At 43.2% G+C, this 1,153,433-nt stretch overlaps 9 protein-coding genes, 1 long non-coding RNA gene and 1 pseudogene across 32 annotated transcripts; 8 read left to right on the top strand and 3 right to left on the bottom strand.

The window, feature by feature from the left end:
- Nucleotides 1–179,285: 179,285 nt before the first annotated feature.
- C9H1orf87 (chromosome 9 C1orf87 homolog) lies at nucleotides 179,286–203,800 on the top strand. The gene is given in 12 exon segments (XM_075003428.1): nucleotides 179,286–179,401; nucleotides 182,781–183,000; nucleotides 185,660–185,791; nucleotides 186,386–186,649; nucleotides 188,664–188,776; nucleotides 190,885–190,934; nucleotides 191,648–191,736; nucleotides 193,482–193,579; nucleotides 195,199–195,269; nucleotides 200,337–200,380; nucleotides 201,669–201,867; nucleotides 203,640–203,800. Coding segments are annotated over 12 exon segments (1,557 nt in total).
- A 20,016-nt stretch (nucleotides 203,801–223,816) lies between these two features.
- On the top strand, nucleotides 223,817–240,521 carry CYP2J2 (cytochrome P450 family 2 subfamily J member 2). The gene is made up of 9 exons (XM_075002279.1): nucleotides 223,817–224,023; nucleotides 226,263–226,425; nucleotides 229,382–229,522; nucleotides 231,479–231,639; nucleotides 232,607–232,783; nucleotides 234,817–234,958; nucleotides 235,309–235,496; nucleotides 238,393–238,531; nucleotides 240,343–240,521. Exons 1-9 carry the CDS (start codon nucleotides 223,817–223,819, stop codon nucleotides 240,519–240,521), a joined length of 1,497 nt encoding a protein of 498 aa, XP_074858380.1.
- Nucleotides 240,522–270,963: 30,442 nt separating this feature from the next.
- On the bottom strand, nucleotides 270,964–327,052 carry HOOK1 (hook microtubule tethering protein 1). Its single transcript, XM_075002241.1, has 22 exons — nucleotides 326,915–327,052; nucleotides 316,251–316,336; nucleotides 314,584–314,656; nucleotides 314,167–314,217; nucleotides 312,082–312,214; nucleotides 309,826–309,893; nucleotides 306,326–306,388; nucleotides 304,955–305,038; nucleotides 301,561–301,727; nucleotides 300,795–300,935; nucleotides 299,148–299,349; nucleotides 298,313–298,423; nucleotides 297,858–297,945; nucleotides 297,717–297,777; nucleotides 296,065–296,205; nucleotides 294,600–294,687; nucleotides 292,787–292,821; nucleotides 280,325–280,407; nucleotides 279,216–279,316; nucleotides 278,787–278,888; nucleotides 277,477–277,545; nucleotides 270,964–274,873 (listed from the first exon to the last, which is right to left on the bottom strand). The coding sequence occupies exons 1-22, from the start codon at nucleotides 326,963–326,965 to the stop codon at nucleotides 274,706–274,708; spliced, it is 2,166 nt and encodes a 721-aa protein (XP_074858342.1). The 5' UTR covers nucleotides 326,966–327,052; the 3' UTR covers nucleotides 270,964–274,705.
- Nucleotides 327,053–345,380: 18,328 nt separating this feature from the next.
- Nucleotides 345,381–359,294, top strand: LOC142017750 (E3 ubiquitin-protein ligase RNF170-like). Its single transcript, XM_075002958.1, has 6 exons — nucleotides 345,381–345,418; nucleotides 348,971–349,046; nucleotides 352,815–352,923; nucleotides 355,890–355,963; nucleotides 356,476–356,586; nucleotides 358,301–359,294. Exons 1-6 carry the CDS (start codon nucleotides 345,381–345,383, stop codon nucleotides 358,607–358,609), a joined length of 717 nt encoding a protein of 238 aa, XP_074859059.1. The 3' UTR covers nucleotides 358,610–359,294.
- Nucleotides 355,509–366,979, bottom strand: LOC142017751 (uncharacterized). The gene is made up of 4 exons (XR_012646583.1): nucleotides 366,549–366,979; nucleotides 365,814–365,974; nucleotides 361,694–361,771; nucleotides 355,509–355,548 (listed from the first exon to the last, which is right to left on the bottom strand). It is a non-coding gene; the product is annotated as an uncharacterized LOC142017751 (long non-coding RNA).
- Nucleotides 366,980–367,072: 93 nt separating this feature from the next.
- FGGY (FGGY carbohydrate kinase domain containing) lies at nucleotides 367,073–845,568 on the bottom strand. 13 transcript variants are annotated; one of them, XM_075002919.1, is made up of 16 exons: nucleotides 845,553–845,568; nucleotides 561,421–561,632; nucleotides 558,820–558,931; nucleotides 557,222–557,373; nucleotides 532,275–532,363; nucleotides 488,305–488,420; nucleotides 470,114–470,242; nucleotides 462,063–462,166; nucleotides 437,346–437,453; nucleotides 434,604–434,665; nucleotides 429,915–430,062; nucleotides 427,760–427,834; nucleotides 422,222–422,342; nucleotides 418,347–418,441; nucleotides 368,854–368,915; nucleotides 367,073–367,550 (listed from the first exon to the last, which is right to left on the bottom strand). In XM_075002919.1, the coding sequence occupies exons 2-16, from the start codon at nucleotides 561,619–561,621 to the stop codon at nucleotides 367,469–367,471; spliced, it is 1,656 nt and encodes a 551-aa protein (XP_074859020.1). In that variant the 5' UTR covers nucleotides 561,622–561,632; nucleotides 845,553–845,568; the 3' UTR covers nucleotides 367,073–367,468. The 13 variants fall into 13 exon arrangements, 10 of the variants coding, with proteins under 10 accessions (XP_074859020.1, XP_074859018.1, XP_074859019.1 ...); XM_075002917.1 differs by lacking the exon at nucleotides 845,553–845,568 and adding an exon at nucleotides 800,590–800,709; XM_075002918.1 differs by lacking the exon at nucleotides 845,553–845,568 and adding an exon at nucleotides 584,154–584,160.
- Nucleotides 800,318–803,042, top strand: JUN (Jun proto-oncogene, AP-1 transcription factor subunit). Its single transcript, XM_075002928.1, has one exon. The coding sequence runs from the start codon at nucleotides 800,976–800,978 to the stop codon at nucleotides 801,918–801,920; it is 945 nt and encodes a 314-aa protein (XP_074859029.1). The 5' UTR covers nucleotides 800,318–800,975; the 3' UTR covers nucleotides 801,921–803,042.
- Nucleotides 840,006–844,116, top strand: LOC142017734 (CARD- and ANK-domain containing inflammasome adapter protein-like; annotated as a pseudogene).
- A 112-nt stretch (nucleotides 845,569–845,680) lies between the features above and the next one.
- MYSM1 (Myb like, SWIRM and MPN domains 1) lies at nucleotides 845,681–891,427 on the top strand. Of its 6 annotated transcripts, XM_075003360.1 has the most exons (21): nucleotides 845,736–845,802; nucleotides 847,052–847,096; nucleotides 848,576–848,651; nucleotides 848,859–848,929; nucleotides 852,089–852,166; nucleotides 852,304–852,330; nucleotides 852,859–852,937; nucleotides 853,667–853,765; nucleotides 854,714–855,489; nucleotides 856,321–856,451; nucleotides 857,894–857,997; nucleotides 859,728–859,805; nucleotides 861,600–861,688; nucleotides 862,017–862,071; nucleotides 862,158–862,208; nucleotides 862,969–863,043; nucleotides 863,369–863,557; nucleotides 863,922–864,054; nucleotides 867,015–867,120; nucleotides 867,256–867,313; nucleotides 873,008–876,730. In XM_075003360.1, the coding sequence occupies exons 4-21, from the start codon at nucleotides 848,913–848,915 to the stop codon at nucleotides 873,173–873,175; spliced, it is 2,313 nt and encodes a 770-aa protein (XP_074859461.1). In that variant the 5' UTR covers nucleotides 845,736–845,802; nucleotides 847,052–847,096; nucleotides 848,576–848,651; nucleotides 848,859–848,912; the 3' UTR covers nucleotides 873,176–876,730. The 6 variants fall into 6 exon arrangements, with proteins under 6 accessions (XP_074859457.1, XP_074859459.1, XP_074859458.1 ...); XM_075003356.1 differs by lacking the exon at nucleotides 847,052–847,096 and having other exon boundaries at nucleotides 845,681–845,802; nucleotides 867,259–867,313; XM_075003358.1 differs by lacking the exons at nucleotides 847,052–847,096; nucleotides 873,008–876,730 and adding an exon at nucleotides 890,975–891,427 and having other exon boundaries at nucleotides 845,682–845,802.
- Nucleotides 881,599–885,763, top strand: TACSTD2 (tumor associated calcium signal transducer 2). Its single transcript, XM_075003362.1, has one exon. The coding sequence runs from the start codon at nucleotides 884,461–884,463 to the stop codon at nucleotides 885,388–885,390; it is 930 nt and encodes a 309-aa protein (XP_074859463.1). The 5' UTR covers nucleotides 881,599–884,460; the 3' UTR covers nucleotides 885,391–885,763.
- Nucleotides 891,428–901,326: 9,899 nt separating the features above from the next.
- Nucleotides 901,327–1,071,353, top strand: OMA1 (OMA1 zinc metallopeptidase). Of its 6 annotated transcripts, none has more exons than XM_075003236.1 (10): nucleotides 901,327–901,403; nucleotides 903,739–904,269; nucleotides 905,829–906,057; nucleotides 907,998–908,171; nucleotides 908,272–908,379; nucleotides 911,051–911,179; nucleotides 919,356–919,430; nucleotides 929,207–929,356; nucleotides 976,623–976,723; nucleotides 1,071,241–1,071,353. In XM_075003236.1, the coding sequence occupies exons 2-9, from the start codon at nucleotides 903,755–903,757 to the stop codon at nucleotides 976,689–976,691; spliced, it is 1,449 nt and encodes a 482-aa protein (XP_074859337.1). In that variant the 5' UTR covers nucleotides 901,327–901,403; nucleotides 903,739–903,754; the 3' UTR covers nucleotides 976,692–976,723; nucleotides 1,071,241–1,071,353. The 6 variants fall into 6 exon arrangements, with proteins under 6 accessions (XP_074859337.1, XP_074859336.1, XP_074859335.1 ...); XM_075003235.1 differs by lacking the exon at nucleotides 1,071,241–1,071,353 and adding an exon at nucleotides 984,656–984,705; XM_075003234.1 differs by lacking the exons at nucleotides 976,623–976,723; nucleotides 1,071,241–1,071,353 and adding exons at nucleotides 933,095–933,193; nucleotides 942,946–943,084.
- The last annotated feature ends 82,080 nt before the right edge of the window (nucleotides 1,071,354–1,153,433 follow it).

Here is a 1,153,433-nt window from a genome sequence, read left to right as displayed (position 1 = left end):
AGGTATGCTGAAGCAACCAGCATAAACAAAAAAACAAGTGGGATTATTGTGCCTGAAGTCACTGCTTCGATAATGGATGGAAGCAGCTCTGCATGTGTTGCAGATAAACTAGAGTGTACTGTTCACACTTCTGCTACAGCAAGAGGGAAGCTCTAGGCAGCAGAATTCATATTGGATGCTGGCTCAGTAGTTTCTATTTGATACCATTTATTTGTCATACTTCCAAACACAGAAGCAAAGGCTTTTTGAAGCTTCACAACATACAGCAAACTACGGAGCACATGTTGTAAAGGCAACTCAGCACAGGCATTGTTTTCAGGTACCCTCTACTGAAGGAAGCTTACACCTACATTCCCATGCTGGGTTGCTTATTTGTAAATGATAGTTGATTCACACTGCCTATGGGCAGAATTCTATATTGTGCATTGGGGTTCTCTTGTCTTAGAGATGTGTTTGCTGCATTAAGCATGCAGCTAGTCAATGAGTGCATTGCTTCTACCACATTGGCTTGGGGTACAATGGCAGCAGAAACTCCAGTTGCTGTGTTTAACGAGGATAGTACAGAGTAGCCCCTTGGCTGTACATTTGGATTTGTTCACAAAATTAAAATTTGACTTAATATGACACTCATATGAAGTTGCCCATGTGCTGTTCTTGGTTAAGGATTATCATAAAGTCTTAAAAAAGCAAATACTAAAAGGTATTTTTGAAGCAACTGCATCATATGAATGGGTCTTACTGGTAGTGGTAATGAAGAAGACTGGAAGTTTTCATCTTTATGTAGGCTTAAGGGGAGCCAAATAAAAATATTTTGATTGGCAGAGTCTGGCTCTTATACAAAAATGTCAAGATGCAAAGATGTTTTCTATTTTTGGTCTACAGAATGCACATCTCCATCTTGTGCTGCAGAAGGACAGCAAAGATTTCACGGTGTTTATTAGGTTTACAGGCTATTCCACTTTAAAGAAGGGCTGTACAGCTTTGCATCAGCACCAAACACTTTCCAAAGAATGATGTTAGTTATTCTCAGTAATTAACCTGGTGTCCAAAATTATTTGGATGATGATATTCAATTAGTGAAGTCTCCTGATAGCCACAGAAAATATTCAATGAACACTGCAGCACATAAGAAGAACAGGGCTGAAACTGAGTTTGGCCAAATGCCAATTCAGATGCCTATAAAAGTGTGTTTCTTGACAATTACATGACAAGACAGAGGTGGCACATGTGCCCCTGTAACAGCCTGCTTATCTTCTAAATGCAGCATTTCGAGTATTTGTCATTGATATTAGAGGTCCATTTGACCATGTGTGAAGTATCTGTTGCTACGCTCTCATCTTGATCAACTACTTCAGTATACAGGTGGAAGTGATGTTTACTTTACAAGTTACATAAGAACGTAACGGCCATACTGGGTCAGACCAAAGGTCCATCTAGCCCAGTATCCTGTCTGCCGACAGTAGCCAATGCCTGGTGCCCCAGAGGAGGTGAACCGAAGACAATGATCAAGCGATTTGTCTCCTGCCATCCATCTCCTGCCTTCGACAAAAGGCTAGGCACCATACCTTACCCCTTGCTAACAGCCATCTATGGACCTAACCTCCAAATATTTATCGAGCTCTTTTTTAAACTCTGTTAGAGTCCTGGCCTTCACAGTGTCCTCTGGTAAGGAGTTCCACAGGTTGACTGTGCGCTGTGTGAAGAAAAACTTTCTTTTATTAGTTTTGAACCTGCTACCCATTAATTTCATTTGGTGTCCTCTAGTCCTTATATTATGGGAACAAGTAAATAACTTTTCTGTATTCACTTTCTCCACACCATTCATGGTTTTATATACCTCTATCATATGGCCCCTCAGTCTCCTCTTTTCTAGACTGAAAAGTTACCTCTGTTATGGTGATCATGTTCTAGTTGATGTCTTCAGCAAGAAACAGAACTTGAAAGAATTAATATCGGACAACAGAAAGCAATTTGCCTCACTGGGCTCTGAAACTTTTCTGGCAGAGAGGAACATCAGACATAGAAGATCATCCATGTATGACCCTCAAATGTATGGAGATATTAAAAGATTCAACAGATGTTTGAATCTGAAGATAGCTATTTTGTAAAGAAAAGTACGGAGGAGATCTGGTACAAATTATTCGCAACTCTGCAGGGTTTTGGGTCATGAAACAATGCAAAGGTCATCACCTGAATTATCACATAGTAATGGGAAATACATGCTAATTTAGATGTTGCTCACTTACAGGTACCTAAATTTGATATATCCAAGCAGTTGGCTATAAGAAAAATATTTAACAGAAACAACAAAAACATTTATGTGTGGGTATCTTATATTTATCTAAAATTTGGATGACTCGTTTGGAAGAGTACAAAGTCCTGGACTCTTACAAAAAGAGAACCCCGGTTCACATTTTAATTGAAAATTTTTGTGAAGGAAAGACCATATGCTTACAGATTGTCCGATGGATGGGTATGGAATGCTATTCATCTTGCACCTGCTTACGAAGAACAAAGCAGAGATGTTTCAAACTATCTAACTGGTCACGATGATTTTATTTGCCCTGATAGAACAAGATAACTGGCAGGATGTTGTGCCTGTCAGATGTGCCATCGGAATCAAAGGGTCACCTGAAAGGACTGGAGATGGAGTTACGTAATCTTAAAGGAAAATGGGATTGCTGCTTGCTTACAACTTGAATCATAATTAAAATTGCGTAATGTTTGCTTTTTATGTGCTATTGCAACTGCTTTTTGAGCTACACAATCGTTGTGTTTAATAAAAATCCTTGTTGATGGTTTTTCCCCTCTTTTGATCTCAGTCTCCACTCTTCCACAAGAAGCCAGTCAGAATGGCTACTAGATAAAACAAGGAATCCTCCCTAGATACAAGTGTCTCTGCTTTTTATTCTTTCTGTCAGTATAAGAAGGATATTTTATCAACAAAAAATCAACTAATTGTGGCTTTTGTATATAATTTAAGATTTTTCTCTGTCCAGTTATTTTCCTTTGCTTAACTTGGGTCATATGCCTGCTGGACATGTCAAGGGCTTTATACAGAGCTTGTTATTGTGCTGTCTGGATAGCCCACAGAATTAAAAAACTTGGTCTGACTCTTCCTTTTGAACACCTGTTTTTCATTAAAGTAAAGTCTATAATAGGGAAAGTGGCAAGTGCCGCAATGTAGAAAATACACATTCTTGTAAAGAAGGAGACATGAGTAAAAAGCCTCAGCAGAGCAGTGACATCTATTTACATGGGGGTTGCATGCACCTGTTCATTAGGCAATAACAAATGCTTACCATGGTGGTAGCTGCATCACACGATACATATGCTGCTTCTGACATACATAACACCTCTTTAAGGAAACACATGGCCCCATATGTCACAAGAACTTGTTTACATTCTACAATACAGTAAGGAAAAATATGTTTCACAATAAATGTTTTCATACTTTTTGTCTGTGAGGAGGGAATGGGGTAAATCTTAACAAGCTTTGTGTTGTTCTCATTCAGAGGTATGCGGCTTTCTCTCAAAAGATCCCAAACTAACCTCCAGGGATTGTAGCACCCCCAAATCTGTGACTGTTTGGATAAGAACTGTGGGCATTCTGGACCTAAGTCTATGGAACAGGGAAGAATTTTTAGAGGAAACGCATTTTAGTAGGCATCCTTCAGTCTGCATAGAGTATGGATCGCGCCCTTTAAAGTTTCAATTGAGGACTTCATTTACAGCGTCTATTGTGACTATAAAGACCCACACGAGAGTGACAGTCCTTGCTGCATCTCTTGCAGATGTAGTGGGTGTCTGGCTAGTCCTTATTGTGCTGTCTGTGTGCTCGCTTCTCCTCTGCTAGCTGTCTGATCTTCAACTCGCCCTTCTGAAGGCCCTTGTGTAACCCCTGCCTCCATCTGCTGCGGTCATCTGCTAGATCTTCCCAGTTGTCCAGCTCGATGTCTACTTCTCTGAGGTCTCTCTTGCAGACATCTTTGTAACGCAACTGGGGGCGTCCGGGAGGTCTTTTGCCAGAGGCTAGCTCACCATACAGGATGTCTTTTGGAATCCTTCCATCGTTCATCCTGTGGACGTGGCCAAACCAGCAGAGTCGACACTGCCTGAGGAGGGTGTGCATGGTTGGGATTCCAGCTTGCTCAAGGATGGCAGTGTTGGTCACTCTGTCCTTCCATGATATTCCAAGGATGCGCCTGAGGCAGCGCAAGTGGAAGACGTTCAGCCTCTTTTCCTGGCGGGCATACACGGTCCAAGTCTCGCTGCCATAAAGGAGGGTGCTGAGGATGCAGGTTCTGTAGACTTGCATTTTGGTGTGAGTGTACAGCTTGTTGTTATTCCACACTCTCTTGCTGAGTCTGGACAGAGTTGTGGCCGCTTTTCTGATCCTCCTATTTAGCTCAGTGTCCAACGACAGGGTGTCAGTGATGGTGGACCTGAGGTAAACAAACTCGTGGACAACCTCTAACGTATAGTTGTCAATGCTGATTGATGGGGATTCAGCAACATCCTGACCGAGTATGTTCATCTTCTTTAGGCTGATGGTAAGCAGCAGCATTCAGACCTGTGCCGACTTTGGTAATCTCAGAGGAATGTACGAGGGTATGAAGAAGGTATTAGGACCCACCCAGAACAAGATGGCACCTCTGAAATCCAAATCTGGTGAAGTCATCGCTGACAAAGCCAAACAGATGGAGTGCTGGGTTGAGCACTACTCCGAGCTGTACTCACGCGAGAACGTGGTTGACGCAGCCCTCGATGCCGTCGAGTGCCTACCAGTAATGGACGAACTGGACCAAGAGCTGACTGTGGATGAACTGAAGACAGCCATCGACAGCATTGCAGCTGGAAAGGCCCCTGGTCAGGATGGTATACCACCAGAGGTAATCAAATGTGCCACGGACACACTCCTGGAAACCCTGCATGAGCTACTGTGCCTGTGCTGGAAAGAGGGTGAGGTTCCACAGAATATGCGTGATGCTAACATTGTAACATTGTATAAGAACAAAGGAGACAGAAGCGACTGTAACAACTACCGTGGAATCTCCCTCCTAAGCATCACTGGTAAACTGTTCGCTCGTGTCATCCTTGGCAGACTCCAGAAGATTGCTGAGAGGGTGTACCCCGAATTGCAGTGCGGATTCCATGCAGAGAGGTCTACCGTTGATATGGTCTTCTCTCTAAGGCAGCTGCAGGAGAAGTGCAGGGAGCAGAGAAAGCCACTCTACATAGCCTTCATCGACGTGACCAAGGCTTTTGACTTGGTCAGCAGGGATGGTCTGTTCAAACTGCTCCACAAGATAGGCTGTCCTCCACGGTTACTGAAGATGATCCAGTCGTTCCATGAAAACATGAGAGGAACCATCCAATATGACGGCGCATTATCGGATGCTTTCAGAATCAGGAGCGGCGTCAAACAAGGATGCGTGCTTGCTCTGATATTGTTTGGGATCTTCTTCACACTCCTCCTGAAGCATGCCTTTGGATCTTCAACAGAGGGCATCTTGCTGCACACAAGATCTGATGGGAAACTGTTTAACCTTGCAAGGCGGAAAGCGAAGTCTAAGGTGCGAGAAGTCCTCATCAGAGACATGCTGTTCGCAGACGATGCTGGTGTAGTGTCTCACACAGAAGACCAGCTTCAAAAACTGCTGGATCGATTCTCCAAAGTGTGCAAGCGCATTTTATGTGGGTGGAAATCAGAGTATTTAATTATTTGTTTTTATTTAAGCTCAGCACCTTAACAAAAGGTAAATCACAACAAAACATATGAAAATGTCATCTACATGGTCTCCATAGCTGCTTTTATTATGGTATTGCCCACCACAGTAATAATGTCCCTGTATCTAACCATCTTGCATCCTCCAGCTCACCCGCTAACCATAAGCTGGAGAGAGAGTTTTGCACTATGGCTGTGTCTACACTAGCAAGTTCTTTCAAAATATTTTTCGAAAGAAAGATCTCTTTTGAAAGATCCCACAGAATATCTATACACAAAGGGCATGGCTACATTACCTCTCCCTTTCAGAAGGGCATATAAACAACAGGGATCAGAACTGTTTAAAGAGGTGCTGATATGACTATTCAGCACCTCATTAGCATAATGGAGGCCAGTCGCGTTTCGAAAGTGCTGCTTTCGAAAAAATGACAACTGACCATGTAGATGCAAGTGCTTGGAAATAAACTGCAGACTTCGAAATTCCCTTATTTCCAGTTTGTTTTGGAAAAAGTGTTCTTTTGAAATTAAATCAAACGAACATGGCACTCCTTTCAAAAGCACTCTTCCACTCCCGCCTTAGGAAAAGTGCCATCTTTCAAAAGCTTTTTTTTTTTTTTTTTTAAAGAAAACGTGCAGACACTCCGCAGGCACTTTCTTTGAAGGAGCAGTCCTCATGGCACCTGATTTTTCAATCCCAAGCCCATTCTTTCAAAAAAGTGGGGGCTGTGTGGATGCTCATTTTTGAAAGAGCAGATCACTCTTTTGATCTGCTTTGTTGTGTGTGGACACAGTCTTTTGAAAGAAGATCTTTTCAGAAGATCAGAAGATCAGAGTAGTGGCCTATGTTCACAAGGACCCCTTGAGTCATGCTGTAAATGAACTATTGTTGGGCTGCAGGCAACTAGTGATGATTCAGGATTCAGATAAGTCTTACAAAATTTGGAGAATTATAAAACCAATTTAAGGTCTTCTTCCTTCCTTCTTCCTTCTTTGCTTGACAACCAAGTTGACACCACTGAAACTTTCCAGACCATATCACAGAACTTGGAGTCATCCATTCCATTTTACTGCTAGTGCAAGATCACAACCTATAGTAAAACATCTAGTACAGTAAATTCTTTCATATCCAGCATTCATGGTTCCAGGAGGTTGCCAGATATTCAAATATTCTGGGTAATAGAGAGGTATACATAGCAATGCATAACACCAAAGAAAAAACAAGTTTAGATATTAAGAAACAAATGCAGAGTACTTTATTTACCAACAACAGTAGTATTGTACACTATAAATGTATACTGTATGTGCTGTATTTATTTGTATTTACTCTCACTATACTCTACTTATGGGAAACATAACTTAAGTTTACTTCTGGTAAAATGCTGGTTATTTGAGAGTTCTGGATAATAGAATGCTGGATATGCAAGCATTTACTCTATTTAAATGTCACAAATAATAGGGCTTTCTGTTTCATTTGGAAGATTATTCTAGAGGCTAGGCCTCATTGATGGGAAGGTGTCTTTATTCACCCTAAGTTTTCTTTTTTCTGAGAAATGCAATGCTATGCTTGGAGTGCTTTTGTGGAACTAATTGAATGACTGAAAATCAAAACCACTGTTTTACTGCCCCAGGGGAATGCAGTCTCGCACTGATATTGATAAAGTGTGACTATCAGCGAGAAATGTGCAAACAGCGCTTTTATTATTTTGATGTAATAAAGAATAATTAATGTATTGATTTCTCTCCTCCCCCTTCCTCCATCCTTCCTGCAATTCACTTAATGGGAAAGAGGAATAGGAGAATGATTTAAAAAAAATACTGTAGCCTAAAATAATTAATTCAGTTTATTAAGTCATCTAACAAAATAAATGAAATTGACAATTATTCTGTAACACGCACACCCTTAGGGATATGTATTACATGGCTTTGAAAAAAAAACAATCCTCAGTAATGCTGGGAAGCTAAGGAAGCTGCACCTGTATTTATTTGTTTATTTTCAATATAAGAAATGTGTAAATGGAGAATAAAGGTACTTAAGATGTTCCTGAGCCTATATCCCCAGAAAGCAAAAGACTTAAAGTAGCGTTCACGGATGGATTCAAAACAGAAGAGCACAAAACTAGAGGACATAATTAAAGAAGAGTCTGGAGCTGGGGCTAGACTCCTGTATTCTAGTCCCAACTATAACACTAACTTCCTGTATGTGAATTTGAGCCAATTGCACTCAACTTCCCCATCTTTCGTATGTTAAACCATCTAGAACCTACAGTGACTGCCTCTATTACAGGCGTGTTGTGAAACTTAGTGGTTATAAAACACTTTGAAAACCTTTGATGGAAAGAACTATTTGGGCCTGTCTAAACTTCCCCCCGACTTCAAAGGGGGCATGTTAATCAGGGTGATGGAAGATTACTAATGAAGTGCTGTGGTGAATATGTAGCATTTCATTAGGCTAATTCTCCCCCGTGGCAACTTTGAGTGTCAAAGTTTCAAGTTCCGGTTTGTGTGTAGCTACTTCAAAGTGCCTTACTCCCAAAATTTGGAGGAGTAAAAGCACTTTGAAGTACTGTGGGCATTTTGAAGTGCCTGCAGCTACATGCGTGCTGGCACTTTGAAGTTTGACACTTTGAAGTTGCCACAGGGAGAATTAGCCTAACGAAGAGCTGCGTATTCATAAGTAATCTCCCCTCGCCCTGATTAACATGCCCCCTTCGAAGTTGGGGGCACGTGTAGACCCAGGCTTTAACTATTAAAATAATTATCAGGAAACCAAAAATGGGTTAAAATCAATAGTTCATGCAAAGTCATCTTTCTCATAAAGGCCACAACAGTTAATTATGTGAGCTACTTTCCTAGCACTTAGGCTCATACGATATTGTGCTCAGAAATGAGTTTGCTCTTGACTGAACATTTTAGGAAGCAAAAGACATGACTGGTCATCTATATAAGGTGAACTTTGTCAGACTGCTTGAACTTTTCATTCCTGGCAGTCTGCTCTTATCTGGTCTTGACTAGAGATCTATCACAAAGCAACGTCCTTTAAACAAACGTTACGCAGAAAGGGCATGTCTACGCTACTGACTACATTGGACCTGCTGTGATTGATGAAGCTATTTCAATTTAATGGGTCGGGGGAAGATGTGCTAAGTTGGGGTGGGCAGCCTGCAGCTTGACTATCGGGCTTCTATGTGTGGGCTGCAAGACATTTTGTTTACTGTTGCCCACATGGAGAATTGCCTGATTCATCTGGTTTCCATCCACACCGTTTTTTTCTACCAGTATTATTAAAGTGACATGCACACGAAGCAAGAGCATTCAAAGTGAAGTACGTGCTGATTGCAAACAACACTGACCATGGAAGCTGTGCACTTCCTCTGCAGCCAATCAAAACACTGCTACAGTTCAGTTGGCACCCCCCATAAATTATAGGTATGCAAGCGCTGCTAGCAAAACAGCCCTATTCTGGGAGACCATCCTGGGCTGCATGATTGTCGTAACTACTGAGATAAAGGAAGGCCACCCATGGCCTACTCTGTGGGCCCCAGTTGATCTTCACAGTGCTAAGTCTCTGGGAGAGTGCTCTCCCATCAACTCCTGTACTCTCCCTCAACAAGAGAGCCTCTCCTGCTGACATAGCATGGTGTGGACACTGCTGTAAGTCAGCCTATGCTGTGTTGTCTTCAGCTGCATAACATAATTAATTGAAATAGTGTAACTGGGATCATTAATACAGACCAGTCCAAAATAGTGCAGGTGATTCACTCCATGAGTTGATCAAAACCCAGGGAGGATTGTCTTTGACTCATAGTGTATTCCAACGACTCCTTTGGATCCCAGATGACGCTAAAACTATTCTAGTCCATAGGACATATTTTGGGCTCTTTGAACCACAGGTTTTATGCAAGTGCACAACATTATTTTCAATGAATATTGAATTGGAAAGTTGAGTGATCATGCCTGGAGCCAGTGTGGGCACTTATTGGTTCTTGCGCCATGTTATCATGCCCCAGCCCTTAGGTATAACAGTAAAAGAATTCATAGCTTGTGGAATGCAGATCAAAAGAATCTTTTTTTATTTTTAGAAAGTCAATTCACATTGCTTAGTGCAATCTCTACTGGATGGTGAGGGATGAGGTTGCTATTTTGAACAATGAGCTTTCATTGAAGAACTAGTATTGATTATTGTAATTCCCTACATCTGTGAGTGCTGAAACCCCAAGCATCAAAAAGGCTCCATTAGTTCAAAGCACAGCATCTTGTTAGCAGCAGCTTGTGCTAATGAGACACATTACCCCAACATTACTCCATTTCCTTTACAGGCACTACATTGAATGCTGATTAAATTCAACAGTTCAGTTCTCATCTTTGAAGACCTATGTTACTTCTGGGATTATCTCACGCTGAGTTATCATGGCCTTCCATGACAGCAATACTCCCGGGGCACAAGAAGGCTGCTAACCTCAAGAGCAAAATGCATGAGTACAGGAGGTGTACATTTCTCAGTACCAAGCTCACAAGCCCAGGACTCACTCAGGTAAGTTCAGAGCATCTCTGAATCTTGGCACCCACAGAACTAAAAGTTCAAACAACACTTCTTTGATTAGTAACAGAGAGTAAGCCGTGCTAGTCTATACACTATCAAAACAAAAAGCAGTCAAGTAGCACTTTAAAGACTAGCAAAATAGTTTATTAGGTGAGCTTTCGTGGGACAGAGTCTGAAGAAGTGGGTCTGTCCCACGAAAGCTCACCTAATAAACTATTTTGCTAGTCTTTAAAGTGCTACTTGACTGCTTTTTCTTTGATTAGTTTTTCTACAATGTCACCACAAAAGTAACAATCAGAAAGAAAATAAACTTACCTTAGTCCCTGCTGTCTGGATCGCAGAAAGAGAAGCATGTGGCATGCTTAATAACTATCGAAAACATTTAAATCCTGGTTCAGGAAAGCAAATAAGCACAAGTTTAGTTCTTGTTACCTTCCATGTGATTTAAACTCATACTTAAAGTTAAGTATGTCCTTGAGGGCCTCACTGAACTGGGGTCTTTGATGATGAGGTAGGCATCATATAGAAACCTCAATGAATGGGATTTAAGTTTAGGTACTTTCATTCATAGCAGCTTTATCTTTATTGATGAATGACTCCCTAATCTTTAAAAATATCCATGTAATTAAAAAATGCTGCAGCTTTTGTCACCGAGATAATTTCCTATGGGCAGAGAGAATTACAGCTAAGGTTCTTTTTCTTCTCTTATGAAAGATTATTCTTTGATTCAGAGGAGACATTTTGATTTTTTCCTCCTAACTTCAAATTCCAAAACCGTTTTTCTCCTTAAAGAATGAGCCCCAGGACTGTATTTGCACTTATAAAGAGAATGTGAGGGGAAGAAAACAGACTTCCTCCATCCTGTTTGGACTTAGGATTCATGGGCAGGTAGCTTTTATTTTAATATATATTTGACACGAGTGCATTATTCATTGCAGCTCCATGAATAGAGGCCTTTTATATCTTGTTTTATTGTACCCAGGACACATTTTATTACATAATAGAATACCGTATCTTGGTGCTTATTAATGTCTTCTAAAAGAGAGTGGAGTTTTCACTATATTCGACTGTGTAAAGGGGAAAAGTCTCTTTCTAGGTGCCTTTTAATGCGGTATTTATTGTTCTCCTATTTTTGAGTTCTTGTCTATTAAATGAGCTGCTGAAGACTGGAATGAAGTCGCTTACATATTAATTTCCTCTCTGAATTCTATTGACGTATTAATGTTCATTTACTTAGGTGTCTTGCTTACAGCAGGGTTCTGACAAGCTTCATGAAGGGGAGAATAGCATCATTTTAAAAAAGAAAATAACTTTAAATCCCACTGGAACACCTGTTTCCTGATATTTTGAAAGCAGCATACAATGTTCCTTTGGTTGGAAGCCAAACTTTTTTGATTTATGCTTTCTAAAATAAAAGAAACAATATGATGGAAACCTACACAAACTCGGCGCCACACTTAATCATTTTTCCTGTCTGATTGGGCCATAAAAATCTGAAAGATGACACAAATTTTGTGTTGCTATCGTATTCTTTGAGTGATTTCTAAGAAATATTTTTTCATCACTGCAGGGAACCAGAACTTGCTAATACCAGAGCCAAGAAAAATTTTTAAAAATTATTATTGTAATGTTTATCTAGTGAGATCATTCTTTTTGCCCTGTTGAAGCACAGGTGCAAAATCTAAATACACTCGTCCCAGTAGTCCAAGTTCCAACCATTTCCTTTCTTTACAGGCACAGTAAACTTAGCCTACTATTAACAAGCTACCAAGGACCCCTCTAACTCTGTTTCTTCAGCCTACTATGGCAAAAAATTTCAAATCTTTCTGCCCTTGTAGAATTTATATTCAGTCTGGTCATCTTTTTTTTCCAAGACCCAGTCAACCTACAAGATAGCATCTGCTGGGACCAAAGAAGCAGACATGTAGAATCTTTGCAAATGGAAATGCCAGGAATGGAGCAGATACCAGATGGTAAGACTGTTAACTTGTAACAGGGCTAGGCGGTTCTTTTGCTTTCATAAAAAGGGATGCAGCACCTTCTAGCATTGAGCCTTTGCTGCCACAATGATGATGGGACTGGTCAAATATAAATCAGAGTGATAACCACCTCTGTTAAGACCCTGCATTTTCTGGCATGGAAGATAAAATCTTTCCTTCGTTCTTAATTCAATCACATGCCCAACTGGCAATCTTACATATCAAAATGGGAATCCTGGGAGGCTATTGGAATATGCAGCTCAACAGAAGCTAATTAGCATTTACTTGCAGCCATCCTTAACTGATTGGCAGCACAGCTGTGGGGACCAAACAAAACATGCTGAGTTGCATATTTGTGAGGCCACCTGCTACTTGGTGGAATCTAAAATTGTGTAAACTACCACTTCATAATAACTCAGTGACCTTAGTTTTTGAAGTAATAGTGAATAGACATATTTGGCTAAGTATATAATTAGTGCTTACTTCACCTGATATGCAGTTCAGACTGTACAGCAGTAGCTTCTTAATTTGACATGTTGATGTCTTAATTAAGATTGAACACTTGTTAGAGAGGTGCTGTATTTCCCATGCAGGTTGATAGGTACCTATTAGTACTGACCTCACTGCCAATATGAAACAATGCACTTCTATGGCTTTATACACATCCCAGCCGTTCAAGGTTTGAACATGCAAACATTGAAAGAAAAAGGTCTATTTCCTATATAGTTTTATTTAAGTACATTTTTGTTGCATGTACTCCACATATAAGTTGGGGAAGGATGAGGGAAGAAGAGAGATCAGAGGGGAAATCTCAGAAAATTAAAATATCAAGAAACATGACAAAGAAAATAGAGGAAAAAGGCATATGTAGCCAGAAGGAATTTCAGCACTATGGTATTATTTGGTACATGGTGGTTAAGTGAAAAGCAATGGAGGCTATAACAGTGATACACCCTGTTTACAGGAGAATGATTCCTTTCATTGGTCGGCACGTAAAGCAGGTTTATAAACTGGTTGCCTCTCCCACATGTGGAAAACAGGCCAGTGCATATTTCAGGATGCTCATGCTGTGGCACAGCAAAAGTGAGAGAGGTTCACCATGTTTGCATGTGATTAGCTACATTTTTGACTGCTGTAAGGTGGTGCAGTTCCATTGGTTTTAATATGCTGGCTTATGCAATGGATAATTATGTCCTAAAATCAGAATCAAGTTGAAAGGGGAGGTATAAGTATATAGTGTAATTTCATTCTATTAATCTTAATGAAAATAAATTGACCATCATTAAAATTGTAATCTATAGATTTCACCAGCTGAAAGAGCCAACAATATGATGGGGAACAAGAGAGGAGGTAGAGCCAAAATATTTCATAAGAAAGCCGGTGCATCATGAAAAACATATTTTTTAACCTCATGATTACTGTAGTCATAGCTCACTCATGGCAGCACTCAGGAGGTGCCCCATCTCTGGTGCCCCTGCCAAAATGTTAGTTGCTAAAAGTGGTGCTCCTGATACTGCCCCCTCTGCCCCTCTGGGTGGTTCTCCCTGCATCCCCCTCTCCTCAGGCATCAGGTGCCCCTGACTGTATTACAAGATACATTTGGATGTGAATGGGCGTCTTAATAGTTCATTTACTGGTGGATCTTGTTCCTCACTGGAGACCATGATTCTGTGCTGTGGCATCCCAATCACATCCTTTTTCAGAAAGAGAAGAGCATGTGCCTAGTAGGAAATGCAACAAAGAAAAATTAAAACATTGTTTGCATCTCCATTCAATGAAGAAAATCTTAGCAGGGAAGATGCAGAACAGCAAATGTATATTTTACAGGGAAAAGCAAAATATAATGCTCAGGAGAAGCAAAAGGTGAGAGCCGTGAAGAGTTAGGATTTTCTAAAGTGACTACTGATGCTGGGTGCCCAATGTGAGACACCCTGCGGGATCTGTTGGGAAATGTTGCAGTCCCCACTCTGTGGAAACAGGGCTCCTTTAAGATGTCTTACCTTGAGGCAATATCACCAGTCACATCTAAAATTCTTGGCCAGGGATTGTTATTGTGGGATTCTGTAAGAGGCAGCAATAAACAAATAAAGAACAAAATCCACACCAAAGAAGTGTTAAAGAAAGATCACTAGCAGATTCTTTGACATTTCTGGGATCAGAAGTTGAACGACTTGCAATAGACCAAAGAAAAGCTAATGAAACACGTAGAGGTAGTAGAATTTATAGTTGGCTTGGCTGTTCCCACCATTATCAGTCATGTGCGCTAACCTCCACTTTGCTACCCCCACCCTTGCATACCTGGAATCTAATATAACCAACAATATCTTTCTAGTCTGGGCATCTCTACCAGAGTATTGAGAAGACGGGAGCAGTGAATTTACTATTTCCTTTTCTACTCTTATAGCTGCTTCTGTTATTGTCTTAATGCTGTTAAGGCTACATCCAGTCATACCTCAAGATGGGCTCCCATCAGCTATCTCATCATGAACATAGACAAGGTTGGACCTGGTCAGTAGTTTACCAAGAAGATGCCAGGGAAAGTAATAGTTGCTAGTTTAATAGGTGGCATGCTTTCCTTGGAGACAGTACTTAACTAATGCTACAATGTGGGATAAGATGCTGTGCTAGTGGAGGCTCTAAACAGAACAGAACTAGAATCATAGCAAACTGGAGCCATGAATGGACACACTCCTTTTGCCACTCTAATTCCAGTAAGCTATACGCAGTTTGTATAATAATTGTGTTTGGTTTATTTAAATCCCCCACTGCAGTTTCAGAAGTATGTACTATTCTTCATCCCCTAAACCTAAATAGTTATATAGCATCTTTGCTCACTGATTAGCAGTCACCATGCTCTGCACCAGATTGGCTGCACATTGGTGAGGTCTGGAGTTACTTCTGTACATTCTATTTTGAATGAACTTTGGGAATGGAGGTACAATGAAAGATGCAATGCAGGCCTGGCTTCAGGAGCATCCTTCTCTTTTGTTGTGTAAGTTAGAATGTTTGATCCTTGAGCTGACAGTTTTTTTCCTGAGGAGCATCGCAAAATATCGAGACAGCAGCTTCCCCTCAAGCAGCGGGAGCAATCAGCTGTACCTAAGAATGGAATGGCATCCTTGTGCTTTGTAAATATATAGGCACTGTTTTGAGGGGGGCATGCAAGACATTTCACTGTTACAAAATATTGTATATTGTGCTGATAATGCACAAGAACAGGTAACAGTTGACCAGAAGTTACCTTGTCCATTTTAATAATTTATGGAGTGAAAGGACCTTTTATGTTATCAGTCCATCTCCCTGCCACTGTATGAGTTAATCCCACCAGCTCTTGATATTGGTTCTGTGCTCTCCTGAATTTTGGTATCTTTCTGGTAAAGTGGTACCCACAGTTGAAAGCCATTGGGCATGGGAACTAACTTCTTGCTCTGTGACCTGCCATTTCTACAGTCATATTGCATTGCAATCCCATGCTTAATAGATCTCCTTACGCAATTGGTTCCCTGGTTCCTCTTTCCTACATGGATTGTGTTTACAAAATATTCTCCCCCAGATTTATCACACAGATTTATCACACTGGATTTTGGTTTTTACACTCTGTTTCTAAGTGCCTCCAAGTCCCTTTGCTATATTTTTCTGTGCTAAACAGTTTTTGTAGGGTATCCCACAAAAGCTAATATGTGAATGTCATTACTGTGTTGTTATATCCATCCTCTCTCATTAAGCTATTGTATCAGACTAGACATAACTCTAGTCCCTGCTGTATACAGGTACTCATCAGTGGTATAGGTGAGCATCACCTCCTTTTTTAAAACCTCTGAAACAGAAGTTCAGAGCAGGAAGTAGCTTCTCTCTGAGACGCTGTGGTATAGTGGCCCAGGCATTACCTTCAGTGCGATGAGACTAGCGTTCTAGTTGGGTTTTGAACATATCCTTTGACTTCTTGGAGCTTCAGTTTCTAACTGCAAATGACAGTGATTACATGGATTCACTTCACAAGCTAATGGTCATCAAAAGGTGCAAAACAATGTGCCTAAGGGCCTAACCTGAGACTCAGGCCTCATTGTGTCAGGCACAGTAGAGACACAGAGCAGTAGACTGTTTCTGTTTTGGAGTACTCATAGTTGTGGGGCAGAATTTCAAAGCCAGAAAGGCAAGTTAGCCTTCCAACTTCCATTGACTAGACAAGACAAATAAAGGATAGAAGAGAGAGCATATTATAATCTCTCCCAGTGACCCTGTCTTAGCCTGATAAGTGGATTGCTTAGGGTTCAAGAGCATTCAGGGTCCTGGGCTGAAGGGCAGCAGGCCAGGCAGACTTCTGTGGAGTTGGGGAACCATGAGCTCCCTTACTGCTGGGTCAGCTGTCTGCTTGGACGGTGTTTTGGAGTGTCCGAGATGCCTGACTCCTTTAAAGCTCACCAAGAGAGGGTACAGAATCATGGCTTCAGGGCTGATATAGCTCAGGGCATGGAAGTCAAGAGAGCATTATGCTCTCTTTCACCCCTACTAGGTAGAATTTAATTTTTCAGTTGTGGAAACAAAGCATATTTACTTTTTCAAAAGTATTTTTTTTTTAGATTTCTGGTCCACACAGACTTTTATTTTTTCTCCTTGCATTCCTAATCAGAATGAGACCATTTTCAAAATATGAAAATGCTCTGCATGATGCTCTGCATAATGGAAAATCCACTCTCTTCCCAGCTCAGCTCTTCTGTTTGTGAAATTGTTGGACTTGTGAGTGTGCTCTGTTCTGTTACACCACACTGTGTAATTGACAACCTGATGAAATGTGTGCTTGTCATGGTATGTTATGTGGAAATGACATTCTGTGTTCTGTTAAGTAGATTGAAGGGGTAAGGTATTTGGTGAAATTCCAGGATACAGTATCTTACTTAAAAGTGCAGAATTCACCATAAGGGCCACAGCAGCGAATCTGACCTTCTCCGCTCATAGAATTTTTGGTGGAGCTTGTAAGCATTGAAGACTGAGGGTCGTCATAATCCAAGTCAAATTTATCACAGGGCTGAAGTGGCTATTTTGTAGAAACTGATTCTCTAAAGATATATGATCTGGCAGATGGTATCACCTCAGCTTTAGGTCTCTCTGATGTAATGGAGAGGGAACATGTTGTGGAAGCGTTTCTGGTTGTCTTGTCTCATAAGCGTCTAACAACATGAAAAGGAAGGATTGTTGTTTGAAACGAGGGTCAGATATATAGAGCTTTGCTTGGTACACTAAATGAACAGGTATTAGAGAAAACTGTTAGAGGGGGCAGAGGGGAGGGATAATGCTAGTGCATTGGTCTCGTAAACCCAGCATTGTGAGTTCAATCCTTGCAGGGGTGGCCTTTCAAGGGTCTGGGGCAGGATGGATTTCATTAATGAGCAGCTAGTTTAGAACAAATAATAATAAATTCTTCTTCACAGAGTGCACAGTCAAAATGTGGAACTCCTTGCCAGAGGAGGCAGTGAAAGCTAGGACTATAAGAGGCTTGAAAAAAGAGCTAGGTCCATTAATGGCTATTAACCAGGAGGCTTAAGAATGGTGTCCCTGGCCTCAGTTTGTCAAAAGTTGGAGATGGATGGCAGGAGAGAGAGCATTACTTGTTCAATTCACTCCCTCTGGGGCACCTGGTATTGGCCACTGTTGGCAGACAAGATACCAGGCTAGGTGGACTTTTGATCTGACCTAGTATGGCCATTCTTATGTACTCAAGAATACATGGTTCATGTATTTCAGGCAAGGGGAACAGGGCACTGACACAGGGCAGTGCATTACAGTATATTTTGCAGTTTATGGACTTTCATCAGAATACAGGATTTTCTATATTGCTTCTAGCTATTGGATCATTCATATTATAATATGAGGACCATGTTGATAGACATCAGAATTTGATTATCTGAGGACCACTAGGTGACTGACAGCTTAATGGGCTGGATGTAGAAATTACTTCTGCTAGACAGGTCTCAGTGCATCCTCATGGCCTTAAAAAGCAGTAAATCTGTAAGACTCTTTACTTCCCACTAATGATGAAAGTAAGTCAATTCACAGATGCATGATGCATTTTCATTTAATGGCAAGTATCCATCCCCTGTAACTAACTGAGATCCCAGGAGTTGCAGGACAGTTCATGCATTAGGCAGACTGTGGGAAACATCTTTATTAGGATTCATTCTGATTTGAGATGATGCCATTGATAGTTAATGAGGTGGTTCCAGTTTAAAGTTCTGGGCAGTGTAAATGGAAACCCTTTTCTCTAAAGATTTTAGCTTCTGCTTTTCTATCATGAAAATAACAAAAAAGACTAATCTTAAAAATGCTGCTAATGACTGTAACCAAAATATTAACGATAGTAAACAAGAATACATTTGCTCATAACTTGTCATATCAATGTAATAAATTAAGCCAGGAACACATTAACATTTGACAGCTTAAACAATGCAGGAAAAAATACAAACCTCACAGGGACTACATGAAGCATGTTGGCAGTTTAACAGACATTTTGAGATGCAGATACATATATCAACCTCTCTGAATTTAGTCTTGATAACTCCTTTTCCAGTGTGTGCCAAAACACTGCCATCCAAAGACTAATGAGTTCCAGATTTGTTTATCTTTGGTGGCTAAGGCAGATTCATGAGCCCCCGAACCCATTTTACAGCAGTCATGTGATTTTATCATATAACAGCAGAGACAGAAATTTCTCTCTAAATTAATGACTATAGAACGTATGAAAAGATCTTACAAGAAAGATTTGCCTGTCTGTCTAATACAGGGGACCATGTCAAACCTTTTCAGGGGACTGGACTGAGTCATCCTGCACTACCTAATATGTTGTAAGTTCCATCCATGTTTCTGCTCATGTTCTGACATGGGGCAATAAATATTGGAAGAAAATCTTTTAACTGTAGCCAAGTGCACTTAAAGAGGGGGTAACAGATTTATTGGAGCATAATCTTTTGTGGGTCAAGACCCTCTTCATCAGATGCATCTGACAAAATAGGTCTTGACCCACAAAAGATTATGCTCCAATAAATCTGTTAGTCTATAAGGTGCCATGGGACTTCTCATTGTTTTTGCAGATACAGATTAACATGGCTGCCCCTCTGATAAAGAGAGGGTGACATGCAAACAACAGATGTGTACACAGGGATTTCTTGCCTTAACTTTTTGTGTTATGGAAACCTAGGCCAACTAGTGTTTTTACCAAGAAATATGGTGCCTTTACATCACAGAAATAAAACTCCCTCTTTATATGTCCTCTTTTGGACTTCTAGTGATTTTTTGCTTTCTATTGTTTTTCTGTTGTGATTTTATGGCAGAGTATCTGTAGTTCTTTGCTAAGATCTGCTCACTTTTGCTGATGATGAGGATGCTATGAATGAATGCCACCAAGCTTAACTTACTACATTTTGCAGAGATTTTTGCAATGGAGCATGGCAATGGTATCTAGCAGTTTCCTGTTTGATGTTCCAGTTGGCTTAGGCTAGAAGGGACCATGGTGGTCGTCTAGCCTGTTCACTGCAGGTCACCGAACCTCACCCACCCACTCCTATAACAGAGCTCTAACTTCTGACTGAGTTACGGAAGTCCTCAACTCATGATTTAAAGACTTCCAAGGTACCAAGAATCCACCATTTACTCTAGTTCAAACCAGCAAGTGACCCATTCCCTACTACAGAGGAAGGCAACCCTTCCACTCCCAAGTCTCTGCCAGTCTGACCCCCGTGAAAGTTCCTTTATTGACTGAGTTTTGTTCAGTAATTTGAACATAGTGAGCCAGACACTTGGGCCTCATGTGGCTACTTTTTATCTCTTTGAAAGCACAACCCCAATGCAAAGCCAGCTTAAACAGCTAGTGGAGGATTCCATCAATTGGGGGAGGGTCCCTGGATGGTTGATATTCAATGTAGGGGCTCTGCCACAGTGGAGGAAAAACAGAATGGGTAAGAAAACTCCAACCCTAGTAATCTCTAGTTGGAAAATTGATATGTGCCAGGGCCAAAACTGGAGGTGTGTGAAGTCACATTTCCTCCCCCATCCCTGCCAGTATTGAGACAGTAAACTAAAGAATAAATAGCCATCTGACTAATATTATAGCAAGTCCTATGGCCAGATAAGCCTCTGGCTTTCTATAGTTCCAAAATGAAATGCTTGCATTGATATTTGGTGTAAAACCTTAGATCAAATGCAGCTTTTTGTCTTTGAACCAACAAATCTATTAGTGAAGTGTTTGAATGCTACCAGAGTCTTACCACAGCCAGTCATTTGTTGTAAGTGATCTGTTATAGTTATTTGATTGGGGTCAAATAGCATTCATCAGATCTACAGTGTCAAAATATTCATAATAAAACTGGGGACCTTTCTGAACAGATTCTTAGCTCCAAAACAGTAAACTCTAAAAGCAGCTAAAGCCATCTTGCATTTTCTGCAGAATTCTGACTGTAAATAATTTCCTTCAATGTTTCATGCCGCAATGGGAGGTTGAGAGACTTATGGATATAAAAAGGCTTTCTGGGAGTCCTCTAGTTATTTGAAAACATAATAAATCTTCTGGAGAGTTGGATAGAATTCTTGTTCTCAGCTAAACATTTTTGAGTCCCATTTATCACTACCCTTTAAGACAGAAATTCTGTCTCTCTAGCACCCATTCCACCCCTGTAAAAGAAAGTCATGGACAGGTTTGGCCCATTACAATGCCTTGGACTCTATTCTAATTATATTAGCCGCTGTTAGTAGGAGAGGTCTGGTGGTCCACTAATTGATTTTGGATTGGTTACGGCATCCAGCTGTGTTGGGTTTCGCGGTCTTCATTATTTACTGTCTGTATTAGTGTCTATATGTAGAGGCACCAACTGAGCTTGTGCTAGGCTCTGTACTAAAATATAATGACAGACATGCCCTGAAGAGTTAACTGTATAAACAGACAAAGCAGGAAAAAGTGTGTGTGTGATGCGGGGGGATGAGGGGGAGGGGCATAAGGTGGTTTATTAATTTTGTCTTAAATGGAGAACTGAATCAGAAAGAGGGACTGCAAGATTCACCCATCATTATCTCAGGCATCTGTGGGTGGCAAAGGCAAGAATTGAACCTGGAGCCCAACTTCCAGGCCTTAACCACAGTTTAAAGACTTTTAAAGGTTCTCCACTCCCCTCTCCCATCCCCCCCCAGATGTCAGGGAGTCTGAAAACAGCTTTGGAATTCTTAAAACAAATATGAGATTTGTCGTACTAGATCTTTCAGCGCAGTATCGTTCTAACAGCAATAACTTGTAATGTTTCAGCAGAAGCCAAACCTCCACATATTTTGTACCTTTTGACCTATTAATTATAATTTTGTTCTCTTACATTTGGATCACGCGCCTCAATATTTTTATATATATATATATGTGTTTTTGAAGCTGCAGGGTTTGGGTTACAACTTTTCCATATGCCCAACCCACACAATCCCATCAACACTTTCACACACTAGTCAAACACTCTCTATTTGTGTGAAACTCACTGGAGGTGGAAAAAATAACCTATTATTACTATTAATAAAAACTAATTTCTTCTCACAATTATTAGTATTCCTTTAACACCACAAAATGCATCCAGCACATTTGGATGCCTAGCCTTTCCTCCATTGACTCAGTGTAGATTTCTGATTTATATTCAGAATGACCCCGTTTCTACTCTGACCTGCTTTTTTTTTGGTTTGACAAAGCTCCCTTTACAAAAGTTAATCACTTTCTGTATAAGCAATTCCCTAGTATGCTCATATTCTCTTGTTAACGGGGAATGACGTTCTGAAAGTTGATATCCACTGCAACACCAGGTGTTAAGACAGAGAAGTTGGGAACAAAAGCTCATACTGCATGAAGAAGTCTAAGAATAGAAAATTTGTTCACCTGGCACTGGGTGCATTAGCATTTGAGAGGAGCTCATTGTTGTCTGGTGATCAGCTTTCTGCTAGTCCTAGGGATAAAAGTGTGAAAAATCCGGGCTGTGGAAATAACCGTTTGCTAATATTAGAATTACATTTTACAGTACATGGTAGAATTAGAAAGTGACCTATTTGCTCTTTTGGAAGTTTAGACATGGGATTGTAATTATTTAGAAAAGTAATTAATAGACGATCGTATATACAGGACTTGCAAAAAACTTATATATACGAATTCTTTAGATAGCTTTACCATTGGGAAACCTGTTCAGTGCAAGCCTGCCCAGTGAAGTGCAGCCAACACTATCCCAGGTTCATGGAGAATGTAGACTTTAGCCTGCGATGCTCATCATGAAAAGTAGAGATGTTCAGTGTGTTCAAAACTGAACCATTGCTCCATCAAGGTGTTTGTGCTGCACTGATCCAGGTAGCCCCCAGGGCTTCAGAAACCACCAACCATAGAGAGAATATGTCCACCAGTTGCATCACAATATAGCTTGGGGAACAAGGAGTTTCGAAGGGAGAGTCAAGACTTTATGCAGCAGGGAGGTTAGGAGAAGAGGGAGCATGGACTGAGTATCAGACAACATTCTTAAGGAACAATAATTTGGTTGTAGATACTGCCTGGATAGTTGGGCCTCCTCCTTTGCTGGTAAGGTGAGGACTTGCCAGAAAGAAGAAGGATCTGAAAGGGGGGAAGCAAGAGCAAGTGTTTGGGTGGGCAGTTTCTCGGGCTCCCCTTGATCCGCTGGTATGTAGTGTGACAGCAGTCTGAAGTGTCAGCAACAGACTTCCCTGGGTTCTGGGTAATGTGGGGGGATTTGGGCTCTGGGCACCCAGGAAGAGGCAGGTCCTCAGATGGAAGGGGTGGGGCTAGGGGCAGCCAGCCCTCAATGCCACCTGGACCACATCACACAGGTTGCTGAAGGCATTTTACAGAGTCCAGGGTTCTGGCTGCCACTGCTGCCCTGGTGTCAGAGACCTAGAGCCCCTAGCCCTGTTAAATTGCTGGTCCTGGGGCAGTTGTCTCCTCTGCCCACTCATCAGCAGCCCTAGCAGTCTATGATGGGGAAAGAGAGGCGCCACTGCTAAGAGTCACCTATCCACTTCCTCTCTTGAAAGAAACCCTACTCCAGCAGCCAGATTCTCTCTTGCAGAGGAAGAGGGGAAGGAGTCACACCAGCTCATTCCAGGAATGACAGAGACGTGCATATTTATACTTGTTTGTTTTTTTAAAGAAATTATTAAAATTTTCTAGAATTCATCAAATTGTGCTGAGTGTTTCATATGTTTTGGGGTGGGAACTCTCTGATAATCTCATTTTTTAACGTCAACACACATTTGCCATTCTCGTGATGTGGAGATGAGAGCTTCTGTAGGAATGGGAGCAAGAGCTCTAGAAGTGTGACCCTAGTCACCTCTATTGGCTGTTCGTGTAGTTTTGTTTGCCTTGCTATGGGTCTATGAATGTCTACGTATTTATTTCTTGTAGACACAATGTTAAACCTATAATGATGGCTAGATCTGGTGATCTCCCGCTGTCTTGTACTTTAACTCAGGGTAAAATCCATCATTTATTTTACAGAGACAGTCTAACTTCCCAGAGGTTTTAGTGTCTCAGGTTTCTAAGTGCGATTGCATGGAAGTCAAATTTTTACTGGACACACATTGTACCGGGACAACAAGAAGTCTTGTGGCACCTTATAGACTAACAGATATTTTGGAGCGTAAGCTTTCATGGGCAAAGACCCGCTTCACCAGATGCATGAGTGGGGGGGTGGTTTCAGAGAGGTATTTAAAGAATGGGATCCCAGTAAAAGGGAGGGCCAGAGCTGACGAGGTCTATTCAGCAAGATAGAAATGGCTCATTATCAATAGTAGGTATCAAAAGAGGAAAAAACAAGTCTGATCAGACAGGGGGATAAAAGCCATTGTCAGACTCTAATGGGGAGATCTTAACACCCAGGGCAGAGAAGCTGCCTTTGTAAGCTGCAAGCTACTCCCAGTTTCTGTTTAATCCTTGGTTAAGGGAGTCAAATTTGCAAATAAATTGCAGCTCAGAGATTTCTCTCTCCATTTGATTTCTGAAATTTCTTTGTTTCAGGACTGCCACCCTTAAATCTTCTACTGAGTGTCTGGGGAGATTGAAGTGTTCCCCCAAGGGCTTCTGTACATTACTGTTCCTGATATCTGATTTATGTCCATTTATTCTTTTACGTAGAGACTGTCCCATTTGGCCAATGTAAATTGCAGTGGGGCATTGCTGGCACATGAATGGCATATATTATATTAGTAGATGTGCAGATAAAGGAGCCCCTGATGGTATGGAATGGCATCTTCTGTGCCAGTGATTTTTAAATTTTAGCAACCCAAGGATCTCTGTTTTGTTTGAATATTTTAATGGACCCTCAGATTTCCCCTCACTGAACCCCAAGCCTCACCCCTCCCCACCTGTCTGCTCCTTCCCTGAGCGAGGCCCATCCCTGCCACTCCTACTCCTTCCCAGCATCTCCTGCATGTCGCTGAACAGCTGTTCATCACCATGCAGGAGACACCGGGAGGAGGGGGGAAGAATTGATCAAAGAGGCCAACAGACCTCCCCATGGAGTATCCCCGTGGACCACAGTTTGAGAAATGCTGTTCTCTACAATTTCTTCTAGGCTTCATCCATTTGTCATGGTCCTGGACTACCATGTATGCACTAGGATTACCCCCATACTATGAGTGTCTTAAAATTTTCGAGTATCAGTAGACGTGTGTTCATCAGAAATTCTCCTGGTAACAGAAACAGTGAAAGTCTGGCCATCATGTTTCAGTCAGTCAGCACTAGTCTAACTTTTATGCACTCACACAGCTGTCAGGTCTGTGGACATGAGCATTGACAGAAATCTTATTCTAAGAGTTACATTATCCAACGAGGGAGCAGAAAGTCTTCATGTATCAATGTGTGTCCAGTAAAAATACACCAAAATCACAATATCAATGCTTGTAATGAACTGCCTGCATTTGAGCTGTTGGATAAAAATCATTCATGATAATTCTCCACTGTCCTGCATTTTTAATAACAAAATACGGTGGCAAAATGATTAATCTGTTGGTGTTCCAGTCACAAATAGATGCTAAGCTGAAATTTGAATAGGGCTCTCATTCAGAGGAGGTAAGTCTGTCAAGGGTCTGTAAACAAGAAGTTATGGAGGGATTGTTGAGGATCATCCAGCCATCTGATTACTACCCCATGCTATTCACCCATGTGGGCACTAATGGTACTGTGACCCCAGATGCTAGTCCAGGAAGAAAGACTGCTAAGCACAGATGGGGTCTACCTATCGGGGAAGGGAAGAGTATATTTGAATACAGGCTGGCTAGCCTTAAGGGGGAGACTGTAAACAAGGTTTGATAGGGGGCAGATAATCAAAGCCCAAAACTAAGTTAAAAACATGGAGGCCTGGGGAAAGGGTCAGAAATTGTGGGGGTGACCATGGGCTGTGATAGCAGGGGTAGAAAAGGGACAAGACAGAAATGAGTGGGGGAATCAAAGCAGTACCTTATATGTCCTATACTAATGCAAGAAGTGTGGGGAATGAGCAGGAAGAACTCAAAATGCTAGTAAATAAACACAACTATAACATAGCTGGCACCACAGAAACTTCATCAGATTATATGCATGATGGAAATATTGGTGTAGGAGGGTATAGCTTGCTCAGGAAGGACAGGTAGTAGGAAAAAAGCGAGCAGGTTTTAGCCTCGTATATTAAAAACATATATACTTGGACTGATGTTGAGATGGAAATAGGATAGAGACTTGTTGAAAGCATTGCAGGGACAGTTGAGATGGTTCTTGGTCCTGCCATGAGCCCCAAGTCTTGATGACTTCTTGTGGTTCTTTCCAGTTCTATAATTTTGTGATTCTGACCCTCCAATCATGATACTTATGTGGGTGTGCAGCTCCCATAAAGTCAGTACCCACAAGCATGTCATTGTTGAATTGGGATCAAATAATTAGTTTCTCAGTATTTGGCAACTTTTTAATCTTCCATTAATTTCTTCTGTATAAATGCCAGTTGGAATTCAGAGCTTCAGTGTGTAAAGGGAGACGAATGCAGAACAGCAGATGAAGATTTTTTCTTATGAAAACTTCTCTTGCACTCCAATCCTACAGAATGTCATTGCAGTTACCTAATATATAGATAATGAAGTGATAACATCAGTAATCATTAGTCAGGATAGAATGGGATGGTGTCTCTAGCCTCTGTTTGCCAGGAGGTGAGAAGAGGTGACAAGATGGATCACATGATAATTATCTGTTCTGTTCATACCCTCTAGGGCACCTGACATTAGCCACTGTTGGAAGAGAGGATACTGGATTAGATGGACTTTTGATCTGACCCAGTATGGTTGTTCTTATGTAAAATGCTAATTAAAATATAGGATGCCTAATTCTTAGGTTATGCTTTTTTTTTTATGATGGAATAAAATCAGAAAGCAGTTTTTTCCCCTGTTCTTACCCAATCAACACATCTCCCTGAGTCAGTCCAGCTAAACAGCATAATTTCTAACAGAGACTTTTACAAAATACATTTTTTATCCAATTTCCATCATAGATTCTGAACGGATTGGTGCATAAATCTATCTTAAAACAATACATGCTAAGCCCTTTGGGTTTCTCCATTTGAAACCATATATTGGAATTGTTATAGCTTGTAATGCTTGTAGCCTTGTTCACCGTAAGCAGAAATGCATTCCCATTAATCAAAAGGAAAGCTGAGTAAAGTCATACGAGCTGTACTCCCAGTCAAGAAAATTAAAAGGCAGTGTGATTATTAAAAGGTATTTCCACTAAATGTTTTCAAATGAAGGGAGAACTGGGAAACACTATACAGTGTCCAGTGACTTTGCCAAAAATACAACACCAAGAGACACAATAAATGAATGTATAAATAGTAATTGTTCTGAAGTCATAAATCACTAACCAAGGTATAAAATGCTTAAAATGTGATCTACCTTCAATTAAAAAAATCTGACCTTTCGGTTATTAGATGCATTAAAATTATATCAAAACTCAAAACATAATGTCTCCTGGAAGAAATGCTATGCAACATGGAAGGCTCCACTTTAAACCTCAGCCTAGATAACAAGCTTTGCAAAGAGGAGAGATTTGTTGAAGAGTGCAAACCAGCAGTTTGTTGGAGTAAGTGGTTGTTAATCATATAAGATTTAGGAGTCTCTGAGATGGTGAATTTTTGGCCTTGTGTCAGTGATGCACTATAATAAATTAGATTGCATCAACAGGAAAAGTTAAGGTGCCTTCTTTAGTTTATGGGGGAAGCAGTCTTGTGTTTCTTCAGCTGTGTTTAGATCTAAAAAGACTTTTTTCCTTCATGAAGCAATTGGCTTTAAAACTACAGCTTGTTTTATAATTTGTTGTGGACATCTATCTGCAGAATTTGGCCCTTGGTTTTCTTCATGACGTGTGTCTGCAGCTTGTTCTCTTTCCTCAGTTAATCCATCATACTGAGTGATCAGCAGGTTCCTTTTATATCCTGAGGAGCCTTATGTATCAGTTGCTGCATGGGGCTAAGAAGTTGCAGTAGCAATTACTTCAAAGCTGAGGTCTGGCAAGTTTGAAGTTGACATAATAATAATGTATAAATTAAGAAGCAGTAAGTAACCACTGGAATTTATGAGGGTAATTTGGTAGATTCTTCATCACTTGGAGTCTTTTGATCAATATAAGAGATCATACCAAACGAACAAGAAGTCCTGTGGCACCTTAGAAACTAACCGACATTTTGGAGCATAAGTGTGTTTTTGTCCATGCAAGCTTATGCTCCAAAATATCTGTTAGTCTCTAAGGTGCCACAGAACTTCTTGTTGTTTTTGAAGATACAGACTAACACAGCTTCCTGTCTGATACGTACCAAAAGATGTGTTCTAACTCAACTGTTAGTTATTGGGCTAGATGCAGTAATCTCTGGGTGACTCTGTGGCCTGTTCCATGCAGGAAGTCAAATCAGATGAGCTTAATAGTCTCTTACAGCCTTAAAAATGTTAACACCCCATTCACAAGCCTCCCCCATCATGCAGATTCTGGCCTTGAGCTCCCCAGTAGCAGCTTTTTCCATAAATGTCAATCTTGCTTTCTTCTTTCATGCTCCTGTTAATCCACAAAGCCAGGACACTTTCTCCTTGAAATTCTTCCTCAGAACCAAGTTCTACTGTGACAGCTCCAAGAAATTGGCCAACCAGTGGTGGTTAGGCTGAGGAAAGGGCATGGCTGGTGATATGTATCTGTGATGTTTTTTGTATCATTTGGAATCATTGAACTGGTTAATAACTATCTCTTATGTATTCATGCAATATTAGTATTATCTGCAACTGCCCATTCCCCTTCCTTCTCATTGTTTATCATGCTCACTTTCGTCCTGTTTCAGATTGGGTTGTAAATTCATCTATGGATGGTCTATGTCCTGAGGACTCTTAGTACTGTTCCTAACACCATGGGGCCTGGATCCTAATTTAGACCTTTGGACTCTACCATAATGCTCCAACCTCATTGGAGATTCAACCTGGATAGGAAAGGAGGTGTAACATACTCGAGTAGTCCATTAGGCCACACAGAATTCCTCCTAAGCCATGTAGGGGAATGGATGGAGCATCTCCCATCCTTTGATCCCTGCCCTACCCTGCATTTGGGACTAAGCGGTTGTGGTGGAGACACCCCTCCCTATGTGACAACTCAGGAGGATTTGAGAAGAAGAGGAGAGCAAGGCCTCCTGACTCTCCCTGTAAGATTAGGAGGGAATGAGGCCACTAAGGCTGGCCCAGTAGGGTGCGAGGGAGAATGTGGACAGCAATGCCTGGACAGTGGTTGATGGATGCGTGGGGCCCTGAAAGTGTGGGGCCCAAGGTGACCTTCTTGTTCGCCTTGCTGTAAGGCTGGGACCAGAGGCTACAGGAATGGCAGACCAAGTACACCAGTCCTCCCACAAATCCAAGACTGAGAGGAGAAGGAGGACAGTTTTATGAGGTGAGGGGCCTCTAGCCCTTCCGATGGGCTGTGAGGGAGAAGAGCAGTGGTGTCAGGAAGACCCATCTCCCAATCCTGTCAGCCTTCCTCAAGGCCACAAGGAGGAAGAAGAGGTGACAGAGCCTGTTGCTGGGCCAAGAGGGAAGAATAGGAGCCCCTTGTTTGGTACCTGCTTAGAAAGACTTGCTATTAGTGGCTGGTCCAGTAGGGGTTCAGCAGCTACTGTAGTAATTTTTAATTTAAAAATGAAAAATCGATTTAAAATAAATGTGTAGAGTGTCCATTACATCTGAGTCGCAATCCAAATTTCACACAGGAGTGGCTACGTCTACACGAGCCCCAAACTTCGAAATGGCCATGCAAATGGCCATTTCGAAGTTTCTAATGAAGTGCTGAAATGCATATTCAGCGCTTCATTAGCACGTGGGCGGCTGCGGCACTTCGAAATTGACGCGGCTTGCCGCTGCGTGGCTCGTCCCGACGGGGCTTCTTTTCGAAAGGACCCCACCTACTAAGGGGGACTTCGAAGTAGGCGGGGTCCTTTTGAAAAGGAGCCCCGTCTGGACGAGCCGTGCGGCGGCAAGCCGCATCAATTTTGAATTGCCGCGGCCGCCCGCATGCTAATGAAGCACTGAATATGCATTTCAGTGCTTGATTAGTAAACTTCGAAATGGCCATTTGCGTGGCCATTTCGAAGTTTGGGGCTCGTGTAGACACGGCCGAGTGTGTTTTTACAGGTGATTTCCAAATTCCTGTTATCAAGGATTTAACGTCAGAAAGGCAGACTCTACCCGTATGTCACAGGCATATTATTCTGAGAGAAAATTATTAGTTAATTACCATTGCTTCACTGAGTCCCTAAGCTGACAATGTTTACCATGTGATTCAGTCACTAAAGGTACTTAGAAAATGTTGGTAGGTGCTCAGATCTGGAACATTTTTGAAGTTAATCTCTCATCCTCATCCAGCACAGGTGACTGAGTCCTGTCAGAGCTGCAGCTGAGAAGTTAGCTAGGGTGATAGGCTGGTTGCCAGAAGGACATCAGTGACCAAGGCCTAGATTTCCAAAAGTGAGAGTGGAAGTAGAAATAGTTGCAGGGTTGGGATCTTAGCAGATAGTTTTGTTCAATATGTCCTTCAGATCAGCCATCACCTGCTAATAAAAAATTACTGACAATGTTGGCTTTCTGCTGTTCTTTTATATTGTGTTTTGAAACCTATGTGACTGAGGAGAAGTAGCCAACTCCCTTGTCAAACTTTTCTCCTGCTGAGAAGTGTGCATATAACCAGTGCCCTAGTCACTGAACAAGTAACACCTGTGCGACAGCAGCTAAATCTCTAGGTGTGTGAATCTCACCCAGCTCTGGTATATCTTCTGTCATGTTACTATCTGTATGGTTGACCTGCTCCTTTGTCAGAGATCATTCCAGCAGTAACTAATCAGCTCTTCAGTGACAGGTTAATCACTCTATACAATCAAGAAATCAGCCACCATTGTTTGCTCTCTCTCATTCCGTTCTGTGTAATACATGCTTTCATCTATGCAAGTAAAACTCATTGAATAAGCTTCTGTGAGATAACTGATGCAGTGAATTTTATGCTACATTCTCAATAAATGAAGAGGTTTTTTCTACTCCAGGTACTTACTCATCTTACCAAGCTGGACAAATAATTTGTGAGTATTCATGACTGTACAGGCAACATTTTTCAAAGTATTTTGAAAGATTTTCCCCCATTGTTTGCCCAGATTTAAACACTAACAAATAAAAATAATCATATGTAACCGAAAGGCACTGAGATGACTGACAAGGTACAATGAAGTAAGAACTGTTAGTTAATTCACCCTGTTCTCTCCAACACCCTTTGAAGAGAAGAGTTTATTACCCGATGGCAGTGCATTGAATAGCTATTAATAAAATATGAATAAAATAGAAAATATAGTAAACTTTTTCATATCTGGCAATCTGGGACTAGGAGGTTGCCGGATATTCAAATATTCTGTATAATAGAGGGGTATACTGAGCAATGCATAACACTAAAGAAAAATAAGATTAAATATTAAGAAACAAAAATGCATGCAGAATACTTTCTTTACCAGCAACAGTAGTATTATATGCTGTAAACTTATACTGTATTTGCTGCATTTATTTATATTTACTTTCACTATACGGTACTTATGGAAAATTATAACTAAAATTTACTTATGATTAAAATGCCGGTTATTTGAGAGTTCCAGATAATAGACTTCCATACAGGAAAGAGTTCACTGTATTGATACGAAAATTCTGTAATTAACAATACAGGCACAGTAATTGCTCTTTATTGCTTACCAACCCTACCTGTTGTTTGTACATAAACACAAAGCCCATAGACACTTGCAGGTCCAGTCCTCAGAGGCCGCTCCTTCTTCTAGTGCTAATCTTCTTAATGTGAATAAGCAATATGGGACCTTCCCTTCATTCATTCTCCTCCCATCACTACACTGATCCCTGGATCTAGCTTGGTCTGGGGAAGGGATCATGTTTCATCATCCCAACAATTATATAGATTGTGTCTGCCCTGGAAATTCTGGAAGGTGTTACGATTCCCAGGGCTCATCTATGTTAGCCGCCTCCTTTGAAGGGAATGCTTTGGGGGTAAAGGAACTTCAGAGTAGTGCAGGTACCTAGAAGTGCCCATGGCTAGACTGCTTGCCAGTGCTTCAAAGTTTGTGAGTGTCATATGTACTCAAGCCTTCTGTTATGAGTCAGGACATTTGGATTCTTGTTTTCAACATATGACACTCACAAATCTTATATAATCATGCTGTCTCTGTGGTGGTGTCTTCTGAAAGAGACATTGGATAAAATGAAGTCCTTGTCTCAAAAGCATTCAGTTCATCTCTATGATTTGAGCTGACTGAAGGATTATTTAGCCCCTCTTTCCTGCTTATAAATTGTTTGTTCATTTTTCCAAATTGTAATGATATATAGATAGATTATATGTGGTTATTTAAGCAATGGATTACTTGTAACTTAAGTATAATTGTTGGTGTCCTCATTCACATGGCATTGGTTTTTGGTCTGCAATGGGCTGACCAGACAGGATCTGATTATATGAGTTCCTCTTGTGCTCAAAACAACTTTCATTTTTGCTATGAAATAAATTTCTTGTCTTGATTAAAAATACCTTGGCAACGTGTCTGAAATCTGACTTGTGTAAACATTTTTGCAAACCAAACAGTGATATGTATATGTATATTCATGATGAGTGAATAATATGCTGGTTTCTAAATCAGGGAACTACTGAGGAGAAGTTTATTTCAGGTGTTTTCCCTTCAGAAATATTTAGGTTCGTGTAAAATCATTTAGAGGTACAGTGAATTAGGCATTGTAGTTATTTTCAGCGAGTGTGTCTGTTTTTTAATCTGTATCAGACTACCATAGAATGCTCTCGTATCATGCTCCTGGATATACTGCTGAGTTGTGCTCAATGGAGTCACTCATAATAAAAATCATCTCATTACAGGGCTGTCAACAGAGCATTGGCTCTGGAATTTGTCCCTCTGTGTCCTTGATATGAAACAGCCCAAATCTACTGACTTCCTGGGTGTGTGGTGCTTCAAGAAAAGGTTACCCTTCAGAGGAAGGCTGATGGCCTGGGGACTTTGTATTGGGTGGAATGGAGTGTAACAAACTGTCTTATTTACTGCTGGTCAAGTTAATTTGCCTTGTAATAAAGGAGGACTGTTCTGATGCTCTCATCCTAAATGTCTATACATTTAGCTGTTTGCCAGGGCACTTAGAGCCCCCAAACAAATTAATACCTATAGGCTATGTCTACACTAGCCCCAAACTTCGAAATGGCTATGCAAATGGCCATTTCGAAGTTTACTAATGAAGCGCTGAAATACATACTCAGTGCCTCATTAACATGTGGGCGGCCGCAGCACTTCGAAAATTGACGCGGCTCACCGCCGTGCGGCTCGTCCAGACAGGGCTCCTTTTCGAAGGACCCCGCCTACTTCGAAGTCACCTTATTCCCATTTGGTCAAAGGAATAAGGGGACTTCGAAGTAGCCAGGGTCCTTTCGAAAAGGAGCCCCATCTGAATGAGCCGGGCGGTGGTGAGCCGCGTCAATTTCGAAGTGCCGCATCCGCCCACATGCTAATGAGGTGCTGAATATGTATTTCAGCGCTTCATTAGTAAACTTTGAAATGGCCATTTGCATGGCCATTTCGAAGTTTGGGGCTAGTGTAGACATAGCCATAGTGGTGTAAGGAATTATTTCCTCAGCTGGTGATTGGAAACGTGAATAAAAATGAAACTTCTCATTTCACACATATCAGGATCCCAAAGCCAACCCAAAAACCAGAGAAGAATACTCATATACAGATAGTTTGACCCAAAGGCTGTGCCATGAGAGGATCTTTGTCTTTGATCCCTTAGCTTCACAAGGATGACGTGAACTCCGCATTGGGAGTTAGGGAAACCTCTTCTGATGGGGACAACTCCTCTTTAAAAAAAGATAGTTTATAAAACAGCACTGATGTCAAAAAGAGGTTTATTTTGAAGCTCATCTTAAGGCCTGTTTCTCACATGGGTGTAAATAGGGAATAACTCCTTTAAAGCCAATGGAGTTATACTTGTATAAAACCCGTGTGACGTCAACACTGGGACCTTTATTTAAAGATACCCTTATGGAGCTAGAGCTGGCTTTCATGGACTAAAGGGCTCCAATGAAATGGGGGCTGAGCAGCATCTGAGGAGGGCCTGAGAGGTTTGTCTTTTTTCATTTACACCCTTGATAATAAGAAAACGCAATTGGCTGCTGCGATTTTCAGTGAAATTCCCAGTGTGCTTGTTCCAGCTTCAGTACATCTCTCTCATGTGTCCAGCAGGGCTGCTGGCACCGGCAGGGTCTCTTCTACACTTGCTCCTGGCACAGCTACCAGCTGCTGTGATGCTGGCATTGAGGGCAGAGAGTCTCTCCCGTATTCCACTTTCAATGGGCTCCAAAGTGTGGAGATGCGGAGGGAGGCAAAGGATGCGCCCGGCTTTGCTGGCATGTATGTGTGTGAGAGAAACTGAATTGAGGGACCTCTTCTGCCCCTCGTTCCTTTCAGGATCTTATCATTTCCAGTGCTGCTCAGTTTGAGCATATCAGAGTAAGCAGTGTGCTCTAATGGAGAAGGTACTGGACTTGGACTCTGCTCTATCCTAGCTCTTTCACTGACTACCTATGTGACCTCAGATCAGTCCTGCCACTTATTTCCCCTCCTGTCCTTTGTGTATTTGGATTCTGAGTTTTTGGGGGCCCCTTCCTGTGTTGAGGACTTTGTGTCAACAGGGGTTACTATAAATGGTTATAATTCCTGATAATTGTGCACCCAAACATAATTATCTAGCTCCTGGAAACATGTCAATGATAAGACAATGATAAATTCATACACTTCATCATTTTAGAAACATTTGACATATATGGCCCTGGGAACATACAAAGGCCAGGTTTATACTCTGGCTTTGATAAAAGTGAGGCCTGATTGTATAATGGGAAAAAGTAGGCTAAAGGACAGTCCTGAGGGTAAAGTGTTACATAGTTTCACAGAAAACAGCTCATGCCCTTTGTGTTTTTAAGACCACACTATAAAATGTCACAGAAAATGATTTCCCTCTTACAGATTCGTATAGATTTTTTAAACCGTTCCTTTAGGTTTAGCACTTGCTGGCTATGTTTTATATATATTTTAGCATAATTACAATAGAACCCTAACATATTTCCACAGAACCAAGTTCGATTCTTCTAAATTCTGTTGCTAAATCTCAGTAGAAAGATTTGATACATTTCCCTAAAAATTTGCAGTGCAGCTTGAGTTTTTAACTTCATAGCTTTGTGTTCAATAGGTCAATGGATATCCTATATGTCATTACTCTTTAATTACCATGGAACCTCTAATCCAGGCCACAAATTCCTTACTGCCCATACTTCTTTTTTCTTCAGAATGCGTATCTAATAGCAACCAATGACTTTTCCTATTTTCTCACTTGGAATCTGTTTTGGGAGCTTGGAATTGCTATCTAACTGAATCAGTAACATCTGTGACTATGGGGCAGCTTGAGTGGGAATAGTTAGAAGGTTAGACAGATTTCCTGCATTTTAAGGCTCTTTTCCTCTGAAGAGATTGCTTTGGGACAATTACATTTAATGCCTGTTTCTTTCTTCCCCATCCCTGCCAACCCACGTTGGTTGGGTTTAAAAAGTAAAATTATTTTAAAGGACCATACCAGCATTTTGAAAAGTTTCAGTTTCAAACACATGAAAAGAAAAGTCTGAAGGGATTCCTAGAGCTGTATTGCAGCTTGCAGGTATGGCTTTGATTTTCCTTTTGGCAAGCTTTCACCATTCACTCTTTCATTGCCCTTCCAAGAAACACTGCTGGGTGCCTAAAGACCACTATGCTTTTTACATTTGGCAAGAGCAGATAACACTAATGTTGTAGTTTGTGCTGTGAAAGATTAGAAGGAATGTTTACTCCATACAGGACTTTCAAACGTCCTCAGACTAATTTGAAATCCAGTTTTATAATGTTTAAATACTAATATTATACCTTAAAAATCAGGACATATTACAACTGTTGTTTGGCGCAAATAACAGGTGATTTATATCATGAATAGTCTTTTTTTAAAATATAAAATGTCTTGTGTGGCTTTCTCTCTTTTTGAAAAGGGTAATTTTGTGTAGAGTACCTGGTATGTTTACAATATGACTGAAAGTTCTGGCAAGGAATGATCATTCTTTAAGAATGCAGGTTTTATTATTTAGATCTTTTTTCTTTTTTGGTGACAAGTGACCTCATAGCTAGTTCAGCTGACAACAAAAGTATCGTTTTCCTGGTTGATGAGGCTGCTGATAAATTATGCATCCGGCTAATGGGAAGTCTGAATTTTCATGCAAACCGATGGCATTTTTTATAAACCTGCACCACTTAGTCAACATCTCTCCCACACCTGCATGCTTCAGGCAATCAGGTGTTTAAAATTACACACAGAGCTTTCGTCAGCCCCCCAGGTGGTGGTCTTAACAATGAAGTCCTGTGGATATTTTATCTATTTTTGTGTGTGTGTGTGAATTTTCCCTCTAAACTAATTAGTGTAAGAGGAAAGGGGAATCTAACAGGACTTTGTTAATTAGCAGCAGGGGTTGCATACCTAGGTTCATATTAATTTTCAGTGACAAGGTCCAGGTGAAATTTTATCTTGCAGTTACGCATGTTAGGATTTCAGGTCTTTTCATTTTTTGCCTTTCTGGTATGGGCCTGATGTTACTTGAGGAACAGTGGTCTATTAGAAAATCTCAGAGTAAAGGAAGCTGGTGCTGGAGCTAAGAGCTACATGAATGGAAAGGACTTATTATGCTCATATTTTGAGTTCTGTGAGAAAAAGCAAGCCTCCAAGCTAGTAGGGAAAGAGAGGTCACTGGAGCTAACAAACAACTGACTCAGTGTCTTCATTCTGAAGGAAATGAACCCTTTGGAGGTGACAAAGATTCTCTGATCTAGCTCAGTGAAAGGCATGTAATGGAAAAAACATACTTTTCCTATAGTGCTGGAGAATACGCCAGAGAACCAGAAAGATTGGAGGTTGAAAGGCAAACAGGATCTGCAGTTACTTTCTCTTTTAAATTTGCAGCTGCCGTAGCTAAGATGTTGGGGGTGCTTACTGTTTGCTATTTGTATTACCATAGCACCTATTAGCTCCAGTTAAGGATCAGGATTTCATTGGACTCGGCATTGTAAGAAAGGCAATTCTAAATATAAGGCAATAACGTAAATACAGGTGGGAAGAACAAAGAAACAATGAAAAAGTACTGATCAACACAATAGGCAGCAGTTGGAGCACACCAGCAGCCCATGATTTTTTTTTTTTCTTCAGCAATTATAGCAGAGTTTGAAGGGGGATAATAAGGTATCTTTGTGGAATGTTTGTGGAGAACTCCTCCCAAGCCTGTGGAGATGTATGGGAGGAACCATATCTCCCAGTCCCAAATAAGGGAAACAGAGATATTGGGGGGAGGGGCAGCTCCTCCTGGCTGCACCAAGTCCTGAGGAGCCTGTGCTCCCCCCAACTCCCCACAGCCCTGGGGAAAAGGCGGTCGCGGGTGCTTCCGGTCCAGAGTCCCAGGAAAGTGGCAGCTGTGGGCACTCCCGCCCCCACTCCCAGCCCCTGAGGGCCTAAATACGGGACAATTTGTACCTTTTAAAAAATAAGTAGGGATGCCTTTTTGGTGTCCCAAATACGGGACCATCCCACATGGGAAGGTTGGTCACCCTAGGAATCATGGAGTTTGAAAACTTAACAGGGGATAATGGAATCTGGAGTCATAGACCAAACTGGAGATGGGAGTCAACCACTCAGTAGTGAATGAGAAATGATAGGTAGTTAATGTTTAAGGATTAATGTTATGTCATTCTCCTTCTATCTCATTCATATTGCAATTAAAAACCCGGGCACATGAAATATTAAAAATAAGTATCAGAGAGGTAGCCTTAGTCTGTATCTTCAAAAACAAGAAGTAATACCTGTTAGTCTGTAAGGTGCCACAAGACTTCTTCTTGTATTAAAAATAAGATAATTCCTTCTGCATATGTCATTCTTAACTAGTAAAGAGCTCACCCATTAATGTCCAAGACCTTTAAAACCTCTGTCATGTATAACGTCTCGTGATCTCCTGCTCTCACCACCACCTACCTAATATTCCAGTGTGAGAGGAAGAATGTAGTAGGCCTATGGTTTCAAAAGGTGTGAGCCATTCAGAGTTCATTTACAGCTCATAGCTATGGAGCTGTTCATTAGCCTAAGCTGTAAAAGTCTGTGCTTTTAGTTCAGGATGTCTCTAGTTCAGTCTCTGATGTTGACCGAGGTGGTGGTAAAATGTAGCACTTTAAAGACCAACAAAATGATTTATTCGGTGGTGAGCTTTTGTGGAACAGACCCACTTCTTCAGATTCTTCAGATCTGAAGAAGTGGGTATGTCCCACGAAAGCTCATCACTGAATAAATCATTTTGTTGGTCTTTAAAGTGCTACATTTCTGCTGCTTTGTTTTGTTGGAGTACAGACTAATAAGCTACCTCTCTGTTCCCATTCAAGATGATGGTGGTCATACTAGGAGGTCTAACTGCAGTTAGGTAAGTGATAAGACCAGCCATACCTGGAAGACCTTCATGCCATAGTACATATACAGAGCACGCTTTTATGCAAAATCACAATGTTGTACAGCAGACAACAAAAATTAACTATTTTCCAAAAATGTGTCACTCTTGGCACAAATTGCAAAATGCACTTATGAACATACAGCTGGGGAACAAAGCTGATTACAGTGATGAAGAAACAGATATTTTGGTTAAGTCTTTTAATAAGCACGGGAAACAGAAATAAATTGAGAAAGGGCATATTTGAAAATAGGTATTGGGGCTGATTTTCCTTTCTTCCTCTCTCTTACCGGTTAGCACCCAGTTCAGCCTTTATATGTACTTAGCTCCCGCTATAGTAAATACTGAATTTTAGTACCTTAGCTTTTTGTTTCAGGGTCTGACTCTTGCAATATGTTTATATGTTGACTAACGCAATGAGACCACTGTCTTAGTGAAACTTCATTGGGCTCCTGGGATAAAAGTCTGCAACCTAATCACAGTAAACAACTGCAGAATGGTGCATGACTGCTTAAATGTGAAATCAAAACACAAATAGGTATGGTTTCTTTATATCCACTCAAGAGCCATAGCTGCCCTGGGTTGCTAATGGCTTTAAGGAAGGAATGTCCCCATCACCCCAGCTCAAGAGTGGGTCAGAGACAAGAACATCTCCCAGCACAGCATGCAGAGGAAACGGGGACCTGGTATATCAAAGGAGTGCTTTCCTCCTGCCCCAAGCCACTTCCTCATATAGCAGGTCTCCTCCATGTGTGGAATTAAGAGTGTAATGAATTTTTATTCTGTTAGTTTAACAGTAGTGTATTATACAGGGGTTTGAAAAATCCACATGGCTCATGTGTTTAGAATAGTAAGATTTATTTCTTTGAGGACTACTCTGCATGGGTTGCACAAACTACTTATGGCACTAATAAGTCAATGTGTTACCAAGATATTTAGCCATCATCATTGTAGCCACATGTTGCCCTTTTCACAAATAGTCCAAACTTAATTGCATGATTTTTCAGAAGGATTTATGTGGACCTGTTTCATTCAAAATTACTACATGCACAAATGAAATGCAAACCATTTTTCAGCAGTGGACTTTGTAAAGCTCCGGAGAACAGAGGTATAGCAACATGTTCCAAAACAGATACAACAAGCAATTGGCCAAGTTTGGAATATATAATATATGAAATGTGTTCTTCACTGGTTTTAAAAGTATAGTGAAAAACTAAGTAAATAAAGTAAACTGTAAATCCAACTAAAGTAACTTCCAATTAAATCAAACTAAAGTGTACAAATATCTTCATATTTTTGTATTTAATAAAATGAAGAGTGGGGAAACCATGCATCTATCTTGCTATTTATTAAATGCTGAAAGGTAATATATTATGTGTTACAGAGTACATCTATGTATAATGTGTAAATATGTAATGTTGAGAAAATACTAAAGCTACGTGTACCATCCACAGCAGTGTTGGTAGTGCATAGTGTATGTGTAGCTATGTGAAAAGCAAGCTGAGGCCATACTGCAGTGAAACACTCTAGCAGGGGGGAAATGTTTCAGCAGCTCCCCACTGCCAGAGCCTTTCACTGTGGTGACGAAAGGCAGTGGGGAAATCTCCCCCTACCAGAGCCTTTCCCCACGGCTGGAATCTTTTCCTGCAGCGGGGAAGGGGTCCAGTAGTAGAGAGGAAGTAGACAACCCACTGCTAAAATAACAATGTAGACAGGGAGGCATGATTTGGGTGAGCAGAGAGCTGTGCACGGGATGTTCTTGGGGTGTGTTACCCATGCACGGCTGGTATATTTTTATTTGGCGAAGCTGTGCTTCACTGACTACATTGCTTGTACTTCTGTTGTGGAGGGGGCCTACATGCATAAATACACTATGACTATGTGCTGCTGAAAGAAGCATGTTGTAAAGGCATTGTTAGCATGTTTTAATTTGAGAACGTAACAGCAGCCATACTGCGTCAGACCAGTGGGCCATCTAGCTCAGTATCCTATCCTCCAATGGCGACCAATACCGTATGCCTTAAAGGGAATGAACAGAAAAGAACAGAAACATGCAATCATCAAGCAATTAGTCCCCTGTTGACCATCCCCAACATCTGGCAGTCAGAGGCTTAGGGTCACCCAGAGCACAGGGTGACCTTGACCTTCTTGGCTAATAGCCATAGATTGACCTGTCCTCCATAAGCATATCTAATTCTTTTTTAACCCACTCTTGACCTTCACAGCATCCATAGCAATGAGTTCCACAGGTTACTTGTGAGTTATGTGCAATAGTGCTTCCTTTTGTTTGTTTTAATTCTTTTACCTATTAATTTTATTGGATGATCCCTAGTTCTTGTGTGATCTGAAGTAGTAAATAACACTTCCTTATTTGCTTTTTCCACATCCAGACAGGATTCATGGGAGGACCTTCCTTCTTATCCCTGACTGCTTATTTTGCTGAAGAGCCTTTCTTGAAGGACTTTGTCAAAGGCCTTCTAAAAGTCTAAGTACTTCGTATAGATTGGATTACCTCTGCTCAGATGTTCAGTGACTGCCTGAAGGAGTTCAAATAGATTGTTGAGGCATGATTTTTCTTTACAAAAGCAATGTTAACCTTTGCCCAACAACTGTGTTCATCTATGTGTCTGATCATTTTGTTCTTTGCTATAGTTTCAAACACCTTGTCTGGTACTGGACTTATGTTTACTGTCCTCTAATTGCCACAATAATCTCTGGAGAGATTTTTTTTAGATTAATGTCACTTTACCTATGCTCCAGTCACCTGGCAGGGATGCTGATTTAAATGATAGGTTACATACCAAAATTAGCAGATTTACAATTTCCAATCTGAGTTCCCTCAGAACTCTTAGGTGCATGCCATCTGGTCCTGATGACTTATTATGGTTTAATTTATTACTGTATAAAATAATCTCTTTGAAGCTGGAAATTTACTTGACTTCAGTGAGATTAGCCATGTGCTTAAAATTAAGCACGTGCATAAATCATTGCAAGACTGAAATCTAAAAGCCTAATCCGAAATATATTGGATGAAATCCTGGCTCCTTTAAAGTTAATCGAAAAATTCTTATTTACTTGAATCGGGACAAAGTCTCATTGATTTTACTGTTCAGAATAATGCTTACTGTGAGTAATCTCATTGATTTCAATGGGCATACTGATGGTAGTAATCATTATGGGTGCAAGCCAGGAAAAAGCCTATGCATCATTTACGTGATGACAATGGGGCGTAAGTGAGATTTAATCAGTGCATAGGCTCATTCTGTCCCAGTGCCCGGGGATACATTTCACTCATGCATTTCGCACAGCCCTGACTTTTCCTGTCAAATAGAAAAATAATTTCCTTCAGCAGTGACTTCTTAATGGAAGCATGTATAGCTAAAATAAAGGGACGTTACCAGCACTGAGGGCCTTTAAAAAAATGGGGACTTAAAAAAAACATTAAATATAATATTTTTGAAACCTTGTATGCTTGTATGACAGATCTTGGTATGAACTAGTAAACAGGCATTTGATAAATATATAAACATGGAAAACAGTCTTTGTTAAAACACCACAGACAGGCCTGCTGACGGAGGGAGTAAGATGGGGGCATAGGGGCCTGGCATTTCAGAGTGGAGGCTGCTGCAGTAGCCACAGTGCTGGTTGGGAATGCTGGGCTCTTTTGAAATGCAACAGGAATGCTGCTCCATGTGGCTTCTGAGGACTGTGAGTGGGGATACCAGTTCTGTGCTGACTGCTGAGAGCTGACTGCCAGAGGTTCCATGTCTTCCACCTGAGGCTCCGCCTCTTCTGGGGTGTGGAGCTGTCCTCCCCTCCCCCGACACCTTGCCCTGCTGAACACAGCTATAATTGTTTGAAAAGAATTTTTCTTTGAAATGACTAGTGGGCCCACAATTTTGAAAGAGGTCTCAACACTGCTTATATGCTTACCCAATGTATGCATGCAAAAAAGGCTTTGAACATGCCAAAATCAGCATGGTGCAAAATTGCAGACATGAATTTCAGTCTGGGTTGAGTCTGCCCCAAAATGATGCCACCTGGGGAGTGTCTGCTGTTTCCTTCTGTTTAGGGCTTCAGTCCAGTAATCATGCCTTTGTAACCTCAGGAGTACATTACTATAATGCTTTGTAGTGCTGCACATAGAAGCTTGACTTGGTTTAGAAGTGGTTCTTGAATAGCAGTGAGTACTAATGAGTGTATAACACCATGGCTCCTTACTCTGCACTACCTATGCATTGTGTCCACGTTTTGTGCAAGGTGGTGCTATGGTGTATGAAGTCCCATATCTGAGTGAGCCTGTTAAAATGGTTGTGATCTGCTGGCCTGTGCCTGCTGGCAGTGCTGACATCTGAACACTCAGAAAACGGCAATAGGGATGTTCTCAGTAAAAAGTCTAACCTTTCTTCAGTGGCTCACACAGAGCTGGAGTTTATAGCTCTTTGCAGCACTCATTTGTTTTGGGGTTAGGATATGACCATTTGTTTAGAGATCCTTTTCAGAAGGTGGTGAATTTTAGTCTGTAAATCACAGAAAGGATGTTCCAGTGGCTAAGGCCAATAACAGCATTTTTATGGTATCTTCTTTGTAATTGTCTCTGTTACTTGACCCACACAGTGGGATCAGTTACAGTTAGAAAAAGAACCAAGGAGGCTTGAGTCCTAGACTGGTGCTATAACCACTTGCTTACCCTACAACTAACAAAGTGTAGTTCTTATCTAGGATTTTGCAGTGCTTTGTGAAAATGGTTTTGCATTATTAGCCCCACTTTTTGTGGAGACACATGGTACAGATGGGCTCAGAATGAAGAGGAGGACTGAAGTGTGGTATTCTGAGGGCTGCGTACATGGGAACACTCAGTGAAGTTAATCCAAATTAATGAATAGATGTGAGTTACAACTGGATTAGTTAAACTGCATTAAACTCCCGTGTGGACACTCTCATTTGGTACTGACATGGCCTCAGTTTGGTTTAGCTTTGTTAAGTAAGGCATACCAAATTAAGGTCACTTCAGTTTGGAATGAGGCTTCACACAGGACTTTAGCACATTTTAATCCAGTTGTAATTCATGTATTTTAGCTAATTTTAACTTTACTGAGCATCCCCATGTAGACTAGCCCCCATCTGTAAAGAGCATTTAGATAGGAAACACTTAAAAGCTAAGGTATGCTTAACTACTGAATTATAATAAATTCAGTGGGTGAGTTGTTACTTTTACAATGGACTAGTTTGGTCACATTTGGGGTGAAATTCACCCTGTGCAGAGAAGTTTATGAACCATTTAAACCTATGTGGTTATATCTACACTAGAAGCATCTGTCTACAGAAGTTACTGTCTGAAGAGATGTCCCGACAAAACTTCTGTTGACAGAACACATCTACACATCAAAGCAGATCATCTTTTGACCCACTCTTTTGACAAAAGGGCCCCCAGGAGCATCTTCACATGTTTTTCATTGACAGTTTATGTTGACAAAACACATTTTATGTGTAGGTGCTCTGCGAGGTTTGTTGACAAAACCCTAGTTTTGTTGAAAGAAATCTCTAGTGTATATGTTGCCATAGAAATGCCTCAAAGGTCTTGGAGCACAGTGCCAAATAATGGTGATCTGCTTTACAGAAAAGTTGTGGGCAAGCTCTGCAGTATGATCTGTGATAAATATTATGTTCTGTGTATTGACTATTTTTCTTTGAATCAGCCCTGAAAATTGGGATGTTTTTGGAATATAGCTACTATTACTATGTGGGTCTCTTCTGCTTCTGGGCTAAAGAGCTCATGATTTCTCTTACCATAGTGTTGTCTATTGCTTCACTTCAGCATCTCTTTCTTCTCCCTCAAGAACAACCGTAGCCTCTTTGAATGTCAGGGGAATGATTGCCATCTGTTGAATGCTTGTCAGATGAACTAGCACACTATGCTGCTGTAATACCCAGCAACACCTGTGAAATACTCAACTGTAGCCAATTGGGCAACAGCGTGATAATGGGGCAAAAGCTCACCACAACAGCAAGGAGAAATGGGTCAAGGGCAGGCCTGCTGACAGGGGAGGCAAACGCAGCAGTTACCCTGGGGCCTGGTGATACGAAAGTGTCTGGAGCCCCACGCCCTTTCAACTGCTGCTGGAGAGTGCTGCATGATACACTCCAGGCAGCAGTAAGGTTTGATACCCAGTATTGAGTGGGTAGTCCTGCCCACCGGCAAAATTTCTTCCTAGACTGAAAAGGCTCCATTCTAGAGATCGCCATGAAAATTGGAGATTTAATTGATTTGGTGGTAATACTTTTTATATTTTGTTCTTATGTGAGCGTGTTAACTGCATAAATTATACAGGAAATGTAGTATGTGATCAGTTTGGCAGTCCGGTATTCCATTGGGCAGGCCAATCTACAAGCAAAGCTCCTGCTGCTTTTCTGATGAAAGCCTACAGGATGTAGCTGATAGAATGACATACAATTATTTTCATCAGTTTGTTGATGCCTCTTATCTTAACAGCTATTTGCCGTTTCTTGCCCAATTCACTGCCCACTTCTGGAAGAGTACCGTAAGAGGCTACGGATTTACAGGGAAGCTCTCATTTGTACTGAAAAGGGGGATATTTAATCAATCTCCTTTCAAGAACATATTCAGGCCTCCCAACATGGTGGGAGGGGATGACAGATGGGGGCAATAGCCCCAAGGTCCAGTAATACAAAAGGGTCTGGAGCTCCTGCTGTGGCAGTGGCAGTGGATGGAACCCCTTGGTGCATTCATGTGTCACATGGTGAGCTCTGGGAGGTGCTTAGGGCTGGCTGGGGAGGCAGAAGCACCTCATGACGTGTTCCAGACAGCAGTGATGGCTGAGAGCAGCATGTACTGCAGTCTGGTTGGTGCTGAGAGCTGGCTGCCTCCAGTCCTGCCCGTCCTGCCTGAGGTCCCACGCTTCCAGGGGCACACAGCAGGTCCCCACCCCCACCTTGCCCAGGTGACCAGCAAGGCTGCTGGCCCCACTGAATATGTTCATTTCCTGGGATTCAGGGGTCATAAACAACAAATTCATTTAAAAAAAAAGTTAATGTTAAAGTACAACAGAAATCCCTGTAGCTGTACATTGGAGTAATATATAAGTTTTCCTAAGCAGAACAGGTGAAAACAAAACTGTATCAAAATCAATCTGTGAAATTAACTTGAAGGTTTTTTTTTTTGTTCTCGCTTAAAGGTACTTAAATATCTGTTTTTCACTTTCCTTCAGGAGTGACTTTCATCCATACAAATGTATGCATTTACATCCTTCTGCAGTTGATTTCAACTGGAGTAGGATCAGGACTGTAATTCTTTTACAAGTCCCAATATTCATGCATTATGTATATGACTCCTCTTGTTCAAGTGCTTGTAATGCACTACAGCATTCTAAAATACTGTCCAGACATCATCCAAAATTGATTCTGTGCATGGGAAAAAAACACAGTAGGGCTACGTCTACATGTGAAGCCAACATCGAAATAGGCTATTTCGATGAGTAACGTCTACACGTCCTCCAGGGCTGGCAACGTCGATGTTCAACTTCGACGTTGCGCAGCACCACATCGAAATAGGCGCTGCGAGGGAACGTCTACACGCCAAAGTAGCACACATCGAAATAAGGGTGCCATGCACAGCTGCAGACAGGGTCACAGGGAGGACTCAACAGCAAGCCGCTCCCTTAAAGGGCCCCTCCCAGACACAGTTGCACTAAACAACACAAGATACACAGAGCCTACAACTGGTTGCAGACCCTGTGCCTGCAGCATGGATCCCCAGCTGCAGCAGCAGCAGCCAGAAGCCCTGGGCTAAGGGCTGCTGCCCATGGTGACCATAGAGCCCCGCAGGGGCTGGAGAGAGAGCATCTCTCAACCCCTCAGCTGATGGCCGCCATGGCGGACCCTGCTATTTCGATGTTGCGGGACGCGCAACGACTACATGGTCCCTACTTCGACGTTGAACGTCGAAGTAGGGCGCTATTCCTATCCCCTCATGGGGTTAGCGACTTCGACGTCTCGCCGCCTAACGTCAAAGTTAACTTCGAAATAGCGCCCGGCGCGTGTAGCCGTGACGGGCGCTATTTCGAAGTTAGTGCCGCTACTTCGAAGTAGCGTGCACGTGTAGACACAGCTTAGGAAACAGAAAATTCAGGAAGGTTGCCCCTGTAAAATTTCAATTGTAGTATGGAGAACGAGGTTGATCTCTCAGTCCTGCAGGATGATCCTCAAACTGGTGGCTCTCATCGGGCCTGCTTAGACCAGGGCCATTCTATAGTATCGTGCTGCTTCCTAGCCCCACCCTGCACCTCCTCCCTCTAGTTCTGTTAGCCTAAATCTGATGGAGGGCTGCCTACAGGTCTTCTCCTGGACTGTGGAAGTTCTTCTAACATAGTTCACAAACTTGGGAAAGGGCGATGACTAATCAGGTCACGCTCTCTGGCTGTCAGCTGTACAATAGATTGCAGTGCCTTGTGCAGCAACCCTTTCCAGGCTCATTTCAGGTTATAGCCACTTTGTGAACTGATCCACATCCCTGTGGCAAGCTCCATGTTGGGTCAGGGAATAGGGAGATGTGATTTCTCAAAGGCATTTTCTCTTCCCCCCTCCTCTTGCAGGTGAGGCTTTCATACAATTCACATATGAAGGTAAAGGTGACAATTTGGCATGTTATTATTTGCTGGGCCTATGGAATAAGGACCTAATGGAATAAAGCACCAGTTCCCATTGAAAGCCAACAGGACTTGAGAGCCTAACATTTTAGATACCTTTGAAAATCCCATCACTCCCTATGCTATTTAGACTTCCTTTCATACTCACGAAGAATGACTTTGGTCTATCTAATAGCTGCATTTGAATGTGACACAGATGCCAAGAACTTTCCATTACAGCTAGTATTACAATACCAGTGTTTAGTGCAATAAAAGCGTTCTAATATTTTTCCTCTTAAAAACGAATCTAGAGGTAACCAACCAGTCTAATATAACGTTGGGAGAGGATGAGTGAAGTACCACAGAGTGAAACACACTCCTCTGCAGAGTGTAAATACAATGTCCATGCTCCACTCTGCGGCCTTAAATATGACTTAAGTGATGCATTGCTTTTGGGCAAAGCCTCTGTATATGAGTGACTTGCTGTTTGGATACTGAAAGGGAGCAAAAAATATTTTTCATGAAACCATAGGCACAAGCTAGTGTCCTCAAAGACACATCTCCCTCTGGAAACTGGTTGTGCCTTTTTTGTCTTTAAATTGCGTCTTGTTTTAAACAGCAAAAGTAGAAATTAATTTTCAGTGATCTCCCAAGGGTTTCCTTTGGTGCAAGATCCCTAAGTCTTTCTGACTTGCTACTCTTTCTTGGAGACCATGCACAAAGTTGGAGTATTTGAATATTTCTTTGATATGCATTTTTTTATCTCTTGTCTCATAAATAATGTTGGCATTGTGCCAGAAATTTTCATATGTTTTAAGAGAACGCTAAGGCAACGAACCTCATGTCAAAGAGCAGCATTGAAATTGCCAATAGAGTATTAGAGAATTCAACAGTGATAGTCATAGGGGCTAGAGCAGAGATCTGTGGGTCAGTAATCTTGGACTCTTATCTTCAGCTCTATCATGGATTGCCTTTGTAAGGTTATGCAGGTCCCTTAACCATTTTGTGATTTACTTCTCCTACCTATGAAATGGGTATTTTATCTTATTCAGGGACATAGTTGGATCCGTAATTAGTATTTAAAGAGATGATCCCAAGGAACCAACAATGTATGGGATCAGATCTTCAGCTAGTGTAAACAGCATTATTGATTTTATGGCATCTGACACTCCTGAGGGAACTGTGCACCCAACGATTAAAATTTCTGCATACAATATTTTAAAATTCTGCAGGTTTTGGTGTCAAAATAACACAGTATGATCGTTTATGGGTTCAATTATTTTGGTAATTTATTTAAACTACAATACAATAGATGGAGGACATAGACAGTCCCCTCTGCAACTAATAGTAATGTAGCTAGTATTGGTCCTTTACATTTAGTTATTCGTTAACAAGTACATGCAGCCATGTACCCAGTGTTACACCATAGGCAAATGAAAAGGAAGGGAGGGCTGGGGACTCAAATTCATAATCTATATTGGCAATTGACCATCTAAAAAAAAATCAGTAGCAAACAATTCATAGAGCACATCTTGATAGGACATTGTTCTAAATCTTTGGGCTGAAACAAGTCCAAGCACTAAATGCACCATGAGGATTTCAAAGACCGCTATCCTTTATAATAAAACTCTCTTACATCAGTTTGGCAATCTAAAGGCACCTTAAAATTTTTACAGCCATTTTATTCTTGTGCAGGAATTCACTAAGAACAATGGGAACAATTCACTCAGCAAGCAGTCTTATAACATTCTGCAATGCCTGAAGGGAAAGAGCCTGCCCTGTACCTACCTCCTCAAGCCAGGTCTACACTAGACATTAACGTCGATTGTACATACACAATTCTAGCTACAGCAATTGTGTAGCTAGTATGGACTTATCTACAATCAGCTTATGTGGCCATCCTCACAGAGGGAAGTCATTGGGAGAAAAGGGCGAGTTTCTCCCATAAACCTCCCTTACTCTTCGCAATATATTGAGGAGTACCGAGGTCGACTGCCTGTCCCTGACAGTTTGATTTTGCACATCCCTATTAGAAATGTGAAACTGAATCCCAGAAGATCAACCCTGACCAGGTCGATCTTCCGTGTAATGAAGACATACCCTGAGAAACACCCCAGAGTCTTGCCCCTCCATGCTGAGTGCGCTACAATAGCAAGCAAGAGGGACAGAGTCTATCTCTCTCTCTCATGCACAACTGCACAGCCCTCCCTTTGACCACCCAGTGGCGATTTAGGTCTCTACCACATGCTCTAGGTGCCCACACCAATCTGCCTGCTCTGCTGGGGAGGAGCCCATGAGTGCTCTTGTGGATACGCTTTGCTTCCTCATTAAAAGCCGTTTTCTGAGGAGAAGCAAAGAAATCTGCATACGTCATGAGTTCTGTGCACATGCAGTGATGCGGAATTCCCCCTGGAGTAATCTGAGGACTTTGCCCATAATTCAAGATCAGAATATTATTCTTAATAATTTGATTCTGTGAGGCATTCATAGTTATTGACATCAATAACCGTGGGCTCAGCGCCCGTTGGTGTCTGATGCCTCTCTCACTATTTCCTTCCATCTTTCCCTATCCAGTGCAGAGTGGCTTAGTTTCTGTAGACTAGCTCTGCACCAATCTAATACATCATCTATCCATTCTCTGTGGGGTCTGCCTCTCCTATTCGAACCATCCATTATGCCAAATACTAGGGTCTTGATTTTTCGTTCGTCGTTCATTCTGCAAATATGTCCAAATAGTTGTAGCTTCCGTTTTATAACCTTCTGCAGCAGGTTCTCTTTTGGCTGTATCTTCTGATATAATTCCTCATTGGTGACCTTCTGCATCCATCCTATTCTCAGAAGCTTTCTATAACAACTCCTTTCAAACGCCAATATTCTTCTTTTTGAATCTTTCATTATCACCCATGTCTCACATCCGTACAACATGCTACTGAATACACACGTTTTCAAGATGCCCAGCTTTGTTCTTAAGCTAATTGCTTTGCTTTTCCAGATCTTATCCATCGCCTTCAAACTCGCTCTTGCTTTCTTTATTCTAGTTGCTATTTCCTTCTTACAGTCTACAGCATATGTTATGGTGCTCCCCAGATATGCGAACTTCATTACATTTTCTAGTTCAATACCATCCACGCTGATCTTCCTTCCTATTTCCTTATCTCCAAATACCATTGTTTTTGTTTTATTGATGTTCATAATCAGTCCGTACCGCTTCCCTTCTTCGTCTAACACCCACTCTGTTTTTGCTAGCTTCTCCTCATCTTCCTCAATGATAACTATATCATCCATGAACCTCAAGTTATTAATTCTTTTCCTGTGCACAGATATCCCTTCTATCTCTTCCTTGATCTTGTCCATTGCTCTCTCCAGATGTTCGATGAAGATACTTGGCGATATTGGATCTCCTTGTCTTGTACCTCTACTTGTTTTAAACCAACTTCCCAACTCCCCGCATGTTCTCACCACTGCCTTTGCATTATCACTGATGTCTTTCAACAACCATATGTCTGCTATTCACTCCATATGACTCCAACACCACCCAAGTCACTTTCTGATCTATACTGTCAAATGCCTTTTGAAAATCGATGAGGCAAGTTTTGAGTACCCTCAATTCCTATTGTCTCTCTATTTACAATATAGCTTTTGCTGAATGTAAAATTGCACAATATGTGCATTTGTAGGTTGCTATATAAATAGCTAAAACAAAGTACATTTCTTGATATTGGATGTAATACATTATTATTACATACCTCACATCTAGGTTTGCTGAACCGGAGACTATTGTAGAGATTTTTGTTCTTTACATAGAGATCAGGAATCTAAAACCAAGTATTATTCATTTTGGCCAAAACTCTCTAGAAGTTCCTGAGTTTCTTGGCATATCCAAACAAGTGGACAGAAGTGGCTTGACCTTCAAGCACAATGCCGGTGGGCTAGGTACAGTCTGCACGTATTGGATCATGTCTTCTGAGACTTCACTTCCTGCTTTTGGCCAGATTGTAGCAGAGCATCCCCAAATCTATAGAAGTGGAGATGTACCCAAGGTTCTGAAAAACACTAGAGCAAGGAAAAGCGATGAATTTTAAAACTCAGTATGTCTACAGTACTTTTTAGAGGATGGGAGGGAGTTTCTTTTTCTTTAAAATCTTGTTAAAAATGTATGCGCTATATAAAGAGAGAAAGTTGTGTTGTCGGAGCCTTTCCAACTTTTGTCTGCATCATCCAAATTTCCTCATGCACAAACAGCAACTCTGTAGAGCAGAGTTGATGTGAATAGCATGTTGGGCTGTAGAACAAATGCTGAATTCTTCAGAGACAGGGGGATCTTGCCAGCATCCCAAGTAGTTTTCTTGATGTAAGAAATTGTTGAAAAAATAGTTTTGAGGAACCATTCAGATCTGAACATAGAAGAAAATGTAGGTAAACAGTATGCCTCTTCTTGTAAAAGACTAACATGGAAAACAAGTAAGAGTAACACATTTCATTTTCTTGAGTTTTTAAGATGGTGTGAATGATTCACTCTTTCAACAAAAATGCATACCAGTAGAACTAAAGGATAGAAGTAACAGGGTCAGAAAGACCCAGATCAAATCTCCTCACCAGTGTGAAGAATTCCACTTTGAAATACTGTAGGCTGCAGTATTTATTTTTCTAGCTTGCCTTATTATTTAATGATAAGAGCTAATGGAAAGTTTTCCATCAAAACTCTTGACCGGTGACTCCTAAAGTGGATTACCTCAGCTGTCCAAGACAAACAAGGTGGTTCATCCTGGGAGATGGAGGAAAGAAGAGTGGGAGCAGAAGGCATTCAAACAACAATTTCCATAGGCCCTGGAAGTGGCATTTCCAAATTAAAATATTTGGTTTTTTTTATTTTTACCATACATTGGAATTTTGTGTAGGGGGAAAATCCCCATATTTCAATAATCTTTAATAACTGTATTTACGTAGCACCCAGATGACCTCCTCATGTTCTGGATACCACTGTAATGGATTCTGTACAAACATAGGTGCCAATCCAGAAATACCCATGGACATGCTTAATTTATTATATGTGAGTAGTCCTATTGAACCCTCAGGGATTCCTTAGGTAAAGTTGTTGATGTGCTTAAGTCTGTATGGGATCCGGGCATTTGTATGTAGAGTTCCTATGGAGAGTTATTCTGAAAAATGTGCAGGCTAATTCAGAAGCTCATACAAATTATTGATGAATCAAAAGATCTGGTTGCTATAATTGCTATAAGATTTGATTGAATTAAATGTACCTTGTAACACTGGCTACCCAGGATCAAAGGAAATTCATATTCTAAAGACCGACTATAAATCTTTCCTGGTGATGTGTCTCAGATATCAACACCTCAGCCCTGACCATCTGCTGACATGGATTATATTCCCATCCAGGTGGAGATCAGAGGTAAAAAAAGGCAATTTACATTGTAGAGGAGAGCAAGTAACAGATTTTAACAATCATTTGGAAGCTCAGGAAGATGCTGCCAACTGGCTGGTTGTGCCATATTGAATTATTGGTCTTAATTTGGGTGCATCTCTGGACATGAAGGATAACATTACAGGCTTCATCCTCCCTGGAAGTGGCATTACCCCGCCATGACGCACATTTTGAAGTGCCCTAACGAGTCCATGCAATGTATAGAAATATTAGTGATTTCATCACATGCAGATTTTCTGACCTTGCCTTCTTCAAGTTTGCAAAACTTGTATAAAATTGGAGCAATTTTTATTAATGGTTTGAAATTATTTTGTTAATTGAATATTTGTGAAGGGCGTAAAGCCACTTCTGCTCAAATATTCACATGTGCAAATTTTGAAAAAGCTCCTGGAGGAGGTGGTGTCACCAGCCCAAATGCCATATTATCTGGAGCAATGAGCTTGGGCTGGGAGCATGAAGTATTAATAGGACTGGGCTGTAAAAATGTATCTCCTCTTGTTTGATTCCCAGGCCTAAAAAAGAGCAAATGAAAAGTGCTTGGCCTGTTATTGATAGGACTGCCTTCCTTCTACATCATAAGTTGCTTACTGCCCTCAGACAAGCAATAGTTGTGCCAAAGACTATGGGTGAAATCTGTGTCCCATTGAGTTCAATGGCAAAATGTCACTATTTTCAACAGGGCCAGTCTTCTGAGATTAATGATCTTGCCAGCATCCACCCTGCCTTGAGATTTCTCCTTTGGGAGATAATTACAAAGGTGGAAGTTGAGCTAACTGAAGCTATATCTTGATTCCAATAGCTTCCTTGAATCCTATTGGCCTTGCCTTGGACCTAGGTATGGCACAAGCCTGCGCTTACTTATTTGATGATCGTGGGAAGGGAACAGTTGTCCATGATTAGCATGTTATTATTAGCAAAGTATAAGTAGTTGTATGGCAGCACTATAGGCATCAGCTGAGAGCAGGGTCCCATTTTTTAAGGCATGATACAAAGACATAGGAAGAGACAGTTTCCCAAACTGTTTAGAGACTAAAAGAGCAGAGAGACAAAATGGTGGGAGAGGAGACAAGAGCAGGGGAAGCGGTATGACTTGCCTGAGATCAAACCATGGATCAGTGACAAAACTGGGAGTAGAATCCATGCTTCCAGACTCTCAACTGAAAGCCCTATCCAGTGGACTATTGCCTTGCTAATAGCAGATCTTCCAGAATTAATACATTTGATTGACTCCTTCGTGGAGCGTATCTAGGTGAGTGGCTATGCATTCTTTTTGAAGGTCCTTTACATTAGAACAGGGGAGGCTAACCTGCGGCTTTCAAGCCACATGTGGTTCTTTGAGCCGTCAAAAGTGGCTCCTCCTTAGAGCCGCGCACTGGGAGTCCTGTCCACCACTCTGCGCATGCGTCCCATTGCTTGGTGGAAGAAGCACATGGTGGCAGAAGCAGCTGCGCTGGCAGTGATTGCTCTGGTGAGTTGCAGCATCGAGTTACAGGGGGGAGTTGGGGGTGCCTGGCTCTGTGTGTATGGGGGGAGGGCATTGAGTTAGAGCGGTGGGGCTAGGGGTACCTGGCTCTGGGGGAGGTGTAGGGGACTGGCTTGTAGTGGAGTGCTGGGGGTGCCTGACTCTGGAGGAGGAGGGGGAATTGGGTTAGAACAGGGAGGCTGGGGCTCTCTGGCTCTGGGGAGGGAGATTGGGTTTGTGTGGGGGACTGGGGGTGCCTGGTTCTGGAGAAGGGGAGGGGGATTGGGTTAGAGCAGGGTGCTGGGGGTGCCTGGCTCTGGGGGAGGGGGAGGACGTTAAGCCATATATTGTACTTTTATTTTTATCTATCTCTATATATTAATCTATAACAAGATATATAGATAGATTAAAATATGTAATACATCCTTTTTGTACTCTTTATACATGGCTCTTTGCACTCCATCTGTGGCTCTCCATCCCTAACTGGTTGGCGACCCCTGCTCTAGAACTTGCTGTCATTGGTAGTTCTTGAGAGCCTGTGCCAATTTGGTGTTACTCCATTTTGCATTTCTTTTTCCATTTACTTACTTTTCAAGCTTTTCAGTCACCGAATATTGTAAGTTGGAGAGTGTGAAAAAGCTTGGGGCAAGTTGAAAAGGATTTCACAGTCAATTGTGTATTAGTTGTTTAACTGAGTTTGTGGTAAGAAGGGCCATCCATACTAGAGCAGATCAATGGTCAATCTAGCCCAGTGTCCTATCGTCCAACCGTGGCTGGGACAAAGCAGATGAACATAACCGGGCTGTTATTGTGTGATTCATCTCCTGTCATCCAGCTTCTGGCATCTGGTGGTTTAGGAACACCTACAGCATGGAGTTGCATCTTTGAGCCTCTTGGCCAATAGCCATTAGTGCACTCATTCTCCATGAACTTATCTAACTCTATTGTGAACCCGGTTATACTTTTGGCTTTCACAATATCCCCTGAAAATGAGTTGCAAGGTTAACTGCATTTTGTGAAGCAGTACCTTTTGTTTGTTTTAAATCTGGTAATAGGACCCCAAAATGATGTTTAATATATTGTGTTAGGGTCAGGCCAGAGAGCTAGCTTAGCAGCGGCAAGAGGCAACGCTAAGCAAGCAGAGAAGACCTGGCTAATTAAAAGAGGGATACTTCAGGGCTGCAAGGAGCAGCTGACCTGTGGGAGCTGCCCAGAAGGGTCTGCTATGAATCGATTAGGGCCAGCTGAGCTCACTTTCAGCTGCCACAGGATTGTTTAAAAAGCCTTCCCTGCTGGGAGAAGGGGAGGAGAGGAGAGAACAGAGAAGGTGAGAATTAGAAAGCTGAGGAGAATGCCAGCATTGCCAGAGACAGCACGGGAGGTAAAAAGTTCCTACAGGGAGTGTTTGGCCTCCTGCTTCCCTCAGGTGACCACTGGCATCAGCTGGTGGCTGGGAAGACTGCTTACCCAACCCACGGCAGACCGGGGGCCCTACCCCAGCTTCCTCTAGCCAAGGGCCAGAAGTCCAAACTGTGTGGCCAGGACACGTGGGGCCCACACCGCAGTATTTGGATTACCTGTGGGACTGTGAGCAGAAGACGGGGCTGAGGTCCAGGAGTGACACTGGCCCTGCCACAACATACCTGTCTGAATATGTGCATATTTCATCTTGCAGAAGTGTTTGTAAAGGGATCAACTGGGTTTTCTTGTTTGTAGACAGAAAATGTTTGGATTCCTGTGAGGGTAAAGGAGCCATTCCAAATACACTGCCCTGAGCTGCATTTAAGTCCACACTCATCTTGGAGTTGGTTTAGTTAATTCTTACCTGGCTTATAATAGCATCTCTAGCTGTGGAACATTCAGCAATCTCCAAAGGTAAGTTAATATTCAGCATTACCGAATACCCACTAGTGATTTGTATTACCCATCTGGAGGGCCACATGAAAGCTACTACGCCTTTCACATGGCAGGACTTGACATGAAGCTCAGCTGTCAACCACCCAACAGCACTCTGAGAGACAGAACTGTGAAGTGAAGCATGGACCTAGACTGCTCTTGGTCAGAATTACTGTGCCTGCATCCCCAGCAAGCTTGCCATTTGCCACATTCTGGGTTAATCCTTCACAGATTTTTGTTTTGCTAGGTGGTGTTTCAAGCAGTTGATGGTGCCTTCAAGAGCAGTTTTTCTGTTTTCAATAAGAAGTGCTATTCAGTGCTGTCCATCTTCAATAAGAAGTGCAAAGGCTGATGCACATAGGATTGCCTGGAACAAGGTAAGTGAAATTTTATTCAAGGTTGTTTAAATGTGTGCTTTGATGTGTATTGTAAATAAGCTGGGCGACAGATACATTCATGTTGCTAAGGTAAGGTCTGTGGCCTTGTAGCTTCCTCACTGGGTGTACAGCACAATTACTCAAAGCTTTATAATTACCTTCCCCCTCTCCTTGTATTTTTAAATTGGGCTTCCTCATTTTTATGTATCTGCTGTTTAAGACACTTAATTTTTGTTATGTTGTATTTGGTTTGATTCTCTTGTATCATCTGGCAGGTGTTAGAAAAACAAACACCCTGAACTTTTCTTGTATATTAGTGTAAATCCAGAGCAATCGCCTTGGTAGAGCTATACCCTTGTAAGCAGGAGGAGAAATTGATTTGCTTTTTGCTGTTTTACATTTGCTTACTTGCTTGTTGTTTTGAAGATTTGGTTATTTCTAAAATAAGCAAGTTTCCAGTGCACAAGAATCAAAGGATAAGCATGGAATTACTCACAAGTCTCACCAAAAATGGGATGCTGCTGGAGTGTACTGTACATAAATGTGCCTCATTCTAGTTTACACTTGCAATGTGTACTTTGTGGTGTTGACTTTCTGTAGTTAAAATTACAAGTTCCAATAATGTTCAGTCATCTACTGTACTGGAGCCTTGGAATTCCACGTAGCTGGCAAGAAACGGAGCTTTTGTTTGGCTTGTTTTTTTTGTTAAAAACAAGAACTCTGCTGCTTAGTGGATTTCACCCTGCAGAGAAACAATTCTCCTCCAGGCCAAACAGAATTTTAAGGTTCCAGGGCTGCGATACAACACAGTATTAATATCTGACAAGCTTCTGGACTGTGTAATCCCTTGGCTTGCCTGTTTTAGTACATTGAAGTTTTGCCATTTTCTTTTACCTGGTAACTAACACAGTTCTTGTGAACCCTGTGCTTATGAAGTTTCCAATGGAAACATGGATATTAATAAAAAAAACCCTCCTCTTCTTAGCAAAAGCTGTTGAGCCTAAAGAACATGCCAAAGGTACAGTACAAATACATTAACGTTAATACAATTTGCGCATGATATAAAGAATGCTTCAGTAAAAGCAAGCAGGGAATCTCATGAGAAGAGGCTTTCTTGTAAGAGGTCCAGCACTCTTCTTTAGTTGTTATTGAAAACCCTTAAAGCAGGCTTTCCAGCACTACTACCTGATTTTTCTATCCTGTCCTGGGCAGGATCAGGAAATTCAGGAGTACTTGAATTTGAGAAGTGTTTTGAAACTTGCAAATCTTGGAAGTTTGGTCAGACTGAGTAAAAGTTTGAGCTGATTGTATTTCTGCTGAACTGGTGTTCCTGTTTCTAGGGGCAAATATTGCCCTCTCCTTTGGTGCTTATAGGCTTTGGGGTGAGGGATTTAAGTGCTACAAACTGTGTACAGTTGTGATGTGCAGCAGATAGACTGGATATACTGGGATGTTATACAGGAGGTTTGCAGACCCTGTATGCTGCAAATAATGACTCTGATAAGGTTCCTTTTGCATTCTTATGCCAGTGAGGTGTTGGGAAAATGGACCGATCATCTGTTCACCTTGGGCATGAGGCACAGCATGATTGCTGCAGTCTCAGAAGATCTTCTCTGCAATTTAGGGAAAGCCTTTCTTTACAATCCCATAGTGTCCCTTCTCTAAGCCCAGTTCCTTAAATTGTATCCAAGAGGGGGGACTTAGCTCTGAGTAGTTTTACTGTTCCACCTGCATAATATATAAAGAACCATCTTCCAAAGCCTTATGATCTATATTGAACATTTATGCTTGTATGTGTGCATGATTTGGCTTGACTTATTGGAAAGACATACACGTCCAGTTGCCTGGGTACCCTTCAGGTTGTGGACAATGCTAAACTTGATGCTGTTCAGCTTCTGGAGGTGGAAGGACCACAACATGGGTGGGTCACAGTTCCAGGTACATTGAATTACATGTGTGCATGGAAGAGTGTGAACTGTCCTGATGAACAGACTGTTCAATTTTGAACAGGTTACTTATCTTTGATTTTTCACAGTAAGTGTCTTAGAACAAAATATCAATGGTCCTATACCCAAACTACCTCCCTGGGCCAAGTTTGATATTTTGTTTCTTTTTCTGATGTTATGAATAAAATATCTAAAATTTCTGGCCATTATAAGAACCTGTGAGGTTTGTGGTTACTGTTTGATTCACCTATCCCTCCCGCTCTTTGAACCCATAACACAGCCGCATTTCAGAGATGCTTTGAAAGTGGAACTACTGATACGAACATCCCTGAATTTTGAAAAAGTTCAAATTTGGAACTAATGTGCACTTTGTAGTGCTGGTTTCCCAATAATCTCTCTGTAAAGAAGTGATGCTAGGAGTGCGTAAGTAGCCTCTCCTGAAGCTTTAATCACTTGCTTCCAGACATCCATGCACTAAATTCACAGCACCTCCTCAAACACATGGTCATAGTGTCTTTGAAGACACAAATGTTTCTTGAGTAGAGCCATTTGAAATGTGGAATTTGTGTCCTTGATGAAATATCAGAATTTCCCACTTTGTTTTAGTCTGCAATCGGAGCAAAAATATCAAAATATAAGAACCTTGTACAATGAAGTTTTGAAAAATTAGAGGTCGGAATGAACTCATTCTTTTGAACAGGCTAAATATTTTCCTATAATATTAGTTGGAATTATTCACTGAATTTGCTTCATCTATATTTATGCTCCTATTTTGTGTACTTTCCAAAAATATCATAGCAAATGTGTTCATTGGCAGGGGTGTACAGCAAAACTGCAAACTTTATGTGTTTGAGAAGATTTGTGGCAACTGATTTTTAAGTATTTTTTGACTCACAGCTTACATGCTCCAGTCTTAATTCCTTCCTTGAGATCTATTTGTACAAGGCAACTGGAATTTAGAATGTTAAAAACAGTAAACTACTCAACAACAAATTACAAACAGAGAATAATTTGCAGAAAGTGTTTCGGAAATAATTATGAAAGGTGGATACTTTGGGAAAATTGATCTGTCCCCAAAAATATTAGCAGAAAGAGGCATAATGTCTTTCGTAAGGGGTGGCAGTTTTTTGTTGGCAAAAGCGCTCATATGTCATGTGGTCTTCACCATTCTAGGGCAGATACATCTGCCCTCCAACATTCTCTTACATCTGTGGGGACTGACTTTTTCAGATCTTCCAGCCATCCAGGGCCTCTGAAAACCAACACAGTGCAAAGTAAAAGGCTCACATCCATTAGAAAAGCTTCTTTACTAAAGTACTGGGGCACACCTTATAGCCCATTAAATTATGATTCAGATCTCTGGTCAAAAACATCCCCCATCCTGAACTGATCCATCTGTTATTGAAGCAAGGAGGTAAGCCCTCCTTCTGTGAAAGAAAAGTTACCTTTCTTAATAAGGTTCCTTGTATATCAATGGACAGTCATAGTTTTTCTATAGCCCTGTGCTGTCCCCGTATCTGTTTATAGGGAAGCAGACAGCAAGCCTTTCTCAGGCACGCAGATAAGAAAGCAGTTCATTCTAGTTGGAGTTAGAGGCTAAGGCTATGGCTAGACTGTGTTTGTATCCTGCAATAGCAAATGTATCCCAAAATAGCAACTATGGGGCTACATGCTACACTCGAAATAGCAGCGCTGTTTTGAGCATGGTATTTCATTTCCACTATCCCTCGTGAGAGGGGTAGTAGAAACCTCAAAATAGCCCCTTATTTCAAACTTCGCTGCTGGTTGGATGGCAGAGAATTTGAATAAGGTAAGTTGAAATACCTTATGCAGTTTGCATTGCTCAAACTGTGTATGTTATTTTGAGTTATGGCTACGGTTTATCCGTAGCCTGGGAGAGAGCAGATCTAAACAACATTTTACATGCTTCATCTTTGATTTACATCAATGAAATGAGCAAAAATTTGCAGCCAATATGATAGAAACAAATATGTGGCTAATTTGACTTTCTGCCTGCTCTTTGGTTTACAGCCTCAGGTCAAAATACTTTGAGTTCACCTGGTGCTTTTCCTCAAGCTAGAGTGCTACTGAGTGAACTTGTGTAACTGCCCTTAGGCAGGCTTGAACATGGGACCTCTGGAGCTTAGCACACGCACTGCTACAGCTTGAGATAAGGGCCAGCTGGCTCTTAGCCCACCTTGTAGAGAACACTTACTCTTTCTCTGTGAAGTGGCTAGGGTCCACTACATGGGACAGTGAATCACACCTAGGTATGTGAGTTACACTTGCTCCCTTTCAGGGCTGGACACAAGGTTACTCATGCCAAGATACTTTTAAGCTCTAAGACAGGGACTCTTGGAACCTTTGAATCCTACTGATGTGAATGTCAAGCCAGGAAGCTTTCCTGGTGGACACCATGAATGATGTTACACTTTCTGCGACCATATATTCCTCATGGCTTTGTCTTTCTGATGTGCTCTTTTCTTGTCTACTTCCTTGAGCAAAGGTGACTTCCAAATGGAAGAGTTTATCTCCTTGTCTTGCAGGTTTATTTTGCTGGGTTGTTACTAGTTTGATGTGGAGATGATTTTAGTTTCTGTGGGATGACATGTCTCCATGCCGCAGGCAGCAGATGCAATGAGAAGACAAATATACACCCCTAGGGAGCTGTGAGTGGAACTTTTGGTTCCAAAAACACAGGTCTCCTCCCTTGAGCTTATAGGGAATTCCTATAGCTGAGGTTCTAGTATGTTACTCTATCGTTTCTATGGACCAGCCACTACACAGCAAAGCAAACAGATCAGTGGCAATAGATGTACTTGTTCCATTGTTTGACTGTAGGTTTGTGTATGGAGTTCTTTGTGTGTTTGGAATCCTTGGGTGTTTTGAGCCTGTCTGCCCATGAAGGCAGGGGAGTCTCTATTTAATCCTTCTCTGAGGGGTTTTGGAAATTATTTTAGAACTTTTCTGAGGGGCTTTGAAAGCACAGAAGTTTTGAATGTGCTGAGCCAGCTTCTAAGCAGGGTTGGGCAAGTCACCTGGATGAATACGATCACTTGCATGTATGTTTACATGCCTCTTGCATCAAACTGAGATGACCTTATTTGTAGTTAAGAAGAGAGTGGTTAAAGACGCCCTGCCCAGACCACCTCCCATGTAAAGAAATGTAGTAGATCACAATATCCTCCTGCTCAGGTATGGTGCTTACTATCCTGTTAAACAGCCAGTATTTATCTAACTGTGCTCATCTATAGGTATGTCTGCACGAATTGTGGCAGAGATCGATCTTCTGGAGTTTAATTTAATTTAGTGTGCCTGGTAGAAACGTGTTAAATCAAACACTCAGGGCATCCTAGTCGACTCCAGTATTTTTCACAGTTGCCTCTGCTTGTTTTACTTAGCACTTGTGAGGAGGAAGGGAAACTGACAGGGGAGTTTCTCCCATCGAGCCCTCACTGTGGGGTTGGAATAAAAATTTAGCCTAAGGTATATTGACTCCAGTTACATTGTTCATGTTTCCCACTAAGAAAAGTATAGGCCTTAATCTGCTTGCTAAAATAGGTGGTGGGTTGTTGTGGTTACAAGTGGCTGCAACACTGAAAGGTCTTTCCACTCCCTTCATGAAACAGCAACATTAACCAGAACTAGTAATTCCTTCCCTGTATCCATGATATGCTATACTTAGAGACCAACCACGTTCACAGTCATGCAAAATCCATCATGGAACATGAAATCTGGTGTCCTCTCCCAGCCCTCATCCATGAAATCTAGACTTCAGTGTGCTCCTACCCTATACTATACGGATTTCATGGGGGAACCAATATTTCTCATGTTGAGGGGCCTGACCAAAAAAGGCATTGTTTTAGGAGGGTCAGCGTATTGTAACCCTTACTTCTGCATTGACTTATAGTGGGGCAACTGGAGAGTGGTGGTTGTAATGTAGACTGGGTATCCAGCAACTGCACCAAAGTAAGGGTAGCAGTACCGCGACTGCCATACAACAGCCTTGGGACCCGCTCTGCCACCCCGCCGCCACAATTCCTTTTTGGATCGGGATCGCTACAATTACAATGCCATGAAATTTCAGATTTAAATATGTGAAGTAATGCAATTTACCATTTTAAAATCCTTTGATCGTGAAATTGACTAAAATGGACCAGGAATTTGGTAGGGTCCTACCTAAGTGTGATAGCACCATCTGAAACTTAGGATGGAGCAGTGCTGGTGGGTTTCTTTCTGGTGAGACAGGTGGTGAAATCCGGGAGGCAGACTCAGAACTGCACTGAGAGTGTCTTCAGGTTAGTAGGAAATCCACTACAGGCACTCCTATACTGAAGTTTGCCTCTGAAATACTTGTTAGCTGCTGACACAAATACACACAGTTTCCCCATGTATTTTATTTTACTATTCCTCACAGTGCCTCAACGCATTTGTGAGCTCATCACCATTTTTGATTTTCACCAGTCAACTAACAGAGGAAGGTGCCAGCTTCTTTCCTACTGGGGAGAGTCTAATGGTGTCAGACTTGGACACCAGGAAGGGTGACCTATGAATCCAGCTGAGGAAACATCCTCGCTGTGAGTACACTGAACAGCATGGACTCCTTATGCTGGAAGGATTTTTTTTTCTTGGAGGATTTACAGTCTTATGAAGTTGTGTAATGCATTCACGTTCCATCATTAGAAAAAAAAATCTCCTCATGGCAAATAACTGTTCTGTTTTAAAGAATTAACAATGGTTCTATTTCTCCAGTGGAATTTTACTGGGGAAAAATCATTACATTTATTTTGTCCTTAATTTTAGAGTTCACTTAGAAAACATAGATCTAAACTGAACACAATCCAAAAATAGGCATGACCAGTGGTGCTGGGTTTTTCTATGAGCAGTGAGGACATCAGTGTCTTTTACATCATGTCATGCAAGACGTATTTCAGTCATGCATACACAGGATTTTTTCTTTGTTGATATTTATCAGCAAAGAAAATTGTGATTCATGTCATAGACTTGCCTCTATTGCTTGCCTCTGTACCAATGAATTGCTGAGGATCATGTCTCAGATCCTCAACTGGTGTAAATAAGGGTCATGCATTAACTCCAATGAAATGACGTTTTGTGATGGCAGAGAATCTAGACCAATATAAGAAGATTAAACAGAAGCGCCTCACAGTAAGAGGTGGGCATTGCCAGCCATTAGTCCACCTTCCCCTCTATACCTTCTATTAATAGGTTTCTAATTTTCACTACTTAATGAATATCACTGTTCATTATAATTATGTTAAAAGGTATCAGCATAATGATTCAGAAACCCTTGAAGATATAGCTGTATTTTCAGCAACAGATGGATTTAACACTGCAGATGGAGTGTTAAGAGTGCAGGTAATAACGAATTCAGCAATGTACTGTACTGAAATATAATTGGAAAGTATTAATCACATATTGGTTACCTCAGCTTGACTAAGTAGATTTTTAATTTTCATTAATCTCTTTACCAGATTCCCAGAAATGTTTCTACTTAGGCTGAGTCTGACTCCTGGGTGAAATGTCTGTAAAACAACTCCAAAGCTAATAATGACTAAGGCCCTAATCCTGCAAAGACTTTTGCAAATACTTAACTATGCACACGATGAGTGGGTCCACTGAACTTTATAAGACTACTCACGGTGTGTATAGTTAAGCATGTGCCTAAGTCTTTGCAGGATCAGGAGCTAATGTACAGACCGAAACTGGGAAAGCAACTTTGCTTTTTTTCTCTTCTACACATTTTTTTCCTGCCGTTGGACCATCTCAACACTACGGCAGTCATGTAGCATTCTAAAGACTAACAAAATAATTTATTAGGTGATGAGCTTTCGTGGGACAGACCCACTTCTTCAGATCTGTCTGTGAGATGTTTCTGTTTAATCTTATTATATTGGTCTAGATCCTTGGCCATCATACAACAACATAATTCAGATCTATCTGAAGAAGTGGGTCTGTCCGACAAAAGCTCATCACCTAATAAATTATTTTGTTAGTCTTTAAAATGCTACATGACTGTTGGTTTGTTTTGTTAGAATACAGACTAACACAAGTACCTCTCTGTTACGTCTCAAACAGTGTGTAATAGACACTGCTGTCTCTTTAAAACCATGGCAGAAATTTAGTGGACCCCTTTTAAAATCCATCTTTGCGTAGGTAGATGCAGTTGCAGTAGGAGCCAAGTTGGCATTTCAAAGGGAATCTTGCCTAAGTAAGGAATGCAGGATTGAGTCATTTGGTGACTATTAGCTGAATGCCCTCAAATCATCTGGATAAACTTCCTATGTTGTAATTATCTAAAGCATTAGTTCATTTGTGAATTTAAAAAATGGGTAGCTTGGGTTACATATTGTGATTGATCTTCTTCCCAATCTACAGAAGTGGATCTATAGAACAATGAACTTTAGTGTTTTAAAGTTCTAAATAGAGCTGTTTGAATTTTTCACAGAAATGTTCAATATTTTTGTCTGAAATTCTAAGTCAGAAAAATTATGGATGAAAAATGACTAACTTCTGTTTGTAAATGTTGTCACAGTGCCTTATGAGACCTTACAGATCATGTACCTCATGCTCACATTCTCCTTTACAGGACAGGCTACCTGGTTGGACTACATATCCCATGATGCACCATGGATTGCCCCTTTCGGGAGAAGGTCTAGCATGGTGAGTAAGCATACACATGGGAGAAATAATTTGGCCAATAAACCCTGCCCATAGGGGGTAAATGGGGATAAAAGACAACTAACTCGTGAGAAATCGTGGCAGCACAGCCAAACTGAAATATTAAGGCTTTGGGACATTCTTCCCCTGACCCAATAAAAATTAAAAAAAAAAATGTGGATAGCAGACTCTTTAAAAAAACAAACAAAAAAAACCCCGAAACAATCTTTGTTCAGTTGAAAACCCAATTTTCTACTGACTAATGTTGATGATCATTGTTTGAACGACCTTCGTCTGATATTGTCATAAGTAATGCTAAAGTTCATTATTTTGCGTGAGAAGCTGATTGCCCAGTCATATATGAAGATGGAGTTAAGGTTAAGAAATTATACCCTCAGGCCGGCTCTACACATGCCCCTTCCTTTCGAAAGGGGCATGCTAATGAGGCTCAAAGATGCAAATGACTCAATCCTGCATTCCTTACTTAGGCAAGATTCCCTTTGAAATGCCAACTTGGCTCCTACTGCAACTGCATCTACCTATTCATTGCAGCGCCTCATTAGCATAATGGCGGCCGCGGCGATTCAAAAGTGCGGCTTTTCAAATTGCGCGCTGCCAGTGGAGACGGGACCTTCCGAAAGGACCCTCCCAGTTTTCGAAAGCCTTTCTTCCTATCTGATCAGAAGAAGGGCTTTTGAAAACTGGGGTGGGGGGTGCTTTTGGAAGGTCCCGTCTCCACGGGCGGCGCGCAATTTGAAAAGCCGCACTTTGGAATCGCCGCAGCTGCCATTATGCTAATGAGGTGCTGCATATTCATTGCAGCGCCTCATTAGCATCTTTTGAACCTGCTCATTAACATGCCCCTTTTGAAAGGAAGGGGCATGTGTAGACCCAGCCTCAGAGTTGAGCATATAAACTTTGAGCATGTAAAACTAATTACCTCATTGTAGTTTAAAGAAGAAAGAATAGTGTTGGAAATCCAGGAATTGAGGATTGAGATTAAATTTAAATGCTCACCTCACCTTCTTCCCTAGATTCTCTTCCCTTTTTCCTACCCTTTTCTTCCTTAAAAGTCTAAAATAATGAATTAAAGTAGGTAGAAAATGAGTCATAAAATGGAAATTAAGGCTCATGCTTACTTTGGCATCTCAATCAATTGCTCCCCAGCATGTCTTGTGACACCTTTGAAACTAATAAATTTATTTGGTCATGACCTTTTGTGTGTAAAGCCCACTTCGTTAGATGTGTTTGGAGTGGAAATTACAGAATATCCAGTATGTATAGATAGCAACCAAAATCAAAAAAGTTATCTGCCATTAGTAGGACCAATTAATAAAGCAAATTTAGCTGGATGTGTCTTATTCATAGCATGTGATGCAGATGTGCAAATATCAATAGCAGGGAAATCGTCCTTCTGAAACTTTTTTACATGAAACAGTCTATGTGAACCTCTCTGAACTGTAAGCTTGCAGTTCAGGAGGCTTATGGAAATGACATGTTATATCTCATTTAGAAGTTTTTGATAAAGTTACCTTCTAAAATTTTTTTTTAAATTTAATTTGAACAGTTTTTTTGTAGGATTCAATCTAATTGGGGAACTACCCAGAAGTCATTAAAATGTAGTGAGTTGGGAACAAATACGCCAGTATTACTTGTGTCCAAAGTCATTGATAGACACTAGTGCCCAGAGAAAGACTCAGATACTGAGAATTTGACCAGAACAATTGTCATAAACAGCAGTTAATAACCTTCCCAGAGTGTCAAATGTACTGAATAAACTGGTGCCTCACAAACATTTATTACTTGTTTGAGCTCTACCACAGCAGTGGTAGAGGAAATAAGGTGGTGGTTAGAATAAAAGAGACCAAGACTGCTTTTTTGGACTTTGCTTTGACCTATAAATGAAAATCTCTCTCCATTCCTTCTCATTCTTTCAAGATTTTAGCAGTTAATGATAACCTTTCAGAGCTACTGTCAGGATTAAAACTGAGATTGGAGTGTCTAGAGGGGAGAGGACATAGTTATCAGCATGGAATACCTTTATGCATTAGATGCTGATAGTGATGACACTAAATTGACATATGTGATTACCTATTCTCCAACGCATGGTGTGATTGAAAAGAGAGGGTTCATAATGGATAAATTCTCCCAAAGAGGTCTCTTACATATGTGCTGGTAATGTGCAATCTTGATGTTCACAGCATGCTTGTCTCTTATTTAGCACTACCTCTTTTTTTTTAAATTACTATGCAATACCACATCCGTGGATATTGGGTTATGGCCTTTTTCTATTTTTTTGTTATAACCCTTCCTATCTAGAGGTCTATAACTGTGATTAAAACTTGCTCTAGTTTGGAGCCTGTCATCAAAGAAGATTTGGCTCTTTCCGACTGGATAGGTGGTTGTTTGTTTGTTAGTTTCAGATTCCTGTTTAAGGGGCAGATTGTGCTCCCTCATTCACTTCAACATGAGTGCACGTTTGTGTAGAGACACATATCACAACACCTCGAGGCAGGTTTCTCACAGGTGTCAAACATTTAATCATGGACTCATGGGGGTGAGCTGAGAAGGCTTGCTTCTATACAACCCATCCTTTGCTGAGTTCTAGATCTGCTTTGTGGCACTTACACCGAGCTACCTAGGCACTACAGGAGTTAAGAGTGGAATAGCTTCCTGAACTTCAGTTGTCCTGTCTTTGCTGTTTTGAGTCAATATTTTGAATGTTAAATTTTCAGCACAATTTTCTTCTGAGTGTTTTTGGATTTTATTTTGAAACTCTTTTTTTATGGATTAAAAAGTATTAGTAGAAGTCTCCCTCATCCCCTTTCTTGTGCAGCTTTGGTTGCAATAAAGAACATCAAAAGACTTTTTCTTTTAAAATAATTACAGTGGGTTAAGAATCCTTGTTTCTCCCTTTGCTTTTGTGTCCAGATACATTATCATTCAATTGCTCCTACACAGCAGCAAGGACACTGCTACTGTTGTACGGATTTCAAGCCTAGCTGATTATCGTTCCTGCTGCCAGTCTCAGAAGAGCACTACTTCAATACATTAATCTTTTTTCCAAGTTCAAAACCGTCTGCTTTTCCCCCTCCTCCTCCCACACCCAGTGACTGTAGCTGCTACTGCAATAGACAACTGCTTTCTCTGCTCTTTTTCCCAAGAACTTGGCTATTCCTCTTGTGGGCAGGAAGGGCAATCAAAACATTGCCAGTTGCTCACTAGCATTCTGTATGCTTATCTTGGTGAGTATTGGTTTATCAGTAGAGTCCTCCTAGTGATAGCCAAAGTGGGGAGATATTATTTAACAATGTCTAGATTGCTGCGAACTGTCAGCAAAAGATACGCAAATGCTTTGGGTAATTTGCATATCTTTTGCCTAGAGTTCTGTCGGGGGAGGCTTTTCTGACATTCAGCTCATCCATGCAGGGCCAAATGTCAGAAAAAAACCCTCTGAGATATCCCTTCTTCCTTGTGGAATGAGGTGTATAGGGATGCCTACAGAATGCTCCCAACCAGCAGATTTCTGCCAACAGATCTGCAGTTTGGATATGTACTCTGACAAAACTTCTGTCAACAGAAGTCTGCAGTCTAGACATAGCCTTTGAGGTCAGCTGCAGCAAACCCTGTGTCCTCTTGAGTTTTCTGACACTGTTCTAAGGGATTTCTCAGTTGTTGGGTGTTTTTCTAACCTTTTTTTTTTTATAAGGATGCAGAAATTTTGGCCAGTCTGAAATGGAAAAATCATAACCTGTTAGTGAAGGCCCACGACAGAGAAATGAATCCCACTTATATACTGATGTTATTTTAGTACAGTATGGTACATAAAACATTTTTAGACATGGACTAAAAATTGTTCTGTTTATAATGCTCTCTAAGGTTGTGTCTACACTGGCTCCCAACTTCAAAGGGAGCATGGTAATTAGGGTATCACGAGATTATTAATGAAGTGCTGAGGTGCATATGAAGCACTTCATTAAGCTAATTCTCCCCCATGGCAACTTTGAAGTGGCAAACTTCAAAGTGCCGGCTTGCGTGTAGCTGTGGCTAACCCACAGGTACCTCAGAGTGCCTGAACTACCTCAAAGTCCCTTTACTCCTCAAAATTTTGGGGAGGAGCCCGGGCACTTTGAAGTACCTGTGGGTTAGCAGCAGCTACATGCAAGCCGGCACTTTGAAGTTTGCCACTTGGAAGTTGCTGCGGGGGAGAATTAGCTTAATAGAGTGCTGCGTATGCACTGCAGCACTTCATTAGTAATCTCCCGACACCCTACTTACCATGCTCCCTTCAACTTTGGGAGCTAGTGTAGACACAGCCAAAGTGTGGTACTTATTGCCTGCTGTACTAAACAGAAGACTTTTATTATAAAAAAGCATTTGTGTATTGCACAGTGTTAGAAGACTGGAGTACTCCTGCCCCCCACTCGCAGTGGAGCATAGTGTATAGAAATGGTCAAATTTTTTCCACTGAAACTGATTTCAGCTGAAAACTAGGCTGCTGAACAAACAATATTTTTGTGAAGCGTGTGGATTTTTTGGTCAGAACTCTGAACGTACTTCAATATTTGGATAACCTTTTCAAGCATTTGAATTTCTAAGAAAAATTCAAACTTTTCCGTGGAAAAAATATTGCAGAAATCTGTGAATTTTGTGAAGAGACCTGGCAAGAACACCTTTTTTTATCTGCTCTAGTACCTGATATATTTTAGATGTTTCTGACTCCATTTGGTTTTTTTGCAGTTTAAGACCATGAATGAAAATGCAGAGATCTATGTTATGTTCCTGAATTTGTCAGAGTTCTTGTGAGACCTTTGACTTACATTTTTAAATGCCCTGTTTATGACTGTGGTAGGCATTCAACTGGATACCCATAGGCCCTGACTTTGAGAGGTGGTGAGCATCTACCACTTCACCTCAGTCAGTCTCTGGGCACACTGTGTCTCTGAAAATTAGGCCCAAAACTAGCTGATGATTCAAAGGCCTATGCTTCAAACTCTGACTCTTTCTTCTGTCTGTTAAATGGAAATGGTAATAAAGGAGTTGGTTATCTGAGAAGCTTGTAGTGAGGTTTAATTCATTAAAAGTATGTAAAGAACTTTGAGCTCTTTCCACTGAAGACTCTATAAAATGAATAAATACTCTGCACTATTATGAGAATTAATTAAGTGTTAACTTTCCAGTGATATAACTTGCAGGTTTGTGATATGGGAAAGCATTAAATGGCACCACTTAGTGGCCTGTTGGACTGGTCTTTTTATTTCAGTGACTGTAATGAGGCTCAGGTTGATTTGATAGCCACATCTAGAACATTTTCAAATATGCACAATTTGCTTTGGTGATATTTGGATAAAAGTCTTCAGCTGTTGAAGATAACCTTGATGAATTCTTTTTCAAGGAAAGATCAAATGAACTTTTCTTCTCATATGGTCCCCTGTGAATGGGATTTCCATATCTTTGTCCTGTTCTTTCTAGGAGGTGAAGTAGGACATAACTCTTATCTGGACACCTTGACCCTCATTCTCTCCCATGGAGAGGCTGATATAGTGGATTGTTGCTGTTCTCATAAAGCTCTCCCTCCACCATTACTACTCCACACCAGTCAGACCTGAACATTACAGTCCTCCCCATCAGCAGCCAACATCTCCCCATTCATCTGTGCAGGTTTCCTAGTATCATTGCACATTTCACTGCATTAAGTCTGAACTACCAGACTATATATATCTTTTTCCATTTTATAATCCAGAAAGCAGATTTCTCCCCTGCCGCTAATAAGTCTGGTTTGGAGTTATTGTGGGTGACGCGATGCACACCTACAGCAAGGAACTGCCTAGCTGTAATCCAGGTTGTATAGATTTTCGTGCTGCAGGATAGAGGTCGGTGAGATCATAAACCTCCTTGCACAGGACCCACTGGACACAGAAAGCGTCTACTCAGAGATCAGTTATGCTGTCAAAACCATTTGACTAATCAGGACACTCGGCTATCTGCTGCTTTGCAGACGGTGTGGTATTTGATTTTTGGTTTGCCTCCATACATTGCTTGAAAATTTGGCTCCTTCACAATTAGGATTTGAACTACAGACAGCATCTAATCCAATTTATCACATTTACTTTGCCAATGTAAGTAACAATGATAGTTCAGAGAGTGCTTAATTTAGCTAAGTGTTTCCAGTTCACTTATAAAAATATTAAACATTCTGAAACCATCAGAAGCCTTACAGATCCAGACTAACACGGCTACCCCTCCGATACTTGACATCAGAAGTCTGTGAACCATGGGCATGAGACGTATAAAACGCTAACCTGCCTCTTCAAGCTAATTAAATTAGTCCAGATATCACTATCTTTAGGCAAAATTTTTGCTGAAGGCAATGGGAGTTGGCCCCAGTACGGACTTTAGGATCAGGCCCAATGTTTATCATTTACCCTGCTTTCCAACTGTAGTACAACAGCATGATTATAAAATGGCATTTCAGCTCTAAAGTGAAGTCCAAAATGCTGAGTGCTACATTGAGGACTGCATTGTGACTTGTGGCCTCATCTCTCTGCACTGCCCAGTTGACAAAAAAGGGCTGGTTTCTGGCTGTAGCTGGGTAGTGGGGAGTTTGTGGAAGAGAATTCTGCACTGGTGTAATGCTGCTGAATCTGGCTCCCATACAAATCACTGCCCCAGTGAGGCACAATGTGGTGCGCTGCTGCACTAGCCAAGTAATTTAGAGCCCTCTCAGGGCTGCTCTAACAGATGCCGGGTCCAGGTGGCACAGAACTAGGACTCTATAACGACCCTCCACCTGAAATTACCCACCCCATATTCTGAGCAGAATTTAGATTTAGGGGAGAATTGTGTCTCGTGCTTCTAGTCACTGAGCAGTAATATATAGATGGCAATTTGTAATCATAGTGCCGGGGCGAGCAATAAGGGGACCTGGAGGAAAGTATGTAGTAGCAACCACTTCTGAAACCTTTTAATATCTTGCAACATGTGCTTGCCCTGTCTGTCCTCATTTCCACTGGGTTTCTGACATGGCCGTCGGCATCAGGTTATCAATGTCTTTCTGCACATGGGAAACTCACTGGTAGATACTATGCCTGTCCTCTGCAGGGTTACACAAAGTGGGAGAAGACTCATGCTTCCATTCACCTTGCCTAGCTAGACAGGCTAAGGACAGTAGTCCTAAGTGAAAACATGGGTGAGGGGAACAGAGTCGGACAGGTCAGCAGTCAGAAAGCCTGAATGAGAATAGATATTGAGGAGATTAATCAAAAAAATCCAGGTTTGTATTTGAAAATCCCCAAAACTATTGATACTTTGTGTTTTTAGTCATGTCCATCTCTAGAATAGATTATCAGAAATTACCCATGTCAGTTCTGACTCCTGTATAATCCCACAAACAGAAAGCACTTTGTATAGGTATATGTAATCTCCCTCCTCAGTAGATCCTTTAAAATCAGCAGGTAGGGGAAGCAGGATTCCCTACTACACTTTCACAGCCCAGATCCCTGCTAAAGGTTATGGACAATGCCCAGTTATAGCAAAAACAATGTACATTTAGTGCTGCAGTGTTATGTTCTGCAGTGGAAGTTATTCTGCTCGCTTTCCAGGGAAAAAGTTTTCCTTTCTCACCACGCCCCATCCCCACCTTTTTTTCTCCAATGAGTACATTCCAAGTCACAATACACTGAGGATGGAAAGTCTGTACCGCCACTAGGAGAAAGAAATTTGGAAAAACTGAGTTGGTGCAGAAGAGTGAACATGGTCTTTGGTGACACTGCTCTGCTCCATCTGTGCAGGCCCACTCTTCCCAAAAGTATTTCAGCAACGTAAATGTTTTGGAACTCCCTTTAATTTGTCATGTTTTAATTCTTTTTTGGTTTTTTCCTAAATTGCTATTCATTTTATTTGATATGGAATCCAAGCCCCCACTTTGCTTAGTAACTCAACATGGCTGACTCATTTAATGGAGAAATGAAATGCTATTCTTGCTGTTAACTCAGGAATCAGTTAATGCATGAATTGTGCTCCTCTCATGGGGAAAAAGGAGCATAGTCTAGTGAATAGAGATGGAGAAATCAGTGGGGCTCAGCACTTCAGAAAATCAGGCCCTAGGTGCCTTTAACTGAGCACATAAATATGGATGAAACCAAAATTAGTGGGCATGTCTGAAAATGCTGACCTTAAAATCTTTGTGGCACTGTTTCTCCTTTTGTAAAATAGGTGTAAAATTACCTAACTTACAAGCTTTAAGACCCAGTCTGGCAAAGCATGTAAGGATGTGCTCAGCTTTAAATATGAGCAGGTCACAAAGGGACTACTCACATGCTTAGAGTTAAACATGTTTAAATGCTGTTCTGGAGCAGGGTGTGATTCATTTACACCCACAGAAACCTTTAAAACCTCTAGATGAGGGATATGATAAAAAATCATAGAGATGGTTAGATTTTTTTGTCAGTGTTAATTATTTTTTGTTTCATTGGTGATGGGGAGTGGGGATCAAATCACAAGATTACCATTTTTCCTACTCCTTTTTTTTTTGTTCAGGTCTAATACAAACTGAATTATACAAAATATGAAACTACACTGCAGCAATAAGGCTGGGATAGCAAGCAAACTAAGATCAGGAAACTCAATGTTCTCTTACAATGTTAACTTGTACCATTAAATTATAATAAATGACAAATACATTAAATTAGCACTTCAGGAAAAAGTTTCCAGAAGAGTTTATTCAGGAATAATGCTGCTATGTAGACATATCTTAAGTGTACAGTCTTTCAATCATTTGTGCCGCCCACTTTCAGTAATTTCATCTAGATCGTGTCTCTAGTTTGTTTATAAAACTGTCATGTGGGACGGTCTCAAAAGCCTTAATAAAATCAGCATCTATAGTGTCTACTGCTTCCCCAACTCTGTTGGCTAGTAATCTTGTCAAAGAAGGAAGTTAGGGTGTGTTCGTGTGATAATCTATGTTGTCAGTTACTTATATCCCTTTTATTTTCTTGGTGCTCGGTTTAAGACTTTGTTAGGCTGATTGAACTATAGTTCCCTGGGTCCTCCCCCCAACCCTGCCAATTCCCAGTGTTAATGATCAGTAATATATTTGTCTTTTTTCAGTCCTCTGGGACTTCACCCATCATTCATGAGTTCTTGAAGATCATTTCTAACAGTTCCAAAACTGCTTCAGCTAATTCCTTAAGTATCCTAAGCATGAATTTCATCAAGCCCTGACAACTTGAGTATGTTTAACCTATCAATTTATCTTATTTTACCTGTTCCTTCCCAATGTTGACTTGATTTTTAACACTCCTTCTTAATATTCTTTGTGTTGTATATCTGGTCACCATTAAAGATTTTCACTGATGACTGATGAAAAATAGGCATTAAACACCTTAGCTTTCATGATGTCATCAGCCATTAGCACTCCTCCTCAAATGAAGAGAGGCTCTACCCTTTCCTTTGTCTTTCTCTTGCTCCTAATGTATTTCAGGAACCTCTTCTTATTGCCTTTAGTGTCTGTTTCTAAGCTGTGACTTGTTGTGACTTAGCCTTTCTGATTTTATCCCTATGTGTTTTTGCTAGTCATGTGTTTGTGTATTTTCAGAAACTGTGTATGTAGTTTTTGAAAATAAATTCTTTAAAATAAGTATGTTTATTTAAATAAATCTTTATAGCACACAGCAAAAAGCATAGTTTGAAAAAGGAACAAATAGACTTGATCTAAAATGACTTTTTACTTATTTTATTAAGATTTCCTGCCTACCATTTTTTTTGTACCTACAGGGCTTGCAGCAGCAAAAGGCACAACCCTGAATTTCAGATGTACATGCACCCACTCCTCCCTTTTAGTCATTCATATGACGTTCATTTAAAAGAATGCACCTGGATATGGTTAGGCTGGTGCTTTCAAGTACCTGGTAATTTTAAAAACTGAGCTTGAGACTCAAGAGTTCCTGTGTGGGCTACCTCCACAGGGTAGATACCTCCCCTTCCTACAGGTTGGCCAGGAACAGGTGGAGCCTGAATTTCACCTCCCTAATGCACTGGCTAGCCCATTTGAATGGGGCAGTAACTAGCTAATGGGATAGAACTGGTACCAAACTGTTCCTCCTTGGAGCAAGAGAGGAACCAGATTGGAATTTGAGGCTCTGAAAGTCCTAATTCTTTCCCTGTTCTGTTTCACGGGCAGAGCAGGTAAACACTACCCTGTGCTAACAAACTCTCGCTCTAACCCAGTATGTTCAATCCATGCATGAGTGCTCAGAACCCACTGCAGATCATTTCATGATCCGTTTGTGATGGTCTTCGTAAGTCCACAGTGATACCTTTCTATGCTGTCAGTCCCATTAACAATGAAATCCCAGATCTGCAACTCAGGAACATAACAGCAAGTTTGATCTCTCTCTCCTAAGGTAATAAAATAAAACAAATCCTTTGCCCTCTTACCTGCACTGGGGATCTCTGCTAATATCCTGCTCTTCCTTGCAGCTGATTCCTCAACGCAGACCATAAGAGTTCTCTGCAAGTAGGAAGTGCAGATTACCAATGCTGAGATCCACTATGTGGCTCAAATATAATTCTTCCCTAAACCTTTTCACTAACTGGATATGGGCCTGAGCTGTAAAATTCTGATCTGGACTTTCACAGTGTTCAAAGTGTTTGCATCTTGAATATTTGTCCAGTCCATTACAGAGAAGGTGTCATCTGTGAAATCTGTAGCAGTACAGGTCTCGGGTACTGCAGATGTTCTTATCTCAGGCAGTGGTCCCTCTCTACAATTAACACATTCAATTGTTGTCAGAGTCTTTCCTCCTTGGCCCAAAAACATTACTCAGACTGAATTAGGGAAGTAATTGGTTTTATTATTTACTTAACCCCAGGGTCTGGAGACTATAGAGGTCCTTGGCTGCTCTCACAATTTGCCCCCCACACCTTTCTCTCAAGGGCACTTTTCCCCACTGATGGTCATTCATTTTAAGCAGAGAAATAGTGAATAAAAGCATAGTAATTAATAACTTTACTGCATGTGGCCATTTTTATTTGTAATGCACGAGTGCCTAGAAGTCCTATGTTTTTCCTAGGCACTGTACAAACACATAACAAAAAATGATTCCTCCCTCAAGTGGCTTGTTGTCTAACTAAATGGGTCAAGGAGGTGATATTTGCTCCAGAGATGCTGTTGGAGGTCTTTCCTTTTTTATTTTTATCTGGCCTTTTTTAAAATTAATGTCAACGTGGGAAAGGGGGTGGGGAGATTGCAAGGAGCAAAAAAGATGGGCGTGCACCTGTTTTGCATCAGACTTTGTTTTGCCTGTGGAACTTGGGTTGCATGCTCACCCGGGGCACGTGGCTGCGAAACGAGCATACGCTCACTTTTCTTAATGCAGCCCTGGAGGCTGACTTGTGGCAAAGTTGAATAGTTGGCATGATGTGCTCTTCCGCATGTCAGCTGGGCTGTCTTGTTATTACCCATTATGAAGCAAATTAAATAAAGCCAGATGCCCTATGATATACAGTATTTGTAGTTTATTTGGTAACTTGGATTATTGTATATGACAATGTTTATAAGTGTGCTATAGCCTGTTCTTTAGGCTTTGTTGTGGCAACTGGGTTTATAAGAGCTATTTGTGGGCAGAACAAGGAATTGGATTTTGCTGCTATTTATTTAAAATATTTACTTCCAAGCACACAGATCTGAGACTTAATTAATGTTAACTTGCAGTTTTCTTTCCAGGCCCTGGAAGGCAATAGAGTGAGTTGTACACTTATTTTGAGTAGTGATAAGCAGAGGCATTTGAAACTAAAAATGAGAACACAGAAACTAACAAATTGGTACAGATCTGCAATCCATCCAGTCCAGTATCTTGTTTTTGACAGTGACCAGCACCAGATGCTGCTTTTGACACATGCTGGATGATCTGTCCCTGGCTTTAAGTCGCGTCCTGGTCTCAAAAATCGTCAGATTGGCTTAAACCATGAGGCATTCATTCTAAAATATGATCCAGGATAGTCTTATCCATATTAATATCTAGTTCCTTTCTGCATCTTGATAAAACGTGAGCCACTGTATTAACATTGCACTGTTTCCTGCAGTTGTGGACAATCTGTGGCTTGCAGGTCGCAGGTAGTCCATTGGGGTTCTCTGTGTAGCCTCCTCTCTCCATGCCACTTGTGCACTGGGGTGAGCTGGGGGAAACCTGCACTTCCCCCTCCCAGCATTTCTGGTACACTGGGAATCAGCCCCGTCCCGCTCCTCCCCTACTCTCCCAGAAGTTGAACACTGTGAATCAGCTGATTTGCTCTGAGAAAGGGAGAGGGAGGAGTGGGGATGGGGATCAAATCAAGCGATTCACAGTGCTCCAGAAACAGTGGGGGTGGGGCAAAATGAGAAGTTACACACATTTAAAGCAAGGGCACGGCTGAGGTGCACACTGCACTGTGAGAGCAGTACGCTCCCTCTGCTTATTTATGTTCTCTTTGCCGGAAATTTATTTTGCCTCTAACACTAAATCACTTTCCCTGTGTCCACACGAGTCCTTTCCTTTCAAAAGGGGCATGTTAATAAGTGGGTTCGAAAGATGCTAATGAGGTGCTGCAATGAATACGAATAATGAATGCAGTGCCTCATTAGCATAATGGTGGCCACGGCGATTTGAAAGGGTGGCTTTTCGAATCGCGCACCACCCGTGGAGACAGGACCTTCTGAAAGGACCCTTCCCCAATTTTTGAGAGTCCTTCTTCCTATCAGGTGTTAGGGGGAAGGGCTTTCGAAAACTGGGGGGTCCTTTTGGAAGGTCCCGTCTCCACGGGTGGTGCATGATTTGAAAAGCTGCCCTTTTGAATCGCCGCATCTTTTGAACCTGCTCATTCACATGCCCCTTTCGAAAGGAGGGGGCTCGTGTAGACCCAGACTTTGCGTTGAAAAAAGAAAGAGACTTGCATGTCACGTTTAATATTTGTTGTTCATGATTAGCGCACCTGCCCGATTTCAGTCTTGTGGCAAACTGAGATGGAGGAGGGCCACATCTGTGGCCTACTTGCTAGCCTTGGTTGCCCATCATTGGTTTAGTGATTGATAGGTGGCACTCTTATCAGAGTGATCACTGAGTGCCAACATGATACTAAGAGAATAATTACCACTGGAGGTATCATCTTTTAGATAAGACTTCGGGCAAGTTCCTGGTCATTGGTAGTGACTCAAAATCCCCTGTATGTCTTCACAGTGTTGACCCCAGTGATTTAGCAATACCCAGTTTGGGCTATTGCATTCTGCCTCAGGCAGCTTCTTTCATTTGGGGCCATTGGAAGTAATATAAGGACATGCTGCAGGCACACATGAAAAAGTGCAGCATCAGTGTCGACACTGGGGAGAACCTGGCCCAAGACCGTCTGCTGTGGAGAGCAGTGATCCATGAAGAGGAGGTGCAGTTGGAGAGGTCTCACTGCCATGCAGATGAGGAGAGTCAGAGAATAAGAAAAGAGCATGAAAAACTGCTTTGTGCCCTTCCAATGGCTACCAACATCTGCCCCTTCTGTGATAAGACCGGCAGCTCCAGAATCGGGCTGATTGGCCATCAATGGACTCAAATAGGCAGGTGACATGAAGATGTCCTACTCATTATCAATTGACCACCACCAGGAAGAAGAAGGAGTTTCACCTTGGTCTTTGTTAGAGCAGAGAGGAAAACATTCCAGTGATCAAAGTTTTTCCACATATATCTTCATAAAAATATTTGCAAAAGTGCAATTCCAGAATATCTCCTTTTGCAAATAACAAAATGTTCTTGCAGTGGGATGTGTTTTGGTGTTACAGAAATGAAATATGCTCACCAGGCAGCTGAGATGCCAGGCAGGCAGGTGAACAAGGTGGTATGTTTCCTTCCAGAGCTTAATAAAAACTGACCACATTCTTGTGGAATATTTTACTTTCAATGAATCAGCATTTTCCAGATGAAATATGTTCAGTCACAAAATATCTGCCCAGCTTGAATACTAATGAGATCTAATGAGTGAGCCTACTGTTTGAATAGCAAATTGCACTTTTTGCATAATTGAATTAGAACTGTCTTACAAATAGCTTGATCTATAGGCTGAAATTTAAGATCCATACATTTACCAAATTGCCTAGTATTGTCTGTGGTTTGTTAGTTTTAAATTGCATTCTGAATGGAGTAATGTGGATGTTAGAAAGGGTGGCTGTTGGTGAGACGGGGGAATCAATATTTCTGTTTTAAGGGGAAGGAATTTGTCATTGAAATCAACAACAACAACAAAAAAAAAATGAAGAGGGAGCACAGAAGAAGGTTGAGTTCAGAGGTGACTATGGCGGTGACTACGGCATTTATGCTGATGTGACCTACACCTTCTTCCAGGTTCCTCTGTTGGTAAGTTATCTCTACCTAGATTCATATTTACACATTCATTTCCGGACGTAGCCCTGAGAACTATTACAATGGCACACACAGAGACAAAACTGTGCCTGAAACTGGGCCAGTAGAAAATGGAGATAAAGATTATTTCATAATAATGGCCTCTATTCTGAAATAATTTTGCAAGCATCTACATAATGCATCCCCTATTTTGAAATAGCAGACAGCTTATTTTGAATTTGATAAACCTCATTCTATGAGGAATAGCGCCCATCCAAAATAGATATTTTGGATTAGGGGCTGTGTAGACATAACGCTGCTGTGTAGGCATAGCCTAAAAGAGAGTGGGCAAAAGAAGAAGATTTTTTTAAAAAAAGTCTTAAAATAAAATAAAGCTGGTTTGTTAAATCTTACAATTGTTTTGGGGATACTAATGTTGCAGAATATGATTTCATAAACCACTGTCTCTAGCGAATGGCAAGATCACTATAAACAGACAACATACAAAATTGAATTTTTTTTTTTCTTGAGGCTTCCATGGCACAGAATAAAAGCTCCATAAAGTTGGGCTTCCATATGTGGTTCTCAGCTGGTGTAAGTCCCTGAATGAATTACATGCGAACAGAGAAATTAATGCTACACACATGGTGGCCAAACTTGAAAGCAAAAATTGCAGCTGAGAATATTCTGTAGTGGATTAGGAAATATTTGAAGATAAATGGAAGTTGAAGTCCTTGTTGATATTATGCATCATTGATGCATTTCAAGGGATACACAACTACAATATTAATATCACATGGGGAGGGGTAAAGAATCATTTTTAATTTGAACAATGCAGAGTAGGTTGAAGGGGGAAAAAGTGCAACAACAAATCCCCATCAAGAGTTGGGACATAAAATGGAAGAATGGGCCATTCTCCTTCAATTTTTATTCCTGAGATTTACTATATTACTATATATGTGTATTATATGAAGTCTGGAATCTGATAATTTGGAAGCGTCTCTCAATGAGGGGCCTGGGGCTCCCTGTGGGGAATACAAACAGGTTTCAGAGCATCTGCCAGTAGGGCTGGCATTAGACTCCCTGGGACCCACAGCAGAAAGCTAAACCTTAGCCCTGCTACCCTGAGCTGAAGCTGAAGCCTGAGCAATTTAGATTCATGGGGCCATGGGCCAACCTTCAATATCTGCTTCCCATCTTCATGTTCCAATCTCCTCCAATGGTCAACACATCTCTCTTCAATATCTCCTCCAGCATCTTTGTCAAATCTTTATAGAATAGCTTGATCTCTTCCTCCATACTGTCCAATGTGGGTGCATACACCTGAATGACTGAGATGTTGAATGGTTTTGTTTCAAATCTCGCTACCATCAGTAACTGGTTCGTATCCAAACAATGCTCTTCTAGCTCTTTTGCGAAGAAGGAGTCTGACTCCTGCTTCATTCATTCCCTGACCAAATGACTTCACAACCGCACATCCCTCCCAATGCAGTTCAACACATCTCTGCTAGTCTAAGTATATTGCTTCAGTATCTCTCCATCTCCTTTTGAAGCAGTTCTAACTTTCCAGTTGCCCACAGTGTTAGGAGGTTCCATGTTCCAATTGATAGTATATGCATTAGTTGTAATTTTCCTTTGGTAGCTAACATTGATCCAACCCTGATTGCTCAATTGGTATTGCAGACCTCGTTTATCCAGGCAGTGTCTGAGCTGGCATTTTTTGTTAGATAGTTGTACTGGCATCAGATATTATTCATATTGTTTTATGTTCATCATCATCACTCATCTGATCAACCCTCCTCCTTCATCTAGGCTTGGGACTGGCATGGAACCCCTGATGATTAGGAATATTAATAGGAGGTGGCAGCCAAAGCACATGGCAAGTAAAGATTAGAACGGTGAGGTGCTCATGAACAAGGAGAACGTTGTACAGCAATGCACGAGATATTGCACCAGCCTCTACAAAGCACAGTTGGACCTGAGTGTCTCAGAGGTATCTAAAGAACTAAAAGAGGTATCTCCATTGATCATCAAGAGCTAGACCAATATTTTGAAGGAGAAAGTAAAAAAAGCAGTGAAATGTCTAACAAACAACAAGATCTCTCCCGTGATCTTATTTCCAGGGATGATCAAATACAGTGGAGAAAGTATGATTCAGGAAATACACCAATTATGTAATATATCGTGGAACGAAAGGAAGCCACCTAAAGAATGGACAAGATCCATTCTAGTGACAATACGCAAAGGAAGCGCACCTGAATGCAGGAACTATAGAACGATTACCCTAACAAGTCATCTAGGCAAGTTGCTGATGATGATACTGACGGACAGACTGAGATCGCAGATAATAGAATATCTAGCGGATAAGCAAGCAGGATTCAGGAAAGATAGAAATACCACACAGCAGATATCAGCACTAAGATTAATATATTAATAGAGGAAAAAGGTTGATGAAAGAACAAGAACATCTATAATTGCTTCATTTTTTTTCCAGACGGCATTTGACAGTATAGATCAGAAGGCGACTTGAGCGGTGTTTGGAGTCATACAGCGTGGACAGCAGACTGATAGCAGTTGTTGAAGGATCGTAGTGATAATGAGGAGGCAGTGTTGAGCATGTGTGGAGAGTTGGGAAGTTGGTTTCGAGCGAGTAGAGATACAAGACAAGGAGATCTGATATTGCCGAGTATCTTCATCACACACCTACAGAGAGTGATTGAGAAGATCAAGGAACAGGTAGAAGGGATATCTGTGCATGGGCTGAGAATTAACAACCTGAGTTTTGCAGATGATGTAGTTATCTAGGGAGATGAAGAGAAACTAGCAAATAATGGTGCAGGTGCTAAACGAGGAAGCGAAGCAGTATGGATTATGAACTGATATGAACTGACAGACTGATTATGAACATTGATAAAAGAAAAACAATGGTATTTGAAGATAACAAAATTGGAAGGAAGATCAGTGTAGACGGGATCGAACTAGAGAATGTAGAGAAGTTCATGAATCTGGGGAGCAATGAGGTGTATGACCTAGACTGTGAAAAGGTAATAGCGACTAGAATAGTGAAAGCAAGAGTGTGTTTTAAGGCTATGGATAAAATCTGGAAAAGCAAAGTGATTAGCTTAGGAATAAAGCCTAGCATCTTGAAAATGTGTGTATTCAGCAGTGTGTTGTATGGGTGTCAGACACAAGTGATAACAGAAGATTTGAAGAGAAGGATATTGGTGTTCAAGCGTTGTTATAGAAAGATCCCGAGAACAGGATGGATGCAGAAGGTCACCAATGAGGAATTATATAGGAAGATACATCTGAAAGAGAACCTACTGCAGATGGTTATACAATGGAAGTTACAACTATTTGGGCATATCTGCAGAATGAACAAAAAGTCAAGTCCTTGGTATGCAGCATAATGGATGGTTTGAATAGGAGAGGCAGACCCCACAGAGAATAGATAGATTATGTAGTAGATTGGTGTGATACTACTCTACAGAAAGTAAGCCACTCTGCACTGGACAGGGAAAGATGAAAGGAAATAATGAGGGAGGCATCGGACATAAATGGGCCCAGAACCTGTGGTTAATGATGACCATGGGCCATTGCCCTGCTTGCTACCCCTTAATGCTGATCCTGGCTGTTATATGCAGAACTGAAGTTATTGTGGCAAAGGTGGGCTGTGGAGTTTTTGTAGCCTGTTGTGAGAGGGGCAACAGAAAGAAAGAGGCTGAGAACCTCTGGCTTAGAAGAATCCTTTTTTAAGCAAATACACATTTTGATGGCAAATTACCCAGATGGGTTTGCATGTCAAAAGAGTTGCCTTTTTTTTTTCATTTCAGTCTAAGCAGAGTGGAGGGAAAGGGAGACTGAGTAATCTGCATGTTATGACTAATTCTTAATGAGGCTTGTGTCTTTCATATGCCTGTGACTCTATGCGAAGCAGTAAAATTATTGCCCCTTTTCTATCTGAGCAGCTATGCAAATGTCAGGGCCCTGTGGATGTGCCAATAGGAAGCAGAAAATTGACCGACCACAACATTTTCTTTGATACAGTCTTGTGCATTAATAGAAAATGAGCAAAGTCCTGCTTTTCCAAATGCAGGAGCAGCTGAGACTTACACAGTTTTTAATTTTCAGTTTCAAACGTTTTTAGCCAACAGACCCCAACATTCTCCCTCTAGCTCTTTTCCAGGGTCCCACTGTGCTCATTGGGTCCTTACCTTTTTCCTGTACGTCTCTCTTTTCTTCCATGTTCTCACTTTCTGTGTGATCTCTCTTCCCTCTTCTATCCCTCAGCCAGCACCCCCACATAGGCCCGCTGACAAAGGGAGGCCAAAAGGGGCAGTTGTCCCCTCTCTGGTGTTTCAAAGGGGCTCAGAGGTCCAGTCTCCACGGCTGCTACTTTGGCATCAGCAGCAGCTGGAGCTCTGGGGCCCTTTGAATTGCATTGAATTGGGGTGGGAGTGGGGGCAGCACGTCAGTCTGGGTGGTGTTGAGGGCTGACAGCCATTGGCCCTGCTCCTTTCACTCTTGGCCCCGCCTCTTCCAGGGTGTGAAGCCAGGGCCCCTCCCAGCTTGCTTCAGGGCCTGAATATGCTTCTGACACTGCTGCCCTCACAGCTGGTCACAATGTCCCGTGGAAAACTGCCCACAAGGTTGCAACTGCTGGGTTGATTCTCTGAGGCATCCTTTTGGTCACCTGAACTGTACACTGCAACTGTCTTAAATGATTCATAAATCTGTTTGAACAAGGTTTTAACTCAATCCAGAAAAGGTTTCGCCCAGCTCATAACAATGTTAAACTAATAAAACTAATGAAACACCCTTAATTCATTCAGGACTAGCAGTGTTTCAGGTGCTCAGTGCTGTTAAATATTAAGGGCCACTCTACACTGAAAGTTTACATTAGCAGAACCACCTCTGTCAGGGCTGTGAAAAATCCGCATCTCCGAGAGACATAACTATGCCAGGTTAACTAACCCGCATGGTCAGTGAGACTATTCTGTCACTTTTGCTATGGCCTCTCAAGAAGATGGGAGCTACTCCCCCAGGAGAACTTTGTCCAGCTGCTGCAGTGACTATGGAAGCCCTACAGTTGCACCTCTGCTGCTGTAATCCTTCACTGTACACGTAGTCTACACGTCTGGAAGTGATAGAACTGGTGACAGGGCTGCTACACTGAACAAAGCCCTTTTCTTTATTTGAACACATATTTATCAAAACAGTATTATCTAATGCCTAGGGAGTTTGTCGATTCAACACTTTAGTACTAGAGAAATATGAAATGCACCCAATACAAAGCATCACAACTGGCATACATTTTACCCCTATCCAGCCTATGTCCTTTCGAAACACCAGCATTCCAACAACATGTTCTTCAGAATGCTGAAGCGTTTTACTGCAGCGTGAGGCAATAGCAAAGGGAGTAAGACCACACGTGATCACTTTGCATTGGGTGTCATCCCAAAGCACACGTTTGTTTGTTTTTTCAGGGAATTGACTTTTGTTAGATATAATATTATATCCATTTAAGGCAAAGGTGTCTGTGTAATAGAGGACAAAGTACAGTGCTAGGAGACATAAATTATTGAATTGCTGCAAGCAAAATGTGGTTTCCTGAAATCTGCTCACTACTTGAATGAATTTTGCCAGTTTTTTGGCAAGCTTTTTCTAAATCTGTGGACTGATTGTGATCAACTGCAAAAATTCACTCTCTGATACATGTAATTTAAACTGTGTGTTTGCTAGTTGTGACTGGTCAGATAAGAAGCATAGTTCCAGGCATTTTCCCTACATGGAAAGAGGTACCTTTTGTACTCAGCAATAGGTTTGACAAAGGCATAGAGGCTTTGAATGGAGCAGTGTATGTAATTGTAACAGATATAGAACTTGTAGGCTTTCAGGGCAGGGGGTCTGTCTTTTGGTTTTGTATTTCTGCAGCTCTTAACATAGTGGTATCTTGGCCCATAACCAGGGTCACCGTGTGTGTGTGCGGGGGTGGGGCGGGGAGAGAAGTGGGTTGTAATTTGTCCTGCCCCACTCCCCATAGAGATTGCTCCCAAAATGATGGAGGAGCAGCTGGACCCAATTCCATTGAGGGTTTCAAATTCAGGTTTGACTCCACCATTGCTAACTTAAAAATCCCAGGACCCTTACTTCACAAATTATAGTGGAGAAAAAAATAAAAAACAAACCAGCATCTCAACAACTGGTGGCATGAAGGTGCTGCAAGGAATGCAAGAAACTTCCTGGTCCTCTGCTAATTAGCCCATGGGAGAAAAGATTCCTGCCTGACCCCTAACTAGGCAATGGACCAGACTCGCAACCTTCTAGGAATGAGAATCCAGTCTAGCTTGGGTGGTTAGGGTGGATTGCTGGAAGAGAGCTGAGAGAGCACCTCATGGCCCGTACACTCAGCTAAATTCTGGGAGCTGGGAAATGCTAGCCAATTGGCACCCCTCTGCCTCAGTTGGCCAATGAATGCCTAAGTCTTCTGGGAAGAGGAAATACCTCCTGTCCCTTGACAACTCTTTCCCTTTTTCAGTATTGACTGCTCACTTTCACTGCTGGTCCCATCAAGTTCACCCATCCTTTGATGCAGATGAATGGCATTTCTACCCTCCTCTGAAGTTCATGGTGCACAGGTCCATCAATAGCTATTAACCACAGTGGTCAAAAATACATCCCATCTTCTGACTGCCAGGGGCTGGGGCTGGACAGTGGGATGGATCATTTGATAACTGAGCTGTTCTGTTAATTCCCTCTGAAGAACCTGACACTGGTCACTGCTGGAAGACTGGATACTGGGCAACAAGGACCTTTTGTCTAACCCAGTATGGCTGTTCCTATATTCTCTGAGTATTCCTTGTACAAACTGAGAATGTGAAGGAATCATTCCAAGTTCTTAAGGGACTCTGAACACCAAATTTTTGAGACAGCTAAAATAATTAAAAATATACCAATTCAAAAATCTACTTGACTTTTTTTTTCTGTCTTTGTACTTCAGTCTATGTTCACAGTCCAAGCTGACTGAACAATTTCCCTGGGGTTTGCTGTCACCAGGTCTGGTCCTCCTGCCCTGGAATAGTGCTGCTGCTCTGAGCTCACAGCACGACAGAAGAATGAATATTTAACTTTTTTCAAAGTGACTTTTTAATTGAGATCTTAAATGTTTAATGAACCTTTTGTGTTCAGAAGAGAAAAAACTCCTGCAGTCCTTTCTCGGGGAAAAGTCCAAACGAAGCAATTGGGCCTGATTTGCAGTTATGCAAAAGTCCTTTTATACTATGCTGGGAGCATAACAGTGAAAGAAATGGGTAATACACCCTCTTCAGAGAGCATCCCTGGCTTGCAGAATGCTGATGTATGGATTCCACCCACACCTGCTCCCAGTAACACTCCCAGCCCATGGTATAGGATATGTTGTGGTGAGTGAGGAAAAGGGTTTTGACCAGATTACACTAGGCTGTGGATATTTTCTTCTTCCTAGGGCTTGATGGGAACAGGAACAGAATCTAGAAGAGCCTGGCGGCTACTCTAATCTACTCCAGAGACTGAGTAGGCCCTGTCTGCCCCATGATACAGTGATCACAGAGGCTTTAAAACCAGCCTTGCCTCCACCCAACTTCAGGAATGGAGGAACCGAGTATGGAACCCAACTGGAGACAAGATTTAAGAGCTGGCCCGTTCAAATGAATTTGCAACAAGGTATTCCCAAATGTGTTTATACATCCATGCCCTTCAATCTTCTCTTCTATTGCCGATGCAGGTGGTCTTGCCTCATCCTCTGGAGGTTGCGAAGATTCTAATACTCACTGATGTTAAGATGACATTTGCCTGTGCCCGTGTAACCCACGCACCTCTGGGTGTGGTTCGCTGTCCCATGTAGTGGCACTTAAGCCACTTACAGAGAGAAAGAAAGAGTTTCCTCTATAGCCTTAGCTAATAGGTAACCGGCTTTTGGCTCAAGTGGTAGAGGTTCATACACCAAGTTCCAGAAGTCCCAGGTTTGGTTCTGCCTCTTGGCAGTTACACCAAGATTTCAGGATCTGGCCTTTGGAACCTATCCCCTCTTCAGTAGATGGGGCTGCAGCTTGCCTCCAATAATCCAGTTGGGGAAAAAATGCTCTCTCATAGTCCTTTGTGAGCCCATTTGCTCCATGGTTTCATTTGTCTAACACTCCCATTGCACTCAGATAAAATCTGTAATCAAAAGAGATGGCACTTTGAATGTAGTGGGGCCCTCTCTGAGTGCACTGAACTATAGCAGTCTAAGTGGGATCATCAGTTCACATTCCTCTTCCCAATTAAATAATAAAAATGAGTTTGTTAATGGAGTCAAACCCACATACTAGATGAGCAATGTAAGAAGGTATCTGCATTTCTGTTTGCTTTTGCAGAATTGAAACTAAACAAGCTGCCGATGAACAAAAGCATCAGCTGTACAATGGGTTATATGCTAGTTTGAAGGGCAAAAACATATACTGGGTGCATGTGTATATATATGTATGGTAATGTTTTAATGTGTGCATTTATGGTGCGGGGGACAGGGAGAGCTCATATCGTGCAGACTGATTTTTTCATCATTGATGAAATTCGAAGTTCTCTGGACGAAGGCAATACAAGCAAATCTGGGCAGGCTTGTATAATATCCAGCTTCCAGGTACGGGAAGGAAGAAGCCAGCATATACAGAATCTGACTAAGTGTTATTCCCCCTCTCATCTGTCCTGTGTGCCCCCTACAATTTCAGCAGATCTGCCAGGTTATCTCAGTCAGCCCTGCTTAAAAGATTTACCCAAACCTTGTGTTCTCTCACTTTTGTCTGTGTGCATCTGGTCTCCAGAACTCAGTTTTTACAAACCAAAGGAAACCAATGTTTCCCATATGGTTTTTAATCTCTCTCAGCACAGCACAGGGAGAGAATCCTTGAAAGAAATCTCAAGGGAAATGCCCTTTGATATCCTCCAATATCTTTCAATCCGGCTTCAAATTTTTCTTATTCTCCTTTCAGAAGTATCTAACGCTTGCTTGACTTCTCCCTCTTCCCCTAGATAATGGAAGGTGACGTGTGAGTTGGGGCCTGGACCTCAATGCTGAAGATCTTTCTCCCTCATCATGCACTGAGTTTCTCCATCATTGCCTCATCTATGGATTGATATTAGCTGGAGTCTATGGAAGAGATCTCGGTTGGTACAAGGAACAGAATTTTATGAAGACCTACAAATTCACGGCTTTTCCTTGCCTGAACTCAAGCCAGGTCTGAGTAATGGAACTTTGGCTTTCCTTTCCTGGCTTTTATTCTTTGTACACTTTTTGCTGCATCAGGACTATGTGGATTATATACGATTGCACGTGCGCAAAATGGTCTCCTTGGTCTCACAGTGTTAACATGCTATTATGAGACTTGGATTAATTACAGCCTCTCTTGTGGCCTCTTTTGGCGGAATATGGTCATCTGTTCATAGGATGTTTTGTCTTTACTGAACAAGACTTTTAAAAGGCTGGGGTCAGATTCTTGGCTCTGAATGCTTAATAATTTTCATTTATAAGCTTCATGGCAGAAGGGCTTGTCTCTGACATAGCTAGATTTACGTTGTATGGTCTGCGGATGTCCTCTGCTGGAAAACACGCTTCATTGCAACGAGCTTGATAGATGCTTAAGCTTTTCAGATGCAGGAAAGAGAATGATTGTACTTTCCTTACAATTGTCTCTGCAAACAGAGCTGGGAATTTCACTTGCAAAACAGAAAGGACTGAGATCATAGTAACAGCTTACCGAGTACATACTGTATAGAATGCATGGCTTGCGTGAAGGTTGTTAGGATGATAGTGCTGGCAAATAGAAGGAATAGTTGCACAAATCTTACTACCTTTCTCCCCTCTTTTTTTCTGATCACTTAGAGCTTCCATGCGGATTTTATAGGTTTCCAGAAGAGCTTGCTATTAACTGAATGAAAGTGTATGAACCCACCACAACACAGGCCAAGTCAAAAGTGAAATGATGTGCAAGAGAACTGGCCTGTTCAGTCTGCAGCTTAACCATGTGATGGGCCCAAAGGTATATCTGAAGCTGCCAACACAACTGCCTCTAGAATCTGCTAAAACACAGATGTAGCCGATAAAGTACATTCCACAGCTTAGCATCTGTGTCTCACTCTTGCCAAGTGAGGAGAAGGAGCAGGGTGTGGAGGAGAAGCAGTACAGAGCCGTGGGCTCTTTGGCACCCCAACAATCCACAAATGGTTGTGATTTGAGCTGAGAAACCAACCACAAAGGTCTGTTTAAAGTGTGTGTGTAAAAATGGTAAAGATCTCATTTAAATTTTTAAAAAACTAGCAACTGTTGTTGTTATTACTATAGTTATTCCCAGTGGGGGATTTTTGTTTAGAAAGAGGAACTGGTATGGCTCCTCACCCCCTGCCCCCTCCCGGGGTTCCCATGGCTGGGGCTGCTGGAAGGGCAGTGGGGTCTGGCTCCCACCCTGGGCTGTGGTGGGGGCTCTGGCTCCCACCCCCCACTCTGAAAAAAGGTGGCAGTATGCCTTACCAGCACGTATCGTCACAAAAAAGCACTGGTTATTCCATAAATTGAATTGAGAGAGAATTTTTTTTCACAAAGACTTTAGAGTGGGGGAAAAAGAAATATCAAGTTTGCGTAGAGATTAATTTGATTTCAACTCAAAGAGGGAAAAATATTGTAAGCTTCATTACATTACATTACATTACATTACGAGTCAGGCCCACTGGTAGCGGGTGGGGAACCAGCTGAGGGACAGTTGCTCTGGGCCCTGACCTTTCAAAGGGCTTGGAGCTCTGGGCCTCTTTGAAGCGCCAGTAGCACTGCTTTGCACCACTGTGGAGGGCCCAGCACTGTGGCCCCATTGGCATTAAAGTTGACTACCCTTACCCATGCCTCTCCCACCTTTGGGCCCCGCCCCTTCAGGGGCACAGAGGTGCCCCCCCCCCACCACTTCGCCCTGGGGTCTACAGTGGCTGTTGGCCCTGGTGATTAGAGTGGGTATAGAACATTTCCTATAACCTTATGCATATTACTTTTATCATCCCAAAAGGATTTAATTGCAGTTGATGTACTCACTAGCAAAAGAGTATGATTCCACATTTCGTGTATAGGCATCTCTTCCATCAAGGCGATAGATATGGTCTAGTGGATGTGATGCTAGATTAGGATTCTAGAGACCTTGATTTAATTTCCATCCTACAACATACTTCATGTGTGACCTTGAATAATCTGCATCTATTCTCATTTATTTTAAGAAAAAAATTAGTTACTGCTTCCCCTCCTCACAGTGGTATTGAGTGAATAAAATCCCTAAGATTTGTAAAGAGCTTTGATATTATGATGAGGAGGACTATGCAAGTACCTAGAGAGAGTGACTTTAAAGGCAGTTCTGGCTGTGGAATCAGTGCTGGATTAGGCCCATAATAGCCAAAACAATTTTAAAGGACCCCAAAACATATTCAGGAATCTGTGAAGCTCACCAAACTTGGATAATAATGAACTATCAAGGTAGAGTGAAGTCCAAAGGCGCAGGACTCAGCTGATGTGGTTCACCATTGGCTGTGCATGAACAGGAGTAACACCAAGAGCAGCCAAGTGGCTCTCTGTTGCCATGATATAATGTAAAAGGGATCAAGTCCCAGTGCTGTTGCTGTTTCTATTGAAATCAATGGCAAAACTCCTTATTTCAATGGGAGCATGATTGGGAAATGGGATAACCGGGTCCCAGATCTTGTAGATGTACTTTGAATCCAAGTGACTGGTGACCTTTTGGAGATGGCTTGAATTTTCTAAGTTTTCAGTGTCCACTTTTTCCTCCTTTCTTCCTACAGGACTGATGCTAGTGTGCATGCATGATGACACACAAAGCCTAGAGGATAGTTTTACGATCCAGCTGACAGATGGCAAGCACACAGTCCAAGGGACACTTTACATCTACATCATGCCAGTCAACGATGAAATCCCTTCTCTTTCCAGGTTAGCTATCTAAGTGACATTGAATGCAAAATGCTCTTAAGGAAAAAATGCATGCAGTGGCCAGGGAAAATTTGTGGATTTTTTCAGTTACCATTTCGAGTTAATTGTTAAATTTTTTTTGGTATAGTAATGACAATGAAATGTGGACTGAGCTAGAGCTACACACACACACACACACACACAATTTTAAGGACCTACTGAAGTCCTGTCTGCACTCAAGTCGAGGGCAAAACTCGCACTGTCTACATTTGGGTGAGAATCTCACCCTTCCTCTTGCTCTTTCTCTCCTGTCCTCCATCCCAACACACAATGCAGTTTTTATTTCCCCCAGTCTGCTTTTAACAATTACCCCCATTTATTGCAGAGTGTTGAGATCACTATCGATGCTTCTGAGCAGATAGGGGCAGAGTCTGCTCTCTCTCCACACCCCCGCAATTCTCTGTCAGTGGGCGTGTTGTTCTTAGAATGTTTTTAAGTTAACTCCTGCTCTGACTTGAGAGCTGTTGTAGCCTGTTCATGATCTTGTTCAGACAACAATGTCCTTTTTAAATTGGAAATATTCTATGACAAAATGTTTTGGTGCAAATATGTAGAAAAAATTAATCCCCTCCCCACCCCGCAAAAGTTTATTTGTATGTAATGTGAGGAACTGCAATTACCTTGCACAAAATCTGAGAGCTAAGCTTAGAAATACTAAGGCCACATTTCCATCTGGGGTACCTACTAATAAATTTAGCATGTAGCCCCCAAAGTAAATGACCTGACTTCAATTCTCAGCCCTCTGTTAATCAAACAGCTTGGATGTCTAATTACTACAAACGATGGAAACATTTTTCCAAAAAAAAAGCCTTGATAAAAAATACTTTCTGATGAAGGTTTGTAAAAACACAAAACAAAATAAAACAACAAACGTTCATAGTTATCAAAACTGGAAAATGTTTTGGTTTTCATGTGCTTAAATTTTTTTGTTCAGAAGCTTGAAGTAATTTAGAAAAAATATCAATGAACTTTTTTCATGGAGAAAAATTATACCTTTCCTGACCATTGCTACTCATTGCAGATTGAGATGCCCTACTTTAGGTACCCACATTTGAAAACTGAGCCTGAAAGGCTTAATTTAGATACCTGTGTGCTGATTTTGGTTTGAACAATTAGCCTATAATCTAAGGTACAGTGCAGATGTGTCTGTTGCTGTCTGTCTCTCTGGGGTGTGGAGTAGGGCATGACACTGTGGTTTGCTCCAGTCTGTATGGCATCCCTGTCTGGAGTGAAATTTTGAACCTTCTGAAGTCAATGGCAAAATTCCCATTGATTTCAATAGTGCTGGGAATTCACCCTTTAGAGATCAGGCCTCCAAACCTTTGGTGAACTAGAAGCAGGACTTCCGGTAATCTCCTTGGGCCTGATTTTTAGAACTGTTTAGTATTTACAACTGTAACTGAAGTCAATGGGAGCTGTGGATGTTCAGTTCTTATGGCTGTCAGAGATGGTAATCTGGAGAAATGGGAATGAGGCTGAGAGTTGGGAGGTCTTCAGTTTTAATTATGCCACTCCAACTGATCCCTTACCTCATCTTTACTCAAGCCCAACCTGCCTTAGTGCTGAGAAAGAAAAGCAATTTGGTGACCTCCATGAAGATAAGCCATCATACAGTCTGGAACAATTAATAAAGTATCTGTTCAAGGGTCTGTTTAAAGCCCACTGAAGCCAATGGTCTTTATATCAAGCCGTGAAAGGACTGTGTGGGGAAGCTTGGCTTTTTCCAGATGTGTTACAAACTCTTAGTTTATGGAAGAGTTTCCATCAAATGAAGAAGTGGCCTGGCGGTGGTACAGTATGCCTCATAAGAGCATTTCAAAACTTTCCAGACACGTAGTATGAAATATGAATATTGAAAAATGAGCCTGATACTTTGTGCTCATCCTAATAGACGATCTTTTATTTTTTGGCTTGGCATGTATTAGAAGAAGAATGTTTCAGCAGTAAGGGTATTAGAGTGGGATATGAGAGATATGTCTTTAATTCTTTGTTCCACCACAGATTTCCAGTGTCGGGGTTGGCAACCAAAATAGCAAGAAAAGCCATTTTTTCTGCTTTGGTAAAAAAACTCAGTAATTCAAAGCTGCAATAAATTTGAATATGAGATGGTCCTTAATAGATAGCATCAAACCGTGCTTTTTGTAACTCCATTTGAAGAACAATGAACACACAATGATTTGTAATGTGATACATGTTTACTGCAGCATGTCCAACAAACTGCTTACGTATTTTATTTCCTCACACTTTATGTGTTTGTACCACTGTCTTCCTGATTTTCACTCCCAAACCTTCTCTCTCTCTGGAGGACAGTAGGGGGAATTATCCAACATTTTTGAGATCACATATTGGTTACTGTTTTGATAAGAGTTGTTCATTTTTGGGCTTTTAGACATTCACCATTTATCAAAAATAATCAGGAAGTGTTTTTTTAACTTTGCAGTTATAGCATTGGGGGTCACAACGAAGTCCTTAAATAACCACATGTGGCTCTGGAGCTGCAGGTTGCAGCCCTCTGTCCTATGTGAGCTAGAACAAGTCATTTTGTGTGTTGGTTCCCATCTGTAAAATGGGCATAATGCTATTTCCTTATCTCACGGGAGTGTTGAGTGGAGTTGGGCATGAAATAGTGCACCAATCCTGTTAGAATATTTTACACTTCAAATGCTTTTCGTGTTCTGAATCAGGGGCAAATAGATGAACACTCAAATTTTCTCACAAACTGAAATTCTTCTCAGCTTCCCCCAATCCCCAAAATTCTCACAAAAATAGATTTGGATAACTGAAATGTTTTGTTTCAATGTTTCAACAATGATTTAATCTTCTAAAATACCTTACTCTCTTACATTTTATTTTCCTTAAGTTTTGAAAATAAAGACATTTCAATCTGATAAATGGAACATTTTTTTAGAAAGCGTTGAATTGGGACATTGTGAAAATTTCCAAATCTTTATCAAAAAAGGTAAATACTTTGAAACCAATTCTTTCCCAAGAGCAGTGTTAATTTAAAATAATTTGTGTTTCCTGACCCTCCACCACCTATCAAAAAAAAGCTTAAAATTTCCTGACCATCTGTAGATGTGAGGATAAATACCATGCCTGAATTTCAAAGCATAGATCAATAAGCTTAATGGGTGTATAAAAATTGTATTCTGATTTTTTTTTTCCTTTACAAGTTCTCTGGATATAGGGGACCCTTTCTGGCATCCTTCTTAGAAAAAGAGTTCAGCACGTGACATCATCTTGTCCTTCTCGCCAGTGGATTAGCAGACTGAGTAGTGCCCAGTTAGGTGCTGACACTCTGTGCATTTGAAAAGGCCTTGGCTACATTTTAAAACTTTTCATAGATGTAGTAAACATTGAACAGCCACAAAATGGTGAAGAGTCCCCATTTTCTGTCAGAATTTCCTCTGGGACTCACCTGTTCAGAGTGTGCAAAACTCTCTCCACTAGGAGGGAAACACTGCTAACCTTTTCTCCCTGACTTTCAGGTTATGGTGCCCTGGGGCAATGTTGATTTATGAACCTGCTGAAATGTCATAATGTCACATGTGAAGTTTGATGTCCCATGGCTGTACGAAATGATATTCAGGGCTGGCCTTTGGTCCAACAGCTCTCCGGAGGAGCTAGAGTTTGGAGCTTCCCAGAGTACAGAAAGCTGCTATCGGGGAGCCAGGTATAGGCTTCACCTCTTCACTCTTTGACCTACTGAGGCCACTTCCAGACCTATAGTTCTATGATTCTCAGTTATTTGATGCATTTAATGACTTTTTTGCCTCATGGAATCTCCATTGTTTCTTTTTCCTGGCTGGATGAAGATGGAAGGACTTAACAGCAACTAGTGTTTGTGCAACCTTTGCTCCTGTTGGTGGTCTTGTGACTAATCCTATTGGTGACAAAGGGGTTACCCAGAGGATGTGTACGCTATTGTAAGGAAGGGTTGTACAATTGGGCCCTATGAATTTACTACACAAGTATGATGCATGCAGTTTTGACATTTCCTTTCTACAAACTATATGTGAGAACAACCTGACTGCTTAAATCTCTGTGCAGTGAAAACACACCTAAAAATGAGAGTGACAGTAGATGAAATAAATTAATTTTAAAAATTTTACAGAAAGTGAAAAATTATATTATTCACCTATTCACTCAAAACAGGATAGAAAAATTCTGCTTTTTCTTGCTTGTTAACTTAGGAATTATATGGCTTAATTGGCTTGAAGGGTTGTAATGGAGAGCAGCATAAAAATAAAAATATTAAGTTTTGAGAGATCTTCCAGCAACTGAGAGCCATACAATGCATACTTATGCACCATTCATAACCTGTGATTCTAAAAAAGGACACAACTTGCATGTTGACATAGAGCAGGAGTTTCCATTCAAGTACTGTAATAAATGTTTGTTTAAAGCAAAGCTGAAAAAAAAAAGCCCTACGTGATGGATGCTAAAACAAACTTGTTCATGCCTAATAAACTGGAGGAATTGCTCAAGAATACTTCATCCATATGAAAACATGAGCCCTGTACCACTGCCAAGAGAAGTGAGACCTGTGGTCTCAAGCTGAGTAAAATCATGGTCACACAAATTAGTTTCCTGGATCTGGCTCTCTCATGAACGTTGTGTCCCCTTTTGTCTCTTCCTTGGGAGTACAGATTTGGAAACTGAAGTTGATGAGAAGGAGGTCATACCCAGTGTGGCATTGGAAGCAGAAGACAAAGATTTTCCCAGGGGTGAGCTTGATTACCCCATCAACAATGCGCCAAAATTAAGAGACCTAAAGTTAAAGGTGCTGATGTTGTACAGTGTCCATATATTTTTTCCCCATACAGAATTCCCATTTCACTCTGAACGCAGTATTCACACACTTGCAGCAGTTCACACTTAACCTCTTGTACGGTTTGCCTTTATGGAGTAGATAAATAGTAACAATAAAATATAAACCTGGAACCAAAATATTCTCCTGATTTTGCTTGGTCCAAGGAGCTCACCCTGTAGGATCTTTCTCTTTCCCTAGTTCTTTTTGCCTCAGAAAGACCATGAAATATGTTTATTTCAGGGGTCAGCAACCTTTCCAAGGTGGAGTGCCAAAATTTGGCCTTTTGATCTCTATGTATGGTCTGAGTGCCAGTGAGACTCTTTAAAGTCACTAATAGTCTCACTTAAAACATCTTCATCAATAAATTAAGATGCCGAGCTCTACTGTTTAGGTGATGCTTGGTAGCATTAGCTCATCTCTTGTTAATCAGTAGGTGGCATGGCTTTGAGCAAGCTCCAGGATGCATGGAGGAGGAGGGGTGGGACTGAGCTCCTGCCTTGTGTGCTGATGAAAACTGGCTCATGTCCTACTCTTGGCTCCTGTGCTGTGGGTTTCTGACCTCTGGTTTATAATTTAATAGGACCCACCCAATCCAATATCAGGGAGAGTCAATAGACATAACCCTGCATCACTGTGCAGCGTCTTAGCATCTGACCTTAGAATATGACAGCAGAAAAATGTCATTTCCCTGTATTAGGCCCTAGAAACTGATTCTTTGGATCATCTCCTGTACTTAAACATTTTAACTTGACTTTTATATTGGTTCACTAAGCCACTATGCTGTCTTCTTCCTTTCACAATTAAGCAACTTGAGAAATCTATTTGGGTCGATAAACTCTGGGAATGTTTAGAATATAAAACAGTCCACTTGTCTGGCCATCAGAAGCCAGTAAAAGTCAATCCCTTTATGTGGCACCTCTATGAATGGTATGTCATGGCATAATATTAGTAAGAAATTGTAAGGTTTTAATACAGTGCTATAAAATGTAATGTGCCTCACATAATATAAATGTGCATTTGGTGGGCAGGATTTTAAAAGTAGAATTCCATCTTTTGTCATCTTGTGTGCATGAGGAAGTCTAGCTCCTGGATATACATTGTAATGTATTTCAGTGTGTGGATTGTTTTGTCTTGCTTTGCTAGCTCGGAATGCCCAAACATTAATTTTAGGAGTCAGGTGGTCATGCTTGACAATATTTCAGTAAAAAATAGCAAAATAATAAGGAAATGAAAAACAATACAGTGCCAGTTAGGATGGCTTTATTAGGTCTTGTGTATGGTATAAAGCTGTCAGGGTGGTCAAACACTGGAATAAATTGCCTAGGGAGGTTGTGGAATCTCCATCTCTGGAGATATTTAAGAACAGATTAGATAAATATCTATCAGGGATGGTCTAGAAAGTAGTTGGTCCTGCAATGAGGGCAGGGGGCTGGACTTGATGACCTCCTAAGGTCCCTTCCAGTCCTAGTATTCTATGATTAACTATCTCAATACTGTTGGTACTTGCTTAGCTGCAGCAAAAATGTTGTAGATTAAAAAAAAACCCAAAGTGATGTATTTCACTGCCCCAAGTTTACTATTTTTTAAAGACAAGAATGTATATCTAATTATATCACCAACCCTTTGAATTGTTCATTTTATAAGTGCATAATCTGAATGTGTTTTTATATTACCTTTTGGAATATCTGAGTCGTATCAGACTTAAATGTGATCTGTATAGTCAGGGAAATAAATTCATTTCTCTTCAATGTTCAGTCTCATGGAGATAGACAAACATTTTTGTTATTAGAAAGGGACAGTAGGGATTGAGCTTTCTAAATAAAAAGCTAAATTCTCTGGAAGATGGTTTAAGTTACACTCTCAGGTTGTCCTGTCTCTCAGCACTGGTCAGTAACAACAGCCATCTGATCAAAATTGGAGGAGTGAAGGGTATGCAAAAGTATATCCATTGAATATATCCATGGTAAACATTAGACAGGAGTAAGGGTAAATATTTAACTAGTGATTCTGTTTACACAAATGAAAGCTGTTTTCTGGTGCCACAATTGTTATTGCATGTGTGAATTCTGCCACATCCATTCTGCCAAACATCTTCAGTAGTATTATCTCCTTGCCAAATTCAGACCTAAAGAGCTAGGCATTTTAAAAGATGACAAACCAACACATTGCCCAGTTTGTGTGTGTTTTGGAAGCATGACTTTGAAGGACTGAAAATGAGGCAGTCGCTGCAATGAAAATGTTATACCTGTGTATGATATATGATATGTCCTCCTTGGGCATATGAGATGCAAAGTGGGAATTGGATGAGCTGGATGATGCTGAGGAACTAGCACAATCGTCACTGGGCAGGGTAAGGTATTAGCCACATAATAGGTTAATAATAAATGTATACAAAATTAACTTGTGCTTTTGCATTTCGAAAGAGCAACAGCCATGGTAGCAACATTGCAGGAAGTATATCATTTGGTTCAAAGTGCCTGCTGTGATTGCCGCTTAACCTTCTTCTGCCCTTCCATTCTGTCACCATAGCAACACCTCTCATTCTGCCATGTTCTTGCTACCCCAGTCTCTCCTTCCTTTTTTCCTGGCAGACTCCAGATACTTGAAAGATATCCTTCTCTAGGTTGCTCCAAGAGGTAAGTGACCAACTGTAACTCTCCTTCAGCAAACTATCAGCTCACCCACAGCCCTGTTGTACCCTGATGAGCACAGCATGGTCAGTTGGGGCAACATTAACCTGCCTCCTTTACAATATTTGTCTTCAAAAAAGGGTCTGGTCTTCTTACTTCATGGTGTATCATCACAAAGGCATAAATTGTTCCTACTATTGTGGCAATAGGTGTTTGTAGAGGCTACAGGTTTGTGCAAGGTGGCACATAATGTTGCATAATGCCACTTTGCAACAGAGAGGATGATTATGAACATACTCTGGGGTGTGGAGTGGTTATTTGTGGTGTGTAGACTCATGATTGTTGAAACTGAATTAGGCTAGAGGGAATTAGTCTGGAAGAAGATCTCTGTCCACCTGCTGAACAGCAAAGGCCTTCACCTGTCACTTGAATCCTGATATTTGGAAGGCTATTTTACTGCTGCTCTGGACAGCTGAGAAGCTATGTTGGCATTTTCACACATACGTGGCCTATACAGCCATGCCTACATTCCTGATGCTGCCAGTCTGAAAAGGCCAAGACAACCAAACATCCTCAGAATTTCTCTTTCTCCAAATGTACTTTTTGAATGAGTTTCTTTACAGCTGAGGAGACTTTAAAATATTTGCAGTCACTGATAGGCCCCTCTTGAGCTAATCTAACGCTATGTAGAACTATTGTGGCAAAGAGCTTACAAATATAATCAGGTAATGAAACAGAGCGTGGGATGGAGTGGGAGGGACACCCAACCACTGAAAGACTCACCCACTGTCAACGGCCCTTTCTTTCTTGCCCTCTCCCATTTCTTTCGTTGTCTTTTTCTAATATCTTCTTAGCATGATAGAAAGTACTTCATGCCTTCCCCTTGGCAGAAAGCCTGCCGATGGCCAGCTAGCAAGTACAAATAGGAACACCTGAGTGTCAGCTATGAACATTACAGTGTGCTACAGTGGACCCATCTGCAGTTCTTGGCACATGCTAGGGGTTTTTATATATGGCTGGCTGGAAAGCAAGCAGGATACGAGAGACAGAGGGGGTGTCAGAGTCCACTGGGCAGATAGAAAACATTGTTTTGGCAAGGATGCCAACTAGGCTTAGGTGGGGTAGTCTGAATTTCTCCCAGCTAATGCATTCAATACAAATGTCTAGTCTGTTTCCAGGCGAGCCAGGAGATAGGTTTCCAGGAGACCAATCTTAGATGTGAGCATTAGTATTTGTTTCATTTCTACAGAGAATAAAGCTAGTGTCCCCAGTAATGCATCACTCGAAAGGCATATTATTTGTTACTCCATTGCATAAGGGACTGGGCCATGTGTTAGCTGTGGAAAAGGTGCCCCAGTGGGTGGGTTTTTGTGTATGTGTACAGATCCAGCCATTTCATTCTGTTTTTCAAGCCATGTCATCTTGGACCACACTCTATCCTGGAATGAATTTCACTCAAGAGGATGTGGACATGAGCCGCCTCCTGGTATTTGCATATTCACATCCTGGGTCCAAAGAGTTACAATGGTTTTTGGTTTTACAGGACAGATGGGGAGAACAGCTGCCCAGTGGGAAACTTCTACATCTCCATTAGAAATGTAGATAAAGGTAGGAAATGAGCCTGCAGCAATCGTGGGGAGGTTGAGCTTGATGTATCCAGTTCACTTAAGTGAAAACCACAGTGTGTTAAAGGGAAGGAAATATGCCTTTTCCACTTATGTGGTACTGCTATGTTTTAAAATGCATGGGCAAAGTTTGTAGTTCATTTCCTCTGAAGAGGGCAGCTCCTGCTGGCGTTCTGATGAACAAACTCATTAGAATAAAATCCATTATGCGCATAACTAATGACACAAGTTGACAAATCTGTTGACAATTATGACCACATCCCTCATGCGTTTACTCATAACTCATTGAAGTGGCCAAGAAAAGCGAGTTCAGTTCAGAAGTCTTACAGCTCACCAGCTCCAAACGCAGTGGTCTGAGATTATTTCCCATCTGGATTATAAAACTGTCCTTAGTGAAGGTAACGCTCATGGTCCAGGGCACAAAACTGTGAGCTGTCCTCGGGAGGCCTGAAATTTCTTTGTAAGGGGGGAGTGGGAGCAGGGGAGGATTTCTGTGGTCTTATTTTTCTAGCTGGGTGGGGAAAAATCATACAATGTCTGTTCCAAGTATTATCATATGTCCTTTAGAAATGAATAGAAATTAAATTGAGACACCGGTGTCCTTAGAGTGTTAAATTTTACTAAATTCTTGCCAAGCGGCTGTAATTTATTGAATGTTGGTTTTGTGAAATAGTGCTCCTGTCAGTGAGAAATTGGCACAAGAGAAATGGAGGCAGCTAATTCTCAGGGGGTCCTTGTTGGCAAAAACCCTTTATTGAGTCCTCATGCTACTTGTGCTCATAACTGCTGAAAAACCAGGAGTGCCATCTGCAAACTGTGATTCATAAACACTCTGTCAGTCTGCCATGTACCCTGACATCATGAAATAACAAGAAGCGGCATTGTAATAAAGAGAGGACGTTTGCAGTCGACCAATTAAATGCATCTAATTTATTTCTGTTACAGCTGAGGCTTTATTTATTAGTAAACAGCTGCATTTGTTACACTTTTTTTTACTAAGAGTGTGCCAACTGGCACTTTTGATAATCCATTAATCCTAAATAATCATCTGGGTACTTCATGGATGTGGTGGGGGGGAAGAGAAATATTATTTAAACTTAAAATATAACCTTGCAAGTAGAAGGGAGGATGCTGTCCTGCATTTGGCCTGCATGAGTTACAGGTGTTTAAAGTTAGCAGGCTAACTCATGTGCAAAGTACACACCTTCATCACATGCCTTGGCAATCAACTGCACGGGAGGTAAATCCTATGCAAGAGCTGACCCCATGGATTTTAAACATAGCCTATATGTGGAGAAGGAGTGTTTTGCCTGTGAATTTCTTTTCTCTCTCCCCTTTCTCAGTGATAACTTGCTTCTCAGTACAGTGAAGAATCTGCTAATTGGTTCTCAATGTCTAATTAGATGATATTACCAAAAGTGTGTGTGTGTGTTTGTGTGTGTGTGTGTGTATATAGAGGGAGAGAGAAAATGAGTTTGCCTTTTATAATTGGAACTGAAAATCCAACCTCTCCCATCTCCCCTGTTGTGCGTTAATTGAGCTGGAGGACTTTTCAGTGTATTTTTAATGGTCTCTCCTTTTTAGTGCTATGAAAAGATTTGCCATTAACAAGACAGTAATATGTGCAGTCAAGGAAAAATGCAGCACAAAATAGACAAAGGCTTGTGCAACTGGGATGTGTTGTTGGGGGAGAAGAGGGTGTCTCTAAATTGGGGTCACAAAATAATACAAATCATGATTTTTCCCCACCTATGCCCTCACCTTCATGTCCAATTGGGAATAATACTTTTAAAAGAATTATTTTACTATTAAAAGTGGTGGGGGAGCTGATACTGTGCCTTAGTAACAAGTGTTTGGGCTTGATGCAGGAGTAATTGCATTAAATTCTCTGGCTCATGTTATACAGGTGGTCAGATGAAATGACCTGATGTCCCCTTCTGGTCTTAAAATCTATGAACCCATTTATAGTCTCTCCCATCACCCTAGCATTCTAATCTATGTTCTGATACCATGCTCATCACCATAATATCGAAGCACATTCCAGCAGTGCCTTATGCTACGTGTCTAACATCTGCTGTGTTGTGTGTGTTCTCTCATCCTCTTTCCAGAAGGAGAAGTGTGTGCTGGAGTATCTTGTTTTGGTAGGGTTTTTAAGAGGCATGTTCCAGTGTATTTTAAAGGCATTTCTCCTAAAAAGAGGCGGGCACTCCTGACATACAGTCTCTAGAAGAATGCCACAGAGACTTTAACAATCTGCACCCCACCATCAACTTATGCCTCAATTACTCCACGCGAGAGATACATTTCCTGGACAATACAGTATGAATCAAGGATGGCCTGATCGGTACCACACTGTACCAGAAACCCACTGATCACTATACTTACCTACACTCTTCTAGCTTCCATCCTGAACACATAACTAGATCCATTGTTTACAGTCAAGCCCTTAGGTACAATCACATTTGCTCTGATCCAACTGACAGAGACCAAAACCTACAAGATCTTTACCAAATACTCATAAACCTGAATTACCCACCAGGAGAAACAAAAAAACAAATCGACAGGGCCAGACAAATACCCAGAGACCAGTTACTCCAAGATAGGCCCAAAAAAGCCAAGAACAGAACACCACTGGTCATCACCTACAGCCCCCAACTCAAACCACTGCAACGAATTATTAAAGACCTACAACCTATCCTTAATCAGGATGCCACACTCCAGAAGGCCCTTGGTGACAGGCCTGTTCTCTCCTGCAGGCAATCTCCCAACCTTATGAGAATTCTCACCAACAGCCACAGTCTATACCACGGGAACACCAGTCCTGGAACTTTTCCTTGCAACAAAGCCTGCTGCCAGCTTTGTCCACATATCTTTTCTGGAGATACCATCACTGGACCTAACCAGGTTATTCACAGAATCATGGGCACATTCTCATGTTCCTCAATTAACATCATGTTTGCCATCATGTGCCAACAATGCCCAGATGCTTTGTATATTGGACAGACTTCAAACTCCCTTAGACAAAGAGTTAATGGGCACAAAACACATAAAAACACTCCAGATTCACAAACCTGTTAGCCGGCATTTTAATGGATTGGGCCATTCTCTTAATGACTTAAGAGTCTGCATGTCACTGAAGAAAAAATTTCACACCACTCTTGAAAGAGAGACTGCCGAACTGTCTTTTATATTCAAATTCGACACTAACACGTGGTTTGAACTGGGATAGGAATTTTCTGAGTCATTATAGGGGCTCGTTTGCATACTTGGCTTAATCTAATTCTTGACCTCCCCCCACCACTCTCTGATTTTCTGACCTTGATCAATTTTTTCCTGATTTGTCCACCTTGGTTACTGTTTTTGGTTCTCTGTGCCTTAAATATTGAGTCTGTTCTGGTATGGCTATGGTCTGAAGAAGTGGGTCTGTCCCACGAAAGCTCACCTAATAAATTAATTTGTTAGTGTTTAAAGTGCTACTTGACTGCTTTTTTGTTTTGATAGTATATAGACTAGTACAGCTCCCTCTCTGATACTATAGGTAGTCTGTTTGTGACACACATGATACCTTTACTTTTTCAGACATATTGTCCTGTCTTCTGCTTTCGCCTCTCCTCATCTGCACCTTTTCCTCTATGCCTGCTTCTAAGCAGTTCTCTCTTCTCCTTTTGACAACCTAATGTCTCTGTGCTTTCTGACACAAACCCACCAATGTTCTAGAACATTTGAGTCCACGATGTCTGAGCAAGTTCGTAACAAAAGCCACACAAATCTTCCCCAACCCTGGCAGAGAGAGAGAGAGAGAGAGAGAGAGAACAGTCTTGTAAGTCTGACTGTGTCTTATTTATTTTTTAAAAAACATACTGAGGCCAAATTCTGCCGTCCCATAAAAATGACTTCATTAGAGATGTGTTACTAGAATTAGCATCATGTATTGATTCATGCTCTGTGTGTATGGAAGTACAAGAAAAAAATGATAAGAACAGTTTACTTAACGACCCAGAAGATAACCGACATCTGCGTTCATCTGATTTAATATACAATTGTAACACCAGATGCTAAAGTATTATGCTTCAAAGATATTTTAAAATAATTTACTAAGTGACATGCACTGATCAACCTATTCAGACTTTGATACCTCATGTCAGTCACCCAAGCTCCACTTCCACAAAGCACTCCATGCGTGTCCCAAAGTCAACATGATGCACATGTTTAGGGGCTTTATTGACTCTGAGGCTATGTCTACACTAGAGCGATAAGCTTCTATTGGAAGATGTCTTGCAACAAAACTTCCCTGGACAGATCATGAACAGACTGTCAAGAACAATCGGCTCTGTTGATAGAGAGAGACCAGACTGCCCGGCAGCTCTCACAACAAAACTGCCAACCAGAAGCATGGTTGACAGAGGGCCTCCTGGAACCTCCAGACAGGCTTTCTGTCAACAGAGGCATTCTGACTCATGGGGGAGTGGCAGAATGCTGTTGACAACAGTACTGCATTCTATCGATTTACTGTCAACAGAATGCCTTGGGAAAGTGGACATTCCATGGGTTTTGTCAACAAAATGCCAGTTTGGTGTAGACATAGCCTGAGACAGAACATAAGAATGGCCAGACTGGGTCAGACCAAAGGTCCATCCAACCCAGTACCCAGTCTGCCAATAGTGGCCAATACCAGGTGCCCCAGAGGGAGTGGACCGAACAGGTAACAGTCAAGCGCTCTCTCTCTCCTGTCATCCATCTCCAGCATCTGACAAACAGGCTAGGGACACCATTTCTTACCCATCCTGGCTAATAGCCATTAATGGATCTAACCTCCAGGAATTTATCGAGCTCTTTTTAAAATATTTAATGATTTAAAATTTTTAAAAATTCAGATTTTTTCAATTTTTTTTAGCAATCAATGAAATAATGTCTCACTTAAAAATAAGTTACAATTACATCTCATCACAAATACGATACACTTACAGGCTCAGCTTAACTATTACCTTTTGCTTCTTGAAATATCAGGCTTTCATGTGTAGAGAGAGACAAAAACTGGATGGGATCATTTTTGTTCTGTGCTTATGTGGTGGTGGACTCTATTAATACTCTTTCCTATTTACAACATATCTTGGACCTTCCCATGACTCCTTCCAGCTCTCTTTATAACACAACTTTAATTATATTACTACTGCCAAATATTTCAAATCCTTTACTTTCAAGTCTGTATTCCAGGAAAGAGTCTTGTAGTGATGTTTTTTCAATTTCCAAAAATTACTGTCTAATATTGAATTTGAATACTGAGTTTGAAATGTTTCTTACATTCACTTCATAAAGGCGAAAAACTAATTATGTTTATACTGTGATTAATATAAATAAATGCCTAAGAAACGGGTCACCCGCTGAATACACCAAATGTAGTACATACACAACATCCATGTGTCCCATTGATTTCAATGGCATACCAGCACCGCACAGCAGATGCAATGAAAAGCCACCAGTGATGGTTTTTCATGGTGAGATAGCTATGAAATATTTTAGGTGAAACTGAACCATCACACTAGTTTTGAGAGCAGAGCCGCAAACATGGTTCAGCACAGAATTTTCAACAGAAGTAGAATCGTTTTAAATTTGCCATCCCCAAAGTTGCTAACTTAGCTGCATGTGTAATAGGAGCTCTGTGGTACAAGAAGATCAGCTGGTAACATAAGATGGAAAGAGACTTGAAAACTGCTGACTTGGGGCTAGAAACACCCTGCTTGTCCATTATCAGCATGCTAATCTGCAGCAGTGCGTTAGAAAATCTACATGACTTTTTTTTCTTTTTAGATAAACTATATTTGGTAGTATTTTTATGCTTCAGCTTTTGAATTCTCCATGGTGATATGAAGATCAACAATCCTGAGCTCTGGGACAGCCCAAATGCCATTCTCCATTTTTGTTCCATTGTTGGCACTCAGCTCATTGTGTTGTAATTTTAACACTTTTTTTTTTTTTATAACCTAGGAGAGTTAAGAGTGGACATGACAGAACTGTAACAGAGGGCTGTGAACTGGCAAATTATTTCTACTTCTGATCCTAGTGGTCCAGCTCCTCATGTTTTTAATTTAGTTTGGCTGCTGTTGTGTAACTAGGTGAGAATTGTGTTAATCCTCTTGTGCTGCTGTGACATTTTTAAAATAAATCTAATGGATGTGAAACCTCTGTTCCTGAGGTAATAGCATCACATAACACTGTCAGCTTAAAATGCAAGGCTGTGTTTAGTGCTTGGTTCATTAAGGCATTTTGTCAATCGGCTCATTTTGGTCTATTAACTTAATTGTTCCTTATGAACAAATGGGTCATTCTCTCTCCACAAAAAGAGAACTTCAAAGCCAGTTTAAATATTTTGGGGAACTCATGCACATGCAAAAATATGCATGCAGAGATGTGCGCACACGCTGAGAGGAATCTCTGTATAATATGGATTGGATTTGAAGTGAAAAATCAGCAGGAGGAATGGTTTGTTTCTAAAAAGAAGCGCTGTGAATCTGTATGGTTGTACAGTCACAAATGTTTTATACAACACCTAAGTCAAAATTTCTTTGTGCTATAAAATATTTATATATTTTATATACTTAAAATATAAAATAGTTATTTACTAGAGGGAAATCCCAAACCTGGCAAGCTACAACAAAAACATTTCCTTTCCCAAGCAGTTTTGATAAAGTTCTCTTTGTTCAGGGTTTTGTGCTTCATTTCCCCGACCTCTCCTTTTCTGTACAAAAAGCTCATTTCCCTCAGAATATAAAAAGATTATTTCTCTCCTTTTAATTTCGCTCGCTGAGATTTTTTTAAAAAAATAGTTTTAGGTGACATTGTTCTACTCACCAAACCTGTAACTTTAACAGAGGGTGACAGGGTGACCTTGACGACAGATGTTCTGATGGCAACAGATGGCACTAGCAAACCCGAGAAGCTGCTGTATGCCGTCTCTGTGCCACCTGTGCATGGTCAGATTGAGTACATCAATTATCCTGGCGTGCCCATTTCCAGTTAGAGCCAGTTGGATGTGGTGGCCCAGAAGCTCTGCTATGTTCATGACAATGGCCGTGAGGCTAGTAAGGATTCATTCAGGTGAGCAGGTTTCCCCGTTACTCTGCAATGTATTTAAAGACCTTGAGTAGGCTAAGGGTTAAATTTGCTTCTCATTTATTCCTTATACTATGCAATAAGTGCAGTATTTAATGACTGTTATGGTAGTACAGAAAAGACTGCCTCAGTAATATAGGGGTATAACATTATCAGTACAGTAATGACATTTTTATTATTGAAGTCATATGGCCAAAGGCAATAGGAGACACTCATGCTTAGTATGGAGGGATACCTGGGTAGACAGATGTTTGGAATCAATTAGCATGTGAAATAAGAATAGTACATTTAAGAGGGTCCCCTCCCTCCTTCCCTTCCGAAGATCTCAGGTGGTGGGGCAAAGAAAATAATCAATTCCCCATTTGAAAAGGTACTTGCTCTGATCAGTTTTTTCGTCCCAAAGAAAAAAAGGTATGGTCTGAAATTACTGGTAGTAGAACATAATCCAGATGGTGGTGTCATTTATAAGAAAAAGCATATGTTGGCTATTATGATACTTAAATATAATGGCTTTATATTCCTCCAGTGGGTAAAAAAGGCATACAATGGGGCTGTTTTTTAATTCTATGAATGGAGGGAGGCAGGAGAGTTAGGAGATTTTATCTTTCAAAAGATGTGGTAAATTCAACTGATAAGAACCTGCTGTGAAAACCATGCTCTGGTGGAATGTAAATTTCTGAGCGACTCTACTCAGTAACAGGGCAGCGATTAAATTTACTGCCCACTCTGGAATATCATCATTTTATATATTCTTCTGGGATTTTTAACATGTTTTCTTTCTGATCTGGGCACTATAACTAATTTTATTCTTACTGTGATTAGCTATGAATAATTTCCTAAGGAATGAGTCAAATTAAGCAGGGGAAGAAGGAATCAATAAATCATGAAAGCGGTCTATTTCTAAGTGGGGTTAAAACCACCATTAAATAAATCATACGTTCTAAATTATGAACCAGTTGGATGTGGTAAAGAATTTTTTTTTCTTCAAAACTCTTTGAGAAAGGGAAAATTAAAAAGAATGGACTAGGTTCTACTGCCCCTTTGGACCATCCAGGAGATGTGAAGAAGATGAAGCCACTTCCAGAATCATCCCCAATACACAGGGATGCCAATGGGCTTCTGTAATAATACACAACATGCTGCTCTGAGGTTGGGCAGTGGTAGGGAACAATACTAGTTTCCCTGTTCACTATTGCACACTGGCTACTCTCAGCTGTGAAATGGCTATTAAGGGTCTGTAGCTGCCAATGAGAATTCAGCTCTGTATTTTTTAGAATTGGTTTTTGTTTAAGGAACCTTGTCAGTAATGCAGAGGAGTCGCAAACACCTTCCACTCCATGCAAACATAGTGCTTCTTAAGGAGAGCTGCTAAAATGTTTACAAATTTCAGGAAATTCTGTCCTCAAAATTTTGATGAAAAGAGGGGTGAAAGGTACGCTCCATTCCTTTCACCTCACATTTGCCATTATTTTTCTGAACTATTTTCCTCCCTAAAAAGACTCAGAAAATAGAACCAACTCACAACAGATGTTTGTGGGCCCAATTCCCTTTAGGTCACTTGAGTTATGTTTGTTTATTCCTGTGATGAATGGTTCCCCAATGTTTTTTATTCTGGGCCAAGACTGTCAGCTGGTGTAAAGCAACAGAACTGCATTTACTTCCATTGTGCCAGGTCCACTTTGCGTTGGCTCTTTGTCTTTTTAATGAAAGCTCACAATCCTGCTACTAGACATCTCCTTATGTTGTATTGTGTTTCTCTGTCCAGAGCAGACAGAGATGGAAAGAGTCTTTTGGATTCATTCAATTGTTTGATTTAGTTTCTGTGGGATAAATCCTGGTCCCAATTTTGAAGTTCTGGAGTGCTTTCTGACAATGGAACACATATAGTGCCTCTGAACAAGGTGTGTGTGTGTGTGTGTGTGTGTGTGTGTGTGTGTGTGTGTCGACACCAGTGGTACACAAACCCTCTCCGTCTGTCACAGAGCTAATTTCCACATCTGCTCCCATCCACAAGGAGGTGCTGCAGGGCTGGGGACTTGATACTTTTTTTGAAAATTAAAACCCTTTGAAACTGTAACTGTGCCAGTAGGCCCTTTGTTGAGCTAAGGAAGCTGTGAGCTGCTTCCCCCCATTCCCCACCCTACCACCACATGAAGGAGTCACCATACATGGCATTAGGATCCAGGCATCCTAAGAATCTTGATGCCTTCTCTCTTTTTCCCTTGCTCTAAAGAGATTAGTAATTTATTTCTGGGTTGTACCAGCAGTGAATTCATAAGAACAGTCATGCTGGGTCAAAATAAAGGTCCTGTAACTCAGTATCCTGTCTTCCAACAGGGCCAGGTGTCCCAGATGGAATGAATGGAACAGGTTATCATCAAGTGATCCATCATCTGTTTCCTATTCCCAGCTTCTGCAAACACAGTCCAAGGACCCTATCTCTGCTCCTCCTGGCCAGTCACCATGGATGGACCTATCCTCCATGAATGTATCTAGTTCTTTTTTGAACTTGTTTCAGTCTTGGTCTACACATCATCCTCTGGCAAGAAGTTCCACCAGTTACCTGCATTAAGTGGAAAAAGTCTGACAACCCCATGGTGCCTCAGTGAGGATGGCCAGTCACCAGTGGCCAGTGAGGATAGGGTGGGCAGTGCTAAGATGCCATCTCTCACTTGGCCTATTTTCTACCTTTCTATTGTGGGATCAGTGGGGGGAATAAAGCACCTACTTACTCCTATGTATGTAACATGAAGTCCTGGTCCTATTGCAGTTGGTTGCACAGCTTCCATCAATGTAGGTGGAGAAGGAACTAATCTCTGGAATCAAAGGCCATCACTTGATGGGTTAAACAGGGTGTTCTTCCCTAACCTTAGACTTAGCTTTCAGCGTTGCAAGGTTAAACAGTTTCCCATCAAATCTTGTGTGCAGCAAGATGCCCTCTGTTGAAGATCCAAAGGCATGCTTCAGGAGGAGTGCGAAGAAGATCCCGAACAATGTCAGAGCAAGCACGCATCCTTGTTTGACGCCACTCCTGATTCTGAAAGCATCCGATAATGCGCCGTCATATTGGATGGTTCCTCTCATGTTTTCGTGGAATGACTGGATCATCATGAGTACCCGTGGAGGACAGCCTATCTTGTGGAGCAGTTTGAACAGACCATCCCTGCTGACCAAGTCAAAAGCCTTGGTCAGGTCGATGAAGGCTATGTAGAGTGGCTTCCTCTGCTCCCTGCACTTCTCCTGCAGCTGCCTTAGAGAGAAGACCATGTCAACGGTAGACCTCTCTGCGTGGAATCCGCACTGCAGAGACATGCTGTTCGCAGACGATGCTGCTGTAGTGTCCCACACAGAAGACCAGCTTCAAAAACTGCTGGATCAGTTTTCCAAAGCGTGCAAGGACTTTGGGCTTACCATCAGCCTAAAGAAGACAAATGTACTCGGTCAGGATGTTGCTGAATCCCCATCAATCAGCACTGACAACTATACGTTAGAGGTCGTCCGCGAGTTTGTTTACCTCGGGTCCACCATCACTGACACCCTGTCGTTGGACACTGAGCTAAATAGGAGGATCGGACAAGTGGCCACAACTCTGTCCAGACTCAGCAAGAGAGTGTGGAATAACAACAAGCTGTACACTCACACCAAAATGCAAGTCTACAGAGCCTGCATCCTCAGCACCCTCCTTTATGGCAGCAAGACTTGGACCCTGTATGCCCGTCAGGAAAAGAGGCTGAACGTCTTCCACTTGCGCTGCCTCAGGCACATCTTTGGAATATCATGGAAGGACAGAGTGACCAACACTGCCGTCCTTGAGCAAGGTGGAATCCCAACCATGCACACCCTCCTCAGGCAGCGTCGACTCCGCTGGCTTGGCCACGTCCACAGGATGAATGATGGAAGGATTCCAAAAGACATCCTGTATGGTGAGCTAGCCTCTGGCAAAAGACCTCCCGGACGCCCCCAGTTGCGCTACAAAGATGTCTGCAAGAGAGACCTCGGAGAGGTAGACATCGAGCTGGACAACTGGGAAGAACTAGCAGATGACTGCAGCAGATGGAGGCAGGGGTTACACAAGGGCCTTCAGAAGGGCGAGATGAAGATCAGACAGCTAGCAGAGGAGAAGCGAGCGCACAGAAAGCACAATAAGGACTTGCCAGACACCCACCACATCTGCAAGAGATGCAGCAAGGACTGTCACTCTCGTGTGGATCTTCATAGTCACAATAGACGCTGTAAATGAAGTCCTCAATTGAAACTTTAAAGGGCGCGATCCATAGTCTATGCAGACTGAAGAATGCCTACTACTACTACTACTACTACTACTCTTCCCTAACCACGTAAGATCAAGAAGGCCAGCTAACCTAGTTTCAAATGTGTTTACTTGCATTGTAATGGTGTTTCTTAATCATGTTAAATTAACTTGAGTTAACATGGTTGAAAAACCGGATCTTTTTTCCAACAAAGACGTAAACAAACTTGGGGTGACTCATGCAGGGATGTGAGCAGAGTTCTTACTGTATGGTTTGGTATGTAGTGCATTGTCCCGCTCTGGCTCTAGGTAGCCGCTAATTGTTACTCTGTGCATTTTGTGTCACTTATGGAAATATTGTCCTGTTACACCTCTACCATTAAATGAGACTATACTGTTATTGAATCAGCCAGTCGTTGTTGGCTGATACTACAGCATCATTATTGGGAGCAGAAATTTGGGGAAGGAAGTGTCCGTACTGTAATTCACCAGCCAGCATTAGCAGGATTCACCACTGTTAGTATGATACCCAAGTAATACCTGGGCTTCTCCTACACACAATTCACACACTCCTTTCCACAAATATGGCTTCAAATACCATAACTGCACTTATGAATCACATTTCCCATTGTACTAAAGACCTGGTTGCCCTCTATCCTATTGTACTTCTTGCCTGTCTTTTTGCCATCCATTCATGGATATTCAACCAAAAACTTCAAGCTTAACAATGCCACAAATAAGCTTCTGATTTCCCTCTTCCTCCTCCTCTCTCTCGCTCCCTCTCATGAAGCTTTCTGCTCTCTACTGGTCCTCAATCACCACGGCTACCATCAACATCGTCCCTGTCATGCCAGCCTGCAATCGAGGCATCATTTTTGATTTCTCTTGACGCCTACTTCCAGGCCAGTGCCACTTCTGACTACATAACACTTTAAAGATTCAGCCTCTTTGTCTGTCCTGACAAGCCTTTTGTCCTACACCAGCCTGGCCATCTCATCCCTTGGCTAATGTAGTCTGCTCCGTTCTGACATGGAGGCCAGCCACACTGCCATTCCACAGCCATTCAGAACAGTGTTGTATCTTCCTGACTTGTTGCAATGATCCTCCACTGAAAAAAAATCTGATCACCTTACCTCTGCTTTTATGATCCTTTTATTATTTGCCCCAGCATGATCATTCATAATTACTGTCTTATCAAACCATTGACTCCTGCCTTTTCTCTGCCAGTGATTTAGCTTCAGTTGCCTGCCTGTCTGCCTCTCTTAGGCACCTTCATGGGGAAAACTCAGTCAAATTTCATAAATACATCCTCACCCTCTTCCAAAATCTCCTTAAAACCTGCTTCTGCTGTGTCACCTCCAAATCACTCTTGCCTGGCATTGGCTGGTCAAGTAGTGAGTCAGGACCTCCATTTTTCTGCTAAGGAGTCTACTCTGAGTTGTCTACTTTCCCTTCTTACCCATATCCTGTCCGTCTGATTTGTTCACCTGTCCTCCCCTTTCTTTCAGCTGGACTGTGAACTCTCTGGTGCGGTGGCTATCATTGTTGATATTAGTCTTCTTAGCTCTGCTTGTTAGTACAATTGGACCCTGACCTCTGATCGAGGTTCCTAAGCACAATTGTAACTCAAATAAGTGAATGCTATATAGCCCTTGGTCTATAAAAAGCATCACCAGTGAGCAGCCTAGACTCGTATCTCCCAGAAACCTTTAGGAATACCTGACCTTTTCTTATATCTGCTCAGCCTGTAGCTAGTATTTCAGTTCCTTCTATTGAAGGTAAAAGCCAAAGTACAGGTTGCATCTCCCTAAACCGGGACTCTCTGGTCCAGTTGGACCATGGATGTTCCTGGACCATGGAGTCCCAGGGCAGGGGCCCCGGTGGTAGGAGGGCTGGTGTTCAGCCAAAGCAAGTCCGGCCGCTGGGGAACTGAAGTAAGGGGGACTGGCAGCCAGCAAGCCAGGCCAGGGCTGACTGTCCAGCCAGGCCAGAAGCAAGGGGACAAGGCGGTGCCTGAAGTGGGGTTGGCAGGGGGAGAAGTGGCAAGATAGGGTGGCTGTTGGCAGGGAACTTTCCCAGCTCCAGCAAATTCCCTCGTTTGCAACCGGTCAGGTCCTGGGGGTGCCAAACTAGGGAAGCCCAACCTGTATCAGCTTGAAGATGCATTGGTGCTATAGCTTTGTCAGCTCCACATGTGTGGCTGGATTTGGCATCCCCTCAGTAAATGAAAGGTGATCACACACAAGAAATTGTATGCCAAGTACCTGTAGCAGAGAGCATATCTGCATGGCTCTTTGACCACTCTGCCAATGATGATTTAGAACAGTACCTTGGGTTGTTGTGGGGAGTCATTGTGGGGAGAGAGATGCATGTGTTTCAAGAATGAAGGGGTTAAAACATTTTTAAAAAACTTGCACCCTAAATTAATTTCTGCTGGTAATCTATATTGGGTTAAATAACTCCTCATTATTCTTCAACACAGCTGAGGCTTCTCAAAATGTTTATCTTGTTTTGTAACTGGTACCTTCTGGCATGTTCCAGTGCCAACTCTCCTAGCTCTTGCTATATTTCATTCTCACTATTTTTGGAATGGAGCTGCTGGTTCCAGGTGATTTAATAAATTGCTTCTTTTTTTTTTTCCTGTGTTCCTTTTAACTTACCCATCTGCTCAACACATGCGTAACTTGCAATCTGTTGGCAGTTTGCAGAAAGACAAACTGTCAGAGCTGCGTGCATTTGACAACTTTGTTCCCAATTAGATTAGTGGTAATTTTAACAGATTTCAGGGCAATCGAAAAAAGGGATGACATGTTATTAAAGCATCAATTTTGACAAACCCAAGCACATACAATTTTAGTGTAAATTATTTTAAATGCTTTAATTAAAGCTATGAAAGATTTACCCTTTTAAGCAGTAAGTGACTGCAAGATAAATATAAAGGGAAAGTGGATAGCTGTGCTTTCTAAATGGTGTACACTGCGCATGGCAGTCCATCAGTCACCACAGCCATAATCTATGACTGTAATGTTGGAGGCAAAGTTAATTATTCATAGCCTCCTCTCTCCAGCAGACGTGATTAAGAACATGAAGTGCAGTGTTTAGAGAGCCAAGCACTACCTATGAAAATCTCAGCTACAGCCTCTTTTAGATTAGAAGCTGTCAGAAAACTGCTGGAGAATCTAACATGGTGGATACATTTGTAAATTTCACACTTTTGCTCTTTGTTCTGCAACCCCTCCTGTTGTATAGATGCCCAAACCCAGGAGTGGGATCGAGTGGTTATCTAGAGCAAGCGTTGCTTTTTCTGTATTCATGGACATATTAAAGTTTAGAATCCCAGTAAACGAATGCAGCATGTATTATTTAAATTGAATACAGCAGTCAAAATTCATCTATACCAGAGTGCTATACCATATGTAGAGAACACTTAACCATTTAAATAGTGTCATGAATTATGATACCAATCCAGCATTCTTCATGCACCAAACCTCCCATTGGCTTCACAGATGATTTTCACAGTAAGGCATGCAGGACCTGTGTTTTATCTAGCCAAAGAGTGATGTTGGAGTAACTGATTTGTTTTTCAAGTAGGGAATAACCTCTTCATTTCATCATCTTGGTGCCTGAGAAATAACTTGGATACATTTAGCTGTATCCATGAGGGTACTCAAAGGGTAGGCCTGTGGAGGGAACAAAGAGCCTTTGCTACTCTCCTTGCAGCTGCCATGCAGGGTCCAGGCATAGTTGCAGTCCTGCCTTCTGTGCAGAGACCACTACCCATTAACACCCAGAAGGACAAAAACCTGTTCAATGGAAACGAGAGGACATGAACTGGTGCCATAAGTATACTTTTCCCGGACATCAAGGAGTTTTGGGTAAACGGGTTAAAGTTCTGGAGAAATGTGACTCCAAAACACCCCACTGTGGGGCTGTCCTTAAAGGCATAACTGAGCTTTTATATCTTAGATTCCATTTCTGCTGATAGTGAGAACGTGTTTCAGTGTTCTGCTGAACCGAAGCCTAAGTCTCCAAGGAAGATCTCGTTATTGTTATGTTTTTCACTATCCAACAAAGAGCTGCATTGTTCTAGAATTCTGCAATGTTACATGTGATTCTTATTTTTCTCTGAAAGCTTAGATGTCATTTTAATATTAAGTACTCATTGCCAGGGTGAACAAACTGGTTCAGAAAACCAAAACCAACCAAACACCTTAAAACCTTCTCCTTTCCCCCTTCCTTTTCCAGAATGAGCATGGACTGCTTCCTTCTCCTCCTCCCCCTCCTTTTTCTTAAGATTCTGAAAAGTTTGTCTGTGTTTTTCTTGCTTGTGGTGTCCACTTGTGGCCAAACCCTATGATGAAAACAATTTCATAAAAATGATGCAGTTGGGATATTTGCAGCTAAACCTTTGGGTAGTCATGTCAGAAATCTTGTTAGCAAGCCTTGTCTTCTAAGACTTCTAGCTGTCTAAATCTTGCAGGAGAGTGTGATTCATAACTGGCACAAGAAGATCTAAAGAGCAAGAAGTAGTCTTGGTCAGTTCCTTATCTCCCTTTTCACAGTCCATTTCATGGCAGTATTCTCTGAGCCTCTCCTTTCTCCTGCATCTCTTGTCCCCCTCAGCTGGTTGGTGACCAAGTTAAAAATGCAGGGGACAACTGCATAAGACTTCTCTCCACTTAGAGTGATCCTGGGTGAGTGTTTCCCAAGCATCAATGTCAATAGTCACTTCTTTAAGTTATTCTTCATCAAAAGAGAAGGACACACACCACCAAGTGTCCAAGAGCCTGGCAGGTTGTGTAGGTCCTATCCCTTACGAGGTGTGAGTTTTCATAGAGCAGAACACCCTTGGCCACCTACTCTGCTGGTGGGAAATAGTGTAGCCCTGTTTAAATCCAGTAGACCTACTCAGCTTTACACCAGCTGGGGATCCTGCTCATTGTGTCTTATGTTGGTGAATATTTTGAAACATTTAGTCATGAACTGCAAAGAGTGGTGTGAAGTGTGACATCTCCTGCAACAGGTGACTGCAAATCGGCCTTAGGCCAGTGAGTAAGAGAGGGAGAGTCCATCGCTCGTGCACTAAAACCTGATCGCAAAACTCAGATGCAAGGGCCATATTCCTGAGTCGCTCTTCATGCTGAGCTCCCGATTGTGGTCAGTGAGAGTTACACTGAGGACAATGATAGGACTGTGGCAAATATGCTAAACACACCTGTCACTTTCACCCTCTTCTGAACTACAGTCAGCTTGACAATAGTAACCATCAGTAAGGAGAAACTGTGCCTCTTCCAATTTTTTTATTGTCTCTCTTTCCCTGTCTTCTGAAGAGTTTCATCATCATCATCAGTGATCAGGTGGATAAAAACGGACTACCGGAGCTAACCATTGAGCATACTGATTGCATACCAGCTACACGGACTAACAACAAAGGCCTCCAAGTAATGGAGAATGGCACAGGGATTATACCTCCAGATATTCTTTAGCTTACAAGCCCAGATAGTCCTATAAAAAAAACTTATTTACATAATTATCAAGCACCCAGAGTATGATCATCTCTGCATGAAAGAGACTTGTCTTGTATTGGGGCCAGTTTATATGATCTCATAGAATAGTATTAGAGGTGCAATGCAGCTGCTGGATGAATTGATACATTTTCATTTGTAGCTGCTGACAAAGTCAGTTGTGGTTTTCTGGTCAATGGCAAATGGGAAAAGAGTCAATGAAATTTACAATACAGGTAAGCATGGTTATTAAATGTAGCTACTGTATCTCAGCACATCTTAATTTAGGAAGTACCTGATATGAGACCACTAAGGTCTAACAAGAGCTGTGTTGTTCAGATTGTTCAGTTTCCTAGCAATTCCAGAATTTAAAAAAAAATTGGTTTTGGATCAAATTGAAAATGAAACTTTCTGAGAATTGTCCCAAATTATGAACGTTGATAAAACGAAAACAATGGTATTTGAAGATAAGGAAATCAGAAGGAAGATCGGTGTAGATTGAACTAGTGAATCTAGAAAAGTTCGTGTATCTGGGGATACGTAACAGATGATCTAGACTGTAGAACAGTGAAAGCAAGAGTAAGTTTGGAGGCAATGGATAAGATCTGGAAAAGCAAAGCAATTATCTTAGGAATGAAGCTGAGTGTCTAGAAAATATGTGTGTTCAGCAACATGTGTTACAGATGTGAGACAAGGGTTATAATGAAAGATTCGAAAAGAAGGGTATTGGCATTCAAGAGGAGTTGTTATAGGAAGATCCTGAGAATGGGATGGATGGAGAAGGTCACTAGTGAGGAATTATATGGAGCGATACAGCCAAAAGAGAACGCACTACAGAAGGTTATATAACGGAAGTTACAGCTATTCAGGCATATCTGCAGAATGAACAACAAATGAAAAATCAAGACTCTGGTATTTAGCATAATGGATGGTTCAAATAGGAAAGGCAGACCACGCAGAGAATGGGTAGATTGGTGCAGAGCTAGTCTGTGGAAACTAAGCCACTTCCCACTGGACAGGAAGCATAGAAGGAAGTAGTGAGGGAGGCATCAGACACCAATGGGTACTGAGCCCATGATTGTTTGATGATGAAAAAGTAAAAAAGAAATCCTTTTTGGGTCAAACAAAACTTTTCATTACAACAAAATTAAATGCTTTGTTTTGATTTTGTCCATTTTCAATTTTGTGACTAAAAGTATGAAGGAAATTTTGAAAGGAAAATTTGTTGCCAAAGCTGTATTTTTTTCCCTTAAAGTTTTAGCCAAACATTTCTGCCCAGCTGTAGTTCTAACTATGCAGAAGGAACAAACCATTTTTTGTCTTCTTATGAGATATCTTACCTCCTGGCTACCGTTAATTTTCATATTAATATAGTTTTCCACTTTGCAGTTCAAGACAGCTCTAACTCCCATACCAGCACTGCTAAATCTGTGGGGAAAAGGTAAACACAGAGGAACTGGGAACCCAACTCCCACTGAAACTAGCAGTTGAGCATTTAGCTGTCTTTTGTGCCTTTGGCAAACTCCCCCTTAAGAAGCATTCAAAAAGGATGTAATTTTCCAAAGCACCCAAGTGATTTATACTTACTCCTTAGTGATCATACCTCACTCCTGCCTCAGTGAGGGGGCTGGACTAGATGATCTCTTGAGGTCCCTTCCATTCCTACAATTCCATGATTCAATGATTTAAGAGGAGAAGGCCAATTAATTTTCATTGAAAACACTGTATTTTGATTGTTAGACATAATCTCTCTTATTGTTTGTAGAGAATCATAATTTTCCCTTGGTGTCATTGGTATTTTCTGATGTTCTTGTGGGCAACTTGCACAATTGACAGTAATGCTATCTGTGGCGTGAGGTGCTGGATATTGATACATTAAAGGTACTGTAAGTTTTGTCTCTCTAACATTTCTGCAACAAACGAGTTATTCATGTTCCTTATCTCCCTCATTTTGGTCAGTAATTCAGAATTCCATAACACTTGAAATGTGTATGATATGGAAAAGTAAGGTTCAACACTTTTTTAGAGTAGAGGACCAGATTCAGAGTCAGAGTAGATCAATATAGTTCTAGTGACTTACTGGAATTTTATTGCAGCTCAGGGAGAATCTGGCCCAAAGCCTCCATCTAAAGGGCTGCGTCTATACTAGCAAGGTCTTTCAGAAAATCTGGGTCTTTTTCAAAAGAACATGTGGAATGTCCACACACAACATTGCTCTTTTGATGCGAAATCAAAAGAATGCAGCTCCACTTCTGGAAGCCCTCTTCCACTCCCAGATCAGGAAGAGTGCCTCCTTTGGAAAACTTCTCTTAAAAAAAAAAAAGTGTAGATGTTCCAAGGGACCTTTTTTCGAAAGAGTCGTGCTCCTGGCACCGGATTTTTCAACCCCTGGCCTGTTCTTTCAAATGAGTGGGGGCTGTGTGGACGTTCTCTATCAATAGAGCAAATTGCTCTTTCAACCCACTTTTTTGTGCATGAATGAGCTCTTTCACAGAATGATCTTCTGAAAGATAGCTGTCGTTGAGAGGCGGCCAAGGTTTGTAAACATTCCGGTATAAATTCAAACTCTGTAGCTTGCTTACAAACTAAAAGCCTGTGCCTTTAAACATGCTCCTGACTGTGGGTGCATACTTAACTGGTTATTCAGAACTGACAGGTTTAACATGTCTAGTAAATCAGCCATCCTAGTCACCAGAGAGACGCACCGCTGGCAAAAGTTCAGAAGTCAGTGTTTTGGAAAGATTGGTTTGACCATCTCTCAAGTGAGAGTGAATCCCAGACCAAACAGTCAAATCTTAAACGACATTTAACCACTCTGATGCTGTGGCTTGATGTTGCTGTAAGTGCATTTAAATCCGGAGAGAGGTTCCCCCATTTAAATCTTCTGATTATATGTACTGTGACTTAGCTTTTCTGGTTTGTTTGGTTTTGTTTTGAACTCCTAACTCAGTAGCTCATGAATTATTTAGATAGGTTTTTCCCAGAAATTGTAAAAATAGGTCTTTACGCATAGATCTTATTATAAAGATTTACTTCCACTTTTCAGAACATTCCTCTATGCTTCTGTTTTCCATGACTATAGTTAAATGAATTTTAAGATGCTTTTATTCTAGTTGGTATCTTAAATAATCACTTGGCAAACATGTTTCCTTCCAGCATGTTGGATATTTAGTTCAGAAATTGTTTTTAAAATGTTATATAAAGGGTTAATGGGAAGTAGCGCCCCAAATGCACATTTCTTAAACTCATGGCCTAGTTCACTAATCAGTTGTCATAAGATGTCATGTGGGGAAGCATCATTTGAATTGCAGAATGCAATCAGTGAAGCAACTAATTGGTTGGACAGTGGCATGAAGGTGTGCATCCCAGAGGAGTGCAAATGATGAGAACAGGTAAATAAAGTTTTGATAAATCAGCATCTCAGAGGTATAAAACTCAACACTTGGCTGAATTACAATGACTCAGGCTGCGAGGGCTGCTTTGTTCCTTCCTTAAGGATTGTAGGCTACAGGTGATTGAATTACCAGCCTTTTCCTTCTCTAGTCTATTTTCAAAAAGAAGCTGCCATTAGATGGATGCTTGAAAGAACACAACCCAAATGTACAGGAGCTGGAATAGCTCAACAGTTCTTGATTTGAATTCTGAACACTTGTGGATATTTTTCTCTTTTTTTTTTTACATTGTCATTTGTTGTTCTGCTCTCAGCCCTTCTTCACAGTAGTTGCAAAAGTCCATTTTCCTTGTTACACATAATTTGTAATTAAGAAGATTTGGGAAATGAACAACAGGTTTTTCTTCCAAAGGCAAATGATGAATGCACATGTAGTGCAGTAAAGAGTGATACAGCTGTCTTGTGCCATCATGTGCCAGTCACTACTGCTGGGTGGATCAGCAGTAGGGAATGAGCCTGGAAACTCTGGATCTAACTGCGTAGGCCCCTCCTGTCAGGGTATAATGGCTGCACTCTCTTAGCCATGACTGTAGATTGCCCATGAGCCTTTTTCTGTGGACCAGCCACCTTTGTGGGGGACCACACAGCTGAAAATGTGCTTCTGTGGGCTAAACAACCACAGCTGTCTTCATGAACATCACAGTAAAGGGAGATAGCATAAGTGAATAACAAGTTTGAGTTGCCTTCATTTGCACCAGCTTCCCCATGAAAGTTGGAGGAAGTGAATTTGGAGGAGCCGAGATATATCTGGCACCCCACTTCGGATAAACTGGGGTCTCAGGGCAGCCAGTGTAGGTCACTCAATTAGGGTAGAAAGTAGAATGCAGTGTAGCCACAGCCCTTCAGATCTGGAAATTCTGATAACAATAAACTGGCATAATGAAAATAGAGAGAGAGAAAAAAGAGATAATAAAAAAGAGAGCAAAAAACAAAATAAAATTAAATGACAACTGACTTTTTTTCTATCTTTCTGTTATATTCTCATCATGCCAGTGTACTTTCATCAGAATTCCCAGATCTGAAGAGTGGGTCTGTCCCATGAAAGCTCATCACCTAATAAATTATTTTATTAAAGTACTACAACACTGCATTTTTGTTTTGTGACAATACAGACTAACATGGCTACCTCTCTATGATTATTCAGCATGGGGATAGGCAGCTAAAAATACCTTGGGTGGATGGATAGAAAAGACTCTGCCTGACTGTCAACCCGAACTGAATCCTGGGTGAGAATGATAAATGCCAAAGCACCCAATGAATGATCCTAGCTAACTCCTTACCTTCAGGAGGCAAAGCATCTAGTGACTTGGTGCCCACCAGTCCAGGTCACGCCAGACTGTCCCCTCTTCATAGGGATTATTAGATGAGGGGGCCCCAAATGGAGGAAGGTGTCACATACGTGGATTTAAGAACTTAGAAGAGTTTCTAAATGTTTCAGCTTCTGGCCTCTGGTAATGTTTGATGAAAACTGAAAATAGAAGAAATTAAAGAGGGTAACAAGACAAACTTCAGAGCTAGCATACACATACACTGAAGATAAGAGTTTTGCCATTTTATTGCAGAGGTGAATTTGGTCTATCATTTCATAAGGAATGCACAAACAACTTTTGGAAGGAATAAGAACGCTCTCCTCTTGTCTGAAGTTTTACTTGAAAGCCAACCTTAGAGTTCAAAAATCACATTTCCATTAATTTTTGTGCCCTTCTACCTTACCAGGATCCAACTGTAATCAAAAGTAGAAAGTTCTGAAGTTTCTGTGAAACAACCTGTTTTTCTGGAATTTCAAGGAAAGTTTTGGAGACAGAAAAGAGAATTCATTAGCTTGAATACAATCCAAAATTTTGAGTGTCTGTCTGCCCGATTCCTGAATTCAGCAATGTTTTAGCCTCATGGAAGTGTTTTATGTTTTAAAGACACAACTCTACCATCTAGTCTAAGTAAGGAAAAGTGCTGTTATGCTCTGAGACTTGATTCTAAGTGCGTGCCCAATCTTTACTCAGTGAAGATAATTTTCCCTCTTCATCTGTGCTTACTGGTGCATTGTGTGGGATGGAGTCAAGGCTCCTCCCCCTCTCCACCTCTACCTACCTAGCTTCAATAGATGCAGAATAACAGCCCAGTGGAAGCTGCTCTGCCACTTTAATTGAAATTTCTCATGGAACAGGCAAGTTGCGAAGGGAAGCAAAGAGAAGTTTTATGTCTCCATAGTCCCCTGTACCAGGCCCACCAATAGCGGGAAGGGAAAGAGGGCAATTGCCCTTGTCCCCTTTGAAGTGCTGCGGAAGTGATGCTCCACTGCTGTGTATGGCTCTAAGAGAGGGGTTTGCGGCCAGTGCCATGGTCTGGGTGGCATTAAGGGGTGAGGCCCAGGACCTGGGCCTCACCCCTTCCACCTGGGCCCTGCCCCTTCCAGGGCATAGAGCCGTCCCACCTCCCACCTTGCCCCAGGGCCTGCGAGGCCCTGCACAGATGTACTGCTGAGCCCCCAGTGATTATGACAAATACATAACCAAATGTCCCAATATCATCTGCTAACTCCTGGGGTTAGGCAAGATAAATGACTAAGGAATAGATTCTTGTTTCCAAAAATCTAATATGTTTTAAGATATTAAATTGCTTTCCTCCTCAATTTCCATCTTTCTTTTATAGTGTAGTACAGCTACTCTGAGTCACTGTTTATCTAATTTAATTAACAGTTGCCAGTGCCTGCAACCTAAAACACTGTCTTAAAACATTTGCTTGAAAAGCCTCCTTGTCCCAGAGCTGTCATTTTTAGCATGATGGATAATGGATAGAAATAATTATCCTGAATAAGGTTAGACAGCTTAAATTATATGAGTTTCAAAGAATTAGTAGTCTTAGCTAAACATCTTATTTTTCAAGACACATTAATAATAAAAAATACAGCAGTGACCATAATGAATTGGAAAATTTGAGCTCTACTACAATGGTACATTGTCTCTTGCAGGTAGTTATGTATGCAGTATTTTTACTCAGAGTGATTTAAACCAGCAGATCATCCGGTACATCATAAATCCCTCCACTGAAGTGACTTCAGATACCTTTTAATTTCAAGTATCAGATGTTGCAGGAAATCAAATGGTTCCAGAGGTGTAAGTGTGAGTGGCCCAGTTCAGTAGATTCACTTGGGGGTAAGAAGAGTGTGTAGGGTGAGGGGTAGGGGGCAGGCGGTGTATGAGTGCCACAAAGAGCCTTTTAAAATACCTTGCTTTCTTGAGATGAAATTTTATCACTACAGAGAGAAATTCCTTTTAATTTCAGGCATGTTGTCAGACTTTAGCGTGGCTTTTGGTAGAGTTTGAGAGTTCTATTGTCTGCTTTCCGCCCACCTCTAACACTTGAAAAACAAAGCACTCAGCAAGAAAGAATCTGGGCCTGATTCTGGCCTTTCCTCCATTGGTATAAGTCAGGAATAACCCTCCTGAAGTAACTGATAAACAGTTCTTCACCATCCTTATGATTCCTTGAACCTGGTGCCATCTGGAGGATGGTGGTGTCCAGAGTACAGCAATCAGCAACTTCAGAGCTTCTATAAATGTTACCAGCTGTAGTGGCCATTCCAGCTGCTCCTGATCTGGAATACTAGTGTTCTAGCTACACCCTCTCTACTCTGGGACACACTGATACATCCTTTGTGGGATGGATTATAACCTCTGCTTTCTCAGAGTGAAGGATAGTGGTTCAAGACCGATTACCGTGCTGTTTACCATCAGAGTTCTTGCAAGCCAGCAGATCTTTCAGCTGGTGTGGTGTGTTGGCTTTAATGGCCCTTGTGTACTTCCAGTGTGGTCAGATCCCCTAGAGCTTGTCTGGTGTAAAACTTGTGACACTAGACTCAGGCCCTAAAAATAGCCAGAAGATAATAGAGGTGTGCTCTGTGATCAAAAGGAGTTACTCAGGATTTACTCAGTGGTGTAGCTGAGAGCAAAACATGACCCTCAGCCTCTGCATTACTTCTCCAGCACCACATTTTGAGCAAAATGTGCATTTTGTGCTAGTGGCATTAGTCGTCAAGTGAACATTAATATCTGGCCTGAAGTTTTGTAGAAAAGCAGAATTTCATGAGCATTAAATTAGGAAAGCAGTAAAAAAAAATTAAACTAGACATTTTTTTAAATCCTTTATATGATATAGCTAGTAGAGGCCCCCTATAATACCAGGGTCCTATAGTGCTAAGCATGGCACTAAAACGCAGTAAGGGATAGGCTTTGCTCCAAAGATCCCACAGTCTAAATAGATGAATTTGAGAAAGGGCGCAAGGGGAAACACACAAAGAAGTGACAAGAAGTCCTGTGGCACCTGATAGACTAACATATTTTGGAGCATAAGCTTTCATGGGCAAAGAAGCAGGTCTTTGCCCACGAAAGCTTATGCTCCAAAATATCTGTTAGTCTATCAGGTGCCACAGGACTTCTTGTTGTTTTTGAAGATACCGACTAACACAGCTGCCTCTCTGATACAAAGAAGTGACTTGTCCAAGCTCGCGTAGGAGGTCCATGGCAGAGCTACAAAGTTCAGGTCTCCTGACTGCTGGCCTGGGTCTGATTCACTAGTGCATCACCATGATGCCAGTTCAGAATACTAACATCATCAATCACACACAGCTGCCGCAGTCCATTGTGCACAAACTAGGACTGCAATCCTGCTCTTAGATTCATCTACCCTAAGTTCCATTGAAATCAATGGTTGCACATGATTGCCTGCCAGGATCTGAAGAAAGAACCAGAACATAAGAGGTTGGCTCATGCAGCTAAACAATTAGAAGTAAGTTTGTCAAGATGAAGATTTTTAGCTAAGATGAATTGTTGGGAAGGTTTTTTTGTTTTGTTTTTAATCTTCTCGAACACTTTTATATTTTTGGAAGGGTAGAGGAATTAAAGTTGTGATAAACTAATGGACTGTTTCACTTCTAGAAGCAAAACATGCTTCTGTTTTAAAAATCTCTAGAAAATGCTATGCACAGGATAATCAAGAACTTTTCCTTTATCCCTCACTTTTTAATCTCTTAGATTCCTAGTTTTAAGATCTCAGCAGTGGTGTAGAACAATGATTTTAAATTCCTCTAGCAATGTACAGTTTTATGGCTCCTGAGACAGCGTAAAATTGCATGGTAGGCTGTATTTCAAGTGCGGAGTTATAGGACAATGTAGCTTGCAAATGGTAATAGAGCTCAGGAACTGAACTCTAGCCTTTCTAGTCAGTGTTTTTTATTAAGTCACAGAAAAAGTGAAATAGTACAGGAAGCCTTTACATTTGCACTTCTTTTGTTTAGCAGCTGATGAATATGTAATATCGAAGAAAATGAAGCATGAATATTGAACATAAGTAAAACTTTGGGCATGGAGAGGGGAGGTATGTCAGATTATGGAATACAATTAAATCTGCAGATTCTGTCTAGCCTAAAGCATGCCGGATGTACTATTTATAGGTGTGCAGGGTTAGCACTATAGATTACTTTGTCCAATAGCTGAGCAGTGCAGAGGATGTGAGCTTCAGGGCTCAATCCACAGATGTACTGAGCTCCCCGCAGCCCAGCTGGAAGCAGGAAACAATGGAAGCCATAAGCCACATTTCTCTGCTGCATATACTGTAGCAATAAGGAATATTTTAAAATCTAACATTTTTTTTCAGGCTTGAAATGAAATAGTACAGAGTTGAACTGGTGGAAACTTGCTCTCATGGCTGTGAAAATGTTGGGACTGTTGCCATTAAAATGCTAAGGATAGGAGAGAGTGCAGAACCATCATTTGTTGGCATAAAGGTACAATATGAAACCTGTTTCTATGGCTGAATCCCTGCTGATTGCATATCTGTAGCCATTAACACTTTACCAGTATGAAGCAAAAATATCTGGTTGCTGTGCCTAAGGCAGTTTATTGGTGTCTTGTTTTGTTTTTAAGGACCAAGACGTTTCATCTAGAGTTGGCTTAGATTTCACTCATAGTACTGCACGTTTAGTGCAGTTTTATCCTGGTATAGTATTCATTTTATTACTTTCATCTTGAATTTATTAAGCATAGTCCAGCACCCTCAGGATCTGACTGGTGCCGAACAAAAGAATTTGCTGAACCATGGGAGGTCAATATTGTGTAGCAGAATTACCAATACTTCCACTGCTTACTGAGCTCTTAGAAGACATTTGAGGATAAACTACAGCTAAATAACAGCACAGAACACTGAGAGCCAGGACTGGTGGCTGCAGACAAACTTTATGGGACATAGGAAACTTGATCACACCATGATAAGTATTCATACAGCTAACTAAAATCATGTTGGATTACAGATGCTGCCAGAAAAGTGAATTCTAGACGTTCAACCTGTATTATGAATTGTCTGCAGTTAATCTTCTTTCAGACAGCAAACATTGAAACTTATCGCAGGTGAGCAGCAAAAATCTGCAGTTATAGCTACACATTTGGGAGCTTTCATTTTTGGTGCCCAACGAGGCTGGCATTAAACAGACTTTCTCTGGAAATCGTATTGTTTTAAGCAGAATAATGATGATTCCCCTAAAATGAATAACTTTATATCGCTGGTTATTTTTGTTATGTTATCTCATCTTTCTTCTACAATCATCACAAAAGCTAATTTTTCTTCATTTTTTTCCCAATCTCTTCCTCCTTTCTCAGCAGAAAAGGAGAACTGCCATCATATTCTAGTCTAGAGAGAGATTTTATTGTTATATGATCTGGGCAGGCTCTGTAGATCAGTGTTGGAATAAAACACCCTTAGGACCATGACAATAGCCCAAGCAATATTAAAATATTGTTACGCGTATATACATGCATGTGTTTACCTCTGTTTCACTCCAGGGTATCTCAGGATGCTGGTATGCAGACTTTCCTTCACATCCTGGCTGAAAAAAGTGCCTGCTTCAATGTGGACTGCTTTCCATCCAAGCTCTGCAACTTGACCAAGTTATTGCAAAATTGAAAGAGTGTTTCTGGTTTTCAGAGGGTAGGTTTCTATCTGGTCACTATCACAGGCAGGAGCTAGTAGAGAGGAAGGTTGTCTTGCCACCTGCATTTTTAAGATCACAAAGTTATCAATTTCCTTGATGACACGCAACCCCAATGAAGGAAAAAGCAGAAGTCAAAAATGGGACCATGTGGTCAGGAGGGTTTTCCAAGCCACTTCATTATTGTGTCTGGCAGGCACCATGAAGAGAACCTGTGTTGTGCTGATATGTATAAATGGAAAATAAATTCGTGTACCACTTTCCTTACTACCCTGAAAAAATAGACAGCCAGTTCATATATATATAAATTCAAAATAAATTCGTGTACCACTTTCCTTACTACCACTTTCCTTACTACCCTGAAAATATAGACAGCCAGTTCATATATGCTCATGGGCACCTTATGGTCGCGTCTACACTGCACTTCCCTTCTGGAAGGGGCATGCAGCTGAATGAGATTGAAAATGCAAATGAAGTGTGGATTTATATATATTGCACCTTATTTGCATATTCTCACACAATCACAGTTCCGGAAGAGACTTTTCGAGCAGCAAAAACAGCTGTATAGACAGGAAAAAAACTCATTTTCGAAATAATCCTTCTTCTGCATTTGAGATAGCAGCAAATGATCCTTATTTTGTATTTAACAAGTCCACAGAGTAGTTTTCACTCTAGAACATTTGAGATTTGCCCTTTTAGAATTGCATAGTGTAAATATTGTTATAAATCCCCATGGAGTGCTCTGAATGAGATCGTCAGCTCTGCTTTGGACACTTTACATTGTATACAAGACCTCTAAAAGCCCTGGTTCCAGCAGAGGTGGATTTGTCTCAGGGCAGACATTGAGGATGCCTTCTGAGAACTCAAAGTCCATGTGCAAAAGGGAAGTTACAACAGGAGAAGCAGCTCTCTCATTATACGCTGAGTGTGTACGAGTGATTATTATCACCTCTCTTAGCCAGAAAGGCAAGAAAAGGAGCGAAGTGGCCAGAATAACAGTGGTAAGTGATTACAGAGGCATAAGTGCCAACAGAAGTCCCTTGTTAAGAAAGTGAAATAAATTCCAGGCACCAGCCGATGTAGACTCTGGGAGACAGTCAGTACTGAATGGGAATTAGCCTTCCTCTGAAGTCCAAATCAAGTGCCTCTCTCAACACCCATCCTTTATCAGTAGTCAGATTCAGGTCCACTGACAGGATGGGCAAATGGAGCAACTGTCCTTGGACTCAGCAATTCAAAAGGGCCTGGGGCTCCTGTCTGCTGCTCCTGCTGCTGTGGAGCACTCTGGGCTGCTAGCAGGGGAAGAGGGGGCACATCAACACTGAGGGTTGATTATCTCAGCCCCACACCTTCTTCCTGAAGCTCTGCTCCTTCCGGGGGTGCAGATCTGCCCCTTCTCTAACTTGCCCAAGGGCCTGGCAAGTCTGTCGTTGCCCTTGCCAGATGAGTACTTGTGCTATACTGTCTAATCTGCCATGTGTGTCAGTCATTTCCCTAAACCGCTCATCCTCTCTTGCAGCTGAATGCGGGTCTGTAACATCAGCTGCACACAGCCCTCTTAGCAATGGCATAGTTTCTGCTGTCATGAGCCACTGCTAATTTCAGGCTTCTATGTCTTAGCTGCCAAAGCCACTCTCTATTGTAACAGCCCTGTGCCCCCCGATTTACATATTGCTGTGTGATGTAAACTGTGGCTCTAGATACATAACCAGTTTCTGACCTTTATTATTTTAGTGTAAACCAAGAGAACTATTGATTCCAGTGGAATTACTCTGTTTGCATTAGTTTGCATGATGTTGGAAGCTGGTCCATTGTCTTTCATGCTGGGTTTCCTACAGCTTTGTAAAAACAAAGTTAGGTGAATTTGGGGTAAGGGATCAAGTTCTATTAAATCTTCACACATAGACACCCATTGTGTTTTGCATGTCTATGAAAATGGGCTAGGAAGTTGGTTACAAAGGGTTAATAAAGACCATAATGACACTCAAGGCAAATACCATTAGTAATAGCACTTGATTGCTATGTCACAATGGTAGCAGTGACAGTCTGGACTTAAACAATCTAAGCTATGAAGATGTAGGGGAAAGCAGGCATCACCAGGTTGTGAAAGAGATCATGTGAAACAAAGAACTGGCTTTGGATAGCTTGTGAACTTGCATGCACTGCTGCTTTTGCTTCTTGAAGGATGCCAGTCAAAAATATCTTTTATGAAAATTTGCCAAACTGTTGGCAAATCAGCAGGTACTGCTGTGAGTGCAGAAGTTATGTCCAGTGGAAGACTAACTTAGACAGGATGGAACTGGGGCTAACAGTTGCAGTGTTTGGTTTGTCTGTTTTTAAATAAGCTTGGAATATGAGTTCCCTCTTCAAGCTGTCCCCCCTGCAGCAGCTTTCCCCTCTATTAGATGGGTCTGATTGAGCGTGCTTTCTGGCCGTTACCCACATGAACTTACGGACGCCAACATTTATCCACATACACTGGCCACCCTTAAAACCACTCTGGTAGCTTCTGAAACTCAATAACGTAACTCACAGTAAACTGCTCCTTGTACTGTGTTTATAGGAGCGTGGGCAATATCATAAACCACTGCAATTGCAATTTTATTTCATTTTAGAGAGATTCAGGCAGAAGCAAATCCTGATCAGCTGGAATGGTGCAAACCACTGCTTGCCCTTAACTCTGCTTAGAGGTTAGCAGTAGTATAGCAACATCAGCAATGGATGAAGTGAGGCTATTTCCAAGAGCCTTTATATGCCGGTGGTAACCATTCTACGATGTAAATCTGCTGTCAAAGCTAGATGGTCTTACAAATGAATTAATACAAGAACATCCTATTTTAAGGTGTTGCTGACTCTGCTGTCTCTCCTGTCCTCACTTCTACAATTAAAGTTGGGTTTTATGGCTTAGATTGATCTTTATTTAGATCAGGTTGGGGTGTAGTCACATGACTGCATTTTTTGTTACTCTGTAAGAAAGCCATTTGCCAGCATTATTGAGATTCATTTATTTGCTTTTACACATTGCAGGTGTTTTCATACAGTCTTGGAACTTCCATACTAGGAACAGGGGATGGTGGAAAGCTATGAAGTGTTTAAAATAACACTAGGTGAGCCTCAAAATGCTGTGCTGGGGCAGAAGAATGAACTGGCTGTAGAAATAATAGATCAAGAACAGGTAAGAGTGATCTTAAATATAACTTTGGGCTGTGCCTTTGTTGAAGGATAGGGTCTGATCCTGCAAGATAAGCATCCCCCCCCAGGGTAGACAGCTCCCTGCTCTTCATGTGTGTGCTCAGCACTTTCGAGAATGCTTCAAAACTTGATTGATGGCTGCAGTGAAGAGCTTGTGTTATGTAAATGATAGTCACCTGACTCGCCCACTATACAGTCAGGGACAAATCTTGTTCCAACCAGCACAGCCGGGGGAGCAGGGATTCCTGAGAATGTGTCCTCTGCTTTAGGACTCCTGCCAGGGAGGACACACACTAGGTCACACTTTGCTGATGCTTTGAAAAAGAGCCTCCTGCTCCTTAGCTGGCATGCTACTGACAGCAGCACACAAGCTAGCCTGCTGGGTAGCCAGACTCATAACTAGTAGATCAGATCCCTGGGTGGGCTCACATAAAAACCTGCCCACACCAGAAATTGATGCAAGAAACGATGCAGGTTTTGTGTGTGTGTTTGTTTGTTTGTTTGGCAGTGGAACTTAAAAGCCAGTTCCTTCATCAGAAAACTTGATTTTTGAGGCGCACTAACACTTAAAAGCACAGCATTACCAGTGCTCTTCCTCCTCAGTGTATGTTCAATGTGCATCAGGCGGTACGGGGCCAAAATTCACCACCGAATTTGGTCCACCAGTTGGATAATGAGCTTTCCTGACCCAGGCCAGGTGAAACACAAAATGAACAGGTTCCAGCCCGCCCCTCACCCCATCAGCTGTTAAAGTAGCTGGATCCAGCTCTAGAGAGCTGTTAGAGTTCTTGCCAAGGGACAACATGTAATAAATGGTTCCACAAATTAACATGCCCAGACGGTAGAGCACCCTAAAAGGAACAAACAGGGAGTCACAGAGGCACCAGGAAATTCTTAGAATACTGCCTTCAGGATTAATTTTAGGTTAAATCAAAATGTTTTTTTTTAATTGCAGGAGTGAATGGAAAATTCATACTATAGTTTTCATTTTATCCACCTTTTATAGAACTGAAACACAGCCCACAGTGACTGCCGTGACTTAACCTTAAACCAGCTGTATCTCATGCCTAGAGTAACTTCCTTTCCTCCTTCTGTCTTACATTCTCCCTGGTGTTAGTTTCAGTAGTTGAGTTTCTTGAAGGCTGCTGGTCCAGATGTTCCCCAGAATAAAGATCATGTGTAATTAAGTTAAGAAGGAGCAGCCTCAGTGCACTGCAAACGAGTGTGGCTCCGAGTGGATTTTTTTTTTCTGAACCAACATCTTTGCTTTGTTTCTGAAAGTGAGAAAGCTGCTGAGCTCAGGATACTCTTTTCTTTAGCCAGCTTTCGTGCCCATCTTAGAGAGCTCTACCATGGGCATTAAGAAAGCAACCCATAATGTTTTTGGGGGGTTAAATTCATGTTATATGTGCCACCCAGTATTATAGTGTAAAAGTGGCAGTAAGTCTTATGAATCTGAAAAGAAATAGATTTCCTGCTGCCACAGACAAGGTTATATGCTGACCTAAATGTGGGTCAAGAGTGACACCCTGTGGTCAACTGATTCCTTTTAACTCCTCCAGAATTACTCTTCTATGGCCACTACCACCCCTCCCTGTCACCACCTGCCTAGACTCTTTTGTTCCAAGTGAACGCTTACAAAAGACAGAGACTGGTAGCTCTGTGGCCAAATATGCTTCGAGCTATGCTTGGGCTTCTCTGTCCTGACTTGCAGCAACCCTCCTCAACTTTTTTGGAGCAGAGATTATCACCTGAGCTGAAGTTGCAGGATCCCTCCATCACTATATGGATGCAAACTCACAAGAAACTAAAGCGAAGGGAAAACAGGGCTCCAGAATCCTTCTAAAGGCTGACAGTTCCCTTGTTTTCCTCCTAACAGTGTCCTCAGTCTTTGTCCAGCTTTGGCTTTGGCTGGATTTCTTTCTAATGACAGATTTACATTAGAAACTGTAGCTTATACAATAATGTTAATCCGAGGTTTGATTTTTATGACGTTTTTATTTGGCAAAAGCCCTATATCAGCAAATGAGGGCTTTTGCCATTACATCTTATTTCATCTAGTAGCCGTGAAGCCAAAACACATTTTTGCTACATAGAAGCTATCGCTACACTGTGAGGCTTTCCTCCTATAGCGATGCTATTCTACTGTAGACGATTCGTAAGTCTGCCCATGTAAGTTTAAATATTAGCCAGGATGGGCTCTCTCTAGAGTGACAGAAGTCAATACTTTCATTCTGTGTCACTGTGGCAATGAGGGTACTCAGCTACTTGCAGACTAGGAGAGTGGGCAGAGATTAGGATGTAACTGCAGTCTCTCGGGCCTTATAGAACAATACCAGGAGATCAATGGGCTGGCCCATAAGATTGTTTTTTAAGGAGAACATGTACCAAGAATGCAATGTGGTACAGAGGAGCTGGAACAATTTGTATAGCGGGAGTGCTGAGAACCACTGAACCAAACTGTAAACTCTGTATACAATGGATCCCCCTTCCAGTGGTGCTCTAGTACCCCTGTACCCTCATTCCAGCACCTATGTCATTGCTATGTACCTCTGAAACCTGGTTGGCTGTGACTCAGCAGCTTCAGTGGCACTCTCAAAGCACTGGAAAGAAGTATAAATTGAATCTCTCTAGTACAGCTCTTTGATTCAGCAATATCCTGGGCTGGCATGATTTTAGTTAGCCAGAAGGATGTGGCCAAGTTTCCTGTGGTTCCCTGGCCAGTTAACTAAAATCATGTAGAATTACAGATGTTGCCAGATGAGAGAGTACAGGACTAGAGAGGTTCAACCTGTACATATACAGATGAGACCAAAACAGAGTTTGTTGAAGACTTTAAAAAACGGAAATACAAAGGCAACTCTTTTTCTTCGGTCTTCTTTAAGTCATTTGCTTCAGACTTTTGACAACAATCCACCAACAATTCAATTTTGAAATAGCTTTGATAATCACATGCAGTTTGTTGCAGAGTTAACTTCAGCTAACTGTACCTAGCCCAGAAGTCAGGGAGATCCCATATTTTTCTTCCAGGTACTCAGCTGTTCTCTCCATTTTCAAACTTATGTAGCATCCCTATTTGTTTGTCCATATGTTTTAGTGTTGATCTCTGAGCAGCTACCAGTGATGCACTTTGATGTGTCATTACTTTACATTCAAAAACTATGATCTGGTAAATTATTGCTTCTTATGGAGATTGTGCTTTTACTTTGCTAATAATAAAACTACTGTAAAATTTCTTCCTCTTCCAGTGTTCATTTTGTTGCAGTCCCATGAGAAAAATTGAGAGAGAAATACTTTTTCCCAAAGGAGAAAGATTAATGGCTTGTATTCCTGGCTCTGCTGCTGACTTACTTTGTGTCTTTGGGCAACTTCTCAGGCGCTTTGAGACACAGTTTGTGCAACAGTAAAATAGAGATTGACCAAAGGTTTTAGTAAGGGGTGAAACTGAGCCTGGTTTAATTGCAACTGTGGGCAAGGACAAATCATGTTGTGCTCACTGAAGATGAGATGCATGTTGCTTTAAGATTACTGAGCTCTGCAAGAAGCAAGTGTCTTCTGCTCTGCTACCTGTATCCAGAGCAGCATTTCTCCAATGTGGCCACCAGAGGGGTTTCTTGCAGTCACAACCTCCTGGGCAGTGATCTGGGGTGTGGGGGAAGGCAAAGCGGTGGCCCTGCCCCCTTTCTGGAGACCCGCAAGCTGAAGGATAGGACAGTTGGTGAGTTCCCAACCTTCCTGTGGTTGTGGGGTTGGGCCAGCGCCACCAACGGGGTGGGAGGGTGGCAAAGGGGACAGTTGCCCCCAGGCCCAGTGTTTCAAAGGGGCCTGGGGCTCTGGCTGCTGCCACTGTTACTTTGACAGCAGCAGCAGCCAGACCTCCAGGCCTGTTTGAAACGCCACAGCAGTGCTGCTACAGCTGCTCACAGCTGTCAGGGGGCAGAGGAGTGGGGGTGGGGCAGCGGGCAGCGCCACTGTATGGCTAGCACTGAGGGCTAACTTCTCTTGGCCCAGCCCCTTCTGCATTTGGCCCCGCCCCTTCCAGGTGCATCCCTTCAAACCCAGCTGCAGCTGATCTTGACAGAAAGTCGTCATCCATTAGCTGCCTGGTGGCTTGCATTGTAGCGTTGATGGTCTCAGTCCAGCTTCCCATTGGTTTTATGAGGTAGACATTAATCAGCCATCCCAGTTGTTAGCCTTGCTGCCGCAAAAAGGCCAAGAACTGTCTAAGATACAGGCCCTAGGGATACTGGTGGGGCAGTAAGGATAAGCTTGAATGTCTGCTATTCATATTGAACAAGAAATTTGACCATGCAACTGTAAAAGGTGGGTGCCTAAATCCCGTGCACTGTTTTGAAAATAACCTATGGATTTTTATGTCAGGGCACCGTGCCTCTGCATTGAATTGACTTCTAAAATGTCTGGTTTCCTGCTTTCTCCTTCTCAATTCTCAGACAGCCTCTCTGCTCAGGTGGTGCAAGCAGAATCAACATCCTGTGTTGAAAAAGGGCTGCAAAGCAATTATTGTAATGGGTAGAGAAGGGCCCTATCTCACATCTGCTTTTCACTGTGTCCTTGGATGGATTTCATGACCAATCTCATGAAGATACAGATAATCTGGGGGACCTGATTTAGCAGGTGCAAAACCAATGGTGTAGATCCCCAATTGATGTAAATTAGCTTTGCTAAGTACTGGAAGGACGGGGGCATTGACTGGAGCCATGTGCACTTACACAGGTGGCAGCTTTGACCTGGTGTTTGCAGAAGTGCTGTCATTGCATTTTTACAGACTCCAGTGTCCAGGGTTATGGTCCTTCAGCAGGAACAAATGTTATTAAATAATAGATTTCTTCAGCCTCTCACACTAAATGAGGGCAAAGGACTAAAGAGGAAACACTGTGATCCGATTAAGAAGAGTTCAGATTCCTGCTGATGCTGCAAAAAAGGCAGGTGTAAAATTATGAAGATCATTCCCTTCACAGGTGAGTTAACTGTATAGAGACATTGTAATAGGAAAAAGAAATAAATGGAAATTCTGTTGTTGAAACAGTACTATGAGAATGTAAGTTAGAGATGGAAGAAATCTATTGGGTCCTACCCAGTTAATTGCCTGTCACGGTAGGATTGTTACTTCCAGTACTTTATGCCATGGCCAACAAAACAAAATGAGGATTCTTTTAATATTGAATGATGATGGTACTTGGTATGTACATAGTTCATGCTCTGAAAACACTTTTCAGAAGGTAGTTAACGATTATTCTTCCCCACTTCGTGGATGGGTGAATTGGGGGTGGTTGAGTCACCTGCCAAAGGTCACATACAAAATTGGTAGAAAAGTCTGGAATAGAACAGAGGTCTCCTAAATCACAGGGCTTAGCGCTCACTACCCATCTACAGTGCTACGCTATTTATTATGTGTTTTATAACAACACCTAGAGGCTCTGATTAGGGCTGGTGATCGATTGTGCTAAGCACTGTACAAATACAGAGTAAAAGACATTTCCTGCCCCGAAGTGTTTACAATCTAAATGAAAAGACAAAGTATGGGAAAGGAACCTGAGGCACAGTTAAGGAAGTGACTTGTGTATGGTCATCCAGCATGTCAGTGACAGAACTCGGAGCAGAAGCCAGCCCTCTTGAATCTCAGTCCCTTGCAATAGCCATGATGATATGGATGGAGTTCTGTGGCTTACGTTATGCAGGTCAGTCTAGGTGATCTGAATGGCCTTGGAATCTCTGAATACCAAGGTTTAAAATAGCTCCGAGAGTGTTCTAAGTTACAATATGCCATTCAACTTTAACTTGTAGGATAGCATTTACCAATCTATAATGTCTATGAAGCTGTGTCAAAATGTTCTACGAACAATCTGCTGGCAGAAATCCATGCTGTACAGACTGACCTGTGGGGGAAACTGTCAGGGGCCGGATCCCATACCAAATGAAGACAGCAGAAAGATTCTTCCAATGACTTCAGAGCATTTAAGATCAGGTCCCAAATGCTCAGTGCGGATAAAGTTTATTTAAAAGGATTGAACTATTACAATCAATAGACATTGCCCTGTTTTAGACTTGAACCACGGAATACTGGGAACGTGATGGAATGCCATACCTTACCCCCTTAACTCCTTCTGGTTCCCTGACACCTTGGGCATTCAAGTTCCTCCGCTGATTACAGATGCTCACTAATTGTAGTACTTCCCAGGTGTTGCTAGTATCCTCTGTCAGAATCTTCTGTCAGGTTTGGTTTCTAATTCAGGTCTTTACCTGAACTATCTAGACATGCCCAGCTTGCAAAATTGGACAGCAGACCACAAAAAATCAGGATTTCCTGTGAGATTCACAACACTCCTTTGTGGTTTTGACAACATACCAAATATGAGTCAAAATTTATCAAAATGTTTTAGACAGTGCTTTTTTGGTTCTTCTTTTAAAAAAAAAAAAAAGAGGAACCGGTACTCAGTACTGGCACCTGAAAAATGTCGGTTTTAGATATTTTTGTTCATGTTTGTTTCTATGAGAGGGTGAAGATTCAGGAATCTCATCCATTTCCCTCAGAAGTAATTGTAAACTGACTACATTAGAGGACACTCATTCAGATGAGAGAGAGTTGAAGAGAGTCTTCCAGGTCAGTTTAGACCCCAAATGTAGCCATTGCAGCTCCAACATTAAGAGAATTGTTCAAGTAAATGAGAATCAATATTAGAACTATAGCAAAAACACTTTTAGGTCACCATTAACACTGTTCACTCTTTGCCCTTGAGTCTGACATGATGGTGTAAACCAGTGTTTCTTAAACTATGTTCCACTGGTGTTCCGTGAACTATTTGCAGGTATGCTGTGAGCATCCGACACTTTTTCGATATATACTGAAGCTATCTATTTTCTATTATTAAAATCAGATTCAATGTTACTTCTTCATTACTATGATACCTGATTAAATTACTTCACTTTGTTTTTGCTATAAATGTTGCTGGTTTAGTCTGATAATTTTTTTCGAAGAAAATAATTGCAGGTGTTCTGCATAAAAAATATTATTGTTTGGTGTTCCAGGGTATAAAAAAATTCAAGAAACACTGGTGTAAACAGATTAGACATTTTTAGTGTCTATGGCCATTTAATGTTTTGCTTTCTCAAGCAGTGTTTATAACCAGGAAACAAAGGAAATTAACATAAGAGGGAAAGTGTAGCATAATGGCATTTTCCTTCCCATAGGCTGTCTCCCAAGCAGATGATTTACAGTCTTCCTCATGGCTTCGCTTCAAGGAGAGTGGGAAAACTTAGGATCATCTCTTGTTCTCCAAGTAACTGTCACACAGAGGAGGGGGAGAAGGAGGAGGTGGTAATGTTTGATAATAGGTGGCTTAATCAAACACTCGATGAAGTCAATAGGATATTTCAATGGAACAGCAGTGGGCTTGAATCAGGCCCATATGGAGAAAAGTTTCATGGCAGAGAGCCCGGCAATAGGGGGTGGGAAACGAAAGGTCAAGAGAAGAGGGGCAGGCAGTCACCAAGCAACCTGACCCACCCGAGTATTTCAGCAGTCCTGATCTGCTTGCAAATTATGAAGGTTTGGTTAGTGTCTGGAGCAGCTTTCCCCTGCCAGAATGTTCAGCGTAAGCCCAGACCAAATGGAATTTTTAAACATCAGCGTTGTCACTTCTGTCAAATAATTAGCACTTGGTTACTAGGCTACTGTATGTACTCACACATGCTCAAGACAAAATGACAGGAGGCTGGTTTATCCAGGAGTCCAGTTTATCCAGGAGTCAAAGGAAATGTAGGCCATAATAATGGCACATGGGGAGTTGGATGACACATAGGGTGCATCAACATTGTTTTTGGCCTAGTTATAGGTGGGCTCACTTGGCAAGATGTGTGGTGTTTCTCACTGTGCTGGGTTTGATGTTCCTCACTGGTCCAGAGGTACTGCTGTGTATTATTCCATGTATATCTATATCTATAGCTATCTATCTTTATTGTAATGCATACAATAATACACAGTAGTGCCACTGGGCCAATGAGCAACATCATATATGCTTTACTCATATTAGACATGGGCAGTTCTATAGGACTTGGCTCAAAGATATAATATACAAGATACAAGTGTTGTTTTTTTCATAGGGGTCAAAGCCAGGAAATGTCCATCTGGTTGGACTTTCTGAGATAAATATTGCTACTTCCTTAACACAGTTAGAAATGCAACTTGGGAGGGTGTTGAAAGGTGCTGCAGAAAAGCATAAGGAGAAGAAGAAGGGGTCTTTCCATTGTTCTTAATTTGTTCATCTCCCTAAATCTGTTACTCCAGCACAGCTACCTCTGTGTACATGGTCAAATGCAAATAAAACTGTCACCCAGATTCTGGCTGTTTGCTTCAGAGAAAACTTATTAAGAAAAAATACTTTGTTAACCTGATAATCATCTGCTTGAGTTTGTGAAACAGAGTTTGTAAAGTATCAGAGGGGTAGCTGTGTTAGTTTGTGTCCACAAAAACAATGAGAAATCTTGTGGCACCTTATAGACAACAGACTTACAGTCCAACTCCATCCACATATCTACACCAGTGACACCATCATAGGACCTAATAACATCAACCACACCATCAGGGGCTCATTCACCTGCACATCTACTAATGTAATACATACAATCATGTGCCAGCAATGCCCCTCTGCCATATACATTGGCCAAACTGGACAGTCCCTATGAAAACGAATAAATGGACACAAATCAGATATCAGGAATAATAACATACAAAAACCCTTAGGAGAACACTTCAATCCCCCTAGACACTTAGTAACTGATTTAAGAGTAGCCATCCTACAAAAAAACAAACAAGCAAACAAAAACAGACTCCAAAGCGAAACTGTGGAGCTACAATTCATTTTCAAATATGACACCATCAATAAAGGACTGAACAAAGACTGGAAGTGGCTGGCCAACTATAAAAGCAGTTTCTCTTCTCCTGGTGTTCACACGTCCACATTAGCTGTTGGAAGTGGGTCACATCCTCCCTGACTGAATTGACCTTGTCAGCTCTGGCCTTGTTCTTTATTGGGACTCCATCCTTTTCATGAACCTGTATGATTAGACCTGCCTCTGTAATCTCCACTATATTGCATCTGATGAAGAGGGTCTTTCCCCATGAAAACTTATGCTCCAAACTATCTGTTAAACTATAAGGTGCCACAGGAGTTCTCATTTTTTTAAAAGTTCATAAAACTGAACCCCATGATTTAGATTTTATGAAAATCTTTTAAAGGCTGGAAAAATTGCCTTAGAGTGAGAGATTGAAGGTGCTTAAATCTATAGGTGTAATCAACAAGTTGATCAGGAGGTAACTTGATTACAATGTTCAAGCACCTTCATGGGGAGAAAATATCAGGTAGCAAAGGTCTCTTCAGTCTAGTAGAGAAAGACATAACTTGATCAGCATCTGGAACCATACAAACTCAGTTTAGAAATAAGGCAAATTCTTTTAACAATGAGAGTAGTAAACCATTTGTAAAAAAACTACCAGGCGAAGTGTTAGAGTCTCAGTTTAGTGAAGTCTTTGGATCTAGACTGGATGCCTTTCTGGAAAATATGCTGCATTATAGTAGGCTTTCTGGGGCGCCACTGAGAGGGTCAAATCAGGGTGAATTGCTTAAAGACAAGGCTACTCCCAGCCCACGATGGTGGTGATGGGGATCCTCCTCTACAGGGTACATCAAACCTGGCACAAACAGCATTTCTCTTTGCCCCACTGGCCAGCAAGAAGTCACAAGCAATCCTTTTAGATGCTCCAGCTTCTCCTGTGCCAGCACCAGTGCCACGCCTTATACATATGAGAGGCTTTGAAAACCAATCTCACCAAATCTGAACAGGTTCTTCTGATCCCAAAGGATCAGCTACATTCCCAAGTTCATTTACACCTCCGAGCTTACCCAAAGAAGCATATTGTGTCATTCTTTTAGAATGTAACATCTAAATGTTTATTAATAAAAATGAAAGAAAGAAAATAATGGGCTGAGAGTAAAATTGGTAAAGGAATCAAGTTACATACACCAATATAAGGTTTTTGGTGCAGGCTTGGAGTAGAAGTGGAAATAATCGGCTGTCTTAGAAGTCTGCAATACATCCTTTTGTTAGGTTGGTTTATTATTCCTTTTGGGCTCAATTAATAGCAGAGATGCACCTGAAGTGATGATATGGAATGAAGACAAAGATGGAGGAGCTCTCAGGGCCCTCTTTATGCCCTTGCCCACGTGGAGGGAATTCCTTTGTTCTCCTTGGCTATGTCTACACTATAGAGATCCTTTGAAAGAAGCCCTTCCAGAAGATGTCTTCCGAAAGAACCTCTTTTGAAAGAGTGCATCCACACACAAAAAAGCAGATCAGAAGAATGATCTGCTCTTTCAAGAGAGCGTCCACATAGGCCCCACTCTTTGTAAAGAATGGACCAGGGATCAAAATATTAGGTGCCATGAGGATTGCTCTTTCTTTTGAAAGCAGGGTCCTGCAGAGCGTCTACACACATTTGCTTTCAAAAGAGGCTTTTGAAAGGGGGCACGCTTCCTGAAATGGGAAAGGAGGAGCGATTTTGAAAGGAGCACTGCATTCTTTTGATTTACTTTGGAAAGAACACTTTTCGTGTGTAGATGCTCTGGGGGATCTTTTGAGAGAGCACCCTTCTTTCAAAAAGTCTTTTGAAAGAACTTGCTAGTATAGATACAGCCCTTGTGTGAAAGTAAACCCCAGATGGAGTTTGTTACATGAGCAAGTTGCCTGTCCATGCATGACTCTGTAGTAGCCCTTGCTTACATGCTGGTATGAACTTTCACAGCAAAGTTCCTCAGCTCTGGATTGGCACTATTTGACATGCATTGTCAGTGAAGTACTTATTCACTTTACTAGCAACCCTTCCATAATAGGTGGGTAAAACCTGTTGTTGCTATCTCCCAGAAGCAAACAAGTACATAGGCCATAGTCATAACTTCAGATATAAAAATCATACATTCATATGAACAATATAATAATAATCAGTGAATCATAAGCTTTCTGCAGACATCTCACGTGGTCTACTGTGTACATGATTTCGTGCCAATTTATAACTGGTCGTAACAATGTTTTGCATGTTCATATCAGAGTCCAATAATGTTACATATGCTTAGGCCAAACACAAGTTATTGGGCTCCAGATGTGTGTAACCTCATTAAATTCTCTGGTCTGCATTATGCAGGAGGTCAAACTAGATAGTCTAATAGTTCCTTCTTGACTATAAAAGAACCCTAAGGGACTTAGCTGCCTGATCCCATTCAATTTAGTTCATTAACATCTTTAAGTGCATTGGAAAGTTTCAGCCAAATAGTTTGCACCTGAAAGGTGTCTGGTTTGCTTTGTGTTCTCTGCTTTCTGAGGAGTAGAATTATGTACAACATTACCTACTGCTAACATGAAGCATCAACTTGTAGCTGTTTATCTCCTCTATTTTTTAAAAACTAAAAATATTCCCTGAGAGCTATTAGTCACTCTGCCCACATTAATAAATTGCATAATGATGCCATCAGGCATCCAAAAACCTTTCAAAATGCTTTGTTACTTTTTGGAAAATTTTCTATAAAGCCAGTGAGTCCAAATGGAGCCATTTACATATATATATTTAATCCAGAAATCTGGAATGGTCTAAGATCTAATATATAAATCTAATATATAAATTTGAATAACATACAGGGTGATTTCTTCCATTCATATTTTCTCTGTCTTCATAGCATATTTTTGTATGCTTCATCTTAGATTTGTAGACTCAGTTCTTAGTTTAATTGCTTAGGGCTCCCCTCAGTAATACTTCAGCCTGCCAGCTGTTGCAATAAGAAAGTTTTACATACCCACTACCTAACTTTAGGGAGAAAAATCCTGAGGGCTACTGAGGGATTCCTGGGGATTTTGGTTCTTGCCTCTCCTATATTATTCCTTTGCTCCAGTTGTCCTTTGGATACTGCAGTGATACAGTGGAGAATTCCTTTAGGGGGGCTTCATGGAGTTCTCAGAGCTTTGTAAAGTAAGTGTTTTATTTCCTCATTTTACTGATGGTCAGTTATTGGAGGCTGTGCATAGAGATAGCCTTGAGGTGTGAAGTCCAGATCCAGGTATTTCTTGAGCTTGGAGACGTTCAGATCTGGAGTTCCAGAGTGAGACCCATTTTTAGAAATGCAACCTATAAAAAAGGCCATAAGTGTTATAGTTCTTTTGAGCAAAGATAGGCAGGGGCCTGGGAAGTAGATAGTAATGTAAAGAAGATAGTATGTAGTAATGTTTTGGAATACTTTTTCCATAGGCCTTAACTTGAGGCAGCTGGAAAGCTGGTCATGATAGAAATCTCAGACAATAAACTGGTAAGAAGTGAATGATTTCTGTCCCTTTCTTCTGGTCCATTTTCTTTCCTTCCACTTCACTCTCTACCATCAGACCCTTCGTTAAGTGATTTCTTTGGAGGCGTGGGTCTGAAGGTATCCCAGTTTCTCCCTCTAGGTAATTAACGCTGCTCTTATGGAGGTCAATTGGCTGAAGAGCTGTGGAATGGAACCTGTGCAGAGTGGGACCAGAGTACCTATGCATTTTATTTTCTGAGCCATTTAAGTGATCAGAAAATTTCAGTTTGCAAGCTTCAAAGAATCTTTTACTGGGCATCTTTCAGCAGGCTTCCAGCAGCCCAGGCCATATGGTTTACCGTGGATGCAACAGCTTACCTACCAGTCATTGCAATTCAAGACTCCTGTATGTGTCTCAGGCTGTAGTTAACTTCCTGTACTGAGGAGGAACATCACTGAGTACCCATGCATGAGAACAAAGGTGCTTCAGTCCTTGGAAGGAAGAGAGTTATTTTACATATCTCAGTATACTCTGCTATGCTATTTGGCATCCTGTATAAAGGAAAACCAGGTGTGAAAAAGGGCTGATGACATCTTGTTGCATCAGCTAGGGAGGAGCAAAGGATATTCTAAAAACTGGGCATCTTTTTAAATTGGTATTTTTTGAAAATGTGGGAATTAAATACACTCAGGAGCAACTTGACTGTTTGATTGTATGTATTAGGAATGAGCAGCTTTGGATAATATAACAGCATGTGTTGATCTCTTTTGTAATGTTCGCTTGACTGCTCAATGCTTAAAGTGCTTAAAAGATCTCCTCAGACTTAAGTGACCGGCTTCTTATTTTGTCCGTTGACCTCACCCTATGATAGCATAGGGAGATTTTTGTTTCCCCATTTCACTCTCAGGTTTTGTGGCTGCAAAACTAATGTTAAAAGAGGTCAGGTAGATTTAGCGATTAGAATGAGCTGTAAAGTACCACAAGAGGATTGAGAAGAATTTTTCTGGAAGCCTATGACTGGCACAATATGTGGCAGGTCTCTTCACAGACTGGGAGGTAAGCAGGCCTGTCACCAGGATGGGGAAAAGGGGACAGTTGTCTCTAGGCCTAGCATTTCAAAGGACCCAAGCTCCGGGCCCCATTGGCTGACTGCTTCCGGCCCCGCCCCTTCTGCTTTTAGCCAGGGCCCCAACCCACTTTGCCCTGGTGCCCACAGTGGTTGTTGTTGCCATGGAGGTAAGGCATATCATGGGGTAGGGAAAAGAGGGCCTGTGTCAGGAGTGGGAGGAAATAACAAAAAAATGTTATTGGAAGGAGAACGTGTATTTTTACAGGACCTTGAGATAATGTTTTTACAGGCTAGTAGTCCCCTTTTAATAGACATTGCTGTAGCCTAGCTTCTTTGAGGCATCTGGCTTTTTCCCTGCCCAGCCTTCACCTTGACTTCCAATTCCAACAATAAAACCCCTAGATTTTGACCTATTGCTTCCATGCATAGTGACAACCTCTGAGCAATTTAATGAGGGAGCAGAGAATGGGATAGTCACACTTGTTAATATTCTTCCCTTTCAGTAAAATGTACAACTGACCTTAAAAAGCTGGCTTTGGGTAATAGTTGTGAAAAGAGTTGCACTAAGTTGAAATAAAATCCGCAAGCAAAGGCTGCATGTTGCCTGGAAAGAGCCAGAAACAAATCTTGGTCTTAAACTGTGTATTTCCACAGTTAACTATATATTTCCACAGTTAACGTTTTGTCCTGTTTATGGTGTCTCAGCAGAATACTAGGGTTTTTGTCTTGTTCATATGTTTTTCATAAGGGAAAATATCCATGCCATTTTAAAATTTTATTAGATTCAAACAGGAAAGACAGAGGATGTGGTTTAAAAAATGCTGTTCCCTTTCTGCCTTTTGAATAGTTTTTTTTTTAACTCCTTTGAAGTGAAAAAAGTAAGGTAAATTAAAGAGGGGGAAGTGATTGCTCATAATTGCTTGGTGGATGAATTAAGACAATGTGGGATAAATTTAAAGAAAAACATACAGGCAAGGCACATTGACTGGGATGTATGTTCAGCACATGAAGAGAAAGAAAAACCTGCCTTATTTTCAAAGGTTTTTAGATACAGGGAAGCTGGTGGGAAACATTAAGGTCTATGAGTAAAAGTAAAAGCGTTACCCCTCCTCGACATGCTTTCTTCTTAAAAGTCATAGATACAACATGAGTGAGAAAACTGTGGTAAATTCAGATGATAGACTGGGTTGTAGGAAAGCATCACTGAACAAATATGAAGTAGTCAGTTTTATTATTGGCCAGTTTTTCCCTCCCTGGTTCATGGAAGCTCTTCCCAAATCAGCATGAAAGATATGGTAGGTTTTGTAGCTTGTACTGGGCGTTCTGGTATTTGTGATTCTTCTGGGGCATCTTCAATGAACCAGGGTTTTACAGATGGAAAAGGGCATTTTAGGAAACCAACTTTTCTCTGCAGACTGCCGCTCACACCTTTTGGTTAGTGGGGATATTAGCAGGTGATTAGCACTTAACTCAGTTTTCATTTTGCTTTGCGTTTTGTCTTTGGTGAATTAATCATGGAGAGCCGAATGATTAGTCTCATTGCTACTGGTTATTTGCTGGTGTTAACACTTGCAATGCACTAGGCACTTTCCAAAAGTAAAAGAAAGGGTTTTTGTCCTAATGAGCTGACGAGTGAATGCCTGACCCTGGAAACCCATATGCACATGGGTTTAACTTTACACATGTAGGTGGTTCCTTTGAATTCAGTGGGAGTACTCGCATGCCTGAAGTTGAATGAACGATGAGCAAAGCAGCAAGACAGTAATAGGTCACAGTAATATAAAATGTGAATAACACAGTGTGTGCATCTGAGCACTGGAGTTGTAGGAACAGACAGAAACAGTCCAATCTTGGAGATGTTTTTAAGGAAACAAGGGCAGATTGGAATATGACTTGGAAGGCAAGAAAGGGAGGCTTCAGTGGTGCTGAAACAGTTTTTGAGGTGGGAGTGTTGAGCTGCCCCCCTCACCTGAATCCATGGCCCTCAACACCTGTTAGAGCTAGAGTCACCAGCCAGGACCCCAAAAGTGGGACTTGTGGCCAGGCAACACCCTGGGGTCAGCAGCTGAGTGCGGCACAGTGCAAGTGGCTGAGCAAAACCTGGGGCCAAGCAATGGAGCCTCTTGGCAGCAGCAGGGCTGTCTCCAGAGGTATGGGGCCAACCACAGGGACACCAGGCAGCAGGGGCATGGGGCCAACAGCCAGGGACACCAGGTGCAAAACCTGGGGTGCTGCAGCGCTCCCTCCACCACTATTTCATGTGCCTATGGAAGGTTTAAAAATGGACCCCCACATTACAAGCCTGAAGGATGAGGATGATGGTGTCACTGCCAACAATGCTGAAGAATGGATTTAAGAAAAGGTGTATAATTCCCCAGGGCAATGTTGCAGCTTCGTTGAAATTGAACCTTAAATTCAGTACAAAATTATAAAGTTGATATTACTTTGTGCACCTGTGAACCTTTCTGCTCTCACTCAGCATGGTGGTAGGTGTACTAGGGAGGGATTCAAATGCAAACTTGCAAAAAATCAAATGAAGAGGTATTATGGGATTGCAATAGATTTTTGTTATCTTACGGCAGTTGTCTCTTTTAAATTATACCATGTGGAATAGAATGGATAGGAGTATGTATATAGTATCACCGACAATTGCATATATATGTGTATAGAGGCATCTGGGAACCCCATCTTGACCAACTTAACAATGCCTGCCATGCCTGTTCTGTCCAGTGTTCAGATCTGTAACAAAGACAGACCCAGTCCTCTCTAAAATATGGTGCACATAGCATGCAGTCAGGGCCAAGGGGGAGGAAGCCATGAGAGGCAGGAATATTTTGTACCATCATTTATCTTCCCTAGAGTACAATGGGACCTCGATGGGGCCAGGAGCAACGTAGTGCTAGCACATTCCATTTCTGATGAGCGGAAAATTCCAGATACAGCCATAGAATGGCTAATTAATCACAGAGTCTGGCAATACCCTGAGAGGCAGGTTGTACCCCATGTAAGGGTAATAGAAGCATCTTGCATAATAGGTAGTTGGTTGGTAGACATTAAATCGAGTCAAGTATTAATGGCTGTGTCTACACGTGCACGCTACTTCGAAGTAGTGGCACTAACTTCGAAATAGCACCCGTCGCGGCTACACGCGTCGGGCGCTATTTCGAAGTTAACTTCGACGTTAGGCGGCGAGACGTCGAAGTCGCTAACCTCATGAGGGGATCGGAATAGCGCCCTACTTCGACGTTCAACGTCGAAGTAGGGACCGTGTAGACGATCCGCGTCCCGCAACGTCGAAATTGTGGGGTCCTCCATGGCAGCCATCAGCTGGGGGGTTGAGAGACGTCGTCTCTCCAGCCCGTGAGGGGCTCTATGGTCACCGTGTGCAGCAGCCTTTAGCCCAGGGCTTCTGGCTGCTGCTGCTGCAGCGGGGGATTCATGCTGCATGCACAGGGTCTGCAACTCGTTGTCGGCTCTGTGGATCTTGTGCTGTTTAGTGCAAGTGTGTCTGGGAGGGGCCCTTTAAGGGAGCGGCTGGCTGTTGAGTCCGCCCTGTGACCCTGTCTGCAGCTGTGCCTGGCACCCTTATTTCGATGTGTGCTACTGTGGCGTGTAGACGTTCCCTCGCTGCGCCTATTTCGATGTGGTGCTGCGCAACGTCGATGTTGAACATCGACGTTGCCAGCCCTGGAGGACGTGTAGACGTTATTCATCGAAATAGCCTATTTCGATGTCACCACATCGAAATAGGCTACTTCGATGTAGGCTTCACGTGTAGACGTAGCCAATATAAGTGAAAAAGGGATAACTAGTGGAAGGGATTCCAACCACCTTACTCACTGCACCTAGAAGCTAAAACCTGTTAATGCATTCTGGACGCCTCTGGGTATGGGAAAGAAAAGAGACGACGGCTTTCCATCTGCCAGCTGTAAGTTTGCTAATGGTAGAACTGTGTATGATTTATAAAAATCATTTCATGTAAATTCATATCACTGAAAAAGTATCTGTCCTAGGTGTAAACAATACTATACCATCACTGTCTATTAGTATATGCATTGAAAGAGCGCTATGTAATTTTGTGTTATTTGGCTGTGCTAATTTGTTTAGTAATAGAGTTGGAGTAGAATTTGTCACTGATGTCTACTAGTTCTTTTGAATCCAAAGCCTCAAACAAACGATGATGTGCACACATATAATAGTATATAAAAGTATAATACAAATGAGTTTATAATAAATATTATGTGTGTGTATGAAACAATGCAGGCTACTACAATTAACTTGTTTATGTTATACATTCATGTAATGCTCCTACATTTATTTAAAAATTCTTTGTTGCCTTCCACTATATTTAAATTTGGAGATGAGGAGTTAATCTATATTGTATGCGTGTGTTTGTTTGTTTGTTTCCTGATGTAGTCTCTCCCTAGCGGACATTATACTGAAATTCAAACATTTTTTATCAGTTGTTGCACCAATTTAAATGGTTTTCTATCATTTAATAATATAGTAGGAATCTAAAGTCCTCTAATTTTCCTATTTAACAAAATTGTACATCGGTAAATAGCTAAGGGTAGAATCAGGCAAACAGGTGTACAAAACCATGGCGGCTGCTTTGCTGATGATAGCAGCTTTAGGAACCAGTCACAAAAGCTACTTCAGGTCTATTTTTGTCCCTTCCAGGCTTCCCACCACCCTAATTTATTTTTCATTACACAGAAAAAGAATACTCTGTGGGTTTATACATTTCTCTGTAAACTTTTTAATCGAAAACATATTATAGTGTTATGATGATTAAAATACCAATTCCTTGTCTATCCTGGCTTTCCTACCATGACTATCATTCTTGGGTACTAAGTAGAGATTTTTAATTTTTTACTGGACTGTGGGTGGGGAACTGGAAACTTTAATTAACAGTTTGGGAATTGGTTTTGTCTTGCTGTACAAAGGTTGGGAGTAACAGATTCCTCCTTACTTTATTTTCTCACGGGATAACAGAAACTTGATTCTCATGTCCTGCTCAGCCAAACCACAGGAGAAGGTAACAATCCTCTTGGGAATGTATCATTGTCTCTTAATCCAGTAGATGAGAATAGCTGCAATCCAAGAAGAGTAGGAGGATGGGAAGGGAAGATTTTTCAAAGGCTGAGCCTATGATAGGCTTTGTTTCCAAACATTTCCCACCATCATTATCCCTTCTTCAGCTATACCAGTGGTGGACGCGCTAATGAAGATAAGGCTCCAGGAACCTGAAGGTGGTTAAATACTGTATCTAGTTTTTCCTCTCTTTTTTTTAATACATCTGTGGGCTCAATAAACTTTGTTGTGTGCATCAAGGCATGTGTTGATGTGCACCACCAATAGAAATACACGCTGCCTGTTGTGGGTGGCTGTGGGTACTCTGTTAATCATCTGTGTGGTACCTGAATCTCTCCTGGGCAGTTGCCCAAGTGCTCATCATCTAATTTCCTCGTTAAAATCTGTCTTTTCCACCCACCATCTCTGAAAATCACTGTCATCTGAGGCTGGTGAGACTGCTGGTATGCTGTGACTATTGAACAACTCTTATTCACTGCTGTATGTTTCTCCCAGCCCCACTTATCTGTTTATTCATTTGTTGTATATTGTCTGAATCCAACGATTGAGTAGTCTGGAGTAGGGCCTTCCTTTGTGTTATTTCTTTGAAGAGTGCCTAGTACAATGGTGCTAAGATCCTTGTTTGGTGTACATAGGTGTTAGAACAATAGACATAATAAATACACATTTTAGGCCTGTTTGCAGCACATTCAGTATGTGGTATGCAGCTCCAAAATGTCTACTCATATCAGAGATCATAGGCACATCTTTGAAGCCTTCACACGCTGTCAAGTCAAAACTCAGTTATTTAAAAAGCTTCTAAATATGGGTCTATAGATCACAGTAGCTTCATTAGGACAGTAAACTCACGTATAAAAATTTGTATAAATACTGTATGTTTCGGCAGGCTTGGCCATCTGTTGTACGCAGCACACACTTTCAAAGCTGGTTGGCTGACAGTACAGTGTGTGTTTACAGAACAACATAACAGTTCTAAAGAAGCCCTTTAAGTTTATCAGGTCAGTTTTCGTGGAGAGGGGAGAGGGGATTTCAAATAACATCAGAAGGACAAATAGACCCATTCTGATCACTTTAAAAAGATATGGTAAGTCATGCTTGCCGGAGGAGTGAAATATTTTAGTGGAAAAGATGATATTCATGATATTTTGAGCTTTCAAGCAATTGAGTTACTCAACGCAACCTCAATTGATCGAGGATAATGTAAGAACAAGTCTCTTGCATTTGTTTTCCTTTTAATGTACAGATGCGAGAGTTCTGTAAATATTGTCTAATGAGAACCAATGTGGGAAAGCCTAATAGAGAAATGACTTCATTTCAAAGTGAAACACAGGCTGAGAGCAGTGTGGGATAGTTGTATTGAATTTTCAATGATTTTTCAAGAGATGGGTCAAGTGGTTCTGTTTAGCAATCAACTGTTTCAGTTATTATATCAAAGTCATTAACACTATTTATTAAGCACATATTTAATGTATCAAAACAAAAAGCAGTCAAGTAACACTTTAAAGACTAGCAAAATGGTTTATTAGGTGAGCTTTCATGGGACAGATCCACTTCTTCAGACCATAGCCAGACCAGAACAGACTCAATATTTAAGGCACAGAGAACCAAAACCAGTAAGCAAGGAGGACAAATCAGAAAAAGATAATCAAGGTGAGCAAATTAGAGAGTGGAGGGGTGGGGGGAAGGTCAAGAATTAGATTGAGCCAAGTATGCAGACAAGCCCCTATAGTGACTCAGAAAGTTCCCATCACGATTTAAACCATGTGTTAATGTGCAGAATTTGAATATAAAAGCCAGCTCAGTTGTTTCTCTTTCCAAAACGGTGAGATAATTCCTTGGCTATGGTCTGAAGAAGTGGGTCTGTCCCCCGAAAGCTCACCTAATAAACCATTTTGCTAATCTTTAAAGTGCTACTTGACTGCTTTTTGTTTTGATAGTGTATAGACTAGCACGGCTTCCTCTTTGTTATTATATTTTAATGTAGTTCGTGTGTACAAGGTCATCTTAATGTAGAGACAAAGATGAAATTCCATTATAAGTCCAGAAAAGTCCAAGCCAAAATGTTTGAGCATCCAGAGTTTAAGGGTGTTCAGGTTGCAAGTATTAGGTTGGCCCACAAAAGAAGAATCAGCCATGATTTGTTCTTTGATGACTCTTCTGGCAATGTGACATAAAATGTTTCCCAAACATCCTGACAGGTCCCAAGATTTTTGGATTTCATTCAGATTTCTTACTTGCTGATTCCTATTGAGGGAAACCAGCATGCTGAGTGTTCAATGTGGGCCAGTGGATAGATGCTGGACTAGCATCTGGAGACTTACCTTCTACTCGCAGCTCCTTCACTCATGTATTTCTCTTCTCTCTGGTTTTCTTTTCCTTCCCATCTTTTGTTTGCTTGTATTGTAAATCTCTTGGAGGCAAGGACTGGCTCTTACTAGTACCAGGATTTTAGGGGAATCTTTTAGGAATTATAACAGTACAAATCTGTACTATTATAAAAGGAGAGCTGCCTGTCTGTCCGTCTGTCTGACCAACTGTAATAACTCCCACTGTGGGAGTGCCATCCACTGCTCTGTGCATGTGCCACACCACTTGGTGGGAGAAGTGCCTGGTGGCAGCAGTGGCTCTAGCCTCAGCGGCAGCTCCAGCAGCCCCCAGCGGCCCTTGTGGCTCCGTTCTCAGTGGCTCCAGAGGCTGCCCTGTAAGCCTCCCTGGCTGCCTTGGTGGCTGTGGCCCCAGCTACGAAGGCTCCAGTGGCAGTGGCCCTGGAGGCTCTGGTGAGTCACGGGCATTGATTTCGAATGGGGGGGCCTAGGAGGGCCTGGCTCGGGGAGGGGGGGAGGAGAGCATTTATTTAGAGGTGGGGCTGGGAGTGCCTGGCTCTGGGGGGAGGGGGGGAGCAGAATGGTACTTCAGCTGTAGCCATCACAAAAGGGGTAGGCCCTGCTAGTAATAAATTAAAATAATATCAATGACATATACAAAGAGCTTCCTCCATGTTAGAATCTCCATTTTAAAACATTCCTGATAAAGGAATCAATTCTTGGTCAGAAATGCAGGACTAGGGCTGCAGTATTTACATTTTGGTTATAACGAGTAGTTATTACATTGACTATGAAAGTCATTCCCTTTAGCCTTTATTGTCTGCTATGGTTACTTAGCCAGTGTGCGTTCTCTCAAAGAAACGTCCTGGTTCTGGAAGTTTCTCAACAAACAGCTATTCTGGATTGGTAAGTAATTTTACAGCCTTTGTTTTCACAGAGCTTGCGTGCTACTAATTTACAAAGAAATGTATAGGTGCAGGATGAATGTTTTCCTTGCTCAAATGATATATAATGTAGATTCACATGGCCATGGCTTTTCATTTCTTCCTTGCCTGTATTTTCCAAAGTAACGCTAGAAATTTCAAACTTAATCCATTGGTTCCTAGGAGCACATTTCTTTATACTTTCATCACCGATCATTTTTACTGTTTGGTACAATTAATACAACAGAAGGACTTTTCATCAAGTCCTTATTTATACTGCGTGATGGGATAGACCAGGGGTCTGTGTCCTGTGGCTTCAGAGCCACAAGTGGCTCTTTAAGGCCTTCTTTGTGGCTGCCAGTGCTATAACTTCAAAGTTTAAAGGAAAAAAAAACCAAAAAACAAAATAAAACCAACAACAACAAAAACAAAGAAAAAAACAAAAAAACCAACCAACCAACCAACCAAAAATACCCACTCCTGATTATTTTTGATGAAAGGTGAACATCTAAAAGCCCAACAATGAACAACAATGAACAACAACAATGATATTTGATCTCAAAACATTGGATAACTCCCCATTAATATTTGTATTGCATTTTGGGATATGATTATGTATCTGTGGTTTGATCATGTTGCTAAGAAAGTCTTGATTTTGAAAAGGAAAAGGAGGTTTTCAGTGTTCTTACTGTGAAGGGCAACATGCATTTTAAGAAAGAAAACATGAAGTAAAAATGGCATAGTTAAGATAGGTTTGGGAGTGAAAGTCAGGAAGACAGTGGTACACACACATACATATAAAGTGAGGAGATAGAATATGTTAAAAAGATTTGTGAACATCCTGCAGTAAGCACGTATTACATTACAAATCATTGTGTTTGCACTGTTCTTAAAATAGGGGTGCAAAAAGTACGGTTTGATGTTATTTATTAAGGACCATCTCGTATTCACATGCATGGCGGCTCTTGAATTACTGAGCTTCTTATCGCATTGGAAAAAAAGGCTGCTCTTACTATTTTGGTTGCTGACCCTGGGGTACACTGTAAATTGAAGCAACACAACTTTATCTGTAGTGACTATTTCAAACACGTTTTGAGAATCCCTTTGGGTACCAAAGCCGTAAATAATAAAGGGCATGAACTTTGAACTGCATTGGCAGCTGATGTAACTCGTGTACTTTTGCTGAAATCAGTAGATCTGTCCAAACATATATTAGCTGAGGATCTTACTCATTGTCACTAATCCTACCTTCGGACTTTGTACCAAGCCTCTAGATCAAAGCAAAAATACTACAGTCTCCCCAGTCCATGTGAGTGTGGGAATATTTTGTTTTATTTGTGAGCAGACCTGCTATACTTCACAAAAGTTTCTTAATTTGTTTATAAATACTTGGTCAGGAAAAAAATGTAATTAAAGTTTTATTTTTGCTCCACTTTTAAGTAACAGATTTTTCTTTTTGTAGATTTTTTTCCTCTCACTCAGTCATTGAAGACTTTGAAAATGCAAACCATCTAACTTTGTAAGTATAACATTCCATGGACTGTATTGGTTGTGGGTTTCCTAACTGCAGTTTTTCTTGTTTTAGGACTTCTGGAAAAAGGCAAGAAAGATGTCTGGGTCGCAGTAATGGATGTCCAGTGACCTTTCTTAATTTTAAGGAAGGAAAACCATCACGAACCCATGCAGCTCAACTATAAAATGTTCTTTTAGAAGAGAAGGAAAACTGGATGACGAGCTAGTGCAAGTGAGATGACAAAGAGAGATGTGCTCGTTCTGTTCCTATGCTAAATGATCTTACTCTAAGAACCAAAAGTAATTTCATTTTCAATATCTCAGTATCTGCTTTGGAAAAGGGGGGTGTGATAGGGTGGCACATGGTCAACAAAGTCATCACACTCTAGAAAGACAATCTGTTAGCAGAATGATATTAAATGGAAGAGAGTATTGTAACAAGTATTCTAAATCTACCTCTATTTGACTTCTGGAGAGTTAAATCCATTTCAACATTGCCAGAATTCAGGAGAAAACCTGGAGAAGTTGAGAAGTGCACAGGTTTTAAATTCACTGAGCGACTTCAGGCATTTCCCCATAAATTTGCCTGACAGTTCAACATGCTCTTTCTTTGAAGGTTTACCTTTGCCATTTTGGAAGCTATAAGTCCTACCATATTATTAGAGACAGCTGGGCACAGATCTGTATGGTGGACAGTGACTCAGCAACCAGTGTGACACCATTAACTAAAAAAAAAAAAAACTGGGTAAACATCAATACTACGTCTATACTAGCATTCCTCTTTTGAAAGAGGAATGCAAATGAAGGAAATCAAAAATGCAAATAAGGCACAGATTTACATATCTAGCACCTCATTTTCATATTCTTATTCTGAAAGAGCTTATTTCAAAAGAAGAAAAGCAGTGTAGATGCAGCTCTTTCTAAAATAATCCCCATTTTTGAAAGAACCCTTCTTCCTTGAGAAAAAGAAAAGAGCGTTAGCTTGATATGTTTATTGTCCTCTGTCCACACTGATAGTGGCCATTTTCTACAGTAAAATGCACACTATTGCTTATATGCCCAGAGGGGTAGCTATGATAGTAACTGAAAAAAAACAAAAAAACAAAAAAAGAGTGAGGAGTCATGTGGTACCTTAAAGCTTATGCCCAAATAAATCTATCAGTCTTAAAGGTGCCACACGATTCCTCACTGTTTTTGTTAACATAGTTGCATATTTATCCTCCCTCACCGCACTTTTGTTATTGTTCCCTTTAATCATTAATAAGTGGTAATGATGTTTCAGAATATTTAAAACTATGACTTCTGGAGACAGTGGCAGTATCTTTGCTAGAGTAACACTGAGCCTCTAACTTTAAGATTTAATTCAGAGCACATGGCTCTGCCACTTCTGAATCTCAAAACAAGTCTTGGAGTTCAGCAATTATCACTACAGCTGCTCCAAAATTCTTAGCAAAGCAAAGCAATAGAATTCAAGTTGTGGTTCTGGTTAGAAAAGTGACTGATTTAATAATTGTTCCATTTTACGCAAGAGCTCTCTGCTCCCACTACATGTTGCAAATATCTCTGCTGATTTTATTGACTGAAACAAGATTTTACTGCTTTTCACTCCTCTCAGTATTTCAAACAGGCAACTGGGAGAATGAGACAAATTTTTAAAGATCTGTGCATCCTCAGACTAGTAAACCAGATTCCAACTGTGTAGCATTTCTTGCTGATGATGTGAGAGCCAGGACAAACACAACTTGGTGTTCAAATCCCAGGGAGAGTTTAAAAGTTGCATGGCAGTTAAACAAAACTCATTTTTTTCTGCATGTGAATTGGCCTCTTTTAAATTGGAATCATACAAAGGCTATAGGGATGGAATCTCACAACCTCATTTTTACAGGGCTTCACTTTTCAGATTATATTAATTCTTTAAATTTTGCAACTTGTTGGGAATCTCATGTCTGAGCAAAGGAAAGCAACTGCCTAAAATGTGGAGTAGGGAGAAAATGAAAACTGAAGCTATAAGAATATATGAGCCTCAAGTGGTATATTATGTTTAAGTTGAGGAGATAATTTTACTCCTTTGATGTCCTCCTGATATTGATTTCTTCCATCTACCTTGAGCTTGGGCACTTTTTAATTAATAGAGAATCAGCTACCTGTTCTCTCTTGCTTAAGACCCTTCTTAATGCACCTAATACCTCACAAAATTAATCCTGGTTTTGAAGCTTATTGCTTAAGCTCCCTTCCTGTATAAATGTTATACATGCACTTTGTGTCTATAAATATGTCTTGTTACAATACTGTGAATGTTAACTCTGATAAACGTATTTGTGTGCACTATGTATGCAAAATAAAACAAAGGTTGCACCTCCCTCATCTGTCACCCTCAAGACCTGATCGTCCTGAGTGAGGGAATTTGCTGGACGAATGGAAGTACCTTTCCTGCTCCCCTTACCTGTTGTGGGCTCCAAGCCTGCCTGGCTGTGGCCCCAGCTGTTGGCCCTTTGGAGGCCAGCTGCAGCTGGGCTGTTAGCTCCAGCCCTGGCTGGGGCACTGGTACAAGCCCTGGCCGGAAGGCCAGGGAGTCAGCGCAAGCTACAGTTGGGCTGCTAGCTCCAGACCCGTCCAGGGAGCCAGCACAAACGGCAGCTGGGGAGCCAGCACCAGTCTCAGCCAGAGAGTTGCACTGATGGCTTCAGCCCCAGTGGAGGAGCCGATTCCAGCTCTGGCTGAGGAACTGGCACCAGGGACACAAGCCCCTGCCCTCCCTTGCACAGGGCCCCCTGCTGTCCACCCTTTTCATAGCAGCCTCCCAGCCAAGGGTCTCCGCTCCAGTAACATCCATGGTCCTGCCAGACAACGGATGTTGCCTATCAAGAGAATTCTGGTTCTGAGAGTTAAAACGTGTATTGGTAGGGTGAGAGCAGTTTCATTACAGACATTTCCAGGTGTCTCAACTTAACTATAGCTAACAAGCAATGGAGCCAACAACCTAGCCAGGCCCCTGGGCAAGATGTCAGGGTGGGGTGCAGCTCCACACTCTTGGAAGGGACGTGGCATCAGGGGAAAGGGGCAGGGCCAGGATAGCCAGTCCTCAATGCCATCCAGACTGCAGCGCACCCCCCTCCCCTGTATGTCCTCAGCACTGCCTGGAGCATGCAGTAGAGGCAGTGGTGGTGGCTGGAATCCATGGGCCCCAGGACAATTGCCCCCATTACCCTTCGCTACCACCCCCATGATTTGTCATGATGCAGTCTATTTTCCAGAACTGGGGAATGGGTGATGGGATAGGTCACTTGATGATCACCTGTCCTGTTCTTTTCCTCTGAAGTACCTGGCATTGGCCAGTGTCAAAGAATAGGATACTGAACTCGATGGCCCTTCATTCTGTGAGCTCCTTGTCTGTCTACATACTAAGATGTTCTCCAGTGACATAGTGATGGAGGTATTTTCTCACAGGGTGAGGGTGAATCCTCTGAGGCCTGTTTTCTATTTGGTTGTTCCAAGGACGTTATCAGGAACATGAGGGGAGATCTTGCTGTTGTGCAACTCAATAGCAGAACTTATACCCTTCAATGGAGCAGGTCCACAAAGGGTATCTTCCCAGGCTATTGCACAGGGCATGCTTATTTGCAGCAGAGTAGTTATGCTAAGGCCATCATTTGAGCACCTGGATAAAATATGGCATGACCTGGAGCAGTGAAAAAGAGAGAGCACAGATCAAGCCAATACCCACTGAGACATAAAAAGGCAGATTATATCCTATGAATAGATGTCTATTGAATGTAACCTGGCAGGCAAGAAAGATCCTTCATTTTCTTTTTCTTTTTTCTCTATGATTGATCCCATTCTTTTCTCTTCTGGGTGCGAGGTTCAAATCTATGTCAAATGCATTGACACCTCAACAATAGTGCTGCCGTCATGCCAAGAAACTCAAGGGAGCATTTTGGGAGCTTTCAAAATGATTTCCAGGACTGGGCATGGCAAATCATTTGCACAGGTGCCATTATCAATGATGCAAGTTGTGCATTTAATTCCCCAGAAATTAAATCTTTAGGTGCTAAGGGGAAAAACGTAACCCAAAAGAGAATAAATATTGGAGCAGGAAACATCTTTTTAAAAACAGGCTGCCTTTTCACATAGGAAAATTCCCACTCCAGCCACTATCCAAGTGTTGAGTTTACTATAAGAATCATGGACCCATGGTTTAAAATGAGTTTTGCTACATAGTGCTCAGAGTGTGATACCACAAGAATAGGAAAAGTATCTGGACTCTTTCAGTGGCTTGAAGTGGAAACAATCCACTAGAGGAGCGTAATAATTAAGTGGCATTAGTGTGGCTAGGGAGTCCTGTGAGGGTTTAAATTATCTTCTCTTCACCTTGCTCCTGGAGACACTTTTCCATGCTTGTGTCCTGCCAGATTAGACATTCTTCTTCTGCCCTTAAACTATGTTTCAGACTTGCCTCACCAGAGTAGGTGTGAATGGCTGTGCTCTCATCACACCAATATTACCCCATAGCTGCGTCTACACGTGCACGCTACTTCGAAGTAGCGGCTCCAACTTCGACGTTAGGCGGCGAGACGTCGAAGTCGCTAACCTCATGAGGAGATAGGAATAGCGCCCTACTTCGACGTTCAACGTCGAAGTAGGGACCGTGTAGACGATCCGCGTCCCGCAACGTTGAAATTGCTGGGTCCTCCATGGCGGCCATCAGCTGGGGGGTTGAGAGATGCTCTCTCTCCAGCCCCTGCGGGGCTCTCTGGTCACCGTGGGCAGCAGCCCTTAGCCCAGGGCTTCTGGCTGCTTCTGCGGCAGCTGGGGATCTATGCTGCAGGCACAGGGTCTGCAACCAGTTGTCAGCTCTGTGGATCTTGTGTTGTTTAGTGCAACTGTGTCTGGGAGGGGCCCTTTAAGGGAGCAGCTTGCTGTTGAGTCCGCCCTGTGACCCTGTCTGCAGCTGTGCCTGGCATCCCTATTTCGATGTGTGCTACTTTGACGTGTAGACGTTCCCTCGCTGCGCCTATTTCGATGTTGGGCTGAGCAACGTCGAAGTTGAACATCGACGTTGCTGGCCCTGGAGGACGTGTAGACGTTATTCATCGAAATAGACTATTTCGATGTCGCAACATCGAAATAAGCTATTTCGATGTTGGCTGCACGTGTAGACGTAGCCCATGAATTTCAGAGGTGTCAGTGAGGGCAGAACATGGATGGAAATATTCTTAACTCCATTAGTTATTGTAATAATAATAATAATTCATAAATAAGTTAAAATACTAATTATTAAAAATTTCTATTGAGGTATATCCTGCAAACCCCAATCAGAGCCCAGTTGCACCAAACACTGAACACATATAAAATAAAAAGACATTTTCTGCTTTCTAAGACCTCCACAGTTGGTTCTGCTTCTTTTTTAAATGATGAAAATGATGGTTCTTTTTTTTTTTTCTAAAAGCAGTTCCCTGTGAGTTTTCTAGAAGGAGCCAATAGCTTCCCTTAGATCCTTTATTTCAATCTCTCCTCAGAACTGATTGTTAGAAGCAGTTTCGCTGCTGGTTAATCAAGAGCGTGATGTGACCTTCCATTTTAATGCTAAACCAATTAGCAAGGTTTGACATCCTGCCATTGCACTGCTTGAAACACAAATCAAGGAGACTGCAATGCACCTAGAAAAGAGTAATAACTCTCAGCAATTCCCTGGTGAAAGGGAAATCAGAAATTTGGCCATGTGTGTCATTTCCAAAGCCTCTCCACAAAATCTGTGCATCCAAGAAGAAGCAACAATAGAGGTCTAATTTTTAGTCCCAATCTAGTTATCTTTACGTACAGTTAATTCTAATACAGAAATCATCATTGATTTGCATCATCAATGCAAATTATTCACTTTTAAAAACTTGTTTGAGTCACAAGGATCCCCAAGAAATTTGTCACGTCATTTTCTATCCTCTATTTGCCCAGTGTTCCTTGCATAGTATTACACCTATCTGACACTGTTGTGCAGTCAGTTTGATATCCAATGCAGCTGTACCCATTATTTTATCTTGATAATGCACCAACATTTGGAGTCCCCAAGAAACAAGTTAGCATATGTGACAATGTGTTCTCAGTTGAGCATAACCTCCAGAAACGATTGATTTGTTTAGATTTCTTTTCATCTCATTTCTTTTTCCTTGCAGAAGTGTGTTTCAAAGTATTTCATGGTAACAGCTTTCAAGTACCTAGGGGCAGGTTAGGTAAACATCTGTCAGGGATGATGTAGATGGTTCTATGTCCTGCTGTGAGTGCAGGGGGCTGAACTCGATGAGCTGTCAAGGTTCCTTCCAGTTCTACCTAAAGTGAATTTGAAGGCTGGTGGCCACCAAGGGTATTGCTGTCTACAACGAGTCATTCCCTCCACCTGCTCAGTAGGGACAACTCCAACAGCCAGCAAGCACTACAGGCTGCATTGGGTAACCTGAAGATCTCTGCAGTGCTCAGTACATAGCTATATGAACATGGATCCTGTACATAGGCAATAATCTTGCTACGAGGTACAGTTAGTGAGCAGACCCATACCCTAGAGTGTGATATTTGAGGCACAAATGCTTCCAGCACACAGGTGACTCTACTCCTTGCTATGGCCACATGTCGTGGAGGCTGCTGGTACAACAGCTTGAATGTGAGTAAAACACAATAGCTGCTCCGAATGCAGCATATGGGTAGAGCACATATGGATAGTTTTAAATGTTCTGTGCAATACTTCTGCTGATATTTATTGTGATTTAATTTAGCTAGTGTGAGGTAAAAATTAAATTGCCTCTGTTCTTTTTAAGACTTGATCAGATCTGAACATTCATAGTTATTTTTAGCAGCCTGGCAGCAATTTGTGCAATGGGTGCCAACTGCAAGTGTTCAAAAACCGTGAGCCAGGCCTCTGGAAATCATGAGAGTGATTTCAAAAGCATTAGATTTCAAAATATAGTCAACACTGGGTTCTTATAATAAGCCTTCTGGTGTTTGAGCCTTTGAGTCGCATTTTCAAAGCTTTTCCATGCAACTGCGAAAGCTGAGACTCCACCATAATAACAGGAGTCCCAGGAAATGGAACTGTAAGAAAAGCACCAAATGTCATGAACAGCATGATGAAATTGCCAGTGAGGACAGTACTCACCACACCCTATTTTAACAGGCTGCTGGCTGAAGGTGAGATAGCAGAGGGGAAGATTGGGCCTGTCCTTAAATAATGAGTTTTGAGGACCTCAGTTTAAGTCCCTGCTCTGGCACAGTGTTTCTGTATGATCTTGGATGATTCACTTAGCCTCTCTGTACCTCAATTTCCCAACTATAAAATGAAGCTAATAACACTTCCCTATGTTACAGGGATATTGTGGAGATAAATCGGTACATTAACATCTGAGAGGTGCTCAGAAACCATAGTAACAGGGTGTATAAGTACCTGGAAATATCAGTGGCTCAAGAAGCAGGCAGAATTTTCTCCCACAGCTAATAGCTTCCTGTATAAACTTCAGCAAGTCATTTACGGCCAAATTTTCAAAACCAGATGTTGATTATTGTGTAGCTGGCATGCTACACTATAGTAGTCCTGTTCACCTTCCTGGCCCAAAGGCTCCCCAAATTGATCAGTAATGAACATTTGGGATTTTGTTCTTTTATTTTCTTCATTGGTAAATAGGGGAGTCAAATATGTAGTTACTTCTATGGGATGCTTGAAGCAAAACGCTATACTGTTCAGATGGCACTTTGCTATCATTGGAGGAGAGCCACCCTAAAACCATACTGTTATAACAATGTTTTTTTAATGTGTCTGGAAGAACACTGCATTCTCTCTAAACTCAATCAATCATACACAGCCTCTTGGCTTGAAACTGCTGCCAGGCTAGCACAAAGAACGGCCAATTAGAGGATCTCTCAGGGGCTTAAAGGAGTTGTTTAACATTTGGTACATTCTTAAAGCAAATATGTAGTGAGCACCCAGTTGAGGTTTGGTTTGCTTTTCTTCTTTTAATGAAACCCATTATATGATTTTCCCTGGGTTTGCCTAAAACTCTGTCTAGCCATTTTTAACTCTTGATATTAGTTATTATATGTGGTAGCGGTGCACCTTGGAGCCCTAGTCTGGATCAGGACCCCTTTCTGTTAGGCTTTGGACAAACACAGAACAAAAAGACAATCCCTGTCCCCCAGTTGTTCATTATTCATTTTGGCAGAACATGGCTAGGGAAGAACAAACTACCAAAAGTTGTTCCCCTGCAATGCTTAAAGAGACGCTTTGTGCCACATTAACTGTAGTGGTGTAAATCTGGAAACCAAAGGAACACAATTGTGCCCTCGCTGTATGATTCTTTGGCCTGGTGAAGCAGCTGCTGATATATCTTAAGCCATGTCTATGTTACCCAGAAGACTGACAACCTTCTCAGGGTCTATCTTCCAGAGTTTGATTTCACATGTCTGGAAGGCACATGTGAAAGTGACCTGTCAAGGGTTGGCAGTTGACCCCTGTAGTCCTTGCTATCATGAGGAGTAAGGGAGGTTGATGGGAGAAACTCTCCAGTCAGTCTCCCTCAGTGAGGACGGCCAGGTAAGTCCATTTCAGATAAGTCAATTCTAGCTATGCAATTGCCATAGCTAGAATTGCATATCTGAAATCAACTTATTTTCCTAGTGTAGACCTGGCCTTAGGAAAGGCAGCAGTCAGCATGACAGTCTGTAATGGTAACTTTCAGTGGCACAATCATACTAATAAATGATGTTCACTTGCGCACACAAGAAGAGTAATTGAAAAAGTCCTAGTCAATGAATGGGTCTTACCTATGAAAGCTTATTGCCTAATTTATTTGTTAGTCTTTAAGGTGCTACAGGACTGCTTGTTATTTACGAAGCTATAGACTAACATGGCTGCCCTTTGGAGACTATCTTAGGAGGAAGAGTTTTTCTTGATCCCCAGTATGGCAATTCATTAATCCAAGTGAATATTTTCTACATGTTCAGCTCCTCAGAAAACCTTAGCTTTCAATTCATGGAGGATAGGTCCCGCAATAGTTATTAGCCAGGATGGGCCAGGGTGGTATCCCTATCCTCTATTCACCAGAAGCTGGGAATGGGCAACCAAGGATAGATTATTTAATTGTTAGCTGGTCTGTTCATTCCCTCTGGGGTACCTGGCTTTGGCCACTGTCAGAAGGCAGGATATGGGGCTAGATGGACATTGGTCTGACCCAGTGTGGTTGTTCTTAGCTGTCATAACCCAAAGTAAAACATCTCTCCATGGAACTCTTGGGTTGTACTTCAGTCTCCCATGCCTACCTTTTATTTACTCCTGTTACTTAATTTCCCACCACAATATGAGCTAAGGTCATATCTGATATCCCTCTTTCTTTACTTTATTTGCAAAATGTTAATAATACTTTACACTTAGCTGTATTTTAGGGACATAAGATGCCTATCACCATAATGTATGTCTGTAGCACTTCTCATCCAACAAAGGCCAGGCAGTAAAGTTTCAGAATATTGAAAAGGTGAGAACACTACAGGTCTCTCACTGATATATCTAGGAGGAAGAAAAACTGTTTAAGTGGGAAAGGTGTAACATGTAAGCAGCTTTCTTGTCAGTTTTAGGGCTGTCATTATGTACTCCCCTTTGGACGCAGTTTTAATCTCTATCATGGTCTTAAAGCTCTTGTTTTCTTTACATAGATTATAAGGGCTGAAGGGGCCACTGTGATCGTCTAGTCAAACCTCCTGCACAACACAGGCCATAGGACTTTCCTCAGTTAATGCCTATTGGAAATACAGCATGTATTTTAGAGAAACAGCCAATCTTGATTTAACACACACCAGTAATGGAGAATCCACTGCCATCTTTGGTGAGTTGTTCCACGGGATAATTAATCTCACTGGTAAAAATGGGTGCCCTAGCTAAGGGTCAATCTGTTTCATTCTAGAGCAGGGATTCCCAACCTATGGGTCGGGACCCAAACATGGGTCACAATTAGATTTACTAAGGTCACCAGCTGCGGCTCCAAGCTACATGTAAATCTTTAAGGAGCCATTTGCACCTCCCACTGCTGTCACCGCTCACTCCTCCAGGCCCTGCCCTGCCACTCTGAAATGGAACTCAATTTAATTGGTTTAATGGCTGGCAAGAGGGATCTGGCTGTTTAACCAATTAAATTGAGTCCCATTTCAGCATGGCAGGGCTGGGAACTGCCCGTGCTGTAGGTGGGGGGAGGGAGTAGCAGCGCTGGGGAGAGCCACACAGAGGAGGTGGAGGCAGCAGCCTGGCAAAGGAGCAGCAGCAGCAGTGAGCAGAGCTTGTGAGAGGTGGGTGGAGGGGGTGTTTAGGGACTGAGAGGGGTTTGAACCAGAGAGGGGGTTGTGTAGGGGCTGAGAGGGATTTAAGCCAGGAGGGTGGCAGGGGGTGCATTTTTCTCAGGGGAGAACTTCCCCCCATACACATGTTTTGAATTGCCTTGGGTTACACAGTCTTACTGAATTGTCAAAATGGGTTGCCATCTCAAAAAGTTTGGGAACCACTGTTCTAGAGGATGCTCTGTGAATGCCTATTAGTATTTCATCTGTGTGCAACTTTTAATTCTATAAGTATCCTATGTCTTTAAATAGTTTAAAATCCATCAAAATAAGCACAAAAGAATTGCGGCAACAGCTTCTGTGTTCTGGAGGGGGAAAAAAAAACCCTGTGTCCTAAAGAGCTCTCTTTATTAATATGATATGGCAAATGTTTTTTTCTGTTTATTAAATCATATGAAAGGTTAATTATGGTTAGCGACTGTGGGTAGAAAACAATTCTTGGAAGATGCTTTTATAACAACAGGTTGGCAGTTTGCCGAAGCCATCTGCTTCCTACAAATGTGAAGGTACATTCTCAAACTTGTGAGGTTAAAAATTACAGATTGCATAGTAGTTTGGTAGAAGGAAAATCCATGTTGTGTTGATGCAAAGTTTCTGAGTCTCCTTGACACACAGTCTGGAAGGAGTGCCAAGTTCCCTAACGGACTGTGTTCAGTTGTAGAGGATCTGGCACAAGAGTGTTCTGCAGTCCCTCTGTCTCCTAACCTAATTAAAGCTATTTTGTACTGTACTGATTTTTTAAAAAATTTGGCTTTGTCTTGACCCATGAAGAAAAATAGACTGTAGATACAATATTTATTTCTTTTAAGCAAGAAATTTGGTTTTCTCCATAAAGGGACATACAGTAAACTCTCTCATATCTGGCATTCTATTATCCAGAATTCTCAAATAACTGGCATTTTAACCATAAGTAAATTTTAGTTATAAAGCAAAGCAGCAGAAATGTTGCACTTTTAAAGACTAACAGCATGATTTATCTGATGATAAGCTTTCGTGAGACAGACCCACTTCTTCAGATCAATTTCATTTCCAATACAGACTGACATTTATAAGTACAGAGGACCAAAAAGACAAAAAAAAATTGCAATAAAAACTGACAAATCAGTTTTCCATAAGTACAGTATAGAGTAAATACAAATAAATTCAGCAAATACAATGTAAATTTACAATGTACAATTCTACTGCTGTTGGTATATAAAGTACTCTGCATACACTTCTGTTTCTTAATATCTAATCTTTTTTTTTCATTAGTGTTATGGATTGCTAGGTATACCTCTCTATTATCCAGAATATTTGAATATCCAGCAATCTCCCAGTCTTGGGGTTGCTGGATATGAAAGAGTTTACTGTAAAATGCTGCTAGGAGTAGTAAGGTGAATTGTTCAGAAGACTGGATGCTGTAAGCTTACCCTGCTTTGTAAACTCTTCAGGATAGAATTATCTGTTTGAAAGGACAAATTATTCACACTGGCTTACATGGTGAGCTGATGCAGACCAAGATTACAAGATCACACATAGGGTGGGGTAGCCTGGGAATTAAACCTGGATTTCCCAACTCAGCATCAAAATTGCTGATGCTTCCTCTCTGTGGTTCAGCTACTGTAGTTTGAGAATATGAAACTTCTGTACTTGTCCTCATACAGCTCTTTTTAAAGAGCCAATAACAGAGTTAACATTCTCGCACTACTATTTTTCAGAAAGAATTTGCAGATTCAACACACAGAAGCTACGTCTACACGTGAAGCCTACTTCGAAGTAGTCTATTTCGATGTGGAGACATCGAAATAGGCTATTTCGATGAATAACGTCTACACTTCCTCCAGGGCTGGCAACGTCGACGTTCAACATTGACGTTGCGCAGCACCACATCGAAATAGGCGCAGCGAGGGAACGTCTACACGCCAAAGTAGCACACATCGAAATAAGGGTGCCAGGCACAGCTGCAGACAGGGTCACAGGGCGGACTCAACAGCAAGCTGCTCCCTTAAAGGGCCCCTCCCAGACACAGTTGCACTAAACAACACAAGATCCACAGAGCCGACAACTGGTTGCAGACCCTGTGCATGCAGCATGGATCCCCAGCTGCAGCAGCAGCAGCCAGAAGCCCTGGGCTAAGGGCTGCTGCACATGGTGACCATAGAGCCCCGCTGGGGCTGGAGAGAGCGCGTCTCTCAACCCCTCAGCTGATGGCCACCATGGCAGACCCCGCTATTTCGATGTTACGGGACGCAGATCGTCTACACGTGCCCTACTTCGACGTTCAACTTCGAAGTAGGGCGCTATTCCCATCCCCTCATGGGGTTAGCGGCTTTGACGTCTCACCGCCTAACGTCGATGTTAACGTCGAAATAGCGCCCAACACGTGTAGCTGTGACGGGCGCTATTTCGAAGTTAGTGCCGCTACTTCGAAGTAGCGTGCACGTGTAGACACGGCTAATCAGACGAAGACTTTGTTACTCTGGCTGACATATGGCTTTTCCTGATCATCCTCTTAGAACCTTTCTTGCATGGGACAAACTCTAATCATTTGCCTCGTGCATCAGATGACTGACATCTGGGAAAAGTAATTTTTCACTCCCATCCACTGTAAGTCATCTTGTCACTCTCTCTGATGCCTGAGAACACCACTGTACCTACCCCACTGGTCTGATTAATTGCTGGTATGCAGTAATAATGGATTGAATTAGGGAGGGCATTCTTTAATGCCGTAGGCTGGGGTGAGCAAACTTTTTATGTTGGGCCCCACTTTTCATCCCTGCAATTAACAGGGTCCCCGCCCCCGCCCAACCAACCTGTCTAATGTAATCCAAACAGATGGAAATTTTGGTTATGTGTGTATATATATATATATATATATATATATATATATATATATGAAAAAAAAGCCCTTTCAGCATGTGTAAGAGAACAAGTATGTAGAACGTAAAAAAACTTTATTAAGTGGCAGTGATTTTTTGTTTGAAAAAAAAGAAAAAAAGAGCCAGTACTCAGCCAGCTCCCTGCCCCTCTCCCCAGCCAAGTACCAGCACAAACAAACACTGTTAATTGGAATATAATTGTAAATACACAGACATAAAAACAGTAACATATTTCAACATTTTAATAAGATGGATGAGCCTGAGATCCAGCAGCCAATCGTGTTGCACCCCCCTTGTGAAATTTCATGCCCCTCCACTTTGCACACCCATGTCCTAGACAGCACTGGTGCCAAAATGTTTGCCATGGAACGAAGGGCTTCATTTCTAGCACATATACTCAACAAAGCTGTCGTAAAGGTCTGGTTTTCTCCCTAGTTTTAACCAGAACTTATACAGAGGCCAACTTTTAAATGCCTTTTAGAGTACTTCTGTACTTCTCCTGCTTTGGTGTACTGCTCCATCAGCCCAGCAATCTAATCTGTTTATCTTTTAATCCATTACTACAGACCTCTTCACCAGTAAAACTGATGTTTGCAGCTTTACTGTCCTTGCTAAGGGATCAATACTGTAAATCCTGCACTAATCCACTGTATCCTTCAGTGCTCCAGCTGTCTGGGTCTGCTTGGCCAGGATTGTTGAACTTTTGGTAGGTGGCAGCTTAAGAAATCTTCCAAACCTGGTCCAAATTCCCTGCCAGTGTAAATGGGCACATGGCTTTTAATCCAGTTACATCAACCAAGTCTGGCCCTCTCGTTTTATTTTTGCTTCTCGATCTTGTTGTGCTTCAAGATAGCAATGGGTAATACTTGACACCTATACTGTCCCCATCATGCAAGAATCTCAGCCCACTCCACAAAGGTGTGTTTGTGCCACTGCTCCTTCTCACAAAGAAAGAGAAATCAGGGGTGGGATTTTTAAAGCTGCCTCTCAGATTTGGATGCCCAGTCTCCATTAATATTGAAAGATATTAGACAGCTATATGCCTAGCTATATTCCTAGGGAAGTTGTGGAATCTCCATCAGTGGAGTTACATAACAGCAGGTTAGACAGACATCTACAAGGGATGGTCTAGATAGTACTTGGTCCTGCTGTGAAGGCAGGAGACTAGACTTGATGACCTCTCGAGATCCCTTCCCATTCTAGTGTTCTATGATTCTAAGAGTCTAGTCCCTTCAAGGCAAGTGACAAGAAGTCTTTAGTAGTTAACGCATGGACATGTGTGTTTTCAGCTTTCAATTCCAATTAAACAATCTATTGTCAGACAAACTGTTTAGCAATATTCAACAAACACATCTGCCCTGTTCTACTGCCTAGCTCTGACCCACCAATTATCTTCCAGTCACAGCACACGGTTTCATCTCTTGCCCTATACAGGAAATACAATGAAAATTGCTCATGTGTTGCTAAGTTAGTGAATGACGTAAAAGGTTGATTGTTCATCATTATAAAGGTCTTTCAAAAGCTGACAAATGATTGTGCAAGTCATTCTGCATGCACTGTATGGGAAGATTGGAAGTGGCAAAAGTTCAGCATAATCATATGCATGGAAGGGATGCACACAAATCATAGCTGTGTTAATTGAATGCAGAAACCTAATTGGTCCCTCAAGATTGCTCCTTGGTGACATGCTGGTAATGCTAGGTCCAGAGGGTTTTAAATGACAGTTACTGTACTTGGCAGGAAGTGTGTGAAATAAGTGCAGATAGAGTTCAGGCTACTTGTGCACTTTCATCTGCAGGGGGTTAATTTTCGGGTCTTGGGCTTCCCAGAACTGCATGGGCTGCTTTGTTTTTAAATCTCAGTGAAAACTGGGCTGACCTTTGTGGGCTATGCCTTTGTGCAGATGGTTTAATTTAATCACCTGGGGGTCACGAGGAAGGTCTGCCATTGGGACACTTAGGAACTGTCTAACTCAGAAAAAGGATGTTCAAACGCTAATAGATTTATTTTCTTGACAATTCTGTTTATCATCCACATTTAATAACGTATCTGAATAACTCTGGATCCCTACAGGGACAACCATGCTTTAGAGTGCATAATCCAGTAAGTATCTCTGGAGCAAATAATTCACTGAACTGCCAGTGAGATACTCAAATGCATGGAGGGTCTTTGCCCACAAAAGCTTATGCTCCAAAATATCTGTTAGTCCATAAGGTGCCAGAGGACTTATTGTTTTTGCCCTATTAGTGAACACCCATATAGATATGCCATGTGCCTGGCTGAAAATCTTGACCCACTGCTGCCTCTGTTATAGGCCATTGTAAGCTGTGATCATCTGAAAAGAATGGCATTTATCAGGAGTCTTCTTGGGACTAAAGGTGATGTCTTAGTTGCAGTAACTTCTAAGATTTACACATGACGACACAAAGCTCTGGAGTCAAAGTGGCCCATAGTGCTTAAATATAGGATTTAACTTGCCCCAGTAAAAAATTGGGGACAGCCACAACATTCAGCCCCAATTCTATTGAAGTGATCAATTCAAATTATTTTAGTTTAAAGAAAAGGTTTGTGTCTATTCTTCTTTTATGCAAATCGACTCACCCAGTCCTATTTTTCAATAAAGTAGATTAATCATTGTACCTCTGCCAAGGACAAGAGCTTATTCTACTGTGTTTCTTGAAGTTACATTCTTAAATGAATTGCTGCCCAAATAATTCAATTTTGGCTAAAATGGGGCATAATAAACTCTCTTTAGAAAGAAACAAAAAAGATGTATTTCTACAAAATGTCCATGTTCTTTTTTTAAAGCAGCACCATGAATGCCTAGTTTTCAAAGGTGAACGTAGCTCGCAAAGGCAACCTTCAGTCTCACTTTTCTTTCCATGAACGCTTGACTTTCCCACTTTAAAAATGCTGTTTTAATATATTGTGCATATATATCTACGTGAGTAATAGGCTGCTGCATATATACAAATCAGTCTATCCACTGCTGAAGTGAAACTTTTTCTGGGGTGGAATAGGGTAGCTGCTTAATAATTTACAGACACACTGAAACCTTCTAACTGATCTACAATGACTCCACAAATTCTTCTTTTCATTCCTGTTTGTGGAGAGTTCCATAATTTTGGAATTTTTTCTTCATATATGTAACAAGCACTGTGATCCCCTCAAACTTGTCCTTTTTTGATACTAGTTAACATTTCCATGTGCAGATTGAACCTCTCTTATCTGGAACCCTCTCATCTGGCAACATCCATAATCTGGCATGATTTTAGTTAGACTGATGATCACTTAGCATGGGTGTGGCCAAGTTTCCTGGGGTCCCATAAAGTTTGTTTACAGCCACCAGTCCTGGCTGTCAGTGGTCTGTGCTGTTATTTAGCTGTAATTTACCTCTAAACATCTTCTAAGAGCTCAGTAAGCAGTGGAAGTGTTGGTAATGTGCTAGACAATATTGACCTCCCATCATTCAACAAGTTCTTTGGTCCAGCACTGAGGAGGCTGGTCAAGAGAGGTTCAACCTGTACTTCAAGTTACAGCCTAAAGTTTATAGCATTGATACATTTTTCAAATGTAATTTGTGTTCATGTGAACATGTAAGAGTGACAGAAGTTTAAAAAATGGGCAATCCACTGAGCTGATTGTCTCCTTGGAGGGAAAAGGGGGTTTGGGGAATGCTGCTAGACAGTCCTGTCCTCTTGTATATTTCACTGTATTTTTTGTTTGTTTACATCTTTATCACTGGAAAGAGGATCCATTGTAAGTGGTGCAGGATGTGCCACAAAGGTGACAGCTTGTGGCAATTGCTTCTTGAAACACCTTACACAGTTATGCAAACTTGATGAGACATGCCTTTCACTTTGCCCTCTTTACCTTGAGAATCACATTCATTTGGCAAAAGTAGAAAACAGTGTGTAAATCATCTGAGCAGCCAGTAGCTTCTGATGTTAGTTGGTTCATAAACAAAGCAGAAAACACTTCTCGTGTTGTGCTTCTGCAGGAAATCTGCACCTTGAAAAATACTTAAGGGTGCATTTGGCAAAATTCTTGAGGCCCAATTCTCTTTTACAGGGTACATTTCTCCTCAGTACCTGAACTACAGGCATAGGCACTTTGCTTTGACCATTTGGTGATGGCATCACATGCTTACACCAATGCATGTCTGAAGCTGTCCACTCCCTCACTAATTTGGCTGGGGTTATTTGAGTGTTGTTAATCACCTGCTTTATACCAACAATCAAGTTGATTGTAAATGCCCAATTCAACTGTGAATACACAACCACAGTTCAAAATCAGGCTTGTGAAACTGAGCTGCAAAACCTTAGTTCAGTCCCTTTGGGCAAATCTATTATGATTTTGGTCTAATCTACTTGATATTATTTAATAATTTTCTAAGAGGACTCCTGCAGCCTGGTCCTGGGGAAGAGCTGCAGAGGGCAAAACATGCTTTGTGGGGATAGGGCATGAGCAGCGTGATCTGAGTCCCAGTCTCTCACACTACTCCCTGTCTCTCCTTCTCCCCATGCCTAGTCCAGTCTCCTTGTTCAGCAACTCCCAGCTCTCCCTTCTCAGCGCCTCTTGTGATGTCTCCCCCGACTCTCCCACCCTGGGTTCCCATTTGACCTGGGTCTTTCCTTCAATGGCTTCCGTGGCTTCTTGGCTCAGCATCTCTTCTACTCTGTCTCTTTGTCACATTCTCAGTTCCTGGCCATTCCCACTCACCTGGCCAGGTCAGTCCCCAATACTCCCATTGGCACCTAGTCCCAGTTTGCCTTATCCCCCAACTCCTCTTTCAGTCTGTTCCTGGTTGACCAATTTCCAGTTCCAATCTACTCCCTTCCCTCTTCTCCGTCTTGCTGTTTCCCCACTTCACTGCAATCAAATGGTTTCTTCTTCATACTGCCAGGCACTGGCAGAGTGGTTGCTGAGAGCACAGAGGAAACTGGCTCCTTGTTTACACTGCCAGCGTCCAGCACAAAGGCAGCTGGGAAAAGCAATTACAGTGAGAGTCTGGCTTAGTCCAGGTAGCTCTGAGCTGGAGCATGCTCAGTCAGATGACGCATAAGCCAGGTCTTCAGCACTAGGTGCTGTAAGTGGTTGGACCGTGCTCAGAAAGGGTGGAATCTTCAGAGAGTTTAGCTTCTAAAATGAAAGTTTCTTCTGAGCGTGTGTGAGCTGTGATTTCTCAAAAGCTTATAACTTAGACAAATCTAGACAGATTTTCATTGGGATGGCGAAAGGTACAGCATTCCCTCCCCTTACCACCAAATTTCAAAGTAGGGAATTGCTACTGCAGTTCAAAAATTTTAACATGGCCAAAGCAGCATATTTTTCCCTAGCTTCAATCTTGAAAAGGATGGAACTCTTTTTGATGGAATTTACCAAAATAATATTTTTATAGAAAAATCAAGCAAAGGCACAGGTATGGAAAATTTCAGCCAAATGTTTAATGGCTGGCAACTGAGAATGGGGTCTTATGATGGTAAGTATGAAGCAACCTTATTAATGGGTAAGGCTGTGTTTTAGTCATGGGTATTTTTATTAAAAGTCATGGGCCGGTCAAGGGCAGTAAATAAAAATTCATGGCCTTTGACTTGTACTGCATATGGGTACGCTGAAGGTAGGAGGAATCCCAGGGGTGCTGTGGATACTCAGGAGGAGTGAGCAGTGGTATGTGACCCAGGACTCTGGCAGCTGCAGAGGGAATGCCGGGTGGTGGCATGTGACGTGAGACATTTCTCTGCTACTTCTTCTGGATGGCAGAGGGATGCAGCCACTGCACAAGTCAGGCAAATCCCAGAAAGTCACAGAATTCATGACTTCCATGATCTCAGTGACAGACTCATAGCCTTAATAATGAGCCATGCGTCCAATCACACCTATGATATAAATAACACACACAGAGTTTAAAATCCTTTTGAGCAAGAAAAAAATTACATAAGATTACTTTATTTTCTCAACTGAATGTTAATACATACTTTAACAATGTTCCCAACAAATATTCTAGCAAAAGCAATGATATGCAGATCAGTTCTGCCATTCTCATTTGCACTCCTGCACATGTGCCAAGTTAAATTTGAGAAGGCTGTGATTTCATGGTTTTAAAAAAGCTTATAATGGGAATCAGTGTCAGCCACCTCCAGACTTTTGTGTACTTAAAATATCATCTGAATGCAACTATCATTTTGTTATAGAATTTCTTTGAGTTTTCCAGGAATATAAATGTTTGGCAACTCTTTTGAGTAACTTATGCTTTTGGTGTGAAAGAAAATCTACATTGAAAATGAGTTTTGTGTAGAAAAAGCTAAATGGCTGCAGAATATGAGTGAATATTAATTAACTCCTTATAGATGTACTCCTTTGAAGTGGGATTAATGGGCTAATATTAATATTGTTAATATACAGTGCTTTTAATTAAAAAAATTATGTGCTGTTGATCATAAAAAATAATAAAAAGTCAGGTCTTTTGCATTCATTATTGTAAGATATTTTATGATCAGTACTACCATACATGCAAAAAGAATCCAGAAGAGAAAAAATTATGTAAATTGTTCATTATTCATGTAATTATTATTTTTACCAAGTTCAGATCAGCAGCTGTATCAGATGCTACATTACTGTATTTCACATTGCGGCTGTCTTCCTCAAATTCTAATCTAATTGTATTTTTGGTCTAAATTTCTATTGTAGTGCCATCAAGTGGCCAAAGCCAGAAATGAAGTTGCTAGTTTCATAGTTGAATAGTAACAGAGAGGTAGGTGTCAAGTATCAGAGGGGCAGCCCTGTTAGGCTACGTCTACACGTGCAGCCAACATCGAAATAGCTTATTTCGATGTTGCGACATCGAAATAGTCTATTTCGATGAATAACGTCTACACGTCCTCCAGGGCCAGCAACGTCGATGTTCAACTTTGACGTTGCTCAGCCCAACATCGAAATAGGCGCAGCGAGGGAACGTCTACACGTCAAAGTAGCACACATCGAAATAGGGATGCCAGGCACATCTGCAGACAGGGTCACAGGGCGGACTCAACAGCCAGCCTCTCCCTTAAAGGGCCCCTCCCAGACACAGTTGCACTAAACAACACAAGATCCACAGAGCTGACAACTGGTTGCAGACCCTGTGCCTGCAGCATAGATCCCCAGCTGCCGCAGAAGCAGCCAGAAGCCCTGGGCTAAGGGCTGCTGCCCACGGTGACCATAGAGCCCTGCAGGGGCTGGAGAGAGAGCATCTCTCAACCCCCCAGCTGATGGCCGCCATGGAGGACCCAGCAATTTCGACGTTGCGGGATGCGGATCGTCTACACGTTCCCTACTTCGACGTTGAACGTCAAAGTAGGGCGCTATTCCTATCTCCTCATGAGGTTAGCGACTTCGACGTCTCGCCGCCTAACGTCGAAGTTAACTTCGAAATAGCGCCCGACGCGTCTACACGCGTCGGGCGCTATTTCGAAGTTGGTGCTGCTACTTCGAAGTAGCGTGCACGTGTAGACGCAGCTTTAGTCTGGATCTGTAACAGCAACGAAGGGTCCTGGGGCACCTTATAGACTAACAGAAAAGTTTTGAGCATGAGCTTTCGTGAGCACAGACTCACTTCAGCAGATGCATCTGATGAAGTGAGCCTGTGCTCACGAAAGCTCATGCTCAAAACTTTTCTGTTAGTCTATAAGGTGCCCCAGGACCCTTTGTTGCTGTTAGAGAGGGAGGTGTGTTTAGTCTGTATCCTAACAAAACAAAAAGGAGTCATGTAGCACTTTAAAGAGTAACAAAATAATTTATTAGGAGATGAGCTTTTGTAGGGTAGACCCACTTCTTAAGAAAATGTGAATATACGTGCACTATATTAAGAAGCGGGTCTGCCCAACAAAAGCTCATCACTTAATAAATTATTTTGTTAGTTTCATTGTTATACACACTTTATTGCTTGTCTGCCACCCACTCAAATGTAATGCATGCTGGACAGGAGATGCAGAGGCATTTTCAGTTTATATGGTGTGGATTTGACTTTGACAGTAAAAATGGCTGCACATGTGCAAAAGGAAAAGCATGTCACCGAGCAGTTTTGTAAGTGTTCTGAAGAAATCTTAATATACAGTAAACTTCTTCATATCTGGCAGCCCCGTGACCGGGAAGTTGCTGGATGTTCAACTATGCCAGTTAATAGAGAGCTGCAGGGGGAGCCACAGTGACTTCCAAAAAACACAGTTCAGCTCCCCCTGCCAGCTCAAGCTCAACATATTAGATCCCACACAGAAGGAACACAAGCAGCTGGGGAAAGACAAAACTGTGGGGTCCTGGTTGGGGGGGACCCTGTCAGCCCCATGGCTGGGAGCCGGCTGGGGTGTGAAACCATGCTGGCAGCACCAGTCCTAGGTCGCTGGCCAGGGGAACTCTGGCCAGGCCAGGGCAACTTCAGCAGTATTGGGGCGGGGGGGAGCTCCAGCAGCCTTGGGGCTTGGAGCTGGCTGTGGTGTGGAGTTCAGCCAGCAGCTCCAGCCCTGGGGACCTGGCTGGGGATGGGAGAACCCCTGCAGCCCTGGGCTGGAACGCCTGCCGGCAGCTCAGAGTGAGGCAGGATGAGTGCTGAGCAGGCTCAGCCCTGAGGGGTTCATACACTCAGTTCTGCTCTGAGAAGGGGAAGGGGGGGGGGTCATGTTTGTGCCGGTTATTTGAGAGTCTGAGTTCAAGAAATACTGGACAAAATGCAGTTTACTATATGTATGTTCACAATCTAAAACCAATCCAGGTTTTTTCCTGGCAGGTCTGTCTCAGCTGATCTGGTGCTATGACCTATTTGTCTCTTTGTTAGATAGGATGGATGTTTCCTCAGTTGTCTGCCCATGCGATTTCTCTCTCTCTCTCTCTCTCTCTCTCTCTCTCTCTCTCTCACACACACACACACACACACACACACACACACACACACACACACACACACCTCTGCCCTTGGATGTCTTTTCTATCATGTTATCAAAGCTTCTCTATGGATTAGCAAATAGAAATTGTAATGAGTAACATTTTTTCTAACTCAATCACCAGTGGTTCTCAGCCTGTTTGCTATTGTAGATAACGTATGCAGCCTACACTATGTTATGTGGACTGCATACAATATTAATTGTATGACCCTGAGGATGTCACATGGGCCAGAGTCAGTCACTCACGAATCCATCTTCTCTGTAAAACATTGGATTTGCTGTCCAGCATGCTGGAAAAGGACTGACCTACAATTGCTAATGAGCTTTCTTCAAATGATTGGTTTCTCATGTCACCATCTACTACATTAGAAATATGCAAAACAGGGAATGGATTAAGTTTTGAAAAATTTCACTGATGGTTTGATTTTACAAAATCTAAACTTGATCCCATTTCATCAGATGCACCAAATCTGGAAGTTGTGCATTGAATAAATGGTTCCCATTGTTGCCCATTTCCAGCTGTATGTACTGTGAAAAATAAATCACATAAATCTAATTAAACCAATGGGGAAATTTGGTCTATTGGCCTAGTAAATGTAAATGTTCACAATTTTCTTTGATTACTTTCATAACTTTGAGGAGCACTGAAATTTCTAGTAGCAAAAGAAAGATTTTCAACAATGATCCGTTCCAGGGGTGCTGGAACAATTTTTACAGTCAGTCTGCTGCTGATGGAAACGGCATATCTGAGGTTTGTTATTTCTATTTGAAGCCAGTTGCAATATCCCCATTCCTTAGTTCCAGCACCACTGACCTGTTACGTCTGTTAGGCTATTATTATGGCAACAGTATTAGTTGCTTATCCTGAAGAAATCAACTTGCTTTTTACTTGTGTTATTATTTCTGTTTTAAAAAAAATGCACTTTCCAGGAAATCACTGCATGCACATATTATGCCTTTGGCTCTCTGTGCATTTCTTCTGTGCACGTGCTTTTCAAAAACGTGAACGTGCTGTGCTCCTTGCATGTGGTTTTAACATCCCTGTTTGCTCACACTCCACACAGACTTTATCCCAGTGTACAATATCCAGCCTCTGAAATAGATCTGTAATTAAACTTCCTGGCAGAGTGGTTTTCAGAACTGCCTGTAAAGAAGTGTGCTTTTTGTTCCTCTCCTTGGGAGATGGCTTTCATTTTATACCTATTCCACTTCAACAGGAAACGGGATGTGTGTTAAAACTGGCTGAATTTTAAAATACCCTTGCTCATCTCTTGTCCTTTTTACAAAACTATGCTAAACCCAGCACTCTGTGAATGCTTTCGCTGATGACTGGTCCTGCTGCTGCCCCAGGGAACGGATGCAAGGACAAGCATAAGGGCCTATCCCTGAACCCCATTCTGCACCATGATGTACCCCCAAATTCCCGTCTGGCTGTGGGGACTCTAGCTAAATACTAGAGACCCAGATTCAGCCGGGGCAGAATCTGAGGGTTGGAAGAGACCCTCAGGAGGTCAAAGACTCCCTTTACCTTGCACGGGCTCTGGATCGGGCCAGCAGAGGGTCGCGGGTTTGTTCTGTTGTGTCCATCACCGCTGGAGCCCACGCCCACACCAGCCTGGTGCTGGCCGGGGAGGGGCGGGCGTGGTGCTCCTGAGCAGGCTGCAGCCCAGCGGGCCCTCCTCCCTGCAGCCAGCAGGCTCCACGGCCCTAGCAACAGCATCACCCCCTGCCGGCGAGCTCCTGGCCAGCCCTCGCCTGCGGGGGCAGCGGGGCTCCCTGGGCTCTCCCCCGGCTGCGGGCAGGTGGAGGCTGCAGCGCCGGGCGGCAATGCAGGCGGGGCCTCTTAGGAGCCGGGGCACGCGGACGTCTGCCTTGTCTCCCCAGCCCGGGCAGTGTCCCCGGAGAACCGGGGCCTGTCTGCGCGGTAGGGCTGTCCGGGGGGCCCACGGACCGCCCAGCACTGCCAGCCAGCCTCCAGCCCAGCCTGGCCTCGGGTGCTGGGTCTTCTCATGTTGCAGAGGTGTGAGGGTGGCAACTGGCAGACAAGGCAGGAGAGAGTTTGTGTGTAGCCCACGGCGCCTGGGCCTGGTGCCCTGTCCCACTGAGTGGCATGGTGACCCCTTAGGGAGAGGATAGTCTGATCTACTGCCTATGGTGTATAGTCACAGAGGGGTGGCCCTGGTAGTCTGCAGATGCACAAAACTAAAACCAATCAGTCCTGGAACACCTGAAAGACACAGAATTTTATTTATTGGGTAATGAGCTTTGGGGGTGAGAAGTGGGTCTGACCCATGGAAGCTCATTACCTAATAAATAAAATTGCTAGTCTTTAAGGCGCTACGGGACTGCTTGGTTTTTTTGGGGGTTTTTTTTTTGTTTGTTTTTTTTGTGAATTTATGGCCCTCACTACCACGAGATTGCCCTGGTTAGAGTCAATCTTCTGGGGTTCGATTTCACGTGCCAAGTAGGATGCATGAAATTGAACTATTGGGGTCAACAGCTGACCCCTATAATCATGTATCAGGGATGGGGTAGATAGTACTTCCTCCTGCTGTGAGGGCAGGGGACAGGACTCGATGACCTGTCGAGGTCTCTTCCAGTTCCAGTGTTCTGTGATTCAATATCACATGGATTAAGGGTGTTACTTGTGCAGGCACGCCGGGTCCCTGGTGTATGGGGGAGGTATAGTTCAGCGGTTTGAGCATTGGTCTTGAAAACTGAGGGTTGTGAGCTTAGCCCTTGAGGGGACCATTTCAGGATCTGGGGCAAGGAAACAAAAATCTGTCAGAGAAGGTGATATAGCTCCTGCTGTGAGTGCAGGGGACTGGACTTGATGACCTCTCAAGGTCCCTTTCCATTGTATGAGACAGGCTGTCTCCATAAACCTAAATCTGCAGAGAGCCCTCCCAGTAAAAGAATCTACACGGCTATACTCCAGTGGAGGATCTGTCTTTCCCTATCCCCCACTTGCAATTCTGTTCATGAATGGAGAGGGGTGACTGTTTTGAATCCATCATCCCCCTTATGAGTTGCACACAGTTTGCAAGGACATCTTGTTTAACGTTACAGGTGAGTGGGAATGGACAATAGATAGACGGCTAGTTTTTCTGGATGCCAATCATGTCTTCAGTCAGGAATGTGCCTTCTGGACCTGGTGCCCACATGGAGACCATTGTAAAAATCATTGGGAGCAAGTACGTCTCGTTCACTGTAGAAAATCCAACAATGTAAGTATGGTGTTCGGAGAATTCTACTTCATATGAATGTAATGAATTGTTTGTTTCAGGAAGCATCACTGAAGGATTCAAAATACTGGATGGGTTTAAGACCACAATAAAAATAAAAACAAGATCCCAATTCTAGCCAATTAGTACTTAGGACTGAGATATTTTTATGAAGTGGGTGTTTATCTTTAGGTTCGAATAGAGCCCTGTAAAGACACAAATATCTGCTTCATATCCAGAAGTAGCTGCATCTGCAGGTGTGGATGCAGATAATCACAGTTCATTTTTGTGGATATGGATACAACAGACAATATAAATTTTGGTCCTAAATCCATGTGAATTTGTGTATATCCACTTTATACATGCAGATATTTTGTATTCATGCAGGGCTCTACTCACAAATCCATATATAAGCATCTAAGTAAGCAGCCTGATTTTCAGCTTGTGCAGATGTCATAGTTAAAAGTCTAGAAAACATGACCTGTAAGGGAAGAGTGAAAGAATTAAGTTTGTTCATTTTGGAAAAGGGAAGACTGAAGGTACATCTACACTTAACAGAAAATCAGCTTATTCGTAGTTGATCTTCTGGAGTTCAATTTAACACACCTAGTGGGGACATGCCAAATCAAACCATCAGGGCTCTATTGTTATCCCTGGTACTCCTCATTATTGCAAGGAATAAGGGAGGTTGACAGGAGAGTTTTTCTTGTTGACCTCTCACTGTGTGGATGGCCAGAAAAATCTATCTGCGATTCATCAGTTGCAGCTATGCAATTGTCATAGATGGAATTGCATATCTCAAATAGACTTTTCATCCTAGAGCAAACCTGACTTGAGAAGAGACATAATAATATTGGAGATAGTTAAGAGCAGGTTGGGATAATCTAGGTGGTACTTGGTCCTGCCCTGAATACAGGGGACTGGACTTGATGACCTTTCAAGGTCCCTTCCAGCGTAATACTCCATTATTTTGTGAAATCCAAGGGAGCTACTGGGTATTTAAGGTATTTGAAAAGCAAGGACTAACTGTAGTTTAAAACCTATCCTTTAAATTATCTTCTGTACCAATGACTAGGAGATAGCTAAGTGCTGCCAATCTTTTAAAAAGGCCCTAAAGGTGATCCTGGCAATTACAACTGGTAAGTTTAACCTCGGTATTGGGCAAGTTAGTTAAAACTTTAGTAAAGAACAGAATAGTCAGATACATGCATGAACGTCATTTGTTGTGGGGTCGTGGTGGGGAGTCAATGTGTTTTTTTGCAAAGGGAAATTATTCCTCACTAATCCACTGGAATTCTTTGAGGGAGTCAACATGCATGTGGACAAGGGGGATCCAGTGGATATAGTGTATCTAGATTTCCAGAAAGCCTTTGACAAGGCCCATCACCACAGGCTCTTAAGTGAAGTATGCAGTCATGCTATCAGATGGAAGGTCCTCTCATGGAATGATAACTTTTTTAAAAAAAGGAAACAAAGGGTACGGATACATGGCTATTCAACACATTCATAAATGATATGGAGAAAGTGGTAAAGAGTGAGGTGGCAAAATTTGCAGGCAATACTAAACTGCTCAAGATAGTTAATCATGCTGTGAAGAGCTTCAAAAGGACCTCACAAAACTAGGTGACGGGTCAACAAAATAGAAGATGAATTCCAATGTTGAAATGCAAAATAATGCATATTGGAGAACATAATCCCAAATATGCATACAAAATGATGGGGACTAAATTATCTATGAGAGATTTCAAATGAGAGATTTTAGAGTCATTGTAGATAATTGTCTCAAAACATCCACTCAATGTGCAACAGCAATAAAAAACAAATCGACTCGTAGGAATTATTAAATAAGGGATAGAAAGTAAGAGAAGGGATAGAGGAATATCTTATTGCCTTTATGCAAATCCATGGTATGCCCACATTTTGAGCATTGCATACACATGAGGTTGTCTCATCTTAAAAAAGATATCTTAGCATTGGAAAAAAATTCAGATAAAGTCTACAAAAATTCTTAGGTGTTTGGAATGGATGCCTTGAGATGAGAGACTAAAGGTACATCTACACTATCCCCTTCCTTTTGGAAGGGGCATGGTGATGAGCGAGTTGGGAAAATGCTAATGAGGCTCTTCCATGAATATGCAGCACCTCATTAGCATAATGGCAGCCACGCAGGATTCGAAAGTGCCACTTTCAAATCACGCACCACCCGTGTCGACCGGGACCTTTTGAAAGGACCCCCGAACTTCGAAAGCCCATTCTTCCTATTTGGTTTTAGGAAGAAGGGGGCTTTTGAAGTCCAGTGCAGGGAGTGTCCTTTCGAAAGGCCCCTGTCTACATGGGTGGCGCACGATTCTAAAGAGGCACTTTTGAATTATGCACAGCCACTATTATGGTAATGAGGTGCAGCATATTCGTGGCAATGCCTTATTAGCATCTTCCCAACTTGCTCATTACCATGCCCCTTCCAAAAGGAAGGGGCTAGTGTAGACGTAGCCTAAAAGACTGGGACTCTTCCGAAAGAGGAGACTAAGGGGGGATGATAGCGGTATATAAAATCATGACTCGTGTTGAGAAAATAATAACGGAAAATTATTTACTTGTTCCCATAACACAAGAATTAGGGGTCACCAAATGAAATTAATAGGTAATAGGTTTAAAACAGACAGAAGTATGTCTTCATGCAATGTACAGTCAGCCTGTGGAACTCCTTTCTGGAGGATTTTTTGAAGACCAGGAGTTTAACAGGGTTCAAAAAAGAGCTAAATAAATTCACTTCAAAGCTGAGCATCTATACACACCCTACTTTGAAGTTAAACTTTCCCGGGAATGGAGTAAGAACTTCAGTGTTGGGCTCCCTACTTCTAAGTTAACTTTGAAATAAGGGAACACGTATGTAGACTCTCTACTGGCTACTCCAAGGTTAGTTCCTAGTGTAGATGCCCCCTATGTGAGGTTAAAATCATTCTTGGAACAGAATAATACCACTCAAGTTAGGTCAGTGCTTCCATGACCATTCAACAGACCTCAAGGTGAAGTTGTCTGATGGTGCTGTAAGTGTGCATTTGAGTCAGATTGCCTAGTGCTGAATCCTAAAGCCACAATTCCAGCTTCGTAGCATCTATTCCTCTACAAGTGATGCTGGGACCCAACACAGGAGTGACTGGATGAAATTCTCACGCCTGTTTCACAGGAGGTCGGGTTTGGTGATTTAAGGGTCTTATCTGGCCTTAAAAGACCTGAATCTAGATTCCACTGGTAATATCTGCGGGCTTCAATCCAAGCAACTAACTTCCTGAAAATGGAATGCTGTGTGTTACTGTCTAATCTAAATGCAAGTGGAATATGTATTTGCATAAGGCTATATCTGTGCTCCTGTTTTTCACAGCAAGGCAAAGGATGGCATGAAAGTGGAAACTCAGTCTGCACTCTGGAAATTGCCCGCTTGTAATACAAGACAGACACATGGAAATCCTCCAGGTCTCAATAACCCTCTGTGTCAACAAATCAATTCTGACTTAGCTTATGAAAGACGAAGCACAGACAAACAGGAAGAACACAAGTCTAAACAAGTGCAAACAAGCAAGAGCAGACTTTTGGATGGCAAAGTGAGGTCCTAAGTTGTAGTCACCCCATTTTTTTATGGCACAGTAAAGGGAAGCTCCATGAATAATACTTAATGTTGAAATAATCAGATCTCTTTGCAGCAATATAAATTTTACATATGCTAAGAACCTAGTAACACAATCCTTATGTTCATAAGCACTTATGCATGCAAATACCCCTGTTGAAGTTAAGTTGAGTAGGAATTTTGCACAGCAATCTTCAGTAACTTAAGCATGTCAAAAGGCATTATAGGTGTTAATTAAGCTGCACTGTGTTCCATGGGATAAATAAGCAGGGTTATACTCAGTGAAGGATAAAATAAGTTCACCGAAGTTTGAACAAGAACTGGGCACAATTATCTGGACAAAACTTTTTTTCAGTCAAAAAAAAGAAAACCCCTTCCGAATTCAATGAAACGATATTTTTTTGCCAGGTTATGTTGGTTTTGTCATGTTGTTTGTGTTGGAATCCCTCCTCCAAACCCCTCAAATTAGAAAAAATGTCTTGTAATTTTCAGTTCTAAATTCTTATCTTTGTGAAATTTTCTTCAATTTTATTTTTTCAAATTCAGAAATATTAAAAAAAATGCTTGAAATTGTAATGAAACATTTTGGTTTTGGCCAAAAGAAACATTTTGTTTGACCAGAAAAGATTTCTTTTTTTAAAAGTTTCAGAATATCCAGCAAACAAAACAAAACAAAACAAAACAAAACAAAACAAGAGCATCTATTATTTGCCCAGCTGTTGCTGGCCCCTAGATTTTTAGAAGTGTTCAATAATTTTAGATTCTTCCATTTGTAGGTGCAGGGCTTAAGATGCTGTGCAGCCCTGAGGCAAACTGCATCAGTCCTAGAGGCTTTATGGCTTTAAGAATTTAGACCCTGCCCTAAGCTTGGGAAGGTGCATAACTGCATTGCTTTCTGGGAATTGTGCCTTTTTGAGACTTTCTCCTTGCTCAGAGGAAATAATTGATGGGATCCCTTTACTAGGTTTTCCAGTTGCTCCAGCTCAGTGCTGCTTCTCAGCATGTTAACTCTGCCTACTTCCTGCCTGGGCCCCCGCTTGGAGGAAATAGCAGGCAGGCAGTGTTTTATCCCCTATTTTCTATCCTCTGTACCAGGAGCAAAACTGAAGGAAGTGTTCATGTGTACATATAGGTGAAGGGGACCTTATGTGCCCTTATTCCACTGCACAGGGTCACAATCACAACCTTTGGTTTTAACCAGACGGAAATTTCCACAGGAGAAGCTACACAAATTCCACACACCCCAGGGAGAGAATCTATATGTTTCCTGACTCCCTGTGTTCTATTACTTCCCAGTGAGGAAATGTTTCTCCTTCTCTTCCTCTCTCCTTTGATTGGCTGTGTTGTTTGCTAAATATCAAACAATGCTCCACATTGTTCCATGTACAATTCTGCCGTCTTTCTGTGGCTTTCCCTCCACCCTTAGGAATTTCATAAATAGACCACGTTAGCCCTTGTTTTGAAAGACTGATATCTGTGCCCATATGTGGGACATACTGTATTTTAGGATAGTAGGAATGCAGTGCATGGGGAGGATGGCCATATGGGCAGTAGTTATAAAGAAGGGTAATATTTGGGGGCTTCTGGTGCTGAAAGTAGCTAATCGTTGGTTTATGCTTTAAATCTATTGCAAAAGGCTGCTCCCGGCATTTGTTTCTTTCGCAGCAGAGTAGGGATAGCCTTCAGCAGAGGAATAAAGGAAATACTTGTTACCAGTTCAGAGAGTTGTGAAATGAAGGGATTCATTTATATCAGCTTGCTTTTAGAAATATAGGCTTTAATTAACTCTCTTGCTGAATATAATGCATACTGTAAACACTAATCTCTAATGCAGGATAGCATTTCTCATGCTCAGTGTGAAATACCAAACAATGAGGCTTTCTAAACCTGCCATGGGAAAGTTGAATGCATTCCATTATTGTAACAAACTGGCTACTGTGTGTGTGTGAGCACTACTGCCTTCTGTGAAATGGAATTAGGACTGCACCTCTAAGAGCCATAGGCACTATAATGCTGGCAGCCAATGAAGAGTTTCCTTCATCTCAAATTGCAGAGGAATGTTTTTAGAGCGGGAGGAAGCAATTGTACTCATAAAATGAGGTCTAATTTAATAGCTGGTCCAGTTACATATGCCGTCAGGGTATACAGTTTGAACCTCTCTAGTTTGGCGCCTTTGGGACCTGAGTGGTGCGGAACGAGAGAATTTGCTTGACTATGGGAATCAGTATTGTCTAGCAGCACTACCAACACTTCCACTGTTTACTGGGCTCTTAGATGACATAAATGAGGGGTAAATTATGGCTTAAGAGCAGCACAGAACACTGAGAGCCAGGACTGGTGGATGGAAACAAACTTTATGGGACCACAGGAAACTTGGCCACATCCATTATAAGTGATCTTCCAGCTAAATAAAATCAGGCCATATTACTGATGTTGCTGGAGAAGAGACTGCTGGCTTAGAGATGTTCAGCATGTTGGAGTTTAAATGTTTGCTTTCTAAAAAGGAATAACCATCATTTATTTGTATGCTGAGATATTTGTATATGTCAATATTTGTATGCAGCATATTTTTTGCTTAGAACAAGGTCGCCTTTTTTTTGATTGCCTTATAGCTAATTCCATGTTTGTTCTTTGAGGTTTTAAAGCCACCAAATAATATACACTGTGTGTCTGTCCCATCCGGAGATCAGTCTTTGTTCTACATTCATGCCCGCCAAAAGCCATCTCTTCGAGCTTGGTCTTCAAGACAACACATAGGACATGATCAGGTAAATGTAGTTCATTGTTGCCATATCTCTAATACTTTCAGTGACAATTTGATTCAAGCATTGGCCTGCTAATGATGGGCTAAGTCCTCAGCTATACCAAGTTTACACTCTGACTAGGTGAGAGAAAGGAGACAGAAGAGGGGAGACTCTGAGCCTCCTTTTTAGATCCTTGATCCTGAGCCAGCTAAAATAGCCTTTGTGTAAGTAAGAGCAGCTTCAGGGCTGCTCGAAATCAGATCACTAGCAGCTGAGGATCTGGCAAACCAGTGCAGGCTCGAATACACCAAAGTTTGACCCTACCACACCCCTTATACTGAAAAGGAGAACTGCAGCTTTGCCCACTTTTGTGGAGCCCAAGGATTCCTCTGTGGCAAATGGTATTCTCCGCTGTTCATGTAGGTGTGTTTTTACCCCTGTTGCACAGCTTTAGAAGCACACAGCATGCTGCCAGGGGGCCGAGGACTGAACCTACTGTTGTACTTAGCATAGACATTGTAATGATGTTGCAAAGCAAACCCCATTCAATCATCTGCTCTACCAGTCTTCAGTCGTGTCACTGTATAATCAGATGTTTCTTTTCTAAATGATTTCCAGCAGACTGTATGACAAGGGCCAACAGAGTCACCTGAGGAAGAGGATTCTCTCCTGACTTTCATCAGAAATGAACTCAGGCAGGGTGCTTTTAGGTTAGCTGAGTTAGAAAAGCTGCAGAGAGAGCTTAAGACTATGGATCCCTTCTCAGGATTTCTTTCTCAGTGGCAGCTGAGCTCCCTCCTTCTGCAGCATGAAGTCCCTCTACAATTACCAACTGTCAAGCTCCTCTTTAAGAGGTTTTCTGAGTCAAACAACTCTGAATTGGTATGTTCATCTGAATGTCTTAACTGGAAAAAAAATCAATTAGTCTGTGTAGATTGTTTTTTTCTTTTTTACTTATCCATGTAAGTCAAGTAAGTGGAACAGAGAGGTTAATAGGCAGTAAGTTCCTTAGTTAGAGATGCTTGTATGTGAGGCTTTATTTTCTGCCTGGGGATTAGAGAGCATAAAAGCAAATGCAGCTAGAATGATCTGTGTGTTTTAGATATTCACTGTTTTCTAGCATGCCTCGAGTGTTGTTACTGTACATGATTACAATAACAGACAACAGAAAGGAAGTGGCAGTGTACTGACAATTTTGCTTATGTGTGACTTCCCAGACTGACTGAACTATATGTAACCCAGTTGTAATGCCAACAGGCCTGGGTTACAGGCACCTGCGAGCATAGGATCTAAAGCCCTGCATTCTACCACAGGAGCTAAAGGCCAGCTGGCCTTCAGCTGAGGCTGTAGAGCAGAGACTTCACTCACCCCAGATGAGGTCTCAGTACCTCTGGGTACTACGTATAGATGCAGTGAGATGGGATTTTCAGACAGATTCAGCATGGTCCTAATTCTGGAAGCTTTATTCTTAACTGGAAAGGGATCTAAGTTAGTCCAACTTTTTTTAATCTAAAATTGCAGCCATTGGCTCTAACAATTGTTTAAAGGAGATTCTTCTTCATTAAGTATCCCCTTCTGCCTCCCTCCCACCGCGGCAAGGAATAAGCATGATATTCCACTGCCTTGCATTATGTGCTAAGAATCATATCACCACATCCAGTGGTACTGGAACACTTTTTATAGTGTGGGTGCTGAAGACAAAAGACATGTACAGTAAAACCCTTTTATCTGAACACGCAGTTATCCAACATTCCATTTTATCCATTATCACCTGGAATATTGAATAACTGGGGGTCAGATAATCACTCCCAGCCCCAAGGCAATTGGGAGCCAGCCCAGGGAGTGGGCAGCCAGCCCAGGCAGCCAACCGCAGGCAGCAGCAGCCAGCCCAACAGCCAGCTCCATGGCAACTGGCCCCGCTGCAGGCAGCAACCCACCGTGCAGAAGGGGTCTGGGCAGCCAGCAGCCTTCTCCCATGTCCCTTCCTGCCCCCCCACCCCCGACTAGTCAACATATTTTGGGTTTTTCTGTATTTGGGTAGTTAGTACTACTCCAAGCCAGGAAGAGCAGCAGCACCTCTACTTCCAACACATATGACCCCATCAGCATACTCCACTCTGTCACCACACTAGTAGCTTTATATCTACTTTGCCCGTTTCATAGCTCTCCTGAATGATGCGTTCTCTTGCATGGGGATGGGGGGGCAGGATTTACTCTGCAGTTTTAGTAATATTGCATCTAAATAACAATGGGCCAGAAGGCAGCCTGTGCTGTGAGAGTGCTCAGCCAGCTTAGCGATGCGGTGGGCATTGTGTCCTGTTGGAGGGCAGGCTGGATGAGGAAAAGGGGAACCCTTGTCTGATGGAGTCATTTCTTTAATATGGAGTGTTTTTGATGTGGCCTTATGAGTCAGTCTTGCAATGGCATACACCCACCCAACTCTTCCTGCCAGATCTCACCTGCACACACAGACACGCACCAAACCTCCTGCTCCCAAGCTCTCTGCACTCCCTAAATGCTCTGCTACTCATCCACTAATTTTACAGAGCTGTGTCCCTCTAGCCCTCCTCTGGCCTACAAAGGCCTGGTCCAAAGTCCAGTGAAGGCAATGAAAAGACTCCCTTTGATTTCAGTGGATTACAATGGTAGGAACAGTTCATTTCAGGGGGTTTATTGTACATCATATGCAAACCTAAAAAGGCATAACCCCCATATTTTTCATTTGTGGGATTCCCTTTAATTTTGTAAGTAAAATTAAATGTGACTCCCCACCTCCCCAAAAAAACACTTTACTTTCACTTTGAATTATCCAGGATGATAAAATATAGAAGAGGTTATAATACACTGAAGTTATCCTGTGCCCTTTGTTTGTGTTTACGCCTGTCTGTTTTTAAAGGTAAATTCGGAAAAGCTCCTTAAGTTTCTGAGACTGACTGAAATGCAGAATATCAAGACATGTGATCTGGGTCTTCAAGCAAAGAGTCGCACTTTGAAGGATCAAAGCAAAAGGTTCTATTTTAATGTATTTCAACAAATGAGAAAAGTATATGGGAAATCCTCTTGTTTTCTTCAGGTTTCTGTTTGGAAGAAGTCTTGTGGGTGCTGTATTATCAGAATGTTTTCAAGCCTCCTCTTTTCCCCAAGGATTCTAAAAGCAAAACTGGTTCCTCAGTTATTAAATGAAAAAGCATTTTGCATAGCACAAAGATCACAGATTTTCTCTTGCATCCATTCAAACCACCTCATGTTTTGGATCACTGATTACCTAGGCCACATGTTGCTAGAAGCATCGTTTGTTGTTAGGCAGACTCCCCTTTACTTAACCTGAGCAAGAAAAACATTTACAATTAGAGGCAGATTTAATAAGGGTTTGTTTTTTTTTGTTTTTTTAATTTTTTTTAATATGTGCGTGTGTGAGAGAGAGGGAAAGAATTGCTGTTTTGAAATCACCGGAGACTGAAGTACTCTGTGCACAGTATAGGCACAGTTCATACTCACCCATCGATGTAATTTGCCTGGATGAGGAAGACTCATTCTGAAATTGACAGTGACGCTTTAGGGTGGAGGGATAGCTCAGTGGTTTGAGCACTGCCCTGCTAAACTCATGGTTGTGATTCAGTCCTTGAGGGGGCAATTTAGGACTCTGTGGCCAATATTTTTAATTTAAAAAAAAAAAGGGGTTGGGGGACGGTGCTTGGTCCAGCCAAGAGGGCAGGGGACTGGACTCAATGATTTCCTGAGGTCCCTTCCAGTTCTGTGTGATATTGATGTGATCTTGTGTGATGTGAACATCAGCACATTGCATTTGAGACCCCCATCTCCCTTCTGATAGGCCACAGAGCAGCCAATATCTGGCAACAAAGACCTATCACCGCTAGCCAAGACTGTGTTTTAGAACCTGTGGCCAACAAGTGAAATCTTTTGTAGAGCTGTGAGGTGTCTTAACCAAGATTTTTCTTCACAAAAGAACATACAGATTCAGGTTGATTGAAACGTTTTGCGAATTTGTGTCCAGTTCCCCGATTTATTTCAGCCAAAAAAACAAAAATAATGAAAAAAATGAAAATGACTCTTTGTTTTGTATATTTTAATGAATTATTTTGATTTTTTTAAATTCACAATAAGTTTTAGGTTTGAAACTTCCTTTCACTGCATACAATTTTTTAAACTTAAACATCATCCTCAAAATAAAAACAAAGCATTGTTTTTCATTGTGTTTCATTGGGACAAAGAAAATGTTTTATTCAACCTCAAACTTTTTTTTTTAACTTTCTACTTTGCTGAAAGTTTCAGAAACTTTCTGCAGTGGGTGAACCTGAAATAATATTTTTATTCTTTTTTTTTTTTTTTGCAATTGCCAAACAATCAAAAAATGAGCTCTTGACAGAGCTCTAATCTATTGCAGTATTGTCAGTCAACTGAGCCATCCCTCCAACTGTGTGTTCCAGTCACTATGGGGCACAGCAGCATTATTTAATACCAACTACATCACAAAATGAGGAGCCAGATTCATGTTTGTGATTTTACTGACACCTGTGCTCTACCAGAAAAAGCCTGAGACAAAGCTGAGGGAGGTATTTAGGATATACAACTGCAGTCACACCAGCACCAATCAGATCCTAAAAAACAGAGCTGGGCCTGGCTGATTTCTGAACAGGAGAGCTCCAAAGAAACCCCAGAGAGACTTAGTGGTGATTCAGCCTTCTTTCCGTGACAGGGGGGAGCCAGACCTCAGCAGAGAGACAGACAGTGCCATGTTTTAGGTGAAACAAAAAAAGCTGAGGTACTTATAGCATTAAAAAATTCTTATGCCATTTTCCACAGGGAGCAGAGTGTTAAGCCTGATAATGTGGCCACAGCACCAGTTTAAGTAATCGTGTTTTCCTTACCATGTCCTTGTAGCTGGACTTTCTACTTTTCTTTGCCTCCTCCCCATGCCTGTTTTGCTGTGCTGCTGAGATCAACTCAACAGTTGCCACAGAATATCTCAGGGGTTCTTTGTTGCCTTGTGGGGGGTAGGTGAACTTGTAGGGTACTTTGTGATCCTCTGTGGGGTAAGTTGAACTGCAAGGTACTCTTACTAGTTCTGTGGTAATCTGTATATTTTAATCTTCCAGCTCTCTGGCTCTGGAAGACCCATTTCAGATCTTGACGCAAATACTGAAAGGCTGCGTCTACACGTGCACGCTACTTCGAAGTAGCGGCAGTAACTTCGAAATAGCGCCCGTCACGTCTACACGTGTTGGGCGCTATTTCGAAGTTGAAATTGACGTTAGGCGGCGAGACGTCGAAGTTGCTAACCCCATGAGCGGATGGGAATAGCGCCCTACTTCGACGTTCAACATCGAAGTAGGGACGTGTAGACGATCCGCGTCCCGCAACATCGAAATAGCGGGGTCCTCCATGGCGGCCATCAGCTGGGGGGTTGAGAGATACTCTCTCTCCAGCCCTTGCGGGGCTCTGTGGTCACCGTGGGCAGCAGCCCTTAGCCCAGGGCTTCTGGCTGCTGCTGCTGCAGCTGGGGGTCCGTGCTGCATATACAGGGTCTGCAACTAGTTGTTGGCTCTGTGTATCTTGCACTGTTTAATGAAAGTGTGTCTGGGAGGGGCCCTTTAAGGGAGCAACTTGCTGTTGAGTCCGCCCCGTGACCCTGTCTGCAGCTGTGTCTGGCTCCCTTATTTCGATGTGTGCTACTTTGCCGTGTAGACGTTCCCTCGCTGTGCCTATTTCGATGTTGGGCTGAGCAACGTCGAAGTTGAACATCGACGTTGCCAGCCCTGGAGGACGTGTAGACGTTATTCATCGAAATAGCCTATTTCGATGTCGCAACATCGAAATAAGCTATTTCGAAGTTGGGTGCACGTGTAGACGTAGCCAAAGAGTATAAGGGGGAACTGAACATGGATAAACTGAGCTTGAGTTTTCAAAAAGAAGATAAGTCCTTCTCTGGCCTCCTCTCTCTGTATGAGGTAAATAGGCCACAGAACAGGGCTGATGTAAATCACAGGTTGATTGCTCTCATTTGGTGGCTGTGCAGCACACTTACAACCAGAAATAAACCATTTTTCCCAGTCCATGTTAGAAACCAATCTCAAACCAATCCATTGCAGAACATATTTCAAAGCTGTATATTTGTGCTTCAAAACAGGAAAAAGAAATGTGAATCCAGCAAGACTGGCCTAAAAGCGTATGTCTGCATTGCAATTAAAATACCCACGGCTGGCCTGGGACAGCTGACTTGTGCTCACAAGGCTCAGGCTGCAGAGGTATAAAATGGCAATGTAGATTGGACTGGCTCTGGGACTCTTTCTGTTTGTGGGATCTTGAAACCTAGGCTCCAGCCCGAGCCCAGATGTCTCCACTGCAATTTTATAGACCCACGGCCCAACCCCCACAATCTGCAGTGTAGACATACCCAGAGCCACAGACTTTAAGAAGTGCAAAGACCTGTACAAACCACTAAGTCAATGGGACTTGAGGGCACTTGTTACATTGCAGGATTTGCAGGGTTGATATTGCTTTAGCATACTGTTCAGCAGTATCCCCACAGTAGTGATCTCATGGCTTTGGGATAAAAACCTGAAAGTGTGTGCAGTACGGAGGGGTGAGGAGGCTAAAAAGGCTAACTCCTGGATTTGTCACACTTCCTAACTTTTGTAAAGTTTAGAACATTCCTACATTATACCTGTGGAGTTTAAAATAATAGGTTTTAGAAAACAGTACGTGCTTTCCAATAATAAATGACATTCCTCATGTCTACAGGTCGTCTCCTTGGAAAATCAGTAGTGAGCGTGAGAGGAATTTCTCAGCAGAGTGAATGTTTGGGGTTTCATAACATCCAGGAGAGAGCAGTGAGCCATGGGCCATAGTTCTGAAAAAAGGAGGCAGAGATGAATTGGATGAAGTGTTAAATGTTAAAAAATCTCCACAAATAACAAGCAGTCCTGAGGAAGTGGGCTTTCCTCATAAAAGCTTATGACCTAATAAATTTATTAGCCTTTAAGGTGCCAAAGGGCTGCTTGTTTTTTGTGTGGAATGTTGCTCAGTTTTGGGGTTTTCAGTACAGAGTTCTGAGCTCATCTGTTCTTTTGTTAAAAAGCAGGTGTATGAGGTTATCTTTAAAAATTATTATAGAGCTGGGTGGGAAAATGGAAATTTTTATATGCAGAAATTTCAGATTTTGTCCAAAAACAAAAACAAAACCTCACCCAAATCCAGAACTGAACATGTTTGGCAGAAAACTTCCAAATCTGCCCAAAATTTGGTAGTTTCAGCTTTCCAGTGACAAAGTACAAACTTACAAGGAAATTGGATGATTTATGTGAAAGATTTTATCTAGTTGAAACCCCACTTCCTGCCCAAGAAAAGGTTTTGAAGGAAAATTTTCAATAAGATCTAATTCTTAATAAGATCTGATGGTAGTCTTTTTGCACAATCAGTTGTTTCTGTAGGTGGTATTTGCAGATGGATTTAGGAGTATTAAATGATATCTGAGTGTTGCTCAGAAGAAGAAATTACTCTGTCTTGATCACAACCGCATTTGTGTATATGCTGTTTAACTAGACTGTTTGAAAACACTTGACCATATATCTTTTATACCAGAGCTAAAGGCTGTAGTGTGCACTGGATTCATAGTAAAACCTGCTCCTTTCCATTGCTCTGCCACAGTTAAAGATGGCCCACATTTGAATGGGATATCTTACCTTATTTCCAGATGGAGACCATTTGCCAGAAGCACAGACTAACTCTAACTCCTTTATTGCTTGAAGCTTTGCTCAACAGCTGTGATTCGTGCAAACACGGCAAAATACGGTAAGTTTTTAATACTATCCAGACCTGGTATTTCCTTCTAAAATAGCCATTTGATTGTGCAGAACGAGCCTCATGCACAAATTACACAAATTACACAAATTACAAAGTCATCTGCTTAGTGCTTTCCCATCTCCCTGTTTTTAGGTGTGTCGTGGAGATTTGCAGTTCACAGGCTGACCCAATCTTCGCTCCAGCAGAGATGCTGAAATAGAAGACCATTCACTGATTTTTTTCCATATCTCCTTCCTGGCGCCTTGATGTCTCCTCTTAGCTAGGACTTCTCCCAGTGACAAATAAAATAAAAACTGGGCTGATGTTGGTCACAGCTACAAGTTAGAGTTCCTCATAGCACATCTGGAAGTAAGAAACCAACTCAAAGCCCCTTTCACATTAGCAGAAACTAGGAGCATCTTACAATCCCATATGAGACTAGTTTGCTCTTAGCCTTCAGCAAATACCTTAACTTTAGAGAAGTCTTTGTGTGGATTCTCAGGTCTTGATTTAGCAGGAATCTCATGCCTCTCAGCAACACAGACTTCTCATGACTCGCTTTCCCATGCTGTGTATGCCATCCATCCATGCCTGGTGTGATGAAGGTCACCTTCACTTGGATGACGTGCAGTGAGAAATTACATTTGTAAAGGATAAACCCTTCCATGCACATTCCAGCTATGGCTAAGGCATTGCCAGTTAAATTAAAGCCATTTTGTTAAGGGCTTTAAACACTTACCTAGAGAGTGAATTACATCTCGTTAGAGATTAAGAAAAATCCAATATAAACAAAATAAGTCTGGGGAGCTGAATGCATGAATCATGTTTTAGTATGTATTGTCCATTCTAATCTGAAGCTGGATTGTGAAGCCACTCAGGAGGCTGTTTCTCACGTAATTAGCAGGAGGAATCTAGCTCCGAGCCACTTTCTGATTAAATGTTCTTAAAATCAGTAAGACATCATGAGTGATGAAAGTCATGTGAGATTAGCGCTGGTGAACAAAGCGGAACAAGTTGTGCCCTCTCTGTAACTTGTAAAAAATAAAATGGGGGCTAGAGGAAAGGAAGAATGCCTGCTATTTCTATGCAGATTTTTCTACCTCTCATCTTTTTTTTTATTTTTATTTTTTCTGGAGATGGGGAGAACTTGAGATAAAGCTTTTCCAGCACCACCAAAAAGCCACTGCAGATCAGATGAAGAGGTGAAAATAGGCATAGCTCTGTTGACTTTAGCTATCCCAGCTGAAGGTATGCTCTAAAGGAAAAATTTGTGTCCATCCTTTGCTTCGGTTGTGAATTGATTGTATTTCAAAAAATCTTAACGCTGCAAAGTGAACTGAGCAAATAAATTCTGCCTTTTACAAAACATTTTCCCAGATGTATTACAATGAAGCAGGCAGTTTAGTGCACTTATTTGCACAAACTCACCTTCATGCTTGCGATTGGGGTATGCTATGGTGTCTATTTATTATGACATTTCCTTATTTCAAAAACATTTGCATACATTTATTGCTTATTTGTAAAGATGTATCAGGACACCATTATATAGGTCTAAGAAATGAAACTGTTTGAGGAACTGGGTTTGTTTTTAAATAATTTTATTTGAGTTATAATGTTTGCTCATGCAGATGGAAGAAGTTTGTGCAGTTGCTCAGAAAAGCTCATTCTGCTACCATTCCTAATTTGTCTGTTCCTGTGGGTAAGTGAAGCGGCTGTCACTCTAAATCACAACTGAGAGAGAAGACAAACACCCTGAAAACATTTTCTTTTCCAAGACCAAAGATTATTGACAAATCTTCCATCGACATACGGAGCTTTTTTCCCACCTTGGGTCCTGCTGTTGATAACGCCACCCTGTCAAAGTGTCATGCTGAGCATTGGCCTTGTTTTCAAAAAGCAAAAAGGTCTCATACATCTGGAAAAACAACAGAAACCCACCATCCCCCACCAGCAAAGCAAGTTCATTCAATGTTTCTCACAACTTTAAAGAGGAATACAACATATATTCTCCAAAGGAAAGTTGGGCATAACACATCCCTTCTCCCTGCATTCATGCAGGAATTTCACTAGTTTGATATTTAAAAGCTATTCTAGTCTCTCACAGACAAGCAGCATGCACCTGTTGGGCTGCATGGAATATCTTGTTTTTGTAGATTTTCCAGTTGCTGCTGCAGAATTTTCTCCTTGGAAAATAGTGCAGTCTGTAGGCCAGATCTTGCAGCTCGGCCCTAGCTCCCTCCCCAGCCGCTGCTGCCCTGACTCTGGCTGTGGCTCCCTCCCTGGTTGCTGCTGCCACCTTCCTGATCCCAGCTGTGGCTCTCCAGCTGCTGCCAGCTTCCTGGCCCCCACTGGCTTTTCTCCTTCCACTAGCCCAGCGGCAGCACCACCAGCTTCCTGGCCCTCACTGACCTGGTTGCAGCTGCCTGACCCTGGCTGGGCCTCCCTCTGCCAGATACTCAGCTGACCCCCACACCCATCCACCAGGGTTTTCATCTAGCTTGACCACAGATGTTGCTGGACCAGAAAGTCCCAGATTTTAGAGGTTCAACGTGTAGTTGCTTTTTATCTCCTGCAGTCCTTCCCTGCTGGTCTCTTAATTAGTTTAGGCTTGCCAGGGCCAAATTCCAAGTGGGTGTGCAAACAGGTGTAAAGTATATATGAGTAATGGGCTTCATTTGGAGGGAGTGTGTGAATACAAGTTAGAGAAACTTGCACACTGAGGGAATTAGAAGCAACTGTGAATTACACCAGCTTAGACTCTTTTAGATTCTTCTCAGCCCACAGAGTCATTTCTAAATTTTGACCTTCCTGTCCACAGCTTATTTCAGAAAGCTTATTAACACATTCTTAGCTGTCAGTAGCTGGGCACTGACAGGCACATATTTTATGCACATAATCACCAAAGCATTTATGTGCATAGATCATCACAATAGTTTACAGAAAGTCACTTGGCCCTGATAATTACTCTTATTTGCTTTTTCCTGTTTTATTTGTCTTTATATTTTCTCCTACTTCCCTATTCTAACTTAGTTGAGAAACACAGGGAAATTTCCTGCAAACACATCAGTCCTCTTTGGTGTTACTGAAGGTTTTTGCTGGCAATAGTCACAAATCTTTGGAGAAGCAATATATCAGCTAAACCTGTATTTCAAGAAAATGGTTTTATGTGGTAATGTTATGAAAACTGGTGGCTTTGACCCAAAGTAGGCAAAAAACAAAAAGGAGTGATTGTTTCAGGTGACTTTTGCTTTGAAATTTCAGATTCTCTCAAAGGGAGCAATCAGGGAATGAAAACAGCAATTAGAGAAGAGTGCCTACCCAGTTTTCAAATTTTCCAGGAGGTGTAAATATGTCTTTATAGTTTGCCCAGTTGGGAAAAGCTATTTCCAAATGTGATATAAAACAAAATATTCAGCTAATGACTATTTGCAAAATTTGGATCAAACTGTGTGTTTTGAATTTCCTCAAGAACCCCCATTTGTCAGGAAGGATCGACCATTTTGATGTGGGCCGAACTTCAATAATGAATGTGTTTGTGTATGTAGAAGCAGCTGGTTTTTGATGGCTGTTCCTGCTTTTTCAAAGCTGAAATGAAGGCTGGATTGTGAACTGTTGACACGGAGATTACGCTAATCTAAATAATCTTTAGAAAGTGTTAGGGGGTGTTTAATATTCGTATAATGGCCAAACTTGGTGTTCAACCAATCATAATCATAGCATACAAGCATAGTCAGGATTCTAAGTTTGGACATGAACCTCTAACCATCTGGTTAGAGACGAACCAGCTGTCTGTTGGACTATAAACACCCTTCATTCGTGATGATAATTCATCTTTCTGACCACTGAAATTTTATAATGCAATCTATCTTGGTGTGCATACATTACTGTAATCTCCAAATAGGAGAATTGGAAGAGAATTGGTTTGCAATAGTTAGCCAGAGAATCATATACTAGGGCTTGAATTTTAAGCTGTAGTGGGGAAACTGTCACTAGACAGGGGTGCATTGTGCCTGTTAGCCCCTGATCCCCTTGCACAAGGAAAAGCTTACTCGTGTGGGTGTGGGGGATGGAGAAGAGAGGGGATCCCAGCCACATAACCACTTGATGGGGTGCGGGATGTGCAGTCTGTTCTGGACTGGTCAGCTCTGGAAAGTTAACACATATGAACTAAAACTGGAAAAAACCTGGATAAAGCCTTGCATGGTTCATACATGCTGTGTAGGACACATTCAGCAATAAAATCTTATAGGTTGAACCTCTCTCATCCAGCACCCTTGGGACCTAACCGGTAACAGATAAGAGAATTTGCCAGATGACAGGAGGTCAATATTATCCATCACATTACTAACACTTCCACTGCTTCCTGGGCTCTCAGAAGACATTTAGGGATGAATTTGAGGTAAATAACTGCTCAGAAAACTGAGAGCCAGGACTGGTGGCTGTAAACAAATTTTATGGGACCCCAGGAAACTTGACCACACCCATGATAAGTGGCTGTCCATCTAACTCAAATCATGCTGGATTATGGAGTTTGCTGAACAAGAGAGTGCTGGAATAGAGAGGTTCAACCTGTAGTGACAGATACCGCAATGCTCTAGTAATGAGAGGGGCATAAAACATAGCTAGATTTGAGAGGCTGAACCAAAATCTGCCCTCAGAAGTTTGTCTGTGACTGGAGTTGCATGTGGTCAAGGGCTGGACTTTCCAGGAAAGTGTCAGGTAAAAGTGGGGAGGGGAAGGACAGTTTTAACACCACTCTTGGCTGCATTGTATGGCTGTCTGTAATCTGGGGTTTTAAAAAGTTCTCATAAAACTATAACAAGGGGAATGAATCATGGCACAGAACTCACCAAGGCAAGTACTTAGAAGAGAGTTAGAAGACTGTCGAGTACCTTTATATTCAGTGCACTTGGGGACCAGTGTAAGAAGGTAAGGGATTGAACCAGCTCACCCCACAGAGAAGGCCACATATTTGATAAAAGCAGGAAAAGAGAAAACTCCTTTCAGACATTTTAAAATGAACATTAAAACTCCATCCCTTCCCACACCCTAGATCCTGCACTCCGCTACAGCACTGTAAATACAGGGTAATTCTGTGGTGTTGGGTGGAGTCAGCATGCATTTAAATACGTGTAACTGTTTGCAGAATCTGGCTCTGGAGACTTTAGGTGTCAATGGGATCTTAATGTGTGGCAGGTGCTGTTTGGAAAAGGTACTCACAGAGACCCAGCTGGTAGCCACAGCTGAAATCTACATAATCAGAATCATCAGCCTCAGCTGCTGTGCCTTATCCCATTTCCATGGAAACAGATGCAGAGCTGTACAAAATTATGTACAGGTGTTTCCATTAAAAGGTCATTGTTTGCCAACTGCTGCGACACAATAATAACTGACACGCCTCTGTTAATTCTCTGTATTTAGATCAGGAAATGGTGGTGGTATCTTAGCTATCACTGCATAATAATTTTTGGAAAATGTTGCTATTTCATTAATGATAACCTTTGTGAGTGCTTTGTCAATATACTTTTTCGACAGTATCTTGGCAATACTTAGTTCTGTTATGGCTTATATCTTTGTGCTATCCTCTCCCTTTTTGCCCAAAGCAGCTCCTAGTTCTGTCATAATTTCCCTCAAATGGGCCTGCCAGCCATCATTCTGTTCGAGCTGCCTAGGAAATTGAATGTTTCCCACAGGAAATGTTGACATTTCAAAGTGAGGTTCCATTCTGAATTTACAGGCGGTTGAAATACTGAAAAACTTCACTGATTGAAAATTGGTAAAATATTTCATATCAGAAATCTTAAAAATGGAAAACAGTCAAACTTTAAGTACAGCAACATGTTTTGTTTTAATTCTCTTGATTGGAAATTTTCAAAAAAATGTTTTCTGAGTTGCAGTGTTCTCACTCAAAATGTTAATGAACCCATGTTTTCAGATTGGAATCATTTTTGCCTGAACATTTTTGACCAGCTGAACTTTTTGTAAAACATAAACACAATTCTGACTGTTTCCTTGCTGAAATTCACTCAGCTTGAGGAGTAACCTTCATATTTTGTACGTACTGGAACATAACTGCTTGCAGAGTGTCTTGTGGTTCTTGTACATGAAAGATACCATACAACTAACAATTTCATTTCTGCTTTGCTTGAGTGCAGCTAGGTTTTGATTCCTGTGCTACCCACTTGGGGTAGAGGGAGGGATTTGTCTCCATAGACTCGGGGTGCAGAGCAATAGCAGAGCTGCTCTGTGGGAGAATCCTTAAAAATCCTTCCCCACACAGAGAACCTCCCCCCCCCACAGCTTCCCAAGAGATACTCATTGAATTTATGAAGGTGCTGCACAAGCTCTTCACTTGCAGAGCATAGTGACGCTGGTTCTCAAAGGTTTGCCCAGGACAGAAGTGAAGTAGAACCTTGGTTTGCTGTAGTAGTGTGTATCAAGTATCATGAGCTGAGTATCAAGATAATCAGTAACCTCCGGGCTGGTTGGGAATTTGAACCTAAGAATTATTCATACTTTAAAAATGTACTTGAAAGTGTAAATGCCCTAAGCTTGGGTGACATGTACTTCTTTCCTCCTGATGAAAGGGGGAGCAAAGTTCTGCCCCCAGATGCTTATTTAGGCCCAGACACCATACCCCAGTGAGAGTGTTTCCATCCACTTCAATAAGTATTGCAGCAGGCTCAAAGTTTCCAAAGCCTGTTTTTGTGATTATTTTCATGGAGCACCTTCATGCAAGAAATTCTTACAAATGTTTCCATTTTAGGGGAATTTAAAGAGGAAATCGGTGATGCTGTGGCTGCCCAACTGGTATGGTTCATAGAAAGGATAAAGCCAAATAGCTGATAAGTAGTCTTTGGTTGGCATGTTACTGACGACTTTTTAAGTAATGGTTTCTACAATAGAAAAGGCAAGCCCATAACTTTCTTTTTCTTAATTAACAAACCTAATATTGATCTTACATTTCAATTCAGTTTGTTTTAATAGTGACTTGCAAGTGAACAACAAGGACTTAATTTTCTTTGCAATTGCCATTGACTGAAAAGAATTCTAGTGTGGGAGGAAACTATCACTTTGGACCCCATAGACTAGAGTACTAATGATTATTGGGTAGGCCTCATTCTTTCATTCGGCACCCTACCATAGATTACTGTGCGGGGCCGGGGGGCGCCACCCTGGCATAGCAAAAGGCTTTTGCAGGTACCACTAGTGGAAAGAGAATGCTGATTAGCCATTTACCTTGAGACTCCACCATTTCAGAGGACTGTTTGCTGAAGAAAAAGATAGGAAGTTCACAGATAACTTTAAATCATTGTATGAACTGTTACAATGAGAGGTGAGGGTTGTCTGAGAAAAGAGTGAATGTAACTGATTTGTTCAGTAGCCAGTGAAGAGGCAAAACATGAGGAAAGGGATCAGAGCAGGAAAATGTAGGCTGGCGGGCTTCAGGTTGCAGCTCTAGCCCATGGTGAGTAGGCTTGAAAATAACACGTCTTGTGCCAAATATGCACTGTAGCTAGTTGCTGAAATACATTACACTGGAAACTTGGCCTGGCAATGGTCCCAGTGAAATGAGGGGGCTCGTTATCAGAAAGCCCATTAAGTGAGCTCTGGGCAACAATGCATCTTGTTACATTTTTTTTTCCAAGTAAGGATGGTCAGACTGAGAAGGGAGGGTATTCTGTGCTGAGCAGTACCTTTTGGTGGAGTTACACCTGCCCAGTGAGGTCTTTCATACCTCCATTCCCCTCTCCCTGGGATCAACTCTGCCTCCCTCTATATAAAACTATTAGGCTAGAGCTACGCTGTAGCGCTGTCTCAAAATAACTTAGGCAATTTGCATGGCGCAAATTGCGTAAGTTATTTCAAGGGAACTTATTCTGAGTTCTGGTGCCAGCTACACTGCACTGGAGTTTGAAATAAGAGCCTGTTTTGAACTTCCTGCTCACAACGAGGGGTAGAGGGAACGAAATACCATGCTCAGAATAGCATTGCTATTTTGAGCATGCTGTTTGGTCTCAGGGTTTCTGTTTCAGGACACAAAGGTAGCCTTAATGATTAGTCTTTCATTCACACTATTCAGTCCTTTCCTTTGCAGGAAAACACCAAAGAGCATGAAATTCTCGCTTCCAGCACTTGGGTTCAAAACTGTCCCATCGCTGAAGGAAAAGAGAGACCAGCAATCCAATCTTCCTTCAATCCGACTGACTCCAGTGACTCTGAAGAACACGATGCCTGGAAAGACCGGTTCAGAAAACTAGAGAGAGCTCTTTATTTGTGTGATGTAAAAAACACAGGTACAGTTTTGAGAGATGGAGCATAGGCTTTATTCAATGGATGGCTCATCTGAGTAAGGACTCAGACCTATTATTTGAAAGCAATACACTTTGAAAAATATACAAGGTCAGATGGATGTCAGTCTGGGTTCTAGTCCCAGATCCACCATGAACTTCTTGAATGACACTGGGCAAGTTATTGTGACTTATTTCCCTTGCATGTACCATGCAACTAACACTACTCCCCTATGTCAGAGGCTGTTACAAATGAGTGACAACAGGGTGAAGTGAACAGAGCAGGAAAGCATGCCAAGGACAGGGATTGTTGCCTTCAGGCAAAAGAGGTTTTCCTCCAGAGAAAGATCCCATCCCATCCAGTGTTCCCTTTAATTTAGCCCATCCAGGGGTAGAATAAATTTTGTTATGTGCACCTAGGCATGCATAGATGTGCACCACCAATAGAAACACATGCTGCTCACTGAGGGTGGCTGTGGACACTCTGTTAATTAGCTGGGTGGCACCTGACTTTCTCCTGGGTGGCTGCCCAAGCACTCAGCTTTCAGAGAATGCAGTTCCCACCCACACTGCCTGGCTTCTCCTAACACAACTGCCTCCCTGGCTCAGCCTGAATATCTAAGAACCAGCCAGTCTCCAAGCTGTTTAATACCTGATACTTAGCCAGTGTCCTCACGATTAATGAATAGATATTTGTCAGGTAACAACTACGCCATAACAGACACTGTAAATAACAACATATCTCTCTTTTGCCTTTGGTCATACAAACACACAGCCAGTCAAGAAAGAATTTCACTGGCATAGTTAGGCAGGGCAGGGAAAGGAGAGGACCCAACCGATCCCTTTTGGTGACCAATCTGCGGCAATTTGTTTGCTATTCCCTGGCTCGGAATGTCCAGTCATTTCCCATCCAGGAACTGTGTATTGTAACTCTCCATAAATCTCTCTGTTTCACATGGTCTCTTGCTAATTATACAATCTTGGTCTGCTGTAAGATCTTTCTGTGACTTCCCCACCTTCATATGAATCACATTCCACAGTGCTCAAGGAGGAGCTTGAATGATACACGCTGGCAATTGAGGACTGTACCTAAACAGTCTGTTTGAGTCTGATTTGTTCAATCTGACATGACACTGGCTCCCATCACCACTGTATCCCAGCTCTGCAGGTTTTACTGGTTTGCTGGATTTTGGCTTCATGGGAAAATGATGCATATGCTTTCAGTACATGTGAAGTAGCAATTTACTATGCAAGTTTCTTTCATGCCTCTTTGTCCCTCTTATAAATAGGAAATATAGAACATTTATGGCAGGGGTCAGAAACCCCTGGCACAGGTGACCAGAGTGGCACATAAGCAGATTTGCACAAGAGGTGGGATCTCAGCCCCACACCTCCTCCCCCATGCAGCCAGGAGCTTGCTCAAAGCCATGCCGCCTGTAGATTAACAGAAGACCAGCTAATGTTACCAACCACCACCTAAACAGTAAAGCTCTGCATCTTAATTTATTTATTAATGAAGCTGTTGTAAGTAAGGCTATTAGTGACTTGAAAAAGTATCACTGGCACTTCGACCATACATGGAGGCCAAAACATCAAATTTCAGCACTCTGCCTAGGAAGGGTTGCTGACCCCTGATTTATGGTATTTGGCGGTCATAGTCTGATAAGAGGCAAGAGTCATTAAAGGCTTTGATTTTGCCCAAGGCAATGAGTTGATCACTACAGAAATTAATGCATTTTTAAAGGCTTTTTTTTTTGTTTTTTGTTTTTCAAATGTAGGCATGCTGGAAAAGGAAAAAGCAAAGCGCCTAATCCACAACTACAACCTCATCTATGAGCTAGCTCTGAGTCCTCTGAAAATTGATCAAGGCTTCAGAAACTTCTGTTCTGGAGAAAACATGCCCTTGCAGCCGGTGCTGCAGTATTTAGAAGAGTTGTGACAAGTACTTACTATACCTTTCTTATGAGTTCCTTTTTTCACCCAGTGACAGATTTCTCACGGAAAGAGTGTTGATGATGTCCTAATTATTACAGCGTTTTAAACTACTTGGGTGGGGAAACCACAGAGCTTCATACACATTGACTGAATTATAGACGTAACAATAAGTAATACAGGTGCCTCTTCTGCTTAATGTGTAACATGGTGGTGAAGTGTGTTATGTTCTCTTGGGCAGGATTTTATGGTCATATTCTTTATCTTCATAAAGTTTCATGTGTGTCTTTGTTAAAGTGTGAAAAGTTACATGTAAGCTTGAAGAGTGGGCTTTTCAAAACTGTGGGAGCTAGGTACACAATCCTTGTTAAACTCCAGTAGGATTTTGAACAGCTCAGCCTAAAAACTTGTGTGGACAGAAAGAAATTAACTTACTCATACTGAATAGTAACAGAGAGGTAGCTGTATCAGTCTGTATCCTAATGAAACAATAAAGCTGTCCTGTAGCACTTTAAAGACTGACAAAGTAATGTATTAGGTGATGAGCTTTCATGGGACAAACCCATTTCTGCAGATCATTTCCAGTACAGCACTATCTCAAGATCTGAAGAAGTGGGTCTGTCCCACGAAAGCTGATCAGCTTATGCATTATTTTGTTAGTCTTTAAAGTGCTACAGGACTGCGTTTTCGTTTTACTCATAGTGACGTTACTTGTAATGCACAACATATTGTTGAGTCTGATATTCAATGTTTTAAAGCTGTTTTAGACCCACAATTTACGTTTACAACTATGCCCTCTCTGGTGCTTTTCTTTTAATGCACAGAAGTTCTTGTTCCACAGTGAATAGCTTTAGTTTGTATGAAAATGTACTTGATCTGTTGTGCAGCCATGTGATGTTTTTATCTAAGAAGGTCTGAAGAAGTGGGTCTGTCCCCCGAAAGCTCACCTAATAAATTATTTTGCTAGTCTTTAAAGTGCTACTTGACTGCTTTTTGTTTTAAACCTTGTGCTTGAGTAATTGTCTATTTGTGTTTCTGTGCTGGGTACGCTGAAAAGCAGGTTCCATGTTTTTGCTTTAGAGAATACAAGTGTGGGATGGCGTGAAGGCTGTACACTCCACCGATGGGGGAGAAGGAAGTCAAAGAGGGCAGCTGCCACCACGCCTGGCATTTCAAAGGGGCCTGGAGCTCCAGCTGCCACTGCTGCTTTGGCAGCGGTCTCAGCTGGAGCTCCGGGCCTCTTTGAAACGCTGCATCGGCGCTGCTCTGGCTGTGTGCGAGTTGGGAGGCAGGCCCCCAGAATCACAATCCAGGTAGTGCTGGGGGTGACTCCCTTGGCCCCACCCCTTTCAGGGCACGGAGCTGGGGCCCTGCCTCTCACCTTGCTGGGCTCCCAGCAGCTGGCAGCATTACTGGTTTGTGTAGGCTTGGAATAGGGCTAGTCTGTGAACCTATCACCAGGGGCACAGAACACTTCTATTAGCAGGAGTGCTGAAAGCAGCCACCTTACGACTGTCTGTCCCCTCCTGCCGCTGGGGCAGGTGCGGAGTCAGGAGTGGAATCCCACAGCTGGGAGCTGGGGGAGGAGTGGCAACAGGGACCCAAGCCTGGGTCTTGGGCCCTGGCGGTGCAGGCAGCAGCTGGCACCATGTGGCAGCCAGAACATGGGATGGGAGCAGCTTGGCAGCTAGGACTCAGGTACTGGGCAGCAGCTAAAAACTGGGGTATTGCAGCACCTCCTGCACCTCAAATTCCTATAACTATGCCTGTCACTTAGTCGTAGCCTCCCCAATGACCCATGTGCATACGGCTCTTCCATAAGGGGGGGGCTTCACAAGCTGGCCCATAAAAAATAAGAGATGAAAGAGACTTACGCTCCAATTCCTTTAACACAACATTGGCATATTTCTACTTCCCATTGCAGGGCGTATGTGGCTTGAATTGTGGAGTCCCGTTTTCAGAAATGACTTAGGCAGATATATCCCATGGCCCCTGCAATGCTGAGTGGATCGATGCCTAAATGTCCCTAAAACTTTGAGACCTGGAGCCTATTGATGGGCTTTATTACACAAATAAATCAGGAATCGCTCCACAGAGGGTAACACCCATGCAAACCAGACCTGAGGTTGAACCCACGCCGCTAAAGCCCATTGTCATGCCAGCCTCACCTTGCCCCAAAGTCTTTGTTCTCCATTCTTTGTTTCAGTCTTGTTTTAAAAGGGGCGGATGATGGATCTCAAGTGCTGGGTAGTTATCGTTCAGGCTCAGAGATCGTCTCATTCAACAATTATCACGTTTCCCCTGTTTGGTATACACCCCTGGTGACTGTCAGGCACTTTGTCCATGCTAACAGATCCCGCTCCCTGGATGGGGTTTGTGCCTTTCATATACTTGTACTACTACTAACATTTCCTTGTTGGTCCTAGAGTCACAGAACCATTCCTCCAGGACCATTAATCATTGAGAACTCCCAGTCCAGAGTCCCCAGTTGCATAGTTCCTTCCAACAGACAGCTGACATGTGGCAAGTAAGACGACTGAATGTAGGAATAATGTCTATAGCTCCCCCAGGTCTATGTCTTCCACTTTTCACATGGCAGGGCCCAGCATCTCTGCTGCTTTTACAGCCAGCAGGTTTTACGCTGCTCCAGCAATTACACTGCAGCGGCTCTTACCCAGATGCAACTGGTGTCGGGGAGGGACTAGCCAGCTTCTCTCAACCCCTCCCCTTTCATCTCCTCTCTGTAGGGCCACCTGCATTCTTCCCCCATTTTCATCTCTTCGTCTCCTCATTTGTTCTCATTCATTACCCCAAGTCCATCTCCTTTTCCTCCTGCCCCGCCCCACCCCCCAGATCCTTTCCACACTTCTCCATCTCCTTCCCCGGTGTGCAGAACCATCCCTGTTCACGGATATGATGAATGCCGCTCCACATTCCTCTCTGTTCCTTGCAGAGCCGCACAGGCATTTGGCCTCACAGCTCTTGACTGGTGTGAGTATTGTGTGACCATGAGAACAAGAACTGGTTTGCTTCATTTCTGTCATTATTGCCTGTCATCACTGAGCCTGATCCAGCTCCCACCAAAGTAACTGGCTGCAGCCCATGTAACTTTGCGGGAGTCCTCTATTTATACTGGTGTCTTGCTTCACTGATGGTGTTTAGATCACACCATAAGCAGTAAGACATGTTTTAAAGCTGGTTTACAAATTGAAATCACAGATTTTGTTCCGTGAGGATGTGACTGCAGACACCACACACCTCTTGAGAGCTATCAAAACAAAAACAGTCAAGTAGCACTTTAGCAAAATAATTTATTAGGCGAGCTTTCGTGGGACAGACCCACTTCTTCGGACCATCGCCAGACCAGACCAGATGGCTGTGGTCTGAAGAAGTGGGTCTGCCCCACGAAAGCTCGCCTAATAAATTATTTTGCTAGTCTTCAAAGTGCTACTTGACTGGTTTTTGTTTTGATAGTTTATAGACTAGCACGGCTCCCTCTCTGTTACTCTTGAGAGATGAAGGAATTTTCGCTATCGGTACTTAATATTAACCTTTTCCATTCCTTCCATTTTGCTACACACTCTCTTTCCCTCCCATCTGCGATATCTTCAGGGGCAGTCCTTATCCCCCAAAGCCTTCACAGGCGTTACTTTTGCCTTCTACTGTAAAGCAGCCACTACTGGGAAAAAGATAGTAGCTGATTAGGAGTTCTACAGAACATCTTATAACCATATTCTCTTGAGCTTCTGGACATAGGCCAAACTATGAGGGTTAGGAAGAGACTTCCTTTGTGGGCAGGTCATCCCATCACCACCTTCTCCAATTTTCTTCTGAAGCACCAGGTCTTGGCCACTGCCTAGATGGACAACTGGTCTGGTTCATTATGGACACTTCTTTCTTGCTATGTAGGGAGTGAAAAATCCCATAGCCGGCTGAAACTGAAGATGGAAGTTAAATGGGCAGAAATGTGTATGTTGCACAGCATTATTCAGAAAATGATGGCAAGATTTCACTTGTACTCTGAGCCCATATTTCAAATGGGGGTGCGTAAGACCAGGTTTCTGGTGTTTCATTTATGAGTAGGGTTCCCGCTAATTTTATTCCATCCCTGGGTGGAATAAATTTTGTTATGTGCATCACATCATATGTGGATGTGCACCACCAATAAAACACACGCCACCAGCTGCGGGTAGCAGTGGGTGCTCTGCTAATCAACTGGGTGGCATCTGAATTTCTCCTGGGTGGACACCTAAATGCTCAGGTTACAGGGAATCCTGTTTATCAGCCTATTGTGGCTTTCCAAGAGAGAGGGTTGAACAAAAATCTCTGCGCTAAAATCTTGGCACTACAGAGGCCGCCAGAGTCGGATCTGCCCCTAACCTCTAGAGCTCAAGTATAGATGTCCAAGCATAAAAATAGCAGTCCTACAACAAAAAAATTTCAAAAATAAAATGGAGAGAGAAATCTCTGAGCTGCAATTCATTTGCAAATTTGACTTCATCAGCCAAGCATTAAACAGAGACTGGGAGGGGCTGGCCCCTTACAAAAGCAGTTTCTCTTCTCTGGAAGTTCACACCTCCACATTAGAATCTGACAGTGGGCCACATCACCCTTGACTGATCTGACTTGTTTTGTCTCCTTTCTTGTTGTATACGACGAATAATGGGCCATTTCTACCCTGACTGAATAGACCTTGTCAGCTCTGGCCCTCCCTTTTACTGGGACCCCCCCACCCTTCAAATACTCCTCTGAAAACCCCCTCCCCCTCTCATGCATCTGATGAAGCGGATCTTTGACCACGAAAGCTTATGCTCCAAAATATCTGTTAGTCTATAAGGTGCTACAGGACTTCTTGTTCTCAAAGATACAGACCAACAGGGCTACCTCTCTGGTACAAGCATAAAAAATGTGCCTCAGCAGCTCATTTTTTTCTTTCTCTGTCATTAGCAGATGAGTCTTTGGCATCCCTCCCCTTCAATGTGGAACATATGTTTTAAAGATGCTTTAAAATCACAAAGGCCCTTGCTGGCCAATTGAATAAGACCCAGATATGGGATTCAGTCCTTAAAAGCCCTGGGTCACCTTTAAAGAAGTGACCCAAAATAAGTGACACACCAAACAACAGAAAAAAAGGTTTTTTGCTGGGAGGCTAGAGGGAAGATTGATCAGTATATAGGCTTCAGTGTTTAACACTGGTGATTTTTTTCATTTATATCCAGCACCTTTAACGTTTTTTAAGCCACTGCTCAGTCACTCTTAAATCCACCTGCCACATCACTAGCTCTAGCATACTTAACTCATATGCCCTTATGCCAGCTCACAACTTCCATTACCCACCCAAGCTGGGGGAGGTCAATAGGCTATGGCCAGATGATCTGGAGCTTCAGAGGTTCCATATGGCCTGTCAGTTACCCAGTATAACTCTGGAGTAAGTACGCTGAGGTTAATGGCATTACTCGAGGGTAACCAAGAGCACAATTTGCCTTTTTATCTCTTCAGGTCAGATTATCATTGAGCCTGAATCCTAATTAGCAGAATTATATCCGGAGAAGTTAAAACGCTTTCATCTGTCCCTCTCCTCTTAGTAAAAGAAGCTAACCCTAGCAGTTCATCTGGGAACCATTCCCAGTTGTTTTCTAAGGGTTTTACTTTGATTTTTTTCAAGGAGAGAATGACTTGTGTAGACTGGCACATCTAAGGGAATGGAAGAATCAATTTCTCTTATATTATAGGTGGAACTGGTAGCATCACCTGCATTTATAAGACTACCTGACACTTCACTTAAAATTAGCCAACAAGCTCATATTTTTATGGGAGAGAGAGTGGGTTTAAGTTACAATGTGTCAGCCATTTCCAAGAGTGAGACTGGGAGAAGTCCGTTGCTTGCCCATGTTACAATTGTTCTAACAACTCTTTTGTTGAGAAGCTTTAGTGCCTGGTTAATTTAGGGCAGAGATATGAAATGTAGCAGAGGAGTCACCCTGGATGTGCCTTTTGCTGTCCCTGTGGAAATGGTGTAGGAGTAGGAGTGAGTGGATCAGGAGTTGGAGAAGGAAGTAGATAGGAACCAAGGCCAGGAGGAGGTGGCAAAAGGCAGTGTGAGGTGGAGGGGAGCAGAGGCAGACAAAGAGACTGGGGTGACGGGTAGGATTGTCAATAACCACTAAAAGACACACCTTTGTAGAACCTGGAACTGAATGGAACTACATTCCCCGCTGTCAGTAAACAGCTGTGAAACCCACAAAGTGTGTGTCTCACCCTACTTGCCTACCTAGACTTGTTCTAATCTAGAATAACAGCCGACTCCTGCTAATACCTGGCTAGTTCAGGGAATAGAGATATGTGTTAGGAAGCTGAGGGTCTGAAAACAGTGGATGGCCCACATTTTGTGAGTAGAAAGTCAACATTGCCTTCAGCAACAGCAGAATCAGACTTCGTTTTGGAGTTTTTCTGAAGTTCTTTTTTCTTGCTGTTTCACATATAAATGAAGCTATTAAAACAGGAGTGGGCAAGATATGCCCCATGGGCTGGATCCAGCCACCAAGCTCCCAGATCCAGCTGAGGGACAGCCCTGCTGGGACTCTCAGGCACACAGCAGGAAGCTGCTTAAGGCAGCATGGGGCTGCCCCACACTGTTTTGAGCAGCTTTCTGCTCTATGTAGCTCTCTGCTCTGGACCTCAGGGGATGGGAGAAGGCTTTGTGTTCTGCCTCTGCCCCTCCCACCCCCAGAAAAAAATCTCTCAGCTCCCATTGGCTGGTTTCTGGCCAATAGAAGCTCAGAGATTTTGCTGTGTTGGGGGCAGAGAGGCAGAAGCAGCACACAAAGCCTCCCCCATCCCTCCCACATCTGGAGCAGAGAGTCACACAGAGCAGGCTTGACCCAGCTGGGGATGCAGCAGCAGGGAACCTGCGGCAGAGGACTGCTGGCCGGGAGCCATCTAGGTAAGTGCGTCTCAGCCACAGCTTGCCTCTAACACACCAGGTCCTCCCCACCCAAACCCTTCCTCTCCCAAGTCACAACACCCTCCTACACCCAGGCCAGAATCCTTTCCTGCATTCATACCCCCATTCCAGACCCTCCATGCAGCCCCTGACCCATCTTTTACCCAAACTCCCTCTCAGACTCTCCCATGTTCTCCTGCATCCCAGTCCCCTACCCCAAGCTCCCTCCAACCTCCATCCCAGACTCTGCGGGCTTTGGCCACTTATCAGACTCTTGGAGTGGGCCCCCCATATCAACAACTATTGACCACCCTGGAATTAAAATGTTGAAAGCTCTTCTCTGGGAAGTGACTTAAGTGACAGATCACAAGCACTACGAAGGAGCCACATGAATAAAAACATACATATGTGCATAAATAATGCAAATGGGCTATTTGGAAAATGCACATTATTAACCTACCTAAAAAAGTCACCATTTTAGCAAGATACCTGAAATTATAGCCCTCATGAATTTTATGCTGCTTTGGCTCCCTAATTTTGAAAAAGTTATTCAAAGCAGATCCAGTTTACAAATAGACTTTTTTTCCCCCTTTTTATTCCCCGAGAAACTGTTTTTTTATTCCCTGAGAAACTGTTTCCCATGAGCTGATGGGAACTAGGGGGCTTCGAAGTAGGCGGGGTCCTTTCGAAAAGGAGCCCCGTCGGGCCGAGCCATGCGGCAGCGAGGTGCATCAATTTCAAAGAACCGCGGCCGCCCGCATGCTAATGTAGCACTGAATATGCATTTCAGTGCTTCATTAGTAAACTTCGAAATGGCCATTTGCGTGGCCATTTCGAAGTTTGGGGCTAATGTAGACGTAGCCAGTGTGTAGTAAGAGGCAATGCTAGAGAGTGCCTCTGAGGTGCACTAGTGGCTTTCTGCCTTCCTAGAGGGGAGGAAAGTAGGAGACACTACGAGGTGTTCTCCTTGCACGGATCGGCAACTGCTGGGAGCCTTGGCTTGTTTGCGGTACCTACCTGTAACCCTAGCTCAACTGAGTAAACTTAATTTAAAAGAGCATTCTTTGACACCCTCTGTTACCCAGACCATGAGAAAACATGAAATTAGACAAGCTAAGGAACTACTGCTCCTATTACTGCAGGTCTGTCCACCTCCTGCCTCTCTCTGAGACGCATGTCCTAGGAAGAGTGAGGTCACAATTCCACCACTTCTGCGCCCACAGTGCAATGGGCTTGTTTAGCAGAGCCTGTGATGCCCAAGTTCTAATTGCCCAACAGGGATCAGAGCATGATGTAGGTATCTACTAGCCATGTTCCTTCTCCTCCCAGCAACACCAACATTATGCCAATGTATATTCTCTTTCCAGTGATGTGTACCACTGATGTGATCTCATCATAACTCAGCATGTTTTTAATTGGCTAAATGTAGTGGCACAATGACCTTACAGTCTTTTCAGTGATTTCAGTAGTTCAAGGCAAGCAGGTATGGATGGTTTTAAAATTTTTAAAAATTTTATCACTGGGGCAATGACCCCTTCTTGGGAACAATCTGCCATTGAGCCCCTGAGATTTTACTCTGGCAAATACAGAGGAAAGCACTGTCTTGGAGCTCTTTTTAGATCAAGGTGCTGCTAGCAACACCCAGCCTCTATCTGATCAACTGGGAAAAATCCTTTAGACTCACTTATCACAGAGTGGATCAGAAGTTGGCTTTGATTCACCAGTCTATAATTTGCCTAAAGACACGGTTAAGAGCTCTGCTAAGAATGATGTCATTTTTACAACAGAAAGAGAAACAAAGCAGTGAGTCACCTTGCATCTCACCAGGCCAAGATGGCTTGTTGATTTGGGGAAATACTTCTTTGTGGAATTGCAAATTTAGAAAATACCTAAAAACTGTACTAGTCTGTAGTTTTTAAATTCCTTTGCTTTATGTAACAAGGACCACGAATAAATGCTTGTGAATTGTGTCCTTAAGAGACATTTAAGAACTTTTTGGGAAAGTCTGCCACGGACCCACAAGACATTTTTTGTATTCCTATGTGTGATTGCCCACAATGATTGCCTTCTAAAGATTCTCTGCAAGGGCAAATTCTAAGTGAGTCTATTGCTGGCAATTGTCTCAAATAAGAATCCCAAATTTACTTTTATTGTTACCCTTTCCTTTCATGGAGCCTTCAGTTAGCGAAGGCAAGGAAAGGGATTTTATTTTAAGGATGTCGAGTGTCTTTTTTTCTGGATGTAACTAGAGAAAAAGCTAATCATAGATAATGTTTTGTGTTATTCAGCACAAGGTTCAAAACATCCATTCATGAACTGCCAAAGCAGCTGTACTCCATTTTTCAACTAGAATGGTGCACAATGAGTCTCTGTGGTGCCAGGGCAGGAGTATTTTCACTTGCAAGACCACAGCTCAGGGCTCCTTTCCCAAATGAGATCAGACCAAGCTCCACCTTGTGTGTATTAAAGCAAAATCCTTCTCACCAACAATGCCATCCTCCAGTAAAAGTACCTTGCCAGGACCAATTCACAACTGCCGGGATTAAAAGTGCTAGGAAATAGGGAAGAATAAAAGAAGATGAAACCAGAAAAAGCAATTCCCTTCTGAAGCTCTGATCCTGCACTATGTGGGCATTGACTTCAGGAGGGTTCAGCACAGATGTGAGCATCCAGAGACCTGGTATACTAAAAAGTCTTCAAATCACAAGCTACAGACATTCATAAACAGATGCTTGAGGTACATCCTTCACATCAAATGGCAAGACTTGGTCACAAACCAGGAGCTTTGGAACACAGCAGGACAAGAATCACTTGACACTCAAATCAAGAGAAGAAAGTGGGGATGGGTACACCACACTCTCAGAAAACCATCATCCAGCATAGTCCATCAGGCGCTCAAATGGAACCCACAAGGAAAGTGCAATAGAGGAAGACCTTGGACAAGGTCTTGGAGAAGATCTACTGAGATTGAGGGACAACAACGGAGGTACTCTTGGAGTCAGCTAGAAGTTTTGACCTGAGACAGAGTGAAGTGGAGGAGACTTGTAGATGACCTATGTTCCACGCGGAGTACAAGGGTTTAAGTCTTGGCAGGACTGGGGATGAGATGGGGGTGTAAATCTTCATGCCATGAATAAGACAGGGAATGAGCGCATCTCCTATCATTTGCAGTCAATGCTATTTTAAGGTGCTTAGATATTACAATGCCTTAGAAAAATGACAGATCAGCTAGGTAGTAAGCAAGTTTGAATTGTTCTGCCATTAAGATTGTCAGACCAAATTAGAAAATGCATAAAGAGATATTTCTTGTTGTTTACCCCTGCTCTTTCTCCTTATTTACAAAGCTGTTTCTACAGCCTTGATCCTTCAGTGGAATCCACTAAGAAACAAGAAGCTGCAAAATAAAGAACTCTTTTTTTTTAATTATTGTATGTAAGTGAAATTCATCAGGGTTTGAGGGTTACTGAGGTAGGTCTTCACAAACCAGAACATTGACCTAGTCAGGTTCGATCTTCCAGGCTTCAATTTTGCACCCTTAGTGGGGAATGTGCAAAATCAAACTATCAGGGTCAACAGTCAATCCCTGTACTCCTCAATCTTGTAAGGAGCAAAGGAGGTTGGTGGGAGAGTTTCTCCCGTCGACCTCCCTCTGTGAGGATGGCCAGGTAAGTCAATTATAGATAAGTTGATTCCAGCTTGCAATTGCTGTAGCTGGCATTGCATATCTACAGTCGACTTTAAGGTCTAGTGTAGACCTAGAGTATGTCCCTCTCTCTTAGCATATGCAAGGACAAGAGTCTGCGTGTGTTTGCAACAGACCGGTGGTACATTTGCTGCTATATTACCCATTTTATTGTAAAATAAAGTGTGTTATTTGAATGTATTGACTGAAATTCCACAGTGCATTTAACAGCCAATACAAAAGAAAATTCTGGCCTCATTGAAGTCAGTGGCCAAACTCACACAACTTCAGGTCACCTGTAGTTCTTGCTGCTGTCAAATGTGCTTTTAATGCACAGTGTATTTGTGAAAGCAAATGCCTGGAAGCTGATGGCACTAGAGAGTAACACCTTTTTTTTTTTTAATCCAAAGCCTACATACCGAAAGGCCCGCTGCCCCATGGAACATTTCCCTGTGTTGCATTGCCAACATATATCTGGTGGTGAAAAGATTTCAGAGTCAAATTCCAACTTGGTGTCAATAGTCGCAATTCCTTGTAGTTCAGTGATAATCCCACTTGGACCAAATTTGGCCTAGTCCATGGGTGGCTACACTGTCAAAGATGTCAACTGTGGGTTTATTATGTGACCACCTTTCCACTGGCAACTGGGAGCAAACAAACCACATGTTTAACCATTAACGCCTTCAGCTGTATTGCTGGTGCTCCAGGTGGGCCCAAGTTTCTGCTCCTCTGGCTCAGGTGGCAGGATTGGGCCCTTAAATCAGATCACTGCTTAGGTTGGTAATGAGTTCTGATTACTGCCTACTGCATTAGGTTTGGTGCAGCGAGCTAACGTTAATGAGCATCTCAACCCACTGCTAATTTCATGAGCCTGTTAGTCTGATAAATGAGAACATCCGTTCTCGTACGTTTTCCCATGTTACATTGTACATGACATTTTATTTGCTCAGCCATTTGTAGGTATTACAATTCAGCTACCACAGACAGTGAAAAATGCTTCTGTGCAATGTTAACGTCCTCAGTGATGAATTTCTTATGTGGCTGATTCGAGAAAAATCTTTTCGAATGAACCATCTGAATGACTATACAGTATTCTTTAATACCCATTATGAAGCACCCCTCAGTAGTCAGTGCTAACCAAACAAGGCCTTGCCCTGCTTTCCCCTCTCACACCAATGAGATGTTTAAATGAAAGTATTGCTACAAATTGTTTCCATCAGTCAAGTGCTTTGTTGTGTGTCTGTTTTCAGGGTAACCACATTTGTCCTGGGTGGCAAGTGGCAAAAATGAAGCTGTTTCTTCTCTTTGTTGTCTTTCTTCAGAGATTCTCATGCAGAGCACTGAAGGATGTGCAACTGAATCTCAGGAGAGGGGAGTTTTCCAGTTCCCCATATTTTTGCAGACCATGTACAAATGAAGAACCTGCAAGCTGCAGTGATACTAAAATCTGAAAAATATGTGAAACATCCGAGAAAAATATGAATCATCCTAGAAAGACTAGTAAGATCACAACATTGGACATGTTGTTTGCTAACTCTATTTTCATGCAAACCCTCCCTTTTTCATTCTGGTACATATTCTCTAAGAGGAAAAATCGTTATGGGCCCCATTTTCAAATGTGAGGCCCTAACTCCTGCATGTGGCTATTTCAGGTAAGTCAGCAATCTGTTGGACAAAAACCTGATTGTATGTGCCAAGAGGCTGAGCGAGGTGCAAAATACCAGCCTTAAAACAGGCATCTGGACAGCATTATTTGCCAGTTAATCTCTGTGGCATTATTAGTGGTATTGTGGCATTATTATTGGTTTTGTGGCAGCCCCGAGAAGCACCAGTCATGTGCCTCAGTTCCCCATTGTTCTAGGCCATATACAAGCAGCGAACAAAAAGATGGTCTCTGACCCAAAAAGGCTGCAAGCTAAGTATAAGACAAGGTGGAGACAGAGAGAAAACAGTTAGACAATATTGGCTGGTGGCAATGCTAGGCAGTAGGTATTCTGAAGCCACCCTGATGTTTCAGTATCTCAGTAAAGTCAGGTTCTGATCTTGGTAACATTTATGTAAGGCCAAATCTGTATTGCACACACACACACTCACTATTGCCCTAACTGTTATGCTTTAAACTCCAACATAACCTATGCAACTTCAGCTAAGGGAATAGTGTAGCTGAAGTTGATGGACATATCGCAGTGTCTTCCATGCAATAAGATGAGTGGGTGCTCTCCCATTGATTCCAGCTACTCTCTCATCCTGGTAGATCACTAGAATTAATGGGAGAGCTCATGGAGGTTGATTTGTCATGTCTAAGCAGACACAACAAATCAACTTCTGCAGCATCGGTCCACTGTCTAGTGCAGACAAGCCGTTAGTCTAGACTTACTCCCATTACCCAAAGATAATCAGGTGTTACCTCAGTGTAAAGGAGGTCAGCACCTAGCCCAGGGGGATCTCTCTCAGATGTTTATCACTTGCCCAATCTAGGATTTTACAATCAACATTCAAGGGGAGTTTTTGTGAAGCCATTTTGTTTTTTAACACGTATCTTGACCTAGAAGTCCTTATCAATGTTAATGAAACACAAAAGGGAAAGAAACAAAACAAGGAAGATTGAAATACTTGGAACTAGATATTCAGTTTTGATTTCCTAACATTGGTCTCCTACATCCAAATATCGATGTCTATATATGGATATAAGAGCCTAACCTGGCTTCTTTCCTTTGGCACTTGCATACAGCCTCCTGCTTAGGATTTTCAGTTACTCTTTCCATCTCTAACCATCCTTTTTTGGCAGCAGGAGATGGTTAGTTGTTGAATTTTGGCTCAGCAATTCATTTAGTCATAACACGCAGGAAGAGAAAGGGCAAAGAAGAAATAGAAAAATATCCTCCTGTGCTTCCTTCCTCAGATCATGTAAGATGTAACCTGGTGCAAGGCATCCTATCCTCAGGTTCCTTTCGCTGATGAATCCCAGCTTGCTAAGTGGGTCTGTCCCACAAAAGCTCATCACCTAATAAATTATTTTGTTAGTCTTTAAAGTGTTACATGACTGCTTGTTTGTTTTGGTTTAGTATTGTAAGTATCTGGATGATAGCAGCTGCTCTCCTCCGCCTGTTGTGTGTCTTACGGCAGGGGTATGATGGAGACGAGTCAATCTGAATGCCAGCCAAGCCTGAGAAATGTTTGGACAGAAAATAAAAAAGCATGGGAAAAACTAGAGAAAGTAGACCAGTTCTCTGCATCCAATTGATTTGGTGTGACTTTGTTTCCTCCAGTGCTCAGGGCAATGTAACTCCATTTCCATTCTAGTGTACCTATGCTACAGGGGCATCATTTTGACATCTGGGTATAAAGAGAGGCAACTGCCTAGACAGGGAATGAATGATATTCCTATTATGTACGGCTTTTCAGCCTGACTGTGTCTGACTATAGCTGAGGAAAAGCTAAGGCTACTCCACATTGATCGATTGAATATTCTAATTTGCATGTTGAATATTCAGAATTCATGCTGTAAATATGCCAAACATCTGCTCTGGCTTTTCAGAATTCCTTGGTGACAATCACACTCCGGTACATCATCAGCACCAGGATTTGTAATGATCTCTGTATCTAAAAAAAAATACAAAAAAAAAAAAAACCAACAACCCCCAAACACCCTCAAACCTGTGAAAAATCCAGTTGTAAAATGATTGCATTTGACACTTCCATCCAGGCTGGCACAGATGCCCACGTATCAGCTCATCTTTTTCTTCCTCTCCTATAATTAAAAGGTAGTTAAGAAAAATGCAGTTACTGACAGATTCCACCTTCTGTTTTTTCCTTTGTATGTGTATTATTTATTAGCAGGCCAATAAGAGTTTCTAAATGCACTGTGCCGGTGCCAGCAGGGCATATGTACGTAGCCATGTGCTCGTGACAGAGAAGCACATAAACAGCATATTGGCACCAGACAGACATCTGTGCCTTAAAAACTGCTTGTGATATGCACAGAAATGACATTTTTATCTCCAGTTAAGTCATTGTGGCATTGAAAGGAATATCAAAACAAAGAAGCAGTCAAGTAGCACTTTAAAGACTAACAACATAATTTGTTAGGTGAGCTTTCGTGGGACAGACCCACTTCTTCAGACCATAGCCATACCAGAACAGACTCAATATTTAAGGCACAGAGAACCAAAAATAGTAATCAAGGTTGACAAATCAGAAAAAAAATTATCAAGGTGAGCAAATCAGAGTGTAGAGGGGCTGGTGGGGGGGGGAGTGTCAAGACTTAGATTAAGCCAAGTATACAAAAGAGCCCCTATAATGACCCAGAAAATGAAAGGAATATGTGACTGTACTCTTCCCTGTGAATACAGAGAAGGTGCATATTTACAATGGACAATGTTGACCTGTGAGGAACAATGAGAGATTTTAGGCACAATGATTGCCATGTCAACACTTGTTGTTACTAAGGCAGGTCCACCCTAGACCCGAAAGTCAATTTCAGATATGAAATTTCAGCTACAACAATTGTGTATCTGAAATAGACGTATTTAAGATTGATTCACCAGGCTATCCACACAGAAAGAGGCCAACGGGAGAAAGTCTCCCGTCGACCCCCCTTACTCCTCACAAGAACAGGGAATGCCTGGGTTGACTGTTGAGACCTGATGGTTCAATTTAGCATGTCCCCACTAGGTATGCTAAATCGAACACCAGAAGATTGACCTAGTGGGTCAATCTTCCAGTAAGTATAGACATACCCTGAGAAGTGCCCCAGGTTCTGCCAGTTGAAGGCAGGCTATGACATAAGGCAGCAGAAAATCTGTGAGGAGAGGGGTTGGAATGATACAAATGTCGGCCTTAACTATCTGGGACAGACAGTGAAGTAACCCTGGTCACTCAGGGAGGAAAGGGCATGCCACCAGGAAATACTCTGATTCATTGTGTTGCCCAAGGTTCTTGAGACAAGTGCTGTGGGGCCCAACCTTTAAATTCACTTCAAGGGATTTCCACTCGGATGCCAGAGCCTAGGCCAAAGTCTAAACTGACTTTTGTGGCCTATGCGTTCCCAGTTTATAATAATAATAATAATTAATAAATAAAAAGTCTTCTTTTCTGTCTCTCATTGAGATCTGGATTATAAAATAATATTAAAATCACTTTCTCACAATCAGCTGTTTCTGTGGGGAGAAACTGTTTGCTGATACAAGTTGAACCTCTCTAATCTGGAATTCTCTCATCTGGTAACATCCATAATCTGGCATGATTTCAGTTAGCCAAATGACGACATCATGGGTGTGGCCAAGTTTCCTTAGGTCCCATAAAGTTTGTTTGCAGCCACAAGTCCCAGCTCTCAGTGTTCTGTCTTGTTATTTAGCTGTAATTTATGCCTAAATGTCTTGTAAGAACCCAGTAAGGCGTGGAAGTGTTGGTAATGCTGCTAGACACTAATGACCTCCTGTCGTCGAGCATATTCTCTTATCCAGCACAGGTCAGGTACCAAGGGTGCCGGATTACAGAGGTTCCACCTGTACGGCAGGAGACCACGAGTCAGACCTGCTGGAGTTTACACTGAGCTGTGCCATGGGCTTGCTGTGTAAGCCCAGGTAAAACACCTGACTGAATCTCACAGTGCCTCCATTTATTCATCTGTAGCAACACTGACCTTGCTCATGGGGTGAGTTCATTTTGGTGAAATTCTGGACTCCCAGAAAGAGCAAATTCATACAGCATATTAGATTGAAGAGAGAAAGAAAATACCAATGTGGGCAGGGATGATTAAAGTGTCATCCATCGAGGGAGAGGTATTAAAATTTCCAAAAGCACCTAAATGATTTAGGAGCTTCTTAAGTCATTTAGGTGCTTTTGAAAATTTTCCCCACGTAAAACTGAGAAAATGCATCTTTCTTGAGTATGCTCAGGGAGGCAGAGCTAAACAAGAGCTTCACTGAATGCTTGTTGGCATGAATAAAAGGCCTCCTATTGACTTTAAGGGGCATTGGGTTATGTTCCCTGTACCAAATCCTAAAAAGGAATTAGCAGCAGCTGCTCATTTCAAAGCCTCCAGAGGTTGCGTGCAATCAGCAGTTACAGTAATGGCCCTGAAAAGCATAAACAATATTTCAGGATTTATGCCTATAGCAATAGGTTTGGAATGCCTCAGAAAGAAGTTGATTGCTAGCTCATTGTGGCAGAAGACTAATATTGACAATTTGGGCATCAGGTGTAGGGAGAAAACAGGAGTGAGATGCTCAACATGTGTAAATCAGAGTGTGGGTCTATTAAGGTTGCTGGAACTATGACAGTTTACATCATCTAAGGCTCTCACCTTCCAGCCTTGTGGAAATCTGACCCCTCTTGTATGATGCCTCACCGATAGCAAAGGCTTGAAAGGTGATTTGGAATGGTTAATACATCATTATTTGATTCGACAAAAATGTTTTGGAATGAACATTGTATCCACTTATTTTCAATATCAAGTTATTTCCCTACATATGTTACTAATCATTAAGAAATTCTGTCACTTAAATAATGTTCTTAAAATATGGGAGCAGTTGAACTACATTCTGTTGTTACCTTATTGAATTTCTTTCCCTGGAAAAGATATTGGGATATTAGATCTCAAAAAACAAATGGCAATTACATTTTTAACAGAATGTTTCAAAACCTTCTGCAAACAGTTAGACATCTAGCCAGGGAAGAAGGTAGAAAGCATATGGGCCAATTACTGTCTGTTGACTCTTCAAGATGCTTTAGTGTATAAGGCAGCTGTGTTTGTCCATTCAATACTTATTTTCATGGTCCTCCTGCATAGCATAGTCAAAAAGTTGCATACAGTAGAACATCACTTAGAGGAAGGTTGTCCCAGTGTTTAGGGTTCTGGTGAGCGATGAGTTCCCTGCTCTGCCATAGATGTCCTGTGTGCCCTATGGTACATCATTTAATCCTTCTGCAGCTCAGTTCCACAGCTGTCAAATGGGGATAATAATATTTCCCTCCCTCATGTGGGGCTGTTGTGTGGATGAAGCATGTGCATTGTTCAGACACTGGTAATGAGTGCCATTTAAGTATCTAAATTAAGTAGCTATTGTATACACATACACTTCAGGAAAAATGTGTGATCCTCAAAGCTTTCACTCTACCATGCATTGTGTTGGCATCAGAAACACTGTCAGCCCCACACAATGCTGTAACTTGCTGGTTTATCCATGCGGGATCACTGTGATGAAATTGTAAATGCCCTTAAAACTGTCAGGCTAATTAAGCCTCAAAGGAAAAGACACATTTGGACAAGCAAAACCGGAGAGGTGACTTGTTTGACCCACAGGCACAGGTAAGTGCAAGCAAATGTTCTCAAGATGCAGAAAAGAACATTCCTCATGTGACACCTTCCCTAGTCATAACCCACCCGTCCACCCATACTACAGAAAGTATGTCACAACTTAGCCTCATGCAGATACCAGCTCACAGAAGCCACAAAGTACTGCAGAGGTTGTTTCTCTGTTCCATGTGCATAAATGCCATCATCTATCCAGCAACAGAGAGATGAAACTAGGCTTACAGCATGACAATGGAAGTTGGTAATGATATATCACATTCTTTTCAAGACAATGTAACAATGTAGGCAGGTGCCTATGCCTACAGAGTTGTAGCTATGATGTCAAGATTAAGGGCTGCAGTCTGTACCCCTTACACCGTGGAAGGACTGAACCAACCCACTACAGAGGACAGTGCTAGTAGAAACTTAGGTGCAAACTGTAAAACTGGTATAATGCAAAAAACTGCATGTGGGACCATTGCACCAATCAAAGTGTCCATCTTAGTGGACAAATTGTGCGGAATGCAGTAGTATGGTGTGTAACTGGGGGCTTTGTAGGTACCCTTTGAGTATAAACACAATTGGCCCACGTATGAACAACCGGCCACAAGCAAATGCATTTGCTGCATGCTGATGTCTCTGCACTGCTCACAAATTCAGCTGTGCAAAGTATCTGCCCCAGCAAAAGAGTGGGCCCCTTGGAAAAGCAGAACGCTAGCTTGCAGCTTGGCTTAGTTTCTGTCTGTGGCACTGACCTGCAGATGGAGGGTATTTACACTGAAGCTAACCTGCAGTTTTTTGTAGGCCAGTCACTATGCTGCTACTCACTATATTCACAATAGGAGCCAAAAACTGATTAGCCATCCAACCACACCTCAAAGGATGTAGGGCAGAATTGGTTTCCAGTCAGGCTGTAGCTTAAAAAACCTTTACTGTTCATTACACTCACTAATGCAGGTTAGCACATACACTGTATACACTTCTAAAATTGCCATTAATGTATACAGTCCTCCAGCTACAGCTTGGAATAGCAGCTCATTGAAAATTAAATCTGGAAAAGGCTTTGCACAAAAAGTGTTTTGCACGAAAAGGGCACCACTTTCATAAATTAAAACTCTCATGAAATGGGTCAATATCAACATTTTCCATTTTTTGGTGAAACTTTGCATTGGGTTTGCTCCGGTCATTTTAGCAATATCATTTTTCAAGTCATAACTGACCTTTTTTTTTAAAGTTGGCTGTAAAAATGAGTTTTGGTTCATGAACAACTTGTTAAAAGGATTTCAATAGAAGTGTTGGTTAAGATTTAGCCAGTAAGCAATGAGCTAATACTCCTCCTGGAAAGTGTGGGGATTTATTGAGGGGGCAGAGGCACAAAAGGCCTAAGAGATTTAGATGCACAAACCCCAATCAGGTGAGGTGTTAAGGCACCTCAATGCCAACTGAAATAACTGTGTGTCTAGGGTGCTCAGCGCCTGGGAGGATTGGGCCATTAGGGCCTAACTTGTGTCTGCCTTCCTCTGACTAAACTTCTTTTAACATTCCTGAGCTTCCTAGGCTTCAGTGGGAGTTGAGGATGCAAAGCACCAGATAAATGGTGATCAGCGCTTAAGAGGATCACCCCCCTGGGCATATGTGTGGTGCCCATTACCTCAGGTCCCTTCCAGTTTTTAAATTATATAACTCCCTACATATGCAATTAGTGAAGTAAGCTGCTTTCACTGTAACCCAAAATGTTTGTAATGCTTATAATCCCAATTAGGTATCTGTATAAAGGAGCTCACAGTTAATTAAAGGAAGAGAAGGGGGAATGGTTTTTCAGCAAGAAAGCTGAGGGACCTACCCGGGGTTGGGGGGGAACTGCAAATGAGCTTGTAAGACTGCTTCTGTTTAGCAGAACAAGGAGCATTTTCTTTGCTGAGACAGAGTTTAAACCTGCCTATTTTGCAAGTGTTGTGACCGCAGAAGTTCGTAGAGAAGCAGTGATTGGCTTCTTAGCCAGTTTACTTGACCCACCTCTACCTTCCATCTCAGCAAGACTAGACAAGGATCAGAGCCCAGGTCCCTTTTGGGATAAGGAGTCTATACTTTGACTGTCAAGATGCTTCTGCATTTGTGGTCCATTTTAACTTCCCAGTGGGAAAAGATGACGGCTCCAACTCTCTTCGTCATTCTGTTGGTGTTTCTTTTGTTTGCTGATCACGTGAAAAAGAAGCGCCCCAAGAATTTTCCCCCGGGGCCACTACTTGTTCCTTTCATTGGCACTGTTGTGGACTTTAAGCAGCCCATCCACCTTGCTCTACAGAAGGTAAGATCTTGACTGAGATTTATCATATTAATACTTTGGACACACGGAGCGAGTTCTAGAGCAGCCCTTTGGACGTGCTTTACAGTGAGGCTTACAACAGCTGGTGATGCAGGTAACTGTTACTGGACCTCCATGGAAGCTGAAGAGACCTAAATGTAAAAGACCTCCAGCAGCTAGGTTATTTATCCAGGCTGATGCCATCCCACTTCTCCCGCTCTATGGCACCACGGAAGGGCTAAAGCAGATTGCAGAAGGGATGATAGATGATTGGTAGAGCCATAAATGTGCAGAATTCTGAAGAGCTTTTATTCATTTACTTTTTCTTCGTGCTGAGGTCCAGGATTTTCCCTTTTTATCAATTTTACACATAAAAAAACTAAGGTACAAAACTAAGGTGCAAGCCCATGTGACTTGCTCAGGGTCACACAGAGAAGCAGTGGCAGAGCCAGGAATAACACCCAAGAGTCCTGACTGCCAGTGACATCAGTGGAAGTATAACAAATTGCACCAGTAGAGGATCATCCCCCAGAGAAGTGGAGGAGAGGGTCTTAACCTCCATTATAACCAGCTGGGGAAAGTTACCTCCTTCTGGGGTCTGGCTTGTTTTCTTTTGCTTTTACTTTAAAATACATCTTCTCTCATGTTGCAGCCCACATTGGCCTGGGCTCCTGTTTTCAAAGGCTCCCATTCCTCTCAAGCAAAGCTCAGGGGGACTTGGAAATATTTATTGACTGTGCTACATGCTTGATAGGTTTTAGTCATCAATATATGGATTACACTTACAACTCAAGCAGGGCCATCCTTAAGGTTTATGGAGCATTGCTATTAAACTGGTGGTCCTATGCCCTCTAGCAGCTGGAGAAGATGGAGCAGGAAGGGAGGGACAAAGTTTTAGAAATGTGCTTTTATAATCTTCATCAACATGCCAAGTAAATATTTTAAAGTAAATGTCTAAACTAAGATCCTGTAGGTGGTCACTTTCTGAGGAATATTTCCGTGATGCACAGCTGTTCTTTAGCCATAAATTCAGAAACTTATAGAATCTACCTAGGATTTGGCAAATGCCTGTTAAACGGCCTCATTACCACTTGAATTGCTCTTTAACCGTTCCAGTGCTGTGCTAATACTGGCAAGGTGGAAGGCTTTTCAACTGTTGGCTAGATCCCCTTTGGAAGAAAACTCACCAGGCTCCAGCAGCCACAGAACAGGCATAGAATAGCTGGGTGGGTGGACATTATGATCCGGTGGCAGAGGTGACTCATGCTAGCGCTTGGGATGTGCACCACCCCCATTTGCCCCTGCCAAAATTTTTATTGCTAAATAGGGTACCCCTGTATGCCCCCTGACTGCCCCTCTGGATGACCCTCACTGCATCCTCCCTCATCCTGCCCCTCGCAGGCACAAGTTGCCCCTATCCAGTGGTGCCCCAGATTTTTAGGTGCCTTGCGCAACTGCATGTTCTGTGTATGCATAAGGATGGTCCTGAACTAAAGGCCCCTTCATAATTTCTTGTGCTCATTTTGCTGGAATCCTACAAATAAGAAAGACATCCCTTTTGGGCAGAGCTTTAAAAGGCACTAGCAGTGCTTATAGGGCTCTGATTTGTCCTCCTCTTCTCATTCAGGCCAGTTGTAATCTGACAGAGAAAAGTGTATTGATCCAAACGGCAATGGTGTCTTCCATTCCTGGAAGAAGAGCACATGCAGGACCAAAAGCTAATGTTCAGTGAGGGAGTTATTAAGCCACTCAGGATGACACAAACATGAAGCACAACTTGACTCTGATGAACGGTGGGGAAGCCTTAAACCCCCTCCACACAGAGACACATTGGTAAGGGAATGTGCCACAGAAAATCCAAAACATGGCAGATTCTGCCTATGCCAATAATCAATGTTCAAGTTCTAACCACCTAAGTTTAGTTCTTGGTTTGTAAAAATATGTGAGGGGCCATAATAATGGAGTTTACCTTTTTAATGATGAATTTGCCCCAACGTTGGCCCCATGTTACCTAACATTCCAGGCGATCATCTGGTCACTAGTGCTGACCTCTAGCATTAGTGCTTCCATGTGTAAGAGTCATGGCCAACTTATACTGAGCTGGGCTTTAGGCAATGCCTAGGATCAGATTGCTAAGATGTTTCTTCTACACTACAGCTTGCCAGTATTTTTGTTCCCTCTCCATATGTCTGGTTGTTAGTTTGAACAGGAGGCAACTAAATCAGAGGACCGTGTCTTTCAGCTCATTGGCCAGTATGGCAACATTTTCAGTGTTCAGTTTGGAAATCTGACATTTGTGGTGGTCAATGGATATCAGCTAGTGAAGGAAGCTCTTGTCCATCAAGCTGAAGTATTTGCTGATCGACCACACATACCACTTCTCCGTGAAATTTTTAAAGGCCTAGGTGAGTTCCTACAATGTGGTTGTTGTTGTTTGCTGCTGCTTCTGATTGGCATCATGATCATTTAAAGAAAGGACTACACAGGCTGAATTCTTCTCTTGTCTACAATCTTAACAACTTTAACTGGGATACACAGGAGAGCTAGAATTGTTCCAGTGTTTCTAAATCTCATGGAGAAAGTATTATTTCTCTCTCCCTCTCTCTCTCTCTCTCTCTCTTTCTTTCTCTCTGAAAGATGGGATTGTTCAAACTGGTTTCACTGTATTTAACATAAGAGAGAGTGTGGCATGTAAACAGCCCCTTCTTATTTGGGTCAACTGGGCACCATAAAATGTAAAGCATTTTTTTGGAATAGGGCCCATCTTTTCTAAGGTATTTAAAATACTGTTAAACATTTGGTACTAGGCTAGCTAGATATTTACAGCAGGTTTAGTGTTTCTGAATATGAATCAATCCCACAACCTGCATGACCTGGAAAATGATCTAGCAATGGGCAGGAGACAGAGCTATTTTCAAACCTTGGCTACCGATGGTTAGGGTCTTAAACCCATGTGGGCCCCAAGCTGAGCTTAAACTCTGTCAGACCCTGACATCTCAGCAACGAGCACAGTACAAAGAGCTGGATTCACAGCCTGAATGCTGTCTTATCAACAGCAGGCAAGCAGGAGGAGACCATGCTATCACTAATGCCTATGTCTGTGAGGCACTATGAGCCTCCCCCACTCCCCCAAACACACACTACCTAACTAGACACAGACATTATACACCCTATTGCCCCCATATGGTTTCAGGCAGGTATAGTTATTAGTGCAATCTATCTATCCAGCACTACCACTCTTCCTGCTAATCATTCTGTTGAGTTAATGGGACCTTGTAAAATAATCTGTTGTATCTCTCTTTGTAGGTGGGTACTCTTCAGTGTTTGGGAAAGTGACCCTGTGTGTGTAGGGATGAGTTCAGACTTAGGCCTTGTTACACTTACCTTCACCATTGATCTACTTCACCTATGCAAGTAGTGCATCTGAAGCTTAAATACTTACCACAGATCTTGTGTGCAGTAAGGTCCATGGGGGCTTCTCTCCCACGGGTGCCAGCTACTCTTCTCAACTTGTTGGAGTACTGATGTCAACGGGAGTGAGCTAGGCAATCAATGCATTGCATCCACAGTAGATATGATAAATCGATGGCCAGTAGGTCGATCACTACTGCATCAATCCACTACGTAGTGAAGACAAAGCCTCACTCTTTACTGAGGTAAACTCCCACTGATAGTTGTCTTCTCGTTGAGGCTGCCTGCTAATGGGAAGAAAGAGAAGGAAAGAAATAGAATGAGAGAATTACACTATTTGGAGCAAATGGTGTGGTTGGTGCATTTTGAGCACTTTTCTTTGCAGTTGTGCATGAGCTTTCCCATGTACGTCTCTTTATCGTTCAGTGCTCAGTAATGGGCAATGTAGTAATGTTTATCCTCTTGATCATCCTGAGAGAAATGCATGCGGAGCTACTGCTGAGAAAGTCTGTTAGTAAAAATAGAGTGTCAGATTCTGCTTCCTATACTCAGGCTGAGCAGGACTTAAAGCAGAAGACCACCGAGGTCAATGGGACTGCTCACACTGTGTAAGGTCTATGGGACTGGTATGGCTCAGTGTGAGTAAGGCCAGTGCAATCAGTCCCTTAGTAATCACCTCAGCATTTGTCCCTAGTGTCCTGGAATTTGTTTGGACCTGGGAACCTATTTATTTGAAAGGAGTTAAATAAATGCAAGTGGCTGGAGACAACTAAGAAGTTTTACATGAGATGGGTCATCGGGAGGGTTGGCCAGAGCTCTGCAGTGGCACTGTGCATTCTTTCTCTCAGATGATTCAGCTCACATGTTCACAGTCTAGCATGCCGTGTCAAGAAGGGATTCTCACCCTAGTCAGATAGGACAGGGGTGGGGTGCAGAAGGGGCTTAGGTTTCAGGTCTGAGGCACTTATCATTGTGCAGCTCCTGGTTACTGTTGCAGTGGGACTAAGGGAAGGTCCCTGCTTCTGTTGTGTCCATACTGCTCTGCTCCCTAAGGTTGCCAGCATGTCTTGCCCATAATAGGAGGGGCCAGGCCACTCTGAACGGTGCATGCTAACTGCCCACAGGTACTACAGGCACCACCCCTGCAGCTTCCATTGCTCATGGTTCCCAGCCAGTGGGAGCTGGGGAAGCAGCACTGGGGCTGAGGGCACGGACAGAAAGTCCCTGAATGTCCCTTCTGGATCCAGCCTAGTGAGAGGGGGCTCTGAAGTTTGGAGATCCATGTCCTGTCTACAGCATGGAGACTTGCCACAGGCCAGATGAAAAGAAGCAGCGGGCTGCATAATGCCTCTGGGCCTGCAGGAAGCCCTTAGCCCAAAGCCCTGCACAGCAGCCCCAACAGCCGCTGTGTTAATCCAACCCTGGTAGCACATAACAGGCTAGTCTCCTGTGGCCTGCAAAACTGTGATCTCATTTTGGGTGTTGGGTGGTGTTGGAGGACTTTGATACACAGGCGGTCAGTGTGAATGATCCAGAGGTCATCTCTCAACGGGTGTGGATCATTCCCACCCTCCACTGATGTAAGTTTTCTGTGCAGACCAGTTTCTGTGACTCTTTTCATTCATTACTTTTCTTTCCTCCAGCTGCACACAGCAGCACAACTGAACCTTACAAAGAAAAGTCACACCCCACATGCAGATCTCCCCACACTGTAATAATAGTAAGAATACAAAACTACTCATGCTTACTCCCTTTCATGCACACAAAGCACAAGAGCAAAGGGGAGGGGAAAACAGAGCAAAGGATATCTGTAAATCTACCTTAAGCCGCTTGCTTTTGGGGCTTGATTCACAGGCACAAATGTCATTTTAAAAGGTTTAAATATTCTAATGGTCATTTTTAAAGTGTTTCTTGCATGCAGCAAGACATGCTGTGTCTTTTTCACTGCAGGGCTGATTTCATCCAACGGTCATATCTGGAGACAGCAAAGAAAATTTGTTTTGGCGGCTCTGAAAAGCATTAGTGTAAGCTTTGAAGAACGGATACAGGAAGAGAGCAGATATCTCACAGAAGCAATAGAGGAAGAAAAGGGTAAGAGAAAAGCTTACATTACTTTGTCCTAAGACTTTAGCTGTGCTTTTTGCAGGACATTCACACAGACATCTTGACCAGTCCCATTGGTCAGCATCAGTCCTACCCTGAGCCCTTGTTGAGCCTAGGCCAGAAACAACTGGAATGACTGTGACATATAGATGTATGCATGCTGATGGCACCAGTGAAAGGAATAAACATGATAAAATAGGAATTGCCGTGTGAGATCAGACCAGGACTCCATCTACCATGGATGCCTTTCTGGATGGATGGCCACCATGGATAACCAATGCAAGATGCTTTAGAAGGAAGTGCAAAAGGTCCATCATGGATAACTATGACATAATCTGACCATAAGAGATGCTTCTGTATTAATTTCTTTTTATTATGACAGTACCTTGGCTCCCCAATTAAACATCTTATTTGTGCTAGGCATTGCTAAAGAATATGTTTTATGTGGATTGGGAAAATGAATATGAGAGGTTTCAGTAGTACTTAGTACTCCCTTCTTTTCATGAACCTGTATATTTAGACCTGCCTCTGATGAAGTGGGTCTTTGCCCACGAAAGCTTATGCTAAAAAAAAATCTGTTAGTCCAGGGATTCCCAACCTATGGGTCAGTATCCAAACATGGGTCACCATTAGATTTTCTAAGGTTTGCTGGCTGGGCAGCTCCGAGCTGCATGTGGCTCTTTAAGGAGCCATTTACAGCTCCCACCACTGCCGCTCGCTCCTAGTCCCTACCCTGCTGCACTGAAATGGGACTCAATTTAATTGGTTTAACAGATGGCAGGTGTCCTTTTGAAAGGACCCCAAGTACACGGGCAGCATGTGTTTTGAAAACAGCACTTTTGAATCACGCACAGACACCACTATGCTAATGAGGCACTGACACCTAATGAGGTGCTGCATATTCATGTCAGCACCTCATTAGCATCTTCCAAACTGCCTCATTAACATGCCCCTTCTGAAAGGAGGTGGCATGTGTAGACACAGCCTAAAAGAAATTGTGACAGATCATAGTTTCTCACCAAAGTTCTTGTTTCAGGTCATGTCCTTTTCAGGGCAGAACAGTTTTTTCTAACCTGGGTCCAAGAGCTCTTCTCCACCCTCCATAGGTAGAGTTCTTTTTTCCCCAGGTGTTTTCGTGTATACTCCCGGTCTGCAAAGACAACTAAAGACAATTGTTTATTTCTTCCCTTACATAGAATTTCCCTAGCATGGAAAGTTTTTGTTCAATTCCCCACAAGCCTGTGGAAAAGTACCAAATTCAAGATGATTTCCAGCACCAGGTGACATCATCACATGTCTTTGAAGCATCAACCATTGTACAGGCTTACAGAAAAAATAAGATTATTTACAGATCATTGTTTTGAGTACTGGCCCATTAAGTTCCTTGAGTACTGTTAATGGCTTTCACTAGAATGCTTAGATTAAAAAAACAGATTTAACTTCATATTTCTAACTTTAAATACAGGAATGATACATGCCCACAAATAGAATATACACATTCAGGGGATTATAAACTCTTTAATGATAGATTACAGACCCCGTTTTGCATAAAGCATATTCCAGTTAGGTATATTCATATTGAAAAACATATTTCCATGAAAATAAGGAATACAGCATCACACTTAGAACTTATGTAGAATTACACGTCTGTACTAATATGCTTTAAATGAATGAGTAAGCAAATGTTAACCCAACTTAATAAATGGAACCTGAGGTCATGGAGATTTAGTGGATTGCGCCAGGTCCTAGCAAGTTAGTGTAGCACTAGAAATAGAATCCAGATCAGTCCCTATGTATTTCTCACACTGAATGTAGCACAAAACCACTATAAGTGATAAGTAAATTAGATTTCAATATATTTCAGTTTTAAGATTCTATGGTGGTCTGATTACAGTGGTCTGGAAAATTTTTAAACTGACACTTTTCCTATATTTTCTCCTCCAGGGCAACCATTTGACCCTCATTATAAAATTAATAGTGCCGTTTCAAATATTATCTGTTCCATCACTTTTGGGGAGCGCTTTGAACACCATGATCCTCAGTTCCAGGAATTGCTGCATATGCTTGCTGAGACATTACTCCACATAGGAAATTTTTGGGGACAGGTAAAGCTGGTTTGTTTTTTTTTTACTTCAGACTCCTTAAAAGTAAAGTACTTTGAGTGACTGCAGAATCAAGTGAGGTGAATCCGACGTTTCCTGTGTAAAAAAGAGAAAGGATGTGTGGGAAATTACCACATATTCCTTCCCATAAGTGTCACTTCCTTACTTCTGGTGTTCACATAAAGTCCCACGTTCAATACTATGCTGGGGGTTCTAGAAAGAAACAATTAAATTTGATTTTATTTCACATCCAAATCACATGAAAACACAAATGACATGTATTCATTATGCCAATCCTGTATCAAGTCAGATTCTTTTAAAAGGTTTGTTAATAGACATGTCTGGGACATTTCAAAATTTCTATGGAAAATAGAAAAAATTATCCTTAAAATTTTCTGCTGATTTTTCCCTCCCAGTTTTCAACCAGTGTTGTTTGTGAATGATGGGGGGGGGTGATAAAAACACTTACCTATCTCATAGAGATTCTGTGATCATAAATATATTTAGGATTGTGATTGAGACCTGTTGAAAAACTCTGCATTGAGTATTATGTATTAATGGGCTGTCCTGAGGTGCCAGATTTATAACCAAATCAGCAAATATTGATTGATTTGTAGTTTTACTCTGAATAGCTTATTCAGTTCTGCATACTGTGGGTCAGACAATGATCTCAGTTACATAGTCAAGTGGCCAAACTGGACAGTCTCTATGTAGAAGAATAAATGGACACAAATCAGACTTCAGGAATAGTAATGTACAAAAACCTGTAGGAGAACACTTCAATCTCCCTTGACACATCAAGTTCACACTAATATAACTCCATTGACTTCAGTGGAATAACTCGATTTATACTGGTATAAATGTTTGGAGACTCAGGGTAATAAATTGTGCTGAATGTGTTAAACTGTCATAGATTTTTTTCTTGATCTAAAAGGTTTTAATTTGTCCTGTTCACCTTACATCTTAACAGCTATATAATGCTTTCCCCTGGCTAATGAGATGGGTACCAGGACCCCACAATAAAGTTTTCAAACACTGGGAGAAACTTAAATGTTTTGTGACTGGAGTGATTGCAAAGCACAAGGAGCACTGGAATCCATATGAAACTCGAGACTTCATCGACTGCTATCTGAAGGAAATAGAAAAGGTAAGAGGACAATAGGGACCAATTTACTGTGCAACAGAAAGAAACCAATGGACAACCCTCCAATATTAGTTTGAGCAGCCAGTGTCTATCTGGAGCCATATATGTCATTAGCGTTTGCCATTCTAAGTTTCCCTGCTCAACTAACTCTTTTATGGCAAAACTTTCTAATAAAAGTTGATTTAATGGTAGCTATTTTTCATTAAAAGTATTTAACATGGAGAACAAGCTCAGGTTGGCTACGTCTACACGTGCACGCTACATCGAAATAGTCTATTTCAATGAATAACGTCTACACGTCCTCCAGGGCTGGCAACGTCGACGTTCAACTTCGACGTTGGGCAGCACCACATCGAAATAGGCTCTGCAAGGGAACGTCTACACGCCAAAGTAGCACACATCGAAATAAGGGTGCCAGGAACAGCTGCAGACAGGGTCACAGGGCAGACTCAACAGCAAGCCGCTCCCTTAAAGGGCCCCTCCCAGACACAGTTGCACTAAACAACACAAGATCCACAGAGCCGACAACTGGTTGCAGACCCTGTGCATGCAGCATGGATCCCCAGCTGCCGCACCAGCAGCCAGAAGCCCTGGGCTAAGGGCTGCTGCACACGATGACCATAGAGCCCTGCTGGGGCTGGAGAGAGCGCGTCTCTCAACCCCTCAGCTGATGGCCACCATGGCGGACCCCGCTATTTCGATGGTGCGGGACGCGAATCGTCTACACGTGCCCTACTTCGACGTTCAACTTCGAAGTAGGGCGCTATTCCCATCCCGTCATGGGGTGAGCGACTTCGACGTCTTGCCAGCTAACGTTGATTTCAACTTCAAAATAGCGCCCAACACGTGTAGTCGTGACGGGCGCTATTTTGAAGTTGGCACTGGTACTTCGAAGTAGCGTGCACGTGTAGACATGGCCATTATGTACAGCAGGCTGTTTTCAAAGCACTGGGATAGTCCCTTATTCTAGCCTCTACAAGAATTCTTAAGTACTAATTTTCTTTCATGAAATTTGACATTAAAAATTTTGCGGCCCTTAATTTGCCAAAAGTTACTGCCCTGCCTTACTGGAAACACTTTTATTGGGATTTTCAAAGTGGTCTAAGGGATTTAAGGCGGTATCACAAACTAATTAAAGTGAACCAGAGGCCCAGTCCTGAAACACTTATAGAAATGAGTAGTGTCAAAGACATGAACAGGACTGTTCAACGAAATTTGGTTTTTGCATTGTGGGTGTGTATGTGTGTGCGCAAAGGTGGACTCAAGTCACCCTTGTACCCTCCTGCCCTAGAGAGTGGAAAGGCCCCTGTAACATAGATAGCCATGGGAATCTAAGGCCATGTATACATTACGTGGAAGATCGACCCTCTCAGGGTTGATCTTCTGGGGTTTGATTTTAAGTGCCTGGTATAGACACATGAAATGGACCTGTCAAGGGTCAGCAGTCAATCCCTGTACTCCTCAGTATCATGAGGACCCAAGGACGCTGATGGGAGACACTCCAGGTAAGTTGATTGTAGGTAAGTTGATTCTAGCTATGCAACTGGGGTTGCTAGAATTGCATATTTGCAATCGACTTATCTGCCTAATGTAGACCACGCCTAAGTTAAAGCTGCCCTCCTGAGTGTGTCTCTGGGCCACAGCTCTGAAGAGACTCTTCACAGTGCTTCATGCAGTGGCTCCACTCCTGACTCATTTCCTGCACGGAGACTTGCAACATAAACCTTGGAAAGGGGAATCTTCCAAGTACCACTGCAGCTTTTAGGACCCATTGTTTCAGCATGCTTACCCAGAGTAAAGGGGCTGGCGGTGGGGTTCTATGCTCACCCTAGATATATGAAAATGTCAAGACTGAGGTTTCTGATGCCGCTGAATGGAGTTAGACACAGATCTTCTGTTAATTTTAACCCTGACGTCCATTTGGTGAGGCCTTAGGTTTTTTCTTTTGGGGAAATAATTTGCCTGTCCATGCTATAAGATGGGCTTTTACCATGTATACCTGATACCTATCTGTTTCCACTTACACTTTTTTAAAGTCTAAGGATGATTCCGTCTCTTATTTCAATGAAGAAAATCTACTGTGTTCCACACTGGATCTATTCTTAACTGGGACTGAAACATCTGCCACCACCATACGCTGGGCTCTTCTCTACATGACTATGTACCCCAGAATTCAAGGTACCCTTTCTAATGGTTTAACACTGAAATTGTCCTTCTTCCCTTTCAGCTCATTCCCTTGAAGTCAGATCCAATGTTCACTGAAGCAAATGGAAAGCTTTCCAGTGACTTCAGTGACCTTTGAATCAGGCATTACAATCTGCCCTTAATTCCTCAGTGAGTCCCAGTAGCTGAAAGATTGGGTTTCTTATTTTTTATTACATCCAGGGTTTATAAGGAGGCACCTGTCACTCAACACACTTTAAAACTAAAAATGCAGTTTGAAAACTGAAAAACTCAGGGCGCCCTACATAGAAAATTGCTCCTTCTTGTGGTAAGAACTGTTAATGTGGCTTTTGGCTTCTTTTCAGAGCAAGTGCAAACAGAAATTGACACGGTGATTGGCCAGTCTCGGCAACCAAGGATGGACGACAAAGAAAATATGCCATATACCAATGCAGTCCTCAATGAAATACAAAGGATGGGTAATGTAGTACCCATTAACGTGCCCAGAATGACAACAAGTAACACAACACTAGCAGGATTCCATCTGCCAAAAGTAACTTGAACCAAAGCTAATCCTTCTTTTCTTCTTTCTATTGGTCTGATGTTAGAGCTTGTGTATAATTCCTTTAAGGTGAAATCTCATATAATTTAAAAGGGGTGAAACCAGTAGAATCCAAAAGCAATTTAACTGAATAGTCTAGAAATTTCTCTAAGGGCTTGCCTACACTACCTCTCTACTTCGAAGGGAGGCTGGTAAGTAGGGTGTTGGGAGATTATTACGGAAGTGCTACACTGCATATGCAGCATTTCACTAAGTTAATTCTCCCCTGCGGCAACTCTGAAGTGTTGAACTTTGAAGTTCCAGCTTGCATGTAGCTGCAGCTAACCCAATGGTACTTCAAAGTTGCCCAGGCACTTCGAAGTACCAGTGGGTGAGCTGTGGCTACACGCGAGCTGGCACTTCAAAGTTCAATGTTTCAGAGTTGCTGCAGAAGAGAATTAGCTTAATGAAGTGCTGCATATGCACCACGGCACTTCATTAATAACCTCCCAACACCCTACTTACCATCCTCCCTTCAAAGTAGGGAGGTAGTGTAGACACAGCCTAAGAAAAGAATTTAATCAAGATTGGTATCGTTTTCATGATTTTTAAAAATATAATCCTGTAGATTTTTATAGCAGTGATATAATTCTCTATTACATTATACAGGATGAATTTAAGATTCTATAGAAGGATTATAATTTTCTATTCAATTCTACAAAAGTTCTCTATCAAGGTGACTTTTCCAGAGGAAGAGTTATGTAAAATGGACTTTGTTCTTATTTTACTAAAATTAGAATATTCATTTTATTCCTGGATTTGTCTTTGGACAGCACAGACTCCATTTTTGGTGTTAAGAAAAAACAATCTAGAGCACTTGCATTAAAGATATCAAGACCCAGAGATAATGGGAGCCAGTACTAAGAAGACATGATAGTGTTTTAGTATGTTAAGCCTAAGTGTTGTAGGAAACTCAGCTAAGATAAACAGATATCACTAATTAAAGACTAGTTTTTAGCACCTCAAACATAAGCACCAAGCCCTTATCAATCAATTAGCCTGTTATTTCTTACATATCCCAGTAGCACAATCCGTTGCCTCATGTCTTCTTAGTGTTTATACAATTCATCTCATAACTTGACTGCAATGTTTCCCCCACTCCTGTTATGTGGAAGCAATTTTCGCTAGCTTTAGAAAAAAGCAACAGCTGAAGCAAACTTTAATTTAAAATCTTGTATACACTCAAAAATTACACCAGTTTAATTAAAATCAGTTTGAAAAGTGATTTAGTTAAACTGATGCAAGCTCCATTATGACCATATTTATATTGATTTCAAACTGGTTTATATTGATTTAGCTCAGGCCTGTATGCAGGAATTTCCATGGTGTGGGGGTGTGCTTTTTTTTTTTTTTAATAAATGTGGACTTCATTTTTTTTAAATAGAAAGGAGTTCAAAATAGTCATGAAATGAATGTGCATAAGAGAGATTAATCAAGAATGTGAGTGGAAACAATGATTGGAAAAATGATTTTGTTCTAACGTACTAAAAATGTACATAATAATGGAGATATTATTGAAATTACCTTCTGGAACCTTGCTGTAATTTCGTAAAAGAAAAACAATATTTCAAAATATATATCACCCTCCCTTTTCTGTTGCTGTTGGCCAAGGGCATGCAGGGAAATGTGGTCCCTTTCCTGCTTCAGAACCATCTCTCTAGGCAGGGAGCGAGCCAAGGAACAGCTCCCAGGCTGCCTTGGGTTCCCCCATTGTGCCCTGCAAGATTCCCCTGCACAGCACATCTGGAGGGAAGGGAGAGAAACCAGACATGGGCAGATGCATTCACACCCTTTACACACAAACACCCCGCATATGAGCCTATAGCTGTATTGACATAATAATAGTTTACCAATACAAACCAAATCAATGTAAACCTGACCGCAAAGGAACTAAAAGTGCCTGTGTAAGGATTTGCATGGGTTTAATTTAAGGTCTTGTCTGCACAAGGATGTCCAAGAAAATTAATCTGGATTGACCAAAGGTATGAATTTGAAATGATTAGTTAAACAGCGCTAAATCCTTGTGCAGACACTGTAAACTGTGTTCACACTGGTGTTTAAGGCCATTTCTACACAGGCCACTTTCTTCGAAAGTGGCATGGTAATACATGGCCCAAAATATGCTAATGAGGCATGGATGCAAATTCCCTGCACCTCATTAGCATACAATCACGTGATTTGGAGTCCAGAAGACTGTTCTTCCAGACTCCAAAACACCGTTTAGAAGCATGGCCCCCAGGGGGTCTTCTGGAAGGAAGTCCTTCTTCCAGAGGCCCCTTCTTCCCAAAAATTTTTGGGGAGAAGGGGCCTCCGGAAGAAGGACTTCCTTCCGGAAGCTCCTCCGGGGCTGTGCTTCTACATTGCGTTTTAGAGTCCGGAAGAACGGTCTCCTGGACTCCAAATCACGTGACATTATGCTAATGAGGCACAGGGAATTTGCATCTGTGCCTCATTAGCATCTTTTGGGCCGTGTATTACCATGCCACTTTCAAAGAAAGTGGCCTGTGTAGAAACGGCCTAAATGATCTAACCACTCCTCTTCAAATTGATACCTTTAGTTAAGGTGGATTAATTTTTCTGGATGTTCTTGATTAGCCAAACCTAAATTGTTAAAGAACTACACCTTTAGTTAAACCAGTTGCATGGTGTGTTGTCAGGTCTAAGAGACATGACAGAAGTTTTAAACAGTGCCCTTTATTTATACAAAAAAAGAGGAGCTGGTACTTAGTACTGGCAAGTACCTACACAGAAAAAGCACTGTTTCTTTTTAAACACAAGAGGGCTCAATATGTCATCTTCCAGCACACACTCACTAAGTTGTCCTATTCTTCTCCTTTCCTTTTTGCAGGGTACCACTTTGATCCCCAGTTTAACATCGATAATGTTTGACAAGAATGTGTGGGAAACTCCTGATATATTTAATCCTGAGCATTTCCTGGAAAATGGCCAGTTTAGGAAGCGGGAAGCCTTTCTTCCTTTTTCTGCAGGTGAGACAATATGACAGGAAATGGTTTTTGCACGAAAAGTCAAATATATTTTGTAAAAAATTGATGCAGCTAGAATGTACCATCCCAGGACAGACCAAAGCTGCGTCTACACGTGCACGCTACTTCGAAGTAGCGGCACCAACTTCGACGTTAGGCGGTGAGACGTCGAAGTCGCTAACCTCATGAGGAGATAGGAAGAGCGCCCTACTTCGACGTTCAACGTCGAAGTAGGGACCGTGTAGACGATCCGCGTCCCGCAACGTCGAAATTGCCGGGTCCTCCATGGCGGCCATCAGCTGGGGGGTTGAGAGATGCTCTCTCTCCAGCCCCTGCGGGGCTGTATGGTCACCGTGGGCAGCAGCCCTTAGCCCAGGGCTTCTGGCTGCTTCTGCGGCAGCTGGGGATCTATGCTGCAGGCACAGGGTCTGCAACCAGTTGTCAGCTCTGTGTATCTTGTGTTGTTTAGTGCAACTGTGTCTGGGAGGGGCCCTTTAAGGGAGCGGCTGGCTGTTGAGTCCACCCTGTGACCCTGTCTGCAGCTGTGCCTGGCATCCCTATTTCGATGTGTGCTACTTTGACGTGTAGACGTTCCCTCGCTGCGCCTATTTCGATGTTGGGCTGAGCAACGTCGAAGTTGAACATCGACATTGCCGGCCCTGGAGGACGTGTAGACGTTATTCATCGAAATAGACTATTTCGATGTCGCAACATCGAAATAAGCTATTTCAATGTTGGCTGCACGTGTAGACGTAGCCCAATAGTCCTTGTAGTGCAGCATTCTGTCTTTGATGGTAGCCATTATGTGATGCTTCAGAGGAAAATTTCAAATCCATGTAATTTGGCAATACTGTACCACAAAGGAAAATGTCTTCCTCACGCCATTCTACCAACGCAGGCTTTTTTACTGCATTCATTGTTAGTGTAAGTTGGACCTGAACTGATTTCTAGCATTTGTCTCTAAGAATAATCTCTAACGTTTTTATCAAGTAGCGCAATTCTGACAGTTCCCACACTCTTGTGGAAGACCATCCCCTCCCCAGTGTTTACAAAGCAATCTCTTGTGCAGGAGAATATTCAAGGGACATATGAGAGGAGGGAGTATTCAGTAGAGGATATCTAGCAGTCATCATAATTCTAGTGAAGGACAAAGGATGATTGTAATGTCCTGTTCAGCTTTTCGTAGTAGGGGTTTTTCTGTATTAGCTCAGTGGTGCTAGCAGACTCATAGTCCAGCCACTGGAGAAGTTCAGAGACCCACATAGTGGCACAGAGATATCCAGAGATCCTTAGTCCCGCTGTGCTGCTGGCAATAGCAGCTGGGAGTCACAGAGCCTTTTAAATCACTGGGCCCCTGGAAAATTGCCACTTTTACCACCCCCAACTATAGGCCTAGGAATGATAGTGATTAAATTAAGGTAATTGGAAAGTTTTTCAGGGAACTTGTAATGGAACAGAACTCTGGGGCTACATCTACACTACAGCCAGGATCCATAGGGCTAAGATTGATGCACCAGTGGTCAATTCAGCAGGTCTAGTGAAGATCCACCAAATAGACCACAGCTCACTCTCCAGTCAACCCAGGTACTCTACCCTGGATGAGAATAATAAGATCAGTCAGTTGGATAATGTCTTTCAGCACTGCAAGAAGATGACCTAAGATAGATGGACTCCATCTCTAGCTACATTATTCATGTAGTGGAGGTTGCATTTCTTAGGTTGACTGACTGAGGTAGTGCAGATGTAGCCTTTGCTAGCACTTAGCTCTGTCATTACAGCATTCATTCATCAGCTGCTTTTTCTTCCCCTTCCAGGAAAGCGGGTTTGCCCTGGGGAACAGCTGGCCAGAACAGAGCTATTCATTTTCTTCACCACCCTTATTCAGAAATTCACATTCCAAGCTCCGGAGAATGTGGAGTTAAACTTCGCCTTCACAATAAGCCTCACACGCTGTCCAAAGCCATTCAAGATTTGTGCTGTTTCTCGATGCTGATGATCAGGAAGATATTGTTTGGTGGTGCTTTTTATTAAACAACTGCATTTCAGGCAGAAATCTCCCGTTTTTCCCCATCTGCCCCATTAACTATGCTTTCTCTATTTTTCATTTTTTTACAATTATTTTGTGCCGGGAGTTTCGTAGCAACCAAATTATGAGTTGTGGGACATCTGTGACACTGAGGTTACTCTGAGTGGCAGTGGTTTTCATGTTTCTCAGTGTACACTGCATTTTGATGGGTATAATCTGAGTTCTCCCTGAGGTTTGCCAAGAACTGTCTCATACTTGGGTGCCCCAGTCACAAAGTTACCAAATGGCAGGAACTACCACCTCTAGCCCCTTAAGGCAATGAGAGCACTCAGACACAGTTGGAAACCTAGGCCATGAAAACAGAAGTTGGAGTCGCCTGTGGCAAAAAGTATAATTCTTAAAATATCATGAAGGTGGATGGAGTCTCACAAGTAGCACTAGAACCCAAAACTCCTAGGCTACGTCTACCCTACAGTGATCTGTTGACAGAAGTTGCTGTCGGAAGATCTCTTCCGACAAAACTTCTGTCGACAGAGTGCCTCCCCACAAAAAAGCAGGTAAAAAAAGCAACCAGCTCTGCTGACAGAGAGTGGCCAGAGTGCCTGGCTGCTCTCTCAACTGAATAAACAACTGGAAGCACAGCAGCCCGGTGACCCAGAAGAACTATCTGTTGATAGAAGGGCCCCCAGAGCATCCTCATGTCTTTATTGTCAATGGATTCTGTTGAGAAAGGCATTCTGCCTTGTGAGAGAGAGGCAGAAGGCACGTCAACAAAAGCGCTAAGTTCTGTCAACAGTATGTCAATGGAACGCATTTTTGGTGTGTATGCTCCACGGGTTTTGTTGACAAAATGCTGTTTTCTTGAAAAAAGCGACAGGATCTGTGGAGCAAAGTGTACACGTAGACCTGGATTTCAGGTTGGGTCAGGGATCTAGTCAAACCTTTAGCAGAAAAGGCTCTTTTATTGCATTCCCAACCCTGCTACTGACCTATACAATAACATGGATAAGTTATTAAAGTCAAAATTTTCAAAATTGTACTCTGATTTGGTGTACCTGAGATGAAATGTTTTGTTTTGGTAAAGCTCTTAATTGTGTGACGTGATGCCATGGAAGGAAAGCCAGAGAGGTAACTGAAAATGGGTACCCAGCAATTGACCCCAAAAGCAGAGGCCACTTTTGAACATTTTGGCCTTATCCATTCTGGGCATCTGTTTATCATCTTGGCTGCATCTACACTTCAGCTATCCTTCAAAGGAAGTTCTTCAGGAAGAGCCCTTCTGAAAAAAAAACTTCTTCTGAAATATTGCAGCCACACACAAAAAAGCAGATTGAAACAGTGATCTGCTCTTTCAAAAGTGAGCATCCACACAGCCCCTGCTCTTTTGAAAGTACAGGCCATGGATCAAAAAATCTGGTGCCATGAAGACTGCTCTGTCGAAAGAAGGGCCCCTGGAGCAACTACACATGCTTTTTTTATGAAAGAATCTTTCAGAAAAAGGTGCTCTTTCTCATGTGGGAGAGACAGAGGGCCATCAGAAAAAGAGTTGCATTCTTTTCATTTCTTTTGAAAGACTGAATTTTGTATCTAGATACTCTGCAGGAGCTTTTGGAAGAGCCCTGGCTTTTTCAGAAGATCTTGCTAGTGTAGACACAGACCTTGATAAATGGTTATATTGTTAGTTGTTACTTGACTCACAAAAATTCAAAATACCAAAATATTTTGGCCAACCCCCTCCAGAAGTTGTCTGGATAGCAGACAGTTTTCAATAAGACACCACACTGGTGTGGTGTCTCATGGGAGTTGTAGTTCATATGCCTTGTGCTTCCATTCTCCTCTCTAGTCTGGACTCCCTGGCTGAAATACATTTCCTATGACAAGGCGAGGCAAAATACAATCCACAGGCCAGATCTAGTCAGAACATCACCTGTGCCAATCTTTCTCCTTGTCTTCTCCCCCGAAACTACAATGAATATAAGAACGGGAAATATTTGTTTACAGAGGGATGAGAGGAGAACAACAACAAGGGGCTATATAGGCTGGGGGAAGAGGGTGTAATATAGTTGCATTCAAAACAAGGCCCCACAGGCCCAGTGGTACCAAAATCTGAAAAGGCAGACACAGAGCACACAGCGTTCAAAAGTCCAAAGCAGAAGTTCCAGTCCAGTGGCCAGTCCTTGGCTGCTGATTGTCTTCAGCACCTGTGAACTTCCCTCAACAGCTGCTCCAGTGCCCTTTTCTTCTGTCTCTACACAACTGCACATAGAAACTCTCAGCCTTAACTATCTATCAGTCACCCTCTTTATTCTCAGTGCAAGGTGGAAGCCCCACAGCTCTGGGTAGCAGTGACACTGGGCCCAGCTGTGGTGTGTCCTCCTCAGGCAACTCCTCCCTAGCAGAGTGCACTTCAAGCAGACAGGTGGAACACGGCTGTCATATGATCATCCTGACGATGGATAAGGCATAGTTTATGTTTATACACTGCTGCAGACTCGTATTTATTCTGCATACACTGCTGAGATAGTAAATGAAATGTTGCCTTTCTAGTGTTTAGGGATGCACTGTAACACTCTTGGTTTAGGAATAATCATTAATTCAGTACTCTATTGCAATTGGCTGTCTAGAGAGTGTTCACTGACATAATAAAATGCACGCTGAAAAACTGAGAGTTTTGAGAAGTTAGTGATTTGGCACTGAAATGGGAGGTTGAGATTTTTGGTTCAATAAAAATCATACTTACACGACATTTATAAGGAGGCTAATAAGAACTCAGCACTTGAGTTGATAAAAGCACATAGTGTTTGTCATTAAGAGCGAATTATGGGGTTAGGAGAAGGAAGTAACAGAGGAGAGCTATAGTTCTGGCTGCAGACTTTGTAGTAGAAAATCATATGCAGGTGCCAATTTCCCCTTTTGCTTTCTAGCTCTCCAGCAATAATCATTGTATCATTATTGTTCAGGGTGTAACTCCCCCTGTTGAGGAGCTGTGAGTAAATACAACTTTGGAGACACATTTCGGCTTTCATGGGAAAAGTGCACAGTGGGGTAATAAACTGTCACAACTCACTTCATTTCCTCCACATCTTTGGGAAACAAGAGTTGCACCCAGCAGTGATGGTCTAGCCCTCCTCACATGCCTGTGATCATTGGGAGGCACTTGCAGAAGACTGAGGCATTTGTGCAGATGCATCATCATCATCAACATCATAAAATAGATTTTATATAGTGCTGTTTATCAATAGAGCCAACAGCCCTACACAAAGGACCTTAAGGTCATTATCCCCATTTTACAGATGGGCAAAGTGAGACACAAAGTGGGGAAGTGACATGAGTCAAGCAGGCCTAGGAGAGAGCCAAAAGCAGAGCCAAGTTACATATTTACAGATTTTGCTTGTGTCAAAGTCCTAGCGGCTATAATGGTGTCTATCTTTAAGGGTTCTTAATTCTTAGGCCTATTGTTAAACACCATTATCTACTTAGAAACCCAGCCACACTCACTCTGGAATTGCAACTTGTAGAGGTTTTCCTCATTCTTGTGGCCAAAATATTGATACGCTGGGAAAAAAACAAAACAAACCCAAACCCTTTTCATGTAGCTAACTGGACTGCCTTTTGGTTGTTAATAGTTCAGGATATAGATACAGAAAGAACTTTTCATTAGGGTTTTCAGCTTCTCAAAGGTGACATTTTCTTTTGACATGAGACACCCATTAGTTAAGAGGGAAAATAATAAAATAAATAAAGCATGTTTCAACTAAATTTCAATATAAATGTCAAGGAATACTATAATCTGGCTGTGGTGCAGAGCTAGGATTGTGTAATTGCATGTTTATGCCACAGGGGCGAGTCCTTGGCATATCTCATCACAACATCTATTACTCAAGAGATGGGTAACAGAGTGAGCTGGACTTTCAACTGAGCACTTTAACTCTTATTCATTTCAAGTCAGGTTTTTGTGGTTAAAATCATAATTTTTTATGTGAAAACTAAAAGGCTCTGGATGTTCCGAAGGTCTTAAGGGATATGCTTCATATTCACTCAATTTCATGTGTATCCTGTCTTTAGGATTACCACCTCTCTGCAAGACACAGAAAAACCAGCCACTCTCCAACCCCGCCCACAGCTCCCTCCCCCAATTTCCTCTCATGCAAAGCATCCTAGGGCTCACTATGCTGAAATAAAATGTTTTAGAGAAACAATTTACACACACACATAGACGTGTATTTACATTTGTAGGTTATTTTTGATCATTTGTCTTACCTTATCTTAACATTGCAACACAGAGAAGATGCCAAGCATGTGACTTGTAGAGCACTTCAACATCACCAAACACATGGCACATTAAATCTTTTACTCAAGAAAGCACTACAGCAACCAGACAGGATAATTAAAAACTATCCAAATAGCGTATGGTGAATGGACACAACATAGCCCATAATGGAAAATCTAGTCTATTTCATTTTCTATTTCGAATGTGGAACAAGACCATTATTATATGTTTTTCCTTCCTGACATCATTCATAGAGAAAAATGGGACAGAAAGCAAATTACAAAGAGTACAAAATTTTGAAACATAATGGTCTGATCCCATAACAACTTAAATGTCTGAGTTTACCCCCACTGTACATTAAACTCTCAAGGGCTGTGTCTACACAACCGTGTTATCTTGAAATAGTAGGGTTGGTTTTTTTTTCAAAATAACTTTGGCAGCATCTAAGTGACACACACACACAGAGTTTCAAAATAAATTTGAAATAGCAGGTGTGTTATTTCAATTCCAACAAACCCTATTTCCTGAGAATAATGCCCATGTCGAAACAGTGCCATTGGATCCCATTTTGGCTAATTTCAAAATAGCGCTATGGACCCAGACATGCTATTTCAAAATATCTGGGTGCTATTTTGAAATGCATTTTGCACATGGTTGTGTTATTTTAAGATTGACCTGTTGTGTAGTTTTACGCAGCGTGTCCTTACACAAGGGAGATACATGTAGTGCTTAGTTTTCTCTCTAAATTCCATAGCAAAGAAAACTTGATGTAACTATTTCTTTTGAAAAAAACAGTTGCTAAGTCATTTTAAAAAATACAAACATTTCGAGACAGATATTTTAAACCTCAATGACTGGTTGAGTAGGTACTCCCACAAGTAATCCCTGTGAAATCAATGCAGCTACCCGGTCAGATGTGGTGCAACTGACTCATTCCCAACCAAATGTTCAACCTGTACGTGCCAAGGCTCTGCATTGCACACACAGGTACCAGTTTTCCAAAAGTGAACATTGCACTCAAATGGAAACAAACTTTGTGCCCTCTTTGATGTCTGACCGCCCCCCCATTTTCATTATTTAAAAATGTAAATCTTATGAAACTGTTGAATAGTTAGATTGTATGAATGCAGCAAAATATTGTGTAGGCCAGATGGGAGAGTCGAACACATATGTACTCACAGCGTTAGAGGGTGATTATTATCAAGAGACACCACGGAACCATTTCTGGAAATTAAATCACAGCTGGCTGGGTTTCTAGACCCTGCTTCAGGAAAGGTCATACTTAGCTTTAAGCACATAATTGATTACAGTGGGACCTAAACATGGGCTTAAAGTTAGGCATGCTCTTAAGAACTGCTTTTGAAGAGGGCTCCTTCCCTATATTGTTGCCTTTCATTGCAGGCTCTTTGGGAACAGGCACTGTTGTTTATAGTGTGTTTCTATAGCACCTAGTGCATATGGGCCCCAATGTGGTTGATCTCTGGGCACTATGGCAATAGGTATGTTGAACTATAGTAATGTAATATAATCACCGTGACCCCTCTTCAATCTGATTGCTGGACTGGTGCCTAATTTCATAAATGAAATGGCCAGCAAAAGTATATTTGTATAGTATCCTGAGGATGGGACTAAGAAAAATAATTAAAAAATAAAATCCTGCCATGGAGGACAGTGGCAATTGATTGCTCAGAGAATGAAGCCACTGATGCACTAATTACAAGACAAATGATGCTTACACAACACTTATTGCTTGTGGTAAATAGAGCTTTTGAATTCTGATTGCCAGAAAAATACTGGTTTCACCAGATAGTTTTCATGACTGAGGACGGAGGAGGAGAAAAATCTGTAATTGAGCTAATTTTAAAAAAGAAGCTAGGTGAACATGAGAAATCATAACTAAAGAGGAAAAAAAACTGACAAATCTTTTCTGAGGAGTTTAAGAACCATGACGGGGGCACTAGCGGGGGTTTCAGGTTCAGATTCTGGCATGGAACGCTCGCGTGTGCCTGAGCTTGTGTTGATCTTGCGTGTAAACTTTGTCCTTCTTTGGCATCAGCAGCAGAGGAGGGTGGAGCTGTGCCTGCTGTAATTGGATGTCCCTCTACTGCAGTCACACTTCCCTCTTTCAGTTGCAGGTGCGCACACCTGGCCAGGGAAGATGCCACTGCAGGTTGGCCCTGAACTACTAGGGCTCTGGCAAAATGTGCCCTTTCAGACACTGGCCGTGTTCTTGGGCCTGTTCCTGTTGATTGCTAATGTCATGAAAAGGAGACGGCCAAAGAATTTCCCTCCAGGACCTTTGCGCCTGCCCTTCCTGGACAACATGTTCCAGATGGATTTCAAACAGCCCCATATCAGCATTCAGAAGGTAAGCAGGGGAAGGAAGCAAGCATAGGTATTGTGATGTGTGAGAGGGTTTTTTTCTAAATCAAGAAGCACTGAGTGCTAGAGACACTGAATCAGACCCTCAGCTGCACCTGGAGAATGTAGGGCCAAGACTGGTGGCTGTAAACAAAATGTACCAGATCACAAGAATCTTAGAAACACCCATGATAAGTGGTCGTCCAGCTAATCAAAATCATGCTGGACCACAGATGACGCAGGACTACACAGTGCTGGATGAGAGAGATTCAACTTGTAGTGTATACCAGGGGGCCAGAGCAGCACCAGGACAACCCTGAGGTCATGGAAGCGCAGAATGTCACTATCAAACATTCTGGTTTGAACAGAAACAATCCAGTTCTGTCAGTAGCCTATACCCATCTCACGATAAATGATGTAGCTCCCCGGGACACTTGAGACATTACTGAAAGCCAGTAATTTTTTCTTTGCAGTGTCAGTCACACAGAAGGGTTTTTTTTTTTTTCCACTACAGGAACAATTGTTGGAGGGTAACATATCTACAGTCTATAATACTACCAGCCAGAAAGGTGTCTGCTCTGTTTACCTTAGAGCAGGCCAGTTGTCAATAGCTTCTCTATACCAATAGGCCTGTTTTATTTTGATCTCTTAGGAAAAGGCATAGGGCACTTGTTTTCCTTAGCTATGCTTGTTTTACTGTTGCCGTACCTCATTCTCGTCCCCATATATAACCTTATCCATTTGTTATATCCTGGTGTGAGCTCTTTGGAACAGGGACTGTCTTTTGAATCAGTGTTTGAACAGCCAGTTTCTTCAGTGCTATTGTAATATAAATTATTGTTGTTATTATAGTAGTAGTAGTGGTAGTATAATAGCAGTGGGAAGTCATCACGTGGTCTCTAGTTTTGTAACAGAGAGATAGTCGTGCTATTCTATATACTATCAAAACAAAAACACAGTCATAAGAACATAAGAACATAAGAATGGCCATACTGGGTCAGACCAAAGGTCCATCCAGCCCAGCATCCCATCTGCCGACGGTGGCCAATGCCAGGTGCCCCAGAGAAGGAGAACAGAAGACAACGATCAAGTGATTTATCTCCTGCCATCCATCTCCTGCCCTTGTTCTGAAGGCTAGGGCACCATACTTTATCCCTGGCTAATAGCGATTTATGGACCTAACCTGCAAAAATTTATCGAGCTCTTTTTTAAACCCTAATAGAGTCCTGGCCTTCACAGCCTCCTCCAGCAAGGAGTTCCACAGGTTGACTGTGCGCTGTGTGAAGAAAAATTTCCTTTTATTAGTTTCTAACCTACTACCCATCAATTTCATTTGGTGTCCCCTAGTTCTTGTATTATGGGAAAAGGTAAATAATTTTTCTATGTTCACTTTCTCCACACCATTCATGATTTTATATACCTCTATCATATCACCCCTCAATCACCTCTTTTCCAGACTGAAAAGTCCCTGTCTCTCTAGCCTCTCCCCATATGGGACCTGTTCCAAACCCCTAATCATCTTAGTCGCCCCTTTCTGTACCTTTTCTAATGCCAATATATCTTTTTTGAGGTGAGGAGACCACATCTGCACACAGTACTCAAGATGTGGGCGTACCATAGTTTTATATAGGGGAAGTATGATATCTTTTGTCTTATTATCGATCCCTTTTTTAATAATTCCTAACATCCTATTTGCTTTACTAACTGCCGCTGCACACTGCGTGGTTGTCTTCAGAGAACTATCCACTATAACTTCAAGATCCCTTTCCTGATCTGTCGTAGCTAAATTTGACCCCATCATGTAGTACGTGTAATTTGGGTTATTTTTTCCAATGTGCATTACCTTACACTTACCCACATTAAATTTCATTCGCCATTTTGCTGCCCAATCACTCAGTTTGCTGAGATCTTTTTGTAGTTCTTCACAATCCCTTTTGGTTTTGACTGTCCTGAACAACTTGGTGTCATCTGCAAACTTTGCCCCCTCACTGCTTACCTCATTTTCTAGATCATTGATGAACAAGTTGAACAGGATTGGTCCCAGGACTGACCCCTGGGGAACACCACTAGTTACCCCCCCTCCATTGTGAAAATTTACTATTTATTCCAACCCTTTGTTTTCTGTCTTTTAACCAATTCCTAATCCATGAAAGGATCTTTCCTCCTATCCCATGACCGCCTAATTTACATAAAAGCCTTTGGTGTGGGACCATGTCAAAGGCTTTCTGGAAATCTAGGTATATTATGTCCACTGGGTGCCCCTTGTCCGCATGTTTATTAACCCCTTCAAAGAATTCTAATAGATTAGTTAGACACGACTTCCCTCTGCAGAAACCCTGCTGACTTTTGCCCAACAATTCGCGCTCTTCTACGTGCCTTGCAATTTTATTCTTTACTATTGTTTCTACTAATTTGCCTGGTACTGATGTTAGACTTATCGGTCTATAATTGCCAGGGTCTCCTCTGGAGCCTTTTTTAACTATTGGCGTTATATTGGCCGTCTTCCAGTCATTGGGTACCGAAGCGGATTTAAAGGATAGGTTACAAACCACTGTTAATAACTCCGCAATTTCACATTTGAGTTCTATCAGAACCCTTGGGTGAATACCGTCTGGTCCTGGAGGCTTGTTACTATTCAGCTTATCAAATTAACTCCAAAACCTTCTCTAATGTCACTTCAATCTGGGAGAGTTCCTCAGATTTCTCACCTAAAAAGGCTGGCTCAGATTTAGGAACCTCTGTAACATCCTCAGCCATGAAGACTGAAGCAAAGAAATCATTTAATCGCTCCGCAGTGGCACTGTCTTCCTTGATCGCTCCTTTTATATCTTTGTCGTCCAAGGGCCCCACTGCTTCTTTAGCGGGCCTCCTGCTTCTAATATATTTAAAAAACATTTTACTATCATTTTTTGAATTTTTGGCTAGCTGTTCCTCAAAATCTTTTTTGGCTTTTCTTACTACTTTATGACACTTAATTTGGGAGTGTTTATGTTCCTTCCTATTTTCCTCACTAGGATTTGACTTCCACTTTTTAAAAGCTGCCCTTTTCTCTCTCACTGCCTTTTTAACATGGCTGTTAAGCCATGGTGGTTCTTTGTTAGGTCTCTTAGGCTGTGTCTACACGTGCCCCAAACTTCGAAATGGCCATGCAAATGGCCATTTCGAAGTTTACTAATGAAGCGCTGAAATGCATATTCAGCGCTTCATTAGCATGCGGGCGGCAGCGGCGCTTCGAAATTGACGAGCCTTGCCGCCGCGCGGCGCGTCCAGATGGGGCTCCTTTTCGAAAGGGCCCCGCCTACTTCGAAGTCCCCTTATTCCCATGAGCTCATGGGAATAAGGGGACTTCGAAGAAGGTGGCGTCCTTTCGAAAAGGAGCCCCGTCTGGACGCGCCGCGCGGCGGCAAGGTTCGTCAATTTCGAAGCGCCGCTGCCGCCCGCATGCTAATGAAGCGCTGAATATGCATTTCAGCACTTCATTAGTAAACTTCGAAATGTCCATTTGCATGGCCATTTCGAAGTTTGGGGCACGTGTAGACACAGCCTTACTGTGTTTTTTTATTTGGGGTATACATTTAAGTTGGGCCTCTAGTATGGTGTCTTTAAACAGTTTCCATGCAGCTTCCAGGGATTTGCATGGCCATTTCGAAGTTTGGGGCTCGTGTAGACATAACCATGGTGCGCCCTCTGGTGACTGTATAAGCCAATTCTAGAGGTGCACATTTTGCCGCAGATGGTGCATAGGAAGTTTGCAATCTGTGGATTGTGCATTGCTGATGCTCTGTGACGTCGTTCGCATGCCCCTTGGAGACGCCGGCGGTGGTCTTCCTCAAAGGCAACGCACGTATTTCTGACCATTGCAACACCACTGTGTTCTGTCACTGGTGGCGCCCTCAAGGTCCTTAGGTTTGATACTGATGTACTGCAGATTGGCTTTGATGGTATCCTTGGAGCGTTTCCATGGAGGACCTATACTCCGGATGCCCTGGGAGAGTTCACCATACAGAAACTGGCGAGGGATTCTGTTGGCATCCATCTGCTGACGTGACCGGTCCAACATAGTTGTGACTTCATAATCATCATTTTGATGCTTGTCATCTGGGCTCTCTCGAGGACCTCAAGATTGGGCACTTTGTCTTGCCAGCGGATCTTCATGATGTTACAGAGGCAGCGTGTGTGAAATGCCTCGAGCTGCTTGATGTGATGTCGATATAGTGTCCATGTTTCGCACCCATAAAAAAGAGATGAGAAAACAACAGCTCTGTACACAAGCAGTTTTGTTGACATCCAGATGTTATGGTGGTTTAGAACTTTGACATGCAGACAGCCAAGTGCCTGGCTCACTTTGGATATTCGCACATTGATCTCATTATCCGGTGATCCATCACTGGATATGACACTACCCAGGTATTTAAAGTTCTACACTACTTTAAGCTGAGTGCCATCAATGGAGATACTCGGGACAGGAGCATTTGATCCAGGTGCAGGTTGATGGAGAATTTCTGTCTTTCCAAGGCTGATAGTTAGTCCGAGAAATTGCAAGGCCTCAGCAAACTTGTTGACAATGTGCTGAAGATTGTTTTCAGTGTGAGCCATAAGGGCACAGTCGTCGGCAAAGAGTGCCTCAGAAAGGAGTTTCTGCACTGTCTTAGTCTGCACTGTCTATGCCATCATGTGCCAGCAATGCCCCTCTGCTGTATACATCGGACAAACTGGACAGTCTCTACGTAAAAGAATAAACGCACACAAATCAGCCATCAGAAATGGCAATATACAAAAACCCGTAGGAGAGCACTTCAATCTCCCAGGCCACACAGTAGCAGACTTAAAAGTAGCTATCCTACAGCAAAGAAATTTCAGGACCAGACTCCAAAGAGAAATTTCTGAGCTACAATTCATCTGCAAATTCGATGCCCTCAGCTCTGGCTTAAACAAAGACTGCGAATGGCTGGCTAAATACAGAAGCAGCTTCCCCTCCCTTGGTGTTCACACCTCCAGATCAACTGCTGGTAGTAAACCTCACCCTTGCTGACTGAGCTAACCTTGTTATCCCCACCCTTGCTCTGTCTTATTTATACCTGGCCCTGCAGATTTCCAAGACCAGCATCTGATGAAGTGAGTCTGTGCTCATGAAAGCTCATGCTCAAAACTTTTCTGTTAGTCTATAAAGTGCCACAGGACCCTTCATTGCTGTTACAGATCCAGACTAACATGGCTACCCCTCCGATACTTGTCTTAGTCTTTGCATTCAGGCGATGGAGGTCAAAGAGTGAACCATCATGCTGGTATTTCAAGTATATACCTCGGTCCAGATCTTTCATTGCATGGTTAAGGACGCATGCAAAGAGCAGGTTAAATGAGACAGGAGGGAGAACACATCCTTGTTTCATGCAGTTGCTGATGTTGAAGGGGGCTGATGTGGCTCCATCAGACAGTACTTTGCCTGTCATGTCATCATGGAAAAGGTGTATAATCTGGACAAATTTTCTTGGGCAGCCAAGTCATATTAGAATGGTCCAAAGGGCTTCCCTGTTGACAGTATCAAACACCTCTGTCAGATCTATGACGACAGCATACAGGTGCATGTTTTGTTCAATGCACTTCTCTTGTATTTGTCTGACAGCAAACACCATATCAGCTGTGTTCCGGCCAGGTCAAAAACTGCTTTGACTTTCAGGTAGATTTGCCTCGGAAATACTGGCTATGAGACAGTTCAAGATGATGCAGGCGATGATCTTCCCTCCAACAGAGAGGAGGGATATGCCTCTGTAGTTTCCACATTCTGCTTTGCTGCCTTTATTCTTGAAAAGGGAGACAATAATAGCATTGTGGAGGTCCTGTGGTATGTTTTCATCCTCCCAGATGCTGATGATCACGCTATGGAACGCTGCTAGCGCTGCTGGACTTGCCACTTTATATCTCTCTGCTGGTATCCCATCTTTTCCAGGAGCTTTTCCTGAACTCATCTGGCTAACAGCTTTCTTAATTTCATGTATAGTGGGCAGAAAGTCAAGATCTGTCAGGATGGGTCGCTGTGGAATTTCATTGAGAACGTTAGTATTCACGGTCAATGGTCTGTTAAGGAGGTTGCTAAAGTGTTCTCGCCATCTTTCGTTGATGCCTTCTTTGTCTTTGACCGGCGTTGTGTTGTCTGATGAGAGCAATGGGGCAGTCCTTGGTTTAGAAGGTCCATAGACAGTCTTAATAGCACTAAAGAGAAACCTTTTCCTTTAGTGGAATTGCTTTTCCTCCCCCACCCACCTCAATTACAACTCCAGCAGGTAGTGTGGGGGCAAGGCGTGCAATCCACAACTGCAACAACCTTGATGAAGGAGGACGCTAGCCTTGGGGTTCATGCACAGGACTGGGACTCAGGATGCTCATGTCCTGGTCCAGGCTGTGACTCAGATTTCCTCTGTGACCCTGGTCAAATCATCTAATCCGTCCATGCCTGGCAATGTGGTTTGTGGATTTTTGAAAGGTCTAGTCCATGTTCAATGTCCTCTTTAGCCTTCAGATGTGACCCATGGAGGCTACAAGGGGGACTTATGCTGAAAATAGTGGCAGATTTAATCTACTTTATTTCCTGCAAAATAGGTGCAGTCCTTGGATTCTTGGCAAGCTGCTGGAGTACTAACCCTGGGCCTGAACAGTTTGCAAGTGCTGCCTGACAGAAAATGAGCAGATAAATATGTTCATGCTCAGATAGCCCTTGTTTCCAATACTTGAATAGAGCTTTATTAGCTACAGCCTTAAAATCAATGAACTATAATCCCTGCACAGTTTAAGCCTGTTGTTACAAAACATATTATTTATTCTTGTACCCCTGGTGAACTCTGCTCTTTTCCTAGCGAGAGTGCAAGCAGAGATTGACACAGTGATTGGCCAGTCTCGCCAGCCAGCCATAGAGGACAGGGACAACATGCCATACACCAAGGCAGTCGTTCATGAAGTGCAGAGGGTAAGCAACGTCGTACCTTTAAACGTTCCCAGAATGGCAATGAGAGATACAACATTGGCTGGATTCTGTGTGCCAGAAGTAAGCTGGAAGGAAATGTAACTCTCATTTCTTATCATGGTTTATACAATTAATAGAGATGAGTCCAAACCAATGTCCTAAACAGAAACACCTGTGCACCAAGGAGGATCCCGTTCTGAATCTGACTCCATATCGGGAAGCAGCTGGGATCCATAGCTGCATTCTGACAGAGGCCCCTATTTTTAAATATCGGGGTAAAATCCCCTAATCAAAACCTTGGCCACTTACTTTCCCATACTTTCAGGAAGTTGAAATACAGATCAGAATTGTGCATGATATAAGTTATTTATTTTTAATTGCAATAAACTGTAGCAAAAGGACTAAAAATAGGTCCAGAACAAGTTCAGTACTGTAGCTGGTGCTCATGGAAGGTCAGCCAGGTCCTTGGACCCAGAGTTTTAAAGGCATTTAGGCACCTCTTTTGGAAACCAGTGGGAATTATGTGCTTAACTACCTTTGAGGCTCTGGGCCTGGGTGTCTGCAGATAGGAGCATCTGTTTAAGTTTTTTTATGGGTGCGGATCTCTCATCGTTAGCAGCTCCAGAATTCTGTCCTGCTTTCGTCTCACGCTGCAGCGTTTCTGACTTTGCCAGCCACACTGCTGAGTCACAGTTTCTCCCAGTAGAGGGGAGCAGGCTGGAATTCCTAACCCGGCATTCCTGGAGTACGTTGAACAGAGGTTCTCCTTAAGGCCTTGCATCAGGGCACATTCTTCTTCTTCAGCCTGTGGATTAACCCTCAGGAAACTGGGGAAAACCCAGGCTCAAGGCCAGTGAGCTCATTCTGGAAGTCAGCTGGGCAGAGGACCTTTCTGGTCAGTGTGCCACAGGGGATCACTGCGTGTGGCAACCTTCATTCTGCTAACAGAAATGCTTCATTAACATCACTTACGGGACAAGTTTTGTAAACAGTAGCAGGAGGAGAGTGCATTGTAGCTGCAGGCAGCAAAGAGGAGTGCAACAAAGAACTTTATCTCCAGCAAGTGTTTGCAGGAGCACCTGCTTGGTTTGCCTATAAATATGTTCTATACACGCATATACATCATTTGAGACCAACTACCACTGCATCCCTCAAAATTTAGCCCCTAAAAAAGAAAGGTGTGTGGGTTGAGCTCTTTTATTTTTGACTCTGTGCTGCATAAAGAATGCCTGAGTGTTTCTATGTTTTCTGCATGATTTTATATTAAAAATTCAATCTTGCCTTCCATGCTTCTTGTAACTACAGGCTGAACCTCTCTAACCCGGAACTCTCTTGTACAGTAACATCCATAATTGGGCATGATTTTAATTAGCCGGATGTCCACTTATTGTGGTTGTGGCCAAGTTTCGTGTGGGCCCATAAAGTTTGCTTACAGCCACCAGTTCTGGCTCTCAGTTTTTTGTGCTGTCATTAAGCTGCAATTTACCCCTAAGGTCTTCTAAGAGTCCAGTAGGCAGAGGAAGCATTGGTAATGCTGCTTGGCAATATTGATCTCCTGTGGGCCAGCAAATTCTTTCATCCAGCACCAGTCAAATCCAGGGGGTGCCAGAACAGAGAGATTCAACCTGTAATAGATATATAACATCACAGCTATGAAGGAAAGCAACTGGTTTAGTTGACATGGGAAGTGATTTTTAGTTTGACTGTAGTCCATTTTTGTGTCTGGTGTGATGATAATGCCTGTTTAAAGTGCTTAAATTCAGTTGCAGGAAACGCTTGCTCTCTTCAAAGATTAACACCCTACTCACTCCTTTAGTTAAATCTGTGATGGCTCCCATTCTGCTTATTCTGGGTTCTCCAGAAACACTACCAGCAAACCCAGGGAAAGCCAGAGCTGAAATTCAAGATAATTTTAAGGTAAACAACTGGCTGGAACATTATCCTTTTTAAAAAAAGGAAATCCTTTTGGGCCTTCTTTGTGTAGTGTAATAGATTAAAAAGAAAGGGCATGACTCCTCCTTTTTTGCCTTTTTGTGGGCCACAATTAAAACCGGAATCAGGGATGGGTTTAAATTTCATTCTCTTCCTTTAGGGTACTATTTTGATTGCCAATTTGACCTCAGTGCTGTATGACAAGAATGAGTGGGAAACACCTCATACGTTTAATCCTAAGCATTTTCTGGAGGATGGTCAGTTCAAGAAGAAAGAAGCTTTCCTTCCATTCTCTGCAGGTGAGATGTGTCTTCCTCTGTCCGTAAGCATTATAGCACCTAGTTTGGCCTTGCTCCTTCTTCTGTTTAGGAAAAGCCCAACACATTTATTAGTGACAGAGGCACAATGGAAAATGGAAAGTTCAGAAATGAAAATGAGGGCCAGAGTCTGTGCCCCAGTCGAGTTTGCAGTTTTTTCATAGGTAGAGGGCATGTCATTCCTGAGCAAGTGCTCATACTTAGAACAGCGCCTTCTCGCTGTGTGTGGCTCAATAAAGTATGTAATATCTTTTTTCTTTTTAAGCAGTCTATGTATAAACTGAGATTCAGAGCCACACATCTACCTTCTTTAGTAATAATGCTGGCTAGACCTGCATGTGTTCAACAGGCCGTATGTTATGTCACACAGAAGCTAGGCCAGGGAAAGATTACACCTCACCTGTGTTATTTTAACTTCTTTTCAGCCAGAAATAATACAGTGGTATGTAACTGAGATGTTAGGGAAGTAAAACAACAACTTGCACTTGCGCTGCCTCAGGCGCATCCTTGGAATATCATGGAAGGACAGAGTGACCAAAAGTGCCGTCCTCGAGCAAGCTGGAATCCCAACCATGCACACCCTCCTCAGGCAGCATCGGCTCCTCTGGCTTGGCCACGTCCACAGGATGAATGATGGAAGGATTCCAAAAGACATCCTGTATGGTGAGCTAGCCTCTGGCAAAAGACCTCCTGGACGCCCCTAGTTGTGTTACAAAGATGTCTGCAAGACAGACCTCAGAGAGGTAGACATCGAGCTGGACAACTGGGAAGAACTAGCAGAAGACCGCAGGAGATGGAGGCAGGGGTTACGCAAGGGCCTTCAGAAGGGCGAGATGAGGATCAGACAGCTAGCAGAGGAGAAGCGAGCGCACAGAAAGCACACTAAGGACTTGCCAGACACCCACCACATCTGCAAGAGATGCAGCAAGGACTGTCACTCTCATGTGGGTCTTCATAGTCGCAGTAGACGCTGTAAATGAAGTCCTCAATTGAAACTATAAAGGGCGCGATCCATAGTCTATGCAGACTGAAGGATGCCTACTAAAACAACAACTAGGCACAGATAGTGTAGTGCTCTAACTATGTAAGTATACAAGCTTCCTAGTTTTCTATCAGTTAGGTATGTGGGGTTTTAAAAATTAATATAAGTTAAAACATCAGAGCCTTTCGAGTGTGGATGCACTTAAGGGAAGGGGAATAAGCTATACTGATATAGCACACTAGAATAATGACATCGTTATACTGGTATAAAATGGTGTATAAATTACGCCTTTGATAGCTATGCAGAGTTGTGGTTGATCTTCTAAGAGCGAGCAAACATGATTGTTTCCGTTATTAGAAGGAATTACCAAGGCATTACTGTCATAATGAATGTAAACCTGAGTCTCCACTGTTGTACATGAAGAAAAATTTAGTACTAAAATCAGCAAACGATGAATCAGACAGGAGGATCTCACGACAAAGTCACCTTTTCCTTCCCACTCTTCTGCAATTGCTGCCATGGAAAATGAACGACTCATTGATCATGAGACCAAAACTGTTCTGACAGGAATCCTGTCTTCTACTATGTCCTTTTCGGGAAAGCGGGCTTGCCTTGGAGAGCAGCTAGCTAGGACAGAGCTGTTCCTGTTCTTCACTGCTCTCCTTCAGAAATTCATATTCCAGGCACCAAAGGACACAAAGCTAAGCCTGAAGTTCCGGATGGGAATTAATCTCTGCCCACAGCCATACAAGATCTGTGCACTGTCTCACTAGAAAAAGCCCAAAAAAATGTTGTCATTGACCCATTTCTCACAATAATTAGCATTTGTTGTGCTTTTATATTGAGCTGCGGTTATCATATCAGCAACTGGATCATTTGGTAACCTGATCATCAAAAGGACTGGGGCATTTATGATATATTGTATCTTGATACATCTTCCTGATGTCCTTCCCAAAGCAGCCTGGGTATGCACGAACAGGGCAGCCTTTGCATTCTTATGTCCCGATCAGTCTAGCGGAAAAAAGAAAAGTATATTTCATGCATGCCCTCAAAAGGAACATCGGCTTCATTTTTCATGCTATATATAGTTTTCCAATGGAAACTTTTCAAAACATTTTTTTTCCCCCCAAAAAATATCACCAGTGTGGATACAACAACCCTTTTCCTCACTTTTTAATGAGCAATAGGTAGCATTTAAAGGCAGCAGGAAAAGTGGGATTGTTTCCTACCAAAACAAAACTGAAAAAACTGAAATTTCTTTGTTTGGAAAAAAAGGAAACGTTTCAACTGAGAGTGAAACATTTCTGTAGAATTTTTTTAAAGACTTTTTTACTGAAAAGCATCCAGCTGCTTTACATGCAGCCTTCTGCCTCCGGATCTTGCCACCTGCCATGGCTTTCTTGCCCCCTATCAACAGCGCTGACAGCCTCTGTGGGCCCCAGCTCCGTGCCTCCAGAAGGGGACAGGACAAAGAGAAGAAGAGGCGGGGTCTACAGCAGTCAAACTCTAAGTGCTACTTAGACTGCAGCTCTGGGTCCTATTCCCCCTCCCCACAAAGCCACACTAAGCAGCAGAGCAGCACTGCCACCATGTTTCAAAAGGGCCCAGAGCACTGGCTGTTGCCAAAGTAGTGGTGGCAGTCAATGCGCCAGGCGCCTTTGAAATGCTAGGCCCTGAGGCAACTGGTCCATTTGGAATCCCTACCCATTGCTGAGCCTGATCACTGTGTTCTTTGATGAGAATCCAGTCCAAACCTCCTGCCCAGGGCCATTGACCAGGGAGTGGGACAAATGTGACAGTTGCCAGAGTCCCAGGACCTTTAAGTTGCCACTCAAGCCCCATGGAGTGCAGTCCAGGTGGCCCTGCGGGCTGGCTGTCTCTAGCCCCGCCCCTTCTGCCCAAGATCCCACCTCTTCGGGGGCGGGGGGAGGTGGGAGCGATAGCCAAGCCTTGCCGCACATTGCCCAGGGCCCAAAGATGTCTGTGGGCAGCCCTGTTCCTGCCTGAAGCTTTTGTGGTGAGAAAACTGCTGAACCCTCACAATATTTAGTACTAATGCATTTTTTAAAGCCTACCCACACTGGGCTTTGAATTCAGAACACAACTAGCCTTCTACCCAGCTGTCACAAGAGTGGCTGCAAAACCACGTGGTGGCCCAAGAAGGGAATGAGGGTGGACTATTATTCCAGGTGCTGTGTTGCCAATGGGGTTGGTTTAGTGCACATATCATTGAACAAAGGAGAGTTTGGTCTTTCATAAGCAAAGCTATGGCTCTCAGTTTTACTCTGGTGTTTATTTTATGGAGTTCAGAGGGGCAGAGGTATTGCTGGCTGACTGTGGATCAATTAGAGAGCAGTTACAGCCCTTATTTTACAGAGTGGATAGTATTTTCAAGGGTAATTTAAGAGTATTTGTTGAGCAGTGTTGGATTTTAGCCTTCCCATGCTTGAAAAGTGATTCTTCTAATGCTGCGAGTAAAAGAAATTATTAACTTTTTATTGTCAACTTAAAAGCTCAATTATTGACACTTTTGCAGGAAGTTATTTTCAGATTAATAAGGAACATTTGTTTTTAATTGTTATTTACATATATAATTCGTTAACTGAGAGTTGTACTACCAGCATAAAGAGCATGATGCCCAGGTTCTGGGCACCCACAACAAAGCACAATGCATACATAACAGATATGTGGAAGAAAGCTGCCCATCTGCCCCGTTTTGGCTGGGACAGTCCCACATCTCAGGTATCAGGAAGGTGTCCCAACTTATTTTAACAAACGGGCTAATTGTCCTGTATTCGCTCCCGCTGCCAAGCTGCCCTTCCCCTAGGTCAGCACAGCTGCAGGTACCCGGTGCAGGCTGGAGAGCAAGTGTAGCACATACTGACCGGGGAGGTGTGCAGGTAATAGCAAGAGTGGGAGCCAGCAGGGCCCATGACATATGTAGGGCAGGGTGTGTAGAAGTGTGGGGGGGTTCCCCCGCCCAGTCCTTTTTAAGATTTTTAAGGGGATTTGGTGCCCCAGGCAGCTGCCCCCGCAGCCAGGGAGACCCTCCCCCCACCACACACACACACAGCCCAGCTCCACGATCCCTGCATTGTGGGGAGAAGCTGGGCGACTCACCCACAGGACTACAGCCTGTTCCCAGCACCCTACAGCTCCCTTTGATGTGGGACTGCTGTGGAGAAGCCCTCACCCCCCGCTCCTCCCTGGGGCAGCAGCCCAATTGTGCCCCATTGCTTGGGGAAGGACCCCACCCCACCCCACCCCACACACACGCACACAGCCAGCCCCCTTTTGTGTTGGGCTGTATTCCTGGTGCCCCATGGCTGGTCAGCCACTCCCACTGCCAGGGAGGACCCACACAGGCCTGCAGGCTGCAGCCTTCGTCCCCAGCATCTGCTACCCCCCCACTGGCAAGCTGCAGCCCCTATGCGCAGGGCCACCACTGCAGGGCAGGAGCCCCCGTCCAGTGCCCCACCGAGGTGCAATATTTGGGAGTAACAGAGCTTAATCCTGTATTCCTTATGTGCTCCCAGTGGAGCATGGCGCAGGATTGAGCCACCTTTCCTACTCACAGTCCCATTCTGGGATCTGATTTCACACCCAGCTGGGTCCCCTTCCCGCCCCCAACCTGCCAGCCTCACTCACCCTGTCATGGAGTGTGGGGGCATCATGGGGCCCAGCATCCCCATCCACAGTCAGATGGAAGAACAGAAGGTTTTATTTGTGGACAAGGGTATTGCATAAAACAGACTTGTCAGCCCAGGAGCCAAGGACAGTTAATACAATCTATCATGGAGTGAGGGGGCCTAGGGCTCGGACCCTCCCTGTACTCCAAGCCAGTCCAGACTGACCCACATGCCCAGTAGCCTCCCTTTTGCCCTCCAACCAGCCCCTTGTCTCTCTTTTTGGCTCTTTTCTGGGCAATAGGTGTCACACCTCCCTGCTCAGGTTAGCAGGGGCATGGCCCATTATCAGATAATTTCTACATAGGAGGCTGCTGGGACAGCATCAGTGCGAGAGAGAGTCATACCCCAAATGCCCACCACTAGCTAGCTGTGTGGTGCAGTGCCTGGGGAAACTGAGGCGCGCGCGCACACACACACACACACACACACACACACGGCCAACAATAGGGCAGTAAAACACAGTCTACAAGAAGCATCACATACTGGAGGATAGTGAGATGACGACAAGGCAGGCTCTTCTACAGATCAGTAACTAGTTATGTGTGTGTCTGTGTGTGTGTGTGTATATGTATATATATATATATATATATATAGATAACCTTATTAGGTATAAAAAATGTAGTGTGTCTGTTTAATGGGTGCACGGTTATTTTGAACATCTGTACTGAATCGGTCTGATCACTTTCCATTGAACTCACTGACGTCCAAGCACTTTTACCAGGTGTCCCGTATTTGGCATAGGGAAATATGGTCACCTTACATGGAACTGATTCACTGAGAGCCTTATCCTAACAACAACATGAGCATAACCATTACACAAACACAAGGTCCCCTACTAAAGCCCCAGTACTATCACTGTACACATCGCCCACTGAACACATAAAGCACTTGTCACTTCTCTAGGATCTTTTAGCTAATCAGCTATGCATACAGATATAGAATCCATGGCTCTGGCCTCCCACTTCTGTACCCACTTGCAAAGACCATATTTTCTGCACTTAATGTCATAGCTGGTTATTTCAAATATAATCCCCAATATTTGAAAAGCCTGGTCCCTTCGGTGCCTTTTTTTTATTTTCACCCCATCTCGTGTGTGTGCCTGTCCATATTTTGTCTTAGGCACTTACTTGGCTCCCAGAAATAGGATCAGATTTTCCTGAATGGTGTTGAACAGTGTTTTATTATGCCAGTCACTTTCACCAGTGCCTCTCCCCACAACACTACCACCCAAACACCTGCCAAAGCCCACGGACTCAGTGAAATGACGCTCACGTTCAGAACGTTTTTCTTCGCCAGGCAAGTTGCATCATGCTTGTCCAATTTATTCTGCTTGGAAACCTTGTCAGCCTGCACCTGAAACAGCTGGGACGTTTGTGAGGAAAAAGAACAGTTTAATACATTAGCAGGCTTCCCATGATGCCTTGGGAAGACAGGGAGGCAATGCTTGTCTTCCAGCAATGCTCAGTGCAGGGAGAGCAAGTGGTAGGCAGAGAGGGGCAGATTTCTGGGATGGAGGTCTGTCCAAACCAGAGAATGCTGCTGGGATACTAAAGCCTGCTGGTGGCTTTGATGGAGCTTTGGAGGCTGTGGGCTGTTCTCCCTGAAGGGGAGAGACTCCTGCTGTGCCTGGAGCAGACTGAGCCAGGCCTGCAGGGAAGGAACTGTAAGTAATTGTGACTGGGAAAGGGTTTGCAAGGGAAGGCGCACAGCAGAGAGCCTGAATCTGAGTGTGATCTGCCCAGTGACCCATGACCCAGAGATACTGGCATTTTGTGGGGCTGGCTTCAGCTTCAGAGGAGTTATGCAGCTTGTTGGCTGGGCTGATAACACAAACCCTACATGGTGCTGTTTCCACTCCAGCTGCAGCTCTTCAAGTGCCCCCGCACGTCTGGACTCAAGCATCCAGAGGCGTATACATGCTGCGGGTGGAATAAATGGTGGTATAACGCACAAATCTACAGGGTGTGGCTCACTGTACCATGGTGTGGTGCTTAGACCAATACATTTGACACTCACATGTGACCAGGACACCACCTTGTGGCGCATAAGGCTATGGAGCTGCATGCAGTGCTGGGACCTTTTAAATGTGGCTCCGCCTGAGATCCGCACATGGGGACAGCTGTCTGCCTGCTCCACGCATGGCCCACCACTTGGTGGGGGACGCTCCTGGCAGCGGATGGGGCTAGACAGGATACGGGGGGGCCTTTGAGATCCTGGCTTGGGGAGATGGGGGGCATTTATTTAGAGTGGGGTGGTGGAGGTGGTGATTGTGGAAGGAAGACAATCACAAGCGTTGCCATCATTGAATTCCTATTGGACAGCGCAGACTTGAAGAGAGAAATAATGCAGCTCCTCTATGGCCTTCACTTAGAGCCAGCTGACTTTTAGCTCAAACTGTAAATGCTCCTGCACTAAGCTCCAAAGGTCCTGGGGCTGGAGTCCATCTGTGGGTGATTATGGTGGCAGCATAAATGCCAGTGAGATACATTTATTACTGTATATTTTATTTGTTAAATGATTTTTTTATTCAGATGCACACTGTGGATTTAAATTAGGAAAGCTATTTAATCTTAGGCTGTTAAACCCTGTTTCTTTAAATTGTTAAGTAAAGGTGTGTTAATTTTACTCTAAGTACATCAGATACATATTATTTAGAAATGGTTATTTTTGAGTTAGGGCCATGCCACAGCTTATTATTATTGTAACGGTCTTATTTCTGGAGGCTACTGAGGCACACCATTGTGTGTGTATAGAAGCCAGCCTGGAGAGGCACTGCCAATTTTGAATTCCCACATATGTTTAGTGCTGACAGACCCAGTGATAGAACCTGCGAGCATAAGGTCTAAAGCCCTGCACTCTACCACATAAGCTGAAGGCCTGCTAGCTCTCAGCTGAGGCTGTAGAGCAGAGACTTCACTCACCCCAGATGAGGGCTCAGGACCCCTGGGTACCACATGTTTAAGACACTGCAGCAGATGGGTGGCCGGAGTGATCCAACATCATCCCTGTGGTCCTCAGGAGCACCTTTAATATCAAGAGCATCAGGTGCTCAGGTGAGTGTTGTGTGCTCCTGAATAACCCAGGGAGGAAAGCAGGAAGCACTTACACAATTCTGATAGATGCAATGCAGTCTGACAGAGATTCGGATGGGCGCCTTAAGCATGGCAGTAATGGCACAAGAAGAAATGTTTACTCTGAGTGTAGCATTCAGTCTCAAACACAGGTGGAGCATCGGCATTTCTGAATTCATTTGGCAACATCTCAAGAACTGCTAAGGGGGCAAGAGCAGGTTAAAGAGGGGCCTAGAACTAGTTTGTTACAGTCTCACCACCATACACTGAAGGAACTATAGTTACATAATTTTCTCCTGCTGATCAGGGAGGACTTTCCAAGGATTTCTACGTGCAAATACAGGTTCCAGCATATGTTTCCCTTATGAAATCTCAGGCATCTGGAATTCAATGAATCTGCACCACTGTGGTTCTGCTGGCGAAACACCCCGCTTTGTTGGCTGCCTCTTATACCTGGACAAATAATTTGACGTAAGAGGCTGCCAACAAAAGATGGGGGTGGGGGTCGCTGGGAGACCCATGTTTACTCTGCTTTTTTTCAGTCAGCAGCAGCCTCTGCTGGTGAACAAATGTGCAAATGAGCAGCTATTTGCATTTTCAAGACTGCCCATATGCATACTGCTGCTGGCAGTGTGGGTCAGAGTAACTGTAGCCACTCTCTTTCATCTGCAGCAAGGGATATTTAAGTTAGCTAGTAGAGGCAAAAATAGACTAATGATTAGAGTAGTTAACACCTGGAGCAGACTTTAGAAGGACGCTGGGGGACCATCAGCACTGGTGCTTGGGAAGAGCAGTTTAGCCAAATACCAGTCATGGATGGTTTTGAGTGACTTGGTCCTGTCAGAGTGCAGGACACTGGCCCAGATGAGCACTGGGAGCCCTTTCTGTCCCAGGCATCTAGGGTTCTGGCCTGTGAGCAGGGGACTAACTCTGACATCACCAGACATAGTCAGCTGAGTGACTAGCATTCTCCAAAAGCGGTCTGGGTGTCGGCTTGAAATATGGGGCAGTAGAAGCATGTGGTCATTTTGTTCCTTGAACCTGTGGCACCTCCTGGGGGGTTGCTCAAAGTCTGTGCTGCCCAGTCATCTTTTGGCCTCTTGCTGTTGTCTCTGGGCTTCCTGGGACTATACAAAGGGAGCTTCACCCTCTGACACCCTTTTTAAACAGTGCCTCTCCTGAAGACGCTAAGGAAACCTTTTCCACATGTAACCCTGGACTGCTGCCAACAGAGAGCGATGTCTGCTCTACAGCCAGCTAGCTTTCTTTTGTCTATTGTGGTAAATACAGCACATAGCTTTCACACCTAAGGTCACAAGTTCATTCCCTCTTGCAGACAACTGGGGTTCATTGGCCTTATATACAGACACCCTTAGGTTGCTGAGATTGGTTTGAGGGAAGAGGCCAAGACAAAAAATGCTCCATTCTCATTCTGTCTCCTCCACAACATACCGAGAGCTCTTTGCCATCTGGAAGCCGAATGGGACCACGCAGCAGCCATTCTCTATCCTGTGCAATGATCCTACATTAGTGACCAGCCCCTTGTGCTTTGGATACAGTTCATGTTTTCTATCAGCTGGAGGATAGCAAGGGCTGGTCAAGGCCCTCTGCTGACACCGCAGGGAGGACCTGTGCAGTGTTGAGGAAAAACAGAAACTCCAGTGCTATTTTCATCCTCTCCCCACTAGCTGCATTGCTGCCACATTTGGCTCAGGTGTTGGTCTTGAATTGCTAGAAAGCAGTAGCATGTGGATGCTCAGATTAATATGTGTGTCCTATGCAGGAACAGCAGTGTAGCCTTTCAAATAGCTCAGACTCCTCCAGTGGTGCTCAGGCCTAGAAGTCTGACAGAGTAGCAGGGGGTAGCTGCAGCCAGGCCTGCCATGTTGTAGCTAGAAAACAGTGTTAACTGGACCACACCCTGCCTGGCTGATGCCTTCAAAAGCCACAATAGCATAAGGCATAGACCTCATTGTCCTAGTATGACCTCGTATGCCTCCCCTTTACCCTGAGAAACACCCCCCAGCTCCCAGCCCATAGCCCCTAGCTCCCACCGTGGACCTTGAGAAACCCCCTGCCAGCACAGAGCCCTGAGTTACCCCCACCACCTGCACCCTGAGAAACCCACTCAGAATGCAGTCCCTACAGTCCCCAGCTGCACACCAAGCAACCCTCTGCCTGCACCCTGGCCTACACCCCTCCTGGCACACAGCACAGAGCTGGTCTGCTAGGTTGACCCTGACCCTGAGCTGCTTCCCACCCCCACCCTGCAGCTGCACATTGACTGACTCTCCCTCCCCATCCTCTGTGTACAGCCCTAGTTACACCCCCACCTGGCACACAGCAGCTAGGTACCTCCTGTCTGCACCAAGCTACACTCCTCCTGGCACACAGCCCCTAGTTATCCCCTGCCTGCACCTTGAGCTGCATGTCCCAGAGACTGCAGGTACTCCCTCCTTGTGTTCTGGGCGACGCCCTTGCCTGCACACAGCCCATAGGTACCTTAAATCCCTCCGCACATAGCCCCTAAGTAGCCCTGCCTGCACTTCGTAGCTACACCGCCCTACTTCTGCGCTGAGTGTTCCTCCATTGCATACAACAATTCACTAACTTCTGCCTGCACCCTTAGCTACAGCCCTCCCTGTTCTTTAACTCCACCGCTTAACTCCCAATTACTCCCATCTGCACACTGAGCAATTCCCGCCCACCCCCACAGCTGTCCCCTCCGCTGCCTGCACCCAGAACTATACCCTTGCCCAGCACACAGCTTCTAGTTACCCTCTGCCTGCACTTCGTAGCTACACCGCCCTACTTCTGCGCTGAGTATTCCTCCATTGCATACAACAATTCACTAACTTCTGCCTGCACCCTTAGCTACAGCCCTCCCTGTTCTTTAACTCCACCGCTTAACTCCCAATTACTCCCATCTGCACACTGAGCAATTCCCGCCCACCCCCACAGCTGTCCCCTCTGCTGCCTGCACCCAGAACTATACCCTTGCCCAGCACACAGCTTCTAGTTACCCTCTGCCCACACCTCCAGCACTGTCCTGAATGGTGCCACTGACAGATAGTTTACTGACGTGAGAGTTAGAAAGGCGTGGAATAGAAGGAACTGAAAATGGAAATCACAAAAAACAGCAACAGATGGGTGTGACTAGGGAGCCAGATGGTGCATGAATTTCAGCTAAGCCCAGTGCAATTTGATGAGGAGAGGTCAGTGACATTCAAGGGTGGACCGCTGAAAACAGCCAGTGTCTTTTTTTTAATTTTAGTGACAGAAACACTTGGGAGACTTCTAGGAGGACAGACCCAGAAGGAGCGACTGATCAGGCAATACACGTATGACATCTTTCTCAGCTCCTAAAGGAGGTGAATGGTAGACACACGGCTGCAGCTCAACCTAACAGTAAATGTCAGTGAGGCTGCCCAGTCAAAAAAAATCAATTCAGGCACCTACTGTAATAAACACTGAGTATGTTAGAGCAGGTAGACATCAGTAATAGGAATACAGCAGCCAAAAAAACCTTGGTTACTATGGAAGGCTATACAGACAATACATGAAAGTGTGTTAGTTGTTAGTGGGTAGGTCGTGGGCTAGCCCCACTATCCTGACCATTTTTTTTTAAATGTAGCTCTCACATATTCCTGCAGTAAGTGGATTCAACATTGTATTTTAAAAAACAGTTTGTGGTGGAGGGGAGTTATGTATATGGTAAACAGCTGCTATATTTTACCCCAACATTTCGAGAGCAGCCAACTTAATTCCAGTAAAACATGTTGGCCATGTCTACACAAGGGTGTGTTGTCGACAAAAGGGGCCTTCTGTTGACATACTCAGGGAGTGTCTACACACAAAACATTCTGTTGACAGAGTCTTCACAGACCTTGGCATTTGCCTCAACAGTATTATCGCTCAAAATTTGAGGCATAACTATCTGTCGACAGAGGTTCTGCGAGCTTTCCCTGTTGACAGTAACTTCTGTTGACAGATACTTCTAGTGCAGCCGTAGCCGTTATGCCACGATAACAGCTATACTTAAGACTACCTCAAAACTTCCATCATTAAACTAATTTTTCAGGGGGATAATTACTTTGAGCTATGTGGTCCCTATACGTTCCACTTCTAGTGGTGCTTATGTACCCAGTACGTGTGAAATTACATTCTTTTGAAAGGTAGAATACCTTACGGCTGCATTCGTGCTCTGTGTGCCCTCTGCACTCCATAAGCCACGTGCGTAAAGGACATGGCAGCAGCAAGCGCTGCGCAGCATTAGGCGATACACGAAACAGTTGCCTCACTGGAGCAGAACCGGGTGATACAGAATGCCACAGCACAGCGTAGGAAAGCGGGTTGAGGATTACATGTGGGCAATGTACCTCAGTGAACCAGTTACTGCAGAGCAAGTAGCCATTCTCTTATATTTTCAGCAACTATCCACATGTATCTATTCCTGAGAGAGCTCTCCCCTATTGGCACAGAGCACCATCAGCACCCAGGAGGATGTGGCACAGCTGCACCAGTACAGCTATGCTGCTGTAGTGCTGTAAATGTAGACATACCCTAAGAAAGCAGTCTTCACAAAAAGGTGATATAAAGAAGGTTGGTAAAGGCTGAAGAGCAGGGACCTTTAATGGTGGTAATACCATACACAGGTCCCAGGTGTGTGAAATCTTAGACTAGTGGCAAGACATGACTGCAGCCTTTGAGAAATCTAGGAACCATTAGGTGTGACTCTTGATTGCACAATGAGAGGAAATAGCTGCCAGCGGGATTTTTATGGAGCTAGAGAGTGAAAGAAAAACACTCTTGACAGCTAGAAAGTGATCTACAATACCTACTACTGGGGTCACTAAAGGTGACAGGTACTTCTGGGGAGTACACAATGTTTCCGAGTTGGTGCAATGCTTCTTGCACTTTGCTTACTGGAATTTCAAGGTACTGATAATTCAGTGGAGAAGCTACTGGAAGATCTGGCAATCATCTAACTCAGTTGGAACAGCTGTGTTGATGGACTCATCAGATGATACAGCCACTGGTATAGGGTGGACAACCACCATCGTTCTGCTCCAAGTCATATTCCCAGTTCAGAGGAGTATGATGGGCAACCTAAAGTTTCTGAGGTACAACCAGATCCAGGAGACCTACTTTTTGCAAGGAGGAGGAACTGATGAAGTTTTTCTTCTTAGCTGAATCCCCCAACATCCCCTCAGTGGCCATGAATGCATTGGACAGGTGTTTGGTACTGTAGGCCATGGAAATTAATAGGGGGAGGGCTTGTCATACAACTCCCTTCCTGAAGAAATGTCCTCTGGACTCACTGCTGGAGGAGTTCAGCTCGTAGCCAGGAAAGTGTGTTAAGACATGGGCAACATGTCTCCACTTTGTTCTCATGCAGAGGAGAAAATACATTTTCTCCATAGGATAAGCCATCCTTCTTGGCAATTCTAGAAGACCCTAAAGTGTCCTGTGCTGGAACTGAGAAGCTGATATAGACAGATGGCACTGAATTCTTTGCAATGCTCAAGAGTGACAACTCTGGTTGTTCACTTACTTCCAAGTCACTTGATACCGTGAATCTTCCTGGTACTAAGACAGACAGTAGTTCCCTCTACGTTAGCTGGCTGCATTGTACATGCAGTGGATGATGGCACAGAACACTCGAATATTAGCTGCTATTACAGACAGTGGGACACTAGCTCCTGAAGGAGTGGTGTTGGTGACCAATCAGTGCTGAAGTGTCAGTCAGCAGTACTTGATCTGGGCCTTGAAGTGCCTCCCATTTTAGTTGACGACATTAAGAGAACTTCATCTCATCACTCTGAGCAGTGCTCGGCTCTCCCTTTCTCTTTAGAGGATTGCACTGAGAAGAGTTCAGAGGCTCTTGACAATTCCATAATCAACACATAAAGCCTGGAGGTTGGGGTGGTCTGGGGCTAAAAGTAGCAGTAGCACAGCTGATCTGGTTCAGTCCTCCTCATTTGGCACAGAAGATGAACTCTCAGCTCTTTCCACATGGAAAAACATTCTTGGAAATCTCTCCTCACTTTGTGCGTCCCTTTTTTAAAAAGGCAACAAACTGAGCACTTAAGCGCTGAGCACCTAAGTAACTATATATGCTTTACTGAGGCAGAAACTGCATCATTAATAAGTGTAGCTGCATTGCAGGAGAGACATAATTTAAATCCTGTGGATTTAATCTGCCCTGTTTTGAGAACTGGGGGTCCAGTACCCAGCTACTTTTGAAGCAGAAGATCTTGTCTTATTTTTAAATTGCCAACTTACAAATAAAGACTATACTAAAAAGTAACCTACTCAAAACTACAAAACACTTGCACAAAGAATTGGAGGCTGAAGGGGTTCCATCTCACTGCCACCAGAAGGCAAGATGATGGGCAGCTGTGTCTACACTGCCATTTATGCCCTTGTCTACAAATCACCAGGAGGTATGGGGGTGTAGGTGCTTTTCCAAATGATCAAATTAATCTAATCTTGTGTACATGAGGTGCAAGTGTACTGCTAAAAGTGGAACACAAATGCACAATCACTTGAAGAAAAGTTAGTAATTCAAGTTAAATGGAAATAAGAGCAGAAAAGTAGGAAGAATTCAGTTAAGTAGAACTTTGATGGTAACAATAAGAAACTTGAGGTCAATTTAACCTATAGCTTGTAAGTTTCAAACATTTTTGGCACAATAATTATAACAATAACTAAAAGGTGCTGATCAGTACAATATACAAACTTAGGGTTAAACCCAGCTCTTACTACAAAATTGTTTACAGTAGGAGGACTACTAAAATGCAGTAGTTAAAATAAAGAGACCACTGAATTCATTTAAAAACCTTTATGTGAATATACAAGAATATTTTTCCAGAGAAAATTAATTTAAAAATTAGTGCAATGTTTTCCAGTTCTATGTGATAACACAGACTTTATATTTATTTTTAAACAGAAGATGCAGACGTTGATACACTTTAAATCTCAAACTGGCAAGACTAAAGGAAAGAAAAGTAAAAGGCTTGGGAAAGTTATTTTATAGGACATCAATAACTAAGTAGCATTTGTTGTTTTACAAAATTCCTAATTTATGATTGCTTAAATAAAGCATTAGTATTGCTTCTACTATAGTTGTCACCAAGTAATGTTTACAATAGAAAATAGAATACTTATCAATAATTATCGTTAAGAAAAATCAATATCAAGTTAAATTTTCAGTAATTTATCTGAATATTTCTTAATCTTTTAAAATACAGGTGTATTAAAACTGCCTGAAACACCTAGGAATGGCAGAAATCCAATCATCCAAATGAAGATTATTAATGGAAACCAGCAGAACAGTCATATATCATCTTATTATAAATTAAATGTAATGGTCTCATACTAGCTGGAATCTCTATCCTCAAACTCATCAATGAAATAACCTTCTAGTAATTTACAACATATGGAACAAAGGGCATTTTTTCTTTCAGCGTTGAATCTATATTACCAGCTTTATTAGAAAGCTACTACTTTCCAACAGTATTAGCTGCACTGGAAAAATACAGGAGTAGTCAATTATTTAATAATACGTATGCATTTATAGCTGGCACATCTGAACACAAGTTAGATTTATCGTGCAACTGGAAACAGGCCCAAACTCTGTATTACCCAAATTATCCACACTAAGTAAATCTGCCACACAATACCAACTGCATATAGATCAGTAATTTGTAGCTAAATAATTCAGTACTTTTCTAAAGAGCATGTCATCAATAAAGATTATAAAAACATGCTCAAAAATTTAATCCTATTGCATCTTTTATTACATACCACCTTAAAACAAGTGGAAATGAAAACTTCGTCAATGGCTTGTGATAAAACACTGAGGTCTGTTGATCAATTCCTCACCCATAAGTGGAGCTCCAAATTTAACCAGACCTGTGAATATAGTCCTTCCACAACTACTGACTAGTCCTGAATAGATGCTAAAGAAGTTACATACTCTATATTACCAGCTTTATTAGAAAGTTACTATTTTCCAACATTATTCCAGTTCCAATAATTCTAAGTAAAATTTCTCTGACAATTAAATGCATAGTGATGGCCATTCTGGAACCACCTGGTACAGATAAACCTTCCCTGAACATCCAAGCTGTCCTTAACTACTAAGTATTTACTGCTACTTAAGAGTACATAGCCTCAGCCAAGTAAAAAAGGGATTTACTCAAGTTCTTTGGAACTGGTGTCTGCAATTTTGAGATGCGTTAGTAATAAGGTTCTATTTCCTACCCTTCTGTTATCAGCATTGCACCACTGAAGTCTTAAAGTATGACAGAATCCATTAGGACTATATTCTAGATGAGTGCTTCCAAAAGAAAGCCCGAGAATTACTGTGCTTGTGAAATTGCATTTACAGGGGGAAATCTCCTATTCAATGCTATTAATGATAATTCTGTCCCACCTTTGACAAAGAACATAGTGAAATACAAAAACTTTTAAAAAATTAGTCATGCTAAGATATCTGCAAAAGTTGCACCCCCACCCAACACATTCAATAATATTAGGAGACAATTAAAGCTTAGGAAACACACAAAAACACAACCCAGCAATATCACTGCATCAGTAAGACATCAACAAAAGCACAGAATTCCGCAGGAGAGAACTTGAAAGATAAAATAACAAATCATTTAGAATATTTATTACAAATAAGTGTAGTATATAATGAGAGTTCAAATAAAGCTCTCTCTATTGATACACATTTTAAAAAGGAAATCAAATTGATTGCCTAAATTTATAATACTGTATAGAGAGCAAAACACTTTTTGAAGAAACACAAACTCCGCAAGTGGACACACACATCCCGAAGAATCATGCAGAAGGTCAAGTTCCAGAACTCTCAGAACTTTAGGATAGCAAGATATAAAAAGATAAGCCTTATTTAGAGGCTTGTGAAGTATCTAATGAAAAACAAGACTATTCAAAACATATTTCATTACAAACTCAAAAAGATCTATTTTTAAATTGTGCAAGCAAAACTGAGTCCAGCTCTCAAATTAATATGGCTTTAATATTGAAAAGATACAAATATTGTTTCAATCCAAGAACAAACATGTTTACTGTATCGGGCTACAGATACGTATGATAGCCTCACATCTTTGCCTTAGTTTGTTAGATTAGATTTCTTTTAAGTCTGCTGTGATTTTATTCTCTGTGTTATTTTACTACTTATGTGACAAACCTGTCAAGGCAGCTTATAAAGATAAAAATATTTTTGGACTTTCTGTTAAACAGTGATTTTTTGTATGTTTTTGAGGTAAAAATAAACATTTTGTACACAAATGTCAACTGAAGTATTGTATGGATAGATGTGAAACAAATTTTTATCAATGATAATGTTAATATGATCTAATACGCTGTTTTAAGGAAAGAGATCTGTACATCCAGGTATAATGCTTACATCATCCAAAATGACAAAGATTAGTTTAGAAGTCATAAAATACTTATAGTACATAATTTGCACTATCCCAAATTAAGGTTAATAAATGTAATGATATAGTTAAAATTTCACACGCGTCCACTAAGCTATGTTCATTTTTCGACGTCTAGGATACCAGACATTTTGAACCTTTATTTTTGCCATGCCAAACAATTTATGATACTAACTATGTGCAAAGATCTCTCCACTAATCTGTCTTCTTGATGTGATTAGTACAAACTAAAAGAGTGACTGCTTTGTGCAAAGCTGTTTAACTGAACTGAATAAATATTAGGAATTACTCTTCCCAAAGACTGGGATAAAAATTATATAATACAACTATATTTTAAAAGACTTTTGTAACAGTATTGACTAAGACATTAATTCAAACAGACTGGCTTTTTGGCTTTAGTGAATTTAGCACCCTGATGGCAGGTTTTTCCTTAAGAATTAAACACACACAATTTAACAAATTAGGTAGCTACCATTTGAAGTAGATTCAAAACTTCTGCTTCTTGACTGAGCTAGTGATATACTTACTGACTGTCTTAAAAGTTAAGTCCTTAAATCACCAAACTGTTTCAGTATGCCATCATCCTCTTGATTCAAAAATGCATTTTAAAACTATGGACTCTTTTAGCCAAAGGACTGAGTTTTCTTTAAGTTATAACGGATCCAGCAAAAATACTTATTGTAATCAGTTTTCCAATGTTTTCTATAAAAAACTGTTCTTCTGTTATAAAAGCCAGTCAATTCCAGACTGAAAATATTAAATATAATACATATTGCCAATTTTTAATTTATATACACTATACTATGAAGACACATAAACCTTTAAAGCTGTGCTTGTAAACACATACTTCAGTTACTCCAATATACTTCCATTTAGGGGTGGCTTTTTAGAAAAGGTTGCTGGTGCAACAGTTCTTAGCAGAACTACATGTGTTCATGATTTTTATAAACCATTCACCAATTTAATTTACCATTGTATATTCAATAAATTCTGATGCTAAAATAGCTGAGACCCAGCATCATGATCTCTTCCTTTGTCATATAGTTGCAATGGAAGCTAAAAAATATGTTAAGGCCACTTTAGTGTAAATGCTTCCTTTGTGGTTTAATCTGATGTCGCATTAGGTACTTTAATAGCGAGACTCCTTCTGGCATTGGTGACGTGTCGTTGCTGTGCCAGGAAGGAGCGTCCAGGAGGGCATGACCCAGGGTCCTTGCAGGCATTGCTGCCCATCAATCTGGATTCCATACTGAGCTTCTGGAATGCAAGGCCCTGGGAAGAAATCAAATATGCAAATTAGATCTCTTCCACCTCATCAAAAGCAGCTGAAGTTTTAAACTGCATGTCCCAATTTCTTTTCCCAACCCTCTCCATACCTGCCTTTCAGTCAAGTTTCTTCTCTCTCACTACCCATAGGCTCTCTGACCTGATCCACCTCTTTCCTTTCCCTCACCATATGAAGGAACTGTGAGGGTACTGAGCATGCTCAATGAAGACAATCTTTAGCACCTAAAAATCTCTGAACCCTTAAGTCTTCTCTACTGAGCACATGAGAACTGAATCATTTCAAAGTCTTTTAATGGAGCCAAATTTGAGGAATTTTCGGAGACAGAAAAAGGCATACTCCCTAATTCAAAGGCTACCCCCGTGCCAAAGTTCAATACCCTGCTCCAAAGCTTGAGGGCACCAGAGCCTCTCAAAAGTTAGATTTTGAGGAGGGGTAAACAATGCAAAACACTGAATTATAGACATGTAGGGCTGGAAAGGGCTTTGAAAAATCATGAAATTGATTCCCCTATGCTCAGGTAGGTCGGAGTATAGCTAGATTGTCCCCCCACTGGTGTTTGTCCAACCTGTTCTTAACAACTCCAATGACAGGAATTCCACAAGTCTGTTGGAAGCTTACAACAGTGCTTAGCTAATCTTATAGTTAGATAGTATTTTCCTAATATCTAATCTAAATTTCCTTGCTGCAGATTAATCTATTTACTTTTCGTCCTGCCTTAAGTGCATATGGGAAACAATGGATCATCATCCTCTTTACATTCGTCCTAAACATATTTGAAGACTGATCAGGTCCTCCTTCAATGATCTTTTCTCAAGACTAACAAGCCCAGCTCTTTTAACTTTTCTTCAAAGAGTAGATTTTCTGTATCTTATCATTTTTGTTGCTCTCTTCTGAACTCTCACCAGTTTGTCCACATCCTGTGGTAGACAAAATGGCACTCAACACTCTGGTTGGCTGCTAAGTAGAGAGGGACAATTACCTCCTATGTCTACAAATTCCTCTCTGGTTAATAGACTTCAGAATGGTATTAGCACTTCAGAATGATATTTTGTAACCACATTGCATTGTTGACTCTTATTCAATTTGTGACCCACTGTAACACTCACACTTTTCAGGAGTTTTATTGCCTAGCACATTATTTTCCATTTGGAAGTTTTCCTCTCTTAAGCATAGTTCCTTGCATTTGTCTTTACTGTATTTAGTGTTGTATATTTCAGACCAATTCTTAAATATGTCAAGGAAGCTTTAAATTCTAATCCTGTCTACCCTCCTAAATCCTTGCAATCCCTCTACAGATTTTATAAGTACTCAGTTTTCCAAGTAATTAATGAAAATACTGACTAGTGTCAGAGTCAGGACCAATTCCTATAGAACTCCACCAGATGCACTCTCCCAGACTGACAGCAAACCACCCAGTATGATTTTTCACTCAGCTGTGCAACTTTATAAATTTCATCTATGCCATATTCCCTAGTTTGTTTATAGAAATATTAAGTGGGATTATCGTAAAAGCCTTGCTAAAAGTCAAGAAATATGATATCTACAGCTCTCCCCCAACCCCCTCCCAGCCTACAATCAGCAAAGCTATTAACCCTGCCTAAGAAGGAAATTAAACAAATGTGGCATTATTTGTTCTTGATGGTCATACTGGCTATTCGTTATAACCTATCATTTTCTAGCTGCTTATGAAATGACTGCGTAAAAATTTGTTCAAGGATCTTTCAAGGTATTCACTTAGGGTCACTGGTACATAATTTCGTGGGTTAATTTATTTCCCTTTTTAAAAATAATATCTGTGCTTGCCCTTCTTCAGACTTCACCTGTTCTCCATGAATTCTCAAAGATAATTGATAATTGTTCTCAGACTGATTCAGTTCATTCCTTAAGTATCCTGGGATAATTTCATCAGGCCTAGCTGACTTATATACTTAAGTATTCTTTAGCCCATTTCTTTATTTTGGCTCATTGTCAATATTGTTTGTGTTGGGTATCTGAACACTTTTAACAAAGACTAAAGCAAACGTGTTCTTAGAAAGGGATGAACTGTTCTAACTGATAGTCTCAGAGGGATAGCCGTATTAGTCTGTAGCATCACAAAAAGAAGAAGCAATCCTATAGCACCTAAGTCTTTAAGGTGCTACAGGACTGCTTGTTTTGATAGACGCAGACTCTAAGAATACACAATTTGAGTCCCAATGAATAAAATTTGGAAAAAAACAAACCAAAAAAAGCTTATTATACAACTGAAAATACTAGTTTCTCATGGGGAACTGTCAGGCAACCTTAACATTAGGCAGTGTTAATAGCCCTGAGTAGCATATGTGTTATTGCTTCAGAGAGACTGTCTATTTTAGCTTAAGTTCTCGATGTCTGTTCAAACCTAACTAGAGAATTAGGCTTTCCCAAGTAATTCAGGTCTTAAAAAACACTACAGTAGTAATCAAATGAAACAGATGGCACAGGTTGTAAGTATGGAATATATTAAGATGACAAGAAATTATAGTTTTAAATTGTTTATAAGCTCACCCTGAGTACTTCTGACTTTCTAATGACCATACTGACAGACAAATGGATTGTTTTGACTCACCTTGTTATACCATGCAGATACAATTAGCTTTTCTTCATAATCACGCAACTTGGCAATCTTACATTCACTCTAAAAGGAAAGATTAAACAGATAAGGGAATCTTAACAACTCAACATTTCTGCGAAGTGTAGCTAATTATATCAACTTTATCTGAATCCATTTTCATTAGAGGACTTAACTGAGGTAAATGCCCAGTAGAGTGATATACAAATGCTGCAACTAGAAGTGTAAAACAATTATATGTATATTCTAAAGTGACTATCAAAGTGATTAAATTGTTTATTATTATTATAATAAAATACTGAAAGAAAAGGAAACACCGTTCATAAGACTGGTAACATTTTTAAATAATGCATCACTAAAAAAAGCACGCTTTTTATGGATATATAATATTCAGGGTAAATATTTCAGAAGGTGATAAATCCACTGCATTAGCAGCCAGAAATGAGTAATTGTCGCCACTGATTTAATAATCTTGGGTCCTAGTCTATTGTCAGTATGCAGAAAAATGAATGGGAATTTGAGTGCATAACAAATGCAGAATGTGCCTGTGAAAATTTAAGAATTCTGCTCAGAAATGTTGTTATTTATTCAGGTAGCTATCACTAGGACCATCATTTTTAGTATTCTCTACATAATATTTTAGGTTCTGTAATACTGTTCTAATAAATCTCTATCAAATATATATAACTCATTACACATGACAGACTAAATTAATTAAAAAAAATCAAACATTGCACTCAATAATGCTTGGTATACAGATTACCAGTTACTGCAGTGCAGGGTTTCCCAAACTTTATATAGCTGGGACCCAGTTTTTCTCAGAACCTTTTTTTATATAAATGCATATAAAAATGAAAAATGAATATATTTTCTCTGTTTATTATTTAGTCACAATAACAATAGTACATAGTGATAATCTGTATATTTTCTAAGGACTGGTATTTCCGCCCCCCACACACAAAGGACCGGTACTGGGCTGTGAACCATACTTTGGGAAATGCTGCCGTAGTGCATTGTTAGAACTACAGTTAAACTGCAGTTTAATTTAAATCCCCCCCCCGCCCCGAGAAATAAAACATTTTGCATTAAAAATAAACATCTTCTGTAATATGTATATGCAAGAAGAGCGGACACATTTGCCTCTGACAGAACGTAAGCAAACGAAGGTAAAATGTATGTACTTTGATGGGTTATGCAATTCAAGTAAAATGAAGGCAACTGAATAAGAGACTCTTAGCAGCATCTTATACACAAGTTTCACTTATGGCAGACAATAGAAATTTTAAAAGAAAAACAAGAAGTTTTACCTCCAGTGCTTCAATTTTTTTGTCTCTCTCTATTATCTGCTTTCTCAGTGACATAATTTCTGCTGATGCTGGATTTAGTTTGGGGTCTAAGGTTTTTATGACCTGTATAAAGAAAATGTATGATATTGCATCTTTAGCAATCCCTCATCTTGGATGGAAATGAAACATGCAACAGTGAAGTCCAAATAAAGGACACAGTAGTAGCAATATGACAGCAGATGCCAGTTAGTATGGAAGTGTCAAAACAGCTTTTCATACTTGGGGTTACAGACTGAACTCTGCTGCATGCAACTTTCGGTATTCATGGAATTTGGCTTAAAATCACTTTTAATACAGAATATTTGAGAAGTCTGTCAGCATCACTCATTCACAGAAGTAGGGTAAAGGGAAAGAGAGAAAAGACTATTTGTATTGAAATATACCACTCACATTTCTTGCTTTCTCCAGGTACATTTTATACCTTTCTTCCATTGCTTTCATGTCTTCGTCTTTTTTACGCAAAGCTGCTTCCAGCTCATCAATCTTTTGAGCTATTTAGGAAAAAAAAAAAACATCAAAATGATGGGACCAGGTATTTTTTAAGCTTCATCAGATATTTTGCAGTGCTGCTGAATTCCACTGGGGGATGGACATGGCAAAGCCCAGCTCACCACACAGAAGTCCGAGCTGGGGTAAAGGGCAGCCCCGAGGGAAGGAGAGGACAGCATGCAGGAAACACTGCATGAGCCCAGGACCAAGTATTAGCCAGGTTCTCCCTCTGGGTCTCTGAGGGCTTGGAGGGTAGGTTTCTGGGCAAGGGGAAGGAGGCCCAGAGCTAGGCTTGAGGGCGGGGGGTGGGTGGTTGCGTGGAGGAGAGTGGGAGATGGTACAAGTGCTTGGCCAAGGGAGGCAGCGCTGGGCTGGAGAAGTAGGGAGTTTGGGTGTACTGAGGGTGAACGAAAAGGGAGATTGCAGCTGGGCTCTGGGGAAAGGGTAAGTGTCTGGCCAACTAGCTAGGCTTGCGATAAGAGAGGGAAAGGGTCAGAAAGGCAGGAACTGGTTTGTTACTGGGGTTTCTCTATCTCTTTACTCCTGGAGGGATTTGGTTTGCACCTGTTAGAAATGCTTGTTGACAGCTATTTTGAAATAAATTACCAAAATAATTGAAACTGTCATCATTATGTCATGTTATTTTGACAAATAAAATTTGAAGAATTTTAAAATATTCTGCACAGAATCTTTTATGTTTTGGTACAGAATTTTTCAATTTGTGGCACAAAATACCCTCCAGGAGTATTGTATTTAGGATATAATGCTTTAGGCTCCTGAAGAGCTCCAGACCATGTAAATATTTCAGTATAATGTAAAGAGAGACAAATGATAAAGCAGCAGAGATGTTATTTCCAAGAAATCATTTATATTTCAGTAGCACTAAAGGTCCCAACCAAGACAGATTGTAATGTGCGTGCGTGTGCGCGTGCGTGTGCGCACGCACGCACGCACTCATCTTCTCTGGTACTTCAGGAGCAAATATTATGTAACCTTACGACCATACTTACAGTTTTGAGTTGCATCTGGCTGGAGCTCTGCAAAAAGTGCCTCTTTTTTCTGTAATTCATCATGGACTTCATTTAGCTTTTCCCTATGGATTCAGAGATTGGACTCAGAGGTTAGGCTAATGTTAGCATTTTACACCTCTGGCAACTGAAAACTTAAAAAGTCTTCAGTATGATAATAAATATATTGAAAAATAATATGGGTAAGAGGGTTTTTTGTCGTTTAAATGTCAAGCTATTCACTCAAATCTAAATTAAAAAAAGTGTAAAAAAGTGAATAGTCACCAACCCTGGGCTGAGACACTTTTGAAAAAAGGTCTACCTAACCCCAGACTTACACAAAAACAGGCTCTCCCCTTTGGACAGGGACTGTGTAGACTGAAAGGAGTTTTTCAGGATGTCTGTGACAAAAAAAGTCACGGTTACAAAAGATAAACACAGTCCTGCAAAAATGGACAATTTTTCATCTGTACAGAACCTGCTGTACTTTGAAATGCATTGCGCACATACACATTCCATTGTAGGCACTGGTGCACCCAATGCACTCAAGTTAGAGACTTTTTGCGAGCAGTAAGAGCAGGCAGCACACGCAAGTCTGCCATCTTTGTGCTTGAAGCAGAGAATAAAAAGGGGCATACTGCACTGTTGTGATGGCATATGTTCCCCACACCAGCCCAGCGAGAGAGGAGTTAGGCCGGGTGGGCCAATCAGCTGATTAGTCTATGAGCAGGGACGCTTTAGGCTGGAAGCAGCTATTAAAGTACAGGCTCACCTGTGCAGGAATGGTGGAATATGCTGTATAAATCTGGTAGCTGCTCACAGACAGGAGCAGCTGCTGCTGGGAAAGGCTGCAGGGTAGTCATCTGTAGTTGCTCACTGGATGGAGGGAGTTGGAGAGTGGCAAACCCAGGGAAGGGAGAAACCTGATATGTAAGAAGCCGCCCAGGGAAACAGCTGGTAGGACTCTCCATGGACTAAGGCTGAATGTTATAGGCTCACAGGGCTGGAACTCAGTGTAGAGGGCTGGCCTGGGTTCTTCTACCAGGCACTGAGAAGTAGACAAGGACATTGGAGATGCCAGCCAGCCGCTCTGGACAGGCTGAATTCCCCAGAAGGGAGGAACTTAGTGGAGTGCCAAACCACCAACAGGAGGCTACAGATCTGGGAAAAAGTGGAGCAACAGATAAGACTAGAGACTTGAGGGGACAAGATGCCACTGGAGGAAGAGTGCAAGCCGGTAGCACTGATTCCCAAGATGGCCATCAAAAGGTACTGGGAGAAATGAGTGAACCTTGGGATGCATGAAATGAACACCTGAAGAATAAGATCTGCAGTGAAGTTGGGCATATTGAATTAAATATGTGCATGAGGCCATGTGCCTCAAGAGATGGAGGCAAGAACACATTGTTGCCCTCTGAATGGACGATGGTTACATAAAAGAATGTCTAGGAACTGAAATCTGTCCATTGGGAGAAAATACATAGCAGTTGTGCCCTCAAGATCTACCCCATGAAATTAAGTTTGCATGCTGATAATAATAGAGATTTCTTTACATTTAAGTTGAGCCGCAGACAACAGAGCAGACCTCTGATGACAATACCTGTGACATAATGGGGCACAATTCAGACTAGTGGGAGGCTGTGTCATCCCTGCCCTGAGATGCTGGGTGTTTCACAATGCCTTGGTGTAGTAGCTCCCACCTGGGCTGCTCACAGCCTTCCAGCAGAAAGACATAATCTGAGTGTCTGTGTGTAACTAAAAATTGCTAGCTACATCCTGGTGTTTACCAGCCTCGGTTATCTGATCTGGGACCTTCCCCCAGATATATAAGTTCAGTGCTGCCCAGCTCTCTCCTAGATGGTATTCTTATATTTAAGTCCATTCTTCCTTTAAGGGAACAAATAGAGCACATCATTACCTTACACAGATCCCCAGCCACTTCAATGTAAAATGCACTGAATCAGATAAAACAGCAAAAGAAGTTTATTTATTACAAAGAGAAATTTTAAGTTGGTATAAATAATGTGGCAAAAAGCCAGAACAGCTTAGAAGAAAAATAAGGATAAAATGCTTGCTAGTATCTACTTAAGAATCTTAGTTGCAAAGCAAACTGTCTCACCATATGCTCCAGCAGATTGCACACAAATGGTAAGCTCCGCTACGATCTAGCAAAAGTTTCTCCTCCTCCCCTAGAGTCTCTGGCTGTTTCCTTTTGTCTTCTCAAATGTGGAGAATAAGGAGACGGGCCACTGGGGTGTTTGATCCTCCTTGTCATAGTTCCAGTCTCTCATGAAAAACATAACCAACTGAGAACTGATATAGTCTGTGTGGAAGGATGAGCCCTGATGTTCTTCACCTGTCTGAGCTCCCTATGTTTCCTTTCTAGCCGGATGATTCCGTCTACAGCTTAGATGCAAATTAGGGCAAACATACATTCCTTTGTTCATGACAGGTCTGTTTGACCAGCTGGCTCTTCATGAATCTGAACATGTATTTTTAACATCATAGAGGGGAACTGTATCACCACACATTCTATCAGGACAATACTGTCCCAAAATTATGAATTTTCAAATGATATACTACAGCCCATACAAAGATTAGTAAAAGATGTATAGAGTCTGAGTGCAAGGATATATTCTGTAACAATACCATTCTGGATACAGCCCTTTGAAGTTTCTTGGATTAACCAGTCATCTAGGTTGAGATATATTTGAATTCTGGAATGACAATGATGGACTGTTACCATTGTCATACATTTGGTAAATGCTGTTGAGCTGAGGACAGACCTGAGGGTAGTGCTGTATCCTGTCAGAGACTATTGCATCTACAAACTGAAGACACTTTCTATGGTCCAGATCTGATGCTATGTGAAAGTAAGCACTCGGAAAATTAAGGTCAGCATACCAACCACTGGAGAAGGGATAACAGATGCAAGGGTGATTATCCCAAATTTGATTTTCTTGATTAGAGTGGCCTGTTTTCTCAAATCCAAAATGGGCCTTAGACCACTTTGATTTCTGGAAATCAGTATGTGATGGGAACAGACACCTTTCCCATTATATTGATAAGGAACCTTCCTTTATTGTTCCCAATTCCAAAAAGAGATGACTTCCTGAAGTAAAAGAGCTTTGTGAGATGATTTCCTGAAAAGTCACAGGGAAGAAGGGTTGAAGGAGGGAAGTAAAATGGATAATATATCCCTTATTCACAGTGCTGAGCTCCTATTTGTATGATGCAATTTCAGCCCATGCATGGCAAAAGAGGCATTTTTAAAAGGAGGTGCTGTTTCTACATCAGATGTAGTTGTTGTGCTGTCCTTGATCCAAATATCAAAATGACTGTTTAAATGCAGAATGGTGAGAACAGCTTGCAAATGATGAAATTGCAGCCCAACATCTAAGTAGTTTAGATCTCTCCTTTGAATGATCCTGAAGTCTGAACTGGTAGAATGAAAATCAATAGAATATCTGAGGTTTGATTTATTTTCTTTTTGTTACTGGAACATAAAACTCCCAGAGAAGACACAGTTACTTCAGTGTCTTTAAGGTGTACATGGCATAATTAATCAATCATTCAAGCAAATACTTTAGAATCTTCACATGGAAGATCTATGACTGCATTATTCGGCTCTCTTGGGATGCCCAAGCCTGTAAACAAGACTGCCTCATTGATCTGTCTGCAAGCCATGAGTGCAAAGTGGTATCTGATATACCAATGGCCACTTTAAGACAGGCCCTTCTGAGACTACTGCCAGAAACCAATCCTTGTATTATTTAGGTAACTTGCAAATCTTGCCAGTACTTTTACATATCTGGACAATAATGCTTGCTAATTTGACACCCATATTTAAAGATCTGTAGTGGTAAATTTGAGTCTCTTACATTCTTTGTCTTTCAAGGTAGGACTTTGGTGATCACTGTCATGTTTACCAAGAAGTCAGGGACAGGGTTGGTGGGGGGAAAAAAAAAAAATTCCTGCTCGGGAACTTGACACCACCTGTCTACGTCCATGGTAGTGGGCAGAAAAGAAGCTGGGGTTTGCCAAAAGGTTACAGTGGGATCTAACAGGGCTTCATTAATGGGAAGGAAAACACTTTTCAGGTCTGGAACTTATAGAATATTTAAAGCTTTTGCAGATTGTCATGCACAATTTTAGCTGTAGTCCTAACTGTAAATCTTGTGAGGTCCTGAAAGACTTTGTAGTCTCCAGGCAGTTGTGAAGATGACTCAGTAATTATGAACTCATCAGGGGAAGAAGAATGTGAAAACAAAGACGTGTAGATTCCTCCCTAGATTACGTTACCTCTTCTGGTTCAAAATTAGGTACAGCTGATGAACTGGAAGATAATGTTCCCTGATAGATACAGGCCTTGGGGAAGGTCACTTGCTCCTACACTGTGTAGTAGAGGGTGCTCTCAGGGCAGTTCAAGGGGGTCAATATGGCCAGGGCAAGTGACCATGGAATGCTGAATGATGTAGCACGTGTTAGCAGTTGTGCTGGAAACAATGTGTTGACAGTATAGTGAAAATAAATGGTGCTGAAGTTGAAGCTACTGCAATCAGTAGCATATAGTGACAAAAAGTCCAGCAGAGGGAGGAACACGAGTTCTTTTGCAGCAGGGACATCAACAGTACCCTCACTGGAGATAAGCACTTCTCAGAACATGCAAGTGGCACAGGACCCAACAGTGCCAGTGTTGTAGATATACTGGTATAGAAGGTGAAGCCACCAGACTTAATGCCTCTGTTGGAGCTGCCTCAGACAGCACTGGTCAATGCAGATGTTTATAACCAAACCCTTACTCTCATCTGACCTGGACTGTCTGTCAGCCTCTGAAGATAAGGACTGCTTTGAAGGCTTTGAGAAGGCCACAAGACAACATCATTTTTGTCCTGATTTCAGCTTTGGGAAGGGAGCAACCAGAAACACATGGAAGAACTCTACATTTCAAATAAACATACCTTTAGACAGAAGTCCCTTTACTTCTTTATTCTCAGAGGAAAAGAGGTATAAATGAAACATTTGTCCTTAACATATCCCTGGCCTAAACAAATTAGGCAACTTGTGTTCCTACCATTCACAGGGGTCATGGCCTGGCAAGTAATACAGTGTTTAAACCCTGGGGATCTCTACACAATGAAAGATGCCGAGCACCAATGAATGAGCTATCTACACTACTCTCATAACCAACTACAGTTTAACAACATAAGAGCATAAGAATGGCCATTACTGGGTCAGACCAAAGGTCCCTCTAGCTCAGCGTCCTGTCTGCTGACAGTGGCCACTGCCAGGTGCCCCAGAGGGGCACTGAAGACTGAAGACAATGTTCAAACAACTTGTCTCTTGCCATCCATCTCCAGCCTCTGACAAACTGAGTCCAGGGACACCATTCCTACCCACTGGCTAATAGCCTTTTATGGACCTAACCTCAAAGAAGAGCTAGATAAATTCATGGAACTATCTTATATTCCTAGCCTTCACAACCTCCTCTGTTGACTGTGTGCTGTGTGAAAAAGAACTTTCTATTAGTTTTAAATCTGCTACTCATTAATTTCATTTGGTGTCCTCTAGTTCTTACATTATGGGAACAAGTAAATGACTTTTCTTTCTTTACTCTCTCCACACCACTCATGATTTTATATATCTCTATCTCCTCTTTTCTAAACTGAAAAGTCACAGTCTCTTTAACCTCTCCTCTTATGGGACCCGTTCCAAACCCCTGATCATTTTAGTTGCCCTTTTCTGAACCATTTCTAATGCCAAAATATCTTTTTTGAGGTAAGGAGACCACATCTGTAAGCAGTATTCAAGATGTGGGCGTATCATAGTTTTATAAAGGGGCAGTAAAATATTCTTTGTTTTACTTTCTATCCCTTTTTTAAATAATTCCTAACATCCTACTTGCTTTTTTGACTGCTGTTGCCACTGTGTGGATGTTTCCAGAGAACTACCCACGATAACCCCAAGATCTCTTTCCTGATTAGCTGTAGCTAAATTATCCCCCATCATATTGAATGTATACTTGGGGTTATTTTTTTCAATGTGCATTACTTTACACTTATCCACATTAAAAACTTCATTTGCCTTTTTGTTGCCCAGTCACTCAGTTTGGTGAGATCTTTTTGAAGTTCTTCACACTCTGCTTTCGTCTCTACTATTTTGAACAGTTTAGTACCATCCACAACTTTAACACCTCACTACTTACCCTTTCCTGTAGATCATTTATGAAAGTGAATTTATAAATTAGTCAATACTAACTAATACTAAAATCTCTAAAAACTATATACACAAAGATTTTTGTTTTTCAGTAAAGTTAGTTAAACTGAAGCTCAGGAGTAATGGGGAACTCCAACTCTGGTCATGAGTGGTAAGAAGAACTACGACAGAGGCAGTGACCAGGATCTTTTGCCCTTGGCTCTGCATGCAAGGATGTTACAGGTGCCAGCACAACCTGCTAGTACTGCCAGTAAGAGTCTTGGACTCATATACATTGGGCACAAATGGACCTTCAGTGGCCTGTATACATGCACAACCACTCAAAGGACAACTGTAACTATAACATTACAGCTGTGTCTACACGTGCACGCTACTTCAAAGTAGCGGCACTAACTTCGAAATAGCGCCCGTCGCGGCTACACGCATCGGGCGCTATTTCGAAGTTAACTTCGACGTTAGGCGGCGAGACGTCGAAGTCGCTAACCTCATGAGGGGATCAGAATAGCGCCCTACTTCGACGTTCAACGTCGAAGTAGGGACCGTGTAGACGATCCACGTCCCGCAACGTCGAAATTGCTGGGTCCTCCATGGCGGCCATCAGCTGGGGGGTTGAGAGATGCTCTCTCTCCAGCCCCTGCGGGGCTCTCTGGTCACCGTGGGCAGCAGCCCTTAGCCCAGGGCTTCTGGCTGCTTCTGCGGCAGCTGGGGATCCATGCTGCAGGCACAGGGTCTGCAACCAGTTGTCAGCTCTGTGTATCTTGTGTTGTTTAGTGCAACTGTGTCTGGGAGGGGCCCTTTAAGGGAGCGGCTTGCTGTTGAGTCCTCCCTGTGACCCTGTCTGCAGCTGTGCCTGGCACCCTTATTTCGATGTGTGCTACTTTGGCGTGTAGACGTACCCTCGCAGCACCTATTTCGATGTGGTGCCACGCAACGTCGAAGTTGAACATCGACGTTGCCAGCCCTGGAGGACGTGTAGATGTTATTCATCGAAATAGCCTATTTCGATGTTGCTACATCGAAATAAGCTATTTCGATGTTGGCTTCATGTGTAGACGTAGCCTACAATAGCTAAAGAGTCTCTGATGATGGGAAGGCAGGGTGGTTTGGTGCAAGCTTAAACAAAGGCATGCAGCCTTCCAATCAGTGAGGCTAGTTCCAGACTCAGACACTGATTTTCAGAATGTTGAAACTTACACATGTATGCTGAAAAACTGGGGGATCAATATAAACAACACTTGAAGGAGAACATGTGCATTCACCATGTTTGCCTAACACACTGCTTTTCAAGGAATCTCAGAACAGTGAATGCCACTGGCCATTACCTATATCCCCCAGCTAACCCCTCTCCAACACATCATCAAGGATCTACAAACTTACACGATGATCTCTTGTTCTTACAGACCTTGGAAAGAAGGCCAGCCTTTGCTTACAGAGAGCTCCCCAACATGAGAAACATATGCACTGCCAACCACACACCTCTACAACAGAAACACTAACCCAGGAACCAATTCTTGCAACAAACCCTATCGCCAACTCTGTCCACATATCTACCTTAGTGATACAATTATAGGCTTTATCCACATCAGCCATACTAACAAGGACTTGTTCACCTACACATCTACTAATGTGATGTGTCTTCATGTGCCAGCAATGCCACTCTGACATGTACACTGGACAAACCGGATTATCTATGAAAAAGAATGATTGGGCACAAATCAGACACCAAGAATGGCAACATCCGAAAACCAACAGGTGAGCACTTTAATCTCCCTGGATACATCATTATAGACTTGAAAGTTACCATCTATTAACAAAAAACAAACAAACAAAAAAAAGCAAATTTGACACCATCAGAATGGGTGTGAATAAGGACTGGGAATGCTTCTCTCATTACAGTAAGTAATTTTCCCCCGTAGGTATTCTCACCTTCCTATCACTATTGGAAGTGGGCCACATCCTTCCTGACTGAATTAGTCTCATTAACGCTGATGTAGTACTCACAGAGATGGATGAATTTCTCTCTCCCACTGCTATCTGATTCTTCACTTCATGCATCTGACAAAGTGAGCTGCTGCTCATGAATGCTTATCATCATCATCATCATCAATAACCGGGGGCTCAGTGCCCGTTGGTGTCTGATGCCTCTCTCACTATTTCCTTCCATCTTTCCCTATCCAGTGCAGAGTGGCTTAGTTTCTGTAGACTAGCTCCACAGCAATCTACTACATCATCTATCCATTCTCTGTGGGGTCTGCCTCTCCTATTCAAAATATCCGTTATGCCAAATACTAGGGTCTTGATTTTTCATTCGTCGTTCATTCTGTAAATATGTTCAAATAGTTGTAGCTTCCGTTTTATAACCTTCTGCAGCAGGTTCTTTTTTGGCTGTATCTTCCTATATAATTCCTCATTGGTGACCTTCTGCATCCATCCTATTCTCAAAATCTTTCTATAACAACTCCTTTCAAATGCCAATATTCTTCTTTTTGAATCTTTCATTATCACCCATGTCTCACATCCAAAAAACATGCTGCTGAATACACACGTTTTCAAGACGCCCAGCTTTGTTCTTAAGCTAATTGCTTTGCTTTTCCAGATCTTACCCGTCGCCTTCAAACTCGCTCTTGCTTTCGCTATGCTAGTCGCTATTTCCTTCTTACAGTCTAGATCATATGTTATGTTGCTCCCCAGATATGAACTTCTCTACATTTTCTAGTTCAATGCCATCCACGCTGATCTTCCTTCCTATTTCCTTATCTCCAAATACCATTGTTTTTGTTTTATCGATGTTCATAATCAGTCCATACCGCTTCCCTTCTTCGTTTAACACCCACACCATTTTCGCTAGCTTCTCCTCATCTTCCTCAATGATAACTATATCATCTGTGAACCTCAAGTTGTTAATTCTTTTCCCGTGCACAGATATCCCTTCTACCTCTTCCTTATCTTGTCCATCGCTCTCTCCAGATGTGCGATGAAGATACTTGGTGATATTGGATCTCTTGTCTCGTACCTCTACTTGTTTTAACCAACTTCCCAACTCCCCACATGTTCTCACCGCTGTCTCCACATTATCATTGATATCTTTCAACAACTGTATTAGTCTGCTATCCACTCTGTATGAGTCCAACACTGCCCAAGTCACTTTCTGATCTATACTGTCAAATGCCTTTTGAAAAAAATCGATGAAGCAAGTGTATATGTTTTTGTTCTTTCGTCGAGCTTTCTCCGCTATCAGTCTTAGTGCCAATATCTGCTGTATGATACTTCTATCTTTTCTGAACCCTGACTGCTCATCTGCTATATGTTCTATCTGCAACCTTAATCTCTCAGTCAATATCATCATCAGCATCTTACCAAGATGACTCGTTAGGGCAATTGTTCCGTAGTTCTTGCACTCCAATGTACTTCCTTTCTTGGGTATTGTCACTAGCACAGATCTTGTCCATTCCTTAGGTGCCTTCCCTTCTTTCCATGCTATATTACATAGTCGGTGTATTTCCTGAATCATGCTTTCTCCGCCATATTTGATCATCCCTCCTGCGATCTCATCATTTCCAGAGCTCTTGTTGTTCTGTAGTCGTTCACTTCTTTTCCTACTTCCTTCTTTGAAATATCACTCTTGCTCTCGATGCTTGGGGGAGATCTCTTTCAATTCTTGAATCCGTCTCTCTGACACACACTGGTCCAATTGTGCTTTGTATAGATCAGTGCAATATCTCATCCATCACTGCATGATCTTCTCCCTGTTCATGAGAACTTCTTCGTCTTTGATCGCCATCTGCTTCAGTTGCCATTTCCTATTAATATTCCTAATTGTTTTATACACCTCCCTGGTCTTACATTCGCTGTAATACCTCTCAGTATCTCCAGACTGCGTCTCATCCTTTCTGGCTGCTTTCCTTACCTCATTGCATTTCATCCTATATTGCTGTTCTGCCATCTCAGAAACATCTCTTCTGATCTTCAACGCTCTTTTCTCTTGAACCAACTTCAGTGTCTTGTGGGTAATCCACTTCTTATTGATCTTTTCTTCTTCTGGAACAGTCTGCTCAATTGCCTCTTCTATAGCGACGGCTATCCCTGTGACTCTCTTATCTAAGTCTTTCTCTGTGGCTATATTCTTAATCTTCTCTTTGAGCACTGTTCTGTATGCATTCCCTGTTTCTTTCTCACATAGCTTCGCCACATCTCTTTTTTTCTTCAACTGTGTCTTACATTTTCTTTTGAGTTTTATCTTGATGTTTGCAAATCACTAGACTGTGGTCTGAGTCTATATCCGCTCCTTGGAAAGTTCAGCACTGCTGTAGTGATGTTATCCATCTTCTTCTTATCAAAATCATATCTACCATGTTCTTGGACTTCCCATCATTCGATCGCCGTGTCCACTTCTTACAGTCCTTTTGTTGGAATTTCATGTTGCAAATCACCATCTCATGCTCTGTGGCAAACTAACAGTTTTGCACCTCGTTAGTTTCTTTCTCCATATCCAAACCTTCCCATGACTCTCTCCCAACCTTCATTATCTGTTCCAACCTTCACATTCCAATCTCCTCCAATGATCAACACATCTTTCTTTGGTATCTCCTCCACCATCTTTGTCAAGTCTTTATAAAATAGGTCAATCTCTTCCTCCGTACTGTCCGACGTGGGTGCATACATCTGAATGACTGATATGTTGAATGGTTTTGCTTCGAATTGTGCGACCATCATTCTTGCACTCACCGGTTTGTATCCTAATAATGCTCTTCTAGCTGTTTTGCTAAGAAGGAATCCAACTCCTGCTTCACGCTTCGTTTCGTTTCCTGACCAAATGACTTCGCAACCGCATATCTCTCCTGATCCCGTCCAATGCATCTCTGCCAGTCCAAGTATATCACATCGATCTCTCTCCATTTCCTTCCAAAGCAGCTCTAATTTTCCAGTTGCTCAAAGCATTTGGACGTCCCATGTTCCAATGGATAGCATATGTGTTAGGCGTAATTTTCTTTCGGTAGCCAATTTATCGACCCAACCCCAATCGCTCGATTGGTATCGCGGAGCTTGTTTATCCGGGCGATGTCCAAGGTGGCATCTTTTAACATTTGGTTGTACTGGCATCAGATTTCATTCGTACTGTTGTTTGACTCTCAGCGCATCAACACACATCTAACCAACCCCCTTCCTTCATCCAGGCTTGGGACTGGCATGTAACTCTCAGTGGCTTCATGGTGGAGTCCCAAGCCTGGACGAAGGAGGAGGGTTGGTCAGATGTGTGTCAATGTGCTGACCGTCAAACAACAATACGAATGAAATCTGATGCCAGTACAACCAAATGAATGCTTATGCCCTAATGAGTTTATTAATTTTTAAAGGTATCATAAGATTAATTTTTTGTACAGAAACAGACTAACACAGCTAGAAAAGACTATCACAATGAAGCACAGCTGCCAAGTTTTGTGCAGACACTGTTTGCAACTGTTCCTGAGCAAATCTGCACATAATCAAACTTGAGCTTGCGGTCAACACACTGCACCAAGAAACAGTGGAGAAAGGACATGGAGCTACACAAACCTTGGCAGCTTTGGCTGGTATATGTGAGTGCTGGAGTACTGAAAGAGCAGGGGATTGCAAGGTATTGGGTTTGCAGAGCTGCTATTAAGGAAGTGGAGCAAACACAGTGTAGTCGGCTGCAGGAACACAGGACTTTTGACTCAGTGGAGGTTGATCCTGCTTGAAGCAGGGGGCTGGACTAGATGACCTCCTGAGGTCCCTTCCAGCCCTATGATTCTGTGATTCTGCGATAGGAGGAAGAGGAAAGTTAGAGGGATCATTGTTCCCTCTGTTTGAGGGGCTGAGAACCACTGCCCATCGTGGAACTTGTTTCTGACTGAAATCCAGCAAGGTGAGAAAGGAGAGAAAAGACTACTCAGCATTTCAGCAGTGCATCTGGTGATCAAAAGGAAGAGAGTTTCTGCAGCTCAAACAGAAGTGTGAATTCAGGCGCCATAAGCCTGTAAAATGAGTGACTACCACACAACATGTGACAGGCCAGGGAGCCCTGATGAGGTGACCAAAGGACAGAATGGTAGTTTTAACTCTTAATTTCCCATCTTGGAAATAAGCCTGGCCTTTAATATTCCTTATGTTTATTTACTGCTTATATAAAAAAAAAAAAAACTTAAAAATTACAGGTTAGTTTCTTTTTTGATTGCATATATATATATATATATATATATATATATATATATATAAGGTAGTTTTACTTACATATGTGCTTCTAATTTCTCCTTCAGCTTGCTGGACTACAAAGGTAAGATAATTAAAAATGAATTTAGATATATAATCCATAAAATTAAAATACTACTGTAGGTACACATACTAACGGGAGCTCCAATTTGTACAAAAGAGTTTTTTAAAAAGTTTTAATTCTCAGATACTTGTACTATGTGTATCTTATTGTGCAATTCAGAAGTGCAATAGTTTCTATGCCTTCAGATAATTTTATTCATGTTCTTTGTATCACTCCCTGACATTCTGGATTTTACAGTATACTTGCTATAGAATCATTTGGCAGAGAAAGTAGAAAAACTGAGACAGAGGAGGCAGAAAGCAGGAAACAAGGAATACATGATTATAAAGGGAGAGTCCAAATTTTTTTCATTCATTAACTTGACTTCTCAATTTAGACTCCTAGAACTTCTAGAAAGTTAAAATAGGTTTATTTCAAAACACATAGTGCATATTTGTAATATTTCCCTCTGACACTGTTATAACAAAAGATAAAAAAAAAAAATTGCTCCCCCTACCAAAACAAATGAAGTGCAAATGAAGCCAATTCAAAGGATTTCCACCTAAATTTTTTGTGTCCCTCAGTATATGAAAAGACTAATTTTGGTCTTCACTGTTTACTTGGGAGAACTGTAATCTCAATAACCTGACATGACTTTCAGCTTTAAAATAGTAATGCTAAAGTAATTAACTTAAAAAAAAAAGAACAGTAGTCAATTACATTATTTACAAGGGTTATTTACAAGCAATATAGATCTTCCCAGATTCTGCACCCAGTAGAATTTGGGGACAGAACTGCTGGTTCTTCCACAGAAAGAAAACCTCCCCTACCCAAACGGGAAAAAAATTCCAGAGGAAATCCTGTAAGTACAAATTAAAAATTAGTCACTTGATTAGGCTTATTCTGGAATTGGGAATTCTTTTGACTGATTAAAGCCTGACACTCAAACAGAAAACAAAAATGTAAAAAACCACACACCCAACAAATGCAGTGGTTTGTGTTATAATTTTCACTATTACAATCTCTTGGGCCAGTGGTAGGCAATGAGTGATCCACAAGCCAGAAGCAGTTTGCCCACCTTAGCCCCAGACTATAAGTGGCAATCTGCAGCCAACGGGATCCGCAAGTTGCCATACCTGTGGACCCGCAGGTAAATAAATAAAGTACTGGCAGCCCACGAGGGGCTAACCCTGATGAACCACGTCTGGCCTATTGCCCACCTGTGTGTTAGATTTAAAAAAAAACCTACAAACCACAGCATTGATGTCACTACAATTGTTGTCAATTCCAGCAGGACTGAAAGGGAGAAGGGGCAGAATTCTGATTACAGTAAACCCTCAAAATACGTGGCTTCAAGTTGCAGGTAATTCTCTTTAAATGCCAGCTAAGCACAATTTGAAACTGCTATGTGGCTCTCAAGCCTGCCTAGCTGCCCACAGCTGCAGGCAGGTAGGCAGGCTCCAAGTCCCTTCTCCCTGCCCTCCACCAGCCACACAGCTGTCAGGCTCACAGCCGCGTGGCTGGGGGAAGGCATGGAGAAGCAGGCAGGAAATTGACCAGCCCTGGTGGGCTGTTCAGTTTCCCAAGTTCTACAAGCGGCGGGGACCTGGGAACCAAGCGACAGCCTGGTTTCCAGCTCCCCACCCTGACTCATGTGAAACTTTGAGTTACTTGGGGGTTGCAGGAATGCAACCCCTGCCTAACTTGAGGTTTTACTGTACATTTAAAGAATGTCAGACTAAAATACAAGGATTTTGAGAACTGATAATAGGTCCACCAGCATTCACTTACCTCTTGAGTCTTGGATCCTTGCTCCTGCAAAGTCTTTTGGAGATCCTCAATCTGTTGCTGCAGCTCTCCAATACGCTCATTGCTTAGCCTGTTAAGATGTAAAAGAAGTCAGTCACCCATTCATTTTTAAATAATCAGTATATATAGAGTGAAGTTATGGCCTACAATTCTTCAGTAGGGTTGCAAAAATGGTAATGTCTGTAATCAATATGTATTTTGTTTGTGTACCAGTCCTAATCATCATTCACTTTTGGGGTGAGACAATGCAAACAAAATTTCAATTCCATTAGAAACCCCCAAACCTTTGCAAACGTAAAAGAGAGGGTTTAAGACTGGAACATTTTTTAAATGGACTACATATAGTCTCCGATTTATGGATTTCAAAAACATTCTCAGGTTTTCAGCAAAACTCTTACAATTTTTAGAAACTTAAACTATTCCTAAATTGTAATAGCCTGAGATCAACTGCATTGTGGCATTCCTTAGCCAGTGGAGAAATTCATAGGAACACAACTCTGGTCCCCCTGCCCAAAGATGTAGTTTTAACAATGTAAAATTATAGTGAGCAATTTTCTTCACCCACTCTAGACCTAACAAGAATCACCTACAGATGATTCCTAAGAACTATTCCTTCCAAATTGCACCAAAGCATGGAGCAGCCCTGTTTGGGCTGCTGACATCTCTTCTGAGGGTTTACTCCTTGTTTTCTTTGGTTTCTTCATCCCTTTGTCTTTGCAATGACTACATCAATGTTTCCATTAGCAATGGGATGACTTAGTGGGGGTTGATCCTGCTTGAAGCAGGGGGCTGGACTAAATGACCTCCTGAGGTCCCTTCCAGCCCTATGATTCTGTGAAAAGGACAGAACAACTGGTTCCCTTCAGCTAGTGCTGGATCAGCAAGGCAAGCCTCACTGCCTCTCTTCTAAAATTGCAGTCCTGAGATTATTCTCTGAAGTGTGATTAGTTGCTTTTTTGTCTGACTGGTGCCTACTCGAAAGGCTATGTCTACACTACAGAGTTTTGTTGACAAAAACTGTGGAGCATTCACATTCCCAAGGTGTTCTGTTGAAAGTAAATTGTCAGAATACGGCACTTCTGTTGACAGCATTCTGCCGCTCCCCCATGAGACAGAACGCCTCTGTCAACAGAATCTGCCAACAGAAAAACAGTCTGGACGTTTCCAGGGGCCCTCTGTTGACAGACAGGGCTTCCAGGATACTGGGCAGCCCTGTCTGCTGTGCTTTCGGTCAGCTGTTTTGTCAAGAGACTGGCCACTCTCTGTCGACAGAGCGGACCACTCTGTTGATCCACTCTGAAGTCTGGCTGTAATCTGTCAACAGTTTTGTCAGAAGATATCTTCCAACAGAAACAGTTGTTGACAGATCGCTCTAGTGTAGACATAGCCAAACTGTTCTCATATTTTAAAAGAAGATTTACAAAAACAAATAAATAAAACAAATCACCTTTTTTCTGTTTCCAGTTCATTCATCATCCTATGCTTTTGCTCTAGCTGGTCTTGGAGTTCTGCAATACGTTCATTTTCTGAACCCTCTTGTTGCAAGAGAAGCATCTTGTTTTCATGCTGTAGTCGAATAAACATTTCTCTAAGGGTCAAAAACAAAAAGTATCCATTCTGTGAAGAGTTTATATAAATAGTTATTTATTAACTAAAAATAAAGTAATTTTGAAGAAGAGGTGCCACTACAGTTCACTACACACACAGCACACTGAATGTTCTTCAGTAAACCAAGTTCCATAATATACAAATAGTTTCTGTAGAACACAAAATGCAGTGGATTTCACTACAAAGGGAACACACCCTCAAACAAATATGCATATTTTAATTGAAGATAATTGACAAAAAATAATAAAACAATTCATCTGGATGTGATTAACATATTCCTATTAAAACAATATTAATATTGCAAAATCAAGTTTCAAAAGTTAGGAAATGCTAGAATTTAGATCACCTGGGCAATCTTAACTCAGCCCCCTTATCTGTAGGCATTATAATGCAGCCTATTTAGATGGCCACATAATATTTTTTCAACTGGGTCATAGCATTCTAGGTTTGTTTTAAAAAGCAAACCCAAAAAAACCAAATTCCATTGTGTGGTGTTATAATGATTCCCTCATAAGTTGTTAGCAGAGTTGCATCCTCTAGATCCAACACACTCATGCCTCTCTGTCAGTTCAGCTAACAGAGTAACTGATAGCATATGTGGTAAGAGGGGGATAAGACACACTTTGTCAATGAGTTCCTTAACTATTTGCTTTCAATAAAGGGTGTGGTAAGTCTCAGGAGTCCTGGGTTCCACTTCAGGCCTAGGAAGGGAGTGTCCACTTGTGAGTCGACTTCTGACAATCCCCAAAGTCTGGACTCTCTTTCACCTATCCCAGCCCCATTCTCCTTGATTTCACCCTCCCAGTGCTGTCTTGGGCTTCTCATCCTACTCCCAGTCTCTTGACCCAGGCAGCCCTACTATCCCCCCTTGTATTGTACTCCCCCCAGCTCTGTTCTTGGAAACCGAAGAACTTAAAAAAAAAACACAACACTGTGGCCGACACCTGCATACAAAGTTTCAGTTACATTGGTTAAAATTGGCCAGCAGAAAACAGGGTCTTATAATAGGAAGTGTTGAGTAACCTTAATAAAAGTGGTGTTGTCAACCCTGCCTACTAGGCTACTTCTAAATATCTTCAAAACATTCTTTCAATTCTTCTGTGAGAAGAAAACATATTTACTGTAGTATTAGTAAGACATACACCACATCAGGGCTGAATCTGCACTCTGCAAGTGTCGTGTGATTACCTATCCTTGGTTCAGCCAGACTTTCCATGTTACCATGACAAGTTCTTAATCACTCTGCTTTAGTTTCTTCCGCTGCAAAATGAGGATATCATCCTACTTTATATAGTGTGTTGTGTGGGTTAATTTAATGTCTGTAAAGCATTTTAGGAGTATCTTCCCTATAAGGCTGTCTAATTGCTAGGTGGTATTGCTAACAAGTAATCTCCAAACTTTTATAGTTTTCAGTTGAAAAGATGTAAATTGCTCAACAAGCTGTTTGAGACACTGAGAAGGATATTGCAAGAGAAGGATATTGCTCCTTACCTGTACTCCACCGGTAGAATTTCAGCAGCAAGATTTTCATGACTTTTTACAGCAGATGCATCTGAAAAGGCATGACAAATTGATAAAATTCACTCACAGGTAACATGTCAATATAGTTAAAGGAAAACATCGAGAAAGTACCTGCTTGATTCAGGTGATCCTGTTGCATCTGAGAACACCGGAGCTCTTCATTTGTTTCTTTTAGAGCATCACGCTGCACTATAAGTCTCTAAGTAAAGATCAAAGCACATTTACAGTGGAAATAATACAAAAAAATTTCACATTGGCATATCACATTAGGAATGAAAGATCTATCACCTGTAACACTGTTTTTAGGAGATGAGCTAAATGTTGAAGGCTTCTGATAATATACCCCTAGTGCTGACCTATCAATTACCAAGTTACAAAAATCAGAATATTAAAACAACTATATGTAATTTCAAGTGCAAAGTCTAATCTCTATGATAGTATTTCTGATGCCTAAGAGCAACCCAGAAATTATTCTTCAGATGACCACAGTGAAAAATTCCGGTCAGGTCAGCACACAAAAAAACCTGAGACACACTCTAGTTTGAGTAAACAAGAAGTAGACTTACTTCTTTTTCTTTTAATAAAGCTTCATGCTTTTCTTCAAGTCGCTTCAGTTCAAATGCTAATGTATCGGCTCTTTTGGACTCCTCAGAAAGTCTGTTATGAAGCTCCTGGACCTTGCATAATAATGACATACGTGATATATTTAGCAAGTGTACTAAGATTTTACCAATACATCTTTTTTAAATGCTGGCACACTTATGGGTGGGGAAAAGGGAGATGGGATTAAGAGGAGGAGGAAGATCATGTTCAAGAAGTTCTTATTCACATGGTCTCAGAAACCTAATAAAGTAGATTTTTATGGTTGCTGTAATCTAGTCAGAGCTGACATGTTACCCCACTGAATGCAAATCAACATACATGGTTCATATTGGCCAGCAGCGTTTTTTCCCCTTAAAGACATGTAGGAATTCTGATGACTAGTTTGGAATATACAGAAGCAAATTGTTGTGCACTTCCAAAAATGAATATGAGATAGTTAAAGAAGAATTTTTAAAATCACTAAGACAATATATCATACCTAGAGGATGTCAGCAACACACTAAACAAAAAACAAGATACGTGATCAACACTTCACTCAGTGAACTGATGGGTTGCACACTGTGCCTGAACTGCAGGACAAAAAAAATGAGCTTAGTTAAGCCAACTGGTTAGAGTTTGGAAGGGAAAAGGGGAGACAGAGAATATACTTCAGAGCTGAAAGTTTCCTTACAAAGTCTTGACACCAGCCTCAACAATTGTTACATCAAGCAGCCCAATTATTTTCAGTCAACTGTGATTATATTTAATAAAAATACACCAGAAAATAGTTTAAAAGATGAGTATAACTGGTTGCCTTACTTGTCTTTTGTATGTTTCCAGCTGCGCACGAGCTGCATTTGCCTTCTTTAGTTCTTCCTCTAGGCTGACTGTATTGTGCATATACATCATGTTTGTGTCTTGCAGAGACTTCACCTGTCGGCGGAAGTCATTCAAGTCCTCCAGTTTTTTACGATACACTTCAACTGTTGACTCCAGTTTATTTGCCTTATCTGCAAAAGTTCTACAAGAATAAATACAAAGTATGAAAACAGTAAGATGTATTTTTCACACAAACAGACTAGAACCAAAGAGCTCAATAAGTTTTGCCTCAATCTGTTAAGCATGGATCCAATTATCTTAGAATGGAAAATGCACGCATGTATCTAAGGCTACAGCTATGTCCTCGATGTAAAATGAAATGATTATTTAAATTATTTTTAGCCGTGGGATTGATACAGACTTATACATACCATGTTTAGTTTTAAAAGTAGTCATTATGGAGGTTCAGGACCACAAAACTGTGTTGATACATGCTTTTGTAGACAAAGACAGTATATTAAATGGTCCCATACATTCATGATGGTGTTGGAGTTAATACAAATGAAATATGCCCTGGGCTACAAACTGATCTTGCAGCTGAGAAAGCCTGCAAAATACTGGTCCTTCCATCTAGGAGGAATAGGTACAACGGTATTGTAGACTACTACACAGACATGTTTTGAGATCATTATCCTAAAGGTATTTTTGCCAGGAAGCATGACCAAGGGAGAAAAATTGCTCAGTTCCTTTTAAAGGGTATGTAAGAGGCAGAAAACTCTCTGTCCAAATTTTGATACAAAAATGGATCTTCATTTCACTGGCATAAAAAAGTTATTAATAAACCTTTAAACTAAATATTGAGTCACTTTACTGTCCAGCAACTTACAAAATTAAAAGTTAGCACAGGAATAATTCCAAAATCCAGTTTCCTATACTTAACCTGATGCTCTTCTATGAACACTGATGTAAGATTGAAATATATTTTATTCTATATTAAATTACCGATTACAACTGTAAGAGTGACTTTACATGGTTATACTTCTAGAAATAAGTTAGGCCCATATTTACTTCCTTTACTTTTTAATAACCAGTTTAATTTACACATGTTGAACTGAACTCACTATGATGAATTCTCATCATGTTTGTGTTTTGTGTCTACTTAGTTTCATAATCCTGAACATACAGTCTAACTAAAACACTGATGCAGGTAATTAAGTTTCATTTTCACTTGATTTGAGACATACATTTGGACAATTACCTTTCTTCTATATTAAAAAAGTGGGCTTTTCCCAATAAAAATCTCCTGTTCGTGATCAAGTCCATTATGACTGCAACATTCTCATTTCCTGGGGTGTTTTGTTTGCTGTGCCAGGAGAGGCAAGGTTATATCTTTTAGTTCTGCTCCATGAGGGACTTTTTTGCAGAATGATTCATTGATAAGCACAGTAATTATTGTGGCCATAAACTTACATTTCACCTTCCATTTTTATTTTTCATTCTGGTCCTTTTTTCCATTTAGTTTTGAGTTTGTGTCAGGTAAGATATAAACTGTGTAATTTTATATAGAAACGTCTACTTTTAAGTATGGAGACTTGGCATTATCATTCAGAATATTCAGGCTGAAAATCAACTGTATCTGCTACATACCTAAGAACGTCAATTTCATCTTTTAGAGCCCTAGATTCTTCTGCCAAACTGGTCAACTCATCATTCCTATGCTGTAGTTCAATCAGTTGTTTCTCCAGATCTTCACAGTGAACACGATAATCATCCTTTGCAGCTTCAAGCCTTTTGTAAACAAGAAGCTGTTAAAAAAATATATTTTCTTTTCTATCTTTTGTTCGCATAGCTAATATGATCCACCTTCTATTGAAACAATACATAAATGTAGCAGACACAGAATAAAAAAAAGGTAGTTAAAGCCTGGAAAAGCCTAAGAAAGTATTGTCACTAGTGTTGTTTGCTACAAATATATTGTATCATATGAACAGAAATACTATTTTACTGTGTTAATATTTTATTTAAAGGAATGTCTGGTTCACTTCTAAACTACTATAAAAGACAGCACAAATCACTTAGACCAGATAGTTTTTTTTAAAAAACACAAATTACCACAGGAAACATGTGATTCAGTTCTTATCCTTTGTCCTTCCTTCTTCTCTCTCTCCCCTGTCTCATTAGAGCCACAATACTTTTAAAAAATGTTGGAAGGAAAAAGATCAATGATCTCGATGATCATTCAAAATGGAAGAAGTTTAAGGGAAAACTAATTTTAAAAATAGAGTTTATATTAATTCAATGACTAGGCAGAAGCTTAAGGAAAATGAACCAAGAAGGAAAATCCTGCATATTTAGAAGAAACTCCCAACAAAACTCTGAAGGGGGAGTAAATAAAGTTGCAAGTTTTTCATACCTGAAGTTTTCTTCTTGGAGTTGTTCTAGCTGCAGCTGCGCATGGAAATACTTTTTTGCAACAACACTATTTGGATCATCGAGAGATCCATCTAACTGATCTAATCTGTCATTCATGACCTCATTTTCAGACATTAAGCTGTTTTTTTCATCTTGAAGGGCAGCCACCTAGGGTATATAGCACAACATCAAATGTATAGATCCAATCCAATTGTCAAGAAGAACCCAAAACAACAGATAATAAGATGCCACCCAATAATTAGTTTGTTACATAAAAGTCAAGCATTTGTAAAATTCAGGAAGTGATTTATAAAATATCCTTAAGTGTCCAGCTACTTTAGAGTATGAAACTCGTCAAACAAGGAAGTGTGTGCCCTTTTGTTTTATAAATGAAAACCATCTTTTAGAGCATGCAGCATAGTAATAAAGACAAGTGGACAATTGATATTTCCAGATGATATGAAAACAAAAGAAAACAAATATGATTAGTTCAATAGAACAATGCTCACAAAACTGAACAGAAACAATAATAGCAGGATGAAGAGTACTTGCCATTTGGCTTATGTACTACAACAAAAAGCAGAGTGGCACTGGCTAGCATGTGAATGAGCACTGTCGTACATTCAGCCATGGATGGTTGTGAAAAGCAAGTCCAAGAGCCATAAGCTAATAAACACACACAAACCCCTAGGCAGCATCAGACAGTGCATGCATTTTTGCCGTTACTGAACTAATTTGGTTTTCAAAGTGTTCGCAGCTAAGCAAGTGGGAACACAACATTATACTAAGTTGTTAAGTATATTAAACAGCCACAAAAGGGGCAAGGATTAAAAGGACGGAGCCCTTAAGCTCCTTCTAGTGAAATTTGTGTTAATTTAATACTTCATCAAACATCACAGCATGTAGCATGTGTTAGTTAACTGGCACTTAAACAGTAGTATGTGCTCTTTAGGTTATGTTTTCCTCAATCACAAAGGAAACCTACCTTTCTTATATTCTTGGAAAATATCAAGGATGACTGAGACCTTATAAGTGAATTTATTAAGAATTAGTTTGAATTACAGCTGGCAGTCATTATGACTTTTAATACTTATGCAGCATATTATGGTGGCAATATTTAATAAGATGTATCGTTAACATAATCCAACTAATGAGATATTAAATTTTTTTTATTTGTGATAAAATTACAATTTCATTACCTATAATCAAATAGATTTAAAAGAAGAAACCAATAGCATCCGCTCAGCACTTCTCTAAGTATTTGATGCCTTTACGGTCCCACTCTATGAATCTCCAGGAAGCCAATTTACTTATATTTTTGGAACTAGAGAACACCTGTGCCTTACCTGTCTTATTACTCCCTGGACAAGGTCTAATCTGTCCTAATTATGGAGACAGTATTGCACTTTTAGAAGCAGGATGTTTATTAACTGAATGTGTAATTTCTTTCACCCTCATTTCAAAGTGACACTGAATGACACTGGTATGGAAATGAAGCAGGAGAGAGCCAAATATATTATGCTGAAAACACGGTGAATGACTGGATGATGAAATTAACCAATATATATTGTGTAACTTCAAATATATGGACATCAATTTTACAAAATATACTTTTCCTTAGTTACCATTTGTACATTCATGCTTAACTGTACTACAGGAAAAGCTGTTATTCCAAATCTTGGGGGACTGTGCGATGTGGGTTAAACCAAATATTCTGTAAACTGAGAGTTATGTTTTACAAAAGGTATACCGATTTTCAAAGAACTGGAATACACTACAATGAATAAAGAATAAAATAGTATACAGGTACTCACTAATCTAGTAGTAATTGTGCACTGCAAAGTGGTTGGTTTCTTGACATACTTAGGTGTATACAAGTAACATTTTCTATACAGCAGATTATTTTATGACACTGTACATCACTATGGGCAGCACACAGCATACACACAGATGATTAAAGATACACCTAACATTAAAACTATCCTGAACATAACTTAATATTTCTTTGATAATTCAGACGGCACATCAGGATCCTGCAGTGCCTCAGGGTTATCATTACCAACATAAATTACCACTGCAGATTTATAACTTGTAGGATATTTGGCAAAATTGTAATGACCCTATGACATACCCTGGACACTTTTCCTGAATAAATCCCCGATTTCAGCTTGCTTACTTGTCTTCTGCCTCTTTTGCGTAAGAGTGTGAATATGCAGTTGCATAATGTGCTGGGCAGTATACTAGTCCCAGTTACTAGACTGAAGATTGTTAATTGATCCTTCTGGTTAAATGAGCGCCAGATAACAGCACTCTTACTGTATTTTTAACAGCTACTCCTGTTCATGATACACAAAGAGGATAATGTGCCCAGACTGGTGTGAACTATCAAGCTAACTGCCCTAAAAAGAAGCCCCTAAGGTCAGTGTGGTAGTTCTGACATTATGGATGCATAAGAGACATCACAGCAGACTCTGAAAGGGCAATTTGAGATTGAGGCTGAAATGGCTGGCATAAAGTCTAAAAATCTTTCCTTGTCCTTGCTATTTGGTAAATTCAGCATAATCATACATTTATAATAGGTGCAACTACAAGAAAACATTTACAACAACACTTCAGGACAAGCAAGTGGATAAAATGTCAAACTGAGTAAAAACACATTTTTAGGTTGAAAATTTTTATATCAAGTTTCAGAAATATACATCCATGAAAGTTTGTTTTTAGAAACAGGGCTTGCACGGGGAACCTTAAATATCAGATAGAGATTGGGGATTCTATCAAGTAGGGGAAAAGGATTATCTCAACTCAGCATGACTTTACCGATTTGTAAGTTGAACTTAATACCAACATACAGAAAATTGTTAAACTATGCCCCATACTGACACTGCATTCAAGTGAGAAAAAAAGTTACTTGATTACAGACTTTTTTCATCTCCCTTCACACATCATCATTGAAAGTTGCTTTATTTCACCGACAGTGAATGCAATCACTTCATTAAAATGAGTTGGTTTTTAACATATTTTTCAAAGGACTAAAGCTATGAAGCCATGGAACATTTTTATGATTCATACCTATAATATTGCAAAGAGTGCTTAATAATGGCCAGATATCAGGTTATTACACCAAGAAATCTTTCATACTGTTAACTAGCAACATATTTTCCAATCATTGCAAGGACGTTGAAAATGGATTTACATTAAAGGATAACATTTCCAACAATCACATGTATGAAGGAAGTATTTCAGAGAGTGGAAGTTTTGTTTCACTACAAACTAATAAGGCTAAGAACTTCTAGATGAAATTTAACCACTAAAGACAATGGATTTTGCAAATGTTTAAACAGAGTTTCTATTTCTGGAGGTCACATATTTGAAAAAATAAGTTTCTGTCTCCTTACCTGTAAGTCTAGTTCTTGACATCTTTGCTTCAGTTCTTCTTTTTCTGCTAGAGCTTCCTGAAGATCTTCCAGGGCTCTTTTCATCTTTAAAAAAATGAAAAAGATTTAATGCATGTTAGATGTATTAAAATTAAGATTATTTTATATGCTCCCCATCTATAAAAGGAAGGGCATATAAGATAAACATGACACAGAAACTAAGGGAACATCCATGCTGCAAAAGCTGACAAACTGTAGACCAGATTCTGAGACTTGCTGTCACAGGGATGTCTGGAAAAAACAAAAAGCCAAAGAAACAATCAATGCAGACAAATACTCTAAGGCGATGTCTATACAGCACCCTAAACTTGAAATAAGCTACACAATTTGTGCTATGTAAATTGTGTAGCTTATTTCGAGTAGATTTCAAAATGAGCTTTTTCAGCATGTGGAGCTGTCTAAATAGAATCATATGCTGAAATAAAGTGCTATTTCAAGGCATCCCTGTTCTTCTCTTGCTATGAGGTGTACAAGGATGCTGGAATTGTGCACCCGTTAGCTCAAAAACTATTTTGAAACAACGAGTACATTTCTTAGACACGGGCAGCTATTTCAGGATATTGCTGTATCCTGAAATAGTGCTCTCCTATGTAGACTTTGCCAAAGATCAGAGTGTCTACCATGGCAGAGAACTGAACCTGAGACTCCAGCATACAAGACTAGAACCCAGGTCACTGAACGTCTTTCCTCTAATATCAACAGGGAGGCCAATGTCATCACAGGGGACGCATCTGAGCTTTTTCTTAGGGAGGAGTGCTTCTAAACTGACGGCAGTTCTACTTCAGGGGCTGCACTCTGGATGTTAAGGTTCACAAAGAACTCAAGTATTTTCCAAAATCAGTCAGCAGTATGCACTCATCTGTATGTCTGAACCTTAATGAAGATTGATAACAGCCTTACGCTTTGCTCTTCCTGTTATATCCCCCCTGCACTCTACTTAGGCAACAGAAATAAAAAATCAGTCTTTTCACATCTTTTAGAAGAGTTAAGTTTGTTAGCACTATTTTACTCAGCCATTCACTGATGTCTAGCACTACAGGAGACGATGAAAGATAAGGAGTTAACTTTACTCTAGTATCAGCATGTTGCTTTATTTTTTGTAAAATACAAGTCTGGGCATTGATTTTTGTAAGCTGGTCTGTGGGAAGCCATCACGGGCTACACAAAGTAAGAAGCAAATTAGTTTGTATAGTTGAAGGACTGAAACTTTTGTTGGAGATGATGGGACAGGTACCTTTGTGTCTATTCTCCAAATTTACAACCATGGTATCATGTGAATAAATTATTTTTGAAACACAACATTATTTTGACTATTGTAAAAAACACAATTACCTGTTGCTCCATTTCATTAGGTGTATCAGATGTGACAGAACTCAGTATTTCTTTGCTCATGAGCTAAAACACAAAATTGCCACACAGATTAAAATAATGCAAACAGATATACTACAGAGCTAGTGAATTTTCTGAGGTTATGTCTAAATCAGAATGATTTGTCAACAGAAGGTTTTGTTGGAAGACCAAACTGCCAAACGGATTGCAAGAGCGATCTGCTCCGTTGACAGAGTGTGGCCAGACTGCCTGGTCACTTTATCACCAAAACGGACAATCAGAAGCACAGCAGACAGGGCTGCCTGGTGTCCCGGAAGCCCTTCTGTCGACAGAAAGCCCCCTGGAATGTCCAGACAAGCTTTTTGTCGACAGATTTCTGCAGACAGAGGCGTTCTTCCTCGCAGGGTACACCTGTTGACAAAAGTGCTGCATTCTGTTGACTTACTGTTGACAGAACATCCCTGGGAATTTGGACGCTCTGCGGGTTTTGTTGGCAAAATGGCTGTTTTGCTGACAAAACCCTCGAGTCTAGACATAGCCTTATTGTATAAGACATTGGATTCCATCTCTCCCCCATTTAGCTTCAGTAGTTGTTAATGTGAAAGCTACCGCAGTTTCCTACATATCTTTGGGACCCCTTACTGAATTAAGGTTAAGTACCTTTGGGGTCTAGTGTATTAAATGAATGGTTATTCCGAGGAGGGAAATGTGACATGACATCTGAGAGTTCAAAGGATTATATCGAAAAGCTGCCAGACAAAAATGGATTTTTGGAACAAGAAGTGTGAAGTGGATTTCCTGGGGAATACCTAGGGAAAGGTTAATACAAATTTCCATCTCTGCACAAAACCTCAGCCTTCTGAAACTAGGCCATAAGGAGTGGGCCATGTCTCTGGATTATCTGTTCCCAGAGGTAGGAGATGAAGGGACCAAAGTACATTAAGAAAGTGAACTACCCAGCCATGGTTCTGAATCTGAGACAGCTCTGAACAGGGCCCTACCAAATTCACGGTCCATTATGGCCAATTTCACAGCCATAGGATATGAAAATTGGTAAATTTCACATTTTCTGCTTTTTAAATCTGAAATTTCAGGGTGTTATAACTTTGGGATCCTGACCCAAAAAGAGATGGGGAAGGGAGTCACAAACTCAAAAAGATATGTAGGGGAGTCACGGGATTGCCACCCCCACATCTGTGCTGTTTTCAGAGCTAGACTCGAAGGGTAGCAACTGCACAGCCTCCTGTAGCTGCTGGAGGTAACATGAGGTACACGTGGGTCAGGTCTGGTCCTTCCACCCATCACCAGAGCAGTTTGCATGGGAGGGACAGATTCTGTTCTTTCCCTGCCCAGTCAGAGGTAGGAAGCTCCCTTTGATGGGGAGCTCCTAGGAAGAAGGGGGTACCAGATTCCTGGGAAAGGGCTTATTTCACAGTTTGTGATGCCTTTTTCATGGCTATGAAAGTAGTAGGGCCCTAGCTATGAACTTTTAACCACAGAGAAAACACAGATGTGTGTTTTGAAGGACTGAAACCTACCACAGCTGGAGTGTGGAGTTGGGGGTTTCTACTGGTAACCTTTCTAGCATGCATGAAAGTTCTTTTATGTTTTATATATTTTCTTCTGTAATACTTTCACATTAGGAATAAAGGCACTTGCTTAGATAAAGCTGTGTGGTAACTTATGGCTGCAAATCATGCATCGGTCATAGCTTCTGAAAACAAAAGCAAAGTGCAGACACTGAATTTTAAATGCTCTCTCTTGCAGGAGATAAAAGTAATGGCAAGGAACCATGAAGCCTGAAAAAAAACATCAGTCATGAGAGAGTGAAATGTGTGGCTTTGCATGAGAGAGGCGATGACAAGGAGCCTAGAGTGGGTGCCCTCCTTGGACCATGGAAGGGGAAAAAAGATGCAGCTGTCCTGAAACTATGACAGCCAGTATTTGAGTACGACATTATTACACTTAACTGTTAATTCAAGATCTACAATAGCCATAAAAATAATTCTGTTCTTATCACAAAAACAGGCATAATAACTTCTTTGGTTAAATGTGGACCCAAATGAAATCAAAGGCAAAACTCTCGTTAATTACAATGAGGACAGAAGTCCACCAATGAGTTTAACCAGCGTTGGCAGCTGTCACTCTCCAGTATTTCTTGGAAGTATTGTCATGGAGGTTTAATATGGAACACTGGATACTATATTTGCTAGCTATCACAGCTAATAAGCTTTGCATCTTACTCAGATCTTCTGATAAAAATGTTATAGTGCTAAACCGAGACTTTAGTCAGAGGAAAAGTCCAATTAATTAAAATGTGAAGTAAACAAAATTCTAATTATCAGAATTATATCTACACAGAAAACCTTAGTACCCTGAAACACAACTCATGTCTTAATTATTAAAACAAAAGATGTGTTACTTTATATACAGGTTGTACTTCTCTGGTCCAGCATCCCTGGGACTTCAGTGGTCTCAAACGAGGGAATTTGCCCCACCACAGGAGCTCAGGCCCCCAGGCTTGTCTGGAGTCGCCCCTCCTGGCTGCCCAGCTCCCTGCCCAAGCTGCCTGGGGGCCTCCACTTAAGCTGTTAATGAATTCCCTACCCCTGACTGACCTCCCCAAGTCACAGAGCTGTCAGTTGGGATTCCTGGCCAGGCTCTCCATTGGGCTCCCTAGCCCCTGCTGGGCTTCCCAGGCAGGACTGCCAGCAGGGCTCTTCGGTCCCACCCAGCTCCCCACAACCACAGTGTTAACAGAGCTCCTTGGCTCCAGCTGGGCTCCCCACACAGTGCTGTCAGCAGGGCTTACCAGCCTAGCCTGATTCCGCACATGGCTGATGGCAAGAATCCTTGCCCATGAACCCAACTGGGCTCCCTGACCCCAGCGCAGCTCCCTGCTTCAGGACTGTCGGTGGGGCTCCCTCCCACAGTTGGGCTCCTAAAGTGGGCTGCAGGCCAGACTCTGAGCAGCTGTGGCTCTCTGGTCCTGATGGGCCACAGGTTTTGCCAGATGAGAGTTTCAACTTGTACTAGATATATTTTCAGTGCACGATAGCTGTCAGAGGAGACTTCAAGTAAAACAGATGTCAAAAAAAGCAGACTTTAAGAGACTCAGAGAACTGGTAAATAAGGTCTCACGGGAAAAAGGAATCCAGGAGAGCTGGTCCCATGCCAAGCTCAGAATAGCTGAAGAGCTGTCATAACTTACACCTGCTTTTAACAGTCCCGTAAGGACGAACTCTCAAAGAAGGACCCTCAGAATAAAGTGTGCTCCGGCACAAGAGATACATTGAGAACTAATAGCACAGAGATGTTTACAAGACACAAGGGGAATGCCCAACTGCCTTCAAGGAAGCTTTCTAGTTCCTTTTTGCGGACTGCTCAGCGCACAACAGCTGAAGATGAAAGAGGGGCAAGATACAAAGAGCCGTCTCTACATATTTACATTCAAGCTTTCCTGTTGAAAGTTTTAGGCTATTTATATATAAATTATTACTTACCTCTTGAATAGCAGCCATAACAACATGTTGAACAGACTCTTCAAGGGTCATTATATTTTGTATATGTTCTGTAATGATAAAAAATAATTGCAATAATTATCATAATATTTACTGTAAAATGGCTTGAAGTGGTATATGTTTTCTCCTTTCCAAGAAGCGGATACCAATTTATACTTAAAAATGTGGTAGTTCTATGACAAAGCATTTCCACAAAATTAATATACATAATTTCAGTGATCCTGACATATTAATAAATATGGTGTAATGCCCTACATATGTAGGGCCAATTCTCCATACATTTACTCACATAATTTCAATGGGTACATCATATGGAAGTTTGCAATATTAGATGCTTGAAGACAAATTGTGCTGAGGTAAGCATATGGCTCAGAGAGAATCTGGCCCTTTGAAGTAACATCCTAGGACTAGAATATTAACCCATAATGTTTTGGACTACTTACTTTGCAAAAAGAAGAAAGAATGACCAGAGCTAAAGCTTTACAATGCAATCTTTTCCACAAAAGCACCTGTTGTTTTATACCACAGACTCATCGTGGAGCATATCAAAAGCTGTAAGTTTGTATTTATGGCATTTTATGACAAGTTAAACTACTATTCAAGACATGAGGGTTCATTTAAACTCAGAAGAGACCAAAATTAAAACTTTCTTGTATGCCTGTTACAAATTTTACAACATATATTAGTAGAATTTAACATCTGGCCTACCACAAGTACTGCTAAATTTACAGTATTTACATAGGAAAGAAAAGCTTTTAAAATACCTACACTTCCAAGGTTTTGCAAGTTTACACTTTATCCTATTATGTTAGCTCTGTTTGGTTTATTTTAGTTCTCAAGTTTTTGGTGGAGAAAAACTTGTTACTGAGCTAGCACATGAAGTGTGGTAGATGCAATGTCACCACTAATGTTTTAATTCTCAATGCATGGTGATAACTTAAGCTATCGATTTTAAACTGTATCCACTTGTAAATGTTATGATGAGCACATATTTCATTATCAATCTGGGATTTTAACTAGCGTAAGTAATAAATCCAAGGAAAGCAATTTTCCAGTCTACCATTAACAACAACAAACAAAAAAAAACAAAGGCAGGCTGAGAACCGCCATGCAGATGTACTTTCTAATATTGTTACTAAAAATCACAAAAATGGCCATACTGGGTTGGATCAAAGGTCCATTTAGCCCAGTATCCTGTATTCTAACAGTGGCAAAAGGCAGCTGCCTCAGATGGAACAAACAGAATCGGCAACCATCAGGAGAACCATCCCAGGTTACCCTTTCCTAGCTTCTGGAAAACAGGCTAGAAAAACCATCCATTCCCATCCTGGTTAATAGCCATGGACAGACCTCTCTTCCATGACGATACCTAGTTCTTTTTTGAACCATGTTATAGTCTTGGCCTGAACAATGTCCTCTGCCAAGAGTTTCACAGGTTGACTATGAAAAAATGTGTGTGTGAAAAAATACTTCCTTTTTGGGGTTTTTTTTTTAAACCTGCTGCCAATTAATTTTATTTGGTGACCCTTACTTCTTTTGGTATGAAAAGGAATAAATACCACTTCTTTATCTACTTTCTCCACACGATTAATGATCTTATAGATGAGTATTTTTACAAACTCCAATTTTAAAGCGTTTATGATAATCATATTGTATGACACTGTAACAGTGTGAGAGGGAGGCCAGGCAAGGCAGAGATTAAACAAGGCCTGTTGGCCCAATTAGCCCCACCATGGTTCACCTGCAGCCAGTGTCAGGCCTGGAGGAGTATAAAAGGAAGGAAGCCAGCCCAGTTTGGGGCTCACTAGCCAAGAGGCAGGAACTGGCTCTGAGGCAGCAGGCCCCAAGCCAGAGCTGCCACCTGGTCACCACTGGAGGGCACAGTCCAGGGTCCTCCCCCAGGCACTGAGGGGAAATGGGGAGTCCCCCCTCAGGAAACCCCTCTACTGCCTTAAGGGAGAACGAGATTCTCAGGGCCACGCCCCAAACTTAACCCATAGACTCCTGGGTGGGGCTGAAGCCCCACCAACAGTCCCTGGCTGGGGGCCTAGCCACTAGGCCACCTGGTCCCAGATACGAACCGCTCAAAGACACATAAGCAGAAAGGTGCAAACATTTAAGCATCAGTTCCCCCTTACTCTGTATGGGTGCTACTATCTGCTATTTCCTATGGTAAGCATTGCCTCAGGAGGCTGTTTGTTCCTAGGTATATCTTCAATAGGTGAAGACAGACTGTACCTTGTTTCTTTTCACAGTTGACTGCACAACCTAAAATAAGCTGCAGTAACCTGCCCAACTCTGTAGGATCTGAATGTTCAGATATCTGATTTAAGTCTGGAACAAGCTCTTCTGGAATCTGCTGACCCAAAAACTGCAAAATAGAAAAGAAAATTAAAATGACAAACTTATGCACCATGAAGATTTAGCATCAACGTACATATACAATCACACAGAAAAATCTGGACTGGGAAACAGACTTGAGAGAAACTGAAGATATTACTAAGGTAAATACAAGCTTGGACAGATAAGGAAGACCTTGGACTCTACTTTGGCTTACTCTACACATATGGAATGGTCAGTCGAATTGCTAAAGGTAGTATATTCAGGTAGCACCAATGAATTAAGGAAATAAAACTGAAGAAAAATAAGAAACCTGAAAAAGAATGCAAAACAGAAGCATGTAATTGCTTTAAAAGAGCTTCCTATGAGAAAAAAGCAACTAAGTGATTAAATATCAAGATTATCCTTGCTTATTTTTTTTTTTTTAAAAAGTCAGGCAAAAATATGCCGACCACTTTACCAAAAGTGGTAAGACTACCCATCAAGCAAAGAGAATCTGTTTTTTAATATTAGTAGAACCTAACAGCACCAGCACAACATGTTTCAAGGATTATTTTCCAACCCAAACACTGAGAAGGCTTAACTCTGATTAGCAGTTAAAGCCAAATAAGGTTGCACACTTCTATTTCCCTTTATAGAGCACTGTGCATGTTTCTAGAGGAGATGCAATTATTAAATATCATAGCAAAGAGGTGGAATCATGTTGTGTAGAATTTCACTTGTGCTGGCTAAACAGGTCTATTGCTAAAAACAATGGACTAGACCAGGGGCCTGCAACCTTGCACTCTGGAACTGCACGTGGCTCTTTAAGGACTTCTTTACGGTTCTCAAAGCTATAATTGCAAAGTAAAAAAATAGCCTTCTTCATTATGTTCAATATTTCAGCGAACATCTAAAAGCCCAACAACGAACAAACGTTGTATAATTCACCCTTTAACATGTGCAGTGCATTGTGGGATGCATGTGCATGCTGTTCTTAAAATAGAGGTTACCAAAATATGGTATGATGTTATTTATTAAGGACCATCTCATATCCACATGCATTGTGGCACTTGAGTTATTGAGTTTATTATTCAATTTAGAAAAAACAGCTTTTCTTTTTTTTTGGTTGCTGACCCCTGGACTAGACAGTGTAGATTTACAAGTGTTACATGCAACAGAACTTCCATTATTTGCTCAAGTCATAGCGTGTTTGAGAAATAACCAACCACTCCATCCAAACAAGTTTTACATATAGAATCAGAACAGTAAACTCTCTTTTATCTGGTATTCAATTAACTGGAACTCTCAGATAACCAGCATAAACATGCCACAGCATGGAAGTACCTCCCAGCCACATCACTGCCAGAGTTCCCCCAACCCCAGATGGCTACCTGAGCCTGCAGCTGCTGGAGTTTCCTGGCCCTGGTGCATTCCTCTAGCCATGGAGCTGCTGGCACACTCCTCCAGCCATAGCCAGCTTCTGAGCCCCAGCTGTCTTCCCAGCCAGGGAGCTGCCATGCACCCCAGAAGTGCTGACGTGTTCTTCCGGCCCCCCACCAGTTTCCCAGTCTCAGAGCTGACAGTGCGCTCCTCCACCCCTGGAGGGCTTGCCAATCCCAGAGCTGCTGGTGCAGTCCTCCGGCCCCTACTGGCTTCCTGGCCCCGGTGCTCCTGTTTTTTCCCCAGCCCCCTTCGGCTTCCTGGCTCTGGAGTTGCCACTCCCCCCAGCCCCAGCCAAGGATCTTGTGTCTTTGTCTCTCCCCAGCTGCCTGTGCCTCCCGAGCTGCTCTCCGTTAACCAGCATATTTTGATATCTGGAAACCTCCCGGACCCTGGGTTGCCGGATATGAAAGACTTTACTGTATTTCTATATTGAGAGAACTTTCATTTATACAATGCTATAGCACACATTTCACAAAAAAAAGTATCATTATAGGGACAGTTTAGAATTATTGTAGAGTCTGGATTAATTTTAGTGAAAAACGGATTCTTTTTCCATACCTCATGATAGTAGTCCATAATTCCTTGTAGAACCTTTTTCAGATTACTGGCCTAACAGTGTATAAAAGACAACAACATTGGTCATATGCATCTATTAAGAAGAGCTATTTTTCTTCAGATTAAAAAACAAAGTTCAACTCAATGCCATTTTATTTTTAATTCGAAAGTCTATACAGTGGTTTTTTATGACAAAAATATAAAATGATGCTGGTACAGATTCAAGATAAGAAAGGCAATGCACAGGAACCACAGAGCATGACAACATATGTTTAAGTCAGTTGCGTACATTTCAAATGTGCTTATTAATTGTTGCTTGTTTCGATCTATCCCAACACTATAAATAGGTAATATCAGATAAACTCAGATCATCATCCCAAGCAGCAGCAAATAACTTTTGCCAGCTTTCATTTTTGGTACCTTTATTCTCCAGTTGTCACCAACATCATCTTTAATACGGCTTAGCCATGATTCATCAAACCAGGCCACATCACTAGAAAAACAATTAAAATGTATTTATTAAACATTAAACAACTTGTCCCCACCACATCAATCCCAATTCCTAGTTGTAATCTTAGTAGGACAGAAAAATATTTTCAATATCACTCTAATTTTTAAATAGGAGTTACCCCACAACAGCTTCAATATTTGAATTATAAAACCTCCCCAATCATCTTTAAAACTTTATGGCTATGTCTACACTAGCCAAAAACTTCGAAATGGCCATGTAAATGGCCGTTTCGAAGTGTACCAATGAAGCGCTCAAATATATATTCAGCGCCTTATTAGCACGCAGGAGGCCACGGCACTTCAAAATTGATGCGGCTCGCCACCGCACGGCTCCTTTTCAAAATGACCCCGGCTACTTTGAAGTCCCCTTATTCCTTTCTGCTCCTAGGAATAAGGGGACTTTGAAGTAGCTGGAGTCCTTTCGAAAAGGAGCCCTGTCTAGACGAGCCACGCGGCGGCGAGCTGCGCAGTGGCGAGCTGCGTCAATTTTGAAGTGCTGCAGCCACCCACATGCTAATGAGGCGCTGAATATGTATTTCAGCACTTCATTAGTAAACTTCGAAATGGCCATTTATATGGCCATTTCGAAGTTTTTGGCTTGTGTAGACACGGCCAATGTGCCAGAAGTTGGGTAAACCCAATAGCAGTACTTCACAAAGATGTGTAGGTTGAATGTTCTATTCATCTCTCTAAAGGAAAGTCAGGGGAGGACTCAAGCACTAATATCCATGGAAATGGTGTCAAAGTGAAACTAATTATGATTTTGTACTCCTGGCACATTCTAATCTGCATCTAGTTCCATGAGTTCTGCTATTGAGAATATAGAAGGAGGCTTTATCCCAGTTAATTGAGAAAACAAAAAATTCATGAAGACACATACAGAAAAGAGAACAGTAGTGATCTTAATGTTTGTATTCCATACTGTCTTTTCTTCTGTGAACAATAAGACACAACAAGATTAAATATATGCTCCTAGAACATTTTCCCATTAGACTGTTCTGTAATAAGAGACACAAGATGTATGAATTAATAGATTTTACTGGACCAAATTCTGCTGGTGAAAGAGACAAGCTTTCAAGATCCTGAGGAGGAACTTTGTAAAATACAAAAGCTTGTCTCTTTCACTAGTGGAAACTGGGCCAGTAAAAGACACTAACTCACCATCTTGTTTCTCTCATATCCTGGGATCAATACAAGAACAATACTGAAAACATATTCTCTAATAAATCCATTTTCCATTGCTTACTAATTCTGATCAATGAGATATGAAGGAAAATCTGCGCTTCACCTATGCTTAAACTAAAAAGAACACTTTCCAAAGGAACAGGATAGAGAAATTTCTGTGAATTGTCTATTCTATCATGTTGTTGATATTCAGTCAGCAATCACCCACCAGCAATACCGTAAGGCCACCTTTTTTGCTCTGTTTGAACACCTGGATAATACAAGATTTGATATGTAACATTTTCTAGGAAGATACACTTTGTTATTTTGGGAATCTGGTACTTTGGAAGGGGAACCTAAATAAGAAATCAAGAGTAATTTGATATACACTCTAAACTTAATTGTCAACTTACATTTGATGAAGTACCTGTGCCATTGCAACACCACTTGTCAAGTCCTGAATTTCTTTGCAGGGTCCTGGAGTATTAAATGTCTGCAACTAAAGAAAGGCAAACAATACGGTTCCAGTTCAATAGAGACAGACAGACATAAGGAATTCAATAAATTTCTCAATTTTTATTTAGCATAGTATGCCTCTTTATTTTAAGTAGAATGGAACATGAAAATCCCTTTCCTCGCCAAAACAGTTTGTAAACTAACACAAACTACTCCTGATCAATTGTTTGACAGAAAAGTATTAAAAGGTGCAAATATGCTGATGTAGGGTTCTTCCATAGTAGCAGTACTCCTATTTCTCATTGTAAACTAAACTCAAATTAATACTCACCAGAGAGAGTGGTGTAACATTTATTTATTTCTTAAATTACATAACAAAGCTTGAGTAATTTTCTTATCATCTGCAAATTTTGCCTCCTCACTTGCCTGCAATTTCTGGGATTGCCTCTGGAGCCTTTTTAGAAAACTCCTAAAAGTTACATACATACCTCCAGCACAGACAGTGAAGACAGATACGGTGTTGCACTAGACATTCTGACATGCACAGTTCTGAATATAGTAGCCAAATTCCTGATCATCTGCTTTGTGCAATCTTACTGTTGTTACAGAGTCACAGATAACACTGCTGCAGCTCCATGCTCTGAATGGTCTCTAATTAATTTCTGAGAATAGTTTAAGGTGCTGATTTCAATTCATAAAGCTGTAAAACATGCAAGGATGCAGTTCCCTTACAGACTTCTCTACGGATAATATCAAAATTGTGCCAGTAAATGAATCTTGATCTTGGAATTTGCTTTTGCCATCCATTCTCCAAAACATTGATTTGCTGGCCTTTGAATAATACTGATTCATTCATGTATTCCCCCCGTGAGTTGAAGAGATAAGATTATTTAGGTAGGGATGATGTGGCACCTTCTTTCAAACTGTGAGAGCAGTGCACTGTTATGTGCTGTGTTTTACAAAGACTGTGTGCCCAGAACATTATATTTTGTGTTTAAGTCAAAATAAGCAGACAGAAGACAGGTCAAGAACAAAGAGGACACAAGTGGAACATTTGCTATTAAGATGTGGTTCTCATCGTAAAGTACAACAGGTAGGAAAGCAAAAAGTCACTACACCCTGGTAGCATAAAAAGGAAGTTAAGTAGCCCTGAAAGTGGTAGAATACTGTCTCAGTTTGTAAGTGAGCAGCCCTTAACACACAGCAGCCCAACACAAGGAGGGACTGAGAAGGCTAGGAGTCACACACAGGCAAATCTGAGTTCAGGTTGGAAGAACAGAATTTTTAGTTTATGGGCATTAATGCCTAAAGATTGCCATTCACATCAATCTGCCATACCACTTTACTTCTGTAAACATCTTCAACCCCTTGTTTAAGCAAGGCCTTAATGAACCTTCTGACATGTAGTACTATTTTATTCACGCTGGTATCTCCTGGAATAGAAACAGGTATAAGGATTAAGAGGAATGCTAATCACAAAGAACTTGCTCTCTGTTCTTCTCTGTGTCCAGGGTCGCTTTTTAATAGTGCTGAAAAACATAGGCAACCAACAGAATCTACTTCTGTTATGAGGCTATGCTCACTTTTGCCTGAGAGCTCTGTGTGTGTGTGTGTGTGTGTGTTGCTAAGTATGCCATTTGATTTGCTTACAGGTGTGCTAATATACAATCAGTTTGGTGTAAGAGCAGCCTAGTGAGGTGCATACTTCTGTAACGTGTTTTTAAACTCATCATTGCTGGTAATCAGAATATGAAACTAAATATCAAGATTTTTAGTTTAATATTATACAGATCTGAGCAACTTTCTGAAATGCACAGGCTGATTTTGGACCTCTGAAGACAATGGAGGTTTGCAATTGACTTCGATGGAAGCAGGTCAGCATCCTTCATTTTTTGTAATACAATCATTTATAGAAAAGTGCCATGAACTTTGCCAGACAGATACTGTGAAGAGAAATATAGCCTGGCAAAAGTCTATCCCCCAGCCCACAGGAAGCATAAAGCCACTGCAGTTCATAGATAATTTCCAACAGACTGCTGCAAGCTAGACCATATAGGAACAGCTCTCACTTGTGCTGGATCCTATTTCAGCACCCAGTACAAACCAGAATCCAACTTAAATCACCTTTGCTCCCCACCCCATTGGTTGCATCAAAAGATTTCTGCCTTAGAAGCATAATTTTAGGTTGACTCATTGCATAAGTTTTGAAGGATGCATTACACATCTTATGAGATAATTCTTAATGCCTTTTCTACTAAGATGTCACACGCTCCACAACCAAACAGTCACCTCTTCTTTTTTTTTAAAGTAGGACATACTCCTATCTAGCTATCATGTAAGTTTCTAGCTTTCTGTACTTGGATGAAAAGAAAAAAATAATTTTTGCCAGAGGATCTAAACTGGAGGTTCTGCAGCTGCTACCATGGCTATATTAGCTATGAATGCAGGTTCTGCACGTTTAGCCTCCAAAGAGATTTTGAATAAAAATGTTTCCAGTATTTTTTTTAATTACAAGTGGAAGAAAATATAAAATTGGGCTTTAAGAAAATGCCATTCAACCATTCACACAAGGGAAGTCAATACCGTGAATATTTATCAATCCCAATGGCTGAAACTACAAGCAAAGTATATCTTAAAATAAGGATTTCTTCCCCAGAGGCAGCTATTCAATAGTCTTTTATGGAGAATGTATCTGAGTCGTCTTCTGCATCTGTGGGGAACCAAATAAAATTTTAAGATTACAACTATCATATAATCTAAATAAATCTCTTGATGATCATTTTACAAAACCCAGAAAGATGGCTTGAATATGGTGATCAATCTCACCTATCAGAATTATTCCACACCTGCAATACCATTCACTGGAACTTGAGAAGATGAAATAGCTCTTCTAGTTATTTAAGACTTTTTTCTCCTTTGTTTAAAAAGGGTAGAAGGAACACTTGCAGGCTTGGCTAATAGCTATTTCCTTAGGTACTTACCAAGGCCACGTAACTTTGGGATCACAAGATTTAAGTTTTACATGTTTTGCTTGAAAAAACCTTCAAAAAGACATAATAAGTGTGCATATTAAACAGAGGGGGAAAAACACATTTTCTAGCAACAGAACTAGGAAAGTAGGTTACCAACTATGGCGTGATCCTGAGTCTCTGACTCCTTCCTATGTGATGTAAACACACTCATGCTTAGCTGAAGATACATAAGCAGTCTAACTGAGACAATGGAATTACATATGTGTGGGGTTGCCAACTTTCTACTTCCAGAAAACTGAACAGTCTTGCCAAGCCTCCAGCCCTGCTCCTCCTTGGAAGCCCTTCCCACACTGTCCGTTCTGCAAGGTCAAGCCCTCTACTCAATCACTCACTCCTTCTTCCCACCCTCTATCTTGCCCCCTCTCCCCACCCTCACTCATTTTACTGGGGTGTACCAGGAGTTGTGGTAAGGGCTCCAGTTGTGGTGCACCAGGGATTGTGGTGAGGGATCTGTGGTGGGGCTAGGGATGAGGGCTTCAGAATGTGGAAAAGAGGTCTCAGGGCTGTGGCAGAGGATTGGGGTGCATGGGGAGGGATGAGGGTTACTGCTTGGGGTATAGACTGAGGTGGGACTCAGGCAGAGAGGCTTAGGATATAGAAAGATGCCCTGGGTTGAGACCAAGAGATTTGGAGAGCGGGAGGGAGATCGGAGCTGCGTCAGGGGACTGAGGTGAGGGATGAGGGTTCCAGCTGGGTGGGGGGGGGAGGTTCAGATTTTGGGATGGATGCAGAAGATTGTTTCAGGCTGGGATTAAAGGGTTTGTTTGGAGGGCAGGAGGATTGGGGCAGGGGAGGGTGATGGACAGTACTTACCTCAAGTAGCGCCCAGAAGCAGCGGCATGTCCCCATTCCAGTTCCTAGACCGAGGCAGGGTTAAGGGGCTCTGAACGCTAGCCCATATGCAGACACTACACCTCTGCATCTCCCAGTGGCCATGATTCCTGGCCAATGGAAGTTGTAGAACTGTCCCTTGGGGTAGTGGCAGCATGCAGTGCCCCTGGCTGTCCGTCCTAGTAGAGGCCAGAGTGGGGACATGCTGCCGTTTCTGGGAGCAATGTTACCTATTAATTTTTTCCATCCATGTGTGGAATAAATTTTGTTATGTGTACTAAGACACACGCAGATGTGCACCCCCAACAGAAACACATGCTGCCAGCTGTGGGTGGCTACCGGCATCTGCAAATCAGCTGGATGTCACCTGAATCTCTCCTAGGTGGTTGTCCAAGCACTCATCTTACAGGCAACACTGGAGCCAAGGCAGGCTGGGAGCCTGCCTTAACCCCACTGTGCTGCTGACATTAAAGTAATTGACTGGTCAATAGCAATGACAGGAGCCACCACATTCTCTCTTTGACTGGGCATTCTAGTCGACGACTGGACACCTGGCAATCTTAAGACATGCACATAAAGTGAAGTATATGTCTATGCAGGACTGAAGCATGAATATTACTTGGACATTTTAAAGGCACGTTGGTGCTTTGGATGTATGTATTTGTCCAGCGTCTATTTTTCATAAAATTCTGCTCTGTTATTGGGGTGTAAATCTGAAGTAATTCTATGTAAAATCATAATTTGGCCACATGCCTCCTCTGACAAAAAGCAAAATGCTAAGGGAAATTCAACTGCTTTAGTATATTAAGGATCTATCTAGACACTATCATTTCAAGTGCTTATATACTTAACACACTGACACAGGTATCCATGATGCAGTCTGCTCTAAAGATAGCATCCCCCAGCTGCTGCTGCAGATATTGTTTCCGTTCTTATCACTGTGGAAAGTACTATGATTACCCTAACAGGAAAGAAATAAAGGATCCCTTTCTGGGAACTAAATTCAGAAAATCTAAGTCTGAGAACTAGTGTGAAAGTAATAGTGTCAGACTACAAAAATTCAGTTTCTCTCGACCCCGTACATATTTGATCTTAATTTGGCTCAGCTAACATTTTGATATTTGAAGATGCAGTATTCCATGGCACAGCACCCTGGAGAACATACTAATTCTGTGATGCCTTTGAAATATCTAAAAGGCATCCACTAGGTACACATATTAGTTAACACACCTCAGTCACCTTTTCCCCTCCCCCACTGGAGGATGCGCATTTATGCTACAGGGGCTGAATCAATAAAAATGCATAACCAAAAGAAAGATTATGAATAAACTGAACATCTCTTTGCAGCACTCATCACAATGCAAGCCACTTAAGTTTCTCCCTCATGACTACCTATACTAGATAAATTACAAGCAGTCCTGTAGCACCCTAAAGACTAACAAATATATTAGGTCATGAGCTTTCATAGCTCAGATCTGTTTCTTCTTCTACTGCAATCATTTGAAGCAGCAGGCCATACCTATAAAAGCTCATGACCTAATATATTTGTTAGTATTTAAGGTTCTACAGGACTGCTTGTTACTTGTGAAGCTAAAGACTAACACAGCTACCCCTCTGTGTCTGCTTAGAGCAGGGGTGGCCATCATGTGGCCCATGGGCCAAATCCCACCTGCAGAGCCTTTTCATCCAGCCCACAGAACTGGCAGCAGCACCTTTTTGAAAGCTGGCTGTGGGGCAAGTGGTCAGCAACATGCAGCTCTGGAGCCACATGCGGCTCTTTAAGGAGACGTTTGCCGTTCTGAATACTGCAGCCACTGACGACTCCTCCTCCAGCTCCCTACCCTGCCCAGTTGAAATAATGGAACTCAGTGTAATTGGTTTAACAGCTGGCTGGAGGGATCCGGCCCTTAAACCGATTAAACTGAGTCCCATTATTTCAGAGCAGCAGGGCAGGGAGCTGTCCATGCTGTATGTGGGGGAAGGCAGTAGGAGGGATGAGAAGAGCCATGCAGGAGCTAAAGAGGAGGCAGTGGCCCAGTGAAAGTGCTGGAGCAGCAGTGTGTGGAGCTCCTGTGTGTGAGGGGGAAGGGTCTGGTGCTGTGAGGGGTTAAGACTGGAGGTGGAGGGGTGCAGTTTGGGGCTATTTTGTATTCAGCCCCAACAATAATGTAAAAAATTGTCACGTGGCCCCAGATAGAAAAAGGTTGGCCACCCCAACTTAGAGTAACTGAAGCCACTTAAAATTACAGATAATAATAGCTCACAGGTCTCTTAATTAGTCCATCAAATACAAAGAATCATACCTCCACACTGCTATTTTGGAAGAGAATACAGTACAAAGCATAGTTATGGAAAATTAAAGTTGCGCTGACCATAGTAGCATATGGCTATTAATACCATTAAGCTCTCACTGACTTATGAGTTAAATCAAGCAATGTAATAAGATGTCAGACCAGAAAAACAAAATTAATATAACACCATACATATGCCCATATATACACTCTGAAATTGAAATATATAAACAACTGGAAACCTGAACATACAGGGCATGATTCCAATTTTCACTGAGCCCCTTTTACACATTGCTCTAGCAGTTTAAACAGACCCTAATGTAGAAATAAGCTCTAATTAAGCTTATTTTAAGATCCCTCGGCATGATTAGACCTGTATAAAGCAACCAAGGGATAAACGAGAGTTAGACCCATAATGTCCAAAGCAGTACTAATAAAAACAAGTTAGATAACCCTGTTTCTAGGCTAAGAAAAAATTCTGGAATCTGGATATATGCTCAAGTTGCTCTTATCTGAGCTACAGGAAGGCTTAGAACAGGCTATATTTATTTTTATATTAATAGAAAAATTTTAAAAAGATAGGCAAAGGAAAGGCAGAGTGAGAAAAGATACAGAATTTATTTTTGGACATGTTGAACATGTGAAACACTATGCACGTGCTAGCAGAAAAAATGTGAAAAGCTATTTTACAAGAATTTGAATTCCATGACACTTTAATAAAAATACCTACATGTTTACAAATACTTCACTACTTATATGCATGTACACATTTTGAATTTGTTGGTGTGAGTTAAGCAGTGGGATTCTGCTTCCTATACGTACTGCTAAACCATTTTTTTAAAAAAAAAAATCACTGAATTTTTAAATTACTTCATTCCTCTCACTTGGCACCCACAAATTAGCTAGTATTTCTAAACAAAGCTTCTGGGTCAGATAACCCTGGTACAACCCAACACCAGCTTTATAGGATTCGCACTTCTCATCTCTCAAGTTTTGGTACAGTACCATTCCACCATAAATCTTCTGACAAGGCCACTTTGAACCTACAAGTCCTGAACCAGAGAAGCAAGAAATCAGCCAAAACATGAGTAAAATGGAAGGGGAATGTTCAATTTTGATTAATTAATTTGTCTGCCACACACATAGCCCTGAAAATGTTGAAGAGTTTGAGGACCAGTGTACTAAATGTTAGAAGATCTTACATTTTTGCTTTTGTCAATTTAAGCCTGCAATTTAAGTTCTAATTAGGTCTAAATTTTCTTTTATTGTTTTGTTAATAATTTAACAGGTTTCCAAATCAAAGCTAATGCTAAAAAAATAGAGAGATCAGACCCACTAGATATTGGTATCTGCGAATGGTCAAACTTGCCCACTGCTTCAAAATGATTATCACCACAACTTGCTGGTTACAAGAATGTCACTTGGATCTTAAACAAATGAGAACAATTTTTCTACCAGAAAAAATTCAGTTACAGTTAATTTGCTTCTTAATCCAGGCACAAGCATAACCAGCCTTGTGGATGGGGAGAAGTGGACATGCGGTAGATACATTCTGAGTTTTATAAGGTTTTTGATACTGTCTCATGCAACTGTCTCAGAAACAAATTAGGGAAATACAACCCAGATGGAGCAACTATTAAGTGCACATATAACTGGCAAACTGATAGTTCTCAAGCTGGAAGGGCATATCACACAGGACCCCCAGGGAACAGTTCTGGGACCGGTTCTCTTCAATAGCTTCATCAATAATTCAGACAAGTATATAGAGGGTACATATATAAAATCTGTAGACAATACCAATCTGGAAGGAGTTTAAAGTGCTTTAGCGGGCATGATTAAAATTCAAAATGTTCAGCCAAACGGGAGAAATAGTCTGAAGTAAATAGGATGACTTTCAACAAAGACAAATGCAAAGTGCTCCACGGAGGAAGGAAGTCAGTTGCACATATACAAACAATGGGAACTGACAGCCTACAACGAAGTACTGCAGAAAGGAATGTAGGGGTGATAGTGAATCACAAGAGAAATAGAAGTCAACACTGCTGCAAAAATATAAGTCTCATTCTGGGACTGTATTAGTGGGTGTGTTGTAAGAAAGACATGAATTCTTCCACTCAATTAAAGGCCTAGAAAACAATGACAGATGAGGACCAATTAGAAAAAAAGGGGTTTAGTCTGGAAAAGAGAAGACAGAGAGGGGACATGAGAACCGTCTTCAAGTACATATAAGGTTTATTCCAAGGAGGAGAGAGAAAAAATGTTCTCCTTAAACTCTGAGGATAGGACAAGTAGCAATGAGGTTAAATTACTAAAAGGGAGGGTTAGGTTTGACATTAGGAAAAACTTCCTATTGGGGTGGTTAAGCAATCGAATAAATTGCTTAGGGATGTTGTGGAATCTCCATCACTGGACATTTTTAAGAGCATATTAGACAAACGCCCATCAGGGATGGTCTAAATCAGTGCTCCACAACTGGTATGCTGAAAATTGTGTGCCACAGAGCAGCGTTTAGTGTGCCTTGGACCTGCACACAAGAGTGCCATCCTCTATTTCATACACATACCCCACCACTTGGTGGGAGAAATGCATGGCAGAAGCAGCAGCTCTGGGGCGGTGGCTCTGGTGAGTTGCTGGCATTGAATTAAAGCAGCAGTGGGGCTGGGGGTGTCTGGCTCTGGGTTATAATGGGGAGTTGGAGGTGCCTGATTCTAAAGAAGGGGAGGAGATTGGGTTAGAATAGGGGATATAGATTGGGTGTGCCATGAAATTATAATGAGTGCTGAAGTGTGCCACAAGGTGATAAAGGTTGCTGAGCACTGGTCTAAATAATACTTAATTCTACCATAAGTGCACGGGACTGGACGAGATGACCTCTCAGGGTCCCTTCCAGTCCTATGAGTCTATGATTCCAAGATTTCACTCCCAATTTTCTACAGACTTGATTATTAGATCTGAAATGTAAGCACTAGCAGTATTTTTCCCCTATGCACATTAAAAGGGCACAAAAACACTCCAATAAAACATGATCCTTTCTGATGCATCATTCAGAGGTCTGCAGTCTTTTACCATAATCAAGAAGTTGGTAAAATAACATGTAAAGTTTGATTCCTGTTTCTTGTCACTGAATAGTTAAAAGGAAAGAGGCTATTTGTTGTTTGTTTTTTAATGTCACACAAAACTACAGGCATTTTAGACAAGATGGCTGCAGATCTCTGGCAACTTAAATATTGGAGCAGATTTGGCATAAGTAACACTCAATTGTAGACAGAAACTGAAAAGAGAGAAGTAGACTAAAAGGATGGAGGAGAGAAGGAGAATTAATTTTGAACTATGACTCTCCTCATCTAGGGTGTAAACTGTTTATATGTTTAAGAAACACATTTACAATCTCCATTTTTTAAACAATGTCACATGAGAGGAAGTTTTATTTTAACAAAAGCTTTAGCTATAGATGTTTTATTAAGACACAGAACTGCACAATCTGTCATCAGAAGGAGGGAGATTGCTTAAATGTGAACCTGAGAACTAAGGCATCATTCCCCTGCTGATGGACACATGCAAGAGCAGATCAGCCTCTTCAATCACACCCTCATAAACTAGACCAAGGTCAGCTGTTGTAAAAAGTGGCAAACACAAAATTCCAGATGCCACAGATTGAGTGCCTGGAGTTAAAACCAAACCTGAAATCAGGTCAAAGCACGAGAAAAGAGCTTAATGCTTCCAGGATGCTGATAAAGGACAATCCTACCCTTTAGGGATTTAAAGCCGCACTGTGAAACTAACATGACATTGAACGATGGTGAGTGACAGTGAGAAGATCTGGGAGGGTTGCTTGGACTGGCCACTTAGCTAAAGCATGTGCACCTAAATTTTTTTTTTTTTTGGCCTAGAGGAGAGCCTGGAAACTAATAACTAGCTCTGCGCTGGTATTTCCAGCTTCCGTCACATTACAAAAGGCACAGTGTCATAACCAAACACTCAGCCTGTTGTCGGTGTGGGCGGGAGGGTGCACTCTACAGGGGGTGCACGCAGGGAGGCGCTTGCAGGGACATGGGAGGCAGACTGCACTGCACAGGACCGAGGGATCCAAGAAAGGAGGCATTTTAGAAAGAAACGCCCCCGGGGGGCGGACGGGTACAGGAGCCACGCGTGACGGAGCCGAGCCACGCTGGGTGGCGCTCGGATGCCCAGCCATGGGCAGGAAATGGCAGCGAGTTGCGGCGCGGGCGTTACACAAGACTCGAGCCAGGAGCAATGATACAGCGCGGGGATCGCGCTCCAGGGCTCCGAATCGGCTTGCGCTGTCCAGCGGGGCCGGGGGTGACCACGGGGGGGCAGGTGCGCGGGCGGGAGGCTGTCACAGGGGCACCTGAGGCGAAGCGAAGGGGGTCTATAAGGAGCAGTCATATAGCGTAGCGAGCCGCCCTCGTCGGAGGGGTCAGGCCGCGCAGCCCCGCGCTCACTCACCCAGAGCATGAGACTGTCGCAGAGCAGCAGCTCGCTGGACTTCGCCTCCATAGCGGCAGCGGCGGCGGCGGCGGCGGCCTCTTCCGCGCACAGGCCGGCTCCCCTCTGTCAGGAGCGCTAGTGCTACGTAACCAGCTCAATACACAGACCTCACTTACGCCCAAAACAATGCGTAGCTTACGTGACAACTGCCGTCCCCGGCCAAAGCTACTACGCCTCTCTCTCACCAACGCTCCCGCCCACTAGCCGGGAACATGACTGGCATAGGAATCCTCCAATCATGGGGAGGGAGGGCGGAGTCGGGGTTTGCACCAATCAGAGGCGGGAAGGGTTAGGCCAAAGGGTGGTGCAAGAGAAGGCGGGAGCTGCAGGTGAAGCTGTAACGTTGGGCGGAGGGGAAGCCAGTGGGCCTCTTGCGTGAAACAAGCAGGGGCACCCCGCGGGGTCCTGCGACCAGCCGTGCTCACTCTGTGCCCGACCCCAGGTTTCCCCCCCACTCAGCCAGGCTTGGCTCAGCCCTCAGTCACCGATTGCCAACTCTCCCGGGCTGGTCGCCACTGTCAGAAACGGAGTCCGGTCCGGGGACGTTGGCAACCTTTTGGCTAGTATTGAGCTTGTTTCTACCAAAGTCCCACAGATCCCCCCTCCCTACTCACGGCCCCGCTGCCTCTCCATCTCCTCAACCACTGTCTAGTTCCCACCGCTGTCGCACCATCAGCTCACGCCACCGTCAGCCCATGCCCCTCCGCCACTGTCACACCATCGGCAGCCCATGCCCCTTCCACTGTCGCACCACCATCAGCCCATGCCCCCGTCACTGTTGCACTACCATCAGTCCATGCCCCCGCCCCATCACACAACCCTCAGCTCATGCCCCCGCCCCGTCACACAACCCTCAGCTCATGCCCCCATCACACCATGCCCCCATCACCCCATCATCAGCCCATGCCCCTTCCACTGTCACACCATCATCAGCACATGCCCCCGTTGCCCCATCATCAGCCCATGCCCCCACTGTCACACCATCATCAGCCCATGCCCCCCGCCACTGTCACATCACCATAAGCCCATGCCCCTGCCACTGTCGCACCACCATCAGCCCATGCCCCTTCCACTGTCACACCATCATCAGCCCATGCTCCCCGCCACTGTCACATCACCATAAGCCCATGCCCCTGCCACTGTCGCACCACCATCAGCCCGTGCCCCTTCCACTGTCACACCATCAGCCCATGCCCCCCGCCACTGTCACACCACCATCAGCCCATGTCCCTGCCACTTGCACCACCATCAGCCCATGCCCCCAGTACTGTCACACCACCATCAGCCCATGCCCCTGCCACTGTTGCACCACTATCAGCTCATGCCCATCACCCCATGCCCCCGCCACTGTCACACCATCAGCCCATGCCCCTGCCACTGTCGCACAACCACCAGCCCATGCCCCGCCACTGTCATGCAGCCCTCAGCCCATGCCCCTGCCACTGTCGCACCATCAGCCCATCCCCCACCAGTCCCCAGAGCCATTGTCACAGCTCCCTCATCATTACCCACACCCATCAGTTGCTGCCGTAGCACCAGTCATCACCACCAGACCCCTCCACTTCTCCAGCATGTGCTCCGTGTAGCCACTAGCACCCACTAGCACCCACAGTCCTACCCACCTCATCAGTGTGACCCCAGCCTACACTATGGCTACCTCCCATCTCCATCCAGTCTTCCCCTTCATGCCTGCCAGCACCTCCTGCACAGTTTTTTCATAGACTCGTCAAATACTAGAACTGATAGGGGCCTATAACCAAATAGGAATAAGGGGATTTCGAAGTTTGCAGGGTCCTTTCGAAAAGGACCCCATATAGACAAGCTGCGTGCGATCGAAAGCGGCACTTTTGAAGTGCTGCAGCTGCTGTTATGCTAATGAGGTGCTGCATATTCATTGCAGTGTCTCATTAGCATATCCAAAGTGTCTTATTAGCATCCCCCTTTCGAAAGCAGGGGGCTAGCATCGACATGGCCTAGACCTCATAATCAGGATCTGTCCAGACCCACTGCCCCTCGAGTTTCCTACACATGCTTTCCCAGAGTACCATGCAGGCACTCTTGTAATCTATTTTAACCCCTCTGAGAGCAATTTTGTAGGAAAGAAAATACAAGCTTAGCAAAAAAAAAAATCTTAACCAGCAAAATTTTATCATTAAAGTACTTAAAAGTGGCAGGTCTTTAAAAACAAAAGCCCTAAGGTACACTGTTCCTATGTGTCCAGTGTAGAAGAAAACACTGTTTCTTGGAGTTCAAAAGTTAAGAGACATAATTGATGGCCCCAGTTTGCATTCTTGGTGTCCTCTGCCTGGGCGGGCCAGCTGTCTGACAAATTCAGATTTATATTTAGACCAAAATAGGAAGTGGTGTTCACAATTTGATACAGAGATGTCTTGTTTTCTCACAACCATAAATATAATAATTAGCATTTATCTGGAGATTTTCCTCTGAAGATCTTGATGAACTTTACAAATATGAAAAAAACATGGTCTTAATGAAGATAAGATTTATTACAGCAGTTTGTACCCACTAATTCCCCTGTTAGCCAACTATAGCAATGTTAACAGCCTTCTCCATCTTGAATAATTACTAATCTATTTTTGATCTGATATTTAGTTATAGCACTCAATACATTTACAGACCTAAGGTCTACAGGTCAAAAGTCTGTCTCTCTCACCAACAGAAGTTGGTCCAAGAAAATATATTACTTCACCCACCTTATCTCTCGCTAAAGAGTCTTCAAACATTGTTCCCAATTTACAGGTTGGGATAGGGAGGCACCGAGAAGAAAAGGCTCCTTTTCTTCAAAAGTGGCCATTGATTTTGGATACCAAACTGGAGACTCTTGGACATGATTTTTCAGAAGCATTAAGGGTCCCACAATTCCAGTTGATTTCACTGGCAGCTGTGTATATTCATCATTTGAAAATGAAATCATAATTGTCTCAAGTTAGGCAACAAAATCAGAGGCCAAACTTTACAAAACTATCCAAAACAACTTGCCTAAGATCATGCAGCAAGTAAGTGGCAGATCAAAGAAAACAGAAACCACTTCGGTATGTTATCTGCTGGAACACACTGCCTTCCACTAAACCATGAAGAAAAAAATTGGGATATACTTAATTAAAAGCAGAGTCAAACAGAGGTGGTTGGAATTTTTAAGAATGAGTGGTGCTACTGTCAGGTTAAGCACACTTAGGCTATGTCTACACCAGAGGGTTTTGTCCACAAAACCCAGGGAGTGTCCAGATTCCCAAAGCTTTCTGTCAATAGTAAACTGACAGAACACAGCACATTTGTCAACAGTCTTATCCCACTCCCCATGAGGCATAACGCCTCTGTAAACAGAGATCTGTCTACAGAAAGTTGGTCTGGACATTCCAGGGGCCCTTTGTTGATAGACAGGGTTTCCGGGACACCAGGCAGCCCTATCTGCTGTGCTTCCAGTTGGCTGTTTTGCCTGGCTCCTCTCTGTCTTGCGATCCACTTGGCTATTTGGCTGCAACCTGTAGAAGGAAATTTTGTTGGAAGATATCTTCCAACAAAAAACTTCTGCCAACAAATCACTGTAATCTAGACATAGCCTGAGAATGCCAAACAGTTTGGGTGGTACAGTGCAAAACCCTTGCCCTTGATAACTTGGTTGCAGCAAGAAACATAACGAATAGTAGCCTGCAGCAAGGAATCATAGAATACTAGGACTGGAAGGGACCTCGAGAGGCCATCGAGTCCAGCTCCCTGCCCTCATGGCAGGACCAAGTATTGTCTAAACCATCCCTGATAGACATCTGTCTAACCTGTTCTCAAATATCTCCAGCAATGGAGATTCCACAACCTCCCTTGGCAATTTATTCCACTGTTTGACCACCCTGACAGTTAGGAACTTTTTCCTAATGTCCAACCTAAACCTCCCTTGCTGCATTTTAAGTCCATTGCCTCTTTTTCTATCCTCAGAGGCCAAAAAGAACAAGTTTTCTCCCTCCTCCTTATGACACCCTTTTAGATACCTGAAAACCGCTAACATGTCCCACCCCCTCAGTCTTCTCTTTTCCAAACTAAACAAGCCTAATTCTTTCAGTCTTTCTTCATAGCTCACATTCTCTAGCCCTTTAATCATTGTTGTTGCTCTTTTCTGGACCCTCTCTAATTTCTCCACATCTTTCTTGAACTGCAGTGCCCAGAACTGAACACAATACTCCAGCTGAGGTCTAACCAGCGCAGAGTAGATCGGAAGAATGACTTCTCGTGTCTTGTTCACAACACACCTGTTAGTGCATTCCAAAGGAAATCTCATGCTGGCACCTTGATTAATTTTGTATGTTGCTGTTTCTTACTCTAGTGAAAGTACTTTTAGTTAAGTGAAAGCACGATTAAATTATTTTGATCTGGACATAAGAGACTAACATCTGGATCTATATTTTAGTGCTATAAAATAACATTTTGTTGGTTTAGTATAATTGTATCGAAGGAAATAAAATATTTTCTCAAAATGTAATACAAAATTTACTTGATAAGGGTTGCTGGAAAAAATTCAATATTTGAAGAAGTAAAATATAGATGAACTACTCTAATTATATCTTATATTGCTTCTTACTTTTCCCAAGCAATGCAGGGAGATCTGAGGATAGTTACAGAACTCTCATCTCTTTTTCATTCTGGATTGTCATTTTTTCCTTGTGCTTTCTTTAATGTCTTTAATCAAGTACTCAGCATAACTGTATAGCCTGAGGACAGACACCTTATCTTTTTCAGAAGCTGCTATTAATGCTATTCTAAAGACTTGTCAGTTTGTATGGTCTCAAGGGTGACACAATCTGTTCACTTTCTCTTTGCCCACAGCAAAGGAGAACGTTCTCTGACAGAGCTTGGAGAGAACAACTGAACTTCTGCTCTTGAACTTAAGACTCCCCTTCACACTGTACTATCTAGTGCAATCAGCTAAGCCACCACTGGCAGCTAGATAATAACTGCCCATGTAGAATTCAAAACAGCTTGCGAGAGATAGACTATGTACTATTTTGTGCACACATAGATATATAACATTGAAGAACTAGTGATTTTTGGTTTCAATGAATAGATATAAAGATGTATTCAGCTTTCCATGATCTTAGCTGTGTTCTCCTCCTACCCCCAGGAATATAGGCATTGCCATCTCCAACAATCTCTTGTTGTTTTACCAGTTTATTATGCATCAGATAGATCTATTGTATGATACATGGGGTTTTATAGTGCCCTCATCATCATAGTATTGGAATGTCTTCCAACAGCACCTTAAGGGTATGTCTACACTGCAGCCTTATTTTGAAAGTCGTTATTCCAGAAGAGCTATTCTAGAAATAGCTGTTTCAAAACAGGCACTATTCTGCACAGAATGGCTGTTTCTACACAGGCCACTTCCTTTGGAAGTGGCATGCTAATACAAGGAGCAAAAGATGCTAATGAGGCACAGATGCAAATTCCCCGCACCTTATTAGCATAACATCACGTGATTCGGAGTCCGGAAGACCGTTCTTCTGGACTCCAAAATGCCATGTAGAAGCATGGCCCCAGGAGGGCTTCCAGAAGGAAGTCCTCTTCCGGAGGCCCCTTCTTCCTGAAAATTTTTTGGAAGAAGGGGCCTTTGGAAGGAGGACTTACTTCCAGAAGCCTCCCCTGGGACCACACTTCTACACGGCATTTTGGAGTCCAGAAGAATGGTCTTCTGGACTCCAAGTCACGTGACATTATGCTAATGAGGTGCAGGGAATTTGCATTTTTCGCTCCGTGTATTAGCATGCCGCTTCCGAAGGAAGTGGCCTGTGTAGAAACGGCCAGTGAGGGTTACCTATTTCAAAATAAGCCAACCACTATTTCAAAAGTATTTTGTGTAGACACTAGCTGTTGTTTCAAAATAACTTTGCTGTGTAGACATACCCTTCAGCCTCCAGCTACACTCCAATCTTCCACCTTGTGGCAACAAGTCTCCAAGCCCAGATTAACTGATTCTGGCTCATACTATGGCTTGCCCTTCCTGCTCAGACTGGATCCTGGGTTTTAAAACACAGCAAGGGAAGTGAAACATGGAGCCTGGCCCTCAACCTGAGTGGGAATGTCCACTCTGCTGTTTTCAGCCCAGGAATGCGAGCCCTGTGAGCTTGAGTCAGTTTGCCTTGTTTCTGAGACTAGCTGTTTTTAATGCAGTCCAGTAAACCCTTGCTATAATGGACTAATGGGAGGGAAGGTTGTCTGCTATTCCCAAAAGTCCATTATATGCAAGGGTTTACTGCTCATTCTCCCCCTGCTAGGCTCCCCAAACGCTAGCCCCAGGCTCCCTCAACAAAAAAAATAAAACCCTGCCACTCACCAGAGCTGCTGCTGATGGAGGAACTGCGGTGGATGGAGGAGCTGCGGGATGCTGCTGTGCGGCTGGAGGTGCCACATGGCCAGAGCTGCCTTCCCACATGTGGCTGAAAGCACCTCACCACTCAGCCAGAGCTGCCTTGCCGCACAAAGCTGGACGCACCCAGCTTCATGGCCAGAGGCACCACTGCACAGCCTGGAGGAGCCATCACCACATATGCATGGTGGCTCCAGCAGAGGAGGTGGCAGCTTCTCCAGGTTGCACCAGCAGTAAGTCTTAACTTTTTTTTTTGAGGGCAGGGGAGATGATTTTACAGACCCCAGTAGACTTTGGGAACAATGTGGGGATGTCTGTTGTTCCTGGAGTCCGCTAAATCAGGGTCTATAAAATCGAGGGTTTACTGTATAGACACAACTAATAGCTGTCACGTATATTCTGTTAGTTCTTTCATCTGCATACAGGGAAGAATTGCATGTTGTGCAGTGTTTTGTTCTAATTTTTAAAGGTATACAATATTCTCTCTGTCTATATTAGAGGAGGCAAAGTTGAAGATGGCTGCTTTGGATTTGTAGGTGATGCTTGGGATGGTCCTTATTACATATATAAGTTAATTCAACAGTCTGTGTGTGATCCCTGAGAAAGCTTTGCCTCCTGCCCAGACAAGCTTTAAACTTAGGATAGAATGGTCCATTTTACTTGTAGAGTGGAGGTGCCAACCATAGGCCTAATTTTAGAGCTTTAGACCAGAAATTAGATATGCTACACCAGTAAACTTGGTCCATTGAGCACCTGGATGATAAGGACTGAGACCTTGCACTTTACTAAGGGTATGTCTACTCTTCACAGCTTTTAGTGACACAGCTGTGTCACTAAAAGTCAGGCAGTATAAACACCGTTGGTGCTGCCAAAAAACTTCCACCTCCCCCACACCTCGTTGGGCAGTGTTTGGTTTGTCCACAAAGCACTGTTTATATTAGTACGTGCTACGGCAAAGTTCTTGTCATTCAGGGGGAGCTTTTTAAAGCAACTGCAAACAAGAAATGCTTTGTCACTCAATTGTTAATGTAGATAAAGCCTCAGTATTCTGAGAGAAGCCAATCTAGGAAGGGGAGGACAGATCGGCCACGCTCACTGTAGTGTATGTTGCTGAGATGTGCTGCAGGATTCTGTCCTAGATGAAGTACCTAACGGTTGATGGCTTCCTGCCCAGGTACACTGTATTGCTATAGTCCAGATGGGAGGCTGATGAAAGCATTTGTAACCAAGGACAGGTCATTGTCTGCCAGGACAAAAGAGAATGTACGCTTGTACTAGAGCTACAGAAACTAAGCTTCTCTCCACTGGACAGGGAAAGATGGAAGGAAATAGTGAGGGAGGCCTCAGACACCAATGGGTGCTGAGCCCATGATTGTTGATGATGATGATGATGATGATGGTGATTGTATGAGAGCTGAAGGTGTAACTTCTATGACAGGTTGAACCTCTCTAATCCAACACCCTTGGGACCTGATCGGTGCTGGCCAAGAGAACTTGCTGGCCCATGGGAGGTCAATAGTGTCAAGGGCATTACGAACACTTTCACTGCTTAGAGAATATTTAGGGGTAAATTACAGCTAAATAAACAGCACAGAAAACTCAGAGCCAGGACTGGTGGCTGTAAACAAACTTTATGGGACTGCAGGAAATTTGGCCACACCCATAATAAATTGTCATCCAGCTAACTAAAATCATGCCCAATTATGGATGTTGCTGGGCAAGAGAGTTCTGGATTAGAGGAGTTCAACCTGTAGATGGACAAACCAACAGTAGGGTAGATCAAGCTAGAATGCTAAAAATAGAAGTGCAGTGCAAGCAGTAGGACAGGCTAGCTGTCGCAAGAATGAGTCTTTATGACACATTAGATATGCCATAGGGATCCTAACCTGTCTCGCTGTTCACACCACCACAGTGACATATCTATTTTTGATACATTAGCTTTAGCAGATCTACTGCAGGAGATGGAAATTTTTAGAACCCTGTGTGGATGCACTTTTTGTATATTCTTTAAACAAATATATTAACAGATATAAAATGGGTATCTGCTGATTTGAAGGACCCTAGCGACAATGAGCAGGTGAGACCAATGAGGCCATGGCTAGTGACTGGGCCAGAAACTGCAATGGCAAAAGCTGCAGCGTGTCAGGCTGCTGCTTGTAGGAGCTAGCACCCAACCTTAGCAGCCTCTCCAGCATGGCTGACTTCCCGCAGCCCTGCACACTGGTGCAGGCACCAGGCTCACCAGCAACTATCCGTGGTCAAGTTGGTGTGTGAAAGCAGCTTGCATGCTCCAAAAAACATCTCCGGTATTTTGGCTGCATATTGTTCAGTCCTTTACCTGCAAGTGCACATTAGTTCGCAGTCTGTCCTTCAGGATTATTAGACACTCTGCATATGTGGTATGTGAATTTGGCAGGTAGAAACGAGACACAAAATTATAAATTCAAACTGCCTGGCAAACTACACAGCTATGTTTTATCTTCCCATGGCTGTTGCCCACAGATGCATTAGGGAGACAGCAATATTAGCAGGATGTAAGTTATGCAGGAATAGGGCTATGGGACAAAAGTGGTGATGGTGAAAACAATCTCCCAGAGAACACATAAACCCCAATTTTCCTTGGTTTCAGACACTGTTAGTGATCTCTTCAAGTGGCGCAGCTCATGTGTTAGTATATCAGGAGAATAAGTTCATGTGGCAATAACGATTAGAGGTACATTGACCTACTTTAACATTCCAGAGAGGGGGAAGAGTAGTTTTTCCACTGTCGGCAGTCATTGTGACTTAACTGTGTGATATCTAACTTCTAGTGATACCCCTTTTGAAGCCAGCTTTAAAACAAACTAGGTATTTCTAACTATTGTATATGCACTTAATTATTTAAAACCTTTTTTTTTTTGTGGCTAATAGATACTTGACTCCCTGTAATTAGTCTGTGATCTGTATTTTCTTTTTCCCTGTAGAGTGCAAGTCTGTTTTAACACCAGAAAGAATCACTGATTGCAATGGGATTCTTGTCTGTGTAAGAATACAAGATCAAGCTCTTTACGGATGTTTAGCTTTTTATCTCGTACAACAGCCTGCAGTGCTGCTCTTGATATTAGAGCTGACTAGTAAATCTTCTGAACTTTAAAGAGAGTACATAACTGAATCAGTTATACAAAAGTTCATATTTTACTTCATATTTTAACTATTGATTGATTGCACAGAAACAAGAAAAGCGAATACGGTATTTGGATAATGACAAATGACCCCAATCAGCTTGGTATATAAACTTGTCTTTTTTTAAATTTGAAGAATGCATTTATTCTCTTTACGATAGCTAATATATCCTATATGCAGGATAGAAGATATAACGAATTCTTCTGTATACTTATGTAGAACCAGAAAATCTAAGAAATAGTGACACTTGGTGGCCATTTATGTAATTTACGGCCATCTCCCCTCTCCCAGGAGTAAATTTGAACAGATTTAAAGACTACACGAAAAATCAGTGCTTTTCTCCTAGAAAAAAAAAAGTGCCAGAACTCAAGTCTGATGATTCCTCATAGAGGTTAGGGTGTTCAGTTTTAATGCCCTGGTCCCCGCATTACTGCAGGGGCTCCTGCTTGATCCCGTACTGCTGTGGGACCAGTGGGGGCTCCTGCCCTGTCCCTGGGCTGCTGCAGGACTGGTGGGGGCTTCTGTCTGTTCCCTGCGCTGCTACAGGGTGGTAGGGGCTCCTGCCCCAGTCACTGTGCTGCTTCAGGACTTTGGGGGCTCCTGTCCAGTCCCCACAGTGCTGCGGGTCCTGTGGGGGCTTCTGTCCAGTCCCTGCACTGCTGCAGGTCCTGTGGGGGCTTCTGTCCGGTTCCCGTACTGCTGCTGTGTGGTAGGGGCTCCTGCCCCAGTCTCCATGCTGCTGTGAGACCAGCCTTGAAAATTTTTCTGGTGTTCTAATGGAAAAACGGTGCCGGAACTCTGTTCCGGTGCATTCCGCCAGGAGAAAAAGCCCTGTGAAAAAATCATCCATTTCACAGCCTTGTTGTCATGTTTGGTAACTTGGTTTATGTTAATTACACTTCTCTGGCATTTTTTCAAAGACTGAAAGCCATACTGCAAACACTAATTAAGCCTTACAACATCATGTGAGGTAGCTATAATGGATGTACACGCTAAAGATTAACTCACTGGTTTATGTAAATTCAAGTAGTGAATCATTGGAAGAGTTGCGAACAGGCTGGGAATCCAAATTCCCAATACCTGCTTTAACCACTACCAAGATTGTCCCTCCTTGTCTTCCATATAGTCTTCAAAGTCATCTGGCAGATAAAATCCAACTTTCATTTAAAAAAAGTCTGCCTGACTTGAAGCTTTGATATTGTCATCATTAAAAAAGAAATATCCACATGTTTTGGACCTACTTGATCTACTGTGACATTCTTATAATCACATGAAGACAAAGAGAAAAGGAGATCTCAGAATCTGCAATCAATTTGTGCTTAGCATTGCCTTGTGTGTGTCGGGCAGCATGAGGATTGGTCTTGTGATTAGGACTCATTCTTCTCACTTGACTGACACCCAATGCACTGAGAGAAGCACCAAACACACCCCCAGCAGGCATAGGAGCTCCATACGTTATCTGCCAGTTGTTGAATATCACTATTCTAAAAAGGACCTGGAGAGTAGTTTATTTTTCATTTCTAGTGGTGGATTGGCACTGCTCTACTATAGCAGTCGCCAAACTGGGGCTACTGGAGGTTCATGAAACCTTTTGTAGTGATCTTATGGTAGCATTTTTTCACACAGTGATGGCTCTCCTACTTGCTTCCAATTGTGAAAACAGATGGGGAAGATAAAATACAAATCAAAAGAAGATGGTCTAGATATCTTAATTACTTATGTGAACTCCACCTCCCCTGGTCATATAGTATAATACCACCTTTAATGTAGGTAGGTTCACAAGAAACCCCTTTGAAGTAGATAAGTTCAGTTAACCTCATTTTATGGATGGGGGGAATGAGAGAAGTCTAAGTGACTTGCTCAAGACAACAAAGAAAGTCTGTGGCAGAGCAAGGAATTGAACACAGATTGCTCACGTCCTGGGCTAGTATGCTAAACAGGAGACCAGTCTTTAACAGCATCACTTTTTTCAAAAAGGACAAAACGTATATTGCCTTAAAGATAAGAATAAACGCATGAAATACTTTCCTAATATTATCTGTTGATGGGTAAGCACTCAATAGCGGTGATTTTGTATGTGATTGTGAATGGCAGCAGAAGTGGTTTGTGAAATTGGACCAAGAGAGAGCATGGACAGATTGAGTTAGCATTGCCTTACATGGCCAATCCTTGCAGATTGGGAAGGATAAATTAGCAGAACAAATGGATATCACCTGCCCTCCTCCCTGTCTAATTCCCACAGGTCATTCATGAAGGAGCTTCTACAGTATTAGGGGAAAGAAGGAGATAATGCCACAGAACTAAAATTCCTCCATCCCTCTATACCTCAAAGACATCTGGGTCAGATTTGCAGCCCTTTAAGAGAAAGGTAAATAGGTACAATCCGGCTCACATTTTGGTATCTTACAAAATAAAAGGCTGCTTGCATGCAGAATGCTCTCAATACATCTTTGAGCTTGTATTTTTTGGCCTGTGGGAGATACAACAGCAAAATAAATTAACTTTTTCAGGAAATCAACATGGATCAGCTGAATGAAGCATGATCTGATCCAAAGTGTTAAAGAGATCCATCTGGGAGCAATTACAGTAACTTTAGAATGATAAATTAATTTACAACTAGGCCATATTTCAGCATGCTATTTCCAGTCCCCACTTTCTCCTTCTGACTCTAGCCTTCCCTTCCATTCCGTCTCCTTTTTCTGCCTGTTTTTTTCCCCCAGTAGTTTGTCAATGCCCATATCTCTGCTTTTCTATTTCTGGCTTTATTTACATTTTAGTGATATCTCTGATTCTATTTTGGTGCTGATTCCTTCTGTCTCTTTTTTCTGTGTCTGAGGTCCAAAATAAAAAAAAAAAAAAGAAGCTTTGTAGTTTAACAAACTTATTGCTCCTGGCTGACATTAGTAGATTTCACATAACTGCTTACATAACCTGGAGCAGTCCCTGTTTTTAATCTTTCCCATGCACTAATATTTGACTTTTTATGTAAGTGACAGATAACCCATCCTCTGGACACCAGAGTAATCTCAGCTAGTGCTGTTAAGTTATTCTAGTGAGACTCAAAGGGGAATAGAGAATACAAAGAAATCTAAGTTCCCAGTTTCAAATCTTGGCATGACTGTTGTCTATATTTGCAACAACATGCAGCACTTAGTCCCTGAACCTGGAAAAGTTTATGCCCATTGGCTCTCTACACCAACATCCCACAAATAGATGTAATAACTGCTGTCCGGAACAGTATCCCCGCTGATTCTACAGCATAACTGGTGCCTGAGCTCTGTAAATTTATCCTCACACACAACTATTTCAGATTTGGTGACAATATATACCTCCAAATCAGTGGCACAGCTATGGGCACCCGCATGGCCCCTCAGTATGCCAACATTTTTATGGCTGATCTGGGACGGAGTTTCCTCAACTCTCGTCCGCTCACACCTCGTCTCTACCTATGCTACATCGATGACATCTTCATCATCTAGACCCATGGGAAGGAGATTCTGGAGGAACCGCATTTGCTCCAACCCCTCTGACAGAGACAAACAACTACAGAATTTTTACCAAGCTTTCTTGAAACTACAATACCCGCCCGAGGAAGTAAGGAAACAGATCAAACAGAGCCAGACATATACCCAGAAGACTCCTACTAAGGACAAGCCCAAGAAAGAAACCAACAGAACACCACTGGCCATCACCTACAGTCCTCAGCTAAAACCCCTCCAGTGCATCATCAGTGAGTTACAACCCATCCTGGACAATGATCCCCAACTTTCACAGGCCTTGGGAGGCAGGCCAGTCCTTGCCCACAGACAACCTGCCAATCTGAAGCAAATTCTCACCAGCAACGATACACCACACCACAGCAACTCTAACTCAGGAACCTGCCCATGCAACAAATCGCGGTACCAGTTCTGCCCACATATCTACACCAGCAACACCATCAGAGGACCTAATCAGGTCAATCACACCATCACAGGTTCATTCAGCTGCCCATCTACCAATGTAATATGTGCCATCATGTGCCAGCAGTGCCCCTGTACTATATACATTGGACAAACTGGACAGTCCCTACGGAAAAGAATAAATGCACACAAGTCAGATATCAGAAATGGCAATGTACAAAAGCCTGTAGGAGAGCACTTCAATCTCCCAGGACACACAGTAACAGATTTAAAAGTAGCTATCCTACAGGAAAAAAATTTTAAAACCAGACTCCAAAGAGAAACTGCTGAGCTGCATTTCATCTGCAAATTTGACACCCTCAGCTCAGGATTAAACAAAGACTGTGAATGGCTAGCTAAATACAAAAGCAGTTTCTCCTCTCTTGGTGTTCACACCTCCAGATCAACTGCTGGTAGTAGGCCTCACCCTCCCTGACTGAGTTAACCTCGTTATCTCCAGCCTTGCCCTGGCCTGCCTATTTATACCTGCCTCTGCAAATTTCCACTACCTGCATCTGACGAAATGGGTCTTTGCCCACGAAAGCTTATGCTCATACATTTCTGTTAGTCTATAAGGTGCCACAGGACCCCTCGTTGCTTTTGCATTGTTAATTTTATGCATCAATTTCCACTGAAGTTAACGGGACTATTCAGTGCATAACGTTAAGCCTAATATGTTTGATTCCAGTATCTGGTGGAGCAGAATAGATTCCAGAACAACACAGGTTTTTTAAAAGGGGGTTATACCTTCAGCTCTAGGAGTTTTAAAGATATTCCTATTATTGTGTATCACCTTCCTACTTATTGGAAAAGAATAAAAGGGCAGGTCCTTTAAGGCAACGAAGTTTTGCAATGTTACTTTTCAATGACCTCATACTATATTGTGACATAGTAGATGGTATCACTTACTTAAAATTGGCGTATCTTCCAATTTGGGTTCAAGATTTCATCATTCTTGCACACCAATTTCATCATCTTTTATTCTTTTAAAATAATGCCATGAGGTCACTCAAACACTGTGACCATAATTTCATTAATGCTTGAAGGATCCTTTGATATACCCTATTCCAGTAAGTGAAACAGCCAACCTACCAGCTATGAAAGAGGTTGCTGTATGGATCTATTCTATGCATTTATTCTAATCTATTGTATCAGCATTTCTAACAAGAACATGTTTTTGCACCTTTATTATTTTCATGGCAAAGGCTCCAGTTGCTAAGATTTGACTAGCAGGCTGGTATGTTGCTAATTAAATGGAAACTCCTCTTGCTCTCATCATCCACGTCCATTGACAGCAGGTACGTCATGTTTTGCTCTTGCATGGAAACCAGGTTAATAGCTGCCTTAATAGCTAAGATGTTGTTTTCAAGCAAAATATTGTAAGACCTGCCTGTGTACACAGCACTCTCCACTCTCATTTCCCGGAATGGAAGTAGGTCACATCCTCACAGATGAGAGGGTCTTTAATATGAAACTCTATCTCCAACATAAAACCTGTAGGTTGCCATAGCATTGAACTCGACATTGCACATTATTACATTTCTTGACCTCCATCTTGTTACCTAGAATATTATTTAAAAACCCCACTAAAAAAACTAGAAACAAAGGGCTTGATATTATATGTGAGCAGTCAGTTGGTTTCAAGTGCATTCAAGTGAGTAAAGTAACCCAGGTACATAAGTTTCTGTCTGATGAAACCATGAGATAAAAATAATGAGTTATCACTAGTCTCTGTTGTTTGTATCCTGGTAGTGACTTGGGGCCTTAAGTCAGTATCATCCAGAACTTTTTCTGACTGTGTCCTACATCATCTAGATTTGTGCCAAGGCACATAAGGTTAATGAAGAAAATAGGACTGGGAGATGGACAGAAGAAGCAAGAATAAAATAGGCATTTTTTGCATACTATCCCAGCTTGCCACACACCTAGCAGTTACCAGCTGTCAGTCGTGTTTTAAAGGGGTTTCTTGTCCCTAATCTATGTACTGATAGTACATTCTGTAGTATAGGGAATGAAGGTTTGCTAGCACCTAGTGGAAAGATGGCATTTTGTACTAACCTGGAGCTAAGCAGTGAAGTGAAACTAAGAGGGCAAATATCCTGCGTGTCACATACTCCGGGGCATGGAAGGTGGGCTCAGACAGGGCATGCTGTGAGCATTGCATGGCCAGGACCTCTTGCTGTGGTGCTGGCATGTGGAACCAAGTGCATGATAGTGTGTGCCACCCAGACACAGCAGACAGCCTCCTGAGCACAGGCGCCAGCCTGCTGCAAGCCTCATAAGAAGCTGAATGAGCCCCAGACCCTGGGAGGGGGAGTCCTACCAGCACCTGCACCATCACCCCCTGCCTCCCCGCCACTATGTTGTTCAGGGCACACCACATGGCCACAACTTGGGGGATGTTGTGCTCCCGCACATGCAGGCAAGTCAGCAGGCACCTGAAGCATGCCTTGAGGTGGCCAAAAGTGCACTCAGCCTGCATCCTGGCCTTCTTGAGGCAGGCAATTAAGAGTTCCTGGCTGGGGTTCAGCTGGCTGGTGTAAGGCTTCATGAGCCAGGCCATGAGCGGATAGGCCATGTCCCTCCCACTATGCACAGTGGCATCTGAACATCCCTGACCACCAGCTCACAACATGGGATGAATGTGCCTACCTCCATCCTCTGGCACAGGCCAGGGTTGCAGAACACATGGGCATAATGTGCCCAGCCTGATCACCCGATGTAAGTGTCTGTGAACTGTCCACGGTGATCAACCAAGGACTGCAGCACCACGGACAGGTATTCCTTCCAGTTGATATACTTGGCCGCAGTATGCTCCAGGGCACAGATCAGGATGTGGGTCCCATCGACAGCCCCAATACACATCAGAAACTGCAAGGCAGTGAATCCAGCCATGACTACGTCCATGTCTCCCATACAGATAATCCTCTACAGCAGGATGGTTTTGATGTCAGTTACAACCTGCAGAGGGAGGGGACAAAACAGACATTAGGAACCGAGAGAGAGTGTCCCTGGGCCCCAGGGTGGGACTCCTCAACCCCTTCCTGTCCCCCTGAAACTCACTGGGAGTGCCCTCTTTGGGGCCACCACCCAGCAGCAGGTCTGTGCAAGGATGGGATGGCATGGTCCTCCAGGGATGGGGCTTCCCCCACCCCATCCCCACCTCTCACACCCCCAGCCATGCTTCCCAAGGGTCCCCCGCTTTGGATGGACATCCCCCTGTGCAGGGACTGCAGCCCAAGAGTGCCTCAACTCCATGAAGAGGAACCTGATGGTGGACTTCCCATGCGGAACTGGTTTCCCATGAAGTGGTATCTGTCAGGGGTGGCAAGATTCCAGAGGGCAACTGCAACCCACTTCTCCATGGGGCTGGTGGGCTGAAGCCAGGTGTGCTGTCCCTGGAGGATGGGGGCAAAACAGGCACAGAGCTCCAGGAAAGTGTCCTTCCACATGCAAAAATTCTGGAGCCACTGCTGGTCATCCCACTGCCCCATGACCAGCTGGTCGCACCAGCTGGAACTGGTGCGATGCCTCCAGATCTGCCTGTGCACCTGAGGAAGTTGGTGCAGGTGTGACCATCTGGTAGGAAAGACGAGCTCCTCAAACGTGGTGTCAGGCTTGCCCTCCATAAGGAAGAGGAATATGGCTATCAGGAGGCACAGCAGGTACTGAAGCACCTCTGTGTGGGGCCAGCGCAAGCCCAGGGACTGCTCTGGCACCATGGCTCACTGGAAAGAGCTCTCTCCCCCAGAAGACATCAAAGCCCTGCTCTAGCAGCTGTCCTGTGCCTCGTGGAGGTGGGCACACCTCAGCATGGGCAGGGAATAGGTGTCTGAGGGAGGGGTACGTCCCTTTAAGGGTGCATCTTGCCAGGGATCCTTGTAGGAAATGTTGACTTGGGATCCTGTGTGCTGTGGTTCTGGCTGGCTGTTTTGTCCAGAGGGCGAGTGAGCAGTCTGGCCACTCCCTGTCAACAGAGAGGATCAAAGGAGCGATCCGCTCTGTGATGTGGATGTGATCTGTCGACAGAAGTTTTGTCAGAAGATATCTTTTGACCAAACACTTTTGCCAACAAATTGCTCTAATCTAGACATAGCCTGTCAATGGGGCTACTGAAGGGCAGAAAAAAAATCAAATGCATGTTTACATGCTTTGCTGGATCAAGGCCGGAGTGCTTAGCAGTATGCAGGATTGAGCTTTTAATACAATTTCTTACTAATTTTTCTGCTTTGCTCATTAAATTGTAAAAGAACCTTATGGAAATTAAAATGCATTCTTAGACTAGTTAGACCTTTTTCTGAGGGGCATACACCAGAAAAAAAAAAAACAGAGAAATCCTCTATGAAGATTGCATCTCTGTAAGTTAAAATTCTTTGGGATAACTATTTCTTCTGCTTTAGATCATCCCCCACCCCCACATGGTTAATTGGATAGTACTGTGTGCTGCAGAATCCATTTCAATAGTTATGCAATTTTAAACTATCAGAAGTATCTGGCAAGTATCAAGCCTGTTTCATCATAGAATTCTAGTTAATCTCTTCTCTATACACTAGATAGGCTCCTACTGTATCATATGATCAGAATACTTGCAGCATGACCTTGATTAAGTTAATATTTGAAGATCATAATGCAATATTGCAATTACATTTGTGTATCTTTGTAATCATGTTAAAAAAGAAAACTTTGTTAAAAGTCTAGAGGACCCTTGAGGGATTAAAATAAAAAGAGCTAAGTTGCTTTATTTGAAAAGAGTGTTCTTTTCTTGTGGAATTTAGACAACCTAAAAAACCCTTGACATTAGGCAACCCAGTTAACAATTAACTAAGCTGAAGCCTGCCTGAGTGAATTGTGTGTGATGACCACACATCCTCACACTTCTCTGACAGCTGGCAGAAGAGAGAAGTCATCTAGCTATTAAAGATCCCTTCACACAACTCTAATAAAAGTAGAAATGCTAAGCCACAGTTTATGCAGACCTTCAGAACCAAGGTAGGAAGTGTTCATTGGAATGATTATTGTGGTCTTTTGTGCTATAGTAAATGTTAAGGGTGAAAAAATCCATAGTATTTAACTACTAGAAACCCAAACTCAAATCAGTTTTTGAAAAAGAGAACTTCGGTGTCAATCAATTACTCCTGTCTTGCAGGATGTCTAATATTTTTAATTTGCTTGTGGTCAGGCTTAATATGGACCGTCAAATAGTTACTGTGTCCATCCGCTGAAACTTACGCTAATAGTTGCAGCACAGGACAATCAGCTTTTGCTGTGTATTATTATTTATGTGCATCCATTGAAACAATTTAAAAGCACTGTACTTTAAATACTGCCACAACTTATGTATCACAGGGGTTTGACCCCAAAATAAAGTAGTACTGTAAATTCTAGCAGGTTTAAACTTAAGAATGAGATCTATTTTAATTCTGAATCATGTCAGATGTTCCTTACACAAAGCACTAATACGAGTTAACCCTTTTCCTCCACATGGTGCTTGGCAAACTTCAATTAAAGCCCTTAAATACTGGAGCAAGTATTATTGTTGCATGTTTCATATTAAAAAAAAATGGTATATATGAAATTGACAGGTTAATAACCTTCCAAAGAATGAGATTAGAGCCATGCCCTACGTGTTAAATAAATGCGCACAGTAGCAGCACCTACAGCACCACAGAATAACAGACAATAAGAAAAAGTTCTACTGATGCCCACACGGATCTCTCCTATTCTCCTCAGCTGAGCATCTATCACCTTGTACTGTTCACTAAACAATATATTACTCTACATTTTGTCCTACTATGGCAGTTCTTTGCTAGAAGTCATACACAATACAATGGGCCCAATTCTGACCTCAGAAAAACCAGCATAAATTAGGGAGCAACACCTGTGAAGTTAATGAAGTTACACCAGTGTCATATGAGAATCAGGCCTTGTGTTTTAGCAACCTCTTTGTCAAGAGTTAGTATTCATGGGTCACTCAAGTCAGAAGCCTTGGATTGTTTGGTTCTGCCTCTAATGTATACCCCAAATGGCTGGCTGACTTCGTTTCCTGGTTATGTTCAGCAATGAAAGGAAAATCATTACCAGTTTTTCACATTAAACATAAATTAAAATAATCTTAGATTAAGAATATAATTATGTTATCTGCTTTATTTTGTTTTTTAAATTAAACTTTCTAGTGGGACATAAATAAAAATTAAATAGAATATACACATCAAGACAAAATGGGTCCAGAGCAATCGGGGGCTAGCCAATACAAGAATTAATCTGCACTCTTAATAGGCATATATTCAGTTTGTAGATGAGTTTGCTAAACCCAGGAGACTACATTAACAAGGGCATGCAAAGCTCAGGGACAGACTATTTCCCTTGAGGCATTCCAACTCTTTTCCCTTTGCTGAGACCGATTATAGAAGTTGGCTTTAGTTCAAATTAAACAGATGGCAGCTCTGTTTCTTTTTCTAAACTAATGGTCACTTTAAACTACAAGTGGAAGACTCAGGTCAGAGATAAGGATGCAGTTTCTCACAATGTACTTTTTATTGGACTAGGCTGGCCCCGTTATCCAAAGCCCTTTGCACTGCTGTAACCTGCCCAATTCTGGGCATTGTATTTCCATTTTCAGTGGACTTGCTGCAATAATCCTACCAGCTTCTAGAAGATGCTTCTCTTTAACCTGCAAAAACACTTAGACTAGAATTAAACCTCCAGGCACAAAGCTCCAGTTACAGCACAATAAAACACCACATTTATAGCGCCCTAGGCACTTACAGCAGCTCACAGGCTCCACCTTAGCCCACGTACATGCAGTCCCTTAATGAGTGGTTTCAAATACCACCTGTGTAAAGCCAGGCCGGATTATGCAAACACAGATACGGGGCTTTCCTCGTGACAGCCGTGGTGCTTCAAAGGGACCTGAGTAAGGCTAGACACACCCATCTGTGTTTCTAGGAGCAGAGTCCAAACATCTCCTGGGACCAACTGACATGAGCAATGATAATACATGTAAAGTGCCCTTCTTAAATTGACTTTTCACCTTATTCCTGTTCATACCTCTATGAGAAGGAAGCTATTTTATATTACTGCATTGAACACTAAATCAAACCTTGCCTCTACATCAAGCATGTTTTGCATCATTCACGGGGAGAAGAGTGGATTGTTGTGACATGAACCAAAAAGAGCTCACCTTCAATTATTCCATATTGACTAAAATAACCTTTCCATACCCTGCACACAAGCAACTTATCACGACTGTCCCTGGTTTCCTTTGGGTTACCAAAACATTACCTGTTGATTAGAAAGGGTTCATTTTTCACAATGATAATGAACAAAGAGGGAAAGAGAAGCCACCAGTAGGGTGAAATAACTTACTTACTTTCCCAGTGATGACAGTTCATCTCTGTATTAATGATCAGTGAATTAGTCCCCTGTTTGGAAAGTGTGTGATCTTCATTGCCCTGGTATAAAGGCTGCATACCCTAATGCTGCCCACATGCCACACCATCCCTGGGTTATGTTCCTACTTCCATTGGAGTCAGCTGGAGTTTTGCTAACACTGACCTAAAGACAGATGGATTTTTCCAAAAGGCAATATGTTTCCATTGGGCAGGTGAGTGAGAAGCCCTCTGCTCAGTGATTAAATACAATATTTCCTCTTTTCTCACAGGGAGAGATATCAACTTTGGTTTCTAGGATCAGTTCTAGAAACTCTAGCCCACTTTCATATAAATATAATTAGACTAAACATCAGAAGTTTGTAGAAATATCACTGAGAAAGGGCCTCTGTTTTGTTTCTACTGCAGGAAAGCTGTTTCAATAGATCTTGGAGCTTATGACAAGAAACAGCTAAATCTTACAAGCCTCCCACAACATTCTGAACAACCAGTGAATTCAGTAAAACTACTGTTACTCTAGTCTGGCTTTTCATTTTGATGTGAAATTTCTTGTAGTGCATGAAATATACCATGAAACAAAATAAGACCTTAATCTCGCATTTGTCCCAATGTGGGTCAAGGCATGAATGGTACAGAGCCCTTATGAAACCAAGAGGGCTCTCTAGGGGCAGAGGAGTGTCCGTGAAGAACAACTTGCAGGACGAAGACCAAGAAAGTTAACACACTAATATTATTGTGGCTAGATTACATAGGAGAAGTAGGAGGCTCTTGCATGTCACTTCATTCAATAAGTAACTATGACAAGAAGATAAATAACTGCTTGCTTGGTAGCACTTTATTTTAATTTCTTCATTTTATTTCCATGTTCTTAGAGTGACACAGTGGAGGAGAAAACATTGTCAAATTGTCATCTGGTTTCTGATATTTTAAATATTGTGATATCCATGATGCCTTGCATAGTGTGGCTAGCATTTTCAGTGTCTCAACATGATATTGCAAGGCAGATCTTACTACATAAAGGCTTATTACTTGATGAGTTTATGCACCTATTTGTGCAAGGACTCAGGTCAGGAAATGGGACTAATATTGCTTGACAACACAGTAACATCAAAGTCTACCATTTTCTAAATGGCATAAACTCTCTTTCATACAGGTTTGCTAATTTAAATCAGCAGAAGATGAGTCATTTGGAACAAGACTGTAAACATTTGTCCCCGAGGAATCCTATTGTAAGTTCATTATTTTAAAACATATTTCAATATAAAATGCCTAGGCAGATTATATCTTTTGAAGTTCCAGAGGTCAGGAGAGCTTTTGAGAATTTCCATCAGTAATGAAGTCATTCAATAGCTCACTTACATAATTAAAAACACATTTGCTCCCTATACTTGTGTGAGACAAAGCTTACAGAAATGAGTGTTTTATTACTATTCAAACTACAGGCAGACACATAATCAACTTAGGTAAGATACGCAACCCATGTAAACAAAGGCCATTTACTTTGGGGGCAGATCCTCAGCTGTCACAGTTCCCTCAATGGAGATGTGATAAATTACATCAGGTAAAGATCTGCCCTTTTAAGTCAAACTCTGACGAAATAAGTTTAAAATGCCCCCATGAACCACATTGGGAGCTGTAATATGTTTATGTGCAGTGGCACGTGTGTGTTTTTTATGTCATATTGTATTAAAATCCATTTACCATGAGTTAATTTTTCAGGGCTGCTGCAGTTGTTTGTAATTCCACTTCCCTTAGCTTCCTGAGCTACCATGTTGCCAATATCTCAGAAGTTAACAGTTGTGCTTCCTGGTCAGTGCTTACACAGGAGATCTTTAAGGCAAACCCTGACTGATCCATCAAGTGGTGTTGGATTTTCATCAGGTAGTAGCTCTTCTAGACAGTGCTGAAGCCGCACCATTCCAGAGCGCGTCATGCTGCTGGAAAAGGTCTCTTCTGACAAGAGGTGAAATAGAGAGCCTCACCACTTGTGGTCATTTAAAAAAATATCCAATGTAATTTTTTTTTTTTAAGAGAACAGTTGTTCTTTGTGACCTGGACAAATTCCAGTTGGGTAATCAACATTTTTTTCTATCTTAAATTACTCTGCCACTTAACTGAGTGCTGTAAAATACACTTTGGCTGTGTCTACACTACCTCCCAGCTTTGAAGGGAGAATGTTAAGTAGGGTGTTGGGAGTTAATTAATGAAGTGCTGCGGTGAGTATGCAGCACTTCATTAAGCTAATTCTCCCCCACAGCAACTCCGAAGTGTTAAACTTCGAAGTGCCGGCTCGCGTGTAGCCGCAGCTCACCCGCTGGTACTTCGAAGTGCCTGGGCAACTTCAAAGTACCGGCAGATGAGCTGCAGCTACATGTGAGCCGGCACTTTGAAAGTTTAACACTTTGGAGTTGCCATGGGGGAGGGGGCGGAATTTGCTTAATGAAGGGCTGCATATACACTGCAGCACTTCATTAATAAGCTCCCAACACCCTACTTACCATCCTCCCTTTAAGGTAGGGAGGTAGTGTAGACAAGCCCTTCCTGTCCTAAACTGTTAAGTTCTGTTGCTATGAATTGTTATTCCTCACCAGAGGAGGCTGCATTTCAGTTGTGGGTGAAGTAATTCATATATCTCAGACACAACATGTACAAGAAGAATGCTATACATATTCGCAATATCATGACTATAGGAAAAAAGAATTTTGTCAAAAGTTTCGATATTTTATTTTTAAAAAATGTATTCTTAGCTAAGGATCCTTGTCATGTGAAGAAAAGAATTATTTCGAGGGTGTTGATTTCAAACATATTACCTCACTGAACTGATAATTTTAGACCACACACTGTAGCATAGATAACTGGATTCAAGCTCAGTTGTTTGCAGAAATGCATATTAGCCTGTTTCTTTTTTTTCCTGGAAATAAAAATAATAAATAATAATAAACCTAAGCCCCATTTTTAAATATGACTGAATCTAATTCATTTCTCTGTCTCTGCTGATGTCTGACATTCAAAATTCTATTTTTTCCCCCTTTATCAAATCTTCCATAAATAGATCAAGTACGTGTGGAACTGGGTTCATTGCTTTGTCAGGAAAGTGTATGCCAACCTGGTGTTGAAATACAAACCAGAGTAAACAAGAAAATTGGCATTGATCATCTTGTTGAGCAATAAGGTACAACAAGCATATGGTGAGCTCATGAGATAATCCTATGGTTGCCTGATTTTCTCAGCAGAAAAAAAACTCTGTTGAGTTTTGTTCATCATCATAAGCCTCAACTAGTTTACACCACTTTCTGAAATTGCAGAATTGATCCTAGATCACCATCTGCAGGCCCACAGCATTGCTGCTGCGCCATTCTGCACTGCTCAGGCTCTGACTGCCCTACACCCTGCCTTCTCCTCTTGGCCTCACTCCTTCTGGTGGCATGGAGATGAACCCCTCTCCCACCTTGCCCCAGGGCCTGCAGTGGCTGTTGGCCCATGTCCATCTGTACCCTTTGAAAACACATGAGACAAGAAAGGCAAATGGCATTACCCTTTTCAGCAGGTATTAGATTAGCTTCATGGGCTAATCTAAGAGTGTCTATGACAAGCGATGATTATTTAAATGCAAGATTTTCACTGATTTATGTAAATAGTATGTGACAAGTGTGTAGTATCTCATGATCCATTACAGACCAACTAATAAATCTGAATAAGTAAAGTTGGGGGGGAGGGGGGAACTTACAATGATAGCAAGAATTTGATGATATACAGTAAGACAAATTATACCTTAGAGGTTTTCTTAACACGCATTAAATCAGACAGACATGGCAGATATAAACATAATGTCAAATAGACTGGTTTTTTAGCAATGGGAAAGTGGATAATCTTGAAACAAACATCTGGAATAGTCTTTAAGGTGCCACAGGACTCTTTGTTTCATGGCCACCTAGGCCCTCACAAAGCTCCACTTGAGTGTCACACTGATAAAGATAGAACTCATATCATGCTGCTCTAAAATTATGTCCTTTATTTAACAGAGACTCTCCATTAGATATTAACTCCATAGTCAACTGTGTATCTTAGTTACAGGTCACCCCACAGCAGGCAGTAGTACACATACATCTTAACTTGTTCATTCCAATATATTTAAGAAGTTGCTGAGGAAGAGGGAAGAGAATAATAGTGGCAATGAAGAGCCAATAAAAAAAAATGGACCACTGAGGCAGAATTTAGGACTCTGAATTAGCAGTAACATTGAATTGGGCAATGTAATGGGCTATACCCTTTACAGCCTCCAGGACAGAGGCATGATCTATGAGTCTGGTCACATAACTAGAGACAAGGACTCCCCAGGCTTGTCTACACTTGCTCCCAACTTTGAAGGGGGTACGTTAATCAGGGTGACTGGAGATTACTAATGAAGTTCTGGGGTGAATATGCAGCACCTCATTAGGCTAATTCTCTCCCGTGGCAACTTCGAAGCATCAAACTTCAAAGTGCTGGCATGTGTAAGAAGTAAAGGCACTTTGAAGTAGCGCGGGCTACACACATGCTGGCACTTCGAAGTCTGACGCTTCGAAGTTGCTGCTGGGGAGAGTTAGCCTAATGAAGTGTTGCATATTCATCACAGCACTTCATTAGTAATCTCCCATTGCCCTGATTAACATGCCCCCTTTGAAGCTGGGGGGGGGGCAAGTGTAGACCCAGCCCCTGAGTTCTAATCCTACCTCTGACACGGATCCCTTCTATGGCAGTGGACAAATCACTTACCTTCAGTGTGCCTCAGGCTATGTCTAGATTGCCGAGAACTGCCAGCAGAAACAGAAGTTTTGTTGAAAGAAGCCTGCAGGCTAGACATAGCCTTAGTGTGCTGTGTGGACAGGATTCCCCACATGGCTGTGGCGTAGTTAATATTTATGAAGCTGTTTGAAGACAAAGTGTGTTATTAATAAATTCAACTTGCTAATGAACATATGAATCAACAACAGAATTTCGACTTGTTTCTCTTTTAGGAAGCTTTCAGGCCTTGGCAACCCTCTTACCACAGTGATTTAAACTGCCCAATCTGCCTCCAAACAGCTACTTTCCCAGTAGAAACCAATTGTGGACACTTATTTTGTGGTAAGTTTTCCAGATTAGTATGCAGAGTGTTTGACTATATTAGTATATATGCCATGCAGATTACTGAAATCTCAGAATGTGTGCACATGTGGGCCCCTGTCAAAGCCCCCCCTGGAAGTAGGATCACAACCATCATTGTTGTTTACATTTATGAAGTAGTGAAAAGGTTTGGAATGCCCAGAAAGTCTTGAGGTAATAGACAAGTGATACCTCCAAAGTCAGTCTTATACTGTTCAAGTTCCAATGGAGCCTATGAGATACACAAAGAGGTAGTAACTACAGATTGTAATAATTATGTGAAAACAGAATACAATGACTTTTTAGGAATGGCCAAGCTATGTTCATGTAGAAGCTAAGAAGTGTAAACTTCAACATATGATGTTGACTCACATGCATTGCATACCTGAGACCAAATCTTGATCTTACGTCCATTTATACAGCTACCATTGAATGGCTGAATTTCCTTTATATGTTAAGAAAACAACTGGTCTCTCTCCATGAGCATACTTTTAAAATCCATAGTTCTAAATAGGATTGTTCTGATCACATTCATACTGACATAAAATTTCCATAAGATGATCAGAATCAGGCCTAATATGTGACATGAGACAAATTAAGATTACTAGGAGAGTCATAACACTTCTGGATGTCTTATTAGTTTGTAAAATAGTATCCTTAATGTTACATAAATGCAAGTTTTCATATTTTCCTGTTTTTCAAAGTAGAAGGGAAACATTTAAATATCAGAGTGTGATCACCTAGGGCTTAATTCAATTTTTATGCTGATGTAAGTGTTGACTTCATTAGAGTTATGCTGGTATAAAACTGCAACAATCTATTAGCTGATTTCATGATCTATTTCCACATTTTCTAGGCAAAAAATGTGTGCAACTATTCGACTCTGGCAGTGTAATTACATTTACATGCCACTGACACTTGAAGCTTCCCCAACAGCACTGGAAGAGCACAAAGAGACTTTAGTGTAGATGAGAATAAGACCATCAGACACTAAAGTCCTAACCACATGAGAGTTGTGGGGCCATTTCTGCCAGGACATCATCAACTACTACATGCTTAGGAAAGAAAAGAGATCTCGGCAATAGAAGTGGGGAGGTGCATGGAAATTTGCTGCAAGATTTTTTTCTATTACGGAAACACACTTTGTGCATAGAAAGTGTCACAGTCCTATAGCTCATGCTGCACAGCTTGGTCAACCCCATTGCTTTTTGAGCAAATTAACTGGAGATTTACAGAGAAGTCTGAGTTTGTTATTACTGGTAATTCATACAGTTCTTCCCTGAGTTTTCCTTTGCAGGTTCATTCTGAACCATATGTTCAGGAAGCTAAGAGGAAAACTGATCTTGAACCAATTTTTTTTTCTAATTACCAATAACCACAGAGTACTTCAATGAAACTCCATGAATTCCTTCAAAAAGCAGTGTAGCAAACTTGATTAAAATGGGATTTGGTCTAATTTATAAAAACAAACTGACACAAATACCTAAGCTTCAGAGAGGCCATTCCCTTCCTGTGATCTTTTGCAAAAGATTCAGCACATAACATTTTTAATTGCCATGGTTACTCTTTTTTTAAAGCCATTGGAGAGTTAAGGTTTGATCATGCATTGATATCCTACTGTCTTCAGGAGGACTTGGCAGGGTGCAGCAATCTGCCTGCATGGATCCCAGTGCAGGCAAAGGGCTTAAAAGGCCAAAGCAACATCTGAAATCCAGCATGAAGTTTTTTCCTATCTGAGCCTTGCACATGTGAAAGCTTGGAGCTGAATGCTAGGCTGCATTTATATATACAATAAGGGGTTCAGACATAAACTGCCAGTTTTCAAAAATGAACTTTTGCACATGCAAACAAGAAAGAAGGTGGTAGAAAAATGGGCTACACTCAAACAAATACACATTAAAATATTGCAGCCACTGTTTCAGCAATTGCTGCTTTAAAAATAAACAAAAAAAACCCCTCAACTTTTAATTTAACACCCCTAACAGCTTTCCTGCATATCAAATACTGCCCTCTGCAGCTCTTCTGCAGTCGCTTGGTCTTCAGATTTACTCTGAGGGTAGGTCTGCACAGTACAGTTATTTTGAAATAACAGCCACTATTTCAAAATACCTATCCTAGCATCTACACAATGCAACCCGCTACTGCAAAATAATTTCAAATAGCGTTTGGATTATTTTGCAATAGGTAAAGCTCATTCTATGAGGAATAGTGCCTATTTTGAAATAGGGGCTGTGTAGACAGGGAACAGAGCCTATTTCAAAATTAGCAAAGTGCATCCAATAGCTCTATTTCAAAATAGGCTTTACATGTGAATAGGCTGTATTTCAAAATAGCGAACTGCTATTTCAAAATGCAGTTTTGTGTGTAGCAGCAGTATTTCAAGGTTAACTATTCCAGAATAGCTTATTTTGGAATAAGGCTGTTGTGTAGACATACCCTGAGTTATACTTGTGCAACCCTTTGTCTTCAGTGAAGCTGTGCAGTTGAAGCTAAGAACATAAGGACAGAGGAGTTGCCGTGATGACCATGAAACTGGAACTTACCCACTTTGTTGATGATGAGGACAGGACATAATCCAGCAGTGTGACAGAGCCACAGAGAAAACAGCTATAAGGAGTAGCAAAAAAACTTTCTTAGTCACTAGAGCCAGTTTCTCATCCCCTTACTCATGCTGATTAACAATTTACTCCAAAAGTGGTCTTGTAGAGGTCCTTGGTCTTGTGGGGCTCCTTTTGGAGTTGGATCTTAATCTACTTCAGAGTCTCTCCTAAGGGCAGACGCTATGCCTCTGCATATACAGAAGGAGCAATGCCATTTTTTCACAGTCACCTTTCAGAGTGGAGCTACATTTATGGTGTCCTAGGCAGATATAATGGAAGGAAAGGGGCCTATTACGTTACATGGCCTTCCTATAAATTGGCTTTACCTAAATATTCTCTGTTTTGTAGGTTCCTGTCTAATTACATACTGGAAACATGGTTCTTGGTTAGGAGCAATCAATTGTCCACTCTGCAGACAAAAAGTAAGAGCAATTCCTATTCTGTACATCTGCTTTTTGACAGGTAGTGAATTAGAGTGGTGATGCCAAGGGTAGTATTTGTACAAACCCTTATTTTTCTAGTATCTCAAAACCCATTTAGGATGGAAGGGCACTAGTGTCATTTGCCTCTATCATCTGATGCCTGTCATATCAGAGAATGCTGTAAAATATTACATGTGCCTCCAATGCTTTTCTCCTATAATTCATTGGATATCTGTCATAAATATTTCATAAAACCAAGACAGAACCTCTTATCCTCATCTGACCCTTGCCAGAGGTGGTGCATTGTATTGAGAGAACATGCACTCCTTTCAGAAGAAGAGGGCTTGCAGGTAGGAAATGGATGCATGGAAGAGAAACTTGGACCCAGGCGAAGGTCACTGTGACAAAAATATCGAGAGGCATAATAAGTATTTTTCTTAATGCTCCAAAATCTGCATTGATTTACCTTCAGAGGTATATGTCTAATGCTCATTTTTGTTTTCCATGGGAAGGTGATTCTTCTGTGTAATGCCTCTTATGGAAATCAGCAAGATAAGCCAAGCAAATGGATTGTGCGTGACATCAGGGCTTACAATAAGCGTTTCTCTGGACAACCTCGACCTGTAAGTGCAGATATTTCTACATCTGCTTAATTTTCCCTATACCAAGCTCCAGTGAGTAGAAAGAGACTGAATGATGTGAATTAATTTGTCCCAGTATGGGATTTCCATCTTTGGGTATTCACATTGTTTGTAGCTTTGTAACGAATTCATGCCAGTTACTGCAGGAGTCAACAGTCCTATTGTCCAGGTGCTTTTGACCAGGGTGCTGAGGTTCCTGCTCAGTAAGGCACCTTTTTGTCATTCTGGAAGGGACGGAGAAACAAGTGGGGAGATTAGGTAAGGGAGAGAAAATTGAACTACAGATGGGCCGAGTTGTAATATGTGGCTCAGTTTTGAACCTGGGCAAGATCTTAGCTTGCCTCTAGAGATATGAGTCTAAGTAACATCCAAAACCAGAATGGAGTGCTCGTCTTTCTGTTTGGATGTGGCAGGACTCTCAGGAGTGAAGCCAGCTTGGCTGATCACATAACCTACAGTGCAAACTACCCACTGGGCTAAAATCTCAGCAGGTCTGGAGGCTCAACAAATAAAGCGATGTTTGCGTAAGATGAAGGGTACATAAGTCATGCTCATTCCTTGCTAGACAGCATATTGCCTGCACTAAGCAGCTCTTCCTTGCCTCCAGGTGCCAGGGGGCCTGCTAAGGGCTATGGAGCCTACTTTTACCCCTGGGCTGCAGGAGACTCCTGTTGAAGGCTATTTATTCTGGATAATAGTTTTCCTTACTTTGTTAAACCATTACAAGGACCAAGGGAAAATTCAGATACAGGCTGAACCTGTCTAGTCAGGCACTCTCTCGTCTGGCAACATCCGTGGTCCCACATGATTTTAGTTAGCTAGATGATCACTTATCATGGGTGCAGCCAAGTTTCTTGCAGTCCCATAAAGTTTGTTTTGTAAAGTTTGTTAGTCCTGGCTCGCCATGTTCTGTGCTGTTGTTTAGCTGTAATTTACCCCTTAATGTCTCCTAAGAGCCCAGTAAGCAGTGGAAGTGTTGGTAATGTGCTAGACGATATTGACCTTTCGTAGTCCAGCAAATTGTCTTATCCGGCATTGGCCAGGTCCTGAGGGTGCCAGATGAGAGAGGTTCAAACTGTATTATATATCCTCTTATACATTTATTTCAGTCATGGACCAGGACAGGGTTTATGAATTTAATATACTAACAGGGCAACCAAGTGTAGCAAGAGCTGGTGGTTGCCTGTACCATATGGAAAAAGTGGCTATCTGAAAGCATCACAGGGTATCTTGGTATCTTAGTACCTATTATTGCTGGAAGGGGCTCAGCCCTGTGATGCTTCTTTATGTTTATCTCCCCATGCCTGTAGATTAGCCTGAGTAAAGACTGCTAGATTGGGCTGCCAGGATAAGTTGTACTTTGAAGCACTCAGCATCCACACCTGAGATCACATTTTCAAATGAGATCAGCAGTCAATACAACAGTTATGGTGAAATTGTCAAAAGGCACAAAGTACGCAATGTGTTGATTTGAAAGTCTAGTCTTTTTATTTTGGTATGCGAATGGGAGCTGAACTCTGCTGTGAAACTCTGTCTCTGAATCTTGGAAAATGAGAGAATAGTGTACCTCAACTGAGACATTACAGATAAATATTGCATTTAAGAAATTTTGGATTAAAAACATTGATCCAGTAACAAAAAAAAAAACAAAAAAAACCCAAAATCACTTCTTAACCTAATGCACCTGTATATTTAGTTTGCAGATTACCTTTATGACATGCCACTACTCTTAAATCTCGCCTTAAGAGGAATCTTCACCCTGGGTGGTCTCGTATGGATCTTCTTCCTAAGAATTGTTGTTTGTGCCTTTGGGACCATTGTGTGCTTAACTTCCCGATTTGATGCAGTGCAAGAATCTCTTTGTGGAATCCTTGCCGCAGCTGATGACCTAGTTGCTGTTTTCCTCATTTTAATTTGCATGTTTAACATTTGCCAGCAAATGGAATCAGAAGCTATAAATATGACAAGTTCTACAACTCAGAGTATGCTGTCAGAATCCCGATAGGCTCAAACTTCAGCTTCTTCATGGATCTTCATTAGATTGTCGAAGGGTTTGCCCCTCTATGACTCTGGGGGCAGCATGCGATGGACTAATTTTTGAGGAACATTCTAATGTTGACGTGCAGTGAAGTGAGACTCAATACATTTGCAATGGCCAAGCAGTTAATTTGTTTAAATGGTCATAAGGCTAGGATTTTACTACAGCTAGTATTTACTCGACTATTGCAAGATGAACCGGTCTTTTATGCGACATCCTTTAACATATACCTACCTATACTTAGAGTGACCTACCTATAATGACAGTCCAGGATCTGTGCACAAAGCCTACCATTGCAAAGCCAGTCACTTTATACCTGAACATTTTTTAAGAAACCACTTTACCTCTAACTAGTTACATCTCAGGTCTATTTACTAAATTTAATCCTGCAGACCTAGATAGTCTTATCATGGTTGAACTTGATAAGACTCCTCGTGTGTAGCATGGGGAATAAAATGTCAACTAAGTGGTTCCTTTCTAAGAGGCTGCCTGTAGGTTCTTTGCACCACCAAAGCTTATTACAATAAGCTCATCCATTGGATTACAAACTTTCCCAGCCATTTCATTGATTATAATCTAGTTCTGAAAAAAGACAATGAGAATACGTTCATATTAGTTTGAGTCAAAATAGAAGATGAAACAAAAGTACTAAAGCGAGAGTCAAATGAAAAGGGACTGAGAGGACTGTGTAAGAAATTGGGGTGATGTGTGGGGGCAAAAGCCCCTCCCAAATGAAATGGGTGGGAGGGGCAAGGGGACAGCCAGCAGCAGGCAGGGCCAGAGTCCCTGGGCTGCTTGGGGGGGTGAGGGTGTGGGTACCTACCACAGGCGCCTGGTTCCCCTGCACTCACCAGCAGTGGCAGGGGAAGTGGAGCAACACGGCCCCAGCCTGCGCTGCTCTCCCAGTGTGTCACTCGGGAGGGATGGGAATACCCCTTCAGTCACCAGCAGGATGTGGAGTGACACAAGGAGGAGCAGAAAGAGCTGGGACTGACTTGCTCGGCTACCCCCAAACACTGCCAGTGAGCACGGGGGTGGGGGGGGGACCCCTGCTGCAGACACTGCTGTCCCCAGCCTTGCTAGTTCTCCAGGACATGTCACTTGGAGGAGAGGGCTGGTGGAAGAGGCGGGGCAGAGCAATTTCAGGGAAAAGCCAGAGAGCCCAGAGCACAGGCAGGGTGGGGGGAGGCAATGGGGGGTTTTCCCAGATCTTCTCTGGGCTGAGGGGACAGTCAAGTGGCCAGTGGCCCTCCATGTGCTCCCCCCCACCAGTCAAATCTGAACAAATCTTTAACCAACTCTCAAATATATGAACACAGGTACAATTTTTTGCAACGTGTGCTCAAAGTTTGTGCATCTCAATTCTAACAGGTTCTTGTAAATGCTGGATGCTCCCTGGAGTTGCCTTGTAAGTTCAGCCAAAGAATCAAGACTAAATTTTTGATGCTATAAATCAGCAGTTCCTAAACTATGTTCTGGCAGAAAATGGGTGTTCCGCGATCTATGGCAAAGTATTCCGCCATTGAAATTGAGTAATAACAGTCCCTTCCCCATTCTCAGGAGGAAAAAATAAATTTTGGGAGAGAATTTTCGCAATTTTACAGTTTTCTTGAAATAACTATATAGGAACTAATTTCATATGTGTTAATGTCAGGTTTTATTATTATTTATTGAGTTGCATTTGCTGTACAATAATTTAATTAATATTATTATGACATTTTCCATTAGTAATGTTCCTCATAGTTAATATGATGATGTAAAGAAGATAAAGTGTTCCACAGAGAGCGCTCTGACGCCCAAGTGTTCTGCAACCAAACAAAGTTTGGGAACTGCTGCTATAAATAGCAGAAAACCCATGACAGACTTGGTTTTTTTTTTCTTTTGTAAGTAGTTAAAATTACTGGGATACTGCAGGAAAACACTGCATTCTGTCCAGAGATAGTCTGTGATATACATGTTACCTATGTATAAATGTGTGTATATGTGTGTATATAGATACATAAAATATGACTATTTATTGTTCACAACATATTGGTCTCCAACAGTCATAGTTGTGGGATTTGGGGCTGTGCATATGAAATATTTCCAACTGACAATTTTTATCATCCTCTTGAAGTGCATGCTAAGATATACCACTATTGAACACCACTTTTCCCCATTGTGACTTACTATGTTATGTTCTCCCACTTTAAAACCTTCAACTGTCGCTGTTTATAATTATGAACTTAGACAACATATATAGAGATATCTTTCCTTGTACTAAATACTACAGAGAAGACAGCAATTGATTTTCAGGGATCTCCAAGGCAGGAAGTGTATATATATATTTAAAAAGGTGCCAGATATTTTTGAGCATTGGCTAGCATTATTATTTTTTCGAAAATGAACTGGCTATTATTTTTAAAGTACCCTGAGCATATTTTTGTCATCAGGTAACTCCTATTTGCACTTAACTTGGAGTTATAGTCTAAACGATTATTAAAGAATTTCATATAAATGTACTATATTCCATTGCCTTTCTATAACTGCTCAGTGTTAGTGGCCAAACAACAGCCGAGAGCATAGGAGTTAAAAGTGTCGTCACTGGCAAGTGAGAATAGAGTCACAATTAGTTTGTGTGGGTTGCTGTATGATTTCCAAGGCTGCTAGGCCATTCTCTCTTTATAACTTCCCCTTTATTCTCCCCTTCACAGTGAGTGCAATCTTCCTTGACTTTGAAACAGAGTTAGAGTTGCTTGGCTCTGACAATAAAACAATAATAAATACACTGATGGTGGATAAGTAACAATGTTTCGCCTGTGAGAAACTCTTAGTGAAGTCACTGAGGGGTGCTCAGATTCTTGCAGACTTGGGCCCTCCTACCTCCCAAGGGAAGCCCTGTTTATCTTTGTTTTGTAATACACACCAATGGGACATACTTCAGGCAAAAACAAATGCAGCACTAGGGAAGCCAATCTTTGCCTTTCCTGCACTAATGATATATTGGCGTTCATGCCTCCTCCATCACTAGACATAGACCATGACTGTGATGTAGGTTTGGACACAATTTACCTGGAGTGTTTCACTGGTGGCTGTATGAGAGGCATCCAGTGGATGTGTTGTTAGCATCTGTGAGTCACAGAAAGGCACCTGCATTCGAAGCACAATTAAACCAAAAAATGGCATCTGCACGATCTGATCTTCAAATGTCAATGTCCGTCTGTTTTTTCCATCTTCAAAATGATTGATGCACGTTAAGTACCGTTGTGTGAGAGGGTCAGGCCTGATGGCTGCTGCAGCAGCTGGGAAAGCAACTCAAAAAAGGGAGAGACGGGCCAACTTCCTTGTTAATGGGAGGCAGACTCCTGTAGGGCAATCAGGAGCTGCTAGCAGAGAATTGGCCCAGGCAGATGAAGGCCAGCTGACTCCACTCAGAGGTCTGTTGAAGGCCTGTGGGAGGCCTTTCAAAAGGGTGTCTTGGGGAGAGAGATGCGAGTGGGAGAAGGGGTGTGAAGAGAGCCAGAGACACCAACACTAGCAGCACTAGCCACTGTGGCTGTGTCTACACTAGAGAGTTTTGTTGACAAAACTCACAGAGCATCCACACACAAAACATGCTTTGTCAAGAGACACTGTTGACAAAAAACCCATGTAGACACTCTGGGGGCCCTTTTGTTGACAGAGTGGGTCAAAGAGATCAATCCACTTTTATGCGTAGACGTGATCTGTCAACACATCTCTTCTGACAGTGACTTCTGTAGACAGATGCTTCTAGCGCAAGTTGGGAATAGGCAGGTGCGGGAGCCCAGAGGGAGTAGCTGGACTCCTGACGCAGAATACAGCGCTATCCTGACCCCTGAAGAGGGGAGAGGACTGCCAGTCCCAAATACTTGCAGGGGAAAGAGGGGCCCTTGCAAAATACAAAATGGATTGATACTTCAAGGAGGGGATCTCACCCGAGTGCACAAGATCCATCACGCTTTTTTTGGAAATTACTTTGCAAATTTGTGGTGTGTGAGAGCAAAAATTAAAAATAAACCCAAAGATAAACCCCCAGCCACAAACTCCACATCAAAAATATGTCTGCAAAAGATCAGCACCCAGATTGTACCATCATCAAATTTTACACCCCCAGAGAGTAACGCTGTCTCTGCACATGCACGAAACGTCAAAATACGTGAACCTCTTTTGAAAGAATGGGAGGAGCAGCTATATGTGCAACACCTTCTTTGGAAAGAAAATCAAAAGAATGGGGCACAGGCGTCAAAATCCAAACCCCGAGCCCGTATCGGGAAGATGGTCCCCTTTTGAAAAACTAAATTGAAAGAGTGCACATGTAGATGATCCACACCCCGCTTTTTCAAAAGAGAGGCCTGCCATGGCACAGGTCAGCTGGAGCACAGGGCTGCTTCAGCTGGCAGCAGCGGAGAGTTTTGATCCTTGCATCCAGGCGCCTTAAAGCAGCACGCATGCAGGAACCCCGTGGCAGGAAGCTGAGAGCACGCGAGGAGCAGCGCCAGCACAAACTCCAGCTGCACACTCTGAGCAAAGCCCAGGAGCAGCAGCAGGCCGTGATGGTGTGAGGGAGTGGGGGGTGCTTGAGAGTCAGGCTGGATGTGTGTGTGTGACAGGCAGAGCAGCTCATAGCAGCTAAGGATGACCCCCTGGGGCTGTAACCTAAGCTGGCAGGTAACACCTCTGACCTGAACAAATAGCAGGGAGGAGCCCGCGGGGGTTTAGATCAGATGTGGCAGTTAGAAGCTGGGAGGGGAGAGAGAGTTGGAAGGCAGCCAGCCTGGCTGAAGGGGAAGCTGCACCCCAGATGGGGCACCCCTCAGGCTGCTCTCCCCAGGATGGATTGGAAGGACTGTCTCTGCCTGCTGTACTGACACCTCTGTGCTGAGCTGTGCCTCTGTTGACTAATAAACTTCCCATTCTACCTGCTGAGTGCGAGTCACTCCTGCCTGCAGATAGGGTGGAGTGCTTGGGGACCCTGAACCCTATCACAGATGGCCAGCACACAGCCCCCATGTGAGCCCCAGGGACCTCCTCTGGGACCTCGCAGGGCTTCCAGGGTTCTGGGGGGGAAACAGGGGGAAGAGAAAAAACAGCCCCCCCCCCCCCCCGGACGGAACGGGAACTGTGGGACTTCCTGGGCCTTTGCAAAGGGGAGGAGGTCCCCCATGAGATGGGCATCAAGCGGCGAAACGCCACAGCATTCGCCCGCCTGGCCCAAGGCCTCCTGAGAAGGGGCCACCCAGAGTGTACTGCCAAGCAAGTATGCTCGAAAGTTAAAGAACTTTGGCAGGGCTATGCCTGGGCCCGGGCCCAAGCTGGCCACTCTGGGGCAGCCCCAGCTACCTGCCCCTACTTCCAGGAGCTCCAGGGCATCCGGGGGCCCCAGGACAGCTCCCCACCCTCAGTGGTCCTGGATACATCCGCGAATATGCCACAGCTGGTGGCGGAGAAGCAACCCAGACGGCTCACTTGATCACCAAGTGGTCAAGTGAGGAGAGGGACCTCATTATCTACATCCCCTCCTGCTCAGCCAGCTGGGCAACCAGGAGCCGGGCATACCCAGATGTTGCAGAGGGACCCTGCAGTACGTATGTAGTGGGATGTGAACTCAGTCCATGGGTTGAGGTCGATGCACTGACCAGCTGGCTACACACAGGATGGGTGGTCCTGGGCTGCACACGTCGGCCTGTCATGGTACATGGCACCCCATGGCAGCCCGCTGGCGATGGCCAGCACCTGCCCCCAATGGACTGCACCATGAGCCACATGTGGGGCGGCAGCTGGTCAGTGCTGGACAGCTCCCAGGGACCATGTACCACAGGCTGGAGAGGCCCACACATCTGATAAGCCCCCTGGACATCATGCTGTCAGATGGGATACCCAGCCCATGGTGGGCCAGACCCCACCGGGCTGTAGTACGTTACTGACATGCTGTCCCTCTCTCCATGCAGCTGCACCATCCGTGGACCGGGAGAGCCCAGCACTGTCCCTGGTCCCTCAGAGGCCCCTGGTGATATTGAGGGTGGCCAGGACCCACCCCACATGATTGGGGCCACAGCCAGAGAGCCCCCCACCGAGCAGAGGACCCAGCCAACCACCGCCAGGCTGAGGTGGCTGAGCGACACCTGTGGCTCACAGAGGCTGAGCTTGAGTGGTGGAGGGTGGCGTGGGAGAAGTTGCTCAACATCCTGGAGGGCATTGGGGTGACGCTCCAGAAGCAGGTGGCCAATGTGGCCCACCTCCTGTCCCCTCAAGCTACCTCCCCTGCTGAGCCTGCTCCCATCCCCCCACCAAGCCCCACCAGCCTTACCTGCCAGTGCTCCCCACCCCCTCCCTGCTGGGGACCCCGCACCTGGGAAGGCAGGAGATCCCGGGGCTAATTGGGCTCATGGCCACCACCCTGGCCCCAGAATGAACTGTCCTACCTCGCTCTAGGCTAGGTGCTCCCCTACACTCCTCCACACCATCTGTCCTCCCCATCTGTACATAGTTGCACATACTACGGTCCTGCTGCTCATAACACAAATGTTTATTTTCCATACACTCCCTCATGCTGTGCTCCTTGGAGAGGGATGGTGGGTGGCGGATGTGCGGGTGCAGTGCTGATGGGGGGCGTGGCAGGGATGGCGAGTGGCAGAAGTACAAGGGGGCTGGGTGTGAGTCACAGGTGGACATCTGCAAAGGCCTGCCTGAGGGCCTCCCTAATGCAGAGGCCGTCCTGGCGTGCTTGGGGGATGGGGGCGGCTCCCAGCTGCTCATAGCTGGCTGCATTTCCTCGCCCCCTGCACACAGGCACCGCTCCCTTGCCTTCCACAGTGTTGTGGAAGAGGTAACAGGTGCCCACCACCTGGGGAATGTTGAGGACCCTGACCTCCAACCTTGCATAGAGACTCCTCCACCGCCTCTTAAGATGCACATTGTGGGTGTGGTTGAGGCGGTGGTTGAATGCCTCTCAGATGGGGTCGAGGTGTCCCGTGTACAGCCACAGGAGCCACGGCTGGAAGGGACAGGCTGTGTCTGCCAACGTGCAGAGTAGCATGATGATGCCCCCCCCCCCCCCCCGCCAAAGGGATTTCCCACTGGGGGACAAATGTGCCAACCCCCTTGCGCTGGCAGAGCCTGGCATTCCAGAAAACCTGGGTGTGATGGATGGTAGCCCTTTCTGTTGACATACTGGCTGGTGCTGTGTGCCGGGGTGTGGATGGGGATGCGCGTGCCATCCAATGTGCTGAAGCAGTTCAGGAAGCCCAAGTCCTCAAAGCCCACGACAGCAGCATCCAGATCCTCCAGGTGGACAACCCTGCGCAGCAGCATTGCGTTGATGGCTCTGACAGCCTGCAGGGGTTGGGGGGGATATGTGCTCCTGTGAGAGCATGGAGGGCCGTCCCCCTCTACCCCTGGCCCCAGCCTGCCCCATGCCCCCTCCCAGCTTCTTCCTGGGCCGGGCCTGCCCCCTGTCTGCCCCAGCCGGCCCCCTGCCTGCCTGGGCCCTGTAGCTGGGGGTTCCCCTCACCCCACCCACCCATGGGGGTGTGTGACCCGGGCCTGCCTTACCTCCCTAAGTACAGCCCTGATGGTGGCCTTGCCCACCCCAAACTGTCATCCCACAGAGCGGTCGGAGTGCGGGATGGCCAGTTTCCAGATGGTGATCGCGACCCCTTTCTCCAGGGTGAGAGCGGGCTGCATGCCGGAGTGCACGGGCGAGCTAGTGGCAGATCTCGTCCCAGGTCTGCCTCGACACGCGGATGTTCCGCAGCCACCTCTCATCATTCCATTCCCCCAGCACCAGGTGCTCCCGCCAGTTGGTGCTGCTGGGTGGGTCCAGAGGCGCTGGGGCACTGGGGGCGGGGAACCTGCAGGTGTCCTGAGCGAGGGGGGCCCCATGGCCACAGGGGGACCACTCACTCACCTGAGTAGATGGGGGGTGGCTGTGGCAACAGCCACAACAGTGACAGGAGGGTCTCCAGGATGAGGGTGTCCTCCTGCAGGAGCTGCTGCTGTGCCTCCATCCTGGTGCATGAGTGGGCTCTGCTGGGCTAGGGACAGCTGGGCAGCACTGAGCTCGTGCAATGTGGAGGGGGGGCCCTTTAAGGGAGTAGCTGGCCGTGGCCCCGGAAGGGCTTGTTGGCCATGGGACCCAGTCTGTGGCGTTTCCTGACTCCCTTCTTTCGAAGGAGAGCTTGGAGCCATGTGGACGCTCTCTTTCAAAAGACCAAGGTGGCCCTTCGAAAGGGCAGATCAATGAGTCGATCCGCTATTAGCATGCGGTCGCTCCCTTTTGATGGCTGCTGCTTCAACCTCCACATGTCAATTTTCGCCCTTTCGAAGGAGTGCTCACGTGTAGACCCAGCTAAGAATTTACACGAGAAATTAAATGTCAGTCTTAATTGTAGAAGGTGAGTGGTGCTATAGAATTAAATGGAACAGCAGACATGAATTGCTAGTCACTTTATGAATCAGAATACATGTTAAAAATGAAACAGTCTTTCTCTCCTAGCCACTCGTAGCTTGCCTTGGTGAGCTAATAACTGGTTTCTTCTGCTCTTCCAGCTCATGTTTGGCTATGGTGTACTAACTAGCATGTCTGGCTTTTTTTTTTTTTTTTTAAAAACAGTTGTGGTCACCTATAGTACAATGGCATGCAATGGCTTGAAAGACTGCTCAGTGCAGCACCATGTAGAGAAAGTTTTAGATTTTTAAATTACAGTTAGAAAGAACAATTTCTTTTAAATTGAACGACACAGTGAGAACAAAATTCCTGGGAACTTTCAATTGTAAACCCCTGAGAAATCTGCAATCTCTGTGGTTCCCAGCCTGTATTACTGTTGATTATATGCCTTGCATAATGGCCTTATACTCTCTCTGATGTTCAACCAGTTTCAGAAACACTTCGTACTTCTTGTCATAAAACCTGTGTGAAAGAATGAAACAAATGTGAAGTTCTAAAGGAAATTTAAATACCTCACAATCTGCCCATTTACTCTAGCCAGGCAATCACCAAAAGTGGTTTTGACTCAGTTACAATTTAAATGTTTGCCAGAGCTGAGCTTTTACCCAAATGTGGTTTCAAGTTATAATTACACCTTTCAGTTTACTCTACACCTAGTTTTGATTTTCAGTCTCTATGTCAGAATTCTCTGCTGGCATAAGAGAATGCAAGTCCATTGCCTACAATGACATATTGCCCATTTCTACCCAGTAACAGAGGGTATATAGTCCCCAGGACCTAATCCTTTTCAAATACAATGAATGCCTCCCCTACTTTGGTCAAATCCTCCTTGCTCTTTGTGATGTCCCATGTTAAAAGATACTGGTTACTCCCAATTGCTAACACAGTTGAGAGAAAGTAGGATTTTCACCCTATAAGGCTGGGGAAAAAAACTAAAGCAGAGGCTGCATTATTAACAATAATTTATAATTGCCTTCTTGCTGAAAAAGTTTCTGTTCCTTCTGACTGACTGTACATTTTTTATTTTTATTGCACTTTACCACAAAGTTCATGTTTCCCCTCAGCAACTGCTGACACACACTTATTTCAGCTGCTAAACTGTAGGATAAGTCAGGCCCTGGATAGTACATGGATGGAAATACTGTAGCTCCAAAGTGGTACACATCAGTTTACTTGTAGGTCTCCTAACAAGCCTGCAGGTGGAGCTCAGACACTTCTACTGAACAGTCATCTCCTGCTCTATAGAACTTCTGTCTAGTTTAAGGCTACTGCTAACACATTTAGCCACAACACACTGCTAAGTTTTAGGCATTTTTACTCAGGGCATTGATGAGTGCCTTAGAAATGCATTGCTGGAATGCAGCTGTTCCAGCATAACAGAAAGCACCATAATGCAGGGCCTTAACTAATTCAGCACCTCTGAAATGTGGGTATCCTTGTCTTTCACCTGAAGACAATTGTAGGTATATGGAGATCATACAGTTAACCTGTTAACATGGATTCTCGATTTTCGAAGCACCTCAGTGACTTACGAGCTTGCATAACTTCTGAAAATGGGACCTAGGTTCCTGAATCATTTAGGCATGCTTGAAAATTCTACTCCATATCCTTTTACACTTTATGATGTTTCCCTGATAACATGCAATGTAAATAGGGAGGCAGATGTCAGCGCACTCAAAAGAGGCCTAGAAGCAGATAGGCATTTATTTTGGTTTAAGGGGTTTCTTTACTCTTACAAACGGATACTTAAAGAAATCAAGATTACCTTTTATCCCTATGGTTTGGTTGCACGATTTTCCCAATTCTTCCCATTCTCTCCATGGCCTCCTGTTAAAAGATACATAAAAGCTGGAAATGACTACTTCGATTTAAAATACTTTTTGACAAGAACAAAATGTTTCAGAAAAAAAACCAATCAGAACACTGCTAATGTACTTGGTTTCAGGTTAACAGACCAGATGTCTTAAAATATGTTCAATCCCACCATATAGCAGAAAACAAAGTACTACTGACTCTTCAGTGAGGCAAAAACCTGTTCCTTTTCCTCGGTAAGAGCCTGGGAAAAAGCCGAGCATCTTTTATTATTTATGGTGACTAGAGGAAATGTTACTCACATCCCCGGGGAGCCGATTTCTCTAATAAAGTGGTATTTTAGAAAAGATCTCTTAATCCCTTTTCTGAAGTATCGATTCCCTGAAAGCGAGGCAGGCCAAAGTGCACTCCAGAAGCCAAACGTAACTCACGAAGTTCTGCAATGTAGCTTGCAGCTGTCCTCATCTTTTAGGATTGCACTGCAGGATGCAGAGCACCCATCTGCTTAAGGTCATAGCAAAGGGGTTTGGAGACTCCTGTATTCCTGAAAGATGATCCTCTTGGACAGCCATGCTGCAATCAATGACTGGCTGCAGGCGTCCGGGTAGGCATGGAAGGAACACTTTGCAGGACTGCAGACTAACTTGTGGGGGACTCACAAGAACAGTCTCATGGGAGTAAGGGCTGTACTATTTCATAGCACAACATTAGAGCTACAACCCACAGAGAGTTCAATATCAAAACGCCAAAGAATCGTACAGATCTAATCAGAACATTGCAGGCCTTTTATTTTCCCAACCAAGAACTTAAATCTGCCCTGTTATTAGTGCCTGTAGTACCGTGCCCAGAGGGACCCATTGTCTCATACAGGGGTGAGCAAACTTATGTCAGGCCCCGCTTTTTGTCCCGACAATCAGTAGCTTCCCCCAGCCTGTCTACAGTAACCCAGCTAAAAGAAATGTTGGTTACGTTCATATGAAAAGAATCCCTTTGGCGTGGGTAAGAAAATAAGAATGGAGAGTGTAAAAACTTCACCAATCAGTACAGTAAACCCTCGATTTGATGGACTAAAGGGGAGAGGGTGTCCACTATTCCTGAAAGTCTGTTAAATGAGAGCGTTTACTGCCCACCCACCTCTGCCTGGCTCCCCAAGCCCCAGTCCTCCCTCCCTCCCCTGCCCCGGCAAAAAGAGCAAACAGAAAACCCTGCCACTCACCAGAGCCGCCGCTGCTGGAAGAGCCGCTAGACCCCACTGCATGGCTGGGACCCCACCGGTGTGGCTGGAGCTGCCTCACCATGCACATCTCCAGGCACCCTGCTGCATGCAACTGGAGCCACCTTGCTGTGCACGGGTCGAGGTGCCTCGTGGCAAGCAGCTGGAGGTGCCCCACCAGAGGGGGCTCGAACTGCCTTGTGCATACAGCTCGAGGCACACCCCACCATGTGGCTCCAGGCACCTTGCCACATGTGGCTGGAAGCACCGCTGCTGAAGCCACCATGTGGTCCTCCCACCAGGTTGCCAGGGTATGGGAGTGCCAGGCTGCCTGTGTAAATGCCCCACCTGGTGGGAAGAGCACATGGCAGCTCCAATGGAGATGGCAGCTCCTCCAGGCTGCGGCAGCAGAAGTCTCAACTTTGGGGTGTGGGGGGGAGGGAATGATTTTTATAGACCCCCGCAGACTTCAGGAACAACAGGGGATGTCAGTTGTGCCCAACATCCGCTAAATCAGGGTCCATAAAATTGAGGGTTTGCTGTATCTAAGTGTGAATGCTCATACATAAAAACAGTAGCAAATTTCAACACTTTAATGAGATGCACAAGCCTGAAACCCAGCAGCCAATCATGCTGAGCCCCCTTAGGAAATTTCACCTCCCCCCAAAGAAGGCTGCCCTCAACTTCGGGCATCCCTGTTGTAGTGGTTAGTACACCCAGTTTCCAGTCTCATTTCCCAGGCAGAAGAGAGAAGAGGTGTCTGGTGCCGAGCCCTAGGCCACAGGCCTCACAGTCTTGGTCCACTTGGGGCTAGCTCCTGGCTCAGAGCCTTTCAGGGAGCTGTGCCAGCAGAGTATGTTTTGATCAAAAGTATGTTGACTTGAGCACACGTATGCGCGTGCACAGTGAGGTCAGCCCAGGTAGATATTACACAAACTGCATCTCCAAAGAACACCTGAGAAGCCCCGTTTCTGAGGAGATAATTCATTCTCTTCCCATAGGCATGAGTGCTCAGAACACAAGACATGAAGCCAGGCTATGATCCTACAGGGAAAATCTGATGTCCTTTTTGATTAAAAAATTACGTCCAGGTTTTATGTAAATAGGGCTACTTCCCTCCCTGATTTTCTGCTCTATAATAGAGGATATTAACTCAACCATTGCTTAGGATTACAGTCTGTAGTTTACAGATTCTTTCATCAGTTTAATACAAAGGGTGTGTGCAATTTGTATTTGAAATGAATGAACTATAAGAGGATAATAAAGAACATTCCCTCTGTTAAAATTTATAACACTTTCCCCCTTAAATTAGCCCCTTTCTTCCCTCTCTCTCTCCCTGCTGTACAGTTCAAATACACAATGATGGAAAAGCTTAAGGCTGCCTCTATACCAGAGAGTTTTGTTGTCAAAACTGGCATTTTGTTGACAAAACCCACAGAACTTCCATATTCCCAAGGCCTTCTGTCGACGGTAAATTGACAGAACGCGGTACTTTTGTCAAGAGCATTCTGCCACTCCCTGGCTACGTCTACACGTGAAGCCTACATCGAAATAGCTTATTTCGATGTAGCGACATCGAAATAGGCTATTTCGATGAGTAACGTCTACACATCCTCCAGGGCTGGCAACGTCGATGTTCAACTTCGACGTTGCGCGGCACCACATCGAAATAGGCGCTGTGAGGGAACGTCTACATGCCAAAGTAGCACACATCGAAATAAGGGTGCCAGGCACAGCTGCAGACAGGGTCACAGGACGGACTCAACAGCAAGCCGCTCCCTTAAAGGGCCCCTCCCAGACACAGTTGTACTAAACAACACAAAATACACAGAGCTGACAACTGGTTGCAGACCCTGTGCCTGTAGCATGCATCCCCAGCTGCCGCAGCAGCAGCCAGAAGCCCTGGGCTAAGGGCTGCTGCCCACGGTGACCATAGAGCCCCGCAGGGGCTGGAGAGAGAGCGTCTCTCAACCCCTCAGCTGATGGTCGCCATGGCGGACCCCGCTATTTCGAAGTTGCGGGACGCGCAACGACTACACGGTCCCTACTTCGACGTTGAACGTCGAAGTAGGGCGCTATTCCTATCCCCTCATGGGGTTAGCGACTTCGACGTCTCGCCGCCTAACGTCGAAGTTAACTTCGAAATAGCGCCCGGCACGTGTAGCCGTGACGGGCGCTATTTCGAAGTTAGTGCCGCTACTTCGAAGTAGCGTGCACATGTAGACACGGCTCCTGTGAGGCAAAACACCTCTGTGGAGCGTGATCTGTTGACAGAATGGCAGTCTGGACATTCCACAGGCCTTTTGTTGACAGACAGGGATTCCAGGACACTGGGCAGCCCTGTCTGCCTTGCTTCCAGCTGGCAGTTTTGTCGAGAGAGCAGCTAGGCACTCCAGCCGCTCTGTGGTGATGTAGTGGATGTCTCTTCTGATCAGTTTTGCAGTCTGGCCACAATCTGTCAATAGAAGTTTTGTCGGAAGGTATGTTCCAACAGTAACTTCCGTCAACAGATCATTCTAATGCAGACATAGCCCAAGAGTTTATATATTTTGTATCAACCTCATATTACCATACAGTTTTGCATTAATAGTCATCTGATTTGCATACACAATTCAACTGCAGCTGAATACTGAGCCTGGAAAAAGAGGCTGCCCTTTGGAAAACTCAGCCCAAGAACACAGTACAAGCAATTTTCTCAGTGGGGTGACACTAGTCCAGAAACTACCCCAAGACTGCTCTTACAGCTATGCTATGACAAATGAGCACAAGGCAAACAGAAGGACAAGTGAGAGGAAAGAGCTGCACCATTCATCATAATTGGTGGGTCTTGTCTCTTTTGAGAGACAAATATTTTACACACATGCCCACCAACACCCTGCCTTGGTTCTCTCAGCTGGTATAGCACTTTATGACATCAATATTAAAAAAACCTCTGGGTTGCTCCTTTGGTAATGATGCATGCTTTAGCAATAAATATATCTGTAGACAGGTTTGAGTTTTTAACTGTTGTTCACTAAGTTATGGAGCCTCTCTTGTTTGTTGGACACCCACTCACCCACCCACCCACAGAAACCTTAGCAAATGAAGAAGGGTTTAAAAAAATTATACTCAGCTGCATCACTGCCTGCCACCTTCCTCCACTGTGTGTTGGATGTATGGGTCCAGACCCTGCATAACCCCCTCATGTGGCACGCCAGGGTCATGCTTGCGGATCCCAGGGTAGGATGGAGCTTTAGATTGTAAGCACTGTGCAGCAAGCATGTGTTCTTCCACTTATCTGCAAAGCACCCAGGCACGTTTTGAGGCAACCTGGGCTCAGTTCAGTACGAGCTGGACTTGGCCCTCTGGGAGAAAAGAACTAACACTAACATGCACATTTCAGATAGGTTGGTGTAAGCCCCCTAAAGCTACAATCCTTCACCAAAGTTTCAAGTCTCCTTTTGTCCTCAGAGCTGAGTTCCCCTAGTCCCTTCCCATGATTTCCCCTATTTTTATATATGCCATTTTCAGCCTAAGGAGTGCTGGAAGCTTCTCCAGGGGCACCGGAACAATCTGCAGAGTGGGGGTGCTGAGAGCCATTGAACCAAACTGGAATTCCTGTAGAAAATGGAAACCATGTCAAGACTGGCAGCGCAGCCAATTCCACCAGCTCCAGCACCTTCAGATATCTCTGCTGCTTCCTGAGCACAAGTGGATTTAAAAGAAGTGTGCAGTGTAGTGTGGCTGCATGACCCCTTTGAGCTGGGGTGGGGAAGTTGAAAGCAGGATGGAGTAAGGCATTCTTACTGAAGAAACCAAAACACACACTCTGTCTTGCCACTTAGTTTTCTGAACTGATTCACCCACCCCGACAACCATCTTCTTAGGTTTTGAAAAACAGAGAGGAAGCTGGGGCCCCAGCTACCTTTTTAGTCTATCAGGCAAATACATTTGTATTTTTAAATACATCAGAGTCACATTAATCAATCTTTAGGTCTGTTAGTGATCTCTATTGTGTATTGATCATAACTGTCATGGCAACATAGCTAAGAAAATTAAAAAAAAAAAGCTAGTGAGCAATTTTCAAACAACAATTCATCCATTTTAAGGTGCTCAAACTATCCCAAGTGATTACAGGTTGAACCTCTCTAATCCAGCAATCTCATCAGGTAACATCCATAATCCAGCATGATTTTAGTTAGCTGGCTGGCCTCTCATCATGGGTGTGACCAAGTTTCCCCTGGTCCCAGAAAGTTTGTTTTCAGCAATCAGCCTTGGCTCTCAGTGTTCTGTGCTATTATTTAGCTACAACTTACCTGTAATTGTCTTCTAAGAGCCCAGTAAGCAGCGGAAGTGTTGGTAATCCTACTAGACAATATTGACCACCATGCTCTGGCAAATTCTCTCATTTGACGCTGGTCAGGTCCCAAGGGTGCCCGACTAGAAATGTTCAACCCGTACTTACCATACCTTCTTCTTTTCTTTCTCTCTCTTTAAATGTCAATGATTTTCTTTATTCTTTAAAGTCAGCTTGGCCATTGTTAATTTGATCAAAAACTTTAATCACAGAAGAGAGGTTATTCAGAAATTAACAAAACACCAAAAATATGAATTCACAATGAAAACAAGAAACAAAGGAAGATTTGAATTACACTACTGAATTAAATGGTCAAACGAGTCCATTATCCTGTCTCAAACCCCACATTAAATACAGCACAATCATAATACTGCTGTTCAGAAATAGATTATTTGAGGTTTACATCCAAATCCATAATGCCAGTCACCAAAAATTGTATGGTCTTAATTTGAATGATGATACAAGTTCTTTGTTTGCCAGTCTAGACTGTACAATGAATGCAGTGATTTAAACACAATGAATTCTCTCTTAAAACAAAATATTTTGTAAAATTGCTTTTTAATAATTTCTCTCTTTCCATAGAAGCTGCTCTATAAATAAACCATGAAAGTTCACATTTGATCATCATTTCTAAAGGCTGGGCAAAAGGCAAGTGAAGGGTTCATGCCGAAAAAATAGAGGCACTGTGGAGAATAAATAAAAGAATGCATTCATGGTTACAAACCTTTTGTTACAGTGTCAAAGCTGAGACCGACACAAGCCAGTAAACACCCTGCTTACCAATGAGAAATTTAGCAGAACGGGAATACCCACTTCTGTATGTGGGTAAGACAGAAACAAGGCCAGCAAACACAGTTCTCTAAACAACAGTAATGTTTCCCAAGAGGACACTGAACTACAATATTGTGCTGAAAAATACCAGTCGTGTAGTAATCTATAATACTTCTAGAGAAAACTCATTCTGTAATGACTAATGACTTAGCTGAATTCCTTTTCTAAGCATGGTCTACAGGCCAAGTTAAAATTTAGGACTACATACTGCCCTCAATGCACAGGGGATCTCCCAATAATGTCCATGTGAGGTTGGCTGGGTCCTTGAAACCAGTCTTCTCCTAAATTACCCATCATAGATGTACCTAAGTGATAAATCATTAAGTGATTTTTGGCAAACAAAAACATAGATTATTCAAACTGCATATCTTGAACCTGCAAAGAGACCTGAAAAATGACAAGTGGATCACAATTGTCCATTGGTGCCATAATTGCAATGTCCAGAGAAAGCACTAGTTCATACAAGGTAAAAAACATGAAGCAAATTCCAACCTCTACCCCCTTTAAAAATGGAAAAAAAGAGAAAAATAATATTTTCAAATCTGAGAGATACTGGGATGTAGCTCAGAAAGGCTCTATACACATTGAATAACATTATGAAAAACACCTAGGCTATGTCTACACCAGAGGGTTTTGTTGACAAAACCCGTGAAGCGTCCAGATTCCCAAGGTGTTCTGTCACCAGCAATTCGACAGAATGAGCACTTTTTTTTGAGTTTTATCCCATTCCCCATGAGGCGTAACACCTCTGTTGACAGAGATCTGTCAACACAAAGCCATTCTGGACATTCCAGGGGGCCCCCTGTTGACAGACAGGGCTCCCGAGACACTGGACAGCCCTGTCTTCTGTGCTTCCAGTTGGCCGTTTTGTTGATAGAGCAGCTGGACAACGTGCCTACTCTCTGCTGGCAGAGCGGATTGCTCTTGCGATCTGCTTGGCAATTTGGCCCTGATTTGTCGACAGAAGTTTTGTCAGAAGATACCTTCTAACAAAAACTTCTGTCGACAAATTGCTGTAATCTAGTCATAGATTCCTCACTCCATTAGGGCTAAGTCCAAATTTTCAAAAGTGACCTGGGTTACATCTACATTGCAATAAAAGACCTACTGCTCTGAGCCAGCTGATTCAGGCATGCCAGTGCTTTTTTGTGGCAGCATAGACATGCCATTGGACACTCTGGGCTGGACCCACAGAGGGATTTAACTGCAACTTTAGTTGCCCACATCCAAAATCGAATACACTTGCTCAGCTACTGCCTCACTTGGTAGGCATTTAATTTCCCGTGGCATCTAACTTTTCACGGGTAAAATCTCCTATGTTTCTGTCACTGGGCATGTGCAAAGCCACCGAAGTCCTGATGCTGCTAACCTACTCAGAGCCTCCGCATCAGTAGGATCCACAAATATAAGTAGTGGACTGGCCCCCTTACATCTTACAGTGCAGTGAGTAGAGCACTCAGCCAGGCTGTGGGACACATCAGAGCAGGGGCCGGAAAAATGGGTCTCCCATGGGACAGCCCTAACTATTGGGCCAGAAACTCATAAGAACAGCCATAATCAGTCTTCAGCAGTGACCTGGACCTGGGCTTCAAGGAGAATGTATGGCTTAGAGTAGTTTGAGTTATCCACCCCTAACTTCTGGCTATCAGAGGTTTAGGATCACCTTGGAAATAGGGATGCATGTGTGATCGTGTTGGCTAACAGCCATTGATCGACTGTGAACTTTTCTAGCTCTTTTCACAACCCAGTTATAATTTTGGCCTTCAAGATATGCCACAACAATGAGTTCAACAGGTTGATAGTGCACTGAGTCAGTAAGTGCTTCCTTTTGCTTGTATTTAACCTGCATTATAGTCTCTGGGCACGCTCCTTACAGAAATAGTTATTGCGGGGAAAGAGTAATTTTGTAATGTGGATGGTTAAGAACTACTTTATAACAGTCCATGTAAGAATTCTAAGCAAGCTGATGTTTCCCAGGGTCTTTTATTTAGGGATCAGTTTGTTTGACAGATCAGGGATCCAGTGTTGTATTATCTGTGCTTATAGGAGTCAAAGAAACTTAATTATGTAACACATCCTTACCAGAACATTGATTTTTGGTGGTATGTGATTATATGAAGAAAGCATGTGACTGACTGTCTACTGTATGAACACTAGTCTCCTTTTTTTTCAAATTGTTTGGGTTATATGGACAGAGCTTGGCAGACTGTACAAAGCCCCAAGTCCATAACTCAATTCCCTGTGGCATTTGGATTGTAGCAAGCCAAGTTTCAAATCATGTTACGTATAAATATCAGAGCTACACCAAAATTTCACACTTAAGGACAAATTGTGAAAAATTGATTGTTTTATTGGTTTAGTGGAAAATTTCACACACACACACAAAAAAGCCTTGCCCTGTGATATGTTTCTAATCTTAAGACATGTGGGATCTTTGGTTCTGAACATTTGTGCATGGCGGAGGCAAAGGAGGCAGTGAGAAGGAGAAGAACCATCTAAAGGATGAATGGTTAACTGACTAAGGGACTAGCCTGGGCTTTCAGAGACCTTTCAAGTCTACTCTCTGCCACAGACTTCCTGTGTGAACTTGGGCAAGTCACTTAGCCTGCGTGCACCTCAATTCCGTGACCCTCAATGTGGATAATAGCACTTCCTTATCTCAGAAGCATATTGGAAGGAGAAATGTATTAAAAATTGTGTGACAAGGTGACGTATTATCTCTGTCGGCAAGAGAAAAACTTTTGAGCTGCCCAGACCTCTTTTTCAGGTCTGGGAAAGGTACTCAGGGTGGCAGCTAAATGCAAGGTCCAACAGATAGTTTATATATTCCATATATATTCTAAGAAGGGACCGTTCAAGGTGGAGTCTGGCACTAACACGGCTACAACACGACTGTATACAAAAATTAAAGACTGTGAGGCACTCTAATGATGGGGGGGGCATATGATAGTCTAGAGAGAAGAAAGATTTTTCAGCTGCTAGAAAAGGAAGACATGTGAACTAAAAAGTATTACAGTTTTAACAAAGCAAACCACATTTGCTTGGGAAGGGTGATATTAGGAGTTAAGTGGGGCTTGGCTCAAAGTGGGGCTTGTGTGGGCCCTGAATACCAAGGAAAGACTGTTTTGTGGTTAAGACCCTGGACTGGGATACGAGTACTGCCACAGACTCCTTGCGTGACCTTGGCTATGTAATTTAATCTCTTAGTGCCTTAACTGCCCATCTGTAAAATGAGCAGCCAGGGCACAGGACCTGCTTTTCCTCACCTAGTCCTTGTTTATCTTGTCTAGCATATGACTACACTGAAGTTAAAAACCTGCAGTTAGCCTGAGCCAGCTGACTTGGACTAAGGAGCCGATTAATTGCAGTGGAGACAGACATTCAGACTCTGTCTGGAGACCAAGTTCTGAGTAACTTGAGAGGTGGGAGACTCCCAGAGCCCAGGCCACAGCCCAAGACAAAACATCTACACAGCAACTAAATACATTTCCTTATACTGAGAGCCATAGCCTGAATCAGCTGGCACAAGCCAGCCCTCTGTTTTTAATTGCAGTGTAGACGTACTCTTAGACTGTAAACTCTTCAGGACAGGGAATCTCTCTCACCAAGAGTATGTCTACACGACAGTGATCTGCTGACAAAAGTTACTAGTGGAAGATATCTTTTGACAAAACTTCTTTGACAGATTGTAGCCACCCACAAAAAAAGATCTCTCTGTTGATCCACTCTGTTGACAGAGAAGCGGCTGGACTGTCCAGCCACTCTCTCGACAGAATGGCCAACCGGAAGCACAGTAGACAGGGCTGCCCAGTGACCCAGAAGCCCTATCTGTAACCAGGGGGCACCACACCCCACCCCAGAGCGTCCACACAGCTTTTCTGTCAACAGATTCTGTTGAGAAAGGCGTTCTGCCTCATGGGGCAGAGGCAGAAGGGTGTCAACAAAAGTGCTGAGTTTTGTCGACTATGTCAACAGAATATATGGACGCCCCGTGAGTTTTGTCAACAAAATGCCAGTTTCATCGACCAAACCCTCTAGTGTAGATGTAGCCTATATGTTTGTACCAGGCCTTAATTTTAACTGGAGCCTCTAAGCGTTACAATAATAAATATTATGCTACAACAAGGAAAGGGAAGAACAGATGTACAAAAGGTCCGGGGCAACGCACAGGCAAAAGCAGACATGGCTGCAACACCAACTCCTCTTCCCAAGCACTCAGCTGTACCCTGATTTGATGACTAGCACTAATGCAATGTATCCGCCACAGTGCAGTCTCCCAGGGAACCTTCTCTTTCACCAGACTGGACGAGCAGATGGACAAAGCCATAAGCAGAGCAGCGGTGGCAACGCAGCTGCTGCTGAGGGTAACTGTCGTGCAGACTACGATGTTAATCACTTATTCAGGAGGTCAAATTTGGACTGGGAATGCGTGTCGACTCTCACTGTCCTATCATCTATCGGCTGGACATCAAGTTTGGGTCTGACTACTGACCACATTGTAACTAATTTTAGGCTATTTTGTTGTTGATTTGAGTCAGTGCTTTTCTGTGACCCCCTGAGCTGCCTGTGACTCACCATTAATTAAGCAACTGGCTTTGTGGGAGCTTTATAGCTGGCACCACACCAGGCCCACAGCAGGTCAGATGCCAGTTTGACAGCTTAGCGGTGGTTTCAGTTTACACGGCAGTGGGAACAGCCCAACAGTTGAGCTCCTGTTTCAGTTTCAAGGATTGTTGGCGTTGGATTCAGTGACTCAGTTGTCTTTGAACAGTGCATTGGCAGTCATTACCCCTACACTGGGGCTCAGCAGTCCCTGCCCTAAATGTACATAGCTACCCACAAACATGCATATGGCGTACTTGTATCACCTATCCCTGAAATGCAGCTGCTTCTGGGGTGGAATGAAGCAGCCATGTGACTGCACACAGCAACACTATCAGAATATTTTAGTGGTGAGTGAGGAGAATACTGTACTTAATTGAAACTGCAAAGGAATCTATGCTAATATGTACCATCTTATGCTGTTTGACAATATCATCTAATGGCAAGGGCACCAGCGCTGCAGTCAAATAACCTGAGTTCTCATCCAAGCTCTGTAACTAACCCGTTGTGTAACCTTGGTCAAGTAATTTCACTCCACAAGCCTTTGGGAGCAGTTGTGTAGGACTGGTACCTCTGGATTTCACACTAGTATTTTTGTATATGAATGGAGCTAACGAGAGAGCAGCAGGCCTCCTCTTGGGAAGGGATGGCGGGGGGAGAGATTTAGAAATTCACTTCTTCTCCTTGGCTATGGATTTGATACAGTATTTTGCCGCTGCAGGGAAGATGCAGGATGCAGGTTTATTTAATTGATTTCTTGTCACATTTATACTGCACATGCAGACTTCCTCCCTTTAGTTCAAACTTTTATTTCCCATCTGGCAACCGTATTTTTTAATTTTATTTTTGCATCTGTATCTGGTTTATGAGCTATTGCTAAGGCATTTTTACAGGTGGAGAGGAGGACAGAGAATGTCAATTTATTCCATATGTTCGTTTACTCTCTTAACATTTTTTGGCTTTAGCCAATCTATGTACATTCCTCTCTGAACCCAGTCCCACACAGTGCCTCCCAACCATGGTCCTGGGATATCCAGCTGGGATTTTGTCATGTGAACAATTTCTGAAGCCATTTTGCTAGATTCTGAATAGTTCCCATTTCTCTGTGTGAATACAGCCAATTATCCCTTCACATCTTTCCAAAATGAGCTCTGTGGACTTAACCACCTCCTATTTCAAGTACATTCTTCACTATACTCCAGGGTCTATATGGAGGTCAATGTGTGAAATCCCAGCTGTTAGTTTTGATTTGTGTTTATTTCTCTTCTAGTTACAGTTGCTTGAGAAATGCCAGAGAACATATAAATATACCAGGAACAACCTCACCTTCTATAGATGGATTTTACTAAGGGAATTAACCTGGATAGCTGCTCTTACAAAAATAGAGACCTTTAAAATTTCTTCTGTTGTTATCAACAAGGGTAAGAGTGAGATGTCAAAGCTAAGAGAGCAGAGCTGCATGAAAGAATCAACAGAGCTCCCCGTGCGACAAGCTTACCAACAGTCTATGTAAATGAAAAAAGTCTAAGCTCAATTAACATCATGTTTAGATAGCACAGCTTCATCAGGCGAAGTACGCAGCTTTTTTTAGGGGACAAGAGGTAGAATGCAGAAGAGTTATGATCTGGAAAGTCAGTTGGAAATTTAGAACGGCAACACTGGACTACTTCACCCTTGTGAAGTGCAGCACAAGGAAAGAAGTCAACCAGCCACATCAGTAGTTCTCTCCATTTCCTTGCTGCTGTTACATAATCACTCTAAAGACCGCTCATTGGGGTTAAGAGGAGCACTCCCTGAATCTTGTAGGCAGTGAATTCTGATTCCCAGAGGGAGTCTATTCCCAAAATGGGAAACACCAGTTAGTAAGATATTTTAGAAACCTTTTTGACTGTTGAATGACTGATGAAGCTTGAACTGGCAGACGGAAGGGAGACATTGCTGCCAAATGCACTCTGATGGAAGCAAGAGAGAATTCTGCCCTTTTAAAGATAAGTACAGAGACCAGAACATTGTGATGGTTGTTGACCAATGTGACAAATAAGCAGCCAGAGAGCACAATGACCTCTTCCATACAGAGTAACTCTGTCTCGTTGACACTGCAAAACTGCTACAGCATGTCCTTTGGAGAAAGGCTGACCTATGCCTTGTGACCAAATGAACAGCGGCCGGAGTTTTGGGCCTGTTCACAAGCCAAGGTTAAACAGCCTTGAATTTTTGACAAGTTTATTCATTATTTGTAATTTTCCATATAATTTGATTATTAGTGTTAATATTCAGATTGCACTGGTGCCCCACATGTGCTAGGTCCTTTCAAATGCAGAAAAAAAAGTCAATTCTTGCCCTGGAGAGCATATCATCTAACTTTACATTTAAGCATAAGTGTTACCTCATTGACATAAGCACAACCTTAAATGTTTTACTAACTTGGGGACTGAACCCCAAGCGCAAAAAAGTTTGTCTTCCCCACACCACCTCAGTTTGAGTGCCCTTACGCCCCACCCTGCTGACAGGCCATTCCCCACACTCACAGAAATAGGTAGCTCGCTCAGGAAATAAACAGATCACTTAGGCTAGATTGGGACTTAATGATCAGCCTGCAATAAGGGGCAGACCATTGATGTGCTGCCTCTGAGGTAGACTATGACATGGAGTCTCAATCTACCTTCTAGAGTCCCTGCTGCTCAAGAGAAAGAGTACACTACACTAAATCTGTACCCAGTACCTTGTGTACCATGTGATGCGCTAGCACAGCTGTGCTGCTAGAGAGTTATGCTGAAGCAAAGGCCGAGCGCTCACGTGCCCAGGAGGGGAACCTAGTCGCTCTGTGGAGGCTGCTTCTCCTCTTGTGTTATATAATGTGTAGCCAGAGGAGAGGTGTCAGGGGCATCCCCTTAATCTCTGCACCAGACAAGTCAATTTGTTAGTGACTCAGCTTGAATAGAAAATCGGAGCCTTCAGGGGTTGGGAAATTGTCATAGCTAAGTGAACCACCTCAGGAGGGAAATTCCACTGCACTGGGGGTGTCTGGGGGAGGAAGCGCATAATGCTTAAGGGAGATGCAGCCAGATAGTGCCTCAAATGGGGATCAAGTATAACACATTCAGAGTCATGTAGGGCCTCTTCTGATCGGCTTTTCTACTAAGGACACCCATGCTCCTCAGTGGGATACACCCGTATTCCTCCTGTTAATTCTCTTCCCACCTCTTCCCTCTCTCTGACAAGTACTCCCAGGCATCTGGAAGGCTGCAGGTTTGTGATGTGGTTTTGGGTTGTGGTGAGGCTATCATCTCTCTGTTTCCTAATGCTACCGATCTGCTCTCCCTGTCAGCTTTGCTCACCTTGATTAGCTATCTCAGAAGCTCCCCCTTGCTCACAGGGCAGCCCACTGTGCTGAACCAGTTATGTTATTTAGGTGGGGAAAGGCCCAGCTTATTTTCAGAAATGCAGCACGAGGCACTCTCCAGGTGCTTCTGGGGCAAGGAGAATATACCATGCACACTCCTAAGATTGTAGAACTGAATCCAGCCATTCTGAAATGAGAAAATTTAAGGAAACTCCTGATGGTCTACTGCTCTTTCAGAATGTGAACTTGTCCGGTTCTGCTCTGGCAATTATAAACGCTGGCTTGTATCTCTTGGAGAGGGTCTGCCAATGGGAAACACTGCTTTCTTTTTATTAAAACCTCCATATAGCTGGGTATCTTTTTACACTTACCGTGTCTTTTTGCATTTCAATCTGTCTTTTATGCTGCAGAAATAAAATGTGACTTGTCAACTTTTTTGATCATATTTGGAAGTTGGGAAGAAGGTAGCCATTCTTGTCAACACATATTAAAACCTCTTGTGCCCATGATATCAGCTGTCAATCAAGCTTGAATTTTTAAATATACAGTAAACTCTTTCATACCCGGCAGCCCTAGGACCAAGAGATTGCCGGATATTCAAATATTCTGGATAATAGAGAGATATACCTAGCATAACACTTTAAAGACAAAACAAAACCATGATTAGACATTAAGAAACAAATAAAAAAAGTATGCAGAGTACTTTATTTACCAACAACAGTAGTACTGTACACTGTAAACTTATACTGTATTTGCTATATTTATTTGTATCTGCTGTCACTATATTGTATATCTGGAAAATGTAACTAAAATTTACATAGTCTAACTTAAACAATACTGTATACTGTATTTATTTTGGCTGTGTCTACACTAGCAAGTTCTTTCAAAAGATTTTTCGAAAGAAGGGGACTCTTTTGAAAGATCCCACGGAGCATCTACACACAAAAAGTGTTCTTTCGAAAGTAAATCGAAAGAATGTGGGGCTTCTTTTGAAATCGCTCTTCCTTGCCCATTTCAGGAGGGGCGTCCCCTTCCAAAAGCTTCTTTCTAAAGAAAACATGAAGATGCTCTGCAAGCTCTTTCTTTCAAAAGAGCAGTCTTCATGGGGCCTGATTTTTCAATCCCTGGCATGTTCTTTTGAAAGAGTGGGGGCTGTCTGGACACTCTTTTTTGAAAGAGTGGATCGTTCTTTTGAGCTGCTTTTTTGTGGGCAGACGCGCTCTTTCAAAATAAGTTCTTTCGGAAGAGATCTTCTGGCAGAGCTTCTTTCGAAATATCTTTGTAGTGTAGACGTAGCCTTTAGCTTTCACTATACATGTACTGTGCTTACATGAAACTTAAGTAAAGTTCACTTTATCTTTAATTTAAACTTAACTATTTCACCAGTTTAACTTAAACTTAAGTACAATGCCACTTATCTGAGAATTCTGGATAAAAGAATGCTGGTTAAACAGAGTTTACTGTATGAAGCAAACCTGAAGACTATTAATTTCCATCTACCCCAGAGCCACAAAGTCTTTGATTTCAATAGTAGTACATAACCTGTATTACCAGCAAACTTAACGTGCCGTATGGTTTTGCCAGCCAGAATTTTAAAAACAGTATGAGACCTGGAAGGTATGTCTACACTGCAATAAAACCCTGCAGTGGGGCTGGGTCAGCTGGCTCAGGCTCACGGAGCTTGGGCTGCAGGGCTATAAACCCACAGCACAGATATTCAGGCTCACACTGGAGCATGGGCTCTGAGAGTCTCCTACCTGTACAGGGTCTCAGACTCCGGCTCCAGCCTGAGCCTGTACGCCTACACTGACATTTTATACTTCCTTCCCACCAGCCTAAATGCTCTGAGCACAAATCAGCCTACACAGGCCAGGCATGGGTGTCTTATTGCAGTGCAGACATATCCTAAGAGTGCATTCATTCTAATGTGATAGAGAGAGAAAAAGCAGATTTTGTAACTACATCCAAAACAATACACGGTTCTGTCTGAAACTTACCCGTCACAATTAAAAGTGCAGTTAGCAAGTGAGTAATCAAGTGGTTGCAGGATTTGGTTGACTTGTGGCTGAGATCTAATATAGCATCATCCTGTCTCAGGGGTTATCTTTAAACATTTAGACTTTGCAGAAGGGAATTCAGCAGGCAAGAGCCTTTGATTCAGGCTGTTTTTTTATTTTTATTTTTTAATTTGCTCCCTTACCTCTGAAAAGAGGTGACCCCAGTCCTGTCTCTCCCCAGCCCCCAAATCTCCAACAGAGACAATTTCCTGACTGAAAATTCAGGCTATTAACCTTTTCTCTTTTTTATATGTTCCTTCACTATTCCCTGCCACTTCCTGTTTTGCTAAGAACACCTGATTAGCCTGGTCTTCATGCTGGCAGCAAGAGTATTACCTCTGGGGTGAGGCTAATTCCATTCTTTAACTCTAATGAGGCATTTTAACCTCACTTTTTCAAACCCACGTCTGGGGTACATAAAGCTCTTCGTAAATCAGCATAAGGGTATGTCTACAGAGCAAAGTTATTTTGAAATAGCAACTGCTATTTCAAAATAGCTACACCAGCGTCTACACAATGCAACTGCTATTGCAAAATAATTTTGAAATAGCGGATGCCTTATTTCAAAATTGGTACACCTGATTGTATGAGGAGTAGCGCCTATTTTGAAATAGGTATTTTGAAATAGGGGCTGTGTAGACAGAGAACAGAGCCTATTTCGAACTAAGCCATAGTGCCACCAATGACTTTATTTCAAAACAGGTTCTCTTGTGTGTAGACATGGTATGTCTAAATTGCTGAGCGCTATTGCAAAATGCATTGTGTGTGTACATGTGCTATTTTGGAATAAGCTGTTCCAGAATACCTCTTCCAGAACAGTTTATTCAGGAATAACGCTGCTGTGTAGACATAGCCCTAGTGAGTGTCGACACATGCTTTTTTTCAAAAGCAGCTGTTGAAAGGAGGAGCTCTTCCTGATCTGGGAGGGAAAGAGAACTTCTGAAAGAAGAGCTGCACTCTTTCGATTTTGGATTGAAAGAGTATATTTTGTGTGTGGACGCTCTGCTTGCTCTTTTGAAAAAGGGACAGGTTTTCTGAAAGACCTTACTAGTGTTGATGCAGCCCCAGTGAGCAGCGTCTGTTTCTATTGGCGGTGCACGACTGCACATGCTTTGGCACACAACAAAAATTACTCTGCTTAAGGATGGAAAATCATTAGAGGGAACACTGACGAAGAGATTTGAATGCCAGTGAGGATCAGCACAAGGCCAGGTAAATCTGCTAGTGCTGCAATATCAAGGAGAGATTGGCTCTCAGGACAAACTGTCAGGAGCAATCACTTTCTAACAGCAGCAGGACTTAGTGGACAATTTAGGGCATGAGACCTCTGGGTTCCAGTCTCACTGCTGCCCCTGTCCTGCTGGATGATCTTTGGCAAAAAGTACACTGTTGAGTTTCTCCATATGAAAAAAGGAAGTAACAAACTTGACGTCCATTGTAAAATAAGCTAAAATCTACTGAAGATGAGTATTACCTGGGAGCTGTATTATTATTCATGCTTGAATTATTATTAATGCTGAATGCTTGACCTTTGGCTCTGTACACGTTCAAATGGGATAAAACTTTCCTGACCAGAGGCACTATTTCATGTTTGCTTCTCCAATTTTTATAGCCTCTGGCCATAAGTGGTTAATTGGATTTTCAAAATATGCCTTTGGGGTTTTCCACAGAGATTTTCTGCATGGACTAAGCCAGTTAGCCTACTTGAGGTGTCTGGTAAAAATGTGACCATTTTGGACAAGAAAGACACTATGGAAAGGAAAATGTAACTTGGCAGACATTGTTTTACCTGTCAACGGTTATACAGGTATGGACTGCATCAGCACAGCAAAATAAGACCCTTAACCCTTATATAGACCTGCTTCAATTAACTCCAGCTGCATGGGAAATATGGAGGCTGCTAGCCTGATACTTCCCTCTGAAAATAGGTGGGTAGGGAGGGAATGGAAAGGACCAGGGAGTGGAAGGAGCCCTAGCCACACCCACATTACTGATCCAAGTAGCTCCCCAGAACAGGATGAAGTAAATTCCTTTTCCTTTGGAGTAGGTGGGAAGAAACTGTGACTCATTCTCTGGTTTGCTGCTGGATAAATGCAGCTACATGTTGCCCCATCCACAGGACACAGTGTAAAGTTGCCATCTAGCTCATCAGAAGGACTTCTACCAGTCAACATTACATTCCCCCTGACTGCTGGTTCCTTATTCCATTGGATTTTAAGTTCTCCTTTTTCTGGATGACCGATGCTGCCTCAGCTGCTCAGAGCAATACTGAGTGCATAAAGTAGAGGTCTCTCAGACACTGGTCTCTCTGGTACTCAAGGAGCTACTTGATGAGATGGCTGTGACTGAGCAATGGACAAGCAGAATCCTTTCCATCCTCATAAAAACACCAAATAAATAGAAGCAACAGCCTGTAAACACAAGTTGCAAATCAAATGGAGGTTGTGAGTGGTACATTGAATAATCTGCTCACTTTAATGTCAACTCAGCCTAAAGAGTATCAGATGTTCTTCTGGCCTTAGAAGTTCTGAGACATAAACTAGGCATGCAGGAGAAAGGGAAGTTCAAATTACTCATGACAGAGTTTGTTTTAACATAAACTACTTTTCTTGGCTCCTGCCTTTACAAGACTGGCCCTTTTTGGAGCTCTCACAGCCACCCCAGGCAGCTGGTCTTGCTAGTCAATGCCCTTCATTTTGCTTACAAAATGTTGGCCTTGACAAGCTTGCATTCATTGGATTAAGAACATCCAGTTATTTTAACATTGTGATCGATGCCATCATAAATCTCTCCTCTTTCTTGCAATGCACCCAAAGCCCAGGAGCCCTGACCATACCCTGTCAACAGTATTGCAGCGTGAATGCTTCTTAATAATAGTGTCACATCTAAAAATAAATCTACATGAGCACTGACCAAAGTGCTACTGCCCACAAATTAGACCTGGCCTGTTATAAGTGGCCTGTACTTTGAAGAGGCCCCAGACTGAACCTTTCTCTCCCTCTGTATTTCGCTAGACCTCCGGGGGAAGGAAAAGAGCTGGGGAAAGAATAGACACCATTCTGGGCTCAAGTATCGGAGGGGTAGCCATGTTAGTCTGGATCTGTAACAGCAGCGAAGGGTCCTGTGGCACCTTATAGACTAACAGAAAAGTTTTGAGCTGTGGTTCATGATCTTCCAAGCACCGAGAAACATTACTGATCTGTTGAAACATACAGTGTCAAACCTTCTACTTCCGAGCACAGCTCACGGCCAAAGGCCAATTATAACCTTACCTAACTGAAGCTAACATTCAAGTGTAAATGCATACAGACAGACTCACACCTGGGACTTCTGGAGCTTAGTGAGGGTGCCTCTACATCTTGAGCTAAAGGCCAGCTGCCTCTCAGCACAGGCTGTAGAGGACACTTATTCTTTCTCTGTGAAGTACTCTACATACCACTACATGGGACAGTTAACCATACATAGGTGTGTGGGTTACCGTAGCACAATGCGGATTCAGGGCAGGACACAGAACTGGCACAGATGTTTGATTTCCGTCTGTTAACACAAGGAAGACAGACATTCCTTTACCTCCTCCTGGGCCTCTTGGCAGCATTCAGCACTGATGAGCATAAGATACTATTATCTCACTGAAGAGAGATAGCAACGGTCTATAGCAATGTGCTAAGACGTTTTGAGTCCTAACAGATGCACCTAAGAAGTAATAGAGGAAAACTGCACCTCTGCCACAAATTCCTTCACCTAAGGTTCCCACAGAGATCAGTGGTCTCCAAACCTTTTCAGCATCTACCAGAAGCCACTAGATGAACTGCCCAAAAAACTTGGACTCAAGTGCAGATAAAACCTATCTTTCACTAGATAATACCACACCACTGCCACCAATGTGGTCCAGTGCTTAGACATAGTCAGCTGAAGAACAACACTCCAAAGCTGAAGTTCAGCTTTGGCAAGACTGAGAAGATGCTGGCGTGCAAAGAAAAGCATTCTGAAAATCTTACGGCCACATCGTAGTCTCCTTTGGCTGGACGTACACACCCGCAAGTGGTCAATTTATCACAAGTTTAGTAGGATTCCTGAATTCCTCACTGACACTAAGGGCACGTTAAACTTATCAGTATCTACACAGAATATTTTCTGTTAAATTCAGTTGTTCAGGAGACTTCGTCCCATCCTGAAGTTTGAGGACCTAGTGTCAGTTAATCTACTGCTGTATCCTTGCAGTTGGAGCAATGTGATATAATGGGCATAAAGGCTCCATTATTTAGGGTACTCCAACCAGCACAAAATGCTGCAGTGTGTCACCTCAGTAGCATAGACTACCCTGAGCAGGGAAGATGGTAGCCACGCTGGCCCCCTGGGCAAAGCATTTTGGGGGCTCTGACTCCACACTGCCAGATGGGGTAGGGCTGAAGGCAGCCAGCCCTCAGTGCCCTCTGGACCACGGCACTGCCCTGCCCTGCCTGGGGCATGCAGTGCAGCACTCCCATCTTCCCAGGGAGCCCTAGGAGCAGCACAGAGTGCCACTAGGGTACTCCGACGACGAATTAAAGGGCTCAAGGCTCCAGGCAGTGCCACTGCTAGAGCTCAAGAACCTTTAAATCATCAGACCCCAGATCAATTATTCCATCAGCTCCCTCCCATCAGCAGGCCTGATCGTGAGCACATCACGCCTGCCCTCCATTCTGTGTGCTGGTTTCCAAGAGAACATCAAATCAAGTTCAGTGTCTCAGTCTTTATTTTAAAGGTGCTCCAAGGCTGAGTCAGGATACCTACAGGACAGCCTAGAACACTAAGATGAAGGCGTTGGTCAACAGCTCTGTTCCTCTGGCTCAACAAGCAACTGTGTGGGAAACAGAACTTCATCTCAGACGGTGGAATGAACTTCACTGGAAACTAAGAACCATCACAAACATCACCTCTTGGACCTTGACTTATTTAACAAATGCACCATCGACAACAAAGAGCAAAACAATTCCGCTACCAAAACAAGACACTTCACGGCACACAATTCCCCCTCTACTGTGATGAGAAAATGGATGTTAGTCACACTGTTTAATGCACTACCGGGAAGCACTCAGATATTACCATAGTGAGCGTGGTATGAGAACACACGTGGAACAGAACTAAGCAAGAATTAAATGGAGTAAGAAAAAAAGAGGAATAAGAAAGAGAAGAATCACAGATGTATAAGAAAAGAGGAACAGAAGTACCGAAAGAAGGAAAAGGAAATTCAGAAAAAGAGAGGGAGACAGAAAGGACGCACACAGCAGGAGAAAGGTGTAAGGAAGGCGATAGGAAATGCCAGAAAAAAATTAAAAAGCCAAAGCACATTAGAGAAATAGCCAGATGATTCAGGGAAGGTATCGGTGTCACATGAAAAAGAAAAAGGGAACATTCTGGCCAGCCTCTATCATCCCTTTCTTCTCTTTCTCATGCTTCTTTGATACTCGTTCCACCTCTGTTCTCCGTCTCTCATGACAGGAGAATAGGAAGTGATCCCTCCCCACCCCTTACACAGAAAACACATCCAAAAACCCAGAATTCTAGACAACTTGTTGCCTCCTGTGGGAGAAGTCTTGGCTGCTCCACAATCTCCATCTCTACAGACATACAAATAATAAAAAGTAGCAGAGAACATTAAAGCAAACTGAAAGCACAGCCAATCGAACCTCCTTTTCATTAGTGCAGTACAAGAAACACCCCCTAGGTGGGACTATTGCAAAATGAAAACACTGTGGTATTGCCGTTACCAGCAAATAATGAGTAATGGGCTGCTTCTACATACAAAAGCTTTTATACAAAATATTTAAAAAGTGAGAACAGCTCATCCCCAAAAGACCCCATTTATTACAAGAGCTTCAAACAACTTAGCATCTTTAAGGCAATTATTCATCTCTTTCACCTAAGCTAAGAGTCAGCTCCCAAACCAGAGGCTATCGTACAATTTATTAACTGTAAGATACTCAAGCACAACATTCCCTCAGAATAAAGACACAGGGTTCGATGTCTATTCTGCGCAACACGAATAGAGATAACAAGGTATTTCATGCCAATATAAAGGAAGTAACTTGTCAGGGAAAACAAGCCCTGGGAAGTTAAATAAGGGTAAAGTGAGTGAAATGAGTTGGCTGGGCACAGCAGCCACATGTTATAAATAATGTAGGTGGTTAGCTGTGCACCTGGGGGAGGGATAGAGAGGGGGATTGGGTGACAAGTGGGTAGGACAGAAGCAATGGGTATCAACTCCCAAGCCTGTACACATCCCCATCTGACAGAAATCCCCCAGAGGGGACCATATCGCTTGGAATTCCAGCCCTTGGGGGTCAGCTGGCAACATTCCCTGGTAGCGTGGCTCAGGCATGTGTGGGTTCGCCATTCCTCTGCCTATTTAGTGGTGATGAATAGTGGATACCCTCTCCTCATGGTGTTATGTGGAATAAAGTCCATTCTTCACCTTGCAGGAGATGCTCAATATTTCACAGAGCCAGGCCCTAGATGAGTCAATAAATAGTGTGTATTAATGATTATAACCGTGCAATAAATGCAACCCATAAGATTAATTGCATACCATTCTCAACTGGAAATAGTGCTGCTGAAGGGTGCTGGGCCTTGCATTCTCTGTCCATCCACAAATCAGGAACTGTGCAAGTCAAAGGCAGAGCTCACTTTTCTACCAATGTTCTCTCAATGTTTCTCAGTCCTGAGCCAGAGGAACAAACCCAGAAGTAGGCTGGTGGCTACGTCTCAGCGCTCATTGAGTCATTGGCCTGTCTGCTGAACCTCCGCACAAGAGTGCCAATTATTGTAGTGCCAATGATTGTACAGATACTTATCCATGCGGAAACTAATTGAAACCACCCACCAATTTCACATAGGCTCTCTCTGCAAACCACTGCCCTGCTTGTGAAGTCAAATCATACATCACAACACCAGCTCAGTGGACAGCTGACACACAACAAGAGCAGCAAGGGAACCAAGGACTTGGAATTTTGCACTCCTAGAATTTTGGGTGATTACTGCATAGCTGTGGCTGACAGATACCAAGAGATTGAAACACAGGAGGCAAAATCAATAGACAGGAGAAAGTGAGAGATGTATTTGATGTCTGAGGATGACAAAAACCAATATGCTAATAAAATAAAGTTGTTTTTAAATGGTGATAAAAGTCCTAAAGCTCTGACGTTTCCCTCTATTATATATAAAAGGTAACACAGACGTCTCCGTTCATACTTAGCCACGGAACAGAATCTAAAAATACCTGGGCACCATGGGGAACTGAGTTTTGTTGATTAGTCATATATGGCGGAATTATCTTAATATTACGGAAAACAAAACCCTAAAGTTACCTTTAGGGCAAAAGCCAAAAGAGGTACGTGTGAGATCGCAAAACTTCTAAAAATCTAGGGTGGTAAAAGTATATCCTGTTGTTTCAAATCACGGGTGTCAAATCCCCAGACTAAACAATCATAATGTCCTTTGAGAAATTTATTTTAAACATCCCAGGCATTTCAGACAGCTAGCACTGCGACTCTACATGCCTGTGCTTCCTTACAGAACAGTCTGATCTGCTATACTGACACAGCAAGAGTTCAAATCCCAGATGGAAAATTAATCTTGCAGTGCAGCGTGATTGAGTTTCAATTCTCTAGTGCATAGCTTGAAGGTTGTTCTGTTTGGCAATGGAAGGAGGTGAGGGCAGACAGACTTAATTTGTCTTATATCCTGTGCATCATAAGTGAGGTACATTCTGAAAAGGGCACTCCTGGCGATTACAGCTGTAAAGAATCTCTAGGACTCTCACATATTTAACTTTCCCCCCAAATGTTATCATTACACTTTTTTTCCTACAAAGCCCAAAGAGTGGGTCCAAGGACCAAATGACTTCAGTGGGAGATGTGCCTGTGTATCTGTGGGTTGAAGCAGGTCCCAAAGTCAGGTCCCCAAATTGTAGCTATACATTTTAAGGACTCTCAGGCTACGTCTACACGTGCACCCAACTTCGAAATAGCTTATTTCGATGTTGCGACATCGAAATAGTCTATTTCGATGAATAACGTCTACACGTCCTCCAGGGCTGGCAACGTCGATGTTCAACTTCGACGTTGCTCAGCCCAACATCGAAATAGGCACAGCGAGGGAACGTCTACACGCCAAAGTAGCACACATCGAAATAAGGGAGCCAGGCACAGCTGCAGACAGGGTCACGGGGCGGACTCAACAGCAAGTCACTCCCTTAAAGGGCCCCTCCCAGACACACTTTCATTAAACAGTGCAAGATACACAGAGCCAACAACTAGTTGCAGACCCTGTATATGTAGCACGGACCCCCAGCTGCAACAGCAGCAGCCAGAAGCCCTGGGCTAAGGGCTGCTGCCCACGGTGACCACAGAGCCCCGCAAGGGCTGGAGAGAGAGTATCTCTCAACCCCCCAGCTGATGGCCGCCATGGAGGACCCCGCTATTTCGATGTTGCGGGACGCGGATCGTCTACACGTCCCTACTTCGATGTTGAACGTCGAAGTAGGGCGCTATTCCCATCCGCTCATGGGGTTAGCGACTTCGACGTCTCGCCGCCTAACGTCGATTTCAACTTCGAAATAGCGCCCAACACGTGTAGACGTGACGGGCGCTATTTCGAAGTTACTGCCGCTACTTCGAAGTAGCGTGCACGTGTAGACGCAGCCTCAAAGACACATTTTCAGTTTCCTTACAAACATACCAAGAAAGGACAGCGTCATGGGTTATGATAAGCATAAGCCAGCCCTACTATTGCACCATTCACTGAAAGAGCTATTACTGAATCTCAATCTATTACAAAAACTGATATATTCCAATACAGGATCTTTCCAACTAATTTAAACAGTCTACTTAAAAGCAGCACCATGTTCTTCATTACAGAACGAGAATGACAAGCATGATACTACCCAAGGAAAAAATAAAAAAGAATTGCCTTCAATGAGTTTGCAATAAGGTCCATGAAGACTATACTGAACTTCCCAAAATATTGTGGGCCAAATCGTCAGTGAGCATAAGATAGCACAGCTCAATTTAAGCCGATTGACATAAACCAGATAAGGATCTGTCCTTTTCTATCTGGCCACATCATCTTCATGCAGACACAATAAAAAAAGAAGGTTTCTGGGATCATTTTAGTGTTTCTGAAGGAATTAACTGCCTTTCTAATCCACTCTCATAAATGTAAGCGATAAGTAATAAAATCTTTATCACTGCTCTCAGACAGATAATAAACAGATAAGTCAAGCTGGTTTCCCAACCAACGGTAACACGCGCCCTTTCACTGACATCTAAATAGAACATAATGTATCGTTTCATTTTATGTGTGGTATTTTATTAATAATTTATTTTGAAGAAAATAATATGGTCTTATTTTTAAGTATTGCTAAGACTGTGACCTCTAGCTGTGAAAACTTTGGGCCACATCCGACACGCAGCCCTTCTAAATTGCCACGACTCCTTGGCAGTCAGTGGAGATACACCAGTTTATACCAGTTGAGGATCTGGCTTTCTTTGTCTATTGCACAGCTACAGAGAAATTACAAATTTGAATTCCAGTCTCATGCCAGATGACATTTAAAACAAAGTGTGATAAATTTCTGGAAAGCAGCAATAAAAAAAAAAGTGACACCTTTGTATTCAATCACCTACGTGGCCCATCACAGCTTGTTGAATGAGCCAACAGCAAAAACTGTTATACTTCTCATCACTTCAAGATGTACCATCTACGAGTGAGTTGGGGTCAGAGCCCCAGCAGAGCCCTCATCCAGCAAACCACTAATTTAGTGTGTAGGTACTTTCAGCGTCATATTGGGACTCTTGCACAATTAAAGTTATGCATGTGGTTAAGTGTTTGGACAGATCAGGGTTCTGATGTAACTTGTGTCACTTCAATTAAATCAGTGGAACTAAGGGGATTTGCACTACTGGCAATTCTAGCCCTGTAGTGAAGCTCAGGATCAGCTGTCACTGTAATCTACTATATATCTGAGTCAGTCTGTCTGTCCATCTGCTCAAGAACTCCTCGTAAATGGTAAGAGCTCGGATCACTAAATTTGGTATGCAGCTTCCTCTTACCATAACTTAAAGCAAGGTCAGGGTTTGATTGTGCCAGGGAAATGGGATGTGCAGGGAATGGGATTGTTTCTTATAAAATGGAAAGGGAAAGCTCTGTTCTATAATGGCAATGTTGGGACAGAAGGCAATATGAGATGGTAAGCGGGGGCAGTTGTGCTGTATAATGACCACACGGGGGTGGGGAGCAAGGGGCCTGAGATGGGGACCAGGACAGCTATAACCACACTGGAACAGTGGGGAGCAGGAGTGGAGAAAGGGACAGCTACCCACTATGTATCAGAGAGTTTGTTTGTATATCTGTCTGTGTGTCTATCAGTCCCCCAGCCAGGGGGCCTGGATCCCTCCTCTGACTGTGCCCATTGCAGCTGCAGTGGGCATAGAGGGAAACTTTTCACCTGGCCCTAAGCTGCTGTGGTGAGAGAGTGCTGGGGTAATCCTCTCTCCCTGTGGAAAGCCTGCTTACTGAACCCTTCTTCCCCAGCCCCACCCCAGAGCAATAATTTAAATGAAGACAAACAAAAATTAATTGAGTTAGGGATCTAAGCAATGCTGGGTAAAAAAAAAAAAAATCTAGTCGTTACATAATCCATAGGAACAAACACTGACATTCTCTAAAACAAGTTTCTACCTGTAATACTGTCTAGTGATATGAAATGACTACAAATCATCCCACCTGACAATGAATGAAACACTACTGTACAGCATGTACTCATCTGATAATACATCAAACAGATGACAACATATAACAAGAGACACAGCATTTGGCTGAAAAAAAGTGTACCGGTGGAGGAGTTCTCAGATAGTTTTTCTTCCCCGCATACTCAGCCGTAACGTAGGGGCCACATGCTCCTGCTAAGCCTAGCAAACAATGAACACTGCTTGTTATACAGTGATAGTGGGGACTCTGAGGGGATTTTTGTATCAGTGAATTTCAGCAGCATGGCAATGTGAAAATGTTAGACTAAGTAAAGCAAACACTCATCAAGCAAGAAGGGTAACAGATGTCAACTGGTATCACATATCAGTAAACATTAATAGTGTAGGAGGCTACTGATCTTAACGCTTTCATGAAACCATCACAGCTACTGTTGACTACATCCCAGTTGCTTGGGTCTTTATATGATAGTGGTGGTGTTTTCCTTAATTAAGCTACTGCCAGCTGATGATATTCAACCATATGTAAATATTCTTGTCACTGAAAATAAAAAGGTAGCACTTCCACAGACCTAGCACTGTTTTAAACAAGTAAAGTTAATGTTGATGTAAAGTACCAGTCTGACTAGAAACTCAGTCCTCTATTGACTGGTACAACAAATTCTCCTTACCTGTGTGTCCCAGTCTTAACCCAAAGTGATCATCGTTAGGGGTGGGAGAGTAATTGTGTCTCCATTCAGTCCTCATCCTCTCTGCTTAGAGTGCAGATAGGGATGTCAAGATAAGCCAAATGAAATGGCATTGTCTGTAATGCGAACACCAATCCATAAAGAAATGGACAGAAGCCATTAAATCTTTGTCCTTTAATTTTGTTCCCTCATCTCTATTTCTCCTAAGAAATCTGGTAGGTAAAAAGGCTGCAGCTGTTCTTTTTGGTGGTTTCATACCTGCCACAGAGAATACATACTGCAGCCAACTTCTTTATGCACGGAGGCTTTTTGCACAAGCTGAGAGTCATTTTCATTTCGGAACGGGCACTGAGAAACTGGTAACAGGATACAAACCCTCGCACCACGAAGTCATTGATTTGGGTCTGGTTCTGGCTAACAACAGTGACCACCATTTGCTACCATGTGATGCTAACATTTTATTCACAGATCCCGAGGCCAAAAGAGTCCAGTGCAATAATCTAATCCATGGGTGTGCAAAGTAGAGGATGCAACATTTGTAAAGGGTGGGGGGAACTGCGCGATCATTTCTCCAACCCCCTCCCTGAATGACTTTCACTGCCTTGCCAGCCTTCTGCTTTCTCCCACATGACCTCTGCTGCTGCTGTCGCCAATGGAATGCCACCCCCTTGCTGCTGGGCCAATCAGAATGTGCACAGGCCCTGAGTGAAGTGGCAGGGGCACCCGGTGAGTTCCTGGCTTGATAAAGTGCCCTCCTTGGGTCCCTCCTTGGTACTTTCCTGGGGTCCTCTCCTTGAGCACCCCTCCCACTTCTGGGCACCCCCTGGAGCTTTCCAGCAACCCCTTCCCAAGCGTTCCACGTATCTCCTGTGCCCTCCCATCCCTTCCTGTGGTCCTCCAACAGGTTGGGGCGGGAGCTCAGCTAATTGCAGGGCTGAAACTGGGGCCAGATGTAAAAAGCTTGCTCACCCCAATCTAATCAAACCTCTCACGTAACACTGGCCACAAATGTCCCCAGAACAATTCCTGGAAAAACAAATCTTGATTTAAACTGCTAGGGATGGGGAAATCCATCAGATCCTTTGGTAAATGTAAACATCTGTGTCACTTAAAATAAAAAGGGTAAGACTTCCACAACCCCAGTGCTGTTCTAAACAAGTGAATTGAATGCTCATGAAAAGTAACAGTCTGACTGGAAACTTAACACTCCGTGAACAAAGTACACCTTAGTTCCCAGCTGAATCTGTCTAGCTTCAACTTTCAGCCACTGGGTCACATTACATATTTGTCTGCACAACTGAAGAGTCCATTATTAAATATTGGTTGCCCGCATAGATACTTATAGCCTGTAGTCAAACCACTCTATCAGCATCTCTTTGTTAAGCAAAACAGATTGGGGTCCATGAGCCTGGAAGGCAAAATTTATATTCCTTTCATCATTCTCTGGCTCTTTTCCTAACCCTCTCCAACATGTCAACATCCTTCTTGGACTGTGAGTGCCAGAACTGGACATAGTATTCCAGCAGCCAAATATGGAGGTAACATGACCTCTCTGCTCTTACTCGAGACTCCCGTTTATGCATCCCAGGATAGCATTAGCTCTTTGGCCACAATATCACACTGGGAGCTCATGTTCATCTGATTGTCTACCAGGACTCCCGAATCTTTTTTAGAGTCACTGCTTCCTAATCATCTAAGTATTGCCTACATTCTTTGTCCCTAGGTAGACGTTCACAACTAGCCTATTGAAATGCATGTGGTTTGCTTGCACTGTATTTACCAAATGATTTAAATAACTCTGAGCCAAGGGACCTGACCAGTTCTTATTTACCACTAACCCCATTTGTGGGTCATCTGCAAACTTTATCAGTGATTATTTTGTATTTACTTCCAGATCACTCATAAAAAAGTGTTAAATAGCATAGGGCAGGGGTTGGCAACCCCAGCACATGTGTGAAGAGTGGCATGCAAGCTGATTTACCCTAGCACATGGGGCAGGAGCTGAGCCCCCACCCCTCCACCCCCCATGTCGTACCCCGCAGCAGCTCCCTGGCTGGGGCTGGTGGAAGCTTGTCACCCCTGGCAGCTGGGACTCCGTGATCCTGGCTGCCGGGACTCCTCACCTAGAGTCGCCATCAGCAGGGCCATGCCCCTGTTGGTGAGGAACCTTCTGCCACACCTCTGCCACCTTCGTCTCCTGTGATCTTTTCAAGTGTCCCCTTCAGTTTTGTACCAAGGGTAAGGCTGATATTTTATTCCATGCTGCTACTTTTCACACCTGTGTAGTTGTTTTCATGGGATGCCAGATTAGAAAGAAATGTAACTGTGGACGTGGCTGGTGCAGAGCACTTATTACAATACACACCCTGCCCCCCAGGAAATCAGAGAGAAGCCACAGTTTGCACTTCACTGGGATGGATGCTCCTGAAAGATCATAAAACAGTGACTGTTGACTTATTCTTTTCTCTCATTCAGGACTTTGCAGCAGCAACACAAGTTAATTTCACATGTAGTGGAAACACACGCATGCACACAGAGAAGAAAGCCTAAACAACACTTTGAAACCTTGAGGGCACTTGGACACTCATTCTTGCTATTTTTGGGGGGAGGGGGAGAAACTGATCCCACCTAGAATATTAGGGATCACATTCACAGCTCCTTAAGGCAGCAGCAATGAAAGATGGAATGTGCCGACTGCTAGGAAAATGATTGAAAACTTCACAGATCAGAGAGGTTCTCTATTACCATCCATCTTCTGGAAACCTGATCTCACCATACTAACAGGATTTAAATGACATTTAAGTGGCATTGCATAGTCGTGTCACACACAAATCTGTGTGATCTCCTCAAATCAAACTGAAATTTACCCCACCTTATCCCAGTTCCACCCTGAATAATTCTCAGGCCTCCTACTGCAGGTAAGTTTAGTAACTGCTCTTGATAAGGCTAGCACTCAAGTTTCCTGCTTTGGAGTCATATGAACAAAAGTAAAAGAATTCACAAAGATAAATTCTGGCCAATTACAGTAGAATTCCAGAGTTACAGCCAATCAGAGCAGCAGAGGGCAGTGTCTGAAAGCAAAGGGAGGGGGAGTGGAGCCATGTGTGTCGAGGGCCTACACCCTTGATGGCGCCTGGGCCCCCTCCCATCCAGCCCCTCATGGCCCCATCCTCCTCCTGCACCCTGCCTCCCACTCCCACCCTGGTCCCTTCCTCCCAGACCCCCCATGGCCCCCTCCACTCCCCCCCCACCCAGCTCCTGGTCCTTCCTTCCAGATCCCACACCTCAACCCTCCGATACCCTTCCTTCCACCTAGACTCACACCACCAGCCTGCACCTACATCCTCTCTCCCACGGCCCACCCCCCCGCAATTTCCAGTCTGCTCCTGCACCCTCTCTGCCACTCAGATGCCACAGCCCTGGCCCCCATACAGTTGGGAACCATGTCAGTGAGGTTTTTTTCCCCTTTACTTCTCACTTGTGAGGGTCCCAACTGATTTGTCTATGGGTCAGTGCCCTCCAACCTGAAAAAAGTTCCTGCTCCTAAGATACCGCTTTGTGTCTTGTAGGTTGGGTTGCTGAACCACCTCCAGGTGTACTGTGCATATTAAATCTTCATCCATAGTACATTTAAAAGCTTGCTTAGAAGCCGACCTTCTGGGAAAGTTGGGAATAGTAAAACAAAGCCACTAATAACATTACTATTAGCTTCTGACCACAACACAAATTCAACAGTTAAGTGTCTCTGTGCCCCTGGCTGCTACGGCTCCTCATCCAGGACCATCAGCAGCTCCGTACCTTGTGCCACCAGAGTTCCCTGTCCAGAGCTGTTGGCAGCCTTGCTCCCACACAGGGGGGCTGCCTGCCAGACAGGCTGAGCCCCCAGGCCCTAGCAACTTCTAGCTGGGTGTCCCTGGTTCAGCAACATCCATGGTCTGGATGTTGGCAGACCACAGAAATCCAGGATAAGAGAGGTTCAACCTGTATTAAAATCCCAGACACTTTCAGATATTTAAAAATGCAGCTGGATGGAGATTCAAAGACCAAAATGGTAAAGCTCTGCATCTTAATTCATTTATTAATGAAGATGTTGTAAGTAGGACTATTAGTGACTTGAAAAAGTATCACCAGCACTCAGACCATACATAGCAGTCAAAAGGTCAAATTTCTGCACTCCACCTCGGAGAACCCTGGTGTAGGGCTAAGAGCCAATTCCTACAGGATATCACTGGAAACATACACCTCAGTGACAAATTTCCCATTTACAGTTACTTTTTGAGACCTACCAGTCACCCAGTTTTTAATCCTGTTAATTTTATATAATTCTAGTATTTCAATCAATGTTTTGTATGGTACCAAGTGGGTGCAACAGGCCTCATCATAAATGATACATTACTCTACATAAAACATTTGTTGGCAGTCAGAGCAGAGAGGTTAAGAAACAAATGGGCTACGGAGACTCGACTATTTTCTCCTCTAACATGGTGCAACCAGGAAGGGTACATAATTTATGTAATTGAAACTTGAACTAACTCTTCGTATGCTGTATCCCTCCTGTGAATAAATGAGTGACTTCTACCTGTGGAAAGGCACTTCTTACAATAACTAACTTTATTTGCATAACACAAATCAAAAGCAATCCCTTTAAGAAAAAGCAATCGCCTGCCTTTTCCAGGAACCACCCCACACGATCGGCACTGAACTATGGACTCAAACTTCAAGCACATGCATTTATCCCAAATCCTTTGGAGCTGCTGAAGACCAAAGCTCCGAGATCAGACCACACCACACCATTTTCTCCTGCATATGTTGTTGTCTCAGAATAGCCATATGAGCCTCCTTTTGGTTATAAAAAAGCTTTGATTAAAAGATGAGTGAATAAAAACATCCTGACACTGCAGGAAGCCCTTCAGTAAAAGGTGCATTAATAGGGTAAAAGCAAGCCAACAAAACGATTAATTTGCTTCCCTCTTTCCATACTCTGTTTACACAAGATGATTACAGCACTTAATTACTAATTTACCCTGCTTAAAAACAAGAGTGCTTTTCATTTTTAATGAGATGAGGGAAGGAGACTTGCCTAATGCCACAGGGAGAAGTAATTTTCTTTCCTCTGATGATTTTGTCTACCCAGTTATTAACTTTTCCAAATGAGAGAACTATTGCTCCCCAATTTCCCCTCAGTATTCCTCTTTAAAGTCACAGAAGCAGATACAGATTTCTTCTCTCATCTATTCTTGACCAAGCTGGCCATGCATGGAAGACCTAATCTTCAGATGGTGTAAGTCAGTGTAGCTATACTGAAGACAATGGAGCTACACCAAACTATACCAGCTGAGGTCTGGCCCAAAAACTCAAATAACTTGATCTGTGGCTTTAGTTTTCTCTGGGTGAAACAATATGAATCTCTTCCCTAGTTCAGATAATGACAGACAATAACAACGCGTACTCTTACAGCACATTGTATGTGACCTGGTTCTACATTTAGAAGAATCAAGCAGTGCACAAATAAAATAATTTCAAGTTCTTGTAACTAGGAGCTGCAAACTAATTATTTCAAGTACGTCGTCATTTCAAACCCTTGTGTGCAACTTTCATACTTCAGGATTTTATTTACATGCCCATCACTTTTAAAGAAATGTTATGATGTCCATGTCCACATGGCTAGTGGTACTGTTTCAGGGGACATGCAATTGACATCAACAGGTAGTTCAGTTGCTCAACTACAATGACTGTTTAAATGAGGCAACCAATCCACTTTAGGTAATTATACAGTGCCAGTCATTACTGCATCTAGTTACTTCCTGCTTAACTACCAAAGACAGCAGAGAAAAACTCTCTGCATGATTTCAAAAGTTACTTTCATACCTGAAAAATCTCACATACCGCACAATTAAAAATTAACTCTATTGATTTTTGTAATTTTTTTTGTTCTCTTCTTACAAATCAAAGATTTCTGCCCACATTTGTCTCTTCATTGAATGGCAGATATCACAGTTATTTCTATGGCAACTCACTGATGTCAAATACAAAACTATGATCTCACTACTGGATCAAACAGAATATGAGGCTGAGAAGTGGGAGGAAAATGATCTCTTTCAGACGCACACAAAGAGAAGTTACTCACCTGTAGTAACGATGGTTCTTCGAGATGTGTCCCCGTGGGTGCTCCACAATAGGTGTCGGGCTTGCCTGGCGCCGCAGATCGGAAATCTTCCAGCAGTTTCTCCTGGATCACGCATGCGCCGGCGAACGCCACTCCCCTGCGCGCCCCCGGCCACGTGCGCGATCTGGTCCCTGCCAGTTCCTTGACCAACCACCTCGAATGGTCCTGAAAAACACTAGACAGAGATCCGAAGCAGGGAGGATGGGCGGGTGGTGGAGCACCCACGGGGACACATCTCGAAGAACCATCGTTACTACAGGTGAGTAACTTCTCTTTCTTCTTCGAGTGGTCCCCGTGGGTGCTCCACAATAGGTGACTACCCAGCAGTAACCCAAGTAAGGAGATGGATAATCGGTTTATGTGCAGCTTGCTTCCAAGAGGACTGCTGTCAACAGACGGGTATCCTCTTCGAATACCCGGTGTAGGGCATAATGGTTGGCGAAGGTGTCATAGGATGACCAGGTCGCCGCTCTACAGATGTCTTTTAACGCGATGCCCTTGAAAAAGGCTGTTGACGCCGCCACCGCCCTGGTGGAGTGAGCCCTGGGTGGGGCCAGGAAAGGAGTTTTTCGAAGCTCGTAGCACATTTTTATACAGGACACAATGTGCTTTGAGATTCTTTGTGAAGAGAGACCTTCTCCTTTTGACCTGGGAGCTAGAGAGACTAGAAGCCTGTCCGTTTTCCGGAAGGACTTAGTTCTGTCTATGTAGAAGGCCAACGTCCTCCTCACATCTAGGAGATGCAGATGTGCCTCCTTGCCGGAGCTGTGAGGCTTCAGGTAAAACGAGGGTAAAACTATTGGTTCGTTAAGATGGAACTCCGAAGCAACTTTGGGAACAAAGGCTGGGTGCAGCCTTAAGGTTACCACCTCCTTTGAGAATACTGTGCAGGGCGGCGTTGCCATCACTGCTGCGAGCTCACTCATCCTGCAGGCTGACGTGATTGCAAGGAGGAAGGTTGTTTTTATGGTAAGGAGACATAGGGGAACCATGGCTAATGGTTCAAGAGGTGGACCCAATAACGTGCTGAGCACCAAGTCCAAACTCCACGATGGTGGAAGCGGTTTCCGAGGGGGGTACAGGTTTACCAGCCCCTTCAAGAACCTGGTAACGATAAGATGGGCAAATACCGTGGGCCCTTCCTCTGTATGCCGAAAAGCTGATATAGCGGCGAGGTGGACCTTTAGCAAGGATAGGGAAAGCCCGCCTCTCTTGTGGTCCAATAAGTATTCTAGTATTACATGTATAGGAGCGTCAAGGGGAGCTAACTGCTTGGTGGAACACCAGGCTGTGAATCGAGTCCATTTCTGCTTGTAAGTCCTCCTGGTGGAGGCCCTTCGGCTACATTCCACGACTGGTTGTACTCCCTCCGTACACATGCTCTCTAAGGAGCTGAGCCATGGATTAGCCATGCTTGTAGATGTAGACCCTGAGGATGCAGGTGCACTATGGACCCCTGAGCCTGCGTGAGTAAGTCCGGCACCACCGGTAGAGGGAGCAGTGGGCGGTTCGACATTCGCAGAAGCAAGGGAAACCATTGCTGCCGATCCCACGTTGGGACTATGAGTATCATGCGAGCTCTCTCCCTTCTGGCTTTCTGCAAGACCTTGTGGATAAGCGCTGTGGGGGGAAACACGTAAAGTAGGGGGCCCCTCCATGAAATCATGAATGCATCCCCCAGGGACCCCCGCCCCACTCCTGCCCTGGAGCAGTACTGGGGACACTTCTTGTTGTGCTGGGTGGCAAACAGATCGATCTGGGGAAACCCCCATGTACAAAAAATGCGCCATAGCAGATCGGAGCGGATCTGCCATTCATGCGTGAGTGCGAAGTGCCTGCTCAGCTGATCTGCTTTCACGTTGGGAGTGCCCGGCAAGTACGAGGCTTTCAACGTTATGTTGTTGGCGATGCACCAGTTCCACAACCGGACTGCTTCCGCACATAGGGCATGGGATCGTGCTCCTCCTTGTCGACTGATGTAAAACATAGCGGAGGTATTGTCGGTATTGATCCCAACTACTTTGCCATGTAGGTAATCTCAAAAATATTTGCAGGCGTTGAACACTGCTCTGAGCTCCAGTATGTTTATGTGCAGTGTCTGTTCTGCAGGAGACCATAGCCCTTGCGTCACCTTGTCGCCGATGTGCGCTCCCCATCCTATGTGAGAGGCGTCGATAGTAAGAAAAATAGAAATTTGTGTTTGGTGAAAGGGCACCCCTACTAGCAGATTCTTGGGGTTTTCCCACCACGCCAGGGATCTGCGCACCTCTGTCATGGGCGACACCACCCTGTAGACAGTGTGGGATGCCGGTTTGTAAACGCTCGCCAGCCAATGCTGCAGACTTCGCATATGCAATCTGGCATTCTGTACCACAAACGTCGCTGCCGCCATGCGGCCCAGCGGCTGTAAGAACGTTAAGACCGGCACCGTGGGGCTGTATGTGATGACTTGCACCAGCAAACTGATGGTGCGGAAGCGGGCGTCAGGTAGGTACACCCTTGCTGTGATAGAGTTTACGCATGCCCCTATGAACTCTATATCTTGTGTGGGGTCGGTCTTTGACTTTGCGAGGTTGATGACTAGGCCCAGCGAAGAAAACGTGTCCACTGTGACGCGTATCATGCGTAAGACCTCTGCCTTCGAGGCCCCTTTCAGCAAGCAGTCATCCAGATATGGGAAAATAAACACCCCCTGTCTGTGCAGGTAGGCTGACACCACTGCCAGGGTTTTGGTAAAGACTCTGGAGACCGAGGAGAGGCCGAACGGAAGAACCCTGTACTGGAAGTGTTCCTTGCCGACCACGAAGCGGAGGAAGCGTCTGTGTGCTGGGTGGATTGTTACATGAAAGTAAGCATCTTGTAAGTCGAGGGCTGCAAACCAATCTCCATCATCCAGTGCCGTGAGTATCGCGGCAACTGTAATCATCCGAAAACGTTGCTTGTGCAAGTAGTGGTTGAGGCCCCGAAGATCTAAGATGGGCCTCCAGCCTCCTGTTTTCATTTGTGTTAGGAAGTAGCGTGAATAAAAACCTTTCCCCTAGAATTTTTCCGGCACTCTTTCCACCGCTCCTATGAACATAAGGTGATCCACCTCCTGCTTGAGCCTCGCCTCGTGGGCAGAGTCCGGAAGGTGAAGCCTGGAGGGAGGCTTCATTGGTGGGAGTGACTGGAAGGGGATCGCGTAACCCGTGGCTATGATCTCCAGCACCCATTTTCTGTGGTGATCTTTTGCCATTGGGAGTGGAACGCTCTGAGGCGATGATGGAACATGAGATGAGAGTGGCATTGAGCGATGGTATTGATAGTGCAGCCCCCGACATACCCGTCAAACTTGTTGCTATTGGGCCTGTCCCGAGGGCGTATGGCTTTGTTGAGAACGTTGCCTGGGAGTTCTGTACTGTTGTTGCTGTTGATGGCGCCCTTGGTCGTAGCCCCGTTGATATTGAGCACGCTGTGGTTGGTACGGGTAGCGTCTTTGCTGAGGATAAAATTTTTTCTTACTGTATGGAGGAGTATAAATGCCCAAGGTTCTAAGTGTAGCTCTCAAGTCCTTACTGGAGTGGAGGACCGAGTCGGTTGAGTCTGCAAACAGCTTTTGTGTATCAAAGGGAAGGTCCACGATCTTCGCCTGTAGGTCCCTCGGGATACCCGATGTCTGGAGCCAGGATTCTCTACGCATGACCACTGCTGTAGCCATTGAACGTGCCGCCGTATCCGCCACATCCAGGGCAATCTGGACTCCCGTCCGCGATGCTGCATAGCCCTCTTGTACAATCGCCTTTAACACCAGCTTTTTGTCTTCCGGAAGTGAATCCACGAGGAGAGTAAGCCTGGAGTAATTATCAAAATTATGGTTTGCTAGGTGTGCCGCATAATTTGCCATTCTCAATCGCAGGGTAGAAGAGGAATATACCTTCCTGCCAAACAGCTCTAGCTTCTTGGCATCTTTGTCTGATCCCCCCGATTTGTACTGAAAAGCCTTTGACTTCTGCTGGGACGATTCGACCACCAAAGAATTTGGTTGTGGGTGACTGAAGAGGAACTCCATGCCCTTTGCCGGGACGAAGTACTTCTTATCTGCTCTCTTGTTCGTAGGCGGAACGGAGGCCGGAGTCTGCCATATGGTAGTGGCTGACTCCAGAATGGCTTCGTCCAGCGGAATAGCAATTTTGGGTGAAGCCGGGAGTCTCAAATTTTTCAGGAGTTTGTGATGTTTCTCCTGCACTTCTGCCATTTGAATGTCTTGCGTGAAAGCCACCCTTCTAAACAGCTCCTGAAACTGTTTAAGGTCATCCGGGGGAGAGACATCCCCGGGGGCCTTGGCCTCATCTGGGGAGGATGAGGAGGAACCACTAGGGTAAACCTCCCTCGAACCCTCAGGCTCCTGCGGTCGATGATGCACTTGCTCGCTGGAGGATTGTGAAGGCAAGTCTCGGGGTTCTAAAATTAACTCCCCTTGAGACAACTGTGTTTCCGTCCCTGATTGGGAGTGTCCACGGGGGTACTGAGCTGCCGGGGGGGACCTGCCCCTGGGCGTAGGCCTGCGGTGTCTGTGTCCAGCATGATAAGGACGACCATGGCAGCACGGGCAAGAGTCCGGGGATGGAGACCTAGACCACTCGCGGGGTGTGTACCCGATGTCTGGGAGAGCGAGACCTCCGCGACGACACAGATAGAGGTGAAACTGGTTTGTGATAGTACTCCAGGGGATCCAATCCCAGAAAAGGTGAAGGTGGCCCAAGCCATGGTGACATTGGTTGGAGGAACGGAGGAGGCGGCTCTGGATAGGCTGGTGGAGACCCAGGCCTTCGGTACGGCGTGTGTAGCACAGGGGGAGGGCTTGTTGCTAAGAGCAGCGCAGCCCTGTCCGGAGATGGGCTGTGGTGCCGGGCTTTTGCTTTTGCCTTTGCCTTGCCCCTCCCCTCCGGGGCTGGCACCGCCCCTTCCTGTGCCGGGGATCTCGGCCCCACTGTCGGCGCCGTGCTCGGCACACTCAGCTGCGGTGCCGCGCAGGTAACTTCCTCCGGTGCCTGCAGGCTCCGTGCCTGGCGCCCCTGCACCATTGGTGCCGCGGGGTCCGGTGCTGCCTGTGGCGGTGCCGCCGGGTCCAGCACTTGCCTCGCTGATGCTCTAGGTGCTGCACGTGCCGGCTGCTGTGTAACCGGAGGCTCAGCCTCTGCCACGTGCGCTGCCGCTTGCCTGAGTATGCGGCTGGGGGCTGTGTGCTCCGCTCGTCCTGCTCGCTGAAACTGCCGGCAAGGATCAAGCCGGGGAGAGTTTCCTCCATTTCTGCACCAAGGGGGTCGGAGAAGCTGCCTTCCTCTTATGCAACCCAGAGGGCCCTTCTGGGTGAGGCTTCTCCGGCAAGACCGGCTGGAGAGCCTTATCAAACAAGAGCATTTTAAGCCTCATTTCTCTGTCTTTCCTGGCCCTGGGTGTGAGCTTAGCACAGTGAGAACACTTCTGGGTAACGTGTGATTCCCCCAGGCAGCGGATGCATTCACTATGCCCATCGGAGGCCGTCATAGCTTCACGGCAGGATGCACACTTTTTAAAACTTGAAGAGGCCATCGCGGTGAGTCATTTGCTGTTAATAGGGTACTTAGCACTTAATCCGTGCCTTTTTACCTGAATCGCGGTCACCGGCCTGGGGTGCAGCGGGCGGCCTAACTGGCCTTCACGTCCACTCTTCTCTTCTCCGCTCCTCTCTCTCTTTTTTTTTTTTGTAACCGAAAAAGCCAACAATTTACACGTAGAAAACACTATCTAATCTGACTCTGGCCTTAGCCTGAGCGGATTCCGTCTGCAGCCGATGGCGGCTGAGAAGGAACTGGTGGGGACCGGATCGCGCACGTGGCCGGGGGCATGCAGGGGAGCGGCGCGCGCCGGCGCATGTGCGATCCAGGAGAAACTGCTGGAAGATTTCCGATCTGCGGCGCTGGGCGAGCCCGACACCTATTGTGGAGCACCCACGGGGACCACTCGAAGAAGAAAAATGGGTTGCAGATGTAAGCATAATCATAAGGGGGATGAGCAAGGGACTTTCTTCCTCAAATCTGTGAGTGTGGTGGAGGAGAGGCCAGGGAGGGAAGGAACTGAAGGCTATTTCAGAGTGTTGAGGGGCAGCAGACTCAATACTTCCTCATCTGTGGTGTTGCCCAAGAGCTCTTCCGTACAGATTAAAGCTCTACCTGCCATCTGCTGAACCAAGGCAACATGAGACTCAGTCTTCAGGAGGAGCCAGAAGCAAGAATCCAGCATCACTCTAGGAGCCCAACTCAAAGGAAATGGAAAGCACATTCTCCTTCCCTCAGGCGTAGGACACTCCTGATTCACTTTGCAAAGTGGGGAACAATATTCTATTGGGAGGGGGACACAACTCTTTAGGGGAGGCTCGAGAATGAGAACTCAGAGGAAGCGTGACACACAAATATTGTGTGGAAGAGAGCTAGAGATACAAAGCACTGGAGGAACAGAGGAAGAGAAGCACATGGGCGGGCATCCACCTGTGTAGATGCACATGAACTGATCACACTTACTGCAGTAGCTATACATTATTATTTCATTGCAGTTGCTCTCACTCCATGTTTAGATGCTTTCCAAGCACTGTGGAGAGTTAAAATGGCATAAATGCTTGACAGACTAGCCCAAAGCCAACCTCTGTCGCCCTCTCAATACTTATGTCAAAATTACTCCCCTGGTAACAAAGTTTCTGTTCAAACCCATTGAATTGCCCCATATAATATTTCCTTTCTTTACCCTATTCCTTGTCGAGAATATCCCATTTTAGCATGCCCAGTCCAAATGAAAACTGGTAATTGCATTTCCTAAAGATAAAGTAAGGTCTCAGAGTACATGAACCCAGAGTACGCGACCCGCCTCTTACGTGGCTGACCCCCGATTCCTACAGTAAATCTGGAAGCTCCAGTTGCACTTAACTCACTCCTCACTGCCCTGGCTCAACCCCACCCCAGCTCCACATGGCCCTGGCTCAGCCGCCATGCAGTTACGCTCACCACTCGCAATTAGCTCCTGCTTCCCTGCCAACTCCATTTCTGGCTCTAGCTCACCACCCCTCAGGTGAGACTCCAGCTCAACCTCCCCCGCACACCACCTGAGCAGGGCTCCAGCTCGCCACCCTGGCTCAACTCCACCCCTCGCCCCCCTGCAGCCCTAACCCACCCCAGGCTTAGCCCCCTTCCCCCCGCCTCCCATGGCCCCAACCCACCGCCAGGCTTAACCCTCCCCAGCTGTCCCCCGCATCCCAGGACTTACCTTTCTGCTGCTTCCCTGGCTGGAGAATGTGTGTTCTACAGAGGAAAAAGCTGGACCCCCACTTTTGTGAAATCAGGTTTACATGAAGGCACGCGGAACAGAGCCCTCACATACTCTGAGACCTTACTGAAATGTTATTAATTGTTTTAATGTGCAATAAGGAACAATCAGGTTTTTATAGGGTAATAATCCTGGAGCCAAGTACATTTGCTATGTCTAAATTAGTAGGCTATCCCAAAGTAAAACCTGAACAATTGCCAAATTAAACTGCACCTCTCTTCTGATTTTCATTTACATACAACTAAAGCTAAGTAACAATATAATTTAAACTTTGACATTTATTTATTGAACACTTTTACCAACGAGGAGTTGCTAATGTAAAGTGGAAACTAATTCTTTCCCATGGATGATGACACAAAGCTAGGGGGAGATGTAGATACGTTGGAGGGTAGAGATAGAATCCAGAGTGACCTGGATCAATTGAAGGACTGGGCCAAAAGAAATCTGATGAGGTTCAACAAGGAGGAATGTAGAATCCTGCACCTGGGGCGGAAGAATCCCAAGCATTGTTATAGGCTGGGGACCAACTGGCTAAGCAGCAGTATACCGGAAAGGGACCTAGGGGTTACGGTGGATGAAAGGCTGGATATGAGCAAACTGTGTGCCCTTGTAGCCAAGAAGGCTAACGGCATACTAGGGTGTATTAGGAGGAGCATCTCAAGCAGATCTGGAGAAGTGGTTGTTCCCCTCTATTCAGCACTGGTGAGGCCACATCTGGAATATTGTGTCCAGTTTTGGGCCCCCCAGAATAAAAAGGATGTGGATGCACTGGAGCAGTGGAGTGCAACAAAAATGATTAAGGACTGGAGCACAAGACCTATGAGGATAGGCTGAGGGATTTGGGCTTGTTTAGTTTACAGAAGAGAAGACCTAGGGGTGATTTAATAGCAACCTTCAACTTCCTGAATGAGAGCTGTAACAAGGAGGGTGAGAAACTGTTCTCAGTGGTGTCAAATGGCAGAACAAGGAGTAATGGTCTGAAGTTAAAGAGGGAGAGGTGTAGGTTGGATATTAGGAAAAACTACTTCACCAGGAGGTTGGTGAAGCATTGGAATGCATTACCTAGAGAAGTGGTGAATTCTCCATCCCTCAAGGTTTTTAAGTCCTGGCTTGACAAGGTCCTGGCTGGAATGACTTAGTGGGGGTTGATCATGCTTGAAGCAGGGGGCTGGACTAGATGACCTCCTGAAGGCCCTTCCAGCCCTATGCTTCTATGAAATGATCACTAAGAAAGGTGCATAGACAGACAATGAACCAGGACCCTGGTGCTCAACAGATACAGCCTCTAAACTGACCCATCATGGCATGCATCATAGGGCTACTTCATTCACTGGCATATAAATTTCAAAAAAATCCTTCATCTCATGTAATTTTATATGGCACCAACTCACCACGGATTGTCTCCTATGTGTCAGTGCTGAGACAGGTGGCCTGTTTTAGAGCTTGTAGCTACAGAAACAGAACTAGCCAACCAAAAGAAAACGATACAAGGCTGGTGCAAATTAAAAGACACAACTAAATAGCAAAAAGGAAAATAGAAGGTTTTTTCCTCCCTCAGGAGATTCTAGAGATTTAAATAATCAAGAATGAAATGGGGGATAATTCTGTTCACTCCGAGCATTCTTTTATTGAGCAGACCACATGTTTTAATTCCTCGTTAGCACAAAGTAGACAAGCCACAGAGGAGATACATGAAGAGTTAAATAGGGAACTCAACCTTCTTTGAAGGAACAACACATGGTAACCAGTCAGTAGAGATGGATGTTATACATCTTTCCTTGGTAGAATTACCTAAAGATGAAATAGCAGTTTTGAATAAAGGCTTGGACTTTTAAACCCACGCTGGAATCTGGCAAATTAAATTGTAACATGGGCTGCTACAAATTTTGCAGTAACCCTCAGTTTCAAACATTTCTTTGCAAGATAGACAGTATTCTGAGAACTCTGTTGTTAGCACAGATGTGGTCAATAAAGATAAGGAATAAAGGGGGAATATGATATTTTAAAAGAAATCCCTTTTAATCCATGAGTCATTAAGGAATGCCTGTTGACTTGCTCTCATCTGTAAGATAAGATTTGGATACTTTATTTGGAATATTCTATAAAGAACAAACATTTGCAAAATTTAAAAGTTGGAATCTGACTGATTTTGGGGGGAAAACCCCATGTATTATACTCCTGAGAGTGCAATAAAAGTATTATTTTATAAGAGGAAAATATTAGGTGCTAAATTGGTGCTTAGTGCCTTGTGAGAAGAAACATGTATGACTACAGTATGACTTCTTCAGGTCCGAAGCCATTATTGTTGCAGTAAATATAAATAATGGTTCTAATCAAACCCCCAGGAAGATCTGTTGAGAGATTCCCATTCATTTAAGTGGGCTTTTGGGTAAAATATACTGACAAGCAGATAATTCACCACCCAGTAAAAGGAATGGTATTTTTTGGTGATTTTCTAATGACACACTATTGCACTACTTTCTTCCCCCTCCTCTGGATCCCCATAGCTGCGAGGTCTGTCTGTGTAGCACTATCACCACAAAAGCTGAAGAAGGTATGCCACATGTCCAGAGATTTACAGAGTGCAATTTTCGAGCAACAGCAGAAGACAAAAAGAGTCAAATTCCAATGCTTCGTAAGTAGAAATAGGCACAGTTCAACTGCATTTAAGAGTTTATTTTGTTTTTACTTTCTGTATAGCACTCGGCACATTGGTTGGCAGAGCACAACAAATCAAGGCCAAGATTGTCAAAAGTAACTAGTGCTTTTGGATGGTGCAGTTGGAGGATGTCTGACTTACGAATCTCTACAGAGGTCCTGCTTCAGTGAACACCCAATCTCAGAAAATCAGACCACTTTGAGGAACCTCACACTGGGGAATCAGAAACCAAGGCACCCCAAAAGTCATGGGTTTTTTTTTGTTTTGTTTTTTTTTAAAACGGTTATCAAAATTACAGGGACAAAACCAATCCAAATGCCCACTTGAATGCAAGTTCTGACTCGGTGAGAACTGAGTAAAAATAAGGCAAACAACTTACAATATTCTCCCTTATTGTTACATGGGACAAACAAAGAGCTCTGGAAAAAGAGCTACACTACATCACTAACACACTAGTCAATAAAGTCTCCTACTGGAAAACATTACAATAAAATTAAGTGTAATTTATAGCACCAGTATGGAGAAGTGTATTGGTTTGGAAGAGGCCTGAACAATCAGATTACCATGTTGCATACAAGTTTAAGTGAGGGTACAGGATTTACATACTTGTTTCTAATTTTAATGCAGTTAGCAGATATAGGTTTCATGTTAAAATTATTTTTAATAACTTCAGTTGTCTATGGTGCTGTGCCGTTGGTATTACTGTATGTTGTAGGTAGTGCATTTTAACCAGCAGTGTGTTCTTAAAACATATTCAGTGGGAACATTTATGGTATGATTTCTCTCAAGTTGCATGAATATATCTATGTTCTGTGACAAGACTCAAGTTCACAAGATGCTCCCCAGTGAACAAGATGCTCAGATGGTTATGAGGATGATTTAAATGCCTAGGCAACAGAGGTGGAAAGTTACTTGGGGAAAAGTATAGCTGCTTTCACTTCTGGACACTTGAGTACAATCAATGTGACATATATGCATGTTTACTTTTACTCAAGTAGTTTTCCAGAGGGATGCTGGTAACTTGTACTTAAGTATGCCCCTCCCCCCAGCAGCTCTACTTTTACTCAAATAACTTTTGCGGTACCTTTTCCACCTCTGCTAAAAAAACAAAACCAATTTTCCCCTCTCCCATTCACAGAAACTTTCAAGGAATGGCCATGGTCTGATTCAAAGCTAATTGCAGTCAATGGAAACAGTGCTGTTCACATGAACAGCCTTTGAATTAAGAGTGGCTACATGGAACACAAGACAAAGGTGGGAGGCTGCCTTTAGGAAGGCTGGGTACTAAAGGTAGGGGTTACGGGTCAACCCTCAGACCCAGGAATTTTCTCTTCATCCTTTTTTCTATGTTTACCCTTTTTTTTTTTAATTCCTTATACAAAACTTTTTTATTTAAAGAGAGTGGAAAAATAGCATTGCTGAATGTGACCGTGTTTGCTCTTTCTGCTAAAATCTCCCACCAGTATGTACAAGCCAAATCTGTACAGAATTATTGTGATTATTCAGTCAAATCACTTATTTTTATAGTCAAAATGCCAGGTATGCCCTTAGCAGCCTCTGGTGTGTGATACTGCCAAGCTGCACATGCAACTGCAATAACAGCACTTATAAATTAGCAACATAATTGTGCTTTTGTTGTTTTGAACATCGTGCCTTTGAAGTTCAAATGAGAGACACTGCTCTTCGACTTTACAAGCTAATTCTTTTTTGCATGTGCGTTTTGGTCATGATGAAGTCTCCCACCTTCAAACCACAGTTTCCAGTCCATGGCTAGCCATGTGCTATCATGCAATGTCTTGATCAAAGGATCATATGTATTATTTTGAATGTTACGCAGCAGTGATCCACTGGCTGATTTAGGAATGCAACAGCTGACTCAGACAGGCTGCCAAAAATACGTTGCATCAATTACTACAGTACACCACATTGAGAATCATTTCTGAACGTTTGAGGTTAATGGGAAATGCAGTGCTCTGCACACCAGAAAAATCAGACCATTTTATCTTCAGTGTGCAGGAATGGATTAAAGTATCAAATATTTTGGTATTTTTAGCAGTTCAGTCGTGGGGTTGCTCCCCCTATGGTCCATGGGAGGTCAGTCTGCCTCACTAAGCTTAGGGGTGTGACCTGTTCTGGGGAATTAGCAACGCAGGAGTCTGCAGCTTGGGACTGTATTAAGGGTTGAGCAGCACAGCAGGTAGATAACCCAGGTCCTCAGGAAGGGTGGGGCAGGGAGTCTGTACCTTAGGCCTGTACTGTGGGTCAAACAGCAAACAGATAGAGTTTGCCAGCCCTCAGTCAGGGTGGAGAAACCAAAATCCATGCCTCAGTCCTGTGTTCAGCAAGGATTTCAGGCATCTTGACTCCAGCGGATGGCTGACAGGCATTGGCTCCTTAGTCTTGGGAGGTAGAGACTACTACCCCAGGGTTGGAGTGACAGGGGGACGTATGCTACTCACTCCACTGTGCCCCAACCCAGGGCCCTAACACCGGCAGCAGAGATTGGCCACTGATTCAGTGTGGATCCTGACCACAGCACTCAGGTGGTGCTGAAACCAGAGTAGGGTCAGCCGCTCCTGGGCCACTTCCTACCTCCCCCTCAGTTTGTACTTGGTTCTGTAGAGCGCAGTCCAAGTAGAAGGCCTGTGGTACTGGTGGCAGCTACTCAGTGGTCAACTCAGCACACAGATTCAGCAGATTTTGCCAGTCTTCAGCTTCTCCAGGCTCAGCAGCAGTCTCCCAGCTTGGGGGCAAACAGAGGTGTTTGGTACCTTCTGTGTCTGCAGCCCAACTGAACTTTCAGATCTGCTTTTTATACTTCCTGTCCCGCACACTGACTTCCAACCAGAAAGGCCGGTATGACCTGGCTTTGACTGGCAGGGCTGCCTGAGGGGTTCCTCGCTCTCTGGGTCTGTCGGTGATCAATCTGTCTCACAACACTATTCAACGATTTTAATCTTAAATTCTACAGATACTGATGGGGACAGTCAAAAGTGCTGGTGCCTCATCTTGACAAGTACCGTTTCAATCATGTGACCCAGAAATTAGCTCTTATCGGGGTTCCCTCCAATATTTTTGCATCTGTGGGTAGAATAAATTTTGCTATGAGCACCAAGGTATGTGCAGATGTGCACCACCAACAGAAACACACGTTGCCAGCAGTGGGTACTATGGGCGCTCTGCTGCTCAGCTGGGTCGCACCTGAATCTCTATTGGGTGGCCACCCAAGCGCTCAGCTTACAGGGACCACTGGCTCTTACGCAGTGCTTATCAGTAGATCTCAAAGTGCTTTACAAAGAAGGTCACTATCAGCATGTTAAATGGGGAAAGAGAGGCACAGAAATGTTAAGTGACCTGTGCAAGGTCATCCATCGGGGTTACTGTTTTCCTCATTTAGAAGGGTGTACTTAAGCTTCTAGAATGAGGTTTCCCCAGTCTTTTCATTCCAGAAAGCAAACATAATAGTTCTGTGATGTAACTGGCTGAAAGAGTCCAGCTGCAGTTTACAGCAGAGTACTGTTTGAAGGAATAGATTGCACTTCAGTATTCAGCAGAGTGTGCATTCTGACTTTCTTGGATGGATTATACTTTTGAAATATTTTGGGCATGTCAGGATGAGGAGACATGTCAAATAAAAAAAAACACATATGAGAAAAGGCAGCTGACACTGAACAATTTCACAGCGTACAATTTACTAACATTCACAAAAACAGACTTAGTATGGTGAGTTTTGAAATATTTGCTTACTAAGTATCAGTGCATAGGACAGCTAAAACTTGAAACGAAACACCCATATATTTGAGGCCAGAAAGCAATCTTGAAAGGATTAAAGGAATAGCAATAATTAAATATGAAGCCTGGCACGAGATGCTTTTACTGAAATCAATTGCATTTTTCAGAATGATCATGTTCTAGCTGCAAGCGCCACGAAGATAAAACACAGATACATTGCGATACAAGATTCTTAATGTGTTGCAATCAGATTCAATTTACTAAGAGAATTCTTTTGAAAGGGAACTGCTATTCACAGCTAATCCATATCACTCAGCAGAAACATCTCTCTTCTATTCCATGTTTGGAAAAAATTAGAACACTAGGCCAAATGCTCAACTGCTGTAAATCTACTAATGAACTTTGATGGGACTATGCAAGTTTTTACCAGCTGAGAATCTGCCCCACTGTTCAGTTTCTGTTCAAAATTTCATTTAACAATTCCTGTGCTTGCCTTAAAAAATGAAGGCAGAGGCTGTTCTGGTATGAGAGTGTTTGCAAATGCACTATAATTTACAGTCTAGTGTCTATGTGTACAATTGCAACATGAAACCATGCAACACCTGTTTAAATGTTTGTAATTATGTCATTCAGTAGCAGCTGATCTACAAAGGATTAAAGTTCTAATGCTACTTCTACTAAAGTTAATGAAGTTAAGTAGCTGGAGTCTACATTTTCAGAGCAAAGATCCCAAAGTTCCATCCTTAGTGGTGACCTTTGAGTCACTGTGGCAGATGACTGCAATACTTACAACGGCATGAAACTTTTACAATGTGACCTCTCTAAGATTCCCCAGTGCCAGGAATTGGAAGCAGGGTTAACTATGAACATGAAAGTTAGGATGACAGAGTGGACGTGCTAACAGTGATTACAATCCTAGGCTATGTCTATACTACAGAGATTTGTCAACAAAATGGATGTTTTGTTGACAAACCTTTGGAGTGTACAGATTGCTAAGCATGTTCTGTCAACAGCAATTCGACAGAATGCAGTGCTTTAGTTGACAGCCATACCTGGCTCACCATAAAGAACACTGATGTTGACAGAGATCTGTTGACAAAACACTGATCTGGACATTCTGGGGGGCCTTCTGCCCACAGAAAAGGCCTCCGGGGCACTGTGCAACATTGTCTACTGTGGCTCTGGGTGACTGTTTTGCTGACAGAGTGGCTGGGCAATCTGGCTGCTCTCTGTCAAAAGAGCAGATCGCTCTTTCGATCCACCCTACCGTCTGGATGCGATCTGTCGACAGAAGTTTTGTCTCAAGATATCTTCCAACACAAACTTCTAACAACAAATCCCTGTAACCTAGATGCAGCCCGAGGATCTGAGCCTGTTTGAGCTCCATGTGCAGCCGTATTCACCTGGAACTCAATCGCAGAATCTGGGCCTTACTGAACACTTTCCTTATTTATCTGCCAACTTAGCCAAGCAAACTGTATCAGTAGTGACATGTGTTTGCCTCACCTCACAGTTTCGCCACACACAAGAGAAACAAGGCATAACAATGATGGGGCATGGGTCAATGAAAGGGGAAAAATCGTCAGTAAATACACTGGAGACTGTATTCTATCTACCTTGCAAAGTAGATCGTACATTTTTCTTCCATGTTAACTATAGCCTGTATGTCATGCAAAATAAAAAAGTGAATATGAAAACTGGAAACAGTAAGATTTGGTTTTTTTCCATTCTTACATACCTGTACAGAAGTGAAATCTCCAGAGGCACACGCTCCAAGAATAGCAGCACCAACTAAAACAGACTCTACCTCTTTGGACAGGACAATGGGCTTGCCTAACAAGAAAGAAACACACTTCTAATAGAGAATGAAATGGTGCAACGCTAAAGACACAATAACTTAAGAGAAACAGGCTAGGTGGTTTATTCCATCAGCCAACTGCACAAACATCCTGAATGGCTAAGCAATGGCAGTTCTGCGGTACCTATCCCAGGCTCTAGGCAAAACACATAATTTACATAATGTCAGTAAAATATTAACACACAGTATAAATTATACAAGGAACAAAACCGCAGACCTCTGACAATATATTCCTAATTGCAAACGTCTTTAAAATCAGCCATCTGCACCCTCTAAATCAGTCTTCTGTTTAAAAGATGACCTGTAGTGGAAAAATGGGATTATGCCATTTTTTGCTTCTTTACTTGGTGTTTAAAAAAAACCCACACCCTTGAGTCCTTTCTCTTTCGCCACAAGTCTGAATCAACAGTGTCAGCTGTCCTCTTCCTTCTATTTGTTTGTTTGTTTTGTTTTAAGTTGTTTTGCTGGCAGAACCAAAGTGGTAAACTATACAATTTCCCCACTGTTCCATGTAGAGACTGAAACCCAGCCAGATTTTTTTCTGCCACTAGTTTGTAAAACATGGAAGTTATATAGATTTTAGAAACCCCACCATAAAATATAAAAATAATTATTGCCATTCATTTGCCTTCTTAGTACTTTTGATAACATAACTATTGGTTCTCTAACCTCTACCATCTTTTCCAGGAAAACCTGGGTAGAAAAGAGCTGAGTTTTCAGTGTAAAAAGCAAGTAGGAAAAAAAAGTAAAATAAATTAAATATCAACCTTTTGGTCTTCCTCACACTTCATTTGTGCCCTTTTGGGACACAAATCCATGTGTTTTCTTAGCGGAGGCTCTTTTAGTAACAGTCATTATCATTAGCCTAAAAGATTCTCTAGTACTATTGCAGTACTTGGCATTGTTGTGACTTCCCTGATTATTATCAATAAGTTATTTTCATTTGTGGCTGAATCTATATAACAAAGGCCCAATACTGCAAAGAAAGAAAACTGGAAGAAGTGCTTCCTGCTTGTGGACAGTTGCATTTGAGTCAATACAAATTACGTGTGATAAGCACAACTCCAGATATTAAAATGTAAGGTTGGATCTAAGATTGTACGGTGTCAATCTAGAGGCTCTGCTGCTCTTGTGCAGGTCTACCGTGGTAAGAGGCTAGGAAACTCTTTGAAGAAAACTTCACAGCTGTATCTACACTAGCAAGTTCTTTCAGAAAATCAGGCCCTTTTTTGAAAGAACACATGGAGCGTCCACATGCAAAATGCGCTCTTTCCATCTGAAATAGAAAGAATGCAGCTCTTCTTCCAGAAGTGCACCTCCTTTCGAAAGCTTCTTTTGGAAAAAAACCCAGGCGTAGATGCTCTGTGAGCCCTTTTTTTGAAAAAGCAGTTCTCTTGGTGATGGATTTTTCAATCCCTGGCCTGTTCTTTCAGAAGAGCGGGGACTGCGTGGATTCTCTCTATTGAAAGAGCAGGTCAATCCTTTGATCTGCTTTTTTGTGTGTGGGCACGTGGTTTTGAAAGGTGGTCTTCCAGAAGATCATCATTTGAAAGATCTCTGTACTGCAGATGCGGCCAAGGAGTTGATGTTAAAGTGGGAAGACTAAGAATAATTCACGACGACATTCTGGGGGCTAAACATTAAGTCATCTTATGGCAGTTTTGCACCTCTTCACCTGCAAAAAGCTGCCTTAACCCAGTTCTCCAGAATAGATGGATTCTTGGTTGGCGCCAAAATACTATATTTGCTCCCATTCCAAAGCCCCTCTCTCCAGATAGCTTCTCTGTACCCCAGCAATCCTTCATGGTTGGAATGGCCCCTTTCAGCCCCATTTACTTAGATCATCCCTCAAGCTTCTAAAACTTACATCCAGAGGGGATCAATCTGATTGGTCACTTTGTATTCCCCCTCATGAGCTGCACCCTCAGCTCAGGATCAGGGTCTGGACCTTTGAATATTTCCAGATAAGACAGAAAGTGAAGTTACTGCCAGTATCAGTGTTTGTTGAGCTTTAAAGCCCTGAGCAACTTTCTGTGTGGTTTAAAACGACTGCACATTTTCTTAAAGTGTCCTCAGAATGAACATATTCATCTTACCAGCTGAACAAGAGTCTGATGCTTTTTAAGCCCTCTCTGAAATTACCAATTGGCAGTCTACATGGCTGAGTAATGGCACTTGTATCTAACAGTAACATATTCAGAATTTTTTCTTTTCCTGAAAGAATAGTGGATTGATCCAGGAATGCGAGTTATTTTATCTGATAGGCTCTAGTGAGTTCAACAGAAGCAAGAGCATTTCAGTCAGATGAACTTTGACATCCCTCGTTAGTCATGGATTTTACAAATGGGGGGATTCCAAGAATGGAAAAGGGCCTTTTGTCCTGAATTGTACTTAGCCATTAGTTATGGTCAAAGGATTCCAGTTTAAATTTTAACAGGAATACCTATTAATAGATCTTTCATTTCAGAAATCAGAAAGCAGCTTTAATTCCAAGTTTATTTGCAACAAAAATGATCATATGTTTCTTCTGAATTAAATAAGGGAAGGTGTGGACTTGATTTGTTTGACAAATAGAAAGCACCAATGTGGCAATACTGTGTATATCTAGCCTAGGTCAATAATCATTGTGTCATATGGTTCTCTGTTTCTGCTTCCATTTGGTATAATTACATGATGCAGATCTTCATCTCTCTTCCTGCATCAAGGGAGAATGCCTGGTTTGATGTCAGAGTGATGCAAACCTACACACCAAATACCTCCAATACGAGTTTTAAACTGGATTCAAAACATCTTGACTGTCTTAATTTGAAATATGCCCTAAAACAAACACAGTATCTGAAGTCTTAACTAAATGACATTATTTTCCACATTTTTAAAGAAAACATCTTGAACTGACTTACAGATGTGCAAAGACACCCAACCAATAAAGACAGAATGGAGATAACAAAGAAACTGCACGTTTGAACGCCCTTCCTGAAAATATGTCAACCTACACAGGCATCTGTATCCATATGAAATCTAACCAAAAGTCAGTAAGACTGTGCAGCAGTTAAGTTCTACAGGATTGGTTCCTAAATTATCTGACTAATATGAGACACTGAAGGAATTCCGATTAGGCAGGCTTTGTATAACCAAGAAAATGTTCAGTGTAAGCAATAGATGTCAGAGGAAAGTCCTATAAAATTCAAATGGGATGAAACCAACAGAGTTATTATATAAACTGAAAAGTTTCTGCATAAACTTATTCTAAAGCCTTAGAGCTAAATTCTCATCTGAGATTCTCCTCTAACAGAAGAATAATTTCTATAGAATGTTTCAACCAATTTATAGAATTTTATGGCAAACAAAATCCTTGCTTTTTAATTCTATAGGCTGTTTTTGTTTTTTCTAAAAAAAGAATCTATAGAAAGATTACAATTCTCTATATACTATAGAAATGTCCTATAAAGTTTTCAAAGAATAAGGTCTACAAGTGGGAAATCACATAAACAGTTTCTTTAGGAGTCTGTTTGTTAATAATATGGAATAGGGCATTTGTTTACACCCTGCCTTTGTGTTATTTCAGCGTCTTTACATTTCAGGAAGTCCAGTCTTTCAGGAAGTAGCATTTCATTAAATAGCTTTTGGCCAACCAGCAAAACAGAGTTCCCTATTAAGAGAATATTTATTTTTCAAAACACAAAGTTTATAGACACCTAAAATAATAAAAAGTAGTTTACTGCTCTCTTTTTCCTTGCTTCCTCTTTCTAACTTACCAGTAATGTCAGCATGCATCTGCACAAAGAGGGGGTTCTTGCTCAGCCCACCACACAGAAACAGGGTGCTGATGTGATGCCCTGCAGACTGCATAGTTTCCAAAATGTATCTTGTTCCCAACTTCAAAGACAGAAAAATACTGATGAGCATAGACAATTTACTCAGAAAGAAATTACACAAAGTGATCGTCTGAAGGCAAGGAGTAGGCCTACAGGAGTAAGGACTCAGTATATCATCAGGCACTTAAGCTGCATTGTAGGATCTACAGAGACTACAAAAGTTCACACTGCAAGCATTAGGGATGAGGAACCAGAAAGAAAAGGAATGCATAAGAGCAGCAGGCTAGAAGCAGCATCTTGGGAGCTGGCTGGAGGAGGAGCAGGGTCTCCAATAACTGTCTGTATGCACAGCCAGAGAGAGAAGGGGGGCTGGGCAACTAAAGGATAGCAATCTAGAGCTGGCACAGAACCAGGCTGAGAAAGATCAGGAGAAACCATGGGGAGACAGTGAGGAGTGGTTGTTTGTGACCAAGAGAGTAAGTGACAGAAGAAAACAACTTGAGGGGAAGCACTATGCTGGGGATCGACCCACCGGGAGTCGATTTACAGCGTCACTGAAGACACAATAAATCGATCTCCAAACATCCTCCCGTCAATGCTGAGACTCCCACAAAATGAGAAGGATAACCAGCATTGATGGGAGAGCAGCCCTCATTGACCTTACGGAATGAAAGATGCCATGTTAGGTGCATTGACTTTGTAGTTGAACTAGACTGCCAGTAAAGTTAAGTGTAGACAAGGCCTAAGTAACTGCAAGGGAGTGCAGGAGACACTAACAGTGCCAGAAGCAGCTCAGCAGGACCATGACACTCCTCACCATTTTCTATCAGCTGCTTAGCCCTCCTGCCTTTGACAGGCCTTGCAGCACAGATGAGCCTTGCTGCATGACCTGAAGGCTGGTAAAGTTGGGATTTGTCAAACTAAGAGGAAAGCAAGTCACAGAAACTTCACTTAAAATGTTTGGCCTTCAGCATCCTCCCTTTCAAACCAAGAAGCTGTTATCTCAAGTGCCAGAACTGCTCTGAATTTTTGTGATATCACATGGGGAGATAGCCTACCGGAGGAGGACTGGTAAGGTCACAGGGTTATGCAGGCTAACTGTGCTCCCTCTGGGGATTCTGAAATCGGCCGATAATCCAGGAGTTGTGTTTTGAGGTTCAGGTTTGAAAAATAGGATTATCAGGTGTCCAGTGTTTGACCGGAACACTAAATCATAAAGAGACCCTGGAGGCTCTGGTCTGCACCACTGATCAGGCCATTGAGAATCAGATGGGCAGCACAGCAGGGCTAAGGCAAACGACTTATCTGCCCCGACTCTGAACGGCTCCTAGAAGTGGAAGCATGTCAGGCTTATAAGCACAGAGTGGACACTGGGGCTTCACATGATGCCCCTTGCCCTGGGCACTAGCTCTGAGGCTCCCATCGACTGGGAACCATGGCCAATGGGTGCAATTGACGTGGTAGCTGCTACCAAGGTCAGTGTGGGGAGTCCACTGTGTGACTGCGTCTAAGGGCCACAGAGGCATGCTGGACTCTTCCAGCAGCCACCTGAGGTAAATGACAACTGGCCAAAGCCTGCATCCCAAACCCCCTCCCATGCTACAACCACTGCCCCAGCCCTGAGCCCCCTCATACATCTGAAATCCTCCTTAGAGCCCATACCCTTTTCCTGCACCCCAAATCTCACATCTGCAGCCCCACCCCAGAGCCCAGAACCCCAGTCAGAGCCCTCACCCCCTTTACAAACCAGCTCTATGACCTAGACCTGAGCCCCTCCTGCACCCCCAGCTTCTCATCCCAGGCCTCCTGTGGCACCTTCACCCCCAGACAAAGCCCTCATCCCCTCACTCTGCACCTCAACTCCCTGCCCCAACCCAGTGAAAATGAGTGAGTGAGCAAGAGTGGGCAAGAGTGAGTGCCACAGGGATGGGGAAAGTAGTACATGGAGGTGGGGTCAGAGATAAGGGTCAAAAGGGTACAGGGCCTCAGGGAAAGGGTGGGACAAAGGTGTTTGGCTTTCTGTAATGAAAATGTTAGCAACCCTACCCAAAAATGAGAAGTGGAGCTCTACCAAAACTGCCCAGTTTACATTTTTCCACCCCAAATCATAAACTGGCTGAAAATTCAACCTAATTTCCTGATCCCGGTTTCCATGTGCACCAAGAAGCCTATCTACAATGAACCTTTCTCAAACCCAGGTTGCCTTTTGGACTAGTGAAAGCTGAGACCAGTTAAGTAACGCCAGATTTTTTTATTGGGAAAAGCTGGCACAACTTTGGATAGGCCTTGAAATGTAGTTTGCTTAAAGACAAAAATGTTATGATGAACGAAAATGAACACAAGGACAGATGACTAAATCTACCATTTCCATATTGACACAGGGGGCTAACTTCCCAAATCACACAGTTATAATTTTAATTACACAAAAATAAAACTACTCTAAAAAGTATTTCTCTCCTAAAAACTGACTTTGATAATGATAATCATATTTCTGAGTATGCTTACAATAGTCTCACTGTAGTACTGAATTTTGACATGCAAGGAACCAAAAGATAATCACTTTCACAGCTACTGATATTCCAATTTATTAGCAATTTCCCCCAGAACAAACAGACACAGACTCTGTCTCTCTCACTCTCTAAATACTTTGTAAAGCCCATGCTGTGAAAATTATTTTTTGTTACCTGCTAGAAATTTTAATTCAGAGATATTTCCATTAAAACTAAACTTCTTCCACTCATGGCAGAAGGGACTGATTTAACCTTAAATTTTCTCTAAGTGGCTAAAGATTACCATTCGGTGAGTACAGCTTGGTATTTTGTGGTTTTGACAAGGTCTGCACGTTTGCTAATGTTGGGTTCCGTGTCTGATGTTGCTCCCATTGAAGTCAATGAGTAGTACAGAACCCTGGCTCTAGTGAACAGGAAGATTTTCCTTGTAATGTTACATAAAAAACGAAGTGAAAATTAAGGGTGAGGGATTTGAAAACTAATTTTTTATTTAATGAAAGCCATCAAGAAAGGCAGGCATAAATTTCCCTCTACCCATTTATGATGGCTGCCTACTGTATCAATGGAATTTTAAAAGCAAATGTGTTAAGTTACCAAGAAAAAGAACGTAGTGCAAATCTTATCTTGATATTCTTTATCATGGACAAAAATTCATTACAAAAAGATGCTTATCAACACTGAACTTCATGTTAAAATGCAGTATATGAAAAAAAACAAAAAAAAACAAAAAAAAAAACCCCAAACAATAAGATAATACAGTAGGTAGCTTTCCCAGGATGTCCAGCAGAGAACTCATTAGCGTGAAATAACAACAGGGCACCTGGTACTGAAATGTTTTGGTTTTCAGCCTCTTTCACTGGACAATAAACAAACACAAATACATGCTTATATTTAAATCGTAGAATTGTACTAAAGCACCAAGTATACCACCATTATGTTGGTTTGAAAGGGGTCAATATTTGGCACTAATTAATTCCAGGCTCAGATTAAATGATCAGGATTTTCAGAAGGAGTGTTAACACACCAGATATGTCATTTGCAGTAAATTTACAACCGCCCATGCTGCTCTTTCAGATGGTGAGATGCCACACTGCAATTTCACATGCCAGATAGGTCCATGTTATCCAGAAACTCTTGTTCCCATTAGAAAACAATGGCCAGGGTTAACTCACTGTATGGTTACACTTACACAGTATAGTTTTGTAATGACATATGCAGAAATCAGTTAAGCATTCCAATGTAAAGATACTACAGTACTAGACACCAGTATAAAACAGACAGACTTATAGATAGGTGAACAAACAGGAGTATCTACATATAAACACGAGTTAACTGACCCACTCAAGTGAAGATTTTTTGCTGTTTAAATAAACAATTTGCTTGGAGAAGTGGGGCTAAATTCTAAATTTACTCCAGTAAAATCACACACACACACGCCCAACTCACACCTGCACCATATACATACATCAATGGACACCTATGGCTCTTGGTTTAATGGAGAGAGATGCTCTCCATCTACTTAAACATTAACTGGGCTGAGAGTTGAGAGGGGAAATAAATCATTCACACAGGTCAATAACATACATTGCAACAGAAAAAACTGCAGGAGGAGTGAAATGCCTGGAGTTTCAGTCTGCAGAATTATTGGCTTCATGCCACAGGGATGAGGAAAGAGAGGTTTGTAACAGAATAAGGCCCTCTCCTTCCCTTGATTTCCTTTCCCACCCAAACAGCACCACACTATCAACACCACCCCATGTCACATAAGCTACACTACACTAGAAGATTCTACATTAGAAGATTCTATTGACAGTAATGTCTGTCACCACAGATGTGTCGACAGAAACTGTCAAAAGAATGCATCTACACACAACAGCAGATCAACAAAACAATCTGCTCTGTTAACAGAGAGCAGCCACACTGTCCTGCCCCCTGTCAACAGAACGGCTGACCGGAACTCTGCAAACAGGGCTTCCCAGTGAACCGGAAGCCCACTCTCTCTCTCTGGACGGAAGTGTCTACACTTCACTTCTGTCAACAAAAGCGTTATTCCTCCAGTTTTTGAGGGATAACTCTGTCAAGACAAATGCAGAGTTCTGCTGAGACTCTGTTGACAGACCGCTTTGTGTGTGTAGATGCTCCCAGCATTACGTTGACAGAAGGCCCCTTCTGTTGACAAAACTCTCTAATGTAGATACAGCCACAGTCTCTGATGTGCACCTGAGGAAAGTGTTCCCTCCATGACCATGCAGGTCTGGTGAAGATAATACAATATATGGCCACTACTCACACCCATGCAGATCTCCTGAACTGCATAGAGCTCCACCTTGTAGGTTCATGCAGAAGGGTATATCTAGGCTTGGGAGCGATCCAGGGCAGGTCTACACTTAAAATGATGCAGCTGTGCCACTTTATTGAAGATGCTACTATGCTGAGACAGAAGCATCTGCTATGACAGCCACTTGCTATGTTGATGGGAGAGGGCTTAAATAGATATAATTGTGTCACTCAGGGGCATGAATTTTTCACACCCTTCAGCCAAATAGTTACGCTGCTTTAAATGTACAGTGTAGACCTTGACTGCATCTCTCTTCCTTTATGCATGTGCCATCCCCTTTTCGGGCTGTATTTACTCATCTATCATCTCTGACAGAAGAGGAGGAGACTCCATTGCAGAGACATACACAGCATTTCTTGCCTTGTCAGAACAACTTGGGAAAAAACTCTTCTAGGGAATTCTCCTCCCTGCAAGCAGGGTCCCTCAGGGGCTTCTTCCCTGGGAGGGGGCAATCCTCTACACATGTGATGTTTATCTTGCTCCTTTCAGAATGTATTTGGTGAGTTCATCTGTAATTAGAAATCTATTTTATAGGCGGGCATAATCAATCTGCTGTGTGACACAAAGTGCAATTCTTTTAAGTAAGCCCTTCATGCTTTTATAAAAAGCAGACACTTTTAAATGGCTTACAGCAATGGCTTGAATTGTGGCCAAGTAGATAAGAGCGAGTTCATCAAGGCCCTGAGACAATGTCAGTCCAACCACCTGCACAGAACACAAGAAGAAAATGTTCAGATTGAGCAGAGGTAAATTTCAGCATTTTCTGTGAAACACAAGGCATGCCTTCTTGTTGCTACATGTTTAAATGAAAACTCTAATCATGTCTTTGTGAGCTGCACACACACTGTTATGTTAATTCTCTTATTCGTGATCTGGATAGGAACCACAGAAACTGAAATTGCCTTTGCAAAGAAACAGTGAACAAAATAACACACAAATCCCTTATAAAATTGTATGTTTTTGCCAGCACAGTTTTCCTATGAGGTGCTCATCTTCTGTGGGAGTACATTTAGTCCAGCCCTATGAAATGAAACTCTGTTTAAAAAAAAAAATTCCCACATGCTCTTCCACTGAAAGACAATTAATAATTAAGGACTAGATTATGATTTCATTTACTCTGGCATAAATCCAAATTCCTTCTACCGAAGTCAGTATAATTACTCTGGACTTATATCAGAACCAGTGAAAGCCTAACTTTGCTCCTCACCGTGCTAAAAAACATGAACTATAATAGCTAGTTTTTGCATAAAAGACTCAAGGGGGAGAGGGGAATAATGACCCACCTGCAGACAATATTTCTTGTAGAAATTAGTACACTTTTACTAAGGATCAAAATGTTTACAAGTCACTCCCACAGCAGAAGATAATCAGATGTACCTAAGGGCAGAACTTAGCCTTGTTTCACTCAGTTTACTGGTGTTTTTACAGCTCACAGTTATGTTCTTGAGACTAAGGTAGGGCGTCTGAAAAACGAAGTAAGCATTAGTGCCAATTAAAATAATTGCATATCACTTGTTCCTAGCACTGGTATGGAGTTGGAAAATTATTTTTTTTTAATATATTTTCGCTGGAAGCAAAAATGTGACAAAGTTTTTCACAGCTTTTGAAGGGTAACCAAACAAGTAAATCCTTTTTATGATAAGAACATATTTCAGTACGTTGCTGCATTCTCAAAATGGATGAATCAAAGAGGAATTGCTGTCATTAATCAGTATCCGCAAGTGTCATCCTTTTCAGTTCTATAGCTGAAGAAAAAACATTAGGAAAAAAAACCACTCAAATATTTCATCACCACCACTTTTTCCTAGTGATGAGATTTTTCATTGATAGGACCAGATTAGACTTTGAGGGGTGTGTAATTATCAGAGATGAGCCCGACACAACTCTCCCAGATCCTCACATCCCTGAGTTTCAGGTAATTTCAGAGATCCTAACTGTTGTGTCCCACCTCTAATTATTCATTTTGCTGTGCAAGAATTTACACATCTAACCATTTGTCACCTGAATGCCTCCTCTCCCCACCTGCCCCGCAATATACACTATGAACCTTCCCATATTTAGTAGCAGTAATTACATGTGAAGCTCTCAAATGTTTTAAGTGTCAGCTTCAACAGTGCTGATAACTGAAATTATCTATTGAGTTTATTCACCAGCTCTTGGGAATTAGATTCAGCTCAGTTTTAGAAAATGCATAAAAATTCAAGAGACACTGTATTTAATTTATTTATGGACACTTGCATGCCCATTGCTAACAATTACACAGGAGTTTTCCAGCTTCTGTCAAAAATGACCAATAGCAATTGAAAAAGTGTAATGAACTCACAGTATGACTGAAAATTGCAAAATCATTCCTTGCAATATTTTTATGTAGTTCTTAGTCTCTGACTACCCCCTACCAGTTTTGGATTGAGACTCACCAATTCCCTATGGAGAATGAAAAATTAAGTGGACTGGTGGGTATAAAAAAAGTAATGAGTGGCGCTATTCAATTCGCTAAAATATGACTGCCAGAGAAGATGCTGGATGGAAGACATAATTCTTTGTATTTTCAGCAAATGAATGAGGCAATAGTGGTATTAGAAGAACCTGGATTGGTGATATGCTGCAAAAACCCTTGCTGATTTCAACAACTTCAACAATATCAGCAAGAAATCCAAATCCTGTGGGACAGTCGGAATGACTAGTGAGGAGCAAGTTTAAAATAAAAATGCTCCTTCTATTTTTTTTTTTAAATTTACCCCTTTGTTCTGTATTGACCTTTTTGCAAAGACAGGCTGTTTCTTACCATGCCCTTCAGTGTCAGATCTGCTAAAGGAGATCGGTTACCATGGAAATCTGGCCAAACGTGTAAATCAACAGTGAGGAAACCCACAGGCAAAGATTTCTTAATCAGATCCAGGTGACTGTTCAAGTATGTATATATATTTTGAGCACTAGAAGAAAAACAAGTTGGGGAAAAAAAAGAGGAGGGAGGTTATTCAGTGAACATAAAACATTTGCAAGTCTAATGTCAAACGCAAGAAAACCATCAAAAGGGGCCCAAAAGCCAAACTTAAAAGAGAATCATTTCCTTGCCAGGCATATGGCACTGGAGAATTGGGGGCAGGCATAATTAAACTTCACTGTCAGACAGAAGGTCTGAGTTCCCACACTGGACAGGGAGGTGGGCAGACAGTGAAAGCTGAGTGACCTTCAGAAGTAGTAGCAGCCACACTACTTGCGCATTACCTCCTGCTGGACAGTCCAGAAGCTGCAGCTGACTGGCATTATGGCAGTGTGCCAACAAGACAAAGAGGAGGGAAAGCAACTGCACACTGAAAACTGAGAGAAAGGAAAACTGAGAGGGAGTGAAGAAATAAAATGATTCCCAAAGAGGAATGAAAATACAATCCCTTTACAAATGTTAGTAATTTCTGTTGTTAATTAAGAGTTCCTTATATTAAAGTTTCTATTTTTGAGACAAATATTCAAGCACGCAGTTTAATTAAAACAAAACAATTAGGATAGAGTGGGGACAATTAGATGTTGCTATGCAGGGGAGGACCAGATTAAGGTTCCTAAATTTAGTCTTCTCTGGGTTTTTATAATATACACGTCTCCACTTTATTCAAGTGCCTTTTTCCTGGGCCAAAAGTGGTTGCAGGATTAATGATGAACTCTTCAATGTTCTGGCTTGCAATGGTGCTAGTAACATTCCAGTTAAAATATGTTGCAATGATGGTTAGAATACTTCTTAAGAAACCGCTTATACCATCATAAACAGATTCATAATTTTATTTTTGGTCTTGATGCCTAAGGAATCAGAGTAGGCCATTTAATTCCAAGCATCTTGGTCAGTAATAGCATCTAGCCCTAATTACAATTGATCAGTCATTGTCTAATTTACTGTGGGTCCAAAACAGTGATATTCATTTAGCCTCTGCATGTATATTCAATTGTGCACTAATGAGATCCCTAAGGGAACCTGCCATACGCTTTACCACTTTGACATCTGACCTCCTAGCAGCTGTATACTTATATTTGGCATTCAACCATTCAGTGGCATGTTGTTTCAATTATACCTTTCCACGTGTGTGCTATCAGAGAATATCATTCAAAATGAAGTACACTTGGAAGACATTAAAATAACTAATTCACATCATTATTCACATTCTTTAAAATGTACTTTCTATGCTTTACTAGAACTGAATTAGGATAATTTTGAAAGTTACAATGATTCTTTTTTCATATAGTAGCCTTATTTTCTGCATCCCTAAAGATTATATTATAAACAGGACCTGCTAATAACCAGTCACTGCATTTCCAGTAGAAGCCTTGCTTTTATGGGGTGAGAATGAAAAAGGAAGAGGGCAACTTCATTATATATGAGGCCTCTCCTACTTCCGAGCTTCCATCTGGGCCTCTTGCTACATGGAATCCCTGTGGGAGAAGTTATTCCAGAGCACAAACCCTGTAGAGCAGAGTTTGACATTTAACGGTGACTTCTCAGGCAAGCAGACAGCCCTAGCATTATATGTCTAGATCCTCCTCTTCCCATATATCTATGCCTTACAACTCTATGTCCGGGTAGACTGAACGACAGAGCTCTCTCATAAGCCAACCAGTTCTGTTTGTCAACTAAGTGCATTGAACAGTGTCATCAGGCCCAACTGAGCAATTAGAGGCCCCAGGACAGAACAATCACTGGGCCCTCACTTCCCTCCCTCAATCAGATCCACAGGCTCCCCAACTCCACAGACACAGCCCAGAGACACGCCCCCCCAGCACCCCTCTCCAGCAGAGAACTCCCTGGTCAGCCACAGACCCGTCACTCACCTGTCCAGAGGAGTCTCTGCCACTACCCACCCGCCAGTAGGACCCCAGTCCTGTCTCCCATTTGCCCTGAGAAGCTCCATACCAGCTGCAGCCGTGCCCCTCTTCTCTTACCCATACCCAGCCCAGCAGTATTTGATATTTAGCTGCCCTGAAACGAGCATAGGCCATACAAAAAGCATCTCTGAAGAAACACTTTTCTCCAGAGCAGGCTGAGTGTGGGGATGTGAAGACAGGCACAGCTGCAGCTGGCCGAGGGCTCCTTTGGCCAGGGGAAGGGGAGTCTGGGCTTCTCCAGGTAGGGGTAGGGAGAGGTTCGTGGTTCCCACCAAGGGAAGAGAATGTGGGAGAGAGGAGTGTAGCCAGCAGCTTCACCTACCATCCATCACTAATGGCCATCCAGGCAATCTAAAAAGGCCCAGAAGAATTCCTGGCTGCTGCTATCATGGCACTGGATGGGGCCATTGGGCCCTTTTAAATCACCCGAGCCCCTACAAAATTGCCTCTTTGCCCCCCTTCATGTTGGCAGTACTGTGTGCTACTAATTTTCTGAGTCAGTACTTTCCTAGTTCAGAAAAAGAGGCCCATTAACTTCAGCAGTAGTTGGATCGGGCACGGTGTTCCATAACCTAGGGCTTTGCAAAGTCATAAGTTATGGCTGTCATCTAGCCAGCTGTTCTTTGACCATTTTAAAATTGAACAGGAGTAACACAAAAAAAATGATACCTTATGTTTGTTCTGTGGACAAGATTTCCTAAATCAACGGGAATTAGGCACTTAGACACCTACCAGGATTTTCAGAAGTGCCTTTATGCATTTTGGTCCCTAAAGATATTTGAAAATCTGGCTTTAAGATCCACAGACAGAAAGAACTGCCAAATATTATCATCACACATTATTTAAAATATACTAAGCACACAGGGTCTTGTTTATCAAGGTCTCATCACAGAGAGATCCAAACAATATAAGCTACCTGGATCTTACTATGTCCACTGTGGAAAAATGACAGGGTGATCCAATCCAGTCAGGCTTAGAACTGTGATTCTAGGAAGGTGAGGTATTTCAACTCTGATGCTTACTCCACAAAGTCATCTCCCCTCTTGAGTCTACACTCTAGCCTGTCTATATGGTGCTTTATTATTTCACTAGTACCTATAGGATAATGTCAGAGAAAACAGATCTGATTCTTCATGGCCTTGCACCCTGTCTAGTCATTAACACTTCTGCAAAGTGGGTTTAAAATTCCACCAAATGTGACCTGAAAATCCTGATGCGTTGGTATTTGATACCCACTTTACACACTGTTTGGACCAGTATACATGATGAAGAATCTGGCCCTGTATATCAAAATAGGCCCTCCCCCAAACTAAAACCCTTAAGAGAGATCTATAGGCAACTCACTCACAATCCCATCCCCATCAACAACTCCCAAAACCAAAACAAGACCCTATATTAATATTAAAAATCTGCCTTGACTTGAGAAAAGAGAAAATTCAGACCAAAACTCTGCACTAAATAAGCCCCTTCTGTTTGGCTATTTCAGCTGATATAGTTCTCTGTGATGATGCTTCAAAACAGCGAATGAAGTTTTAGGCTACATGTTCTGTAATAGCTAGGTACAAGGTGATGTCTTAAGAATGGAATTTCAACCTGAACTGCAGAGTTCCTGGCTTCTGTCAGTTTAAGTTAGTCCTTTAATGCTACCTTTTTTTGGAGGAATGAGGACAAAGGTGAATTTATAAGTGGCTTGTTTACTAAATTTATAGCTACAAAAATATATCATTAGACTGGCAGTGTCTGGAAAGCATTATAGAAATACCATTGCTATATTAACTATATAAAATATTATGACCCTCTTTATCAACACTTGCCTACACAGTTTTACTAAGTGCTTGAGCCTCAAATAAGAGTTAAAGATGCTAGGCTGTATTATGGAGTTCAGTAATATTGCCTTACATTCTGTATACAAAGCAATAAAGCTCCCCCTGCTTCAGAACACAAGAATTTTGCACTGTGCCAACTGTGTGTTCTCATTCAGTGCAGTATTAGAATTTGTCTAGAAAAGCAGATGCTTCAAGCACACATGCTAGACACATGCAAATCATAACTAGTACTTGGGAGACCCACCTCTTGGTTTTAACTATCTTTTGTACTCTGGATTTGCAGTCTTCTCTACACCAATGTACCAGTCTTTTTTTCATAGACTAGCAGTTCTCTCACACAGCAGATCTCTCTCAATCATGCAACATAAGCTAAACCTCATTCCTGGAGCCTGACAATGCGGCCTCTGACGTACAAGGCACGACTAGCTCTAAGAACCCAGGTCCTCAAAATGGAGCACGTAGTGTGCTACCAAGAGACATATTAGACTGGACGCAAAGACAACTTTGATGCGCAAAACAAAAGGCCAGCCATTTCTGTACATATTTGAACTGAAGGGTGAATATTTAGGTCTTTAAAGCATTGATCCCTGAATTCTCATTATCAAACCCATTCCAAATACTTTGATTCAGCTCAGGCTCAGGGTACGGAGTTCACAGCCAGCTTGGCTGAGCCCCATGTTCTGAAATAGAAATGTTGTTGTACAGGGATGAAGATACAATCTAGTGTCAAAATAATCTTTGTAAGGCTGACTTTTAGATAAAGGAATAAGAGTGGTGACCTGGCTGTGGCTTTTGCTTGCAAATCAGGGAAGGCAACGTGGCCTCGGACTACATGATCGATCTGAAAAAGAAGAAAAACCACCAGTTTAGAAAAAATTAAATTTAAAGATTAATTCTTGGTAAAATATATTGAACCTTCATCGTTCTACGATGACGAAAGAAAATCCAGACAACTCATGAAGTATTAAAACTTGGTCTTAGTGAAGCTAATGGCAAAACTCCCACTGATTTCAGTGGGATCAAAAAGTTTAACAGTGACATACCAAAAATGAACAGAATTGTAAGTTTATATCTTCTCAAATAATTGATTCCCCGTTAACCTGAAGTAGCTAACACATTGCTAACAGCTAGCGTGGACATTCCACAAACTTTTATTCAAGGACACTAAAATGTGTTCTTTGTCATGGCAATCAATTAACTCAAGGTTAAAAAAAGACTATGTACAGTCAATGTGTGAAATGGACCCTCTCTGGAAAGGTGTCTAACATTATACACAAAAAAAAGCTTTGTGTAGGACTGTGTGGAATTTCAAAATGGTAATTTAGCAGCTTTTGTGGTTCACTCAGAGGCATTCATAAAGGTAATGAGGCAAAGCCATGGGTACCCAGAGCACTGAATATAGAGGCAAATAACTTGGCAATGCTTACTGGCAGCAAGTCAGGTCATGTGTTTAATCTTCATTAGTATTCATTACTTTGGGTGCTTGGGTGTTAACAGTATAATAAAATTTATTTTAACTATGCACACACATCTGTATACAGGAAAAGAAGTAAACACATCTTGATTCCCCCTGGAGTTTGTGTAGTAGATGAAAGAAAGTCATTTATAAAAACGTAAATGGTGTTAGAAACAAAGCTGTGGGCTGCCCTGAGGTTTGTTGACTGAAAGGGAGCAAGCCAATTCAGGGCTGACTGATCAGTATGAACTATTCAAGTCTGTCTAGAAAATATTTGATTGGAATAGCCTATATATTTCATAGTAAATGTCTAAATAAAATGTGGTTATGTGCCTGTACATGTATGTGTCTGGACAATGATAATAAGGTTTGCATAGTAAAACACTCAAATCAAGAAATGGCAAAGTTAAGGCTGGTTGTGTATAATTACCTCTGCCTCTGTGTGGATGTGCAAAATTACGTGATTACATCTTATTTCTTGGTTAATGCAACAGAATACATTATAGCCACATCTACACAAGCAACTTTTCCCAGCAAAATTAGGAGCTGAGAAAACTTGCAACAGATAACTATGTATCTGCATATCTAATCTTTCCCCTTGCACTCAGTGGAGAGATTCAGATGACAATATAGGATAAGACATAAACATGTTTCTACCCACAATATATTGTATTAATTTTATTTAGTGATGTCCATCAGTAAGCACAGTTCTGAAACATAATGTATGTGAGTAGGGTATAGTCTGGGAGAACAGTAATGCCAGCTCAATTTTTCTTGCGTGTAGGGAGGTGACAGGTGACTAAACTGCACACTGGCAAGAAGGGGTTTAAAGAGCTGGTGTGGGCGAGGTTACCCTGACCTTCATATCATGGGTCCAGTAAGAGCCGAAAAACAGATAGGCCCTGTCAATTGCTGAACAGCTTTGGGAGAGAACAGACCATGGCTCCAAAGCTCACTCCTACAAGCCTGCAGAAGAGTTTCCTTTAGAAAGGCCATTTACTGATCCCTCAAGCTGTGCCTTTGAGAAGGCAATGGCTTTAGTGTGCCAGCCTGGTAGAACAGGTTCAGCAAGGAGGTTATAGTACCAATCACCTCATTTCAAGGTTTGGGTATCTGGTACTATATTATAAGGATCAGGCAGTGGGAGTCAGAAGCCCATTCCGCTCAAGGGCTACGTCTACACGAGCCCCAAACTTTGAAATGGCCACGCAAATGGCCATTTCGAAGTTTACTAATGAAGCGCTGAAATGCATATTAAGCGCTTCATCAGCATGCGGGCGGCAGCGGCACTTCGAAATTGACACGCCTCACCGCCGCACGTCTCGTCCAGACGGGGCTCCTTTTTGAAAGGACGCCGCCTGCTTCGAAGTCCCCTTATTCCCATCAGCTCATGGGAATAAGGGGACTTTGAAGTAGGCGGGGTCCTTTCGAAAAGGAGCCCCGTCTGGATGAGACGCGCGGCGGCGAGCCGTGTCAATTTCGAAGTGCCGCTGCCGCCCGCATGCTAATGAAGCGCTCAATATGCATTTCAGCACTTCATTAGTAAACTTCGAAATGGCCATTTGCGTGGCCTTTTCGAAGTTTGGGGCTCGTGTAGACACAGCCAAGTATACTTAGACTGTTTGGCCTCCATTTTGTACCACAAAGACCCCTGCCTAAGTTGAGGATTCCCTAAGGAATTTTTAGTGTTCAGACCTCAGAAGGGACCTGTGAGCAGCCCTGGAACTGTCACAAGGGATTAGGCCTGTGCCTGGAACCTGAGATGGTATTAAGAGGGGACTATTCCTTGATATCTCACTTCCCTACTCCCATAACCTAGGGACAAACACAACAGCATCTGCCTACTCTTCTCAAAATTAACAGAGTTTAGTAACCACGCCCAAGCGGCCAAGTGCTTAGTGCCATTTGTAGCACATTTGCTACTTTGATCTCACTATGATGTTTGAGACCAGCCTCTCAGCTGGTGTAAACTGAAATAGCACTGCTGACTTCAGTGCTGTTATGCTGATTGACACCAACCGAGGCAACAGCCCTGTATTTTCATCAGAAGGCTTTGCAGACTCACCAGTTTCCCTGTTGCACTTTGGCCTCCCTCATTCAACCAGAATCCAGGCACCATGGCTGAATAGTAGGGCCCCCAAACGCCAGGTACAAAAATGGGAGCATTACTTATCTGGAAAGACAACAGTGGATATACTTATTCTAGCTGCCCTCTGTTTGACACAGTATTTCAAGGGTTAACGTTTGACAGCAATTAGGACCTGATTCTGTAGACACTCATGTTAATGTCTCTTGCTCCAGTGAGTGGTCCCATCAAAGGCAACAGAATGACTTGTGTGTATGAGTAAGGATTTTCAGGATCAAGTCCTTAGTGAGTATTAACTAGGAACATGCTTGTATCTCCAGCAAAATACATTATTAGTTTCAATAAACTTTTTAACGGGATGAGGCTCCCATTGCCAGATGATGATTAGACACCAATCACTGATTAAATCCACTCTAAATTTAATTTTCACAGCTGGAATTCAACATGGAACTTCATGGTCCATAGGGTATGACCCACCACTACAACACGGATTGTACACACAAGTCCCAGTCCTGCTCCCAGTAAATGCAATGCGGAGTTCCCTGGGCCAAAACTTAAGTCGCAAGAGAAGACTTTGTGAAAGCTTAGGGAATGCCCTCTAGACAAAGCTTACTGGCGTATGCACACCACACGTTTAGTGTGTGCGTATACACACACACACACACACACACACACACACACACCAGCAGAAAAGTTTCTGCATAAATAATAGTCTGTTCAAGCCGCCTTAAATTATAGACGATTCTCAAGAGTCACATAAAATCAAGTTAGAAAACAAAGAAGAGAAATTGGTTCCCCAAGTATTTCTCAGCAACTCCAAACACTGATTTCTCAGGGGAATAACACAACTGTGTGTGAGAGAATCTCACTCAGATAGACCCATACTATTGGACTTGATGTTTTGAAATAATTTTGCTGAAGATCTTTCATGCTGACTGATGTTTTGGCACAACCGACTGCAGCTAGATCTCATAAAAAGGGAGCAAGTATGGCTGCTCTGCCACTGCATTCAACAAGCCACGCAGGACACCAAGCAGCTGGATCCCTCAAAAAGGTCACAAAGGGTTGTTTTTATATACTGTAATGGCTTTAAATTGCAGAAAGGCTGGTTTAGGCTGGACATGAGGAAAAACTGCCAGTGTAAGTAAGCCCTGGAATTCTGACCCACAGTCCCCTGATCCAATCCAAGACACTACAGTCTCTCTGAAGAGGGGATGGACCATGCAGAACAGACAAGCCCTTGTCTCGCTGCACCAAACTTTGCAGTAGTACATTTATCTGCCTTGAAAGGATGGAGGGCTGAGCTGAACCTGCAGTTCTAGAAATGATCCTTAGCCTAACCAGAGGCTCAGACTTCTGATCTTACCCTCCTACATATAATGGATAACAGATTGGTTGATCAGGTTAAGTATGCCAAGGCGAATGGCTCTCTGAAAATGAGAAAATAAGAGATTTACAGGACAACTGGAACACTGGTTTTACTGCACTGTTATTTCCCAAGTTTCCTAAATTACTGAGTATTCCCAATCTGTTTCCTACTCTGCCAGCAGTGACAAGAAGAAGCAGATTGTTTAAAAGACTGAACTGCCTTTAGAGCTGGTATTGGTGGGAAGCAGTGGATTCTGAGTCTCAGCAGCCAGGCTTCACATTTGGAAACTACCCACGGGAATTTGCCAGGACAGGATGTTTCCAGGCTGGCTCATATCTAGTTGCACTGAGACTTTCCTATCGTCTTACTTCCGAAATACCATCTGTGTGCATTCCAGCAACCTTTCAATGCATGTATGGCACAAATGAGTGCATTGGTAAATAAAGCCAATGGGACTTGACTCTTATATCTTCTGCAGGGTGAAGCTTTCCCCTTCCTCTCCCTCTTAATTACATTTGGACAAGGGAAGTTGTGTGATCATGCTGCAGATTATCTGCCCTGTTCTCTCTCCCTCCAGCTTCCCCCTCCTCAAACAACTTCGTGTACTTTCTTAGCTTTGGCAGGCTAGGCAGCTATGGAGTGGAACTCCAGTTAGTGCTCTCAGTGGAAAGGGAGAGCTGTCACTCATCAGAACAGATGTAGAAAGTCTTTGAAGAGCAGTGGGATGAATCATCTTCCACACCTGCATGTACAATGTAAACAAAATAGCTTGGTGTTTCCCTGCCATGCACAAGATTTGGGGGATGTTTGAAGCCTCCAACCCACCCTGCAGCTGTCGTCTATATTTTCATAATGAAAAGCCTAAACTCTGTCTCGACTTACATCACATGTAACTCCACTGAAGTAAACGGGCCTTCACCAGGGGGCGGGGGGAAGGGTGCAAAATTTGCTGCAGCTCTACCCTACTTTATGATTGTTTTGGATTTAAATAGACAATTTTTTCCTGCATTAGCCCCCTACTCTTTCCATATTAACTTTCAGACCAATACTAATGACATATTACTTGTCTATCTGAAGTCTGGAGAAATATTTAGACTCTGCAGGGCAAAAACTGCCATGTTAGATTTATAAATAGGTGACTTTTATTTCTAATGTGAATAAGACATGTCACCCTTCTGACCTTAGGTATGCACACACAGATCCAGATTTTCTGCCTCACATCTTACCTAAGCTGCTACTCAATATGATGAGATTTAGCCTTCAGATAACCGGTTTTGTCTTTAAAGCACCTTACAAAACATTAATTGATTAACTACTTACCACCTAAGTCACTCCCTTGGGCCAGTTTTTATCTCCTTGATGAGGTAGATTAATATAATTACCCTCATTTTGCAAAGAGTGAGACTGATAAACGTGGAGGATAAATGACTTACCCTCAGTTACAAAGAGAATCATTGTCAGAGCCATTATTAAAACCCATGTGTTTCATGGCTCCAAGGCCTCTGCATGATATTTACTCTCAGAGATATTGGGATGAGAGGTGTGAAACAAATTTGGACTTCTTCACGTGGTGATCTCTCCTATGAGCATGTACAGCCCTAGTCTGTACTCACTTATGTGAACTAAATATAATCAGAAATAATACTGCCCTCTGTGTGTGACAGTTAATAACAGTAATTCTCTGAGGCTTTTGGAGATCAATTTCTGCCCTCTCTAAGTCTTCCTAAAAATCTTATGCCCCCCACCCCCATGTACCAAAAATCCTTGGGAAGACTGAAGATTTCCCACAGATTTTGATCTGGACAAACTGGAAAAATGGTCTGATGTAAACAGGACGCTATTCAATAAAGCACAAATGCAAAGTACTCCATTGAGGAAGGAACGAGCAGTTGCACACTTAATAAAGGAAATGACTGCCGAGGAAGGAGCACTGCAGAAAGGGATGTGGGGGGTTCCCGTGAATCACAAGCTAGCTACGAGTCAACAGCACAGCACTGTTACAAAAAAAAAACAAAAAAAAAAAAAACCTTCATTCTCAGTGGGTTTTAAGTATGATAAAGGAAGTAATTCTCCTGCTCTACTCTGCACTGATTAGACCTCATCTGAAGTATTGTGTCAGCTTCTAGGTGCCACATTTCAAGAAAGATGTGGACCAGAAAACATGACCATGAGTGGCAGCTGAAAAAATTGGGTTTGTTTAGTCTGGAGAAGAGAAGACTGAGAGGAGAAGTTATGTAAGTTTTCAAGCACATAAAAGGTTGATACAAGAAGCAAGGAGAAACACTTTTCTCCTTAGCCTCTGAGGATAGGAAAAATAGCAATGGGTTTATATTGCTACAAAGGCAGTTTAGGTTGGACATTAGGAAAATCTTACTGTTTGGGTGGTTAAACAATTGATAATAAATTGCTTAGGAAGGTTGTGGAATCTCTGTCATTAAGGATTAGACAAAGACCTATCAGGGATGGTCTAAGTATTACTCAGTCCTTTCATGAGGGCCCATGACCAATCCTGCAGTTCTAGGAGTCTACATTTCTGCTCTTCCAGGGAAAGAGAAGTTCTGCATTTTCTAGCAGGGAGGATAAAATGAAAAAGAGTTCTAGCTGAGAGAGTTTAACCTCAGTGTGTTCTCTATACAAGATTATACTAATATGTGAAATATGTAAACATTACAGAGCAATCAGAAACAAATGAAATGATGAATTCAGTTTAACAGTATTCAGCTGCGGTACAACTGCCAGAAGGCACTTTTTGTTATGAATAGATCATTTGGATGAGATTCAGATCGGATTTCAACCCTGGCGGGTGCTAGGAAAACCAATGTCAAACTATCTGGGATCAGAAAGCATCAGGAGCACATATGGCAATGCACAAGAATGTAAAAAAGCTATGAAATATACAATGTTATATAGAACTATGTTATGGTACCAAAGGACCAGTTTAAATCCCACTGGCATGAGATTTGTAAAGTTTTTAGCATAGCTTAAAAAAATCCCCAAACTCAATTGCAAAAGTCTATGTGGATGAAACAAATTACATAACAATTATATTTAAAAGCTAACTTGAAACATATAGGTAAGTGAATCAATAAAGTCATTTTCGTTCATCCAAATTAAGATCATGTAAGCTTTCAATCCTGCCATTTGACACCAATAATGAATGGAGCAGAACAGAGACATCTGCAGCACAGAATCATCTTCACTTCTATCCCGTCTATGAAATGAAATCACAAAGTAAGCAATATAGAGTTAGTATAGCTGGTATTGTTTTGCCAGAACAGCCATAAATGACTAGGCATGCACAGATGTTTCCTCCTCAGTTTTATGCAATTAGAGACAAGATTTAAAACAAAACAAAACAAAACAAAAAAAACCCAGAAAACCAAACCAAACCAAACAAAAAACACCAAACAGGCTATGATGGCGAGAGCAATTTTATGGAAGTGTGAATTCCAGGAGAACTTTCCTTCTTAGTTGACTCCATGAGTTGATGGTGTAGCCTTACAAGAATTTCTTCAGTGACTCTAAGTTGGCTACCACCTGAAAAGTAAATCTCTGTATTAATAGGGCACATACATGTGTATCTTTTTCTATTTTCGCCATTCCATCCATTCAAGGCTTTTGTGACAAGCCGGCAGTTACAGTATCAGGGTTGGAATTTCCTCTCACTCACAAGATTTTTACAGGGGTCTAATGTCTTTGATTTTAGAGGAACTACTCTTGATTTACATTGGCATACATGACAGCAGAACTGAGCCCTCAATATACTGTCAGAACATTTGGCCCCCTGTATGCTTGTTAATGAGGAGCTAGGTCAGAAAGCCTGTTGACATTTTTTTCCCCATCTATCAGCTTTTACAGATGGTTGTTTAGAACAATAACGGCTGCTGTTAGGGTAAGGTAGATAAGTAACAAGATCCGAGATATTCAGGGAGAGTGGACAGAAAGAATGAACAATGCTGTATCACTCACCAACCAATAAATGCAGCCTACACCTCTGGTCTTTGATCTTTGACAAGTCAACTACTTGCATTAACTAGTGTTGTCCTTTAAGTTCCAACTCTTTGCCTTACTACATATTGAGAATATGAATATTCATGCAACCTAAGGCTTTAATGTTGATGGGTATGAGTAAGCATTTTATTATTTTGGGGCTCCTAACAGAGGTGTCCTGTGCAGCCAAGTGAACACACCTCTATGACAAAAAATTAATGAGGATCAAGCAAAATAAATAAATAAAAGGGGGGCAGGACTCTGAGTCCTTCATCTTCAGGTCTCTGGTTTCAACCCAGCTCATGTTTTTAGCTATTGACTATTATGAGGATTTGGTGACTTTTCAATAGCCTATGTTAATTTGAGAGGACTCATTCTAGCTCACAGATGGCCATGCTGCAATTGCCAAAGAGAGGCCAAGAACTAAATGGGCATAAAAACTGACCTATTTTTCAATCCTAGAGGCAATTCTCCAAGGCAAATTAAAACAAGCTTAACTAACCTTGTAAAAATATACTTAAATACACCAATAACTTCTACAATAAAATGGAATGGATTTCAAGTTGCAGCCTGATGCAAAATATTTAAAAAAAAAAAACAATGAACAGCTGGTAGCTCAGAAGTACACTCAAAAGAAAGGGAAAATGTTCACGCCAAAGTTGGTTACAGGTGTGTATATTTTCAACACCACAAAACCTGTAATTCAGACAGTGCTGATGTTTTAGTTTGATTATGTTCTCCATAAAGCATAGAATCTATAGCAGTAGTTGATTTGTTACTTCGCTGTACAGTGTCTGTGGTGTCAAATCACATAGCTAGCCATAGCAACTAAGTTACACTGAAATGATACTAGAGCAATGCCTGCAAACATTTGTGCTTGTGAGCAACCACGAATAAGTATCCCCATTCAGGTCACTGAAGTCAATGGGAATTTGCTTGAATAAGGAAAGAGTAAAAATAGACTAAGGGTCTCAGGATTTGGCCTAAAGATATTTGTATGACAACAGGAATTATGACCATTCATCTGATGCTGTTATTCCACAAATCCTTCATGACAATAAAGCTTGTTGCTATGGCAGTTACAAGAATTGGGGATAGACCGACGTAATGCTGGATCGGAAGTAAGTTTGGAATCTGAAAATGCCCCACATCTGGCTCTGGGATTTAGAGTTCTAATTCAGACTCTCATCTAATTATAATACCACAGAAAGAGAACTGTCAGGCAGAAGTAGACAACCTCTTAAAGATTTCTGCATGTAAATATCCTGAATGCCACCACTTACAGCAACAGAAACAAAAGATAAATGACATTTATGGAGAACTATTTCTCATTTTCTAAGTTTTCCATGAAGCATTAACTGCTCTTCTGGCAATAAACCTAAACAGGATGTATGATTAATGCATCATAAGGTAACAATGTTCTTGACTGTCTCATCTCTGCACACGTTTCAGATGGGTTATAATGGAACAGTACAATATGTGTATAGTCTGACCTTCTTACCTAACAAGAGTTAGAGGGAAAGTTTCTCAAAATGTTAACTTCTCCATGATGAAGTGTTCATTAAAACTAAATAAGGAAAGGTATTTTAACACTAATTCCATGACCATAATTAAAATATTATTACACTCAACACAGCACAAGATTTGCCCAATGGAAGATATATCTACCTTCACTTAGACTGTATTTTAAGGGAGATTTGTACAGAAAAACCAGTCTAGGATAATATTTTCAAATTTGGAGGCCAGATCTTCAACCTGAATATACACACAGTGATCTGGTTTTCAGAGGTATCCTTAAGGTATCATTTATATACAGGCTGAGCATTTCAGTAGCTGCCAACTACTTTGGCGCCCAAATATGGATTTAGGTGCCTCACTTTAGGAACCCAACTTTTAAAAAGCTGTTTCTATTGTTTGAGACTCTATAATGAGAAGTGCCACTAATTGTCTGTACAGCTGAAAAAGGCAGACTGTGACGTCCCTCCCACCAGCTCTCCTGAGAGCTTTGCACTTCCCCCACCTGCAGCACAGGCAGTTCCCTGCTCTGCTACCACTGAATAGTGGAACTAAATAGAATTGGTTTAACAGCCGGAGGATCCCTCCCGCCACCCTGCTGACCAATAAAGCAATTGAATTTAGTTCCATTATTTCAGTGGCAGCAAGTGGAGTCAGCAGCAGCAGCAGACCCCAGAGCCACAACGGAGTCCTGAAAGAGACACATGTGGCTCCGTAGCTGCAGGTTGCCAACCCTTGGGTTAGAGCGGGTGGGTGGGGAATGCCTGGCTCTGGGAGGAGAGGGAGGGCATTGAGCCACATATTAGATATAAAGATATAAAAAAATAAATATAGATCGATAGATAAAAATAAATACATAAAATAAATGGGTCTTTGCACTCTATCCAAAGTTATTTTGGCTCTTGTCTCTAACTGGTTGCAGGTTGTGTATGTGCAGCCACCGGGCCAGAAGTTCCTCCAGGGAAGTACAGCTTTAAGTTGCACTTGGGGGAAGACCATCTCACAGAGGCTGTTTGGGGATATAGTACATCATTGTTACCCTTGGTGACCTGACCATGCCCCTCGTAGACCAGCTCTGCCTACTTGTCAGACTACATTGGCTTACTCCTGGAAAGAGATCTGCCACCTGAGACAAAGAGCCCCACATTATACGGGTGACCAACATATCTCAAGGACAAAGCTATCTACCCTTTATTTAAAAACTATGTGCTGTAATTAAAACAAGGCAATGTTATTTAACAGAGAAACACATTTCAATACTTCATCAGATTATTCTATTGTTCTTTGTTATTCTGTAATATTGCCGCAATTTCCAGAGCTGACAAAGCTTGCTCAAGAGAGACTTGTCAGATAGTAAAAATATTACAACCAGATAAGTTTTGCCTGGTCCCATGATGTCTGTTTCCTACACTTCTACTCTGGTCCCTTTTCATTGGTGCATGAATGTTAAATCCATTTTCAGCTTGGGTGTGGGCAGGCATACACCAGGCACACCATGTCATGTAATTATTTTTTTTTATTCCCAAAGGACAAAGGTTAAAAAAAAAGGTTTAATCTGTTAAATTGTTGCTTGAGTTAAAAAAAAACCAGTAAATTCCTAATGGGTTCAGAAGCTTTTTGCTAAGCACTTAAGCACCCGCTGCACTGCATTGATTTATTTTATCGTTTTATTTAATGAAATGTCTGGATACAGATTAACCTTTTTTTTTAATCATATTTACTGTGTCGCCTGCCTTGAAATGGGAACTACGAGTGCTTTGATAAATGGACTGAAAGGTTGTCTGGTTGCACGATAGCTTCTAAGAGTCTAGTAGTGTCCTCAACTGAAATGCTATTTTGTGCAGTTCTAAAGGAATACTGCATAGTGACTCTCAAGAGATAACTCCCAGCCCTGCACTCATTGCAATAGCTCACTGGGGAATACTGGGCCTCAAAAGAACCACACACCAATTTGTACCACCCCATTATTTTTACTCCTTTTCCAATGATAGAAACTAGACATCATTGCAAAAACACTGTTCTTTATGGAGATTGTAACCCTTACATAGACACTAATGTGTCCTGAAGTTAAAGTATAATCTTTAAAATGGCATACTTCATGACTGTGATCACGTTTATGATGAACTCCCAGGAATTTAACTGGACTAATTCCTCTTCATATTTCCAACTAACTAACGAGCCAAATAATCCATGCTTGAAAGTCATATAGGAAATCTGAGTACCAGAAATATTTTCAAAGGAAACATTAACAACTGCTAGTTAAAAGCTTAGTTAAAGTATTTTTAAGAACCCTTACTATAATACTTACTTCAATTCAAATGCAGAACAATGGCAGAGTCTCCGAAGAACTTTGGGGTATGTATTTTTAATACAAAACCTTTCCACTCAGATTGTAACTCCCAGAACCACACCCAGGTTACAGCTACACTGGGGGAAAAATGTATGTTCTTCATTCACATTAAAATAGCAGTAACAACACAATATCGTGATTTTCAGCTTGGAGTCACAGTATGAGTTAAAGCATACAGGACAGCCTAGGGTTGAACTTGAGCTGCTAACCCAAGTTAAAAACCATGATACCCATACCTTTGAGGTTATTTTAACCAAAATTAACTACTGTAGTTTAGCTGAAGTGAGTTCAGACCACACTTTTTCATGTGCAATGTACACACAGTGAAAGATCAGACTACGAGCAGCACTGTACCCCTTCAGATGTCATGGAAGCCTCCCCGTTAGTCTAGGAACAAGGTGAAGGACAGTAGATGGTGAATGGCTGGGCTTGAGTGTGTGCACACACTGGGAAATCTGTGTGGCTGGAGCGAGGAACAAAGAAACCTGCAGAGCTCCATGTTACCTTACCTTTTTCACAGACCCCTCCCCATCAAGGGTTCCAAGGCAGCCTCAAATAGGAACAGTCCTCGCCAGCTTGGTTAGAGTGCAACTGGGTTGCCTGAAAGCTGGGCTATAACACCAGGGGCCAAAGCCAAGATAGAGATGTAACACTTCCAGCAATTTGTCTACATAGTAAGTAGCAGCCTGCAATTACTAGACTCAGAGCCCACGTTGGCAGACATGGCTTGCACTACAACTCTCTCAACACTGTGGCTCAGGCTGGAGCTCAGTATCTGGAGCCTATGGTGCAAAGTGGGCTTCAGTGCCTGAGCTCCGGGCTAAGTTGCAAGATCTATGTCATTATTATTAGTGCCATAGAGTGAGCCCTGTATACTCAAGTCCGTCAACCAAGGCTCTGAGACTTATCGGGTTTACCCCAGGGGTCAGCAACTTTGCCGAGGTGGAGTTCCAAAATTTGACCTTTTGACCTCTATGTATGACCTGAGTGCCAGTGATATGTTTAAAAGTCACTAGTAGTCTTTCTTACAACTGCTTCATTAATAAATAAATCAAGATTTATCGTTTAGGTGGTGGTTGGTAGCATCAGCTGGTCTTTTGCTAATCCACAGCTGGAATGGCTTGGAGCAAGCTCCCGGATGCATGGGGGAGGATGGCTGAGCTCTGGCCTCATGCACCAATGAAAATTGGCACACATGCCGCTCTTGGCATCCATGCCAGGGGTTGCTGACCCCTGGTTTACCCAGTCCCATATCCCTTCTTGAAGGTTATGCCATACAAACTGGCATTCTGCTACCAACTGTCTTCAGAGTTCCTCCAGGTTCAGCCAAACAAATAGGAAAAAAGGGTTCTTTTGAAGACTGGGTTTATTTTCGAAAGAGCTCCGTCTCCACTGCTTTTTTTCTTTTGCAAGACTCTCTTCCGAAAAGAGATTATGCAAGTGAAGCATGAGATATGTAAATCAGTGCCTCATTTGCATTTTCCATTTCCTTCATTTGCTTTCCTCTTTTGAAAAAGGAATGCAAGTGTAGATGTAACCAGAGTGACGACACTCCGGCATGAACTGGAGTTTAGCTGCTGGATAAAGCGCTCTAAAAATAAGAACTCCCCAAAAGCTACAACATTATAATAAACACTTCCCCTATATCAACACTGTGACTTATGTGATCCTTTATAATAAACCAGTAAGGGGCTGAGCACCCATAACTCCTACTGAAGTCAATGAGAACCATACCAAGTAGAGTCTCTCTCAAAAGTGCGGCTGGTTTATCTTCTTCAGCTTGCGTGAATGTTTGTGTGCCTTGTGAGTGCACAGTGGAGTACCATTTATAAGACAGCCCTTTTTACCAGCAGATTAGGCATCAGTGGTTTGAGGTGCTACACCCTATATTTGCAATGGGGAACGTCACTAGTACCAGTAGTATCTCACCAACTGGTAACAGAAAACTTCAGCTGCACCCACTAGTTATTACTGAAAGAGCATTTACAATACAGACAGGATGTGAAGTCTCACGCTGTGTTTTAAACATGCTGTTATCTGAAAAATTAAATGGGCAAAATACCGAGTGCCTTATTCAGTATTTACTTGTTCCTTAATTATGGAGGCAAACTTCCAGGGACTGCATAAACACAGAGGGGACGTCAGGATTTCACCCACAGTTATAAACAATGACCTCAGAGTAAACTGTGATTCTCGGCTGACATGGAAATGAAGACAGCAGCTAATGCATCACTGTACTTTGGTCACACAACTACTGCACATTCTCGCTAATAAATCCGATCCCAACTGGTGCTACTCTCATCCCTACTTGTATTAACAGAGAGAAGAGGAAACTCGGGTAAACAGCTGTGGCTTCCTCAGGCCTGCGCAAGACTGGTTGGAGAATGGAAGTCCTTTGTGGTAACTCCCCAACCCTGTACCAGCTATCAATGGCATTTTCCTGATTTGCTGCTGTTTATAGAAATTCAAAAAATATAATTTGTACCACAACATGGCCAAGAAAATTGTTAATACTCTGCACTTACCATCTGCACCTGTCATGCCAGAATCTCAAGCCACTTCACAGACCATTAATTCAACTTCCCAGCACTCTTGAGATAGGAGCATCGCCAGGGTGCTGAAATAATTTGTGTAGTGGGGGTGCTGAGAGTCATTAAACCAAACTGAAAATACTATGTATAATGAATCCCTCTTCAAGCCAGGGGAAACAGCAGCACCCCAGCATCCCTAATCCCAGCATCTATGATTATTGCTATCCCTATTGATGCTCAATTTGGAAATTATTTATTATTTGTATTAGTGTAGAAAAGGCCGTCTTGAAATCCTTTTCAATTACCTTCCCTTGACAACTCCAGAACCCTAACAGACCCCTCCAAAGCTTCTTATCTTCCCCATTTCTGCTAGGAAAAGAGGAAAAGCAGGGCCTAGCTAAATTAAAGACGACTCACTAATCTTATAGCTGTGCATTCTCCTACTTTTTCCCCCATTTATTTATTGTCATCACTCTCTCCCTCTGTAGTCTACACCTCTATTTTTATTTATCTCCACACCTTTTTCACTTATTCACCTACCCTTGTACTCTGTCTTCTTCCATCTCTCTGACATAGTTCTTTCCATTCTCTTCTTCAGCTACCAAATAGGCCTGGCCTTCAGCATTCTGACTGCCTTCTTCTTAATCTTCTTGGTCCTACTCTTCACTAGGATGCTAAGACTGCACACCCTGATGGTGCAATATGAGCAGTGGTTTCCACTTTCCAGGTGGGTAAGTCCAGGTGCAGAAGAAGGGTAAGTGATTTGAGATGATCATATAGCAAGTAGGTAACATGGTTATAAACAAAACTCACTTCTGTCTAAAAGTTCTATATTGAAGCCACTATATCTTACTACTGAGTTGCAAACACTGTGATTCTAAATCCCACCAACACAAAATCAAAACATTTGTATTTCTTTGAAAATTTAAAAATTTCATTTGTAAACAAGCTATTAGACTGTCTTGACTCAAGAAGCCACCTTACAAAGTATGTTTCGGCTGCACTCTAGCCACTTCATTACGATTTAATTAAGGGTCCCAGGAGTTACTATTAAGGTCATTATAACCTCTCCTTTTCTTTCCACCATGAAGTCTAGACACATGGAAAAAAATGGTTTAATAATCTCTTGCTCTGCCACATGAGCAGAGAAGGCCAGCAAGGGAGAAGGACAAAAATCACACAAAGCTGTTTGTGATCTAAAGGAAATCCTCTACCCAGTTTTATTAGGGCAGGTCATTCTGATAAGAAGCTAGGATTTTCTCTCCACCCTGTGCCTCAAGCTAACAGATTTTTCTAAATCAGGAGAAGAGTAACAAAATTGGATACTTTAAGGTTAGAAGAAATTTCATACCTGTCAATTCTGATAGTCAGTTCTAAAATATGTTAAAAAGGAAACAAAGGAAAATGACGTTAAAAACAACATTTTAAAAAAAAGAAATTAAAATTCTGGCTTGTATATTGTCAAGAAAGGAATTTCATAATGAACGAGTAGATCTTCAATCTATTCAGTTACACTGGGATACTCTCATTGATTATGTGCTTTGGTGAAGCTAGAGAGGAGACATGTTTCAGTACATGTTTGCTTGTGGCGGTTAACCCACAGGGAGGGGAGAAGATTTGGTCTTTCATATTTTGTATGCTCTCAGACAGCAAGATAAGTGCACAACTTGTAAATCTAAAGAGACAAACATTTAAAAAAAACACTCAACTCTTCAGTGCCTCAGTTTCCCACATATAAAGTTAGAATAAATCTCACCTCTCTTACACAGAGGAGCTACGAGCCTTCCTTCCTTCCTACCTACCTATAAAGTTCCTTGAGACCCTTAGAGAGATAATATTGCAGAAGTATATGGCATTTGATTCGGACATCCCAATATACACTTTATGCCACACCTGGGTAGCTGGCTGTCAATCACAGAATAAAAACTACTACGTCCAATGGAATTTTCCAAACAAACCGTTTTCACTGATATCAAAGAGATGACTGCAGTTTAGTCTTAGTCCCGTTTTAGAGTGGATTTTCCAAAGCATATTTCTCCATCCAAGGACAGTTGATAGCAGAGATTTTTGGAAATGTTATTACATAGTATCTACTGACATACAATACGGATATTATACTGCTTTCAACTATATTCTCATGCACAGATGGAGTTCTGGCCAAGTATTGGGGAGTAAAACCTCTCACTCTTTCAACTCAAGACATACCTGAGTTGAATTATGTTAGGCCATCAACAAAGGAACTTTGCTCCTAACACAAACTTTAGCAACTCATTTACTCAGAGAACCTTCCTTTCATCTCTGCCAGGCTGTAGGAAAGGCTGGGAGGCAAGCTGAAGTAAACATTACACAGGCTCCGCACTGCTGCCTCTTAAGTAAACTCTTGGACTTCCTATTTACATTTCAGGATCTTAAGCTTTGCGGTTTTCTAGCTCTGCAAGTAAGTGCTTGGGGTTTGGGAGACAGACTGCTTGTGACCTCCAAGACTCACCAATATCTTGCTAACCTTTATTAATAGAATAAAGGAGGGGGTCTAAAACACAAAACAATCTCTTCTATACATCCTTCTAGTGAAAATATTCTACTTGTCCCCCCTCAAAAAAAAAACAAAAACAGGCAAATTAACACCAACAACAGGGAAGTGAAGAAGGATCTTCTTGCCAAGAGAGAAGGGGAAAATGGCCTCATGCAAGAAAATAGGAGAAATACTTGAGGTGTTGTGCTCTTTTTTAAAAAAGTATGTAGAAATGTAACCCCTGTAAGGCCACGTGCTGAACAGAAATAGTACTGTGGCATCCAAATACGCTCTGTGACCTTTTCCAGCTGCAGTGCCTGAGTCATGGGTACAGAAAGGATGGGCAACCTCTAACAGGGTGGTAAAATAAATATGGTTTTCATTTCATGCAGCCCTCCCTGAATGTAAAATGTCTTCATTAGCTGGGAAGTCATCATTGTGACTGCTGCCAAAACGCAACATATAAAGCAGCAGAACTGAACAGAACGAGGACAGATTAAGGGAGAGGTTCCTGTGCTACTGATTTATGTCCCTCACTCAAAAGACACTGGCTTTATGATTCATATTCAGAGGAGAGGCCTTTTAGCAGAGGAAAAAATATTAAAAAATAGGGAGGTGGGATGCTCATTGGGTGGATGCTCTCAGTTTCATAGCTCCTTTCGAAACTCATCCAAGCTGCTTTGGTTTCAATAGTTTTGCTTTTGTTTTTTAACCATGCTCTCCCCTTTCCTCCCCTTCCCTCCTTATCTGAACACCTCTCCTCTGAGAACAAATTGTTGCCTTTGCTAAATGCTGGGCCCCAGCCAGCTGGCACCCAGACTCACAGCCCAGGCCCTGTCCCCTCTGAGAATGCACCTTTCATCGTGGTGATACAAGTGCAGCAGCGACGGAAGAATGGAAGGTTGAAATCTGGCACACAGTCCATAGATCCACTTGCCAAAAAGGAATTGCCTAGTGCCACCTGGCTAGATTAATTAGAGCTGGCAAGTTGAGTGCAATGCTTTTTGATTCCTGCAAGTGTTCCTCTTGGAGACTGTTTCAAACAGCTGAGGAGTCTCTCTGTAGTAACTATTCAAATGTCTGCTGCTTTAACAACGTGGCATGTTCTGAAGAGGAGACTCTCGTATGAGAGCCAAAATATACTGAATCCACTTGCTGGTCTGGCTCCCACTGAGATTACAGAGATCAGGCTACAAGAACACTTCGAGCCAGCGTGCCTCTGCAGTCTCCACCCCAGGATGTACTGCAAAGGACACGTACTGTGCATGCTCTGGGGCTGGAAATGTGCTTTAGACTATTTGTGTGAACAAAGCTGGCAGCTTGAGTGGATATTGTGGAGCAGAGAAACTCTATTGTGTTTCACAGTCATCATGAAAATCAGATGAATAAATTTAGAATAAGCTAATCACACTGAAGTTCCTTTAACAGAAGGCATAGAATGACCCTGTTTGGTAAAAATAAGGACAGGAAATTACTGCAAAATAGCTCACAGTAAATGATAACACAGCAGTATGGAAGGCTTCAGACTTCTCCTATTTTACTAAGGACATAGCTGCTCAGTGACATCTCAAGAGAAATTGACTTTTATATACCGGATGGGAGACGGTCTCAAAAGAAACAAAAAACAAAACAAAACAAAACAAAATCTTCCAAGAGATAAATTACTGCAAACTATTCAGGACTAAAGTGCCCACATTATCAAAGTTACGTACTGAGTCACCTGACGTGCATACACATACTATCCTTGCAAAATAGGTCCATTCGTGTGTGCACAGGGGAGGTCACTCAGTACCTCACTATCCATTTGTGTATGCGTGACTTACTCACATTTACTCGTCCAAGACAGAGCAATCAAAACTGACACAGAAGTCACAAAAAGAGAGAGAGAACACCTGAGCCAGAGAGAAAACCTCTTGACTGCCATAAATCAGTGGTCTCATCTCCAAAAGAGCCAACAGCAGGGGGACAGGAAGTGACAAACACATCATGGGGTTCAAGTCATGTAAGGTAGGGAAATGAAAGAAAACCTGACTCGAAAGGGACACTGAACTTTGTGTATTGCCGAACCAACCTGCCAGAAAATTCAAACCTCCCCCACCCCACATTCCAATGAATTAGAGGACAGCAAATGCCTCCCAATAAAAATATCTGTTGAAACACTCTTTTGCCGTGAATCCACAAAAGGCATTAAGACAAGGATGAGAAAATATATGCACAGTGGAAAGGCTGGTTTTAGAAGTAGTGAAGGCAGAATACTGCCTTCTGGTTAAATTTACCTCACAAGAAAAGGCAGAAATAGCCTATACATATTTTATGAGTAGGACTGTTTTATACAAATATCCCAAGACCTTAATTTAATACAGCTATATGGCGCATATTCTGTATTCGTGGCACCTCTGGCCATGTATAAACACTGTTAAAAATGACAGCGAATGGCTCTGAAGATTTCAAATTTATAGCATCTTTTCTCTGCACAGCTTTTGAATAAATTTGCCTCACTGTGCATAACACAACCAGTTCTCTGACAATAATGAAATGCTTTTCCCTGTCAATTAAACTGAAAATAGGTATCATTATTATTTATATAGCAGTTGTGACAGAGGTCCCAGCTGGGACAGGAGTCCCACTGTGTTGGCACTGTAGAAAGAGTCGTGAAAGTGTGGGCTCTATCCCAAATTGCTTACCATCTAAGAAACATTTTACTTCAAGGAAAAGTTTGGGTTTTTTTAAACTTATTTTTGGTTTTTAAACAAATTCGGTGCTCATGAAAGATGCCCGTTTGACAGCCCTGGAGACTGCATTACTCTTATCCATAGGACAGAAGCAGCAGCTGTTCAAGCCTTCTCACACAGCTCGGCTGTGAAAAACATGGGAAAATGTTATTTATTTTGATGACTATCATGTGTATCTCTGTTTATTTTATTACCATTGCAGGGATGGCCACCAAGGATCAAAGAGTTAATTCAGCTTGGTGTTACATGTCTACAGAAAGTCAGGCAATGGCTTTAGATAATCCCTGTCACCAGGATTTAGAAGGACAATACAAATGTCAAGCCCTATGAAGTCTATACCTGATAATGTTGGGGCTTCATGGGGAATGTCTGCAACAAAAGGACTTTTGGAAATATTCAAAAGCTGAGCCCCAGGTGTCAAAGGGGAAGAGGCAGAGTCTGGCGGGAAGCCAACCCTATTCCATTCCCACCTATGTGTAGCCATTTTGTTATTTTAAACCTTTTCTCATTGATTGCTATGTTGTTACAAATGCATAAATAGTTCTTCGATTTGAAGAAGCTTTCCTGAGATGCTGCAGTTGCTGAAGGGAAGTCTCTTGTGGTAGTCTGGAGATGTTGTCTCAAAGCTGGTGAATTGTGGGAATCCACCCTGAGAGACATGGGCTTCTTCTTAGATTTACTTTCTGAGTAGGCAGCTGAGGGATGTGTGATGTGGACAACTATTCCAACTTGCCAAAAACTTCTTTCACTAAGGCCATATACCAGACTTTAAACTGTAGTGACTTTTGGTGAGTATTAACATAGAAGTGGATTTGAACCAATGAACTAGTCAGTTATGAAACACTCTTTGGTCCATGGCTTGATCCAGCTAAGTCTCTTATTGGAAACAATCTTACAAAATGGTCTGGGAGCCTGAATGCCTAAGAAAGGCAGTAGTTAATTCCAAAAATAACCTCATTTGAAAAAAAAAAATGGACATTTTACCACGACTATATCCATCAGAAGAATTGTGTTCAACACTTGTAATTTTTCAATTATCAAAGGCTCAATTATCAAAGTCTTTTGTTCCAGTTCTTTAGATTCCTTAAAGTAATGAAAACTGGGCTGTGGAGTTTCTTTGTAAGTTTACTGTAAATGCCCTTCTCAAGCAATTTCTTATTCTGTGCTGCATGGAGCATTCAGCCTAATGGCAATATTATAGCTACACCTATACACCATCACCGGCACTCAGACCACTGTCAAAAGAAAAAATAATGAGTGGATGATTTTGAACAGTATCCTGTAAGAGCTCTGAAAGAAATCCACTGCCCGACTTCTGCACTTTCACCCTGCTTTCTGTTTTCAGAATTTCTCCTGACAGTTGGCTCTTTCGTTCACCAGAACCACAATAAAGAACGACGCGGAGTTTCCACACTCCATTTTCTCCCTCTCTCTCTCTGCTCTGATCATCTCATAAAAGTATAATTGTTGTTGGCTCACTGGGGCTCCATGCACCTGAGGCAGATCAAAGGCACTTTATAATGCCAGCCTGACCACACAGGTCTCTCCCCCACTGCATTAAATTAAACCCGATGATTAATCTCTATTGCCCTGAAGGTCCCTCAGCACAAAAAGCAAGAGAGAAAACAATATTTTTATTTTAACAAAACATGAGTATACTAAACCTTCATTTTATAGCCCTAATTTGAAAAAGGTACAGCTAATTTCAACCAACTGCAGCTGCATGTACGTCTCATTAAAAACATACAGTTGCTCTATGTCTTCTGTATTCACTTTGCATAGTGGAAGCTGATAAAGATCACTTAAGCCAAAGGCCTTCCACAGATTTGTCCCAGAACCACTTTGCATTTGCTTGTTGCCTGTTCAGTGCAAGTCGTAGAGCATTTTAAAATGAAATAAACAAACAAACAAAAAACCAAACATACCACAGAAACCCTAAAGTCAAAACAAATACATAGGAGAAGGGGGGTAAATACTTAATAAATTCTGAGTTGTTACATTTGAATGAAAAACCATTTGAATTTCTCCCAGAATCACAGAAAATACTTCTCTCCTCTTTGAGGGTCAAGCCATTAACCACCTTACAGTGCCCTCTAACTTTCCTCAAGGAGCATCTTACTCTGTGAATACTGGGAATATACTTACAGTGTGGGATACTAATTTATATCAGCTAGGGCTTGTCTACATTAGAAAATTGTGCTACTTTAAGTATATTGCTGTGGTTAAAATGGCAAACCTCCTCCCGCTATCCTACCCTTCAGTGTAGAGGTAGTATATACTAATATAAACATTTGGGAAACAAAAGTAGTTTTATTTTAACACTTTGATACAGATCCACACAGACATCCTCCTTCTCTCCAAACGCAAGTAAATGGACATCCTACCCAAGGGACTGGCCGTGAAAAACCCATTACAATCAATGTACTACACTGAATATAGTGAGAAACTATGCCACACACTCTCTAAGGAACTGAGGAAACACTTGATCAGTATCCTGTACAACTAGCTGGACAGGATCATGAATACCTCTCTGAACCTGAAACTCTCATCAATAACCAAATATCCACACAAGACCCCACAGAGCGGGACTTCACTGACACTCGACAAGAAATCTGTAATACACACTTCCACTCCCTACAAAAAAGAAAGGACAATAAATTATCTGAATTACTTCATACCTCAGGACACTACAATTGCAACAACTACAGCTCACTGGATAATATTGTTAACCTATCCAGCTACAAACTCAGCCTGGCAGAAGGGTCTCTCTTATCCCTGGGACTTTCTTTCTGCCCCACCTCCTCCACAAACCCAATACAATTTTGTGGTGACCTCAAGGCCTTCTTTCACCATCTCCAGCTAAGGGAATACTTCCAACACACCAATGAACATCAGTCTGACTTGCTCAGTCCCCCCCAGCCAACACCAAAAGAAGAAGAATTCTATGTGGACTACCCTGATGACTGGAGTGACCATCTGGATTTCTATATGCAATGCTTCCACAACCGTGTGCAGACTGACATTATATGTAAACACCACCAAATGAAACAATCTCAACTGTGCTGAACACTATAGTGTCCAGAGTCTCAAAAATAACTCGGACATCATACTTATGCCGGCTGACAAAAGGGGTGTTGTTGTCATTGTGAATAAGTCAGGCTATTTACAGGAGGCAGCTAGACAACTCTCCAACAAACACATTTTATGGACCTCTTTCCTCTGATACATCTTTAGAATTCCAAAAGAAACTACACCATCTACTTAACTCCCTGCTTCTACTCAGGACCAAATTCACTCAGACACACCATGTGAGCCCTGACACAGATTATTCTATTTTCTCCTTAAAATCCATAAACCTGAAAACCCAGGATGCCCTATCATTTCAGATATTGGCACCCTTACTACTGGACTATACAGTTATGTAGATTCCCTCCTCAAACTCTACGCCAGCGGCACTCCTAGCTATTTCTGAAATACCACTGACTTCCTGAGGAAATTACAAAACATTGGAAACCTTCCTGACAACACCATCCTTGCCACCATGGATGTAGAAGCTCTCTACACCAATATTCCACATGCAGATGGACCAGAAGCGATCAGGAATACCATCCCTAATGTTACCATGGCAAATCTGGTGTCTAACCTATGTAACTTTGTTCTCACCCATAATTACTTCCAATATGGGGACAACTTATACCTCCTGATTAGTGGCACTTGTACAGGCACTCACAGAGCACCACAATGTGCTAGCGTTTTTATGGCTGACTTAGAACAATGATTCCCTAGTTCTTGTCCCCCTATTACCCCTCCTTTATTTATGCTACATCAATGACACCTTTATCATTTGGACCCATGGTAAAGAGACTCTGGAAGAATTCCACAGAGATTTTAACAACCTCACCCTAACATCAATCTCAGTCTCGACTATTCCACAAGAGAGAGAGACATTTCCTGGATACCACAGTACAAATCGCTGATGGCCACATCGACACCACTCTCTACCAGAAACCAACTGACTGCTACACTTACCTACATGACTCCAGCTTCCATCCAGCACACACCACGTGATCCACTGTTTATAGTCAAGCCCTTAGATACAAACACATCTGCTCTGATCCTACTAACAGAGACCAAAAACTTCAAGATCTCTACCAAGCATTCAAAAAAATTAATTACCCACCAGGAGAAGTTTTTTCTTAAAAAAAAAAAAAAAGAGAGAGATTGATAGGGACACATGAATTCTTGGAAATCAGCTACTTCAAGATAGGCCCAAGAAGGTCAACAACAGACCACCACTTGTCATTACCTATACCCCCAGCTCAAACCCCTGCAACACTTCATTAAAAACCTACAATCCATTCTCGATCATGATGCTACAATCTGGAAGGCCCTAGGTGACAGCCTGTCCTCTCCTACAGACAACCTCTTAACCTAAGGAAGATTCTCACCAGCAACCACAGGCTACACCACAGAAACACTAGTCCTGGAACTTTTTCTTGCAACAACTTTGTCCACATATTTATTCTGGGGATACAAATTACTGGACTTAACTACGTTAATTACAAGATCAGGGGCTCATTCTCCTGTAGCTTGACCAATATTATATATGCCATCATGTGTCAGCAATGCCCCTCTACAATGTACATTGGACAAACTGGGCAAACACTTTGCCAAAGAATGAATGGACACAGAGCAGACATTTGGACTCTCAGTACTGATAAGCCAGTCAGGGAGCATTTCAATGGAGTGGGCCATTCTGTTAAAGACCTCATCTGATGAAGCGGGTCTTTGCCCATAAAAGCTTATGCTACAAAATATCTGTTAGTTTATAAGGTGCCATGGGACTTCTTGTTGTTCATCCTACAACAAAGAGACTTTAAAAACAGATTACGCAGGGAGATTTGTGAACTGGGGTTCATACACAAATTCAACATATTAACACTTGGTATGAACAAGGACAGCAATTATCTCATGCATTACAAGGACTGCTTCCCTTCCTTTGATGTCCATAATTATCTCAGGTAAAACATCCCACACCCCTCTCCTTCAGCTCTATGTATCTGATTTGTCAGTTTTTATTGCAATTTTTTTGGACCTTTGTGCTATATATCTGAGTCGGGACTGGAAATGTTATAGGTCTGAAGAAGTCTGTCTGTCCCACAAAACTCATCACTCAATAAATCATTTTGCTAGTTTTTAAAGTGCTAAATAACTGCTGTTTTGTTAGGATACGTACTAACACAGCTACCTCTCTGTGGCTGTGTCTACACTTGCCCCCTTCTTTGAAGGGGGCATGGTAATCAGGGTGATGGGAGATTACTAATGAAGTGCTGCAATGCATATGCAGCATTTCATTAGGCAAATTCTTCCCCGTGGCTAACTTCAAAGTGTCAAACTTCGAAGTGCTGGCATGAACTTTAAAAACATTATTTAAGTAGTGCCCTTTTTCACTTCAAAGTGCCCTTGGCTACACAGCACAGCACTCTGAAGTCTGATTACCATGCCCCCTTTGAAGAAGGGGGCAAGTGTAGACATAGCCTATTACACCTTGATATCAGTGTAAAGTGTATCTCCTAAGGCTTATAGCTATATAACTATAGCCCTGAAAATCTGTGGATATCGCCTTTATATCCACAAGTATCTGCATCCCTTGATGTCAATGCAGATATATCTGAGACCTATTTTTGCAGCTATGGATGTGGACACAGATACAAATTTTATATCTAGAACCCTGAAAATGTACAGATATCTGCTTTGTATCCATGAGTATCTATGTCCACGGATATCAATGCAGATATCCCTGGCTCATTTTTGCAGATACATATGAGGCTGCTGAAACAAATTGCATATCAGTACAGGGTTCTCTACAATTTATTGAAATAAAAAAATCCCTGCCCCCACTGTCATCTCAGATTAGGTTTTCAGGTGTAGATCAAGGTTAAGGATGATAGGATTTCAGGCCTAAAATCTTGATGTAACAAGGAATTTAATTATGTGATTATGTACATAATTAAATCCCAATGACTTCAAGGAGCTGCTAAATGCTTTGGCTTCATAGGGACAGGCTTATTCACATGCTCAAAATTAAGCACGTACTTATGCCCTTTGCCGAACCAGGCATGTCTGGCAAGGTCACTGCAGCTGTGTCTACCCTACCTCCCTAGTTCAAAGAGAGGATGGCCATTAGGGTGTTGGGAGTTCATTAATGAAGTGCTGTGGTGCACATTAAGCAAATTCCCCTCCTCTCCCCACGGCAACTCCGAAGTTTTAAAATTCGAAGTGCTGGCTCGCACCTAGCCGTGGCTCACCTGCTGGTACTTCCAAGTCCCTTTTCTCCTCAAAATTTTGGCAGGTGAGCTGCAGCTAGATGCAAGCCGGCATTTCAAAGTTTAAAACTTCGGAGTTGTCCCGGGGCGGGGGCGGTGGGGGGAGAGACTTGCTTAATGAAGTGCTGCATATGCACCACAGCACTTCATTAATAAAACTCCCAACACCCTACTTACCATCCTCCCTTTGCAGTAGGGAGGTAGTGTAGACAAGCCCTGACTTATTCACATGGCCTCGATCCAGGATACCCAGTACAGATTGAACCTCTCTAATCTGGCACTTTTGGGACCTGAATAGAGAATATGCTGGACTATGGAAGGTCAATATTTTCTAGTACATTACCAACACTTCCACTGCTTACTCCTCTCTTAGAGGACATTCAGGGGTAAATTACAGCTAAATAACAGCACAGAACACTGAGAGCCAGGACTGATGGCTGGAAACAAACTTTATGGGACCACAGGAAACTTGGGTCACACCCTTGTAAGTGGTGTCCTGCTAACTAAAATCATGCCAGATGGATGTTGCCAGACTACAGAGTTTCAAAGAAAAGATCTATGAGGAAAAGATCTAGGCACTTCTATTAAGTTTAGTAAAGACATTATTTAAGTAGTGCCCTTTTCCACAATCTGAAATGCCTTTCCTTGAAAGCAAAGTCTCTACTCACCCCCCACTCCAATTTGCTCATTTGGGAAAAATCCAAGTTATAATCAGTCTAAATTTAAGAACATAATGAGTTTTAAATAAAAAATACGGCAGAATAGGGTACTTACCTAAATGGAATGCTTTCAGACTCATACATTTTAATTAGGTATAAATTTCCAAAGTAGGCACTAAATTTTAATTGCAAGCGAAGGAAGAGCTTTTTTGTTAATTCACTGGGAAAAATTAACAAAGCAAAAATTGCTTATCAGGTTTTTTTTTTTTGAAGTCAGACTATAATTCTATATAGATCACTGCAGCTCTCAGAGGGAGATGGATTTATATTGATTGAGTGAGGCGGTTGGGGAGAAGGACTGCTGGAGAACACACACGACTTCTCTGAAGATGCTATTCAGAAACACATTAGTGACATGCTTGCCATGGATAACTCCCATTCAGAGTCTTCAGCTCTGATTTCATGCTGCTCTCTGTGAGCTTCTGCAGCACTGTGTTAGACTTTGCTTTTGAACTTCAGGCCAGGTTTTTATCCTCACTACTATAAAAGCTCCCGATTGCAAGCGAATGCCTAACATGTAATTAATATCTGAAGAAGATAAAAAACACTTGACAGTAACAAAGTGGGTGTGAGGGGAAAATAAGGGGTAATATCTCTTCAGAGATACTAGCTACTATCCAAAACTGTCATTGTGATTATGTACCCAACCTACCCCCATGTGACAGGAAGATGTTCCGCAAATCACAGCTAGCCGGGATGTAATTGGCTCATTTTCACAGGGCAGGTTATGTCCTTTCACATCTGCTCCAATGACTCCTATTAAAACAAAACAAAAAATAACTTATCTTAAAAACCAACCCAACCTTCCATACAATGGAGGGTTTTGGGGTTTTTTTTATCTCCAGTATTTGTTGTTGCAAAGTATCCCATTCTAGACATAGGTCAGACCAGTTTCACAGTCAGTATGGTCTATTCCAGGCTGGTGACTGTGGATATTGCTTTATTGAAGAGATATGGGTACAATCTTGTTCCAATGCATAAGGCATTACACATGTACTCACCTCTATACAGAGTACTATTTTATTTTTATTCCAGCAGTGCCTGAAGGCTTCAACAGTAATCATGGCTCCACTGTACCAGGCGTTAGACTAATGAGCACAAAAAGACAGACCCTTTACTGATGAGTTTGTAGTTTCCACTGCCTAAATAAAGAACAGTGGAGGCAGGGAAGGAAATATTACCATTACCCTTGTTTTACAGAAGAAAAACTGAATTGCATGAAGAGACTAAGTGACTTGCCTAAGGTCATAAAAGAAGTCTGTAAAAGGGCTGGGATTTGAACCCTAGTCTCCTGAAAAGCAAAGTGCCTTAATATTTTCTTGCTCTGTCTTCCATTGTGGTATCTACTGTCTGACTGCCATGTAGAGCATTTTGTTTGTGTACCTCCCAATAGCCCAAAGCCTGCGCACATTTGAAAATCCTACTAAGTACCAATGTGCCTCTTCTAGCACCTAACTACCTGTAAAAACCTGACCCTCCATCTCTTTTTGTACACCTATACTGTGTTTATACTACATTCCCCCTCTGGAAGGAGAATGCAAATGCGGCCAATCGGAAATGTAAATGAGGCACTTATTTACATATTGCATGCTTCATTTGCATAATAGACACTCGCTATCCCAGAAGTATTGTTTTCAGGAAAAAAACAGCAGTGTAGATGGAGGTCATTCGAAAGGAAACCCCATTTTCGAAAGAACCCTTCTTCCTGAAAAATATGAGGAAGACAGGTTCTTTCGAAAGTGGGGTTTCCTTTCAAATGAACCCTGTCAATACTGCTTGTTTTCTTCCCCCGAAAACAGCACTTCCAGAATAGCAAGTGGTTGCCATTATGCAAATGAGGTCTGCAATATATAAATCAGCACCTCATTTGCATTTCCGATCAGGTGCATTTGCAGTCCCCTTCTGAAAGGGGAATGTAGTGTAGACACAGCCTTAGTGTAAACACAGAATCCAACGTGAACCAAGGAATACACATGTGGCAAATTAGGCTGATATTATATATGTACTACTGTGTAGGTGTATGAGATTCATTTATTGGTAAGGACAAGCAGAATCCTTGAAGTGTTGGTGCTATCTGTCACACTTTTTTTTTTCTTTTTAACTTTTCAGACATTCACATGTCCCACTACATATTAAGAATTTTGCACAACTTAGTCTAACAGGTAATTTCCTGAACTAAGTAGTACTATAGTTAGAACTATTGGAGGTCATTCAAAATACTATCTAGCCACTACAACATACAAATCTATTCAAGTGTGAACTGGCAGTGCACCTGGTAGAAATGTATTTGTATATTTCCCAAAATGTTACTAAGTCTCATGGTTCAATAAGTATTAATCATTAAGGAAACTTATCAGATCAGTAGAAATATTGACTCTACTGACTTCAGTGGGAATTTTCTCATCAATTTCAATGGGGCCAGAATGTCACCTCTAGTATTTATACCAACTTGATTGTCAGTAAGATCTTAAAAAGTTTTAATAGTAATTCACTGAAGTGAAACATTAATTATAGCATATTAAAATGAATAAACAACATTAACTAGGACATAAATTATAATGAAGATCAAGCCGTTTAACTCCGTTCTTAGGGAAGTTGAAGTACTGTTAATAATGATTTTTATATTTATTTTTGTCAGAATATTTAATATAGTGGGACAGCCTCATGGGATACACAATTCCTTTTGTGAAAGTTTCCAAAGGACAAACTTCAAACAGCACAGTTTAGTACCATACAAAATCATCCAACAGTATCAAAGAGTAAGTAACACTTAGTCATAGTTTCAGGGATTTTCCCCACCCCGACAATGACAAAATATTGAAGACACTGTACAATAAGAGCTCTACGGTGCTGCCTGTTTTAATGGAGCAGGTAGTTTATTCCAGCTTGTTGAGGTCGCAGCCTTAAGAGCCAGACCTCCCACACTCAGTTTTAGCTCTAGGCACATTAAAATTAATAGACTAGGTCGAATGAAGGGCATATATCTATTCAGCTTCCAGTTTTCAGCTTTTCAGTAACAAATTTCAGATGCACTAGCTTGGAAGCTACTCAAGACCTCTGCAGCAGTAAATATCAAATAACTCTTCATCTCCTCCCAACCCCACTTACAGACTTCAAAGCTGTCACAGATTCCAGGGCTCAAAACACACAAAGATATTTTATACCAAGCCAAATGCAGAAATGGATTGTGTATCAACATTTACTAGCTATGAAAACTAAACGTCCACCGTGTTATCATGGCTCTGTCTGCAAGCTGAAAAAGGCCTGTTTTTACTGTTTCATTCTTGCAGAACTTTTTTGATACACTCAAAAGAATGGAACAATTGTGACATCCAATTGAAATTAATGTACAATTGGGTAATCTGTAGTGTTCTAGGGCATATCCTCTATACATGCTGTACCTCTCACAAAGTCAGTGCCCCAAACGTGCGAAATCACATTTTTAGTAAATGGCAACTTTTCATTAACTAGAGCATAGAATCATGGCATACTAGAACTGGAAGGGACCTTGGGAGGTCAAGTCCAGTTCCCTGCACTCACACTGGGACCAAGCACCATCTATATCATCCCTGACAGATATTTGTCTAATCTGATCTTTAATCTCTCCAATAATGGAGATTCTGCAACCTGCCTAGGCAATTTATTCCAGTGCTTAACCATTCTGACACTCAGCAAATTTTTCCAAATGCCCAGCCTTGCTGCAATGTAAGCCCACTGCATCTTGCTGCATCATAAGAAATTAAGGAGAATATATTTTCCCCAGCACTCCTTGTAATACCCTTTAAGGTACCTGAAAGCTGCCATGATGTCCCTACTCAGTCTTCTCTTTTCCGAACTAAACAAACCCAGTTTTTTCAGTTGTCTCTCATAAAGTCATGTTTTCTCGACTTCTAATAATTTTTGTTGCTTTTCTCTGAACCTTCTCCAATTACTCCACATCTTTCCTGAAATCTTAGTTATTTTCAGTATTTCTTAGTTCAAATGTGCCATGTTGCACATGCTTTCTCTCTTCTCCCTGCATTTTCTTTCCTCTGTATATTTTTCTATATTTAAAATAATGGCTGTATATTTTAATTTGACAGCATCCTTTTTTCCTATTTACAATTTATTTTCAGTGGAAACCCTCCATTTCCCCACTTATTTGCCTATTTCCCTTTCTCTCCTTTCACCACTATTTTTCCTTAGGCTCTTTCAGTTTTATTTCCTGGACTTTATGATTAAAGAAGGGATGGAAGTGAGGCATGAGTTCTCACCCAACGACCAATGGAGAAAGCAGAAGCTGTCCTTTTGCATTACAGAGATCACCCTCAGCTCTGGTTACTCTCTTCTCACATACACTCAATTGCTCTCCCTCTCTTTCCCATTCTTCCCTCTGCACACTCTCTCACTCTTCAGTCCAGAACCTTCCTATTTCATCTTCTCTATCTGCCCCTATCATCAAATCATAGAATGCTAGGACTGGAAGGGACCTTGAAAGGTCATCGAGTCCAGCCCCCTGCCCTCATGGCAAGGCCAAGTACTGTCTAGACCATATTTGGCAACCCTTCCCAGAGCAAAGATTTGCATCTCACAGATCATTTCCTCCTATGATCTCTTTATCTTGGTGTTCCAATTATTCTTATTCTTACTACACCACATCAACTTCCCTGTACCAAAGAGAGACACTCCCTTTCCAAGCTATCACCTTTGTAATAGGTGAAGCAGGCCTGTACAGCCCCAACTTATAGGTGGATCCACACAAGTGGTTCTCTAGCACAAGCAGTCAAGCATCACGCACTAGATATACCCTGTTAAATCTGTACAGCCCTCACAGGAACTCCATGATTGTTAGAGCTCCTTTATTAGAACATGGAGGCGTTGTGGTAAAGGGTGTCTGGACTGCAAATTCTAAGATATGAAAAGTTACCTCCCATCCTCATTTATTCACTGATATGCCATTTAGCAGGCAGAGTAGATAACAAGAGCTGTTCGTGCCTCTGTATATCAATTAGCCCTATGTCATTAGGCCAGCTTTCAGAATAATTTTTCCCCACACAATCAATATCTTGTGGATTTCAAAGGAACACTTAATACTGGAAAAGCTTGGCCTTTGCCGCAGTTTTGTTAAGATTCAAACATCAAACTATAAAGCAGTTGGGTGCAGCAAACCATTCTCCATGTTTAAATAAGTGCTTTAGTTTAACATATACAATATGAAAGATGAAGAGATGATGATGAGAACGAGAAAGTCACAGGATAAGATCAAAGTGAGCATTTTATGTCCTCAAAGAAAGGACATTTTGTTATGCAAGTCCGTGTTTAGAGACTAGAATACATTTTAATAAACCTAAGTAAATGCAATGTAAAAACCTGAGATTACAAACCCGACTTTGAAAAGTGCTCTCTAATTTTGCTGGCACAGCGTGGCCTCATATTTATGGCCCAATTTTTGTTCCACTGTTATCTGGGCCTCCATTTACAAGGCATACAATTGCAAGTGGGTCTGTCCCACAAAAGCTCATCACCGAATAAATCATTTTGTTAGTCTTTAAAGTGCTACATTTCTGCTGCTTTCTTTCATTCCACATACAGTTTTATGAACCTTTAATATATCTCACTTAGCCAACTTAGGCACTTATTTCTACAACCTGAGACACTTAAGTTATAGGTGCGAGCAACTGTGGGGGACAAAAAGCCACCTACTTTTATTGCACAGACAACTTGAGCTTGCAAAAATGCCATGTATTTTCTGTAAATCTGACCCTCACTGTTTTGTAGTGTTACATTTGAAAACTGAAAGGGGAAAAGCATGTGTGTTTACGTTAAAATTAGGCCCATTGGTGTGTTTTGAAGTATTGATTTTTGTAACAAAGACGTGCAACTATTTTTACAGTGTAATATGTATTTCTGTAGAAGACAGTTTTTAGCCATGTGATGTTACACATTTACTTATGTAGTGGAACATACATGCTAACTGAATTCTCCTACTGAAAAAACATGCTGAGTTTTCCTTTTTTCAAAGCACAAGCGGATACACACGCGCACACCCCCCAATTGGCTTCCTAGTCAGAGTGCAAATGCAATGATTAGATGTGGTCTACACAAATTATAACAGTAAGTTCAGCATATGGCTAATCAAAGAGAAGAACAAATTGGTAATTGTAAGAAACGATAACATAGTATGTTCTCTATACTAAATATTAATTTAGTGCTTCTTAGTTGACTAAATGCACTGGTCAAAACTATCAGGAAATGGGAAGAGTCCACAAACTGAAAGAGGTAATGTGGTCCAGTGCACAGGACACTGGACCAAAAATTAAAACTACAACATGTAGATTCTGTTCCTAGCTGTGTTCCTAGTTGATTAGCTGTGTCATCCTATTCAAAATGATTCAGCTCCCCATGCCTCTATTTCCCCAACCAATACTTTGTGTAGTTTGCAAGCTAGCTGTTGGGAACGCTGCTTCTCTCTAGGAATCTTCACAGTGCCTGAAAGGAAGGAGCCCCATTCTCTGCTAGCGTATTTAATGCTATGCTAGTACAGATAAATAAAAAGAAATTGTCATCTGTGGTTTAATTTACTTGTAAGTCTACTGACTTACAAGAATTCCCAGCATTTCTGACACTAGCAGGATAGCTGACATCAGCTCTACCTTCAGAATTGATTTGCTGTATGACATGAAATAATAACCAAAAGCTATCAGCATGCCAAATTTAACAAGGAAAGAGGAAAACAGCTGAAAAGATTTCTAGTGCTCCCAGCATTCGGTCTGACACCACCACATGTCTTCAGTAAACCGACACACAAGGATAGCTCTGTGGCTGCATCTACACTAGAGGGTTTTGTCGACAAAACCCGCAGAGCATTCACGTTGTCAACGCGTTCTGTTGACAGTAAATTGACAGAACTTAGCAGTTTTGCTGACAGCGTTCTGCTGCTCCCCACGAAACAGAACTCCTCTTCTGACAGAGATCTGCCAGGAGAAAGCCAGTCTGGACATTCTGAAGGGGATTCTGTTGACAGAAAAGGCCTCCAAGGTGCCACACACATGCCCCAGGGGATGCTCTATCTATAGCAAGTGGAGCTCTATCGTCCCTGCATTTGGCCATTCTTAAAGCTGCAGGGAGCCCCGGAAACCCTGTGGCAGGAAGCTGAAAGCATGGCAGCAGCCCAGCAGCATGCTGCGTGTCCCCATACCCTCAGAGCCACGAGCATTTGCCAGACCTCTACCTCTATCAGTCACCTCTACTTATTCCAACTGGAGTTGGTCAATTTTTTTTCTGAGAGAGAGTAACATTCTCTTCAAAAATGTTGATTCGACAACATTTACATTTTTTGAAAGAACATCTTGATTTCATCAAAACTTTCAACAGGAAATAATAGATTTGTTTTGATAAGGCTAAAATGTTTTGTTTCAATACATTATAAGCTAAAATACAATAAATATAGCATTGAAGCTACATTGCAACTGGACCAGAACATTAATTTTGATTACATTAAAACAAAATATTTCAATTATTTTTAAGCTTTTCATTAAAAAAAATAAAATCAAGATTTTACACTTTGTCCTGACTTTTGACAAAACCAGAAGACAAAAATCTTGGAATTTCCTATCAGGACATAAATGTCAGTTTTCAGTCCACTCTAGTTCTAATCTTTTTTGTACCATTTTAAATGAATTACACCCATAATACAGCAAGAAATGTTAGTGCTACATCCCACATGGGGCTAGTATAAAGGAAACACACAAAAGTCTCCATTCCATTATTTAAACAGAGGACAATTATCCTTACCAATGTGGGGTGTTAGAGAGGAACCATTTTTAAGTCAATCTAAACTAAGCCAATGAAGTATGATAACACAGATCCAACAGCTCCATGGGATCTCAAAGAAAAAGCCTTTTAAAAATAGACCGGTAAAACCTTGAATCTTGTAGCTATTCCAGCACCAAAACAGTTTGTTTTATAATTTTCCTCATTTCATGGTTTAAAATACAGGGTATCTATAACAAGCCACGGCTTCCTTTGGTTTTCAGGCTACCCTTTTTGTCTTGAGCTCTCAGAGGGGTAGGCATTTTGGCCTGTAGCTTCCAAAAAAACCCACAACCTTAAAGACTACCAATCATTACCTCATAAATAAAATTATCATCTTTTAAGGTGCAACAGGACTGCTTATCCTAAACTTTGTTAATTTCATTAAAAGAAATCCTCTTAAGTCCCCCCTAGGCCTCCTTTCATGTGCCTATATTCTGCTGACAACCTGTCAAATGGCTGGTACAGGTGTGGCACATGAAAACTGGAGTGCCTCAAGGGATTGCTCATGTGGTTTCTGGTTAGCCAGTGCGACAAACAGAACTGTTCTTTGTGACTGTTTCGGTGTACCTTAGTGCAGAGGACACCCCAGTCGTGTTGTGAGTTGTCCTGTCTCTAAGCATTTCACTCTGATTTAACCCTCTCAGGAGTGCTCCAGAAACCCTCCTGTATTCCAGGAGGCAACAAAGATGAGTGGACCCTATTGAAAATCTCGAACTGATTTTAGCAATGTTATAAAGATTTTTTTTTTTTTAACACCTGTTACCTGATAAGAATAGGTCTTTCCACATAAGGGCAAAATGCTGCTTTGTTACTAGTGTCAGTGGAAAATTTAAAGGGGAGGGTATTTCACACAAAAAATTATCTTGCGTAATATCCCTGTGTCCGAGAATAGTAATTATGTGTAAATACCTAGTCCGCCAGCATGCGCATCAATGAGAGATGCTGCTACTGCAGTCCCTTCAGCAAGACCGAGGTCTTTTGCAGCTTCTGGCGTTAGACCATTTCCAACAGAAGCTCCAGGAGACAGGACTAGGTTTCCTGGGCAAACATAAAAAAAACGAACACGCATCAGTTTGATAAACAGAAAAGCAAACATGCATTTCCCCAAAAAAGTGCATTTCCCCCACCACTGTTTAACGTAGTAGCCCATCCCAAAAGTGCATTAATAACTTCATTTACTTACCAAATACCAAGCACACTTATGTATCTTAAATACATTACTGTGCTATAGTTTGCTGCTCAGAACAGTTTAAAAATGGGTACCTATTCAATACCTGGTATAGCCATGTAGCACAGGCTTCACTATAACCCATAAAAAAAGCACTTAACACAGTGTGAGCTTTTTACAAGGTATGTAAATAAACACTCAGGCTCATACTTTACATTCTAGCCACTGACTACATGTTTGCAGAAATAAATGTAGTTTGGATATTAGGTATCTTGGGGCAGATTCACTTGGGAAGATGCGAAGTAGTGAAAACTGCACCTCCTGCACCAGTCAAGGATGCTTGGCCCAGATGTGTTTCCACCTCCCCTCTTCTTCAGGGCTTCCACCAGACAAGTGGTGGCTTTAACGTTCATTAAGCCTGTATAGGAGCTCATAGAGGCTGTCAGAGGAAACTTTAAATCAGTGCAATTCTGCCTTTCTGCCTACATCTGCTCCCTAGTTAAGATCACCCACTTTTGAGTCTGTGTTGGCAAGCTGCAGTGGAGGGTACATGGAACCACCACAAACTAGCCTCTCCCACCCAGCTGGCATTCTGCAACAGGGCCCTTCTGCCATGTTCTCTACCACTACTAGCTCAGATTCCCTCTGGCGTAACTGCTTTTTCCCCCAAATGGAAAGATTTTAACAACTAATCAACTATGATACAGATAAGGAAAGGCTCAAGCAATGAATATGGGATCTATGTTGCGACACTGCATAGTTCACGTGGTTTTGGACTGGGGGTTTGGTTCAGGCCATCTCCATATGAAAGGTCTTTCTCTGGGCTAGGGCAGAACTAGATACAAAGTGGTAAGACAGGACTGAGAGCTCCAGGGATCCATGGCACTTTATTCATCTACAGGTTAGATGGATCAGGCACACAATGTCGCAGTGGGAGCGTCCATTCGCTTCCTCGTCAAAGGCTTGGCTCTAACTCCAAATTCATCCAATAAGGCTTATCTTTAAAGCTTACTCAGTTCAACAAATCTTCTGGGCAGAGTTGGCACCATTCCTTTTTGAAATAAAAGAGAGTTCTGTTTCCACAGTGGGTTTTCATGAGACCGCATTGCATTTCCAATCAGTTCTGATGTGCCAAGCTCCTGGTGCTACTTGCTGCACAGTATAGATCAATGAACATGAACATCCTATAAAAAGAATGCTCAGGAACACAATATTGATAATGAGGATAACCTTAACGATAGAAGCTGTGCTAGTCTGCAGCTGGACAGGTGACTAGTGAAGGGATTCTGTGTGGTGGAGAGCACTGGTTGCACGCTCCTGCCCTGTCCCCTTTCTCTGCCCATACTCCCTTCATCTCCATCCATACCTCCCCTCCTCACCCACACCCTCCTCTGCCCATGTCATGCCACCAGACCCCTGCTCCGCACTCTCCTCATCCCCTCCTCCAGCCCTGCCCCAGCCGCCTCCCTCTTCCTACAGAAGTGCCATGTCATTTCTGGAGAGTGCAGAGGCAGCCCCCACCTTTGGAGTGGTGCAATGCAAGAGCAACACGAGCTAGTAAGCTCAAACTGCCCTCTAGCCACACCACTCCAGGGGAGGGATTGACCCTAAACTCCCCAGCAGCAGTGTAGCACTGACAGAGTGGGGGGGAAGGCAGGGTGGGTGGATGCTGGCGGGGGGGGGCATGTGGTTCTTTGTGCAACCCTATGCATCACCTGTGCAGATGGGTGAAAAGAAAGTGATGAAATTCACAAGCAGAGACTTATACAAATGTCAGGCTAGACCATTTCTAAGAGGTGTATAGCCAAACAGTTCTTAAAGGCCTCCAATGATGGGGATTCCATAACCTCTCTCAGAAGACTATTTCAGATCTTAACTACACGTAGAGTTGGAAAGTTTTTCCTAATACGTAACTTACGCCTGCTTGGCAGCAAATTAAAACCGTTACTTCTTGTTCTACAAATTCCAAAGGGACAGAGCACAATCAATCAATCTCCATTCTCTTTCCAAAAACCCTTGATGTATTTGAAGACTGTTAGAAGCCACAACCTCTGTCTTCCTTCCTCAAGACTAAACACGACTGTTTACTTGTTTTCCTCATAGATCAGGTTTTCTAAACCTTTTAGCATTCTTGCTGCACCTCTCTGGTCTCTCTCATATTTGCCTACATTTCTTCTACAATGTGGTGCCCAGAAGCGGGCACACTACAATAGCTCACCAGTGCCGAGGGGGAAAGTTATCTCCTTATCAAACATACAAGAATCTGTTAATGCACTCCAGTGTGCTTAGTGTTCTTCACAATTGCATTGCATTGTTCACTCTTATTCACATTGTGACCGGCCTTGAAAGCTTAGCATTTTGCAGACTTGAAGGACATCTGGCTTTGATGCTGCTTGTTTGCTTTTTAAACTGGTTATTTAATTGTCTTAGCAGAAATCACCTACAAATAAAATGTGTAATATACTTTGAGATTAAATGAGCTTCCCCCAGCCCCAAACACGTAACTCTTGGATGCTAGCTCATCTGCCAGGCTGTAAAACACTCAGCGACAAAGGTCTGCATGCTCTTCTCTTCAAAGTCTCATGCTTGAGTTCATCTGCACACTATATTGTGCATTTAAAATCACCACATATGGATTATTCACAGGTTTCCAACTAGCTCATTCAACTAATGACATTAGCAACCTAAAGTGACTATTTTCAGTGGTTTCTGTGAAATTAATTGCTGCTCTCCACTTCCTAAAAGACAAGTGCCAATATTGTATTGTTTATAGACGCAGAAAAACCATGCTTGACTTTCCAAGAATATCATTTGTTCACTTCTTTTAATAAGACTAGACAGAGAGGTGTTTCTCTCTCAGAACTGTGTGGTTTAAAAAATGATGACAGGGAGTAACGCCTGGTCTACACTAGGGAACAAAGTCTATCCCAGATATGCATAGCTAGAATGGACGTATCAGAATTGACTTTCTACCCCTGGGTAGACTGGGGCTTTTTGGGTTCACACTGATGTCCCTTACTCCACACTATCACATGGAGTACCAGGGTTGATGGCCGAGCCCAGAGAGACTGATTTGCTGTGTCTCACACACACACACACACACACACACACACACACACACACACACACACACACACACACACACACACACACACACACACACACAGAGCAAAATCAAACTCTAGAAGATCGATCGTGGTGCAGTGATCTTCCCCTAAGTATACGCATACCATACCCTAAGACTAAAGCAAGAGAGTTGAGTGCTTCTGCCAACACTGAAAAACCTTGCAGATAGGAGCAGGTTCAAAGAAGTTCATGGAGCTACAACTACAACTTTTGCTTCAAAATCAGCTTCATCTCCTTAATGTGTACAAGCTACCTCATGTTGCTCGTCCAGCATGGGATCAAATTATTCTGAAGGAAAACTTTTTATCACTCACTCTCACAGCAGATTTGTTATTTTTCAGTATGGATGGTCAAGTATTGTAACATGCAGTTATTAAGTGGTTAGAGTCCATTCAAAATATCCAGGGCTACTATTAGACAGTATTTTTTTCTTATTAGTTATTCAACTACTTTGTCTGAAGCAATCTCTTGCAAATTTTGTAGAATTAAGCCTAACACAACAGAGCTACAGTTATTTGAAGGCAAAGAACTTTCTCTTTTGCATTCGTACAACTGTTCTGCTCAGATACACAGAGCCCTTTTCAACGCACTGTCTTGATTCACAACAGTTTTATTTTGAACAAGGTATCTCATTTTCAGTCAGGATTTTTCCTCCTGTACAACAGAAAGTTTATGAAAGGAAATGCCCATTTGAAGCCTTTGCTCCTTTTTTATCTTTCCTTGAATACTAACTCTGGAATTTGCTATGATGCAGTTTTGTTTAAAGAATTCATGTGGTACCAATGACCCACCACCTGTTTTAGGCAGTTGCCACAGCAACCACTTATTTACCACATGTAATACTTAAAACAGACAACAATACATCTTCAGTCCACTTTAGTAAGCAAAACACACAGTGTGGAGTTTTACTTATATTAAACAGAAACAGACTTTTTAGTGCTTACCAGTCTCTGTTTTTGTTTTAAATAACAAAAAGAAAGCACAGCAGGGGGCCTCAGCTGAGTCAGCTATTATCGGTTCACTCATTTAAGAGCAGCTTTTAACCTGTCATGCATAACTTAGCTGCAATTTGTGTTTAATTGTATTTGGCTGCATAACTGTGAAAAAGTAAAAGAAGAAAAAAACCCAAAGGAAAAGTTCCCTTTCTCTATTAACTTTATTCCTGGAGATTTAAAAAAGCTCGTTTAAACTCCACTGATTTCAGGAACAAATCTGGTCAAAGGACTGTTCTGTCCCATCTTTTCACTCTGGTAGATTGTTTTTTCTTTTTCTTTTCTGTTTTTTTTTCTTAAATGAATATTACTTGGAAATTTCACTCAGCAAAATGTAATGATCTTTCCCTTAAATAATAATACATATCTCTTACCCAGCACTTTTCATCAGTAGATTTCAAAGCACTTTATACTCTTTACTGTATTTATCCTTACTACAACACAGTGAGGTAGGAAAGTAATCTTATCCCCATCTCTGTTTATTTGTACGTATGGGGACTCAGGCAAAGAGAGACTAAATGTTATAGTCAAGGTCACAGGATGGGAGTGGCAGAGCAGTGAATTAAACAAAAGTCTCCAAAGAGCACGGGCAGAGCCCTAATGACTGAACAGTTAGGTAAGCTACTCATTAAACAGTGCATAAGTACAGGGTCAAAGGAGGCAGAGCCTTCATAAAAGAATGATACATTTTATTTACATGCATCCTATTCCACTTAAAATGTAGTCTAACTTTTGGCCCACATTCGGTAGAGTATTACCCAGATTGCAGACTCACTGGGTCAGGGATTGTCTTTTTAATTCTGTTTGTACCAAAGAGGCTCATGCACAACTGGCATGTACCTGGAAACATCTGAACAAATTGTCTCAACTTCTTCAGTTGCAATACCCACCCAAATTTACACACAGTATGTATACTATACTTCCCCTATTATTCTAGACTTAGTAAAAGTATATATATTAAAATGACTGTTTAAGAATTGTTAAATGCAGATGATGAATACAAAAAGAGAATAAGCTGCTATGGCCTGGAGTAACAGATAATGCCAGAAAATACCACTTAATTTTCATATTTATTCAGAAGTGAAGAGTCCCTCAGTCAGACTTTGGTGACATTCAAAAGCAATGTCTTGTCAGAGTGTTAATAATGAGCGAACGCTGATGCAAACTAACAATCAGAAGATGGCTAGGAATTTCCCTTTCCAAGTTTTTTCTGAATCAGAAAATGCAGTTTCTGCAAAATCAGAGTTGTCTTTAGGAAGGCTCTAATTTGTCAAAAGTTTTCAACTGTCCAGTAGGAAAACTGAAATGAAGCGCGTTCTTTCAGATGGAAGTGAGTCAAACAGAATTGTCAAGCCACACCAAAACATTTTGTTTTGGGTCAGTTCAACACAGGGTTGACATGTGGAAGAGGCGTGAATGGTCACATGCCTCTCCCTAAAAGGCTGTGGAGGGGGAAAGGCACCAACAGGCACAGCTGAAAGGGAAGAGGCAGGACCAGAAGCTTTCTTCTTCCAGTTCCAGACACACTCCCTGCCTGGGACGCTGCCTGGTCCTGTGTAGTGGTGACACTCTCCCGGGGAACTGTTGTGCTGCACTGGGCAGCATCCCAGACAGGCAGCATGGCCAGAGGCTGCCTGAGAAAGTGCTTGGGAGAGAATAGCACATGGGGGGGAGCTCATCTTGGGACTTAGTGACCCCACAGCTAGTGACCCTTTACGTTCCTCCCCACTCATGGTTCAGCACCAATTTGCGTCTGCCTGAGCTGCTCTGGTACCTTATAGAAGATGTCATTTGGATGCCTCTATTCTTCCCTATGGCCTGGGTCCTATCTGGAATACCACTCAGCTCAGCTACTACTGTAATTGGGTAATATAACTGCCAAAGGTAGACACACACAGGGCCGGTGAGGTAGTTATGGTCATTGGCAAAGCCAGATGACCTACAGAAGCACCAGACAGTGGTGCATTAAACTAAAAAATTAAGCATGTCTGAAGTTCATGAGTGCATGTGCATTGGGAGTAATGGCTAATTTTTACTTTTGTCATCTATATTCCTGGCAAAAAAAGAGTAAAAAATGCCCTTAAAGTACTGTCTATCATTTATTTATTAGGCATGCACAGGGAAACAATGGAGCATCGGTTAACTGGATTTGGGCTAAATAGTGAAGCATGACCATCTCTTTATGTATGAAGCATTACGTAGACATGTGTGAGGTAAGCAAATATAGAAGGTTTTGTAAATAAGTGTGGTTCAGTCAGTCATGAATTCATCTTCCTGTCTCCATGCTTTCATCTGAAAATAATGAAGATTCATTTTCACTCCACAAAAAAAACCCACTGTTTCCTGGCATTTTATAGTACAGATTGAGCCTCTCTAGTTTGGCACCCTCTGGACTTGATGTGTGCCCAACGGCCAAAGCATGGGAGGTCAATATTGTTTATCAGCATTGCCAACACTTCCACTGCTCACTGGGTTCTTAGAAAACATTTAGGGCCAAATTACAGCTAAACAACAGCACAGAACACAGAGCCAGGACTGGGGGCGGGAAACAAACTTTATAGGACCACAGGAAACTGGGCCACACCCATGAGTTGTGGACACCCAGCTAACTAAAATCATGTCGGACCACAGATGTTGCTGAATGAGAGACTGCCAGACTAGAGAGTTTAAACCTGTACACTATCAACATTCTCTCTAAATATCACGGGTCAACAAATAGCATCTATATATTTGACTACCATTCACTTCTTGAAATTGTAGTTTACCTGGCTTGGCTGGTTATTGGGTATTGCAGGTTTCTATTGAGGAGTGCATATATAATTTATCATGGATAAACTGACTGTTTTCTGTTATTGATTATGAATAATGTATGCAAGAGCAGCACTCTTTTGATGTATTATTTAATTACCCTTTTTGCAAACTGAAAAGAAATGAGACTTAAAATTAACTTAATCAGTTATTAAACGTGCCTTTTGAATGCTTCACCTAAGCTTCTGATACCGCACGACCTCATTTCCCATGAGAAGACTTTCAATTATTTTCTGTATCTACATGGCTCATAAACCAGACATCTCTACACTGAAAGTGTAGGTTCAAGTAAAGCAAGGAGGTGAAGATGGTGAGAAAGTATTATCAGAAGGAGTAAGCATCAGACAAGAGGAAGAAGAGGACAGACAGTCAGTGGAAAGCTTCCAATTTGGAACTCCTAAAAACCAGCTTTTTTACTGCCACTGTATTGAAAAACCAAATGCAAACCAAAAAAGGACAACGTTTTAGCAACAGATATTTAAACAATGTAAGGGTGGCAAGAAGATGGGAGTGAGACATGGTGGGGAGATCATTGTATGCCTTCTCCCTCTACTGCAATAGCATGCAGACTTGTAAAAGAATGAAGGTCTGGTAGATATTACATCACAACCCAGTTTAACTCTGGCAAACACATGGTTAACCAAAGCTCAGTTTTATCCCTGGCGTTTTTAAAGTCAGTTGGTCAGTGTAGATGATCTTCAAGCCTAAAGCTAGGATTGGATTTCTAAATAGCTTTGATTTCAAGAAGTGACAGTGAATCACAGGGTCAATGCACCTTCTTCTTCATGCAGGTGAAGGTCTCAGATGGCTGATACTACCTTAAGATAAATACACACACAATGCAGTTCTCTTGTGAGCATGGCCCTTGACTACTAGGTGTGGCTTTTACACACAACAGGCGTTAGCTGCTTCAGAAACACCCAGATTAATTTCACAGCCCACAGAAACATGCTGTACCTCAAATTACAGCACACATTCCTGTCTCAAAAGGCATACAACTAATTGAGGCCCCATGAAAATACCTGGTAGGAGATAAACTGACTGCTGCAGCCACATGGAATTCTGTTGAATTCACAAGGGCTCTGCATAGCAGGAGCACTCAAGGAACTGGGGCTGATTTCTGACAGAACAATGAAAGAGAAACAAAACCACAGGAAGGGGTTGAGGTGGGAAGGGGTAAGATTGCAGCAAGAGATAAATGCTTTCATTCAATTGCCTTTTTTCCCCCCCTCACAGAGGTGTATTTCCCTAGAAACACTTTCCCCACAATTCTCTCACATTCTATTCCTTCTTCATATCATTTAAAGTAAAAATGCTGTTGCTGTAAAAGCTGAAAGCAAGGTTTTGCTAAGAGCGTTAGTTTAAACTTTCACTGTCTACTAAATCTGAAAAGTGAGACATAAGAAAGCTCCCAGATTTCATTTTGAACAGGAAGAGAAAATTTAAGTTGGCATAATATAAACTAAAATAATACTTATTGTTCCAGCATGAAAAAGGAAAAATGTAATCATGACTGTCAGATACAGAAGGAACAAATACCCCCAAAAATAAAAAAATGAAAATAAATCTATAGACAAACAGTTCCAAGACAATGGTTTAAAACCAGCGAACTTTTTCGTGAATTAAGGTGTTTGCCTGGTCTCCAAGGGAAAGTCTGTTCAGCCTACTTCTGTGCATGACACCAAATGACTAAGCAGACCCTCCCTACTTTCAGCTGATGCAGGTTCATGGGAACACAACAGTATATTAAATCTTTCCTCTTCACTTCCAGTGTCTTTAGCAGCATGACACAGCCTACCAGGAGAGAGATCGGCCCCCACAGTCTCCTTTGAAGAATTCACTCTTATACTTGTTCCTGCTGACTCAAAGACTACAAAGAAGTGCTCCAGGCTTTCAGGGAAGAGTCACCAAAGAGTACCTCTTTGTAGCGTGCCAACTTTATCCCATTTCTAGTTGTTGCAGCTTTTGGATGGACTGAAATTGTAGGAAGCCTAAGAAACATCAGCACTTCTGAAGCTCCACTCACAGTAAATTCTGGGGATTCTGACAGTGTTGAACACTTGAGCATCCTGTGATTCAGGCCTGTAGAATGGTTTTGAAATCGCAGCTTATTGTAACTTACTTGGGGGGGAAACACATGTAAATGGAATCATCCATTTTGAGAAAACTGGGTTTCACTCACTACTTTTTGTCACATGAAAACCTCAGGGTCTTAAGATTCTCGGGTTTTTTGGTTTTGTGAGCAGATAGCTAAATCCCACTGACTGGAATCAGAGATGCTTGCAATGAAGGAATGTGCTCCACTTCCATCCACCTTCAAGGAAGGCCCTCAGTGTGAGCTGTGGTTTTTCGCTTCCATACTCTTGGAATGGGTGGGAAAGCGGCAACACCAGTGGAATGGCATCTCCCAGGAGCACCCGTTAATAATAGTTCAATTCATCCAACCCAGAATGGAAACTCTGTCTCCAGAGGAAAAGGTGAGGTCACCCACCAGCAGAGAAGCCTGAGATAGCTCAACTTCTGAACAATTCTCCTGTGGAATGAGAGGGTCAGAGAGGTGATGCGATCATGAAGCAGTGTGAAGACAAAGGGGCCCTGCACAGACAGGCTTGTTCTCTAGTAAATCTTGGGGTGGCAGGGGGGAATCTCTAGGGCTGTACTCCTTCCCTCTGTGTGGATGGAAAGCACAAGAACAGAACTTCTCCTCCCACAAAGAGAAGAATGAAGAGGAAACCCTGCAAATACAAACTGATAGTGTCCTTGCCCCTTTGTTTCTGTGTGTATGTGGAAGAGGGGAGGCATATGGTTCTCCATCTTTTTTCAGCATTACCATCTCTCCCCTATGGTTCTTTCATTATGGTACCACGGCTGGTACTGATGTGAACCGTGTACTACTTCCTGTGTCCACAAGAACACTGCACATGCAAAGGGCTGCCTTGTCAAACAAGAGCACATAACCTGCACCCAATGAACATAGGCAATAGCAAACAACTGCAAACAGATTATGACATGCCTGCTCATGCAAGTATTCATTTGGGTATACACATATGTATATTGCTTCCCCGTTGTCTGATAACAGGATCCCATGGTAACATAAGGAGCATTTTTCTGTCCAGTATCAAGAAATGGCTAGGTTGGCTTCCCAGCAGAGGAAAAAAAAATCAGTGGTGCAGAGTCTGGGTATATTCAGTGCAGTGTGACCATATCTCCCTGTCCCAAATATGGGACAGAGAGATATGGGGGAATGAGCAGGTCCTCCAAGCCCCGGGGAGCCAGGAAGGAGGCTGGCCCTCCCCGGAGTACTGGGGAAGCAGCAGGTGCCCACACTCCCCCTGCTTCCCTGAGGCTCAGGGACATGGGGGGGGACAGCTCAAATATGGGACAATGAATCCCAAATATGGGACAGTCCCACCCAATATGGGACAGTGGTCACCCTAACTCAGTGTAATTTGCTTTATTTACAGATATAGGCCAGTTCTGAAACCAGGTGCTCAAACAGCAGAGCAACATCTTCTTTCAGGAATCTCAGCCCAACACCACAGACCAGTTTCCACGGAGCAACTCAGCCTCAAGAACTAAATCTAATCAGAGAGCACAGAAGAAAACAGATTTTTCTGATGCCACCTCTGCATAACCCAAAAGAGCAACACGGCATTTCTTTCCAAGAAACAAAACTTGGTTGCACCTAAAACAAACTTAGAAGACTCTGTTCAACACATCACCCAGAGAGACATGCAACAACAATACTTCTGCATATGGAAGCAGATGCTCGCAAAATCAGTGACACATAATCCACCTAAATTTTCACGTTCAATAAACCAGTAGAAGTTCTCGATTACTCACTTGATTGTGTGATGGGGCACAACTTGTGCTTTGTCTACATGAGTCCAGAAAAGTACACTAGAAGGGTGTGATTTGTAAAATATTCTTCCAGCACTGCACTGTATCTGTCCTATGGGGAGACTGCTCGTGCACATTAAAAGGGCATGTTTGTGCAAACTGTGTACCTTTGAGAGGGCACCTGGATGTGACCTGTAGAATGTAGCACATTCTCAAGCATTATAAATCACAACCCTGTGGTGTACTTTGCCACACCGGTGCAGGCAAGTCCTCAGGTGCCTATGTTTGAAAATTTGGCTCCAAGTTTTATTAACAGCTTCAGTCACTGGTGGTACAGGCTCTTGTGCATATGCCCAAAGCTGTATTTATTCTCAGTCTATTAGCAAGTAGTGCAAATGAAATAACTTTGGATGAGATGTGACTTTTACAAAAACAACTTCCCTACTTTGCTCTTCTGTGGATCCTTCTATTCTAGAATCTCAGGGGTGGGGGGGAACAAAGCAATGTGCCAAAGTGTCCCAGGCTATGCATCAAAGCACAGAGCTTAAAAACATGGAAAAGCTCTGCAGCTGAGCACCCCTATGCCAAACAAGGGCTCCAGTGTGCCAGACTTGGTACTAAAACACAAAGGCATAGCCCCAAAGCGATGAGCCCAAGCACTGCAGTGCTTAAAAACAGGAAGGGAATGGCAAAAAAAAAAAAAAAAAAAAAAAAAAAAAGCCTGAGCATCAATTCAAAATCTGACAATTTAAACTGTCCAAGAATCAGCTGGAGAACACAGTAAAAAATGACAGAAAGTGATTGCAGAGCCAGACTGATGCAGTGCTGAAATCATGGAAGACTGGGAGCTCTTTTGCTGATGACAGCCATGAAGGAATTGGGTGGAGCATTTGGAGGACAGTATTTACATATGCAAAAGCATAATAACTCACACCACACCCTAAAATCTAAGAGATGAACAAATTCTGCCATTCTCTGTGTAGGCTGGAGCAATGCAGGATGATCCCTTCAAAGAAGTATTACTCGCCTATTTACAGATGAGAAAACAGAGGGGGAGAGAGGGTAAGTAACCATCCAGAGAAAGCCTGAAGTAAAGTCAAGAATAAAACTAAATTCTCTGGGTTTCCCAGTCACATGTTTTACAATAAGACTCCACTCCTTTCACAATATCCTATGTAGATTTTGAAATTGGTATTATGTAACAATAATCTTTATAAACATCTTAATTTCAGGATTTAAAGCCTATGGTTACAATCTGCAAAAAATGTTACACACAAAAGATGCTGGTCTTTATTTCCTGGACCCAGTCACCTGACATGGACACAAATTACAGAAGATTAATAGCTCTGTTACATATCATGGTTCAGTATTCCTTCAATAGAGTAGTTACTGTTAAATTAACCTTCTCTATGCATTCTTCTCCACCCCATCCCCACCCCACAGTGGTGTATTTTATCCCAGAAGTCAGCTTTCTTCAAAAATCTGATTTTCAGTGAAATCTTATGCTATCCTGCAGCTGGGCTGAATGGCAGTCACGTGACTTGTGCAAGGCCCAGATTTTCAAAGGCACTTAAGCTCCTAGTAGGATTTTCAAAAGCTCCTAAGCAGGTTATGCACCTCAAACTAAAATCAATCAGCCTGAGGAATCTAACCTATACAGGTGCTTTTGAAAATCCTGTTAAGTACATATGTGCTGCTAATCACTATTGAATATCTGATTACAAGTTCCTATTTCTAGCTGGTTCTGAAAATATTGGGAAATAGGATTTCATAATCTTTCAGCAGGTTAAAAGGACTACATCTCAGAGCATTAAGTCTGGTTTGAATGTAAGTCTAGTAAAATTAGTATGTGGCTCCATCACAGATGAAAAGGTAATAAACTTCTATTTATAAGATACCAGTGAATGAGGTCTACATCAAAACACACGAGTTAATACACCAAATAACAAAACTATTCTTCACTACCTACAACATTTTCTTCTCTGAGACAAATGCATGATCCTTTAGGGGTAGGAGATGGTGGGGGAAGGTTAGGCATAAATTAGTATAATACAATATACAATTATTGGGTCCCTTCAATGACGCTGAAATTGGAGATGGTGGTGAAAATTTATCAGGCTTCCCTGCCCACCTCAGCCCCCAATAAATTGTACAATTGAATTCCTAAATTTTCATGCTAATGTCTTTTTAAGTTTTGTAATCTCACAGAAAGATGCTCATCATGCAATCTCACCAGAGCAGATAAGGGATAGTGCCTGTGGGGCTTTTCATTTGAAGCTGTTTTAGACTGTTTGTTTACAAGTAGTCACATTAATGGGGTCAAGAAACTTTGGAGCAACTCTAAGTATGATTCTCTACCTTCAAGAATATGACTAGTAAATTCTAGAAATGCAAGTGACCACAAGAGACTACTGTGTGGATTCCCTGAAAAGTCAAACTGCTCTGAGTAATGTAAAAGGTCACAAGCTGTTACTTTCACAGTAGAAATCTCCATTTCACGTGAGAAAGTTTCAGGGGAGATCCTAAAAGCCAACAGAGAAGGGTCCCTTATCAACAGAGTGACATATCAAACTAGAGTGAAACTAAAAGCAGTGTTATTACATGAAACCACAAGCAACAATATAGATACATTAAATGTCCCGCCCTTTAAACACATATTTTATTATAAGCACTAGTTCAGAACAAAGTAAATAAATATTCTCGTGCAATTTCCACAAAATCGTTTTGGTGTCCTGAAAGCTAAGGGGGCTTAAACACAAAACAACCTGTTTTATATTCCTGTCATAACTATCGAGCTACAGTTTCCTCTCAACGAACTTAATATTGTTCTCATCAGAGATTAGAAAAACATATTGTGTTTGCGTATTCAACATTCAGTAACAACAATCTGTTTCTGTAAACAATAAATGCTCAGTTAATTTTCCTCTGAGTTTTTGCTTTGTTTGACAAGAAAATGATTATTACAGTTTAGTGCTGGTAAGATTTTGAGCAACTGCATGAAGGTATCTAAATAAAGTGCCAGTATCTCCCTTTTGGTGGGAATGCACAGGCATTAAAATAAACGGAGGTACATTGGCTGAATTGTGCACTGGTAAAAATAGGAAATTTGAGCAGGACATTATATTTATTTTACTTATTTATTTAAGAAGAATTTCATCAGGTCCCATTTCTTGTGTCATCCTTATTGCTATCTAGCTTTGATGACAATCTCCAGAGCTCCTGAATTTCCAAGCATACTTTCTCCTACTGTCTACATCCCTGCTTGGGTCAAACAAATTTTATGACGTGCATGTAAGAAAGGCCCTACTTAACTTGTGATACCATGGAAATTGCAGTTACCTCAATAGTAGGCTTCCATTGCAAGTCTGACAGCAAGAGCCCCACTCTCAGCGCCAGGCTGCTGACAGTGGAAAAACATGGGGAATGTATTGCAAATAATAAGGTCCATTATTACTAATTTTCCATGGCTTGTCCACAACTCAGCTGCAATTTTTCTGACAATTATCCTACAGTTCAAGTTGGGCTTTACCTCTGTGTGAGAGAGAAGATGAATGAGGTAATATATATTTTTAGACCAACATCTGGGGGGTGGAGGGTGAGACTTTCTCCAATGGAATTTGGTCCAGTAAAAGATGTTACCTCACTCACCTGTGTCTCACACCCTACGACCAACACAACTACAACACTGCCAACTATATGCATGCATGATCCTCTGGACAGACTTCCATTTGATGAAGTCAGTGGGAACTGAGGTTGTTCAGCACCTTGCAGGATTAGGTCCTGTAGAAGGAGCACAAATGCAGACAGAGTTGCAATCTACAAGACAGTCTTATTTTTGGAGGGTTGCAGGTCTATAGACCAGCAGATGATTGTAGCAGTGTGGCAAAGTGTCAACAGAGGGGCAGCTAGCTCCAAGCACTGATGAAGGACTTAAATAACTGAAATAAAAGAAAGTGAGAGGTGAGGTCATCCCAGCTGCTTTATCCAACCTTCTCCCCATCCAAACAATGCAAGCGGGCTGGGTGCTTAGCCTGAACACAAAGGATAGCTCAGGGGGCTGTGCTGCCATTGCAAGGAATTTGTTTCTGCCTCGGTAACCCAATTCCTAGAAGTGCGCTGCTCAGGACCAGAACTTTGAGAAAGACGGTTACAAAAATGGGAAGGCCAGGGAAGAATTTCTCCCCAGCGCATATCACATGGACCCCAGAATGGCTTTTTCTTTTACTCTGAACCATCCATTAAGATCTACTGGACATAGAACACAAGATCAATTCCATTCAGTTGCAAAGGAATGGGTAGGTCAGCAGCGGAATTCATCTCCTTCTCCCATGCTTCTTTTAATACTCCTTATTTCCACTTCCTCAGGCAGCCACAGGGAAAGCCAGTATTTAACCCTGAGACCAGGGATCATCAACCTTTCCAAGGCAGAGTGCTGAAATTTGACTGATTGAGCTCTGCCTATGGTCCAAGTACTGGTGATACTTTTAAAAGTCACTAAGAGTCCTACTTACAATAACTTCATTAATAAATAAATTAAGATGCAGAGCTTTACTGTTTAGAGGGTGGCTGATAGTATTGGCTGGTCTTTTGTTAATCCACAGGCAGCATGGATTTGAGCAAGCACGTGGCTGCATGGGGGAGGAGAGGTGGGTTGAGCTCCAACCTTGCGTGCCAATGAAAATCAGCTTGTGTGCCATGTTTGGCACCCTTGCCGGGGGCTGCTGACCACTGCCTTAGATCTTAATGTGGGACTAAATTCAATAACTTCAATAGTTTTTGTTTCTTTGCTTGTTCGTTTAAAAGTTAATTTAGATAAACCATGTGGGAGTGACCATACATTCCTGATCACTTCAGGCAAGTTTCTGATATCATTACTCAAGCTAAATAGGATTTTACTCCTTGGATAGCCCCATTCAAATCAAGATAACTGCACAAGGAGTGAAATAATAGACAACGTGAGAAATGGGGTAAGAATAAGAATCTGGCTCAAAATAACACTTATATTCCAACTAGATATGGGGTGTGTAAAAGCATTTTATCTGTACGCAATGCTTTCAAGGGAAGCACTGACTTCCATCCCACAGTTTCTTATAAATACCTGGACCAGATTCTGTCTCCCTGCTTCTCACGGAGTTGCACACAACTCCAGCAGTTGTCCCACTGAAGCCAATGGGACCAGGTGCACAGCAATGTGTTTCTCTGAGAAAAACTGATTCCAATTCCCTATCTAGCTCACTTGTGAACACCCTGTTTTAAAGACAAGAAAAAATGTAAACATTATATTTGAAATTTAAGATTTTAGCTCTTCTAAGTTCTCATATTTCTATTGCTCGGTGTTATGCGATTTCCATCACTGCAACCATGCCCTTTTTATCAAAGGTCACTTTAATATTTGAAACACGTATGTTTAGTTACTTAAAATGGTAAATTGTTCTGCACTGTCCTTGAAATGCACCATATAAATATTGTATTAAAGCCATAGCTTACAAGTCATAAATAATTTATTTAAAAATTATTCTTCCACAAGACCATCAGCTGCTGAGGTGTTCAATTTTCTGGCCGTACGTTATTTACAGCACATGTTCTTTTAGCTTAGTAATGATCTGCTAAAACCTACAGCTGGCTAGAGTTATCCAACTTGAATTTTTCCTAAAAATTTCAAAATGCTAAATGCTCAAATCTGTTAACAGGGTTTATACCATAGAATAAATGTTTTAATGAGCAGTCGAGATGCTGAAAGCTATATGGGGAGGCTTTCCTAGAGGCCTGAAAATTACTTCAAGCATCCATTTGTGACTATTGGAAAGATTTACAGATTGCTTTGCTGATATCAAGTCATTCCTAAATTATTTCTATTTCATGTTACTACACTGAAACTGCTGTAGAAACTTGTTCAAAGTGCCAGACATTTAAAAAAAATCGAGAGGAAATTTCAGATGATTAACTTTGATGAATGGGCATATTTTAATTCATGTACCATAATATTCTTGTTAATGACATGTCTGCTTAGGACATCCATTAAAAGTCCATTAACCTAAAAGAGAAAGTCTAATAAAGTTACCCTGGAAATTTTCTGGTAAATTAACATTATGGATTTTTAATGAATATTTGCTGGAGGGATTCTTACAAGGCTAACATTCAGATTAAACTTAGGCCCCACAAAGACACTAACAAGCACAAAAAGTTCATTATCAAAAGCTTTCATCAGCATGGTTGGTGCAGGTCACAAGAGTAGCTAAAGCCATTATCATTATCTTCATCAGCACAATGGCTGATGTCCCAGTGTCAGAAGCTGACTGAATAAATTCAAGTGCTAAAGGTTCACATTTTCTTCTGTGACTGCTGTAGAAATTGCTTAATTTTGGGGTGGCCATTTTGAAACCATTTGGATCTGACTTTCTGGAGTATGGCTAACCAACAACTCCAGGAGAAGTTGATGGGAAACACTGGTAATCATCACATTTAAAAAAACCAACCCGGACTGACGGTATGTCTCTCAAGATCAGAATATGAAACCGTGACACACTTAAAAATTAATGAACAGGCTTGAACATTTTGACCTGAGTGATTTTGTTAAAGTCAAAAGGAAACTTGGCATCAGTGCTGGAGTTTATAGGAGTGACCCATTTCTGTGCATATGAGTCTCCTCAGCTCCCCCAGGACCCATCCAAGTACCTCAGTAAATGATCTCAAACAACAGTGCTGACTGGCTGTGAAGATGCCATGCTTTTAAGAATATCTTTTCCAAAATGATTCTTCCAGTGATAATAATTCTGTGTCACAAGGTTTCCACCACTATATTTCAAGACATCCACTTGGGAGATATACTAAGGGGAAGCTAATCATACAGGTTTTTCTCCATTCGTCTCTAGTTGCAGTAAGGACTCTATCAAAACAAAAATGCAGTCGTAGCATTTTAAAGACTAACAAAATAATTTCTTAGGTGATGAGCTTTTGTGGCACAGACCCACTTCTTCAGATCAAATATAGTGGTGAAAACCTTCAGATCTGAAGAAGTGGGTCTGTCCCACGAAAGCTCATCACTTAAGTCTTTAATGTGCTACAACACTGCTTTTTTGTTTTGATAGGACTGATACTTATTTATTGGTTTTGTCAGCAGAAGAGTAATACAAGATACAGATTTAATTTTAAATAATTCCACTTACCTATTTTTTCATACTTATCTGCCACCAAATCTTCTAAGCCAATCACCTTCCAGAAACTATCATCCCAGCCTTTGTCTGGAGAATATGTCCACTTGCACACCAGTGGACAGAGAGACCTAAGGAGAACAGACGTAAACCCAGATTCAGGACACTTATTATCCTAGTTCATTAGCTCACGAAACTTAAGTTGTAAGCAGAGAGTAACACGGCAGCTGACTGGCTCCATAGAGCTTTGGGCCAAAATTTCCAAAAGTGTCTATTGATTTGGGTGCCCAATTTGAGACCTTGAAAAAGACATTATAAAGGCATTCCCCTAACCATCAGGACCTCTGTGCATGGCCAACCTTCTGCATACACCAGTCAAGCGAATAGATCATGCACATCGACCATATGACAAAAGAACAGTGTAGCCTGAACACCATATATGTACAGCAGGGAGTTTAGGGGAGTTCCCAGTAAATGGACGAGGACTTGTACCAGGACTGAATCTGGATCATAAAGTTTTATGGCCCTATGTGCAAAGCAAGACTGAGTCAAACTATTAATGCTCCTGTATAGAGTGTATTCAAGAGAGTCAGTGCCACTGGCTCTGTATTTCATCAGAACTTGATGACAGTTCAGTGACATACTAAAATAACATAAGCTGTGATGCAGCCCAGTGCAATGTTTAGTTCCTATTTCAATCAACATTGATGATCAAACTGAGCTTTAGTGTGCTGGTACAGTATCATACAGTATAGAGTGCACGGTACAGAGGATACAGTACAGAGATACAACCGAGAATTGAGTATCAGAGGAGTAGCCATGTTAGCCTGTATCTGCAAAAACAATGAGATGCCCTGTAATACCTTATAGCCTAACAGATTTATCGGAGCATAAGTTTTCAGGGGCAAAGACCAGCTTCTTCAGATGCCTGATGGACTCACGATGCATCTGACGAAGTGGATCTTTGCCCACGAAAGCTAATGCTCTAATAAATCTATTAGTCTACATGGAGGAATTAACTATCTACAGTAAAATATAGACTCCCATCTCCTCTAACTTTCGTTATAGCAAAAAAAGTGAGTAACAAAGAGTGACAAGATGCCATGCAACAAATATACTGTTTTCTTACCAAAAATTAAAGCATTTTAAGAGAGAATTTTTAATTGTGCTCTATAAAGTTAGCTAACTCAAAAGGTGTTAATAATTCTTAGTGCTATTGGGAAAGTCAATTACCTGTAGACTCAGAGGAACCATTGTGGTGCTACAGGAAAGCTGGTTATGCCAAGTCTTGATGAAATGTTACATGCTTGCTGTGACTGGTTTCAAGGTTGTGACTGGCTGCATACTTGGTCATTACGGCTGTTTTACATCTTTTTTGAATTACATATTACTAGTATTTTAGCTTAGCTTTGCTTCTGTTACCAGATTACTTTATTCAGATGCTCTGATTTAAAGAAATGTTAAAAATACAAGTGTTTCTTTGCTATATTATACAACTTATTCATGGCATTTTGTGCTGTACCCCCTTGCAAATAATACTGTGTTGTAAATGTTCCAACTCTCTCTCCTTGCCACCTGAAAACTTCTTCTAGTCCTAACGATGGTAATTAAACAAAAGCTATACACACATACCACAAAAAGGTAAACAATGCTTGTTATGAATGTGTAGCGCATCACCTAGGAGCCATTAGCATGGATCAGGGTCCCACGGCTCTGTGACTGTTCAGTGCCAGCACAAAGAAACAGTCCCTAACCCCAAAAGCTTAAACTCTAAGAATAAAACTAGAAACAGCTATAGAGTAGCACCAATATGTTTAATATTCATTCATCCTCAAGTATCCAAATGTCACAAACCTCAATATATATAAATAGCACCAATAAAATGCATGGGAGTCTGAACTGGAAGCCAGGAGTCAATTGACTACTAATCATACCTTACACAACAGTGCACAAGTAATTAGTGGGAAGATTTTAGCTTAGGATACCAAGTCAAAACATAACTCTCATGAAAACTAGCACAGGATCTTAATTGTTCATGAAGAATATAGAGCAGGGGTCACCAACCCCCAACATTCACACCAAGAGTGGCACGTAAGCCAGTTTTCACCAGCACGTGAGGTGGGAGCTCAGTCCCACCCCTCCTCCCCCATGCAGCCTGGAGCTTGCTCAGAGCCATGCAGCCAGTGAATTAACAGAAGACCACCAACCACCACCTAAAAGGTAAAGCACTGCATCCTAATTTACTTATTAATGAAGCTGTTGTAAGTAGGATTATTAGTGACTTTAAAAAGTATCACCAGCACTCGGACCATATATAGAGGTCAAAAAGGTAAAGTTTCAGCACTCTGAAAGGTTGTTGACCCCTGGTACATAGAACCTCCTACCTCACAGTTTCGTTCTCAAAAGAACCCCTGCTCCCTCCACAGTAAGCTATGTGGTGTTTAGCCTGAGCCAATCCCACTGTTCATAATTCCTAAAATAAATGTAGTCATTTCAAACCTCAAAGTCAGACTTAACCATAATCTCTGGCAATTTAACAGGTTCCTACGTTGTACTAGGATCAAATGAAGTACAACTGGGAGTTCTTCTCTTCTCAAAAAACATTCATGGAAACAAATACTGAGGCTACTTTTTACTCAGCTCTAAACACAAATCAAATTCTAATTTTCACATGCTGCTATAATATACATTTTTCTCTTTTGCTGCAAAACTATGTGCTACGCAGTCCAAATACGTTTTTTTATGCAGAGAGCCAAAGTATATTAGAAGAGGAACACATTACATTTCATTCTATTTCTCTGGCATTCCCACAATGCTTCTTATAATTGGATGCCTTAATGCTTATTTACAAAACTAATCTGTAAAAACAAACAAAACAAAAAACATGGTACATCACCCTAATTTTAGTGACATTTCCCATATGTATGGTTTCCACTCTATTTTTGTACAACAGTTTGCAACAAACAAATGACATGACATGTAGTAGCCATCTGGAGAAAATAAAATGGGAATGACTAGTTAGTTGCATACTCAAACATTCAGAGACACAGATCACTTTGGGGCTAAATTTTCACAGCTTTCCACAAACTACCTGAAGTACAAGTTAATTCAAACAGGGGTAAGCCTGTACACAGAAGTTTTGAATCAGCCCTCTTCTACTGTTAAAATATGGATCAATCACGTACTGTTCGCTCTGATTTGAAAACAAACATAACCCAAAATGGAAAGTATGTGACATGTAACTACAGCTATGATGATGATATTGATGGAGAGACTAAGATCACAAATAGAAGAACAACTAGCAGACGAGCAAGGTGGGGGGCATTCAGGAAAGATACAAGTACCATACAGCAGATACTGGCACTAAGATTGAGAGTGGAGAAAGCTCAATGAATGAACAAGAACATACACACTTGCTTCACTGATTTTCAGAAAGCAGTTGACAGTACATATCAGAAAGTGACTTGGGCAGCGTTGGAGTCATACGGAGTGGATAGCAGACTGATACGATTCTTGAAGGATATCAATGACAATGTGCAGGCAGCAGTGAGAACATGGGGAGAGGTGGGAAAATGGTTTTGAATGAGTAGAGGTATGAGACAAGGAGATCCCATATCGCTGAGTATCTTCATCACGCATCTGGAGAGAGCGATGGACAAGATCAAAGAAGAGGTAGAAGGGGTATCTGTGCATGAGATAAAAATTAACAACTTGAGGTTTGTGGATGATATAGTTATCACTGAGGAAGATATGGAGAAGCTAGCAAAAATGGTGCAGGTGCTAAACAAGGAAGGGAAGTGGTACAGACAGATTATGAACATCAATAGAACAAAAACAATAGTATTTGGAGATAAGGAAATAAGGAGGAAGGTCAGTGTAGATGAGATTGAACTAGAGAATGTAGAGAAGTTCACATACCTGGGCAGCAACATAAAACATATGATCTCGACTGTAAGAAGGAAATAGCAACTAGAATAGCAAAAGCAAGAGTGACTTTGAAGGCAATGGATAGGATCTGGAAAAGCAAAGGGATTAGCTTAAGAACGAAGCTGAGTGTCTTGAAAACGTATATTCAGCAGCATGTTGTACAGATTGAGACACTGGCTATAATGAAAGATTCGAAGAGAAGAATATTGGAGTTCGAGAGGAGTTGTTATAGAAAGATCTTGAGAATAGGATAGATGCAGATCACCAGCGAAGAACTATATAGGAAGATAGTACCAAAAGAGAACCTACTGCAAAAGGTTATACAACGGAAGTTACAGCTATTTGGGCATATTTGCAGAATGAATGACGAACGCAAAATCAAGACCTTCGTATTCAGCATAATGGATGGTTCACATAGGAGAGGCAGACCCCACAGAGAATGGGGAGATGATATAGTCAACTGTGCAGAGCTAGTCTACAGAAACTAAGCCACTCCACACTGGACAGGGAAAGATGGAAGAAAATAGCGAGAGAGGCATCAGACACGAACAGGCACTGAGCCCATGGTTGTCACTGATGATGCTGAACTACAGCTATGATACAATTAGCATGAGAAACTTCAATTTTCAGGGGTTTAAAAGAAGACATTAAATTTAATTTAGGGTCCTTGATGCAAGTCGACAAACTGTATAAGTAAATCCTTAGCATAGGAGCAAAGTGAAAAAAAGCCAAATATCTTCTGCCAAATTAAGTAAAAGACTTTCACCATTTTAGGAAGATTTTACATAAAAGTAAACAAAAACAATGTTGCAGGACCTTCTCCTTATACGGTAATTACCAAATCATACCAAATGATCATTGCAAATGACTAAGTATTTAACTAGTTCTCTGTGCTATTTCTTATTATGGCATTATTTTATTTAGGTGCTACTGTGACAAATGCCTTAGGGTTTATATGCTGCTGCTAATATACAAGGACCACTGCTTATCATGCTGACCAATATTGTTTTACTGTTGACTTTTATTCTTTCTTCAGTGTCTGTCCATTTGTTTTCTATTAGTATCGGACTGGAGGCTCTTTGGTGCAGCAACTGTTATTTTGTTTTATGTCTGTATAGCATCAAGCACAGCGGGGGTCCTGGTCTATACCTGTGGCTCATAAGCAGATCAGTAAGCACATAAATAATACTATAGGTTAGAGGGCTATGTAGTAGGGTTTTGAAATTTCTAGGAACCCAACGCAATTCTCCACGAAGTCTGTGTGTGCACTTTAACAGGAGTGTGTCAGGTGCCAGGTTTTCCCCAGGCCCTCAAGGATCCATTGCCACAGCTAGTGTTTCTTTTCAGGCCATTTTATTTTTCAAACATAAGCAGAAGCCACAGAAGAGTTCCTTAGCCCACCCTGTGCTCCAGAATCCAGGGGATTCTCCCGTTTGCCTTTTCTTCCCCTTTACTTCAGGGTCCACGGAAGGATTCATCTGTGCTCTTTAAGTAGAACATTGCCCCACAGAGGCCCTTTGGCCAGCAGCTCCCTACTGCTTTGGCCCCCAGGGGACTCCAGCAGTCACTCCCAGAAAAATTTACAGCTGCAAATGTTCCCTGAGCATCCCCCTACCCAAAGCCATGTCTACACTACCATTTATGTTCGCAAAATATAAGTCTCTCAGTGCTGTGAAAAAAACACCCATCCCTCTGAGTGATATAAGTTTTGCAGGCATGAGTAGTAGTGTGCACAGCACTATGAGATGGGAAGAGCTCCTCTTGCTGATGCAGCTACCACTGCTCACGGGTGTGGTTTTATTACGTCAACAAGACAGTTCTCTCCTGTTGGCATAGAGCAGCTACTTGAGAAATGATACAGCAGCGTAGCTGTATCAGTATAACTCTGCTGCTGTAAGCTCCCTACTTAGACATGACCTTATTGCCTGCCTGACTTGTTATAGGCCCAGTTGCTGTCCCACCCTCTGACACCCAGTTCTGACACCCTGCTTGCACAGAGTATCACCTTAACATGCCAGCTGTCCTGCTGAAATGACAGTGAGTAAGGGGAGGAGACTAAGCCCTATAGTTTATTTCGGCACAGTACTCTTCACATTCAGATTAATTGCAAGGTGGTAATGTGGGTTTAGCTCCTTATAGATACACATTGTTTTATTGGCAACCTAACATCTGCATAGTGTTCAGATATACAAGTTCAACCCCTCCAGTCCAAAACCTTCAGGAACTGACCAGAGAATCTGCTGAATCATGGGAGGTGAGTATTGTCTTGCAGCATTACCAACACTTCCACTGCTTATTGGGCTCTGAGAAGGCATTTAGCTCTAATTTACCCCAAATAACATAGAACACTGAAAGCCAGGACTAGTGTCTGTAAACAAACTTTACTGAACCGTGGGAAACTTGGCCACACCCACGATAAGCAGATGTCTGGATAACTAAAATCATGCTGGACTATGGATGTCGATGGAAGAGAGTGCCGGACTAGGGAGGTTTGGCCTGTAGTAGCGATGTATGTAATAAATACACATAACTGATATTTAATCAGTAGGTATGTATATATTGCAATATCCATTCGCTACACCACCACAGGGTAATGATGAATATGTATTAGCCATGAAAAACTAATATGTCTCCAAAGCCATATCAGGCCCTAAATTTCACCTTAGATACATACCATTTACCAATTTCATGTGCTTACTGGTAGGGCATAATTAACAATGCTAATACTTATTTACTTCTGCTAGGATTTTGATGGCATTATATTAAATGTACAATATAAGACTCTCTGTTCCCAAGAAACCAGATAACATGCTTAATTACAGTATTGTATTGCTTTCTCGTGTGGTCTCAGATTTTAAGTAAAGCATCACAGCAGTTTTGCTCAATCTTCAATGTGCTAACTTCAAAGGGCCACAGCTGTAGCGAAGTGTTTGCTCACAGGAAAGCTCAAAGCTTTGAAGGTGGATGCAAAAAGTCTACTTGTTGCTGAGAATCAGAGTTCTCTGGGGTTTAAAGTGCACCAGTCTACACTGGTTACCAATTCATCTCCAGGTAAACGTTCACAAGTTAACTGAAGCATAGAGTTTTAAACAGTTTGGGTCAGGGCAACCTGAGAATCTCTCTTCTAGATCATACCATAGCAGCTGTGGTCAACTGAGATGCCTGACCTAATAGTTTAAGAGGCAAGAGTCAACTCTGCCAATCTGTGGATATCCACTTTATAATCACAGACCATTTCTGCAGACCAAATACAGATAAAATGTTGCATCTGTGCAGGGCTCTATCAATAGGCTTCCTGGCACCAGTCTACAGCTTGAAACTTTCTTCACCACTGGATCTGGTAGCCTGAATGCAGGGCTTCTATGTTTTGCCTGGTGCTCTCAGGTGGGAGAAAAAAATGTTGAAAAGGAAGGTGAGGTGGGACATTCAGGAGAGTGTTTACAGTTCTGTACAATGGCCCTACATGTACGTTTTATGGGAAGAGAGGGGAGTTTAAATTATTTAGAACTTGGATCCCAGTCTTTGGACAGGCACATTTTAAATACATGAAACATAAATATACATACCAATTTGCATTGGGAGCACTCATAGAAACCCTTATCCAATGAATCCTCTGAGCGAGACACAGCACAATTCTCAAATTCCAAATGGTGACAGTGAAATGGAGTCAAACAAGCTTCACCTCAAAACCATCTGCCAGTTGACTCCTCCTGAAACCTGTGACCACTTTTCTGACTGAATAGGTAGAAGTATTACATTATTTGCCTTTAAAAGTAAGCCTTGTATTAACAGAAGACAGATTAACCACATGAATAAAGTAACCCCCTATTGTTCCCCAACCATCATCCAGGACCAATTAAGTTCAAACAAGCTCAGTTAGGATTCTGTAATGTAGTCAGCAGTCAATTTACAACTGCTTAGCCCAGCCTCCTGGAGTTCTGGTGTGGTTTCCCCAACCAGCACAGACTGTGTTTAGCCAGTGTGGGATAGCTCTGGTCATGAAACTTAATTCTCCTCAGGAATTTTCTAAACAAATGAAGTGAATTTTTTTTACTATCAATTCTGAACAAAAATTGCGTGTTTAAAGTTTGCCCAATGGGAGAAACCAAAGAACTAGCAAAATCAAATTATTTCCCATGGAAAATTTCTATTTCAATGAAACCACATTTTTCAACTAAAAAATACCACTTCTGAAAAGCTTCTGCAAGCACTAGTCTGGGATCTACAAAGCAATCCAGGATCCTGTCTGTGCCTCAAAACGTCCAGAGTGAAGCCCCTTTATAGTCACTATAAAGCAGACCAACCTGTGAGGGACCATGCCACATCTCTCTTCCCTTTCTTCTCTAGCTTTCTGAATCCTAGCACATCCCTAGTTTCTACGAAGACTAGAAATGGATGTGCCAAAATACTGCAAGAAATATTGCTATTATGCAATTACCAGCATGACCAGAAGCTGGAATATCTGGAAATCTGGCAGCATATCCTACTCAGAGACCCTCCAGTGCCAGTGTATAAGGTTGCAGACTTTTGGGGTGGTTACCCCCTGAAACCCATGGTATTAAGACCTAGGTCACTATTAACATTAAGCCACTGCCCATGTTACTAGGGTAAGATGGTTCCATACATTTTAAGGTCCACCTATTACTACTGTTTAACTCTCATGGGCTTATCCGCCAGAATAAAATCAGAGTGGGTCTCTCTGTAGATGCTTAGGGTCAGATCGTGGCAAATATGCTTGTGAGCATGTGTGGAAGATAAAACCACAAAAACATCCCTGTCCAGTATCTTCCTCCATGCAAAGTCCTGCCATGTTTGCAGTCTCTGTGGTCTGCAGAGACCACAGATTGCTTCCTGCTAACACCCTCACACAAAAAGGAGTGAAAGAAAATAGGTACATATCTCTCCACTCCACATCAGTCAACCGAACTGATCTGAGATGCATGCAAACATATGCTGCACTCAGTGAAAAGGTTTAGCTATGGACACATTCCTGCTGCATGAAACTGTTCTTTGGGAGCCACTTTGCTTCCTGGTGCTGCTTGTGGGGTAGTGCAGGGACATCTTATCCTATTAACAAGAGCGGCTCCTCTAAGGCACCAAGTACAGCCTCTGATGGACAGTGAACTAGAACTTGATCCCTCAGATCATCCAGAGTGGATTTCCAGAGCTAGAGGACTGGCAGGATCAGGCCTCTACTGTAGTTCACATTCATCCCCAGCTCTAGATGAAATGTTCATATTTTTGATTTGAGAGAAAACTAGTATGCATAAAAAATAACTAACTGTCAGCTTTAAATCCTGCCCCTCTCCCCCATGAAGCCAATGGAAGTTTTACCTCTGATTTTAATTTAACAAGGATCTATGCTACAATTGACAAAGCTGATGTATGTTCAACAAGCTCCCAAGGTCACAGTAAACATTTTAAATAAAGAAATACTGATCATTCAGCATCAACTCTGACAATTTGTGTAAGGGTGACCTTTGCGATTCCCTCAAGACTAGGTTCTATGCAGAGCCAAGCCATAAGCAGATACAAAGGGTTATGTTCTGGTGGATAAACCTCCACTTATGTAACTACAGCTGCACTCATTTACACCTGCTTAGGATTTCATCCACAGTTCAATTACTACACTAACTAGTGCAGGCTGCAATTAGATACCAAATAGGTAGCATGCAGTTGCACAAAATAGTTTTCTGTGGTTTGTACACCAGAGAGTTTCTTAAAGCCACAAATTATCAAGAACAAAGCAAGCTGTGTGAGTTTCTGAAAGCAAAAAGAAAACAGTGGAGCATGACTGCCAAAAATCAAAAGATGTTTTCCTATTAATTTTGCAAAACTTGAAGATTAAATAGATTAAATTAAATTAAAAATCCAGGTCTTAGGCTCTGATAGTTTGAAGTTCACCATGGTACATCATCTGTAGAAGTTATTAATATATTCCCTCCCCCCATTATGTGACCCAGAGTCTTCAGTGCTTTCTGCAAAAACAACATTGCTGCTGTAATACAGTCATAAAACTGACTTTTTTTTTTTAAACAAAAAATGTCCCAGACAGAACACTGAGATAGAGCACATGTATTCCCTCCAGCAATACTTAGTATTCAAAATTACTGGGTGTTGGTGTTGTGGAAGCCTGAAGAACAGCACAGGTTATCAGGAACAAAAAGAGAACAGTTGTATCCTTTATGGTAATGACAGTACATGTTAATTCATGACCTTTCTGAAATGAAGCCCAATTATTAGTTCTACACACATGAAGATTGTTTATACTTGTCACAGTAAAGCCTTTCCCCCACAATGCATATCATCCTCTTTGTGGGGAGCAAGAAAAAGGGGGACATTTGTCCTGAGGTGACACTTCTCAGACAGAAGGAAAGAAAATCTGGCTCCTAGTCATTTAGGCTTGAAACAGTATCAGAGTGCTATACAATTTAGGAGATGCTGCCCGTGTTGGACATTTGTTGAAAAGAAAGGAAAAGCTGTGGCTTAAGTTCACAGCACTGCAAGAAGAGCTGCACCTGTTGTCACTCTGTTACTACTCCAGCTCTGGGGCAGATTAGTTGTAAACCACAGGGCCAAACAAGGCTGGGTCCAATCCTTTCTACATCAGGCCATCTGAATGTTACTCATCTTACCTCTCAATGGCTCTTTAAGTGCACTGATACAAAGGAACATGGTAGTCTCTCTAAATAGTACCACTTCCATCCATTACACTGTATAAACCCAAAATTCCTAATATTTAAAACCTGTTATCTGGGGAGGGAGGTTTAGTTACCTTTCACCAAAAAAACAAACTCCCTGCTCGTCTAAACTCATATCTTAGCTCAAATGTGATTTTAACCTGAAATGGATTTTCTTTTCTTTTGACATACATAAATATACAAAACAAAAGAGACAGGTGGCGAAGACTGTTTGGCAAAAATAGCAGATTTCATTCCTGCTGCAGTCTGGAGCCCCAGTTCAAATCTTTTGTAGTTTTAAGGATTTAAACAAAGCCTAATGAAAGGCAGCAGAGAAATTGCTGCAGTCCATATTGGCACAGACAATATTTTCACAAACTCTCCTCTGCATCCTAGTTTTTATTTGCCAGATCTGTGTAACCTTTATATTTGCAGGAATGAAAAATCTTTCTAAGCTTTAGGTTTTAAAAAAGTCAACTGTAATAGCAAAGCAACATCAAAGGTTGGTCCGTAATTACAAGAATCCTTAGAAACTCTAGATGGCAAAAATGTAAATGTACTATGGATTTCTTTCTATTTGGATATGGTGATAAAGAGCTCTATTTCTGTTTATGCAGAAGTCAATGTGAATTTTGCAATAGATATCAACTCCAATAGGACTGGCCACAAGTCTCAAACTGTAGCAAATGAGCAGCTCCAGATTAAAGATGTGAGAATCTGGCAAAAGCTGCCCAGCCAACTAGCTCGCCGACCTGTACAGCTTGTAAGCTACAATTCAGATAAATAAAATTTAATGTAGGTTAATTAAATCTGAATAGACAATACAAAATAACACTCTTTACCATTCAGACCAATAGGTCTTTTTCTTTCTGTGTTCTGTTTTTCTCCGTCACATGCTGGCAAATAAAAACATGATGAAGTTATGTATTTGACACAGATTCCACAACCCTTCAGGCAAACGTATTTTAAGTGTAGGTTTGCATTTCTACCATGTTTTTTTCTCTACTTCTCTCTAATCTTGCTGACTCAGTAAATCTGCCTAGTCCAGAGAGATCACTTCACACTTAACAAAACTAAATCTTGATGGAAATTATGAATTTTTGTTTCACCAGCTCTGTTTGCTCCACATCTGGAAAAGTCTGAAATCCCTCGCTGAACTGGTGGCACGTTTTTTATTTAAAAATGTAAAACATTTTTTCTCTTAGTCCTCATGAGAGTACATTAAAGGGTAAACCCATAAAGGGTAAACCTGTGGAAGTATAACAGTTACAGCACAATTCTTAAGGGACTGACTTTACCATAACTCTGGATTTGACTAACAGACAGAGGCACTCCATTACTGTTTCCAAATGTCAGTTCTTGAAGGGAGTCAATGACTGGGCCCATATTCATTAAGGGCCAAATCAAATTTCCACTAAAGCAAATGGGGAATTTTTCTGTTGATGTCCATGAACACTGAATCAGGTGCTCTGGTTGTTCTGGAAGGTACACATTTCTATTTTCTGCATCAGTGTGTTCTATAGACCTCAAAAGGATAACAGTCCAGAGGCAAGTGATGGATTCTGCCAACAATGGCCTTAACTTGTCTTCCACTGTGAGGAGGAGGAGTTCTAACTAGAAGTGCAGGAACAGTTTTTGGTGTGGGGGTGCTGAGCTGCACCCTCCCTTACTGTAGTTTTTGCCCTTCACTGCTTCCTGGAGCTGGGGCCAGCAGCTGGAACACCCCCCATGAAAGGCTACCAGCTGGGACCCTGCGGCCAGTGGCTGGGTATGACCCCAGGAACCCAGGGCTGGCAGCAGAGCAGGACCTGTGGTAGAGTGGGACCTGCAGCTGAGCAAGAGCTGGGGTTAGCAATGAAGCCCCTGAGTAACACGGATGCAGGGCTGGCGGCAGGGACCCTCAGTGTCAGGGGCATGAGGCCAGCAGCAGAGATGCCGGCCACAAAACCTGGAGGTGCGGCAGCACCCCAACAGCTCTATGGTTCTGACAGGAACTGCACCAAAAAGGAGGGTGTTGGTACATATCATAGCTACCCTGCTCACATTACCAGCCAGTTGCCCCACAGTTTTATACTATTACTCGCCTCCTGCCGCCACAGAACATGGCTGCAGCCACATTATGCCACCAGGAACTAATCTCCTGGCAGATTTTCCAGGGCCTGGAACTGTCTACCTGAGTTATGAGCATGTGGCAGGCGACTGTGGGGTAGAGTCATACTTCAGCTTGCCACAAACTGAATGTTTGTGCAAACAAGACTTAAGGAGCATATACCATGGTTTCTGAACTCTAGGGTTTCCCCCTGGAGAAACAAACTTACATAAAGCCTGCCCCTGGATAGTTCCATGAAGATGGTCTCTAGGGACAATCTTCACACAGAACTTACACTTAACACGAACCAGAAAATGAAACTTGTTTTTAAATGTCCTAGAAATAAAATATTTTATTTAGAAGATCCAAACAGTAAGTTATTTCTGTGAACAGGAAAAAAATAACACTCTACACTGGGTGCCTTAATTACTTTTGATGCTGCACATCTTGGGGAGTTTGTTTCTCTTTTATTTATTTTTTAAATTGACAGACTTTTTAAGCATGTGTGCTGTTTACCTAAAAGGAAAGGATTTTATTGTCCGAATATGTTCCCATCTGCAATTGTCTACACCCACATGTATAATTAATCTTCTCTGATTGCAGCCACTCCCTGGCAAGGATCCATTTTATATTTAACACTGGACGCCACTTCAAAAATGGAAACAGACCAACAGGATTTTTTCAAAGGCTACATAACAAGATAACATTTAGAAAACAATACAATCCTTTGATCTTTAGTAATTTTCTAGTGGCTATCACCCACAGAATTGGAAGTAACCTTTGTTTACCATTGCACCAGCCAGACTACTCTGTTAAAATATAATTTGGGGGCAACACACAATTTCCAGAAACCTATTCACTAACTATCTGAATATTATGTTTATGATACCTTTTTTCCTTCAGGGTATCAGATGCTCTCTAACAATTAGAGAGAAGAATGATATTACATGGGTGAGGAGAGATTATTTCATATTTGCAAACTGTGTGGGTTCTCAGATTTCCCTCAGAAGCATCTGGTGCTGGCCACTTTCAAAGACAGGATGATGGAGTAGATGGACAACGGGTATGGAATTCCTGTATTCTGATTGCAGAAAGTCAACAAGACTTTATGGTAATGCAGTGGTCCTGAACTTTTTTATCATTATGTAGCTGCATGAGGCCCAACGTGTTACATAGGCCTCAGGTTGAGAACTACAATGCCCCCACCCCGACCAAATCTTCCAGTCTGCTATGCCCAGTGTCCACCACCCACAAACACTACAAGAGTGCAGAGCCAGCAGCTGAGCCTTTCGCCTGGGCCTGGCAGCCAGATGCTAGACTCCACTGTGGCGGGGTGGACAGCTGGCACTCAGACCGCTGCCAAATTGGGCCAGGCAGCCAAGCCCCTTGGCAGCAAGCCAGGAGCAGAGTCCCATTTTGCAAACTGCTCATGGATCCACTCCCCTGCAGCACTCATCAGCCCCCTTCCCAGCAGGAGTGCTCCAGCAGACTGACAGACTCACCCTCAGCCAGCCCATCCCCCCGGCCCAGACCAGAAGGCAAATTTGGAATTTTTTTAGTACACAAACAGGCCACAGCTGTGTGCTATCTGGGACCATATGCAGCCTATAGGTTGTGAGCTGAGAATTCCTATGTTAAAGCCAGGATGGTCTTGAGCCCATTATTGGATATGCATGGATGTACCCTGACTTCAGTAAGTCTCCATGTAAGAGCACTACACTGAGACTCAAAGGGGCTGCAAGTATCTGGGCTGAGGGAAGCATAAGTCAGTGGCTTGAGCATGAGCCTGCTAAACCCACAGTTGTGAGTTCAATCCTTGAGGGGGCCATTTATGGATCTTGGGCAAAACAGATTTAAAAAAGAAGGATGGTACTTGGGCCTGCCCAGCGGACTGGACACAATGACCTCTGAAGGTCCCTTCCAACTTTATGAGATGTGTGTATTAAGGGTCCTATCCACATGGATCCAATTACAGGTTTGGAATGAGGGGTGTCATGATATTTATGATTTCTATACACCTCAAAGCACATACTTAACATGCAGCATTGTACATGGGGAAGAAAGGGTGAATTTTTAAGGCATGCAGGTTGGTGGTTAAAAGCTGTCAAAAAGAAAAAAAAAAGGTCGAACATGGCAAACGTTAAACTACTAATACAATAAGAAAACATGCCACACTTTCATTGGGTCAAAAAGCTGTTTCCTCTGTCAGTTATAGTGATGTCTGATAAAAAGTATTTCTCTGTAGGGATAAGCCTTCTTAACAAAAACAGACAAGTGTTCAGAGTTTTCCTAGAAAAAAATTATGTCACAGTCCTGAAAGGAAAACACCCACCTCAAGGGCCAGATAAGTCAAACTAACCCCTTGTGGCTCTTTGTTGATTTCAGTGCCATGATATCAATTAATTTGGCTAATCATGTTCAGCTAGACTAGAAAATACAAAATAAAATGAATCAGATATCAGTTTGCTAGTGACTTACTAGTGGTATTACAATACTGTATTATAGACAACCAGACAAGATTGCAGCCCCATTGTTGTAGGTACAGCCCAAGCACATAAGTATGGGCCCTGCTAGGAAGAATTTGCAGTCTGGACAGAAAAAAACAAAAGCATGGAAGTCAAGAAATACTACTGTCTTTGAAACGATAAGGAACTGAGACACAGAGAACTTACACAACTTACCCAAAAATCAAAGAAGAGGTCACAGGCAGGATCCTGAACCAAACCTTGAGCTCCAAAATCACAGCCCTGTGCCTAAACCACAAGCTTATTCTTAGCACATGAGAACATCACAGCCATACTAGGTCAGAGCAAAAGTCCACCTAGCCCAGTATTCTGTCTTCTGACAGCGGACAATGCCAGATGCCCCAGAGGGAATGAACAGAACAGGTGGTTACATCTCCTTGTTGCCTATATCCATCTTCTGACAAACCCAATCTAGGGACATCATCCATGTCCCTCCTGGCTAATAGCCATTGATGGGCATACCCTTCATGAATTTATCTAGCTGTTTTTTTAACCCTTTTATAGATTTAGCCTTCACAGCATCCTCTGGCAAGGAGTTCCATAGGTTGACTGTGCATTGTGTGAATAAGTACTTCTTTTTACTAGTTTTAAACCTGCTGCCTATAACTTCATTTGGTGACCCCCTAGTTATTTTGTTGTGGGAAGGAGTAATTAACTCCCATATATTCACTTTCTTCACACCAGTGATGATTTTATAGATTTCTGTCATATCCCCCCTTTAGTCATCTCTTTTCCAAGTTGAAAAGTCCCAGTCATAATCTCTCCTCATACAGAAGCCATTCCATACCCCTGAACCTTTTCCAATTCCAATATATCTGCTCTAAGATAAGGCGACAACATAAATGTGTGAGTTTATTCATAGATGAGAGCACCACGATGCTGGACATGTCTACACAGGCTGATCTGGTTGAAATTTTGAAAATTTAAAAACAATAGTGACACCTGTGAAAGCTCAAATAAAATACTTGCCAGTTATATATAACATGATAGCCCTTTTCCATTGCAGATTTAAAAAATGCCTTGCCAGGGCAGTTCATCCCCATTTTACAAAAGGAAAAGGCAGAGCTCAGAGAGGTTTAGGATCTTGCCTAAGATTATACAACAAGCCAATGAAACAGTTGGGTCTGGGTACCAACAAAGTCCCGGTACGTGATTTCCAATCCAGTATCCTGTATACTGGAAACTATCTCCCAAACTATAACTTCAGCAACACTTCAGTTCAATTAATTAAAAAGTGCCCTCTTTCAAGCTCAAGTATCAGAGGGGTAGCAGTGTTAGTCTGGATCTGCAAAAGCAATGAGGGGTCCTGTGGCACCTTATAGACTAACAGAAATGTATGAGCATAAGCTTTTGTGGGCAAAGACCCACTTCATCAGCTGACGAAGTGGGTCTTTGCCCACTAAAGCTTATGCTCATATATTTTTGTTAGTCTACAAGGTGCCACAGGACCCCTCATTGCTTTCAAGCTCAGTATTTCATCTGTACCAGACTGAACTAAGAAGCCCAATATTCATTTTATTGAAAGGGCTCATTTAAAAAATACATTCTCTCATCACCATCCTTAGTCAGCTAAAACTGTTAAACAACTAAAGCTGAAAGTGCAGCCTTGGATTACTATAAAACTTCAATAAAGTTAATTAGTGGGCCAAATTCATCCCTCCTGCAATTGCATTCATTTAAATGAGTTCCACCAAGCATACATGTGGTTCTTCCTTTGGTGTCATTGCACAACTCAATTTTGTCACATATAACTCACTGAAACTGGCCGGTTGTACAAAGCTGTACGGCAGCTCAACAGCAGCAATGTTCTCTACTCATATCAAATGCTGTGAGGAGTCACTACTGCAAGCTGACAAATCTTTGCTTAGCAGACCACACACCTGAGCAAAAATTACCTGGATTTACGTTTCATTATATGCTTAGCCCAAGTTTGTTAAAAGAGTTGCAGAGGACTGAAAGCTTACCAAGAGAAATGTAGCCAAGTTTTGCAAAAAAAAAAAAGTCCCTCCTCTCCCCATGAATTTATGATGGTCCATCAACTACTATCATACAACTACACACAGTTTTTCCAGTACATCATTGATAATATGTCACTTCCCACATTGACTCATGTACAACAAAGAATGACCTTTGAATATTTAGCAGATAGTGAAATGTATCCTCCTAATCATGAGTTATGTTACAAGGAAGCTGCTCCCTGAAGATCTGGTGGAAAAAGGCGAGAGGGGACCACAATGGCTTGAGAACAGCCAGCAGAACAGCTGCGCCCAGTAGCACCACAGAACTTTCATCTTGCTCACAGAAGGAGACAAAAGGACATACCATCTTTGCACTGGCAACACTTCTTACCAGAGAGTGGGAGTCATTTTTACACTCTCCTCACATTCTTGGCAAGAGTGACTCTGAATGGACCACTGTGATTGCACTCTTGGTGTTGGTGGTGTCTCCCTACCAGGGGCAGTGCTTGCTCTGACAGATACGCTACATACTGAGGAGAAAGATTCCCCTCCACATGAGCTATGCTACATCTCACCATGTAGTTCTTGCTTAAAAACAAAAACAGACACAATAAAACCTCTATCTGACTGAGCTTAACACGATTCTTCCATAGCCAACGTACCACTGGAGAAAAACATCTGTGCTGCCTTATTCACCAGAGTAAGAGCAAATCAGTGCTCCAGGTATTTTCTTACTACCCAGGGTCATAATCTGGAGGCTGTTAAGTGGTGGCCAACATTTTAGAGATTACTCTTTTCAGAGAAGAGGTTGTTTTGTTTTTTTTAAGTGATTGGTTTTTTTGCATTGCTGAATTTTGTAAATAAATATATAACCTTATTTTTAAACAGAGTTTTGCTTTAATATGCAATAAAATCTTTAAAACAGTGAAGCCCTGAGTTTCCCATAAATGAGAAAACTGACATTCTTCGGGATGTTGCAACATGCACAAGCTTGGCCAAAACATTGGTTTAACCAGAGATAGATGGTAGGTTCCCTTGTCTGATTGCCCGGAGGTAATTCTTACTAACAGCTCATAAATTAAACGTTGACTGTAAAATTAAGTAAAGACTTCACAACCCCAACTTCATTACCACGATCTAGAAGAAAGAAACATTACTTATTTATTAGCGCTCACTGAATACAGTCTCCACGTAAATACACTTTATGCTACCAACAATCAGGGACTCCAAAGTGACAATAATCAAAAGGAGGACAATGCATATATTCCAGAACAGTGAATTTATTAGGCCCTGACTCAGCCAGCTACTTAAGTACATATCTAATTTAAATCATATGGAGAAATCCCATTAAAATAATGGGACTACTACTCACATGCTTAGCATTAGCCATACGATTAATTACTTTGCTGAATCGGAGCCTAAGTTATCATGCAGCAGTAGCCAAACAAAACCTGAATGAATCCTGAATACAGGTTTGACCTCTATGATTTGCCCATCCATAGTCCAGCACCAGCTGTGATCCAGCACCCAGGTGGGTTCTCCTGGGCTGGAGCACTCGGGGGAAACACTGGCCCTGCTCTCTCCCAGAGCTTCTAGTGTGCCACAAGCTCAGGGAGAGAGAAAGGAAGGAGGAGGAGAAGTAGGAACACAGAACACTCAGGGGAAGGTGGCCATGAAGCCCCATGGCTGGGGGCCAGCAGTACATCCACATGGGGCTCTGCAGCCAACCTGCCTCCGTCCCCACTTGGTCATTGCCATCTCCTCTGCTGCCACTGACCTGGGGCCCGGAAGCCAGTGGCAGCAGAAACGCTGGCATTGATCTCCCCTGGTCTCGCAAATTCCCTGGTCTGGAACCAGTCAGGTCCCAATGGTGAAAGAGGTACAACCTGCAGAAGCAGGAAAACTAACATCAGCAGTGCATACATTTAGAGGAGGGAAAAAAAAAAGAGAACAGCAAGTTTGAATAGTTTTGTAAATTTTGTTGCATACTGAGCCAATCCTGCCTCCTTTATGCACCCTAAAGCATCTGGAAGGAGGACTCAATTCTTGCTCAGGCAAATATATATCTTGAAGTGAGTGGAAGTTTTATTTCAGTTAACATGACAGGATTTGGCCACAAGGCCAACAAGAGCTGTCAAAGATGTGTATCTTAGGTTCCTGCAACGTGAAACAAGTGAGGTATTTTATCTCTTCCTTTTGGAAGCAATTAATTCAGCGGATGAATGTTCTTAAAAATTGTAAGTATTCCTAAAACACTCAAGATACACTTTATAAGAACATCAAAATGTTACACTCATCATGAGCCATTTGCACCAGCACTTTGGAATTTGAAAGTGAGACAAGAGGAGAAAGCAGTTTAAAAGCTCTACGAAACAAAAACTGTGCATAACTTCTCTTCCATTTTTGCTTCCGCTTCTCCACCCTTTGGTAAGCTCAAAGAATGCCTGTTCTAAGCATATGAACACACAGGCCATTGCCAGAGTTCAGTCTGTTGCCCGTTTTAAAATTCTGACACACAAATCTTAGGTTGTATAATCTAGGACATTGTCTGGAACTACAGACTTTCTGTTTCTGTAACTGGTGCCCTATTATATACTGCGGCATGTGCACACTACTCCAGGAGGTGCCAGCGTCTATTCCCTACAGCTTCTGCTAAGGGAGAAAATTCCAGCACCGGTGCATGTGAGCACACACCTACTGTGAATGGACTTCAGCAACACACTGCAAAATAGTAACTTGCTTACATCGCTAGATCCATTTACATCATCAGTATTCTGAAGGGTTGGGTGAAACTCTCTTTTTGTGGACTAACCATGGCTCACTACCTCCATTACTTCCCATCAGCAATGATTCTGTGGCCCGCTGAAAATTATTGAATTTGAGGGGAAATTTGCCTCTGTTCAGAACCCATACAAGCCCATGTAAGCCCCTCTTAAGCCTTCTTTTGAGTAATTAAAATGGGCTTAATGGACCTGGTGCTAGGTTGAATTTCACACTTTGTTTAATATGAGCGCGTGAACGAACAATGAATTAAAAGTAACATCAAGGCTCTAACCTCACAAAAATCACAGCACGTATTTTGTTCAGCACATGTAGGTTATCTTATTATATAAATAATCCATAACAGATACAAAATACATCAGTGTTATACAGAGTAATACTAGTGTAGTCTGGTTTATAGACCCATGGTATGACATTTATTCTAAGAAGAGAGGAGAGACCACAGATTTTGGGTGAATTATAAAGTATAAGGATTAGTAAGGTCCTACTATACTATTTATAAAGTCATTATGTAAATCAATGTGCCCCTATTTGGTTTGCTGGTTCCTTTTCTCACCACTCCATGAAAAAAAACTGAACCAAAACACACCAGAAGGGGTACAGACATGGGCAAAAAAAGCCATTAGAGGCATAGAAAGACTTCCATATGATTCCATCAGAGGAGAGATAAGAGGGGACATAAGAGCTACACAAAACAATGAAAGGTAACAAGAAGGCAAATCTGGTGTTCACGTTTGCCTTCTCTCATATCACAGGAGCAGGGGGAACCTTCAACTGAGCTCAAAGTTAATACATTTAGAATTGAGAAAGAAAATGGTGCATTGTGTAAAATAACTAATCAACTTGTGGGCCTCTCTGCCACAAGGCATCACTGAGGCTATGACCTTTGCAGAAACCAAAGAAAGATTAGAACATGTGGCCATGCCCCAGCACTTTTGTCAGTATAATTTATGTCACTCAGGATGGAAAAAAACCCCACTGCTCTGAACAACAAAAAGTTACACTGATAGAAGCATTGGGTCAGGCCGACCAATGGGGGCAGGAGATTAAAGGGGCAGTTGCCCCAGGGGCTGATGGTTCAAAAGAGCCACAGTGGCCAGAGTGCCATGCCCTTAAAATCGCCACTGGAGTCCCAGGCCCACACCTTTTGTGGAAGGCCCAACCCCTTCTGGAAGTACAAAGTCATTCCCCCATATACACCTTGCGCAGGGGCCCTGCAATTTTCTCAGCCCCCTGGACAGGGTGGACATCACTATGTCATCAGGAGACACTCTCCTGCCAACATAGCTACTGCTAGTCGGGGATGGTTTAATGATGCTGCCAGGAGAGTACTTTCCTTTCAGCATACAGCAGCTATACGAGAAATCTCACAGCTGCATGACTCCCTCGGTAAAGCTGTGCCTCTGTACACTCGTTAGTGTAGGCATGGCCTAAAAAGGATATAGCATCCAACTGGCTATAAACCAATCTGTAGCTGACTGGGGTTAGAAAGAAACACCTGCTACTGGAAGGTTAATTCACCATTGTATGTACCAGGATTTTTATTCCTTCTTCTGGAGCAACTTGTATTGGTGCTGTCTGAGAAAAGATGCTGAATTGCTGGGCTACTGCCTGCTCTGCTATAATAACCCCATGTCTCTACCCAGGAGTTCTCTGATGAGCAGACATGTGGAAAACACACTGCGGAATTAATTTTGTGTTTGGAGCTTGGTCAATGAGCAGCATAATTATCAGGGTTTTTAATTTTAATGTTGAAAACAATTTAGTGGCCTAGGGGAGTGAGAGTACACTGTGCTCTCTGGCCTAAGCTTCCCAGGTGAGTTAAGTAATGCCTGAACTTGCCTCACATGAAATGCCATCAGAGGCATGGTTGAGCCAGAAGGGTGGAGTTCCCACTCTTCTAATCTCTGGTGAACTCTTTAGTGCAGCTCTAATAACATCACATAAGGCTTTTTCTCTCCCATTCTTGAAACCTTAATTAAAATCAAAATAGTGAGAGAGCAAAGCAATGTGGAACTAACACTGATTTTAAATACCCATTTCTCCTGTTTAACAAAGAGAAAAAAACCCTTCAGACAAAAAATGAGCATGAGAATTTCCACATATGCATATTCAGTGAGGACATTAAAAAAAAACAAAAAACAAAAAAAAAACAAAAAAACCCCACAAAGACTGTTTAAAAAAAGATCAGAGAAATTCAGAACTTTGTTCAAGTTTGCCTGTAATTGTGCAAGGTACTATATGAGGTACTATCTCACAAACACTTGTGCACATGAGTAACTTGAACTGAATAGTAGTCCCTTGACATCAATGGAATCATTTATATAAGAAATAGCGTGTGTAAGTAATTACAGGGTTGGGCCTAGTCTTGCAAAACCTATTCCATGTGTGCAGACCTTGCTTACTCCTATAATCCAAGTGAGAGCTGCTACTTCAATGTTTTACATACTTCAGTCATTCTCTTGAGGCTACCATGGAAAAGAAGACAAGCATGACGAGAAAATTAGCACACTGATGTTCTAACAGGGCTCTGGAAACTAATGTCCCATACCTGCTGCTATGAGATAGAGACAGAAATCTTAAATGCTAGTCTTACTGAGAGAGTTTTCATAGCCTGACTTGCCATGAGTGGTGGGAGAGTGAGAGCAAGAGACAGGCGGAAGGCTCACAGTAGGAGAGTGATCAGAAATATGCAACTTTAGGTCACAAGAAATAAATAGCCAATACTGGTCTACACTAAAATCAAAAATATGATATTGGTGTGGAAACCATTAAGTGCTCTATAGACTCAATAATTTAAGAGAAATTTCCTGAGAGGAAGAGAAGGTTGAGTAAATTAGACAGAAAGGCCAGTAAGGCCCTATGTCCCGAGGCACCCCCCATCCAACCTTGCAAAAACCCAGAGGAGGGGACTAAACCCTTCACAGATCCCTTTGCTGAGGTCCTCCCACCTCAGCTTGCCTACTTCTTGCTTCCTCCTCCTCTTGGTTCCCACTGACTATAGTTTGCATGGTCTCAGGAAGAAGCAAGGGGACAATGCCACAAGAGTTGCCTGAACCTTCCATTTTTCCATATGGGAGACCCAAGCAAGGTCGGAATCCTCCGAGTCCAAATCCTAAGGGTGCAATCTGGACCTATGAATGGCTCTAAACTGATCCACTATTACCTTATTTCATGAGCACCTAATTTACCCTAAAAACTAAAGAGAAAGAACTTCATCAAGGAATGAAATCACCATATCTGATATCAAAATGTTGAACTTTCAAAAACAGTGGGGAAAGGGCACCAAAATGGAAATAATAAGACTGAGGAGGTGGGTGGAGTTAAAAATAATAAAAGCCCTCTAGAGCACATCATATATTCATATACCTTGAGTCATTAAAGCTCTGCATGACAGCTCTCACCAGCACTGGAATGGCAAACTAGCTCATTTTTAAGCAGAAGTCAAAGTGGTTAAGCCCTAGGACACATAACTTGAAAAGCTAGGCATAAGTCTGATCTCAGAAAGTTTAAAGGAATGCAGACTGCCCAAAAACACAGCAGCTGTTTGTTTTTTCTGCTACCTTTCCAAGGTTCACGTCTGGAGTGAGGATAAACAGTTCTGAAAAAAAAATTATGTGGAGTTCAGACTTTAAGAAAATAAAACCTCAGACGAACATTTCTTACAGGGATATTTTTAAAACCCCTAAATTATTCAACTGTGTAAATTTTTTAGGTATGGCTCTGAGGGACTGAGAGATGGATGGCCTAAGGCTTTGACATATTAAATACTTTCTGAATTAGTTCGTATTTTCAAAGGTTGGCCCACTGAGGTTTCCTTCAGCAATATTCCCCCAAGAAGGGTTTCAAATTTACTTAATAATATAAAATTATACTACTTACAGCACACATAGACTTTAATTAACTGACAAGTTAAAGAGCTGAAGATGATGCCTTACAGAACTGCCTAGTTTCTATCAATTTTGTGAATATCACATTCCTAGATCAATTTGTGTTATGTCTGCCTATTGCTTTCACTTCTGTCTCTCTTGCTGTCCCTGTCCCCTCACCCTTCAACAATTCAGTCGGAGTTTTAGCAAATCAGCAAGATACTTGAGGTAGGAGAATAACAGGAAATTAATGCCACTTAATGTGTTCTTCAAAGTTTGCTTTTTTGTATGAAAAGCTTTACTTTGATCCACATTTACAGGAACAAAACCATGAACGAAGAAATAAATTTAAGAGGTACAACAGGTCCAGTTCTGCAAACCTTTGCTTACTAGTGTCAGTGAAACTCTTGCATTGATAAGTTTGGCAATACTGGGACATATTCTATTATAGGCGGCTCAGAACTAACACGTTGAGACTCACTGTGAATTTCTATTTCTGTATATATCAACTGTCTTTGCATTCAAAAAGACTTCCTATAGAACTCTGTGTGGAAAGCACACCAAGAACAGTGGCCTGAATTAGGAGGAATCTTATCTAGCAAGGTCTACATTTGTACCCAAATTTGCTGAAATCGGGCCTGTATGCATGGGAAGAATAGCCAAAAATCCTTTGTGGCTTTAAGGCACAGTCCTATGCTGGGGCTATGGTGGATAAACATACTCCAGTGAGACCTGGGAAAGGCACATTGCTTTAAAGAGGGCATAGCAGCTACTCCATCCTGTTCCTGGTCTGTGCTGCTCTCTCTCTCTCTCTCTCTCTGTCTGTGTGTGTGTGTGTGTGTGTGTGTGTGTGTGTGTGTGTGTGTGTGTGTGTGTGTGTGTGTGTGTGTGTGTGTGTGTGTGTGAGAGAGAGAGAGAGAGAGAGAGAGAGAGAGAGAGAGACAGACTAGCATGCTGCACCCTCATTACACCTGCCCTTGTGCAATCCTCGTATTAAGGAGAATGTAAACATCACATTACACCCAATCTCTCCATGGGGATTCCTGCCACCTTACAATGACAGGAAAGGCTCACACCATTTTTTTTTCATACAAGTAAGTTCCCCTTACAGTGTTGCTTTCCCCACCAAGAATCACTCACTAAATTAATTAAATCCCAGGAAACCCGGACAAGTCAACTTCAAAAAGGACAGCATTATCTAAAGGAGCCTAATGTTTGGAATCTCCACCAACTGCTTGCTCCTGCAAGACTGTGATGGAAGTCACATTAGAACAGCCTCCCTCTCATGAGATTTCTGCTTCTTCCTAATCCTTCTAATCACTTTTCATGTGGTATTACAGTCAAAACTTCTGACCCATCCAGCCTGAATCTGTAAAAGCAGAAAGCATATAGTCAAAGTGAAAACATCATGAGGGGGGAAAAAAGTTCTCAACTTTTTAAAACCCTTACAGAATTCCAGAACAGCTTTGGGTTGAAGTTTTGAGAGAAAGCTGTTCTTGCTTAAGCTGAATATGTTCACCCATGCCTTCTATGGAACCTACTTTCTAATTATCAATATTCGTGCCTTTGTCAAGCCACTGGAACGTTGTCAAAGCTGAAATCTGACCTAGTGTCAGAGTGAAGTTAAATCCCACATGCCAGAGCCAAGGGTCAGAGCTAAAAATCAGTGGTCAGGAATATGAGCCAGAACCAGGCTACCTAGAGGAAGACAAGTTTGGGATCAACACAGGGGCAGGGCTGGGAGCAAGAAGACATAGGAGCTATCACAGCCATTGAACAGCTTCTGGACTTAAGAGTGGAGGTGTACTTGTTAGGTTGCCCAGAGACTCCTCTGCTGCAGGCCCTCCTTCCAGCCACCTTTATATCACATAGAAGCACTACCTTGGGGAGGATTCCTCAGCCACAGGCAACGCAAACAGCTGTAACACTACCTCCCCTGGAAACCATCATAAACACTGATACTATAGAATGCAGTGATGATAGGAGTAGGACTGGGAGGAGACATGGCAGAGATTCCAAGCAGCTCTGCAGCTTGTAGGCAGCCTGGGGTCTCAGCCCCCAAGGGGCTTTAACGTCTCACAGATACAACATATCCTTAAACACATCTTTTCCTATCTTTAAAACAAAACTAAAACCCACACTGGATGACTGGAAAAAAGCAAATTAGTGCCCATCTCTATAAAAGCAGGTCCTCAAGGAATCCATTTTCAAACATTTGGAGGAGAGGAAAGTGGTCAGGAACAATCATCATGGCTTCACCGAGGACAAGCCTTGTCTGACCAACCTAATTGTCTACTATGATGAGATAACTGACTCTGTGGATATGGGGAAAGCAGTGGACATGATATACCTTCACGTTAGCAAAGCTTTGATACTGTTTCCGAGAGTATTTTTGCCAGTGAGTTAAAGATGTCTAGTTTGGATGAATGTGCTCAAAGGTGCGACACAGATAGATTATAAAAGGCATTTTTCCCATCATTTTAATGTTATAATCTGCTGAATCTGCATATCATATTTTTGTGCATATATCATTCCTCTATGTGAAGTTGGAAATATGGAGTGCATGTGTTGTTTATAGTCTTAAAGGTACTAATGACCTCCATTTCTGGTGCTCCCAGAACCCAAATGACTGGGTTATCCACCCCAGTGTTTCTCATCCAGGGGTACCTGTACCCTGAGGTCTTCTGGGGTACATCAATTCATCTAGATATTTGCCTAGTTTTACAACAGGCTACACAAAAAAACTTGAGTAAACTCAGTACAGTCTAAAAGTTCATTCAGACAATGCCATATTGCTATAGTTTCATATGCTTTACACTGAAACGAAAGTACAATATTTCTATTCCAATTCATTTATTTGACAATAAGATGATAGAAAGAAAGTTTTCAGTAGTAGTCTTCTGTGATATTTTTGCATGTTATTGTAAGTAAGTAGTTTTTAAGTGAGGTGTAACTTGGTGGTATATAAAACAAATCTAACTCCTGAAAAGGGTAAGTAATCTGGAAAGGTTGAATAGCACTTGTTTCAAGACCTCATATTACCTTAGGACCATGTTTCTCAACTGGTGGTATGCGTTCCCATAGGGGTATGTGAGAGAAGTCTGGAGGTACTTACAATTTTTTTGAAAAAGGGGTACATTACAAAAAAGGTTGAAAAGCAGTTATCTACCCTAATGATGGAGCAATCAGCTTAACAACTTGTAAACAGCTTTGGTTCTCATGTAAGTCTAAAAAGTTGTTCGTGCAAGAAAGCCATGTGACCATGCCATCTGGTACAGCAATCCATTTCGGAATTCATTTTTTTTTCCCCACCCAGAGGGAAAGCAATAGGAATCTTTCAACTCCTTGGTCTTCAGCCTGCCTTGGAAATTGCCTGACACTTTGAAAGAGAGAGAAAGAGAGACAGAAAAAACTTTACAGTGAACTGAAGACCCAAGTCAAGGTAAGATTATTCCTGATGTGAAGCTCCCACATGAGATGAGAACAGCTATTTTGGGTCGTAACTTACAAGTAACTAGATTCTTAGAATAGAACTAGCTATGAGTTTTCTTTTACTCTAATTTGATAACTCACTTTGATCTGCCCATTTTTACTCACTCACTTAAATCCTACTGTTTTGCTTAATAAAACTCTTTTGTTCATAATCGAGCCCAGTGTAAATTGTTATTATCTGGGGAAGGCTATTACTGTGCCCATCAGCCTTTCATTGATAAAAGGGACTCACTAATGAGCCCTCCCTGTGCAAATCTTATGCAGAGAGAAATTTATTTAGGGTTTTGATCCCTTCTGGGGCTTGATTTCCCATGTGCTGTGCCCCAGAACTGCACCTTCCCAGAGGTTAATCAGTGTCTACATTGCTCTGCAGGGGGTCAGTAACCCCAGCTCTCCGCATTGGCTGGGAGAGATCAGAGGAGCTGGCTCAGCAGGACAGAGTGGTGGGGAGCCCCAGAGAGCAAGAAGGTGGGTGTCGATGGCCTGATCAGCATACTGAGGAACATTCCAAAGGGTCTTCTCTGACTGCTCCCCATGACAGTGGATACAAAGCTGACCGGATTGTTGGATTCAATGGGTAGTAATGAATCACTCCATGCCTAATTGGCAGCCCCACACATCTTTCCTGGCAAGGTGGCCATTTTTGTTCAACATCTTCATTAATTATCTGGATGTTAGGTTGGATTACAGCCTCAGCAAGCTCACAGATGACATTAAGTTGGAAGGAGAGGTAGATATCCCAGAAGGGAGGGATAAGATCCAGAGTAACCTAGACAACTGGAGAACTGGGCCAAAAATATTTGATGAGATTTAACAAGAACAAGTGCAGAGTCCTGCACTTCGGACAGAAGAATCCAACGCACTGCTACATGCTTGGGACCAACTGACAAAGCAGCAACATTTCCACAGAAAAGGACTTGGGGACGACAGTAGACAAAAAGCTGGATATTAATCAACAATGTGCCTTTGTTGCCAAGGTAGCTAATGGCATCTTGGTCTGAATTAGGAGAACCATTGCCAACATATGACTAGAAGTGATTATTGCCTTCTATTAGGCACTGGTCAGGTCACATCTAGAGTATTGTGTCCACTCATGCTTCCCCCACCCCCACTACAAAAAGGATGTTTGGACAAATTAGAGGGAGTCCAACTGAGGAAAATAATTAAGGAGTTGGGATGCATGACTTATGAAAAAAGGCTGAGGGGACTGGGTTTATTTAGTCTGCAGGAGACAAGAATGAGACAGGATTTTAATAGCAGTCTTCAGCTACCCGAAGAGGAGGTCCCAAAGAGGACGGAGCTAGGTTTTTCTCTGAAGCAGAAGATGACAGAACAAGAAGCAATTGTCTGAAATTACAGTGGGGGAGACCTAGGTTGGCTATTAGGAAAAACTATTTCACTAGGAAGGTGGTGAAGCACTGGAATGGATTATCTAGGGAGGTGATGGAATCTCCAACCTTAGAGGTTTTCAGGCCCAAGCTTTACAAAGTCCTGGCTGGAATGATTTATTTGGGGTTGGTCCTGCTTCAAGTAAGGGGAAAAGTAGATGACCTCCTGAGGTCTTTTCCAACCTCAGTCTTCTACGACTCTATATTCTGTGATCCTGTAACTCTTCTATGATTCTATGGCAATAATCTGAGCCTTTGAACTTCTCAGACCCAGAAGAATGTTTTCATTTGATAGACAGTGCACGTAATACTAATGAACACAACTTCTATTCTTTGCCGCCATTCCCTGCTACCTTCAGTGTTCTCCAGGGGCCGACCTAAGAGAAGCAGATGTACCTTGCAATTAAAATATATTTGCAGGCAGCAGGTAATAAAAAAATAAACAGAACTTCTTTGATTCTACAAGTGCAAATAAATTTCACCTACTGAAAAATGAATTACAACCTTTCACCTAACGAGCCAATTACTGTAATGGCATGGGAATAAAAGAGGGGAAAAAAAGCCAATCCTCAAAGATTCCACAGAACACATTATATATTTATAAAATGCTAGTCTCACTATCTGAGAGCATCAATTTGCAACATACAGTAAAAGCGTGCAGAATCACAATGTAAGCAGAGGCTATAGTCAGGCACTTACATCAAATCAATAACCATATTTTACTTAGACTTCAGGTGGCAGATGGTCTACCACAATCAAGAAATGACAGAACATATAGGTGAAATGTCTGTGTTTGTACGATGCACTCTTGAAAGCACTCTGCCCTTGATCTATAATGACTTTTACAGGCAGATGGCAGGTCAAATATAAAGGCTTTTCTTTTTTTTTTTTTTTCCTCTTTCTTAAGGTCACGGAACTGGCAAAACTGCTCTCACTGTTGTGGGCAGGGAGGTATCTGCCTTTGAAGTTTCAGCTGTTAGGATTGTTACTACTTTGAAAGGCTCCTCTATGGACAAAGTGAATGCAAAAATAAAGTAAAAAAGGAATGCTGTTTTAAAGGGATAACAGAAATAACCCACCATCCCCATGGTAGTCAAGGGTAGGATTAGAATTTTCAGTGGAAATTACTGAAATTAACAGATGTTGGACAGTTAACTGCTGAAAATAACACAAACCATTACTCCAGGACAGGGCTTTTGTTACAACCATGCAGTGTTGTTATAAGAAAAAGGAGGGAGGCTCTGCAGCGGGAAGAGTTGGCCTCCCATGCTGACAGATGTCCTCTGTGAGGTAGGACAAGCCACATAGGATGGGATTTTAAAAAATGCTTCCAGGAGTTAGGTATCCAACTCCTTCTGGAAGCCAATGAGATTTAGATGGCCACCTCCTATCAGCATGTTTGAAAATCTCTCCCTTAAAACACCATGCCTTTGTTTCCGCAACTGTAAAATCAGGGCAATTCTTCTCTCTTCAGACGGCTATTTCAAGGCCTAATTCAGTGTTTCCCAAATGGTGTTCTGCAGAACCCTGGTGTCCCACAAGTGAAAATAAGTGTTCTAGGAGAAAATTCCATTAGAATAAGAATTAATATTTAAGCATTTATGAATTTTATTTAAAAACAATTTTCATTTGTGTTTGCCACAATAAGTGTCCCTGTGTAATGCCAGCTTAGCCAGAGAGTGGGGATGATGATGTCACTAGTCAGTGCTGCACACACCGTCTGTGGGGCGATTGCCTGTTATATGCCACCATAAATTCCTGCACTCACTCGCAGGGAGCATGGATCATTTTGGGGAGGCTTATGTCAAGAATATTCAGCTTTAAGATGTGCAATTCGTCAGTTGTTACCCTTCATCAGCACATACCTGTGCAAAACTGGGTTCTAGAATGATGCAGCAACAAAAACGAAATACTGTGCCAGCTATGCAAATCCAACTGCGCAGTATTAAACCAAATATAAAGAGAATTTGCCAAGAAAAGAAGAAAAAACACTCGTCACATTGAGACCTGCCAATATAGTTTTTAAGCTTTATTTTTGTACATATTACATGTGATATTTGTTTCTAAATATGTGCAGTTAAACTAAATGTTGATCTCATGACCTTGTTTATCATTTGTTTATTATCCTTACATATTTGTGGCCTATTTTTTCAGCTGCACAGATAAGACTTATTAGGGGTTCCACAAAATTCTTTCCAGTTTAAAAGTGTTCTGTGGCCAAATAAAATTGGGAAACACTGGCCTAATTTATCGAGACACCTTCATATGCCAGATACTATAGAAGGGCTCGGTTTAAAAACAAGAACAAAAAAAGGAATCTCTCACATTTATATTTATTTGGAACTTGTGGTCACGTCTTAATTAATGTAAATAGATTATAATCCTTTAAGCATTATATCCAAGCACACATACAGCACAGTACATGGTTTCCTTTCGTTTTATTGATGGGAACTCTTCTGAAATCATATCAAGCCTGTGTTTAGGAATTTACTGAGTATTGCAGTATATATACTGACACATAATAAACATATCAATGTTGCTGAAAATGCTCTAAGAGAATATAAACAAAGGTGTTTTCTATTTTAAATCTAAACAAGAATAGTGGCTATGTACCACTTACTTTTACTTTTCTTGAATGGAGAGGAGAGCTCACAAACAGAGATGGGGCTGGGCAGATTATCCACCTACAGAATTTTATACAAACAGAAGTTCACAGAAGATGTTAATGTGATGACCAAGGACTTTGTATAGAGCCTAGTACAGTGAGTATGTGATTCCTGCTGGAGCTTGCCAGTGATACTGCAATAAAAATCAGTAACAGAAATAAATAACTATGATATCTGCCCCTTGCCCCAGGGCCAAAGAGACTGGTGCCAGTGAAGAGAACACTGCAAAAACAGAACCCATTGTCTGCCATTCCCCAGGATCTGCGGAATTTAGCAACCATCTATCAGCTCCATTCCTCCAAAGAACCACAATCCCACTCTACGTTGAACCTCTCTAGTGCAGCACCCTCAGGACCTGACTGGTGCCGGACAAGAGAATTTGTCAGACCATGGGAGGTCATCTTGTCTAGCAACATTACCAACACTTCCACTGATTACTGGGCTCTTAGAAGACATTTTGTGGTAAATCACAGCTACATACCAGCACAAAACACCGAGAGCCAGGACTAGTGTCTATAAACAAACTTTATGGGACCACAGAAAACATGGCACCACACCCACAATAAGTGATCATCCAGCTAACTAAAACCATGTTGGATTACGGAGTTTGCCGGATGAGAGAGTGCCAGATTAGAGAGGTTCAAACTGTAGTTAGAAACTCAGTAAAGTAATTGTCAAGCGTTTCCTGATCACCCTTCTGCAGATACTAGGGATGTTAAACAGTTAACTGGTAAGCATACTGGTAAGCATGAGACTTACCAGTAGGCTTAGTGGTTAACTGGTCCTTGCTGGTGAACTCTACTGGCAGCCAGTCACACCAAGCCAGAGCAACCGCAGCCATGGAAGGGCCAGAGCAGTAAGTGGTAGGGCTGGGCAGTGGAACAGGCAGCAGGCCCTGAATTAAAATGGTTACCATTTTATCATCCCTAGAAGATACTAAGAACCTGGTAATTAAGATTTTCATATGTAAATATATATTGCTTCAGCACATGATAAACAAGGAAAGGGCTGTTTAAATACAGACTTCTTTTCCTCGACGGAAAATTTTATCTTCTGCTCAACTGAAATAAATGCAAATGACCATCATGGAAAAATGAAAGGTATAGGATCATTTTCTGTAATACAGTAATTTGTTTCTTCAAATGTCTTCTATGATGTAGGAGGCTGCATTTCAAAGATGACTGAATAAAATGATTAACAAAACATGAACACCTGAATTCTGATAGAAAGTGCTTAGTAATTTCTTGCCCATCATTAGAAAAAAAGAACGAACCACTATCGCACTGGATGAGATCAGAGCTTAACAGCCAACAGAACACACACTCCATCCCTGAGATCATTTTCCTAAAATAGAAAACTACATACGTTTCTCAAATTTCACATCAAGCCACTGCACAGCCCAAACTGCAGGGAACAGCTGAGCCAAGCCTGTCTTCAGGCTCAGGGAGTAAGCACCAGCAAACAAGAGGATTCTTTCACACCCCACATCTCTCACTTGCTATCTAAACTGACCAACATCCCTGTTGCACAGAATTTGTGGCAGGGCTGCTTATCAAGCTGTCTTTTCTTTGTCAAATTAAGACACATTGCCTCCGATTAGTGCGACTCCTTGAGTTCAAAATGACTTCATGCTTGGCTCAGAGTTCAATGTCTCTGTGGCAAGTGGCCAGTAATACATCTACTACAGCTCCTGCCCTCACTCCTTTTCTGTACTGACCTCGCCGGGTTTTCCCTAAAGGCAAACAAGCACAATATGAAATTAAGGGCCTGATGCTGTCACTGTTAATTATAAGCTCAAATGCCTTTTTAAAGAAATCTTTATAGAAGTAACTATTTACATAAGATGGGAAAATAAAGCCTTGAAACATAATGGGAGGGTGTATTTAAAAGGTGTAAAAAACCTGCAACTGAATTTCACTGCATTGTACAGACTTAGGTAGCACTAGTGAGGCCCTATTAAGAGGAAAGATCTGAAGACTGTTTGGAAAAACGTATCAGTTTCCCTTGCTAATGTTTTGCAAAGGACATTTGTACAATAACAATAGCTAGCATGTTCTGTGTGCTTCCTGGCAAACTTTCACAATACATGTTAACAATTTGCGTAGCCAAGACACAAAGAAAACTCCTTCAGACTACTTAGTAAGTAAAGTAGGACACAAGGTTTTAAAGGGGCCTGTCAAAATTGAAATCTAACCCAGTTCGAAAAATAAGTTAGGTTGTGCCACTATTAACCCTGCCCTTGAGACCACTGACAGATTCGTATGTACTGTGGCACGGCCACGGTTGCCCCTGGGTGGGCCTGCGTGTGCCCTGGCCCACCCACTTATCACCCAGGCCCACCCCCATCCCTACTCTGCTCCTGCCCCAGCGCTCAGATGTCCAGCTTTCTAGCCAGGGGCAGGGAGTGGGGGGCTTACCTAGCTCTGCCCACTCACATTCCTGGCGAGGTCTGGGGCTCACTGCCCTCTGTCCATCTGGTGCTCCAGGCACAAAGCCAGGTCAGGGACTAACCCTGCTCCTGCTGCCCAGCACACTTGCTGGGCAGCAGAAATGGTACATGGCAGCTCACCTGCCGCTGACTCAAAGTCACCAGCTGGAGCACTGGGACAGGGCCAGTTCTTGCAGCACCAAGCTGGATCCCAGGCAGGAGCGCACACCTGGCAGAGTCGGGTAAACCCCTGCAGCTGGAACTCACTCCCAGGCAAAAGCCCCAAGTGTAGAGATCGGGACAAGTCCCTGTGGTCAAACCCTGCTCCCGAGGCCCCTACAGCTTGACCCTCTTCTCCCTGCTGGAGCTGGGCAAGCCCCCGTTCCCTGGCCTTTACACCTAGCAGGAGCACATAAGAACACAAGAACGGCCATACTGGGTCAGACCAAAGGTCCATCTAGCCCAGGCTCCTGTCTGCCGACAGTAGCCAATGCCAGGTGCCCCAGAGGAGGTGAACCGAAGACAATGATCAAGCGATTTGTCTCCTGCCATCCATCTCCCGCCAGGCTGGCAGAGCAGGGGGGCAAACCCCCATGACCCGACTCCTTCTCCCCTGCTGGAGCTGGGCAAGCCCCACTGCTCTGACCCTACTCCCGAGCAAGCCCCTAACCCCACTGCTGGGAGCAGCACAGGTGGGGATGCACTTGTCTATACTTCCTCCCCTTTTTTCCAGTTTCCCTGACCAGAGCATCTATTGCCCCCAGGGGGCTGGAGAGGGGCAGAGGTGTCCCAGTCTGCCTATGCTACTGGTCTGTACGCAATCTTATTTTCCTACTTTAAAACATGTTTTCCTTCCCTCTTACTGTGCATACACAGAGGTGGAAAGCAACTGCCTACAAAAGGAGAAAACAATGAAACTTGTTACATACAGATTGGTGTCAAATGCACAAAGTAAACAAGCTGAAATAACTAGTCCTCTCCGATTTCTTTCCGTTACTATCTTAGATCCTAGCTCCAATTGTAACAGATTCAATACAGACACAATGTGATTTTTAAGGTGACAATTTCCCTTTAAAACATTGATTCATTTTTCAAACAGCCATGACACTGCCATAGAAAGACACAGAAATAAAATGAACTTAAAATAAGCTTTTTAAAAGATGAGGAAAAAGTTGAACAAGGAGAGAGACAAAACCCCTTTGCAGGGCAGTCCCAAATCTCCTCTCACTGAAACCAATGGCAAAAATCTCAAGCAATACTGATAGTAAAATGATTGGGACTATAAAATAGACATTTAGTGCCAAAGTAATAAGTATCTTTAAATACAATAGGCCTATATCTTTAGAACCATCGCTACTTAAGGAAATGGAGTCTTAGTACTTTATAGCCAATTTTCTTATTTTAAAATAGAATTTTCTGGTCCACAATTGTTATTATACAGACTTTGGTTACATTATAAGAACTTCAGGTGACTATTTCGACCATCAGGAGAGGGGACTTCATTACTCCACAAATGCCAGAGAAGTGAAGAAATACAGTGATGCAGTCAATTCACCGAAGACTTTTTGAATATGGACAGATGGGACATGGAGACTGAGCTCCCCTCCCAACACTACTAATAGCTATTATATCATGCTTTATATCAGAGCACAAAGTTTCTTTAAAAAAGTCAGTACCATTATCCTCATTATACAAGATGGGGAAACTGAAGCACAGAAGAGGAAGTGACTTGCCAAAGTCACCCAGTAGGCCAGTGGCAGAGTCAGGAGTAGAAGGCAGGACTCCTGAATACTACTCCATTGCTGTATCCACCAGCCCACACTAAGATGTATAATTCCAATATGTTATATTACATAACCAGTTATATTATGGACACAATTATCTTACATGTGGCCATAAAAATAAGCTATAACATAGAATTTCAGGAAAAGAAAAAGCAGGACCAACTGCCCCACAAAAAAGCAGGTCCCCCAAACCTCTGGCCTCAATAATGAGGACACTGTCACCTTTCAAGCATGCATAATGCTCTTCTACCGTAAATCCCTAGCATGTCCATCTGAAACAGGTCACCGTTTCCACATTAGTGAAAGGCGCTAGTTTCAAAGGACCATGTTCTGAATTCACTTAAAACATGGAGAACTGGGACAGTCATGGCTGGAAGGGAGGTTCTCTCTTGATCTGGAAAAGGTTCAGCCATGTGGCTGAAGACAGTCAGCTACGCAACAGCATAGGATGTACACAACGCTTTGTCCATCCTGCTCAAGAAATTAAAATATCATCCTTGTTCCCCATGATAAATTCCCCTTTCTTGGCAGCTTTTCCCAAATGCGTCTGTATCTGAAGTCTTGGGTTTGATTTTATAAAACACGACCTCAAACCCCCTTCATAACGCAGAATACTGCCTCTGCCGTATGGACCATGATGGTAATCAGTGCACCCTTGTAAAAGTGGCCCAGGCCCCTTTCTTTTCAGAGAGAAGCCTGAGTTTTAGACCAGGCACCGATTGAAGTTGGCACAAAAAGTAAACAAGGAGGAGCTCAACAACAGAACCCAGCCAAGAAGTATTCATTACTCATCATGGCAGTGCTGGGAAGGAGAGGAAGGGCAGCTGACCGAAAAGTCTCTGAGCTGATCCAGTTACTGCATCTTAGTAACACCCTTAAAAAAGACACAGTCTTCTCCCAGAGAACCATTTCATGTTTACCACCCTGTTCCTTCTGAGCAAGTTTTCTAATAAGCACCAATCCCCCCACACCCAAACTCTCTTTTTTCAAGTTTCCAGCACAAATCTACCTACCTACCTACATATAATATTCAGTACAGTCTCTCCACTCCCAGAGATCTGAGTGCTTCATCACCTTGAACGTATTTATTCTCATATCATCTCTGTGAGGTAGAGAAGTTCCATCATCCCTGTTTCATAGAGATGGCACAGAGACTAAGGCTGCATCTATGCTACAGCAATCCTTCAAAAGAGATCTGAAGGGAAAAAAAAAAAGCTTTCAAAAGATCACATCCACACACAAAAAAGCAGATCAAGAGATCAATCCGTACTTTTGATAGAAAGCATCCATAAAGCCCCTGCTCTTTGGGAAGAACGGGCTGGGGACCAAAAAATCAAGCACCATGAGAACTGCTCTTTCAAAAAAAGGCCCCCAGAAAAAGGCACTCCTCCTCACCTGCGAGAGGAAGGAGGTCCCCAGAAAAAGGCACTCCTCACCTGCGAGAGGAAGGAGGCCCCCAGAAAAAGGCACTCCTCCTCACCTGCGAGAGGAAGGAGGTCCCCAGAAAAAGGCACTCCTCACCTGCGAGAGGAAGGAGGCCCCCAGAAAAAGGCACTCCTCCTCACCTGCGAGAGGAAGAAGGCCCCCAGAAAAAGTGCTGTGTTCTTTTGATTTCAGCTCAAAAGAGCGCATTGTGTGCGTGGACACTCTGTGGGTTCTTTCGGAAAAGGCCCTGTTTTTTCAAAACAACTTGCTAGTGTAGATGCCACCTAAGTGACTTGGCAGTGGTCACATGAGAAGGAAACGGCAGAGCAGGAACTTAAACCCACCTTTCCTAAGTCATTGGCTATTACCAGAACAACTAGCTTATCACTCCTCTCCTGTTTCACTAACGGCTTCCACTGTTCTAAACAAATATTGCCTTCTGTTATACTGGTGCACATCTGAATTAATGCCAGTGACGCCAAAGGAGTTACTCTGGACTTTTGTGTAACAGAGCAGAATCTGACCCTAATGTGCAAATGAGGAAATGTTAAAAAGGGCCAGATTCTCATCTGATGTTAACTGGCAGGTACTCCAGTTTGTGCAAGTTGAGGAACTGAACCCAGCTGTTCAATATAATGATCACAAGAAACAGCAAACTTGTCTCCCTTCAGCTCCTTTTGTTCACAGGGAATTTCTGTTTTCAATCATTTACATAGGAAATCTAGTATTAGCTGACCCTGTCTCACCAAGGTTCGTTAAAGACCATAAACACCTGCCTTTGGGACTCTGTAACATAGACAATGCCCCTAAATGTTTGAATCAGCTTCTCACAGAAATGCTTTTATTTGTGCCAGACTCAGACTCCAAGATCTACGTGAGGAATCACAGAATTCCAGAACTGCAAGGGACCTCGAGATGTGATCAAGTCCAGTCCCCTACCCTCACGGCAGGAGCAGGCACCTTCTAGAGCAGCGTTAGGCAAGCTGCAGCCTGCAGCTGTTCACAGCATTCCAGCTCTTGGAGGGAGGGGAACAGAAATGGGGTGCAAATCAGTCACTTCTCTGCTCTGAAAGGGCTGGGAGGGTGGGGGGGAGGGGCTGGTAAGTGCAGGGATCGGGAGCACCTCTGCACAAAAGGCACGAAGGACAAGAGTTGATTGGGGGGTGGGGGGACCATGATGCCAAGGTGGAACCCCCGTGGGCCGTAGCGTGGAAGTGAAGAAGTGCCACTCGGGGTTGCCCATCCCTGACCTAGATCATCCCTAATAGATGGCTCTCTCTCATACTCCATACAGAAGGGAAAGTATTAGCTGCCGCTCCTTTTCCAGAGGCTCCAAGGGGAAAGGAACCAGACAGTAACTAAGCTGGGTATCTCTGCAGGAAATGTGTCAACATTCATAAAACAGAACAACTAGTAACAGATCACGTAGGGCCAAGGATGGAAATCCTTCTTCCAATTTTTTTTTTTAAAAAAGGCTGATCAAATTTCATGGTGATCATTGTGCTTGCGTGAACCATGTAGACTTTTAAATGGGATCTGAAACTTTGGTCTGTTCCTCCCTTTCCAGACGTCTCAAGTTCTTACTTTCCTGGTATTTCTAGTTTGCTATGTACAGTAGGTAACAATAGTCTCTCTTTAAAATAGCTCTCAATGCCATGTTGGACACTCTCCACCTCTGTTATGGATCAACTGGTATTCTTAACTTTGATTCCAAATCCAGTTCCATAGCGTTAATTTTTTAATGGTGCATCTTAAGCCAAACAAACCCACTGGGGCCTCTAACTACCTTTCCAACGTGAAAACTGCTTGTAATTAGAGAAAGCCCTGAAGCAAAATCCTGGATCAGAGCACCCGAGATGGAAATTTGGATGTGGATCCAGATCTCACTTTGCAGCCCTGCCCTATTCTTGTTTGTGTTGCTGTGCTCAACGAGTTTACAGATGTATGCAGAAGAGTGGTGTATCTCTGACAAGAGCGCTCATCCACTATAAATTCACTTGTAACTGGACCCATTGTTCATGGATTATTTTTAAGTTACCTTTTCTCAAACCACCGTAAAAAGACAAAGTTGGAGGTAATAGGTGGAGGAGGTTAGTGAGTCAGATTCACCATGACTAAAATGCTGATCCTTTGAAGAGCATTACTAACACATTTGAGAAAAACAACTCCTTCCGCCTCTCACCCCTTCCCCCACAAGTAGTAGCTTTGTTGAAACAAGCCAGGTGAAAATCTAAATGTCAAGACTGGTGCCTATCCTTTCTATATAAAAAGAAATATCTGGAAAAAATTTTAAGGTAGAATCCAGATGGTAAACCTCGTCAACCCTACAAGAAGTAGCACTTCATACCATTTAGAACAAAGGCCTTATTTTTCATTGTTCCTAAGTAGGAATCTTAGAAAATGAATACATTTTTGTATAAGGAAAATCCCAGATAATAATCCTCTGTGTACAGCTGGAGTTTCTGGACTTGTACTTTGTACTTTTTCTACATATTTATGGATGGATGGTGTCCATCATCAAGACAACTAGGGACAAACGGCAGCTGTTCAAATATCGGAATATATCTACACTTACTCCCATCAGGTGTGGAGCATATAATTATATTTCTGTGACTTTTCTGTAGATCCATAATGCAACTCATAGATACGCAGTGAGGAGGTTCAAGCTACTAAGAATTATGCAGAGGCTTACAAACACAAACACTAAGAAGCGTTCAAGTACACAGTTCCCTGATGCAGCAAAGATTCATACAGGAGCTTAACACAATACACTGAAGCCAAAGAGGGTACTTACAGTACATAACCTATGTGTGAATGTCTCTGAAGAGTCAGCGCCTCAGAAGTGTACAAATGATATTGAAGCAGGAGCAGAGAAGTAAATAGAAATGAAAATATTTTGCAGCAAAAATCCCTTCCAGAGCATAACTACCAACCTATCCATTTGAAACAAGCCCCAAGAATCCTCCTTTATCGTGGCTGAGTTATGACACTTTTACTCAAACTGACTGGTACCATGCCTCACTCTTAGTAGCCCCACTGCGAAAGAATGGAAGAATCTGACCCTGCATTTGTTCACCCTTGCAAAGCACTGTGAACATATGAAATACATAGAATTCTACACTATTGCCCATAAGAAATGGTGAGAGTCTGTGCTGGGCCTCTTAATATTAAGAGGCCCAGCACAGAATTCACAACTCAGCAGAAGACAGGGCCAAGACAGTTTTAAGCCACCATTGTGTCCTTCACTGACTGGAGCAGACACTTCATTCCCACTCACTAGGCCTGTCCCTAACATACCTCTTATGACCAGATTTATAAATGGATCCTGGATGATAATGTGATGTTATCGCCCTTACATCTTGCACCTGGAGAACTCTCCTATCTGGATCTGGAGGTCTTGGACTCCTTTTCTGTGTCTTCTAGCCTCTTTACCTGTAGCATAAGGGCTGGGGAGAAAGCTGAAATATTCACACAAAGAGCTGACAATAGCATTACTACAGGGTTTGGATCACTGGAATAGAATTCTATAGTTTATTTAAAATAATTCTCTACCCTAACATTATTATTTGTATTGCAGTAATGTCTGGTGAGGGGAGGGGCATTGTACTAGACACTGATCACAGGAAGACTATCCTAGCTGCAACAAGTACTTATCCAACAAAAGATAGATGTAACAAAGAAATAGGGGAGCACAAGGTAACAGTAAAAGAACTATGATTAGCGTAGTAAGCAGTGATCAGAACAAACCACCCACCTATCCATGGTCTAGTGCTACGTGTAAATCAGAGGTGAGTTTTAAGGAGCAATTTGAAGGAATACGTAATGAGAGGCTTTAACATATAAGGGCAACTTTGTCACCTCATTATCCTGGTTTCCATCAATCTCCTTCAGGACTACAGCAGCTGTTGCCGAACAGTTGCATCTATCAGGCACTGCAACAGGGAGGGCTGAATGCACAGTGTAACTCTTGCAATACAAACAGAGCATTCGTTTCCCCTACAGACTTAAGGATTAGTCAGCATGACAGTGAAGTTTTCCTTTTAAGACTGTGGTGTTCTTTTCCATCTGCTCTCCCAAGCTGCAGAAGGGCGGAGGTTAAGTGATCATGTTACCAAAATTTAAAAAAAAAAAAAAAAAAAGGATGAAAATATTTTCTTTAACAACTTTCTGCAGAATCTATCCAAGAAGCGGATGAAGGGCCCAACTTTTGCATCACCTAAACTGATGACATGACTGTTATTAAGAGACATGACCACTGGTTCAACATATTAAATGCTGGTGACTTGATCCTCCTCTTTTTGAGCCTATTAGTCTGTATCCAAGTGCGGTCAGGTTAAGATTGAATTACAGCACAAGCAGCTAGTTTCTGGGTCTGAATATGCCAGGCAGGGAGGGCTGCTGTTCCTCAGAGGAAGAGAACCTTTTCCAGAAAAACAAGGAAGATCTCTTTTACACAGAGTGTGGCTGCCAACTCTGAAAGAGGGGAGGGAAGAAAGAGTCCTGTAATCTGATGCATCTGTCTAACAAGGTCAAAAAATAGCTTTTTTTAAAACCCCACACTTGAAACCATCTCCCTCTAACAATGATCTGGAAATGCTGTGTTTCAAGAATTTTTCTGTGTTACGGTTACACAGAGAATGTTCAAATAATACAGAGAGTGCAGTTTTCTTTGCTTTTCACGTCTTCAACACAGTAAGAACACTTCATATTTTACTCATGTATTTTTTTTAATATCAATCATCTGGCCCCATGGCCTACTCGTAAAGCCCAGTGCATGTCGGGAAAAAAGGGGTTGATTCCCACTCTGCTGTCTCAGTCCCCACATTGCTGGGGAAGTGAAGTGCTCCAGAGGACACCCATATCTCAAAGAAATGCAGCTCAAAATTATCTTCTCCAGCTTGGCTGGTGGAATCACAGGAAGAATGCAAGGACTTACAGCCAGATAAGAGAGTAGCAACAGGCATACAGATTCTGTGCAGTCAAAAGCACTAAGAGGAAGACTGTCTCATGGCCTCCAGCCTCTCTCTGGGGTGATGGGTCCTGCCCTGTGCTAGATTCGCCAATGTGCCTATAAAGCACAAGACAGACCGCAATTTTTATCATTTTGTAGCACAGATGGAAACGAACAGTAGTATTGCTCCACATGCAGTCTTCTGAAAGTAGATGGCCAGAAGTAAAAGTCACATGCACTTTCACATGGCATTGCCAAGCATGATAGCCTTGTTTGGAAGCTTAGAGTTCATGGTCTTGACATTAGTGCAGGTCAGACAGGCTGTGGGCGGAATACTTCAGACTACAAGCTATTAGGGGCAGGGACAGTCTTTTTGTTGCATGTTTGTATAGCAAATGAGATCTATGACTGGGACTCATGGGAATGACAACATTACAAGTAACAACACTATATGCTGAACCTCTCTAGTCTGGCACCCTCAAACCTGACCAGTGCTTATCCAGAGAATGTGCCAAACCACAGGAGGTCAATATTGTCTAGCAGCATTATCAATGTTTTCACAACTTCCTGGGCACTTAGAAGACATTTGGGTTAAATTAGAGCTAAATAATAGCACAGAATACCAAGAGCCAACACTGATGGCTATAAACAAACTTTTTAGGACCACAGGAAACTTGGCCACACCCATGTTAAGTGGACATCTGGCTAACTAAAATCACACCACGCCACAGATGTTGCTGGAAAGGAGGGTGCCAGACCAGAGAGGTTCAACCTGCACTAAGTTTTTACAATAAATAGCACTCTTTGCCAAAGGTTGGTTGGTTTGATCATTTAGTTTGTTTTAAAAACAACCCCGGTATTGGTACATTTCCAGACGTGATATTCTTGACAAGTAGCAACTGTTCTGAAATAACTATATAACCTGAACATAAAGAGATGGGTGAAGAGGGAGACTTCTCCTATATTCCTGGGGGAGCTGAAGGCACATTTATTCCAGGGAAAAAAGGCTGGGACAGTGAATCTCAGAGCCTGGATCTACTGACTCGGGGTGGCACTACAGGATAAAAATGTTCTGGTGTTCCAGCTTGGGCTGGAGCCCAGGCTCTCAGATTCTCTCCCCAAACTACTTTTCAGAGCCTGGGGTACAGCCTGAGTCAGAACATAAACACTGATATTTTTATCCGTATAGCACGAGCCCAAGGTATTTGACCCTGGCTCTGAGACTCACTGTTGCCAGTCTTTTTCTGTGGTGTAGACATTCCCTAAACTGTGCTAGGCCTGATTCTCCTCTTACACTAGTTTTACACAGTTATAACTCTGACTTCAGTGGAGATGATCTTGAATTATACAACCTTGAAAGTAGAATCGGGCCTCATGTATTTTTAAATACCTAGTACTGTATCTTACTAAGCTTCCAAATGTATTTATACTTCTGGGATGTAATTCTCTGATATTCCAGTCTCTAATCAAGATTTTAAATAATTATCTCAAGGCAACACTGTTAATCACTGCCTAGGATATAAATAACATATGCTGATATTTGAGGAGAATGTAACAAAATATGTACTTTTCTGGGGTGTTTTAGGGGAGTGATATGGCCACTGCAATTTTATACCCATGTTTCATTTTTAGCAAAGTTTATTAGCTCTTACACAGACTGAAAAAATGTTTTGTTTGGGGGGTTTTTTTGGTCAAAAACTTTAACAATTTCGTTTGTCAGTGAAAATTTTCAGTGGACTACAATGAGAAACAAGTAAAGCAATCATGTTCAAAACTGGAGCGCAAGATCAATTATCTAATGGTTGTAGCAACATACTGTATCTGAGAATTACAGCACTCACAGGAATGATTGTGTTCAGGAATGTACACTGGAAGTAGAAGATGGGTTCAAGATGTTTCTGAACAGGCTAAATCACATGCAGATGTACATACAGCATGTCCAGTCAAAATGATTTAAGGCAGAAACAAGCACAGGAAAAATTGATGAAGAAAAACAAAATCATTCAGTAATAATTAACATACCTTGCAGTGACACCTGTTGCCTTCCATGATAAGAAATCTGGAAGATCAAAGAAGTAGCCTGCCTTTTCCCAGCAAGACACTCTCAAGTTCTGACAGAATTTAAAGAGAGAAAGAGGCATGAGTTGCAGTCATAATCTGACTTTATTTTTAATAACAATTCTAAGTCAGCTGCCAATTACCTAAAAAAATTACAGTATTTTTCCTAATGTAAAACTCTAATCATGCAGCTCTTCAATCTGTGACTACTCCATTGATTATAACTGTTCGGTCGTTCCACTTGCTGGAAGGTGCTCATGAGATCATAGTTTCCCAGCATTTGGGTTTACAGAGGTATCCTTTTCAAAAGGACAATGTGAAGCCCTTTAAGTTTACCCTACTAAAATCAACAGCACCAATTTCCACTTTGGAACTCTGCAGTATGAGTCTGCTTTTTAGTTCAAAAATGTAAGGAGGAAAATAAAATAAATCAAGAGCAATAACCCAGTTACGTTCTAGCACATAGCCTCTGCAGGAGTACAGTCCCTGCAGCCCCAGGACTATTGCATGGTATTGCTAAATTACTAACTCCCTCTCCACCAGGCTTGACAATCTACAGAGATGCCCAGACTGCACTGTGTGGAGCACTGGTGGTCCATAGATCACTTGCTGGTGATCTGCAGAGAGGTGGGCTGTTCATGTGATGCCAGCTCTTTGATACCAGTTTCTAAATTTCAGAAGATGACAGCTAAAATTAATGAAATATTTTCCTCAGTATTACTTTTCCATGTAAGCAATCATCGTACTTGCCATCAAGACGTCAAACAATAAAGAATGGGAGAAGATGCGGTCTGGACAATTGTCAATGGGAACAGAGTTTTCCCAAGAGTTGTTCTCCATCGCATATAAAAAAATCCAACGCGTCTGTGAAAGGCGGACATATAAATAGTGGTAGTTTTTTAACGTGCTTTTACACAAATGCTAGGAGTCTGTCTAATAAGATGGGTGAACTGGAGTACCTTATATCAAAGGAGGAAGTTGACATAATAGGCATCTCAGAAACATGGTGGAATGAGGACAATCAGTGGGACACTATCATACCGGGATATAAATTATATCGGAAAGACAGAACAGGTCGTGCGGGTGGCGGAGTGGTACTATATGTGAAGGATAATATAGAATCAAATGAAGCAAAAATCCTAAAGGAATCAAAATGTTCCATAGAATCATTATGGATAACAATTCATTTCTCTAATATGAATATGGCATTAGGAATATATTACCGACCACCTAACCAGGACAGTGATAGTGATGCTGAAATGTTAAGGGAGATTAGAGAGGCTATCAAAATAAAAAACACAGTAATAATAGGAGATTTCAATTATCCCCATATTGATTGGGTGCATGTCACCTCAGGACGGGATTCAGAGATTAAATTTCTTGATGCCTTAAATGACTGCTTCTTGGAGCAGCTAGTACAGGAACCCACAAGGGGAGAGTCAATTCTCAATCTAGTCTTGACTGGAACGCAGGATCTGGTCCAAGAGGTAACTGTTACTGGACCGCTTGGAAATAGTGACCACAATATAATAACTTTTAATATTCCTGTGTTGGGAAGAACACTGCAGCGGTCAAACACTCTCGCATTTAATTTCAAAAAGGGGAATTACACTAAAACGAGGAAGCTAGTTAAACAGAAACTAAAAGGTAGAGTAATTAAACTAAAATACCTGGAAGCTGCATGGAAACTGTTTAAAGACACCATACTAGAGGCCCAACTTAAATGTATACCCCAAATAAAAAAACACAGTAAGAGACCTAACAAAGAACCACCATGGCTAAACAGCCATGTTAAAAAGGCAGTGAGAGAGAAAAGGGCATCTTTTAAAAAGTGGAAGTCAAATCCTAGTGAGGAAAATAGAAAGGAACATAAACACTCCCAAATTAAGTGTCATAATATAATAAGAAAAGCCAAAAAAGATTTTGAGGAACAGCTAGCCAAAAATTCAAAAAACGATAGTAAAATGTTTTTTAAATACATTAGAAGCAGGAAGCCCGCTAAAAAAGCAGTGGGGCCCTTGGACGACAAAGATATAAAAGGAGCGATCAAGGAAGACAGTGCCATTGCGGAGCGATTAAATGATTTCTTTGCTTCAGTCTTCACGGCTGGGGATGTTACAGAGGTTCCTAAATCTGAGCCAGCCTTTTTAGGTGACAAATCTGAGGAACTCACTCAGATTGAAGTGACATTAGAGGAGGTTCTGGAGTTAATTGATAAGCTGAATAGTAACAAGTTTCCAGGACCAGACGGTATTCACCCAAGGGTTCTGAAAGACCTCAAATGTGAAATTGCAGAGTTATTAACAGTGGTTTGTAACCTATCCTTTAAATCCACTTTGGTACCAAATGACTGGAAGACGGCCAATATAAGGCCAATATTTAAAAAAGGCTCTAGAGGAGACCCTGGCAATTATAGACCGATAAGTTTAACATCAGTACCAGGCAAATTAGTAGAAACACTAGTAAAGAATAAAATTGCAAGGCACGTAGAAAAGCACGAATTGTTGGGCAAAAGTCAGCATGGTTTCTGCACAGGGAAGTCGTGTCTAACTAATCTATTAGAATTCTTTGAAGGGGTTAATAAACATGCGGACAAGGGGCACCCAGTGGACATAATATACCTAGATTTCCAGAAAGCCTTTGACACGGTCCCACACCAAAGGCTTTTATGTAAATTAGGTGGTCATGGGATAGGAGGAAAGATCCTTTCATGGATCGGGAATTGGTTAAAAGACAGAAAACAAAGGGTGGGAATAAATGGTAAATTTTCACAATGGAGGAGGGTAACTAGTGGTGTTCCCCAGGGGTCAGTCCTGGGACCGATCCTGTATAACTTGTTCATCAATGATCTAGAAAATGAGGTAAGCAGTGAGGTGGCAAAGTTTGCAGATGACACCAAGTTGTTCAGGACAGTCAAAACCAAAACAGATTGTGAAGAACTACAAAAAGATCTCAGCAAACTGAGTGATTGGGCAGCAAAATGGCAAATGAAATTTAATGTGGGTAAGTGTAAGGTAATGCATGTTGGAAAAAATAACCCATATTACACGTACTACATGATGGGGTCAAATTTAGCTACGACAGATCGGGAAAGGGATCTTGGAGTTATAGTGGATAGTTCTCTGAAGACATCCATGCAGTGTGCAGCGGCAGTTAGTAAGGCAAATAGGATGTTAGGAATTATTAAAAAAGGGATCGATAATAAGACAAAAGATATCATACTTCCCCTATATAAAACTATGGTACGCCCACATCTTGAGTACCGCGTGCAGATGTGGTCTCCTCACTTCAAAAAAGATATATTGGCATTTGAAAAGATTCAGAAAGGGCGACTAAGATGATTAGGGGCTTGGAACGGGTCCCATATGGGGAGAGGCTAGAGAGACTGGGACTTTTCAGTTTGGAAAAGAGGCGATTGAGGGGCGATATGATAGAGGTGTATAAAATCATGAATGGTGTGGAGAAAGTGAATATAGAAAAATTATTTACCTTTTCCCATAACACAAGAACTAGGGGACACCAAATGAAATTGATGGGTAGTAGGTTCAAAACTAATAAAAGGAAATTCTTCTTCACACAGCGCACAGTCAACCTGTGGAACTCCCTGCCCGAGGAGGCTGTGAAGGCCAGGACTCTATTAGGGTTTAAAAAAGAGCTTGATAAATTTTTGCAGGTTAGGTCCATAAATGGCTATTAGCCAGGGATAAAGTATGGTGCCCTAGCCTTCAGTACAAGGGCAGGAGATGGATGGCAGGACATAAATTACTTGATCATTGTCTTCTGTTCTCCTTCTCTGGGGCACCTGGCATTGGCCACCGTCGGCAGATGGGATGCTGGGCTGGATGGACCTTTGGTCTGACCCAGTATGGCCGTTCTTATGTTCTTATGTTCTTATTAAGATGTATTATATATCATGAAAAAAGTGCAAGAATCACTGGCTTACAATATATAATAGCCCTGATGAGCGGCCATTGATCAATCTATCAAAGTCTAAGTACAGTAGTAAGAAAAACCATTACCATAACGTTGTGCTGCCAAACCCAAGTGTTCAAAAATCATGAGTCAGGCCTTAAAAAATCATAAGTTGGCTTTAACAAAAAAACCCACACATTTAAAAATTTAAATTGGGGGTCTTTTTATTTGCTTCTTTCTTTTTAAGATGTTTTCCCCAAAAGACTTGAAAATTGTTTTATTCAATGACAGCTGAGATTCTCATGTAACTACATGACTCCAGGAACTGGGACTGCATGTAAAAACTTCAAATATTAGGAGACTCAGAATAAAATCAGGAGAGCTAGAGAAAGTGATAATGCTTAAAAATAGTCAAGAGAAGGAGGAGGTTGCAGGTTGCACAGAGGTGCTTTGGCAGAGCCGTGTTAACTTTTAGAAATGCCATGTATCTCAAAAACTGTAGTAAGCCATAAGTAACAATATCAATAATTATAATTGCCATTTTATTATTTGTATTACAGCAGCTTCCAGCTTCCCCAACCAAGATCAGTATGCCATTGTGCTAGACACGTACAAACACAGTAAAATATAGTCCCTGTTCCAGAGAGCTTATGCTCTAAATAAATATAAAAGGTACTTCCAGTTTAACCAACTTTGTGTTCAGCACAGAACAGAACTACTAACATGGAAGTCAATCTTCCAGCAACATCTATGATCTGTCATGATTTTAGTTAGCCGGACAACCACTTATCAGGGGTGTGGCCCAGTTTCCCATGGTCCCATAAAGTTTGTTTACAGCCACACAGGCTCTCAGTGTTCTCTGCTATCATTTAGCTCTAATTTATCCCTAAATCTCTCCTCAGAGCCCAGTAAGCGGTGGAAACGTTGCCAATGCTGCTTGATAATATTGACCTCCCAGGCTACGTCTACACGTGCAGCCAACATCGAAATAGTCTATTTCGATGAATAACGTCTACACGTCCTCCAGGGCTGGCAACGTCGATGTTCAACTTCGACGTTGCTCAGCCCAACACCGAAATAGGCGCAGCGAGGGAACGTCTACACGTCAAAGTAGCACACATCGAAATAGGGATGCCAGGCACAGCTGCAGACAGGGTCAACGGGCGGACTAGCGCTTCCGGGGCAACAGCTAGCCGCTCCCTTAAAGGGCCCCTCCCACATACACTCAGCCTGCACAGCACGCGGTCTGAGGAGCCATATAGGCACACAGACCCCGAGCGCCGCAGTCATGGACCCCCAGCAGCAGCAGCAGCTAGAGGTCCACCCAGCCCTCCTGGCAGGAGCAGGGCTTGCCCTGGCTCATGCCATGTTGGGGGCAGCTGAGCACCTTCTTGCCCCAGGGGAGGAGATGCCCCCAGGGCAGCAGGGCTGAGCCCCTACCCCTGCAGCACCCCGCTCCACCCCCCGCCTCACACGCCGGCGGCTGTGGAGCTACCCCACCAGCACCGACTGGTGGGAGCGGCTGGTGCTTGGGGAGTGGGACGACGACCACTGGCTCAGGAACTTCAGGATGACCCGCCAGACATTCCTGGAGCTCCGCCAGTGGCTCACCCCCACACTCAGGCACCAGGACACTGCCATGCGGCGTGCCCTCCCTGTGGAGAAACGGGTCGGCATCGCTGTCTGGAAGCTGGCCACTCCGGACAGCTACCGATCCGTGGGGCAGCAGTTTGGTGTCGGAAAGGCCACCGTCGGGGCTGTCTTCATGGAGGTAAGAGAACCCACAGGGGGAGGCCAGGCCAGGGCAGGGGGGCCAGGGCAGGGCAGGGTAGGGCAGGGCAGGGCAGGGCAGGGGGGCCAGAGCAGGGCAGGGCAGGGCAGGGGGGGCAGAGCAGGTCAGGGCAGGGCAGGGCAGGCCAGGGCAGGGGGGCCAGAGCAGGGCAGGGCAGGCCAGGGCAGGGCAGGGCAGGGCAGGGGGGCCAGGGCAGGGCAGGGCAGGGCAGGGGGGCCAGGGCAGGGCAGGGCAGGGCAGGGCAGGGCAGGCCAGGGCAGGGGGGCCAGGGCAGGGCAGGGCCACGCACACCCTGCTCATCCCTCATTGGGGCTGTCCCATGTGCTTTCTCTGCAGGTCGTGCGTGCCATCAACTCCATGCTCCTGCACAGGCTCGTGAGGCTGGGGGACCCACAGGCCACTGTCGCCACCTTTGCCACCCTGGGCTTCCCCAACTGCTTTGGGGCTCTGGATGGGACTCACATCCCCATCCGCGCCCCGGACCACAGTGGCGGCCGATACCTCAATCGGAAGGGCTACCATTCAGTCGTCCTGCAGGCCTTGGTGGACAGCCGTGGACGGTTCCAGGACATTTATGTGGGCTGGCCTGGCAGCACCCACGACGCCCGGGTTTTCCGCAACTCGGGCCTGTGCCGCCGGCTGGAGGCGGGGACCTACATCCCCCAGCGGGAGATCCCTCTGGGGGACACCACCATGCCCTTCTGCATCCTCGCGGATGCGGCCTACCCCCTCCGGCCGTGGCTCATGCGCCCCTACATGGGCCACCTCTCCGCCAGCCAGGAGCGCTTCAACGAGCGCCTGAACCGTGCGCGCCAGGTGGTGGAGCGCTCATTCGGCCGCCTCAAGGGACGCTGGCGATGTCTCCTCACCCGCCTGGATGCCAGCCCCAACAACATCCCCCAGATTGTGGGTGCCTGCTGCGCCCTGCACAACCTTGTGGAGAGCAAGGGGGAGAGCTTTCTTCAGGGCTGGGCCGCCGAGGCCACCAGGGCACATGTGCAGCCACCTGCTGCCCCCAGTCGGCAGGTGGACCCAGAGGGGACCCGGGTCCGGGAGGCCCTGCGGGCCCACTTCGAGCAACAGGCCGCGGGGTGAACTCTGGCCACGCCCCCTACTGCCCGCCCCTTCCTCCCCCACACTCCTGCCCCAACGCCAACACCATGGAGCACCCCACCACGCCCCCCCCCCTTGTCCAGGAGAAATGACAGCACGAACTTGTGGGTGAACGTAAACGATTTTTTTGTCTTAACGAATTTTTTTTTTTTTTTTTTTTAAAAATAAATATCTGACACAGAAACCAAAAAGAAGGAGGGACAAACGTTCAAGCAAATCAAGATGGGCACAAATAAAACAATACAACCACAAAGCAAATAAAAAAGTGTGCATCAACAAAAAAGCAAAGCAGGGAGGAGAATGGGGCGAACTATTTACAGAGGGGGGACGGGGCAAACAGGGGCACCAAAATAAAGCAGTCCAACAAAAGTATGTCCAACAAGGGGGGGGGCCACGTCCCGGGCCCCTCGCCCCTACAGCCCAGCAGTGGGCGTGCCCGGCCGGGAGCTCCGCCGGGCCTGCAGTCTGGTCCGCGGCTGGGTGGGAGCGGGCTGCACCGGAAGGTAGCGGTGCCGGCGAGTCTCGGGTGGCTCCAGGGGTCCCTCGGCGCGGTGGCCCTCGCGGGGAGGTGGTGGGGCGACGGCGGACGGCCCGGCGACGGCTGGAGCAGCTGGTGGTGGGGCTGCAGGAGCGGGCAAGGCGGGCGGTGGCTCAGCCGGCGCGGCATGGGGGGCCAGGTAGTCAACCAGCCGGTTGATGGTCTCCATATAGGCCCCCCATGCCTCCCTGCGCCAGGCCAGCGCCTGCTCCTGCAGCCGGAGGTGCTGCTCTGACACCTCCAGCTGCCGGCGGAGGATGGCCAGCAGCTGGGGGTCCGTGGCCGCCACCGGTAGCAGGCGCGGGGTCCGCCGTCTGGCCCTCCGCGGGGCCGGTCGTTCCTCGGCCGAGGGGCTGCCCTGGAGCGAGGGTCCCGGAGGGCTCTCCAGGACAACCGAGGCCTCGCCAGCGCTCTCTTCCGGTCCTTCGGATGGTGCAGGTGCAGGACACAGGAGAGGAGGGGGGAAAGAAGAATGGAGACAGGCGTTAGTGTGGGCCCCGAGCCGTGGCCTTTGTTCCCCCCGCCCTGTGCTGCAGGTTCCCCATCCCCGTCCCCGGGAGATGCTGCTGTGATGGATGGGGTTCAGGGGTCCCCCTGCCCTGCACCCCGTCCCCTGGTGGGAGCGACTCTCACTTCACCCCGCAGGGTCTGAGAGCAGGAGAGCTTTCTTAGGCCACAGATGGCCAGTTTCCGGCAGGAGTGACAGCACCAGCTGTCGGAAGAGACAGTCCTTCCAACCCGTCGTGGGGAGAAGACCCCAAGGGGGGCCCCTCTGGGATGCAGCTTTCCCCCTCCTCAGGCTGGCTGCCTACCAGCTCTCCCTTCCCCTAGCCTCTACCTGTGGCCCCCGCCCTCGCCCCCCAATTCCAAGCCAGCTCAGCTCCTCCCTCCTGTTTGCTCAGGGCAGAGGTGTCACCTGCCAGCTTTAGCGCCAGGATCCTCCTTTGGCCCTGGGAGCTCCTCGGCTCTGGTGGCTCATGTGTAGCCTGAGTCTCCCTTTGGCACTCCCCCCACTCCATCACATGCTGCTGCTGCGGGGTGTCCCACCCCCTCCGCCCGGGGGCCCCTCGAGGTTCCGCTCCCCCCTGGCCCGGGGATGGGGCATGGCACTGTCATGCAGGGTGGCGGGGGGCAGGGGCTGATGGCTGCAGTGCTGTGAGGGCCATGGCCCTAGTGTCCTTGGGGCCATGGCCATGTGAGCGTGTGGGGGGCCCTGGACACATCTCTGTTCCCCCCGCCCCTCAAGCCCCAGGGTGTCCACCAGAGAGGGGTACCTACCTGTGGGTCCGCTCCCATGGTCTGGAGATCCCCGGGGGTCAGAGGCCTTGCTGCTGCTCCGGGATGGCAGGAGGAGGATCTGCAGGCTGGATTCTGCGGAGGAGGAGCCCCCCTCCTCCTCCTCCTCCTGCCGCGATGTCCCAGGGATGGCCTCCGGGGGGAGCCCCTGGGGTGCGGGGCTTGCCTCCGGGGCGGAGTCCGTCTGCAGGGCCTGCTCGGGCTCGTCAGCCGAGGTGTCAAGGGTGGCCGGAGGGGAGGAGGTGTGCCGGGAGCCCAGGATGTCCCTGAGCTCCCTGTAAAAGGGGCAAGTGACGGGGGCGGCCCCAGATCAGCTGGCCGCATCCCGGGCCTGGGCATAACCCTGCCGCAGCTCCTTGACCTTACTGCGGACGTGGTCAGGAGTGCAGGCAGGGTGACCCCGGGCAGCCAGGACATCGGCCAGCCGAGCGAACGCATCTGCGTTCCGCCTCTTGCTCCCCATTACCTGGAGCACCTCCTCCTCGCTCCAGAGCCCCAGCAGGTCCCGCATCTCGGCCTCCGTCCAAGAGGGGCCCCGCTGCCGCTTCCCAGACTGTGTGGCCCTCTGGCTGCCCTGGCTGCCCTTGGGGGGGGTCCCCTGGGGGCGCTGGGGGGGCTGCTGGGCAGCCATGGCTGGTGTCAGGGGCTGAGGGCTGTGCAGGCTCGCCGCGTGTGCAGGCAGGAGCCTGCACGTTGCCTCAGCCTCCTGCAGTCAGGGCGGGGGAGGGGACCTTTAAGGGGCCGCTCCACGCGGCCACCAGTGAGCTGAGGGGCTGGAGAGAGCATCTCTCAACCCCCCAGCTGATGGCCGCCATGGAGGACCCGGCAATTTCGACGTTGCGGGACGCGGATCGTCTACACTGTCCCTACTTCGACGTTGAACGTCGAAGTAGGGCGCTATTCCTATCTCCTCATGAGGTTAGGGACTTCGACGTCTCGCCGCCTAACGTCGAAGTTAACTTCGAAATAGCGCCCGACGCGTGTAGACGTGACGGGCGCTATTTCGAAGTTGGTGCCGCTACTTCGACGTAGCATGCACGTGTAGACGCAGCCCCATTGTCCAGCAAAGTCTCTTATTCAGCACCAGTTAGGTCCCAAGAGAGCTGGACCTGTATAATCTTTTGCCTACTTTTGTTATGTGATTGAGTCTATGTTATGTGAGTCTATAATGTCAATAAGATGAGAAAATGAAATTTCAGGAAATAAGATGTTGCCAGGTAAATAACAATAAGAGTGTCACTTTCATTCTGGATCATCCATCTCTATATTTTCTGTGGTTTCGAGCCTACTGAGCTCCCAGAAGGTACTTTACTCCTACTGATCTCCAAAAACAAAAACTTCAAATCACAGACTTTAATCAGAAAAAGCATTAGTATTGGATGCCTATTTCAGGCCACTTTGCTTGCAGATGGATAGTCATTAATTGGCCATTTGCCTCTAAGGGCAGAATTTGTCCCTTTATATTTTAATTAAAAAGGTCTGTCAGCTTTGCTGTTTTGACAATATAAACAATAAGCTGCTAATAAAAGTAGGATTTCTGTCTGGTAATCTTGTGTTTATAACCATAGACACAAGGCTAAGATTAATCCCGTAACTCAGACAAGCCCAGCTATCCAGCCAAAGAGAGTCACAGAATCCTGATTCTATTATTTCACAAATCCCCACAAAGCTACAAGTTAGCAACTCTACGGTCCAGTGTTTCATGAGTGTCCAAATGATTCATTCTTTGTCATGTTGATGTTATTCATTATTAGCCAGAACAGACAAAAATCATGTAATTTCTTGGTGCTTTTTTCAAATGAATATAAACATCTCCATATTCTCTACACTTGTTGAAGTTCACTATTTGATTTCCACTCACAGACAACCACAACCACATTAAAAGCATTATGGAAAAGTCCCATGAACATTCTCAATGTAATATTCATATCCTGCGACTCATCCTCCAAACTCATGCTTAAAGAAAATAAATTCAGTCCCTGTGTTTTCCTTTAGACTCTCCTCCACTCATTTTCCCTTTCTTTTCACCCCAAACCTAAAGCACATTTATCCCTCTTTCTGACACTATCACTGAGGAGCCTATAAACACCATTCTGAAACAGCCTGGAATGACACACCTGAACAATAGCAAGCGATTTCCTCCCTCGTGTGTTTACCTGGCTGCCTCTGCAGCATTTTTTAGCACCCTTTGGGCAGGAGAGTGAAGGTACATCTACACTATGAGGAAGATTGACGCAGTCAAGTTCAATCCTCTAGAGTTCGATTTCACACACCTGGCAGGAACATGCAAAAACAAAAACAAAAAATCGAACTACGTGAGATCGACAGTCAACCCTGCACTCCTCAATATCACGAGGTGTAAGAGGTCAAGAGGAGAGTTTCGCTCGTCAAGCTTCCTCTGTGAAGACAGCCACGTAAGTCGATTACAGATAAGTCAATTCTAGCTACACAATTGCCACAGCTAGAGTTTCATATCTGCAATCGACTTACCTGCCTAGCGTAGCCCGAGCCTTGAGAGAGGAAGACTTGGAACACAAATCAAACCTAGCTCTTTGCTACAGCAATACTACACTGCCATTCTGTCTACATACCAGCTTCCATCTTGAAATGAGTCCTAAGTTTTTCTTTAAAAAACAGTTTTTCAAATGAAAAATATCAGGCTGACTTCCATGGCAACAAATTCTAGAATCCATTGTTTCTTCACAGAACAAGTGCAGAAGTCAAAGCTTCTTCACACTTCCTTTTCAACTTGCGTGGATACCTCTTAGTCGAGTTAATTTGTTCCTGGTGAATATTTGCTTTTTAATGCTAATGATTAAATTATGCTTAAGGATTAAGTAAGCATCAGAGAACCTAGAGCTGCGGCACTAGCATCTTTTATACTATTAACTTATGCTTAAAATAATAAAATAGGTTCCCAATTGGATGCATGTGACACTGACCACTGTCAATATGGTGAACATCTGACACAGTCATATAGTGGTGAAAGGCTTTGAATCTCATATTCCATTACCAGGAAACTGTGCCTTTAAAACCACAATGGCCCTGTGGGCCAGAAGCAAAAATCTCAGGTTCATACCTAAGCCTACTTTCCTTGGCTTTCCATCTTCTCTAAAAGTGCACTGATCCAAAGGTACAAGTTCAAACCTCTCCAAAATGTGGATTGCGTGAAACCGAGGTCTCAAATCAGAACTCAGTAACGTGGGCATGCCCTTACTGTACATGAAGTTGGCTTACTTTCTGGCAAAACCGTAACCTTTTCAGCCATCTAAAACATAGAGAACAAAAAAGCCATCTGTAAAGAGAGTGACTCAGAGAACATGGATAAAGGAGGCACTGCAACCATCAGCACATCAACCATTTGCCTTTACTCCATGATCAGTGCTCCTATTTGTAATGGTTGTTGCTATGCATTTCCTCTGGTTATTGCAAGCCAAGGATGGGCTGAGAGAATAACATGAATAAAAAAAGGAAGAACTGAACAGTAACATATAGGTGAGATCCTTGGGCAATCCACCAGAAAAACGAAAAGAAGAATGATTCAAGAAACGTCCTTCTTTGGTTATTAATTACAAAGGATTTACATCATGACAGTTTTCTTTGTGAAGTGATCCTAACTAAAAGGAGGATCTTCTTTGCCTGTGTTCCCTCTGCAGCAAATGAAGTGTGTAAGAAACACCTTGAACTAGAGGCACTTCATTTGGAGACAATTACAAAAGAAACACTTACTCCCAGTCCTTCCCCACCCTGAACCAGAATGCGCTACAGTCCCACTGATTTAATTGGACAATTCTTTTTATAGAAATCACTCATATATAATTAATCTAAAGAAAAACATAACCATTCTTTGCGTTTTGGCACAATCCATAGCTAGATATTCCAGCCAAAAATTAATAAATGTAAAATTTTCTTCTGGTATGTCTGAAAATAATATATGTACAATATAAAAATTCTGGAGCCAGATAAACATTGCAAACAAACTTCACTCCAACTTTTACATTAATTTATTTTCACAGAGAGGTAGCCATTTTAGCCTGTATCTTCACAAAACAAAAAGCAATACTGTAGTTCTTTAAAGACTAACAAAATGATTTATTAGGTGATGAGCTTTCATGAGACAGACCCACTTCTTCAGATTTTCCAGATCTGAAGACTGCTTTTTTGTTTTGTGATTAGTTTATTTTGTTCATACTAATTGTTCTTGTTTTGCTCACTTCCACAAACTTATTCTATTGAGTTGTGCTGACATAAATATTTGCAGCAAGTAAATTTAAAGTTTGCAAGCTTAAGTATTCACAGAAAGCAAATTTTACACTTCCATGCATACCTCTCTATCCCAGAAGTACGTATCTACTCATTCAATCTAGGAACAGAAACAATGCCATGCTATTTATCTGACCAAGAAAAACTAACCAACACAGTTAGAATACCAATACCTCACAGATGACTTTTCGTAATCACTGCTGAGTTAAATATCGCAAGAATATTTGTCAAATACTTTTGAATAATGAGCAAATCTGAGGGAAGTCTGTTTTCAAATTGTCTGCGAGCAGAAAAAGATTACTTTAACCTTTCATATGAATTGGAAGTATAATTGAGGAATATTTACAGTACTTCCAGTGAGTTTACATTCAGAATTATTTTAGTGACCTAAGCAGAAGGGTGTGGTTTTTTTTGCCTTGTATATCTGTCATCTAAAAAAACATTCCTGTATATCAGAAGAAAATTATTCACCATTTTGATTTGTATCTCATCCCTAACACTCACAGCAAGAACATTTCAAAGTCAAATATGCAAGTATTTATGGAAACAAAATTTTTAAAATCTCATGACAAACCTAGGGACTGAACTCTTGTTTACAATAGAATAGGCACTGCACAGAGACAAGTCAAGTGTTCCACAATCCCCTACCTATTTGTTTTCATCATGTTCTAAGAAGGACATTCTATGGGTTTGGAGCATTTCAGTCTGATTGCCCATTCATTCCTTGGCCAGCAGCTGAGACCCAAATAAAGGTTCCATTTCAACACTCATATGTGGTGTTGGTTTTGTGACATGAACACCTGCTTGTCTGGAACTGGGTCAAGGACCCCCTTCCTTCCACAAGCCATCAGACTGCCCTCCATCAGATGATGAAGCTGTCCAGCTGCTACTTTAATAGAATTCATTTGAACCTGTAATCTACAAGTGAGAAGTCCTATACTGCATTACCAGACTCACACAGAGCCTCATTGATTCAACTTTTTGTTATCCTTTTTTCTTTATTCCAAGTGAAAGCGTGGAATACGGTAGGAGAGTAAGCATGGGCCTGAAAACACAATCAGAATGGAAGTTTAAGGAGGAAAAACAAATCCCACAAAATAAAAGGAAGAAAAAGGGCACCAAGTAAAAAGGAGATGAACCCAATATGGTTTGGAGGGAAAACTAGAACATAACTTTATAAACAGCAACCCTGAAGGCAACGGGAAACCAGCAAGAAATAAGAACCATCATCTACTTCCCAAACTCTAAAGTCATCTCATTCCTCCGGGTGCATGAGGTCATCATCCATTTCACCTCTTCTGAGTCAGAGGCTGGACACAGAAAAGTTCCATTAGGTCATTTTATGTCTCTCTTCACCCCTCCCCACTGTCAACCAATACAGGATACATTTGCTAAGGTATATACTTGAATGCTGGTTTTTCTTGTTGATTTTTAAATTACTCAAATGAATGGGGACTTACGTCCCGCCTTTTGGGAAAAAGCATAACCACCTGAAAACTAGCATTGTCACTCAAAGTTACTTGCTTTGATGTCTTCCTAGCCAGGGACATTAGATTTGTTTAAATTCTACAGACAAGAGGCTGCAGGCTTGCTACAGATTCCTCTGGAGTCTGCAAACAGGATCTACTCATGTGGCTTATCAAGGTAGTTCATGGTAAGAATAACAACAGAAGAGAAAAGATGGACATATTGTACTATTTTATAATATACACAATCTGCAGTTCATATGGGCTACGTCTACACCAGCCCAAAACTTCGACATAGCCATGCAAATGGCCATTTCGAAGTTTCTTAATGAAGCACTGAAATACATATTCAGCGCCTAATTAGAATGCCAGCAGCCGCAGCACTTCAAAATTGACGCAGCTTACCACCGCGCGGCTCGTCCAGATGGGGCTCCTTTTTGAAAAGACCCCGACAACTTCAAATCCCCTTGTTCCTAACAGCAGATAAGAATAAGGGGATTTGGAAGTTGGCGGGGTCCTTTCGAAAAGGAGCCCCATCTAGACAAGCCACGCAGCAGTGAGCCGCGTCAATTTCGAAGTGCCGCGGCTGCTGGCATTCTAATGAGGCGCTGAATATGTATTTCCGTGCTTCATTAGTCAACTTCGAAATGGCCATTTGCATGGCCATTTAGAAGTTTTAGGCTAGTGTAGACACAGCCATGCAGTAAGATGATGCTGGCCCAAACTTGATTCAACACCAAGTTTTTAGCCCAACTGTACTCAAAGTATCTCATGCATACCAATGTCTTAATTTGTCATCTGAACAATATAACATTGCTCACAATTATGTCAAACCAATTCATCCTTTTGGTATTGGCAAGCAAACTGTCAGAGCTGCTAATGTTTTCGGCCCAGTGATAGAGCAAAAGCCTTGGAATACAAAGGATCACGTGTTAAATCAGAGCTGACCTAGTGCCTCCATTTGAGATATACAGATCTAGAGCTTCTTAGGACTTCCTTTTATGCCTCCATAACATACAAGAAGCACTTTGCCAGTTAATTTATGCTCCATCTATCCATTTTTGCATCAAAGAATGTCTGACACAATTCTAAATGGTATAAGAGGGCTGATAAAATTGAAAAATAGTACTGGCAGAGCCAATATATACTGGCTTTATAGCCCTAATCCTAAACAGACAGCTCTGTGGGAAATACATACACTTATAAAGACATCACCTCTTGCACTGCTAAGTACCAGTGCTTCTGCAGCCTCAGAAAATGTTCCAGTTAAAGCCAAGGTTGGTATTTGCACAGAGAATGGTGGCACAGCATTCCACAAAAACTACCAAACATTATAGACTTGTGCAGGCATGGAAGATGCACATGCTGGAACCAGTGAGTTAATGTACCGCTACAGGTATCAGTATTTAGGGCACAGATATTAATAAATGTAACAAAAGAAGTGTCGATCTGAACCTCTCATATTAAAAAAAACAAAAAAAACCAAACAGCCTTTCAAGGCATTTATACTCTTAGTGCTCTTGAAAGCAAACGCTTTACTTATTAACCTTTCTTTTTGGAGTTAAAGAATGAACACAAAATCACTGAACTGATTAATCATACCATTTAAATATTCTTGCTCTACTGAATATGAATGGGACAGCCACATCTCAGCCACAGCAGGATTTCCTTTCCTTTGCTAGGTTCAGTATTGTCAATCCTAACTTCCCAAAATCCTGAGTCAGGCTCCCAAAATCATGCAAATGGTTATAAAAACCACATGGATTTTTTTTTTTGTTTTAGAAAAATAACATTTGGCTGCATTTTATTCATCTTCAGGAAATGGAGGGTTTAGGTGTTATGATTTCAATGTTTTCAGTCCACAACCAAAAGGGCCAGAAACTTACTTGATTTTTTAAAATGAAAGACAAGATTCTCACAAATCACAGATTCAGTATCTGGTACCATATGAAAAGCACTAACTATCAGGAGAGTAGGCAACACTGAACACTAATGTTAATAAATATTATCTTAGTGGCATGGGGGCAGGGTATGGACAACATTAGTAGGAAAAACAGACTGTGTGTTGTGACAGTCCCCCCACGCTTTATGAAAATTGGCTTGTGAATATGAATATTGTATGCATAACCTGAAGATGCTTTAACAACATACCTCATGTAACCTATAAATGCTAAAGTTACAATCTGCTGAATCTGTATAACCTATTTGTGTGCATGTATCGCTCGTGTGTGAAGCTGGAAATATGTTGAGTTTGTTTATGACTCCAAATGTACCAAATGAAAACCATTACTGGTGACCCAGAAGCCTGATGGTTTGCTGATCAACTCAATGACTTGTAAGCAGCCCTGTAAGCCCAAGTGGTGGCTGATACTAGCATGACATGTGACCAAACCACCTGGTACTCAAACTCATTTTGAGCCTGGTATTTTTCCAGGGAAAAGGAGATATCAAACAAAGAATTCTCACCCTGGGGAAAAGTCTAAACTAAGCAATCCCCCTTTGGTCTTTGGCTGGCCTTTGAAATTGTCTGACACACCCCAGGTGGACATAAGAACTCTGAAGGCTGGAGACCCAAGTCTGAGTTAGAGTTTGTCTCCGATTTGAAGTTTATACCTGAAATAAGAACTGCTGTTTAGGGAAAGAATTTGCATGTGACTAGTTTCTTGTTGAATAAGAATGAGCTGTGTATTTTCTATTGATTTTAATTTTTAACTTATTTTGATCTGTCTGTTTTTACTCGCAACCACTTAAATCCTGTTTTAAAAAAACTTAATAAAAACACTTTTGCTTACTCTCAGGCCCAATGTAAATAACTAGTACCTGGGGTGGGGGAGCAACCACTGCGTATATATCTATTTCACTGATAAGGGCAGCTTACGTGATGAGCTTTCACTGTGTAAATCTTTTAACAAAGAAAGATGGACTTATTTTGGGCTTTGATCCCTCTTGTTTTCCTAAGTGTTGTGCCCTAGCACTGCATCCACCCAGAGCTGTAGTTGTTCAGTATCTGCATTGTTCTGCGCAGTAGTGGGAGCAGTAATCTCAACTCCATGCCTTGTTTGAGGGAGACCAGAATATCTGGCCCTGCAGGAGAGGGTGGTGGGGGTACCCACAGAGCAAGAAGGCATGTATCAGTGGCATAGTCAGCACACCGGGGAACAATCCTAAGGGAACTTCTATGATTGCACTTAATCACATATGCCACTGCAGTATTTTTCAAAAACAACTATTTATACTTAGGCCAGCTACAATAGATTATTTCTCTTAATCTCATTTAAAGCACATATTAAAATATTTTCTAACAGTATTCCAGGACCGAAAAAAAAGGTAGGGGAATACACTGGCATCAGTGAAAGAAAACACATCCACAATACAATCTGCAATAGGATATGAGTTACAAAAATTAGAAGTCCCAAGCAAAAGGTTTACTCATGCTGAAAGTTCAGCCAACGGAAACATTCACCAATGACTAACCTTATGGATTGCCAGTTTGTGTCCTACGAAATGCTATGCTAATATTGCAAGAAAAATATCTGCAGTGAAATAAGAGATTTGGTGCAAAGAGTAGCAAATCCTTGTCCCACTGAAGAAGATTTTAACTTTGCCATTTATACAATGAGAATATGATGTGGTCGTCACTATCAGGCCCAACTTATACCTGCTTTGTTCCATCAATGCAGCATTCAAGTAGGCAAGTTGTAGCAAGGCATATTTGCAGCCACTCTGCTCAGAGGACCACAGGAGCTCCCAGATATGGACAAGGAAGAGGCAGAAACATTTCTCTGCCTCTTTATGCACTGCCCAGCAGCCACCACATGGGGGGAATAATTAGCTGAATGTCAAAGGGATGTAACAACACGTGAGCAGCATTTGAGGGAATGTAGCAACATGCGAGTGCCACAATTCATGAAAGATGTGGACAAAGTGAAAAACAGTCCAGAAAAGAGCAACAAAAATTATTAAAAATGATTAAGAACTATGTTTAAGTCTGGATAAGAGAAGACAGAGATAACTTGATAACAGCTTTCAAGTATCTACAAGGTTGTTACAAGGAGCGGCGTCAAACAAGGATGCATGCTTGCTCCGACATTGTTCGGGATTTTCTTTGCACTCCTCCTGAAGCATGCCTTTGGATCTTCAACAGAGGGCATCTTGCTGCACACAAGATCTGATGGGAAACTGTTTAACCTTGCAAGGCTGAAAGCTAAGTCTAAGGTGTGGGAAGTCCTCATCAGAGACATGCTGTTCGCAGATGCTGCTGCTGTAGTGTCTCACACAGAAGACTAGCTTCAAAAGCTTCTGGATCAGTTCTCCAAAGCGTGCAAGGACTTTGGGCTTACCATCAGCCTAAAGAAGACAAACGTACTCGGTCGGGATGTTGCTGAATCCCCATCAATCAGCAATGACAACTATACGTTAGAGGTCGTCCACGAGTTCGTTTACCTCGGGTCCACCATCACTGACACCCTGTCGTTGGACACTGAGCTAAACAGGAGGATCAGAAAAGCGGCCACAACTCTGTGCAGACTCAGCAAGAGAGTGTGGAATAACAACAAGCTGTACACTCACACCAAAATACAAGTCTACAGAGCCTGCATCCTCAGCACCCTCCTTTATGGCAGCGAGACTTGGACCCTGTATGGCCATCAGGAAAAGAGGCTGAACATCTTCCACTTGCGCTGCCTCAGGCACATCCTTGGAATATCATGGAAGGACAGAGTGACCAACACCGCCGTCCTCGAGCAAGCTAGAATCCCAACCACGCACACCCTCCTCAGGCAGCGTCGACTCTGCTGGCTTAGCCACGTCCACAGGATGAATGATGGAAGGATTCCAAAAGACATCCTGTATGGTGAGCTAGCCTCTGGCAAAAGACCTCCCGGACGCCCCCAGTTGCGCTACAAAGATGTCTGCAAGAGGGACCTCAGAGAGGGAGGCATCGAGCTGGACAACTGGGAAGAACTAGCAGACGACCACAGCAGATGGAGGCAGGGGTTACACAAGGGCCTTCAGAAGGGCAAGATGAAGATCAGACAGCTAGCAGAGGAGGAGAAGCAAGCGCACGGAAAGCACAATAAGGACTTGCCAGACACCCACTACATCTGCAAGAGATGCAGCAAGGACTGTCACTCTCGTGTGGGTCTTCATAGTCACAATAGACGCTGTAAATGAAGTCCTCAATTGAAACTTTACAGGGTGCGATCCATAGTCTAGGCAGACTGAAGGATGCCTACCTACGACTACTGTTACAAAGATGAGGGAGAAAAACTATTCTCCTTAACTTCTGATGATCGAGCGAAAAGCAATTAGCTCAAATTGAAGCAAGAGACGAGTTGGCTGGATGTTAGGAAAACCCCCCTAACTGTCAGGGCAGATAAACGCTGGCATAAATTATCTACAAGTGTTGTGGAATCTCCATCACTGGAGATTTTTAAGAGCACGTTAGACACACACCTGGCAGGGATGGTCTAGATGACCTCTCACTGTGCCTACCAGTTCTATTATTCTATGATTCCATAAACAGCATGGCACTCAAGAAGGCATCATTCTGTAGACTCCTAGGGCTGCATGGTTTCACATGGCCCTTATTGGGTGAGGTGGAACTTCCCAGCCCACAGTGAATAATGAACAGAGTTCCACCTTAAAGAGACATCCATCAGTGGAAGGAGCCCTGAAGTTGTGAAGAACCTTTGGAGACTTGTTCATCTTGCCACCACATGAAGAGTTACCACACTCCAGGGAAGATCATTCACAAGATTTTAGCGTCTAACTTTTCAGTAGCTGTCTGACAAAGTCATGCGGTAACTATAGTCTGTTCTTTCATTGTTATCAACTGGGTTGTGCCCCCAGATGATTTTACACAATGAGAACATCATATGGATTTATGTTCAGCACTTAGCTTATCTAGCAAATCTTCTAAAGACATATGCATTAGAAAGTACTGACAAGACAGTAAGGAAGAACAAAGAATGAACAACTACCCTTGGGCCTTAAAGAGCAGACCTTAGCATTGTTACAAAACCCCCTCAAAGTAGAAAATAAGCCCGGAGAAGGAATAGCGTTGACTTTAAGTAAAGATGTGTTTGGTGCTTGAATCAAGAAATCAAATGATGCAGTTTAAATTTTTAAAGTTAAAAAAGTTCCATAAATCCCATTTTACAGAGCTAGTCAAAAACATAGGCTGGACTGCAGGAAAGACTTAGATGAAAGGAAGTACTGTGCTTTCATGCTAGTCTTGTTTTTATTTATTTGTTCCTTCTTCCCACTCCTATGTTCCTTCTCTCTACCATTAACTTAATTCTATTCTTTCTGAAGCCTCAGAGATAACTGTAGCTGGAGAGGGATCACTAGAGGGGCTGGGCTGGTGTTCTGAATTTTTCTTTTTTCCTCTCAGAGTTTCACTGGCTGGTCCTCATTCATGTGGATGGGGTCTGGTTGCTAAATGGGGGATTTGGAAGAAATACTCCTCTAGGTCGGGTTGGCAGTGACCTTGGAGTTTTTTTGCCTTCCTCTACAGAATGGGGCACAGATTGCTTGGCCAAGATCATCTGGTATCTCTAACTTAATTGTTTCTCAGTCATGGCACAAACCTTGGACATCAGTGAGTTTTGGTTTCTCCTGTTCTCCAGTGATAGCTACCCATTTTTTTTATCCTGAGGGCCTAATATTTTGGTCTACTTTTGGCTGTTGGGTTTAATATACAGGTGGCTGGGTGATCCTGATTGCCTGTTATATAGAGAGAAGGCTAGACTATGTGATCTGGTGGTCTCTTCTGACCTTACACTCAGTGACTGTAATATGTTTCTTTCTTCATTCTGTCTAAAAACAATTTCATTCTCTTCTCTCTGCCATTGTTCCTTTCTATGATGTCCTTGGCCTCCCTAAATTGCTGCCATAAGCTCCAGATTGGCCCCACTTCAGGCTGGCTGCTCCTCCTTGTTACCTTTTGTAATGGTGCTCCAGAAGGATTCAGCTCCCTGAAGGAGGTGACAAGGAAGATTTCCCTATCTTTTGGCTGTGACTACTCCTCTTCCTCAGGGATCTTGGGGAACTCCTCTACTGCAGGGCTGTGATGAGAGGCTCCTGTCTTCCTGCTGCAATCTTCTCCTAACAGTTCCTTTGTTTGCCAGGTGCTGGGTCGGGATGCCCAGCTCTTCGTTCACCACTTTTCTTGAAGGTTCAGATGCCAGCTGCTGCTTTGGGATTCTCACTGCTCCTCCTCCTGACTTTCTCCTTTGAGGGCTCAGTAGGTTGTGTTGCTTCCCTTTGCTGCTTCCTCTGCCAACAATGATTACGTTCGAGCACCCTCCTCCTCTACCCTTACTGTGAGCTCTGTCAGTCTGCTGTTGCCCTTGGTACTTTGTCTATTATGGGGCTGCTGGAGGTACTGTATTTTTTAACTGCATGGCAGCTCGACTTGGGTGACACATACCAAGCGTCAGGAAGCACCGCACACAGTTAAACACCTAGTGTGAGCCTCAGAATGTCTCTGAAAGGAGGGAGGAATATCCAGGGTCTGACAGAGGCAGACCATGGGTGCCAAAATAGGTAGGACTCAAAGAGGTGAGAAATGGTTACATAGTAGAGGAGCAGAAACTGAAGATGATTTTAAGGCAACAAACACTGCAACTTAATAGGCTAAAGCTGCTCTGGGGGCAGAACCATTTGACGGAACAAGTGGTAACTTATAAAGAAAAGATTCACACTCCATGGAAGAATAAGTAGCAATGGGGATTTAAGGAAGAAAAAACAACTTGCACCTGGAAGATGCTTTAAAGAAATCTTGTTGGTAGTGCCACTTAGTACTGAGAAAAGTTGGAGATTACGGCACTGATTATAGCCACACACACACACTGGGATATATGCTGTGTAAACCTCCTCACACAGTTCTGCCAATACATCCCACTCCTACAAAGCCACACACAGAACAATCCCTTCTTGTCCTCTCCTTCACAAGATTTAGAGCCATATTTTTAAGAAAAGACTAACTCTGTGTTCAGGAAGTTCCCATTTAGGCTACTGGCTTACTGTGTGTCCTGTGTGAATTACTTACAGCACAGCTACACTCTGAAAAGTGATGCTACAAAGAAGGCATGATGGGGATTCTAAAGCATGCTAGCCTTCACCTGATATTTTCTTAGTTAGGAAGAAAACAAATGCTCTTCTTAACCGCTAGCCTTCCAGACTCACCTTAGAATCTGAAAGCCAAGCCTTTTTAGCATGTACATCATTCACCAGTTTGAGAAAAACAAAACAAAACAAAAACAACCACACACCACTGTAATCAGAACTTAATTCTGTTAATGATGCATAAGCTCTATTAGAATCTAGCTATCTCTGCCATATCTTAGTTCTGCAACGGTAACTGGGGAGGAAAAAAACGTTACCTTTAATCAGAAGAGTGGATATGATTTTGAAACTTGCAGAGAGAAGGATGTTATATACCATTTTATAGGCATTTTTCTGAAGATAACTGCCTATTACTTTCTCTGTGCCACACTTTACTCATCTATAAAGTATTAATACTAACCTCACTCTAAAGAATATAATGAGGCTCAATTAATGTTTGTAAAGCCTGTGAAGCTTTTTCTATCAATAGCACCATATACTGTTATGTGCAAATTTTTACTACAGGTTGCACTTCCTAAATCTAGCATTCTCTGGTCTGGCAACATCCCTTCACCAGAAGCACCAGGGATGCTCCTGGACCAGAGAGTCGGGCCAGGAAGGCAAGCAAAGGTGGCCTCCCGGCAGCCCCACAGGAGACTGGGGCCAGAGTTGGGGACCCCTGGCCACCCCATGGAGGGCTGGAGCTGGAGGCAGTGTCCCTCAACAGTCCCATGGGGTGAGGGCCAGGAAGCTGGCTGTGGCCAGAAGCGGTAGCCAGAGACTGAGGGGCATTAACATCTCCTGGTCTGGCAAAATTTCTCATACAGGACCACTGAGATTCCAAGGGTACTGGGGAAGGGAGGTGCAACCTGTATTCTAATTTAGTGGACACTGATTTTTGCAAACATAACTTAGGATGTAAGTCACTCCAATACAACAGGACTGTATGAAGGCTGTACCCTACTAGTATAAGGGCTACCACAGATCTTATTTGGTGCACAGGATTGCTATTGGCCCTTTGAAGAAGGGTGGATTTCACTTTTACTGTGGGCTAAAATGAGCCTTTGCTTCTAGCCCCAAACATGCAGCAGTATAACAGCAAACAGCCCTTTGAAGGAACTGTGATTCCATTACAAACTTCTTCCAAGCTCCCACATTGCATGCACATGTGTGTATGTGTTAATTTGCATCACCCTTTCACCACATGCAGAATAGTTCTCACCTGCTGGTGTGCTGGGCGGCTTCTTAAAAGACTTTCATTAAGAATAATGCAAATATCAAGATATAAAATGATTACTTATATGCTACTCATGGCTCAGAAATGGAAAGTGTTTAATAGCTGGATATTCATATTTCACTACAGCATCCACAACCATTAATTATCATCTATTAACATTAATCTGTCAGTATATGCTTCTGCCAGTTAATTCCCTTGACCTTCCCCACTCTGCACCTTGTTACTACACAATGTTTCATGTTTGTAAGCAGGAGAAACATCAGCTGTTCAAAACTGACAGAACTTAATTTACGTTTGGCCTTCATTACGAGTACAGTAAGCATCACTGTGACCAAATATAAATGCCAGATTGTGAAGGTTATGAAAAATTCAAGTGGCAAGCATTCTTCCTTTTATCTGACAGTTATTATTAAGAAGCCATATGTCAACCTACAACACACAAAATTTAAGCATACAAGACAGAATTAGAATTCTACATTATGAATAGAGTGTCTTCCTCCTATGGATGAGCTACTTCCTATGGATGGGACTGAACAGCTTAGATGCTTTTTTTTTTTTTTTTTTTTGGAGGCCTGTGTTTTAAGGATTTTGACTGAACAATTTCTGTACTAGTGACCAAAGCCATGTTGAATCATTTCACTCCTGGATGCAGTGCCTCAGAAGTCATCCTTCTGGCAAGCCAGGTCCATTTTGAGACAACATTGATGGCAGATCCCTTCAGAATCCTCACTGGCTCCTCCTGGGAAAGTACAACCATGGCATTTGGAGCAGGTAGGGTAACCCCAGGTATTTAAAGCTTCATTTATTTTCAACCCCTTTTCATCAGTAACCCAATTACATATGCCTGTCTTCCTTTTACAAAGTGAATATACAAAATATCTGATCCCAAAACATCAGGAACAGAACTACATGACATGTTCCAAACAAAAATATTGAATTACCTCACACAAACTGAAATTTAGATGCAGTCAGTGAAAAAAGGATGCTCAGAGTGGGATTTTCCAAAAGCACTCAAAGTTTGCTTCCCTCAGTTCCCATCATACTTAATGGCTATCCTCCTACTGCCTTCAGCAAGAGCAGTGTTTGGCCTATGCTGGGGAAGGAGGAAGGCTATTTAATAAATCTCATTCTCAAAATGTTATTAACCATCTGCCAGAAGTCTGTCACAATTTAAAACATACTCACTTCTTTCATCCATAGTAATTTAGGTGGTTGCATTTCTACAGACATCACTCCCCCAACATAGCTCAGAACACTGTGTTGAGTTCCATTGATTCTGTCCACTTGACTGGCTGCACGATGATCCATCCACATTATGATGTTTCTTTTGCAGTCCCCTTACCAAAACAAAAAACAAAGACAGGCAGATATTTTAATTTTGGTTAGATTCTTCGGCAATTTTGTAGGCTCCCAGGTGCAAAGCTACATGGCAACCTCACTTATAAGTATAGAATTTGCATATAGTTTGCTGAAATAACATCAAGTGATCGCTATTAAGAGTGAATTCTTGCATCCACTGGTGCCAATTCTCAAACTGAAGTCAATGGCTGCAATGGGTGCTCAGACCCTCTAGAAAATCAAGCTCTAATATAGAGCCTTTCACCTCAAATACCCAAGTCACATGACAAAGTACGTGAGCTAGATGATCTCTCAAGATCTCTCCAGCCCTACATTTCTTTAATGCTATAACTCAGCTACATACCCATACAGACTCTTACCCAATGCTTCATTATTGTGAGAAGCACCACTCACAGCGCACTCAAAAAAATTAGAGATAAGTTGCTGAAAAATATTCATTTTGGAGGTAGCTAACAGCACTTTAGAACAAGAAGTGAAGAAGACCTCATCTACATTAAACAGAGGCCACACTTAGTAAGCAAAGATGATAATCCAATACCCCAGTTGCAGATACCATCTTATGTTCAGGTGCATGGCCTCTAATGATCCCCAAAGCCTGGTCCAAGGAGAACCACAACTGTGACACACATCAATATTCCTGGCATAAAATCAAACGAAGGTTAAGACTACAATTGGCTGGAAAACACACTGGAGGTACACAAGTATGTGCTCACATTAAAGAAATCTAAGAATTATACATTTTTGAGGGCAAATTTATGTGCAGTCACAAAATCTATTTTATTTTTGCCCCTGCTGCTGGAAACTCAAGTGAATGAAAAATGGGAATCAGATTTGAGTTCGGAAGGGCCAAAAAGAGCTGAGATATAATGATCTGAGACTGCAAAAAATAATTTTAAGATAGGCTAAAATTTAGCAGGAGAGATTTTAGGGCACAGGAGCTTTATTGACAAAGTAAAGGAGGTGACTAATAGGTCTTAGAGTAGAAAGTGATTATTGTGGCTGTGACTATGATTGATGTACTGCATATGACCTACCAAACTCGCAGCTCTAGGCAGAGTCTAGTAACTGGGAATGAGAGCAAGGTGTGCAGTGCCAAGCAATCCACACACAAACATTCCCCCAGCCCACTATACTCCACCTCTGAGGGGAGACATCAGGGTTTCCCTGCCCAAACCAGAGTAGACTGTGAACTTGTTAATGATTCAACAGCTCACCAGTATAGTTCCAACAGCTTAAATGTGTGTGCTTTAAAAAGTATTTACATCCCTAGAGATAACTGATATTCTCAAATACTGGTGTAATGCAAGGGGGTTGCTCATACAGGGCCAATGATCACAGGAGTCAGCCCTCGCGCAGGAGCCTATGGCACCGAAGGCAGAGGCAAACCACGCATGCCAAACTCAGTTTTTGTGATGGACTCTTACCTTCAGCATTAACTGCCACAGGCTGAAACTGCTTATCCACCACAACAAGCGAGCATGTCGCATCGAAGCCGAGCCCTCGAATCAAGGCAACATCTGCTCCTTGGACAACTTTCTGGGAATGTACGTAAGAAGTACTTAGATATAAATGTGCCCAGATGCACGCACGTGCTAATGCTTTACCAACAAAAGGCTGTATACCAGAATTGCAAACACTGATGAGTTAAGCTTAAAAGCTTCTGACATTCAGTCTGCTTAAGCACCTAAATATCTGCATGTTAAATCAAAATGTACACATGCTGTGCAAGACTCTTTAGTCTACAAGACTGGACTCCTGAAAACCTCTCTCAAGCACTTAGTCCTTCTTCTTATTGTCCTGGTTGGATGCAGGAAATGCAGGGGTGCACAAAAAGAAAAAAAAATGTAACACACATTAGGTTAATTATATCCTCTTTCTGAAAGGTTTGGGTTAAACTGGCTGTGAGGCTGAGGAGTCAACCTGGGGGTATTTCATATAGACCAGGGCCTCAAAAGCCCTGATTCTCTATGCTGCTTTTGAGCCCAAACACACCAGGAAGCTTTTGTTTTTAACCTCACTTGGCATCATATTACAATTAAATACCTTAGAAAAAGACTGCCTGTAAAATTGATCTTAACTGTATACTAGGACTAATATCAGTACTCTATACACCTCTCTCAAAAGGCTACCAGCAAACAGGCCTAAGTTAAAACCCTGAAGCTCACTGACCCAGGCCTTATGGAAGCAGTGAACTTTGTGGCTAGCTTGTGGAATAACACAGAGAGAGGGAGAAAAAAGGCACTCACACTGACTAAATGGCAAGTGAGGTTGCTAAGCCTTATTGGAGGTAATTATGGGTATGTCTACATAGCAAAAGCCTGGCACAGCTGATTTGGAGGTGCAGGCCTTAAGACGCAAAACTACTGTGCAGATACTGGGGCTGAATCTCTGGGACGTTGCAAGGGGAAGGATCTCAGATCCTAGGTTCTAATGCTAGTCTGAACATCCACCAAGCAGTTTTCCTGCCCTCACACTGGTCAGCCAACCTGGATCAGTTATGGTTATTGAAATGCTGTGCAGACATACCCAAAGTCATACCACTTGGCGACAATAAAAATACCATTGTTTAGTTAGCACTGTATTGAGAAATATTTTCTTCATAGCTGTTTGCTAGTAAAGAATCACACCCACTCCACTTCAACAGGCTCTCCAAGGTTTTTAGAGTTAAGACCAGATATTTTACAGATAAAAGGAAGCCTGAGGGCAACAAAATAAACCAAAAAGAAGGAAAAAATTAAACAGGCAGAGCATAAAGGCTGCTTTGCTTATCCAGCTAGCCACTCTTCCCTCTCCCCCTTCATCTTATTCCTCTCAGGGCACTTGCTGCTCATTAATGTTTGAAAAGGCTGATCAATAAGAGAATGGTGAACTGTCCATTTGCAAATTACCACGCATCTTATGAATACTTAAAGAGCCAGCCTTGGAATACAGAGCAGTCTAAGATCATGGCATTCTTAAGAAGGACAAAAGTGCTGTTTTACATTCACTGCCAATCAAGGTTACCATATATATTTGATGTATAAATTAAGATTCCTACCCAACAGATACAAAAGAAGAGCAGGAGAAGTGAGATCCCTCATCTTTTCAGCACAGTAAGGTTTATTTCAGTTTCACAACACATGAACAAATGACCTGCCTTCCAGGACTGGTGCTATTTTTGTCCATTGTATTTGTGCACATCTGTAGTATTGTAGTGCCAAAGGCCTCATCAGTACTGTGAGCGCCTGATCCTAAGCACCATCACTGCCCCAAAGACCTCACAGGGACTCCACTTTCCCTCAACGGCTTAATAATGAGCCACTTTTTAGCCCCAGGGCCGTGCAGTTGCTCACCATCTATTCAGCTGTATGTGCCAGTAGGTTTTGAGCACCCTTAAGTCCCAAAAGAGAGGATGGACTTGTGCATAAGGGTGAGACAAAGCAGTGGGGAGGGAGGTAATATCTTTTACTGGAGCAACATAGGTTGGTAAATGGGACAAGCTTTTAAGCTCCACAGGACCTGATGAAGAGCTCTGTGGAGACGGGAAGTTTTGTCTTTTTCACCAACAGAAATTGGTCCAATCAATGTCAGCCTTCTCTGTCTCATACCCTGGGACCAAAACAGCCACAACAACACTGCAAATAATTGCGGACAAGGCTCAGACCAACGAATGAGGAAATCTGGGATGTGATCCGATGCTCACTGAAGTCCTGGGTGAAGGTCCCACTGATGGAAACACTATGGGATCAAGGTCCTGGGTTCTACTGCAATTGTTTCACGTTCGTTTCTGACCTTGGACAAATTGTGCAACCTCTCAGGTCCTCCAGTTCCCCTGTACAATGAGCATAGTTTCAGAGGCTACATCATCTGTATCTAGGAAGTACTTTGGTGCAATGTTGTGTCTTGATTTTTAGCATTCTCTATACTGGACAGTAGAGCACACCCCCAAAAGGAAGGTGGACAAAACTGATAGCATTGCATTGCAGAAGTATCAATACTGCCAGCAGCAAACATTCCTTGATTTTTTTTAAGTCACCTACATATACCTTTGTGACTGTGCAACAAGCAGCCCAGATATCATCAGAGGATTGCTCATAGTGATCTGTTTGGGGTTCCCAAATTTGAATTGGCTGATCTTCATGTGCCACTATTGTCCCAAACTGGTCTACCAAAGCCGCACGAACGCTTGCTGTTCCAACATCAATCCCAACATAGAAATTTACTGTATCCTGTGTCTCACTCTGCATTTTCAGGAAGTCTGTAAAAGTGCAACAAGAAAAAAAAATCTGGTTTGAAACACATTGGCATAGTGATGAGGTTTACAGTAACGTATAAAAACTGTCCCACATAAAATAAAGTGCAGACCCCTATGTTCGCATTTTGACTGGTTTTAAAGCAGAACAATTTCTGCAAGGTTTCATTATAATTTTTAAATGAATTTGCCTTTTTTGGGTACTTACTGGGCTTATGTTCTTTTTCTACTAAGATTCCTGTACTTGAGCTTAGTGACATAAACGTTCCTGAAAAGCAACCTTCAAATTTGCAAACAAGAGGGTGTATGATAAGAATGGGAGCACTTATCTGAGTCACGCTGAAACAACTGCAAATAATAGTTGCAACTAAATGGCTCAAAGGTTCAGATAAGCACTTAAAATTTTCAACTTCTTATCGAAATAATAGTTGACACCTGCAAAAGTCTCTCTTTCTCTCTCTCTCACACACACACATGAAAATCAGCTCAAAAACTCTCCATACATCTGACAAAACAGTCCAGACAAGTCACCAGCCATATATAAACTATCATGGTTATGTTGTTTGCTCATTTTTACACAAATTTCCCCACAAAGCTATGTCTTTCCTGCTATTCCAGATCTGCTGCCTTTTACAAATACTGCCTACTCAGCAGTTTACCCCATCACTTAAGGACACCACCTGTTTTATAACTGTTGAAAATGAAACTCCTTAACAATCCAGCCACAGAGCACCAGCCCAATCACCTGAGCCCTTCACCATTATTCCCCGACTGTCCCCACAGAAACAGATCCGCCTTGCAGCATGCACAGAAAGTGCACACTTGGCACACCCCAGGGATTTCAGCATGACCACCCCGCTAACTCAGCTAACAAAGGTCGGGGCAATCTGCAGGTGCAAGGCACTTAGGGTTCTATCAGTTAAAAATCAACATCTTAAAATCTATCCAGAAGCAAAGTGCAACCATCACAGGTGACTGGTTTTCATTTGCTCTCAATAAAATTCCCTGAGCCCAGCTCTGAAGGTCCTGCCCTCTCAGTAGCAGTGCAGAAGTAAGAGTGGCAACTGGGATGTAAATCCTGTTTAACTGGTAAACTGATTAGAAGGAGAGCAAGTGGAAGGGGTGAGTGTTGCAGCCCAGCTGAGCTGGAGCAACCCTGCTCTCACCATGGCTGGGCTGGCATGGCTCCCACACTGCAAGCAAGGAATGGTCAAGCCCAGACAGAGCAGCCCCAGCCACGGTGGGCCCCGAAGGGCTGCAGCAGCCCCCACTGGTTAATCCGAACTGGTAGGCATCAGCCGTCAAGGTTAACCTTTCACATCCCTAGGGATATACCAGGCCATCCTTACTTACACACTGCTGCTGGAGGAGCTCTGCCTTTAGAGTAGGGATCCTGAATTAGCAGCCATGGGTTTCCAGCTGCCCAGCTCAGAAGGCAGCTTCACCACCAGCAACACCACAGAAGTAAGGGAAGTAGTACTGAATGCCCCTCACCCCCAACAATAAATAACCTTCTGACCACCACCCCCCGCCTCCCGCCACACACACATCCCTTTTGGGCCAGAACCACTACAACACTGTGGAATTTCACACTTAAATAGCTGAAAACTTGAAATGCATTATTTAAAAACCCCTTTGCCAGTGAAATTAAGCAAAATAGTCCATGAATTTGTCAGGGCTCCACCAATAAGGGTGCTTGTTTTTTAAGAAAACTCACTATGACATAAAATAAGTGACTGTGGACTCTGTCTCACAATCTGCTGCCTCCAGATGGTTTTCAAGTTCTTCTGGGCAGGAAGAGTACAGGCACAAGTGGACAGGGATTTTCTTATGCAAAATCAGTAAAATGTAAAAATGGTAGCGATACACCTTTGGTCTCCTCTTACAACAATTTGATACCTAAGTGTAGTAGTAAGTAATCTGACTTTACTTCCTGGCTGGAGGCAGATGATCTGGTCAGGGTAACACTAATTAATAGAAACAAAAAAGCAGTCAAATAGCACTTTAAAGACTAACAAAATAATTTATTAGGTGATGAGCTTCTGTGGGACAGACCCACTTCTTCAGACCATAGCCATACCAGAACAGGCTCAATATTTAAGGCACAGAGAACCAAAAACAGTAATCAAGGTGGACAAATAAGAAAAAAAATATTAAGGTGAGCAAATCAGAGAGTAGAGGGGCAGAGGGGTTGGGGGGAGGTCAAGAATTAGATTAAGCCAAGTATGAAAAAATGATCCTATCATGACCCAGAAAATTCCCATCCTGGTTCAAACCACATGTTAATGTGTCGAATTTGAATATAAAAGAGAGTTCAGCAGCCTCTCTTTCAAAACTGTTGTGAAAATTCCTCTTCAGTAAGACGCAAACTTTTAAGTCATTAAGAGAATGGCCCACTCCATTAAAATGATAGCTGACAGATTTGTGGATCAGGAGTGTTTTTATGTCTGTTTTGTGCCCATTAACTCTTTGCCTAAGAGAGTTTGAAGTCTGTCCAATATACAAAGAATCTGGGCATTGTTGGCACATGATGGCATATATGATGTTAGCTGAGGAACATGAGAATGTGCCTGTGATTCTGTGAATAACCTGGTTAGGTCCAGTGATGGCATCTCCAGAATAAATATGTGGACAAAGCTGGCAGCGGGCTTTGTTGCAAGGAAAAGTTCCAGGAGTGGTGTTCCTGCGGTATAGACTGTGGCTGTGGGTGAGAATCCTCATAGGGTTGGGAGGTTGTTTATAGGAGAGAACAGGCCTGTGACCTAGGGCCTTCTGGAGTGTGGCATCCTGATTAAGGACAGGTGTAGGTCTTTAATAATGTGTTACAGTGGTTTTAGTTGGGGGCTGTAGGTAATGACAAGTGGTGTTCTGTTCTTGGCTTTTTTGGGCCTATCTTGGAGTAGCTGGTCTCTGGGTATTCGTCTGGCCCTGTCCATTTGTTTTTTTTTTTATTTCTCCTGGTGGGTAGTTCAGGTTTATGAATATTTGGTAAAGATCTTGTAGCTTTCGGTCTCCGTCAGTAGGATCAGAGCAAATGCAATTGTACCTAAGGGCCTGACTAATTAACTGACTGATTAACAGCTCTTTCTGATTACAGAGGGAATATTCACTGACTCCAGTAATAATTATTGTATCTTTGCCAGTTTGGGAATGCCCATTAGAACAATCTGCATCCTGCTCTGTAACTTAGTCCCTGACTGCTGATCGGATTGCTAGGCATCATCTGCAAAAGACTGTGTCCTCATTGTAATTTCCCACTTGCTTTCCTAAAGCAGAGTTTAGAAAGTTGGCAAGCACATGCCGAAAAGTACTTGTTAGCAATATCACTAACTAGACTGTTCTTGACATTGTCTCATGCATTTCCCTGTTTCTTCTTATTTTGGCACTGTCTCCGACTGCTGACTCATTAAAAAAGATGAAAATAACCATGAGAAAGTTAACTGTTTGGACCTCATTTTTAACAGAAAAAATGTGTTTTAAGGTCTTTCACAGAATACGGAAATCAAAAGGAATAGTTTACACACACCCACACTACTACTACTAATTTTTATTCTTCTGCCTCATATGGCAGCCTTGATTTTAGATCCTTAATGGTTCTTTGCTACTAAAGAAGGCAACTTTAGCAGATGTTAGAAAATTAAGCTGTAGAACACATCACTACTCAGCACTTAAAATTATGGCTTTGCAATGGCTTCTCACCACAGGCATTTGAAAACTGTAACACAGTCAACCTATACAATGTTTTATTTTCCTTTTCCCCTTACTAAGCAACAAAGGCAATGTTATATGCATGTGGCCATATGAACAACAGATTATTTATGTACCTCTACAGTACATATTACATTCTGTGAACAAATAATATTTGAGTTCGGAAGGCTGACTGACACCCACCAAGAGTAAGTCAATTAGTAGACTCCTGAAAGATAAATTCCTCATTTTTTTTTTTTAAACCAGTATCTCTCAGAACGTAGGTCTCTACTACCTTGCTAAATCCAGGCTGAAGAATACAACTCTGGCTACATGAATAACATAGCTGGAGTTAAGTATCAGAGGGGTAGCTGTGTTAGTTTGTATCTGCAGAAACAACGAGGAGTCCTGTGGAACTTTATAGACTAACAGATATATTGGAGCATAAGCTTTTGTGTTCAAATAACCACTTTGTCAGATGCACATTGCTGGAGTTGACATTGCTTAGGTGGAGTTACTGCAGTGTCTGTCTCCCATGGACCCTGTATGATGTATTCTCCCTTCGATTTACCTTGCTCTTCCAGTTCAGGAGAGAGTACTGGAGTTGACCGGCAAGTGATCGATTACTGATCTGGCAGGTCTTCACTAGACCAGCTACCCCACTCTGTCGATCCCAGCTGTAGTGTAAATCAGGTCTTTGTAATGACTCTTGAATCAACTTTTAAGAGCAGTAACTTACTGTTTTACAACAAAAACAAACTAGGTTTGAAACAAAAGTTAAACCTATCCCTTGCAACAAAGGCATTCTGACCCACTGGGCTTTTTCAAAGGAAAAATCTCTGTTACATCACCCAGTATAACTAAATGTCACCTGGAGCCACAAGAAAGCAATGTTATCTTTTCATCACAAAAGTAACTGACTGGGATCTCTGATGAACAGTACAGATCCCAGCAAAACCAAAATATTCACAAATGGGTTGGTAGAAAGGACTTGCCCCAAGTCTTATCATAATTTTAAAGATAAATAAAAAGAGTGTGTGTTCCACTTTGTTTACAAATAATACCTTGGTACCAGAAAGGATTCTGAATCAGGGCTCATAAAACTAGATCAAGTATGTTCAGAGACAGAGGTGGATCCCAATCCAAATTTCATACCATGGAACCCAGGAACAGAAGTTCCCTATTTAATTTCTGCAACAAATATGTTCTACCCTGTTTTCTATTAATAAGATTGGTATTGTAGGGTTGTATCAGCTAATATGATTCTGTCCAGCGTGGATGGATTTAAACCAAAGCAATTTAATCCAGCTAGTTTGATCATGATTTAAATTGGCAACCAGAAAACTTTGCCTCCATTTTAATCATGTTTAAGTATAGCTTATACAGCATAATTTACTTCTATTCAGATTTTTAATTTTTACATTTTGTATTACGTTAGAAAATGGTAAATGATGCATTTCTTATTTTTTACACGGTTAATTTTTTACTTCTGATTTGTGTCAAGATCTATTTAGAAGAAAATTCAAATCAATTGAAATGTATAAAACCAGAATTTTTTAAAATTAATTAAATACAAAGACCAAATGTGCTGGATACATAAGGAAAGAAGGCTATCAAAATCAAATGTGTTCAAAACAAACTGATGTATTAAAGAAGGGAAGTATTATCTATAGCTACTTTATTGAACTCATCGGCTAGGTCTACACTTGCATTCCTCTTTTGAAAGAGGAATACAAATGAGGGAAATCAAAAGGCAAATGAGGCACTAATTTACATAGCGTGCTTCATTTGCATAATCTCTTTTCAAAAAAGATTCTTTCCAAAGAACAAAAAAGCAGCATATATGGGGCTCCTTTGAAAATAAACCCCATCTTCAAAAAAGCCCAGTCTACACTGCTTTTTTCCTTTGGAAAAAAATATCTTCTGAAAAGAGATCATGCAAATGAAGCACATGATATGTAAACCAGTGCCTCATTTGCATTTTCAATGTCCCTAATTCGCATTCCTCTTTCAAAAGACGAATGCAAGTGTAGCTGTAACCATTGTTTCTGGTCATTATGCCCATCAAGATTTTCCACCTAGCAAGTCTTGTACTCTTGTAGCTGGTTTTTATTCCTTGACTAGAAGAGGAACAACTTTCCAGCTTTTTCAACTCCCATGTGGTTTTTTAGTTTTGAATTAATTAGTCTTAAACTGAACTAATTAAGTAAACTGAACTAAAGAAAATATTCTTACTGCACCTGCAGAAAGGGTATAACTTGCAAAAGCTCATTTAGCTCTTCATCTCTGGTTCAAGGCCCTTAGTCAGTGATTTCCACCAGTTCAGATGTTTGACCTTCTTTAAAAGTTGACAGCAAACATGTGGTTTATTATGTTTTGTATTTATATATGCAGTTTTATTATACGTAATTCATGCGATGGTTTTCAATTAAAATTTTAATTTTAATAAAGTTTTCTTTAATAAACAAACCCGCATTTAATTTAAATTTTAAGAAAGTCTCATGTAAAATAAATACCAATTTTAATTCAAAAATCAATTTTTGTTAGGGCTTTCAAGCAATAAGAAATTAATCTTGATTAATTGCAATTTAACACATTAATCTTGATGAATTGCACTTTTAAACTATCATAGAATAGCATTTATTTTAAATTTTTGGATGTTTTCTACATATTCCAATATACTGATTTCCATTAGGGGGTTCACCTATTGAAAAAGGGGAAGACCTATTTGGATACAGACTGGCTAAGCTAGGGAGGAGGGCTTTAAACGAGGTTCAATAGAGGCTGGTGTCCAACACCCACAGATAAGTCAAAAACAGGAAGATCTGGCAGAAGGGTCAGAAACTGGGGAAAGCATTGGCTGTAAAAGCAGGGACAAAGAAGAGACAGAATCGGGCGGTGGAATCAAATCACTATCTAAGATGTCTGCATACAAACATGAGAAGTATTGGGAATAAGCAGGAAGAATTCAAAATGCTAGTTGTGTTTATTTACTACAACACCATTGCCCTCAGAGAGACTTGGTGAGATAATGCTTATGGCTGGAATACTGGTACAGAAGGGTACAGCTTGCTCAGGAAGGACAGGCAGGGAAAAAAGGGAGAGGTGTTGCATTGTATATGAAACATGTATATACTCAGCCTGAAGTTGAGATGGAAATAGGAGACAGACTCACTTAGAGCCTCTGGGTAAGGATAAAAGGGGTAAAAACCAAGGGTGATATCATGGTAGAAGTCTACTACAGACAACTTAACCAGCAAGAGGAGGCAGAGGAGACCTTTTTTTTTTTTGATCATCCAAAAAATCACAAGAACATAGTGGTGATGGGGGACTTCAACTATCCAGACATCTGTTAGGAAGACAACACAGCAGGGCACAGATTATCCAACAAGTTCTTGGGATTTCCTGGAGACAATTTTTTTTATTTGAGAAGGTGGAGAAAGCTACTGGGGGAGCAGCTGATCTAGATTTGATGTGGACAACTAGAGAGGAACTGGTTGAGAATTTGAAGGTAGCTTGGATGAAAGTAAGATTGCACTTCAGTATATGTATGAGCCGAATTAAAAATACTATTTCTTTTATCATTTTTACAGCGCATGCATGTGTAATAAAAATAACACAAAGTGACCATGTTACACTTGGTATTCTGTGTTGTAACGGAAATCAATATTGAAAATGCAGAAAAGCTCTCACATGTATAATAAATTTCAGCTGGTACTCTTGTTTAACAGTATGACTAATCACCACTTTAAAATCACAATTAATTTTAAATGAATCACAATTAATTTGTATGCTAATCAGATGAGTAAATTGCAATTAATCAACTGCCCTAAATTGTATCCCTGATTCTGAGAAAAACAGAGTAAATGGGAGAATGTTACAGCAGAAAAAACACAGACACAGTCAGCAAGTCTTTTCCTTAGGAATAATGTTTATAACAAAAAGCAAAATAAAATAACACAAGCTGAAAAGAAAACAGAACTGCTCATCTGGATGTTCAAACCACTGCTATGACCACTGGGAGTGGAACCCTGCTTCCCCCCCGCACCCCCAAAGGTTATTGACTCATTGTTTCCCTGCACACCCAATTTACAGTTCTTTGAGCACGTGCTCAAGGAGCTAGAGAAACTGAGCTGAGATTACCCCTTGCGACACTATGAGCAGAGGATGGCTGAAGTATCTAAGCCCCTGCATCCTGCAATGGACTAAGGCTGTATGGAATAGCCTCAATTTCAATGGAGTTTTGCCCATGCAGAAGTATGGCCTTTGGATTTTTTTAAATGTAGTTATTATTATTTGGACTTTGCAAGCAGAAAAAATCAGAATACCAGCTATGGCTTGGTCTATACTAGGCTGGTAAGTCAATTGCAGGTATGCAGTTCTATCTATGGCAATTGCACAGCTAGAATCAACTTATCTGCAATCGACTCACCTGGTCATCCTCACTGAGTGAGGTCGACAGTAGAGCTTCTCCTGGTGAACTCCCTTGCTACTCATGATAGTGAGGAGTACAGGGGTTGACTGAGCACCCCAGACAGTTCGATTTTGCACTTCACTACCAGGTGCACGAAACTGAACTCCGGAAGATCGACCTCTTCAGGGTCGATCATCCAGTAAGTATAGATGAGCCCTATGAGAAAAAAAGGACCCACCAAACTGCCAGTGTCACTCTGCAGTACAGTCACTCAAACAGGCTCTTGAACCAACAACCCTTCAGAGCAGTAAGGCGCCAACTGCCTTCTCCTTCAAGACTCACAGCAGGGACAGGACGACTTTTGAAACAAGTACTTATGATCAAAGGACTGCAGCATATGATAAATGTTTATATGACATATTAAATAATAGTCTGTATAAATATTATTCAAAGTGTGCATGCTGAAAACCACAGATTTCCCAGTTTATCCTTAACCAAATGTGCTAGTTTTCCCACATAGGCAATCATAAAATAAAACAAAATAAAATAAACTGTCCTTTTTGAAAACATTTCATTCAATAAAAAGAAACTCTTGAACACTGTTTATTTTGATGTAAAAGAAATAACCAAGAAACCACACAAATGTTTCATTACAATTAAGCAGTGAGCTGTGTTTGTCTTACCTTATTGCCTTGAGGGAAAGCTATAGTAACAGAAGCCACCACACCCACACATGCAGGGGTCCCGTGTTCAAAAAATATCTATCAGCTCTAAGCACAGATTTTATGATAGTGTATACTTCAACACAGGGAATTATAAAGGATCAACACTTAAAACAAAAAAAACCTTTGATCTCTGGAACTATGCAGGCTACCTAAACCAACAGATCATGAGTAAATAGCGTGTTTTTAGTAGTACAGCTGTGCTTTTTCTTGGGATTACAGGGCGATAGATTAGCAAAGCATCAAATTGTGCTTCATAATCTTAATATGAAAGCACCTGTCCTAAACACTGTGTTGAACAAAAGTTGCACGGCAATACCACAGTCTTTATGAAAGGGAGATAAAATAGGAGTATCGTTGACACCGTTGTAGCTGGTAGGAATTTCAACAGTATGTGGGCCTTTTAATGAAACAAAAATCAAACAACAAAATAATTTATAGTGGTGGAATAATCACAATCTCTTTTTAAAGCCAAAGCACTTCAGTTCCCTTTCCAGGACAGCATGAAAGTCACCTATGGGGAGAAGGATAAACCTTTAATGAAGGATAAGGATATTAAAGAAGGATAAGGACATTAATGCTGTTTTCTTGCAATGTGACCCTTTAACATGCTGAATGCCCAAGGGGATGCGGTATCACTTATGCAGTGCCAAAAGAAAGATGAGAAGCACAGTAAATCTCCCTGGCTCTGGAACTTGTGTGCATGCTAACAATAAAAACAACTAGAAGAGACAGTACACTTACTCTAAAGTTATTCTCTAACACTGTATTTATTTTATCTAACAAAACCTTCCTCCTCAACACAACCTTCTTCTTACACTAACAAATGCTTAGCCACGTGAAAAGCTCCATGGGCAAGCCATGCATTTCACTAGGATGGAAAAACTGAGATATGGAGAGAGAGAGAGAGAGAGAGAGAGAGATTGGCCCAAAGCAGAGTTACATATAAGACCGAGGCCTCCAAACTCAGAGTCCCATATTCTACCCACCACACTGTGCTACCTCAATGTTTCTAATTTAAACATGCAATATCACAAAAATTTCCTTCAGTAAATTACATTGCAGGTCTGAAAAGTAGCATGGTCAGCTTCTACTGCTTATCTCATCCTCTCCCCTACACAAATAACCCTCCTCCCCTCTTCTAACTCTCATTTCCCAGTGCCGGCCCACCATGCTTTCCTTGTCTACCCACTACGATGTATTTGAGGACAGAGCTGCATTGGTCTTTTGCACTTTCGTGTCTATATTTTTAAGAACTTATAGGATAAATCTCAGCGCTCATCTACCAGTGTAAACTAGGCATGCCCAGACTTACACAACAGTAATTAAATGCAAAATTTAGCCCACAAAGTGACTGAAACAGCCAACGTGATCCAAGTACATTACTGAAACAACAGAAAAGCAACATACCTGCACATAAGGAAAATGTAAAAGAATGTCTAACACTGATCATAACTGACATTAAAAAAATAAAGAAAACTATCACGACAAGACAGATTCAGTAACTGACTTTTTTCCAATTCCACTGGCTACAGAGAAATCTCACTCAAGAAGTTGAGAGAAGTTGGTATGACAGATGTCAACAAAAATCACACTCTGCTAACATCTGACCAATTAAACCAAATTTATAGTGAAACAGTATGAATGCTGTCCTTCTGTACAGCTCTCCTCTTGAATTTGCATGCAGAGAGAGGGCCCTTGAAAGAACTGATCAAATTATTAGAACAATAGAATCCTGGTCCTTGACTAGGTGCTATGCATTTCCACAATACAAATAATTAAGATAATGATGATGATTGCTAATTTTGCCCTTCTTTTCTGTTCAGGGATCACTCAAGACACACTCTGATCTCTACTAATCAATTTGCCACTTGCAACAATTCAATGATCAATTCAGATTACCACATTTCAACCCATGAGGTGTCTCCAAACAGTTCATCTCAAAAGACTGGCAATAATATATTGTTCATAAACTCTGAGGGGTAAGCTGGTAGTATTTCTGCTGCCTGATTGAATGACTGAAGACTTTTTATACACAAGGGAACAACAAATCAGGACTATCAGACAGCTGGCAAGCAGGAGAACAACACCCGTGCCACCACCAGCTTCAAAGGGTGGAAAAGTTGACAAAGTCATTGGTAAAGATAGGAGAACACAACCTGGGGCTGGCAGAGAGGCCCCCTCCTCCCCTTGAGTCTCAAGCCACTCACTGGCCAGCCTGTTGAAGAAGGGAGCTGAAAGGGCCCTCACTCTCTCCTTGTATTAATTTGAACTCTAGCCTGAGTCCTATAGAGGCTCTTGTTCTGTTTCAGCAGCACCCGCCCTGTATTGTAGCTTCAGATCTGGGTGTGAAGATGTTGAACATCTCACATATCGCTCACTTTGAAGTCTGGAAGGAATTCTAAGTTGGCAAAGGCTCAATAGATTTGTTCACCTTTCCTGCAGCATCCTGGAGACAAAAGTTAACTTAACAGAAAAAGGAGTTAGAAATTAGTGGTGGAACTACGTAAGCATAGAAGCAGGGTCATACCAAACTCCTGACCACAAAAAATGCCGCATGGGCCATGACATATGGTCTCTGGAGTTGTAGCTTGGTGGATTTACTGCCGTTGGGGCTTTGGCTTGGTTGATGATAACCAGAAGGCTGCTTATGTGTGTGTTTATTTATGGCCCAATAATCACAGCACACCCTACAAGGTTCCCCAAAAACCAAAGACCAGATAAAGATCGAAGGCACCTCAGCCAGGGTTTAGTGCAGAGGTACAAATAATAGCTGTCAGGTACAGTGTGCTGTACTGATACACTCTACATATGTACCTGCTGCATTAGACTGACACAACCACGGGGAATTCCACTGCCCCTCTAGGTCAGACAAAGACAGTCTGTCCCCCTCCCAAAGACACCCCATTATATACAGGAACAAACAAATCATACCTCATTGCTGATGTATCAGATTACCACCCTCTGACGCTACTTCGATACCACCTCTCACCCTGTCCCTCATGGTTTTAGATCATCTCTTATCCATCATGCTGTCACTTGAAACCCTTTCCTGAATCTAGGTCTGTATCTGTGCAGAGTAGGTACCAAGAACATTTTTATTGAGCCGGTGGTACCTTGTGATTTCAACTTGTACCAATTACTGTTTTGCACTCTCAGCCCTGCCTGCGCCAAGTTCTGTTAGCCAAGGCCTGCCTCTTGTTCACAGCTTAGCTTTGCTTTTAGCCATGTTTTGTCCATTGTCACTAGGTCTCAGGCCAGGCCTGTGCTGTATGGGCTCAGGCCTTCCATCTTACTACAAGAGTATTTTTATCCTATGCTATAGAGGAGAGCAGCGGTTCTCAGCCCAGCGGTACTAACTCAAAGGAGGGCTGGGAGTGGGGGAGAGGAGTCACAGTACTGCCGCTCTCACTTCTGTGCTGCCTTCAGAGCAAGGTGATCATAGAGCACTGACTGTTAAACGGGTGCCCACTTTTGAAGGAAGCACCCTGCCATCAGCAGCGCACAAGTATGGGTGGCAATACTACACCATCCCACCCTTACTTCTGTATTGCTGCCTTCAGAATTAGGCATCTGGAGAGCAGTGACTGCTGGCGTGGGCCCAGCTCTGCGGGCAGCAGTACAGAAGCAAGGAGGGCAATACCATACTATGCCATCCTTACTTCTACATTGCTGCTGGCAGCAACTCTGAAATCAAAGCTAGGTCCCAGTTAGCAGCTGCTGCTCTTCAGTTGCCCAGCTCTGAAGGCAGGGCCGCTGTCAGCAGCAGCACCACAGAAGTAATGGTGGCAATGCAGTGACCTTCCTACAATAATCTTGTGATCCCTCCTGCCCTCACCCCACTATTTTGGGTCAGGACCCCTGCAGTTACAACACTGTGAAATTTCCAAATAGCTGACATCATTAAATAAATATATATACTTTTTAAATCCTGCAACTGCAATTGACCAAAACGGACCATGAATTTTGCAGGGGCCTAGCTATTAGGTCAGCACATGTGGCTGGTTTCCAGCACAGTTAAAAGTAGGGTTCCCAGCACTAGAAGACCAGGAATGGGCCTTGTACTTGTGGAAAGGGGAAAACCTTGGGGCGTTTGCAGGCTAAGGTACTCCCTTTTGTACCTTCTGTCCCTTTTGTGGCAGAGTGCGGTAGCTCTCAAAAAAGTGAGCTGAGCCCTGGAGGGTAGCTAAGGAGAGCCTACCCCAAGTTATGGATTACATGGTAGGAACCCTATAATGTCTGACCTGCCATTACTTAGAATGCCTGATATGCAAGAGCCTGGGTGACAGAGTAGGTAGCAACTCTCTCCTCTGTGTTGTGGCCTGCTTCTTAACATCCACCCGCTCCCAGTTTGTGCTCCTTGGCCGCTGTGTGATTGTCCAGATCAGAGAGAGAAGTCAAATGGGCAGGAGTCGCTGGACAATCCTTTGTAGTGACTTCCTGGCCAACCAGGCAGCTCACCCTAACCCTAACCCATCCCAGTGCAGCACTAAGGCTTTGAGACTAAAAGATGAAGACCAGAGAGTGAATACTATATTTTAGGGCTATGGATCTGCACTGGATCAGTGCCTGTTCCTTTCTCCATCACTCTCTCCCATGCAAGAAATAACACGCTTGGCCTTGCCCTAGCACACTGGCTGTTGTGTAAAGCACATTTCTTTGCTGCTTTTTAAGGTTAAAGGGGAGCAGGTAATCTATGGTGCTGTGGCCAGGGTCCAACAGCGGAAAGGGGAAGACAAAGATCACTCCATGCCACAACCAGTCTTTGCTTAGGAAAGCTGTTGCAGTGTGGTTGACAATCAAACCTCTCCTATGCAGTATTATGGTAGGTTTGGAAACAAGATTGGAGATGCTGCTTTGACTGTTATTGTGTGAAAGAAGAAATATTACAATCTGAATGCACCATGAGACTTGTAGGATTAGCCAAGAGGAGGCAGAAAACCATAGCTCCAAAGGGAGCACTCTACTGCTAGTAAGTACTGGTTCCGAGAAGGATATTGCTTTGCGATCATGGGCTGTCACCTACTCTTTGCAGGAGAGGGGACAAAATGCCAGTGAGACAGTTACAAAATAGCCAGATGTCTAAACCTTAATACGTGTTCGTTGTTTTTATTCCCTTCTCTGTTATAAGAGGAGTGAGAAAGAGGAAGATTTATAGGCTAAATTCATTCTTGGCATGACTCCAGTGAAAATAACTTACTTACATCAGGGATGACTTTGCCCTGTAAGTTTAATTACATCAGCAAACCGTTATAAAATGATTTGCTCTGTGTTCACAATTCTATAAAATGACAAAATAGCAAAATTAGCATATTGGCTGCCATCCATTGTATTTCCCAGCAAGCTTCTACCATTTAAACAACAGCTGAACCAATTGTCTATAACAACCCATGGCAGATACTGGAAAGCTCGGGCCAGTAACAGATATAACATTTAAATCAATTTTTAAAGACATGCTGTAACCATTTCTGTTAAGATACTTGCTGCCCAGGAGCAAGGATATTTCTTTATCAACTCCAAAATTTACTATACAGTACCTGTTCAGTCTTGCATAGTAATTGGAAAGAGTGACAGCCTTAAGTAATTTGTCATATTAAGATTAAACATTTATTTGGGTTGCCAGACAATCTGCAATTCTAAACACACTGGCCCTGCAATTCTTGTCACAACTGCTTTAGGAAGAAGCACAGTTGCACATTAGGCTAATTTAAGAGAAACACGTACTCAGCACATAAATCAAATAACAGGACACACTGTACATGTGTAATGTGTCTGCATCCCTTTCTCTGCATGCTGGAATCCCTAACAGTGATGGATGAATTTCAAAAGCTTTTCTGAACCTAATAAGGTTTTTTCCTCTTCTTCCCTCTACTCCCTAGCCCCCTCCATGCTATGAAGCCTCAGATTTCCCTCCTTCATATTCTGCAGCCTTCTGTGTGACAATCCCACAAGCCCGTGAACACAACTACAGCACCCAGAAGCTATCAGCCATTTCTCCCTTAACAGACTGTGCACTCTGCGGCTTCCCCCACAGAGCACAGAACACCACAAACGAAAGAACCCAAAGCTTGCAAGCTTGCGCCCCTCAGAGATTTTCAGTAGCTTGCATGAGGCTCTCTCCTTCTCTATAAAGGACTGTAGGAGATATGGGTCAGACTACTAGAGGTCTGCCTCTGGTTTTGAAGTCCTCAGGGAAGGAGACAGAACAACTTGTGATCACTCTGAGCATTCCTCCCCTCCAGCAGATGAAACCTGAGAGAAAGCTTCTGGTAAGCACAAAGCACAGAACAATCTTCAAGGGAGCAGGAGATAAGAGAATGACAACACTGACCGCCCCTTCTAAGGCTTAACCCCAGAGAAAAATATCTAAAGTTGAAAAACATAAATCTTAGCCCAAACAGAGTTTTGATTCAGAAAAGCGAGATGTGCCAGAAACTCCTTAGAGTCCATGAGGGACTGCACAATTGCTATTAATGTCACATAGATGGGCCAGATTCACAAAAATTGTATTTCGATATCTCCTACTCTCTCACAGGTAACAAATCGCTCCAGCTCCTAGCAAACTATGTTCTCTCCGGCCTCTCTTAGCTTTGAGACTTGATCCATAAGGTATGCTCAGAGCATGCCTATAAGCTCTGGCCCTGTACAAATCAGCACGTGCGGGCACTAACCTGGGACACCAAGGCTACATCTACACGTGAAGCCTACATCGAAATAGCTTATTTCGATGTAGCGACATCGAAATAGTCTATTTCGATGAATAACGTCTACACGTCCTCCAGGGCTGGCAACGTCGACGTTCAACTTCGACGTTGCGCAGCACCACATCGAAATAGGTGCTGCGAGGGAACGTCTACACGCCAAAGCAGCACACATCAAAATAGGGATGCCAGGCACAGCTGCAGACAGGATCACAGGGCGGACTAGTGCTTCCAGGGCAACAGCTAGCCGCTCCCTTAAACGGCCCCTCCCAGACACACTCAGCCTGCACAGCATGTGGTCTGAGGAGCCATACGCACACAGACCCCGGGCGATGCAAGCATGGACCCCCAGCAGCAGCAGCAGCAGCAGCAGCCAGAGGTCCACCCAGCCCTCCTGGCAGGAGCAGGGCTCGCCTTGATCCATGCCATACGGGAGGCAGCTGAGCACCTCCTTGCTACGCCAGAGGAGGAGCTGCCCCCAGGGCAGCAGGGCTCAACCCCCAACCCTGCAGCACCCCGCCTCACACGCCGGCGGCTGTGGAGCTACCCCACCAGCACCGACTGGTGGGAGCGGCTGGTGCTTGAGGAGTGGGATGACGACCGCTGGCTCAGGAACTTCAGGATGAGCCGGCAGACATTTATGGAGCTGTGCCAGTGGCTCACCCCCGCACTCAGGCACCAGGACACTGCCATGTGGCGTGCCCTCCCTGTGGAGAAACAGGTCGGCATCACTGTCTGGAAGCTGGCCACTCCAGACAGCTACCGATCCGTGGCACAGCAGTTTGGTGTCGGCAAGGCCACCGTCGGGGCTGTCCTCATGGAGGTAAGAGGACCCACGGGGGAAGGGCAGGGCAGGGGAGGGGGGCCTGGGCAGGGGAGGGGAGGGCAGGGCAGGGCCATGCACACCCTGCTCACCCCTCATTGGTGCTCTCCCATGTGCTTTCCCTGCAGGTTGTGCGTACCATCAACGCCATGCTCCTGCAGAGGCTCCTGAGGCTGGGGGACCCAGATGCCACCATCGCGGGCTTTGCCACCCTGGGCTTCCCCAATTGCTTCAGGGCTCTGGATGGGACTCACATTCCCATCCGCGCCCCGCATCACAGTGGAGGACGCTACATCAATCGCAAGGGCTACCATTCTGTGGTCCTCCAGGCCTTGGCGGACAGCCGGGGCCACTTCCAGGACATTTATGTGGGCTGGCCTGGCAGCACCCATGACGCCCGGGTTTTCCGGAACTCGGGCCTGTGCCGCCAGCTGGAGGCGGGGACCTACATCCCCCAGCGGGAGATCCCTGTGGGGGACACCACCATGCCCCTCTGCGTCATCGCAGATGCGGCATACCCCCTCCGGCCCTGGCTCATGCACCCGTACACGGGCCATCTCTCCGCTAGCCAGGAGTGCTTCAACCAGCACCTGAACCACGCGCACCAGGTGGTGGAGTGCTCATTTGGCCGCCTGAAAGGACGCTGGAGATGTCTCCTGACCCGCCTGGATGCGGGCCCCAACAACATCCCCCGATTGTGGGTGCCTGCTGCGCCCTGCACAATTTGGTGGAGAGCAAGGGGGAGGCCTTTTTTCAGGGCTGGGCTGTGGAGGCCGGCAGGGCCGACGTGCAGCCAGCCACCCGCTGCCCCCAGTCGCCAGGTGGACCCCGAAGGGACCCAGGTCCGGGAGGCCCTGCGGGCCCACTTCGATGATGAGGCCGCGGGGTGAACTCTGCCAGGCCCCCCACTGCCCACCCCTTCCTCCACAACACTCCCTGCCCCAACGCCCACACCATGGAGCACCCAACCGCACCGCCCCCCCCCGGCCACTTTTCCTGGACAAATGACAGCACGCACTTGTGGCTGAACTTAAACTGTTTTTTCTTTGAGAACTTTGTTTTTTTGGAACTAGAATTAAAACAAGAACAAACTATATACAAGGTGTGTGTAACAAAAGTAATGTGTACAAAGAAAACAATAGTAATAAAAAAGTTTGTTCACTAAAAAGAAAACCAGGGATGATAAAGGGGAGAACTGTTTACATGGGGGGGGGCGGGGCAAAGGTGGGCACAAAAAAAGAGAACTACAACTGTCCATCAGAGTCCTTTTTTAAACATCAACTATATACAAGGGGGGGGGGCATGTCCCGGGCCCCACGCCCCTCAAGTCTGGCACTGGGGGTGGGTGGCCGGGAGCCCCGCCGCGGCCGCAGCCCTGTCCGGGGCTGGCTGGGGGCGGGGTGGACCGGAAGATATGCCCGGCGAGTCTCAGCTGGCTCCAGGGGTCCCTCGGCGCTCCAGCCCTCGCTGGTGGATGGCGGGGCGACGGCGGACAGGACGGCGACGAGCGGAGCAGCAGGTGGTGCGGCAGGTGGAGCAGTCAGGGCGGGCGCTGCGGCGGCCGGCGCGGCATGGGGGGGCCAGGTAGTCCACAAGGCGGTTGAAAGTGTCCACGTAGGCCCCCCATGCCTCTTGGCGCCAGGCCAGCGCCTACTCCTGCAGTTCGAGGCGGCGTTGCTCCACCCGCAGGCGCTGCTCCGCCACCTCCAGCTGCCGACGGTGGATGGCCAGCAGCTGAGGGTCCATCGCCGTCGGCTGGTGGTGGTGCGGGGTCCGCCATCTAGCCCGCCGTGGGGCCGGTCGGTCCTCGGCCGAGGGGTTTGCCTGGAGCGATGGCCCCGGAGGGGTCTCCGGGACCACTGATGCCTCGCCGGCGCTCTCTTTCGGCCCTTCCAATGGTGCAGCTGCGGGACACAGGAGGAGGAGGGGAAGAAGAATGGAGACAGGCGTTAGTGTGGGCCCCGAGCCGTGGCCTTTGTTCCCCCAGCCCTGTGCTGCAGGTTCCCCATCCCCGGGAATGCTGCTGTGATGGATGGGGTTCAGGGGTCCCCCTGCACTGCACCCCATCCCCTGGTGGGAGCGACTCTCACTTCACCCCGCAGGGTCTGACAGCAGGAGAAGTTTCTTAGGCCACAGATGCCCAGTTTCTCCCAGGAGTGACAGCACCAGCTGTCGGAAGAGACAGTCCTTCCAACCCGTCGTGGGGAGAAGACCCCAAGGGGGGCCCCTCTGGGATGCAGCTTTCCACCTCCTCAGGCTGGCTGCCTTCCAGCTCTCCCTTCCCCTAGCCTCTACCTGCGGGCCCCCCCCCCCGATTCAAAGCCAGCTCGGCTCCTCCCTCCTGTTTGTTCAGGGCAGAGGTGTCACCTGCCAGCTGTAGCCCCAGGATCATCCTTTGCCCCTGGGAGCTATTCGGCTCTTGTTGCTCAGAGCTAGCCTGAGTCTCCCTTTTGCACTCCCCCCACTCCATCACATGCTGCTGCTGCGGCAGTTGCTGCTGCTGCTGCTGCGGGGTGTCCCACCCCCTCCTCCCGGGGGCCCCTCGAGGTTCCGCTCCCCCCTGCCCCGGGGATGGGGCACAGCACTGTTGTGCGGGGTGGGGGGGGCGCAGGGGCTGATGCACTGCTGTGAGGGACATGGCCCTGCTGTCCTTGGGGCCATGGCCATGTGAGGGGCCCTGGACACATATCTATTACCCCCGCCCCTCAAGCCCAGGGGTGTACACCAGAGGGGGGTACATACCTGTCGGTCCACTCCCACAGTCCTGAGATCCCCGGGGGGCGGAGGCCCGGCTGCTGCTCCGGGATGGCAGGAGGAGGATCTGCAGCCCGGATTCTGCGGAGGAGGAGCCCCGCTCCTCCTCCTCCTCCTGCCGCGATGGCCTGGGGGTGGGCTCCAGGGAGGGGCCCCAGGGTGCGGGGCTTACCTCCGGGGCGGACTCCGGCTGCAGGGCCTGCTGGGGCTCATCGGCCGAGGTATCAAGGGTGGTTGGAGGGGAGGAGGTGTGCCGGGGGCCCAGGATGTCCCTGAGCTCCCTGTAAAACGGGCAAGTGACGGGGGAGGCCCCAGATTGTGCGGCCGCATCCCGGGCCCGGGCGTAACCCTGCCGCAGCTCCTTCACCTTACTTCTGACGTGATCAGGAGTGCGGGCAGGGCGACCCCGGGCGGCCAGGCCGTCGGCGAGCCGAGCGAACGCATCCGCGTTCCGCCTCTTGCTCCCCATTACCTGGAGCACCTCCTCCTCGCTCCAGAGCCCCAGCAGGTCCCGCAGCTCGGCCTCCGTCCAGGAGGGGCCCCGCTGCCGCTTGCCAGCGTGGCTGCCCGCCTGGCTGGGCTGGCTGCCCTGGCTCCCCTTGGGGGGGATCCCCTGGGGGGGCTGCCGGGCGGCCACTGAGGGTCCTGTGGCTGCTGAGGGACGTGCAGGCTGGCCGCGTGTCTGCGCTGCTGCCTGCACGTTCCCTTAGCTTCCTACACAGGAAGGGAGGGGAAGGGGACCTTTACGGGGCCGCTCCATGAGGCCACCATTGAGCTGAGGGGCTGGAGAGAGCGTCTCTCCACCCCTCAGCTGATGGCTGCCATGGAGGACCCCGCAATTTCGACGTTGCGGGACGCGCAACGAGTACATGGTCCCTACTTCGATTGTGAATGTCGAAGTAGGGCGCTATTCCTATCTCCCGTTGAGGATAGCCACTTCGATGTCTCGCCGCCTAATGTCGATGTTAACATCGAAATAGTGCCCAACACGTGTAGCCGTGACGGGCGCTATTTCGAAGTTAGTGCCGCTACTTCGAAGTAGCGTGCACGTGTAGACACAGCTCAAGGTTCAAATTCTTGTTCCAAATCAGGAAGAGCAGGGATTTGAACCAGGGTCTCATATATTCTCAATGGATACCATCACCACTGAGTAATCAGTTATTCTGATGGATGTGAGGGGCATGTGTCTTGCCCCTTCCCTAAGCACCTAAAACCAGGAAATATTCACAGCTAAAATACCCTGAGCAGAGAGATGCACGTCCATCTAGCCAGTCAATCCAGCACACACAGATCTTTAAACCTACCTCTCCCATACAACGCATTGGCGCTTAGGTGTCTAATTTGCAGCTGAGAATGCTAGTAGGCAGCTGAATGTTGCAATGCTTAAACATTGATGTGAATCTATAACTCAAAAAGCTATGTCAATGAGCAGAAACTTGCCACCCTCAAATAGACAGAAGGACTCAAGCTAGAAAATGAAGGTCCATAGCATATTCACTCTCTTCTTCTTCCATAAAATTACAGCGTGCTCAGAAGTAGGCCAGAATCAGGGGAAGGGATTATGGAGGAGTCACAAGGAAGGGACAGGAATGGTAACAGAGAGATAGCCATGTTAGTCTGTATTTTATCCAAACAAAATAGCAGCCCCATAGCACTTTAAAGACTAACAAAATAATTTACTAGGAGGTGAACTTTCGCGGGAAAGGAGGAGGACCTGTATCTCATTTGGGGAGAGGATGGATATTTGTCCAAAGTGACCATAATTTTCTAAAAGATCAGCTCTTCAGAAGCACGCTGGCACGTCTCCTCTGGCCAGGTTCTACAGGGCAGAACGCAGACAGCACTGCAGAAGCAAGAGTGGCTCCATACCAAGGTAATGGTGCAGCTCCAGTTCTCTCTCCTTTGATCCTATCAACAAATTTCAGCTCCTCTTCTTACATACCAATGTAGTGGCCACTCTCCACGGCTGTGGGAAAAGACAAGAGCTCCATCCCAACACCCCAGACTGCATTCGTACAGAACAGGAAACTAATAAGTATGGGTAAAAATCCTTTTTAAATGTCATGTTCGAATACTGTATTTTACTAAATTGCAAGAATTGGTCTTACAGGATGGGGGAAGCATAAGGATGGAAAATTGAAGTATGATGAAACATAGCAGCTGAGAGAAATCTTGGGTCCCAGCCCTTTCTAAATTCTTCAGCAGGGTCTCCTGCTCACCCCACACACATAGTTTTTTCTCCTACACTGTTTCCAGTCACAGGCCCATTAGGTTAATTTTATTAAATACCCATCAGGTCCTATGCCTATAACCAGGTGTGAGATCGTGTCCACTTTTCAGAAGAAAAAGAAAATCCCACTAGAGCCAATATACAAGCAACATATTGCTGGGAGCTTCACCAAAGATCAGGATTATTCACTAAGCAAAACATCAAAGAAGTGCATATCTCATGTGGAGGGTCACATCATCTAAAGTGCTGTTCTGATATCAGGGTTTGTCAATAAAATTACTGTGAAGGTTAAAGGCATGCTGAGCTGGGGTTCTGGGCACTCTCTGTTCTGACTGAAACCAAACAATGGGAGCTGAGGGTGCTCAGTAAACATCAGAAACAGACGCACTATCAATTAGCTTACGCCCAATAAGGAGGCCATGTTTTCAGCAAATGTTAATAGAAACATTTTTTGTAGAACTGACAAACTGAATTCTCCAGTACCATCTCTCTGAGTGCATGGGCATCAGGGTGTTCAAACTGGCTAAGAACAAACTAGTTTACTTTTACTGTCCAACCTGGGTAACACACATACAAGAAATAAACAAATCACATGATTCACACCCATGACTTAAAAAAAAAAATTCAGTTTGTATAATCTCCAGTAGTTATTCACACAGATAAGCAATCTCCCCCCCGCCCTTTGTTAGTATCTGATCTTTGTATTGTTTAAAATGTAAACATTTTATATGAAGAAGACACAACACAGGCTGTTTTTGAAATAAAACTTCCATACACCTCCATGGAGTCATTCACTAAAGCACAGACGGTCACACTAAGGTCAGAGGAGATCAAATGGTGCCCATTACTACAGTGAAGGCTGTGCTAACAGAATAGGGAGTAAATACACAGATAGAAAACATTACCAGAGTTTGCAGTGTGATCAGATTTCCCATCTGATCATCACACAATTAACATCTGACTTTCTAAAAAAGAAAAACTATCATCCCATTTTGACAGAGAAGCCACTGCAAGTACCAAAGGGGCACTCGCTTTCAGGAGGCTGCAGAATCACTGCTCTTAACTAAGTGCAGAGCAACAGTAAAAAGCCCATAGTACATGTTTGCAGAAAGAAAACCCTGAGTTGTATGCTTAGTGATCTATGACTTTGCTACACAGCTAATTATTGTTTGGATTGGAGAACAGTGGTCACTTACGTGTCCAAACTGAAATATTATATTAGCTAGCAGACGGTGCGCAGACAGCAGTTTAAAGAAACCACAGTTTTCCTGACAGGGCAATTTCCTGACTGCAGTTGCCGGAAACCCTCGTGTTCTTCTTTGGCTCCAGCACATTTGTAATGCATTTTCTGATTGGTTCATTGAACATAAGCCACAACTGGTTACAATTCTCCCTTCTGCTTTCTTTGAATCTTCTGAGCACTCAGCAAGATCTATACTCACTGTGTGTTTCCAGGCCTGCTTACAATACTTTTTTTAACTCTTTTACAAGGATCTGCTGACTGTGGCAAAGCTGTCAAGCTGCACAGTCATATAAAGCAGAAGGGTGTGTTATACCTTGTACAGAATTCAAATGGTATAAGTATTTTTGTGTCACTGGGAGGGACTTATTTCTCATTTAATTAAAAAAAAAAAACAATCAGGAGAAAAAGGATTTAAAATACTCCTGAAAAACCTACAATGCAGCTCAAATTCCACCTGCAGCTACAATCCTGCAATGTCATAAGAGAGCACAAAAGGGGATCAGGCTTGTGTGGACTTTGGATGGGCCTGGGATGAGGGGTTTAGGGGTACAGGAGGGGGCTTGGGGCTGAAATCAGGGGGTGCAGGCTAAAGGAGGGATTTTGGGTGTGAGAGGAGACTCCAGGCTGGGGCTAGGGGTTGGGGTGCAGGAGAGGGTTGGGTTGATGTTCCCTCTAAATTTTTCTAGCCCTGAGCAGAATGAATTTTGTTATGTGCACCAGTGTGGAGGTGGGGCGCAACATATAACCTTCATGTTGGTTCACATAACAAAATTCATGTGTCAGGAGTGGGACCAAGGGATTCTGAATGGGGGAGGGGGCTGAGGAGTGGAGTAGAGCACTGAGGTGAACGCGTCTGAGGGCTGTGGCTGGGGGTGCAGGCTCTGGGGTGGGCTGAAGATGAGGGAGCTGTAGTGCCGGGTGGGGGGAGGCTCCTGATTTAGACAGGTACTCTGTGCTGAGTGCAGGAGGGGTTCAGGCTCTGGACTGCGAGTGTGGGCTTTGGGGTGCAGGAGAATGCTCAGGGCTGGGAAGGCTCCAGGCAGGGCAGGGAGCTGGGGTTTGGGCTTAGCTGGGCAGCTTCAAGTTGAGGTTTGGGTCTTGGGGAGAGCAATCTGTCCCCACAGCTGCCCTGGGCTCTTGCATGAGGCTGAATGGGAAGCTGCACTGCCATGCAGCTTAGGGGAAACTATGGTTTGGACCCCAGTCGTGCTTGCAGTGGCTCCCAAGAAGAGGCCACCAGGTCTCTGCAGCCTCCAGGCACAAAGAAGCCCCACACACTGCCCTTGCACCTGCAGAGGCCACCCCCCACAGCTCCCCTGGAGCACAGCTCACAGCCATTAGGAGCTGCAGAGCCAGCATTGAGGGGAGGCAATGCCCAGAGCTCCCCTGCACATAAGAGCCACCAAAATTCAGTGGCCACTTCCAGGAGCCAGTGAAGGCAGGCAGATAGGGAGCCTGCCTCAGCCCCAGGCCTCCCCAACCCCTCACCGCCACTGCAGTGCCATCCGGACTTTTAACAGGCCAGTCAGCAGCACTGGCTGGAGCCGTCACGATCTCTTTTTGGTTGGGCAGTCTGGTGAAAAAACAGGTGCCTGGCAATCCTAATCCTAAATACAGGTTGTACCTCCCTCGTCTGGCACCCTCGGGACCTGAGTCTCTGTGCAAGTAATGGGCACAAGAGTGTACGAAAAGGTTGAAAAGTTTATGAAAGGGATGATACATTGAGATGAACTACAAAGGTGTGTGGCTGATCTGTGACTCCTAATAGCAGGTATTGCCAACGGCTAGAAAAAGACACTAGAGGGGGAAGGTTCTGAGTTACTACAGACAGTTCTTCCCCAGGTGTCTGGCTGGTGGGTCTTGCCCACATGCTCAGAGATGGGGAACCCCTGGCCCACGATCCAGCTCTGGACTGCAGCTTGCATGGACCTGGACCCGCAAGGCTTGGAGCTTCCCTTCCCAGCATCTGGCCCACAGTGGGATGAGAGATGGGCAGCTCCCAAGCCTCACAGGCCAAATCTGGCATGTAGGGGAGAAGAAGCCCGCCTCTACACACTGCTGCTGCTCCCCATCCCTCAGGCTGGGGGAACGCAGTTCTGCAAGGTGCTTGTGGGAGGGTTTCCCCACTGCTCTCATTAGCTGGTTTGCAGCCAATGGGAGCAGTGGAGGGTGATACCTGGGGGTGGTGGGGAGCACAGGGCCTGGTAAGTGCCCCCTTCCTCTCATGGCCAGTCCATGCCATGATCAAGTTCTGTGTGGTGCTTATGGGATCCCTGGGATCTACCCCATTGGAGAGAATGGGGCCACCAGGTTCCTGAAAGGAGGCAATGTGCCACAATGGGGAAATCCAGTTCAATGTGGGATTAACTCAAAACAAATCAGGACAGTTTGACAAACAAAAACTAAACATTTTGATTTTGGTCATGTCAAAATATTTTGTTTCAATCAAAAATACTGAACAAAAATAAACATTTCAACATTTCTAGATTCATTTTTTTTTAACTTTCCATTTCATGAATGAGAAAAAAATGTTGAAATTTTCCACTGGGACTGAAGGGATATGGTTTCAGGAGGGACTGAGTCTGATGTGCCACCAACATCTCAAAGTGCAAACTTAGGCTGAGGATGGGTGGTTAACACACACACACACCATCAGCATGGAATACTGGGTTTTCAATATTGTTAATGAAGATCTCTCTTCTTCAATTGTGCTGAATCCCACTCATTGCTAGAGAAACAAAGACAGATTAATATTTTCAAGAGCTGCCACTGATTCTGATTCATTTGTTGGGTGCCAACTTTAAGATATCCAAGTAGCTCTAGCTAAGCACTCAAAAGATGAGACACCCAGATTTAGTGACCACTTTTGAAAATTTGGCTGCTGATGTAAAATAGAGATAACATCTTCGCATACAGCATTGCCAACATCAAGCATTCAACCATCCTGAAACAAGTCTAAAAATACCATGAGATTGCCTTCATGTGAATTTTATTTAAAGAACTGTGGATTTATTTGTCTTTTGATTTCTGTGCTTTTAGTGTGTATTTAAGCCACATATTCAAGCTTTTCTCCAGTATCAGGAAGGCTAGAAACATGCTTTCTTTAAAATGAAAACTGAGATTCTCACATAGTCGTTTAACTCCAGGTTCTGCAGCTTTAAGTAAACCACCAAATTTTGTGAGGCTCCTGATAAACTTGCAAGAGTTGACAACAGGCAGTGTGTTATGAAGCTTAATGAATTACTGTTTTTAAAATACTGTTATACAGGAGGTTGGTATGTGTTGTGTCAATACAGAATATTATTGTATTTTTGTTTCCTGTTAAATCCAGCAAGCACAGTTTTGTGTGTGCACTGAACCATATAGAATGCCAAGAAGCAATTACACAATCATAATATATACTGTACATACTGGCCTCTTTGTTGAGCAAAATACCAGATTGTAATTGCAAGGAATGCAAGACAACTGACTTTTGTTTTATTTTAAAGGTTATCACATTGTATAACTCAGAACAAACAAGAAATGAGAAGATCTGTTTTACTGTTTGGTTTTCAAAATCTTCCCAACCTCCATGGGTTATGGGTAAGCACTTCTTGGCGTATGCACAAGGTACATAAGGTGACACATGACCAGGATACATCATTGAATTTGGTGTGCTAGTTAGATCATTGGCTTTTCCAGCTCAGGCCAGCTACTGGCAGGGAGTGAATCATAAACACTGATCCATGCCCCCATGGATAGGCACTCTTAAAATACATCACTTCTTCTTCAGTTACAGGGTAACTAGTGAAAGCTCTTCTTTCTAATATAGAAGAAAAGTTCTGTTTTCTTTGTTTCACTATTCTTAAAACAACTCGATCATAAGCATTAGAAATAGATCCTGTAGTAAATCAGCCTTGATGTGATCTGACATAGTCATTTTAACTAGTTCTGTAGAACAATTTAGTGTTTTTCAATGACAGTTGGCATCTTTGAAATACTCTCTTTTACAGAACTAGACAAGGTGAGACATTTGCTGGAGAAGATACTCTTTGCATAAATCTGTCTAAAAAGACTCACTTAATCATATTATTTCACTAACAGTGGTAACCTTTAGCGGCCAAAGTCCAGACGGGCTGAGAAATGGACCGTGAGTACATAAAGGTGACAGTTCCATTAACTGCAATCAAAGAAGAAGGTCAAAGGTGTGAGAGAGATAAACGACTTATTCTAAAAGGAAAAGAAAGAAAGAAAGCTCCCCAGCATGCCTGAGGAAAAGTTGGGGATTAAAGGTCCAATCCTGGTGTAAATAAAATCAGAACTAAACTCCTATTGACTACAGGCAAGACTATGCCCATACGGTTGCTGTTCATTGTCCGTGCAGACTTGTCATTGCAGGAGTACATATGTGTATACATGTTTATGTATGTATCATTAATAAAATCATATGCAGAGTGTCTGAGCAAATTGCCCACAGAAGCGTTGATGGAAAGGTTGACTTGGGACCTCCATATGAGGAACTACTTGCAGGATCTGGCCTTTATCAGAAACAATTCACTGGAAAAAATGTCAACATTTCAGCCTATCTGAAGGAACTACACCTTTTAGCTCTCTAGCCATTCAAAAACACAATCCTCCAATACACACACTAGCCAAGATCATCCAATCTGACTGGACTGTGCTGTCTACAAGATCAGAAGATAGGTGGGGATGGACAAGGAGGTTTTCAGCAACTTTTATGGCCCTGTAGCAGCCTTCACCCTGAGGCCAGCAGGTTTAGTGGTCAGGCCACGTCCAAACAGTCTCTCCACGTCATGGGTCAGCTCTTTCAGGCATTTCAGTGGACCTGGATGTCATGGCACAGTTCAACACCTCCTCACTGGAACAAAAAGGTAGTCCAGTAGCACTTTAGCAAAATAACTTATTAGGTGGTGAGCTTTCGTGGGACAGACCCGCTTCTTCAGACCATAACCTAAATTATTTTGTTAGTCTTTAAAGTGCTACTGGACTGCCTTTTTGTTTTCATAGACTATAGACTAACACGGCTATCTCTCTGTTACTCCTCATTGGAGTCTTTCACAATCAGTGTGGCCAAGGGGAGTACAGAAGGGTAGGAGGAGCTGGGCCCTCCCTCTGGGTCCTCCCACAGCTAGGGGAGAAAGACAAAATGTGGCTGAGATCCACCTGGCTGGTACTCCAAATCAGCCTTCCCTGGGAGTCTTCCTACCTTCCCTCTCTCCCTTCAGTTTAGGGATGATGCCCCACTCTCCTTGCACAGTCTCATTAATTTGGAGCCCGAACAGATGGGGGGGGGGCTGCCAAACTCACTCCCAGAGCTCAGTTGTTCCCTATAGTCAAGAAGAGGAGAAGGGGACAGGGTCACCCCTCCATTCTCCTAGACAAATCTTGCTCACGATCTTGGTCTTCCCCCTGTAGATTGCTCTACTTCAGCAGTTACCTCCTGCCTACAGCCAGTCTCCCCTCACCTTTTTCTCCACCTTTCTGCCAGAGCTTCCCTTTTAACCCTGTCCTCCACAGGGAACATATCTGGCAGCTGCAGAGTGTTCTTGTCCCAATACTGTTCTACTACTCCTTTAATTTTCATGAGGAGGCCTGCAAACACCATCATAGACCCCAAGATCTTAGAACTCATCTCCATGTGTCAGGATCCCAACACAAATTAAAGCAATTTGAGAGCTGTTCCAATAATCAAGGTTTTTCCAGGCACACAAACTCCCACCTGGCCATGCCCACATCTCTCAGCCAGGGTTAAGGATAAGGGAGATGGTACCACTAACCCACCTCTACACTAATCACATACTCCTCCACTGATATGAAGTCTTCAACGGGCTGATAAAATTGGCTATAGAATTGTTTAGCACCATTCAGAGATGATAGAGTGATGATAAGCATCTGCCCAATTGTCTCAAGCAGTGCTATTTTTGTGCTGGTACTTGCCAGTACTGAGTACTGGCACCTCAGCAGCCCCAGCCACTGGACTGGTTGGGGAGGCAGGGTGAGGAACCAGCTGAGTTCTAGCTCCTCTTTTTTTTACAGAAAAGGCACTAGTCTCAACAGCTTTTCTCTATTTAGCAGGAAAATCAATACTCCACAGTCTGTATATACAGAAAATAAGTATGTTGTATGCACTATATAACTTTGCTGATTGGTTTTGTACACAAATATCTACAGCCTCTGCTTTTTAAAGTACATGTGCAATGGACATAAAACCAATGCAGTTACAAGTAGAAAGCAGATAAGAACATTCTTTTACTGATAAGTTATGCCTATAAAAGACTAGGTCTTTGATCATGAAGAATTTCAATTATTTAACTATCGATTGGGATAACAATCAGGCAAAAATTGAAGAGAAGAAAGGCTTTATAAAGGGTCATGGAGAATGGCTTACTTAGGCAGTTTGTGAAACAACCTGAAGTCTGGAGTTATTATGCACCTAATGTTAGGGAGTGGGCCAGTCCTGATATATAACATCAGACACCTCCTGGAGCACTAACCTTGAACTATTCATAAAGACAGGTAAAAAATGTGGAAGTAATAGCACCTGATAGCTTTAGTGTAGACAATTAGGGAATTTTGAGTGGAATTGTAAGCTATTGGGCAAAAAAAGAGAGATTTCTATAGGGATTTTTCAGAGATGTTAAACTTGCTCTCAGATGCTAAAGGTACAAAGAAGGGAAACCCCAAAACTTTATGCAGCTTTAACTATATCTGGGGAAATAATGAGTTTTCTGAGCATACCAGTTTGACTACAAAGACCACAAGCTGATCTAAACAGGGTGTTCATCTAACAAATTTCTAGATCCTCCAAAACAGTGAGGTCTTGCACATGATCTTGTCTGCCTGTCTCCCAACACAGACACTTGTCTTCATCTTACTGCCTGCCTTCCTGGGAGGCAGTCTAACAAGTGACCAGATGGCACATTATTCAACGATGCATGGTCCTCATGATGCCCTGTTTTCAGGCCACCTATCACCATGGAATGCAACTTAAGGATTCTATGGGAAATGTTTTTTTACTGAAGTCACAGTACAAAGGCTAGAAGAATCAGTGATCCTGCTAGCAAATAGGCTGGCTTATGTGCTACCATGCTAAAAAACACCAATAAAAACAACCACCGTTATTGCTTCATTCTCAAACTCACATCCTTCGCTCTGAGCACTCAAAACTTTAAAATTTAAAAAAAAATTAAAAACGGCTAGATTTTTTTTCTCAAGTAGCTCTCCTCTTGGAATCCTGCTGCATCTTCATGCGATGTGGAAAGGGAAGACAAGATCATAGTGCAGGACCAGAGAAGGACCCCCTTGTCAGCAAGGAGGTAAAAGTAATGCCTTGCCTGAGTGTCTCTACATATATGGCCACCCAGCTGCATTCACCTTTAGCTGCACAAAGGTGAAAAGGCTCACCATTACCTGCTCAGCAAGCAGGGACCTGCTCATAATCCTCCAGGGCCCAGTAAGAACATTGCCAAGAAAGGCCTTGGCATTTACTGTCCACCTCAGCTTGTCTCTCAATGCTAAATGAACCATGAGTTGGTGGACTTCCAGATTGACAAGCAACTTCTGGATGTCAAACCAGTATACATACACCTCTTGCCACTTCATTCCCACGTCACCTGGTTTGTGTCTCTTTGTATATCACCTTAGTAAATCTGATTTTATAATTCTGCAAGCTGTTGAGCCAGAAATTGATTTCACAAACCAAGCTGTAAAGATCTATGGAGCTCTTTACATTTCACAATATGGTTAAAACAACAAAAGGTGGTAAATACTTCCATCCAAAAATTTGCCAGGACTTTACAACTAATTATGTCTAACTCATGTCAGTACATTCATTGGTGGGGCGGGTATGGATTAGCACCTGGCCTGGGCCGTGGAAGTGAATGATTCAATCAGTGGACCAAATTTGGTGATGTATCCTGGTTACGTTCTACATGGCGCACATTGTGCACACGCTAAAAAATTGTACATTCATTTTGTTTTTGATGTGCCATACAATGTACTAACAAAGCAAACTATCAGTAATGAAGAATGACCCAAAGAGCTTGCCATCTGCCTCAAACATATCCTCTACCAATGATACATATGGACCAGTTATCTTCATTTCCTAATATTTTGGAGGAATTTTCCTACCTGAGACGTACTTAATACATTTTTTTCCAAAAACTTGTCCATTGTTTGATTTAAAAACCTGGTTAAACTGAAGAGATTGAAATGACTCCAACACATTTCAAGGAGCATTCTAATAGCTTCATTGACTGTGGAACTTTTTTCCCCTTCTGGCAGATCACGCCATTCCTGTGATTCTTTTTTTGTGTTCAGGCACTTGTGAACAGTCTCATGTCAGAACTTCAACAACATCTGTTAGCTAATAAAAAAATTTGTCCAGTGATTAGGTGGTTAAGTAAAATACAAAGCATCCTTGCAAATCATAAACTGCTATTCAGCTAAATTGATTGCAAGATGAACAACAAATGGCTTCAGCCAGCACTATAATTTTCTGAAACCTTAAACACAACTGGGGATCATTCAGACATAAAAAAGTAGCCTGTAAGGTCACTTAGCCACCTGCAAAGCCTGGACAACTAAACTAAAGAGTACTGAAGGGCCAGGAATAAAATCACTATACATGTTGTGAGTTCCTATAGAAGTTATATTTTCATGCTCTGTATTCAATCCAAAACAAATTGTCTGCTTATAATTAAATTACAGTCCTGCTTCCAAGAGTCCTGCCTCAAGGAAACCAGTTGTATACCACAGGCCGGTTACATTTGTGGTATAACATCACTAAAGCTGATGGAATTACACCAATGCTAAATTTGGCCCTGTGTGTTATCCACACTGATGCAATTCAACTTTTATGGGACAATTATGGGGTTTCCTCCTAAATTAGGCCAAATTTTCTCCAAAACATATCAGGTAAGCGGAAAAGATAGAGGCTTATTTATTTATTTTTTTATTTTTAAAAATTTTGTTGTACTGTTTCACTTAAAAATAGTCAGATATTACTAAATTTCATTGGATTTGTTCTGTATGGATTAAATTTTATAACCTGTTGCTTTTTCTCTTATTTAGAAGTACATTACAAGTAAGAGGACACAGCAAAATACTACACTCTCAAGGACATCAAATATAACAATTACAGAAAGCCTAGTAGGAAGTAATTCATGGATGCATCAAATTCCGCTTAATCTGAGCTGATTTTAACTACACCTATTTTTCATCTAGAATGTATTGCTTAGGAGCCTGTAGGACAATAAGGAATGCTAATTCTGTGATTTTTATAAAATCAGTTTTGAATTCTATATGCTCAATTCTGATCCTCAGTTACATTGATGACATTTTCTTGCACACAAGATAACAATCAGAATTTATATATGGGAAACAGACTAAGAACACAGTGCCTGATCCTCTGGTCTTGCTGCAAGACTAGAGGAAAGGAGGAGACACCTGCTGTTATAAACTACCTTAGCACTAACCTAACCCTAGGGCTAGGCTGATCTCTAATGTTAATATAAGCAATCTGAACCTACAATTCAAACACGTATGGTCCCAAGGGCCTGATCCAGAAACAGGAGATTGTAACAGTACAGAAACCCCCTGGCTATGCTTGCTTTTACCAGAGAATGTTCCCTGTCCTGGGCACAGGGAAGGGAGCTGATTCTCATAGCTTTACAGTTCCCACAGACAGGATGACCATGTGTCCTGTTTTTACCAGGACAGTCCTTTATTTAAGCTGTCTCACCGGTGTTCTGACTTCTTTAAGAAAATGGGCAAACTGTCTCATATTTAGCAGGGCTCCTGTTCACCAGCACCCTGCATCTTAAACCCTGCTGTGGAGCAGTTGCTCAGTTCCCCAGTGCCCTATGCCTCAGGGTGGTAGAGGTCACTGCCAGGGAGCTTCACCACAGGGTGGTTGCCCCATTTCCTGGCATGGCCTTGGTGCAGCTGCCCCATTGCCTGGTGCCACACACCTCGGGGAAGCAACCCTCTGCTGCAGGGGACCTCCTCTGTGGGGCACCTGCCCTGTTCCCTGGTGCACCTCAGGGCAGCAAGCAGGTCAGCCCTGACACAGAGTGGCTGCCCCATTTCCCCACACCCTCCTCTAGGAGGCTGCAGAGCCGCCATCCCCAGTGACCTACCATGGGCAGTAGCCCCCATCGCTGGGGAACCCTGACATGGAACAACAGCCCCCGAGAGTGGCTAGGTGTCCCGTATTTGCCATAGAACAATGTGGTGCCCCTACCAGAGAAGTACAAAGCTACTGAAGTGGGATCCAGCATCTGTCATACTAGAAAGAAGTTATCAACCCTATTTCAACACCTTCTCTGTACAAATATTCTGATACTACAAAGAGGTTTAATGCAGGGGGAATTAAAAAGAAGACAAGAAGTTAACTCGTGATTCTTGCATCTACTCAAGCTCATTGCTGAGCTCCATTATAAGAACTGTGAAGTTAAGTGGATCTATTTTAGTTTCTTGACTTTGTGTTAACATCGAGAACATGTATTGATTAGGACAATTATGGTAATCAGGCACAAACTGACCAGCCGACATACAATTTATTCTTTCCCACTCACATTTTTGCTTTGAGATGACAAGCAAGCAGTTATTTTACAAATCAGTGTAGAGCAAATGCCATCAACAATTTAAAATATTTTAGTTATGAAAAATAAACTGCATCATATGTGCAAAAGTTAAAGACATTTTGACATACAAGGCAGCCACAGATTCAAAGCTCCTTCCAGTGTCAGGCATAAGAGAAGAAAAATGCTTCAAGCATTCTTCAGAATTACATTCCAGAAACTAATCTTTGGATCATACAGCTTTTCTTTCTGAAGCAATGATAAAACCATAATGGCTTTACTTGACCTCTTAATGCAATTAGTGTGAACAAATGAAAGTAAATAAATAGTGCAGACAGAAATTTTATAAATACTGAAAATATTTTGTAGAGTTTTTATTTTAACCCTAATTCGGAAATGTGGTAATGAAGGAGGGAAACAATGTGGAGGAAGAAAATAAAATACAGCTATGATTTTAGGATACTTTAAATCTGATCAGTTTCAAAAATAGGGAGATTGGCAAGGTTAGTTAGGCATAATTACAAAGAATTGTCATAATTGCTCTTCACACAAATAAGGCATCAAAATAACATAACATAGGATTTATTTGGCCTACAAATATATCTCACCATCAAGAGAGAAATAATATGGAGCCGAGAATATATTAGTGTATATGTGAGTTAAAGATCAGAAATAGAAAATAATGGACCTATAACTAGCAAAAATGTCCAAGAGTGGAACACAATGCAGAAATGCAGAGACCATTATTTATCCTCCACTAGACTTCCCTTCTGTAAGCCAAGAGAAAGGGGATTTTTTAAAAATCTCCAGTTAACACAGAGTGTGTGTGTGTGTGTTGGCAGGGGGTGGGGGTTCTTACTTGTTTTGCAGCTGCATGTGGCAATACCCAGTCATTGAGAGGAATCCATTGTGGTAAGTGCCTTCCAAATGCAGAGCAAAGAGGATCATTGCCCCAATGAGCCCTCAATTTAAGCTGCTTAATAAATAAAAGAAAGGAACAAACTTCTACTCTTGTAAGTTATCTACCTCTGATCAGCACTTCCTTTGCTCTTCTCATGTCTAGTTTTTAAAGGGGATGACATTCCCTTCCACATGTCACGGCCTCTCTCTTTTTCCCCTGGTTTACCATCTCTAAGCTTGAGCAAATTGGTTGTTGTTTTTTTTTGTTTGTTTTTTGTTTTGTTTTGTTTTTTTTTTTTTCTGACCAGACATAGCCTTCAACTGTGGGACTCAAATGAACTCCATGCTGCTTTCTATCAGCTTCAACAGCACTTCACAAAGAATTCCGTGGAACAGCCAAGATCCAAATGCAGACTACAGGCACCAGCAAACTCAATAAAATAAGGAAGGGAGAAAATACTGAATCATATCCAAAAAGGTGAAGCAATAAAGGAAAGAAGAGTGCTCCTGGGATTGAAACCACCATCACAACTCATACTTGGCAATAGTTAAAAAAGCCAAAAACAACAATAATGGGGCATTGCTTAGCAATTCAACAGAGTGCTAGCCTATTTTAGGTCGTGTAATCTTGTTGGACAGTATCTATAAAGACTGAAGTTGATCTATTACATATCTAGATTGTACTGAAGTGATATATTGACCCATGAAAGAAATACTGAGTGAGGTAGAGCTACAGAGGAAAGAATGTCTCTCTCTCTCTCTCTCTCTCCCCCCTCCCCAAAGCGCAGAATGTCTGTTTTTCTTTTGGTTTGATGTATATCCTTGTACTATATATGGCCTGTTCCCATAAATCCTTCAAGGGACGTTCAGCTATGTATTTAATACGTATTTGAGGAGTTCTGGAAAAACATTTTCATTGAACTACTTCAGTTTCATAAAATACTACCTTAACTGCTTCCAGCAGATATTAGAGTCAATCTAACTGGGTGTATCAGAGAGGTAGCCGTGTTAGTCTGTATCTTCGAGAACAACAAGAAGTCCTGTGGCACCTTATAGACTAACATATTTTGGAGCATAAGCTTTCGTGGGCAAAGACCCACTTCATCATATGCATGACTCACTGGAGATTACTCTTTCTCTTCTCCTGTGTAACTTATTATATGGCTCTTAAATCAACTGTGAGCTAACAATTTCAACTAATGCTATTTTGTTTTAACTTTTTGCCTGAAAAACAATGAACATCCAAGAAGCATTTGGTCAACACAAAGCTTTAGATAAACACCACCTCCTGTACCTTTTACTGAGAAGAAGGGAGCTGTTGAGCTAGTTTTGGTACAATTTGTGAATGAAGGGGAAAGAGCTCCATCCAAATTCTTCTTTCTGACCCATTAGTATTATTGTGCATGTATCACTTATACAAATATTTTCTAAATCACCAGGCAGAACTTGTGTTAATAAGTTTCTAGCATGTGTAACAGATGTTTGGAATTTTTTACATTTTGAAATTTAAACAAAATGTCAAATTTCAGAATTTTGAAACCCAGAAAAATGCCTCTCACCCTCTGAAAAGGTTCAGCCCTGGACATCTGGAGCTAAAGTTTTAGCCTTTTCCCTTGAGCTACTGCAGGTTCATAATCATTTTGGATCAGACACAGCGATGGAAGACGAACACAAAGTGAACCGCGGGCTCTATGCAGATATTTTTCTAGAACAATTGCCACAGACTACAAGAAAACGCCCCCCACAAAAATAACAAATTTCACACATTTTCCTTCATACTACAAGGTTACTTTACCTTAATGGAATTTCTATTGGATGCTGCTCAATGGATGTGCTCTTGTTATAGTAACTCGGCCTCAATGCTGGGAAAAATAGAAGTCTTGCTAATGGGTGGAGGTTGTCATCATGAAATTGCTTTCTCTGTCCTCATGCTCCTGCTTACTGAAAGAACCCAATCAGAGATAGTGAGTGACACTAAGGCTTTTAGAAGTACTTTTAATCTGTTAATCAGCCTTTACGGAGGAGTCCATGCATCAGCTCTGGCACAAAGTGTTGTTTACAGCTGCAGGTCATTGTCATATTTATTCTGTTATGACCTTGCAACAACAACAAATAGCCTTGTGACCAGAAGGGCTCCACTACTGTAATTCCCACTGGCAGGACTTTCAGTACTCCATATCAGTCACTTGCTGCTCATGTAGCATGCAGAAAGATGCGCTTCTTCCTTGGATTGAGCAGCCGTGTTCACATTGTGCCTGCCTGCGTACTTCACCCTGGGCAAGGGAAATTGAACGCTGACCAGATAGCTCCTGGCTTTTAATGTCCTTAACTGCGCAGGCCCTCACTTGTACATATGACTATCTGCTCTTTGACGCCTCCGGCCTGATGAGGTGAACAGCAAGTGGTTGTGCCCTGGCTACAGAAGTTCTTCACTGAATCTCTGCCAAGTTTTGGAGCCCAGCAACTCCAATTTATGGCCTCCCATGGAAACCATGTGTGTTCATGAATTAGACACGAGAAGGAAGCTGATCTTGGCTGACTTTTACTTTGTGTTTCCAAAATAGGAGTGAAACCTAGCAGAGCAAAGACCAGTGGGGGCTGAACTCCAGGTAAGACAAAACTAAGAAAAAGTTCATACAATCCTTCAAGAACCAAATCTACCACATTTTGCACAGCACTGAATTATTATGAACTAGATGATGTCTGTAGACTGCAATGCATCTGGAAATTGCTCCATAGATGGTAAATTGCTGTATAAATGCTAAGCATTGTTACAGTTTCCCTGCAATCCCAAATGGAATGAACTTTCAGTCTCAAGCCCTGTAAATCCATAACAGCTCATCACAATAGTGCTACAGCCAGGCTGTCCCCACTGCTTGTTGTTTTGCACAAATTTAAACCAATCACTATTGAACTGCTGGCTAGCTGACGGACCTTTGTCAGACACAGGCTGCATCATTGCCTTTCTCTCCAGAAACCTTTGCTCTGGATCATGCTTATTTTAATTCTTTCATGGGTCACATTCTGTTTAATGGTAATTTGATTTTGCATCGCAAGACCCAGCTGTACATTAGGAGGTCGCAACCTTCCCATCTATCACATAAAGTAACTATTTTTTCCCCAAGTTCCATCAGGTTAAAAGAGTTAGCAATTCTTCTCCTTGAAGTGTCCCTTCAGCATGACCAAGATGTATAACAGCTCCGTGTAGCTATGAATGCATTACAACATGAGTCATCAATTAGTTTTGCGCCACCACCACAATATATCATTTAGCTAGCCTGCTGTAGCACTATCACGAACATTTAATTTTTTAAGGCATCTTGATATTTAACCTGGCTGCTGCATACCTCTTTTGTCTCCCTCTTTTATCTCCTGAAGGAACTATAAAAATTAGATTTGTTTGACCTGCACTAAGGGTTCGTTTAAGAGAGATGGATTTTAATTGCACTGCTTGTTCTACCAGACAGCTTTTATGTAATATTCCAGACATTTACGCACTGTCTTTTGCCTTTCTGTAAGCAGGTGTGTGTGCCCATGAATGCTTGTAAAGCAGCTCTTACCATTCATTCCACATCACTCCAATAATCCAATGGGAAATTGCTTACTCTGAGATATCATTCACATCTAATTAAGGGCTCAAGTCATTGCCCCATTTTCTAACAACATTTTTTCTCCTCTATGTTCAATTTTACTGTACAATTAGCTCCAAAAGGACATTGCTACAGCCTGAACTCACCGTGTTATTGCTGTATGATGTTTAATGCTTATCTTCGTACTTTATTGCCTGCTGTGGCTAATGCATATGATATTCAGACTTGTTCCTTCTGCTGTTTGCCTTCTCTGCCACCCCATCACATACACACAATTTCCTTGCCACATTCTCAGAACCCTTTCCTGCATTTATGATCTGAAGATACCCAGGGTGCAAGAGGCAGTGGGAAGCCCTGTACATATGTTTGTTGTGCCTATGGTTGGGTGTGATCTACTCTCCATTTGATCCCAATTCATTTAAGTCCCAATTGCATTGGATGCCTAATTAAAGAACAAGTCTGTAAGTGAGAAGCATCTCTCCTATTCATATCAATGGAAGTTAAGTGCTGCCCCTTCCACTCTTGGACCTGCCCCTTCTGGGGGCATTGAGCTGCCCCCACCCCACCCACATTGCCCAAGGGAGATGGTCAGTGATCCACCTCCTGACCCAGCTTCTGACAAAATGTAGAAACCTGCTGGTGGGGGAATGTACCTTTAAAGTCCTCAGGAGGGCATAAAAACCTAAGAACAGCCATAATGTATCAGATCAAAGGTGTAACAGTGGCCAGTGCATGGTGCCCCAGAAGAAATGAACAGAGCAGGTAACCATCAAGCAGGCCCACCAACAGGAGGGGGCAAAGGGGGCAATTGCCCCCAGGCCTGGTAATTTAAAGGGTCTAAGATTCTGGCTGCTGATCCCTGGAGCAACGACCTCCTTGTCCCCTCCCATCCTGCCTTCCTCCACTGGCAGTCCTGCTGTCTATTCTACCACCCAGAAATGGACGTCACGTTGGCCCGAGCCCAGGAGATCTCAAACCGAACACTCTAAGATGAAGACCACAGTGTACAATTCCACTTTGGAGATGAAGCAGGGGCTAACACTCGTTTGTGCAAGGGAAATTGAGATTTCTCATAGGGCTGTCAGAGACTATTCAACAAGAAACATAGGGATGCACTGCAAACTTCCCCACCTTCCATTCTAAAGGCAGACTACTTTGTCCTGCCTTCTCTTATGTAAACATGAGTAAAGTGGACTTTAAAAAAACAAACCAACCCAAGCCTTACCACAGCCAAACATTTCACTGTGTACACATCCTCCTGGGAGAGAAGGCAGCAGAGAGGGTGAGAACAAGCCACATGTGACAGATATTAGTCATATGACTTAATGCATGATGGGAAGGCTCTCAAATATGATTATAATGAAGGTAGTACAAAACCGATACTGAATAATATACAGAACACAGATACTAGGAATCAAGCAGTCACAATTGGAGGGGAGCTGTCTGCATGCTCCCTTCTAGCAACATACAGATGTGATTCTTCGTTTTAATGGACTTGTTCCCATTGATGGTAGGCCATCAATAGCTGCGTCTACACGTGCACGCTACTTCGAAGTAGCGGCACCAACTTCGAAATAGCGCCCGTCGCGTCTACACGTGTCGGGCGCTATTTCAAAGTTAACTTCGACGTTAGGCGGCGAGACGTCGAAGTCGCTAACCTCATGAGGAGATAGGAATAGCGCCCTACTTCGACGTTCAACGTCGAAGTAAGGACCGTGTAGACGATCCGCGTCCCGCAACGTCGAAATTGCTGGGTCCTCCATGGCGGCCATCAGCTGGGGGGTTGAGAGATGCTCTCTCTCCAGCCCCTGCGGGGCTCCATGGTCACCGTGGGCAGCAGCCCTTAGCCCAGGGCTTCTGGCTGCTTCTGCGGCAGCTGGGGATCTATGCTGCAGGCACAGGGTCTGCAACCAGTTGTCAGCTCTGTGTATCTTGTGTTGTTTAGTACAACTGTGTCTGGGAGGGGCCCTTTAAGGGAGCGGCTTGCTGTTGAGTCCGCCCTGTGACCCTGTCTGCAGCTGTGCCTGTCATCCCTATTTCGATGTGTGCTACTTTGACGTGTAGACGTTCCCTCGCTGCGCCTATTTCGATGTTGGGCTGAGCAACGTCGAAGTTGAACATCGACGTTGCCGGCCCTGGAGGACGTGTAGACGTTATTCATCGAAATAGACTATTTCGATGTTGGCTGCACGTGTAGACGTAGCCAATAACTGCACTGCTAGATCATGCAACAATACTGTTATCTCCTTTGACAAAAGCCAGGGCCTTCAGAGACCTTTAATTTAGAACACTAAGCACAAACCAATTGGAAATAGGCTTGAAAATTTCAACCCAGAATTCTAATCCCCTAATTCCAGATGAATTAAGATCTAGGGTTCTGGATTTGCTCATTATAGTGAAGCTGGCAGTAATGCTTAACGCTGAGGAGTAAGGTTTGCGGGAAAGAAGGCACAATACCCATATTAAATGTACAAGCATCCAGCTCAGACTGAGTCTGATCAGGCTTCTGGCAACATCTAACTTACGCTCCACAAGCTCAGAAGCTTAACACATCTGTATTAGCTACTCCTAAATTAGTATTATGTCCTTTCATTTGCTCAGTGACCCGCACCCCTGCAACATGAGACCACTTCTTACAAGGGCCAGCAGAAGAATTTGGATTCAGATCTGAGTTGGGATTCCAAAAGCCCCTCGCTCAGGGGAGGGAGGCTGGATCCAGGGATGCTGGCTCAGGACCATCTACAAAGCCAAGCGAAAATTAAATGCACATCAGCACTGCTGCACATTTGTTCCTTTAATAACATTTTCTGCATGTTTGCAGAGCAGCAGCATGAACTGAGGGAGTTGCTCCCAATGAGATTTACAGAATTTATATACTGAACGACGTTGAGGTAAACCACTGAGGAAACGCCAAGTACGTCAATAAGTCCTATCCCCTCCATAGGCTGCACTTACACAGACTGAAGGCTTGGCTTACTGGCTAACTTTTCCCTTTGTGAATAGAGTTAGGAAACATCCCTGGGCAAGAGAGTTAAGAGGAGTTGTAACAGTATGAGTCACACACTTGCCTGTCACACATTCCCTGCTATAGGGCTTTGTAACAATGGATCTGTTGTATATCACCTTGTACCCATCCTCAGCAGATACAACATTATACTGATAGAAAAATACAACATTGACACTTTTGGTGCACACTGAACTTGCTTGGTGCAAATTATATTGGTTATATATTGGTTTGTTTAAATTATTCAGGTAAACTCAATGCTAAAAGAAGTGCTGCACTGACATCCCTAGAGACGAAGCCCTCTCTTTATTCCCAGCTCAGGCAGTGACAATTAGCACTTCCCACACACTGCCTGTTCCTCATCTCTGACCTACTTGGAAGTACGACTGCAATGAACAAGAAGGTACTTCAGTCCCGAGGCTGACTCATTCTTTCTGGCCTCTGTGGAGGCTGCTATGCACAGAGGGGTTCGTGTGAGTTGGGATCATGGTGGGAAGGTGGCTGAGCCCATCAAAGGCAATTTGTTTATTTAAATGTTGTGGAACATTTTACAAACTACACATCAGAACCAATCCATGAAACTGAAAAATATTTAAATCAGTCTTCAAGGTGAGTCAAAGAGAAACTATCTCCTTGGCATTCCCTCTTCCTCCCACACGTCCCAGACTTTCAGGGAAATTCAAGGCCTATCTGACTGGTTTCTTGTGACTTAACACAGAACACAGTGTCACGTAACACTCCAACAGGCCTGTCTGCAGGCCTAAAGGCCTTAAAGAGTAGCCTTCAGGCCTCAGAGAGCAAGAGTGGGAACTTCCATTCCTTTGGCACAACCAAGTTCCCATCCCTGTGTTAAAGCCTGTTACAGTAACCAGTAACCAGGGCAACCTTGGCTTCAGCCCCGTGAGAACGTTGAAAGTGGCGTTAAGCCAGTATGCGCACACCCAGTAAACAGCTAAGGGATAAAATCACGGGGAGGTCCCACCCCTAGCTGAGTTTCACTGGGGACTCTCTGCCTCAGAGGTGCCTTGGCCATTCCCACAGCTGGAGCTATACCCGCTGTGGCCCTGATATGAGGCGCTTTGGGACTGGAACGCCCCATGGCAGAAAGGGATGTAAGCATGCCAAACAGCTTCTTGTCCAGACATATACATCTTGCTGTGCTTAAGTCTGTTAATGTGTACCCTGTGAATACTTTGCATAACTTGGAGTAGATAAGCTTAATGAAGTACAATTATTCCTAATCGGCTCTGTGTTGAAGTGAATCCCATAAATCCTGTCTGGCCTTGGCCCTGTGAGTTGACAACAGTGAGTATCACCAGAGCGCTCACAAACTATTTAAAGGGAGATGATCTGCCTTCTAAGAACCAGTGGTTCTTGAACTTATTTGATTGGGGCTTATTCTTTGTGTCTGTAGATATTTAAGCTTCTCTACCCACAAAGTACATATACCACCATCCAGCTCTGGAGGCAGCACATGCCAGCTGCAGCACAAAAGTAACGGTGGCAATACGCAAGTCTGTTGATGTGGGAGCAGAGGGAAGGGGCAGCTGCCATGGGCCCAGCGATTTAAAAGGACCAGGGCTCCTGCCACCGCTACTGTGGGAACGGCAGCAGCCAGAGCCCTAGGCCTTTGAATCTCTGCCAGAGTCCTGAGTGATGCAGGCTGGGCAGTGCTGAAGGGCTGGGTGAGGGAAACTAGGCTCCAGCCACACCACTTCTGCACAAGGCCCTGCCCCTTCCCAGGGCCTGGAGTCAGACCCCCCTACCCCACGCATCTTGTCCTCCAAGGGCCCGGCCATTATCTCGGCAACTCAGGCAATATGAAAACTGATATTCACTGAGATCACGTTGCACAGCAGACTTAGGCTTTCTCTACATGACCACTTGTGTCAATAAAAGTTTTATTCTTCACTGATAGGAAAAAACACACCCTGACTATGTTGCACCAACAAAAGTACAGATGTGGACAGCGCTACATGGGTGAGGGGCTCTCTTGCACATGTAGGGTAGTTTAATTATGCTAACAGGAGCGCTCTCTCCTGACAGCATAGAGTGGCTAGATGGGACTTCTTACAGCGACACAGCTGTAGCAGTACAGCTGTGCCACTGTAAGGTCTGTAGTGTTTATGTAGCCTTAGAAGTCAGGGGGCAGCTGTGCAGAAGTAAGGGAGGCAATGGTTAAAGTGATATATGACCATTTTGACAGCAAACTTAGCTCCATGGTTATATCTGAACTGCTGCTAACACCCCCTTGTCGACAGCCACAGCCCTGCTGAATCCCAGTGAGGGACTGGGGAGAACAGAGAAATGAGAGTCCAAGCCCAGGCTGCCTCCCAGTGAGGGACCTAGGGAGGAAAGCCCAAGTACCAAGGCTCCAGCTGTCCCATTTATCCTGCCTTCTGGGTGTGTACAGCCCTTCTGCATAAGCCCCAGCCACCCAAGGCAGGCAGCCAGAGCTTTTCAACGTAAAAAAAATAGCAGACAACTCACGCCTCCCTCGACACATTCCTGTGCCTGCCTTGGGAGGCCTGACCTCTAGTTTGAGGTGTGATCAAGAAATTCAGATGAACCTAGGTCACTGTTTTCAAGCTCTTCTCTGCAAACATGAGGCTAAAAACATTTTTTTTAATGAGGGCTGAGGTTTTCATGTAATTACATGACTTTTTTAGGAAGAACACCAAAGACTTGAGGATAAAACTGTACTCCTCCTTTTAAATGTCTAGGCACTCCTCCCCGTCCCATCAAACTCCTCTCATTTTCTGTCACCACAACTCCTCTTCCTCAAAAAACCAATCTCCCTCCCTCCCCAAAACCTGTCCATCTCACCAGCTTCCTGCCCCAGGGCCCCGCCTCAGCTCACCTCTCCACCGCACTTCATGAATATGCTCCCTTAGAACGCCCTCATGTTCCCAACATTTGAGGGAGGAGGGAAAAAGCACGGTTGTCCTCCTCAAGTTGAAGGTTGAAGGGTAGGGAAGATGGCTTCTTCCCTTTCTCCCTAAAACCATACCACAGGGTCAAAGGAGTCTTTTGGCCATTTTTATGAGGCACAGACAAAAAAGAGGTGGAAGCTTGTTTTCCTGGCTGGGGGCCAGGACTCAGGAAGTGTCTGTGATGTTTCCTGTATCTGTCCAAAGACTGCCGCTGTGCTCTCCCCTTCACAACCCCATGTTTACAGCCTGGGATTAGAAGGGGCTGATGGGCATGTGCTCTGCCTGCCCATGTGGTCCATGCATGTTGCGGTAGCCAGCACTTTCAGGTAACACACTTGCCCTTTGCCTTTGTCTTTCCCTGGAGGGTTGAATCTGACACACACTGTGCTGCTGAGTGGAGCCTTATAAAGGGAGGTGAAGACAGGAAGAGGAGCGGAACATGAGACTGCCCCACTGATATATCACAACTCCCCTGACCCTGGCTTGCGTCTCCTCCTGTCCGCTGCCCACAGGAGAGGTCTGCCTGCGACCCTACTGAAGTCCTCCCCATAGTCCATAGCCCCTGTGGGGGTCAGAACTACACTCTCTTGAAATTCTTCTTGAAACAGGTTAGAGAGGAAGCTAAACGTTTGTCATAGCATGGACCACATGTTCAGGGATTTGCTCTGGCCCACCTCGCCTCCTAATTTTAAATAGCAAACAGCCCTATGGCAACAACAGCAAAATTGCTGACAGGAAGAGTAACATTGGGGAAATATTTACCGTGTATTTAGCTTTCTTTCAATGAAATTTATCAGAGGAAGAAACTGTGCCAGCTTCCGGCAAATAAACACTGGTCCACAGCCCAGTTTGCAAAACCTGTGCCATAGGCTGTAAAAACTCAAGAGGTGTAACTGCCCTAAAAAGAGCTTTGTGGGAAAACCCCACAGGGGATATCCATACACTGTTTTAATCACAGAGCTGGGAAACCCGGCTTCTAGTTCCAGCTCCACTGTCATCTTACTGTTTAAGAGTGGGCAAGGTCTTAATTTCTCTCTGTTTCTGCCTCTCCATTTGTCAAATGACAACAATAAACCACTTTGAGATCTTCTGATGAAAGATGCTTATTTAGTATTTGTTTGTGGTAGCAGCCACAACAAGCTGGGAGCTTTCCAAACATTCAGGAAAGGACAATTCCCAAGCCCACAATCTAAATACTGAGAGGAAAATAGACAAAGGGAAAGGGGACAATAGTAAACAAAGTATAGAAGACTGCATCGGGTATAGGGGTAGATGGGAGAAGGCATGGAGGAGATGGAGAAATGGAGGGATCTGGCTGGGAACAATGGGGGAGCAGACAGAATAGGGAGGCAATTTGGAGTATGTATTAGCTTTAATAAATTCTTAGTTTGCACAGTGATGAAGCCTGAGTTCTGGTAAAAATGAAACAGCAACAGATGATTATTGGGGAAGGTAATAGAATAGATCACTGCAGCTAAAAGAAAGTTTCTCCCTAGAAATAATGCAGACTCTGTGCATTATCTATGAATCTCAATTGCTTCTAAAGGCAGTGTTCAGAGCCATGTACCAGCTTCAGGCAAAAGGATAAGTGCAAGAATTATTGTTATTCTGTAAATGCATTTAATGGTTGCATATTAGCTAAGATGTTCTACCAGTGCTTTGTTTAAAAATAGAATCAAGTACCTAGGACAAATTCTATCCCAGTGTAAGTGTGCTGAACTCTTATCTTCAGTGGAGTGGTACTCATTTACTTCTGTTGTGCATTTAGCCCATTAAGTCCATTCTGGTTCTGCTTCCAGTCACGGTTTTCCTGGATCAAGTTATTCTGATGAAATAAAACGCCCCAGATAATCTGCGTCCGATTGCTTTGATCTACAGACCTCCTTTATCTGTAGGGGGCAGTTGAGGATTCATGAAACACTCAGACCTCCCTGGAAACAGCAATATTGACAAGAATCAGTATAAACTGAGATATGTAACCTTGGGAAGTCTCAATCCATGGTCCCCATCTCCCCTGACTATGTGTTTTGGCAATGATTATCTAAAGTTGATTGTACCATTTGTTATACTCCAAGAAGAACATGCTGATTTGAGCACACAAAGAACAGAGCCCAAGGGGTCTGTGAGTACGGGCCTTTCACACTCATTAAGGCAACATAATAATCACCTTTCATGAGGGAGAAATATGATATATGTCTTGAGCTATAAAATTCTTAAAAGCATCATGAGCGGCAGATTATTAGAAGAACAAATGGGCCCAACCATGCAAGAAGGAAAAGAAAACCATCTGGCTTAAATATTCAGATTGACAAAAATCTGGCCAACTGCCAAATATATCCTTCCCACCCAGAAACCATTTGGATTTCATAGGATAATAAACAGTCCTTAAAATGCTATATCATTAACTGATTATCCTATTTGGTGTCCTAGAATGTCAGAATGTGAATGAACTTGATACAGCACTCATCATTTACAAGAAACTACACCCTTTGTTTTTCAGCAATCTCCAAAAAGTTCACATGGGGAAAAGCATTTCTTGCCATATGGCAACGATCAGTCGTATGTTTTTATTGTATGCTCAGAGTCACTTGGAATCTTCCATTGGTGACTCCCATGCTGCAGAATAGTGAGGCCATTGAACCAATCTCAGTTGCTGCAAATACGTTTCTGTCTAGCTTCAATGGATTTTAACAATCCCAACAAATAATTTTGCTGTCATGGCAGATTGGGAGTAATTTGACATATGTGAACACGCATTGCCACAGAGGAGCATTTCTTAACCCAGTATACAACCCCAACAGACAAGAATTTCAGGGCTACTTTTACAGAAAGAGGGGTTGTGATATCAAAAAAGGACATGAACAGAAGATGCTCTACTAAAGGTCAGTGAGTGTCCCTACATAAAGTGCTATAATGTCATCAGAAACTTAATTGAAAATATTCAAAGAGGTTAGTCGTAAAGAGGGGAAGACTATATGAATTTATTACAGATGACTGAAGGACTTTAGCTAGAAAGAGAAGGTTTTATATCTATATATATATAAAATGTATTGCTGGGTTAAATGTGAATTGGAGGCAAGATCGGAGACAGAGACTTGCAATTGCTTCTATTCGTATTATAACAATCAGACATAATCATTTTACTTTCCTTGATATCCATACTCAATATTGATTCAAAGTTCCATTGACCTAGCTGAGAGGAGGGTTCTTTGAGAAAAGACATTATGAATTAGCTCTGAATCAGAAGAGAAAGAAAGGAAGGGTCAACCCTGCACAAAAGGGAGATTTCTGGGTACAATCAAGATTCTTACACATTGTAACCCATCTCAGAAGACTCATGCTTTCTTCTTTTCAGGGGTGGATACTAATGAAAGCTGATAACAAAAAAATCAAAATTTAATACAAAAATTATGAAGATTATTGCAAACAGATTGGATACCACCACCTCTATTTATTTATATTACTAGTGTCACTCTGCCACATTTCAAAGTCAGAATAGCCAGAATGCACATAAAACTCTGAATGTTTCTGTTAACTAGATGATTTAGAAAAATTGTCAGAAAAAGTGTCCAACTATTGCAAAAACTTGAACATTTGAATAGAATCTACAGTTGCTTCAAACATTCATAGCTTCTTCTATTAGTTTACTGTTAATGTTAATAAGAATTAATATTGACAAAAATGTTTGCAGAAAGAAAGGAATGTTGCAAATATTCATCCAGCGCTAGCTGTGTAAGAATACATTTCACAATGTGCTTATGTGACCATTTGGATTACTCTTTGTAAGTTTGGAAACTATGGAATCAGTAATCAGGAAACAATACATTGTGACTTAAGTAGCCAATCACAAACTATGATTTATTAAGAATAAATACTTAATAGTCATGGGCAACAATTTACAAGCAGCCCTTAAGCTGAAATGTTTGCTAAACCATTCATAGATCAGTTTTGAACACCAAAGAAATCTAAGTCTGTCTGTAGATAATTTGCATTAAGAATCAGGAACTAAATTCACTGAATAAATTGCTAATTGTAAATAGTTCACCAGCTCTCCCCGAAATAACTAAAGAACTGCAAACCACCCTGCCCAAAAAAAAAAGTTCACCGAGAGAAAGATGTTTCCACATCTTCTGATAAAGCACAGGATCTATAAAATTCTCAAGTCATTGTCAATCTATGTCCATTGGATTTCAAGTCTCTTATTATATAAATCAGATTAAGTGTATCATGAACTCTTTTGAAGCATCTCTGATAGGTTCTGCTAGGGTCAACTGCATAAAGCATTTTAAGCACAAATATAATTCCATTTAACAAGCCACTTGAAATGAAATTGTCATAGCCAGAGGAGAGTCAAAGCGGGGAAACTGAGGTACAAACTGTGCAGAGTTAAGTTCAGCTGTGGCAGAACTCCACTGTTTAAAAGAAAGTCACTCCAGGGATGATTTTGGCAATTGGTTTTTGATTTCTGAAGAGCAGTGACTAATGCTAGAATTACATCACTAGAGATAAATAAAAAAGTCAAAAGCATCTGATCCTAAATAACCTGACTTCAGAAGTAACAGAGAGGGAGCTGTGCTAGTCTATATACTATCAAAACAAAAAGCAGTCAAGTAGCACTTTAAAGACTAACAAAATAATTTCACCTAATAAATTATTTTGCTAGTCTTTAAAGTGCTACTTGACTGCTTTTTGTTCTGACTTCAGGAGTAATAAAACAAAATAATAATACTGCATGTCTATATAGCATTTTGCATCTTCAAGGTGTTAAATAAACATTAACTACTTAAGCAACAAGCCAGAATGATGAGACATTCAGGCTTCAGGCTGCTGCTGTGAATTGGGATAAATGGTGGACCAGATTCTTTAGAGTCTTAGATAAAGTAACAGTAAAAAATACAAACAAACATTTATCAAACATGAAAGAAGAGAGAACTCAATATGGGGAGTACATTGAGCAGCTAACAATAAATTTGTATCTGTCAGTGGAAGGCAAAGATAAACCTCCAGAAAACTAGGAGAGGATTAGGGAAAACAGTAAACAATGGACAGTGAAACAGAGACAAAGCTGGGAATGTAGCTATAAAATGTTCAAGGAAATCCCTTGGTGTTAATGCTTTAACAATGATGTTTAATAAATTCTGTCGTTGATGTTAATGGCAGCAGGATGGTGTCCTAAAATTTATAAGTAACAGCAAGACCTCTGCCTGGATGGGGCTTGAAGCTTTTCAGTAAGACAGAGCAAAAGTGATGGAATGCGGAAGGTAGTGGTTAAGTAGAATAGTAGTAGAATAATGCAAGGCACTACATTTAGCCATTTGGATTGGTAAGTAGGTAATACCAACTACTGTGAGAGCAACAAAATCTGCTTGATGCTAGCAAGTGTGTTCTGATAAATATAGAGAATGGAGCAAGTAGTAGCAAGTATTACACAGAGATAAATGGCACAGGAAGAGCGGTAAAATTCCCATTGATTTCAATAGCAGCAGGATCTGGCTAAGATGTTAGAAAGAGGGAAAGATGACTGCAAGATCTGTGGGAAGCAAATCCAAGGTACTTGCACAGGGGAACCGGTCAAGCTAGTTTTACTGGCAGATTTCCAGTGCTCCATTTCACATTCTGTACCAGCTCCTACTCTAGTGACTGCTCCTGTCAGCACTATAGTACTGGAGTTCTCAGGTTACAGCTTTACACTATGAGGGCCTTAAAAGGGCATAGAATATGTCCAAAAATGCTGCTGCTAAGATCATCTTCCTTACTCCTTGCTCTGGACGTGACAGCCCTCCTGCTTTGTCCTTTTGCTGGTTCTCACATTCTGAATTGAAGTCAAGCTCCCTCTCCTGACTTTCAAGAAGCTCTGTGAAACCTGCCCTCAGCAGAAACATCCAATTCCCATCCCTCAGTGACCCTCCCTCATCCTGCCTACCACCATCATCACCAGCACACAGCGTCACCTTGGCACTTTGTTTTTTATCATTTTCCCACTCACAGCAGGCCTGTAGCGTTTCCCACTTAGGGGAACGTGCTCATCAGTGTGGAGAGGCACTTCCTCCTCCTCTTCAGAACATGCTTCTGCCACAAGGCAGAAGTTGTGGCAAATGCCATGATATTGAACTTCTTTTTAGAGTAACTTGGACACATTTTTTTAAAAAATAATAAGAACCTGAAAAACACTTCAGCCTTTGTCACTTGTGGTCTTCATTGAAAGCTGTGTTGTTTTGAAGCAGCCGAGTGTTTCCAAGGTAATTCGTTTTATGCATACTTTCTTCACATAGTAACCGTAACTAGACAAAAAAGGCAAACTGAACAAATCGAATGACCAAGGCAATCTATTACTTAGAATACAGTGTATCCTTTTGTGAGCCTGATCCTCCCTTCACACTGGACTTCCAATCTTACTGGATTACCCTCCGGCTCACTGTGGTTAGTCAGTAAGAATTTTTTCTAAAGAAGCAGCAATGGTGTACGTGCTGTGTATCAATCTCAGCAGACCAAAGATTTCAAGTGTTTTCTCATCCTCATATAGCAAGAAAAATGACAGTTTCTAAAACTATTACTCAACAATAAACCAATGATTTCAGACGTATTTGTAATACAATGTTGAACAGAGTATAAAAGTCTGTTCATTAGGGCCTGATCCAAAGTCCTTTGAAGTCAGAAGTAAGCTTCCCATTGGTTTCAATCAGCTTTGGATCAGGCCCTTGGTGAACAGAACTATTAGCTCATGAAGGAAATAACTTTGGGGTTCAGTAAGTCTCCTCCTTCTGCCTGCTTGGGTAATCAACAGCAATGGGAATGATGCATGTGCATAAAAAGAACGTACTGAGCCATAAAGCAGAGACCAAACTTTTATTCAAGTGCAGAAGAAGAAAATAAGGTGGCTGACTAAAACTAAGCACCCTCAGTCACGCTGAAAGCACATACAGTTGTATACTGTCCACTAATGGACAGATATTTCTCAAAGTAATGATTCTGGAAGGCCCGAGACTCATAAGGAACATCTACATCAAGGGTGGGAAATAAAAAGCCTGTGGGCCAGACATGGTTCGACAGTATTCCCCCCTGGCAGAACACCAGACATTTTATTTACCTGAGTGCACAGATAAGGCTGCTTGCAGCTCCTGTGGGCTGTGATTTGCTGGTCCCAGCCACTGGGAGCTGTGGGAAGCAATGCAGTTTGGGCTACTACTTCCTGCAGCTCCCACTGGCTGAAAACAGCAAACCACAATCAACGGGTGCTGCAAGTGGCTGTATTTGCAGACAGATAGGTAAGTAAAAAGTGTCCAGCAGCCTGCTATGGGCTAACCCCGGTGAACCGAGTCCAGCCTGCAGGCCACTTTTTGCCTGCCTCAGTCTACACTGTAATAAAATACCTGTGGGTTGCCCATATCAGCTGACTTGGGCTTATGGGGCTTGCACTACAAGGCTATTTAACTGCAATGGAGACATTCAGGCTCAGGCTGGTATCTGTGTTGAGGGACTTCACATCATACTTCCCATTCCACCAATGGGGAATTTTCTAGAGTGCTGTAGTAGTCCAGCCACAGCCGCTTTTCCTAGCTACATCCCTATGGTGTGAGCTGGCAGGAGGATGGTAGAGAGCCAACATAGGTGTTAGAAATAGCCAGGGGGCTGATCCACCAAGTTTTCAGGGGAGTGTTGCTACCAGAGCGCTAGAGGGGACCTACCTACTAGGTCTCAGAACTCATTATTACAGTCATTATGTTCAGAGGTCCCCCAGCCACTACATATCCTCATACATATGAAATTGCTCAGACACTTGACCATCACTAGAGATGGAAGAAAATCAAGTAAAACTCTGTTGTCTCGAGTGGCCCATTAAGGCTACAATGCTACCAAGTACTTCTGGACACTCAGTGCACCAAGAGGCTAGAATGGTTGAGTGATTTACAGGCTCCCCAGAACACCAAGAGATACATTTTGTGCGTGGTGATGTGCTCTGGTCCACAGACCACAGGGCTGGAATCTAGAAACTCCTTGGCTCTACTTTTGGCTCTTCCACTGACTCACTGTTTAGCCATGGGCAAGTAATTGATCCTGCACCCATTGAAATCAATGACAAACCTCCCCTTGACATCAGTGGGGCAGGATCTCTCTATGTCTGTCTTACTTTTCAGGGATGATGCACAGATTAACTAGCTTGAAAGCACTGTGGTTATCATCCTACAGTCCCTTAGTCATGCTGGGTGATCTCTCTCGTGGGACTAGAGTCACTGGTTCTATCGTCATTATTATTCAGAACACATCCAGCATGATTCATAACATATCCAGTTTTCTGACATCCATTCATATGACTTTAAAATCAGACTAGGTTGTCAACTCATTTTACATATTGAATGGATGGGCAATAAATTTAACCAAAGACATATCGTAAGAAACCTATGGGAAATGCTTTTCTCATAGAGGTGTGCTTATGTCAAATGCCTTGTAGGAATTAGTCATATTTAATATTTGACTCCTCACAGTTACACTCAGCTCAAATCTTCTGCTGCTCTATGTGCATTATCACAGTTAAAAATAATAGAAGTTATGTCAGAGACAGTTGCTTTTTAAAAATACATATATTTCACGGTTTCTGTGGGTTGTTTTCACATGGGGAGGCACAACCGTACCTTTGGACCTGGGGGTGGCAGACTGAGAGAATGACATGTCAAGGCCAGTATAAGAGAGGTAGTCGTGTTAGTCTCTATCTCTGAGAATAACAAGAAGTCCTGTGTCACCTTATAGACTAACAGATATTTCGGAGCATAAGCTTTCATGGTCAAAGACCTGCTTCTCATGCATCTGATGAAGCAGGTCTTTCCCCACGAAAGCTTATGCTCCAAAATATCTGTTAGTCTATAAGGTGACACAGGACTTCTATGTCAAGATCAGTGACTGCCACCATTTCCCACATGATACGCCCTCTCTGTTCTGTCCTGCACAAGCACCCAGCACTTTCATGCTGCAAAGACTCCTGTGAAAACAAATTTTATGCAATAGCAAATAAACGCTTTTAGGGCTCTGTAGCTCTTCAAACGTTTGTGTGGGGCTGCAGCAGTTTGGTCTCCTCAACTCTTCTTTTAATGCAACAGAGTCCCTTCCTGCAAGCCTTTTTCTCCTTAAAACTGGGACGGAGTAGAATCTGCAGCATGATGTGCTCAGCAGCATTGTAAGGGTGCTGAACATGAAGCCACAAACACTTCCCTGACTCCTGAAAAGGAAACACTTCTGAAGCAGGTACAGAGCTCCTATGTTGCTGCCTGATGCCACCACATCCTCCAGGATAAAGCCTGTGAGTCAGAGCTGACAAACATCCTGTATATTGCAATGCCTCCCCTCTAACTTCCCAGTGATTGGTGTAAGAGGGGTTCATCCCTTGCGGATTGACAGGTGGGGAAAAGACTGATTGGACCAAACAGTCCAATAAAGAGATACGGGGCTTATGCTTCCAAAACACAAATTCCATGCCACCCATCATCCTTTCTCCTCTGCTTCCATCCTCAAAGGGGTTGTTCTGGGGCAAAGGTTCAAATTAGCACCAACAATCAAGGGAGAGAAGGTTGCACATCATCTAGCACTTTCGAGGTGATGTCAACTGTAAATTCCCAGCCTTCAGACATTTCCAAGTGCCTTGCTCACAGCAGGTGCAGAGCCTTCGCAACCTGTGGATAGGATTGTTTCCAGGATTAACAATGTTGTGTTTTGGGGCACCTTATAGACTAACAGACCTATTGGAGCATAAACACTTCATCAAAGCTTATGCTCCAATAAATCTGTTAGTCTACAAGGCACCACAAAACTTATCTTTGTTTTTGCAGATACAGACTAACATGGCAACCCTTCTGATACCTGTTTCCAGGATTAGACACCTTCTTTATTCAGCACCAGGGGGTTTATATCACCTATACGGCTGTTTAAATGTGGGTCAAGATGGGCCTTATTAGTAGTGAGTCAGTATAACCAAGGAAGTGGTGAATACCTTGCAATGTATTGAAATACAGAGGCCATGTCTACACTACCCGCCTCCTTTCCAAAGGGGCATGTTAATCAGGGATTTCAGCATATGCTATTAAGCTTCTGTCATGAATATGCAGCACCTCATTAGCATAATGGCCTCCACTGGCGATTCCAAAGTGCCGCTTTCTAAATGCATGCCATCTGTGTAGACACAAAAACCAAACAGGAAGAAGGGACTTTTGAAATCAGGGGGTCCTTTCAAAAGGCCCCCATCTACACAGGTGGTATGCATTCAGAAAGCAGCACTTTCAAATCGCATGTGGCCACCATGATGCTAATGAGGCGCTGCATATTCATGGCAGCACCTCATTAGTATCTGCTTAAATCCCTCATAACCATGCCCTTTCCAAAAGGAGGGGGCTAGTGTAGACGTGGCCTAAAGGTGCATTGCAGAGTGTTACTGCAATTCACTTAGGCTATGCCTAAACAGCAGCATTATTTCAAAATAAGCTATTCCAGGAGACCTATTTCAAAATAGCTTATTTCAAAATAATGCTGCTACACAAAAATGCATTCCAAAATAGCACTCAGCTATTTCAAAATAAGTGTCTCCACACAACAGGCCTATTTCAAAACAAAGCCATTGGACACACTAGGGCTTATTTCGAAAGAGGCTCTATTCCCTGTGTACGCAGCCCCTATTTTGAAATAGCTGTTTTGAAGAAGGCGCTATTCCTCGTGCAATGAGGTTTATCAATTTTAAAATAAGCCAACCGCTATTTTGAAATAGCAATTGAATTGTGTAGATGCAAGGATAGCTATTTCAAAATAAAAGCTGTTGTTTCAAAGTAACTTTGCTCTGTAGACCTACCCTTCAATATACCAGAGCTAGCTTTAAACTGACTAGCTCAGGTATTGGAGCATCTCAGTACTTAAGCCACTTCAGCCCAAGTAATTTCCCAGGGTTCCAGGTGGGTTTGTACATGCTGTTCTGCCACTAACAGAATTATACTTTATGTCACTATTGGAAAGTTCTCATATTCTACAGTCTGAATGTAGTCATCAGCTGCCTACTGCCTTGCTCACAACCTTTCAATTATTTTTTACGTGTTGAGCTTTGCACTAAATTTTTTTTCCTACGAATAAGAAGAAAACACTGCCTCCCTTTGTAAGTCAATTGCTGAGAGCCAAGTGCTTTTGGTACTCCACTGAGGTGTGGGTGTGGTGAACTCCCTGTTGGTAACAGATGTCAATGGAGTTGAAGCCAGCGAGGAGGAGATGATTTTCAAAGGCTGCCTGTGAGCAGTTGGTCGACTTGCTTTTAGGAGAATTCAGAAGCTGGCCAGCTCTGTGTCAGCTGAGAGAACGGGCTGGGACAGGATTTGCCAAAGAATCTAGGAGTATTAAGTGCCTAGATTCCAGGGAAATTCGATGGATACTGGGTGCTTAATTTCTTTAAGATCTTCTGAAAATCCCAGCTGTGAGTGTTACATATCTAATTAAAGTATTTGGGGTGCACATGTCAAGTTTGTACAGAGAAACTGAAATTGCTTTTGAGTCTTCTGTCCTTTCCAATAATGTTCAAAAGAGACTTTCGTAGGGTACGGTGACTTGGGTAAACTACTCAGGGCCCTGAGCTTTGGGGGCCCTGGTCAGCCCCAGAAGAGACACTTGTCACTTCCTCCCAGGGCTCTGCATCCCTCTAGGGAGTACAGACAGCCTTACTCAGCTACTACACTGACTTTCTCAATCCTTACTCAAGCAAACTTGCAATGCGGATTTGCCCAGTTAACAAATGAATCAAGAGCTCAATATTTTACCCATTGACATTGTCATCTGAAAATTTCAAAAGGCCACCACAAACATTAAGAGAAGTGAGAAGAAGGACAGACCAGTGGTAAGATCACTTGCCAGGGATTCAGGAGATCTGGGGTATGTTTTCACTACAGAGAAGATTGATCCTACTGCAGTTGATCTTCTGGCACTTGATTTAGTACACCTAGCGGGGATGTGCTAAATTGAACTTATAGGTTTCCCCTGTCAACTGAGGAACTCCTGCCCCCAGTTAGGAGTAAGGGAAGTCGACGGGAGTGCAAGCTTCAAATGACCTCCCTTTGTGGAGATGGCATGGAAAGCCAAATTAAGGTACATCAACTCTAGCTACATAGTTAACACAGCTGGAATTGCATGCCTTACAGAATCAGTCATAGAATCATAGAATGCTAGGACTGGCAGGGACCTTGAGAGGTCATCGAGTCCAGCCCCCTGCCCTCTTGGCAGGACCAAGTACTGTCTAGACCCTGATAGACATCTATCTAACCTGTTCTTAAATATCTCCAGAGATGGAGATTCCACAACCTCACACAGCAATTTATTCCAGTGTTTGACCACCCTGACAGTTAGGAACTTTTTCCTAATGTCCAACCTAAACCTCCCTTGCTGCAGTTTGAGCCCATTGCTTCTTGTTCTATCCTCAGAGGCCAAGAAGAACAAGTTTTTTCCCTCCTCCTTATGACAGTCTTTTACATACCTGAAAACCGCTAACATGTCCCCCCCTTAATCTTCTTTTTTCCAAACTAAACAAGCCCAATTCTTTCAGCTTTCTTCATCGGTCCTGTTCTCTAGACCTTTGATCATTTTTGTTGCTCTTTTCTGGACCCTTTCTAATTTCTCCACATCTTTCTTCAAATGTGGCACCCGGAACTGGACACAATACTCCAACTGAGGCCTACCAGCGCAGAGTAGAGCGGAAGAATGACTTCTCGTGTCTTGTTCACAATACACCTGTTAATGCATCCCAAAATCATGTTTGCTTTTTTTGCAACAGCATCACACTGTTGACTCATATTTAACTTGTGGTCCACTATAACCCCTAGATCCCCTTCTGCCATACTTCTGCCTAGACAGTCGCTTCCCATTCTGTATGTGTGAAACTGACTGTTCCTTCCTAAGTGGAGCACTTTGCATTTGTCTTTATTAAACTTCATCCTGTTTACTTCAGGCCATTTCTCTAATTTGTCCAGATCATTTTGAATTCTTGGTATCATCTGCAAACTTAATAAGTGTACTTTCTGTGCCAATATCTAAATAGTTGTGAAGATATTGAACAAAACCAGTCCCAATACAGACCCCTGCAGAACCCCACTTGTTATACTTTTCCAGTAGGATTGAGAACCATTAATAACTACTCTCCGAGTATGGTTATCCAGCCAGTTTTGCACCCACCTTATAGTAGCCCTATCTAAGTTGTATTTGCCTAGTTTATTGATAAGATAAGAATATCATGCGAGACCATATCAAATGCCTTACTAAAATCTAGGTATACCACATCCACTGCTTCTCCCTTATCCACAAGACTCATTATCCTATCAAAGAAAGCTGTCAGATTGGTTTGACATGATTTGTTCTTTGTAAATCCATGCTGGCTGTTCCCTATCAGCTTACCACCTTCCAAGTGTTAGCAGATGATTTCCTTAATTACTTGTTCCATTACCTTTCCTGGCACAGAAGTTAAACTGACTGGTCTATAGTTTCCTAGGTTGTTCTTATTCACCTTTTTATAGATGGGCACTATATTTGCCTTTTTCCAGTCTTCTGGAATCTCTCCTGTGTCCCATGATTTTCCAAAGATGACAGGTAATGGCTCATGTACCACCTCCATCAGCTTCTTGAGTATTCTAGGATGCATTTCATCAGGCTCTGGTGACTTGCAGATATCTAACCTTCCTAAGTGATTTTTAACTTGTTCTTTTTTTATTTTGTCTTCTAACCCTACCCCTTTCCCGCTAGCATTCACTATGTTAGGCATTCCTTCTTCAGACTTCTCAGTGAAGACCGAAACAAAGAAGTCATTAAGCATCTCTGCCATTTCCAAGTTTGCCGTTACAGTTTCTCCCTCCCCACTGAGCAATGGGTCTACCCTATCCTTGGTCTTTCTCTTGCTTTTAGTGTATTGATAAAAAGTCTTCTTGTTTCCCTATATGCCCATAGCTAATTTGAGCTCATTCTGTGCCTTTGCCTTTCTAATCTTGCCCCTTCATTCCTGTGTTGTTTGCCTATATTCATCCCTTGTAATTTGTCCTAATTTCCATTTTTTATATGATTCCTTTTATTTTATCTCCTGGTTAAGCCAAGGCGATCTTTTGCCATACTTTCTATCTTTCCTATGCAGTGGAATAGCTTGCTTTTGTGCCCTTAATAATGTCACTTTGAAAAACTGCCAGCTCTCCTCCGTTGATTTTTCCCCTCAGTCTTGCTTCCCATGGGACCAAACCTACCAGCTCTCTGAGTTTACCAAAATCTGCCTTCCTTAATTCAACCTTCCCCTGTTGTACAGGCCTGCCCCTGCATTCAGTTCTCTGCTCTACCACAGGCTATGTGACCTGGAACAAGTCACTTAGTCTCTTTGTGACTCAATTCTCTCTCTGTACTTTGGGAATAATAGCATTTCCTCTGCATCCCAGGGAGTTGTGAGGTGAAATGCATGAAGGATTGTGAGGTGCTCAGATAATCCTTCCTGGAGCATCCTCTAAATTGATTTTAAAACACTAGCAAAAGGACATTTCACTGTCTCCTAAAGTCTAAAGGACTTTCCCATGAGGTACACATAGCCTACTCCATTTTTCAACATAAATAAATAGAGCTTTCTGTTGAATACTTATACCCAGCACCACTTCCTGAGCACTTTGGCAGCTCCTGAAGGAAGGCAGGTGGGTTTGCTAATTCAGTCTCTGTCCAGTTCTAATTAGAGACGCCATATGCACATTTTATAATTTTGCCGTAATCCTCTTGGAGGAAAAGTAGGAGGAAAAAAAGGCTGGAAAAAATATTTCATACTAGTTGAACCTTCTTCCTTTCCCTCTCAATTTACAAAGGTTGTGACAGCACATAGTGCGTGTATACATCTGGGGGCCAATCCTGGTTCCACTGAAGTCAATGGCGTAAGAAAAATATCATACTGATTTCACTGGGTGCAGGATCAGGGCCTATGTTTTGTAAATAATATTGGACCAGATCTGTGAACCACTGAGCAGCTCCTAGAAGCTGGCCTAAGCTCCCTTTCATTTTGATGGATGTAAAGAACTCTCAGCCCCTTGAACAACATTGTCACCATAGTTTGCATATGATTAAGGACCTACTGAAGTCTATGGAACGGCTGCCTTTGGCTTCAGCCCTCTGTGGGTTAGACCCTATCGCCAGAATTTTTGACAGCCTAGTGTAACAAACATGGTATTGCAAACTAAGGCTTCATACAGCACATTCATGTGACAACACATTGTGGCTACGTCTACACGTGCACCCAACTTCGAAATAGCTTATTTCGATGTTGCGACATCGAAATAGGCTATTTCGATGAATAACGTCTACACGTCCTCCAGGGCTGGCAACGTCGATGTTCAACTTCGACGTTGCTCAGCCCAACATCGAAATAGGCACAGCGAGGGAACGTCTACACGCCAAAGTAGCACACATCGAAATAAGGGAGCCAGGCACAGCTGCAGACAGGGTCACGGGGCGGACTCAACAGCAAGTCGCTCCCTTAAAGGGCCCCTCCCAGACACACTTTCATTAAACAGTGCAAGATACACAGAGCCAACAACTAGTTGCAGACCCTGTATATGCAGCACGGACCCCCAGCTGCAGCAGCAGCAGCCAGAAGCCCTGGGCTAAGGGCTGCTGCCCACGGTGACCACAGAGCCCCGCAAGGGCTGGAGAGAGAGTATCTCTCAACCCCCCAGCTGATGGCTGCCATGGAGGACCCCGCTATTTCGATGTTGCGGTGCGGGACGCGGATCGTCTACACGTCCCTACTTCGATGTTGAACGTCGAAGTAGGGCGCTATTCCCATCCCCTCATGGGGTTAGCAACTTCGACGTCTCGCCGCCTAACGTCGATTTCAACTTCGAAATAGCGCCCAACACGTGTAGACGTGACGGGCGCTATTTCGAAGTTACTGCCGCTACTTCGAAGTAGCGTGCACGTGTAGACGCAGCTTGTATGTCCTGTGCCCTCTTTTGGTGGGAAAAACAACTCATTGCTTCTACACAAGACAAAAGAACACCATGTTCTCATGTAGGAGATTTGGTTGTAGAATAAAGTAGTATGCCAGCCTTATCCATGCTGGAAAACACATCAAATATTATTTGTATTACAGTAGCACCTAAAAGTCCCCTCTCATGTCCCCTGTTGTTCTAGATACTGAACAAACATAATATACGCAACAAACATCCTCAAAACCACCCAGCATGTGTGTCCTTGGTCTTCCATAACAACTTGGTTGTTAGAGCACTGGAAGAGGAAAGAGTAGTAGGATTATTTCACAGGGACTATAAGCAGTCATATTGACTTCCTGATATAAGTCTAGTTCTTGGTCAGCTGGTGTTCATATTACACAAGTCAGGCTGAGATGCATTAATTGCATCTTTGTCTGCAGCTTGTGGAGAGGCCAAGTGCTGAATGGCCAGGGCCACTGAACTCATCCCTAAAGTTCGCCACTCTGGAATAGCCTGAATGCAGTGCACGTTTTGCTTTGACCAGAGAGGTAGCCAAGTTAGTCTGTATCTTCAAAAACAACACGAAGTCCTGTGGCACCTTACAGACTAACAGATATTTTGGAGAATAAGCGTTCGTGGGCTAAGACCCTCTTCGTCATGCACTCATGCATCTGACGAAGCGGAACTTTGCCCACAAAAGCTTATGCTCCAAAACATCTGTTAGTCCATAAGGTGCCACAGGACATTTTGCTTTTAGACCATGTTTCTCCTGCCCCATGGTGAAGCAGAGGGCCTCAGTTTCCTGGGCTTCCAATCTGGCTTCATTAACTAAACATGTAGAAAGAAAGAAACAGGAAAAAACGGTATGTGGTTTCCATGGCCACTTGACTGTTTATTCTGTTTCTGACCAATATTACAAATGTAAACCCTTGCCAATTTGCCATCCAAACAAGCAGCAGATGTCAGCGCTGAAATAATAATTGTTAGTGAGTGTTCATTTTGGATACATCACAGTGAAGGATGTTGCCTTTAAGCCCAAGTTCAGTGGCACAGATTCATCTGCCAGCAGAACACAAAATTTAAACACCCAAGTTTGAAAATGTTGGCACAGGTTTAGACTTGGTTTGCTTTTACTTCTTGTATTCAGTATTTCCCAATTCCTTTGAAATGTGTGTATTAAGCTCCTTTATTGTCTTTAGCTTTTTAAGGCTGATAGTTGTTAAAGCAAGATTGATTAGCAACTGAGTAGTTTTCCTGAGGAGGCAAAGAGATAGTAAAAACATTAAATAATAGAACCCCTATTTCACAAACTCATTGCGAATTGAGGACTTCATAAAATCCAGAAGTTGTTAAAACTGCGTATCTCAGCCTGGCTGTAGGTATGGTGAACAACCTGCAGTACCTGCAGAACAGATTAACGCAGGATCCTTAGGGGTTGTAGCCTGTGGCTTTTCAGCCCCCCTCCCCCAATATATACATTATTTATTGCATTGTACTTTATCTGGTGGCCTGCAGGCCAGATCTATCACCTGAGGACCTTCCTTGTGGCACCCCCAATCCCAGCTGTTCCTTCATGCCACCTTGGAAGCAGCAGCCAATCAGAGCTCTCCACCCACCCTTCAGGAATTTAAGCCTCTTCTCATAGGAAGAGAAGGAAGAGGAGCCATTCATGAGCTGTGGGTGTAAGAGGCAGGGGAAGGCAACGTCCTCCCAAAATGCTAGTCTTGCCCCACCCACAGCCTCCACCCCCCCCGCCCCCTTCATTGCATCTCCTCCAGGGCTGGGGGGAGCTAGGTCTTGGGATGGAGTGTGTTTAACTGGGCTGGCACAGCTGATGAGGGGCTGGGAGTGCTGTCATGGGCCAAGGAGTCTGGGGCTGGGCACTGTTCTCTCTCCCTCCTCCCTGTGCTCAGGCTGCACACTGCCCACTCTTCCCCATTCCCCAGGCTCCAGCCACTGAATGTTAGGGCCATGCACCTCCCACCTTTCTCCCACTGGGCTCGGACTGTAGGGGGGTATGACTGGGGCTGCACAGTGCCTGCTGGGAAGGTGGTCTGCCCGTAGGAAGGCGCTTGGCTCCCATGGGCCCTGGGAAACAGGGGTGGGGCTGGGGATGGGGTGCTTGCCTCTCCCAGCCCTAAGTTCACCTGCCCACAATGGAGCCATCCCTACTAACAGCAGGGGAGGGAAGAGAACAAGGCAGCATGTGGTGGCTACACTCCCTCGTCTTTCCGCCCCCTCCTGTGAACAGAGATGGCTCCACCACTCAACCCTCCCTTCCCTTGCCTTGTGTGTCGATGTTTAAATGGTTTTGTTTGATCTACTCTCATTCAGCTTTACAGCTGGCACATCACCTTTAAAAAACAGAACTAAAATTACCATGGAAAATTGACACTGGTTTTGGCATTAGGTATGAGTTCTGGTAAAACAGTAAAGGGGAGGAATTAAATATGCGTTGAGGCCCCCTTAGTACTCCAGCACCTCAAACTCCCTTCAGACTTCATCTACCCTGGACTATGTTGCTCTGCATCTCTTTCTGCTTGTCCTTCAAACAATTTCAAAGCAACTTCCAATGCAGTGAAGGCACCAACATGTGAGAGATATCAACATGTTCCTCCTTGATCTCATCTATCTTACGTCATTTCTTTTCCATCAGGGAAATAACTGTTCCTATGAATGGCCAGTTATAACATTGGCATTTGTAAAATTTAGTTTCTACTGTAAGAGAAAGATGTATCAAAACAAATTATCCAAAAAAAAATTTGGAATGTATGGGAGGCAACCTTTTTATTTCAGAAGATGGAGAAAGATATGGAGAGGGGTTTGATTTTGACAAAGAGGGAGGAAGGGGTTGAGAATTTGAAGGTAAAAGGCAGCTTTTGTGAAAGCAACCATGAAATAGTAGAGGACATAGAATGGTGGGAGGGACAACAACAAAATAAAGACAATGCATTTCAGGAAGGCAGACTTCAGCAAACTCAGGGACTTGATAGATAAGGTCCCAGGGGATGCAAGTCTAAGAGTAAAAACAAGTGAAAACAGTTGTCAGTTTTTCAGAGAGACATTATTAAGGGTACAAGAACATACTATCACACTATCAAAACAAAAAGCAGTCAAGTAGCACTTTAAAGACTAGCAAAAGAGTTTATTAGGTGAGCTTTCGTGGGACAGACCCACTTCTTCAGACCACAGCCAGACCAGAACAGACTCAATATTTAAGACACAGAGAACCAAAAACAGTAAGAAGTGGGTCTGTCCCACAAAAGCTCACCTAATAAACTATTTTGCTAGTCTTTAAAGTGCTACTTGACTGCTTTTTGTTTTGATAGTGTATAGACTAGCACGGCTCCCTCTCTGTTACTGTACTATCACACTGTGTAAGCAGAATAGGAAGTATGGCAAGAGATCGCCCTGGTTTAACCAGAAGATCTTCAATTATCTAAAAATTAAATAAAGGTCCTACAAAAGTGGAGACTAGGTCAAATAACTAAGGATGAATATACTGAAATAACAAGTGCATAGAAACAAAATTAAAAAGCAAACAAAGAAGATCAGACTAACTAGAGACATAAAGGGTAACAAAAATATCCCATACATACATTACAAGCAAGAGGAAGACCAGGATAGGATAGGGCCATTACTCAAACTGGGCAGTGAGTAAACAACAGAAAATGGAACAGAATAACAGAAAAAATGACAGAAATTAAGTTTATAAGTAACAGTCAGCATGGCTACATCTACACTAGAGAGTTATGGCGCCAAAACCTTGGTTTTGTCGCCAAAACTCACAGAAAGTCTACACACAAAATGCATTTTGTTAACAGTCTGTTGACAAAACTGGGCACTTCTGCCAACAGTGCTCTGCCTCTCACCAATGAGCAATAAAATAATGCCTTTGTCAACCAAAAAAAGTTGCCTGGATGCTCCGGGGTCCCTCTGTTGACAGATAGGGTTTTTGGTTCAGCAGGCAGCCCTGTTTGCTGAACTGCTGGTTGGCCTCTCTGTCAAGAGAGTATCCAGGCAGTCCGGCCATTCTCTGTCAACAGAGCTGACAGCTCTTTCAATACACTTGTGTGTGGACACGATCTGTCGACAGTAGCTCTGCCAGATCTCTTCCAACATAACTTCTGTCGACAGATCACCGTAATGTAGACATAGCCCATGGTTTTCTCAAGAACAAATTACGTCAAACCAACCTGACAGCTTTCTTTGACAAGCCATATGGATGGGGTGAATTTGTAGATGTGGTATACCTAGGCTTTCATAAGGCTTTTGACACTCTCTCGCATGAGCTTCTCAAGAACAAATAGGGAAATACAACCTAGATGGAACTATTACAAGGTGGGTGCATAACTGATAGGAGAGTCATTCCCAGAGAATATCAACTGATAGTTCGTAGTCATGCTGGAAGGGGATAATTGGGGATGTCCCATGGGAATCAATTCCATGTCTGGTTCTATTCCATGTTTAGTGATTTAGACATAAGTGATTTAGATAACGGCATAGAGAGTACATTCACAAAGTTTGCAGACAATTCCAAGCTGGGAGGGGCTGCAAGGGGAGGACAGGGTTATACTCCAAAATGATCAGAATAAACTAGAGAAATGGTCTGAAGTAAATCAGAGTGAAATTCAATAAAGGCAAATGTGAAGTATTCCACTTAGAAACAATCAGTTGCACATATACAAAATGGGAAATGACAGTCTAGGAAGGAATACTGTGGAAAAGCATCTGGGGGCCATCATGACCACAAGCTAAATCGGAGTCAACAGTATAACACTGTTACAAAAAAGCAAACTTCATTCTAGGATGTATTAGCAGGTATGCTGTAAGAAAGACAAGAGAAGTAATTCTTCTACTCTATGACATGCTGATTAAGCCTCAGAGGGGGTTCTATCTCCAGTTCTGGGCACCACATTTCTGGAAAGATGCGGACAAATTGAAAAAAAGTCCACAGAAGAGCAACAAAAATTACTAAGGTTGTGTCTACACTACAAAATAACTTTGAAGTTGCTTAAGCTACTTCAAAGTAGAGCATTTACACACAAAATGCACCCTCTCTTACTTCGAAGTTAGGCTTCTCCCTACTTTGAAGTTAAAAATCTACACACAATTAGTTTTCAAGTGCATAAAAATTTTAAAAGGATAAGGGAAAAAATTGTTCTGCTGAACCTCAGAGGATAGGATAAGAAGCAATGGGCTTAAATTGTAGCAAGGCTGGTTTAAGTTTAACATTAGGAAATACTTCCTGGTCAGTTAAGCACTGGAATAAATTGCGTAGGGAGGCTATGGAATCCCCCTCATTGGAGATTTTGAAGAGCAAGTTAGACACACACCTGTCAGGGATGGTCTAGATCAGAGGTGGGCAAGATACGGCCCATGGGCCAGATCCCATCTGCCAAGCCATTTAAGCCAGCCCACAGCCAGCCCTAACACTGCTGAGGGGAGAGAGATTCAGGAGCTGCCCCTGTACCCACCATCCAGCAAAATCTCTCAGGTCTCATTGGCCAGTTTCACACACTGCCCCTGCCCCAAGCAAATTCTCTAAGCTTATATTGGCTAGTAACCGTCCAATGGGAACTGAGAGATTTTGCTGCGGGCAGGGACAGCATCCAAAACCAGCCAATGGGGACAGAGAAATTTTGCTGTGGGTAGGAGAAGTGCAGCACAATTTCTCAGCTCTGATTGTTTGGTTTCTGGCCAAAAGGAACTGAGAGATTTTGCTAAGGGCAGGGGCAGTGTGGGAAGCCTCTGCCCCCCACCCTCACACTCTGCCCCCAAATACAGAGAGCCACATTGAACAAGCAGTGGGCTGGGGCAGCTGCAGGCAGGGAAGCCTGCCGGAGTGTGCTGCTGGCCAGGAGATGCTTAGGTAAGCCAGAGCCTGCTTCTGGCACTGCATCTCAACTCCCTCCAGGGCCTGCAGCTGATCCTACACACACACACACCCAGGCCAGAATCCTTTCCTTCACTGTACATCCCCCCCCCTTGGACTCTGCACCCAATCCCCTGCCCTATCTCATCACCCTAATTCTCTGCAGCCTCCTCACCACCATATTACAACTCCCTCCCAGACTCTGCCCCCCAGTCCTACATCTTTCCCCCAGGCCAGAAACCTCTCCTACACCCATACCCCATCCTGGACCCTGGACCCCAATAGCCTGCTCCAGGTCACAGACCCCACCTTTAACCAAACCTCATTCTCAGATCCCTACATATCCTGCAACCTAGTCCACTTCCCTAAGCTCTTTTCTACTTCCGTACTCCATTCCAGACCTCACACATTTTCCATAGAAAAGTGCAGCCCTTGACCACTTACCAACATCTACGAGTGCCCCCCTCCATCCAAAATTATTGACCGCTCCTGGTCTAGGTGGTGCTTGGTCCTGCCACGAATGCAGGGGGCTGGTCTAGATGACACCCTGAGATCTCTTCCAGTCCTATGATTCTATAACAGGTGGTACATTAGAGTATCAGAGTATTGTGAATTGCAGAGAGCCATATGGGATCAAGAAGATAGCAGACATGATTGGTTAGCATTTGAAGGAAGTCAAGGTAATTGGACAAGTGCAGGGCTGAACACAAAGGTGAAAAGGACTGTCTACATCTGGGAATTCCTCAAGAGGCCATTCCACTGCTTCTGCCAGAGTAGCATGAAAGGGGCTTGAGTGGGGACAGAATTTATTCTAGCGTCTCTCAGAAAGGATTGGGGAAAGTAGGAGGAAATTGGTTGTATAGAAAAACCTGCTGCAAACCATATGATCCGATCACAGAAGCAAAGATATTGTGGTACGTCCAGTGTCCCTCATTGCTAAACAATTTCCAGATTTGTTCTGGTAGATATATCAAAACTGGAAAAATGTGAGTTTTGTGTAAGATGGCAAGACAGCTTGCCGTTATTTGCAGCAAGTATTTGGGGGAGTGATTGCATTCATCAAGTCTGTTAATGCTCTGGGTCATTGGGGCAGGGTAGAAATAGAGGCCATGTAACTCTTCTATCAACTCTTCTATAAACTGTGCGTGGATCATATTCCTGCTCAAATCCTGCATTAATTTACCAACTATTGCAGAGTAACAGGTGGAAGTATTAACATCCTTGCCATCCTCTTCTCCTTTGCATCTCTATTGACATCTGATTTCTGTTCTCTAATCAAAACCGCTGCCACTCACACTCTGCTCTGTTTTCCTAGTCTCATGTGCTCTGACTTTTTAGCCTGTATTTTGGCTGCTAAAGCACACTTTTAATTAGCATCTTATGGAGCTCTCAGCCTTTTTACCTCACTTTCGTCTCCAAGCAAAGCCACGTCTTCAGACATACACACAGCCTTCATGAATCGGTGAACCAAAACTTGGTCTTGAGGATGAATCCCTCTACATCCCTCTCACGCATGCTAGGAAGTCTGGGCCGCCTTACTATCTAGCCTCAGTAATTTTCCCTGCTGTTATTTCTATGGCACCTAAAGTTTACCAGATGTTAAAAAAACTGCAATTTTATTTGCTGTTCTTTGTGTCTAAGCACTCTCTGTGAACCACCAGTCTCATGAAGAGTTAATTTCATAACAAGATTTCCCTCCCCTCACCCCCACAACACTGGGTTTCAAAGTATCACAGTCGCTGAGTCATTGTGGTAGATTCAAACTTAACACAAACAGGTTTGCCATGACTTATTCTTAAAGCTTCTTGGAGGCAGGAAAGAATCAGACCTTACAGGTTTGTTATTAAGTCTGTAACAGCAGGTAAGCTGGTTTATCACAATTTAAAATATCCATCATATCCTTTCCTCTGAATCGTAAAACTGTTAGCGTATTGCGGGAGGTAAAGCACATGCCCTGCTGGTATATGCCTGAAGGATTCTAGGAATTAATTCTGCTCTAAAGAACTATTCCAGTTAGTCATGTGACTCAGCAGCTGAAACCGGGATCTTCCTGAAGTCACATGATGACGAGCTGAATCAGACTGCTTAAGCAGCAGGGAACACAAGAGACACCTTGTCAAAAGAAAAAAAAAAACCCATTCAGGGACACAGGCTATTAGCTGCTCAAAGGGAAAGTTACAGTGTGTTATTTGTTCTTGGCCAGCAAGCTGAAAGTAACTAACATTAACAGAGTTCATGTTATTTTTTAATTTGTCCTTGTTTTGCAAAAAAAGAAGAGGTATTTTCGACCACTATTTTTTATTTTTAGAATAATTACATAGTTCTTTAGCTTTGCAGCATGAGTATCACAGCTGTGACATCAGCACAGACATGAGCTCAAGATTGTAGGCTAATTTCACAAGACAATAAAATAAAACTTTGCATTTGCAATGCCTTTTTTCCTGTTGATAGAATGCTTTGCAAAGGTTCGAGAACGTTATCCTCATCACTCTATAGTCAAAGTGCATTTATAAAAGTGTTTACAATGCGATAATAAAAGTTTAATATTTGTTATAAGAATGTTACAGGCATGAGTAACGTGCTATAGATGTTTATGATCAACCTTATTTGTTCCTTGGATTTTAGAAAAATCTACAAGAACTAATGTTTCTTAAAACACTTATTTATTAACCCTTCAGCAACTATTTACAAATGCCACCTTAATATAAAGAGCTACTACCCATCCTTATGTGACACTGACAGACCCAGGTTGCTAGCCCCAGGGATAGAACCTGCAAGGAGAGGGTCGAAAGTCCTGCACTCTACCACATGAGCTAAAGGACAGCTGGCTCTCAACCAAGGCTATAGAGCAGAGACTTCACTCACCCCCCAGAAGAGGTCTCAGTGCCCCTGAGTACTACGCTTAATTTACAGGTGGAGCTACCAAGGCACAAGGGCTGCATCTACATTAGCAAGTTCTTTGAGAAAATCAGGCCCTTTTTCGAAAGAACATAGGCGTGTCCACACACAAAATGCACTCTTTCAATCCGAAATCAAAAGCGGTTCTTCTTCCGGAAGCCCTCTTCCACTCCCAGATCAGGAAGAGTGCCTCCTCTCAAAAGTGTCTTTCAAAAAAAGCATGTATAGATGCTCTGTGAGCCCTTTTTTTGAAACACCAGTCTTCATGGTGCCTGAAGTTTCAATCCCCAGCTCATTCTTTCAAAAGAGTGGGCGCTGTGTGGACACTCTCTGTTGAAAGAGCGGATCGATCTTTTGATCCGCTTTTTTGTGTGTGGGTGCTGCTTCTAATGTTCTACACAGGCAACATATTCAGAGCACTGAGCCAAGTATAATCCATTGTCATCTCTCCAAAAACATCAGAACAGTGATCCAAGTCAGACCAAAGGTCCAGCTAGCCCAGTAGCCTGTCCTCAGACAGTAGTCAGTGCCAGGTGCCCTAGAAGAAATGAACAAAAGGATCCATTCCATTTAACCCATTCCCAGCTTCTGGCAAAGTCTAGGGACACCATCCCTATCCATCCTGTCTAATAGCCACTTATAGACCTAACCTCCATGAATTTTTCTAATTCTTTTTTGAATGCTGTTACAGTCTTGGCCTTCTCAACATCCTCTGGCAAAGAGTTCCACAGGCTGAATTTGAGTCATGTGAAGAAATACTCCTTCTTGGTTATTTAAACCCGATGCCCATTAATTTCATTGAGTGCTCCCTATTTCTTGTGTTATGAGGAATAAATAACACTTCCTTATCTACTTTCTCTATACAGTCATGATTTTATAGCCCTCAGTCAGATCCCCCTTTGTCCTCTTTTTTCCAAGCTTAAAAGTTCCAGTCTTATTAACTCCTTCCCATACAGAAGCTGTTCCAGAACCCTCATGATTTTTGTTGCCCTTTTCAGCACCTTTTCCATTTCCAGTATAGCTTTTTTGAGACAAGGCAGCCACATCTGCACACAGCATTCAAAATGTGAGCATACTGTGGATTTACATTGGGGCAATGAGACATTTTCTGTCTTATCATATATCCCCTTCTTAATAATTCCCAACATTCTTTCTGCTTTTATGACTGCCACTGCACACTGAATGGACGTTTTCAGAGAACTGTCCACAATGACTCCAAGATCTTTTTCTTGAGTGGTAATTGCTAATTGAGATCCCATCATTTTAAATGTATGTATTCACTATCGTATATTTTGTGTCTGAGTGAGTTACCTCATAGCTGCAGTTGATGCTGATGTTAGAAATAACAATACCTTTTAAAATACCAAAGTATTGTTTCCTATATTTAAAATTCCTCCTCACATTCTTACCCTGAATGGATTTTCTCTTCCAGGGCAGATTATTTTCTATATGCTTTGCCGTTCATTTCCTCCAAAACAAATGGCATGTTTGAAAACAAAGGAAGCAACATTTTAACCACTTCATTGGCTGCCATGACAATCAGAGGACCATCAGTGACAAAGGGAAATAAATATATAAATAATCAATAAATAACAACAATAATAAAGAATGCCATCAATTGGCCTAGCCCTTGCTGAGTACCTGTGCAGGGCAGAAAATAAGGCTACGGCTTGAGTATTTTGCATGTGTCTGTCTTTAAACTAAGACAATAAGCCTGTTCAGAAGAAGAGGGAAATAAAAAAAAAAAAAGCAAAAGGCATCTAAGAAGGCATCTCTAAGCATTAGCTCCATGTACAGCCCCTCACAAGCCCCTCCAGCCCTTATTGGTTCATGTGTATTACTCATATCAAAACCAGCAGTCAATTTTTATTATGATTTTTATTCTTCACGTGAAGAAATCAATATGAAACATCAGGCACGCTGAAGCACAAAAGCCACAGTGTGTTTGAGGGTTAAAGAACAAAGCAAAACTCTAGCCTGGGAAAACCAGGGGATTTCCATGCCTGCTGGAATACAGTGACAGATTTAAACTTCAGAGGAAAAAAAGTCCTTGAAAGGATTTAGATTTTGAGCTTCCTGAGTCATATGAGCTTTCGTTTTCAAGGCTATTGATGAATCTTTCAAAAAAAAAAAAACTATGAAAGTGGATTCTGCTGTCTTAGTTGAAAGGAAAGAGGGTTAAAGAATATTCACTCTAAGGTCTCTCTTAAGAAGGAAAAGTCCCTGGAGGCAAAACAATAATTGGGTTTGACCTTCCGCAGTTAAGGAGGAGTTGGTAAAGACTAGGCTTAAACACAGCCCGACAACTGTGAGTTCCAATCAAATTCAGAAAGGGACGGAAATTGGATAAGCAAATTCCTTTTTGTTCATGACCCCGGTCCTACTTTCTTTTCCCCCTGCAGCCTGAGACATCAGAACCTTTCCTGTGTACCGTAAATCACTCGCCAGACAGCCCTAGCCTTTGAATAGCTGTCCTACATTACATTCATATCTTCCAGACAAGCAGCATTAGCGGTGCCTCTGTCTGCTTTGGAACAGCCACAACATTAAAAAGAGCACAGAAAGGCCAACTACAGCAGTGAAGGAGGAAGCACAGTTTCAATGTGGCATAAGTTAACCTCTCTTGGAATGTGGAAGAACCCTTCTTCACATGAGTAGGAGCAGCAACTTGCCCATGGAATGAAAGTTGGTTTGATTGTTGAATACCAAAACTTGCAAGCATCCCTGTGTGTCAGACACTACCAAAGATCAAATGTTTGTCTTCTTTAAATATGCTCTTGTGAATGGTATTCTGCCCCTCCCATTGCTGTGGGTAATGCGGTGTTTCCTATGTTGTGTTCCTTATGGCATGTGTATCCAGAATCAGTGTTCCTGGAAACTCATGGTGCAGCTGGAGGTACCCACATGCTTCGCACAACTTGCGCATGTCAGGACTCACTCATCACCATCGCTCAGCGGTCCAATGGCTGGCTCACTGCCATTCTGTTTGTCAATCTCTCATTATGTGTACAAATGAAATCCCACCCTGCCCCATCAACTGAGCGAGATGGATCAAAAAATTTGAAGCTAAACATTGTTACAAGGGCATTTTTACATTGAATCCATCAAGTAAAATCCAGGAGAGCAGGGGTTTTACTTAATTACTAGGGCCACCATAGTGAACATGGGGATGCCCTAAAACTTATTGAAAGGAGGGAAAGCAAAAGTATCACACACACGCACCATGTGCCCCATGAAAAAAGTACCAGCCCATGGTGAATTTTTCCACCTTAAATGTCCAATCAATTTCAAATGGTCACCCATGAAATCCAGCTGATGTAATTTGCAGTTATGACTCACTAGTGTTGAAGATCCAAAAGCAATATAGCACCGTCTGGAGACATTCCCAGTTTCAAACACTTGGAAAGACAAATTGGTTATTTTTAGGGTCTCATGAGAAACACAGATTAAGAAGTGGGGAAAAGGAAGGGAAGAGCAATATCCACATAGTATCTCAAGATTTATGTGGTTTCACTGTCTCCTGGGGGTTGACTGACAGCTGGGAATAGATAACGAGGTAAAGCGGCACTTTTCCTTTCGGTGAAACCAGGGCATCAGCTACAAACTACCACCCACTCCAACAAAGTTTGGGGAAGCTGGGCTCTGGATATGAACATCACAAGTCAAACTAGTCTCTCTCATGAGCTACAAGGACACCATTGCTAACCATACTGATCTTTGGGGAAGGTGATATTGGAATCAGATTTGGGATCTTAAATCTGCATCCCATGCACCTTCCAGTTCATTTCCCTCAACATGCTTCCAGTCATGTAAATCCAATCTCAGTTCAAATATACAAATGCTCCCATGTGCCACTCTTTCACAACCCTACTTCACAGATGGTGACCTCAAGAAGTATCCCAGTTGGATTATTTAAAATGCTGGCCTCCATATTCAGAAGACTTTGGTTAATTAATTCTAATTAGAGAATTGCAGCAGCTCAGGGGCCTCTTTTGTGCTCCGAACCGCCCTTTAGTAGACTCAGTCTTCTATTATGGGCTGCTCCTAGCTCAACAGGCATATAGCCAGAAGCCATAACAGATTGCAAAGTTAGAGGGAATACACAGACAGTGACAACTTCAGCAATACCAGATGATGTAAGACGTTACATACCTCCTATGCTGGGTCATGCACCTAGCATGGCCCTGCTGAAATATTAGCATAATAAAGGAGCGCCATCATATTAAATGGCAATTATTGTTTTTCACAGTAGTACACGTTTACTGCAGAGCCCAGGTTAGCTGGGAGATGTCAAAATCTATAAATACTATGAAGAGGAAGACTCTTCGTAAGTGATTCTTTTATATATTGATGGGGCTTGTATGATGGGCATGGGACTTTAGGCTGAAGTGTCCCTGAAAGGAAGTTCTGCTCTTGGTGTGATAGCATGACCACAGAAGATGCCAGCACATGGAGGGCATGCAGCCATATCAGCATCAGTTTTGAGGGCTCTTTGTCCTGCATATCTGAACTGTTAACTGCACTTGTTCTTCAAGGACGGGGGATTTTTGAACAAATCCCACACCAGCTTCTTTATAGTTCTATGTAATGTTTCTCCACTTTGCTCTCTTTTTCTCTTCCCAGGTGGGGACTGTGTTACTCCTTGCTGCAGAAGTCCTGTTGGTGGCATCCTTAAAGCAATTTCTAAATATGTGCATTGTCATCTTGCCATTTTTGATGCTTTCGAATGGTTTCCCCTATTTAGAATTTCCGGTGTGGCAAAATACTCTGAAGATCTTCCACAGTCATTCCCTTTGGGGTGAACTGTTCTGATCAATTTCAGTTGTACATGTCTATGAGCACTCCTTAAAGGAGACTGCACATAAGGACAGTGTTAAAAATTCCTTTTTTGCCAGTGACAATTCTGTGTCACCCAAATGTAATAGCTTGAAAAAAAACACATTGAGCCTATGTCCACACAGCAGCATTATTTCTGAATAAGTTATTTTGGAAGAGGCATTCCAGAATAGCTTATTTCAAAATAGTGCAGCTGCACACAAAATGCATTTCAAAATAGTACTCAGCAATTTTTAAATAGAGCATCCAGACACAATAAAACCTATTTCAAAATAGAGCCCTTGGACTCACAATAGCTTATTTCAAAATAGCCCCATTCCCTGTCTACAGAGTCCCTATTTTGAAATATCTGTTTTGAAACGGGTGCTATTCCTTATGGAATGATGTTTACCAAATTCAAAATAATGCACCTGCTATTTCGAAATTATTTTGAATAGTGGTTGTGTTGTGTAGATGCTCGCAAAGTTACTTCAAAATAGCAGTTGTTATTTCAAAATAGCTTTGGTGTGTAGGCATGCCCTGAGGTACGCCTTACTAGAGGGAATATCGACTCAGCTGCAGTCGATTTTCCTTAATTCGATTCAGCACGTCTAGTGAGGATGTGCTAAACTGAACTTACAGGTCACCCGTCAACTGTGGTACTCCTGGCCTCTCCCCCAGCCCATTAGGAGTGAAGTAAATCAATGGGAGTACAGGATTCCATCAGCCTTCCCTAGTGGAGAAGGTGCAGAAGCCCAAATTAAGGTATGTTGACTCCAGCTATGTAATTAACATAGCTGGAATTACATACCTTAATTCACTCTTCCCCTGTAGTGTACACTTGCCCAGAGACACACTCTCTCTTGCTTTCTGTGACACCTCTGCTAAGTTTCCCCATCTCTTCCCCTCATCCCCCTCAGAACTACCTCTCTTCCTCAGCCAGACATCCATGCTGGGAGAGTGATACCACGAGAGTCACACCACTGATTGCACTGGTAATAGTCACGTTCACACCAACTGTAGCAGTAAACTTTGTTTCAACTCTGACATTCAGTTCCTGTACAGTGAGTCATGATGGCGTATTATGCTCCTGTTAAGGGATACAAGATACAACAGCCAGTGCAGAAGGAATGAGTGATGCACAGGCAGAGTTGAGATGCATCAGGTGGAAAGAGGGGGTTTTGTCATTTTGGGTGCATAACAGCAGAGGAAGCACTACTAAAGTCTGAGTGCCAGTTTCCGTGTACTTTTGCAGAGAGAGAGTGAGCGAGAGAGAGAGAGTGGTAATTTATTTTACCATTTTAATACCATAGGAATTTTTAAAATAAATACGACAACTGTTTTCCCCACAAGTATTTGGCAGAGTGGAAATGACAAGTTTTGCCAATTTCAGTGTTTTAATGGTTCCAAAAAGGAGTGTACTCTATTTTGGAAGCCAGAGCACCAAAACAGGGGCAGAGAGGAGCATGGATCCCCCATTTGTTACCAGTCATAAGGACAAGTGACCGAGGCTGGGGACGGGAAGGAGCAGTGCAGGAGTGCAGCCTTGTAGGAAAGAGGTGGATGGGGTGCAATGGGGCCAGGATTCAGCCACTGGTGGCCCCTCATGGTTAGGAAGATTCCCCTGTCTCTGTTTGGAAGGTGATGAATAAAACTATCAGAGATGTCACAGGAACAGAACATTGTATCTCAAGGTGTTTCCCACTGTAGTGTTGCCTAAATTCCCTCTGACCCATCCTGCTGCAGGGAAGATTCTTCATTCAGGATAAAATCCGCTTAGGAATGGAAACTCGCATTCCTTCCCTCTGGCTCGGAGCTTTCTCTGAGATATGTGAGGGGATGGCCAAGAAGAACATCCATGCCTGAAAGAACAATGAAACAACCAAAATGAATTCCTGACGGGACCCCTCCCTATCAGCTTTCTGAGCGGGAAACCTCTCGGATGGAACAAGCCAGCTCACTGGAACAATTCCTTCCACATGTGGCCCAGCTCCAACAGATTTACTCCATGCTTCGTTTCTCTATGAAACTCAGCTGCTTGCTGAGGCTAAGTTTTATACCGGATGCTGGGGAGTGGTGGGACAATTAATAAAGTTAAATTTTTATTTAATTAATTCCCAAACACTTCAGGGTTCATTTTGCCAATAGCCAGGCTGCCCGAGCAGCCGTAGCCTCTGGGAGTGGTGCCAAATATGCTTATAACCAAAGAGTTTAACTGTCTAAGTGAAGCCTTTCTAAGTATAAAGCAACAAGTGCACTTCAGTAATTATCATTTAAATGCAATCCACATTGTCTAGGAAGGGAATTTACAAGGATCAGCACTTATCTAATCCCAATAGAAGAAAAAAGTTACACCCTGAAATGCACATCTGAGAACAATGGCTCTCTCTTTTGGGACCACACTGAGTCCTGGCATGTAAAAGATGCAGTCACATGGATGAATCCTCCACACGTGTGAATTGCCATAGCTGTGTTGACTGCAGTAGACCTGTGCTGTATCAGACCTTCAGTCTGGCACAAAGTGCCCAATTTAGCCCTAAATTTTCATTGATAAGCACGGAATATGTTTCGTGTGAAAAAAAAACATTTGTAAATGAAATCTTGTGAGTATGTGGCTGAATATGTATCTGCTGTGTGGAAGATATCTATGTTAACTGAGTTAATGCAGCTCAGAAACACATCTCTGTTCCTCCACCTTGCAAAACAGGATGATTTATTTAGGATGTCCTGAGGCTATCTGGGGTAATTAGTACATGCAAGGGTTTGTATTAGAATATTTGGTGGGTGAGTGGGGTAGGAATGAACATTACTTCTTTAGGCTACATCTACACTACAATATAAATTTGATTTTATGGAAATCGATTTTATAATGCCAGGTTTTATAAATTCGAATTTGAGTATCCTCACCTCCCCACGAAGTCCCCACAAAGTTGACTTAGTGCTGCCACACTGAACATCAACTATTGCAGCAGTGGATTGTGGGAAGCTACCCCACAGTTCCCTCAGCTCCATAGCATTCTGGGTTTTTTTGCTGATGCAGCATGGGGAAAAAATACCCCACAGGTGGTTGTGGGCATGTGATTTCATCTTCCCACACTGCATTGCCCTCACTCCCCTCCTGTGGAAAGCAAACGGCCATTTTTTCAGAAGGAAAGATAGAAAAGTAGGGAATCCCAGGTGAAGGAAAACCAAGTAGGCTTGTTTCAGACGGTGACTGAACCACATATACTGGTTGCTCAGCTGCTTTTCCCCCATAGAAAGAACACCTTTAGGTACAATTGTCAAACCATGTGCCTGTGCCATCTCAACTGGCCCTCCAGCCACTTTGCCCCATCTTGAAGCCACCTCTGCTTGTCTAGAATGGCATGACTTTTGTGTTATCAGACCAGCAGCACAGGCAGCAGACTGTCATACTGCCCTGAGATCGCCCAGGTCACTGTGTCATGTCAGCCAGCACTCCACCCACTTTTCCCAGAAATATCCTCCCTGAAAATATTACACGAACAGATTTCTGTTTGAGGAAAGAGTAGGACTGAGGAAGGTGCAAACTACACCATAACAACTACAGCCAACTGCCTTGGGCAGGGTAAAGCCTACACTGAAGGATTTTTGGCTTCCCACTTCACTACACAGACGTGTCCAGCATGGGGCATGGAGCTCGCCAAATTTCCACATGACAGAACACCTTTGGGTACAGCTTTTACATTATCAGCCAAGTAGCGTGCCAGGCAGGGGACTGTCATACTGCCCTGGGATCACCCTGGTGGCTGTGTCATGTCATCTGGCACTCCAGCTGCTCTCCCGCCCCCGGCTTGAAATGATAAACATCCTCCCTGAAAATATTACAGGAACAGATTACAGCTTGTGATATCTGCCCCCCCCCCACCCTACGATCTGCAAGGGGTGTCGAGGGGTGGGTGGAGGAGTATGCTGAAGGGCCAGTTGAAAGGGTCCTTCAGCAGGCTGCTCTGGCAGGGGGGCACCCTACAAAGGGTGTCATGGGGGTGCCAAATATCATAAGCTGTGAACTGTGGTGATGGCCAGCCCCTGAAATCTTTGTCACAGAGGGAGACTTCCCCCTGGCGACAGCCAGCTCACAAAAATCTTTCCCATCTTTGGAGCCCTCTCTGGCACAAGCCAGGACATGGTGCTGTCTGGCAGAATGGTCTGCACTGCCCCAGAGGCGCATGCTTTTACTGGATTGAAGGCTAGCCACATGATGTGGCTGGGCGTGAGATAGACCCTGACTGCATGGCGCCTGTGGGGAAGCAGGAGGCTGGCCCTGTACAGATCTGAACTGCAGAGCAGTTTCACGGTGTCACATACAAACACGACCCCCACAGCCTCGTAGCCACATGGTGAAATGGGGCAGGGGTTGGCACCAGTTCTGAAAAAAACACCTCAGCCTCTCCTGCTATATCCTGTATAGGGATAAGCCACCACTCTGTGTTGGGGCTATTTTTTCACAGGTAGATGCGATCGCCACACTGATAACAAAGAAAGGAGTTGCTCGGTCTCTCATGCAAGTATGACTCCCACAACCTATGCACCATGGGCTTCCTGGTGCTGAATTCAAATTCGCAGGCTTCCTGTTACCCAGTTCCACACACCTGGGCTACGTCTACACGTGCCCCAAACTTCGAAATGGCCATGCAAATGGCCATTTCGAAGTTTACTAATGAAGCGCTGAAATGCATATTCAGCGCTTCATTAGCATGCGGGCGGCAGCAGCGCTTCAAAATTGACGCACCTTGCCGCCTCGCGGCGCGTCCAGACGGGGCTCATTTTCGAAAGGGCCCTGCCTATTTCGAAGTCCCCTTATTCCCATGAGCTCATGGGAATAAGGGGACTTCGAAGTAGGTGGCTTCCTTTCGAAAAGGAGCCCCGTCTGGACGCACCGCGCGGCGGCAAGGTACGTCAATTTCGAAGCACTGCTGCCGCCCGCATGCTAATGAAGCGCTGAATATGCATTTCAGCACTTCATTAGTAAACTTCGAAATGGCCATTTGCGTGGCCATTTCGAAGTTTGGGGCACGTGTAGACACGGCCCTGGAGAGCAGTGGAGATGGAAGCAGCCAGAGCAGACAACCACAGGGCATTGTGGGATACTTACAGAACACCTCTGGAGGCCACTAAGGTTGATATGAAGACATGGTGTTTCCACACAATCTTTAATTTGCACTTTTAAATTCAAACTTGAAGCTATGCCAACTCGCTTTCTGAGTGTTATAATATCAACCTGAGCACTCCCTAAAATCAGCCTAATGGTATTTCCAGTGAAGACAGTGACATTGTAAAATTGAGCTAACTGACTTAAAATTGACTCTGTTGTGCAATGTAGACATGGCCATAATTTGCTCATTCCTGTCTTTATTCTTGCAAGGGCTGGGTAGGGGCTGGGGGGAGAGGAGGATATGGTCCCAGAGCCCCACTTCCCTTTCTGGATGTCAGCTCCACATTACAGCTATCACCTGAATGCCAGAAGGAGGAGACTGCCATTCACCCTGGGAAAATCTGTCCCCATGTGCAATCTTCCCACCACCCCTGGCAGTTCCATCCACCCACTGCAATATGCAGGCATGTGTTTGTATTAAGGGAAAGAGGGAACAGAAATGGAGTTATTTTAGGGTGACTGGGTAGGGAGCCACAGAAAAGCACCTGGTGAGTGACTTGCAAGGCAAGCTTCTCTCTACTGGACTGGAACAGCATTCCACAGGTGAAGAGCCTGACTGGTTAGCTGGGTTATGGCCAAGATCAGCATCCACAGAGCAGCAAGGGCAGAACGTGAGCCCTTGATTTTTCCTGTATGGATTTTTTGCAAGCAGACAGCCTCAGCAATTCTTTTACTTTCTAATTCCTACAGTGGGGCCTGAACTTACCGCAGTGCCACTCTGGTTTAATACATAATAAATTACAGAAAGAGTCATAACACAGACAATTGGGCCGTGTCTACACTAGCCCCTTTCTTTTGAAAAGGGCATGGTAATGATGAATTTCAGCAGATGCTAGTGAAGCGCTGCCGTGAATATACAGCACCACATTAGCATAATGGTGGCTGCACATGATTCGAAAGTGCCATTTTCAAAACACACTCCACCCATGTATCCAGGGGCCTTTCGAAAGGACTCCTGATTTCAAAAGCCCCTTCCTCCCAAAACCAAATAGGAAGAAGGGGCTTTTGAAAGCAGGGGGTCCTTTCGAAAGGCCCCCATCTACATGAGCAGCGTGCGTTTCAAAGGTGTCTCATTAGCATCTGCCGAAATCCCTCATTACCATGAGCCTTCTGAAAGGAGGGGCTAGTGTAGACACGGCCTTGTTGTCTTAATCAAGTCATCATATGGTAGGACTTGGTCATGCTGGTACTTAAGGTAAAACAAGAAATAGCTGTGACAACTATAAAAAAATTAGTCTGAAATATTTCTGGTCATTGCATGGTAACAGCTGGCAAATAGTCACTGTCTAGTGGTGACCAGTGAACAGAGTCACAAAAGGCCTATTAATCAGACAGACAATAAAATACCCACTGTACATATTAAATTACAGGTTCTACACAGTCCTCTCGTATTTGCTACCTAATATGGGTTACTAAAATGTTGCATAAGTCCATGTTTACTGATACCTTGGCATTCTCCCAAGCACATAGATATGGTGCCTGATGTAAAGAAACAAGTTAATTACATGTTTACCTAACAGACCAGACTCTGTCTCTTGGGTACATAATACAGTATCTGACGTTTCTTGGAAGGGGCATGCGGGGGGTGTCAGAAAGCAAAAAGTTTGACCAACTACTGTGTCTTAGAAGGAATGAGCTGTGGAGAGTTGGCCATGCAAAAGGGAAGGCAGGAAACAAATGGGCTAGGCAAATGACATAGGTGAGACACAGGGCTGCCAAAAGGGAGGTGGGCAAAAGGGACAGCTGCCCCAGGGCCAGGAGATTTAAAAGGGCCCAGGACTCCCAGCTGCCACTACCACAGCAACCAACAGAGCCCTTGGTCCTTTAGATCACCACCAGATCCCCAGGCAGCATGGCAAGGCAATGCTGAAGGGCAGGCTGAGGGAAGCTAGCCCCAGCCTCCCCTGCTTTTCATCCATGGCCCTGCCCCTTCTCAGGCTCCAGTGCTGGGTTCCCCCACACAACTTTGCCCAGCAGCCCACCGATTCCATCGGGAGCCCTGGTGAGACCACAGGTAGGTTGCCCGCAAACACTCTCTATGTGACACAAGGCTACCTATGCTAGACATGCTGCACTGCTGCAGTGTGCTGCTGTAGCATCTCTAAGGAAGATGCTCCATGCCAACAAGAGAAAGCTCTACTATCAGCATAATGAATCCACCTCCGCAAGAGGCAGTAGCTGTCCTGCCTACATAGTGTTCTCCACACCAGCACCTTAGGCCAGTGTAAGTTACGTTTCTTAATGAGTGGCTTATTCACACCCACAAGTGGCATAAGTTAAAACAAAGTAAGGATTAGAGTAGATCTGGCCCTAGTTCCAGTGCTCCCTTCCTTACAGGTACACCCACAGCTCACCTTGGTGAATGCTGTGGGAGATGCAAAAGGAAATCGGACTTTCAGATGGACCAGCTTGCCATAGCTAAACTATACGCAAAAGCCCATCTAAAACAAAGCAGAAATGATCTCACCACATAGCCCACAGGTTTAACATCAAATGGATCAAAATATTTGGTGGATTTTTTTGTTTGTACAGTGGATAAGGATTTGGGAGAATTCATGAAATCAGAAGCTATCATGGTTGGCTGAATTACCGAGTATCACTTGTTTCACAGATGTTGAGAGATTTGAAATTCTTTCTATTCTCAATACATTTTGTACAGGTAGAGCCTCTGTAGCCTGGCACTCTCCTGTCCAGCACCATCCATAATCCAGCATGAGTTTAGTTAGCTGGAAGACCACTTACTATGGGTATGGCCAAGTTTTCCGTAGTCCCTTAGTTTGTTTACAGCCACCCGGCCTGGCTCTCAGTGTTCTGTGATGTTATTTAGCTGTGATTTACCCCTAAATGTCTTCTAAGAGCCCAGTGAGCAGTGAATTGTTGGTAATGTGCTAGACAATATTGACTTTCCATGGTCTGGCAAATTCTCTCATTCAGTACTGGTCAGGTCCCCAGGGTGCCAGACGAAAGAGATTCAACCTGCACTGTGCTCATCGCAGTAGTATCTGCGTGCCTTCCAGTAGTGCGTTATACTGTGCAATCACAGTGATGGTGATTTAGCAGGACTGTTAAATACACAATGAGTTGATAGGAGAGCGCTCTTCCGTTAACTTTAGTACTGCACTTCTCCGAGAAGTGGAAGGTAAATTGATGCAGGAGAGCATCTCCTGCCTTCGTAGCATGGTGTAGACCAAATATTAGGTTGATGTAAGCTACCTCACTCAGGAGGGGGCAATTTTTTCACAACCCTAAGCAATGTATCCTAAATCAACTTTAGCAGCAGGGCAGACCAGGCCCTGGTGGCATGAGAAACAGCAGATGTAAGTGAGTCACACTTTTTTCCTCTCATCCTCTCCTCAAAGGGAGAGTTGTTTGTGCCACGTAATATTTTCTTCTGTGCCGCTTAGGTGTTTTGGATTGTACACTCTGCTCCCTGTTCATGTTAGACAAGGTAGGTTGGAGGAGTGTGCTTGGCATGTGGAGTAGAAAATGGTATGTGTGTGGCACCACTTCATTGTTCTGGGAAATTTTTCCTTTGTCTTGGACTAGGTCCTGCCCTCTCCCCTGAAGATCCATTCTCCACATAATCATCCCCTTATTCACCTTAATTACTTTTTTTTTTTTTTGGAGGGTTGAAGGCCAGAAGAGGGGATTCAGAAAAGATCTCTTTCAGGACGCACTCTCCATCTGAATAAAGGTTGTAGTTATTTGATGATACCCTGTATGGGCTCCAGTGTGGGTGGTAGGCAGTGGTTTTTTCGTGCCGATACTCGCTGGTACTGAGTATCGGCACCTTGGCAGCCTCAGCCATGGGATTGGCTGCGGAGGGCAGGGAGCTGGCTGAGTACTGGCTCCTCCTTTTTTATAAAAAAAAGCACTGGTGGTAGGTGACAAGTAAGGTGTGTAACTGGGAGGGGAAGGGAGTTATTTCTGTACTGAAGCAGGTTCCCTTGGGATTATTTGGGTGGTTTGTTCCCTGATGTGATCTACTTCCATGGTCAAATGTCGTTGTGTGGTGAAGGCAGTTCTGACATGTCAAGGTGTAGGCCCAGTGGTAACATCTAATGCTTAATCATGAAAAGATGCAGACACCTGCTTAACTTTACACAGATGAGTACTTTCATGGGAGGTTAAGATAAACAGCTGAATAAATCTTTGCAACATCAGACCTGGAATGCCACATTAGAACAACAGACATAGAGCAAAATCCTGGCTCTTTTGAACTAAATAGAAGAACTTCCATTGACTCCAGACAGGGCCAGGATTTCACCCTCCCTGCTGTAAGACTCCTTGTTCTGTCATTACCAATCCCCAGAGCTGAGCAACTGGCAATAAATTCCCTTTAAAACTGCCATGATCCCTTACAGAGTACCAAAAGCTACATTTCTCTTCTTCCTTAATTTACAACATAAAATGCTAAGGCTCTGAACCTCTGATCTATGACAACTAAACAGCTATTTCTGTAGCGAAATTTTCCATTCTGAACTAGAAACAGGCTTAAAAACTGGTTAATATTTTACCAAAACTAGGGCCTTTGTTGCTTTTGAAAATTGCAGAATTAAGCAGTTTCACACTAAAACAAACCTGTCCTGCTCCACTTACTCTCGTTCCTGGGGACTCTCCTGTTACCTGTGTTTTCCCCTGCCTATTGCTTGGCATCTCTAGGAAACCATTAGACCAGGCATGTCCAACCCGCAGCCCACGGGCCGCATGCAGCCCTGGACAGCTAGTAATGCGGCCCCACAAGATCGTAAACTTTTAACATTATTATGTGATTTATATACATTAACTATATTATATATTTTATATGCGGCCCAAGACAATTCCTCTTCACTCAATGCGGCCCAGGCAAGCCAAAAGGTTGGACACCCGTGCATTAGACCTTCCATCAAGAAGAATAACAGTGCTCAAATGTCATAGTTCTATAGCTTAGATGGTCTGGGGACCCTTGCATTAGGTTCATACCTTCTTATTCTATGCACCCCCATCTCTTCCAAACATCTAATTGCTCTAGACTTCTCAGTCTTGGATCATTGTGAAAGCCTAGTGGACCAGGAATTACTGCTCTTCTATAGAAACTTCCGGTCCCTGGTCAGGAATGGTACTGTGCCCTTAAAATACATACAGTATCACGTACCACTCCCAATGGGACACCATTTCCCATCCTGAATCTTGGAGACACTGGACAAAGGAGGAGATGGATAGGAATCTGAAGTGCAGTGACAATCTAGTACCTGCAATCCAGTTGCTTTTTTCAATCCATTGCATAGGGCTACGGGGGCAATTCATTCTTACTGTTCTACTTGATCTTACCCAAGTACTTCCTTTTTGCTGCCTTTTTTGCTTTGCATTATGGCTTCCCTTTGACTTTGATTCTTTTGTTAAGGTTTATTATTCTGCCTTCTAAACATCCCACCCACAAGACTTCAGCTAAAATAAAAAAGATTAGATAGTTGCAAAGTATTCAGTGAAAGAGAACAACAATTTTTACAGGGGCTTTCAATTAAACTGTACAAATTAAAATGAGTTTGTATTGGCAAAGGCCTCTCTTGATCTGTTAATATCAAGGAAGATCAAATTATCCATGTTCTTTGTAAAGCAGCAGTTGTTTTAACGGGGAAGAAAGCCAAGACAGCTGTTAGCTAGTTCAATGTAAAATACTGACTGCAACATACCAACACAAGCAGTCAGGGATTTGGCCAAGTTGCCAGTTCAACTCACCAAACATTATCAATACTGTTTTAAAGAGTATGACAAACAGCAATAATTTAGTTGTATCACAGGGGCAAAAAAATTCATTTCAACTCATCTTCATCTGTGGTGTTTTTAACTGACTAAGCAGCACAGGCTACATAATGCTTCACTTGGAAAGGAGACCTTCCGAGGCAATTAGTTTTTAACGTGAATCTGATGATCCTGTTCAGTGTTTAAGCTTTAGTGGAGGAGAATCTGGCCATGTTTAGTTTGGATGCAATATCTGCCTCACTGACAAAGGAAGAGCCAAGAGATTTCAACAACTTTTCAAGAGGGCTCATTTCAAGCTATTCAAACAAATGTTTTTTTTTTCTCACAAAACCTGTAGCATTCCCAGGAAGAGAAATCATGATGCAGTTCCCTGCTCTTCCGTCAAACAGGATTAAAGGCAGCATGCCTAGTAGTTAGATTAGGGGACTAAAACAGACTCCTGACTTGATCTGACCACATGTTCTTCTTCAAGATGCTTGACTTCTCTTGCATCTCATTTTCCCCTTTGAACTCACTTTCCACACATGGTTTGGTGGAAGGCTTTTCCAAATTTGCAGATGAAAGCAAACTAAGTACAAAGGTGTGAATTCTGCTCTCATTTCTACCTGTGCATATGCACCCACTGAAGTAAATGAGACTGAGCTGGTGCCACTACTACCTCTCTAGTCTGGCACTCTTTTGTCCAGGAACATCCATAATCCAGCATGATTTTAGTTAGCCAGATGATCACATATAATGGGTGTGGCCAAGTTTCCTGTGGTCCCATAAAGTTTGCTTGCAGCCACCAGTCCTGGCTGTCTGTGTTCTGTGCTGTTATTTAGCTGTAATTTACCCCTAAATGTCTTCTAAGATCCCAGTAAGCAGTGGAAGTGTCGGTAACGCTGCTAGACATTACTGACCTCCCATAGTCTGACAAACTCTTTTGTTAGCCACCGGTCAGGTCCCAAGGGTGCCGGAATAGAGAGGTTCAACCTATATTATCAAGTTCTCAAAAAGAGAATGTGCATAGTGGCTTTTAACTCAGATTCTGTGATGCGGACACATGTCAGAAACAAACTTGACTAACAAAGGCTCTTGATGGATTAGGCAAGCTCACTGAACTCCCTTTATTAGGTTTTGTTTTTGTGGGGTTTTTTTGTTTGTGTTTTTTTTTAATCCTGGCTTTCAGAAGCATTTATTTTTCCCCTGTGGTTTCAAGGTATTTAACCTGCTTTATCGATCAGACTCATACTCCCAGCTAACTCTCATGTTTTTATATTTTAAAGAATAATTCTCTGTGCAGAACTATTCTGTATTTCTTGTCTTTTCTTGTTGCGCAAAAGCCTCTGACACAAAATAATGTCTTTATTCCTGTGGCACTCAGAAGCACAAACTAATAATTTTATATGCTAAAATGTGCTTTTGGCAGAAAGCTTTAAAAAAAAACTAGCTCAAAACTGCTGATGCAGCCCCAGACTTTAGGCACTTAAATCTCACCGCTTGGAAAAGCAAGCAATTCCTGTAGCTAGCAGATTCTCTATACCTTCCCTCAGCCTCAACTTCAGGGAATCAACGGGATTTTATCTAATACCTTGCTTTGGGTGGGGGATCATATCCTCAGAAGATGTTAAGGAGAACCATTGAACTGACTTCACAGTGTGATAGCAGCCAGTACACCTGAAGATTAGTAAAGACACAAATTGGTCATATAAGGCTTGAATCTAAAGAGTTGGGCAAAACTTTCATTGACGTCAGTGAGAGCAGCATTGAATCCTGATAGCTAACCCATAATAGTTTCAAGTCTTTTCTTGCCTGAGCCACAAAGAATTTGATGTAGCTTGAATTACAGAAACAATTAGAAGAATCAACCCAGAGAAAATTTGCATGTTAACGCCTCCATTTAGGTCAAATTGCTTTGGGAACATTTTGAGGTTGGATTAATGTATGTACATACCCGGCCCTCCCTTACTATCTGGGAGAGATGTTTGGAAATGTGCTGCTGTTCCCACACTCAAACTGTGCTCACCCATTTCATGAACTCCACCTTTCAAGAGAGGTTTGAGAGAGGGAGGTAACTCCAAGACAGAAATGAATATACGTTTGCAGGGCTAGCTAATGAATTAAAATGAGAATGAGGTGAGGTAAATGCAATAGGCAAAACCAGTTACAGAGATGAGGTAATAATAAAGTAGGCTTCTTTTGTTCATCTGTGGAAGGCAAAGGGATTCGGACAGGGAATCACCCCAATATGAAATTAACAATTTTTACTCCACCAGAATTTATAGTTAAATAATCTTATCCCACCAGTAGTTGCCAAAGGGGAATCACAACTGAGTAGGTGTGTTTCCAGAGGGATTGAGCCAGGATCAGTTCTAGTCCCACTCCTACTTACTACTTTTTTATCAATAATCTGGATATTAAACATAAAAGCAGTGCTGATTTAATTTGAAGATTGCGCAAAGATGGACAGAGTGATGAATAATGATAAGGAAAAGGCAATCAGGCAGAATGATCTGGGAATGTGCGACAGGGGATGAACCACCTGATTTTTATATTTCCCTCTAGGGCACCTGGCACTGGCCACTTCCAGTAGACAAGATAGTTTAGAGTATCCTTTGGTCTGAACTAATATGGCCATTCCTATGTTCTTATGGATGACTTGGACCCACTCAAACAAAAGGCTTTTTAATCTCTCTTTAGCATTGGTGTGACTACTTGAATACTGTGTTCAGTTCTGGTGCCCACAATTCAAGAACAATGTTGGTGCAATGGACAAGATTTGGGGGAGGGCCGCAAGAGTGATTGAAAGATTAGAAAAATATCTTATAGCGCTTGAGCTCTTTGGCTCTGTTTAGCATAAAGAAATGGTTAAAGGTGACGATTATTTTCTGTAAGTACCTGTATGAGGAACAAATATTTAATAATGAGCTCTTCAGTATTGCAGAGAAACGTATAACACAATCAAATGGCTAGAAGCCAAGCTACATAAATTCGGACTGGAAATAAGGCAGAGTGAGAGTAATTAACCCTTGGAACAATTTACCAAAGATACATGTATTCATGCTTTTCTAGAAGATCTGCTCTAGAAATTGCTTTGGGAAAGTTACGGGGCCTGGGTTATACGGAAGCTCAGACTAGATGATCATAAGCAGGTTAATATCTCTTTGCAAGATTAGATCCTTGAACTCTATGAATACTATGCTACCAAATGCAAAGCGAAGGCCTACAAAATGGAGTAGTGACTCTGACAAGAAGTCACAGTGGATAAGCCACTCAATATGAGCTCCCAGTGTGATGCTGTGACAAAAAGGGTTCATGCTTTTCTGGGATATGTACATAAACTCCATCACCAGAACGGACCACTGTGATCATCTACTGTGGCCTCCTGTATAACACATATATTAAAAATCATTGTATGCTCTTAAATCTAGCAGAGAAAGACACTGTAAAAACCAATGAAGCCAGACAGCGATGGGTGTTAACCACTGGAACAAACTTCCAAGGGAAGTGGTGAACTCGCCAGCTCTTGACTTCTTGGCTTTAGGCTTAATACAGGAGTAATGGTCACATAAAGCTGTATTATATAGGAGGTCTCTTAGATAATATTCAAAGGTCTCTTCTGGCTTTAAATCTTTTCAGTCTATGAACATGACGGAAAACCCACTTTCTACTCGAAGAAAATGAACTTGAGGTGAGAACCCACAAATCTGGCTATTTCCCTGTGTGATGGGCTATGTAAATCAGTTAATAGAGCCTGAGAGGCCAATTAACATGCTGTACCCGGAAGGAAAACCAGGCATAACTGATCACAAAAACAAGCTGGCCAGTTAGAGGATGGCTAGTAGAAAGAGATGGAGCTTGTAGCAGAAAGGGACTGCAGGGAGAGAGTCTGCAGTCACTCCCTAGAAGCACAAGGTCTGTGAAGATGGAGCCGGGGAAACGAGTCAGCCCTGGGATCCCTGATTCAGTAGAACACTCTGGCTAGCAGCCAGGAAAGATTAAGTCTCCACTAGAAATGGAGCAGGCTCCGGTGGTAAGTTGTGATAAAAGGGCAGGCTTTGGACATTGGTTTGAGGGTGTACTTCTTCTAGCCTGGGGTTTTTGATTTCTGCTGCTGATGGATTGCATACTTCCATTTCCAAAAGAGGTGTGTGGTTATGTGTGGTTCATTACTCTGAGGCTCTACTCTATCCATTTTCCTCAGCATGAAAGAAGCCACACATTTTTATATCTAATGTCCCCTTACACTTGCAAATACTTGTTCAAAGAAAGGACAGAACAGGATACAAGATTATCCCAGAATTCACTAGGCCAGTTGGCCCTTCCTAAAGTTCTCCCTCCCTGGAAGTTTCAGCATTCCAATGATATCTCCAGGAGAGTCTTCTCTTTACAAAATTTAGGTAATCCAATCAATGAAGAGAAGAAATACCATGTGACTTAGGCAACTATTCACATGTGAAAGGGCAAGGCTGTCCACATGGATTATTCAACAGGCTGTTATGGATAGCAGAAGCTCAAGGCTAGATCATAAGCTAACAAAAATGGGTTACATTTGTCAAACAAATTGTTCATTGAAAATTACTTGATCATTTCAACACTGTGGCTGCTTCTACACATGCCACCTCCCGTTGGAAGTGGCAGGGTAAGGAGGCAATTTGAACCATGCTAATGAGGTGCTAACATGCATATTCAGCACCTCATTAGCATAACGGTGGCTGCACAAATTTCAAAGTACAGACTTCAAATTGGAGATTGACAGCACCCCACTTCGACATTCCATTGCTCCCACAGAACTAGATCGGAGTAAGTAGCATAGTGGTACAATTTATATGAGTAGACAAGCCACTTCACTGGGATGGCTGTATGTCAGCTTGCACCCCCATTGGTAATAGGAAATATCCTAATACAAAAAACTAAATCTACCATTGGGTCTACAGTTACTCAAGTACTAAAAGAACCAAGTACTTGATGGGTCCATTAAAGAAGTCAAAGCTGTCTTTGCAGTAGCGGTCTCTCCCTCATTTGCTGCATGCCACCCAGCACACCAGCTCTTGCTAGTTACAAGCAATATGAAGCAATGGGATTCCATTGATGGCCACTTACAGAGGGACAGGAAAAGTGATCGGCTTCCTCAGCCACTAATCATTTTCTGCAAAATCTGAACCTGCTTTCCACCAGTGTCAAGGCATGACGAAGTGTACCAAGTTGCAGAGTGCAATCATCACAGCCTTACCAAATTCAAGAGCCAGTATGGGAAATTTCATGGTCATTGCATTTTTTTTTATCTTGACTTTCCTAGTTTCAGATATTTAAATCCTTAAATTTCACAGTGCTGTAACAAAGCGTGAATAGGTATTTAAAAATGGCAAAATATAAACACATGAAACCTATGACTATGCTCCTCATCCTAACACACCACTCTTCTGAGCTGGCTTTGTGGTGGTGCTGCCTTCAGAGCTGAGTGCCTGGACAGCAGCAACTGTTCTCCAGCCACCCTGCTCTGAACACAGAAGAAATATGGGTGGCAATCAATATTCCTTCTAAACTTTTCTATCCACATGTGGATTTTTTTCATGCATGTGCGGTCAAAGAGACAAAAGTTTTGCCATGGCAAATGCCAGTGTGAACAGTGATACACACACACACCTCACAGAGCTGGAAGGGACCTTGGAAGGTCATCGAGTCCAGTCGCCTGCACTCACAGCAGGGTCTATCACCGTCCTGGACAAATTTTTTTAAAAATCTATTTGCCTTGGGTCCCGAAATGGCCCCTTCAAGGACTGAACTCACAACCCTGGGTTTAACAGGCCAATGATCTGTGTTATCAACAGGCATGCTCTCCTACCATCAATGTGAATACTGCTCATTGAGGGTGGAACTATTTTGTTGCAAAAGAGCCAACAAACAGTGGCTACACTGCTTAACTTTTAGCAACACCACTGTGTCAGTACGGCTGTGTCATCTGAAAGCTGTGTAATACAGCAAAGCCTAAAGCTTCTGGCAGCATAACTATGTCAGTTACAACAAGAAGTCTTGTGGCACCTTATAGACTAACAGATATTTTGGAGCATAAGCTTTTGTGGGCAAAGACCCACTTCATCAGATGTATGAGTCGGGGGGTGGTTTCAGAGGGGTATTTTAAAAAGTGGGGTCCCAGTAAAAGGGAGGGCCGGCACTTGAGAATTTCCCCCACCTCTCATGTGTACCCGACCCCAAACAGACTCAAACCTTTGACCTCTGGAGCTTAGAGACATGAGCCTCAACAGTTTGAGCTAAAAGCTGCCTCTGAGCTAAGGCTGTTGAGGAGACCTAGGCTGCTACTACACTACCTTTGTCAAATCAGAGCGACCATGGTGCTGAGCTTATTCGAAGCAAGCTAATGAGGTGCCGACATGCACATTCAGCGCCTCATTAGCATAATGGCAGCCGTGCGAACAAACGTTGATTTTCAGATTGACAGTGAAGATTGGGGCAGCTTCAAAACAAGCACCCCACTTCGACATTCCCTTACTCCCGCAGAACTAGAACAGAGTAAGGGAACATCGCAGCAGGGTGCTTATTTCAAAGCTGCCCCCATCTTCACTGTCAATCTGAAAATCGAAGCTGGTTCACAGGGCTGCCATTATGCTAATGAGGGATTGAATATGCACATTAGCACCTCATTAGCTTGCTTCAATTTTCTTCATTATCATGGCCCCTCCGACAGGACCATGGTAGTGTAGCAGCAGCCTCATCCTTTCTCTATGTAAGCAGTCAAAATGCCATTAGATGGGACAGTGAACCACAGCCAGTGGATGTTGGGGGGTAACACATGATCTTAACAAATATAGCTAAGTCGGTAAAACTTTCTAGCATACACCATGCTTCAGGTTTTATCTAAAGAAACACGTTGCTAGCCCCAGTAATGGAAACCCTGGAAAAAGTGAATCATAGTGACTGAAATACCAGAAGGTAAAAAGAAGCCTAAAATCATTATTTTTAAAAATCTTGTGATATTTTTAAATCAGTTGTGATATTTTGGGGGTTGACACAATGTTTAACTCTCAGGTCTGATAATATTGAAGGAGATTTTCTATCTGCAAACCAGACTGAGTTTAGTTTTAGAACTATCTAGTAATATTTATTTCAGTCTTCAGCTTTGTATTTTCCTCATTTTTACACACTTCATTTTGCACAAATTTTAGAAACTCAAGGCCTGATTCTCCATAACCTGCACCTTGGCTAGTATTTCACACTGCTGCAGGTGTTGTTTTGGTAGCATTTCATACCCTTTTTGCCTTACTTCTGACTTTCAAGGACTCTGCAAGATGTAGAACACGAGAGATTCAAGGGTACAGACTAGTTTAGAACCCAGGTATGCAGCAGAAATATAAAGAGTGCATCATTATTATCTAAATCCCATACTTTTGCATCAGACTTAGAAACAACATCAAGAATATAAGAGATAGCCTGATCAAGTCAGAAGAACCAGGTAACCATAACTCTGACCAGGGAGGCATTTCTGGGTTATCTAAAACTCCCAAAATGATCAAAGCCACCCCTCATCCTTCTTATCCACTGCAGAGAGCAAAACCTGCCCTATCAGTGCCAACCAGACTGTTGTTTGTTTTTGTTGTGTATGTTGCTAAGTAACAGGACTGTTTTTGCTTATTTCCCTCCCTTGGGTTATTTCACAACACTTTGTAATACATATTGCTCTTCTTGGTTGCACATCTGGTTTGGATTTTAGATTTCAGAACCCCCCACTGCAAACTGAGATTTTAGTTTTCATATCTACCATTGAGGCAATCTGCATCAAATATCCCACCTCAGCATCAGCCACACAAAAGTATTGTGCCAGTGAAACATTTAACCCTCTCAAGACTCTATTATATATTAATCAGGAGAGCTCTTCTATTCTAGCTGAATTTTGGAAGTAGAGAATGTGTAAACCCTGTCTCTAGTTTACTGGAATAAATTAGCAGCCCGTATCATAAGCCTAGTATCTGGACCCAAGATTACCCATTTCTTTAAGATGTTAAATTTGATGGGAGCCTGTTATGCTCATAAATGCTAGCAAAGAAACAGCAGTCTGATGTCTTAATTGACCATCTTCCCAGCAGATGTTAGGCAATTTCTTTCAAGACTGCTGGGCTTTTTCTTTTCCCCCATGAGAAACTGCTCAAAGAAAAGCAAACTAGCACCACAAAGGCTACCCTGTGCTCTGGAAAATTGGTGTTGCAGGACAACAGGAGCCCCCAAAACATGTTTTGGAGCAGCCAAGGAGTTTCTGGTCCTGAAATGAAATGAAGACCCCATTACAGCAGCTAATCAATGCTCCAGCTCAGAACATTCCAGAACTTTGGGCTACATCAGATCCAAAATGGAATTTTGCTGTTCAGGCCTTGTATCTGTTGCAATGCCATTGAGTTGCGAAAGTAGACCTGGAAGAATTTGTCCCTCACCATGCATCTTTACACAACAACCTCCATAAACAGGAGATGCATTGATGGTAGTTAGTTATCTGCTACCAATTATCACCTCTCTGCTGCTACTGCTTAATCAAATTATAATAATTACCAGATCCTCACAAGAGACAATTTTTAATTTATTTTAGGGTAGATTCATTCTCTTTCTCACTCTCACTCTCACACACACACCCAACACAAGTGGCCAGAGAGCACCTCAGGCATACGTCATGTGTGTCAGACCCCATGTACGCTAGTGCAGAAAGAAAGGAGCTACATTTCACTGTCCCCGGAATGCCTTAATACCCCTCTTGCTCTCTTGACACCATTTAAGGGTTATTTTCTAATGAAACTTTCAGTGTGTACGTGATCCAGTACTCAGTCCAAGCTGGTTGCGACATGCAGAAGCATGGCAGTCAAGGCAAGCTTATACGCCTCATTCTTCTGTAATCACACTGGCCGTGTCTACACGTGCCCCAAACTTCGAAATGGCCATGCAAATGGCCATTTCGAAGTTTACTAATGAAGCGCTGAAATGCATATTCAGCGCTTCATTAGCATGCGGGCAGCAGCGGCGCTTCGAAATTGACGCTCCTTGCCGCCGCGCGGCACGTCCAGATGGGGCTCCTTTTCGAAAGGACGCCGCCTACTTCGAAGTCCCCTTATTCCCATGAGCTCACAGCTCACAGTCCCCTTATTCCCAGCTACCACAAAAGTATGCCTTTCTGAGCTCATGGGAATAAGGGGACTTCAAAGTAGGAGGCGTCCTTTCGAAAAGGAGCCCCGTCTGGACGCGCCGCGCGGCGGCAAGGAGCGTCAATTTCGAAGCGCGGCTGCTGCCCGCATGCTAATGAAGCGCTGAATATGCATTTCAGCGCTTCATTAGTAAACTTTGAAATGGCCATTTGCATGGCCATTTCGAAGTTTGGGGCACACGTGTAGACGTAGCCACTGTGTATATTGGGTTACCATTAACAATTTCCCAACAAAACTAGGAACTTATGTGTAATTTCATCAGCTGGACCACAGACAATACAGATGTAAAATGTCTCCTCTCAATGCAAACCTGACAGCTTCTGAAAAAAAAATCTACAGCCATGTGGTCAGCTTTCTACACAGCACACTGTTTAGTGCTAATTTGGAAGATCAGAAGACTGAGATGGAGGTTCTTGAGTGTTCCCTTGGACAAGAAGATGGTGGCAAACATCAGCACCTCAAAGGCCTGAAGAGGGCAAGTCAAAAGAATAAGGATGTTCAGTGATTCAAGCTGGGGATTGGCAGCCAGAATCAGTAAACAACTTCGTAAATGACCCATTTTACAGATCAGTATGACCATGCTTTGCTACCACAAAAGGAGATGAGTGGCTTAAAACACTTTGATGTACCCACATGTAAAGGCACTACTGAAATAAGTTTTATGGATGGGGAAGTGAACCAAGTACCCAATAGCGTCTTGATACCATTGAAAGTGCATACCAAAGAAGCCAGCCACTGATTTTTTTAAAAAAAGAAAGTTTGTGGGGAGGGAGAACTTTGAGGAGTACATGCAATAAGAGAACCCGAGCTGAAAAGAATTCAGAAGTAGTCTAAAATGTCAATACATTGGAACAAGCTACCGAAGTACTCTCTTTTTGAAGATTTGGGAACAAAGATCGTATGCCTTTCTGGAAGATATCTTTCAATAAAACAAAAAAGGAATTGATAGAGGAATCAATACTGGAGTAACCAGTGACCTCATTATACAACAGGTCCAAACCTGCTGACAAGGGGGTGAAGGGGGAGCAAGGGGACAGTTGCCTCAGGGCCCAACTTTTCAAAGGGAGCATTTTCAAAGCTATTTTGGCAGTGGTGGCAGATGGAGCTCAGATACCCTTTGAAATGCCACAGCAGTGCTGCTCTGCATGGCTGTGAGGGAGGGCAGGGGGCCCAACACTGTGATCTGAGTGATGCTAAGGATGCCCTAGGCTCTGCACAGTCTGCCTTTGGCTCCACCCCTTCCGGAGCATGGGGCTGGGCCACCCACACACACTTTGCCCCAGGGCCCAATGAAGAGGTCACACTGGACCTCCAGGCTTTAAAAATCTGTGAGCTGGTTTTGTCAGTTTGTTATGTATAACATCTGGATTCCAGCTGTGGTGCCCTCTCAAAAGATATTGTAGGGTTTGTTTATTGACTAGTGCCTGAAAACCAAACTGAACCACTGCCTAACTTCAATGGCTATGCTTACCACCACTGGAATCATACCAAGCCGTGTGAAAGGACTGTAACAGCACTATAGATACCCACCACCACAGGAATGTAAGATGTCTAGTACATGATCTCTCCCAGTCTGAAGTTGCTCACTAAAAACTATGGGGGTCGTGCAACCATCTCACAGAGTCAAGGCAGAATATACCTGAAACTGAACCAAGATTCAAGAATCTGGGTAAACTAGGGGAAAATTCTCATCTGAATTCAAACTGTCAAACTCAGAATCACCACAGCTGGAAACATGTTGGATAAGACAGTGCAGGAAATAAGCTAGCAATTAGAGAGGAATGAGCTGAATGGACTGACTGATCAATCTTTCACTCTCTGTCTACCTGATTGTCATCTTCTGCTAGGTGAAACTCACAGATGGAAAAATGTCTCCAGTTTTGCTCTGCAGGCAAAAGACATTTTACAATGCTGTTGCCTGGGGTGGTGTAAAGTCCGATTATGCTTAAAGCCCTAAACATAGAAAAATAGAGAAAAAATTAGTTAAAGTATACCTACAGTGGAAACCTCATGCCTGTGTACCGGATGTGCATGAAGAGACCAGAGCTCTGCTTCCTCTATTGTGGGTTTATTTACAAGTTAAGAAGGGCAATACTATTTAGGAGTTGTACATGCACCTTTCCAGGTGGCAGTATATGCATCTTCACAGGGCTAGCTGATCGTTGTCAGCCAACACCAGCCTTTAGCTTCCTATCCAGGCATAGTTGTCTATTAATATTTATGGAACAAATAGACAACCTGATCCTTTTCCCACTGGAGCCTCTGCCAAATCTTCCATTGTCTTCATTGAGAACAGGATGAGAGCTATAGCCGGCTCTGTTCAAGTCACGTTCATGAGGCTGGAGTTGGCCTGATACTACTAACTTTAATTGAACATATACTTCTAATTTTTTCCAGTTGCTTTCCTTTGGATCCTGTACTCAGAAGAGATGATGAATGTCCATGGGAAGGTGTAATGGGAGCGGTGGGCAGAGCTGGCCCAGCGGCGCCTGGGTGGGGCACAAAGCAACATGCTGATAGCAGGGCCTGGCCCATAGGAAGTGGATGCTCTTTTCAATTAGAGCCCAGAGCCCTAAAGGCACAGGTCTGGTGGTGGGTAGCTACTAAAATTCTTCTGGGGCTCAACCCCATTCCCTCTCAGAGTTGGATTGTCCTGTCTTGTAAGGGAAAAATGGAAGGGGGCAACCGCAGATTTTTGCTTCTCTGTTCTGCAGATTTTAGCTTTCCATAGGGATAGGAACCCTGGTCTGTCATGAGCCAAGAGCTGGACTGCAGCAGGGAAGGGGGACTCCCCATTATGCTGGCTTTCTTTTCTGGTAGGTGTGCTAACACAGCTCAGTGGCAGACCTAGAGGGGACTCAGAGGGAGGCTGTCTAGCTCCCAGTATAATTGTCTCCCTGTGGAAATCCAGATGAAGAGAAGAGGGCAATGTTTGGAGAGAGGCACCTCGTGCTCCACTTTCTCCCACCTTCAGAGAGTTACAGCAGAAATCTGCTGCACTCTTGTGTGGGAGCATCCTTGGGGAAGGGAGCTGGGGGGCTGGGGCAACAATGAAGAAACAGCAACTCTCTTCCCACTTTTGTGTGCAGTTTGCCAGGAGAAAATCAAGGGGTTTTCTTGCATGGCAGAAGCACCTTGAGGCCTCAGAAGAGATCAGAGCTGCTCGGAGCAACATAAAACAAATAGCATAATCCCTACTCTGGAGAGCCCCACCTAATCTCTGTGAAAGATCCAAAGTAAACCACAGTGCTGGGCTCTGACCCAACTCTCCTCCACCTTCCCCCGCCTCATCTTTTGGATGTTTTGGGAGGTCTCAGAGGTGAATGTAATTTGGTGCGCCCTGGTGCGCAGCTCCTGCAAGTGCTGGCTGAGCTGCCACAAAAGCCAGCAGGAGCTATTAAAGAGCTGGCAGGGATTTGGGTTGCAGTAGGACAGTACTTGCAAGACACTTTAAGTTACTTTCGCTCCTGGGAAGTCTTCATAAGATTGAGCCAAATCTTTCTCTCTTTGATTGCATAATAAATCCAGAATAACTCAGAGGGTAGCACTGCTGGTTACAGGCTCTTTCCCCTTTTTTTGTTCTGGTACGGGCCATTCATTCATTCCTTCTGCAACCTTGCCCACAGTCTTTCACCCATTCCTCCTGGGGATGTTTTCAACCACCCCCCTGCCCAGAATGCTAGCCTCATGATGGAGCGATCTCGTTGGGACCTTTCAGAGAAGCACACCGCTTCTTTGCTTACCCTGTTCACAAAGGCACTTGGTGCTATGGGTCATTTTAAACCTCTTACCCAGGACACGCTTAGCCACTTCTTACCTGTTTTTTTAGGTGCCAGTTTGCTCAGTGCAGCACTAGATAAAGGCAACTCAGTGATGGTGGGAGATTGGTGTCATTGATGAAAGCAGGGTAAGGAGGACAGCTGGATAGATTTGGACAAACAGGAGCGTGAGGGAAGGTAGATGGGAAGAGATTGCAGTAATCTAGGGAGAGATTATGAGCCCCTAGACACATAGATACAGAAAACAAAAACACATGGGACACAGACTTAAATCTCAAACTTTTCTGTTAGTCTATAAGGTGCCACAGGACCCTTCGTTGCTGAGACTTAAATCTGGAATTACAGATAACTAATTCTAGATGGACTTAACAGAAGTCTGAAATACTCTGCGCCAGATGTACATTTGAGGCACATGCAGCAAGATGTGTTATTCAGAACACACTGTACGCCAACCACTTTGGCTAGAAGAGGCATCAGAGCCAACACTATGTGCTGGAGCTGCAGAGTACTGAATGTTCATTTAATACACATGTTTATGGAATGCATACATGTTTGGGTGAAGTGCTTCTCAGTGCTTATACGACCTTGGACAGCAATGTCCTCTTAGCTCTGAGGATTTTTGTATTAGGAAATATAAGGATTGTGTAAGTAACAGAATTAGGGCAAGAGTACAGCTGTTCCACATATTGTTGTTCCCAGCGTAAAAATTCTGCCCTTTGCTATTCCAGACAAAACTCAAAGTCCCAAGACTTAGATTTATTTGTTTTAAATGCATGAGTGCTCAAGAGTTCCTTTCCATCCTGCTCTTCTCTAGGTCTGCGCTGGCATGAGAAATCCCCTCACAAGTCCCTTATGAATATTGCTAAACTGCAGTGTCTCTCTGGCCATTGTCTTCCTTGGAGAAGCCACGCTGATAGCAAATACCAACATATCCACCAGGAAAGATGTCAAAGCCCTCTTTCAGCCAGGGAAGGTTTTTCCTTCATCATCCTCGGCCTAGAAGGTCCCAGGTAATTCAGCCTGGAACTTTAGTAAGGTCCTGCCATTGACTTTGTCATTTTTTAAAGCAGATTTCAACCCCTGCTTCATTGGATCTTGACTTATCAAGTTTGGGTGTCACAAAACTTTTCCAGGTAGGAGGAAAGGCAGTTTCGAGAAACAAACAATTTGCATTGCTGACCTTCACCTCTGGTTGCTATATGGATTTGGTTTGTATTCATGGCTGTACGTGTATATTTAGGGAAAAGCCACATCGTTCAACCAGTTGTATGGGACCAGAGTACAAAGAGAAACTCGATTAGTGTTTTAGGTTGTGACATCCTGCAAGCCAAAGGGTTTGAAAATAGAGCCAAGTCAATTGCATACAGCCAAGCTATTAACCAAAACACAAGCCCAGCCACTGGAAGTGATTATATGCACATGAAAAGAAAATATATAAAATAATACAATACATACAGTTCTTGTAACCTCTAAGAATTGATGCCAGAATATTCTTGCTGGCTTGGTCCTTCCCTGGCTCAGCCTCCTCAGTGTGGATTGAGCAGAGCCAGACTCATGCTTAGGTTTCCATCACGTTAACCCTCCGCAAAGGTCATAGTGCCAACTTTCATAGGACTCCAAGACCTACATTTCCTGTGAGCCCCAAGGGATACTTTGTTCTAGCAGCTTGCTAGATGAATACATGATTTATTGCTCCTGCTTATAGAAGATGCTATAGCTGCTCATGGAAGAAAGAAGTCAATTAAATTTAAAGATTAGGAATCTCAGGGTGTGTCTACACTAGGAACTAACTAGGTGCTAGTAGTAGTTACGTGCTACTTCGAAGTAGCCAGTAGAGCATCTACATGCGTTTTCCCTTACTTTGAAGTTAACTTAGAGGTGAGGGAGCCCAACTTCGAAGACCTAACTCCATTCCATTCAAAGTAGGGTGTATGTAGACACTCAACTTGAAGCCTATTACTTCAAAGTTGTACTTCAAAGTAAGCAACTTCGAAGTTATTTTTGTAGTGTAGACACAGCCTCAGAGAAACATTACAAGAGATTCACAGGGATGTCAATTCAGATATTTTTAAGGGAGGGAGGCAAATTCTGGTCCCCGCTCTCCCCATGCTGACAAAGACCCCAAGTCTTCCTTGGCCAAAGAGTCTACCTTCTTTCTAGCCCCAATACTATACTTCCTCTGTACCCTATTTCCTGTATTCCAATTCACAAGACCATTTGGCTCAGCAGTCCCTCCATCTGAATGGAGTCAAATTTTAGTAGCCCTGCCACTACACAGCAACTGAACCACTCCGCCAGCAGAGGTACTAATTTAGTATAGGACTACAGCTTAAAAAGGATTTTTGCCAGGGGCCCTGCACCCCAACACTGTAGCCTATGGAGTTTTCAGCATGTGAAAGAACCTGCACTTAATTGTCATCAACTCCTAAAATTGTGCACCTTACACAGACATAGGCTACGTCTACACGTGAAGCCTACATCCAAGTAGCCTATTTCGATGTCGCCACATCGATATAGGCTATTTCGATGAATAGCGTCTACACATCCTCCAGGGCCGGCAACGTCGATGTTCAACTTCGACGTTGCACAGCCCAACATCGAAATAGGTGCAGCGAGGGAACGTCTACACGCCCAAGTAGCACACATCGAAATAGGGATGCCAGGCACAGCTGCACACAGGGTCACAGGGCGGACTAGCGCTTCCGGGGCAACAGCTAGCCGCTCCCTTAAAGGGCCCCTCCCAGACACACTCAGCCTGCACAGCACGCGGTCTGAGGAGCCATAGGCACACAGACCCCTGGCGCCGCAGTCATGGACCCCCAGCAGCAGCAGCAGCAGCAGCAGCAGCAGCAGCAGCAGCAGCAGCAGCTAGAGGTCCACCCAGCCCTCCCGGCAGGAGCAGGGCTTGCCCTGACCCATGCCATGTGGGAGGCAGCTGAGCACCTCCTTGCCCCAGGGGAGGAGATGCCCCCAGGGCAGCAGGGCTCAACCCCTACCCCTGCAGCACCCCGCCCCACCCCCCGCCTCACACGCCGGAGGCTGTGGAGCTACCCCACCAGCACCGACTGGTGGGAGCAGCTGGTGCTTGGGGACTGGGACGACGACCACTGGCTCAGGAACTTCAGGATGACCCGGCAGACATTCCTGGAGCTGTGTCAGTGGCTCACCCCCGCACTCAGGCACCAGGACACTGCCATGCGGCGTGCCCTGACAGTGCAGAAACGGGTTGGCATCGTTGTCTGGAAGCTGGCCACTCCGGACAGCTACCGATCCGTGGGCCAGCAGTTTGGTGTCGGCAAGGCCACCGTCGGGGCTGTCTTCATGGAGGTAAGCGAACCCACAGGGGGAGGGCAGGGCAGGGGAGGGGAGGCCAGGGCAGGGCAGGGCAGGGCAGGGCAGGGGGGCCAGGGCAGGGCAGGGGGGCCAGAGCAGGGCAGGGCAGGGCAGGGCACGGCAGGGCCACGCACACCCTGCTCACCCCTCATTGGGGCTGTCCCATGTGCTTTCTCTGCAGGTTGTGCGTGCCATCAACGCCATGCTCCTGCACAGGCTCGTGAGGCTGGGGGACCCAGATGCCACCATCGCAGCCTTTGCCACCCTGGGCTTCCCCAACTGCTTCGGGGCTCTGGATGGAACTCACATCCCCATCCGCGCCCCGCATCACAGTGGAGGACGATACCTCAATCGAAAGGGCTACCATTCTGTCGTCCTCCAGGCCTTGGTGGACAGCCGGGGACGTTTCCAGGACATTTATGTGGGCTGGCCTGGCAGCACCCACGACGCCCGGGTTTTCCGGAACTCGGGCCTGTGCCGCTGGCTGGAGGCGAGGACCTACATCCCCCAGCGGGAGATCCCTCTGGGGGACACCACCATGCCCTTCTGCATCATCGCAGATGTGGCCTACCCCCTCCGGCCGTGGCTCATGCACCCCTACACGGGCCATCTCTCCGCTAGCCAGGAGCGCTTCAACCAGCGCCTGAACCGTGCGCGCCAGGTGGTGGAGCGCTCATTTGGCCGCCTGAAGGGACGCTGGAGATGTCTCCTGACCCGCCTGGATGCGGACCCCAAAAACATCCCCCAGATTGTGGGTGCCTGCTGCGCCCTGCACAATTTGGTCGAGAGCAAGGGGGAGACCTTTCTCCAGGGCTGGGCTGCGGAGGCTGGCAGGGCACACGTCCAGCCACCTGCTGCCCCCAGTCGGCAGGTGGACCCCGAGGGGACCCGGGTCCGGGAGGCCCTGCGGGCCCACTTCGACGAACAGGCTGCGGGGTGAACTCTGCCCAGGCCCCCTACTGCCCGCCCCTTCCTCCCCCACACTCCTGCCCCAACGCCCACACCATGGAGCACCCCACCGCCCCCCCGCACTTGTCCTGGACAAATGACAGCACGCACTTGTGGCTGAACGTAAATTTTTTTTTCTTTCCGAAACTTTTTTTTTTCTTTCCGAAATTTTTTTTTTGATGTAAATAAATATATGTGAACCACAAACAGAAAACGAGGTACAAACGTTCAAGAAAAGCAATATGTACAAAAATAAAACAATCCAAAGAAACAACTGTCTGCCATAAATAATAAAAAGAAAACCAGGGAGGATAAAGGGGAGAACTATTTACATGGTGGGGACAGGGCAAACGGGGGGACGAAAAAAACAGCGTCCAACTATATACAAGGGTGGGGGCCACGTCCCGGGCCCCTCGCCCCTATAGCCCGGCACTGGGCGTGGCCGGCCGGGAGCCCCGCCGCGCTTGCAGCCTGGTCCGTGGCTGGGTGGGAGCGGGCTGGACCGGAAGGTATGGGGGCCGGCGAGTGTCAGGTGGCTCCAGGGGTCCCTCGGTGCTCTGGCCCTCGCCGGTGGGTGGCGGGGCGACGGCGGACGGGACGGCGACGGGCGGAGCAGCTGGTGTTGGGGCTGCAGGAGCAGGCAGGGCGGGCGATGTTTCGGCCGGTGCGGCATCGGGGGCCAGGTAGTCCACCAGGCGGTTAAATGTGTCCATGTAGGCACCCCATGCCTCCTGGCGCCAGGCCAGCGCCTGCTCCTGCAGCTGGAGGTGCTGCTTCGCGACCTCCAGCTGCCGACGGTGGATGGCCAGCAGCTGGGGGTCCGTCGCCGTCGGCGGTTGTAGGCGCGGGGTCTGCCGTCTAGCCCGCCGTGGGGCCGGTCGGTCCTCGGCCGAGGGACTGCCCTGAAGCGATGGTCCCGGAGGGCTCTCTGGGACGACTGACGCCTTGCCAGCGCTCTCTTCCGGTCCTTCCGATGGTGCAGGTGCAGGACACAGGAGAGGAGGGGGGGAAGAAGAATGGAGACAGGTGTTAGTGTGGGCCCCGAGCCGTGGCCTTTGTCCGCCCAGCCCTGTGCTGCAGGTTCCCCATCCCCGTCCCCGGGAGATGCTGCTGTGATGGATGGGGTTCAGGGGTCCCCCTGCACTGCACCCCGTCCCCTGGTGGGAGCGACTCTCACTTCACCCCGCAGGGTCTGAGAGCAGGAGAGGTTTCTTAGGCCACAGATGCCCAGTTTCTGCCAGGAGTGACAGCACCAGCTGTCGGAAGAGACAGTCCTTCCAACCCGTCGTGGGGAGAAGACCCCAAGGGGGGCCCCTCTGGGATGCAGCTTTCCCCCTCCTCAGGCTGGCTGCCTACCAGCTCTCCCTTCCCCTAGCCTCTACCTGTGGGCCCCGCCCTCGCCCCCCAATTCCAAGCCAGCTCGGCTCCTCCCTCCTGTTTGTTCAGGGCAGAGGTGTCACCTGCCAGCTGTAGCCCCAGGATCCTCCTTTGCCCCTGGGAGCTATTCGGCTCTTGTTGCTCATATGTAGCCTGAGTCTCCCTTTGGCACTCCCCCCACTCCATCACATGCTGCTGCTGCGGGGTGTCCCACCCCCTCCTCCCGGGGGCCCCTCGAGGTTCCGCTCCCCCCTGGCCCGGGGATGGGGCATGGCACTGTCATGCAGGGTGGGGGGGGGCAGGGGCTGATGCAGTGCTGTGAGGGCCATGGCCCTGGTGTCCTTGGGGCCATGGCCATGTGAGCATGTGGGGGGCCCTGGACACATATCTCTTACCCCCGCCCCTCAAGCCCAGGGGTGTCCACCAGAGAGGGGTACCTACCTGTCGGTCCGCTCCCACGGTCCGGAGATCCCCGGGGGGCGGAGGCCCTGCTGCTGCTCCGGGATGGCAGGAGGAGGATCTGCAGGCTGGATTCTGCGGAGGAGGAGCGCCCCTCCTCCTCCTCCTCCTCCTCCTGCCGCGATGTCCCGGGGGTGGCCTCCGGGGGGGGGCCCCCGGGGTGCGGGGCTTGCCTCCGGGGCAGACTCCGTCTGCAGGGCCTGCTGGGGCTCATCGGCCGAGGTGTCAAGGGTGGCCGGACGGGAGGAGGTGTGCCGGGGGCCCAGGATGTCCCTGAGCTCCCTGTAAAAGGGGCAAGTGACGGGGGCGGCCCCAGATCGGCTGGCCGCATCCCGGGCCCGGGAGTAACCCTGCCACAGCTCCTTGACCTTACTCCTGACGTGGTCAGGAGTGCGGGCAGGGTGACCCCGGGCAGCCAAGCCGTCAGCCAGCCGAGCGAACGCATCCGCGTTCCGCCTCTTGCTCCCCATTACCTGGAGCACCTCCTCCTCGCTCCAGAGCCCCAGCAGGTCCCTCAGCTCGGCCTCCGTCCAGGAGGGGCCCCGCTGCCGCTTGCCAGCCTGGCTGCCCCTCTGGCTGGGCTGGCTGCCCTGGCTCCCCTTGGGGGGAGTCCCCTGGGGGCGCTGGGGGGGCTGCCGGGCAGCCATCGCAGCTGGCTGGGTCGCTGAGGGTGGTGCAGGCTAGCCGCGTGTGCAGGCTGCAGCCTGCACGTTCCCTCAGCTTCCTGCAGAGGCAGGGAGGGGGAGGGGACCTTTAAGGGGCCGCTCCACGCGGCCACCAGTGAGCTGAGGGGCTGGAGAGAGCGTCTCTCAACCCCCCAGCTGATGGCCGCCATGGAGGACCCGGCAATTTCAATGTTGCGAGACGCGGATCGTCTACACGGTCCCTACTTCGACGTTGAACATCGAAGTAGGGCGCTATTCCGATCCCCTCATGAGGTTAGTGACTTCGACGTCTCGCCGCCTAACGTCGAAGTTAACTTCGAAATAGCGCCCGACGCTTGTAGCTGCGACGGGCGCTATTTCGAAGTTAGTGCCGCTACTTCGAAGTAGCGTGCACGTGTAGACACAGCTATAGAAAAGAAAAGCCCAGGATTTGTGTGTGATCCACACGCAAAGGGTGTTTGGCCTGAAATGTGGGTCTTTAGCTCTTTAAAGACAAATTGGAATCCTCTGCTGTACATCCATTTACTTAATTACACTTGGTAGGAAATTTAAACCTCACTGAACCATTGGATCACTTTACAAAAATCAACACAAATTAAATATGAGCATTTCTTGGAGCTATACTGGATGTTAATAAAGTACTTCTCAGTGCAAAAATCTGATCCCTTTTGTAGTGACTTGCTGTTGCCCAAAGATAAAAAGATCTGTTTTACCCAATTTACTACCTTTTTTGGATTATTAAAAAGCAGAGCCACTTAAAATCCCTTTAGAAAGTGCTTCAACATTAGCTTTATTAGTTTACTACATTTTCGGACAATAATGGGGATATTTTAAAATCATAGGTGACAATGTGCTGACCTGTTTTACATGGGTATTTTGTAGATTTTTTTTAAAGACAGCTTTCAAATACCCACACAATGTCCACTTACAAAACAAATGTATTCACCTCAATAATCAAGGTGAAGTTGACAGAAAACTAACTCATAACAGATCCAGGCTATGTACAACACTCCAACAGTGGAATCAACAATGATTATTAAAGAGAAATTTTCACTTCTACCTTACCTGTTTTTTTAACCATATGCATTTTTCAAGTTTTGTATTTCATTCAACATGCTTAGCAGCTGAAATGAAACCAGCCACTTTCACTTTCTGTTCACAGTCCATTTAATGTGTGTCCTAATGTGGCAACAAAATTCAAACAAGGACATGCAAGATTAACTGTGCAATTTTCATTTTAAAAACTTCATTAGGACATTTTGACAGCATTGATATGTAAAAGACTTCTATGTTTGGCAAAGCCCAAAGGTTGGCTATTAAATTACTGATGATGAGCCTTGAAGAATGCTATTTTTCAAACGTAAGGCTGCCTAGAATACAAAAAGTGTTCTGAAAGGATGAGAATGGCTCTAAGCAAAATGAACAGCTGGTGTAAGCAGCATAATTCCATAGATATACACCAGTGGTGGCTGAGAATTTTTCCTTTTTTCACTATGTTCTCTCTCCAGGCCCATATTAATACCGCAGCAGCTACAAATCTCACCTGAGGTTGGGCCCAGTTCTGCTAGCTTCTATACATACACATAACAAGAAACAGCCACCGTCCTGAAGAGCAGTCATTCTAAGTAGACAAAATAGGCAAAGGAGTGGGAGAAGCAAAGCATGACCATACCCATTTCAAAGCCATGGAATCAAGGGGAGAGAGAAATTAAGGCCTTGCTTTCAAAGAGTCTGAGAACCTATAAACATACATGACTGGTGATAGCATTCTTGGGGGGAGTGTCCCATGCCAATGTTCCCTCTACTCTTTTCCATGCATGTGTGGACTTTTTCCATGCATGTGTGGAATAATTTATGTTCACTGAGGCATGTGTGAATGTGCACCACCGATAAAAACAAACATCTACCTGTGGGCATTCTGCTAATTAGCTGGGTAGCATCTGACTCTCTCCTAAGATGCTGTCCAAGCACACAGCTTACAGGAAACACTGCCTGACACTCATGTATACAAGCAGCTTCTGACCAGGGAACTGCCTGTCTTCCTGCTCTCCCCATTCACAGATTTGGAGAAGCGGAGTCTGCCACACATCACTTAATACACATACAAGACCTGTCCCCCAAGCCCATGTCACTCTGTCCCCTTCCTGATCTGGGTGCCAGCAGACACAGAGTCTCAGGCTCTCCCTTCCCTATCTGCCATCACTTCAGGGACCCTCCCCCCCCCCCCGCCGCTTTCTCCTCCTGGAATCTGCCTTCCCTCACACACAATCTCTACCTTTCCCCCAGGACTCTCGCCTCATCACAATAAACATCATCCTCTGCTCAGTGCTGTGCCAGCTCCATCACTTCGATCTCTCAGGAAGCCCCTAGACAGGAAGGACCTTCCTTCCTCAGCTTCCTCTGTGGCCAGCCCCAGACACAACTCTGCAGTCTTCCTGCTCAGTGAAGCCTCCTGCAACCATACTGCTCAAACTTCAGTCTTCCCAGGAAGCACCACTTAGAAGCCAGCGCCTCTGCTGGAACTGAGGAGTCTAGTACCAGCTGCCAGTATTCTAGCACACAACCTTTCTCCTGCAAGGCCTTCACTCCTGACCTGCCTCTTCCCGTCCCCGCTCCACCCACATGCTACCTCTTCCCACCCAGTTCCATCCTTTCCCCCAAATACACCCCATTTCACTTCTCCACCTCACCCCCCCAGCACAGCCTGCATGCCACTACACAGCTGATCATGACAGGCAAGGCCCCTAGGGTAGGTGGGAGAAGGGGGAGCAGATCACTGGTGGGTGCTAAGTACCTGCTGATTTTTTTCCATGGGTGCTACAGGATTGACACACCCACAGATTCAGCATCTATGTCATGCAGGAAATTTGTGACAGAAACAAGACTTGAACCCAGATTTCCTAAATCTCAGCTGAGTGTAGTATAGCTTTTCAGCTCTAGATATGCTAATTTTGCTGTGACTTGACTTAGACCCTTGTCCTCTGAGTGGAGCATAGGTCATCTGCAAGTCTTCTTCACATCACTCTGTCTTGGGACAAAACTTCTAGCTGACCTCAGGAGTTACCCCAGTTGCTGTCCTTCAATGTCAGTCCATCTTCTGCACATTGTCTGAGGTCTTCCTCTTTTGCATTTTCCTTGTGGGTTCCATGTGAGAGCTTGACAGACTATGCTGGATGATGGTTTTCTGAGAGTGTTGCCTGGCCATCCCTACTTTCCTCTCTTGATTTGAACATCAAGTGGTTCTTGTCCTGGTCTGTTCCAAGTAGGAACACCCAATAAACAACTGTATAACCCCTTGGCTATGCAGTTGTACATACCCGAAAGCAGATGTCACTGTTCAAAAGAGAACACATTTTCTTATTTCCCAGTTGATCGGTGCAGGAATTGGAATTTCTACTTTGTGAGACATACTACAATGTCTAAATGTTTGTGTTCCAAACTGGAGCAAAATCAAAAACTCACCCTCACCAGATTTGGCCATTTTGTCGACAAACCCACAGAGCATCCAGATTCCCAAGGGTGTTCTGTCGAGAGAATGCAGCACTTTTGTTGGCAGCTGTACACTCTTGCCACGAGGAAGAATGCCTCTGTCCACAGAGATCTGTTGACAAAAAGCTGGTCTGGACATTCAGTGGTTTGGATGTTCGGGAGGGTAGGGGGCGGTGTCTGTCGACAGAGAGGGCTTCCAGGACACCCAACAACCTTGTCTGCTGTGCTTCCAGTTGGCTGTTTTGCCAATAGAGCAGCCAGCTAGTCCAGCCACTCTGTTGACAGAGTGGATTGTTCTTTTGATCTGCCCTGTGGCCTGGCTGCAACCTGTCACCAGAAGGTATCTTCCAACAAAAACTTCTGTTGACAAATTGCTCTAATCTAAACATAGCGTATGAGTGATACCTGAACCATGCACACAGCGTAGTTTGCCAAGATCAGAGGAGTGTACCATGTTTCACCTTTTGCTCTAAATTACCTCATTTTAACAGTGTGTCAAAATCCTAATTTTTAAAAAAAAAAGAAATCTCGGTTTTCATGAATCGTTTGGTGTGCAAGACTATTTAACTACAATTTGTGAACAGTGGAGTCTGGTTTGTACTTAAGCATTAGGAAACAGTGTATCAGGAGATACATCGCCAGCTATTGGTTTTATGCTTTCTTTCTATCTCACTCACCACCTTACCTGCAAGAGTAGGAATGCAATAGATGTGGGAACCACCACAGTTTCAGGTGTCCCACCTCACTCTCAAACCAGAGTGATTTCTAAACTATACCCCGCCACGAGCTACTCTCACTTGTGGATCTGAAGCCGCGTCTACACGTGCATGCTATTTCGAAGTAGCAGCGGCAACTTTGAAATAGCTCCCGTCACGTCTACACGTGTTGGGCACTATTTCGAAGTTGAAATCGACGTTAGGCAGCGAGACATCGAAGTCGCTAACCCCATGAGGGGATGGGAATAGCGCCCTACTTCGACGTTCAACGTCAAAGTAGGGAACGTGTAGACGATCCGCGTCCCGCAACATCGAAATAGCAGGGTCCTCCATGGCGGCCATCAGCTGGGGGTTTGAGAGACGCTCTCTCTCCAGCCCCTGCGGGGCTCTATGGTCACCGTGTGCAGCAGCCCGTAGCCCAGGGCTTCTGGCTGCTGCTGCTGCTGCAGCTGGGGATCCATGCTGCATGCACAGGGTCTGCAACTAGTTGTCAGCTCTGTGTATCTTGTGCTGTTTAGTGCAAGTGTGTCTGGGAGGGGCCCTTTAAGGGAGCAACTTGCTGTTGAGTCCACCCTGTGACCCTGTCTGCAGCTGTGCCTGGCACCCTTATTTCGATGTGTGCTACTTTGGCGTGTAGACGTTCCCTCGCAGCGCCTATTTCGATGTGGTGCTGCCCAACGTCGACGTTGAATGTCGACGTTGCCAGCCCTGGAGGATGTGTAGACACTATTCATTGAAATAGCCTATTTCGATGTAGCGTGCACGTGTAGACGTAGCCTGAGTGAGCAGCAAACCATTATGATGTCAAATACACTTGTCATTTACACACATAGCATTTAATGATGGAACACTCTTGATGGGCATTAGGGCATTAAGTAGTTTCCATCATATTACAGGGTATACAGTTTGGTTTGGTTTAAGAGTTCTCAGCAACCCCACTGTATAGGTTGTTTCAGCACTCCTGTTGATGGGACAGATTCTGCTATCCTAACTCACTTCTGCAAGAAGCACCACCGAAAGCAGATGGACTGTGTGTAGAGCAATGGGCAACCTGGGGCCCATGGACCTCCCATCTGTCCCCTACTCCATGCAACTCTTGTGCAGTGGGGCACCCAGACCTGGCCTTAGGGCACAGTGAGCAAGGTGGTTGCTTTAGGTGCTGTGCCTTCAGGACCCCACACTGCAATTGGCTGGCCAGGCTCCGTGGACAGCGTGCTGCCTTGGGCCATGCCTGCCCGCCCACCAGCTGAGCTGGCTCTGGGGACATCGGCACTGGAATGCTGTGAATCAGCTGTTCGTGGCTGTTCAAGCTCTGGGAGGAAAGGGGAGGAATGAGGATGTAATGCAAATAAGTGGCTTGGTGGCTCTCCAAACATGCTGGGTGGAAAGGAGAAGAGTAGGAAGTGGGGGGCCCCAGTGAGCAAGATGTGCACAGGGAAGAGGGAGCAGAGAGGGAGTCTACAGGCTGCAGCCCACTGAGATGAAGGAGGGCCATTCATGCAGTCCATTCACTCTTCTTGGTTACCCATCACTGGGGTAGAGCAAGGTGCTACTCAGTGCAAGTGTAGATGGATCCTGATAGAACCTACCCAATAACAGAGGTTGAGAGACACACTGAAAACTTTAAATATTTATCTACAACATTAGATCCCTATTTTGATTCCACAAGTGGAGCTGGAAAACATGCCAGCACCAGCTTTGTGTGATTACTGATCCTTTCCCTTAAGCACCCCAGCAAGATTACAACATATGCATCTTCTCATGGGATAGTTCAGCCTTTCTGTGTCTAGCTAAAAACTGGAAGTAAAGAGACACCTCCTCTGAACACGTCAGAAAAAGCAAAGTCTCTGGTCCAGCCCTCGAGAAACTGAAGGAGGAAACAGGCAACTGAAAAAGAGAAGATTTCTCCCTAGGTGGGAGGCTGTGCTTAGTGGGTAAAACACAAAGCTCGAGAGCAGGAGATCTGTTCTCTAATCTTTCCTCGAAAAATGAACCACTGAGACACTAACCCGGGCCTCAGTTTCCCCATCCACCAAATGAGTATGACTACCCTTCTGTGATAGCATGTTCATCCCTCACTAGCCTGGAAAAGGGTTCATTAAACTCAGAAGGGATCAATTAACCTGGCAGGCCACACCAGAGGGAGTATTAATATTGATAAGCAATCTCTGAGAGAGAATGGAGTTAGGCTGAGCTAGAGGAGGCATGACTGGTAGAAGGCCTAGCAGCAAGGGCAGAAGAGGGCTGCATTGTGGAGCCCTGCAGTCCCTCTCTGGGCTTACAGGGTACATAAGACACAGCCACTAAAAGCCCATGGCTGCCCATGCCAGCCGACTTGGGTTCACAGGCTCCAGGTGCAAAGGCTGTTTACCTGTAGTGTGGACATTCTCACTCAGTGTAGAACCTGGGCTCCAGCACCCCGTGAACTGAGAGACTCCTTAGCCTGAGCCCTGTGCCTCTCAATTGGCAAGGGTCAGCCACAGGTATCTAACTGCAGTGCAGATACAGCTAGAGAAGGAAAAGGGAGCAAACACACAGAGGGAAGAGTACAGAAGCCCTGGGATACTGATCCTGAGGGAAGGGTGCAGCTAAGATAGGTACTGGAGAAGCAAGCCTAATAGAGGGGAAGTAGGAAAAGACACAGACAGATGGCAGCAAGGTTTGGGACAGTGTTGACTTTTGCTGCTAATCTGAGGTCCCTGAGCTGGAATCCAGAGCAGTGCTGGAGCCCAGGTTCCCTCACTAGCCAGAAGGGGAAGTAGCTCTGTTTGCGCAGGAAATTGAAGGACTTCCTCAGACAGTTTGTACAGAGGGACTTAGATACTCCGGAAAGGGAAAGCTAAAGTCATCTGCCTGGAGAACCAAACTGTGAAGGAGTACCCCGAACTATGAAGAGATAGCTCTGCAATACCAGGAGCCCGCAGGGGGCTTCCGCACAAATGAAGGACAGAAAGGGGAGCTGGAGGACAAGGTGGAGAAATTTCCTAGATGCAGCCACAGAGGGATGCCCCGATGGTGATTCAAAAACCTCATGACACCTTCTCTAGGGTTTGATGAGACTGAAGCAGTAAATATTTGTCCAGTTCCTTGGACCAGCAGATGGAAGGAATTAGAGAAGTGCAAGGTAGAGTCATCTTTATCATCTCAATGAGTTACAGGATCCAGCAACAATGGCAATAGCAACTGCACTGAAGTACCTAAAACCATTTCAGGGCCTGCCATGAATCTTTTACCTAACATCTGTTAATTTACTTAAAACAAGACCAAGCAAAACAATTAAATGACTATTTATAACTGAAATATGTAATTCCATTAGCATGAAGTTAAGCGCCCACAAATGAAGCAATTATTAGCATCTTATTAGCCACTCCTGAGAAGTAAATGCAAGTGACAGCTGAACAGGCTGTCTTGTACTCTTTTAAAGAAAACATTTTATCCGTTTTCGTTTGTTTAACTCACCTGAGCAAGGAGGCTGAATAAAAGAATGGAACAATTATGCATTCATTTTTATAGACATTATCTGAAAGGATTTCTAAGACAACAACTTGGGAGCATTTGGACTGTAAGTTAGAGACCTGACTGGACAACAAAACCAAACAGAGAGCATCTGAGGTTTTGCCGAGAACCCTTAGAAGAAAGTACCAAATTAAAGAAATGTAGAGTTGTTATGGAAATCATTAGAGAAGATGGCTGTCTAGAGTTAGGCTCTGAAACATCCCTGTCCTGATTTTCCAACTTTCTCAGCACATCTATTGCCATGTAGTGACACAAGCTGGAGAGAGGGTGCTCTGCTTTTTAAAAACCAGGTGAACCTTGGATTCTAGTCCTACACTGAGCTGTGTGGTTGCAGTGGTCTGCTTTCATGGAGTGCTTCCCCTCTCTTTGTGGCACCTCCCTGAAAAATCTCTCTCTCAAGGTCATACACTTTTCCCTCCTCAATCCCCTTTTCCCCCCACAGGACCATTCAAATACGTTGCATCTCATTGCTGTAAACTACTACCACTGAAGGCAATGTATTTTTTCAGGTACATGAGGACACATTTTAAGGCAACTGATCCTGTATTTCCCTCATTGCTTCTGCAAAAGCACCCCCTCTTGTCTGTCAGCTCTCCAGCTGTTGTCTCTCTTGGGTGTGACATGTGTCTCTGCCTTCTGACCCAAGTCTTGCCTAGGTGGACAGTTCCCTAGCCCTCATGGTGTCATTCCCCAGTAGACAGTTTGCCTTGGACACCTACCTGCTTGTTTTCTCTTCAGAGATAAATATCAGTGCAATTGGTACTGATATAAAAAGTTATCATACAGATCCTTTTAAGCACGTCTACTTTATTCATCGGGTTTAAAGCACCACATGGAAAGCATGAAAACCAAAAAAAGAACATATGCATGAGCTAATTAGCTTACCAGAGTTCATCCTAACTCTCACATGGACTCTGGCTGGTGCTGATTATCAATAGAAGCATCCTTGTGGTTCATCACATCTTCAGTTCTAAACAAGCACCCTCATAACACGATCAGTTCCCTTTTGTATACAGTTCAGGGAACTCTGAATTGGAGTCTCCAGAAGCAGGTAGTTAGTCTATAAAGAATGTCTCTCTCTAGGGTGTATCTCCAAAGTTGGGCATTGTAGGGGAAGAAATTTGCATTGCCCTCCCCTCAAGATATTTCCTGAGGAAATCCATTTCATGCCTATTGTTCTAAAAAGACCTTTGAAATGCATTAATCTTGTCTTTGTCCTAAAGAAATGCCACGCAATCACACAACAGTACATAAACATTTCCATTTGTAATACAAAGGATTGCAAATGGTATGAACCCTTACAGAATAAGATTTGACTAAATAAACTTTAATTCAGTAAAGTTAACTTTAAGACCATTGGGCTTCTTCAAGATACTACAGGATATTGCCAATCCCTCACAAATAGATGCAAACAAATTTGCATCAATTGGGATACATGTCTGCAGCACACAAGAATTTGGAACACCATTAGCAAAAATCTCTGGTCAGTTTGTCAGGTCCCACAAGGGCTGGGAACCAGGCTGCCTCCTTGTTCCCACCCCCCCTGCCACTCTGGGAGCCGGGAAACCGGCCAGCCCTGGTGGACTGGTCAGTTCCCAGCTCCTGCAAGCCCAGGAGAGCCAGAAACCAGGGGGCAGCCTGGTTCCCCTCTCCCCTCAACTTGCGTGAAAATTTGAGTTATGCAGGGTTTGCAAAAATGCCATCCCTGTGTAACTCGAGGGTTTATTATACGGGCTTTACACTGTTCTAGCCCAATTCACTGTAGTGGAGTTACTCCAGAATTACTTTGGTGTACATGGGGCTAACCAACCATTACGCTGCACTTTGTGAAACTATTTGCACCTCAGTAAAATGCAGCCAGGCCTGCTCTCAGGTAGAGAGGGGGAAGAGGGAGGGAAGCAATTCAGCAGGGTCCAGGAATCCTGGCTGCTGTTGTTGCACCAGCAGCCAGAGTTCTGGATCCTTTAAAATTGCCAGTGGAGGCTGATGAGGGAGTATGGTGGGCATGGCACCATGCTGACGTCTGGCTGCCCAAGCCCTGTTCCTTCTACCTAAAGCCCTCCGGGAACACGGAGCCATCCCCTCCCACCTTGCCCAGGGGGCCATCAATTCTGTCATAAGTATTCTTAGCTTGTAAGCTTTTCAGGGCAGGGGCTATTCTTTGCATTTTATTTTTGTACATTGCCTTGTGAAGTGGTCTAGATGCCACTACATGGGACAGTTAACCATCCAAGAATTCTGATTTGATAGCATTTTATGACATTTTGCAAAAGTGCACATGATCCTGCAAGGTGCACAGCAATGTAAACATAAGCCTAAAATATATAGATATACGGAGAGAAACTCCAGAAATGTATTTCCAGCATACATAATAGTTTCACTTCAGCAAAGAGCTACTAGAGTTCTGCAAGCTTTATAGTGTGGATATGGCATCTCCTTTGTGATTACTTGAAGATGTCATACAAAATCTAATTTAGATGAAAAGTGGTTTAGGAAGTGTACTTTGCCCGCTTAAACAGAAATATGATAGTAACCACTTAAAAGCTAATTGATAAATGCATAAAATTACTACCATTCAAACTGAAAATTAGTTAGCCAAATCCAATGCAAGTTTAAACATTGTATTGCATTAAACATTAAAAAATGCATACATTTACAGGGAATAGCAACCAGACATTTGGCAATCTTCCACTGTATTTACTTAAAGGTGATGATGCCTTTAAAAAGCACTTGAGGCAGAATCTTCATTGAGCTCTACTATACCTGAATACATTTATTAGCACAAACTTTCAGATGCCCTGTACTCTGGAGCAAAACCTTTTTAATTTCTGGAAGTTAAAAAAATTACGGTAATAGTACATCATTTTGAAACATAAGAGAAAGCCTGGTGGGATAGCTATATTAAAATACAGTATTTCTGCACAATGAAGGTGGTTACACAGCCACTAATCCAGACATTTTAGGTGTTTAGTTTTTATCTGAGTGATTAAAAATGACTGAAAATTTTGGAATTTCTACAATATTTATGAAAATATTAATGGAAAAAACAAAGGCTTAGTGATTTTTGCAAAATTCTCCACAATTTCTTCCTAAAAACAGGTGGAGGAGAAGGGACAGTTCAGTAGTTAGCACCCTACCCTTATAAACCTAGGGTTGGGAGTTCAGTCCTTGCTACGGGCTGCTCAAGACCAGGTTCGGTTTAAAAAAAAAAACCCAAGTGTCAGGGATGGCAATAGGTTCTGTTGTGAGTGCATGTAACTGGACTCAATGAGGTTTGACGTCCATTCCAGCTCTATGAGATATGTATGTTTCCCTACTATTCTTAGGGTAACCTTATCTCCCAAAGTCAAAACAGCACCCCGCATGGGGCTGGCCCAATCCACCTGGTGTCACTGCTCCCTTCCCCACCCCAAGCTTTTCTCCATGTCCCCCAAAAGAAAGCACATACCCCTTTTTTGGCAAAACTCAACATTTGTTCCCTTTGTTTTTGCCAGCTGATCATCATTGATGGGGCTTATTAAAAGCTTCTTCAGAAGACCGAAGCACTTTTCCCTTGGTGGCTTGGGGTCTGGGTAAAGAGGATGCAGTGCAGCTAGCTCAAGGCTCAGAACCCTCAAGGCTCCAGCTGCAGCATGGATCAGGGGTCCAGACATTGGGGGGGGGGGGCAGGTCCAGGACCTAGCCTCTCCAGACAGGGGCTCCACCCATTCCTGTGGGAAAAACACCCAGTTTTACAAAAGCAAACAAACAAAAATCAAAACAAAAAAACAAAAAAAAAAACCCACTACACATCTGGGACTAGGCTTAAAAAGAGAGTCACTTTAAGACTAATGAACTAGCAAACCTGACTTCACACATGCACATGTGAATAGGGTTTAGGGTTTTTTTTTTTTTGTTTGTTTGTTTTTCCCAAAAGTGGGGAGAACCTGCCTTCTGGGAAGAAACCAAGTCAGATGACCAATTGCATCTCAGTGATACAGCAATCTTGTTATTATAAACTCTCAGCCAATCACAAAACAATCAACACCATCATTTGAGACTAGATAATTATGGATGGAAAAAATCTGCATATGAATGGTAAAGATGAGAGGGAAAATTGGCTCCCCCCTAAAGCAGAATGTAGTCATTAAATCACAGAATCATAGAACACTGGAACTGGAAGGGACCTCGAGAGATCTTCGAGGACAGTCACCTGCCCTCATGGCAGGCCCAAGCACCAACTGACCATCCCCTGTCTATCTAACCTGCTTTTACACATCTTCAGTGCCGGAGATTCCACAACCTCCTCGACAATTTATTCCAGTGTTTAACCACCCTGGCAGTTAGAAGTTTTGTCCAACCTAAACCTCCCTTGCTGCAATTTAAGCCCATTGCTCCTTGTCCTATCCTTAGAGGCCAAGGAGAAATATTTTTCTCTTGCTTCCTTATAACACACTTTTCGGTATTTGTAAACCGCTATTAAACAAGCGAGGGGTTTTTTTTTGGTTGTTTTGCATGTGGGTGATCTTTTACAGGGCAGTGTGACTTTATAAAAAGAAAACCCATGAAGAACACAAGCTACGTCTACATGTAGGCATTGCCCTCACCTGCATAGGTATCAGGATAAGTGGAGTCGGTGAGGGAAGGTTTAGACATGGCTTAGAGAGTACCATGTAGGACATCCCCAGCCTGGCACTCTCTTTACCCAAGCTGTGCCTCCCTTTCTGCACCACTACTTTTAGCAGTGTAGTGTTCTGCTTTCTCCCTTCCTTCCTTCTATCCCCATAGCAGGAAAAGGCTCTCAGTTCCCCACTGCTGGCATCCTTCCTCACCTCAGGGAAAGACCCCACTGTCTCCCCACTGCCAAAGCCTTTCACTCGCATATGTAGCCACCACCGCAGTACATATGCGGCCCCCTTGTCACTGCGCATTCCCTTCCTGCTGCCACCATGCTGCACGTTGTACATGTAGGTACAGAGTGCCAGTGACGAAAGGGCACTGGCAGTTTCCCTGCAGTGGTTTGTTTCTAATAGAACTGCCCACAAAAACTTCATTAAAAGAAGTCTGCAGATTATCCACCTGCCCTCTCTTTGGGTCCAATCCCCCCAGTGCATTGCAACCTGTACAGTCATTAGCCTTCATGCAAGATGGACAGCTAACATGACCATCCTGGTCTGGTTGCATTTTACACCCACTTTGCATGGAGGTACATAGCTACACCAGGTGCAAGGCAGAAAATTTAGTCCTTTGTGGTTTTCAGAGTTGCTTACAGAGTAAATGCTTTTGCTTTGGCTGATACAGATTTTGAACAGGTGAGCTGCTAAAGGAAAATCCATCTTATTCTTTAGCTGGCTAAAGTTTTCTCACATCCATACAAGCCCAAGTGCAAGTGAGGGCAGAAGCTGGTCTGTTGTGTAATTCCACAAATAGCTTTTCCTATTCCATACCTCCTACAGCATTCTGTAACACTTACTAAATCTGGAATGTTTCTGGTGCCATTTTGGATGAGTGAGCAATAACTATCATTCATTATACATTAATGTAGATACAGAAAAAATCCTTTGTTTTCTGTGGTTTTACCCCCACCTGTTCAGATGAACCCACTCTAGTGCGTGTGCATGCTTTTTGGAGAAGCAAGAGGACAAGCAGAGGTGTTATTTGAGTAATCTGTTAATAAGGTGGTTAGAGAATTGAGTTTTAAGAGAGAGGTTCTGTGATGGCCTCGGGTTACTAAATCATTGTTGAGGAAACAGTGGTTAGTAGCAATCTGACGGAATTATATAGAAAGCATTGCTGCGTCTGTCTCTCGGCTAGCTGAGAGGAGGAAGCAGATGTCAGGCTTGAGCTGGCAAAAAAAATAGAAAGCAACAGGTAAGAGTTACCACCTGTAGGCTCCTTCTAAGAGAAGTGTATGGGGTCCCTTTGCAGCATTTCGTCAGGGTTCAGTTTGGTTGGTTGAGGCTTTCTCCAATGTTCACTTTTGGGGGGGGGGAGAATATACCATCCCCCAGACAAACTTAAGTGACTAAGCTGGGAAACAGGCAGCTGTGGCCAGAATTAGAGCACTGTACGAGATGCACTTCGAGGTGGTTTGGGTATAAGCCTGACTAGGAGCTAAATCCTTAGGGGATGGAAGATGATACAGAAACTGAAGTGGAGAAGAAAGACTCTTGTCTGATTTCAATTAGAAAAGAAAAAAACAGATTGTGTCAATCATGGGAGTTCAAGACCCTGAAATATCAGCCCTGCACCCAATCCCAGCCTCCTCTGACCTCACAGCAACAATAATTCATTCAGAAATTTTAAAAAGACCTCAAATGCAGGAGCTGAGCCTGAAAACACATGCTGCACATGTAACTTCACCTCTGTACGAAACTCCATTTGAATTCTTCATGTGCATGAATATCCACATGCGTGCAGCCACACTTCAGCTATGTTTACACTGCAGAGTTATTTCAGGATACAGATAGTCCCCGACCTAGGAACGAGTTACATTCCAAACACCTGGTTGTAACTTGATTTGGTCATAAGTTGGAAATACCCTTACACTGTAATCCACACAACCCTTGTACACCTTGAATTTCGTGTAAGTCAGGAGGGCTTGGGTTGGGGCCCTGCGAGGGGGCAGAGGGGTCACGCCTGGGGTGGTTTAGGGTGGCAGGAGTAGTGGGAGGGTGCAGTTGAGCTGCAGATTGAAGAGGGCTGGACTTGGACAGCAGGGGTTGGGGCAGGGGTTGGAGCCCAGCCAGGGGGTTGGAGGCAGGGCTGCAGGGTGGTGGGTAGCGGGGGTTGGAGCTAGAGCCCCACACGCAGGGGGTTGGAAGCCCCGGGAGCAGGTTGAAGCTGGAGCCCTGTGTGCCCGGGAGTGTGAGCTGGGACTGTGGGGGGTTGAATGGGGGTAAACTGGGCAGGGGAGTTAGCTGGGGGAGGTAGAGCCTCATGCACCTGCAGCGGCTGACAGCTGGATCCCTGTGCGTGCTGGCGGCTGACAGCCCAGCATGTGCCAGTGGAGGGGTCAGCTGGAGATGGGAGGGTTTAGTCAGGCAGAGGGGGCGTTGAATGGGGTTGAACTGTTGTGGGGGTGGGTTGAGCTGGCAGGGGGGATAGAACCCTGCGCACGCTGGTGGTGGCTGACAGCTGGACCCCCAAGCACGGGGGTGGGGTGAGCTGGGGCTGCAGGAGGGAGGGGCTGAGCTGGGTGGGGGGAGTGGAATGGGGGTGCACCGGGACAGGGTGTTTGAGTGGAGGAGGGTTGGAGCCCCATCAAGGCTGGGAGCCAGAGCCCCATGCATGGAGGCGGGGCGGGTGAGCTGGGGGCACAGGAGGGTTGAGCCAGGTGGGGAAGGGGTTGAACAGGGGTGCACCAGGGCAGGGTGCTTGAGTGGGGGGCAGGTTGGAGCCCTGCCTGTGCTGAGCCAGCTGTGCAGGGGGCATGATCTGGGGCCACATGGGGCTTGGGGGGTTGGGACCAGGTCTGCAGGGGTTGGGGCTGCGTGGGGGGCGGGTTGAGGCCTGGGGGTTGGAGCTGGGTCCATGGGTGTAGGAGGGGAGCCCCAGGTGTGTGGCTGAATTCGTCGCTGAGGGAGGTGAGCTGGGCATGTGGGGGGACAGGGTGAGCTGGAGGTTGGTCGTAAGTATGAAAGGTCGTAAGTCGATGTGTTCGTAAGTCAGGGGCTGCCTGTACTGGGGTATCCCAAAACAGCTACTCCGTGGCTATGAAATGCATCCAGTATTTCAAAATATTTTTCAAAATACCAGACACACAGCTGTGGTATCCCTCTACGTCTCACTGTGGAAGGAGTTTGGGATGCCTCAGAATTGCGCAGTACTTTGACATTTAGGACTGTGTAGAGAACAGCAAATGCCACAATAGCCTATTTCAAAATTAACTTGAAATAGGATACGCAATTTGCATAGCACAACTTGCATGTGTTGTTTTAAGTTAAGGGTGCAGTGTAATCATAGCCTTAATGGGCAGATCAGTCCAGAAATTTAGCCCAGGCCTGCTCAAATCTTTATGACAGCTCCCTTTACCCCAGCATCTGAGCACTGACGAGCTTCATTGACTAAGTACTCACAACACCCCATCTGACGAGGAAGTACCATCATCCCCTTTTCTAGAGAAAGGGAACTAAGAAAGGGAGAGATTGGTTTAATGACTTGCCCAAGGTGACACAGGAAGTCTGTGGTGAAACCAAGAAGTCTTCACCATAAGCTCTTCCATTCTCTAGGGAAACGCAGGACACATTTCTAAGAACTCAGAACAAGTTTCAAGTTGATAAACAGAGCATGCCACTGTTCAGAGCTTATAGCAGATATTCCACAAGGCTTTAGTCGCATAGGGACATTTTGCAGAACTGGGGATGTGACAATGAAGGATCACACTAAACAACAAGCTCCCCCTCTTGGAAACAATTTCAGTGGAAATAAAATATTTACAGATCCTTATTATCTTTATGCTGGGAGCAGTATGGTCAGAAGCATAATGGGATTTTGGAAGGAGTGAAGACAATAGGACTGAACCTCCAGAATGTGATCTCACAGTTGGAATTTATCATTTATTCTTGCATTTTCATTGATCCTTCCTGTCTCCCACCCTTTGTCAGCCTTCACTATTTAGACTGTGAGGTCTTTTGCACAGGGCCTGTGTCTTTCCAGGTATCTGAAGAGAGCCTGGCAGAATGGGGCCCAGCTTCCAGGAGCTACTATAACACAAAAACCAGTAATAATAATTCTGATTTGCTGTCAAAAAGGCTATCAGCAAAGCTCTTTCTTGAAAGCTGGGAGCAGGGGCTCAATGTTTGGTGGGGGGCCAGGAATGGAGCTGGAGTCCTGCTGAGGAGCTGGGAGTGGAGATAGTTCAGCAGTCTGAGAGCTTGGCCAGGGCCAGCAGAAGAACCTAGTGGCTGGAGCTAGCAGCTGGGAGGAGAGCTTGGTTGGGAGGATGATGGCCCCCAGGGACAGCCCAGAAACCAGCTGTAAAGGGGCCAGAATTGATCATGCCTGGGCCAGCAAGTACCCTCATTCGGGAGCAGTCAGGTCTCAAGGGTTTGAGACCAGGGAACTCCATCCTGTATGGGAACTCTTACTGTACATTCCTTTTCAATAGAGATGCTGACATCTTTTGAACCTCTACATGGAACAATTCTAATGACACTTGAGAAGAGAACTTCACTGTTAAAAAAAATAGCTGTACTCCCCCCTCCAAATTCAATAGCTACCCTTGCCCTGTAGAATTCATAAACACAGTCTGATTCTTGTAATCAAGCTAAAATGTTTGGCTAAATACAGAGGATGGAATTGAAGTCTTTTGGTTTTACACAACAAACTAGTTTTGTCCCCAAAGCAAATTCCTGGCCATCTTCAGGATGCTTAGGTGAAGCCTGAGTGTTATAAATCCATCATAAAATGTTTTCTTACCAGCTATATAGTTGACACCTCTAAATCACTGATGCCTAAAAGCATGCCAAAAGAAATGAGAACCATCAAAACACATCAGAGAGAGACATATGGCAGTTGCTCCTCTAATGTATTTGACTGCTGATGGGAATTATATTAGTTCATTTTCACTGAGGGAACCTGTGTGTAAAAATGAGTTCACAAATGAACAGATGTCTGCCCATAAAGCAGTTGATTTAAGTGTATCAATTAAAAATTAGCCTGATATCAATAGAGGGAAGTTTTGAAATACAGTTAACCCCAAAGGGTTGATCTTCTGAAGGTTCAAGCAAGTATCTCTAATGGTGCTCCCTTCTTCCATGGGAGGGTAAATTACAGACCCTTGTAACAGTATGTTTACATAGAAGTAGATCTTAGGTCTATATGAGAATGGGTTAATTCATAATAGAAGTGTCCAGGAAAAAAAAAACTCCCTATACTAAATTCTGATTTTGTAAAAATAAAAGTTGGTGACCAAGAACTGTTCAGGATTTTGTGACACAATCATGCACTAATTGACAAAAATGGGAGTTTTATCACTGATTAACAGTAGAAGTGGCAATGAAAATGCCAACAAAATGTTAGGAAAGGGACGAACACAATAAGACAGTAAAGACTATAATACCTCTCTATATATATCCAAGGTAGGCTCACACCTTGAATACTGCATCCAATTGTCATTGCCCCATCTCAGCAAAGATATTAGAATTGGCCAAGATTTGTAGAAGGGCCAAAAATGATCAGGGGAATGGAACAGTTTCCATGTGAGGAGAGACTAAAAAAACAGAATGTTCAGCTTGGAAAAGAGATGTCAAAGGGAGGGGTAGGACAGAGAGCTATAAAAATCAGGCAGGATGTGGAGAGAGTGAATAAGGAAGTGTTATTTACCCCTTCATCAGTGGTCACCGAATAAAATTAACAGGCAGCAGGTTTTTTGTTTTTTTTTAAAGGAAGTACTTCTGCACACAATGTACCGTCCAACTGTGGAATTCATTGCCAGGGGACATTGTGAAAGCAAAAAGTATAAGGGTAAGAAAAAAAAAGCATTAGATAAGTTCCTGGAGTGTGAGTCCATCAATGTCCATTAGCTTTGATGGTAGGGGATACAACCCTTGCTCCAGGCAGGGCTGTACTGAGCAGGGAGGCAGGGCCTGGGGTGACCCCCTCCCCTTCCTGGCACCACACCCCACCTCTCCCCTGCTCCACACCCACTCTTCCCCTCTACGGACCTCCCTGACTGACCAGGCCTGTGCAGGATGCAGCGGTGGCAGCCGCAGGAGTCACCTCCCCTCCCCTGCCCTCTTCACTCACCATGTGGGCAGCATGAACAGCCGCCTGCTCCACTCCCCTGTGTCTCCCAGCCCACCAAGTCCCGCTTCTCCACAGGTGGCAGGGAGTGGCGACCGCTTCCTGGGGCCACAGAGGAGTGGGACTCACCAGGCTGGGAGAGCACAGTGCAGCGGAGGGGAGCAGGCTGCCACTCATGCCATCCATGTGATAAGTGTGGGCGGGGGAGGAGGCCTGAAGGGAGGCATCTCCCTGTTGCTGCATCCACCACTCACCAAACCCTCCCCCAGGTAATCCTCCACTCCTTTTGTCTACAGGATAGCTGTGGCAGCTGCCGCGGGGTCCCCAAAAGTCCAGGGCCTGGTGTAACCACCCCAGTTCATCCTCTGGATGGGACAATTCTGGCTCCAGGTTTCCCAAGACTCTGACTTCCTGGTGCTCAGAATGGACAACAAGGAAGGATCACTCTGTAATTGCTCTGTTCTGTTCATGCTATGTGAAGTATCTGGCACTGGCCACTGTTTGAAGACAGGATATTGAGCTAGATGGACCACTGGTCTAACCCAATATGGCCGTTCTTACGTTCTTTAGAATAAAACCCATCACAATGGTTGATGGATTGGACAGCATCAAATACTTGGATTGCTATGGAATTCAACATTTCGAGATCCAGATGAAACATATTTAAAATTCAAAACATTATAATACCAAAAACATTATCACATTCTGAACACATTCAGCACTTCAGGTATCTGGTGTCAAAGTACCAAATGCCAACATAAAATATTAAGATATTTGTGTCTTGGTGAAGAAATTATAGAAAATTAAAGAAAACCAGGACTGCACTAAACAATTTAGTACATTTATATTTAAATGTACCAAAAGAAGAAATTGCTCCTTCCTAATTATAACTAAGAGATTATTTTACTTGCTAAACTGAAATGCTATACAATTTGTATCATTGCTATATACACTTAGAATAAGTCATTTCGAGAAATGAGATGCTAGAAATTTTTAAAATACCAATGCTGATATAGACTGGAGGTGTCTCAGAGGGGTAGCTGTGTTAGTTTGTAACCTCCCAAAAAACAAGCAGTCGTGTAGCACCCTAACGACTAACAAATTTGTTTATTAGGTAATGAGCTTTCATGGGTAAGACCGGCTTCTTCAGATTTGGAGAAGATAGTAAGTAATACACATAATCCCTTGGTTCCTGATTTCTCAAATACCCTCAAGTGAGGTGGGTAAATAAGTATTTTGCCTATTTTAACATGTGGGTAAATTAAGGCACCATAAGACTGAATCAGAGGGGACATCATTCAACCAGCAGAGAGGCTTACCTCTAAGGCAAGAGGACAAGGCTGAGAACCCACTTCTCTGCTCCCTGATCCCTATGCTTGAGCGAGAAATGAGCAGAGGACACTTTCATGCTCCCTATATTCTGAATGGCCCCTCGCATCAGGTAAAGTAGCTCTAACCACCCTGTGCACCAGCTGCACCTCCTGTCCACCATCATCGTTTTTTAAATTTGGGTTACACAAGGTTTCTAGAAGTCAGTGGATAGCAGAGATGAATCAAGGCCCTTGTCTGAGCTAAACCTGGATTTACTTCAATTATTTCCTTAAAATCTTTCATTTCATTAAATTTTTACTAATTGTGAATGCAACGGTAGTTGGTATTTGCATTCAATAGAGTTGTTACAATGCTATCCTGAGTATGCTTTTATATGATGCTGTTCTTATGTACAGTATGAGAAAATGCTTTGTGGATAACGGCAATCAAGCTATACGAGGACCAATTGCTTAGCTATTCCGGGACAGCAAAGTCAACCCATCGAATTAGACCACGTACAGCTCCATGGCAGAACATGACCAGCACAACAGATGCTGCCCAAAGCCCCCTGGTACATCAGAGTGTGGTGCTCAATTGGTTAATCCCATACAGCCTGCAAATTCAAATCTACATTACATTTATCATTAACAAGCAACATATGTCTCTGTACATTAAGTGCTTAGAAAGTAATGTTCTCACGAAGCCCTCGGTTAATACTGACACAATTGTCAAAACACTGAATGGCAGGCTCATGCATTTATGTTTTATAAGTAGCAGGATGGCATTTTTAGTGTGGCTCTGAGAAAAAAAAATGGCACTCCTATTCTACTCCAGAAACCAGCTTCTATACACAGTATGGGATGAAATGTACCCAGCTTCCTCAGGTTTGACTTAAAAAAAATACACAAAAAATAACTCAAAAGGAAACTATGCAAATCTCAGCCTAAGCCTGTGTAGTCTTGGCTGGTCTTCTGGCTGACCCTGCCTTCGTTTCTTAATTTCAAATCTTAGATCCCTGTACTTAAAGTGCTTCTCTGACCTCCCATGCATTCAGGGTGGAATCTCAAGCTACATCTGCTACAATGAGTCAGCAGGACTCACTTGCCATCTCTCTGCAGGCTTCCAACACTCACTAAAAGGATGTGTCAGCTGACGAACCCAATCACCTTAATGATAACGGATGCCTGAGGCACTGGGGAAGAGTATGATTCAGTATCACAATACAACCACAAGTGCATACCGATTGTACACTGAAGGCCAGTAGCAGTAAAAAGTTTAATGACAGACCTTTGAGATAGCCAGATATAAGTCTATATTTTTCATTATAATGCAAACAGAAATTCTACATAACTTTATAACCACTGGTTTCCACTTTGTTTTCAAATGCACACGTGTAGCCCTAAACAAAAAGCAATAGTGCTTTTGTGTCGCTGAGCTGAAATTGCTGTGTTTGTTTTGAAAAATCTGGCATAGAAAATGTGTTGGTTTCTGTGAATTTGTACCGGATTTTCAGAGAAATGGCCACACCAAAAACAGTGAATCAAATTCAAACAATTTATTAACAAAGACAAGAATGTGCATGATTGAAATCAGTGAGATTTGGGTGCCTAGGCTGGGTTAATTCTTGTGCTGTCACTTGTAAAGCTTAGAGGCCATAAAACATGCTCTGAAACTCCATGATATTCAGTCCTGAGCCAAATCTGACCTTCTGCAGTGGGCTTTGCTTGGAGGCCAGCAAACTGAGTGGTCACACTGCAGTCTTTCTGAGCACTAAGGCAGTTATTTTGGGCAGCATGGTGGCTTAGCAGCTAAGCCACTGTTTGTTATCCCTGGAGTCCTCCAGGACTTTTCCAAATCCTGGGGAAAGATGGAAGGACAGGGAGACCCTCTCCCCTGGGTTCTGACCCCAGTGCCCCGTAGATGAGAAGTGGCTCAGTCCCTTCCAGGTGCCACTCTAGGTCAGCCTTGCTGGGGCTGTTTCTTACCTTACCTATTTCTTTTTGCAAAGGATTCAGTTCTCTACCTCCCTGTATTTGGGCATGATGTGGCTGCTGACACTTGGCTGGGTTCTGTGACCACTGACTGTTTCACCTCTGCAATTGGCCTTCCTTTCCTTTTGGCCTGGCCCTCCTGCTGGGTCACTCCCAAATCTCTCCCCTTCCAGGGCAGTACTTAGTGTGGTGTCTGTAAACCACGTTACACCTCCGCTGAGTCAAAACTGAAGATGATTCTCACAGGAAGTGGGGAGGCATTTGGAGCCACCTGTAAGCACCTCCATAGGGAACAAATATTTATAATGAGCTCTTCAAATTTACTATGATCCAATGGTTGAAAGTGGAAGCTAAGAAATTCAAAGTGGAAATAACATGTACATTTTTAACAGAGAGAGTAATTAATCATTAGAACAATTTACTAAGGATCACGTTGAATTCTCAGCCACTGACTATTTCAAAATCAAGATGGAATGTTTCACTAAAAGGTGCGCTTTGTGAATAATTTTGGGATGTTTAATGGCACATGTAGGATGAAGTGGGGATTCACTGAGATTCCCAAGAAGTTGCATGGGGAGGGGCTGGTTCCCTGGGTGTTTGGTTTAATGTGTTCAGTTTAATGAGGTGAGCAAAGAGGGAGTTTGTTGTCAAAGGGACAAGCATAGAGCTGGTGACCCCAGCCAGTAGCCAGGAGAATGGAGACGTCAGTGATTGGTGACCTGAGAACTGGGAGACTCAGCTCAGACAGTACAGCTGGTTCTGGCCAGTGGAAGGACAATGGGCTGTGAAGAGAGGACACTGGTGACCTGACCAGCTGGTTCCAGCCTTGTGGGGGGGAACAAAGAACAGCTGAGAGGAGACGCAGAGAAGAGAGAGGGCCCAGGAGACAAGAAGACAAAGGACAGGAGAGGAGCTGCTGTGGAGGGATATCAACACCTTGCCCAAAAGAGAGGGTTTCTGGACTGAGCTGAGAGAGCAGGCAGAGCCCACCTTGTTGCAGGGAGACTCAGATGTGCTGTGTTACAGAGGTCAGGCTACGGGCTCTGAGAGTTCCTATGCTGTGTTCACATGGCTCAATAAACCCTCCTGTTTTATGCTGGTTGAGAGTGGCGCTGGCCTAGAGAACAGGGTTGCATCATCCCTTCTGGAAATGCAGGCCCCAAGAATCCAGAACCAGTGGACTCCCTAAGGGGAACCATGGTGAGACACAAGGGCCATGCGCAACTTGACCTGCTGCTCACAGACAGGGAAGAACTAGTAGAAGAAATAGAAGTGGGAGGAAACCTGGGCTGCAGCACCCATGGGATCGTAGATTTCAGGATCCGGACAAAAGGAAGGAAGGTGAGCAGTAACATACAGACCCTTGATTTCAGGAGAGCAGACTTCGACTCCCTGAGAGAACGGATGAGCAGGATCCCTTGGGAAACAAAGATGAAGGGGAAAAGAGTTGAAGAAAACTGGCAGTATTTTAAAGAAGTCTTACTGAATGCACAGGAACAAACCATCCCGCTGCATAGTAAGAAATGCAAACATGGTAGGCAACCAGCTTGGCTTAAGGGGGAAAACCTTAGTCAGCTTACACTCAAAAAGGATGCATACAAGAAATGGAAATGGGGACAATTGACTAAGGAGGAGTATAAGCATATGGCTGGAAAATGCCGGGCATTAATCAGGAAAGCAAAAGCACAATTGGAACTGCAGCTGGCAAGGGATGTGAAGAGTAACAAGGAGGGTTTCTACAGGCATGTTAACAATACACATTTTATCAGAGAAGGTGTGGGACCGTTACTGGATGAGGGAGGTAACCTAGTGACAGATGATGCAGGAAAAGCTGAAGTACTCAATGTTTTTTTTTTTCCCTCAGTCTTCACGGACAAAGTCAACTTCCACATGGTGGTGCTAGACAATGAAGTATGGGAAGGTGGAGGGCAGCCATCTGCAGGGAAGGAACAAGTTCTGAGCTATCTAGAAAAACTAGACGTTGACAAGTCCATGGGTCTGGATTCAATGCACCCGAGGGTACTAAGGGAATTGGCAAAGGTCATTGCTGAACCTTTGGCCATTATTCTTGAAGACTCTTGATGATCAGGAGAGATCCTGGATGACTGGAAAAAGGCAAACGTAGCACCCATCTTTAAAAAAGGAAAGAAGGACAATCCAGGGAACTATAGACCTGTCAGCCTTACCTCAATCCCTGGGAAAATAATGGAGGGAATCCTCAAGGAATCCATTTTGGAGCACTTGGAAGAGGGGAAAGTGATCAAAAGTAGCCAACATGGATTCACCAGGGTTAAGTCCTGCCTGACCAATCTGATTAGCTTCTATGACGAGGTAACAAGTTCTGTGGACATGGGGAAGTCAGTGGATGTGATACACCTTGACTTCAACAAGGCTTTTGATACGGTCTCCCACAACATTCTTGTCCATAAGTTAAGGAAATATGGATTGGATCTTTGGACTATAAGATGGATAGAAAGCTGGCTTGAGGGTCGGGCCCAACGGGTAGTCGTCAATGGCTCAATATCTGGATGGCGATCGGTTTCAAGCGGAGTGCCACAAGGCTCAGTTCTGGGGCTGGTGTTGCTCAACATCTTTATTAATGACCTGGATGAGGGACTGGATTGCACCCTCAGCAAGTTTGCGGATGACACAAAACTAGGGGGAGAGGTAGATTCATTAGAGGGTAGAGAGAGAATCCAGAGGGACCTGGATAAATTGGAGGATTGGGCCAAAAGAAATCTGATGTTGTTCAACAAGGACAAGTGTAGAGTCCTGCACCTGGGGTCGAAGAATCCCAAGCGTTGTTACAGGCTAGGGACCGACTGGCTCAGCAGCAGTATGACGGAACGGGACCTAGGGGTTATGGTAGATGAAAGGCTGGATATGTGTAAACAGTGTGTCCTTGTAGCCAAGAAGGCTAATGGCATATGAGAGTGCATTAGGAGGTGCATTTCAAGCAGATCTAGAGAGGTAGTTATTCCCCTCTACTCGGCACTAGTGAGGCCACATCTGGAATATTGTGTCCAGTTTTGGGCCCCCCAGTATAAAAAGGATGTGGATTTGCTGGAGCAGGTTCAGACGAGGGCAACAAAAATGATTAAGGGGCTGGAGCACAAGACCTATGAGGATAGGCTGAGGGATTTGGGCTTGTTTAGTTTACAGAAGAGAAGACTTAGGGGTGATTTAATAGCAGCCTTCAGCTTTCTGAAGGGGAGCTATAAAGAGGAGGGTGAGAAACTGTTCTCAGTGGTGTTAGATGGCAGAACAAGGAGTAATGGTCTGAAGTTGAAGAGGGAGAGGTGTAGGTTAGATATTAGGAAAAACTACTTCACCAGGAGAGGTGGTGGATTCTCCATCCCTTGAGGTTTTTAAGTCATGGCTGGACAAGGTCCTGGCTGTGATGACTTAGTGGGGATTGATCCTGCTTGAAGCAGGGGGCTGGACTAGATGACCTCCTGAGGTCCCTTCCAGCCCTATGATTCTGTGAAGTTTCAGAGAAGTACAATACCAGGAGGTGAAGGGCTTAAACCTCAAGAGACAGTGCACCCCTGAGAAGGGCAGTCACACTGAAGGGAGACTCTATGGGCCAAGTGTGGGCACAACCTGTGAGTTCGTATGTAATCCAGAAACTCAGACTAAATTATCACAATATTCCCTTGTGGCCTTAGAATCCAAGTCACAATACTGAGTGACAATGCTTTATCTGCCCTCTCTGTGTTTCTCTACTTATCAGAGTATTCAGTGTGCTAACGACATTCTTAATGAGACAATCCCCATTACTAGCAGTGCTTTTGTACTGTGGGCTTCATGTTCTTTCTTATTGCCACCCTGGGTATTGGCAGCATTGAACTTACTGATGAGAAGTCATTCACTCAGTGCAATCTATTCCAGTTCTGGTCAGGTAATCAATGCTGAAGTGGACTGCACTTTTCCACTGGCTGCTAAATGTGCCCCTAGTTTTGGGGACCTTCATATTAAGCCTCCTGAGATGATCCATTCTGCACCCACTTCTGTAAAATTCATTGCCAACGAAATCCACAGAGCTAAGTAAGGGAAATAAGTGACAGGAATCTATGGAGTTCTGTAGAACTGATAAAAGACACCGAATCTTTATTTTAGTGGCTGCAGGAACTGTTCTTTATCATCTGAGGGAAAAACCAGACAGTCTCATTTGATTACCAAAAGGCAGTGTTTTACCACTTTGGAAACAAAGACAACAAATGAAACTGTTGTAACAATCACAAAATTATTATTTTATTCATGCCTGCATAAATTTTTGTTTCTGCATTGTTTGGCAAAGCTGCTGACACATTAAGGAGTAAGAGAAGCCAAAAGCTGGCTTCTCTCTTGGCCATTCCACCATGGAGCAAGCCTTCACAGTATACCAGCATATTGAGAAGGCATGAGTATTCAAGCGCCTCATTCACACTGCATGTCTAGGCTGCATTTGATTCTGATGATGGGAAATGCCTTTGGCTGATCGAGAAACTCACAGGCCTCCTTGATAAGGACCGTAGAATGTTGTGTCTTCCATACAATGACTCTTCAAGATGGGTTCCTGTAAAGGGGAAGAGAACTGCCTTCTTCTGAACTAGGTCCAGCATTTTTGACAATGCCAAATGCCACTTCACTAACCCTACATGACCTCAGGATTGGTATTCTGAGGTTCGATTTCATGCCTCTGGGACGGATGCGTAAAATCGACCCATCGGATCAGCTGTTGACCCCTGTACTCCTTGAGTATCATGAGGAGTAAGGGAGGTCAATGGGAGAAACTCTCCCATCCACCTTCTTCAGTGAGGACAGCCAGGTAAGTCCATTCCACATATGTTGATCCTAGCTACAATCGACTTGAAGAATCTCACACATGATGATTTGTGCCAGTGGCATAGCCCTAGTTATTGACTCAAGGGACAAGCTAGTTGTGGAACTTAATACCTGAAAAGTTGAGTGGAAAAAAAACAGCCTGAAAATTAATCATGGGCTCTACCATCCTCATGGATGAGAACCCAATCAAGATTGCCACTGATTTCCCCTGCCTTAGAACTGTTGTTGTTAAAAAGGCACCTTGACATTTTTGAAAATCCCAGTGGGCACCTACTTGCATCTTAAGGCGCCTAAACAGCCTTGAAAATCTGACCCTAAGCCACTTTGGCAAAAAGGGAGCAATTAAATAGTGTCCTGAATCTGATCCTCTCCCCTGATGTTACTAACTGATGATCATAAACATTAATGGAGTGTAGAAATGGCCACTGTCCATGTTCCCTCTAATCTTTTCTATCCATGTGCGGAATGAATTTTTATGTGCACTGAGGCATGTATGAATGTGCGCCACCAGTAGGAGGGAAATAACAAGCCATGGGTGCTCTGCTAATCAGCTGGATGACATCTGAATCTCTCCAAAGCGGCCACACAAGTGCACAGCTTACAGGGAACACTGGTCACACTCAACACAGATTGATGACACCTTCCCTCTCCATCATCTGCTTCCCTTCCTCTCTTTGCTGTCCAACGAACAGCTCCTTGATTGGTGGACTGTTGATATCAGAGGTAAACTGATTGTGACAGAGTAAGACACAATAGCTTGGGGAAGAGGAAGAAGGCAGTATGTAGAGAGAAATAAGATTGTCATATTCCAGGGACATTGGTCCTGAACTGTGACTGTACATTGTACTTTATGGGTTTGATAGGACTACTGTGAAGAACTGCATTAATTCTTGTCTTGCCTCAACTAAATTTACACTCTTCTGTTGCAAAGGGTTCACAATGCTCAGCATGCATGTTTTAAATTACAGCTAATTCCTTTAGATTTGCCTCATTTCAGAGCCACAGACAAGATGACTGCAGTAAGGCTTTTTGAAATCAAAAGCGTGCTTCTTTGGGAGCTGCACATTGAAAAAATGCTTGTGCCTCTGACGTGCTGAAATATGGTGCACAGCAAGCAGTAAGAATTGGGCTCTTTTTTAGTGGAAAGATTTTGGAAAACAATGAAACAAACGCAAAACAGTTCCTTGCACCTTCAGAAAGAAGGTTTGAGTAGACTGACTACTAGGACTTCTAACCCTAACCATTACCAGAACCACAATCCAAACACAATCAAGATTCTGTTCAAAACCTAAAGGAAAAAAAATCTTACATTTTATTAGACATCATGCTTGAGGCTACTGTAGCAATAATTCTCCATTTTCAAAAAGAGGTAACGGAGTTCCAATTTTGTACTGTGCACATGTAATGCAAGCGGTTTTTTAGGGTGTTATCTGTTAACCTGTCTGGCAAATGTCTGTCTAGTACTAACAAGTCTAAATAATGTAGCTGCCTATCAATAATTAAGAGGCCTGCTGGTCAACAAGTTCAAGATTGCTACAGACAAACCTGATCTAAAGGGAATGCTCCATTCTGAATAGCTGCTGTGCTGAGAGTGACAATGGTGATAGTGTATGAAAATCAAAACAAAAGCATATTTAATGAGATAAATATTAAAGGCATAACTTACTTATGGCTGACAGAAAGCAGCACCAATGGAACTTCCCACAAAGTAAAATATCACTCAGCATGCACAAGAGAAGTGCAACCTGGCCTTCAATGAGTGTGTTAACAGGGTTTCAGGATGCACTTTGCATCATCAAAAAAGACAAAAATGTCTCTTAACAAGACAGGCAGGGCTAGGTTTTAAGCTTAGGCCCCTAATTATACTCGTTCCCTATAAAAATATGACCCAATTTAAAACAACAGGATTCCAACAAAGAGTCCAGTCCTGCTGCCCTTGCTCATGTGAGTGATTCCATTGACTTTAGTGGGACTGTGTACCAAGCCCTCACTGGGCCTGCAAAGGTTAACCTGGTTGCCTGACTGAGGAGCCCCTGCCCCCATGACCTTGTTGGACATGCTCCAGCTAGAGGTCTGCTCTAAAAGCCTGTGGAGCAGCTCAGTCAGGTCTGACTGCTGCTGGGGAAGGAGGTGCTGCCAGAATTCTGGAGAAGGAGCTGCGGGTGGGGTGCACCATGGGAGCCAGTCAGCAAGGAACGTCCAGGATATCCCCCAGTCCAAAGGGAAGTGGGGAAGAAGACTGCAGCAGTGAATCTGGTAAGAAGTAAACCAGGGTGGGGAGTTACCCTGACTACCCTCCCTGACTGGTGGATTCCCTGCCAAAGATGGACTGTTCCACCACCGACAAGGCCGTGGGCTGGGGAAGAAGGGCATGGTTGCCCCTACTCCCCCCTTTGGCCTCAAGGGGAGGGTTACAATTGCTATTGTGACTCTAACTGCTATGCCCCACGCCTCAACAAGAAGTGGGTGTTTTTATTGGCTGTGGCCCGCTAGGCTGGACTGCCTCATGCAAACAAGGTGGGATTATTGGCCCTTGGCCACTGCAGTCAATATACATGCCCGGGGGAGCCCTTTGAGAGGCCTCAGAGGCCTTGTGCCCTACCCATGAGGCATACAGGCCCACCTACCCTGTGACAGCGACTGTGTTTCAGTAATGGTAGGAATCAATTGAAGAGTCTCGTTCAATCCCCTGTGCACACATATCCTATTGCTTTCAGTGGGAGTTATGCACAGGTACCTAAGAGCAGAAGTGAGCACACAGGAGCTGAAGCAAGTTAGGTTTCCAATTCTCATTCATTTTTCAATGAGAGTTTGGACACTCAAGTTCCTTAGACATACTTGAAAATCCCAGCCTGAATATCTACAGAATATCATTTGCCAGGTTTGGTAGAAGTTCACAGTAAAAGCACCTTGACACAACTTTAGTCTCCAATGTAAACTATAGCACTTTAAAAATGAGTGGAAAAAATTAAGCTTATTCTTCAAAGCACCAAGCAAAAAGGAGTTAAAAACAATCATCAGACCACCCTTTGGATATGCGATAAAACAGAATATTACAATCATGTTTGCTCTTTTGTAAACTAGAGCCCCAAAATCATAACATTTCAGTGGCCCAGTTCCATTTAGAATCCACTCCTAACCAAAGCCTCATCGGCAGGGGCCCTGGTTTGTAAAATTCAAGCCCATCCTATCTGATTATGTGCTCTTCACCATTTGCAGCCATGACTGTATCCGTGCAGCACGCACATGTGGTCATCTGCGCATACGAACTGTCTCTGATAAGACTGTGTTTCAGTAATCTATTGCAGATTGTTTTCTGTATAAAATAATGATTAAATATGACTTGGCTTCTGCCCAGAGCATGGTGCCAATGCAGGTTATCTTCCTGAAGCAAATGTAGTGTGTCTGTTAAACTTGTCTCAACAATAGCAATCCAGGCACACAATGGAAAGAAACATTTGCTTCCAGTTAGCTTTTTTAAAATGTTGTGTACATTTGATGGTAAACCCTGTGGTTACTTCTTCCGAAAACCCCAGCCCACTTGCAAACAGGGCAGTCATGAAGAGAAACAGAAATCAGGAAAGGAAGTCACGCACTGAGAAGGGAATTCTAGTAATCCAGTCCCTTTCAAAAGGGATCACACCCGAAAACAAACAAACAAATAAACCCACATTAATGTTTACAATAAACTTGCTTTTAAAAGTTGGATTAAGCTACTCACTGAAACCTCTGTCAAAGAGATTGGGTTTTGTTTTAGAATAAAACCATATAGCACGTGAGGCTGTCTTGGTTCCTCTCATATATATATATATATATATTTTTTTGAAACTAAAGGCACCACTTCTGGCCTTATTTATGCTGGCAGAAAGCAGGACTCTCTCTACAGGACTCCGCTGAGGGATACCAATATAAAAATGAAATCACAAGCAAGCCAAATTAATTTGCACAATCTGTTGCTGAACCAATCTGCATTCCTGTGGGTCAGGCTGGACATTTGTCACTGTCAAACATGACATACACTTGGCTGTCTGCATCTTACACATATATGTTGCCATGGTTCGTTAATTAACGTTTTCAAAGACACCTGAGTGAGTTGAGGACACTAAGTCCCATTTTCAAAAGTGCCTTGGGCACTTACGAGCCTAAATTGGAGGGATTCTTAAACTCAGACTCTTAAATACTCAGGGCAGTTGTGAAAGGGTGACTTAAGCTCTTTGATAAGTTTACCTTTCTCCTGGGCCCAATCCAGCCGTTCCCGCACAGAGTAAAGCCTGCCTTGTCTTCCACAGGTCTTTTTGTTTTGTAGAGGGAGAGAAGCATGGTGATGGGTAGGTTGTTGGAAAGGCAGGCTGCTGAACAGCCTTCAGTGGGAGCATGTCTACATGAGGGACTGCAAACTCCTAATGTTGCTCTCAGCACAATTTCTTCCAGTAATTTACACAGCTACAAAGGCACACACTTCCATAATGCAGAAGGCTGACAGAAGAAAAGGAGTTTAGTATCCAGTCCTGCTCCCACTGAAACCAGCGGCAAAATCCCCTTTGACTTCAATGGGGCAGAAGCAACCATTTATGACTATGCTGGGAGCTACACAAATAAACAAATGCTTAACGAGAACTGGAGGCTGGGATTTTCAAAACAGCCTAAAGGGAATTAATCACTTCCCATTGAGAAGAGTGTTTTACTCCCTCGGATCCCTTAGAAATCCAAGTCTTGTTTAGCTGAGGTGTGGCTTAATTTCCTGCATTTTTCACCATCAGTAAAATAAAAAAAAAAAGAAAAAAGCCATTTAAAAAAAAATCTTTGCAAACCCAGCACAGTTCTGCAGATCACATCCCAGAATAATAGCAGCAAGCCTATCCTCAGAAGTAATGGCTCATCACACACCATGGTAAATGGTGTACTGGGATCTATGCTATGGCCTCTCACTTTAGACTTTAAAATTTTCTTTTCCTGACTTTTTCCTCCTCCACTTTTGAAACCACCACCTTTCTTGCTGGAGTCTCTTCCCACGGGGCAAAATGTTTTGCTGATAATCATGACTAGAATGCTGCACTGGAAGAGGTATTGTACTTCCACAGCAGAAGTTGGGGGAAATTAATTCACTATAGTACATTTTATATGTGTAGTCATTTGATCCCAATTCTTTTCTTACAAACTGTATGTTGGAAGGAATTACTCCTCCCTATTCATGCCTCACAGTCTTTTAATAGATTTAGAGCACACCTCTTTCATGCATAAGGGGGATAGGCATCACATGATTTTGCTATGGATATTTTATGAGCAAGTCTGGGTGCATGCTGTGTGTTTGAAACAAAAGACTGGGCCATTTGCTACCTCGCTAGGATGCATATGAGCATGCAAAGTTGAGAGTTTCTAGCTGTACAAGTGGGAAGAAAGGGCATGACAAAGACTTCATGTTCCAGCAAGTGGGTCGAGAGAGCACATATGTTCATTGCTATTGAAGAACTGGAATCCTGTCACCTCACAGGAAACAGAGCTGGAAAGAAAAACAGACTTAGGAAGTCCTGGCTCTCCCCTATCCTCTGTTTTTCATTGGGGGTTTACAGGGCAACATACTGACTTAAACCGTCATCTTGCTGTGATTATACTGTTGCATCCTTCAAGACCCCTGTGCTGATTTGACACTGCCTGCAATAGTGAGCATGAGACTTTTTGGGTATCAAGAAGCATGTCTGATTACAAATTTCTCAAATACATTCGATATGTGGAATTAATCTTCCATGGGGATTGCCCCACGCCACGGAAAACCTTGGCTGGGGATTTTTAGTTTCTGCATGGGGAAGGACTGATAACTGAGTCCAGTATTTTCCCCTCACAAAGTTGGGAAACTGTGCTATCACCCTTCTACCATAATCTCATAGAGGCAAAAGTGATAAGTGGTAAGGGTCATCTCAGACCCTGGCTTTCATAGGGTCTCCAGTGTTTCAACTGTACACCACAATATTAGTCTGAATTCCTTACAAGTGATGGGCCAGGTCCTGCACACGCCTACTACGGGCTGTCATGTTTTCCATGGGGTGCAATCTGATTTACTCTAATGACAGCAATATGCTGGGCCATTCTTCTGCTCTGTGAAAATGATGGCATGGGGGTGAATATGAATGAAGCCACACTTATCCATCTCTTAATCTCAAACTTTCCCACTTGATATTTGTCTTCCCCACCCAGTTCTGAACCAAAATGAAACACATTTTTGTTTATTACCACTACTAAATATTAATGATATTTTATCCTTTGTAGTGTCTTCCATCCGTGGAGAGTAAAGAAATTCACAGAGGGTACGTATGAATATCAGAACTCTAAGGCTATGTCTAGACTGCAGGCCTCTGTCAGGAGACCAGAGGTCTCTCGGCAGAAGCCTGCTGCATTGAGAGCATTCTGCTGACATCCCTGTCTTCCTCATTCCACAAGGAAGAAGGGATGTCTCAGCAGAGGCGATTTTCCTGACATTTGTCCCAGAGCGGATGGGCCAAATGTTGGGAAAGCCCCTCCTGACAGAATTGTCAGCAACAGATATGCAAATATGGTGCACAATTTGCATATCTTTTACTGACAGTTCATGGCAGTTTGGACACAGCCTAAACACTAGCTGACAGACACGCACAAGGAATCCATAATTGTCTAAGACAGCACAGAACCTTATTCACTAAGAAATCATATAGCATCAGCCCCGGAAAGTCAAAGTCTTATATCCAATCTCATGGTTTATGACCTATACTGATCATCACAGTGGTCAGGAAGAAATTATTTTCTCTACGCATATTATTTATGGGGAATGTTTGGCCATGAGGCACCATATATTGTCAGAAGTAAAATACCACATTCAGGTGGCCTTATGTGGCAACAATAATATACAAAGTGGTGGTCAACCAATTTAGACTCAAAGAGCAAAAACAGCTGTAGTTAGAGTGTAAAGAGCCACGTATTGTATATTTGTTTTTATAAATCTCTCTATATGTTAATATGTAGATATATAATATATATCTATATCTATATGTAGCTATATTATATATAATAGCTACATCTATAACATATCTACACATATAGATAATATATGCAACATATTTAGATACATTGTACATATATAATATATATACACACCTAAATCTATATGTAGCTATATTATATATATCTTCATACTCTCATATAGATATATAAAAATAAATATATGATATGTAGCTTAATGCCCTTCTCCTCCCACAGAGCCAACCGCCACCCCCACCCCACCCCACCTCCCACACACTCAGCCCAATGCCAGCAACTCACTGGAGCTGCTGCCACCACCACTGCTGCCACCACATGCTTCTCCCTCCAAGCAGGGAGTGCGTGTGCAGAGCAATGGTAAGTATTCCTGGCACACGGCTCGGAGCAGGAGCTGCATTTCTTCACTCAGAGAGCTGCATCTGGCTCGAGAGCCGCAGCTTGGCCACCCCTGATATACATAGTATCTTCCCTTCAAACACTAAACAAATATTACCTTCACTTGCTACCTGGAATGGCGAACGCTAGATTCCTATTTATGGGAAAGTTGTCACTGAAGAGGCTTCATTCACAGCACAGTAAATAGCTGCATGATGTGGTAGTTGCTATAGGAACTCAATTTGCTACTGAACTGCAGAATAAACAGGCTAATTAATTTTCTGTGTCACCTTACATCCCACACAGGCCTGGACCTACCTTTCCAAAGTTGCTGGCAATAATAAAACAACAATGCAATTACGTAGCATTTTCACAGCATGCTAGAAATGTTAAACTCCATAAAACCATTGATACCTCCATGAGGTAAAGAATTTAATGGCATTGTCCCCTTTGTACAGGTGAGAAGAAACACTGAGTAAAGTAAATTCTCAAAGTCCTTACAGGTATTATTTAAAAACTACAGCATTCTGAACACATGACCACTTCACTAATCTCATGCTTAATGGTGATTTTTCTCACCATCTCTGTAACTCAAGAGAAGTGCAGCTTCCAGGTCTCAGGCTATGTCTACACTAGACATGGAAGTCGACCATAGATACGTGTCTGTACCCAGGAGATCCCTCAAGCCATCCCAGCCTGTGCAGGGAAACAAACTGGCCCCAAGCCCCAGGGTCAGGAACATTTTTATCCCTTTCCTCCCTAGATTGCACCCTGGGACCCAAGCCAACTGACCTGAGCTTTGAGACTTGGCGCTGTGGGGTTTTTTGCTGTAGTGTAGACATACCTTTAGAGCCTTAAGGAAAGCTGCCCATCAGAAGTATTTCTCTGCAAGTATAATACGCAAGTACCGTTTTTCTGTTTTGCTAGTTTTTTTCCCCCACATCAACATCATTGCCATTCCCAAACCCACACAGCTGCTGTACATTAGTCCTGAGATCAGAAATGTAGGAGTTTGAACTCCTCCACAGACCATATGGCTGATTCGTTTGTTTTCGGTTTTAGTGCTTAGTGATTCGATCACTGTAGCTGCTCTTTGAAACTCTGATAGCTCTGTGAATGAGCCAAGACTTTCCTGAGAACTAGTGGAAAAGACAGTGGAAGAGCATTCATTCTCAGGTGATATTTGGAAACAGTCAGGCTTTTGTTTTCCAGGAAGGACAATTTAAACCAGGAGTTAAACAGTTAAAATATGAAGTTTCTTGGGGTTTGAACGCTTTAGATGCTGCTATGTAACTCTTAGTCAGTGCCTGCAATGTATCATAGGCAGAGGAGCAGACAGAGTCCAGTTCAGAGGCCTCCTATAACTTCTATTGCATTTTTGGCTAGTTTCCAGCTTTGTGGCATGACGAAAAGCAGGTTTACTCTCCTCCTCTCCTCCTTCCCCAAAAAGTTTCCTTTAGAACACTGTGAATGTGCTCAGGATTACCTCAAAGGTCAAGTTTATCAATCAGAGCTCATCTGGCTCTCTTGCCCTTACTTAGGAACAACAATGCCCCAATTTTACGAATACAAAACAGGTTGTCAAAAACCCATTTATTCTAAAAAATAACGTAGCAAAAAAAGGCAACTAGCTTTACTGCAACATTTCACAAACATGACCACATAAGATTTGTCCTCTTGTTTTACTTCTGAGGTGAACATTTTTAGGTTGGGGACAGTGTTGCTAACTCTGTAATGTTTGCTGCTTTTCTGAAAAGCACAGCTCCTGGAAGCTAGTGGTGACAGGAGAATCTTGGCCTTCGTTAAAAACCACCACAACATTAAGTTTCTAGACTTTGTGAGAGTGACAAAAGGACATAAAAACCATGATCCAACTGCACCCTAAAGGCTTTGTAACTGCAAACTCGTTTTTAAGCCATCTCATGACTTTTGTTGCCAAACTCATGATTTTTGAACACTTGAGATTAGCAACAGTGGTGGTGCTTGGATGTCAATATTAAATGAAGTTTGAGCAATTGTCTATGCTCACTGGAAGTGTGTCCTGCATATCCAGACAACATAGTCCATTGATCCCCTCTGCCCGCCCCCGCACCCTCACCAAGGATCCTTATGAGAAGGAAAAATCTTCACTTTTCTCTGAAACTTGACCTCCTGTGGTTGTCCCCTTCTTTGTCTCCAGACTGTTATCTCATCTTTAAATCATCCCATCTTTCCCAAAAAGATTTGAAGACAGAATAGAGAACCACAGGAAAAGCTCTGGCTTGGGCACTCTCTAAAGGAGCAGGAACGTTTGTGTCTCATACTTCTGAGCCAACATTATTCTCTGAGATAGAACAGTAAAGAGTCAGGAACCAAGTAACTGCACTTCTGGCTCTGACAGAGTAGGACAAACATCGGGGAACTGAAGACAGACCTGAAAAGACAGTGGTGACAGTTTGTGAGTTTCCTCTTAACTGACAGGTGGTTTGGCCCTTCTATCCTTGGCTAAGTGGAAACTAACTGTCCATGAATCCAGAGGAATTACATCAGAAATAAAAGTAATTGTGTAGCTTTCCTCATGGTATGACCTGATTTACCAAATTTTCTGATTTCCTTTTGCACTTGTGGAGCATGAAGAGAGCTTACATAGGCTAGAGATTCCCCGGAAAGCCTCGTGCTGCTGTTTGGCAAACTCTGCTGGTGGAGAAGACATTGCAACTTCATGTGCAAACTCCACCACCTGCTATTTCTTCCTACATCAAGGCTATGATGTTCAACATAGGAGAGGAGCAGATATATGCCAGAGAACTGCTGTGTTTAGGGGAGAAGAGGAAGCACGGCAAAGCAAGGCTACACTAGGGCCAATTCTGCCCTGCCAGATGATCTTCCACTAGTTGTATTAGTCCAACCTGTACCCCCTGGAGATTTAAGTTACATGGGGACTGGGCAGGGAAGAATCAAGGATCAGTGCCTTGTCAACTCACCCACTTCACTGCCCAGTTTAGCATGCTAAGTTTAATGGGACTATAAGATCACAAGGTGTACAGAAATGCATCCAAAGGTGCTCAGAGAACTGGTTGATGTGATTGCAGAGCCAATGACCAGTATCTTTGAAAACTGGTGACAAATCCAGGGAGGTCCTGAACAACTGGAAAAAGGCAAATGTAGGGCCCCATCTTCCTAAAAGGGAAGATGGATTACGTGGAGAACTACAGACTAGTCAGCTTCACCTCAATCCCTGTACAAATCATGGAGCAAGTTTCCCAGGAATCAATTTAGAAACACTTGGAGGAGAGGAAGATGATCAGGAACAGTCCACATGGTTTCACCAGGCCAATGATGAGGTAACTGGCTCTGTGGAAATGGGAAAAGTGGTGGACATAAAGACGTTGACTTTAGCAAAGTTTCTGATATGGCCTCCCACAGTATTCTTGCCAGCAAGTTAAAACTGTATGGATTGGATGATTGGAATATGGATTTAATGAATGGACTATAAAGGTGGGTAGAAAGCTGGCTACATTGTCAGACTAAATGGGTAGTGAGGAATGGCTTGATGTCCATTTGGCAGCTGGTATCAAGTGGTACTCAGGCCAATTTTGCTCAGGATCTTCATTAACAATCTGAATGATGGGATGGATTGAACCTTGTGCAAGTTCATGGATGACACTAACCTGGGGGGAGAAGGAGATACATAGAAGTGTGGGGATAGGATCCAGAATGACAGACAAATTGGACAACTTGGCAAAAATAAATCTGAGGGTCAACAAACACAAGTGCAGGGTCCTGCACTTGGGATGGAGGACTCCCAAGCACTGCTACAGGCTGGGAACCAACTGCCTAAGCAGAAGTTCTCCAGGAAAGGGCCTTGTGACTACAGTGGATGAGAAGTGGCATACGAGTCAACAGTGTGCCCTCATTGCCAACAAGACTAATGCTGTATTGGGCTGCACTAGTAAGAGGTTTGCCAGAAGATTGAGAGTAGTGATTATTTCCCTCTTTTCCGCACCAGTGAGGCCACCTGTGGAGTACTGTGTACAAAAATTATGTGAACATATTGGAAAGAGTCCAGAAGAGGACAACAAAAATGATTAGGGGGCTGGGGCACCTGACTTGTGAGGAGAGGCTCAGGGAACTGGGCTGATGTAGCCTTCAGGAGAGAAGAATGGAGAGTTGACAGCAGCCTTCAACAACTTGAAGGGGTTGGGGTTTCCAAAAAGGATGGAGCTAGGCTATTCCCAATGGTGGCACATGACAGAACAAGTAGCAATGGTCTCAAGTTTCAGTGGGGGAGGTCGAGGTGAGATATCAAGAAAAGCTATTTCACTAGAGGATGGTGAAGTATTCGAATGGGATACTCAGGCAAGTGGTGACAGCACCATCCTTGGAGGTTTTTAAGGCTAGACTTTACAAAGCCCTGGCTGGGATGACTCAAATTGGGGTTGGTCCTGCTTTGACCAGGAAGTTGAACTAAATGACCTCCTGAGGTCTTTTCCAACCCTCATCTTCTACGACTAGGACCACTGATACAAAAATCATTTGAATGAAATGTATAGCAAATATAGCCTTTATATGTGAACTGCAGTCTACCTTGTCTTCCAGTAGTCTGGTTTGCCACAGTCCTTCTGCATACACGTTACTTCTGAGGAGCTGGCAATAGGAATTAGTTATGCCCTAACCTCACACTTTCTTAACTTCACATGACTTTCCCAGCAGCACCCACCTGGCAATGGATTTGAGGGGGATGAGCATGGAAAGGGTGGGGATGGGTGTTTTAGTTTACTGCACACTCTCACTCTTTCTCTCCCTCCTTTGTTGGTTTGCTTACTGTTTCCTGGACAAGGCTTTGGTTTTAAAAAGTGACACAACATTCCTTTCTCACTCAGGACTGACCCTGCATGTTTTGTTTTTTTTAAACCAGACAGTGTTGATATTTATGACCGATTCCACTGGCACCACTCACGGGCAAAATGTGCATTAGTAAGTGTGGCCAAGCTCTAACCCAATGCCAAAAGAGGAGAACTTTCAAGAAAGTTTGTAACTAAAGTTAACTGTTTCTTTCCCCCCTAAGTCACTCCTAAAAGAAAACAGGCAATGTAACAGTTGTATATAAACATTACTGGTTCAAAAACACCTTCAACAAACCACATACATACAGTTACTTTTCCCTGCTCTTTTATTTCCTGAAGTGTTCATATCTTCAACCTCTGCTACAGTTCCTTGATTGTAGATAAGACAGTGAAAAGATGCCATATACTTCTTTGGCAGACTTATGTATTTAATAGTATCTACTGCAGCTACTCAGAAACCAGAATTGCTGTTTTATAGGAAAATTCAAATATTTTGACATTCAGTTTCATTACAAATCAGAACAAAGAGGCTAAATAGCCTGAAGATGAAAAATCCTTTATTTTCCTTGAAACTATCCATGTTTTAGTGGTGAAACATAATACAGGTTCAACCTCTCTCATCTGGCAACGTCCGTAATCTGGCATGCTTTTTGTTAGCTGGATGGCCACTTATCATGGGTGTGGACAAGTTTCCCTTGGTCCCATGAAGTTTTTTTTTTACAGCCACCATTCCTGGCTTTCAGTGTTCTGTGCTGTTATTTAGCTCTAATTTACCCCTAAATGTCTTCTAAGAGCCCAGTAAGCACTGAAAGTGTTGGTAATGCTGCTAGACGATACTGACCTCCTGTGATCTGGAAAATCAGCATGGGTCAGGTCCAGAGGGTGCTGGACTAGAGAAGTTCAACCTGAATACTACAGCAGGGGTGAGCAAAATTTTTATGTTAGGCCTCACTTTTTGTCCCTGTAATTAGCAGAAGGCCCCACCCCCACCTGACTGTTATCTAAACTGACGGAAATTTCGGATATGTTCATATGAAAAAAACCTTTCAGAACATGGAAGAAAATAAGTCTGTTGAATGTAAAACCTTTATTTATAGGCATATAAATGTGAATGCACAGACATAAAAACAGTAACATATTTCAGCATTTTTAATGAGATGGATGAGCCTCCCAGAGGGGGCCCACCCTTCCCTCCCCATACTAGAGGGACAGTATCAGAGGGCAGGTCCTTGGAGTCAGATGCCCATGGACCTGGGATAGCTCATTCCCTTGATGGAGCCTATGTAGCAGCCAGGGAGGCAGGCAGTTAATTAAATAAGGACCACCTGGATGTAGTGAAAGGCTTAAAAGAACTCTGTTGAAAGAAGTTTCCTGAGGAGAGCAGAAGCTCCAGAGGAAAGAAGTTCCTAGGAAGCCTGAACTTGGCCAAAACTCTCCAAGCAGGTAGCTCAGAGGGACCCCAAGAAAATAGGGGGAAGGCTGCAGAGCTCTCCAGGCAGCAGACAGACCTAAGGCTGCTGGAACCCAGAGACTTCTGTTTGTCCACTTAAGTTTTATCTGGCCTCTGAGGTAAGAGTCTGTGAACCATTGTCGGAGCACTCCTTTCACAAGGCTTTCTTAAAAGGGAGATACAGTGCTGTCAAGTAGAGTGTTTGGCTTTTCCTTCACCAGGTTGTTTAATGAAGTATGAATGAGGCAATTGCAGAGGGAAACTAAGGCAGGCCACAGCAGAGCTACCTTTTGCTATAAGGGAGTGCTCAGGAGGCAACTGTTCCTTCTACACTTGTGCACTGCATTACATCTGTACACAGAGACCATTACACATGGCAGAAGTTCCTTATATTCCAAGCGCCCTCCCTGTTACCCCCATGCTCCCACGCCAGGTGCTGTGTGCAGCCCCTCCCCCCTGCATTCCCAGGTCCCTTTTCCCACCCTCATTCTGCCTTTCCCACTCCAGAAGCTCTATAGGTTCCCATTCTCTCCCTTTCCCCATTCCAAGAGTTCTGTGTAAGTCCATACCCTCTTGCTCCCAACACTTTCATGTCTCTCTCTCTAGGAGAGAAGTGATTCAGAGAGTGTCAACATTTTCAAGTCTAAGAGTATGGGCAGAGCTGAGATGATGCAGTAAGAGTATCATTTTAGGAGTTCCCACCACTAAGATCTTTAATCTGTGAACTGACTTGCAAACAAACAAATATATGTCATCAAGTTGAGCCTGTGAGACAAGACTAAAACATTAATATCAATATTCAAGTTGAAATGAAATCAAACAGAGAGAGTTGAAACAGTTTTTAGGCTCTTCCCATGGGAAAAAAAATCATTGTACTTGATACATTTCCCATGGAACACTTCCAGACAAAACTGCATTTTTGACCAGTTCCAATATCTTCTGACTTAGCCATGCTGTACAATACATGCTTGGGTCAACATAAGGCAGCTTAGGTCAACCTAACTAAGCACCTACAATAAAATTCAATGCCCACTGACATAACTCACCTGCAATGCTCACTTAATTATTCCACGTCCAGGAAAGGCAAGGAGTCAATGGAATTAGGTTGACGCAGTGTCAGCATAGATACTGCCGGGGTTATATTGAGCACTGTGAGTTTCAGAAGATGTCCCACAATGCCCCACAGGCTTTGTCTATACTACCACGGTAAGTTGACCTAAGTTAACGTTACTCCAGTTACACAGGCAACATAATTGAAATTGATGTCACTTAGATCAACTTAGCATGGTATCTTCACTGTGCTGTATCAATGGGAGAGGCTCTTCCACCTACTCCCCTTACTCTTTCTGTGGGATCTGGTGCACTAAAGTCAACCAAAGTGCTCTCTGTCTTTGATTTAGTGGGTCTTCACTAGTCCTGCTAAATTGTCTCTGCTGCATTGATAGCTGTAGTGCTAACCTCCTGGCAAGTATAGACCTGGCAGCTGTATGAGGATGTATGTTAGGTCAACTGAATCATGTAGCATTGTCATGTCCTCAGAGGATCTGACTGAAGGGGCCTTTAGTACTTTTTTGTCTGTCATCCCTGCAGATGCTGTCTTGGCTCATGAATCATCAACAGAAAAAAATTCTAACTGCAGGACCATATTCTGCCCTCAGTCACACCTCTGCAATTGATTGGAGCACTTACTGATTCTTACTTGGACATTGTCATTTATTCTCACTTCATCCCATGTCTTGGTAACATTTATTTTCACTCTCAGTCACCATTCGATTTAGGGTAAGAAACAATATTTCTGCTGCAAATCTGCAGTTCTGCACCAATGGAATAGCAAAGTCACAATATCATTCTTTCTTGAACTCAATGTGCATAATAAATATTATGTTTAATGACTTTATTCATAACACCTACATATTTTGTTCTTGTTACTGTTACAGTTCTCTGGCTCTGTCACACTTCACTTTTTTAAAGGAGGCAGCATAAAGGCAAGAGAATGAGCATGGTTTGACATGGAGAGGCAACTATGATATAGCAGCATGGAGTCCCAGGCCTTCTGGAACTCCTTTCTAAACTTCAGTCCACAAGTCAGGGATATTATTTTCTGACTGTCAACCCCACAAACTCACCTTGCCTACTGAAAAACAAGTTGTGTTTCTGGCTTTTCCATCAACCATCAGGAAAGGATTCTGTAAACTTAGTTTTCCTCATAGGGTGATCACATTGTCCTATAGGAAATATGGGACACTGGGCTCCAGGGATAGGGGCTGCTGTCCCATGACAGAGCTCCTAGGCCATGGGGGCTCTACTGCCCCATGGTGAGGCACCAGTGATGGGGGCTTTGCAACCTCTTGGCACTGTGTGTGTGTGTGCTGAAAACCGGTGTTCTGCAGCCTCATGGTGGTGGGGGGGGCAGGGAATGCAGCAGCTGCCTCACCCCTGTCAAAAGGGGCTGCCACACTGGAGATAAGGCAGCCACCCCATGGAGGGGCTTCCCCACAGCAGGAGCTGCTTCCCCAAGGTGCAGAATGCCAGGGAACAAGGCAGCTGCCCTGCAGAGGGGCTCCTGGGCAGCGGGAGCTGCCTACGCTAGGTGTGAGGCACCGGGGAATGGTGCAACTGCCCCACGAAGGAGCTCTCCTGCAGCAGGAGCTGCCACCCTGAGGCTAGGGCACTGGGGAACAGGGGAGCCACCCAGTGGAGGGGCTCCCTGGCAGCAGAGGTTTGTCATTCTGAGACACTGAGTGCTGGGGAACACAAGCCCTGCAAAATATGGAACAATCCATCCTTTTCTTCAAAAAGTCAGGATGCCTGTGAGACAGCTTAACTAAGGGACTGTCCTGCAAAAAACAGGACAGATGGTCACCCTGGTCTGAGGCCAACAGTATCATCCTTAAATTATGCCACAGGGTTACACCTTTGCAATCCCTCATGGCATGCAAACTCCTTCACTAGCGTTAGTGCTTATGCAACACACTGATCATCATATATTAGTGTGTACTTCTCTGTTCCAGTCCCATCTACTTTGCTCTTCAGCTTGAGAGGCTGGTATTTGAACTGTGAACCTGAAGAGCTACAACCTCTACTGTCAGTCTTGATGGATGCCATCACACAAGTCGGGGTTCATCTGGTATTTGAACTGCTCTGGGCTGTAGGCACTTGAGATGAGTTGTGCGACCCTTTGCTGAGTGTGTTATGCACCCTCTTCTGGGCAGACTGCCTGTTACAGCCCTCACTGATACGATAATGAACACAGGAGACTGAGCTAAGCATTTCCAGAACTAAAAGTTGGAGACTCTGAAGAGATACACCTGTCCTCCAGAGACTTGAGCAAAGGGAAGAATGTATGACACACACTGACCAGCATGTTACTCATCTGCCAGAAAGAACTCAGTTTGCCTTTCAGATCTTAAGTAAGTGCTCATGGAAAAGTAGTTAGGTAACAGAGTGATAAGGAATCTCATGCTGCTGTTTCTAAAAATGTCACCTTCAAGGCTACAACCTCCATTTAAAAATCAGAAACTCATTAAATCTCTTTTATCCCTACTTCTTGTGCATTAATCCACTAAAATTCCCACAGGACTCGGTTCAGGCCCTTAAATGAGGAAAAGATCAAGAGTAATTAAGATAAAATTATTAAAACATGGGTATGAGACACTAAGGCATTAAGCAACACAGTATTTATTGTGTTCATCTATGATCAAGCACACTGACATGAGGGCCTTTCCCTTTAGGCTTTCAGACAGGTGCAAGCAAAATCTCCACCAGCAAACATTTTATTTCTTTGCCCAGAATCTGGTAGTGAGTCACTGCTACAGGGAAACAGTGAGAAGAAATGCTTCAACAAACCAGCCTAAGAAACCCAGCAACCAAAAGCATCGCTCAGAGGCAGAGGTCAGAGCTCGATCATGAAGAAAGCATTGCCAGTCTTTCCCAGCTCTCATCTGTGCCGTGGCTTGTTATCAGGCAGTCTCACTTCAGGGCCATACATCATAAGCTGCCACCTTAGTCCAAAACACAACAGTTCACTTCAGGGTATAAAACTAGTTTTAAAAATGCCCTGGAGAGCCTTTCTGCCCTAGGACTATCAGCATCGTTCAAAATGAAATCCTCCAATAAATGGCAACAGACTCATTTCATGCTCTTTGCCCATAAGCATGTCTTCCTGGAGTCAGGGCTGACTCCACCATCCCTTTTGGCCCAGCTAGTACTTCTCTTTTCATTCTTAGGTTCATAAAGCAGCTGCCACAAAGTGTTTGAGCTGTTTTGACCTCCTGGACTCTGTACCATCTGGTCTGGAATTCTTTAGACAAGGGAGGGATTTTATAATGTATTTCTTCCTATGCGAACCCTATTCTTGCATCCACAGGCCCCTGGAGAGTCAAATAAATACTATATCCCTTCACTGGGTCATGAATTTTTATAGGAGATCCATTCTGCATGGCCTTTGCAGGCCCTGAAGAAAACAATGTTTGGAGACTGAACTAAATCGAGTGTCTGTTGTCTTGGACCATTCTCATTGTGAAAACATAGGAAAAGGTTCAGGTTTGGTAGGTTTCTGTTCACGTGTCAGGTTCACACCTGTTCATTGCTTCACAGGTATGGGAGGGTAGGACAGAGGCCTGAGCTTTGCAAACAGCAGTGGAGTTCAGGGTGAGGAGGAGTGAATTCCTCCATCTAAAACTGGTGTATAATAAGGAAAGGTCCCTAAAACTGCAGCAAGGCACAATAATTGCAAAGCCTGATATGGCCTAGACTCCACTAGAAGCTACAGTGAACCTTGAAAAGTGATCGTTTACCCCTTTACTCCTGCAGTGCAGCTCTGTTTGAAACCCCTCTTCCTGGGAGGTGAGTTCAGACTCACAGCAAGGCAATAGGGTCAGATAAGGAGCAGCCAGAAATGCAACTACCTTTCCACTACTGACAATTCAATGTCATAACTTTCTAAGTTGACCATGGCTGTGTCTACACGAGCCCCAAACTTTGAAATGGCCATTTGCGTGGCCATTTCGAAGTTTGGGGCTCGTGTAGATGTAGCCCATATGTCTGTGTCCCAAATCCGGGACAGGGAGATACATGGGGGAGAAGGCACAGCTCCTCCTGGCTCCACTAAGGCAAGGTGAGCTGGGAATCAGACAGCAGCCGCTTGTGCTCCTGCTGACATGGCCTTGGTGTGGGGAGCTGGGAGCCACGTGGCAGCCGTGCGGGTCCAGATCCCTGCTCTTCAGAGCCGCGGGGAGCTGGGAACCAGGTAGCAGCCATGCCTGTGTGTGGCAGGAACCGGGGGCAGCTGCTCTCCCTGCAGGTAGAGGGCTATTAGCCCCATTTTGAAAATAAATTGGGACGCGTTCCTGGCACCCAAAATACAGGGCTGTTCTGCCAGAAACAGGAGAGATGGTCACCCGATACCTTCCTTATGGTCCACCCATGTGTACCAGTGGCATTTTTCCTCACAGGGTTGCTCATCAGATTTTTTACATTTCACTAAGAAAAAGAATTCGTTATAGCTGTTGAGCTATAAACTATTTAAAAATATGAGGAACAAAAAAAGGAGATTAACCAATTTAACCTAAGTGCTCCATTAAAAAAATTCAACTTTTACAGCTGAATATGAAAACTAAAATATTAAATGCACTGAACACTCCAGCTGCATGCTGGTACTTCAGCCAAAAACAAAAGTGGAGATAGACCAAAAATGAATCTTTCTGCTCTGAGCAAACATTTCATGTCTGCATCAGAGAACTAACTTTCAGAATCCTTTTAGAGTTACAAACAAAAGGCCAGATCCAGGGATATTTACTCATGCAAGCAAACTTTATTTGTGTGAATAGTCCCTTTGACATCAATGGGTCTACATATAAAAAAAAGGCTCAGATGGGCGAGTAAGATCTGGCTCCAAAACAGTTGTGCAGGACTGGAGGAGGAAGGGGCAGGAGAATCCCCTCAAACAGTGTGATTGTGGCAGCACTCCTTACAATGTGGGAGTCAGCTTGGGAATGTGTGGCAGAAATGTGGCACTTTTCTTTCCATTTGAAAGAAGTGCTTTAATTTCTAATCAAGTTTGATTTTCCTGCAGATGCCAGGCATGGCCAACCATTAATATTGAGTCTGTTCTGGTATGGCTATGGTCTGAAGAAGTGGGTCTGTCCCACGAAAGCCCACCTAATATATTATTTTGTTAGTCTTTAAAGTGCTATTTGACTGCTTTTTTGTTTTCATTAGGCAAAGTGAGACTAAATCTCGCTGAAAGCATGTAATACAGGGGTTCTCTCGGTCATTCCAGATGACTGTACTTCTGTCAGGAGTTTGATTCAGCTCATGTACCCCAAGTTGCTCCTCATGTAAATATCTGGGCTTCAGTTTCCATCCCATGCAGCAGGGCCCCATAGAGTCTAGCCCTGGTCCCAGCAACCCAATTAAGCTGAATGCTTCCACAGTTTGAGAACCACTGATGTACTGTATTGAGCAGTATTTCTTCAATATGTTCTGTGGAACACCAGTGTTCCAGAACAAACTTGCAGGTGTACTACCAGTGTTTGGAAAAATACACTGAGGGTATATATTTTCTGTTATTAAACCCAGATACAATGTTACTGCTTCATTGCAATGATGCCTGATTAAATTACTTTGTTTTGTTTGTGCTGTGTATTTTGCTGTTTGTTGGTTCTGACAATTTTTTTAAGAAAATTTTCGTAAGTGTACCACATAAAAAAATTGTTTGGTGTTCCCTGGTCTCAAAAAGTGTAACACCGGTATAGAGCAGTATAAACAAGTCATTATATAACATTTAATTTGTACTGCCTTTGCTAGTACTTTCTATGTAGCCTGTTGTAAAATGAGGCAAACATCTTACCAAACTGACATACTTCCTAGAAACGTGTGTACCCCGTTTGAGAACCTCTGGCATGGTGTATGTCATGTACAGCCAGCTGCAGTACCACCTGATGCCACTGAAGGCATCTTTGAGGCTGCCACAGTTGCTTGCCACAAGAGGTAGATGTACTTTTGGCTCCACCGCACAGAGGAAGGAGACATGGAGAGCAAACAGTACAAGCTATTTGGGGCTGTCAGCTCACTTCCAGCCCAACACATAAGGATCCCTACTGCCTTGGCACCTGCTTGCTCCCTGCAGACCAAGTACCTAGGTTGTGCACCAGCTGCCTTGGGAAGATGAGTTCTCATATACGGAAGCTGCCTATCCACGGTATTGTGCTTCTAGTTCCTAAATAAGAACCTTTCCTGTTAGGCGAATGGCTCTGCATGGACATATGACAGTTCAAATCCTGTCCCAAGAAAAATAAGTGAGATTTTTTCCAAACCACAAATGGATACACTTCAGACCACACATGTATTAGGTTTGAATTCAACAGTTTTCACTTAAAAGGGGTGAGAACTGATTCATTCCAACAGCAAGAGTGGCTATAGCACAGCCTAGACATGTACATGTCACACTCCAGACTTGGAATAATCCATGCAATAAAAACATGCAAGTGCTTTTAGTTTGGGCCCTCACTTTCAACTTACATGATTATGGTGTTTTGAAGGGTTTATCAAAGTTTATCAAAGAGTTTATTGCACTAGGCAAAATAACCTGTAAATCAGCATGAAGGAAAAAGTGCTCAGGGTTTTTAAGGTCTCTTTCAGAAGATAATAATCTGTAGGGAATTATAGTAACCATCTTATTGTTTTTTATCCTTTAAAATAAGAGAATACCAGCATTTGCTCAACAAAAATTGCCATGTGAGGCATGTTTTGTATTTTTAGAGTCACCTATATAAAGTGTATTACTAGTCATGGTACTTCTGAAGTGATTGTAGTGTTATAAAAAAAAGAAAACTTGTTGCCTACCAGCAGTGTCTTGCAGCTAACACGAAACTGAAGAACTAATATATGCTATTTAGATTGATAGGTTCAAGGAACCAAAGTTAATAATTACCTTTGTTAACAGAGATGGTCTCCTCTTTCCTAGAAATGCATGAAGAGCTCCATTGTCTTTTTTCTCTTCAACTTTTTAAAAGAGCTTTGGCATGCTACTGCTACATATTGTACTGTCTGTTAACACTGTAAAGCGCAGCAACCACCCCACTACACACACACACACACACACTACCCTGAATATATGTCTTCCATATCGATTCAGGCAGAGACCATACAATTGTTTAAAATACATTTTCTGGCTATGAAATCTCATATAGTATTATATATCCCCAACTCTTCAAGAGGGATACAAATTGAAGGTGATTACCACAAAGGACTAGCCCCAAGTTAGATAATGGAATAAAAGGAAAATAGGTCAGAAATTGGATTATGACTCATTTATAGATGAACGGCTATTGCATTTTGCCTAAAAAGTCACACTTGATGCATCAACCAACCACTCATCAATTCTGACTCCCCCACTGCTGGCCTTCCAGCCCTGATCCACTCTCAGCCCCTTAACTGGACTCCCAACCAGCCCCCACTCCTAGCCACCAGAGCACTTGGGTCCAGCAACATCCATGGTCCTACCTGACCATGGATGTTGTTGGACCAGAGAGGTTCAACATGTAAATGGAAAATAAATGTATCATATGCAAATACTGGACATTTGTATTAATGGTGTTGTTGACACAGGAGAGGGCTAGTACAATAAACTCATATCTGCCAGTCCTGGGACTGGGAGGTTGCCAGATATTCAAGTATTCTGGATAATAGAGAGGTATACCTAGCAGTGCATAATGCTAAAGAAAAACAAGATTAGGTATTAACAAACAAAAATGTATGCAGAGTACTTTATTTACCAACAAGAGTAGTATTGTACACTGTAAACTTATACCACACTGTACTGTACTTATGGAAAATGTAACTAAAATTTACTTATGTTTAAAGTGTCAGTTATTTGAGAGTTCCAGGTGATAGAATGCCGGACATGAAAGAGTTTACTATGTATTCATTTTGTGGTCATGTTGCCTGTTTATAGGAACAGGCTCTACTTGAGAAAGGGCTACTAAAGCAAGGATAGGCAACTTTGGCTAGCGAGTGGGCCTCATGAGTGGCCCTTCTTCATCCCAGTGGGCCGTACGACTGTCATAATCAAGATGGTGTCCCGGGGTAGATTTATTTTGGTAATGGCTCTTGGCACCTAGAATTCGGGGGGTGCACGACTTAGCCATAGCAGAGCTTTGACTGGATGCAGAGAAACTGCATGTCTCTCATGGTCAGTGCTGTGTGCAATCAGCACACACTTCACTTCATGTGCCCTTGTTTTACATGTATGTCACATTAGTAATAGTGGTAGGAAATCAACAATGCAGACAGAACCTAGCAGAATCTGGCAACCCTGCATGTGAGCAATGATAAAGAAAAGGTCTCATGGGTGATGCACATAACCATGAAGCGCTGCATGACACCAAAGGGCCACAGGATGCCCCCAACATGATGATAGCTACTTGCATGGTAACAGAGAAGCTAATACAAAAGCCATCTTCAGTGAGTCCACATCAGGTGGAGGATTCCAAACCAATTAACATAAGAAAAAAAGTCCCCTTACACTGGAGCACAGCAGTCAGGGAGCCTGCCTAGTTTTTCCCATAGCTTGTTAGCATCAGAGCCCCCAACTTTCACTGCTCTACCTTTCAAGGTCAAAACTCAGTAGGGCCAGGAGAAGTGAAGCAGCAATAAAAAAAAGGGGCTGAAAAATAGATTAAAGGTAAGCTTGACGTACAAAGACACAGGTGATCTCAGTCATAGATTTCAGGCCTAGGTTCTTTTGTACTGTGAGACATTAAAATAAGATGACATTTGCTAAATACATGTTAAAACACAGTCAATTTTCAAAATACTTTTTATTGGTAGTAGTGGGTTCCATTCACTGGAATTTTAAACCTCTTTTACCCCACAGAAAAAGGGAAAAGAAATAGGTAGTAGTTATGCTTTAGTGTGGCTCAGTTTTGATGCCATAAAAGAAAAGTTTACGAAGAGAAGGTATATGAACAGCCAACTACAGAACAGTTTGTTCTCTACTCTCTTTTTTCAGACAAAGTGGGATGTGTAATTTCTTTGTATCTGCTAAATATTTTCCTTATTAATGGTATCAGAACTGCCACCATCCTGCATCTTTTATAGAAGTACCCTCTCTAGAAGGGATGAATTGTGTTGTGGTATTAGACAATATTTTGGTACAAAGTCACTCCAGTCTAAAAAACTAGTGTACTAGAATGAGGACTGAACCCAGTACCTGGGGAAATCAGAAAGCCAAATCCTGTTGACTTCAATAGGGTTAGATTGAGCTCTGCTTCAAACAGTCACCCAATAAATCATGAGTCAAAGGGTGCATCCTGGTGCAGGTATAAGAATAGAAATACTTTGAGGGGTGCTTATTAGTTTGGATATTTTGCTTATCTGGCTTATTTATATTGTCCGTGAGCCCCTGGAGACAATGTCATCTTGTCCTTAATGTGGTCTACCCTTAAACCATAATCCTGGAAATCCTTAGTATTTAAGCGAATGGATTCCATACTCACGTGAGTAATGTTTGCAGGCTTTTTGATTAATTTAAGTAGCATGCCTTAGTGTCATGCTGCATTTTTTAGCAGAAGAATATAGACACTGCAAAACACCATGACCATTAGTCATATTGGTTGGCCTTTTCAGAGTAGTCCAAATCCATTTGAAATTAACCAGGAGTTGGGTGCTTAACTCTTTGGTTCCTTTGAAACTCCCAGCCTCTCCCTTTTACTCACTGGATAACGTGATGAGCCTGCAATAAGGGATCAAACGGCCTATATACTTATTGATTGTATTTATTTAAAAGCATTTCTGTAGAGCTCGTCAATGAGGGAATTTGAGAATCTAGTAATAGGAGTCAGACTCCAGGGACCTGGTGAGAAGGTCACACAACAGAGAGTGTAACAGCCAAAAACAGAATAGGAGAGTGAAGAGATGACGAACCTCTTGGCTAATGGGCTTTGAGAGAAGACATTTACACGATTAATCCTGAGACCATTAGCCAAGAAAGACTTTTTTGCAGCAAACAAAAGAGCCCATTCCTAATTGAGTACATGTATTTTTTTTCCTCACCCATTTTGAACCTTGTAAAAATCAAGGTCGAGAACTGGATGTCACAGCTTTAAATCTATGTGAGACAGGCAGAGCATGTGTGAACACCTGACCTGAATATTCTGGCTTTAGTGCCTGTGCCCTATAATATGTCGCAACTCACCACAGATCCACATTTGAGGGGTAAATCTGTAAAGGAAAAGGATCAGATACCACAATACAGACGATTTCATGCAGGGTATGTTTTTGTGCTACAAGTCAAATATTCTGAGAACTCGTTTAAAAAATCGGTTTTAGGAGGGATTTTTCATCCAGCTGCTCTTTATTTCTTTGAAACAGAGATAGTCACCCTAGCTATAGGGTGGAAGGGGATGATTCACAACAGGAGAGCTAATGACTTACAGCTAGGTTAAGCAACAACTAAAGGGAGACATAACAGTTTACAATTATTTGAAGAGGGTAAATGCCAAGGAAGGAGAAGAAATCTTTTGCTCAGTAAAAGCATCTGTGAGACAAATTTGTTAAATGGAAGAACAGAGGCTGTATATAAAGAAAAAAAACCTTTCTGAGAACAAGATCAAGCTGTAGTGACCTGTAGTATATCACCTCACCGAAAAAAGCATTGTAACTGGCAAATTTAAAACTAGATAGGACAAAACACTAGCACATACACAACAGGCAACAATCCTGCACTGCTGGCAGAAGAGATAAACAGTCCAAGAGTCTGTGTCTGACATTCTAAAAGTAGCAGCTCCATTTTGTCCCCAGAGCCGAGGCTATTTGAGAAACTAAGTACATTGCTCAATGATGTACAGGAGTCTGGAATAATATGTTCAAGTTGTACTGCAACCTCCTTTCTCCTAGTTTTTGTGGTAACAAGTAATTACCATCTTCATTTCATCCCCAGAGGTTTCACTTTGATAGTTTAAAAAGATGACTGATCTGATATTGTGGCAGTAATCACGGCATTACAACCACTCATACCTAGAAGAGGAAAAAAAAAACTTTCCACCAAATGCAAATTTGTTAACTACAAATAACAGCAAACCATATGCATTCCGAAGGTGCAATTCACTACTGTGCAGAAGCAGCACGTGAAAACTATGTGAGTACACTTGAACTTTAATCCAGCAATTTTGGGAAACAGGCTATGATGGATTATGGAATTTTCCAGGCCACAGGTTTTCATGGATCCATTTTTGTTTTGAAGGTGAAAATAAAACACGTTTTGGCAAAATACTGAATTTTTATTTCACATGTAGCAAAGAGTACTGGGGTCTGGGAAGGATGGAAGGAAGGGGGTTGGAGGCAGAGTCTGGGTGTGAGGGACGGGATCAGGCATCCCGCTGTAAGGGGCAAATACAGCTCCATGCCCCAGGCTGCTCCCAGGCATCGCTCCCTGCCACTGTGGGAGCAACAGAAGAGAAGCCTACAGAGAACCACTTCACTGAGCTGCCCTTTCACCAGCTGGGGAGGAAGGCTTGAGGAAACATGCAGAGCTGCTCCCTTCTGCCCCTGCCAGGGTCTGAAACACAAGTATTCCCAGATTAGGGACACACAGATTATGGAGGTTAAATGTAATTCATTCCCAATTAGGCCTTCCAAACAATTCTTAAATTGGAATTATGTCAACCCTAGGTTTGCATGGGTCTTCTAAGCCAGATTCAACTTCCCCCCAAGAGTGCAGATAAATATGAAGCTCAAGACAAAATGTATCATCTCTTATTACCATAAATCTTGACAGATTCCTTGGTAAGACCTTAACAGCTATGTTCAGACATCATGGATGAAATAAACACAGGGAAGAAATGCAGAAAAGGTTGAACAACATGCTCAATGGTCTTTAATTTTATTAAAAGGGAGGTGAAATAAAGGCTTCAGCTCAAGAAACATGGAATGGTTGGTTTGCTGAAGATGTTGCTGTAAACCAACAGAGGCACTCTTCAGCTCACAGATGGAAAGATCAGCAGTAGTCTCTCCTCTTATAAGGGCATGTCTACATTATCTTCTGGCTCAAAGGGCAGTGATTGACCCAGCAGGGTTGATTTATTATTTCTAATATAGACATGATATATTGACTGCTGAGCACTCTACCACTGATTCTGCTACTCTACTAAAACGAGATGAGTAAGGGGAGTCAGTTGGAGAATATCAGCTGTTGACATACCACAGTGAAGACAATGTGGTAAGTAGACATAAGTAGGTTGACTTCAGTGACTTTATTCACATAGCTGAGGTTGTGTAACTTAGATCAGCTGCCCAAGGTGGCGTAGACCAGGTCCAAGAAAACAAGGGTTTACTACACAGCTTTGCCAGGGTAGAGCAAAATAGCCAGGGGAAATTAAATGGATACTAAGATTCTTTCCCACCTTCTACTGTCCCAAGACTTCCCTCTTCCTTGGCCCTTTTAGGTGTTTTCTGCCTCCCAAAAGGGAGATCTCAATGCCTATGCTCCCCTACCACAGAAGAAATAATAGCTGTCTCTGAGCTCTTATACTGGGGTACATAGAAAGGTTCCTTATGCCCTCCCATAAAGGTGCACATGAAACAGGGACAATTTCCTCGTCCCTCTTGTCAACAGAATGAAGAGATGGAGAGGACCACATAGGCTAAGGTGGGGAAGGACTGAATGGAAGATTGGATGCTTAAGCTACTATTCCTTTTGCTTCCACGGTTATGTTTCCACAGCCTGAAAAGAGAAGGATGGAAGATCTGCCTTCAGCGTGAATGGCAAGACTGTTTCAAACAGCCAACCAACAATGTACAGAGCTGGAGCCACTGAGGGGGAAAGTTAATTTGGGGGACTCTAAAGTGACATGGAACTGATGTCCATCACCTCTTGGAGGCCAGAAAGAAGCTGAAATGTCTTAAAACAAATTTAATTTAACTGTCAGACATTCCAGCAACATGTCTAGCCATGGAGTTAAAAGCAGTGCCAATTTAAGAGGCTGGGAGGAAAAAAAGAAGCCAATGAACCTGTCTACATCTCCCATGCTGTTTAATTTGGAAAACCTTGGTCTCCTTTTCAGCAAGGGGCAGCAGAGACAAAGGACAGTACTGTGAGAAAGGCCTGGACTGAGCACTCTTGAAAACTGGGGTTCAGTTTCTGGCTTAGCCACAGACTCCTTGGGTGGCCTTCAGAAAGTCACTTAGGGAAAATTTTCAAAGACAGAGAGAGGAGCTAGGTGCCTGACTTGCTTTATTCTCTGTGCCTCAAATCTGTGATAGGCAGAATACTGCTTTTGTCTCACCCTTTTTCAGTTCTGTCTATTTAGACATCCAGCAATTCATGGGAAGGATCATCTCAAGCTCTATGAGTACAACAGCTAGCACAATGGAGCCCCCAAATCCTGTGCTACACTAATAGCACATTATATACAGAATACAGGGGCTTGCAGTCCAAGTCAGGCTTTGCATTGTAACTAGGTTACAGTGGTAGGCAGTGCTTACTAAACCTGCAGCAATGCAATTTTTCCAGCAAATGTATTACAAGTTAAATACAGGCTGTTTCCTGCTATGCACACTTTTTTGAATTTTGGGTCTAATTTCTCTCTTTTGTGTTTAAGGACAAGAAACAGTTTTCCACTTAGCTGAATGCATTTATGATTTTTGTTCCCTGAGGTCCATCTCTCGGACAACAGGCACCCAGAGATTGCAAGTCTTCATTATCCCCAAGAAGCACTTTTCATCTGCAGTGACAGAAATGCCTGATGTCTTTTATTTTTATACTTATTTAGCTTTGTGGTGCACTGCGGCACATTCACATTAAAAAGGAAGTTTAAGAAACCAAAAGGAAAAGCAGCACTTAGGAATCTTTACTTTTGTTCTGAATATTTTTCTAGGTGTTTGACATCCAATAAAGTTGCTGAAACATGCCTACCATATTTTTAATTGTCATTTTAAATACGTAAACCCAGAAGTCTTGGTTGTGTTGTATGCAACAAACCTACTTATGTTGAAGCCCTTGGGTGCCTTAAATAACTTTACGGTACATAGCTAGTGCTGCTCATTTGATTTTTACAGGTTTTGTCTGTACAGAAGGAGCTATAATGTCCCGAGAATATAACTACATGGTCATAACCAAATAACAAGGTCACAGCTGGAATCTACCTGAGCCTTGGATCATATTTCAGCATGAGTGGAAGGCAAAGGGGCAGCTTGTTTCTTCATTTAGCTCAAAAGGGCTGCAGCTGGAGTGCCCCATACCTGCTAGATGTATTGATGTAACCCACGGGTGACAGCATGCTACAAGTTCACCACTGCATACAAGGCACCAACGAAGTGCGTCTGTTTCATGCACAAGAGGAGAGCTTTAGCTCAAAGTGGGTAACTTATGCTTTTTGTTGAGATGTTTCTAGTTCAATCCCTGGTGTGTCAGCCAAGATGGCAGCCATCACAGACCTTTTTTTTACTTCCCCCAGGCTAGAATCCCCGGGCTCTGAGCCAAATCAAAGTCTTTCCACCAACTTCAGTAAGCTTTGACTCAAGCTCTTATTAATTTGGATTTATATATTCCACCCACCCAAGAGAAGGGCCTATCCAAACAGTTCACATTGAGGATAATTGGAGGAATTTAGCTTTTTCATTTTGCAGAATATCCCTGAGTAGATCATAATATCCTCTAAGTTGATTAAAAGGGAGTTCCAGGCCCCTTTGGAATGCCATGGGAGCATCACTCCACAGCTCTGTGTGGCTTCTGAGGGCTGGGGAAGAATGCAGCACTGTGCTCTGGTCAGTGCTAAGGTCTGGCTACCCTTGGCCCCACCACTTCCATGCAGACTCCGGCCGTTCTGGGGTGTGGAGCTGGCCCCCCCCCCCACACACACCTTGCCTGCAGTAGCTGTTGGCCCCACTCTGGGCATGTATCACTGTTGTACGGTAAGTTAGGAACACTGACCTGTGTACCTGTATCCCATTCGCTGCTTTAGGTCACTCCCACCGCTTACACTTCAGGGACTACAATGAAAAAGCCAGTGCCAATGGCCCCTTAACAAGAGACAATGGACTGTAAAAGAGTTCAGTTTTCCTCTCAGTTTGTGTGTCAGGCTGTAAAGAAAGAGTAGAGGGGCCCTACAAGATCTGGCACTGGACACTGGAACCCATCTTGGATTCTATACTTTTCAACAAGAGGGTTGGGGGGAAATCAAACAAAAGTTCCCTGCCTTATGGAAATTCTATATGTGGCAAGGGAAGTAAAGAGTAAACATCTTCAGCTAGCTTCTACCTCTCCCACCCAACCTCAAAGGTATACGTAAAAACATCAGGAAACAAAAGTATTGTGACTGAAACAGGGGGAAAGGACTAAAACAACACCTCTAGACTGTGAAGGACTTTCCCTGAAATAATATCTGGGGTGAAAGTATTATTTGTAATCATTTTATTGGAGAATCTAGCTTATATTACTAAGAAAATAATACAAGGCAGGCAATCTACTCTGTTTGCTACTTCTTGAACCATTTAAAATATAAATTTTTTTAGTTAAGCTAATTTCTGATTCATAATTAACCCAGTTTATATCATTTCTAATGGTGGCAGCAAGATGCTCTGTATATGTTCCTTCAGAATGGGGAAGCACACTAACTTTTGGATTGTACTGCAAGGGGGGAGGGGTAATGAACATTTGGCTGCTGTAGTAAGTCCCTTCAGATAAGTCTTCCCAGAGGCGTTCTCTGTATTTGGAGCTGGAGACGGCCTTGCGTGTAGGTTTTCCTAGTGGAGCTGTAGTGCCTGACTCAGCAAGGCCACATATAAAGGGGGACAAAGCTAGCAGAGAACGTGTGTGTGTGTGTGTGTGTGTGGTATGGGGAAATCAGTGACATCCTAGGGCCCAACCTGTCATAGTAATGTCATAGTAATGTTTCTGTTTGCCTAAATCAAGACCAAAAGTTAAGGTTTAAAGAAGCAGAATTTATATTTATCAACTTGAGGTGCCTCTGTGAGCATCGGTTATGCACAAGTCAGGGCTGGATAAAATAAGATCCCTCTCTTCCAGGCAGTGCCCACGTTTAATAGCAAACATGAGGAGTCTTCTGAAGATTCAGCAGTTTTTTCTTCCTTCCTTTGATGTTTGGGTTTCCTGAGTGGCACCTACTGTAAGTGCAGAAATACCAAGAGAACCACTGGTCTCAGTGTAGGGTTAATTAGAGAAAGTTAATTAGTCATATTTGATTATTCATTTGTAGCCAGCCACCAGTGGATGAATGCAGATGCAATACTAGTGTGCTGTACATCAGCAACCACACTTACTATCTACCGAAAGTAAAAAAAAATACAGACAACTATAACCACCAATGTGGTTAACTTTTCTGTAAACCTGGGCTTCAACTGGCATGATTCAACCGATCACTTGCTCAAAGCAACAGAGGTGACTCAGTTTTTACAACAGACACAGAAGGATATAGGGAAACGTATCATTCAGATACTGCAGGCAAACGGAGACATGTTAAGAATTGCTAAGTCTAAAAAGGAAATCACTGCATATCATTGGTATGATATCTTCACAGGCTGGTCCCCCACATCCAAGGGCATCCTATCAGTTATGTTCCATCCCTTGCTAATCGTGCTAGTATTATGCTGTATTTGCTTGTTAGGTATGTGCACCATGTGCTGTTGGATAAAAAGACTGTACTCCAAATTAAAACCACAGGCTCACATTATGGCCCAATATATAGCCTTAAAACAGTTACATAAAGTGTGACCCTCTCACCACTGTCGTGAGTGAAGGGTCAAAAGGTGGACAACATAGGGTTAATTAGAGAAAGTTAATTAGTTATATTTGATTATTCATTTGTATCAGTTTATATTTCTACAAATTCATATCTAGTTCTGTTATAAACTGTAAAATCACTTGAACAAATCCACACTCCATATTGTACCAGACTCCATACTGCATTCTGTAAGCTCTCTTGGAGCTGAACCCTTGCCTAGTCAAGTGACTAGGGTGTGAATTGTACAATTGTATTAGGTGTGTGAATGGGGTATGTATGATTGATCCTTGGACGCCAGCCTGTCCTGAAGATCAGACACCAGTGGCTGAAGAAGCTGAAGAAGTGCAGACAACGCCCTGCAGGTGAGAAAAGATCCACCCCGAAGATAAAAGAACAAGGTCCCACTAAGGACAAGCAGGAAAGTCATGTCTGGACATGACTCTGAGGCAGCATGACACAGCAGGACCCATAGGCTAACATCTAGCCTGTATCCTATAAAAGAAGGGGTGAGAAGGAAGGACCTCAGGGTAACGTTCTGCCTGCAACATCAAAGAGCATCGGTGCATGCCCGACAGAGACCCCGCTCTTCCTTGTGCCCAGCTTTCCTGGTCAGTTAGCTGCCACAAGCTACAAACCCAAGCTGCCAACTCAGGACTGGTAATTATGCAGCAGCTGCAGAACATTTGGGATGTGTGTGTGTATAAAGGGTATGTAGATAGGTATTAATTACTCTTAAAATAAACGTGGCATACTGGCTTGTCCCCTGAAAAAGATCCTGTCTGTATTTTCTGCATAACATCAAAGCCCTTCCAATTCACTTGGGTAGACTCTCTTCATTCACAGTGGGTTAGGAACCAAACCTGACCCTCCCGAAGTTCTGCGATACGCTCATCCCAATGATGGTGATGTGCACTGTTATATTACCATGTACGTTGTATGTGATGGAAGAGGAAGATACTTCCTGTGCTGTTTGCATAGGGGCCTTCCGCCTGGCCATGCCACAATCTCATTACCACAACACTGTGGCTGTAGCTCCATCCCCTTTAAGGGGAATTTCCTCTGTCACCACCCGCAGCTCTAATTTGACTTCCTCCAGCATAGCTCTGGTGGGAGAGGAAGACTACTTTTGTCAGGTATCCCTAATGCAGCATCAGGCATGGCTAAGCCCAGCAGAGCTTTTGGATTGGTAGCATAGTTCTCCCTCTTTAAAGGCCCTGCCACTGCCGCAGCATGGCTCTAAGCACTGATTAACAAAAATGTAGAGGTTAACAAGGAAAGACATGAATTTCCCTGTCAACTGTTGCACAGAAGGCGAGAACTAGATAATGACATAAGACCCCCTGCTAAGATAAGCCAGTCTGGTGGAGAAAGATCAGCTGTCCTGTGCCAGTGAGAGATTTCAAACTGCTCCTGCTGGGACCGTCAGAGCAGATGTTCAGGGCCAGATTGATAGTCCACTGCATACTGACTATACACAGGAGATATTTCTTCCCATCCCCCAGCCCTTCCTGTAAAGACCACAAGCTTGCTCATGTCTTATATAGATCATGTTGAAGCCCCTGAAAGGGTTAAATGGGGCCCCAGAGATGATAAATACATTATGGAGCTGGGTAGGTGCCAGGAGAACTCATACAAGTTATTGATGGAAGATTTTACCAACTTAACCTATAGAGGGTGAATCACAATGTGCACCTTGCGTCATTCAGTAAAAGGGTCTTTTGAAAGCCTTCCCACTGTGAATGGGCTGCTAGCTCTCAAACTGCAAGAAAATTGCTGTCCTGCCTACAGACTGTTTAGTGGTAGGAGAAAAAAAGTTTCTCCCCCACCCAGGGTAGAATGCAACTGCAATAATTGGATTCAAACAAACAATCTGATGTTTGTTGGTTTGTTGTCGCTCTCAAAAGGTTCTGAGTGAAACAAATTCTTATATATTACGAAAGATTTGCTTTTCATCGTCAATGGCTGTCACTGTCAGTTGTTGCTGCTGCCTACTGCATTGTCTACCCTGATTCAGTTCTGCCTCACATCCACTCTGTAATTATACATTCACACAGAAAGCCTGGGAGATATATCTAAATGACATTGGCTTTTGTGCCTCTTAACTGCAATTGACTGTAGGAAACCTCTATTTTATTGGTACAGGCAGAAACCGAAGGCACAGAAGTAGTCTGTACATTAAGCAGAGGATCTCTGCGCTGAAGAGAGGGAATAATCATCTTTTGTGGACTGGTGAAATAATATGAAAAACAAAAACAAAAAACCCAAACAATCAGCTTTTGTTTTGTACAAGAAAGGCAGGATTTTAATAGTCTCTAAACTAGAAAAGAAATTTCCGCATCACAATATTTCAGAGTTCAGTGATTAAATTCAATATACTGTGCCAAGCAGCAATTAGCTGATGAAGAGTATTCAGAAAAAGAAACAGATCTGGCAGCAAGCGAGGAACAACTTCACTACTATACTGGGCCTCCAGTGGGTCTGTTGTATACTTTCATAGTTGAGGTAAATGGAAAAAAAAAAGTGAAATTTAATGTGTTTCCAAGGAAATTCAGAGGGGTCTTGAATAGTGGAGAGGTGGTATAGCACTTCAGCACTTAGTGCTATTGGGATCAACAAAGCAAACTGAGCACAACTGGCTTGCCCAGGGCCACAGAGTTCCCGATTCCCTGTCTGATGCTCAGTCCAATGGACCAGGCATTCAAGACCCCAGGGGGGTACTAGGATACATCTTCATAGGAATGGGAGATCTGCAGCATGGCAGTAACTGGCCTGCATCAACTGACTTAGGCTCACAGGGCTAAAAATTGCTGGTGTAGATGTATGGGCTTGGGCTGGAATCAAGAGTTCCAGGATCCTCCATCCTTGCAGGGACCCAGAGCCCAGGCTCCAGCCCAAACATCTACAAAGCACTTTTTCAGCCTTAAGTGAGAGCCCCAGTCAGCTGACCCAGGCCAACCATGGGGAGAGGAGGAGTTATCCCTGTATATGTACACCCTTAAATGAATAATCATCTCAAGCTTGATGCTATGACTGCTCGACCTGGAGAGTTCTCACCAAAAAAATGAGTGAAAATTCAATGCACAACGAGACTTCAGAATTTGGCCCTTAAGGACTTCTGCTGTATCTAAATACTTTAATCATTCAGCCCTTTGAGATCTACTAATGAACAGCTAGAGCCAGATGTAAAAGCAATTATCCCATAAGGCAGCTTCTGCAAACTGACCCACATAGCTCACAAACATGCAGCATTTCTTGTCTTTACACATAAAGTAGACTCTCGTAAAGTGGTCATCAAGGTGCTAACCAAGTTACTCAGAGTATAATTGGCTGGAGCTAATGTCCAGCCCTTCCCTTACTTCCTCTGTAGGAAATGCAACTTTCCTCATCCATTCTTGTCGTGATGCAGTTAGTTAGAAGCAGCAAGCTCTTGATTCCCTGTCCAATGTGCAGTCCATTAGACCAAGCATCCAAGACCCCAGGAGAGTACCAGGATACATCTGTACAGGACTAAGAGATCTGCAGTATGTCTGTGGTCCTGTGAGTAGAGTTATTGCACCAAGAAATCCCTTTACAAAAGAGAGACACTGTCTACGTACAACAGCTCACCTAATAAATTATTTTGTTAGTCTTTAAAGTGCTACTTGACTGCTTTTTTGTTTTGATAGTATATAGACTAACACGGCTCCTCCTCTGTTACTATTGTCTATGTACGGGAGAGGAAGTCAGAGAGTGACAGGGCAAATTCTTAAGTTAGCTATGGCCTGTTATTGATTCTTCCCATCCCACCCACATTCATACAGCAGTACTGCAGGCACAGAAGAGACATGCAGATATTCATCAACATTACATGCGTAGCTGCAGTGGATCTATTTCAGCAAGTAGCCGCTAGCTTTGTGCGGGAGGACAAGAAAGTTTCACTCAGATATTTTATAGAAATTAAAGCTACCACATCTACTGTGACAGGAAATAAAGCCTCGACATCACTATCTATTAGGTGGGTTCTCCTAGCTCATAACAACTGAATGTGGATCTTTGCGGCTCAGAATGTCTAAGTGCAGTGACCTGGACTTCTTAACAGTGCACGGAGTGTCATGCACAACACAAAGTGTCTGGAGAGCACGTGTGGAGGACCTTGTGTACATAAAGCTGTTGTAAGCAGCTTTTTCTGTGCCTTTTTGTTCCAGTCTTCATTCTGCTCTCAAAATGCAGCACAGTCACAGAACAGCCACTAGTTTTATTTCAAGACCTCTACTCCTCCTTTCAAAACAAATCAAATCAAGTCTATCTTATCCCAGAGTCTGTTCTCTGATCTACTAGAGCAATGGTGGAGTTGCACCATGGATATACTCTGGTGTAAACAGCAACAGAAGCTGGTCTGTCTCTGGCTTATTTCTAGGCAAAGCCATGTTATCTGCAGGTGCAAACTGACACAATTCAATTAATTCTGATCCAGTTGCATCTATTTGCACCAGCAGATAATTTGGAGTCTAATTAATAGCAATCATAGAGCTACTGGCAATGATAATTGATGGAGTTAACCTGTTTGTTAATGCCTAGGACTGCTCGCATGAAATTCTACACTTATCTGTCAATTAACAGAGGATTAAGACTGGATTGCCTGATCTCATCAAGAAGTGTTATGTGTTAATGAATCCTTTTATATGGTGTTGCTTGCTTAGGCATTTGCCTGGATCAACTAAATATAACATCCCCTCTATTTCTGCAGCTTAAAGTTTTGCACAGAAGGTACGTGTGTAGATGTATCAGGATCTTCAATCACAGAGGACTCCTCTGACATCATCAGCATTTGCAAGGACTCAGTTCTCCAGAAAAATTCAGTGCATGTGATTTTAGGTGATTGATTCCATTGCCAAGTAATGGCAACTGGCAAATCCAGGATGTTTTCTCCAGGTTAGTTGGAAAGCCAGGAAGTAGAAAAGATTGTAGGAGGAGCAGCAGCTTATGGTGATTTTGCAATAACAGCAGCACTAAAGAGGAAGGATATTTATATTTAGTGATGCTGGGCTGGACCCATTTGGCAAACAGCCCATCTGCTTACTCAAGGGTGGGGTAGGTATTTAACATATCCCCACTGCAGGTGGGACCATGGGCCAGGTTATTCCAATGATTTGCTCCAACCATCCTTGGAAGAGACTGGTAGGAGTCTAGCCTGTAAGGAAATAGGTCTCTTTGCTACAGAGAGCACAGCCTCTGTCAAGGGATGCTTCAGTCATTTCCTGGAACTGCAACTCCCAACAATTACTCCACTTTATCTCCCTCCACTTATGACACAGGCAACTTTACCTCTGGGGCTGCTGTTAGTGCAGTGTCCAATGCCAATGGGAACCAGAAAAACCATCAAGCTATTGAATGATGACACCAATAGCTCTTTTTTTCCCCTCTTTTATTACTACCCACTGGGTAGCACCTAGTCTGTCAACTTCGAACATTCATCTCCAGAGCAAAAGTTTCAAAATCCACCCTGCACCAATCACCAGCATTCAGATGAAAATTCAGCAATGTGGAGCAGCCTGTGGCTTGGGCTGCATGGCCAGTTTGGAGTATGATTTTCCTTAACTGGAGCCCTGGATTCATCACCTTAGAAGACCAAGACCTATAGATCATGTCAACATTCCATAAGTCAAAGCATCTGGTCTCTAAATAAACGTCAAGGGAAGTTCTTTGATCAAGCTGTGAGCATACGATGTTGTCAGGATTTGATCTCCTCATGTGATACAATTTCAGTGGCTAAGAGAATGTCAGTTTGCCATGGCAAAACACAGGATAAACAATGAAACAGTCTAGCGGTTCTGAGAGGTGCTGAGCTGAAGACCAGAGGTGGTCAACACTTCTGAGGAGCAGAAGCCTTACCCAAAGACCAATGAAGTCAAAGGGAAAGAGTCTCATCTACTGTGGACCAGGCTATTAGCCTGATGTCTGCTGCACAAAAGCCGTAATAATATTAGAGAATCATTCCTTTTTAAACTACCTTTCTAAAATAAATGATTACCCTACTGCACTGATCAGCTGATCTCCTCACACAGGGCCAAATGTTTGCTGCTGCTGCTATTTCCCCTGCATTAAATTCCTTTTAAATAAAAAGGGAGTAAACACCAGTATTTTTGCTAATGTAGTCAAATATTAATACAAGGATCAGGTGTCACTTAAACTGTTCTGTTTCATGTGCTAACAAAATTATTCCTGTCCCCTCTGACCTGTAAGAGAAGACAGGGATGGAGAATGAACATGAGTACATGGTTGGTTGAAGGCAGGGACCTGGTCTACGGAGAACTCAATTGCACATAGACAACCAAGGAACTTACCATTGCAGCAGTGTGAAAGGGAAGAAGGGAGTGAATGAAATTGATTTGAATACATGGGGAGGAGAGAGTCTAGACTGTTTATCTACTATGGCTAGTCCCACCTCAACTTTCCCTTACTCCCAAACAAGATGCCACTGCAACGAACTACTGCAGACACCAGTTGTGAGATTGCAAATGACTATATGACATGAAGGAGACGTGGCCCATGAGATGCTCTCTGTCATTGGGGCATTCCACATACATCTGAACCTCTGATGTGGGGCATGGGAATGGTTATCTGACAACTGTCCAAAAGTCACTTCAAATTGCTCAGTAAAACTAGCCTTAGAAAGAAAGAAAGAAAGAAAGAAAAAAAGAGAAAGAAAAATCAGTACAGCGGAGTGTTAGGGATTCCATTTAGTACTTTTCATGGTTTATGTTTAGCTCAGGTTTTGTTTTTCCACACACAGAAACACAAGTATGGACAACATAGAACACAATGCCTCGCTAAAGTCACCCAAATGGCAGTTACAACTATATCCAAGATCAACAAATTTGTTTTCCACATACAGTCTGCTGTGTGTAGTCAGCTTTTCCCCTGGATTTTCTCATTTACCAGTCCACTAACAGGTGTTCTGCATCTGAATAAGAGCTATTTAGGGTTAACCTGAATAATAAATTCTCAAGCTGGCAAGCAATGTTAAAGAAAAGGAGCTAGTTACCAGCTGTGGGTAAACTTTGTTCAGACAAAACAAACACTCAGGAAGACCAAAGAAATAAGATCCTTTTTTGTGTTTAGCTTATTAGTTTTTCTCTTTATGCTTTGGAATAACAAGTCCTAAGGAAGAGAAATGGCCAGCAAAAGTATGCATTTTAGTTAAATGGCATTATATAGTGGCTAACCTTAAAATTTTTCCACTTTTACTCTGAATAACTAATGTTCAGCACCCCCTCTACTTTTATAGGGAATATATTATATAGTCATATATTGCCAACACTGTGAGAACATTCTTTAAGGTAATTGGGCATTTTCAAGAGAAAGCACTATGAGGAGAAAAAAGGAAAAATCTTGCTTTAAAATGCCAGGTGTGCCACTTTCAAGCCACACCAGGATTGTGTAAGCCATAGAGTCCCCATTCTTAGGTCATATTTTTAAAGTCTTTTTCCACAAATAGTGCAGCGTGTTGTGCAAACAGCAAAAGTTTGACAAGGAGAGACCCCATTATGTTACAGTGCTCTTTGCAGATAGAGCATTACACACACTTTCCTCGAATGAATGAAACATGTGTCCAGATCTGGCTACTGCAAATCACCTTGAGGAGGCTTCCTCTGACTGACAGAACTTGTTTTAGAGGGCAAAAGTAAATAAGGAAGTGTTATTTACACCTTTTCATAATGCAAGAACTAGGGATCAATAAATGAAATTAACAGGTAGCAGGTTTAAAGGCAAACAAAAGGAAGTCCTTCTTCACACAATGCACAGCCAACCTGTGGAACTCCTTGCCAGAGGATGTTGTGAGAGCCAAGAATGTGACAGAGTTCAAAAAAAGAACTAGGTAAATGCATGAAGGATAGATCCATCGATCACTATTTGCCAGTATGGGCAGGAATAGTGTCCTTAGCCTCTGTTTGTCAGAAGTGGGGAATGAGTGACATGGTGATTCCTTGTTCTGTCCATTCCCTATGGGGCACCTGACACTGGCCACTGTTAGGAAAGAGGCTACTCGGCCACATGGACTTTTGGTCTGATCCAATAAAGCTGTTCTTATGATCTGAGTTTAAAAAAACTGAAGATGCTATTTCTGTGCTTCCTTGTTACTGAGGTTCTTAAATACCGCTACTTCTGAGAGGGCTGGAGGATGTGGGACAAGCATCAGTGACCAACTCAGCCAACGAAGCTGAGTAGAGAAGTGGCCTCTTCCCTCAGTGATCTATTTTTGAGGGGTGGGGGGAACAGAAGTGGCTGGGGCGTTCATTAGAACAATGGGTTTCAGCCACTTGGGCTGGTTACAGATAAACAGGCAGCTCTGTCAGCAGAGCTATGAACACAAGTGTCTATGGTCAAGTTGCCTCTTCCACAGAAACACCTAAGCGGGAGCAGAGGCCATGAAATGGTGCAGGGTGGGACCACAGTCCTAATCCCCACAAAAAGCAAGGTAAATCCCTCTGCAATATAGAGTGTATTAAAAACACTAACAAATATAAGTTGTCACTAAATTGTAGGGGCTTTCCTGCTTGAAGCCCAGGGGTTCCACAGGGAAGTGAGAGACCTAGGGAGGGGGCCAGCAGCAGTTTGCAGCGATACAGCATGGAGTAAAATGAGGTGAGTTCTAAGAAATCAAGCCGCATTATGTTCCAGGCTTCTATCACGAGAACTATGTGTTTAAAAACTGCTTCTGCAGTGGAAAAATAGCATCTCCCGCCCCTTCCCTGGAAGCCTCCCTGATGCACTGGTTAGGCACCTGACCACTATGCAAAGCAGCCCTCTTGCTTAGACCACCAGGACACACTACTAACAATGCCTCACTTGCTGTTACTTTCCCTGCCTCCACAATCTGGACCCATGTTGCTTGCAGGATGTGGCATCCTCTTTGAGGCACAGCCCTCCAGCTCTGATTCAGCCCACCATCTCTCCCCTTCCGAGGGACAGGTGGTCCTTGATTCCACCCCTTGCCTCAGTGGTCAATTGCAGTCTCAAACCAGGGCAAACTGCACTCTGGATTTAAGCCACTCTTCTCACTGACAAGTTGGGGGCCAAATGGTGGGGGGGGCGGGAAAGACCAGGCCCACCACTACTCTGAGGCCCTAGCCAGGGGCTATAACTAGCAACCACTTACTGTCCCTCCTCCTATTCCCACTACCTACTTTCCCTGGGCCACTTCCCCATCCTTGCTGCAGAGCCGCAGTCTGGCCACAGTCAGCCAAGAGTTCCTCTTTTGCTCCACTACCTTGTCCAGCATTGCAGCATCTCAGGAGCTCCTAAGCAGCCAGTCCCCTTCCCCCTTGCTGTCCCAAGAGAGATCCCCCACCCAGTTCTGCTGAGCAGCTCTCAAGACCTTTCCTAGCTGGCCAGGGTTCTGTGCAGCCTCTTCCAGGCTGCCCTAACCCTTTTCCTGCCTGTGTGGTGGGGCAGTTGCTCTACCCTGAACGCTCTTTTAAAAAATAACAAAGAGAGGTGAGGAGGAATTCAGGAAAGTGGAAACCCAGGAACAGATCCTCAGTGAGGGAAAGTCAGCGTAGCTCTGCTGCAGACAAAATGTTGCTCTGCCATTTATCCTGCCTCCACCTTCTAGACAAGTTAATGTTATTTCTCAGCATCTTTTATGCGTCTGGTGAATAAGCTGCTAGCCAATGGGTGAGAACTCCCCCTTTGGTTTAATAATTCCTGACACCACAAGAGGCAGTAGTCATGTTGGTGTGAGAAGCACTTCAGCCAACAGACCACTGTCCACAGTGGCGCTTAGGTCAGTATAACTTACATTGCTCTGGTGTCTGTAATGTAAATTATACCCACAGAACAAGTAGTCTAGACATAGCATCAGGGATCCTGATCCAAAGCCTTATGATTAAGGCCCAAGTAGGTGGAGAGAGGGAAAGAGCTATGCTGTTCTCCCCTCCCCCTCAATAAATAAGCCTGTTGAAGGGCCCCGTTGCACACACAGCTACTGCTGTGTCTTTCTATATTGCCTGGCCAAGTTCAATTTGCTTTTAGAGCTCTTTTCCACCAGGATAGTTGGCAGGAAAGACATGTCCCAAGAAAAAGAATTTTGTATGGCCCAGTGCATACAACAGAGAAGCAAGGAGCCGGGACCTTAATCCCTAAATTACGTACCTATCATTTTATACACTCAATATAGACATTTGTGCATTGAAACACTCAAAATGGACTAATTAAGGCCTTGATCTATTTTACTCGGCCAATGATTTTTTGGCTTCATCTCCTGCTCTCTCTTTAGCTTCTGGTAATAATATTTAAGCATTTAAAGGAATAACCTTTCACTGCCAGGGACATTTAACAATTTGGTACAATCATCAGCTGATTGCCAAATAGGTGACAGCATATGGACTGAGCCCTTCCTCATACTACCTTTCAAGTACAATAAACATCTGTCCAAAATCTGCAAAGAGTGGAGTGGTTGAGATTTGTTCGTGATGCCTCTTTTCCACTGTGGATGTTTTTAAGGTGGATCAATGTGTGCTAGGGTATTCATCTGCTAACTTTTGGGAATATTTCCAGTCAGTCATTCTACCCATTTTTGCTCTGCATGGCATAGTTTCAGAAACTGAAGCTAACTTGGCCCCAGCATTAAGTAACGAAACAGGAACCAACATGGGGCTTATCAAATATGGGCTGACCAGGGCTGGAGCAACATGTTGAAAATACATTAATTGGTCCAACATAGATCTCTATCTGAGCACAATATTTCTTCAGTTGACTGCAAGGAGATATTAAGTACAAGATGACACACCCCCTCCCACCGCACAACACACACACACACACACACTACTGCTTAGAAAGAAAATGGTCTTCCTTTAAAATATATGCAACTAGACCCACCCATAGGGAGGGACAAAGGGAGCAACTGCCTCAGGGCCCAATGACTGAAAAGGGTCCAGGACTCATGACTGCTGCTGGGTTACTGTGGCAATGGCTGGAGTCCTTGAAATTGCTGCTGGAGTACCAGGCAGCTCTGAGGGGTGTGGGGGTGGGGAGTAAGGGTCCATGATGCAGTGCACTCTGGGCTGTCTGTCCCAGCTCTGCCCCTTCCAACTGAGACCCTTCCAGAACCACAGAGCCATTGTCACACCCACCCCCCGCATACCATCATCTTGCTCAGGGACCCAGCAAGTCTGTCAGCCACCCTGCATGCAAACATTCAAACGTTGTGTGCTGAATAGCACAGTCATGGAATTTAAAAAAAAAGCCTGGACACACCAATAAAATGAAGCTCTTGCTTGAAAAATTTTCCTTCCCTTTGCAGGCCAAAAGGCCTGTATTTCACCTCCAGGATACGGCAACACCTACATTTTTCCCCACGTGGTTTGTGTGTGTAATTAAGAAATGCAGATAGCTCCAAGTTGTAATTAAACTTTCCAGAAGATTAATATTAATCAGATGAGGAGCTAGTGACTTAATTATGATTAGCTTTGCAAGCATTACATTTTTAATCAGTAAACATTAACATTAAGGCGCGCGCGCGCGCACGCACACACACACACACACACACACACACACACACTCTGACTAAAATATTTCCATTGACAAAAGAAACTTACAAACAGGCAGAGTATGAAAAATGCTGCCTCATAACATATTTTAGAATTTGATTCAAGGTTAACATTTTGACAATTTGTATTTTACAGACTTAAAAAGCATTAAATTTTGAGATTGCAAAAGTCTGTCATTAAATAATTATCATCTGATCCCCTATATTTCCTACAACTGAGAAAATTTAAAATTGATAAATATAAATAAAAGCTTTAAATAAAAACCAATCCCACCAATAGTCCCAACAAAATTTTTAAAAAATGAATTCTGCCAACTCCAGTTATTACTTTTCATACCAATTAAATCAAAAGACTAATTAAAACCACAGATAAAGTATATAAAGTAAAATATTGCAAACAAAGGGCATAACTCAAAGGATATTTGCTGAATCGAGTAATTGCAGAATCAGACCCAAAGGAATAGGATGAAATATTATGTCTTGTGTGGCAGGAGGGAGCAGTCAAAACGTCCAGTCCTCATACATTCATGATTTAAATCAGGCTCAAGAAAACTGTGTGCAAGACTGAGGAAATGCTGCGGGCCTTGTCTATGTTTGATCTGCATCCAATATACACCATGGTAACTCCACTAAAAAAAAAAAAAATCAACGAACCAGCATAAGTGAAATCAGATTCAAGTCCCAGATAAGGGCCTTTGGATTTGGCCTTATGGTACTCTTTTAGTAATAATGTTTTAATGTTCACTAACCAAATTAATAGAAACTGAAATGGGATTTCCAACTGCCTGGCAAAAACAAAAACTAGACAGTTCATTTATTGACATTATGAAATATCCAAACAAGACATTTATTACCACCAAACAAAATACAACAGCTGGAAAAATAAACCTCAAGTTGTCCTTGAGCATCAGGTTACAGCCCTATTAAATGAAATAGTGGAAAACAAACTGAAAGAGTGAGGTTTAGAATCCCCTGAAAACGGGACATGCAGGCCTTAATGATTCATATCAATGCGGCTGTTTGGCTTGTGGATGAACAGATAAGGAATCAGAAGGTGGGAAAGGGGCCTCACAAAAGCAGAGCTGTGTTGTAAAAACTTCTCTGTCCAACGAACTGTGGGAAAAAAATATTGTTGGCAAAGCGCTAGAGGCACGGAGCCCTGCTAAGCTGCGTTTGTTGAACTTCAGAGGAAAAACAGGAGTACAGATGTTAATACTAAACGTATGGGGCTCCCTAGCTTGGGGAAAAGTTATAGTGCATGTCCAAAAAAGTTACTGCTATCATTGTAAGCCTTTCCAGTTCTATTTAAAGATGGCAAAAGAGCCAACGGGAGAAGCCCAGCTTTGCAGCTCTGTGTAAATACCACAAGATAACGGTGGTACCAGGTGTCAGCTAGCCCCACAAAGTCACTGAAATGTCAAGGATTGTTTTCCTTCTACTCCCTCTCTCTTTCCTCTGACTGGGAACTGCCAGTGTTTATTTAAAAGATATCCCTTTTATTTGGCAAGAATGCCAACAGGGCAGACGTTAATGGATTATTATTTGGAGCTGGAAGTCTGCCAAGATGATAAGGCTAGCTTGCCTACCCAAAGGCCCGAAGCCTTACCATTAACAGTGGAAGTCAGAGATGGAATTGTCATGCCATACTGTGGCTATAGTTACTCAGATGGGGACTTTATAAAGAGCTCCCTCCAATCTAGATTTGATCTATTGAAAAAACTAAACACACACTTCAGGAGGTTAGAAAACAAAAAAACACAGATTTAGAGATTCAGAGGAAGGCACCCCAACTTCACTTTTCAGTTGGCCATGAATGAAAGGCTAATCCATTTGCAAGAGCCAATTCTCCTGTCTTAAAGCTGGGAAGGATATAAGTCACAGCCTAACAAAATTAACATGAGTGTTTCCCGGGGCTTTGGATCAAGCCCAAATTGGGAGTACCTTAACTGAAATAAACAGAATTACACTGAGATAAAACCAGTGCAGGCTAGAGGCAAAATGAGGCTCACCGGGTATTAACTTGTGTGCCTTCAAATGCAACAGTGGTAAAAATAGCATATCCATTGTCCATCTACAGCACCTAGGAAAGGAATTGCTTATCCTTTGTTTAGCAAGGCTCAGGACTAAAATGGTTAATATCTGAATCTCTTGAGGAGATTGGGCAAGAGGAACATGATGTCTTATGTCAGAAATATACTGCGATTAACATTGTTTACTATTAATCTTCTCTGCAAAGCCCTTTCTCTCCTGACCAAGAAAATACCCAACAAACCCAGCTAGCCTCTCCCCACCCTGGTTATCACATGTTCTCTGGGAGTCAACCTTTTCCATGCCCATCAGACTGCATTCCCTGTAATTAAAGGTGCTTATAATTCAATTTAGCAAAAGTAAGAGCCAAAGCACAGTAGTATTTACTGCTGTGATTGAAAGCCTTAAAGGGTAGGTGGAATTTTTAAGTAGTAATTTTCTTTCTTTAGAGATGGCAAAAAAAGGAAATTTTGTGATCATTTGAGAGGTTGGTTTGTCATTAATGAAACAGGAATAAATAAACCTGCTTCTCCTGAGCAAATGTATTACCATAGCCAGGCTTTCTGCAATACCTTTTTTAAAGAACAAAAAGCAATCAGCTAAATTCCTTTTCCTCTTTCATTTTTTTTCCTCTTGCCCTAGCTATGCTTGAAACAAAACTACAGGTTCCCATACGCTTGTCTGGAGGAGTTCCGATCCAGTTCCAAACTGGGTAGGTGGCTTCCATCACCTCTCTGGTAGGCTGAATCAAGAACTTGGATCAGAACGTAGTGAGCTTGGGAAGGGTAGTTCAGAGCCAAATTCAAATTCTGTGACTCAAAGGCTGATGGCTAAAACTTTTCCTAAAGAAGTTCAGTCCCTAGCTAATAATCCCATTTTCCTACCCATTTGTGTCTCATAGTGCTTTTGCTTAACAGCATCTCAAATCTTTTGAAGCATGGCTACACCCTGAGAAAGTGACAATGAAAACAAACATCTGGCGTTCCATAGCCAGTCCCGCTATCTAGACATTTGTAGGAAAAAAGTGTTGAGTTTACAAGTCAAGAGAGGATTTTTCTTACTGCGAACGTGGGATCTGGAAGTCAGCCTGGATTGTCTCTGCCTTTTATATTCACCAGAATTGCAACCACCATACTGATTCCATAAGTAAGGTTGCAAGAGTTTCCATAGTGAAGAGGCTTTTGAACCATTCTGGCCCCAACTTTCTGAGAAATAACTCCTCCCCTGCAATGCCTAATGTGTAGGCACTTGCTATGGAAGATTTATTTCTAGACATTTCAGGTTAAAGCACACAAGGTATTTCTGAGTTATGGATCAGAAATAAACCGTGCGTTTGCCACTTTCTGAAAATTTCTCATAGCATTAGGCTGATGGCTACCAGACTCCTTGCTTTACCTATTTAATATGTTTTATTCACTAGCCTTCTGTGTGGTTGCCTAAGAGATTGGGATTATTGAGACCAAATGGAGCGTTGTTGCGCAGCTAAGGGTCAAATTGCTAAATTCTCGAATGTAGTTTCACTTGGGTGTGAAGTCTCATGGCGATTAAGAGTAACACAGTGAGCATTCAGAGGCTCCAAATCCCATGATACCATAGCGATGGATTACATTTACTAGGATTTGTATATCAAGCCTGAGAAAGTAATAGCCATAAACACATGGGCCGTTTCTACGCAGGCAAGATCTTCCAGAAGAACGATGCCTTCTTCCGGAAGATCTGTGGAGCTTCTACACATGTAAGATGCTATTTCAGATTTCTTCTGGAAGAAGGTGCCCTCTCTTCCGGATTCTGTATTCCATTCCAGAATCAGGAAGAGGACCTTCTTCCGGAAGATTCTTCCAGAAGAAGGCATGTGTAGATGTTCCCAGACTGCTTCTTACGGAAGAAGCAGTCCTCCATGGCAGCAGCCTGATGGAGAGTGGGGCCACTCTAGACACCCGCAGCAAGCCTCTATGGTCCCCAGGTCCTTGCAGCCTTTAAAGCTGCAAGGACCTGGAGACCCCGTGGCAGGAAGCTGAGAGTGTGAGACAGGCAGCACGTGAAGAGCTGCCTGCCACACTCCCCCAAGGCTCCGCAGCACCCAGTGAGTCCCAACCCGCAGGGATGGCTAGCCGCCTAGTACCCCACACCGCCCAGGAGAGGCCCAGAAACCCGGAAGAGGGGAGCCAGGACCCCGAATGTGCTCCAAAACAAAGGGCCCCCTCCTGGACTGAACCAGAGCTCCAGGACCTGCTGGGGCTCTGGCACGACAAGGATGTCCTCTGGGACACCAGTGGGCACCGGAAGAACGCCTCAGCCTTCGCCCGCCTAGCCCAGGGCCTGGCTGCCCGTGGCCACCCCTCTCGGACACTAGAACTATGAGGTGCAAAGTGAAGGAGCTGCGGCAGGCGGTACATGTGGGCCCAGGACAGCGCCTGCAGATCTGGCCGTGCCCCCGCCAGCTGCCCTGTCTACTGGGAGCTGCGGGACCTCCTGGCTGCAGATGTCGCCTCTCCACCCCGTGTCACTGTGCAGACAGCCACCCCTGAGCCCCCTATAGCACTGGAGATGGGGCACGAGGGACCTGCCACTGTAGACATCCCATCTGATGGGGAGTCCACAGACAGGTCCCTCATCATTGCAGTGCCCTCCACTGCCAGCAGCCAGGTTCCCTCCAGTCAGACATCATCCGACATGTATGAGACCACCTTGGGTAAGTGCGTACAGTGGAAAAGCACGGGGGGGAGGGGGACACCTGGGCCCCAGTCCTGGGCCCTGAAGCCCGTCCCCAGTCAGGGCCCAGGGCACACCCATGCCTGTGAGCAGCACCCAGCTCCCTCTCCCATGGAGCACCCCCTGAGCGTGCTGAGGCCCCCTCCAGGCAGCAGAGCTGCGTCCAGAACCCCCCACGCCTGAGCCCCACCCCCCAGCCCACAAGCCCGTTGCTACGGTGGGCCACCGTGGATAGCACCCTGGCTCTGGCATCATGCCCCAGTGGCCGCCATGGTAAGTGCACGCAAGCCTGCGCGGAGGCCTCCCCTGGCACATGCCCATCCCATGGGTCTGTGAAGGGGGTAACCAGCTGGGGAGCCTCGGGCCATGCCACCCAGGTCCCAGATGTGGTACTGACTTCTCCCTCTACCCCCACCCTCTCTCTCTCTCAACAGCAGTACCATCTGAGGGCCAGGGCAGCCGGACAAGGAGCCCGGGCCCCGCCAGCCCCATCCAGGCCAAAGGACCCAGCAGCCCACCCACTGGGCCCGCAACAGCCCCCGCCACGCGGTGGCCACCAGTGTGCTAGATCCAACGCAGCTGCCATGAGGAAGAGGTTGCGGCCTACACGGCAGCCCTCCGCCAGCAGAACGCCCTCGCCGAAAGACGGCTCGCCCTCAACGAGGCCGAGCTCCAGCGGAGGTGGGACACTTGGCAGGAGGAGCGGGGAAAGCTCCGCACAGTGTGCGGGGCCCTAGCAGGCCAGCCCCCCAGCTGCCCCCCTGGAGGTCCCCCCAAGGCCCCCCCAGCTGTCCCCTCCATAGTGCCCCCCAAGGCCCCCGCCTGTCCCCCCTGTAGTGCTCCCCAAGGCCCCCGCTACTGCCCCCCCAAGCCCCTCCGTGCTGCCCCCCTGCATTCCCCCCCGGCCCCACTGATGGCCCCTCAGCTGCTCCTGTGCCCCCAGCCCATGACCCTGAGGCCATGGCCCCCCTATTGCCCCTGGGCCTGCCTGATGCTGCACTGAGGGACCTCGCAACATGGATTGTGGCCCTGTGGAGGGTCACCCGAGCCACAACCCATCCCCCCCAGCCCCTCCGCTGAGGCTGGGCAGGATGCTGACCAGCCCTACTTGCCGGTGCTTCCGGCCCCATCAGCGCCTCGCAGGGGACCACGCACCCAGGGTGGGAGGGGTGGGGCTCGCGGCCTTCCGCCCCATCCCTTGATTAGGGCCCCCCAATATTCCTGCCCCAGTCCCCATCCAGATGTAAGTGCCCCTGCCCCCTAGTCCCCATGTATATAGTTCACTCCCTATCAGTAACAAAGAGGAAGCCGTGCTGGTCTGGCTATGGTCTGAAGAAGTGGGTCTGTCCCACGAAAGCTCACCTAATAAACCATTTTGCTAGTCTTTAAAGTGCTACTTGACTGCTTTTTGTTTTGACTCCCTGTCAGGTTTTTGTTGTTACTTTTTTTATTCACTATTTACATTTTTCAGGCTGGGAATGGTTCGGGGTTAAATATATGGTAGCATTCAGCATCCCCTGTGTCCCTGATTACTGTGGGTGAGGGTGGGGAGGGTTGGGGGGCCATGAGGGTGCATGTAGGGGGTGCCTGTGGGGAGGGGTGCAGAGATTAGTAGTCTCCTCGGGTGAATGCCTCCCAAAGCACCTCCTGGATCTGGAGCCCGTCACAGTCAAGCCACCAGTCGGGGGCCACAGCGGTTTGCTGGTAGCAGGGGCCCAGCTCCACCATCCAGCCCTGGGGCGGGGTCCCCTCACGTGCCTCGATGATGTTGTGGAGTGCGCAGCAGGCGGCCACAACCTGCGGGACGTTCTGCACCCTCACATCAACGTGCGTGAGGAGACACCTGAACCGTGCCTTCAGACGGCCGAAAGCACACTCGACGGGATACTGGGCCTGTATGAGCCAGGCATTAAACAGCTCCTGGGAGGGTGTGGGTGGCCAGTGTATGGGCACATCAACCAGGTCTGGAGTGGGTAGGCCGGGTCTCCCATGAGGCAAATAGGCATCATGACGTCCCCAACGGCACGCTCCCGCCGGACCACAAATGTCCCGGCCTCTGTCCTGCGGAACAGGGCGGAATTCCGCAGGATCCACACATCATGTGCCCTGCCTGGCCAGCCAACATAAATGTCTGTGAACTTGCCAAGGGCATCCACCACAGCCTGGAGCACAATAGAGTGGTACCCCTTGCGGTTGATGTATTGGCTGCCACTGTGGTCCGGGGCCCTGATGGGGATATGCATCCTGTCGATCGCCGCAAAGCACTGGGGGAACCCGAGTGCGGCAAATCCCTCAACAACTGCGTCCAGGTCCCCGATTCTCACCAGCCGCCACACCAGCACGTGGTTGATGGCCCTCACGACCTGCAGGGGAATGGGCACAATTGTGGGCATACGCAGAGGGGTCCCTGCCCCCCTCCCTTTCCACCCCCTCCTTCCCTACCAGGCCCGCCCTTCTGAGGGACCTCTCTGGCAGCTGCCATGTGGTATCCCTTCTGGGCTAGGCCTGCCCGCCCCCCCCTGCCCTGCTCCCTCCCAATTGGCACCTGGGATCCCCTGAGCCCACTGGTGCCCTCCCTCCCTCTCTCCTGCCGGTGGGTCAGGGTCTGGGGCAGGGTTTACCTGGAGTACGACAGCCCCGACGGTGGATGTGCCCACCCCGAACTACCGCCCGATGGATTGATAGCTGTTCAGGGTGGCCAATTTCCAGATGGCGATGGTCATGCACTTCTCCAGGGAGAAGGCCAGCCTCATCCAGGTATCCTGGCATCGTAGCATGGGGGCGAGCCAGCTGCAGATCTCAAGGAAGGCCTCTTTCTTCATCTGCAGGTTCTGCAGCCAGCGGTCGTTGTCCCACTTCCCCATGATGACCCTGTTCCACCAGTCCATGCTGGTGGCATGGGTCCAGACATGCTGGACTGGTCGGAGGGGGCCCAGCAGGGGTGGTGGGGGTGCAGGACCCACGGGCCTGGGCCTCTGCCTCCACAGAAGGCTAAGAAGGGTGGCCAAGAGGATGGCTGGCGTGCGGGTGAGGGCAAGCCTGCTGTCCTGCAGCTGCTGGGGGTCCATGCCTGCTGGTCTGCGGGTGCTGGACAGGGACCTGGGTCTGACTGGCTGGGGACAGAGTTGGCTGGCCTCGGTAGCGTTTGCAGGGTGGGGCTGTTTGGGTGGGGCCCTTTAAGGGGCAGTGGCTGGTAGACCTGGAAGGGTTCCCAGGCTGTGTGACCCCTTCTGTGCTGTTTCCTGCCCTGTTCTTCCAGAAGAGTGCCATTGCATGTGTAGATGCACTCTTCCGGAACAATTAGTGGCTCTTTTGAGGTCTTATTTGATGTGTAGAAGCACTCTTCCAGAAGATCTTCTTCCGGAAAAAGTGCCATGTGTAGAAAAGGCGATGGGGTTTACAATCTCTGGTGCAATAGGCAGAAGAGTTTTTAAATCCCCATGAGACAAAACAGCTATGGCTCAGGGGAGTAAAAAGCTGCACTGGAAGGGAGAACAAGCAAAGTCTCATAACACCAACTTGTTATTGTTTCTGCATCCTTCATGCAGTATCTGCTCTGCAGTCAGGCTGTGTTTTCAGGCAGCAATTTTATTACTCTAAGTAGCCAATCCAATTAAGTGATATCTTGCTTGTCACAATTGACTCTTAGCACTAGGAGCGGGTGCATGAAGGAAGGACTAATGGAGGATGTCACACAATCCCTCACCCACTCATGTACCTTCTCCTTTCTCTTACTGCATGATAACTTGGCTGATCAATTCTGCAAGATGATTTCTCCCAGGATCTTTCCTCAGTTGTTTTCCAAGAGGATTCTTTCTGCCCACATGTGTATTTTCCTCCTCCTCCTCTCTACTGCTGTGTTTTCTTCCCAAGCAACAGATTGCAGCGCTGTTGTCCTTTTGATCTAATGAGAAAGACTCCCACAACAATGATGTGCATGTGTTTCTTTCCTTGCTGTTTGGCAACAGGGCCTGGAGGCACATCTCCTTCCCTGGGTCGGGCTACTTCTTTATTGCAACCAGGCTTCTTGGTTTTTAAGCTTGGCTTTGCTCCAAGGTGGCAGTATCTCCCTTTGTGCTCATTTCTGCAACCTCTGTGGTCCCCATCCAGCACATTCTTCCCCTCCCTCCAACTGACTGTTACTTTTTTCAGAGAGTAAGTTCTCACCTACAGAGCTAGGATAGAATTAATCACTGTCCTCATGTATAGATCCCTTCATATGGGGCCCAGGATATGGCAGTGGCTAAGGAAGTGACACACAGGCTCATTGGTTGAGCACAAAGGATTCTGTGAAGTCAGTAGCTGAACTCCAGTTGACTTCAGTAGAAGAACCAGGTTCACAGGCCTTGTCAAAACAGAACAGGCCAGTGCCCATCAATTCTGGCACCATCTCTGACAGCAGCTGATATGACCACTCCCATGATGCGTCTAATTCTGCAAGGGCAAGAGATGTTTTCCCTTACATAGCAAGTAATCAACTTATGCTCTGTAGCATGAGGACTTGAGGAATTGACCTTAAAATAGAGGTCCTAATGTAAACTCTGATGATTGGTTGCCTTGCAAACTAGAATTAATTATACTTCTACAGTGCCCTCTGTCTGAGGATCTCAAAGCACTGCATTAATCTGCAAATTAATGAACTTAGCCTCCAACCCCTTCTGAGAAATACAAGGGCATTTTAATTGCCGTATTAGAGCTGGGGATGGAAGAAAGCTAGAAAGAAGGTTGGGGACTTGCCCAAAGAGATGCACAGAATACCTAAGAGAGAGTTGAGAACAGAATCCAGACCTTGCTGCTCTCAATCCTGTGCTGCTTTCCCTCCCTAAATTCACTTGCAGCCTCAGCACTACTCTGCACCATGACTGCCTGTCACTGACTCAGAAGAGGCAACATGCGGCTTTCCTTGCCTGTGAGAGCTGCATGCTTTGGGGGGAGGGGGGGAAAATACAGTAAGTGCCACCTTGCTGCTTCTTCCTTTAATGAAAGCTTTGGAAACTTCAGTATCTATTTTCTGCTCTTCTTCCTTCCAGCTTTGCATGGCCTTTTTTCCCTTCCTTATTATTGCCTTCTCATCAAACCCACTTCTCTTTCACCATTCTTCCACTGTCCCACTGCATCCTGCCACAAAAGGACTCCTGGGTCCTGTCTCCAGCTATACCTATGACTCACTGTGTAACCTTCCACTAGTCACTACGCCTCCTGGTATCTCAATTTAAATATCAGCTACCCAGCTCACAGCAATATTCTCAGTCTCCAATAGGACCCAGCTCACAGGAGTGGTGAAAGGCTTGCTATTAAGACTAGATTGGGCCTCACTCCCTCAATAGAAAGGCTGGACAAGGCTAATGCCAGCAATTGTGCTACCTCTCCAGAAGACGGGGAGAGGGTGAGGCTATAAATGCTCCTCTGCTCCAGCCAGGAGAGTTGGCCTGGCACAGTGGAATGTGCACACAGTATTGTGTGTAGAATGGGCCATTCTTCCTCAACTCCTCCCCAGAATGCCTCTTGTAGCTCCTATCATGTGGGCTATTGTGGTGGGAGAAAGATCCTCTGCCAGCAGCAGCTGCAGAACCATTCCTAAGCCTTCTTGGTAACACTCAGGGTCAGTCTACACTGCAGCTGGTAAGTTGCAAATAGATGCACATGAGGTCTGCTTCAGCCAGTGAGCTGAAAAAGAGCAGTGTGGACAGTGCAGCTTGGCTCAGGCTAGCCACCCAAGTTTGGTCCCAGGAGATTAGGTGGGTATGAACTTTGGTGGCGAGGCTGTGCCGCTGCCCGTGTAGCAATGTCCAAACTACTGTGAGCTCGCATGCAGCAATCTACCAGCATCGGTGTTTCCTGTAAGCTGTACATCTGGGTGGCTTCCCAGGAGAGAATCAGGTGCTGCCTAGATGATTAGCAGAGTGCCCAGAGCCTGCCAAAGCCAGTAGCTTGTTTCTGTTGCTGGTGCACATGAAATTTATTCCACACAAAGATGGAAAAAATTAGAAGGAACATTGACCAGCACTGGGAATCATACCTTCCAACCATTGTAGATGTACCCTCAGAGGTGCTACAGAGGAACAAGGTATTACAAGGACTATAGCCTCTTTCCTGTCCCCAGAGGGTGTAAGTCTCTGAGTCTGGGCCCATTTCTTGTTCAGTCACATTCGTAGCAAGTCTGGACTACAAGCTTCAACTGAAAAAGTTACATCATCACTAAAGCTATGTCTACACAACAGCCTAACCTCAAAATAAGTTATGCACTTTGCACTATACAAATTGCATAGTTTATTTCAAGCCAAGTTCAAAACAGATTATTTCGGCATGTAGCACCATATGCTGAAATAAAGCTCTATTTTGAGACTTCCCTTATTCCTCCTGAGATGAGGTGTATAGGGATGTTGAAATAAAGCACCCATTATTTTGAAATGATGGGCACATTGCACAGATGCAGGGCAACATATCCCGAAATAGGTTATATCTACATGGTGGGAGCTAAGAGACCCAATACATACTAAAGTTGCTCTCATGCACCTCATTAAGTGGAAAGAGCATGAAATAAAGTTCCTACAGCTCAGTTAGGTCAAATAAAGGATTTCACTCATCCATCTATATAGTTTGCTTTCTCATGAAAGAAAACCTATTCCTGCCATACAAATGAAAAAAAAAGAAAGTCAGGAACAGGGGAGAGGGGCTTCATAAATCTTTCAACATATTACCAGGAGACTGGATTGGCAGTCCTTGCTGTAGCTACCTTAAGCATCATCCCAACCTGGTGATCCCCAGCTGTAGGAATAACAGAGCACTTGAAAGGTAATATTTTTGCTATTAGTGAAGAAAGGAAAAAATGTAATCTTTGCTGTAGCTTTGGGAATAATTTTTCCAGAGCTACACAGAACAAGCCTGAGTGAATATTGCTGTTTTTGGCAACTGCCCTCCTGCTTAGCTCACATCAATAATTGTAATGCTTTTTTTGTGGTTTGGGTTGTAAGCTATGGTGAAAGCCTAGAGAAGTGGGGGGGGAGCACACAATTTGCTAAATAATCTAGAGTACCTGACACTCCTAAAATACACTGTAGTTTTCAGAGATCTTAGAGGCCATACACACTCATAAAGCTGACCTGTGAAGTGTTTTTATGTTTCACATTAAAACATCACTGAACAACTTTTCATGAGGTTTTAATTGGACCTTTAAGGGTTCAGTGGTGAAAACAAAATCTCATTTGTTCTCAGATGCCCAAGTGTTGCACCATAGCTCAATGTCTCAGAGTTTCATTAGTATCGAGAAGCCCAATTTTTGCCTCTGCAGTGTACTGGTAGGATTCTTCCACAATCTCTTATGTATACTGTGATAGCACCGAGAAGCGCCAGTCACAGATCACAACCCCTCTGTTTGAGATGCAGCACAAGCATAGAGCAAGAGTTACTAATGCCCCAAAGAGCTTATGAGTTAACATGGTGCTTGTTCTCTCTCACTCCTTTGGACTTTTATAGTCTTATTCTGGTCTTGTGATGTGAATGAAGACCAAGACCTGGACTGAAAAGAATGTCCCATTACACGGACTTCGTCCGCTAGCAATACTTATCAAAAAGTTTACTGTTGTCAGAAATCCAGTTTCTCATTGGAAAAGAAGAAAAAGTGCTAAGAAGAAGTTTGCAGCCATCCCTTTCAATGAATAACTGAGAATAGAATATGGTTCTTAATGGCCCCCTTCCACAAAACTTCACATTAAGCCAGAGTTTCCCAATTTCATTTGGCCATGGAACCCTGGTAAACTCAAAAGAATTTGTGGAACCCCTAATAACAGTCTTAAATATGGCTTAACCCCTCTCAGCCCCAACCCGCCCACACATCCCAGGATTAACTCGCCTCCGCCCCAAACCAGTCCTTGGGACTAACCCATCTACCCAAAGAGTACCCCCAGGTTACTCCACCTGAGCAAACTCCACCCAAGTTAGCTCCTCCTGTTACCCTACCCAACACGATGGATGAACCTACTTTAGCCACTGCTGCTCCTCTGACTGTAGTCCCAAGGACCTTATTTCATTGGCCGCCTTATGGTGATGTGAGGGGCCAGTTGCAGCCAAAGAAAGGTGAGGACAATGTAGGAACCTCAGGACCAGTCTGGCTCTCCTTCCAGATAGCTGTTGGCTCTCCTTGCCCTGCCCCCATTGCACGCCCACCAGCTACATTGTGAGTGAGGGGCTCTCTGCAGCTCCCTGTCCTGCTGCCACTGAAATAATGAAACTATGTTCAGTTGATTTAATGGCCAGATCCTTCTCACCACCCTGCCAGCTATTAAACCAGTTAAATTTAGTTCTACTGTTTCAGTGGTGGTAGGATAGAGAGACACAGAGGAGTCAGCACCAGCAGTATGTGGAGCCACAAATGACTTCTTAGAGCCACATGCAGCTCCAGAGTTGCAGGTTGCTGACCCCTGATCATTTTCTCGCAGAACCCTTATTTTCACTTTGTGGAAACCCAGAGTTCTGCAGAACACCACTTGGGGAACACCAGCTTAAGTACTGCTCCAGAACGAGGAGAGACAAACTGGGAGAAAAGGTCAATGAACCACTCAGCCCCACAGGGAGTCACTCTCACTGCTCCACAGCAACCCCATTTGGGTTTCTCCAGCAGCTGCACGGGCAGGGAGCCCTCTTCTGACTCGAAGGCAGTCTGCCCACTCAACACGTACACACACATTTGTTAGGTCAGTCCGAGGTTGACTAATTTTTGTAACAGCTTGCTTTGCTGTTCCCTCTGCTTTCTAAAGTGATCTGCACTGTGTTTACTATTCTGGTTGCAGCTACACAACGTGGATTTGGTTACTGAAGCATTACTTTAAATACAAGTGCATTGGCTGGAATACGATCATGCCAGTTTCAGTAATCGCTGCTGGATAGTCCAAAATCTGAGTTAATGGTGGTGTGTTGAGACTTCGGGAAGGGGGAAGTGCTTGGCAGGCACACTTCCTTGTTTTAAAAAAGGACAAAATTACAGCAAGTTGGCCAGTCAGGTGAGCACACAGAGGGCTTGGAAGAGCCAGTGGAGAATGAAACAGGCAGGCAGCAAGAGAGAGCAGGCTATGCTGCAATTATAATAATGAATGGTTTTAATGTGGCATGCATGACTGTTTACTGGGCAAGTTATGAGCCAACATGAACTTAATCTGGCAAGGGATCGGAGTTTTTAAGTTGCCTGGCTCACAACAGGAAGGGGATCTTAAAATGTACTGCTGCCCTGGGAGATATTTGTCCATGGTCAGGTATGCCTAGGCTACTTTTAGACAGGCCTTCTGTTGCAGGGCAAACTCGCCACTGGCTCTTTCACGCCTTGCCAGGCCTAGTGCAGCATCTCGTGTTTGGGGGCACCTGCTGATGGCCACTCCAGTCCTGTGGTGATCCATCTCTTCTCATGACTCAGGCTTCTGGCCAGGTCACCACTCAGTTCTAACAGGAAGTACAATTAGTAATTCCAAGACCCCGTGTGACGTCTCCGACCCCTGGCTCTAGGTCCACCTGTTCTTATGTCTTTGTCTCTGGGTTTTAATTCATACTTCTATCTTCATATTAGCAGGGCCTTGTGCCACTTTCCCACTGACAGGTACAGGAACCCAGGTCCACCATCTTACACTGGACTCTAAAACAGTGACCATAGGGTAAACAATCATAGTCTCAGGGGCACCATTTATGGGGGGCTGGGGATGACTGTAGCCCCCCCATCCAAGTTTGAACCCCCGAATTTCATATTTGAGGTCTGTTTAAAATGCATCCTCTACCTCCATATGCAGCTCTTAAGTGCAACAGTTCCCAGGTTTGCCTTTGGGGAAAGGTGTCTGTTTATGAACAGAGTGGGGCAGGGTGATTAAGCTAATAAAAGGCTTGTCATTCAAGGAACTGAAGCTTCCTTTGATGATAATGAAAAAACATTGCCAGGTATTCCACTTAAAATAAGGAAATAAAGGATAGGACTAAAGAGTGAGAACAGAGAGAGTTAAATAGTGGTGTGCACCCAGGGTCTGTACTGGAACCTGTGCTATAAATGATCTAGAAAAAGGGATAAACAGGTAGGTGGCAAAATTTGCAGATGATACACAATTACTCAAAATAGTTATACATCCAAGGCTGACTGCAAAGAGTTACAAAAGGATCTCACAAACCTGGGAGACACAACACCACAAAGGCAGATGGAATTCAGTGTTGATAAATGCAAAGTAGTGCACACGAAAAAATAAAATCCCAACTCTATATACAAAATTATGGGGTCTAAAATTAGCTGTTACCACTCAAGAGAGAGATCTTGAAATCACTGTGGACAGCTCCCTGAGAACATCTGCTCAATGTGCAGTGGCAATCTTAAAAACCCAACAGAATATTGGAAATTGTTAAGAAAGGAACAGATAAGATAGAAAACATCATATTGCCTCTACAGAATTTCATGATATGCTCACATCTTGAACACAGATCACTCCATCTAAAAAAAGATATTAGATTTGGAAAAGGTACAGGAAAGGGCAACAGAAATTATCAAGTGAAGGAACAGCTCCATATCAGGAGAGATTAAAATGACTGGGGGTTTTCAGTTTAGAAAAAAGGTGACTAAATATTTTGGGAAGGGGCAGTGCTTCCTTTAATCTGTGCTTGGTGGGGTAATATGTTAGGAAGTTATGAATGGTGTGAAAAATGAATAAGGAAATGATGTGTTTACTCCTTCACTCACATAAATACAAGGTGACCCAATGAAAATTTATAGGCAGTAGATTTAACTTGCACACAAGAAATTATTTCTTCACAATCAGCCCATGGAACACTTTCCCAGGGACTGGTGGAAAAGCCAAAACTATAAATAGGTTTCCAATAAGAACAAAATAAATTCAAGAAGGATAGGTCCATCTATGGCTATGGGCCAAGATGGACAGGAATGGTGTCCCTAGCCTCCATTTATCGGGAGCTGGGAATGGGTGACAGGGGATGGATCACTTGATGATCATCTGTTCTGCTCATTCCCTCTGGAGCACCTGGCATTGGCCACTGTGGGAAGACAGGATCTGGGGACAGACGGACCTTTGGTTAGGCCATTCTGATATGGAACCTAGATGTATCTCTCCCCTTCTGTACCCACTGGACCCTTCTTCCCTCCCAGAGCGGAGATGGGGCCCAGAAGTCCTGATGGTGTCTCTCCCTCTCTCTCTGCAGTTAGTAATGAAGTAAGAATACACATGAAAATCTTGCCACAAAATGTCAGACTGTTAGTATTAATTGGGAGTGGATTTAATATTTATTCAGGGATTTTTTTCCCTTTTGCACAGGAATTAGACACAGTGCTCCTGTCAGCTAACAATTATCTGTTTAAAAAAAAACCCACTAGAGTTTTCAAGTGCCTTATTAATCCTTCAAAAGAAGTCATAAGGTAGGGGAGGGCAGACAGTGTCAGGGTCCTCCCTGCATTTGCTGCTTGGCTTGTACTGAGCATGCTCAGTCACACTACTGAAGCTATTGTCTCCACTCTGCCCCCGATGCCCTCATTTTGCTCCCCCCCACTATCGCAGCACATCCAGATCACCTCCTCCACCACACACATGCACCCCAAAATCTGAAATGGTGCCCCTGCCTCCTCTGCTCCATCAGATACCTTGCCTTTGCCCAGCCCCCTTCTGCAGTCTGTGTAACAGCCAGCATCTCCCAGGGCTTCATTCCAGAAGTCCAGCCAGCTCTCATATCAGCGTCAGCCACAGGAGTGTTTTTTCAAAACTGCACCTCCCAGGCTCTAGAAAGTGGATGTGCCAAGAAAGCTGCAGAGTTCCTCTCTCTCTACCCGCAGACTCTCCAGCCCCATCCAAACACCACTTGGACTTTACCATCCCTGCTTCCAGCTTTCTCCTGGCTCAGGACAACCCACCTCTGGCCTCCTAGAGGAAACTTTTGGCTGCCATTCTCACATGTCCCCTGCCTGACCTCTTCCCACTATCTTGCGCTCTCCTTTTTGAAGGCCCAGATCCTTCCCACCTCAGTTTGATCACCAATTATTTATTCCTAACACCCTTTCAGGTTCCACCCCCTGACCCAATTAGGTTCAACCTCCTGCTAATCCATTACTTCTTTCCTCATCACACCTCTTTTTTAGCATCTACCATTTATCTGTTTATAGAGCATATTTTAATTAGTAAGATTAGTATTGCTGTTCAACCTTCTAGCCCAGACCAGTGCCTAACCAGGTTTGCCGCATCTGTTACACACTGAAAAATGGAATAGCAGAAGTACCTTAGAGAGAATATCCTTTACCATCTACAGCTGATTTACCACTGAGTTACTCCAGCATAACCCCATGAGTGGCTTTGCAATAGCAGAATGTTGGAGTACCATAATTGTGAATTTTGCCCCAGGGAGAGAGAAATCTGCCTCAAGTGGATTAAGGACTGTGAGGTAAAATGCAGCTTCAGCCACAGAAAGGTGGGGTTTGAGAGAACAAAGCAGGCACCTTCTGGAAAAGAGAAAAAGTAGCTTGAGTTATAGCTTGAGTTTTATGTCCCCTTGCAGCAGGACGCATACTAGTATTTGATACACAGACCCCATGTTGCCATGCCCCATTTTCAGTTACCTAAAACAGGACTGTACAACTTACCCTAAGATTTGGACAGTAAACCATTTAGAACTATTCCATCAGGCAGGCAGGGAATATCCCAACTGTTCTGTAATTTGAAAGTGATTTTAACAGCTAGTTGAAAGTAAAAAAAGTTAAAATATGAACAATTCTTGACTATATGATAAGTTGGCTTAAAAATAGCGTAGGTTCTGATGGTGAATAAGGAAAAAATAATGAAGGAAAGTTCTACTGGAAATTTTTAAAAATAATAAAATAGTCAGCCAGTGCTATGGATTTTACCCGATCTCCCAGGTTCTTAAGCGGCTAACATTTCATTGCCTCAGCATCCTCTCATGAAAGATGCATAAATGCATTACTATAAAGTCCACCTCAGAAGAATAAGATTTGATGCAGCGGGTATGATTAAGAAAAAATGAGGTTAAGTCAGAGAAGTTACAACTAGTCCTATTTAATGTAACACCATGGTGAGACTTAGAAGATGTTTGGGGCCCAGAATCACTGTTTAATTTCCTGTTGTCTCAGACCTTGAGAGAAGTGTTCCAGCAGATTTCTGGCATTTAAATAGTAAAAATGTCAGGACTTCCATGTGCAACTGATAGTGAGAGGCAGACCAAAGAGGACTTGTCTAAACTGGCAAGTTACTGCACTGTAACTTTCTCACTCAGGTGTGTGAAAATAAAAAACCTGCATGCACACACCCCAAAATTACAGCTCTGTAAAGCACCAGTGTGGACAACGCTATAGTACTGGGGGCCAGGCTCCCATTTCTGTTAGCTGCTCCCTTCACAGACGTGGTTTGCTTAGAGCTCTGGGAGAACTCTCTCCCACCGCCCAGCATTCCTGGCAGGGACAACCTGCTGTGTGAAAGCATTCCCACAACAGTGCTTTTGAGGACCAAGACTAAGGCTAGATCTACACTAGCCGTGGAAGATCAAATGCTTAGGTTCGATCTTCCGGGGCACCGTTTCACGCATGCGCAAAACGGCGCTTTCAACCCCGGAACTTCTTGCAAGCTGCAAGGATTAAGGAATGTCGGCGGGAGGAGAACTCCCATCAACACTCTGCAATGAGGACAGGGACCAGTGTCAATAGCTGCAAAATTGATTTTAAGTATTTAATTGGCATACCTAAAATTGTATAGCAGCTGTCGACATTCCCGGTAAGCACAGATGTAGCCAAAAGAAAACAATAGCACCACTTTACATTTTAAGAAAGTATCACCTGCTGTATTTAGTCACTTTTCTTCCCCTCACCCACAACTGTGTAGACAAATGAGAAGCCTCAGGTACAAATACCTGTCAGAGTTCAAAAATCCCTCCCTGCTAAGAACAAAAAGATGGCTCATGTTACTGTAGTTAGACAAAAATAAGTTTCGGCCAAGTTTTCAGGTGTATTTCAGCATTTCCTTTTCATCACTGGATTGACTGAGCTGAGTTCAAGGTGAATGCATTTGACAAGCTGCCAGTGTAAATTTATGGGGAGATAGGGATTTTAATAAAAAGACACTTTATGCTTTAATCTGGGGCATTCCTGAAATCTCATACTTGTCATTTAGGCTGGGGAAAGAAGAAGCGCTGAAGTAATTAATTTCCTTTTAAATAATGTAAACATAAGGACTGTTTACAAAGCTGACAGGAGGGTTCCACCTTGTGAAGTCTAAGTAGGCGTACCCAAGAGCTACACAAAACATTCATTCAATGAACAGGAGTAGTGTGACTGACAGAGACACTTTCCAAAATATTCTTGTCTGGAATTTTGGAGGAAGGTGTTACATAGCTCCAAATATTTGTTGCTTTGTTTCCACAGTAACAGCAGCACAGCAGTTTAATAATGAAACAACATCGATACTCAATGTTTGAGAGAGCTCTGTGAATTAAAGTTCCAGTTGAAGATTTATTTTTCCATTGGGATTCTGCTCCACCGCCCCTCTAACCTCCTCCCATCATGTTATGCTGTTGGAAGTCTTAAGTACGGAAGAGAAAATATTAAAGCCAGACCTTGATAGCCTCAGAAAGCCCTACTGAAAAAGTATTATGAAACAACAAACCACTGAATTAAATACATGTTAAAAGGTATTTGAGAACGTGTTCCAAAGTACACATTGTTAATCTCTGTGGCTGCTCGACAACCCTTCTTTTTTATTGGGGAGAGGTTATTGTAATCACGTAGAAAAGCGCCATAGTCTGCAGGTTGGAACACATGATGGGAGTCAGGAAGTCCAAGTAGTAATGTTGCAAAACTGAGTCAATGAGCACCTTAGGCAAGCACTTTGTTTTTCTCTGCCTTAGTTTACCCCCCGAGCCAGCATAGTGGGGCCTAGGCAGCATGTGACGCTATAGTCAATTGGAGTGCAGGGCCCTGAAGGCCCAGGGGCCCCAGGCAACTGCCTTCCTCGCCTTGTCCTAAGGCCAGGCCTTTTTACCCTATAGAAAAGAGGAGAAAATTATCCTCTCCTCTTTGGAAGGTCTTGAAAGTTAGATGCTCTTTAAAGTTAGGTAATGTTTTGAGATCCTTGCATTAAAAGTGCCTTTTGCATTTCAGGCTAAAAAGCACACCCAATATGTAGTGACTAACTCAGATTTGAAAGCCTTACTTCCCTTTATCCTTTGAAAATCTATGCTCTATATGACTACTGCTACTACTATTGCCATATTTGAACCTCTGTACTTCGGAGGGGGGAGCCCTAATCCCAGAACACCTGTGGTACAGAGAGGGAAGCAGCCCTGTGGGAATGGCAGCACAGTGACACACTTCCCCGAGGCTTTTCCACACTACCCCCATAGCAGCCAGGGGCAGTACCTGGGAATGGCACAGGGTACAGAGCCATGTGTACCCCAGGAGTGGGGCAACAGGTAAGCACCACACTCCCACCCCCAGGATCTGCAGGGAGACTCTCCACAGGCAAAGATGGAGATACAAGAAGGGAGTGAGTGAAAGAATCCTACACAGGGGGCAGGGAAACCCCCTTTCTTGTCCCTGCCCAACACCTGTGGTTTCATGAAATAGGCCCTAAAGGAGTAACCTTTATGGCCAGGCAATTTCTTTAATCTGGCATACTCTATTTCCCAGGGTTGTTGGATTAAAGAGGTTCAAGTGTATAAATGAAACTTAGCCATAGCCAGAGCAGCCACAGTGCAAGCACTAAACTGAACAGGCTCTTAGATGATTCTCAGCTCCAGTCAATACAAATCTAGAGCACTGAAGAAAGCAATAGTAACTGATAATTTTGCTTACATAACCACTGTTTAGACCAGGACAGTCTATCATGTGGTCCTTGGGCCAAGTCTAGCTCCCAGGACCCTTTCCTCAGCTCACAGCTCCTTCAGCCATATTCCAGGAAAGCTATCCTAAAAGGCCCTATTTGTAGCTAATGCAAAGAGGCTGCAAGAGCCTTGAGTGGACAGAATTCAAAGGGAAACTCAGGTTGGATAGGTTTTCAATCTGTGACTAGTGTCCCCTTCAGTTTTCCAGCCTCCAGGGCTCCCAGCGACCTCTGCTTCACTCTTGTATCTACACATGCCACTAATCCCTTTCCTCAATAATCATCTGCTTCTCTCTGCCTCTTTTAGTTTCCACCCAGGGTCAGGAAAGAGGCTTCTCTATTCTCTTCCCATTTCTGTCTCCCTGAGAGAGCAGGATCTGCAGGGAGACTCTCCACAGGCAAAGATGGAGATACAAGAAGGGAGTGAGTGAAAGAATCCTACACAGGGGGCAGGGAATCCCCCTTTCTTGTCCCTGCCCAACTCCTGTGGTTTCATGAAATAGGCCCTAAAGGAGTCAAGGGTTGGAAAAAAGAAGGAAAATTCATGGCATGGCTGGGGAAATACCCATGCAAAGGAATGACCAGAGCAGTAAATTACTGGAGGGAGGAAAGGAGGTTCCATAAATGCATTTACTTGTTTAGAACAAAATTACTTCATAGGAAATCCTTTGCTTTCTAACACAGAGATTCGTTTTGTAATCAGGCAGCAATGTAAATTTTGCCTCTTGCTCAAGAGCTTTTTACTCTCCAGGCTCCAGCACAGATTAATCAAAATAGTAATTGGGCCCTGACCACAGAGCCTCTCTCCTGGCAGCTGCATAAGTCACAAATTCTTTGGCAACGGTGCAGCGATCTTTGCCTCAAGCCTACGTGACCAGACACAAATACAATCACCTTTAACTAGACATGGACCTTGTATATTCTTCACATTGAATCTTAACATACTTTGTTTAATCTGTGTGTGATCATCTCCCTTGCTATGTGTACACCTTGTCACTAAATGTAGAAAACCGAGTAAGTAATCCACATTTATTGAACTTAAAGACCTACCACTGTCTGGTGATTCAGGGCCTGATCCAACTCCTACTGCAGTGAGAGACTCTAAATGACTTCAATGGAAAATTAGGTCAGGCCCAAAGAGATCAATCCAAGTATATATGTAAAAGCCTAGGATAAAATTCTACCTCATAGTCCAGTGCCCTATAAATACCCAACACTTTAACTACAGTTTTCACTTGTCTTTAGCTCTCAGCCACAATGAAGACATGGGGTCAGGATAGGGGGCAGGTTTTTCTTCTGGTAGCATGTGTAAAACTTCTACACCATATGGTTTGGAGGCAACCAAATAAAGGCAGACACATGTGAAAGCTCACAGAAATCTCCATGCAAAGAACAGGGAGCCACAAAAGGTGTAAGTCAGCAGTTCCCAACCTCCATACTCATTTTGATAATTCAGGAAGACTTGGGCTGCGTCTACACGTGCACGCTACTTTGAAGTAGCGGCAGTAACTTCGAAATAGCGCCCGTCACGTCTACACGTGTTGGGCGCTATTTCGAAGTTGAAATCGACGTTAGGCGGCGAGACGTCGAAGTCGCTAACCCCATGAGGGGATGGGAATAGCGCCCTACTTCGACGTTCAACATCGAAGTAGGGACGTGTAGACGATCCGCGTCCCGCAACATCGAAATAGCGGGGTCCTCCATGGCGGCCATCAGCTGGGGGGTTGAGAGATACTCTCTCTCCAGCCCTTGCGGGGCTCTGTGGTCACCGTGGGCAGCAGCCCTTAGCCCAGGGCTTCTGGCTGCTGCTGCTGCAGCTGGGGGTCCGTGCTGCATATACAGGGTCTGCAACTAGTTGTTGGCTCTGTGTATCTTGCACTGTTTAATGAAAGTGTGTCTGGGAGGGGCCCTTTAAGGGAGCGACTTGCTGTTGAGTCCGCCCCGTGACCCTGTCTGCAGCTGTGCCTGGCTCCCTTATTTCGATGTGTGCTACTTTGCCGTGTAGACGTTCCCTCGCTGTGCCTATTTCGATGTTGGGCTGAGCAACGTCGAAGTTGAACATCGACGTTGCCGGCCCTGGAGGACGTGTAGACGTTATTCATCGAAATAGCCTATTTCGATGTCGCAACATCGAAATAAGCTATTTTGAAGTTGGGTGCACGTGTAGACGTAGCCTTGGTGACCCAAGGCAAGCCAAAAATGCCGGGGAGGAGAAGAGGGGCAGTGCTGTAACTAGCTAATTTTACACCTGAGGCAAGAATATAAAATTGTGCCCCCTCATATTTATATAGTCACACTATTTATTTCATAGAAAAGGGGAAATATATTAATAAAATATTTAAAAAATAATAACAGTACATTTACAATCAGAGTTGTGGTGGTGGAAAGACACTCATCCCCAAACTGCTTCCCCCTGGCTTAAACCCCATCAGGGGCTATGGGAGTCATACTTAGGGGCTAGAGGGGGCTAGGGAGTCACACTGAGGGTCTAGAAGTCACTGAGGGGCTAGAGGGGCTAGGGGAGTCACATTCAGGGGCTAGGAGTCACTGAGGGGCTGGAGGGGGCTAGGGGCGTCACACTCAGGGGCCCCACAGCCCCTGCAGCTGGAAGCCAGCTGGAGCGTGGAGCCCTGGGCTGGCAGCACCAGATGCAGGAACACCAGCTGGGGGCTGGGAGGGAGGACCCCACCTCCCACAGAGGCTGGAAGCCAGTTGGGGCAGGGAGCCAATCAGCTCTCAGCCCCCACTCCCAACTTCAAGCCTTCCAACCACCGACCTAGGCTGCACCCCCACCCACCGACCTACCTCACCTGAGCTGCGCACAGTTCCTTTGGCTCCCTACCCTATTCCTTTTTCTTATGCAGGTATGCAGTATTCTGCCCTGCAGGGCTGAAGTGGTACTCAATTTATTTGATTGGTTTAACTGCCTGGCAGCTGTTAAACCAATTAAGAAGTTGAGTACCACATCAGTGTGAATGGCTCCTTAACAGCCACCTGCAGAGCCACCCAGCCCAGACGGTGACAGTTTTCAAATGTAATGATGACCCATATTTGGGTCGTGACCCATAGGTTGGGAAACCCTGGTGTAAGTGATGGAAAATATGGTAGACCACTGGCATGTCAAGTGTATCAGACATATGGTACTCCGTGCACCGAGGACTGCCAGTGCAGACAGGAGTGCTATCACAGTGACTGGGTGTTTTATGAAGACCTGGTCAGGCCAGGTATCAGGGTGATATCTCATATACTATTCTCATGTCACACCATAGGGGTATTGAGAGCAGTGAAATGTTGGCAATATTTGGAGAGGCAGGTGAGTCTTGGCACAGCATGGAAGTTTCCAAGCAAAGCATTTAGATACTGCAAGTGGGTCACTCCTCCTATTATCTGTGATTGGAGACTATAGCATGAAAACAGCACTGAGGGGTTTACTTCCCTGATGGCACGCGGAGGCACAAACATGGCATGGTGAGATGCAGCAATTCCCAGCACAGCCCTTTGTACTCCAGGTTATTACCTGGAGCTGTTTTTCTGGCTCAGTGGATCAGCTGCACACTCCGCTACCATAGCATTCATAGTAGCCTGGTGAGCAAATACAACCTGCTCTCCACAAAGGACCCTTCGGACATTATGACACCTGTTCAATAGAATGCAGTCTCTGTTAGCATTGTCTGCTAGCAAACTAGTGCTTAAAAAAAATTGCTTCTATTTTCCCTGACCATACCAAAACTGAAGATAAGGTACAAAGAGTGATATGGTGAAAAACCACTCCCAAAGTGCATTTCTCAAGCCCTGAGTTTTGTTTAATTAAGGTTTGCTTACTGAAAGACTGCAATCAAAGATCTGTCTCCAGAAGACACTGTTCAGTTCCTCTCACCATTTGTGCTTCTGAAATCCACGATATTTACACATGCGGGGTGGACTGCCCTCTTCACTAAGGTGTAACTCTCATTACATTTAGGGTGTGGCCACAGTAGCCCCTCCTTTCAGAGGGGCTATGGTAACATGGTACTTTGCGATGTGCTAATGAGGTGCTCCCATGAATATGCAGCACCTTATTAGCATAATGGCACCCCTGGGTGCTTCAAAACTTCCTGTTTCAAAACACATGCTGCCCGTATAGTTGGGGGCCTCTTGAAATGACCCCGATTTCAACAGTCCCTTATTTCCATCTGCTCCAGCTATATGGGCAGCGTGAGTTTCAAAACCAGCAGTTTCGAAGAGCACTTGGCCACCATTATCACAGAATCACAGGGCTGGAAGGGACCTCAGGAGGTCATCTAGTCCAGCCCCCTGCTTCAAGCAGGATGAACCCCCACTAAGTCATCACAGCCAGGACCTTCTCTAGCTGGGACTTAAAAACCTCAAGGGATGGAGAATCCACCATCTCTCTAGGCAACGCATTCCAATGCTTCACCACCCGCTTTGTGAAGTAGTTTTTCCTAATATCTGACCTACACCTCTCCCTCTTCAACTTCAGACCATTACTCCTTGTTCTGCCATCTGACACCACGGAGAACAGTTGCTCACCCTACTTTTTAGAGGAAGTTGAAGGCTGCTATTAAATCACCTCTAAGTCTTCTCTTCTTTAAACTAAACAAACCCAAATCCCTCAGCCTATCCTCATATATCTTGTGCTCCAGACCCTTAATCATTTTTGTTGCCCTCGTCTGAACCTGCTCCAGCAAATCCACATACTTTTTATACTGTGGGGGGCCAAAACTGGACACAATATTCCAGATGTGGCCTCACCAGTGGCGAATAAAGAGGAATAACTACTTCTCTAGATCTGCGCAAATGCTGCTCCTAATGCACCCTAGTATGCCGTTAGCCTTCTTGGCTACAAGAGCACACTGTTTACTCATATCCAGCCTTTCATCCACCGTAACCCCTAGGTCCCTTTCCATCGTACTGCTGCTGAGCCAGTTGGTCCCCAGCCTATAACAATGCTTGGGATTCTTCCGCCCCTGGTGCAGGACTCTTCACCTCTCCTTATTGAACTGCATCAGATTTCTTTTGGCTCAGTCCTCCAATTTATCCAGGTCCCTCTGGATTCTCTCTCTACCCTCTAACGAATCTACCTCTTCCCCTTGTTTTGTGTCATCCACAAACTTGCTGAGGGTGCAATCCAGTCCCTCATACAGGTCATTAATAAAGATGTTGAATAACACCGGCCCCAGAACCAAGCCTTGCGGCACTCCACTTGAAACAGACCGCCATCCAGATATTGAGCCATTGACCACTACCCATTGGGCCCAACCCTCAAGCCAGCTTTCTATCCATCTTATAGTCCAAGGATCCAATCCATATTTCCTTAACTTATGGACAAGAATGTTGTGGGAGACCATAACAAAAGCCTTGCTGAAATCAAGGTATATCACATCCACTGACTTCCCCATGTCCACAGAGCTTGTTACCTCACCATAGAAGCTAATCAGATTCGTCAGGCAGGACTAGCCCCTGGTGAATCCTTGTTGGCTACTTTTGATCACTTTCCCCTCTTCCAAGTGTTCCAAAACAGATTTCTTGAGGATTCCCTCCATTATTTTCCCAGGGATTGAGGTAAGGCTGACGGGTCTATAGTTCCCTGGATTGTCCTTCTTTCCTTTTTTAAAGATGGGCACTACATTTGTCTTCTTCCAGTCATCCAGTATCTCCCCTGATCTCCAAGAGTCTTCAAGGATAATGGCCAAAGGTTCAGAAAAGACCTCTGCCAATTCCCTCAGTACCCTGGGGTGCATTAAATCCAGACCCATGGACTTGTGCACATCTAGTTTTTCCAGATAGCTCAGAACTTGTTCCTTCCCACAGATGGCTGCCCTCCACCTTCCATACTGCATCATCTAGGACTGTCATGTGGAAGTTGACTTTGTCCTTGACGACTGAGGCAAAAAGAACATTGAGTACTTCAGCTTTTCCTGCATCATCTGTCACTTGGTTACCTCCCTTCTCCAGTAATGGCCCCACACCTTCTCTGATAACCTGTTTATTGCTCACATGCCTGTAGAAACCCTCCTTGTTACTCTTCACATCCCTTGCCAGCTGCAGTTCCAATTGTGCTTTCGCTTTCCTGATTACTGCCCAGCATTTTCTAGCCGTATGTTTATATTCCTCCTTAGGCCCTATGTTTATACTCCTCCTTATGCTAATGAGGTGCTGCATATTCATGGAAGTGCCTTATTAGCATATCCCAAAGTGCCATATTACCATAGCCCTTCCAAAAGGAGGGGCTAGTGTGGCCACAGCCTTAATGTATGTACCCTATGAGCAAACAACGCTGCACAGCAGCACAGAGGAGGATGTTGCCTCTGCCTATCAGGGTAAAAATGGCTCTTGCAGTTTTTCAGGGATTGCACACTCAAGAGGGTGCATCTACAGTAGACACTAACTTCGAAGTTAGGTGCTACTTCGAAGTAGCCTGCAGAGAGTCTATGCAGCTGTGTCTACACTACAAAAATAACTTTGAAGTTGCTCACTTCGAAGCACAATTTAGAAGTAGAGCATCTACACACACCCTACTTTGAAGTTAAACTTCAAAGTAGGGCACTATTCCATTCCTGGGAATGGAGTAAGGACTTCAAAGTCGGGCTTCTAAAAGAGGTTTCTGCATATATAGGATTATTGGTCAGAGTAGATGGTTAGGAGTCCCGTCCCATCACTGATTTAGTCAAGATCCTAGAGCATAACATTAACCTTCCTTCATGAGAGAGGACAATTCTGCAGAACACCAAGACATGAAAGCAGTGGTGCCCACAACCACCACGGCCATGGTGATTACCACTGTCAGCATTGAGAAGGAACAGCAGTGTCTGCCCACTCAGAGCCAAAATCAAGTGCAGGGAGATGTTGCAAATTTAAGGTGATCATCCATCCTGTATTAGGTGGGACGGTCCCGTACTTGGGATGCCCAATAGGCATCCCTACTTATTTTTTAAAAGGGACTCATTGTCCTATATTGGGACTGTCCCCCTGCTGACCTTTTCTGCCAGCAGCTGGGCAGGTGCAGCTGTTGGCGGGAGCCACTTCCACAAACCTTGGGGAAACAGGAGGGAGCATGGGCGGCTGCAGTGTCCCTGTCGCTGCCCCAGGGCTCTGGGGGAGGGCTGGCAGCTGCTGTTTCCCCGGAGAGTGCTGGCAGCTGCAGCTTCCCCAGGGCTCCACCACCTTCCCAGCTCCCTGGGGCTTAGTGGAGCCAGGAGGAGCCGCCCCTCCCGCCATATCTCCCTGTCCCATATTTGGGACAGAGATATATGGTCACCGTATGCAAATTCCACGAACAGGGAAGCCAGTGGTGGTTACAGTGTTACTCTTAATTTTAGCTTTGTGGCCCATCTATCATGATGGAGGGGCTGCACGGCCAAGCTTCAGTGGGGCATGGCATTGCCAGTCCAGCTCCTGCACCAGACTCACCTGGCTGGCCTCTGCCCACTTCCAGCAGCTTGTATCCTTTCTCAAAGATGGGGAATAAGCAGGCCAGATTGGAAGGCATGGCACAAACTTACCAGGCAAAGAACTGGATTCAGCAGTGGGGGTTGATCTACAGGGATTGACACGATGAAATATTTCTGGGGGTGTCCCTGCATACATGGGAGGACAACACACCAACAGGTTGCCAAGGTAAAAAGTGCATTTGAAGTTTCTCATGGATGTCACGCTTGCGCAGCCGCTCTGTCACCCTCAGATTCCACACAGCAAGATCCCTGCTCCAGCTCTCCCGTTTTTCAGACAGCTGTAATAATAAATATATGCTAAACAGACAGTCATACCAACATCACCTCATGTGAGGCTCTAATAGTGCGTTGTTTGGAGATCCTCAGATAAAAGGTGCTATTCAAGTGCTAAGCATGACAGATTGCTGGTGGTTTCCGATATCCTGAAAAACATGTTATTCTTACTCTTTGGCTGGCAGAGAAAGGAAGTGTTAAATCTTGGAATGATATCAATTTAGCTGAAAATATCAGCTAGAGACATCCTATTTGATTATCTATTCCACTTTCCCATATCTAGGTAGACCCAGAGGAGCCATAGCTATGATAACTGTGAAAACACCTGATGATAGCAGGTGATTGCACAGGCTTTGCTCTACTGTCAGTGAAAGCAGGTAGGAGCTGTCCCCCATATTCTGATTGACAAATTCCTGGCACAAGCAAGTCTCTATTCATTTTAAGAGAACCTGTCTTGTTCAATCACCATTTCTGCACAGAAACATTTGAAGAAGGAGCAGAAGACAGAAAATAAGCAATTCCTTTATTATTTCCTCATAGGTGGGGAGCTTCTTTTGACAGACAGGGCATCCAGAACAATGGGCAACCCTGCCTGTTGTGCTTCTGGGTGCCTGTTTCATTGAGAGAGTGGCCAGGCAGTCCTGCCACTCTGTCAACAGAGCCAAGCATTCTTCCGATTGGTTTTGTGTGTTGCTGCACTCTGTCGACAGAAATTTTGCTGGGAAATCCCTTCCGATAGTGACTTCTGTCGACAGATGTAACCAAAGCCTAACTGTGTGGCAAGCCTCTATCACAAAGTCTGTTCACAACACATTACCAGCATACAATCATTAGGATTGCTTGCTAACAATTGTATAAAAATACCACACAGCTGCTATTGCCCTAATTAGCTTAGATTAACAGATAGCTTCCAGATAATGAGTTTTAAAAGTACTAATAGAAACAAGACATTGTGTGCAAATAAACAGAGCTTACTCTTTGATAAAGTAGAAGCAAATGAGATTTTGAAGGATAGTCCCAGCTTGACAGTTATTTATGACCTGTAGCCATTTGCCTGCTCCTTCTATTTAAGATTCTCATATTTTTAAATATATGATGCAGCTTAATTATGACACAGCATTACTTTAAGTACCTGTCCCATGCTTGTGTGAAACTACATGGGAGCTGATAAGTTTTTACCCTGTTGGTGATATCTTAGTTCTGCTGAAGTCAGTGTTTAGATCCCCACTGGCTTCAATTCAACAAATCTTAAGGTACACATGGACTATAACTTTCTTCTGGCTCACTTCACTACCACTCCCCTTCCTTCACTCTTGTTTGTCTAAAATACTATTGCTGAAGCCAAACATTCCTCCATTGGCTTTTTATCCTCCACTGCCCCATAGTTAAATACCTTCTCATCAAGGACCCAATATTATCCTACCCTTTGTGCCTCTGTTCACACAGTCTGCATTGTAAATGTTTAATGTTGTTCCTTCTTCCATTGTATTCTTCCTTCAAGACAATCTAGATTACTTAAGTTATATGATTTAATTATTTGGGCCTCATTATCCTAATATCTGAGCACCTGGGCCTTTCATGTATTTATCTTTGTAACATCTCTGTGAGGTGGGTAAGTTTTATTACCCATATTTTGCAGATGGGGCATTGAGACACAGACTTAAGTGGCTTGTAATAGGTCACACAGGAAGTCTGTAAGTGAGCAAGCAATTAAAATTCTCTTGCCCAAATGCCAGTCCAGTGGCCAAGCCACGGAATTCCTCACTAGAGACAGGTCTACATGGTGGAGAGAGATTGACCATTGCTATATGACTCATTTTGTTAGTGGCCTAACTTCAAATCACCAGAGCTCTTAGGTCTACTTAAATCAATTAGGAATCAGTTTGTTTAACTGAAATAAGACACTTTTTGAGCAAAGAAAGAGTGTCTGCATAAGGATCTGCTCTGAGTTAAGTAAAAAAATATATATATACTAAACCAGCGCAAACTCTTTCTTCTCATTGCTAAATGAGTCCCATATCCTAATGGGTATCTCAGCAGACTTGCTGCACACTGGCATCCATGTAAAGGTGTGAATCAAAACTGACTAAGTCAAAGAGATTCTGATGAGCTTCATTCAGCTTTGGAACAGAGAATCAGGCCAGCTCTACACTAGACCTGAAAGTCAATTTCAGATACACAATTCTAGCTGTGACAATTGTGCATCTAGAATCAATGTATCGGAAACTGACTTATGTGACTGTCTTCACTAAGAAAGGTCGACGGGAGCATTACTCCCATTGACCTCCCTTACTCCTCATGAAAGTGAGGAGTACAAGGACTGACTGCCAATCTTAGACAGATCAATTTTGTGCTCCTTTACCAGATATGCAAAATCAAACTCCAGAAGATCAACTGGGTTGATCTTCCTGGAAGTGTAGACAAGCCCCAAGCTTCTAAACTCTTGGGAAAGGTAACACACCAAGGACAATTATGGCATTTATATAACAGAATTTTTAATAGCATGTGCTTTTTGAACCTTCTGGTGTGTACATTTCCAATGTTTAGGGACACTAGCTGTTTGATCAGGACACACCTGACCACTAAGTAGAATTATGTTCTATTGCTAAAATCCTTATTCTTGCCAAAAGTGCCAGCAGCTCTTTAATGACTGGTGAATGGATGATCATAGGGATTCCTTCTGGCCTTAGGATCTCTGAATCTGTGACTACTTATGGCAAGGCTCTGTTTCAGATGGAACTGAGACAGCCCCTGTAGCACAGCACCCAGGCACCACGCTTCTGCATTTGGCCAGTACTGATTTAGAGGGAAGAAGGCTTCCTGCTAAGTTCCTAGCCTCACTTCCTGCTAAGGCTGTGTTTAGCAATCTCCCTTTAATCAGTGGCCAGGCCCAGCCCAGCTTTCCTTCTGGGATCACACCCTGAGCTGGCATGGTTACCAACGACAACTGCAAACATCACTCAGACACCAGCACATTCCTGAAGTGTGGCTTGCTTATGTATTTCTTTTGTTTTGGAGGCATGGAACCAACATGTGCAACACCTTTCCCATATAGGGTTGCCAGATATTTAGATAACTAATGTGGGAAAGGCAGCCCCAGCCACAGGATCCCCAGCCACGACGCGGGGGGCCCTCGCAGCCCTGCGGCTGGGGTGTCAAGCCCCACTAGCAGCCCCAGCCACGTGATCCCCAGCCATGGGTGGGGAATTTCCCTGACAAGTCCCATGTCCTGCCAGACATTTTTGCCTAACTGTGGGATGCAGGACTTGTCAGGGAAACTTGGGACTGTCCAGCACCTTGCGGGACGTCTGGCAATCCTACTTCCCAAGCTGCTCCTCCTCACTATTTACAATCAGTTCAAAATGGTAAAGGATCCATTTCCAATACAGACTATGGAACTGGCTGCCCTCTCCCCTCAAAAGTCATCTATCTGTATCACCCTGCTGCCCCATTTAGAAGCTTCCAAAGCCATAGATTCTTTTCTCCCCTGCCCTCCAAGGAGGTTAGATTCTGCTTTTGATTACCTGATGGAACAGAGATCGGGACTTGGCTGCTAGACTCTGCATAATTCACAGCTTTTAGTGAAGTAGGGAACAACACCCTTTCAATTGCTCTTCACCTCCAGTCATGGCCTGAACCCTACCAACTAGGTACCTGAGTTGGAGTATGTTGTAGGTGACTGTTTTCCTCACCAAGTGAAGACACAGAAGACCTTTTTACCAAAGGCAGAATCATCTTTAAAAGGTAAATGCAAATCTGCAGTGTGCTAATTAATAAAGTTCATAAAAAAGGCATCAACCGCCTGAGGTCAGGATGAAGGGCAACCAGGACACGCCACAGAAGGCTGCACAGAGAAATCACAGAAAGACAGGCAATCTCAATTAAGTTGTCCTCCCTCCCCATTCTCCTCTGAATTACTTCTCTAAAACCCCTTAATTATCCAAACTCAATTAGTCTCACAGTACTGTATTGGAAGCTTCCTGTTCAAACAAGGAAAGAAAGAGAAATTAGTCTTAAGTATTTGACTTATATTAATGATAACTTTGTGTCTAAGAGAACATTACAAAGACTGTGACAAAGGTTTTCTTTATCCTCCTGCTGTCTGACCAGATCAGGCACTGTGTTGATGCACTTCTACCCAGACAGAATATCAGTATTTTTTAATACAAGTTTATTTTATATCTAAACAAATATTTGCATTGTCAGTTGTGATTATCACACTACCGCCCTTTGAGCTATTTTACAGCCTAAAGATTTCCATATGTCCTTTCCAAACGGCATGCTTTTTTATTGTTCCTGAGAATCAAAACAAGAACATAGTGTTAAAGAATTCCTACCAATAAGAACATTAGTGGCAAAGCAGATAGTAAGCTAAGACAATAGCAGGAAGCAGCTAAAAGATTCCCTTTCATCTCAGTGATGTGGCTTCATCAGGCAGACTGTACTTTCACATTTTTCATTCAAAGAGAATGTAGTTCAAGGGCTGCCTTGAAGCTCATGAATTATTCAAGCTCTTACCTGTTTAGTTCCTGCTGTCAAAGAGGTCAAAGTCAAGGTATTTCTCACCACATTTCTCACATCACTGTTTCGCTACTCCAACCAAACAAGAACTTGGAAGTGACAAAGAAGTACATTTTTGTCCAGGAAGTACATGTGCAGACAGGGCCTCTTCAAACTGTGTTACCAAACATGCAACCCCAGTGGATCAGGAGCATGAGGTCCCCATCTGTTATGGTTATTATCTACAATAGCACTCCTGCCCTAGTTAGAGGCCCTGCTGAGCTCAACATGTTAGGTGCTGTATGCACATAGTAAAAGATAGGGGATTACAATTAGATAAGGCTGAGAGAAACTCTCTCTCTTGGTTTCATGGGAAAGTTGCAGTGGTTTAATACTTTTTTTCTTTAACTTAAACCAGAGCAGACCCTTGTGCTCCCTTCTTTGCTCCAAAAGTGGCTTATTTCAGTTAAACCAATTCCTAATTGACTTAACTGAAATAAGCAGGGATTGAACACATAGGGAATAGCACTGGTTAACAGCACACTTTTACTTAAAACAGGGCAACATTGCCACACAGGGAAACCCTTATGGACAGAGAAATGAGGCACAGTGATTTACTCAAGACTGAACATAAAGTCCTGAGCAGAGGCAGGAACCAAACTCAGGCTACAGCTGTGCTTACCAGGAATCTCGACAGCTGCTATGCAATTTTAGGTACGCCAGTTGCGCACCTAAAATCAGTTTTACAGCCGTCAACATTGGTCCCTGTCCTCACTGCAGAACGTCGATGGGAGCGCTCCTCCTGCAGACATTCCTTAATATTTGCTGCTCACAAGGAGTTCTGGGGTTGACATTGACAATTGATCCTCTACAACCAGTGTAGACCTAGCCACAGAGCTCTGAATCCAAGCCCACTACAAAGCCCATATCCCTTCCCACTAGTGTTCTTAAATCATAGTCGTTTAATATGCAACAAAAGCTGCTTCACAATATGAACAATCATGAGGTCTCCTTCTTTGGCTGGGTAGGATGGTGTGTTTAGGATGGGGTAGGATGATATGGCAAATATGCTTCCTGTTGAAGAGGAAACTTTTACGACTAATGTGCCTTGTGGGTCATTAGGAAGTTATTCCTCCTACTGCCCACATACTCCCTTGTTACATTAGAAGCAAGACGAAAGTGTAGTTCACATAATAGACTTTTAGGAAAATTACCTCCACCATTTCTGCCAGACTCCAATATGTCCCTTACATTCACCAGATCAACAAGTGCTTTACAAACGCAGCTGTGAATCATTATCCCTTTTCTGTCAATAGGGAAACAGAAATTACCTGACTTTCCCAAGATCAAGTACTGACTCAGTGACAGAGCTGTGTGTGGAACCAATTCCATCCAATGCTCAGCCAAGAATTCTAGTTTTTCTCCGTTTGAACCATGGATTGTAAGAGCTTCAGAGATTTTAGAAACTTGATATTTGATCTTCCAATCACTCCTCACGATGGAACCTGATTTGTGACCTAGGAAACCAACTCTGCTGGCCACAAGTGAAAGGCATTTGGTACTGAAGACAGATCCACTCATCCAGCCAGCCCCTTGAAATAATAATTAGCAACGCTTTTCACCTGCCTCAGTCACCGTTAAGTCTGAAACAGAAATTCTTTTCTTGGTACTATTCTGTTCAGAAGTTAAAGGGATGAAGTCAATGTCATGCTTAGTGGGACAGAGAAAGCAAAGTGGCTTGATTTACAGGTTTGCTTCACATTTGTGGCCACATTTACAAAACCTAATGCCTGTGCTGGTTGTGCTTGGTCATACAAATGAGATTATTTTTCATCTGCAGACCACATTTCAGAGAACCAATAGTGAACAGAATGAAGAAGAGAAGGTACAATTTAGAAAAATGCTTTTATGTGGACCACTTCCTGCTATAAGCTTTGCACAAAACTGCTGAGCTTAGCGGGGACTCTCACTGTAGAATGATGGCAGGATGTGGTCTAATAGTTCTCTCTTCTAATAGGGTGTTCCACCCTGATCAATGGACATTAATCCCAATTTACTTGCCAAAACTTGATTCCCAGCTCTGAAAAGACATCATTTTCCTGGAGCAGGAAATATGGCATTCATTCTACCAAAGGACACTAAAAATGCTTTGAGCTTCCACATCTTCAAAAACCCTCCACCAATCTTGGTCTTTGAAAAAACTGTGGAAAGCACTAATGCACCCAGATGTAAAATTTATTTAAAAAAAAATCCTTATCTGAACTTCATTATAAAGTAACCATGTTTTCAGCAAGGGTACTGAGAATCCCCTAGAGTCTATGGAAGCTGCAGGTGCTCAATGCCTTTGAATATAAAGGCACTTATTTCCATGCTAAACACCCAAATCCCATTGTCCTTCTTTCTGGAGCTCACTGAAGCCTAGAAGCAGAATTCAAGAGCTTCTGAGCAGGCAGCCAGTGTGGACAGAAAATGTTTTCTCTAGTGTTTTGTTCTTTATGCTGATTCAGCAGGGACTGTGATTTAAAAAATGTGATCCTTCAGTTACTTTAAAGTGATCTCAGATAAAAATGACCTACTAGTAAAATCAGCATTTCAGAGGTTAAGAACAGAGCTTTCTAAAGAGGAAGTAGGTTTTTGTTTTATGATTTATTTTTCTGGAAAATGTTAAAACAATAAAAAAAGAAGAAGCAGGAGAGCGAGTCTGTAAAGGAGCAAATTTCCTGCCTGCAGTGACTCTGATAAATTTCATTCAGAGATGCTGGGGGACCCTCTTCCTGAAAAGCCAGACAGGATAGAATTGATCTGAGACATCATCATCATCAGAACAGCTGGTATTGGCTAATCACCAGAAAACAGAGCCACAAGCATGCCGGAAATGGATAAAAGGGAGAAAGTCTGAAACAAACTTCCAGGCCCCACATGTGTAAAAGAAAACACGCTCTCTCTCTTTCTTTCTCTCCTTCCTGCAGACAGACAAATGCCAGAGGAAGTACCAGTGTCCTGAGTAATCAAAGAGACTGAAAACACTGCAGCCTCTTGTGCCAGCAGCAACCAGAAGCCAGCATCCATTTATCTGAGAGTGACTGCCTGACATAGCCACTGCCGGATGGTCAGTACAGCTCAGTATGAATCACAGGGGCAAAGAATTCTTTTAGTCCCAGGGGAATTGGTACAACAACCAGGTCTGCCTCTCTCTTTCTCTCTGTCTCTTTAAAATCCATCCTTGACTTTTAGAAAGCAGCAGTTTCCTTCCTGGTGTGTTTTGTGGGCAGGCAACAGGCAGATGACTATCCATTCATTGCAGGGTGCGTATGTGAGCGAGGGCACGAATACAGTGTTAGTAAGAGAAGTGTCAGACTGAAAGCAACTAGTGGCAGAGACAAATTTCCCCCTGTTGCACTGCCAATGGGACTGATTCATTCCTGTCCTCCAGGGCCTTTTTGTGAGCTATACTCATGCAAATGAGCCACTGAGCAGCCTCAGCTCCCTTCAGGGTATATGAGTGCACCAAGAATCTATGTGCAGGCACTTAGCTATCTGCATGCCACCCCTGCAGCAAGCCTAGATGCTGCAGCTACTGCAGGGCAGAGTGGAGTCTGAGACCAGGCATGGCTCTAGTGTTCCTACATCCCTGCCCAGCCCAGTAGGGACCACTAGCTTAGGGGGTGTGAGAGCAGCCCTAGTTTGTGCTAGGGCTCCACTGGCTCCACCAGTCCCTGGACAGACAGTGAAAATCCTTGCACCAGCCTGGGACTGTACCTGGTCCCCTGTGTTTAATCGAGACCAAGAGAGACCAACTGAATAGAGGGCAAGAGGAGGGTTTAATTTCCCTCCCTCATCAGATTTTTGGCCCTTCTTCAGAGTGTGACAAATGCTCCAGACCAGCCCTGCTTAATAGGAAAGGATTCACTAACACTACGTGAACTTCAGCAACTACTGTGAAAGCCAACCCCTGGCATACAATCTCCCAGGTAAAGCAGAACCAGTGTGAGAAAGGCTGGAGACAAAACAACCACTCACACTTGAGCTGGGTTACAGTCCTGAGCCTGCTCTTGCTCCTGCACAAGGGGCTTAGTATATCCCCTAGGATAGAGCACCTGGGAGAAACACATTTTGTGCACTGTGTTTTGGATCATCTCTCTCTCTCAAATGGATTCAGATGTTACAATAGTAAAGAGAAAGAGATTAAAAGTGTAGCCAAAGGAAAAGAAATTTATAATGAGACAGGGCCTGATCCAATACCACTGAATTCAATAGGAGTTTTTCCATTGACTTTCTTAGTTTGGATCAGATATATATAGCACAGGTACATGGCACAGCTACCCTGAATCTGGGAGTGTGCTCCCCAGAGGGGTAACCAAACACCCACAAGCTCTGCTCAAGCTAGTGCAGTACAAATAGCCATGTAGCACGTGCACCAGTGGACACCTGTCTGAACCCCAACCTGTACTACTCTGCAGCTTGACTGCTACCTTAAATTGACTAGCTCCAGCAGAACTAGTGCTCTTCTGTCTGCCCAAGCTCTTAGTCCAGGGGTGGGGAGCCTTTTTCAGGTCACGGGCTGCTGTCAAATAGGCAAATCAGTCGGAGACCACACAAGTAACAAAAAAGGAGACACTCCACTCATTCCCCTTGCACACCAGACCCAGAGTCTAAGGGGGCCAGGGCTATTATGTTTTTGGGCCCTCTAGGCTCTGGGGCTGGTGTGCAAGGGGAATTATAGGTCCAGGGTGGGAGAAGGATGCCAGGAAGTGGGCTTTGGGTGTGGGGTCCGACAGAAACAAGGGTGAACGAGTAGCCTGGGAACTGGGGCAATCTAGCTGGAAGCATGTGCAGGAGCGGGCTGGGGACGGGCATCTGGGCAGAAATGGGGTGAAGGAGATGACTGTAGGATGGGGTTCTGGGCAGGAGGGGTACTGGAGTAGTCTGGGGGTGCAGGTCTGACCAGGATGGGGTGTAAGAGAAGGATGGAGGTCTGGGCAGAAGAGGTGGGTAGGAGTGGATTGGGGAAGTACAGTCTGGGAGGGAAGAAGGGTGCAGGAAGATTTGGTATGTGGGATCTGGAAGTGAAGGGTCAGAATGGGGGTAAGGGGTCTCAGAGGAAGTGGACAGGAGTAGCGTGTAGGTGGGGAGTCAGGGTGGGAGAGAGAGTGCAGGAAAGAAGTGGTAGTGCAGGGTGGGGCGGGGGTGTAGAAGCTATCTGAGGGTGCAGGGTCAGGGTGATGGGCGTGCAGCTTACCTGTGCAGCTCCCCTGGATGGACGTGGCTCTACACCATCCTCCCTGCACTCCCAGGCACTGCCCTCCCCTGCTCTGATTGGCCAGAATTCCAGACACTGGGCCAGATGTTCACCTGCTACAATTTACATAAGCTGAGGTTCTGGCCCTGCACAATCAGGGCTTGTCTCCACTATGGGGCAGATTGATGCTGAAGCAACTGATCCATGGGCAGTCCATTTAGTGAATCTAATAAAGGCCCAGTAAATTGATTGCCAATCGCTCTGCTTTTGGCTCCAGTACTCCAGTACAACAAGATGAGTAATGGGACTCAATGAAGATGTTTTTTCTAAAGACCCACTCCCACCATGCAGACTCCACAGTAAATAGATTAAGCTATGTCTAAGCTTGGATCCACCTGTTCTTGTAGTGTAGACCTGCCCGTTATGGTAGAAATACTGACACATCCTAATGATATTGGTGCAGGTGGGTACTGTAAAATGCCCTCTTCCTACAACGTTGCTAGCATTGCTGAGCATCTGGTAACACCACCTAATGGCTATGTCTACACTAGCCCCTGCCTTTTGAAAGGGGGATGCTAATGAGACACTTCGGGATATGCTAATGAGGTGCTGCCATGAATATGCATCTCATTAGCATAATTGAAGCTGCAGCAATTCAAAAGTGCCACTTTTGAATCGCATGCTGCCCATGTAGACGGGGCCTTTTGAAAGGACCCCCCGGTTTTCAAAAGCACATTATTCCTGTTTGGTTTTAGGAATAAGGGGCTTTCCAAGTCTGGGGGGGTCCTTTTGAAAGGCCCCCATCTACACAGGCAGTGCGCGATTCAAAAGAGGCACTTTTGAATTGCTGCAGCTGAAATTATGCTAATGAAATGCTATATATTCATGGCAGTGGCTCATTAGCATATCCTGAAGTGTCTCATTAGCATCCCCCTTTTGAAAGGTGGGGGCTAGTGTAGACATAGCCAATGTTCTCAGACTATCAGAAGAATAAGTCAGTTTATTTTTTCTCACTACTCACCTAATGAAACTGTTTCCAACTTAGGTTACTGTGTGTACTTTCCTTGACCACAGCCAACAAGCCCAGCAACCACACTGGGTTAATATATTTTAGGATTTCTAAATCACCAAGTGCTAGTTATGAAGTCCCACATTTGACTGTGATCCTTCCCTGGGGTTTGTCTATTGAATAGGGAATACTGATAAACTTCCTGTTTCGGCCCAATCATCCTTAATCAAGTATGGCTCCTCCTTCAAGTGACTGTATGTCCATTGTGGGGAGCGGAGAGTATTTTGGTAATTGCTCATTGCTAACAGAAAACTAGTTTGCTGATAACTGGAATGTTACCAAGGAAACCAGTCTCCAGTGGTTACAAGGCTTCCATTGCTTCATTGTGTAGCTGCAACAAGTGTTTCATTTCTATTGGTTGGTGTTGATTTTGGTGGCATGAGATTGTAACGCATCCTTCTGTGGAGGTAACACATTTCATTCTTTCTGCTCACATTCTCTTAACAATATTGTTTGATTTGGTATCCATTGGCCACTCCAATAAGAAGAAACTAAAGATTATTCAAATTCAAAGAATTAAATTAATTAAAAGTGAAGCAAAAAATTCCTTGCCTTTATATTTCAGCTGTCCCTGAAAAATCACGACTGAGATCTAGCTCAATAGCTACGTAACTGTATGATAATATTGTGTAATCAATTCTTATCCTGTGTTTGTGGTTTATATAGTATAATACTCATATCCTCAAAAATAACATTCAACTTTAGCTCCACATCCTAAAATGAATCAGCCTTTGAAAAGAATAAGTTTTGGACCAAGTTCATCTGACATTTCAAAACTTTACACAATACTGGTGTCTGCAACAAAACCACAGTATCTACGGCAGCTTTATGTGCTGCTACTTGGGCTTGTAAGACCCGGTCGTTTCAATGAACCACCACTTCAAACCTTGACATTGCAACCATGGGTAGTGGCATTTACTCCTCGTAGGGAAAAGAAAAACGAAAAAGAAAAGAAAAAAAAACAAAACAGAGCAAGAAAGCAGAAAGGAACATGAGGTTCTAATTGTCTGAAAAACAGAAACATCTGTAGGAGTCATGAGCAGTTGATAGTAGAGTTCATGCCTAGGGTACTGCTTTGAGAGGATCTATTTTTTTGAGTACTTTACTTGTCTTTGCCGCTATTAGAAAGAGTTAAACTGACCAGGCAGAAGAAGCATGCCAGTCCTCTTTTCCTTATGACTATGCTAGCTAGATAACTTGTAGTTTATAGTTAATATAAAAATTAAAAATAGGCTTTGTAGGGATTTTTCTGCATAGGCAGGTAGGTTAGTCTACCCCATTGTGCCATTCTAAACTGATTTTATCAGGGCAGTTTTGGTTTACTGTACTGCGATTCAAATTGTGTGTGCCTTACGGCAATTAGTGGCTCATGAAGGACAAACACACAAGGTATCCTAGATCCCCAAGAGAAAAGTATCTCCAGAGGGATTCTCATTAAGCCTTGACTTTATACCTTTGATTCACCTTAGGCAGAAACTTCTGCTTCCTTTTCTTTATATAAGGACAAGCTTGCAGTACCAGGCAAGTGATACCATATCAACCTCATCAGCTCTGAGGGTGCCAATGGTCTATCTTGGCCCAGAACTTGGAAGCAAAACATTTTTCCATCACCCATGCATTCCCTCCTACCCTTTCCAATTCCACATGTGACTCCTTCCTTAAAGTATCCCTGCCCTTTACCTATCTTTACCTGATCTTCTCCCTTTTTACTAGTTGGAGTGGGCAAGGGAGGGAATCATCTGAAGCAACACTTGCCTCCTGTTGCTCCACAGAGGTCAAGAAAGCTGTGAGCTCTGTCTCTAAGCTCCTGCTGTCTGGAAGACGAGGAGTGATGGCAAATACTTAGACGTTACTGCCAATCTCCTGCTTCCTGACCAAGGAGATGGGTTACTAGCTGTGCCATAAAGGCTTCAAAGAAAAATATTCTTGGTGAGCCACTATGGCTACGTCTACACGTGCACGCTACATCGAAGTAGCTAATTTCGAAGTAGCGACATCGAAATAGCCTATTTCGATGAATAGCGTCTACACGTCCTCCAGGGCCGGCAACGTCGATGTTCAACTTCGATGTTGCGCAGCCCAACATCGAAATAGGCGCAGCGAGGGAACGTCTACACGCCCAAGTAGCACACATCGAAATAGGGATGCCAGGCACAGCTACAGACAGGGTCACCGGGCGGACTAGCGCTTCCGGGGCAACAGCTAGCCGCTCCCTTAAAGGGCCCCTCCCAGACACACGCAGCCTGCCCAGCACGCGGTCTGAGGAGCCAAAGGCACACAGACCCCGGGCGCCGCAGTCATGGACCCCCAGCAGCAGCAGCAGCAGCAGCAGCAGCAGCTAGAGGTCCACCCAGCCCTCCCGGCAGGAGCAGGGCGTGCCCTGCTCCATGACATGCGGGAGGCAGCTGAGCACCTCCTTGCCCCAGAGAAGGAGATGCCCCCAGGGCAGCAGGGCTCAACCCCTACCCCTGCAGCACCCCGCCCCCCTCCCCCCGCCTCACACGCCGGCGGCTGTGGAGCTACCCCACCAGCACCGACTGGTGGGAGCAGCTGGTGCTTGGGGAGTGGGACGACGACCGCTGGCTCAGGAACTTCAGGATGACCGGCAGACATTTCTGGAGCTGTGCCAGTGGCTCACCCCCGCACTCAGGCACCAGGACACTGCCATGCGGCGTGCCCTCACAGTGCAGAAACGGGTCGGCATCGCTGTCTGGAAGCTGGCCACTCCAGACAGCTACCGATCCGTGGGCCAGCAGTTTGGTGTCGGCAAGGCCACCGTCGGGGATGTCTTCATGGAGGTAAGCGCACCCATGGGGGGAGGGCAGGGCAGGGCAGGGCAGGGGAGCCCAGGGCAGGGGAGGGCAGGGGGGCCAGGGCAGGGCAGGGCAGGGCAGCCAGGGCAGGGCAGGGCAGGGCAGGGCAGGGCCACGCACACCCTGCTCACTCCTCATTGGTGCTGTCCCATGTGCTTTCTCTGCAGGTTGTGCGTGCCATCAACGCCATGCTCCTGCACAGGCTCGTGAGGCTGGGGGACCCAGATGCCACCATCGCCGCCTTTGCCACCCTGGGCTTCCCAACTGCTTCGGGGCTCTGGATGGGACTCACATCCCCATTCGCGCCCCGCAACACAGTGGAGGACGATACTTCAATCGAAAGGGCTACCATTCTGTCGTCCTCCAGGCCTTGGTGGACAGCCGGGGATGTTTCCAGGACATTTATGTGGGCTGGCCTGGCAGCACCCACGACGCCCGGGTTTTCCGGAACTCGGGCCTGTGCCGCCGGCTGGAGGCGGGGACCTACATCCCCCAGCGGGAGATCCCGCTGGGGGACACCACCATGCCCTTCTGCATCATCGCAGATGCGGCCTACCCCCTTCGGCCGTGCCTCATGCACCCCTACACGGGACATCTCTCCGCTAGCCAGGAGCGCTTCAACCAGCGCCTGAACCATGCGCGCCAGGTGGTGGAGCGCTCATTTGGCCACCTGAAGGGACGCTGGAGATGTCTCCTGACCCGCCTGGATGCGGGCCCCAACAACATCCCCCAGATTGTGGGTGCCTGCTGCGCCCTGCACAATTTGGTCGAGAGCAAGGGGGAGACCTTTTTCCAGGGCTGGGCTGCGGAGGCCGGCAGGGCAGACGTCCAGCCACCTGCTGCCCCCAGTCGGCAGGTGGACCCCGAGGGGACCCGGGTCCGGGAGGCCCTGCGGGCCCACTTTGATGAACAGGCCGCGGGGTGAACTCTGCCCAGGCCCCCTACTGCCCGCCCCTTCCTCCACCACACTCCTGCCCCAACGCCTACACCATGGAGCACCCCACCGCACCCCCCCTCCCACTTGTCCTGGACAAATGACAGCATGCACTTGTGGCTGAACTTAAACTTTTTTTTTTCTTTCCGAACCTTTTTTTTGTAACTGTAAATAAATATTTGAACCAAAAACCAAAAACTATATACAAACATGTTGAACAAAAGCAATATGTACAAAAATAAAACAATACAAAGAAACAACAGTCCTCAATAATCAAAAGAAAACCAGGGAGGATAAAGGGGAGAACTATTTACATGGGGGGGACGGGGCAAACCGGGTGCAAAAAAGAACAGGGTCCAACTATATACAAGGGGGGGGGCCACGTCCCGGGCCCCTTGCCCCTATAGCCCGGCACTGGGCGTTGGCAGCCGGGAGCCCCGCCGCGGTCACAGCCTGGTCCGTGGCTGGGTGGGGGCGGGCCGGACCGGAAGGTACGGTGGCCGGCAAGTGTCAGGTGGCTCCAGGGGTCCCTCGGCGCTCCGGCCCTCGCCGGTGGGTGGCGGGGCGACGGCGGACGGGACAGTGACGGGCGGAGCAGCTGGTGGTGGGGCTGCAGGAGCAGGCAGGGTGGGCGATGTGGCGGCCGGCGCGGCATGGGGGGCCAGGTAGTCCACCAAGCGGTTAAATGTCTCCATGTAGGCCCCCCATGCCTCCTGGCACCAGGCCAGCACCCGCTCCTGCAGCTGGAGGTGCTGCTCCGTGACCTCCAGCTGCCGACGGTGGATGGCCAGCAGCTGGGGGTCTGTCGCCGTCGGCTGTTGGTGGCGCGGGGTCCACCGTCTAGCCCGCCGTGGGGCCGGTCGGTCCTCAGCCGAGGGGCTGCCCTGGAGCGATGGTCCCGGAGGGCTCTCCGGGACGACTGACGCCTCGCCAGTGCTCTCTTCCGGTCTTTCTGATGGTGCAGGTGCAGGACACAGGAGAGGAGGGGGGGAAGAAGAATGGAGACAGGTGTTAGTGTGGGCCCCGAGCCGTGGCCTTTGTCCCCCCAGCCCTGTGCTGCAGGTTCCCCATCCCCGTCCCCGGGAGATGCTGCTGTGATGGATGGGGTTCAGGGGTCCCCCTGCCCTGCACCCCGTCCCCTGGTGGGAGCGACTCTCACTTCACCCCCCAGGGTCTGACAGCAGGAGAGGTTTCTTAGGCCACAGATGCCCAGTTTCTCCCAGGAGTGACAGCACCAGCTGTCGGAAGAGACAGTCCTTCCAACCCATCCTGGGGAGAAGACCCCAAGGGGTGCCCCTCTGGGATGCAGCTTTCCCTCTCCTCAGGCTGGCTGCCTTCCAGCTCTCCCTTCCCCTAGCCTCTACCTGTGGGCCCCGCCCTTGCCCCCCAAGTCCAAGCCAGCTCGGCTCCTCCATCCTGTTTGTTCAGGGCAGAGGTGTCACCTGCCAGCTGTAGCCCCAGGATCCTCCTTTGCCCCTGGGAGCTATTCGGCTCTTGTTGCTCATATGTAGCGTGAGTCTCCCTTTGGCACTCCCCCCACTCCATCACATGCTGCTGCTGCGGGGTGTCCCACCCCCTCCTCCCGGGGGCCCCTCGAGGTTCCGCTCCCCCCTGGCCCGGGGATGGGGCATGGCACTGTCATGCAGGGTGGGGGGGGGCAGGGGCTGATGCAGTGCTGTGAGGGCCATGGCCCTGGTGTCCTTGGGGCCATGGCCATGTGAGCATGTGGGGGGCCCTGGACACATATCTCTTACCCCCGCTCCTCAAGCCCAGGGGTGTCCACCAGAGGGGGGTACGTACCTGTCGGTCCGCTCCCACGGTCCGGAGATCCCCGGGGGGCGGAGGCCCTGCTGCTGCTCCGGGATGGCAGGAGGAGGATCTGCAGCCCGGATTCTGTGGAGGAGGAGCCCCCCTCCTCCTCCTCCTGCCGCGATGTCCCGGGGGTGGCCTCCGGGGGGGGGGCCCTCAGGGTGCGGGGCTTGCCTCCGGGGCAGACTCTGTCTGCAGGGCCTGCTGGGGCTCATCGGCCGAGGTGTCAAGGGTGGCCGGAGGGGAGGTGGTGTGCCGGGGGCCCAGGATGTCCCTGAGCTCCCTGTAAAAGGGGCAAGTGACGGGGGCGGCCCCAGATCGGCTGGCCGCATCCCAGGCCCGGGAGTAACCCTGCCACAGCTCCTTGACCTTACTCCTGACGTGGTCAGGAGTGCGGGCAGGGTGACCCCGGGCAGCCAAGCCGTCGGCCAGCCGAGCGAACGCATCCGTGTTCCGCCTCTTGCTCCCCATTACCTGGAGCACCTCCTCCTCGCTCCAGAGCCCCAGCAGGTCCCGCAGCTCGGCCTCCGTCCAGGAGGGGCCCCGCTGCTGCTTGCCAGCCTGGCTGCCCTGGCTCCCCTTGGGGAGGTCCCCTGGGGGCGCTGGGGGGGCTGCTGGCCAGCCATCGCAGCTTTGTGGGGGGCTGAGGGTGGTGCAGGCTGGCCGCGTGTGCAGGCTGCAGCCTGCACGTTCCCTCAGCTTCCTGCACAGGAAGGGAGGGGGACGGGACCTTTAAGGGGCCGCTCCACGCGGCCACCAGTGAGCTGAGGGGCTGGAGAGAGCGTCTCTCAACCCCCCAGCTGATGGCCGCCATGGAGGACCCGGCAATTTCGACGTTGCGGGACACGCAACGCCTACACGGTCCCTACTTCGACGCTGAACGTCGAAGTAGGGCGCTATTCCGATCCCCTCATGAGGTTAGTGACTTCGACATCTCGCCGCCTAACGTCGAAGTTAGTGCCGCTACTTCGAAGTAGCATGCACGTGTAGACGCGGCTTATGTCATCAGAAATTGTAGGGACTCAGACACCAGAATTCCTTCTGTCATGGTTTTGTCAGCAGACGTCAAAAGAATCTAATCACCAGCCAGCGAGCTGTAGTAGAGATCTGTGCCTTTCCTTGCCCAGAGATGGAAAAAGACACCACTGCAGAGCGGGGAAGAAATGTTGGGGTGGAGACATGTCTCCAACATTCAATACAAGTGCAGCTGCACCTGCAGTCCTTACTCTTTCCTCCAGTGGTGTTTATGATGATTACACTAGTAGTGTAGATGGGACATAGCCATTTCTAATATTCCAAGAAACACTGTAGAGGCCTGGCCGAATTACATTTTTTATACTACAGGAGGTGGGTTGAGGAACACCAATGCTGACAACTGTAGTCAACAACAGATCATTTGCCTAGTGTAGAAGGGGAAATAGAAAAATGCAGAAAGACTTTTCTTGCCAATGTCACTAGTATGTTCCTATGAGCAAGCAGTGCCTTTTTGGCTAGCTCTACAATCTCTTCCAAGTTTCTGTCTACTAGGTACATCAACTACTGGGGGCACAAGAAATAGGATTGTTGTCAACAATGCAACCAATACCTCCCCTTGTTGTGGTGCACATTTTTGGAGTAAATTCTACACATCTCCCCCACCCACAACATACAGCCTGTGTCTACACTTCTATTCCTCTTTTGAAAGAGGCATGCAACTGAGGGAAATCAAAAATGCAAATGAGGTGCAGATTTCTACATCTGGTGGCTCATTTGCATATTCTTCTTTGAAAAGAGCCTCATAAAAAAAGAAAGGTTCTTTCGACGATGGGGTTTACTTTCAAAAGAGCCACAGCTACACTGCTTTTCTCCTTTCAAAAGAAGCTCTTTGAAAAAGGCACCTCATTTTCCTTTTCAATTCCCCTCCTTTAAATGCCTCTTTCGAAAGAGGAATGCAAGTGTAGATGCAGCCACCATGTTGATCTTTTAGAGAACCCTCCTTGCCTCTTGTGGAATGTTGTGTCAGAACTGGCGTTTCTGACACTTTAATAAATGAATCTCCAAATCGCTTAACCACTCTGTTTTTCTTTTGAACATCAGTGTGTCAGATTGTGGCCTCACTCATTCGGCAGCACAAGGCAATATGGTCCAGCTATTCAGAAGACGGATAGCATCTTGGAAAGAAGAGTGGTATTCGTTAGGCTGCTCATCTGCCATCCGCAGGCACGTGGGGAGGATCAGAAGGCACAGCATCTCCATTGTGCAGGTTAGTGAAACTATGCTAGCAAGCCACAGGAAGTACATTGCCCCACATATTGGCCAGGAACAGATTGTGTCCCCTGAAAGACAGGAGGAAACCCTGAAGTAAATCTCCCAGAGTCACCATCTCCCATTGGGTGTGTTCCAAAGGCAACCCAACAGTGTGCTGCCCCTTGCTCAGCACAAAAGCTGGGGCAGAGCCCTATCTTATGTTTTCATTATGGTAACTACAAGTGACTCTGAGTCCTTTTGGGAATGTTTCATAGGAAGTTGACCATGTCCCCTCTCATGAAATATACTGTCACTTTGAAGCCTAGTCATGTTGTTTTCATACATGATCATTTTTCCTAACATTTTATAGCACCAACATGGAACCAAACACAAGAAAACAAGCAACAAGCCTCATACTCATGAGCTAACATGTGGACATGCAGGCTTCTCACTGGAATTAAATTTCTAGTCTGTCTATATTTTCAAAAGTAATGTGTGATTTTAGTTCCTTGGTTTTTGGGTGCCCAACCTGAAGAGTTTCAGTTTGGTAAGGTCCTTTAAAATGTCGGTGCTCAGCACTTGTCCTGGTCTTGCAAAGTACTGCATACTCTGTCCCTGATCTAGTAAAACACATGCACTTAAGGTCTGAGTTCAGTGAGACTGTTCATGAAATTAAAGTTAATCACATGCTTAAATTCTCTGTTAGATCAGGGACAGAGGCCCAGATCCTCAGCGGTATTTAGGCTCCTAACTTCCATAGGTATGGGACAAAGTGTTCAGCTCCTTGCTTGACCAAGCCCTTACTAAAGATCAGACCTTTTTCAGGAGACTACGCTGGACACCAAAAAAGAGAGTATCAAAACAAAAAGCAGTCAAGTAGCACTTTAAAGACAAGCAAAATGGTTTATTAGGTGAGCTTTCGTGGGACAGACCCACTTCTTCAGACCACAGCCAGACCAGAACAGACTCAATATTTAAGGCACAAAGAACCAAAAACAGTAAGCAAGGAGGACAAATCAGAAAAACATAATCAAGGTTATCAAGATTATGTTTTTCTGATTTGTCCTCCTTGCTTACTGTTTTTGGTTCTCTGTGCCTTAAATATTGAGTCTGTTCTGGTCTGGCTGTGGTCTGAAGAAGTGGGTCTGTCCCACGAAAGCTCACCTAATAAACCATTTTGCTAGTCTTTAAAGTGCTACTTGACTGTTTTTTGTTTTGATAGTGTATAGACTAGCACGGCTTCCTCTTTGTTACTATTCAAAAAATAGAGACATTAATAATCCCTAGTCACTTAAATAAATCTTAGCCTTAATCTTTATTATTCATTTCCGCTAATATCCTTTATAGGATAGCTCCCTTCAGGCCTAGACAGCGTGTTTGACATATTCAAACAGAGAAAATTTTACCTAATGGAACAACTCCTGTGGAAATATCACTGAATATTCTCCATAGGTTACTAGAACTGAGCCATAAATAAATGTTTCCCCACTATTTATTCAGTTCCAATTTCTCACCTACTTTGTAAAAAAAAAAATTCCCAGAACAAAAATACTTTGTTATTCATCTCAGGTTCTAAAAATACAGCTTTAGGTAATACTTTTGCACTGTATAGTTTAATTAATAGTACGTCCACCAGGAGCCCAGGATGTGTTCTTTTATGCAACTTATTTACATCCAAAATACTATTTTTCCACTTAAAAATAGTTTTATTTAACTCAAGACCAGGTATACAGTACAGCCAGTCCCAAGAGGCAAACAAGCAAGTTGGTAAAAGTTTTCTAGACTTTCAGAGTAACACCTTCCACGAAAGTCCCTTTTACAAATAAATACTTCAAAGGCTACGTGCATATCCACTGTTTTCACAACACTAGCCTGTTAAATGATCTGTTCTCCAGCCTGCCTTATCATGTGTTATCACAAAAAAAGGCAGTTGAATCTGTTTGCTCCTTAAGCCTTATGGGCCAGATTGCAATACCTTTGTTTACCTTATTCTACAACTGATCCCATTGAAATCAAATGGAGGTGGTGATAGGAAAACAGAGATTAATATGAGGGAGGGGACAGGCAGTGGGGGTTTTGTTAAGTGATGGAATTTTCAAAAGGTTTTAAAGTGATTTCAGGGCTACAACTTTTCCCATGGGATTTGTTTCTGACCTTGCACCCTCATATCTTCACTGATTGGTGATCCTCTTCTCTAGTGATTAGGCACAGTTGTTCATGGAAAGGGACTGGCTCCCTTGGAAAGTGATCATAAGAGCCAAAGTTACAGCTTTCCTTGTAAGTGAATTACTGACCTTGTTTAGAGGGTTCTACTCTCTGTGGAATTCTACTCCTGGAGATTAGCCAATGCAGGAACTGCCTTTTTAGGCAGCAGGCTAAACAGAGCTGTGTAATTACTACTGCAATAAAACTGGCAGTCTGTCCTGGAAGTGGCTCTCTACCCTTATAAGGCGAAAGACAGGTATTTCCTCATGACCATATTTGGTACTTCAGGAAAACATACTATCAAGGTAAACTAGCACCTCCCGAAAGAACATCATCAGGATCACATGCAGCTGAGAGTTTCAAATGTGAGATAGTTGCATAATACCCAGGGTCATGTACTTTGTCTCTCTGTAGCACCTACCAACCGAGAAGCTCAAAGCACTTGTAATATTGAATTAGGCCCTCACCACCTTCATGAAGCAGGGAAGCTTCATTAATTAAAAGATATCTGCAAATTTGAGAAAGCAGATGGTAGGTGGGAGAACAGCATGTCATTTTAATGCTACATTTTAAGGCTATGAAACCAAAATTTTCAAGAGTGGGTGCTGAATGTCAGGCATCTTAATCTATATTTAGCCACATAAGTGGCCAGATTTGCAGAGGTGCCGAGTAACTGTAGTTTCTATTGATTTAAACAGGCGCTGCAAGATTCTCATCAAATCAGAAAAGCAGCCCGTATATTTCAGAGCTTAACTTTAGCAAACATAAAAATCTTGTCCTAAGTCCCTTCCACTCAGAGCTGCTTTGGAGACATAATTATAGGTAGTGAAAAGGAAAGGTGTCTTCCCTTTGTTCACATATTTCATGACATTGCTGAATGAGATATTTTGAAATTAAATATTTAGGTGCATTTTCAAAACACTTCAGCTCCAAGGTAACTAGCCGTCTAACAAATATGCCCTCTAATCTTTTCCAGCTATGTGTGGATTTTTTCCATCCAGGTGCGGAATTATATGCACCAAAGCATGTGTGAATGTGCACCACCAGCAGAAACAAAAACCCAGCTGTGGGCAATCTGCTAACCAGCTGGGTGGAATTGGAACCTATCCTCAGCAGCCCACAAGTGCACAGCTAACAGGGAACCCTGATCTAAACCCTAGATTCTGACACCTATAGGGCTATGTATACACAAGAAGCATCTATTGACAGAAGTTACTGTTACAAGAGATCTTCTGGCAAAACTTCTGTCAACAGATCTCATCTACACACAAAGGCAAATGAAAAGAGCAATTAGCTCTGTCGACAGAGATTAGCCGGACTGCCCAGCCACTCTCTTGACAGAATGGCCAAGCAGAAGCTCAGCAAAAAGAGCTGCCTGGCGAACTGGAACCCTGTCTGTTGACAGAAGGGCTCCCGGAGTGTTACACGGCTTTTTTGTTGACAGAAAAAGGTCAACAAAGACATCTTCCTCAACACAGAGAGGCAAAAGGCTGCCAGCAGATGTGCTGGGTTTTGTTGACAGTCTATTGACAAAGCAAATTTTGCCTGTAGATGCTTGACATTTTTTTTCAACAGAAGCCAGTGTTGTTGGAAAAACCCTCTCATGCAGATGTAGCCCTAATCTTGTAGCTAGAGTCCCCATTTTCAGCTTCGCAGTGAGCCACACGACTTCTGCTGAATGAACCCTGCAGATGCTGAAGTTTCTGCTTGCAGGCAGAGGCACTGCTGCCACACTCTAGACATCCAGATGCCTATCTCCTGCCCAAGTCCTACAAGAAATTACAATCAGAGAAAACAGGCATTTGACCAGTTACATAGACCCTGATCTGACAGGTGTGCTAAGAGACCACCTACCAAATCAGGTATTGTTCAAAATCTGGCAAAGTAGCTTTCATCCCAGTGGTTATAGCACTTGCCTGTGATGTGGCAGACCAAAGGGGAGAAAGGGTCTGAGCTCAAAGATGCTTCCCATGAGACAGATACTCTCACAACTGAGCTACGGGATATGCTGAAGTGCACAGTGTCTCCTGATGGAGCTATTCCACTGTGAATAAGTAGTAAAAGAATAAGGGGAGGAGAGGCACTGAATCCTTGATCTCCCAAGCAGGCTTCAGAGGACCAGTGACTATTCTCCATAAGTACTTCTCCATTGTGGAACGGTCTTTGGGCCAGAGAGACAGAGCATGTAAATAACTCTGGAGTCTGGTGGTCCTCAGGGCAGTCCTGTAGGGGTGCCATGTTGCAGTCCCCCTCCTCTATATATCGCCCACAGTAGCATAGCTGGGCCCAGCAGTGGGGAGCCACAAAGTAAAACCCAATATGTCTTCATGCTGTTTTTCTTTCATTTTCAATTAGATCCATTAGCTAAAAGTGGGTATTTCATTTTTCTTGTGTACACAAGCTCTGTTGGAATTTGAAAGAGAAAGAAGGAACCTAATGAGGCAGCATAAGGGTTTTTAGCTTACAATTTCTTTGGACGAGCGCTTTATTCATGAAGGTCAAAGCTTCAACTGAGTTATATAGCCCACCCTGAACAACTGTCTACAACATCTTATACAGCACCATTATGGAGTCTTCATGTGCTAAATACTTTTACTAGAAACCAAGTTTAGATACAGAGAGGAAGCCATGCTAGTCTATACACGATCAAAACAAAAAGCAGTCAAGTAGCACTTTAAAGACTAGCAAAATAGTTTATTAGGTGAGCTTTCATGGGACAGACCCACTTCTTCAGACCATAGCCAGACCAGATACAATAGCCCAGATTCTGAAAGCTATTTATGCTCTTGACTTCCACTGAAATCAGTAGAACACCTCTGAAGATCTGTTTCCCTCCACTGCCAAAACTCTAAAAATCTAGAGATACACCCTGTATCCCTCCACCAACTGGTACAACTCCCTTATGTATAATCTTTAGAATGTTATCACAGAGGTAGTCGTGTTAGTCTGTACCTTCAAGAACAATAAGAAGTCCTGTGGCACCTTATAGACTAACAGATAGGGACCCCACTCTTTAAATTCCCCTCTGAAACTCACGCTTTAGAATGTTGAGATCAACTCTGCAGGCCCTCCAGACAGGAAAGCACTGTCGCTGTAAAGCTAAGGTCATACCTGAAAAATTAAAAGGCTTCTTGCAAGAGCAAGATTCCTCCTCTTACAAAGCACTGCACATCCCTTATAAAGAGCAGGGCTCTATTTCATTTCCTTGAAACGCTCTATGTATTTGGAAAATGTATTCTATTAGAAAACATGCTATTTAAAACATATTAGTTACCTTGTTGAACATGATTTAGATGCCTCTGTAGATTCTAATAAGTGATGGTAAAGAATCGCTTAGCCAATGGTGGCAAAGATGGGTTAGCTATAATCTGTGAACTTTTTTTAAACATGGCTGTCTTTGTCTACACTAAGGGCAAAAAATCAAGTTTAACATCATTTTATAACATGTTGCATTTCCCAATAGAGAGAAGGCCTGAAACCCAGTAAAAGCTTCTAAAAATGATCTAGAACTACTCTTATCTAAAACTATATTACAAATTAAACAAGTAGATTGTGAGCTATCAGAATTATAAATAAATGTCTCCTCCCACCAGAAAGGGAGAAGATTCCCAGATCTTCAGCAGGATAAATTCTCCACACTTAGCCTTGAAGTGAAGGGTCAGGAGATATTGGGCCTGAAATTTGTCACTAATTCAGGAATGAAAGTTACCCATCCTGTGCCTCAGACCAGAATGATTTGTGATCAGAATTCTACATTTAGAGAAAGAAAAACATCTTTGTGACTGATTTTTTTTAAAGTTTTTCAAGGGTTAGGAGTAGTCTTGGTAGAAATAAATTAACAGACAGCTTGTAGGCAAGGTTGTCAAAGGTAGATGGTAAGTGCAATTTATCAGATGGATCGCTCCACCATATATGTGGTACATTGACGTATCTTATCTTCACAGCCCTACAACCAAAATAAACCACACAGCAGTCTTGGAGTCTGGGAGTGTGTTGTTTTAAATGCACACGCCTTAAGGTGATGACCTATAATATACCCCACATCTTTATGTAAGACAACATCAAAACAAATGTAAGCTGTATTTTTCCTCTTGGGGCTCCCCACTCAAACCCTTTGATGTTTTGCTCTTAATTGTTTCTTATTATTGCACTACGAGTTTTCCCTGAGATGACACGATAATCTAAATGGTATGCAATCCCATCCATCCCGATGATTCCCAAGGTCTTTAACACAGAGATTGTTTTTATAGAACACAGCAACACTACACCAAAGGATACCCGATATAAATGAAACCAAAAGGGGTATTTAGATGAGTACATTCTGTCTAGGTTGGAATTTTGGCCAGGATACAAAAGTTAATGCCCAGAGAGTCTTGGGAAAAAGAAATTCTAATGCAGACACAGCAAAAGAAAGTGCTTCTTGCAACTAAGTGTTTTTTAAAATCCGGCCACTTACTTAGAGATCTTAGATGCTTTTGAAAACCTGATTGTATCTATATGCATTCAAATAGGATGAAATCCTGGACCTGCTGAAGTGAATAGCAGTTTTGACCTTGACTTCAATGGAGCCAATATTTCACCACTAGTAGGTAAGCACCAGGGACTGTTAATAAAAAAATAAAACATTCTCACTGAGTAATTTATTCTCTATTTTTCACTTTAATTTTTTAGCATTTCTTTACATTTCAAAGGTGTATATATCCATTCTGTATGTGTCCTTGCTCAAATACTTGTTTACAGGCAGGTTATTACAGGGTGTGATTTTTTGTAAATGCTATACAAGAAGTTAATTAGTGTATTATATAGTTCTGGGCTTTTTCAGGTCCACTATCAATAAAGGCTTGGATTCACAAGAATATTTAGACTCCAAATTTCCAGGGAGTGTACTAGAAATTGGAGCTTAAGTACTTTTGTGGATCTGAGCCAAAATGCCTAAATTTTAAGTGCACACTATGTCTAAACCTGTGTAACCGGAAAACCAAGAAAACACAAACAGCTGTCCTGTTTTTGGACAGCTATTTATATCATGCATTTGTACCATTAATGTACATCTATCAATTAAGCTTTACCAAGGTTGTTAATATTTCTTTCTATTGTTCTTAGCTGTGGACTTGCCCAGCTGCTGTGCATGCAGGAAGTGGGAACTCCCATAAGAATTGGAAACACCCTCTTTTGGCTTGGAAGACACCCTTCTCAGAAAGTGCTTTTTGAATTCACTGTGTATAAACACAACACTAGCAGAAGAGCAAATATATACATATACTCAACACAGGGAGGGCACAGAAAAAAACAAAAATAAATTAAATGCATTGTTTTTATTCTGCAGGATGCTAAAGTAGGTCTGAAAACAGCTCAACGTGAAAGGGAAAATACTAAACTTTAATGACAACTTTTCTGCTATTTTTATGATACATGTTGTATGGTGACAGCACAACAAAAAGCCACAGAGGATTTTGGTACTAACCCAACAAGACTTTGCTTTCATATGCATAACAAATACTTTTAAAGGCGTCTTGCTCCTTGCTAGATTCCCCACCCTGCCTATCCCTATAAAAACCACTAGGCACCGGAACATTTCACCAGAAGGCTCGTTTTCCCATGGGGCACTAGTCTCAGAGGGGTAGCCATGCTTATCTGTAGCTTCACGAAAAAAAAAACAAGCAGTCCTGTAGCACCTTAAAGACTAACACTTTCATTTATTAGGTATTCCTGTTCATTTCAAAGGTTGTTATAGGTTTCTCAAGGTGTCAGTATAGTGCCTCATTAGGGGACAGCATAAAGTAATACGAAATCCGAGCTGCCCTGAAAATGTACCTATGGATGCTCCAGTATGGGCTTTTCGTCACTAAATGTCCCCCTAGAGGCTTAACTCTTTGCTACTGATGTACATATATCCTCTTTGATTGGGCTGTCTCCTGGGAGCCCAGACAATGGCTTCGTTCTAAGGGGAACCGCCACCGGGCTTTCTTTTTCCCCAGAATAATTTGAAGTTAAATAACGTTGACAGCAAACGTTTACCAAAGATGTGTATTGTTCCAGCAACGCCCATATCAAATTCAAGTGCAGAAGTATGTGTTTGCAGTATGTGCTGAGGTTCAGCAAGGCAGAGTTTTCGCAACCCTGCACAACAGGATGGAGCATTAAGGCTGGCATGCTGCTCCCATGCAAGGCTTGACATGAACTCCATGGCACCTTGGCAGGGCACAGGGACATTCTGCAGCTTTATTGGCACAGCACAGTCTTGAGAAGAGGCTTCGTGTGGCTGAATTGCTGGCAAATTTGCTGCTGCCTCTAGACCAGATGTGCAAGAAACAACTTCAAAATGCAGGGGAATGAGCAGCATTGAAGTTCATTCATCGAAGCTATTAGCACCAGATCCGCTCTTGAAATGGGAGTAACATCACTGACTTCAATGACTGCCTCTGAGCGCTACTGAGAATCTGCCCCTTCGGCTAGTTAGAACATTATTAGGAACAAGGCTCCACTGTACAGATATGTGGGAAGCCTCTGCCCTGAGGTGCTTACACTTGAGTTGCTTCTCTTGTGCTTACACTTGAGTTGTTTCTCTTGTGTCTAGAGCATGGAAGGCATTAGGATTATTGGATTATTTTAATAATTGCCAAGAAACTGTGTGGCCTTGATCAGGATTCATTGCCTCTATGCCTCAGTTTCCCCATCTGGGCATGTGAAAGCATGCCTATCTCAAAATTTTTGCCAGGAGAAAATCGTTACCCTGAGCAAAGCATCTCACTATCCTCTCACGGAAGACACTGAATGCAAAAGGATTATTATTCTGCAAACACAAATTAATGCCAACAGATTTGCTCAAAATACTCAACTTGCCCAACCCAAAGCAACAGACAAACTTCTGGGAATTACATGGCAGGAAGTGCCAAGACACAGCCCTCCACTCCTAAAATATGGTTCTGAAACCCCCATTCTGTGACCACTGCTGTGTACTTTGTTTTGTTTCACCAGCTACAGCACTCAAAATCCCATGCAGAAATTCTCATTTACAGCATCATACAATGATAAGAAAGAAGAGTCTGAAATATGCCTTTCCTTCCTGTGCTCTGCTTCTACTCTTGCAATTAACAGGCTAATTAGTTCCTTAGCTCTCCCCAGTGCAGCTCAGCTAGTAATTAGTCATTCCTTTCCTCTATCAGGCCCCCCCTTGGGGGAGGGGAGAATTAATTAGTTTTGCAGTGACCAGAAAGTGTTGGTTCAAGGTGTCATCACAGAAATGTAGGACTGGAAGAGGGTCTTCTAGCTCATGTGCTCAGGCTGAACCCCATATTCCTAGACTATCCCTAACAGGTCTTTGTCTAACCTGTTCTTAAAAGCCTCCAATAATGAGGATTCCACTGGAGGACCGGAAATGGTAAATGACACTGGTCTGAGATCCAGCATCTGTATTCTGTCCTGAATAAGTGCTAAAAAAAGTACCACAAGACTGAAGAACTAATAAACACATTGATATCCTGCAGTATAACAGGAGTTGAAGAAAAGGCATTGCACCACTGAGAAACCAGGTATGCTATGTGTACCGTGGTACAGACCAGTGGTTCTCAAGCTTTCTAATAACATGAAGTCCCTTCCCTGTGGCACCTGGAATCAATTCTGAGACACTTCTATAGTAATATATCTAGTTGCTGCCATCAACAGATCACAAAGCACTTTACAGGCAAGGTCAGTACACAAGCACAGTCAGGAAATGACTTGACCATCATCCAGCAAGTCAGTGGCAGAACTGAGAATAGAACCCAGAGCTTCTGAATCCTGTCCCATAAACTAGCTTCAGTTCTACTCATCTACTTGAGTGGAGGTGAGAACTTTTTCTTAGACAGGTGTATAAATGAAAATACTTTATTCATTACCATCACTTTGGAATAGGTGAGCAGATTTTTGCCTGCCCCTCTGAAATCTCATGATTTGTGTTGAAAGCATAGACATAGATATACATCGTCATATTCCCTCACTGATATAGTGACAGATGTTCATAAATACAAAAAGAAAATGTATGATTATTATTTTATGAGCTCTAGCTGAATTTGGTGCTTCCACTGAAATGACCCTGGATGTTTGACCTAGATGGACACTTGAAGCACCTGGCAACAAGGTGTAAACATCCACACCCTGAACATCTATGCCTGAGCTTGCTACCTTGCCAAATACACACCTTTTGCTAGGTCACATCATTAGCTGTTCCCACATACATGCCTGTGCACCATTAGCTTTGACCCTTTATCTTAAAGTACACTTATTTCATCTCGATGTTTATGAGGTACTAAAAAAGGTATTTTAATGTATTTTGTTTGCTCCCAAAGAACCAAGTAAATAGAATGTCTTCTCAACCTGACTAGTGCATCGCACAAATGCACTAATGGTTTGTGCTACACTGACTCTAGCACGTGTGCACTTCTCTCCTGCCCAGCATTTTGTACTCCTGTGCAGTCAGTAAGATCCCAAGGTGATATCAATACCAGTTTTCTATAGTACTGTCTGTGTCTGCATCTTCTCTGAACTATCATCATGTCCACTCCATGCCCTCCTCTTTCTTAGCCATTCAGTAACCCCCATTTCACCTACAAACTGACCTCAGAACAAAATTACTTTGCTAACACAACTGATATTTTTCACACATCCTGCACAGGCTGCCATCATACAAGCTTCCTTACGGATCACTGTCAATTTACTCTATGTCCAGAGCCTCAGCTGTCCTGTCCATAGGATGAGGTGCGGTGGCCACACTGGGCTCTGGCACAGCCATCCTATGGACATGAGTAAGAATTACGTGGGACAGGGCACAATGGCAGGTGCAACTGGAGTCAGCAGAAGCCACAGGGGATCACCTATCCCTGGCCTCATCCTCTCTCCTCTGCATTCACTCTGTGAAGTAAACAGCAGTTTGTCTGCTCTCTCACTGCCTCCTGGCCCATTGAGCCATGTTTCTCCATGGACTGGGAGGCAGCAGTGGAGTGCTGCATGGTGAGAGTGGGGAGAAGGAGGGATGTGAACCCAGCAACTGCTGCTGCTGTCTGCTGCCCACCCTCCTGCCCCAGGTAATCCCTGACTAGCCTAGCCAGGGAGGGACCGGGGTCAGGGTGAGGACAGAGCAGGGAAGGAAGGGGGCATACGATGCGAGGTAGGGGTGTGGTGTGTGTCCAAAGCCCCGTGTCTGGGGGCCTGGGGAGGGCTGGAATGGGCCCTGCCCCCTCGCAAGACAGTCCTGCCCAGGCCATTCTAAAATGCTTCCTCGCCCTGCACAATGGCCTCAGCTGATGGCCAACAACAATGGTTCTCTGGTGTGAACATCAACTCTTTAAAAGTCAGCTTGATACCACCACCTCATTTAGCATAGTATACGTACAACAGCAATGAATAACAATTTTCAGTAACAGCCTAGGTCCAGATTTGAACACACAACCTACTGATGAAAGGCTCCAAAACTAATTATAAACTCCCAGAACTGCAGTCCTTTCCACTCGTGCCTTTCTGAACTCACACAGATTCAGTTCCTTTGCTGTGCTATCTGCAGACTTTCCATCTTTCCTCTTTGCCAAGAGCCCTGCTGCACTAAGAGTTACTGATATAGTATAAGGTTTCAGCTTTGATAGGAAGCCAAGTTATTAATTAAAAATACAAGCATTCCATAGCCTTTCGGGGGCCATAATCAAATGGCTTTGGAAAGGAAGGCTATCTTATCAAAGGCTCTACATTGTTAACTCTCATTAATCTCAAGTTTTCAGTCATAACAGATAAATAAAAATCAATAGTGTTTGTTGTCATTACTTACCGAGAAAAATGTGCTATTGAAACACACTTTTTGGAAATGTTAACAAGTGAGACCTTGAAATACAACAGCACTCATGAACCTTGGTGCTCCACAATGGAAATGGAATTCAGTCAAGCATGAATGAAGTTTCCAGAGTTGTTCTTTTTTCCTCAGGCCTGTTAAACATCTTTCAAGGCTGTGCAGTCATCCACCCCTCCCCCCACTGTATTTGTATATTTCTATTTGTGTTATAAATAATAGACTTTTTTATGCTGCCTGCAGGCTGTGCCCACCATGCTGGAAACAACCTTCTGTTTCCCATATGTTACATATCCTCCCACTCCTTCATCATAGCTCACCTTCAAACCCACTTCTTTCTCTGGACCCCTACTGCTAATCAGCTGCTGCTCTGCCAGCTTTCCTTTCTGCAGTGCATATATCCCCAACTGTAAACAACTCTACAGGACAGTCAGTGACTGTCCAGCTGTGTGTTTCATAAAGTAGCATTGCACACCTCTGGTGATGCAGAAATTATAAACAAGAGATGTACTAAAACCATGATATTCAGATTTGGAACGTCCTAAATGTTTGGGGCATTAAAGTCCAAGATTTTGGCTCACATGCATTGTCTGATAATTCACAATGAGAATCAACTTTCACCAAGGCAGTATAAAAACAAAAAAGCAGTCAAGTAGCACTTTAAAGACTAACAAAATAATTTATTAGGTGAGCTTTTGTGGGACAAACCCACTTGATAGTATATAGACTACATGGCTCCCTCTCTGTTACAAGCCAGTATATTGATGAAAGCATATTGTGCAATGACTTCAGCTAGTTGTAAAGTAAAATGTTTCCCAGTATGTATTTGGTGATTATTCAATCATCTACAGAGCTAAATGAGAAGGGGAAAAATATTAGTCAATATTACATAACAGGTGATGAGGAAAATAATCACCTGTTTGTAAATTCTATTTGTTCAACTCCAAAGGTAAGTAGGCCATTCCTCTTCTTCTAATTGTTAAATATAAATACTAGAGGCTCCAATTATTTACACAAAATGTGGGGAAAATGTGGTCAGTGGTTTTTCCTGTACTTCTGCACATGAGAATAGTCTGTCACTTGCCTTACCACAACTGATGCCATTGTTGCTGTCCTGGCTCAGGAGTAACCCAAAATATCTTGCAAAGTCTCCCAGTTTTACCCTTTCTCTTTCATTGGCAGCTAGTCTCTCTCATCTAGCATTTTCTTCCATTCCATCAATACATAACTGGAGGAAATTCACCAATTAATTCAAATGACTGGGGTGGGAGGAGTGGAAGGGGCTAAAGGACTGACCAGTAGCAAGACTGAAAGGGATAAATATGTATAGCTCGGCTAAATGATGACTAATAGGCAATGGAGGATAATCATTTACAAGTGTTTGCGGTGTTGTTGTAAATGTGTTGGTCCCAGGATATTAGAGAGACAAGGTGAGTGAGGCAATATATTTTATTGGACCAACTTCTGCTGGTCACAGAGACAAGCTTTGAGCTTACAGAGCTTTTTTTCTGTCTCACCAAGAGAGATTGTCTTTTTTACCAACAGAAGATGGTCCAAGAAAAGACATTACCTCACTCATTTTGTCTCTAATCTACAGGTGTTTGCAATTCTGATAAACCACTTTCATAGGTCCTTTTCAAATGTAAAGACCAGGAACAGCATTCTCTCCTGCTTTATAGGAAACCTAAACTGTCAGCTGCTGTCTCTCACTATGCAAGGTAAACTTGAGAAGATCAAACAAAAAGCAGTCAAGTAGCACTTTAAAGACTAGCAAAATAATTCATTAGGTGAGCTTTCGTGGGACAGACCCACTTCTTGTGGGTCTGTCCCACAAAAGCTCACCTAATGAATTATTTTGCTAGTCTTTAAAGTGCTACTTGACTGCTTTTTGTTTTGATAGTATATAGACTCGCACAGCTCCCTCTCTGTTACTATGGAGAAGATTCAGTGTTTCCCACTCCTACTGTTCTTGAGGGATTGTGGTACTGAACAAAGCCCGAAGATTAAAGGTATGAGGCAAGGGGGAAAAATATTCTCAAAGCTCCTATAGTAATGTGGAAAGAGGTGGGTGAAAAATGAGAGACACTTTGAATTCAGGTTTCTTTTTTTAAGCACATTACAAGGAAGAGGTATTTTCTTTTCACAAGTATTGTTTCCTTTGCAACTGGAGTTGAGACTGCTATTTTTGACCTTTTCAAATGATCAACCAACCAACCAAACAAAAACAAAACCCCCAAAAGAACCCCAAAAACCAAAAATTAAAACAAAAACAAAAACAAAGATCAGGAGCTAGCAAGCAATTACTGATAAATCACACAGTATTTCAAATGAATTCTAACTGTTTAAACTTATGCTTTATTTTTAAGTTTTCAAAGTGCCTGACTCCTTCTGCAAGTGTTACCAAAAAATTGCTCACTGCAAGAATGGAAACAAGTAACAGACCCATTTTTCCTCAAGACCAAATATAATTCATGAAGATGTGTGTGTGAGAAATGTTAATTTGTTCCTGAAAAGGCCATATAATTATTCAGATCATCCACGTACTCCATGAATCCCTGAACTGAATGATTACAGAACTCTGTGAATCAAAATCCGTATTATCATTGTTCAAAGCATCTGCCTGCCACATCAATGGACATATGTAGTTAATTTCCAGTTCCCATCAACAAGTAAGTCTACGCAGGCATGTAAACTGATCTCATCTACAAACTGCTATATTCTCTTCATCTCACTACACCATTTCTTCAGATCAGGAAAGGGATAGGGGAGAGGGAAGGCCTAAAGTAATGGTTGATTCAGGGATCTATTCAACAAAAATTCCCAGTTCTGCTGGCCAGAGAGACTCAAAATCCCTGCACCAATGGGGCCTGATTCTGATTCGTATCTTCTCAGGTTATGTCTGCCCTGCAACAGTGTGTGCACTTCCCAGTCCAGATAAACAGATGCACTGAAAATAAGTATGAATGTTATGACACAGGAAGAGGGGCTGGCTAGCCACTCAAGTATTGGCCCACAAGGATGGATGGACTTTAATTTGAGTGGCTAACCTGTGCTGCTCTCTGTACATCACTCACATTTCTATTTTTAGCACACTAGCTTGAGCAGAGCTGAGATGTGTCTCACAGAACAGGTAGGTACCGTCCCAGATGCAGTGGATACAGATTCTTGAGTTCCATAGCACTGAAGGAATCTTAATTGGTCAGTGGGTGTTAAACCAAGATTCCCAATCCTCCACTGAGCAGATAGCCATCACTCATTTCAGAGGAATGATACACAGGCTTGTCTAAACAAGCAGGAAGAAACAGAACAAGAAACAAAGTCATTTTTTTCCTTTGGTTTCAAAGCTGTCCAACTATACTCATCATTTATGACCAGCTTCACTGTACATTGCACAACTTGCAAAACAGCCTCTAAGTGAGAATCAGTTCATATAATTAGTGTTTGGCGGCTATCCACCCTAGCAATAGGCCATCTTAGCAGCTTGTTTCTAGCCAAACTGGAATGACCTACTTTGACCCTGTCCAGTTCTGAAACTCCACCTTTGAGACAGGAAGGAAGTCAAAGCCTGCCTGGTAGCAAAGTGGGTGGAAAAAAAAATAACACCTGCACAACAGCACACTAGTGACCCACTCTAACACTCACTGAAGTCAATGAAAAACTTTGTTTTACAAAAGGGTCCTTGGATCAGACCCCAAGGGAGCAGTAACCTGTTTTTTTCAGTTCAGGTACATAAATGTGGCTCAAGAGAGTCTTGAATGGTACAGACATTATTTTTCATTACATCTTAAGTTGACTTTAAATGTTAACATCCAAGTAAAGTTATGTACATTAAATAGTGTTTCTAGATAAATTAAGAATTATTGCAATCTTATTTAACACTATTAAGATCTGAAAATAATCTACATGAGGAAATTGACTGGAATAACTATTGTGCAATAGGCCCCATGCAAACGCTTTTATTCCAAAGTAGCCCAAATGCTTCAAGACATTTAGATTCCTAACTCCCATATATTTCACAGGGAATGAGGCATCTAAAACCCTTTTCAGGATCAAGGGCTCTCTCTGGTTAAGTTTAATAAGAGATTAAGCTAACACAGGTGTTCTTACTCTGGAATAAGATTGTTCACAGAGGGAATTATTCTAGAATAGCTACAGTGCTTTAAATTCACACTTTACTTCTTCCAGAGTAAATTTTTACTCTAGAAAAAACCTTTAAAAACTTGATAATTACACTGACAGAACATACAGATAGCACAAGAGAGGGTAGTAAGTAAAAGTAAAGATTTCCCATTATTAAACAGACAAATGAGAAACTTTAATATATCCTTATGGAACATAATTTTTAGTAACATCTTGAGGGAAGTTTTGATGATGCAGGAAGAAATTAAAAAAACTGTAAAACAATGAATGTGTCCAGTACTTAACAGGCTTATCATGGATTTAGAGACTAATTTATATGCACTGACAAGTACTTTTTAAACTACTTAAAGAGTTGGAGTTCTAGTTGTGTGCTACACAAAATTTAAGTTTTCTGGAACATGGTTACTTGATGACTTACATGTACTATGACAATACAGAGAATCTTCACATAGTAGACAACACGTTCAGGAGTGAATTTAAAATATCCTACTGCAAACTATTATTCCAGATGCTACAAAGACTGCATGTTCCAGACAGACCAGTTATTTTTCCATAACAGCAATAAAGATTAAACCTCTCTAATCTGGAACTCTCATCAGACACCATCTGTAACTCAGCATGATTTTAGTTAGCTGGATGACCAATTATTGTGGGTATGGCCAAGTTTCCTGTGGTCCTATAAGGGTTGTTTACAGCCACCAGTCCTGGATGTCAGTATTTCTGTGTTGTTACTTAGCTGTAACATACCCCTAAATGCCTTCTAACAATCCAGTTGTTCATGTGCTTGACAATATTGACTTCCCAGGGTCCAACAAATTCTTTCGTGCAGCACGGGCCAGGTCCCAAGTGCGCCTGACAAGAGAGGTTCAACCTGTACTAGTTCTTTTGCAAGTTAATATACTCAAATTCAAGGGGAGGCCACTAAGTAAAAAAATTTCAAACTGAAAGAAGAGACTGGGAAAATCATTGACAAAACTAGTGATCTATGGCATTTATTTCTGCTTGAGATTTTTATTATTTTAAAAAAAATCCCATTTGGAAAAGTAAAGAATGTTACTAGACTGCTTCCTTTTTTAAAGTACCTGATTCACATCCATGAACAACTTTCAGTTTTGCATATAGTAAGAGCTCATTCAACATGGGGGGCCAAATTTTCTTCCACAGTAACCTAGCGAAGTGTCACAGAACAGGGTCAATTTAAACCCATTGGCATAACTTCTTTTTAACTGCTCTGTTTGTTAGGCGCCTAAGACATGAGTGATATATTAGTGTTCTCGCCTCTTCCCCTGTCCTTATGCGCTGCATGAGTGGTGCTGCAGCCGCGGCTCCGTCCACCCCAAAGGCGGCGGCATGCCCGTGACTCCCGGGAGCGCGGATCTCGCAGGGGTTTCACAACGCTGTAAGCACCTGCTCGCCGCGGCACAGCTGCCGCTGGACGCACAGGGCAAGACCAGAAGGTGGGGGAAAGCACTAACCCAGCACCCACCCACGCGGCTGAGGCGGGCCCCTCCCTCGCTGGCAGACCCAGACGGGCGCACGTGGCCTCAGCCCCTTCCACGCTGCGCATGTCCCAGGCGGGAGCAGCCACAGTTTGAACTGAGGCGTGAGACCTGCGCGCCCCGCCTCTCCCCACCCCCCGAGAAGGAGGCTGGGGACTGCGTCTGCTCCCCCTCCCCCACTGACGGGCGCCAAACACTGCCCCGAGCTCCGAAGCCCGCCCGGCGGCAACAGCGGAGAAAGGATCACGTGCGGCTAAAGTTCCTCACCCCCGCGCCCTTCTGCCTGCGGGCGGCCCTAAGCCGCCAGTGCCACCTTAACGAGCGTACCATTCTAAGAGGGGGGGGGTGCTCAGAAAGCAACCTAAAGAGTACACCCACATGAAATTCCGATTACCTAGCTCCCGGCCGACAGATTGAACTATGATGGCTCGATGAGGACTGATAATCCTATTAGTTCCTAAATGGGCACAGGGCACCTCGCTTTATCGGCCCGCCCCCGCCTCCCCTCCGTGCCCCCTTGGCTGCCTCCTGACTGTTAAGGAGGCGCCACCTTCGCAACCCTGCCAACGCGCTTCAGCGGGTAACCAGATATTCAAAAACAATACGTCAGCCCACAATGCCCCGCGGTGCGAGCCAGCATTACCTCATCCCACAGTGCCCTGCGAGGCAGCTGAGAAGCTTCTAGGGGTGGGGTGACCATGGAGACCGGCTCATTTGCAACAGGCCGGGCCAACAGGCCGCCACCCCCCTGAGAGGCCGCCGCAGCCAATGGGAAGGCCCCGGGGTGACATCATGGGCTATTTTTGGTGGGTTACAGCTCGCTGATAAGTGTTGGGCTGCAGGCCGGGAAAGGGCTCAGAGCGTGCAGCAAGCAGCAGCAGGGCAAGGCCCGCTCCGCTTCCCTTCAGCAGCGCGCGCAGCACGTCCCGAGCGCCTCAGGGAGCAGGCCGGCGCGGAGCTGAGTACCGGGTGCAGGGAAAAGTACTTGGGGCAACTTCCGCGGTGCTGACAGGCAGCGGAGGGGCAGGCGCGGCCGCGCTCGGGGAAGCGGGAGAGGCGAGCGGGGCGCCTAGATTAGTGACCCTCCCGGCGGGGGAACCTGTCCGTCGGACACTCACTCCGGAGCGAAACCCGATCAGCCGAGAGACTGGATTTCTCCTCCCTGCGTCGCCGCGCGTAGCCGTCCCCGACACCAGGAGTTCTGCGACTCCCCGCTCAGGCTGACTTCTTGTGGCTTGAAAAAGTTCAGTCCTGATTTGCGGAAGCGCCGGGAAAGACGCTCGCGCCACTGCGCTGTGGGCAGAAAAACAAAACAACAAAAAAGTAAGACTTGAGCTTCCCGGTAACTCTTTTTAAAGGCTGCCGCGTTGCTCGGAAGAGGTACAGTCCTAGTCTTGTATTTCAGGTGAGGGTGAACTTTCTTTGAAGGGGACTTAAGAAACCAAACGCGTTGGTTACTGCTTAACTGTTACTGCTCGAAGTACACTTTCGTGGACTGTGTTCTATGACTGCAAAGATGGAACCTACCTTTTATGATGATGCCCTAAATGCTACCTTTGTACAGCCAGAAAGTGGTGGCTATGGATATAACAATCCCAAAGTCCTCAAGCAGAGTATGACGTTAAATCTGGCTGATCCTTCAAGCAACCTTAAACCTCACCTAAGGAACAAGAATGCTGATATTCTTACTTCCCCAGATGTTGGTCTCCTTAAGCTGGCATCTCCTGAACTGGAAAGGCTCATCATTCAGTCCAGTAATGGTTTGATCACCACCACTCCCACCCCAACGCAGTTCTTGTGTCCCAAAAATGTTACTGATGAGCAAGAAGGGTTTGCTGAAGGCTTTGTGAGGGCGCTGGCAGAGCTACACAACCAGAATACCATGCCCAACGTTACATCTGCTGCCCAACCTGTTAACAGTGGCATAACACCTGTTTCTTCTATGGCTGGCAACAATGGTTTCAACGCCAACTTGCATAGCGAGCCTCCAGTGTATGCTAATCTGAACAACTTTAACCCTAGTGCACTCAGCACAGCACCAAACTACAATGCAAACAACATGGGCTATGCACCTCAGCACCATATTAATCCCCAGATGCCTGTGCAGCATCCCCGGCTGCAAGCTTTGAAAGAAGAGCCCCAAACTGTACCTGAAATGCCAGGAGAGACTCCTCCACTGTCCCCCATTGATATGGAGTCACAGGAGAGGATCAAGGCAGAGAGGAAGCGCATGAGAAACAGAATTGCAGCCTCCAAATGCCGGAAAAGGAAGTTAGAAAGGATTGCCAGATTGGAAGAAAAAGTGAAAACTTTGAAAGCCCAAAACTCAGAACTGGCATCCACTGCCAACATGCTCAGAGAACAGGTTGCACAGCTTAAGCAGAAGGTCATGAACCATGTCAACAGTGGATGCCAGCTAATGCTAACACAACAGTTGCAAACATTTTGAAGAGACTGATGGAGGAAAAGAACTGTGATGTTGCAGTAGAGCAACAGAAAAACCACGCGTAACAGGTGGCAGATCCATAAAGCTAATGGTAAAGGCTGGAGAGGCACTGAGTCCTGCTAGCACCCCACAAAGCACATGTGTGGAAAGACTGGCGAGCCTTCAACAGAGCTAAACAGCACCACTTGGAGAAGTGCTGTTCCTGTTAAGATGATACATCAGATCTTTGTTTAATATTGACCAAGACCTGCATGGACCTAACATTCAATGATCATTCAGTATTAAAGGTTTAAACTGCAATAGAGACTGTAGGTTGCTTCCTGTAATATTCTTAAAGAAAACACAAATGGGAGGGAGGTTTGTGGGAGGCTGATAAAAACTGAGCTATACTGCCTGCCTTCAAGTAAACTGTGTATGTACATTTTTTTTTATTTTATGAAAGCTGATTAATGTCAATAAACTACTTCATGACTTTGTAAATTATTTTTATGTTTGTGTTCTGTCCAGTAATGTTTGTAAATGAGGGTTTTTGAGCACTCTGAATTTACCATTTGTAATAATAAAGTATATAATTTTTTTATGTTTCTGAAAAAAGTCCAGAAAGGATCTATTATATTTAAGAAAACATGAAAAAAGCATTTCCTCTCCCTTCTTTTGCTAGTACCTAAATCAGGATTCTAGCAGATGCTGCATTCTAAATGGTAAAGAATGTTAAACTTACACTGTACCAAGGAGATATGTCCTAGAGAATGTGTTAGTGGAAAGGATAAACCACCCCTTGTAACATAAACAGCACTAAGTTATGCATTAAGTGTTTTATGGATTTAATTCAGATTGGATTGCCTACCATAATCTCATATCACCATGTAGAAAGTAGCTTTAAAAATTAAGCAGCTGGGGGGAGTTGGCCATTTGGATCAAATTGCCCTGTGCTATAATAGTCTGGACTGTAAAGTATTTGATACTACTTATTAAAATATCCCCAATACCATATTTTACATAGATTTAACAAAAAATGTATCCTTCAGAGGGGTGCCTTTATCACTGTCTAGTTATGCATAGATAAGAGGTGGTCTCTGTGCATGAGTGTTTGTTGTCCTAATAAAATCATTCTATAATCCTTTCCCTTTTAGACATTTTTTTGCTCTTAAAATGTATTTACCAACATGAAAATGGGGGAAATGTCTCATCATTGAGAACACTAGTAACTGTAAATTGAAAATTAGGACAAATAAAAAGGAAGACATTCAGGCAGGACAAAAAAAGAAACTGACACTCTACCTGTCATTTTCAGTTTACATTTAAATAATGGAAGTAGGAGAGCTTGTTTTCATTTTATTTTCCAAAGCAGCAGCTCAGACAAGTTATTTAACTTGTCTGCTGAAATAAACTCATGGCTGTGGTAAATATGAATATAGTTTAGGATTCAGGATTTTTCAACTGCCTGGCTCTATATCCAATTAAATGGTCTGATTTATAGAAATGGATTCTTTTTTTAAAAAAGAACTATAAGATACAACAGATGGTAGAAAGTTTAATTTGCTAATTACATACATCATCTGTCTGGTAACAAATGATTTTTTTTTTTAAATTTTTATTTTAAGAATAGCAAGCCTAAAAGTTTTGTATTAAGTTGAAATACAAGTAAGTACAACATAAAATAGGGTGACAATTTTGCTTAATATCTGTGAATGAAACAGTGTAAGACACTGCTAGTGAAACTTCGAAACAAAAACTTGTTGCAACTACTTGGGCTCAGGATATGTACTATTCTGTATAGCATACACACATGCATATCAGGGATCCTTTGCCCATCATACAGATCCTGAGGTGGTATGTGCATGATGGAGGGTTGAAGTTCTAATACGGATTTTTTTCTCATTATACATGTGTAGGTAGTGGAATTTATTACTTTTTATTTGCCACTATCAGATACATACAATTGTTACAAACACAAAACAAAAGGGTTACAGGAGAGTGCTGTAGTTTGCCAAAAGTACATTTGCTGATGTCAACAACCCAGAAGGTAAATTCATTTTGACCATATGTAGGAATATAAAGCAGAAGGATGATACACAGCATTGCTGGGTGTGACTTTGCAGGGACTTAACAAGTGCCAGCTAGCAAAATAAGCAGGGCAAGATTAATTATCTGCAAAGGTATGGGTTTAACTCTTACACTGTTGTACTGAGGAAGAGATCCTACTAGTGAGTCTTCCTTAGCCATGTGAAGTTATTCTCCTGAACTGATATTTCCAAAATTCTATTTTAATTACACACAGCTGTAAGACATACTGCCCCACCCACTCATAATACACACACAAAGTTATAGTGTGCTCTATCTCATAAATTACATTAGATAACACAGGAAAAAGCTCAATTAGTAATAGTAAAACCCGGAACAGGGCCAGCGTGGATGGTTGTTTGCTAGTTCCTGTGAAATAAGTTGCTTGTCTCAGTCCAGTTTCAGAGAGGTAGCTCTGTTAGCCTGTATCCACAAAAACAATGAGCAGTCCTGTGGCACCTAACAGATTTATGGAGCATAAGCTTTTGTGGACAAAGACCTACTTTGTCAGATGCATGACTGGACTTTGCCAATCCAGTTTGTGATGTTCAGGCATATGCATCACAATTGACACCAGAGGCCAAGATCCTCAAAGATACTTAGCCTCCTACTTTCTACTGATTTCCACAACCCTTTAAGGACCTGTTTAGGGATAGTGCAATAAACTCTCCGCATTGTGGCTGGAGGACAGTGGTGAGACACCAGGAAATTACAGGTACAGTAGACAGAGTACACAGAGGCACTGTCTGTTTTGAGAAGAGTCTGCCACTGCATGTCTCCCTACACTGATTCACTTCTACTAAATTATAATCTAATCATGCTTTCTAGGTCACACAGTGATCAACAGACACAAGCATAAGGGAAGACTTGAAAGAAAAATGCAGCAATTTAATATTTGCTTGCATGTTGAGATTACATATTGTCTAATGCATACCATTTCTTGCAAATAAGTCAGTCAGTACTCTGAGGTGAAGAGAGAAACATTTTGTTGCCCCAGCTGTACTCGCAAGGGAGTACTTTGCAAACAAAAGCATTGTGGACATGTATTTTACTTGGCAGTGAGCGCTGTCAACGGATTCAGGAAGTGGAGTCAGAAAAAAGGCAGGGTTTCAAAGAGAGCAGGCTCCATAGAAGTGCCCAGGCAGTGAGCATTTTAATCAGAACAATGTGCTTGTGTTACAGAAATATTTATTAGTATTTGAGTCGATAGTATTAAAAAACAAAAAAACACTATTTCCTATATGAGTAGAAAAAGTGAGCCGCAATAGTCTCTGATCATGATTATTCACTGAATAATTTTCAGAACAAAGGATAACTTCTTGTCTCCCCAGAAAGAGGAAAGCCAATCGCTATCTATTTTATTCCATCCTGTAAAAGGAAATTCTACCTGTCATTTTTATTCTCAGGCAGCAGGAATATAGTTCAAACCTCACCCTTGGGGACTGACTGGTGGTGAATGAGAGAATTTGCCAGACCATGGGAGGTATAGCAACATTACCAACACTTCCATTGCTTTCTGGGCTCTTACAAGACATTTAGGGGTAAATCACAGCTAAATAACAGCACAGAACACTAAGCCACAGGATGGTGGCTTTAAACAAACCACAGGATCAAAGAAAACTTGGCTACACCCATTATAAGAGGTAATCCAACTAATTAAAATCAGGCCAGATTATGGACGTTACTGGATGGGAAAGTGCTGGACTACAGAGGTTCAGGCTGTAGTAACTAACAGATTCCTCCATCTTTGACTCTCTTTATGTGACACCAAGGTGGAAAAATGCTGATCTCAAATCACAGCACCATCATGTCACCATATTTCAGTAGCATACACTTACCTGCTACTGAGATCCAGTGGCCAGTAGGTGCCTCAAGTCGCCTTCTTCATGCATCTGACGAAGGGGGTATTTACCCACAAAAGCTTATGCTCCAAAAATCTGTTAGTCCATAAGGTGCCACAGAACTTCTTGTTGTTTTTGTACATACAAACTGACACAACTACCCCTCCGATACTTCTCCATTTGGTAGGGAAAACAGTCATGAAATAAAAACAAGCCACCTCCAACTTTGTGATCTGTTTGTTATACCTGTGGGCAAGGGGAGGTTTTATTACAATTACCTTTGAAAATACTAATAGGATTTTCTAGGATACCCCTTCCTGTACTATCTGAGCACTTCCAATGCATTAATGAATTTATCATCACAATAGCCCTGCAAGGCTGGGAATCCTAACTCTCTCTTACTGCTTGGTGGAGAACACACAGAGGATTTAGCGGACTTGTTCTCTCTTACACAGGGAGTTTGTGGCAAATCCTGGAGGAGAACCCAAATCTAGTTCGGTGCCTTGGCTACAATTTATTTTCCATACCTAGATAATATGATAGATTTCTCCACAACTGAAAAAACTAGAAGGCTGTGTCTACACTAGCTCCCAACTTCGAAGGGAGCATGGTAAGCAGGGTGTCAGGAGGTTACTAATGAAGTGCTGCAGTGCATATGTAGCACTTCATTAAGCTAATTCTCCCACGCGGCAACTTTGAAGCAGCAAACTTCAAAGTGCTGGCTTGCGTGTAGCCACGGCTAACTCGTGGGTACTTCGAAGTCCCTTTACTCCTCAAAATACCTAGTTTTCGAAAATAGTCTTCCTCCCACCCTGCGTTGCATTAAACTCAGATACGCACAACTTGAATGCGTGTATCGCAGGGTTCTACTGTACTAGGAAAAAGAGCCTGGCCTCTGGCCTCTGCATGACATAGCCCAGAGTTTTGCCATTAGGTACTACTGCTAGCCTTGGACACAAAAACGCCTTGTGACTTCTATACTGCAGGGTTAAATATTGACCAGGGTTCAATCACAACACTACTGGATGCTGGCATTCAGGACCCTTTGGATGGTACCTCCTGTGATGCCAGTGATCCTTGGACTTAGCTTCATTTGACTGTCTACAGGTAGTGTGGATCCATCAGCAGTCCCAGCTAAGGCAACCCCCCACAACCCTTTCTAGCCCCACAGATCCCTACAATATGGCGTAGGAAGATATATTTGACCACAGGTTCTATCTCCCGCACTTGCTTGGCAACAGTGTCTAAACTGAGATCATGAGGATGGTAGCAGGATCATGAAGCATACCTTTGCAACACACGACCTTGTGCACAACAATCCACCCTAGTCTTGGTGATATCCCAGCTGTACTAATGCCTTTTGCCATGTATAGCTGTTGAAACGAATATTATTCTATACTCATAGGAATAACACTTGTGCTTCTGACAGACAATTGGTAATGAGTAATCATGTAATTATGGTTAAAAGCCTATAAAGACATGAGCAGTTTTAAAGTGGTTTTGCACAGCAGATGCTCTCTTTTGATTTTGCATATCGCTCTTTATTGGTTCTTCATGGAAATACACTACCATATGAGTTCAGAAGGTTACATTCGATGTTCATATTTTTCATATCTTAGCTGTGACACAGCAACTGTGGGTTTTGGTTGTTTTTTTTTAGGAAAGAAGGGAGAAAAACAAATTCAGAAGCGGGGATGTTACAACCTGCTCTGGGGTCTTGAGACAAAGCCTAACAGGTAGGGAGTTTTCAGCATCCTGAAATGATGTCATCCATACCTGTGCTAAGTACCTGGAATTAATTTAATGGACAAAACTGAAGTGTAAGGAGAATAAAATTCCTATAAAAAGGGTATTTGGTGCCTTGTATTCTTCACACAGTTCTTAGCACAGCTAAGTGATACAACACACAATAACTGCATCTAGTAGAAATTTCTCCAAACTACGGAAACCCTCAATGCTACTTCTTTTAATCTGGTATACCGTTAGACGTTGGTTTTCAAATGCTCAGGCATCAGGGAAGATCAGTACCTAGCGAAATTAGATACAATTCCAGCAGATGGCGATAAAAAGCAGCTCGCAGGTTTTAAAAGGAAATAAATACCTTTGAAACCAGGTTTTGATCAGGCCACATGTTAGTCCGAAAAGAACAGGGCCAATCTGCAGGAGGGATCATATATCAGGAGCCTGGGAGCATTCTTTCTAGGAAGTGCATGTGGCTGGTACAAGTATACAGATTTTTAAAAGCAAAAGCTGGCCTGTGATTCTGAAACCAACCACCACAGCTGACAGGAAGATCCTGCCAAGCTTTCAAAGGGCATATGTCTGTGTGCCTTCATAAGACCTGGGTGAATAATTCAAAGAACAAGCACAAATTTAGGCTGTATTAGGTGGTTAGTAATATTCTGAACAAGAGCAGGAGTGCTATAATGGGATAAATTCAACAAGTTATTCACCGATCCCTGAATACAGGAAACATGGGAGAACTGGGATAGATTTTATATACCTGAAAGATTTTTGAGTGGATTTTGTTTCAGTTGTATCTTAACACTTTAAAACTATTATGTTCAAAGGAATAATCTGGTTGCCCTTGTGTAGCAAATTCACAAGTGGGGCACAGTGTTCCATCTAATTTTTTCTGTCCATGGCCAGAATAAATTATGTGCACCACCAGTAGAAACATAAACTGCCCACTGTGGATGGCTGTGGGTGCTCTGCAAATCAGTTGGGTAGTACCTTAATCTTTCCTGAGCAGCCAACCAAGTGTCTGTTTACAAGGAACACTGGTAGGGCCTGTCAGTTTTGACAGAAATCTAAGTACTTTGATCTGATCCTTCTTAATTCTGAGTCCTGATATGTCTAGATTTCAACTATTATGCATCTTCCTGAGTCTTCTACATTAACCATCTCCAGTAACAAAGACTGCAATATAACCATTGATCATTTTAGCCTCCTCAATCTCATCCTCCTGTTTTTTGCCTTCTGTATTATTTATCAGATGCCTGACAGCTTCATTTGACATTCTTTTTGCCTCAAAGTATTTGTAAAACTCTCAGCTAGTTTTCATTCTGGTCATTTGCTTCTCTTATTTTACTTCTGTAGGGCCCAGTCCACTAATTAGATCTGTGGGACTAGACCTTTAAGCACACAGAGTATCACAGAAATAGGTCTTCACACAGGCACTAGCAGGGTTCACACAGACAGACCCAGCTGAAGGACTGGGGCTATAGTTTCTCTTTATCCTTACATACTCCTGCCTTAAATTAGATGTGGGAAAAAGACTGGAATTTCAAGCCTTCTCCCCAGAATAGGACCCCCAGTGTACATGCATACATAAAAATTGAGTGGGGTAAGGGAAAATTAAAACATTCAAATCGGAATTTTTGTGACTTTTTTCCCCAATTACAAGTATTATTATTTCTATAGTTCTCTGAAGTGTTGAAAGTCCAAACATCAAAATATCTTGCTAAGCCATGAAAAGCAGAAGGTGAAAGTAACCAGCCTGCTTTCATTGTCAAAACTATACTAAAAACAGTAAACTATTTGCATAAATACTTCAAAGTAAGTAGAGCTACTCAAAATTGTTTGGCTGATTTTTTTCCCCCAGAAAATATGGGTTTCCTCTTTAAAAATATTTTTGTCTTTTTTACATTTTTTTTCAGCAGGTAAAATCAAAGTGAAATATTGTTTGCTTGAAAACAGCCAAGTTCTCCTGTCAAAGGTTGTGAACTGAATATTTTCACAATTTTTTCAAGCAAAAATCTTCAGTTTTTAGACTTTTTGGCCTATTTTCAGATAAGATCAAATGCTGAAATGACAGAATTTCCTATGGGAACAAAATTCCATTTTCTGAACAGCCCAAAACCAATGAATAGGACAGAATGCTTGAAGAAGAAAATACTGGTTACAGATGTTGTAATTCACGTGGATCCCACAACTGCTTCTTAAATCCTGCTTTTTCTATGTCTTCCTTACCTAGAATTATGAATGTTCCAAAGAACTGAGGGACATTTTTGGCTATTCTGCATTTTATGGACTCAGGAAGGTGGGGGGAGGGGAGGCATGAGAACACCTCTTTGCCCCAGTGGACACTGTCATTCAAAAGATTTCAATTTTACATTCATGCAGTATATGCACACCTAAAGGGGAATCCACAAAAGCACATGCTCAAAGAAGAAATGTGAGAGTCATACAAATTAACTTTCACAGAAGTTACTGAGATTATTTAAAATATATGTCCCACGACTCTCAGCACTGGTGCCTAACGTTATTTATCCAACAGAAAGTGGCCTGTTTTTCAGAGATACTGAGCACCAGAGGTGGAAGAAGTACCCAGAAAGTTATTTCAGTAAAAGTGCAGCTGATGGAGAGGGAAAATGTACTGAAGTTCAAATTATCAATGTCCCTCTGGAAAACTACTGGCGTAAAAGTACACATGCTCATATGTTACATCTAGATTGTACTCAGGTATCCAGATATGAAAGCGGCTTCACTTTTATTCAGCTCACTCTTTGGGTACTTTTGCCACCTCTACTGAGCATCCACAAATCGCACCAGCTCACAACCTGTCAAAATCAAGCCACTTCAATTAAAGTATCTAAATGTAACTTTAGGAGCCTAAGGTTAGACACTCACTTTGAAAATCTGGCCATGATCTTTAGTTTGAGAAAGTAAATACTACTAATAGCTAAATTCCCATGTAAATAAAGCCTTAATACTTTCCAGAAGTGGACCTAGTGATTAGCTAAACGGACAGAAGAGATGCTTCCTTCTGTTCATACAGAAATGCTTTGCAAAAATCTGCCGTATTGTAATTTTACTTATGGACCAATTCGTTAATGCAACATTTTACCCAAAGGAATCATCAAGAGAAAGCCTGGCTTCAACTGATGTATAAAAATATGAAGTAAATAACACAAACTGCCTAAATCTCTTTATAAAAAGCATTAAAACTCATTTTATTACTAATTATTTGTACTACACCAGAGCCTATAGAAACCAATCAAGATTCAGTCCCTATTACTTCAGGTAAATCAACGTGTGCCTAAATTAATTAAAACTGCTGGTAAGGACAGGAGAAGAGACAAACTAAGACAAAATATCTTGTTATTTTCTAATTTGCTTCCTTCTCCCTGTCCTGCAGATTGCCTGTCCTCTTTTCTTCCTGAGAGAAACAGATGAAAGCAGAAAGAAAACATGCTTGGAAATAATATTTGTCCAAGTGTATTCTTCATATTAGACTGCATAAAAGCTATGCAAAGCTGTCACTATAAATGGGTAGATTATTAAAATGGCTGTGCCACAGGAGTTCGCAGATAGTCTGTAATAGCAAAGTAAGTAACAATTGATAGCCATTAAACTGAGCATTAGATTTCCAATCAATTTGTATTTCCCAGGGGAAGGAAAAAAGCTGCATTTGGTAGACTCTCCTTCCTGAACCAGACTGGAGGAGGCTTCTTTCGATTGTGTTTCCATCCATCCTACACCCCCCTGCTCTAAATCAGAGGAAAAGGCAGTAGCAAATTTATATCCAGCTTCTCATTACATCAGCTTTTAGGGCTGAGATCTCTGGGAGTTGATGAGACAGCTGCTGTTTGATTCCATCTGCTACACTAGAGCCTTTGGGGGTTTCTCTAATAACACGATTCCCAACCAAAAGAATGCAGATCTAAAGTTAAATGGAAGGACATCTGATTTCAAGCCATAACTACTCTTCTGCATCCCCACAACTTGGCATTCACTGAATCCTATTACTTCTAGGTTCACTGTTTTCAAAAATGTCAGTACCCTTACATGAACCTATGCCCCTAAAGAAAGGTAACATGAGAGACTGACTGAGCAACTCTAGTTCCTATGAAAATGAATGGGTGCTTTAGAATCAGGCCATTGATAAAGTATAAAAGAAAATGTGTTTAAAAATACTTTCATCAGCTCATGTCAAGTAGCAGAGAGAACAATATTTCATGAGCAGGGACAAGGAAGCAAATATGAACAAAATATTTTGCCAAGTGTATTTTTATGGCTTACAAGGAATTTGTATTGTATCAAATCAAGGTTCTACCCCACTTCCCACAAAGAAAACTATACCAGGTTTCACCATTTAAAATTATTTTAAGGTAATTTATTTAAACTAGCTAAAACTGCTATGTGGACACTATTTTACTTTCAGAATTGCTTCTTTCAATTTCACTTACCCCAATTCCAATTTTCTCCAGCTAAATGAAAAAAGTGACTCACAAAATGAGGCGAGTGTCTACACAGCAGTGTGTATCAGTTTAAATTCATGCCATGGGTGAAACCTGTGAAAGTTTCCCAAGCAGAAGCCCTCAACACAGTGATCTGTTTGTTCATATACTGAGCACCTTCAACTCTCATTAACTTCAGTGGAATTATGGTGCTCACTCTATGTTACCGAGACTGTTTTATTTGTGTGACAATCTTAAAGCACATAAATTTTGAAAGTATTTTGTACAAAAGCAGAAGTGCCAGAACATTTTTTTATAGTGGGAGTGCTGATGATGGCTGTGATGCTGTATGGAATTATGAGATGTATTATTAATACCAGTATTTGTAAAACTGCAATGATGCATGCCCGATATAACAAAACACCAGTCATGTAGCACTTTAAAGACTAACAAAATGATTTGTTAGTCTTTAAAGTGCCACATGGCTGCTGTTTTGTTTTGTTAGAATACAGATTAACACAGCTATCTCTCTGTTACTATTCATCATGCCAGATATGCAATGTAAGGTATCAGTGAAAATGTTATGATTTGCTAAGTATGGTAATTCTGTTTATATGTTTGTATTATGAATTATAGATTGGAAATGCAAATATACTCTACCTAACTTGTGCTGTGTTCTTCAGTGATACCCCAGGCAGCTTGCTGTCAGCACTGCCTAGTCTATTTGATGGCTCATCCAGGGTCATCAGCAGTATGATGAACCCATGGAAAGAAGCCACAGGATATACCTTCAACGAAGGGTCCTGTGGATATACCTTATGAGTCAGCAAGACATGTAGCAGCATGCCTATGGACACAAAGCTGAAGTTTCCATGACAGGTGCTATGAAGCTTGTGTTGGGTTAAAAAAAGAAGTACAAACCCCATAGCAAAAGAATACAAAGGGAGCTGCATCTTCTTCATTCCTCCTTATCCCTGGAGTACCTTGTCTACAAACTGAAGTTCTGAACAAAGGACTGAATGATGTGTTCGAGCTTTGAATATGCTGCAAAGGGACTTTCAAGCCAACAAACTCACCAATATAGTAGTCCCTCAAGTTATGCGAGGACTGGGTTCCCACACACCCTAGCGTAATTCAAATTTTGTGTAAGTCAGGGGGCAACGTTTTTGCCCGGCGGAATGCACATTCTTCAGCCAGGGAAGCAGCAGGAGCACCTGGAGCTCCTTTTGAAAGGTACCTCCTGGGGCGGGTTGGAGGGCAGTTGGGAAGAGTTAAGCCTGATGGTGGGTTGGGTCCGTGGGAGGAGGATGGGGGGGGTTAAGTCTCAGGTGAGTTAGGGCTGCAGGGGAGGCAAGGGGGTGTTGAGACTGAGCTGCACGGGAGGGGGTGTTGAGCTGGAGCTATGCAGGAGGGAGGCTGAGCTGGAGCCACGGGGAGTTTGAACTGGGGCAGGGGGATTTGAACAGGGGCTGCATGGGAGGGGTTGAACCAAGGCTACGCAGGGCCTGGGGGGTGTTGATCCTGAGCCGGGGGAGCAGGATTTTGAGTTGCACTTAACTCACATTAATGCAACCTGAAATCGTTTATTTTGAGGGTTTACTGTACTGCTAAGTACCTGATATGGCATAAGCTTTATTAGTTGGCACCCTAGGGGAATTGGGGATGCTGGATAATCAAATGCAATGGATATTGGAGCAGGGCCACTGGTCCCGCTCCCACTCCCACCAGCCACACTGCCACTGCTGAACAGGCAACCAGCCCCATGGCCACCGGCCCCAGCCAGGCAGTCAACCCTGGCCCCTCTGTTGCCACCACTGGCTCCAGCACCAGCTGGATAGCTGGCCCTGCTGCTGGCATCTAGACAGCCAGCCTTGTGGCCACTATCCCTGCTGCTGCTGCTGCTGCTGGCGGGCCAAGCAGTTGGCCATATGTCTGTTGGCACAGGCTTTGCCGCTGCCAGACCCAGCCCTGGCCCCAGCTGAGCAGATGACCCTGGCCCTGCTGCTGCTGCTGCTGCTGCTGGCCAGGCAGCCAGTGACCCCAGCCCTGTGGTCACTGGCCCCACTCCACTGGCCCCAGTCAGGCAGACGCCAGCAAAAGCAAACGTTAGTTGCTTGAGCTTGCTGGTTATCTGAATTCCAGATAACATGGCTTTTACTGTATATGGACTTTGAAGTCTCTCTATACATTCTATTGCTTTGATATTTAAGAACTCTCTTCTTGTTCTTTTTTTCTTTAAAATAAACCTTTAATTTTTGACGCTAAAGAACTTCCTGGCAGCACTGCAGCAACCCAAACACACAGCTTAGAGGAAACATTGATATAGGAGATCTGAAACATGGTTTGTAACTGGTTAGTGCATTTAACTTCAATGTTAACCACCACTTCTGGGAATATCTGCTCTCCCTTTTGGAGCCTGTCCTGACCTTGGCATTTTCAGTGAGGGATGCCTCAGGCACATCTGGTCACAACGGAAAACATGCACTTGGTGTTTATTATGACCTCAAGATGGGGTGTACCAGCACCTCCAGGACCAGCATGACTGTGCAAAAGAGGATTTTATTATTCAAAATCTGCTATATGGAATCCCCTGAATATAGTCCTTATGTTGCCTTTTATGTCTGTTTTGAATTTACTTCCAAAATATAACAGCAAACAAAAAGTTAACTTCAAGAACTCTCCTTGGTGGTCTCTGATTGGCATGCTTTCATTCTTGCATGCAGAACTGTGGAGATGTGTTTCATCCAATCATTCCACTCCCTGGTTCTGTGGCACTCCTTTGTGCATGCCTGTCTGATAATGTGTGAGAAAGATCAGAAAGCATCTATGTCTGTCAGGTGTGTTTAGAAAGGTGCAACAGAAACAGTCTCTTTGGCACACGAAGCACAAAATACAATATATATATGATTTTGTTAATGTCCATAACATCCTACAAAAGAGGTAACTAATTTTGTCTATATTTTGTAAATCAAGTGTACCTTAGAACATTGAACTTACAAAAACTCAAACCATCACGTTAACCCTAAAAATACCATAGTGAGTTGAGGTCTGATCCAAAGCTTATTGAGCTCAATAGTAACTGAGAGGAAGCCGTGCTAGTCTATACACTATCAAAACAAAAAGCAGTCAAGTAGCACTTTAAAGACTAGCAAAATAATTTATTAGGTGAGAAGTGGGTCTGTCCCACGAAAGCTCACCTAATAAACTATTTTGCTAGTCTTTAAAGTGCTACTTGACTGCTTTTTGTTTTTATTGAGTTCAGTGGGCTTCCCGTCAGGCTCTAGATACTTAGGGCCCAAATATGCAAACAGGATCAGGCTCTTAATGCAGACAAATGATATACAATAATACTCCAGCAGGGTTTCTCAACCAAAGGATGTGGGTTCAGAGCTCTCTGTGTAACAAAAATGAAACAGGCACTGACATCCTTTAGGGGAGAAAAGCTTAGTAACAGCAAAATCTCATTTCTCCCATTTTATTTTCCAGCACCAATACCAAACTGATAGCAACCTGCCTAGCTTAAGCAGATATTTGTGTTGCTATATTGTGCTGTAATTCTCATAAAATAGGTACATGAACAGATAAGGGTCAATAGAGCAATTGTCTGAAGATATTTCCTAGCATTACTTGCTTGGATTAATTTGGATTCTCTTTAACCATCACCCTCCTATTTGTTTAGTTCTTGAAAAAAATAATGTAATTTCTTGTTGAGATACTGAGTGACATAGTCATACAAGACTGTTTTTAACATTTCTGTGACTATTTCTGCTATGGCTATTAGCAGACTGGTAGCATCTGGCATTTTGGTTGGATGAAGCGTTCACACAAATAGTATTTATTTATTATTAACAACGCTGGTTATTTTTCAGATCAAATACAGGTATATTATAAAGGGGATGTTATAGGTCATAGAAGGTCAAGGAAAGTAAAATCATTTGAAGCTGCCCTTTCTGTCTTATACTCAGTTGCCATTATATACTGTGGCAGCAACACTTAGGCACCAGGAAATGCCTACCTCCTAAGACTGGAGATTTTGAGTTTTAGAAGATTCACTGTATAGTAGGATCTCAACATTTATGAACCTAAGGTTTGCGAATTCAGTTATTCGCAAGTGGTTACTTCCCTGGGGCTCTGGGGCACAAAGCACCGACAGCCGAGGCTTCCCGAGGGCTCTGGGTAGGAGTGCTGGCAGCTGCTGCTTCCCCCAGGGCTCCGAGCAGGAGCTATTTGCAAAATTTAAAATTCACAAGGGTTCTCAACATGGAACCCCTGTGAATGTTGAGACCCTACTACATCTTAAGAGTTAAATTGTTGGTTCTTAGGTCACAATCTGGCTTGCAGAATGTGGGGGAGTGAAGTATTAAAATTCCACACGAGAAGCTGCAGAAGTTAATACCTTCTTCAGAAGCAGGGGGAGCAGAGCTGGTACCTACCTGTGCAGAACCAAGCAAAACTAATCCCTAAGTTTTAACATCCTAAAACATATTTCAGTTCCTAAAACTAGGACTGTAGGGTCTAGCTGGCACCACTCTTGCCTCTAGGCCAGAAAGAAATGGGTTTCAACTCTATGGCAGGACTTCAGGTCCTAGTAATTGCTGATAGAGCAATGTACAGCATTCAGATGAGAGACTGAATTCCCTTCTGATCATCACTGATTCCCGTCTAGGAGATCTATTAAGAAGATAAGGACAGCCAGACCAGGTCCATTCCTTGTCATGGTGAGGTGGCTTGTGCGTCTCAATGATTTGGAGAGCTATGCCAGAAGGAGCTACAGCTCCTGGAAGGGTCACCCAAACCGGACAGGTCAAAGGATAGACACCAGACAAATTTGGATCACTTGTCCCTGAGGTGAAAGGAGCTGACTTAACAACCCCATCCATACAAAAACAATAGTTTGTGGAAACATCAACAAAGAAACCTACAATTCCCTCAGTCTTGGGAGGAACTGGCAATATGCACAGACTGAGTAAGAAGCACGATAGGGAAAGCTGAAAGGAAGCTGCCTTGCAGATGACCCTTCTCTCATCCAGGACAACCACTCAGTTTGGTACATGGAACATTCGGACCATATATCAAGCAGGGAAGATAGCACAGAGTGCAGTGGAAATGAAATAGTACAACTTGTAGTTTTGAGCTTGTGTGAGACAAGATGGACACAATCTGGGCAGTTATACCTGGCAACAGATGAAACCCTCATCTACTCAGGACATGAAGAAGAAGGTGCACCTCATACAGGTGTGGACTTGAGGTTATCAAGAGAGGCATTTGCTGCTTTAATGGAGTGGACAGCAGTATCATCATGCATTACCACAGCCAGATTCTACACCGAAGTGTGGAAGGTACTGATTGCGCAATGTTATGAACCAACCAACAAAGCACAGACTTCTGTGAGAAACTACAAAGTGCTGTGAACCAGAAAGCAAAGGATAACTTGATTTTAATGGGAGACTGCAATGCAAAAATTGAAAGCATAAATAAAAGTAGAGAACAGACCAGGGGAAAAGCATGAAAAAAGAAAGTGCCTCAGTGACTTTTGTTCCTTCAACAGTTTGGTGATAGGTGGTAGTGTTTTTCAACACAAAAGGATCCATAAGGTCAGCTGGGTTTCACAGGATCATCAGTCAGAAAACCAGATTGATCACATCTGTATCAGCAGTTCTTTCAGAAGATCAATGCAGGACATCCACGCTGGAAGAGGAGCAGCTGTAGGTTCAGACCACCATCTGGTTATGATAAAATTCAAATTCAAGCTCAAGAGATACACCACAAAAGTGACCAAGCTGGGACTGAGGTACAACACAGAGCAGCTGAAGGATTTAGAGAGGAGAGACGGTTTCCAAGTGGCACTATCCAACAGATATGCACTTCTGACAAACCTTATCCTGGAAGATGCTACCATGGAACAAATTTGGGAAGACACCAAAACAGCCTGGAAAGGGACCTGTGATAAAATACTGGGAAAGAGGACAAGGCATCACAAAGAATGGGTCACAGCAGAAACTCTGAAAAAAGTGAAGGAACGAAAGAACAGAAAAACAGCAATAAACAACAGCAAAACAAGAGCAGCCAAGGTGGAACCTCAGAAACTATATTCAGAAGCCAACAGAGAAGTTAAAAAGGCTGTAAAATGGAACAAGAAGAACTTAGTGGAAAACCTTACACAAGAAGCCAAACAAGCTGCAGGACAGAGAAACTTGAAAGATCTGTATAACATCACATGGAAGCTGGGTCACAATATACAGTGGATCAGCCAGTACAGGATAAGGAGGGGCGTGTGCTAACAAACCCAAGTGAACAGCTCAGTAGATGGAAAGGACACTTTGAAGAGCTACTGAATGGCCCTGCCCACATCCGAGCTCCAAAGTTACCACCTGCAAATATACCACTGCAAATTAACAGCATCAGACCTACAAAAGAAGAAATCAGAAAAGCACCTGGTCCAGACAACATCCCTGCAGAAACAATCAAGGCAGATAAAGAAACATCAGTCAACATGATGTATAATATATTTGGGACACTGACGAGATCCCACAAGACTGGAAACATGTCTACCTTATCAAGCTTCCAAAGAAAGGCAATCTGAAAGAATGCAAGAATGGGAGAGGCATCATGTTATAGTCTATTCCAGGAAAAGAGTTCAGTAGGATTCCCCTGGAGAGAATGAAGACAGAAATTGATAGGCAACTCAGGAAAGGATAGGCCAGCTTCTGAAGTGAGAGATGTTGTACTAAACAGCAATTCTCAGAGTGATCATAGAACAGTCAATCGAGTGGAACTCAACCCTGTACATAACCTTCACAGACTTTGAAAAAGCCTTCAACAGCATTGATAGAGACACTTTGTGGAAACTGCTGCAACACTATGGCATCCCACCCAAAATTAACCTGGTCCAGTCAACATACAAACCCTCCACACTCCAAGTTGTTCATAATGGTGTCTTGACAGAATCCTTCAGCATACCGTCAGGAGTGAAATAAGGATGCCAATTGTCACCTTTTCTGTTCTTGACCACAATGGACTGAATTATGAGCTGGACAACAGATGGCCATCAACGAGGCATTTTGTGGACACTTTTCAAACAGCTAGAGGACATGGATTTTGCTGATGATGTCGCTCTCCTTTCACACCAACATGAAAGCATGGAAGAAAAGGTCTAAATGTTAAACAAAAATTACTCAGTGACTGGCCTGAGCATTAACAAGGGAAAGACCAAGACCATGAGCATCAAGCAGTCCAACAATACCAGCATACTGAGAGGGGATGACCTGGAACAGGGTTCAGCAACCTGCAGCTCCAGACCCACATGCGGCTCTTTAAGAAGCCACTTGCAGCTCCGAGAGCTGCTGCCACTGATTCCTCTTGGGGCTCTGGAGGCTGCCGCTGCTTTAAAAAAATCTAAATTCAGTTGCCCACCATTGAACCAACTGAATTTAGTTTTTTTGCTTAAGCCGCAGCAGCCAGAGCTGCTCAGCAGAAAGCCAGCTGGGCAGCAAGCTGCCTGGGCAGAAGTCTAAGTCAGCAGGAGAGCTGTGGGGAAGGGCGGCCAAGCCTGTCTCGTGGAGCCATGCAACCACGCCAAGGAGAAGGAGATAGAGGGGAGCAGTGAGGGGAGATGGCAGCCGCAGCTGCTGCAGAACTGCGTGTGCTGAGGTGAGTTAAGCCTGAGGGCAGAGGGGAGGTTGGGGCTCAGAGGGGCTAGTTCTGAAGATGAGGGGCGGGTTTGTGGAATGTGAGGGGGCTAAAGCCTGGAGATAGGGTACAGATTTGGAGCTGAGGTGGGTAAAGCCTGGAGATGGGGGTAACAACTTTCTAACTGGTATAAATCATTGTGCGTGCACTGTTCTTAAAATAGGGGTAATAAAAAGCATGGTTTGACATTATTTATTAAAGACTGTCTTGTATTCACATGCATTGCAGCTCCTCAAGGCTTGATTTTGTAACTGAATTTGAAAAAATGTCTCTTCTCATGATTTCAGTTGCAGACACCTGACCTGGAAAATGTGGAGCAGTTCACCTACTTAGGGAGTATTATGGGCAGACATGGAGGAACAGACATGGATAACAGTGCCAGGATAGGGAAAGGCGATCCATCCTCTGTCTCTCACTTTCATCTTCTGACATACAGAGGGTAGGGACACCAAATCTGCCCCTCCTGGCAATTAGCCATTGTGATGGACCTATCAATGAACTTATCTCCTCTTTTTTAACTCTTTCATAGTATTGACTTTTATAACATCAGAGGGTGCTTGAAAATTCCATAGCACTGTTCAGGGAATAGTATTCTGGACAAAATCTCTCAAGGCAGGCTTGAATTTCTAAAACTGCATCTGGCCTCCCTTCATATTTACAGCTAACGTATATTATTCAGTCAGCTACACTCCATGCAGTGTATGATAGCTCAAAATAAACTTCACACTAAACAAAACATTTCTGTGTTTCCACTGGAGGGTGGGGGAAACACACGCCAACATGTACAACTGGTGGGGATTATTTACTATTTGTACTGTGTTAACTCCCTAACTGTGTTAAGCACCTTATAAACATATGTGAAACAGTTAAGTTACATCCACACCTCTCAAGTGCTGAAAACATTTACCCTCATCTCACAATGCTATTCATTGTCATGCACCAATCTTTACATAACCTGGGATACCTTGAATATAGGTAAGTATATATAATGGTGCTAATATTAAATCACATTTTGAGCTAGGACCCTCAACCAATGTGAAAGAATGTGCAGCATTAATTAAAACTAAAACTCCAAAAACTGATTCATACGATGTGTCTGTTGTATGTCTATTAACCAGGGCCAAAGCTTTAATCCTTGTCTTGAACCTAAATATTAACTAATACTTCATGCTTTGGGTTTCCTTCATTAAGACTCAGACCCTAATTTAAGCCATCATCTATAAACATACTAATTCAATCTGTATGGATCCCCCCATGAAAATGAAAACTGGGAATTGATTTCAGCTGTTGGATGCTTCTTCTTAACTAGTGAAACAGATTACTACCAAAGCTGCTTTACCACAAAATGTGATGATGACTGCAACAAAGCCAGTACATCTTTCTTACAAATCATTTCCTTGTGATAGCTGTAGTTACATCTCTAAAGTTATTATTTTGCCTTTATTTACTTTTCTACTTCGAAAATAGTACTGTCTCACTGAATTTTATATTGTAAATAACCAAAACCTCTTAAGACCTTCACCCTCAACTTCTTGGAAAGGAAGTATTTGAATAACAACATAGTATTAGCAATAAGGCCCAGGTTCATCAAAGCAATTAAGCACAAACTTAACTTTAGGCACATGAAAAAAAATTTTTAAAGAGTCCACGGAACAACTTACATATGTAAAATTGAGCATGTGCTTAAATGTTTTGATTCTGATCCTGTGAGTCATGTAAAGTAATTACCTGAAAGCACTATTTTTAAGTTCATCCCAATCAGCTAGGGCCCAGCCAGTCAAGAAGCAATGGCCTACCAAGGACATGGTAAGAGAGGTATATAGGCTCCTCTTAGACTCAGCTGCTCAGTGTTAGCTTGCTGGGAGAATTCCCAGCTGCCTGGTAGTTTTGACAAATTACTTGACTCTGTGTTTGCTTCTGTTCCAGTCTCAGTTGATCCCTCGGCTACCTTGACATTGGAATTCTAGAATACCTCTTTTTATGCTGGTATTGTTTTTCCCCCCAGGGAGATTTTGTGTTCTTGAGACTTGTCAGGGGTATAGCCCTGAAAAGTGAGATACAGTTGGATTATGTGGCAACCCTAAGTATATGTGGTGGTGGCGGCGGCGGCGGCAGTAGTAGTAGTAAGCTTCTCCCACCTCTACATCTTGAAGGTTGCCAGATAACACAGATTTACTGTACTTCCATAGATAAGTAAAATACAGAAGTAGCCTCTGTATGCATTCATAAGTTATGGGAGCATAGAGAGCCTTAAAAATCAGTCCACATAAATCTTCTACATAATTATGACCTCACAAAAATGGGGAGTGCTGTACAGAAAAAAATAAATATTGTACATTCCTAAAAAGGAATCAAAGGGGTTAAGAAAGTAAGTGGGGTATTTAATTGTGAATAAACATCTTCCTGAAAATGTCTTCTATGGCCTGGCATAATCATGAGGAAAGTCTAAACTTAAGCACTGGCCATTCATGCAGGATTTCCTGTGACTAATGGAAGTAGTATTCAAAACTTTTAATTTCAACTGTGGGTGTTACTGACAGATAGGAACTTAGCATTTAAGATTTCTTATTTGAAAATGAATACAAACCATTCTAATTTACAAATTCATTTGCTACTCATGAAAACAAAACAAGTAATAGGTGGACTGTTTAAATGCATATGTTGGTAACACATGCTGGATTTTTTACAAACTCCTCTGAATTTGGATGGGATTCACAGGAAGCTTGTATATGGGAAAGCCTTTTCCCTTCTTAATTTTGAAAGTTTTGTTGGATAGAAATTATGCCAGTGGGGCAGGGCGCAGGATTTGAGGCAAGAGAAGAGGAAGGACTGACACTTTACTACTAGCACTGGGAATATGTGAAAAACTGGTAAGTTTACGATATTAAATGTTTGAGTCTGTTGTGAAAACACATACCCAGGCTTCTGTATTAAAATGTTAAAATTCCAATTTCAGTAGCTAGCAAAACAGATCACAACAGTGTATGCAGATTTAAGATGATGCACTTCATAAAGATGCATTCACAAGAAGTTGTTATAGAAAGATTCTGAGAATATGATGGATGCAGAAGGTCACCAATGAGGAATTATACAGGAAGATACAGCCAAAAGAGAACCTGCTGCAGAAGGTTATAAAACGGAAGCTACGCCTATTTGGACATATCTGCAGAATGAACGACGAACAAAAAATCAAGACGCTGGTATTCGGCATAATGGACCGTTCAAATAGGAGAGGCAGACCCCACAGAAAACAGATTGATGATGTAGTACATTCGTGCAGAGCTAGTATACAGAAACAAAGCCACTCTGCACTGGGCAGGGAAAGATGGAAGGAAATAGTGAGAGTGGCATCAGACACCAACAGGCGCTGAGCCCACGGTTATTGATCATGATGACTTGATAAAGAACACATTATAATTTAGAATTAAATAGACTTAAAAAGACAAGCCGGTAAAAGCTCACTGATGTAAAGCAGCAGTCTGATAACTGCCAGTCACTAAAATCTGATTTGCCAAGATTCAAATAATATTTCGGTATCCTATCTCTAACGCTGGTAAGGCTATATATACTCTTGTGAGTTTAATCCAACTTCTAATGTAAGATTTTGCATTCTTTGGCAGCTTCAAATTAAAATACAGTAACTCCTCTGTAACAGGATCAGGCCCTTAGCTTTCAGCCCCTTTTGAACCCACAAACCACCCAGAGACCTTTCTTTTTGCAGGATCACCCATGCCCTTTCTTGTCTGTGTCAATTTCCCCTCCCCTCAAACATACAGAGGTTCAGTCCTGCCACTTCAGGAACTGCTAGCTTCTATAGCTAGCTGGAGACCACCGTCCTCCACTCCAGCTCTCCTCCCCTTTACTTCCTCCCTGTGGCTAACAAGGCCTGCAGTTGTTCCCTGTTTACCCCGCAGGTTTGGGCTTACTCATCCATCTCTAATCACCCTTTCCTGCTGCAGATGGCATAGCACAACTCTGGTTCACTTGTCTTAGCCAGCAGTCTGTCACATCCTCACTTAAAGTCATCCTGGTCAACACTGTTTTGTTACTAGGTTGTTGCTTTATTAGAGAATGTACTTCTTTAAAGTTACATAATGTTCCATTATAAGGTTGTTTGGCTTGCTCTGCTCTGCTCAATGTTCCAGCCAGGCACAAGGGCTCACCCCAGTCCAACCGCTGGATAGTCCTGCTGGGAAACAGGCAAACTCCCTGGCAGGCGCACAGAATGGTGGAATGTGGCAAACCCCCATCCCTGTCGCTGCTCTATGCCCCTGCCTCAGCCAAACTTTGCAAACATCATTGGTGAGTACAGTATTAAATTCTTTAAAATTATTTCAAACATACTGTATATGTATATAAAGTCATTTGGCGAAAAAAAAAAAAAAATCACTGGAACCTAACCACCCCCTCCCATTTATGTTAGTTTTTATTGAAAATTGGATTTGCTTAACACCATTCCACTTAAAGCAGCATTTTTCAGAAACATAAGAACAATATCAAGTGAGGAGCTACTGTATTGACATCTTAGTGGGTTAATCATGAAAATGGTTGAATTTTCAGATGGGGTAAATGAGCATAGCTCCGTGGAAACTCATGGAACAATCAATTTAGACCAACTTGGGGATGAGGGCCAAAGAATTCAGAGCTAGAAAATTATTATTATTTTGAAGGAAAAGAGAATTTATTGCTAGTAAAATGTTCCAGATTAAGAGCCTGGAGACTTGAATCCCTCCTTTGTCTATAGAACAGATACAACACAGGCAGCAGTAGTGCAGAGGTTTGCTCTGAGATGAGCCACATCTCGAGGGTAGAAAATTAGTTCAGATATCATAGCAATTTAGGTGTCAGTCCAACACAGCACTTAGTTAGATATGTAACAGTGAGCATGCAGGTAGCCCCTCTGAATTCCACAGGACTGCTTGCCTGCTAAGTTACACACATGCTTAAATACTCTGCAGAATCCGGATCACAGTTCTCAGCTTTTATGCTTAGACTGATAACAAAGGGGCTGGTTGTGGTGGTATGTTTTACGATACAGCCCTCCAACTCATTTCACATCATTATTGAGTGGTTGGGAAATGAATATATTAAAACCAAAGAAGCAGATTGTTCTTTCAAGCTGTGTCTCAAGTTTCACATCTGACTAAAATGGGGACCCACAGTTCTGCTCATAAGTGATCTTTTGGTTTGAAATATGATGCTCACAAGATTTAAAGCACGGCAGAACATACACAAATAGATGAAGGTTTGTTGATACAATGTATGTTCCATCTCAAACTTGTAGCCTAACTAATGAGGGCTTTTAGTTTCTGTTTTTACATAGGTCTGTTTTTCACCATATACTACCATGTAGCAAGATGAAATGGGAATTCCCAAACTACATGGGTCTGGGATGGAGGAAAGGGGGCTTACAAATATCCCCTCAAACCACCACAGACTATATTGTTTTTATTACAAAATTGCCAGGAGTACCACTGCCAAGAGCCCATATTTTGTGCAATACATGTCATAGAATGGTCAAACATGGTGATTTAACTCTCACAAATATCACTGATTCCCAAAGTGCAAGCATTCAAGGTGACAGGAACAATACATAATGTTCCCAACTTTACAATGCACCTTTCTCTCCTTAACAGAATTACAGACACATTTCTCCCTGTTACTACTGCTTCCCATCAATCCCACCCACTCCCCCAAACTCACAACTGTCTTTTCTACAATATTGCAAGTGCATTCTCTAACAGCCCCTAGATCTTCAGTCAACTCCACTAAAAGGTTGGTTAGATGCCTGTATGAGTGAATTCTGAGAAGAGTGAGGGTGGAATGGAAGAGTCTGAAATGAAAGTTAGCTCCTTAAAAATAGTATAAACATGGATTACAAAGAGATAGAAACAAAGCAGGCACCTGGATCTTGGCTTTCCCTTGCTGCATGAATCATAGTTTGAATGGAAACTGGAACAGGCAGGCAGAATGGCGTGGGAACAAACAGCTGCTGGTGTGTCATAGGTGCAAAGGAACAGAGAAAAATGTTTCAGGATGTGCCAAAGAAAGCAAACACCATGATTTTGGAGGAGTCATCAGGATTTAGTGCTTAGGAAAGCCATCCAGTCCACCAAAACTATTTTTCATCGAGTCAAACTGATAGCTAGGAAAGTGGCTGAAGCCATGATTTGGTAAAACTCTCAACCACGATTAACTCACAGTCAGGGAAAACAGGCGGGAGAAAGATACAAAGGGGCACATACCTCCCGCACAAACTCTGGCAAGCAGAGTTGTCCGGGGTCTGCACACTGGGAGGCCCAGGCACTGGTCCTGTTACCAGGGGTCACCCACCTCCACTCACTGGTGGTGGTATGGGGAAGTGGAGTGACCTGGTCCTAGCCTACTTCACTTCCGCAGCTCTCAGCTGGATTGCTCTACTTCTTGCCACCCATGGATGCAAAGGTGGTTCCACCTCCTCCCCAAGTGATGTGGCTCAGGGACTAGTAGGGGGTCTGTTGTGAAAGTGGGTGTCATCCCCCACACACACTCATCAGCAGCAATGGGCAAAACAGGGTGACCTGGCCATGCTCTGCTTCATCAGCTTCCAACTGTGTTGTGCTTTCTGCCACTGGTGAGTGCAGGGAGGCCTGAGCCTTGCTGCCAGTGCCAGATGCCCTACTAGTCCTTGAGCCGCCTCCCTCAGGCAAAGAGTTTTGGGAAAGAGGTGAAGTAGGGGTGGAGCAGCAGCAGGGGCTTAGGGAAAGGGGTGGAGTAGGGGTGGCAAGAGACAGGACCTGGAGTGGAGTGGAGTGGAGTGGAGTGGAGGCAGGGCAGGGCAGGGGCAGGAAGAAGTGGGGCTCTCCCCTGCGCTAGGGGTGGCACAGGGAGGAGTCACATGGGGGGGGATCATGTGGTCAGTGCCCTCCTGGTGTCCCTCCACAGCAATCTCCACTGCTTACAGCACATGCTCAAGTCCATCAGCAAAAAAGTGTAAGTAGAGTGCATGCTTAAAGTTAAGCATGTGTTGTGTGTACTGATTTTCAACAAATTAAAGGATCTTCTTAAAGTTAAGTATATGCGTAGGTGCTTTGTTGAATTAATGCCTTTCTGAAGTTCAAGGAGCTACACTGTCCATTGGGGAAATATATACATATATTGAGGGGGGACCAACATAAAAATAGTTAAGTTAGTTAAAGCTAGAGGAATTAAGCAGAAAGAGAAAGAGGATGCAGTTTGGAGAGATCCTGGAGTAAGAAAGAGGGATCAAGACGTGAAAGAACTAGAGTAAACCCTCGATATAACAGATTAATGGGGGGATGGGTGTCTGTTAAACCCAAAAGTCCATTAAATATGAGAGTTCACTGCGCCCCCCCAATCCCTGCCCCCAAGGAAACAAACCCTGACGTACCAGAACCGCCACTGCTGGAGGAGCCGCTGCATGCAGCTGGAGTATCCCTGCCGTGCACGGGTGGAGCTGCCTCACTGCATGTGGCTCAAGACATCCCACTGGAGCCACCATGTGCTCCTCCCACTGGGGTGGGGCACATATGCAAGTACCAGTCTGTCCATGTACACATCCCACCCCGGGGGGAGGATCAGGCGGCGGCTCAGGCAGAGGAGATAGTGGCTCCTGCAGGCTGCAGCAGTGTAAATCTCAATTTTTTTGGGGGGAGGGGTGATTTTACAGACCCCATCGGACTTCAGGAACAATGGTGGGACATCTGTTGTTCCCAAAATCTAATAAATCGGGGTCTGTAAAATCAAGGGTTTACTGTAATTCTCTGTGTCATGGGCTAGTGAACTGGTGCTGAAGTCATTTTCTAAAAATGGAATGAAAACTATTCACTGTATATTCAGGTTATAAATTGTGTTAAAGGACTAAAGTCAGACAAACCATTTTTCAGAGATGAATTTTCTAACATTGAAACAGTAGAAATATACACAATTTTATTGTACAGTAGACCCCCAAGTTACATGTAGGTTGCATTCCAGGGCAATCATGGGTAACTGAAATTTCACACAAGTAGGGAGAAGACAGGTACCAGAAGGCAGCCTGGCTCCTGGCTCCCCTTGCTTGCAGGAGCCAGGAAACTGACCAGCACTGGGAAACCACCCCTGTCAGGGGCGGCAGCCTGGCTCTTGCCACCTGTGACAGGAGCAGGGAGGCTACCACTCTTGTCAGGGGTGGCAGCCACTCCTGTCAGTGGTGGCACCTTGGCTGCCACCCCTGACAGAAGCCGGAAAACTGAACAGCATACCAGTGCTGGTCAGTTTCCTCATTCCTGTGTGTAGCGGGGAGCTGGAGCTTGTGCTGTTCAGTTTCTCGGCTTCTGTCAGGGACAGAAGACAACCAGCCGGTCAGTTTCCTGGCTCCTCTGAGGGGCAGGCAGTCTGCAGCCAGGCACCAGCTCCCCACCACTCAAAGTCATGTCAACCCAAGATGGGCACAAATTGAGTGTGTGTACCTTGGGGGTCTACTGTATAACAAATGTAAGCTGAATTCAATGTAAAAAGTAAAGAGTGATGATAACCTTTGGATCAATATATATATTGGCCAGGCAGGAAAGAAAACTAACCTACACAGAAGAGAGAAACAGTGAAACGAAACAATTACAACTGTTTTTTCTCCAGAAAAAGGAAGGAAAATATTACAATTTTATTGAGACACATAATTATAGAAAACAAATATTAAAATACCTCCAAAAGGAACGTGAGTTATGTGTGCAACCACCATGTGTTACACATAAGGATACTATAAATGCTTTTAGAGATTTTATATTGATTAATATTTGAATATAAAGAAAGTACAGGAATGTATTACAGACAATTTTTTATTTGAAAAGGTGGAGAAAGCTACTAAGGGGGGGCGCTATTCTAGATTTGATTTTAACAAAGAGGGAAGAACTGGTTGAGCATTTGAAAGTGGAAAGCAGCATGGGTGAAAATGATCATGAAATGAAGAGGAAGCCATGCTAGTCTATACACTATCAAAACAAAAAGCAGCCAAGTAGCACTTTAAAGACTAGCAAAATAGTTTATTAGGTGAGCTTTCGTGGGGCAGACCCACTTCTTCAGACCATAGCCAGACCAGAACAGACTCAATATTTAAGGCACAGAGAACCAAAAACAGTAAGCAAGGAGGACAAATCAGACAAAGATAATCAAGGTGAGCAAATCAGACGGTGGGGGGGAGGGGAAGGTCAAGATTTAGACTGAGCCAGTCTTGGCTCAATCTAATTCTTGACCTTCCCCCCCAACCCCCCACTGTCTGATTTGCTCACCTTGATTATCTTTTTCTGATTTGTCCTCCTTGCTTACTGTTTTTGGTTCTCTGTGCCTTAAATATTGAGTCTGTTCTGGTCTGGCTATGGTCTGAAGAAGTGGGTCTGTCCCACGAAAGCTCACCTAATAAACCATTTTGCTAGTCTTTAAAGCGCTACTTGACTGCTTTTTGTTTTGATCATGAAATGAGTTTATCATTCAAAGAAATGGTGGGAGGGAAACTAGCAAAATAAAGAAAATGGATTTCAAGAAGGCAGACTTCAGCAAACTCAGGGCGTTGGTAGACAAGATCCCAAGGGAAGGAAGTCTAAGGAGAAAAACAACTGAAGACGGTTGGCAGTTTTCCAAAGAGACATTATTAGGCACACAAAAGCAAACTATTCCACCACGCAAGAAGATAGTTAAGTATGGCAAGAGACCACCCTGGCTTAATCAGGAGATCTCAAATGAAAAGACGAATATAAAAAAATAACACAAGTATGTCTGGGAAAAAACAGAAAGGCCAAGGCATAAAACAAGCTCAAATTAGCTAGAGACATAAAGGGTAACAAGAAAACATTCTTTGAATACATTAGAAGCAAGAGAAAGACCAAGGACAGAGGAGGACCATTACTCTATCAAGAGGGAAAAACAATAGCAGAAAAGGTGAAAATGGAAGAGGTATTCAATGACATTTTTTGTTGTGATTTTCACCATGACTGGTAGAGACTGGACATCTAACTTAGTGAATGGCCATTGAAAAGTGGGCAGGTTCAGAAGTTAAAACAGGAAAAGAACAAGTAAAATACTACTTAGACAAGTTAGAAGTCTTCAGGTCACCAGGGCCTGATGGAATACATCCTTGAATACTAAAGGAGTTGATTGAGGAGATATCTGAGCCATTAACTAATTTATTTGAAAAGTGATAGAAGACAGGAGAGATTCTAGCAGACTGGAAAAGGGCATATATAGAAAGGGAAATAAGGACAACCCAGAAAACCACAAACCAGTCAGCTTAACTTCTGTACCAAGACAGACAATGGAACAAATAACTAAGAAATCACAGACGACTTAGACACACAGGAATTAGCTCAAGCGGCAGAGTGCTTGCTTAGCATGTGAGAGACAGTGGATTGATGTCCACATTCTCCAGTGCAAGTCATACGCTAATTGGGGTAGGGATAAGTCAAAAGTTAAAGCCTTGGCCCTGTAAACAAAAGGTTGCGAGTCCCATCCTTCAGCGAGCCTTTAAAGTTCTGGGGCAGCTTAAAGTTAAAAAAGAAGATAAAAAAATATTTCTGGGAGGGTGATAGATCCTGCTGTAAGTGCAGTGAACTGGACTCATGACCTCGTAAGGTCCCTTCCAGCTCTATGAGATATGCATAGCTCCATGTTTCAACTAGGTTTAATTGGCAAGTCTCATCCATGTAATTTGAAAGGATAGTGCAAATTTACAGACTTCTCTAAGAATGGGAGTCCAGACAAAAATGTAAGACAAGCTGCAACTAGGGCTGCCATTATTGAGCAGTCTCTTATTACTGAATTTTCTTGTTTCTCCATAATGGAGTAAAATACTATATTGCCCAATGATACTGTAAGTTGAGCTAAAAAACTAATGCCTGAGTTATTCTGATCAGAGGACTAAATATATTCTTGCAGAAAGTTTTATTTTTTATTAGAACTACTCTCTGAAAAGCTCTGTCAAATTAAGACTCTACAATGTACATTAGCAATCAGTCCAGGCCTAGAAGGAGGGAAAGAACTTTGGACTGTACAAAAGTAAACAAATGGAGGATGGAATATTAGAAACTACTCATAAAACTTGTCGGAGCCTAAAGAAGAGACTGATTAACAGAAACAGCAAGAAAAAAATGAACTGCCTTTTCAGGTGGAAGGTCAAATAGTCACCAGTTTTAGAATTAAAGAACAATTACACAAGTCACTTCCAGTTACTTCTTTCACCCCACTAATATGATTAGGTAGTGAGGAACAGCTGATTCTGTCTTTAATATCTGTTTTCCCAATTATGTAAGTGAAGCATCTTTCTGCCTTGGTGGTATTACTGGAACCAAAGACCTGCTGCCATTATAACTGAAGAATCAGTGACTTTTTAGACTAATTATGAAACCATATTTCTTACCAGAATGAATAATGATGTTGTGGTTGTCTACATTTAGTTCACAAAGTCCTGAAAGTGTATTTCTTCAGCTTCTGAAAAGAAAACCCAGATGTGGAACTAATAAAAATGCTTTCATATTCTTCTGACACAATAAATAAAACTCTCATGCAATTTACTGTAAATGGATTTCCTCCAGAGAGAGGCAAAATCAGAACAGGGGGGAGAGAAATTGAGGTACTTCTACTATATTGGCATGGCTTTGTTTAGGTAAGTGCCTGCTCTGCATCCAATGTTCAACATCTAATTGTGAGAATCTAATAAATAATAATAATTAAAACTGGTTTACAGTGTGACAAAACATTTCCTTTTAAAGTTAGAGGATTGGTGTTGGTTTGAAAAATAGCTATGGGCATTTTGTAAGAGCAAAGGATCAAATTCCGCCTGCAAATTGGAGGGTAAAACCAAAGGACCTCCATTGATTTTGATGCAATTGCTCTGGATTTACAGATCAGAATCTGACCAAAAGCCTTTTATGCACGTTGTTTAGCTTCATTTTGCTCTTCTTTTAGGAATGAACATTTATAGAAAGTCTCAGAGAGGTAGCTCTGTTAGTCTGTATTTTCAAAAAACAAAAAAAGTCCTGTAACAGCTTAAAGACTAATAATATAATTTATTACGTGATGAGCTTTCATAGGACAGACCCACTTCTTCAGATCTGGAGAATCCACATTTATATTTATATAATTCATAATCTATAGAAAGGTCAGCCTTGACAACTCAAGAAATCCCAGAAGAAACCTAGTTTTACAAGGTTAAAAGAGAGCTCTTGTATCATCTTCTGTAAACTTTCACTGGCAAAGTGTATATTCCTTACTCTAAATCACAAGAGTTTATTTGGCTTTAAAAGGGGGAAAAATCTACTTTTATGAAAGAATTGTTGCTTTCTCCATTGGGTTGTGCAGATATTTGTAGTTGCTGAAGCATTTAGTAAATGAATATTTTTGTATAATTTATATTTTATTATAATAACTAAATGAAAACATTTTACTAAAGTTCTTTATGTTAAGACACAAAACACATTTAGATCGATGAAAGCAACCACCATTTAAAAATTAGGTCTGATTTAATCACAAAGTTGCATCCATTTAACAAAAGGTATGATTTTAAAACAAGCTTGAACTCTGCACATAGCTATAAATCAGGCATAAATTGATATGTATTTGTTTAGCTTTTATTCATTAATTTACTGGTGCAAGCTGCACCAATTAAATCAGATTTATCTCTATACTAGTGTCCCCATACAGGTTTGAACTAGTTTAACTAAACCAATTTAAGTTAAACCAGTGCAGATTAGGGGTGTACACAAACACTTAGTTTGGAAATAACTGTGAAAAACAAATTCTAAGCAACATATATGCATAAAGTAATTGAAAACCATCAGAAATCACCAGTCCTAATTAACACTTCTAGCACTGAAGCTGTGCATTTTCTATGGCAATGCCTATATTATGAGGCTAGGCTGAACTTCTGAAAATTGATTTTTTTTTAGCAACCATTTTGGTAAAGTTGAAATGAAAGTTTCTGCTACAAAGGACAGTGACCCTGGGAAACGTCATAGACAGGTAGCAATGTTAGTCTGTATCATCACAAAACAAAAAAGCAGTCCTGTAGCACTTTAAAGACTAACAAAATGATTTATTAGGTGATGAGCATTCGTGGGACAGACCCACTTCTTCAGATCTGGAAATTCTGAAGAAGTGGCTCTGTCCCACGAAAGCTCATCACCTAATAAATCTTTTTGTTAGTCTTAAAAGTGCTCCAGGATTGCTTTCGTGTTCTGGAAAATATACTGGACATAGTGGCTGGTTTTGCTGTGATGGAATTTCCTAGCTGCAGTGAGGCGATATAGGGAATGCACATTCCTATCTTGGCACCTGACCACCTTGCCACACAGTACATAAACCACAAGGGGTATGTCTCTGCGGTGTTGGAGGTGCTAATGGATCACAAGGGCTGTTTCACCAACATCACTGTGGGATGGCTAGGAAAGTTGCATGACACCCTCATCTTTGGAACTCTGGTCTTTTCAGAGAACTGCAGGATGGAACTTGCAGAAAATTACCATTTGGGACATGAAGATGCTAGTAGATCCTTGAAGACGCATCTTACCCCTTGCTCCCATGGCTCAGGAGGCCATACAAAGGCAGCCTAGACTGTGGTAACAAGCAGTTCAACTACAGGCTGAGCAAGTGCAGAATGGTAAGACACTCTGGATTTGTCTATTTATAAGCCAGGTTCAGAAGCCTCCTGACTTTGTTAGACCTCAGAGAAAGCAACATTCCCCTCATGGTGGCAGCCTGCTCTGTGCTCCATAATATATGTGAGACCAAGGAGACAATTTTCATGCCATAGTGGAGGGCCAAGTCAGATAACCTGCCCAGTAATTAGGAGCAGCCAGACATCAAGACAAGAAGGAGAACTCACTGATGGGCAAGGACAAGCAGCATTTTGCAATCCCCTTGTTCAGCAATCACATGAGTGGGAACATCAGCCTTCTGTCCTGGGAAGAATCCATGTGGTTTGAATGGAAGACTGCCCTTGACTTGTCTCCACCCCGACATTCTAAGGCACCTTGGAGAGGAGGCTATGGAACATGGTGAGCAGGGCATGTGGGTTCAGAATGGGCTGGAGAGGGGCTCTGTGCTCAGACTGCCTCTATTATGCTTCTCCAGGTGCCTCAGCAGCTCTGTTCACTGCCTCATGACCCTCAAGATATCCTCCTCGGTCTTGGCTTTATGTTCTTCCTGACCGCTCTCCTCAGATTCCATTCGCCACACCATCTTGCTCTCCTGCAGTGCTGTTCTCCATGCATGCAATTACACCCTGTCTGTGCAGGCGGATTGCGTTTGCTCATGAACGTGTTAACCTGAGTCAGTTTTTGCCTTTTGGTGCACAAAGGGATCACTGTTGCACCCACTGTAACAAAAAGTAAAAGGCAGACTTTAGACAAGATACATTGTAGCGTGCAAAAGGTAATCTTTTGAAAGATCATCTGTCCAACATAATAGGGACATGTTGTGTACAAGACCAAAGTTGTGCTTTTACGTGGCCGCTATGCAGCAGGTACTGCACAGAGATCTTAAAGGGGCAACTTGATACAGTTTGCTGGCAGGTCTGGTAAGGAACAGATTGGGGCTCACTATATTGCTTCTGCTTTGAAACGATGTGAAATCCCACAGATGTGCAAGCTTCTACGTTTACAGAGAGGTGGGAGCTTAGTGACATGGCAGCAAGGCAGGGCTCTTGCAATCACCATGGCTGTGTCTACATGGGCACAAATCTTCGAAACATTTCGAAGATTACTAATGAGGCACTGAATTGAATATTCAGCATCTCATTAGCATTAGGACGCTTCCGGCCACAGCGCTTCGAAAGCGCCGCTTTCGAAAGCATGCGGGTTGGCGTGGCTATGTGGGGCTCCTTTTCGAAAGGACCCCGCATCTTTTGAAATCTCCTTATTCTGATCAGTGATCGGCATAAGGGGATTTCGAGAGGTGCAGGGTCCTTTTGAAAAGGGGCCCGTGTAGCCGCACCACGCCGAGCCGAGCCGCGTGCTTTCGAAAGCGGCGCTTTTGAAGTGCCGCGGCTGGAAGCATGCTAATGCTAACGAGGTGCTGAATATTCAATTCAGCGCCTCATTAGCAATCTTCGAAATACGGCTATTTCGAAGATTTGTGCCTGTGTAGACACAGCCCATATATTTAGCGCTCCCCACCCCCTTTGCTGGGAGAATGAAACTTTCCCTTCTTACAGGAGCCTGTGGAGAGGAGGGGCAGTTGAGCCGGGCTAGGCATGGTAGCAGAGCTGGGGCTGTCATGGTCATGATGTGTTTGGCATCCCACCTTTGCTGGAAGAATGCAATTTCCTCACTTTCCCATGGAAGCCTGATGGGTGGGTCAGGTGTGGCTAAAAGGCTGGGCTTCACACCATGACTCAAGGATGAGCAAACAGAGGTGGACTGCCTCAGTGATATCAGATATATAACTTCCCCTGCTTCATCCAGGTTGCCATTTGTGATATCAGTCTTCTCTGAATCACACAGAATGATAAGGAGTGGATGCTGATGAAATGTGGCCAAAAACCTGGACCTTATTCTGCAATGCTTTGTGCTGAAATGATACCAGATCACTTACTGCTGGCTTGGTCTGGGGAAGTGTCCTACTGTGGAGGATGAAATAAGGCAGGCCTCTCCAGAAACCTTATAAGGATGAAAGAGTAGTTCCATGAGAGCTTCATGGAGATGTGCAGGAAGGATTCCCACTCCGTCTACAGGCGCATGAACAAACTGTTCTGGAAAGCTCCTGCTGTGCAGGTAGAGTGGCTGCCACAGGTCACACCCATTGCCTTAACCCATTTTATAATATAATTAAAAATACGAATCCATTTGAAGTGTTCTCCCTTCCACCAGGGTCTGGCTGCAATACGTCCTGGGAGGAGGGGGTTGGATCCAAAGTTAAAAAAAGTCCTGTCTGTTGGTGAAATCAGCTGCTTTGTTCATCTGCTGAGCATTCGCCTCCTCATCAACAACCATGTCCTTCCCACTGTTGTCCAAGGCTCCCTGAAAAATCTCTTGGGAGGTATCCACAGACAGCTTTAGAACAGTGGTTGAATCCCCACCTAGAACCCTATACAGATGGTCATAAAAATGGCATGTTTGTGATGATGACCCAGACTGTACATTTGTCTCCTTTGTCTTCCGGTATGCCTGCCTGAGCTCCTTTATTTTCACATAAAACTGCTGGATGTCCCTAGTGTATTTTTTGTACACCATTTCCCATGTGATCTTGGCATATATATCAGCATTTCTTTCGCTGCTTTGCCGGCAGAAATTCCGCGCCCCCCCGGCATACTGCAGGCAGGTCAAGGATCTCCTGCATGCCCCATGTTGGAGCTCATCTGTGATCCTGGCCATTTACGGTCAGGTGTGCTGCCTACTCTGCTTGCCACGATGGCAAAGAGGAAATGAAATTCACATACTTCCAGGAATTTTCCTGTGCACCTGGAGAGCAGCAGAGCTGAAAGTGCTGGCCAGAGCGGTCACATAGTGGCATTATGTGAAGCCAAGAACATTATCTTTCACAGTGCTGCATCTGCACTACCCTAAAGTCAATCATGCAAGGTCAAATGTAGTGTTTCTCCTCATGAAAAGCAGGAGTGCTGAAATGAACCTTAACAACCCTTAAAGTTGGCAGAATGGGCTTGGTGGTGTGGACTCATTGTTAAGGAAACCAACCTAATATGGCTAAGTTTGACCTAAAGTAGTATAGACCAGGCCTAGACACATACCAACCTTAACTAGACTAGCCTTTGTTAAATCCCTAGTTATTTAAAACAGTGTTATGTCCCCAGTTTAAGTCTGTGACTTAATTCCCTTGATTAGCCAAATGTATTAGTGATGTTGAGATAAATGGTATGGGTGCTGTATCAGTTATATACTGGTTAGTCTAAAAAAAGTTTTTAATACATGCTTTGGCATTTGTTTCATTCAACTGAAATTAAAATACATTCGGAAGCATAAAGAATATAACTCCATGTTAATATTTTTATGTTTGGCTTTTCCATCAGTTTTATCAGGAAAATGCCCAAGAGAACGTAAGAAGGTTTTGGAAGTCATTTGGTTACATTACAGTTAGTTTTAACAGAAGACAGTAACCACAGCTGGAGGTTCTGCACCTTGGATGGTTAGTTATAGAGCACCATGCCAGGTTCTGCCCACTAACATGACTGATAGAGACACAGTGACCTCTTCTGGTTACTTCCAAGTGAAACAGCACTGACAATAGTGTTGATTTAACATTACAAGGTGTAAATTTGCTTTAAATTTAAATTAAAAAACATTAAGAATAAAATTAAATGTTTGATATGGTATGTTCTGCCTAGACAATGGCCCCTAATGTTCTCTGAAGAAATAAAACTTTGCATTTGAAAAGTCAGAAAACAGTAATATTTTAAAGCACATCTCCCAACCACTGTACAAATATTAATTACTTATTACTAGGCTTGTGAGACAGATAAACATTTTTATCTTATAACCAAAGAGGTAAATGGGACACTGAAATTAAGTAATTTACCAAATTATCACAATTTAGCAGCAGAGCCGAGATTAGAATTCAGAAGTTACTTGCTCCAAGATCGGCTATACTTTGTTAAACAGACAAGATGGTTTAACATGGTGATCAGAAGCTCTGGAAAAGGTAATGAATTTAGCTCAGGCTTTTCGCTCATATTCCCTTTTCATGACCTGCTTATTAAATTTATACAAGGTTAATCCCAAATGATTGCACACGCAGTCAACAATAGATTGCCTTTATCCTATGTTCAGATGTTAAAGATGCTTCACAGCCACGTCTCCAGTACAGAAATTTTGCTTAAATTTCACACTATAGCTAGTATCAGCAGTGTTAGATCTTCTGGGAGCAGTCACATATATGGGCTGCTCACATTTTAAGCACTGATATCTAATCCTCAATATATATTTTACTGACATACTACTAACATACAGCAAACTGCCTAGTTTCACTAGGGCCAGGTCTACACTAAAGGGAAAGACTGAATTAAGATATGCAACTCCAGTTACATTAATTACATAGCTGGTGTCAACATACTTTAATTGGAGCTTCCACATTATCTCCACTGTGAGAGGTGGATTTGACTGTCCTTACTCCTCGCAAAGAGCAGGAGTACCAGCACTGACGAGGACGCCCTATGAGTTCAACACATCACATCCCTACCAGACATGCAAATTGACCTCTGGAGGATTAACCAAAGCAGCATCAAACATCTCCGTAGTGAAGACATATCCTCTGGCTCAAAAAATTGCTATTGCTAATTAAACTGAATTAGTATTAGCTATGGTAGGAAATTGATATTTATTTGTTATATAAGAATGTCGGAAAGGTTGTCTCCTAATCCTACCAGCTTCTTTCTTTTCTTAGACATAACAGAAGTATCGAACTTCTTTTTTCCTGGTGTTGTTGAAAGGTTTTGTGGATGCCATTAAGCACACAATCTCTGGCTTAATGGAAAAGACAAGAACACTTAATATTTACCACAGATATCAATTCTCCAAATATTAATAAGTTAAAAATATACAGTTTTATGGATATTAAAAATTTAAATAGTCTGAGAATCCTTGTTGCTCTCAGTTTCTCAATATTTATTTTTATTATCGTTTATAAAGTGATCATTTCACTGAGGCTTTTGGGACTGACAAAGGCTTAACTTTCAGTCAAAAAAAATAAGCAGAAAAAAATAATTGGGGGAATATTTCTAACCTGTTTCATATGTCATAGAAAACAACACAAACAAGTTAACTTTTAAAGGGATTAACCTTCCTGACAGCTGATGAATAGAAATATATCCAGTCCCAGACAGAGAAAACTAGAAGATAACTCTTTACAGTATAGGATTACTTTTTTAAAAATGTAATCCTAAAATGTAATCCATAAAATCACATGGGCATTTTCAATTATTTTCTTACTTTTCTTAGCAAAAACTGTAGTTCTTGTCCTGATGGTGAATGCTAGCATGACAATAGCTAGTATGGCTACAGGTTCAGATGTACGATGCAGAAGTAATTGAAAGGTGTTCAGTAACGTGTAACAGATTGTGATTTGCATCCACTAATCAGCTGTATATTATTTTTTTCCAGACTATATTTAATAGCCTTTCTCCCAACTGAAACAAGGTATAAATTGTTGAAATGTTCCACCCAGAGGCCAGCTAGTGTATTTCACCACAGATTCTTTTAATACTAAGTCTGATATTTAATTACTGTAGTTACAGCAGATCAAAAGAGTACCATCACAGTGACCAGCTTACTAAAGATGTCTGTATTTTCTGTGTTTGGATTTTTTTCATGGATTCCTGCCAAGTAATTTTATAGAGTAATTTGTAAAAGCAACACTTGGCATTTGCATAGTAACAGAGAGAAAGCTGTGCTAGTCTATATACTATCAACACAAAAAAGCAGTAAAGTAGCACTTTAAAGACTAACAAAATAATTTATTAGGTGAGCTTTCATGGGACAGACCCACTTCTTCAGACCATAGCCATACCAGAACAGACTCAATATTTTGAAATACATTCTTGTGTGTAACAGCTCTGTTTCTAAGTAGCTATTTTGGAATAGCTCGTTTTGAAATATGGCTGCTGTGCAGACGTAGCCTAAGGTGCCACAGGACTGCTTGTTGTTTTTTAAGTTACACGCTAGCCCTTCTTGAGACTTCCTCTGTAAAGTAAAGTACTCAGAAATCTATGAATAAAAAATATTAATGTAAGGGCTAAAATCAGTGGGACTATTCTTTAAAAATGGTTTGGGGCCTACACTTTTACTCTAGACATAAAACATTAAATCATACCTTGATCTACCCCTGTTTGTCAAACACACTGCTAGAAAATTATCTGTTGAGAACTGCAAGCTCATGAACTGCGACATCAAAGCAGATGAAGCTAAAAGATCTGTATGGGATGGGAGACTACATTATAGTGCCTCCCGCCATGAAAAATTTGACAGCCTTTCAGAAGAATCTAAGGAACAGATGAAGTTAGCACTACATATGGACCCAAATTTACTGATGAATAAAGTCCTAAGGAATAAGTTGGAAAGTCTTGAAATTTAATGATGAGTTAAACATAAGTTTGTGTTAATGTGGCATCATCGTGTGATAAATGTAATGTATTTTAAATGTTTTACAGTCTTTAAATTACAAAATATTTGAAATGGATTTTTAAACACACACTTTTTATTTAGGTTTTGTTATTATATGAGTTCTTGAATGCTTGGGAATTTTCCCCTACATGGCTACCCGGTGTGTACAAATTTATCTAATGTTATACAAAGGTCAAGGTAATTATAGCAACAGTAACTATGCTGCTGATTTCCTTTTGTCACATTGGACAAATTGGTCACATTGCCACCTACAAAAAGCAAACAAAAAGCTTACATCCCAAGAGAAACCTGGTAAAGAACTATTTGCAACTAACCCTCAGCTTCAGAAAAGCAGTTTTTACTCTTTAATTTCATTAGCCATCTTTTGTAAAATAGTTGTATTAGTCATATTATATTTACTATTTTAATGTGAGTTTTGTTATGTTACTCTACTTGTTGCTAAGGAACAACAAAGAGGATCAGAGAACTTCTGACAAAGATGAAGAACTTCTAGCAAACATGAAAAAGGTGAGGAGTTTTGGATTTCTTTCCCAGCATTCTTCAGTGATTTCTAATTCAACCACAATTGTTCATACAATGATTCTTTATGAAAGAATTTGTGAAATAATGTGAATCTGTTCTCCTGTTCCACAGTCAGGCTCAACTTCAAATGATAGTTCAATCCATTTCTGAGATGTTACTCATATCATCATGTATTCAAACAGCTTGTTTACAAATCCATATGCCGTAGAAGTCCTAAAGACAAAAAAGGAAGAACTCGTAGAAGGCATAAATAACACCGATCATTTATTTAACTGGCTGATAGACAATGGTATTTTTACACAAGAGAAAAAAATGGTTATGTCATACTATAAAACATGAATAGCAAAGAACTCCCGGGTTTTGGATATCTTGATTTATCAAGGTGAGCGAGCATGTAGACTATTTTTTTATCCAAGTCTAAAACAAGTGGAGCCAAATCTATATGAGAGAGCGAGAAAATATGTCAGTGATGTGAATGAAAGTATTGGGGATGCTAGAAGACAACTGGTAGGGTATCTACTTGAAAAGGACAAGGAATGGATTGAAATAATCGTTGAACAACATCAAGAGAAGAAAAATACTCCTAGACAGATTTTCTCAGAATGTGAAAGAGCAATGAAAGAGAAAGTTAAACAAACACAAAATTTACCTGCAGCAAAACCTCAGAAGTATAAGTATTTTTGATGCAGCTGCTAAAGGTGATCTTTCTGACCTTGGGAAAGTATTAAAGGAAAATGATATTAATGCAGTAAATTCCTCAAATGAAACACTTCTGCATATAGCAGCTGCTAATGGACATGCTGCAATAACGGAATACTTAATTAACAAAGGTGCAAACCTAGAGGTAAAGGATAAAAAATGAAGAACAGCACTGCACAAGGCTGCTGAAAGAGGCCATGATGACGCAGTGAAAGTGCTTCTCCAAGCTGGCACCTACATATACAGTTTGGATAAAGACGCTAGGACCCCACTTCATTTGGCTGCTATGAACCACCACACTCACAAACTGACGAGGATCCTGAAAGAAGAAGCAAGATGCTACAAGAACCAGCAAAACTTCTTACACATGGCAGCTCTCAGTGATGATAGCAATCTGGCAAAAATGCTATTAAAGAATGGTGCCACAGTTGATGCAATGGATGAGAAGCAACAGACTGCTCTGGGTTATGCCATTTCCCAGGCATCTGAGAAAACTGTAAAGGTGTTGCTAGAAGCTGGAGCCAATATTGACTCCAACATCATTGATGTTACCTTCAATAAAAACAAACAATCCATATTTGGAATGCTGTTGGAATATTCAAAGGGACTGTCCCCTGACTTGATGGTGTCAGCTCTTTTTAAAGCTGTACAGAAGAACCTGTATGGCATTGTAGCAGCTTTAGCTGATAAAGGCACAGATATAAATGCCCGCAACGTAATGCAGTACACACCTTTACTCATGGCATGTGAAAAGGGTAAAACAGAGACGGCAGAAGTTCTCATTGAAAAGGGAGCTAGTTTGGAGGAGAAGATGCCCAACTCTAACACCATTTTACACTTTGCGGTTCAAACTGGGGCAGTCTCCATAACAAATCTACTTCTCCACAAAGGGGTGAATGCTAACATCACAAGCCAGGGAGAGCAAACCCCACTCCATGTTGCTGCATTTCACAATAAGGGATCAATAGTTGACATTTGAATCAAGGCTGGAGCCAAAATTAATGCGGTCACTAAGGAATTAGTCACTCCCTTGCATATTGCAAGCCAAAGAGGGCATGTTGATGTTGCTCGACAGCTGCTGCACCACTAAGCCAATGCTAATGTAAAGGATAAGCAGTCAAAGACACCCTTACATCTTGCTGCTGAAAAGGGAGATCATGCAATGGTGCAGCTGCTTGTTAGTCTTAATGCTGATCCCAATGGAATGGACAAGGAGAAAAAGACCCCACTTCACACTGCAGTTATAGGAGGTCATCTCAATACAGTTAAAGTTCTGTTAGCTCACAAGGCCAGATTTGGAGTTAAAGACATGGATGGCTGCACACCACTGCACTATGTGATCATCCAAGGCAACACAAACATAGTACAGATCCTTTTGACAGCAGGGAAGAATAAAAATATTGATGAAAAAAATACTTGGAGAAAGACTCCACTGCATTGTGCAGTAGAACATGGACACAGTGACTTGATCTGTTGTTGAGCAATGGATCAAGCATTAATGCTTTAGATAACAACAAGGATACACCATTGCACTGTGCTTGCAAGGCTGGTCATTTTGACGCAGTAAACTTACTTGTTAGCTGGTCTCTGGGAGAGAAAGCAAACTTACAAGCCACTAATAGCTTCAGAAAGACTCCACTGCAAGTAGCAGAATTTAACACTACTGACAGCCAAGCTCAGATTGTAGCACTTTTTAAAAAGATAATGTTAATAAAGTGAATGTGAGGTGGAATATATTAAAATATGTAAGCACAAGATTATAATTTCACAGTCTGGATATAGAGACTATTACTTCTTTGGTTCAGACTTTAAAATTATATCCACATGGGTGCAGTTAATCAGTACAGGTTGAAGATCTCTAGTCTGGCACTCTCTGGCACAGCAACATCCTGGGTCCGGGAGGACCACGGATGTTGCTGGACCAGAGAGCCCCAGTGGCATTGAGCTAGTCAGGCTGGTGGGCTGGAAGTAGACCCCTGCCAGTGGGCTGGTGGTAGAGAGTCCCATTAGGGGCAGAGGGGCCCACAACAGGGAGCTGGGCCAGTAAGTAGGGAGTAGAGCCCCCCTCCCAGCAGCTCCATTGGAGGAAGCCCACCCAGGAGTGGAGTTCCCCTCTCCTGCAGCAGCATGGGTGCACGGAGCAGGGCAGTGGCCAGGAGGGGAGCACAGCCAGCAGGCCGGCAGACTGGGAGGCCTGACCTCCCTCAGTCCAGCAAATTTCCCTATTTGGGACTGCTTGGATCCAGAGGGTGACAGACTAGGGAGGTACAACCTGTATAAGCATAAATAAGAATGAAGCTGGGGCTAGTAAAAATAAGCTAACAAACAAAGTGGTAAATTCATTATATTCAGAAATATATAAAAGCCATTTTTATGCTGTGTGTTGCCAATGCTTGATTTTTATTATAAATCTCATCACTTTTGGTGTCTTTCTTAGACACCCACTTTTAAGAGTCAAGGAGCACAAAAATCTCATCTGTTATGTTAAAAAATTAATAAGTTTCCTATTGTTTAAAAATAAAGCTTGAAAATGTGAACATTACAGCCTCAAAAATCAGAACAAAAATAAGAATTCCAGATGTATTATTTTTTAAAATCTAACTTTTAAGATGAAATATCAAGATTTTCTGAAGTCTGCCTCAAGATTTCTGAATGGTTCGGGTTGGCCAATAATGGTTGGGTTGGTCAAAAAGTGCTAAATAGTCAAACAATATTAATCAGTATATTTAAGTTTAATTAAAAAGTTACTGCTTGGTTAAAATAATGTTTGTTACCCAAATTTCCTTTTTTATGTTAAAAATAACAGATTATAAAAATGAAGTTTCATTTTACATGTCACTATCTATTATTTGTTTACATTTAGCTTTTCTCATCATGAACAATGAAAACACTCTAGTCAATTTTACACTTGCTTGTAATGAGTTTCTTTCAGGCTAACATATTCCAGCACAAAGCTGCAATGTTTAGACTGCATACAATGGTGTGAAGTATTGATTCATTTTAGTATTTCCAGCAGATTTATCTTTAGATCTTTATTGGTTAACAGCTGTGTAAAAACTTTTTAATCAACCAACTCTGACCATTATATTATCTCATAAAGACTTTTACCCTGCTATATTTTCCTATCTTCATTCATTATCACTGTTAATCTCATTAGAACAAAGGGTAAAAGGTCTCTGAGATCAAAACAGATCTGGAACACCAAGCCATCTTAAAAAATTCAGGGTTTGAAATTCAAATAGCTAGAGCTCCCTAAATTACAACAAAAAGCTTCTCACAGTTTCATTTCCAGTGAAAGGGATCCTTATGTGAGTTTATTCCAAGACAAGAAGGGCTTTTGATAGACAAGATTCATAACCTCAGCCCTGAGGGGGTGGGGTGGTCTTTGATCATCCCAGAGCCTAAAACGCTTCAGAGATCATTCTCTTTGGGATGTTGTAATTCATTTTAGCCCAGCCAACCTGCTGCATTTCCCCTCTTGGCTGGGCTCACTGGCAAGCCCTACAATAAGGATAGATAGCTTGAGTGATTTTTCATTTTCACTTCAGAGAACACAATGCTAAATGTCTTTACTGGTCAGGAACTCTCATTGTATTACAACCTGATGCCTATGCAAATCCAAAGATTAAACTAATGGAATGGAGCATATTTTAACCAAGTATTCTCTATTTCATTTATTTATTAGGTTAAATTTATAAAAACACTAGAAAGCATATGCTTTTTGGCAGGATAAAACAATATAATTACACAGATGAAAAACCTTTGTATAGATGTGCTGCACTGATGTGAACTTATTAGCCCAGGTGTGGGTTATGACACCACGGTCATGTTTGGGAGTAGCAATGTCAGCAAGACTAGTCTTCAAACAAGAATTCCTGACCTCCCGGTCTGTTTTTAATGTCCTCTATGCCTTTGACCATTCACTCACACTGTATGTACACTACTGACTTGCATCACTCATTACTGAATGACGCGCAAACAATTGAGCAATCTACACTAGTTCTACTGCAACAGAACCTCTGAATCCTATCCACATTAGCTCTATTCTAAACTATTGCAGTTACATTCTTCACTGGCTATCTGTCCCTCAGTCCTTGGCACACCACAGAGAAGCGGTGCAGTTTAGTTTCCCAAGGCCCATATGTGAACTGTTGGATCGTGATAGCGAGACCAACATTGGAAAACATTGCCTACATTGGAAAAAATTGTACCAGTTAGTAAGAGATAGCAGAGACAGAGGGAACATGGGGCTGGTGAGCTGAGAAGACTGGGAGAACTATTTTGAAAGGAAGGGGCAGGATTTGCACATCTGGGGATAAACCTCTGAGCAGAGCGCCCAGGGCAACAGCGTGTGCTGCTGTTGGTGGTGCGGATGCGAACAGGCCTTAGTGCACATAGAATTTATTCCGCCCAGGTGGAAAAAAAGGGAAGGAATCCTGCGAGCCCCTCGGGTCCCGTTCTTCTCCCTCCCCGGGGCATTTACCCGCATCTTCCCCGCCCCTCACTCCCTTCTTCCCCTTCCGCCAGGCGGCCGCAGATACTGACTGAGGACGAAGCGGAGTAGGTGGAACGAGGACCACGGTAAGGGCAGCGTCGCACCGCCGCCGTGGCGTCAACCGTTGTGCTGCGCATGCGCTGCATATCGCGCCGGCTCAGTCGGGCCGCAGACGGGCGCCTGGGCCTGCGGTCTCGCCTGTCTCGCGCGATCTGACGGCGGCGGAGTCATGGCGGCGGCGGAGGAGGCGGATGTGGACGTCGAAGGGGATGCGGCCGCAGCCGGCGGGGCGCTGCGGGGGTGAGCGAGCGGGGGAGACTCCGCCCCCGGGAGAACACAGCTCGCCTCCCCCTCCCCCACCCCCACCCCCTGGTCTCTGCGGGAGACCTGGCTCGCGCCTCCTGGGCCCCGTCGGCGGGAGTTTGGTGCGGCCGCAGGCCCCGCTCGGAGGCGGCCTGGCTGCGCAGCGCCCGAGCGAGGGGGCGTTCGGGTGGGAGAGAAGCGGCTTCTCCCCAGGGACGGCAGGGCTAAGGCACCCCGCATAGCGCCGCCTGCCAGACGGGGGCGCGGGAGGTGCTGGAGCGGCCCTCGGTGCGGCGCTTCGGCTGCCCGTGACCCCGCCGGAGAGCGTGTTGGGTAGCAGTCAGGAGATGGCCGTGACAATAACGGTTTTGAGGCATAACCAGCAATCTCGTAGCACCTCTTGTATATTGCAGAGGCACCTGTCATTAGAGCTTTGTCCACTCTGAGGAGTCAGTATCTGCAGTGGAAACCGGGGGAGAAAAGAGTGCAGTCTTCTTTAGCAGTTAAACTATTTCAGCGTCACTTCATAGGGGATTCGTGGCTCATAACTAGTTTTTAGCGGAGGCTGAATGAATTTCCTAGTAATTAAGTTGCACTGAAGAAATCTTACACTGAATGTCACATAATGTTTTCCAACAATAAGATATCAGTTTGTAATTTCCCCACAGCTATAGTAAATGTCTGGCGGAGAACAAACTTACATTTGTAAAATTATGTTTCTCCAGGAACGAAAAATCCAGAATTGCTGAGTGATGCAGTTATACTCATTAAACTTCTACTGTAGTCAGCCCTACATCAACAGGAGAGTATCTCCTGTCATCATAGGTATTACATCTCAAGAAGATGGAGTACATTCACCAGAGAAGCATAGTAAAGTAGAGTGCTCCAGCTGTGTAGCTACTTTGCTGCTGCTTTTTATTTATAGACCTGGCCTCACAATTACAAGAATAGATTGGGTGAAGCAATTGCAGATAAAATAGTCTTGAAATGATAGGGTGTTTTAGTGAATGAGTTAATAGTTTTTCTCCCTCTCTCAATTTCAGTGATTCTGTGAAGTTTATAAAACTCTTTGCTAATAGTTATTTTATGAAAAGTCCAGGAACTTTAGCATTGTACCTTACCTTTATTGAAAGTATTTGTACACACAGTGGGAACCCACAATCCTCATTCTTTTTTCCTCTTTTTGAATCTCAATGCATTTTTTTATGTTTAATAGACAATGACAATATTTTACCTTCATTTTCAGCCTCAAGTGATGACTTTTAAGTGAATCAAGTCATAGACCAAGAGGGTAGGAAGAGATCTCAGAAGGTCATCAAGTCCAAGCCCCTGGTGAAAGCAAGACCAATCATAACTAAATCATTACAGGCAGGGCTTTGTCAAACTGGTATTTAAAGACATTTAGGGAAGTAGATTTTACCACCTCCCTGGGTAACTCATTCCAGAGCTGCAACACACTCCTAATGAAATAGCTTTTCCTGATATCCAACCTAGACCTCCTCCACTGCAGCTTGATACCATTGTTCCTTGTTCTGTCATCTGTCACCACCGAGAACAGCCTCTTTCCATCCTCCTTGGAACCCCATGTCAGGTAGTTGAAGGCTGCTGTCAAATCACACACCCCCAACTCTTCCATAGGCTAAATAAGCCCAACTCCCAAATGAAACCAAGCTCCAAACCCCAGTACTGTGCCATGGTCCAAATGCTGGAGCCCCAAGCCTACGGGTCCAGATCCAGTCAATCTGGGTGGGGGGTTTTCCACCCCTGGGCTAACGATAGGAGTGTAGAAGGTTTCTATCCCAAAATTGTGATCTTTATTTGTCTTACAGGAGCAGCATCTTAAAGTCAGACTACTTTAAGAATATTTGTCCATTTCTAAAAGAGAATATGAATGCTTTTCAGAATATGTAATGTTTTCCAGTACCAGTCCAAACATTTCTTTATCATCTACTAGCTTATTTAGATTACGTACACATTAGGGATGTTAAAGAGGAGTAACCAAGTAACGACCAAAATTCCTGTCTGTAACTCAGTTAACCGTCTCCCTGGTACCCCTGTTGCTCTGCATTTAAAAGGCTGAGCCAGCACTCAGGCTTGTTCAGCTTCTATCCTCCCTCCCCAGCCCTGATATTTGATTTCCTTAAGTATTATGTTTTTCTAAACATCAGCTCTCCTCCAGGGATCTTGAACTGTTAGCAGGGGGTTTGTGATTCCTATTTTACAGAAGGGAAATTTAGGCACAGAGCGGTTAAATGATGATCATGTATCAGATTTCAGTGACAGCTGAAAATGAAATGTCTGTCTTCTGATTCTGGTGTCTCTGTTACATAGTCATACTTCAAGCTTTGCTCCCACTTTCTTCTCAGTCTCTTTTGGAAGAAAAATTTAACTTTTCATGTAAAACAGAAATTGATTTTGCTGGAAGTTTGTGCAAAATTCTACAGAATGGAAAAACCCTATTGTTAGTAACAGCCTTAACAGTTTGAAAGATGTTAAAGAACAGATGAAGCCTTTTTTTGTGAGTGAGTCATTTACACTTCGCCTAATGGATATATTACATAATATTTCTGCAAAACGTAAATGACCTTTTTAATTTGAAAATCTCCTGGGTTACTCTTATGTTAAGTAATACAAATAACATGATATGAATCCAGATTTTAATGTTAATTTTAATAAGGTTACCAGTTTTCTTTTAAACGTGTTCACGCTATAGAGGATAAGAACTTCAAAATCTTTTTTCCTGTTTCAATGATTGGGATTTATATTACAGAGACTATGAAAATGTAGCTTCTGGTTTATTGCAAGATCACTATCTTGATTCATCTTGGAGAACAGATAATGGCCTTGTAAGTAATTTATAGGAGTTTTTTTAATTAATGGCATATCTTTCATTGAGGTTTTTTAAATTTTATGTTTCTTCCACAGCTACTTGAGAAAGTAATGTATTTATCTTTCCTTTAAAAAAATCAAGTTGTGATTGATTTTTGCTTTAGAGGAAGCATTAGCTATTTGTATGTCAATGGAAATAATTGAAAAACATCTGTCATTTCCAGCCATGGACACTGGATAGCAACATTAGTGAAGAGAACAGGGCCGTTATTGAGAAAATGTTGCTGGAAGAAGAGTATCCTTTTACCAAGTTGCCTATGTGTCTATTCCTTTCCTAGGGCAAACTAAAATTTTCTGTTTCAGTAGGGTAGCTATACAGAGGATTCTTTTAAAGGAGGTTGGTGTTTACTGAACTTGAGGGTGAAGAACTGTGGTGTAGCAATAAGAGCATGGAAGTATGAGACAGGACACCTGCTCAGTCCCTTGCTCAAGCACGCTGCAACCTACAGCTTCCTCAGGCTTTGGCAAGTCTCGTAGAATATGTCTACACTTAAAAGAAGGAGCTTCAATACCAAGTTTCAGAGCTTGTGTCACTTGACTCAGGCTCATGGAGCTCAGGTTATGTAGATAAAAATATCAGTTGTATATGTTTCTGTTCAAGCAAGAGTCAGCCTGTGCCCTTTCATGGATTTCAAAGCACAGGCTCCAGTTTGGGTTGGAACCTTCTACACATCTGTCTTTAGACCCTCAGCCCAAGCTCCGTGTCAACTGATGAGAGCTCTGAGACTTGGTGCCATGGGTTTTTCTTTGCAGTGTTCCCTTGGGCTTTTTGTACCCCTTTTCCATCTTTAAAATGGGTTTAGTAGTGATAGTAGAAACTGTGATAGGGTTAGGCCAGAAAGCTAGCTCCGAGAGAGGGAGGCAACACCTGGCAAAGGAACAGAGGATTATCCCAGGGCAGCAAGGAACAGCTGAGCTGAGGAAGCAAAGCAGTTAGAGCCAGCTGAGCTCACTTGAGGCTGCCTTAGGACTGGCTAAAAGGTCTCCCCTGCTGGGAACTAGGGGAGTAATGAACAAGGAGGCTGGGGTGGTGAGTTAGAGAGCAGAGGAAGAGCTTCAGAAGTGCCAGAAGCAGTTTGGGGAGGTGAAGAGTTCTCACAGGGAAAGTTTGGGACTTTCCTCTGCCCAGGCAATCAGGAAAGAAGGGGATATTCTTTCAGAATGGGGACATTGGAGCAGACTGCAGCTTGAGCCCGTAGGGACTGAGCTAGCTGCAGGATGCTGAGTAGGGCAAGTACTCCGGGGGGACTAATCACTTCTGTTGATCTGCTAGTGTCACAGTATGGTGTCAGTCAGGCCAGCAGCAGTCCCATAAGAGCTGTAAGAACTCAGTGATGAATTTCACAGTAAAAAAATTATTTCATTGTATGCACCTATGGTAACAGTTTAAAAACACGTTTAAATGAAATCATTAACAATTAGAAAGATCAAAAGTAATGTGTAGCTTGAATGGTTCATGATCTAATTTATATTCCAATTTAATAGCCTAGTACTTAACCCAGTTAAGTAACATACACACTCATAAACCCATTCACACATACACTCACTCATCCTCTGAGGCTGGCCAGACCCCAAGTAACGTTGATTAGTTGACTGAGGTGAGAATCCAACTTGCAGATCGCTCCATTATACTGAATTGATGGACTCGTATGGCAAACTGATGTAATATTTTTCTTCTTAGTAGGTGTCAGTGATGTTCAGTTCATTAGTTCTAATGCTCAGTCTGTGTGGGTGTTTGTCCATGACCAATTTTGGAGCATCCTGCTTACATCACCCCAGTTCTGCTATTCTCAGTACACATAGTTCTGTTCTTGAAGTGGTTAACAAGCCCATAATTCACTGGGGCACTGGCTTAGGGTCTCTCTTCAGCCAACTTAATGTTAATTTCATTTATGCTAATCATTTACACTATTCACTCATGCTAACCCATGGTTTGTGACACTAGGTTTGCTTTTACTAATGCAGCCCAATATGCCATTAGCCTTCTTGACAACAAAGGCACAGTGATGACTCTCATCCAACTTCTTGTCTACTGTAATCCCAAGGGTCTTTTTCTGCAGAACTGCCAGCTAGCTAGTCAGTCCCCATGCCGTAGCAGCACATTGGATTTTTCTTTTCTAAGTGCAGGACTCTGCATTTGTCTTTGTTGAACCTCATCAGATTTTTTTGGCCCAATCCTCCCAATTTTTCTAGGTCACTCTGGCTCCTATGCCTCCCCTTCAGACTGTATAGCTCTCCCTCATCTTACTGTCATACATGAACTTACGGGGGTAACAGTCTATTCCATCCTATCATCCAGATCATTACTGGAGATGTTGACCAAAACTGTTCCCAGGACCAACCTATGGGGCACTCTCCTTGATACTGCCTGCCAGCTAGGCATTGAGTTGATGATCACAACGCACTGAGCCTGACCATCTAGCCAGCTTTCTGTCCATCTTATAGTCCATTCATCCAAGCCTTACTATTTTAACTTGCTGGCAAGGATACTGTGGGAGACTGTATCACAGGCTTTGCTAAGGTTAAGGAATATCACTTCCACCACTTTTCCCATATCCATAGAACCAGTTATGATAGAATGTTGTTAGGTTGGTCAGGCATTACTTTCTCTGTGTGAATCTTTCAGATGGTTCTGATCACCTTCTCCTCCTCCCAAGTTTTTCAAAATGTATCGATGAGGACCTGCTACATGTCTTTCTTTTAATACTTCATGTGGGTGTTGAGAGCATTATTCGTGCTTATAAAAGCACATTTCGTTTCTCTGATGACAGAGTTTATAGAACTGTGAAGCATTTTATTTCAAGGGAATTTTCATATACTACATTGCTCAGAAGCATTTTAACATTTGTAAAGCACAGGTCCCCCAAAATTCATGAGTCTCCTGATTTTTTTTCCACTTTAAATTCACTCATAACTTTGGTGATTCACTGCAAGAGGTCTTTTATGCTACTTCTGAGATACTTTCCATGTTTCCTGACAATATAAGAGTGCATGGTGCTGAGATACTTCATGCCAGATAACTGGTTAGGTGATCAAACAACAAATGAGTTACTACTACTTTCCTGTCCCCTTTCATTTGAAATAAAGTACTTTGCAGAGTGGCAACAAAATATCAGTACAGAATGTTTTTACCCAGGGAATAAATTTTTCAGACTTGAATTGCAAAAGTCCTGTGGTGTTTGGCATTGCTGAGAAGAAAATGATTCAGCTATTATGTCCATAAGGGAAAACAGGTTGTGGAGGAAACAGAATGGCTAGTTTATTAAAAATATTGTGAGTATGTGGTTTACAAGAGGTCACTTCCTCTTTTGTTTAACTTAATTTTGTCAGAAGTTTTACATGTGCCAGTATATAGTTTTGTGCATATCTAAATGTTTCTTAATAAAGACTGCAGGTATTACCTGTCTAATAAATCTCCTCCAGAAAAAATATGGTTTGAACAAAAGGATGGTGACAGAAAATCCGTGAAAAGGTAAATTTGCTATGGGGGATGGAAAGAAAAGATTAAACGTCAGAAATTTTGGAAAGGAATAAGACTTTCTTTAAAATGTGTATATATTTGCTTAGATGATGGGCAGTCATTATTTTTTTTTTGTTTTTGTTTTACAGTCCACATAAGAAAACAGGAAAAGTCATGTATGTACTTTTTGAATAACTGAGTTGTATTGTTAAGTGTTCTTTCTATTTATGTCAAGTTACAGAACGTTATCAGAAAAGGTCAGTTGTAGCTGCCCTTTAACATTTAGTCTTGTTTGTTTGTCGGATTTTAAAGGGATATTGTCAGCCTGACAGACATTACCATTTGACTGTTAAATGTCTGGTATTAAATTAACTGATTTCTTCAGGACACAGGTCCATATCACAAAAAGCAATAATTACAGTTGGCTTCGTAGCCTGCTGTGTGCTTGTTGCCTGTCTGTCCTCCACTCCCCGACCATCCTCAGAAATAGCTGTGACGGTTATTGGCTTCCTTCAGGTACCTTCTGTAATACAAAAAACATTACAAAATTTGTTCTCTCATTAAAAGTATGGAGGTTTGAAACAAATTACATAGGTTTCCATTGAAGAAGCATAAAAATCCACGTTTCAGAAGTAGTTGTAAATAATTTTCTTTTGGAGATCTGCATTCATTAAAAAGGCCCTTGAATTTTCTTACTCTTTTAGGGTTCGGTCACCTGCAAAATCAACCAGCTGCTCACTAAAATGGACAATAGAAGAAAAAGAGTTATTTGAACAAGGACTGGTAAATATTGTAATTTTTGGCATTCAATTTTCTGTAAAAACAAATCCTCATTTTAAAAATGCAACCCTTTTCATAAAAAAGAGTTCTCATTGCAAAATAAAAATAATTGTACCGCACTAAGTTGCGGGGCTTTTTCAATTTTAACTTGTTAAAAATAATTTCCAATTGATACTGCATGTCCAGACCCAGTTGCAGGATTGTGGCCTTAGATGATCCTAGGGTCTACTGATTTATCCATTGCTTTTTACAATAGCAGTGTCGTGTCTTGAAAGACTTAAAAAAAAAAAATTCCTCAAACATTAACATGCAGTAAAACCCTGAGATACGTGCACTTGAGTTGCGCATATCTTGGGTTAATGCAACTGCCACTGCCGACAGGAATGGGGAAATGCTGTGCCGGTCAGTTTCCTGGCTCCCCGAGATATGCAAAAATTCAATTTACGTGGGATTGGTAAGAACGCAACCTCTCCATAAGTGGGGGTCTACTCAGTGCTTTCAAGATCAGGTCATTCATGAGTGTCTGCTCAAAGGGACAGTGAATTAGTCATTCTTATTTTTTTAAACATAATTTCTGGCAGTTCAGTGACTAGGTAAGAGGACTTTTTGCAAGGATTAAGAAATATTTTTTATTTCAAATAAATCATTGCTTTGTGAGTCTTTTTCTCTGTACATAAAGAATGGTGCTTAAGTGTAGAAGTGTTTTGTTGATTTTAATTTCTTTTGTCACAGGCTAAATTTGGTCGAAGATGGACAAAAATTGCGAAGTTGGTTGGAAGTCGCACTGTTCTACAAGTAAAGAGCTATGCCCGGCAATACTTTAAGAACAAGGTAAACATAAAATGTCATTTTCTATTAGTTTAAAAAAAAAAACAGAAGGGCAAGGATGTGCCTCTCATATTTTGAATGCAAACAGGCATTTCGGGGACATTTTTGTTGAAATATTTTCATTCTGTAATCTTGAATTTAAAGAAAATAGTAAGTGTGCTTTTCTACTGATTTTTAAATCTGAAATTGGTCCTGTTTGGGATTATTCTAATCTTACTGGAAATTTCAAATCTTGTAACATGCAACAATAAACAATATGGTTTGTTTCATGGGATACCCACATAGTTGGGGTACACTACTAAATCGAAAACAGATTGGCTTCTGTCTACTTAGAAGTTGCAACTATCTAGTGTAATGTCATTTCTGATTGCCAGCTGAACTCTTCTGGGACCTTTTTTAAAGACAACTGTGCTTACGTGAGCTACCAATAAATACTTCCATTAGAATATCCTCTAGACTGGGCTTATTTTAAATATAGAGCATTATGCACACCTATCATGCAGCATGAGTTCCTTAAAGTCTGCTCTCTTTTGGTGTTTGAGTTTTTAAAACAAAAATATTGAGAAAAACCTAAAGATACTTTTGCTAATGTAGATTTTCTTCTTATAGGTAAAATTATCTGAGAGACTATAAATTAGCTGATAAATGCTAACTCTAATGCTAGATGTCCTCAACCCTAGAAGTTTTGCCAGCATTCCTTTCTGAATTTGCTTTTTATATATGTAAATATAAAATAATGAACTAGAGGATGTCTGTTGAAGAACATAATGAAACCTGAACATTGAACCCAGTTAAGAAAGACAAGCCTTGTATGTTAATACAGAAAACTTAATAGTCCCTCTGGACTGAACCAAATTGATTATGCCAGTGATTTTAATAATGTTCTAAATCTAAACCTTATTACTGGGGAAATGTTTAATTTTTCTTATAATCCATTTATGCTTTCTGAAGGCAAAAAATTATGACTCTAAAATAGAGGAACAAAATCAATACAGCAGCAACAGCCTTCCTACTGAGGATGGAGAGAAGATGGTGGCTTGGGCATCTGCAAATCTGAGAGGCCGTGCGGACCCCAACCTGAATGCTGTGAAAATTGAAAAGTTGTCTGATGATGAAGACGTAGACATTACAGATGAAACAGATGATCTGCTTTCTCCTGCACCCTCCCTGGAACCTACCAAATCTAAATTAACTGATATTCCAAAGAGTCCAGTTCAAAAAACTGGAGGAAGAGAACACACCTTTTGGTCTGCTGGATATAATTCTGTACTTCCCCAATTTGCAGAAGACAACTTTCAAAAGGCTGAGCAAGGCAAAGTAGAAGCACTGGAGTTTCCAGATATTGCAGCAGCATGCTCTGAGAGAAACAGTGTGAATGGTGATGAATCCGTGAAATCAGATTATCTGCAATTTAATGAATTTACAGAGCTAAGTGTACAAGATAAAAAAGGGACTTCCGAGAGCACCAAGCAGCTAAGTGGTCATGAACTTAACGAAGAGCAGAAAGACTTAGTTAGTGATGAAATGCTTTTCCATCCTTCCTGCCAATTGGATGAAGAAAATCAAGAGGAAGCAGAGGAGCTTAAGCCACCTGATCAAGAAGTGGAGATAGATAGAAATATCATTCTGGAAGAAGAAAAGCAAGCTATTCCAGAATTTTTTGAGGGACGTCAGGCCAAAACACCAGAGCGGTATCTGAAGATTAGAAATTACATTTTGGATCAGTGGTAAGATAATCATATATTTTTATAAAACGATGAATAGTAACAGAGGTGAAATAAGTTGATTTCAGATACGCAGTTCTAGCTGTGGCATTTGGATAGCTAGAATTGACATATCAGAAATGACTTACTTCCTTAGTGAATTCTCAGCCTCTGTAGTCTCCCACCGACGTCCCTTACTCCATGCAATAGCGTGGAGTAAAGGGGTTTTACAGCTGTGCACAGAGGGGTCGATTTTGTCCTATCTTCACCAGACATGCAAAATCGAGCTTCAGAATATCAACCACCAGTGCATCAATCTTCTGGTAAGTATAGACAAGCCCTAAGAGTCGCCTATGTTACCTCAAAAAGTGGTATTTTTTAAAATGGGTTCTTCTCTACATGAGTCAGTATTCAGAGACTTGAATATTTTAGTGTGTCTACATGGAGCCATTTAAAAGATGCATGATTTTACTGTGACAAGCTAATTAGCCATACAGTTTGTCCTACAGATTTTTCTGACTTCACTCACTTCAAAAATGTTGCTGTATTCTCTCAGCTTTGAGTGTTCCATATATTGTTCTGCATAGAGTGTATTTGAGAAAGTAGTCACTCAAATGGTATAGTCCTACTTCATGAGTAGCTTTTTTGGATGAATAAAAGCTTGTTTACCACTAGCATTTTAGATCTGAGTGCTAGACATGTGAAATAGACTTTCTCAATAATTCTTTTAGAAAAAATCTCTATATTACGAAGTAATCCAAATGGTTTTGAAGAACAGTTAAACTATTTTCTCCTTTCTTCTCTTTTTACTGATCACTTTCATTTTGTTTGAAAATGTCCTATGATCTATTTCAGGGAGCGATGTAAACCTAAATACCTGAATAAGACTTCAGTACGTCCTGGCCTTAAGAATTGTGGTGATGTTAACTGTATTGGAAGGATACACACGTACCTGGAATTAATAGGAGCAATTAACTTTGGCTGTGGTAAAAGCATTTTAATTTTCATCCCTTCAAATTACAATCATAATGTTAACAATGTTTGTTACTGGTCAGAAAACATTTTGATAGATTATATGCATTATGTGAGGTGTAAAAATCGAGGTAGAGAGAAATCTGTATTTTCAAAAGATTCTTTTGTGTTAATTTCTGCAGTCAGTCCAGTCACAGCTATCCATGTGGGTAATCTTAATTCTTCTCCCTTTTTCTCAAGTCTCCATGCACCATTATTTCATGTCAGTTCTTTGGGGCAGGTACCTCACATAAGGTATCCCAAACTATTTGGACTCCAACTCCTTTCATCATGTAAATCTTAATGGACTACTTGTAGGAATAGGTATTAGTAGGTGTAAAGGTTGCAGAATCTGACTGATTATAGACCTTTGGAAAGAAAACAAACTGTGCTTTTAAATTATCAGAATGCGTGGGGCCTTCAGGTAAGGATTCTGATTGGAGTTTCTCCTAAGATGGGAGAAGCATAACTTACTGCAAAGGAGCAGTTTAGCCTGTTTCTTTAGCTAATTGGTATGTACTTCAGTGAACCACAGCTCTCTTATAAGTGATCACACGTAATTAGTACAGCCTCTCTTCATGTCCTGCAGTCTATACTGTCTAGTTTTCCCCATCCCTACGGCTGGTGGCACAGCAATGACTGCAGCCAGTGTTGAACCAGGACAGTCTCTCTATGGGTAAACTGAGTTTTCTGGCTCAAGATTGTTGGATTATCCTCTATAGTTTTCAAAAGTCAGTCCCCCAGCATCATGTATTTTACAGATGACAGCAAACAATACAATTGTATACTATAGCCAACAAGGGAGACCAAAATTTTCCTCCGTCCACAGGGAAATTATGTGTTTGCTGACTTTGTCAGAACGTTATCCCTCCCCGTAACCTATCCACATAAAATCTCAGCATGAAGGACCAGCAATTTGAATCTTTGTTTCAGGAGTTCTAGAAGTAGTTCAGGGTTCCAGTCACAGATCTCTTTGCCTTGAGGAAAGGAATCAGTGTGACCTGAATGCTTACTTTATGGCTTTCTCCACGTATCTCTCCTGTCAGGTATGAGAAAAAAGATCCGCCATCCCATTGGCCTCATAGCTAATTATTTTCAGCATTGGAAGCCATCATTCTGGCATTTTCCTAGGTGGTGGTCCTGGCCTCTGGCTGAGTGTCATTTTTTGTCATTTTCCAGCCATAGGGGGAGGGAGAATGCTCCACTGTATGGACTACAGGGCTTAGAGTTTCATAGAAAGAAAATTCACAGTTAAGAAGAAAGTTTCTCTTTCTTAAATTTGTGTGCCTCTGAGTGAGGATCAGATCATATTCCCTGATCACAGAGTAATAGCTCCCATTTGAGATTTGTATTAAATACGGAATTTTTATTTACAAGGGTTAATGAAGAATAATATCTATGTTCTGCATTTCTATAGAACAGGCTGTGTATAACAGACCTCAACCAGCAGATAAAACACGATCCAAAGAAGGCAGAGATACCATAGATGCATACCAGCTTGCTCAACGTTTGCAGTCCATGGTAAGAAGAAAATAAAAAGCTGCATGTGTCCAGTGATAGGGAGGCTTTAACTTTCACTTTCCACACAAGGCATCACTGTGAATTTCTTCTTGATCCATTCAGCCTCAGTCATTTCCCTGAGATTTCTTTGATTCAAGTATCTGCTTTACTACCAATGTTACTCCTAGAAATACCTGTCCTAATTACTGTTCAATTGCACTGTTGGCTTCCACTCCAGCTTGCTCTATCTCCTGTCTAGAACTACAAAACACAGCATAATTTGTATTCAGGAGAAAGCATTAGAGTGTTCTGAAAACATATGGTAAGACTGCCTACATTTTCATGTGTAAATTTTACATTTCTGGAGTGACATATTTAGAGTGCAACATTTATAATAAAGCATATATGTGAATGTATTGCTTTTTTAAAAGAATAAGATATGTAGGATAATTAGGTACCAAGTGTATGTAATATCAAATTTTTATTTTGCTGTAAAGATATCTTATGTATTTAAATCCATTGTTGCAATAAAACTAAATCAACCCCACAAAGGGAATGACAGAAGAGCAAATCCATGTATGAAATAAAAAATGTTATACCAAAAGCATGAGCATACCAATATTGTTTGCATCACAATTTGCAGCATATTTGGGCTTTGCAGTACTTGATTTAAATCAATGTTTGTAAATGTTGATTTCAGCTGACGCACTGAAATTGATTTTAAAAAAATCCATTAGTAATAGTTGGTGCAAGTGCAGCTGCCCCTTCTTGCACCTCCAGGGATTGGGGTGATAATGGCCCTGTGGTAAGTGGACCTTAACAGCAAAGCTGCAGAGAGCTCCTTGTGTGACTGTAGTACTGATGATGCTGGATGCCTGAAGATGCAAGGTGTAGAGGAGGCTGAAGTCCTGTGTAGGGACAGAGCCATTTGGCAGCAAGATGATTCCTGGCAGCTCATCTCCACTTCCTCTTGCAGTGCTGGGGGGGCAGGGAGTGGGTTGAGATGGGAGGGAGAGTTGTCTCTGCTTTGCAGCCTACCTTATACCATGTGCCTGCAGGGATCAAGGGACATCTGCAGTGCTGCAACACAGGGAGCCCTCTGTAGCTCTGTTGTCATGGATTTGTCACTCATTTACTCACCAACCAGAAGTGTGTGTGAGTGTTCCTGGTTCAGGAATTGTGCATCAGTGGAGTGGGCTTCCCTGCAACCAAGGGTTCATCATCATCCTGAAAGCCTTGACTGAAGATCTTTGTTTCACCAGGCCTCCAAAGCACCTAGCACTTCAATGTCTTGGGCTCCACTGTGGTAGTGTGTCAGCCCAGGCCTAACTCCAACTCTTCTCCCAGTGTCCAGTTTTCCACAAGTATAAAAATAACTGTTGAAAGTTGAAATTTTAAAAATAAAAATCATTATTAATTGTTGAAACTGGAAAGAAAAAATAATTTTGCCAAGCACACACATACTAAAACGTGCTGTCTGTGCTAATTGGATTCCATGGATCTTCACTTAGGTATTTAATGCATTACATAAGGAAGACCTTTACTGATTTATTTCTAGGCAGGTTGCCAACTGTTGAGTATAAACCAAAGTAAATTCTGTGTTATTCAGGTGGACTGTTCTGTGAATCATAATGCCCATGAGCCACTGGCCATTTGGCTATCACTTTAGGGCTGACTGAATTCAACAAATGTCAGTGCTTTATGTGCATGGATTGGTGATGTTTGACTAGTGTTTTATCTGCTTGTTACAGCGTACAAGAAGACGGCGGGTGCGAGATCCCTGGGGAAACTGGTGTGATGCCAAAGATTTGGAAGGACAGACATTTGAGGTAACTCTTCTATTTTTAAACTGTTCTGGGAGATCTGTTTCTTGCTAACCATTTATCAAATGGCATGTGATCAAATGCAGTAGAAAAAATAACCACCTAATAAGGAGTAAAATTACATGTGTTCTTTCAGAACTGTTATTTGAAAGTAATATTGGAGCGGCAGTTAGGCGATTGTTCTAATATGGTGAACTTTGAGTATGCAAGTTATTTACGTCATAAACAAGTGCAGTTTATTTTAATTTGACAATTTCAGTGAAAAATTGCTCTTCATTTCAAATCATATAAACCTTTTATGTATTAAAAATAAAGCTTTAATGCAACATTCAGTTTGGAATATAAAACATTCGTAAATCTGGAAAAGCAGAATTAAGACTGGGAGCTAAACTTGTGCTCCGTTATTGCTTATACCTTAACATTTGATCTTTCTCACAAATTGTCAGCAGTAAGAGTATGAGTTTATCTTTTTAAACAAAAAGTTTCAGCTTGGTGATTTTAAATGTTCTTTATAACAATAAAGACTGATCTGATGCTTGGCTTGCTTTTTAGAATTTTATAGTAATTTCAAAAATAAATCAACCTGAATACTATGTGTGTTTGACAGTTCCCTTACATCATATACTGAATTATGTATGTTGCACAAGACTTCGCTCTGTTTAGCTGTTAGACAGTAGAAACTTTAGTATAGGTTCTGTGAGAGATTACCTGGAGGCTGGGGTGGGGAGGAATGGCCCATTTGTGATATACTTCGGAAGAACTGGGATAGTGGACTAGATCTTGATCTATCTATCAGGAGGCCGGGATTCCAATCCTGATTCCTGTGCTGTTGCTTGTGACCTTATTAGGGCTAGCTACTGTGGTGATAAAATTGCGGCCTTCTAGGTTCTATTGATAAACTTCTACTGAAGAGTTCGGTAAAGTTGAACAGTGCCATTTCCCTCATCCATCGCCCTACAATTGTGTGATATCCAATGTGTTAAGATTTTCCAGAGTTTAGAAATGCTTTTAAGTTTAGATGACATGGATGGACTTTGTAGTGCCATCAACATTCAAAGACAATATAGACTAAACAAAACCTCATCTATCATGCATGCATACTTCTACTGTTCTGAACTTTAGAATGAGCGGAGAAGCTTAACAGATAATCCTGCTTTTCCCGTGTGGAAAAAGTATGTGACCTTAATAACATCAAAATTGCTGAAATGTTTTCTTTCAGATTCAATTTGTTTATTAGATTTCATCTAGAGAATGCATGCTGTTTCTGCCATCGACTTATGTTTGTACAAAATATCATTCGCAAGACAGCCAGGCTTCATGATTGAGGCAAACATGGGATCTAATAACTAAAATGTTTGAATAGTTTTGGCTGCCGCCTCTGCAAAGGTGGCATTCCCAGCGAAGAACGATCTTTTGGCTGAGACCATGTGACAAATTTTAACACTAAAGGGGAACCACTTTAAGGAAGTTTTTGACTGATTGTAATGGATGTTGTAATTATGCACACATTTGACAGTTAAGACTTAAGTGGTATGTGGTTGCTATTACTTGAACTCTGGGCAGATCAAGCCTGGGGGTGAAATGATAGAAAGAGTCCCTTCTATCTTCCTGGAAAAATGGATGTATGGTGTAATGGCTCTGTCACTATTTTTGCATTGCATGTTTTATTCTGTCTGTTCCAGTCCATAGTGAGTGACCTAGTGACAAAAGCTGCTAGAATGTCCAACTGCAAATTGGTGCCTAGAATCTAAGTATTTTGAAAGAGCCTGGCAATCGTAACTGTTGAAATTTGTTTTTTAGCATCTCTCTGCTGAGGAATTAGCAAGAAGAAGAGAGGAGGAGAAACTTAAACCTGCAAAATCTTCTAAAGGATCAAGACAAATAAAAAGGTTTTGTTCTTGCATGCTGTCTTCTCTATGATATCTCTTTTGGGAATAAAGATAATAATTGACTTGCATAGATTGAAACCAAAATGTTGTGAGTTGTTACTGTGTGGATCTATATGCTTTGCGGTCTAGATTTTTAAGAGGTCTGACATCACAATTGTAAATTACAAAACTTGGCTGTTTAATGGGTATAAATTGCAAGATTCCAGTAATTGAAGAGCAGTGGGTGAAATGAGCAGCTGCAAAAAAGAAGTAACTGTTGAGGAAAATGTGATTTTTTTATTGTGAGACTTTTTTCCATTCTTTAGAGAAAATTTCTTTCATTTTGTAGTTCCTTTGATCCCTTTCAGCTGATCCCTTGCTGTTTCTTCACTGAAGAAAAACGAGTAGGTACATGTTAATGAATAATCACAAATATTTATGTATTTACTAGAAGGTTGTCATTTGTTCTCATTACTGTATGTCATTTCAGGAGCCGTTTCAGGTGAAAGTGGCTTCAGAAGCACTTTTAATAATGGACTTGGTACGAATTAAGTATTATTTTGTAATGGATGGAAATATCTATTTTGGTATATCTCTGTTTTCCTCGTTTAGTTTCCTTCTCAGTTAAAACTAAAAGCAAGGGTCCACTACAGGAGAAAACCCAAACTGTTACCTATAAGTCTGTCTATAAATTTTATTGTAATAATAGCCATAGTTTATGCTAGCTGTCTACCAGCATAAATGGTTGTTAATGCTTTGTTCCAGAGGAAGTCACTAGAGGATTGTTACTGACAAGATAAGAGCATTATTAGATTCATACTCGATTCCATTTTTCCCAGGATATCCATCTTCAGTGACAGCAGGTGCGCCAATCGAAACATCTCTTCATTGTGTTTGTTGCCACTGTAGAATTCTTTGGCATCATTACTCTCTTTGCTTAGCAATCAACGAGATGAGTCAGTACTCGTCTATTCACTTGATGATAACAATATATGCCAGGCCATGCCAATGTCTTCTCAGTTGCAACACAGGATTCCTGGTGTTAAATGGTGGCAGTTTCTCCAGCTAATAGCACCTTCAACATACCTAGATGGGTGGCAAAGATCATGTTTATTCATTTGCTTTAAATTGAAATACAGTACTTAAGAGTCCTTCATCGTTTTCTTTCTAAACCTTACTGTGAGCGAACTGGATTGCAACCTGTGAAGCTAGTTTTGTAATGTAAATCCATCAGGAGCAGAGGTTATGGAAAATGATAATTATAATATTTTAAGTGACATGTTTATATTTTATACCTTTAGCATGCTCATGTTTCCATGGCAGAAGTAATAGGCCTGTTAGGAGGAAGATATTCTGAAGCTGATAGAATTGTTGAAGTAAGTTTTTGTGGGGAGGAGTAGGTGGTTCAATGTTCATTCTGCATTTCACTAAAAGTATTGGTTAGCTTTATACTGAATAACATCTGTGCAAGAGTTAGTGTCATACAGATTATTGAATTAATTGTTCATTAGTCTTAAAAAGATGAACTTTGAAAAGTTAATTATTGTAATCATTATATAAAATTTTAAAATCTCGTAAAACTATTTTGTCTTTGTCTCATCTACGCTTGCATAAGATAATCTAGTATTTAACATTGATTTATAATTGCTTTAAATGATTTCACTCCATTTCTGTTTATCCATATGGGGATGTTCTTTACAGATTTGTGCAGCAGAACCCTGCAATAGTCTCAGCACAGGGCTACAATGTGAGATGGATCCAGTGTCTCAAACTCAGGCCTCAGAAACTTTGGCTGTTAGGGGCTACAGTGTTATTGGGTGGTACCACTCTCACCCTTCATTTGACCCCAATCCATCTATACGAGATATTGATACTCAAGCTAAGTACCAGGTACTCATTTTGTGTATGTTAAAAAAAAATCTTTATTTCTGGTATTTATAATTTAGTATGCTTAATGCAATAATAGTTCTGGTTTACCCAATTGAAAATCATTTTGTTTGTAAATCTATTTTCAGCTTTACAGAGCCTTACAGTGATTAATTTAGAGCTTGTTTAATTAAAATTGAAGAAAGAGAGAACAATAAATATAATACTGAATATTTATATTAAATGAGGTAATCTATTTTGTAGACTTTTAAAGATTTGCTAATGTCTGTCTCAGTCTTCTGATTTTTCATATGAAAGATAATTGGGAGAGTAGCTTATATTGCTTTTAGAAAATACATTACCAATTTAATTTTTTTTCTTCATTTAGAGTTATTTCTCCAGAGGTGGTGCAATGTTCATTGGAATGATCATAAGTCCTTATAACCGAAATAATCCTCTTCCATATTCCCAGATTACTTGTCTGGTTATTAGTGATGAAATTAGTTCTGATGGTTCCTATCGTAAGTATCTGAACTAATTGCTTTTACTCCACTCCTCTTTATCCTTCAGGATTTTAGATAACAAATTTATATTCTCAATGTTTTAACACAAGATCAAAGAATTCTCTCATCTCTGAAGTCAGGCAGCTTTACTGACAAGTGGAGGGGGTTACACTGTCACTTTCTGCTTAATCTACCTTTCACTTCTTAAAAAACCCATTAGTATTTTGTGACTTTGTAAGTGTAAAGAAATGCTTCCAGCTATGCAGTGATGTAGTGTTCTCTGCATGACTGTATGTATTGTCTCTGTTTACTGTTCGTGGCTTTCCCAAATCACAGCCAATTGAAGTTATCAAGAATGGTCAGTTTTGTGGTTGATATTCAGAGCTCAACACCAGTGAAACCCTTAAGAATTATCAAAACAAAAAAGCAGTCCAGTCGCACTTTAAAGACTAACAAAATAGTTTATTTAGGTGAGCTTTTGTGGGACAGACCCACTTCTTCAGATCTTAGCCATACCAGAACAGTCTGTCTGAACTTAATACATATAATGTATCTAATTTTGTAATTCATTTAATTAACGGGGCAAATATGTAAAAATAAATTGGTTTTCAAGACCTGTGTGTGAAGTCTGTTCTGGTATGACTATGATCTGAAGAAGTGGGTCTGTCCCATGAAAGCTCATCACCTAATAAAGTATTTTGTTAGTCTTTAAAGTGCTACCGGTCTGCTTTTTTGTTTTGATAGGGTTGTTACCTTAAGAATTATGTCACTTCCACTCTGCTGCTTCAGAAAACTATAAACAGACACAGGCATAGAGGGAGGAGGAACCTATCATAGAGGCCTAGAAATCAAGGTGGAGAAGCAAAGGAGAGAAATTGATGAAGGGGTAGAAAAACAGGAGTCTCCTTTTTAGTAGTTGGGAATGTGATGTACAGATAGGGTTCAGACTTATGATAATATGGAAACGTAGGTGGAAACTGATTCTGCGATTGATGATATGGCGGGAATCACAGCTCTCTTCCCCTTTCCATCTGTACAAAATGAGCTATGTGTAAGGATGTTACCCCTAGACCTTCCAGGTTTGCTCCATTCTACCCAGTGTCTCCCATCAATTCTGATTGGTAGGGATATTCCTTTGAGTAATAAGTATCTCTTACATTTATCAGTGTTTAACTTGGATATTTTGATAATTAATAAGCAGCATATGGGAGGCAAAAGGTTGATGGAAACACTTACACCTCACAGAAGAATCTAAATCGCATTCCAAGAAGACTCTCTTGTTAGCCTTTTGTTTATTCATTTGCATTTCATCTCCTCTTAAAATTACTGTAGAGAGTTTGTATAAAAATTGTAAGTACTACAAGAACTCATATGTTCATTCATTCCTTTGTTTACCCCCTTGTTGATCTGAGGCAAAGTTAGAGAATAACACTGTCTGTAGAATTATTTTCCTGTTCTACAGTTCCTTAAATGCTGCCCCTAACTCAGCCTTTGCCTCCAAACACCAGGGATTTGAATCTTGCAGTGTTGAGGAAGACAGTTTATCTGATCTTGATACATCCCTCATTGTATTTTATACTAGCCTGTAGTGAGGAGAGGCCAGCCACATGGAGCTGTGCTTCCCAGCACTGTAGGCAGAGCATGGATGACCTTTTTGTCATAGTCCTTAATGACCATACTGACAGTGTCAACACAGAGCGACCCTGGTCCTGCCATCTTGACTTTCCTGTGATTCAGAGCTGAACTGCTTCTGAATGATATGTGGCCTTCGTCGTCCTTATATATCAGTTGTGGAGTTGACTTGTTTTCAGTTGGCAAATAGTTATTATCTAAGGAGCAAACATATTTTTCTTTAATGTAATATTCTGAATTTTAGGAAATCAAATATTGGTATCTTATGTGGAATATTAACCATGTGTCCACCTTCATAGTGCAGATAGAAACCTAATTCACACACAGGTCTTAAAAAACCAATTTGTTTTTACATATTTGCTTCAGTTAATTAAATAAATTACAAAATTAGATATGTAATATGTGTTAAGTGTCTTTCATGATGCTTCAGTGATTCCTTAAGGATTTGTAAAGCACTCTGATACAGATTGCACCTCCAAAAACCAAGACTGTCTTGTCTGGCAAAAACCATAGTCTGACATGACCATTGATATTCCTGGACCAGAGAGCCTGGGGGCTAGGAGCGCAGTGACAGGGAGACCAGTGACTGAGAGCCCTGGTGGACTCAGAGCCTGGTGGCAGGAGATCCATATGGTTGAATCCACTGAGACTATTAGGACAGTAGCACAAGAGGTGAGAAGTTTGACCTTAAAAATAAGAGAATAGTGATAAATTATAAAACATTAAGTTTTGCTGTTTTGCTATTCTTTGACATAGGTATTCTGTTTCCGAGGTTTAACTCCAAACAAAGATATATTATGATTTAATGAAAAAACCTTTTTCTTCCTACCAAACTTAAATGTGAAGCCTAAACTAGTTGACAGTGTCACTTTAATCTGCTTAACTGTGGTGAGCACAGGTTGAGCGTCTCTAGTCTGGCATCCACAGGACCTGACTGGTGCTGAAGGCAGAGGATTGGCTGAACCACAGGAGGTCAACATTGTCTAGCAGCATTATTAGCACTTCCACTGCTTACTGGGCTCTTAGAAGACATTTAGGGGTAGATTAAACCTAAGCAATAGGACAGAACACTGAGAGCCAGGACTGGTGACCGTAAACAGACTTTATGGGACCATGAGAAACTTGGCAACACCCATGATAAATGGAAATCTGGACCACAGATGTTACTGGACCAAAGTGTGCTAGACTAGAGAGGTTCAACCTGTAGTAGGTTGCAAGTTACTGTTGCTGCAACAGATATAAGTAAAATTAGGAATAATTACAAGGAAGGAGGGAGATTGTTTCCAGTTTTGAATGGGAGTAGCAAATATAAGGGAACCAGTGACTAATGTTTTAATTATTTACAGGCCTGCCGTACAAATTTGAAGTTCATCAAATGTTGGAAGAACCTCAGTGGGAATTAGTGTTTGAAAAAACAAGATGGATAATAGAAAAATACAGGCTCTCTCACAGGTGTGTGTATTTCCTTCCAGTACACTACTTTTTAAGATAACCCAATTAACAATTTTTGTGTATTTATTAGTATTTCAGTAGAGAACAGATTCATCCATTTCATCCTATCAAGACTTTTTATATTTCTTCCAATAGCAGTGTCCCCATGGACAAAATCTTCCATAGAGATTCCGACCTGACCTGTTTGCAAAAAGTAAGCACTTCAATTTCTTAAATTTCATTTTTGAGTAATCTGAAATCTCAGCCATGACAATCACAATTATAGGCCATTTGCAATAAATACCTTTCATGTTGTAGACTGGGTGGGCAATAATTTTTGATGTGGGGGGGGCACTCCTAGAATTTGGTAAGTGGTCAAGGGCAGCACTCTTCCATGATATTAATGGAGGGAGGTGTAAGGTCTGGGCGGGAGGTTGGGTGTAGAAGGGAATATGGGGTAAGACATTGGAGGGCAGGAGGGGGTGTGTTATCTAGGAGGGGGTTTGAATGCAGGAGGCAGTTGTGACATGGTGCAGGAAAATGGGAATGGGTGCAGAGGTTTGGGTTGTGACCTTGGGTAAGGGACTGAGGTCAAGGAGGGGATGCAGGGGTTTGGGAGGTTACCTTGGGCAGAGGATTAGGATGCACCAGGACAGGTGCAGGGTCTGGAAGAGGGTATAGGGGCAGGAGAGGTTTCTGGCCTGGAGGAGGGGTGCAGGAAGGGTTTAAGGGTTTGTTTTGTGCCTGAGGAGATTGTGACCTGGGGCAGGAGATGGTTGCAGGGATTTGGATTGTGACCTAAGTTAGGAGGGAATTGTGACCGGGAGCAGGGGCTGGGCTGCAGGAATTTGGGGAGGACTGGGGTGCAGGGGCTGGGAAGTGGCATGGTTGCAGGAGTGGGGCAGAGGGTTTGGCTTTAGTGAGGTGCAGGGGCATACAGTTGGGGGAAGGGAGGTGATGGCACCAGGGCAGCTTGAGACTGCCTATCCCGTTCCCCTGTACCCACCCCTACCCCCTCGGCCCGGGCTCATTATATTCACAGAGCCCCACAATTGGCTTTTCTCAGTGCCAGTTAGGGGAAAGGCAAGCAGGGAGCTGGCTGAGATCCCATGGACAGAATCTAGCAGCTTGGTGGGCCAGATCTGGCCCATTAGTTGTATTTTGTCCAGTCCAGTTGTAGATCATAATTTTCTTTAACATAAATATGAAAATAAGGTTGTATTAATTATATTTCCAAACTTGCTGATGACTTCATTTTTTGAGTGAAAGCCAATGATTGAGGCAATATTCAAAATTTTAACTTTTTTAGTTTAAAGGAAAAAACAAATTATTGCCTTTTCTGTGCATGTTTGACTGCTGTTAATGTCAGCAAGAGTTTTTGTGTGTGTTGAATTAGTCTCCTATGTCATTTATTTTAGTGTCATAATGTGCCAGGAGTAAATGAGAATTTAAGCTTTCCAACTTGCAGTCATTTTTATGAATTTCTAAATCAGCGGTCTCAGACCCCTTTTTCTAAATAATTGAATCTGTACTATTAACTGTATAAACAAAACTGAAATTTTGCTTGAAGTAAAAGTTATATAAACAGAATAATTGCAAACACAGATTAAAAAAATAACACATAGGCAAACAATAATTACTCATTTTTTTTCTCTCAACATGGCTATTCATAAAATCTAAAACTGAACTGGCTGAAAGATACTTTGAATTTAATTGCTGTGTTATTTATGTTAAAGAATCCCATGCATATATTGTCTGTGGAATTACACAAATTCTGTATTACAAAGATTATGTCAGGCCTGTATTTCATAGTCACTTATTGAACACAAAGGCAACATCTACACTACAGAGCAAATTCGAAAGGTAAACCTTCAGAAACCACCATTCCAAAGAGTGCCTTTCAAAATCTTGCATCTCCACACAAAAAGCAGATCGAAGATGTGAGTCGCTCTTTCGAAAGACTGGCCTACCCTTTCAAAAGGGAGCTCCCACACATCCCAGAGGTCCCTTTTGAAAGAAAGGGCCAAGAAATGCCATGGACGAGGTCGCATGGCACACAAGCTCTTCCGGGGGCTGCAGCCTGCTGCTCCTTAAAGGGCTGCTCCCAAGCACCCCCCCGTCCTACAAATGCTGAGGATTGCTGAGCTTCCCCAAAGCACAGCAGACTGTGAGCATGTAGCAGAGCCACTGAGGAGACCCCGATGGGGAGCTTCTCAAGGCCCTGGCCAGCCTGCTGGCTATGATGCTTGTGGCTGTCCTCCAGCAGCTCTTAGGGGCCCCCTGCATAGCTGTCTTCTTGCATGTCACCTCCGTGGGACAACTCCTGTGCCCTGTCTCTCAAGTGGCCCACTGCCTGTGGGGCTGTCCCACCAGCAGCAACTGGTAGGACCTGCTGGTGCTGGGGAACTGGGATGATGACTGCTGGCTCCAGAACTTCCACATGGCCAAGCAGATGTATCTGGAGCTGTGTCACTGGCTCACCCGAGCCCTCCGGCAGGACGACACCCAGATGCAGCCTGTGCCACCCTGTAGAAGCTGGCCACCCTGGACAGCCACTACTCAGTCGGCCATCAGTGCCGTGTGGGCAAGGCCACCATGAGGACAGTCCTCCTGGAGGTAAGCTGTGCTTGGGTCATACACCCACCACACAGAAGAGGGACGATGATCCTGGGCAGGGGGGCACTGCAAGGGACAGGGGAAGGGGACACCGCGGGGGTGGCGGTGGAGCACCCCACCACGCATTCACTGATGTGTTCTCCCTCCACCCCATGCAGGTCATCAGGGCCATAAACCATGTCCTCCTCCACTGGGTTGTCTGTGTTGGGGACCTCAGTGTCGCCCTTTTGGGGCTCAAGGAGCTGGGCTTCCCCAACTACTTTGGAGCTCTGGATGGGACGCACATCAGCATCTGGGTCCTGGACCGCAGTGTAGCTGCATTTGTCAGCCGCATATGGCACCAGTGTGTGGTGCTCCAGGCACTCGTGGATGTTAAGGGATGGTTTATGAATATATGTGAGGTGTGGCCCAGGTGAGCCCACAATGCCCACATCCGTCAGAACTCATGGTTCGCCCAAAGGATGCTGGAGGGGATGTACTTCCCCCCTCCTCCCGAACATCCCAGTCAGGGACACCACCATGTCCCTCTGCATCATGGCTGATACCACCTACTCCTGCACCTGTGACTGATGCGGCCGTACACTGAACACACCAACCCCACCAACGTTTTTAATGACCACCTAAACCAGCAGAGAACATGGTAGAGCAGGCATTTGGGCACCTGAAGGGGCCCTTTTGGTGCCTGCTCACGCAGCTGGAAGTTGGCCTCCCAAGTGTGATAGCTGTTGTTGGGACCTGCTGCTGGCCAACCTGGACAGCAGCTGCTCAGTCAGCCATCAGTTCTGTGTGGGCCAGGCCACCATCACGATATTGTGACTCTTCACAGTATTGTGGAGAACAGGCACAAGGTATTCATGCAGGGGTGGGCTGCTGAGGTCGGGCCTGGCTACAAACAGCAGGTTCCTGCTCCATGCTGCCAGGTGCATTGGTACAGGGTGCAGGTCAGGGAAACACGAAGGGAGGCCTTCACCCAGGGGCCTCATTGACGCTTCCCCATGCACACACGCCCCCCCACTGCTGCCCTCCAAGCACACGCCAGCACACAGGGCACAGGTGGTTTTAAAAAAACTGTTCATAATTAACTGAACTGTTTTCATACCAGAAATTCTATAAGGGGTATAAACAAGGGCAAACCAGGGGGTGGGAAACTATTTACACAGAGCTGGGTGAGAGTGGGGGCACCAAAACTGAAGGGAGATCCTGGGGCAGGAGGTGGGGGGGCTGCTTAGTCTTCCACCGGGTGCAGGGTTAGAAGCCTCAACAGCTGCGGGAGCCCCTACCATCCTGAGTCTAGGGTCCCTGTTGGCGCTGGGACTATGTGAAGGTAGGGGTAGGGTGGGGTGGGGGTACTGCGGCCGCAGGCTCAGCAGGGAGAGCAGGGAAGGGGAAGGAGGGGTGAGTGGGTGGGTTTTGAGCACTTGCTCTGGTTGGCCCCCCCGGCCGCAAGCAGCTGGGCCAGTTCCAGCAGGGTGGCTGGAGGGAGATTGGCTGGGATCGGGGCTGCAAGGAGAGTTGTGAAAGGAGATGCAAGAATGCCTGGCTTCAGAGTGGGAGGCCCCTGGCCTCCTGCTCTGTTGCCAGCCACTCCCTCAGGATGCTGTTTCGGTCTTGCAGGGTGTCCGTGTGGGTGGCAGCAGCAGCAGCCTTCTTCTTGATGGCCCTGCAGCACAGCCCTGCTGTGGCCCTGGGTGGGTGTGGGAGTTGTGGGTGCCCCAGTCCCTTCACCAGCTGCTGCAGGATTTCCTGGCCCATGGACATGGCTCGGCCAGCCCCCAGATGGTGGAGATGTGGAGGCACAAGGAGACTTGGAGGTCACCACATGGGTGGGGCACATGCAGGCCTTAGTCCCGTCCCGTCCACCCACCCACTCCCCAGGCATATGGTCAGTGGTGCTGTCCATGGGGGTGGGTGCTGAGTGCCATATGTGGCACCACCCCTGCCCCTCCCCCATGGCCCAGGGAGTGTGGCAATTCAGGGTGGGTCTGAACTGGGGACAGCAGCTGTATGAGCTGACAGCTGTGACTGACGTGGTCACCCCCTCCCCATATGTGGGGGCGTCCAAAGTGCCTGAGACCTACCTGAGGATCCTTTCAGGAACTTGGGGAGGCCTAAGTGGAGGGGGCCTAGCTGGCTGACCCAGATGGGTTGGCAATGACAGGGACCACACTGCTGAAGCCCTTGTCATTGCTGGTGGCCTTGGTTTCCTGGCCTATCCACTGGGGGGTGCTGCCACCTGTGGGGCCCACCAGGTCTTCAGTCTGTCTCAGTCTCCAGCCCAGTAGTGTCCAGGACCACAGTTGGGGGGGCCTGACTCCTTTGCCCTGAGGAGGTGGTCCAGCTGGTCAAAGTGTGGGCAGCTGGTGGGTGCAGCCCCCAAACGGCTGGCCACATCCAGGGCCCAGCAGTAGACCTGGTGCAGCTCCTTCACCTTCGAGCAGACCCGGTCTGGGGTGTGGGTGGGGTGGCCCCAGGAGGTCAGTCCAGTGGAGAGGCGCCCAAATGCTGCTGTGTTCCTGCGCCAGCCAGTGGTATGGTGGAGGATCTCCTCCTCGTCCCACAAGCTTAGCAGGTCTCTTACCTTGGCCTCACTCCAGAAGGGGCCTTCTTCTTTGGCTCCTGGTTGGGGTCCTCGGAGCCTTCAGATACCTGAGGCGAGGGCGTCCCTGGGGAGCGCGGGGCTCCTGGGAGCTGGCCATGGTTCCACAGGCTTGCAGCTGTCACTCTGATGTAGTTAGGAGGGCATGCTGCTGGAAGCTTGTGCTCTCCCTGCAGCCAGCACTTTCTCAGCTTCCTGCCACAGGGTTTCTGGGTCCCTGTGTCTTTAAACACGGCCAGAGGTGGATACCATAGAGCCCCGCTTTTGGTGGCATGAGCCTCTCCACCCTCCAGCTGGCTGCTGCCATGGATGAATCCCTCTTTCGAAAGAACGGCTCACGGAGCATCTACACACGTTCTCTTTTGAAAGAGCCTTTCAAAAGGGGGCATTCTTCCTGATACAGGAAGATCGATGTCAAAAGCACATGTGATCTAGTTGTGTTTGCCTTTTCTCTGAAACAGTTTGTATAGGCAGCCATCAGAATCAGGGCACCAAACTAAAAGGGATTGCTGATCTGTTACTTAATGCTAATCCTTGTATACACTTTATATCAGATGGTTTCTGCAAACCTGCCAAATCCCTCCAGGTTTATCATCTAGGAAGACGGACAAGTTTCTTTAGTATTTATTACTGAAACTTCTAATTTGAACAGTTACTGTGTGTTTCTGAATTAATAATAATTTTCTTTTAAACTAGCTTTTGGAGTGTATGAGGAAGACTCTGGGCAAGGTTACAAACTGCTTCATTGCTGAAGAATTCTTGACTCAGATAGAAAACTTATTCCTTTCTAGCTACAAAAGTGAGAAGCAAAATAATACAGCTGAAGAAAATAAGGATATGTGTCTAAATGAACTTTCAATGTGATGGCTTTTTCACTGAAGATATTTCAGTTGTACTGACTATTGTTTGTCTTTCAGAGTTGTGTTGACAATAATAGAGGCATAATCCAATATCTCAGATAGTGTGGTTGTTCTAAAAGACATTTAGAAAACCTCTAACAAATAATTTACAATTATATGTGAATTTTTTTATTTTTATATTCTGGAAAATTACTGGATAACATCACAAACTTTGAGTTATCTGCCCAGCAATCTATCAGTTGGAAGGACATGCTGAAATACAGAACACAGTTCTGTGCTTAAAGAAGAGGGTCTCGCCATTGCATCTTTCACACTGGAATTTTGGCCTTTCCTTAGATACATATTGTATTGGGAATTAGATATGCACATCAGAGGAAAGAATTTGTCCAATAGTGGTTTGTGTTATCTAAATTTGCATGACTCCACAGATGAGATTAATACCACTGTTATCACTGCAAAGATTATAGTCTAGCTGTTACTGATATCTATTCTAAACGTTTACTCTGCTCAATTTAATCCATTCTGTTGTTGCTTTCTGAGCCACTTCAAACAAGTTGTTCGTTTTTTTCTTTTTTCCTGGCATACTGTTTCTCATCGAAATAAGGCTAGCACGTCATGATTATTTACTTCTTGTTACCACAGTTTCCAGTGGAAATGGTAACTTCTGGTTATTGTAGGTTGCACTCTTTCCTGCTATATTGTTCTGTCATATCATGATTTGTCATTTTCAGTTGCCATTGTTTCTAGTGGAAACAATATCTCCTGGTTATCATAGGTTAATGCCATATGGCAAAATCTAATGCTGTATGGTGGCATCCGTAAAAATGTTTGTCTCAGCTGCACAGCAAAAAAGAAAATAAAGTGCATATGTTATATTCACTTTCCTTTTCTTTACAGTAGCAATTTAACAAGAAACTATATTGTTCATATCAGTTTCTGATACAATTATACATTCATACAATTACATATTCAGATAAGTGAATGTCTTTTAAACAGATTTGTAATTGAACCTCAAGAGAAATACTTTCATAAGAAATCATAAGCTCCAAACAGTTTATCAAGGTGTGTGATTTTTTTGTAAAAGGATGTAATGGTAGTTTTCTTGCTGAACTGTTGAGGAGCGTACACTTACTAATATTTATGGAGAATTTGTTGGCCAAAATATCTTAGGTGTTTGAAAACGTGCAGAAACCAATAATTGGGTTATACCCATGTTCATGAGATTGTCACCCTATAAAATGTATGTTTTAATTTTATATCTGATCGTGTGTAACAAAAATACAATTTAAAATATGTCATTCACAACTCGATCTTACTCTGTGCAGTTGGACAAAAAGTCTGGTTATCAACTAAAAGTGAGGATTGCAAAACTTTAATATAGTGGGATCATATCTTAGCTAGATACCTGTTTCCAAGAAGGTAAAAACAGCTGTTATTGTGCTTTCTGAAATGGAGTTCAGTCCCTTTTCATTTCAAAGTGGAAGATGCAGAACCTAATTTTAGAAAAAACATGGACATATGTAACTAGACACTTTTTCTGGACTGTATTCAAGACCTATTTTCTTAGTAATATAAGGGAATCTTCTCTACTGTGTAAATCTGTAAATAAGTTTTAGAGTCTAGTGTAAAAATGTAGTCCATTAGTTTAAAAGAAGTGCAATACACACACAGAATCAAGCCTGTGGACCATTTATCTCCCCTAGTTTGCATGTAATTTGAAATGCCTTCTGTCTCCTAAATGAAAGTATTGCATGGCTCTCAGTATTTCTAGCTGTAGACTACAAATCTTGCTCACAAAACAGATTTCCAGTCTAAATTTTGGAGTATTCCTTTATCAGTTATTGTTCTGCAATTTTCAGTGGTTTCATCTGTTAATGCTATAGAAAAATCATATTGTACATATCTGTACTAAAGTGTTGTACATAGTTATTTGTAGAAACAAAATTATTTGTGAAAATATTTGAATCTTACATATAACTTCAGTGTATAGTAGATGTCGTGTCTGTTTCTGGGCATTTTGTTTCTGGTCATTTAAAAAAATACTGATTGAGGCAGTATTGCTAAAATAATGGAAACTAAATTTGTTGGTTTCTCTGTCCCTTTTTAGTAGTTAAAGTAAGTGAAAACATCAAAAACATACAGTTGGTTTAAGAGAGCTGTATATATCGTATAAGGTATTTTGAATTGTAAAATCTGAGTTGCTCTGACTTGCAGATCAGCACTGATCCTGCAATCTCATTCTCCTGAGAGGACTCTTGTACCTGAACAGACTTGTTCACTGAATTTGCAAGTAGAATTAGGGTCCAGATTTGCTCAGAATAGCTGTAGAAAAAAAATTAAGTGCTATTGTTGAACTGCAATCCTGGATTTAAAAACCAAGCTATGTTCTTTCTGGTTCATGCATCATAGCCAGTGATATTTTTTGTTTCACCAGGAGAAATTGGTTGAGTAAAAGATATTACTTCACCCATCTTCTCTCCATTATATCCTGGGACCACAAGGTTACAGCAAAATTGTAAACAAGTAATAAATGTGGCTTTGGGGCTAATAGTAGATAGTTCTCCTTCCAGTATGAGAGCCAGAAGGGAACTCAGCTCACTGTTCTGTAGTATAGTATCAGCTGTGCAGTGCTAATCTGGCTTAAAAAAATAGTAAAAACTTATCTTTCTCACTATATAGGTTGAACATTTAAAATCCGTAACTCTCTGGTCCGTCATGACTATGGACGTTGCTGGACCAGAGAGCCCCAGTGGCTTGGAGAGCTGGCCAGGTGAGAGATGGGGACTGGGAGCCCCAACCAGGCAGCCACAGCTGAGCCAGTGGTGGGAGGATGGCAGCATCTGAGCAGAAGAGGGCAGCCAGGGGCACTGGGGCTGTTGAGCTGGCAGCGGGGAAGCCTGCAGCCAGAGGTTGAGTGGAGCCTGGGAGCTAGTGACCAGAAGTGGTTCGTTGGCCTGCCCTGATCCAGAAAAATCCCTGGTCTGGGACCGCTCAGGTCCCAAGGGTGCTGGACCATGGAGGTGGAACCTGTAGTAGCAAATATGTCTTAAAACATATGTAGGGGATCATGTCCTTTTACTAAGAAATCACTATTTTTTATCCAGACAGTTTGCTGGCAGCAACATATTTTTAGTACAATTGCTAGTGTGTGCTGTTTAATCTTTTATACCATGTCATGTTTTGCTGAGTTAGCTTCACAACAGCATCTTGGAAGACCAAATTTAAATTGAAACACTCAACAACTAAAACCAGGTTGACTGAGGTACTTTGAATCTGTCTCAATGCTGTGATCAGTGGAGCTCATTGCAGTATTACAAAACTGTATTACTTCTTTTGGGCAATGAAAATGATGTGCTCTGTTCATACATTGTGTATGTTGTCACTCCCGTGAATGCTAAGTGAGTTCACTGAGTGTGTATAATATTTATATGTATATTTGTTGGCTGTTTTAAGTCCCTGTTGTTTGCAATATTTGTTCACAGGAATTTATACCATGTGCTTCACTTGTACATCAGTATCTTAAAAACCTCAAAATAAAAAGTTAATTTTCTAGGAAAAATTGTTTAAGCTTCAGGCACTCATGATAAGTTATATATGTTTACATGTTACTCAGAAATGGTTGTCATTCTTTCTATTGAAAGATCATGTATCTTTCACACAGCTATATTATGTTTTTGTAATAGTTTTGTAATAGTCTCTTGAAGTAATTTAAGAGTTGGGTTTTAAGCACAAATTAGCACTGAAAATGAGTGGTTCAAATAAATTTGATAAATACCAGTAGATGGAGCTCTGCTACATTAATAAATTTAAGTAAAAAAGTTACATACTTTAATATGGCATCTGTCAGCTGAGGATCTTCATATTTTGGAGGATTAATTAGGTCTGATTGTTCTTGTTTCCACCAATCCCTGCCCAAAAGAATCTTTGAAGTATTTTTGTATTAGGTTAAAAACCATAAAAATTATGAGGAGCCCGGTGGCACTTAAAGAATAACAGATTTATTTGGGCATAAGTTTTCATGGGTAAAAACAACCTTGTCAGGTGCATAGTGTGATAATCACAGAGACTGGGAGATACGTATATACTACTATATCAAAGGAAGGGAGTTACTTATCAAGCATAGGACCAGTGTTAACTAGGCCAATTCAGTCAAGGTGGATGTGGCACACTCAAAAATTGATGTGGGAGATGTGAATACCAAGAGAGTGAAATTTGCTTTTCTAGTGAGGGAACCATTCTAAGTCCTTATTCAGTTTTAATCTGATCGTGTTAAATTTGCAAATGAATTGCAGCTCTGCTGCTTGTAGTCTAGTTCTGAATTTTTTTTTTAAGGATGGCTATGAGTTAGAAGGAGAATCAGAAACACACGATTCTAACATTGTCACCTGATTGCCTTGTTTTGATAGTGTATCAGTTTTCCCCATCTTTATTTTATTTTATTTTTAATATAAGGGGCATGGGCTATCTTTTGTATAGCACCTAGCACAGTTGGAACCCTGATTCTGGCTGAGGCCTAATATGGGTGCTACTGCAACGTAAATCCAGTAATGATGGAAGTGATCCCATTTAACAGATGTCATGGCGATAGTAGGGACTTGCCTATGGTCTAAGAAGTCTGTCTTTGGTGATTATGTGACCTTTTCACCTCACAGTTAATAGATAGTGACTGAGAAAGAGAGAGACTAAGTGACTTACTCAAGGCCACATAAGAAGACTGTGGTAAAGCAAGTAATTGAATCCCAGTCTCCCAAGTCTTACACTAATGCCCAAATGGGTGGACCTGCCTTCCTCAAGCCTGTAAGGCAGGAACCAAACCCCATTCTGAAGACTTCCAGTCCTGTGTGGCAGTAAGAGTGTGGTTCCAAGCAGGGTAAGAAATCATTCTGTCTAGTGCGTTTAAGACAAATTACTAACTGGTTATTAGCTTTTATAGGCTGCAGTTTTGGGGTATGTTTGCTGCTTTCATTCAGTCTTTTTCATTCTTTTGACTTCTTTGGAAAGTTATCCTACAATCCTTTAGGGCAGACATGATTAGGGTTAATAATAGATAAATTTCCCATGATCTTTTTTCACGAGGGAGTATCCTGACACACATTTATGTTATTGTACCACTCCAGAAGTAAAAAAGACAGGAGATTATTTCTGATGTATAAACTTTGCTGTGCATTCCAGCAAAGTCTGAAAGAAGTAGTGAAATCCTTCACCATTAAAATGGTTTTACTCATTAAATATGAACTTAAATACTAATTCAGACACCATTCCTTTTTCATTTGGCTTCAAATGTGTTTGCATTAACAGCAGGAGCCAGGTTAATTTGCTTCCTGTTGAGCTAACTGGGATCAGGGAATAAGGTACTGAGCTATAGGAAAATCATGTGGGTTTGAAACAGGCACATATAACAGCAAAGCTGCACTGGGAGGGGCAGAACATGCCACAAGAAGGAATGATGAAGCAGTGATGCATCAGTAGGTGTAAAAAGGGAAAGGGAAACACATGTTGTGCACTTGCTACTGATTGCCAAATAAGCCAAGAAAGGAAATATGTTTTCCGGATGTTTTCATATAGTTACATGAATTCATCCCCATTGCAGTAGGTGGTTGTGAACCCTGAAATTCTGTTTGGTGCTTAACAAAATATTTAGTGATCTACCTTAGAATGTTTTGATTATTTCTACTGGAAGTGCCTTGCAGTTTAATATAGACCCTAATGCTCCATGTCTGATTTTGAAGTGTGCAGAGAAAGTGTTTCCATGGAAGCAGAAAACATGGCAGAAATAATCCTGTGCACATATCCTACAAGATGTTATTTTTAATACTGTGCTAAATTGATGATTCTTTTTGTATCTGGGCTTTATTCTAGCACAGAATCATACAACACTGAAACTGGAAGGGACCTTGAGAGGTTATAGAGACCAGTCCCCTGCCCTCACAGCAAGACCAAGTACCAGACCGTCCCTGGTAGATACCTATCTAACCTGCTTTTAAGTTCCTGGGTTGCTCTTATTCCCCTTTTTTAGAGGTGGGCACTATATTTGCCCTTTCCCAGTCTTCAGGGATCTCTCTGGACTTCCATGTCTTTTCAAAGATGATAACTAAAGGCTCAGATACTTCCTCTATCAGCTCCTTGAGTATTCTGGGATGCATTTCATCAGGCTCTGGTGACTTGCAGACGTCTAACTTTTCTAAGTAGTTTTCAGCTTGTTCTTTTTTTATTTTATCTTCTAAACCTACCCCCTTCCCACTAGCATTCACTCTTGTTAGGCATTTCTTCATCAGACTTCTTGATGAAGACTGAAACAGAGAAATCATTAAGCACATCTCCATTTCCAGGTTCCTGATATTGTTTCTCTTATCACTGAGCAGTGGTCCTTGGTCTTTCTCTTGCTTCTAATATGGTTTATAGAATGTTTTCTTGTTACCCTTTGTCTCTAGATAGTTTGAGCTCATTTTGCACCTTTGTCTTTCTAATCTCGTCCCCTGCATACATGTATTGTTTGCATATATTAATCCTTTCTAATTTATCATTTCCACTTTTTATGACTCCTTTTTGTTTTTGAGATCATGCAAGATCTCCTGGTTAAACCAAGATGGTCTTTTGCTGCACTTTCTATTTTTCCTACACAGTGGAATAGCCTGCTTTTGGGCCCTTCTTAATGTCCCTTTGAAAAATTGCCAGCTCTCTTCAGCTGTTACTCCTCTTAGTCTTGCTTCCCGTGGGACCTTTGCAGCCAGGTGTTCACCTCCAGGATGCACCTAGATCTGCCTGGGCCCCTACCTTTGACAGGAAGGACTGAAGAGAATACTACCTGCGCTCCAAACTCCTTCACCCGTACTCTCAGAGCCCTATAGTTACTCTTGATCTGCCCTCTGTGTCCAAAAGAGGAAACTTGGACAGTATTGTGACAGAGAGAAGGGGCATCAGACATTGATTTTGTTTCAGAGATTTTGTTTTCTGTCTCCACTTTTACAAAGTTAAATTTTGTGAGGTTGTGTGATTATTTTGGAATGTTATATAAAGCTGTCAGGAAAATTAAAAATAGAATTCGCACTTCTCCAGACTGTTTTGCATCTTAGGGAATTTGGCTGATGTGTCCATTGCTAATTACCTCTTCTGTCCAGTAATGTTGAGGGAAAAAGTATGTTTGCATTTCTGGTCACACATTGATGGGGGTGGCAACACATGCAATTTATGACAAACTAAATCAGAGAGACAATACAGATCTTCCCACAGGCCTGTCAGGACTTCCACAAGTGCTTCACTCTTCCAGTATCAGGCATTTTCTTCTAGTTATTTTTGACTGTTTTCTATATAAGTTTCAGCAAACTACTTAACTTCTCTGTGTTTGTTTCCTTGGCTGTAAAATGGGGATAATATCTATCAAGACAATATGGGGTGAGGGTAAGTCCATTACTGTTTGTAAAGCAATTTGGATATGTCTTCACAGCAGCCAGCTGACTCAGGCTCAGGGTGTGGAGCTGTTTCATTGATGCGTAGATTTCTGGACTTGGGTGTAGGAGCGCTGTCTCTGAGACCTTGTGGGATCCGAGGGCTTGCGCTCCAGCCTGTCTGTCCCCCGACCCTTGGTGGCAGGGAGAAAGGAAAAGGAAGATACTGAGGATATTAAACAGAAGCACTATGGCTTAGCAAGAGACTGAATGCCAGGAGAAAAGAATGAGAACAAACCACACTCCGTACATTATCAAAGAATATTAGAAATTGGACTCAGCAATTTGGGTGGGCCTGCCATGTAGGTCTCAAAGTTCTTTCCAAACAAGGAAACTGGGAAACTGACACACAGCATTGCAGTGCCAGTACAGGAGTAAATCTATTACATGATTACATTTCATATTCAGTACAAAACAGAGATAGGGCAAAGCCACGAATTTCAGCTGCAGGTCTGAGGTTCCTACCGTTTGAGGATATTTGAATCTGCTAGTTTGGTTTAAGCTCGTGTTTGGTTGCAAATACATATTGGCACCGTGGCTTCATGATAATTCTTCCACCGTTTATAGTGAGACCTGCCTTAAATAAAGGTGAGGTCCTGGAAAAAAATGCACAAATAAGTAGAGTTTGAATCTGGGTTTTTCTAGTATTCATTCCTGTGAATTAGGATGCCTGAGGGTTCTCAGCATCTTACACAAGCTACTCAGCATATCGGGTCTGCAGGCAATGAACAAGTAGAACTTCTGATGCATTCTGACAGCAGTGGAAAGATGTGAAAACAGTGACTCATGTAGTGGGGATGGGTAAGAAACTTGGAATATTGCCCATAGAACAATTACAAAAAATGTATGATGGTGTGGTATCTCCAGAAACTGCCAGGGTAATTTCAGCCACTCTATAAAGGTAACAGAACAAGTGTCAACGTTCTTTGTATGTTTTGTTGGCATGGGCTAAAAGCAGTATATCAAAGGGTAGGGGGTGGGTGCAGGAACCAGCCTCACAAGGAGGAAGGAAAGCCCTGGATGTTTTATAAATGGAAGTATAATCTGCAACTGAAGAAACTGTCAGCATATCATTGATACTGCAGCTGTGTTGGGATTTTATTGAGCAGAGTAAAAGGAACTTTTGATATACAAAACAGAATTAAAATCCCCATGCAGTAAGAAACTAGCTGATGCAACAGCACTGGAGTTACAGGACAGGATTGGGAAACTTTGACAGCATTAATGATTTGTGCTCCCTTCAGAGAAGGAACAGAGTGTATGGTCATGTCGGATAAAAAAGAATCCAGGAATCCAAGAGAAAAAGAAGCATTAACCAAAGCTACCACTCAGCTGTTTTGCCTGCCTAGCCCTGTCCTTGGCAGAATAGCTCCTTTAGCATTTGAATGGTGGGTCCCAACATTTAGAATGGGTGCTCAGGGCTGGTGCGAAAGGCTGTGGTGTGGGCTCTGGAGTGGAGCTGGGATGAGGGATTTGGGGTGCAGGCTGCCCCAGGGCTGTTGGGAGAGAAGACTGCCCCCAGCCTTCCTGGTTACAGCAACTCGGGCTGGGGAGAAGCACTTCTCACCAGCTGTGGTAGCTCTGCAGCTATGGGGGTAGAGGCACTTCTCCCTGATGCTGCAGCTCAGGGCACCTGCACAGTCCTTGACAGGCTGTTGTGTGACTGCGTATCCTAGAGGGAAGGTAGTTCCCTAGCCACGCTCTCAGGATGCAGTCCTGTGTGGTGCCCCCTTGGCATGTTGGAGCCCAACATTCGAGTCTTTATTCCGACTGGGGGCAGTGCTAATCCTTCAGATTACACAGTACTCTTCCCTCAGACCTCTACCCAAAAAGCATGAAGCTTCTGGTTTACAGTTTAACTCACTCAAGGGCACACAGCAGTTGTAAACGGTATTTACACACATGAACACTCACTCTCTTTTCAGTCCCTGGACTTTATGCTCTTACCAGATAAAGCACAAGAGAGCACACGAAACAATAACACATCCTGCATTCAATGCATCCCTGGCTCACCCTTGCTGTAAAGCTTCTTGATGTGTTACGTCAGGCAGGCAGCATTCTCTATCCCCTTGCTTACCTTGCAGCAGCAGCTTCCCTCATATTAAACTAATGCAAAATGGCTGTCCCTTTTCTTTCTCATATGAGCACTGGCACTTCCAGTCTGCTATCTCCTGCTCCCATTCTTCCAGCTGTTGTGTTTTCTCCTTCTGGAGTGTCTGCTGTAGCTGTTGAGCTGTTTAAAACTCCTGTTGCAGGTATTTACAGTCTGGGTAAAATGTGGCTGCTGCCTTTGCTGGGATCTTTCTTTTTTGTCAGTATGGGGAACCTCAACCCATTGTACATATTTCCTAGAAACTAGATGGGAGGGGGAGAAGCTTACATCCACATGTCTAGGGATTAGGATGTCCATATGTCAGCTCAACCCTAGAGGCTCTTAACAAGAGAAATTATGCAGGCTGGTGAGCAAGTGCCACTGTATTTTTGAAGGATGTGTGCTAGCTTGCTTGGAAAATTATATGAAATATAAAAAGTAGTGGCAAAAAACACCATTTACAGATTAGCGTGCCTAGAAAATAAGCCAGTGAGCTCCCCTAAACTGCTGGACAACACCCTGATCATACTCACTTCCTGAGGGGAGATATAATAGCTAATGCAATTTCCTGGACAAACCATATTGAACTAAGTTTATGCATCATTGTGAGCCAAATATTGTATGTAATTCCATGCAGGAGGGGGATTGCAGCCCTCCAACTAAGAGGAATGGAGTTGGTTAGGTGAATTCATTCAGATTGTACCACCTCCAGAGAACTACCACCACCTGAAGAGAGGTTCAAATATACTAGTTTACACTGGATTTTTATGGGACCATAAAAGAAAGGACTTCTGGGTAAATAGCTGAGTTAGAATTTTCTTAGTGCCTTCTTCCTGATCCAGCAAATGAACAGGACATTCTGCTTGAGAAGGGGCCCCAGTCATTCCCGAGAAGGGCTAGAAAGACTTGCTTGTTCTCGGTTCTTGTTAGAAGCAGAGGCAGTTATGAACTTTTAACCACAAGAAAATAGTTTGGCGTGGTTTGAAGGACTGTTCACCAGCTCAAATCCTTGGAGTCGGGGCAATTTCTGGTAAGCTTAGCATGCATGTAGGTTCTTTTGTTCTTTTTAATGCAATTTCTCTATAATGCTTTTTCCTTAAGAATAAAAATGGTAACTTAGGGAGCGCTATCTGGTAACTTCATTGTGACAGTTGCACTGTCTGCTGTCCCTGAGGAGAAAAGCAAAGCTGTACAGGCTGAAAATACCTCAGTCTTTAGTGCGAAAGATGCATGTCTCATCCCAAAAGAGGGGATCCAGAAACCTGTGAGGTGGGTGTTTTTGCTGGACCATAGAAGAGGTACATGTGCCATTGCCCTGAACTGTGACACCCCTCAACCCACTTTTAGTTTGGACTCCTGTTGCTCTCCCTTTTGTGTGTGTCTTTGCTCCAGTTCCCACAATATAATATTTACTCCAATGGCATTTCTGTTGGAGGAACCACATTTTATCTTGGTGTGTGGGTTGCTTGCCTGTCGTTTCCTCATTCAGCCGGAGGGAGGGAGCGTGAACTGGTGTGGAGTTGTTGCCACTCCCTGAAGGTATAATTGAAGGTGCAGCTCCCTTTCTTCTCTGAGTTTTCTGTGTTGCCAGAGACCACTTGTTTGTGAGCAGAACTTGTCTGGCAGGTCTGATTTGGGTTGAGTAATAGGGTGTGGCTCACCAGCACGCAAAAACAAGAGGCTGCCTATGAGTGGATTTAGTTTCAGACAGCCCTTGCCATTTCTTCACATGGGCTTCTCTCTCCCTTAAACATGGAATCTAGATTTGACATTGTGCTGGTTTTGATCTTGGCAGCTGTATCATCATCTTTCCAGGAGACATGTAAGTGTGCAACCAACAGACGGACCCAATGCAATGAAGACAGATCTGGGAACTGCCTCTGTACCTTGGTGGGTTCAAATCAAAGAGTGAATTGTTCGGTGTTGACTTCAAAGTGCCTACTGATGAAGGCAGAAATGAGCCCCTCAAAGGGTAGGCGCTTCTCCAAACCTGAGCATGGCTTTTTAGACAATGATGGAATTTACAATCCGGACTGTGAGGACAGTGGTATCTTCAAAGCCCGGCAGTGCAATCAGACTGACACTTGCTGGTGCGTGAACACTGCTGGTGTGAGAAGAACAGATAAGGGTGACAAAAACCTAATGTGCAGTGAACTAGTCCGAACAAACTGGATCTTCATTGAACTTAAACTGGAGGGGTCTGGACACTTCCACACTGGTGAAGTGGCCCGTGCTCTCAGAGAGATCATTCAGAACAGATACAAGCTGCATCCAAAGTACATCACTACCGTTGCATATGACCATCCATTTATCCATATTGACCTGAAACAAAATACTTCCCAGAAATCCAGTGAAGATGTTGATATAGCTGATGTGGCCTATTACTTTGAAAAAGATGTTAAACGTGAATCCATGTTTGACCCTAGTAATGCATTCAACCTCTCTGTTGGCGGACAGCCTCTGGATATTGAAGAAATTTTAATTTACTTTGTGGATGAAAAGCCACCAGAATTTTCTATGAAACGTCTGACTGCTGGTGTTACTGCAGTGTTGGCAGTGGTGATATTGAGCATTATTACTGGGATTATTGTACTGGTTATCACCAGAAAGTGGAAAACTGGAAAATATAAGAAGGTCGAGATCAAGGAGATGGGTGAAATGAAACTAGGACAGAATTCATAGTTTCCTTAATCTGAAGACAGAAATTAAGACTTCATGCAAAGGAAGCTGAGTGAAAATGGCAAGATTATTCAATGTTTCTGTGGGGAGTTTGTGGTATTTTTATTACTACTTTTAAAACAGTGATTTTCTAAAATCTTAAATGATCTTAGATTAGTAAAGTAGGATTAAGTAGTATAAATTAATTTGGGAGTTGATTGTCAAAATCATTTGGAAAGAAAAGATGAGCACCTTAGCTCAAAATTTTCCGATTGTACAGCTGTATTTTTAAAGGAGCAAGAAAGTTACCTGTATTTCCTCATATAGCTATTTAGCATAATTTATAATGCCAACATTGTATTACTAAAGAGCCTGTTAAACTTGTTTAAACATTTTATGAGAACTTTTTCACAATGTTTTTTTTGCACACCCAGGTGTGGAAGCTTGAATATACACTGTCTGACTCACTGGAATAACTAAGGTTGTCTTTCTGGTTTCAAGGATGCTTTTAAAGATACTTTCTTTGACGAAGTTGCTGGAACTTCTTTGTTTTTATCAATTTTTAAATTTAATAAGTTCCACCAAAAGTAAAACAAACAAAATTGTGATAATCTCTTCCAGATTTAACAGCATCACAGCCTTCTGCTGAACTTACTTATCTATGGAATGTAAAACATAACTTTCCAGGTGCTAATATTCTGCAATTCAAAGTTGCAGTCAGTCAACTTTTTGAGATGATCCCACACATGCTTTCCAACAAGGGTATCACTAATGAATGCTTGTAAAGGGTTAAACCCCACGAGAGTGGGTTCTCTGTTGGCAAGCAGCCAGGGGAGCCAATGGAAAGAAAGAGGGATCTACCTGCTGAGGGGCTTTCTTTTGTGTGCTGCATGGAGAGAGACAGAGATATTGAAGCCTGTGCAGGGGTTAAGGAATTCAGTAAATATCCAGGCCTCAAGGAAATGTGTACATACAGATATGTAAGTAGGAAGGAAATATTCAGTCAGACTCAATCAGCTTATTTTTAGTGTGGGTTTGGTGCAGGACTTCTCAGGTTGGCTGCTGTACTCCTCCAACCCCTTTACGCTGTAACTGTTCAACTGAGTCCCAGGGAAGTAATTGTGCTTTAATCTATGTTTATTTCTTAATTGCTTTGTAACCCCTAGCAACCAAGTATGCTTTATCACATATATATTTTGTTTTGTTAACAAATTACCTTTTTTAAGTCAATGATTTGATTTGTGTGTCCGATAGCAGCGTCTCAATGCCTAGGACTCAGATATCAGATTGCATCTTAATTTTCTTCCTCTTTGTTTTCAAGATCTCTCCCAAGCAAGGGTTAAGAGCTTGGGGTTACCCCACTGGGAGACATCCCAAGTGTGTCATCCTATGTTTTAAAGGTGGGAACAGGGGGTGTTTCTTGGGTGGTGGAAGCTACCTCCCAGGATCAGGGAGTCTGTGACCTTGGGAAGCTTTTAAGCAGAAGCCTATAGAGGCAGGGTATTTTTAAACTCTCTTGCGGGTCCCACCTTCTGCACTCTGAGTGTCAAAGCGCGGAACAGCCTTGACAGAGGGTCTGACCGCTTCTAGTCATTAGACATTCATGGGCACTTTTTGCAAGGGTGGGAAAGCTAACTTTGCTTTCCTGGCCAAATTCCAACTGAACTCATAAATTTCTATCTACCTAAATGTCCCTTGCAGTTTCAGCAAGAGAAGGTATTCTTCACCATTTAACAGCTTACAGCAATCCCACATAATATTTTAGGGCAATTTGTGAAGAGACCTTTACTTCATTAGAAGTGCAGGGGAAATTGAGGTAGGCAGAATGTAATTACCCAACCGAGAATTTGAACAAGACATTCAAATTGGATGCTAACCAACTACCACTATACAAATTCTTTTGCTATGTTTTATCATCCCTATAAAGGAAAAATGGGAATTAAAAACAGGGGGTTGAGGGTGGAATAATGGTAGTTTTAAAATGCTGGAGTACTGAGAGAATTAATGCATTCTCTGGGCTGTTGATGGCTATCAAAAGTAATATCAGCCTAATTAGATTTCATTCAAAATATAACTTCTTCAAGCAGGGATTCCTGCATGGTCCGCTAATTCACATAGTGTGGTCTCAAGTTCACTGTTTTGCAAACCTATTTAAGATCCACTCTTGTGTAGTTCATGTGGATAATTGGTTCCTAAATGCATATGGAAACCTCACAGAATTCTATGCTAACATCCAGAAAAAAATTGTGACTTGCCGTGGCCATGGGACTGGAGACTGGAATGGGTGTCGGGAGACGGACAGGGTTCTATGGGAAGCTTTGCCACTAGGACAAGTTATGCCTTTCTGTCCCTTAGTACTGTACTCCCATCTGTAATATGTTGCTGATCCTGCTTTAAAACTGTTCTGAGATATATGGATGCCAATTGCTAAACAGGAGCTAAATGCTGTTGTTATTCACATGTCTGGTTGTAACCAGGATGGTCTCCCAGGATAGAATAGCTTTGCTAGCTGTGCTTGTACACCTGTACTGACTGAACCATGGCAGTGCTTGATGGGATGCAGAGGGAACAGACAGCTCTCATAGTCAATGTTGTGCACAGTCAGCATACACCCCACGTCACGTGCCCTTGCGTTACGAGTGCCACTTTAGTAATACGAGTAGGAAAAAATGACGCAGGTGGAAATCAGCAGAATCTGGCAACTCTGTGGAGATATACCTACCTCTACCTATCTTATAGAACTGGAAGGGACCTTCAGAGGTCATCAAATCCAGTCCCTTGCACTCACAGCAGGACCTATCACCATCCCTAGCTGATTTTTTTTTTAATCTATTTGCCCCAGATCCTTAAATGGCCCCCTCAAGGACTGAAGTCACAACCCTGGGTTTAGCAGACCAGTGCTCAAATCACTTAGTTATACTTCCCCTGTCCCTGAGCAACAGTAAACAAAATGTCTTGTGGGCCCCACATAGAACCCTGATGGGCTGCATGTTGCCCACCACTCTATTATCTTATTTACTCCATCTCATGAGAAGCAGTAGCTACAGAAGCTCCCCCTGTTGACTTAGCACTGTTCACGCTGGTGCTTTGGTTGGTGTAATTTACATTGGTGGTGGGAGAGATGGGGGCAGGTTTTGGGAACATAACTTATCCTGAGGTTAGCTGTAGAATTGCATACAGAGTGCTAGAGGGAAGTAGAGCTATCACAGTCATGAGCAACTGCTTTGAGCAACCACCAAGCTTAAGATCTGGTTTATTGACTCTTCCAGCCAAGCAGGAGGAGTCACCAATTAGACAGAATTCTACAGGCCAGCTGGGCTTCTTAGTTTGCCTGGAGACTCATGCTGTTGCAGCCTCTTCTTCCTTGACCAGTCTAAGGCTACGTCTACACTTAACAGGAACGTTGATGGCTGCTATGTAATTTTAGGTACACCAATTGTGTGCCTAAAATCGATTTTGTAGCTTTTGACTTTGGTCCCTGTCCTCACTGCAGAATGTTGATGGGAGCATTCCTCCCATGAACAGTCCTTGTTCCTTGCGGCTCTCAAGGAGTTCCGAGGTTGACGTTGACCCCAGAATGTGCCATTTCACATATGCATGAAACTCAACCCAGAAGATCGGCCCTAAGCGTTTAACCTTCTGCAGCCAGTGTAGACCCGACCTAAGAAAAGTAAGAGGGGAAGTTACTGTGGTTTGGGGTGGTCGTTAGGTGCTGTGGAATTTCATTCCATACTCCCGGTTTGGCCCCTGAGAAACTTTTGTCACAGCCCTTTGAGGCAGGCTTCTCCAATATTCACCAGGCTGCTGTGGCAACGTGGGCTGCAAAAGCTGCCATCTCTCTGAAACAGATGGCATGGGAGAATCCTCTCAATGCTTCCTTTTCTCTCACCTTGTTCCCTGACACTTAGGGCATGTCTCCACTGCTCAACAGTTCAGACTATGGCATATCCAAGGGCTGCCTTGTAATTCTCCCATGTGTGTCACTGTGAACATCATGGACTTAAAAGTTCCCAGTTGCCACCAGTGTAGTCGTCTTTATTAATGCTAACCTTGGACCTTTAAGTTTGAATCGGCAGAGCCTACGCAGGGTGTTACAATACAGCACTTTGATGGCTATAGCAATCTCTGTACCCTAAACAGTGGGACAATGAGGATTGTACCTGAGATCATCTCCTCTAAGCTATTTCGACTGGGTTTATGGCCAGACTAAGCCTACAGTGTAATGCAAAGCAGCCAGACCAAACTGGAGGCTTTTCCTCCTTATCTCATCACACGAGATAGAGCACTAATATACTTTGATGTATTTTATTATAGCAATAATGAGGTATGTGCCCTCTACAATGTATTTAATGCTCAGGACTTTATACTGATAAAACCAAAATGACATACGTCACTTAGGTATTGAAACCATTTCTTCACAGGATAAGTAAAGAACTAACAAATTGGCCTTTAGTCCCTTTATCCTTAATTGGGCTGGTTAATGCTATTAAACTCATAATCCTCCTCATGAAGGTGTAATTACCATTTCCAAAGTCTTCCCATTGATCTGCTTTAGGGTTTTTATAAATCTTTAAGTGTTGTAATTGCCTCTCTTTTATGCAGAAGTTAATCTTGAGCCTTTACAAATGCCTATCAGAGCAGGAAAACTTCCCCAATTTTTACATTTGCCACCCCCAATCAATCTGTCTCATACTATGGTTTGTCTAGATAAAATTTTGCACACACTGAACAGTTTGGCAAGATCCACATCTCATTTTCATTAAGGTCCTCTCTCTCTGTGGGAGCCACTCAAGCAGTCTCACTCCAGCACACTTCAAAACCACAGAAATAATTGTGGAGAGATGGGTCGCTATTATCTAAATGAAAGGCTGAACACAAATGTATTTGCAATCTCCCACAGAGATTTTATATGGAGACTCTACTGAACTGATGACATTTACACCCATTATTTCTCAAACATAGTTTATTTGAAATAAATGTCTGTCCCCACAAGACTTGAAAAGAGAAACCTTAGCATTTTTGCTGAATTGGTTACACCCAGAAGAGCAGTGTAGAACAAATGGAAGGTAATTGGATCAATTCTGACAGAAGAGTAATTTGAATGAAGATTCCAGTACATGAAGGATTTGAAATTACCCATCTCTCCTTCCTTTCAGTACTTGCAAATATATTATGCATTTTATGGACCATAGTTACCACATTCACTCAGAAATTCTAAATAACCAACTCAGATATTCTGAAAATGAAATATGTGCTAGAAGTAAGAATCAAAAATGAGAAGTAAAACATTTAGGGTCAGATCCTTAGCTGGTATAAATTGGCATAACAGTATTTAATGTCAGTAGAGATACATTGGTTTAAACTAGCTGAAGATTTGGCTTTTAATATACATTAATAATCTGATCTGAATGTTCAGCTGTGTCATGACTTGGGTTAAATTGCCTGTGATCAACATTCTTGCTGGACTTCATCTTACTTTACCTCACACTTTATACATGACCTCTCAGAGGCTGGTATCTTCCAGAGAGAGTGAGTGTAAGTGTATGTACTTTTATCTTGGAAAACTGTAAAGGTAGGTAATATAAATGGCATTGTGTTTGACTTACAGCCAGATCCAGCTCGATGCTGAGCACCTCTGCAAGGCAAGTGAAGTCACTGAAAGTTGAGAGTATTCATCACCCATCAAGGGTACTGGCGGTTCATAGATCAGACCCTGAATAAAATGCAATGTTAAACCGACATCTGAGATGACACAGATGGTTCTTTCATATGGAAAGAGATATTCTGAGGACTCCATAGTCAACTATAATTTTGGCTGTGACTCCTTCATTAAAGTTATAAAAGATAGCTCATAAGTCATGGATCTCTCAAACAGGGTTCTCTCTTAATTTTTTCCATCCCTGTGCGGAATAAATTTTATGTTCACAGAGGCATATGTGGATGTGCACCACCACTAGAAACACATGCTACCAGCTGCTGCAGGCTCTGGGCATTCTGTTAATCAGCTAAGTATTTTTGTCTCTCCTGGGTGATCACCCAAGCTCTCAGCTTAGAGGCAACACTGCTCTCAAAGTATCTCTCTACAGATATGTTGGGAACAAAATTACTATGCTAAATTGTAAGACATCTTTTGCAAGGAATACGTTTTGGATCCCAGTGTTTTATGTGGATGGATCTCTGTGATAAACTTCATACTAACTCCAACACTTTGATTTTACTTTTTTCTTTCCAGTACAGAAGAGAGATATAGACTATAGAATAATAAATTAAAATTAATTAAATACCTAACAACCCCACTGAAATGAAGCCATCTCTTTGTTACAGGATAACAGCCACGATGGCAGCTGATGTATAGTAAATTGCACAAGCATGTCAGGAGAGGATATGTTGTTCAGACACACTGAGAAATCTTTACATGTAAGAAAAGTACTATGGGAACTTTATTGGCCACACGAAACATGCAGGACTTCCATTTCCAAAGCCTTGACCAAATGACAGGAAGGTTATATTTTCACTTCACAGTAAAGCTGGGTTACTATTTGAGTTTTAGCCCAACTGCACTTACTAGCCACAGAGAAAAATACTTCGACCTGGGTTGGGAAGCATTCTAAGCTCAAGCTAGTTTACTGAGCATGGGGAATGGGATACTGACCAGGCTCCATTTTAACTTAGGCTGGCATCCATCCACTTAACAGCTGTGGGGATATAGGCAAAATCATTAATCCTCTGCTGTCCTTCCCATGCATTTTCCCTAAAGAAAAGGCAACTTCTTCTGCAGTTGACACAATTGATCGGGAAAGAATCTTAGAGTGTCTCTACACAAAGAACCATGAGATACGTCACCAGACACACACGAGTGAGTGTGGAAATAACGATGACACAATAACCCAGGTATGGCATTGGTATGAGGTGCTCACACCTGTACTAGACAAACCTATGTGCATGGACCTGGGTGCAAAACACTTGGGTAAGTTGTCTGTGAAAGCATACCCTAAGTGGCATAACACTCACCTTCAGGAGGGTGTAGGGATTCACTGAACCTGCTAGGATTTGAACCCTGGTGTCAGGGAATGGGGAGTACATCACACGGATGCTTGGATAACTAAACCATTCCCTCTGACTAATTTTAATTAATTATTTTTGTGATGTGCCATGCAAAATGAAAATATTTGTATAAATGTGCATCCACCACCATGCACAAAGGCATCTGCCTGTCCCTGATCGCTTGCTACTGGTGGGAGATGTATGTTCCTGCCTCCGTCCCCAGGCACAGGCTGGAGTTCTGGAACACAGTGGCACTATGGGTCCAGCCTGACCACCTGGCATACACGTCAAGGAATTGTCCACGGTGGTCCATCAGGACCTGAATGATGATGGAGTGATAGCCCTTTCTATTAATGCAGTGTGCAGCACTGTGTTCCAGGGCCTGGATGGGGATGTGAGTCCCATCTAGCACTCCGAAACAATTGGGGAAGCTACGGCATTGAAGCCAGCTACAATGGCGCCCAAGTCAGTGATGTGGATGAGCCTATGGAGCAGGATCGTGTTGATGGCCTGCACCACCTGCGAAGGGAGGGGACTGGACATGCACATGAGAGAGAGTGTGAGGATAGCACTCCTGGACCCAGTGAGCTCCCCTGTCTCCTCCCACCCTTCCCTCCCCACATGCAGGGCCTGCAGCCTGAATGTGCCTTACCTGCATAAGTACAGCCCCGACAATGGACCTCCCAACACTGAATTGGTTGCTCATGGACCGGTAGCTGCCAGGAGTGGCCAACTTCTACAACACAATGGCAACCTGCTTCTCAAAGGGGGATTCCTGGTCACATACTGGTTTTCTGTCATTAAAGGGCAGGGGCGAGTCAGGTGCACAGCTTGAGAAAGGTCTCCTTCTGCATCTGGAAATGTTGTGTCCACTGGTGGTCTTCCCATTGCCCCAGGACCAGCTGGTCCCACCAGTCGGAGCTGGGGTATCAACAGTACCTCCTGAGCACTCAAGGGGGTGAGGATGGGTGGGGCATTGGGGCACCACAGGCGGGCTCCACAGGCTGCCTGTCGGGATCATCTCCCCAGGTGCAGTGGGAGACACCCATCAGAATCAGGGCCAGCAGGAGCTTTCCTCGGACCAGGGTGAGCTTGGGGGCTGATCTGGCATAGTAGGCACACACTGCTTCTCGAGGAGGTAGGCAAGCCTCACCATGGGCAGGGAGTGTGGGTCTGAGGAGTGGTGGAGGCGGGGGAAGACCTTCAAGGGCGCTTGGGGCCAGGATCCTGGAAAGGCTTGCCCTCCATGCAAACCTGTCTTCTGGGGTTTCAGGGCCTGTTCTATCGACAAAGCGGCCAGAGCTTGTGGCCGCTTTCTGTAAACAAAGCAGATCAAAAGATCGATCCACTTTTATGTGTTGACGCTATCTGTCGACAGAAGTTTTGCTGAGAAATCCCTTCTGACAGCAACTTCTGCTGACAGATGCTTCTTATGTACGCAGTCAGTAAGAACTAATTAAACAGAAGCTCAGTACATCAAAGTTTCCCAGTCTGCAAACGAGTCATTTTATGCAATGCCATTGAATTCAGTTACTACACGCAAGAAGTTACTCATGTAAATAAGGGCTTGTCTACATGGGAAAATTTAACCACTTCTACCAGTAGGATTACACTGGTTTAATTAAAGCAGTAAACCACTTCCAAAGCAGCAGAAGCTAAATTGAAAAAAGGTGCTCTCATTCTGTTTATAAGAACAGCAACCCGTGGAGTTATATAGGTATATTGGTTTAAATTCAAAACCTGAGGAAAGTTATTCCAGTTTAATGCATGTAGACAACTTCTAAATGTTTACAGGTTTGGGACTCGCAAACCTTCAGATTTTAATTATACCAAAAGGTGCTAATGGCCAAATTAAAATGGTCATATGGGTTAATTAAAGCATTCTCTTTTGTTTGGCTTTTAACACTCTGAGATTCCAGCGTGTAGAGATACAGGCTCACTTTTGAAAAACCTGTGGCCGCAGAGGAGAAGCTTTGAGTTACAGGTATTTCCCAAAAGGAAAACACAGAGGTTTGGATCAGGAAGTGTGAGCTTTTGTGCCAGCTTGGAGATACAGTGGTCCAAAACAGCTGTTTTTAGGGACAGGCTGTTTTTGCAGAGGTGCCTTGCCTAAGGTTTCTGCAAAAGGGATTTTTTTGCAGACTGATACCACCTCTGTCCAAAAATAAACAAACCACACTGGAAGAATACCTGATTCCATGTTGCCAATTTCTGCTCCAAACAGGACTCTGATCTGCAAGGACACAATTCAGCTATTGCCTGGCAACAGGGTGACACTGTAAGTCATACAAGAGAGGAAGTTTTTCTAGTGATTTGAGCTAATAACTTGGAATCAGTTCTCACCCCAATTTTGCCTGAGGACCACCAGGGATAAATCAATTGCCCTTTCTTGCCCAGAATGGATCCTGTGATTATGCTGTACAGGGGCAGGATCTGGAGAGCACAAGCGGTGGAGAGTAGATACCCTGTAAGTCACAAAGCTTTGCTCCAAGCCCTCCCTTCCAACCTTCAACCTCCAAATAGATCCTGGGACAAGAAGGGGTATGAGAATTGCTTTTGTGAGGCTCTGTTGGCAATTTCCTCTTCACTGCCTACATGGGTAACAGGTACTTCAGAAAAGATTCTGTCCCTGACCGTACATGGAGAGCAGCCAGATGTGGTGAACCGGGAAGTGGACTGTGGTGAATGCAGCTCAGCAGCTCAGAAGAGTTGCACACGTGGGGCATGCCTCCGGCCCCTCTGCACCCTACTACATAGTGGGATAATGTGTGGTGGCAGCGGCAGCTCCTCTGGCCCTGGCGGGCTCCTGTGGTGCAGCGCTGGTGAGTAATCTGGGGGTGTGGCCTGAGTGGAGGGGGACGTGCCTAGCTGGGGGGTGGTCTGGCTGGGCAGGAGGCAGGCTGTGGTGATCCAGTAAATTACTTTTGGACACCACTGCCTTAGGATTTATGGGGCCCTACACAGCACTATTAACTGGTGCCTGATGGCAGCTGGGGGAGAGGAAGATTATGATATTTTAGAAATATGATTTTATAATCTTCAACAACACACGAATGAAATACTTTTAATTTTAAACTAAGTTCCTGTTTAGTAATGCAGTAAAGTCAGAAACTGACGTGGATTGGTAAGTGCCTGTTAAATGGCTCCATTGCCACTTGAATGGTTCTTTCACAGGTTCTGCTACTAGGTCTGACAGGCTTTTCAGAAGCTGAGCCAATGAACAGGGACAGGAAGAGGCAGGTGGGTGAGCATTAAGACACAGTGGTGCCCTACACAACAGTGTATTCTGTATATGGGTAAGGATGGCTCTGAACCCAGCTTCCTAGGTTAGGTGAACTTCTCTTCTGGGCAGAGAGACAAAATAAAGTATGTGCCAGCTAGAACATCAGAATAAGGCTTAACTGGGAGTCATCTGATGCATAGTCTTCATGCTGACATTCTTCACAGGAGTGAATTGTATGTTCTGGGGCTAGGATGTGAGCATTAACTTCCGTCCCTCCACCTGTAAAATGGGGCTAATACACAACCCTTCAACACTCCCTGAGGTCCTCAGATAAATGTGCCAGGCACATATATACATTAAAGTTCAAGAGCAATTGCTGTACAAATGACTAGTTATAGTGGCTTTTGATCTAGCTGTCTATTTAGAAAACACCACCACTTAATACATACCCAATTGTGCAACTACATATGCCAGATTTTCACATAAGACAACATACTGGTATCTGATAGTGATATCCTGTAATTATCTGTGCTATATTTGCTGTTTGTTTGCCTTGAAATTTTAATGAGAGTGGGAATGTCATTCACGGACATTTTTCGAAACACAGAGAGCATAATAGAGTGTTGGGGCCGAATCTTGTGTTCTTTGTGCACTCCAAACACCCTCCTGCATTAATAGGTGAGTGAGCCAGATGTGCAGGATCAAGCACTTATTTTGTGCCATTCGAACACCTCATATGCCAGACAGAGTTGAATAATACAATCAGAACGTAACTAACAGAGGAGACAGCAAGACATTTGGAAGGGAGATTTGAAATAAGATGGAAAGTCCCTCATATGGAAAGATGGAGGAAGTCTGTTCAAGGGGTGAGGTGATGTAAAGTTTAAAAAAAAAAATTTTACAAGTTGTGTTGTTGAGGCACAGAGAGGAGGCCTGTGCTAGATAACAACAAGAAAGGGAGGGAAATGCACAGTCGGGGGAATGTAATGCAGATCAGCAGTTCCAGAAGATACTGCACACAAATATGGAAACTGAGGCTTAGTTCTTTGCTCTTTACTCATTGGGGCATGCTCAGCCTTTGGGTGCAGGCAGAGACTTGTGTGACTGCAGCAACGCCTCAGGTTGGTTTCAGCCAAACCCTGCCTGCTGAGTGGCAATTTCAGCTTCTGCTGGGCTCAGTGATAGAACCAACAGAATTTGATTTTATTATAAAGGAATTTTTTTATTGAATCTGATGGACACAGAGAAGACAATTTCATACTTCCTGGCTTTCTAGCAACTAAGTTGACTAGTGTCATCACAGAAGTTCCTGGCCTGGACAAACACAATTGGATTTCTGACTACAACAACCTTCTCCAGAAGGAGCTACATGCTGCTTTTCTCACTGGGGAAGAGAATGTTCACAGAAGAATGGTTTTTAGGTTGGAAGTGAAGGGGAGGGTCAGGGATGAGGAGCAACTCAGGGAACCAGAAGAAAACAAAATCCTAAAATGACATTTATCACATGTAGCAAGCAGCGTGATTCCAAGGTGCTTGCAGCCCTGTCTGGGAGGCAGTGAGACCAAGGTCTTCCACACCTTTCCCTGGGAAGGGCCCTTTGTTTCCACACAGAGGCCTGTCCACATAGGCTGCCATGCCATAGGCACTTTCATCACACACCTTACAGCCGCACCCATTGAGTGGGCAAGGAACCTGAAGCACCTGCCTTTCAGGTCACACCCCCAGTTCCCTAGGCAAAGATGGTTTGAGTGTTGTTGGTAATAGTATCTACATGTTAAAAGGTACTTTGTAGCTAGCAGGGAAATACATCTGGGTTAGCAGCTGGCCATTTTCTCAAGATTGAGGGAAGGCCTGTTGAAGTCTGTGATCCACTACCCCACTCACATAAGGTGTGAAAGCACCCTGGTTTCTGGCTGATGGTGGAGGTCATTTTTTGTGACAAAAACTTCCAGGAGGGAGTCGTAACAGAGAGAAAACAGTGCTAGTCTATATACTATCAAAACAAAAAAAGCAGTCCAGTAGCACTTTAAAGACTAACAGAATAATTTATTAGGTGATGAGCTTTCATGGGACAGACCCACTTCTTCAGATCATAGCCAGACCCAAACAGACTCAATATTTAAGGCACAGAGAACGAAAAATAGTAATCAAGGTTGACAAATCAGAAAAATATTATCAAGGTGAGCAAATCAGAGAGTAGAGGGGCAGAAAGGGGAGGTGTCAAGGATTAGATTAAGCCAAGTATGCAAAAGAGCCCCTATAACGACCTAAAAATTTCCCATCCTGTGTTAATGTGTAGAATTTGAATATAAAAGAGAGTTCAGCAGCCTCTCTTTCCAAAGTAGTGTGAAAATTCCTCTTCACTAAGACGCAAACCTTCAGGTCATTAACAGAATGGCCCACTCCATTAAAATGCTGGCTGACCGGTTTGTGGAGTGGGAGTGTTTTTATGTCTGTTTTGTGCCCATTAATTCTTTGTCTAAGAGAGTTTGAAGTCTGTCCAATACACAAAGCATCTGGGCATTGTTGGCACATGATGGCATAAGTGATGTTAGTTGAGGAACACAAGAATGTGCCCGTGATTCTATGAATAGCCTGGTTAGGTCCAGTGATGAGTGGTGTTGCTAGAAGTAAGGCCTGGTTGCCCAGCAATCCCTAGGGAAAGAGTCACACTGGATGGGACTAGGGATGCAGCAGCCAAACCTAGGGTTGCCAATTTTCTAATCCACAAAACTGAACACTCTTGCCCTGTGGCACACCCTGCCCTTTCCCCAATGCCCCATCTCTTCTGGGAGGTCCTACCTGCACTACTTATTCAGCTCCCCTGTTCCATTGCTCTCTCCTGCTTTCATCCAATTGCTCATTTTCACCAGGCTAGGGTAGGAATAGCTGCTAAGGGATCTGGAGTGGGGCTAGATATGAGGGGTTCAAGAATGCATGCGTGGGCTCCAGCTTGGGATATGAGAGGTGTTGATGGCTCGGGGGTGGGACATGGAGATGAACTGTTTGGGGCTCCATGTTGGAGGCTGGGACACATGGGTTCCGAGTGTGGCATGGAGCTCTGGGCTGAGACACAGGATTTGGGGTGTGGGGGGATATGGTCTCTGGGCTGGGTGTGTAGGCGTCTGTAGAGTCCTGCACAGATAGCTACATCTGTATCCACCAAAATGAGCTGCAGATACCCACAGATTTTGAGTGGATGTTCATGGATATGCAGGGCTCTAGGCTTCAGGGTGTGGCCAGAAATGAGGGGTTCAGAGTATGGGAGGATGCTCTGAGCTGGAGCAGGAAGCTGGCTGGGGGAGGGCTCTTGCTGGGGGTGAGGGCTTTGAGGTGGGACCAAGAATGAGGGTTTGGGAGTGCAGGAGAGGGCTCTGGGCTGAGGGATTTGGAATGCTGGAGGGAACTCAGGGCTGGGGTGGGGGTGACAGAGATGGTGTACAGTTGAGGAAGTTTGGATACGGGAGTGGGGGTCCATGTGGGGTGACCAGATGTCCTAATTTGGGGGACTTTTTTTATACAGGTACCCATTAGCCCCACCCCCATCCTGATTTTTCACAATGACTGTCTAGCCATTGCAGTTGTGGCAGTGGGTGTAGTCTCTGTGAGGGAGTTTGGATACACTGTGGGGCTCCAGGCTGGTGCAGGAGGTGGTGAGAAGTGCAGGCCCAAGGCAGCACTTACCTCGGGTGGCTTCTGAGAGGTGGCTGGTATGTACCACTGTCTCCTAAATTGCAGGTCGAAACCAATGGAACTGTGGAACTGACAGTAGGCTGTGTCTACACTAGCTCCCAACTTCAAAAGGAGCATGTTAAGTGGGGTGCCAGGAGATTACTAATGAAGTGCTGCGGTGCATATGCAGCACTTCATTAAGCTCATTCTACCCCAGGGCAATTTCAAAGTGTTAAACTTCGAAATGTTGGCTTGCATGTAGCCACAGATAACCCATGGGTACAACTTCGAAGTCCCTTTACCTCTCAAAATTTTCAGACTAAATAGTAAAGGGACTTCAAAGTTGCCCAGGCTCTTAGAAGTACTGGTCGGTTAGCCGCGGCTACACGCAAGCCAGCACTTCAAAGTTTAACACTTCAAGGCTACGTCTACACGTGCACGCTACATCGAAATAGTCTATTTCGATGAATAACGTCTACACGTCCTCCAGGGCTGGCAACGTCGACGTTCAACTTCGACGTTGGGCAGCAGCACATCGAAATAGGCGCTGCGAGGGAAAGTCTACACGCCAAAGTAGCACACATCGAAATAAGGGTGCCAGGAACAGCTGCAGACAGGGTCACAGGGCGGACTCATCAGCAAGCCGCTCCCTTAAAGGGCCCCTCCCAGACACAGTTGCACTAAACGACACAAGATCCACAGAGCCGACAACTGGTTGCAGACCCTGTGCCTGTAGCATGGATCCCCAGCTGCGGCAGCAGGAGCCAGAAGCCCTGGGCTGAGGGCTGCTGCACACGGTGACCATAGAGCCCCGCAGGGGCTGGAGAGAGAGCGTCTCTCAACCCCTCAGCTGATGGCCACCATGGCGGACCCCGCTATTTCGATGTTGCGGGACGCGGATCATCTACACGTGCCCTACTTCGACGTTCACCTTCGAAGTAGGGCGCTATTCCCATCCCCACATGGGGTTAGCGACTTCGACGTCTCGCCACCTAACGTCGATTTCAACTTCAAAATAGCGCCCAACACGTGTAGCCGTGATGGGCGCTATTTCAAAGTTGGCGCCGCTACTTCGAAGTAGCGTGCATGTGTAGACGCGGCCCAAAGTTGCCGCAGGGGAGAATTAGCTGAATGAAGTGCTGCATATGCACTGCAGCACTTTATTAGTAATCTCCCAACACCCTACTTACCATGCTCCCTTTGAAGTTGAACGCTAGTGTAGACACAGCCTTAGAGCAGGGGAAATGCACAGAGCCCCTACAGCTGCCTCTCTGCCCAGGAGCTAGACGGACATGCCATCTGCTTCCTGGGAGGTGGATGGAACCAGGTGGGGAGCCTTCCAACCCAGCACCAACTGTACTTTTAATAGCCTAGTTAGCAATGGTGCCCAGAGCTGAGTCACTTTTCAACCAGGTGCTCTGGTTGAAACCTGGAAATCCTAGGTAGAGTGGACCTTGGGGAATAAAGCAGAGCAGGGAGGAACAAAGTGCCATAGGAACATGTATGTTTAGGGGGGCTGGTGCAGCATGCATAGGACTTGAAGCTGCAGGGAGGGAAGTGAGAGGAGGCCCAACAGATGGTAGGGCTGAGCCTGAGCAGCTGCACAGCGCTAGCAGACACAAAGGAGGGCTGCTGAGAAAGGGAAGGAGGGTTTGTGGCATCCACCTGTGGGCTCTGGACTCTCCTGGTGTGGCCCCACTTCCTGTCCCACCCCCAATGTGTGGGCTGAGGAAGCAGGAATGGGACCCGCAAGTGCTCTGCGGGGAGCGCTGACTCGTTCTGCAGAGCAGAAGGACTCCCAAACAGAGCCCCACCCAGGCAAAACAAGATGGTGGGACAGAGCCACCAGCCTGGGGGCGGGGCTATATGGCAGTGGGCAAGAAGGCCGATAAGGCGGGGTATTGTAACGCCACAGTTAATGGGCGGGGCTATGAGCGTCAGTGGCGACCTTTTTAGTCGCAGGCCGAGCCAGGGGATGTGGGCGTGGCCTTAATGGAGGGGGTGGGGCCATCAGAGCGGCGGCGGGGCCTGCTGCCTCCTCGCCCCGCCCCGCCCTACTTCGTCCCCTTTCGGCTCAGGATAGCGCCATCGTGGGGCGGTGAGTAGAGGGTGCAGCTCCGCGTAGGCGGGGCTGTGCCCAGTTTGGAGGCCGTTGCGCGTGAGCGCGGCTGGGCCTTGGTGGGGAAGGGAGCGGGCGGGGGGGCCGTGGCGGATTCCAGGCTCGGCGCTTGCGCTGGCCGGGCCGGGCCGGGCCGGGTGTCAGGCTGCGTGCCTGCGGCGGGTGAGGGCCCTTTCAGCCTTTTGTTTGGATGGTTTTGCGTGTTCGTAATGGGTGGGAGGCTGTTGGGGGAGGGGCGATGTTCGGACGGCAGTTATTCAACAGCCCTGGCGGTTGGGATTTAAAAAGCGAGCCCCCCTCCCCCCCAAACTCAGCGTTGTAACACAGACCACGTAATCAGGCGGGAAGTCTGAAAAAGTCGTGGGGGGGGGTGAGAGGGACGACTGCGTGAGTCTGTAAGTTCCGAACCAGCCGGCGGTGCTGACGTAGTTCACGGGCTAACCCAGGGGTGGGCCAGCAACCTAGCAAGACCCATCGTTTTTAGTTCCGTGTCGGACTCCCGGGAGGTCCCGCGCACGTGAACATGAGACGGACTTATAATGCCAAATCAGGAGCAGCGCGCGCAGCGTGGTTTGCGGTGCCCTGCCTGTTCAGGGCAGTCCGGACGTTCATCGTTCATCAGAAAGCAGGAGGTTGTTTTTTGTTTTAAACTCAGCAATTACAGCGTCAGAAGTCACAAAGGGGTTCTTAAAGAGCCACATGGGGCTCCCGAGGTGCAGGTTGCAGACTCCTGGGGTAGCCCATTTGTTAGGGGGGCAGAACCCCGTGCCTCAGATGCATTGGAGTGGGCGCAGGGCTCCGTGTTTTTTTGAAACTCCTTAAGCTCTACGAATGTGGGTTTTTAGCGGCGGAGATGTGATTTTGGACAGTTTGTGGGGGGACGGTTAGGGGAGTGAGAGCAACATTTACTGATGTAAAAACAAATCCTGCCATGCCTACTGTTGTGTTGTCCCAGAATCAGACAGCCTTGTCAGAGGATCTATTAATAGCCTCAGAGAAGTAGCTGTGCTAATCCTAGCTTTACCAAAAAAAAAAAAAAAGGATTCCTAAAGTGCTTATTACCCTGATGTCCAGATGCTACTTATACATGACTTTAATATAAACAATGAAGCTTGGTGGGACAGGTTCCTCTCATGTGCAAGATAAATGCCCTTGATGTTTTTGCAGATTGAGCTTTCAGTAGTTTTAAAGTCTTTGCTCATCCTTGTACCTTGGATGATCAAAACACTTTTTTTTTAAGGGCCACATCAATTGGAGCAGGAGTTATGAAGAATGTTTGTAAGTTAGCTTGCACATGAGTAATGCATAGAGAAAATGATAGTTGCCTCCTTGATTGAAGTGTAAAAAGCAGTTAATGAAGTATATGGGATCTTTTGTTGTCGGTTTGAATTAATAGTAAAGAGACTGGGCTTCCTTACCAGGTCTGATAACATGCAAATTATTGCTATGTAAAGGTTGTTGCAGCAGCATAGTTTAACTGTTCAGTAAGATTTGTTCTTGTGTAGGGGTGGTTTTATGGCAATTGACTTTCTTGAAGGAGTTTCTGTATCAGTTAATTGACATTATATCAGCTTTGTTTTGTGCACTCAAAATACGTGCACCTAAAAAGGAGTATAGGCACATGTGCTAAGTTCCAATTATATAACAAAAGTAATCCTCCTTCTGCCAGAGGTAAATTAGGCAAATATTCAAATTAAAGAGCTTAATGTAGATAACCACACTGTTACCTGGTTTTTATGCCTTCTGAATAAGGAGCATCTGCTTGCCAGTTTCCTCTGAAACAATATTTTAATGTCTTTAAGAAAAAGAGACCAAGAGGAGTATCTTTTGTATGCTTTCAGTTGCACAGTTTAATATTTTTTCCGTGCAACTGAAAGCTGTTATCAGTACATAATGGAAGTTAGGGCTTGTCCACACTAGCTCCCTACTTCGAAGGGAGCATGGTAGGTAAGGTGTCGGGAGATGATTAATGAAGTGCTGTGCTGCGCTGCATATGCAGTACTTAATTAAGCTAATTCTCCCCTGTGGCAACTTCGAAGTGTTAAACTTTGAAGTGCCGGCTCGCATGTAGCTGCAGCGAACTCGCTGGTACTTTGAAGTGCCTAAGCAACTTCGAAGTCCCTTTACTTCAAAGGGAGAAAAAGGACTCGCTACTCCTCAGAAGTAGGGAACTAGTGTAGACAAGCCCAGATGGTAATAATTCTGAGACTGTTGGCAAACAATTGGGATATTTTTGTTAAACTAAAGTCGTGTAACTCAAGAATGGCTTTAGTTATATTCTTAAGATCTCATCAACTATGTCTTTTTGTTTCAGGATAAAGAAAAGAGAGATGAATGCCTTCTATAAGATAGCTGGTAGGAACTGCATTCTATTTCGCTTAACTTCTTGGGCCAGTCAGGCTAAGTGCAATAATCTTTATAGGTCTTCTGTTGAAGCTTTGCATCAACATGGCCAGATTCAAACAAAACATATACTGGACAAATGCCAGCAATTAGAGAGAAACAGCAACACCGGCTATTATTTTATGATTGGAAGTTCTAACTTTTATAGAAAATTTATTAATCAGAGCCAAAGATGTTTTTTGAATGCCAAGAATATAAATGTATGCACAGACATGCATAGTAGCTGTAGAAGTCGTTGTTTCCTGGCCTCGCAACGGGTGTTGGAAGAGCTTGTGTTATTCCAAAGACTTGCTCCACTGCGGTTCCAAAATTGCATTCCTGCTTGGGATGTTCAGATCATCAGGCTTTTTCACACATCATCATCACTTCAGGCTGCTCCAGTGCCTCTATTGTGGATTATACTTAAACCCGTTCAGAAGCTGTTTGCTATCATTCTTGGAAGGTAAAATATTATTCTATTTTCTCTTAGAGTAAGACCCTGTCCTTCGAAGACATACATTTATACGCACTATGAGTAGTCTCATTAATGTTAATGGCACTAATCTGTGTGTGTAAAGCTAAATGTTTCTGAAAAGCATTGCAGGATTTTTGCTTGGAGTTGGAAGTATTTTCATTTTTAAACCAAAAGAGTCCATACACCAAAGAGATATTTCCGGCTACTACAATACAGTTTATCCAGGACCTCACAAAAGAAACACTTGGTTGTGGGGTTTTGTTTTTTTTTAAACTGAGAGCCTTTAACTGAGGATAATGGCTAGTGATTTGTTTGGTGGAGCTAAAGTACTATCTCATCTGTCTTCGTAAAGAGTAGATGTACTTCATGTTTACCAGAGATGTGGTCCCAGGCAGAAGCCAAGAACTCAGTGGTACCTCAGCTGTCTGCTTCTCTGCAGCATGTTGGAGAGCAGCAACAGCTGCTGACAAAATTCTGACATGTTGATTTCAGGCTGCAATAAAATAGTGGTTCTCATTCTCCCTGCCTGCAGCTAAAACTGCTCTCAGGAAGGAGGGTGCAAAAGGAGACAACTGTTCCTGGGGCCCAGTGATTCAAAAGGGCCAGAGGCTCCTGGCTGCTGCTACTGTTTCTGATGCAGGCCGCGGCAGTGAAGTGGGGCAGTGTGGTGTGCTCCCAGCAGCCCTGAAAGTTGTTTGAACCCAGCTCACGTTTTCTGCAAGCATGGAGCTGGGCCACATCTTGTCTAGGGGCCTGCAAAGTCTTGAAATCTGCCAAGTCTTGACTCTGTTGCCTTCAGCCTAAGCTGAATTTGCAAATGTGCCACATGCGTTTAAGCTGAGTTCTAATTGTTCAGCTCCTGCCCAGAAATTTAAATTAATTCTCTGCCATACATGCATAATAAATTCAACATGTACTTTTTGCATGTACTTACTTTTGGTCAGTTCTTGTTGATTGTCTTGCAAATTCATTCAAAGACTAACATGCTGTTTTTAACCAGATGAAAAACTAAGGTTGGAATACTTTTTATTAAAAAAGCAAGCATCTGCCACGTGAGACATTTCTGTTCCTTGAAGAAAATATTGCAGTGGGTTCACAGAATGCATACCATTTAATGACTCTCTTGACTTTTTTCATCTAAGGGTATTCTAGTACAGGTTGAATTTCTCTAGTCTGGCAACATCCTTAATCTGACCTGATTTTAGTTAGCCAGATGACCACATATTCTGGGTGTGACCACGTTTCCCATGGTCCAATAAAGTTTGTTTCCAGCCACCAGTCCTGGCTCTGTGTTCTGTGCTGTTGTTTAGCTGTAATTTACTGTAAGTGTTTTCTAAGATACCAGTGAGCAGTGGAAGTGTTGGTAATGCTGCTAGACAATATTGACCTCCTGCGATCTGGCAAATTCTCTTGTGCACCACCAGTCAGGACCTGTGGGTACCTGATTGGAGAGATTCAACCTTTACTTTACAAACAGTAATTTGTACAGCCTCTCTTCACTTACTGTGGACTACGCACTTTATAAATGTACAGTGTTTGTCTTGCAGGAGCATCAGAAAATGGTGGAAGGCGCTGCCACCTAACAAACAGGAACTCTTTAAAGAGAGTGCAAGAAAAAACAAATGGAAGATACTCATGGGTCTTTGTAGCTTGACAGTTTTATTTATAGTGTTTTATTTTACTCACTTGGAGGAGACACCAATCACTGGGCGTGCTCGACTGTTAGTGTTTGGGAAGGAACAGTTAATGCAGTTGTCACAGATGGAATATGATATGGTGAGTTGCTTGAAAGAAAAAGTCGTCCATTTCACACAAGAACTCAATCCAAGTTCCTGTTGTTTGTTGTGAGTCACAACCTTAGTCAGGCTCCGTCTTCTGGCCTCACACTAGCCTTCAGTTTGGGTATTGGACCTATCTGCTCTTTAAGCTTCCCTTTGGCTGGGTCAGCTCCCCCCATGTCTCTTTCTTTGGCTAGTGACAAAGTTCCTGGGCACAGACTTGGTCTATTACCCCTTCACGACAGTGGGACCTCATAGTTCAGCAATTATAATTCCCCGGGTCAGTGATTGTCCCCCAACACACCCAACTGTTTAAACAAGCCTTTTCCCAAAGCTTCAACTTTGTGAGCACCTTGGTTTATAGTCGCTTCTTCAGGAACACGTGATGGTTAAAATGTGACACACAGTCTTTACAAAGATTTTTAACGTTATTGCTCATTACGTAGATATTTTATTTTTATTTAGATTTTTCTCTTTTATACTATGTGCTGTTCTCTGCCTAAGTTTCCATACCACTTTTGAGCCTTTTTTGGGATTTGGTCATAATTTGTGGGATATACATGATTCTCCTCCTTCATGGAGCTTCTCTCAATCATACATCAGGCAGTGTCAGTGTCCTGCAGCCATGTTCCTTCTATTCTGCTCCCACATTGTCTTATGATTTTTGTACTGTATAGTCTAATATTTAGTCATTTTGTGTAAATAGAAATATTACTTGGTAGCATATGCAATTTTATTACAGTAGTCCCTCAAGTTACGCAAGGGTTGTGTTCCCACATGCCCTTGTGTAACTAGAATTTCACGTAAGTCAGGGTGGCTTTTTTCCCTGGCAGAACACATGTTCTGCAGCCAGGGAAGCAGTGGGAGTACCTGGAGCTCCTTTAGAAAGGTAAAGCCTGGGGTTTGGGCGGCAGCTGGGGAGGGTTAAGCCTGGGGGTGAGTTGGGGCCATGGGAGGAAGCTGGGGGTTAAGCCTAGGGTGGGTTAGGACTGGGGAGGGGGGCAGGGAGTAGGAGTTGAGCTGGAGCTTTGTATGTGGGCTGGTGTTTGAACCAGAGCCGTGTGGGGAGTTTTGAACCAGGGCTGCAAGGGGCGGGGGTTGAGCCAGGGCTGGGGGGATTGAGCTGGAGCCATGCTCGGGGATTGAGCCAGAGCTGCTTGTGAGGGGTGGTGAGCTGGAGCCAGAGCCAGGCACGGGGGTTGGGGGTGAGCCAGAGCAATGTGTGGATGGTGAGCGGGGCCCGGGGGGGGAGGGCTTGAGCCATGGCTGTGGGGAGCAGGATTTTGAGTTGTGGTTAACTCTTGTCAATGCGAGTTAAGTGCAACTCAAAATCGCGCATTTCAAGAGTTTATTGGATATCCAATACAACACTTATAGCACAGAGTTGTGAAAAACTGAGCTGTATTGCTTTCCATGGGTGATTGACTTGATACATAAGAGAAATGAGTATGAGACTGAATTCTTACATGTGCTGTTGGGAACAGCATTTTTACCGTTACGTTTATATACCTTATGGCTACATCTGAACTAGAGTTTTTGTCACCAGTCTGACAAAACTTGGCACTTCTGCAGATAGCATTCTGCCTCTGTGAAGAGGAATGATACCTTTGTCGACAGAAAAGCCATATAGACTCTCCAGGGGGCCCTCTGTCAACAGACAGGGCTACCCCTTCACTGGGCAGCCCTGTTTGCTGAGCTTCTGCTTAGCTGTTCTGTCGAGAGAGGGTCGGGCAGTCTGGCCACCCTGTCAACAGTGGTTTGCTCTTTCGGTCAGCTTTTATGTGTGGATGTGCTCTGTCAACAGAAGTTTTGCAGGAAGATTTCTTCTGACATTAACTTCTGTTAACAGATCGCTGTAGTGTGGATGTAGCGGATCAGCGTGGGCTCCAAACTGCTTTCTTTACTCTGTATCGAAATCAATAACTTCTCTTTTTCTAGTGGATGGAACAGTTTAAAAATAAGATATTATCTGAGAGAGACCCGCGCTACCAGCTAGTGAAAAAAGTTGTTGGTCATCTATCTGAAAGCAACCAGGATATCCCACAGGTTTCAGAGTTCACGTGGGTTATCCATGTGGTGGAAGAACCAGGCATAAATGCTTTTGTACTTCCAGTAAGTAAAATCCAAACGCAGAAATCAGTAACAATATTGAAGAATGCAGCATGTTTGCACAGCTCCTATTATAATGGCTTTTATTTCTTTTTCCTCACAGAATGGACAAGTTTTTGTTTTCACTGGTTTGCTAAATGCAGTATCAGATATTCACCAGCTCTCTTTCATTTTGGGCCATGAAATAGCTCATGCTGTATTGGGACATGCGGTAAGTACCCTTTCAACAAAAGCAAACAACTTGGGTTTTCATTTTTTAATACACACAACAGAAGCTCAGGCTGCGTCCACAAACAATGAAGAATTTGGTTTAAAGGCTAACTGTACCGATGTGTATGTATTATTGTGCTATTTGAATCAGTTAGCATTATTCCTGCTAGGGAACGTTTGAAGAATCAGTCCATAAGGAGTTAAGATTTGAATAGCAGTTAGGATTTGAACCTGGGAGCTGCAGGTGCTTAGCACTTTACAAAACTGGGCCCTTGCATCTCTCTAAACATTTTGTTGAATCCATATACGTACTTAAAATTGCTTTTCAATTACATAGTACTTGGTGTTGTGTAGCAAAGCCCTAAATTTTCATAGTCTTTGATTGCTGGATAAATCTTCATAAGGTCTGAAGTCTGAGTCTATTTTAGATAACTTTTAGTCTACTTGCCAGTGTGAGCATGTATCCATCTTGTACACATCCCAAGCCCTAATGTGTTCATGGATTAGTTAGTTATTTGGCACCAGTTTTCATGTACAAAATGGGTGTAACTTCACATTTTTTCAGGTCCAGCTTTAAAAAAAGACAGGTTGGTAATAATTGGCCCAATTTGTTCTGTATGAAGATATGATAGTCACACAGCTGTTTGTCTGAACATATAAGCTCAGGTCTTTATATGGTGCATCAGCACCCCAAAAAATCCTCCATCAGTCCTTTCTTTAAGCATAACCTCAGTACTTTCCCATCTAGTCTCAAAACTCATGAAATTTCAATGTAAAATTCCTCATGAATAACCCTGGAAATTGTAGAGTTAGGTAAATAGCTCTTCAAAGCAGCTGATTTGTTTCACTGGTATCCAGGTATGTTTTGGTGAAAGAGATTCATATCTAAATTGCTTGTGATTACTTGCGCAGTTAAAAACATTCACGACTAATTTCCTTTAGGAAAAAGGGTCTAGAGTGGTGGGTTTTTTTGTTTGTTTGTTTTTTTAAGCCTCTGTCATCCTATCATGGGGTGGGCAACAATTTTTGATGGGGGTGCTGCTCCAAGATTTTGATAAGTGGGCACGGAATGTGGAGTCTGGGATGCAGAAGGGAGCTTGGGAGTTGGGGACTGAGTTGCAGAAGCGGGTGTGGGTTCTCAGAGGGGGTTTATGATGATGGGCCCAGCAAGGGGTATAGGCGCTGGAAAGGATTCTGGCCTGGGGGGAGGGAGTGCAGGCTCTAGGCAGGAGGTGGGGTGCTAGAGGCAGGGTCTGGCCAGGAAGTGCTTATTTAAGCAGCTCCCAGCCAGCAGCACTCTCAGGCTGGCTATCCTGCCTGTCAGGAGCCCCAGACAACTCAGAACGGCTGGCTGGTCCACATAACTTTTTGCACTGCAGAGGGAGGCAGTAGTGTGTAGATTAAGTGTTTAAAGATTGGGAAGTGCTCATATTACAGTGACAAAGGCATATAAGCGCAGTGTGTGGTGTGACAAGTCCCTTGTCCATCCCTTAGTGGTTCTGTAATTCCTGGTTGTTTTTTGCATGACTCAAACTCACAGTGGTTCTTCTGCAGCCTTGGGGCTTCTCAAAGGCAAGGGCCTCCATTTATTGCGCCATTCTCATGACAGGCAAGTCCCAAGCAAGGGGAATCAGCACCCCTCTTCAGCAGATCTTTGGGCAGCTGCCGCTGCCCTTCCAGTAGGGCAACCTTCCAATGGAAGGGTGTGGGGATCCTATGCCTTCCCACTATTCTGGGCTCAGCCCAGGGACCCTAGGAGACAGCCAGCCAGTGTGGCTTTTACATCTGTTCCAACACAGCAGCCTTGCCCTGGGCCACTTCACCCACCACTTCCCTCTGGTACCATCCCCCCTGTACTCACTGAGCTGCTTGGCTCCTCTGGTTCTCAAGCCTCCCTTCTCAAATCCTGCCCCCACCTTCTGCCTGGGGGGAAGCCTTTTAAACGGAGCCAGGAGGCCTTCACTGCCAACAGGTGCCTGATTAGCTTTTATTGCTGGCTGACTCCTAATGAGCCCCAGCTGTTTATCTAATCTGCAGGGCTGCACTCCCTGTGAGCGTAGGAGGGGAACAAAAAGGCATTTATCTAACTCACAAAATGCTTGCCCTTCATCATACTCTTGCTGTATGTAGCCTGTGATCTGAAACAGTTGCCAGTATGTCTAATAAAGGTCCTGACAGCAGCAGAATTTTAGTTCCCTTTTCAGGGAAGTACTTGTCACCAAAATAGTCCAACACTGATCAAAACAGAAATGGTAAGTCTGATTGCCTGTTTTTTCCTAAAACCTCCTGTATGTAAGGATTCTGTGCCTGAGTACCTGCTTTCTGTCTCCAGCTAGGCTAGTATGGAGTTCCTGTTTCTCAGCCTCCTTCCCTGTCACTATGTCTCCTGCAGTTGCTTACTTTTTCTGGGCATCTCTATTCCTTTTTGACCTTTTATCTGAGGACCATGTTGTCTGCAGGCTGTCCCCTGATCCCTGGCCTAAAAATGCTCGCAGAGAAGACAAGATTAGTCTCAGTTGGGGAGAATCCTACTTTTCTTAAAGACTACCTCACCTGTGAGAGGGCACACATGTATCTTCAATAGGAACATATTATTTTTCTCAAATTGAGAAATAATGCATGCATGCTAGATCCGAAGGTAAATGATTGAAACCTTTACTGTTCTTTTGCAGGCAGAGAAAGCCAGCCTGGTGCATTTCTTGGATTTCTTTTCACTTATCTTGCTCACTTTGATTTGGGCAGTCTGTCCTAGGGATAGTTTGGCAGTTGTAGGCCAGTGGATCCAGACTAAGTTGCAGGAGGTAAGGCAGAGTCTGTGGCATTGTTGCACTTACTACATTTATTTACCATTTGGTTCAGCATGCAACACACTGACACTTTTGCTATAAATGCATCTAAATGTATTTTCTTTTATTATTCAGGCAAATTGTCATTTCTTAGTCTTTTGGAAAATATTCCATATGTCTGGAAGAATACTTTACCACTCAAGTCTGTTTGAGGGGGAGTGCAAAGAGTTTTAACTGTATAATAAAGATGTTGGTTGTTTTGAGGGAGCTGTATTTTTATAAATCACTTCTAATATTTCTCTTTCATCTCCTCCTGTATTGTGACTTGGCCTTTGCAATACTTCAAATAAAGAATTTACTGGTTTTAGCTTGGGAAGTGTCCAATTCCAAATTGTATAGTGAAGGGTCAGCCTACAGAACTAATCTATTTCATATTTGTATGTACCTGTGAATTAGAATCTCTGATGTTAAATCTTAGGTCACCTTCTCCACACAATTGACATTTAAAGTATTGTTCTTCTGTGTCTGATAGCTGTTTGTTAGAATTATGTGCAGTGGATGTGTTTATGAATGTTTATTGGAAAACGGACTTTTAATGAAATTCAGGATTTAATTCCTTTTTTAAAGCCAGTTGTGCACTGTAAAGCTATGGCTCCACAGCAGTGTTATTTTGGAATAAGCTATTTCTTAAGAGATTTTTCCAGAATAGCTTATTTCTAAATAGCAAGCCTATGCTCAAAATGCATATTGAAATAGCACTTGGCTATTTCAAAATAGAGACTCCACACACAATACAGCCTATTTCAGATTACAGCCCCTGGAAGCACCATAGTTTATTTCCAAATAGCCCCTATTCCCTGTCTTCCGGGGAAAAAAAAACTACAAGAACAGCCCAAACTGATCCTTTCCAAGTAAATCAAAGCAAATGCCTCAGGGAAGGAGAGGGCACTTCATTCCCAAAGTGCGCTTTCTTACAGTCTAGATTGTGAAGTGATAGCTGCATCTACGCTAGCTCACTGTTTTGAAGTAGCATGTCGTGTCTACACACGCTGCATGCTACTTTGAAGTTGTTGGTAGGTGCCGAGACGTCAAAATCGCTATCCCAATGAGAAAATAGGAACAGGCACTATTCCTCATAGAATGAGATTTACTCATTCTTGCTCCCCATTACATGAAGCACCTCCTCCTCGCTCGAGAGCCCCAGCAGGTTGTGGAGCTCAGCCTCTGTCTAAGAGGGGCCACGCTTCTTGCCTCCCTGGCTGGAGCCTGGGGAGCCCTAGGACCACTCACCTTGCTGCCTGGTTGCCATCCTGCTCCGTGGGCTGCTGGGCGTCACGCTGAGGTGTGCAGGGGCACCTCGTGTGCTGGCTCTTGTCTGTACATTCTCAGCTTCTTGCCACAGGGTTCCTGAGTCTGTGTGGGTTTAAGAGCCACTGTGTGCACAGACCATAGAGCCCTGCAGGGACTGGGCAGCACGTCTCCACCTAGCAGCTAATTGTCGCCATATCGGACTCCACTAAGTCAAAGTAGCAGGACGCAGAGGTTCTACACGTGTCATTTTCGACATTGGACATCGAAGTAGCGCCTATTCCTATTCTCTCATTTGGATAGCAGTTTTGATGCCTCCGCGCCTAATATTGATTTCAACTTTGAAGTAGCACACAGCATGTGTAGATGCAACGCGCGCTACTTCAAAGTAGTGGGCTAGCATAAACGCAGCTATTGTCTCAGGCTTTTTGTGTTATCTGTCACTTCCATATCTAGGCTGTAAGAAAGTCCGCTTTGGGAATGAACTGCCCTCTCCTTCCCTGAAGCATTTGCTTTGATGTACTTGGAAAGGATCAGTTTGGGTTGTTTTGTAGTATTTTTCCCAAAAGCCTTCATAAAAACCATAAGTCAACGTATGTATTAAACCTATATGTTTTAAAGCTTTTTGGAGGTAGATTGGTTCAGGAGAGGTGCAGACACTAACAATAATCCAGAGGTGCCCTTCAGTTTACGTCTCAGTTAAAATTCAGGAACGTTTAGTTCCCTAATCTTACCTAGAGTTGCTGAATAAAACAGGACTAACAGTACTGCTTTGATTAAAAAAGTGACCAGGTTAGCTTGGAATGTACAATTTGCTAGGCCCTCTTCCTTGCTGCTGTTCTCTAGAGCTGTCTACTAGTACACGAAATGTCAAAATGTGTCCCTCTGTCGAAAGAGTAGGAGGAGCGTCTACACACACAACACCGTCTTTTGAAAGAAAATGGAGAGACTGGGGTGCAGATGTTGAAATCCGAACCTCGATCCTGTATGAGGAAGGTCGTGTCCTTTCGAAAAACTATATTGACAGAGTGTACATGTAGATGATCCACATCCTGCTTTTTTTGAAAGAGAGGTCTGCCATGGTGCTGGTCAGCTGGAGCGTGGGGCTGCTCCTGCTGGCAGCAGCAGGGCTCTATGAACCCTGTATTCACTGCCTTAAAGCAGCATGCACACAGGAACCCTGTGGCAGGAAACTCAGAGTGTGCTGGGAGCAGCCAAGCAGGAGCTCCAGCTGCGTGCTCTGGGTGAAGTTGGGGAGAAGCAGCAGTCCACGATGGCCAGCACACAACCCCCCATGTGAGCCCCAAGGCCCCCCTCCAGCCCCTTGCATGCCTCCCAGGGTTCTGGGGTGGAGGGAGGAAACAAAGGGCTCCCTCCTGGACAGAGCGGGAGCTGCGGGACCTCTTGGGCCTTTGGAAAGAGGAGGAGGCCCTCTATGAGATGGGCGTCAAGTGGCGAAACAGCACATTATTCGCCGGCCTGGCCCAGGGCCTCCTGACGAGGGGCCACCCAGACCGTATTGCCAAGCAAGTACACGTGAAAGTAAAAACATCAGCAGGGCTATGCCCAGGAACAGGCCAGCTGCTCTGGGGCAGCTCAAGCTACCTGCTCCTACTTCTGGGAACTCCAGGGCAGCCTGGGGCCCCAGGACAGCTCCCCACCCCCGCCGGTCCTGGATACATCTGCGGACGAGCCGCAGCCAGAGGCAGAGGAGCAGGATGGACCAGGGACCCAGGAGGCGGACGTGACCACCAAGTGGTCAAGCAAGGAGGGGAACCTCATGATCTACATCCCCTCCCGCTAGTCCAGTTGGGCAACTGGGAGCTGGGCAGCCCCTGACATTGCCGAGGGACCCTCTGGTACGTACGTGGCAGGGCACGCACCCCGTGTGGGGGTGGGGGGCAACACACTAGCAAGCCAGCCGGACACAGGACCAGTGGTCTTGGGCCGCACACATGCTGGCCGCTGTGGTACACGGCACCCCTTGGCAGCCTACTGGCGATAGCCAGCATGTTCCCCTAGTGGATAGTGCTGTGAGCCACACGCGGGACGTTGGCCAGTCAGAGCTGGTCAGCACTGGGGGACCATGCATCGCGGGCTGGGAAGGCCCGCCTGTCTGAGGAGCCCCTTGGCTCCTGTGCCGTCGCATGGGATCCCCAGCCCGTGGCAGCGAGGGAGCGGGTGCCTGGAGGAGGAGCGGCTCATGGCCAGACCTCCCCAGGCTTTAGTATGTTACCAACATGGTATCTCTCTCTCTCTCTCCATACAGCTGCACCATCTGTGGGCTGGGAGAGCCCAGCACTGTCTCTGGTCCCTGAGACACACCCAGCGGATGTTGTGGGAGGCCTGGCCCCACCCCATGCTGCTTGCCATCGGGGCTGAAGCCAGAAAGCCCCGCACTGGGCAGAGGAGGACCCAGCGAGCTGGTGCCAGGACAAGGTGGCTGAATGGCGCCCGCAGCTTGCGGAGGCCGAGCTGGAGTGGTGGAGGGCAGCATCGGCGAAGATGCTGAACACCTTGGAAGGCATCAGCACAATGCTTCAGGACCATGTGGCCAATGTGGCCCTCCTGGTCACCCCCACCCCCCGGCTGTCCCACTTGCCAAGCCTGCTCCCACCCCTGCAACCCCTCCCCCAGCCTTACCTGCTGTTGCTCCCCGCCCCCTCCCCATCCCACCAGGGACCCCACACACAGGGAGGCAGGGGATCCTGGGACCAATGGGGCTCGCAGCCCATCACCCCAGCTGTGACATGAGTCCCCCCGGCCCTCTCCAGGCTAGGTGCTCCCTCCACACCATCTGTCCCCCCCACCTGAACATAGTTACATGTAATGTCTAGTTGTTCATAGATGTTTATTTTCCATATGCGCCATCATGCTGTGCTTCTCGGGGAGGGATGGTGGTGGCGGATGTGCAGGTGTGGTGCTGGGGAGCGCCAGGGTGGTGGTGATGGTGGCAGGGATGGTGGGTAGCAGAAGTGTGTGGGGGGTGGATGATGATGATCAGAGACAGGCATCTTCAAAGGCCTGCCTGAGGGCCTCCCTAATATGGAGGTCATCCTGGTGGCCCTGGCAGATAGGGGTGGCACCCAGCTGCTCGTAGCCCATTCTGGCCGCATTGCCCCACCATACACATAGGCATCCTTCTTGTCCTCCACAGTGTTGTGGAGGATGCAACAGGTGCCTGCCACCTGGGGAACGTTGAGGACCCGGACCTCAAACCTCGTGTTAAGGCATCTCCGCTGTCCCTTAAGGTGCCTGAAGGCTCGCTCTACGTCGTTGCGGGTGTGGTTGAGGCACTGGTTGAATGCCTCTGGGTGGAGTTGAGGTGGCCCGTGTAGCATGCAGGAGCCATGGCTGGAGGGAGTAGGCCGTGTCTGCAGTCATGCAGAGTGGCATGGTGACGTCCTCCCAACAGGATCTGCTGCTCAGCAATGAATGTGCTGGCCCCCATGCACTGGTAGAGCCTGGAGTTCTGGGAGATCTGGGCGTCGTGGGTGTGGATGTCCCAGCTCATGTAGATGTTTGTGAATCAGCCCCGAGTGTCCACCAGGGCCTCAAGGACTGCTGAATGGTAGCCCTTCCTGTTGAGCTACTGGCTGGTGCTTTGTGCCTGGTGCGGATGGGGATGCGTGTGCCATCCGATGTGCCAAAGCAGTTTGGGAAGCCCAGGTCCTTGAACCCCATGACAGCGGTATCCGGATTCCCCAGGCGGACGATCCTGTACAACAGCATTGTGTTGATGGCTCTGATGACGTGTGAGGGGGAGGGAGACATGCTCCCCTGAGGGCATGATGGGCCACCCCCCCCCCTCGCCCCTAGCCTACCCCCTCCCAGCCTGCTGCCTGGCCTCTGCAGCCAGGGGTTTTCCTCACCCTGGCCCCCCTGCCTGTTGGAAGTGTGTGACTGGGGCCTGCATTACCTCCATAAGTACACCCCTGGCGGTGACCTTGTTGACCCGGCACTGTTATTCCCATGGACTGGTAAGAGTCCAGGGTGGCCAGTTTCCAGATGGCAATCAAGACCCCTTTCTCCAGGGTGAGAGCGGGCCATATACAGCTGTCCTGGTGCCGGAGTGCGCAGATGAGCTAGTGGCAGATCCCATCGCAGGTCTGCCTCGACATGCAGAAGTTCCGCAGCCACCTCTCATCATTCCATTCCCCCAGCACCAGGTGCTCCCACCAGCTGGTGCTACTGGGTGGGTCCAGAGGCGCTGGGTCACCTGGGTGGGGGAAACCTGGAAGTGTCCTGAGCAGGGGGACCACTCAGCCACCTGAGTAGATGAGAAGGCAGGAGCAGCTGCAATGACAGTGCAGAACACTGACAGTAGTGTCTCCAGGATGAGGGTGCGCTCCTGCAGGAGCTTCTGCTGTGCCTCCATCCTGGAGCATGAGTGGGCTCTGCTGGGTTTAGAGACAGCTGGGCAACACTCAGCTCATGGAGGGTGGAGGCAAGGGGCCCTTTAAGGGAGTGGCTAGCTGTGGTCCCGGAGGGGCTTATTGGCCATGAGACTCCACCTGCAGCATTTTCTGCCTCCTTTCTTTCGAAGGAGAGCTTGGAGCCCTGTGGACGCTCCCTTTAGAGAGACTGCGGTGGGACTTTGAAAGGGTGGATCGACCCATTGATTTGCTAGTAGTGTGTGGTCGCGCCCTTCGACAACCACTATTTCGACCTGTACACGTCGAGTTTTGCCTTTTCGAATGGGTGCTCCTGTGTAGACCCAGCTTTAGAGAGGTAACTACCAGAACTCTTCTGTCGTAATCCGAGGCTTTCCAGCTCATGCTCCACTAACGAAGGACTTGAAAGAATCTTCCAATAAACACATGTTCCCTCTCCCTAATTGGCATTTCCCAATTGATACTCAACCCAGAAATAGATGACGTAATGCCTAGAGGATCGGAGCAAAGTTCACTCAAAACAGCAACCTGCTTCATCAGGGCGTATAAATCTTTGCTATAACCTATTTTGCTAGCACAAAACTGTCTACATCTTCATTAGGTGTATATTCTGATAGGAAGTTGTATAACTAGATCTTCACCTGACAAAAGCAGTGTTTGTCTTTGTGCAATGCTCTTTATGTCTCTAGGGTTAATGGAGTGGGAGCAGGCCCGAATAAGACCTTAATCTGTTGGATTTCTCAAAGAGCATTACTCCCTGTGTTGGGAGTATAATCATGAAGAGGGAGTGATCTTTTGTTGTTTATACTGTTTCTGGATGTTGTGGACTGTCTTGTTCACCACACCATACATACACTCAGGTCAGTTGCACCAGGCTTAAAGACAGAGACAATTTAAAAATCCTGGAAAATATTACCTACTGAGGTTGCAAGCAAAGGTAATCTTTAATTTAAAGAGGAGTTTGTTTCCTCTTTGTGTGGAATTTCCACCTATCCACAAGGGAGAGAAAACATTTTTAAACAGACAAATGTCACTGTAAAACCACAATACTGATGGAGTGGTGGGGAGGGGCATAGCATGCTTGGCTAGTGCCTGACCTGCCTTTATTTCTCTTTCTAAGGCAACATCTACCCTTGCAGAGTTTTTGTGTTGACAGTTTCACTTTTGATAGGGAGCAAGTTGTTTTTTTTTTAAAAAGAAAAAAAAGGGCTGGTTTGTGTACTCACTTAGGCTATATATATATATATATATATATATATATATATATATATATATATATATATATATATATATATATATATAGACTATGGGGATTTTTTGACATCTTCCAACAAAAACTTCATTCGATAGATTGCAAACAAACTGCCAAGCGGATCATGAGCGATCTGCTCTGTCGACAGCAGCTGGACTGCCCGCCCTCTCTCAACAAAATGACCAACCAGAAGCACAGCAGCCAGAGCTGCCCAGGGTCCTGGAAGCCCTGTCTGTCCATCTGGCTCTCAACAGAGGCTCCCCTGGAACGTCCAGACCAGTCTTCTGTCAACAGAGGCATTGTGCCTTGTGGGGAATGGGATAAGACTATTGACAAAAGTGCTGCATTCTGTCAGTCGTCTGTTGACAGAACACCTAGGGAATCTGGACGCTCCCTGGTTTTGTTGACAAAACCCTCTAGTGTAGACATAGTCTTAGGGTCACAGGCATTAAGTAAAAGAAAAGTTCTGGTTTGTGTACTCAGTTAGGGTCATAGGCAACACTTCATTGCTGATGAGAGCAGCACCCTGACGTCAGCTGTCCCATAGTACAGGTGCCATGGGAAAGGGAGTGTGATCACAAGGCATCCCAGGTCTCTGCCCCCTCTCTTCTCAAACACTGGTCAGCTGTAATAGCTCAGCATTGCTGTGAGCAGGGGAATTTTTTGCTCTGTAGAGCAACCTTTGTCACCTGACCAAGTATTATGTTGTAGAACTGGAAGGGACCTTTAGAGGTCCTCAAGTCCAGTCCCCTGCACTCACAGCAGGACCTCTTCCCATCCCTGACAGATTTTTCTTTTAATCTAGCCTACCCCAGGTCCCTGAGGGGCCCCCTCAAGGGCTGAGCTCACAACCCTGTGTTTACAAGGCCAATGCACTAACCACTGAGCTATTCCACTTCAAATAGTAAGTGTAGACAAATTGACTAGCCTTTCATTGATGGTGTCCCTTAAACTGCTTTTAGAATGAAGAAAGGAATGAAGAAGTGAATTTCCTTCTTTTCCTTGAGAAATGTATATGCAAGTGTCCCAGCTGAATACATGGTTTCAGTCCTGATCGAGGAAAATATTATGCTAGACAAGGACTAAAACTGCTCCCTAGTAATAAGTAATTAATATAATGATGAACCTCAACCAGCTTGTCTAATGCACAGGTTATAAAAATATACAAAATGTTAATGGTGAATAAATTGGTGAAAATAAGAATTCTGATCAAGTCTTTGACATGTTTCTCTTTTAGCTTGTGTTTGATAGGGCATATAACAGAACATTGGAAACTGAAGCTGATAAAGTTGGACTTCAGTTTGCTGCAAAGGTAACCAAAATTGATTCTTAATAGTCAAATATTTTTGTCTATTTAATTGTTGAAATAAGTTATGTCAAATAACAATTCATGGACAGGTAAATTTTAATTTTGCAATCATGAAATCCCCCAGATTTTAGTCGAATAGAGGTTCTTCGATATTAAGGAAAAACTTAATAGTTTACCATTCAGTTGGGAAATAAAAGTGCATTTTGTTGAAATGTGTAGTAACATTGGAGTTCATACAATTATGTCACTGACTTACTCTTATGGAGCTTGGCTTTCACCTATTTATCATAGGTTAAATACATGAAAAATATCTGTCAATACAGTAAACCCTCGAAATGCGCAGTTTTGAGTTGCACTTAACTCACTAATGCAAAATCCTCCTCCCCCCAGCCCTGGCTCAACCGTCCTCCAGGCTGCTCTGGTTCAAACCCCCCTCCTCCTGCCAGCCCCGTGATCTGGCTCACCCCCCAGCCCCTCACGCAGCCCCAATTTAACCCCACATCCCCCTCCATGGCCTGGCTCGCTACCCCTCACAAGTGTCTCATGGTTACCACCCATTCACGGCTCCAGTTCACCCGCTGCACCCGGCTCTGGCTCACCCCCGCTGTCCCTGGTTCAAACCCCCGCCTGCTCACCACCCAAGCATGGCTCTGGCTCACCACTCTCCCCACCCCTCCACATTGGTTCAGATCCTTCTGGTTCTGGTTCAACCCCCCTGCCCTTGTTCAAACCCACCATGTGTGGCCCCAGTTTAACCATCTGCTGCAGCGTGGCTCACCACCCCTGGCCCTTGTTCAACTCCCCCTGCCCATGGCCCTGATTCAAACCCACTGTGGCCTGGCTTACTGCCCCGTGCAGCCTGGTTCACCACCAGAGCATGGCTCTGGCTCACCCTCCCTCGCATGGCTCTAGCTCAACCCTGCCCCCCTTGCAGCACTAACTCACCCCAGGTTTAACCCCTCTCCAACTGCCCCCAACCCAGGACTTACCGTCCAAAAGTCACTCCACGTGCTCCTGCTGCTGCCCTGGCTGCAGAACATGTTTCACCAGGGAAAAATGCCCCCCACCTTAAACAAAATTTGAGTTACACGAGAGCATGTGGGAACACAACTCTTGTGTGAATTGAGGCACTACTATGTAAGTTAGAAACTCAGTCCGTTAGCTTTTGATATATTTCACTTTGTGTCTATGTGATACAAGAAATACTGAATATTAGTAAAGCAATCTGTAGTGCACTTGAGTTTCAGCATATCATTATCGGAGTAGATACTATAAATAAGCAAGAGTGGTTTTAAATTTTTCTTTATGGTGATAGATTGTATTTACTAGAGCCATGGTAGCTAGTAATTATGGTGTATATAATGCATTCTAACTTAAACTTGAGACCAGTGCTTCTATTTGGTGTCAAGATTTAAAATAAGTGTAGTCATGTTGTTTCAGTAGTGTCAGATTATGCATAAATCACTTTTAATAGATCAGCTGCTTAATATGTGCAAGAGATGGGTTTCATGCTTCTATGTGGAATTTAAATTTTCTGACCCCTTTTTAAGATGAGTCTTTGGTGTTCTCTGTAAAGTACTCAAAGTTAATTTCATTATTTGGCTACCAGTTCACCCTTTTATCCTTTGAGGGATTTACTTAACAAATTAAACAAATTAAGCAAGATCTTTCAGCTTTTACCTGTTCCATTACAGTGTTTTTTGAAATCTTGTCAGATAACTATGTGAACAGCACCATCTAGTGCCAATACAACGTAGTGAAAGAATATTTTATTTTTTTTGCAGTTTGGCTGTTTTAAAGTTTCTGTCATTATGGCCATGTCTACACTAGCCAAAAACTTCGAAATGGCCATGCAAATGGCCATTTCGAAGTTTACTAATGAAGCGCTGAAATACATATTCAGTGCCTCATTAGCATGCGGGCGGCCGCGGCACTTCGAAATTGGCACGGCTCGTCCAGACGGGGCTCCTTTTCGAAAGGATCCTGCCTACTTCGAAGTCTCCTTATTCCTATGAGCAGATGGGAATAAAGGGACTTCGAAGTAGGCAGGGTCCTTTCGAAAAGGAGCCCTGTCTGGATGAGCCGCGCCAATTTCGAAGTGCCGTGGCTGCCCGCATGCTAATGAGGCACTGAATATGTATTTCAGCGCTTCATAAGTAAACTTCGAAATGGCCATTTGCATGGCCATTTCGAAGTTTTGGGCTGGGGTAGACACGGCCTCTAAGTTTAAATAATGGACTTATTTTTTTATGGTTGTAATTAGACTTCTATGTATGCCTTTAATGGGTTACAGGAAGGACATAGGTCCTAGAAATATACTCGGGGGTCAAAAAACAAGCAGCCAGATAGTGAGTCCTGATCTTAATCCTTCTGCCTCATTAGCGGCATGTCCTTTTGACACTAACCTGAGAAGACTTACTACACACATACCTCTACACACATACCTCACAATCACACGTGATTATGGTCTCTAAAGAGTAATTCTCCTAATTAAATAGATTACTTGCTTCTCAACTCTTTCCTTTGTGTTCTGACCACAAATCCATCTCTAATGAAAATACTAATATTCCAAAGATTTGAGCAACTTTCAGTATAATTTTGTTTCTGACGTATTTGAAAGGAAGATGCTGTAGTAAGTGCCTTACAAACACTAGTAAAGCAAAGATCCTTAGCACCCTCACTTATTGATGGGGAAAACTGACACACCCAGATGAAAGCAGCTTTCCCAAAATAGTACTGTAAATATGTGGTTGTCATGAGTAGAATCCAATCCTAGTTTCTACTTTTGTTTTTGAACCACTAAGATATGCTTTCTTAGCCCCTAATATTGAAAACAGAGTCATACACAGGTAATTTTTCTAACGTTAGTGTTAAAAGCAAATGTGCTTATCACAGGAGCAGGAATTAAGAGTGTCTATGTCATTGTTTGTACAGACATGCACACTTCTAGTATCATGTGATTATGGTCGCCAGAGAATATTTCCTTAATTAAATAGCTTGTTATCTTGCACTTGGACTCTCTGACCTTAATTGTGACCACTAATACATCTTTAATAAAAATATTATTCCAAATCTTGAGCAGTTTATTGCAAACTTTAATTTAAAAATTAAAAATTTAAATTAAAAATAGAGATACACAACTGCTCCTTTTTATGTGAATGTATAGGAGGGGAATGCAAGTATGTATCGTGTGTCGTGAAGGACTCCAGTCTTAATGTTTACTATTAGATATCTCAGGCATGCTGGTGTTACATTCCTACTGCATGTCCATATGGGAAGAGGAGTTCTTCCAGCTGTATATAGCATTAGTTTTTACTTCTGGTAGGTTACATGAGATCTTATCTTCACTGAATTTCAGCACAGTGACTTGTTGAGAAAACAGAAAATTTTAGATAATATCATACCACAACCATCTTTACATTTAGACACCTGAAAATATTTATAGTGTGGTTGAGTCCCAAATTTGCTAGGTGCTGTACAAACATATAGGAAGATGTGTTCACTGTTCCAAAGACATTACAATCTAAAGGACTAAAAATATGAAAAGGAATGGGAGTGAGGGAGGTGGTCCAGGATTGCATACATATATATTATTATAACAGGGTAGAAAAACAAATACTATTGTAAAATATGGTACCCAAATAAGAGGTTTTATTGTCATGAGGTTTGAATGACTTTTATAATGAGCTTATGGTTTCCACACTCATGAGAAAATTGATCATCCCAAATCCATTCTAATAATACTCCTGTGCTGAACACCACATGCTCTCTCATATTGTATTATCAGGGTCTGCTGGCTATGCAGTTATGTTTGTTTACTTTTCTTTAGCCACGTATAAAACACTAATATAAGCAGGCTTCCTGACCTTAGCATTCTGTCTTCATTTAATAAGCCTTTTCTGACTCATTTTGCCATTGTACCTCTGCCCTCATAGTTCACATTGTGACTAGAGGTCTTTTTTGGTATTATCTTTGTGCAATACAGTGGATGGTGGTGGTCCTATTAAAACTGTTCAGAGCTCAGTGTTTCCCCAAAGGAGAAAACTGTATGGGATTGAGGGAGAGCAGGAACAGTTGATGTAATCACCCTCTCTTTCACTAGCCAGGATCTCAACAACACCGTTACAAGCATGACTCACCTGCCATCACACTTCAGAAGGCATATAATTCCTATGACCTCAATCTTCTGTTCTTTGTCTAATTTGAAGGTCTTGGGTGGAGAAAGCGAAAACTCCCTAATGTAAAATAAATAAAAAGTACCAACGTAGAAAACACCTTAAATACTGAGCTTTACTATAAATAGTTCACTAAGACAATTGTCACTTCTGTTTTAAGACCATTGCTCCATACAGCATGTTCAGATATGGTTTTCTAGTACCGCTTATATTTATACTTTTAACATACTGATATGCTATATGTGCACCAGATTTGCTGGCTGTTGAGACCTAAGACTGAACATAAACATAATTTTTTTCATGAGGCTTTTTATTATAGTTGAAGTTTCTGGGCATTGTGATATCGCTATAAATAATACATTTCCTTGCTTTAATTTTTTGTGGAGTATTTTCTGGTAACTCTTTTTCCATCCCTTCTATACTGAAACTGTTATCATAGTTCCTTCATTGTCATCATACTGCTGTGTAAAGTATTCCCAAGGTCAGGTGCTTAAACCAGATGGCATTTCTTTCACTTACATAATTATCCTCCTTACACATGTGCATACATTTCCTGTATCATTTGCAGTGTTGTCAGTTGTATTCACCTTGTTTCTCATACAGTCATTACAAACAAACAAAATACGATTCCCAAGTTTGTAGGAAAAATAATCCCTTCATTTTCCATAGTGTGTGGCATTCATCTTTCTCTGAAGTATGAAAATTTACTCAGCTGCCACTTAGGCTGTTTACTAAATTTTAGAATATGTAACAAATTACACCACTGATGCAGCAATGGCTCTGCTTATTGAGGCATTTTAAATTTGCCCAATCATAATTTGAGACAAACGTCTGCCCCTTATGTTATAAACAATTCAATCTGCCATCTAGACTGCTGTGACAGATGTGGCTGGTTTTTGTTTTGGCTTTTTTACTACTTTGCTTGATGAATCTTAGCCTTCTGCACTTCATCATTGGCATACCTCTTGGATGCTCTTTCAGTGATGTGGGGAATAAAAATATTTAGCATGGTCTAGTTGGATATGGCAGGTTACCTGTACTCAAGAGTTATTCCTATTGTGACAAGCACCAGAACTAGCACAGCAGAAGCTCCTCTGAGTAGAAAGACAAAAAATAGGGTATTACACACTTTTTTTGCTGCACTGCAGAAATTCTCCTATCTCTGAAGTTTTCTTCAAGAGCATTCTGATGGTTGCTGTATTCACAAGTATGGAGGGGGAGAAAAACAACCTTCTCTCTGTAGATTTGTGTAAATCTTTGAGTGTGATTAATTTGTTCTTCTAAGGTGCTATGTGTACCAACTGTTACTAAAAGGAAAAAAAGAGTGCTGAGCTGTTTCTGGTAAATTAAATCAAAATTAAATATTGAGTATCTTCTTATTCTGAGTAACCATTTTTCTGCTGGTTTCCTTTTTCATTAGCTCTGTACTTTAGGAGTAATTCTATCAAAGTCAAGGAGGTACACAAATGTGAGCGAAGTACTGGGCTAGTTTTGTCCGTGAAGCACATCAGTCTTCACTACTGAGAGACTTAACTCATCTTTTCTGTAACTGGTGTGTTTTGTTTTGTTTTGTTTTTTTCCCCCTTGAGGTTAACATCGGGGCTGAATCTGGCTCACTAAGCATGACTTGACATGCTAACCTGTCCATTTTCTGGATCTAGTAAAATAGTTTAAGGGGAAAAAAATTCAAGCTTTTTTTTTTTTTTTTTGTTCTTGTACATGTATCATAACTATACCATAAAATCTTGAGTACTGTGTGCAGTTCTTTTTACCCCATCTCTAAAAAAGATATACTGTATTAGAATTGGAGAAGGTGTGGAGAAGGGCAACAAAAATGATAAGGGGTATGAAGTAACTTCTGTAGGAAGAATGATTAAAGACTGGGACTGTTCAGCCTGGAAAGGAGATGACTAAGAAGTGGATATGATAGACGTCTATAAAATCTTGACTGGTGTGGAGAAAGTGAATAAGGAAATATTGTTTTCTCATTCACATAACACAAAAAACAGGGATTAACCAATGAAATCAATAGGCGGCAGGTTTACAAGAAATGAAAGGAAGTACTTCATGTAGCACACAGTCAACCTGTGGAACTGTTGGCCAGGAATTATAGGAAGGCCGAACTTATAAAATGGTTCAAAAAAGAACTGAATGGGTGCATCTACACTCGCATTCCTCTTTCAAAAGAGGCATGCAAATGAGGGAAATAAAAATGCAAATTAGGTGCATATTTGCATATCTGGCACTTCATCTACATATTCTTATTTCAAAATAGCTTCTTTCGAAAAAAGAAAACCAGTGTAGATGCTGCTCTTTTCGAAAGTAAAACCCATCTTCGAAAGAATCCTTCTTCCCTTTATTTAATGGGAAGGATTCTTTCGAAGATGGGGTTTACTTTCAAAAGAGCAGTGTCTACACTGGTTTTCTTCTTTCGAAAGAAGAATAGGCAAGTGAGGTGCCAAATATGCACCTCCTTTGCATTTTTGATTTCCCTTATTTGCATACCTCTTTCGAAAGAGGAATGCAAGTGTAGACATGCCCAATAAGTTCATGGAGGTGAGGTCCATCAATGATTATTAGCCAATGTGATTAAAGATACAGTCTCTGTTTTGCTGGAAGCTGCGAATGGACAACAGGAGATTAATCGCTTGATTGCCTATTTTGTTCATTCTCTCTGAAGCATCTCGTATAGACCAGTGTGGGAAGATAGGATCCTGAGCTAGATGCACCACTGCTGTTCAAGTGCTTGCTCATATCTATTTGAGTTAGGTGTATGCATGCTGCAAGCATGAACTGTCAAAGTTTTACCCTAGCTGCTGCCCTTCATGTGGGCTGTGGAGCCCCCTGGAGTGGTGCTGGTGCATAACCCTATATATATCCCTGTTAACCCATATACCTGGATGACTGGCTCCTGTGGCGTCACTCATTCCGTCAGGTGCTGACTGAGGTGACTGTCACCAGAGAAGCTCTGGACATGCTAGGTCTCATTGCTTTACCCAGCAAAGTCCTCGTTAATACTGACTCAACATACAGAGTTTATTGGGGCAGTCTTTGATGCTGTCCAGGCAAAGGCATTTCTTCCCGACCATCACTTTCAGGTTCTTGCCCAACTGCTACGCTCCCTGTCCAAGCGGTCACTGTGGTCTGGACCTTCCTTTGCCTGCTAGGCCACATGGAGGCATACATGTATGTAGTCCCATTCACCAGGGTGCATCTTTGCCCTCTTCAAGTGAAGTTGACTTCAGCATATTGTCCCAGCTGGGACAGCATGGACGTGGTTGTCACAGTGCCACAACATGTCTTATACACCTGTTGGTGGCTAAGTCCCTGGCACATGCTGATCAGCATTCCTTTTCATGTCCTCAGCCTACTGTGTCTCTCGTCATAGATGCATCCGCTGTGAACTGGGTGGGCCCATCTGTGGCATCTCATAACTCCTTTGCTGATGACATCAGCTGAGTAATCTGTCCACATCAGCATGCGTGAGCTTCCAGACATTCACCTCACTTGCCTGGCCTACCTACCTCATCTCTGCAACTGCTGTGTAGCAGTCCTGACAGACAACACCACGGCCACGTACTATATCAGCGGTCTCTGCTCAGAGTCACTGATCCTGTGGGAACTTTGCATAGCCTGCTCTTTTAACCTGGAGGCTTCCTATCCCTTGGGGGTCCAAAAACAGCTGGCAGGTTGCTTCAGTCAACAGTTCCTCGCTCACAAGAGGTTAATGCATGTGAACGTCCTCCAGTCTGTCTTCCAAAAGTAGAGCTTTCCCTGGCTGGACCTCTTCCTGTCCTGGAGCAACTACAACTGTCTCCAGTTCTGCTCCTGCGAGGGTCTCAGCCCCAGATCCTTAGCAGACATGTTACTCGTACCGTGGAACTCAGGGCTGCTCTGTGCCTCCCCCCACCCCTCTTTTGCACAAGGTGCTCCTCCAGGTTTGTAGGGGCCAGGTGGACATTATTCTGATAGCACTAGTACCCCATGCTGATGGAGCTCTTGGTCCTTCTGCTCATTCTTCTTCCCAGGCTTCCCTACCTCATCACACACAACCAAGGTCACCTCTGCCACCTGGACCTTTGCTCCCTTCATTTCATGGCATGGCGGCTTCATGGTTAAACCCTGTTGAGCAGACATGCTCAGAGCAAGTGTGGCAGGTCCTCCTGCTCAGCCACAAGCTGTCTACATGGCACTTGTACCTGGCTGAGTGGACACACTTTTCCAGCTGGTGTCATCAGCACAACTTCTTACCTGTTTCTGCCTGTGCCCTGCAGGTACTGGACTACCTTGTTTCCCTGAAGCAGCAAGGCCTTGCTGCTGCTGCTTCTCAAGGTCCACGTGGCGGCCATCTCAGCCCCCCATCCAGGAGAGGGCAGGAGATTTGTTTTTGTTACTTTCTCAAGGGTATGACCCACCTCCACCCCCTGGCCCACCACTCAGTTCCACCCTGGGACCTTAATCTGGTGCTCCAAGTGCTTATGGCACCCCCCTCCCCCTTTTGAACCTCTGCCATGTGTTCGCTTCTCTACCTCTCCTGGAAAGTGGCATTTGTGGTGGCCATCACATCTGTCAGAGGGGTGACTGAGGTCCGGGCCCTCATGTCTGAGCATGTCTGATACATGGTGTTCCATATGGACAGGGTTCAACTCTGCCTCACCCTGCTTTCCTACTGAAAGTAGTCTCTGTCTTCCATACTAGCCAGGACATTTTTCTTCCTGTTTTCTATCCTAAACCTCACAGCTTCCCATGGGAACAGCAGCTGCAGTCTCTCAATGTGAGGCAGGCGCTTACCTTCTACATTGAGCAAACCAAGCCCTTCTGCAAGACCTCACAGCTTTTCTGGCTGTTGCTGATCGCATGAAGGGACGATTGGTTTCATTACAGCACATCTCTTCCTGGATCACATTCCCTATACAGGCATGCTACGACCTCACTAAGGTTACCCCAGTGCCTGTTAGGGCACACTCTACGCTAGGTTAGGCTTCTCAACTGCCTTCCTAGCTCACGTGCCTCTCCAAGAAATCTGTCAAGCTGCAATGTGGTCCTCTGTACACACTTTTATTTTTCACTATGCTATTGTGCAGCAGTCTAGACAGGGCACAGACTTCGGGGCCACTGTCCTTGAGTCAGTCATGCATTGACTCTGGCCACCTGGAATTGGCTTGGGAATTACGTAACTCAAATATATATGAGGAAGCACTTGAGCAAGAAAAAATGTTGCTCGCTCACCACTGTAACTGTTGTTCTTCGAGATGTGTTGCTCGTATCTATTTGAAACCCACCCTCCTTTCTTCACTGTCAGAGTAGCTGGCAAGAAGGATCTGAGGGGTGGTCAAGTTTGCGGAGTCATATATAGAGCTGTGCACCAATGCCACTCCAGAGAGCTCCACAGTTGACCTGATGGGTAACAGGTAGGGTAAAACTTTCTGACTAGTCATGCATGCAGTGCACACACGCTTAACCTTAATAGGTATGAGCAACATATCTCGAAGAACAACAGTGAGTAACCATTTTTCCTTATGTTCAAAGAAGCTTTAGAGATTTTCAGTTTAAAATTTGTTTCTGAGATTTAAAGTACAGTGATATTTCCTGTTTTATTGTTAGGCCTGTGTGGATGTAAGAGCAAGCACTGTGTTTTGGCAGCAGATGGAATTAGCAGAGGTCATTCAAGGGCAGCGTAAATTACCAGAATGGCTCTCCACACACCCTTCTCATGAAAACAGAGCTGAACGCTTGGACCGGCTTATACCAGAGGTGAGCAGAGAATGTTGTGAGAAGTGTGTCTTTTTCCCCCGCAGAAGGTTGTTAGAACGATAGTTTAGTGTTGATTTATGAGCTAATTTCATAGTGCCACATTTATCTTGCCCTTTTTCCTTGCAGAAACATTCCATTATAAAATAGTAACCTGCTCAGGGCTTCCATTATGTGAAGAAAAATTAAAGCAGCATCGGTAAAGTGTAATTACTCTTTAGGCTTCCCAGGTATCCTTAGATGAAACATTCCTTAAGACTAAGATTTAAGATTCTTGTTTTTGTTAATGGCTTTTCCTTTTTTAAACATAGGCTTGATAAAGTAATGTAGACCTTCTGTGACCTGTACCTCTGCTGGAAATGAGAGGTCACACTGGTACCCTAAGGCTTTGTGTACACTCTAGACCTTACAACAGCACAGCTGTATTTCTGCAGCTGTGGTGCTGTAAAGTTTCCTATATAACCCCCTCTGACATCTGGAGAGTGGGCTCCTGCTGTCATAATTAAATCCACCCTTGAAGAGTGGCATTAGCTTTGTCAATGGGAGAGTGTTTCTCATCAGCATGGCCCTGTCCACACCAGCTTTTTGTCAGTGAAACTTTGGGGATATGTTTTTTCACACTGCTGATTGATAAAAGTTTTATTGATAAACATGGAAGTGCAGGCAAAGTTAGAGTTCTCTATTTTCCAGTTCTTTTTAGCTACAAGCCGTAGGGCATAGGTTACCACACACAGGAAGACGTGCTTCCCCTTTTTGTTACTGAAGGGGGCATGAACAGCTTTGCCTTAGAGGGATATCAGATTCCCAGCAAAAGGTTCTTTAATATCTGTCACAATCATGGGTTTTGTGAGATTTTGAAGCCTGCTTTTGTTCTCTTTAGCTGTTCCATTGCATTTGAAAGCCAGTTCTACCCCACTGTAAGGGAATGCAGCTAATTCTCTCAATTGCTCATCCATCTGGAGTCTGCTTTTTGTTCTTTCTTACAAATGTACTCTAATAGGAATGCCAAGTAGGTAACTACTTACAGATCTTCTTAATTTGCTCAGTTACCCAGCCACTGGTGGCTGAAGCAGAAAGCCTATATTATCCAAGGGTTAGCATTATATTTGAAACATTTCTATTCTGAGTAATCGAGGCTTGTTGCATTATCAGATGGTCCCCTTTCTTCAGGAATAAAATATAGATAATTACAGAGGCCAGTTCTTTAAGATAAGTAAAGGCTTTCTCTGTCTGCTGTTACCCTTCACAGCACCAAATCTATTCCAATCACTACTTCTTTTTCCAACAAAATTAGCTGCTTTTTGAAACTTACTACTTCATCCCAAAACAAGTGGTTGCTGCATATTTTGTACCTCTAGATAGGCATCAATTGCAGTCTTTCCCAGCTGCCAAGCTCTGACTGCTGGAGATTGATTAGGATGGAGATTGTAAAAATACTCTGTTTCCATAGAACTTTCAGAAGAAGAAGGTGCTCATCCAATTAAAAAAAGTGTAATTAATATGCTAAATGGTGTCATAAGCCAAAATAGTGGTTTTGGGTGGGAGACTGAAGACTGTTTTTCAGAATAACCTGTGCAAGAAATCCCCTGCTTCCCCAAAAATAACTGGTCTTATGTAAGCTGTGAGCACATTTTAATAGGGGTGCTATAAAATCCTATCACAGTAGCTGAAGTGCAAAATGAAGATGTGTACAGTGTTCTTGGATCTCTTGTTATAGTTAGATCAGTAACAAAAGAATAGAGACCGTGGTTTTTATACACGTACCAGCTGACTTGCAGGGCAGCAGTGAATTTTTGCTTGGTCTGGTGCAAGACATTAAATCTAAGAACAAAAAAGTTTTCTTATACCTTTGGAAAGCATTGGCATTCGTTTTATTAACACTACTTGATTTCTTGTAGCTTACTAGGTGAAGTAACAATTCTTCTTTCCCCAACCCCTGGAAAGAGCAGCCACCAACAGGTGGAGTGAGGGTGGTCTTCAAGTCATGTCTTCCAGTGTTACTTGAGGATGAGAAGCAGAATTTGCATTTCACCACAAACAGTCTTGGAGTAGGGTGGGGAAGAGGAGGAGTGAGGTCACTGTGCTATAAGTAAGAGTCTAGATACTAAGACAACTATTAGTGCAAACCGGCTGCATATAGACAGACAAAAGGAGCCATTAGAAATTGTTTTAAAATCTGTAAATAAATTTCATGGTAAAGTTTGTTTTTATATAATTAGAATTGTCTGTTGTGTTTAGGATACTTAGCCTATTCATAACATAAATGTTAGTAACTAGAATGCTTATGTGGAAAATTGGAACATTGATACACCAACTTTTTGACATGTGATAGTATTGCCATTTCAAAATGCTTTCACTTGATGATGCGCTGCAGCATTTTGAACTTTTGAGCATGATGGGATCAGTCCATTATAGCATCTTGTGCTATGATAAGGGAAGTTGATTGAAATGCAGAAGTACCATAACTCAATTTGAAAATTGCATCTGATATGTACAACTTCAAATACAAGCATTCAGAACCTATAACAGTGTTTTATTTACTATTAACTTTAATTTCAAACTAATAAAATTGGAAGCTTGATTCTGCATCACAGACATAGGTGTTCTAAATTATGGTGAAAAACTTGCCAAATATCCATTATATTTGTCTTTTTATTTTGAGCTTTCATGCTGCCCAGAGTGCTAGGAGATGGGGATGACTCTTTGAGGGATATATAATTCTGTGCATCTCCCCCTCCCCCACATCCACTTCTGAGTCTCTTGAGTTTAGCAAAATCAGAATGGGAATGAATTAGTGACTCATGGTTATGAATTTGTAATTATATAATGTTCTCAACTATTGCAAACGGATTACATGAACTTAAAGCTAAACCTGAAGTAAAAGAAAAATGTATAAGCCCTGTGTATATACTGTGCAAGCAGTATTCTTTTCTAGAATTTAATTTTGCCTGTGACATGAGGTAATGGCAAATATTTCACTAGCTATTATAATTGTATTGGCTTCTAAAATGTATGAAGTTAACAAGCTTGACAGTATCATTTTCTAAACGAGAGAGAGAGAGACTACTTAGGCCTGGCATACACTCGAGTGTCTACTTCAGACCCAGAACAAATAGACTTTTACTAGAGAATTTATCGTGGAGTAATTGACAGTTTTAGAAAACACATTAGAAAAAATGTTACTTTTTTTCACCCATCTCCCCTGGAATATCTTATCCCACTGTGAGTCATAACCTTTCTGTCTGATGACAATGCTAAAGGACCTTGGACACGTTGTCCTGCAGCTTTCCTCTTTAAAGGGGGTAGTTACAGTCATGGAGCTGGCATGTAATAGCTTACATATATACAGCTAAACAGCATGGTTATTGAGGGAAACTGTATTACCACTGGGCTAATTGAATGTTTACTATACACTTAGAATGCTTTTATTTCACAAGGACTGTTGTCAGAGAGTGACCCCAGAAAAGAACACACACATGCTTCCTTGTCCCCCACGGACACTGGGCAAAGCTATCAGTTTTGTGGATCTTACATTCTGCCTCTAACAAATTACATGCCGTATTTTGCCAGGACTGTGAACTAGGGGCATGCCGACTCAGCCCACAAGAGGCAAGCATCTCAGGATGGTCATAGATTCAGACTAGCAGGGCGCCTGCTAGTGCTGTAAAAATAACAGTTGGCAGTGCTTTAGTGTTGCAACTTGACTCTCAAACATCCTCCCTTTTCCATTCATATGTCAAGCTTCAGACCAACTGCAACTTCAGAGTGCCCTCTTTGAGTACTAGTGTGAGCCCACTAGCCTTAAACTGTTGACACAGGATGGAAGGCTCGTTCACAGAGGTAATTTAAACATAACCTAATAGATCAAAGAATTGTAATCATTTTAAAAGCTAATGTGGGGGGCAGGGACGGTAGGGGGATATTAAAAAAACTAAACAGCTCTTAAAGAACTCATGGGGAGAGGCTGACTGGGAGAATGGTTTGAATTCAGGGAATGACCCGTGCCAGTTGACCCCAGAGGTCTTGGTGATCTGTAGGAAACTAACCTTCCAGGATTCCCATGGAGAATGTGGTTAGGCACCTAGTCAGCTAGATATGTATGATCTGATTGTTTTAAGAACTGGTTTTCTTGGAAATTTATTTGTTCTAATAAATACTACTTTGCATTAAAAAGACTGTGTAAGATTATTGGGAACCATGCTCATTGCTTCTGCAGAGAGCAGAATTGCACATTCAGTATGTTAGTCAGGTCTTCTAAGGTAATCAGTTTGTGCCGGGGTGGGGGGGAAAAAGAGTGGTGTCTTCAAATGAAGGGCAGATCTTAAAATGGGAGAATGGTGTGTATGTATCCCAAGTGAAATAACGTCAGAGACCTGAGAGGTGGTGTGTTCAAAGAGGGCAGGCGTGGGAATGTCAGCTGCAGTAAGCCTAGGAACTTTGATCATAGTAACATGCCTTTAGACCCCACCATATTCCATGTGCTCCACAGAAGATTTAACCTGGCAGTAGTACCCTGGTTCTTGGTTCTATGTGTATTTGCTAGCATAAGACCAGGCCGTGAAACTTGTCCTTAACTTGGCAAGTTGTATGCATTTAATCAGGAATGTGGATGCTTTATCCTTGGAACTAAATTAACTGGACTGGATGTTGGAAATGGAGTTTCTTGAGAAACCCCAAATTATTTGAATTGAAGTTATAGTATGAAATTGAAGGTAGGCAATGGAATGTGTTGTCTTCTAGAAAGAATATGTTGTAGGCTTCTTCAACTAGTGGTACTACCACATTGAATGCATTATTGGTATTTAAAAAAATAGCAGGAGCTAAATGTGCTAACAGAAACGCCTATGCTAAATATGACCATCCAACTGTCATAACGGTCAACTTCATTTTGTTTTCTTTGGGCTATGAATTAGAAGGTTTAATCACATGCACCCCCCCCGATTCCTACAGCTGCATTGGGTAATAAAACAGATTTCCACAGCGCAAGAATATTACTCCCTAGCTACTGCATGTAACTCCTGATGCTGCAAACGCCAATATTTAGATAAGTAAACCCAAGGAAGGAAGTCATTACGTAGTCAAGGAAACCAGAGATTTAAAATTGTTAAATTTAATTTAAGAGGATTAGGTTGCCCCTTTTCGTGATACAATTTAAATCTTCATATTTTTACTTGCCTTGAATAATGCTGCTTGACATTAATGCAGCCTTGCAGCAGCTTATGTTTTGCAAGGGAACAAGAGAAAACTGTCTGTCTATAAAAACCAGTTTTGAAATTGATTGGTCAATGAAGCAGAATTAGGTTGAAATTGTGTGTGTATGGTAAAATTTGGTGAAAATTTAAATGATTAATTTGCAAAGCAACAAATGTTGAACTTAACTTTTTATTTAATAAAAATATTATACAGTAAACCTCTGAATTGAGCAATTGCGAGCTGCACTTACCTTGCGTTACCATGAGTTAAGCACAACTCGGAGCCGCTCTCTGGTTGTCTGTCCCTGGGTTCCCCCAGCTGGGAGAAGCTGCACCACTGCTGTCTGCCCAGCACAGCTTCTCCCTTCTGGGGAGAATCTGCACCTGACTCCCAGAATGGCAAGGAGCCAGGAACTAGGTGGCAGCCAGGAAACTGATCAGCATTGGTGCTGGCCAGTTTCCCAGCTCCTGTAAGCAGAGGGGAGCTGGGAGCCAGGCTGCTGTGTGGTTTTCAGCTCCCCACCTCACTGTGGGATTCAGGAAACTGACCAGTACCAGTGCTGGCCAGTTTCCTGTCTCCTGTGAGTGGCTCACAGCTCTCTGCTGCTTCCAGGAGACTGGAAACTGACCAACGCTACTGTGCTGGTCAGTTTCCTGGCTCCTGAGTTATGTGAAAATTCAGCTTATGTGGAGGTTGCCAAGAAAGCAACCTTTGCGTAAGCCGGGGGTCTAGAGTAACTAAGAGGAATCCTTGCAGCTTCAGTGCCAGAGTTTTGTTTGTGATGATTTAAATACTGTACTACCTTTCAACCAGAAACTATCAGATAGCATAGATGAGAAGCACTTGTCGTGTCTCCAGAACTTGCCTTTTTCTAAAGGCCAGCTGGAACTGTTAAATTCCATTTCTTTCTAAGCCAGTTCCAGAGATAAATTTATTGCACTAACAGGATTTTAGTTAGAAAAAACATGCCTTCAAAACCTCTTTGTAAAAAGAGTTATTACGGTGAACTCTGCTTTCCTTTTAAAAACCACAGAAGTGATCTACGCATGCTGCCTCTGTTAGAAGGGTCTGAATGAATTTCAAATTGAGTCAAACCCTTCCATCTCAGAAGGTATATAGGAATACTATAATTCAGCTCTTCTCACTATGTTGGCAGCATGCCCGCTGAACTAGGAAGGTGAAGGGAGGAGAGCAATCCGCTGGGTTCATACTACTTTGCACTAGAAGATGTACCTGGTGTTGTTGGGGTCCTAAACCAAGTTTAAAAAAAAATTAAAAGGAAAATACATGTTTGTTTAAATGGTGGCCTCGTGCTTTATTTCAGTGGCAGGGCGTGGAGAATGTAGGTTATAAGAGGGCTCAGGGCAGGTGTTAACTCTGTGTGGGGCTGTGGACAGGGGTAGGGGTCCAGGAGTGAATGCAGAGCCTGGGAGAGTTAGGGGTGTGTGTGCAGAAGTCAGGAGGTGGAGGGTACGGGGTTAAGGGCAGGGGGCAGGGATAGATAGTAGGGGTGGAGGGTGCACAGTTAGATATGTGATGGGGCTTAGGGTGGGATTGAGGGGGAGAGGTCGAGGGCAAGGGCATGGTAAATATGAGAACTTATGGGGGACTTAGCCAGTGGTCTCAAGGAGGCAGGGTGAGGCCACAGCTCCTAGTGCCTCTGCCTGTCCCTGCATTGGAGGGCCTGGTCAGGTGCCAGTCCTGGCCTCTCCCACCTGTCCTGTGGGGACCGGGCTCGGGGGGTGACAGGTTGAACCCCAGCCCCTTGCCTGCTAGCACTTTGGCATGTACTGAGGGGAGGGCACTTCAGGGCATACCTCCTGCCTTCCTCTCCCCTCCCCACCAGCACACTGAAGGGGTACAATTTGGGCCACAGCTCCTGGCCCAGCCACAGCCCTGAGGTGGAGCTAGAGGGGGACCATGAGGGCTAGAGCTGGTCAAAATCACTGGACCCAGTCCTGGGGTGAGGTGGGGGAGAGGGTTGGGCTGGCCTGGGGCTGGGTGGCAGTCCTGGTTCTGGGGAGGCCACCCCAGCTCAAGCCCTGTGAGGGCGGTGGAGGAGTCCTGGGAGCTGAGGCTGAGGCACATCTCCTAGCTCCTTGTCCAGTACCTTGTGGGGGGTGGGGAGTGCAGTTTGAGCCATGGCTCCCAGCCTCCCCTCCTGTCCCAGTGGGGGAGGGATGTCATCAAGCCAGGGCTCCCAGCCTGTCTGCAGCTCTGTGAAAGGGACGATGAGGGGGTTGTAAGAGCCAGGGAGGCAGCTGCCCAGCTCGAGGCTCGGGCAGTGGCTGAGGGAGCTGGGCCAGGGCTGTGATGCTGGGCTTGGTCCCAAGGGGTGGGGTCACTCCAGCTCTGGGTTGACCATGGGCTCAGTCCCAGCCCTGGCTGCACCTCCTGTGGAGAGGGCAGAGAGGCCTGAGCTAGGCTGTAATGCTGGGTCTTGCCCCAGCTTGGGGGAGTGGGTGGGTGGTGAGGGCCAGGGCCAAGCTACAGCACTGGGCCCAGCGCTGGTTCCAGCTTGTGGAGTGGGGTGGGTAGGCTGCAGCTTCTTTCCTGGCCTGGGGGTGGCAGCAGGGGGGAGAGAGGCACATACCTTGCTGGCGGCATGAAGAGCCCTGTCTCCTCATGAGACTTTTGCTGTTGTGGCTGTCCCCAGTGGTCACTATTCCGTATGAAATCCTGTGGCACCTTATAGACTAACAGATTTTTGGAGCATAAGCTTTAGTGGGCAAAGACCCGCTTATTCTCCAAAATACCTGTTAGTCTATAAGGTGCCACAGGGCTTCTTGTTGTTCTCAAAGATACAGACTAACACAGCTACCTCTCTGATATTCAGTATGACTGTTCCCTGCCCTTGCTGCCCCCCAGTGGTGAGTCGAGTTTGCCATCCTTCCTGTTGGTTTCCCTCTCTTTCCATGTTTTCGGAAATCCTGGGATTCAAACATTTCCCACTTTCCAGGCACAACAGAACCCTGACCTTGGTTTAAATTAGGGTACAAGAAACCTGCCTACCAAATTTCCTGGTCGCAGCTCATGTGGTTTAAGAGGAATTCTTGAACAAACGTAGCACTGAGAAGCAGGCAGACAGACGCACTCTAAAATATATAATGGATTGCCATCACAGGTGGGGAATGTCTCTCCTCTGCTCTGAAAAGAGTCCTTAGGAGTGGAATGCAAGGCTGCCCTGGACTTCCCTGCCTCACACATTCTGGGGCACCAGTTGGGGGAGGGAGAATGGTGAGGAGGGAATGTTGTTCATGGTCTACAGTGGGTCTCAGTGCCCCTCTTACAGGCACCTCAGGAACTCTGCTGCTTCATCAGCTGCAACATCTCCAAAATCTGGACTTCATGCTCTCTGAGCACTCTCCTCTCCTTCCAGTCTGCCCGCCTCTCCTCCAGGCATTCAGCTGTGTCCTGTACTTGCAGGCAGCTTGCATGTGCTCTAGCAACATACTTTCTCCTTTGAGTGATTGCTCATGTGCATTCCAGTTTAGGTGTGTGCTGGGCGCATGCTCACTTGCTGGCAGCTTTTTGCCCTAGCCAGTAGCCCTAGGGTTGGTATGGTGCCCCCTGGAGTGGCACCCATATGGCTGCCCATATATGCACCGCCCGCCCCACCCCCTGCTCAGTTCCTTCTTGCCATGCTGTCAGTTGCTGGAGCTCCCTCATTGTCGAGTGTTCACTGGTAGCCTCTTCCCCTACTTAGACGATGGGTTGATCCAAGGTCAGTCACAGTGACAGGTGGTGTGACACGTGCAGCTGATACGAGAGACATTCGACACACTAGACCTCCTGGTGAACGAGGCAAAGTCCTTACTAGCCCCAGCTCAGGTCATGGAGTTCATGGGCACCCGACTAGATGCAGAGCAAGCCAGGGCCTTTCTGCCCCAGAGCAGGGCCCAAGCCATGGCGTCTTGCATCCAAGGCCTGATCAGGTTCCCAACCATGATGGCCAGGGGATGCCTCAGACTGTTGGATCACATGCTGGCATGCACGTTCGTAGTCCAGCGTGCCAGGTTGCGAATGTGCCTCCTCCAGCTGTGGCTAGCCTCAGTATACAGGCCTGTCAGGGACAATATAGACAAGTTAGTGACAGTCCCCCCAAGAGTGTTAACGGCATTACACTGGTGGCTAGAGGCCTGGTTGATCTGCATGGGAGTGCCCTTCAATCCCCTGCAATCCTCCCTCTCCCTGGTCACAGATGCCTTGGACCTGGGCTGGGGGGCACACCTGGAGGACCACCAGATTCAGGCCCTATGGAGCAAGTTTGACACTCAGCTCCACATAAGCACAGCCAGCGGAGGAGTCACAGTCTGCACAGACAATGCTATGGCAGTGTACTATATAAACAAACAAGGGGGCGCGCGCTGTTTGCCCCTGTGTCTCAAGGCACTTGTGCTCTGGGACTTCTGCACCAGGTTCTCCTGAGGGCGCTCTACCTGCCTCAGGCTTACAACTCCCTAGCGGGCTGTCTCAGCAAGTCCTTCGTGCACCATGGTCGCTACATGTAGAAGTACTGAGTTCAATTTTCCAGAGGTGGGGACGTCCCCAGGTAGACCTCTTCGCCCCTCATCTCAACGCAAAGTGCTCTTGGGCAGACGCCTTCAGCATTCGTTGGTTGGGACCCTTGCTTTACGCCTTCCCACCGATACCGCTCACCCACCAAACACTGCTGAAAATTTGGTCCGACCACGCATCAGTTATCCTGGTTGTCCCAGTTTGGGGTTGGCAGCACTGGTAGTTGACCCTCTTGGAGATGTCTGTTTGTGACCCGGAGGTGCTTTTGCTATGCCCATATCTGCTGACGCAGGAGGAGGGGAGACTGCAGCACCCCAATCTCCAGGCACTGCATCTCACAGCATGGAGGATCCATGGCTGAGACCGGTTGAGCTGGCCTGCTCTGAACCTGTCAGGGAAGTATTGTTAAACAGCAGGAAGCCCTCTATGAGGGCAACATACGTAGCCAAATGGAAGAGGTTTACCATATGGGCCACTCAAAGGGGGTTATCCCCAGGGGAGGTCTCAATACCTCATATCCTAGACTACTTGCTGGCCCTAAGCCAGACAGGGCTGTCACTATCCTCCCTGAAAGTGCACTTGGCAGCTATTTTGGTGTTTCACCCGGGACCCAGGCTGTCATTGGTCTTAGAGCCGGTGGTGAAAAGGTCCATGAAGGGAATGGAGAGGGTCAAACCGCAGGTTTGGGCCCCCTGCCAACATGGGACCTTAATTTGGTTTTGTCAAAGCTTATGGCTCCCACATTTGAACCCCTTGCCACCTGTTTCGTGTTATTCATTGGTTACAAGACAGCATTCCTGATGGCCATCGCCTCAGCCAGAAGGGTGTCAGAGCTCAGGGCCCTGACGGTGGACGCACTTTATATGGTGTTTCACAAGGATAAGGTCAGGCTGAGACCCCACCTAGCATTTCTGTCTAAGATAGTCTCTCCCTTCCACATTAAGCAAGACATCACCTTACTGGGGTTCTGTCCAAAGCCCCATGCCTCCCCTAGGGAGCAGAGCTTACACAGTTTGGATGTCCGGAGGGCACTGGCCATCTATATGGACAGAACAAACAGCCAGCTGTTTGTTGCAGTGGCAGACAGGATGAAGGGGCACGCAGTCTCCTCTCAATGGATCTCCTCCTGGATAGTGGCCTGTATCAGAGAGTGCTACAACCTGGGCTCACTCCCCCAATGAGGGCTCACTCCACCAGGGAACACGCGTCCTTTGCGGTGTACTTGGCCAGGGTCCCTATCCAGGACATCTACAGGGCGGCCACTTGGTCCTCCAATCACATGTTCTCAGTGCATTACGCAGTAACGCATCACGCACGGGAAGACGCTGCAGTGGGCAGGGCTGTCCTGCACTCCTTTCGGGGCTCTGACCCTGCCTCCTAGGCATTGGCTGGCATTTATCCAGATTGGAATGCACATGAGCAATCACTCGAAGAAGAAAAGACAGTTGCCTGTTCCGTAACTGGTGTTCTTCGAGATGTGTTGCTCATGTCCATTCCAGAACCCTCCTGCCTTCCCCACTGTCGGAGTAGCCAGCAAGAAGGAACGGAGGGGTGGGGGGGCGGGTCAGGTAGTGCATATATGGGCAGCCATATGGGCGCCACTCCAGGGGGCACCGCACCAACCCTAGGGCTACTCACTAGGGCAAAAAGCTTCCGGTAACTGGGCATGCGTCCAGGACACACCCAAATTGGAATAGACATGAGAACACCAGTTACAGAACAGGTAACTGTCTTATCCCATGTTTGTTTTCTCCTTCAGATCTGTGCCAGTCTAACAGCTGGGCAGGGTGGAGCGGAGGTCAAGGGTGTCCACTTTTGAGCACACTGCAACAAAACAAAGTGAAGTTCAGCCATTAGGATGATACATTTGCCATAGATGAGCTAAGTTTTACAACGCAAAGGAATCCAGTGAAAGAATCTCTGGTGTACAGTAGGCATGTGTTATGCAGAAGGGCACTTTTGGTTTTTGAGCATCTGCTGTGCAACAGGCAATGTACAGAGATCTTAAGGGACCTGCCTGTCATGATAAGTCACAGGGCCCAGATTGGGGCATGCTTTCAAGACTGCAATTTGTAAAAGCAGTACCTGTAGCTGTGCATGGTGCAAGTGAGTGTGGGTGGGTGCAGTGCAGATTGTGCTATCGGGCCTGTCTCTCTCTTGTGGTCACCACATGCTGCTACTCCCAGCTCTGCTGGAAGAGTAAAAGTTTCCCTTCCCCTAGCAGCCTGGGGATGCTGACTGAAGGTGAGCAGAAGGCTGCTTGTTTTGCTGCACTGCTCTGTGGTGCAGTGATGCAAGATTACTTACTGGAGGCTTGGTGAGGAACGGGGTTCTATCGTGGAGATCAGAATGAAGCAGTCTTCCCTGAAAACGTTGTGAGAAGAACTAGAGTACCTGTCTGAGAGTTTTATGAGCAGCTGCATGGGATTCGGAGATGGGGAGGGACACCTAACCACTGCCCTCAAAGGATCCATGGACAGCTCCCAAGGGATTCCTCAGGCAGCCGCTGGCAACAGCAAGGAGGATAGGGATCAGGAAGAGGAGGATGAGAACAGTCCTGATCTCACTGGCAGCCAGGAACTTTTTTAACTTTGGATTTCATCCCCTCTTCCCAGGATGTGTTGCAGCTGGACCCTGATGGGAGCTGCTCATAAAATTAGCATGATTGTGGTGATGATCCAGAGCATCTATTGCTTCTTTTGTCTTCTGGTATACCTGCCTGAGCTTTATTTCCATGCTGCACTGCTGGGTGTCCCTGGTGTATCTTTTTTCCCCACCATGTCCAGTGAGCTCTTGACATAGATGTCTGCATTCCTTTAGCTGCTTTGTAGCTCTGCCAGCAGAGCTTCATCCTGCGTTGTTCTCTCCCCTGCAACCAGTAATGAGGTCCTGGATCTTCTGCATGCTCCATGCTGGAGCTTGTTTGTGACCCTGGGAATTCATGGCCAGATGTGCTGCTGAGGTGTACTGCCTGCTTCACTCTACATGCTGGCCAAACAGGAATCGAAATTCAAACTTTCCCCAACGTTTCCTGCACACTTCGAGAGCAGCAGAGCTGAAAGTAGTGACCATGGATGTCACATTGGGCACTGTGTGACACCTCCAGGAGGCCAAGAATGTAGAATTTCACAGTTCTCCATATGTATTACCCTAAAGTTGACCTCCAAAGTCAGTTTTGGCATTATCCCTTCTGAAAAGCAGGAGTAGAGAAGTTGACCTTAGGAGCCCTTCAATTCATCAGAAGGGACCCTATAGTGTGGACTGATGGACTTAGGTCAGCTTTCTAAGCAGCTAAATTTGACCTGATCTCTTAATGTAGACCAGACCTAAGTTCCACTTGAGACTCTGGAGGGTGAAGGGCTTTCTTGAGCTTTGTGCCTGGAAGTTAACGTCCACCATGCTGCTGCTGATTTACTCTCATGTGTTAGGTCAGATACTTAGATAAAGTTATTCCCATAGTACAACACATGATCAAGATCACTTTCCTTCTTCTCTTTTTATAATCTTTTTAATTTACATGTGACCTCGCGTATGAGGTGGTTGAATTCACAAATAAAAGTCATTTAAGGACTTCATGCTATATAGTTAGTGTGGAACCAGCCTCTCCAAATAAACACTCTTCCTGAAGCTAGCTGGAAAAAAAATTGTAAAAATAGTATCTTTTATGGTATTAATAGCTCTGCTGTCCCTGAGAGGTCTTAGCTTCCATAGATAAATTGTCAGATAATATTGAAGTCACCAATATATAATTGGCAAATACAGTTCATATTGAAAAGTGAAGAGACTGGCTGTCATGCACTAAAGTGCATGCTCCTAATTTGTATTTGCCTACAATGCGTTTTAGTAAGTTAATTTGATTTTTTTACTGTTTGTTTTCCTAGGCGCTTAAAATAAGAGACACCTGCAATTGTCCATCTCTTTCTGGACCAGACCCTCGCCTCGTTTTTAAACTTAACATGAAACATCTTCTGGCAGCATCTAAGGATAAAGAAGGCAAAAATGCTACTGAACATGGTCCTGCAAAGCCCATAGTGGACTTTCCTTCTGTTCAAAAGGAGGAAAAAATTCCTGTATCTCTTGCCATTAAAAAGGAACCAACAAATTGATGTGAAAAGCATTCACCAGAAAAACTTCACAATTGGTTCATTGAACAGATTTTTTCCTGGAAGACTTCTGATTTCTTTGGGATGATGAAATGGACGGACAGCTGCAAATCATGTTTGTACTTTCACGGTGCCAAAATTCTGTTGAGGGAAACTTGTCTCTCTGGATCACAAAGTAGATCAAGCCACTAGTATTCTGCATTCCCAAACTTGTTGTGATGGCTCACTCAGTGCAGTGAGAAACTCTCCTCACACACAAATAGTAGTGTGTTGGAGCTGAGAGACTTTATTCAATGAAGGATGTTAAAATAAATCACTTAAGTGGGGAAGGGCAAAACTCTGTGCAATCCATTCACTCAAATAGCAGAGAAGCAATAAAATGGCCAGTGGGTTGTATATACATCCACCTAATTAGCTGTCTTTCTGCTGGGAATTTTCTTATTTTATATCATTTTAAAAGCACTTTAAAATATGACTTGATTCAGCATGTCACGTCAAACAATCCAAAATAATTGCATTTAAAAGCAGTCAGAAAATGTACAAAGAATCTTTTTTAAAAATGTGAAGAGCTGTGACTTTTAGCACACCTCAGCCTCTCTGTACAGTGAGCATCTCCAATTGAATAGAGAAATGTAACCTCCTTCCCTTGACTGGCAAACTTGATTTGAGAACAGCTCATTGGGATTTATATAGGTGAAAGGCAGAAGATTTCTCTGTTCCTTCAACTCATGTAAGTTTGGAGAGCCATTCTGCTTTCCTTTTTTTTGTCAGTCTGGGAGTTAAACTAGGAGACTGTGCAGCCTTGTTGGTGAGGTTGGGAAAAGGTCCAGAACCAGAAAGAACATTGTAATGGGCAGCAAAGAATCCCATTCCCGAGAATCTCCCTGCTACTGAGTTGTTTTATTCTTTGTCCTTTCATGACGGACTGACCTTTTCTCTAAATAGCTAAGCTTTTTGTGAAGCACTGCCAGAACATCATGTTTATTTTTGGCTTGTTGATAGGCTCTTGCTTTCCGTTTCATGAAAGTGCTGATCTTTCTGGAATAAAAAAACAACAAAACCGTGAACGAAAGAGGAAGAAATCCTCTTCCTTTACTGATTGACATCTATACTCTTTGTATTGTATTGAGGATATATATTCTTTTATTAAAATAAAGTTCAAGAAGAAAATGACCGTTGCTTTTGTATCTGATAAGTGGGAAAACTACGGCATTTGATAAGGATGTTTGACAATGTGCAACTCATCATAGCACGGATGGCATTTGAATGATCTTGTGTATTATAAAGGGGAGAACTGTGATATTTTAGAAGGTACCAAACAAAGGACAATTTCTTTTCTGTTAAATTTCATTTGAATGCAAACTTTCCCTAAAAGACCATATTCAGCAGTGGCAGTAAGCACAAGGTTTGAAAGAGTTTATGAACAGTTCATTTGCTGATTTAACTCAAAGAACTTGGGTCCTTGGAGCCATCTGACATCTCAGTTTCAGGTTGAAAGGGCTGTACAGTATTTACAGGGCTGACTATGCTGATGTTTTCCAGGTCTCCTCCTATATATTCAGATTGACAGCATGTTACATGTAAGCTATTTTTAAATTTGGATGCAAGATGCCACTGGCAACAGGCAGAAGGTCCAGCATGACCATTATCCATCTGTCCATTATTTTAGTTCTTAGTGACAGGAGTTTGTGTAACAGACGTTCAGCAGTGTGTTAAGGCATTTGGACATCGTCACCTGAAGGTAAACAGAAAAACACACCATTTAGATTTCCCTGTGAATTGATATATTCATGATCCCAATGCTGCTTCTTTCCCACCCAATTGAGAGGGCTTATTTTGTTATTCAGTCCTTCTGAGTGATACGCAACATGATTTTATGTCAGGGAAGATGAGGGAGAACCCAGAGAATATTTTTATACAGTTCATGCGTTTTAAAATTCAAATTTATAGCAAGTTACAGAACTATCATATTTCTATTTTACCAATTCATTTTAGGAACCTTAAGTGTTATGTTGGTGAATGCTTGAGATACAAATGCTGGTATTCAGTAAGTAAGGGTTCTTTAAATTTCTGCGTATAAATGCCTTGCTTATCATATAAAGATTAGCTTGAACCAAAGCTCCTGACTTAACCTCTGGATATGGATGTGTTCAAAATCTATATCTGTATTTTGCATTTTGAACCTCTTTAAATACTTTGCCCATTGCTTTTAAAAATATTTCTTTTTCATTTTTGCATAAGGAATTAGGACATCCAAAGCTTGCCTCTTGAGTCGGACTCTTGTTAGTCTCATATGTCTAAATGCTTTCTAAAACCTATATGCTGCATTTGCCTAAACCCCTATAGAATTTGTTTAAATATTTTAAAAATACTTTCTTTCCCTTACAGAGATGGATGAAATTAAGATATTTTCTGCAGGTCTGAGAGCCTTGAGCAAAATCTACACTGACCCTTTTCTTTTATTTGTTAAAAGGAACTGTAATTCTAAATCCTTGTGAAGTTAATTTTAAAATATACTTCCATTACAAAAATATTGCAAATACCAACTTCTAACTAGCTGTGAAACGTTTGTGCTCTGAAACATTAGTGGAGTCCAGTGAAAGAAGTTGGAATTCAGGTGAAAGGAACTCAGTACTGAAAGATTCATGTAGTCACAGGAGGAAGAATGTGAAATGTAACATTAAGACAGACTGGTAAAAATATTTATACCTTGTAGTATTATTGATATATGCTGTGCTTCACAGCTTCTTATGGAAAAATTAAATCCACAGTGTACACAATACTAAATTTATTCCACATTTACCTTACCAGGAGAGTAGAAACATTTGAAAAAGAGAAAATATGCACAAAAATCCATCTTAAAATAAAAATGGCCTCTTGTAACTTCTTATTTCGTCATCTTTGGCATCTCGTTTTAAAAGAATGCCTATTTGATATTTATATATGCTGAGAAACCAAAGCAAAAAGCTGTTTAAAAATGCATTTTGTTTTGAAACTCCATCTGGAGTTATTAAAAAAGATAAATTTGCAAGATCAGATTATTAAACTATCTGTTCTGTGGCTCTTGTGTAATGCTGCACTTCGTTTGCAATGTTGAGGGCTGAAAAGTCACTTCTCAAATAATCCCTCTATCTTCAGGCACTTAACAGTTTTACCTATGTCTACACTAAAACAATCTGTTGACAGAAGTTTCTGTAAGAATGCAGAGGGCCTCCCAGAGCATCCAGACCAGCTGTTGGCAGAATCTGTTGACAGTGGCTTTCTGTTTCATAAGGGAGTGGCAGAACGCTGTCGGCAGAAGTGCCACATTCTGTCAATTTACTGTCTACAGAACACCTCGGGAATGTGGACACTTCGCAGGTTTTGTTGAAAAAACTTTAGTGTAGACATAGCCTTATTCTGTGTGTGCTGGTATTTCTTATGCATACTCACAGTTCAGAGGATTTTATTAGTGGGCAGGGAGAGAAGGAGTTGGTAAAATGTTCACATGGATTTATAATGAATATTAAAATTATCACTTTTTTTAACTTCAGATGTGTCATAGATCTAGAATGCTCATAACTGGCATTTCAAGGTCACTCTAAGTATGTTTACGTGTATTAATAAGCCTCTCAAAACACACGTACAGGTGAGTGCAACAAGGGTGCCTATTGTCACCTTTCCTGTGCTTGATCACAATGGACGGGATTATGAGCAGGGCAACAGATGGCCATCCATGAGGCATTCAGTGGATGCTTTTCAAACATCTAGAGGACATTGATTTTTGCTAATGATGTTGCCCTTTTTTCACCCAACATGGAAGCAAAGGTCACACCACTGAACAAAATTGTCTCTATGACTGGACTGAGCATTAACAAGGGAAAAACCAAGAGAATGAGGATCAACCAATCCAACAACACCACCATCACACTGGGAGGGAATGACCTGGAAGATCTGGAGCAGTTCATCTACCTGGGGACTATTATGAGCTGAGACGGAGGAATAGATAAGGATATCGGTGTCAGGACAGGGAAAACTACAGCTGCATTCAAGATTCTTCATCCCATATGCAATTCACAAATAATATCTGCAAAGACAAAACTGAGTATCCTCCACACAAATGTGAAATGTGTTCTATGGATGCGATACCAGGTGTACTAAGAAGTCTTCAAATCACAAAGTACAGACATTTGTAACAGATGCCTGAGGTACATCCCTCACATCACATGGCAAGACTTTGTCACAAATTAGGAGCTTTGGTACAGAGCAGGACAAGAACCACTTGACGTTCAAATCAAGAGAAGAAAGTGGGGATGGCTAGGCCACATTCTCAGAAAACCATCATCCAGCATAGTCCGTCAAGCTCTCAGATGGAACCCACAAGGGAAAGGCAAAAGAGGAAGATCTTGGGCAATGTGGAGAAGATCTACTGAGATTGAAGGACAATAACTGGGGTGCTTCTGGGGTCAGTTAGAAGTTTTGTCCCAGAACAGAGTGAAGTGGAGGAGACTTGTAGATGACCTATGTTCCACTTGGGAGTACAAGGGTTTAATATAGTTGGAGACACTAGGACATAGTTAGATAAAGTAACTTTACAAAGGCTACAAAGCAGGTCAGTGGAATAGCGTGAAACAGAGCCCAGGATGCCTGACTCGATCCTCAGCTCTGAACGCTAGACTACAATGACTGTTTCTAGAATCACATTTTCTTTTAAATAAATTGCAGTAATTTCTATTTGAAAACTATATATTATTACACACGAACAGCATGTGGTCCTCTGCTAGTTGTTCCTGCAGAAGTTTGGAGGAGTGCATATTTGGTTAATATTCTACGCTGTCTACCCAAACCTTGAATAATCCTTAACTGTTCTTTGCGTTCAGGGTACCCTGACCATTCTCTGAAGGCCTCATTGTTTTTCCCCTCTGCCTGACCCTACTAAAGATATTCCTAAATTCTGTTGGTGTTATGTTTGAGACTGAGCAAAGAACTCAGGAAATTCCGCTATGTGATTCTCACAGCAAACTTAGCTTGGCTGTGTATGAAGGCATAAAATGAACTTTGTACAAGTAAGTCATGATTTTCCATTAGTTTTGCATAGGAACGGTGCTCGCAGTGTGGCCAAATTATAGCGATGGTGGGAATCATAACTCTGAATTTGTTTCTTTTTAGAATCTAAATTATAGTGTAGTGCAAAACTACATTAATACATTTTAATATGCTGCAAAGGTACTGTAGCAGACTTCACAAGATGGTGTTACATGGAATCTTAGCAACAGCAAATGAAGGACACCCAAGAGTTATCAAAAGTAACCTTGCATTTTCTTGTACTATTTCTGAATCTTCCTTTGAAAATCAGTTTATTTAGATATTTTTAGAGGAAAAACTGTGATGCTGAGGTGAATTGTTTGCCTCAGTCTAGTTTCTAATGAAAGAAAGGCAGCATCATATAAACTTCAATGGCAGCTGATGCTGACTTGGGGTTCTTTAGAGTTGACCATGACTTGGATAACTTAGGCCATGTTTATGCCACAAAGTTTAGTCAAATTTACTTGACATCAAGCCTCTGATTTAAGCAAATTGATCCTGCGCATCCACACACTGCTCATAATGCCAGAGCGCTTCTCTAGTGCACGCTGAGGGGCTAGCTATCCCATGTTGCGTGTAGCTGTGTGAAATTTTGGTGTGGGCTTGCAGTGCCTTATGGGCCCAGAACATTGGTGGAGGTGGTTATGGGAATATGGTGTTGGCCTTCAACGATGCACTTACCTCTCTCACATCCGTGCCTTGGCAAACAAAACAAGCCTTTTTTCAAAAGCCTAATAAGGATGAACCCCACCCAAGTGTATGTTTACTCTGTAGTATTTACACAGCCAGGACAGGAGCCACCACGCTAAACATTGGTGAAAGAGAAAAGAGCTTGCAGTATCGAAATAATGTAGCGTTTTGACTTAATACACATCTTAAAAACAAAAGCCTCACCATGTTGTGAAGATCTGGCTGGAATTGACAATTTCTGCTGATTATTGTGCCTTCACAATAATTTAATGAAAAATAGTTTAATGAAAAACTAGTGGAAAAAATAGTTTAATGAAATAGCATGTATCGACAAAAAATTATAATAGCCCATTTTTTCGAACTTGTACGGAAGTTCTTTTCATCCTGACACTGTAATCTCTGCTCTATATATGATCTAAATGTTACAGTTGAAAAGTTCTTTTCTGAGTGCAACAATCCTAATTTATTGTGGTGACTGTGCCTTTAAAACCTTATAACCTTAAGAAATAAACAAAAGGAAGTTCTTTAGAGTGACTAGTGTATTTCTTTGTTTTTCCTATGTCTGCTCCTCAAAACCATCTTAGATCCTGAGTACCAAAAATGTCTGTGCTAATCACTCTTTTTTTTTCCACCCCATTTGGCAACGTCTTATTTCCTCCCCTCCACCCACACACACTTCCGCAATTTAAAAAGGAGTTGAAATTAACCTGTTTTTATCCTGATTCATGCATCATTGCCATTGCAGGCATATTGTCAGTTGTGTAAATTGTGGGATCAAGGATTCTCTTGTGTGCTGTTTCTAGTTTTTGGGGGGCTTGTCCGAAAACAGAGAAAATGAAAAATGTGTATGTTTATTTTGAAGAATGTACTTTCCATTTACATTCAGTTCCATAAACCATCAGAACTGTGCTCCTGAAAATATTTAGCATTGAAAGCCAATGTAATTCTTGCTTTTTTTTTTTCCTTCCAAAGACTGATTCCACCTCACTTCACATTAATTGGAAGAGAAAAATATACATAATTGAAAACCTGATTTCAAATGCAGAACTCTGATAAAGTTCCTACTAATGACAGTGCGTTGTATTTGCATAGTATTTTTCAGGCTGTGTAGAGCACAGCTCAGGAAGGATAAGAGCAGTGGATGACTTCACTCCTGTGCTCTCCTAGATCTCTACCCTCAGCATAATTTGCAGACAATGCTGTAAATTGCACTCATTGGCGTTGGCTCCATGGAGATGCTAAATCATCTGGATATAAATGGTTTATCATGAAGACCTAGTTCTACGCACCTTTTGCTCCAGCCACATCCCCTACACTAGTGACTAAATTGGCTAATGGTGTGGAACAAAGTGGGTGCTTCCCAGCTGAGAAATATGGCTGTACATAGATCTCAAAGACTTGGTAATGTCAGTCAAGTGTTATCTTTGAGATTAAGAATAGAAGTGGTGACTGCTTTGGGGTTCCCCAGTTACTGATCTTGAGACAACCCTGGGCCTTACTGTGAGACATGCTGACTCCCTACCACTCTAGGTGAGTGGATGGGAGCTCCAGGTGCATAATCTGAATATTGGTCCAAGTTGGAGACGGGTTTAGTGATTTTTTTTCTACCTGGTTGATGAAATGTTTGTGAACAGCCTGGCTTTTTGTTTTACCATTTCCTCATCTCTCCAGCTGTGTTCTGTAGAGAATGCACGTAATGGGAATGCAAGTTGCTAAAGGAAATCAACCTGTTGTGTCGGTGACCTCGTTCATGCTGCTTTTTCCTTCCTGGGCTCTGATACTTATGTTTGGACACCTATTAAGAAGTGTTCATTTTGTAAACATGCAGTCAAATATGAGTAACAGACTGCTAGAATTAGTCAATGAGTCTTCTAATTGTATTAAAACTTTCACAAAAGTCTTCAATTTTACTCCACTCCTAATGCTCATATGATGTTGTAGCAAATAAATGTGGGTCAGTAAGGTTGTACAGTTGCTACTCTCCTCATGTCAAAGCTCATTCCAACCAGTTCTTTCTGGAGTTAAATGTCCTCTTGATTCTTTGTGATGGTTTCTCAAATAGTGCAAGAACATTTTTAATCTTCAAGAAGTCTTTCCATAAAGGTTTTTGCCTTACATATTTCTTCCAACCTAGCCGCATTCCAAAAGCCATAAACAGCTTTGGGCTCTTAGTCCTCAACGTTTTGGGGAAAAAAGATTTGTGTGACACCATTCCAATCTTGTGGCCAAGGTTGTCTGTGCTGCCCAGTGTCTTGCTTCAGCATGAGACTGCTGGGAGCACTCCTGATGGTGAAGAGTTAATTTGGTTTCCATCCTCTTTCAGCCATTGGTCTTTGCTAAAACCAACAAAAATGGGGTGGGCAGGGGAAAGAGCTAGGTTTATTTTTTGTGATGTGAATCCTTGAACGATGAGAAGTGGATGAGGCTACTAACTTCTGTTACCTAGGTTACTAAAAAATTGGAAGATAATAACTTTCAGTCAGTCTTTTAACACTTAGGCTGTGTAAATATGTGAGAGAAAAGAAGGGCCAGTCCTTGCAAATTTTATCAGAAGTCTCAAATATTTGGTATTTTATTTTAAACCTGAGCATCTAGAATCCTGTAACTTCATGAAAATATCAGCTTTCTTAAAAAAAAAAAAAAAAGATTTTAGCCCTAGTGCTTGCAGAGAAAAATGGAAAGTGACAAAGGAAGTTCACCTGAAAAGCTCAGACAGCAGGAAGGTAATAAAAAGAACCCCTAATTCATTATTTAAAACTAACGTTTTGGGACCTGATTCATGACTTTTTCCACTACTTGGCTCTGGTCTTTAGTGACTGGCTCATGGAGTTGTGCTCTGAAAAAATTCTCCTCAAATAGCAGACACAGTAAGGGAACTCAGGACAAAAAGTAAAACTGGGGGGGTCTTTTCTTTCAACACTTCACATTTTCTCAAGGATTTGTTCCTTCACTCCAACAATCCTCCAAATCTCCAGATTGGTGCCTCCCACTATGTCTTTATTCCTCTAACTTACTGAGCTGCACCATACTTTTGCTCATTTGCTCTGGCTCCCTCTGACTCATCCTTTCCTAGCCCTTTGTCACCTTCTCCTCAGCCTTCTTTTCTCTTTTTCTCTCTCCTTACGCACTCAGCGCTCATTCCTCTCCTTTACTTCCCCGGGGGCAAGCAAAGCATGGAGGGCAGGGAAGCAGGGTGCTCCCCCTCCCCCAAATAATTGTTGGGAGCATAGTACTCCCCTGGCCTTGGTGCCAGGGCATGACAAGTGAGCTCCTCCAGACCTGGGACCCCTCCAAAAGCAATCAACTTTAAATTCCTGTGCAGGCCCCAGAAAACCACCTGATAGTTAATTAAGTTGGCCATCTTCACAGGCCAAGAGAAAGGAGACTGGATCGGCAAGTTCTGCCTCGCTTTTGCCTCTCACAATCAGCTGTTGGGGGTAGGGAGCTGATTTGGGCAAAAAAAAAGCTTTTATGTCAACTGTGCTACAGACATAAAGGCTGTGGCTACACTCGCCCCTCCTTTTGGAGTGGCTATGGTAATGTGGCGCTTTGGAATATGCTAACGAGGCACTGCTCTGAATAGGGGCTAGTGTGGCCACAGCCGGAGTCTCTGGTGTCCCTCTCTGTTGATTAGACCAGTGTTTTCCAATTTTACTTGGCCATGGAATTCTTTTAAACTTGAAAGAATTTTGCAGAGCCCCATTCCCAGGCTCTGCTTCCCTTGGTCCCCTCAAACCTACCCCCACATCTCTTGGCTTAATCTGCTTCAGTCCTCAGCCCCCAAATCCAGCCCCCTGTCCTCCAGCTTTACTCCCCATCCCTCAAACCCACTCCCCATCCCCAGGCTTAACCTTTCTCAGCCCCAACCTGCCCCACCTCCCCCAGGACTAACCTGCCTCAGCCCCTAACTGGTTTCTGGGACTAGCCCATCCATTGTGCTGGCTGGGGAGCCTATGCCAGGTGGCCACACACACCCAGCAGAAGGAAAGCTGGCATGGAGCTGTTCCGCTGGTGGGGGTGAGCTGAGCCATGCCCACAGGAGGGGTGTGGCCACTCAGGTAGTGGGTCGGGTGTAGGTCTCTCTGTGGCTCCCTGCCCTGTTGCCGCTGAAATAATGGAACTAAAATCAGTGGGTTTAACAGCCTGCCATTGGTTAAACCAATTAAATTTAGTTCTACTGTTTCAGCAGTGGCAGGGCAGGGACCTGTGGAAGAGTCAGGTATTGTAATGGAATTTTCTGGCTGAACCCTTGTTTTCACTTTGCGGAACCCTAGGGTTCAATGGAACGCCATTTGAGAAACACGGGACTAGAATAATTGCAAGCAGTTGCTCAATCTGCTTGAGTGTCATACTTTTCCTAGCTGTGTCTTATAGCTACACGCGAAGATATATATGAATTATCTTTGTCTGCAGCATACAAATTCATTATAACTACCATCTAGGCTGAAATTGAGCTTGTGACCTGGAGGTGAAAGGGCTCATAACCTGTTATTAATTCTCTGATGATGATCAGTCCCCACTAATTTAATGTTTCAGATGTAATTTTCTCCACAGGTATTATGGCTTCATTAGCACATGGTGCATGAGGTTTCTTCACACCCCAGCATCCATGTATAGCATTTACCTTTTAGAGTCAATGGTATAGTGACTGGAACATCCACATCCAAAACAGATGTTTTCAGTATCTGAGTTTGTTGGTTTTTTATAAACACTGAGTGAAATCTTGCAGTCTCAACTCATGAATTTGTTTTCTATTGACTCTCAAAATATTTTCCCCTGAATCTTTTCTTCCAGGTTGTACAGATTTATTAAATTAAAATGTCACTGACTATAGTCCGACTGTTAATTAGACACATCCAAGCACTTTCTGCTTTCTTGAGTGTGATAGAATTGTCAGTGTAATTCTCTTCCAGCCATAGTTTTGTTGTTATGGATCAGAGAGCCATAAACAAATGCAAAATTATAAGTTGTTTTTCCTTATCAGTTGTACCTGTTCAAGCATTAAATTCTCATTTGACTGATTATCACAATAATAATTACGACTGATAGCATTTGCACTGATGGAGCACAAAACATGTACCAAACTCCAAACTGTGCTGTATTTCTTTATCTAGCCTCTTTATCAAGCTTACCTTTTCACTGCAGAAAGGTGTTTTAAGGGTATGAATGTACAGGACAAAGTTTGACCATTATTTCTTCTGTTTTTAACAGAGGGATTAAAAAGTCTATTTGCCATAAGATATTTGGTACAGTTCACCAGAGAAACGAAAGGTTTTCTAGTCTCTTCTATTCATTAGATGGCACTAGCATTCCCCTGACAACATAGTCAAGACAGCTATCATTCTATCTGGTTTTCATCATGTTGATCTTTTCCTCTATAATCACACACAAAATATTCAGTGAATGCCAAAGAACCAGAGCAGGAAAGGCAACTTTTCACCACTAGATTAGAGTGAAAGAAAGGCATAAGCAATATATGGTAGCAGAATAAGCTATGGGCAGGTGCTAAATGTGCTAAGCACCTGACAAACTTAGAAATCTTCCAGTAGGCTTCCAGATTCTCCAATGGTGATATGTCAGAGGTCCAAATACTCAGCCACCCTCCTCCAGAGTGGTGAACCCTAGGGGACCAGGAAAGGTTCAAATACTTGCTACAGCAATGAAATCTTTCAGTGCCTTTGCTCTTTAATATTTGGGATGTGCCTGTAAGACTCAGTTCAACCCAGTGTTCAGTAACATTCTATCCTGTTCATGTTGGGTCCTGTTTCCTCTTTATCAGATAGTCTCGTACAAATAACACCAGCATTTAAATGACGTCTAACCCTGTCCAAACGCTTCCTTCCCACGCCACTCTCTCCATTCAAGCTAAGGCTTGAGGTAATTAAATTTCTCTCTTTTTCCCTCTAGCAACATTGATCTATATTGGGCATTTAGACTCCAGAGAACGAAAGCTCTTTATTCCTGTCTCGAATATATTGTCCTCAGATTTATTTCATACGTGCGCAGAATAAGTGATGAAGGAATAATCTAGCAGAGTTGCAGCAGCATGATTTGTGAACCACACATTGGCAGTTTGGCTGCCTTGGCTTGTCCTGTAATAGATACATAGTTACACCTTCATTTTTAGTCTGGCTTTGTTAAATTACCAAGATGAGTTGCCCTTTCACTGTTAAATGGGTTTAACAGAGGGACTCATGCATGAAAATAAGCCTTAAAAATACTGGCTGTGAGCTGGGGAGTTCCTCTTGGCTCTGTTTCAGGGAAGGCAACTGTTGGTCCTCTCCCTCTCTTACACCAGGAACCTTTTGCAGAAGGCTGCTGGCCACCTAATTTCACCTTTCTGGTCAGAAAAGTTTGTGGAGGAGCCACTGACTGTTCAGAAAATTGTGTGTGTAAAAAGTTACGCATGCACCACTGCTGAACCCATGTTGTGAATCTACTCTTTTGTTATCCCATAAAAGAAAGAAAATACATGGGTGCCAGGGACTTTGTGCTTGTCTCTGTATACACACTCTCTGCTCCAAGGAGATTAAGGCTAGGTTTTCAATAGATTGTGGTACCCAGTGTTCTCAATATTCTTACTGGGCACTGGTGTATCCCAAGCCCCTTTGAAAATAATTTAGGGGCATAAATAGGAGCCTAAGGTTTCTTTTTTAAAATCTGGCTCCTTCAGTCTAATGCAGGATACTTTTCTGTTTCATACCTCATTGGTTTTTGCCTTCAAATAAATTGCATGAGTTTGGCATTTTTCCTGTACGGTTGCAGAGGCAGAGGATGGCCTTATGGCTAGGGTACTTGCCTTAGAGTCAAGAAACATAGAGTCAGTTTCCTGCTCTGCACCAGACTTCCTGTGTGTCTTCCTTGGTCAAGTCACTTAGCCTGGGTGTGCTTCAGTCCCTCTTCTATGAACTAATGATCATAGTAGTTCCTTACGTTAGAGGATGGTTGCGAGACTAAATCCATTAACGGTCATGAAGCGCTCAGCTGTGTGGTAACTTGGGCCAGAGAAGACAGGTCTACCTGGCATATATTTAAATGATTCATCACTAAGGTGGCAGTGGTGGGGAGAATTAACATACCATAGAGAGCTATATTTCAAAGACCCTTCTCACTTCCCTGTCTACTGTGCGCTTTTTATACAATATAAGAAAAAAGCTCTCTGGAGAGAAGGAAGTCCCTTAAGGCTGCCCTTCCCAGCTGGTAGAGTATTAGATGAAATTCGGTTGTTTTGAGTTGATGTATTCATTAAGTAAAAGGCCAGGGTCAGTGGGAGGGTGACACACTTGGTATTTGGAGTGACTGTGAAGATGTCGGCTAGGTTTCAGAAATCATCAGGTAAAAGGAGAAATTTCTCCCCACTTTAAGGCTGGAAAGAGCAGCTCTGTTTCCTGAAGATCCTTAAACAGATTAGCACATAATCCTTAAACAGATCAAAACTCAGGTAAACAGCTGGAGCCAATGCCGCCTACTCTTACCTTTATATTGCATGCTCAGCTATATGTCATCTTATTCAGACATCAGCCATACTGCTGAAGTTACTCTGCTTTGTACTTTCCCTCCACCAGGGAAATGCAACTCAAGCAGGCAGAAAGGCCCAGTTTTGTTCTCAATCTTGAACTCACTGGCAAAACTTCCAAAAGTTATAGTTCTTTTCTTTCTCCCATAAACTACATTCTTCTTTCTGCCTTTCTTGCTTTTCTTCCACGTTGGTATCGGCTGATTATGATCTCCTGCACAGATGACATTTTAGTGTGAGTAAGCAGGAAGGAGACTTGTAGTAGGGGTTTAGAACAGTCTTCAATAATTGTCCATCTGGGAAGGAAAACCTCCCCAAAAAGTACAAGAGGGCATTAGCTTATTTCATTTGACTGAGCTGGACCATTCATCTGTAATAGTGATGATGAAGTTAACCTGAGCACATAGTGATAAGGAAGTTAGTGTGCCTCTCAGTGCCATTCATTATTTTCTATACAAGATGAAGTGTCTGCACATTTCTGCATCACTAGTGTTCCACATCACAATCATGTAGGTTTGCTATTTCATGAGACTTAAGCATTGCTGGTGCAGCTGGAGGAAGACATACAATGGCTGGGTGTAACAACATGCTTGGGTTGGTTAGGCTTTTGTGCTTATTATGCTTTTATCATTTTGTTTTACTTGGACAGCCACTATCTGGCTATTGAACTGGGAACCTTCAGATCTAAACATGTGAGCTGCTTTGGCTTGAGCTGTTTCTCTTTGTTTAATACTAAAATGAACTTACACTGTCTGTGGTTCGGGTACAGAGGGTGAAGTGACGTACACATTCATCACTGTGTTACACTTTCCTACCATACCTTTCTAGGCACATGTACCAGGCTTATTACCATAGTATCTATTGTTCTACAGAACATCACTATATCCTGCTACATGTTGGTTTTGTTTGTTCCCCCTTTCCACAAATGCAAGAGGACTGGTTTTTTTTCTTACTTATTTTTTGGAAAACCTTCCTCTTCCTCCTCTTTCCTCTAGCCACCTGCTTTTCTTGGTTATCATCATGAAAGAGCTAAAGTAAATAAATAGACTTTGTAGTGGGTGATGCAAGCAGCGGAGATCTGTGGCTATGTTGATCTCCACTAGCAGAAGGTCCTATACTGTGGGGCCATCCCTGGGGAAATTTCTGTCTCCTGCTCTCAAAGTTTAGATCCTAAAAATAGGGTGCTTCATAGTTCATGAGGAACATAGATGCTGAAGGAGATAATTTAAACACAGAAGGGATTGTTCTCACCATTATCTGGGCCAGTGCTGTGGAAGGCTTTAATGGTAAGAAAGAGGATGTTGAATTTGGTGAGTATTCTATGGGCATCTACAGTAGCAAACAAAATATGGGGGTGTGAGACTCTTGACAACCGCAGTTGGTGAAGAGCTGGAGTGCTGGACCAAATGAAGCTTTTAAAAGTGGGAGGCCAGAACTATCACAGAATTCAAAAAAGGATTAATTGAATCCATGGAGGATAAGCCCATTAATGGCTATTAGGATGGGCAGAGATGACGGCCCAAGTCCAATGTTCCCTCTAAACTTTATTCAGCACATGGGTGGAAAAAATTATGTGCAGATGTGCACCAGCAATAGAAACACATGCTGCTGTATGTGGGAGGCTGTGGGCACTCTGCTAATCAACTGGGCATAATTTAAATCTCTCCTGGGTGGCCACTCAACCACTCAGTTTATAGGGAACATGGCCTGAAGCTCTGTTTTCCAGAATGTGAATGGGCTCATTGTTGCAACTGCTTAATCCAGGGCTGAACCCAAATCTATGTCTTCATGCAGGGTAAGGAAACCCATCTATGCAGCGGAAAGACAGAATCTTTGCTAGGCCATGGATCCAAAACTGGTGACCCTTATGGCTAGATTCTTCTAACTCCCCCCCACAGCTTAGTTCCATGGGGGAGATAATGGTTTCCAGCAGGGCTGCCTGTTCCTGCCTAGCGTATTTATGTGCGGTTTAAATTACCAGGGGGGTACAAAATAGAAAAAGATAAATATATTTAAAAATATGGATTTGAAAACACTTCAAATTAGTTTGCTGATAAGCACTGTCATCTCAGCCTCCTAGCCTAGTTACATGAGTTCATAGCTGTGCAATTCTAATACAGTGTGTCTGGCTTGTCACTCCATCTTTGCAACCTGTTTTACTAGATCAAAGAAACTATTGACACCAAGACAAGTTCTTTTGATCTATTTGCACTTTTACTTTTCTAATTTTGAAAGAATAGACAGAAAAGTCATCCAAATTAAACACTAAAGAAGACTACAAAGTAGGACTACTCTAGTCAATTGAACTGCTCTGGGCTCAGTAAGTGAGACACCATGTTGATGGGCGTAGAACTGAAGGATTGGTACAAAGCTTGAGAGGTTTTCAAGCCATGTCCCCTGCAATCAAGTCAGGAATTAGCATTATCTCGGCCATCCCCAGCAAGGGTTTGTCTCACCTGTTCTTAAAAATCTCCAGTGGTGGAGATTCCACAATCTCCCTAAGCAATTCATTCCAGTGCTTAACCACCCAGATAGTTTGCATGCTAGGAAATCCCATTGCCCTCAGCGGCTGAAGAGAACAAATTTTGTCCCCCCTCCTTGTAATTTTTTATGTACTTGAGAAGTGGTTATCGTGTCCCCTCCCACAGTCTTCTCTTCTCCAGCATAAACAAATCCAGCTCTTTCAATCTTCTCTCAGAGGTCACGTTTCCTAGACCTTTAAGAATCTGTGCTGCTTTTCTGTGAACTAGACATAATACAGCAGCTGAGCCTGAGGCCTTATCAGTGCGTGGCAGGGCAGAAGAATTACACACAGGCACCTGTTCTGAGAGTGCTCTAGGGTTGGAGCCCCCACTGAGAAAACTTAGCAGGTGTCCAACGCACTCTGCCTGAGGCTCTCCCCTTCCCCCAAGACTCTGCTTTTGCTCTGCTCTTTCTGACCCTCCCCTTGGTTTGCTAGTTTCTGCCTTTGTGAGCTGCCCCTCCCTGCCACCCAACAGCTGGTCCCTGATCAGCTGTGGCTGATGGATGCTGAGCACCCACTCTTTTTTCTCGTGTATTTCAGCCCTGGAGCATTCAGAGTCAGCAGCCAGGGTGGCAGTGACAGGCTCTGGCAGAGGGGAGGCACTGCTTGAGTATGCAAACCCCGTCACCTCCATCTGCCTTGCTGGCTGTGTGTGCTGTGTATGTATACTACACTCCGCCATCGGTGCAGGCGAAGACAGGAACCTCCTTCTGTCAGCTTCAATACCTTTCCTCAGAGTTGCTATTTTTCATTTCTTCTGTAAATTAATTTAAACAATCAAGGTGAGGGGATGTTTGGAACATGGGGCTAAAATGAGCGATGTCCTTCCCGCTGAGGTGCCCTTGAGAGGTCTGGCCCTGGTTTGGCAAAGCTGCATGGTCCTGGGAGGAGATTTGCTAGACAACAGACCCACCTCCCACTTCTGCTCATTTCCTAAGCACCGCATAGCTGGGTTTGTTCCCCCTTCCCTTTGATTTACACAGCTGTCTGGCCAAGTCAAGCCTTCCCTTTATTTATTGCAGCAGGCAAGGGTGTGCTATGGACTCAATTCAGGATATGGACTGAAACCCTCCCCTGGAGCGGAGTATAGGATAGTACTTTGTCATTTTCAGGCTCTTGGGAGCTCACTGCTTCAGAGTTCCTGTAAACAAGAATAAATTTGGAGAAAATGCTTGAATTCCATATGTATTCTAACTGAATATGTTTGAATTGAAAGAGAGCATGGGAAGATGAATCTCTCCGTCATATGCATTTAGTGTAAAGCCTGTATTTACTTTTCTTACTATCCACACAGATTCGATCGCCATAGCTGTTTTGTCATTTGCTAAATACATGGGCTCTGCTCTCCTGGACACCAGCTCATCAGTTACTGAGTTAGCAGCCTGTCATAGGGGCGGCACACATCATTTATAACTGTCAGGCACCCAGAGATCAGAATCTTCCCTGAGAGTCTGGTCCTTTGATGGCTCGGAAATAGGTTGGCTAAAGCTGAGAGCAAGGATCACACTGGGCCTGAAATGCAGAAACTGAATAGGTTTTAATGAAGGTGCAAGGTGGATCCCAGCTCTTTGGCTCCTGTAAAGGAAGATAATATAATCCATTGGATATGGTACTGACTTCCTGCATGATCCTGGACAAATCTCTTTGCCTCCGTTGCTCCTCGATCTCCTTGTCTGGCTTTTCTAGTTAGTTTGTAAGTTTTTGGAGCAGGGACTGCCTTTGCCATATGCATTAAGGACCCATCAGTGGTTCCTTGCAAAAATGATAAGAGCATGGCATTATTTTGAGCATCTTTAGAAGGGAGGATAGCAGGCTTTTGTTGAGCTCTGGTGGGAAATCGTTAAGCACAACCAACAAATGCTATCATAGAAGGAGCAGACTGGGGTTAGATAAGCAGTCATGCTATCACGGCAAAACAAAAGCAGGGCCTAACTCTGTCAGGGGCAATACAAAAGAGGCTGCAGCTCTGAAGATTTTAGGATTTCTTTCACCCCTCAGAAAGAGCAGTAAGAGCTATCTTCTCACTCACTACATGGTTACGTGTACACGTGAAACCTACATCGAAGTAGCTTATTTTGATGTAGGGACATCGAAATAGGCTATTTTGATGAATAACGTCTACACGTCCTCCAGGGCTGGCAACGTCGACGTTCAACATCGACGTTGCACAGCACCACATCGAAATAGGCGCTGCGAGGGAACGTCTACATGCCAAAGTAGCACACATTGAAATAAGGGTGCCAGGCACAGCTGCAGACAGGGTCACAGGGCGGACTCAACAGCAAGCCGCTCCCTTAAAGGGCCCCTCCCAGACACGGTTGCACTAAACAACACAAGATCCACAGAGCCAACAACTGGTTGCAGACCCTGTGCATGCAGCATGGATCCCCAGCTGCAGCAGCAGCAGCCAGAAGCCCTGGGCTAAGGGCTGCTGCACACAGTGACCATAGAGCCCCACAGGGGCTGGAGAGAGAGCGTCTCTCAACCTCTCAGCTGATGGCCACCATGGCGGACCCCGCTATTTTGATGTTGCGGGATGTGGATCGTCTACACGTGCCCTACTTCGACGTTCAACTTCGAAGTAGGGCGCTATTCCCATCCCCTCATGGGGTTAGCGGCTTCGACGTCTCGCTGCCTAACGGCAATGTTAACATCAAAATAGCACCCAACACTTGTAGCCGTGACGGGCGCTATTTCGAAGTTAGTGCCGCTACTTCAAAGTAGTGTGCACGTGTAGACACGGCTCATGTGTGCTCCTTTAAATATGGTCAACAACTAAGTGGATCCATCTGGTGATTGTTTTACATGTGAACATGTCAGACTGCCTAGCTAGTATGTACTTCTTTCTTCTCTTGTGCTCTGTCATGCTATTCCCTTTCTCTTGTCTATGGGGAGGCATCACAGGTTCACAGGGATTACCACACATGGAACACCCAGGTGCAGATGCTCTTTTGTTCCCCTGTACTTTCAAAACTGCCTTAAACTATACTGGCAGTCCCCTATAAAGGCAATCCCCTAATCTGGACTATTTGCTTTCAGTATTTCTTGAAAGAGGTATTTAATTCAAAAAGCACCTATAGGTGGGGGCTGTAAGAATTTACGACCCAAAATTTCCTGGGGATTTTGCTGTAGGGCCGGTTAGCATGGGTTAAACACTCTGTAAGGACCTATTTATAAACACTATGTTGTATCAACAGATTCTGGATTAAATACGCCCTCAGTGACCATTAATACAGTCCATAAAGATTCCTTCAGAGCCTTTGTGTGTCTACAATGCACATCTGCGCAGCAAAACCAAACCACTCTATGGCAGTGGGTCTCAGCCCAGGTCAGCTGACTTGGGGTCTTGCTAGAGGGCTAAAAACAGCAACATTGATACGCCTGGAGGCCGGGCTCTGCAACCCAAAAATGGGGGAGGGTCTCAGAGTCTGTGCTCCAATCAGGTCTGCCAGTATGGGGGACAAAGCAGGCAGTTGTCCCAGAGCCAGAGTCCAGAGCCTTTAAATCACCACTGGAGCACTGCTGCTGTGTGGCTCTGAGAGCTGTGTGGTGAGGCAGGGCATCACACAGGACATTCCAGCTGGGGCTGGGTGGGAAGGTACTGCAGTCTGGGCCCTGCCCCTTCTGGGTGCATGGAGCAGGGCTCCTCACACCTTGTCCAGGGGCCTGGTGTGGCTGTCAGCTCCCCTGGCTCCAGCCCAAGTCCTGACATCTGCACTGCTGTTTTTAGCTCCCTAATGTGAACCTCAGTAAGTTGACCTGAGTGCTGGGGTGGCTGCCAGAGGCGTTTGTTTTGGGGGGATTTTTTTGCACTGCATGCAGGACCCAGTATGAGTTAAGTGACAGCCTCTCTTCATCCTTTGCCTACAGCATGATCTTGTTTTTAATATACCTGTCTGTATATCTAGGCTCTGTCTGGTTTCAGCAGAGACTCCCTATGAGTTGTTAGTTTAACCACGGAATATTCCTGACTCTCAGTTGCCCCATCGGTGAAGTGAGGATTAATTCATTAGATGTTTGTAAAATGTTTTGTGTGTCGTGGATGCAGGTGCTATTTATATTATTGCTGAGTTCGTGGAACTGTCTAGCTCTCAATGACCTGCCAATGGACATCTCTTCCCAACAGTCTTCACTTGTACAAAAGTGGTCCCTTATAGCTCTTTTTCTCAATGTTGTGCCTTTGCTGCCATTCAGAGTCCCTGGGCCTTGCTAACAAACTTTTGCACCATTCAAATGCTTGAAACACTAACCCTCATCCTGCAGCCACCCACCCTGCAAGGCATCATACCTTATATCCAGTCACTCACTCACTCCTCAACCATTTAGCTTTGCTTTGCTCTTCTCTAAATTCCAATGTGTTTGTCAGCCTCTTTCTGGGACTGCACCCAAGTACTCAGGAGCGTACTCTCCTCTTGTGATACTGCCACCCACGCAGGGATGGAGTGCCAGACTGAACTCTCGCTGCCTTTCTCAGTTTAGATCAAACCCTGACTGAAACACTAACCTAGCTCTGTGCATGTTAATTTCAGTAAACAGCTTTTTGGTCTCTCAGCACAGCTGACTTAAGGTATGCATTACAAATTAAACTTCGAGCCCACATAAATTAAACTGCACATCCCAGCCTCGGTGGGCTGTTTAAGTCCAGCATAACACACATTTACATTGTTTTATTTCTCTTTCATGCTGTAACATGTTCCCCGTAGCCACATTGACTTAGTTTTACTTTCACATTGTACCACCTCCTCCATAGTCTTGCATTTAAATAGTCTCATTTCATTTTGAGACCATGACATCATCTCCACAGAGGTGCACTGAGACTGTCTGGAGAATGAAGTGATAGTGCCAAGATGTAGTCAAGTGCACATACAACAGTGTTTTCCTGGGCTAGCTTGCTGGCTGGGCATATCACTGTGCAGTGCTGTGCTAGAAAGAGCTTCTCTTTAATATCTGATCCCAATCACTTGTCCTCTGGACTAATGCATTGTATTTCTTTACGCGTTGACCCAGCCTGATTCACTGCACTCTCCCCTGGCAGAAAGTCTGTATGCAGTGGGCATCTACAGGTAAACAAATTGTCTCCAACTAGCTAGTACAGAAAACAGTACTTGTGGGGGAGCAGAGGCAGACATGGGACTGCTGTACAACGGTGCACCTCCAGTGCAGCATCCAAGAGCCAGTTTCCTATTATAGCCTCTAGCAATGATCAGAGCTGCCCTCTGAAAAACCCCAGGAGAAATCAAGCAAAGGTGAATCCCTCCCTGGGGGAGCGAGGAGTAGGAGTGATTCTAACCTACTGTGTAGCTGCAAGGGAGCCAGAAAGATCCTGACATTAATGAGCAGATGCCTCTAGACTCCTCTGACAGCTACTGCAGTGCCCTGAAGTCCCTTTAATACCATGGTAACGCTAAGCGCTTCCATATGGTAAATGTCAATGTCCTAATGGCAATCCCCGTACATCTGTCTGCATTTTGCCTTTCGTAGACAATTTGTAAGTTCTGTCCTGCTGCACCATAGCTTGTGCTCGACCTCTGTCTTATTGCTTAATGTTAACCACTTTGGAACGGGTTGATTGGAACTGCAAATGCAATAGCCAGATGTCCAGGAAGTCTCAAGATGCATCGTGATGCTGTCCGATGGCATAGTCATAACTTCATTGGGAGTTTTGGATGCATCAGGATTACAGGGCTGGCATGTTAATTTGCAGTTTTTATTTAGCTGCCATTAAATCTGTCAAACCCAGTTGTACAATATTCATGGTAAAAGTAGGCACATGGCTGTATCCAAGACAAATAAAAAGATACCTGCCCCTTATGAGAACAGACACCCAAAAGGGAATTTGTAGCTGTGATGTCTGAGCACATTCCACAGCATCACAAAACTGTGTGAAGAATTTCCAGAGACAAACTCAGCCGGACAGTTTTACTCTAACAGTAAAATTGGCAATGAACTTTTAAAAATTACTACAGGTTGAACCCCTTTAATCCAGTACCCTTGTGACCTCACCAGTGCTGGATGAGAGAATTTACTGGACCATGGGAGGTTAATAATGTCTAGCAGCATTACCAACGCGTCCACTGCTTATTGGGCTCTTAGAAGACATTTGGGGGAAAATCAGAGCTAAAGAACAGCACAGAACACTGAGAGCCAGGCCTGATGGCTGTAAACAAACTTTATGGGACCATGGGAAACTTGGCCACACCCCAATAAGTGGTGGTGCAGGTTACTAAAATCATGCCAGATTACAAATGTTGCTGGATGAGAGGCTTCTGGATTAGAGAGGTTCATCCTGTGTTTAGCAATAAATGAAGCTTTGCAGCTTCTCAGTTTGAGTTTTCAATCTTTTCTCCATGAAAGAAATTACAGTACATGGTGTAAATATATAAAAGCCCTAGCATGTGGAGCACTGATTTTCGCAATTTCTGGGAAAATGCAAGGACATAATCATTTCTTAAAGCTACCACTGGGATCCAGTGTCTCTATACATTTGTCAAATGCATGATATTGAATACTGAATCTGCCAAGCACTAGTCCAAGATAAATTAAAACTGGAGGGTTGAACCCTCCTTGTATAAATCATTGGTATATCAGTATTGGGACTCAGAACAGCCACCCCCCATTTTTTAAGTAAATATATTAGAATTCTGGTAGGAAATGGTAGATTTAGCATTGTAAACCAAAGTAAAGACTATTATCTGTGGGACCTGGTTCTTAATCTACTCAATAGAATTGTGGGAAAGTGAGTGAGGAAAAAGGTACAGGCTGAAGTGAATGTGTTAGGTGCTTAGGAACAGATCATAGTGCTTGATAAAAGAGAGATGCCATTCGGAAACGCATTCAGAATTTGCATGAGTTCTTTCAGGTTAGAAACAAGGACATGAGTGCTGGTGTAAAGTATATGTAGGACTAGAGTGAACTGTTGTTGGAACGAGTTGTGGGGTGGGAAGAAAAGAGACACTGGGTAATTTTGACACCTGAAGCCCTGAGGCCAAGCCAGCCCTGAAGCCACCGCTAACCATTAATTTGGTGGTTTCACTCCAGTCTTCGTTTGTTAGAACAGAAATCATTGCTTGACTGGCGATCTCTGTACAAGAGCTGCCAAGCTCAGGGACAAGTACAGCCCTAAAATCTATCTGATGGTTCCCATTGATGTTTCATATTGATTTAAAGTCTGTTTGCTCACTCATAAAGCTCTCAGTAATGCTGGCCCAGACTGTTTTTCAGGACTTGCTCTTCACTGTGGACCATGTGTTGATTTATTGCTGTCCCCTCATCTTTCACAACCTGGGGTTTGAGCTCTGCACCCCATGGTTGTAGAATCATCTTCTTCTGTATAGTCAGAAAGTCAAATCAACACATCTTTGCCAACCTCTCTTTCCCAGCATTTTAAATCCAGTCCCAGGTCGAGACAGTCTGAGGCAGCTGGGTGAGGAGCCTGAGTTCCTTCCCCACCCCTGCCTCAGCCTTTCTGTGCGGTTAAATACCAAAAAGATGGTGATGCAGGGTCAGCTTTCAGTCTGCTGTCTGTTCTCCATAGCAGCTGGAGCTAAGGCTCCATGCTGCAGTCTGAGAATCCTGCTCCCCGCCCTCCATACACACTCACAGCAGAAGGATGCAGAAATAAAGGAGAGAAATGTGAGGGAAGAAGGTGGAATAAACGATGGTTGGGAGAGTGAGGGGAGGTTGCAAGAAGTGGAGACACAATAGAGATGCCATTCAGAAGCCGTCTTAGAAGTTGCATGAAGGAATAAAACAGGAGACAAGAGTGTGGACAGGAGATAGGAGAATCTCCAGCCACAGGAATAAGGAAGATAAGACATTTTATGGACACATTAAGGTGCAGTCTGCACTACGGGGAAAAAAAAATCAATATAAGATGCACAACTCCAGCTATGTGAATCATGTAGCTGAAGTCAACATACTCTAAATTGATTTTTCCTGATTTCCCCACAGTGGGAGGTCAATGGGAGAAACTCTCCCATTGACTTCCCTTACTCCTCATGACTGCGAGGAGTACCAGGGTCGAGAGTGGAGCCTTGATCATTCAAGTTTAGCACAGCCACACTAAATCACTAAAGCACACTAAATCGAACCTCTGAAGATTGACCGCCACTGCATCAGTCTTCTAGTAAGCGTAGATGTACACTGAAGGGAGAGAGATAGGATTTGCTGCTCTCTGAGAAATACACCAGGAAGGAAATGGACACGCTTTGCTCCCCAACCCCAGGAAAAGAAGGATAGTCAGGATGCTTATTTGGGAGATGTAGCTTCCATGTTCTCTCACAGACTTCCCATAGGACAAATATTCAAATTCGGCTCATTAACACGTGGTTTGAACTGGGATGGGAATTTTCTGAGTCACTACAGGGGATCGTCTGCATACTTGGCTTAATCTAATTCTTGACCTTCCCCCCACCACCCCTCCGCTCTCTGATTTGCTCACCTTGATCATTTTTTTCTGATTTGTCCTCCTTGATTACTGTTTTTGGTTCTCTGTGCCTTAAATATTGAGTCTGTTCTGGTATAGCTATGGTCTGAAGAAGTGGGTCTGTCCCACGAAAGCTCACCTAATAAATTATTTTGCTAGTCTTTAAAGTGCTACTTGACTGCTTTTTGCTTTGATAGTATATAGACTAGCACAGCTCCCTCGCTGTTACTTCCCATAGGACAGGTCACTTGCTTTCTCTGTGCTTCAGGCTGCTATCTATCAAATGGGTATAACAGCTCCCCTACCTTACAGGGATGGTATGTGGATAAATATGTTAAAGATTGTGAGCAGAGAGGCATTTTCTTTGGGTGTGATTTTCTACAGGAAACTTTTGATTTTGCCAAAAAAATGAGTTTTCTTTTTGGGAAACAGAAGCAAAGTATTTTATTGGGGTCATTTTGACCTGATCCAGTTTTTATTTTCTGATGGTGAAACTGACTGGAAGTATTTTGCAAATTAGTAATTTCAACAATAAACTACCTTTCCCTAGCGGCACACACTGGAAGCTGTAGTTTGTTCCCGTTACATTCTGTGGGTGGGACCATGCCAGCTGATCTGTGATGGAACATAGTTTTGTCTCTGAGCAGTGTGGTGCATTGTTAGAATCACATGGTTGCAAGTGCATAACGGAAGTAGTCTGCTCAGGGAGCCTGGATCATGGGAGATAAGGCAGGATCAGGCCCCCAAACTACATTTCCCGTACAGCAAACCAGCATACACTTTAATGTTTAATATTTGAAACACAACCTTTGTGGTCAGTGCAACACACCAAAATGAAAAGTTTTGATTCAGAAATGTTTAAATGTTTGATTTTGATGCTTTACCATTTCTGAATCAAACTCTTTTTTGGAACTTTTTATTCCTCATATAATTGTGGTCTTTTAATTTTTTGTCCCAATTTTGAATGAGAAAAAAAAAAGACATTGCTTAATATCTCAAAGGAAGGAAATTCCAAGTTTTGCTCAGCTCCAGTGTGGGGCATTCGATATTATGCCAGTGATAGTATTTAAGATAGGATGAACAAGCAAATCTCCTCCCAATAAAATAATGCCAAGCATACGGATAAGCTCTTTGGAAAAGGAAAGAAATATGACTGGGCATTAGTCTGAATAAGGATGTCAGATCTTGCCTTAGCTTTGGTTTAGCATACAGACTCCTAGCTGTTTATCCAAATCTTTGAGACTCAATGAATGGCACAAAAATAGTCTAAACCGCCCCTAAATTCACACATCACCCTCTATTCCTGAGGGGTCTGTCATTCCCTACATCCTCCATCTTGTTAGGAAACTTATCGGTGGGAAAATATTGGGAACTGTGATTTAAAAGTAATGTGGGAAAAGGTGAGCATTTAAAGTTGCTTTCCACTGTGTTCAAGTAACATGGGATTCAGTAACAGAGAGGAAGCTGTGCTAGTCTATACACTATCAAAACAAAAAACAGTATCAAATTCAGTATCAGAATTCAGGAGTGAGATGTGTTAAGGTTTATGGTTTCTTAGGGTAGAGTGCTTAAAGTTAAGCATGTACATAGGTTCTTTGCTAAATCATGGTGACGTTGATTCAGCTCCCCCCCAGCTGCATTCTTATTCTTGGGTCAATTTCCTTCTAGATAGCTGCTCTTATTTTTTTTTTTAAGAAGGATGGAACAGCTGATCGGTTTCATTTTCTTTCCTAATAAATTCTTATGAAGTTGCTCATCAGTGGCTGTGCTACAAAAGGGTTTAAATTTCCTTTGAAATGTGTGTTTATTTCATCTTGTTTCAAATGAACACTATTTTTAGTTTATTTTTCTCCACAGTGTTACTTTCAAAGTATTCTTTTCAAGAGAAGGGAGCACTGCTCCCTTGGTTCTGTCTTCCCCCTTCCGGTACTATTGTTAGTGATTGACTGCTACTTGTAAATAATGGCTTTCTGAGGGTGGGCAGCAGGTTATGAAGTCATATACAAAAAATCTGCAGCCAAATTCTGCTCTTATTGATACCAGTGCAAGTCCTCAATCACTGAGTGGATTACAGATTTTACTGGTGTAACTGAAAGCAGAATTTTACCCTTAGGCTGTAACAGCTCATTAGGAATAAATAGACTTTTAGATAATGAAAATGTAGCATTTCTGTTAACAGCTTCATCATGGTATATACAGAGTGCTAGATTGCCATGATAACTGAGAAATTTACTTGTCTTTTTCCTTTGGTGAAACAGGAACAATACTGTAGTTGTCAAGAGTAAAATAATTAATTGGGCTTTAAAATTTAACTACCCAGGAAGTTCTTATAGCTTTTGGGGGTAAGAAAACAGTTGCTATAAACAACGAAGTCCTTCTCAAAGCTGTCTTGATATATGACTGAGAAGATAAATGGTAGGGAGAGGTAGGTGAGTGTTCGTGTGTGTGTGTGTGTGTATAATGGCCGTGTCTATAGTACAGTGATCTTTTGAAAGATAATCATCCAGAAGATCTCTTCTGAAATATCTTTTTTCAAAAGAGCACATCCACACACAAAAAAGCAGATCAAAAGAGCAATCTGCTTTTTCGAAAGAGAGTGTCCACGCAGCCTCTGCTCTTTCAAAAGAATGAGCCAGGGATTTCAAAATCCAGCACCATGAGGGCTGCTCTTTCGGAAGAAGGGCCTGTGCAGCATCTACATACACTTTTTTTCCAAAAGAATCTTTCGGAAAAAGTGCTCTTCCTAATATGGGAGAGGAAGAAGGCCTCTGGAAAAAGCACCACATTCTTTCAAAAGGAATTTGAAAGAGCGCATTTTGTGTGTGGACGCCCTGCTTGTTCTTTCGGAAGCGGGCCTGATTTTCTGAAAGGATTGCTTATGTGGATGCGGCCATTATTTCAAAACCCAGCAGTATCTGGACCTTTTGTTGGCCGTGTCAGAAGAGAGGAATGCTCCCTGAAGACTGACCCAGCATACTCAGAGATGGTAGGGTATGTTAACACCACATAGCTTTCAGCCACTCTGTTAACACAGCCGTGGCCATACAAGTCATGCAGTGTGAACGCTGTCTGCACTTTTTCTGACAAAACTTACACCCCCTACAAGCGACCGTTGCTTTGTTAGCAGGAGTGCCCTCTTGCTGGCAACATACTGTTGCAGCTTTTATCACTGGGGGATTGAAGGGGATTAAGCACCTGTGCACCACAAAAGCTCTGTCGCTCCACTGCCAGCATAGACAGTCTTAGACTTTCCTCCTTCCTTGGTCCAGAACAGAAGCATATTGGCAGTGTCTGTATCACTGCCTTCATGCTAGCTATTCAGCGGATAACTAGAGCATTTCCGTCTTCACGGCAGTCAGACCCCCACCTCTTGGCATTGCATTTTAAAATAGTAACACCAGCATAAGCCTAAGGATACAAGCATCAATATGAAAGCGACCAGAGGCTTTTTGAGGGGGATTCTCAAGAGGTGCAGCCTAAGGCAATGAAATGACTTTCAACACGGGGGAGAAAAACAGTTGCAGTCAGCAAGATATTTCCTTCAAATATTTTCTTCTCCTCAGCAATAATTAAAAAGTAAACAGAAAAGCTTGGGCCCCGGTTCATCCTATGACTCCTAGGTGCGGTGGCTGCCTTCCTGAAGCTATGATCCCCTTATGTCTCCTGTGTCGCCTGGTATAGCATCTCCTTGAATTACAATTCTGGAAGTATATAGTCCTGCTGAGCACTTGTGTGAGAGAAAGAGGAGGCAGATCTGGGGTTAGTCATTTTTCATTGGGGATCTGAGGGTGTCCCTGTGTCCTGACATGGGACCTTGCATCTGGGAGTCTTCGCAAAAGCTATTTATTAGGAGGGGCAGCATGGGTTACCTTTACTGAATACCGTACTGGGTTAGCAGTCAGAAGAGAGAAGTTCTGTCTAGAGAACAACAAGAAGTCTTGTGGCACCTTATAGACTAACAGATATTTTGGAGCATAAGCTTTGCAAGCCGCTTCAGCTCCCTGTAGCCTTCTTGTCTCTTTTCTATTTAGTTTTTAAGGCCCATTCTGCCAATTTTAATGGAAGTTGGGAATCTTTGTAGTTCTGGGCATAAGTTCTTTGTGTCGGGGCTGTCTCCTGCCACCCTTATCTCAGCTGGGCTTTCTAGAGACTACTATAACATAAATAATCATTCAAAAGGCCTTGGGGGAAAGGTTGGAGTTCATGTTTTGAAAGGGAGAAAGGAGATTTTTCTGCTGCATTATTTTATCGATTCATGGATGATAGAACCAGAAGAGACCACTGTGCTTGTCTAGGCCCATCTGCAAACCACAGGTCAGAGGTCTTCCCTGAATTAATTCCTGTTGGAACAAGACCATATCGTTTAGAAAAAACATCCAATATTGATTTAAAAATTGTCAGTGATGGAGCATCCACCAACCCATGATAAATTGTGCCAGTGGCTAATTGCTTAACTGTTAAAAATGTAGGCTTTTAGTCTCAGTCTGACTTTGTCTGGCTTTAACATCCAGCCACTGGATTGTGTTATAGCTTTATCTATTAAACTGAGGACTCTGCTGTCAGATTTTTGTTTCCTGCGTAGGAATTTTAAATCACCCCTTAATCTCCTCTCTTTGTTGAGCTAAATAAAGTGAGCGCCTTAAGTCTAGCACTGTAAGGTATATGTTCCAATCCTTTTATCATTCTTATGGCTCTTCTCTAAATCAGCGTTCCCTGTACTTTTTTCCATCCATGGGCAGAATAATTTTTTTATATGCACCAAGACATGTGCAGATGGGCACCACCAATGGAAACACATGCTGCTGGCTGTGGGCACTCTGCTAATTAGCTGGGCAACACCTGACTCTCTCCTGGGTGGCTGCCCAAGCTCTGGAATATTATGCTTGTTATCTGAAGCAAGTGTATTGAATTGTGAACACCAGACCAGGACACAGTGTTCTGGTAGCATTCACACATGTGTCTAATACAGAAGTAATGTGACTTGTCTGCTTCTACTTGATATTCCCTATCTATACATCCAAGCATTGTGTCAGCCCTTTTGGCCACAGAGTCTCACTGGGACCTCATTCAGCTGACTGGCCAGCTTGACCCATCCCCCAGTTTTTTTCAGTCACTGTTTTCCACATTCTCTAAATATGACCCACATTTTTTGTTCCCAGATTATTGGTTGACTCAGTTAATTTGTTCCTCTACATGGTTATCTTTATGCAGTGGTAGTCATAAGTAGATGATGGCATATGTAATTTATTGGGCAATAACCTGTGCTTATGGACACCAAGATTTCAATGAGCCTCAGAGAGACTGATTTTAATACAACTAAGCACATTCCCAGAATCACATATTTGTAGGATTGAAACGAGCCTCGAGAGGTCTTCTAGTCCAGTCCCCTGACTCAAGGAAAGACTAAGCATTATCTATACCAGTGTTTCTCAGGTCATGGTACATGTACCCGTAGGGGTACGCGAGAGAAGGCAGTGGGGTACATGTGCTGGAGCCGTATGTGGCTCTTTGAACAGTGAAATCCTTGGCACCGTGAGAGCACTCTGTGCCTACGTCCTTTCCTAGCACTTGGATTGTGAAGCACATGGCAGCGGTGATGCTAGCAACTCCGGTGAGTTACCAGCACTGGATTACAGCTGGTGGGGGAAGGTGCTTGGCTCTGGAGGAGAGGGGAGTGGGTTAAATGGGGTGGATGGGGAGGGCCGGAGGTGCCTGGCTCTGGAGGAGTGGAGGTGGATTTTGTTAAAGTGGGGAGCTGGGGGTGCCTTGCTCTGGAATATTGCGCTTGTTATCTGAAGCAAGTGTATGTGCTATTTGTACAGTTTTAGTTTGGTATTTAGAATTACAACTGAAAGGGTTTAAAATGGACTGATTCTGTGTGAAAACAAAGAGTAAAACTGCAGATTTGGAAGAAGGTCATACACTGGAAACTGTATCAGAAACACTGATTTAATTGTGGCCCTCAGCCGTTTGCAACCCATGTCTGAACATTTGATTTCATCCAAATAAGCTCAAATTTCGCATTAAATTAATTATAATTTTTCTTGTAATTTCATTGATCACTGTTCACTGATGTTTGCATAAAAATATATACCCATGGATGAATAAAAATTGGACTTATTTTATGTTCATCTAATGTTTTTATTTATCCTCTTTGCACACTCATAAGTACGATGGCAAATTTGTTGCCTATAGGCAATTTCTTCCAACCCACCAGATACAATTAAGTTGTTCAAACAAATGTGTGCAATGGTAGGAAAAAAAAGTATGTGTCTGAAAATTTTTGGTACTGGGGGTAGTTGCATTTTTGTTAAAGGGGCACTTTATTTAAAAAAAAAAAAGGCTGAGAAACACTGATCTATACTATCCCTGACAGGTGTTTGTCTACACTGTTCTGAAAAATTTCCATGGCAAATTGAGACATCTCATCTGATTCCACAAGAATTACAGCATAGAGCATTCCATGGTGGAGAATTTCTTATAGCTATTTAAATCATATGTTTAGGTGCATCACTGAACAATTCCAAACAAATATGTGTGTGTGAATGTGCGTATGTAGGTGAGTACACAATTAAAACTCATCTCTGGCAGATTAATTAGTGTTAAATCAATAATGCTGTCAAAACAGTACACATTTCTCACGTGTTGAGCAAGTTTTCTGTCTTTACCATTGCATTTTCCCCCTTCCTTTGTTCTGTTATCAGGCATGGAGGCAGAGGGCTGGAGGCAGAGGACTGGAAAAGGAGAACAGTGCTTTTGTTATCCTTTGCTCAAAATCTGCTTATTAGTTTTAAGCCAGTATACGCTGCTTTTGCGATGCATTATTTACAAAAGAAAAGTAATAAATGTTGACAATGCTACTCTGGGAAGGAATAGATCAAGATTTGCTTTGCAAACATTCTGCTTTTAAAAACGCATACAGACTGAATTGCCATATTAAAGTAATAATCCAAATGAGAACATTTCCTTCAACATTTCTTGAGACGCTTCTCTTTTCATTGAGGAATAATGACAGATCTTGTACTAGCTTAGAATAAAACTATCATTTGGGGGGTGGATTTGCATAATAAAATTAACAGTGCATGGAATGCTTATGACATTACTTTCTAATTTTCCTATATGTTTCACAAGTTATATGTTAAAAGACGGATGATTTTGAGTCAGTTTAGGAAAACAAATCCTCTAGGCTGGCTGTTAAAAGATCTTTGCTTTTCACAGCTGGCCCAGCTCATTACATGCTTAAGCTCCTTCTTTTCCATTTTAATAAGTTATTCCCAGTGTTTAGAGTTTTCATGTATGTGCCAAAATGTCATCCTTGGTCCATTTTTCATATTGACTCACCAGTCCCTCTTCCTCCCCACCCACCTCAGTCCTTTGTGTGTGCAAGGATGCCCTCAGTTGTGTTCTCTGGCATGCAAGGACCAGAAAGGATACAGCATCAACCATCTGTTCCCAGGTCCAACAAGCAATTTAATTTACTTGTGTTCACAAAGGGAAGGTTTTGCCAGTACATAAATTACAGTCAGACTTTGTTAATCAGTACTTGGTTTATCCGTGTCAGGCCCTCCAGTTGATGGGAGACATTAGAGTATGTGTACTAATTACTTATGTCTACCCAGCCGTGCCTCCTTGTACCTTCTGCTTGCTGAGGGGTCATGTCTGTAAGCATTTCCTCCAAAGTTTTCTAAGTTTAGGAAAATGTTCCAGTCCCTAGGACGCTGCTGTGGAACTTTGGACTCCCAGGTTCAGATCCCCACTTTTTCACAGATTTCAGGCTCTAGCTTGGACAAATGGCTAAGACCCAGATTTGTAAAAGTATGCAGGCACTGCAGCACTCAGTAGTGCAGTACCAGACTTAGAAGTCTAAAGTTGCATGTTTCAAAGAGGATTTAGTGCTTCTGTCCATTTTAAAAATGAGACTTAGGCCCCCAAAATAATTCAGTATTGTGACCCTGAGTGCTGGAGAGACTTGATTTTTTTTATAAATCTTGGGCTTGGGGCAGGCCTATGCTGTTGCTTGAGTTCATCTAACTTAGTTGCTCATTGGTGCAAAAAAGACACCTTTTCTCTCCTTTTTTGAGCAATGCAAGTTACAGCATTGCCATATCACACCAGTGCAAAGTTGACAGGAGACGCTCAACTACCAACATAACATCTGCTTCTCACAGAGGTGGCGTAAAGCGCGTTCTTGTTGACATAAACCACCTTCACCAGCCATGCTATGGTGGCATAGCTGCAGGGCTTTGTTTCTGCAAGAACGCAGTGGAACTGCATTCCATCCCTGTTTTTCTCCAGCTGGGGATCCCAAGGCTGAGGCTGCTGGCAGAGCTCCATGCCTCAGCTGGCTCCCAGCCATGGGGATGCAGGGTCTGCCCTCCCCTAAGCTGGGGATCCTGCAGCTGGCGCTGCTTGTCAGGCTCAATGCCCCACCCAGCTCTCAGCCATGGGGCTGCAAGGTCTCCCCACTTCCCCCCCGTCTGGGGATCCTGCAGCTGACAATGCCAGCCAAAGCTCTGTGCCCCAGGTGGCTCCCAGCTGCGATGCTGCAAGGTTCCCTCACCTCCCCAGCTGGAATTCCCGTAGCTGAGACTGCTAGCCAGGGCTCCACATCCCAGCTGGCTCCCAGCTGCAGGAATGCAGGATCCCTCTTGCCAGCCAGGGATCCCACAGCTGGCACTGCTGGCAGGACTTGAGTTCCGGCACCTATTTTCTAGGAAAGAAAAAAGCACTGCATAGCTGTATCAGTGCAGCTGCATTGATGTACTGCTTCTAATGTAGACCTGCCCTTAGTCTCTCTGTGCCTCAGTTTCTTTTCTATAAAACGGGCATAAATGCACTTCCCAACCTCACAGGGTAATGTGAGAATAAATTCTCAGACACTATAGGGCGGGGGATCCCTTAAGAGATCTAGATGGACACAAGTAACACACAGGTGGAAAAGGCGCTCCCCCAGTAGGGGGAGGTAGCTAGCAAAACTGTCTTTTACTACATAACACAAGGGGGGGCTGACCAGATAGGGTTATTCACATGTTTCTTAGGGACCCAGTAATCTTCCTGCTCCATGACACATGCAGGACTTCCTTCTCAGCTGCCTGCAAAAGCAGTTTACTGTGAGTGGAGCATGGTTTAATGTACAGCAACTGGGGTAGCAACGAGGGGACATGGGCACTATTTCTGTTTCTAGCCCTGCCTGTGCCTCTGTTTCCCCTCTCAACCTTTGTCTCTTTTCTTTGCAGCTTGTGGTTCCATTCTGTGGACAGAAAGACTGGAGGGCAGGGAACTGGTCAGAGAGCGAGCTGTGGTGAATGAAAATGGTCAGACAGCCAAGGTGACTCCGGTGAGCCCCCTTCCAACGGTTACACCTCTAGAATTGCCAGGGGAGTCACTCTTCTGCTACTTGAGTCACTTGCCAGCAGTGACTCAGTGTGTACCAAGCCTATAGCTACGTTTACTACTGCCACTTCCTGCTCTAGCCTGCTTTCAGTCCCTGTCCCTCCTACAGCCTCAGCTCCAATCCAGTTTCTGGCTGCTGGCTCTGCCTCTTGCCCACATTCCTGCCTATGTCTCCAGCTTCTGTCTCTGGGTCTGGTCTTCAGCTTGACCGTGACTCTGGCTTCATCCTTGGACTGGTGGTTGAGCCCTGGATCTCTGCTTGTCATTCCCATAACTGCCACCACACCCGGTCCTGCTCCTCCCATGAGATAGGCCCATGGCCTGGCAGCTTACAGAAATAGAACACAAATCTCACAAGTCCCACAAAGCTTTTGTTTTAACCACCAGGCCAGGGTGGACCTTCTTGCATGGTTTTGAGAGTTCACATCCACATCAATAATAAGTGCCCAGTCAATCCAGTGTTGTTTTTTTTTTTATGTATAAATCCCATTTCAAAACAGCAATGCTACTTTCAGGAAAGCTCATATCAGGCAGGGATTATGGCATTTCTTGGGTGGTAAAATCCATTTGGCCTTGTTACACAGCTCAAGGCATGCTGTGCATACAATTGTCTATAAACAAGCTGCCTTGTATGTAGTGATGCATAATTATTTCTTCTGGTTTGTTTTCATGGCCTCAGGTAGCATGAGAAGCCTTTCTCCCAGGGACATACTTTGGGAAGTCATTCCCTTTTCCTGGGTGGATTCTTCTTTCTAGTTTGGCAATTAAAATACTTTAGATACTCTGTGATTGACATGGGAATTCCCTTGTCTTTACACCCTGATTGGGCACTTTACGATGCAAAAATGTCTAATTTGCTGAGTGTGAGGCTGAAGTTCCTCTGCCTTACTGAAATGCAGAAGTACATGAAGATAGGCCAAAATCTTTTAACCTGGGGGCGGCCCAAATTAAGCACGTGTCTAGATATTCAAAAGGTATTTAGGCACTCAACTCCCACTGAAGATTTTTGAAGAGCTGGTCTGTAAACCCACCTTCAGTTCCTTAAATAAAGCTCCAGTTTGGATCAGCACTTAGGCAAGTTCAGGCTTTTTTTTGTGACAGTATGAGCCGGTACAGCATACTGGCATATTTTTTCAGAGTGGTGTGGGGAGCCGGAGCCCCCAGTAGCCTGCAGCAGCATGGGGGCTGGGAGGCTGCAATGGGGCTGAAAGCCAGAGCCCTAGCACCCCACAGCAGTGCAAGGCTGGGAGCCAGAGTCTCCACCACCCTTCTGACAGCCCCAGTCATGGGAACCTGGCAGGGAGGTTTGGGGAGAGGCAAAGAGCCATACTAACTCCTCTTTTTTTTTTTTTTTTTAAACAAAGAAAGCACTGGGCATCTGCATGAAAAGAGATGCATCAAAGAAGGAGGCTCTTAGTGAACTGAGTTTCAGAGGGGTAGAGCAAATTACTTCTATGGGAGCTACAGGTTCTCAGCTTCTTTGGCTTGGTCTGCACTGGCTGTTTGAGGTGACTAGGGCTCAGAGTAAGGGACTGTTTAATTCCAGTGTAAACGTTAGGCTTGGCAGCCTGAGATCTGAGATCCGTCAACCTCTCAGGATTCTAGAGATCAGGCACCAATCCAAGTCCAAGCACCTGCCCCACAAATAACAGCCCCTTAACCCAAGCCTCGTACACCAGAGGCAGCTGGATTTTAATTGCAGTGTAGACATACCCCTTGAAAAAACAGCCATTTATTCAGTAGGCAAAATATGGATTTTGATGCCTAGCTTTTAAGAATTTTAAGAATTTAAGAGAATTTTGACTACACTGTATTGAATGCTTGCTGATGATCACTCTCATCACAGTGAATATTATTTCAGGAAATGCCTTTTGGACTGCCCCCTGCCCCCTGAATCTTTAGCAAAAAGTTGGAACTGTCTGTGCTTGAGAGTGAAAAAGTACAGCATTGTTTATCATGAGCAAAAAGTCTTGATGTATAAGGACCATGGCCAGAGACTTAGCTGGTGTCTGATATAATGGGTGAGCAGGAGCTATGTGAATCAACTGGAAGTTTCCGTGCGTATAGCTCCACATTAGCTTTCAGTCAAGGTTAAGAAAATTTCCCTGCTGGTATTCTTATCATAGCCACTGAATAAAGCAGCTGGCTTAAGGGAGAAGCCTGAAATCACCTCCCTACCTTTTACTTTTGGTCTTTGAGAGAAAAATCCTCCTGAGTCACAGCCTTTGATGCTGAGAGCAGGAGACTAGCAAGCACCCATGCATGTTTCTCCTCCCTTATCATCTCTGCATCCCCAGAACAGGTACTGCACGTTTGTATTGGAAAAAATCCACTCAGCTGGATGATTCAAAGGGAGGGCTGGTTAGAGGCTGTCGCTGGACAGCTTGAAAAGAAAAAGGATGAGGCCTGAAATCAGGCACTCAGACAGACTATTGTATTCTTTTGTGGGAGCACCAGACCCAGTGTTACTGCAGATTACATACTCAGCTCCTGTTTTGCTTTAGTGCACAGGATATATCCAGTTAATCAGGTGAACACATGGGAGTCACTCTTGGTGCTTACACCTAATTCCTATTAAGGTTAATGATGAAAAACTAGGCCCCCCACTTAAGGGGAATAAACCAAGTTAAATCTTTCTGTTAATGAGACAAGCATTAGTGCAATTACTAGAGGAAATGAAACATGCTCAAGTTAGGGTCACATGATAACGTGAATTGGTTCATATACGTGCACTACCAAGTGGTTTTCAGTTTGCACAGTGAATAGCTATGAGCAAAACGCATCACTCCTTTTTTCTGTCTCATAAGGCCTGTCCAGTCTGATTTCTTCTGCTCATTGCTCACATACTGCCATTCAGGGTATCACAGGTTAGATCTACCATGTAAACTACTTGGGGCAGGGGTAAGTTTATGCATTGATGAGCACAGTGTTAGTGTTCAGCAAACATTATTATTGTTCCTGTGTTCCTTCATTAGACTTTTCTTGGGAAGTCAATCAGATAATCTATACCTTCTCTGGTTGCTTTCTACTGTTGCCTTGTGACTGTCTGTACTGCTATATTTGTTCCTTGCGTGCTATTATGTTAGTCTTAATAGGAGTATGCCTTGTGAGGTCATCACTTGCTAGTCCATATTGGTAAAATAGGTGTGGTAGCATTGGATGTAGTCATAAGATTCCATTTTATGGGCATATTTCAAGTCTAGACAGTAGCTAAATCAGTTCCTCAGAGAAAGAAGACAGGCTGATGCTTCACCCAGATGGCCAAATGGAAGCAGCACAGGGATGAGGATCTTGTCTGAAAGAAGCTTAGCCAGTAGGGATGCTGCAACATGTGGTGGAGGGAGTTTGCTTAGTGTTCACTCTAGTTTGTTAAGTTAGGAATTAGTTGTGTTTTCCTCTTACTTTCCCTGCAACCCATTCTGACCTCATTTCTTGTATGCACTTAGAAGCTATCCTTTTACACTTAATGAAGTTGTGTTATCATTTTAGCTAAACCAGTGTGTTTAGACTGAAGTGTTTGGGAAACTCCATTTGGGATATAGGGACTGTGCCTTTTTTTTTCTATGTTAGTAATGATTCAGTTACTGGTGCTTTTCTCTCAGTCAGTAGAGACCCAATGGCCTTATATAATGTTGTGAAGCATTCTGCATAAGTAAAACCAAGGTTCTGGTTATGCTATCTTACTTATAAATTTCTAATGTGCTGGTCAAATTCTAACATAGGTTACAGTCTGCCACCGTAGAATGAGTTTATAATATATTTTTGCACATCTGAAGAGTCTTCTCTCTGGTCTGCAGCACTTTTTATGTCCGTTAGTGAATTAATTCTCTTACTACACAGTGACTTTAGTATAAATATTCATGATTTAAAATGAGAGGACACTCAGACAGGTTAGCTGACCTGTGCAAGTTCACACAGGAAGTCTTAAAGCACAGCCAGGAATGTAGTCCAGGCTGTGTGATTGCTAGTTATTTTTTTAGCAACAAAAACAATCTTTTCCGTGGTAACAATTAAGATACATTGTAAACCAGATTGAGGTGCTAGTTATTAATAACAAAGCAGTCAAAATAGCAGGTAAATGTTTGATTCAGCAGCGTTTGCAAATATCTTGGACTATATCAAACTGAACATAGTCTTAAGACAAATGGTTGGAACTAGCTTGTGCACTTGGTTTTGTAACTGCAGAGAGAAATGTTGTTCTTCCAGGTTCATCCTTTTTCATCTGATTACTGCTAATGCAAATTGCCAGACGTGAATGCAGAAATCTGCACTGCAGCTCTTGAAGTCAGTTTAAACAGTACTGTAAGGGAATGAGAGGAAGGCCTCGCTGTGCAGGGGATAAACAAAGCCCATTTGCCCAATTAGCCCCGCCCTGCTTCCCCTGCCACCAGTGTCAGGCCTGGAGGCAGGATAAAAGGAGGGAAACGAGCCCTGTTCAGGGCTGACCAGCAAAGAGGCAGGAGCTGGCTCTGACACCCACAGGGCCTAAGCTAGAGCTGCCCCTGGGTAGGCCTCTGGAGGGGACAGCCTCCATACCCTCCTCAGGTGCAAAGGGGGAGAATCTAAGGGAAACCTTCCCCCACAAGGAAGGGAAAACTAGACTCTCAGGGCCATGTCCCAAACTGAAGCTACAGCCTTTAGTGAGTGGACACCTCAGGCCCCTAGGTACTGCAGGGACCTAGCCACTAGACCACCCTGCCCCTAGTGGGACCCACTTACAAGTACATTTTCTTTTTAATTCACCCCTGTATTGTACCATGATATTTCCTCACAGACAAACCTTGTATATTCTAGGTGCCAAAGATTGACTGGCAGTCTATTCTCCCTCAAATATTGTGCAACTCTTGTGCACCTGAGAGGAAGAGGAACAGAATTTAACCTTTGAGGGAATGCACATTGTTTGGGAAGATGGAGGCTGTATTTGGGGAGAGGTCATTTGGGGCTTCTGAAAATCTCTTCATAGGTGGTTAGAAAGACAATGGACCCAGCATTTCAGCAAAACATTGTTTAATACTGGATCAGTTTGCATCTTTCATGTAGCAAAAGACAAGTGTAAGACAACATAATATGGGGGACAGGCAAGGGAGAAAATATATGATGGAATTATTGAAATGAACAGCAATATCTTCTCCTGCACTTCACAGGATAGATTGGAGAGAGTCTGACATTTTAATATTTTCTAAATTACCCTATAACCTGTTTTCTGATTAATTTAATCTGGTGCTTTTTCCGAACTGATGGTTCATCCAAGAATGTTTGGGTAAATATGTTATTAAGCTTATAATTCAGACTTAGCAAGTTATATTTTTCAGTATATTGAAAGGAAAGACAGTTTAATTTCCAGGATTAAAGGAAAGGGTCTCATTAGCAGTGCATATTAGTGCTTCAGTTGATTTGCATGTTTAAGACTCCATGGGTCTATGGCTAAACTTGATGCCATAGACGGAGTGGTTGGCTCAGGGTGGGCAATACGGATAAAGAGCTTTACAAATTTGGAAGAGAAATTCTGGCCCCATTGAAGTCAATGGCAAATTCCTATTGACTTCTGTGGAGCCAGGATTTCACTGTTGACTGTTAGTTTAATCCATACCAAGTTGGAAGTGATTGAAGATTGTTGCTGTCTGGTGACTCTTTGGTATCCTGTGTGAAATGAGCTGGCTGGTCTCAGTCCAGTTCCCAGAAGGTAACTGTACATCACAGAAAACACTCAATAGAGAAGCTAAGGACTACACGAACCACTGAGGTCAAATTGTCCACTCTTGCTGGTCCTGTCAGTGGATGGTGTTGACATACCAGTGAGGAAGCCAGCACTGCTGCTGCCAGTGCTGTACGTGTTCTGTGGGTAAAGAAAAAGACTCTGCCAGGAAGTCAATTTGATGCCTTTCATGAGTGCTAAAGTCAGATACTGGTGGGTCAATACTGAATAGAGAAAACCTGCCTTCCCCAATATCTGAGCTAAACAGGTCATTGACATACTGGCTCTGTATGGTGCTCCTGTGCTGTCCTGCATATCCAGTAAACCCTCAATCTTATGGACCCGATTTAGTGGACTTCGGTACAACAGATGTGCCCCCCCGCCCCCGTTGTTCCCAAAGTGACTTACTGTTGGTGCAGCCTGGAGGAGCTGCCACCTCCTCTGCTGGAGCTTCTATGCATACGTGGGGGCTCCAGGAATGGCTCCTCCAGGCCATGTGGTGTCCCCTCCAGCTGTGCCCGGAGAACCTGCTCTGACCATATGGCAGGGTGCCTCCAGTCATGTGCAGTGGGGCAGCTGCAGCTGCACAACCAGGCATCTCCAGCTGCATGCAGTGAAGTGCCTCCAGTCGTGAGGCAGTGGCAGGCACGTGGTCAGGCGCCTCCTGCCGCATGTGGCAAAGTGTCTTCAGCTGCCTGGCGGGAACCCGCCAGTCGTGTGGGGTGGAGTACCTCAGGCTGCAGGGTGGGGCACCTCCAGCTGTACTGCCAGGCACCTCCAGCAACATGGTGGGGTCCAGCAGCTCCTCTGGTGAGTGGCAGGGTTTTTTTGTGCGGGAGCAGGGTGGAAACCTGTGACTGGGGCTGGGGGAATTTGGCAGGGGTGGGTGGACAGGGTAAACCCTTGCATATAATGGATGTTCAGTAATAGCAGACACCCTTCCCCCCACATTAGTCCATTATATCAAGGGTTTACTGTACAGGTATCCGGCAGGGCTTTGAAATTCAGCATCTACAGAGGAGGAGAATGTTAGACAATCACTTGAACGACTAAACTCTCTAAAATCAATCTGCCTTGCACCAATATATGCTGTTGTTGGAAACGGCACATCCCAGTCAAATGAATACACAATAAAGGAATAAATGCACAGATGGATAGTACGATGAGGGGGTGCAGTTAACATATTGATTTGTGATGGAATGGAACCAAGAGTCCACTGAGTATAGATAACAAGAGGGAGTTGCATTTACTTGTGTATCAGGCTGATCCTCAATGTTAGTGGAAAATGTTCTGCATTGTGTAGCATTAGGCCCTGGGTACTGTAAGGGTGTCAGGAGCCAAACACCATAGCAAAGCTGCTGTAGTCACTGAATTACAGAATAAAATAGAACAGACGCGCCCCACACATATTCACAGTGACTTAACCTTTCCTTCTGTCTGTTCATTCTTTTGTCTTTGAGCCAGACACATTGTATGTCTTTTTGTCTAGTGCACATCCTTTATTTATACTGTAGCCCTAACACTGTTAATCTGTTCAATAATTTATAAGACAGCTGACCTTAACATTAGCTGAGCTATTGAACAAACATCAGAGAGTGTTAAATTTAGTGTAGGTACTGTAGTCAGAGACCCCTGAGAGTCCATCAATGCCACTAAATGCACAAATGGAATGCAGAGGACTACCACACGCATGCCACTAAAAACACTCAGTGTCTTCTAAGATTATCTGATTGATAAATATTTTAAATCACAGCCCCATGTGGGTGAGCGGGGAGTGGAGGGGAGAATGGACCAATTTTTGTCCAACTGTCTCCTTTCAAAATTATGGCTAAAGGAATAATGTTCACACACAGACCCTGTTTAAGCACTCTGTTACTAAGGAAACACACTTGTCAAGCATGAACTATGAAGGAATAATGGTGATTTATTTAGAAAAGAAAAGGTTTGTCATTTTAAGCTTACTACTACAAAATTGCTTTTTGATTACCTTCAAGCTTATTGCATTGTCTTGTCACAATAAACTGTGGAAGGAAGTGGAAAGGTTAATAGTTGTGGACTGTTTTTGTCAGTTCCTCCATGGAAGATCATAAGTTGGCTCACGCACCTGACTGACCGGAGAAATTTCAGAATAATGGGAACAGGATTCTGTTATTCTTTTTATTCCATTAATTAATTTCCTAGGATGCCTCTTCAATTGCCTCAGCTATGACAGAGAGACATGCTGACACACACCATGATGGACTCCATTGAATGTTGCCAAAGGTAGGTGAGTTTATTAAGAGAGGAACATGGTAAAAAGACTAGTCGCTGAGCACTCTGGAGAACTCTCTCCTGTCAAACCGGGAGAAAGAGAAGAATCTGGAGATGATGGAGAGAGGTACACAGACAGGAACAGTAAGTTTGAACGAGTTTCATGATTAAACGAGTCAGACTATACTGGTCTTTATCTAAACCCCACTGCATGTTGTTCCACAATAGTTTTTCCAACTTCTTCATTTAACATACTGATCGAAAGCCCTTTGAAATCATTAGAAAACCTCCTGTTGATTTCATTAGGTTTGGATCATGAACATGTAATGTGATTTTTCATTCTTAAGATTAAAAATAGAAGTTAACAATTAGACTGTCAAATATAGATACTAGATCTATTTCTTAGCAAGGTGGATATTCATCAGCAAGTGCTGTGTTCATGTTTTATTGTAGGCCATTCAAAAACAGGGAGATTTAAAATACATTAGGAGTAAAGACCCACAGATTAACTATATTGCTTAATTCAGGGCATGTGCATTGAATAGAGCAGAATTTTTCAATTAAACATTTTTTCATTGAAAAATGCTGATTTGTTTAAAGTGAAACTTCTTGTGGGAAGGAGTTGGTTTTAACAAATTTCATATTAAAAAAGTTGGAAAAAGCTTTCCATGTTGTCAAGAACATTCTATGCCAGCATTTTCAAAATGAAATTTTATATTTTGTTTGAAGACCTCATTTCAAAATTTAACTTATAGTAAAAAATAATTAAAAGTTGTTCATGTTGAAATGCAACACCCTTTTTTGTACACTCAGTTTTTCAATATTTTCATTTTTGTTCTGATTCAAAATGTGAAAATGTTTACAATCATGAAAATTATCACATAAAATTGTGTCCCATCCAGCTCTAGTTTCTCCCAAAGGCTATTAGATTAAGGAGTTTCCTTTCATGCTTTCCAAAAGAAGTCTAGATTGTGGAGTAAGGAAAATATGTCCTTGTTTATGTCTGTCCTTAATCTCTTCCCTGAAGACACCATTTGCCTTGCAGTTAAATGGAAAAATGAATAATACAGGAATAAAGGATGCAGCATAAACTATTTATGACAAATTAAAACCTCATCCATTGGACAATTCAAATTAAAACGAGATGGGCTCCACCTGTTATTCTTTCCACTGGACTGGATTTTTGAAGAATTATTTATTAGTACATGTAATTTTAATTTACTATAAATAAATAAATTAATCACAACATATTCAGCATTTTATATTGTAATTATGTCCAAGTTAGTATTTATTGTGTTACTGATTTTGATTATCTCTTAGTTAATTTATGTATTTACTCCATCATATTGCTGCGTGCATGTTAGTGCATTATTATTAAGGGGCTATAAAGGAAAGTAGTATTCATTGGCTGTGGTTTGCATACAATTGTTTAATCACTTCTAGGTACTAATACATCTCTGTAATGTGGGTATTTATGAAGATGTTCTAGACAGCTCTGCACTATATCATTCTGTTCTTCGCATCCTTTTCTTCAGTACTTGGTGCAGGTGCTACGGCAGGAGTCAATTTTAGAAGGACTTTACACGGACCAGAGTGTTAAAACTTCCAAACTTAGGTGCCTACAATTAGGCACCCAAATCTGCAGTTAGGCACTTAAATATGGAGCCCTGTTTTCACTCTATAGGTACTCCTCACTTACGAAAATCAAAGTGTTTAACTGGGCACTTAAATGTAGTTTTACCAGACCCTAATTTCAGGGACCAGGGCATAAAAAGTTATCCTTTGTAGCTAAGATGATGGTTTATTTAAGATTTCCAGAGATAGAAGCTTATTCAAAATCTTAATTGTTTTTCTAATTTACAAAAGTTTTGTCACTGGTCCATTTCCAAAGAGAAGTGATGGAAGCCCTATCATGTGGACATTTAGAACAAAACTCTGAACATTATTTCTTCTACAGTGGTACAATAAAACATATGAAATCAAAATATAAAGAATGGACAAATAAAAAAGTAAATGTCAATGACTATAAGTTACAAGCTCTTCCAGACTCCGAAGTACACGTGCAGACGCGCGGCCCACAGGGATCTTCTGAAAGGAAACCCTCCTTCTGGAAGCCCCTTCTTTCCCAAAACCCTCCTTCCAGAAGATCTCCATGGGCTGCGTGTCTGCATGTGTACTTTACAGTCCAGAAGAGCTTCTTCCAGACTCCGAACCATGTGGCGATATGCTAATGAGGTGTGGAAAATTTGCATCCGCACCTCATCAGCATCTTCCAGATAGCTCATTAGCGTGCCACTTCCATAAGAAGCAGCACATGGAGACACAGCAAAAAATGTATTTCAAAATAGCACTCAGTGTCTACACACATAGAGCCTGTTTCACAATAGAGTAACTGGATCCATATGGGGTATTTCAAAATAGGGTCTATTTCTTGTTTTAAATAGCTATTTCAAAATAAGTGCTATTCCTCATGGAATGAGGTTTACCTGTTTCAGAATAAGCTAACTGCTATTTCAAAATTGGGAATGCCTTGTATGGACATTAGGATAGTTACTTCCAAATAACAAGTATTATTTCAAAATAACTTTGCTGTTTGGACCTACCCTATGGGAGTAAGAGGAAAGATTATTCTGGTCAGAAGGCTTAAGACCCTGTCCAGGGCTACTGCTTTGACTGATTTGACCAGTTTCCCACCACCCACCCACTGTTCAAAAAGTAGAGCTAAAGAGGGGTCATTAGGTGCCTCTTATGTTAATTGTATTGTAGCTGTGTTTCTTCTACCCTCCTTGCTAAGAGTTTAAATCACTGGGAGGTGAAACCACTTGAGACTGATGGTCAGAAGTCACAGTGGATGGTGGCTGACAGCTAGCAGGATGGCAGCGGAGAGGCGGCATGAGTGGGCAGCAAAGCAGTGGTGGAGAGCAGTGAGCAGGTGGATGGCAATCTACTAGCAGACTAAGATGCCTCCTTTCCTGCCTGCCACCTAGGATGGTGGGTGAACTCTGTGAATGCACCCCTGACCTCTGGATCTACACTGGCCAAGGGCAGCAACTGGAAGTGGGATGTGGAGAGGGGTTGGGTATGTGAAAGGAACATTTAGATTGTGGACCTAAGAACAAGAGAGGAAAAGGGACACTGTCATGAATAAATGCCTGTGAAGGGTGAAACCCAGTGAGAGTGGGTTTTCTGTTGTCAAGCAGACAAGTGAGGCAATGGGAAGAGAGAGGGATCTTTTGAAGTGAGGCAGTTACCTGCTGAGGGACTTTCTTTTGTGTGGCTGGAGGAGAGAGACGCAGAGATGTTTAAGCCTGAGCAGAGCTTAAGGAATTCAGTAAGTATCCAGGCCACAAGGAGATCTGAGCATACAGATATGTAAGTAGAACAGAAATGTTTAGTCAGGGGCAGTCAGGTTATTTTTTTACTTTGGGTTGATGCAGGACTTCTCAGATTGCAGCCTAATTTCTTGCTCTTCATTTTAGGCTCTCTCCTAAGGAAGGGTTAAGAGCTTGGGGTTACCAAGTGAGTCTTCCTGGTTTCTAAAGAGGGGTTTTCTCACTTGAGTGGGGCAGCTACCTCACAGGGTCAGGGAATATGCGTGACTTTGGGAAGCTTTTAAGCAAAAGCCTGAAGAGGCAAAGTATTTTTAAGGTCTCTTGCGAACTCTCACCTTCTGCACTCAGAGTGTCAGCAGTGGGGATCATCCTTGACAGACACGGACCAACCTACTTGGGGTGGATCTGTTAGTCATGATTTATGTTTAGGAACCTTGTTTGGGGTGTTTGCCCAAATTAATGCAAAGTTATTTCTCTTTATTAAACATTTCTTTTCTACATTCAGACTCTGCGGGCACATGGGAAAATATTGCCTCTCAGGAGCGCCCAAGGGTGGTGTCTGAATTTCCCAGGTTAGTGGGGGCAGGTGTTGAGCTGGTCCTATGTTGAACTGATGGAAAGGATCCCCTACATATTGAATTTGGGCCTGGTTGCTGTTGGTCCCCCTGGAAGAAGGGTTATATACATGTAACATAGCTGAAGAACTAACAGGCCCCTTGCACTCCTTTTCAGACTGACCCTCTGACTAGCACTGAGTGGATACTGTAACTTCTTGACTCCTTCCTCAGTGATTTGTGGGGAGTGGGGGGTTTTATTTTTCATAATGTAGGTAAAGGGTTGACATGTATTTAATCACTGTGGAGGAAACAGGCATGCACAAAGCACTCAGTCAGGATGCTGGGCCTAGGCATTTTTAGAAAGGCAGATTAGCTCTCTAGAATACACATTACTAAAGGTAGGGCTCATGACTGATGCTCAGGCAGGAGCAGCGGAAACAAAAGTCCTTTAGCCAGAACAAAACAAGGATCCAGGCAAGCGTCTCTTTCTCACCTCTGCCTCTAGAGTGCGTCTGCACCCTGACTTCCAGTGTCCTAACATCTGAGATTATTCTCTGCTTTCCACTTCAGCCTTGGCCATTCTACAGGGACTGTCCAGAACCATTCCAGATGTGGCGGGGGACTTTAATGCAGAGTGAATTGCTGTGTAAGTTAGACTACCATTTCGTTGGACAGAGGCCAATGACTAGTTTTGAAAGAGAACTGGTTTGAAATGTTGTGCCAGTTCTTATTTGTCCTGAAACAGTTTGCCCAGATACTGGGGATTGGAGAATGGGTGTTGGGAGAGAACCTCAATTATCTGCAATGAGTCTGAGCATGCAGTGGTAGCAATTAGATGACAAATCTTGTGAATGGAGCAAGCATGCTCTGAAAGTCATTGACAGAGATTACAGTGGAATACAAAGATTTCACTGTCCTCTCGTCAGCCATGCTTGCAAAGCCTTCATTCTCCTTCTGCTACCGTCGCCAATCATCAGCCTGCCAGACTTTCATTTTGTTGAATGAATACCCCTGGAAATAACACTCTCGCTCCTCAAGAGAGGGACACAGGACACCGCTTCAGTTTATACCTGGGAATGAAGACAAAGGGGCATTCAAATTATTAGGGCAAGTTATTTTCCCTAGAGTCAGCCACTTCTTAGCCAAGAGATGCTTTGGTGAAGTTCCCAGTTGTACCTTTCTTCCACTCAGCCTAATACCTAGCTGCATACAATAATCCACAGCATGGTGATTACAAAGGAAATAAATATTATGACAAAAGAGGAAGAAAAGAGCATTACAGTGAGCCTGTTCCTACCTTTTATTTTGTGTCACTACAGTGGATTTCTTCTCCCTGTGGCATGGGACTCTTCTGTAATAGCCCACACCTCCTACTGCTCTAATCTCTCCAGGTTATTGTACAGCTCAATTATGTACTGCAGGGTGTCTGATACCTCTCCAACAGAACTGTCACCTGTAAATTTGATCACAGCTGAACTTCAGCCTGGCATCTGACAAAGTCTTGCCATGTGGGAAAGAGAGATTTCGGTTTCTGTTGCAACACCTACAAGGTTTGAAAAGTCTTTGGAAACCCTGAGTCCTGGTCACGGCTTCTCCTAGCAGGAAGTGACCTTGCTTGGCAGACTCTGCATCATAACCACAAAAGCAGATCTATGAACCATTAGCGCTGCCAAAAGCCTGGAACTCACCACCTGACAGCCACAGGTTCATGGGATGAGTGCTGGAGTGCCAGTATCTGTGAACGCTTCACATTTCCAACATTTTCTTGTCATTTAAGAGGGACTTGGTTACCTGGTAAATAACATGGCTGTGATATAGTGTGTGATTACACTTTTCTGATTATGTTGTTCAGCTTTATTTTCCATGCCATCTTTTTTACAGGGGTCTGGAAACCCGTGCTTTGCTCATGATTCATCACAGTTAAATGTCCACTGTGTGTTGTTCTGTCACCATTTGGCTTGAAAGGACCAGAATCCTCCCTTCCCCCATTTTATGGACAAGACAGCGTGGGCAGAAAGATGCCTGCCTGTGAAGAGAGGGCAGCTGGCTGCTTTTGTAGATGGCTTTCCATCTCTTCCCTGACAGTGGTACTGCCAGTCACGCACCTATCCATTTGGTACAATGACAAGACATTAGATTAGCACAGAAAATTTTTACCAACCATAATACAAATTAAAGTTAATTTGAATTTGGGACTGTTCCTCTAGTGCAGTTCTGTGCTTTGGCTCATTAGACAGGTGTTGCCTGTACCATTAAAAGCTGGTGCAACATTACAAATGACAAAGCTAAGGCTCTTGTTCAGGAAAAAGACCTATACTCAGGCCAGCACTTAAGGGCATCCATTAATCCCACTGACATCAGCAAGATTTAAACAAGTGTTTAAACCTAAGTATGTGATTATGTGCTTCCCTCAACAGAGTTCTCAGAACTGCAGCTCCTGGGAGGACTCTGTTGACCCTTTCCTTTAAAAAGTTCCATTCTTCGGAAAGAGGAGAAACTCACAGCATCACAAGTTACATCTCAGACCCTTCCAAGACTATACAATTTATTATCTGAAGACTGGAAGTCATATACTGAAAAATAAAAACACCCACCTCCGTGAAGCAAGCTCCCTTAAATATCTTCCATGTTATTTCAAAAAACCTGGATGGAATCTTTTCAATTTCTTTAGGGTAGCATGGCAGTAGGCCCAGAACACTGAATAAAATACTGCACTATCTTACAAATAAATCCAATTAAATTTATATACAGCTATTCAAGGCTTTTTGTGTACTTGGCCAAAAACCAGAATCAAAATAAACAAAGCCTTTGCTTCCTATATTATAGTCTGTGACATTCAACAAGCTGTCATCTGAGCGGCATGGGTTATATGGCTGATTTATTTGGTTTTCCCTCCTAAGCTTTACTAAATAGAAAAAAGTTAGTTGCTGCTGAAAAGAATTCTGTCAGGATTGCTCGCCCTACAAATCAACGTTGTGACTCTTACTCATGATGCATCAGGGAATTTCAGAACAACAAGCTGTAAAGCCTGTGGCAGAAAACCACCAACAGATTAGACTGTTCAATGGCTTAGCTGTCCAACTATTAAACTGGACTAATCATTATCACTGGCCATTCAGCAATTTCTGTCCCCTTCCTCCCTGCCCAAATGTTACAGATTACTTGAAAAAACACCCCTATTTTGAAAAAAATATCAATTTTTTTTCTACCTGGCCAGTTTTGTAGTAATTTGCTTAAAGAATGGGTCCTACGTGCTGATCTTGTTTATACAGAGCGTGAACTAGGGTATGAAATCTGAGTGTCTTGAGTTTGTGTTTTGGGCGTATGAGGGTACTTGGAAAGTGGAGCAATATAAATGTAAATCCTCAGCTCTGAATCATCTTTGATGGATTGGATGACAGTAGTAGGCATCCTTCAGTCTGCATAGACTATGGATCACACCCTTTATAGTTTCGATTGAGGACTTCATTTACAGCGTCTACTGTGACTATGAAGACCCACACGAGAGTGAAAGTCCTTGCAGCATCTCTTGCAGATGTGGTGGGTGTCTGGCAAGTCCTTACTGTGCTTTCTGTGCGCTTGCTTCTCCTCTGCTAGCTGTCTGATCCTCATCTCGCCCTTCTGAAGGCCCTTGTGTAACCCCTGCCTCCATCTGCTGTGGTCGTCTGCTAGTTCTTCCCAGTTGTCCAGCTTGATGTCTACCTCTCTGAGGTCTCTTTTGCAGACATCTTTGTAGTGCAACTGGGGGCATCCGGGAGGTCTTTTGCCAGAGGCTAGCTCACCATACAGGATGTCTTTTGGAATCCTTCCATCATTCATCCTGTGGACGTGACCAAGCCAGCGGAGCCGCCGCTGCCTGAGGATGACAAGACAACAGAGAAAAGTATAAGGCTATGTCTACCTTCTAGCCTGTGTTGGCAGAACTTATGTTGCTTAGGGGTGTGAAACAGCCACCCCTACGGGTGACGTAGGTGCTCTTGTGCACAGCACTATGCTGGTGGGAACGTCTCCCACTGACATAACGTCTGCTGCTCATGGATGTGGTTTCATTATGCTGATGGGAAAGCATGTTCGCAGCAGCACAGAGAGTCTTCACCAGAAGCAGTGCAGTGGCATTGCTGCGTCAGTACAGCTGCAGTGCTGGACCTGCAGCCAGGCCCTCAGTTCCAAGAACAGTCCGGGTGAGGTGTTCAGATGCAGCTGCTCATGAAATCAAGTTTGCCTCGCAAAATTTGCATCAGTTCAGGCTGGAACTTCCTGTTAAATGCTCCTGATGTTCCAGTCCCACTCAAAAAACATTTTAGAGATCTTTCATCACACTAAACACATCCCAGATTTCTCAACACCAGTTCCTTCCTGCCTTCCTTCTCTTTGCTCAGCCTGACACTTAGGGTAGGTCTACACAACAGATTTATTTTGAAATAACTGTCCTAGGCTGTGGCCACACTAGCTCCTCCTTTCAGAAAGGCTATGGTAATGTGGCACTTTGGAATATGCTAATGAGGCACTGCCATGAATACGCAGTGCCTCATTAGCATAATAGCAGCCACATGCGCTTTGAAAGGCTGGTTTTGAAATGCAGCCACCCACGTAGCCAGGGGCCTTTTGAAATGACCCCAACCAATTTCGAAAGCCCTTTCTTCCCAAAACCAGATGGGAAGAAGGAGCTTTCAAAATCAGGAGGCTGTACCCTTACTTTCCCTCTCACCATCTCACTCCTTACCAGCCCATACATTGGGTAGTTCCAATCCTTCCTTTCTTTCAGGAGGATATAGTTCAGCATGCAGGATATTGTTATGTCTCTGAGAAAAGAAAATAAGATATTTCTTCCTGGCCTAGTGGGAATCCCCAGGCCCCTTGCGGCAAGATCAACATGAATAAAAAGCACTGAAATGTCTTTGTTGTGTAGCAATCTCTTTGCACTGGTAGCATGTTTATGCAAAGAGCACTCCCCAGTCAGCCGCCTCAGTGAATGAGTAGCAACACCATTGATTCAAAGTCTGCTTTACTTCTCATCCTATCCTGCACATTGATTCCTCCTTATCCCCTTCTCCACACTTTCTCCTTTGGTGGATTGATTAATCAGTGATAGTGCTCACCCAGAGCAGCTACAATTAAACAGACATTAAACCACTTCCCCGCATGTTTAAGAACACTGAGTTCAATCACATTGCTGTCTGTGCACAGTTTTAAAATCAGATTATCTTGATTCAATAATATGCTCGTATTTTTAGCTCTCAATGCTCCATAGACAACAGCAGTTTCCCAGCATGAATGTGTAACCCTCTGACTTCTCTACAGTGCCGTGCTTTTTTATTTGACTTTTGAATACATTACTGCCTGTAGCTCAGCATCACCTACAACAAGAAGTGCGTTCTAGAATATTATCACAATATTGATTACACATCACTCACAACCTCCGGATTCATGAATCATGTCATCAGGGCACACGCCAAACAGCACGTTTTACCATCAGTCAGAGATGGTTTAAAAAGAAAATGAGTCTTGCAAGGGAAAAGCAAGAGTCACGTTCACATCAGGACAGAGCATCTGCTCAGAAACCGACTGGAGAGGGGACATGTAAGCAGAAACCCCAGCAACAGGTGGTAAAATCCATCCGAAGGTGTTTGTGACCACTGGCACCAGCCCCCTTCTCTCCAGCTTTCATGCTTTGTGAAGCTTGACCCCTTGTAATGAAACAGTTACATATGTGGATCTCCCATACCCTGCTGTTTCCTTTCTCCTCTGAAACTCTACTACTTCCCTTCAGGGACTCCCTCTTAAGTCCATCTATACTGTTCTTCTGGAACCTGCAGAATAGCTCTGCTTGGGTGGTGATGTAGTCACTGATATCTTCTGCACTCACTTTCCTGCATTGTTCCAGTGCATGCATTTGTCTGGCTTCTGCTAGGCCTATAGAACTGTACCTGTCACTTCAATAGCTGCTTGTGCTAATGCCCCAGTCTACTCCAGGGAAGGGATTCCCCACCCTTCACTGGCAGGGAAATCAGAACGGCAGTGAGTATGGATTCACAGGACTTGTCTCTTCACTGCCTTGTGTAGTGAGTGAAGTGCACAGCTATATCTGAGTCCAATGGGTGTAGAAGGCTAATATGTTTCAGCTTTCCACTAACCCACAGGAATGGCATCATTTTATATGCACTCTGCCCATGTAAATGACTTTGCAGAGCACAGGGCCTTGGAGAAAGGGGTCTACTGAGTTTCCTGAGATGGTTTTGATCTCTCCAGTTTCTCCAGGGGATGGCAACAGCTGACAAAAGAAAAACAGTAAATCCACCAATGATGCCAAAATTGTGGCTATTTTCCTGATAGGAGGGTAGGATTTACCTATTACAACCTCATAGTCAAATGATGCAAAAATGAGCTGAAAGACAAAATATCCAGAGCTGCATGATTGTAATGAAACCCCTAACATTGAGACAATTGGAGAAACAATTTCTTCTTGTGCAAGAGCATTGTCCTCCAAAGGCTCTCTACATTTTTATGAATTTCCTGCCTAGGAAATTTTCCAAGTACAAATTTTCTAGTAATGTTGAAGTCCCAGAACATATATTTAGCTCCTGCTGACAGATCCCTAATTATGGCTTGATTAATCACAGCAATGACTGCACCTGTCTGTGAAAAACATCTTCATCTTAGTTTTGTGGTCTGTTCAAGAGCAGGGAACACAGTAATATTAACAACGGCTGTGAAGCGTACTTGCTTGGGGCTCCTCAGTGCTGCAAGAACTTGCTTACAGGGCTTGTGACAGTGCTTGGTCATCTCTCATCATTACAAACACAGGTTGGGGTGGGGCCCCGGCTGAAGCTGCCAAGCTACCACCCCAGGGGACCTCCTCAGCTGCCCCATGCTTCAGGGTGTTGGGAAGGAGATGGCAGCTGTGTGGGTGGGAGCCAAGAAGGAGGTGGCAGCCACACCAGTGTGCCTCATCGCTCCCCGCTAGGCACAGGGAGCTGGGCAGCAGTCATGTCAGTGCGCTCCTGGCTTCCTCGAGCCACAGGGGGCTGGGTGCCAGGTAGCAGCCATGTCGTCTGGCTCCCGGCTGCCTGGGGCTCCCCCCAGGGCAGCCAGGCATCAGACGTGCTAGTATGGTGAGGAGTTGGGAGCCAAGCAGCAGCCAAGACAGTTCAGATCTTGGCTGCCCTGAGCCAGGGGAAGCTGGGAGCCAAGTGGCAACAGCACTGTCCAGCTTCCAGCTCCCCTGAGTTGGGAGGAGCTGGGGGGCAACCCTGTGGGTGTGCTCCTGGCTTCTCCACATATGGGGCAATTAGCCCCTTTTTAAAACCAAATTGGGACATCTTCCTGGTGCCTGAAATATGGGGCTGTCCCAACATAAACAGGACAGATGGTCACCTTGCACAAAGGGTGCATATGCTGGCCCCAGCAGCAAGCAACTTTGAGTGGCTTGTGGGAGCATGGCAGGCAGGGGTCCTGCCCCAGGGTCCCATGGGGCTACCATCTGGGAGCCACCTATGGTAAGCACCTCCCGGTCAGTGTCTGTACTTGGTTCCCTCTCCTGTACCCCAACCCCCTTCCTCCAGTCACAGCCCCCTTAAGCACCCAGACCCTTCATGCCTCCTGCACCCCAACTCCCTGCCCTAGGGCATAACTCATACCCTTCCTACAGCCCTGCCCCACATTGCAACCAAATCCCTTTGCACCCCAGTCCCTGGTCACAAGCCCCTTCAGACCTTTCACCAACCTGCTAACCCCCTTGGCCCAGCTCAGAATCCACTCCTGCCCCTAGTCTGTCTCCCAGACCCCTGTGTCCCCTGCCCCCAGTCACAACCCCTATCCTTCACCCAAACTCTCAGTCCCCACACCCCCCTTCCTGCACCCCAGTCTCCTACTCTAAGCTCTCATATGTACCCAGCCTTCATCCCAGACCCTGCACCTCCTCCATTGATATCATAGAAAAGTACAGCCTTTGACCACTTACCAAATTCTTGGACTAACTCCTATCAAAAATGATTGCTCATGCCTGACTTAGGAGCAAAGTTTATCAACAGGAATTGGGATCAGGACAGTGAGATACTACATGATCCTTTGAGGCCTGCTCATTCCACCTTAAAAAGGGTTAATGAGGGTCAAGAAAGGGGCTTATTAACTGCAGCTGAGGGGAATGAGGCAGGCATGGAAGCCCAGGAGTGAGTAAGGGAGCCCAGCTGTGGAGGGATGAGCTGGCCAGAACGCATAAAGGTAGGAAAGGGGCAGGTAGCTTGAGAGAGAGAGAGAGAGAGAAAGAAAAAAAAAAAAAAAAAAAAGAGGAGAGGAGGAAGGAAGGAAGTGCTTTGAGGGGAGGGGAGGGGAGGGTGAGTGTCTTCTGGCAGGAGGGGAAGATGGCATCTACGTTCCCATGAAAAAGGGAGGCATGTTTGAAAACTGTAGGAGTGTTGGCTGCAGTAACTGCCTGGAAAGAAGGGGGCTTTGGAAACTGGTAGACTCAGAAAGGGCAGGGGACCTAGTGATGGGAAGGAGCAGTGAGAGTAGAAAGAGGAAGTTTGGACTGCTGAGCTGAGGGTCCCCAGGCTGGACCATTGAGAGGAAAGCCAGCCTGGGTTCCCTTTCCAGCCACTGGAGCAGCACTGAGACAATGAATGGGAAGACTGCTGAGGGAATAGCTCCCTGGAACAGGGAGCTTTGAGTGACCTGGTTGGAGGGCTGAGCAGAGAGCGAATGCAGCAGGGAGTTTAAGTGAGGTGGTGTAACCTGCAGCAGAGCACATGGACTGAATGAGCTTAACTCCAGAGGGGCTGGAAGTGGTGAGTGGGATGCTCCATGACACTTTGATTTCATTTTTTGGCTTTTTTTTTTGTACCTTACATAAAATTTCTTTGCGTCATCTTTGGCAACCAGGTTCTGTGAACAAACTTCTGCTCCAGCCTAATTAAAGGAGTCTGGTATTGCAGCTGTAGCAGGGCTTTCCATTTTTGTAGCTTTCCTTTATCATTCTTTTTTTCTTTTCTCAGAACATCAGATGTCAGATCTACTTAGGGTGGTATTTATGCACCCAGGTGCACTGTGCATTGAGTGACTCACCTTTGTGCTCCTTCACAGACCCCCTCCTGCCCACTATTGCTTTTCAAATGCTTCTGAGAGATGCTCAGCATGAAGATCAAGTTCTGTTGCACCATTTAGTTGTGGTCTCTGGTAGATGTTTACCAGGATTTGCTCCCTATACCATCTTCTGTGCTGACACCAATGTGGTAGTGGGTAGCAACCATCTCTTAAAAACGGAGGAGGGAGTTGCTGATTCTCAAGAAGTGTGCTTGCTTAGAGCCATGACACTTGGGCTCCAAGGATGAGCTAATGTAAAGAAAAACAACTGTGAAGGCAAGTGAAAGAAGAGCTTAAAAGCTTCAAAATAGCTGTACTCTCATAGGTCCACAGCGGCAGATATGGTAAGAAGCCCTTGTGTAAGGGGAAGGATGGAGGGACTAGGCTTTGTTTATTATTTTCCATGCCTTTGAAAACCTCTGAAGTTGCAGGGTGATATATACCCTGAGTCACAATTATTGGGCGAATTACATCCCTGTGAGCACACCTATAAAGTCTCAGGCCTCAATGTGTAAGGTAGAATTGCATGATTCTTGCATGCTCATAACAGACATTAGGCTGCAGCCCCACCTCTAAAAACATCATTACCTCAGGAGGCCTGACTTCTATACAGTACTTAGGAGTCTGTTCCCTCTCGGAGCAAGAGGGGTACGCTGTGGTATTTATTTAGAATGAAAGCATTTAAGAGAATGAGTCTTAAAACAAGAAAGCAAACTACACGTCTGATTTACCAGGTGTCTAACCATCTTCGGTGTCAGGGTCCTGGTATGTCGAAGCATTATATAGAAACCTGGAGGTGTCTAGAGTCTGGCTGGCATATTCTGTTGCCTTAACTCGCAAACTCTCTCCCATGATTTAACACACAGTTCCCTTTCAAAATTGCTCCGTCTTTTCATTTGTGTTGCCAGACCCTGTCAGAATAAGCATGTACCTCTCTTTGGGGCAGGACTATGTCCCTGCATCTGGCACCTTTGCTTAGTGTTCCTCAGGGGCATGGGGGTACATAAGGGTGTCCTTATCAGGGCCACTGTCATCATTCTGTTATTAAGCTAGGTCAGTGCATTCATACAGTAAACTCTTATACCCCAGTACACAATAACTTTCTGTCATTGATGAGGTTCCATGCAGTTTATAACACCCTTGCATCTCAGTATTCTTAACTTATTACCTGGCAATTCCACTTTCAGCATACCCTGATGCTGAAAGATACTTGTCATGGGCAGACCTGAATCCTTGTGTAACCCACACACCTATGTGTGGTTAACTGTCCCATGGAGTGGTACCTAGACCACTTCACAGAGAGAGAATAAGCATCCTCTACAGCCTAAGCTCATAGCCAGTGGTGCCTGTACTAAGCTTCAGAGGTCCCAGGTTTGAGTCTACCTGTGGGTAGTTACATTTGTACAGATAAAGAGGTTGGCCTTTGTGGGTCAACGTGCAGGACTGCCAGTTTAGATGGATGTAGCAGCTAACTGATTTGATTAACAAAATATAAAGTTCAAATTTCTTTAATTAGCACCTTCAAATCAATTTACAAAGCACATCACAAGAATACCAAAAGTACATCTGGAAACAATGATGCATCTCATCTTTTTCTGTACCTCCTCCACTCCATACTTCCACACACAATTTATCTTGACTGGCTTTCACACCATCCATAAAGACATGACCTGAAGCTAATTCATTCTTGGTTTAGTGATAGCCTGGCTCCTAGATGTTCCCCTGCTCCACAAAAGGAAATACTTCATGGCAAACAACCCACCCCCCCATGTGTTAGATGCAAATTACAATGTACATAACAGCAAATACTTATAAACAGCACCTGCATTTACACAGCTGGAACATTCTCGATGTATCAAGTAACTAACTTTGCAAAAGAAAAGGAAAATTCTGCCAATAAAACTAAATTTTAAGCATCCAACTTGCTACAGAACAGTTTGGATTGTTGTGTAATCTCATGAAATCTCTTCATGAGATTTCTGTAGATAGCAAACAGTCCTCTACCGTTTCTTCCACCACCTTTTCCTGTTGTGGTCACTCACCTTTAAACAGATAAAGGCACTTTGCAGTTCAGAATTTGTGAAGGGAGGATGACATGTTTTGTACTGTGCTGTGCACAGATGTCAGAGCTGGAGAAGCAAGGAGGGGATATGAGATGGGATCCAAGATATAGTCTGGCCTGTTGGAACAACTTGGACCCAGGGTTAGACGTTTAAACTTGTTATAGTGAAAGTCAATGAAGCAATTCATAGAATGAGGAACAAGTGCTGACAAAGATGGATTGGGAAGGAACCATTATGGGGAGCCACAGGGAAAGCTGATAGAGAAAGTCAAGGGCATATTCCAGTATTTGAGCTGATGAGACAGAAGGACAGGCTCACTTTTAAAATCTTTGTATAAAAGGGAACTTACTAAATCTTGTTCTCCTGTGTATGGGAGGAAGTGAGGGAGGAAACAGTGGTACTGATATTGCTAGCTTGAGAGAAGAAGGTGGTGGGGTTTTCTGGTAATGGAGAAAACTGCAAGGGTGTAAGGTGGGTGGGGCGGGGGGTTGAGAAAACCAAGGAGTTTGTTTTTTCTGTTGCGTTTGAGATGGTACGGGGTCATCCCAGATGATATGCTGGAGAGAATTCTGCATGTGGGACTGGAATGGACGAGCAGGTATGGTGTCAGTATAGTGACCATAGTGGAAAATTTCAGGAGACAGCCACTGAGAAAGTCTAGAATGAAGAGGGGGTGGCCCAGGGATGGAGCAGAAATGCTGAAAGTGGCTAGAGAAGAATGAGGAATGCCATGACTGGCCAGTGCTGTGAAAGCAATACAGGTCAGGATGTTAAGAGGAAGATGAGCAGCAGACAGATGAAGGCAGCCAAGGGGGGAGCAAAGAGCTGGCTGGGAAGAGAGACTGAGCAGGAACTAGGTGGAGTGGATTTCAGGAGAGGGAATCAATGGTGTGATTGTGAATGGTCAGTTCAAGGAGTTTAATTTTTTTCAGGCACAAGGGGCTGGTGTCAAAAGGGGGTTTTTTGCTGGCAGAGGCACATGTGCACAGCCTGTTTACTGCCATCAGCACCCTCTGCTGACAGCAAGATCTCATGTGGCTATGCTAATAAGATGTGGGAATATGCTAATGAGCAGCCATTTGCAATTGCAAGACTGCTCATTAGCATGAAGCTGCTGGCAGCATGTCTCTGTGTAGACTCAGCCATTTAGTATAGGCTCATAGTCTAGAGGTTGGATCAAGAAAGAGGCAAAATGGATGTGTTTGCAGGGGCTTTTATATCTCATGTAAAGGAAAGCCCATTACACTGTGGCAAATAATAGTAACAAGATGGCGTTTGTTTGGCATCACATGGGCAAGTTACATCCATGCATGATTTCTCTTTACTCATAGTAGAAAGCCACGACTTATACCCCCAACTGCACATTCATAGGGAAGTGTGGTCAGCATACACGGTGACTTCTAATGGGAGTTAAATGTTCTTTTGCCACCCCACTCAACTTCAATAATTCCTTTTGAGATGTGTTACCTAAATACTTCGTGGTTATTACCATGAGAGCCAACATAGCTGAAATACAGGTACGGAACCAAAACTCATAACTTCAAATGTAAAAGTTACATTCCTACAAATAGGTTATGATTTGCTGAATGTGATTGTGCTTTCTGTTGACCTCTTATTTGAGATAGTACATAATATTTGTTACTGTCGTAGAACAGTGGTAGCAACAATGATTTACATGGTCATATTTTAGTCGGGCTAGATGCAGAATCACTGGACAACTAGATCATTCGGCGGTGTTCATTACTCATGTCTTGGAAGCACGGAGTCGAAGTGGTTTAGTAGCACAGCAACATAAGGTCAATTGTGTCCTGCAGCAGACAAAGTCTGAACATGTAGTTCCTTTCAGTTCCATTTCAGAGTTCAGCCCTGGCAATCTGAACTCTTTAACATCTCAGCATGTAATCTGCATTAGACAGATGCACTTTACACAAATGCCAGCAGCTCTAGCCCAGGAGGACGGGTTAAATAAGTCATTGAGCCACAATCAGCCATGCCTCACTGAACAGATGTGTAACCTTCCCTTGCTTTCCTTCCTCTGTGTGGCCTTTGTGTGTGGCTGAATTTAAATTTTCTTTTTTTTTGTGGGGGTGGAGTTGCTCCCATTTTGGGTGATGGGAATTGGTGCCCTCTGCCCCCCACAATCTAACTTCTAAACTTTAAAAAACATTAATTTACTGGGCCTAGATTTGGACGACAAGCCCAGCATGGGGCACAGGAATCTGTTCCGCCCAAAAGGAAGTGCCAGGAAGTAGGAGTGCCTCTCAGAGTATGTTCACTACCACGCCCCTTAACACAGTGCAAGCTGCATTCCCTTGTGTGCTGGTCCATTGCTGTTGCCCAGTCAGCTGTGTGCTCCTTTGAGGGACATGCACTTCAGGTGGTATGAGTGCAATTCTGCCCGGCCAGTGGAAGAGGATGTTCTCTTGGTGCTCTAATCCTGGTGTACACTGAGCTCCAGATGTAGCAGGAGTGGACCCTGACTGATGTTTGCTTGGATTTACCACAGGATCTAAGCAGATGAGAAATATAAAAGCTCACTCTGAGAAATCTTAATATCTTAAAAGCAGCTACTTTCCGATAGGGGTTCCGTTTCGTTGCATGCTGTTGAGAACTGCCCCTGTGGAACCCTTTCCAGTGCATGCCAACTTTACTGACCTTCCATATCTATAAACAATGCAGCAGATGTTGTTCTTGCATGGTATAGCTCACACATGCATCTGTAATGATCCTGATTTTTAAATGTAACTTCCGTCACACCAAATGCTGCTGTAATCATAGTCTCACAGGGGCCACATGTTTTCCCCAAGATTTCCTCTCATTTGAAGTTCAGTAGAGGCCAGATGCTCACAAGTGCTCAGAAGCCAAAAGCCACTTACAACCAGGTGTGTGGTGTCTAGATGGGAACTGAGCTTGGTGGAAAATATGGCCTAGAGGTTTTGATTTTCAGAGATGCAGAACTTGGCGTGGCCTCTCCCATTGACTTCTAGTGAAGAAATGGGTATTCATATTCTCCATCAATACTACTGATTTCGCGGGTCTGGGCTTGGAGTATACCTGCAGCTTTGGGCACCTAAACCTCTTCAAAAATCTGGACGCTAGGCAATAGGTGTTACAGAAAATCCTCAGATGTAGTAGCTAGGTAATGTGGTTCCAGCTAATCGGTAATGAGATTCAGATCACAGAACATACTTCTGAATTAACATTTTAATTAGTTTTGGTTGGGTTGATTTGAGCTGTATTTTGAAGCTTCTTATTTTTGACTAAATAAAGGAAGTGTCCTGTGGCACTTTAAAGACGAACCATTTTAAATTGTTTTTAAAAACTTCGCTCAGTTGGTTGCTCTGATCGCTTCTCAAAGTCCTTCTGTTTTATAACTTTTGTACTCCCGTGCATAAATTTAAGTCAAGTTATTGCCTTTTGGTCACTTTCCAGCATCCTTAAGCTCTTCACTAAGGCAAGATTAATTTGGTTCTGCTGGGGCTAGTCTGCTTGGGAGATACGATTATTTGTTTTGTTTGGCTTGTACATTTTTGAAAGTCAGTCCATGTGAATTGTTCTTCACAACTATAAATTTAGTCAAGCACAATTCCAAAATATATATTTTTTGGTCTGGTTCCAAGCCTCCAAGTGCTAGAGGGAAAATGTGGTACTGCTCTTAGCAAGAGGAAATTTAAAGAACAAACTACCGAGCTCTCCTGTGATCACTATTAGAGGGAGCTCACAAAGCAGAATTCTCCTGGAATGAAAATCTAATTCCCTGTGACTATGTACTCCTCTATTCTCTGACTCTAATAAATGAATGCTGAACCCTCCCCCACGTAAGCAGGAAAGACCCATGTGACAGGACAGGGAGACCTTTAAGAAAAGACCAATATTTGCATATCTATTATAACTGTACTCAGTGCTATGCTTGTTTCATTAAAATTTCTATTTGGATAATGTGTAAGGTCAATACTGGCACTGTTGTAGAAAATTCATTTATTTTTAAATTAAAGCCAAGTACAATGGGGACTGGTTCTGATCACACGTAGACTGGTGTAACTCTGAGTTCAGTGGCCTGCTTCATCCAGGAGACCAAAATGAGACACACTGGCTACAGCTACACTAGTGAGTTTTGTCAACAAAACTCACTGCAGATCCATACATGCAATAAGTTTTGTCAGGCCTGTCGACAAAATTCAGCATTTCTCCCAACAACGTTCTTCTCCCATATGAGGAAGAGCGCCTTTGTCGACAGATTTGGTCAACAAAAAAGCTGTGTGGATGCTTTTGGGGTGGGGCTTCTGTCAACATACAGGGCATCAGGACACGGGGCAGCCCTGTCTGCTGTGCTTCCAGTTGGCTGTTTTGTTGAGACAGCAGCTGGGTAGTCCGGCCTTTCTGTCAACAGAGCAGATCACTCTTTCTATCCACTCTTCTGTATGGCCACAATCCAACAGTTGTTTAGTCAGAAAATCTCTTCCAACAGATGCTTCTAGTGTAGCTGTAGTCAATAATGGTTAGACATAATAGAAGGGGGAAAAGTTTGCCAAGTGCACAAATGCTGTTTGTTTTTCAGTAACTTGTTGGTAACAAATACTCTGGACTCTTGGCTCCTCTACATCAAGGCTGGTTACTGCTTCAGCTGAGTGCCCTCCTGTGCCTGCTAGCTCTTCAGAGTGCTTGAAATGGTCAATTGCTGGGATTAAAAATATATAAGGAATGACTTAAGTTTATTTCAAAGTACAGTACTTTGCTGAAGTTCCCAAGGCTCATTTGCCAGTTGTTTGCTCTGTCCCTTAGCTGTAGCTCCAGATGTTATTTACAGCTTAATCTGATTGAAGAACAGTGACGCCCAGTAAGAGGATGCCATTGCAAATGACTGCTTGAATGAAGGCTGTGGGCAAATGCTTTTTGTCACTGAGGAGCGCAGAGAAATAGCTCTTTCAGTCAGGTGCATGGAAGTGTGTTTGCTCCTTGTTTTTGGATGGCTTCAGTGCTGCCTCTGTCCCAAGTTCCCTTGATGTCCTGCTTCCCCAAAGTTTCTGGTTGCTTGCGTTGTCTGACTTACAGATGGCAATTAACATCCCATGAATAACATCAATTTGCCTTCTCAGAAATCTGGAAAGAGGATGAAATCTAGGACAGCTCAGCTACAAGTCACCTTTAAAGTACTCCAATAATACGTTAGAGCTATTTTCAACACGCATCAAGGGAAAAATGCTTAATAAGATTGATCTTGTCAGGTTTTAAGGTCTTTTTCTGGTGAGTGGATGAAATATCCATGAGATTTAAGGGTTTTCCTTTCACACAAAGGACACTTACATGTTTCTATTCTCAACGTTACAGAAATTACGGATTGCTTTGAATGAACACAAATTCACTTAACATAAGAACAGCCATACTGGGTCAGACCAAAGGTCCATCCAGGCCAGTATCCTGTCTGCCGACAGTGGCCAGTGCCAGGTGCCCCAGAGGAGGTGAACCGAAGACAATGATCAATCGATTTGTCACCTGCCATTTGTCTCCAGCCTTTGACTAAAGGCTAGGGGCACCATGCTTTACCCTTGGCTAATAGCCATTTATGGACCTAACCTCCAAAAATTTATCAAGCTCTATTTTAAACTCTGTTAGAGTGCTGGCCTTCACAGCCTCCTCTGGCAAGGAATTCCATAGGTTGACTGTGCGCTGTGTGAAGAAAAATTTTCTTTTATTAGTTTTGAACCTACTACCCATTAATTTCATTTGGTGTCCTCTAGTTCTTATATTATGGGAACAAGTAAATAATTTTTCAATATTCACTTTCTCCACACCATTCATGATTTTATGTACCTCTATCATATCGCCCCTCAATCTCCTCTTTTCTAGACTGAAAAGTCCCAGTTTCTCTAGCCTCTCCTCATATGGGACTCTTTCCAAACCCTTAATCATTTTAGTCACCCTTTTCTGGACCTTTTCTAATGCCAATATATCTTGTTTTGAGGTGAGGAGACCACATCTGCATGCAGTACTCAGGATGTGGGCATACCATAGTTTTATATAGGGGAAGTATGATATTCTTAGTCTTATTTTCTATCCCTTTTTTAATAATTCCTAACATCCTATTTGCTTTCCTGACTGCCGCTGCACACTGCGTGGATGTTTTCAGAGAACTATCCACTATAATTCCAAGATCCCTTTCCTGGTCTGCTGTAGCTAAATTTGCCCTCATCACATTGTATGTGTAACTGGGGTTATTTTTCCCCAGTGTGCATTACCTTACACTTACCCACATTAAATTTCATTTGCCATTTTTCTGCCCAATCATTCAGTTTGCTGAGATCTTTTTGAAGTTCTTCACAACCTACTTTGGTTTTGACTATCCTGAACAGCTTCGTATCATCTGCAAACTTTGCCACCTCACTGCTTACCCCTTTCTCTAGATCATTGATGAACAAGTTGAACAGGATTGGTCCCAGGACTGACCCTTGGGGAACACCACTAGTTACCCCCCTCCATTGTGAAAGTTTGCCATTTATTCCAACCCTTTGTCTCCTGTCTTTTAACCAGTTGCCAATCCATGAAAGGATCTTTCCTCCTATCCCATGACCACCTAATTTACATAAGAGCCTTTGGTGAGGGACCTTGTCAAAGACTTTCTGGAAATCTAAGTATATTATGTCCACTGGATCCCCCCTGTTTGCAAGTTAGTTAACCCCTTCAAAGAACTCTAATAGATTAGTAAGACACGACTTCCCTCTACAGAAACCATGCTGACTTTTGCCCAACAAATCATGTTCTTCTATGTGTCTGACAATTTTATTCTTTACTATTGTTTGTACTAATTTGCCCAGTACTGATGTTAGACTTACCGGTCTGTAATTGCCAGGGTCTCCTCTAGAGCCCTTTTTAAATATTGGCGTTATATTAGCTGTCTTCCAGTCATTGATTTCAACTTTAAGGGAACTGGTTTGAAAGCCCGTAGAAGGTGCACTGCATATTACCATTTTCTGACCAGGGGTGTGTGTGTGGGGAACCTGAAGTGAAACAAGCAGAGATCTTTGCTCAATGGAATATCTTTTAATGTTTAGGCAGTAGCCTGAGCTGTTATCTAGTAGAGGCATTAGAAGCTCTGCCTTGGCATGAATCCCTTCAGGAAGAAAGATTTTGACATGAGCACAGCAGTCTAATTTTAGGAGTTGACCGTGTGCTATGCACCTTCTGGTCCACTAGATAGAATAATAAAATCCAATGGCATAGAGACATGTTTCTTGGAACTGCAGTTAGTCTTGTAATAGCACTTAAGAGCTCTCATATGGCCACTGTAAGTCTAGTTTCCAAGTACCTCATAACTTGTAATGGAGTTATTTTCACAACAACCTTATGAGTTTGGGAAATGCTATTATCCCTTTTAAAGACTTGGGGGGGGGGTGTGTAAAAGAATTTTTGCATGGTCTCATAGGAATTATAATAGAAATCTTATGTTTGTACCCTCAGTACTGGACTAACTTTTCTCTCTAAAGTACTCCTATAGGCAGAGTATCCTCCAGGGTTGTAAGAGCTTCAGGCACAGAAGCAGGCTGGGCAGGACTGCAACCCTGTAGCCAAGTGAAGGACAAATTGGGTAACTCATTGCTAGGCTGGCTGTGACATGATAGACAGTCGATCCCCAGCTCTCTAAGCATATGCAACAATCTGTGGGCACAACAGCACTCCACTGTGTGTTTCTGCTGGCTTTCCTGACTTAACCCTGTGCAGCGCAGGCAGGATGACTACTCTGCGTTGTATGAGGCCATGATGCAGATTAGGCTGAACTAGCAATCTGAACTCAAAGGCCCCAAATATTGCGAGAATTGAGATAATTGTCCAAACTTGGTAGCTTGATCCTAACGGTAGTGCAAGGCCAGACACTGACTGTGTTCAACATATTTGTATGGATGTCATTTAACTGTGGAAACCCCCATGTACTGAATACAGTAGACTTTCATATCTGACATTCTGTCATCCAGAACTCACCAATGACCAGCATTTCAACCACAAGTAAATTTTAGTTACATTTTCCATAAGTACAGTATAGTGAAATTAAATACAAATACAGCAAATACAGGATAAGTTTATTGTACAGTTCTACAGTTGGTAAATACTCAACCTATATTTTTGTTTCTTAATATCTAATCGTGTTTTCATTATTGTGTCTTTTTAGGTATACCTCTGTATTATCCAGAATGTTTGACTATCTGGCAACCTCCTTGTCTTGGGGCTGCCTGATATGAAAGAGTTTACTGTAAAATTGGTGTACCATATTTTATGGAGGAAGATATTGAGCTACTGATTAGAATAAGACACTATTTATGTTAAGAAACGGAGCCAAGTTCACCTTCTCTTTAAAGATTTCAAGTTATTTATGTCAGCAAAAGGCTTAATTTTATTAGGTTTCAACAGATTTTCTGTTAATCACATGAAAATCACATCCACCTGTAGTAGATAAATACATATCTTGTTAGAACTGGTCCAAATATGTTCTGTTGATCTTGATAATTGCAGAGGTCTGAAAGAGGCCTGAGTTATGGTGAATTGATAAAATTTTATCAACATTACTAAACAGCGGATGTTAAAATGATCACTTCTCAATATTTCATCCATGAATTGAGAAATTCAGTTTCCTCTTTTGTGTTACCAGTATGAGCACAGGGGAAATGGAAAGCCACACAGGAATTTCTAACTCTGCAGAAACTGAAGTACTATTTTAAGGGCACAGCTTGACCATTCTTCTGCCTGGGCTTCACTGATTTAGCATGCAGATGTAATGGTGTAAAAAGTTGCAGGTGAATTTGAATAAGCTTTACTGCAGGGGAAAACATGTTTGACAACATATGTGAGAAGTGAATAACATTATGTATCAATCTACAAGCTGTGTAATCAGAAGACAGGCTGAAGAAGGTGCACACACAGTACATGAGTCCTGTGTAAAACAGAATCAGCACCTGGCAGTAACAGTGTAAATGCCACCTCTTCAAAAGAAATACAAGTTTCTGGTACAATAAACTAAGTTCATCCCTAGGCACTAACAGAACAGATTAGTAAGCCTATTGAAGCCCATGTGGCCCAAGGTATTTCCTTAAACTGAACATTAGTGCAGATTGTTGTGCTTCCTGGAAGTTGTTTATATACAAACATTCTAACTCTTGAGTACCTTTTGTGTCTGAGGTATTTATGTGGTGGTTTGCATATATTTGGTTTCTTGTCCCATCTCATAGGGATGTTTTACCTGCATTTTACAGACAGACAAACCCGTGGCAGAAAGAGCAAAGCCAATGTCTTCAAAGTGGCCACTGATTTTTAGATGAGTCCACTTTTCAGGTGACTAATAGGAAATGCATTGGGTCTGGGGGTTCCCCCCATAGATGCTGAGCCAAACTTCATTCTTATTTTGTCCTCAAGTAGCACTGTTTGTGCTCAGCACCTCTGAAAATCAAAGCTGAGGTGACTGAAGTTAGACTCCCAGAAATTTGAGGCATCCAAAAGAGAGGCTGCTTAGGCCTGAGTGATTTGATTGAGACCCTAAACAGCCTGCACTAAAGCTGTGATTAGAATGCATCCATCTCCTGCCCTCAGTCCCTTGCTAGGTTTCTTACACCAGCGTGACTGTCACTGTGGCTGCTCAGTAAAAGGGCTGGTGCACCTGCAGTGTTTTTCTGGAAGAGAGGATGAGGCAGCCCTAGTGCCATCCACCCTGTCCAAAAAATCAGTCCTATGGCTGTGACTTCTGGGCTGAGATGGCCATGAGTAACGTGTGAACTTTGAGCGAGATCTTACTGACAGCCCCTCAGCAAAAGGGAGAGGGCTAGAACAAAACGCTTATGCTAACTTCTTGTTCCCTTGGGTCAGGGATGAGGCTTCTATCCACAGCCTAAATGAGTGACTCCTGAAGCCCAGTTCTAATTGTAACCACTGCTAGTCAGCTGCCAAAGGGCAGCAAGCACACAGAGAGCAAGGGATGACTGTACTGCCCCTGGAGGGTGGAGCTGAACCCACACACCCCTGCACCAGAAGAACCAGGGCAACAGGTTGTATAAAAGTCAGGCTTTGCAGCTTAGTTGAGTGGGAGCCAGGGAAGGACAAGGATGCCTGTGCTTCACTGTGGCACCCAGGAGTTGAACCTGAGCTCTGCAGCACCCTGCTCCTGGAGATGACAGATCCAGAAGGGGAGTTGGCAGGACTACCATTTCATGCATACCCAGAGGACCTGTATGTGTGTGAGTTACCAAACTCCAGGGAATTAGGAAGTATCCTGGGGCAGTTAACAACTGTCTGGCTATGTGGCTAAGTGCTTGTAGGGAGGCATGTTGTAGCTGGATCCCCTGACTTCTAGTCTAATGATTATGGTACTCTCTGGAACATGGAGAAAAAGTCTTGCGGTGCCTGATGAGGGGGGAGAGATTTGAAGAGGTATTCCATGCCTCTCAGGTGAGTGTTCAGACCATTGGATTATGGGATAGTCAGACACCAGAATCTTGCCTATTGAAGTTGTTTCACCTTAATTGAATTATCAATGGGGCTAAAGAGAAGGAGTCGCTCCTTAGTTCAGAATTCATCTCAGAGATAGGAACACCTCTTTCAACCCTTCTCCTGGGGGAGAGGAGTTAGTAAAACTAATGGTCTCCTGCAGTTTTGGGGAGCACCCAGACCACTAAGCTACAGGTTATGAAGTGAGTGGCTCCTTTAATTACTACTATTTATATTTGTAGCAATTTTGCCTCTTAAAACTGACCCAGTTTAAGTGTGTACTTGTCCTGGGAAGGTAACAAATTGGAATTCAGGTCACAGAGGGTATGCTTGCCTTTCATATAATTAAACCAGATGCTTAGCTAGCCTCCATATATTTTTAGGCATACAATAAGGTAAAAGCAAAGCAGAGGTACCAGCTGTCTTTGAGGCAGCCCTCCTGTGGGGAAAAAGCAGATTATCACAGCAGGTAGGGAACATCCTGTTCCAGAGCTTGAAAATGACTAGCGTGTAGGCAGGCATGAAGAGGAAACAGTGGTCTCTCCCTTTGAAGGTAATGACAACTTGAGGGGTATTGACAGTGTGCCTGTTAAACTGCCTTGCCAGTTAAGGAGTTCAGGACAATGAATAAACCAAGTTAAAGGTGGACTTGTGTGTGCACTAGAATGGTACAATCTGTTTTCTTCGTGAACATAATGTAGTTACAGGATGTGAGTGCTGAAGATTGTATACACAGATATGTATATATATTGAGATGGCTGGCTAATGAGGCAAAGAAGCAACAATTCTCTCCTAACTCTGATTGCTAGAGGCTTTAATCATTCCACTTCCCAAGTTTTAAGGCCACATCTGGGAGCATCTCAGGCACTGCAGGGACTGTCATCTATTCTGGCTTCATGTCCTCATTCAATATAGTTCTCAGTGTATGGAACTGACTGTCAGCAACAGGCTTATTTAAAATTAGAGACAGATGAAGGAACAGGTGTGGGGGTGGGGAGGAGTCTGTCCAGTCTTAAATTAAAAAAGCAGGTAGAGAAAACGGGAGGAGAAAAGGAAGCTTTAGGGTCAGAGAACATTTGAGACCTTTCTTTATGCTGCTTCAAAATCCCTTCCCTGCTTATGGAAGTCCTTGTTCTTTTCTGAGTTTGCAGCAAAGAATTAACATATTGAAAGTTTTTGTAAGGTGTTATACTCTCCATGGTGGTGGGAGGGAAGGTGGTTGGTGTCCTTAGGGAAGAGACTTTCCCAAAGCCTTCTAGGCAGGTCTTCATTGGTTTAAGTTATCAGAGCTCCATTAATTCTATGGAGGTGCTGAGGAATATTTCATCATGAGGGTTATACATGGCAGGTGAAGTGGAATGTTCTAGCAGTGGCTAGGATATAATCTTGATCTAGAACTCCTATTGTGTTTTGTTTGCACAGTTAACACTTTAGCTTTATATGTTGTATAACCACTGATTGACCATTAACCATTTCAACTGCTAGCTTAGCTTCCAATACAAAGCAAACTTTAATACTCAACATATTTCACAGTTATAGCAGCTGGTGATCTTTAAGAGCCTCTGTGCATTTGGGATTTTGTGTACAATAGCTCTGCTCTTAAAGCTGAACAGAAAAGCAAAAAAGCAACTATCCCCTTGTCACCCCCTTTTTCTTGGATTTATTAGGAGCAATTCAAGAGGATGTTTTTAAAGCTTTTTATTTAGTTTTTCTTTGAGTTTGAACACTAGAAATAAAAGCCCTGACTCTTGTCTGTGCTAGATGACTGGAGAATTAGTGGAGGTTATAATCTGTATGGTTGGCTGAAACCTGAGGAAAGGTGAGGGTCTGTTCAGGCAGACTGTTCTCAACACTTTGCTTTTTTAGCAGATAATCTGAGTGTACTATAGACTTTGATGATCAGCTCTTTGGGGCCCTCCTTTCCCCCCACGGCAGCACAATAACACAAATATGAATAACCTTATCCTTTCAATGTCCCTGTGAGGCCATGAAGTATTGGCCTCATTGTACTATGGGGTCTGTTAGCCACAGAGATTAAAGGACTAATTTTCAGAGGTGCTTGAGCATCTGAATTTTCAAGAGAAACTGTGGTGGTTTAACGCTTCTGAAAATCAGGTCCTAAATTGTTCAAGGTTACAAGGGACTGCTATGGCTTGCTTGGAATTTATCCCATTTCTTCTGAATCCCCAACCAGTGCCTCAATCACAAATCTATTTGCTACTTTTCCTGCTAAGCTTTGGGGCTCAAAGATTCCCTTTGACTGTCAACCTCCTTTTTGCCTGAAGAGCAATAGAACTGGACTAGCAGCCATCTAGAGCAGGGATTCTCACCCTTTATCTTTCCAAGCCCACCCCACATGATTTAAAAGCTTAAGGGCCCACCTGTTCCACTACAACTTTCTCTCCATATAAAAGCCAGGGCCAGCTCGAAGAGGTAGGAAGCAGAGCAGTTGCATGTTGCACCACAAAGCTAAGTTACTCAGGTTTTGGCTTAAGCCCCAAGTGTTTGGCTTCAGGGCTCTGCTTTTGCAGTCCCACATAGACCCTCTGAAACCTGTTTGTGCCCACGCCCCTCTGGTTGGTAACCAGTGCTCTAGAGGGTCCAGTAAAAACAAGCAACCTGTGACCTGGCATTACTGATCCAGGTTGAACCTCTAGTTGGGCACTCTGGTCCAGCAACATCTGTCCAACATGATTTTTAGTTAGCCGTATGTCCACTTACGTGGCATGGCCAAGTTTCTGTGGTCCCACAAAGTTTGCTTACAGCCATCAGTCCTGGCTTTCAGTGTTCTCAGCTGTAATTTACACCGAACATCTTCTAAGAGCCTAGTAAGCAGTGGAAGTGTTGTTTAATGCTGCTTATATTGACCTTCTGCATCCAGCAAATTCTCTGATTCAGCACTGGTCAGCTCCCACGGGTGCCAGACTAGAGAGGCTCAATCTCCATTTCTAAGGTAAAAATCAAGAAGACTCAATCTCCCTTCCCATGGCTGAGAGGTGTGGAAGTACTAGGAGGCTATTTTGGCAATGTTGCTTTCTTACAGGATTTCTGATAAACAGAGGTTTTCCTCCTCATTTTACCATTAGCAGCTGCTCTGCCAGAAGATTCTGTTGCTATTGTTATAAATAGTTGAGCACAGTGATGTATACAATTAGGAAAACCACTTGGTTAAAATGGACCATAAGTACATTCTACAGCCCGTGTGAACAAAACACGCTAACGGTGCACATGGGTCCCAGCTGGAAGTCTTTGTCACAAGTTCATGTTTTATGTGTGGTTACCCAGCGTGCTGCATAACATGAATTCTTCCTCTAACCCAGCAAGGGACAATCTCTTGCTCTCATTTTACTTCAGGCTCTTTTAAAAGGTGGAATAGCACTGCAGGAAACTAATCAACATATTTTTTTACACTTCACTGAGGTCTGTTAGTAATCATTGCTGCTGTTTCTAATTCCAAATGGGGACAATACAGTCCTAAATTCAACCCCGCCTTGATTCGTATGCACCAAGCTGTAGGAGAGCATAATTATGTTGGGCTGTCTATATAATGTCTATTTCTCTTCCTGGATGCTGAACTAGGCTATTAGGCATGACAGCACTGCAGAAGATGCTGAAGAAAAGTATTAATAAAATAAAGTTTGCATCATTTTAGGGATTTATATCCCCAACTCTCTGCAAGTTTATTTTCCAGCCCCCTGAGAAGTAGGGAAATACAAATTCTATAGGTGACTTTTTTTTTTTGCCGGGGCGGGGCAGAATTGATAAATTTGTCAGAAAATACTTTGTGGGTGCTCTGAAACCATTTGGAAAAATAGATTCAGCCCAAATTTGTTTTAGGTCCTGAGATACCGCTTGACGAATAAGTGGAGGAATGGGAGCTGGTGCCTTGCTTTATAAGCTTTAGTGTAGTGGTTAATGCACTCCATGTAAGAAGTCCCACTTCTACCTAACGCAGAAGAGGATTTGAACACAGGCCTTTCTCATCTCATAGCACTTTGTTTCTAAGTGTTTTTAGAATACTGTGGGTCAAATGTTTTCCTCACCCCCAAAATAATTTTTTCCAGTCACCAAATTTTTTCTTAAAATTTTCAAATTCAGGTTGAATCAAACCTTTTTTCCCCCCAGAATTGCTAGTGAATGGAAAAATTATTAACCCTACTCTGTGAAACATCCTCATTTTGTAGATGAGGAACTGAAGCACCAGGGGAGTTAAGCCTTCACAGCGAAAACAGTTTTTATGGTGAGAATTCTCCTTTTGTAAAATCCTTGTAGAGATGATGCACTGCAGTCTTGCTAGGAGGTAAACTAAGCAAGGTCAACCTTGGTTAGTAGTGCTGGAAGTAAAATGTGGACCTCAGTTAGCTATCTTTATGGTAAAAACAACAGGTACCTGCTCTCAGTCAAGATTTTGCAGCAAGTTTTGTTTTTTTTTTTGTATTGGAACCCCACTGTCCCGTTTTTGGTCAGGATAGACACACTGAACTCGGACATGTCTCTTACTCCATGTGGAGCAGGGTATTGAACTTGGATCTTGAAAGACTTAACTACTGCCCCTAGCCTCTGGACCAGCCTCTTCATCCCAAAGGCAGAGACTCAGCATAATAGATAGTTAATGGAAGCAGGATTGGTTTAAGCCCATGTGGGATTCACAGATGAAGCTATTTGATTGCCATCCCCTGCTTTGCTGGGCCTCTGAGGCTTGTGTGTGCAACCTTCTCTGTCTAAGCAGCCCATGCTCTTGCATCACTGTGCCTGGGGGAGACACTGCACTCTCCTTCTGGACAATTTTGCCCTGTACTGTCAACCAATCTTTTACACTGATAATTGAGGCAGGGGCTAGGAAACCCTGACATGGCTAGTCTTGTGATTCTTAAACCAAAGTTGAGTTGTTTTGCTGATGGTTTCCTGTGGAAGTTGCACTCAGGTCCAGCTTTCAGACTTTTCTCCACAATCATGTGAAATAGAAACACGGTGGCTCTTGTAAATGATGCTGAGATGCCAGGAACTGGTGCTTTAAGAAAAATGCCAAACTCCATGAGAGTGGGCAGTGGTAGGTGTGGATTAGATACGGATTGGAGGTTAATCTCCTGACAAACAGGAGAATGAGAACATGCAATGCATCCTGTCCAGGTCAGCATAAAAAGAAGGGTTGATTTCCCCCACCCCCCAGCTGGCTCACTGTAGAGGTTTTTAGCCTGGAGCAGCTCATTTTGAACAATGTGTGATATGGGAGCCTAAGAAGAAAAAGCAGCACTATCAATCAAGATTAATCTCTCCCCATTGGGTCTGCTACTGCTCTAGGATTGACGGCATTGTCTGAGTGGGATCTGAATAAATGTAAACTTCTAAATGGGCAGCCCAGGGTTTGTCCTAACTTTTTTTTTTTCCAAATAGTCTCTTCATTACGTGAAACAAGGAGTATGTATTTTACTCATTATCCAAATTTGCAATGGCTTTCAAGTTGCATGTCCATGACAGGCAGCTGGACAACGGTAAATGTCTTTATCTGGCGGCTGTATAAAAATACAAAGCTTTTATTTTGTTGCTAACTGTCTGCATAACAGGAAACAGAATCATTCAGAAATTGGATTTCATTTTGCAGTAATGAGCAGAAATCTGTGAAAATGGTTTGAGGCCCTAGTGACTTTGTCAGTGACGGGGGAGGCACATTGAACGTGAAGCATCTCTACTCATCACTCGGCAACAATACTGAGAGCAGGATCTTGCCCAATATGGATGCAGTGTGTTAAAAATATAGGTGGTACTTGCTAAGCTGCATATTTCCCATTTGAATTTAATGGGTGCTTGTGTGTCTCAGTTCTCAAGCTTTGAAAAATCTGTGTGTTTTATCAAGGGGGAGGTCCCAATTTGTGGTCTCTGGTTCTAATTCTATGGCACGTCAAAGGGCTGTCCCTCCTCTCTCTGCTGCAGCCCACAGCTTCTGCGCTCAGAGGCCGCAGAGGAGACTGCCTTAGCTAAAGCTGTCCTTCCTCCTCCCACATAAGTAGGCAGCTGGGTTGCCAGGGAGGGGGTGTTGGATGGTGAAACATCAGCCTCTGCTCAGCTGTCCCCTCTGGATAGGCAGATGGCTGGCCCAGCTCTTACTGCCTGCTTATTTCCATAGCCTTGGGGATTTGTGCTCTTCTGTTGCTGATAAGTATTTCCAGAGAGCTTGGAGTGCAGGGAACACCTCTGGGAGGCGGTCTGTGCTTACTCCTGTCCTCTTGCTAGTCCCACCCATGTGCTGTTGGCATGAAGGAGCCCTAGAGTACTCTCACTCGGACATTCTCACAGGGGACACTATCTTGCTCCCAGATTTCTATTTAAAAAGACACATTCATTTTGGACAGGTACATACTCTCTGATTCTTTGGTTCAAAAAAGACTTGGGGATGGGGAATCGATACGTGATTGGCTATATCTACACTAGAGTTTTGTCTACAAAACTGGGGTTTTGTCCACAAAATCCAAGGAGCGTCTACACACAAAATATACTTTGTTAACAGCCACTGTTGACAAAAAAGCCAAGTAGATAATCCGCGGGGGGGGAAGGGGGGGGGGCCTCTGATCTACAGAGCAGATCAAAAGATCTGTCCACTCTATGTGCAGGTGTAGCCAATTACTTTTAAAATTGCCTCGGATCTTATTTTTCAGTTCGTTGTTTTTTGTCCAAGGACCCCCCAGACAGAGTCTCCTTGGGTGAATTGAGGATGAATGCAGCTGGGTTTTCCTAGAACACCACCTACACAAATGCTGGACTCATAAGCATTTTTCATCTCTTTTTAAATTCTGTGTTTTATCGTCTTGTGACAACATGGCAAATGCACTTGTGAAGGCAAAGGGACTAGAACCACTGAAAATTAAAATCCTGTCTCCTAAATCGAGATGTTGCCAACACAAGTTTCTGTGCCATGTGTCCCATGATTGACCTCTCATGACTGGAGCAGAATCCCTTCTGTAGGAGTTAAAGGCTACTCAGTCTGCTTGCTGGCTCAGTGATGGGCTGCTCCAGTTTCTCCCCAGCAGTATGCACTAACACAGATTACCATCCACCAGTGGCCAAAAGACATAAGTAAACATATTGCATTTATTCTGGGCTCACAAGCTAAAGGCAAACCAGGCTTGCCAGTGCTTAAGGGTTATTTTTCCTCCCTAAAAGCATTAAGGGCCAAATAAATGATGTTCATTTCCTCTTCCTATGTGCCTGATGATAAAAGCTGTGACACTTCTCCGAGGAGATTGGCAGATAATTCATTGAACCCTGACAAACAGTGATTTCTGTTGTGCATTGGGCTACAGCTTTGCTCTCATTGCAGCACAGAACAAAAATTATGGCCAAAAGTCCCTGCCCCCAAGAGCTGCCCCAAGGGCTAAACTCTGCTGGTAGGATCTAGATGTGCCTTTTCTGTTGACCTCAACTGATGCTGCATGAGCAGAATTTGGCCCAGAGTGAGAGAGAGAATACCTGACATCCTTTCAGTGGCTGATATGCTAAGGTAAGCTTACACTTTGACAAGACACACCTGGCTGGTGTGTGCCAGCTGACTCAGGCTCAAAGGGTATGGGTGCACGTGCTGTTTAACTGTGGTACAGGCATTTGTGCTCAGCCTGGGCTCTAGCCTCCTGAAAGGTGGAAGGGGTCCCCGAGCTTAGGGTGCAACTCAAAACTGACATGTTTACTGCATTTCAACTGCCCTGTGTCACAGCCCTTTAGCCTGAGTTAGCTGGCACAGGCCCAATGCGGGTGTCTAATTACAGCATGGCTCTATCCCTAGAGGATAACTAGCAGCAGGGCTAGGGAGTTAATAGCTACTCTACCTCTATTGAGAGGTGTCTGGGCTGTGGTGATTGGTTCCAACACTGCTGATGACCCATGCCAGGAAGAGGTGATGGGGTAATTACTTATATTTACTGTATTATAAACTGTTTCATCAGGAAGCTCATTTCCCATTGGACAACCATTCTCAAGTCTATTGTCCTGCAAGAAATATATCTAGGTGCATACGTGGGAAAGAGTCCAATGCTATTTCACTGGTAAATCTATGGTAACTCTCTTTATATGAACTAAAAGCTTTTAACTACTGACTGACTGCCAGCAAAGCTGGGGTCTTGGAGGGGCTGTAATTGTACAGGAGCCCATGACAGCAACATCTAACAGTATGGAGGATGTATGGATACAGTTGGTACTTGCATGTTATCTATCCACTTGTTTGTGATGAGCATAGAAAGCTTTGGTGTTTCCTGTCCAACATCGGCAAAAACATGGAGGAAGATATGAGCTGATCTTAGCACTGGAGGCTGTACTGGGATTGATTAAGGGTGGCAGTCCTATTAGTGCAGAGGACCTTCTACAGGCTCCGTGCATGCAAGCCATAAATGGAGATGTGTATGGGCCTGAAAGGGCAAAAAGGTTCCATGCAGAGGGCCGGTACAGGCCTATGTACCACTTCCATCCCACTTCTGCTGGCTTGTGTTTCATGATCTTATCCTGTGCAGAGGAATGAATTTCTCTTTGGGGTGAATTTTGGCCCAAACCATTTAGAGTTACTCAGGTTATTAAACCAACTTTATTACACAGGGATAAAGTAATAGTGAAATAGAGCACTGGATGGGTGGAGGGAAGCTTTTCTCAGTTGGAAAGTCTGCATGCACAAAAGCATTCTAAAAATGGTCCAGAATGGACATTAATGGCAATTCCAAGACTGAACTGTTGCCCTTTTTAATGCCTCCCCTCTTTCCCTCTTTTTATTTTTGTGGCTCTTGCTCAATATTAATTTATAACATTTACCAATTACATTACACGCAATATGCTGTATGTGAACTGAATGCCTCACTGAGCCAAGCAAACCAGACGAGATTGGACCAAACAGACATTTTATTATAGTTTGCTCTTTTAAATATGTCTATCACAGGTCAAGTGCTGCTTGAATGCTGACACTGCAGCAAATATATTGGGTAAGCTAGCTAGATACACTACACTTCTTTTTTGGGCGGATCAGAAAACATGTATTCAGTGAACCAGAAAACTGCAAAATAGTTTAATAGAATTAATCCTAAAGTATGAATAGCAGAAATGCCAGCCTTATTTTGCATCTATTTTTTCACACCAGTAAATATCAATTTATCATTAAATTCTGTTATCATTTGAACACTTGTGTTGGATTGGATATAATGTTGTATCAGTAAATGTCTTTTGTTAATGTCAAATTAGCATAAAGGAATCAAAGCATATTTTTGAACCAGGTTTCAAAACATGATAAAAACAACTTGAGGGGAATAGTGTATGTAGGGGGTGAGAGGCATGTGTTTTACTACTAGAGTTTTACTTCATTATAGGTGCATCTACACTAGCCGGCTACTTCGAAGTAGCCAGCATGATGTCGAAATAGCACCCGTCGCATCTACACGCGCCGGGTGCTATTTTGATGTTGAAATTGACGTTAGGTGGTGAGACGTCGAAGTCACTATTCCCATCCGAGAATGGGAATAGCACCCTACTTCGACGTTCAACGTCGAAGTAGGGCGTGTGTAGACGATCTGCATCCCGCTACTTGGAAATTGCGCGGTCCTCCATGGCGGCCATCAGCTAAGGGGATGAGAGACACTCTGTCCAGCCCCTGCAGGGCTCTATGGTCCCTGCGCGCAGCAGCCTTAAAGGCACCATGGACCTGGATTTCCTGTTGCAGGAAGCTGAGAGCATGCAGGCAGCAGCACAGGCATGTGCTAGCCCTGCACGCTTCTCAGAGGCCCCCATCCCCGCTGCCTTCATCCATGGCCTCAAGCCAGCGCCCCCAGGGCGCCCCTCCTGAGGGTACCCAGGCACCCCCAGCAGCCAGGCGGGGGGCCAAAAGGGCGCAGGGCCCCTCCTGGTCGGAGGCAGAGCTCTGAGACCTGCTGGGGCTCTGGGGCGAGGAGGAGGTGCTCCACATGATGGGGAGCAAGCGGCGGAACACAGAAGCATTCACCTGACTAGCTGAGGGCCTGGCCGCCCAGGGTCACCCTGCCTGCGCTCCAGATCACGTCTGGAGTAAGGTGAAGGAGCTGTGACGGGGTACGCCCAGGTCCGGGACTTTGCTAGCCGGTCTGGAGCTGCCCCCACCACTTGCCCCTGTTATGGGGAGCTTAGGGCCATCCTGGGCCCCTGGGACACCACCTCCTCTCCCCCTGGCTCTCCATCAGCCTAAAGAAGACAAATATACTTGCTCAGGACATTGCTGTTTCTCCATCAATCAGCATTGACAACTATACGCTGGAGGTCGTCCACGAGTTCGTTTACCTTGGGTCCACCATCACTGACACCCTGTCCTTGGAGACTGAGCTAAATAGGAGGATCGGTAAAGCAGCCACAACTCTGTCCAGCCTCAACGAGAGTGTGGAATAACAACAAGCTGTACAGTCACACCAAAATGCAAGTCTACAGAGCCTGCATCCTCAGCACCCTCCTTTATGGCAGCGAGACTTGGACCCTGTATGCCCGCCAGGAAAAGAGGCTGAACGTCTTCCACTTGCGCTGCCTCAGGCACATCCTTGGATATCATGGAAGGACAGTGTCCAACAGGACCGTCCTTGAGCAAGCTGGAATCCCAACCATGCACACCCTCCTCAGGCAGTGGCGGCTCCGCTGGCTTGGCCACGTCCACAGGATGAATGACGGAAGGATTCCAAAAGACATCCTGTATGGCGAGCTAGCCTCTGGCAAAAGACCTCCTGGACTCCCCCAGCTGCGCTTCAAAGATGTTTGCAAGAGAGACCTCAGGGAAGTAGACATCAAGCCAGACAGCTGGGAGGAGCTGGCAGACAATCGCAGCAGATGGAGGGAGGGGTTACACAAGGGCCTTCAGAAAGGTGAGTTGAGGATCAGACAGCTAGCAGAGGAGAAGCGAGCCCACAGAAAGCACAGCAAGGACTTGCCAGATAGCCATTACATATGCAACAGATGCAGCAAGGACTGTCACTCTCGTGTGGGTCTCCACAGTCACAGCCGATGCTGCAAATGAGGATGCCAAACGGAACTACGAAGGGTGCGATCCATAGCCTACGTAGACTGAAGGATGCTACTACTACTACTGCTACTACTACTGTTTCAGTAGTTACCCAGCCATCAGAGGAAACAGCTTCTGTAAAAGATGGGTGGAAGTGAGCTTGGGTAAGGCTCATGTCTGTGAACAACCTCATTTTCCCAGTTCAGAGAGAACACCCCAACTGTTCTCCCATGCTGTGGCCCATTAGATCATACTAAAAAGAGAGAAATCTGGTCCCTGGTGATCTTGTTCTGATCATCTAGTGTGACTGCCTGAATAACCGAGGCCAAAGAATTCTGCCTGGGGATTCCCATATCAAAGCCCATAACTTCCACCTGTGCTGTAGCCTCTCTTTAGAAAGACATCCTGTCTTGCAATGTTTACATCAAGTGATAGAGTGCGCCTGTATCTCTAGGTAAGCCACCATCCTTGGGGTCCCCACAAACAAAAGCTGTGCTTGTGGAGAATGTAGTGCACCTGACATCTGGGTGGTGCTGTGTCTGGATTGACAGGAGCTCAGTAAATTGCTGGTTGCACTGCATGGCCAGGGCTTCTACATGCCCACCCAGTTGGACTTGCATGATTAAAGAGTTGGCAATGCTAAACCTTGTCCTGCCCCTGTTCTTCCCCTTCTTAGGCCCTATTCCTGCTCACACCATTCCCCCTTTTCTTTCACTTGCTCCACTCCACTTTCACCCTCCCTTTGACCAGGCTCTGGGAGGCAGCGTGGCTCTGGGGGGAGGAGTGTGTACAGTACAGGCTCTGTGGGCTGGGGCAGGGGATTTGGTGGTTGACTAAATGGGGCCCGGACTTAACCCTAACATATAAAATGGGGCTAAATTTATTTCCAAGCATGCTTACAGATAGTGAGGCCAAATGCATTGCTGTTCTATAAAGTGTTCTGTCGAAGTACAAAGGAATTTCAGACTACGTGCTGTTTTGAGTTCCACTCCATAGCTTTACCATCAATGACAGGAAAGGGCGTGAGGCTTGGAATTCAATTTCCCCTCATTTGTTCACCATGTGATGCAGCGCACACAACTTGATGACCTTCCTCTATTTTCAGTTGGTAGTCATGGTCCCAAAGGGCTTTGTTTTGCTGGATGACATAGCAATTGAATCTTTATGCTTAATTTACTTGGAGCAATTTATACCTCTTCCCACATGAGCCTAGTGAGCGCTCTGTGTAGGCTACTTGATTTTATTTAAAACACAAGTCTTTTGAGTGTGAAGTTCTTTCCTATGTATCGGCTGTAAATCATTATTCCACATTAAATCAAATCAGTGTTAATTTGGGAACTAATTAGCATTTCAGGGTTTTTTCAGAAGTGTGGTGATTCTGTATATAATACTATGTGATTGTGGAGAAGTACATAATTATGGAGCTGAATACATTGTCTCCTGCTGACATGTTGCAAAAGGAGGATCTCAGCAAAGGATGCTCACCACGTCTGAATTAAAATAAAATGCTTATTTGAATACCATGCCTCTGAGCCACATCTGAATTAGACACAGGAATAATTTAAGTTTTAGGGGCTTGTTGAATGAATGGGCTGTATCTGTTAGGTGAATTTATTGGTTCCAGGTTCTGACTGATTTTAATGCTGAACACAGAGGGATTTTGTTTGATAGGAGAGGTGTTTTTAAGTGGGAATGATGCTACATGGCAAACAAGCATTTTAAGAGCCCTGGAGTATGAATTGTGAACAAAGGAACTGCCAATACTGGGTCACACTGCAGCATGATCTAGCTCAGAACCTTGTCTCTGACAAAAGCCCAGGCCCACCACTGAGTGGGGAGGAGGTGGGTAAAGGGGCAAGTGGCCTGGGGGCCCAGTGATTTCAAGAGGGAGCGGCAGCAGCTGGAGCCCCATATGGCATAGTCCAGGCAACACTGAGGCTGCTTGTGGTGAAGCTAGCACCACCCCTGCACCTTCTGCCTGAGGTTCTGCTTCTTCCATGGGCACAGAGGAAGGAGGAAAGGCACAGGTAAGTCTGAGACTCTGGTGCACTAGAGGCATTGAAAAGGGTGACAGTCAGTCCAATTCCTGGGTCTCTGTCCTCTGATCAGTCCATTAGGACCCTCCAAGGGCCCTGTTGCCCTTGCTGGGGCAAGGGGTGGTCTGGGGGGAACCTGGCCCCCACCCACTTATGCTGGGTTCCAGCCCAGGGACCCTGTGCAGTTGCCAGTGGGAGGAGCTGACTCCTTTGGTCCTTGGCACAGCAATTCTCCTCCCTGGACTACTTCCCCAGATGATTCCCCCGGTACCTTCTCTAGGCCATAGCAGTCCTAGGCCTTCTCTCTTGATCTTGTAGAAGCTCCCACTCTTTCTCTGGGATCTCCAGTGTTCCTGTTGTTCTTCTCTCAAACCTGTTCTGTCTCCACTCACTCACTCTCCCCACCCTTCCCCCTGTGGAGGGTTTTAAAGTCCTCTCATTGGCCCAGTCATTGGGACCAGCTGGCTTTAATTAGGCTGAGCTGTCTCCCACCCAGCTGCCTCTGATTGCCCTGCCGGCCCTTCTGCTTGTTTAGGCTACCCTCACCCTGGCCCTGCCGCGGGGGTGGGGGAGCATACACAGGGCTGCAGGTGGTAACCCACTGGACTGCAGGCTGCTGCAGTCCACTCATGGCCTACCCACAATTCCTGGTGGCTCGTACCTGCACTAAACTTTTGTCCTCAATTATATGTTGTGGCAATGAGGTCCACAACCTAATTGTCTTCAGTTTTATAGTGTGTTCTGCCCTATTTTCTGTGAATTTTAGGGAAACAAGTGTTTCACTTGAGATGTAACTTAAAAAAGACTTTTATTCTAAGACCATGGTGGGTTGGATAACCACATAGTTCCAGCATGCATGCACTAAGAGTCATCTTCCTTCATACAGTGCCTATTACTCAGAAGGGTGCCAAAGCACTTACAAAACTGGTCAAAATCCTGAAAAATTAGATTTTAGCCACACAATTATGTGGGATCCAACAGGGGAAGGGATAAGTTTCCTTGGGTTGTGAATAAACTCTTCCAAGTGAGGTGCCCAAATGAGAATCTGCTCGGTATAGCTTATGTGTACTTAAGAACCACTAGCCTCCTTGAGTTTGGTGGCTTGAATGTGCTTATGAGCTCAGCTAGCCTTAATGGGCCTGACTCCTCAACTTGAAGTAAATCAGGTGTATGAGCTTCCTCTGTTTATTACCTGAAAAATGAAATAATTATCAGCAGTATGCATCTGGCTGAGGGGTTTTTATGCATGAAAGCTTATGCCAAAAAATCGTTTAATCTTTAAAAGTGTTTAAATTACAATCAGGGGGCATCTGGGTTGGCATCTGACTGGAATGAACTGGGGGTTTATGCATCTCAGCGCTGTTGCAGGCTCTCTGCAGGACTATGTAGAAACATCTGTATTGGTTACACTTGGCCGACGTTCTTGAGGTTGTCCTTCTGAAAGAGAAAAGCTGAAACTGTAGAGAACAAGATCCCCACTTCAGTGGGGTAGTACACTGTGCTACTTGGATGGGGTGTTCTGTTCAAGGTTTGTGTTTATCCACCAGTGGAATCCATCATTGGCTAAAATAGAACAAGGCAGCCATTCTTTGCCAGGAATGGTTTTCATCTTGCACTTTCTCCCAAAAGGTATGTAAGTTCACTTTATTAAAGTTTTGTTGGTGAAATAGAGTAAGAGGCTTGTTTTTACACCCTGTACAAATTCTAAAACACTGTTGTATGATCCTCCTCCAAATCTACCCTCAAACAACTCCATTAAATATTTTAACATCTAAGAGCAAGAATGTCTAGTCAAGATTGCAAATATGGGCTTGACAGCCTGTCTAGACCTCCCTTGTGGATCACAGCACACAGAACAAGTACCTTGCATGCTATTCATGATGCCTATTTCTTGTGTAGTGCTTTTTGTCAGTAAAAATCTGTTTGTTTTTAATGGAAGTTATCATCACAACACCCCAGCTGAGGGGCAGAGGAGTAGCAGGGAAGCCTTATCCTCATTTTAGAAGGGGATTGGAATCAGATGTTAAAGCCTGGAGTTGCAGCTGTATTCAGGGATTGTGATGCTCCACATTGCACTGTTTAGTAAATTAAATCCCATCTTAAAATAAAGAGACTTAAGACATTTAGAGCCAAAAATCTCATGATGGTCATTGGGATTTAAATCAGGTATTGCAACTCCAAGGACCTTTAAACATCTGGGCCCCGGTGACTTGGGCAATATCACACAGTAAATCCATGGCAGAGCAAGGAATTGCATAAGGGAGATTTGGATCTAAAGCATTGCCCAAACCATTGGGTCAGACTTCTTATCATACTGGCAATGGACATTGTGATATTTGATACAATATAGGATGAAATAATTGGTACAATTTTCAGCCTTTAACATGACCTGCTTACCTTTGTAGGTATAAGGCAGGCATTAATCATTTCTTCCAGTTAATTTTTTATGTCTGATTGTACAGAAGCAGCAGTGTGCTACTGCCATTAGGCACCAACATGTTCAATGGGAACAGCCGAAATTTGAACTATTTAGGAAAAGATAATCCAGCCCAAGAAGCTGGCTAATTATAGCCTTGGTTATTTGCACACAGAAATATTTCAGACTACACTATGTTTATATGCTAAAGATGTTTTCTTGTCTGAGCTAGCACATGTACCTCAGGGAGCTTTCTTTCTGGTTACTCATTTAATGCGGGATAGGACGAACATAACTTTCCTTTTCCAGTTCAGCCTTTTCCCACTAAACTTTAGGAAAAATCTGAAATTTCCTGAAATGGCCTTTTCAGAAGGATCAGACTAGAAGCTGAAAGACTGAAGCCTGTTATACTTAATTTCTATGAGAGAATTCTGTTCCAAGAATAAAATGTGGGGCACTAAGTATTGGGGAGCGGAAAAACACAAGACAAACACGAAGATTTTAGAGTAGCACATTAAGATATCAAACTACTATTAATTTGTGAAAGTGTAGCATACAGGGACAGACATGTAAGAATAGGAAGTGAATTGTATGCTTAAATGGTACAGATAAGGATTTCTTACTTCCCATCTAAAATTTTCAGGTGAGTGAGTGATCTGGTCTCTCTTGGAAAAAAAAAAAAGTTGATGCTGGTTCATTAATCAGTTAGAAACCCTCTGGAGGAAAGGTGCACAATAAATGTTCAATTTTAAATTTTAGCAAAATTGAAGGTATACATTCTGGTTTTTCAAGGCTGACAAATGATCTGCTTACCTATTTCACAACTGGCTCTCTCTTTGCAGTGAATATGCTGCAGTTGAATTCTAGAAGTTTAAGCAACTTTTTTTTCTGAAATTCCAGCAGAATATGGAAAGAAATGGAGAGGGAGTGGCAGGAGCCCATTCTGCTTTAGTCTTAAGCAGCAACTGCAGCATGAAAGGAGTTGGATGATTGATTCCCCTCTGAACAGAAAATCTTAGCTAGAAATGAAAGGAAACAGGTTGATATTCTTGGTTTACATGTGTCTGAGAGAGTAAAGCTGGTGAAGTCCAATACTACACTGACACCAAGAACTCCAAGATGTTCTTCAGTGCTATCAAAGCTATATAAGGACCTTCAAAGCCAAGTACTACACCTCTGTCTGCAGATGGCATGACCCCTTCTGAGGGAGAAGAACAGCATCAACAATAGGTGGAGAGAGCACTTCAGCAACTTTCTCAACAGACCCTCCCTTGTTGACCTTGTGGCCTGTAACAAGTCCAGTGACGCCCAGCCCCTTGGTCTACGGTGGGCGGCAGCAAAAAGGGGTTAGGGCACCAGCCTGTACTCAGTTTGGGTGGTCAGCGGCTCACTGCTACAACACCATACAGGCCCCAGCCCTCAATCTAGGACGGGGCAGCAGTTCACAAGAGTTGTATAGTTCTGGGCCCAGCCCTCAGTCCAGGGCAGCAGTCCCCAGATAATAGCACAGTTCTGGGCCTGGCCCTTAGTCCAGGGCAGGGCAGCAGTCCCAAGTAATCATACTGTTCTGGGCCCAGCCCTCAGTTTGGGGCGGGGCAGCAACACAAGGGTTACAGACAGGCTCAGCGCAGGCTGGCCCTGTCAAGGAGGGGGTAGGGGGTCGCAGGCCCTCCCACTCCACTGCGACCCAGCCCGGGGCCCTGGGGGGTCGCTCACACGCAACTACGGCAGTGGGGATCCAGACCGCAACACACTGCCATGGGTTCGTGAGCGTCATTCCCCGGGCCACTTCCTACCTCAACCTCTGCTGGCGGGAAGTCCCAGTCCATCTGGTCAAGGGGTCCCCCTAGGTCGGTCTCCTCCAGGTCATCCACCTTCGGGGGCTCCGGCCAGTCGTCCATCACAATGTCATTGGGGTAGTCGGGTGGCGGTAATACAGGAGACCCGAGGCGATCCTGGGCCTGAGTGCTGTAAGGATCCGCCGGGACTCTGGGGCAGACCGCTCCTGGGGCTTCTTCCAAGGCAGGGGGTCTCTGCCGGCGTGAAGGTCCTGGTACGTCTGGGAAGTCCAGGTAGTCCCCTTGGGGCATATGGACCCGGGATTGCTTGGAGACGCTGGGGGCTTGCTCCTCCGGCCTGGCTGGGCAGCAGCAGGCCCTCTCCCTTTGGCGCCGAGGAGCTCGTGCAGGCACGTCCTCCCTGCCCAGAGGCCCAGCCTTGAATGGGTCCTGAGACCCGCCTTTGGCTCTTCTAGCCCTTGGCCCCGCCCTCTGAGGGGCGGGCCTCTGGTCTCCTGGCTCCGGCCCTGCCCACCAGGGCCTCTGCATAGCCTCCTCTGCCTCCGGGTCTGCAGGAGGCCATACTGACTCACTATATGGCCCTAGACCATATCCCTCAGAAACCCACAATAGACAGTCTTGACCTGCCCCCTACAATGGTTGAGGTCAAAAAGGCAATCAGCCAGACCAGCTCTGGCAAAGCCCCTGGGATGGATGGTATCGCTGCTGAAATTTTCAAAGTGTCAGGACGAGTGTCACTTGAAGCCTTTCACAACATCTTGATCAGCATCTGGGAAGAAGACATGCCCAAAAACTTTAAGTATGCCACAATCATCTTGCTGTTCAAGAACAAGGGCGGCAAAGCTGACTGTGGAAATTACCGGAGCATCTCCCTTCTCTGTACTGCTGGGAAGATCTTGTCTCGAATAATCCTCAACTGTCTGATCACCAGCATCTCAGAGGAGAACCTACCAGAGGCACAGCGTGGTTTTCACCCAGGCCGCAGCACCTTTGACATGATCTTTGCTGTTTGTCAGGTCCAGGAAAAGCGCATAGAGCAGAATTTGGATCTGTATGCTGTCTTTATAGACCTGACCAAGGCGTTTGACATCATCAACAGAAGCCCTGTGGATTATCCTGTCAGAACTTGGCTGCCTGAGAAGATTCATTAACCTCATACGCCTGTTCCATGATGATATGACGGGCTTTGTTCTTTCAAATGGTGAGTCCTCAGATCCATTTGAGATATCCAGTGGTGTGAAACAAGGGTTCGTGCTGGCCCCAGTGTTGTTCAACCTCTTTTTTCACGTGTGTCCTCAGCCACACAGTTAGGGACCTGGACCATGGAGTTTATGAAAAATACAGACTTAATGGGTCACTTTTCGACCTTTGTTGTCTGAATGCTAAAACCAAGATGCTTGAGAGGCTCATCCTTGAAGCCCTTTTTGCTGACTACTGCGCACTTATGGCACACAAGGAATCTGATCTCCAGCTCATTTTCAACAAGTTTGCTGATGCCTCTCACCTCTTTGGTTTGACCATCAGCCCAGGACAGACTGAGGTGCTGTTTCAACCTGCTCCAGGATCTGCTGCTCTCCCCGCTTCAATCTTTACTGAAGGAACAGCGTTAAAAACAGTGGAGGAGTTCAAGTACCTTGGCAGCGTGACAGCCAATGGTGGCTCCGTTGACAAATCAATGTCAGAAGCTGCCAGGCCAGCTGGGCCTTATGATGTCTGAGAGCGGGAGTGTTGAATCACCACAATATCCAACAGTCCACTACACTGCAAGTGTACAAGGCTGTAGTCCTGACCAGTCTCCTGTATGGCTGTGAAACCTGGACCTTGTACAGAAAACATAAAACTGCTGGAGCACTTCCACACACGCAGCCTGAGGTCAATACTGCACGTTCGATGGCGGGACAGAGTTATGAACCTGGAAGTCCTGAACAGAGCAGGAACCATGAGCATCGAAGCCATGATTCTGAAAGCCCAGCTTCGCTGGACAGGGCACATCATACGAATGGAGGAGTCAAAAATCCCTAAGGCAACTCTTCTACGGTGAACTCTCCCAGTGCAAAAGGAATCAAGGTGGGCCTTGCAAGAGGTATAAAGGCTGTGTGAAGGCCAACATTGCTCATGCTGGTTTAAAACCAGACCAGGTAGAGCAGCATGGAAAAGACCAAACAGGCTGGCGTGCTCTTGTACAACACGCGTATGACAACTTTGAAGAGCAGCGACGTGTACACCTCATCGATGCTTGTGAGACGAAGAAAGCAACAGCAGCAGCCACACCAACAGAGCCAGGACAATTCTCTTGCCCCCATTGTGAACACCCATGCCATTCAAAGCTTGGACTCCTCAGCCACATGCGAGTCCACAACCAGTGAGCCCGTGTAAGCTCAAGACATCATTGTCGGACATGACGGACTACCTACACGTGTTTGATCTATAGATTAAAATTAGTTGTGTTGGTTACTTAGGAATTTGCAGTTATCGCTTTGCGAGTGACAGGTTCTTGTCCCAAAATCAGGCCCAATATGTAAATTAAGGGTTTAGGAACCCTAATGAGCACAGTTGACTCACTCACACTGTAGGAGTTCTTTAATATTTCCAAAGAGTTTATGAATACGTTCAGCTCAGCCATAAATACTAACTCAGGTCTCGTCTACACTGAGTTACTGAAGTGCTTAGAGAACCATGTGGGTAAGGGATTTCTTCTGTCCCCAGCTGGTGCTCAACTTGAATCTATGCTAATGGTCAATACATTGCAGTTTTGTTGTTGTTACTCTGTTCTTAGTACAACAAGGATTAGCTGCTTCTCTGATTGTGATACCTTCCATACCATCCTATGGTGGCAAGTTTCACTGTTTAAACTGAAGTAAGTTTTCCCCATTACAAAGTTGGTTTTAAGTTGTACTGTGGGTGCATGCTAAAAGAAATGGACTGGCTCCAAAGCACCCCATACATGAAGACATAGAAGGTGATGGACCAGACATATTTTGTTCTTCCAATCTAAAAGGCAAGAGACACAAAATATTTTTGATATCTCTGCTGGCTGATTGCCTCACAACACTCACTTCACTCTCAGTGAATTTGCTTATTCAAATGCAAACCAGAGCAACTCAATTTCTCTTTCCTAATCACAGCCACAGAACCTGAGGTGGTTTGAGGTAATCTTGATAGCTTTGAAGAAAAAGTCTCTGACTACAGCCTGAAGTGAGGCATATGTGCTCTGCTCCCATAATCCTCCTACCTAGACTTCTGTGTATGTGTCCAGCTCTAACCACCTGGTAACATCACCCACAAAATCCCAAGCATCTCTGTTTGCACTTTGTCAAACTCAAGCAAGTTCATTTTAAGTCTTGGATTTTTCTATAGGTAGGCTTGTGCATAACCTGAGCATGGGTGCAAGATTGTAAAAAAGTGTAAACAATTGGTGTATGCATAGTTGCTGTAAGTGAACAGAATGCAAGCATTGTCTCTGCCATATTTTTGTAATAGATGCAGAGTGATTACTTATGGGAAGTAAACACTCCCCTAGGTATGAATTTCTGTCAACTTTTTTTCAAAGGAATGTCATTCAATGACACATCTGTGTAAAAGATGTTTCCCTTTGGTTTCATGAAAAAAACAGAACACTTTGTTCTGAACCTAACTCTTTTTTCTTCCTGTTTCGGGCTAAATTTTTTTTCATTTCTGAATGGAGTTTTGCAGGGAGCAAACTTTGTCAAAAAGGAAGGTATTAACTTTTCTGTGCTGAGCTCTGATCAATGTTAAGAATTTTATGGGTTTTTTGTTTTATCTGCTTGTTTTTTAGCTCCTTGACTCTGTATGTGGTCATTTTACAGTCAGATACACTCTGGTCCCAGAAACAATCATTTATCTAAAAAATACAGAGTTCTAAACGAAGCTGGACGAAATAACCTGTTCTCCTTTGGGGTTTTCTTTAGTACAGAACTGTATTCTAGTTTTTACACTGTAGTGAGTTTGGTTTTATTTATTTTTTGGAGGGGGTGGGTTGGGGGGATTGTTTAAATTCAAGATAAATTTACTTGCTATTTATTCTTCTTGAAATTTTTGTGTTCTTGGAAAAGCTACAACCAGGGTGTGGTTCACCTTGATTTGGCTTAGTTTATCGAAACTGCAGTTGCATGGAAGATCATGCATTTCTGTGTATATTGTTATTCATACCTTTGCACTGGTTAGGTTAAACCTAGGGCTGTGCAAAATTACAGAATATCTTGTATTGTATTATTTCCTGCAATTTTACTTTAATATCTGTCACTGTTCAATTTTTTCCCATCATTACACTAAATGGAGGTTGTAATTTGGCTGCTTAAAGGTGTAAAAGTCTAAGTTTTCACAGCAGGAATGATGTTGCTCAGCATGGGAGGGCCTAGCTCCATCCTTCCCCGTAATTGCAAATATCCACTAAAATAACTAAAAGTTTGGAAGGAAATTTGCTGTGCTCTGAATCAGACCTTTCCCCTCCTTGGGACAGACTGTGGTATTTAAACATGTAATGAATCCAAGAATCCTATCTGTAGGGGCTCTAAAATTTGTGGTGAGACCTCTGATACATGACATAATAAAATGTAAAGCAGTAACATGAGGAAGTTACTAATAAAACAACACAAGATGTTAGTGGTAGGAAGGGGAGAGTCATAAATCAGCAGTTGCTCATGAGCAATCAAAGTAAAAGCTGCCAGAGTCATGAACATCAAGGCCAGAATGGGCTATCATGAGGGATAGCTCAATGGTTTGAGCATTAGCCTGCTAAACCCAGGGCTGTGAGCTCAGTCCTTGAGGAGGCCATTTAGGAGTCTGGGGTAAATAGATTTAAAAAAAAATCTATCAAGGGAAGGTGATTGGTCCTGCCAAGAGGGTGGGGGACTGGACTCCATGACCTCCCCAAGTTCCTTCTAGTTCTGAGCTATGTATCTCCATATATCTAGTCTGACCTTGTGCACACTGTAGGACACAGACCCTTACCCCCCCATCTCTGTAATAAAAACTTTATCTCTGAGTTATAGATTTGAGAACTTCATGACTTAGACATTTTTACAGAGGAGCTAATAGTATAACTAGTTTAGACCAGTAACAGAGAGGGAGCTGTGCTAGTCTATATACTATCAAAACAAAAAGCAGTCAAGTAGCACTTTAAAGACTAGCAAAATAATTTATTAGGTGAGCTTTCGTGGGACAGACCCACTTCTTCAGACCATAGCCAGACCAGAACAGACTCAATATTTCTGTTATATATAATATAGTCTGTTCTGGTCTGGCTATGGTCTGAAGAAGTGGGTCTGTCCCACGAAAGCTCAGCTAATAAATTATTTTGCTAGTCTTTAAAGTGCTCCTTGACTGCTTTTTGTTTTGATAGTTTAGACCAGTAAGCAGCTTGTGCCCCCTCCCCTCCAGTGTAATCTGGGGTGGGGGAATTCTTTCCTTGGGTCAAATATGGCAGTCCATTGGTCCTTAAGCATGTGGCCAAGACCATCAAGAAGGTCCCATAGAGAACTCTTTCCCAGGTAACTCAGAGCTTAACCCCCTATTGGAGATACTTGCTGCTAGCAGTTGCAGATCTGCTACATTCCATTGCAGGCACTTACCTACTACCTCCATCATAAACTTAGCAAGCTCAGTCTTGAAGCCAGCTGGGTTATTTTTTGTCCTTACTGCTTCCCTTGGCAGGCTGTTTGAGAACTTTACTCCTCTGGTTAGAAACCTTCATCTAATTTCAAGCCTTAACTTGTTGACTGCCATTTTATATCCATTGTTCTTGTGTCCATGTTGCTACTTAACTTCCCCTCCTTTCTTGGTATTTCTCCCTTTTGATATGTTTATAGAAAGCAATTGTATCTCACCTTAGCTTTTTGAGCAGGCTAAAACACCCAAGCTCTTGGAGCCTTCTCTGATAAGGTAGCTTTTCAATTCTTGGATCATCTTAATAACCCTTCTCTGTACCTGTTCGGGACTGAATTCATCATTGTTAAACATGGGAGACTCAGAACTGCAGATAGTATTCAAAATGAGGTATTGCCACTGCCATGTATAGTGGTGCTAACACCTCCCTGTCCATACTGGAAATACCTTAACAGAAGTGTCCTAGGACTGCATTGGACTTCTTCATGGTTGCACCACATTAGCAGCTCATTGCCCTATGATCAACCAATTCACCCAGGTTTTTCTCCTTTTTCACTTGCAACTGATAAATCCCCAGTTTATAGCCAAAATTCTTGGTAGTGCCTAAATGCATGACTGTACACTTGGCACTATTACATTTCACCCTATTTCTATTAATCCAGTTTTCAACGTTGTCCAGATGTTTTTGTAAGGTATTCTGCTCCTCTGTATTGACAATACCCTTGCCAACATTGTCATCTGCAAATTTTATTAGCATACTCCCACATTTTATGCAGACATTAATAAAAATGTCACAAAACTGCAAAGAAAGCAAAGGCGCCTGAATGGAAGCACACAAGATAAATATTGCTGCTCACCAGAAAGGCAGACAATCCTTATGTGCTAAGAAAGTGGGAAAACTTTATTTTGGGAGATATATTTCAAAACTTAGAATCTAAATAGTGGTCCATTTACATGCAGTGTGTGTGTACCTGCATGCAGGGGGACTCGTCTCTGAAGAGATAATTGAAACCATAGTAGAGAATGTGTACAGGAGAAACAGACCAATTGTAGCTGGATGCACTGAATCCTTGGAAAAGTCTCATTCAGAATAGAAAGTGCAAAATGCCCCAAAGAATCCACACAGTGCAAGAACACCTTTACGTGACACTCAGCCTGGTTCAGGCTGAAGGCTAAAATAACTCTGGTAGATTGGATGTGGCGGGGTTAGATTTCAGAAGTGGCATGATTTTATAGAATAATTTCAGAAGGAATTGATTTATGATCACCTAGCCTGATCCCCTATGTGACATAGATCATAGGACTGTCCAAAATGTATTCTTTCAGCAGGTTTTGTTAAAAAAAATCTATTCTTGATTTTTGAAAATTCAGTAACAGAGAATCTGCCATGACCTTGGCAAATTGTTCCGGTGTTTAATTACTTTCCCTATTAGAAATGTACCCATTGCACATTCTAAAGTTTGTGCAGCTGGGTGTTCTCAGCTGAACACCTTGGCCGATAAGTTTGTTCCCACTGGTTGCCCATTAGCACCCAAATTCAATTAGTTTTGGGATCATTGCCCAAGGGAGTCCATCAAAGTTTATGGATGAACATTGATTTCACAAATGCTTTCTATATTTAAAGTAATTACTTAGTTTGTTGCTGAAGAACCATAGTAAGTGAACGTGCTCTTTTTTTTCTTGTATTCATTGTGGGTGTAAATTGATATTTAATTTTACATGAAGAATTTGGAACAGAAAAATCTTTAAAACATTACTGAAGTGAAGGGGGGGTTAAGCAGCTCAAAGGATTGTCAAACGTGTTTTGCTTATAGATAAGAAAGAGGATAATTTGCAGTTTTGATTTCTTATTGCCTTTTATGGGTTCAGTCTGCCAAATGTATGGTGCCAGTAAATGTTGCTGTAAACGGATGAACATGCTGCCTGAGGGAGTTGATTTGACTGTTCGTAGTTTGAACCTGGAGTCCATTTCCATTTCTGGTAGAGGGTGGTTATTGTGGTGATTTAAAGAATTCTTTTGACAGTTGCTGTGAATGGGGCATTTGCCCTCACTGAAATGAAAAGGGTTAAAACAGCCCTGGGAGTGGGCTGTGGTTAGGAACCAATCACACCGCAGGGCTGTATAAAAAGGTGCTGACAGAGGGAGATCGCTTTTGCTCTGAGTTCTTAGCTACCTGCTAGCAGAGGTACCTTGGACAGAGCCATGTTGGAGAAAGACAGGGTGAGAGCAAGGGTAGCTCAGCCCTGAATAAGCCCTAGGCTGATGCCCATCTATGCAGGCTGGGAGGTACCATCCCCAAAGGCCAGATGGGCTGAAGATCCCTAGTCCTCAACCTTGACATCTATCAGTGGGGGTGACAGCTATCAGTGAATAAGGGAAGTACAGATGGCTATAATAGCAGTGTGAGGAAAGACTTAGTCTGGTGTCTTCTCTACACTTAAGAGGGCAGAGCTCATCTCTAAAACTAGAGGCCCTGTTGCAACTCCACTTGCAAGCAGAAGTTTGGCTGGAAGAAAGTTCTAGGCAGAAACCTGTTGTAAGACACATCCAAAGTGTACGGGCTGGGTCCCACACTGGCCAGGGGAGGGACTGGCAGAGGGGTGGGGACTTGTGGGGGGTCCTGCACTGGCCCAGGGCAGGGCTGGGGCCAGCACAGGGCTGGGGGTGGGAGAAACATAGCATATAATGTATATATAATTTTGTCATAAACATCAGGTGATTCCTGGAGACAGTCAATCAGTGAGTGGAGACTACCAAATGTCTATTCAGCACCTAGCATGACTGGGGTTCTGATCCTGATAGGGGTTCCCAGAAGCTATTAAATGAGAGGCTCTGATAAATTGAAGGGAGCTGTGGGTGAATTTTGTGGGCCACATGGCTGGTGTTGGAAGGAAGAGAATGCTAGGATAGACAGGGTTTGGGAGAAGGCGTGGGTTTTCATCTGGATGTTTTACAACGTTGTAGGAATGTGTTTGAACCTCTAATTTGAAATCAACTTGGATGGGAGACTTACATGGTAAGGCCTTAGAAACAGGGCCCAGACAGACCTTTGTAAGTCAGCCTCTAATGCCCACACTTCCACTTCACACCAGACTTTTCATTTATGTAGTTTAAGATTTAAAAGGTTTGTAGACCCAAGAAAAATCCTTCTTTTAATGCAAAAAACTTAATTGAATAGTTGAATGCTGAGTAGCATTTTCTCTGAATTAGCTTTGTAGTGGTTGCTTCCATCAGCCAGTCAAATAAATCCCTTTCATACTAATAGCATGTATAAGTTTCTACAGTGTTCGGAAAATTCTGAACAATAGAGACAAAAACAATTGAATCTGTATTACTGCAGTCAGTGACTTGCAACTCGTTAGGTGAGTGCCACATGGGGAGCAGCAAATGATAAAATCCCTCATTTAATTAGTCCCTTCTTCTACTGATCTGCTTTTCTGGACTATCATATAGAATAGTTTAACATTTCTCTGCAAAAAGGAAAAAGCGTTTGTATCCTTTCTGATGTGTAAAGAAATTCTTTTCCTGACTCTTTACATTAGAAATTCAGGTAGCTTCTACTCTTTGTGTAGATAAGTTATTAGTACAAGTGCAAAAAGAAAACTGAGTCATGAGGGGAAGCACTTGTTAGTCAAATTAACTTAAAACTTTGTTTTTTTGTTAACTATTAACTCAGATGTCCAAAAAACCTATAAGGAGACATGATCCTTTGCATAGATTCAATATCACTGCCCCTTGCATTTAAGGGTAGAACAATCTCCCACACTGGGCTTCAAAGAAGCCAACCCACGAACAGCTAAGGCAAAGCTAAAGATTTCTAAAAATAAATAAATAAATTGGACCTTTATGATGTATAAAGAGAAAAGGGGCACAAACTCACTCCTCTGTTTCTTTCTGTGAGTCACTTTTAAGACACTGACGCATAAATTTCCAACACATTGGCTTAATTTGTTTTTCATACAAGTATAAAGAATACAGTATACAAAATGTTCATTTCTCTAATCAATTGTCTTAATCAAAATGACTTGGGGGGACGCGGGGAGAAACCCTGGAAATTAGGTGTGGGAAATGCTTATGCAAAATATGAAGTTAAGGAAATTTAAAACCTATATACTTACGCTATGTAACTATTTTATTGGATTCTCACTCCTACTGATCTGCCAACATTGGAAGGACATTGTGCTTCTTGGAGAAAGATCTGGTTCTTATCTTAGATGTTTGCAGTGAGACTTATAAAGCCTTATAGAACATTTATGAAGCACATCAGTGACTGCTTCCAAATCCGAAAAGCAGAATATTGGCAAATTGTCAACTTGCTCCACTTATCATACTGAGCTACATAATTCATGTGGGACAGCACATGCACCTTCAAAGTGATTTGTGAGCTCTTTCTTGGTCAGATCCTTTACACTAAAAATAACTGCCACAGCTAGCGTTGGTAGTAAAATGAAAATTGCTATGTAGTGAGATGGTGTGGCCTTCCCTGGCTCTGGAAACAGGAGTCCTTCCTGAAGCCTGGGTGGGAGGACCTAGAGCACCCTGGCACCACCCCTCAGACTTTTATGCAGGACAGGACGTATGAGAGGCAGAGCGCTGAGCTCAGTGAGACCAGCCTCTGGAGGGATCAGCTGCCTCTTGCCTGGCCCCTGGTTGTACCTTGTGACTCAGACCAGCACAGCCCTGAAGTAACAGTTGCTCTGCCCTGAACTAGGGTTACTGACTATTTGCTCTGAGCCCAAAGTAACTATGATCTTGCTCAGTGTGAAGGACTGTCCCATGACTAATTGTAGTGAGGTGTGGTGACCTTCCCCTGCCCTGGAGGGGGCGAACCCCTGTGAACATTTATACATGCTGTGACAATTTTGTGTGTGCAAATTAATACACTTGGTAACTCTTACACAGACTAGAAGTGGCAGACTCTTTACTTGAGGATTATAGGCTTAATGAAAGGCAGGGGTAAAGTGTGGTGGTGGCAGAGGACCATCTTCAGCCTTAACTGTGCTGGAGCATAGTTGTCTTGCATAGTTAGGAATGCTATTCTAACTTGGTATTTTGCAAAAGCAACTCCTTGGCCCTACCACTGTCTGACTACAAACTCCAAGTGAGGAGCCCTCCATTAGCAGTGATGCACACAGCTGAGAGGATGTCTCATTTTAATTTAATAAATCCATCTCCATGGTATAAGAAGACAACATTTATTTATAAGGTTGGAGCTTTAAGTGTTACTAAGGCTAGCAAATTTGCTTCTTCTACTTAAACCTTTGTACTTTGAGTGGAGTGTAGGTCACCTACAAGTCTCCAATTCACTCTGTCTTGGCTAGCAAATAGAAACAGAAAAATTGTTACAAATAAAACTCTTCTTTCTGATGGCTAAATCTTACCATGGTTTTCACAGTGTCAACAGCCACATGTGGCCAGGGCTCCACCATGCCTAGGATGCAAAGAACACCAACTGTTGTGCCCGTGGTGATGAATAACAAGATGCCCTTTTAGGTTCCCCAAAGTTCATGTCTTTGCCTGAAGAGTTAGGATGATCCTCTGGGGTTCAAATTGCAGGGTGTCTTCCAGTGTGCTTGTAATGTTGACATCAGGTGGAACTGAACTTGGGGACCTCTGGAGCTTAGGACATGAGCTTCTACCACCTGAGCTAAAGGCCAGCTGCTGCGGAATTAAGGCACTGGAGAAGATTCCGTCTTTTTCTAAGTGGTGTACGTGCCACTACATGGGACAGTAGACCACACCCAGTAGATGTGGGTTACATGCAGACATCATTCTGTTTCCCCCAACCTCTGATAACTGTTATGCGAGCTGTCCACTTTCTCTGGCATTGCCATGCTCAATTTACATTTGGAGACACACGGAAATCAACGTTCTTGTCTAGGACAAACTATCAGGTCTGCCCAGAGAACATATTTTTGGCACACACGTGCTACTTTTTGCATGATACCTGTATAGGTGGCATGCCTGTTAATGACTGTCATCAGCTTTCCTCTGATTCTTCCCATGGCACTCTTGTCTGTTAACGATAGCACTGTATTTGCTGTAGTGTGTATGTCAGGCCTGACTGTAGGGACAGAACAGTGGGTACTGAGGGGATCTGAATTTAGCAAAGCCAAAGCTGGACTCAGAAGGATTGGTTCCTTCTACCAACCTGGTCCATGGGATGATCTTGGTTAGCACTGAGGCCAGGATTGCCATTTGGCCTTGGCCTCAAGCACAAAGCGGGCCTCAGATTTAGACACTTGCCAGTTTTTTGGCATTTGATAAGTTTCACAACTTGTTATGCTCATCCCTCAAGTAGCGTATTTGCACAGAAAAAGGCTAGAAAAGCATTTGTTAGAGTGCAACAATTTGATTTTTTTTCATTTATGTGCCTTATTTTGTTTTCATGTCACTTTTTGGCCAGTTTTAGTGCATGCAGAATAGTGTTACAGCTAAGTTACAGTCCAAGTATGCTGATCTGCAATAACTTTGTCCTGTCTACTCAGGAAATAAACCTTTTTAGAACATGGATGATCTTAACTGTTCTAAGTAAATATTTACCTAGTGCAGCAGTGCTAATGAGCCCTAAGTGACCTCTAGGATGCTACACCATTTCCTGGGCCCACATACAGGTGCATCAACCATTACTTACCACTTGCAGGTTATTTTTTGAGGACGATGCTGAGCTGTAAGTTGGATTACCTTTGACACAGTGTGTCTCCCTTTGCTTTCATTGTGTGTACTTATTAGAGAGGGTGGGTGTTTTGTCTAAATTCCCTCCTGCTGCTGCATACCTCTTGGCCTGTTTTTATGAATGCGAGTGTTTAATGGATCTAAACAAATTCAGCTTGTAGCCTTCATAAAGGAAACATGAGTCATGGAACAGCTACATAACTCATTTACCGGACAGAACCGTATGCTTTTCATAATGGTATTGCCCATGTTTGCTTTCAAGCTTCCTGAAACCATCCTTGCAAACAGTACAGTGCTCCAAGCAGAATTTTTTGAACTGGCAAGTTAATGTGTAGCTTTTTGCTGAAACTGAAGGTCAGCATTGACTTTTGTGCACTCAGTAAAGAGCTCTAATAGAGGCTAAACAGCCATATATATTTTCTAGTGAGAGTCTCAGAACTTAGTGACCAAAGGAAGAGTTGTGGCTTGGAGTGGGGGTGGGGAAGGGGCAAGGGGGAAGCAGTAATTGTCTGAAGAAATTCATGTTACTTTTGCTATTAAGGTAAATGATCACTCATCAAGATGGCATTTTTCAAAAGTGCACCATTACCCAACAGTCTAATAAAATGAAAATCTATTACTCTTGACAATTGTGCTGTGCTGTATATTGACGCTACTCTTCAAGCAGGATGACCTGCATTGTGTGCATGCCTCCAGGAATGAGTGTGACTTCCGCATGATGCCTCTGACATCAGCTCCTGTAACTTAATGTGGCCACTAAAATGGCCAATATTTGCCCCATCAAGTGGTGCAGGCCAACTGATACATATTGGCTAGCACTACCTAGTTCGGTACACATTGACCTTCAGCCGTGGCATAAGCAGGCACTTGATCTTTTTCACAAAGGCTGAATTTAGGCTTGAGTTATGCATCATGGAGTGTTATTGATGGGGGATTGGTACAATATAAATTTCAGTGGTACTGGACACTGAGGAAGGCTACTTTTTTTTGCTACACTGTCCTATTCTCCCTTTTTGACCACTTCCACACTGCTAGACATAGCAGACGACTGCTGATGCACAATTTTAGCTACAAAATTGGCATAGCTAAAATTGATTTATCAGCAGTCGATTGCTATGGCTGTCCACACTGAAAACCCTGGGAGATCAACCCTGAGCAGGTAGATCTTCTGTGGCAGTGTAGACCTAGCCTAATCCACTAACTGGGCATGTTAACTAGTGTAAGATCAGTGCAAAAGACACTACTTGGGCACTTGCACACAATGTAAAATTACATGATTACTGAGTTGTGCCTGAATACTCTAGGCTGAATTGGCTATGAGTGCAAAAGTCCTGGCTCCATAGCAATGTGGATATACCCTTTCTTCAAGTCCATCTTTAACATGATACATATTTGCAGAGGTGTGGTAGCCACAATGGTCTTAGGCTAAGCAATGTCTTCCACTAGCAGAATCTCGTCCAAATAAAGACATTAAATCATCTATCTGATTTCTCATGAAAAATATTAGAGATGACACAGAAGAACCACCCACCTGTGTGGCAGATGTTAAGGAGAAACTATAGGGCCTGGAGAGCCCTGCCCTATTACACCTGCAGCCAATGCCAGCTCTGGAGGACAGAGAAAAGGAGGGAGTCTGACTCAGTTTGGGGCCAACTCCCAATGAGGTAGAAGCCAGCTGCCTCCCTTCTTGAATCAGTAGCTTCTGAGGCAGCCACCAGGTACCAAGCCCCCTCTTCCTGACTGATGAGAGAAAGAGGCCTACAAGCACCTAGGCTGAGGAAGCCAGGTGACAAAATCACAAGGGCTACGTCTACACGTGCACCCAACTTCGAAATAGCTTATTTCGATGTTGCGACATCGAAATAGGCTATTTCGATGAATAACGTCTACACGTCCTCCAGGGCTGGCAACGTCGATGTTCAACTTCGACGTTGCTCAGCCCAACATCGAAATAGGCACAGCGAGGGAACGTCTACACGGCAAAGTAGCACACATCGAAATAAGGGAGCCAGGCACAGCTGCAGACAGGGTCACGGGGCGGACGCAACAGCAAGTCGCTCCCTTAAAGGGCCCCTCCCAGACACACTTTCATTAAACAGTGCAAGATACACAGAGCCAACAACTAGTTGCAGACCCTGTATATGCAGCACGGACCCCCAGCTGCAGCAGCAGCAGCCAGAAGCCCTGGGCTAAGGGCTGCTGCCCACGGTGACCACAGAGCCCCGCAAGGGCTGGAGAGAGAGTATCTCTCAACCCCCCAGCTGATGGCCGCCATGGAGGACCCCGCTATTTCGATGTTGCGGGACGCGGATCGTCTACACGTCCCTACTTCGATGTTGAACGTCGAAGTAGGGCGCTATTCCCATCCCCTCATGGGGTTAGCGACTTCGACGTCTCGCCGCCTAACGTCGATTTCAACTTCGAAATAGCGCCCAACACGTGTAGACGTGACGGGCGCTATTTCGAAGTTACTGCCGCTACTTCGAAGTAGCGTGCATGTGTAGACGCAGCCAAGGAGTTCTAATCAATGTTCTCTCTAACCTTTTCTATCCATGTGCAGATTTTTCCTATCTGTGCATAGAATGAATGTATACGCACTGAGGCACCTGTGAATGTGCATCACTAGGAGAAACAAAAGCCTAACTGTGGGAGCTGTGCTAATCAGATGGGTGGGATTTCAATCTTGCTGAGTGGCTGCACAAGTGCACAGTTTACAGGGAACACTGGCCCAGAACCCAACCAACTTGCAAGTGCACCACCCATAGGAACCTAGGGCTGTAGCAGGATGCCACTTGGAGCTCACCAAGGGGCACTGGACAAGTCTCTGTAGAAGCATGGGCCATAAGGGCAACAGTAGCAAGTAACTCAGGCTGGTGAAGGTAAACTCCTTATAGGGCAGACCTTTACAGAGGGGTGACTTGGACAGGATCCTGGGCTGTGGTTTAGTGGAGTGGAATGGCCTGGGCAACCTTCACTCTCCTACCTGAGGCACCTTGATGGAGTCAGGGACAGGAAGCTGGATATTCCCATCACTAGGCCAGCTGGTAATCTCATAAAGGGAACAATGATAAATCTATGATTTGCAAGGAAGCACCAGTGATTCTTCACCTCAAAACTTTGGCTCTGGATGTAAATTTTCCGAGCACTTGTATCTAGGATTTTGGTTCTGTTCCATCTGATACATCTCATAGGCTGGATCTATACTTGCCCCCAACTTCGAAGGGGGCATATTGATCAGGGCGACGGGAGATTACTAATGGAGTGCTGTGGTGAATTCACAACACATCATTAGGCTTCTTTTCCCCGGTGGCAACTTTGAAGCTCCAAACTTGGAAGTGGGGGCCTGCGCGTAGCTGTGGGCACTTTGAAGTGCCCTTGCTACTGCACTTTTGAGTAAAAGAGCTTCGAAGTTGCTGTGGGGGAAAATTAGCTTAATGAAGTGTTGTTATCCCTGCAGCACTTCATTAGTAATCTCCCATTGCCCTGATTAACATGCCCCCTTTGAAGTTGGGGTCAAGTGTAGACAAGCCCATAGGCAAGTAATGCTTTGGAGTGAGTCTCCAGCATGGTGCATGAGGAAAAGGGGTCTCACTGACATTAATGGTGGTAACTTTGGGAAGTAGTTTGTAAGTTCCATGGGGGGGTGGGGGGAAACCTACCATTGCAAAAGGGAAGCCAGAATTTGCAAGAGTAACTGACTCATGAAGATGAAGTTATGGCTAGAGTCAACTGAGAACTTCAGTAAATCAGTGGGAATTTTTGGAGGGTAGTGAGCCAGCAGAGAAGTAATAAGCTAAAGCAGTGATTCCAAAACCACTTTATGTATTGGTGACCCCTTTCACATAGCAAGCCTGAGTGTAAACCTTCCCTTATAAATTAAAAATGGGGACTTTACACTTAATTTAGTTTTAATATAATGTGGGCACAGGGCTGACAGATTGAGCCTCACTACGTGTGGGGCTGACAGCTCATGATGCCACCCCTTGATCCCCTGAGGGAGTTGCAGCCTCCCCAGTTCAAACTCCTGAAATAAAGAGTAATGTGCCTGCTAATGACAGTGGAAAGTGTAGTTAAGGGAATGCAGTGCATGGGGAGGATTGCCGAAGCATACACTTTTTCACAGGGCTCTTGCTTTTCTATTCAAATTACTCTACAGCATGCTGACTACTGTAGTGCTGGACTTACTCTTCTCCATGGCATAGGACTAGTAAGACATCTTTGGTATTAATTTTGAAATAGTTTCCCTGAGACAGCCCCACCATCCTTTACCCACCTGTTTGACGTTTAAATGTATCTACTTCTTGAAAAAGCTGTTTTACGCAGATTGCAGCTCACAACAGCTAATGAGGAGGGGTTCCTGTCATTGTGCTAGTCCTACATCTTGGTACCTTTTTTTTTTTAATGAGAGAAATACAGTGACGGACTCTATTGCTCCATTCACTGTTGCGAATGAAGTAGGCATTTGAGCCAGTGTTATCCTGAAAAAGCCCAGATAGTACAATTGGCAAACTCTGAAAAGATCCCTGTATTTTACTTGTCATAACACTCTCCTGCCAGTACGGTGCTTTCAGTTGCAACTCTGCTTCAATCTATGTGTATCACCTTGAATACAGCATTAGAGGGCATGTCTACATGGCACACTTCTGTTGTCAGCCTGGAGTGCACTTACCTGAATAGTCCTGCCCCAGCATGTGCATAAATAGCAGCGTACCCAAAGGAGCATGGCTTTGGTGAATAGAGAGATGCTTAAAGGGCACAGGTCTGGATGTGAGCATGTAACTTCCATGGCTCTCTACTCAGCCAAGCCATGCATCCCTGTGCACACTTGTTAGCAGTGTAGTGTCTTGCTGCCTCCTTACAGATAATCTCCCCATTTCAGGAAAGGATTCCAGCATGGAGGAAAGGGTCTAGCACAGGAATTAGCATTCTGCTTCAGAAAGGCTGCTGAAATTTGACCTTTTGACCTCTGTATAGCCCAAGTGCTGGTGATACTTTTTTAATGTTACTAATAGTCCCCTTTGTGAAAGGCAGTAGGAAACAAGGCAGCATGTTTCATGTCACCTACCAGGGTATTAGCTGTTCATGCATAAAGGGCACTGCATTTCTCTTCCTGAGCCATGTAGCAGGACTCTAACACAGTGGGTTGCACCTCCCTGGTCCGGCACGGTCAGGACCTGATAGATCCAAAACAAGAGAATTTGCTGGACCGGGGGAGGTCCAGGGTTTCTGCCTCAGGTGGCCCCAGCATCCCACTCCCCCTGGGCTGCCATAGGGCTTCAGCCTTGCATTCCTGGGGCTGCCACAAGGCTCTGGCGGGTGATGGTGGGGAACTCCAGCCATGGCCCCACACTACAGCGGGCGTTCAGACTTGCCTTGGCCCTGACTCTGCAGATGTGGGTCCAGCCCCAGGACTCTTTATGGGAAGAGGAGGGAAGGGGCTGAGTTCCTCCCATGTGCCACTGAAAATCAGCTTGCATCACATCTTGGCATGCATACCAGGCATTGCTGAGCCCTGGTCAAGCAAGTTCCTGCTGCTGGAAACCTCCTCTGTCATGGGAAAGATTTTGGCAGCAAGGAGCAGCTGACGTCTTGCCCTTCTGCTGGAGTCTGCCACTGACCAGTGCAGCCTGCTTTTCACTGCAGCATGTAGCAATGTGTACACTGCACACTGTTGACTCTGTGGTATAGTGCAGCTGAAGCCAGCAAGTAGATATGTGAACAGTAGGGGTTTACTGCTGTGGTGCACAAGGCTGGATCTAGGGCTGTGTCTACACTAGAGCAATCTGACAGAAATTGCTGTTGGAAGATATCTTCTGACTAACCTTCTGTTGACAGAGCATGGCCAGACTGCCCAGCGGTGCACTCGACAAAACAGCCAGCTAGAAGCACAGCAGGCAGGGCTGCCCAGTGTCCCAGAAGCCCTGTCGGTCAACAGAAGGCACCCTGGAATGTTTAGCTTTCTGTCGACAGATCTCTGACATAGGTGTTATTCCTCAGGGAGAGCCAGGCACAGCTGTTGACAAAGGTGCTGAGTTCTGTCAGCTTACTGGCATCAAAATGCCTTGGAATATGGACTTCCATAGGTTTTGTTGACAAAACTCTGCAGTGTAGACATAGCCTAGGAAAGCAGGATCAGGAGGGTAGGAGGCAAGCAAAGATATTTTCTGCTTTTAATCTGTGAAATGTTATGTGCTGATTGATTTTTCTCTCTCATAAAAGTCTCTGTATTTCCCAGGCTAAAACATCTCTGGGGGTTGGAATGCGGTCTGACAGGTAGAAACCAAAAGCAGCAGTATGCCTTAGTGATGCTCTGTCAGCTGTGAATAACAAAAAATGCTCTGAAAATCATGGTGCAGAATAACTTCCCTTCCTGCTGCTTATCGAATAAAGCTCCTTCCATTTTGGTTTAGATAAATAAATAGAAAATGAGTTTCAGGGTGAATAATAGCAATTGATTTTCATGTCCCCATTGTACTGGGGTGGGTAGTTGGAATGGGGGGAGATCACTAATATATATTTATATTTAAAAAAAAAAACCCGATCAGTGAATCTTTTTTTCATAGGGGTATTCAAGAGCAGCATCAATGGAGAGTTTCTACTGCCCTGGGCAAACTTGAAAATGTGAGTCCTCGCCAGGCTTGGCAAACACAATTTGTATTTTTAAATTATGATGGAGATTACTGATTATTTTAAAGTATCTTCTAGTGATTTAAATATTCATACTCATGATAGACTTTGCAATTCAGAATATTAAGGTTTAATACAATTAAATGTGGTATTAACATCACATCTCAAAGTACACAAACTCGTTATCCTTCAATCAAACTCCAGGTTCTCAAGCAACATTTTTATTTCTTTGCCTAGCTGTAAATTTGTAGCATTATCCATAGAAATACTTCATCACCTTGTCTGTGGTGCAACATCAGTTTCACCACAACCTTTAGATTTTGTTGGTAACCCTTTCCAACCTGCTCACAGGATATTTGTGTGCACCGTGTGTTTTACTTCCATAGACAATTGCCTGATAACAGTAGTAAATGTAAATCCAAATTCAGTGCCACAAGCAACTTCTGGAGCCCATTAGGCTTCTTCTCTGCCCAACAAAGAGACATCCAGAGGTCAGATTTGAATGTAGGTACTTGTTCTGTGGTGCCATGTCACTAGACAGACTCATGATTATGGCTTGCAGGGATCTCTAGTTTTAACACAGAAGACTGATTAGAGAACAGCAAACCAAAAATCGAAGGCTTTGTAGTACAATGTCTTAATCAACAACTTACAGAGACACAGCCACAGAGAGATTGTATGATTTGTAGTAGCAAGGTGTTAAGGCTGTTCCTCACTCTATTCCAAATGCCAGCAAGAGACTTTAAAACATACCTTGCCTCTATAGGCTTCTGCTTAGAAACTTCCCAAGAGCAGATTCCCTGAACTTCAGAGGTAGCTGCTGCTACCCAAGTGAGAGAACCCCCTTTCAGAGCCCAGGAAGATGCACTTGGGATGTTTCTCTAGAATAACGCCAAACTCTTAACCCTTTAATAGCTGATCCATCAGTCTTAGGCATGCATACACACAGAACCTTCTCTACCTTCCAGGACACAAGAATCAAATTATGGCCTTAAGGTGATTTTATTAACAAAACCAAGAAGACATACTTGCTAAGTATACTTGGTTGCTATGTATCACAGAGCAACTAAAAAGGATTAAAACAGAGAAATACTTCCCTGGAACTGAGTTTCAAAGTCACAGTGTACAGGGTGATACATCAGCCAGTTGGGAAGTCCCACATCAAACCCCAGCATTAGAAAAAAAATTTTGATTCCATCTGACTAAACATTTCCTTTCTACTCACATATTTGTTGCTCTAAGATTTCTCTTGAGGCCCGGGTATTACTGAAAACTCCCAAGCCTTGTTCCAGACTTAATTCATCTGTGTGTCTCTTCTGGCCACACAAAGCACTTATCCAGCAGATAACTGTTTCAGTTATAAAATACCCCTCTCTACCCATTGGCTGCCCTGGCTGCTTGCCAATACAGGACCCACTGTCTCTTGTTTTATCCATTTATAGGCAACGTAATTAACTGAATACTGGGATGCCTAGAAAAGGAGAAGGAGCTTTCCCATCCATTACATAGGCAGACCTGGGGAACGGCTGATCTGACACAGTGATCCCTACATTCCCAGACCTGCACCTCAGCCTTTGAGCAGGCCCTGTGTAAAGATTATGGCAGGAGCAGTAAATTCCTTTCTGAGATAGCTCAGGCATGATGCAAGACCTGGCTAAGAGAATTGTAAGCCATCCAGGGTCCATTATTCGACCTGAGGTATTCTGTATCTATATCTCAGAGAATATCTGAAACCACATATTTACAGGCATTAGTTTTAGGCATGTTAATTTATGAGAACGATCACTATGTATGTCCTATGCACCGTGATAGAGCGTAAGCATGTTAGTACTGTTCTTTGCATTGCCTGTGTCTGTGTAACTGTATCTGCTGGGTACTTGCTGGGCTGAAGCACAGATGTACATTAATGTCATATTTCAGTGCTGTATTGCAGGAAGAATTGTCACTTTCTTAATACCCTCTGAATACCCGTTCCTACAGTTTCCTCCTAAATCTCTCAACTCAGTGCCTGCATGGGTCAGATTCAGTACAGGGCAATGCTGCCTTTATTATGTAGCTTTTATTTACCATCTAATACAATCCTTAAATTTTAAATGAAATGGTGCACAAATAATAATAAAACAAAATATTAGCTCTTCATTCTCACCGCTGCCATATGAATGACCCACTGCTAAGATTCTAATTATAGTCACTTTTTATACCTCTGTCGGAAATAGAAAAGGACTGGAGAACACAATTAAATCCAGGCAGGTGATTTTCACTTTGACTAAACAGGAGCCATTTAAAAAATTTAACATTAATAATGTTGAAATGCTTCCTCCCAGGAATAATAGACACCCAAATAAAGGAAATATTTGACTTGCTTTCGAGGACCATAAATACCCTTATTAGCATAACATAATGCTAATGCATTTAGCATGCGCATTTAACGCTAAACACGTTGACCTTTGCTGTCAAGCTCCAGACATGCTAGAGTCAAGGAGTTAGCACAAATTAAGAGTTGCAGAATTGCCATTCTTTTCTTAGCTTGATGCAAGTCCTATTTTCATTATTTTAAGTTTACTCCATGAGCAACAGTATTTTTTTTCAAATGCAGACCAGTTACCATAAATATTTTTGTTGTGTCCATGAGCCAGTCCAGGCAAGGTTCTACCAGGTTTGCCCCATCTGCTGTGCTGGCCTCAGCCCCTTCTCCAGCCAACATGGGGCCTAGCCCAGCACTCCCGACAGAGCTCCCAACCATGCCAGCCCCAGCCCCTCCACTGGCCAATGCAGGACCCGGCCCAGCCCCAACAGAGCCCCTTCCTTGGACAGCGCAGGCCCTGGTCCAACCCTCCTGTACACAAAGCTCCCCTCCCTGCACTGTGCCAGCCCCAGCCCCTCCCCCAGACAGCCTGTGGGCTGGCCCATACACTTTAGATCTGTAGTAAAGCAAGTTTCTTTCTAGAACTTTCTTCCAGCCCTCCTTCCACTTGCAAGCAGAGCTGCAACAGGGCCTCTAGTTCTGCTAATGTTTTCTACTATGATAACGTGTACTGAGAGGTTGCACTGTCATGACATATAAGTTAATGTAGTGCAATATCATCTGAAGATGAATTATATAAAAATATAGGGATATCCTATTTAGTTAATTGTCTGGCATTATAAACCATGCCCAGTTCTTTCAGACTTCTCCTAGGTTGTGTCTGCTAAATCTTATTATGGCTGCTCTACTCTATTTTCTCCACTTGGTCTACATTTTGCATTCTTTAGATACCTGTGTGTCCGAGTTTGGCATATCATTCAGGAGTTCCAGGTTTTCCAGTTCTAAGCTCAAACCACACTCTTCAAAGTAGTACCAATATATCACTTTGAACGTGAGATAAGAAAGCTAAAAAAAATCTGGAACCCTCTTACTGGGTTCATGTGACATTTAGAAAACAGGTGAACTCTATTCATTTTATATTGTCACCGAAGCCTCTCAATATCAACTTATCCCTGTGATTCTGTTACTTAGCTTTAATTCTTCAGTACACATAGTTCTGAGAGTATATATAAAACCATGGCTTTTGGTATGCATTAGGCATTCATCTCAATCTATAGCAGAAAATGTAATAGGGATCTTCCTTTTCCTTTCTAAAGCACAATGAGATGATTAAAAAAAATTAAAGCAAAACATCTGTTCCTTCAAATCAGTAAATGTTTGCTTTGAAACATAGTTTCCCAGAAACGCCAGATTCCTAACATTCTACTGTAAATATCCAACCATATCCTTGGAGGATAGTATTGTAAAACAAGGTATTGCAACATTCTTCTTATTTTCAATAGGTTTCAAATGGCATTTTATCAAGAAAAAAAACATCACTACAATATATCTGCATTGGGGGAAAAATCATCAGAAAGCATTTGCTTTTAAAATTGTATGTTGTGGACTTTAGCCTTTGTTTAATTTAATTTTAGACCACTAAACTGATCAGAATGCAATTTCTATTTCTTAGGTTGGCTGTTTTAAATTTCCCCATCTAGTGAATCTGGAGGAAAGACAACTCTGATCTATGGTGCAGCTCTTGTTCTGTCATGTTGCATTTTGCGACTTGACATATATTATGGAACTTGAACTGTGTCCCTAGGTGTGATGTACTTATGGAAGCAAACCCGCAGAAAGGTTCTGTGAACACAGTTCTTCAGTGTTCCTCATGGAAGTCCAGAATGGTTACCAGAGAATTACTGTCCTGCCTCCTAGTAGGGGTAGTCAGTGTCACGATGATGTGCCGTGAAAGCAAGCATAGGTGGAAAACACTTGCTATGGTTACACTGCAGCACTCCAACAGACATCACTATCAGAAGAGATTTTCCAACACAACTTCTGTCTACAGAGTGTGGCCACATGCAAAAGCAGATCGAGACAGTGTTGACAGAGCAGCTGGACTACCTGGCTGCTCTCTCAACAAAACAGGCACCCTGAAGCACAGCAGACAGGGCTGCCCATTATTCTGGATGCTCTGTCAAGAGAAGACCCCCCAGAGCATTCATATAGCTTTTTTGTCTACAGAATCTGTCGACAACAGCATTATGCCTTGTGGCTGAGACAGAATGCTGCTGAGGAAAGTGCCGTTTTGTTGACAAACGTTGATAAACGCATTTGTGTGTGTGTGTGTGTGTGTGTGTGTATGTTCCACCAGTTTTGTTGACAAAACTGGGGTGTTGTCAGAAAAACTCACTAGTGTAACTGTAGCCTTGGAAGAAGGGCATTAAGAAGAGCAAGCTGGGTTTGGCAAAGACTTGAACAGGAAGGTGGGTGTGGATCAGGAAAGACAGAGAAATGAGGGTGGGGGGCACCAAGAAGAATGATAGAGGACAGATTGAGTGGCACAATGAGACGTTTGAAGAAGTGGTGAAAGTGAAAGAAATAAGTTGCTCAGTTAAAAGTAAATGTTAGCAGGTAATAACCAGAAACCTATCTGGGAAAGAGGTGGGAGAGAGAGATAAAGTGGAAAAGAAGTAAGAATGGGGAGCCATCTTGGACTGGCAGAGGGGTGAATAAATGGTTTAGTATGTTCCTTCTACTTACAATTTCTTGATTGCATGAACACGGAGAACAAACTGGCCTGTTCAGGTCACCATGGCTGTGATGGTGTGGGGCATCTCCTGGAATCCTAGGGCTGGAAGGGACCTTAGGAGGTCATGACTGTGCATGAAGGCACCTGTCTTCTCTTGCTCAAACTTCACTTTCTGATGTGTCCAACAGTTTCAAAGAGCACAATATAAAGTTGGGAAAAAAATGCTACATCTCAGGAAGAAGTGTATGTAGGCTGTGGGCTGTCCCGGGATATTAGAGAGACAAGGTCCATAAGCTAATATCTTTTCTTGGAACAACATCTGCTTATGAGAGACAAGCTATCATACTTATCACTAAAGAGCTCTCTATATGAGGCTGATTTAGCTCCCTGGGAGGTGTAAGTATCTTTATCTTCGATATTGGTAGAGTAGAGTGGTTAGAACCTTGTGCCTGAGTTGAGCAGTTACATCAGTATCCTGCACCTCTGCAACTGTGGTTGACTTGTATCTGTACCTATCAGTAATCCTCAAAAATAATGTATCTATAAATGTGGGTTTGGCAACCAGATCCCTCCTTTTTAAACTAACTTGCTTTCTAAATAATATAATGACTTTCAGGTCAACATAAGCTAGGACCACTGGTTTTGGTAGGATAAATACTTTGTAGTGTCTGAGGTTTTGCTGCACGTGTCAGCTGTCAGCCATTAGTATCACAACAGGAAAAATCCCGTTATCCAGTACAAATAGTCTATTCTCACAAAACCTACTTATATATCTATTTATGCACCGTGCAAATATGTATATTTTAATGGTAGCATTACATAGTAAATGGCCACTTTTTTCCTATCAGAACTGCACAAATTATAGATAGGTTTATACAGTGTCTGTGACATGAATATTTTTGGATGAAACTTGGCCTCAGCCCAGAGGCACATTTTGTAGATGAAATTTCATCAAATACATTAGCTCCATTTTAGTTAATGACAAAGATGAATGATTTATTTTGGGCCTTTGGGGATGCACTTTTTTTCTCTTCTCCAGCTGAAAACTTGTTTCATTATTCAGTCATATCAGTGTCACAGTTGTCATGTATTAAAATGCATGTTGATCAAATAATTGAACCTTCTACCTGAGCAGCAAATCTATTTTTATAACGATAGCAAGTATCCTGAAACTGCATTCACCTCATCTGTGTTTCAAAAGTATTTTTGCTTACCAAATTATTATGAAGAAGATTTGACTAGGACATTGCTAATGGCAGCTTGAATGGCTCCATCAATGAGTATGTGCCATCTTTTAAGAACTGATTGTCTATTGCTGCTAAGAGGGATGGAGCCTGAGATCTCCTATGTATTCATGGCCCAGCTATTTCAGCGGGACTAGAAGCAGCATGCAGAGTTAAGTATGTGCATGGGTCTTTGTAGGATCACAAGCTTAGCTGCCATCTGTCCTTGGGTAAATAATGTAACCTTTCTGAGATGCAGTTTACACACTTATAAAATAGATATGTTGGTACATACCTGCAGAGCAGAACCTTTTAGGGATGTTGTGAGGCTAGCTATATATAAAGCATTTTGTGATCCTCAAATGAAAGGTGCTAAACAAGCCTTCTTAATAATCACACTTTGAATGCAATTGACACTTGCATTTAAACTAACAAAAAAATAGGTATGAAGAGTTTCAGAAAGACTATACACTCAGAGCTGTCACCAGAGAAGCAAGTTTGCATCCTGACTTCAGAAAGAGATGCTTTGATCATGCCTGTCACTGAAGTAGTACAGATTCAAAACACATGTGCAAACACAAACTTTATGCTAAAAAAGCCTTGTTGGTTTTGCAAACTCTTCGCTTAAAGTGCCAGGAGGTCCTAGTTATTTAAAAACCTATTAACCATTTCAATCCATTCACCTTTTTAAAGAGGTTTTTCCTATTAATTGAGTTCTTTTGAAGCATAAAATACCCAAAGTGTATTGTTTACACTTGGCTGCCATCACTTAATCAGATACCATAGTAGAATATTTAATGTATGAAAAGAACAGGGTTATGAAGGGACTGGGGGGAAAAGGTAGAGAGAGGGTCAATTTCCACCTGCAATGTAGTTAAGTCAGAAGAATGTGAGAATTCTGTCTAGAAGGGAAGGAAAATCCTCAAGGTTGCCTTAGTAACAGAGAGGAAGCTGTGCTAGTCTATACACTATCAAAACAAAAAGCAGTCAAGTAGCACTTTAAAGACTAGCAAAATAGTTTTGTTAGTCTTTAAAGTGCTACTTGACTCCTTTTTGTTTTGATAAGGTTGCCTTAGTCTATTTTGTTTTGTGTCTGATGCAGTGAAATCACTACCTGCTGGTGACCTGGCTCAGAGCAGAGCTTTTACATATCTATTTTAACTCAATTGTAAACATTCTCATGTCATGGGTCTCTCCTGGCTATGAAATGAACTAGCGAAGAGAATTCTGAAGCAATTTTGGCACACATACTCAAAACGCACTTCTTGAAGATTCTACATAGTAATGTTCAAAAAGCTTTTATGAAGTTGAGCGTTCAGAGCATTCCAGTGCCTCTCCTCGTGAAGTCTTGTGAAGAATCTTGCAACTGGAGAAAAAAATTTGTCAGGGCTACCACGTCTCTTCCTGTCTCTCCCTACCCCTGCCAAAATCAGAGGGCTCTCAGAGTCCTGGGGCAAACCTAAGAATGAAGCCTGCTGCAGTGTTTCATTGGAAATTATTTCTTGAGTTTGAAGCAGAGAGAAATGAATTTAGGTTTGAGAGAACATTGAATATGGTTGATCCAAAGTGGGGGAAAATAGACTCTTACAAATTATAAAAAAGGACTGGATTGTACCATCCTTGTGTCTTAATCAGGGCCCTGAGCAGGGATAGTGATTGTTAAGTAGTTTTCTATTCCATTTTTTCTGCTACCTTTTTATCTTTTCTGAATAAACAAAGTTGGGGCTTATTCATAATGAACAAGATATATCACTGAAACATCAAAAAGAGCAGTTATCAGGTTTTTATATGATATTCAGTCATTTGAATGTACAGTCTAAAGTTGAACATGAACCACCTCCCATGGTTGACATGAGATAGTGTAGCATCTGTCTTACTGCATCATGATGATAACATGAAATGTTAATATAATATAAAGTGACAGAATAGTCATCAGGATGTGAGTTAGAGGCATGTTTCTCATTTGTGTTCAGCTTGTATTTGGATCTGATTTTGTATTCAAGACAAAACCCACAGCGGCAAGCTTAGCAACGTCTTTTGGGCTGGCCACTCCATTTGCATATGGCACTCTGGGGTTTTTCCTGATGGTTTCAGTATGCACTGTGCACCTGCAACCCCAGGGAAGCTCTGGAGTACAAGTGACTTGAAAAGAGCAGCCAGTGCAGCAGAGGCTGTTATCAGGTCTGGAAATGTATCAAGTCTGGAAAGACCACAAAGGATGTTACGGTTGAAAAGCCAAACTGGAGAACCACTTATACGAACTAAATTTAGTATTTGCATTGTGTTGGGGTGGGTAAGCACTTGATCTGTTTGACCATAGCTGTGACGATTAAACCACTGCCTCATGCCTACAGCTGGAACTGTAAATCCTAGCTGGAGGTACAGCAGCAAGTGGTGTGTGGGGTGGGGGGTGTTGGGAGTGGGGGATGTCCATATTGTACACCATTTCTGGGCATAACCCAACCTCTCTGATCTCTCTTGCTTCCAATCTCATACGTAGCACAAGCATACAATTCATTAAAAGCTTGCTGTAAATGGATTTATGCTTTTTGTGGGAGGAGGAGCTAAGCAAAGAGAGGTTCTATATATTAATTGTGTTGACTTTTTAAAGGGTTGGCTTATTCCGATCATTTACACACCTCTTTAAATTTGCCTCTATCCTGTCATTTAGGTTGATTCAGTGCTTGTCTTTGTCCACTATGTGATCAGCATTAACTAGGTCTTTGACCTGTACTGAGGTAGAATTTATTAAATCAACTGTGCAATCCCTTGTGACAGATTCTATGGGTGTGGAGACCAACAATGTGCTGTGGAAAATGATACCCTAACTGAGTGTTTCTTCAACTTTTTGAGACTATAGAACACCAAATAATATTTCTATGCAAAACACCTGTGAAAATTTTCTTTAATTTTTCTAATGTCAAATGTGTTTGTTTTAGCCAGGGATCTTAGTCTGCCTACAGAATCATGAATTGACTCACTATGAGCTGTGACTACTTGAAGTTAGAAAATAAGGCAACAAAACAAATACATAAAGTTTAAAATTAAAAATTCCACTAATAAAATAACTGACGTATGACTTCATTTTTGAGCAGTAGTTCACCATACAAAAATCATTGTTCCCTGAATAATGGTAACTGTTTTCTTGTATGTATTTGTATTGCCCACAACGAGTGCAAGGTGCTGTCCATGAAGATAGGAAGACACAGCTTGTGAGAGAATTATTTTTCCTCTAAGAAATCTGCTTTGCTGTCTGATCCTTTGTTAAGGCTTATGGCAAACACACTGAAAGGGGGAAATTGCCTTTCCTGGACCAGATTAGACAAGTCAGTATTTGTTTAAGCAATCCACGCTAAAATACCATCAAGACCCTATCCCTTTCAATTGAAATGAATGGAAAATGAAAAGTTTGCATTTCAGGATTGACTGCTTAAATGCAAACCTTTCACATTAAGAAAAGGTGCAGTTGGGTCCAGTGAAATGAGAACCAATTCACAAAAAATAATACACCTGCCAGGACAGACTGATAGCAGGCATTCTACAATGTTCTTACCACAGTCATGGTAATACCTGTTAATACCAAGCAAGAATCTGCTTCAACCTTTAAATTTCACTTCAGTTTCTAATTTACTCTTCTCAATCTTTATCGTTTTTTCTTTCTCCAACAACTCTCCTATTACTCCGTTGCTTTCTGCTTGAAAATGAATTTTGTGGTGGTAGGAAGTGGCAGCCCCGGAGAGTAGAGATTTGTTTATAAACAGAAATATTACAATGAGGATGGTACAAATCTCCCCACAAACGCTCCTCCCACTGGGTCTCAATCCTGTTCTGAAAAACCATCATCCTGTGGGCAAGAGGATTGTTTGGAATGCCATAGTCTTCCAGTCCTTGGCTTCCATGTTCCGTTGGCACTGAGTGACTACAGAACCCTACCACAATTCTGTGGCTGATTGAAGGCTTCATGCCTCTAAAATACTAGTTGTGGCCTGAGGAATGAGGTTCACATCTCTAAGGGCTGGTGAGATTCCCCTTTCTGTCTCCTGAAGGAGACCAGGATGCAGCAATGAAGGTGGTGGAAGGGAGTTATGATGTGCGGGTGGAGGGGGGGCGCTGAAAGAGGTGCTTGTCCTGGCATCCCTGCATGGAGCAAGGAACTCTGGCAGCAGGGGATCCCAGCTAGAGAGTAGCAATGCACTGTTCATGAGGAGAGGCTACCCCTCAGCTCAGACACCTCTGCCGGTGAGAAGGTAGGAGGGGAAGCTAGGGAAAGAGTAGCCTAGGCTACTTTCAAGTCCTTTTGATGTCCTAGACAAATTGGACCAAGAGAAATCTGATGAGGCTTAACAAGGATTACTGCAAAGTCCTGCATATAGGACATAAATCCCAAACGTTGCTATAGGCTGTGGACCAATCAGTTAAGCAGCAGTTCTGCAGAAAAGGACCTGGGCAGTACAGTGAATGAGAGAGTGGATGTGAGTCAATGTGCCCTTTCAGTCAAGAAGACTGACTACATTCGTGGGCAGACTGCCTGAAGATCTAGGGAAGTGATTATTTCCCTTTGTTGAACACTGGTGAGGCCATATTTGGAATATTATGTCCAGTTCTAGACCCCATCCTCCATTAGAAGAAGGATGTGGATGCATTGGAGAGAGTTCAGAGGAGGGCAACAAAGTGATTAGGTAGCTGGAGCACATACCTGATTTATGAGGAGAGACTAAGGGATTTAGGGTTATTGCGTCTGTAGAAGAGAAGAATGGGGTAGGGGGATTTCACAGCAGCTTTCAATTACCTGAAGTGGGGGGGGTTCAAAGAGGATGGAGAGAGGCTGTTTTCAGGTGCCAGAATGAGGAGCAATGGTCTCAAGTTGCAGTGGGAGAGGTCTAGGTTGGATATTAGGAAAAAACTCTTTCGCCTGGAAGGTGATGAAGCTCTGGATTAGGTTACCTGGAGATATGGTGGAATCTCCATCCCCATAGGTTTTTAAGCCCCAGCTTGACAAAGCCCTGGCTGGGATGATTTAGTTGGGATTGGTCCTGCTTTGAGCAGGGGATGGATTTGATGACCTCCTGAGGTCTCTTCCAACCCTACAATTTTGTGTCCGTCCATTAATGAGTGGTTTGTGGTGCTCTGCAAGCTCCTAGACTCAGAACCCCTTCTGTCCCTCTTAGAGGATGCTATTTTCTGTGTCTCTTTCCTAACAGAATCAGGTCAGCACAGAGCTAAGCTATGAGGTCAGGGAGAGTCCTGCATGGACCGTAGGTTTGGCTGTTCAATGGTTTTCATTTGGGCCATGCTTGGGGAAATATGGGAACTTCCTTAATGTTTGTTCTGGCTGCATACTGGTATAAAAGATGGTTCAACCCTCTGTATTAATAATCAAATACTTCTGACTGAAACTCCTGAAAAACAGACTATTCGGAGTTCAGGTTGCTTTGTCCCTCTTGTAAATATGCATGAAGGTAAGACTAAGCTGTACGTGAACACAAGTCCATGCTGTGAGTTTCTGGAGGGTTTTCATTTCCATTTGCTCACTGCTGTGCAGAGGGCTTTTTGTAGTTTGAAAGAGTTTTATTTGGTGGGTTTAGCAATAGCTGTGTAAGCTTTATTTTTCCTGAGCGGTGTTATTTCTTTCTTATGACCGCATTGGAATTGCTATCTGCGGGTTTCTGGATCTGCTTCAGTAAGTTGTATTTTAAGATTTTTCTTATCCTCTGCTGAAGATTTGTAGAAGACTAAGTTATGGGCACTGCTGTGGCCTGGGAACTGTGGAAAGGCTGTGTAGTGTCTAAGTAATAGCAAAAGAGACAGATTTAAGCTTTTAACTCCAATGGTAGGCTGCCTCAAATGACCAGCAGGAAATGAGTGAAGCTCTTGGCTCAAACAGCTGAAATAAAACTTCAGAGAGCTACTCTAATTCCTTTTTCTCTTTGGTTACAGCAGGGCATTATTATTGACCTTTATGAAAGCACCAGTCCTCTTCTGTGAATCGAAACAATGTCAACAACTGCCCATTAAAACATTAAGTGCTATCCATCAAAAAGTGCCACCTCGTGGAAAGTCAAGAATTGGGTACAAACAAACCATCAGATGTTTTTAGGTGAACTATTAGACACCACTGCAATATGAATATCTGCAATATCTGCAATATCGGAAGCTTGTCATAGTGTGTTTCTTTGAAAAAACAATGTCTTTCCATTTGAAACGTGGCTTCATCTGTTTTTCGTGCATTGCTTTTCCACCTTTGGCAGGAGTGCTTATTTATAGGCATCCATCAGAAGCCACAGCACTTTGTGTATCCATTTTCTTTCCCAAGTGTCTGTGAAGTGACTCACTGGCTTTCTGTGACTTCTGCATCCATATTTGAGGTAGGAGACGTGTTTGCTGCAACATCTATTTCTTGATTTTGGTACACTCTGTTTCACTTAGTGTATTACTCATTCAACCCTTTTTGCAAAGTCTCTGCTGATTTAGCTTCTCCATTTCTCTCGCTCTATTTCCTTTGCTCGTCTGCCCTGGTTGCTGGTATTGTTCAAGTCGGCTTTATGGTCACCTTTGATGTAGGTGGCACTTTGTCATTCCATCAGCAACTTTCAGTAATTTCAAAGTTGCCTTGCTTAATAAATAGTAGCTCTCAGATTCTGCTTTGCCAACTTTGACTATTCCCTTGACCTTATTTTGCTGGCTAGGGCAGCAGGGTTTGCTGTATAATGGCAATGTGTTAAAAGAATTGCTGTGTGATAATGCATTGCTAGATTTCATTTAGCACTTGTTACCTTCTTAGGAGCCACTGTTTGTGAACACTGGCTGACAGTAATGTAGTTTATAGCAGCTATTGTCACATATGTGCTGTCTGTCTTAGAGACAAAAGTAACTTTTAGTCTTCAGTACCTGTAAGCAAAATAGCAAGAATTAACTGTCCTCTCCATTTTTAATAATGTATTGAAGTTCTACTTAGGAGACTGAGTAAACTGTTTCTGGGCCATCTCTATATGGTCCCCAAGTGATGGCCCTTGTGAGGTGAATGATTCTTTTTTAATAAGGCTGGCTGAGTGGCTTTTGCATCTTAATTTATTTAGAAATGCCTTTTACCCTTTTGCCTTATTTCTCCTGTATAGTAAGTTTCTCCCTGACTGCAAGTCATTATCTACTGCTTGGAAGAAGATATCTCTCTACTGAAACAGCTATCACTTGGGACAGAGGCGGTTCTTTTTTCATTGTTTATCATTTCCATTTCTCTTATGTGGAAGTTGAGCAGGTTAAAGTAGCTCAATCATGGGCTAATCTTGCTGGAATTCCCTGTCCTGTTCAGTGTAGTTATTCTGTCAGCTTTTTCAGAACAGTGAGACTGTTCTCTTGGGGTGGGGTGTGGGGATGAAGGTATATCAGAGTATACTTGGCTGCTACTGATGTTCCAATGATCGCAACATTGTCCTTATTAGCGATCTACTGAGTTTAGTCATTTGATGTTGACATGCTCTTGAGGGCTGTGTTCATACACTTTGACCATCGCTAGCAATTTATTATTCTTGACAGCTGCATTTCTGTAGGTGCTCTGGAATAAAAGCATCACTGGTGGTGGCATTTTTATAATGGTAGCTCAGAGAGGCCCCAGCCAAGGACTCAGGCCCCCCCCCCCGCCCATGAAGAATTCTATGTACAAAATGTCATGATTAAAAGTAAACATGAAGCCTAAAATAGACCATTCATTTTAATCTGCAGTAATAACATACATTGCAGTATTAATGCTTAGTATTTTGAAGGTATTGCACAAATACAGTATACATTTTTGAAAGAATTGTCATATTGAAATATCAAACTTTGTTCTGGGTAAAATGAACTGTTTTGATTTTAAACATTTGTGTCCACATTTTTGAACCTAGAAATAAAAGTATTTCATTTTAAAATGCCAAAATTGAATAACTTAGACTTTTTTGGAGAGGGGGTGTTCTGGCTGTTTTTCAGTGAGATCCCACTCCTGAGAAAAATAAATATTGTATGAAAAATTTAGGGGTTGCCAAAATGAATTTTTTTACTGGAAATATCTTGATTTTTGCCTTGCTGGAATAGCCATACTTTAAGATTGTTTTGAAGATCAGACTAAAGGTAAACAGAATTATCTGAGATTTATACTGATACCTTTAACATCATAGTTTTTTTCTATTGTTCTAAGTTCCACCTCAGGTGAATTAAATTGATTCTTCTGAGAAGTTCAAAGATGGCGAAGATGTTTCACTGATCAGTTACTTTTCAAGTAAAGTCCAGTCTGATCAAATTTAGTTTGCACATTCTAAAGCGATGCAATAAGTGTCCCTTGATTTCTACTTTACTATATACAGCATTTTATTTTACTTGAGCCCCCTGTTAGCTGGTTCCACTGCACATATGGAACCAAACTATATCCTATATTTTGCAGGGCATGGCTGAAATAATTAGGAGTTGCGTACTAAGGAAGTATTCAGTCCTTAGTGAATGAAGTCCTTGGATTAAAGAGCTTTGTGCATGCAAAATATTAATTCTTTTGTGCAATCAAAGTTATTTCCACCTTAACAGATGGGAAAAATCTGAGAGTGCTCATGCAGTTGTGACTGTATTTTAATGATCATGATAACCTGGTAACTGTGCTGTTATTTCATTATCTCCGATCATGGTAGTGCTGCATTACCAACTCTTCCAAATGGATGCTGAATTATTTACCTATGTCTTAGCTACATTCCGGCTGGATTGGTGCAACGCTCTTTGGAGTTCTTCCAGCCAGGATCATTCTTTGGTAACGATTCAAAAGAATTCCAGTCCTAGGATTTACCCAAATCTTCTCAGGCTTCACTTGTATGGGGGTATACTGTGGTGGCTTCCAGTAGTGCAGTATGTTAGAGATAGGTTGCTCATTTTGCTCTGCAAGCAGTGGGCTAATCTTTCATCTCTGAGCCATGGGTTTTTAAATTGGCCTACAGCCACAAGTAAAGTGGGCTTGATAGTAATGAGCAAGTCTTTGGTAGATATTTGCTTGCAGTATAAAATACAGACATCCTGGCACTGTCCAGAACTGGCTGTCACTGCACAGAAAAGGTCCAGGAATGAACTAGTAGGGGTACTGAAGTTCGGAACTGAGGTGAGTTGGCAGAGCTGTATGGGAAGAGCGCATAATGTTAGCATACACCGTGCCTGGCTCCAGCTGGGGCTTCAGTAATTCATTTCAGCCAACACTAAGCAAGTGCCAATTTAAGAAGCAACAAGGGAAACACGGAGTGACTGATGTCCAGGGTGGTTTTGGGACTTTCCGTGTGCCATTTTACTGGACTACTTACACTCCTCACTCTTCATTATGTCTACTCTACAGAGTTATTTTGCAACAACAGCCATTATTTCAAAATAAGTTTGAGAACGTTTATACTATGTACATGGCTTTTTGAAATAAATTCAAAATAGCAGGTGCTTTATTTTGAAATTAGTAAAACCTCATTGCAGGAGGAATAATGCCTATTTTGAAATAACAGTTATGACACTGAATAGTGCTATTAGGAAATAAGCCATAATGGGCTCCACTGGCACAAATTCAAAATAGGTACTCTGACCATGGCTACGCTAGCAGTTTTCATTGAAAATTTTGAAATGTGAAGCTCTTTCAAAATGAGCCTGGGAGTGACTACACACAAAGAGCACTCACTCGAAATTCAAACAGAAGGAACACGGCTTGTGTTGGGAAGAGCACCCTATTCGAAGTTAATTTAGAAAGAATGTGTGTAGCCATGCTATAGACCCCTATTTCGAAAGACTGGGTCTGCCCTGGCATGGCCCACTGGAGATCGTCCAGACAGCACCAGTGGGGCTCCATGATCTCTGGCTCTGGCTGCTTCTAAAGCTGCATGGGCCCAGAAACCCTGTGCTGGAAACTGAGAGCATGTAGGCAGCCACAGATACACGAGCTTGCAGCCCTGCCCTCCAGCACCCCACAACACTGTCAGCTATCCCCAAAAGGGGCATAGCCAGTGGGAAGGAGCCCAGGACCCCCCAGGGCCTCCCTGGCAGACCAGGCAAGGGCTCCCAGAATGCCAACCAGAGGGCCAAAAATGAAATTATTTTGAAATAAGCTATTTTGGAAGAGCTCTCCTGGAATAGCTTATTTTGAAATAGGGCTGCAGTACACACATAGCCCTAGTGGCTGCAGAAGAAGCAACTAATTAAAGGTCTTGAAGGGTTCTAACAAAGCAACTTAGAGTCTTGTCGGCTGCTGCTTGGAATTGGAACAGAGAGAAGCTGATTCCTGGCTAGCTGCAAGAGCAGCAGGACCATGGACAGCTCAGTGTAGGTAGGGGACCATTGGCAGTTTCTTCATTAAGGATGATCTCTACCACAGATTTATATATGGGTCCTGAGATTACTTAGGTGCCTGATCCTGAAACTGGAGCTCTGCCCACTGTAGGTATGGACATTTTGTGGCTGCCTGTAGGAGAAAGTTTCTTATCCTTCCCTCTCTTTTCCACTTTGAGAGCAAGGTGCTTCTCTTTGAAGTGGACCACTACCTGATGGAGGATATGGCACCACTGAGGTCAGCTGATGGCTTGTTTCTCCCAGCTTGTGATGTCTGCCTCAGCTTTCTTTAATATTCTTTGTTTGTCTTTTTAACGGTTCCTCTGAAGGCTATGTACAGGTCCTGACTTTGCCCCCGATACTTTTCCTGGATTTGTCAGGAACCAAATATCATGTCAGTCTTTCCACAGAATGGTCTAAAACTGAACTGAGATTCTGGCAATATTCTCTGAGCATGGGGAAGTAATCAGTTTGAGAGGCTATGGGCAAGAATTTTCCCTGCTATAGATACAAGGCAATACTTCAATGGTTTCTACACTCCAACTTGTCTCAAAGATTGTAACCATGTTTGAATTTCTCAAGTATTCTACAACATCCTCATTATACAGGTTGTGTCTCCCTGGTGCAGCACCTGTGGGACCTGACCTGGCCGAATGCAGGATTTTGCCAGACCAGGGAAGCTCAATGCTCCCTGGTTCCCTTCTGTACTGTTGGTGCCAGCCCAATCCACTGGGCTCCATTTTAGGTCCAGCAGGCTCCCAGCCACTGGGTCCCTCTGATGCCAGCCTGGCTAGATTTCTCAGCCCTGTGCAGGGCTTCCCAGCTACAGCTTCCTGGCAGTTGCCATCAGCTTCCCTGCCCTGGGCAGGATGGCTTTCTCAGGTCCCTGCACTGGTTCCACAGCCCCCAGCGGGGCTCTCTCCCTGTCCTCCACCACCAGCTCTCCAGCCCAACCATAGCTGGCTCCTACTACCAGCTCGTAGGCCCCATTTATGGCTTGCTCCCTCGATGCTGCCACTGGCTTCCTCCCTGGCTATCTCCTTCCCAGCCTTGATTTTAGCTCTTTGGCCCTTGCCAGGGCTGCAGGTGTTTTTCTGGCCCTAGCTGTGGCTCTGGACTGCTTCCAGCTTTCTAGCCCCCATAAGCTCAGACCCTTTCACTAGCCTACTGGCAGTGCTGGCTGGTGACGGACAGGAAGTCGACTTGCTGTGGCATGTATGGAGGTCCCAGCTGCTGAGGCTGTCTGGTTCAGCAGCACCCATGGTCCTGCCAGAACATTGTTGCTGGACCAGAGAATGCTGTTTTTAGAGGTTGAAGCTGTAACAAATATGAAGAAAGTTTGGAGCTTTCTTACCAGTACTTCAAATTTGTAGACTTCATCTGGCCCTGTTGCCTTGTTGATCTTGGTTGTACAACGCCTTGTGGTACCTCTGCGAGGGGAGTTTCCCTTTCATGTTGCTGAGGTATAGATGTAATAGTTGACTCATAACTCAATGTTCCTTCCATCTGGCTTTGGCTTCACTGTCCTTAAAATATATTGATCCCTGTTAGCTTGGAGTGTTGTGGGTCCATGGGAGTGTGGACAGTAAATGACCCTTATTCACTGGAAAAAAGATCCTTGTATCATGTTTATCAGCATAAATCTCAATCTCCCTGGACTCTTCTCATACGGCTTATTTTAGATGTTAGTTTTTGTTTTGGGCTTAAGCCATGAGTTGCTAATTTTTTTTCTTCTGTTGAAATGTTATTGTGCCACATGCAATGAGCTTTTATTTTCTAGCTGAGTAGGCCATGGATCTTAAAATTGTTCTTGTCAAACCAAACTTGGTGATGTCAAGTGTCATAGCTAATGGACATTGCCATTCTCTCTGTATCAACTATCTTCACTCCTGTCCAGAAATGTTAATCATCATTTGTAGGCATAGAGGCAAACCTCTCCTGGAGAAACTGAAATTTCGCCCACATCACTATTTCAAGGGACTTGACATTGAATTTCTTTCATACTAACTTTTATGTGCTTGTGATGCCTTGAGGTGATCTGGAAATTCACAATTGCTGTAAAAAAGGTATTGGAGGCACCCTCAAGGTCTAATACTTCTCACTTGGTCCTCACAGATAACTTCTTTAGACAAAGACAGGTTATAAGCAGTTGCTCAGGTGGAGGATGCTGTTGGAGTTAGTCTTTCCCATGCTGTTTTTTCTAATAGTGACACTCCAGACATCTGACTCTAACATTAAAATCTCCAAGGAGAATGATTTTTGTCCGCCTTGGGAGTGTTGGTAAAAGCTTTCAAGATCTGTATAAAAGTGTTTATTATCCTTGATAGAATCAAGAACTGGGGGATAGGCACTGATAGCAGTGGATGGGTTGTGTCTGAGCTCAAGGCAAAGGGTTGTAATGTGGTCATTGATTCCTACAAGAAATTCTGCAATGCGACTGAGGAACTTATTCCTAACTGCAAAACTGACACCATGAATGTGCCTGACCTCTGCAGAATTTCGTTTTCCAAAAAAGTAGTCTCCACCTTTGCTGTTGACCTTCAGCCGGGCACTTTGTCTCATTCAGGGCAGCAAAGTATCTGTATCATTCAAGTTCCCTGGTGATGATTGCAGTTCCTCTTTCCGGCTGTACATTATCTTTATTATTCCTCAGGGGGTGGACAGTCCATGTAGCAAAAGTCCCTGTCTTTTTATAGGTTTGACCGCAGGCAGAGTGATCCCACTGGGTGCACTAATCCCAGGCAGGAGTGTGAGACAGCTTAGATTTAGGGCACCACGTCTATCCCTCTCTCAATGTGGGGTGAGCAGAGGGTACCCTAAAGAGAACTGCTCAGTCATGGTGGTAGCAGCTGAATTGTACCCCAGGGGCAGGGGCTGGGGTGCTAGGGAGAGTTGGGTGCTGGGAATGAGTAAGGACAGCCCAGGAAAGGCTGCCAAGACAGTGCTTCTAGGCAGGTAGCCCTAGAAGTAAGATGCCATTGCAGAGCTGGTGAAGATACACTGTATATCTGGTAGGGGTTTGTTCTGTTCCACCTGCAGACTGTGTGTAACTTGGAAGCAGTGCAGCTGGCTGCTGCTGGCAAGCATATTTCTGCACATACTGGGGGTAGCTGGTCTCTGCCTGCTGCCCTCTACCCCCGGCACCAGCCTTACCACCCAATGAGAGCTGCGGGGGGCAGTGTTTGCGGTGCAGGCAGCACACAGACCTGCTGCGCTCTTCCCCTCCAAGTGGTGTACGGAGACCTGTTTGCCAGGAGCAGGCAGCCACTTTGAGTGGTGTGGGGAGGTTTGCTGTGTTCTGGCCAGAGTCTGCACCTGGCAGCCTCTCCTGCAGCCCAAGTCCTTCCCGGATCACAACCCTTGCCTGTACCCAAATTCCCTCTTAGATACTCTCTCCCCTCTGGCATCCTAATCCCTGCCCAGAGCTGCCTCCTATGTCCTCAAACTCCATCCCACACCCTGCACCCCCCCAGACTCCTGCCCAGGGTCAGAACTCACCATTGCACCCAAACTCTGTCCCAGACCCCACATCCCCTCTATTGATATAATGGAAAAGTGCAGCCATGACCACTTACCAAAATTCTTGGAGAGGCCCATCTGCAAAAATTATTGCCTACCCCACGAAGACCCCCTGAAGAAACCGTCCACCAAAGGGTAGAAGGGCACTTTGTTTCACAACCTGACTCACTGCTGGCACGCACTGTCGACCAGGGGGTTCTTGTGAGAAGTGGGTGTGGTGAGGCAGGAAAATGCTTCTTAAAGGACAGACAACTTCCTAGCTGCCTACCACAAGGTCATCTGAACCTTCCCCTGCAGTAGCGAGTGCAGGCTGCTCTTCGGGCCCGGATCTTGGATGGGGTGATGTGGCCATTCAGCATGTTCTGATGTTGCCTTTTTAGTTGAGCTGTTTTAAGGGAATGGGAGTAAATACAAAAAGCAGTTCAAACGTACGGGAAAGAACTTCTGGAGCTGTGTCCTTCCAAAGAAAAATCACGTAAGCCCCCTTTCCTTAGTGGTTTAATAATGGCCATGCATTTGTTTTCCTAGAGGAGCTCAAAGCCTGTAGTAAAATTCCAGCTGCTGCTTGCTGTAATGAGGGCTGTGCTCACAGTAGAGGCTGCCTGTTGAAAATGGTTTTATAACTCCGAAAGAACACCAGGGATTTGAAGTCAATGAGGCTGTGTGGATTTAAGGGTCTGCATGCCTCCAGTGGAGAACTGGAGTCACAGAGAGGATTTTGTTGCCTTAACCCTGGCAATCTGTTCCTGAAAATACTGTGACACACACACTGTAACATTAGTTGGAAAGCATTTAAATTACCCGCCCCCCCCCACATGATAGACTGCTGGCCAGAGAGCCTGAGCCAGAGTTCTGTCATTGCAGCCCTGCCCTAAGAAGGTAAAGGGAGCTGGCTGAGAGAACCCAAGCCTGGTGGCTGGCAGCTGACAGGCCCTGGAGCAGAGGGGTTTCATAAGGCAGCTGGTAGAGTGTAGAAGGGAGTGTAGGAATGCTAGGGAGGCAGGGGAGGAGCCAGGGCATGGAATACTCTGCTCTCCTGTAGCTAGGTAACTAGAGAGGTTACTTTGATCAGCTGTACCTCAGAGGCGGTGGGACTTTCCCATGTAATAAAAACATGGGTGCCTGGAACTGGAGTGGTCTCCGCTTCATCTGTGGACAGAACTGGGGCCTAGGGCCCAGGAGTGAGAGCCCCCTCCCTTCCCTGCCAGATGTTTCCATTCATTTCGGTGTTACCACTGCCTAGCGTACGTCTCCTCTCCAGCTAGACATTGCAGTTACTACAGCTGACAGCACACTGTCACTTCTGAAATTATTCTTAAGAAGATAATGAGTATATTGCATTCTAATGTAATTATATAAATCACTTAAATTATTTATAAGGGATTTTCAAGTCTTTGTTATAAAGATCTTTAGAGACTGCACATAATTTAGTATTAGCACAACTGAGACTCAGAGGAGATATTAAATGCTTCTTTTCTTCCAATTGTTTTATATTTTCCAAAATAAAAGATGCCGCCGGTTGATAACGCCAGTTGATAATGCTTCGGTAGCGCTAGAACTGTTGGTTTATTTTTTTTTTACCAATATTCTAGGGTATTTTGAGTGAAGAGCTTTTCCAGGTTTTATCGGCAGCATTCTTTTTAGCTGCCATAGCAACAAGTATAAAATCTAAAACATTCCATACTGGGTGCTAAATCATTCCCAGACCAGGACCCAACCTTGCATTCTGTGTGAGGGTAACTTTCCTCATGAAGTGATGACTGCGGAAGGCACTGTTTGTAATACTGGGCTCTGACAAAGTACCTTATTTGTTCCAAATACAAGATTTATTTTGAAAATCATGGGGCATGACTCAAGCTATGTGCTTTTATATGAAAAATAGTTGTCAGAATTAAGAAAAAGCATAAAATATTAAAATCATATATTTTAACACTAGTTACATGGGACTCCTGTTCACAAAAATCTTTTCTCCAAGCACTTACAGCTGCCATACTCTTTCTCTGGCCATCCAATAGGGGAAGAGAGGGGAAAAGGGGGGCAATTTCCTCTGGGCCAGGCCTTTTAAGGGTGCCTGTAGCTCCAGCTGCTACTTCAGCAGTGGTGGCTGCAGCAGTGCTCCGGGCCCCTTTGAAGTGTCATGAGCAGCACTGCTTTGGCTGCCCCTGGCTGTAAGAGAGGGGGGGTGTGAGGGCTGACATTCCTTGGCCCTGCCCCTTCTGCTCTTGGCTCTGCTCTTTCTGGGGCATGGAGCCAGGCCCCCTTCCCATCTTGCCCTGGAGCCCCCAGCAGCTGTTGGGGCTGCTGCTACTTCTTTGTGTAAGAATAGTCACTATTCTGTTGCGAGAGTCTTGGAACCTCCCCGCATGTTATGTGACTTGGGTCAGAAGATAAGACTTTTTTTCTTCCTGCTGTTTTTGCATCACTCTGTCGTTACAATGAAAATCTGGGATATGGAAATAAAGCAGAGTCAGAACAAAGCATTGAGTTTTCTATTTTGAATACTGAGGAGTCTGAGATGCAACTCTGGTCCCAGCACTCAAGATCAGCTGGGAGGGTTACAGAATCCAAACCCAGACCTCAATTTCACAGCCGGCCCTCTGGTTATAATAAACCAGATCAGAGACCTGGATCTTAATTAACACTCCAGGCCACAGAGGCAGCCAGAGTGCTATTTTTAGAGCAGTGGATCTGTATATTCTGAATAGCCTTTCAAAATGTTGAATTACACAGGCAAATCAGTGTGCTCAAAATGGATCAGCCATTTTGGAGCATTTTTCAGTTGTATCAGGCTTGTTGTAGGTGATTAATACCAAATGCATTTCCTTATGTTTGCGATGGATAATAGGGTATGTGACTGTGTGTGTGTGCGTGCCTACGTATGCAGAACAGCAGAAGGGATTGTGCAGGTTAACTTGAGACTGAAAATATCAATTTTAACAAGTTTGGCAGAAAGACTTGAATGGAAACGCAACACACAAATCTGGAGCAACACTTACCAAAGACTCTGGGATCAGTCGCCAAAGAATGAAGAATTATGTATTGAAGATACAGTAAAGCACTCTAGCACTCCTTAAAAAGTACTTTGTAATGTCAAATAGTGTAAAATGTGATGTAGCCCTTCAAAGCAGAAGTATCGGAGGGGTAGCCGTGTTAGTCTGGATCTGTAGCAGCAACGAAGGGTCCTGTGGCACCTTATAGACTAACAGAGAAGTTTAGAGCATGAGCTTTCGTGAGTTAACTCACGAAAGCTCATGCTCTAAACTTTTCTGTTAGTCTATAAGGTGCCACAGGACCCTTCATTGCTGCTTCAAAGCAGAAGGTGATTTCTACTGAGGGAGAACCCAAGAGAGAGGAGATCTACATGATAATTTGGGTTCCAAGACTGACACTACCTGATTTTGAGAATGTGGCATGTGGTAATAAAAGAATCAGAGATGCTGCTGCTTGGTGGAATTGGAACCGTAGTTAAAATGACAAAGCTGCCATGGGAATGCTTAGAATCAAGGGTGACTGCTGGGAGGGACATTAACGGGGGCATCAGCTGCAGGGGATGTAACCCCCTCCCTTTGTAACCAGCCATGTGATTGTTCCCATCTCCAACCCAGGGCTTCCTGCTCTCTCCCTGTCCTCTTCCCCTGGCACCTTACCTGGTGGGGGATGCATTCTATCCTCTCTCAGGCACTCCTGCCACACTGCCTGCCTGGGATGCTGTCCAGTGCAGCACAGCAACTGCCTGGGAAAGCGCAGCCACTAGGCATTCCCCTCCGATGTTCGAGGCAGGCAGTGTGGCTGGAAGAGAAAAAGCTCTGGTCCTGCTTCTTCCCTTCTGGCTCCTTGCGCCCCTCCTTGGCATTCTAGGGAGGGGCATGTGACCATGTATGTCCCTCCCCCCATGAATCATCCCTGATTTAAAGGGTGAAAAAGAACAAGGAAGAGAACTAGTTACAGAGGTGCCAGCATCTGAGGGTAGCACTGTGAGAATGCACTTCGACTCCTCGTGTCATCACTTTCAAGTGTGCAACAGCTTCCTGCTGATAGCGGGATAGCAGAACTCTTGCGAATCCAAAAGCCTCACTGAGAAACGGGCAGAAGAAGGTAGCTGGGTTATCACGTTGGCACTGGAAGCGGAGGTCTCAGCAGAGATTTTGGTCCCAGTCATAGTATAACTTAGACTGCTGAGGAAACCAGGAAGAATTAGCTTCCTTTTCACAGCATGGGGTGGGGAGGGGTGCGGATTATGTGGCTGCATGTGGGCAGTTGGCATTAAGGAATTTGACTGTGTACATAGAGGTGATTGGAGCAGTTAAAATGGTGGAAAAATTTTGAATGGTGAGTCAGCCATTCCATTCGAACTAGGCATAATGGGAATAAAAATAAGACTTCTTGAATAAATAGTTATTAAAAAAGAAAAGCTGAAGGCAAGGGAAAAGGGCCAATAATGAGCCAAAGAGATGATAATGCCCAAGCCTAAAGCTAAAGGAGAGAGAGGGCAAATTTAGAGACAGAAAAACAAATCAAAGCACATTAAAGGAAAGCCAACATAATCTTCTCCACAAGATCAGTTTCTGGTGGGCTGACCTCCGCTAAAGTCAAAGTCTCATTGGGTTTCTCAGTGTTGCAATAAGTGGTTTTGGTATTAAAGGATGGGAGATGTGCTGCAAGGCAATTACATAATTTATGCTACAGGTCTCTGCACCTAGATGTGGTGCTAGCTCTCTGGGACATTTCCAGGCTATTACTCATGTAGTAATTGTGTCTTTTTTTTAACTACAGGTGTCTCTCTTTGCTCCTCCCTGCAAGTCAACAATCCACACACTGTTTCTTGGTGGAATCCCACTTTGGATGGAAATGATACCGAATCTAGCTATGTTTGTCTATTTGCTCTGTCTTATCCCCAAAATATGACAAGTGAGCCCAGCTAACTCTCCTTTGAGATGTGGTGAAGCTTTATCCTCTTATTTTCATGTCTCTCTGGATTTCTGGGTTCTAGTCTGACTTTAAAAAGGAGGTACTAAATATTTCCTGAGATGATTTGAGACTTGTAGTCCAAGAGTCCTAGGAAGATTATAACTGGGGCTGTCCCTAGAAGGGTGTGTGTCCCAGGACAAATCAACCCCTATGGTACAGTGGGGTCCTGCTCTGCATCAGAGTCCTGGGCACACCTGTGTCTTCTGGGATTGACTGTGCCAGCCAATCATATCCACCCTTGCGCCCCATGCCCCCAGCATGGGGCCTAAAGTGGTTGCCCCAATTCAATGTACCCAAAGGATGGCTCTGGTCATGATAATATCCAGACTCCTGGGTGCTTATCCATATTCAGACTATTACTATAGCTCAGTCTTGACACTGATGAGTAATGATCATGACCCTTTTTCCTCTTCTCTTTTTGAAAATAGTTGGGCTTTTTTTACATTTCTGTTGTGTGGAATGATTCTTGAACTACAAAATTACAGGTAAGCCCCAGGAATAGCATATCCTGCTGTCTCACAGGGAACATAAGTTCAGGAAGAAACGTGAATTTTGTAGTGTGCATTGCTAAAGGACCTGATGCTGCTTTCCGTAGCTGGAATTAGGGAACAGCGTACCAAATCGGTGGCTCGTTTGCCAGTGCTTTTGCTTTTTCAACTCACTGAGCAATTTATATGTCAAGTCTTTTCACAAATAATGCCAGGGCAGCCTTGCAAACCAGAGAGGAAAGCTAAAATAGAGCAGATGGAGAAGAGACACTGCATTTTTTCAGATCTGTATGATGATAAAGCGGGTAAAGAGCTAAAATATTGAATCTCAATTCTTCAGGCATCTTTATACTTAAATCATAGCCCTGTCAAGTCTGTTTGATATGCATTAATTAATGCTTATCTTTGTGTTTTGATGGTGATGTGTGAGAGATATTCCTAAAACCTGAAGTTCTCAAAAACAGACATGTGTCAGCGTCAGATTCTGTGTTAAGTTCTCAGTCTGCTCTGCATGTGCCTTGAATGAGGGAGGTGGAAATAAGCTTCTGGAGAAATGTGAATAATTTGTGAAGCTAATATTGCTTTCATTGTGCTACAAATAGGAATAGCATCACCTGAGTTTGTAATATTAAGTCAAACTCAGTATGACATTCCCCATAGGGTGCATAATAGGGTTGTCTGAATGTAGTCTGTAGACTTGTATTTGTTTAGGAAGGTTTGCTCATTCTCCCAGTGCAAAACACTCATGTTTAACCACCACCCACCCTCTGAAAATATTCCTTCTTTGTGAGACAATTAATATTTACAAACATTTTTATAGGATGAGACAAAGTACAGAGGAAAGGAGACAGTGCGTGTAATTGTTCCAGTGGGGATGTACAACAGAGTACACTGTCAGCAGAAAGAGCTAGGAACCAAATGCAAAATTGCTCCACCTGGGATGCACTCACAGATGGAGCATGCAATAATCACAGAAACCTGGAGCTTTTACCCATGATTTTCCTATTGCTTCCAGAGCTAAGCTGAGCCATAGCTAACCAGTTCGGTCAATTATGACACACGTGGGCATATCATGTATGGTCTGATCTTGTGTGCTGCAGGTAGAATGGATCTGAAGTTTTGAGCATCCCATTCCTTTAACCTCAAAGGGTGTTAAGATGAATAATTCTTAGCACTTTTGGAGCAGTTTATAAACATTAGATTAGATCCTGCATTGTCTGTCTTTGCACCACTTCAGTGATCTTAGGCTACATCTACACCATGCAACTTTTACAAACAGGTCTGTGTTGACAGTCTCATTGCTTAAAGTTGGCATGCGTGAATGCTGTTTGTCAGCACTTCTGCTGACAAAATACTTCCAGCAGCTTTCATTTTGTCAGCAGGAGAGTGCTCCTTACAACAAAGCAGCATTCCCTCTTCCATGTGTCACAGCAAAACTTTTGTTGTGGGTGGGAGGAGAGTTTAAGCACCCATAAGTTTTGCAGACCAATTACAAGTTTAGACAAAGCCTAACCTGTATTGGACTAGAAATCTAATTGGCTGCTAGTAAGTTGCCTTTGCTCTGCTGGCTTCATTGATTTACACTCGTTCAGGATCTAGCCCCATCTTTTTGCTCTCAGAATGACTGATATGTCAGTTGATTTCACCATCCTCTCTCCAAAGTTAAAATGATTTCATCCCTGCACCTGTCTTCAGCCAGGGGTACTTTGCTTGCTCTTTGAACAGGCGCCTCGTTAAGTGTGGAGTTTCGAAAAAAAAACACTTAAACATTAAATTGATACGCATCACTACAGGTTGAACTTCTCTCATCGGGCAGTATTGTCTAGCAGCACTACCACCAGTTGCACTGCTTACTGGCCTCTTAGAAGACATCAAGGGGTAAATTACAGCTACATAACGGCACCGAACACCGGGAGCCAGGACTTTATGGGACCAGGAGTAACTTGGCCACAACTGTGGTAAGTGGTCATCCAGCTGGATTATGGATGTTGCTGGACTAGAGTGTTCTGGATTAGAGGGGCTCAACCTGTATAATTATAAAATATACATAAGATGTTTGCAGTTGTCCTGAATACTGGAAGGAACACTGGAAAACATTCTCATGAGAATGCCTGTATGAGAGCATCAGGAGAAAAAGGGCAAAGCTCCTACACTCCTGTCGTGGCGAAAGACCGGTTCTCAATCCTAACTGCTTCACATTTTAACCAGAGACAAAAATGACATTCTCTCCAGCCTGCTAGAGCAGCACACTCCTTGTCGGCTGCCAAACCTTCCTGCTCATTCTGGTTCGTCAATACTAAATTCTGCAGCAAATCCTAGATGAATGGGAAACATTTGTAAGTGAAAGGATTTTTTTTTAATTATATTGAATGGCATTTTACAGAATCGCTCCCAAAAAATCTCTTGTCCCACATGTGCGGAGTTGTGGAACGGTCAGTTTGCTGTGGAACCCAGTTCTGGGCATGCCAGAATCAAAGTCCCAGAGAGCCGCTGTCAACGTGGATCTTCCACCTTAACTTCATCTGAATGTGTTGATTTGCTCTCAGTAGGCGTAAGGACTCTGGAGGGAGACATGCCAGCCTACTGTTGAGAGATCAAAGTGATGTGGAGTCATGTGTGCTGGGCCGTTTCATCTATGAATAATTTTTAGCCTTGAAATCTATCTCTGCTATTAGCATGATGGTGAATGAGCAAGATTTACGCTCATGTGACAGAGAGGTGCTTGTTGGATGTATACAAAGAAAGTTAAATAAATCACAATTTACATATCTACATGGCAGGAGAAAGATGGAACAAAATAGCTAATAGTCTACCACAGGCACTGAGGTAGACTCAGTGCGTGATTTAAATAATGAATAAAATATCATTGCAAATGATAATGTTATATTGTAAATAATTCTATTTGTCTACGTCTGGTATTGAAGTTCATCTCCCTTGGAGATTACTTTGACTTTTGATGCTGTTTTGTTTTGCATATGCTTGATTTTTTTTCTGTTTACCAGAGAACACTGTATAAAGGTTCAGCAGTTGGCAATTAGAACCTGAGTCAATAATCCACTGTGAATAATATACCTGCTGAATTTAGTCTTTTTAGCTGCAGAAAATATCGATGAGCAGATTTTTTTTTGAGTTAATCTATTGCTGATCGTTTGAAGCATGCATTTTTTAATTTTATGGATTGACTATGAACAGCTATCTCAAAATATTTGAATCTCTATTACAGATGAGTTGTGATTGGTCAATGCCATTCAAAGGATCTTGCTATATACTGCATTTGACTGAAAAACACAGCAGTTGTGAGAACTTCATAGCTATTCCTCTCCAACAAAAAGCCAACTTCTTATGAAAATAAGATGGTGACTAGTTAGATAGTGACACAAGCTCAGAATTGAAAGAGTGGAGAGGAATATATTGGCACCATCCAAAAAAAAACAACTTACGATGAGGTTGGAAGAAAGTCCACTTCCTTGATTGTATTCCACATCCTATAGCGTACCTGAAAATGACAGAGGTGGAAGAGAAGTTCTGTGTGAACAGATTGCCGCTATCTCATGTCAGATAAAAACATATTACAGTTCCTATAAATATGCAACATGCAAACAAGAACTACATGCCACCTGGGTTCTCTTCTAGTCACTGCCATGGGTGCTGCATGATCAGGGCAAATCACTTTACCACTTGGTACCTCATTTTCTCCATCTGTAAAATAGAGATCACAATGCTTTCTCTAAAACACCTTGGAGATCTTTGGATGAAGAAAAATCTCTAAGAACATGTTGTATGCACAGATAATATATTAATGGGAGCTGTGTCCTGTCAGGCATGTGGGGGTGGTGAACCACAGAACCCCAGCAACAGAGGTTGCTGGCAGCTGGGAGCAGAGTCAATCCGGCACAGCCCAGAAGGCCAGCTGGCTGCAAGCAGAGCCTGGCTGGAGGTGGGGAGCCCTGCCAGCTGGCAGACCAGGGATGGGGAAACTGCACTGGCAGGCTGGTGGCTCCCTGGGAGAGCCCAGATGCCTGACCTCTCCTGGTCTAACAAACTCCTTTGTTGGGATCAGTCTGGTTCCAAGGGTGCCAGACAAGGGAGGTCCAGCATGTATGATGGTAATACCTTAGAACCCCAGTTAGGGATATCTGTGCCCCATTGTGCTGGGCCCTATCAAAAAAAAAAGAAAAGAAAAGAAAAGAGCTTACAGTCAGGACACAACAGACAAATGGGATGGGATGGTTGGAAAGATAGTCCAGACCTCCCTTTTGGTAGCTGTCACAGATTCCCAGATGCTTGCAAACAGCCCCATTCACAAGACATACAATTGGCAAGTAACAGAGAGGTAGCCGTGTTAGTCCATGTTCTATCAAAACAAAAAGGCAGTCCAGTAGCACTTTAAAGACTAACAAAATAATTTATTAGGTGGTGAGCTTTCGTGGGACAAACTGAAGAAGTCTGAAGAACTGTGTCTGTCCCACGAAAGCTCACCACCTAATAAATTATTTTGTTAGTCTTTAAAGTGCTACTGGACTGCCTTTTTATTTTGATAAAATTGGCAAATGTAGGACTGCAAGATCATAGCAATCAGTGAAAGAACTGAGTTGCAGCAGGAGCTCATCAGACCTTCTCAAGCTGTAGACCTGATACAACTCCCAAATTGAGGATATAACCTAAAAGTACATACAGGTGAACCGTTGCCTTCTTGGTCATCTCTGCCTATGAAAGGAAACAGTGAAAATTAGTCTGCAGCTGTTACTTGACACTTTTATTAATTTCTACCTATAGTGTTGCAAAACATAATGGGCAAAACTCTGCTTTCAGATCCACAAGCTAGAACCTGGATCTGATAATCTGCCCTGCTTTCAAGTGCAGATGAAAGCCTCTGAGGTGGGGGGAACAGAATTATGGCTTTTTGTGCTTTTGTTTTTTAATGAATCAGTATTTTATGGACTTTTTCTTAATACGAACCAAATGAACCTCTGAGATGAGCTGAACAACAGCGAAGGGTGGCAGGGGGGAGCCAGCCCTGCATACCTCTTTCTTCCCTGATGTCCAGAGTGACTTTTTACTGTAACAATGGGTAGAATAACAGTCAAATTCTCCCCTCATTTCCATTTCAAACACTGGATGCTTTGTAGTGAGTATAATCAGTTCTTCAGTGCAGCTGTGCACCGCCGCATCCACTGCTGCTGCCTCTGGGGTTTGCCCCTTTGCTTGTTTAGCTGTTCGGGGCACTGCGCAGTTCCCAGCTGGCTCAGCGGTGCCGAAGGAGATTAGATATGTGCGCTCTGGATTAGAAAGCTGGGCGTTGCGTTCTACTGTGTAATGCCGTGATGTAAATATTGTGGTGCTGCACCATCGAGAGACATTGTTATTGGGGATTTTGGCGTGGAATGCCTAATTTTTCAGAAGGAATTAAGTAATATTACTTAGCATGCAGCAAATTCAACAGATTGTATTTACCCTAATTCATCCTTCCAATTGTTTGAGAGGCAGGACCATGTTAACTCTGTGCAAGTCAGGTATGAGGCCCAAATTTTGAAGGGCAGTGCAATGCTCACTGATGCAATATCCAAGTCTCTTTCACTAGGGACTGTGGCTAGCTCTATGCTACAAGCACTGCAGCAAACAGCCACAGTGTTGGAGCTGTAGTGATTGTAGCATAGACTGTTGCAACAATGCTGCTGTGGTAGTCTGTGATCACGAAAGCTCATGCTCGAAACTTTTCTGTTAGTCTATAAGGTGCCACAGGACCCTTCGTTGCTGATACAGATCCAGACTAACACGGCTACCCCTCCGATACTTCAAGAGACAGTAGCTCGACTGAAACAAAAATTCTTCCATCAGCATAGTGGTGTCTGTATTTGAGCTCAGGTTGGTTAAACTATGTCTGTTTTTCACATCTGGAGAAACCTAAGTAGGTCAGCCTAAGTTTTAGGCTTTAATCAGGGGGCTTTAGACTCCAACGTGCCTTTCCATGAGACTAAGGGCCTGCCTGAGCAGTTGGCTCACAGCGACCAGGAGTATGAAGCTACCCTTTATGGGCCTTCTGCAAACTGTATCCTTGTGGAATCTGCTGCCATGAGTACACTAGTCATGCATGGTCCATGTGGACCTTTAGTCTGTAGCATGCTAGCGTGGGGGTCGATTAGCACCCCAGCTGGCCACAAGCCAATTGCCCCTGTAAGAAAGACCTTAGGCATGTAAGTGCCCAAGTCACTTTTTTGAAAATAAACTGTAAGCTCCGAAATCAGTTTGGTGTTGCACTGCTTAAATATGTTCAAGAATCTGGGCCTTGATTTTTTTTTTTTTTTTTTACCAAGTGCTGCAGAGGAGGTTAGTCTTATACCTTGGATTAGGACTCAGGTGTTCCTTAGTCAGAGCATTAGATCATGATAATACAGGCTCATTTTCTTCTTCCTCTTCAGATTCTTCTCTCTGGTCCATAACTTTTATTTGTTTGTCATCCTCACTTTCTCTCAGCAAAAGAAAGAGAAATAAAAATCATGTTTTCTTAGAAGGACTCAATTAAAACCGTTCAAACTGGATTTAGAAATAAGAGTTGGGATGGGGGCCACTTGGTCCAGTCATGCATTGGCTTAAGCCATAAGTTCCACCCCTATCTTTCAAATGATTCTCTTATCTGGGGTTTTTGCCCTTGACGACAAAACCTGGAACTGTTGAAGAAAAGAAGCTACTTTCTGTGGAAAAGTTCATCCGGTCCACACTCCAAAGTTCCATCTAAAATAGTTCTACTGGGAAGTTTTTGACCTGCCCTAAGTCTTCCATGATTAATGGAACTGGAGTCAGAGGCACATATTTCCTGTTATGGGTTGGACCCTTATAGATTTTAGTCTGGAAGCGAATCCACCCCAAGCACAGAGCAGTGCATAGGATTTGTTTAAAGCTTCGCTTGTTCCACTTAACCTGAATTCATTCAGTTTCAATCATTGCTAGAGAAACATGGTGGTAGAGTCTAAGCTGTGAATTCGCTGCAGTCCAGCAGCTGGCAGTACGAGCCATGGAACTTGTTCTGAAGCTCCCTAGAGCCCTGGATTTTGCAGACATGCACTTAGCCCAGCAATAGATCAAGTGGGGAAGAAGGCATTCAAGCTGTACACAGACCTCACCACATAAGACGAGGACAGCAGCTGTGGAGTTCTTACCCTATTGCAAACAAAGGAAGAGAGGGCTGCGCTACTGTTAAACTCACCCCAGCTGTAAGTAACCTGGGAGCCTTGGCACCTATTCCTCCCCGCAAGCAGGGCAACACTGGTTTTTCACTAGAGGCCAATCTGAAAAGGGAGGGGGGGAAGAATTCCTGTGTCACTGTCTTATGCACACTGACTGCTACGTGCAGTTTTGGTACTTAACAGATTCCCTGATTTGGGACAGGACAGTCTGCACCATGTGAGATCGCTCTGTGGGAGCCGCTGCTTGGGAAAGGCTCTCATATGAGGCTTCTGTGGCAGGGCAAGCAACCACTGTGGGGCATGGGCCAAGCAGGGGTGTCTGTGTGCCCTCTGAGGGGGCCTAGGGCGGTCAGCCCTCAGCACTGCTTGAATCACCGTGGTGCCCCTCTCCCCTTCCCTCAGAGCTGCGAGGAGCAGCTGAGCTGCTGTGGCAATTCAAAGAGGTCTGGAGCTTCGGCCACCAATGTAGGCCCAGGCCTTGGGCCGACTGTCCCCTTCCCCACTGCCTTATCGGTGGGTCTGGGCTTCTGCTGCCATACATGAGCATCTACCTAAGCGAGGATGAAAGCCGTCGGAAGTTCCAGGTGTACATGCAGTGTGACAACAGCAAAGGAGTGCAGGTATCCAGTGTTCCCTGTTCATCATGAGATGCTCTGCCCTACCTGTAGTGTGCACTTCCCGTGGGAGACGAGGGGGAGTCATTTGAAGGAGAACTTGTGTGCAAATGGGTGTTTAACCACCCTATCTCCTCCCCAGCTTCCTCACAGGCTCACAGTAAAGAAGAACAAACTGTAAAAACAGCTCGGGCTGTGTCTACACTGGCACCTGAATGACACATAGACATGCTAACCTTCGTCACATAGACGTGCTAACCTCCTACATTGAATGACAGTTTTATTGCTCCACGTGCTTGTGCAACTGGGACTTTGTCAGCAGGAGCACTCTCCTGCCAACAAAGTGAATGCTGGTTGGGACAGAGGGTAGAAGGTTTTTTTTTGTTTTCCCCCCCCAGCAAAAATGTCAACAAATAGCAGCCATGCTCTGGCTTTTAGTGACACAGCAATGTCACCAAAAGTTGCCATCTAGACATAACCGTAGACCGTCACACTAGGCATTTTCTTGTGGCTCAGAGCCAGTGTTAGGATATTCCCACATATTAAAAACTACTGTCACATTTAGCACCAAAACAGTTCCGTCCAGCATAGACACTGGTGTGATGAAGAACCAAACATCTGTTACCAATGAAGGGATTCAGACGGATGAGGACACAACCAAAAAGAGAGGGCCGGGGATCTGATGACATAGGTGCTAGATTATGGCATGTCAGCAAAGGATTTACTGGGCACAGAGACAGACACTTTTGAGAGGATCCAGTAAATAGAGAGATGCCAGCAGGAATGGACTAAAGGCGTTCATGAGGAAGCAGTGACATCCACATCACACAAGATGGCCACACACAAGAGCTGAGTGCTTGGAAGGAACAGGAAGAATTTGAGCCTGTGGTGCTAACACCTACAGAGAGCCAACAAGGAAACAAGTCATTTTAGAACTGCCACACAGAACCAGATGGCGGCCAAGCCCATAGGCAGGGAGCAGACATCAGAGAGGGGGAGAGAATCTGCTGGGTGTAGAGCCAAGTAACAGGGCATCCAGCCACTATTGCAGTGGCTGCCCTTTGTGGAAACTGTCTATCTCAAAGGTTGTCTCTATACTAGCACTGCTCTTTTGAAAGAGGCATGTAAATGAGGGAAATTGAAAATGCAAATGAGGTGCACATTTACGTATCTGGCACCTCATTTGCATACTCTTTCAAAAGAGCTCCTTTAGAAAGGAGAAAAAGTAGTGTAGACGCTGATCTTTCGAAAGTAAACCCGTTTCGAAAGCATCCTTCCTTTAAAAAAAATGGGGAAGAATGGTGCTTTTGGAAATAGGTCTTACTTTTGAAAGAGCAGCATCTACTCTGCTCTTCTCTTTTCAATTAATATGCAAATGAGGTGCCACATATGTAAATGCACACCTCATTTGCATTTTTGATTTTCCTCATTTGTATGCCTCTTTCAAAAAAGCAATGCTAATGTAGACTCAGCCAAAGAGAATACTACAGATCATGATGGAATTTCAGTTTGGAAAGTGGTAGCATGGCCAAAGGGACATAGGGCAGCTGTGTCATCCTGGAACTGAAGTCAGTGGGCCTCTGTTCTCTGGAGTAACTGTTGTGATGGGACACCAGCAAACTGACCTGCTGATGTTAGACTGGAAGAAACTCGGTGCATGGTTCCACTTGCTTAACTTAACTTGCATCAGCTTCAGTCATTGCTGATAAAACACTCTCTGCTTTTATCTGGCAGTTTGAGCTGTCATCTATCTTTGGGGTGCCTTGGAACGGACCCCCCCGGGAGTTTTGGAGGTTTGTCAGGCTTTCTTTTACAGGACTTTCCGTGAGACTTACATGCAGCCTTTCCTCTTGTGATCACTGCAGGGCGCTCAAAATAATCAAGTGAGTAAAACAAGGTGCCACCTCATGTTTACAGTCACTTCAGTGTGCTTCAGTTCCTAGGAGACTTGCAAGTTAAGCAGTAGAGGTTTAGTGCAGCAATAACATCCCTGGTGAAGGATGAAGTAAAACCTGACCGAGGGCTGGGGAAGTGTGCTTTTAAGGCATAATTGGATCTGCAGCCCCAGGCATGAAGTTTCCCCTGTCTGTCTCCATCTCTTGTGTAAACCGAGGGGGTGATACTGCAGCCATTTCCTTCAAGAAAACTTTAAAGGAGATCATACGCTAGATTTCATTACCTGTAGCTTTGTGGTTATGGCTAACTAGCTTCCAAATCTGTATCAAAGACATCTTTGTGGGAAGCCAAATGCACAAGCATAACGGATGCGTTTCCACAAATGCACCTACCTATTCAATTCACCTTTCATGCCCAGAGCCTACATATATGTCTAAATGTGGCCGAACTAGAGCTGACTCTGTGAAGCTTAGGAAGAGATTTAGAGATATTTGGTGGAGATGGTGGAAGACTTGCCAAGTGGGAGGAAGGAAATTCAAAGGGTTGAGCTACAATGACTAAGATTTCAGTATTGATGCTGTCCATTACCCTGAAATGCAAGGGACTAAAACATCCCTTCGGTTTGACTCTGACTGTATTAAAGAATTGTCTCTCTCTTGCAAGTTTGCCTGGTAAAGGGAACCCAAAATTTATTGTTCCAAATCCTCATAAAAACTAGCATTTATCCGTCTGTTTATATGACCATCTTGTCACAGAATCCGAACTCCACAAGTGCACACAAATGAATTCATCCTCAAAATAGCCTTGAAGGCAGGAGCTAATTATTCCCACAGTAGAAATAAGGTAAAGAAAGCAAGTTGCTAAGGATTAAACTGGGAGCTGGAGCCAGGTATTTTGAGTCTCAGTCCAGTCTTAACTATGAGACCCCAGTTCTGGTTAAGTATTTGATAGATTTTTGAGGCGGAAAATAAGAGGGCTAGTCTAAGCCTACACTACCCCTTTCTTTTGAGCTTTAAATCAATGGAGGGCAACCTTCTGCCTGTGGGCCATGAGTACCTCTCTGAAGCTTCATCTGTAGCCCACGGACCCCTTGGCTGTCCCCCTCTCCCATGCACCCACAGCAGCTCCGTGCTCCTTACCCCTCCCTCCTCTGTCCCAGCACTTTTTGAGGAGCTGTAAATCGCCTGATTCATGCTCTGTCCCTGCTCCTCCTCCTCCTTCCTAGAGCTGGAATGCAGCAAATCCAATTCAGGGCATTCCAGCTCTGGCAGGGTGGGCAACCAGGGGGCGCAGAGTATAAATCTGGTGATTCATATGCACTTAAATGGGGAGCTCTGTTGCCCCGCAAGGCAAGAGCCATGTGGGGGAGTGAGGGCTGCAGGGCTGCAGTTGAAACCCCAGTGGGTGGCAGACTGCTGTGGCCCATTGAGGTGGAGAAGGGCCACTCATGCAGCCCACCCACTGGTTCTAATTGCCCATCCCTGCTTTAAATGCAGGTTCTTGTTTCTGATCCCTTCTGACACTAATTTTTGCAAAAAGGATATCTGATTTGGAGAGTCTCTCTAGGAATGTTCAACACATGTACCTTTCACAAAAGATCTGGTGGGAACTATCCAGTCTTTGTCCTGGGAGTTAATATTTATTTCCAGGAAATATCACTACCCTCATTCTATACTAATTGAAAGCATCCAAAAGTAATTGAGTGGCATAAACACAATGTCGGAAGGGCAAAAAAAGTTATATCTCAATTACACACAATCAATAAGACATGCAACAGCTTTATTTGTCCTTTATCAGCCAGCAGTTAAGAGTAACATTGTCCGATGGCTCAGGGTGTACATCGAAGAGGTCTATAAAGAAGGGAGAGAGATTCCTTCTGTAATACATATGTGACAGGAGTGCTGATAAGGGACTGAATCTTTTTCTCCTGACCTTAGTCATGTGTGTTGGCTCATAGTTAAATAAGGTGAACAGCCCTGTTATAATCCACTGCAGTCAGTGCCTACTAGTAACCACTCCGAGAAGGTTAACGCACGTGCTTTTCTCTCTTTCCTAAGAGGTTCAGCAACCAGCCATGCTCAGAAGATCTATACTTATCAAGAATTATGTACAAGGCCACTTAACTCACATTTTCTAGATTTCACTAGCGTGATCTCCTAAATTAGCAAAACTCTCCACTGTGCATGTCTCAGTCATGCCCTTTTCAAGCTCACAATTTATCCACATATGTATTTATGGTAGCAGTTTGCATCCTGCCAGAGGTTAGTTTGGCTGTTTTGTTACAGCCCAGAGCAAGGCTTTGGGGTATGAACTGGAAGAAAAATAGGAAATTTGTACTTATCCGATCATTTCCTTTTCTCTAATTGGTCTTGCCTGTCACCCCCTTGCATAGAAAGAGGTGGATTTAATTGATTAAAAATCTAGAGTTATTAAAAGACATACATAGAAACTGGTTATGGACAAAGGAAATGTTCTGCCTGAAAATGCTGTAAGTAGTAACTCACGATTGTGCAGCCGCAGAAGGTTTCATTTCTCAGAATGGATTTATCAACAGTTACAGTAAGGGATCAGCATGTCACAAGCCACAGGGGGAGCAGGAAATCCAGTTCAACTATTAAGGAGAAATGACTGAAGTAAAGACATGATCATGCCAATAAAATAGACTCCCCCTGTATGGGTCACTAGTAGCAAAGATCGCATTTGGGATCTCCAGGTTTTAGGCCAGGAGTCTCTGCTTCCTCAGCTAAAAGACCCAATGTTGTTAGCTGTGGTGGGTTTATCAGGGCTCCAGCCACCATGAACTGGGGACAGAATGCTGGACCAACTGGGTGTGTGTCACACAAGATTCTCTGGCCTTGGGAAGTAAAGTACTCTAATGCAGATTAGACTGATGGCCAATCTAGCCACCCTCAGGAAAATGTGTGACATCCACCCTGGTTCCGTAGCTTTCTCTAAATGACAACCACCTTTCCGTGAGGGGTTGAGAATGGAGAAGAAGGAAGGAATGGAGAGAGGAGGAAGGAGTGTTTGTATAAGAGAGAGAGTGGGGTGAGGGGAATGGATCAAGGCAATAGATGATGCTGGAGGAAGGGGACAAAAATCTTCTTAATACATGCTCTAGGTGGAGCATCAGAGCAAAAAAAATCTGATAAATTGTTTGATTTTGCTGGCATTATACCTTCTTGCAAAGTGATGAGCACTGGACAGTGCTCTACAGTTGAAATCAAAGCCACACGACACTTTCTTTTCCTGATGTGCTGGTGGAAAATGTCTTGTAAAGCCACAGTATGTCCCAGAATACAGGAATTAAAAAATATGTGTGCAGCACTTTTGTACAGGTGCAATGAGCAACACTATGGAGTGCAAGGGGAGAGAGATCTATTAAATGTCCAGGGCAGGCCATATAGGATGTGCTGAGTGAGTAGAGTTACACCAGCTACTTTAGTGTCTGGATAGATTAAGGTTCAGTGTCTACCTTTATATGCACATCCCTTTGTTAGTGAGAAGATTGAGAGTGCTGAATTTTGTTCCAAGGTGACGAATTGGGTTCACCTGGTCCTGTCAGGTGACTTTCTTTTTTTAATACCTTTAGGTGGCAAATCCTAATGAAGGGGGTAAGTGCACCCTCCAGGTGGTTGAATATTTATTTGCAGTGCCTGCTGAGCTAGAAATAGTTTGCTGATGAGGCAGAGACCAAGGGAATTTATTAAAGGTGTTTGCATAAATGTGTTACTGCACAGCGTGGCGAAAAGCTGGCGGGCTCCAGTATTAGGAGAAATGCGGTAGTGATGTATAAGGTATGAACGATGTGGCCTGCAGAGTACCAGCATTGCCTCTGCTGCTGTTGCTTCTGCTGCTGTGACTGAGGTGCTCTCACTGAACTGAAACTGCTGAGGATTTGCTCACTGGGATACCCGTTTCCAAGTCTTCGTTTTGAGGGATCTACTGCCCACAGGCAGATGCACAGAGAGCCCCCCACCCCCCAAAAGAACTGACAGCAAGAGGGGGGAGCCTTTTTATCTGCACCAAGAGGATGAGCAGGGGGATGATCAGGGAGCAGCAGTGGCTCAAGGTAGGAGACAGTATTTCATCTGATTGCAGTAATGAAGACATGGGGGTCAGAGGAGGTGGTGAGGACAGATTCCTGTGTCTTGTCAGTGTTTAATTTCCTCCTGTGGTGTTTCTCCCTTCCTCCCTTCAAATGCTTTAATTGTCTGTATTTATTACTGGACCCTACAGTAGCTTAGTATCTGAGTCTGCAGAACCTGTTCTGAGAGAGATCCTGTTAGTGGATCTGCTCTTGCTTGTCCAAAGGTTTTTGCTTTTCCTATCTAACATTGGTAGGTGAGTGTGTTGGGAGAGAGGGATATAGAAAAGTCATGATCAGAAAGGCTTTCCTTTAAGCAGGGTGCATGCCATAGCACCTCATTAGTGCATTTGCCAATTACATTCGGGTGCCAGATTCTTATTAACTTCGGTTTGGGAGGAAATAAATGGGCTTTAACTCAAAGTTTTGCTTTTCACGCAAAGACCTGTCAAAATGCTGGTATTTGTCACACATCTTTCTGCCATCAGCACAGAGGCTGATTCCAGGAAGGAAACTGAAGTAGGAATGCATGGCATTTATCCTCTGCCTTTACTGTAAGGGTTAAGATTCAAGGCAATGTACATTTTTATTACCCAGATGTGGAAATGAGAATTGTATGTCTGCTTAAAGGGCCCTCTTTGTCATGTTCAAAAGAATGCTTTGATAGTTGGAAACTAACAGTTTACTTAGAATTGTAGAGATTGTCTTTAGACTATGGGGCTTGTTGATTTTCTGATTAAGTGACCCTCTAACATTGTTTCTCTGTCTGCCTATCTATATGTGCATGTTCTAACAGGAGGAACTAGCACCAGCTGTTACACACTGGTTTCACATTTATACCTAAATAAACATTTTGCTGCTTTTCAGGCTGCTTTTTGATGCCTCCTTAAAATTTAGATGATTAATCAATTGGGTTAGTGGCCAATTAGGCATAACCTTGTAAGAAAAATAATTATGCTTGAGTACATGGCTTTGACTAGTAATGTGGTACTGTATGCACCCAGATTTCAATAGCTCCTTCCTAATGTGTGCAGATTCTCCTTAATTCTCCTGTGTGCAGTGGCTTCTTCTTAATTCAAGACAAAAATCAAAGTAAGGTGAGAAATGCTTTATCAGTTGTAAGGGGACAGTACCTTTTCATCATCAATGAAATTTATATTTTAGTTTTAAAACAAAGATTGGGAAAAGCAGGAAGCTATTTTCTTGGCTGTCACTAAAGATTTTCCTCCTTTTAATATACTCTTTGTCATGCCACTGCTTGCTTTGGTTATTTGGTTTAGACAAATGAATTTTACTTTGGTGCCCTAGGAGTCTCATAAGAGGAGGTTACAGTGTTATGCCTTTTGAGGACAGTCATTTTAACTGATCTTGTTAAGTTACACCATTATTAAATGAGTGCAAATTGAAGCAAATGCATTTTTTCAGTGCTTGCAAGTTCTGCTTCTGAGCTAAATTTCTCTTTATGACTAGACAGCTTTTTGCACTGCAGTATTACAATACAGCCATATTAAAAAGGTTCTTGGAGCAAATAACCCTCTAACACTGCAGCTTCAAATTCAATAGACTTAAGTAATTCTGTGGGAAATAATAACATTGGATTTAAACAATCCAGGCTAAATTAAGTTTCCCTGCCCTCCCCTGTTTTTATTGGTAAGCTTCTTGTAGCTTTTATGCCAGGCACAAATGTAAAACCCATGTCTAAAAAGTGACAAAAAATATTTTAATGCATATTAGGCCTCCACCCATTTTTGTTTGGTGCAACAGGTCCTGTAGCCTTTTTAACAATAGATTGAAAGTGAAGTCTATGCTTGACTGTATTTCCTTAACTAAATGGAGTGTAGTGTCTGGTCTGCTGATGAACAGAGGTACACAACATTATTTTCTTCTCTGTGATGTTTATTATCTTATTTCTGTAGTGTAACAAAAGGTGAGAGAGAAGAATTCTCAGAATAGAAGAAAAGATTCCAAAGGGATTATTGTACTGGCAATTTATGAGCTATTAGGATTTATTCTGAGGCAAACTGTATTGTAGACAGTGCTTTCATTTGAGCTTTGGCAATGAAGTCAGTCATGATATAGGCAAGTGCATGCAGTACAGCAGTCTTCTACCACATACATGCTTCATAATGTTGAAGTGTAAAGAACAGACATAGAACTAAGCCCCTTACATTCATTACTACAATTCTAGTTTTGAGTGGAGGTGAAGGGAGTTTGCCGCCTTCTTAGTGTAATTGCAGTTTTTATTTTCATTTAATGGTGTGTGTGCTTTTTTTTTTTATTTTAAGATGCGAATCTTTCTCTTATTAATGTAGAAGCTATAGAAATGAGGCAGGACAATTGGCTTGGTCCAAAGAAGAAGCAGAAATCTCATACAGTGCAAACTCAGTTTTGTGAACCCACTTGTCAACCATACCTCATTTAGAACAGAAAGTACACAATCACGCTGTATCAGTCTCCTCTTTCCCTGTAGCAGATAGGGCAAATGCAGTACAGTACTGTGTTAAATGTAAACTACTAAAAAAGGGGACAGTTTAGAAATGGACATGCAGAAACTGTTTCTCTGCTTGCTTCACTTAAATTAAGGTGGCTAAAACCAGCATATTTCTTCTATGTAGGAAATTTCAAACTTGCATTTATCGATGTTCGGCTGTAAACATTTGAAAGAACAACCACAAAGTTTTGTTCACAGTTATAAGCATTTCAGAGTTATGGATGCCTCTGGAATGAAGGTGGTTTGTAAATCAGAAGTTCTACTGTATACGTAACTTGTCCGAAGTGTAAATATGTCCTGTTTGTCTAATGTTTCTATAGCAAACATTGCACCACATAAACATTTTGAGGACAGATACTCTCATTGATTAGAGTGGCATTGCTTAGGGTGACGTCTATTTGCCTGACATTTATTGCAGACTAGTACTAAGTGCTCTGATTTTATCAAAACAAAAAGCAGCCAAGTAGCACTTTAAAGACTAGCAAAATAGTTTATTAGGTGAGCTTTCGTGGGACAGACCCTTCAGAGAAACTATTTTGCTAGTCTTTAAAGTGCTACTTGGCTGCTTTTTGTTTTGATAGTGTATAGACTAGCATGGCTTACTCTTATTTTATGTGTGGAATGATCAGTTGGAGAGCTGGAAAGGTTAACTGTATACATCAGATTTGCTATGCAGGAAAAAAAGTCCTTCAGTTTTTAGATATCTTCAGTCTGGGCATTAGTAACTGTAGTAATGTTATTTTTCTAGCAAATAGCGTGTGGAAATGCTTAGAGCAGCCTAGATCAGAGCAATTCTAACCCTACTTTTTCTGGAGTGTTAGGCTTTGGTAAGTGGGTTGTAAAGGCAGGAGGAGGAGAAAAAGGCCAAAGTTACCTTATTTAAAGAAACAACTCAGGTTTGGAGTTATGTTTCTTTTGAGGAACAAATGAAGCTTAAAAATGGCCAGTTACATCACTTCATTGGACCCCTACCTGTTCATGTTCACACATTTTTGCTAAATAAGACCTTGCTTCTGCAGTGTTCTAGGGCATCTTTGCACTGTTCTGTTGGGGCAAAACTGCCTTTACGTTCACAGTCAGACCCCCAAGAATATCCTCTCTTGGCTAGGGGGTTGGCTAAGGGAAAAAGCCTGTGGCCAGGACCCCCTGGAATTTGAAGCAGCTGGAGTTGTTGGCAATCTCTTGTTAGTAAGAGCAATCTGAGTGCTCTGTAAATTTGTGATGAAGTCAGGACTGCTGCTCAGATAACATGAAATTAGCCCAGCCACCTTCATAGACTGTAGCCCTCCATAGTCACAGCTGAAGATTAGAGCCGGAGTCTGAATTTTGTCAAACTTCTGACCTGCACCTGAAGGAACTCTACTTGTGCCTACATGTACAGCTCCTCTGCCTGAGGTCAGCCCTCTGCCACCATGGCAGCTTTGTGTTACTGACCTCCTTTAATTCCATCATTCCATACTTTGATCAGTGTTCCCGCTAATCTTTTCCATCCGTGTGTAGAATAATATTTTGTGCACCCAGACATATGGAATAGAAACACAATACCTAGCCGTTGGCATTCTCTTAACCAGCTTGGCAGCATTTAAATATCTGAAAAGCTATGTGCTTGTGCAGCCAACGTGGAACACTGATTTGACCACTAAACCTAGCAGAGTGGTGGAGAGGTTGTTAGCTGCCAGCACCACATCATGGCGTCTGAGATACCACACCATTCTCTCTACTCCAGGCTTAGAACAGGAAATAACAGCAATTTCTCAAATTGCCCATTCTGCAACTCAGCTATTGGGATGCTTTTTTTGTGGTAACCTCTTTATACTAAATTTAACTTGTGTGGGGAAGAAGGGTGTAACAAAGAGGAAATAACAAAAGGTGTATGTTCAAAATAAACACTTGGGTAATTTTAGTCCCCTATGACTCTGTTTTGAGGAACTTCTTAAGCCCTCTGGACTTCCAAGGTCTCAAGGATACAAGTACAGTGGTTTTGCACACTCAAAATTGATGTTGAACTAAACTGGAAGTGAAGAAGAGAAATGGTCCTGTCCAACCCTGACCAGAGTCTTGTAAACCAGTGGTTCTTAACAAGGGGTGCATGATTCCCTTTCTCGGGGTGCAAAGCATGTCAGACTTTTTTAGAAGGTAAATCATTGAAAACACAAATTAAGCACATAAGTTTGATGAAACAAAGTAGTTGTACTTTTTTCACAATTACTATAATATACAAATAAAATTTATTTTCAAGTTTTAAGCTAATTGTAGTGAAATTCTCACTACAAAATGCAGTGTACCGCCATGTTGCGTGGTATTTCTTGATGCATGCACAGATGATGTGGCAGCGCATTCGCTTTGTTTGAATTCAGTTAGCCACTAAATGTTAGTGCGTCAGTTACAGTTTACTTCCACAGCAAAACTCCGCAACGTGTCTGGGTAGTACTTGCATATTTTTGTATGCCTACTGTATTATTTGTGGTGAGTAATAACAACTATTTTACATATATTTAATATGCATTTAAAAGTGTAAAGGCCCCCCATCTCCATTTTTGTGAAGGGATGTGAGAACATACTTTGAGAACCAAAGGGGTGCAGACTACACTAAAGGTTAAGAACCACTGCTGTAAACAAAAAGGGATGGGGGATGTTCTTTATGAGAATGTGGACAAAAGTGGGAGCATCTCTTGAAAGTGTCTGAAAAACTGTTTGGGATGTATCAATTCTACTTCCAAACTGTGGAGCAAATTCCAACCTATATTGATTATGGGGTCATCATTTAGTAGGAAAATCTAAGCATGTGTTTACAATACAGAGATTATACCAGCACAGGTGTGTCATCATAGATATGCTGGCAAAATATGGGTGTGGTTTCTTCTGTCAGCGTAAGAATATCCCATTGCTGAATGACTGTAGCGAGTCAATGGAAGTGTGTCCCCCTAGTAGGTGTTATGTCAGTCGGGGTGTGTGACTGCTGTAGCTATGTCAATTTTAGGCTTGGTGTAAACGTTAAGGTTTTACAACTTCCAGTTGTAGGCATTCGTGTTCGTCTCTGTTTTACAGATTGCCCATATTACTGTATTGTCTAATCTCGATTATAAAATCCATGCACAGTTACATGAATGACCATACTAAGTCCGACTAATGGTCCATCTAGCTCAGTATTCTGGCTTCTAACAGCAGCCAATGCCAGGTGCCTCAGAGGGAATGCGCAGAACCGGGCAATTACTGCGTGATCTATCCTCTATTGTCCACATCCAGCGTCTGGCAGTCAGAAGCTAGGGACACGCAAAGCATAGGGTTGCATTCCTGACCATCTTGGCTGATAGCCACTAGGAATTTCTCAATCTTTATTTAATCCAGTTATAGATTTGGCCATCACAGTAACACCTGACAAGCAGTTCTATATGTTGATTGAGAGTTGTGTGTATGTTTTTAAACCTGCTACCTCTTCATTTCCTTGGGTGATCCCTAGTTCTCCTATTATGTGAAGGTTTAAAAATAATTTGTCATTCCCTTTCTCCATACTCTTTAAGATTTTTGTACAACTCTGTTATATCAACTTAGTTTTCATCTTGGAAAAGAGATGATACTAGCTTTTTAGGTGGAGAGTTCAATATTTCTAGCCATTTTTGTTGCCTTTCTCTATACCTTTTCAAATTCTAATATCTTTTCTGAGAAGGGGTAACCAGAACAATAGACAAGATGCTGAAGTAACATTTATTTGTCATTGATATTTATTTATTCTTGTTATCTATCCCTTCCGTAATGCTTCCTACCATTCTTTTAGCTTTGTTCTCCCACTTCACATTATGAGCAGATGTTTTCAGAGATCTATGTTTCCAAGATCTTTCTTGAGCAGTAACAATGTTTTTGGCTTGATTATCTTGTGTGTGTACTTGGCATTTTGTTTTCCAGTGTGCACTGCTCTGCATTTATTAAGATTTAATTGCCGCTACTACTTTCTTGGTCAGTCACCCAGTTTTTGTAACTCCTTGCAGTCTGTTTTGAACTTTTACTCTTGAGTAGTTTTGCACTTTCTGCCAATGTTACCACTTTAACTACTTACCTCTTTTTCCAGGTATTATGTTAGATGACTCTGATTATGGTGGTGTAAATAATAAACTATAGTAGAATATTAGTTTGTACACTTCAGAACATGATTTTTGCAAGCTGGTCAAAAGTAAGCAGAATTATTTCCAGTACCTATATTTCGTTCTAGCACTTTAAAGCTAACAATTTATTAGGTGATGAGCTTTCATGGGACAGATCCACTTGGTCTGAAGAAATGGGTCTGTCCCATGAAAGCTCATCACCTAATAAACTATTTTGTTAGTCCAGTAGCACTTTAAAGACTGTGTTTTGATAGTATGTAGACTAGCACGGCTACCTCTGTGTTACTATTCATTCTAGTGTGTATGACCATGTAACAGGTTCAACACCCTGCTGTATCTAGAGATGACAAAACAGATTAATAATGGCTAATGGGCCATATCCTTTGATGGTGTAAATTAGCATAGCACCATTAAATTCCATGGTTCTACAAGGCTTGTTTGGTACTCACTCTTGCTATATTGTACTCTAGTCTACAAGACTCCCGCTTAAATCGGTGGGATTATTCCTGGAATAAAGTATGGCTCAATGTGAATGAAAGCATCAGAATCTGGTTCCTGGTGCTTTTCTTACAGGAGATGTGTATATAGAGTCTGTACACTGGTTTCCCACTGTTGAAATTCATGCAACCCTGGAGTGGAACAGAGCAGCCATTCTGGACTGACAACATTATACAGGAGGGGTTTCGTGAAGAGAAATGAAGAAAAACTAATCCATTTGAAATCATAGGGGGAATTTTAGGCAACAGAATGTAATTATCCAAGTTGGATATGGGCCAGGATATGTTAGTTAACATTTTTAATCTCTCAAATGCCATGGGATTTTTTAATAACAAATGGATCAGGATTATGTTTTACATCTTATTTGAAAGCTTGAGTTGAAGATGGAGTCAATGGTTTGCTTTTCATCTATATAAGTTGTTTTAATCAATGTATGTTCCACTTTAAGAGCCCCTCACTCGCCTGATACACATCACTGGGTAACCAGGAGCTTTCTTCATCCTGCACAGCTTGCCTGAAAAAAAAACTCCAGACAATGAGCATTACTTTAGTATTCCTTTTTATTTAATTTTGTTTCCTTTCTATAAATTTATGTACAAGCCTCCCCCCACACCAAATTTTACAGTTATGTCACATTGGATATGGTGTTCTTTGAACATGTGTTGCTAGATCGACCATTTGGGAAGATGTATGTGAATTAGCATTGCTAAGTATCACCTAGTGATGCAAGCCTCAGTTGCGATTCTCAACTAGTCTTTACCATGGATTGCATCAACACATAGGTCTTTACTCTGGGTCATTTCAGTGACTTATATGACACATTTTTGCAAGAGCAGATGTCATGGTCAGAATGTAGGTTACATTCTCATTACATGAATTCCCATCAGTTGGTCATGATATCCTTCACTGCCTGCCCTAAACTCTTGTATAGTGATTCTGTGACAGTTACACAGTTTTGTCATTTCACCCTGGAAGAAGATATCTTCTTCAGCCTTAAAGAGACTTTGAGATGACAGGCTTTATTTAAAAAGGAATTTCTATGGTATGTAACTGGGAGTAGTACTAAAATATGACTTTTCCTTAACTCTAGCAACCACCGTTCTCATGATGTTTTGGTCTTTTAAAAACCCCTTTATTTCCTTTACAAAAATACCATTTACAAAGCGTAAAACAATATTAACATTCTGGGTGTGTGTTTTTTTTTTTTTTTTTTTTTTTTAAAACAAAAGCAGCCAGTTTTGGATCCAGCTTTAAGTATAGGGCTGATGTGGTGTTAAGAGAGACCATGATTGTAAAAGGTGTGTTTTCCTCTCAGAGATGTACATCTTTCCCCATCCCTCTCTTCAAACCACAGGCTGTGGAGGTTCAGGAATACTGTATCTGCTGCAGGTCACTCTGGAGAATGGCTTTAAGAGCTCTCGGGGCCACCTAACTCTCCCAAACCAGCTTTTCAGTCCATTTACAAAAGTTCTGCAGTGTGATGCTGCCTTTCAGATTCTTTATGGAAATGTGCATCTGAAGAGAAGTAACTGAAATAGGCTCTATGCAATATAATTCTTGAAAGGTGTCCTTGGAAAGCTGGTCATATATTGTATTCTGTTGATGGGCATGTATCATTTGAAGTTAGAAAGATAAAATATAATCCCGTGTGCTAAGTCAGAGCCATTAATAGTACTGAAGGAACTTAGTGGTGTGGTACTTTGTCAATGATCTGTAAATAGGTTTGTTTTCCTGTATGCCTGGACTGGTTGGTCATGCCAAGACAAGTGGCCACATCAGCTGATGCATCTCTTTCATTGATAGAGGGTGGGAACAGTTTGAGCTTGCTGTGTAAAGTTTTATACAGAGCGCAAGATGTATTTAGCTGGGGTTTTGGGGCCACTGGGACTGTGCACCTGGTTGATGTGTCAGGTCACTTTGAACCTTCCCAGAGTGGAGGTGATCTCCGGTGTCTGTTGCTCTGCTGTGGGCTGTCAGCCCCAACTCTGTGCCAGTCGTGAAGGAGACAAAGGTTTTGGCTCAGTAGGAGAGGGTGGTGGGTTGCCCAGATGGTAGGTTGCCCAGATGGTAGGTAGATCTGTGCAATAGTGACAATTTCAAGGTGATATCTGTGACTGAACCCATCAGATACAGTTCTCTCTGAAGGTAATTTTTCAGTGATGAACACTGAGAAGAAGGAAAAAATCTGCATCCAGATTTTAACACATTGTTCTGAACAATGGTGAGATGCTCAAAGAACCCCACACTTGTATTCCACCTATCCTCTCCTGCTACTCTGCAACCGTGTTATGTCTATGTAGTTTTGTCTGGGTTTGTATTTTCTGGTCTAGCAGTTTTAACAAGTTGTAAAATTGCACAAGTCTGTTGGCATTCTTATAAAGCATGTGGCATTTGGAAACATTCAAGCTGGAAGTCATTTACCTTTTTATACTTCGCATCCTCTGTTCTTGGACAATGATTTTGAGACCATAACACAACAGTTGGCAGAACAGTTTGAAAATGGAGAAACCAGCTTAATTATGTTTCAATGACAAGGAAAATGGCCTCTATGAGTTGAGGCCATGTGTGGCATCTTTCCGTACCATGGACACTATCACAGCTTTTTCCATAATTAAAAAAAAATAAACAATGTGCTGCTTCTAATGCCCCCATCACATTGATATCTGGATGAAACACCATGCATCATCCAAAGGGATAATACTGTTTTCCCCCTACAAAACTTAATTTATTCCATTAGCCTTGTGGTACCCCTGTGATAATATTGGTATAAGAAAACATTTCCAAAGCTATTAAAGGTTACAGTTTATAAGAAGTGCTACATTCCTGAATCCTTTAAATATGTCTAGGAGTTGCATTATTATGATTTTTACGTAGTTGTGGGCAGTTTGGGTTGTCTTATCTAACAGCATGTCCCCTAGGACCTGGTTTCAGGAGCCTTATGTTCTCTGAATTCAGGGATGTTAGCTTTTCAGACCAGAATATAGTAGAACGTGCAAACTTGCTATGCACAGTAGAGTGTGAAATCCTGTGACTGCCGCAGAAGCAACATAATCGCCTGATGCTGGTTGGATGAGTCTAGTGAGCCTATACATTTCTCCGTAAGAGAAGCTTTAAAGTATTGTTAGTCTGAGTTGGAGAGGTTGAACCCAAAGAGATGGAGATGTTTGAACCAGATCCCGCCTCCAGACTTTTAAAGACCTACTAATGTCCAAATATATATATTTTTGGCCTGGGGCGGGGGGAGAGGGAAAAGAAATTAAAAGAAATTTCATTGGCCGTTTGGGAGAGTGGGAGAAACTAAGCTCCCTAAAGTTCTGGGTCAGCTGCCAGTACTTTGAAGTTCCCGTGCTACTCTGAAGTCTCTTTACTCCTCAAAATTTTGAAGAGTAAGGGACTTTGGAGTAGTGCGGGCACCTTGAAGCACCCATAGCTCCACTCAAGCAGGCATTTCGAAGTTTCACACTTCAGAGTCGCCGTGGGAGAGATTTAGCCCAATGAAGTGCTGCATATGCACCGCAGCACTTCCTTAGTAATTAGGATGTTGGGAGATTTACCATGGTCCCTTTGAAGCTGGGGGCTAGTCTAGACACAGCCCTAGAGTAACAGTATACCTAACCACAAGACCTTCTGCAATTCTAACTAGAATTTACTTCTGTATTTAGTCATCTATTTGCCCCTGCACATGACAAAAACAAGATTATTTTAGGAGCAAAAGGTGACCTTTTTAATGAGAGAGGCTGAACAGCTGAGGTGACAGGCTGATTTCCTACAATAAGCCAAAGGACCATCAGTGAATCAAGCTTAAAGTATGGAGTTTGTTATATTAAAAAGCAATTGCTTTTGTGTGGTTGTGAGGCTGGTACTGAACTTCTGGAGCAGGAAGACAAGATCAGTGCAATCTCTGGAAGGTGTGAGGAAGTTCAAAGCTTTTCTTGGAACAATATGTGAAGTGGATGTGAGGGAAATGCAAATTCTCTCCTCCAAAGTTGGCCTGTTTGAAGATACAGCCCGGGGAGGGAGACCTCCTGTTCACCTACTTCTGGTAACTCCAGGTCAGAGATGGCTGATCAGCCCAATAAAGGGTGAACTGAGCATACTAAGTATGCTTTTTTTTTTTTTTTCCTGAGCTGAAGCTGTAACAACTCGGTTACCACAAGAATGTCCTTGGGTGGGGTGTTCAAGGATTTATTCCACCAGTTTACTGCCATGCACACAGATTCTTCTGTTGTTTTTATTGTCCTTTTTTTACCTTGAGAATAAAGCAGACTTGCATAAGAAGTGTTTTGTGTGGCACCTTTCTATTATATAATCTTATTACACATGCTAATCATTTCTGAAGAGAAAGCAGGTGGGTGTCTGTGTGCATGCTGTTTTGTGCTGAGAATAACAACATTCTTGTATGATTGGTGCAGAGCAGCAACTGCAATTTCACCTGAGGTTGATTGTGCCTAATGGCTACATCAAGAGTAGCAGAACTTATTGCTGTGATGCTGTCTTCCTATTTATGAATCTGGCAGTAGGTGGTGATATGTTTCTTCTGTGGTGGAGAGCCACACACAGGGGAGTTCTTGTTTCATTTTTGTTTCTTTTCTGCATTATATGTCCAGCTCTACCATATTTGGTTCAGAGCTGACCAACATGACTGGAACCTTCTGCATAGAATCTGGCATAAAGTGTTTTGTTTAATAGCAGAAATGCATGTTGAAGGTGGGGGACCGTGCATAATGGAAGTACCCTGGTCAGAAGAGAGAGAAGGCTGATCTCTGCCTAGAAGGGCAACTTCTGGGGAACTGGAAGTCTTAGAGTGGGTGCCCTTGCTGCGGGAAAACACTGGTACAGCTTCTAGTGGACTGACACCATATTGTCTGAAGATAGTGAGAGAGGATATTGTACCTCTTAGATGACACAAGCCTTTCCCATGCTGTTTGTTTGACAGTGCAGTGTTTTGCTTGTTGGGCTGATAGTGTTTGTTCTTGGTAAATGATCTTGCTATGTACTTCCATGTCCATCTGTATCTGACCTTATCTCTCAGCTGGAAATTTGAAGAATGGCTCAGCTGAATTTATTTAAAGCTTTTTAAAAACATAATAAATCTGGTACTGGTGAAAGCTGAGAGAGTGATAGCCCTGGAGACTAAAGTTCTCTATTTATTCACGGAAGAGAGCCTACCTGGGCAGTATAAGCTCACCTGCAACTAGTGCTAAGATACCTCAGCACTGGCTTTGCAAGGACTACTGCTAGGGCTAAAATAGTTCATTTCTGACCAATCCTTTGCTTAATTTACCACCTACAATATTGTCATTTACTGACTATCATTATGAGATGTTTTAATATAGCCTGTGCACTAGAGGCAGCCAGATAACCCAGAGATTGATGTAGACGGTACAGGTTGAACCTCTCTAGTCTGCCACCCTTTGGACCTGACTGGTGCCAAACCAGAGAATTTGACCATATGAGAGAAATGTCATTTAGCATCATTACCAATACTTCTACTGCTTATTGGGATCTTAGAAGACTTTAGGGATAAGTTAGAGCTCAATATAGTAAACTTTAGTATTCGGCAGCACCGGGACCAGGAGGTTGCCAGATACTCAAATCTTGTGGATAATCAAGTGTTACAACTAGCAAAGCATAACGCTAAAGAAAAACAAGATTAGATATTAAGAATAAAAATGTATGCAGGGTACTTTATTTATCAGCAACAGTATTGTACACTGTAAACTTATACTGTATTTGCTGTATTTATTTGCACAGTAGAACCACAAGATACGCACACTGAAGTTGCGCGTATTTCAGGTTAGCATGACTGAGTGGCAGGGAGCTGGTACCTGGCTCTGGGCTGCCCACCACTCGGGGGAGCTAGGAAACTGACCAGTGCAGCAGCCCTGAGCCAGGCACCAACTCCCCACCACTCAGTTGTGTTAACCCAAGACACACACTCAAGTTGTGTGAATATCTTGGCATTCTGCTGTATAACAAAAGCAACTTGTTCCAGATGGTATCACCTAAGAACTTTATTTCAAGTGCAAGCATGTAATTTAATTTACTTGTTGCAACCTTTGAAAAAAAAAAAGCAAATAAATATTCTAATGTAACTATTTGCTTTAAAGGATATAATGGAAAAACAATAATATTGTTGGGACTTTAGTCATCATTACAAATTGACTACATATTTGGGTTAATTTTTGAAGGGTTTTTAAGTTATACAGTAACAAATCTGTAACCACCAAGGACTTCATGGCTGTTGTGATACTGTATAAAATCTGGCCATTAATGATACCACTTAAAACTTCCTATTCAGAATGCCCAGCTAAGGTGTAGAAGAGTATTCTGTGGCTATGGGGTATACAGGTCCAGTGCTTCACGCTTGCACAGTTTTACATTTTTCCAGTAGAGGGAAGTTAAACATTCTCATCTCCTGAATTTGAAAAAGCAACATCTATAGATACATCCCATCCAAAAGGGAATTCTGATATATCAGTATGTGGAATTTAACTTTTCTTGTGCTGTTAAGATTCCCAGTTTGTCTCCTTACGCTTTATCTACTGGTCAGAAATATCAGTGATAATATATAATATAAGTTTCTTCCCCTCTGCTATCCTTGCAACTCTTTGTGTATTTTAATCTGTTGCCCTGCTTGCTAACTTTCACTTTCTGCTTCATTTATTCCCAGATGTCTGCTGAAAGACTCGGATTTCAACATAACTTTGACTAGCTGTTAAAGATGTTATGGAAGCAATGTAATTGGCAACCTTTTTTTAAAAAAAGATATAGGAGTATGTTCTGTTTTTTTTACGTGAACACCTAAATCTCATTAACATTAGTGGGAGATAGGAATGAATACTGTGGAAAATATATGACCAGTCGCAGTACATTAAAGGACAGTTAAATGGCTCAACATGAATAGTTAATGCCAAACGTGTCTAATTTGACAGCCTACTAATTGTGCTCTTTACTGGAGCTAATATAGAAAGCTCATTCTCTATATACCATTGCATACTGAATGTATTTTTTTGAAAAAGTTTGCAAAACTGATTGCAGGTGCTTTTACTGCAGCATATATCAGGATATATTTGTTGCATGCCCTACAGTGCTGAGTGCGTTGGCTATCAGTACGATAAAAGCACTGTAGAAACTGTACAAACACAGTAACTTAAGAGCATCCTTAAACAGGAAAACAAATAATGAGGGTATAGGATAACTGGAAAAAGAGGTGGATTTGGGGCAAGTTTGTGGTACGCTCACCATTTATGATGGCATTAGGACCACCCATATTGTGTCTTGGTGCAGGTATTCAGGTAGATCAACGATGGGTAACCTTGGTCTAGTGAGTGGGCTTCATGAGGGACCTAACTTCCTCTCAGTGGGCATCAAGATTACCGTAACCAAGACAGACTGCTGGGATAAGGTAGTTTTGCTAACTGCACTTGACTGGCGAGAACTTGTGGGATGTGCCGATTGAAATGTAGCAGTGCTCTGATTAAATTGAGAGGGAGCACCTGGCTCTCAATGTTGTATGCTATCAACATGCACCTCACTTCATGGGAGCTTGCTTTATGTGTGTGTCACATCTGTACTACTGCTGGGAAGGAGAAAAAAACCTGAAGAGTTAGCACGGTACTAACTACTGGTACTACTGGTAGAAAGGAGTTAAAAAAAACTATTCAGACAGGAACCAATGGAATCTCACAACCCTGCAGCTGGGCAACAGTAAGCAAAATATCTTATGGGTCACACATCGATGGGCTACAGGTTGCCTGCCACTGAATTAGATTAGTTGTTTATGATGACTGTGACCCACAGCAAACAGTATTTTTGCCTCAGTCTTAGCTCTGTGTGCTACATAATAGTTATTAGTATTTTGTAGAGAGCGATCAGACTCCACCTGAGCTCCAGTTTGTACAGACTGAACAGGCTGAACTTCCAGAGATCATCTTTTAAATCACAGAGGTCTTCAGTCCGAAGAAACAGCTATACTATATAGCCGTTGCGTTGTTAGCCCTGTCTGTCTGATGTTTAGTCTTAAGGAGTTGGCTGTGGGCAAGACATACTTCTGCAGTGTCAGAATCAATAAGAACACCAAAATCACAATTCAAAGTCCTTTATTTTCCTTAGTGGTGAGGCAAAAGACAGGTGGGAACAATTCTGGGATGGGAATCTCAGATGATGATGGGCAAGAAAATGAGCAAGGGTTACTTGAGCGGGGGTACGTTCAGTGTGTGACAGAACTTGCCTTTGACCCTTTTGGGAATACCCAGCAAGTGTGGTGCTTGAAGGAGTAAGTGTACTGACTTGTCTGCTGCACTCAATTATTTGGTATCATCCATTTAACCTGGTGGTCTGTACAGCAGTTTAGCCATGAACTTTGGTCCTTCCCTAAAGGGACACAAAACTTGTCAGCATAGTTGGCCACCTCTCATGCTGAAGCAAGATGAAATTATCTCTGCTACTTTCTGACCTATTCATTCACTATGTATGAGGTTGGTGAATCCTTTAATAGGAGGTCAGAACCAGCCAGGAGAAAACTAGATCTGTAGCATCATCCCGTGTCAAGACAGAATCTTAATGGTATTTTGGGCTATAAATGGATCAAGCATCTCCTTTATTTGCAGTAGGTCTTCCATGACCCAAACAAAAACTCACTCAAAAGAAATCCAAATGAGCTAAATTTAGGTTACCTGCATCCCTCTTAGGAGGACTGTCAGAAGGAGGCTAGGGGTATGTCTTCACTACTGCCACAGTTGATCTTCCGGAGTTCAAATTAGGACACCTAATAGGGAATGAAAGTGTATCAACTTCAGCTATGTAATTAATGTAGCTGGGGTTGCGTACCTCAGTTCAATCTTCCCCCCTTCAGTGTAGATCTCCCCTAAGAGTATGATCCTTCTGCCATCTCAATTCCATAAGGAAGAGCCAGACTTAACAGGTATGTTTTTCTGGAGCCTGCTTGCAACCGGGCTCTTTCGTTAGAGAGAACTTTTAGAGCACCAAGAAACTTTCCCTACAACCCCTCCCCCCCGCCCAAATAAGCAAAACTTGTGACTTTGTTTTGTTACAAACTTGGCCCTGGATCCAGGCTTGCTAAGGTTTTTGAGCTTTGTCCTGGTGGTCAGTGAACCTGGATGGAGTCAAGTTGACAGTGACATCTGGGCAAGGCTGTTAGCTTTGCTTTGTGATTATGAGCTCAATGGCCCTTGTTATTCAACATGAAATTCAGTGGCTATAAATGCAAATGTGTAGGTGACTACCTATAAGTAGATTGCAGATGTGACACTGCACAGGGAAGAGTTTTCACTGGCTCAGAAATGAGTGCTGAGTCTGCTTCTGAAAGCTTCCTTGTGAAACACTGGTTCGTTATTCATCTGGTGGTCCCCACTGAGAGGGAGAGTCAATGCTTGTAAACTTTTTCTGATTGTAGTCTCCTCCATGCCGTCTTCAGTGCAGCCCTCCATGCATGATGCTCTGTCTGAGCTCCTCTTCAAGGTCCCTACTAGTGCACATTTTAAAGCCCTCTTAAAAACCTAGAATGAAATTCTGTCTTCATTAAAGTTCATGGCAAGAATTTTGATGGAACCAGGATTTCACTTGCTTCTCCTTCTCCTGACAGGAAATCTGATTTGTACCAACCAATTGATAAACTGCCTATACTTCCTGTTCCTTTTTCCCCCAGAGGGTGGATGTCTGCATGCTGTTCAGATGCTTGGGAAAGGGCTAACATACAAAATGTGCTACTGTCAATGAATAATCATATTTGTAGCTGAGCGAAAGAGTTTTGGATAAACTGAAGAAATTTTGGTTTTGTTCTCCAGGTTACTGAACAGACTAAGAAAGGAGTATGATAGGGGTTCAGACTTTTCCATGTGTCTCCAAATAAATATGATGTTGAGTTTTGGTTAGGACATATAACTGGGGCTGGGGGACAGTCTGATTCCAAGGATTTAATATCAGCTATTCAGTTTGAAGTTGGGCTGCTTCTTCCCCTCCCTTATTTCTCTCAGAAAAGAGAACAGAATTAGACAGTGACCTTGTTAGTTTCCAGAATGAGGTTGAATTTGACAGTAGCTTGGCAGAGAAGCTTGCGGTGATGCTGCGGTTTTCTCATTGCTGCTGCAGACATACAGGTAAAAACAAATCAGAATGAATTTAGAGGAGCAGACAGGGACAGTGAGTAAGTTGGGAAATCATTCAAACTGTTAAATATTGAGCCATTTAAATTTTCTGGAGACATGTGGGGGTTGTGGTGAAATACCTTTTTTTTTTTTTAGTTACTTGGTGAGTAGCAACATATGTGAGGTGGCTTTGGAATAATGTCTGTTTCAAGTACTCAGGGTCCAAATATGCTGCTTTGGGGAAAGCGCACTCAGTTGACAGGCTGGTCAGGAGAAAAAGGAAAGTGAGTTTATTGAACAGAAAAATAACTTTTTTTTTTTTTTTTAAGTGTTTGGCAAACTATTCAAGCATCATATGGATGCTGCAGGATGCAGAATAAGGAGGAATGGTAAGAGTGGAGCGACTTTCTTTTGGAGGTACAGCTGAGGTAAAATGGTTCACGCTTGAATCCTGAAATTGCCACCCTCCCCTTCAGCAAAAAGAACATACCCAGGATAAAAATGGGGATTTACCAAAGCATTTGCATTCTTCTCTTCATGTTTTTCCTGTGCTTCTCTGCAGTGCAAAGTTGGGCTTCTTAAAGGTGTGTGAAGTAGGTGCCCACTTAGCTCCATTTTCTTCTAGCTGTCTCTTAGGCTCCTTCTGAAATTCTTGTCATTAACTTGTTCTTCTTTATAATGGGTATAATTCTCCAGTGCTATACAGGTTGAACCTCTCTAGTCCAGCACTTTTTTTGGTCTGGCAACATCTGTAATCCGGCATGATTTTTACTTAGCTACATAGCCACTTATCATGGGTGTGGCCAAGTTTACTGTGGTCCCAAAAATTTTGTTTAGCTAACAGTCCTGGCTCTCAGTGTTCTGTACTGTTATTTAGGAGTAATTCACCCTTCAATGTCTTCTAAGAGCCCACTAAGCAGTGGAAGTGTTGGTAAAGCTGCTCGACAGCATTGACTTCCCATAGTCTGGCAAATTCTCTCATTTGGCACTGATTAGGTCCCAAGGGTGCTGGACTAGAGAGATTATTTTCCTTGATTGTAACCACAGGTTTAAAGGTCTCATTTTACCTATGCAGGAAGAGTATGGGCAGCAATAATCTAGGCTTTGTCACATGCACACAGATAAGGGCTGTTTTAATCCCAAAACCAGAGTATCCACTTAGAGAAGGGAAAATGTGTCTCTTAGGCTATGTCTACATGTGAAGCCTACATCGAAATAACTTATTTCGATGTAGCAACATCGAAATAGGCTATTTCGATGAATAACGTCTACTCGTCCTCCAGGGCTGGCAACATTGATGTTCAACTTCGACGTTGCGCAGCACCACATCGAAATAGGCGCTGCGAGGGAACGTCTACATGCCAAAGTAGCACACAGTGAAATAGGGATGCCAGGCACAGCTGCAGACAGGGTCACAGGGCGGACTAGTGCTTGCGGGGCAACAGCTAGCCGCTCCCTTAAAGGGCCCCTCCCAGACACACTCAGCCTGCACAGCACGCGGTCTGAGGAGCCATAGGCACGCAGACCCCGGGCGACGTAGGCATGGACCCCCAGCAGCAGCAGCAGCCAAAGGTCCACCCAGCCCTCCTGGCAGGAGCAGGGCTTGCCCTGATCCATGCCATGCGGGAGGCAGCTGAGCACCTCCTTGCTACACCGGAGGAGGAGCTGCCCCCAGGGCAGCAGGGCTCAACCCCCAACCCTGCAGCACCCCGCCCCGCCCCCCCCCGCCTCACATGCTGGCGGCTGTGGAGCTACCCCACCAGCACCGACTGGTGGGAGCGGCTGGTGCTTGAGGAGTGGGACGACGACCGCTGGCTCAGGAACTTCAGGATGAGCTGGCAGACATTTATGGAGCTGTGCCAGTGGCTCACCCCCCGCACTCAGGCACCAGGACACTGCCATGCGGCGTGCCCTCCCTGTGGAGAAACGGGTTGGCATTGCTGTCTGGAAGCTGGCCACTCCAGACAGCTACCGATCCGTGGCACAGCAGTTTGGTGTCAGCAAGGCCACCGTTGGGGCTGTCCTCATGGAGGTAAGAGGACCCACGGGGGGAGGGCAGGGCAGAGCAGGGGGGCCCGGGCAGAGGAGGGGAGGGCAGGGCAGGGCAGGGGGGCCCGGGCAGAGGAGGGCAGGGCAGAGGAGGGTAGGGCAGGGCAGGGCCACGCACACCCTGCTCACCCCTCATTGGTGCTCTCCCATGTGCTTTCCCTGCAGGTTGTGCGTGCCATCAACGCCATGCTCCTGCACAGGCTCGTGAGGCTGGGGGACCCAGATGCCACCATCGCGGGCTTTGCCACCCTGGGCTTCCCCAATTGCTTCGGGGCTCTGGATGGGACTCTCATCCCCATCCATGCCCCCCATCACAGTGGAGGACGCTACATCAATCGCAAGGGCTACCATTCTGTGGTCCTCCAGGCCTTGGTGGACATCCGGGGCCGTTTCCAGGACATTTATGTGGGCTGGCCTGGCAGCACCCACAACGCCTGGGTTTTCCGGAACTTGGGCCTGTGCCACGGGCTGGAGGTGGGGACCTACATCCCCCAGCGGGAGATCCCGCTGGGGGACACCACCATGCCCCTCTGCGTCATCGCAGATGTGGCATACCCCCTCCGGCCCTTGCTCATGCACCCGTACACGGGCCATCTCTCCGCTAGCCAGGACCGCTTCAACCAGCGCCTGAACCACGCGCGCCAGGTGGTGGAGCGCTCATTTGGCCTCCTGAAAGGATGCTGGAGATGTCTCCTGACCCGCCTGGATGTGGGCCCCAACAACATCCCCCAGATTGTGGGTGCCTGCTGCGCCCTGCACAATTTGGTGGAGAGCAAGGGGGAGGCCTTTTTCCAGGGCTGGGCTGTGGAGGCCGGCAGGGCCGACGTGCAGCCACCCGCTGCCCCCAGTCGGCAGGTGGACCCCCGAAGGGACCCGGGTCGGGGAGGCCCTGCGGGCCCACTTCAATGATGAGGCTGCGGGGTGAACTCTGCCAGGCCCCCCACTGCCCACCCCTTCCTCCACAACACTCCCTGCCCCAACGCCCACACCATGGAGCACCCAACCGTCCCCCCCTGCACTTTTCCTGGACAAATGACAGCACGCACTTGTGGCTGAACTTAAACTGCTTTTTCTTTTAGAACTTTTTTTTTAACTATAAATAAAACAAGAACAAACTATATACAACGTGTGTGTAACAAAAGTAATGTGTACAAATAAAACAATAGTAATAAAAAAGTTTGTTCACTAATAAAAAGAAAACCAGGGCTGCTAAAGGGGAGAACTATTTACGGGGGCGGGGGACGGGGCAAACGGGGGGCACAAATTAATAAGTCACAACTATATACAAGGGGGGGGGCCACGTCCCGGGCCCCTCGACCCTAAAGTCTGGCACTGGGCGTGGGTGGCCGGGAGCCCCGCCGCGGCCGCAGCCCTGTCCGGGGCTGGCTGGGGGCAGGGCGGACCGGAAGATATGCCCGGCGAGTCTCAGCTGGCTCCAGGGGTCCCTCGGCGCTCCGGCCCTCGGCGGTGGGTGGCGGGGCGACGGCAGACGGGACGGCGATGTGCGGAGCAGCTGGTGGCGCAGCGGGTGCAGCAGGCAGGGCGGGCGCTGCGGCGGCCGGCACGGCATTGGGGGCCAGGTAGTCCACCAGGCGGTTGAAAGTGTCCATGTAGGCCCCACCATGCCTCTTGGCGCCAGGCCAGCGCCCGCTCCTGCAGTTCGAGGCGGCGTTGCTCCACCCGCAGGCGCTGCTCCGCCACCTCCAGCTGCCAATGGTGGATGGCCAGCAGCTGGGGGTCCGTTGCCGTCGGCTGGTGGTGGTGCGGGGTCCGCCGTCTAGCCCGCTGTGGGGCCGGTCGGTCCTCAGCCGAGGGGCTTGCCTGGAGCAATGGCCCCGGAGGGGTCTCCGGGACCACTGATGCCTCGCTGGCGCTCTCTTCCGGCCCTTCCGATGGCACAGCTGCGGGACACAGGAGAGGAGGGGGGAAGAAGAATGGAGACAGGCGTTAGTGTGGGCCCTGAGCCGTGGCCTTTGTTCCCCCAGCCCTGTGCTGCAGGTTCCCCATCCCCGTCCCCAGGAGATGCTGCTGTGATGGATGGGGTTCAGGGGTCCCCCTGCACTGCATCCTGTCCCTTGGTGGGAGCAACTCTCACTTCACTCTGCAGGGTCTGACAGGAAAGGTTTCTTAGGCCACAGATGCCCAGTTTCTCCCAGGAGTGACAGCACCAGCTGTCAGAACAGACAGTCCTTCCAACCCGTCCTGGGGAGAAGACCCCAAGGGGTGCCCCTCTGGGATGCAGCTTTCCCCCTCCTCAGGCTGGCTGCCTTCCAGCTCTCCCTTCCCCTAGCCTCTACCTGCGGCCCCTGCCCCACCCCCCGATTCAAAGCCAGCTCGGCTCCTTCCTCCTCTTTGTTCAGGGCAGAGGTATCACCTGCCAGCTGTAGCCCCACGATCATCCTTTGCCCCTGGGAGCTATTCGGCTCTTGTTGCTCATATCTAGCCTGAGTCTCCCTTTTGCACTCCCCCCACTCCATCACATGCTGCTGCTGCTGTGGGGTGTCCCACCCCCTCCTCCCGGGGGCCCCTCGAGGTTCCGCTCCCCCCTGCCCTGGGGATGGGGCATGGCACTGTTGTGTGGGGTGGGGGGGCGCAGGGGCTGATGCACTGCTGTGAGGGACATGGCCCTGCTGTCCTTGGGGCCATGGCTATGTGAGCATGTCGGGGGCCCTGGACACATATCTATTACCCCCGCCCCTCAAGCCCAGGGGTGTACACCAGAGGGGGCTACATACCTGTCGGTCCACTCCCACAGTCCGGAGATCCCCAGGGGGCGGAGGCCCGTCTGCTGCTCCGGGATGGCAGGAGGAGGATCTGCAGCCCGGATTCTGCGGAGGAGGAGCCCCGCTCCTCCTCCTCCTCCTGCTGCGATGTCCCGGGGGTGGGCTCCCGGGGGGCCCCCGGGGAGCGGGGCTTACCTCTGGGGCGGACTCCGGCTGAAGGGCCTGCTGGGGCTCGTCGGCCGAAGTATCAAGGGTGGCCGGAGGGGAGGAGGTGTGCCGGGGGCCCAGGATGTCCCTGAGCTCCCTGTAAAAGGGGCAAGTGACGGGGGCGGCCCCAGATCGGCCGGCCACATCCCGGGCCCGGGCATAACCCTGCTGCAGCTCCTTCACCTTACTCCTGACGTGATCAGGAGTGCGGGCAGGGCGACCCCGGGCAGCCAGGCCGTCGGCCAGCCGAGCGAACGCATCCGCGTTCCGCCTCTTGCTCCCCATTACCTGGAGCACCTCCTCCTCGCTCCAGAGCCCCAGCAGGTCCCGCAGCTCGGCCTCCGTCCAGGAGGGGCCCTGCTGCCGCTTGCCAGCCTGGCTGCCCTGGCTCCCCTTGGGGGGCGTCCCCTGGGGGTGCTGGGGAGCTGCCGGGTGGCCATTGAGGGTCCTGTGGCTGCTGAGGGACGTGCAGCCTGGCCGCGTGTCTGAGCTGCTGCCTGCATGTTCCCTCAGCTTCCTGCACAGGAAAGGAGGGGGAGGGGACCTTTAAGGGGCCACTCCACGCAGCCACCATTGAGCTGAGGAGCTGGAGAGAGCGTCTCTCAACCCCTCAGCTGATGGCCGCCATGGAGGACCCGGCAATTTCGACGTTGCGGGACGTGCAACGACTACACAGTCCTTACTTTGACGTTGAACGTCGAAGTAGGGCGCTATTCCTATCTCTTGATGAGGATAGCGGCTTCGACGTCTCGCCACCTAACGTCGATGTTAACATCGAAATAGCGCCCAACACGTGTAGCCATGACGGGCGCTATTTTGAAGTTAGTGCCGCTACTTCGAAGTAGCGTGCACGTGTAGACACGGCTTTAGTGTCCTGGTCCTTTGGTTGATGGCCACTGCTCTGTCACCAGAGAGATGATCCTTCAGATGAACAGATGCAACCTCAATGCAACTTCTTGGCATTCAGCACTAAGAACAATATAAACGAACTGAAGATAATTCATGCTTTGAATGCTGTGGAGGATAAGAAGGGAGATTTTTTTGGTTCAGGAAAAATGAGTGCATTAAGGTAAGGAGAACCTCTAGCACAGTGGTTCTTGACCACTGATCCATGGCCACCTGAGTTGCCACAAGCAAGTTTCAGACTTGTGGACTCCTGAGGCAGAAAGCCCAAGCCCTGCTGTATGAGATGGAAGCCTGAACCACTTCAGGCTGAAGCCTGAGCGCCTTAGCATCGCAGCCCCGCTCCCTTTTGCCTTGTTGGGGGCGTGGGCTCAAAGAAAAAGACTGAGAACCCCTGTGCAGAAAGAAAGGGAACTTTTAAAGAAAGCATTTGGCCTCTTTCCATGGAGCCTACCAAGAAGAGAGTAGGTTTGCAGGAAATATAGGTCATAGCATGGTTCTCGCATCTAGATGTTACTGTGTTATAAACACAGTATATTGCCAAGCATATGATTTGGGACTCCCATTAGTGGTGTTCTTTGCTGTCAGACAGAGAAAGCCATTTAATATCCCTTATCGGATCCAGAGGACTCTGCGCAGAAACCAATAAAACGTGGATGGCAATTTCTTTTGGATTCATTTAGCTGGCAGCTGGGTTCTGATCCCTTTTTTGCTGCTGCTGCTGACAAGCTGGCACATGGAATAGGTGCCTGGTGGTTTGTAGGTCAGGTAGGCAATAGACTATGGTACATCAGGGCAGAAGTTTTCACCTGTGTAAAATACAGAAGAAAAGTTTGTCTTTTGCTGGGGCTCAGTCATAGCACTTCATTGTTATAGACACTCATTAACCTTGGAGAAGGAGATTAGCCTTTACCTGTCAGACACCATGTGGGGCAACTGTGTTCTGAGAGTCAGGAATTTTGCATTCTCTTCTATCCATGTTATTCTATAGCTACCATCACCGTAGCATCTGTATCTCATGCCCTACTGGATTAATCCTTACGCCATCCTCCTAGGCAGGGAAGCATTGCTAGTTCCATTTTACAGATGCAGAACTGAGTCACAGAGGCTACGTCTACCCTAGAGAGTTGCAGACAAAACTAAGGTTTTGTAAATGATCTGCAAGTTGTCTGTACACAATGCATTTTGTCAACAGAAACTGTAAACAAAAATACTGTGTAAATGCTTTGGGGGGACCCTTTTGATCTGCTTTTATGTGTACATGCAATCTGTCAACGGAAGTTTTGTCTGAACATCTCTTTTGACAGTAACTTCTATAGACAGATGCTTCTAGTGTCAACATAGCCAGACAGAGGTGTGGTTCCCGCCCCCCCCCCCCGACTCATAAGAACTCAGTGTTCATGGGGAAGGCACTGAAATACAATGGTTTACCATGCAAGGTACCAAGGGAAGTCTGTTAAAGACAGTATTTTGGCAGCAGTTGTTCAATATTAAACAGGGTTAAACACCTTTCAGGGTTTGGGATCGAGAATACCTCAGCCTGCTTAGTCTCATGCCAAACACCCTATTAAAATCCTTTTGCCATTTTTTAGTAAGGATAAAAGGGTAAAAGATAAAAAGATAAAAGCCTGTAAATACTTCAGATTTCAAATGTTTAAAATAAAAGCTTTATTGAAAACCACCTCCCCTGTTCTGGGGGGAGGCTTTTACAGAAAGATTCCCTCCCCTGTCCTCCCACCCTCGTGGTTTGACAATCTCTTTGATAGTATCAGACAGTGCTCGTTGCCCTTCTAGGGAGCAGAGAAGACATTAGTTGAGATGGGTTGACATTGTTGCTGGTAGAAGCTGAGTTTTTAATCCCAGGTGGTATTTGTCATGTGTTACATTCTCTGGCCCAGTCTGGTTGGACGATCTCTCAGGACCAGGTAACTGAGGCCTGGGATCCCAGAAAATCATAGGGGTGGCAGCAGTGATGATAAAGCTTGCTTTATTAGCCAATTTTAAGCAAAATTCTTTCTTTGAAGACCCCTAAAGTGAGAGAGAGGTGGAAAAGCCCCCCCCCTCATTATTTGGTTTAAAAATGTAGGCCTGTTTTTGACAGCAATTTGGGTTCGCTGATTTCTGGTTCCACACTTTTCTTTGCCAAGAATGATTTTAACATAGTCCTTAAATTGGAGCATCAGGCCATTATGTTTGGACTAATTCAGTTTTTCTGTGTCCTTTTTCATGCATTTTTTCTCATCAACATTTGTTATAGAATATTGTGCCATCTTACAAGTAATCTTTACAGTAGAACTCATACTTAGGGTAAATTTGTAGGCCCAGCTCTGAGCTGGGAACTATACCATTTTATTTTCTGAGCTCATGTACAGTGGTGTACTCACAAAATTATTCTTCCAGTCACCTTGTTCCTGGCTCTGCCACTGACTTGATGAGTGACCTTTGGTGAGTCACTTATTTTCTTTTTTGTTACCAAATTTCTCTATCTCAGAACTACGAATAACAGCCATTTTTACACAGTATTTTGAGATCTGTTTTGGATATTACTATGAAAGTATGTATTATGTCACAGTTAAGGCTGTTAGAAACTTTATAATAAACCTTGTTCAAAGTGGGGTTATAAAATGCCCATTGTCTGTCCCAGATTTAAATGTAGGTGTTTTACATATGTAAAGTTCCGGTTTGTCCAAACCCAGGAATGCAAAATGAAGCAAGAGGAAAAAATTACCTCTTCCAGAATTCTCCTATGCACTTAGAATTAATATATGGCTTGCTTTTAATTTTAATATTAGCTGTGCATAACCCTCTTTTGCAAAATGTGTTGAGGCTGATCCTCAGGCTTGACTCTTTTTCTTTTAGTACAAAGCTCTAACTCTTGTTCCCATGGAAATTGATGGTAAAACTCCTCTTGGTTTCTCCAAGAACAGAATTCACCTCTGCATCTTTTGATGAGATTAAAACAGACAAATTCAACAGCCTAGAATTGAGATCTCTGTGCCTGAATGTGGTCATGCTGTAGGGTAGCCCAACATTTGGTTATCTTCTGTACACTCCAGACTAAAATGTCAAACCTTTGAAAGGATTTTTTGGCAGAACCTGTCTCCCCCGCCCCCCGCATTAGTTTTAGTTGGTGCCACGTTGTTAAAGCCCCATGCTTTGGACTAAAAATATATCCTTCCTTTAATCTCCCATGATTTTCCAGCAAATGAAATTCTGCATTGTAAGTCTCAGTAAACACACTTGAGATGGTGTGGTTGTTGTTACCCTGCTACTTCTGGGTATTTGTTGCAAGGAATGCTATCTCTGTAACTGTGCTTGAGACTGCAGGAACAGAATGGCCGTAGCCACATTTCCGGCTCTTGCTTCTTTCTTCTTCTGACATTCCTGTTTCTGCCAACTGGTAAAACCATTGTGAAGAATCACTGGTTGGGGAAGAAAAGCATCAAGTCCTAACTACAATTCTCTTCAGTCTCTCATCTTCAATTTATTTCCAAAAATACAAACTGCCAGCCAGAACAAATCAACTCAAAATACTGGATAATAAATACAGAATAGAAAACCCAACCAAACATAAAACCGTTAGAGGCTGTTCACTGTAAGTATAGTAGTTTGTGTGAACATGCAAGAAAGGGCATACAAAAAATCAAGTAGCTATAACTGCTTTATCTAAATGTATAAATCCTTGAACATGTTCACGTACAATTGTGTGTGCTGATGGAGAATCTGGGTTTAGACCTCTTTGATAAATTAGCCCAGTGACTAGAATAATTTCTACTAAAGACATACTTAAAATTCAAAGATGAACAGAAGTGATTGGTGTCCACACATCACAGGTTTGCCGTGGCAAGCAGATAATCTTGGCAGTAGGAGTGTATTGTGTGACCATAGTATTTCAAATTGGAGAAGGATTCCACTTAAAAGAAGCCTGCACGCAATCTCTTTGTAACTCCTGTGTTTAATTCTGAACCCTCAGAGGTTCTTGACTCATCTTTGCTAGTGCTTTGTAGGTACATAAAAAGATGGAACTGTATTCTTGTTGCACAGTATCTGTAGATGATCCTGTCTGAGTTTCAAAACTATTCTGTTTCTTGTGCAACTGCTGGCTTTGAACACTTGGCCCTAATCTAGGCTAGGCGTTTCAAACCCAATTTACCTGCTCCTAGTGGGTCAGCAGGAAACCTGCTTTGGTAGGGCTCTGAGAAGGTGGGGCTGGGGGTCTCTGCATGTGCACTTCCCATCTCCCCCATTGCCACCAGCAGCAGCACAATGGGGCTACAGTGGTTTCTGGCTGCTGGTACATTCTTGTGGCCTGGGGGGCAGAGATGCTGGAACAATTTTCTTGGTGGGTGTGCTAAGACTTCTTGAACCTAGCTGCAAATATGGCATTTATAATAGAAACCTTTTCAAGATAGGAGGTGCGGCAGCATCCCCAGCAGCTCTGGTTCTAGCAGCTAGGCCTGGGGGAGGTGCATGAAGAGCTCTTTCATTGAAAAAAGGGTTTGGGGTGGCTGCCCTGGAGACCCACACATTGGAAAGCCCTCCCCCACCCATAATGGTCACCTCATCTGTCCTATGGTCTCATGCTCAGGTTAGCTTGTGGGGCCCTGGGTGGGTTGTGGCAGGGAGCAGGGGTCATGCCCCCAGAACTCACTCAGCTCTGCTGTCATCTCCCAGGCCAGCAGGGAGCTGGCAGCAGAACCATCTCTTCTTCACTGTGGCTCCTGCCTGACCCATGCTGCTGCTGCATGCCAGGCCCTCCTGGTAATCTCTGAGGCTATTCCCCTGGAGCGAAGTAGCTTGAAGAAGGGGTGCTGTGTGGGTGGGTGGGTGGTGGGAGAGAGGATGGAGCAGAGATGGGGGGGAAGGCAGGGTGGGGGCAGAGCAGGGGCTGGGTTTAGGCCAAGGTTTCAGACCTCCTCCCCAGGGCTTCAAGGACTCACATGCTGGCAGCAACACATGGGCCAGACTGTGAAACAGCTCTGTCTGTAGGTGACCTGTGGACCACGAGTTTGAGACCGCTGATCTAAGGTGCAAGTGCAAGAAATGAAGGGGTTTTGTCACAAAGCAAACAAGCATGTCCTTGCAACCTGAGGGAGAAAGGTACTTTAGAGCTATGGGATGCCGGGATTTCCTTTAGTAAAATGCTGCAAAAGGTTTGGCCTATAGTATATTCTCAGGAGGCTGGATTGTGTGTGTGATCAACGTTTCCAATTTTCAGTTGTGATGTTGAAGCTCTCTATTAGTTACGAATCCTCCATTTAAAGTGTCTAAAACCACTGGGCTTGTTGATTGTCAGTGGTCAGTGCAGATTGTGTCTATCTCTGCCCAGTCCCCAGAGAATGAGTCTGTTAACCCTGAAGCCTTGTTCTTTAACTCATGATTTGGAGACTCAAGTTTTTAATTCTGGAGGGCCCCAGTTAAATTTTTGCTGTTGGCCAAGATACTATCCTTCATATAAAGTGGATGCTCCCCCAAGATAACAAGCTGCTGTGGGCCTCCAACTTTGAGAGATGCAGGGTCTAACTGAGGGAACTTTGTAACCTGTGCTGAGCGTTGGTTCTGTTTTCCCCTTTGTGCCCAAGCCACAAAAGGTGTGGCCATTCCTTACAGCCCTTAGATACAGAAGTGGAATTTATTTATTTGCACTGGAGAGATTAATGCTTTTAGCTCAGCAGGTTGCAGGTGCAAACCTCAGGCCACCAACAGGGGAGGACAAAGACGGAAATTGCCCCCAGACCTGGCTTTTCAAAGGGGCCTGGAGCTCCAGCTGCTTGTGGCTGTCGAGGAGTTAAGGGGAGGGCTGACTGCTCTTGGTCCTACCCCTTCCACTCTTGGCCCCGCTTCTTCCAGGCACGGAGCCAGCTCCCCTCCCCCCACAACTGCCTTGGTGCCTGCAGCACCTATCAGTGCTGTTGTTCAAACCCTGCTATGTCAGGCAAAATGGTGGTCATCATACCTGTTGAAATCTACTTAGGTGATATTGCTGGCAAAGCGGGTTCCAGTCAGGCTTTGGTATAGCATGAAGAGAAGGGGTCAAGAGAGGAGGTGATACGGCTGTGGACCTCCCATCAGTGCAGTGAGGTACCCCCAAACTAGGACAAGTTCCACGTGTTCACCTTGTGTGGAAGGTGGGAATCATTTTGATGGAGGGGGCAATTGGTACAAAGTCACTGTATGAGCTGATAAATTCCTCACTGCTCAGTTAGTACCTGCTGTCAGGCAATCATAAAACAGCCACTTCAAGGCAGGCTTTCTTTTGATCTAGGGCTGAGGGGAGCTTGTGACTACATTTGTCAGCTGTGGAATGTTCTATCATGGTTTGTGACTTCTGCATCTTCAAGATTCAGGTTCACGTTCCTGCTATATGCACCGCATTGGGCTACACTATAAATCAGCACTGAAGCTGGAGTAGAATAGAGTGGACTGTTTTAATAGTATTCTTTTCAGTAGGAAAATACCACATCACTGCTCTATCGTCTGCTGGCTGTTTGGGTCCCTCTGGAAGGATGTAGGGCTGGTCTGTGGTAAAGTTGTATTTGACTGGATTTGGAATCTGTCTGTCTTTTTTTTTTTTGTTCCTTTCTTCCACTAATATGAGGATTTGCCTAGCTTTGGCTGATTTTCTGCCTCCCTGATTTAATTTTTAATATAGGGGAATGGTACTGGGAGTTCAGGATTGGTGCTTGGTGTATTTGAAATATTAGATGCATTTTTTAAAAAAAAACAACTCCCCTCAATAACTTGACCTTTTTAACCCAGCCAGCACCAAGGTAGTTCGAGCCAGAATAACTCCTCCTTTACTAGAATTCCTGTAGAATCTTTTCCGCAAAACTGCTTATAGGCCGCCTGAGCAAATTCGCTAAAGCTTGAATGGGTCCCCAAAAACTACTTTCTTCTAAGGTTTGTGGCTTCTGATATGGAACCGATTGGCCATTGTAGTTTTTGTAATGGAATGCAATCTAGGCACACTCAGTTTGGGTGGCAGTTGGTTTTATTTTTTTTCCTTGCAGAAATACTGTCTGTGGTTTTTAGTGGGTGTGGGGATTTTTCAGCGGGTAAGGGAAACCTGCTAAATAGAATGCCTTCTGTTCCTCCACCAATCCTATCCAAACTTGATTAAAGGTGTTGAGTTCTGGCTATATAACATTTTGTACTTCAAAAATATGCATTGTTTCTCATATGGAATGTGGACTGTGGAACTGAACCTTCAGGAGTTTCAGTGGTTATACTGAAGACGCTTAATTGAGTGCAATGACTTGTTCATCCTGGAACATGCTGTGGCCTTGTCTGCACTGCTGTAGGCCATCAACCTAAGCTATGCAATTTCAGCAACTTGAATAACATGGCTTAAGTCAAGGTCCTTAGATCTGTATACTGTGGTATCTTCAGGGTGGTCAGCTGATGCTTTCCTGGCTGTTCTGATTTTGGTGGAGTTATGGAGTTGCTGGGAGAGTACTTGACCTCAGCTGGATGGATCACAGCCTGTCAATCCAGCACATAGTGAAGACGTGCCTAAGTTTCTCCGGGATAATGGGATTTGGCCTGACTCAACATTGGCCTGGTGAATTTTGAGGAACTGAAAGAGAGATGTGAATAGTTGGACTCATTGGGTGATTACCTAGAAAGGACTTCTCATTCCTCCTCTTGACCCAAGTCCCACCCTGTCTCCCCAAGCTGCAGAGCTCCAACACAGTGAAAAGCTTGCCCCGGATTCTGAACGCCAATGAGAAGAATACAGTGGAGTTGCTGCCTTCCCCAAGCCATGGGCTAGGTTCCTAGCTTGGCACATTGTGGCATCTTCTGGTCTCTATAGCTACACATGTCATTGCAAACAGGAAAGGTTTCCCAGCCCCTTTGGGTCCCAACGATCAAACAATCTCTTTCATGTTGCTTCAGCTGCTGAGTTGTCATCTCAGATTAAAGAACATAATCAGCAATGTGAGATTAAAACGTGTTTACACAGAGTAGACAGAAGCAGTTTCGAATCTGACACAACGTGGCACAGATTTCTGAATACTCAAGATTTATCGGCCAAAAATAGTTTTTGTGAATCAGAGGGCAGCCACCATCTCTACAACTGACTTATCTTCAGCTAAACTATTTTAGTGTGGCACGTGCATATGTGAAACCAAAGAAATACTTGAGAAGTAATTCCAGCACTTTGACTTTTTTGAGTTCCTCCTGTTAACACCCAACTAGCAGCTCATCAACGCCTGCTCTCCATGCAGCCAAATGTGTGAGCCACTAATGTGAAAGAAGAAACCTGACTGAGGGTCAAAGCCGCTCTGAGAGCTTTCCAATGGATCTTGTTGCTAAGGAAACCACATGGTACCCATTGCTAGGGAAACCATAGCATCTGTCTCCTCCTGTTCAGAACAGCTGCCTCATTTGGACTTCATTCTGAGATATTTCAAGTCCAGGTGGAAATGAGGGGAAACCAACGAAGAGTGAAGTTAAAATCAAATGCACAGTTAACTTAAATTTTGGATGTGTATAAATGTTTTCATGCTTCTACAAAACGCAGAATCACTGATTATCTGGAGAATGTTCTCAAGCGCCCCTTGTTACTCTAAGCCCAATGTGTGTGTTTAAGGTGTGGTGGGACTGAAACCACTTGGTCAGGTTCCTTTTCTGCTTCTCCAAATACTGATCAATTATCCCTGCCAGCAATGACTGCCGTTTCTGAATTTTTCTTGCCATTTGGATGTTACAGATTCTCAAGTGGGAAGTAATTTCAAAGCGTTTCACAGGGCAGACTTCCAAGGACTCTCCTCATGGGGTTTTCTCTTTCCCATCACTCCAGTTCAAATTACCTTGAGCGTGAGTGTCTCTCAAGCTTCCAAGCATTGCAACCCACTTCTGGTAACAAAAAAATTGCTGCTTGACCCCTGGAAGAGTACCAAAACCTGAGCAAACTCAAGCCCCAGACCTTTTAATGGCCTGGTTAGCAGTGCCAACCAGAGGCCCCAACATCCTTTTTTTGTTTGGGTATTCCAGTCAGAAACTGGATATGTGGAAAACCTAGTCCCACCCATGCTTTGAGAACCACTGCTCTGTAGTGGTATTAGTCCCATGGTTGGAGCGAGACAATAAACTGCTGTTGAGAGACAAGATAAGCTTTTGCTCTTACTATAAGGCTATACTGTATGTTTCACAGAAACAAAGTGTAGTTTTTTGTGTTGACACGGTCAGTGTAGTATGGTTGTTCACTACACTGGCCCATGTGACATCTTCGAGGGCCATACAAATTGTATGGATGTAGTCCGCGGTCGTGAGTATTAAAAACTCCCATCCCTCACCTGCCCCCAGTGATTCTCAACCAAGGATGCTGTATTGGGATGCCCAGGGGATCCAACAACTGCGTGTTCTGGGTGGCTGCTGCTTGCTTCTTCCTGCTCTCCTGACTATCAGCAAGGGGAAAGCACACAGCTTGCATGTATTTTTCTCACTCCAGTGGTTGAGGGGAGGGGCACAGGAGTAATTCCCAGGAACTGAAACTAGCCTCTTGCTCCCTGATGGTCAGGGGAGCAGGAAAGAGCAAGCAGCAGCCCAGCATACATGGCTGCAGCTCTCCCCTCGTCCACTCTCTGGGCAAGTTACTTATCCTCATTTTACAGATAGGTTAATAGGACATCCCCACGTCACAGGGGTGTTATATTAAGGCTTGGGATGCTAGAATAGTGTGGTGGCAATATTCCCTCTACTTTTTTCCATTCATTCCACATAAAATTTACTCTGCACCTGAGGCTTGTGCAGATATGTGCCACCAGTACAAACAAACACTGCAGTTTGTGAACACCTATGGAGAGACTACTAATTTGCTGGACAGCATTTCAATCCCTCTTGGGTAACCATCCAAGTGCTCAGCTTACAGGGAATGCTGGTAGTGGGGAGGGTGTAGGTTACTCTAGACCCTATATCTCCCAAAAGGAATCTTTTAAGTTGCTTCCAAGTCCCTAGTTAAGAGCCAAGTGTTTTGTGCAATGTTTTCCAGCAACTTTTGCTCTCTTTTTCCTCCTCCATGTCAGATCCTGGAATTTTACAATTTGTCAAGACAACTAAGTTGGAGTCAATATTTTATGTGTTTGTATTGGATAACCCCATTTTGCAAGTCGGACACTTGTGATGTCTCATCACCATCATCAATAACTGCGGGCTCAGTGCCCGTTGGTGTCTGAAGCCTCTCTCACTATTTCCTTCAATCTTTCCCTAGCCAGTGCAGGGTGGCTTTGGTGCAGAGCTAGTCTACAGAAACTATCTACTACATCATCTGTCCATTCTCTGTGGGGTCTGCCTCTCCTATTCAAACCATCCATTATGCCAAATACTAGGGTCTTGATTTTTCATTTGTCGTTCATTCTGCAAATATGTCCAAATAGTTGTAGCTTCCATTTTATAACCTTCTGCAGCAGGTTCTCTTTCAGCTGTATCTTCCTATATAATTCCTCATTGGTGACCTTCTGCATCCATCCTGTTCTCAGAATCTTTCTGTAACAACTCCTTTTGAACGCCAATATTCTTGTTTTCGAATCTTTCGTTATCACCCACGTCTCACATCCGTACAACATGCTGCTGAATACACACATTTTCAAGATGCCCAGCTTCATTCTTAAGCTAATTGCTTTGCTTTTCCAGATCTTATCCATCGCCTTCAAACTTGTTCTTTCTTTTGCTATTCTAGTGGCTATTTCCTTCTTACATTCTAGGTCATATGTTATGTTGCTCCCCAGATTTGTGAACTTCTCTACATTTTCTTGTTCGATACCATCCACATTGATCTTTCTTCCTATTTCCTTATCTCCAAATACCTTTGTTCATAATCAGTCCGTACCGCTTCCCTTCTTTAACACCCGCACCATTTTTGCTAGCTTCTCCTCATCTTCCTCAATGATAACTATATCATCCGCAAACCTCAAGTTGTTAATTCTTTTCCTGTGCACAGATATCCCTTCTACCTCTTCCTTGATCTTGTCCATTGCTCTCTCCAGATGTGCGATGAAGATACTTGGAGATCCAATATCGCCTTGTCTCGTATTTCTACTTGTTTTAAACCAACTTCCCAACTCCCCACATGTGATGTCTGCTTCCCTTATTTAATTAACATTTTCTTCTTTAAAAAAGTTGTATATCAAAGTGAGACTTGAGCAATGGGAAATTAGAAATGATTGAGATTAAAGCTCCTGTGGCAGATTGATGCTATCTATCCCATTGTTTCCTCTGTCTTAAATAGACAAAGGAGAAACAGCATCTTCAGATTTGTGCTGTGCATGGTGTTTAGAAATGGGGGATGATATAAAGTGAAATGAGTTTAAAGTGTCACTCAGCCAGCTGTATCTCTGCTTTACGCTCTCCTCTTCTGTGACTTGAATAAAATGTGTGTTTAATATTACTGTGCTTTAGAAACAAAGGGGAACTGTGGGTTCTGTTATGTTTTCCCTTTTAAATTAACCAGTGTATTTAGAAATGAGATTAAAGTTATTAAAGTGGCACCCAGTGGTGCTGCAGCCATAGTTACAGCTTTGTCAGTGTTTCCATTATGCTTCTCTTACACAATATTAAGCTAAAGATTGGAATGCAAATTTTAAGCTTAACAGCTTAATTTAATATTTTTTCCCTAGGAAAGATGGACTTTCAAAATAGAAAAGGGGCCCAGTTAACCATTGAGCTTTGGCAGGCATCAGACAGCCACACTGGCTTAGTCCCTTGCTTCTTCCTCAAAAGATCCACATTCCACAGCACAGGCCACTTGCAGTGGGAGTGGGTGTGGCTGTGAAAGGAAGCAGAAGTTCCTCCCCTTGTACCTTTTTCTAGCCATCTGCTGCTATTGGAAGATGGTGGGCTTTGTGGCAGGAAATGGGGAGGGTGAATTCCTTCAGATTTGGCAGCATGTATAATCCCAGAAATCAGAGCTCCTACCCTCCAACACAATGTAGCTGAGATTTCTGAAAGGCTGTTTTTTATTGTCTTCACGTGTGAAGTTTTACAGCTCCTCAAATGTCTTTATGGTTGAGGTAGATAGAGATGGGTTCTATTGTCTGTAAAACATACCAGCACGTTTGTGGCATAAGTGGAAAAGGAAAAATGTTATAACACTTCATGTTTGTTATAATCAGGTATTAAACAGGAGTGGAATACAAAAATAAAATAAAAAATTGGCAGGAATATTGCCGAACATGGTGTGTGCAGCGTGGGGTGGGGTGGGAGGGTAGAGTATAGCAAAAAGGTAGTGCAATAGATGGAAAAGTTTTTGTCATCTGAACAGTTTAACTGTGTATTTGCTTTCCTTTGAGCTATTACTGCTGTGCAAAGTCACATTGAACCAAATGGAATGTTTGCACTCTTGAGTTCATTTAAATTTGCCCAGTAAACTTCATATGCTCATTTTAGTGATGCTATGCAGAGAGGCCTGGCGCTAACTCTCTCAAGGGAGAGGTGATAGGGACCCTTCCTAGAACACCTATAGAGCAGCAGAAGAGAACCTGCCTTTGTGTCCATTGAGGCCCGCTGATAGGAGATGGCAAAGCGGGCAATTGCCCTAGGGTTTGGTGTTTGAAACGGACTCGGAGCTCCAGCCGCTGCTGCTAGTGCAGCTACAGTTGGTGCTCTGGGCCCCTTTTGATGTGTGGCAGCAGTGTGTGTGTGTGTGTGTGTGTGTGTGTGTCCTAGCACCACAGTTCTGGTGGTGCTAAAGGCTGACTGTCCTAGGCCCTGCCTCTTCCACCCTTGGCCCCACCCATTTCCAGGCTGTGGCACTGTCCGCCTCCTTCCACCTTGTCCTGGGCCCTAGTGTGTTCATTTCTGATCCAGCCACCCAACAGTGTGTATTGGGCTGATTTTGAGAAGTCATTGAATGCTACTCCTTTCTGGAATCAACAGTAACATCTGCTCTGCTATGTCTGCACTGAGCTACAATAAATTTGATTTAAAAGGTACCATTGGCCAATAGCTACTGCACAAAGGTACTGATAAATAGAGTTCTTTCCTATGCTTATGTAGTACCCAGAGGCACTGAGATCGCACACTAAGGTGAGTGAAGTCTCTGCTCTACAGTCTAGGTTGAGAGCCAGCTGGCCTGTAGCTCATGCGGTAGAGCACAGGACTTTAGCCTCTATGATTGCAGGCTCAATCCCTGGTGCTGGTGACCTGGGTCTATCAGTGTTACACTTACATCAGGCAAACAATTCCAGTATCTAAGTCACCACCACTTGGTTGTCAAATGCTGATGTTCTTATGATGACCATTGTATCTAGTCCTGCAGGATGGAATCCTTCAAGGACCCACTATTCCTCTGTTCATATGTAAATACCACGTGAAGATTTTGCTCCAAGTGGAAACAGTGGCCATTAGAAGGTACGAAATCTGGTTCCATCTGAATCTAGAATAGAGTTGCCCTCCCACTGTCTTAACTCTGGGTATCAGGTGTCAAATATTAAGATCCTGATAGGAATTGCTTTGCAGTCTGGTATTTAGAAACCATCCATCTTGATAAAAACACACAGATTCAAACAGGCAGACTGAATAAACATAGACTGACTGACTCGCTATTTAAAGAGGTAGGTTTCAGCTGTTCAATGAAGCAAGCAGATGCATGGTATTAATTAACACTTACCTTAAGGCACATTATATATTGAAAGTAGAGAAAAGGCCAGAACTTCAGTACCTTGGGATGAAAGGGCAGAGTTATGCATTGACTTCAGAAGCAGAATCATATGGCAACTTGGCTTTAAAAGGCAAATCTCTTTAAAAATAAATAAATAAAACAAAGGCTTTGAGTGCCCATGAGCATATTTCCCATGATTTGACTTTTTAAAAGCCTGCAAAAATGCTACTCGGTGTATTTGCCAGGTTTGCACAGGTGCAATTTAAGGCAAGATGTGTCCTTACTATTCCCTTCCAACCACCCCCATGGAGGGCAGCTACATTTGCAAACAGGTATTTCACAGTAATATCTGAAGCTTTATTTCATTCATTATATAAAATCAAACCATAGTCCAAAATTATTTATTTAGACTGATCTGAAATATCTCTCTAACAACATGGTTCCTGACAGATCTTAGGGTTTCCATAAGCACCTGAAAAGCTTTGTTTCATCTGGGGCAAACTGAGAGGAAGGAGGAGGATAATTCTTATCAGGAAGAGTGTGATGAATTTATACACACCACTTTCGAGAATAGTAAGAGAGAGAGAGCCGTGCTGGTCTAGATACTATCAAAACAAAAAAAGCAGTCAAGTAGCACTTTAAAGACTAACAAAATAATTTGTTAGGTGGTGAGCTTTTGTGGGCCAGTCCCACTTCTTCAGACCATAGCCATACCAGACCAGACTCAATATTTAAGGCACAGAGAACCAAAAAAGTAATCAAGGTCGACAAATCAGAAAAAAACTATCAAGGTGAGCAAATAAGAGAGTAGAGGGGCAGAAGTGGGGGGAAGTCAAGAATTAGATTAAGCCAAGTATGCAAAAGAGCCCCTATAATAACCCAGAAAATTCACCTCAGTTCAAAACACATGTTAATGTGTCAAATTGGAATATAAAAGAGAGTTCAGAAGCCTCTTTCTGCAGACTGTTGTGAAAATTCCTCTTCATTAAAACGCAAACTTTTAAGTCGTTAGCAGAATGACCCACTCCATTAAAATGTTAACTGACCAGTTTGTGAATCAGGAGTGTTCTTATATCTGTTTTGTGCCCATTAATTCTTTGTCTGAGAGAAGCAGTTAAGTAGCACTTTAAAGACTAATAAAATTATCCCCTTCTGCCCCTCTAATCTCTGATTTGCTCACCTTGATTTTTTTTTTTCTGATTTGTCAACCTTGATTACTTTTTTGGTTCTCTGTGCCTTAAATATTGAGTCTGTTCTGGTCTGGCTATGGTCTGAAGAAGTGGGTCTGTCCCACTAAAGCTCACCACCTAATAAATTATTTTGTTAGTCTTTAAAGTGCTACTTGACTGCTTTTTTTTTTTTGACACTTTTTTTGAGAATGTGCAGCAGATGCTAAGTACTGTACATTAATACGGTTGGTAATTTAACTTTGTGGAACAAAAACAGTGTGTGGGCTTCTAAAAATAACTTTTTGACCTAAAGCCCCCCAACCTGATGAATCAGTTCATTTTCTAGAGCTCCATTTCTTTCTTGTTTTTTTTTTTTCCCTCCTCTCTTCTTAGCTTTTACTTTTTCAGGGCAGTGCTGTCTTTTAATTCTGAATCTTTCTCACTCTATCTCCAAGCTTCTGATGCCCTGATCTCAGATTTCATAGCTCAACTGTGGAGATGACTTTCTCTCCGCCCACCCCCTGCCAAAAACACACACCTTTTCTTGGTCTATCTCCAAGCTCTGGGCTTTATTCTTCTTCCTCACCCCTTCCGTGTACTTGAACATTCTTCTGCAACTTCTTTCCTCTGTGGTGATAGCCGCCTCCTCAAGACGTATTGTGTCTCATTAAGCACCTTCTGGACCAATCCCGCCATCATTTTTTCAACCACCATCCCTGTCTCAACTGATGTTTGTTTGATAGTCCTCTTATCTGCCACCAAAATGGTCTAACACCACTCAGCTTGCTACCTCCGATTAGCTGGCTTGAGCGTTAAATGTCACTCTAATTTCTCCAGCCTTTCGGGGACAGCCTGAATGCAAAAGTGCATGTTTACTAGGAAATGTTTATAGCACAACTTTCCAGAGGATTCAGAATCCTTGAATCCTTTGCTACAGTCTCCAGTGGAAAACAACCTTTTCTTCAAAATCGTGTTCTGATCAACCATGGCATAGTCTAAAGGCCTGGAAATGAAAATGGTTTTTATATTTGGACGGATGACATTGTGTGTGTCTCCTTTGTTCTCACGTCTTGAGTCTATTGTACATGAAGGCATTTGCTAGTGGTTGTATTTTTTTTTCTATAAGCATCTAACACTGGACTTTTGATAAGTGATAATAGAGCCTTGGTAATGAACGTGATTCCCATCTTTCAACTGCAGTTAATGTTTTGCTTTTATTCATTTTATAATGCAGTGTATTTTGTTATTTGGAGGCAATAGATCCTAATCAGACTTTTTAGAGCTATTGGCAGTTATAAAAAATATGGCTGTAGACAGCAGCCAGTAGGCGTGTCTGACCGACTGTGACCAAGAAAATAAGACTAGTGATACAGTGCAGCCAGCTCCATGCTACAAATCAGTGCCACAATGACAGGCATGACCAGCTTTGCAGATGGCTTTGTCCTGGACACTGGAAAAGGTGTTGTCAGGGAAGAGCAATTGGAACTTCTGTATTTTAATTTAAGTGGATTATTTTAGTGCTTATGAAAAGTGGAAGACTCTTGCTGCATTGGGTAGAAACAGGGATAATCTGGCTGTCAGGTTTCCTAATATAATTTTGTCAACGTCTCATTCGTGATGTAGAAAACATTCATGCTACACCACTTTGGGCTCTTCTCTGACCTGAAACTAACAGCTGTGACTGATGACTATCAAATTATGTGACGGGGAGGTGGCAGAAGACAATTAGGGTCTAGGCGATCAATCCTGGACTTTAAGCACTTGAAGGCTCCACCTGAATCCAACATTCATGCTCTTTAGAGTTAGTTGTGTACTTAAGTGCTTTGCTGGATCGGGGCCAGGGTGCCCAGCACCTTGATGAGTCAAGCTATGAGCCACCATTAACGTGAACACCCTTTTGTTTTAATGTAAATTGGAACTCCATTGTCTCTATGGACACAATGCTAGAGCATCAGCCTACTGAGTTCCAACTCACCTCTCCACCAATTTGAACTTCTCTGTGGTTACTATCAGCAATTGGCATTGACATTTTGAATTCAGATGAACCCTATTCTTGGCTGTCTAAAGAGAATGAAGAGCCTGAGCAGAAAACCAAGCTCTTTTGGGGGGAGGGGGTTTATATGCATATAGTAAAAGAAAAGATCATTCTGTTTACAGCAAATATGGGGAAAGAATCAGGCTCTAAAGAGAGAACTTCAAGTGATGAGTATTTAGGATGAGAATGAAGCTATGATTTTCAGAGGTTACAGTTTACCACAAAACTAGTACAGGTTGAACCTCTCTCACCCGGCACCCTTGGGACCTGACTGGTGCCAGATGAGAGAATTTGCCAGACTACAGGAGGTCAATATTTTCTAGCACATTACCAACACTTGCTCTGCTTCCTGGGCTCTGAGACATTTAGGGGTAAATTACATCCAAAAAACAGCACAGAACACTGAAAGCCAGGTCTGGTGGCTGGAAATAAACTTTACGGGATCAGGGGTAACTTGGACATGCACATAGGTGGTCGTCCGGCTAACTAAAGTCATGCCAGATTACTGATGTTGCCAGGTCAGAGCATGCCAGAATAGAGATGTTCAACCTGTATAATGTTCTGCGGCATGATAGCTTAACCAAGCCACAACCCCACTGTGGTTTTTCCCTGGGATTCCCAAACAAGAGCACTGAAGTTTTTCTCTTTGGCTGAAAAGCCAATTTTAGATGAAAACTTTGAGTCACTGTATTAATTATCCTTATATATCCTGATCCCATGAGGAAAATTCTTGAAAACTCAATTTTTTTTGTTGCACAAATGCAGTACTGTCTCAGTCACACTGACCAAACTGTTGCTAGTCATAAAACAGACAGTGGGTGAACTTTTAATAAACTATTTTGCTAGTCTTTAAAGTGCTACTTGACTGCTGTTTGTTTTGATAGTGTATAGACTATCACGGCTTCCTCTCTGTTACTGCTATCCTAGTTCTGGTTGTGTTTTGACCAGGTTATACCTATCGCATCAAAATGTGTGTTGGCTTCAAGAAGATAACAGATGTTCACTGGCAACAAAATGGGATGTTATAGAAAGATTCTGAGAATAGGATGGAAGCAGAAGGTCACCACTGCGGATTTCTATAGAAAGATACAGCCGAAACAGACCCTGCTGCAGAATGTTATAAAACGGAAGCTACAACAATGCGGGCATATTTGCAGAATGAACGATGAATGAAAAATCAAGACCTTGGTATTCGGCATAATGGATGTTCGAATAGGAGAGGCAGATCCCACAGAGAATGGGGAGATGATATAGTCAACAGGTGCAGAGCTAGTCTACAGAACCTAAGCCACCCCGCCCTGGACAAGGAATCATGCAAAGGAGTAGTGAGAGAGGCATCAGACACCAACGGGCACTGAGCCCACGGTTATTGATGATGATGATGATGATGAACAAAACAGGAATCATCAAATTCATTATGATGGATCAACTGAAGGACAAAGTGAGTTAACTCACGAAAGCCCATGCTCTAAACTTTTCTGTTAGTCTATAAGGTGCCACAGGACCCTTCGTTGCTCTACAGATCCAGACTAACACGGCTACCCCTCTGATACTGAAGGACAATGTTATCCTAAGATTCCAAATAAGTGCTTGTACTTTAGTTCTCTGATATGTCAAAGCTGCAAAATGAATAATTATGAGCAAAAAGATGATCTATTTACCCAGGTCAATGTCACATTCACAACACACCAAACTGTCTGAAGGGGATGATCTTGCAGTTTCTGATAAGCAATCTCCCACCTTCCTCCCACCAAAAAAAAAATGTAGCTGGCAGAAACTAAGTGTGTGTGGTTTTTAATAAGCCTCTTGGTAATAGGAGGGCAACTATGACTTGTTCTTTAATGTCAGTGCACAAAAGAACTCCTGTTGAGAGGGAGAGGATACCCGTTGCAATATCTCAACCATAAGTTCACCTTAACACCTGTTAAGCCTACCTGCTGGTTTCAGGAGACATGTCTAACTGGTCAGAAGGAGTATGAAACTGTATTAAAGCACAGGGAACTGTGATAGACTACCACAGTACGCTGTTAAAGGAGCATTCCAGTGATTAACAAATGCAGCCTGCAAAGGGGACTCCACTTCACTCTACTGGCCAACAGTGGGGGATGGGAGGGGGAGGCCTCCGACAGAAGGGGTGGGGCCTACTGCAATCAGCCCTGTGCTGTCTCCCTCTCCCCTTCTGCCCCCCCCCCCCCGCCCTCAGAGCCTCGCAGAGGCACTTTCATGGCATTTCAAGGGGGCCCAGGACCTCCAACCACCGCTGCAGCCACAGAAGCGGCGGTGGTGGTCAGAAGCTCTGGGCCCCTTTGAAACACCGGTCCCCTGTGCATTTGCCCCATTGTCCTGCCCCCTATTGACAGGCCTGCTGTTCCAGGATTTCCTGCACCACTTCTCCACACTAGCTGAGGAGCAGAGAGTGGAGAGACAAATCTGTGGGTGGGGAATTACAAAGAGAGGCAGATTGTTGGGTGGAGGGTGCTGGGAATAGGAGGTGGCTAGAATTTGAAAGAGCAGTGGCTGGCTCTGCCAACAGCCCTATCCCACACTTCTTCCTTTTGTGGCCTCCTTACCTTCCATACGTGATTTGTGCAACTGCATTCTTGATTTGGCATAGCTACTATTCTTAGCCTTAATGCAATAGAGAACATGCTGTTGTAATGGATAGCACAATTTCAGACCTCTTAGTCATTTATAGGGCTTCTGCTAAGCTTCTGTTGTGTGGGGAAGTTGGCCGTTATTGTTAATAGCACTGTGTGCATCAGGCTGGAATTGAAGTAGTGGTTCCCATATCTCATTTTTGTGTATCTATCAGCTCCATGGATTGTCTGCTCTCCAGCTGCCCAAATGGAGTGCAACACATAGTCCAAATCAAAGAGAACTTTGAATATTACTGGATCATTGCTCTCTCTGGTTTGCAAGACTCGCATGTAAAACAGAGCATGTGATGACATACATATTTCTGTTGGGAGGGCTGGCTATGCATGTTGGAGAATGTGTCCAAATTTGAACTTTCAAAAAAGAAAACCCCCGAGAGGGAGTGTATCTGTATCAATATCTACCAACTCACTACTCATGTGAGTTGGTGGATATTGATACAGATACACTCCCTCTCAGGGGCGTTCTCTTTTTTTTGAAAATTCAAATTTGGTAACCATGAAGAGCGTTGGAATTGCTTATTGAATGGATGAGGTTAGTGCGTTACTGATCAATTGTGTACACCTTTTGTTTTTTCTGTTTTGGCTGGATTATGGGAACTCAACCTTCTTTTTGCATCTCTGGTACCATCTTCTTGGTGACTGTAAAGGCAAATACGCCTACACAACTCTGTTTATTTTGAAGTTGCTCTTTTTTCTGTTTTCTGTGGATTGTGCCCTTACAGTCAATTAACAACTGCTTGTTGTCAGCATCTTTGTCAATCTCCAGATCAAGCATCACTTTCCATTGTTACTAGTTGTAAGGTGGGTGCTCCTGATTATATCTAGACCCAGAGGTGAGTGCCACCTGGCTCCCATGATATCCGTTTGTGAGCTCTCCAGTTGCCCTTGGTGCGGAGGATGGCTTTGCATGTTGATTTTGAGTGGTAAATAATTTGTGCCTCTGGAGCAAGCCATCTGTTGATTTCTACTTCCTTTCTGCTTTGTTCAGTGTAAGTCCTCGAGCCTATAGTTTTCTACCACAACCATGACGCCTCCTGTTTGTTTTGTGTTTATGCTTACGTGTCTGGCTATGGGTGTCAATAGATGGACCGTGTACCTCACAGAGCTGGTGTTTGGCTGCTTTTCCAGTGCCTTTGCATTTCTAATATGGCTGATCCAGTGGCAGTGACTGGCTTTTGTTTGCAATATTTGGGCATGGATCCTGCCTGTATAGTAGCCTTTTGTGTTTAGTCAGTAACTACAAACTAGAGTGAGGTGTGTTGGGCTTTTTTATTTCTGTACAGACTCCTAATGTTCCTAAAATGTTCTCTTTGCAATTTCTTCCATGCCTAGCTGGCTGTAGGAACTGCTTAGATCCTCTCACATTGCACTTAGCTGTGCCTTCCTTCCTACTGGTGCAAACCAAGCAGATTGTTGCTTTGTTGGACATACATTGTTGCACATATTTTTCTGCTCTTTTGGCCCATGCTGTGCTGCCTTCTGGGAACAAAGCCAGGCATTAACCCTAATTTTGCAATAGGCAACAATCAGCATGAAAATAATAAATCAATTAATCTGTGCCTAAGCTAAAATGCGATTTGTTTTTGGCTTGTCCTGCTTTCGATGCTGGAGACTGAACACGGAACAAAACTAGAACTTGGAAAATAGAAGCATGCTAGGGTCTTGCTGTTTTTCTCCCAGCAGCAAGAGGCTATCATTACGTATAACTGCATTTCCAGCCATGATGTATGCAAAGTTAGTTGTTGAAACCTGGTAAATCATGACTGCAGTTTCTGTTTAACTCACTTTACAAAATGGAACTGGAAATAATTACTGCACAAAACTGCATGGGAGTTTCTAACTGAGGAGTTTAGAGGGAGATTTTTCTCTAAAACTATTGGCTGCAATGCTGCTTATGTCAACAAAAGTTATATTGCTTGGAGGTGTGAATTATTCACCCCCTTGAGTGAAATAACTTATGCTCATGTAAGCACTAATATGGAACCGTTTTTCAGTGGGAGAGCTCCCCCTGCCTGCGTGGCTACTGCCATTCCCAGGGGTTGGAGTAATAAAACCAATGGGAGAGCTTTTGCCATGAGTTACAGTGCTATGTGAGACAGCTGGTCGTGTAAGCGCTCTGTTGAAGCCAGAATTTAAGTGAGATTTGGTACCTCAATCTAGCAACAATTTTATTTTTTAATTCATCTGCATTGCTGAACCACTCCTGCATTTGAACAGATGAACAAAGTATAACTCATGTCACAGTTCTCTCAGTTCATTAGGAAAAGCAGCCACAGCCAGAATCACCTCACTTGAGTCCTTAACAATGGGAATTAGAAAAAAAAATCCCAAATAATCCTCCTGAATTACAAACTTGGCTGAGTCTTATACAAGTGATGCTGATGTATCCTAAAATCTGTGACCATTCAGTTGTGCAATGGTGTCGATTTCTATTAATGAGCAAATACTGTTTTGATTTTCTCTTATTTCACTTTGTTAGTTGGAAGACAATAAAAACACCACCGTCATGTGCAATAATACACTGTTTTACAAATTCACTGGAATACATAGATCTGGGCTCTTTCACATTGAGAAAGGACAAGTTTGTCTTGCCTAAGCTTTTATTTCTCTTGTCTTGGTGGTCACAGGTCCCATTATTTAAGCCCCTAGTCATGCTTGGAGACTTGCGTACTGCACTGACTGTCATTTGGGTCAATAAGGACTGAATTGAGCCTTCTGTGATGCATTTTACTCCAGCATAGCAAATTGACTATGGCTGGAAGGAACAAAACAAAACAAATTTTAATGATGCCTTTTGCTTTCCAGAGCAGAATGTCCTCTTTTTCTCATTACAGTGGAGACTGCCCTTGTCTGAGGTCTAAATTTGACATGTCAGCCTACAAGATGCTTTTTTTTTTCTTTTCTGCTGGCCATTCCAGATCACTGTGTCACTTATCAAAGCAAGGTATGTGGGTGGTGATGCACAGAGGTCACTGGCTTTCTTAATGGGATCTGCATACTTCCCTCACACAGCAAATTGAGAATTCTACCAGGGAACTTGGCTAGCACCTTCTGGTGGCTTGATTATTGCATTGGAAGACACCAGCCAATCCTGAAATGAGGAGTCGGGACCACGGAGGTGTAAATTGTCTAACAGCTTCTATTACTCTTTGACAGATGCATCACATTTTGTCCTAGCTGGTAAATAATAGTATTATCATTCATTCTGTCTCCTTGTAACACCACCAGCATCAGCACTTGGCAAGCCTACCAAAGGAGGAGACAAGGGAAACAACTGGTCCAGGGCCTGTGACTTCCAGCCACCGTTGCTGCTCCTGTAGCAGCAGTGGTGGCTGGAGCACCAGGCCCTTTTAAATTACCCTGAGTGCTGGGTTGTGTGCACCGGGCAGCTGTAAGGGCTGGCTGCCCTCTGTGCTGCCCCTTCTACTCAAGGCTGTGCCCTTCAATGAACACCAAGCCACCTTCACTCCCCACTGGACCAGGAGCTCAGCAAGTCTGTTGACCTCCAGGCCAGGGGTCAGCAAGCAAAATACCAAGAAGAGCCTTTTTCTCCAATTCAGTTAAAAAAAAATCAATGATTCAAGAGCTGCAATGTGCGCAGATATGAGACGGTCCTTAACAAATAACATCAAACCGTTCTTATTTTGTAACCCCTATTTTAAGAACAGCGCACACATGATGATTTGTAATGCGACACATGTTTACTGCAGGACATTCACAAACTTTTGACACATTCTGTTTCCTCACACTTTATATGTGTGCGTGTTTCTACCACTGTCTTCCTGATTTTTACCCCCCAAACCTTCTTTTCTGAAGGACATTAGGGAGAGTTAACCAATGTTTCAAGATCATATGTCGTTTGCTATTTAGATATGAGTTCATGTTTGGGCTTTTAGATGTTCACAGTTTATTGAAAAATAAGCAAGAGGGTTTTTTTTTTTACTTTGCAATTATAGCGTTGGGAGCCACAAAAGTCCTTAAATAGCAGCATGTGGCTTCAGAGCTGCAGGTTGCAGACCTCTGCCCTGGGCAGTTGGCTTGTGAAGGAAATGGTTGACTGTTAGCTCTTTACATTTGGAAGCTATTCTTCTTAACAATACAAAACAAAACTGGCCTGAACCCCGACCCAGTAAAATGGGAAAAAATAAAATACAACTCCTGGGCACTTCTTAGGTCTTGTCTAACCAAGAAACCTGTGTTTGGCCCATACCAGGCCAATTGGGTTATGTGGCAGCTTCATTGCTGCATGGGCTCCAGCCCAACCCTGGAGCTCTTAGTTCTAGGACCCTGGGGGCTGTAGCCTGAGTGGGGTGGTTCACAAAGTAATGAAAGAGCCTTGTAGCCCAAACCCTTGAGCCCACGTTGTCCAGCATCGGCGAGCTGCAGGTTTAAGAATCAGTATTTCTGCACTCCTGAGCACCGAGGCTTGGACTACACCACAGATTTGCCAGTGTAATTGTCAGTGAGGGATGTGGAAAACCTCCACCCCGAGTGATAGTTACATCTGCTGAACTCGTGGTGAAGACAATGCTCTTTTTGTGGGACTGCTTCTCCCGTTGACATAGCAAGCACCTCTGCAGGAGGTGCAGTACCTATACTGTGGGGTGGGGGTGGGGGACGACTCTTCTGTTGGCATAGGTAGTGTCTTCCCTCAGTGGTGCAGCTGCAGCTCCTGTATGCATAGAGAAGCGCAGAGTCTGTGTATGACACAAGAGAACTTCTATTAAAAAGGAAAGAGAAATCAACAGTAATTTGAGGAAATGCCACAAACTTGATCTGTAAGCATGTGGTCATAAGCATCCTGCTCCTCCCCTCCGCCCAGGAATAGGGAGAGAAGTGGTATTTACCTCAGTTTCCCACCTTGCAGTGTGAAAATCTCTGATGAATATCCCTTTAACAAACCACTCTGCCTTCTCTCCGCTCCTCCCTGTTCACATTTGGTTGTCCTTGAAGGACCAGTTCAGAGGTGCATTTATATAGGCTCATCTCCCACCTGTGAAAGAGACATTGAGCAATGTTGCTGCTGCAGCTGGCATGCTGCTGCTGTTCACAGTGACTGTCCGCAATCTTTGTGAATGCTGAGGTCCATCAATTAGCATAGCTCTTAGTGAGTCCACTTGGTTTCTAGGGGGCCTGTCAGCAGCTCCCCTTTATCATGATTGGCTGCAACACTCTTCCCACATCACGTCTAAGGCATGGTCACTAAACCTGCTTCTCAGTGATTTCAGCTCTAGTAACCACTGAGCAGAAACAAGGACAGCTGAATTAAATCTAGTCAGCTCTGTCTTTAACTATGGGAGACCAAAGGGCTAAATTGTGTCTAGGACTTATGAGGCAGAATCTATACCAGATAGGAATACTCACTGTCTTTCAGTGAAATTTGGCCTCTCTACCCTGCTTAGCTATGTGAGGCTTGGTCTACACTAGACCTTACAGTCAACTGCAGGTATGCAATTCTAGCTAGGGCAAATGCGTAGAGAGAATTAACATAGCTGCAGTCGACTGTAAGGTCTGCCCTCACTAAGGGACGTCAATGGGAGCATTTCTCTCATCAGCCTCCCTTACTCCTCACGAGAGCAGAAATACAGGGGTTCAGATGCAGGCCCTAGAGAGATCAATATTGTGCATCTTCACCAGACCAATGAAATCGAACTCCTGGAGATTGACCCATTCAGGGTCGAACTCCCGTTAAGTGTAGACATACCTTCAAATTCAGTTTAGGATCATTGCTTTGATCAGGGCTGGCTGCGTACAGTTCTGCTTTCCTTTACTTATGCAATAAGGATAGCATTGTTTATTACCCCAAACTCAATTTTTTTTTAAATCTGAAAGCTAATCATAAAATAAAGGAATATACTTGTAATACTGACAGACCTGGGTTGCCAGCACCAGGGACTGAACTGTGATCATAGGGGCTAAAGCTCTATGTGATATTGCATGAGCTAAAGGCCACTGGGCTCTTAAGACTTCACTCACCCTAGTATGAGGTCTCAATGCCTCTGGGTACTGCATGCTTCCCTGGGCTGAGAAAGCTCATCCCAAGCATCTGAGACCTTCCAGCAGCTCACCCCAGATAAGCCCCCAATTGCAACACCCACAGAACCAGATTGCTGGCACCAAGGATTGAACCCATGCTAGTAGTGTCTAAAGCCCTGTGCTTTACCTCTGACCAGCAGATCTAGGGCTTGTCTATACTAGCTCCCTACTTTGAAGGGAACATGGTAGGTAGGGTGTTGGGAGATTATTAATGAAGTGCTGCAGTGCATATGCAGCACTAAGCAAATTCCCCCCCCGCAGCACCTTCGAAGCATTAAACTTCGAAGTGCCGGCTCGCGTCTAGCCGCGGTTCAACTGCTGGTACTTCAAAGTGCCCAGGGTACTTCAAAGTCCCTTTACGCCTCAAAGGCTGTGTCTGCACTAGCCCAAAACTTTGAAATGGCCATGCGAATGGCCATTTCGAAGTTTACTAATGAAGTGCTGAAATACATATTCAGCGCCTCATTAGTATGCTGGTAGCAGTGGCACTTCGAAATTGATGCGGCTCGTCCAGATGGGGCTCCTCTTCGAAAGGACGCTGGCAGCTTCCAAATCCCCTTATTCCTATCTGTGGTTAGGAATAAGGGGATTTTGAAGTTGGTGGGGTCCTTTTGAAGAGGAGTTCCATCTGGACGAGCCACGCGGTGGCGAGCCGCATCAATTTCGAAGTGCTACAGCTGCCGGCATTCTAATGAGGTGCTGAATATGTATTTCAGCGCTTCATTAGTAAACTTCGAAATGGCCATTTGCACGGCCATTTTGAAGTTTTGGGCTAGTGTAGACATAGCCAAAATGCTTAACACTTCCAAGTTGCAGTGGGGGGAAATTTGCTTAATGAAGTGCTGCATATGAACTGCAGCACTTCATTAATAAACTCCCAGCACCCTACTTACCATGTTCCCTTCAAAGTAGGGAGCTAATGTAGACAAGCCTCTGGAGAAATTATTATTCCCCTCTACTAGTGAGGCCACATCTGGAGTATTGCATCCAGTTCTGGGATCCCTTTATTAGAAAGGATGTGGACACATTGGAGTGGGTTCAGCAGAGAGCAACAAGATGATTAAGGGGCTGGAGTACATGACCTATGAGGAGCGTCTGAGAGATTTGGGCTTATTTAGTTTGCAGAAGAGAAGACTGAGGGGAGATTTGACAGCAGCCTTCAACTTCTTTAGAGCCCCCTTTCAAAAGGATGGAGAGAGACCGTTCTCAGTGGTGACAGATGGCAGAACAAGAAGCAATGGTCTAAAGTCAGAGGCAGAGGTATAGACCAAATATTAGGAAAACCTGTTTCAGCATGAGAGTGGTGAAGCACTGGACTGCATTACCGAGAGAGGTGGTAGAATCTCCATTCCTAGAGGCTTTTAAGGCCTGGCTTGACATAGTCATGGCTGGGATGATATAGTTGGGGTTGATCCTGCATTGGGCCGGGGGCTGGACCAGATGACCTCCTGAGGTCCCATCCAGCCCTAGAATTCTATGATTCTGTGATATGCCTGGCCTAATTACGCACTGCAGCTCTGACTGCATGGGATGTCTTAAACGTAGAACATACTGAATGCCATTAGGGGACTCATTGTTTGAAGGACCACACCCTATTCCTGCGCTACAAAATCGACTCATAATCTTTCTCTGGTCTTCTTACAGCATGAGTTTACCTCAGCTAGTTCTTGCATTATTGCTGAGGCTAAATATGGTGGGGGAAGGGGGTTGCCTGTATCTCAACAGAGTCCTGGGAATGCTGTGGCCATTCTAACCTACCTACAAAGACCACTTGAGAGAACGCCATTTAGAGACCCTTTTGGGTAACTAACCAGAAGGAACATTCTGGCTGTGTCTGGACTCTCCCCCCAACTTCAAAGGGGGCATGGTAATTAGGGTGTTGTGAGATCACTAATGAAGTGCTCCTCAAAATTTTGAGGCGTAAAGGGATTCTGAAGTAGCGCAGGCACTTTCAAGTTCCTGCGGCTGCCCGGTGGCTATACACAAGCTGGCACTTTGAAGTTTCACACTTCAAAGTTGCTGCAGGGGAGATTTAGCCTAATGAAGTTAGTAATCTCCCAACACCCTAATTACCATGCCCCCTTTGAAGTGGGGGGGGCTAGTCTAGACACAGCCTCTGAGCAATATGCACAGTCCTCTCTCTGCTCTTCCCTTGACCCAACAAACAAGGATCCATCTCCCTAGCTATGGTTGGTTTTGGGGATCATTATCCATTCTATTCCACGGCCTCTCTGTATTCAACTGTCAGGCTTATGGTGCAACCTTGTCAGTTGCCCACACACTTGGCAGAACTGACATACCAGTTGGGAAGGACCCAATGAGGCACAATATCATATGCCTTTCTGCAGGCAGGTAGAAGGAGACATAAGTTCCCCTCTCCTGTTGACAAAACAGGAAACCTTTGCACCTTGATCACGACCAGGTGACAGGCAGGCAACATCCTGATTGTTGAGAAGCAGCTTATATGCCACACCACTTTCTGCTGTAGCATTGTCTTGGTGGAGTGGAGAGTCCTCCGTTCAATAACATAGTCTAAACCACCACATCATAACCATCCCCAAAAGTAATTGTCACTGCTGTGCAAATACTGAATATTTACAAAGTGATGTACAAATGCTAAGAAAGTCTCCTGACTCCCTGCTAAGGCGGGCAGTGTTATCCCTATTTTTCAGCAGAGGAAATTGAAACAGACAGGCTAAGAAACATGCACAAAGCAAATAGTTTCATGGGGTAGCTAAATTAGTCTGTAGCTTCACAAAAAACTAGCATTTCTGTAGCACCTTAAAGACTAAACTCATTTATTTATTAGGTAATGAGCTTTCACCCCTGGATAGCTTGTTTTTCATATACAAGGGAAGTCAGAGCTGGGAAGTTCAAAATTGTGCAGTTCCTAGCTCAGAACCCTGTTGCCTCATTTTCTTCAGTCTAAAAGTGCACAAGACCCAGTTATACTTCTGATACTTTGTCTGTGGGAAATGACTTGCAGTTTAAAGTATGATAATCCAGCTCAGCAAATAGCTATTTTCTGAATGTTGCATATATTTGATTTGGTGCCATAAAAGGCCATTATGGGTTTTATTGCAACAAGTTCAAGCGAAGAAATGCGTTAAGACACTTTGTTCTTTGCTATTAAAGAACAGCCAAAACTAAGCATTTCTCAAGAAGACACCTCACATTTTAGTGAACACATGCATTGCACGCTGTCAATTGTCATTTTCCTTGTACAGTACTCAGCATGGCATCATATAGCAAAATGTAAACAAAATTATAATCTTATCAAACTGGCTTGCTCCTACGGTGATGACAGCCACTTAGATTACCAGAAGCCAGGCCACAAAAGCAAAGACCATTTCAAAACAGCTGCCAATATTTTTAACAGTGCAGCTTGAAAGAAAATTACAATAAAGATTTTCATTGCATATTATTCAGAAAGGGCAATAAAATAATGCTACAGGAGCTTGCAATTCAAATGGGACCATTTCTTGAGCATGCTATTAGTCTGAATGCAAGATGGAGTTGGAAACATAAAATAAAAAAACCAGAACAATATGGATCTAATTTTTCTCCATCTTACAGTATTGTATTATTCCATTGACTTCAGTGGACTTAATTTTTTTTAGGTCAGAATCTGCAAGAGGAGAATCTGTCCCACTATTTTCAATTGTTTCACTTAAAAAAAAAAAAAAAAAAAAAAAAAAAGCATGTGTACAAGACCCCAGATTTTGTATCTGTGGGGTTTCAAAACTCTGCATTGCTCTACAATTAGAGAATTAGGATTTAGGATTCTAGTTCAATCTGGCCAGAGACTTCCAAATTACATCTAGGGTCAAGTGTAGTTCTTACATTTTTCTGTGTTTAATGAAGCCGTTGGAATACCAGACTAGTGGTCTGGGAACCCCCTCAGAGATAGACATTTCTCAAAACCTACCAATAATCTCTCTCCCCACCCCACCCCAACCAGATGTGTAAAATGTAGTAAATGGTTCATCGTACTTCCAGTGAATCGGTTGTCCTACAACACCTCAAGTTGCTGTGTGAAGTCTCAGCCCCTTTGCTGCCAGTAGGAATTTTAACAGCTTGAGTGTAGCTAATGTTTTTTTGTCCAATCTCCTTAGACATATTCTATGAAAACTTACTTGTGTGTGTTCATGAAATTTATTTCACAGATAACTAAAACATTAATAAATATATTGGAGCAGAAAGAAAATGCATCAGAACTTTTTCTGCAGAGTAAACAACCTGTGGAAAAACTCTTGAGTATGTTTTTCCATTCTGTTACTGTTTTTGTGTTTAAAAAAAATAGCGCAAATAGCCATGTTTTCCCATTCCCCCACAAATATTTTTGTAGAATGGTAAAGTTATTAAGTTTTTAAATTCAGTTACCAGAGGTTCTGTAAGTCCAATAAGTATTATAAAATGTCTGGATAGTCAGCGCATTAAAGGACATATTCTATCTTCCTATACGCATGCAACTGAAATTCACTTTAAGTAGCAGGGGTTTATGTGTAATTGTGAAGGCAAAATAGTGTGTCCAAAATGCAAGATGGTGTTTCTTATAAAGATATGCATTATGAAAGAGCTGAATAGGGTTCGCAGTGGTTGACTTTCTGTTGTGGTTTTTTAATTGGGGAGCTGCGTTTGAGTTGCGGAGCTGTATTTTTGCTTACACCTGCAAGCAAGAAACTAAGGGTTAGCTTCCAGAATTGGGCACAGAACCAAGAGGTAGCTTTGGCAATCACCACCTAAGAGAACAAATCTCACCACTCCCTGTGATTTCATTGGGAATTGTGTGGTTCACATTCTGTTGTGAGCTTTGAAACACTCAGCGGAGGTGCGTAGACATCCCCCATGCTATTTGGCCACTACTGTGTCCTGCAAAGCCACTTGCTATGCTTCTAATGTCTCTCTTCTGATGCAGGCTCTTAGTTATGTTTTACATTTTTACTGTTTGTCTGGTTAGTTTATGGAAGTCCTCCCAGGGGTTGGGCTAAGAATACCAGATTTTTTTTCACTTGTGATGTTTTGACCCTTGTTTTTGGAAGTGGCATGAGGTAGAGCAAGAAGATGCTAAAAACCACCTCCATTACAAATTCAAACAAATATCAATTCGGGGTTCCCTACAAAGAAAAGGGGTGACCAATGGATGGGAGAGGGCTAAGGCCCTATTAAAAACCTTTCTAAAATAATAAAGCCTCCTAGATGTTGCCTAAAAGCAGGAGGGAGGGCGTAAGGCAGTGTCTGAGAGTGTAAAATCCTTGTCAGTATATCAAGGAGTATAATCTTTGCTGATCTAAGCTCTGCTCCCAAAAAGCTGGTGATGTTTGATTCCCAGAGACTAAATTCCCTCCCACATCCCATCATCTACAGTAGCTCATAGTCTCATTCATCTGAATAGTTGAGAAGTGAAAGACTTTCTTTTTTTAAAAAGAAGAAAAAATTGGCAGGAGAGAGCGAGAGTTAAGAGTGGATCTGTGTTGCCTAACTTACTTGTTTTAAGGGTTGGGTTTCGTTTACTCCACAGAACCTGATTTAGTGCCCTAGGCATTAGGTTTTTCCATGTTTCTGGTTCACATCTCTGCTCTTTGCCAGAGGGAAAATTCACTTCTCTGGAGAGGAAGAATCACTCCAGTAGGAAGAGGTGCTTTGGGGTTTTTCTGCAGCTTCTCTGTACCACTTGCTGAATTTTCATGTTTCTGTGTCTTTTGAAATACTGAACCATAAGGAGAATCTTTGTTCTAATGAAGAAAAAGGCACATGTTGCAGTTCAGGACAACTGAACCTCTGTTCCCCTTCCATGGTCCTTGGGAGGGTATCCACTTTAGGTTCCCAGCTTCTCAGTCATCACCTCACTGGGCAGAGATCTTGGTCGTATCCTTAGAGGCTAAGAAGAATAATTTTTCTTCCTCCTCCTTGAAATAAACTTTTGTGTACCTGAAATGAGGAAACTTCCACTGCACCCTTGCACAGTAGTTAGCCTGTCTCTGATGCCAGAAAAATCAGCACCTCCACAAGGACAGTAGTTTTGCTTTCTATTATGCTGTATGTTGGTTGACATTAATCCCATATTTGAAGCTTCCAGTTTGAGGATTAGTCTGATCTTTATCAATAAAACCCTGCCAAAAAAGTAGATTTTGTGGTAAACAGTAACTTAGGCTAACTCCTTCCAAGAGATCCCACCTCCTTTCTGACCCACACTGACATTTTTCAGTTCTTGATTCTTCTGATCTTTGTAAGCTCCCTATACCACACTGCAGCAGTTGTCAGTTTAAAACTACTCCATGTAGCTGTGTGTCAGGTTGAATAACTGAGGACTAGGCTCCTCAGAGAAAACAGCCCTTGGAATTCATAATCAAATAAATGCTACCAACCTGAAATTCAGTTTGTAATGGTCTTATATCCCATTAAGGAACTTTCTGTGCAGAATGATAGAATCTTTTACCTTCTGAAAAAGCACATTATCATAGCAAGTTTGACTCATAGCTTGTTCCGATTTATGCTGATGGTCAATATAGTAGAAGAGCACTGGACAAATGATTAATGCGGGAATGCATTCAATTTGTGAATAAGACCAGCTGGCACCAGAAGGCTCAGTAATCTCAAAAACCCTGCATCAAAACAGCAGCTAGTGTTCATAATCGCAAAAAGATCCAAATGGTGTGCGAACACTTTGTTGGAAAAAAAAATCCTAGTTTTTTTATATCTTAATAGGTTTTCACTTAAAACAGTGCTGAGTCAGACTGCTTAGCATTTTAAATCCGTTTGAATTTGTCCTTTAGGATTCAGATACCTTCAGTCTTGAATTTAGTATGTGTTAAATATAGTTCTATTCCATTATAAGCCTTCTAGCACACCAACAGTTAATTTTGTAGTGGCTATATCCCCCTTGTTCTCATTTAGTTCCATTTCCTTGTTCTTCAAAATGTTTCTTTTGAAAAGGAAAAGAGCAAGATGTAGTGAATTATGCCTTCAACAGAAGGGAACTGTTAATAGGTGCTTTGGAAAAGCTGGGCACTTATGAGTGATATGTATTTGTTTTCTGGCTCGTAGGCAGTTGTTTTTGTGGGAGTGAAAGAAGACTGTAGATTTTTAAAGCTTACTAAATAAGTGATGCTTTATGGAAGTCCTTTAAAAAAGGCCCAGCTTTTCATAAGGGTTTCTGTTATTTCTATATTTTGAATTCAAACCATTTGTGTTATCTGAGGTGTTCAGTGTTCTGGAGCCATGTGCAGAAAAGGCAGTATTTGCCTTTTAAGGACTGGCATCAATTTAAATCGTACTTCTCCCTGAATTTATCTATCTATTATTGTTACAAGGAACACCTAAAGTTAATGTAACTGAAAGCAGTTAGAGAGATGGGAAAAATGTCATATATTTTTTGGCTTATGATTTGTATTTGACAGTAATGTGGAGACTGTTCCACCACTCCGAGGTAGTCAATGTTTCTCATTGTCTCTGTGACTCGCACATAGACACAGGGGAAACAATTTAAAAAATAGGCAAACGTGCTTGTAAAATCATGAAAATTAGTGTGGGGAATTGGGGGTAGGTGTACTGCCTGAAACTGTTTTAAACTCTTTCTGATAATTGTCTTGTTTGACTAGACAGTTTGAAAGAAATCCCCACAATTCCATATATTGTAATTGAGTTTTATCCCATGACACTTTTTTTTTTTCATTCCTGCATTCTGAATGCTCAATCTAAATAGGCAGAATTGATGCCCTTGGTTTGAACGACTTTTCTAATGCTTCTGACAAAGCATTTCACACTTGATGAAAATGACCTATATGAGATCTTCCATTACTCTTTGGAGGCAGAAGGTTGGCTAATGGAGTGGCAGGTGCATGAGGGATCTCTGCAGGTTTTGGACAGGCTGTAGGTATTTCCACAACCATGGGCTCAGTGCCCATTGGTGTCTGATGCCTCTTGCTAGTTCCTTCCATCTTTCCCGGTCCAGTGTGGAGTGGCTTAGTTTCTGTAGACTAGCTCCACACTAATCGACTATATCATCTATCCACTCTCTGTGCGGTCTGCCTCTCCTGTTTGAACCATCCATTATGCTGAATACCACGTTCTTGATTTCTTGATTTTTTTCTTTTTTTGTTGTTGTTCATCATTCATTCTGCAAATATGGCCGAATAGCTGTGACTTCCGTTGTATAACCGTCTGCCCTAGGTTCTCTTTGGGCTGCATCTTTCTATAAAGTTCCTTGTTGGTGACTTTCTGCATCCATGCTATTCTCAGGATCTTTCTATAACAACTCCTCTTGAATGCCAACATTCTTCTCTTCAAATCTTCTGTTATCACCCATGTCTTAAATCTGTATAACATACTGCTAAATACAAACGTTTTCAAGACACTCAGCTTTATTCCTAAGCTAATTGCATTGCTTTTCCAGATCTTATCCATCGCTTCAAACTCACTCTTGCTTTCGCTCTTTTACTTGGGTCTCCCAAACTGCTACACTGGGGGGAGGAGTTGTGTTCTAGCCCCGTGGTCTGCATGTTGATTGGGGATAGATGCAATCCTTGGTAAATTCCTGGCGCAAAATTTGATTACATTTTTGCTGGTGCATACAAAGATTAAGTAAATAAAAAGTGGAACAAAGACACACAACTATGTCAGCAAGCAGTGAAATTGCTCCAGTAATGAGTTATTAAGATTGCCAACTTTGGCGGTAACTTAAAAAGACACTCCAGCAGGAGTGCAGGAACCTCCTTTGCCCTGCCTCTTCCTCAGAAGTCCCATCTCGCCTCTTCCCCTCAAGGCCCCACCCCTTGTCCATTCATCTTCCACACCAATCTCTTGCTACTTTTCCCTTTATCCCCTCTGCTGAGGAAGGAGGGACTCTTGTGCAGAGCCAGGGCTGGGAGCTGTAACTGTCCAAGGTAGGTAGGAGGCAGCCATGGCTGAGCAGAGGCTGGTATAAATGATGACCTACTCTTACCATATGGAAAAAAAACATGACTTTGGGTGTCTGGTCAGTAGATCTGACCAGACGCAGTTGGGTCCCCTTTTGAACTGGACTTCCTGAGTCAAAATCTGGCCATCTGAATTACAATCTACTGGAATAGGAAAGTGACACATTTTGAATAAAAGAAAATAGCTGGGAGGGATGTTCAGTGGGTGAACATATTATCTATTAGAATTGGCAGAGATTCCCAAAATGTAAAGTAATCCTTAGTAACTGATCAGATCACTAAGTTCAGTTCCTGTCTGCTCTGCCCAAGTTTTCTGGATGCTTTCATTGGCTTCAAAAAACAAACAAACAATATTAAAAGAGAACTTGCTGGAGGTAAAAAAAAAATGTACTATTGCCTCATTACAAAGTAATTAGGGACTGGTTTGAAATGGTAAATGCTGCTTCTATGAACGCTCATTTGAAACCATTTTTGACTGCAAAAGCTTTAACAATAACCTGGAACACCCAGCGCTCACTGTCTTTCTGGCATCAGAATTCCAACAGATCCCCCATCAACTGCCCTCTTCCTCCTGGGCTACTTAGACACTAGAGAGTTTTGTCAACAAAGCTGGGGTTTTGTTGACAAAACTCGTGGAGCTTCTACACACAAATATGTTTTGTCAACAGAAACTGTTGACCAAAAAAAAAAAAAAAAAAAAATCTGTGAAGATGCTCTGGGGGCCCTTTTGCTAACAAAATGGATCAGAAGGTAGATCTGCTTTTAAGTTTTAGATTCAATCTGTTGGCAGAAGTTTTGTCGGACCATCTCTTCCGACAGTACCTTCTGTTCACAGATGCTTCTAGTATAAACATAACCCTAGAGTATAAACATCAGGCATGCTTTTTTTTAAAAAAAAAAATCTAACGTTACCAATAAAATTCTTTGCTCTCATTGGTGCTCTGAAACGAAACATATTGGGATGACAGGAGAAGATAACACCTCTTCATCTTCCCCTCCCCCAGTTACACAGGAGACTGGCTTGTGAAGGGGGAAATGACCTGAACAATTCCTATCTGGGGTTTGTGTTTAAATTAAACGATTCACAGACTGCTCCATCCAGAAGAGAGAGGCATGCAGAAGCACCCCAACATGATTTTACTTCCAGCATTGAATGAACATGAGAGATCATTATGAGCAAAATAATTGCAATCTGCTAGACATAGCTCTGGGAAAATGTATTTTTGAGCAGAAATGCCTTGTAAAAAAAAAAAAAAAAGAATCCTCCTCCTGTGCTCTTCTCCAGTGGAAGAATTTCAGAAATACATACAGCTCGAACATGTAGCAATAGGCAACTTTCCAAATACCAGCTGAAGGAACATAGGAAGTTTGTGCAGGTGGGGCACAGGTGTGAGCTGATGGAAGATCAGTACCTTGAAGGCATGACAAGATGCATTAGTTAGCTGGTTCTGGTCTCTGCAAGCAGGCTGCTCACCCTTGTTTCTACGACACAGCTGCTTCAGGCTGCACTAGTGCAGGCCTCGCCTTTAAGAGATCTGTTCATCAGTAATTCTAATGTCAGTGCTGGCTGTGGAGCATGCATAGGCTTCTGTGAACTGGCACCTTACTAAGCTGTTTGACTTATGAGCTTGCCTTGGAGGCTCATTGTGACTCTCAACATAGTCTTTTTCCCTCCAGAGAGAGGCAAGGGTCACAGCCTACTGAACCACTTTTGTCTTGGGCTAGCAAGGGTGTTTTTTGGGAGAACCCCCACAGTCTGTTACCCCCTCAGGTTTAATAAGAGCAGTTTAGCTTCCTGCCCTAATAGGGCTTCTCTCCGGGCTGGTGTTGTAGTGGGTAGGGGAAGGTTGCAGTGCACCCAGGGCCACTCTCTACTCTGGGTTCCAGTCCAAGGATTCTGTTGGCAGTTTTCCTTTCACTGCCAGAGGTGCTATGCTTCCCTGGGCCACTGCCCCTTGACCTCTCTCTTCCTCAGTGCCGCCGCCGCCTTTGCCTCAGGGCTCCCTTCCCCATGGCCATCCAGTGCTTTCTGTCTTGGATGCTGACAAGAGGAAGAGCTTTTACACAGTATGGGTGGGGTCTTAATTAGAGCCAGCTGTCCATATTAGCCTAACTGCCTCAACTGACTCTCTGAAGGTTGATTGGAGTCAGGTGACCATATTAGCTTGGGTTTGTTCTGGATTATTGCAGGAACAGAAAACTGTGTACCATTGGTCAGTCCATCTGCATTCGACAACTCTACTGTACTGTGCCGATCTGGATCTGACATAATATCCACTCTGTATATGGCTTTTTTATTGTTTTGGTCACAGGCTTGGATGGTGCCTATGCTCTTGGGTATGTATGGAACAGAGACAACTCATAAGTAATTAGGCAGAAGCACTTGCTGACCTGGAGCTTTTAGCTCTCTCCCTCTTGGTGTAATCTTGACCTAAAGGGGAGCTGTATCTGCAGTTGATAAGATGACTCGGGACGCCCAATTCAAGACTTCTTATAGCTCCTGCATGGAGTAGTGTGACACCACTGAGCTGTTCTAAAGCGTCCTTTAGATGAGGTAAACTGGCAGCAAAGAATGAGTGGGGAAGGGACTCCACAAGACAGCAGTGGCAGTGGAGTGACATTCTAGCAAGCAGTCTGATAAAGAAATGGAAAAGTGCTACCAAAGAAGGTCATTAGCAATTGCTCAAGGGAGCTGATGGAGAGTTCCTTCCTTCCTAGGACCAGCATACAAATGCGCGCAGACTGCACGAGCCCTGCTCTTGTACTATGGTGTTTTAATAACTTGTGACTTAATCATTGTGTCAGAGCCACCAGTGTGTTTTGCTGTGACTTAAGGCTCATGCATACTATGCTTGTTTGTGTATAATTAAACTATAATTAAAATAGGTGCAGAGTATGGATCAACAAGCTCCTTTGAGTGATGTAAATTAGGTCAATCTAAGCACTGGTTTGGAGAGTGTTATGTCAGTGGGAGATGCTGTTGTGATTCTAGTGTATTATATTGTAAGGGACAGTCTGCATTACTCAAGATGCTTTGAAATGTAATTGCAAGTTATATGTAGGCTGATAGTTAACACGCTTGTCCATGAGGGTGTTGTATATGACAAAAATGGAATTCCAATAGTCTGGAAAATCTTAGTTTAATATATTACCCCCCCAATATATATATTAAACACATTTGGTTTTTGCAAACTTAAAAATGGAATATGTCTCCTGTGAGTAAAAAGGCTCTTGATCTCTCTGGAGTGCTGAGGTTCTGCCACGATTAGCTTAAAGATCTGGAAGCAAGGCTACCATATTTCTGGGAGTATAGCAGAATTGAGCAGGGTTCAGTTCTTTCATTTGGCAACAACTTTTCAGATTTCTAAACTTGCTTGCACTCCACAGTGGAACAAAACCAAACCTTGGTAAATGTTGTCACAAAAATGGAGTTGTGTTGAGAGATGCATCGTTTGGATAGAAACCTGAACTTTTGCATTTGTGAAGGAGTGTGCATATTGGTGGCTGGAGCACTGGTCTGAGCTGGAGGAGACCTAGGTTCAAGTCCCTTGTCGTTTGTGGTTCTGAACAGTATCTTTTATCCCATATCCTTTTAGTTTTTTGATAAACCGTTTTCATCCTGGTATTTTTAATCAGCTCTACTCATGTACTTAAGTGCTACTTTGCATGGGTAAATGTTAGATTCAGTCCGCTGGAGAGTCAGGGATATAGAATCAAAGCTGAGTCTCACGAATGGCACAGCAGAGCTTAATTGCTAAGTCTCTGTGCCAGTCCAGCATTTGTTCTTTATGCATTGTAGATTTCAGAAACACACTATTAAAAATTAAGATTAAGCTGAATGCAATCCCATTTTGAAATAGCCAAACACCCAGAGGGGAGTGTATTGTGTAGTAGAAATTCTGAAGAAGAAGCCCTATGTCATAAATACACAATGACTCTACAAAGAACACGTCTACACAGCTCTGTAGTTGAGATCGGGGGAGTGAGTAATAGTACACATAGACGTGCTATGCTGTATCTCCCTCTTGTGGACACTGTAGGTACAAACTACCAAGTTTGTACTTTTTTATGCAGACCGTGCGTTCGCTTTCAAACAGGACTACATTAAGATGAACCAGGAAGTGTTTAGTTCCTGACTGCAGCATCCCCATTTTCTTGTGCACACAGCTATTCACACCCCATTGTTTGAATTTGCAGGGTAGTGTTGACAGGCCATAACAGTCATATCTTTTGCCCTTCATGTGTAGTGTTTGTTATCCCTTTGCTCTGTTACTGGATTATGCTGACAGATCTACACTTCAGGTAGCTCCTTAGCGATGTGCCAGAGCATGGGATTTTGGACATGCTAAAAAATTGCCCTTTGTGGCATTCATGTGAATTGCTGTGAAGATGTGAGATGTTGTAAAGTACTACAGTTTTGAGTGGGGAATAAGTAGAATGAGTTTTCTTTGTGCTAGTATTCCTAGGGATGTTGAATACCAATGGCAAACCAAACTCCTAAGAGTCTGGATCCGCTCCAACCATTCTCTCTGTAATGGGCCAAATCTGGAACATCTTCCATTTTGGGAGTGTTCAGATCTGGATTTTAAAAGCAATGTTTGGGATGATTTGGATTCAGGGGTTTGTTTGTAGAGAGATGCGGGGTAGGGGGGGAAGGCTAGGTCCTCTAGTCCAGCCAAGCTGAGCTAGATGGGGAAGGGAAAATATAACTTTAACCAGGGAGAATCCTCAACATGCTAATCTGTTGGCCTTTGCCCCCTTTCAGTAAGAAGTTGCAATGTGTCTGGTGCGTAAGGCAAGAAAGGACCATTATGGCCACTAACCTGACCTGCACAACAGAGGCCAGAGGATATCTCCCAGTAATTCCTATACTGAGCTCAAAACATCTCACTGCGCTCGAGCAAATCCTTCTAAAAGATTCTATTTCTAACTTAAATGCATCTAGGGATGGAGAATCCTATCTAGTCCCCTTATGGATTAAATTTCAGAGGCCTTTTTCCTCAGTAAAACATCATTATTTGAAAACTGTTTTGAAGTCCTGGGAGTGTAGAACAGAGATTCATTTTTATTCTTTTTTTTAAGATTAGGCTTTTTTTTGGTAGTGAAATATTACTCTCCCAAAAGTTGAATGTTGAGTTCTTGCACTGCCTGTGACTAGAGCTCCTCTTGAAGAATATTCACTTCCCCTAAGATTAGGAAAATCAGTTAGTCCCCAGTCCTTCACAGGGAGTCATAGGGATCCTGTCAGGAGTGTTGCATTATTTGCAAGAAAGGAGACGTATATGGAAACCTTAATGCAAAGAGACCCCGACCAAATCCTCTTGGATCAGATGTGTCCAATGGAACAAATGCAGCTCTGTCAGCACTTTAATTAGAGACTTAACTGTTAAGGGAAACTACAGATGTTCTCTTAAAGGGGGGTAAAGGGGTTAAATGTTTAAAACTAAAAATACTGCCCTTTTCTCCATTCTCCCATCTCCTCTGCTGCCCACTCTGCACTCCTTTTCTGGAACTAGTCAGAGAGAGTTAAATCTGCCATGGTTCACAATGACTATTGTCTCTACTCCCTCCTTTTCTCTGCATCTGTTTTATTTCTTATTCTTAACTTTCCTGACAACTCCACCCAAGAAAGACGAAAGAGGAAATCTCTCTTGAGCCTGCTGATGGTCCCCCTGAACCATTTTACTCCTTTTAGTTTGGCCTTCAGAGCAGATCCTGACCAGAGCTGAAGGGATAGCAAGGGCTGCAGATATATTGCTGTTAATGCAACTCAGATCTGTCCTGCAGGTGCATGCGCATGGGATGAGATTCATAAGTTTTCAAGGTCAGAGGCTGCCAGTTTGTGGGCTACTTTAGCTGAGTTCTCTCAAAGGAGCTGGGCCAAGGATTTGTCCAAGTATGTTCTGGCTCAGAGCCTCTTCAATTCTTAATAACTGGGGGGTGGGGGGTGAGATCCACATAATGTTTTGCATTCAGTAGAACTGTTCTTATGAGCTTTTGGTCCAACGTGGTACTTCTGGCTGAAATCATGTCTATTCTTGCTAGCTGTCGGGAGATTACCTTTTCTTTTCCATTTAGATCCTGCCTCTCTGATCCACAGTCCTCAGCTCCTGGATGGTTATGTACAACTCTCTCTACATTCGGCTAAATATAGGCATCACACACAATGCTACAATTCGAGCACCATGCAGTAGCCATCCTCTTGAGCATGAAAAGCCAATGTGACTATGTCACATCAGTGCCCTGCACTCTATAAAACTTTTGGACCAGGACTAAGTTTGGCTTGAGTCTTCAAGATCTTGTACTTGTTAGGGCCTTTCTGACCACTGTGTTCCCAAGTTCTGCCTCTAGTTCCTGGGAATCTGAGTATTCTTGGTAACTTTTGAAATAAATTAGATGGCGCCCAAAGCAGATATTGATCAGACTGAAGTTCTTTGCTCCAGTAACAGCCCGTTTACATGATGAGCATGTGATGAGGCTGATTAGAGCAGAAAGTGAGGAGAAAAACTGGGGCAGGAGGAAAGGGTAATGACAGAGTAGTAATCAAATGCTACACTGAATGGTAACAGAGAGGAAGCCGTGCTAGTCTATACACTATCAAAACAAAAAACAGTCAAGTAGCACTTTAAAGACTAGCAAAATGGTTTATTAGGTGAGCTTTCGGGGGACAGACCCACTTCTCCAGACCAGACTAGACTCAATATTTAAGACACAGAGAACCAAAAACAGTAAGCAAGGAGGACAAATCAGAAAAAGATAATCAAGGTGAGCAAATCAGACAGTGGAGGGGTGGGGGGGAAGGTCAAGAATTAGATTGAGCCAAGTATGCAGACAAGCCCCTATAGTGACTCAGAAAGTTCCCATCACGATTTAAACCATGTGTTAATGTGCCGAAATGGGCACAAAACAGACATCAAAACACTCCAGATCCACAAACCAGTTAGTCAGCATTTTAATGGAATGGGGCATTCTGTCAATGACCTAAAGGTGTGTGTGTTACCGAAAAGGAATTATCGCACCATTTTGGAAAGGGAAACAGCCGAGCTGGCTTTTATATTCAAATTCGGCACATTAACACGTGGTTTAAATCGTGATGGGAACTTTCTGAGTCACTACAGGGGCTTGTCTGCATACTTGGCTCAATCTAATTCTTGACCTTCCCCCCCACCCTTCCACTCTCTGATTTGCTCACCTTGATTATCTTTTTCTGATTTGTCCTCCTTGCTTAATGTATTTGGTTCTCTGTGCCTTAAATATTGAGTCTGTTCTGGTCTGGCTATGGTCTGTAGAAGTGGGTCTGTCCCACAAAAGCTCACCTAATAAACCATTTTGCTAGTCTTTAAATTGCTACTTGACTGCTTTTTTTTTTAAACACTGAATGGTAAATCCTTTGGTGTCTGTAGCACTTGGATAACTGGGGGTCAGGCATATTGGAAAAACCTGAAACAGCAGAAGATACAAAATACATATAGAAACATTTGCAAGCTCTGGTATTTGAAAAGTAGAGCCTTAGGAAAAACTTCCTGGTTGAACACTTTAATGCTATCCTATATGTGAAAGATTGAAGTGGAGGAGAGAACAGAAACATAAAGAATTGAGCCTAAGATGAGCCAGTTGTACAAATTCAAAAACAATTGATTTTAAGGTCACAAGATGTCGGACGTTAAAACTACCGAGGGGTTTTGTACCTTGCGTGACTGTAACTTATAACAGATGATAACTTAAGGGCTTGCTGAGTTTTGACAGCATTTCAAAGGAACCTTTAGATAAAGATGAACTGTTCCTGAACCAAATCTCCAAAAGATTAGGCACAAAGAGAAATATCAAATGTGTATTCCTCAAGGTCCTCTCTTTCACCAACAGACGCTGATCCAATTAAAGATATTACATATTTCCTTTCTCTCTCTTTCTCCTGCAGTTGGAGTGTCACGACTGCAGCAACACTGGATATTCCTGGATATATGTATCCAAACAGACACTTATACCAGTAAAAATTCCAGTCTTTACATTTATAGTTCTAAAACTTCCCCTATGTCAAATTTATCTACGACAGATCAGGAAAGGGATCTTGGAGTTATAGTGGATAGTTCTCTGAAGACATCCACGCAGTGTGCAGCGGCAGTTAGTAAAGCAAATAGGATGTTAGGAATTATTAAAAAAGGGATAGATAATAAGACAAAAGATATCATACTTCCCCTATATAAAACTATGGTACGCCCACATCTTGAGTACTGTGTGCAGATGTGGTCTCCTCACCTCAAAAAAGATATATTGGCATTAGAAAAGGTTCAGAAAAGGGCGACTAAGATGATTAGGGGTTTGGAATGGGTCCCATATGGGGAGAGGCTAGAGAGACTGGGACTTTTTAGTCTGGAAAAGAGGCGATTGAGGGGCGATATGATAGAGGTATATAAAATCATGAATGGTGTGGAGAAAGTGAATACAGAAAAATTATTTACCTTTTCCCATAATACAAGAACTAAGGGACACCAAATGAAATTGATGGGTAGTAGGTTCAAAACTAATAAAAGGAAATTTTTCTTCACACAGCGCACAGTCAACCTGTGGAACTCCTTGCCGGAGGAGGCTGTGAAGGCCAGGACTCTATTAGGGTTTAAAAAAGAGCTCGATAAATTTTTGCAGGTTAGGTCCATAAATGGTTATTAGCCAGGGGTAAAGTATGGTGCCCTAGCCTTCAGTACAAGGGCAGGAGATGGATGGCAGGAGATAAATCACTTGATCGTTTTCTTCTGTTCTCCTTCTCTGGGGCACCTGGCATTGGCCACTGTCGGCAGATGGGATATTGGGCTGGATGGACCTTTGGTCTGACCCAGTATGGCCATTCTTATGTTCGTATGTTATGTTCTTATGTCTCCCTTTATGCTCTTGTGGGTGCTAATACAATGTCTTCCGGTGTTTTGTCCTACACTCATGTCACTTTTTTCCTGAACTCTTTCAATGTCATGTACCAACTGTGAACACCAGTAGCTCCAGTGCTCAGTGTCTGTTTTGCTTCCAGCTTGGCATCTTGCTCACTCTCCAGTGTGCCTCTTCCCTATCTCATCACCTTCTCTAAGAGTTCAGTGCCCCCATCAGAGAATGTACAATGGCAGCTGCTTTACAAGCCTCATTAGAGGCAATTTAGAGAACATGAATAATAGACTCTACAGTGCCAGTTTGCCCACCCAATAATAATAGACCAAACAGTTCCCAGGTGTTACGATAAATGCTGCTGCTTTGTTACTGAATAACTGTTCAGGCTGTTTTAAAAATAACTACTGGTCATAGGCTTCCTTCAAATGCACAGCTTGAAAATCTGTTGTGAAGTCTTACATATCATAATATCTGAATGCCACAGGTAGATACTACACCTACCATATGTTGCATTAGAATTTCTGTAGGAGTCAAGCGTAAGAGAAAAACATTAATTATCACAGTCTTTCTGCATAAAGTGTGTCCACTTTTTGTGTGCTACAATATTTAAGATTGGGACATAGGTTAAAAGTTATCACTGACGGGCTAAACTTAGCCATTGGTGTAAACAGATCCAGAGTTTAATGTGATGTACGATCACTGATTTAGCCTGAAATCTAGAATAGGTCAGTAAATTACTTGACATCAGGTGACACCTAACATGTCTGATTTTTTTTAACTTTGTTGCTTAACTACATTCTTTAGGTATGATTTTTATATATATATTACTCGTCAAGTTGTCAGTCCTTATAACAGATCAGCCCTTCAGAAGGCATGCACTGAATTTCCCATGGACTTTTCACATTGCACTGAGTGATGATTCCATATTAATGAAAAATTGAGATTCAATTTCATTTTGTGCCATTTGTGAAGCACAGGTATATTTTTTTCCTTAAGGCTGTTTATATTTTAACATACATATTTGAATACTAGTCAAATCTGATGTGAACTGTAGCAGATATGAAGCAGTGAGTAGAAGGGGTCAAAAATGAAACATTAAATCATATTTTACTATTCATAGGGTGGCATTTTAGCTCAGACTGATTTTTATTTCCATTCTGCAGAGGATTTTTTTTTGGCACAGATTTGATTTTTGACTACTAGCAAAGAAGATGTATATTTTTTCTATTTCTTATTAAGACAATGGTTGAAAAAGATCAGTAACTTTTAATAATCTTTGCAGTTTTAAAACTTTATTCAGTGGAAATTAGAACATATTTTGTAAGTCTACCCTTGCTGTGCTATTTCATTATATGATATT

This window comes from Carettochelys insculpta, chromosome 9 (assembly GCF_033958435.1).
Source record: "Carettochelys insculpta isolate YL-2023 chromosome 9, ASM3395843v1, whole genome shotgun sequence".
Classification (NCBI taxonomy): domain Eukaryota; kingdom Metazoa; phylum Chordata; order Testudines; family Carettochelyidae; genus Carettochelys; species Carettochelys insculpta.
Note: the sequence above shows the minus strand (reverse complement) of the source record. Positions and strands in the feature narration are given on the sequence as shown.

Bases quoted from the DNA above. Each gene is read 5' to 3' on its own strand.
- MYSM1 (XM_075003355.1), top strand. From the start codon at position 845,732: ATGGCGGCGGCGGAGGAGGCGGATGTGGACGTCGAAGGGGATGCGGCC. The intron at 852,167-852,303 runs GTAAATTTGCTA...TTTGTTTTACAG, and splicing joins GACAGAAAATCCGTGAAAAG to TCCACATAAGAAAACAGGAA. The intron at 852,938-853,666 runs GTAAATATTGTA...CTTTTGTCACAG, and splicing joins AGTTATTTGAACAAGGACTG to GCTAAATTTGGTCGAAGATG.
- TACSTD2 (XM_075003362.1), top strand. From the start codon at position 884,461: ATGGAATCTAGATTTGACATTGTGCTGGTTTTGATCTTGGCAGCTGTA.
- JUN (XM_075002928.1), top strand. From the start codon at position 800,976: ATGACTGCAAAGATGGAACCTACCTTTTATGATGATGCCCTAAATGCT.
- CYP2J2 (XM_075002279.1), top strand. From the start codon at position 223,817: ATGCTTCTGCATTTGTGGTCCATTTTAACTTCCCAGTGGGAAAAGATG. The intron at 229,523-231,478 runs GTAAGAGAAAAG...TTTCTCCTCCAG, and splicing joins AGCAATAGAGGAAGAAAAGG to GGCAACCATTTGACCCTCAT. The intron at 231,640-232,606 runs GTAAAGCTGGTT...ACATCTTAACAG, and splicing joins TAGGAAATTTTTGGGGACAG to CTATATAATGCTTTCCCCTG.
- OMA1 (XM_075003230.1), top strand. From the start codon at position 903,755: ATGAATGCCTTCTATAAGATAGCTGGTAGGAACTGCATTCTATTTCGC. The intron at 908,380-911,050 runs GTAAGTACCCTT...GTTCTTTTGCAG, and splicing joins ATGCTGTATTGGGACATGCG to GCAGAGAAAGCCAGCCTGGT. The intron at 919,431-929,206 runs GTAACCAAAATT...TTTTATTGTTAG, and splicing joins GACTTCAGTTTGCTGCAAAG to GCCTGTGTGGATGTAAGAGC.
- FGGY (XM_075002919.1), bottom strand. From the start codon at position 561,621: ATGCAGAGTGAGACACAGGATACAGTAAATTTCTATGTTGGGATTGAT. The intron at 418,442-422,221 runs GTAAGTTAGAAA...CTTTCTTGTTAG, and splicing joins GATGCATGCTGACATTACTG to GCAAGCCCATTGTCCTGTCC. The intron at 367,551-368,853 runs GTAATCTTGATT...TCTTTCACACAG, and splicing joins CCAAACCATAGGGATAAAAG to GTTTTATGACAAGAAGTACG.
- HOOK1 (XM_075002241.1), bottom strand. From the start codon at position 326,965: ATGGAGGCGAAGTCCAGCGAGCTGCTGCTCTGCGACAGTCTCATGCTC. The intron at 301,728-304,954 runs GTAAGGAGACAG...TATATACCCTAG, and splicing joins GTCAAGAACTAGACTTACAG to GTGGCTGCCCTTCAAGATGA. The intron at 280,408-292,786 runs GTAAGTAAAACT...CTGAATCCATAG, and splicing joins GAGAAATTAGAAGCACATAT to GGAAAAGCTAAATGAAGTCC.
- LOC142017750 (XM_075002958.1), top strand. From the start codon at position 345,381: ATGCTAAGCCACAGTTTATGCAGACCTTCAGAACCAAG. The intron at 345,419-348,970 runs GTAGGAAGTGTT...TCTTTCATACAG, and splicing joins TGCAGACCTTCAGAACCAAG to GTTTGCTAATTTAAATCAGC. The intron at 356,587-358,300 runs GTAAGTGCAGAT...CTGTATATTTAG, and splicing joins TCTCTGGACAACCTCGACCT to TTTGCAGATTACCTTTATGA.